The sequence below is a fragment of the Saimiri boliviensis genome, chromosome 12, assembly GCF_048565385.1.
Source record: "Saimiri boliviensis isolate mSaiBol1 chromosome 12, mSaiBol1.pri, whole genome shotgun sequence".
In the NCBI taxonomy this organism is placed as follows: domain Eukaryota; kingdom Metazoa; phylum Chordata; class Mammalia; order Primates; family Cebidae; genus Saimiri; species Saimiri boliviensis.
Window position 1 is genome coordinate 92,677,698 of NC_133460.1, and position 1,153,433 is coordinate 93,831,130.

Below are 1,153,433 nucleotides of genomic sequence, written 5' to 3' on the forward strand. Positions count from 1 at the left end.
TTGAAAGACTCACCCAAGAATATGTCCCTAAGTCATTACAGATGACAATTCATGTGGTGAAAAGAATTTTCCAGCATTTGGAACAACAACTCATCAGCAAGTTGTCTTCAGGGAAAGAAAACAAACAATAGAATTTAATCTGAATTGAGAAAAAGGCATCATTACCCTTGCAGCTGATAATTTATGTTTAACATTCTGTATCATTTCTAATCCACTTTGAAACAGATACCAAAGGTAATTTGTATCAATATAAGCCTAACACATAGGTTATTGCTGAACTAGTACTTCCAATTACATAAAGCTTTTTTGCTGTACAGAAACATTTCTTGGTATCAACATATTATTATAGGATTCAAAAATATCTGCAGAGTCAAAGGAAGTCAAGTAGTAATGAGAGAGTTAAATCACTTATTGAAGGGCCTCCAACTGCTGGGAACACTGCTTAAATATGATCAGAAATAACATTTGATAATTTTATCCTTTGAAAGATCAAGATTTTAATTTTATTCAGCTCTGGTTCAGAATTGAGGAATTTATACAAAATGATATCAAAAAAGAAGGGCTATGGCTAGTTGTTGGACATAATAAAGGGTAACTCATACTTCAATAACTTGTTAATTAAACTTCTTCTGATATGACACTGTATCAGAAGTTGTGTGTGTGTGTGTGTGTGTGTGTGTAAAGCTCAATGTCACTAATCACCAGGGAAATGCAAACCAAAAATTCAAGATACCACCTTATACCTGTCAAGTTGACTCTGTATGTGTGTGTGTGTATATATATATGTATACACACACACATACATATTATACATATATATTTATATAATATGTATATATATATATATATTAAAAGTATTGACAGGAATGTGAAAAAACTGGAATCTTTGCACACCATTTGTCTATGTCTTAGTCTGTTTTATGTTTCTGTGACAGAATATCAACGACTGAGAAATGTATACTGAGCAGAAATGTATTTGGCTTAATGTTCTGGAAATTGGGAAACTCCAAGAATGTGTGGCATCCAGCCAGGGTCTTTGTGCTGCATCATCTCATGGTAGAAAGTAGAAGGGCAAGAGACTATGACAGCAAAGAGCACAGGGGAGGCTGAACTCACTTTTATAACAAACCTACTCTCACAGTAACTAATCTACTCCCACAATGTGGACATTAATCACCTCTTATTGAGCCCATGTCCTAGCACTGTTGACTCAGAGATTCAGTTTCTACCATGTGAAATTTGGGGATATATTCCAACCACAGCAGTGGGAAAATAAAAAGGGCACAGCCACTGTGGAATATAATATGATGATGTATCAAAAATAAAAAGAACTGTCATGTGACTCAGCAATCCTGCTACTAGATATTTATTCATAATAATTGAAAGCAGGATCTCAGATATTAGCACTCCTATATTCACTGCACACTATTCCCAAGAGTCAAGTTATGGAAACAACCTAAGTCTGTTGGTATGTGAATGGAAAAGAAGACTATGGTATCCACATACAGTGAAATACTATTTAGCGTTAATAAAGGATATTATGTGATGTGACAATGTGGATGAACCTTATGTGCATTATGGTAAGTAAAATTAAAAATGTAACAGAAAGATGATGGCTGCATGATTCCACTTATACAAGGTATCTGAAATAGTTGAATTTATAGAATCAAAAAGTGGAATGGTATTTACAAGAGGCTGGAGAAATAAAAATATGAAGAATTATTTATCAACTGACATAAAGTTTCAGTAAAGCAAAATGAATAAGCTCTAGAGAACTGCTATGTAACACTGGACCTGTCATCAACAATAATGTATTAGAAGCTTACACATTTGTTAAGAACAGATCTCCAGTTAACTGTCTTTAACACAATAAAATACAATTAAAAACAAATTTACTGTGCCAAAAGTCCATAAGAAAAAGGTAAATACTCAGCTTTTATTGGTACTAGTGGTAATGGTGACTGAAGAAATGAAAAGAAAATCAAGAAAATGTAGACAACTTATTTACCCATTTCTGAAGTTAAGATCAGGAAGCAAAGCTTCAAGTCTTCTGTAGTGGACATGTGATGAAGGCTACAAAATAATTGTTTTGCTAAGTTATATTGTTTTTATTTTTAAATGTTGTATATATCATATATATTATATAAAATATAGTTAGAGGTAGATATTGTATATGCACGAAAGTGTACACAATTGGACAAGTTCAAAAGTTGGTCGCATGGGTGACCAACATTCAAATCAATTAACACATCAACATTTTAGAAGTTGCTCCTCTCTTAAAGATACCCACTATTCTTTCTTGAAACAGCATAGATTAGTTGTGCCTGTTTTTTACTGAATATAAACAGAATGTTTTAGTATGTACCATTATGTTGGCTTCCTTTGATCAACATCGTGTTTGTGAGATTTGTCTTTCTTTTTGCTTGCTTTTCTAGATTGTTCATATGCATTACTGTATTGTTTACCACTGAGTGAATATACTGTATTTTATTTATCCATTCAAATTTTTAGAGAGTTTTGAATAGTTTGCTCAAGTTATCTTTAAATGACTTGGCTCAGAATATTTATAATTCTCATGTTATAAATGTTTGTTACTCAAAATACAAAGTAGTATAAATTATACACTAAAATATGCCTAGGAAAAAACCTGTAGCAGGTTTACCAAACACTACTTGTGAATCTTCGATCATTTTTATATTCTATTTTTTATCTTAAAATTTTCTGAACGTATTTTGTTAAAGTATTTGGGGCAAAATAACTCATAAAATGGGTTAATCTCATCACATTCTATGGGAATCTAGTTATTATTTGAAAAAGTACTAAGCCAAGGTTTTAACATAGAAGTGGAACCACTTTTTTCTCTGAACAGCATTCCCAAGGTAAAAAACGCAGGTTAGTAAACAGTAATGACTATTTGCTGACCTATTTACATGAAACTTACTAATCAGTCTGAGTTCACTTTAGGGGATGATAGAGAAGATCATTAATCCTCAAGTCCCCTGGCAGAATTTATTACAATTACAAAATTGTATAGGGTTGAGAGATGTGCTCTCCTATTGACATATTTACATATTAATGTTGCAATCTTCATAATGTAACATATATGGCAAATTTAAAAAAAAATTAAGTGATAACAATCCTGCAAATAAGTAAACATGCTATGAGAACTCTATTTGTCAAGATTCCAGTATGTAGTTCCCTGTCTTTTATGATTCTTAATATGTACCTTCTATCCATCTTTTCATCATTCTGAGATGGTTTATTAAGTCCACCTAAGGCACCAGTTGGCTGGGATGTTTGTAAATATAAACAATTAAAAATAGACAAAAACATACATGATCTCCTTTGACATCCCTGTAGTACACATGTCCATGCTCAGCTTCTTTATCTTTCCCCTTACTAGTTAGATCTCCATCACAGGAATAGGGCAGTTCATGGAATATGGACAGTTTCTAAGCTGTGTCTCTCTGCTTTTCTGGCTGAGGGTTTTTCCTAGTAACACGGGGCCTGCTTAGCAATATTCAGAGCATATGTGAAGGACATATAGCACACTCAGAGACAACCCTCAATTCTAGTTTCTAACCATCCCAGCAAGACAGATCCCTGGTTAGGTGGTAATTCACTTAGCGATCTGCATAATCTCTTGGCTTTTTCTCCCAGTCCTCCTTTATCCACTCCCTTATTGCATTCTGCTCTCTGAAATTATCTCCTAAATAAATCATTTTATCCGAATGTTTTTCTCAGATAGAGCTTTGGGAGAAACCGAACCCAGACATTTCTTCTCTTATGAATTTCAACTCATCTAAAGCCATATTAATGGACATCAACTGAATTCCAAAACTTCAGTTCAAAGAGCTGTTATGTTAATACGTCTATTTATAGAGCAGGGTGATTTAAACAGGACCCTTTACTGAAGCATTTATCAGAACCTTAAGTGAATGAAAGTGATCCCTGAGGAGGGAGAGATTATTCAAAAGTGATTTTCAAATTTACTTGATCAAAGGACTTTTTTAGTTGTGTATCATTGGCCAAGCCAATGTTTATTACTAGAATACATTTTAGTAAATTATAAAAAAATCTTCAAAACTCAAATAAACTATCCAAGCCACTAATGGAAAGGAGAAATGTCAAGGCAGTAGAGACTTGCAAAGAGAGAAGTGAAAATCTTCTGTAAAGACATGGGGTTCTTACTATGCTGTTTTGGAACCAGCTCCTATCAACCAGCATCATTCCTCACTTGTGGAGAACCTTTCTTGACACATTACAACCCTTAGTATTCTGAATTATGAAGGATGTTGGACTTAAAACCCAATAAACTTTTACACTCTATAACTTTATTATCCATTGACATGTTTTTTGGTCGACATTGCATCTTGCAAGAAGGTTGTCTTATTTGAGTTTATGACAAGGCTGTGTATCAAGTAAGGCACTTTTTGCTTCAAGAAGCAAAAAGACCAACCAAATGATTGTAAACCATAAAGGAATTTACCAGCTTATGTAACTACAAAGGCAAAGCTTAAGTCATTTCAGAAACAACTTAAAGCAGGGCTTGAAAAGTATCACCAGGATCACTTTATTTCACCTCTCTGCTCAGCTTTGTTCTCTTTCAGTGTTGGTTTTGTTCTCAGGCAGGTATGATCCTTGTTCCAAGATGTGAACCATACGCTGTGTTGCCAGCACTAAATGCGTTTTCAACTTACCATGGGTTTATCTGGATGTAGCCCTATCATAAGTTGAGTAGCTTCTGTACTTCTTTTTAGGTGGTCATGAACATACATGACCACTTCTTGTTTCTTTTAAGGGCAAGAGGCTGATAAGAAGATAAGAAGGTAAGCAGAACTACTATTACTGCCTTCCCTGTTCTCCTCTGACTGACTTCACCATGATGGTAGTATTGTACATGTTCACTGAATGGGGGAACTTTAGTAATTTACCTCCAGATACAAGCATTTACTTACTTAAAAAACCCATAGAACCTGTTATATAAGAGTTACTCGGCCGGGCGCGGTGGCTCAAGCCTGTAATCCCAGCACTTTGGAGGCCGAGGCGGGTGGATCACGAGGTCAAGAGATCGAGACCATCCTGGTCAACATGGTGAAACCCCGTCTCTACTAAAAATACAGAAAATTAGCTGGGCATGGTGGTGTGTGCCTGTAATCCCAGCTACTCTGGAGGCTGAGGCAGGAGAATTGCCTGAACCCAGGAGGCGGAGGTTGTGGTGAGCCGAGATCGTGCCATTGCACTCCAGCCTGGGTAACAAGAGTGAAACTGTCTCAAAAAAAAAAAAAAAAAAAAAAAAAAGAGTTACTCAAACTAGTTTGAGTCATAATATTGGAAGATGATGCAATGAGAAATGTAAATTATTCCAGTTCCTTTATATTATTTAAAAATGAAATTAAAAATGAGAAGATACTTGTCCATAAACATACAACAATAGATTACTTTTGTTGGTTTGACAATGTTGAGATAAAAAATGATTTTCCTTCTCTACAGTTTATTATCCAGATTGCGAACTTCAGCTTTGGTGAATGTCTAGAGCAGTTAAAGTTCTGACAGAAAGACATTTCAATCAAATATGAAACTGGTGTTGGGACCCTTGCGGGCATAATTTTGCTGTTGTTCACACCTTGACTTGCTAGTAACTAGTTATTCATTGGTTAATGCCCAGGGTCAAAAATAAGAATATGTAACAGGATGGGCTACAGGAAATGCATTCTCATCATGAACCAAAGTTAACATGGCCTATGAAAGGAGGCTAAGGTGGCTATAATCTTAGGAGTGGTGGTTATACAGACTCAGCTTTGCCACTTGCAAGAAGAAATATCACATAATGATATCAAACATAATAGCTGAGACACTGATACATACCTTTCAGTTTTCTGTAAATGAGTATTTGCATTAAAATAGAAGGCAATATCAATAGGTGTCCTAATGTTACATGTATTATGATGTTTCCATAATAAGAATTGCTGGACAATATTTAAGAAATATAGATCTATGCAATATACATTATTTTAAAAGTAAGTAAACTAGTAACTGTCAAAGGATAGTAGTTATAACATTGGATAAAAAATTCTGGATTCCATCATCCTAAACATATATTTGTCAAGAATAATTTCTTGTATAGCATTTCATGACAAACATTAGAAGTCATTTATATTATTGTCTATGCATGTTGGGGGAGAAATATCAGTAGTGTTTTCTGATGATTTCATATCTCTGAATCCTGAGTCAGACTAGTGAGGAAGAATAAATATTTGTTTAGCCTAATTTTTTGATGATATGAGTTTTATTTCAGTAGATAATTATTGATCTTAGGAACTTTACCAGCTTTAATGCTAAGGAACAAAACAAATTAACAAAAATTTAAGCCGTTACGGATACTTAGCACTGCCTAGGCATTGTGCTCCATTCTTCACATATAGTATTTCATGTAATTCTCATGCTACCCTAGGAAAAGGTATAGCTATCTTGATTTTATGGATGTGAGGATTGAGACATAAGTTATCTGCTCTGTGGCATAGCTTAGACTTGATTTCTTGATTTTCTAACACACAGTGCTGCACTCTTCTGTTAGTCTCACATGTCTGAGATTTGCTGACTTTACATACACAAACAAATCAATGACACATTACTAGGCATGAGTAGGGAGCTTAAGCAGGTGTCATGTCACAGTTATAGTGGCACTGAAATGAGAGCACATCCAAATGAATGACAGTCATATTTAAAGTGCCAATCTTCCGTGAGCAAAACTTCTGTGAGAAAAATTAAGTTTACAGATACTTATGTGATCAAAGGTTTATATATTTATATACGTTTAACATGTAAAATACCTTTGAGATCTTTTAATTCAACCCCTTCCCTTTACAGAGGAGGAAAATGATGTGCAGGGAGGTGAAGGTAAGTCCTTTGCTCAAAGTCACAAATTAAGGAAGCCTAGACCTCAAGATGACCTGAATACAATTCTAGTTCCTTTTCTGTGACCACGATTACTTGGTCACAGAATCTAGAGATAGCGAGAGGAATACACGTGTTTTTGAGTAGCATTTTCTGACTTCCCCAACATTACTTAGTGAAAAAATATCAGGGCTATGAAAAGAGTCAGTGGTAAAGCAATGAGAGCCTGAAGTCTGGACAATATTGGGGGAAGTAGAGGACAAATATCATTAGCATGGGCCATTCGTAAACTTCTTACTGGTTTTCCTTTTTCCTTAGTCATGAGTCACATTACTAAATAGTGGAGTATGTCATGAGTCTTGTCTAGTGCCTGATAACATTGGAAGCAAGCAAAAACCTTGAAAAGATTGCTAATTGTTGTGGCAAACATCTCACATTCACACATTCATGAAGTTGGCATGTAAGGCTTTCTAGTATAGAAATTTCAGCACATTCAGCTACTCCATTCAGTATTACAAAGAAACACTGCCCTTCCTACAGTACTTTCTAACAGCTGGATGTTTAAAAATGAGAAAACTTTTTTATATCACCTCTGGAAAAGGAGTAGAAAGGGTGATACTACCTCTGGCAGATGTGGGGATTTTATGGTCAGTCTGTGGAGGTGTCCATGAAGTTTCAGGGGCCTTTCATGCCCACAGCCTCAAGTACCAGTGCATCCTGAAGGAAATCAACTCTTTTCATATGGCCACAGATGATCCTATCAGGGCTCAAGCTCAGCACATATGATCAAAGCAGACAGAGACCAAGGGTCTCTCAGGTGATTAGGAATCAATCCTTGATAAATCAGGATACTCTGTATTTGAGTAGCAATGTGACATCATCAAAAGTTCTTAGTGCAAAGTATGTATAATACGTATGCTCAAATATTTCATAGCCGTGAATAAAATGTGTTACACCATTTCTCAATGAAATATTTGTAATAAAAAATTTTAAGGCAACACACCTACTAAAGAAAACAAAATTTGAATTGTAAATATAGATGAATCTCATGATCCTCTGGCTTCTTTTATTATTACTTTTTCTTCAACTGCACTTTGGTCTCAAATATGGTTGCACAAGATGCTCTGATATTCTAAGGACAACACTAAAAACATCATGGATCTAGTTTATAACCTTAACTTTTCATTTTCCAAACTTGAGTCATTTTTACAATGTCTATGTCTCACCTCCTAATCCTGCCAAGGAACACTGTAATCAGTTTCACCATCATGATTCACATGAACTATTTCACTTCCCTTCACTTGGAAGTATCCCCAATAATCACTCATGCCAAAATTCACAGTACATTATGAAATCTGTATACTATTTCCATTATGTAGATTTGATACCACTGACTATTTAATCCTTACAACTTACATTTGTTGACATTTGTAACCACCTAGATCTTTTACTCCTTGTATAGTATTTGTTTTGTTTGTTTTCCTTCCTCAGCTTCTACCTCCCATTTTTTTGCTCATTCTTCATATATTAAGAATTACATATATATAATACATAATTATGAGTTTATAAGAGTTACATAGGAACATAAAGAATAAGCAAAAAATTCAAATATATAATATATATATATATATATATATATATATATATATATATATATAAAACATATTTTCAAATTCTCATTGTTCTTACTTTACTTTTCTAAACAATAGCCAAGGCCAATCTTCAACATGAACTATGGCTTAGAATATGTATACTCTAATGACTCACAAACTTATCTCAACACCCATGATTTTTCTCGAATGAATTACAAACATACTTATTTGAACACTTCACAGTAAATACAGTCAAATGATGACTAGCTCTTCTTTGTATTTGATGAGTCATTGGATCGTTAAGTTTGAATGACTGATATGGTTTGGCTGTGTCCTCACTCAAATCTTATCTTGAAGTGTAATCACCAGGTGTCACGGGAGGGAGCCAGTGGGAGGTAATTGAATCATGGGGATGGTTTCCACCATGCTGTTCTTGTACAAATGAGTGAGTTCGCAGGAGATCTGATGGTTTTATAAGCATCTGGCATTTTCCCTGCTGGTACTTTCTCTCTCTTCTGCCTTGTAAAGAGACACCTTCAGCGACAATTGTGAATTTCCTGAGGCTTCCCCAGCCATGTGGTACTGTGAATCAATTAAACCTTTTTTTCCTTATAAATTATTCAGTCTTGGGTATCTCCTTATAGCAATGTGAGAAGGGACTAATAATGTAAATTGGTACCAAGGTGGTGGGGCACTGCTGTAAGATACCTGAAAATGTGGAAGCAACTTTGGAACTGGGAAATGGGCAGAGGGTGGAACAGTTTGGAAGACTCAGAAGACAGGAAGATGTGGAAAAGTTTGGGACTTCCTAGAGACTCCTTGAATGGCTTTAGCCAAAATAATGATAGTGATATGGAAAATGAAGTCCAGGCTCATTTGGTCTCAGATATAGATGTTAGAAACTTGTTGGAACTGGAGTGAAGGTTGAGACTGGCGGCTTTTTGCTCCTATCCTAGAGATCTGTGGAACTTCGAACTTGAAGAGATGATTTATTTAGGGTATCTGGTGAAATAAATTTCCAAGTAGCAAGTCATTGAAGATGTGCCAGAGCATAAAAGTTTGAAAAATTTCCAGCCTGATGATGGAGTAGAAAAGAAAAACCCATTTTTGGGGGAGAAATTCAAGCCAGCTGCAGAAACTTGCATAAGTAAGGATGAACTGAATGTTAATTGCCAAGACAATGGGGAAAATGTGTCCAGGGCAAGTCAGAGAGCTTCTTGGCAGTCCCTCTCATCAAAAGCCAGGAGGCCTAAGAGGGAAAAATGGTTTCCTGGGGTGGGACCAGGGACCCTTGGTGCATGCAGCCTCAGGAAGTGCTGCCCTGCATCTCAGCCACTCCAGCCATGGCTAAAAGGGGTCAAGGAACAGCTCAGGCTGTTGCTTCAGAGGGTGCAAGCCCCAAGCCTTGGCAGCGTCCATACGGTGTTGAGTCTGCAAATGAGCAGAAGGCAATAATTAAGGTTTGGGAACTTCCACCTAGATTTCAGAGGATGTTTGGAAATGCCTGGATATTCAGTCAGAAGTCTGCTGCAGGGGCAGAATCCTCATGGAGAATCTATGCTAGGACAGCGAAGAAGGGAAAATGAGGGGTAGGAGCCCCTACACAGAGTCCCCACTGATATACCACCTTTCGCTAGACCCCAAAATGCTACATCAACTGACAGCTTGTACCATGAGCCTGGAAAAGCCACAGATACTCAACATCAGCCATAAAAACAGCTGGAGAGGGTATGTATCCTGCAGAGCCACAGGGGCAGAGCTGCTCAAGGCTGTGTCAGTACCCCTCTTGCATCAGCATGACCTGGATGTGAGACATGGAGTCAAAAAAGATCATTTTTCCTACAGACACTGTCAACAGTCACTGAGGCCTCCTTCGGGGTGGAGGGATGGAGGAGGGAGAGGATCAGAAAAACTAACTACTGGGTACTAAGCTTAGTGCCTGGGTGACAAAGTAATCAGTACAACAAACCCCCGTGACAAATGTTTCCCTACGTAACAAACCTTCATGTACCCCTGAACCTAAAAAAAAGTATAAAACAGAAATGATCAAGATTTAAAGCTATTGATAGTTAACAATGTGCCTAGTCAGTTTCAAAAAAAAAAAAAAAAACAGCAGTCTCTTTGTCACATCTTAGTGAAAATACACATTATCATTTTCATCTGCTGAAACCATGGCCAAAATTGTCTTTTTTTCACTTAAAATCTCTTTTCTCAAATCACATTTTCACGTGGGTGGCTTGAATTGGTTAAGGAGAAAAGATGTTAGAGGGCTTTGCAGAGAGAACATGAACAGAGAATGAATCCAGGTCTTGGGTGATAAGGAGATGGGTTAATTAATTTAACCATGAGGCATATGGTCCAAAATAATTTACATGATTGCTTCCTTGTGAATAAAAATAATTGAAAAAATAAATTTCTATTTGTCCCTGGGTCATTAACTAATATACCATATATATTTATGTGTGTGGGTTCAGAACAAGAATATGTGTCAGAGTAGAAGACAGAAAGAAGAATTAATATATAAAATTTGTCCTCTGAATATTTTTAGAGAATGAGGTCTCAAAAATGCTTGAGAAGGGCAGGTATATAGAAAAGAAACAGTGTCGAGATTTGGAATCTAAGCTGGATTTGAGTTTGTACTTACTATCACTCTGAGCAAATCATTACTCTTATTTTCTATGCATCAACTAAATTTAATAATAATACATACTATACAGGGTTGTCCTAAGGTTTAAATGAGATGGCGTTTGTGAATGTGCTCCATAAACTATCGGTTTCATTTACATTGGGACCCATAAATTATAAATTACATTTATAAATTATAAATGATATTTATAATTATACTGAATTATGAAGCCATGGTGGGATTTTTATAAAAGGAATATGATATTCTGAGAATTTTTTTTTTGATATTACAGTGAAAATCCACAATGCTATTGGGGTAGGAACAGTTATATCCTTAAATAGCAATGCAAGTGTTTTACATATATTGGTTTGGGGGATCTTCTGTAATGTTCTTAAGGCTGATATTATAATCATAATCATAATCATCATAGCAGGTTATAGTAGCAGTAGTAGTAAATGGTTATTAGAAAAATCATTTTTATCTTTTAATTTCTAAACAGACAATTTAGGAACAACTTTACTTTTTGATTCATAAAATTGATATATAGACACTGCAGAAATGATATAGGCAAGTTTTCCCTAAGATGTTAATAGTATTAGTGTTCTTCCTACAATATTTTTTAATTTGTTCAGAGAATTGGAAAGAGAAATAGACGCCAGACCCACTCTCCAAACACCACGGTTAAGATTTTCATTCACGAGACCAGGATGTTTCTTTATAGTTTCAGGTTTTTCTTAATACTCCCATCCTTCCTTTGTTCTGGTTCCTTATCAATACTATAACAGAAAAGCAGAGAATCTTGCTGTCTATTAATACAGCTGATTTCAGCAGAAATTTCAGATTCCAGCTTAGAGAATAACTGAGCTAAAGAGAAAAAAATATTTTATGTTTTTGTCTTTTTAATGATTGTGTGGCCGAATCTGGGCAATTTCTGCCAACACATCTACTGTGACTTTGTCCATCTGAGCTTTAAATAAATCAGGTAATTGGTCTCTTACTATTGCTCCTGGGAACTCGGTCATATAATAGAACTGACTTTTAGAAAGTTTTTTGTTTTTTTAGTTTTGTTTTGATATAATATCCCCAGACTCAATTCTTGAGAAAATTTTTTCTTCACAATTTCACTTTCATAAAGAAATCAATGAGAATTTTATATATATATATATATATATATATATATATATATATATATATATATAGAACAGAAAAGAAAGCACTTGGCAGATGGATTATGGCAAAGGGATCCTGGCTTGCAGGGGATGCAACACTTACAGAGCACACACCAGAAGAGAAAGGAACAGGGCAGAGCCAGGTTAGATGAAAAGACAGGACTAGCTGGCGAGAATAATAGCACCTCCATTTGCACCTGCACTATCAATGAAATCAGTGAAAATCCCCCCCACCTCCTTCTTCCTGGCAACCTCTGAGCTGAAAGGAACTTTCAGATGCTGTTTTAGTTACATCAATGGAGTTAATTCTCATGTTAACCTCAAAATATTTACTTCACTAAAATCACTCATTTTTGTTCAGGTTAACAGGCTTAGCATGTTAAGTATAAGCTGTGGGAGCATTTGGAAAAGCAGGCAAAACAACTCTCCTCCAGGATGTAATAGAATGATATTTTCCCATAGACACCCACTCATCCCCGCCTCCTTTGTTTATATCTCCGTGACTATCTGGTTTGAACACTGGCCTCTTACAGTAGTGCATCTTTGAAAGCGATGACAGAATGACAGACGTGCAGAAAACAGAAGAATCTCTTATGGAACTAGTTTCTTTTCTACATCTCCCATTGGGCTAGCCAAGAACAGAGTTTCCTGACAAATGCTGTAAAGGTGTGTCAGATAAATCTCTTAGAGTACCTTTGGTAAAGGGATCCAAAAATCAGAGATTCATAGTATTATTTTTACCCCTGCCAGCCAAAATTAGGCAAGCTTTAATTCAAATATAACCCTTGCTATATTTTATAAACATATAATTCTGCAATTTCCAGACCCCCATAAAATTTGAATCCCATTTATCACATTGCTTTTGGGACAAAACTCAAAGTTGTCAGTGTGATTCATGGGACACTGCATGAAGTGGCCCTTGTTTATCACTCCAGCCCTACCTCTGGTCAGTCCTTCCTGCTTTCTGGACACACCAGGTAATGTGGCTTTCTTAAAATATGCTCTTCCTATCCACTACTCCATTTTTTTTTTTTTTTTTGAGATGGAGTCTTGCTCTGTGTCCAGGCTGGAGTGCAGTGGCAAGATCACTCCAACTTCCAACTCCCAGGTTCAAGCAATTCCCCTGTCTCAGCCTCCTGAGTAGCTGGGACTACAGGTGCACACCACAACACCCAGCTAATGTTTTATATTCTAGTAGAGATGGGGTTTCACCATGGCCAGGAAGGTCTCAATCTCCTGACCTCATGATCCACCTGCCTGCCTTGGCCTCCCAAGTGTGGGGATTACAGGCATGAGCCACCACACCTGGCCTCCATCTTCTTTTTACTTTCAGGAGCATTACTTAATAGTCACAGTTTTAGAAAAACTTCTGTTGACTAATTTCACCCTCAGCCTGGACCATTTATTTTGTGGTAAGTTCTAATAATAATCCAGAGCTATTCCTCTAAGATGCTAAAATAGGTACTGTATAAACACATATTTACACTAGTCAATATATAAAAATGTTCCTCACTGAAGCATGGCTCCATGAGGACAGATACTTTATCTCTTTTGTTCATAATCATCATCGTAGCACCTGCTCAATGCGTGTTGCATTACAGACACCTTACATCCCTTTGTTGAATAAATGTCATCTTACAGCATATAATTTAAAAAATGCTTATGTCTAGCGAAGTGTGACACCTGTGGGAAAAATCGTTAACAATTACTTGTTTTGAGCAAACAAAGCTTTTTGCAAATGTAAACTAGTTTGCTACCTGCTTATCCCATCAAAGTGATGAATGCTCTCAAAGACACACACACACACAAACACCCTCCTCCACACAGCTAAAGCATGCCTACATAGTGATTTCACTCCTCATCATTGTTTCCGTTTATGCTGTTTTTCCTATTTCACACACGTGCACACACACACACACTGTATGTGTGTGTGTAGTAGTAGTAGTAGTAGTAGTAGTAGTTTAAATTGTAAACCTGAGAAAGGATCATGGATTTTTCTAAAAGCAGTCAGTGCACTATTAAATAATGCTTACAATACTACTTAAGAATAACAACCACGACATGTGTCTTGGGAAATTTAAGAGGCTCTCACAGTGCTTTTATCTTTGGTAGTGGGTAGATAACTGTGCTATGTAAATCCAACTTGACAGGTATAGTGTAAGAGTGAAGAGATTCTCCGATATTTTGTAGGCAGGAAAAAATCATGTCATTCAGAGGCTGTTTCATTCTAATATACGAATAAAGGAAAAAAGGTAAATATAAATTCAGTGGTTCATGAGCAGATAAAAAAAAATGCTAGTTTCAGGGAGGAAAACAACTGTTTCAGAAACATTTATTAGGGTAAAAGCAAATTAAAATGCCAAGAAGTGGGAAGGAATAAAGAATGATAAAGTTACTAAGAGGAAGACCAAAGGGCTGCTAATGTACATATGTAGGAGCATAGCTAGGATCATGGTGCTACAGTTGAGTTGGAGAAGAGCTTTTAGGGTAGATGTTTGAACCCTAAGGAGGATCTAAAGACAGGATCTCAAACTGCAACATTTTCATAGTCTTATTTTTAAATTTGAGGTTCAAAAGTAGGTGATATACATCTACCCTAAGCTGAAATGTCAAGAGTAGGTGTCCCCAAACTACAGCCCGCGGGCCACATGCGGCCCCCTGAGGTCATTTATCCGGCCCCCGCCACACTTCAGGAAGGGGCACCTCTTTCATTGGTGGTCAGTGAGAGGAGCACAGTATGTGGCGGCCCTCCAACAGTCTGAGGGACAGTGAACTGGCCCCCTGTGTAAAAAGTTTGGGGATGCCTGGTCAAGAGTAATGGGAAAGGAGGAAGGGACCAAGAAGTGGTTTCCAAGGAGACTGTTTGAATTTAATCCAGTTTATTAAGATCCCCTTCATTCTACCTATAAACAATAAGTATGCTCTATTATCCCCTCTAAAACAGGTAAGTCACTGTGCTTGCACTAGACCCAGAAAGATGGTATGCAATAAATGCTTAGTCATTCATGCTTACCCTGTACAGTTTGCAGTTTGCATTATTTCTCTAATAATGGAGTTCTGGTGTCTTTAATTATGCAGTCACTCTAGGTAGTCTCAACATGCTATTATGTAAAAGTCATTGATTTCCCGTAACAGTGGGGTCACTCAGAGGCTTTATAAAATACATATAACATACATATTTATGATTATGTCATTTGCAAACAATTTGATTTTCTCTTTCTAATTTGAAAACATTTTATTTACTTATTTTACCTCATTATTCTGGATAATACTTCCAATACTATGTCAAATAAAAGTGCTGTAAATGGGCATACTTGTCTTATTCCAGATTGTACAGGAAATATTTCTACTTTTCCTATTCAATAAAATTTTAGCCATGTTAATATGGGTTTCTTACTGTGTTAATGTGAGTTTCTTCTACATCTAATTTGTGGATTGTTTTTAATCACAAAGTTAGTTTTATTTTTAGCAAATGCTTTTTTACATCTATTGAAATGATCATATCATTTTGGTCTTTGATTCTATTAATTGTGATGTATCATGTTTATAGATTTGTATGTGTTGAATATTGATCATGGTGAATAATCTTTTAGATGTGTTGTTGGGCTTGGTTTTCTGGTATTTGAGAAATTTTACATATATGTTTACCACATGAAAACATATATGTACAATTACATTTTAATTTTTTTCACTGACACATTCATTGTTCAGGAGTATATTGCATAATTTTCGTACATTTGTATATTTTCCAAAATTACTGTTACTGATTTCTAGTTTGTCAGAAAAGATAATTGATAATAATTTTAATTTTCTTAAATTTACTAAGGCTTATTTTTATGCCATAAAATGTGATCTATATTTGTATTAGTCTGTTTTCATACTGCTATAAAGAACTATCTGAGACTGGGTAATTTATAAAGAAAAGAAATTTAATTGATTCACACTTCCACAGGCTTAACAGGGTACATGACTGGGAGGTCTCAGAAAATTTACAGCCACAGCAGAAGGTGAAAGGGAAGCACAGACCTTCTTCACATGGTGGCAGGAGAGAGAGAGGGAGGGAGAACAGCCACACTTTTAAACCATCAGATCTCACAAGAATAGCATGGGGAATATCCATCCCCAAGATCCAATCACCTCCCATCAGGTCTCTCCCCTGAAACATGAGGATTACAATTCAAGAAGTGATTTGGGTGGGAACACAGAGCCAAACTATATCAATATTGGAGAATGCTCCATGTGCACTTGAGAAGAATGTGTATTCTGCTGCTATTGGATGGAATGCCTGTATATATCTGTTAGGTCCATTTAGTTCACAGTGGGTCCAAGTCCAATGTTTTCCTATTAATTTTTTGTCTGCATGATCTATTATTAAAGGTTGGGTATTGAAATCCCCTATTATTGCATTACAATCTAGCTCACTATTTAGATTCATTAATATTTGTTATATCTATGTAGGTGGTGTGATGTTGGGTACATATATGCATGTAACTGTATCCACTTGGTAAATTGACCTTTCTTTCATTATATAATGCCTATCTTTGTCTCCTTAAAATACTTAATATCTATTTAATGTGATACAAGTATAGCTATGCTTGCTTTATTTTGTTTTTCATTTACATGATATATTTTTTCCTTTCTTTCACTTTCCCCAAAAGTGAGGTGAGTTGCTTATAGGCAGAATATTACTGTACCTTATTTATTAATCCATTCAGTCACTCTGTCTTTTGATCAGATAACTCATTTACATTCAAGGGAATTATTGATAGGTAAAGATTTACTGTTGCTACTGTGTTAGTTGGTTTCTGCGGGTTTTGCAGATGCTTAATTTCTTTTTTCCTGCCATGATGTCTTCCTTTATAGTTTGATGGTTTTCACAGCTGGATGCTTTGAATGCTTTCTATTTATGTTTTGTGCCCCTGCTAAAGATTCCTCCTGTGTGGTTACCATTAATCTGACATAGAATACCTTATACATATAGCATCCTATTTCAAATTGATAACAACTTTGCATTAAACTCTACGCTTTTACTCCCTCCTTCACATTTCACTGTTCTGATATCTGAATTTATGTTAGATTGTGATGTGCTTCCACCGACAATTAACTACAGCTGCTCTAATTTTCATTTCAGTCTTTGTACTAGGGATGAAACTGCCTTATTCACCATTATTTTATCCTTACACTATTCTTGGTATGCTTCTGTTTTATCTAACCTATTGAGTTTTGTGCTTTTGTATGTTTCACACTATTAATTAGCAGCTTTTTCTTTTAGTTTACAGAACTCATTTTAGCAAATCCACTAAGATTAATCTGTTGGTGATGACCTAACAGCTTTTGTTTGTCTGGCAAAGTTTTTATTTCCATCTCATTTCCCAAAGGAAACTTTGCTGGAGAAATTATTTTTGGTTGACACAGTTTTCCTTCCCCACCTTTAGGAGTCTGAATAGATCATCCTGATTTCTTCTGGCCTGCAGAGTTCCTGCTGAGAACTTCACTGATAATTTACTTACAGTCCTTTGTATGTCACGTGTTTCTGATCTCATGCTGGCCTAGGAAGTTTTATTTCTATTTTTTAAAAGATTTATTATTATGCCTCTTGACATAATATCCTTTTTCTGGATTGATTTTAAATGGAGAAGTCTGAACTTCCTGTATTGTGCATTGACATCTATCTCCCAATTATGCAAGATTTTAGCTATGATTTCTTTAAATACGCTTTCTGGCTTTTATTCTTTTTCTTATTTTGCAAATGTGAGTATGTGAATGCTTTATCTCTTCATGGTATCCTATAATTCCTATAGGTTTTATTCATCTATTTCTTAATCATGTTGTCTTTTTGTTCTTCATACTAGATAATTTCAGATTTTTCATGCTCACTGATAATTTCTTCTGCTTGATTTAGTCTGCTATTGAAGATTTCCATTAAAAGTTTTCAATTCTGTCATGTATTCTTCATCTCTATTATTTGTAGCTGCTTCTTGTACATTGCTTCTACTTCTTTGTCAAACTTCTGTTACTTTGCAAAGTGTATTAAATATTGTATTCAGATATTTTTATAGCTCACTGCACTTCTTAATGAGTAACATTCTGAATTTTCCCCATAATTTTATAGATATCTATTTCTTTGGGATCTATTATTGAGCTTTATTAATTTCTTTTAGAGTTGCCATAATTCTCTGGCTCTTTATATACTTGTGTCCTTGAATTTTTATTTGCGCATTTAAAAAGACAGTCCTCTGACCTAGACTTTACAGGTGTTCTCTGGCAAAAATAGACTTTCACTATCTTATTTCTACAGGAGGAAGGAAAACCATTTAGTCTAGCTTTTGGTTTTAGAAGCATCAGTTGGTAATGAATATGACCCTAGAGAACTTTAATTTTTTTAAAAAAGAGTTTTGATTATCAAAGTGCAAAGAAAAGAAAATGTAATCATATGTACATATTTTTTTCTTTTTTCCAATTTTGATTATTAAATTTGAAAAATGTGGCACCACTGAGAAGAGTATCATTAATTCTTAATATTTCCAGGTCACTTCACTGCTCATGAAGAGACTACCCTAGACTCAGAGACCACATATAGAGCAGATAATCAAAAAGTTGTGATTTTTTTTGCATTAGAGGCACTTGTATGGCTCTGTAAACCTTGATACCCATGAAGCTGGGAAGATTCAACCCACTGACTTCAAGAAGATGTTACTATATGGATTTTAGTGCAAGTAAAATAATCTTTTTCTCAGAGGAAAGAAAAAGGCTATAGGCAAAGTGAGGAGTTAACTTGGAAACAAGAGGGGTGTGCTCTGGTTACTGAGATATACAGGCAAAGCACACACATTGTTAATTTTTATTTCCTTCCAGAAAATGGTACTAAGGGAACATTAAACACATGTGCTAGCATTAAACACAAGTGTTTTTTCTTTCTCCTTCCTCCAGTTTTAAGTTCAATCACTCAATACTTTACCCCTTGTGCTGTTTATGAAGTCTGGGATACAGTCTTTTCTTGAACTGAATCAATGGCAAACTGGACTCAGAATGAGACAACCTCAAGTATTATTAATCAATATAGGAAGGTGCAAGCTTATGCTGGAGTGGGGTGAGTATGAACTGCATTGGAAGGGAGGAAGAAAGGGAGGGAAGGAGGGAAGAAGGAAAGGAGGGGAGGGAAGAAAGAAAAAGAAAGAGAAAAGAAAAGAAAGGAAAAGAAAAGGAAAAAAAAAAAGAAAAGAAATAGAAAGAGAAAATCAACCTGGCATTCCTTCCCCTTGTGGACTTGCTGTCCTCCTAAGGAATGTTGGGGAAACTTGTAAACAAGATTCCTCTCTGTGACTTACCCCAGCCCAGCACTGAGTTTCTTTTTAGCATCTTTAAATCGACATTATAAACTTTTTCTTCCATTCTATTTTTTTTTTACCGTTGTTCTGAGGATATACACATATTTTTGTGTGTTGTAGTACAGTGAAGTAGGATATTTCAGGTTGCAGCTCAGGTCTTGCTGTTTATGTCAAGACACAGAACTCTAGTGAGATTAACTAATACTAAGATTCATTATTCAATTTATTCTTAGATTTATAGTAAATAAAATTATTGCATTTAAACTAAATTTTAAGCAGTCTTCTTTTCAGCAGGCTCAGGAGAAGAAAATGTTTTGATAATCCTTCAAATTCCATGTCCTACCATCCCCTTACCCACAAAAGTCCTCAGCAGGAACTAATGTGTCAGGGTCCACACTTTCAAGAGCCCCTTTCCAAGTCACATTATTTTCTCATTCAAAAAAAAAAAGTGTTTTCATTTTATCTAGTTTATCTAGTTTTTTATTCAAGGAAACATGTATAGATTTCCTTGAAGAGGTCCTGCAAATTGTTAAGATTCTGGGCCTATAAACCCTTACTCTAATTTTATATGATACAGTGACCCTACTCCCGTAACTTCTTTTCTCCATCCCCAGGTTTCCTAACTCTCCTGTGTATCCTTGGAAAGGTAAAGTGTCAGACATCAAAAAAGATCAAATTAAACAACATAGTCGTAAATGTGCCAGAGTCAAAATCTTAGACTATGAGTATAGGATAGAGTGGTAGTATGAATGATAGAATTCTGCGGGAAGTAGGTCAGGATTAATATTTTAGCACTATCATGAAGCCTGGCATAGTCATTAGACCTTAATCATGTGGTGGAAGTTGAGTAGTGGAAAAATTAGGTTTATAGAAAAGAAAAGCAGATAAGGAAGATAGAGGATATTTTTAATAAACAGTGAAGCAAAACTCATGGATTAAATTAATTGCCTTTCTTTCTATAATTACCCAAAGCTAAAACTATAAATTTTTTGTTTTGCTACCCAAAAAAGCAATTTATAAAGAATAGCTAACATAGAAGAAAAATCCACCCCAAAACTATCAATTTGAAGTGATGAGGCAAGAAGGGAGTCTCCTGTTGTCCATGAGATGGTGTGACTATTCAGGATAGAAATAGAATTATTAAAAAATACTTTTGGTTGTTTAGGAACATGAAATAATTCAAAGAAAGTACTGCTGTAAACTAGAATTGACTTCTAGAAATTTCATTGCCTGTGACCCAAATCCCGCACGTTCCATTGCCTTATTAAGAATTCATCAGGATGCCACCTCCCTGTGGATAAATTACACAATTACAAATATCTGGATAAAGGACAGGCAGCCTGACAATTTTCAGAACCAATCTGATGTGTTTTCAATTTTCTTTATAAAAGTATTTGAATTTTTTGAAGGATTGTGTTTGCTACACTTCCCATGAATGTGGGAAATCTATGATAAGCGGAACTGGGCATTCTGTTTTCTTCTGCATCCTTAAGAATTGTAGTCAATTCAATTCAATACAAATTTGTTGAGCATGAATTATCCGATGATCCTTTTATACTGCTGTATTGGATTTTTATGTATCTCTTGTAATGTTGTTTAAATTTTTCATTTATTTATTCTGTGACCTCTCAGCCAGATGATTCTTTCAATGATAGCTATTATAAAGTACTTGTGAATGTTAGATACTCCCAGAGATACAAAGATGCAGAATTAAATGGAACACTTCGTGTGTGTGTGTGTGTGTGTAGGGGTGTGTGTGTGTGTGTGTGTGTGTGCATGTGTGTGGTGCTTACTCTATATCCATAACAAATGATGCAACAGACTATAGAGAATCTGGATATGTATAAGACTAAAATCATGGCTTCATAGAAATTATCATAATTAATCCTATAAAATCAGCTCTAATGCATTTAAATGTCTTAATACCAGGTAATAAAAAAATGAACAGAATAAAAAAGTCATATTAGAAGATAGATATTTTTCTTTCATTTTTTCGGATTTGCTACAGTTTGAATGATTACGACAAAAGAATTAGATATTATATTGTACCATAAAAGACAACAAAAAGCCAGCTCACCAAGCCATGGAACTAATATAAAAGCAGCCTATATAAATACGTAGAAAGGGGGGCCATTCCTAACTAAAAGTTTTGAAGGGAACATGAGGTTATACCAGGGCCATGAAAATTAAAACTGATGTAGTTTTCATTTGAAGTACCAACTTCTTCCATTTTATTATTTGGCGCACCAACCAAATCATAAACTAGCAATGTACTACGTACTCAACCTTTCCTAACAAAAAAATAAAAGGCCATGGTTTCTAGGAACCATGAGACTCATTTATTTAGTAGAATATTCAGGAAAACTATCATCTGTAGTAACATGGAAAAGAGAATATATAATCACTTTTGGATCCGGAAAAGGAAATTCTAGGCAAGACTTCAAAAGTGCCAACTGGTTTCTGTATAAAATAAGATATGTATATGGAGATATAAGATAAAAAGTATAACAAACAAAACATAGAAAATGAAACCAAAAACTGGTGCAGTTTTTAAGTCTCAGGATACAAAAATCAACGTGCAGAAATCACAGCATTTCAATACACTAATAACAGATTAACCAAGACCCAAATCATGAGCAAACTCCCATTCACAATAACTACAAAGAGAATAAAATATCTAGGAATACAACTAACTAAGGATGTAAAGGACCTCTTAAAGGAGAACTACAAACCACTTCTCAAGAAAATGAAGAAAGGACACAAACAGATGGAAAAACATTCCATGCTCATGGTTAGAACGAATCAATATTCTGAAAATGGCCATACTGCCCAAAGTAATTTATAGATTCAACTCAATCCCCATCAAGCTATCAATGACCTTCTTTACAGAAAGGGGAAAAAATACCTTAAACTTCATAGGGGACCGAAAGAGCCTGCATAGCCAAGACAATCCTAAGCAAAAAGAACAAAGCTGGAGGCATCACGCTACCTGACTTCAAACTATACTACAAATTTACAGTAATCAAACTAGTATGGTACTGGTACAAAAACAGAGATATAGACCAATGGAACAGAACAGAGGCCTCAGAGGCAATGCCACACATCTACAACCATCTGATCTTTCATAAACCTGACAAAAACAAGCAACAGGGAAAGGATTCCCTGTTTAACAAATGGTGTTGGAAAACTGGCTAGCAGTGTGCAGAAAGCAGAAACTGGACCCCCTTCCTGACACCTTACACAAAAATTAACTCCCCTTCCTGACACCTTACACAAAAATTAACTCCAGATGGATTAAAGACTTAAACATAAGACCTAATGCCATAAAAGCTTTGGAATAAAACCTAGGCAAAACCATTCAGGACACAAGCATAGGCAAGGACTTCATGACTAAAACACTAAAAGCATTGGCAACAAAAGCCAAGATAGACAAACAGGAACTAATTAAACTCCAGAGCTTCTGCACAGCAAAAGAAACAATCATTAGTGTGAACTGGCAACCAACAGAATGAGAAAAAATTTTTATGATCTACCCATCTGACAAATGGCTAATATCCAGAATCTATAAAGAACTGAAACAGATTTACAAGGAAAAAAAAAAAAAAACCCATCCCAAAGTGGGCAAAGGATATGAACACTTTAAAAAAAAAAAGTCATATATGAGGCCAAAAAAACATAGAAAAAATGCTCATCATCACTGGTTATTAGAGAAATACAAATCAAAACCACATGGAGATATCACCTCACGCCAGTTAGAATGGCAATCGTTAAAAAAAATCTGGAGACAACAGATGGTGTAGAGGATGTGGAGAAATACGAACACTTTTACACTGTTGGTGGGAATGTAAATTAGTTCAACCATTGTGGAGGACAGTGTGGCAATTCCTCAAGGACTTAGAAATAAAAATTCCATTGGACCCAGCAATCCAATTACTGGGTATATACCCAAAGGATTATAAATTGTTCTATTATAAAGACACATGCACACGTATGTTCATAGCAACACTGCTTACAATAGCAAAGACCTGGAATCAACCTGAATACCCATTGATGATAGACTGGACAAGGAAAATGTGGCACATATACACCATGTAATACTACACAGTCATAAAAATGACAAGTTCCTGTCCTTTGCAGGGACAAGAATGAATCTGGAAACCATCATTCTAAGCAAACTGACACAAAAATCAGAAAAACAAACAATGCATGTTCTCACTCATAGGCAGGTGTTGAACAATGAGAACACATGGACACAGGGAGAGAAGCATCCCACACTGGAGTCTGTTGGGGGGACCAAGGGAGGGACACCAGGGGGTGGGGAGATTTGGGAGGGATAACATGGGGAGAATTGTCAGATGTAGGTGATGGGGGGATGGAGGCAGCAAACCACATTGCCATGTGTGTACCTATGCAACAATCCTGCATGATCTGCACATGTACCCCACAACCTAAAGTACAATAAAATAAAATAAACACTTATGGGAAATATAAAGAAGATAGGAATTCCTGAGCTGAACTTCAAAGTGATTTTTTTATTTTTCCTTTTTATTTTTTTCTTTGCTCACTGCAACCTCCACTTCCCAGGTTCAAGAAATTCTTCTGCCTCAGCCTCAGGAGTAGCTGGGACTACAAGCTCACACCACTACACCACAGACATTTTGTATTTTTACTGGAGATTGCATTTTGCCATGTTGGCCAGACTGGTCTTGAACTCCTGGCCTCAAGTGATTGGCTTTGGCCTCCCAAAGTGCTCGGATTACAGGTGTGAGCCACCACACCTGGTGGAAAATAATTTTCCTTATTACTAGCTTTTAGGTGTGAAAGAGGTCTCAAATAAAAAAATTAGGAAAAAAATAAAATTCCTTAATAAATTTTCTACTTAGTTGAAGAATATGTAAGTACTTGTTTTTAATGGGGAAGGAAAAAAGAATGCCTATTAATAGTATCCCTAATGAACATTCTACTAACAAGCAAAGGCAGCTCAAAAAGATCAGAAAAAATACATAAGCCTCTGGAATGTAAAGTGGAAAATAAAGCTATTATTCATAGAATACTTGTCTACCAAGAACAATTACAGAAATATAGAATAAATGTGAACTTCACAAGTTTTTAGATGTAAGTTCAATATATAAAAATATTATATTTCTAAATTACCCTAAAATAAAGGAAAGGTTCAACTAAAAAACACTATTAACAATGGCATAAAAAATGAGGTAGAGTCTAAGAATACACTTAAAGAAAGATGTACAAAACAATTGAATTGCAAAGTACAGAATTTTATTGACATTCACTAATAGCTTCCTAAATGAAAGGCTTAGACCAGGTTCATAGGCTTCAACAGTTAAATAATGTAAGTCAACTCAAAGTAATCTATGAGATATATATATATATATATATATATATATATATATATATATACACACACACACATACATACATATATATATACACACACACACACACATATATATATATATATATATATATATATATATATATATATATGTGTGTGTGTATATATATTACATTATCCAAAACAGATGTTTATTATCTTTGTAACAGATTTGGACAGGCTGATTTTTTAATTAATGAAATTGTACAGAGCCAAGACAAGTTTAGGAAAACTTAAATAATAAGAAAGCTGGAGAGCTAACCTTACCAGATATCAAAAGTATTTTACAAAATCATAATGTCTGAAATAATGTGCTTTTGGCATCAGAATGACATCAGATAAATTGACTGATGAGGCAAAATGAACAGAATTCAGACAAGGGTCTACACATATATACCCACCTTTTATGACACCCTAATGGGCAAGTGAGAAAATACTTTTTAAAGCAAATGCAGTACATATATGCTGTGGGATACTCTGCAGTCATAAAAAATAATTGATCATTTCATTTGCCACAACATGGATACAGCTGGAGGCCATTATCATAAGCAAATTAACAGAGGAACGGAAAACCAAATATCTAATGTTCTCTTTCATAAGTGGGAGCTTATCATTGGGTACACATGGACATGAAGAAGGGATCAATAGACACGGATTACTAGAAAAGGCAGAGGGGAGGATTGAAAAGCTCAGGTACTGTGCTCCATACCCGGGTGATGAGTTCATTCACACACCAAACCTCAGCAACAGACAGTTTACCCATGTAACAAGCTTGCATTATGTACCCTCTGAAACTAAAATAAAACTTGAAAAAACAGTATGAAAAAAGTGCTGGGCTAATTGGAAAAGCTATTGGAAAAACATATTCGAACCAAACCCATTGATTCATACGTATCAGATTATTGCATGTCTCCATAGTGGCTTAAAATAAGTAGCTTTTTTAGAAGAAGGCTTTCATCACATTGAACTAAGTAAACATTTTCTTAAAAGGCCACAAAAATCTCAAACCAAAAGAAAAGAACATAACTTATACTAGGTTAACATTTAAAATTTCATTTCATAAAGGACACAGGTATAGGATAAAATGTCAACTCATAGTTAAAAATACAATGTTTTTAAATACGTTATGTCTGACTACCTTCTAAATCTATAATTATCTACAAATGAATAGAATTATATTTAAAAAATAGGCAATCCAGTAGAAAAATGAAAAAAACTTTCGACACTTTATAAAACATATCCAAATGACCAACACAAATATGAAGCAATTCAAAATCTCTTAAGTTACCAGGAAATTCCAAATAAAAAATTATAATGAGCTCTACTATATGGCATAACAATTGCTAAGATACAAAAGATGCAAATCAAAGTGCCAACAATGTCAGAGATTCAGAACTTTCATACACTACCAGTAGGGGTGCAAACTAGTGCAGTCACTTTGCTGTTTGTAAGTTTTCAAAATATCTACACTAAGTGAGCCAACCTTTCTATTCTGAGGTTGACTTACAGTGATGCATCCGTATATCTACAAGGCATACAAAATATCTGTATTAGAATGTTCATAAACTATTATTTTTAATGTCTATTGGAAGAAATTACCCAAACTCTTTTCAGGAGTGAAGTGGATGTTTATCGTGGTACATTTGCCTTTTAAAGTACTATGCAACAATACAAATGGGTAATTTACAACAATATGTAACAATAAAAATGCAGCATTGAGAGATGAAGTACAAAGCAGACCATCTATGCTTTTAGATAAGATAACAGTTATTCTTGGTGGGATAAAAACAGTTATTAAGCAAAAATATGGGTTTCTGAGGGAAGTGAAATTTAGTAGGTTTTTTTTTTTTTTTTTTATGTCAGTGCTGGCTATAAGTGAATGTTCAGTTTCTAAAAACATTTGTGTTGTAAACTTATGATATATACCCTCCTTCCATATGTATAACTTCAAAAAACTTTCCCAAATCTTCCTGTGCTTCTTCAAAATCACTTTACTTCTGTGCAGTCCCTATATATCCCTCCTATCCTCAGCTTAAAGCTCATCAGCTTTCCTTTTTCCTTTTGTGCCTTCAGCTCTCCACAGGAGATGTAACTTTTTCTTTCTAGCACTAGCCTTCTGTAGCTACTTTCATTAATCTCTCATGCTGCTTCTCTTCTCATCTTAGCAAATACTGAAAGAAAATAAATGATCCCTGTATCACCTTGTTTTGTTACATGTAATGGTGCTTTGACCAACTCTGTTTTTACACAAGGATATATGGATTTACATGCAGGAAAAGCCAGACCCTACCCAGATTTTCAGATTGTTTATAAAGAAATATTTAATTGCCTGTATTTGCAGATGACATGATTATATATTTAGAAGACCCCATTTCCTCAGCCCAAAATCTCCTTAAGTTGATAAGCAACTTCAGCAAAGACTCAGGATACAAAAATAAATGTGCAAAAATCACAAGCATTCATATACACCAGTAATAGACAATCAGAGGGTCAAATCATGAGTGAACTCCCATTCACAATTGCTACAAAGAGAATAAAATATCCAGGAATACAACTAACAATGGATGTGAACGACCTCTTCAAGGAGAACTATAAACCACTGCTCTAGGAAATAAGAGAGGACACAAACAGATGGAAAAACATTCCAAGCTCATGATTAGGAAGAATTAGTATCATGAAAATGGCCATAATTCCCAAAGTAATTTATAGATTCAATGTTATCTCCATCAAGCTGCCATTGACTTTCTTCACAGAATTGGAAAAAACCACCTTGAACTTTATATGGAACCAAAAAAGAGCTGGCATAGCCAAGACAATCCTAAGCAAAACAACAGCAACCAATAAACAAAAACAAAACCAAACAGAAACAAAGCTGGAGCATCATGCTACCTGACTTCAAACTATGCTACAAGGCTACAGTAATCAAAACAGCATGATACCGGTACCAAAACAGACATACAGACCAAAGAAACAGAACAGAGGCCTCAGAAAGAATGCCACACATCTACAACTATTTGATCTTTGACAAACCTGACAAAAACAAGGAGTGGGGAAAGGATTCCCTGTTTAATAAATGATATTGGAAAAACTGGCTAGCCATATGCAGAAAACTGAAACTGAATCCCTTCTTTACACCTTATATAAAAATTAACTCCAGATGGATTAAAGATTTAAACATAAAACCTAACACCATAAAATTCCTAGAAGAAAACCTAGGCAATACCATTCAGGACATAGATATGGGCAAGGGCTTCATGACTAAAACACTAAAAGCAATGGCAACAGAAGCAAAAATAGACAAATGGGATCTAATTAAACTAAAGGGTTTCCACACAGCTAAAGAAACTCTTATTAGAGGGAATTGGCAACCAATAGAATGGGGAAAAATTTTTGCAATCTACCCATCTGAAAAAGGGATAATATCTAAAATCTACAAAGAACTTAAACACATTTACAAGAAAAAAACCAAACAACCCTATCAAAAAGTGGGTGAAGCATATGAACAGACACTTCTCAAAAGATGACATGTATGCAGGTCAACAAACATGAAAAAAAAGCTTATCATTACTGGTCATCAGAGAAATGCAAATCAAAACCACATTGAGATACAATCTCATGCCAGTTAAAATGGCAATCATCAAAAAAGCAGGGGACAACAGATGCTGGAGAGGATGTAAAGAAATAGCAACACTGTTACACTGTTGGTGGGAGTGTAAATTAGTTCAACCATTGAGGAAAACAGTGTGGCGATTCCTCGAGGATCTAGAAATAGAAATACCATTTGACACAGCAATCCCACTACTGGGTATATACCCCAAAATTATAACTCATTCTATTATAAAGACACATGCACACACTTATTACAACACTGTTCACAATAGCAAAGACTGGGAATCAACCCAAATGCCCTGGTAGACTGGATAAAGAAAATGTGACATATATACACCATGGAATACTATGCAATTAAGAAGGATGAGTTAATGTCCTTTGCAGAGACATGGCTAAAGCTGGAAACCATCATTCTCAACAAACTGACGCAAGAACAGAAAACCAAACACCACATATTCTCACTCATAAATGGGTGTTAAACAATGAGAACACATAAACACAGGGAGGGGATCATCACACAACTGGGCCTGTCAGGGTGTGGGGGGCTCTGGGAGGAATAACATTAGGAGAAAAACCTAATGTAGATGATAGGGGTGATGGATGCAGCAAACCACCATGGCACATGTATACCTATGTAACAAACCTGCATATTCTGTACATGTATCCCAGAACTTAAAGTAAAATTAAAAAAAATATATATTCAACAGGAAGAGTTGTAGATAGGGATAAAAATCTAATAATCCACCATGAATTCTTTGAGCTCATGGTCCTTTTAACTGTTGGTACAAATAGAATACTATGACCTTTCTTTCTACCCTGCAACCTGGACAAAACATCCCACTGTCATTGGGGACCAAAACCTTCAAGAAATGTACCCTGAAGAAAATTGTCTGTGCTTACAATGGCTAGCAGGCAAAAGGAGGCAGCAGATCTTTTCCCAATCCTTCTTACCCACCATGTTCCTTTGAGTTAATGTGTTGTCAGAGGATGTGAATCGCACATTCTTTCATATGTATCCATTTCTTCCAACTCTTTAAGATACATCTAACTGGTATTGCTTCTGACAGTTCAGTTTATCTCAGCCAAACAATTTATTAATAACAAAATGTGTAACCCCTAAATGGCCTGGATTACACTGCACCAACTGGATCATATTTCAAAGCATACTTTGGTGGGAATGGGATGCCATATATTATGCCTCTCTTGCCATTTTAATTTTCTTTTATTGCATCTTGTCAGGAGCTTAATAACTATACATTGAATAAAATAAGACATCACACACATACATTAATTACAGCAATGTTAAGAAATATTGTGTCTCTGATATCAGAGATGGCAATTTTAAATTTATGGAATTTTTAAAACATCATTTGCCAACTTTCCTTTCTTCAGGATACATGTTATAAATATAAATATGTTATAAATATATTTTCTTATTCTCTAAGATGGTAGCTATAATTTTGAACGAGGGGAGCTGGTAAACCTCTGCCAGGGAATTATGATGAAGCTAGGATCTAAGAACTGTTTAAAGGGTTCTATCATCAAGTTTCACTTGCATTTCTAATCTAGTCCTTGGCAGATACCTTTATAGATTCTTGCAGAGAAACGGAGGCACTCAGTGGCTTCTTCGATTTATCTTTGTCGTTTGTCCCACAATATATCATTTTCCTACAAATTATCTCACTGTTCCTTATCTGCTGTGCTACATACTCTGGAATCTTGGCCATGAGATTTTGATTTTCTTAACTTGAAATTTTAAATATATAAATTGGGATTAATCATAGCTATAAAACCAAGAGTGTCCCCTTAATTCAATGATACATGTAAATGCTCAAAATGTTATCAATTATTCTATTATTGTACACTTATTTATTGCAGAGCTGTTGTCATTGAATTAAGACAGATGTCCCTGTACCATACATCTCTGACTCCTGTTTCAATCAGAACATCATACATCAGCTTATTTTAAAGGCACTGTGGCAAAGCTTTGATACAACTGAAGTTGTTTTTCCAGTTCACTGATGAATTCAAATGCCTCATTGTTTCCTTGACCCTGAGGGTTTAGAAAAAACTGTTTCAATCACCACTAATTGAAGGAGGTATGAAAACTGTCCCATTATCTTCTCATATTCCCATGGGGTTTGCATTTTCACTGAGTGCTCCCAAGGTCTTTAACGGAGTCTGAATTGTCAAAAACGTTGTCATAATAATATTTAGATCTTTTCCTTCCCCTCTCTAAATACTTTGTAACAGCAATTAGGATTTTATATTTGGCCAATGAATTACTCAGAAATGTATCATTGAATTACTAAATATCTGGGGTTTCCCCCATATATATTATTGTTATTAATTCTTATTATGATCATTCATAGTAAGTTGGCATGATTTTCATCCATTTAAATACATTGACTCTTGTTTTCTTGCCTAAGAAATGGTCTATTAGGTTCAAAATACCTTTTGCTCTTAAAAAAGATTTATATTTTACAGTTACAAGTACTATTCTCTAAATTAACATTAGATCAAGTTAGATAGTGTTTTTCAGCTCTTCTGTGTTTGTATTTAATTGTTCGATGGATGTTTCTATGAATTGTGAGATGTGGCATTACAATATCCAACTATAGGGCAATACTTTCTCTTTTTCTCCCTTCCTCTCATTTCCACTTCTGTTTATGCATTTTGCACCTGTCTATTAAGCATCTGTATATAGTAGTTTTATCTTTCCGATGAATAATTTTCTGTATCATTGTAAAACATCCCTGTATATCTCTGGTAATAATTTTTGTCTTGAAGGCCACATATCTGGTATTAATACTGCTTTGCAGCCATCTTTTACTAATTATTTTCATGCCTTTCTGTTTTCATTTACTCATTTTCAAGCTACTTGTGCTTTATAAGTTTCTTTTTTAAATGCTAAGGATTGACTGTATTCTTTCGTCCACTGACAGTCTGATTTCTAATTGGAATGTTGTAGAATATTAACATTTAATTACTTCTATGGTTATATGTAGGTCTTCCATCCTATTAATCATTTTCTGATTGTTCCTCCCTTTGTTATTTTTTTTATTACTTTTTCTGCCCTGTTGTATACATTTTTCTGAATATTTTGGTACTCCATTTTAATGTATACATTGACTTCCTTTCTCCATTTCTTTGTATTTTATTTACAATATAAATTATGTTATATACTTAAATTTGAACAATTTATTTAGACAATGTTATTTGACTTCACCTAAGTTCAGATAATTTATAATATTTGCTTAAATAGTAGTTTTAACAAAGAAATTGAAGGGAAAAATAATTCTTTGGATTTACCTAGATATGACCATTTGAGATACTGTTGCTTCATTTAAACATCCAAGTTTTCTTTGGATATCTTTTTCCATCCTGTAGAAATTATTATAGAGCAGATGTGTTGGTAGCAATTTCTGTTAGTGTCCCCTTTTCTGAAATATATGTGTTTTCCCTTTATTTGAAGGACATCTTTACCATATAAAGAATTATTGATTTGTAGTATTTTGTTTTCTCTTTTCCGCAGTTTCTACATGTTGAGGCACATTTCTTATCTCAATAATTTGTTTTTGGAAGATATCATTTAAATTATTACTTCACTATATATAACATGTTGCTCTTTTCTCTATAGGTTGCTGAGGCTTTACTTTGTTTTTTATCTTTTTCATCTGTCCTTCAGCTCAAAAAATCTGCATTTATTTATATTCACTGCTTATTCTCTGCTATTTTCATCCTTCTATAGATGCCATCTAGTCATTTTTTAGATTTTTTTGGTTCTAAAACTTACATTGTCATCTGAATTTTTTTCTCTAATGAGATTTCCTATTGTTTCATTTAGTTTTTGTTTGTCTTCCTTTATCTTATATAGTTAGAATAGCTGTCCTAAAGTCTTTGACTCATAATTCCATCATTTGCATCATCTCAGGGAATACTATTTTTGTCTTTTATCTTGAGATCATCTCACATTTCCCTTGTTCTGTGTTTTGAGTACATGATGTCTATAGTATTACATTATAGACATTATAATGTTATATTATAGACATTATGATTTCTTCTGTAGTTCAAAAATTTCTGTATAATACTTTGCTGAATAATAATGTATTATCAGATTATCAATGTAAGTCAAGACAAGTTCTGTCTCATCTCTGTGAGTGTTGTTCAAATCTCAATTCAGCTCCAGACTGTTTGCTATTTTGGTTTGAGTCTGTGCCATGTAGGAATAGTTCAAATATTTGCTTGATATATATGAGAATTGTTTAAATCTCAATTTAGTTCTCATGATTTTACCACGTTTTTTGTATTGATTCTCAATCCATACCTTTATTCAATAATAGTATGAAACAAAATTCACTGTTAGTAATGCACCTGGCGCGATGCTAAATTCATTTTCTACATTCATCTTCACAGAAAACCTACATAACGTTAAAAAATGTAACTGAGTTTTCTACAGATATTTCAATCAGCATAACAATACCTAATCTGAAGTTGGAATATTCACTATTTAGCAGAATAAAACTCAGCCACATTATTCAGAGAAATTCAGAGAAGCGTATATCCAAACTCAGCAAGCCTTTTCTTGGCTGAATTGTACATGTCTCATTAATGCAGGAATCAGAGGTTAGGCAGAGAGATATGTTGGTTCATATATAGAATTGAAAGTCCACTTCTCTGCCTCTCTTCTGAGACTTACTCATCAAACTCCTGGCTGCTTCCCAGCAGCTGGAGCTTACGCTTGGGGGAAAAGTTCACAGAGAAAACAAATTCCAAAATGAATATACAAAAACAAAACAATAAAGGAGACTGTGCCTTGTGTGAATCAGATCTCTACCATCCACTTGTTTTTGTTTAATCTACAGACACTTCTCACTGTGGTCCGAATGCTGTGTTCCCTGAAATATGTATGTTGAAATCCTAACCCCTAACATGGTGATGTTATCAGAAAGCGGGGCTATTTGGGAAGTTACTAGACCATGAGGGCATCTTCAAAGAGGGTGGCACCTCACCAAGAGGTCATCCACTTAGAAAACCCACTTCACATATTTGCCTCTGAGGCAATATATTAGACTTTTCATAAGATAACTTTAAAAGTCATAAATTAATGAGTGAAAAATGCTAATTAATAAATCCTAATTGCCAATTTCTTAGAAGGCTTAGAATTAACACAGTTTGAATGTTCTATTGTCTCCAAATTCTATTCCACTCAGCATCTCTAAATGCTGTACATGGGGGACCTCAAAGAGGACACAGTGACAAGACCTGTCTATGAGGAATGAGCCCCAACCAGACATCAAATCTGCTGGCACTTCCGTCTTAAACGTTCCTCCCTCCAGAACTGCGAGAAATAAATTTCTGTTCTTTATAAGCTATCCTGTCTACGGTCTCTTGTTTTAGTAGCCTCACCAGACTAAGACACTTTATCTGTTTTAAGTTTTATTTTCCAGAGACATTAGTTATAACCAACAAGAAGAAGGGACTTTTTGCATTTTTCACATCTGTAATGAAGTCAGAACTTTAATGTCGTGACTAAGATTACAATTTTAGAGCATTTATGTTATAAACAAAATTATTCTTCATTTTCACACCATTGCTTGGTCTTTCTAAATGCTTCATCACTGTTTAACTGTTCCAATCACTTCACATTCTCCAAAGGGAGAATTATTTCATGGCCCATGAATATTCTTTTATAGTGGCTTGGTTTTATTCTCACCTCATGCCTCTTATACACGTCTTGTTATCTACTAGGGCCAGTGTACACACTGAACACACTGATCTCCATTGATCTGCCTATGTGTGCAATATGCTCACCTGTATGTCTCAGCACATGGGTAAGGAGCTGTAGTGATGTATGCCTTGGCCAAGGAGCCATTAGCATACTTTAAAAGCCTGTGCATGCTAGGAGTATGCATCTTATTACAGAGCATGGTAAAAATGGGAGGAAAAAGAAGGAAGAGAAAGAACTAACAACCTACTGAGTGCCTGCTACATATCACACCAAGCTAGGAACTTTACACGTGCTATCTCATTAAATCCTTAAAATAACCCGTAATTGTTAGACTCATTTATGAGCAGAAAAAATTGGGTTGAGTGAAAAACTATTTCTAGGTCACATAATAAGAATATATAAGATCTAAAATTCTATTTAAAAGTTCAAGAGTTTTGCCCTCACTGTCTATCTTAAAACAGTAGTCCATACAGAGTATAATAAATAGTATATCCAAAAAAAAAAAACAAAGGTATTAATTTTATCTCATGCTATGTCACTTGTAAGTTAGATAATAATGTGGCAGAGTATTATCCTGTGAAAGAGTGAATATTCCAACCTCAGATTAGGTGTTGTGAAGCTGTTTCAATTTGCCATCTGTAGAAAAGCCAGTTAATTTCTTAACCTTATACGTATAGGGTTTCTGTGAAGACTCATTTAGAAAATGCATTTAGCACAGTGCCAGGTGCATGACTAATATTACATAAATGTATTTTATTTTGTGTTATTATTGAATAAGGGTATGAATTGATCAGTGTTTTATTATTATTGATTGTTCAGGAAAATCACAGGATATTCTCTTTTATATGTATCCAGGTCCCAACCATAGCACTTGAGATTCAGTGTACCTGGGATTCAGGCTCCTGTATTTCAGAGGAAAACGTATTTGTTTCAGGTGATTCTAATTATTAAACTTGCTTAAATTCCACTTCAGTTATGAGGACCAAAAAGCAACTTGTATCTTGGAAAATCTATCATTTAAATTATTAGTATGGGAAGGTTGGGGAAGATTTCAGGCAGATGTTAAATTGATCTTTACTTTGAATAGACAAAGTTTCCCTGTGTAGTATTAACTATAAAACTCATAGAATTTTTTATTTACATAGAAAATTTAAAGTCACCTATAGGTCATGAATCTAAGAAAAAAAAAAAAAAACTCTGAAATCATTCTATTATAAAGACACATGCACACGTATGTTCACTGTGGCACTGTTTACAACAGCAATGACCTGGAACCAACCTAAATGCCCATTGACGATAGATTGGACAGGGAAAATGTGGCACATATACACCATGGAATATTACGCAGCCATCAAAAAGGATGAGTTCGTGTCCTTTGTAGGGACATGAATGAACCTGGAAACCATCATTCTCAGCAAACTGACGTAAGAGCAGAAAATCAAATACCCCATGTTCTCACTCATAGGTGGGTGCTGAATGATGAGAACACATGGACACAGGGAGGGGAGCATCACACACTGGGGTCTGTTGCAGGGGAAATAGCGGAGGGACAGTGTGGGGTAAGGAGGTTGAGAAGGAATAACATGGGGAGAAATGCCAGATATAGGTGACAGGGGGATGCAGGCAGCAAGCCACATTGCCGTGTATGTACCTATGCAACAATCCTGCATGATCTGCACATGTACCCCAGAACCTAAAGTGCATTTTTACATATATATATGTAAAATTCCATTATATTTTACATATATATAATTTTATGTAAAAATAAATATTCTTAACTATATATATACATATATATATATATATACATATATACATATATACATAAATAAAAGACAAAATAGTCAAGGACCGTAATTCAAAGCAAAGTTTTGATGTATGAGCATTCTGTGTGTTTTTATTTTTATTTTATTTTTTTATTTCAAGCATTATATCCCTTTTCCACTTGCTTCACCTAGATAATGTCTGCAAGTTCAAGATGACAGCACTTAACTACAGGGGATAAAGAGGTCACCCACTTAGAAAACCCACTTCACATATTTGCCTCTGAGGAAATGTATTAGATTCTTCATAAGAAAACTTTAAAAATTAAAAATTAACAAGTGAAAAATGCTCATTAATAAATCCCAACTACCTATTTCTTAGAAGGCTTAGAATAAACACAGTTTGAATTTTCTATTGTCTCCAAATTCTACTCCACACAGCATCTCTAAAAAAACACTGAGATAGGCATGCTGGCTCATGCCCGTAATCCCAGCATTTTGAGATGTCAAGGTGGGTGGATCACTTGAGGTCAGGAGTTCAAGACCAGCCTGGCCAACACAGTGAAACCTTGGATCTACTAAAAATACAAAAACTAGCCAGGTGTGGTAGCGGATGCCTGTAGTCCCAGCTACTTGGGAGGCTGAGGCCGGAGAATTGCTGAACCCAGTAGGCAGAGGTTGCAGTGAGCCAAGATTGTACCACTGCACTCTAGCCTGGGCAACAGAGTGAAACTCAGTCTCGAAAAAAAAAAAAAAAAAAAAAAAAAAAAGAGAAAGAAAGAAAAGAAAAGAAAAATAAATTGTAGGCAGTTTTTCTGTATTTTTGTTTTAAACCTACCTCAAAAAATGCTGGGCAGAAGCAAACTAAAGTATACCTGCTTGTCAGTAAATATAGTAACAAGAAGAAACCAAACACCTGCACTGTTTGTGGAAATTCTTCCTGTAAAGAATTTGACATGGCCAGGCATGGTGCCCCAGGCCTGTAAGCCCAGCTGTTTGGGAGGCCGAGGCAGTGGGATCACTCGAAGTCAGAAATTTGAGACCAGCTTGGCCAACATGGTGAAACCCTGTTTCTACTAAAAATACAGAAATTAGCTGGGCATTGTGGCACATGCCTGTAATCCCAGGTAGTTGGGAGGCTGAGGTAGGAGAATTGCTTTAACCTGGGAGGCAGAGGTTGCTGTGAGCTGAGATAGGGCCACTGCACTTCAGCCTGGGCAACGGAGTAAGACATTGTCTGAGAAAAAAAAAAAAAAAAAAGGAGTTTGACGAATGTGGGCATGTAAATTTTGGTTTTCCATATTGTAAATATTTATTTTGAAGATATAATACTTCTATTTACTGCAAATATATATATATATATATATATATATACACACACATATATATGTATATATATATATATATATATATGTATATATACACACACACACACACACACACACACACAATAAATACTTAAACAGAAGGCACACAATCCTACACCAACCCAGAAAGCAGAGATTAATAGGAAATATACTTAAAACATGTGAAACAAAATAGCTATCCTCAGACTACAAACCTAGATACTATTTTTTGTTATGTAATATCCAAAACATGTATACTACCAGAAGTATTGCTAAGTCAAATGCTTTACAATTTATTCTACTAAATCCCTTATAGATGTACTTCAATTTTTTTGAGACAAATGTACAAACGTCCATTGCAGTCTTGCTTAGATTTTATCAAAACATCTAAATCTTTTAATATTATTGTCAATTATGATAGAGTTTTACTATGGAATTCTAAGTAAACATATATTCTATTCATGTGAAAAAATATAGCATTTAAGGAAAAGTCTTACAACATATTACATAATGAAAAAGCCCTTATAATTATGCAAGCAAAGTGAAGTTGCCTTAAAAAATTGTTTTTGGGGGAGGTTGAGGCAGGCGGATCATGACCTCAAGAGATTGAGACCATCCTGGCCAACATAGTGAAACCTTGTCTCTACTAAAAATACAAAAATTAGCTGGACATGGTGGCATGCACTTGTAGTCTTAGCTACTCAGGAGGTTGGGGCAGGAGAATCTCTTGAACCGGGGAGGCGAGGTTGCAGTGAACCAAGATCACAGCACTGCACTCCAGCCTAGCAACAAAGTTAGACTCTGTCGCAAAAAAAAAAAAAAAAAAAAATGTTTTTGGCTATTAAGTCAATAGTTAATTGGCTATTAAATATGGGTAAGGTATTTGAATGGACATGTCTCTAAAGACATACAAAAGGCCATTAAGCACATGAAAAGATGCTCAACAGCATGAATCCTTAGAAAAATGCAAATCAGAACTATAATGAGATAGCATCTTTCACACCCATTAAAATAGTTACTATCCAAACAAAACCAAACTCAAAATACAGAAAATAACAACTGCTGACACAGATGTTAAGAAATCAGAACCTGTGCATTGCTGGCAAGAATGGGAAATGCCACTGCCACTGTGGGAAACAGAATGGCATGTCCTCAAAAATTTAAAAACAGAATTGCCATATGTTCCAACAATTCAATTTGGGAGTATATATCCCTCAGCATTGAAAACAGGGTCTCAAACAAGTATTTGTTCACCCGTGTTCATACCAACATTATTCATAATGCCTAAAATTTGGAAGCAACCCAAGCCTCTGTCACTGTATGAAGAACCGGCAAAATGTGGTACAGACATGCAATGAGATGTTACTCAGCCTTAAAAAAAAAGAAGGCAGTTCTGATCTAACATTATAAGCCTTGAGGACATTATACTATGCAAAATAAGCCATTTACTAAAAGATAAATGCTGTATGATTCCACTTCCATGAAATACAGAGAGTAGTCAAAAATCATAGAGGCGGAAATTAGGTCTGAGAGAATGCGAGAAGGGGGAGTTAATGTCTGATGAATGTAGTTTCAGTTTTACAAGACAAAAAGCAAAATAGAGATGGGTAGGGGCGATAGCTGCACATTATGGATATATTTAATAACACTGACTGTACACTTAAATTGGTTAAGATAGTGTATTATGTGTATTTTACAATAATAAAATTTAAAAATAAAGTTTATCTGAAACTATAAAGATAACTTTTCCTTTGATTGTGATGAATGAATGCCATTCTCTAATTTTTTTCCTACAGTCTACATTCCTTTTTACCATTTCATAATGAATCTTACGCATTTAAACTTTATGATAGAGATAGATATTTAGGTAGACAGATAAAGAAATAAATAAGAATTTAAGTATATTTACATATTTAATGCTTTTTTGGTTCATTAAGGGCAATTATGTATTTAATGCTGTTCTCATTCATTAAGGGAAACTCTTGTCTATAAACTCTTGGTTCTCATTGTAGCAAGAGGTCACTATCTCTTATTCACCTTAGAGGAATAACTTTAGTTTCACATGGAATTTGGAGAAATATCTGAAGATTCACATGGGACTCAGAGAGTGCAACCTCCATAACTAGACTTTCCAAAACAGTTAACAGGAAAGATGCATACAGCCTTTTCTTACTCAGCACATCCAAACCAAACACAGCTGGCTGACATTTCTCTTTAACTATATACAACAGTATGTAAAGGAGGACTTTGGGAGAAATTATAGGCTTTGGAAACAGCAGAAAAGAGATGGTTCTGTTTTACAACCCCTATCACAAATAAGCATGTGATATTTGAATCACGTTTTTAACAAAACGATGTTACTCGCTGTTTCAAACATGTTTTTACAACTAATGCTCTTACAGTATAAAATTATACTGACACAAAAACAAATGCAGCAGCTTTAAACTAATATTACAATGCCATGGATAATTTCCCCTAAATAATTCAGACTTGTAAATGCATATATCTTTGCAGAAAGCAATTTTCCTCCATAAGTTCTACCTGCTGGAATCTTAAGACACTGCAGATTGGGTAAAGACTTTCTGTTGAAATTTTAAGACTTTCTCTGGAGCAAAGCCTAAATCCTGAGGAAGAGTCATCTATGAATAGATTTAAGCCTTCCTATTTCTGAGAAGCTTTTGGTCCCACACATATTTCTTATGCTCACAACAGTTTGCTCTGTGAAGGAATCAAGTGATGTAAGTGGATTTTAACAATTCTTGACAAGTTCCATTCCCCTTTGCATTAGTGTTCTAGGGTTACTGTCACCAAGTACCACAGACTTGGTGGCTAAAACACTAAAATTGTATTATCACATAGTTCTGGAGGCTAGGAAAATCCTAGATGAAGATGTTGCTAGAACTGTTTCCTTCTCAGGACTGTCAAGACAATTCTGTTGCATGCCTCTACCCCAGCTTCCACTGGGTTGCCAGCCACTTCTTAGCTTGTGAGAGCATTAACCTTCATCTTCAGATGGCATTCTCCAAATGTGGGCATCTACATTCACATTTCCCCTTTTTTTTTAAGTACACCAGTTATATTAGACCAGGGGCTTACCCTACTCCAGTATCATCTCATTTTACCTAATTACATCTGTGATGACCCTATTCACAAATAAGGTCACATTCTGAGGTTCTGAGGACTAGGACATCAATATAAGAATTTCAAGGGGACAAAATTCAACCCGTAAGACTCAATGCAGTTTGGCATTCCTTGATGGGGTATCATCTTAAAAATATCTTACAAACATTTCCTTAAAAGTTAATCTCCCCCTACCTTTCAATGTTCACTGGTGTATTGATGACCAAGGGGAAACTAAGGCATTTTAGCCACACAATGGATCCCGAAATGATGCAACAGGAAATAAATCATACACCCCAGCTATGAACAGAAGTTGACCATTCTGATGTTAAATTTTTTTAATTAAAAAAATAAAGTTATGGCTTTTTAACTTATACAACATTTACTTTGGTTTTTATTTACTTATATATTATTATTTACTCATTCTGTTTAAACATTTATTTGTTTTTACTTATTTGTTTTATTATGAAGCTCTTTTCTTCTATGCTGGTACAAGATTTCAGCAGGCAAACCTATTCAGGTACACTTGCTTGGTCTATTTATAAGTCTAAGGAATAAACCAAAGCCTTTTATAAGAAACTTGAAACTCAAGACAGAAGAATTGATCATGGTATGTTAGACATCTAGTCCATACAGAACCAGAAACCAATGCTAGAGCCAGATAGTCCCAACATTCCTTTCTTTTCCTAATGGTTGCATGTTGTATGTGTTCTTACGATGCTTTTATCATGAGTCATATGCTTGTCCCTCAAATGAAATGAGAAGGTGCTTGTGGGTAAAAAGGATGCTTATTGTCTTTAGTGTCAGCTCCATTCCACTGCACTTTGCTGCCTACGCTAACAATTGGTGCTTGATGCCCTACAGAATGGCTTTGTTCAAGACTACGTATGACAGTTAAAAGTTTCATATGATATTACTTCTGTTGAGCACTGGAGTCACAGATTGGGAGAGTAAGAATATAGAGTGGACATAGGTTGTCCTGTCGACTCCATATTCTTACTGTGGAACTTTAATTACAGTGAGAAGTCACACAGTCTGGAGACTGGCTTCTTTTCTGATACTTTACTGCCTAGATAGCCTCGTTAGCAAAGTGAGGGTGATGCCTGTTCTGACTATGCCACTGAGAAGTTGTAAGGATGCAGGAGATGAGCCATGTCAGCAGTTTTAGTGTCACAGAAATGTTCAATCAGACCCCAGATTAACTATGCTGGTTTCTATATGACATGAAACAAGGCAAAAGACTAAGTTTAAGTAGGTAAAAAAATAAGTTTACTACCATATTTATTCTTCTCTATATTTATAAGGGTATAAAGTGTAAGTTTCGAAAAAAGAAACATCCTTCCACAAACGCTTTGGTCCTAATACATGCCAGATAATTCTGCATGTTTTGATAATAGTAGTAATACTAATAGTGTTTATTAGTATAATACTAATCATTATTATAATCCTGAGAGTTAATTACTGTTTACTTAAAGCTTACTTTGTGCTAGGTGCTGCATTGAAAACTATATTTATCTTAATTAATCCTCCTGAGCTAAAATGGACTTCATTATTTTCCCTTTTTAAACGATGAATCTGAGGCTCATATAAATTATGCAACTATGCTTGGCCACACAGATAATGAGAAAGAAAGCAAAGACCATGAAGCCCTGTTACCTGAGATTAGCACCTGTATCTGTTACATGTGACTGCATTTCTATTCCAGTAGCTTTATGTTTTAAGAGACTGAGGATAATCTACACATTAAAGGTTCTTTACAGTATGTGGCTCTATGCACATCAGTTCAAAGTTTCGGCTGGAAACTCTGCTGTTATGTTAAATCAGGGTAGTTAAATTATCCAGTTGGTTCTCTGGAAGTTGTATGGCTTGTGATGGGGCTAGGAAAATTGTCAACTAGGTACAATTTGCCTTGAATAACCAAGATTATTTTTGTTAATATACCTATTTTGCCCATGAATTATATAGGTCATACTAAAGTACCTAAATCATAGAGACATTATGATTTTAAATAAGATACTAACATAAAGAACTTAGTGCTTAGCAAGAACTTACAGAACTTACCAGGTACTTAGCAAGAGCCACACACATGCTAAGTATCTAATGAACTGTAAGTAGCAAAGACATTCACATGTGCATTACATCATAATTTATATAGAGATACGAAAAGAATGTAAGTCCTTGAGGAAAGCTATCATGTTTCATGTGTCAGTGTTGAATCCGCTGTGCATTCAGCTCTCCTTAAAAGGGAGTCACTGAACAGTGACAAGTCAAAATGCAGTCAGTTATTATGAAGCTAAAGGGATATTGAGAACTTTTACCTCTGCAGTACCTGGAGTGGAAGTAGCCTTGGCCCATAAATGCAATAAGGAGTCCATACCATCAGTCATGTATCTTCTGATGCTGGCCTGAAGTCTTGATCTGTGTTTATAAGGCTTGTATTTATATCTTGTTTATAATTCTCTTTGGAGAGAATTGAGATGTATATTCAGGAGGTTCAAACACTACAGTGGCCGAGACTTCAGACTCTAATTCTTTTGGTTGCCCTGTGAGTGCTATACAAGAGAAGAATGCAAAACCAAGGCCTATTCTAAATATGCAATATGTTTTGTTGTAGATAATCTTTGAATAACCCTGAATGAGAACTGGGATTGCCTTTTGCTTAAACTCAAGGCAAACAGCTTTGTGAACTCAAGCAACTTGTCTCAAGATTGACAGTCAGAAGGGCCTGGTTTGGAATCACATCATTTGAGTGAGACCAGGATACTCTAACTCACCCCATTCCTACTGTCATCAACTTTCATTTTAAATAGAAATACCTATTAATTTAAAGACTGTATTTCTAATTCCAAAAGTTCACATTCGTAGGACACAGATGGGACATGAGCTTCCAGAGATGTTGCCATTCTGGCACCTCATATTTCACCATAAACTTAGTTTATGAGGAGTAGCTGGCCAGAAATGAGTCCCAGTCCCTCACTGCACACAGCTGTTTTCCAAAACTTTGTCTCTCTATCCTGTTAGGTAAAAACAGTATGTGTGACTCCCCAGCAAGCCATCAATCACTAATGGAAACTGTATGTGTTACATTTCTTGGCGTTGAAAAGTTTCTTTTAACTCAGGCAACAAAAGGGCTCCTAGTGTAATCCTGAGATTAGAATGCTCCCGGTACATCAACGTGGTAGGTATGGACAGTTGGATTCACAGGAGTATTGAAAGATTGGAAGAGTCTTCACTGCCTGGTCCAGACAGAGGAACCATGATATTCAGCTTTCCTCTAGGTTTTAAATGAAAGCCAAAGTAAGAGGCACAGCTCCTGTTTTTCATTTATATAATCAATAACAAAGAAAAAATAATCGACACTAATATGTACTAGACATTCTAAACCATGAAGCCATATCTTTTCTTCTTGTGATTTTTCATGTACAGTGAGCTCAAGCTATGTTTTGATGTCTAAAGACTGAAATGACCTAAGAAGGAGCAATAAATTTAGATATGATCCCTATGAATTTGGATTCTAATAAATGATTCACTCAGTTATGGAAATAAAAAAATCATGAATAGCAGACATGCTGTGAAAATTTGAACCTGAGTTCCTAGGGGCCCACATATTTCTGATGGCTTCACAGCTCTGATACTGATCTCACCTCAGTGATTCATCAAACAGTGCTTCTATTTTTAGCAGATAAAACAAAACAAAACTCATCTCTACAATGTTCAGTTAACATACTTGGTTCTCAGAAATATTGATGTTTCCAAAATGGAGATATCTCAGTGAAAACATCATTTTGATACCCAGGTAGCTCTGTTCTCTAATGGTGTCCCAAATGAGTTGAAACTACCCACAATTTGCAGATGGGATGCTTATAAAAAATTCTGCCCATAATATAATGGAACCAGACTAGTTACATCTGGTAAGGTGAAGAGTTGAAGTAACCTGGAGTTATCCAGTAGACATGGCAGGTCTGTCTCCGAACAAAAGTTCCAAATCCAGGGTTTCCAGCAGACCAAAAGCAACAGATGAGAAAGTAACTGAAAATGGAGAATGAAGATTAAAGAGGAATAATACAGATCTATTTTAGTTTTCTGGGTAGGATGGTACAGTCCTGCAGATGAGCACATCGGGAACAGAAGCACTGACCAGTCAAAAGATATGCTTAAGGCAAACTCAGGCTCATGGTCACAGGCTGTTGATACAACTCCAAGGTTACTGCTTGTTTCTACAGTGAGACTTGTAGTCAGAAGACAGTGGGTGAACCCTATGTAACATTGGGACGAGACAGAAACACTAAGCTCCAAGAACTCTTAGTTCATTTTCACACTGCTGGTAAAGACGTACCCCAAACTGGGGAATGTGCAAAGAAAAGAGATTTAATGGAGAACTCACAGTTCCCTGTGGCTGGGGAAGACTCACAATCATGAGGGAAGGCAAGGAGAACCAAATCATATCTTATGTGTGTGGCAACAGGCAAAGAGAAAGAGCTTGTGCAGGAAAAATTCTGTTTTTAAAACCATCAGATCTCATGAGACTAATTCACTATCACTATCACAGAACATCACAAGAAAGACCCACTCCCATAATTCAATCACTTTCTACTGGGTTCTTCTCATGACATAGGAATTGTGGGAGTTACAATTCAAGATGACATTTGGATGAGGACACAGCCCAAGAGTATCATTCTGCCCCTGTCCCCTCCCAAATCTCATGTCCTCACATTTCAAAACATAATTATGCTTTCCCAATAGTACCCCAAAGTCTTAACTCATTTCAGCATTAGCTCAAAAGTCCATAGTCCAATATCTCATCTGAGATAAGTCAAGTCATTTCTGCCTATGAGCCTATAAAATCAAAAGCAAGTTAGTTACTTCCTAGATACAATGGGGGTACAGGCATTGGGTAAACACAGCCATTCCAAACTTGAGAAATAGACCAAAATAAAGGGGCTACAGACCCCATGCAAGTCTGAAATCCAGCAGGGCAATCAAATCTTAAAACTCTAAAATGATCTTCTTTGACTTCATGTCTCACATCCAGGTCATGCTGATACAAGAGGTGGGCTCCCATAGTCTTGAGCAGCTCCACCCATGTGGCTTTGCAAGGTACAGCTTCCCTCCCAGCTGCCTTCACAGGTTGGCATTGAGTGTCTGTGGCTTTCCCAGGCGCACACTGCAAGCAGTCAGAGGATTTACCATTCTGGGGTCTGGACAACGGTGGTCTTGTCACAGCTCCACTAGGTGGTGCCCCAGTAAAAACTCTGTATGTGGCTCTTACCCACATTTCCCTTCTGCACTGCCCTAGCAGAGGTTCTCCATGAGGATCCTTCCCCAACAGCAAACTTCTGCCTAGGGATCCAGGCATTTCCATACATCTTCTGAAATCTAAATGGAGTTTCCCAAGCCTCAACTCTTGACTCCTGTGTATTCACAGGCTCATTCCAATGTGGAAGCTGCCAAGGTTTGAGGCTTGCCTCCTCTGAAGCCACAGCCTAAGTTCTGTGTTGGCCCTTTCAGCCATGGCTAGAGTAGCTGGGACATAGCACCAAGTCCCTAGGCTCCACACTGCATGAGGACATTGGGCCCTGCCTGCAAAACCACTTTTTCCTCGTAGCCCTCTAAGCCTGTGATAGGGTGGGCTGCTGTGAAGACCTCTGACATGCCCTGGTGACATTTTCCCATCATCTTGGTGATGAACATTAGGCTCCTTGTTACTTATGCAAATTTCTACAGCAGGCTTGAATTCCTCCTTAGAAATAGGGATTTTCTTTTCTACTGCATTGTAAGGCAGCACATTTTTCAAAATCTTATGCTCTGTTTCACTTTTGAAATGGAATGCCTTTAACAGCATTCGAATGTTTTGCTTGGAATTTTTTTTCCAACAGATAGCCTAAATCATCTCTCTCAAGTTCAAAGTTCCACAAATCTCTAGGGTGGGGCAAAATGCCACTAGTCTCTTTGCTAAAGCATATTAAGAGTCACCTTTGCTCCAGTTCCCAAGAGGTGCCTCATCTCCATTTGAAACCACCAGCCTGGATTTCATTGTCTATATTATGCATTATCAGCATTGTGGTCAAAGCCATTCAACAACTCTGTAGGGAGTTCCAATCTTTCCCACATTTTCTCATCTTCTGAGCCCTCCAAACTGTTCCAACCTCTGCTTATTATCCAGTTTCAAAGTCACTCTACATCTTCAGTTATCTTTTCAGCATCACCCCACTCTACTAGTATCAATTTACTGTATTAGTTTGTTTTCATGCTGCTGATAAAGACATATCAGAGAAATGGCAATTTACAAAGGAAAGAAGTTTAATGGAACACACACAATTCCACATGGCTTGGGAAGCCTCACAATCATGGCAGAAGGTAGGGGGGATCAGGTCATATCTCACACGGATGGCAGCAAAGACAGAGCTTGGGCAGGGACACTAATGTTTGTAAAACCATCAGACCTCATGAGACTCATTCACTATCAGGAGAACAGTGCAGGAAAGATCTGACCCCATAATTCAACCACCTCCCACTGGATTCCTCCCATAACATATGGGAATCATGGGAGTTACAATTCAAGATGAGATTTGGGTGGTGACACAGCCAAACCATATCAAGAACCCATGAAGAGAGGTTGAAGTTAGATACGCAAGTATTCAGCACTTCTATTACTAGATGCAAGTTTCTTGGACTCCAAAGTATTGGAAATCCGGAGCAATGAGACATTCAGTGGTCAAAAAATGATAAATGCCTCAAGTGTGTGGTAAGGTGCCAGATCCTTTTTAATGACACTGAGCCTACTTAAAGGCAAACAGCAAACAGCAGCAAAAAGCAAGTAACAAAATATTCCTTATTTTCATTACAGCTTTCAGGGGAAGTTAAAGATTTTTATTTTTAACTTTTTGGCCCTAGAGAAAATTGTATTTCTTGCATTCATTGCTCTTATGTATGCTGTGCAGTACAGACTACATTTATAGACAAGAAAGGGATATTTTTCTCCTTGTGCATGGTGCACATTTCTAAATAAAGCAGGTGTTTCTAAATAATGAATTCTGCTTTGAAGCAAGCAGCTATTTCAACCCCTCACCCTCCTCAGAGGCAAAAACATGTCATTATTCTGTTTTATCTAAAAAAGAAAAGTATTTACTCAGAGATTAAAAAATCATCTAATTTTATAATTGTCCTCTATCCTACAAACCAAAATGAAAGATTAAATGAGAACGGAACGGGGTATCTTGTGAGCCAGAGAGCCATCACCATCATAGCTGTACATGTTTATATAAGACTGAAGCTCTGTGCTGTGAGAACAGGGGATCTAGGGCTCTACCTGCCAAAGTCCACATGGTTGTCTTTCCTGTTCTAACCACCTGTGCCTCAGGTGACTTAAAACAGAAGCACTGGCCTAAAACATCATCTTGAAAATTCCATCTTCCTTAAAAATCTGTGGAACTACAAGCATATATTAACATATTCCAGCATGTTATTGTTGGAGCGTTTCTGTATGTGCAGGCAATGTTGGTGCTTTAAAGCTTCCATTGATATTCTAGATCTATAGATGAATAATAGGTATTTAATCAATGAGTAGCAGTATTGCTACCAAAATAAAATTGTATGTTTTCTATATACCTCTTTAAATGTGAAATAAATGGTATAAAAACATAATTATATATATAATCATTTTATACATATGTATGCATGTATCTATCTGTGTATCTGTTTGTCTATCCATCCATCCACCTACCGTAATTCTATATTTAGTTTTATGGAAAACATATTTGGTCCTTTAACATTACATAGGCTATAAAATATTGTCTCATGACATTCAATATTTGGGGGCAAAATGATATACAGTGATCTTTTCTCATCTTCCTAGCTTAGTTTTCTTTATGAAGCTGTGTTTGCCTTTGGTAAATCATTCCACCTCTCCACATCTTAATTTCCCCTTTGGTAAAATAAAAGGCTTGGACTAGTGCAATGTTTTCCCAAGAAGCTTTTTCAAGATACACAATAAAAAAGTGTTATCTAGTCAAATGTTCGGAAAATGCTGTATTCTGTGTTCCTTCTTAGAAATGCAATTACACATTAATATGTTAAATGTTCTGAGATATGACAGGGAAGAAACTTGCTTACCTTTAATTCTCCTAGTTTATTTCAGACATATGACTATGAAAGTCTTTCTTTCTTGAGTTACGGCAATTTATAAAGCCCATCAGGTGACATGATCTCTGGATTGCCATTAAGGACACTTGAAAGTATATAATTTCTAAAGGGTATTGGATTCTTGGTTTGAATTAAAAGTATGGTGCTATTGCAATATGGCAGTCTAATCATGAAACAGGGTTTATAAACCCTCATTATGAAATAGCCATTCCCTACCCAAACCTTCCTTATTTTGATAGGAAAACTCAGGTTTAAAAATTAGTTTACAGCCTCTTTTCTTATTTTAGGAGAAAAAAAGGTTTAATATTTAGTATACAGCCACTTTTCCTCGATCCACCTTTAGAAGAGTGTATGCTGTGTATGTGTTTCATTGTGGGTTGGTGAGTGGGTAGTGCATATCTGTATATGTGTTTGTATAAAATGTAACTATATTTTAAGTTTAGATAGCAAAGAACATGAGGTTAGAAGCTAACTTCCCTGTGGTTGGGCCTGGTCATCATGATACTCTAGACCAGGCGTCCCCAAACTTTTTACACAGGGAGCCAGTTCACTGTCCCTCAGACCGTTGGAGGGCCGCCACATACTGTGCTCCTCTCACTGACCACCAATGAAAGAGGTGCCCCTTCCTGAAGTGCGGCGGGGTTGGGGGGGGATGGAAAAATGGCCTCAGGGGGCCGCATGCGGCCCGCAGGCCATAGTTTGGGGACGCCTGCTCTAGACAAATTGACTTATCTGTGTTTGTTTCCTTCTCTGCACAATGGATTCAATAGTAACTTCTCAGACTTACTTATGAGGATGTTGAAAACAAAATTTGTAAAACTTGACTCAAAACTAAGTTGCTTGTCTCATCCTAGAGAAATAAAAATAGTATGAGGAGCTGGATTGAGAGCAGTACAGGTCATAGAAACTCCAGATGAGAAGAACTCAGCTCTAAATTAGAAACAAATAAATAACCTAATTTATGAAATACAAAACCTAGGGAGTCCATTTGAATTTCAAAAGAGATACTTTTAAGACAAATAGATGAGGTAATTGTGTCAGGCTTGTTATTTTAAAAAATTATCCAAGCAGTAACTAGACTAAAATCCATGTCGACATGATGTAGACACAAAAAGGTAACACTGCACAGTGGTAGATTCTTTAAGATACAGTGACGTTTAAAGACAGTTCTCACTTTTGGAAGCTGAAACTAGGTTATCTCAGAGTTGAAGAAGATCCTTTCAGGTGATGTAGCCTAGTCTGTCCCTTAATACTCTCTGCATGATACCACACAAATGTTGTCAAGAAGGATCATAAAGGTCTCTTGTACCTTTTTTCTCTCAAGGGTAAAATTCTTCTTCAGTCTGCTGTGCTATGTTCTTGTATAAAGAACTTTGTGGAAAATGTGGTGCTGTTCAAATAAAAAATGACTAATTTATGACACCTATCACTGATCTGATTTCACAACATGTGCACACTCCACTGGACAAAAAACACCCTTTGTGCAGAACTTCAGACTATTGTAAGAATTGCTTGAAAAGACAAAGCTTGAATGGGAGCATTTGTCAAGGCAATGGATTTCATTGCATCTTGGAAAGAAAAGTTAAGAACTCAGTGAAAGGAATTATATTTGTGCTTGCAGAGTTAGTTTTACCTCACACACATTATTTCCACAGGGTGGAAGGCAGGCTTTGTTTCATGTTCTAGCTTCATTTCAGACAGTTTTATCCACTACTAAATGCTTACACTATAGTCTAACTTCTCCTGTGTGTCTTCCAGATAAACTATAATTCTTTTGAGAACAAGAACTATCGTCATGTGCCATATAATGATGTGTTGGTCATCAAAGCCCTAGTATATAATGGTGATCCTAAATGATTATAATATTTTATTCTTATTATACTTTTTTCTGTGTTTTTAATTATCATGATTATTTTTTGAGACAGGGTATTGTTCTGTCACCCAGGCTGTAGTGCAGTGGCACAATCATGGCAGCCTTAACCTCCTGGGCTCAAATAATTCTCCCACCTCAGCCACCCTAGTAGTTGGGACAACAGGTGTGTGCCACCATGCGTGGTTAATTGTTTTTTCAGGGACAGAGTTTTGCCATGTTTCTCAGGCTGGTCTTGGACACCTAGATTCAAGAAATCCACCAGCCTCAACCTCCCAAAATATTGGGATTATAGGCTAAGCCACTGCACCTGATCTTTTCTACATTTAGATATGTTTAGATACACAAATACTTACTACTGTATTATAATTGCTGATAGTATTCATTGAAGTAACATGTTTTATGGGTTTGTAGCTAGGAGCAATGGGTTATACCATATAGCCTAGGTGTGTAGTAGGCTAGGCTATCTAGATTGGTGTTAGTACACTGTATATTGTTCACACAGTGACGAAATCACTTAACAGTATATTTGTCACAACATATCCCCATCATTAAGCAACACATGGCCGTGTATCATACCATTTTTTGTTGATCTCTTAGCTCTTAGATGAGGGCATACCACAAGAAGAAAGCTCTGAAATTTTGGAGACAGATTATATATATATGCACATATGGATAGAGTATGAATCTATTTTTAAAATTTTTACAAATGTTTTCAGAAGTGGCCACCATATTAAATTTCAAATTATCATTCCTGTGTCTTATATTTATTACTTCTACATAGATCCATAAAAATATATAGTATTATTTTATGCTTTCAAAAATATAGTATTTTTATACTTCCACATATTTATACATTTTTATATGATAGAAGTTGGAGTTATGTTTTCCTATTTTTTACTATTAACAACATGCTGCTATACATATTTTTATACACGTCTCAAATTGCACAGGAAAATAGGTTTGTCTAGCAAAGATCCCTAGAAGTGAGATTGCTGTGCCATAGGGTGTACATATGCTCAATGTACTAGAGATTGCCAGACAACTCTTCATAATGATTATTCAAATTACACTCCTATGGATTCTTATTGTATAAAAATCCAGTTTGCCAACACTAATTCTTAGCCTTTTGAGTAAAATACAAGAAGATAGTCTTTGCTCCCAAGCTTGCTCAAGGAGCTGTGTCTCAAAGCACCTAAGAAACTCCATGTTTGCACAATTCAAGGCAATGAACCCACCACGGTCAGAATGATTTCAATTCTGATTCTCAATGTGAAGTTTTTGTGGTGTTCAGATGCCACAGTCAAATATTTTCTTCCTCCTTTTCCTCAACTGTCCACAGCCTGTTCATTATCAATACAGGATTTGGCCTAATTGAAGGTTATCATTTACAGTGGCTCATGACTGTAACCCCAGCACTTTGGGAGACTGAGGAGGAAGGATCACTTGAGGTCAGGAATTCAAAACCAGCCTGGCCAGCATGGAGAAATCCTGTCTCTATTAAAATACGAACAAATTAGCCAGGCACGGTGATGCATGCCCATAGTCCTAGCTACCTGGGAGGCTAAGGCAGGAGCATGGCTTGAACCCAGGAGGCAGAGGTTGCAGTGAGCCAAGATGGTGCCTCTGCACTCCAGCCTGGGTGAAAGAGCAAGACTCAGTCTCAAAAAAAAAAAAAAAAAAAAAGTTAGCATTAATGACAAAAAATAGTTACATTTATCCAAATGTGATCTGTGTTAGCAGGACTGATTGCGTCCCTACTCACCTGCTTCCAGTCTCCCTGGGTTGTAAGAGCCTTAGTATCCTCTTACATTGTTATGTACTTAACAGCATTACATGGCTGCTGAGGTGCTAAGGTTTTTGTAACCACAGGTTTCAATTTACTGCCTCCATGTGCAATTTATTAAAAGTTATAACATCTTACAACAAAGCTTAATAAAACAAATCAAACCCTGTGTCTCCAAGCCATGTTTTAAAGAGAAGCTTGTATTAGATGGTCTTTTAATTAATCGTTGGCTGTCAAAAATAAACCATACCATGTAGAAATGTGGTTTCTACTGATTTGTCTCTTCCAACAGTTACTTACCACCTCAGCCTTCCTCTGAAAATAGCGAGCTCTCAAAAGAGATGAGTATCACACAAGGTTTTGATTTTTTCTGTTGTCAATTTATTTTTAACATATTATAACTGCATTTTTTAAAAAATGAAAATTTTAGGTATGACTTTTTTATGTTGTTGTTTGTTGTAAAACACAACAAATTTAAAGCAAATATTCTTGCTGGACTAAAACAGGAATATAAACAAGTGAATAAATCATTGATTTTTCACCAAGTGAATGCAATTTATGACCAGAGGATAGATCAATAAATGCCACACGTTTGAAGTCTCTCTCATTTCCTTTATCAGGCACTTTTCAACCTGTAATACCTAACTGCTTAATACCTAACTGCTTCTTTGAGGTTTTAAATACATAAAATACAACAAGTAAACATTTTGCATATGAGATCAGTAAAATCCAGAAAGCAAAAATGACTCATTCAAGGGTTGCACAAGGAGTATAAGAATTAGCAGAAACACTGTGCTGTCACATGCACCAGCAAACAGTAGAGCAGAAATGACAATAAGCATTAAGCTGTGTTGGGAATATGGCGGAATAGGCAGCACCAGAAATCTGTCTTCCTATCTAGACCATGTCAAACTCTGTCTGATATAACAGTTTTGTAAATCTGGAGTCTACTGAATGATTGCAATTTATAGGAGAATACTTGAATAATGCATTTCTGCTAATTTTGGTTAATTTGAAGGTTTTCTTTTCTTTTTTTCTTTTTTGAGATGACATGTGCCTTTGTCAACAAGGCTGGAGTGCAGTGGTACAATCATAAATCACTGCAACCTCTGCCTCCCAGGCTCAAGCAATCCTCTTACCTCAGCCTCCCAAGTAGCTGGGACTATAGATACAGACTGTCACGTCCAGCTAAGTTTTTGTATTTTTTGTAGAGACAGAGTTTTGCTATGTTTCCCAGGCTGGTCTTGAACTCCCAGACTCAAGAAAACTGCCTGTTTTGTTCTCCCAATGTGCTAGGATCTCAGGTGTTCTGGCCTTGTTTGACTTTTTTACCACAGTGGTAGTTAACTTTCTCCCACCCCTTAGCCCCATGGCAGGCAGCCACATATATTCCAGGAAGATCCTGCATGTAGCTGGTGGGAGCCTAAGTGGGCAGAAAAGGATCGTTTTCTGCAAATATGAGGGACTTGCATTCTCATTACTGATCACTGCTTCTGATCACAAGAGATGCACATGAAGGTGGTAACCATTGCTGCACCTACTTTTATATTTTCAAGCCCCTCACTCTCTGGCTGAGGTGTCTCATAGGAGACTTAAAGAACTGGTGCTGGCACCACCCCCATCTCTTTTTCTTGTTCCTCTTTTGGGAACAATATTTTGAAGACCAAAACACTCAAAGGCATTCTCAAACATGGGTAAAACTAGAAAGTCACCAAACATGTCCAGGGGAAAGCACAGGCTAAGTAAAAACCTGAAAAGACCACAGGATTATGCCTCACTCTAACCCTTCATACATACAACAGCCTGCTCCTGAATGACTAGTGGGAAAATAAAAAAATTAAGGCAGAAATGAGTATTTGAAACCAATGAGAACAAAGACATAACATACCGAAATTGCTGGGACACAGCAAAAGCAAAGTTTAGAGGGAAATTTATAGCACTAGATGCACACAGGAGAAAGCAGGAAAGATCTAAAAGCAATACCCTAACATCACAATTAAAAGAACTAGAGAAGCAAGAGCAAACAAATTCACAAGCTAGCAGAAGACAATCAATAAGATCAGGGCAGAACTGAAGGAGACAGAGACATGAAGACCCTTAAAAAAAAAAAAAAAAAAAAAATCAATGAATCCTGGAGCTGTTTTTTTGAAAAGATGAACAAAACAGACCACTAGCCAGACTAATAAAAAAAGAGCAATCAAACAGACACAATAAAAAATGTTAAATGAGAGATCACCACTGATCACACAGAAATACACACTACCATCAGAGAATACTATAGACACCTCTAGGTAAGTAAACAAGAAAATCTAGAAGAAATGAATAAATTCTTGAAAGCATACACCCTCCCAAGACTAAACCAGGAAGAAATAGAATCCCTGAATAGATCAGTAACAAGTTCTGAAATTGAGGCAGTAATTAATAGTCTACCAAACAAACAAAAAAAGCCCAGGACCAGAGGGCTTCACAGCTGAGTTCTACTAGAGGTACCAAGACAAGCTGGGGCCATTCCTTCTGAAACTATTCCAAACCATAGAAAAAGAGGGAATCTTCCCTAACTCATTTTATGAGACCAGCATCATCCTGATACCAAAATGTGGCAAAGTCAACAGAAAAAAGAAAATTTCAGGCCAGTTTCCCTGGAGAACATCAATGTGAAATCCTCAATCAATAAAATACCGGCAAACTGAATCCAGGAGCACATCAAAAAGCTTATTCACCATGAACACATCAGCCTCATTGTTGGGATGCAAGGCTGGTTGAACATATACAAATCAATAAACGTAATCCATCACATACACAGAACCAATGACAAAAAACACATGATTATCTAACTAGATACAGAGAAGGCCTTTGATAAAATTCAACACCCTATTCATGCTAAAAACTCTCAAACTAGGTATTAATGGAACGTATCTCAAAATATTAAGAGCTATTCATCCCAAACCCACAGCCAATATTATACTGAATGGGCAAATGCTGAAAGCATTCCCTTTGAAAACCGGCACAAGACAAGAATGCTCTCTCTCACCACTCCTATTTAACATATTGGAGTATTGGATGTTCTAGGCAGGGCAATCAGGCGAGACAAAGAAATAAAGGATATTCAAATAGGAAGAGAGGAAGTCAAATTGTCATTGTTTGCAGATGATGTGACTGTACATTAGAAAACCCCAAGGACTCAGCCCCAAATCTCCTTAAGCTTCAGCCAAGTCTTGGGATACAAAATCAATCAAAGATGCAAAAATCACAAGCATTTTTATACATCAAGAATAGACAGCCAAATCATGAGTGAACTCCCATTTGCAATTGCTACAAAGACAATTAAATACCTGGGAATGCAACTTAAAAGGGATGTCAAGGACCTCTTCAAGAACTACAAACCATTGCTCAAGAAATAAGGAGGACATAAACAAATGAAAAAGTATTCCATGCTCATGGATAGAAAAAATATTGTGGAAATGGTCACACTGCTCAAAGTAATTTATACATTCAATGCTGTCTCCATCAAACTACCATTGATTTTCTTCACAAAATAAGAAAAAAAAAAAAAAAAAAAAACTGCTTTAAGTTTCACATGGAACCAAAAAAGAGCCCATATAGCAAGACAATTCTTATCAAAAAACAAAGCTGGAGGTATCATGTTACCTGACCTGAAACTATACTACAAAGCTATAGTAATCAAAAGAGCATGGTCCTGTTACCAAAGCAGAGCTATAGACCAATGGAACAGAACAGAGGCTTCAGAAATACTGCCACACATCTATAACCATCTGATCTTTGATAAATCTGACAAAAACAAGTAATGGGGAAAGGATTCTCTACTTAATAAATGGTGTTGGGAAATCTGGATAGTAACGTGCAGAAAGCTGAAACTGAAACCCTTTCTTACATCTTATACAAAAATTAACTCCAGATGGATTAAAGACTTAAACATAAGACGTAACACCATAAAAACCCTAGAAGAAAACCTAGGCAATACCATTAAGGACACAGGCATGTGCAAAAACTTCATAACTAAAACACAAAAAAGCAATGGCAGCAAAAGCCAAAATTGACAAATGGGATCTAATTAAACTGAAGAGCTTCTGCACAGCAAAAGAAACTATCATCAGAGTGAACAGGCAACCTACAGCATGGGAGAAAATTTCTGCAATCTATCCATCTGACAAAGTTCTAATATCCAGAATCTACAAAATTTACAAGAAACAAACAACCCCACAAAAAAAGTGGACAAAGGATATAAATAGACACTTCACAAAAGAAGATATTTACGCAGCCAACAAACATATGAAAAAAACCTCATTATCACTGGTCATTAGAGAAATGCAAATTGAAACCCCAATGAGATGGCAATTGCACGCCGGTTAGAATGGTTATCGCTAAAATATCAGGAAACAATGGATGATGTGGAGTAATAGAAACACTTTTACACTGTTGGTGGGAGTGTAAAATAGTTCAACCATTGTGGAAGACAGTGTGGTGATTCCTCAAGGATCTAGAACCAGAAATGCCACCTGACCCAGCAATCCCATTAATTCATATATACCCAAATTATAAATCATTCTACTATAAAGGCACATAAACACATATCTTTACTATGGCACTATTCACAATAGCAAAGACTTAGAACCAACCCAAATGTCCGTCAATCAGAGACTGGATAGAGAAAACATGGCACATATACATCATGAAATACTATGCAGTCATAAAAAAGAATGAGTTCATGTCCTTTGCGGGACCTGAGTGAAGCTGGAAGCCATTATTGTGAGCAAACTAACACAGGAACAGAAAACCAAACACCACATGTTCTCACTCATAAGTGGAAGTTGAATAGCAAGAACACAGGGAGGGGAACATCACACACTGGGACCTGTTGGGGGCTAGGGAGCTAAGAAGGAACAGCATTAGGAGAAATATCCAATTTCTTCTAATGGATATTAGATGCAAGCCATAGATGATGGGTTGATGGGTGCAGCAAACCACCATGGCATGTATATACCTACATAACAAACTTGCATGTTCTGTACATGTATCCCAGAAATTAAGGTATAATAATAATAATAAATTAGTTCCCTCAGAATGTAGGGCTCCAGTTGTACATAACCATTTTATCCACTTTTAATGATTAGCAAAATACATAGCATATCCATTCTTCTTCAAAAAAAAGTGCAAATATGACTATCAATTCTATAGAAAGTAAGAGGATTAAAAGACAGTACAATGAACAATTTTATGCCAACATACTCGATAGCCTAGATGAAACTGACAACTCCTCAAAACACAAATCTTACCCAACCTAAAACACAAATAAATTTTTAAAAACCTCAGTAGCCCTAAAGCTAGCAAAAATGTAGAATTAGTAATCATAAATCATTCCGCAAAGGAAAGCCTTGGACCTGATGGTTTCATGGGTGAATTCTGTCAAATATTTAAATAAGAACTAACACCATTCCTTCTCAAGCATTTCCAGAACACTGAAGAGGACCACACTTCTTTTGTTTGTTTATTTTTTCCCAGACAGGCTTTCACTCCTATTGCAAGGCTAGAGTGCATTGGTGTGCTCTTGTCTCACTACAACCTCCCCCTCCTGAGATAAAGTGATCTTCCTGCCTCAGCCTCTCAAATAACTGGGATAACAAGCACATGCCAACATACCTGGCTAATGTTTGTATTTTTAGTAGACACAAGTTTTTGACACATTGTCCAGGCTGGTGTCAAACTCCTGACATCAACTGACCTACCTGCCTTGGCCTCCCAAAGTACTGGGATTATAGGCTTGAGCCACCAAGTACTTTCTAACTTATTCTATGAGGGCAGGATTACCCTGATACCAAAGTCATACAAAGACACTGCCAAAATAGATCACAGACTAATACCCCTGATGAATACTGTTGCAACAATCCTCAAAATATCAGCAAACAAAATTCAGCAACATATCAAAAGAATTATATACCATTATTCCTAGAATGTAATGGTGGTTCAATGTATGTAAGCCAATCAATGTGGGGGTGGGGATTGGGGGAAAGGTGGGGATAATAGATACAAATTGGTAGTTAGAAAGAATACAACCTATTATTTGACAGAACAACAGGCTAAAGATAGTCAAAAACAATTTAATTGTACATTTCAAGTAACTAAAAAGTAACTGGTTTATAACACAAAAATGTTTTATGGGATGGCTACTCCATTTTACATGATGTAAATGAGTACGTATTACATGCTCATATTAAAACATTTCATGTACCCCATAAATATATACCCACAGAAATTATGGGTACTCACAGAAATTAAAATTAAAGATTAAAAAAATAAAGTCAATCAATATAATATGCCATATTAATAGAAAAAAGGTAAAAAACCTCACATGGACATCTCAATTGATGCATAAAAAGTGTTTGACAAAATTCAGTAAAACTCAAGGATTGATGACAGAAATACTCAACAAACTAGTAGAAAAAGGAAACTACCTCAATATAGTAAATATCAACTATGAAAAATCCACAGTGATTATCATGTGCAATGGAGAAAGACTGAAAGCTTTTCCTTTAAGTTCAGGAACAAGGCAAGAATGCCACTTTTGCCACTTGTATTCAACATGGTACTGGAAGTCCTAACCAGAGGAATTGGGTTAGAAAAAGAAAGAAAAGACATTCAATTTTTTTAAAAAAGTAAATGTATCTGTTTACAGATATCATCTGAAATATAAAAATGAGTATTTCACAATAACCTATTAGAACTAATAAATGAATCCAGCAAAGTATTTATAGTAGGAATAAAGACAACACACAAAAATTACTTGCAGTTATATACATTAACGATGAACAATCCAAAAAAATCAAGGCAACAATTCCATTTATAATACCATTAAATGCTTAAAGGTAAACCTAACAAAGATGAAGACAATGAAAACTGCAACCTACTGCTAAAGAAATTAAAGAAGACATAAATAAATTTCAAGTCATCTTATGCTCATGAATTGGGAGATAAATATTAAGATGGCAATACTACTCAAAGTGACCTAGAAATTTAACCTAGTTCCTATCAAAATCCAAATAACATTTTTTTTTTTCAGAAAGAGAAAATAACATTCTAAAGTTCCTAAGAGATCTCAAGGAATTCTGACTAGCTAAAACAATTTGCAAAGGAGAACAAAGATAGAGGGTTCATACGTCCTGATTTCAAAAGTTACTATAAAACTGTAGTAACCAAAACATTTAGTGATTCAAAGAACAAACACTTGCATATATGATCCCACGATGTTCAATAAGAGTATCAAAACCATTTAACAGGGAAAAGAAAAACCAGTCTTTTCAACAAATAGTGCTGAGAAAGCTGACTGTTTCCATGCAAAAGATTGGACTCTTAACTGTCTTAGTCAGTTTGGGCTCCTCCAGCAAAATGCCCCAAACTGGGTGGCTTATAAACCAGCCTAAATGTATTTCACATTTAATTGGAGGCTAGATGTCTGAGACCATGGTGCTCGTATGGCTGGTTTCTGGTGAGGGCCCTCTTTCAGGTTGCAGACTACAAACTGTAGCACAGCTAGCTTAAAGTTAGAACCTGAACAATGCCATTCTACAAAAGAAAAAAAGCTGTATTTAAAATAAGTTGTAAAGGCTGCTCCATTCTCCTCACAATAACTGTGGGCCTTGGCCTCTGTAAATACAACTGCTAGTTTACTTTGCAAAATGCAAAGTAAAAGGTAAAGCTGCTTATCGGTAACTACCAGAGTTGCTAGCCTTTGCTTACTGGTAATAACCATAATAAGCATCCCCATCTAATTCCATCCTGGCGCCTACAGCTTGTAATAAGTGACTAAGATCTGTATTTCTACCTTAACTCAAACAATGTGCAAACTAACGCTTATCTTGACTTCTTTAAGCCACTTAGGTAACAATCGAAGTGACAACAAGTCCTCCAGCCCTCGGAATGTCCGGAGACGTGCACCCTCCACCCTGCCTGGGAAGTGATTTAGGGAATCCCCTGGCCCTCAGATTGTCTGAATCCCTTCACCTCCACCCCCGCCCCACACTCTCATCCCCACTCCCAAGGTATAAAAAGTATTGGCACCCTCCTTTTATACTTTCAGGTATAAAAAGTATTGGCACCCTCCTTTTCCCTGCCATGGGTTGAAGAGACGTGAGTCCTCCGTGGTCACTGGCATAATAAACCCTGCAATTTGGCATACTTATGTCTTGGTGTTGACTCTCTATGCTCGGTCCAGTACAACAAAACTACATCCACATACAATAAAAAGAGAACTAGTTAGCTCCTTGCTAGTTTGCTTGCTTCTTAATAAAGACACTAGTTTATAAGGCTTCTGTTGTCATGGCTTAATTTCTTCTAAAAGGCCTCTTCTAAATATTCTCGCCTTGGGATTTAGGGTTTCAACATATAAATTTTGAGGGGAAAGAAAGATTCATTTCTTTACAGTTACCTAACACCATATACAAAAATTAACTCAAAATACATTCATGACCTAAATATAAGACCTCATACTATAAAAATCTTTTAAAAGATAGGCCAAAATCTTCATTACATTGGAGTTGGCAATGACTTATTGGATATGACAGCAAATACACAGGCAATAATAACAACAAAAAAGTAGACAAATTAGCCTTCAAGATATATTTTTATTAAAAATTCATCAAACTATAAAAAGTAAACAAACGAGTCTCTGAATGAGAGAAACTATTTTCTAATCCTATATCTGTTAATAGATTATTATTCAGAATAAAGAGAGAACTTCTAAAACTCAGCAACAAAAACAACCCTGTGCAAAGAACTTGAATAGAAATTTCTCTAAAAGAGATCTACAAATGGCCAGAAAGCACATGAAAATATGTTCAATATCACTAATCATTAAGGAAAGGCTAATCAAAACTACAATAAGATTGCTTTAAACTGGTTAGGATGGCTTCTACAAACAAAAGAAAATAATAAGTGTTGACAAGTATGTGGAGAAATGGAAATCCTTGTGCATTATTGGTTGAAATGTAAAATAGTACAACTTCTGTGGGAAACAGTGTGGTATTTCCTTTAAAAATTAAAATTATCATATAATCCAGTAATTCTACTTCTGGGTATATACCAGAAATAACTGACAATAGGGTCTTAAAGAGGTATTTGAGATGTTTCTACATTTCTGTTCATATCAACCTTATTCACCATGGCAAAATTGTGAAGGAAACCAAAGTATCGATTGACACATGAATAGACAAGCAAAATTGTACACATATAAACGTGCACATGCAAACACACGTGTAGATACCCACACACACTTCCCAGCATTTAAGCAATGGACCTCAGCCTCATTTCATAGAAATCAATGTTCAGCATTGCCGGTTTGTGCCAGCAAGATTGGGTCTAAAACTAAACACTGACATTTCTCAGCCCACATCCCTTTCTCCACAACTCCTAGGTAATTATTTGAGAGAAAATTACAGTACACATTACACAAGGTAATTTACTTCCTAGACAAATCTCAGACTAAGCATTATTGAGATAGCAATTATAATAAAGTAATTGTGGGATTAGGAATACATTTTTTATAAGTCAGTAATTATTTTACTTAGAACATATAAAATGGCTTTTAAAGGAGGTTTTTTTTTTTTTTTTTTTAAAGAAAAGGTTATAAAGAATTTTACTGATTCAAATGAAAGTTTCAGGTTTTATTAGCAAAGAATAAAAAGGCTAATTAGAATTTGTTTTATAGGTCTATATGCTCATTTTCAATAGGGGCTTATAATGAATTTTGGGGGAAAATCTGATCTGGCTGGATTCTCACTGACACGTTTATGCAACACTGAGCTATGAAGGACTAAGACAAAACTGATGATTATTCTTTCCACTTCTTTCACATCATACCCAACTCTGAGCTTGTCATTAAGAGTTTGCACCTCCTCAACTTCACCAACCGATTTCTAAAGAGATTAACCACCTTTACCATTCTACAATTATGAGATTTTGAAGGTATGTGGAAAGCTAGAACTGTCTTAATATTAGTAACAGCAGTAGATATTTGTTGAGCTCTTTAAAATTTCTATCATTAGTGCTAAGTGTTTTTTACAGTTTGTCATATTTGATTATTTTCCCCCAGCTTTACTGAGGTATAACTGGTAAGTAAAAATGTATTTAAGATGTGTATCATGGTGTTTTGATATATGTATACATTGTAAAATTATTACCACACTCAAGCTAATTAACACATCAATCACCTCAAAGTGTTACATTGTATATGTGTGCAGGGGAGGATAAGAGTACTTAAGATATACTAAAGTATACAATACATTATACTAACTCTAGCCACTTCATACCATATTTCAGATAGGAAGGAACTAAGGCTTAGAAGGATTTTTTAATTTTCTTTTTTATTTGTTAGTCACAAATAGTCACTGACCTAGTTTGTCAGTGTCTCAAACTAGGTCTGTGTATAACTACAAAAGAAAGGATGTAAACTACTTCATTGCTGACTTGTGACAAGTAGCTAGAAAAAGCAGGGTAAACGACATGTTAATAGGCCTAGTGGTTTCCATGTTTTAAAGCTTTAAATGAGTGATGGATGCTAGCTCGTGCATAATTATTAGCTAATGTGGTACATATCATTACAGGAAAATAAGAGCTGTAATTTATGAACAAAAGATAACATTGCTCAACACAGTTGTAATCACTTAAGTATCTGAGCTTGCATATTTTAGTTTTGGTCCTCTGAGAAGCAGATGCCAACATGGGGTGAGATTTGGAAGAGATTTATTGGAGGAAACATCTGTGAAAGACAAAAAGAGAGACACTGGGAATAGGTGAAGAGAACCTTCAAACCACAGTGAAGGTCTGACACCTGTGAAAGGAGAGAAGGAAGGAAAACTGGGTAGAAATAGATTTAAAATGTAGCACAATTTTTAGAAATTCACCAACTAGAGAGGCTCCTATGATAACAAAATAAATGATAAATCTAACTAAAAGTGCCTATGAGTCTACTGGTAGTGGTTTGAAATTGACCAAAATGTTTAGGATCATTCAGAAAAGAGATAATCTCTCTACATCACCACACCTCTCCTCGGTTTCAGACCTATATTCCAGTCCAGAAAAGAGGACAGGGAAAATCATCAGGATATTTTATTACACAAAACTGTATCAAGTTGATCAAAGGATCACTGGGTTGTATGAAAGTTAGTTATTGTCCTTTGTCAGATGGGTAGATTGTAAACATTTTTTCCCATTCTGTTGGTTGCCAGCTCACTCTGATGATTGTTTCTTTTGCTGTGCAGAAGCTCTGGAGTTTAATTAGGTCCAATTTGTCTATTTTGCCTCTGTTGCCATTGTTTTTGGTGTTTTACTCATGAAGTCCTTTCCTACGCCTATGTCCTGAATGGTATTGCCTAGGTTTTCTTCTAGGGTTTTTATGGTGTTAGGTCTTATGTTTAAATCTTTAATCCATCTGGAGTTAATTTTTTGTATAAGATGTAAGGAAGGGGTCCAATTTCAGCTTTCTGTACATGAATAGCTAGTTTTCCCAACACCTTTTATTCAACAGGGAATCCTTTCCCCATTGATTGGGGGGATAGATGCAGCAAACCACCATGGCATATGTATACCTATGTAACAATCCTGCATGAACTGCACATGTATCCCAGAACTTAAAGTATAATTTAAAAAATAAAAAAAAAAAAACTGTTTGCCAAAACATTAAGAACATTCTTATGGTCAGTCATAAATGCAGAAAAATGTAAAAAAAAAAAAAAATAGCAAAACTAATTTGTGTTTAGTTCACTGTAATTGACAACATTAGAAATACTGAGGATTAAAGTGTTTTATTTCTTTGTTAAAAACTAAAAAAAAAAAAAAGTTATTGCTGGGAGAACATTAGGCATTAGGATTTTATGAGTATTGTTTTTGACTTCATCTTCTCACAGGCCCTTCTCGACCATAATCTATCATAAGTAATTCCCAGTAGGCCAGGGATCTGTACTTAATACCTCAGATGTGCTTCCCACATTTGTGCCTCAATATAAATACTATACCTACATCTTGAGTTTAGAGTTAACTAAAATGCTTATGTCAAGTGCTTCAAGACTTCTTTAACTGAAGATACAAGAGTCAAATGCAATGTAATCACCCCCAAAACACTTTAAAAACCCACCAAATTATTCCTTTATCTATCTCTCCTAGATAGTGGATGCTTCCAATTCTACATTGATCACCAAAAAGGGCAATAAGATAAGCCATCAAGCATTCAAAAATTTAAAGATAAATTTAAATTTGTCGTTACACTACTAGAACATTAGATGTTGAAATACACATAAACTTGCCTTTGACTTGCACCATATCAAATTTGTTGTTTCAAGTACAAAAGAAAAATGTTTTTATAGTAGAATGATTTACAATCCTTTGGGTACATACCCCATAATGGGATTGCTGGGTCCCATTAGTTATTTACATTTATTTATAGAATAAATCGCTCTACTATAAAGACACATGCACCTGTATGTTTATTGCAGCACTGTACACAATAGCAAAGACCTGGAATCAACCCAAATGTCCATCAATGATAGACAAGATAAAGAAAATGTGGCACATATACAACGTGGAATACTATGCAGCCATGAGAAAGATGAGTTCGTGTCCTTTGCAGAGACATGGATGAAGCTGGAAACCATCATTCTCAACAAACTGATACAAGAACAGAAAACCAAACACCACATGTTCTCACTATTAAGTGGGAGTTGAACAATGAGAACAGATGGATGTAGGGAGGGGAACATCGCACATTGGGGCCTATCAGGAGGTGGGGGGACTAGGTGAGGGATACCATTAGGAGAAATACCTAATGTAGATGACTGGTTGATAGGCGCAGCAAACCACCAAGGCATGTGTATACCTACGTAGCAAACCTGCATGTTCTGCACATGTATCCGAGAATGTAAATTTTTTTTAAAAAAGTGGAATGTGCTCAAGAATAAACACTCAATAATTGATGGCTGTTATGGGAAAGCAGTAAAGTGTGGTGGTGGCTACAATGGTTGGGTCTGACTCAGACATCTGGATAAAATTCACAGTAGGACACATTGATTTCATGACCTCAGAAAAGTTATTCAGTATCACCATACTCCTATTTTCTCATCTATAAAATGGGATGACAAACTTTCTCATGTTCTTAAAAAATTAAGATAATATGTGTAAAAAACCTAGTCGAGTGTTAGGAATGTATTAATCATTTAGTAAATGCCAGATAAAATTATCATTATTACTCTAACTTCTTCCATAAAGATAAAAACACATTTTGGTTACCAGTAAATATCAGTTTGGTTACCAGTAAGTACCACAGACTTTGAAAAAAACTGAGCTATTTCAGTTAAAATGTCATAAAAGACAAAAATTATAGAGAAAATGTCTCTCTTCTAAATAAAAGTCACAAGAACCTCTTAAGTTATTTCAATAAAGTTATTGACACTCTGACCTCCAAATACTAAACAAAGTCCCCTTAACATGCAATCCAATTGTTCTTTCTGGAGCCTGACTTTGAGGCAGAAGCAATCACACAAAATTTTCAGAGTGGGAGGGCAATCTGATTATGGCATTGCATGTATCTATTGGATTTGCCATTTTTAAATATAAAATTCCCTAAATTATTAACTTTCCCTAAAGTGATATTTGATGGCAAAAGTAATATCTGCATGAAGTATTAAGTGATTTTTATGAAAAAAAGCAAAGTAATTTGACAGAGCATAATAATTACACTGTCAAAGAATATATATTTCTATTTTCTCAGAAATCTATATTACATGGTTTCAGTTTCACAGGCTGTCATCAAGACAGTAAGATTTATTTCTTCTTTAATTGCACCATGTCAGTCTTTTTATGGAAAATGTACATGCCATGACTGCTTCTCAGAAGGATGAAGAACTCATGGCTTCTGAGAAGGGTGTAGAACCCATGGCATCACATATTCACCCATGTACACAATTAAGAGACTAGCTTGTATCCAATGGAATTGAAAGAGAACAGGCATGAAAGTCCTCTTGTGTTGGTCGGATGTGGTAATATATAAAATGATGATTATCTATTAATAATGGGAAGGCCAGAAGTACTATTTTTCATGAGTGTTTTCTCCTGAATTAAAGCTTAAAGTAACTTTTCACCAAGGAAAGTGAGTTTCATGGTTATTCCAAGTTTTGTGATCTCCGCTTTTAACCTCAGAAATTTCACACATTAAATTATACAGAGGCAGAAAACAATCTAGGGCTGAGGATCAGGGGATAAAGTTAATATTAGCATCGTCCTTGGACCAGCAACTTGTGTCACTACATGTCAATTTAATTTGTCTGCATTTATTTCAACTCCAAATCTGTTCAGTAAAATGTACTGAGAGGGATTCAGAAGTTATGAGGTTGATGTTTTATGCTGGGGCCTCAGAGCTTTAAGCACTCAGCCTATGTCTCATTTTTCAGAAGCCTTCTATCTGCATTGGAGAATTAAAACTTGGTTTTACAACAGTCTTTTATAATTAAAAAGTCTATTAATTTTTTTAAAGTGTAATCATGTTCTAAATAATTACAGGTATTTATGTTGCTTTAAATGTTGGGTAAAATTGGGAATATTTATTAAGCTGGGTTTAGATCTTGAAGGGCAAAGAAACGGGGGTTGGGGGAGGGGAAGGGGGAGGGGGAGGGGGAGGGGGAGGAGGAGGGGGGGGAGGGGGGGGGGAGAGGGGGGAGGGGGGAGGGGGAGGAGGAGGGGGAGGGGGGAGGGGGGAGGGGGGAGGGGGAGGGGCAGGGGCAGAGGGAGAGGGAGAGGGAGAGGGAGAGGGAGAGGGAGGGGAGAGGGAGAGGGAGAGGGAGAGGGAGAGGGAGGGGAGGAGTAGTGGGGGGGGCCGAGGGAGGGACCCTTTCTGGTCCCGTCAGAGGAGAGGGTCAGAGGGAGGAGGCGGGGCAGGGGGAGGGGGGGGGAGTGGCTGGGGAGGGGGAGGGGGAGGGGGCAGGGGCAGGGGAAGGGGCAGGGGGAAGGGGCAGGGGGAGGGGAGGGAGCGGGAGGGGCAGAGGGAGGGGCAGAGGGAGGGGCAGCAGAGGGAGGGTCAGAGGGAGGGGCATGAGGAGGGGGGGGAGGGGGAGAGGGAGGGGGGAGGGGGAGGGAGGGGGGGGGGGGGGGGGGGAGGGGCTCAAGCTCCTTCCACCTTATGGCTCTACAGTTTCTTGCCTTTAAAGAAGAGTCCAATACACCATCCAATGGAGAAAAAGAATGAACCATATGTGTGATGTATGGGATGGCTTTATGGTCAAAGGTGGAAGGAAGTGGCATGAACAATTTCCTTCCATACTGTGAGCAAGGTGGAGAGACTGGGAAATATAATGTATCTTTGTGCTTAGTAATGATGGTAAATTGTTTGGTGAAGTCTCTACCACTTACTCTCTACCCCAAACTAGTAACTGACTCCTTCCTAGTTTATTCAATGAAATCTCACACTCTACTGCTAGTAGCCACTACCTTAAAACAGAGAACTGATAACTAAAAGAGAAGGAGCCACTGGCTCTCTGGTCAATAAGCCCTAGTCCTGGGACCAAGTGCCAGACCTACTCTTGCTGCCTACCTACTTGGACCCCAGTCCCTGCCCCCCTCTGGGAGTCCTGACTCTGGATCAGGTGAGAGTCCATTCTCAGTGACAAGCTTTTATTCCAATTCCAACCTCCTAAGTAACCACCATAGCTCTTATGAATTGCTGCTGTTTGCTGACTTATTTTTAACTACAAAAGCCATTAAGTATTTACTCTCCTGTGTTCAGCAATCCTTGTAAAAACATCCCAAGTGATGCATTAGTTAACAGTCTGTCAACCCTCCATAATAATTTTGATTTATCACTCAGCTATAAAATTTTTCAAAAGGCAAAGTTTGCCTACATTGCCTGAGTTCTGAAGCAGTTTTATTTGTACCTTTTTAAAAATTCATTTTAGGTTTTGGGGTACATGTGAAAAACATGCAAGATTGTTGCATAGGTACACACATGGCAGTGTGATTTGCTGCCTTCTTCCCCATCACCTATATCTGTCGTTTCTCCCCATGCTATCTCTCCCCAACTCTCCACCTCCAGAAGTCCCTCCCCTATTTCCCCCCAACAGACCCCAGTGTGTGATGCTTCCCTCCCTGTGTCCATGTGTTCTTATTGTTCAACACCCGCCTATGAGTGAGAACATTCGGTGTTTGATTTTCTGCTCTTGTGTCAGTTTGTTGAGAATGATGGTTTGCAGGTTCATCCATGTCCCTACAAAGGACATGAACTCATCGTTTTTGATGACTGCATAGTATTCCATGATGTATCTGTGCCCCATTTTCCCTGTCCAGTCTATCATTGATGGGCATTTGAGTTGGTTCCACGTTTTTGCTATTGTAAACAGTGCTGCAATGAACATTCACGTGCACGTGTCCTTATAGTAGAACGATTTATAATCCTTTGGATATATACTTGGGAAACTCAAAGTGTGGATGAGCAAGATTGGCAACTGAAAAGGAAAAGTGTGAGGAAGGAATAGGGAAAGCCTAAAGAGAGACATGAGAGCTTTACACAAAGGCACTGAGAGTTACCAAATGTGAAGGGAAAAGCAGAGAGAGCACATGGAACAGACTGAATGTAAGCAAAATACCAAATGAAGAGCCAAAAAAGAATAAAAAGTGAGATCTCATTGTCCTCTTTTGGGTATGTATCAAATCTCTCTCTGCCTTACTCATATAAGGATACATTTAATTCAATTTAGAATCCCCTTGTTATTTCAGGATTATCTCTCCATAACAAGATCCTTAACCATTTCTACAATGTCCTTTTCAACATATAACTACCCAGAAATTAGCCAAACCATTGAGTTTGAAAGTATAATTCTCACAGAATGACACCGACTACAAGTTTGGGGTGGGGAGTGCCCAAAGTCACTTTCAGTTTCAAAAAGTGGCTAGAAAAACTCACAAAATTTATTGAAGGCTATTATACTCATGGTTTTGAATTATTCCAGGGAAAGGATACAGTTAAAATTAGCCAAAGGAAAAGACACAGGGCAGGGTCTGGAAAGTTTCCAGACAGGAAGCTTATTTTGTCCTCAAGACACATTACTCTCTTGACATTGATGTGTAATAATATGCATGTAGTATTGCCAACTAGACAAGCTCACACAAGTTTCGATGTCTAGAAACTTGATGTCCAGTATTTTTGGTATCTATAGATACCCAAGTTTTGGTGTCATTACATAGGTATGGTTGAATGAGTGAGTGAGTGCCTATGCATGTAGTATTGCCAACTAGACAAGCTCACACAAGTTTCGATGTCTAGAAACTTGATGTCCAGTATTTTTGGTATCTATAGATACCCAAGTTTTGGTGTCATTACATAGGTATGGTTGAATGAGTGAGTGAGTGCCCATATGGTTGAACTCAGTCTCCAGATCATTTGATATCATGACCCAAAATCACCATCTTTAGTTAAATGACTGGTCTTTCCTGCATTGCCTGCTCCTACTTTTTGACCATCAGGTATGGATGATTCCACCTCAAGATATGCTGTGGCCCAGCTTCGGCCATAAAAATAGATACTCCTAGCAGGTGTGAAATAGATTATCTCGCAAAAGCCAAAGGCAAAGGCCAAACTTTTCTTTGGGCTAAGTCACATTCTTCCCTCTACAGTAATACTTCATTTTTAGGGAATACGACACATGTATCTTGAAGAGGGCATAATTTAGTCTGGCATATAAAGGTTTATTAACTCATCAAACGCTTATTGGTTGCCTATTGTACACTATGCTCTGTACTCAGGGCTGGGGATAGAAACCTAGATGGAGAGATCTCAGTAAGAGTTAAGAGTTCACAATGTTTTGGATATATAACAAGAAGGAAATGTTCGGGTTTACTTCTATGTTTCTGGCTTCAATAAAACACATAGTGAAGCTGAAGGAGGGCCATTTTGAGCATAAAGCTTATATATTTAGTCCTGAATAAGTTTATAGTTTCTTTGAGATTTCTAAATACCAATTTCTGTGTGACCACTAAGAGAATCTCAAACTCAGTAGAGTTGACTAGGTAAATGTTGTTTCTTAACAACGTGTTGCTTTTCCCACCCAAATACACCCTTTATTGCTTGTTCTGCAATAATGTAGATGAACTCTATAATCATTTGCCAGTCAGATTAGTGTGTTTGTCAGTAGAGGGCTCTGGAGGAAAACTGGAAGAGGAAAGAGTTTTTCACCCTAGCTTGAGCATCCTCTCCCAGCAAGTACCTATAGTGGACAACGCTTCCAGTGCCATTCTACAAAACAGGGGGGTCAGCAATATCCCCAGTAGCTTCCTCTGGCTGGCTACTAAGCAACTCTGAAATTATTTCTGAATGAGGCCACCTGCCTTAGACTATTTACCTGGCACCTCAGAGGACAGATTTCTACCAAGGTTCTCAGCAAGTATCTCTGGTGCTACATCTCAGAAAACCACTTCTCCATAGTAAGCCACAGCTGAGCCTTCTCCAGCAAGAGCTAGAACTCAGTTTTGGGGGAGAAAAATACTGCTGATAGGTCAAGTAAGGTAAAGGCTAAAAGTATTTAGTTACAGAGATATCAGAAATAATTTTAAAGAGAGCTCTTTTGTAGAGAAGTGGATGGGAGCCAAATTGGAGCCAAGTGAGGAGGAAAGGACAGAAGATAAAGTCAAGAAAATGCTGTAAATCAGTTTGTGAAAGGAGGGAGGGGAAGGTGAACAGCTGAACGACTTTCCCACCACATAATGCAGCTTCAGTTTTGGCTCTACAAATCTCAAATTTTTACCTCTAAGATTCCCCATTCTGTACAATCATTCAAGGTCAGATCTTTGAGACACACCTCAGGGCATCCACCCTGCTTCTGAGATGCCAGTGAAATTACTGTAGGAGGCAACTCATCACAGAAAGTGAGCACCCAGAAATCCCTTAGCCCACTATCAGAAAACTCTCAGAAGGGTTCCAGGGATAAGAAAATAACTTGACAATCCAGAAGGGTTTTATTATCATTAACGAAAGCACATCTCTGGGGTACAGCTCAGTGTAAACGAATGATATTTCTGTTAAAGTAGTTAGCATCCAAAAGTAATAAATCTACCCTTTTATGTGGCAAGCAATAGTGACAGCTCTATTTTCCTAATCACTCTCATTAACTGCAGCCGATTGCTTCCTTAGCATTAACTCACTTAATCCTCTGACTTGAATCAACACAAACTATCTATACATATATATTCCTTTTCATCTTCAGATGGTTTCTCTGTGCTTTGTTGCTTCGTTTTGGTAGAGTGAGTTTTATAACGGTTAAATGTTGCAAACTGTCACTTGCCACTTTCTCATAACAGATATTTAGCATCTCATGTCCAGAAATCACAACCATAAGGAAAAACAGATCCTTGGCAGCTGGTTGTGGGGGCACGCACAGGAGTGAGTTCAGAAAGAGACAAAATGCTGCTCAGGATAGGGTATTGTGCTCAAGAAATATGCTCCAAGTGTGTGGGGGAGGGACATACAAGGCTGGAACTTTAAAAGCACATTATTGATGGAAGTTGACTACACTGAAAAGCAGCAGCTGATATTTTTATGTGTTAGGCTCATGCAAAAATTGTGGTTTTTTTACTTCCCATGGCGAAAAAACACAGTTACTTTTGCACCAAGCCAGTAGTAATAATAGTAATGGTATGGTCGGAACATGTCTTCTCCAAAATTCAAGCGTCGCCAATGAGATAGTATTAAGAGGTACGGCATTTAAGTGGTGACTGGGTCATGAGGACACCCTCCCTCAAGAACGGGATTATAAGAGAGGCTTCACGCAGCATTCAGAGCACTTACCTCTCTACCTTCTGTCATGTGAGGACCCAGCCTTCCTTCCTGTTGGAGGATACAGCAACAAAGCGTCACCTTGGAAGCAGACAGCAGCTCTCGCCAAACAACTGAGTATCTTGGTCTTGCTCTTCCCAGTCTCCAGAACTTTGAGAAAATATTCAAGTTCTTTATAAATTACCCAGTCTGTGGTATTATGCTACGGGAGCACAAAATGGACCACTAGTAACAACAATAATTATCAAAGTGTTGTGATAAGCCCTCTTTCATTAAGTACCACGTATTGTGGTACCGTACATTGTGCCAAGTGCTTTGCAATATGATCCCTTCTCTAAGTGCATAGGGAACCTATCAAATCCACAAAGCACACTCTATATACGAGGCAAATTATTTAGCTTCCCACACCATCCGTTTATAAATATTTAAAATGAAACTAAGGTCACAAATCTGGTTCATATTGGTAAACATAGATTTTAAATTTAACCCCAAACAGACTCTTAAGAGAAACTGTTAGCCATCTTGTAGAATTTGGACTGCTAATAAGGGCATCCGTGAGCTCTCTTCAAATGATTGTAAATGAACGATGTCCCTCAGAACCAGAAAGATTAAGCAACTTTCTGCAAGTTTTCACACTTATAAAATGAAGACGTTGGATCAGATAATTTTTTTTCACTTAACATTTTACCTTTCTCCTTACTGCAAGCTTTCGTAGAGAGGCTTCTTACTGGTTTTCTTCCACTACCATCAGGCAAAGCAACCTGCATACAGCCCTTCTTACTTGTAGACCATAATAAATACGTGAAAGGAGGCTTCTGATTGGTTTTCTTTGGCTACCAGCAGGCAAAGCAAACCCCAAACAGCCCTTCTCAGCTGTAGACCATAATGAGCACGTGAACGGAGGCTTCTTGCTGGTTTTCTTCTGCTACCATCAGGCAAAGCAAATCCCAACTAGCCCCCTCAGCTGTAGACCATAATGAACACGTGAAAGAATGAATGGCAACATCATTGCTTTCAGCCCTATGCCACAGGAATAAAGGGATGTAAGAGATATAGACTGAGAACCAACCTTTCTCTGACATCCCTAAATTCTGGGGGTTCTGTCTAACGACAGAATTCTTAGGCCTTGGAAGGGATGTACCGATATCAAGCAGAATCAGTACCCTAAATGCTCTTGCTACAACAACTTCTTCTTTTCCACCTTGATTTCCCAATGTCAAATGAATCCGAGTCCAGAATGCCCTCTATTATCCTCAGGGATTTTCAAACAACAGTGTGATAAAGGGGAGTGTTAATAGGTCCCTCTGTCCTTCCTCTTTGTGACCCTGGTCTCTCAAGGAGGTAGAGTAAGCTGGAGGCAGTAGTGGATTTTGATGGGTGCTACAATTTATTTTAATCTGTCAGCCACTCCCGAGGTGGGAACCCTACTATTTCCCAGGCAAATGGTCATTACAGGAATACAGACTGGCAGAGCAGGTGGAGGTATGAGAATCTGATAGTACTGATTTATTTACAGTGTTCTGTGACTAGAGCAGGGAAAAGTAACTCAAACATCCATACTTGGATTTACATATTTATAGAAAACTTCATACTCTTTTGCATTTTTCAGCCAATGAGGCCAATCTTAATCTGAAGCTAAATCTTACCACCCTCTAGGTAGTCCTGTTAGTGGTGTTCAACACCTTGAACAAATTAGGATTGTATCAAATTTGTTGTATTATTGTATCATTAAAATATGACAGTGGTTTGGGGTCTCAGGTGATATCTGTCCTTCTCTGACTATAACCCTAATGCTCCTTGGTTTTCTTTCAAATGTGTGCAGATAAAATTTAAGTTAAATTTATTTTCGAGATCAAAAATGAACAGATGTTCACTTTTCATTATATTTGAGAGTCACTAACTGATGTCAAACCGAACATTTTCCTCACTGTCCTCATAGCTCTTGTTTCAATATTCGTTTCCTTTCTCTCTCTCTCTTTTTTTTTTTTTTTTTTTTGCCTGTTTACTTGGTTTTACAAGCCTCTTTTATACTTGAAAAGTTTGCTAATTTCAAAAATTTCTTGGGACAAATCTTGAATTTTATTTTCCTCCTACTTAGTAACTGCTCAATCATACAGGCAGTATGTATATCATTGGTGATATAAAAGGAAGGATTTAGGAACAGGGAATACGATACTTTGTTGCAAAAATGTGATAGATCTTTTCCTCTAGCCTTTGAATGTATGTTAAAATATTTAAATATAAAGTGAAAGTTTTTCTTCTATAAGTAGAAGCCAAACTTATCCAGCCTTGCCTTTTTTTCATTTTATTTCAATAGATGGTTTGAGATGATATGAAAATATTTGGGCCGGGCGCGGTGGCTCAAGCCTGTAATCCCAGAACTTTGGGAGGCCGAGGCGGGTGGATGACAAGGTCTAGAGATCTAGACCATCCTGGTCAACATGGTGAAACCCGATCTCTACTAAAAATACAAAAAATTAGCTGGACATGGTGGCATGTCCCTGTAATCCCAGTTACTCAGGAGGCTGAGGCAGGAGAATTGCCTGAACCCAGGAGGCAGAGGTTGCAGTGAGCCAAGACCACGCCATTGCACTCCAACCTGGGTAACAAGAGCAAAACTCCGTCTCAAATTAAAACAACAACAACAAAAAAAAAAAAAAAAAAAAAAAAAAAAAACAGAAAATATTTGGACCTCAGGTGGGCCATGGGGAAGCTGACAGCTTTGTGTGCCCGTCTCATCAACTGCCTGTTTCTACACTGTGCCTGGAATTGCTCAGTCTGCGAGAGAGTGCCGTGTACTTGGAGCAGAAGTCCTCCCACAACTGTAGATTGTTTTATTCCTCTCTTTTTCTGCTTTGTCCTGCCATTTAAAGGATTTTTATTTTTTCATTTTTTCAACTGAAACATGTGCTGTAAGTTTTCGATGAGGCTGAAGACTGACACAGCTAACACTAACAATTTAAATGGGATAACGCTCAGGGAACCTATTTAGCTCTGTCCTCCTCCCCCTCACCATCAATACCCACAGTAGCCACTTTGCAAACCACATGCACCTTGCAAACCTTTACAGAGCAGATGCTTCCCTGACTAGGATCTGAAAATATGTGGAAGGTGAATACATATTTAGACTTTGGGCTAGTGACAACAATTTTACTTTCCTACAAAAAGGAATTCGTGATTTCATAAGCAGGGCCACTTAATTACAGCCCAAGATGTTGGAATTTCTGACAAGTCAACTGTGAATTGAAAAATTCTTCCACATCTGTTCCTTTTCAGAGACGAATTGACCCTGAAAGCGTGGTGATTGAAGCTCTTTAACTTCTCTGCCATTGTGTCTTAATGGCAGAGAAGTTAAAGTTAAAAATAACTTAAATATTCTAACTTTGAGCTCAAAATCCATTTAGAACATCTGCCATGTGAAATCCCACCTGTAGTTTTGGCCATAAGCTATTTTTACTGTTAATTATGATTTTAAGTTTACACTGAATTATTTTATGTTGATGTGCTACAGTTGTGGGATGTTCCTTTAGTTCAGCTAAAGAAATATGATCTGTAAAAAGAGGGGGTGATGGTGATATTTACTTTGATGATTGCTAACTAGCTCCTGCTTTGTGGCCTTCCATTCAATTACCTGTCTGTCATCTCTTCTAAATCTCACCAGCACTCTATAGTGCAGCCAGGCCTGCCTTAAAGGATTAGTTAAAAGATCAGAGGCATTAACTGCCCAAGGTTGCACCACAGGGTAATCTCCTGTCAGTCAGGTGTGAGTTTCCTGATATACCTGATATTATCTTTACTGAACAAAAATTAATTGAATTGAACTAGTTACAAAGCCTATTCTTCAACCCAGGCTTGAGGTCACTGACTAGAAAGTAGAAAGTCTGGATGAAGGATGAGGACTGTAGTTGCATAGTTGTATATATATATATATATATATATATATATATATATATATATATATATTGGGACAGAGTTTAGTTCTTGTCACCCAGGCTGAAGTGCAATGGCAGGATCTCCGCTCACTGCAGTTAATTGCATAATTCTAAAAACTGGTATGAAATATTCAAGCTTTGAGCTCAAAATCCATTTAGAACATCTGCCATGTGAAATCCCACCTGTAGTTTTGGCCATAAGCTATTTTTACTGTTAATTATGATTTTAAGTTTACACTGAATTATTTTATGTTGATGTGCTACAGTTGCGGGATGTTTTCTTAGTTCAGCTAAAGATGGGATTCTTTGTCCCATAGCCACAAAAATTCAGGCTCTCAGACAATTTGTATGGTGAGTGAGGCAGGGTTTCCTTGGGTGAAAAGGAAGAAAATGGGGATACAGGAACTTTCCAGGAGGCTAGAGTCTCTGATAGAGGGCTTCCCACCCAGGGATCTCAGGTTCCATCCAGGAAGAAGAGGGGCCAGGCTCCTACCTGCTGCAAATGGGCAAACTCCCCATGGCTCCACCCTGGCTGGTTGGGGTTTTTCTAGGGCCCCCCTCCCACCTGACTGTCTCACAACTATTTCCTAATGGGAGGCTGGGCACCGTGGCTCATGCCTGTAATTCCAGCACTTTGGGAGGCTGAGGTGGATGGATCACTTGAGGTTGGGAGTTCCAGACCAACCTGATCGACATGGAGAAACCCCATCTCTACTAAAATTACAAAATTAGCGAGGCGTGGTGATGCATGCCTGTAGTCCCAGCTACTCGGGAGGGTGCGGCATGAGAATCACTTGTGAAGAGGGAAATTAAATAATATAATAGACTGTAATTGCTGCATAACAAAGTTTACTGTGTTGTGTTCAATAGAAAACCTAACTTCCAGCTCTGCTTGAAATTAACTCCCTGAAAAACCTACCTTTTCCTTTCTCCCCACATTCCCAGCAAAGTTCCCAGGTAACTCAAGACTACTGTTTTTCTTGCAGACCAGCTGCAAGATCACAGGGCAAGAAAACACTCAAAGAATTTGCAATGTGTTTCGCAAAATGCTATTTTCAAACGTAATGTACATCACAAGACATATTACAAATTAATTAACAGTTCTTTGTTCTGGCTTCTGTAAACCTGTTAGCTGCTATGTCATCCTGAATGTATAAAAAGTCAAATCCTGTTTTCTTTAGGCACTTAGCCTTGGGATGCTAATCTGCTGAGCCACCTTAATAAAATCCTTGTGTTTCACCCATTGGTCTCTCTGGTCTCCCGAATATTCTGGAACACTTGAACCCAGAAGGTGGAGGTTGCAGTAAGTTGTGATCATGCCATTGCACTGCAGCCTGAGCAACAAGAGTGAAACTCCTTCTCAAGTTAAAAAATAAAATGGTGACTATTGGCCTGGCACTAAAAAATGTTTAGGAAGTTTCAAGTATTAAAATAATGCTAAGGCCAGGCATGGTGGCTCATGCTTATAATCCTAGCACTTTGGGAGGCTGAGGCAGGTAGATAACCTGAGGTCAGGAGTTCAAGACCAGCCTGGCCAACATGGTGAAACCCCATCTCTACTAAATTGGCCAGGCATGGTGGTGCACACTGATAGTCCCAACTACTTAGGAGGCTGAGGCATGAGAATTGCTTGAACCTGGGAGGAGGAGGTTGCAGTGAGCTGAGATCATGCCACTGCACTCCCTCCTGGGCAACAGCCTGAGACTTGGTCTAAAATATATATATATATATATATATATATATATATATATATATATGTGTGTGTGTGTGTGTGTGTGTGTGTGTGTATATATATATATATATATATATATATATATATATAATGCTAAAATGAAGAAAATAATGGTAATAATAAATCCTAGCCCCTTCTGAGTGTTTACTAGATGTCAAGAGCTTCAAAATGTTTCAACAGCCCTGAGAGACAGACTCTACTAGCATCAACCTCATTTTATAGATGAAAACACTAAGGTTTAGAGTTTAAGTTACCTAAACTATAAGGCTTTGAGAAGTTACAATAGTGAATTCCTTAAGATTACCTGTTGATAGGCGATGGAATCACGATTTAACATAGGCATTTTAACTCCAGTGACAGCGGGCCTAATCATTTCACCAGGCTAGTTCTCTAGGCTTTACCCCCAGAAGACCAGTGGAAATATATTTAAGAATAGCACATTGAGCATGTGGAAATGCACACATCTATGCATGTGACCATGTGTAAGTGTGTGTAAGTGTGTAAGAAACTATTCCCAGAGTTTGTACCTAAGACTGCAGTACTTGCAAGCCTGGGAAAAATGCATCTGGATTCATCAGCAGATATGTTGGTCTTTGGAGAACTTTCTCAGAGCTTAGCCTAGCCTTTTGTTCCAAATATAACCTTTTCAGTTCTTCAAATGAGGTTCATGTGACATATTTGTGCTACTCAAATAAACCCCCTTTTAATATGAATCCACATTTCTCATCGATATATTTTAGTACAATATGGAATTAATGACATATCTAATTTGCTTTTCAGTATACTATAGAATGATGTGAAATCAGTAATATATAATATATTATGCATATATAGAGGTACATATATATCTAAAGGTTCATCTATCTATATATACACATACATATATGTGTGTGTGTATATATAGATATAATGTGTTATTTGGGAGGACAGTATACAAAAATGCTATTGAAAGCCATCTGTGCTGTGAAAGCCAATGTGTGTGTGTAGCTACGTGTGTAGTCATCTTCTGAGATATAAGGTGTTTTAAGACTATATGTTATAAAAAAGACTTTTTTCTCAAAAATAATCTTAATTTGGAAAAAAAAATGATAAAACATATTATTAGACATGAAAATTTAAGACATTAGTTCTTTACCTAATGTTTTTTGTGTATGTATATCCATCTTACCATATTATGGCATAAGTTATAGCTAAGGACAAAGGATGAAAAATTGCTAAATAACCTTCTCTTTGTTCTTCATTTGCCAAGCAAATGAATGAAAACATATCATTTGGCTTAAGAATCCCCCCTAAGAATTTAACCAAATAAGTGATTTAAAAAATCTGTAGAAATATACAAATATTCAGAAGAGCATTGTTGATAATACCGTAAAACTAAAAACATCATTGTGATGGCTGATTTTATGTGTCAACCTGACGTATCTAAGGTATATTCAGATAGCTGGCAAAACATTACTTTTGGGTTTATCAGTGATAACTTTTCTGGCAGAGATTAGCATTTCAATTGATAGACTGAGTGAAGAATATTGTCTTCAATAATGGTCCTAGGCATCATCTAACCCCTTGAGGGCTTAAATAGAACAAAAAAAGTTGATAAGGAGTTAATTTGGTCTTTGCTTGAGCTGGGACACCATCTTCTTTTTTCACTCAGGCATCAGTGACCCTGGTTCTCTGTTCTTTGAGCAAAGACCAGGACTTACTGCAGTATCCCTTCCGATTCTCAGGCCTTTTGACTTGATATGAATTACATCATCAGCTTTCTTGGTGCTTTCACTTGCAGATTGTGAGCTCTCAGCCTCCACAATTGCATGAACCAATTCCTATTATGTATATTTAGAAAGGCAGAGAGCATGTTAGGCTGTTCCTGCATTATTATAAGAAAATATCTGAGACTAGATAACTTATAAAGAAAAGAGGTTTAGTTGGCTCATATGTCTGCAGGCTGTACAGGAAGCATGGCTCTAGCATCTGCTCAGCTTCTGGTAAGGACTCAGGAAGTTTATAACCATGGCAGAAGGAAAACGGGGAGCAAGCATTTCATATAGTGAGAGAGGGAGCAAGAGAATCAGGGGAGGTGCCACACAGTTTTAAACAACCAGATCTCACAAGCACTCACTCAATATGGTGAAGACAGCACCCAGCCATGAGGGATCTATCCTCGTGACCTAAATATCTCTCATCTGGTCCCACATCCAACACTGGGGATTATGTCCCAACTTGAGATTTGGAGGAGACAACCAGAATATATATATGATAGATAGATCGATCTATGATTGGCTAAGAAATAATACATTGAATTAACTTGATACAACCTAGCTTTCGACATATCATAACAGAATAGATTTAAGAATATGAAAAGATAAATGATACATATGCATGCCAATGTTAAATTTTTAAGTTTAAAAAAATAAGTTAATGAAGATTAAAACATGAACTTGGTTTTGAACAGAGTATATAAAAACTGATAGGAAAATGTATGGAAGCACATATATAAACATGTGTAGATACGTTTTTTAGTTAAAGAGTTTACAGATTTCAATATTTTTTGTAGTGGTATTTATATTTATGTTCACATTTTATTTAGTCAGTTCATACAAAAAAAGGCTTTATACTTTCATGAGGGTTGTCTGTGCCCTTATGCAAACTTCAGTTTTTTTTTTTTGTTTGTTTGGTTTTTTTTCTGATTTTGGTGTTGATTGAATAAGTTGTTGTATATTTACCAAAAATACATACATATATATATATATATATATATATATATATATATATATGTATACATATATATAATACTTAGGATTTCATGATTCTTGTAATTTAAAACTGTATGAGAATTGGAGAAGTTAATGTCTTTTAGAATAAAATATATGGTTTTGGAGAATTCGTACAGCTCCTAATTGTCTTTCCATGATAGGAACACATACCCACCCATCCGCTTACCACAGTTGGAGAGATAGGGATGGAGTGTTCTCTTGAAGAGAGCTTCAGACCAACCTTCTTCCTCATTCTAGTCTTCAAGCCTTTCTCCTGCCTCTGAGCAAAGCCTTTCGGACACATGATGTCCTGCCCTTACTGCAGAAATAGTTCCACTATCAACTTGCTACATCACAAAATTCAGCCTGATTACATGGAGAAAATGTGACCTTCTGAGCCATTTGTCACTCTGGAAAAAGTATCTCCTTATTACAGAAGAGACTGTCTGTCCTCAGGGCACTTTCAAACAGTCAATTGCTAACTATAGTTAAATGTTTTTCCTCATTGCAAGGTGAATAAAGGTAGAAACCTTGCTGTGAGTCATGATCCAGCTCATGCCATCTGGTTCATCTAAGGCTCTCAATAAGATGTCACCATCATTTGCCTAGAGAATGTCATTTGCCTAGAGAATATCTCATTCTATACAGTCAGAGATTACATTAAGGCTATCTTTGTCCTTTACCCTAAACCTTCTTTCTAGACTTCTCTGTCATAATGCTCCTACGTTTAATCTGAGAGCAATGGTTACACTAAAAGAGGAGTCATGCACTAAAGGAGGTCATGGTGGCATATATATTCAAGGGGGCACATCAGGCCTGCCTCCTACCATGACAGTAAAGATGGGACATGAAGAAAGGGTACAGCTATTGCCCATGATTCCCACTGAACAGGCTAGGATGCATTAGGATCTGTATGTAGGGCTACCAACCAAGTCCTCTGTACAGATCCAGATGTCCATGCAGGGAAAATATCAGCCCCAACATTTGGGCCTTAAGCAAAAGGCTATAAGCATCAAAAGGCCATGATCTAGGCCAGCTGTTCACTCTGGAAATTCTGAGGTATGGCAGCAAAGAAGAATCTCGGCCCAGAAGTTTTCACAAGTCTGAGTAGACATACATTTATCATCATGAAAATGTACAGGCTAGGCGGCTAGACCATGGCCCTTAGAGAGGCCTCAGAGATAAGATTCCAGAGCTTGGGGAGAACCCTGAAGAAAAATGGACAGGGCCTCAGTTTTGGAGCAATTGGGATAATAGACAGGTTAAAAGAACCTAGAGATAAGGCTTAAGTGCTGTGGTTTGAGTGAGACCTCAGGCCAAAGCTGGCTCACAAGCAAGCACCATCCAGCACCTTTTTTGTCCACGCTACCATCGTCTAAAAATGTTTCCACTGAAGTTTCAAGAGTCTCCTAACTGGTGTCCCTAATCCACATTATTCCCCAAACCAACCAATTTCCTACATTACATCTACAAGGGACTTACTGAATAAAAGTCATCTCATGATCTCTGATCATGTCATCTACTTTCCCTAGCTTCTGCCACTTCTTCAAAGGCTTTTCATTGTTCCTAAAATAGATCGGAATTTTTATGACAGTTACATAATCTGCAGGCACCTTCATGGTCTAACTACTGGCTATCTCTCCAGCTTTATCGCACACTTCCCTTTCTCTTTTTAACTCAAAAAATTGGGAATATTGTGCCCTTTCGTGCAAGGTTGGTCTAGGACATGAAGGCAGATAGACGATCCTGCAGGCGGCTGGAAGGTAAAGAGATCAAGTGAGCTGCTTTAGTGTTGCTTTCTGATGAAACTCCCAGAGGAAAACCTGCCTATTTTCTGAAGACCTGTGTCCCTGGATCACATTTTGGCAGTGAGGAGAGAAAATGCTTCTAGAAAGCTTCCTTAGTTACAACAACAAGCAAGTGTCATCCTGTCCTTGTCAGAGCATTGGGGAAAATCCCTGACTCACAGAAATAACTTTGTTTTGCGATTTGGGCTAAAGTAACAAGGAAAAAAGACCTGGTTTAACCTAAGCTCTCCGTCATCAGGCTCACCTCTCTCTGGTGTTCTTGTTGCACCTCATGGGAAGAAAACAAAGAATAAATGAGTCCTAGGAATAGAAGCATAATCTTTCTAGCCTGTTCATATTTATTTTACTGTTTCATAGTAATTTTCCAGCTACAATATAAGCCCTGTGAGAGCAAGGATCAGGCCAGTCTTATTCACTGATTGATGTGTCCCTGGAATCTGTTGTGGTTCCTGGGTCAGTTCTAGTATTCATAGGAGGGGGTGATTTTTAGGAAGCTATAAGAGATTTTGTTTTTATGGTAGGCGAACCAGCCTGGCACATGGCTGCTGGATCCGGCTATTTCAGGAGAAAACACAGGAATTAGAAATGCCTGAAATGCTGTGTGAGCCCATCAAAGGGCAGAGACCAAAATGGAAAAGTGAGAGGGACACTGAAAGCCGAGTTGAAGCCTGAGAGAAAGAAGACTATAGAGCCAGGCACCCCAGAGTGAGGACAGTCTCCAGAGAGGCCCAAGATGGGAACAGGCTTGGAGGAGGAAAATTTCAAGTGTTCTCTTAGTAACAGGAACTTTCTCCATTAAAGTGAGCTTTTTGAGAAATCCAATTTTTCATCTTATCTCATCTCATCTCCTCATATAGTGATGTTGTTGATGGTTAGGTGCCCTGTCTCAGAGTAAGAATGCTGGTTATCAGGAGCCAACTGAGGTGATATTTACATAACCAATTAAAGCAACAGGCCAAAAGCAAAAGTCATTTCCAAGGACTGAATCACTGTAGTAGTATAAGCAAGAGGTCAAACTAGAGTGGAGTCAAAGTATTAACTTCCCTCTGTCCATTTCTTTTCATGCAACAGCACAACTATAGCAGGGTGTCCCTGCCTGGTGAGTCCTGAATGCAGGGCTTACACAGTTTATGGACCCTGGGACCTGACGGAGAGATAGGAGCTACCACCAAACCGGGAAGAAGAAAGAGGATTCTCACCTGAACCTTTGGAAGAGGCTGTCAATAGATGGAGACCTCAGTTTTGACCAGATGCAACTGATTTTGGATTTCTGGCCTCCAGGACTGTGATGGAATACATTTCTGTTATTCAGGCCACCAAATGTGTTGTAATCTGTTACAGCATTCACAGGAAAATAATACACCCTTTACCACCAGCATCTTTGTCCATGCTACCATGATCTAAAAATGGTTTCTACAGAAGTTTCAAGAGTCTCCTAACTGGTGTCCCTAATCCACATTATTCCCTAAACCAACCAATTTCCTATACTACATCTACAAGGGACTTACTGAATAAAAGTCATCTCATGATCTCTGATCATGTCATCTACTTTCCCTAGCTTCTGCCACTTCTTCAAAGGCTTCTCATTGTTCCTAAAATAGATCGGAATTTTTATGACAGTTACATAATCTGCAGGCACCTTCCTGGTCCAATTACAGGCTATCTCTCCAGCTTCATCTTATACTTCATACTCCCCTTTATCTTTTTCACTCGAGCAAACCAGCCATGCTACTCTGCTTTATGCCTTGTGAACTCCTCACATATCCTGCTACATCGTCTCTTCTCCTTCCTACCCAGCCCTTAACTCCAAATCAGATGTTACAGCTCATTTTCTGTACTTTCTTTGTCATACTCCTACCTCCCAAAGTCAAAACAATTTATTTTGTGGTCTCCTACCATAATATACCTCCAAAGCTATACTTTTAATTAGTGTGTGTGTGTGTGTGTGTGTGTGTGTGCTTGTGTGAAAGTGTGTCTATCTGCCTGTCTCCTCTCAGAGTCCCAGCTTTTGGAGTGTAAACTTCAGGATGTCAAAAATAATTTATGATTATTCCCTCCATTGTATCCTCTAACCTTTCATACTTGATGCTTAGTTCATTGAATAAGTTTAATGCATATAAATTAGGAGACTGCTGTCCCAATCATGGCTGTGTCACTGACTGTGGTGCTTCCATTAAAGACATTTCTATCTTTTGTCATTAAGATTTATGTGTACACAGTGAAAATCTACCCACTAGGGAGCCTAACCATTTGGGAATATATCATTTAAAAAGAGTTCTCAGTCTCTGGAAGTCGGAATAAAGAGAATTGTAAATATTGCCTTTGTTCCCATTTTCCAGATTAAATAATTGCGAATGAGAGAAGCCAGAGAGGTTCTATTGAACATTATCCTCTAGTAGGCCTGGCTTCAAACTCAGCTTTGTATACACTGAAACCACTACATTTCCTTAAATTCTTCCTGCTAACTCTTTCGTATATAGACACATACACGTATTTTATATGTGTGTGTGTGTGTGTGTGTGTGTGTGTGTGTGTGTGTGTATTCAGATACACAGAGACAGTAGACTATATATTGGAAGTGTTTATATATGTATGTATATAAACACATACACAGAGAATAAGATGACATATGTATATAAATATATGTACTATATAAATTTATATATAGTACATATACATATGTATATAAATATATGTACTATATAAATTTATATATAGTACATATATTTATATACATATATAAAAATATATAAATCTATACATAGGTTATGTGTGTGTATATATATATATGTTTGTGTGTGTGTGTGTTTGTATCTGTGTATATTGCATGTGAATGTATAGGCTCTCAAATAGACTATAAGCCTTTGGGGCAAAGGGGCAGTGTTTTATAATTCCATGTTAAGTCTAACTGAAGCCCTAGACTGGTGGTCTAATGCTTGGAGAATGGATCAGGTAAAGAGCTGGTAATCAAGGCAGCTAGATCCAAAACCCCTGACATCAGGAGGGTCAGACACTATAAGGCAGAGATTATTTACTCACTCACTGATGGGTAGAGAGATTAGCTGGATCATGAAGTCCCCTTATTTTCTTTGTTTCCCAAAACCCAGTATGCAGCACCTCTAAATAAATACGGCATTAAATTAGATTGGACAGCCTTGCAATAAAAATGAATTTAAAAAATTCAAAATCTGCTTTTAATTCCAGTCTTAATTAAAGGCAGACTTTTCACAGAAACTCAGGAGAGATTTGCTCTCGGTTCACTCCCATCCATTCCTAATATACATAAGGAGATAGACCTTCAGATGCATAGCTTGAAAGAAAAGTTTTATCCTCTCTAAGCCACATCAGGTTGGGTTGTGAAGAACCTTACTTATCCTGATGTCCTTCTTCAGTTGGCTCCCCTGTATGGCTATACTGCTTTTTCCTGACAATTAGTGCTGCTGTAAAGAAGCTCAATATTTGATGAGTAATAACGTCTATTATTTTCAGTAACAAATAAACAACAAAGTAAGGCACAGAAAGCTTCAGAAAACATCTTGCTTGGGAGAGGGGAAAAAATGCACTTTCTCTTTTGTACTTACCCTCTCTTGTGCTCTTGATTGTACTTGATATGCTCACTAAAACTATCTTAGTCCAGACCCTTTAGAGGTGAAATATCAGCTGTGTAAGCTCAGCTTCCAGGAGGGTCATTACAGAGAACCTCTCTTGGCCTAGACATTAACTTCAAACCTGAATTTCAAGTGATTACGAGTGATACTAAGACAATGTATGAACATTTTTCTCCTGGAGATGAGTCCACACTGGGTTTTAAGGGGTTCTAGAATAAGCGTACTTTCAATTTTGTTCATCCTACCTTCATACGAGAGTAACAGCCAATTCCTATGTGGTCAGGTTAGAACTTATAAACAATTTCATTTATAATGCTTTAGAGTAACTCTATATTGAAGTTACCTGGCAATGAACCCTCTGGGAATTCAAATATTCCCTTTATTCTGTGAAAACCTATGACTCTCAAAACTATGCTAATTTATTGTATGAGTTTATACCAGTATACAATTACTTCAGTTTACCTGTAGCTCAACTCTACTCATCCTTATTTATGTGGATACTTCATTTTAATGGTGAGTATTAATTTCATATTAATACTCAGTGTCTTTTTGCTATGTGATCTGTGTCTTTTTTGCTATCTGTGTGTCTTCTTTTTTCCTGAAATCATTTGCTTCATTTGTCACTTCTCATGTTGTCACTCTAAAAATAGGATATAGAAAATGCAGTTTCAAATCATGTAGCCAATTAGCACTACAGTTATCACAGCCTGCCAGCAGGCAAAAAGAAAAAAAGAAAACTATTTAAATCATGCCATTAGTAACATCCCAGACCCAGCTGTGAGGAGAGGTTATGCAAGCCTATGGTAGGAAGAAACACCAGAGTAGGGAATCCCAATTAAACTTGGCATGTGAATTTCAAAATTCATTTGATTTGTTTTTAATTTGAGATGGAGTCTTGCTCTGTCACCCCTGCTGGAGTACAATGGTGTGATCTTGGCTCACTGCAACCTCCGCTTCCTGGATTCAAGCAGTTCTCCTGCCTCAGCCTCCTAAGGAGATAGGATTACAGGCATGTGCCACCATGTCGGGCTAAATTTTTATTTTTAGTAAAGACGGGGTTTTGCCATGTTGGCCAGGCTGGCTCAAACTCCTGGCCTCAAAGGATCTTCATGTCTCAGCCTCCCAAAGTGTTGGGACTGCAAGCATGAGCCACCGTGCCTGACCCAAAATTCATTTTCTTAATGAATTTAGTTTATCTATTATTATGTATTTCTGGTGAGGAAGATATAAATGTAAAACTTTTCAGTAAAATTATTTCTGATTTATTGTACATATATCTAGAATCCAAAATATTTGCAAAGGAAATTTCAAGACACAGGGCAAATATTTTCATTCTTTATTTATATTTTGTAGCTTAGCTGCCACACATTGCGGATTTCAATCCAAAATAGGCTATAGGTCCATTTGAGAGAAATGAAGGGCCTAAAATTTAAACAACGAAACAGGACAAAACTTCAAGTAGTCTTAATAGGAGGAGGTCCCACCATTGTTCAGTTTCTACATTCAGCTCAACTAACACTAGTCTTCCTAATTATTTGCTTTGAAGGATTCTAAGATTCACATCTGTTAATTAAGAAAATAAATATGTGAATTAACAAAGCAGAAAACACTGTCTATTTAAAAACAAAATAGCTGGGTGCAGTGGCTCACACCTGTAATCCCAGCACTTTGGGAGGCCAAAGTAGGTGGATCACTTAAGACCAGGAGTTCGAGACCAGCCTGGCTAACATGGTGAAACTCTGTCTCTACTAAAAATAGAAAAATTATCCAGGTATGGTAGTGCATGCTTGTAAATCTGGCTACTCAGGAGAATAATGCAGGAGAATTGCTTGAATTCTGGAGGCAGATGTTGCAGTGAGCCAAGATCACACCATTGCACTCCAGCCCAGGCAACAGAGCTAGACTGTATCAGTAAAATAAAATAAAATGAAATGAAAATAAAAACAATATAAAACAAGCAAAATAAACAAAACAAAATAATACCCAGGCCAGTGAAATCTTTACTATGAATATGCAATAAATACTGTCACTATAACAGCTGCAGTATACAATAAAGAGAAGGTTAGGCTGTTGGCATTGGATGTGGTTGCATATGAAACATTGATAATGTGCTTTCTTTTCTTCTTTCATGGTATGTCTTCTGCTACAAAGAGAGGATAAGATCTCAAAGCAAGAAACTTTCTTCTGTTCAATCTGTGCTACAAGCTGTTAGCCAGCTGGCTTGTCCAAAGCAACTCCTGCTGCTTGGATGGATTGATAGTAAGCCTGACTTCCTAGCCTAGATAACAGCTACTTTTACAAATCCTATAATGCCATACACTCCTCTCTTTCCATATGCTCAAAAGTGGTGAATATTCATCCAATGACATGAATATCTGATAATTTCTATCTCCCCTACTAGGCTATAAGCTCCATTAGTACAGGAATATGTTTTTATTTGTTTGTTTTTTCACTTTTATGCATCCTAGAAGCTATTCCTTTTAGTTATCTATTACTGTGCAGCAATTTACAATAAAACCTAGTGACTATAAATCAGTATGATGATTACTCAAAAAAAATTAGACATAAAATTACCACATGTGGGTGTATATTTAAAACAACTGAAAGCAAAAACACAAACAGACATTTGTATGACCATGATCATAGCCACATTATTCACAATGGTCAAAAGGTGAAAGCAACCCGAGTGTCTATTGATGAATGAATGGACAATGAAATATTATTCAGTCCTAAAAAAGAAGAAAAGTCTGGCACATGCTGCCAATAGATGAAATTTGAAGATATAATGCTACAAAGTAAGCCAGTCACAAAGGAACAAATACTGTATCATTCGACTTAGATGATGTAACCTAGCATAGTCAACATCATAGAGACACAGAGTAGAATAGTGGTTGCCAGAGGCTGGGAAGAAAGTGTCTTAGTGAGTTAGTATTAAATGATAAAGAATAATAGAGAAGATGGAAAAGTTATGAAGATGGATGCTTGATGATACTTGAGTATGTTAGTTCATTTTCACACTGCTGATAAAGACATATCTGAGAATGGGTAATTTATAAAGAAAAAAGTTTAATAGACTCACAATTTGATGTGTCTGGGGAGGCCTTACAGTCATGGCAGAAGGTGAAAGGCACGTTTTACATGGTGGCAGACAAGAGAGAATGAGAGCCAAGTGAAGGGGTTTTCCCCTTATAAAACCATCAGATCTTGTGAGACTTATTCACTACCACGAGAACAGTATGTGGTAAACCTCCCCTGTGATTTAACTGTCTCCCCCTGGTTCCCTCCTATAACATGTGGAAATTATGGGAGCTACAATTTGGTGGGGGGGGCACAGCCAAACCATATCATTTCACAATGATGTAAATGAACTTACTGTCAGAGAACTCCATATATAAAGATGGTTAAAGTAGTAAATATTATATTCTGTGTATTTTACTACAGCAACATACACACACACACACATGCAAACATATTATGTCACGTTTCTGTGGGTCAGAAATTTATGTGCAACTTAACTGGGTCCCCTGCTTCAGGGTCCCTTTGAAAGCTGCATCCAGGTGGCACTCTGACCAAAGTTCTCATCTGATTTATGACTGAGGAAGGATCCACTTCTAAGGTTGTGTGGTTGTTTGCTGAGTCAAGACCTCAGTCTTTAGGACCAAAAGCCTCAGTTCCTAACTGGATATTTGTGAAAGGCTATTTTCAGTTCCTTACTGTGTGGTCCTCTTCAAATGTCAACTGGCTTAATCAAGACATAATAGCCAAGAGGGCAATAAAGAGAGTAGTGAGACAAATGTCACAGTATTTGGTAATATAATCAGAGAAGTGCATCCCTTAATGCTGTCATATTTTTTGGTTATAGCCAAGTTACTTAAGGAGAAAACATCACAAATAACCATAAATAGAAGGTTAGGAAAGACTTACTGTGACCATTATAGAAGTCTCTCGTAGATACCAGGAATGGGTGAGGACTCCAAAGAGGTTGAAGCCCCCCATAGATGGAAGGTCATTGCCGAGGAGAAGCTCTACCCAGAACCCTGGGTTTTTAGTAAGGAAAGATGAAATGACAGGCTAGGGTCATGTCAGAGCCAGCCTCCAGAAAGAAGCAATTATGTTATTTTAGGAAAATAATGACCAGCTTTCTGTGTCAGTGAATGCACAGAGCCTAAGACTTGTGCCAGAATGTAGCACAGTCCAGCTCAAATGCTCTAAAACTTGCCTGATGGGTTATACAGATATCTGTGGTTGAAGCCTAGGCTTTAGACTTTTCTAATTACTTTCTATAATGTCTTTCCACAGGAACTGGGATGGATTCCAAGCTGATTGTCTGACAGGCTCTTTGGTTAAAAACTTTGACTGCAAAATATTTTCCGAAACAACTCTACTTGCCATTTTTTCTGCCAGTAAGATTTGAGAATTATACTTCTGAGTCAAGGGCCAGGGAAGCTTCTCAAGAGCTCCAATGCAAGGTGTTGTTTTTCTGACTCTTGAGCAAAGACATTTCTAGGTGATCAATGTAGCCTTTTGACCAAGAACCTTATTTGGTTGAATAGGGTAAAGGTGATTATAAAGCTGGAGTGGAAAGATAGAAGAGAATGTTTCGTTTATTTTTACGAAGCATCATCATTTATTTTTTGTTTATTTTTTCTAAGCGGGATGCTTGATAAAGGCAGTGGGGGCTGGGCACGGTGGCTCACGCCTATAATCCCAGCACTTTGAAAGGCCAAGGCGGGTGGATCATGAGGTCGAGAGATCGAGACCATCGTGATCAACATGGTGAAACCCTTTTCTACTAAAAAATACAAAAATTAGCTGGGCATGGTGGCACATGCTTGGGAGGCTGAGGCAGGAGAATTGCTTGAACCCAGGAGGCAGAGGTTGCAGTGAGCCGAGATAGCGCCATTGCACTCCAGCCTGGGCAAAAAGAGTGAAACTCTGTCTCAAAAAAAGAAAAAAAAAAAGGCAGGGGGAAAGCATTTCACTTAGTAAAAGCATAAAAAGGCACATAAAATAAACAAAATGGACCTTAAAGACCCTCTTCTCAACCTGAAGCTGTCTACTCCAATGCTGTGCATGGCTATCATTTGTTCTAAGTGACAAGAACTTGAGATTTCAGAAAACAATTAGCTTTTAGTCCAACATTTTGTAAAACAAAAAACAACACTCTCTCTCTATCTGAATCAAATACCCTAACTATATGAATAGTTAATATGTAAATATTTATATGCATAATAATGCTCACAGACTACATGTGCATATATTTGCACATTGCATCTGTATTTAAAAAATACCAAGGACTTTTCACAGTTTCACTTCTCATGAGAAGTTTTTATCTCAATACAAAATCAATGTATAGAGAGGCCATAGTTATCTTTCTGTAACTCCATCATGGGAGATTATTATTGTTAGGTAAAATGACATACAGGCATATTAACTTAGTCACAACCTTTTTAGGGATGATAATGGGTCGATATAAATGGGGAAGTTTCTAGTGGATTGCCTTCCTTGACTCAGTGTATCTGTTTCACTTAATCAGCCTAAAAAATGCAGTTGGATATGATAATCCTGTCACTGAAGCTCGAAGTAGCATGAAGAGGGTACCTTAGACATCCCTTAAGGAATGTGAATCCAAACAACTAGGAACTAGCCAAGCCTCATGTTCATCAACAAGTAGCTTGTTTCTAGTCTACTTTGTTAGTTGTAAATCTACTATAGCTCAAGGAATCAATCCTGTATGATTAAAAAAATACAAATATCAATTAATATTGAAGGTTTTTATAGCAAAGAATAAAATATTTTAGACAGATGTAAGAGGATATCTTCATCAAAAAATGATGACAATGTAAAAGGTTTGACTTTACCAACTCTGCTTTGTTTTTTTAAATTCTGTCAATCCAAACAGTTCAAATGTAAAAGTGATACTATTTTCCATCTAGGAATTCACACCACCTCTCACTGGTTTGAATGTAATTTCTTAAAAAAAACAAATCACTATCTCCAGTGTTACAAATATCCTCTTTTAAATTAATGTGCAGTCTAAAAACTCATTGTCTATGATAAAGTAAATTATCTTCCTTATTTCTTTCTGGAATATCCTGAACTTGCTTATCAATCTTGGAATGCACTTGAGATACCAAACCTCAAAAAATATATTGAGCTTTGAAATTTTCTAAGAGCATATCTCAGCACACCAAGGCTCACTTTCTGAAACCACGAAGCCAGGCAACTCCAAGGCTCGTTCTCCTTTTCCTCAAATTTATTGTCATAAATTGGTGAATTTCTTTGTAGAAACAAATAGAGCAAAAACCATAATGTGTTCCTGCCAACAAACAATTTGGCTTTCAAAATCTAGTTTCTCCTTCCTCTTCCTTGGTGCTTATTTGTCTTAAACACCTTTCTCAAAGACTTGGTTTTGCATTTTGTGTATACTCCAGAATGCATGAGTTATGTAGAATTCTTAAGTTTGGCAATGGCATGTCTGATTCCATTTACAACCTGGATAGGAAGAATAGAACTACAGTTTATACAAAATTATATTATGGCCAGTAGGATATTTTTGATGATACAACCTAAGAAATGCAATAAAATACTTAAGTGAGAGGTCCAAAATGACTCACTATTTTATAAATAGAGAGTCCAATTGGAAGGCTTATTGTATTTTGGTTCCAAAATACTGTTTTACTGTAAATGATAAATGGTTTGATAAAAGAAAAAATGTTTTGTTATAAATTCAAGTAGACTCTGATTTTCCCATACTTTAATTTTTACATCTAATACATTTGGTATAATAATTTATTATATTGTAGTGTATTATACTTACCTCAATAAAATAATTTTTTTCCAAAACAGGGATATAATTGGTTTAAGTAAATGTGTATTCAAGTTTAATTCTACGTTTAAGCTCAAACAGTCTTTTTGGGTAAGAATTCAAACACACACAAACAGATATACACATAAATATAGACTTAATTTTTCTTGATAAGTTTATGGAAAACTAAAAATTTCTGACTTCTGACTGCACTATGTTTACATTATTTTACCCCCTCTATTCTCTCCCCACTCATGATGATATAAATACAAATATCACACACACACACACACACACACACACACACACACATACACACACATAATTTCATGCTTGAGTTTCCATTTAGAGATTCACTCCCAATTCTATACACAAATATACTCAATACATGAAACACATAAGCTTACTTTAAAAAATGACTCATTGCTGCCTATGAAGGTATGTCAATACTCATGCAATTCCTTTGCCTTTCAAATTTATCTTTCTGTACTCTGCTTCATAATGAGACAGTGCAAACAAATGTTGTCTGTCATTAGATGGCTTCCTCTTAAGTCCCGTAGAAAAATGCACAAAAGGAAGACAGAAACACAGGAAGGGGAAAAGAAAAGGAATGACTCCTTACCGTTCCGTTCACTGTTTCTGTCTGCAAGTCACCTATACTCTAGAAGCAGCAGTGTTAAAGGATTTAATTTCTGTTGATATTCCTGAAACTAGCCTCTCTCAAGGCAGCAGAACCACATGTGCATAGTTTATGGGAATGGTTTGATGATGTACGTGGCACTGAATATAGAACTGAGTTCTTTACGGAAAGAAACTTGGGAAATGGCAATCCATGGCACTCCGTTTCATCGCAATTAATGTCACTTGTGGTTGACTGTGGCGAAGATCTTACTACAAATGCATTGGGCACCAAGAGCAAGTGCATTGGGCACTAGGTGGTAACTGCACTTTATGTTATAGAAATAATAAAGACTATAAAGCCTGTAAGATGGCCAATACTCACTGCTCTGGAGCTTTCAAAAAGAAACTGTGGACTTAGTCTCTAATCTTTTAGATCAACTCGATGGCTAAGTAAAGGAAAGCTTCAATGGTGACCTGAAGCTAAAACTTTATTTCTTCCAACTATCTCTAAAAAATAAATCCAAATTTTATAGCATCAGTTGCATGATTACAAGATAATGTAATTTACAGTCACAAAACCCTTCATGTGGTTGTTACAACACGGGAAAGAAGTAAGAGCCTCAACCTGGGAACAGAGACAGCAGGATGGATTTAGAAGCAAATGAACGTCTTAAACACCTGAATCATTCGTGTCTTTTCTAAAAAGAAAACAAACAAACAAACAAAAAACCAAAAAACAACAACAACAGCAACAAAAAGTATATAAAAACATATTTTTAAATCTTTTGACATATTTTTTGAATACAGAATTTATCATTTGATGTAAATACAGCTCACAATTCAAAGTTTTTGGCCTTCTCTTAAATTTTTTTTCTTTCTTCCTTCAGTTTATAGTGATGGCAAAGCCAACAAATTTATTTTTATTTTATTTTGTTTTATATAGTGTTGCATTTTAGGTTATGGGGTACACGTGAAAAACATGCAGGATTGTTGCATAGGTATATACATGGCAATGTGGTTTGCTGCCTTACTCACCATCACCCATATCTGGCATTTTTCCCCATGCTATCCTTCCCCAACTCCACACCACCCACTGTCCCTCCCCTATTTCCCCCCAACAGACCTCAGTGTGTGATGCTCCCCTTCTTGTGTCCAGGTGTTCTCATTGTTCAATACCCACCTATGAGTGAGAACATGCACTGTTTGGCAGGGAAAATGTGGCATATATAACACCATGGAATACTATGCAGCCATAAAAAACGATGAGTTTATGCCCTTTGTAGGGACATGGATGAACCTGGAAACCATCAGTCTCAGCAAACTGACACAAGAAAAAGAAAAGCCAACAATCTTAAACCAAACATAACAGTTTCCACCTACCCCAAACCTGTACCTTTTCATTGGTCTCCTACTAGGTTAACTTCCATTTACCAAATTAGTTACCAAGTTCAGTTCAGGTCAGAAAAGATTTTGGAATTTACTACACACCTAGAGTGGTGCTAGACACAAACACTGATATCGAAGTAACCTTCACACCTATGCATCCCTTTTCATTTTTTCTACTCCATCTTAACAATCTCCTATTGATCTTTCTCCCTTATTCTTTTTCTTATAAAGATTCTATTTTTGGTCAGTATTCTAAGCTATTATCTCCAGAAAGCCTATATACAATTTATAACATAAAGAAGATACCAATATAGCCCAAGACCATGGTGAAGAAAGAAATTATACATCCTGTCTTAGATACCATCCAATTCACTTTGTTTTAAAAATGCCTGCAGCTAGTTGACTCAAAATATCTCAGTCAGCAGAACTGTGTAAGACAGTTGTTGCAATCTTCTTTCCAGAAGTATTTTACCTCTAGAGTTAATGGTTTGATACTTCATATTTATCTTAATGAAATATATCTAGTATGCCATCATATCATATATATGATATTATATAATTTGTTTTCTCTTTAGTCTATATAATGCTGTAATGTAAGAAATGCATCACTGATCCTTTCTGATGTCATTGCCAAGCTCCTGTGTTTGGTAAAAGAGCTGAAAACAATGGTAGTTATATGTTGATGTATTGACAATGAAGAAAAATTGCCAAGGCCTGGCTGATATTTACATATTGAGAATACATTTACATTTAGAAAAATTTCGTGTTCTTGATTAAGAAAAAAATGATTTTCACCTTTGTTTTCCAATCTGGAAAAATTAATAAATGAAATAAGTGAGCAGAGCTGAGCTGCTTGATATCCTAACCTCTGTGAAATTGAAATGGATCACACCACAGGCCTTATTCCATCTTGGAGACTTACTGTTTTCAGACATTTAAGGACAGCACCCTCCTCAAGTGATTAGCTGACAACTAAGGTAACCTAACGGAGGCCTCATAACCACACTCAATGAAGAATGGAGACTTTTTGTATTTAGATTATAAAAGTGATTAAACAAGCAACTATAACAAAAAATAAAACAACAACAAATCTTGTGAGGAGGAATCTGATTTTCAGAATTGTCCTATTGCATTGTGTATTAATATAATGTCCAGTTTTCCCCTGAACATTATGAGACATGTAAAAAAAAACAACAAAGGATGGCCCATATACAGAAAACTAAAAGCGGTCAATAGACTTTACTTCTGAGGAGGCAAAGACTTTGGACTTACTAGACAAATCAGTTATTTTTAATAAGTTCAAAGAACTAAAGGAAACCACATCTAAGGAACTACAGGAAAGTGTGAGAATGAGGTCTTGCCAAAAACAGATGGTCACTACATAGAAGTTTTAAAAATGTACCGAAGAGAAGTTTTAAAATTGTACCAAAGAGGAATACTGGGGTTGAAAATTCAGCAATGAAGCTGGGCATAGTGGTTCATGCCTGTAATCCCAGCAGTTTGGAAGGCCACGGTGGGTGCATCACCTGAGGTCAGGAATTTGAGACCAGCCTGGCTAACATGGTGAAATCCTGTCTCTACTAAAAATACAAAAATTAGCCAAGCATGGTGGTGGGTGCCTGTAATCCCAGCTAATTTGGGAGGCTGAGGCAGGAGAATCACTTGAACTTGGAAGGCAGAGCTAAGACCACACCATTGCAGACTAAAACTCCGACTCAAAAAAAAAAAAAAAAAAAAAAAAAAAGAAAGGAAAAGAAAAGAAAAGTAAAGAAACTTCAGCAAGAAAATAAAGAAGTCAGTAGAAGGGCCTAAAGCAGAGTTGAGCAGGTAGGAAATTAATACTCAGAGAAATGAAATGTAACTCAATTAAGACAATCCAGTCCCTGGAACAAAAAGAAACAATAATGAAATAAAATTTAAAGAGCCTCAGCATCCTTCAGGAAATCAGCCAGCATCCCAGTCTGTACCAGGAAATCGTAGGAGGAGAGAAGAGACACAACTGGAGGCAATTAGATGACATATTTGTAGTGACAAAAGAAAAAGACTCTCAGTGAAGAACTCTTATCTCCCACGAAACTCCATCAAAAACTGAAAGTGAAATTAAGATACTCCCAAACAAACAAAAACTGACACCCCATAGCTAGTAGACTCGTCTTACAATAATTACTAAAAGGAATCTTTACATGTTGAAACTAAGGCAAACTAGAGAATAACCAATTCTGTACAAAGAAATGAAAGAGCAGAGATACAGAAAGAAAAGAATAACCAATTCTATACAAAGAAATGAAAGAGCAGAAATGGAGATGACCACCTTAGTAGTCTGAATGACTCCATCACTGTAAACTCCTTCCCTCTTGGAGACACCCTCCTGACCTAACAACCTCTTGTTTACCTAATGCCTGTCCAATGTATTTCCACTGCTAAAATACCAGTGATTCATGGAGAAAAGTCATTCTTTTTCTGTATGTCTGGCCTACTTTTGAATTTTTGCATTGCTTTTTCTAATTACTTTTTCTCTTGATCACAGAGGACAAAAGATTTTCTTGTCTGCACACTGCCATAAATTTAAAACTTTGGCTTTGGGGAGCAGGGAAAAGCACCTAGAGCAACCTTCTGTCAGAACCACTTTATGCATAAGGTGATGTGATGTTTTACAAGTTATGTAAAAAATATTATTCCCCTGCCTCCTAATGCAAGGGTTCTTTGTAACAATTAGACCATATTTTTGTAATGCAGCTACATCAAGCCAGCAGCTAACAGACTTTCTGGTGATAAGCATGTGTTTTTTGAAACAATATTTTAAAATCAAAAGGCTTCACATAAAACTATGTAGAAACAATTGACAAATACTGTGGATCTTAGTCCTGTGTTCCATGTAACACTTAAAGGGCTGTTGCTTTGGGTTCCTGTCAATAGCTCAGCGATACCTATTGCTCTTATGTCAGATAACTCTGCCCATACATCCTGTCTGACTCCAGTAGGCATTTTTCTTTGTAAGCCAAACTTAGGATCATACACTTTTACAAAAAATTCAGTATCTACTATAAGACAAGTAAGGCAATACAGAACTGGAATATATACACACAAAAACATTGACATAGACATAGACATGATTGCACACCTACAGTTTATGTTACCTACATTTACCATGTGGTTCAAGTGATGGTAGATGAGCAGGAGGATTCAGAGGAGGCTTTGGAGTTAAACAGCCTGGCTTTAACTTTCACTTTGTGTGTGTGTGTGTGTGTGTGTGTGTGTGTGTGTGTGTATTATACTTTAAGTTCTAGGGTACATGTGCAGAACGTAATGTGCAGGTTAGTTACACAGGTATACACGTGTCATGGTGGTTTGCTGCACCCCATTAACCTGTCATCTACATTAGGTATTTCTCCTAATGCTGTCCCTCCCCTACGCCCTCAGCCTCCAGCAGGCCCCTGTGTGTGATATTCTCCACCCTGTGTCCATGTGTTCTCATTGTTCAACTCCCACTTATGAGTGAGAACATGTGGGATTTGGTTTTCTTGTGTTACTTTGCTGAGAATGAGGTTTCCAGGTCCATCCAAGTCCCTGCAAAGGACATGAACTCATCCTTTTTACAGCTGCATGGTATTCCATGGTTTATATGTGCCACATTTTTCACTGAGTAACTATGTAGCACTGGGAAGGTCTCTTGAATTTACTGAGACATGATTTCTTAATTTGCAAAATGAATATGACAGCATTTTTTGGAAAAAAATTAAACTGTGTGAAACTTTTAGCAAAGTGCTCAATAAATGTTCATGATTGAGATTTCTTGCAGGCTGGGAATGGGCACCAAGGTCTCCTGACTTCCATGCAGAGATTTTCCCAACAAGTCACTTTTTTGCACCCACCATCTCTTTTGTGTCACCCTAATCCCTAGTCTCTGCTGCTGTGTAGTGTAAAAGATTCATGAGGTGGGAAGAGTCTGAAAGGCCTCATCACAAGGCACTTAATGAGTGACTGAACATTTTTGACATTCTGTGCTAACAAAATCCACCCTCAAAGATTTTTCTATGGGGAAACTGAAGATTGCCCTGTGTGGGCAGTGGCTCGCTGAGTCATATATTTAGTTTGATCCTGAATAGGACAACTGCAGATGGTTTTACGTCTAATTAGCCATGACTGTTAAAGAATTTTAGAACAGAGAATAATCAAATTTTATGCTTCACTAGACCAATCAATGGCTAAGGAAGTGCAGCTGGTCTCCTTTACAAATGCTTCTAAGAGTTTTTCACAATTCATTGGACACCTAAGTGGGTGATGTTTCCCTCTGTTGAACTACTGATTTGTAAAATTTATCTAAACCCCAAATCGAGACCACTCAATTCAATGTGTAGGTGCAGCCAGGCTGCATATTCTCATTTTTCTCCCTGCTTTCCCCACTTTAAGGCATTTGCTCTGAGGCTTAAAATACCTTTGCTGATTGTATGACCAAATATCACATAAGAAAATTCAGACCGAGAGGGCAGACATGCTTTTTGAGATAGTATTCCCTAAGCCCATGGAACCTCATAAATGAAACTATCTGAAGCTTGCGTGATAGCATTCCTCAGAGTTTGGCCCTTGGCTTACCTGGCTCAGAATTACTTGTTGTCAATTATAAAAACTACAAAAATAACATGCAAAAATAAAATAGGAAGGAAAATGAAATAGAGAAAGAGAATAAAAGAAACCTTCCCAGCTCATACTGAAACAAACTGCAATCTCTGGAAGGAGGACTCAGGAATCTGCCTTTGTAACATGCACCTCTGATGTCACTTAATCAGAGATCTGTGAGACTTCCTGAGCAATTTGATCAATCAATGAATATTTAGAGTGGATGGCAGTTTGAGAATTGTTTGAAATGTACAGAAATTATTGGAATTACTTCAGCAACACATCTTACAATGTAGGAGGTATCATGGGGCCTTTGAAGTTACAGTACAAATCCTCTAGGTGTGTACAGTGTTCTTCAACTCCTTGCACACAATAAAATCAGGAACTAATGACTACAGTGGGTAATGCAGATGATAAGCACTGTATGAATTCTGCAATGAAGAATTAACAGTGAACCAGAATAACAGGAAAAGGGTACAGAGGGTGACATGATTTAAGACAGGACCTTAAATATGGTCACGATTTTACAGAAATGACAGAAAAAGACTGAATTTTCCAAATAGGCAGGAACAATATGGATAAATGGGAGGAAATGCTAATAGTATGCTGTTTAAGGATGATGGGGAAAGATATGAATGAATGAAGATAAAGAAATGACAAATGTGCACACTTTTCCACAAAGCGGTAATGGCAGAAATACTTTTTGTGTTGCATTTTAGTTTCCTGTGTGGATGGACGTCTCTAGATCCAATTTATGGTGTACCCAGTGAGAACCCGGCTGAGACATTTGGCCCTCAAAGTCTCCTCCCCGCAAGTAGACCAATTCCACTCTGGGCTTAAAGTGATGGGAAGCTGATGCAAGACAGAATGGGCGCCTTGAGATGGCAGCCAAAACCTACACAAAGAGCAGGACAAAATGGAAAATGGAGAACAGAGGAAAGGCACAGACACTTCCACCTCTGCTTGTCTTTCTACCTGGATCCCAAGGGCTACCTCACAACTCTGGAAACCAAAGGATCACCTCTGAAGAAATTTGCACGTGTATGAGGATCAACCTACAAAACGTAACAAGTAAAATGTTGTTGAAATGGAAACTGGCCAGGTGCCAGGCTGGAGTGCAGTGGCACAATCTCGGCTCACTGCAACCTCCACCTCCCTGGTTCAAGCAATTCTCCTGCCTCAGCCTCCAGAGTAGCTGGGACTACAGGCACATGACACCACCCTCAGCTAATTTTTGTAGTTTTAGTAGAGATGGGGTTTCAATCTCCTTCATGTATTTTTCTAGTGAATGTCCTAGATTTAAGAAAACTACATTTCCACTACACTAATTGTGTACATGAATATCCCTGTAAACAAACATACATAGTGAAAAGACTGCCACTTAAAAGGCTTATTTGTTTAATCTCAACACAAAGATTGTTTTGAAAGTTGAGTTTCATCATCTAATGCATTACTATGGTAAAATATTCTTTTCATATACTTGATTTTCTAAAGCATGTATTCACCTATAAGTTATCCTCATTTTTGAGTCCTACTTGGTCTACTGATGCTTACTTAGTCTACTGGTTTTAGTATAAAACTAAAATCATTAGGTATCATTAAAATACAATGATACCAAATTATTGAAAGATAAAAACTCTTTCCCCCCCTCCTTCTTTCCTTCCTTCCCTCCCTCCCTTCCTCCCTCCCACCTCTCTCCCTCTTTCCTTCCTCCCTTCCTTCCTCCCTCCCTTCTTATTTCCTTCCTTCCTGCCTTCCTTCCTTCCTTCTTTCCTTCCATCCTTCCTTCCTTCTTTCCTTCTTCCTGTGGTAGGCAGTATTGAAGGGATTAAATGCCAAGAGGAAAACTCCAAAATGGGATAGGAGACATAGGTCCAATAGATGAGAAGGTTAAACTGAGAGGCTCAAGAGAAAAGCAGAAGAAAAGTAGGCTAGAGAGCCAATAAAACCAAGTTTATAGTGACAACTGGAACAGGTTAGCCCTCAAAGACTTATAAGAGGTCAAAGTCCCTGCACCTTTTTCTACCTTCAGAATTCACCACTTTCAGACATGAACTCTTGATGAAGTCACCCAGTCTATAACAATTCCATGCTGTGCATGCTGTGATTGGAATTATCTTCATCAATGCATTCTGTTTTGCTTTCATCTTTTATTCAGATGACCCACAGTTTCTCATCCATTGAAGGTTCTTTAACATTTTTACAAATATGGAATACAAAAACAATACATAGCTTTTGTTAATTCTATAGATAGAATTAGAACTCCAAAATGATTTTTCAAATAAATATCCTCTCTCAAATCATTTAAATTTTTAAAGATGCCATTTTACTCTCCAATTAGTATTTTCTATTAATTGTACTTAAATGTCTCATAAAGTGCTCAGTAAATGTTACTTCAGCTGTTACTACCTCTTGCTAGAAAGAGTTTCTCTTTGTTTTTATTATGAACTAGCATTTAACTAACCAGATCCTTCAGAATGAGTTTACTAAAGGATATATTTTCTAAGGAATATGCAAATTACATATTTAGGGTTCATGCCAAGCTGTTATTGTTGTATGCCTTAACTGATTACCAACAATTTATTGGTAGCCACTTCAAACACATACTTGGTAGCATCGTCTCCATTGACCAACCTGTTTCTCAGAACTTCCATCTACTTGAAAACATCCATGACTGTACATGACTGTATCACTTCCCTGGACAGGGGTAGGTGGATTTATTGATATATGTTATTTTGCTATTCATTGATTCCCCTGCTTTTGTTTAGCATTGTCCTGGGTGTTAGATAGGACATAATGATTAACCACATAAAAATACTGCCCTCAAGAAATATACAGTCTAATAGAAAGAAATGAAGACCAGTAATTTAGATCAGTTCAGGAAGTGAGAAAGTCAAAACAGGTCTCACAGTCTAAATGTAAGGTGTGAGCAGGCTTGTGTTCTGTCTGGAGTTTCTAGAGTAGAATTGGTTCCTTGGCGTTTCTAGCTTTGAGAGGCTGCCTACATTCCCTGGTTCTTGATCTCACACTCCGAGGTCTGCTACTATTGTCACATCTTTGCTAACTCTGACCCCTACCTCTTATAAGGATCCCTTTGATTTCACTGTGCCCACTGGCCAATCTTCAATAATCTCCCTATCTCAAAATCCTTAATATAATTACATCTGCAAAGCTTTTTTTTTTTTTTTTTTTTTTTTTGCCATGTGAAGTAACATATTCATAAGTTCCAAGATTAAGACATCAACATTTTTTATGGTGAGGACAATATTCTACCTGTCATATTCTCTATGTTGTTAGCAAAATAAAAATGCTTACGAAGCCACTGAGAAAAGGCCTATCACCTCCAAACTTGCCTTTCCATCACTTTAGAACAATAGGTGAACTCTACCACCTAAATGTTTCCAAGATTCATCCTATAAAACTCACTTACTGGAAGCTACGCACTGAAGAACACAGTCATAAATTGAGTCATGAAACCAAAATATTTACTGCGGAAAGGATGAAGCTCAAATCACGTTAAGTTACCAGCTGAAAATCACAAGGATACGTAGCTGTTGCATGACATGGCCTTTTCACATGTGAATATAAATGTATATGAATATAAATACATATAAAATGTTTCAGTGAAGCAATGAATCAATCAATACATTAATATGTTATATTTGCCTTCTTCTTTCTCCTCTTCCTTCTCAGTACATTAATCAAGCGCCTCCTCTGGGACAAGCACCACTGAGCACAATGGCAGAAGATCATCTTACCCCCAAGAAACATTGCAGTCATAGAGAAAAAATAAGACAAAGTGACAGGCTCTGTGGCAAAAAAATATAAAGAAAAATATGTTTTATGTAAGTCCAGAACAGAGAGAAATCACTTAATCATCTCACAACGTTACCAGTGGAAGAGATTGGAATGACGTGAGTTACTGGCTGCGAAACCTAACGCATCAGCAGGAACCTGAATTCTTGCCTCCTCAGAAGAAAGAATTTGACTGAGGGACATAAAGCAGAAAAAGAGACTGAGGTGAGTTCCGGAGCAGGAGGTGAAATTTGTTTAAAAGGTCTTAGAATGGAAAAGAAAGGGGAAAGTTCACTTGGAAGAAATCCAAGAGGGCTCATGAAGGTTACAGAGAGAAAGTTCAAGCGCCCCACTGAACCGTGATCCCAGGACTTTTACAGGTGCACCTCTTCCCCGTGATTCTTCCCTTAGGGTTCGCTTTCCTCTTGTGCAGTGTTTCCCTTACCCTTGGGAATGGAGCACCTGCAGTGTGTTTAGGAGTTTTATGCTTGCCAATCTGACGCCTTCTTCCCTTTTTTCGGTGGGGTCTACCCAGAGGATCAGACTTTACCATTTTTGTCTCTTAATGTTCATGTCCAGGAAGTTGCTTCTCCCTGGGGTGTACATTAAATTAATATTTTGATGGTAATAGGTGTGGGCCATCAGGAAATGACGTCTCTGTGGCACAGGCTGCCAATTAATCACCTCTAGAGAGGCAGTGAGACAACTGTCAGACCATCACCTGACATTTCCAGTGGGTTGGGGGAAGAGCCCTCTCCTGCCTTGCTCATGTCTAACTACCTGTAATAATAAAATACTTACAGTGCCTATCTTACACACACACACACACACACACACACACACACACACACGTCCCACAGGTAGACAGGGACAGTGTTTTATTCCCACTCTTTTTTGTTGCTATTGAGGCAGAAAAGCTATGTTAATCATTCCAGATTATAAAAACAATAAATGATGAAATAGGATTAAAACCCCATTATCTGAATTGTAAATTATTATTTCACCTTCTCTCTCGAAAAAAGAGAAAATGTAAAAATAAGAAAGAAAAGAACACAATAAACAAACAAATGCTAATGTTTAAATCTCTTATAGCAATAAAGAAATCACGCTGGTCCACATCCAATTACAAATTCAAAACTGACCAAGTTCAATATGTGAATTATGACTCAAACAACTCTGTTAATACAAAGATAATTTAAACCTTAAAGTGAAATTTTAATTTCCCCGAACCATTCCTCTTTCTTTATTTTCTAGGTTCTACATCATCCTACATTTTTGCCAGAGGAGCAATTCCATATTTTACAAACATATCAGTATTTTCTACACTGAGAATAGCATGACCAAGCCCCTGGTGCTGCGTCCTGAGTTCATCTCTGGGCATTTTCCTAGCTCTGGAAGAAGGGAGACTCCTTGCTCAGCTTTTTCCAATTGTCAGGCCATTTTCTTTGTTTGATAATAAAGTCTTTAAAATAAGTAACAAATAATGTGCAAAAGAAAAATTAACTACAAAATATATTGAAACATAAATGAATTATGTACAGTGAAGTGGAACATGATGCTATCTGAGCATAAGGGAAGATAAATATAACTCTACCGCATACATTCACATTTCCTGTACCTTGAACTCTTTAAAAATTTTGACTAAACTTTACTATCATTGGAAATGGTAATAATCTTGCCTACTAGTTTCTACTGTTATGTTGTCAAGAGTTAATCTAATTATAAATGGACTACTAAAAGATACTTGTGTTATGATAATCCATTGACGCTTATGATTTCAGAGTTTTAAAATATTTTCTAACTACCACGAAAGTAAAGGTTTAGGAAAATTCACAGCTAAGTTATAAGATTGTTGTAGAGATGAAATAAGACAGTGTATGCAGGGTGCCCAACCTAAAATGAAGTAGGGTAACTGTGAGGCTGGCATAAAAGAGCAAGTTAGGCAGCTAATGAGTGTGCCTACTCAGTGGCCCTTCCTTCTCGTCTCAATTACTTCTAGGTCCCTTACACAATGGAGACTCTACAACACAGAGGCTAAGACTTGTGAAGTAGAACTACCTGGGCTTGAAGGCCAGCTGTACCATTGACTAGCTGTGTGATTAAGCACATTACTTAACTCTGCTAAGCCTCAGTTTTCTTAGGCTCATAGGGTTATAATTAGTGCATTTAGGTCATGGAACCGCTGTGAGGATGAAAAAGAGAAAGCCTATGTTTAAGATGTCTAGAATAGTGGATGGAACATAAACAGTGCTTAGTAAACTGGCTAGCCATGTGCAGAAAGCAGAAACTGGACGCCTTCCTGACACCTGACACTAAAATTAACTTTTAGTAATATTACCAAGACTAGTGGTTTGGAGAACTGTCTGAACATATCTCTCCAGAATGCCAAGGGTTTACTATTCATGTAGTAAGTGATAACATGGTAACAACAATTTTCAGATTTTATGACATCTAAACTCTATAATTGATTAGAATGTCTGTCCATCCCATTGTGTCTTTTGAAATACGCAGAAGTTAAACATATATGGCACAAATACTGTTACACTTCTTTCTAATCTATGACAATTAAAACCAATAAATTTGTAAACTATTTCTGGGTTTTGGAAAATCCTTACAATTCTTCTAAGCACAAATCCAGACCAGCGGCATATTAATTTACTATTGCTGCTGTAACAAATTACATATTTTTGGATTAAAATAACAGAAACTTATTTGCTTACAGAGAAAGGAAGTTCAAAATTAACCCTTATGAGGCTAAAAATTAAGGTTTCTGTAGAACCGTTACCTCCGGAAGCTCCCAGGGAGAATTAATTTCCTGTCGCTTCCAACTTCCTGTGTTGGTTGGCACGATTTTGCTTGTGGTCAAATGACTTCAATTTCATGCCTCTATTGTCTTAAATCTTACTCTCTTTTCTGTACTTAAATCTCTCTCTACCTCCCTCTCTTATAAGGACACGTGATTATATTTAGGACCCACTCATATAATCCAGAATAACTTCCTTATCTCAAAATTTTTAATTAACTTACTTCTGCAACATCTCTTATTCCATGTAAGAGAAACATTCACAGATTCCAAGAGTAGAACATGGATGTTTCTGGGAGCTATTATTCAACATACTGGAACTACCATTAATGGATAATAGCCTGCACATGAGATTGAGAAGGAAGTAACTTGATGAAGTGAAAAAGACAAATTTGGGTTAGGGAAGATCAAAAAAGGACTGAAGCCTCCTGTAGCATCTGCTAACATTATTCAATCTTGTGAATACTCATCTGTATTATGCAAGAGAAATGATTTGTAAGGACATAAATTTAGCTCATTTTCAAAATCTGTCAATGCAAAACCTTAAATAATATAATATTTAGGTGCTGAAGTAAACCTGACAGAAGAATTTATCTTTGCAACTGAGTAGTAAAAGGAAGAATACAGAGAATGAGAATTGACAGTTAATTTTTAATATGTGGTTAATACTATCCCATTTCTTCAATCATTTATGAGATCAATAAAGTCTTAATGAAAGATTGCAGAACAAAAGAGAAATAAAGGCTAGGTGTGGTGGCTCACACCTGTAATCCCAGCACTTTGGGAGACCAAGGTGGGAGAATCACAAGGTCAGGAGATTAAGACCAGCCTGGCCAACATGGTAAAACCCCATCTCTACTAAAAAATACAAAACTTAGCTGGGCATGGTAGTGTGTGCCTGTACTCCCAGCTACTCGGGAGGCTGAGGCAGGAGAATTGCTTGAACCTGGGAAGTGGAAGTTGCAGTGAGTCGAGATTGCACCACTGCACTCCAGCCAGGGCAACAAGCCAGAATTGGTCTCAAAAAAAAAAAAAAAAAAAAAAAAAAAAAAAAAAAGCGAGAGAAATAACATGGAATTTTAGATAACTTAATTTTAGGGCATAACCTTTGGGTAAGACTCAATATGAATATAAGGAGGAGAAAAATATTATATTACTATAATCTTTGAGATAAATTCTTATTCTAAATTAATAATTGGGTATTTTCAGGTACACAATGAGAATATGAAACAAATGATGGAAAGGTCTCTATTACTAGACCCTAAAAATGTGAAGGAAAACAGGACTTGGTGACTTCTTGATAATGACACTATCCAGTATATATCCCCATAGTCGGTTCTTTATTATGTTAAAATAATTTTAAAATAGTTGCATACCTCCAATTGGCCCGTAATCCTAGGATTGAAAGCCTAGAAGTCATTGTTTCTATGCCGAATCTATTAAAGTTAACTGGACCACAAATAGACATTGAATTTAAATTAAAACAATAAACTTTTCTCATACAGAATTTTTGAAATCTACATGGTATTTTTATAGGGCAAGTCTGTACATTTCTGAACCTGTCTAAACTGGCAATATATGTTTTAGAATTTAGAGGCAGCAGTAAAATTTCATTTGGAAAATTGGGAAGCAGGAGAGATTGCAGATGAGAACAAAGACAGGCTAAGTCTAAAAATGCTGAAAAGAATAAGTTTTTCCCCAGGGTCCAGTTCTTTTCTTAGGTTTAACTATATTGTTCAGTATCACTGCTTGCACCCAACCTTTGCAGTCGAAGTCAATGGGAGGCGTAGGATTGACACAAAATCAATCTTACAGTGGCTATCCTTCTTGAACTCTCCCAGCTCTTCATTATGCTAACTCTTTAAAGAGCATTCTTATTAATCCTTACAATAACCATGAGGTAGATAATAATATTTACATGTTATAGATGGATGGATAGATACTCAGAAAGACTGAAATAAGCTCAATGGTAAATACTTACTAGATGGCAAGTTTGGAATGCTAAACCAGGATTTCTGGTAGTCACAAAGTTACTTCCAGGATACCATTCTTTCTTCTCTCTCCTCCTCATAGAAAGTTGACTATCCTCAAATCTTTTATTTATTCAAGATTATGGCTATTGAATGTGGATTTATCTTCTTCCATGCCAAGACTCCTTAAGTGTCTCTTCAGTTTCCCGGAGCCAGTGTGAAATTCTCTCAGACACACTCCAAAAACATATGGCATGATGAATCTTTATATTTGAGAAAAAGTCCTTAAAGATAAAGGGGTCTCTTTCAAATACAGATTTTGTGTGGAATACAAGAAATAGCTCTCTTTTCAGGTTTTCAAAGCTGTTTACTAATAATTTAATCTTCTCCTATTAATAAAAATTAATTTTCTCTAAATTAAAAATCAGCTTTTAGGAAGCAGACAGCACTGTGTTTACATAAATTTAGACAATGAGGTTAAAAATAAAAGGTCCTTAGTATCTAAGCATAAGATCTCAAGCAGGGTCCATGATAGAGGCTACTGAAATGTGGAAGAGTTCTCAAATTATTTTTCCAAAGGCCTTCCTGTCACTATTCTTTCAACAAATAATAACTAACTTTTCTTGAGAATTTGACGAACAACCATAGTAAGAAATTTACATGTATTATTAAGTTAATCATATTATAATTCTGGATAAAAATATTTCTATCTACCTTAACTTAAAGAGAGACTTTCAGAGAAAGATTAAGAGATGACTGAAAGTCACTTCGGTGGTGAAGTGACTAGTAAAAACTGTGAAAGGGTAGATGATTAGTTATAATAAGTTGGGAAACAGTAAAAACAAAGGAGAAATAGTACTTCCAAATGGGACTAAGTGAGAGCAGAGATGCATGCGATCTGCGGTGACTTCAGCTTTTCAGCCACAGTCCTCACTTTGAGGAAGTTTATGGTAGATGACTAAATAGTAACATCCTTTCCCAGTTTATAAATGATCACATCCATAGACCATGAGCAGCCGTTTTGTGGCACCTCTTTCTCTTTTTTCCCTTTTAAGTCAGTTTTCTCAATCTAGTTTTTCCTGGAGCACTGATGCTCAAGATCTCATGCCTTTTTACGGCTCATGGTACTTCTGTTTACCCTCCCTTGGCTCTTCCAATTTCTTCTGTTTTTTCTCTCTCTCACCATGTGAATGTGTCATAAGACATCAAAGCATGAGAATGAAACAGGTTAAAAGAAATGGATCTATTACCTTTTAAGTCTTTCTTTAAAAAGAAACATCCCTCGAATTTTGGGTTCTGTGGTTAGAAGACATTTTGTGGGAATGTTGTAGATGATTCAACCTCCAGTGAGTATCATTTCTAACAAAGCCTTGAGAGTTAGAAGCTTCAGTAATAACCCTTGCTATTCATTCCTAGGGCATCTGATTCACCTTGTCAAAGAGGTGTTTCTATTGCTGAATCTAAGTCCAAATGCACAGCCAGCTCAAGAAATATTGGATGCTGATCACCAGTTGATCTTGAAAAAGCCTTCTTCATTGAATCATTTTCTCACTTCTACTCTACTGTAGATTCTTCCAATTTCTTTTTTAAAATCATTTCCTTAAATTATTTGATAATTGTGAGGATTCTCTTCAATATTTCCCCACATTTCCAACGATGCTGAGAAGAGAGGTACCCATAGGCAAGGGTAACCACCATCTCATTTCACCCAACCTACATCTCTTCCTTATAAGTTTCAAAAAAAAATACTGTACCAAAAATTTTATCTGAGCAATCTGGGCTCGGTCTCAATCTTGTAGCAATAAAGATTTACTAGGAAGATAATTTATGTGTCTATACATCTGGAGTCTTTGTTTCATTACTGCCTACACAGAGCTGGAAATCTGTGGAGAATGGGAAAGCGTCGTCTTTACAATAAAGTCAGTTTCACCTATTTTCCACCCATCACCTTTTTTAGTATAATTTATGACCATCTGAACCCAGACCTATAAAAGACAGGTTTAATTTTGATAAAGATGTGAAAACAGGTAAGTTATTGTTTGTACCTTCAGTATGAGATAAGATCTGAAGAATCTGTCATTAAAGGCATACATTACAAAAGCATACTATTCCTTCCAGAAGCTAATCATTTACATCACTATCTCTGGTTTATATGTCCATTCAGGGTAAGAGGATTCCTCTTTTGACATGAAAATTTGGATTGTAGGGAAAGTAAAAAGCAGAAAAAGAAGATGCTCACTGCCTAATTAAGAAAAGACACACAGAGAGAAAGGCAGCTGCTGTTTTGAAAGTAGCAATATGTGAAGTGATATCTATAAAAAGAATCATAAAACAGCCATTGCAAGTTAAATGAATGATGTTTAGTTATTAAAAAATATGTTTCTTTGCATATTTTCCAAACTTTCACCACACTTTAATATCTCTAAATAAAACAAAGTGGAACACTTTAACATTGGAATCTTTGTTATACATATTAGCCTTAGTCTATTTTAACTTTCATTCATAGATCTTGATTCCTTTGCTTAACTTAGGACTTTGCAGCTTAGAACTTTGCAAGATCCCATGTACGGAGGTAAAACTCCAGACTGTTTTACTGACTAGGTAATTCAACACAAAGAAGTTGCTTCTCTGCAAATAAGAAGGGGGGGGAAAAAGGGCAATCCTTTCTATTGTTCCTCAGACTTCTCTGTGGATGAACCCTCTCCCTGATTTCAACCGCATCATGGCCACTTTTTTATTTTTCAAGACTATGCTAGTTCTGAATATCTTGTCTACATGTGACAAAATATACCTAAAATAGCTTAAGCTAAAAAGCACAAAACATTATAAAAGACAGAATTTATATGCAATACATAATATATATGTGTGCATGATACCTTTAGATGATACTTTTCTTAAGAGAGGCTACACTGCCATTTCCTTATTAACACTGATGAGGTTTGTAAAGCCACACTGAGCATGTAGCTGACACTATGTGAGTACATATGACAGTCCACTTAGTGCTGATACTTGAATTTTGCCTTTCTATGTTAATTAGAACCAGTGCTACTGTAAAAATATCCTTTCAGCATTTCTTTCCTTACAATGAAGAGAAATGTAAAAGTTTCTGTTTTCATTTTTATATGTGTAAACCTAAGGTCATAGAGAAATGTTTGGAAGGAAATTAAATAAATACATGCAAGAAAGACTGCCTATTGAAATTATTTCCAGCAGTCTTGCCTGTGATTTTGATCTCTAAAAATCTTTGTGGGTTAATGTAAAGTAGGATGTTAGGTCGAGTCAAGTCAGTAGGTGGACAGGCGCCTGTCAAAGACCCCCAGGCAACTGACTGAGGGTTAATTTTTCTTCCTTTCCTCTGAGTTGTGTTGAAAAAATGACCAGGCAAACATTTTGGTAAAGAAATGCAAATAATAATCATGTTTGGTTCATCATTAAATATATGTGTCTCAAAAACTAGTACCATGTATTTTTTTTTTAATTATCTGTCTTCAAATTGTTAACATAAGCTCGTTTGTTTCTATTGTGCTTGTGTTTTCTATGCACGGGTTGCTGAGGCTAAGTATTTCAGTGGTTTGTGTGACTAAATGGAACATTTAAAGTCTTAAAAGTTCTATAGATTAAATAGCACACAGAGAAAGGAGAGAATTAGAGGCTTCTTAATAAGAAAAGTTTAAAGCACTTGAGGATCTAAGGAAAATATTTTGAAGTTTCAAATCCTGGATATGGAAACCTTATCATTAATAGGTTGCTAGACCTATTTTCACAGGGTGAATAAGATATGAAAGATTAGTTTTAATGAGCACTGTGAATGTATATGAGGAGAGTAAGAGGAGATCATTTGGAAAACATATGCTAAAAGTAGGACTACATTTTTATTAGGGTTGTAAAATGACCCAGTCATGATGATTATTACTGTGTTCATATGAGGGTAAGTGTATCACATTGCAAAGGAGACTTGGCTTCAAAATTTAAAAAACATCTGATGTTGAAAATTTGGTTTGGTCACCTCCTAGCTTTGTAAAATTGACAAACCTCTCTCTATGCTTTATTATTTTTACAATCTATTAAACTAATATTTTAAAAGCTATCTTGATTATCAGAGTTACGTAAAATAATGAATATAAAATAATAAGCACTGTGTCTAGCATATAGTAAGTTCTAAATAAATGTGGTGATAATGTTCAAGATAATACTGGACATGCTATCTTCAACATGGCCTCTCCTTTCCAAAAGGTTTTTGGAAAGATATAAATTACATATATATATAATATGTAAATTATTAATTATATTATATGTAATATGTGTGACACCTATACATACAGATACATACATATATATATTCCCTTCCCCAGGCTGGTCTTGATCTCCTGAACTTAAGCAATGCCTTCTGAGTCACTCAGACGATGTGTGCACACCACCACACTTGTCTTGAAACTTTCTAAAACTAAAAGAAATCATTGAGAGCTTTATCAGGTCTTATTAATTTCATCAAATATTATAAAGCCTTCTGAATTCCACCAAAATTTGTAGAACACATTTTAATGAGGCACAAAATTCCAAGAGCAACTCATATTATTATTGAAAGGAAGGAGACACATTAGAGACTTTGTACTTAAGGGACACTGAGATGGTTATTAGCAGTCTTCCCTCAAGACTTCCAGATCGCTTCTCTTGGAACTCCACCTCACTGAAAAGAGCCATAACATTTTTGTTTACCTTATCCTTAATCTCTGAGGAATCTGTTAATAAGGTTAACCCCAAGGGAACACAGAAAAATCCAATGCAAGAGAAATAGCAAGGACAAGACAAAATTGTGCCATATGAAAGCCATAAAATAGGTTAGCCCCCTCTCAATCCTGACCAAAGAGTACAGGGTAGTCTACAGGGCATTATCCGTCCCCATAGCTTGGATAAAGTGCAGGCAGGTTTCTTCCTGACTGTAGGCCCCTGCCATTCATTTTCTAAAGCATTTACTTCAGAAAACTTGCAATTTTAAGTTAAACTTTCTGAAACCCAGGGATGTCTTTCTCAAGCACCTGGGATCAGTGAAGGCTTCACCTACTAATTAATTTAAAAATGTTTCAGTTCTTAGTAGACACAGTCATTATGCTAGATGTCCTCGTGCTCACCCTCATGGAGTTCCAGTCCAATGATCTTCATCAAATTTTAGGATCAGAGAAGGAAATTTTAAGACACAAGTATGACATGCACAGCTCTATAGAAATGAAACATTTACAAATATTTTTGTAACAGTTCTGCGGTAGGTATATAAGCTTCATGGAAAAAACTGTATCTATTTCTTTTCATGGTCTAAGGAATTAATATGAGATAATAAATTGCCCATTACACTATTCAGAGAATTATGACATAGAAGATTCATTTTTTAAGTACCATTTACAAAAAGGTCATTGGTATATTTGATGGGTGAATAAGGGAAGCCCTTCTAGAAAGTAAATACAAAAAAAAAAAAAAAAAAAAAGACCCCCCCCCCCACCAAAAACAAAGATCAAATTCTTTTATAATCCATCTTCTAGCTGTAGCAACAAAAGAGGGTGAGACATTCTGGCCATTTGCTAGGATTTGGTCCAGGCTTACCATCTGCTCATACTGAATTCTAATCCACTGTCTATTTGACAATCTCTCTCCAAGCTCATCTTCAATAGAACATGCTTTCTGAGTAATGGTCTCACTGTAGGAGGTTCTGCTACCTGATTTTAATGTATCTATTCCTCCCTTTTTTGTGTTGACTGTGTTATACCAAATAGAAAGCTAAATAACAAGGATTTGAAATAAATCCAAGGATCAATGAACAAGACAAAAAGTTAATTAGACCACTCACAAGTTACTATTCAGTAGCAATGTTCAACCTCATTTTTAATATCATTTTGATACACAGTTTTGCAATTTATTTGGCATGTGACAGCAGAAAATTGCCTCAGACAAGTAAGGATATATGAAATATAACCATGGCACAGCTGCAGAGCTACCAAAGCAGTCCTCTGGGTATTCATTCTTTTTCTCAACTTGAAGTCCAAGCTAAAATGTTTACACAAGTTCCTAAGTGGGAACTTGATGTTCTTTTATAGAGATAATGAGAGAGTAAGGTCTTTATATTCAAAACCTTGTTCTTTTTCTCTTACCACAATGTTGATAGCATCATCCCACCATCTCTCTCTTGTTAGCTGTGATAAACCACACTACCAGAATGTGACATCTTGCTCTTTTGTTTATCACAAATTTTCCCTAGGAGGTGAAACACATCAAGGAGAGTCTGATGACCTCAATAGGTTCCTTTCAGTGCTTGAATACACACGATAAAGACAAGCATTAAAAAAGAATATTGATGATGTGTGTGCATTCTTAAGAGTGATGACTCTGTAGGAAAAATGGAGAAATCCTGCAGTGAGCACTTAGAAGATGTCATCAGACTTGAGAGAAACCCTTCAAATACACCAAAGTGCTGAGCCAAACATCAACACTAATAGAACGCTTGTAAAATGATGCATGTTCGCCAGAGAAATGAAAGTAAATGAAGCAAGAGAATGAGCTGGAGATTTGTGGGTTGTTTTTAGCTAATATGGGCAGGGTTAGAGAGGTACAAACTCACAAGTTTTCTGTTGGTCAAAGGGACTGTGAAATATAAATGAGATTATTAAGCTATATTGTGCCTTTTGTGGTTTTCATCTGCCCATCATTCATCTTCACTTATGATGGCAATAAACTTCTGATTTTACTGCTGAACAACGACTTTTATACTCTCAAACCATATTAAGATAGGGAAGCCTTGGTTCTTATTAGCTATAGAGATTGACATGAAGTTCTGGGATATCTAACTGGGGCATCACATCTCCCACACCACATTGTAAGATGTGAGGAGAGTAAGACCAACCTGAGGAAAAGACACTCAATTTTATACCTGCTGTTGAAAACACTCTAAACAGAACATACTTTTCCACTAGATTTAGAAATTAACAAAATGCAAACCTGTGGCCATGGGAAATTACCTGCAGTTGAGGGAAATGTTTTAGAATGAAGCCAACACACATATACAAACACACAAAGCCAATCTGAAAGATAAAGAGAGGTCGAATACTAATAAATTCATCTGAGTTCCTAGCCAGCTTTCTTCTGTGATTAATATAGGTGAGCAAATACTAATGTCTATTGTGTTTTGCTTGAAATTTGTTTGAGTTATATTTCTGTTACTTGTACTCCTCAGAATAGTCAGGAAATATGCAAATCATTAAGCATCTGCCTGACTTAGTTTGTCTTAAAGCATAAAGCCTGACAAATAGGGTCTTGTGTATAGCTAATTTATTTCAGGAAGTAATTCCCAAAAAATGAGTGTGAGAACTGGGTAGTAATACAGTAGCAGGGAAAGCCAGTCCAAGGTTATGTTATCAAGTTTACCACTACTTTGAAGCACTGATAATCAATGCTGCTAGTGGCATTTTCAGGATTGCTCATCCAAGGAATGAATGAGAGAGTAGCCACTGCCATGTACACAATATACAGTGCTTGGCAGGCACAGGATGATCACTACTAAACCTTTCCTTCAAAACCTTGAAAACAGGAGGGATACTCTTTAATGGTTCGAACGATTCTGAAGTCAACTGTCAGATTCAGTAGTGGAGCAAAAATTTAGCAGCAGGCCTTATCTTAACCATGATTTTTTCTTGAATACCTTTCAATGATAGATTTATGTAATTTGCACATTCAACATTTGTGTTTTACTCTACTTTCCTTCAACTCATGGTTAAATACTGATTACAGTTATACTGAGGTATAGATTTCTTTCCTAGGATTTCCACAAGATTAGCATAAGAAGGGTCAGGCAGGTATTTGTAGGAATCAGGGATTACAGCATGAAAGACAGGGTCCATGATTAACTATGAATTTAATTTTTATTGGAACAGTGGGAACTGAACTCAAGCAAAGATACTAATGCCAATCACTTGACGATCCTATTGAGAACATCGTTTCACATGAATTTCTGAGGCCATGTGTGAAAACAAACTTCTTTAATGATGAAGAAGAGAATAGGAGGGATTAGGAAACAAGCCCTTCATTTTCCATTCCTGAGAAAGAGGTGAGAGGGATATTGTCTCAGGGGATCAAAGGGGAAAGCAATTATTCAGTGGCTCTCATTACAGATTTGTCAAGGGTAATGGAGGGGTACCAATCCTGCATTCCCAGATTATATCTCCAGATGGTACATCATGTATGTCCAGAAGTTTCTTGCCACCATCCTATATCTTGGCATTGGAGTTGCTCCAGCACAAGAAGTGAAAAATGCAGGGCGCAATGCCTTTGGAAAGGCATTACTGAGTTGCACCAGTGGAGAGCATCAATGACATAAAAGAAGTAGAAAGAGATATCCAGTAAAGATATTCTTCCACTGACTCTTTATGACACTAGAATCTGGGATAGCTTGTGCCGATGAATAAAAAAATTCCCTAGAGTTTTACCAATATGAGGAGTGGCATTCTTGCTGTGACCTTTTAAGAACTATATATTCTGCATTCACAGCCTAACCATTTATTAAAAATCAGGTTTCATCTTTGAGCAGTAAATTATGTCATTCAAGCTTAGAGTACAGCTGCTATCTAGATGTGAATGTCAATGGAAATAAAAATTAACAATGCAACATGCTAATAAAATAGAGAAATTTTATTTCCTAATGGCATTCCTCTTAAAAGTGATAATAGCCTGACCCATATTTATTCTTACTTTCTACAAAAATTGCTGCTTTCAGTAAGTTTTTGGGAATAACACTGACAGTAATGAAGCAAAAAAATGACGAATGTTAAGAAATTAAGGTGCTACATAATAAGCTATAAAATTGTACCTCTTTGTTGTCCATGCACTGTTGGTGAGCTTGCGCTGGTTTAGACCTCTTTAATTTATGATTAAATAGTTTTATTTCTTTCAGCAACAGTGGATATAATTTCCTTATCTATCATTAGAATGGTTTAATACTTTCATTAATCCACACATCATAAAGCAGAGAGTGATTTTTATACCCACTCCAATCACTCATTGCTTCTGTTCCAGAAAAGAAAGCACTGTTTTCTGCTGATTTCAAAGTTAGACTTAAGGCCAGGATCCTCATGAGCCATCACAGTTAGAAAGAGAAAATATAGGGATGGGCTTCTATTGCCACTATTTCTTTATAGTCTTGATTTGGGATATTGTTAGGTTTTGGAGCAAATCAGAAATACAACACTCTAATGCCAGATGTGTGGCAGTGCAAGTCAATAATGATGGCCCTTGAGAACAGGGAGTTCTTTTCCTCCTTGAATTCATGAAAAAAAATCCCTGGATGTCCATTACCCCCTTTTCAGTGGCAAAACCTTTCATTTGCTGAGCACAGGACTGGATTTGAAAGTAGCAGCTTAAGACAGAGGTGAATATGTTTGAACCATTTCTCCAGAGGAGTCCTGAATCTTATCACATTCCTTTCATCTAACCAGCATCTCTTCAGAAGGCTCTCTCTTTTCCCCTCAGAGATACCCACTCAAATTTGTATTCAAAATGTACTGGAGAGATGGAAGAGGCATTTATAATGTTGCAATAAAATCCTCAAGTGATACAGGCCCCAGTAGAACTTTATAATTATGGTGATTTTCTAAAATTGCTGTTGTATAAATAAGAGCATGTCCTCTGAAGGAAAGGCCACTGGTGAGCTGATAGATTGATCATAATATATAAGCAGGCTCAGAAGATACTGTGCTAACAAAAACCCTGATAATTTAGCCCCACTAAAAATTTTGAAAATGATGGATTTTACGTGTCTCATGAAATTATATGGAATCTAACACCAAGAATGAAAGATTAAGAATTTAAGAACAAAGAAAGGAGATAATCTAAGAAATGAAATTAAGCTATGATATGAATGAAAAATATGCAGTACTCCCATCTGCCACCCATGTGTAAGACATCATTAATCTACCAAAAAACAATTTCATGCAGAGTAGTGAGAAAACCCAAAATCTTCTGCAACATAAACCTTCAGGCAGACACCCCCAATCTTTCAAAGAGAAATCTGTATATAATCTCTGATCTATGATTACACCCGGTTTTATCTCACGTATACCCCAATACAATGTGTCAGTGTACTGGGGAGAGAGACTGTTTTTTTGTGGGGGAAATATGGGAAGAAAACAAGGCCTCTGGTTGGTAATTAAGGGAATTATTGTACTCAAGACCACCACGTTGGTTCCTCTATGAGTCTTCAAGAGTCATAGCATTCTTGGGCTTGGGGTACCACCTAATGCAGATACAGCTGCAGTTACTAAAGACTTATATCACATTGCTAAATTGCCTTTGAATATGCAGAAAGCCTTCCTGAGAAGAATGAGTACAAACAAGCCCACAATGCAAAGATTACAATAAAGACCTAATTCTTCAGTGCCTAGACATTGATGAACATCACAAGCACCAAGGCCATCTAGGAAAACATGACCTCACCAAACAAACTAAACAAAGCACCAGCGACCAATCTCAGAGTGACTGAGATATGTGACCTTTCAGACAGAGAATTCAAAATATCTGTTTTGAGAAAGCACAACAAAAATTGTACTAATCTGATTAAAACATGGGCAAAAGGTCTGAATAGACATTTCTCAAAAGAAGACATAGAAATGACAAACAGGTATATGAAAAAGGTGCCTGTCATCACTGTTTATCAGAGAAATGCAAAGCAAAACTATAATAAGACATGATCTCATCCCAGTTAAAATGGCTTTTATCCAAAAGACAGGCAAAAACAAATGCTGCTGAGAGTGTGAGGAAAAGGGGAACTCTCTTACACTGCTGGTAGAAATGCAAATTAGTACAACCACTACGTAGAAGAGTTTGGAGGTTCCTCCAAAAACTAAAAATAGAACTAGCAATCCCATTCTTATGTAAATACTAGGTATACCCTTACTCAAAAGAAAGAAAATCAGTATATTAAAGAGGCATCTGCACTCCCATGTTTATTGCAGCAGTATTCACAATGAACCAAATTCGGAATCAACCTTTAAGTGTTCATCAACAGATTAATGGATGAAGAAAATGTGGTACCTACACACAATGGGATAGTAGTCAGACATTAAAAAGGAATGAGATCTTGTCATTTGCAACAACGAACTGGGGCAAATTATGTCGAGTGAAATAAGCCAAGCACAGAAAGACACACTTCACATGTTCTCACTGATTGAACTAATGGAGATAGAAAGTAGAAGGATAGTTACTGGAGGCTGAGAAGAGTAGTGGAGGCAGGCAGAAAAGTGGGAATGATTAATGGGTACAAAAATATAGTTAGATAAAAATGATATTATCTAGTATGTGTTAGCACAACATGGTGATAGAGTCAACAATAATTTATTGTACATTTAAAAATAACTAAAATAGAATACTTGTAAGGTTTGTACCACAAAGAAATAATAAATGCTTGAGACAATAGATACCCAATTTACTGATGTAATTATTACGCATTTCATGCTTATATCAAAATATCTCATTTACCCCATAAATACATATAGCTACTACATAACCATGAAAAAAATTTAATTGCAAATTACTTTGTAGTTGCAGAAAAGGCAATTAATAATTTCCTAGGAAAGGGGATAGGGTAGGGAAGAATAGATTAGAAAAGGGAAACAAAATCTGAGGACTAGCTATACCCATTATATTGTTTGTGGCAGTAGTTACACATAGATGTGCAGTTATTAAAACTCCTCAGATTATATACATTGCATATAAGTTTCTTACAGCCTAATTACTTTTCAATCATTTTAAAAACAGGTATGTAACAGAGACATGAACAATGTGTACTTTAGTCTTTCTGTGATGAACTGAGACTGCCTTAGTTTATCACAGTGAAAACAGGTTTATCACAGGACAAGTAGCAGATAGAGGTGGAGATGCTTTTGGTTTTCCATGGGTTGGTCTCCAGTAGTTCTAGCACCAATTGTTGAAACAATTTTTTTTCTTTTCCTATGAATTTCTTTGGGTATGTTTCCTGCCTACTTTCGGATAAACAGTATTATGTAACATTTCATTTTCTCTTCTTTGCTCTTTTATATTAGCTATAGTTTTCTGTTTGCATTCTGGAGTTTCAGAGATTGTTGCAGTATTTACAATATGCATCTTTAATTCCTGACAATCTATCTCAAGGCAGATCATTCCCCTTAACCATAATGTGGATATTTTACAACACTTATCTTTTGTGCTCTTGTTTCTATGTATGTTAACACCCACATATATTACAAACCTCATTAACTGATATTATTTTTGCCTTAAATGGCGAATTATCATTCACTATCTTATGTATTTACCCACATATTTAACGTTGCTGGTACTTGTTATTCCTTTGTGTAGAGCCATGTTTCTAACTGGGATATTATTTGTTTCAACATACAGAACTTTCTTTACTATTTTCTGTAGTGCCTCTGGTGGCACTTTTCTCAGTTATCGTGTGCTTAACAGTGTATTCATTTTGTCCTTACTTCCAAATGATATTTTCAACAGATACAGAATTATAGGTTGACCTTTACCCTTCTGCAGTCAGTTGAAATACACAAATACATTACTTTCTCGTAAGAAGTTAATGACAAGTCTTATTTGTGCTCCCTTGTACTTAATTGTTTTCTTCTTTTCTGGCTGCTTTAAAGATCTTTTATTATTATTGTTATTATTGCTTTTCAGAAAGCGATTTGTCACATGCCTTGGTGTGATTTTCTTTTCGTTTATTCTTTTTGCAATTAACTGAAATTATCTGACAATATGGGATGTTTAATTAAGTATATTACTCATTCCTTCTGTGACATAATACACTTTTTCCTTAGGATGCTTAAAATTGTCTTCCAGATAACTAAGGTCCTGTTTCTTTTCTTCTATGTTTTAGTTTGTATAGATTCTATTACCTTATTTTAAGATTACTGGTATTTCCTCTGCAATGTTAAATTTGCTATTAAGCCTACCAATTTTTCATTTTATTTATTATACTATTCAGTTTTAGAAATTTCTATTTGTTTTTATTTTTATTTATATATTTCTTACAATTTCCATCTTGGCATAATATTCATCTTCTGCTTCAAATATATTTCTATATATTTATAAAATTAACGCATATACGAATTAAATAGACATGCACAGACACATATTTACATATGCTTGCACAAACACAAACACAAATTCCTTTGCTTATTTGATCATCACTATAATGTATTTTTGGTTTCTGTTAACTAATTTTTCTTCTGATTTTAGGTCAGATTTTATTGTTTCATTGCATATTTATGTAATTTTCAACAGGACTTAGTGCATCTTAAATGATACATGCTTGAATGTCTATATTTTGTTGTGTTCTTTTAAGATAATTGAATTTTATTTTGCTAATGGTTAGTTTATTTGTAAATTAGTGTAATCCTTTTGAGAATTTTTAATCGTTGTTAGAATGACCTTTATTCTGGAACTATTGGTCCCTTTTCTTAAGATAAGGGATTTCAAGGTTTTCTACTAAATGTTCTAGGTGTTGTAAAAGATTCATCACTCTGGTTGGTCAGAACTAAAATCTCTTCTAACCCATTGCAGTCCTGTAACTGTTAAATTTACAGCTCTTTGTGGTCATGAGCTGTTCTCTTCATCTTTTGTTCTAATTTAGACTCATGTAGAATTACCCTACAGTTACACACATCATTATTAAGCCAAAGACTCAAGGCATATATACAGCTTTCTGTAGCTTTTCATCTAAATGGGTCCCTTTTTTCTTGTATATTACCTCGTAATTTCCACCTCCCTCCACTCCACCTCCTCCAACTTTGATTCCCGTATCTTCAGTTTTGTGAGTTTTTTATATGTTGCTATATTTCTTCTTCCTTGTCTCCTTGGGAGCAGAGTTAAGTGTTTTCAGAAAGAAAGCCAGAATTATCACAGGGCTCATTGCATTTGTTTTCCTTCTTTCAGAACCATACTCTGCTGCTGCCTATCTAAAAGTATGTTGGATTCGTTTTAATATGTTCTTAGAATTTTCTAATTATTTATATCATAAAGCTAATCCATAAGGTGTTACTCAGTTACAAGCAAAATAGAACTCAAAACTTTAAAAGCAAATAACGATTATATCAAATCACAAGAAACAGACCCCATAGCCTAGGGAAGAGTATTCTGCAATGGTTCGGAGCTCACATTCTAAAGTCAGAGTGCCTAGGCTTAATCCCTGCTTCTTTGCTCACTACTTATCAGCACTGGGCAGGCCACTTAAACTCCCAGTGCCCCAATTTCCTCATGCTTTTCGAGAATGATGACAAGGGTACCTACCTCACTGGGCCATTATAAGGGCTAAATAAGTTAGTATGTGTGAAATACATAGACTAGTCACTGATAAAAATAAGTGCTACTTAAGCATAAGACATCACTGTTTATCTGATGTTCAATAATTTAGCTCATTTCCTTTTCTAAGGCTAATCTAAACATACATGTTCATTCTACATTAATTCTCATCATTTATCATTTTCTTCCTGTTTTGTTTTCTAGTGAAATTGTTTGATTCTTAGCATTACTCTAATTTTATATGGGGTCAAATTCTAACCTAAGGGATGACCAGATGAGAAATCTTTTCCTCCAGGAAGAACTGTTCCCATCTTTACTCAACACAGAATTTAAATAAATTGATTTTTCTTTTCCTGAAGATAATATATGTTAATAAATTTGATGCTTCATTTATACATTTTCTACCTAGAAATAATCTCAATAGCATACTGTCATACGATCCTTAGGGTGTTGCTTCACTACCTGAAATCAGTGTGGCCGGCAGTGCCTCTGCTTGGGTTTCGCTGACACCCATTCGGGCTTTTTCCCACTCGTCCCAGAAGGCTGCAGTTGGCTCAGACTACGGCCCAGATCCCCCACACTTGCCAAGGGTGAGCCAGGCACAGAGGACTGAGAGATGTATGAGTGAGTGAGTGCGGGGACCAGCCATTGTGCACAGCCAGGCATGCCAGCTGTGGAGGGAGGGCAGCTCCAGGTGCCGACACAGTACCAGCTCTGTGTAAGGCTGAGGGTAAACAAGGTGTACTGCAAGTGGCTTCCACTTCAGGCACTGGGGAACGCAGTGGAGCCCCAAATCTCAGAGGTGCCAGGAACTGCAGAGCCCCAAAGAGGGTGTTACAGCCTGTCACAGCCCAGACTTGGGAAATCCTGAGGTCTGCACTCCCAGAAGGGCTGCAGTTCCCCTCTCCTTGCTACCCACAGCACAGCAAGCAAGGACGGGAGGTGGGGGCATGTCTCAGCCTGTTTGAGTTATAGCTCTTTCAGTCCTGCCATCCATCACATGGGGCAGCCCCCCACTACCAGTGGGAGAGCTATGTGTTACAGCAGGTCTGGCTCAGGGAATTCTGGGGTCTGGGCCCCCAGAAGGGTCGGCACTCTTCATCCCTGCAATCTAAGAGTATGTAACTGCCCACAGCTTGGTAAGCTGTCCAGGAACATGTTACTGCTCCTTTTGTTCCTGCCGTTCAGCAGGTCCTGAGTCCTTGCCTTGCCTCTAGGAAGAATGAGGTTACACAGGACACTGGAGGGTGACCAAGATGGAGAGAGCTTTATTGAGCAACAGAACAGCTCCCAGGAGACCTGAAGTTGGTAGCTATCTTCTGCAGGCAGGTCCTCCCAATGAGTATTTGGGTTTGGCTGAGTCTGGGGCTTCTATGTGCTCAGAATGCAGGAAGTGCATGCTAATTCGTCCATGGGTGGCCGTGGGTGGGCCTCAACACAGCAGCATCTGATTGGCTGAAAAGCATGAATAAAGTATTCACTCCTGGTTGTAGACTCCACGCAGAATTGGCAGCCCAGACCTCAGGCAGTCCCTGACTTGAAGGTGGGGTTTCCCCAGGGACCCACTTTTTCCTGGCTTCCTCTCGTCACCAACATGTCATCTACGGCACGCAGGCTTTCCTCACCAAGCGGTGCCTACAGGCCTATGCTGAGCTGCCCTGAGCCCCTCAGCCTCCCTCCCACACCCTTTAGTGCCTAAAGTCTAGCGGGGGCCAAGGTGGCATGGGGCTGGAATGTCAGTGCCACCCCAAGCATGCACACACCCAGCCAGGTGCCAACAGTGCCAGGGCTTGGCCACAACTTTGCTCCACACTAGAGCAGGCACTGGGAGTGGGAAGAGGCCAGATAGCAGGAGCAGGAACTTACAAGCCTGAGGAGTTAAGTGCTTCCTGGGCCTCAAGAGGGCAAGGATACCGAGGTCCAGTGCCATGGCTGTGCAGCTGCAGCTGTGCCCAGGAACACGGGCTGCAGCCCTGCCAACTCAGTAGGGTGTGGGGCTCCTTCTGCTATCACCTGTTTCCAGCCCCTGCTGGGTTCCACAGAGCACACAGCCCAGACCTCCCCTGCTGCAGCTGGTGTCCTCGAAGCGGCCATTCCAGAAAGGCTTCGGCCACCATCAATATTATTCAGTCTTTCAAATGAAACCACTGGCAATGTCATTTACCTTGAATAAGAAAATTAAGATGTTTATATTAAATCTCAGCGGATTTACTTTCCTTGAACATACTACGTACAAATTAGAATCTCTCGTGCTTCACTACAATCCACACCCTCAAGGTACTCATATATGATTAAATTTCCTTTCTATCCTTTAGTTTTAAGATGTTTGAATAGATTGGATTTTACATGGGTGACCTTTTACAGGTCTTTTCTCTGGAAATCAATTTGTTATTTCATGAAATATTTCAGTGATGTGCCTGGAAATTAGACTGGACAATTTGCAACCACTCCACGGCTCTAGAACTTTATATGATTATAAAGTTATTAAATAAGTTTAAAATAATAAAAGTAGAATACTTAAAGATCTTAAGAGCATTGTAGATAGATTTTTAAAGATATGCCATTACTTTAGAAATTAAATCACTTTTGATAGCCAGTGAAGAGATGAGTTTTTTGAAGCTATGTTTAAAAATACATTTAAATTAAAATGTAGTTATAAGGTATAATGCAGTGACTTACAAAGCTTCTTCTGGCTCAAAAAACCTAACAGAAGTAAATGCCTTCTGTACATTTAGTCATGGCTTATGGCATCTGTGTTATGTTGGAGGAACAGTAACAAAGTTAGCAGCTCAATGAGAACACCCAGATTGGTTTAAATACATTTTAGCAAAAATTTATTAGAGTTACCATGAACAAATAAAAGTTTAATTTTTAATATGATATTTATTTATCATTCTAAAAACTATTCCAAAGGAGTAGAAAGCAGTATGTAAAAAAGATACCTCTGCTACCATGTTTATGACAGCACTAATCACAATAGCAAGGTGTGGACTCAAACTATGTGTCCATCAAAGGATGAATGAATAAAGAACATGTGGCATATATACACTATAGGGTACTATTCAGCCATAAAAAAGAATAAAATTCTGCCATTTACAACAACATAGATAATCCTGGTGAAATAACATAAGCCATCCTGGTGAAATAACATAAGCCAGGAATAGGAAGACAAGCAGTACATGATCTCAGTCATATTTGAGATCTAAAAATTTGATTTTATATAAGAATGGTAGTTAGCAGAGGCTGAGGTGGTTAGGCAGGAGAGAAGGATGAGGAAATATTGCTTAAATAATACAGAATTATAGTAAGATAGAAGAAAAAATTTCAAGAGATCTATTATACACACACAGCAAGATGACTATAGTTAATACTGATATATTGTATTAAAAAATGGATGTCACTTTTTTTAGCACAGAAATGATAACTATGCAAGATAATGCATTAGTTAATTAGCTAATTTAACTATTTTACAGTGTATGTGTACTTTAAAACATCATGTTGCACATGATAAAAACATACAATGTCATCGGTCAGTTTAAATAAAGGCAATTTGCCTTCCCTTCTAAGGGTATTTCCAAGTCATTTAAAATGGTTATGTTTTTGATGACAGCATTCAAAGCAAATGCATTTTTTAATGGACATAAAATTGCAGAAGTTCATTTTAATTAAAAATGCTTCCAAACAATTTTAAATTCTTTATAAAATTAATGTACTAAAATATTATGGACTTCTGGTTTCCAGTCTAGCATGTAATAAGCTTAGAAATCAACAATCCATCCTAACAACAAAGATGAAGCCGAGCAAAATGAAAAATCAACACTCTTCTAAGATTTTTAGATCTTTCAGAGAAGTAAAATTCCAGTGAAAACCACTGCCATCCTCCCAAATTGGAGAGACAGACAGGCAAATACGTAGTGCCACAATTTACTGAAATACAAATCCACTAGCAGAAACCTCTATGGGGAACCAGTGATAGGTTAGAAAAACCTAAACTACAATTGACAAGTTGCTGGAGGTTTCAAGTGGGCAAATCTGAGTGTTCAAATCTCAAGAAGGATCCAGTCATGGGGGGATCCCACACTTTTATTTTACCTCTCGGAGTTTGATCTGGTTCTCAAAGTGAATATCAGAGAAAAATCTCCTCATACTTCCATGGGGGTGTGGGGAGTAATCATTTTGAAATATGCCAGAGCAGTCTGATCTTACTAAAAGCACTGCCCTAAGGAGAAATAATTTTATTAGACTCTAGCCTGCTGGAGTTTTTCAGAGCCTAACCTACCTAAGGGGGTGGGTAGGTACCCAACTCTTACCACCCCTAGAGATCTATGTAGAGAAGGGAAATATCCAACCACTGTACTCTCTAGTCATCTTGTCCCGACTAAAGATGATAAAACAAAAACCAACAAACAAGCAACACAGAGAAGCAGCGATGAAGTCCACAGGCCAGGGGCACAGCCACATTCAAAGTCTAAGACTAATCACAGAAATAGAATGCTTCTCCTCCCTCATAGCTTACCACTACATTGCTAAAGGCCTTATATTTAACACAGATTATTTTACCCAGTACATCATATCTGCCTTTCAGTAAAAAATTACAAGGCAATTTAATAGAAAGGCAGAACACACAGTTTAGGAATCAGAACCAAAATCAAATGTGGCAGAAATCCTGGAATTATCAGAATAAAAAAAAAAAAACTATGATTAATATGCTGAATGATTTAATATAAAGTGTAGGCAACATACAAGAACAGATGGACATTATCAGAGAAATGGACATTCTAAGAAATAATTTAAAAATTCTGATAAAGAATGTCTTCAATTAGCTCACCAGTAGACTAGACATGGCTAAGGAAAACAAAAATCTCTGAGCTTGAGAACATAATAGAAACTTCCAAAACTAAAAAGCAAAGGGAAAAAGAATTAAAAAAAAAAAAAAGAACAGAGTGTCAAAGAACACTATGGGATAAATTCAAAGGTATAATAAACAGTTTGGGGGAATATTAGAAGAAGAAAGAAAAAAGAACAGAAGCAATATTTGAAACAATAACTGAAAATTTCCCTAAGTTAAAGTCAGCTTCCAAAACACAAATCCAGGAAGCTTAGAGATTATTAAACACTATAAATGCCAAAAGCTACATCTAGGTATATCATTTTCAAACTACAGAAAATCAAAGATAAAGAAAAAAAATTCTAAAAGAAACCAGAGACAAAACAAACCAAAAAAAAAAAAACAAAAAAAAAAACTTATGCATAAAGAAGCAAAGATAAGATTGCATCCACCTTCTCTCAGAAACCATTCAAGTAAAAAGAAAGTGGAATGTAATATTTTAAGTGTTGGGAGATGCTTAAATGTTCGGAAAACAAGTATTGAGAGAAATACTCAAAAGAAAACGCCAACCTAACATTCTGTACTCTGAAATTAAAAAGTGAAAGATAAATACTTTCTCAAAGGAAAAAAATGAGAAAATTTGTTTGTTGTTAATAGATCTGAAAATCTTAAAACAAGTTCTTCAGGGGGAAGAAAAATGATCAGAAGATTGGATCCTTATTTTAAGGAAAAGGAAGACTGTGATAAGGAATAAGTAAAGATAAAATGAAAAACTGCTTTTCTCACTTTAAGTTATCTAATCATTTTCTTGTTTAAAATAATAATACCAACAATGTATTTGTATACATATATATATACCCATGTACATGTTGTATGTGTATATACATTTATATATGCTGAAGTGAAATAAATTACAGTACTGATACAAGGGGTGGGAGGAAAAATTAGGAATATTTTGTTATTATAAGGTACTTGCACTACCTGTAAATGCTATTATGTTATTTTAATGAGACCTAGATTAATTGTGAATATACATTGCAAAATCCAGGGTTATTGCTTTTTTACTAAAAATGTTTTTTAAAAGCATAATTGGTAGAAAGTGGAGAAAATGGAGTCAGATAAATTACACAAGTACAACCATAATGGGCAGAAAATGTGTGGAAGACAAAAATAGGAACAAATAATAAATATAACAAATAGAAAATAGTTACAAATATGGTAGATATTAATCTAACTATATCAATAATCACCTTATACCTCAATGGTCTAAATATGCTAATCAAAAGATAGATTTTCAGGTGGGTTAAAAAAACATGATTCAACAATCTATCACCTGCAATAAACCCATTTGTAATATAAAGACAGATTTAGATTAAAAGTGAAGAGAGAGAGAAAGATATGCAATGCTAACACTAATTAAAAGAAAGCAGGAGTAACTATATTTACTTTAGACAGTACAGACATCAGAGCAAGTAAAGTGATCAGAGATAAAGAAGGTACTAAATATTGATAAAAAGAGTCAATACTCTTAATAAATCATAACAATCTTTATGTACCCAACAACAGAGAATCAAACTATATGAAAGCAATAAAAAGTATAGGCTAGCTTGGCACAGTGGCTCACACCTGTAATCCCAGAACTTTGGGAGGCTGAAGCAGGCGGATCACAAGGTGAGGAGTTCGAGACCAGCCTGACCAACACGGTGAAACCCCGTCTCTACCAAAAATACAAAAACTGATAAAGAACTGTTTAACTATATGGAGAAATAGATGAATCCACTATTACAGCTGGAGAATAAACATCCCTCTATCAGAAATGGACAGAGCCAACAGCCAGAAAAATCAGTAAGGATATAGTCAAAGTCAACAGTACTGTCACTCACCTGGATGCAATTGACATCTGTACACTGCTTCATCCAAGAACAGCAAGTTACATTTTTTTTTTTCCCACACACAGAGAACATTCACTAAAATACATCACATTTCGGTCCATAAAATACATCTAAAGTGTTATGATCTATTTTTTAAGTATTTGTTTGCTGTTTAAAACCTTTTATTTTTTTTTTTTAGGACAAGCTGAAAATAATTGAAGAATGAGAGAAAACAATGAATTTCTGAAATTCTATGCTCAAAACTATGTACTAGAAAAATACATAATAATAACTAATATAGCTGTGAAAGATAAGAATACCAAATATCAAACAATACTATGACATTACATATTATAAATAGGTCGGTCCTCTGTAATCATTAGTATATAAAGCAGAACTGAAGAGGCAAAAACCTTTAGAAGTCAACACATAACTTATCACAAAACATCCTGAAATATTTAAATGAACATACTTAGAATGATTAGACTATCATGAATTCAAAAAACATTACATAAAATATTATAATGCTTTCTGCCTAGTACTAGGTACATAAAATTGCTAAAATGTGGTGCTCAAGAGTTCCCAGACGAGGAGAGAAATAGCAAGTAGACAACTCAAAAGATTCCCTAAAGGACATGAGACATGCACTGTATCTTCTTAAAATAAGTAGGGGTTGGATGTATAGGATGAAAACAGACAGAATAAGAGCAATAACTGCACAGATGGTAAAGAACATGGCTAGGGTTGGGGGCATTCTGGAGTGGGTCTGGAAACCATCATGTTCATACTGGGCATTGTCCCCAAAACAATAAATGAGAAAGAATGGGTTTGAATAAACAAAGAGCTTGTTTTATATGGGTAAAATAGGAATAATAAAAAAAATCAACCTTGATTTCCTATTTCAAATAATACCTTGAGAAAAAAGAAATTAAGAAATAATTGCTTCATTTCCAGATTGAAGAAATAGTAGGCTGAATATTCCACACTGTGAATGAAGTGAGGATCCAAATCAGGGAATATTGTGTCAAATGTTAGAATTCAAAAAGAAAACAGAAGACTTTAATCATTTTCACAGCTAAAACAGAGGGGAAAATACAATGGCATTAGGCATCTCAATATTATAATTTGTGACAGGAAAAAAAAACGGATTGATGTATTTGATAATATTATAAGGAAACAAATGTCATCCTAGAATTATATATTCAGCAAAACTCTCAAAGTGATTGTCAGATATACATAACCTCTTTCCATCCTTTCATCCTCTGTCTCTTCCTTTTCCTTTTCCTCCCCATCTCCTGCTTCTCTCTCCCTCTTCTACACTCTTTCTTAGGAAGCTACTGACTTGCAACAGCATCTGAATCTATAGATTAAGCAAAACAAACAAATAGATAAACTAACAAACAAAAATCAAGACATCAGAATTCAGGAAACAAAAGCTACACTCAGCAGACATGGTACATAAAGAATGCAATCTGCTTTGTAGTAGGATATTAGAATTCTACAGACTGGAGCTCTCCAGAAAAATAAAAATGCAATCAATAGATTCTGAGATACCATTTAGAATTTGGAAAGAAAAATACTGATGGGCATATGAAAGGTCAGCTGTAGTTCACAGAAAGCTCTGCTTTGCACTGAGAAGTTCCTGCAATATCATAACAAGGTAAACAGTGACTACTTATTCAATGAAGCATTCTTATATATGTACTGGATGTTTCCAGATCAATTTGGTTAAGTGGAAACAGAGCTAAAGTGAAACTATGTGTCCTAGAATCCCTAGTCTTATATGGTCCCAGGTTAGGATTAACAACAAGAGAAATCGGTATGAGATTTGGAAGAAGGAAATGCAAGAACTGCATTAATATCAGAAGGTGGATTGGGCAGATACATTCATGTATAGATGCAAAACAGTTAAACATGTCCAGTTTACCTTTACTGTACTCAGATTTGCATCTGGTTTATTTTACAGACTGCTGACTGAGCAGCCATAAGCCCTCAACTGGTTCCATCCACAACTGTGGAACCACAGAAGTGGCCATCATGTAACAGCACACTTTCCTGTCTATCTCTCCTTGATTTTCCCTTCACAGGTCAATTTTGGGAGCCGGGTTTTGCTTAAATTTTCATATTTCACTAAAAGCTCTGACGTGTTCAACTATGCCAGTGCTTCACAATAACTATTAGTGATCCTGTCTCAAATCTTTTAACTCATTTCCGACCTTTAACTCCCCAGCTCCAGACACAGATCTGACATCTAAAATGAATCTCTTAATCCCTTAACACTGTACTCTGTCTCCATGATTAAAGATTCAGAAGATTCAGATACTGGTATTAGAAGTGTTTCCACAGAAAGAGATGTTTAAGGGTAGAAATCTAGAATTGGTTTATAGATCTAACAAGATTTGACAGGACTAATTACACTGCTGCAAGGCAAGAACAGAATGTGGGTATTCCTTGCTGGTTCATTGCAAAAGCATTATTAAATTTAAGACGTGTTATCACCTGGAGTGAAGTGCTTTCACATGGCAAGGCTTTGGGTGATTCAATAGCAGTTGCCATAAAGCCAAAGAGCAATTTAGTGGGAAAAATAAGAGTACAATGACTGGTTATTTTGGGTTGCTTCTAAGACAGTGCTGGATACTTTGAAGGAAAGAAAAAGATTTGCTCAGGACTTCAAATTTCTGCCTAAACATTTGAGTAAGAAACCAGAACAATTTCATTTTGCCCTAACAGTAACCTATATTTCCTCTAGGAATCATGTTAAGATTTCTGAAAACCTAAACCCAAGACTACCTTGTAGATTATCTTATTTTCATGTTAGGATATTGTTGGAAAGAAGAATGGCATTAAAAATGGAAATGAAGACATATGATAAAATTCTCATGAGATTGAAAGCCTTGAACCCATAAATTCTGCCAAGGCTCAATTTCCAGTAGAGGAAGCTCATTCTTCCCTATCTGAATGCATTTTTTTTTTCTTTTCCTAGATGACTTGTAATGGGCTCCCTGAGTTAGTTTCCTTCTGGGGAAATGGGTATTCTGCTCAGAATCTATCATGCCACTTCTCTTTGCATCTAAATTTGTAACAAGACTTAGTGTCAGCAGGCCCCAGGAGACTGAATATGAAGTATGATCCCTAAGGAGGGACATAAACAACCATAGGATGTATGAATTTAACAATTTATCCAATCCTGAATTACATATGGGAATTTCTTATCAGGAATTTGGATCTGAACAAATGAAATCTACTGCTGGGTTAACCCAACTGCTTCAAATGGGTGCACTGGCTGAAATCCCTGGATTCAGTAAGAAAGGGCAATAAGAAACAGGTCAAACGGTCTTCTCAGTCAGATGTATGAAAACTAATTTACAGGTCTGTAATGAATTACGTTAAGATGACAGAATGTTATTGGTTGACTACAGATAATTTTTTAAAACTTTGAATACTCAAGTTAATATATTATAAAAGATTTGTTCAACTGAGAAGATGGTGAATTTTCTGTCAAAGAAAATAGGGCCAAAGTATGGAAAACTCCATTGTATAGATAGTGACTAGTGATTTGTCTGAATGCTCAAACTATAAAGAAAGAAGACAATGAAAAAACTGGTGATCAGTGGGTACGGTGTAGATAATAAGTATGCCGATGCTTACAGAAGAGCATACTCAGTTTGGCGGAAATCTCAGAAATCTGGCCGTTAGGGTGAACTACTCAGTGAGGGCCATTTAGCCTCTCTTCCTAGGTCTCCTTTCCCCTGCCCAATGGGCTCATGAATAAATTAGCTGTGGTGGTAGAATTACAGTTTAACCATAGTCTCAAGAAACCTGGATTTCACTTCTTCAAGGGTAATCTTGCTACAGCTACCAGTCACATTTCAACCTACTAACAGTACAGATTAACCTCGAGCTCACAATTATCCAGGGTGACGAAGGAGTTACTGAGTACTAGCTGATTACATTGGAGTATTTCCACATGAAAGAAACTGGGCATTGTTCTCATTGGAACAGGCATTTATTTTGGAAAATGGATGTACATTTCTGACTATAATGGTTCCGTGAAAATCTCCAACTAAAAACTTACGGGATGCCCTAATTACGGTCATGCATACCAGTTAGCACTGATTCTTATTAGGGAACTCATTTTATAGAAAATGAATGTAGTAGTGAATTGAAACTCACGGAATTCATGGTCTTATCCCATTCCCCATCATCATAAAGCAACTGGTTTGACATAATAGAGGGGTGGCCATTTAAAATGCATTGATGTCATCAGAGGGTGACAACACTTTGAGCTTCTAAGGTAGGTCTTCTAGGATTTGTTACGTTCTCGAAATCTGTGATGGATATACAGCACTCTTTCTCCCATTTCCTAAGTTCCAGGATCCAAGGATGAAGGGAGGCAGATCCTGGGCATTACTCTATTGCCCCTGCCTGATCATCCACAAGAAAAAAAAAATCCTGCCTACTACACAAATTTAGAAGATTTTGGTACAAATGGATAGAAACTTCTAAAAGAGGAAACAATAAAATGGTTTTGTTTAACTGGATGCAGACACTGACATTTAGCAACACTGGACTTTTCAAACCAGTGAACGAGTGGGCAAAGGAGAGGGTTACTGTACTGGTTAAGGAAATTGATCCTGATTATCAAAGGAAAATTGGATTGTTTCTGAAAAACATGGAGGTAGAAACTAATATGCCTGTAGTATGATCTAAATATTCCAGTAATATTAGGCTGTTGGCCATAATATGTCCTGTGGCCTCCTACTTGGTGTTACTATTTTAAAATGTTAATAACAAACTTCAATAATCAAACACAGGCAAGACTTCCCGTAGCACAGGTAATTCAGGAATAAAAGTTTGAGTGTTCTCATCAGGTAAGAAATCATGACAACACATCTTAGTTTGTTTGTGTTATCAATGGAACATCTAAGGTATAAAAATGCCATTAACTAACAAAGCATACAAAGGACATGGCTGCAAAAGGGAAGCCCTGGGCTAAATTTTGTTCGTGATGTTATAATTTTATGCTAAATAATATTAACGACTTGATGTGATATCAATTAGTGTCTTAACATGACAATTATAAAGTGATTATAAATAAATTCCAAAGATAAATTATATAAGCAAATAGAATATTAAAAAACTAAATTACATATCAATAGAAATCTTGCATAAGGAATAATTAGTCTAATTACACAACAACAACAAAAAAATATTAGACTTGTTGGAAAACCTTTACATTGTCCCTTTTCACAGTAAGAAGGATGAGACCCCAGCCACTAAACAGTGACTCTGAACTACTTTCATACTCCATGCAAGCCTACCTTAAGGTTTTGGTAGATGTGTAATATGCCTGAATTCTGTGTCTCCTATGGGTGTAGATTTTTTTCTTAGTTTTGCCACTTAGTAAGCAAATACTATACTAAACACTTCAGATACCTCGTGCCATTTACTACTCTTAAGGACTCACTAAGAGGTATTATGTTCCCATTTTAGAGATGAAAAATTGAGGTCACTGAGGTGAGGTAATTTGTTTGTATTCTAACAGCAGAAGTGTTGGTGTCAGGGTCTAAAACTTGGTCTTGCTGATGTCAAAGCTTTCCATTTTTTCTACCACCTTCTCCTGTCTGCTTGATATTCACCTTCTTCTCTTATTTATTAGAGCTTCTCTTACTAAGCTTCAAGATTATATGAGACAGACATAATAGACTCTCCAGGGCTTTCAACTGAATGGTTGACTCCAGACAAGCATTGTTCAACAGAAATATAATGAGAGATTCATACATAAGTAAAATTTTTCTAGTGGCCACACTGAAAAAAGTAAAAATAAGAGGTAATATGAATTTCCATATATTTTTTAACTCAATAATCCAAATGTTATTATTTCAACAGGTAACTAGTATAATTTCAATGTGTAATACTATAATCAATTCTTAATATATGGCATATGATACTTATAGTGTCCACAGAACTAGTTCCATTTCAAATGCTCCATAGCCACCTGTGGTTATTATATTGGTTAGTATAGCTCTAGACTAAATCTTAAACAGTAAGTCTGATTATATTGCCCCTTATAGGTGAAGTCTTGGAGAAGGAGAGGGTAGGTGTGAGATGAGATAGGTTGTTTGAAAAGTCTGCCACTAAACACAAGAAATTAGCTGACTTTGCCTTTATCTTAATTGACTTGTCTCTTAACACCATTCACAGGCATAAACTGCACAAAGCTCTGAGAATAGATAATGTTAAAGTAAAAATGCACTGGACAAAGTTAAATAGGCAAGAAAGACTTCATCTGAGACTATTGCAATAGGGAAAGAGATTGATTTCTGCTCTGCTGAAACAAAGGTTTGGAGAGTTTTTAAGAGCTGGGATTGGAGGATCATATGCTATGAGAGTTTGCTAATTAGTCTTACTACCATGAAGAAAAGTTACTCTTACCTTTATAGCAAGAGGTAATTATTTAACTTTGAGTAAGACCCCTACAAAAGTGAGACTCCTTCCTCCCACAGAGACTGGAAGCTGTACCATCATCTTTAAGGATCACGTTGCAAACACGTAACTCCTAGGTCTTTAATAAGTATTTCCCCTGGGTCCTATAACTGGCAAGAGTCTTTCAAGGTGATTCATATACAATTCAAAGGGAGCAGAGAAAGAATTTACAGTGACAGCTTTTCTAAGTAAATAAGAAAAGGGAAGTAAAGGGCCTACAGTCAGGAGGATACCTGTCTAAAGTTTTATCAAACTGATGTGTCTTTAAAGGCTGTTTCGGTCAATAACTTTTCAGACTCCACATTTTACCCTCAATCCTGATAAACAAAAAACTTTCCTTCATCAAAACCACATTTGCCAAAACTTTTTAACTGTTTAAGTGCACAAAAGGTATTCCTGAGGTTTTTCTAGATTTGAGGTTTTTAAGTTTGTATGTTTGTTTGTTTAAACAAGAGAATTTCTTTATTGTTCCATGTTGGTCATAAGGGCAGTCTAAAACAACAAAGAGCTCAGACAGTGAAAGAAACCCTGCAGTTTCTCTTTTCTCTGTCTGCCCTCAGATGTCTATCCAAAATCAAATTCAAAAGAAGAGAGATAGTAGGAGGTTCAATCTAAATCAAAAAACCCGCAAAAGCAATCAGAGAATACAGATAGAAAAGCAAGAGGAAAGAGGAACTGAGGGGAGTGGGGAAAAGGAAAAATAGTGAAGTATACTTTCTTGTATGAAAGAGGACAGAAGAAAACTCCAGTAGACTTAAGATCCGCATATCTGAGAGTGTGCCCATTGAAGGGTATGGTTGGTGATCACAAATACATTATATTTTCGATGTTGAGGTGGAGCGCTATCAGAAAGAGAATTCAATCATCAAGAGAAAATTCCCTTCTTTATTGTTTCAGACTTCTGAGTCAACTGACATCAAAATACTCTTTTTCTATAACTAATGGGAATAGATAATTATTGAGAATACCCAATTGAAAATTAGAGAGAAAAGATGAATAGCAAGATGATTGTTGATCATGGTAATAGGCAGAAAACATGAAGTTGCAAAGGATTCGTTGTAAGTATTTTCATCAAATTGAAATATCCTCTGGATCTATATCCATGAAGACTACTATAGTGAGAGAAAAAGAGACAGTAACATGACTAAGGTCTCTTGAATTTCTTTATATAAGAGATGTCATGAGAAGTCAACTGCATGGTGTTTAGAAATTAAATGTCATTTCAAGAGGTTTTCATTCTTCAATAACAAGATGGTTTACTTGTATGAAAGGAAACGCATTAGATGTTGTAGGGGACAGACACTGAAACTGCAGGTTGGCTAACTCTACTCTCATTTCCAGCATGTGATACAATCAATGAACAGTTACACCAACATTGTATAGCTTGATTTCATTTAATGTGGAAAACTATCCCCTCAATGTTTAAGTCTATACAGTCAGAAATGTTGTTACTTGCAGCTAGGGACATTCCACATTAACATAACTTCTAAGCCTGTGGTACTTACAACTAAATGTCTGAGGCCATGGTGAATTTCCTTTGCTTACATTTAAAATAAAAATTAAGACTTTGTTACTGATCAGTTAATGAGTTTTCCACATGCTTCAGGTAAAAATGAAGGAATTATTCTATCTTCCTGTTCTCTTAGTTCTCCTGAGGATTAGCCTGTTGACTCTCTACCATTTAGCTACACTTGAGGAAATAGAAATCATATAATCCCATTGATCCAGGACAGATGAGCCCCAAAATTGGTGCTTAGACCAGGAGGGTTCTTGACTTTGCCTAGAAAAGAATTCAAGGGCAAGCCAGTAATATTAGACTGTAACTTTTATTGAAGTGGCAGTGTACAGCAGCAGCATAGGTACTATTCCTTGCAGAGCAGGGCTACCCCATAGGCAATGTGCCCAGATTAGCAGCTCAGAGGCAGCTTTTCAGTCACATTTACACTACTTTTAATTATATACAAATTAAAAAGCAGATTATAGAGACATTTTTAGCAAAGGCTAGCAATTTCTGGGACACTGGGTCATTGCCGTAGAAAGAAACAGTAGGCCGGGCGCGGTGGCTCAAGCCTGTAATCCCAGCACTTTGGGAGGCCGAGGTGGGTGGATCACAAGGTCAAGAGATCGAGACCATCCTGGTCAACATGGTGAAACCCCGCCTCTACTAAAAATACACAAAATTTAGCTGGGCATGGTGGCACATGCCTGTAATCCCAGCTACTCAGGAGGCTGAGGCAGGAGAATTGCCTGAACCCAGGAGGCGGAGGTTGCGGTGAGCCGAGATCGTGCCATTGCACTCCAGCCTGGGTAACGAGTGAAACTCCGTCTCAAAAAAAAAGAAAGAAACAGTAATTTCTAGGTTTTTCCATGGCCATAGTGAGCCAACATGGCACACTGGTGGTGTGTTTTATGCAGAGGTGTTCTCTCCTCTTCCTTACAGATAGTCCTCAATTTGGTACAGTGTCCAAGCTCCATTTTCAGAACTGAGTTCTGCCTCCTACTTCATTCCCCAATCAGAGACTAGATAGTCCTTAATATAAGGGGGCTGCAGAGGGCAGAGGTCCAACTTCTGTAACACTTCCTGTTAGTTTTATAGACATAGACCCTCTCTAGCAGGGATTAAATATTTGGAGGAGTAAATAATTCTGTGTACCTGATCTAAGGAACCCAGAGACAGAATCCTTTCATTCTTCAGGTCAGAAAGTGGGAAGGGTGGGAAGCCTTGTGCCAACATTGTCTTCACCTGGAACTGTTGTAATCTAGAAGGCACAAACTTTATTAAGAGGTTAAACAAGCATGAGCCAAAGATGAGTAATAACAAGATAGCTATTAAAAGCCATAGAGAAGATAAAAACCAGGTAAGACTTGGGAAGGCACTTTTGATAGTCTCCCAGGTATAGTTGAGGTCAGTGCCTTGATTATATCTATGTAACGAAGCAGCTTGTGCACAGATTTTTGAATGTTAATCACACTATTTCAGAGTTGTGAATATACGTGCACCATGTTTTATTAATAACTCACAGGCTCTACCTTGTGTAGATAGTAAATAATCCAATGATAGTCTGTTATCAAGATCTACATTTGCCAAAGTGTCTAGGGACTTCTGAATTCTCTTTAGTGCCTGACCTGTGTTGCCGGCTGACCTGTGTTGGTGGCTAAGAATTCCAAGGTTTGAATCCAGTTTTCAGGGTTGATTCATGGTAAACAAAGCTGTCCCATGGTGCTGCTAGTTCTATTGCCACTTAAATTCCTGCCAGAATTATTACTAGTGCTCATTTACTTCTGGTATTTGGGGGTCTTTTGAGGTTACACACTGTGACCCTTGGAGGGGTAAGGGTGACCAATGTATATTCACCTCTGTTCTAAGGTTTCAATATACAAAGGAAAGGTACTGTAAAAGAACAAGTGGCTCCCTGGGAATTCGGATAGGTATGCAGTGTGAATTTTTCCCACTCATGGCTACAGACAAAAGCAAGGTTAGCTGGGGCACAAAAGAAGCCTTATGGGGTATGATACCTATCTTTTCCTGCTAAGGTTGGTCTATAGAGATATTCTTTAGAGACATTCTTTCCTATTCCAATAGGGAGGCCTGAATAACCTTTGTTTTCCAGAAGACATGAGTATCCCCACCTTCCCAGATTAGTCAGCTGTTTTTGTTTGTTTGTTTCTCTGTTTGTTTTTTACCTGTATATTCTGATCTGGGTGAAGGCACCATATATGATTTCCTCACAAACAAGTGGAGTCCTATTTATCTTTCTATGGTCCTAGAAACTTCAGTTGGTCTACTTGATCTAGTTGGATCAAAGTATTGCAAGAAAATTTCCACTTCTATACCATTAACACAACAGTGGGTACAAAAGATAGAATGATTAGTGCACTGAAGTTATAGATACCCAACTTTCCAGGTCCAGGTTATAGTGGTGGTGGTGTTCTGATGGAATCTATTAAGTGGGATAGAGTTTCATCTAGCAAGTAGGGTCCTAGGGAGATGTCCATGAGATTTTCTGTATAAGACAGAAGATAAGACAGAAGATGAAACTCTCTATCCTGAAGATGTTGGTGATAAATCTATCAACCATGAAGATGATTCCCTGCTGCCATATTTTTTGAAATGTTTAAAATAGAGTTTTGTTTCCACCTACACTGGATCAGGATAATTAAGAAAGCAAACAGGTTTAAAAGTGATAGCATGGTATTCTGTTGGGCCTTAGAGTGGCCTCTACACCACAGACAAGAAAGGTGTTTCCCAGGAGAAGGCAAATGGATAAAGCAATAGAAAAGAAGTATTACTGTCAAGAAGAAAAAAAAATAATGTTTTTGTTTCTATATACAGCATCACATTATCACTTCTGACTGAGTGTTGATTCTCTTAAATAGAAATCTTCCAAAAGTTCACAGATATAGGTTATGATATCCTCTCTTTGTGTCTGTGATTCATAAGAAACAGGTTTAATCTTTGACAGGTGTACCTAAGTAGCTAGGATTACTCGCATCTGCCACCAAACAGGGTTAATTTTTGAATTTTTTGGAGAGAGGAAGTTTCACCTCATTGGCCAGGCTGGTCTTGAACTCCTGACCTCAGGTGATCAGCCCACCACAGCCTCCCAAAGTTCTGAGCTTACAGGTGTGAGCCACTGTACCAGGATACAATTTTCTTTTAATTGCAGCTAACAATCACACATGAAATTACTTTCATAAAGTCCCCTTTATTAACCTTATCAAAACTTAGAAAAACCATCTACATAATTCTTGGACTTTCTTGCTTTTCCTATACTGCCCTTTTGGTAAATAACCAGCCATTTCACTCAAGCACAAGAATTTACCATACAATATCTCTCCTTATACAAAATTACTCTTTCTTTAAATCTTTCCTTGCCAAAAAAATACATTTTCTATTTGTAACATTTTTACAACTTTATTTCAACTCCTTGATTCTCTCATATTTTGAACCTCTCTTTTAATAACATCCAATTTAGACAAAAATTATTTTTCCCAATAAATAATACATGTCTTTGGCATATTTTACTTAACCTAGGAATCAGGAAGTCCTGTACTGCCCACCAGTGCAGAACTGTTATAAACTTAAAATTATAAAATTGTATAATTTTATGAGAAAGACTGTAGTTTTATATAAGAATACTTTTATAATTTTAAGGATTTTAACTACACAAAAAGCTCACTATTAAAGCACTTATTCACTTTAAATGTACTTCATTTTTTAACTTTAACAGTTTTATCTAGACCACCTACAAGAAATAAAATACTACGCAAAGCTAGTCACCATTAAAAGCCATTTTAACCATTTTAAAGCTTATGAACATTAGTAATTTACCTAGGTAAAAACCTTAAAGTTAAATTTTAGAAGACACAATATTCTCTTCAAACTAATAAGCTTAGACTAGTCTTGTTTAATTTTTGAGTGCTCTCTTATTTTATAAGTCAATTTGATAATGTGCTGAACAACATACCTTATAATACCTGTGTATACACCTAAACGAACACATCAGATAAAACAACCTATACAAGACAACTGGATTCAAGTTATTTACAAAGTTGGAACTCATCTACTAGGCCAAATTTGTTTGCCCCAGGAGGTATAGAAGACAGAAAAAGACAGAGAAGAGGATACCCTGGCATTAAACACGGGAGACAGGGGAAAATCCATGTTGTTCAAGGGGAGACCTAGGAGTCCCTGATATGGTTTGCTGTGACCCTACCCAAATCTGATCTTGAGTTTTAGCTCCCATAATGCCCATGTGTTGTGAGGGACCTGATGGGAGATAACTGAATCATAGGGGAGGTTTCCCCCATAGTATTCCCATGGTCATGAATAAGTTTCATGAGATCTGAGGGTTTTTTAAGGGTTTCCCCTTTTGCTTGGCTCTCATTCTCTCCAATCTGCCACAGTGTAATACATCGCTTTTGCCTTCCACCATAATTGTGAGGCCTCCCCAGCCATGTGGAAATGTGAGTCCATTAAACCTCTTTGTCTTCATAAGTTACCCTGTCTCAAGTATGTCTCTATCAGCAGTGCGTAAACAGACTAATACAGTACCCAAGCTGTTGGAGAGCTCACCCAGCAACCAAGACACTAAAGAAAAATGTTCATCCAGCTTCTTGTTTCCACTGCAGTCAACTGTCCATCAGGTCAAGCGTCCAAACCTCCAGTAAACTTATTTGAGTAAGGGGCTCATGGAAGAAAATTAGCTCCAGAACTGATGAGAAGCTTCTTTTCTCTCTCACCAGAAACAGTTAGTACATTCTCATTGTCAATAGTCCTTTTGCTTATAGTAGGAGCAATGATTCTGACCCAGGGGCCAGTGAATTGGGGGCTTCTGTCTGGGCATCCCAGATGCTGATCTCACAACAGTTTCTTGGGATGGGTAATTCTGAGGTGGCAGGGGGCTTACAGCAACTGTGAACAACTGCACTTTCTGGCTATTTCCTTTGGTGTTTTTCACCTCTTTTGTCCTGTCATTGTTATTGTAAACTTTAAAGGCTATGTTTAAGAGTTGGCTTTTAAGAGTTTGAGGTCCCATCGTTGCTTTTTGTTGCTTCCTCCTAATGTCAGGGGTAGATTGAGTAATAAAATGGATACCCAGAAGGGCTTGCCTTGTATAAAGCCAAATTTTTCCTTGTATAAAGCCCAATTAGACACAGAAAATGGCTCATGTACCCTAAGTTTCTCTCATTTTTGTTAGTTTTCTTCCACAATGAACACAGGTTTCACTTTAGGGGAAAATATAGGGTCCCACTCCTGGTAGTACCATTTGGGTTTAACTTCTGGAGCAGTGAGGGATATAAGCTGGCACTGGGTGGATACAAGAGACAGGTGCCTGATGACCTGGGTGTAGAATCCTTCATTAGAGAACTGGTGGGAACACCCTCAGAACTGGAGCACTACAGAGACTTTGGAAAGGTGTACGTCTTCTGGGGGGCTAGCTAGGAAGAGACTCCTTAGTCATGGTTTTCTGGAGTCTGGAAGTAATGTAAGCCAGTAAAGGGCCATAAAAATCTGTACATAAGGGACCTTTTTTTTCATTTTTTACCTTTTTCACAGAATAAGCCCAGTTGCAGAACATCATTATAATGTGTAGAACCATGTATAGGCCAAGTACGCTGGTTTTCTAATTTTTATTGAACACAAATAGTGTTGCATAGAAAGTGAGGGTTTTATTTATTTATTTTTTTCTTTAAGTCAAATGAGAATTTGTTCCAGTAAAAGACATCCTAGTGGTGAGTCCTCTGGGATGCTCATCACTGTCCCCATGACTAATGAAGATTTTTATTGAACACAGAAATTTTTCTAAGTCTAGTGAGAGGGAAGGCAATTGAGCCCTTGCTACTTTTCCCTTTTAGATTTCCAATTCCTTTGGAAACAGTATAAGTATGAGGAACAAGGAATTACAAAAAGTTTTATGAGTTCCAAATGGGCAGTAGAATGTTAAGCCTAAATTTCACGGAGAGCAAGAGTTGGGCAGAGATGGGGACTAAATAAATGGTGACTGTGAAAGGAAGGAAATGAATGGGGTAGACAGCATTGCCCGAGGGGAGACCTCAGAGGCCCTGACCTGAAAGAAAACCTACCCAGCAGCAAAAACACCAAAAAGAAAATTTTTGGGTGGCCACTTGTCTACTGCTGTAGGAGGTCATCCATCAGGCCAGGGACTTAGGAATTCCCAGTTTCTTCAACCAAGAGGGGCTTGAGCAAGACAGTTAAAAGTCAGCACACAGGATGGGACCTGAAGCTGTCTATTGGAGAAGTAATAAATTCTAACTTCAGGGCAGAAAAAGTGAGACCAGCATTGCTCTAGGTGGAGAGGCTATTAACCACAATCCTAGAGGGACTGTAAATACCAAAAACTCCAGAGCATCTGGGGGCAGCCAATAACACCAATGCTGAAAGTTGAGAGTGCCCAAGTTTTAGTCAATGAAGATCCTCTCATCAAATGCCAAAAACCCTGGGACACATCAGAGGTGGTCAACAGTGAACTCAAGACCAAGTTGGGGGTCACAGAGCAAGGTCACGCCAGCATCCCAGAGTCAACACAGTGGGGGACCTCTCACAGCCAAGTGTCCTGCCTTACACAACTGCCCAGAGATAGTTAACAAAAAGTGGAAAGCAAACATAACACTGCAAATGTAATATACATTTTAGGACTAGAAATGAAATGATTTGTGGAGCAATAAAATGGAGTCAGAAGAAAAAGGACTAGGGGTAGGGGTGATAAGGAGGTGGTTGTGGCACTCAAGTGACAGGGAACTTTTAACTGTCTACTTAGCCAAAGGCTTTTATTCCAGCTCACCAGATATTATGGGGAGAACAGAGGGGGCACACACGCATCCACAGGAGTTAAAAGGGTTCCAGCCAATCTAGGTCTTTCCAAAGATTCTCCAGTGTGAGTGGGCTCAGCCATCATGCAGGAAGGCATGCATCAGGGGGACCAGTACCCACTGGCCTTCCTGCTGGATTGGAGGGGGGACACAGGAGGCAGCAGCACTGATTGCTTGCTCCTCCATTCAGCTCTGCTGTCTACCAGGGAAAATGACGGCTCTGAAAAGCACGTTTGGTTCATGTTATAGCTTTGTAAGGTTAGCAGCTCTTTATTGTAACAGACTGAGTGTTACAGCTCCTTCAGGCTCAATCATAGACTGCTTCGCTGTCTCTCATTGTCTCTCACTGCCTTGCTGACTGCTATGTGTCATGTTTCTCACCAAGTACCATCTCCCCACTTATCTCTTATCGCTACCATCTCTGCTGTGTGACTCTCTTGCCTCTCCACTGCCATCTCTGCTGTATTCATTCCTTTGTGGCTGTCAGATGATGCAGGGCAGGCAAGTCTTAAAATTAGGGGTTAGGCCAGGAGGGTCCTTGTCTTCACCCAGGAAAGAATTCAAAGGTAAGCTGGTGGTGTTAGCTACTTTTATTGAAGTGGCAGCATACAGTAGCAGCAGAGTTACCACTCCTTGCGAAGCAGAGGCAGGGCTACCCTACAGGCAGTGTGCCCAGTGTAGCAGTTCAGAGGTAGTTCTGCACCCATATTCACATCCAGTATTCATTACATGTTAATTAATGGGAAGATGATGCATAACATTTCTAGGAAAAGGGCAGTAACTTCTGCGTCATCAGGACATTGCCATGGAAAGGGCCAGTAACTTCCAGGTACTGCCATGGCAATGGTAAATTGACATGGCACACTGGTGAGTGTGTTGCATGGAGAGGTGCTTTTGCCTCTTCCTTGTTTTAGCTAGTCCTCAATTTGGTCCAGTGTCCAATCTCTGCCTCTGGAGTTGCGTCACAACTCCGTCCTGCCATACTATCATTCCTCACAACAAACTAACACTTGCACCCTTCAATGCTGGTAAATCTACTCATAGTGCAGATGATGAAGCTGGAATCAGGTCAATTTTGGGGGCATTAGTTCAATTACATTATCTGACCAGTCACTTTTACCTTATATTTTCCATCATTACTAACTGAAGATCAATAGCTGATTTAAAAATGAGATGAGCAGTCTTATATGAGTCTACAAGTAAGAGGTGGATTGACTGAGTTTACTCACCTAACGTGCAATGCAATTGTTGGTACACTGAATCCTTATTATTTATTTTGCATGGTTGAAACCTCTTAAAATTAATTGTGCTTCATTCTTGGAATAGACTTTGGTTTTATATATACATCTTGTGAAAGAAAAAGTAATCTCGGGACTCCAAACTTACCATGCCAAAGGGAAAGTTAAGCTTGGGAACTGAGTCATTCAAAAAACTTCCTTCTTTTTGTTCCCAAACACAGAGCCTCATACATGTCCCATCCTCATATGTAAGCCAGGTTCCCACAGCAGTAGAAAGCCACATCTCTCCCCAGATGGCCTTCCTCACAAGTCACTCACAAGGCATTTCCTTGTGGACCCCAAAATCTTTCAGAATATATATTCTCCCTATATCTAGCCCTAAGAGAGATTTCTTTAAATCTTATCCTGACAATGTAAAATTTCAGCTTATCTTTCAAGTACCAGACAAAGACAAGAATAGAAATCATCCTTCCACCCACCCAGAAACAAATGCATAATTGACTTCTTCATTCACCCCATCTTTTCACACATTTTGTCTTATATAAAATGTAGATTTACTGAGCCCAAGATAAACGCATAATTGACTTTTCCTCTAACCCTTCTTTTCACGTGTAAAATGTAGATTCGCTGTTAATCACAGCCTCACAAGAACATAACTACTTGCCTAACTGCCTACCCTTTCTCACCTTAAAAAAATTTTCCTTCTTCCCCTCCTGATTCGTTCTTTCTCCTTTAAATACTGAAGTCCTCAAAACCCTCTTGGGAAAAAGTATGGATTACAGAATCTCCTGTGATTTGTTTTCTTTCCCAAGTGCAACCTCAACCTTAGCAAAATAAACCCCTAAATTGATTGAGATTTGTTTCAATCACTTTTTGGTTTACAATGTGTATGTGTATGTATGTGTATATATAATTTCTCATTTTCTCAGCTATAATTAGCTATAATCGTCAAATTCAGAAACCAAGTAGGTGATTCTTGCTAAATTGAGAACAAAATTGGTGCAGAAATGTGCTATAGAGAAAACATCCAGGATTTTAGTAGTATGTCAAAAATTTTAACTATTGAAAGAGAACAAATGATACCAAACTAAACTTTGAAGTGCATTTATAACAATTATAGCAATAAGTATACTAAAGCTAGGAAAAATTCCTTTCCTTTATACAATAAGCTCAGAAGTGGGGTCTTCCAAGTAGGAAAAAAACAGAGTCCAGCTGGCTGCATAATAGTGAACAAACCTCAGTTCTCCATAGCAGAAGTCAAGCAATTTTCTTCTTCTACATTCTTGAAAATAACCATACCTCTTCTTTAAGTCTTAGTCTAAACTGTCTGAAACTATTACTACCTTTTGAGATGTGCCTGCATTTTCATCCTGGGGTTTAAAGCCCTCTAGGGCCAGAGTTTCTACATATTTTTAATTTTTAGCCCAAGAATTATTTGCATATAGTCATCATTCAATACACAGATTCCAATCAAGATATTCAAATCGGTAGTCTGGTTTTTAAATAAATTCTAATTTATCTGGAAGGAAAGCTGGTGATTTGAGAATTATAAGACAAATATGAAAAGGTTGGTTTTTAAAACATTTTAACATATGCTAGAGATCCCCCAAATCTGCAATTTTCAAGTGAGATGTAAAATGTTCATTGACATTACAAGCTTCTCAAGTAAACAAACTGCATTCGGAGACAGGGTGATTTCATTTTTTAACAAAGCTGTGGACTACAAAAGTTAGGCTTTGATGCCCACTGCTGTTTCTTCCAAAACATAAACAATATTATAAAAGGGAACTAGATTAATAATTTATAAAAAGGAACTGGGCATTTTCTTCCACTATCTTATCCACTAGGCAGCAATCCATCTTTCTTCAAAATCTGCCTTAAACTTATTTTCTATTATCTGTTTCCTGTTGCTCCAAAACAAGTCTAATTTTATTTCATGCAAACCCTGAGTAGTCACTGCTGAAATAAGATCAATTCTGAATCTCCCTCAAGCAACCCCCTCCATCAGTGTTAATAAAATCACAGTGTCTTATAAAATTCAGTTTACAATTATTTTAGAGAATTTTAGGCTCCTAAAAAAGTCCACTCATTTTTTGAAACATGTCATACAAGGTTTTAGAAAATAAATATGCTTAAAAGGAACTCAAGTAGAAATATTACTCTGTCCTTCCATAAATCTTCCTTAGAAAATAGATACTTATGTTTATTCCTTTGTTATTCCAGTGAGAATAATGGCAATGACAATTGGTACAAAGTAATGTTTTAGTGAAACACTCAAATGTAAGAATATTTTTACTTATTCTTATAAAATAAGACATCTTGACAAATAATATGGTTAAATAAAATCTCATGATATTGATATTAATATTTTCCCAATGCTTCATGAGGTTCTGAACTTTAAGTGTTTCACCTACTATCTAAAGATACTGACTTTGCTGGGTCAAATGGTATTTCTATTTTTAGATCCTTCAGGAATCACTACACTGTCTTCCACAATGGTTGAACTATATGCAACAATCCTGCACTATCTGTACATGTACCCTAGAACTTAAAGTATTATAATAATAATAATAATAATAAAAAGATACTGACTTTGCCTATTATTGGTTATTGCATCAAAGATTAAGCAGATGTTATGTATGCCACACGTTTCTAAATGCTGCTTAGTACAATGGTGATGTTTACTTTTATAATTGTCCTTTTCAAGCCAAATTTATTTTCCAAATGAAAAGTTGTAATATGCGTATTAGTGAGAGTTTTCTAGAGCGACAGGAACAATACTTTGCATGCTTCAATCCAATCAAGTTGACACTCAGTATTAACCATTACAATATGTATAATTAGTACTTCAGGAAAAAATTAAATTTTTCTGTTTTGAAAATCCAATAGTTGAATATACTATGGTTCCTAAACTCACTATGAAAACAGAGACGTATGGAATCATGACCAGTAGAAAATATAACCAATGGATATGACAGTGTTTTTGTCATTATTAGCCAAACTAATATTCTGTAACTACATTTTAATAAGCTCAATGTTTATGGCCTGTTCTTACTAGATTTATTCAATTTCAATCTTTTTTTTTTTTCCAGAGCTTAATGAAATTTTATTTTGAAAATATGTCAAGAGTCAAAGGCACTTCAGACACTTAAACAATCTTAATTTGGTCCTAGGAAATTTGTTATAACATCCATTGCATTTCAAACTGAAGCTCGAGTGCTTGACTCAAAATTAAGAGGCACGGTGTAGAATTTGGTTTGAGAAAGTTATTGAAACCATTCAGACTTACACTTTCACGAATTTATCTTACATTGCAATTTATTTCTTCTTCCTTTATAAAGATATATATATATATACTTCTGAGTATGACAAGAATTTTTCTTCTGTGGGTGATGCTCAAGTGCATACATGTGTATGTATATTTACGTATGTTGAACAGTATAGAGTGGTCAAGAGAGTAGTATGTAATAAGAAAACCTGGGTGTTAGTCTTGCTTGGCCATTATGTTTAGATGATGCTCTTCATCAAGTTACATATTTCTGGACCTTCTTTTCTGAACTATAAAATGGAGACAGAAACAAGTATTCTAAGGGATTGTTATGAGGCTTAGAGATAGTTCATCTGAGGCCTTCATCATCCAGTGGCCACTTAGTAAATGGTAGCAATTCTTTTTTGTGAATGTAATATGGCCTTAAACCTAAGGTTTGTTACTCATCTTTTGAGTGGGTTGGGAAGGGGGATGTTTACCAAAACACAATAAATAGCTTCTAAAAACTTGTTAAATTGAATTTCTTGGCTTAAGTTTCTATATAAGAAATCCTTTACCTGGGACTATGGACCCCTCCCTTAGCTGTGTATCCCATTAAATCCACAATCTGAGACACAACTCCATTTATACCACAGTTGGATGACTACAAAAAACATGTCACTATTCAAAACATCCTGTCAAGCATGCACTGAGAAAGATGTTTTCTATCCTATTTTTATGATTTTTACTTGGTCAAAGAATATATAAAACTAAAATTTTTGTTTTCAGTGTAGGAAAACTTTGTATGTACTTTTGATGACTCAACTATGTTTTCTATATCTAAAAAGACCTGCCTTTCCCTAGACATTGAGTCCTCCATCATGTGCCCCTACAACATCACTTTTCTTTCAAAATATTAAATGGGGGAAAAAAAAGTTGGGGGAAGGTAAAACGCCTCTGCTAAATTTGAAATTTGAGAATAATTTACCCCTGGACATTCCTCATGGATGTATTTAGGTAAAACATTATAGAATTCTAAGACTATTATTCTGAAGAAAACAGGAATGATCAAGTCCAAAGCCTTCATTGCATAACGGGAAGAATCTGAGACTCAAGAAATTATTATTTCATAGAGAGATACACTTGCAGAGCTAAAAGCAGCTTTCAAATATTGTTACTCTCCCAAACCAGTGCTCTTCCTCTTATTTTAATTCCAGAAATAAGGCCTACCTTTTAGTCTCATTGGACATACAAAATGTAAAGTTTATAACATAACATCTCAAATGTAAATAGTAAGTGATTGAAAGGGTTAGTTATTACCTACATTAGACTTTATTGTAAGAGGTCTGCTCTGCCCTTTCATGCCAAAACTAGAATGATTCCAACAGAGGCTGGTGGTGAGTGTAAAGTCAATGCTTCATGACACTCTCCTGACTGCAGGATCCAGCCCATAACTGGTTTTGAGGGCCTTCCTAGACTTCCCAGTACCACTCTTCTAGAGGATCTACATATAAAACACACGTAAATACAATTTATTCAAAAATAAACAAAAGACCCATAATTCCCAGATGTTTAGTTTTGATAAGAAAGAAAAACTCAGAAACAGGGATTTGACAAAACTTAACCCTAAAGCAGAAAATGATTTAACATTTACCCACTTTAAATGGGAAGTCTTGAATATCCACCTCCCCCGGGAATTTTGTAAGCCATGTTAACCGTTTTCTTAGTGTCAGTGAACTGCAATTAGAACTGGGGCTAATGTACATTCTGACCTTATCATCCCTTGGTGTTATATTATAAGGCTCTAGTCAGTGTACCTTCTTCAAGCTCACCTTGTCCTGAGAATCAGCCTGGCTAGTAGCTGAAATTCATGAATTCAGAATCAGGTCTAAAAGTCACAAGCCGATTAATGCTGCCAGGCTGGGTCTAAAAGCCCTTTCTCCTCAAAGAGCAGCATGTCTCATCAATCAGTGAAACAGTTAATTTGAAATGATAGTTTATTTCCTTTCAATTTTCAGAATTTTGAACTGGAAGCACACTTGATTATCTTTTTCTTTTTAGACTGGTAAATGTTTAAAATAGACCAGGGGAAGGCACACACTCTTTGACCTAGAAATTCCAGTTGTAAGAATATAATCTAAATAAATAATAATAGGACATGTGCACAGAAATAAAAGATATAAGCACAGGGATGTTCAGTGATATTTTGTTCATTATAATAAAAAATAAAAATAAATGAAAGCCCGTTAAACATCCATCCATAACTATTTTTGGTGCATACTGTTAGCAAAACTATTTATCTAAAGGGATAAATATTAAATATTTGGGGCTTTGTGAGCTATACAATTTCTTTCATAATCACTCACTCATTGGTGTAGTATGAAAGCAACCAGATAAGGTATAAACAAATGATCTTTATAGTGAAATGAAATCAGAATCAGAAGGATGCTGACTGATGCATAAACCATAAATGAAGGAAGCACTTACAGAAAGAAAACCATAGGAGGCGTGCTGCTCAACAGAACCCCATTCACATTCCTTGTGGAAGTCGGAGGGGAGCACAGGTTGTGGGATGTTTCAGATGCAGTCAATTTCTAACGGTATCATCATAGGAAAATTCTTTCTATTCCTAGTTTGAGTTATTTTATTTTTTTCTTTCTGGAATGAGTTAATTAGAAAAAAATTCGCCACCTTTTAAAATGTGCAGGTGTTTTGTTCTTTAGCATATTAATAAAGGGACTTAAACAGAAACTTTTTACAAATGGGCATTGTGAGACAGCATTGTTATCTGGGGTAAATTCCTGAGATTTGTCATCTTATGCCAAGGAAATCAAGGAAATGAACACATATTGAGTGAGGTTAAGAACAGATGTTTACTTGGCAAAAGAAAGAGAAAGAGGAACATCTCTCTCTCCTGCGAGAGAGAGAGAGAGAGAGAGAGAGAGAGAGAGAGAGAGAGACACCTGAGTAGGACTTCTGGCCTGTGGTGGAGTACACACAGTTTTAAAGACAGGCTTAAGAAGGTGGTGTCTGATTTACATAGGGCCCAAAGATTGGTTGGCCCAGATGTGACATTTACATAGCTTGTGAGGAAACTGGCCACCTTACCCTAATCCTTTATTACGCAAATAGGGTCTCTACTTGGCTGGCAGCATGTTGCCTTCTTACTGTGCACGTGATTGATAAGGAAAAAGGAAGATGGAGTCACCATGTTGGAACTGCCTAGCCCCCAGGTAGCCTTTTCCTGCTGGCACAGCCACTGGCATTCACCTGTGCAAGCTTCTAGCTTGCCTTACTATGCTTGCAGTTTGACTTTCCATGCTGCTTTTTGTTAGAAAAGAAAATGACTTGGGGGCCGCTTTTCATTAAAAGGGAAACTTTACCAACGACTTCTTTACCCTCATTATCTGTCTAAATAATTTCAACTCATATATCAATTGCAATGTTCCAACAAAAAATTTATTTACAGAAACAGCTATTTTTGTCTGCAGGCTGTAGTTTATTTCTTTTCTTGAATTCAACTTAGAATAGAGGTTGCAAGATAAACCCTCTCTAAAAGCTGGGGAGACAGGAAAGTCCAGGGAGTCACAGCTGAAAGCTTCTTTCTGCTTCCCTGGAACAGAAGCCAATGGAGCCATATACTTTTATGAAAACATCAGTGATAATTTTCATGAAATCCCATATGCTAGGTGTGAACCAGGTTAAAAGTGAGAAACTCCTGGTAGCTGCATATTTAGATAAATGTAATAGGTGTTATCACCTATAATACCACCTATTCCCTATTTGTTGGGAACCCCAACAAATTCTAATTGTGAACATTCAAGAAAGTTCTCGATTGCTTCTGGTGGGGGAAGGAAAGAGAAATCAATGTAAAATACCTCCAATAATTCTTCATAATAAAGGCCAATTGCCTAGAGTAAAGGTCTTTAAGAGAGCCTTGTTCTAACTGGAGGAAAGATATTATTTTTTTCATTATAACTACCCTTAGCTTTCCTATCTCCCTAAGGGTGAAAGAATTGTACTATTGGGAAAAAAAGTTCATAATAGGCCAGGGACACAAGCATTTCTTTGTCCATTGTCACATGGCATTTTTCTTGTGTGTTGGAGTCTCTGTGCTCAAATTTTTGTCTCCTAAAAATATACCAGTTAAATTGGATTTAGGTGCCACCCCAAATCCAGTATGACCTCATCTTCATTTGCTTTCATCTGCAAGACATTATTTCCAAATAAGGTCACCTTCACAGGTTTCAGGTCAATAGGTATATGTAAACTTTGGGCAAGGGCATTCAAACCAATATAGCCTCTTAATGAAAAAGTAGACATCCTTCTATAGCACATGATAAATATAGCAGAGAATTAAAAATTGTCAGAAAGGACCATAAGACAATATTAGAAATAAAACAAGAAAACTGTAACTTCCATGAAGTATGCTTTTGATGAAATTAGCAGTACGCTGAGCATAACTGATAAAATAATCAAAGAATTTGAATATCATTCAACAGAAACTTTCCAAACCAAAATTCAAAGACAAGCAGAAAGAAAAAATAAAAGAGGGCATTCAAGTACTATGAGACAACTTCAAAAGTTGTAACCTATGTGCAATTAGAATACCAGAAAGTGAGGAAAGAAAGAATGTAGCAGATAAATATTTGAAGTAATAATGACTAGCAGGATTCCCAAATTAATAACAGTTGTCAAATCATCAATAGAAGAAGCTTACAGAACTGTGAGAAGAATAAATATAAAAAGCAAACAAACAAACAAACAACTGTGAGAAGATTAAATACAAACAATTAAAAAAAAAAGGAGGAAGAGAGGGAAGGAGAGAAAACTATGAGAGAGGAAGGAAGGAGTACAAACTACATCCAAGCGTATCATATTCAAACTACAGAAAAACTAAAGACAAAGATAAAACTCCAAACACTCTGAGGGAAAACATACCTTAGGAGAGTGTGGAACGAAAAATTTAAAGAAGTGTTAAAAAATAAAACAAATAAAAATACCAGCTAAGAATTCCATATCCAGTGGAATTATCCTTTAAAAGTGCACAAGAAATATAGAGTTACTTAAACAGCACTTGAGGGAATTCATCAGCAGCAGACATGCACTACAAAACATGTTTTGAAAAGTTACTCAGAGTTAAGAAAAATGATATGGGTCAGAAACGTGTGCCTACATAAAGATGGGAAGTGATGGAGAGGGAATAAACAAACCTTAAATTCCAAGGAGTAACCATTAATGCATGATAATTAAAACAGTAACTTAGGAGGCTGAGGATTTTTTCAGATGGAATGTAGAATAAGATAAAACAACCTAATTGTATTACAAATGTATGAAACAACCTCACTAAGTGTTTATGAGAAGAGGGTATTGACCTAAATGCTTTTTAAGTGACTGAAATCTGTGAAACTAAAAGCAAAATTAAGTGCATATAAGCACTGTTCTCCAGGTGATAAAGGTATTTCCTTCAGAAATACAGTTTAATAATTCTAAAGCCTAAATACTCACTCCCACCCACATGACCCCCAGCATACACTGAAGCTTAGCAATTAAATAAAGGGGTAGCTGAGGATGGGAGCAGATGACTTTTCCAACATCTGAGTGTTGGAGAAGGAGTTTACAGAAAAGAAGGGGAAGAGCATAGAACTATTCACATAGTAATAAATTAGAGCTGGAGACATTGGCATAAATTCATGCTTAACCTGGTACACATACAGATACATGTAGAAATATTTATAGATATGTGCATTTACACAGCTTAGTATATACATATACATATACACATATATATTTCCTTGTTACATCAGCTGAGAGGGCCTAGAGGCAATGACACTCCATTAGAATGAATACAACTTACACTCAGATCTAAATTTTTAATTCTGTTTTCCAACACAAAGGACAAGAGCTCCCTATAAAAATAGCCGAGTAGCTCATTCTAGGACTGGGGCAAAATATATAGAAAATGATCCTAGTATTTTTCTAGCATCAGAAATTAAAGAAGTACACAAAAAACAGACACACACACACACATACACACATACGCACACACATACAAGTGGATGGAGTCATAAGAAAGGAATATAACAGTCAACTAAAAGAATTCCATTAGCGAAAGCTGGAATAATTGGAATAAGATTGGATTCCAACTCAAAATATAAAATGAATTTTCACATTAATACAAATAAATGATTGGTTGAATAAATAAATGAGGAACAACATGCAATTTTCCATGCAGAAGAATCTCAGATAATTTATGTGGACACTCTGCCCTTAAGCAGTAGAGCATAACACTCAACTCTATGCGTGTGTTGTGCAGAGTGACTTTCCCCCAAAGCACACAGTATGCAAAGGAGGCAGGAAGCAACTTCAATAGAGAGATCTGATCCTACCTCAGCCAGGAGGTCAAATTGAACATTATCAGTGATAAGTCACAGTGATAGCATCTATCCTTGAAATCATGTGATGGAAATTGCTCTTTACCTCTGTGATCTTCTTTCCAAAAACACACAGCTCCAGGTTAGCTATGAGAAACGCCATCAGACAAATCTTAATTGAGGGTCCTCAAAACTGTCAAGATTATTAAAAATAAGGAAAGTCTGAGAACAGTCATAGTCAGTAGGAACCTAAGGAGGCAACATGACTAAATGTAATCTGATATCTTGGATGGGACCCTGGTACAGAAGAAACACACTAAGAAAAAATGAAGGGAATTTGAGTAAAGCATGGACTTAATTCACCAATATTGATTCACTAATTTTTAAAAATGTACCATAAAATGTAAAATGATAACAGAAACTGAGTTGAGGGATTATACGAAAACTCTCTGTACTATTTTTGTAATGTTTCTTAAATTTAAAAGATTTTTTAAAACAGAATTTTTTTTAATGTTTGGTGTACCCCTTTTCTCAGTGCATAGTTGGCAGGTAAATAACCTGATGAAGGCCCCTGGGTTTTGCGTGGTGTAGTCTTGTGCAATGTGTTATAGAACATGGGAGACACTAGCTCTTACTTGGGAGAGACAGCCTACTTCTCAGTGTTTAAACATTCAGAGGAACTTGGTTATTTAAAACATTTGGGAACATTCGGCCACATGCCACTATCCCATGTGTTACGGTTCCAAATTTTCCCAACCAAAATCCCGATTTTGGCATAACAAACCTCTCTTGATTGGACTTTTAACTTTCTTGAGTGGGTAGGTCCCTACCCAGACTATTAGATACGAGTCCACTGTGGCCTTAAATTTCTCAACCTTGCTTCTGCAAGAAAAAAAAAAGAGCTTGCTGATACATAAATAAAAGGCCATTCACTTTTACTTCTGGCTTACAATGGTCTGCTTCTCACCCTCAGATAATATTTACTTTTCTTTATCTCATTAGTGATACTTAGCAATAACCATCCAATTCAATTATTCTTATATCTACTACTTCCTCCATAGTCTTAAATACTTAATGTGTTCTACTGGCATTTGCATTTCCTCACCAGCACAGCCTTCCAATTTACCACTGATAAAAGCTTGTCAGATGAACCATCACCTGTTCTGCACCTACCACCAGTGAAGGAGTTCTCATTGCCAGCAAGAAAGCATTTGATCCAGCTCTGAAACCTCGTCTCATTACATGTATCTCAGACCACTGCACCTTTATTACTGACTGTAGCAGTTTGGGCCAACCAGGAATAAAAAAAAAAAAAAAAAAAAAAAAAAAAAAAAAAAGAAAACAAGCTGAGACGATATCTGAAGTGTAAGGTACTGGCTAGGGATTAACATGTCTGAAAGAAAAGAAAAGGAAGAGAAACAAAATCGGGTAGAGGAAAAAGTGTAAATGTGATGCAAGCCTGACAAAGCCTCAGCCAGCATGGTGGAGACCATAGGATTGAATATATTCCATTGAAGGATACTGATTAACCACGTCTCTATACAGAACTCTGTCCTTCTCAGAGACCAAGTAGAACAGAGGATCATGGGTGTGGGAGCTCTCTGCTGTTCGTGCAGCCACTGGAAGAGCTGACAGCTGAAGGTTGTGTGATCCCACTCATAGCAGCCAGGAGGGAAGTTTTCCTTCAAAGCAAAATTCTCTTGCTTTGAAAACACACTGTTTATCACAAAAAGAAATAAATTCCCCATGGAGCAGATCTGAGTCATTGAGAACAAAGAAGGGTATCACTTCTATAAACATAAAATATTATAAACAAGGTGCTTGTATTATCCAAGATACTCATGATTTTGAGTGATTTTATTTTCTCAACAAAGAAATTCAACATAAACACAACTAAATTTACTTTTTACCATTAACATTTGGCATGTTGTTAGTTTTAAGTGTGTTTAAGAACTGTTTTTTGTCAGACCATATGTTCCACTTTTTGATTGGGAAAGTATAATCCCTTAATCACATGATTTATTTTGCTGGCCCTCTCATCAGGAGGCTTAAACACGTGTGGAGGTACTCTTTATCTAAAGTCAAAAAATGAGCCATAATTTACAGCCAAAATGTTCCCAGTACTCCATAAACATCTTATGATAAAAACTCCAAGAATTTTTCTTAGCTCCATGCTGAACGCTTTTAAAATTTTTTTTATGTTTAATTGTTGTGAGTACATAAAAGTATGTATATTTATGGGGTACCTGAGATGTTCTGATACAGGTATGCAACATGATGTAATTGTTACAGCACTGTTCACAATAGCTAAGGTTTGGAAGCAACCTGAGCGTCCATCAACAGATGAATGGATAGAGAAAACGTGGTACATATGCATGATGGAGTACTATTTGGCCATAAAAGAGAATGAGATCCAGCTGGGCTCAGTGGCTCACACACTTTGGGAGGCCGAGGTGGGCAGATCACGAGGTCAGGAGATCGAGACCATCCTGGCCAACATGGTGAAACCCCGTCTCTACTAAAAAATACAAAAATTAGGTGGGTGTGGTGGCGGGTGCCTGTAGTCCCAGCTACTTGGGAGGCTGAGGCAGGAGAATTGCTTGAACCTGGGAGGCGGAGGTTGCAGTGAGCTGAGATCGTACCACTGCACTCCAGCCTGGTGCCTGGCAACAGATCGAGACTCTTTAAAAAAAAAAAAAAAAATAGAAGAATAAGATCCTGTTATTTGTCCATGAATAAAACTGAAGATCATTATGTTAAGTATGCCAGGCACACAAAGACAAACATCACATGTGCTCACTTATTTGTGGGGTCTAGAAAATCAACACGATTAAACTTATGAACATGCTGAACACTTTGTATGCGTTCTATCAGGTAATTTTCATACAAACTTTGAAAGTGGGCATTGCTACCATTTTAAAAATAAGGGAATTCATTTGGAGAGGTTAAACATCTTGTCCAAATTTACACAGTTACTGTGGCTGGGCAGAGACTCTCATACTGTTCTGTAAAGATGCCTCTGAACCCCTGCATAGGCATCTTCTTACTACCAGACAAGGCTGTCAAAGGACAATGTACATAAGCCATAAATATATTATACTAACTTGGAACAAGTGCCAGAGAAAAGGCATTTATGCTCATCTAAAAACAAGGAGCATTATCCGTAGAAGTCAAGCTTCTGTGAACTACCCCTTAATAGTCAATATGATTATCCCCCATATACAGGTATCAACCACCTATTCTGTGTTCCAGAAGTTAACTGTTTCACTAGAATGGTGAGCAAGATTATTTGATTACTTAAAGGGCATTTGGTCATTCACAAAAAATCTCTTCCAAAATGTAAAATGCTCTCATGTAAGCTAAACATATAACATGTTGTTAGACCCCTTAATATCTGTAGAGTTGGCTTGGCCCAGAGCCAAGCCAAGTTTTCTGATGTACCAGGCACCCTCATTGACATTGATGTACTCAATTCTCACAAAAGAATAATTTTTCTTTTTTCACAATTAAGGAAACACCAGCTAAAATAGAGTGCTGAGAGTCACAAAGATAAATGAGAGAACTGGTGTTTCCCCTCAGCCCTCCTAACTCCATATGCCCACAGATATTTCCTGCCCATGACCTGCCTTCCCATGGGTATGTCACCAGTTTAGTTGCTGTGAAGATAGTTAAATAGTTTCAAATATTGATTTTATCAAGCAGCATCTTGGTGACCTAAAGAAGGTTAACTAATTTCCATAAACCTTAACAATCTCATGTATATACAAATGGTTATACTAATATCCATGTTATAGGATGACATAAACTTTAACGCAATAATGTATGCTAAGTAGTTAAAACAGTGCCTCAAACAAAGTAAATGCTCATCACGTAACATTATTATTTTTCTTTGGATGAAGGTGATTTTAGACCTCAAAGTATGCTATATTAAAATTTGACACATAAAAATTGCCAGAGAACTAAGCCATTTGGCCTTGTGAGGTGAATGTCACATGACATGGATGGGTGTAGGTAATTGTTGGAGAGAAATGTTGCCAATAGAAACAGGGCTAACTGCAACTTTGCTCTTGCTCTCTAAAATACACTTAAATCCCAAAGGCTTAGCTGCCCCCCAACATCAATACCCTAGCACATCATGTTTTTCTTTTTTCTTCAAAGGGTCACCTTTCAGTCAGGCTTGAAATGGCTTCTGTTGAAACTCTGAGTTTCAGCTCTTTCTCAAAGAAATCTGAATAGACCACTAGTAAATTTATTAATAGCATCTTCCCCAGATTGAAGACTACTTTAACATCTCAGAGCTTTCTTCAACTATGATCAGGAAAACAACACCTTATCTAAGGTAGAAATAGTCAATTTGTATTAATGAGGACAAACAGCAAATGTAATTTGTCATGTATTTCCAGGAACGGATGTTATCAATGCTCCAATCAAAACAAGACCATGCTGGTTCAGGGAATAGTTCCCTTCAAAGCAAAAATACGCCGAATCCAGAACTTGCAACATATAGTTGAAGAAAATATTGTAAAAGTAATTCAAGAAAATTGTATGAAGGCAAAGCTTGGCACTTCTAGACAGGTAACCACAATTAAATTGCTCTAGATTTCCCAAAGAAATGATGGGTGGTTTGTAAAAAGCTCCAGGAGGAAAGTTCTCTAGATACATATGCTAACATTCCTATTTGATCTTTCCTGGGGCTGGAGGTGAGATTGCTGGACCATAATAAATTAGCTCATGCAAAGCCCTTTTCTTACTTGTAAGAGTCCTGGTGTCCACAAACAGTAAGTTGAAATCAACTCACTGACAGCTTTACATGGGTCGTGAAAAATTGGATATTGCAAAAACCAACTTCTGTATTCCCAACAGGTTTTTCTTTTCCAAGAACAATGTTTCCTTGAACAAGAGAACTTGAAGGAAAATGGTTTGAAATATTTTTTCTATGAGAAGCTCAGGAAGATTTATAAGCACATACCTGACCTTCTCCAAGGAACATTTTGATTTAATCTCTTTTGTTCTCTTTTGCAGGAAAAGGCTTCTTTGAAATTTTCTCAGGATGGGTGGAATATGACTCACAAATAAAATTTTTCTGGCTCACAGGCTACTGCTAAGTTCTGAGTTGTTTCAAAAGAAAATAATTTAATTCCTTCCTCCTAAGAGTGAAAGTTAAACTTCTCCAGCCTCATAATTTCAAGGACACCATTCAATACAGCATCAAATCTCAAATGCTGTTTCTTCCCGAAAACCCTCACATACAACCACAGTCTTGCCTTGCTCCCTGGTGTTTTCTCTCTCTCTTACTCTCTTTCTCTCTTATTCTCTCTCTCTCTCTCTCTCTCTCTCTCTCTCTCTCTCTCTCTCTCTCCTCTCTCTGTCTCTCTCTTTATCTTCACCCTCACATTAGCTATGTTGCACATATTTCAGTTATTTGAATGCACCAAACATATTTTCAACTGATTTAATTATAAATAAGGTATTCCTTATTCCTAGAAAGTTATTCTTAACTTTTATTTCAAAACCACAGTTTCTCCCTTTACCAAATACGTTCCTTCATATCTTTGATATTGACATCATTACTTCTGAGGGAACCTCCCTTCTGTGACTCTAAAGTAAATTGGATCCTAGTATTTTTTGCTAGGACTTTATATTTTTCTTGGTAACTATTGCGTAATTGTTCATTGTATATATCTTAATTGTTTACTGTTTGTCTCTTGACAAACTAGAAACGTCAGGGACCATATGTGTTTTCTGCATTAGGATATCTGCTACACCTAGCACTGAGCCCAGAGTAATGTGACTACTTAATTAACATTTATTGAAGTAACACTGTAACAGGCTTCTTACTCTATATTTCATAGAACTTACTTCTGAATGCCTCTTTTCATACTGGTAGCATCTACCTTAAATCATTAGCTATTTTCTTTCCATGGCATGTTTTACTTTATAGATCGTTAGTATCATGAGGGATGATTCTGTGTTTTTTACCCCTTCTGTGACTGTGTTTTGTGTAGAAGAGACACAATCAGTAATTTCTGATTTAAGTGCTACTCCAGAGTCAAGCTTCTAATATCTAACAGAGTGAGTTAAAAAAAAAAAAAAAAAAAAAAAAAAAACTCAAAAGGAAGGAAAAATTTACAGATAATTAATCTTGGAGAAACCAAAAACAACTTTAGGGTTCTTTATTCTACAAAGAGTATAACATTATTAAAATAAAAGAAAATTTAGAGGTAATCAGTTCCTGCCTCCTAATCAGAGGAAAGAAATTGTATCTCTGACTCAACTTTTTTTTTTTAAATTTATTTATTTTACTTTAGGTGCATACTCTATCCGGCATTTCTCCCCATGTTATCCTTCCTGACCCTCCCCTCCCTCCCCACCCCCTGCTGTCTCTCCCCTACCCCCCACAACTGCCACAGTGTGTGATGCTTCTCTCCCTGAGTCCACATCTCTTGATTAAATACTCGTAGTTGCAAAGAGCTCACTATTTTGTAAGCCATAGTGTTTCACTGTGGTTGAATTTTGCTATTAAAATGTTTCTTTATATTAAACGATATCTGTATCTGATCAGTTTTAAACAGACTTCTCCTAGCATATCCTTTAAGTAGTCTCAAGGATACCTTGCTAGCCCGATAGTTTCAGGAATGCGGAAGAAAAATCACTTTCTTTCTTCTACACGTCCCCATCTTGTTTCTTTACCTTCAAATCTAGCACCCAAACATACAGTGTGTGTCTCAAAAGAAAGGTATAAACCAACACTAGGCTAACTTAAGGTAGCACTTAGTAATAAAACACAAAGTGGAGAAATAGGTAGAACCTTTCCATAGCAGCACAGGAGAGATGCTAAATTTAGAGAGGCCAAGCCAGCATTCTGCTTTTTAAAAATAGTCCACATAACGATAAAAACTGTGGTCCCTGGAGTAATGACTATCTTGATTTACAACCCACCTTCACACCAAATAATGTGTGCTGTTGAAAATTTGCTTAATAATTCTGAACTTTGCCGGGCGCGGTGGCTCAAGCCTGTAATCCCAGCACTTTGGGAGGCCGAGGCGGGTGGATCACAAGCTCAAGAGATCGAGACCATCTTGGTCAACATGGTGAAACCCCGTCTCTACTAAAAATACAAAAAAAAAAAATAGCTTGGCATGGTGGTGCGTGCCTGTAATCCCAGCTACTCAGGAGGCTGAGGCAGGAGAATTGCCTGAGCCCAGGAGGTGGAGGTTGCGGTGAGCCGAGATCGCGCCATTGCACTCCAGCCTGGGTAACAAGAGCGAAAACTCCGTCTCAAAAAAAATAAATAAATAAAAAAAAATAATAATTCTGAACTTTGATTTTATGACCAGGAAAACAAAATTAATAATAAGGCTTGCCACAAAGATGGTTTTTAGGATTAATTATGACAATAAAGTTCTTAGAATCAAGCATAGCCTAAAATAAGTGGTCAAAAAAATGCTAGTCGCAGAATCCTGATCCTTATAGGGTAGAAATAGAAAGAGTATAGGATAAAAGGATTTAAGGGAGGAGTTACCAGATGGAACACAGGGTTTTACTTTTTTTACCCTCGTAGATCAAGAGAATAGTCTCATCTGGCTTCTAGGAACTCTATTTCAACTGTACCAGGAAAGTTAAGATCTAGGTGTATAATCAAATAGGGAATGTGCAGGAAAGCATTTGTTCAAGAGACTGTTCTTATATCTTACAGATTCCCAAGTCCTGTTTTCAGGACTGGTTCCTAACAACTGAGTTCTGAGCCCTATTAAGTGTTCTGCCTGGTGAGTGTTTTCGTATGCCTGAGGCCTTGAGCCACCCTGTAGAGTTTTAACAGTTTATGCTAATAATGTGATTTATGATAAGTGCATGGATTTTGCTCTGGGAACTGAGGTCAGTCACACAGTATTGCATGATTCCAATAAAAACCCTGGACTCAAGGATCAGGTACTGTGATCTGTTATACTTTGCATGTTCTGTCATACATTGTTGCTGGAAGATCATAGTATGTTTCAGACGATTCCACTGGGAGGGGACACCTGAAAACTTGCACCTGGTTTATTCCAGATTTGGCCCACCTTTTATTTTGATTTTGATATGTATCCTTTCATTGTGATAAATCATAACTGTGAGTATAACAGTGTCTGAGTCCTTTGAGTCATTCTTGTGAGTCATCAAATCTGAAGGTGGTCTTGGTGATCTCAACACAGAACAAATGAACTCTAATTCTCATAACCAGATGCTCCATGAATTCTGTTAATTCAAATAAAGTAGAAACATTGTTTTCTAACTTTTTTTGAAACTTCACTGTTATATAAATTGAAGGAAATATTAATTGACTATATTGAAATATTGTTATTATTGATGTGTTACTGCTGTTTTATCATTTTTGCTAGAAATAGCTGGAAACCTCTCTTTTGGAATTTTACTGTATATAGGCTCATTAAGGCATAATGAAATCCCGCGGATAAATGACTACCTTACATATCTTCCTAGATCCTATGCCTATAGGCCAGCTAACTGTGAGGTTGTTGTTTTAATTTATTTAAGTTTTTTCTTAGTGGACTGTCCCATTATCTATTCCACTAATATTGAGGTAATATAGAATCATGTTAGACAGAATTCTTTTTAAAAATGTTTTAATAATTTCAACTTTATTTTAGATTCACTGGGTACATGTGCAGGCTTGTTACCTTGGTATATTGCATGTTGCTGTGGTTGCTGTGGTTTGGGGTATAATAGATTTCATCATCCAGGTAGTGAGCACAGTTCACAATAGTTAGGTTTTCAACTCTTGCCTCCTGCCCCTCACTCCTCCCTCTAGTAGTGCCCAGTTTCTATTGTTGCCATCTTTATGCCCATGAGGATCAAGTGTTTAGCCCCAATTATAAGTGAGAACATGTGGTATGTGGTTTTCTGTTCCTTTATTAATTCACTTAGGACAATGACTCCCAGCTGCACCCATGTTGCTGCAAAGGACATAATTTCATTCTTTTGTAAGGCTGTGTAGTATTCTACAGTGCATATTACCACATTTTCTTTATCCATTCCACTACTGATGGGCACCTAGGTTGATTCCATGTAAGACAGAATTCTTATTTTGTTTTCCCAAACTGTTTGTACTCAGAAATATTCAGAAATCATTGACATTCTTTACCACATTTTAATTTGTATCCTAATTATACCTTCTTGACTTAGTTCTGTGTTAGATTAAGACATCTTTGCTGCCTTCCAGTTTCGATTCCTACCCTGAGTTCTGACTTGTCCAAACTCAAGAATGCAGATATCTGAATTTCCCATATGACATGGGAGCTGTGAGCTGTATAAGCCAAGAAAACAGAAATGTCAATGCCTTATGTTCCCCTTACCCTCAGGAGACTCCCCAGGGATAGGGAAAGATGAGTGGTCTCTTTTATCTGAACTAGGGTTTTATGAAAACAGGGTTTTCATAAAAATCAGATATTTTAACCTGAGCTTTTGTGATATAAGAACATTTTAATAGCAAAGTTTGTATAATTATATTGCAAAATGTCTTCTAATAGACTTTAAAAAGTTTACTACAAATATGATCTCACCTCAATATTCTCCATTCTACTTAATGTGTCACAATCTAAACTGTCTATCTGATTTGAGGGCCTGCATTAATTTTAAAATTTCTATCAAGCCAGCCACCATCATATACAGTCTAATTACTCTAATTACTGAGTTTAGTCATTCATGAAATATTTTATGTTTAATCAAATCTTGTTTAGTAAACGGGTAATAAGTTAGTTAATAGTAAATACATAGTCTCTGACCTCAATAATCTAGGAGTAAATGAGGAATCCAGCATTAAATAATTATAAAAATTATACCACAATGATAATATAAGTGAAGATAACTTAACAGGGATGAATGACGTAGTATTACAAAGGACTGCAATTCAGAATAGGAGATCAGAAAGCTTTCTCAATTGACTACCAGCATCACATTGTAAAGAGCTCTGCTGATCTCCTGACCAATGAAACTGGTGAAAATTGTTTAACAATCTTTTTTCTTATTTGAAATTCTATGAAATGCTATTAAGGGCAAAAAGGAAAAATCTATCCAAGAAAAATCTTTTAAAAAATTGACAAGAAAGGTAAGGCTCTATGGTATTTTAAAAAAATTACACCCTCCCCAATCCCCACTCCCAGTTTAGCAAAGTAGAGAATTCACTTCAGACTGCTCGAACTATAATTGCAGAACTCTCTGTCTCCTCAGCTTCAAGTCAGAGGGCTTTCTCCTAGGCAGAGCAGGATTTTCAGCTTTTCTCACCCTGTCCTCAACTACTGGTTTCTAAGACTGAGTCCTGGGCAAGTACATTTGAGAGGTGAGAGCAATAGTCTTGTTTCCAGCCTCACTATTGAAAGAGAAATTTTATCTTGAGCATAGAAATATGAAATTCCTGGAGCTCCTATGACCCCTGCAACTCTCCTTGCCCAGCTTCTGAGGGAACAGTTTCTTGCCAGGGAAGGCAAACTGAAATGACTTTCCACTATTTACATTTTTCCCACTGAGTCCTGAACTCCAAGAATAGGGGTGGCATTTAGAAGAAGCTTACCATTGTCCCACCTCCTGCTCCAGAGCTCTGGCTATAAAAGTTCTCCTGAGAAAAATGAGTGAATGGTAAAATAGATAGCTCCTAATCTCTTCCCAAAGAAACTGGCTTCATTTGAAAAAGAGATGGGAAAAATTTTAACCTAAAAGTGCTGTCAAAAGTAAGGGGTTGCAATGATAAGCAACTAGAAGATTTGTGGATCTGATAAAGATACAGCTTAGATGGCAGGCCAGATGGTCTGCAAGAGAGACTTGAGAATATGACAGCTGGGAGGAGGTCCTCTGAAATTGCAACAAATATTTACTGTGGACTTCATAAACTATTTTTTCAAAGAAGCTGTAATTTGATTAGTTTGTATAGCAATTTATGCCCCAGGTCATTGTTGAAACAGTATAACAGTCAGTGGGAAATTGGTAGAGTTTAAAATCTCATGTGTTTAGGAAAAAGGAAAGATACTCCTACATATGCCACTGTCATTCTGAGATGATTGTGGGCATATCTGAAACTGTGCCTCCATGAGGAGAAACAACAAAATCTTAACATTGTTGAAGGAGAAATAAAATTCACTAAAATAATTCAGCCAGCTACTAAAAAATGAACTAACAAATAATAATGAACTTTAGGCACAAGAATGAAAAAGAGGTGATGGGATACCATTAATTACTCAGAGTCACTACGATATATTATGGTACAACTCTAGTTTCAACAACAAATTATCAAGCATGATATGAAACAGGGGAGTACAATCTATGCTTAAAAAGAAGCATACAGCACAAACTGCCTGTTAGAACAACCAGATATCAGATTTCACAAATAGAGAGTTAAAAATAGCCATTATAAACATGTTCACAGAACTAAAGGAAAGCATTCTTAAATAAGTAAGAAAATTTATGATGATAAAGTGGCCTCAAATAGAAAATATCAATAAAGAGATAGTCCCCCCAAAATTAAATGAAATTTCCATAGTTTAAAAGTAAAATTTCTGAAATCAAAAATTAAAAAGGCATACAGAAGACTTAAAATTGCAGAAAAAATGGTAAAGTTGAAGATGGATTGATAAACATTATGCAAGCCAAGAACAGAGAGGAAAAAATGAAGAAAAATGAATAGAACCTCAGAGAAATGTGGGACACCATCAACAGCACTGACATTTGTAATGAAGCATGAAAAGGAGAGGAAAGAGAGAAAGGAAGAAGTTTGAAAAAAATATAAAAATTAGTAATAACAGGAAAGTACCCAAATTATCAATAAAGACAACTATACACCCAAGAAGCTTGAGGGAATACAGATAAAGTAAACACAAAGAGATCCAGAAACAGATACATCATAGTAAAAATGCTGAAAGTCAAAAAAGAGAAGAAAATCTTGAAAGAAACAAGTGAAAAAGGATTCACTGTGTACAAGAGAGGTCCAATGAGATTAACAGCTGATTTCTCATCAGAAACAATGAAGGTCAAATGCAGTGAAATAACACAGTCAATTTTTCATGGTATTTATTCTCTATGAAGTAATCATGAATGTGAAATTAACAAATACTATACTATTGATCCTAGAAGAAATACAACTTTAGGTTTTTGTAAGTCTCTGATCACAACATTTTTGTCACCAAATGCAATTTGCATTATTTATTTTAAAACATTATTCTGCATCCTTCCAATACTAGATTTGGCAAATAACTCTTAAATATGACACCAAAAGCACAATAAACAAAATAAAAATAAAAATGGATCTCATCAAATATATTTTTAATGCTCTTCCAAGGACATCATCAAGAAATTATAATGCAACAGATGGAGAAAACGTTTGCAAATTATAGATCTAAAAAAGGATTTGTAGACCAAATATATAAAGAACTATTACAATTGAATGATAAAAAGAAAACTCAACTACCACATGGTCAAAGGATCTCCATAGACATCTTTCTAATGAAGATAAAAAAATGACAAATTTCACTTCTGGGCATGTATCCAAGAACACTGTAAACACATGTACACATAAAAACTTGTGTAAAAATGTTTACAGCAGTGTTATTCATAACAGCCAGAATGTAGAAAGAGCCTAAGTATCCATCAATAGAAAGACAAATAAAATATGGTATATCAATAAATACAATGGCTATTAGTCATAAAAAATGAGGAACTGAAACATTCCATACCATAAATGAACCTTGAAAATAATATGGTAAGTAAAAGAAACTGGCCACAAAGGGCATATATCATTGGACTCAATTGAGATGGAAGTCCAGAATAAGGAAATCCATACTGACAGAAAGTAGAATGACAGTTGCTTAGAGTGTGTATTGCCTTTGTGTGACTCCATGTCTTTCTAAACATACTGCTTTTGCTATATAATATCTATTTCTCTTTGTCCACCAGGCAAATTCCAGCTTATCCTTCAATACTTTGACAATGTGATCTCTTTTATAAAACTACTCCAAACCCCTGAGGAGAATTAATTGTTACCTTTACACCTCATAACAACTGTTTCTATTAATGAATTTACTTAAGGTGCTATGGCTTGTTGTATGCTATATTGTGTTATGTTTTATTATGTTATTGAATGTTATGTTGTGATAATCTGCCTATATAACTCCACAAGATGACAGCATTTTCAAGGCAAAAGATTTTTTTTTCTTTTTAATTTTTGTAACCTTAAAAATCAGAGATACTTATCAAACACGGTGTATAGCCATATTTATTTATTCAGTCACAAGCCTTTGTGAGTTTTTATATAAGGTAACTCCTGTACTTGACTTTTAAAATGTTAATTAAGAGGTTTAGAAGAAATTACTAGCAGAAAAAATGATTTAGATTCAGAAGCTATTATTGTAAACCTTTACCTGTAGATCATTGCATTCTTATCTTAAAAACATTGAGAAATTCTTTCTCAGGAGATTTTTTTTATTAAGGCACATATTTAATGACAGCCACTAGATAGTAAAACATTATGGGGATAATAGTTGCTATTTCAGATTAAGTCTTTTGTTTTCACAGATGTTGTCACTTAATTTGAGAGAGTTACAATCTATCTATCTATCTATATATTCTGGTAATGCATATTAATATTTATAAAATGATAAATAAACAACGTAATTAAAGGTGTTACCTAATGGTACCATTAGTTACTACATAATAAGAAGGACAGAAATAATCACTATGGCTTGAGGTACTAACGGAATCTGTATTGAGGTGTGACTTGAAGAAGAGATGGGACTTAAGTGGAGAGGAAAGAATGCTTGTGCTTTCTCATGGGACTTCCGAAGCTGTATCACCAGTGAACCTGGCATACAGACTGAAAATTGGTCAAATTTGTATGCAATAATTAGAAGGGAAGGACTGCCTAAGGTGAGAAAAGAAAAGTTACCCAGAAAATGAGAGTTGATTAATGTCATTAGGGAATAAGAAATGCAGTTAGAGTGGTTTGAATGAGAATACCAAGAATTGGTAGCTAGATGCCAAAAGCAGCCACGGTTTCCCAAGAGTTCTGTCAATTAATAAAAATGACCCAGGTAAGTCTCAATCATTTTAGGAGGTTTATTTGCCAAATATAGGGAAACGCACCTGGGAGATCTTTTCTGAAGATGGTTCTGAGGGCTTCAGTATTCAAAGGGGAAAGGGCAGGATACTGAGAAATAGACAATTTTCATGTGAGAGTGGGGAGAGGGGAATAGAGTCATTCATGCATTTGACAGGCACAGTACATCTGCATTTTTACATAAGATTACATAGACAACAGGGCAGAGACAACAATCAGATGTGCATTTGTCTCAGGTGATCAGAGGATGACTTTGAGTTCTGCCCTGTGTCGGCCCTGCACCTATGAAGTTAAGCTACACATTAACATGGTGAACTTTAACAGAAACACTTTAGGGTAAAGATCGTGAGGTCCACAAGGAATTTCTTTGTGAGTAAAATATGAGGAAGGTATGTAGCTTTTCATCTGTGCAGCTGTCTAACTTAGGATGCAAAATGGCAGGCAGGTTAGCAAGACCCAGTTCCCAGCCTGACTTTCTTTTGGCTTAGCGAATTTGGGGTCCCAAGATTTATTTTCATTTTAGAATTTCTAAGCTGCATATGAATTCCAGCCTTTTCTCCACCTGCTTGTTTATTTAATAGTTTCTGACTCTGAGTATTTACTTTTACTGAGGGTCAGCCAGTAAATTTGCTTCCCAGGTCTTGCTAGGAACTGCTCCCATCGTATTTGAATACCAATGGACTTCCTAACTGGTTTGCCAGTCATTGGCATGCAAATTGCAATCCCAGCTGCAAAGAGGAAAGTGCCACGGTTGAAATAAGATTCTCACTGTCCTCCAAAATAAGAAAATAAATAAATAAATAACATCGAAGCCAGAGCATGTATCCATTCTTAGTAGCTAAGACTGCTTTTTGTTAGATGTTTTAATGAAAACACATATTTTCTCTAATTCTCTTCTCCCAATCACTGACTCACAAATGAGAATGCTTACAAGTCTCTCTAGTTCACTCTGCTCCAATTACAAGCACGACCACTGTTTTTCTGTTGCCATTTTATTTGCATAGCTTTCCAAACCCTCATTTAGAAACTTTTGATCTGTATTCCTAACAAACTCATTCAAAATTCCTTGGATTTTTCTATAACTCATAGCATTGTTCTTTCCCGTGGAGGAATTGTACTTTGTAGTTATCTTCCTGACACTTGAATAAAATTAATATCTAACTACTTCAAAGAAACCCTGTTACTTAAAAGATAAACGACAAAATAAAGCAATATTTGAAAATAGCTCTGATCATATATCAAAGGTTTATATATTTTTTGTCTTGCCTCAATCAAATGAAATCGACATTGAACAAGCTCTGTTCCTCAAAGAGCCAGACATGTTGGACAAGAATATTTGGAAACAATATTTTATGATTTTAAATAATTCAGCCTTTTCTCTAGAAAAGACTTCTTGTTTGCTCTGAACAGAACTCTTTGAAAAATTACAGCTGGTATTGGAGTCCTAATACTTGTAAGAGTAAAAGGAAGTTTATTTCCCCCTCCAGCAGTTTTGAGAACTTGAGTCTATAAACAAACTGGTAATAGATGAACAGAAAAAAAAAAAAAAGCATAAAAGCTTATTGATCTGCAAGCACATGGGAATCATATGAACTATAAAACTCTAAGATGGTCTACATGGTTGAAGCTTAAATATTCTTTTGTCATGGGAGATGAAAATGGAGGATCTAGGCAGTCGTTGAGGAAGAGTAAATAATTTTTACGGAAGGTAAATGGACCTAAAGAACAGTGAATAGCCTATGACAAAATTTCTCTGAGCTTTGAGGAAGGTAGCAACAACTTAGGGAAAGGTAAGGGGTGGAATTGAACTATGAACAGAGGTTGTCTTATTATGCAGATGAAATCTCTCAGGTAATAGACCTCGGAAGAACAGATGAAAAGTTTGGCTGTGCTAGTGATGATCATTAATTTCTTCTTTCATTGGTAATCTTCTTCCCTGGTTAATGAGATTGCAGATAGGGGGTTTATGGCATTTGTGTTTTTTGGAAGAGCTTCCCTCAGTCAGATCAGAGAATTTTAGAAAGAACATCTCCCTGCACTTGGGAAGAAACAAGGGAAGGTCAGAGAGACCTGATTCTAAGACTTTCAAATTTCTTTTCCAAGTGCACAGTATGCCAAGGTACCATATTTTGGGGGTATCATTCTCTGAGACACAACATCATCTTAAATTATAAAAATAGATCATCCCTATTATATTACATCATATCATTTATTATGTGTAAAATGAAATATGAAGCTAAGATTGATGCAGGGCTAGAGCATACAGTATTTTATTGAGAGGTCTCTTCTATCATAGCATAAAAACTTTTCTTAATCCTTATCCAAACAACTCAGCAGAAGCTATTTTTTTTACCTCATAAGCCTACTATGCATAAGACACAAAATGTTTAGTTCATGGTAGAATTAATAATAATAAAGATAATAAGAGTATCAACTTGGTTGGACTTCCACTATTATCGTCATATAAAATTAAGCCCTTTTTAAAGCTTTTTTTGATTTCATAATAATTCCTGCTTGTTTATCAACTCTCATTTTCCTCTACTGTTTTTATTTGCTAACCATACTGAACTTTCTTAAGTTATACATATATGTTTTACTTTTTCCCATCAGTGGATACTTGTCTATGTCTTTTATTTTGTCTGGTTTTGTTTTAATTATGAAGAGTTTCACTTTCCAAACAATCACATACCATTATTCATTTCCTATTCTTTCTTTTAGTAAATTCCTAGTACAATTCTACTCATTCTTGTGTATTTTCTGAAACATCCATGTCTCAAAAAAGATCAAGTTTACTTGTCACATATATCTGTAAACTCACTCTTCACATTTCTGTTGCATATTTACAATCATTTGAGTAATATCAGTTTTCCTAATAGAATGCAAATTTTTCAAGGGCAGAAACAGTTTCTATCTTATTCAGGGCTCTTTCTCCTCTTATGCTGTAGTCACAAAAGACCTTAACTTCTGCCAGAAAGTAAAATTACTTTCAAGGTTTTCATTCTGCTATGAATGGGTCCTCGATGTGTGTCAATACAGAATAATTTTTCAAAGGGTTTTAGAGAGAAGTCAAATATTTGAATCATGAATATAACTACTTAATAAAATTTTATATTCAGGCTGTCCAATGTTCCTTAAAACAAAGTAAGCATAGTTAAAACTTAGATTAAATTACTTTGAATAGATAGTGAGAACTATACAGTAAACCCTGTATTAGTTTTTGTATTGGTTGTCAAGTTGCTAATAGCTCAGCTTTATGCCTCATAACATAAAACTTACTGATAAGGCTTGATTTTGTGATACATTAATTTAACTTCCCAGCAATAATTGCCATAGAATTCTTTTTTTACTCTGTTTTTACTTTTGCTTTATTTGAGTGGTTTTGATTATTATTGATTTTAGAGAGGATTCGGTTGCTTTAGTATGCCTACATTGTATTTATGTTTCTTCAAATCCTTTTTGAAATTTTTGAGGAATAAAAAATTCTAATAGATATCTACAAATCCATAGAAATAAATATCACATACATGCATAGAACATGTACTTCACTGTTAGGAGAAAATATTTTGCATAACTTATTTTTACATTTTGCACACTGCCAAGCATAATTTCTTTGAGAGAGATGGTGCTCAATTACTTTACTAAAACAGAAATGCATTGCAATGCATTAAGATATGAGAAATAGAGAAAGGTGAATTATCCTTTTTATAAGAATGGCATAAAAATTTCTGTTTGCTACTTGTAAATTTTCTAAAACCCAGAGCAGGAGGAGTGGATGTAACACTTGTAGGCTTTGGAATCAGATGGCCATTATTAGAAACCCAGTTCTATAACTTACTGATGGTAAGGGGCTTTTGTTGTATTTTTTTTAATTGTATGTTAGGTGATGGGGTACATGTGCAGATCATGCAGGATTGTTGCATAGGTACACACATGGCAATCTGGTTTGCTGCCTCCATTCCCCCATCACCTACATCTGACATTTCTTCCCATGTTATACCTCCCTGACCTCCCCACCTCTCACTGTCCCTCCCTTGGCCCCCACCTAAAGCCCCATTATGTGATGCTACCCTTCCTGTGTTCATGTGTTCTCATTGTTCAATATCCACCTATGAGTGAGAACATGCAGTGTTTGATTTTCTGTTCTTGTGTCAGTTTGCTGAGAATGATGGTTTCCAGATTCATCTATGTCCCTACAGAGGAGACAAACTCATAGGTTTTTATTTCTGCATAGTAGTTCATGGTGTATATTTGCCACATTTTCCTTATCCAGTCTTTCGTCGATGGGCATTTGGATTGGTTCCAGGTTTCTGCTATTGTAAACAGTGCTGCTATGAACATATGTGTGCATGTGTCTTTACAATAAAATGATCTATAATCCTTTGGGTATATACCCAGTACTGGGATGGCTGGGTCAAATGGAATTTCTACTTCTAGGTCCTTGAGGAATCACCACACTGTCTTCCATGATGGTTGAACTAATTTACACTCCCACCAACAGTGTAAAAGCATTCCTATATCTCCACATCCTCTCCAGCATCTTTTGTGTCCAGATTTTTTAATGATGGCCATTCTAACTGGCATGAGATGGCATCTCAATGTGGTTTTGATTTGAATTTCTCTAATAATCAGTGATGATGGGCATTTTTTCAAATGTCTGTTGGCTTGATATATGTCTTCTTTTGAAAAGTGTCTGTTTATATCCATTGCCCACTTTTCGATGGGTTTGTTTGTTTGTTTGTTTTTTCTTGTAAATCTGTTTTAATTATTTGTAGATTCTGGATACTAGCCTTTGTCAGATGGGTAGATCGTAAAAATATTTTTCCCATTCTGTTGGTTGCCAGTTGACTCTAATGATTGTTTCTTTTACTGTACAGAAGCTCTGGAGTTTAGTAAGGTCCCATTTGTCTACTTTGGCTTTTGTTGCCAATGCTTTTAGTGTTTTAGTCATGAAGTCCTTGCCTATGCCTATGTCCTGAATGGTTTTGCCTAGGTTTTCTTCTAGGGTTTTATGGTGTTAGGTCTTATTTTTAAGTCTTTAATCTATCTGGAGTTAATTTTAGTGTAAGGTGTCAGGAAGGGGTCCAGTTTCTGCTTTCTGCACAGTACTAGCCAGTTTTCCCAACAGGTGTATAAAACAGAGAATCTTTTCCCCATTGCTGGTTTTTGTCAGGTTTGTCAAAGATCAGATGGTTGTAGATGTGTGGCATTGCCTCTGAGGCCTCTGTTCTGCTCCATTGGTCTTTATCTCTGTTTTGGTACCAGTACCGTAATGTTTTGATTACTGTAGCTTTGCAATATTGTTTGAAATCAGGTAGTCTCATGCCGCTGGCTTTGTTCTTTTTGCTTAGGATTGTCTTGGCTATGTGGGCTCTCTTTTGGTTTCATATGAAGTTTAAGGTGTTTTTTTCCAGCTCTGTGAAAGAGGTTATTGGTAGCTTGAGGGCAATCAAGTTGAATCTGTAAGTTACTTTGGGCAGTATGGCCATTTCCGTGATAATAATTCTTCTTAACCATGAGCATGGGATGTTTCTCCATTTGTTTGTGTCCTCTCTTATTTCCTTGAGCAGTGGTTTGTAGTTCTCCTTGAAGAGGTCCTTTGTGTCCTTTGTTAGTTGTATTCCTAGGTATTTTTATTCTCTTTGTAGCAATTGGGAATGGGAAGTCACTCATGATTTAGCTATCTGTTAGTCTGTTATTCATGTATAGAAATGATTGTGATTTCTGCACATTGATTTTGTATTCTGAGGCTTTGCTGTAGTTGCTTACCAGTTTAAGGAGATTTTGGGCTCAGATGATAAGAGTCTTCTAAATATACAATCATGTCATCTGCAAATAGAGACAATTTGACATCTTCTTTTTCCTAATTGAATACCTTTTAAAAAATATTATTATTTTTGCCCAATTGCTCTGGCTAGAACTTACAATACTATATTGAATAGGAGTGGTGAGAGAGGGCATCCTTGTCTAGCGCCAGATTTCAAAGGGAATGCTTCCAGTTTTTGCCCATTCAGTATGATATTGGCTGTAGGTTTGTTGTAAATAGCTTTTATTATTTTGAGATATGTTCCTTCGATACCTAGTTTGAGAGTTTTTAGCATAAAGGGCTGTTGAATGCTGTCAAAGGGTTTCTCTGCATCTGTTGAGATAATCATGTGGTTTTTGTCTTTGGTTCTGTTTATGTGGTGGATTATATTTATAGACATGTGTGTTGAACCAGGCTTGCATCCCTGAAATGAAGCCTATGTGATCCTGATGGATAAGCTTTTTGATGTGCTGTTGTAATCAGTTTGCCAGCATTTTATTGAAGATTTTTGCATCTATGTTCATCATGGATATTAGCCTGAAGTTTTCTTTTCTTGCTGAGTCTCTGCCAGGTTTTGGTATCAAGATGATGTTGGTGTCATAAAATGATCTGGAAAGGATTCCCTCTTTTTGGATTATTTGGAATGGTTTCAGAAGGAATGGTACCAGCTCCTCTTTCTATGTCTGGTAAAATTTGGCTGTGAACCCATCTGGACCTGGACTTTTTTTGGTTGGTAGATTATTAATTGCTGTCTCAACTTCAGGCCTTGTTATTGGTCTGTTCAAGGTTTCAATTTATTCCTTGTTTAGGATTGGCAGGGTGCAAGTGTCCAGGAATTCATTCATTTCTCCCAGGTTTACTAGTTTATGTGCATAGAGTTGTTTATAGTAATCTCTGATGGTATTTTGTATTTCTGTGGAGTCAGTGGTGATATCCCCTTTATCTTTTTTTATTGCATCTATTTGATTTTTTCTCCCTTTTCTTTTTTATTAATCTGGCTAGCTGTCTATTTTGTTCATCTTTTCAAAAAACCAGCTCCCGGATTTATTTATTTTTTGAAGGATTTTTTGTGCCTCTATCTTCTGCAGTTCTGCTCTGATCTTAGTTATTTCTTGTTTTCAGGTCATTTCTGAGTTTTTTGATCTTGCTCCTTTAGCTCTTTCAATTTTGACAATAGGGTGTCAATTTCAGTTCTTTCCTCACTTCTCTGTGGGCATTTATTGCTATAAATTTCCATCTAGACACTGCTTTAAATGTGTCCCATAGATTTTGGTATGTGTGTCCTCTTTCTCATTGGTTTCAAAGACCATCTTTATTTCTGCCTTTGTTTCATTGTTTATCTAGTTGACATTCAGGAGCGAGTTGTTCAGTTTCCATGTAGTTGTGTGGTTCTGAGGTAGTTTCTTAATTCTGAGTTCTAATTTCATTGCCCTGTGGTCTGAGAGACTGTTTGTTATGATTTCCCTGCTTTTGCGTTTGCTGAGGAGTGATTTACTTCCAATTATGTGGTCAATTTTAGAGTAGGTGCCATGCAGTGCTGAGAAGAATGCATATTCTGTGGATTTGGGGTGAAGATTCCTGTAGATGTCTATTAGGTCTACTTGGTCCAGATCTGAGTTCAAGTCCTGGAAATCCTTGTTAATTTTCTATTTCTTTGATCTGTCTAATATTGACAGTGGAGTGTTAAAGTCTCCCACTATTATTGTGTGGGAGTCTAAGTCTCTTTGAAGGTCATTAACAACTTGCTTTATGTACCTGGGTGCTCCTGTATTGGGTGCATATATATTTAGGATCATTAGTTCTTCTTGATGCAGTGATCATTTTACCATTATGTAATGCCCTTTTTTGTCTCTTTTGATCTTTGTTGGTTTAAAGTCCGTTTTATCAGAGACTAGGATCGCAACTCCTGCTTTTTTTCTTGCTCAACATTTGCTTGATAAATCTTCCTCCATCCCTTTATTTTGAGCTTATGTGTGTCCTTGCATGTGAGATGGGTTTCCTGAATATGGCACACCAATGAATTTGAGTTTTTATTCAATTTGCCAGTCTGTGTCTTTTGATTGGGGCATTTAGCCCATTTACATTTAAGGTTAATATTGTTATGTGTGAATTTTATCCCACCATTTTGATGCTAGCTGGATGTTTTGCCCATTAGTTGACACATTTTCTTCATTGTGTCAATGGTCTTTACCATGTGGTGCATTTTTGGAGTGACTGGTACTGGTTGTTCCTCTCCTTGTTTAGTGCTTCTTTCGGGAGCTCTTGTAAGGCAGGCCTGGTAGTGACAAAATCTCTCAGCAGTTACTTACTCATTATGGAAAGGTTTCTTAAAAGGCAGAACACTGAGGATACTGCTGAGAGATGGAGACTTCCTTCCTGGAATTTGGAAGTCTAATGGCAGAAACAGACTCAAATCAAATAATCTCATAAATAGAATAAAATTTGAGACTGTGAGAATTATTATGGTAGATTTAAAAAGGGAAGTGTGAGAAAATACAATTCTAATTTGTTGTTATTATTCTTGGCTGAGTTTAGTCATTGTGTGTCTTTGTTTGTCCCACAAAGAAAAACTTTTTTATGACTGTTACCTCAGAAGGAGGTGTGGTTTTATGGGCTTCAACTGTAACCTTCATATGTGTTTCATTTGTAATCTATGTCTGAATTTAAAACTCCTCTGATTGTTGTTTATATTTTACATTTAAAATTTTGCCTAGTAAGACTCAAATAATTAGCACAGAGGAAGAAAATAGGGCAATGCTTTAGTATCCTATAAAACATCACCAACAACTACTACTTCCTAAATGTATTCAAAAAGAGCTGCATCTCCACGCCAGCCTACTATTGCCACCATTATTTATGCAAAGCACCCACTGAGAAGCAATCAAAACAGTGATTATCTGAGCATTTTCACCAGCAAGGTGAGGTCCAAATTCCAGAAAAATGATGGTCCTAAGAGCTTAGAGTCCAGAATATTTATAAGCTATGCTTCTGAGAAGTCTTGAATTAAGCTCGTTTTCTTTTTGAACCACTTAGCAAAAGATAAAAACTTTTCTGTAAATATCATAGTCATGAGTACTGGGAAGTTTTGATAAATTTTCTGGGTGGCTATTATAACCAAGCAGCCTCTCCATTACCAGAATATCTTTTCACAGTCTGAAAACTCAATAATTTTAAAAACTATTGCATGTGTACTTCCATTTAGCTCTACATACATGCCTAGCAACAACAACAACAACAACAAACAAACAAACAAACAAACAAACAAAAAGGGTTAAATCTCAGCGAGGATTTATGTGGAGCTTTTTGATGATTAACTCCAGGCAAAATAGCCTTAGCTACAGTCTATCTTCCTCCTCATTACTTGCACAATTATATGGCCTTTGGCAGAAAAACGCTCTCTGCTATAGGTATAAAATTCCCACAATGGGATGAAGATTTTCTCTAGTGGTCTTCTGTACCTCTTGGGCTGTAGTCTTATTTTTGTTTCTTTTTCTGTATCACACAGGCCCATACTTAAAATTCATCTCATTAATGCCTGACCTGTACTCTAATCTTACATAAACGTAAGTAAAATTTATCAGTTCATGGAAGATATATGGGGCACAGTGACAGGGCCATAATATATATTATGTAGCAAACAACTAAAAAAACACTATTATGAATGATTAATATATCTAGCCAAAGTAGAGCAATTTGAACCTACTGTGATCAAAAAAATAATGAATTAAAAAAATGTGAAAGCAAACTTTTTAAAGGTGTTATGCAATGGGAAATGTAGGACTGATCATAAGATAAGGGGAACAAATGAAATGGACCACAACATTGCCAGGCTTTCTACCAAAAAACATACTTGCAGTGATAGAAAAGGCAGAAAAAAACTAAACTAAATACAGCCGATTTTTCTAACATGATTAGATAGAGATTGGAGTTCTTGGAAAATTTTATGTAACTTTAAAATGTGGTGAAAGGTACAAGAGATGAGGAAGTTATTTGCAGAAGGATTTCCAGAAAATTGCTTAGGAATCTCTTTGAGTTTTAGGCTAAAAACAAAGCTTTGTATTCACAAATAAAATGTAAAAATTTCAGAAAAAAAGATCAATAATTAGGGAGAAAATCACCATCAAAAGAACAACTACCTGGGAGAGGTATGATAAATGAGTAAAATAACCTTCAAATTTTGCACAGGGTCGGACCACAGAGTGGAGAAACATCTCATTGAACAAAGTTTTCAATAGAAACCTATAAAGGTTTCCTTCTAAAGGTAGTATCCTAAAATTTCTATTGAAACATTAACATCTGATTGAAACCTATTGAAACCTTAGAAGGATACTATCTTTTAAGTAGGATCAATCTAATCATAGAGCAAAAGCAACTAGTGATCCATCTTTAAAAAGCTTAGGGTCAAAATGTTAAGGAATCAAGTTAACCTGCAAATAACTAAATGGAGAGCAAGCCCAAACTTAAGACTCTATTAAGACAGATCAAAAACTCAAACAATCAACCATGTAACCCTTACACTGTCAAACAAAAATGTAATAGAAAAATAAGCAAGAAAATATGACCAACTGACCTATTCTCTTCAACTCATGATGCTGATGAGCAATGTCATCCAAGAGATAAAGTCTTTAAATTGGCAAAGGTACAAAAATAGAAGACAAGGACACTAAACAAGCTTTAAACACATTTTCAAACAATTTTTAAAAATGTTCAATTGTAGTAAGAAAAATAGGGAATCATGGTAGAGAAACAGAAACTACAGAAATCACCAAATAAAAATACAAACTAATAAATACAATATAATATTTTTAATGTAAAATATTTGTTGGATTGGATTAATTTTTTGCAGTCACCAAATTCTGGCCATGGACCAAAGCTGAATAACTCATTATTTTTGAATAAAATTATATTGGAACACAGCCATGCTCATTAGCTTACATATTGTTTTTGGATGCTTTGATACTAAATATCTCCAACAGTCTCAACAAATCCTAAGTAACGTAAAGAAACTATTTAAAATCATAATCAGACAGCTGAAAGACATAAAGTTAACATCTTGAAAGCAGTAAAAGGAAAGTGACATGTTGCATACAACAGAATATGTTTAAAGTCTAATTTTTCATTATAAACAATAGACCCCAGAAAAATAACTGGCTTGCTATGAATCCCAACAGCCTTCCATTCAAGTGATAGTTGACTGTGCTATTTGAAAAACATACTCCTTGATTCAGGTTGTCCTTGTAATTTCATTTCATAACTCATAGGACGGCTCTACCTATTTAAAAACTTCCATGGCAAAAAATTTTCATCCCTCTTTCTCTGTCAATATGAGCCTCTTTATGCAATAGCTTTACTTCTAAAATATCTAAGAATAAATATTTACTTATTACCAATCATGCTGGTGACAGTTTAAAGTCATAATGACAATAGTATGCATTTGGATTTCTAATTTATAATGACATACTTTGTGTGAACATACTAATATAGACACAAAGACATACATAGTATAAAAGGAATAGGAAGAATAATAGATGATAGATAGATACATTCATAAATACACAAAATTTTCTTAGATCATAATTGAAGTAATAGTAAGTCATGATCAACTTGAGGTTGGTTGCATAGTAAGTTAAGGATACATATTGCAAAGCTTAAAGCAGAACTAACAACAATAAAAATTACAGAGAATTATAATTAGAAAGTCAACAGATAAATTAAAATGTCAAATAGCAACATTTTTCTCATGAGGAACTGCAGTGAAGGAAGAATGAAAGGAAAACAGAGATGAGACAAATTGAAACCGAGAAAAATGGTGGATGTAAATTCAACAATAAAAATAAAAAAATTTGAAGGGATTAAAGCACTCAATCAAGACAGACATTGTCTTAATGGATACATTAAATATTCTAATGACTATATATTCTATATGCAAGAGATGAACTTTAAAATGAAAGGAAAATATAATGAAATTAAAGGAGATAATATGAAAATATGCAAACTGTAAGTACAGGAAAGGTGACATGGCTACAATGAGATCAGACTAAGCAGACTGATGCAAGAAATATCATTAGAATCAACAACAGACAGTTCAAAATCATATGATGGTAAATAAAACAGGGAAATATAACAATTACAAACATATAATATATAAACAAAATAGCCCCAGAATAAAAAAGATATGTCAACAAAGTTGAATATTTTATAATTTCTGTCTTAGTGATTGATAGAACAAGTAGACAGAAAATCAATAAGGATATAAGTCTTGAACAACATCTTCAACTACGTTTCTAAAACAGCAAACTTCTGTTAAGTGTACATTGTACACTTACCAAGACAGACCATATGCCAGGATATAAAATGTCTCAATGTATTTTAAAGATTGAAATCATACAGAGTTTGCCATCTGACCATATGTTAACAAATTAAAAATCAAAAATAAAAAGAAATCTAGGAAACATAAAGAACAAAACTGGGAAGAATGTGTAAGAAGCAGCTAGAGTAGTGCCTGAAGGAAAAAAAAAAAAAGATGATATGAATGCTTATTTTAGAAAATACAGGAAGATCTAAAAACATTCTAGAGGAAGAAGAGCAAATTAAACTTGAAGTAAATACACAGAAATAAATAATAAATTTTGGAGCAAAAATTGACAAAATAGAAAACAGAAACCTAATAGAAAGCCTTATTAGGAATATCTGTAAAGAAAGAGGGAATACCATATTCACAGACATTACAAGGAAATAGAATTGTATCATTCACAATCACATGTAAATGCATTTAACAACTGATTTTAAGTGGACAAGTTATTTGAAAGACACAAATTACTAAAATGATATAAATACATATCAAAATGTGATTATATATGAGTTAGTAGCACATATATAACATGAGGGAGAATAGAAGTATTTTCAAGAAATAGTATTAAAACGATTGTATTAATGGAGATGCAAAATTTAAAAATAAAACCTAAAATAGTAAAAATCTCCGAAAGGAATATAGAATGCTTCACAAATGTGGGATACACAAAGATTTCTAAGAGGGGACACAAACAGCAAAACTGTAATTTTTAGAAAAGGTAAAAAATGTAGTGTTACATTATTAAGTAAGCCAGGCACCACAACAAGATAAACACAGCATGATCTCACTTATATGTGGAATCTAAAAAAGTTGAAGTCTTAGAAGTACAGAGTAGAATAGTTCTTACCAGGAGCTAGGGAGGTGAACAACAGATGTTTGTTAAAGATTACAAAGTTTCAATTACATAGAAAGAACACGGTCAAGTGATCTATAATATGACATGGTAACTACAGTTTAAAACAATGTACTATATTATTGGAAATCATGAACAAAGTAGATTTTAAGTGCTCTGACCACACATACAAAAAAAATGACAATTACGTGAAGTAATACATATGCTACTTAGATCAATTTAGCCATTCCAAAATGCATACATATTTTAAAACATCATGTTACACATGACAAATACATAGACTTTTTATTTGCCAATTAAGAAACTAAGTTGGGGGAAAACAGTAAACTGGACTTCACGTACATTAAAATTTCTGCTCATCAAAATCATCATTAGTCATGACAAAGATAAGACACAGTCTAAGAAAATACTTTCCAAGGACATCTGAAATAGGTCTTTTATCCAGAATATATAAAACACCTAAGGATTAGTTATAAAATGGAAAATAAATCAAATAACATGCCCAAAAGAAATGAATAGATTTCACAAAAGAAGAAAATAGGCCAGGGACAGTGGCTCATGTCTGTAATCCCAGCACTTGAGAGGCTGAGGCAGGTGGATCACCTGAGGTCAGGAGTTCCAGACCAGCCTAACCAACATGGTGAAACCCTATCTCTACTAAAAATACAAAAATTAGCTGGGTGTGATATTGGGCATCTGTAATCCCAGGTATTTGGGAGACTGAGGCAGGAGAATTGCTTAAACCTGAGAGGCGGAAGTTACAGTAAGATCATGCCACTGCACTCTAGCCCTGGCAGAAGAGCAAGACTCTGTCAAAAAACAAACAGACAAAACAAACAAACAAACAAAAACCCCAAAAAACCCCACAAAAAACCAACAAATGAAAAAATCAAGCACCGAAGCACATGTTGATGAGAAAGTAGAACAACTGAAACTCTCACAATAATGTTGGTACTATATAAATAGGAAGTCATCATTAGAATAATTTTCAGCTTTTTCTCATAAAACATATTTCTACCCTATGGCCCACTGTTAAGAATTTATCTAAGAGAAATAAAAATGTGTGGTTACTGAATGAATTGCAAAAGAGTTTTAATGCTCTTTATTTAAAATAGAATAACCCATATGTCTATCAACCTGAGAATAAACATATTATGTCATATGCATATAAATAAAAATTGTTTGGCAATAAAAAGAATGAACTATTAATGAATACAGTAACATTGATTTACCTCAAATCATTATGATAAAGAGAAATGGCCAAGACATAAAAATTATTCATATTTCATGATTCAATTTGTTTTTAAATAAAGTTCAAGAACAGACAACGTTAATCGATGGTTACAGCTGTCGTAACAGCAGTTGCCTGTGGTTTTATAGGACTTAACATTAAATGGGTACAAAGAGACTTTCCAGGTTAATAGAAATGGTCTTTATTTGTGCTGATATATTGTCTGTAAAAGTCAACACTCATCAAGTCACGTATTTAACAGCTATGTATTTTATTCTCTATGACTTAAACAGAATTATAGTGGGCTTAGTCACTAACTGTGCCTCAATTGACTCATCTATCAAATGATAATATTATCATGACTGATTCATTTTCAGAGAGGGGAAGGTTAAATGCAATAAATACTATGCAAAGAAATATCACTACTTCATCATTTTCTGTTTATCTTCTGGGAAGATTAGAGATTTTATCTACCGTGTTCTGAGGGTTACCTGGGGTGCAACTTTATTTATTTTGTGGCATTTCAGGTTGTACTTGTATGCTTTCTATATTTACCCTCTTTTCAGATATTTTGTGTTCTGCTATGTTTCATGCAAATGTTTATTTCTATTTTCACCCAAACTCCAAAAAACATTTAAAATTAAGAACGGATGAAACAAACAGATATTACATTTCTACATAAGAGGGGAAGTGAACATGCAAATAGCCACTTCCAGGCAGATTAGGCCACCCCAGTAAGTGCTACTTCTAAATCAGATCACCTCCTGTGTGGAGGTAGGGAATGCTATGAAGCTGTTTTTGAGACATCACTCAAATATCAAATACCAAAGTGCTTTCATGCAGTAAAAAGTATACCTGACATAGTATGATATTCCCAAAGAAGAAGCTCTTCTGGGGCCTAACAATCAATATGGACACTCATTTATTCTCTTATTACCCGACTTTACCAATCTGTCCATGAGAAACAGCACACTTATACATTAGAGTAATATTTACATTTTGGAGTACAGAAACTACCTTTAGAAACCATTAAATAACATAAATTATATTAATTATATTCTGGATTCTCAGGTGAACTCCCTGAACAATAGCAACAAATAATAGTTGCTATTATTTAGAAAAAGCATCTAATTAATCTGCATTTCTGCAAGGAAGAGGTTGTACCACAGACCAGGAAAACCTGGAACTCAATTCAACAACAAAGGGAACAGCTGAGATGAAGTAGCTTCCTCAAAAATGGGATGAATCGAGATTGCTTGGTCTTTACAAATCCTGTTTCTTCCCATGATTCCAAGAAGGAAGATACCTCCTCACCAAAGACCAGGGACTTACTTTCTTACAGAATGCTTTGTAGGTTGGAGGTGAAAGACTTCACTGATAACTATGTAACAATGAATTGTTATGTAGGGGAATATAAAGATATCAAATATAATAAAATTCTACAAGGCTAGCATTCAAATGGTTATTATGCTGCAGAAATTAGATTGTTATGCAGGAAATATTCACTCTTTCCCTCCCTTTTGCATAGAAGCAATATTTTTCCTTGCTCTGTTGGTATTTAGCTCAGCCACACAAACCATAACTTAGGAATCTAAGAAGGTAGCAAGAGATAAAATTAAACAATGATACTATAATAGTTATCCTTATTTTGGAGCTTTTTGTCTATAATTCCCAGTTACTGTCCTGAGTTTAATACCCAAGAAGGACACACATCGTTTAATTGACACACCATAGGAAAAAATTCCTAGACATTTGAAATTTACTACCATGTCCCCTGAGGTTTCTCTTTTTCAGGCTAAGAATCCCTAATTAACTAATTACATAGTAATTATTTGAAGATGTACTATGTTCCAGATCCTAAGAAAATAATTTAACATTGTACTTACCATTATGAAGCTTATGGCCTTCTATTCTAATATCAACTAATCCTCACAGTTGAAAGATTTCCCATTCAGGTATCTCCAATTACTATTTAAAATATCACAGTCAACATACTCTTAGATATTTATTCATATAAAGTGGTATAAGACATACTTTCTGCCCTCAAAGAGCTTATTGACTGGTTGAAGAACCAAAGACAGTTTCTTCATCTATTTCTTTTATCATAAATTTTCCAAGGTAATTAGCTAGGTGGAGTATTTCTGGTTAGTATATCCTCTTTTCTCAGAGGTATAGAATCTCTCTACAGTTTGGATGAATACTTTGAGAATGATTTTTAATTACAATATAATGTAGTATTCAGAATGTATGAAACATCTAATATTAATGTAGATACTGGATTTTAACACTGAAAATTTTTGTGAGACATGCAAAGCCTGTTTACTTAAAGCACAATAATTGAGGCTTTATTCTGTTTGCTGGAGCGGTTTTCTTGATCCTCACTGTCCTTTTCCCTGCATGAGGCCTCCCAAAATTCTTGAGACTGTTATGCAGATGCTAAATTCTGAGTATCAGAGAAACACTCTCAACAATTCACTCTCTCCTTCTTACCGGTGGCTACATTTGGGATTAGAGTGGCTCCCTGGTGTCAGAGGCCAGAGGACAAAACATCGTGTAAACTACCCTCTCTCTAGAAAAGTCAGCACACACATGGAAACCTTCAAATATGCCCACTGGGACAGAGAACGTTTTGTTGGCTTCTATTCTTCTTCCTCACATAACTATTTTTTTTCTTTCCTTCTGAATTCCTGACTTCACCCTCTTCCCACTGAGTATGCTTACAGGTTCTCAATCCATTCAGTTCTTTATCTTTTCTTCTCTCTATTTAACAGATTACTTCATGTTTGTTTCGATATGACTGTTTTTTTTAATGAGTCACTGTTCAAGGTGAATCCTCAGCTCTGCAAGGTAGGGAGAGGTTTGACAATGCCAAGGGCATTAGGCATCATTTGTCAAGCAAAGCACATCCATTCTGCTACCGTTTCAGAGAGGCCTTCCCTGACCACCAGAACTAAGACAGCATCGCAGCCACCCTCTTTCTCACATGACCTTGTTTAAGTCACTGCCTGTGTCACTATTTGGAATCACCATGTCCATCGACTTCTTTACTTCTTATCTGTATTATTTCAGCTCCCACTGTTTCCCACCCCTAATTAAAATGTAAGCCCTAAGGAAGCAGAAACTCTGCATTAATTGCCTCATTTTCCAACATACTCCCACCTGGCAGTAACTATTTGATGAATATACAGATTTTCCCATTTATTAAACATATTAAATGAGGATATTTTTTCTTTACAATGGTTCGTAACTTATCAGTCATTCTAGGCAAAGTTCTCATTCTCAAAGTGCACTTGTATCTTAAACATCTAATTTTCTCTGAAAATAATTGACAGCAATCATTTACTCTTAATTACTTACTAGATTTGGCTGCTCCTCATCTTATGCCACTTTCTTTATAAAACTATGAAGTTTGAAAACCTTTATTTCTCTAGCAATCCTAAGTTTTTTTAAATGTAATATAGCAATTACTGGGTGGGATATGAGGGCAAGGAGGTCAGATAGAGATATTTGAACCACATTATTATTCCTGATGTTTGGGCTTCAGAGGAAACCTTTAATTTTTGACCATTTTCTCAGTACTTTCAAAAAAATTTTATGTTTAATATAATAAATCTCCCTTTAAAAAAGAGTCTAGTGACCAAAACTGATCCTAAAGCTAATCTAACTCTAAGACTTAAGCATTACTTTGTAAAGACCTGTAAAAGATATTCCCATTCAACTCTGTAAGAATTTTTTAATGGAAGTACTCTAAAATGGGGAGACATTTAGGATGAACTAAAGACTACGCTTTTTTTTTTTCTTTTTTATTCCCTGGCCCCTATCTCCCATGAACATTATTTAGTAAATTTCTCTTATATTATATCCAAGGCTTTTGCATTTTATATGGCTATTGTGACACAGTTGTAGCGAAAAAAAAAAATTTCTGCTTTCCTAAATCCCAACATTCTAGTACAATCTCATCACACAGAAGCAAACACTACAAAAAAAAGAAAAACTCTTAAAAGATCTTATTTTTCAAAATAATCCTATAAATATACACACTTATATACAATTGTAACTTGCCAATATCTAATAAATAAGTTAAAAAGAAGAGAGGTGCCATAATTATAGCATTTCATACCCTGAAGAGAGTTAACATGTTACTCATATTAGTTTACTTGCTGACACAAACCTCCCACTTGAGGTGGCAAGGTTTTGAGAAAATGGTTCTACTTGTTAATAAGACAGTGGTAGGGATGAGAGTGAACATATTTTGAAAGGTTTCTATGCACCTGAGTCTCTGCTAAGCACTAGGCATGCTTACTTCATTTAATTCTTATAAATGTGTGGGCAGAAATTTCTACCCCTTCATGTAAGTAAGAAAGGTAGGATAATTTTCTTGAGACAAGTGGAAAGCAAAACCAGAACTGAAACACAGGCAGAGGAGAAGAGATGGTGACTAGAAAAATGCCCCACAGAGGCCCATGAGCCACAGGGAGTCAGGAAGAAAAGCCATGCATACATCCAGTGAAATATTAATAGAAACTTCACCTAACTTTAAAATCAGGAAATTGACACTGGGACTCCCATTTTAAACTAATACAGTCATCAAACAATAAAAACCCATGCTGAAGTCCTAGGCTGTGTATTTAAACAAGGCCAATTTCTATCGATGCGGCCAGCAGTCTTGAACATTAATCTGAATCAGTCTGAGTCAGTGACAACACATACTGGCAAATCAACATGGTTGCTTGCATGGAATTCAGGATCAGTTTTGCGAAACTACTTGTGATATAGCCTCTTGAAAACTCACTTTTCTCTTGCTTGGGGTATTACAACAAACTGAATTTTCTTCTTACAGGACCTCATGATTTCTTATTAAGTGGAAATAATGTTTCAAACATCAATTATATTCTTTCAAAGATCTTTCTTAGACAAAAAAGACTCTTCATTTTGTTTCACTCTTTTTTCTCTAATCTTGCCTTCTTGTTTTATTTCATTGAGTTGATCTTCAATCTCTGACATCCTTTATTCTGCTTGGTTGATTCAGCTACTGAAACTTGTCTATGCTTTTCAAAGTTCTTGTGTTCTATTTTTCAGCTCCATCAAGTCATTTATACTCTTCTCTAAGATGTTTATTGTCATTAGCATTTCATCAAACCTTTTTTCAGTGTTCTTAGTTTCTTTGCATTGTGTTAGAACATGTTCTTTTAGCTCAGAGAAGTTTGTTATTATCCACCTTCTGAAGCCTGTTTCTGTCAATTCATCAGACTCATTTTCCATCCAGCTTTGTTCCCTTGCTGGTGAGGAGCTGTGATCCCTTGGAGAAGGATAGGCATTCTGGATTTTGGTGTTTTCATCCTTTTTGTGCTGGTTTCTTCCCATCTTAGTGACTTTATCTACCTGTGATCTTTGTAGTTGGTGACTTTTGGCTGGGGTCTCTGAGTGGATGTCCTTTTTGTTGATGCTGAAGTTATTTATTTCTGTTTTATGGTTTTCCTTCTAATAGGCCCCTGTGCTGTAGGACTACTGCTTGCCTGGGGGTTACCTGTGGCAGCTGCAGAACAGTAAGGGCTTCTGCCAGTTTCTTCTTCTGTTATCTTTGTCCCAGAAGGATATCTGCCAGATGTTAACCTGAGCTCTCCTTTATGAGGTGTCTCTTTGGATATACAGGGATCAGGGAGCTGCTTGAGGAGACAGTCTGTTCCTTATAGGAGCTCAAGTGCAGAGCTGGGAGCTCCATTGTTCCATTCAGAGCTGCTGGGCGGGTATGTTTAAGTCTGCTGCAGTGGAACTCACAACAGCATTTTTTTCCCAGGTGCTCTGTCCTGGGAAGGTGGGGCTTTATTTATAAGTTCCTGACATGCTGCTGCCTCTTTTCAGAGATGCCCTGCCCTACCAGGAGGTAGTCTAGTCACAGTTTGCCAGCAGAGGCATTGTTGAGCTGCTGTGGGCTCTGCCCAGCTGCTGTATGAACTTCCTTGCAGTTTTGTTTATAGTGGTATAATTAGAACTGCCTCAGTAATGGTGGTCTGCCTCAGTAATGGCGGACTGCCTCGGTAATAGTGGAATGAACAAAGCCTCCAAGAAATATGGGATTATGTGAAAAAACCTAATCTATGCTATGTTTGACAGGTGTACCTGAATGAGATGGAAAGAATGAATCCAAGCCAGAAAACACTCTTCTGGATATTATCCAGGAGAAATTCCCCAACCTAGAAAGGCAGGCCAACATTCAAGTCCAAGAAATACAGAGAACACCACAAAAATATTCCTTAAGAAGAGCAACCCCAAGGCACATAATTGTCAGATTCACCAGGGTTGAAATGAAGGAAAAAAGTGCTAAGGGCAGCCAGAGAGAAAGGTCAGGTTACCGAAAGGGAAGCCCGTCAGACTCATAGTGGATCTCTAGGCAGAAACCCAACACCAGAAGAGAGTGGGTGCCAATATTCAACGTCCTTAAATAAAGGAACTTTCTACCTAGAATTTCACATCCAACCAAACTAAGTTTCATAAACAAAGGAGAAATAAAGTCCTTTATGAACAAGCAATTGCTGAGAGAGTTCATGACCACCTGGCCTGCCTTACAAGAGCTCCTGAAAGAAGCACTATACAAGGAAAGGAACAACCAGTACCAGCCACTCCAAAAATAAACCAAATAGTAAAGACCATCAACACAATGAAGAAACTGTATCAGCTAAAGGGCAAAACAACCAGCTAGCATCAAAATGGCAGAATCAAATTCACACATGACAATATTAAACTTAAATGTAAATGGGCTAAATGCCCCAATAAAAAGACACAGACTGGCAAATTGGATAAAAAGTCAAAACCTATTGGTGTGCTGTATGCAGGAAACCCATCTCACACGCAAGGACACAGACAGGCTCAAAATAAAGGGATAGAGAAAGACTTACCAAGCAAATGGAGAGCAAAAAAAGCAGGAGTTGCAATCCTAGTCTCTGATAAAATACACTTTAAACTAACAAAGATCAAAAGAGACAAAGATGGGCATTACATAATGGTAAAGGGATCAATGCAATAAGAAGAGTTAATGATCGTAAATAGATACACACCCAATTCAGGAGCACCCAGATACATAAAGCAAGTTCTTAATGACCTACAAAGAGACTTAGACTCCCACACAATAATAGTGGGAGACTTTAACACTTCACTGTCAATATTAGACAGATCAACAAGACAGAAAATAAACAAGGATATCCAGGACTTGAACTGAAATATGAACCAAGCAACCATAATAGACATCTACAAAATCTTCACCCCAAATCCACAGAATATACATTCTTCTTAGCACCACATTGCACTTACTCTAAAACTGACCACATAATTGTAAGTAAATCACTCCTTAGTATATACAAAAGAACAGAAATCATAACAAACAGTCACACATACCACAGTGCAATAAAATTAGAACTCAGAATTCAGAAACTCACTCAGAACCACACAACTTCATGGAAACTGAACAACTGGCTCTTGAATGTTGACTGGATAAACAATGAAATGAAGGCAGAAATAAAGATGTTCTTCAAAATCAACAAGAACGAAGACACAATATACAAGAATCTCTACACTAATTTAAAGCAGTGTCTAAAGGAAAATTTATAGCAATAAATGCCCACAGTAGAAGCAAGGAAAGATCTCAAATTGACAACCTGTCATCAAAATTGTAAGAGCTAGAGGAGCAAAATCAAAAAGACTCAAAAGCTACCAGAAGACAAGAAATCACTAAGGTCAGAGCAGAACTGAAGGAGATAGAGACACAAAAAAAATTCAAAACATCAATAATTATAGAAGTTGGTTTTTTGAAAAGATAAACAAAACAGACTGTCAGCCAGATTAATAAAAAAGAAAAAGGAAAATAATCAAATAGATACAATAAAAAACGATAAAGGGGATATCACCACTGACTCCACAGAAATGCAAACTACCATCAGAGATTACTACAAACAACTCTATGCACATAAACCAGTCAACCTGGGACAAATGGATAAATTCCTGGACACTTGCACCCTCCCAAGCCTAAACCAGGATGAAGCCAAAACCCTCTATAGACCAATAACAAGGGCTGAAGTTGAGACAGCAATTAATAGCCTACCAACCAAAAAAAGCCCAGATCCAGATGGATTCACAGCTGATTCTACCAGACATCCAAACAGGAACTGCTATCAATCCTTCTGAAACTATTCCAAAAAATACAAAAAGAGGGAATACTTCCCAAATCATTTTATGACACCAACAACATCCTGATACCAAAACCCGGCAGAGACTCAACAAAAAAAGAAAACTTCAGGCCAATATCCATGATGAACATAGATGTAAATATCTTCAATAAAATACTGGCAAACTGATTGCAACAGCACATCAAAAAGCTTATCCATAATGATCAAGTAGGCTTCATTCCAGGGATGCAAGGCTGGTTCAACACACACAAGCCTATAAATGTAATCCACCACATAAACAGAACCAGAGACAAAAACCACGATTATCTCAATAGATGCAGAGAAGGCCTTTGACAAAATTCAATAGTCCTTTATGCTAAAAACTCTCAATAAACTAGATATTGATGGAACGTATCTCAAAATAATAAAAGCTATTTACAACAAGCCCACAGTCAATATCACTGAATGTGCAAAAACTAGAAGCATTCCCTTCTAAATCTGGCACTAGGCAAGGATGCCCTCTCTCACCACTCCTAGTCAACACAGTATTGGAAGTTCTAGCCAGAGCAGTCAGGTATGAAAAAGAAATAAAGGTATTCAATTAGAAAAGGAGGAAGTCAAATTGTCTTTACTTGCAGATGAAATGATTGTATATATAAACCCCATTGTCTCAGTCCAAAATCACCTTAAATTGGTAAGCAACTTCAGCAAAGTTTCAGGATACAAAATCAATGTGTAGAATGACAAGCATTCCTATACACCAATAACAGACAAACAGAGCCAAATCATGAGTGAGTTCCTATTTACAATTGCTGCAAAGAGAATAAAATACCTAGGAATACAACTAACAAAGATGTAAAGGACCTCTTCAAGGAGAACTACAAACTACTGCTCAAGGAAATAAGAGAAGACACAAAAAAATGGAGAAACATTCCATGCTCATGGTTAGGAAGAATCAATATTGTGAAAATAGCCATACTGCCCAAAGTAATTTATAGATTCAATGCTATTCCCATCAAGCTACCTATGACCCTCTTCACAGAATTGGAAAAAAAAAAACACCTTAAACTTTATATGAATTAAAAAGAGAGCCTGTATAGCCAAGACAATCCTAAGCAAAAAGAGCAAAGCCAGAGGCATCACACTACCTGACTTCAAACTATACTACATGGCTACAATAATCAAAACAGCATGGTACTGGTATTAAAACAGAGATATAGACCAATGGAACAGAACAGAGGCCTCAGAAATAACATCACACATCTATAACCATCTGATCTTTGACAAACCTGACAAAAACAAGAAATGGGGAAAGGATACCCCATTTAATTTATTCCCCATATAAATGGCATTGGGAAAACTGGCTAAAAGTGTGCAGAAAGCAGAAATGGGACCGCTTCCAGATATATTACATTAAATTAACTCCAGATGGATTGGAGACTTAAACATAAGACCTAATACCATAAAAGCCCTAGAAGAAAACCTAGGCCAAACAATTCAAGACATGGGCATAGGCAAGGACTTCATGACTAAAACACCAAAAGCATTGTCAACAAAAGCCAAAATAGACAAATGGGACCTAATTAAACTCCAGAGCTTCTGTACAGCAAAAGAAACAATCATTAGGGTGAACTGGAAACCAACAGAATGGGAAAAATATTATGCAATCCACCCATCTGACAATGGGCTAATATCCGTAATCTACAATCTGGATATTATATAACAGATATACAATCTGTTATTTTCTTGTAAAACAGATTTACAAGAAAATAACCCCATTCAAAAGTAGGCAATGGATATAAACAGACACTTTTCAAAAGAAGACATATGAGGCCAACAAAATATGAAAAAAATGCTTATTATCACTGGTCATTAGAGAAATGCAAATAAAAATCAAATTGAGATACCATCTGATGCCCGTTAGAATGGCAATCATTAAAAAATCTGGAGACAACAGATGTTGGAGAGGATGTGGAGAAATAAGAACACTTTTACACTGTTGGTGGGAGTGTAAATTAGTTCAACCATTGTGGAAGACAGTGTGGTGATTCCTCAAGGACCTAGAAATAGAAATTCCATTTGACCTAGCAATCCCATTACTGGGTATATACCCAAAGAATTATAACTTGTTCTATTATAAAGACACATGCACACATATGTTTGCAGCAGCACTTTTTACAATAGCAAAAACCTGGAACCAACCAAAATGCCCATCAATGATAGACTGGACAGGGAAAATGTGGCACATATACACCATGGAATACTAGGCAGCCATAAAAAATGATGAGTTCGTGTCCTTTGTAGGGACATGGATGAATCTGGAAACCATAATTCTCAGCAAACTGACACAAGAACAGAAAATCAAACACTACATGTTCTCACTCATAGGCAGGTATTTAACAATGAGAATACATGCACACAGGGAGGGAAGCATCACACACTGGGGTCTGCTGGGGGGGACTATGCGAGGGACATTGAGGGGTAGGAAGGTTGGGGAGGGATAACATGGGGAGAAATGCCAGATATAGGTGACAGGAAATGGAGGCAGCAAACCACATTGCCATGTATGTACCTATGCAATAATCCTACATGATCTGCACGTGTATCCCAGAACCTAAAGTGCAAATATATATACATATATGATATACATATATATATATATGATATATATATATCATATATATATATGAAACAACAACAACAACAAAAAACAGACTCTGGAATTAATTGGAAGATGAAAATCAGTGGAAGTCATTATTCTTTCAAGTCAATTATGTGTCATCTAAAGGCACTTGACTGGTAACTAATAGAAAGTAGTCATAAATACATGAAGATAATTAGTCTTTTATTTACACTTCAAGAATTTTAAATATATTCTTAAATTGCCTACTTACAGGCAAACTGAAGCTCTGTCAATGTGTTTCTTCAGCCATGATCCCTCATTTTGGGAGCCCATAAGATACTAATCTCTTTACCTCTTCCTATAGTAGAAGGATTTAAAAGTATGCTAATAAACTACTACTTAAATTTTAGGGTGCTTGAATTGTTTTCTTAAGGAAAGTTGAAAAATGTGAGAAGAAGAAAAATCTGCCCAGATACAATAAGAAACAGAGTCTAACTCTTTAAGGTTATGCGCAGTCAGAAGAACCATAGGATATATAAAGGTAGGTTAGCAGATATTTTGATTTCCTTTTTGTCTTGAAAGAGGAAAAAAAACTGCATTCATGAAGCCAAGGTGAAGACTTTATTTCTTGCATAAAGATTCCTCATCTTTCAGAATCTTCTTGGGAAAGTGAGCCTCCCTACACTCATTCAGACATTTGTTTTAGTTTTCTTAACCTTGAACTTACTCCATTAGAGTCACAAACTCTAACAAAGTAATCTAAACGAATTTGTTGCCAAGAAGTCTTTGACATGCAAAATGGATTTTTGTTTTGCCCTACCTGGGTGTTATGTTTCATTATTATTAAAAATGCCAGTAACATTTTGCCTGCTGGGGACACATACTTTCCTTCATTTTTACAATCTTATTCTAAACCCCTTATTGAATATTGTACCAGTTACAGCAGATCTTTGTTATTGCTTTTTCAAATTACAAACTCTGAACACTATGTTGGTATTTGCTAAATGGTTTATGCACATGTAGAGTTGCCAAGCATTAATATAATAAAAACTTAAGAAAACCATTCTTAGATCATTATAATTTTGCATTTGACATTCAGAATAAAAATAATACAGCTTCGTCAAGGTAGCAAGCCATATCCTTCCACAGCCTATGCGCATCCTCAGTGTATAAGCTCCCCTTTCATTGTGCACCATATGATCCACCAAATGCTTACTACCATTTTCTCTCTCTCCTTCTCTTCCCTCCTCCTGTCCCATATCCATACAACATTAAGAACCCTGTTCATTAGGGTTGTGTGGAGACAATTTATGTTCTGAAAGTCTCCTCCTACCACTTTGCCTTAACTGTGTGTTTACTATGAATTTATAAATTTGTACCGTGTGTCTTCAGAATGCTAAGGCTGCTGTAAGAACTGTCCAATTTGCGATTGAGATAAATTAAGAAGGACTCAAGGGAACAATGAAGCAAAGAACTTGGTAGATGGAAATGAGTGGAGGAACACAGAGATGCCAGAAATTTTATTTTATGTATTTGGGGTTTGTATAATAGTTTTTAGCAGAACTGAAAAGCATTAAATATTTATGTATCACTAATATTTACTTTTGTATATTTCCTCATTTATAAATTTAAACTCAAATATATATTCATGTACATAGTCATATCTATATCTGGATATTAAAAATGTATTCACACTAATACCTTCAATTGCATTCCAACACCAATACATTTATTCCAGCTTCTGGTTTTCTACAACTTGAACTTTCTTCTCTGACAGAGAAGAACCTAGCTGTTATTATTCACAATACATTTATCTATGTCCTCGGCTCTGAAATATACAAGTCATTGAGGAATGTCTGACCCATAACATTGTGGAAAACAGACTGACTAATAAAATCATTAATTTTAAAATACTTTTTGCCTTAATTATGAGGACACACAGTCAAAACACTGTGTTCAAAAATTATCTCCTCCAAACTTCTTTGTATCATGAATTTGAAATACAGTCAGATTCATGTGTTTCTATTCCCATCCCATTTCCCCTATCCTTGCTGATTTTATTATTTACTTTTTACAATAGAACATGATTCTAAAAGCAAAAGCTATTTTTTAAATGATGCAATTAGAAGAAGAGTTATGTCTCAGTTCTTTTCATCTCAATCCTCGCCCTCCATTCATTCCACTTTCTTTCCATTTACCAATCCTTTCCATTCAGCTCCCACATGCCCTAGAGGTAGCCAATCTCATAAATCTGTAATGTGTCCTTCCTCTGTCTCTTCGTGCACAAATGAGCAGATGCATTTCCCCTGTATATTTTAGACAAAAGATAACATATATAGTTGTCCATTGCACTTTGGTTTTGCAACCAGAAATACATCCAGGAAGTAACTCTTTGTCAGTTTATGGAAAACTTCCTTCTTTTTTACAAAGCTGCATAGGCCAGATGCAGTGGCTCACGCCTGTAATCCCAGCACTTTGGGAGGCCCAGGGTGGATTACCTGATCAAAGTTCAAGACCAGCCTGGCCAACACAGTGAAACTCATGTCTACTAAAATTACAAAACTTAGCTAGTCATGGTGATGTGTGCCTGTAATCCCAGCTACTTGGGAGGCAGAGGTAGGAAAATCACTTGAATCCAGCAGGCAGAGGTTTCAGTGAGCCGGGATCATACCACTGCACTCCAGCTTGGGTGACATAATGAGACTTTGTCTCAAAAAATAAGGGACATGGATGAATCTGGAAACCATCATTCTCAGCAAACTGACACAAGAACAGAAAACCAAACACAGCACGTTCTTACTCATAGGCAGGTGTTGAACAATGAAAACACATGGGTACAGGGAGGGGAACATCACACACTGGGGTATGTTTCAGGGTGGGGGGCTAGGGGAGGAATAGCAGGGGGCAGGGAGGTTGGGAAGGGATAATACTGGGAGAATTGCCTGACGTAGGTGATGTGGGGATAGAGACAGCAAACCACCAAAGCATGTGTTAACCTATATAACAAACCTGCAAGATCTGCACATGCACCTCAGAACTTAAAATACAATTAAAAAAATTAATAGTAATAATAAATAAATAAAGCTGCATAGTAATTTGCTGGATTTATAGTTTCTTTAATAATCTACTGTATATACATTTTAATCTTCTGCCACTATTTACAAGCAATGCTGCACTGAATAATTGTGGGTGTATTTATGTGTAGGTTGTAGAATGTTATTTTCTTGATAAATTCCTAGAAGTAGAATCAGTAGGGAAAATGGTAAATGCATACGTAGCTTGCACGATATTGCCAAAGTTCCCTCTCAGAGCATTGTGTAAAAGCATCTTCCCACCAGAAATGTGTAAGATGTGAGAATCTTATTCTTTTTTATAGTTTGGCCAATAGAACAACAGAAGGTATCATTATATCTATATCTAGATAGATATATAATTGATAAAAATATTATATATGTCAATATCTAAACTAATGGACCAAAACCAGGTTTTATAAATAAAGGAATGAATTTTAGTAGTTGAATTCAGACAAAAACTAGCAAGTGTAGAAGAAATGTGGTAAAAAGGAAGGCTGCCTAATGTTGCTCAAATCATTCCCACAACTATTTACTTTTTCCTAAGCATTAGCCTTTATCTGCGTCTCCCTTTCTTTTACACATATCCTATTTCATCTTTTTATAATCATTTTAAGATGTCATAATTCTGTGCATTAAAACTGAACAGTTTTAAGGTAAAATTTAATGAGTCTTTTCATCTATATATATTTGTATCAGCATAGTCATAATCACTGTATAGAATATTAAAATCTCCTAGATAAATTTCCTCATGCCTCTTGGTAGTCAATTCAGCATTTCTGTGTCCAGTCCTTAGGAACTACAAATTTTATTTTTCATGGAGTTGTTTGCTTTTTTCTCGTAAATTTGTTTAAGTTCTTTGTAGATTCTAGATATTAGCCCTTTGTCAGATGGGTAGATGGCAAATTTTTTTTCCCATTCTGTTGGTTGCTGGTTCACTCTAATGATAGTTTCTTTTGCTGTGCAGAAGCTCTTTTGTTTAATTAGATCCCAACTATCTATTTTGGCTTTTGTTGCCATTGCTTTTGGTGTTTTGAACATGAAGTCCTTGCCCATGCCTATATCCTGAATGGTATTGCCTACATTTTCTTCTAAGGTTTTTATGGTGTTAGGTCTTATGTTCAAATCTTTAATCCATCTGGAGTAAATGTTTGTATAAGGTATAAGGAAGTTATCCAGTTTTAGCTTTCTGCATATGGCTAGCCAGTTTTCTCAACACCATTTATTAAATAGGAAATCCTTTCCCCATTGCTTCTTTTTGTGAGGTTTGTCAAAGATCAGACAGTTGTAGATGTATGGTGTTACTTCTGAGGCCCCTGTTCTGTTCCATTGGTCAATCTGCCTGTTTTGGTATTACTATCATGCTGTTTTGATTACTGTAGCCTTGTAGTACAGTTTGAAGTCAGGTAGAATTATGCCTCCAGCTTTGTTTTTCTTGTTTAGGATTGTCTTGGCTATGCAGGCTCTTTTTTGGTTCCATATGAAATTTAAGGTGGTTTTTTTCCAGTTCTGTGAAGAATCCCAATGGTAGCTTGATGGGGATAGCATGGAATCTATAAATTACTTTGGCAGTATGGCCATTTTCACTATATTGATTCTTTCTAATCATGAGCATGGAATGTTTATCCATCTGTTTGTGTCCTCTGTTATTTCCTTGAGCAGTGGTTTGTAGTTCTCCTTGAAGAGGCCCTTCACATCCCTTGTTAGTAGTGTTCCTAGGTATTTTATTTTCTTTGTAGCAATTCTGAATGGGAGTTAACTCATGATTTGGCTCTCTGTTTGCCTGTTACTTGTGTATAGGAATGCTTGTGATTCTTGCACATTGATTTTGTATCCTGAGACTTTGCTGAAAGTGCTTATCATCTTAAGGAGATTTGGGGTTCAAAGGATGGGGTCCTCTAAATATACAATCATGTCATCTGCAAATAGAGACAATTTGACTTTCTCTTTTCCTAATTGAATACAAAGCTGGTTCAACATATGCAAATCTATCAACATAATCCATTACATAAACAGAACCAAAGACAAAAACCACATGATTATCTCAATAGATGCAGAAAAGGCCTTCAATGAAATTCAACAGTTCTTTATGCTAAAAACGCTCAATAAACTAGGTATTGATGGAACATATCTCAAAATAATAAGAGCTATTTATGACAAACTCACAGCCAATATCATACTGAATGGGCAAAATCTGGAAGCATTTCCTTTGAAAACCAGCACAACACAAGGAATTTTGTATTTCGACCATCAAAGTCACAGAGTTTCAGTTGCTGCACATCTTCATCATCACTTGATATTATATATTTTTTTAAATGTAGACATTCTAGTGGGTATGTACACATAAATCATTTTGGTTTTAATTTGCATTTCCAAAATGTCTAATGATGTTGAATATCTTGTTATGCAATTATTTTACCAATATTTTTCAAACACTTTAAAAGTATTTGTCCATTTATAAATTGATGTCGTTTTCTATTTATTGAGCTGTAGATTTCATTGTATATATGAATACTAGTTCTTTATCAAGTGTGTATTTCCTGAATAATTTGTCCATTCTGTGGCTTTCTTTTTCATTTTTTAAAGTCACTTACAAACATTTATTTATTTTGTGAAGTACACATAACCTTTTTAAACCTTTGCCAAAAACATGGTCACTAAGATTTTCTCCTGTTGTTTTCATCTAGAAGTTTTATAGATTTAGTCCTGAAACTTCAATCTCTGACCTGTGATCTATTTTTAGTTTTATTAATATAGAAGGTAACTTAATCATTGAGGTTTCATTCTCTTTTAAAAACATATGTATATCCATTTGTTCTAGCCCAATTTATTTAAAAGCCTATCCTTTATCTCCGTTACTTTAGCATATTTCCCTTATAAGAGTTATATATATACACATAGACATATATGTATATAAATGTGTATTTGTGAATATACAATTTACCCTTAAACAATGTGGGTTTGAATTTCAAGAGTCCACTTAAATGAAGTCTTTTAAAATAACTTTCTCCTTTCTTTCCATTCCTCCTTCTCCCCTTGTCCTCCTCAGACTACTTAACATGAATGATGAAAATCTATGATGATACACTTCTACTTAATGAATAGTAAATATATTTGTTTTTCATTATTATTTTCTCAAAAATATTTTTTTCTCTAGCTTACTTTATTATAAGATTATAGTATATAATACATATAAAATATGTGTTAATGAACATTGGTTCAACTGGCTCACATAATTATGGAAGCTGTCTCTGTTTATGCACACACACATTCTTATACATAAATTTACATAAATATTCACTATTTATCTGAGAACTGTTCACTATCACTTTCCATTTTAGTTGGTTCTCTCATTTTTTTAGCCCATTCATGTTTTATGATTTTCAGTATATAGATCCTACACAAATTTTGTTACACTTATACCTAAGAAGTTTCTATTTGTGAAGTATTATAAATGGTATTTGAAAAATATTTTCTCATTGCTCATTTCCCATATGTATGATACAATTGATTTTTAATTATTGATCTTTGATTCTATGATTTTGATAAATTAACATACTATTTCCAGGAGCTGATTTGATGATTTCATAGGATTTTCTGCATGAACAATCAAGACATCTGAGAACAAAGGCAGGCTTACCTTCTTTTATTTTGAATATAGTGCTTTTTATTTCTTTCCTTGCCTTATTGCACTTAGTATATCTTCAACAAAATATTGAATACGAATGGTAAGAATAAGTTTTCTTGTCTTGCTCTCAACTCTGGTAGGAGAGCACTTTACTTTTCATTATTAAGTATGATGTTAGCTGTAGATTTTTAAATAAATGCTCTTTATTAGATTCAGAAAGTTTCTTCAGTTCTCAATATGCAGAGATTTTTTAACATCAATAGGTGTTGAATTTTGCGAAATACTCCTTTAGAATTTATTGAGTGTATCATATGTTTGTTGTTAGCATTTGTTACTGGGGTATATTAATTTTCAATTTTTAAACTAAGTTTGCAGTCATGGGATATACTCCAACTGATTGTGATATGTTACTTTTATCTGATTCTTAATAGTATTTACTAATATCAAAATCCTTTTGCATATATATTAATGAATGTATTGATCTGTAATTTTATTATTATGCCTTTATTTGATTTGAGTATAAGTGTAATGTATGACACTTAGACTGTTTCTAAAATTATTTTTATCTTGTTTTAAGTTGATACTGACAAGTATCATGATTCTGCTGAATCAAGGTACTCTTTATTTTTACTATCAGGTATCAGAACTCCCTTTTATCCAAGGCCATATTTTCTTCTGGCAGGGCTTTGCTTTCTAACTCAGCAGGCTGTAGACCAGCCAACTTACAGCCCAGGTGGTCCTATGATAGACTGTCATCAGGGACTAAGCACTATAGGCTAAGGGTCCCTCTTCCCAGCCACAGCATCTGTCTTTCTGTGCACAGAGTCCATTTCCTAATCAACATCTCATTTCTTGCTGAGATATTTAATAAATTAGAAGAAGATAGTTGATGAAAAATTTACTATAATCTCAGGCAGCCAAAATACCTTTAGCTCTTGGGAAGTAAAATTAAACTTTTTTTTCTTTGCTCCCTTTGCTTCCCCAGATCTCTTCCCACTCCTTCAATGTCTCAATTCATAGAACAAAACTTCAGAGACAGAGAAGGCTACAAAGGCAGTTAGATTTTTCTTCTAACTTAGAACCCTGCAAGCTCATCATACTGATGACAGCAGGGGAAGAAGAGGTGGGTTGGGTGCCTCGCTGAAACATTCATATTGATTGAAAGGAGGAGAAATACCAGCAATGTACAAGCATAACTGTTCATTGTCAAGATCAAAATGACTTTTCTGTGAAACTGATAATATCTTAAATGGTGCACCATGAAGAGATGGCAACCCAGTCCACATAAAAATTCAGTCTGTAATCCAAATTTCTATCTCTGCATTGATAGTATATGTACCATGTCTGAATCTAAACTCATACACAGTGTGCCTCTCTCTTCTCAGGGTTGACCTTAAAGATCTCGGGAGTCATTCACATGAAGAATTCAATGTTTGTTTGTTTGTTTTTTTCTGAATAACTCTTTAACACCAAGTATGTAATAAACATTTATTTATATTATACATATATATCCATATGTGTGTGTCTGTGTGTGTGTGTGTGTGTGTATGTGTGTGCATATCTCAGAAAAGAGGAAAAGAGATAATCTTTAAATATTACATTTTGCAAACCACTAGCCTATTTTATTCAATGGCCAAACTATGTGTCTCCAAGTTCACTCATATTTAAGGACTTTTTCACTTCGGTTTCACTTTTCTCTAAATATATTTCTCCAGAACTTCCCATGGCTGAGTCTCTTATGTCAATCAGGTCTCATCTCAAATGTTACCTCTTTAGAGGGATTTCCCTGAACACTCAAACAATAGTCCTAATACACACCCCCTCTCTAACTGTCAACTGTTTAAACTTGATTAAAATCATTATATCTCAAATTGTCTTGCTAAATGAGTTGTTAATATTGTTATCTAACACCATATTACACAAAATAGACCATAAAATCCTATGGAAAGCCATTTTCTCTGTCTTGCCTAGCCTTCAATTATGAGAAGTTAGAACAGTGCCTGAACAGAGTAGACCTCTAAAAAGCAATCACTGAATATATATATGAATGGATTATCTAATAATTAGATTATTAGCTATACAGCAAAATGTCTTTTCTGTTGAGTGAACAAACCAAGATTCCCATGGGAAATAAAAACAGAATGAACTAACTGTCAGCTGCTCCCATTTGGGAGCCTCTGAATTTCCCCTGACTTCACGGCACATTGCTGGACTTGTGTTTCTACCAGACAAGTGGGCCCTTTCTCCCATTCGTGGGGCTGTCCAGTATCCACTTTGGAGAAGTATTCTAAGTCCCCAAAGGAGGTAATTAAGACCAAGAAATCAACAGAAGTACCTATTTATTATAATAGCTACCATAGGTTGAGTTTTCTCTTTCTGACACAATGCTGGATACATTTCATCCTCACTCAACCAATTTCCCATTTTATTCCTGAGGAAACTGTCACTTGCCTAAGTTGACCCAGTTACTAAAACATGGAGACAGTATTAAATGTACAATGGAATAACTGATATAACCCCTGATATTAACCACTGCCCTCTACCATACATGGATGAGTTGTGGTAAAAGAACGCCCATTGGAGGTCCTGCAGCCTGAGTGCACATCACATTTTCAAGGAGTGCTATCCTCAGTTTCCAAGTCGGAATCTATTTAGTTTTCATTTTTGCTTTCTCTTCTATCTTTTTTCATTCCTCTTGACATGACATTTGTTGCACATAAACTATCACCTTAACTTTATAAAGAAGAGGCCATTTCTCTAATAGTTTTATTAAAGTGTTATATATTTAATAATAGATTTTTTTCAATTTTAAGATCACTTTAGAATTATAAGAGATGCACCAATAGTTCATAGAGTTTCTGTATACTTTGTCCAGCTTCTCTTATTGTTACCTTCTTACATAACCAGAGTACAGTTATCGAAACTAAGAAATTGGCATTAGCTTAATACTATTAACTAAGCTGTAGACTAGAATTCTATAAAGCTGTAAAACTGAAATTCAAAAGTTTTTCAACCAAATGATTTTATTTTATTTTGAAATATAATCAGTCTAATCAAAGACCCCACCTTGGATTTAGCTGTCACATTTCCTTAGTTTCTAACTCATGACAATTTATCAGTTGTTCCTTGTTATTCATGATTTTGAGATTATTGAAGTTAGATATTTTGTAGAATGTCCGTCAAATTGGGTTGGTTTGAGGTTTTCTCATGATTAGATTGATGATATTCATTTTAGGGCAGAATTCCATAGAGGTGATGTGCTTCTTTTTGTGCATTATATGAGACACATATTAACATTATGTATATAAGCCTTATTGCTGAAACTGTCACCCTTGATAAGTTGGCTAGGTAGTCTTCATTATAAAATTTATCTCTTTCCCCTTGTTATTAGTAAATATTTATTGGGGAGGGCAATGCTTTAAAATGTAAATATTCTGTTTCTCTCAAACTTTGGTAAAATGAATTTTGTAATTATTGGTAGATATTGCCTAATGCAATTATTATTGTCTTTTTCTAATGATAATTTGTCTATTTTCTTCTTTTGTTCCACATACGTTAACTAAATTTCTCTGCAAGAATAAGTATTCCTTCACTCTTATTCACTGATTCATTTACTTATACAGTAGGGATTTTATGATATTTATTTTATTCCTCTGGTTTTTATCCAACACCATCATTATTTATTTTGTTGTTCAAATTATTCTGGCTTGGGCCATTGGGATCTCTTTCAGGTTTTCCCCTGATTTTTCCCTAATTTTTTAAGTAGGTAAACTACTTAAATGCTCATTTCCTACAAAGAAAAATTAGAAAGCAGCTTGGAGTTAAGGATCCAGGGAAACTTGTGTAAGCATATTGCTGCTGATTGAACATACTGCCATGAAAATATAGATGGTTCTCTTTGGGACTCAGTTTCTTCATTTGTAAAATTTAGAAGTTGGACTAGATAACAGTTTATTTCCAAATTCTAATGTTAAATAACTGTAAGTTATAACTTCATAAAATCAATTAATTCTAGAGTCTAAAAGACTTTCTAACCTGGGCAATGTTGGTGGCAGTAATGATTTCTTTTTAGGGAGCATGAAATAGAAGCAGGAAAGGGGACTGAAGTCATAAACTACTTAAAAGCACAGCTACATTTTTGCTTCACCCCTTTAATTTTTGTTTGTTTCCAATTTTTATTTTGGATTCCAAATTATGTTACAAGAATTTCTTTTTTATTTTTAAAATTAGCATTTCTCTAGATGCTTTTAAAATGATTGGTTCTCAACACAGTAAAAATTATCACAGCTACGAAGTGAGTTTGTTTAGTAGTTTTCCAGCCCATTGATGCCAAGGCCTATCTTTATCCCTTCTTATCCATCCCCCACATTTTCACATGGTGCACTCTTTCACTGCTTTTAAGTTTCAGCTTACATGGTCCCCTGCACAACGGACCATCCCCCACCTCCCTATGAAAAAAATGGCATCTCTCTTCAGGTACTGTCACTTTCTCCCCCAGTACAACTTCCTTTTTCTTTACAGCACTTATCACTAGCTGAAGACATAGTGTTTGCTTGTTCGTTATTTATGCAGTGATTGATTCTTTGCCAACTGTTTCATCTGCGTCATTTTTTCCCATTTAACAATTTTGTACACATAGCAGTGTGACTCCCTATCATCCAAGTGTGGTCAAAAGTATGGTATAGGGATGAGGGAGTGCGCTCTTTTTCAGCTTTCATCGCCCTTCTCCCTGTCTCTTCTACCCTCTCTCTCTTATAATTGATAAGGGGAGAGGCATTGGTAATAATAATAAAGTTTATTTTTTAAATTTGAATGTTATTAAAGATACCATGAGTGAGAATTAATGATCTTAGAAAGAATAAGTATTGTTACCTTCTTATTCTTTATTCAGTAACAGAATAACTGGGTCAAAAAAAAATAACTGATGTAACCTTGGCCATTTAGCAAGTAAGAGTACGTTCAGTGAAAAGTACTGCAGTGTCTCTAATAGTAATATCATTTATATGTGTATAGGCTTTATAATATTTCTACCAACAATACTAGTAATTATAATAAAATTTAAAATTTTAAAGACCTACCTATAATCTCGATTACTGTCTTTAAATTTTTATTGTAGTAAGACATTTAATGCTCACTGAAACCCTTAAAAGAGATTTAGCAGTTGTATCTATTTTGCAAAGAGATATTTATACATATTATCAAAACTAGTTATCAAATAATTCCTGCAAGTAAGCAGAGATGTATTTTTTAAAAATTATCTCTATCGGGCAAGAAGAATAAGAATGATGAGGTAATGAAGTCAAACTCAAATGGAAATGAGTGAAAGAGGATGGATTACAGCTTGACTGCTGAGTTCTAAAAGTTTAAGAGAGTTCTAAAAGCCTTCTCTGAGGAATACCAAGAGAGTGTTCCCTCTCTGCAACCTAACCATAAGACCAAGAAAAAACACCAGCATCATCAAAGAAAAAGCGTCTTTAGGAAAGAGAGGCAGAAGGACATTCATGTCACTGGCCACACCCAAGGTTGATACCCAGAAAGGTCTCCAAAATCTTCTCAGGTCAGAACCATGCAAAGCCCCTTTAAAGTGCTCAGACTTAGAGAAAGTGGAAACACATCACATCCCAGGTCATTTACCGCAGAAGGCTCCAATCTTTTCTTAATTTTTTGATTTTTGATTTTTGTGGCTATATTGTAGGTGTATATGTTTATGGGATACATGAGATGTTTTTATACATGCATGCAATGTAGAGTCATCACATCACAGAGAATGGGGTATCCACCCTTTCAGACATTTATCCCTTGTGGTACAAATAAGTATGCTCTTTTAGTTATTTTTAAATATACAGTTAAATCATAATCGACCATAGTCACCCTGTTGCGCTAGCAAACAGCAGTGTTACTAACATCTGTGGTTTTTGTCTTCTTGAAATAAAGATTTCAGCCAAGATATACATAGCAAGGGTTAAATAGCAGAGTTTATTGAAGGAAGATACAATGCATTCCAAGAGAGGAGCAGCCAGCCTGCCTGGAAAACAGCTCCTGGTTGGTGTGGCTAGAAAAATAGCAGTAGAAGTGTTTATTTAAAGTGACAGTACATTCGGAAAGATGAGTCAGAGTGGGCTGGTGAAAGGGAATGAGCCAGCAGCAGTCAGCCCTGGGGAATTCTCTTAATTAGAATCTTACACAATTATTCATGCAGGGGCATGATGAAGTGTTGTGTGCAATCATGTTTTAGGTGGTAGTCTTGGATGTGCATGTTCTGCGGTTGTATATGCTAGTACACACATGATATGTCTCACTTGTATTTAAAATCTTCACGCTGGGGTGGATTTTTTTTACTATTATACAAAGCAAAAGGCTACTCCAGGGTGAGTTATTAGAAAAGTGTGCATGCTTGGCAGCAGGGAATGTCCCTACCATGGTTATCTCTGGCTAGGGCTTGACAGGTCTCCTTTATAGCCAGAGGAGTCCACTGCAAAGCTAGTAGAAGTAACCAATGTAGCCAAGGTATTTTTTGCTGACAGTCAATGGGCAGCACTAACTATCAGTGGGCAGTGTCTCCAAGACTTTTCTTCACAGGGGCTCACTGGCTTGCTCATTTCCAGCTATTCACTTACTCTTAGAGAAAGTTTCACTCATTCTACCTATGGTGGGTTTTTTTTTTTTTTTTTTTTGTATACATATTAACCATCCCCACTTTTCTCTCAGCTGCCCACTACCCTTCCCTGCATCTGATAGCCATGTTTCAGCCTTCCACCATGATTGTAAGTTTCCTGAAATTTATCCAGAATGAGTAGATGCCAAGAACTGCAAGCCAATGAAACATCTTTTCTTTATAAATTGCCCAGTCTCAGATACTTCTTTATAGCAATATGAGAATGACCTAATACAGTCAATATTAAAGACCATTGTGGAAATCCAGCTGCCTTAGCAGATGTCACCATTTAAGCCTGTCTAAAACCTTGAATTTTTTTTGGTCTTAGTGACTTGGAGAAAAGCCAGGAAAAAAAAAAAGCCAGAACAAAAAGCTACTGTGGGGAAACAAATCACAGGAGTCTGCAGTTCATATGGTTAAAGTGAATGTTAAAACAGATCACTGAATAACTATGATTGGAAGAAAAATAAATGACAGCCAGGATCCTTGACACTCAGCCACAGTTATCAGCCTTCAGTCACCTTGTGACTTTTTGAAATAGCCCGACAGTGTTGCAGAAATAACGAGGAATTCACACAACTACCAGACTAGACAACACACAGCAACTAGACTCACCTGTATTTGCCTTGTTATTTGGTTGTTAAAACTGGGTGTGGGGGAAATGGGTGTTGCTAATGAAATGTGCAATGACCAAAGGGGAAAAGGAAAGAAGAAAAAAAATGCATAAAAGATACAAAGACAAGGCTGATTACACTCTTAACTTGAAATATGTATTTATTTATCACCCACAGTAATCTGGAGAAAATAAAATGTGATACTCCTGTGATAGCTAGGTTATAATTTCAGCTCTCAGTTCCCTTTACGAACGTGAAAAAAACTTAGGCAGTTGTAAAATTCATAGTATTCTCATAGGCTAATGTTGTACATTTCGTTATATCTATGCCCAAATGGCTATGGTATGACGATAGACAGAGTATCAGTAATATGTTAAAAGTATCTGAATGAAAACATGCCAATACAAAGACATCACTGAAGACATCTGGTAAACCACAGCAACAACCTGGCCTGGGTCATGTTAAATTAAGAGTTACATGGGTTGAGTCTAAAGGAATGCTTTGATATAAATAGCAACTAGTGTCAAAGTTATCCGCAACCAGTTTCCTAAGCAGGTAGTTCTGACCATAGACTAAACCACAGCTCATAACAGTATGGAAAGAACAAGAGAAGTCTGACTGGATTCTGCACCTGCGCACACAGATGGTAACCAACAGCATGATTCTCAAGCACACAGACCAGTGACACAGTCATCACAAATGTGTGCCACAATCAGAGACTCATCCCTTATCTGGAGCAGAAAAAAATTATAAGCTAGTCTAAAGTTTCTCTTGTTATTGATTTCTAGCTTTATTCCATTGTGGTCAAAAGAGATAACTGATATTATTTCGATTTTTTAAAATTTTTTGAGACATGTTTTGTGGGTTAATATATGGTCTATTCTTGAGAATGTTTCACATGCTGAGCAGAAAAATATGTATTCTGCAGCTGTTGAATGCAATGTCCTATAAATGTCTCTTAGGTCCATTTTGTCTATAGGGCAGATTAAGCCTGATACTTGTTTGCTGAGTATTTTCTGTCTAGATGATCTGCCCAATGCTGGAAATCATTAACAATTATTATGTGCAACCATATGCTAATAAATTGGAAAACCTAGAAGAAATTGATACATTCATAGATACAAAACCTATAAAGATGAAACCATAAAACACCCAAAAACTTAATGAACCAGTGACAAGTAATGATATAGAACAAGCAATAAAAAGTCTCTCATTTAAAAAAGGTGAAGGACCTGACAGCTTCCCCACTGAATTCTACCAAACATTTAAAGAAAAACTAGTAACAATCATACTCAAACCATTCCAAAAAATATTGAAGAGAAGAAAATACTTCCAAACTTACTCTGCAAAGCCTGATACTAACCATGATACTAAGATCAAAGACACAAAACACAAAAGAAAACTGCAGTCCAATAACTCTGATGAACATAGACTCAAAAATCCTCAACAAAAGACTAACAAATAAAATTCAACAACACATTAAAAAAATCATTCACCATGATCAACTGAAGTTTATCTCGTGGATGCAAGGATAGTTCAGTACATGCAAACCAATCAATGTGATGCATTACATCAACAGAATGAAGGACAAACAGCATATGGTCATTTTAATGGATGCCGAAAATATTGATAAAATTCAACATTATTTCATGATAAAAACTCTCAGCAAACTGGCGAAGTAGAAGCATACCTCAACATGATAAAAGCCTTATATAACAAACCCAATAGCAGACGTCATACTGAATAGGGAGAGCTGAAAGCCTTTCCTTTAAGATCTAGAACAAGGTAAGGATGCTCACCTTTACCACTTTTATTTAACGAAGTACTGGAAATCCTAGCCAGAGAAATTAAACAAGAGAAAGAAATAAATGGAATCCAAATTGGAAGGGAAGAAGTCAAATTATCCTTGTATGCAAATGATATGATCTAATATTTAGAAAATTTAGGGACTCCACCCAAAAAGGTTTTCAATTTCCCCATTCAGTATGATGTCAACTACTGAGTTTTAAATATATGGCTTCTATCATGTTGAGATATGCTTCTACTTAACCAATTTGTTGACAGTTTTTACTGTGAAATGATGTTGAATTTTATTGATTTTTTTTGGTTATATATTGAACTGATAAATTCAGTAAAGTTGCAGTATACAAAATCAACATACAAAAGTTAATAGCATTTCTATATGCCAACAATGAGCAATCTGAAAATAAATCTTGAGAAAGCCATCCAATTATAACAGATACTAATAACATAACAAGGATAAATGTAAACGTGGAAATGAATAGCCTCTACAATGAAAACTGTTAAACATTGATTAAAAAAAATTAAAGGTGACAGAAAAACTGAAAATATATTTCATGCTTATGGATGGAAGAATATTGTTAAAATGTTTGTATTACTCAAAACAATCTACAAATTTGTTTAATTTTTATCAAAATACCAATTACTTTCTTTACAGAAATAGGAAAAATAATTCTGTTAGGTGTCATAGCTCACACCTGTAATCCCAGTATTTTGGGACGTTGAGATAAGAAGATAATTTGAAACTGAGAGTTCAAGAACAGCCTGGGCAACATAGTGAGGCCCCATCTCTAGAAGAAATTTAAATACTAGCTGGGTGTAGTGACACATACATGCAGTCCTAGGTACTCAGGGGACTGAGGCTGGAGAATAATTTGAGCCCAGGAGGTTGAGGCTAAAGTAAGCTATGATTGTGCTATTTATTATACTCTCACCTAAGAAATAGAGCAAAATCCATTATTTTTTATTTTAAAAAAAGAAGTAAAAGAAAATAAAAAAATAATCCTAAAGTTAATATTAAAGCACAAATGATCCAGAATTTTCAAAGCAATTGTGAGGCAAAAGAATAAAGCTAGAAGACCATATTACCCGACGTCAAATTATATTATAATGTTATAGCAAACAAAACAGCAAGGTATTGGCTTTAATACAGACACATAGACCAATGGAACAGAATAGAGAACCCAGAAATAAATAAACACATTTACAGTCAACTCATTTTGACAAAGGTGCCAAAAACATATAATGGGGAAAGGATAGTCTCTTCAATATATAATACTGGGAAAACCTGATATCTAAATTTAGAAAAATGAAAGTAGACCCCTATCTCTCACTATATACAGGAATCAAATCAAAATTCATTAAAGGCTGAAATCTAAGGCCTCAACCTATGAAACTGCTGCAAGAAAACTTTGAGAGAAACACTCCAAGACACTGGTTTTAGCAGAAACATTTGAGTAATAGCTAAAAAACAGTCAGCAAAAGCAAAAATGGACAAATGGGATCACACAAAGCTAAACAGATTCTGCACAGCAAAGAAAACAATCAACAAAGTCAAGAGACAACCCACAAACTAAGAGAAAAAATGTTTGCAAACTATCCATCTGGCAAAGGCTTAATAATTAGAATATATAGAGACCTCAAACAACTCAACAGAAAAATACCAATTTAAAAATACACAAAAAGTCTCAAGAGACATTTCTCAAAATAAGACACACAAATATCCAACAGACATGTAAAAAGATGCTCAACATTGCTAATCATCAGAGAAATGTAAATAAAAACTACAATAAGATATCAGCTCACCCCAGGTAAAATGGCTTGGATACAAATGACAGGCAATAACTGATATGGTGTGGCTGTGTCTGCACCCAAATCTCATCTTGAATTGTAGCTTCCATAATTCCTACATGTTGTGGGAGGAAACCAGTGGGAGATAATTGAATCATGGGGGCAGTTTCCTCCATATTGTTCTTGTGGTAGTGAATAAGTAAGTCTCGTGACATCTGCTGGTTTTATACAGGGAAATCTCTTTCACTGGGCTCTCATTTTCTCTCTTGCCTTCTGCCATGTAAGATGTGTTTTTCACCTTCTGCCCTTATTTTGAGGCCACCCCAGCCATGTGGAACTGTGAGCATTAAACCTCTTTTTCTTTATAAATTACCCAGTCTCAGGTGTGTCTTCATTAGCAGTGTGAAAACTGACTAGCATAATAATGAATGCTGGCAAGGATGTGGAGAATGGGGAACCCTTGTACACTGTTGGTAGGAATGTAAATTAGTATAACCTCTATGGAGAACAGTTTCAAGATTCCTCAAAAAACTAAAAGTAGAACTATCATAAGATCGAACCATCCCATTGTTGATTATATCTACAAAAGAGAGAAAATTAGCATATCAAAGAGATGTCCATACTCCCATGTTTATTGCAAAATGATTCAAAATAGCTGAGGTATGGAATCAACCTAAGTTTCCCTCAATGAATGAATGAATTTTAAAAATATGGTATGTATACGCAATAGAATACTATTCAGCCATAAAAAGAATAAAATCCTGTCATTTGCAAAAACATGAAGAAAACTCGAGGTTATTACATTAAGTGAAGAAAGCCAGGTACAGAAAGACAAATATTACATGTTCTCATTCATATGTAGGAGCCAAAAGATAAATTGAACTTATGAAGATTAGAATAGAATGATGGTTATCAGAGTTTGGGAAGGGTCCAGGAAGGGTATTAGGGATAGAAGGATAAAGATGGGATGATTAATGGGTACAAAAATTCCCATGGAAAGAATAGGAAATAAGATCTAGTGTGTGTTAGCACAATAGGGTGACTTTAGTTAATAATAATTTATTGTATGTTTCAAAATAGCTGTGTAGAATTGAAATTTTCCTAACACAACGAAATGATAACTGTTTGAGGTGATGGATACTCCAATTACCTTGACTTGATCTTTACATGATGCATACTTATATCAATATATCATATGTACCCCATAAATAAGTGCAACTCTGATGTACCTATAATAATTAAAGGTAACTTTAAAAAAATAGAAAGAAAAATATAATGAGCAAATTCAATAATCATACTTTCATCAGTCAAGGGCAAACTTACAATTTTAAGGAGATTTTTCTGCTTTAACTAATGATGCTAATGTCACTAGTAAAGTAAATTTATTTCTATTTCTAAACTGCTATTATAGTTTCATACATTTTATATTGTTTCATTACAACTTAGGATTTTTTTTTTCATATTTAATTTGGAATATAACTTAAATGAGTTACAATTCACAATAGAAGTAAAGGTCGTTTCATAATTCAATCTGTTAATATCCTTTTGATCCTTAATTTATCAAGTTATTACATGTTCTTCTCTGCTACAGACACTATCCAAGGTATCATTTTAACATTTTTTCAAACCACGTTTAATAATGAACAGAACAATCTCTCCTTAAATCAAAGTCGTTGAAGGAAATTTAAATCGTCCATTCATAAAATGGAAAGGTAAAGTACATCAGTGGAAAGCAGATTGTACTCCTTTTAAATTGTTATTAAGCAAATGCAGCGAGTATTTTTAGCATTCCAGGCAATATTATCTTTCTTTCTTCTTCTTTTTTTTTTTTTTTTTTAAGACAAAATCTTGCTCTGTCACCCAAGCTGGAGTGCGATGGTGCAATTTTCACTCACTGCAACTTCCGCCTCCCAGGTTCAAGCGATTTTCCTGCCTCAGCCTCCTGAGTAACTGGAATTACTGGTGTGTGCAACCACGCCTAATTTTTGTAATTTATTTATTTTTTTAATTTTTTTTTTGAGGCGGAGTTTCGCTCTTGTTACCCAGGATGGAGTGCAATGGCGAGATCTCGGCTCACCACAACCTCCACCTCCTGGGTTCAAGCAATTCTTCTGCCTCAGTCTCCCAAGTGGCTGGGACTACAGGCGCAAGCCACCATGCCCAGCTAATTTTTGTATTTTTAGTAGAAACAGGGTTTCACCATGTTGACCAGGATGGTCTCGATCTCTTGACCTCGTGATCCACCCGCCTTGGCCTCCCAAAGTGCTGGGATTATAGGCATAAGCCACCGCACCCGGCCTAATTTTTGTAATTTTTTAGTAAAGATGGGGTTTTACCATGTTGGCCAGGCTGGTCTCAAACTCCTGGCATCGTGATCCATCTGTCTCCGCCTCCCTACGTGCTGGGATTATAGGTGTGAGCCATCATGCCTGGCCTATTCCTTTCTTTATGCATCTTTAGGAACAAAAGTTGCCTACAGCCATCACAGTTTGACTTAATCAATGGATTCATATGTTCCTGCATTGTTCTCTGTCACTTTGGCTTGCTTTCTACAAATGAGTTTCTTTTCATGTGAAGGAGAAAATGAAAACATTTCCGTTTAATCCTAGCAGAGGCACAGTGCTAAGCGTCACAGAGGTCTTGATAAACAGAAAGCCTCATTCCTGGAGATGCTGTGGACTGGCCCCCACCAGGCTTCCCATACCAGCATTGTTGGTCCACCTTTTGGGGAGAAGTGTCTCATCTGCCCTCATTGCAATCAAGGCACAGTTGTTGAAGTGTAGTGCTAACTGAATTCTAGCTTTCAAGCATGCAAGAGGAGAGTCAAAATCACCAGGCTGTGGGACTTTGCTGAGACTTCAACCATCAGCTCCTCAGTCTCTCTCTCTCTCCCTTTCCCTCTCTCACTCAACTCACCACTAACAGGACCCCCAATAATGTGCAGATAAATACCTACAGCAACATTCCCAGGAGACAGAAGTCTCGGGAAGATGTGATCAAGCCTGTGCTCAGTCTCAAAAGTTCCATGCTGGACGACATAAAAAAAAATTGTGTGTTATTGTCATGAAACAAATGAAATTTGATAAACACAGAAAAGAAAACGAACTTGAACATGGAAAATTGCCCTTCTGTGTATCCTTTTTTACTTCTCCCTTAACCCCGTCAGCCTCATGTCCACACAAGTCAGAGCCCTAGATTGTTACTCAGCTTCCCTGCTTTCATTCCCCTTCATGAATGTTTCAGTATTTATACTTCTGCTTAATGTACTAAGATGGATAGCACCGCCTATTGACAGATACTAATATAGGCTCCCCAGTTGCTGAGATTTTTGTTCTCTCCTCTAATTTCTCTGAAATGCCTAAAGTTCATTTTCACTGCCCATATCCTTCTAGTGTGCTCATTTTTCAAATAGCTATCTTTCTTTATAATATTGTCAAGGTAACAGCATTTACCCAAAGGAATGATTTGATTAGCACACAGAAGGATGTCTTAATGGCTGCATGTGCTCAGTTAAATTTCCTCCAGCTTTGCAGCCTGTCACCCTGGTCTCTCTGTCTATTCAGTGAGAAAATGCAGAGAAAAAGGAAAGAATTTAGACATACATATTTTTTAAACTATCGGCTGGCAGGATGAGAGAACTCAGAGACTTTTTTAGGACTCTTATTTCTCTGACCATTACTTCGATTTACCACAACAGGTCAGTTTAGGTAGAAAGTGATCTACTTGCGACATGAATATAAGTACTAGCCTGGATCATAGCAATTTTCCTAAAATCTAACTCTGTGAACATGAGCAGATATTAAGAAAATCTACTAGCAATGAATCTCAAGCTCAATGTAAGCACCTCAGTTTTTTAGGCAACTTATGAAGTCCTGGGCCTGGACAGGGATTCATCGAAACACAAAGTTGAAGGAGATATGAAAGGGAGATGCTCTTGGAGTCAAGATTTCAATCAGCACAAAGACCTTCACACATGGACGATGAGCAGGGGCTGGTGGTAACAGCCACCGTTTACTGAGCTTTACAAACTTGTGCACACCGTGCTAAGTACTATCTGGTTACTATCTTAATCTTTCAACAACCAGTGAAAGAGGAAACTAAGGCTTATAAAAACCAAGGAGCTTGCTTAAGGTGGCATCACAAGAAAATCAAGGAGTCTGATTTTAATTTCAGTTAACATAACTTTCAGCCATTGTGCATACATGGAGCCTATGCTGTACCTATGGACATTTTCCCAGAAAATATGTGTGGGAGAAATGTGTAGACAGAGAGAGAAAGAGGAAGAGGGAAACTATTCAAACTTTCAAATTTGGCAAAACACTGTTTATTACGACTGCTTTCTTTGGTTATAAATTGTACTAAGACCCGACTCTATCATCCTCTTACTTAGAGCGCTTCAGAAACACTCCTTACATTGTAAATATATTGCTGTTTGGGGTACCATCTTTAGTGCTTAAAAAATTTGAATTATCTATTCGTTATGGTCCCTAAACACTGATAAAATAATTCAGTAGCCCCAAAAGCAATGAAAGAAACCATCATTGCTTTCAAACCTGCCAGAAACTGGGCTGTTATAGTCTGGCTGAGGTGGCATATTGGTCTTTGTTGTGGCACATTTAAGAGTAGTTATCAGGAGAAATTTTAAATTGATCCTTATGCTCTAGGTTTATAAGGTAAAATTCAAATGAGATGCAGTTCTTCTCTGTTTTAAAGACCTTTCCCTTCTCTGTCTCACCCCAACCCACAGCTCAGAAGCCACAGATCATTTCAGGCCTCTTATTTTTTTGTTGTTACCTTTCATAATAAGGAATGTATAAAGATGGAAAGTATAAGGAATCCAGATTTTGACAACAACATTTAAATTAAAGTGAAATCAATTAAAGGTGCCTCTTAATAATAGGCTATTTTATCTTAGGTGTTTATAATTTTCCTAAACATTCTAATGATTCAACATCATTTTGTATCTTGCCCACAAGAATGTGCATATTGGCATAAATATAAAAAAAATGAGTGATTCGTAACATTCAACAACAAAGATAGACAGAGAAAGTATGAAAGTGTGAGGTCAGACACACACATGGACGGAGACAAATGTAGACAGATGAATATCACATGCTTACTTGATTTTATTCCCTCTTGTTCCGGTTTCCTAACTCCTAGGGGAGTTTTATTTTTGCTGATTTGGTTTGTTCTTTTCCTGCATGTACTTTATAATAAACCACTTTCCCAAGCCTTCTTGACTTGCAGTCTGCTTCATGATCCCTGCTCTAAAACAATAATCCTTTTCCAGATGCCTATTACTCCCTGTCTCATAATTTTCCTTACAGTGAATCTTTAATATTCCAGATAAACTGTTTGCACTGAAGTTCATTTCTAGGCACATTTATATGTAACCCAACTAAGAAATACATGCCAGACAAACTCAGATAACTATCTCCAAGTTGGTGTGCCATTTTCTGTAACTCATCAATATGCATGATTATATTCTCCTACAACAATTCCTTTTACGGATTTAGATGGTGGTTCCTGATTCACTGACTCTGAATCTGACAAGTGTGATGGCAGAGCCCCACACTGACTTGGCGGGAATTGGTAAAATCAAGATTACCCTTTTAAACTTGATTTTTGGGCTACTTTATTTATGGAAGATTTTTTTTCTTAATTAGATTTCATTCTAGCTTATGTGACATCAATTCTTGCTTGCAGACATCCACATGTAACTGAAATAATCGACGTTTGATGAAAATCATATTGAATGTCTAGGGAAACTATCCCGACAATTAAATATTGCTATAGGGAAATGAGACAAGTCTAACAGCCGCACCCTGAGAACTCACCATGTACCAAGAGCTGAACCCTTCCTGTGGACACATCTAAGACTCGTGGGCATATACTGGGACTTTGATCATGACGCAATGTCTCTGCCTACTCTCTGGGACATTTCCCTGCCAACTTAAATGTCTCTGAAGGTCATGAGGGTTCCTGAAGCTAGGATTCTGGAAGTAAGTCTACGGTGAGAGGGGGCCACTCTGCATTTTTTTTTTCACACTCATCCCTTCTTTAGGAGCCATTCAAGGCCTGGGATTTTTCTTGCTTTGAAAGTCTTTTGTGCTGGGAAACCCCTCAGTTCTGGTCAAACCTGAATGTTTAAGAACATTCTTCCTTCTCTGAGTGAAAAACCTAAACTGTACTCTTTAAGGAGATTTTTACAAAGAGGATTATATATTCTAAAGATCGTTGCTCCATGGTGAAAAGGCCACCTTTTAAAGATTCAAATAAAATCAGCTGTTCGTTTTGGAGACGTTCTCCAATACTTACTGAGAATTGCAGCTGCCTTATTTGGGGTCTCCAGAAACCCAGACCTGGCCAAGGGAAGAGCGCCCTCTATCAGTAGAGGTATGACTATGCAGGCCACAAAGCTAATCTCGATCGGTCTTAAGTACATAGCTTTTCCTCCTGCGAGCATTTTTTTTTTTTTTTTGTATTATGACTTCATTTACTTTGTAATATAAATTTTACATACCAGTTGGCATTTTTCCTGGTAACATAATTTGGTGACTCATCCAAGTGTAAATGTAAAAAAGTGTTAATGAGTTAGGAATCAACTTTATTTCTGGAGGAGATTCAAGTAACATGACTCAGAATACTCATTTAGCGCTATCCATTGTCTTCACCCGGAGTTCTCCTATTTGTGGATTATTATGGAGGTCATTAACCCCAGACTTTCTCTATGAATATCCGAAGATGCTTTATATGAGCTACAAAATCACAGTAAAGGATAAGCTGTTTGGAAAATAGAGCCTTTAAGCCACAGTGGTGCTTACAACCCAGGCTGAGGGTTCCCACATATGGCTGTACATCTGGCTTTGAGGCTGGCAGGGCTGGAATTCAGTCTGTGGTCTCCTTGTTAACACAGCCCCCATGGAGTTACATCTGATCAGAGGGGTATCTTTCTCTAATTCAAACAAAGGTACTACATGGCAATATATAGACTAGACCAGGCCCTGAACCCTTTGTTAAGTTTGCTATACAATTACTAACTTGCAATGTATAATTTAGGCTGATTTACAGTTACAAATGGGGTAGCAAGGCCGGGCACTGTGGCTCATGCCTCTAATCCCAGCACTTTCAGAGTCCGAAGTTGGTGGATTACCTGAAGTCAGGAGTCCAAGACCAGTCTGGCCAATACAGTGAAAACCTCTCTATACTAAATATGCAAAACTTAGCTGGGTGTGGTGGCGCACACCTGTGGTCCCAGCTGCTAGGGAGGCTGAGGTAGGAGAATTGCTTAAACCTGGGAGGCACAGGTTGTAGTGAGCAGATTGTGCCACTGCACTCCAGCCAGGGTGGCAGAGCGAGACTCCATCAAAACAACAACAAAAACAAAACAAATAGGGTGAAAAACAAATAGGGTGGAAAACAAATTAACAAAAATTTGAACTTTTTTTTTTTTACTGAGAAAGGGAATTTGCTGGAATAACAACAGAACCTGCAAACAGTTTTGTAACTGGACCATCAAGATGCTATCTTCTTTTTACTGTGTTAGCCTTGTTCTTCTATCCTGCCTCAGAACAGCTTTCTCATGGCCAAAATACAACTGCCAAGAGGCCCCTAGTTTTATGTCTCACAGATTAATCCCAGGGAGAGACTGATCATGTTGTTTTTCCTATAGAAGACACTCATTGTCCCAGCTTGGGTCAAGTACCCAATTGAACCTGGCTAGAATGAAATCCCAGGAAAATGTTTCATCTCTAGAAACAAGATAGATGGAGTAGAGGCTGGAGGACCTGTCTCCTTGTGCAAAGAGAAATACGTGTCCCAGAAGGTGATCTAAATGTTAATCTGAACAATTAAGTGTCATCTCAATTACATAAAAAAGGTAAGGCCATGAATCAATAACAGATTTGGATTTCATTCCCTGCAAAGCAAAGCATAAAAAAAGTCAAAGATACATACCTAAGTCAAAGATACACCTTTAGCCCTCAAAATTTCACATCTCAAATCTAACTTGGATACTTGTCTTATATTTTATCCTGTTTAAATTCTACTTACCCCAAGGCTTAATTTATATCTACTCCTTTAATAAGACTTTCCCAGTGTCATATTCTTCATGGAATTTTCTCCTCTGTTCATCTCTGAGGTACTGAAAACTTGATTCACACGTTACCTCCCTTGATCATGCATTGAGTCAATTATTAGTATATGACTATTAAACAACAACAATCACCTACCTTCTGTTTTCTGCAAGGTGAGCCAGTGCTAGGTGTACTCTCTGTAAAGACATTTAAGAATGGATTCTGGGAGACTATGACTTGGCATTGCTTTTGCAAAGAAGACTGGCTAGTCTCACAGTAAGTCTAACAGATGAGTGCCAGGGAAACTTACTGTGGTAGTCAGAGTTCTCCAGAGACACAGAACCAGTAGAAGATAGATAGATAGATAGATAGATAGATAGATAGATAGATAGATTGATAGATAGATTGATAGATACATGCATACATACATACATACTAGACGGATATATAGATAAGATTCATCATTTATGATTGATTCACTCAATGATGGAGGCTAAGAAATCCCATGATATGCCATCTACAAGCTGAAGAACCAGGGAAGTTGGTGGTATAACTCAGTATGGGTCCAAAGGTCTGAGAACCTGGGAAGCCACTGGGATAAGTCCCAGAGCATAAGCTGGAGAACCTGGAATTCTGATGTCCAGGACCAGGATGGATGTCTCATCTCCAGAAGAGAGGATGAATCCTCTTTTCTTCTTCCTTTTTTTTCTATATGGGCCCTCAATGGTTTGGATAATGCCCACCCTCCAGCTACCCACCAATGGCAAAGTCAGATCTTCTTAACTCAGTCTACTGACTTAATTGCTAATCCTTTCTGGAATACTCTTACAGACTTACGCAGAATTAGTTTTGCCAACTATCTGGATATTCCTTAACCCAGACAAGTTGATACCTAAAATTAACCATCCCACTTACTCTTTCCTTAGACTCACTGAAATATATGCTATGGAATGATCTCAGGCTGGAAGCTGAGACACAGGTGTGGGTAACAACAGTGATAATTCTCTGCCCATCATAAATTGCTATAAGTGAGTGGAGTGAAAAGACCATTATTCTTTCTCTTAAATTTTCTGTGTAAGGTAAGGTTATAGATAAAGAAGATGTTCAGAAAACTTTTAGAGGGAGTACTTTTTTTGTAGTTTCTAGAAGGCAGAGAGGTTTGTGTTTCCACATACATTTCCAGATGTGATACAAGGCAGACAGTGAATGTGATTAGAATTCTAGCTCGCTAATTTAAAGTAATTAAAATGGAAATCAATTTAAATTGGTAGAAAAACACATTCTGAGCCATATTTAAAAGGCACAATAACTAGAATTTGATAAACAAAATGTTACAGGAAAATGCTCCACAGAGAGCACCTTGTTTAGTGAACTCTTCACGAAGGCTTGCATTAGCATATTTATTGTTAGGGAGTGAACAGTGTTCCCAGAGTGATGGAAAACAACATTTTCTCTGAAGTAAAATAATGTATTATTTTATACTTGTTACATTATTTGTATTTAATTTAACCTCTAAACTGGCTTATTCTTTTTGTGTAGTATTATGCTTTGCAATTCAAAAGCCTCTTCTCATGTATACCTTGCATATACTCACCTATCAGGTAAGTAAAGCAGAATGCTTCTTCCACAAGCAAGAATGTGAGGCTAAAAGACAATTTATGAATTTCCTGAGTCCAATGACAAGTGAGTCATGAGATGGGATTAAAAAGCAATAGACTCAAGTTCTTTCTGATACATCAAGTCACCAAGGATCTGAGTTATATCAATTTTAAGACACTGAAGTCTAAATACATTGCATTTTACTTTAGAGGCTAATGTTGATGTACCCATAGGAAAACTGCAGGATTAAAAAATAATCCATCAAATGCAAAACTCTCATCACTACTAGAATAATTCCTCAAGTTCTTAGGGACAGTGTGTAGGAGGCATGATAGGATGGGAGGAAAAAAGTTCCTACCTGCTAATTTTGTCTGAACTAAATTGCACTCTAAATCTCATCATATCCTTTTTTGTTGACCAATAAGGTTTGACCCTGTGTCCCCATCCCAGTCTCATGTCAAATTACAATGCTTACATGTTGAGGGGGAGACCCCACGGTAGGTGACTGGCTCATGGGGGAGCTTTTCCTACCTGGTATTCTCATGCTAGTGAGTGAGTTCTCACAAGATCTGATGGTTTTAATAAGGGGCTCTTTCCCCTCTGCATGGTCTCCCTTCCTTTCTCTCTTTCCTGCTTACGTGGACAAGACATGCCTGTTTCCCTTTCCTTCATGATTGTAAGATTCCGAGGCCTCTCCAGCCATGCAGAACTGTAATTAAACTTTTTTTCTTTATAAATTAGTTTTTTTCTTTATAATTTGCATTTCTTTATAGCAGTGAGGAAACAAACTAACACATTGACATATTCCAACTAGAAAATAATAATGTATCTGGGTCAAATTAAATATATATATAATCAAATATAGATGTGTGTGCCTTTGTGTGTATATGGATGTACATACAAATTTGTATATATCATCATATCAAATATGTGTAGTGCCATACACACAAAATACACTATTTGTATTTGTATTATATATACACAATCATTTCTATTTACTTAAATATATTATTTTTTCCTTCTCCAGCTAATGAAAGCAGATAATTGGACTTAATGATATTTTCAGGTTGCATTCAGTATCCTTTATCTTTTTTCTCTGTCTGTACTCCTCCTGCAGAGATGTGTTTATAGCGGAAATTGGATTTACTGTTTGCATAAACCAATATATTTAGCTGGTGGCTGTGCATGTCCAATTAACTCCTCTAACAATACAAGTGAAATGAGGTTATTGGATTATGTTGGTAGGCAATTAAAGTTGATTGGATCAAATACTCCTTCTTGTAAACTTATTTAAAGTTAAGAAAATGTATCTAAAAATACTACATAGAATGCTGAGATGTCTTGGAGAAAATTGGATTACTGATTCATTTATTTTATGTGAGGAAATGCAGCATATGGCCCCTAATTTATGTTGAGATTTTAAAAAAAATTTTAAGATTTAATCAAAAATAAAGATTGTATGTATTAAAGGTGTACAGTATAATGATTTTATATAAATATGCATTGTGTAATAATTTCCAAAATCAAATTAACACATCAATCACCACTCATGTTGTACTTCAAATACCCACAATATATTTATCTTATATGTGAAAGTTTGTACCCTTTGACCAACTTTTCCCCATTGCCCCTACCCCCTAGCCCAAGTGACTGCTTTCAACTCTCTGCTTCTGTAGGTTTAACTTTTTTAGAGATGACATATAAGTGAGATCACACATTATTCCTCTTTTGGCCTCTGGCTTACTTCATTTAGCACAATGTCTTCCAGGTTCATCCATGTTGTTGCAAATGGCAAGATTTTTTTACCTTTTATGATTGAATAATATTTGTTTGTGTGTGTGTGTGTGTGTGTGTGTGTGTGTGTGTGTGTGACATTATCCATTCATCCATCAATTATGGCTGAATTATATTCCCTACGTGTGTGTGTGTGTGTGTGTGTGTGTGTGCATATTTGTATGTGTATACCTCATATTTTCTTTATTAATCTAACACTTAAATTGTTTCAACATCTACATTTTATCTCTTGTGAATGACATTTCAATGAATATGAGAATGCAGATATCTTTTTGAGATATTAATTTATTTCCTTTGGATAAATACGCAGAACCGGAATGGCTGAATCATATGATAGATCTATTTTTAATACTTAGAACCCTCTATATGCTTTTTATAATGATTGTACCAATTTATATTCCTACCAACAGTTTACAAATATTTCCTTTTCTTCATAACTTCACCAATACTTGTCGTAGCTTGTCTTTCTGAAAATAGCCATCCTAATAAGTGTGAGGTGATAATTCATTATTGTTTTGCTCTGTATTTCTCCCATGATTAGTGATTTTGAATGCCTCTTCATATACTCATTGCACATTTGTATATCTTCTTTGGAAAAATGTCTATTCAGGTCCTTTGCCTATTTTAAATCTGATTTTTATTATTATTATTAGCTATTGAGTTCTGTTAATTACTTATTTATTTTTTGGATTTTAACTCCCTATCAGATATATGATTAGGCAAATATTCTTTCCCATTCCACAGGTTGAAATGTTATTTTGTTACTTGTTTCCTTTGCTATGCAGAAGCTTTTTAGTTTGATGAAGTTCAACTTATTCAACAGGTTGACATTTTATTTTGTTGCTTCTTTCCTTTGCTGTGCAGATGCTTTTTAGTTTGATAAAGTTCAACTTACTTATTTTTATTTTGTTGCCTGTACATTTGGTGTCATACCCCAAAAAATTATTGTCAAAATTAACATCAGAAAATAAAGGCCATATATGATAAGAGGACAGCATACTGTCTTTTTCTCTAAGATCAGGAATAAGACAGGATGTTTACTTTTGCCACTTTTATGTAACAGTTTTGGAAGTCCTAGCCAGAGTGATTAGGTAAGAAAAAAAGGCATTCAAATTGGAAAGGAGAAGTTAAAAGTCTCTGCAGACAACATAATCTTATATATAGACAATATTAAAGATTCCATTAAAAGTGTGTTAGAAATAATAAATTCAGTAAAGTTGTAGAATACAAACTCAACACATATTTTAAAAATCAGGTTTTTTTTTTATATATATACTAATAATGAGCTATCCAAAAATGAAGTTTTGCCCAGATGCATGGCACATCCCTGTACTCCCAGCATTTTGAGAAGCCAAGGTGGGCAGATTCCTTGGTTCCAGGAGTTTGAGACTCATCTAGGCAATGCGGTGAAAAATCTACCTCTAAAACTCCCACAAAAATCAGCCAGACATGATGCTATGCACCTGTAGTCCTAGATACTTGGGAGGCTAAGGCAGAAGGATCACTTGTGCTGGGGAGTTCAAGGCTGTAGTGAGCCAAGATTGTGCCCCTGAACTTCACCTGGGTGGCAGAGAGAGAATATGTCCCAGCCTTCCCCATATATTCACAATATGAGTAAACTACATAGAAATAAACTTAATCAATTTAAATCTGAGAAATCTGTGCCTTAAAAGAAATAAGATGTTGATGAAGGACATTGAAGAACACTTAAATAAATGAAAAAATATTCTGTGTACATGATCGGGAGAATTAATGTGAAAATATCTATACTACCCAAAGTGATCTGCAGATTTAATGCAATCTCCATAAAAATCCCAATGACATTTTTCAGAGAAATAAAAAATAAAATAAAATTTTCAGGGAATCACAAAAGACTACTTTTTTACTTTGGCCATTCTTGCAGGAGTAAGGTGGTTCTGCATTGTGGTTTTTATTTGCACTTCTCTGATCATTAGTGATGTTGGTTATTTTTTCATGTGTTTGTTGGCCATTTGTATACCTTCTTTTGAGAGTTGGTTATTCATGCCCTTAGCCCACTTCTTGATGGGATTGTTCGTTTTTTTCTTGTTGATTTGTTTGAGTTCATTGTAGATTCTGGATATTGGTCCTTTATCAAATGTATAGATTGTGAAGATTTTTTCTGACTCTGGGTTGTCTGTTTACTCTGCTGACCATTCCTATTGCCATGCAAAAGCTCTCTAACTTAATTAAGTCTATGCACTTTATCTTTCTTTTTATTGCATTTGCTTTTGGGCTCTTAGTAATTAAATCCTTGCCTAAGCCAATGTCTAGAAGGCTTTTTCAAAATGTTATCTTCTAAAATTTTTATGGTTTCAGGTCTTAGATTTAATTTCTTAATCCACCTTGAGTTGATTTCTGTATAAAGTGAGAGATGAATGTCCACTGTTATTCTCCTATATGTGGCTAGCCAATTATCCCAGCACGATTTTTTGAAAAGAGCGTCACTTCCCCACTCTATGTTTTCATTTGCTTTGCCAAAGATCAGTTGGCTGTATGTATTTGGGTTTATTTCTGGGTTCTCTATTCTGTTCCATTGGTCTATGTGGCTATTTTTATACCAGTATCATGCTGTTTTAGTGACTACGGACTTACAGTATAGTTTGAAATCAGGTAATGTGATGCCTCCAGATTTTTTTTTTTCTTAGTTTTGCTATGACTATGCAGGTTTTTTTTTTTTTTTTTTTTTTTTTTTTTTTTTGGTTCCATATGAATTTAAATTATTATTTTTTTAATCAGTGAAGAATGATGGTAGTATTCTGATGGAAACCGTATTGAACTTGTAGATTGCTTTTGGTGGTATGTTCATTTTCATACCATTGATTCTATCCATCCATGAGCATGGGATGTATTTATTTTTGTTCATGTTTTGTATTCTTTCTTTCAGCAGTGTTATGTAGTTTCCCTGGTAGAGGTCTTTCATCTCCTTGGTTAGGTAGACTCTTAAGTATTTTATTTTATGCAGCTATTATAAAAGTGGTTGACTTTTTGATTTTATTCTCGGCTTGGTCACTGTTGGTGTGTAGTTACTTAGTCACGCACAGTAATTTTGTAGCCAGAAACTTTGCTGAATTCTTTTATTCATTCTAGGAGCTTTCTGGATGAGTCTTTAGAGTTTTCTAGTAAACAATCATGTCATCAGCAAACGGCAACAATTTGACTTCCTCTTTACCAATTTGGATGCCCTTGATTTCTTTCTCTTGCCTGATTGCTTTGGCTAGGAAGTCCAGTATTATGTTTAAAAAAAAAAAAAAAAAAGTGGCACGACTGGGCATCCTTGTCTTGTTCCAGTTCTCAGAGAGAATGCTCCCAACCTTTCCTTATGCAGTATTATGTTGGGTGTAAGTTTGTCATAGATGGCTTTTATAATATTGAGGTATGTCTTTTATGTGATGATTTTGCTAAGAGTTTTAATTATAAAAAGATGCTAGATTTTGTCAAATGCTTTTTTGCATCTACTGAGACGATCATGCGATTTTTATTTTTAATTCTGTTTATGTGGTGTATAATATTTATTTACTTGCATATGTTAAACCATTCCTGTATCCCTGGTATAAATCCCACTTGATCATGTTGGATTATCTTTTTGATATGTAGTTGGATTTGGTTAGCTAGTATTTTATGAAAGATTTTAGCATCTATGTTCATCAGGAATATTGGTCTGTAGTTTTTCTTTTTTGGTTATGTCCTTTCCAGGTTCGGGTATTAGAGTGATACTAGCTTCATAAAATAATTTAGGGAGGGTTCACTCTTTCTCTATCTTGTGGAATAGTGTCAATAGGATTGATACCAATTCTTCTTTGAATGTCTGGCAGAATTCTGCCGTGAATCTGTCTGGTTCTGGACTTTTTGGTTGGTAATTTTGTAATTACAATTTCAGTCTTGCTGCTTGTTATTGGTCTGTTCAGGGTATTTAATTTTTTCCTGATTTAAGCTAGAAGGGTTCTATAGTTGCAGGAATTTATCCAGCTCTTCTAGGTTTTCAAGTTTGTGCACATGAGGGTATTCATAACAGCCTTGAATGATCTTTTGTATTTTTGTGGTGTCAGTTGTATTATCTCCTGTTTCATTTCTTATTGAGCTTATTTGGATTTTCTCTTTTTTTGGTTAATCTTGCTAATGATCTATCAATTTTTCTTAATCTTTTCAAAGCACCAGCTTTTTGTTTCACTTATCTTTTGTATTTTTGTTTCAATTCATTTAGTTCTGTACCGATCTTGGTTATTTTGTTTCTTCTGCTGAGTTTGGGTTTAATTGTTCTTTTTCTATAGTTCCTTGAGGTGTGACCTTAGATTGTCTGTTGTGCTCTTTCGGACTTTTTGATGTAGGTGTTTAGGGCTATAAACTTTCCGCTTAGCATTGTCTTTTCTATGTTCCAGAGGTTTTGATAGGTTTTGTCACTATTGTCTTCAGTTCAAAGAGTTTTTTAATTTCCATCCTAATTTCATTTTTGGCCCAATGATCATTCAGAAGCAGGTTGTTTAATTTCCGTATATTTGCATTGTTTTGAAGGTTTCTTTAGAAGTTGATTTCCAGTTTTATTCTGCTGTTGTCTAAAAGAGTGCTTGATATAATTTGTTTTCTTAAATTGAATGAGGTTCATTTTATGGCCTATCACGTGGTCTATCTTGGAGAAAGTCCTATGTACTACTGAATAGAATGTATATTCTGTAGTTGTTGGATGAAATATTCTCTATATATTTGTTAATTCCATTTGTTCCAGGGTATAGTTTAAATTCAACTTTTTTAATTGACTTTCTCTCTTGAACAGTCTAGTCTAGTGCTGTCAGTGGAGTACTAAAGTCCCCCACTATTATTATGTTGCTCTCTCTCTCATTTCTTAGGTTTATTAGTAATTGTTTTATAAATTTGGGAGCCCTAGTATTAGGTACATATATGTTTAGGATTGTGACTTTTTTTCTGTTGGACAAGGCCTTTTATCATTATGTAATGTCCCCCTTTGTCAGTTTGTTTTGTCTGATATAAGAATAGCTACATCTGCAGGCTTTTGGTGTCCATTTGTATGAAATGTCTTTTTCCACCCCTTTAAGTTTGTGTGAGTCTTTTGGTGTTAGGTGAGTCTCTTGAAGACAGTAGATAGCTGGTTGGTGAATTCTTATTCATTCTGCAATTCTGTTTCTTTTAAGTGGAGCATTTAGGCCATTTACATTCAATGTTGGTATTGAGATATGAGGTACCATTCCATTCATCATGCTATTTGTTGCCTGCATACTTTGTTTTTTTTTGTTTTTGTTTCTTAAATTGTATTTTTGTTTTATAGATCCTGTGAGATTTATGTTTTAAAGAGATTTTTGTTTTGATGTGTTTCCAAGATTTGTTTCAAGATTTAGAGCTCCTTTTACCAGTTCTTGTAGTGGTGGCTTGGTAGTGGTAAGTTCTCTCAGCATTTGCTTGTCCAAAAATACTGTATCTTTCCTTCATATGTGAAGCTTATTTTCACTGGAAACAAAATTCTTAGCTAATAATTGTTTTGTTTCAGGAGGCTGAAGATAGAGCCCCAGTCCCTTCTAGCTTATAGGGTTTCTGCTAAGAAATCTACTGTTAATCTAACAGACTTTCCTTTATAGGTTACCTGGTACTTCTGTCTCACAGTTCTTAAGATTCTTCCATCTTAACTTTAGATAACCTGATGACAATGTGCCTAGGTGATTATTTTCCTGCAATAAATTTCTCAGGTGTTTTTGTGCTTCTTGTGTTTGGATGCCTAGGTCTCTATCAGGGGTGGGGAAGTTTTCCTCGATTATTCCCAAATATGTTTTCACACTTTTAGATTTCTGTTCTTCCTCAGGAACATCAATTATTCTTAGGTTTGGTTGTTCAACATAATCCCAGATTTCTTGAAGGCTTTGTTCATATTTTCTTAATTTCTTTGTCTTTTTTGGACTGGGTTAATTTGAAGACTTGTCTTCAAGCTCTGAATTTCTTTCCTCTCTTTGTTCAGTTTTTTAGGATGACTACATTTTGCCACCAAACCAGGAATTTTTGGGAATAAAAGCGAGCACTATGGTTATCTAAATGGGATTTGAAGCCAGATTTTGCCACTAACAAGCAATGGTTTTTGAAGTGTCTCATCTTCTGTGATCCTTACCATAAAATGACTTTACTTTCTCAAAATAGTGAAGATGAAATGAGATACTTCATGTTAATTACTCAGCCCTGCCCCTTCCAACTAAGCACTTTAAAAATGCTTGTTATTATTATTAAAAATTCTTAAAATCTTTAGGCCAGAATTCAGAAGACAGTAGGGCACTTTCTAGGAGAAGAGCAGAGAGAAATAGCCTGGCCTTTTCTAAATAAGAAGAATCTGAGGATGTCTTTGAAAGTAGTTAAATTGTACCTTTTTTTAATATTTTGTCTGTAGAAAGACCATGACTAAAATAAAATTACATAATTAATAGTGAATTGAAATAAGTGTGACATGGTAATCTCCCTATAAACTGCATACCTCTACCATACCTCAGCTTTTCCATTGAAACTGCTCTCTGTAACCCTAATGTGACAGGCAAGCAGTCCAAACCCACACCACCTTGGCCCCTGCAACTTGTAATAACTAACTAAGGTCTGTAATTTCCACCCTACCCAGACAATGTGTAAACTAAAGCTTATCTTGACTTCTGTGAACCACTTAAGTAACAACTGGAATGTCCAAAGTCCCCTGGCCCTCAGAATGTCAAAAGTGCCTCACCCTATCTCCGCCCAGGAGGTGATTTAGGGAATGTCCCAAATCCACTGGTCCTTGGAATGTCTAAAGCCCCTCACCCCAACTCCCACCCCTCACCCTCACCCCCATGGGGTTTATGGGCATAAAAGGTCTTGACACCCTCCTTTTGGGGCCACGGGTTGGAGAGACGTGAGTCCTCCATGGCCGCTGGCAATAAAGACCCTGCAATTTGGCATACTTTTGTCTTGGTGTTAACTTTCTATGCTCACTCTGGTATAACATAAGGACACTGACACACAAAACAAACTGAATACTATTAATTACAAACAATGCATTTTTCTATATTGAAATAGAGAGCTGTATCAAACTAGTTAACAGCTTTGCAGTTTTAGACTGGAAGCCTTTTATTTATTTATTTTTTTAACTATCCTACTTGATGGATGTCCAAGGTTCTAGAGAAAGGTCATGGGATAGAATGTGGTAAGCATATAGTTTAGAGGAACAACATGAAACTAGAGGAAAAAGAGAAAAAGAAGATTATTAAGGGCCATGTAGGTAAGAGTAGGAAATTATTATTTTGTTTAAAATGAAGTATATAAAAATCTAAAGCATTTAAGTGGTATGTTTATCAACACTGAATTTGCTATTGCAGCACCATTATTTTGAATGTCCTTGTACATGCAGCTTTATACACATTTTAAAAATATTTCAGGGTAATTAAAATTGATAGAGGCAGAAATATCAGTTCAAAAGATTTGCACATTAAACATATTGATAAGTATTGGCAAAAAACCCTAAAAATATGCCTCACTCCCAGCACTAGTATATGAGAAATTCCATGTCCTCATCTGGTCAGTTCTTAACTCTATTTTTAAAGATCTGCTAACCTGCTAAACCCCAAATAATACAATGGAGCTGCATTTTGAGTGAGATTAAGTCAGTGAATAACATACAAATTACATATAGGCAAAATTACCTTACAAAATTATAAGATATATATATATATTATTTGAGGGTAGTCAGCTCTTGATGATAATTCTTATGTACCCTGGAATGTAAAAGCCACTGAGCCAAAATAAAATCAAACCAGCAACAGAAGGAAAGTGTGTATGCCAGTGTCTAATAACTCAAAATCATTCTATTTTCAAGATTTATTGCTAAGTACCTAGGATGAGAGAGTGATGAATAAGGAATTGTAAATAAAATGTTCAAATCTGCCCATAAGGTTCACATTATTCTGTTTTATATTAAGACTCTAGAGTTTTCATAGACATCAAAAGACTGCTTATTACAGAGATAATCAATAAAACAATATATAAAAGTACCTAACATAGATCTGGCATTTTGAAATGCAAAAATTAAAAATTAAGTTTTAAATATTTAAATTTTGTTCTATGAGTGACATTTCTTTACTTTATCCTTTATTGTTTTCAACATTGGCAATTTCTTTTGTTATAACAATAACAAATTATTATCCCTGTATTTTGGAATTAGTTTCAAACCTTTAATGTGACATTGAAGGGTAAATAAGTAGAAACAGCAGTTTTCTATGCTAAGTTATAAAGACAGAATTAAGTAAAATATAAATAGTTTTCAATACCAATATAGACAATGACTTGTCATTTAATTGACAATTATCTTGATTCCTTAAGAGGTTATAAAATTTTGACTTGTACGTTGCTCATTTCTATTTCCTCTTTTATGAACTGACTACTCATATTCTCTAAACCAACTTCTATTTAAGTTGCATTGATTTATAATAGTGCATTGTGTTTGCTGTATGATGTCTCCATAATTTATCTAATGTTTAAGCTTTGTTTATACAATCTCCAAGACATAGGTTTTTAGTTTATAGTTACATCATCAAATCCTTCCTTTATGTTTTTGAGTGGATATATTTACTTAAGAGTTACAATGCTTTCTACATCTCTCTCTATATAGCATCTTCCTAGGAATGCTTTAAGCCCTCCCATTTTATGAATTAGAAAATGAGGGTACTCTGAAGTTAACTGTGGTGTTTAGGAAAGAGTCTAAGTTAGAAGATACAAGATTTAAAAAGTAGAAGATCCAAGTCTTCTAACTTCAAATTCTCTGTTGACTCCCCTAGCCATGAAGTCATTGATGTATTACTGGTTGGGAGTGGGAGGGAAGGAAGTATCTAACCAGCTAAATGGGCAAGAAAAACTTTATTCAAGACCTTTGTAAGAAGCAAGAGAATTTGAACTCAGCTATCTGGTACAAATATGTACAATTATTATTTGTCAGTTAAGCTTTCAGGCAACTGAGTGAGCTAGCAGAAAAGTCCTAGAGAGCTTTAAGGGGGAGGGGTTAATGTGATTAGGCCATCTATGTTTGCTCATTGGTGCTTATCAAAGCTAGGGTCCTACCCTCTCACAGAGACTGAGAGATAGAGATGCTATCTTTCTTTATAAGGACATTTCAAAGGATAGCTCCCAGGTACTGAGAAAGATATTACTGGCTTATAGAAGACTTACATTTCAAAAGGGCAAATAAATAATTTATAATTATAAGTTTTCTTATTTAAACACTCTAAGAAAAGGGAGGTCACGGCCTGCAGTCAGAAAGAAATCTGTAGAAACTTTCCCAAAGAGGAAGAATGTAAGGCTATTTTGGCCAGTAAACGGGGTGAATATATTTGCATTTTGAGTATTACTGTTGGAAATGACTTATTATTAAATGTGGTTGTTTTAAGATTCGTGTCTATGTGTTTGTTTCAAGTGACAGAAATTCAATTCTAATTAGCTTGTTATCTTCACAGTTCAGACCCAGTGTGGTACAGGTGCTGGAAGGATGACACCAGAACAGGCCCTGTCTCATACGGCCTTTTCATCCATTTATACATAAAAACACTTCTTTGTTTCTTGACTATAATTTACGCAGCACCAATTTGCATATCAAGTCCATTCTCTCCTGCTAGATGGGCTCGCTACACATAGTACCCCAAGCAAACAAGCTGGTAATAAAAGCAAGGTCGCCATGACCAATCTCAGTGTCACACTCACATGTTCATTTGCCCTAGACAGGGCAGATGTCTCATCCGTCCACTACGCAACCTCCCAGTTCTTCTCTCTGGGAGAAAAGTGATTATTTTGCCACCTGAGCAAGAACTGCTCCCTGCCCAAAAAACGAGGGAAAAAGTGTTTACACATTAAAAAGTTTTCCTTCTTAGCCCTTGCAATGCGTGAGCCAGTAACCTACAGAACTGGTTATGCTACAGGATGAATTCACTCTGGTGATCTGAGTTAGAGAGGTTTTTTTTGTTTTGTTTATTTTTTGCTCATTCTTCCTAGTCATTAGGATTAAAGTGAGTTTCCAAATGATTAACTGCAACAGAGAGAAAACCACAAAGAAGCACTGCCCTGGGAGAAGGCCAGTGGGAAGAACCCTGGCTGGTTGCTGTGATATCAGGTGCTCCTCCAGTGATCCATTCAGCACAGCCCTTGGAGGCGGCCACTTGCCAGGTTGTATTTCATTGAGAAAAGAGGGGTGAATCTGGATCTATGATCAATAATTCATGTTACTCATTAGGATTTAGCCTCCAATTTGAACCTTCTTTTAAAGGGTAACTATGTCATATTAAATATTTGGAAATGAAATTTTAGGATTATACATTTATAACTGGCCAAAGCTGGAAAAGGCCTTATATTGACGTATATCATTGTACGAGGGAAGGAGTTGAGGCCTTGTGTTGTTACATGTTTGTCTCAAGTTTACATGGATCTGGAGAAATAAAACAAAGACGTCTACTGCTAGCCTCTCTTTTAGCTTTCTTATTGCCTACGTACTCATTTCAAAACCCTTTTTTTTTTTTTCTAAATGCCAAAAGAAATTAAATCTTACAATGAAATTTCTCCTCTCTTTATATAAATATACAAATGTTGCAAGTGCTCCTTAAAATCCATATATACCACTGATTTTCTATTATTTGTTCATCTCAAAAATCCAGAGAATGCACTAAGAAACTGAATAAAAAAATCTGTGCATTTGTACAATTAATGCCCAATGAATCCACTTTTGTTGGTTAGTATAACTCCGTAAAGAGAGATAGAGGAGTCAGTTGTACAGATGATAAAACAGATACCCTTAGTTTCTCAGAAACAGGTAGATAGAGCTAAACAAAAATCTTTCAAGATTACTTAACCTATAAGTAATGGAGCTGAATTTAAACATTTCTCTGTTAGAGTTTATGTTCTTTGATTCACACCACATTTAAAGGCAAGATTTACCTTTTCTGCAAAATCAAATTCTGTGATTCTTACTTAAGGAGGAATTTGACAGAATTGCATCAACTAAGGTCTCCTAAATGGAGAAATGGAAAAAGGTGGTTTTTCCCAAATAGTATTACCAATTCCTAGAAAATATGCATTTTCAATAATATTTTGTGTTTTTAGAAACAGACAGAGAAGTCTAATGACTTTGGAGAATTAATAAGAACAGTAGTAGGACTAGCCTATAAACCAGACATCTTATCTTCAGGGCCTGAACACTTTCCACCACATTCTGCTGCTCAGAGCTGGAGGGACAGAAGGTCTTGTTTATTTTGACATTAGTGATTTATTCCCTAAATAAGCTACATTGGCTTTCTCACACAAGATAGTTGATCATAAAGATGGACAGCTGTTTCACAGCCAAGCTCTGGCAGCCACTGGTGCATTTCAGGAATCATGGTTTCCTCCCACCTGCTCTCAATTTCTTTGACCGAGATAAAATGTAAAAGGAACAGTGGTGAAAGAACCCCCACACTGGGCGAGGGTCATGCCTGGAAGTTTTCTGATGGGCCTCATAGTGGGAGCTGGAGGTTTGGCTACTTTGAGCTATTCTTTGGATGAACGGCCAAGAAGAGAGCATCACTGTGCATGGCTGTGTCTCCTTTCAGCACAGATCTACGTACTTACTGCAAATTAACCTCCAAATGGTCTCTGCATCTTGCAAATCCCAGAAATGAATTGTTTATTTGTGGGTAAATATGAAATTAAACATTTGTAAAGAGTTTTATGAAGTTTTGCCATTCCTATCATCTCATTAAACCTGTGTAAGCCCCACTGAGTTACTATCCTAATTTTTGATATGAAGATGTAGTTTCCGCATAACAGAGCTAGGACTTGAAATCTGTCCTTCTGTTTTCAATCTGTTTCATACCAATCTGCTTCTCTCTGAACGACTTTTGTTTAATTGTTTACTCAAAAGTGGCAGAAATCTGAAGATTTCTCCATTGAGAGTCTACAGATACATCAGAAGAAAATGTGTGTACACACTCAATTTTCAGAAATCTCAGAGACATACTCAAGCTCAATTCCCCTTGCCCAGGCCAAGATTGCCCAACACTCGATACAATTGTTGTTTAGGTCATTAATTTTCGTACTTTGTACAGAACACAAATTAGTTGTCTTATGTTTATCTTGCATTATTCTCTAGTCTTTTCGATCATATTTCATTAATTGTTTACATGAAATATACACAGAAAAAAAAACTGGAAGGAAACGTACCGAAATATAAGCCAAATTTAACAAATAATTAGATATTTTTTGCCTTTCCATAATTTATTTTCATGAGTTTTCACAAAAAGTTACATATTAGTTTAAATAAGATGTTTTGTTTCAAGTCTGTATATAAAGATATTTATCAACCAGGAAGAAAATTTTGCTCAACAAAGAATGCTAATATTTGTGTGTAAACTGTCTTTATTTATGCCACAGCAAAACTCAGAAATCTGTAAATCAAAATTCTTAACCACATACAGCTGAAGGTGAAAAATTATCAAGTTATTTACCATGCTAAATAAAGCACAACCTAGAAAGAAAAAGCAGGCTCTCTACACTTAAGTGATGAATGATCATAAATAAGAAATGTTATTATAAATATACTGAATCATGAAATAAAGCTATTATAATTAATCATGAAAATATATCAAATCTGCTGAAGATAGATAAAGAAAAAAAAATGGTCTCAGCAAAATTCCAAGCTTAATAAAGATTTCAAAAAGAGGCTTCAAACGTGTTTACAGGTGACTTCATGTTCTCCTATTAAAAGAAAACTTCTTACTAAATTCCACAGTAAAAATAAATAATAATGCTTCATCAGGAATGATAGACTTAGGTTAAATACTGCAGGAAGTCTCTGCAGAACAAATAAATTAGCATACAACACCATGTCAGAAAGCTACTGAATAAACCAGTGAAGGGTTTTTTATCATGTTCCACATAAAGAGGCAGAAGATGCTGAGACCTCAGGCATTTTGCAGCAATGGAAAATTTGTCTGAAGTAGCTCATGAGACACAGTCAAGATGTGGGTTCATTACTGGTGGCTCAGAGTGTGATTATGAAAACCAGGGCCATACCTGAGGACTCCACAGAGGATCTGGTGGCTTGTCTGTGTATATGTGATGAGGGGGGTGGCATATGTTTTCATTACTGAAGCTTTTTATCATCAGAGAAAATTTGTCATAATCCTTGATCTGAACATGAGTAAAGGTACATTATCCAAGACTAAAAGAAAAACAATAATGTGAAAGAAAGTAAATTCAGGAAGCATATGTCATCAATTTCAGGTTGGGAGGTTAAGGAAGAAAAAGTTCTGTTCTCAGCTATAGCATCAATTCAAGGAATGGCCTCTGGGGACTCATAGAGCTGGAGTTGGAAGGTGGATTACATGTTGTACTTGAGGTACTTTCTATCGTGAGATAATCTCAACTCATATAAATATATGAAATAAAGATGGGGAGAGAGGGAGGTAATAGTTTACAAAGTGAGAGTAAAATTAAAAAATCATGGAGTGAGGCCATCAGACACATCTGAAGCCAGAAGTCAGAGCAGTATAAATCTGGCTCATTGTCTGTTGTCATTACTCAGAGAAAGCAACATTGGTCCATACAAAAGAAAAAATAGAAATAATTTCATATTTATTTTTTTTAAAAAGCTATGATCTCAAGCATGTCCCAGAATCAAGTAGGAAAGATGAGTAGGTTGAGTGACCTTTAAAATCCCACATAGCTCTCACAGTCTATGACAGTCTGTAAGTTGTAGAATATCCAGAATGTTGGTTTATTCTATTCTATTAGATTGGTTCCATTTCTTAATAGTAATATTATTATTATGTCAAGAAAGCTGTTTCAGTTTTCCTAAGGTAAATAATCAAGAGGCAGTAGTAATCTGTTGGATAACCGCATAAGGTTTGGCGTCATGGTGTTCTAAGGTCAGAGTGCATCAAGCATTAATCAATTGTGTAAATTGACACAATTTATTTTACTTTCCTTAGCCTCAGATACATAATTTACAAAATGGGATTATATTGCATACATTATAATAATTTCTAAGATTAAATGAGGTCACAAATAATCAGGTACTTAATATATACCCATATATAGAAGGAGCTTAGATACTATTACCGTTGTTACCATTATTATTGTTGGTTTTGCTGCTGCTGCTATTACTATTAGTACTACAATTTCTATTGTAGTAATAATACTAGTATCTCTTTTCACACAACTATTCATTTACCACTGCAATGGACTGAATGTATAATAACAGGAAAATATTACATATTGCAAGCTCTGGCAACAGTATTTCTAAGATTAATCACTACACTTTCCCTTGAATGATGGGTACGACTACCCTCTGTCACTGATTGCATCACAATCCTGTGTTTTTACAATCAAATTTATTTGGTTCTATTTCTTTGCAGGGCATTTTTTCGTGGTTAGAGGTAATTTAACTCATGCAAAGAAAGCAGTATGAGACAAAGAAATGCCTGTTTGTCTTTGAAATAACTGTATCAAATTTTATATACCAATTCCAGAGTGTCAATAGAAAAGATAAACATCATTTACCTAGCACTTTCAATTTTTCCATTTGATGTCAACTATAATCCCGTGAGATAGCTATGATTAATACCACAGCTACATAAATAAGACAGCTGAAGCTATTAATGGCACTTTTCCCATTTGAATTCTAAGTGACTGGTAGAGCTAAATGTTGATTGTGAGTCTTTGTACCAAAAAAGCTGTTCTTTCCACTACAGTCTGTATTTTGTAATCCATTAATCTGGTCAGCCAATAATTTACCATATTCGCAATTCACCACATCTCAGTCATTTAAAGGGTTTGGTTTGAGCACACTTTGGCCTAACGATTTCTCTCCCTTTCCTCTTGTGAGTACCTTAAGAACACAAATTAATGCCCTAGTTTCATCTAGCGAAGAACTAGATACTACTGAAGAAGAGAGAAGAGATATTCCTGGTGGTGGAAAGCCAAAGGGGATTTTAGGTTTCAGGAACCTTGATTGAAATGAGTTGAAAAAATAGGAGAGTCAGAGGATTTTCCTTGGGTGAGCATATGGGTAGTCCAACAGCTGCCTTGAAGATCTAGAATTGAGGCCACAACATTAGTGTGATAAACTGAAGGAAAGTAGAAAAGAATAACTACTTTCAGTTTTTCAAAGTTCTATGACTTATAATGTACAAATCAAGCTTAAATGGAAAGTAATGCTTTATAAATTCTGCTCTCTCTCTCTCTCTCTCTCTCTCTCTCTCTCTCTCTCTCTCTCTCTCTCTGTGTGTGTGTGTGTGTGTGTGTGTGCGCATGTGGGTTCATGTGTGTGTTTGCCTATAAGACAAGAATAAATATTGGGGCTTAAATTCCCCCTTCCCTTCCATGATAGCAGTTTATCGATCCTTGCTGATCTTCAAATAGGATAAAATAGAGGTTAAGTTTCAGAAAAAGACAAAAGAAGAATGTCTAAGGTTTGATAATGCCATAATAGATACTTTCTCCACACGATGAGTCTGCGGATTTTATTTAGAATTAGGGGATGGCTTTCAAGTTTTTTTTTTTTTTCTAATAAATATTTCCCTCTAACTGGGTACACTCTGTATTTGTAAAGGAATATTTGATTCTTTCAGAATTCAGTATCTTCTCTAAGTGGTTTACGAAAGGGCCACTAAAGTCTCAAAATCTACAAACTGCACACATATCCCGCATAAATCTCTTCTCTTACACACATTTTCTGCTTCTGCTAAGGATTGTGTATCTGTGTCAGCCTTTGAAATCCAAGCAGCATGGCCTTCAAGAGCATGGTCATCCTTTCCAAATGTAAGACACTCTTTGTTTTTTATTATAGCACCTGTCCTAGAACCTTAAATAAGACCTTCTAAAAATTACTGTAGAAATATTAGGAATTTGTTTAGATAGACAAAATTTGTTTCTCCACGTCGCACCTGCTTGGTGTTTGAAAATGAGCAAAACAAACAAAACAGAATTTCTCTGGCTTTTAGCCCTACACATTGTTGTGAACACTGCAGCAACCTCTGAACTCCCTAATTTATATCGGGAGTCTCCTTGTAAGGACAATATTTTGGATGGGCTGACTGGTTTTGTCCCCAAAGGGCAGGGAGGTGAAACATGGGCACTTTTTTAAAAACTTTTTTTTGAGGTGGAGTCTTGCTCTGTCACCCAGGCTGTAGTGCAGTGGCACAATCTTGGCTCACTGCAATCTACGCCTCCTGGGTTCAAGCAATTCTCCTGCCTTAGCCTTCTGAGTAGCTGGAATTACAGGCAGGCACCACCATGCCCGGCTAATTTTTTGTATTTTTAGTAGACATGGGGTTTTACCATGCTGGCTAGGCTGGTTTTAAACTCCTGACTTCATGATCTGCCCACCTTGGCCTCCCAAAGTGATGGGATAACAGGTGTGAGCCACTGAGCCTGGCCCATGGGCACTTTTATTGCCATTTCTAGTTTATGATGTTATCCATGTAATAATACATATTTCCACAGGATGTATGGGTGTGGGAAATGGGTTCTACTGTTCTCTATACCATAAGCACTGAAGGCCTTCTCAGTGTCTCTGTCATCTGGTCCTGCATGCCTAAGAAACTTCAACCCCATTCAGACACTCAACTCCATGATCCTGCCATGTGAACTACCTAATGTTCCTCCACTGTGTCAAAATCTCTGTCACCTCCGTGGATGGATCTCACTTCTAGGAGGATTCTTCCTCTGCTTCCATTGACTCTCTCATTTTTACTATTTCTAGTCTTAGGTCTACAGTTATTTCCTTCCAGAATCCTCCCAGGTTCTCCTAGACATGTTCTCTGTACTTTTCCCCCTCAGGACTCTTGCCTCTACCATAAATGTCTGCTTAATTATTTCCACTTCAGGACAGTGAGCTCTTCAAGATAGAATATGGTGTTAAACATCATTTTATTCTCTGTGAGTTGCATAGTGCTTAAGATGCAGGAAGTACACAATGAATACTTGCGTGAATAAATTAATAAATTTCCAAGTCGAGTTCATTGTAATTTCTGATTTCACATAATGTTTTGGCCAAAAAACATAATTTTAGACTTTTAAATTCACTACAAATTCTATCAAAACTAAAAGCAGGAAGAATAGTAGGTGTTTACCAAAAGTAAAAATCAAAACAAAAACCATTGGGAGTTTCAGAATGAAAATGCAGTTAATCCAATTCTCTAAATACAGTACCATAGTACATATAGGAGGAGGCCAATTATTTACTCACTGACTAGGAGAAATTCAGCCAAATTTTCTGATGGAGCCATTCACCTCGTACACCCCAGGGACTCTTCTATCCTGAGAAAAAAAAAGATGATCTGTGACAAGTGCAGTTTCTATGTGCTCAATTGTTTTTTTCTTAAGTGCGCAGTTTCCCAGCCTGCTGGCCTTTCCAGTTCCTGGGGAATTTCTGACATTACTGACAATGAAGCCAACATATCCATCTAACCGCTTTGGAGTTTTACAAATAGAAGGTGTACCTGAGTCCACAGCTCCACATTCTCATGAGTTGAAGCTGTTTAAAGAATGAGTTTGTTAATGTAAATATTAGAGCTCTCTTAGAATGTATCTGAAACTTCTCTCTCAGCCCCTTAACTTCAGGTGGCCTGAAAATGTTTCTGTGTAGAAACTGCAAAGTGCTTCCTAATGTCCACCTCTTAACCACATTGCTCTCTCACTCAGTGCTAAAGCTGGAACTCTTTCAACAAACCTTTCTACTTTTGTACTAGTGATCACAAAATGCAAGAGTTTCCTGAAGACTCTGGTGGGCCAATCGATGCAGAGCAAACCACAACAGGAATCCAGGGCAGGCTGTGGGCTCTTGGTGGAAAGTAAATCCTCATTAAAAACCAGTCATTCCAAGATAAAAAGAAAATCAAATCAGAATTTAAAGATAACACCTTTTCATTTAAAATTGATTTTTCTTGTTTTGAAAAGAAATATAATACTAACAAGTGTATTTAGTTTTTTAAGGACATGAAGAAAGCAAGAAAGTTTTTCCATTAATGTAAAATCTGACCAAAGCTAAACCATGCCATTAAAGTATGAAAGAGGCTGTGGAATGTATGAGACCTCTGAGTAATGTGTGGTATTGTCCACGTCATGGCCTGGGAAACTTCTTGGTTCAGTCTTAGCCACTCATCAGCCACAAACAACTATCTATAGCTTGTTACACTGGCAGTGTAAGGAGAAGAAACTAAGGGAATTCATCGAGGAAAGATGTAAGAAAAAAATAATTTATTTTTAAAGTGGGCAGAGAGATTCAATCTTAGTGATTAAAACAATAAATAATAGCAATAAATGCCTAGTATATTTTTTGAGATTTTGCTATCTGCTATCTCTGTGTTAAGCACTTTGTATGTATTATTTCATTTTAACTTAGAGAAAGCACTGCTTTCCTTCCTCAGTTGGTCATAAAGATGACCTCTGCCTCATGGAGCCCTGAGTGTGAGCGGAGGGAGAGGCCATGGTACAACTGATGGATGACCGGAAGGTCAGGAGCTGGCAGTGCCACGTAAGTAGGCCCTGTCCTGGATGTGACATTTCCATCTCACAGTACGTTCCCAACCCCCCAAACCGTGTGGTCTCCCTTTCCACATGGTTTGGAGGGTAGGACAGAACCCATCTCACAATGCTTCATTTTTAGCAAGACCTAGTAACATGCTTTTTAGAGAAGCGTACACATTCATGCTGTGATCGGCATAGTCTTGCTCCAGCACTCTAGGAATCTCTATTGTGAGTCTCCATTTGAAGCTTGTGATGAATTCCATGTGACACTGATCCTGTGGCACAAATGACAGGGCTGCCTGAACTGCAGCTTGAGTCTGCTTCACAGCTTTTTGTGCTCTGGGCTCCCCTTAAAGCCAGCAGCCTTGTGGGTCACCTGGTACATGAGCTGTTGCAGTTTCCTTAGGGCTAACATTTGCTGCCCTCCAAAACCTGGAGAGCCCTACAAGGTGTTTTGCTTCCTTCATTGTTGAAAGAGATGTGAGGTGCAATAATGTGTTTTTTTATTTTGGAGGGAAAGTCACAGCCTATCACAGATCATTGACCTCCTAAATATTTCACTGATGGAATGCACCTCCAAATTTCATTCATTCCTTTCCTTCTGAAGCTCACGTATAATAATAAGGTCTCAGATATATTGCCACTTTGGGCACTTACAATGTAATAACACAATGTCATTAAGACACTGTGCCAGTCAAATGTTCTACTGAGGGTCAGATGTTCTAGATCTCCTCAGACTATATTGTGACAGAAGGTAGGAAGTTACATGGCCCTTTGCAAAGGATATAAACCAACCTACTGTTAATTTTTACTTGAATGAGAAAAGTTTATCCATGTCCTTTCTGATAAGGATGAAAAGGGATTCATTCTTTGGACTAATAGAGGCACACATGTATCCTGAGTGTACGCTAATCTGCTCTAGCAAAGATACTGCCTTACTAATACAAATGGAATTGAGGCTACTGTTTGGTTAAGTTTGTGGTAGTCTACTAACTTTTTTTTTTTTTTTTTTTCTAGAATATATCTAGGTTTTACAGGGACCAGACTGGTAGAATAAATGAAGATAAAAAACACTACTGCTGAATCTTTTAAATCTTTTAGAATGGCTCTAATTTCTGCCACTCCACTCTCAATTTGGTTTGCATTTTCTATTTTGACTAGAGGAGAAAACTGGAGGATTTTCTACTATAATTGTTCTTACTCCACTGTACAAGCAACAAATGTGGAGCTTGGGCTGGATTCAACAGTTTTTTTATATGCTTAGATAGTCCTACCTCCCTTGTGTCTGGATAACAGGGTAAGTCTCAATATCCCTTCAGGGTAACTGAGAGTGTCATTTCTATATACACATGAGATGCTATTGTGGAGCCTTTTTCCTGTGGAAGCCTGGCCTTTTCTTCATGTGAAGGGTTCAGGATCAGGAAACTCTCTTGAGTCTAGACACTGCGCAAGGAATTAAGACTTTTTATTGGGGAAGTCGCCCTCAGACTCTTAATTATTTGCCTTTGTTTTATTTGTATAGAATAGTAAATGCCATTGTTGACTGACAATCTTCTTTCCCCTAGAGATACAGAGCTCTGCTAACCATCCTCATGATCTCTGCAGGTCAAACTCCTCTCACTGCAACTCTAGTCTTACTGCCCATTATGATAATTCAGCTGCCTCCTTTTGACCCTTGAATGGCCCTGCTTCATTCCCATTATTTCAGAGGTCTATCATCACATTGCTATTAGTGAGGCCCGTTCAATATGACATCTTCTGGTGATACTGGTGCCTCTCTCACCAGCCCATTCATCCCTGCCTTGGTAACATAATGCCCGCCAAGACCTACTGAGGAATATAGCCATCTGGTGGCTTTTCTGGCCTTACTTATTATATCTGTTGTAACATATATTTTCCTCTAAGCCTTTTGATCCATTCTTCTACCACCTGCTACTGCAATTCTGACCTTTCTACTTTACTTAGTGCAGATTGTCACTTTCAACAAGTGGACCCACCTAGCACTGTGTTAGTCTTATCCTTTCTGGTGCTTTCCAGGGTGTTAAATATGCTATCCTTTATGAATGCTAGCAAATCATAAACTATCCCTTATCCAACGTTGTCTTCCAATTCCCTCCCGTCCTCCAGCCAGAACTCTCAGAATTTAGTACCCGCATAAGTACTTTTCTGGTTCACAAGGGAAATAAATGTCTAGGTTTGGAAGCTACAAGGTATAGCACCTTTTATTCTTGAGGAGGTCAAGCATCTTCCTGGCCAGATTATGCTGAGACTTAAACCTTATTATTGGACTGGTCGTAAGGAGAAAAAGTCGGATCAGATTCTGGAAAATGTGAGAAGGTAATATATTTTCCTGCAAGGGAGTTGTCACTGGATTATTTTCTAGCAGAGGTGGTAGGGTAGCAGGGTGACACTAGTCTTTATCTGTGAGAAATGAGCCATGTTTACTCTTCCAGAAGTTTCATTGTAATAAAAAATGCAATGATCAGTACCGCTGTTCTCATTCTCTAATCCAGGTTCTGCCTTGTGCTAATCCATGCCATCACCCAGTATAGAAAACCCAGCTAGTTTGAAATTTCAAACTTGTCTAAAGCTCTGCTACTTTTGAGATTACGGACTAAGCCTGGTATTCCAGTTTTTCCACTTTCTGGCTACAGGAAATTTTAGTCACTTTAAATGTTGTCAAAGAGGCCTTCTGGCACTCATACCTACCATTTAATTGTTTACTAACCATGCGTAGACTTGCATTTTGTTTTTGCAATCACCAACCACTCCTGCCTGATGCCACTAGCGATGTCAAAAGCAATATTTTTCTAGATTGTTGTCAACTAACCTAAGTTAAATATGTTTGCTGGCCTGTGTTCAGTCAATAGTTTCAATTTTGTCTTGCAAACAAAATTGCAAGACACTTACCACTGCAAATGGAATTGAGGTTACTATGTGGTAGCCTACTATGTGGTAGCCTCATAATCATTATAACCTTAAATGTCTAGTAAAAACTACTATCCTCTCTAGGGAAAATCTAACATTAATCCAGGTATCAAAATGTAAGAGTGTAAAAATGTGGCTTTTTATTGTTATTAAATAATTTCAGATAGTATATAGAATCATTTTTATTATCTGTAGGATGGTTGGTTTTCTTCATACAAAATATCTTCAGGATTAATCCTTAATGTCATCTTCAGATGTATCTTCTGGCCTCATTTCAATATATATTTCAGCATACATGAATGCTGCCCCACCCTTCCTTATCTCCAAGTGATGGGTGCCCTGAAATGCCTGACCTGTGATCTTTTATTGAACATTTTTGTCTCAGAGCATGCCTGAAGCAAGGAGTGCAAGTCTATCAACTCCTAACACCATTTCTAAATCCACTCTGCACTCCACAAAGCAAAGCAAAATGTCTGGCCTCTAGTCAGTTTTCTAAAGAGCTGATAAATATCTAGGATGCTAAGTGTATCATAAAAAAAAAAAAAAAAAAAAAAAAAAGAGCCAGACAGAAAATTGGATGCTTCTAGGTGTGAAGTGGAAAATTGAATACAAAAAAAATGAAAGTTGCCAAAGTGTCAGGGTGTGAAATTTTAGGTATATGTATTTTTCCGTTTTGTATTTCTTTTAATGTATATGCAATGATATTTGTTTAAATAAATTAAGGTAAAAGAATTAAACTGCCCAAACAAATAGGAAAACTATTAAACATCAGTATCTCTCTAGGGGATTTCTCGATCCCATGCAGCAGTGAAGAAAACGAGTTGCCCCAGCCTAAGTGATTGAGACCTGCCTTTATCAATACCAGCCCAAGCTAACTTGTCAGGGGAATATTTTCAGGTAGGATTCCTAGCAGGTTTATCTTGTGAGCAGTGTTGCTATGTTCCTGGGGTAAAAATGTATATAAGGCTGGGTACGGTGGCTCACACCTGTAATCCCAGCACTCTGGGAGGCCAAGGCAGGCGAATTACGAGGTCAAGAGATCGAGACCATCCTGGCCAACGTGGTGAAACCCCATCTCTACTAAAAATAACAAAAATTAGCTGGGTGTGGTGGCATGCACCTGTAGTCCTAGCTACTCTGGAGGCTGAGGCAGAAGAATTGCTTGAACCTGGGAGGCGGAAGTTGCAATGAGCCTAGATCGCACCACTGCACTCCAGCCTGGCGCCTGGCGACAGAGTGAGACTCTGTCTCAAAAAATAAATAAATAAAAATAAAAAATGTATATAAATTTTTTTGTGATATTATCTTGATACCATTTTCATGCAATCTTTTATATAACTTCCAGAGATTGTAAGAATTAAGGTGATATTTACAAGGTTCCTAAGTTCTCTGGACCTGAGAGTCCTAACTGTTGAAAGGAAACAATTATTTTCCACCTCGGACAATAGCAAACTCATTTCCTCCCCATATTATGTAAACTTTTGTTTTCTGACACTGTGAGGCAGGAATGGAAGGAATCACTGTTGTTTAAAACAAGAATCAACACAGTTGGCCTGTGCACAAGCACAAAACCCTTCTGCTAAGATAAAGGCAGGAAAAGAGCCCCAAAGGAAACAGAGTGACCGCAGTGTAACACTGGGCTTGGGATTCGACTCTACCACTCACCAACTACGTGGTGGTGGAAGCTATAAGTCTCTCTGACCCTTACTTTCCCATCTTTAAAGCCAGTGTAATAACAAGACACCAATCCTCTCTCCCTTGTCTTTTTCCCAAGGAAAAAGATGGAAGAATAACCCTGGAAAAAAGAGACTGAATGGACTGTATGATCAAAAGATAATGAAATCTACTGAAATAGCCAGACAAAGTTAAATAATATTAAATCCGAATGTGCTACCTGCCAGGGTTTTACTGTAAGTTAAAAAATCAATTAGTTTTATCATGTCAGTTTTGTAAAAATTAAAATGGCACCTATATTTTCCCTGTTACAAGGCCATTTACCTATTTCTAGTTGCAAAAGGAGAAACCGTACTTCTGTTAAAAAAGAAAAAGATCTCAAAGCAATAACTATTATTCTAAACAGTTAAATGCTCATTTAATGTTGTGAAGGTATTTGTGAAATACATTTTACTTCAGCTATTGTATGCTCATAAGAACAGTGTGAAGCAAGAAAAATCATCAGCCAAATCAGAGTTGAGTAAATAGAAACTTTCAGAGTTTCTATATCAGTCCATTAATGAACTAGAAGGAAATAATGGAGAAGAATTTGAATCACGGCCCATCTCCCAAACCGGAATTTTTAACTTCTCTATTATACCATCCTGAAGACAGAGGAGATTTTTGCATATGACTTGGCTGTGAGAAACTCTTCCTGAAATGAGAAATTTGATGTGGAAGAAGAAGCACAAGCTCTGAAGCCAGAAACACCTGAGTTTCAATACCAGCTACACAATTTCCTGGGACTACAGAAAATTGACGAAAACTTACGTGCCTCAGTGTTCTCCACTGTAAAATTGGATGAAAATACTGTTCTTCAAAGTTTGCACATGATTTATAATCTAATGTATAGAAACTAACACAATGCCTGGTACATAGTCAGTGATTTGCAAATGGTAATATTGGTTTTGCTATTAATTAATACAAGGATAAATGATAAAATGGTCATGGTTGCATCCCACAGAGTTTTCTACACGATGCTCAGAGAGCTGTATCAATCCGTATTTTCATTCCCCCAGCACAGTGCTATGAAAGTCCATGCAGAAGGGGAAGGATAACTCAGGCACTACAATTGCTAAGAGCACTAATAGCCTATCTGTACAGCAGTTACTCCATGCCAGTCATTGTTCTAAAGGCCTTAGAGACATTTAAGCCACACCAACTCTATGAGTTAGGTGATATTATCACATCATCCATGTTGAGGATGAAAAAGTGCTGCAAGAAATATTAAATAACTTACTTAAGGCCATATAGCCAAGAATGGATGGAGCCAGAAATTGAAGATAATTTGGCTCTAGATTCTGGATTCACAACCACAACTGGTTACTGATGTGGAATTCCTAGGAACTGCAACAGGGATAATACAAGAGGGGAAGGGTAATGGTATAGTGTCACTTTTGCATGAAATTGACTATTTTTTAATAAATATATCAAAACAAAGTAAAAAAAAAAAGAAAAGATACAAAACCAATAGAGAACCAATCTAGCATTTCTCTGTCTTTCATTTTTAAAGCTCTATACTCTTTCCTGGTGAGTGTGTGTGTGTATGTCTGTGTGTGTGTGTGTGTGTTTGTGTGTGTGTGTGTGTGTGTGTGTGTGTGTATGTGTGTGTGTGTGGTGGTAATAGCAACAGTAGTAAAAAAAAAAACATGAACACATTTGTCTCTAAAAGATTTTTCCTTAGTGAGAAATAATTAATTATACAACCATGTAACTAGCATACATAAAGCACTCTTCAATAATCAAAGTTCTTTGCCTATGTCTATTTCTCATACTAAGTCTTTGAAAAAGGTGATGATCATACCAATTTTCAAATAAGGAAGCCAAATCTCAATTAGTTTTGACATGTAAGTCAATCTGTTCTCTGACTCTAAGCGCCACACCTTGTATTTTATAGATACAGTAGCTATGTCCTTCTACTATGTACCAGGTTGTTCTAGGCACTCAATAGATGGAGATAAATAAGACACAGCACAGCTTCAGCCTTGAATGTCCTCCTCACAAGCTAGTGGTAAAGAGAGACATGAAGATATACAACGATACAATACAGTATAATTATCTAATTTTTGAAAGAGAGCTAGGGAAGAAGAGTACTGAAATTAGGGTGAGAAGATAAATCATCAATAATGTTCTAAATACAAAATGACTATGGTTGTGCAGCAGTATCAGCCTCGCTGTTACCTAGCCATCTCCAAGCCTCTGTGACTCACATGTTTCTAAAAAACAACTGATTTCATCCCTGGGCATCAGAGTGCACAGATCATGTATTTATGATATCATTTTCTTAGCATACAAGCCCTAAGTTAATGTTGTTTGAATATACCGTTATATACCTTTATATACTCTCCAATTTTGAAAGGTGGTGCTGTGAGGCAAAAGCATGTTTAGAACATGAAGAGATATTTTATTTTCTCCTTTAATGTCTCAACTCAACAGCATTACCATCACAAAGAACCCTTTAAACTACTGCAGTAGCCTGTTGAATTGAGGGGTGGCGTAAACAAGTTTCCTGTATTCTTCATCAAAAAACAATTCAACAACATATTCACAGAATGAGTCAATGAATCATTTGTTTCTAACATTCACAGGGGGTAGTAGGCTCTATTTCTAACATGTACAGCAGAATCTTGTTGAAGCTTAGCCAACCACTCAATTCCCATCGCTGTTACCCTTGATGAAGCAACTACCCAGCAGAATTTTCCCCCATGGAGTGCATTTAATAAAATATATACCATCAGTTCTGAGGAAACATCATAGTGAGACCTAGTAACTACTGAAAAGTATGCAACAAGTCTAGTCCTAACCAAGCTGTGCAAATGAGAGAGACAGAGATGGGCAACTCGGGCAATGACAGCCATACAGAATCCAAATATTTAACACTTAACTATGGGAACACGTTTTCATCTATGATAACAACTCTTCAGAACACAAACACGCATACATGAACACACACAAACACACACACACACACACACACACACACACACTTCCCAGGAGTTATCAGTGGTTGAAATTCGATTGTAATTATCTTTTATTTCTTCCTCCAGTTGATTACCCTCTGTGTAAATGACTTTAGCAATTAATAAGTGCTTAATAATGGACTATTAAGAGGAAGGAGGAGGATTAAGGCAAGATATTTAATCCTCAGACAGGATCATCAGTTTCTGTGTTTCTGTAAAATCAAGGATCACCTTTGCATATAGTGACGCTATAGACATACCTGGAGTGCAGAAAATTCCATAGAGCTTTGGAGACCAATAAGCCTGGGTTTAAACCCTAGCTAAATTTGTATGGACTCTCAGTACTTAATCTAATTTGTCTGTAAAATGCACTGCAGAGTTATTGAGAACTCTGACTGGGGCCATAAATGTGATAGCTCTAGCTTCATATGTTCTACTACATCAGTGACTGGAACTCAGTAAACACTTTTCTTTTCTGATCTGCTACTTGTTAGTCATTCAACCAGTAGTGGTGGTTTTATATTGAAACATCCACTCTTTTAAGCAATACACCAGAATGAAAAACATATGGCTAAATGGTACCTCAGATTCAGAATTTAGTTATCAAAATGTACTTATAGTGTGCTTCATCTTGTGACAGATGCTCTTTTTATAGACCCTCAACACTTTGACTGTCTAGAACATGGGGACATGTGTTGAGCTTCTTGAATCATCACGACAAAAGGCAAATGTGAACAACCAGTGAGAAGGAAAGAGTTCAGACTCAAATTTGGATATTTGCCAGATGTCCAAGGAAAGCCAACTGCTTTCATCACAGGTTACATCTGTTTAATTAGCATTGAAAAGCATCTTTAGATGACCACAGAGGAATTAAATAGCTACAGATAAATGACCCAAATGGGCTAAATGATGCTATAATACACAGAGGGGAACAAAACACAATCTAGTAACATGACTGCAAGAATTGCAGGTTAATAACCTTGTATTTTGCAATTTAATGGGGCACACACAGCACCAGACGGGGAGTAAATGAATGATAGGACATAGTGCATATCCTGGCACTGCAATAAGTAAATTATTTTAACACTAATTGCAATGAAATTGCCTTTCTTTAATATGATCCTATAATTGCACAATACCTTGTTCAGTGCCTGACTCTTTCCTAAATGGGCTACAAATAAAAGTAGTTGACTTAGCTAAAATGGTCATAAATGTACCCTCAAACTTTTCTTCTGTTGGGGTAGTGATTGCTGGGCATAGTAACTATATCTAATGGGATTGTTATTGTTTGTACATACACAAGAGAAAAACAGCATTAAAATGAATTGGATAAATCTGAATCCCTCTTGCACTATAAGAAGCAACACATTTTTTTCTGACTCAGTCCTCTTTCTGGGATGATAACTGTTGCCAAGTATTGAAGAAACTTTTTGGTTATCCAGTTTTGCTTTCATCTACCTTCTCCTTAGGTAGATGACTCTCTGGTCAGAAATGCTACTGTAACTGTGACCGTGGCTCTGCCTTTGTGTATACCATCCCCAGGCTAATGATTCTCCTTTGGTGTCCTCGTCTTCCTGGGTATATTTAGCTCTCTCATAGTCCTATTCTCACCACATGTATTTATTTGCCTGTTTATGTGGGTTTCTGAGTCCAGAAAAAAGACCTTATTTGTATGGCGAATGCTCTAAAAATATTGACTGCCTGCTTAAAAGAAAAAAAAGGAGAATGAAAGAATGTGAAATTCAAACTGACTACTTATCACTAAAAGTTCATATGTATGTATTCCCTTAACCAACTAATGCTTATTTAGCATCTGTCCTGTGCAAGAATCTCTATATAATTCCACCCGCCAAGCTGAGCATCAGAAGCTGTATCTGCCCACTTTCTTTATCTCACTAGTGCTGATACAAAGATATGCCCTGCTTAAGAATTATATCTTAAATGTAAGATATAATTTCTGCTTTCAACAAATTACACCATCACTTGACAAAAAAGGAACATAATATTAAACCAACTGAATAACAAAAACATTACTTACTAGGTGCTGCACTGAATTAAATATTAAGATGTTAACTCCTCACCAGAGCCCTGTGAGAAAATGTCCTATTATCTTATTTTGCTCATAAGGAAATTGAGGCATAGATTAGAAAACATCATCACTTTCTCTCTGAAGGCAAGTGATGGGCGAAGTTCAAATTTCAACCAAATGGTTCCAGTGTTTCTGTGTATCACAACCTCACCATATGACTCTCAAAAAATAAAAGTTACACATTTAAAGGAGGGAAACCCATTGATAGTCAAGAATTAGATAGACCAGAGAAAGTTTCAAAGCAAAGATGAACTAAGCCTTTAAACACAGGGAAGAATTATGAGGGCAGAGAGGAGCAGATGAAAGGGATCAATCAGAGTGAGAAAAATAAGCATAAATGTACAAATGAGCATAAGGTGGCAGAGGGAAAAGGCTCAGGTGAACTGTAGTGAGTGATATGCCTGGACAGAAAACTACAGAAGACTTTCACTGCCAACTTAACAATCTTCAGAGGCTTTTATTACCCAAGCACCCCAGACAGACAGTGCTGTTTACCAGTGTTTCTATACCTTAGCTCGACAGGATAATGCCTACTTCTTTAAGAAAGCAACAGAAATAAATGATTCAGATCACTCCCCATGCTACCTGCCTGACCATGAAGAATCCGGTAAGGGCCACAAAAGGTCTATAGAAATCTGCTAATCTGAGAAAAGGCACTCTCTCTAGATAAGCACATGCCTTATTAAGCAGATGGTATCTATGTGCTAGTTAGATAAAGGAAGTGTCAGGGCTGATACCGCTGCTGATACTCAGCTTGGCTAGTGGGCGAACGCTGGATTTCAGTGCCTAAGCAGGCCCACCCCAGGCTTTTGCACATTGCCAACTTTGACCAACACTGAACACCATAGACTCGACCACAATACAAACTTTTTTGGTTCTCCTAATTTTAAAATACTTGTTGAATTACAAAGATTATTTATATATGCATATATACAAAGTACTCTTTTATTCTGTTCAAGAAATCAATAAGCTATTGATGTTTAGCAAAACAATTATAAGTTATAAAAGAATCCTTAACTAAGTAATTCTATCTATGGAAATATAATCTGAGAAACTTTATTTTTTTATTTTTTTGAGATGGAGTTTTGCTCTTGTTGCCCAGGTTGGAGTATATTGACATGATCTCAGCTTACTGCAACCTCCACCTCCCAGGTTCAAGTGATTCTCCTGCCTCAGCCTCCCAAGTAGTTTAGATTACAGGTGCCCACCACCACACCCAGCTAATTTTTGTATTTTCAGCGGAGACAGGGTTTTGCCATGTTGGCCAGGCTGGTCTGGAATTCCTATCCTCAGGTGATCCATCTGCCTTGGCCTGCCAAGTGCTGGGATTACAGGCATGAGTCAATGTACCCAGCCCTGAGAAACTTTTAGAATCAACTTTGTAAATTTACATACAAAAATGTTCACCATGATATAATTTACACTAAAATAATATTGGAAACAATAAATTAATTGCATTCATGTAGTGAATAATACAGCAGCCATTAAAATGGTTCATTTTGTGTTTGTAATTCCATAGGGGAGATGCTTATATAACATTAACATTATGAAAAGGATTAAATTGTATGTAAAACCTGACAGTAAACTACATCTATTTTAAATGAATTTTTTAAATACCAAGAATAAAGTTGGTGGTTTAATGGTAAAATAATTTTAAAAATCCTCTTAGACTTTTAAATTCACAGGATCTTGTACAATAACATATTATTTGTATTATTTTTTAAAATCCCAAAGCAATTCACTTCAATAACACACACTTTCTGGCATTTGCACTAGAATCTAGACTTCACAAAGGAAAGAGATAGAACGTGATTTTTACTTTGAAAGGACTCACAATTTAGCAAAAAATAACAAATAGAGACATAGTTAAAGCAGAAGAAAATTTGAAGAGCAAGTGAGCTTGTCTGTGCTAGAAAATAAGTAATTATATAAATATTTGACCTTGGCAATTGCAGAGGGAGAAATAATTTTTCAGGAGATTTGACAGATAAAAGGAGAATGGACAAAGGAAAAAGCAGTTATCACCCTGTTGGAAAATAAGAGAAAAATACCAGCTTATTCCATGTCACTGTATATACAAATAAGAATAATTTCCAGGATAAAATTCAACTTACTACTTCAGCAAGATTGAATAAGATAGAGGAAGACATATTGGAGGAAAAACAGATACCCTTTGAATGTTTTTACTTAAGAAATTTTGGGTGGTTCTAATAAATTTATGATTTTATTATTTATCAACAAGCCTAACCTTGAGAATTCTGTAACAGTTGATCTGTGAATTAAACTTTTAGAAATACTTTAACATCTACTGCCTACTATTATTTCCTAAATTATGATTTTGTTTACATTCTAGTTCTCAAAGTAATTATGTTATTATGGGAATAAATCTTTTTCCTTTATTTGGTCTTAAGAAAGTCTAATGAGCATGATCAGCTAAATAAACACATGGTGACTCCTTGTTTGGGGTTGAGTTGTGTCCCCAAAATGATATGTTGAAGTCCTAAGCCCCAATACCTCAGAATGCAACCTTACTTGGAAACAGGGTCTTTGCAGATACCTCAAGTTAAGGTGAAGCCAATCAGTTGGGCTCTAATCTAGTATGACTAGTCTTCTCATAGGAAAGGGAAAGTCAGACAGAGACAGACACACACACAAAAGAGAATGCAGAGACACAAGGCAAACAGCCTGTGCAAATGGAGGCAAAGTTTTAATTGAGGTATTCACCAATCAAAGAAGCCCATGATTGCCAGCTATCAGCAGAACCCAGGAGAGAGGCAAGGAACACATTCTTCCTCAACACCTTCAGAATGATTCAGCCCTACCTACATATTGATTTCAGACTTCCAGACTCCAGGATTGTGATAAAACCCAAGTATGCTGTATTAAGCTAACCAGTTTGTGACATTTTATTAAGGCAGTGATAGTGGCAGTTAGTGATAGAGGCAGAAGGCTGACAAATGCCTAAGCAGATAGGGGTGGGTCTCCAGTGAAACCTGACCTTCAAGTCAGAAACTGTCCCAGGTAAATCCTTGGGATGAATGAAAATCTGCTTTCCCATTTGTCACGCCTTCCTCTGATTGATCCCCATCCTTTACTTATTTTAAATATACCCACCCTTTCCTAATTGGTTTTGACCCTGCTGTCACCACCTTTGAGTGGTGTCTTCACTTTGACCATTTTTTGCATACTCACAAACCAATCAGCACACCCTCCCTATGCTGACCCCTTAAAAAGCCCCAGATTCAGCCATATTGGGGAACTTTCCTGTCTTCAGGTAGGAGAACTAGCCCCGTCATCTCCTCTTTTTGCTGAGAGCTTTCTGTTTCTTTAATAAATGCTACTCCACTCACTCTTTGATGTCCGAGTACCTAATTCTTCTGGACTGTGAGACAAGAACCTGGACTCAGGCTGAGCTAAGGAGGAAGGGTGAGTAAAATGCGAACCAAAACCCCTCTTTCATTTTCATTTTTGAGACTTCTCATCCTCAGACTTATTTTTTTTTTCTGAAAACAGATGGAGCACTGGGTCTCTGCTAGCCAATTAAGAATGAATGGTGGCCGGGCGCGGTGGCTCAAGCCTGTAATCCCAGCACTTTGGGAGGCAGAGGCGGGTGGATCACGAGGTCGACAGATCGAGACCATCCTGGTCAACATGGTGAAACCCCGTCTCTACTAAAAATACAAAAAATTAGCTGGGCATGGTGGCGCGTGCCTGTAATCCCAGCTACTCAAGAGGCTGAGGCAGGAGAATTGCCTGAACCCAGGAGGCGGAGGTTGCGGTGAGCCGAGATCGCGCCATTGCACTCCAGCCTGGTTAACAAGAGCGAAACTCCTTCTCAAAAAAAAAAAAAAAAAAAAAGAATGAATGACAGCTATAGAGGCTGCCACCCACCCCTTATCACTCTCAGGGGTCCTCCAGGGTTCAAGTGATTCTCCTGACTCAGCCTCCGAGTAGCTAGGATTACAAATGCGTGCCACCATGCCTAGTTAACTTTTGTAATTTTAGTAGAGATGGGGTTAGACCATGTTGACCAAACTGGTCTCAAACTCCTGACCTCAGGTGATCCACCTGTCTCCACCTCTCTAAGTGTTGGGATTACAAGCATAAACCACTGTGCCTGGGCCCAGTCCAGTTTTTCAAATGTCATTTCTACTCTTCCTTTCAGGGCTGTTGTGGCACCTATCTTTTCTTTTACAACATTGGGGATGTTATTGCAAACTGCAGAGATATTACTGGGTAGAATGAGCCATTGGCCCAGCCATCAGATATGGAATTCAGAACAATGTGATTTCTGTCTGCTTTTAAAGGCGTCCCTAACCCCTAGCTTAATGGACTCAGACAGCATGGAACAGATGGATGAGTGGTGACTCCCTGCTACCACCCACTCCTCTCCCACCTGGGGCTTATGGCCATATATGCTGCATGCACACACTGCATCCAACAGCCATGCGGGGCTAGAATGAGCTGCAGCTGCCACGGAGGCCACAGGGTGGTTTCAGTGGCTAAGGACCCAGTGCAGATGGCTGGCCAGTTTCCTGTTTGCTGTCCCTTCCTGCCATGTGCCCACAGAATCATTCCTCCTTCTGGCTAAACCAGGAAGAGGGTACAAACCAGAGAAAGAAAAGAAGAAAAAGAGAAAAAAACTAGAGATGCCTTGTTCCCCTCTTTCTAGTTGGGTAATCAATCATCTTCAGTCTGTATTTCACTCGAATGCTTCTTGAATTGCTGTGATTCCTTTGGGGGAAAAAGTCTTATTTCTCCTTTTTGCTCACCTGTCCTCTCTTCACAGATGGGTAATTGTGTTCTGTACCACAGGACACTATCCTCCGATGCATTCCCCAAAATGAGAAAACTTAATTTCCCCAAACCTTAAACTGCTTGGCTTAAAACTGAACGTAGAGGAAGAGAATCCAGAAGCATGACATGCTGGCAAAAGAGTAAAAGTTCTTACTGGTCAGACTTCTGGCCTCCCTCTCTCTGTGCACAGCAGTTGAATGAATGATAAAATTACTGTTATGTTCTATGTAAAATTTTGATTAATGGGAAAAAAGTTTCTAGAAATAGCCTTGAGCTGTAGCCAATCTGGTACACTTTGTATGTCTTTCTATATGCTTATGTCATAAAGAAGGTACCTTGGGGTAGAATGCGGACCTAGGACCCTATAAGCCCACTGTTCAAGACAGCCTGGCAAACTGGTCAGTAACAAACTTTGCTGCAGGTCTCCATCTTGTTTTATGTCCTTCGAAGTTGGATCTTGTAATCACATAGCAGTACTTTCTTTTGACCTCCCCCCGCCTTTTATTTTTTAATCCATGGTGGCCCAGGTTCAATCCTGGCTTAGGGAGTGACTCCTTTCTGTTTAATATCTGTCTGACCTCCCCATTTTCTGATTTCCTTCCTCTCCATGAACAATTTCTAGCTTCCTTTTTAAAATATTCCTTTCTCTGAGCTACATTTAAAGATTCTGGATTTTGTAAAAACTGCTTACCATCTATTTGAAAATATCTTACATACTCATGGTTAACTCACAGCCTTAATGGAGGCTGGTTGGTTCCACCTGTGACATTATTTTTGGTAAAGTTCAAATGCCAGAAATACTGGCAAGTTGGTTTGACTAAAGTCAGGTAACAGGGGTTTAAAAGGATTTTCTTAAAAAGCAATCAGCTTAATTAAAGTGAATAGTCAAGCTATAGATATATTTTAAAGGCCTTTATATTTTTCTCTTCTTGGATCTTGTTTTTGTGGAAAAGATTTTTTTCTCTGTTGACTGAATTACTCTTTTCTCCATTTTGACATGCCACTCTTAATGCATCCACGAGAGGCCCTAAGATAACTTCTGATAGACTGAGGCTCCTGGAGAAAAACAAAGAAGGTGCCACAAAACCCATTTTGGGTAAACAAAACAAAACAGAAAACTTGTGTTTCCCTCCCGGAACCCCAGGAATTAAAAGCAGATAGATCTCTCTCAGACTTTGTTTTTAACTTCCAGGAATATCTGCTTATTAGGGTCTGTTAAAACACATGCTTTCCTAGTCCTCTTTCTTGAAGGGCTTCACCCTGCAGCCAATAATTCAATTAGGAGATTGGCAGATGAAAAATAGTACCACTACTGGATCTTCTGTTTTTCTGTGTGTTTATATATGTGTGGTGTGTGTGATATTTATTTAAAAAGAGCTCTCATTATTGTTCTAGAGAAAAATAGGCACTTAGATCAAATATTTTTGAAGGAAAAATAAAAACTGTAATGCCTTTTAGTTCATGTGACTTTATCTTTGGGAAATACAAACATTTCTAAAGATAATTGGTAAAATACAAATGTCTTCAAAATCTAAATATGCAGTCTAAATTATGGGGGTCAGATAATCAGTTTGCTAAATATTTTAAGATTATAAACTGCTTCTTTGGCTTTTGAGAACTATTCAACTTGCCTGATTTACAATTTGATAAGGCCTGGGAACATATGGAATTAACTATACTCTTTACTATGCTAGGAAGAGATAGACTTTATCTGTGCCTATCACATAATTAAATAACTTACCAGCTTTCACAATAAAGTTAAAAATTGCTAAGAGTTGCCATTATAACATGTAATTGAGACTGATGAAAATAAATTTACATGCTAGGTGGGTAAGTAAAGTAAAATGTGTTTTTAGTAATAAAAGGTTATAAGAAGGCATGGGAATGTAAATTTTCCTAGTTTAGAGGGTTAAAGAATTATTTCTGAATTAGGTAAGATAAAGCTGGAGCTTTAAATAACTGATGGAAGGTTTGTAACAATCTTGCAAAATAAATTGTGTGTGAACATATTGAATAACTTCAAAAAAGCATTATATGGTTTCGTCATAAATTGAACACTTGAATAAAAGCACAACAAGGTTTTCTTAAGGTACTGATCTACTCTTTAACAAAAATTTGTAAAGTGTTATAAAATGTCTATAAGAATCTCATCTCATGGACAAACTGATTAAGATTGGATAGAATTATGTATAATGTTTTATTTTAAAAAATTGTGTTGACATTAGTAGTAGATTAATGCAAGGGTGACATTTGACTTTCTCTCCATTGATTTTCATGTAATAATAAAGGTTAAAGAAAGATTTCTTTTTGGGGCTTTGTGAATAAACTACCAGTAAAAGAAGATAACAAGAGGCAGATTGATCGGAAAGCTGTCTTCCCTCTTTATGAGTAAAGGTTTTTGCCTTGTTTAAATGTTTTTGAGTCATTATTTTGGCTAAAATAAATAACTTATGATAATCTGAAATTCCAGTTCATGTCAAGTGCTTTGAACCTCTAACATATTTAACAGGCTTCCAAAATCAAACTTCAGCTTCAAAAATTGTCTTTCCTGTCCACTAACTTTTGGATGCTGCCAAGGGCCTCTGGAGCATTTAAGAGTGAGGTAAACAGGATTATTTCACATGTTTCATCACACGGGATTGCCAAGATAACAATAATGTTTGACCTTCTTCAGGTTATATTTTAGTGGATAATGTTAATACATGTTCCAAAATTATATGGGATTTCTAAAATTCTAACATTCTAGTATATGCTATCAATCATAATTAGGGTTACTATGCTAAGTTATTGTAAACCACAGAAACAACCAAATTTCTTTGTCAGTCATGTTTTTGACTCTAACTACTCTGGACATTTTGTCATTCACAGACAATTGTTGTCTTGCTTGATTCTTTTCAAAGGGTGGTTTATAATCAGGCATAGGGCTTTGACAGATGCTCTCTAATGTAGGTTTCTGATAACTTTGCAGATTGTGACATTGGAATAGAGGAAAAACGTACAGGACTCATGAAGAGCTGAAATATTCATGAATATCAAGCATCACAACAGTTAACAAAATGAATTAAACTAACAAAACTGAAGTAATATTTTTGACCTTTTTGTTTAATATGTTGCTTATCTTTGTTTTGTTTTTCAAAGTCAAGGGAACTTATTTTGAGTTTTTTGCAGTCTTTAATAATTGAGTAAGGTATACACCTGTGAATAAAATTTGGAACATGTTTGTTTCTTTCTGTCTGGCTTATCCAGCATTTGCAAACTATCTGTAAATACTCTTGATTTCTAGCAACATGGTTTTTGGCACCAGTGCAATAAGAATCCATTTTCTTTTGTAATAGGAGACAATTGGAGAAACTGATCGTTTTATCAAGGCTTTGACTAGAAGGATGTGTTTCCCTTTAAAGAATCAAACTTGAGCTACAGAACAAATAAAATCCCTTTGGGAAAACTGGCCTCATACCTTGTCTACACAGTACCCATAAAGTGTTCTTAAATTGTGGTGAGTAAATAATGTTACTCTCTAATAGGCCCAGGAGCCCCATGTTCTTGGGACCTAAAGAAGAGGAATTTACCCAACTCATAGGTACTTGAGGGTACAATCTCATGGCTGGGCTTAGCTTTAAAAGGTCTGAGATTCCTTGTGAAACACAGTTCCATCAAAGCTAATTAAAAAGCCTATGTGAAAAATAATTATTGTTACAGCACTTTATGCAAAGAATCAGGACAAATATAAGGCTAAAGTTTATTTTGAAGATGACTTAATCCTGTTGTTATTTGTTTTTCACAAAAAAAAAATGAAGACTGGAGAAATAAATACCATGTTTCAAAACTTATCATATACTTGTCATTAAATTCTAATTTTATCAGTTGTTTTTAAATTTTTGCCTACGATTTACGCTAACCCTGCATATTCCTGTAATACCAACAGTAATCTCCAGCTGCAGCTCCAAAGAAGCAAAAGAGATGGGCCATCAAACTCCAAATAGTCATGCAACTGAAATCTTGGAGGATGGCTTCCTTTTATTGAGGACCCTTAGATAGGCCTGCCTATCTGACTGCCATTTTCCCAAAATGGCACCCCATGTCAGCGAGAAGCAGTTAAGATCAGTCTTTGCCCCTATTCTAACAGCAGTTAGCTGTACCTCTTTAGAGGGGAAAATGACAGAGACAGGAGGCAGACAAATGCCTAGGCAGACAGGGGCAGGTCCACAATGAAACCCAACCTTCGAGCTGGAAGTGGTGGAGAGTAAATCCTCTGATTAGATTGAGACCCTACCTTCCTGCTTGGCATATGGTCCTCTGATTGATCCCCATACATATACCTACCCTTTCCTAACTGGTTTTCTACACTGTCATACCCACCTTTCAGTGGTGGTGTATTTGCTTTAACCGTTTTTGCATACTCACAAACCAATCAGCACACACTCCCTATTCTGAACAAATAAAAAGTCCTAGGCTCAACCATATTGGGGAACTTTCCTGTTTTCTGGTGGAAGAACCACCCCCCTGCACTCCCTCTGTTTGCTGAAAGCTTTCCTTTCACTTAATAAAGTCTGCTCCATTCACTCTTTGATGTCTGTGTGCCTAATGCTTCCTGGTTATGACATAAGAACCCAGACCTAACTGAGCTAAGGAGCAGATATCCTGCATCACTAGTATCTGACACACTCATCAAGGAGGCTGAAAATAATTTATCTGAATAATTCTCCAAATGGAAGTCATCAGGAGCATCCAGGAGAACTCTTCCTCAGAAGGTTCTCTACCATGGCTTAGATGGTATCAAGGACCTTGGAACCTTTGTAAGAGCCTTATCCCAGGTTGCCTGGCTAAATGCCACTTGAGTTAAAGAGCTGCTTCTCAGAACTGTCAGAATTTTTCAAACAAAAGGAGGTAAGTATCCTATCCCTCCTTTTTAATGCACAATGATACATATTAATTTTATTAGAGGATGGGAGAATGTGGGTTTAGCAGTTAGTCACAGGCCTTATGGGCTGCAGAGTTTCCCCTCTGAAGAGTTTTACATAGTCCTTTTCCTTAGTTTGTTATACTTACAATGTCAGTGTCTGGCTGCTCTGACTAATTGAGGCATCTGGCTTCAGATGACCCAGGATCATTTGTGCTTAGGTGTACATCTCATTTTGTCAGCATGATTCACTTCCACCCCCCGCCTGGCCATAGAAAATTAGCTTGTCCTCAAAAGAAAGATGAAATCAATAGCTATTTCAGGTCCCAATGTTTTAGTTAACAAGGTATTTTATTAAATGACACTGGTAGATGATGGAGATGTTCACAGCTCTTATCAATTATGAATGACCTCCTTTTTGAAGAAAACAAGATGTGTCTTCTGGAGCCAGACATCTGCCAGCCAGGTTGCTGTCTGCAGCCACAGGCATCCTGAGTTAGCAGACAGGCAGACTTGGCTTTCCTGATCCATGCTGTAATCTAATTCAATGAACAAGACGTTTTTCTCAGCCTGAATAATTGAGGAATGTAGCTCTCTGGAGCATAGATCTTGGCCTTCAGTAAGGTCTAGAGAAATCTCCACTTCATCCCAGCATCCTGGGATAATGTAGGGCATGGATTCTACAGGGCTAGCCAAAGCATGGGTACCAACTGCGTATCCTGGATGAACAAAGATTTTTAACCATGTTAGATCAACATCAGTATTCCTAATAATAGCAGTGATGGTATATTAATGCTGAAATTCTGGAGGTCTTTCTGCCCAAGACCCTGGGATAAGTGTATGTTTCACTTGGTCTTCATTATGACCTATGAAGTGGAAAGCATCACCATCTCTACATTTTTTGGACTTAGGGTTGAAGATACTGAGTCTAGGAATGGAAGAGTGATTTCCCTAACGCCAAATGGCTATTTATTTTCAGTTCTAGAATTTAGGGCCAGATCTGTTCAATTCAAAAGCTCATGGCCTCATCCATTGTGATCTAGTCCTCCAACGCTTATTCTAACACACCAGGTTAATGGGGTTCTGAGGAACCTATGTCAGAACACCTCAGTTCCTTTTTGTAACAAACAGTCATTATAGGCACAGGCAAAATCAACAGCTATTTTTGTGCTATTTGGTGTCTATGATCCCAATGAAAGCCTCTGTTTGAATTCAGATTTTTATGTGTAAGGGAGAACTGGAGCAGGGTGAGAAACGTGTGACCAGATCACCAAGAGATAAGGAAAACGTATGGGAAAAGTAAGTCCAGGTTTCATGGTATGGCATAAGGTACCAGACAAAGCAATTAGGTTTCATTTGTTATTTTGTTTTGCAAATTTTTTGTAAAAAACAGGTCTTCTAGAAAAGTCAAGATTTATCATTGTGGACTAAGGGGAAATATTTTATTTGTTTATAGTATCAGTCACTCTTAGTGACCAGATATAGTATTAAACAACAATTATAAAAGAATAAGATCTGTTCAACCCTCTATGGGATAGTATGAAGTGCGCCTTATCAATCCCATTTGCAGTTGGAGAAATTGAGACTAGAATGCTAAACAAACTGCCTAAAGTCAAGCATCTCTTTTTAATCAGCAGAGCTACCCACGGTTCTTGTGTCTGCAGTTCCAGATGCTTCTTCCCTTGTAGCTCAGCAGCAAAGAAAGAGACCCCAAGGATAAGATGCTGGGAAAAGACATTGCTTTCAGCATATACCCAGATCTCATAATTTGGAATAAAAAAACTTCAAACATGTGTGTGGTCATGTGAATGCATAGAAGGTGGGTGAATTGTTAATCCAAATGGCCTCTTTCTACAGAGAGATTATATGTGACAGACCAGAGTTGAACAGTCAAACTGTGGCCACGAATTGTTCTTATTTGCTCTATTTTGTATATAGAACAGTTTGAACTGAGTATTATCCAGCTCTCTTTCTTGGGAAGGAGCATGGAGTAATCAGAATGAATAACAGGTACTCCATTGTTTTACTGCCCAGTAATGATAGAGAGCCCTTGTGGAGTCTGCCTTTAATAGAGGCAATGTAATAAGCGAGACTTTCTGTATGTGTAAATGTCAGACGCTGGGTTTTCTCACAATCCAGTGGTCTTTGGGGGTGAAGCAGAGTGGGATGCGTGGAATGTTGAGATGCCAGTGCACAGGAATCTATTTTGCTTATGAGATCACATAAGTGATGCAAATTACCCTAAAATCCAGTGGCTATATGATCACATATTCTGCTTCTAACAGTGGCAGTTATTTCATAATAAACTTGTTATAAAGACAATGGTTCCCGCTATTGCCAGTTGATCAGAAAAACAACTCTGATCATTTTTTATTTCAAATTTGTGGAAGGTCAATCTTAATGTGCATGTAAGATGCTTACAATCTAAAAGAGGAGAGGAGACTTAGACATTTGTAACAACTGGAGAAACAGAGTTTTACTAGAAAATGCAATCAGAATTGGATAAAAGCCTTCCTTTGTCACTAACAAGTATATTATGGTACATAAATAGGTAGGCTTCACAGCCAGATGCAACTGAGTTTGCATTCCATTTTGACTGTTTGTAGCTGTGCTCCCCTATGTATATTTGTTAATTCTGAAAATTAATTTTATCATCTGTAAAATAAGGATTATATTATTATCTAACTCAAAGGACTTTTGTGAGGATGACATTAGATAATGCAGATAATTTTTAGGTTGGATGATTTATGCCTAAGTTTAATTCTGTCAATATTGCAACTTAAATACATATAGAATAAAGTGAAATTAATAGTTTTTCTTGGTAATTATTTTAAAACTCATAGTGTAGCCAGAATAAAGGGGGGAAGTATGTTAAAGATAGTCTGTTAAAGAAAAAAAATCAATTCAGAGTGTTGTTAACAGGACCAATTATATCTCAACGGGCATCATCAGAAATGGTTTACACTTAGTCTTACAGCTCATTTTTTAACGTGATGCCTGACAATATATCATCCTAACTACTGAATCAGAAGCAGATTGACATGGAAATGTAATCTATCCTTGTCTTTCAAATGATCAGCTAACAAACGAAGAATAGTTGATGTGTCTCTATTGCACAGTACATAATTCAAAACTGCATTTAAGAAGCCTTGCCTAATTTCATATGTAGAGAGTACAGTTTGCTGACAAATTTATGTGTTTCAACCTGTTAAACACTCCTCTGCTGAATTTTTCTCACTCATTTCTCTCAGAACACAGTTCATCTTCAGGCTTGTCAGATGCTCTTTCCCCAGGTCCTGATGGACATTAAATCTGTCAGGGAGAGGCATATTAAATTTGACTCAGTGTTTAAACAGTAGCAGCCTAAAGCTCTGAGTTGCAGTGGCACTGAAGGTAACATATTATCCTTATATGTCATTTTATACTGGAAGCCCTCATAGCTGTTTGGACCCTACCATCTCAATTAGAAATGAGGTGGGGAGAGATAGCATGGGGAGAAATGCCAGACACAGGTGAAGGGAAGGAAGGCAGCAAATCACACTGCCATGTATGTACCTATGCAACAATCTTGCATGTTCTTCACATGTACCCCAGAACCTAAAATGCAATTTAAAAAAAAGAAAGAAAGAAATGAGTGGGGTGACATTTGCAGTTTTTCTCTCTCTTTAAGGGGTTCATCTTCTAAAACAGCCAAGTGACATAAACCTCAGGGGGCATTGCCAACCATTCGAGCACACCATGCTCATTTTCCACCTTACTTTTCTGTTGGGGTAGGAATAAAGAAACCCAGAATTATGCAATTGTACATCTCCAGGGCAAGGGGAAAATCTTTCTGACAGGTACAAAACATGCCTTTAGAAATTACTGAGTTAGCTTAAAAACTGTCATCCAAGAAACAAGGCAGAGATGTTTGTTCCCAGAGTTGGCAGCTTCTATCTGGCATTCCTGAAGAGTTCTAATGTGGTCAAATCCAGGACAGCTTTCCTCTAACATCCTCTGTTATGCAATTAAGGTCATGCAAACCCACTGAATGACAGACAATATTTTAGCAAACTGAACTGTGCAAACAAGAGATTGTTTTCCATCCCTCTAATCCCCACAAAAAAATACTGACACATCAACGCTGATAAAAAAATAAAAGAGACTGTGGTTTTTGTGAAGTATCTTTGACTGACAGTTCCTAGCACAGTACATGGTACTAAATAGGTGTTCTACAAAAGGACCCCCACCCCCACCCCCTATCTGCATATAGGGCACTCTGTGTCCATCCTTTCTGAGATTTTGAAGACTCTGAGTAACTGACAGAGACTTCCTTCCTCAGCAGAAGTCAAAGCTCAGGAAATGCCTTGACTTTCTACTTAATAGGCAAATGGTCACCTTAAATAGAAAGGAAACATTACTGCTTTGTTTATATATTTATATATATATATATATATATATATATATATATATATATATAATTATATATCATAAATATATATAATGTGTATAATATATATTATAATGTATAATTATATATATTATACATTATATATATATATATATATATATATATATATATATATAATTGCACTTTACATTGCTTTGCTAATTCTGAGGGAATTCCAGTTAACTTTGTATCAACGTTACATGAACGTCTAGCTTAGTATCACTCGATTGTCTCCTATAACAAGATATTCTATCTTAGAGTAGGATGGTTAGGCTGAGATGGTCATTTTGCTCTTTTTTACCGGATCTATCATGTAGAACAAGCTAATTAGCCTCTGATCTGCAGTGTTTTGTGTTTTAAATTTTTTAACTTAAAAATTGTTTTTTATAGAGGTGAGGTTTCCCTAGGTTTCCCAGGTTGATCTAGAACTCCTAGTCTCAAGCAAGCCTCTCCTGCCTCAGCCTTCCAAAGTTCTGGGATTTCAGGCGTGAGCCACCATGCCCAGCTGTGTTTTTGTGTTTTATTTTTATATTTTTCATGTAAAATAAGGATCAATACGTTTGGTAAGCTAAAGTGAGGGTTAAGTGCTGCCATAAGTAAAGGCATGATAAATGATAATAATTTGACTTAAAATACTGTGACAGTTAACTGTATGTGTCAACTTGACTAAACTCTGGCATGGCTAGCTATGTGATTAAACATTTCTAGTGTGTCTGTGATGGTATTGCTGGAAAAGTCTAACATTTGAACCTGTAGACTAAATAAAGCCGATCACCCTCCCTCATGTGGGTAGGCTTCATTCAATCCTGTGAAGACTTAAATAGAATAAAAGCCTGAGTAAGGAAGAATTCTCCCTCTGCCTGACTCTCTTCAAGTGGGAATATTGGTTTTCTCTTAATTTCAGACTTTGACTCAGATTGCAATTTACACCAGCAGCTCCCCTTTTTCTCAGGCTTTTGTGCTAGTCTTGGAGCTATACCACTGACTCTCCTGCATCTGTACTTCTCAGCCTCCAAAATCACCTGAGCCAATGTAAATTTACCTCCTCCTATCGATTCCCTGTCTTTGGCAAACTCTACCTCGCACAAATAGTGTGGCTTAAAATACATTTATTTAAGGTAAACATTTCACTCTCTCCCCGCAGTGTTACTATTAAATTAGAACACCACTAAATATATGCTATCCTGAATTGTCAGTTGGTCATTATAAATAGTATAATGAATTACTTTGCCAAATGAAAGGACCCCATGGTGACCATTGATGAGGGGCAGAGGAAGGAGTAACACATAATGCTTTGGAATGTCCTGTGACAAACTTTTGCTTGTGTAAAATAAACAAAAAATTGTGCCAAATTTTGCAGAATTTCCCAAGTCTCAAAATACCTCTATTCATTAAGGAGAAAAGAAATCTATACAGGGACTGATTCTTTATTATAAATTTGTATGAAAATAAAAAATATCATATGCAAATAAGAAAAGAAATTTCAACATTATTAACTAATAGAAAAAAGTCACAAAATTGGAGGCTCTAGTCATCATTATTGAAAGGAAAAGATAAGAAAAATAAAGAAAAAACAAAAGAAAAAAATTAGTTATCTGCCTTTGAGTTTCTTTAAGAATATTTGAGTGTGAAGAGATTTCTCAAAAAGTTCATTAAAATACAAACAAAAGAAAAGACACAAAGTAAAAATCCCATTAATTATATTATTTCTTCAGATTTGAGTTTCAAGAGATTTTAGTTGAATAGGAATGGGCATAGTGACTAGAAGTGAGGCTTAGAATCAATTGCCTGATTTTGAGTACCAAATTTAGGACTGCCTAATGTGTTACTTCAGGCAAAGCTTTTCATCCTTGAAGGCTCAGCTTTCTGATCTATGAAATGTGAAAAATAATAGCACTAATCTTGCAGGATAGTATAAGAAGTAAATGAGAGAGGACAAGTATATTTATGTCGCCAAATTTCTATGTATGATAAGTACTGAAGAAATAATATTAATATTACTTCTAATCAATCAAATGGGAAGTAGACGTTACAGACATGACCATAGAGCGGACGTTAGTCACCAAAAGAGCATCCATGCCAAGTAAATTCTATTACCGTTATTCTAGATAAATAAATCTGCACACTTAATCTTTCTTCTTCAAACATCCAAGCTCTTTTGAGCAAAAGAGCTTGGATGTTTGAAGAAGAAAGATTAAGTGTGCTCAGAAGCATCGAGAAGCTATACAAATAAAGCCAAAGAAAAAATAATATAGCCAGAATCAAAGGTTTTTCAGGGAAGAAATTTCCTAAATAGAAGCTCTCAATGAACCAAGGAATATCCAAGGGAAAATGATATTCTGTGGTAACAGAAGATGCCTGTTCTAGAGTTTCTGCACCTAAGGGCCTATCTAGGACTTTAGTACTTGTGTCCCCAGTAGGAGAAGGAAGTGTTTCATTGGTAAACACAGCCCTGGAACAGGTAACTGCATACTTTCATGAGCACTGATTTTGCTTACACAATATAAGAAAATCATATACATATGGCAAATAGGAGTATGCACACTGTCCCTTAAGATTCAAATACGTGTTTAAAAGAGCTCTTAAAACCCTCAAATTATGCAAAACACTGCAAAAATGCTAAATATTTCTAACACACACCACTAATGTGTCTTACTGAAGCTCTTCCTTAGATATTTTATGTTCTCTATTGAGAAAATATCCCTATTTTCACTTATAAGGTTTATGGAGAAATACTAACCTAAATTAAGATCAAAGGAAAATAATTAGAATTAAAAGCAAGAACAATTTTTTTCCCTGCTTTTTTTTTTTTTTTTTGAGACGGAGTTTCGCTCTTGTTACCCAGGCTGGAGTGCAATGGCGCGATCTCGGCTCACCTCAACCTCCGCCCCCTGGGTTCAGGCAATTCTCCTGCCTCAGCCTCCTGAGTAGCTGGGATTAAAGGCACGTGCCGCCATGCCCAGCTAATTTTTTTGTATTTTTAGTAGAGACGGGGTTTCACCATGTTGACCAGGATGGTCTCGATCTCTTGACCTCGTGATCCACCCGCCTCGGCCTCCCAAAGTGCTGGGATTACATCCCTGCATATTTTTAAAGTAGCTCCCAATATGGACTGATCGAGGAACCATGCTTTCTGATACCAGTGTGCTGTGTAATTCTCTTCACCTAGAATTTTGCCAGGCATATCACTTGCTTTTGACCAATAATACATTGCAGAAAAGGCATCTTGTAATTTCAAGCCTAAATCATATTTTTCAGCTGGTATCTTGGTTTTTTGAAAAGTTTCCCTATATAGCTTATAGGTAGGAAGCACAAATGCTCTGAAAATACCATGCTCTGAGGAAGTTCAAGCTGATCACATGGAGAAGTTGTGTGAAGAAAGAGAGGGGGCCAACTAGCCACCCTTTCTAAATGATGTGCCAGAAATGTGAGGGAACAAGCTACCTTTGTGTTTCATACCATCACTGTCTTTAGCTAACTCAAACTTCAACATGAGACACCCTGCCTATGAACTATCTTGTTGATCCCAGCCAACCCACAGTTGGTAAATTATATAACATCTTCTTGTCTTAGTTTTCTCTTCTCTAAAATGAAGATAATAGTAGTACTTACTCCTAGACTTAGTAGAATAATTTGTTATTAAAAGTAAATACTACCACTATAAAGGAAATCAGGAAGAAATACAGACATAAAAGTGAAAAGAAAAAAAAAAAAAGGATATAAAACTACCCTGACCTCAAGAAGAGCAACCAAGGCACACAATTGTCAGATTCACGAGGGTTGAAATGAAGAAAAAAGTGCTAAGGGCAGCCAGAGAGAAAGGTCAGGTTATCCACAAAGTGAAGTCCATCAGACTCACAGAAGATCTCTAGGCAGAAACCCTACAAGCCAGAAGAGAGTAGGGCCAATATTCAACATCCATAAAGAAAAGAATTTTGAACACAGAATTTCATATCCAGCCAAATTAAGCTTCATAAGTGAAGGAGAAATAAAATCCTTTACAGACAAGCAATTGCTGAAAGATTTCGTCACCACGAGGCCTGCCTTACAAGAGCTTCTGAACAAAGCACTAAACATGGAAGGGAATAACCAGTAGCAGCCACTGCAAAAACATACCAAATGGTAAAGACCATCTGCACAATGAAGAAACTGCATCAACTAATGGGCAAAACAACCAGCAAGTAACCTTAAATATAAATAGGCTAAGTGCCCCAATCAAAAGACACAGACTGACATATTGGATTAAAAACTCAAGCCCCATTTGTATGCTGTATTCAGGAGACCTATCTCAAATTAAAAAACACACATAGACTAAAAATAAAGGGATGGAGTAGGATTTATCAAATAAATGAAGAGCAAAAAAAAAGCAGGGGTTGCAATCCTAGTCTCTGATAAAATGGACTTTAAACCAACAAAGATCAAAAGAGACAAAGAAGGGCATTACATAGGGCAAAAGGATCAATGAAACAAGAAGAGCTAACTATCTTAAATATATATGCACCCAATGAAAGAGTATGCAGATACACAAAGCAAGTTCTTAAAAACCTAAAAAGAGACTGAGACTCCCACACAATAACAGTAGGAGACTTTAATATGCCACTGTCAATATTAGATAGATCAATGAGACAGAAAATTAACAAGGATGTCCAGGACTTGAACTCAGATCAGGACCAAGCAGACCTAGCAGACATCTACAGAACTCTCCAGCCCAAATTTACAGAATATACATTCCTCTCAGCACCACATTGCACTTACTCTAAAATTGACCCGTAAATGGCATAAATCATTCCTGAGCAAAAGCAAAAGAATAGAAATCATAAAAACCAGTCTCTCAAACACAGTGCAATCAAATTAAAATTCAGGATTAAGGAACCCCCTTAGTTTCTATGACATGGAAACTGAACAATCTGCTCCTGAATGACTACTGGATAAATAATGAAATAAAGGCAGAAATAAAGATGTTCTTCAAAACCAATGAGAACAAAGACATAACATACCAGAATCTCTGGGACACACTTAAAGCAGTGTATGGAGGGAAATTTATAGCACCAAATGCCCACATGAGAAGCAAGAAAATATCTAAAATTGACACTCTATCATCTCAAACGAGAGAATAAAGATCGAACAAATTCAAAAGCTAGCGGAGGACAAGAAAGAACTAAGATCTGAGCAGAACTGAAGGAGACAGAAACACAAAAAAATCCTTCAAAAAATCAATACATTCCGGAGATTTTTTTTAATAGCAACTAAATAGATAGAGCACTCACCAGACTAGTAAAAAGAAAAGAGGGAATAGTTGAATAGATGCAACAAAAAAGATAAAAGAGATATTACCACCAATTCCATAGAAATACAAATTACCATCAGAGATTACTACAAATAACTCTATGCACTTAAACCAGTAAATCTAGAAGAAATGGATACATTCCTGGACACTCACACCCTACCAAGATTAAACCAGGAAGACTAAACAATGAAGTCAAATCCCTGAATAGACCAATAACAAGGTCTGAAGTTGAGGCAGCAATTAATAGCCTACCAACCAAAAAAAGTCCAGGTCCAGATGGGTTCACAGCCAAATTCTACCAAACATACAAAGAGGAGCTAGTACCATGCCTTCGGAAACTATTCCAAACAATACAAAGAGGGAATCTTCCCTAACTCATTTTATGAGACCAACATCATCCAGATACAAAAACCTGGTAGAGACACAAAAGAAAATTTCAGGACAATATCCATGATGAACATCAATGCAAAAATCTTCAATAAAATACTGGCAAACCGAATGCAACAGCACATCAAAAAGCTTATCCATCACAATCAAATAGGCTTCAACCCAGGGATGCTAGGCTAGTATGACATATGTAAATCTGTAAATGCAATCCATCACATAAACAGAACCAAAGCAAAAACCACATGATTATCTCAATAGATGCAGAGAAGGCCTTCGACAAAATCAAGAGCCCTTTATGCTAAAAACTTTCAATAAACTAGGTATTGATGGAACATATCTCAAAATAATAAAAGCTATTTATGACAAACCCACAGCCATTATACTACTGAATGGGCAAAAACTGAAAGCATTCTCTTTGAAAACGGGAACTAGACAAGGATACCCTCTCTCACCATTCCTATTTAACATGGTACTGGAAGTTCTAGCCAGAGCAATCAGGTGAGAAAAAGAAATAAAGGGAATTCAATTAGGAAAAGAGAAAGTCAAAATGTCTCTATTTGCAGACGATATGATTGCATGTTTAGAAGACCCCATCATCTCAGCCCAAAATCTCCTTAACATTGTACACAACATCAGCAAAGTCTCAGGGTACAAAATCAATGTGCAAAAATCACAGGCATTCCTATACACCAATAACAGACAAACAGAGAGCCAAATCAAGAACGAATTCCCATTTACAATTGCTACAAAGAGAATAAAATACTTAGGAATCCAACTAACAAAGGACGTGAAGGTTCTCTTCAAGGAAAACTACAAACCACTGCTCAAGGAAATAAGAGGGGACATAAACAGATGGATAAACATTCCACTCTCATGGTTAGGAAGAATCAATATTGTAAAAATGGTCATACTGCCCAAAGTAATTTACAGATTCAATGCTGTCCCCATCAAACTACCATTGATCTTCACAGAATGGAAAAAAACACCTTAAATTTCATATGGAACTGAAAAAGAGCCTGCATAGCCAAGACAAGCCTAAGCAAAAAGAACAAAACTGGAGGTATCACCCTACCTGACTTCAAACTATACTACAAGGTTACAGTAATCAAGACAGCATGGTACTGGTACCAAAACAGACACACGGACCAATGGAATAGAACCGCGGCCTTGAAGGCAACACCACACATCTACAACTATCTGATGTTTGACAAACCTGACAAAAACAAGCAATGGGGAAAGGATTCTCTGTTTAATAAATAGTGTTGAGGAAACTGGCTAGCCATGTGCAGAAAGCTGAAACTGGACCCCTTCCTTATACCTTATACAAAAGTTAACTCCAGATGCATTAAAGATGTAAACATAAGACCTAACACCATAAAAACCCTAGAAGAAAACCTAGGCAACACCATTTAGGACATAGGCACAGACGAGGACTTTGTGACTAAAACATCAAAAGCCATGGCAACAAAACCCATAATAGACAAATGGGATCTAATTAAACTTATCAGCTTCTGCACAGCAAAAGAAACCATCATTAGAGTGAACTTGGAACCAACAGAATGGGAAAAATTTTTTGCCATCTACCCATCTGACAAAAGGCTACTGTCCAGAATCTACAAATAACTGAAACCAATTGACAAGAAAAAGAAAACAAAGCAAACAACCCCATTAAAAAGTGGGTGAAGGATATGAACAGATATTTTTCAAAAGAAGACTCTTAGCCAACAAACATATGAAAAAAAGCTCATCATCACTGGTCATTAGAGAAATACAAATCAAAACCACATTGAGATACCATCTCATGTCAGTTAGAATGGCGATCATGAAAAAATCTGGAGACAACAGATGCTGGAGAGGATGTGGAGAAATAGGAACACTTTTACACTGCTGATGGAACTGTAAATTAGTTCAACCATTGTGGAAGACAGTGTGGAGATTCCTCAAGGATCTAGTAATAGAAATACCATTTGACTCAACAACCCCATTACTGGGTATATACCCAAAGGATTATTAATTGCTCTACTATAAAGACACATGCACATGTATGTTCATTGTGGCACTGTTTAAAATAGCAAAGACTTGGAACCAACCCAAATGCCCATCAATGATAGACAGGATAAAGAAAATGTGGCACATATATACCATGGAATACTATGCAGCCATTAAAAAGGATGAGTTCATGTTTTTTGCAGGGACATGGATGAATCTGGAAACCATCATTCTCAGCAAACTGACACAAGAACAGAAAACCAAACACTGCATGTTCTCAGTCATAAGTAGATGTTGAACAATGAGAACACATGGCCACAGTGAGGGAAATATAACATACTGGGGTCTGTTGGGGGGTGGGGGAATAGGGGAGTGATATCAGGGCATGGGGAGATTGCGGGGGATAACATTAGGAGAAATACCTAATGTAGATGGCGAGGACATGTAGGCAGCAAACCACCATGACATGTGTATACCTATGTAACAATCCTGCAAGATCTGCATATGTACCCCAGAACTTAAAGTATTTAAAAAAAAAAAAAAACTACCCTGACATCACATCTTTACTTTTTTAGTACTAAGACAACACACATTGCAATAAATACTTCTTGGAGTTAAGGAGTTTACTATAGGGGTCTTTTCTTGTTTCTTGAACTCCATTGAAAATATCATAAGCAAGAAAACTGTAAATTTGAAAAAAGCCAAGAGATCATCAGATCATCAAATGACAAGCCATTTTCATTATGGTGTGTATCTGTGTGTGTGTGTATGCATGTATGTATGTGTTTAAAGAACATGAGTTTTTCCAGAAATAGACATAAAGAAAATTCCAGAGTTTGTCCTCTCCAGCAAATAGAATCTAAAGCAGAATGCTCTGGTGTGTGTCAGGAAATTAAAGGCACAATTTGGAGGAGGACGGTAAAATAGAATGATAAAGGTTAAATGATTGTCATTAGTCAGTGTGACTGTACATTTCTTTCTATCTATAAGGAGAAAACAGTTCAGCCCCAGCCTCTGGCTACTGCTATCAATTCTCACTGGACTTGAACAATTAGTTTAAAAGGTAGCACTTCTCATTATTTGGGGCCTAGAGTAAAACATAATGGTATGACCACACTTTTTCATCAAGTTAGTGCTTCTCATAAACTTAAAGCAATAATCATTTTTTGTCTCATCATAGCAGGAGAACACAGCAGTCACATGATGTGGAATACATAAGGTAGTTGTAAATTTTGTTAGGCATATCAGGATACTTCCACAAGTAAAACAGGATTCTGCTAAAAATTTTTTTGTAACCTGCTCCAAAAATCTGGACGTTCCCTGCAAGCAGGATCGATGCATCCCCTAAGGATCACATGACCAGCTGAAGCAGGGTTTGAGCTGCTCCTCACGAGAATCTATGAAACAAAGAAGCAAGTATTTCTTTTCCATTGGTTAAACATCTTATGTAATATAATAAAGAGAATATAAGTATAATCCTCAACAGATTAATACCAAGAAGGAAAAATATCTGGCAATAATCTTCAAGCAACTTCTCTATACAGGAAAGTGTTAAATTCACATGATAGATAAAGGAAACTAAAGTGAAGTAAAATATTATTTCACCACAAAGGAAGAGTTACAATTTCTGAACTGTCTGGTTCCCCATAATGACTCCTACTCTGATATGACTCCGGTCTACTATCGGAATGACTTAGGTGAAAGAAGAGGTAGAACTTTAGCCACAACAGAATAGGTAGCTTCAGTTGTTACCTGAAGAAACCTGAAGAAAATTTCTTCTGTCCTCAGATATCTCCCTTACTGTCTCACTGTGGGGGTCTGCATTTTCTGCCTTCAGCTGCTGATTTGAGGAATGGTCCCTATTAAAATTCAGTAGTATTGCTTGGAAACGTTGATGTTTTGTGTGTTGGAATACGTACTTGGAATGGAGTCAAGAAACTGAGTCCTAGCCCCAGACTTTTCATGACAATCTAAGTCTCACTTAACATTTTTGAGCCTCGGAGCTCTGTTCTCCTTACAGTTTGGTATGAAGCTAAATGAGAGATAATATTTGGAGAAAACAAACAACATACCCCCCAAATTTTAAAACAGTAAATATAAGATATATATATATATATATATATATATATATATATATATATATGGTTATAATAGCATAACGTGATTATAAAAGAACTCACATTTTTCATTGTGTAATCTGGACATTGGTTCAAAGAAGTACACAGAAGTAAACAGGTCCTATTTCTATGACCTTAGCTGAGTTAATCTTTCCGAGACTCAATTTCTATATATTTAAAGTGAAAATTATAATTCAAACTCTCTCTTAGGTTCATTGTTACAATTAGGAGACAGCCTGTAGAGTCTGATGCATCATTTGACTTACCAAATTCATTTAATAAATGTCAGAGGAAAAAAGTTTTTTTTTTTTTTTTTTTTTTTTTTTTTTTTAAGAAAAATGTTTTCATGAAAATGGAGGTGTGTGGAAGTGCAGTAATGGGCCATTTCTTGGGCAGGGAGGGCATGAATGGGATTTATTGCTGGGGAGCCAGGACAGCCCTCCAAGGGGATGATAAATACTCTAAAAGGAAATGGCAGAAAAAGCAGGTTCTCTACTTTAAGATTTGTAACTAAGTCACCCCTTCCAACCTCAGTTTACACAAAGGTTTAATGTCATGCTAAGTATTGTGGGCAAAATGAGGTATATCACAGTTCCACTGTGGTTAATAATGCAGGCTTTGGATGTTCTGTTGTGAACACACTGAGTGACCATGGCGAGTTACGTATAGCCCCTTTGTGCCTGTTTCTCTGTCTTCTTTCAGAGTGAGAAAGGACTTTGTGATATGTGTCTCCCACAGACCTGTTACCAGGAGTAAACACTTAATAAATGGTAATTGCTGTGATTACTATTTTTCCTGTCCTCACAGAGTTTACATTAGTGATGGAGACACAAAATTAACCTATACGAAATAAAGAGCCAAGAGTAGAAGAAAAGAAATCAAGTACAAAATTATTTATTCATTTTTACCTATAAATATTTACTGAGCACCTACTGTAAATCAGGCAGTATGCTGATAACTGAGAGTAATGTGATAAATTCACTATGCTGTTTGTCACATAAAATTTACATTCAGGTGATAACTCAAAGGTTCTCCAGCCCCTGTCAGAGATGAGCCTTATAGTTTCCCATAACAACACACACACACACGTACAGACACACACCCATGCACAAACATCTATTGTCTACCTATCTATCTATCATCTATATATCAAAATAAGGAAGGATTATTACTGTAAGCAATGTTTTTGCCCTAAAATAATCCATATCTCAAGCCAGGTGATTATAAGCTGTAGTTCATCCCTTTTCTGGTTAATGTAATTCATGAAACTTGTATGACTGAAGACAAGCAGCTGAACCAAGGAGTAAATGCTGCAGCACTCCCACTTAATACTCAGATTTAAAATATCAAGGCCAGACTGTGGTATCCATGAGGCTTAATTTGCCTCTTTGGTTATGTAGCAGCATAAGTGACTAGTATGGATTTCTACCTTTATGATAGATGTGCCTATAACTTGGAGACCTCCATCCCTGACCAAGTACCTGCTATAGATGATATGACCCTAAGGGCTTGAGAGGAAAGAAAAACAAATCACTCTTTCCCCTACTATTTTTTGGCCATCTACACTGCTATCTCCCTTCCTTGACTTTTTCAATCTTTTTTAAGGATTGGATACAAAGTGATATCCCCTTCACAACTTCTGCTAGCCCCACCTCTTGCGTGATGGTGAGAAAACTAACAGTTACATGCTTTTATTATTACTTGACTGAGAATAGAAACCAATAACAATGAATTGTGTAATTTTAAGAGCACAACCAAATAACTATATCTCCAGAGAGTCAAAAGAAATGAAGGTTGATATTTGATATTCTCAGACAATTTTTATTTATTTTTATTTTATTTTTAACTTTTAAGTTTATGGGTACATGTGTTGGGTTTGTTACATAGGTAAACTTGTGTCATGCGGGTTAGTTGTACAGATTATTAAATCATCCAGGTATTAAGCCTGGTACTTACTACTTTTTTTTTATCCTGTCTCTCCTCCCACCCTCCACCGTCCCATAGACTCTGATGTGTGTTGTTCCCTCTATGTGTCCATGTGTTCTCATCACTTAGCTCCCTCTTAGAAGTGAGAACATGCAGTATTTGGTTTTCTGTTCCTGTGTTAGTTTGCTAAGGATAATTCACAATAGCAAAGACTTGGAATTAACCTAAATGCCTGTCAAGGGTAGTCAATATTTATTTTAAGGATATTTATTATCCAGTTAACAGATCTTTTGAAATAAAGCAACGAGATACCTGCCACTCCTTTTTGAGATTGAAAGAAAAGTATTCCTCAATTCTGCAAAGCCATGAAAATAGCCAACGAAAGTCAGTCTCAAAGCCTATTGTCATGACTCTAACATTTTCATCATCATGATCATCATCCTCTTCCTCCTCCTCATTGTTGTTATCTTTGGCTTCAACTGATCAAACCTCTTTGCTATAGCATCCGATCCATCTTGAATTCTGTTAACCGGGACTAGATAAGCTAGAGTATAGTGAACACTTCTGAAGAAAGAAGCAAGACCCTGTGGCCCAGGCTGAACTCTAGATAAACTTCATCTCCACGAATCGTTGCAGAATCCCCTTCTAGCCAAGAGGAAATTCTATAGACAGGGCCCCTTTAGGTCTAAGCTGCAGAACTAACAAAATCACTGTCACCACATTCTGTATTGATTAAAGCAAGTAACAAGACCAGCCCTGATTTGAGGGCATGATAAATGTACTTCAATTCTGATCGGAGACGTGACAATGTCCATTACAAAATGACACATGCTGGACTGATGTTCTATTAAGCCCATTCATATAAATATCTATAATAAACATGAGTTAAGTTGAAAATATAGCTGTAAATAGGTGAGGAAACCATAATCTCATAGTCTAATATAGACCTAATCTAGGAAAAATATTTTTTTCTAAGAATGTATGCATGTGCCTCTGACTCCCTTAACTGCAAATAAACATATTTATGAGAGTAACCTGGTGCTTTCATTATTAAGATGACTCGGATTGTTCCGTATCAGAAGATTCGCAACCAAGAGATGAGAGGTGGCTTCTCCTCCCCATCTCTTCCTGGCCTCCTTCTCCTCTTTCTTCTCGTGATCACTGTATTCCAGACCCAGGTGTAAGTGTTTTAATTTTTTAATTTAACTTATTATTTGTTATTGCCCAATTTTGCTGATGGGGAACTGAGACTTCAAGTCCTGTTCATGTGTACCAAGGCAAACTAAAAAGGCAACTTCTTAATCTTTGATGCTGGGGCTTATTATCAGTGTTTACTCTCTCCTTATTTAGTGCCTCTTGCCAGAGCATAATGAAAGGAAAACCTTTGACACAGCATGCAAGTACATGTTGAGCTTTGGTAACTGACTAGTGATACCTTCTCTGCTCCCTCTGCCAGGAGAGAGGAGCTGGAGATTAGGGGTGGTCCTTCTCTAAGTCATTTAGCATATCTAGCTTGTCACTGTCAAAGCCCCACTAGGGATATACTTTATGCTTTAGGAGAACAATGAGTTTTGTCTGATAATAAAGAACAGGAATTATATATATTCTCCCAGAACTTAAAAGCATTAATGGTACTAAGTGGGTCCAAAAATGCAAAGATGTGCATGCTCTTCAGTTTTGCCTTTGGAGTTTTTTGTTGAATTGTAAATTGGAGTCACACTACATGTACCATTCAGGTCTCTGCTTAACATATTCTTCTCATGAGCAAATTTCTATATTTAATGGTTGAGTATGTATTTTGGTTTAAATATGTGAAAATATGTATATAAGAATATTAAAGCTACATGGAGAAAAGAATCAATTTTCACCTTGTGCACTTAGATTCTTAGCCTTTTCTTCATAGATAACCAACCACTTTTATTTGTTTCTTAGTCACTTTTTTTTTACAAAAAAGTAAACAAATATAAATTCTTACCACCTCTTTTTCTAAGCAAAAAGTACCTTTATGTCTATTATTCTATGTTTTTATTTACATGTATCTATTACAGTTCCTTCATTATGTCCATAGGTCCATGAATTACCTCATTCATTATGCAGATACTTGAAATTCTAATAAAGAGATTAATTATGAATCATTTAACCAGCCCTTTGCTAATGGATGTGTTTTTTTTAATATAATTATGTGGCTATTACAAGCAATGCTGTCATTGAATTCCTTTTGTCTATATACAGACATACGTATAGATATAATTTCACAAAAGTGAAAGTAAATCAATTTTTACAATTTTTATTTTCATTTTTGTGGGAACATAGTAAGTTTATGTATTAATGTCGTTCATGAGAGTTTTGATACAGGCATGCAATGTGAAATAAACATATCACGGAGAATGCAGTATCCATCCACTCAATGATCTATCCTGAGAGTTACAAACCATCCACTTAAGTTCTTTATGTTAAATGTACCATTAAGTAGTATTGACTATAGGCATCCTGTTGTGCTATCAAATAGTCCTTATTCATTCTTCCTACTTTTGGTACCTACTAACCATTCCCACCATCTCCCCGCCCCAACCACCACCACACTCAACTAACTACCTTTGGCTCAGCCTCTATTAACCATCTTTCTACTCTCTGTGCCCATGAGTTCAATTGTTTTCATTTTTAGATCCCACAAATAAGTGAGAACATGTGATGCTTGTCTTTCTGTGCCTGGTATATTTCACTTAATGTAATGATCTCCACTTCCATTTATATTACTGAACCTGACTGGATCTTGTTCTTTCTTATGGCTGAATAGTAATCCATTGTGTAGATGTACCACATTTTCTTCATCCATTCATCTGTTGATGGACATTTCAGTTGCTTCCAAATCCTACCTATTGTAAATAGTGCTGCAATAAACATGGGAATGCAGTTACCTCTTTGACATACTGATTTCCTTTCTTTTGGGTATATATCCAGCAGTAGGATTGCTGCATCATATAATAGCTCTATTTCTAATTTGTTGAGGAACCTCCAAACTGTTCCCATAGTGGTTGTAATAATTTACATTTCCACCAACAATGCCCATCCAAGCGTTTCCTTTTCTCCATATCCTCACCAGCATTTGGTATTGCCTGTCTTTTGGATATAAGCTATTTTAACTTAGGTGAGATTATATCTCATTGCAGTTTTGATTTGCATTTCTCTGATGATCAGTGATGGTTAGCACTGTTTCATATGCCTGTTTGCCATTTGCATGCCTTCTTTTGAGAAATGTCTATTAAATCTTTCGCCATATTTTGATCAGATTATTTAATTTTTTTCTACAATGTTGGAGCTCCTTACATGTTCTGATTATTAGTCCCTTGTCAGATGAGTAGTTTGTAAGTATTTCCTTACAAACTACTTACAACCCCATTCTGTGTGTTGTCTACCTTGTTGATTGTCATCTTTGCTATGCAGAAGCTTTTTAACTCAATGTAATCATATTTGTCTATTTTTGCTTTGCTTCCCTGTGCTTACGGGGTATTGCTCAATAAATCTTTGTTCAGACCAATCTCGTGGAGATTTTCTGCAACGTTTTCTTGAAATAGGTTTATAGTTTGAGGTCTTAGATTTAAGTCCTTAATCCATTTTGATTTGATTTTCATACTGGTGAGAAATAGGGGTCTACTTTCATTCTTCTGCATATGGATATTCAGTTTCCCAGCATCACTTACTGAAGAGACTGTCTTTTCCCCAGTGTATGTTCTTGGCACCTTGTAGAAAATGAATGTGCCTTAGGTGTGTAGATTTATTTCTGGGTTCTCTATTCTGTTCCACTGGTCTATGTGTCTTCCTTTATGCCAGTGCCATGGTTTTTTGGTTACTGCAGCTATGTAGTATAATTTGAAGTCAGGTAATAAGATTCTTTCAGTTTTATTCTTTTTGCTTAGGATATCCTTAGCTATTCCAGTTTCTTTTGTGTGTGTGTGTGGTTCCATATACATTTTATAATTTTTTATTTCTGTGAAGAATGTCATTTGTATTTTGACAGGAATTGCATTGAATCTGTACATTTTTGGGGTAGTATGGACATTTTAACAATACTCAATTTTTCCAATTCAGGAACACGGAGTATTTTTCCCATTTTTTGGTGTCATATTCAATTTTTTTCATCGATGTTTTGTATTTTTCATTATAGAGATCTTTCACTTCTATGGTTAATTTCCAGTTATTTAATTTTATGTGTGCGTATTGTAAATGAGATTACTACTGCTTTTTGTATGTTGATTTTGAATCTGCAACAGTACTGAAGTTATCAGTTCTAATAGTTTTGTAGTGGAGTCTTTAGATTTTTCTCAAATACAGGATAATATATGCAAACAAGAAGAATTTGATTTTTTTTTCCAATTTGGATGCCCTTTACAGCTTTCTCTTCTGATTGCTCTAGCTACGACTTCCAGTATTATGTTGAATAACAGTAGTGACAGTGGGCATCCTTGCTGTCTTCCAGATCTTAGAGGAAAGGTCTTCAGTTTTTTCTGGTTCAATATGATACTTTCTGTGGATCTGTCATATACGGTTTTATTATGTTATGTTTCTTATATCTCCAGTTTTTTAAGAGTTTTTTTTATCATGAAGGGATATTACAATTTATCATGCCTTTTCAGCATCAATTGAAATGGTAATATGGTTTTTATCCTTCATTCTGTTTATATAACCTATTACACTAATTGACTGGTATGTGTTGAAACATCCTGGCATCCCAGGGATAAATCCCCCTTTGTCATAATGTTATCTTTCTAATATAGCATTGAATTTGGCTTACTAGTATTTTGTTGATAATTTATGCATCAATATTCATCAGAGATATTGGCTTGTAGATTTCTTTTTTGATGTTTTTTATCTTTTTTTGCTTTGTTTTGTTTTAAGTATCGGGGTAATACATTGTCTGGTTTTTGGTATCAGAGTACTGCAAGCCTCATAGAATGAGTCTGGAAATATTTCCTCTTCCTCTATTTTTTGGAGTTTTTGAGTAGAACTGGTATTAGCCCTTCTTTAAATGTTTGGTAGAATTCAGCAGTGAAACATCAAGTCCTGGGCTTTTAAAAATTTTTTACTGGGAGACTTTATTACAACTGTGGTCTCATTATTTGATATTGATCTTCTTAGGTTTTGGATTTCTTCCTGGTTCAATCTTGGTAGCTTGTACTTCTATAGAAATTTCCCCATTTCTTCTAAATTTTCCAATTTATTGGCATAACGTTGCTCATAGTAGCAACTAATTATCTTTTGAATTTCTGCAGTATCAGTTTTAATACCTTTTCATTTCTGATTTTATGTATTTGGATCTTCTCTCTTTTTTTCTTAGTCTGGCTAAAGATCTGTTAATTATATTTAATTTTTAAGAAAACAACTTTTATTTCATTAATGTTATGTATTGATTTCATTTCAGTTTTATGTATTTCTATTCTGATCTTTATTATCTTTCTTCTTCTAATTTTGGGGTGTGTGTGTGTTTGCTTTTGTTTTTCTCTTGCTTTTCTAGCCCTTTAAGATGCATTCTTAGATTGTTTATTCAAAGTTATCCCTCTTTTTTGACATAGGCATTTATAGCTATAAATTTCTTTAGTACTGCTCTTGCTGTATTCCACAGGTTTTAGTATATTGTATTTCCATTATGACATGTTTCAAGACATTTTTAAAATTTCTTAATTTCTTCATTGACCCACTGGGCACTCAGGAACAAATTGTTTAATTTCCATGTATTTGTATAGTTTACAAAATTCCTCTTGTTATTGATTTATAATTTTATTCCATTGTGGTCAGAGATGTTTGATATTATTTAAATTTTTAAAAAATCACTTAAGACTTGTTTGGGGACCTAATAAATGGTCTATCCTTGAAAATAATCCATGTGCTAAGAAGAGAAATGTGTACTCTGCAGCTCTTGGATGGAATGTCTATAAATCTGTTAGATCCATTTGGTCTACAGTGCAGTTTGTGTAAAATATGTTTGTTAATTTTCTGTCTGGACTATGTGCCCAATGCTGAAAGTAGGATGTCAAAGTCTCCAGCTATTACTGTATTGGGATTGATCTCTGTCTTTTGCTCAAATAATATTTCCTTTATATTTCTGGGTGTTCTAGTGTTGGGTGCAAATACATTTAAAATTGTTACATTTTCTTGCTGAATTGACCTCTTTATCATTATATAGTGACCTGTTTGTCTCCTCTTACAGATTTTGTTTGAAATCTATTTTGTCTGATATAGGTATAGCAACTCTTGGTCTTTTTTGGTTTGCAATGGCATGGGATATCTTCTTTTCTCCATCTCTTTATGTCCGGTTTATGTGTGTCTTTATAGGTGAAATGTGTACCTTGTAGGCAAGAGATCAATGGATCTTGTTTTTCTATCAATTTCAGTTAGTTCATGCATTTTGATTGGAGAGTTATTTCATTTTAATTCCGTTTTATTATGAGTAAGTAAGGACTTAATCCTGCCATTTTGTTTTCTGGTTGCTTTGTGGTCTTAGCTTCCTTCTTACTTTCCTTCCTGTGTTCTTCTAGTGAATGTTATTTTCTCCACTGATCTGACTTAATTTCTTGTTCCTATGGTTCTTGCAGACTTGTATAGGTACTGCCTTGATGGTCTTGGACAAGTTCTGGGAGAATTCTCTGGATTACCAGCCAAAGACTCTTGTTCTCTTCCCTTGTTTTCTCCCAAATATATAGTGTCTCTCTGTTCTGAGCCATCTAAAGCTGGAGGTGGAGTGACAGAAGCCCCCCCACCCCTGCCCCGACATGGTCACCACTGCTATGATTGTGCTTGGTCAGACATAAAGTCAGCATAGCACTGTGTCTTACCCAAGACCTCCATAACCACTCACTGGCTGCTGCTTATGTTATCTCGAGGCCTTGGGACTCTACAATCAGCTATTGGCAAAGCCAGCCTGGCCTATGTCCTTCCCTTCAGGTATGCAAGGTCCCTCAGGCCCTGGGCGGATTCAGAGGTGACATCTGGAAGTTAGGGATTAGAGTAAAAAACCTTACAAGTCTATTTGGTATTCTATTATTTTGTAGCTGATTTGTTCTCAAACCACAAGACATGGTCATTCTCACTCTTCTTACACCTTTCCAAAGGCAGAGGAGCCTGCCCCCACAGCCACTGCCACCCCAGGCCATAAGGAGTACTGGCAGACTACCCCGATATTCTCCTCAAGCCCAAGGTCTTCTTAAAGCCCAAGGACTTTTAAGTCAGCTTGTGATGAACGGCTGCCTGGCCCGAGACTCGCCCTTCAGGGCAGTGGGCTCCCGTTTGGTCTGGGACAGGTTCATAAACGCTGTCCAAAAGTCAAGTCGTGGAATCAGGGACCCCAAGAGCCTGCTTGGTGCCTTAACCCCGTGGTAATTTTGGTACCTAAGGTACAAGACAAAGTCTCTACTTTTCCCTCTCCTTTTCTTAAGTAGAAGGAGTTTTAACTTGTAGCCATCACAGCTGGTAATTTGCTGAGTCTTACCAGAAGCCAGCAAGTCTCAGAGGCTCACCCAAGGCCTTCAATGTCGTGCCTGAATATTGATGTTGGTTATTCAGGGACCAAGGGCTCTTCATTTAGCAGGTGATGAATGCTGTCAGGACTCAAGGCAATCAAGGAAGCAGGTTCCCTCTGGCCCACGGTGTGTCTAGATATATTGCCTGGGAACTAGGTCCTAGAGTGGGGTCCTCAGGACTCCGCCCAGGGCCCTATCCTGCTGTGGCTGTGCTGGTATCCTAAACTCAAGACAAAGTCCTCCCCACATTTCTCACTCCTCTCCTCAAGCAGAAGGGAAGGGTCTCTTTTACAGCCACGAGCTGTGCAGCCTGGTGTTAGGGGAGAGGTGATTCCTGTACTCCCTTAGCCACCCCAGCTGGTGTCTTAGCATGTCACATATCCCTGCAGCCCATCTGGGCCTAGTTCCGCACTAGAACTCACGTAACAATTGCAATCCTTATGACCTAGACTGCCTTTCAAGTTAATTGGAGATAGAGAACACTGTAGCCCTTGGTGATGAGGTTTGCAGGCATACAAGTTCAGACCACTGGGATCAATGATCCTCCTCTGACTAGGGCTGGTTTAAATGCTCCCTCTGCGGGCAAGTGCCAGCTGAGTTTGGTTTGACTTTCCTTTCTGCTGCAGGGCAGAAAGCTGCACTGGGTCCAATGGCTCACGATTACTGTGTTCTCTCTCCCCCAGTGCCCTGAAATGCTCCCAGAAGAGCAATTGTACTACTGCTGCGGGTTATTTTTTATTTTTTCTGGCTTTTCAGAGTCTCTTTCAGCAATATGAAGTTAAAACCAGGTATTACGAGTGCTCACTTGATTTTTGGTTCTCATGAAGGTGTTTTTTTTTTTTCTGTGAAAATAGTTGCTAACTTGTTGTTTTTGCAGGAGGTGGAGGCTTCTGACTCCTTGCTCCACCTCCAAAAGTGCAGTAAATCTAGAAGAAACATTCCCAGGAATAGAGTTGCTATATCAATGCTTGGTTTCATTTCTAAATTTGAAAAAAAATAATTTCTACATATTTGAAATAAAGAATGAATTTTTCAAAGATGAATCCATGAAAAGTGATCTGGGTTAAGTGTACCAAGTACCATGTACTTTCTCAATTGTAAGAGAAATAAACGAATGTCTTTATTTCAAGGTCTTCCTCCATATCCTGCTATGGAGCTACATTTTTTATTGCCAATTTGAGTTTCTCTCTTGTAGCCAGATTAATTTACTCTGAACCTTACATTTCCCTGTTCCAACATCTTTGAGGGTCTCCGCTGACCATAGTCAGAAAGTTAGGTCATTTCTTAATGACCCTGATGGCTATATCCATGGCCTCTCTGTACAAACCCACGCTCTGTTCTGCTCTACATTCAGGCCTGTGCTCTTTTGTCATCTGGGCTTCTTTTCATACTGTTTAGCTTAAATACCCCTTCCAAAAACCAAGCCGCTAAAATTGTGCTCATCCTTGAAGGCCCGACTCAAATGTTGCCTCTTCCATGAAGTATTTCTGAATCACTCTACTATTAACTCTCTTTACTCTAAACCCTTACATGAAACTTTATCTGTTCCAGTCATTTGGACCTCACCCCTATTGAATGGGTTTTACCTATATGTTTTCTCTCTTCCTCCAGACCGTAAGATTTTTTCTGGAGCTGAAGCCGTGTCTTGTGTGTCTGACTCTTTCCATCAAACTAGCAAGACCCCTTGCACATAAGTCATGCTTGTGAATGTTTGTGGTGATTCTCATCAGCTCCCTGAAGCTCAGAGCTGTGATTTCCCTTCCCTTTGCTCTGAGGAACTGCAACAGCTGCTCTTTTCATGGTAATTTCCTGTGACTGCTTCTGTTGATTTCTGGCTGATTCTCACTCCTGTAGCACTTTCAAAGAAAACCTGCTGATATCCTGCAAAGCTGGACGGTTTCATTTTATTTTTCTCCTTTCTAAAAGCAGTTCACAGAAGGACCTGGGTGAGATTCTTATAATGGGTGTTCTGCTGTACAGTTTAGATAGCATCTAGGGAGGATATTTTGTACTACAGTTATCAGAAAATTAATATTAAGTTGGCTAAGCAAAATTGGAAATGCAGTGACTTCTACATAAGATAATTTCAGGAGGAGAATTCAGCTTCAAACACGGGCTCAACAGGGTTCTTGTGTGCTGTTTCTCTCCCTTCTGTTTTCCTATGTGTTAGCTTCACATGCTTGAGATTTCCCACATGACAGCCTTATTGGCTTATTGCCTTAGTACTTTCTTCTTTGAGTTCAGCAGAATGAGAAAACTTCTCTTCCATAGCATTTCCAAAATGTGCTAAGTTGGGTAAAGGATTATTCCTGAACTACTGCAGTGGCCAGAAAGTGGCAGGTACCACTGATTCAATTCTTAATGACACAGCAGTGGGGACATAGTTTCTTAAAAAGAAAATCAGGCCTTTATAACTGGAAGTGGGATGAATATTGTGAAAGACAAAACTAAAAATCACTACAGTTCATGAATGTATTTTTCTGGAAAGGGAGTCTAGATTTACTTAGATATTCAATGTTATCTAATTCCTTTAAAATGTTTAGCAACTGCTGACGAACAGTCAAATTCTGTAAAATATTTGGAGAGATTTATTTTGAGCCAAATATGAGTGACCAGGGCTCCTGACAGCTCTCAGGCGATCCTGAGAACTTGTGCCCAAGGCGGTTGGGATGCAGCTTCATTTATTACATTTTAGGGATGCATGAGACTTCAATCAGATACATTTAAGAAATACATTGGTTTGATCAACAACTTGAAGCATGGGGCTTCCAGCTTATAGACAGATTTAAGCATTTTCTGTTTGACAATTGGTTGAGTCCATCTAAAGACCTGGGGTCAAAAGAAAGGAATATGCTTAAAGATAAGAGTTTGTGAAGACCAGAGTTCTAATTTGCAGAAGAATCTTTCAGGTAGGTAGCAGGCTTCAGAAAAAACAGGTTGTAAAATGTTTCTTATCAGACTTAAGCTCTGTGTTGATATTAATTCTAGAGAGGTATAATGAGGCTTGTCCAACTCCCGCGTAGCATGGCTTGAACCAGTCTCTCAGGTTAAATTTTAAAAATGCCCTATCTGAGAAAGTCCATTGAGATGGTTGTGAGGAGGGGGCTTACAATTTTAATTTTAGATTACAGAACTGATATAAACCAATGTTCCTGTATAATGTCTGCAAATAGATACAAAATGGCACAAAGCTGAAATAAAATAATCTCAGGTTCTGTCTGTAAAAACTGTTGAATGATTTCAATCTCTATGTCTATATTATAACTGGAATATTAGCACTGGACTTACCAAAGAGTATATTAGACTCCTTTCCCCAAAGACCCTATAATTAGCATTTTTCACTCAATGTCTGCCTCACATAGGCTACATGAAGGTAGAGACCATGAATTTTCTATTCAAGTCATTGGTTATTTTCTGGTAGCATGCAATAAGGTATTAATAATATTTAAACATGAATTCAAATAGATAAGATCTGAATAGGGCTAGGAACAAAATTGAAACAAAATCAGAATTTTATTTAACTAATAGAAAAGCAGATCATGTACCAAATAGTTTCTCAAATAATTACTAACTTTGCTGAGCCTTTTCTTTTCTTCTGTAAGATATGGACTATCTCTAAGTGATCCTTCAAAGATTTTTTAAAACTAAAATGTATGAATTTGATATGGGATTGACCAAAATCTGTCATTTGAAATACAATATTTTTAGATCAAAATTTAGATATAAAATAATTGCTCTGACTTTGTTGAGTATGCATATAATGCCCTACTTTTGAGAAGATTCATTCCACAGTTTCCCCCTCTTGCTTCCCTTCTCCTCTTTCTTACACTCAGAATGACTGGACATTTGTTCTGTAGGTATGTTGAGCCAAGTTAGCACACTTTGGAAATGCTGTGGAAAAAAAGCCTTCTCAGGATCTACACCAGTGCTGAGTGTTCTATAATTTAGTCACATTCCTCTATAATCTGGCTTTGAATTAATCATCCTACTCAGTTGTAGCCACCTTTTCTTATCATATCATTCCCAGTTATTAATAAAGTCCCATGACTTTATTTTATAAAATACTTATGATCACTTCTTTTCTGACTTAACTGCTCAGTCCATGCTGTATGATGTAAAGGATAGGAAACTAATTCCTTGTGTAGCTTTATCTTAAGAATATCCTCAGCAAACTAACGAAGGATCAAAAAACCAAACACTACATGTTCTCACTTATAAGTAGGAGCTGAAAGATGAGAACACATGGGCACATAGGGGAGGAACAACACACACTGGGGCATATAGGATGGTGGGGGATAGGGGATGGCAGAGCATCAGGAGGAATAGCTAATGGATATTGGGCTTAATACCTAGGTGATGAGATAATCTGGGCAGCAAACTACCATGGCACGTTTACTTATGTAAGAAACCTGCACATCCTGCATATGTGCTCCTGAACTTAAATGAAAGTTGAAGAAAAATAAGAATAGCCATTCTGACTGGTATGAGAGTATCACTGTGGTTTGATTCACATTTCTCTAATAATCAGTGATGTTGATTTTTTTTTTTTTTCTATTCTGTCACCCAGGGTAAAGTGCAGTGGTGTGATCTTGGCTCACTGCAACCTTCACCTCACTGGTTAAGCAATTCTCCTGCCTCAGCCTCCCAAGTACCTGAAATTACAGGCACCTGTCACCATGCCCAGCTTTTTTTTTTTTTTTTTTTTTAATCTATTTTTAGTAGAGACAGGGTTTCACCATGATGGCCAGGATGGTTTCAAACTCCTGACTTCAAATGATCCACCATCTCAGCCTCCCAAAGTGCTAGGAACATAGGCGTGAGCCACCACATCTGGCCTTGAGCTTGTTTAATTTGTTTCTTGGACATATATATGTCTTCTTTTAAGAAGTGTCTGTTCATGTCCTTTGCCCGCTTTTTAATTTTTTTTTTTTTTTTTTTTTTTTTTGGTAAATTTAAGTACCTTGTCCAGGCATCAACAACTCAATATTTACACAATAAAAGCAAATGTCTTTGCAAAGTCTTACACAGAGTATTTATAGAAACTTCAATTGTAATAGTAAAAAGCTGGAACCAACCAAATGTTTACCATCAGGTAAACAAATAAGCAAGCTTTTATACACCCTTACAATGAAAACAATAAACTACTACTCCCTAATAAATAGGAATGAAATATTGATATATTTTACACATGAATAAATCTCAAAATAACTGTGCAGAGTTACAGAGGTCAGACAAAAGAGAGTTTAGACTTAATGTTTTATTTTATATAAAAGTCTAAAATATCCAAACTAACTTATCATGACAGCAAGCAGATCAAGTTTGTTTAGAGTGGATTGGTTAGAATCAGAGAAAGATATATATATATATATATATATATATGTATATAAAATATATGTATATATATATATGTATGTATATAAAATTATATATATGTATATAAAATATATGTATATATATGTATATATATGTATATATATACGTATATAAAATATATACATATATATTTTAAAGGCTAGTCAAGTGAAACAGTGGGAGTGGAGAAGGAAGAAAGAAATCTGTAATTGGCTGTGATCAATTAGTTGTAAACACCACTGCACTCAGACCAGCCGAGAAAGATATTTTAAGGGGAACAACTGATGATTTGGGAAAGCTATGTTTGCTCTGCTGCAACAGTGATGGTTTTCAGGTGTGTACATATATCAAAATGAATTCACTTATACTTCTTAAATGTTTGCATTTTATTTGATGTCATATATCTCAATAAAGGTAATAAAAAGAAAACTTTCTAGCAATACAAGTGGTGAAATAATTGAACAGCAGAACCATACTACCAGAAGTATAGTACAGTGAATCTAATATATGTAGAACAAAGACTCCAAGACATTTGAAGTTCTCATTGACAGTGAGATTTTTTTGGCATAGAGAATAAGACGTTTTTTAAAAGGATGTATCCCTAAAGGAGCTTTACTGATACAATCACTCTACCCTTACCACCCAGACTGAAAATGAAAATCCTTCTTGACAAAGGAAAATTTGACATCCTTTATTTATTTAATGACTTAATTAAACAGATAGGCTTAACTCATGAGCATGTTTGGAGATCACCATTCTGGCCATAGCCAGTAAAAGAAGCCTTGCTTGCATCTATAGAAAATGATAGGAATGAAGTGCTGACCCTCGCAAATAGGTAGCAATTCACAACTTGTATCCAAAGGTACGTAACAAACTTAGAAGGGTTTCAGACATGTTCCAATATTCATGGAGATCAAATCCAGAAGTGCCAACATGATCCCAGTAAAGACGTATTTCTCTAAGCTCGAATTACTATCCTTCTGGGTAATATGTTCATTTGCCACAAGATGCTAGCCTATGGCTGATGATGAAGGGAAAGTCATCTTTATGGGAGAAGTTGATCACAGGAACAGCATAGAATGTCAAAGACTCTGCCAAGTAGGCTAAGATTCAGAAACCAAATGTGGGAATTCTGGTCTAGTACAAAAATGTCAAGAGAGAAATTCTCAGTCCTATGGCCAGACCCAGCATGGCAGGAAAATGAGGTTGAGAAGGCCGTCATGTTATAGACACATTTATATCCAGACCATGCAACAGACATAATAGGCAAGCACAGTGGCTTATTCCTATAATCCCAGCACTTTGGTAACTGAGGTGGGAGGACTATTTGAGCCAAGGAGTTCAAGACCAGCATGGGCAATATAGGGAGACCCTGTCTCTACAAATAAAAACAAAACAAAATGTACCCAGGCATGGTAGTGCATGCCTGGGTTACCAGCTATTTAGGAGGCTAATAGGGAGGATTGCTTTTGCCCAGGAAGTCAAGACTGTAGTGAGCCATAATGGGGCTACTATACTCCAGCCTGGGCAATAAAGACCCACTGAAAATATAAAATAAAATAATTAAAAAGTCATTATAAATTGTATGAATTATTCAGCAGTCAGAAGTGCTACTTAAATTCCAGCTTAGGAATGTTTCTGAAATTAGTTAGGGACAGACAGATGTAGAAAGCCCCATTAACTCCAGTCAAAAGGAGATGAGAGAAGTAAAAGCTGCTTCAATTTTCTTTTTGATCAAATGGCTTAAGGTGGTAGAGCTATCTTCAATCCCTCCAAACTGAATGCCTACTATGAGTCAGGCATATGATCCTATGATTTAGTTTATTCTGTTAACTCAAAGTCATGGCACTATTATGATCAATATTGCATGGAAACTAAAAAACAGAGAAGTAATCTATACAAGTTTACATAGCTGAGACAGTGACAAAATCATGATTCAAAGCAGAACAGCTAAATTGTAGAACATGCCTATTTAGCCACTATGTTTTAATGGTCCTGCTACTTGCTAGGATAACTTTGGCTGGGGACAAGAAAGCATATTAGCTCACCAGCCCTAAATTCACAGCCACCTGACTAAGGACCCATAATTTCTCAGAGCACGACAAGTATTTTCTCTAGAAATCAAAGAGTGTCCTTAAGGTTTAGTAAAAAGCAAGTACTGTATTTTTCTTTGTACACTAGAGTGTTTTATTGATGACTAGAGTTAATAGTTTTCTAGTTACCGAATTTCAGTTGAGACCAAAAGGAAAAAACAAAAACTCTGTCTACAGCCCATGAGGTGATTATTTCCTTCTCAACACATACAGAAAAGAGGCCATGGGGGGGGAGTAGAAAATTGGAAAAGTGTAAAAAAGTATATAATACCAACCATTTTAAAATGCAGAGACATTTACAAAATTATATTAAATGGAATTTATCATGTCTAATTTGAAATGCTATACTAACCTCTTAACTATCAAATTCAGCATAATGCTATTGTTATATTGTGATGAGCTGTATATTTTATCCAGTGAACTACTCTCAGGTGCAGAAATTTTTGTTTAATTTTATTATGAGTTGTTTTTCACTATATTTCAAACAAATTAGACTTTGATAAATTATTGAGTGAAAGCTAGATATGAATCCAGCAATCCTTGAACATAAAGCAAATTTGATTCAAGTAAATGTATTTTTGACAAATGACCCGTGCCTTCATGATTTAACAACATGATGTGAAATGGCCCTCTAACACCACGGTTATTGGGCTTGTTTTGCATTTGTTTCTTCTACAGCAGACTGAGAGAACAGTGGCGGAAAATATGATTCATTTCCATGAGGGAGGTAGAGAAAAATTGTGTTTCTGTTAAATTCACAGTGTGTGGCTCAAACAACAGAGAAAAAGCAAAAGCAATAAAGAAACATAAAATTTGCTTAAACCTATAATTATGAAAATTATCTTTGATGTCTGAAGAAAGAAGATGCATCATTAGTGCTATCAACTTATTAAACCAGAACAAAAAGCGCTTTCTTATATGGTAAACTTTAGGAGGCTACACTCAACTTAAAGATAAGGGCCCCACAGCCTTAACCAAGCTTTTAAAATGTCTTTATTTAGAAACTGCTACAGCAAAGATGTTTGCAGTTATGTACTTGAGCAATACTATCAACAGATACTTAAATAAAATCACCAGAAACTGATGATGAAAATAGATGTAGGGAGGAAGGGGGACAAAGACATCAAGGATGGTTTCTGCATTTGTTCAATGTAATAAATATTTAGACCTACACATTTGTAATGCTAGGCACCAACCAGGATATGGGAGTATTGGCCAAGATTGTAGTTTCAGATTTGTTGAAATTAAGTTGCTTTTTAAATATTCAATTACATACGTTGAATGGGAAGTAGAAGATAGTACAGTAACTTGGCTATCATAAGTAAGCTGGGCAGTAAGCTGAAAACAGATAACTGAGAGGAGTTCTTTAAACTTGGTATCACTTGAGGGTATGTGTGTGTGTGTGTTTGTTGTATGTATACACACATATAGGCATGTATACATATGTATACCTATATGTATGCATTTTTAGGGATATACACTACAAAACTCAATTTTTAAAAAAATACATAGAGAACAACTAGAAAAGAAGGTAGACTAACAGCAGTTAGTGTGGTAGATGAGAGAGAAGGAGAAACAGAAACCAAAGGAAGTGGAAGTTTCAGGAGGAAAGGAATGGTCAACTGTGGCCACTGCTGCTGAATTGTCAGTATAATGAGCATGGCAGATGAATAATATGAGAGCCAAGTATATAATATTTATTTTGGTTATTTTACATTAAAAAGTGTTTTTATTTTTAATATATACATATATAATATCATATAATGCAGTACAATACAATTTAATTCAATTTAGGTAAGGACACCTAACATGATGTCTACGCATTTTATGAATACTGTATTTAAATGTACAATAGAGTATTGTTAATTAAAGGGACAATATTGTACAGCAGATGTCTAAAGCTTCTCCATATTGCAGAATTAAGACTTTATATACACTGATTGATAACTCCTCATTTCACTCTCCAATCAGCTCCTGGCAACAATCAATTATACTCCCTGATTCTATGAGTTTTAATCATTTAGATATCTCATGCAAGTAGAATCATGCTATGTTTGTCCTTCTGTGACTGGCTAATTTCCCTTAGCATAATGCACTCAAGGTTTATCTGTGTTGTTACATATGGCAGGAGTTTAAGAAAAAGTAATATTCCACAGTATTTATATACCGTATTCCATATTTTCTTTATCTATTTATTCATTGATGGACATTTAGGTTGTGACATCTATTTATTCATCGATGAACATCTTCACTATTATGAATAATGATGCAATTAACACTACACTGCTAATAACTCTGTCATCCTGACTTCAATTATTTTGAGTAAATAATTACCCAGAGATGAGATTGATGAATCATATGTAGTTCTATTTTTAATATTTTTGAGGAAACTCCATGCTGTTTTTCAGATGCTGTACCCTTTTGCATTCCCACCAATGGGTCCCTTTTCTCCTTATTCTCACCAACAATGATTATCTTTTATCTTCTTGATAATAATCATTCCAGCAGGTGTGAGGTGATATCACCTTGTGGTTTTGATGTTCACTTCCTTGATCATTAGTTACACTAAGAATCTTTTGATATACCTGTTTCCCATTTTTATGTCCTTTTTGGAAATTTCTATTTAAGACTTCAGCCTATTTTATAAATAACATTATTTGTATTTTTTTTTGTTTGTTTTTGCTTTGTTTTGTTTTTGCTATTAAGTTATAGAATTTTCATATAATTTGGAAATTAACATTTTATCTAATACATGATACACAAACATTTTTTTCCTTTCACATATTACCTTTTTTACTCTGCTGAAAACTTCCTTTGCTTTGCAATGCTTTTTACTTTGATGTAGCCCCACTTGTCTATTTTTGTTTCTGTTGTCTACTGTTTTGGTATCATATCCATAAATTCATTGCTAAAACCAGTATCACAAAGATGTTCCACTATGTTTTCTTCTACAGTTTCAGGCCATACATTTAATTTGTAATACACTTTGGGTTGATTTAGGGATCCAGTTTCATTTGTTTGGATGTGAATATCCAGTTGTCTTAAAACAATTTGTTGAAGAAGATATCCTTTTCCCATTGTGTATTCAATGTTAGCCTAGGCCTACACAGGAACAGGGTCATCAATATCCCACCATGTCTTATCCTACTGGAAGCACTTCAGAGGCAATAACACACATGGAGCTGTCGTCTCCTATAATAACAATGCCTTCTTCTGAAATATCTCCTGAAGAATCTACCCGAGGCTATTTTACAGTTAACTTTTTTATGAGTAGAATAAACGAACTCTAAAATCACAATAGAAAATATAGTATAGTAAATACATAAATCAGTAACATAGTCATTTATTATCATTATCAAATATGATGCCCTGTACATATACACTGTACATATGTATGTGCTATACTTTTATATAACTGGCAGCACAGATATGTTTACACCAGAATCACTACATCATGTGAGAAATGTGGTGTGATGCCATGATGGCTGTGATGTCACAAAGCAAAAGGAATTTTTCAGCTCCATTATAATCTTATGGGATCACCATTGTATAGGCATTCTATCACTGACCAAAATGTCATTACACAATGCATGACTGTAGTCCTGATGCCTGACCCACAGCAGACACATGATTTAACAATATTTTCTCTTCTTCTGAGGCTTGTCTTTCACTTTCTTGGATGTGTATTTTGAAGGACAAAATATTTTATTTTTGGTGGAGTCCAATTCATCTATTTTTTGGTTGATTTGTTAATTTTGTTAAACTTTTCAAAGAACTGACTTATTCGTTTTTATTTCCACCATTGTTTTTCTATTTTTATTTAGTTTTGGTTTTATAATCATTATGTTCTTTTTCTGGTTGCTTTAGATTTTTTTTCTTCTTTTTTAGTATGTAACTAAAATGTTAAGATTTAAGTTTAGATTTTTCCATTTTAGATTTTAATTTTTTAAATATGAATATTCACAGCTATAAATTTCACTAAATATTCTAAATTTTAATACACTGTTTTTTCATTTTTATCTTAAAGTATTTTCTAATTTCCTTTTGATTCTTTACTTATTTTGGAGTAATATTCAATATATTTGTGAGATCCTCAAGTTTCCTTCTAATATTGATTTCTAATTTCCTTTCATGGTTGTCAGCAAACATATTTTTCAGAATTTCCATCATTTTAAATTTTACAGAGGCTTGCTTTATGTCCTAAATATATTCTACTCTGGAGAATGGTCCATGCATATGTGCTTGAGAAGAATGTATAATTCTATTTTTTTATAGTTCTATTGTTCTGTGTATATCTGTAAGGTCAGGTTGGCTTAAAAAGTTGTTTAGGTCTTCTGTTTTCACGCTAATCTTCTGTCTGGTTGTTCTGAAAAAGTCTTCAAATTTTATGATTTTTTGTCTTTATTTTAAACTGGTTTCTCAGTGTGATATTTCTAATAGGCCTGGTATTCATTGTTATTACTAAAGACTATGCCAATGACGTTATTATGAGGATTATGGTATTATGATACTAACAGTAAACAGTATTAATATCAGCTTTTTAATTATGTCTTACCTTGTGTCAGTTTTTAAGATGAGTTTTCTTATGACAAATAATGATGATGGTAAGGGAAAATCCTATTTCTGAAACTTTGAAACTCTGTTCTTTTATACTCCATGATAACTGTATCTGTAAAATTTTTTTTTTTTTTTTTTTTTTTTTTTTTTTTTTTTTTGTCAGAGTCTCACTCTGTTGCCTAGGCTGGAGTTTAATGGTATGATTTTGGCTGACTGCAACCCCTACCTCCCCAAATCAAGCCATTCTCCTGCCTCAGCCTCCCGAGTAGCTGGGACTACAGGTGTGTACCATAATACCTGGCTATTTTTTTTGTATTTTTAGTAGAGACGGGGTTTCACTGTGTTAGCAAGGATGACCCTGATCTCCTGACTTCATGATCCACCTGCCTTAGCCTCCCAAAGTGCTGGGATTACAGGCATAAACCACTGCACCTGGCCTGGGATATACTTATTAAAATTAGGCTTAAAAAGCTCGAAGGAGGGGTTGGAGAAACAACTATTAAATATTAATTTTCCTTGAGCAGCTGTCACTGTTTGCCACTTTAGCAATTGGTGGCAGTACAGAATTGGCACCATGACATTCACTGTTAAACAATGTCAGCCTAATATCAATAAGAAGACATATATCAGACACAGCTAATGGCTCCTCCTCAATTGATTTCCCTGATAAACATGGTCAATGCTTTTCACATGTTATATAGAAGAGAATAGATTACAGTTTGTAGTTACGATTGCCTTCAGCTCCAGAGAGAAAAGAAGTTACTGTAGCTTAAAATTGCGTATAGACAGCCATCTATACAGAAAATGGTCATATCACTAGATTCAACATATGACATGAATCAAATGATTCAAAACACACTTCTGAGAGAGATGGTAAAGTTTGCCTTGAATTTTTAGTATTTTTTGTTCAGCTAAAAGATTTCTGCTGTTTTTATCAAAAGTATCATTTTTGCATTTTAGATTCCTCTTTGTTTAAAAGGAATACTAAAGATATTTCTCTTTCCAAAATAATTTCATAGAAAAGGTGATTGTCCAAAGTTAAAGAGGAGAGGGAGTAGTGAGTTACTGAAAGTAGGAGTGACTCAACATCTGCAGTGGCCTGGCTAAGTGACTGGGGGGTCAGTTACCCAAATTCTAGCCTAGGAGACTCCTTTCCAGGGCACTGCCCAAGAGCTCTCTTGGAGATGACTACCACAGCTTCCTAGTTTATTTCTCTATTCAATTTTTCATAAGATTTGCAGGATCTTTTGGTGAACTTAATGGACTCGTGTTTTAGCTTCCCCAAGATCTTTCTCTCTCTTTTTTTTTTTTTTTTCTTTTCTCCACTCATAGATCTTTTCACATGTGTTTGTTCTCTGGCTACACATGTGGGGGCTACTATAATGCAATCATATTCGCAATCAATCAGTCAGGTGTCACCACTGAGTGGAAACTGACATAGATTGTCACTGGACCTGTAATATCCCTAAATACGTCAGTCACCCCCTGTCTTTAACAAAGCTGCCCAAGATAGGCACAGGGATTTTCTTTTTGCTTGCATGCCCCACTGCGCTACTTCAGTTTCTCATCTGTCTGTTGCTGCTGCTGTAGATTTTATACCCCTCCCTCCTCCCACCGCATACCTGCTTGCTCATCTCTATCCAGGGAAGGCTTTAGTTTAGCAAAACTGACAGCATAAAGAAAGAAGAGGCAACTTTGACACTTTTTTTTTCTCTACCTTTCTACCCGCCAGCTCTTATCTTTACATCTTCCAAGCCTCAGGCCTTCTCACTTCATTTGTTTATCTTTCTTTACTTCCTTTATTCCATAAGCATTTATTAAACATGGCGATATGATTGGTATAGAATGGTGAATGAGAAAAAAAAATCATGTTCTATCAGGATTTATATTCTAGTTAGGAAGGCAGGCAAAAAAGAAGTCACTAAGTAAATACATAAATGGCAACACTTAAGGTAATAAGGCAGTGAAGAAAAATAAAGCAGGGTAACTGGAGGGAGGGTAACCAGGCTGGTGCTAACTGCGGCTGTGTAGTTTAGATAGAATCATCAGGAGAGACCATACAGACCACTTCTCATCAACCCAGAGATCGTATTCTGCTGGATTCCCGAAGACCCTTTCCTCATTCATCAAGTGGGAGAATTTGAAGTAAAATGGAAGACACTTTCCTAGTATTATAGGTAGAAACTTGAGATTCATTGTCCACTAAATCTTCTGTAGTGGGTTAGAAGTTTTGTAACTATTCATGCCAGCTGCCTACATAATATACAGTATCTTCTTCCTTAATAGAATATCACTTGAAAATTTTTTTCTTAACAAATAACAAGAATACAAATGTATACATTGTAAGTACACAGTTTTATGAATGACTGCATGACGAACACACTTATTTAACCATCTCCTCTCACTAGGACATTAGCAAGACTCTAAAAGACTCTTATGTCTTATCTTCATCATCATTCACTCTGTTCTTGACAAAGTTACACATAACTTTACTTTGAATACAATTGATTGGTTTCGCCTCCTTTGAATTTTAAAAGTAATGATACGTTTTGTATTATTTTGTCTTTGGCTACTTTTGTTTAATATTATATTGGTGAGATTTTTCTCATGTTGTTACATACATAAAAGATTGACTCATTTTAATTGAAATATGGTAAAATTGTCTTTTATGAATATAAAGGTATTTATGCATTATATCTTAAATGAACATTTTCATTTTTCTTCAGTTTTGGGAAATACAATAGTACGCTTTGAACATTCTTTGACATGTCTTCTGGTTTTAAAAAGTGTATGTATTCTGTTTTATATGTCAGTAATGAAATACTGGATCAAAATTTATACATACTTTCAATACTGATTGTACTAATATACATGCTTCTGAGCAGTTTATGAGTTTCTACTGTTTTGAATATTTGCTAGCATTTGGTACTGACAAACTTTTAAATTTTAGCCATTTCAAGTTGACATTTTTCCATGTATTTATTGTCCATTTTGAAATCATTAAAGTGCCTATTCAAGTTTCTTACCTATTTTTGTATCAAATTTTTTTATCTATAGGAATTCTTCATACATTCTTGGAAAGTAAAGCCTTTTGTCTTTTATAAACACAGAAAATATCATTTTTTTCCATATATAGAGATGCCTTTAATTCTGCTAATTGTATCCTCAAGTAAACATAGCTGTGTCAGGTATTGTGGCAGATGAACTCTTCTTTATGTAGCTATTTATTTCTTGCACTATTTGCTAACACAAGTCACAGCTGTAGGAAAAATAATTCTGAGATGAGAATTTGGTCTATTTTTTATACAGATTAATTTCATATTTTATGACTCAACAACAAAAAAAAATATTAGCCTCAAGTGTTTAATCTCATCCATGCCCCTTTCATTACTAGACGTAATACTATTTACATTTAGTGGTTTTATGCAAATAAAGAAGAACTTCATGCAACATTCTTACTTTCTGATAACATTTTTGTCTAGCTTAGTTCTAATGCAAGATGAGTACATTTTTCTTAGGGTTAAACAAATTTATTTTTCCTTGAAAATTCCATGAAAGTATGAAGTCAAGCTTCAGGATTTAAGATTGGTATCCTGTTCAGAGGGTTCTTATCAACCTTAATTTCATTCTGGGATGAATTTTTACTACAGAAAAAAAAAAATCTTCTTTCATGTAGCCAACAGTGCAAGAAATGTAAACATTGCAAGAGCAAGGGAAAAGCAAAACAAAAAACAAACACCAGTTTTTTTTCTATACTCGGAATTATGTTGTATAATCAGTAAGATCTTTTCAGGCAGATGATTTCTCCCCTTTTAAATTTCAGTTGTTTTAGGAAAATTTTCTTTTCACATTTGGGCACAATCCTAAAAGGAAATCTCTGTTACAGCATAGTGAACCCTTATCTGCAGCTTCAGCTGCTTTATGTTAGACTCTGTATATGGACATCTACTAGGATTGGATAATGGAATAGAATCAAGAGAAGCAGGAGATACAGAAAAGAAACTGTGATCATTTCAGTCTAGATCAGTAAATGGGCAACTGTTTAAAACTGCTCCGTTCAGAGGAAGATTATTTCAAATGGAACCAGAAATAACTTGAACTTCAGGAAAGAAACAGGATATAAAATGATCTGAAATCTGGGCCCATTTGAAGAGGAATACGGACAACTCAGACTTCAGTAACTAAAACCAGGATAGTAAAGCTATTTCGTAACCACTCATCTTAAACAGATTGCAGATAGGTTCATTTAGATTACAGACTGTGGAAAATTGGGTAGCATCTGTGGATTAGTGGAGACCCCTTTTTGGGAACGAAGACAGCAATATATCAATATTTGCACATGACAAACTAATGTCTGGAGATATTTCTCCTCCCACACCCTAAAATACTTAATAGAACGGGTAGCTTTGGGGTTTCACTATTCTTCCCTGGCAGATACACATGCATGTGTGCTCTCTGCCCTCTAGCCCCTTTTTCCTGTGTTTTCCGTTTCTCCCCATGGAGGGGAATGGCTCTCCCTGAGGTGCATTCCGGGGATGCAGGTGAATCCAGTCGGCTACCATGATCCGAAGGAAGTTACAAGAGGCCACTACCAGGAAGAAAGCATTGGAGTCTCCTCTGTATAGAAGTCAACCTTATAGTTTCTGCTTCTGGAGAAGATTATCACCCTTTCAATCCTCTTCCTGCCACATTCACAATCCTTGGGCCTTAATCTCCTGTGAGTCTCTTCACCTGCAGTGTCCTGGAGGCATGGACCATCTTGGATTGCCATTTGGGTTCTTGACCACTTTGGTTCTGAGGTTCTGTGATGCAGAGAACAGGCCTGGGACATGTAGACCTGTGGTGGTGTCACCAGAAAGATGAGTGATGACAATGTTTCTGTACAGCACCATGAGGCCCTCTGCCATTGCTGAGTTTTGTGCTGAACACAGAAATTATGATGATATACTTTTTGAAAACTCCAAAGTTCCTTCTGTCTTGGAGAAATTTGATAATTTTAAACATTTAAATGAAATTATCTTTTCCATTGTGTAGATCCAAATGACTCCAAGCATAAAAGAACAGACAGCTCAATATGATGTTTGTGAAAAGGGGACTCTGGGAAGTCATGGCCAAGGTTACAAAAGAGCAAAGCATATTTGGCTTATTGTTAACATAATTGGAAAGATAAGAAAGATGATTTAGATATGTTTAATTTTGACTTTCTCTGAGATGATAAAGATGGGTGGTAATAAGGATGTATATTTACCAGAAATAGAAGAAAAAGATCATGATTCAATGATGATTTTAAAAGGCCAAATCTATAGTAAGCAATACTGTCGTCACCAGGATTGTGAGAAAAAGAAGGAATTTGTCTGCAAGATTCCATAATAGAGAGAATTTCTGAGTTGATAGCCATAAAGGGAGAAGCTGTATTTTTCCCCTTTAACCCATTTTTCAACCTGTTTGTTTTTTAAAGGTCTTCGCCAAGGGTTGAATGGGACAATTTTATATAGTATAGGATAAATTTAAACCAGCTTAGGTAATAATCTTACATACGAACATTTCCCAGACTTCCATGAAACAGTTGAGGTCCTAGAGAACTGATATCACAGTTATAATAAATAAAAACATTTCTCCTGAGCCTTCTTAACTTCCCAACATAGATACGGGCATGTAGAAAGTTCTCAGCATATGGAAAGATAACCAAACTTTAGATTTCAGAAAATAGACTTAAAGATTGCTAAACAAATTTGCCTGACCCTTAAACTGGCATCCTATTGGTTCTCTAGGATATCCTTCAGGACTGTCTCACTAAAATTTTAGTTATCAAAAAAATACAACTTATTTTACATAAGTGTCACTTGTCAGTGTTTCAAATACATCATAATGAAAACTAATGAATGTTCTACTTACATGGTTGTGAATCCTGTACATTTAATATGACTTGACCTGTAAGCTTTGACAACCTTCAGCGTGGGGGACAAAGAAAAGCTATGTTGTTGCTGGAGAGTCTGTATATTTAGAACCAAATTTGTAATTGCACTATTGATATGGAGAATGAGCAATTGAAAAGGTCGATACAATACTGTATTTTTTTTAATTTTTATATTAAGCTTACATCGAGGCTGAAATACCTCAATTTGTGTTCCTAACACTGTAGATATTCATTCATGTCTATATTTTAAATAAACTATTAGAAGATTTTTAAAAGCATCTAGTGTTAGAATATCCCTCTTCTTATACAACCACACTTTCTTCCCAATGCACACATGCAGGTAAACTTAATATATTCCACTTTTTAATCACTGAGCAAATTCAAACAGAGGTATCTGCAATATGCAATTATCCCTGTATCTCTAAATTTAAAATTTGACCTTTTTCTTTGTCAAAGAGGAGAGAAATGCCACAGTCGAGACAGCATAGTGTGTTTTATTATTATTCAACAGCCAGTGTCTTCATTTCTTTTCCTAAATACTTTTCCCACTTGCATATTTTCTTTATTGTTATAGCAAACAGAAGATGGAAGCGATGGGGAAAGGATTCCCTGTTTAATAAATGGTGTTGGGAAAACTGGCTAGCAGTGTGCAGAAAGCAGAAACTGGACCCCTTCCTGACACCTTACACTAAAATTAACTCCAGATGTATTAAAGACTTAAACATAAGACCTGACACCATAAAAACCTTAGAAGAAAACCTAGGCAAAACCATTCAGGACATAGGCATAGGCAAGGACTTCATGACCAAAACACCAAAAGCATTGGCAACAAAAGCCAAAATAGACAAATGAGATCTAATTAAACTCCAGAGCTTCTACACAGCAAAAGAAACAATCATTAGAGTCAACTGGCAACCAAGAGAATGGGAAAAAATTTTTGCAATCTACCCATCTGACAAAGGACTTGTATCTAAAATCTACAAAGAACTAAAACAGATTTACAAGAAAAAAATAAACAAATTCATTCAAAAGTGTGCAAAGGATATGAATAGACACTTTTCAAAAGAAGACATATTTGAGATCAACAAACATATCAAAAAAAAAGCTCATCACCACTGGTCATTAGATAAATGCAAATCAAAACCACATTGAGATACCATCTCACGCCAGTTAGAATGGCGATCATTACAAAGTCTGGAGGTAGCAGATGTTGGAGAGGATGTGGAGAAATAGGAACACTTTTACACTGTTAGTGGGAATGTAAATTAGTTCAACCACTGTGGAAAACAGTGTGGCGATTCCTCAAGGACCTAGAAATAGAAATTCCATTTGACCCAGCAATCCCATTAGTGGATATATATCCAAAGGATTATAAATGGTTCTATTGCAAGGACACATGCACAGATATGTTCATTGCAGCACTGTTTACAACAGCAAAGACTTGGAACCACCCCTAATGCCCGTTGATGATAGACTGGACAGGGAAAATGTGGCACATATACACCATGGAATACTGTGCAGCCATAAAAAATGATGAGTTTGTGTCCTTTGTAGGGACATGGATGAACCTGGAAACCATCATTAACAGCAAACTGACACAAGAACAGAAAATCAAACTACATATTCTCACTCACAGGTGGATGTTAAACAATGAGAACACATGGACACAGGGAGAGGAGCATCATACAGAGGTCTATGGGTGGGGGGCTAGGGGAGGGACAGTGGGCGGTAGGGAGGGATAACATGGGGAGGAATAACATGGGGAGAAATGCCAGATATGGGTGATGGGGATGGAGGCAGCAAACCACATTGCCATGTACGTACCTATGCAACAATCCTGCATGTTCTTAACATGTACCCCAGAACCTAAAATGCAATTATATATATATATATATATATGTATATATATATGAAGATGTGTCCATTTTCAGTAAATATTATTCCATTATCATTCCTTTTATTTTTTACAGAACCTCTGCTTCTACCAGGGGCTGCTTCTTCTAAGGGAGCAATTCAGTTAGATTCTTTAGAGTACAAACCTATAAATGCTGTATTTGTATAGTTCGGGTTGTCCTAAATAATCTAGCTATTTATCTATTAAGATTTTTCTCTTTATTCTCTTAGAGTTTAGTAAGCTCAGGTAAAATAAGATCAAGGTTACTTTAAGAAAACTGAATCCTCTACATTTGACTATAAATATATAGTTCAATAAAAGATACTGACACTTCATAGATATTTTTAATAAAAAATCACTTGGGATGAAGTTAGTGGAATGTGAAGCCAGACAAAACCATGTGTTAATTACGAATTATGTTTACATTTCCATTGATAATTCTGAAGTGTTACACATTTAAACTATATTCTTTGTTGTTATTTGTAACAACTCAAATGATCATGATTTGAAATTCACGGTTCTATTGCAGGATCTCCACAAGACCTACTTGCCTAAATACATATTTATTTCATACAATTATGAATAACATAAATACATACACTATGACTCATACAATTATTAAGAACATACATACACACACTATGATTCATATTTGCTAAAAGTTCTTTCTCACTGTGGATATTAGTCTTTGTCTATTGTCTTTAAACAAAGGTGATCAAATTGGCCACAGATAAAATCACCGTTAAGCAACTTTGACATACTGTGAGCGTCGTAGAGTGCACTTACACAAAAGCAGATGGTATAGGCTGGTGAGGCAGTTCATGCCTAGAATCTCAGCCCTCTGAGAGGCCTAGGTGAGAGGATGACCTGAGGTCAGGAGTTCGAAGCCAGCCTGGCCAACATAGTGAAACCCATCTCTACTGAAATACAAAAATTAGCCAGTCTCAGCTGCATGTGCCTGTAGTCCCAGCTACTCAGGAGGCTGAGGTAGGAGAATCACTTGAGCCTGGGAGGTGGAGGTTACAGTGAGCCGAAATGGAGCCACTGTACTCCAGCCTAGGTGACAGAGCAAGATTCTGTCCTTCCCCAACCAAAAAAAAAAAAAAAAGGTGGTATAGCCTTCTACCCACCCAGGCTACATGGTATAGCCTATCCCTCCTAGTCTGTAAACCTACATAGCAAGTCAATGCACTTAATACTGTAGGGAATTGTTACACAATGGTATTTGTGTCTAGACATATGAAGGTACAATAAAATAGGGTATAAAATATTTGAAATGATGCCCCTGTATCAGCCACCCATTGTAATCTTATGGGGCCACCTTCACACAGGCAGTCCATCATTGACTGCAATGTCACGTGGCACATAATTAGAAATTAAAAAGCATTAACAAGCAGTTTTTTTTTTTTTTTTAATCTCAGTTTTACTTATAATAGATTGGGTGTTGATAGAGATATAAAGAGCTTAAATAAGAGCTCTTTGTGGTCCCTACTGAGGTTAAAAAATGAAGTATTTTTCAGTTCAACAGTCGTGAAAATAACGGCCTTAAATGAAAGTCCACTGTTGTTATCTTTAGGGCAGGTAGAAGCCACTTGACAGTTGAGAACTCTGTGACGGAGAAACACATTTTTTTCCTTGAAACCTTGGTTTCATTTGTGCAATTAGGATAATAACAGTGCTGTAATGTTAAGTTAATAGTATTACACTTGTAAAGTGCTTACTGAAGTGCCTGGCACATAAATAGTGATCTTGCTAGTGAGCATTATTGTCAACACATAAATGGGAATTTATTGAATGCCCACTTTATGACTAACACAAGTCTCCTCTTTTGGAGATCAAAGAAGCCCATGATGATGAACCAAATTTCCCTGACTACATACTCTTTGAGACAATGAATAGCAATATACACACATCGCTAAGAGAAGAGAAACAGAAAAACAAGAGAAAAATAAGATGAGGCACATTTAGCACAAGAAACATTGCAATTATTACAGATGTTCAGAGAAGAAAAGAAGACCATGAACAGGTTGGAATAGGCAACATTTCCCTGTGTTTATGGTCTATTGAAAACTTCTGAACTTCTCAAAGAATGGGAGCAATTTGAATCCCAGAGAGGAGACAGAAGGGTATTCCAGGAAAGGTCAGAGTAGAGGAAAAGGGATCTTCAGAGAGAATTGGCTGCTGGAAAAGTCTACGAGAGGCATCATATAAGGGTAAGGGAGTTAATTAAAGAGATATATTGGAAAGTAGGGAAAAGAGATTTGATTTGAAGAGGTGGGTTATAGGTAATTTGAGCAGGATCTTGCATAGGGGAAATTGTATGAGGAAAGTTGTAGTTATCTTCTTTACAGCAGTGTCCACACCACAACCTATTTACAGCTGTGTACTCAGAACAATGTACATTACTAAATGATTTGCACGCAGCATGCAGTATTGCTTTTATTAGACAGAGTTTCACTCTTATTGCCCAGGCTAGAGTGCAATGGCGCAATCTCAGCTCACTGCACCCTCCGCCCCAGGTTCAAGTGATTCTTCTGCCTCAGCCTCCCAAGTAGCTGGGATTACAGGTGACTGCTACCACGCCCTGCTAATCTTTTTTAATTTTTAGTAGAGATGGGGTTTCACCATATTGGGCAGGCTAGTCTCAAACTGCAGACCAAAGGTGATCCACCTGCCTCAGCCTCCCAAAGTGCTGGGATTACAGGCATGAGCCACCGCCCAGTATTGTTCTTTAATCTCATGACAACCTCATGAAGTGCTGTCATGAACATTGAGATTTCCTCCCCAAATTTATTCAAATTCTTCCCTTTGATATACCAGCTATATGGGTCAATGGTATTGACCTCCTGCTGTTACCACACCCTGAGGGTGGAACTTGATTGCTCTCATGGCATTTGTTTGATGCTTCTAGGGAATTATAAACACTTTTCCTTTAGCTGAATAAAGCCACCTTGCAATGATTAGGAGAGTCACCCCGAAGACAATGCAGACACCCTGAATACGGTAAAGCAAGGAAAAACACAGAGCCAAAGTTCTGTGACTCATGCCTATGTTCACATTTATCAACTAATACGGTCCTTTAATTGTTTAATCTAATTTGAGTTGGATTTTCTGTAACCTGCAACCAAAACTATCCTGTCTGATACAGATATTTTCATTTTAAAGTTGCAGAAAGTAAAGCTTAGAGAGATTATGTTAATTGCCTAAGACTTTTAAGCCAGCAAATGTCAGTGCCAGAAATTGAACTTGGCTGGATATAACAGAAAAAACAACAAATTTTTCATTCAAGAATGTTTATCTTAAAAAAAAAACAGAAAACTTGAAAGTTCAGAAATGAGTTATGTCATAGTAAAATAATTGAAGGATTAAGTTTTACAGTAAGGAAATACTGAGTATTTCACAAGGTGAATGGTTTTATAGTTTTTTTTTCTAGAGTGCCTTAATAAGCCACAGATAAATATGCCATAGATAAACACCAATGCTGACAGATTTCACAAATGGAGAAAACATGTAAAACAAAAATTCCCCTGGGGTTCTTCTAATAGTTAATCCCTGACGAGCCACCTGTCTCAGCCTCGCCTTGGTAAGAATGTCAAGAAGTAACAGAAGCATTTAAACTGTCTAGCGGAATTTCGGCATAGACTGGCAAATGCATAGCAGGCTAACATAACACCTGTGGGTTCAGCCCAGTGTCAGCATAATTTGTGACAATGGAGAAGAGAAGAGAAATCTTTGATACACACTCGCTTTGCCTTACTTGCAGGCACCAAATTGCCTGAACAAATAATTTTACCTTCTTCCTGTTTCCTCTCCTATACTAAGAAGTTACTCTCCAGTGATGCCAGATGACATGCTAACTGACATACATAAACAAACACAGGATGCTTTTATACATGTTTAATTTTACATGGTAATTATGGAAATGACTCCAGATTTTAGAAAAAGAAAAGAAAAACACGGATTATATCACTCCTTATCTTACATCAAAGAAACCAACAAGATATTCTGTTTAATTTGTGGTTTTGCATGAGTGTGGTTTAGGATAGTGACATATAAATGTACATATTCATTTCTCTATTTGACACTATAAATGTGTGTCTCTGTCATTTAGTATATTTGGAAAGAACATCATGAATGTTGCATGATAGTTTTTTCTTTGGTATAGTAATATTTAAATATACTGAAATGTATTTAACCATTTCTCAATATGTAAGCAATTTAGATTAATTCTATTTTTTGCAGTAAAAAACAAAACTGTGTAACAAATTTTTCTTGAACTGTGTGTTGAATAATTTTTCTAAACATAGATTACATTCATACATGAGTAAATATGTGCTATCCAAATTTTAAACATCTTTTTTTCCACAGAAGTGTGTCAAATTACATGTTAGAAAGTTTGGGCCAGTGTAAAGTCATGTCAGGAGTGTAACTTAATTGCTTGTTTTACTTCACCCCAGCCAATATTGAAACTTATCATTCTTTTCATTATTTGTTATCTGCAATAAACCAAACCTAAGACATTCTAATATTAGTTTCACTTGACAAACAAAAAGAATTAAATTTTTGTTTTCATTAGTGTCACCTATATTATTTCTAAGTCACATATTTTTCTCTGCCTTTAATATGTAGGTACTTTATTGTTTTATCTTTAAATATATATTTAAATATTATTAATTTATTCAAACATGTCTGGTTTTCTCTTTGCTTTTAATTTGTTTATGCATTTAAGTGTGAACAGTTTCCAAACTGATGCTTGAAATTGATTACGCCATGCTATTTTTGTCTTTCTCGGTTTTTCAAATTTACAAAAAATAATCCATCAATAATTCTGTGAAATATTTAAGAATATGATTCTTTTGTTTGGCTAAGTTTAGCCATTTGAAATTTAAGTTGGTATTTTGCCAGAAAATGATCTAATTTTTCATAATCTTCATCCCTATTAAAGGGAAAAGAATCCAGTCAGTGAAGACATGAATGATTTTTGGAAAAGGAGATAAACACATTATTCACTTGTTGACATTCTATCAACATTAGTCAAATATTATCTATATATGTATGAGGTCGTATGTTTAAGAAATATGCACTCCAGTAGATGATATACATAATTGATTATGATGCAAACAAAAAAGTAGTTCAAAAAAGAGAATTTAATTCTGTGGTGTAACAAAAAAGGAAGGGAAGAAAGGGAAAGGGAGGGGAGGGAAGGGGAGGGAAGGGGAGGGGAGGAAAGGGGAGGGGAGGAGAGGGGAGGAGAGGGGAGGGGAGGGGAAGATGGAGGGGAGGGAAGGGGAGGGGAAGAAGGAGGGAGGGAAGAGGAAGAAGGAGGGAGGGAAGGGAAGAGAAGGGGAGGAAAGGGAAAAGGAGGGGAGAGAAGGGGAGATAAAGAAAGGGGAGGGGAGGAGAGGGAAGGGAAGGGGAGGGGAGAGGAGGTGAGGGAAGAGGAGGAGAGGGGAGGGGAGAGGAAGAGGAGGGAGGGAAGGGAAGGAAAGGGAAGAGAGAAAGGAGGAAGGGAAGGAGGGAAGGAAGAAAGGAAGGCAAAAAAAAAATGCAATACTTGCTGGGAGTAGGATCACACAGAAAGTTTCATATACACAGGGGGCATTCTTTAATTTAGCCATGGAGAAGGAAATGAAACAACAGGTAGAGTTACAGGAGTTTTTATAGGCTTAGGGGTAACATTAATTAGAATTTATACCTGGAGAATTTTGAGTTGTCAGTTCTACTACAATGACAGAAAGTATTGTACAACAGGCACATTGTGACATTAGGGACTGAATACGGAGAATTTGTTTATGGTTCAATAACGTTATTTCTAAAATGTTTTTATCAGAATGCAAGTAATAAATTGTTACTAAAGGTTTTTGTTTAGGGCAGTGATAATAAGAGGGCTCTAAAAGTAAGAAAATAATCCGGTAGAGAAATATGATTTCCTAGGATGGAGAAGTCTAAAGGGACAGACTACTGTAGATGAGTAGTATTGATTCCCTGAGTCAGGACACGTTCAGGGAACTGAAAGTGAAGCTTTAAATGAAAGAAAAATGTGGAGGCAACAATCTGAAGAACCTCAAAATTGAATGTACGAAGAGACAGCAAATGAGTTTGAGTTAGAATCAAACCCAAATTTGTCATACGAAGTACTGATTAGTCACTTGTTTCAGGAACTTAACATGTGCTTGAAATAGTGTGGCTGCAACTTAGGCTAGAGACCCTGGCTATGAATGGAGATCTTTGAGTCATTAATACAGATATGATAGACCTGGGGAGCAGATAACATTTCCTGGAAATGTCAAACAATTTTGGAAAATACTTAAGGAGTTTGAGTTAGGAAAGAAGTCAGTGGAAAAGACAGAGAAGCCACTGGAAGGTACACAAGGAATGGGCAGAGAAGTAGGTGCACAGCAAGGCAAAGGCATGGGGCAGCTTGGTCCAAGAGGTCTAGCAAGTTGCCATCAAGAAAAGCTTTTAGAATTGTCACTCATAGGTGGGTGCTGAACAATGAGAACAAGTGGACTCAGGGAAAGGAGCATCACACCCTGGGGGCAGTTGGGGGTGGGTACAAAAGGGACAGCAGGTGGTGGGGAGGGTCAGAGGGTGGGGAGGGATAACATGGGGAGAAATGCTGGATGTAGTATACACCTAAAGTAAAATAAAAAATGAAAAATGAAAAAAAAAAGAATAGGTGTTTGGGAAGATATGCAGAGTATTAATATTAAAGAAACCTAACTTACTAAGTCAGATTGCAAAGACAAGAATTTTATAGTGGAGGGAGGAGAAATATCATCTATTATAAGCTCTGTTTTGAAATTTCTATAGCACAAAAAAGAAACAAAAGCCAAAATAACTTACGGATGCATCCAATTAGAGGAAAGCTCTCTTAAAAGAAGAAAAAAAAATAGTTTGATGTTAATGATTTTTTTGTTGTTGCTCTCCATTTGGCATGGAAAATTATTAAAAATATAGAGAGAAGTATGAAAAGAATCTGTCCAATAAGCCAGTAAAAGATAGGCAAGAACTAATTGCACAAAAGAAAAAGGTGGGGACTGGTGTGGTGGCTCACGCCTGTAATCCCAGCACTTTGGGAGGCTGAGGCAGGCGGATCATGAGGTCAACAGATCGAGACCATCCTGGCCAACATGGCAAAATCCCGTCTCTACTAAAAATACAAAAAAATTAGCTGGGCGCCTGGTGACGCGTGCCTGTAATCCCAGCTACTCGGGAGGCTGAGGCAGGAGAATTGCTTGAACCTGGGGGGCGGAGGCTGCAGTGAGCGAAGGTCGTGCCACTGCACTCCAGCCTGGCGCCTGGTGATGGAGTTAGACTCTGTCTCAAAAAAAAAAAAAAAAAAGAAAGAAAGAAAGAAAGAAAGAAAGAAAATGAAAGAAAAAGAAAAAGAAAGGGATAGTAGTAGATGAAACAGAAGCATTTAAAGACAACCAAAAGAGGCAATGCTATGTTACATAATATCGACCCAAGAAAGCATATGAGAGGTTATTTCATGAACATAAAGGATCCAGAAGTAAAACTGGAGGGCATAGAAAAGTAGGAAATGGTTGTAAGAATCATCACTGAAAATAAATCAAACATTCAAAAAGAAACAAAAATATGTAATGGTAGTAGGAAGAAGCAGACCATGATAAAAAAAAATGTAAACTTTTAAGTAGGTACAAAAAATACATTTGTATATTTACCTAGCAATATAAGAATGGGATTGATTCTTTGCAGCAGGGGGATAGATAGAGCATACATGCCAGATAGATAGATTGATAGATCAATCAATCTATGACAGATCTATGATAGATCGATAGATCAATCGATCTATCATCACAGATGCTCTATCATAGATAAAACATAGATCAACATTCTTTATTTCAGGTATTTATTTATTTGGTACCATTTAATAGTCATATATTTAGAAAATATATCCCAAATTTTTACTAGATATGGTGTGAATAGAGATATAAGAATACATAGGACTCAGTTCAAACTATTGAAAAAGTGAGAGTTTGGAAGATATGAGACTAGTGTATGGACATGCACAGTGAAATATAGTGAGTGCTAAGATGCAGCCGTGCTCTGGGATAGTCAGAAAGTTTTTCTGTAGGATTATGAGCTGTAAGTGAAAAAGTATGAGTAGAAATTACCCAAAGTGATAGGATGGTCTAGGAATATAGAACATTCCATACAAATGGAAACATGCAGACAAAGATCCACAGGGATGAATGAGGACTGGGAGGAAAACTAAACAGAGTTCTATATGGCTTGAACACAGTACACTGTTGGACAACTGTTGGGAAGATGAGACTGATGAATACTCAGGACTCAAATGGAAAAGCTTGGGTTTGACACACTAAATATTGGAGCATGAAGACAAAAGGAATTCATTGAAGGATTTTAAACAAGTGAGCAACAAGACATCTTTAATATTTTAGAAAGTTCACTCTGTGATGGGTTAGAGAAAGGATTGGAGAAGGTCACAGCACATGTTTTTAACATAAACACAAGTTAAAAGATTATTGCAATAGTCCAAGTGAAATGTGGTACGGCTAAACTGAAATTAATGGCAACAGGAATAAGAGGGAAAATACTACAGATGTGAGAGCTGTCAGGTAGGCAGATGTAATAGGAGTGGATGGTTGATTGGATGAGACAGGGAAGATGTCTAGGGCCATTCCACTGGTAGAAATGAGTGATACCATCTGAAAATAATAAAAGAGAAGTGAGGAGCACAGAGTATGGAACTAGAGGTATTGTTCGGGCAGAAATGGAAAATTTGAAGGAGTCTGTGATTCTGTGTAGGACATAGGCACACAATTGAAATAGCAGACCTTGGGATATATGTTAGGGAAAATGAAATAAAAAAGATAAATCAGTGGAGCTATAGATCAAGGTAAGCACACAAAAGTTCTGTATACCAGGAAAGGAACAGCGTAAAAGGCAACAATATCCTATTTTCTTATCAGTATTCCAACACTTACTAGATGGTCTATTTTTAGACTTTGCGTCTAGGATCATCCATATATTAATAACTCCAACTCTTAGGTCCTCCAACCTGTTTCTCTCTAAAGCTCCAACATCATATTTCCAACTTTATTTTCCTGAGTTCTTTATGACAATTGTTAACAGACACCTCAAACTTAACCCATATCCCAAACTTACCTTGTGTCTATCCAGGAATGATATGGAACATATTCACAATCATTATGGTACGAGCTCCAATTCATTGTAACAGGTCTTCAATTAATCAGAATGAACAATGGCAGTGAACACCTGGTCAGCCAGACCACTGTATACCAACTGAATATCAAGTTCTTGCATTTGCACTTTATGTCAATATCTCTAACATGGCAGTTTTCAGTTATTGTAAAGACAAAATTTCACTCCTGACAATACAAACACTTGAGTAGAAAAAACATTAAGTACTTAATTGGTTAAAACGATTCCTATACTATGGGAATGTGCTAGGAGCTGGAGTAATTGTGGAATTTTTTATAATCAGAAGAAAACAGAATGTACTTTTAAAGTCTATATCAAATGTAGATATATAAGAGGCAAAGATATATATTTAAAAGGAGAAAAATGACACTGTAATGTTCCAAAATATTTGTTGATTCAGTTTTCTTTAATTGGTATTCATTATTGGTGATGTCTGTCAGTGAGTAGTAAAGGTAGTTTAAAATGACAGCCCATGAAGAGCAAGAGGAAAGGCTTTCTCATGTCAAATAATTCTGAAACTATTTTCTATTTAAGATCCAGGGTCTAAAAACTCAGAATTCACCGTATGACATTGGACCTTAATAGTTTCTTCATGCATTAACTCCTTTGTTCCAACTCTAGCCATGGTTTTCCCGTATATCATAGAGCCATTACAAACAAGTAATAGCTGGTTTGCTAAGATCTTAAAGTATAAAGTAAAGCTTTCCTAATTTTAAACCCACTTAGCTTTGCTTTATGGAGAGCTCAAGCCTATTACATTTTATTTAATATTCTTAGCCTAAAATACTTTATAGATTTGGCACTTAGGTGAAACTAAATAAACTGTTTTAAGAAATTCTTCATTTGGCATCAAAATAAACTCAATAATAAATTACAAAAATATGTCATTTTTGGACTAAAGTCAACAGTATAATAAGCCTGGTTTATCCATAGACTTTGAATCACAGAACAGTTACTTTATGAGGTGTGACAAAGCATTAAACTTTAACAATCAAAACAGAGTTTCTGTTGACTAATAGAAATTTATCAGTGGACTTTATATTGATTTTCATGATTTTTACAGGCAGAAAAGAAAAAAGGAAGATAATGATTGCTAATAGTAAGAGTTATACTGACTTAACTGTAATATTGTCGAAGAATTTTTCCCTTTCTACTAATAATCCCATTAAATACTCTCATTACTTTGCTTTATCATGTAGATTATAGTGATGTAAGGTATGGATAATTTGACAGTTTTCTAATTATACTGTGTCTTTTTTTTTGTTTTTGTGAGACAGAATGGAATGCAGTGGAACGAACTCGGCTCACTGCAACCTCCAACCCCTGGGTTCAAGTGATTCTTATGCCCCAGCCTCTTGAGTAGCTGGGACTACAGGCACACGCCACCATGCCTGGCTAATAGTTTATTTTTAGTAGAGATGGGGTTTTGCTATGTTTCCCAGGCTGGTCTTGAACTTCTGAGCACAGATGATCCACCTGCCTATGCCTCCCAAAGTGCTGGGATTACAGGCATGAGCCACAGTCCCCAGTCTTGGCTTGCAGTTTTTAGTAGTTCATTTATGTTTATTTCATTTATTGAGAGGTTAGTGGTGTCTTCTTAATTTGGCATACACCATACATAATTATCTGCTCTTCCTGAGCATTTATATAAATGAGTTTAATGGTGGCAGTAGTGACCTAAAGCATGAAGTCCAGATGACCATGTTGGAGAAGATTCTATTGTACAATGTAAATGAAACTGGCAGAACATCAAGCACTAGTCAGTGTAAAACTATTTGCATAATATTATAGAAAGACCCTAAAACTGAGTGTTCATCTACTACATGTTTGTAATGGAGGAATTTCCACTTCTGTGCCAAAAAACTAGGAAAATCAAATAGAATATATGAAAAAAAAAGTCTTCTGAAGTTGAACCACAGACAGTGCAGTATTGTGAATCCTAAATGAAGATAAAACATGAGATTAGCCATAGTTGTCCCGTTTTCTTCTTGGAGGTAGTTTCCTAACAGCAGGGCAGTAAAGGGGAATCTAAACAGAGCCATATGGTTGTTTTTCACTTAGAAAATAGAGACTGGAGTTTAGGGATTCCAAAGCTGCTCAAATATGTAGAGCAAGCTACTGTAGAGGAAGGAGCTTCTTGGAAAGAAAGTTCTGGAGATCTGAAAGTCCCCACTTGAATTCTTAAATGTATATTGAATTGCAACTGGGTAGAGTAAATAGTCACTAGAATAGAGCAGACAGGACCATTTTTAGCACTTACATAGGAATGAGAATAGTTTATGTGTTTACCAAGGGTAGTAACAAGAACCCATAATACCAGAACATTAGGTAAAATTGTCAGAAAAGTGTTGACTTAATTATGGGAAAAATTAGCAACTGAAATTAAAAGTATTCTTAACTAACCTCTGAAAAAATTAACAGCCAGTCTTGGAAAGACCAAAGTAACTTCAAGTAGCTTAACATACCCCATAATAAAAGCAAATTTTATTTAATGGAATATAACAGCCCAGCACTCAAGGTAAAAAAAAATTATAATACCCAGAATCCCATAAAAATTCACAAGGCATGAAAAGACTCAGAAAAATTTGACACTATCATTAAAAAAATAATAATTCAATAGAAATTGATGCAGAAAAGTCAAAGATGATGGAATTAAGTGACCGTGAGAAAAACAACTACTACACAAATGCTTCATATATTCAACAAAGCGCAGGGAACCACAAACATGACAAAATAGAAGAGAAGAGTTTAAAAAAAAAGCTGGAGGCATCATGCTGACTTCAAACTATATTACAAGACTATAGTAATCAAAACAGTATAGTACTGGCACCCAAACAGGGATAGAGACCAATGGAACAGAACAGAGGTCTCAGAAAGATTGCCATACAACTACAACCATTTGATGCTTGACAAACCTGACACAAACAAGCAATGGGGAAAGGATTCCCTGTTTAATAAATGGTATTGAGAAAACTGGCTAGCTATATGCAGAAAACTGAAACTGGATCCCTTACACCTTATACAAAAAATAACTCTAGATTGATTAAATATTTCAACATAAGGCCTAACATCATAAAAACTCTAGAAGAAAATCCAGACTATACCATTCAGGACATAGGCATGGGCAAGGACTTCATGACTAAAACAGCAAAAGAAATGGCAACAAAAGCCAAAATAGACAAATGGGATCTAATTAAACTTAACAGCTTCCACACAGCAAAAGAAACTATCAATAGAGTGAACTGGCAACCAACAGAATGGGAAAAAATTTTTGCAATCTACCCATCTGACAAAGGGCTAATATCCAGAATCTACAAAGAACTAAAACAGCTATACAAGAAAAAAATAAACCCATTCAAAATTGGGCAAAGGATATGAACCAACACTTTTTTCAAAAGAAAACATATATGAGGCCAGCAAACATATGAAAAAATGCTTATTATCACTGGTCATTAGAGAAATGCAAATCAAAACCACATTGAGATACCATCTCACACCAGTTAGAATTGCCGTCATTAAAAAATCAGGAGATAACAGATGCTGGAGAGGATGTGGAGAAATAGGAATGCTTTTACACTGTTGGTGGGACTGTAAATTAACTCAACCATTGTGGAAGACATTATGGTGATTACTCAAGGATCTAGAAATAGAAATACCATTTGAACCAGCAATCCCATTACTGGGTATATACTCAAAAGTTTATAAATCATTCTATTATAAAGACACATGCACACATATGTTTATTGCAGCACTGTCCACAACAGCAAAGACTTGGAACCAACACAAATGCCCATCAATGATAGACTGGATAAAGGAAGTGTGGCATATATACACTATGGAATACTATGCAGCCATAAAAAAGGATTAGTTCATGTCTTTTGCAGGGACATGAATGAAACTGGAAACCATCATTCTCAGCAAAGTGACACAAGAACAAAAACCAAACACCACATGTCCTCACTTATAAGTGGGTGTTGAACAATGAGAACACATGGACAGAGGGAAGGCAATATCACCCAGTAGGGCCTGGGGTTGGGTGTCTAGGAGAGAAATAGCAGGGGCTGGGGGGATTGGGGAGGAACAGCATTAGGAGAAATACCTAAGGTAGATGATGAGGCAATGGATACAGCACACCACCACCATGGCACTTGTATGCCTAAGTAACAAACTTGCACAATCTACACATATACCCCAGAACTTAAACTATATATACATTTTAAAAAAGATGAGTAGAAGATAAAAGAAGTCCAAAATAAAATTATTTGTGGAATAAATTAAATAAACAACTTTAAAATACATTAACTGACGCAATAAAATCCCTTCTCTAATAAAAATACAAAAAAGTTAGGCGGGCATGGTGGCAGCCTCCTGTAGTCCCTGCTACTTGGGATGCTGAGACAGGAGAATTGCTTCAACCCAGGAGGCTGAGGTTGCAGTGAGCCGAGATGGCGGCCCTGCACTCCACCCTAGATGACAGAGTGAGACTCTGTCTCAAAAAAAAAAAAAAAAAAAAAAAAAAAAAGAAAAAAAAAAAGAAAAAAATATATAAACACATAAACACATATGTAAATATATATATTAATTGAGATTATATATTGAGACAACAGAAGGTTAACTATATAGAGGAAAGTGGTTCTTTTTGTTTGTTTGTTTGTTTTTTTATTTTTTTAATTTTCCCAAGACACCAAGGGCAAGTAAAGAAAGTTTATTTTTCTGGCAGGGTGGCTCATGCCTGTAGTCCCAGTACTTTGGGAGGCCAAGGCAGGCAGATCACAAGGTCAGGAATTCAAGACCAGATCGGCCAATATGGTGAAACCCTGTCTCTACTAAAAAATACAAAAATTAGCTGGGCATGGTGGCTCGAGTCTGTAATACCAGTTATTTGGGAGGCTGAGGTAGGACAATTGCTTGAACCAGGACCTGGGAGGTGGAGGTTGCAATGAGCCAAGATCATGCCACTGCACTCCAGCCTGTGGTATAAAGAGCCAGATTCTATCTCAAAAAAAAAAAAAAAAAAAAAAAAAAGAAGAAGAAGAAGAAGAAGAAAGAATATAAAGAAAGTTTGTTTGTTTTTTTTAAGAAATTCAAGATACATCAGTAGAATGCATAAAAATTAATCATAGATGAAAAATGAAATAAAAGAAAATGATCTAAACATTAGTAACTCCTAAGACAATAGCCTGTGTCATAATATACATGAAATACAGGAACTAGAAAATTGAGGAAAACAGTAAAAATACTTGTAGAATCAATGGTTATTTTGTGATGAACATGATAAGCCAGGGATTGGCACAGTGCTAACTGCAGGCTAAATTCGACGTGAAGCCTACTGTGTATGGCTTTTTGCACTTTTGTGGGAAAGAAAAAGGTACACTTTTTTTGTGTACAGAGACATGATGTACCTACAAAACCCAAAATAATTACTATTTTGTCCATTACAAAAATAATTTGCTAATTTACTATGATTAGCTAAACACTAATCACTAGTCTCAATCTAGAGGATAAAATATACCACAAGCAAAATAAAAATAAACAAAAACACCCCAAGAAAACTCATCATGTAATTGACAAAAATTAATATGAGAAACTCTTTAGACAGCTAGATTAAAAATGAAGCATTATGTACAGATGACTGTAGGAATGACAGAATTTCTTCCAAAATGATTTAAACCAATAAGCCATTTGTAATATGTGGATGGGGTAACAAAGCAAAATAAAATATGTCAACCAAACTTGACATATTTCATAAAAAGTTTAAATACTTTTCAAAATAAATATACGGTAAAATTTGTAAAGAAAAAAAGAAAAGGCTGGAAAAATGTTTTGCCAGCAAGCTTGCCCTACAAGAAATGTTAAATGAAGTTCTTGACACAGAAGAAAATTAATAACAAGTATAAATTGAATCTACACAAATAAATAAAACTGAAAATGCTAAGTGCACAGATAAATATAAAATATTTTTCTCAGCTTATTATCAGCCTCTTAAACAATAATGGTATTAACAATGTGTGGTAAAATGTCTGATGTATCTTTAATGCATTGGCTGATATTACAAAGTAGGGGAAACATAAATAAAAGTGGTCTGTAGATGTGTATAGAATACATTATAAAGAAAAATGCATAATATATTTGGCTACAGACTTTGACAAGTTAAAACTGTGGTGTACTTTTGTATACTCTAGAGTCAGTACAAAAAGTTTGTGTGTGTAGTGTGTGTACGTATGAAGGTGAGTATGTAAGTATGCACATAATATGAATAAAAAAACAAATTGCAGAATTAATTAAAAACACAAACAGTATAGTCAATACAACAAAAAACTGGAAGAGAAGGGAAAAAATACATGAGACAAATTGTAAAATGTAAATATAACCAATACTTATTGATTAAAATCAATTAAATGTAAAAATCACCAATACAAAAAATAACACAACAGATTTAACACAACAGATTTTACACATACCAAAGGAATAAGGAATATTACAAACAAATGCATATCTGTGGTATGACAAATTACATGAAGTGGCAAATTATTTGAAAGGCATAAACTATTAATGTTTATTCTAAAAATAATTGAAAATTTAATGGTATGTATATTTATATCTGAGAGAAAGACACATATTAAATAAACTGAATTTTATTTAGTATATATTAAATAATATATTAAAATATATAAATTAAAAATTTTACGGTATATACCATGTTTACATCTGAAAGATATATATTAAATATATTGAATTTTATTTAATATCTAGTAAATATATATTCAATAAATTTACTAGTAAATATCTAGTATATATATATTTATTATTATTTATTTATATTCTTTATAATATATAATATATAGTTATATTATATTAAATATATTAAATATATTAAATATAATTAATATATATTTAATATCTAGTAAATAGATATTAAATATATTTACTGGGTATTAAATAGATTTTATATATTTTATATATATTTAATATATATATTTTATACATATATTATATATTTTATATATATTAAAATATATTTAATATATATTAAATATATTTTCTATCAACAAAGAAAACTCCAGGCCTAAATGGCTTCTCTTTAAAATACTAATCCTATTAGAAAGCTTCCAAAAAATGAAAGAGAGCAAATATTCTAATTTGTTTTATGAGGCCAGGCTCTACTTAATACCAAACCAGACAAAGACATTACAAGAAAAGAAAATCACACACCAATGTTCCTCATAAATATAGGGAAAAAAAACTCTCAAGAAAATAGCAGCAAATTTTATCTAGCAATATATTAAGAAATAACATACTATGACCCAGTCATATTTATCCTGAAAATTCAAGGTTCATTCAACATCTAATAAAAATCAATGTGATTCACCATACCAACAAAATAAAAAAGAAAAATCAACCATCTAATAAGATGATATAAAACATTTGAAAAGAGTTAACATCTATAGTCATGGTAAAAGGCCTCAGCGAAATAAGAATAGTAGGACCTACGGTTAACATATTTAATGAGCATTCCTACTGAATAATATTGAATATTTGTTCTTGAAGTTGGGGGAAATCATTAAGTGTCTAACATATTTAATTGTTAAACATTCAATGTTTTCTCCCAACTTCAAGAACAAAAAAAAATGTGTCCACATTTTCCTATTTAATATTATTCAGCAGGACTTATCTCAAAAATGCAAGAAACTTAAATAAAATTTCAATAGATTGGCCAGAAAAAAATATAATGGTCCTGAGAATAACATGATGGTCTAGAAAATCCTGAAGGAGCTACACAAAATTTTGTAGACTGCTGTAAGAGACATACTGTGGCTGTAAGATTAATGATCACCATAAAGCCTGTTTGAGTATCTCGCTGGGCCTACACTACGTGTCATTAGCAACATCATGCAACCTGGCTTGAGAATTACAGGGCCTCTATAATAATGGGACCTAAAAACCTTGGTTATCTGCCGGGCTGAGTGGCTCATGCCTGTAATTCCAGCACTTTGAGAGACCAAGGCAGGTGGATCACAAGGTCAGGAGTTCAAGACCAGTCTGGCCAACATAGTGAAACCCTGTCTCTAGTAAAAATACAAAAAAAAAAATTAGCCAGGTGTGGTGGTATGCACTTGTAATCACAGCTACTCAGGAGGCTGAGGCAGGAGAATTGCATGAACCCGGAAGTTGGAGGTTGCAGTGAGCCGAGATCGCACCATTGCACTGCAGCCTGGACAATAGTGTGAGACTCTGTCTCAAAACAAAACAAAACAAAACAAAACAAAACAAAAAATCCTTGGTTATCCTAGAGACCAGGCCTCTTGAGTACAAGCAAAACTGTTAATGAGCCTTAAAACAAAGCTTATCTTTACACCAAAAGCTTAACTTCCTTGTATGAGAGAAACACTTGGTATCCAACCTGGCCTAAATACAAGTATTAAAAAGGGGAAAGAATCCTTCAAACTTCAAGGAGAGTTTTCTGACTGAAACCCTCCTGGTCAGTAGGTCATCTGACTCCTGACTGTACTTGGCTCATATCAGTGGCCTGTTCCTGGTATCTATCTTTTAGGAATACTGACAGGATAAACTGTTTAAATATCAGATGGTGGCTAAGACTCATCTTTGATGTGAATTGGACTGACGGGGAAAAGTCCCTCAGGAAGCTGGACAACTAGAACCACCCAAGAGCGCTGAATGTGGCAACATTTACTAGACCTAATAAGTCAGTTTAGCAAAGTCAAAGGGCACAAGTCAATGAAAACAAACCTATTGTATTTATTTATACTAACAATAATAATTGGACACTAAAAGTTAAAAAGAACCATTATAATATTTAAAAAGTCATGGAATAACTAAATGACATGAAATGAATGTATATCTAAGCAAATACATGTAAGATTTATATGCTGAAAACAACAAAACACTGATTTAAAAAATCAAATATTACTTAGATTAAAAACCCATATTCTGTGCTTACAGGTTGTAAAAATCAATATTAAGCTATTAAATCTTTTGAATCGAATCTAGACAGCCAAAGCAATCATGAACAAAAAATACTGTAGGATTTTGGTAGATATCAAAAAGCCATTTCTAAATTTTATGTGGAAAGGCAAAGTATCTAGAATAGCCAAAATAATTTTGTAAAGGAGGAACAAAGTCAGGGAACACAATTTACTTACCATCTATGTGATTACTAAGATGTCCCTAATGGTCTCAGGAGTAAAGATCTTGAAAACCTAGGGTTTCTAAGCCAGGATAATGATGGACATGGCAGGACTGAGTTTGAAGGGCCTTATTCACTAGAGGTGCACTGCTAATTTTGGATTGTGAGCATCTGCCTTGGCCCCAACCTAGTTCACTGCTTACCTGTGTCCTTCTGGACCTCAGTGCTTTCACTCTGGCTCCATGAGTTAGTAACAGGTTCTCAGGCACCGCTAACACCCTGCAGTTTCCCGATGAAACTCTGCTTATTTGGGCTCTTACTTTTGCCTTTCCACACATTTCTCTTCCACAGTTGGTAGATTTCTACCATCATTCAAGGCACAGATCAAAAATCTCAAATTTTTCTTATTTTCTCCCCATTTAACAAAAACGTCCCCACTCTCTTACTTCACCATGCTCTCTAGCTTCTTTCTGCTGAGGCCCTGGGACTGAAACTCAGTTGATGAGTTTCAGTGCTTCACAGCTATGAAGCCCAGGGGACCAAGGTGGGACCATCTGCAAAGGTTTCCATCCTCCCTGTGTGTCCTAACACTGGCTCTACATATGTTATTAGCAACTAATGGTGCATTTCATGTTCTCCAATTTCACTGTACTAATGGTCTGCTTCAGGAGCAATTCAGGAAATTAGAAAGAATCACAGTGCAGAATATTCTCATTCCTCTACAGCTTTTATGTTATTAGGGAAATTTCACTTTACTATTTGAGAAAACAAGATAAAACAAAATCTCAGAGGATCTGTGTGTGTGTGCGTGTGTGTGTGTGTGTGCAATTTCTTTTTTCTCATCTTAGTGTCTGGTAAATATAAATACATGTCCAGGTTACCAGGTCCAAGATTAGATGCTTAATCATTTCCTTCATGCATGTAAAGCCTCATAACACATTTATAAACATGAAAAGTAAAGTCCCCAATTTTTAATGCAACTTTCAATTTTCCCCTTAATAGCTTTGCTTTTTACTACTAGATACATCTAGTAGTAAACACTGAAATATTGCTCTTTTTTTTTTTTTTTAAAAAGTGGTTAGTAGAAGTGCTTGGATGTAATAAGAAATATGCACTTTTGGTACCAAGAAGTACCTGTTAATTTACCAACTCTGCATTATTTATATACTTCGTAGCAATGCCAAGGACTTTGTCATACCTGGAACTTAGTAAAACAATGAAAAAAATATGAATTCAAATCTGGGAAACACATTATTTGCTTAGGGCTAAGAAATAGCAGGATATGCTATTCTAAACTTACACATAGGACAGAATGATGTAATAGCAGGTAAATCAATTAATCACCAGATTGCCCCATTTTTACTGACTTTATTCCTTTCTATCATTCCAACCTATTCATAAGTATCATCTTCTATTATTTCTGCATACGTTTTATGTCAATCTATTTTTTTCACCTGATTTCTAACTTCACATTTATCTTTGAGTTAGTAAAGAAGCGAGATTTGCATTTGTATTAGGTTCTGGACATTCTTGGAGATTTTCTTTTCTTTTTTTTTTCACTCTTGTTACCCAGGCTAGAGTGCAATGGCACGATCTTGGCTCACCGTAACCTTCGCCTCCTGGGTTCAGGCAATTCTCCTGCCTCAACCTCCTGAGTAGCTGGGATTACAGGCACATACCACCATGCCCAGCTAATGTTTTGTATTTTTAGTAGAGATGGGGTTTCACCATGTTGACCAGGATGGTCTTGATCTCTTGACCTCGTAATCCACCCACCTCGGCCTTCCAAAGTGCTGGGATTACAGGCTTGAGCCACCGTGCCCAGAAATTCTTGGAGATTTTCAAACACAGAGAGCCTGAAAATTTACTTCAAAGATCTCACAGCATGGTGGTAAAACTAGACACGTGCACATTAAACAATTGACGGATAATTTATAAATTAACTGTCTACAAAACAAGGCCCTTGAATATATCAGTATTCCAATTAATTATGACTTTATGCTATTCTTGTTGCATTTTTCCATCATCATATTATTCTATTCAGAGAATAATTTTTTCAAGTAGAAGGGATAATGATATCCTGCAGATACACATGTGACTTACTCAATAAGAATTATTTCATTGTTTCTTTTATTTTATTTTTACAGTAAATGATTATTAAAACAAATCCTTAATGAGTTGAAACTCATAGTAATTCATCTCCAGGTTCATCTCAGGCAGAGCTCTAAAGATTCATGAATAGTGATGGGCTACAGTTTTTACCATGCTTAGTGATTCCTTGGATAGAAGGTGTCATTTTAATATAAGATTACTATAATGAACCAACTCCTGAGTATCAACAGATATTCACAGACTCATAGGCACAGGTGATGAAGAAATTGTACCATAATGAATATTCTGTATTAGCGTTTAATTGCCCAGGCAGGAACCTGGGCTTTGATGATTTTTTAATAGAAGGTAGAATGCTTTTCTAATTTAGTATTTTTCACTTAAAAGAGCTCATTAACCATGACATTCCACAGGGTAAAAGATCATCCATGTGAGATGAGGGTTAAAGACATGAGAACTACATAATTAATAAAAGCCGTTGTTAGACTGTTACGTTTTTCCTTGATGATAAGGTTTTTCTTACCCAAATGATGGTGCCTGGTGCCCATTTGTCCTGTCCTAACTATGCAGCAGAATACTAACCCTTATTGCCTCCCCCAAACAGAGGAAGACTCGGCATCACTCTACGTGGTACTAGGGCGGCTGTTTTGGTTGCTGCCAACTCTGAGAGATGAAACTAATCTAAGAAAACTCACGGTGAGTCTACTGCCTCAAGGACGAAGAGAATTTATTATTTTGATTACAAATCTCTAGGTCCTTGTGTTACCAGTGGAGGGTCTTCACTAGAAGTTGTACAGGCCCTTGGCATTTTGAACAAAGTATCGAACAGAACACATGAAATAGCAGAGGAATGAAATGCAGGTATGAAGCAGCAAAAGCAGGATTTATTAAAGTGAGAAAGCACTCCACAGGATGCGAGGGGGCCAGGGCAAGTAGCACAGGGGCAGACTTGCAAAGTTTCCTGGGATTTAAGTACTCCTTTTGAAGTTCTTATTGGCTACTCATTATCTGGATGAAGGATTTGGTCTGTGATTTATTAAACGCTGAGGTGAAATCGTACCCTAGGCAGATAAAGGGATGGCCCCTGCTTGGCCAAGGGCCAGTCAAAGGCACTCTCCCTTTCCATCTGAGACGTGGTGGAAGGAGGAGAGTTGTAGGGTGAGTAGCTTTTGATCTTTTGTTATTTGAGGTGGGAAGATGGGTTTTTTCCTTCTGGTTTAGCTTTAGAAAGTTTGTGTTAATTGGCCTTAAGTTCCCTGCCTCCAGACCCTATTCTCCTGCCTCACTTGAGATTTGACATGATGTCCCACAGCAAAGTGATCTAACCCTCTCCAAAATGAAAGTCCAAATGCCTTGGACTATTGTATATCTATCTACCTATCGATCGATCGATCGACTGATCAATCTATCTATCTATCTATCTATCTAGAACTTCTATCTGATTTTGTGGAAAAGAACGTTATTGTACATAGGAGATGAAGCATGGGCTAGTCTCAAGATAAAATAAAGGAAGAGGAGGATCAAGAGAAGAATGGCAATAAAGTAGGAACAAGAAGAGAAAATGCTTACCAGGCAGATACTACTTACTAAAGTGTTGGTGAAAGTACAGTCTGGGATCTTTGCTTCATGAACTCTGCTTTCATTCATTCTTCAGATAAAATTTACAGGAAACCCAAGGTTTTAGAACTTCATTAAGAATGACTTTCTTTCTACTTCATTTTTTCCTTCATTGATGCTATTAATGTTATCATATAAATTGAAAATAGAATATATTTCCACTCTATTAGGCTTGTTTTAATATTTCCTAAACACATTCTTTGCATATTTGATTATAAGAAATAAATAAGTGCTCTCTGGAGAGATTTTCTTCAAGATGAAGAAAATGGCAGGGCTATATTTATAATTAAGAAAACATGCCCAATATATTTTAAATACCCAAGAGAAGTATAATTTTATGATTCCATGAGATGAAGAGTTATTAGAAATAATTAGCCCTTTAATCTTAATAATCACTAGTTATTTTATGGAGATGGATTGAGAAATTTATCTGGAGTTTTACTTTAAAATGACCAGACTCAAAGCAGCTATAAAATGATTTTTGGAGACTAGATGCAATTGGAGTTCGTTCAACTAGTCCATTTCTGTTATAATAAGATTCATTTTTAAGTAAGTGAGGTGGGAAAAAAAGGACCCCTTACAATAAGTCACCCGATCCAGCAATTGTCTGCTGTTCAATGGCGAATTATCATCTATGGTAATGCCTAACGGGTGTTGATGAGACTGGTTTGAATAGATGTCTACAGAGGATGATCTCAGTGCCCCTTCTTTCCACCCAATCTCATATTTAGCTTATTTTCTGTTAGGAGGAAAGACCATTCTGCCTACCTACTCATCTTCCATTGAAGAGTAAAAAGAAAGGTGTTTGTTAAGTGACTAGGCAAGAAACAGGATTGACTCACAGATGGTAGTTGAAGGTATACAAAGACTTTTGACCTTTAACTCAGTTAGTAAAATAGGAATTTTTCCAAAGAGGAGCTGGCAAAATAAAGTACAGCTCGAGGAAGCTGGAAAGCAGCTTGTATGGGCTGTTTGAGTCTCAACTATGGAAAAGAACATTTTTCCCTCTACCAAAAACAGAAAAGTATATTTTGGAGATTCCCCCATAGATTCTTAATGTCACATTATTTGGTGCTGAAATTCACTGTCTCATATCAAATTATAATTGCCCAACTGAATGCACTGGTAATTAAACCATGGGGAAAAGTCAAAATTCTAGAGAATATAACAGGAAGATATTACGGTTTCCACTAAGATTTTTTTAAAATTCCCCCTGTGACCAGGAGAAGTTTTACAATTGTTTTCTATGCTATTAATTTCTGCTTTCTTCCAACAGTCCTTTAAACATCCTCTGTACAAAATGACAGATTGCCATTCACCAGGGCAATGCAGTAGACACATACATTAAAAAGAATAAAGTTGAAAAGAGAGAGATGAGGACAAAGGGAGAAGCAATCTGCATTTGCATTATAAGCATTTTCAATTATTTCCATCATGGACATGCGTTCCTGTTTTATGATTGTTTTCCAGTATTTGGAGTGAAAATTCTTTTGATAAAGTTGATCCTATTTTAACTAGTGCCACAGTTCAATGTTAAGAAATCCTGGAAGTCATATTTAATGGATGTTACTAATAAATATCCAGAAACAACTGAGACAAATTTCATAATAAGGGAGGGGTAATGCGTAATGCGTAGCAAGAAAACTGAGGAGTCCTAGTGGCCACTGAGTTCAACAATAAAATGCTAATAGAATCTCCTTTGTTTCCAAACTCCTTGAAGGTAGGAATGTTACAAGTAGTGAGATAGGCAGGAGCAGGGTAGGAGAGGGCTCTTCTCCCCACCCACTAGGAATATCATATGACTGATCAACACTTATCATACTCCCTCTCTAAAAATGATAATTCCGAACCAGTGCCAGGGTGCCAGACGGAGATAATCTCCTGATGTTCCACAGCTGTTAACATTAAAGTGCTAATTGAATGCAGATACCAGGGAGAAGCAACTTCTCCAACATATGTAATAAGAGACAACATGACAAAGTAGGATCTTCCAGGGACACTGCACCAGAAAAGGGACAAAAGCCTCAGATGGACATGCATACAGCTTCCTAAACACACTGCGCATGCCCACTTCCCAAGGGTGAGGAGGGCACTGTTCCTGCAGGTGGCCCACTCTACTGGAAGACTCATGGGAAAAAGGTGCAAGATAGAAGCCCATAAAGTCATAGAATCACAGTTAAACACCACACTTGACATTCAAGTGCTCACTTGGGTCTCTTTCAAGTGAATTTTCCTTTCTTTCCTGTTCCAAAGCCTTTTAAAACAAACGTCCACTCCTGCTCTGAAACTAGCTTTGGTCTCTTCTTCTGCCTTATGCCCCTCAGTTGAATTCTTTCTTCTGACAAGGCAAGAACTAAGTTGCTACAGATCTGTATGGATATGCTGCTGGTAACTCTGGTACCTTCCATGGTAACAGGAACAGTTTTACCCCTGCATACCAAACCCAGTGCCAAATTTAGCATCGAGAAGGCATCAATAAATGTCTACTAAATAAAGTAATGACTACATACTGAATTGATTACACACAGTTCTATGTACATTATTCCAAAATACCAGGTATCTTATTTAACTTCAGTAGGTTTTTTAATAGCTAATAAATGCAATAAATATCTCCACTCAAACTGTATCTTCATTTTCTCCTGCATATATTTACTGGGGTAAAAATGACCTAAACTTCCATGGGTGTACCTATGCAACAATCTTGCATGTTCTTCACATGTACCCCAAAACCTAAAATGCAATTAAAAATGACCTAAACTTTAATATTTCTTGAACTCAGACAATGAAATTAGGTTGAGTTTCAATTTTAAATATTAGAAATTAACTTAGCCAATATCCCTGGATACTCTTCTGAAAGGGCTCTTATGTAATCCTTGGTTACTGTCACGTCTTTGAAAATATCAAAGAAATACAGAAAATTTATCTTAAGGGAGGACTGTGTATGATTGAAAGAGCCATCCAGAGAAACTACTTCAGGTATTACCTGAGAGTTCTAGGAGATAAACACCAGTAGACAACAACAGATATTCATCACACAGCCTTCTACAGCAAGTGGGTATGAACCCTATAGTTAACTGATTTTGATCAGAGGAGTATACAAACTCTAGCAGAGCTGAACTACTCAGAATAATTCTTGCCTCAGGTTCTAATTTGTAAGCCCTCCCCCGCACAGCCAAATATATAGGTATTAGTCAGGGTTCTCTAGAAGGATAGAACTAATAGAATATATATACATATAAAAGGGAGTTTATTAAAAATAACTGACTCACACAGTCACAAGGTAAAGTCCCACAGCAGGTCGTCTTCAAGTTGAGGAGCAAGGAAGCCAGCAGTGAACCAGTATGAGTCCCCAAATCTCAAAACTGTAGGAACTTGAGGAATCGCCACACTGTCTTCCACAATGGTTGAACTAATTTACACTCCCACCAACAGTGTAAAAGTGTTCCTATTTCTCCACATCCTTTCTGGCATCTGTTGTCTTCTGATTTTTTTAATGATTGCCATTCTAACTGGTGTGAGATGGTATCTCAATGTAGTTTTGATTTGCATTTCTCTAATGACCAGTGATGATGAGCATTTTTTCATATGTTTGTTGGCCTCATATATGTCTTCTTTTGTAAAGTGTCTGTTCATATGCTTTGCCCACTTTTGAATGGGCTTGTTTTTTTCTTGTAAATCTGTTTTAGGACCTAGAAATAGAAATTCCATTTGACCCAGCAATCCCATTACTGGGTATATATCCAAAGGATTATAAATCATTCTACTATAAGGACACATGCACACGAATGTTCATTGCAGCACTGTTTACAATAGCAAAGACCTGGAACCAACCCAAATGCCCATCGATGATAGACTGGACAGGGAAAATGTGGCACATACACACCGTGGAATATTATGCAGCCATCAAAAACGATGAGTTCGTGTCCTTTGTAGGGACATGGATGAACCTGGAAACCATCATTCTCAGCAAACTGACACAAGAGCAGAAAATCAAACACCACATGTTCTCACTCATAGGCAGGTGTTGAACAATGAGAACACATGGACACAGGGAGGGGAGCACTAGATACTGGGGTCTGTTGGGGGGAAATAGGGGAGGGACAGCGGGGGATGGGGAGTTGGGGAGAGAGAGCACGGGGAGAAATGCCAGATATAGGTGAAGGGGAGGAAGGCAGTAAATCACACTGCCACCTGTGTACCTATGCAACAATCTTGCATGTTCTTCACATGTACCCCCAAACCTAAAATGCAATAAAAAATATAAAAATAAAAATAATAAAAAATAAAAATAATAAAAAATAAAAATAAAAATAAAGGAACTGACAATGCAGCCTTCAGTCTGTGGCCAAAGGCCCAAGAGCCCCTGGCAAATCACTGGTGTAAGTCCAAGACTCCAAAAGCTGAAGAACTTTGAGTTTGATATTTGAGGGCAGAAAGCATCCAGCATGGGATAAAGATGAAAGCCAGAAGACTCAGAGAGTCTCTAAGACTTATCTTCTCCTGCCTGCGTTGTTCTAGCCATGTTGGCAGCAGATCAGATGGTGCCCACTCAGATTGAGGGTGGGTCTACCTTTCCAGTCTACTGACTCAAATATTAATCTCCTTTGGCAACACTCTCACAAACACACCCAGGAACAGTACTTTGCATCCTTCAGTTCAATCAAGTTGACACTCAGTATTAACCCTCACAATATACATATGTGTATGTGAATGTATATGTATACACACACACATATATATATTATTTTTAGATAATGGTTAAAAGAATTTGACAAATGGTCCACATATGTGTTTAATTTTTCCAAGAGTATAAAGTATAAACCAGGCATCCCCAAACTTATTACACAGGGGGCCAGTTCCCTCAGACCATTGGAGGGCCGCCACATACTGTGCTCCTCTCACTGACCACCAATGAAAGAGGTGCCCCTTCCTGAAGTGCGGCGGGGGGCTGGATAAATGGCCTCAGGGGGCCGCATGCGGCCCGCGGCCCATAGTTTGGGGACGCCTGGTATAAACGTTTTAGCTAAATGAGAAAAGAGTAAGTGAATTGATAGCCAATGGTGACAAATATTTAACAGATTTATAGCAAATGAATAAGTCAATGAAGACTTGTCCCAAAGGTTCCTGTTTGAAGTTTTGTAATAAGTATGATGATAAATCCTAGCTTAAGTCTGCTTCATATTTTCCCTTCTTCCCTCCTTCAATGTGAAGCTCTTGAATTGATGCAGATCTTAGCCCTCTCTGCCTCTGCTCCCAGAAACCAAGAATAGAACCTTAATACAGAAATATATTAATCATGTTTTCTTTTTCTTAATCATCTTTGTTTCCAGGAAACAGTCACAATAAAAAAAAGTAAGAAAGAAGAGGAAGAGGAAGGAAAAGAAGAAATCAAATTAGAGTCAAAGTTATTTGTTGATATTTTATATATAAGAGGGGCAGATGGAGGAGTTTACATAAAAGCAGAAGGAAAGAATTTGGATACAGATGAAAATAGCTTGTTGAAGTTGTGATGTGGAAGATGCCACTGAGTCACCTAAGAATTTGGCTGTTAAAAATAATTATAGCAAAGCATGGCCAAGAAAAACAAATCATTCAGATAATAAAGTGACAGGGGTATCTGGTTAAAAGTGAGTTAAAGAGAGCTTTAAAAGTTTACATAACAGATTTAGCATTGGTGATTTATTCTTGGGTGATTAAGGCACTTCATCCTCCTGATTCCACTGAAGGGTAAGCAGAAATCAGGGTCAAATTACTTCACAGTCAGAGTGACCTAACTATTGATCATTCAAAAAATCTGTCAGCCCATTGTACTGGAGTCACACTGTACGGTTATTAGGCTTTGGTCTATACAGTAATCTGGGGTTGATCTCATGGATGTGGCTATTTTTCACAGTATGTGGCTTCAGAGTCATGTGGTGCCTAAAGACAAGATATTTTCAGAGAAATGCATTGTTCAGCTATTTTGTCATTGTGTGAACATCACAGAGTACACCACACAACTTAGATGGCATAGCCTACCACACACCGAGATCCATGGCATATTCTTTTGCTCTAGCCTATAAATCTGTACAGCACGTTACTGTACTGAATATTGTAGACAACTGTAATGCAATGGTAAGTACGTTTGTCTCCAAACATATCTAAACATAGAAATGGTATAGCAAAAAAGGGTATAAAGGATAAAAGACAAAAGTTAACCCGTGCGGAGAACTTACTATGATGCAGCTTAAATGACTGAAAATTGCTCTGGGCGAGTGAGTAAGTGGTAAGTAAATGTGAAAAGACTAGGAAATTATTGTAGACTTTATAAGCACTGTACGGGTAGGCTACAGTACATTTCTTTAAGAACCAAAATAACTGCACTATGACATTACAAAGCCTACATCACTAGGCAATAGAAATTTAGCAATGCTATTATCTCATGGTGCCACTTTCACATATGTGACCTGTCACATATATGGCTCAAACCTAAATTTCATTATGCAGTACATGTGACTGTATTTTCACATTTAAAATACAGGAATATTAACGATGATTTTTTTGTAACTGAACATCAATCCCCTGAGATCATACAACCCATATTTATTTAAACAGAAGAGACAATGAGCCCAGATAAGTCATTGTTAGGCATTTCATAGCAAATAATGAGATTTTTTTTTTTTTCTGACAGAGGATTTTACATTGTATACTATGGGGAAAAAAGGGTATTACAGTTTGACTGAAAGATTTATAGCCTGAGTGATGGTTAATATTAGATGTCAACTTGATTGTATTGAGGGATGCCTAGATAGCCAGTAAAGTATTGCTTCTATGTGTGTTTGCAATGGTGTTGCCAGGAAAGATTGACTTTGAGTCAGTGGATTAGCAGAGGAAGATGTACCCTCAAGGAGGGTGGGCACCATCCAATCACCTCCAGCATGGCTAGAAAAAAGCAAGGCAGACAAAGGTGGGTTGTTTGCTTGCCTAGTCTTCTCGCTCTCTTTGTTCTTCCTGTGCTGAATGCTTACTTCTGCTCTTCCTGCCCTCGGATATCAGACACCAGGTTCTTTGGGCCCTGGACTCTGGGGCTTGTATCAGCAGCTTCCCAGGGTGCTCTTGGGCCTTCAGCCACAGACAGTGTTGGCTTCCGGTTTTGAGGCTTTCAAATTTGCACTGAGCCACTATGGGCTTCTCTCTTTCCCAAGCTTGCAGATGGCTTATCCTGCCTTGTCTTATAATTCTTTGAGCCAATTCTCCCTAATCAATTATCTTTTACATATACATATATCCTATCAGTTCTATCCCTCTGGAGAACCCTAACTACAGCCTAGGAACTGGAAAGAAAAATGAAATTGTCATTAAATAAACAGATTTGCAGAGCTCAGGTTGGCAAGGATTATCTGTGGGTTGGCAATAGCATTTTCTTTTGACATACTACATTTCAGATTAGCTGGATATGTTGATAGCTAATAATTGTATTAGGGCATAAGAATTTAATTATACAAAAGGGGGCTTGGATTAAGGATGGAAATTTGAGAGTGATCATCATACATAAAGTCATAAAATTAAATGTGATTATCTAGGGGGAAAGGTTACACAGAAACCTAGGACTCAGGTGTTCCAGCTCTTGAGTCCTAGGGTGTTTAAATACATGGAGTGAGTAATGGGGAGAACAATTAGCAAAGATTAAGAAAGAGAAGGCAAAAAGGCAAGGAGAAGAAACGAGGCATGTGATAATGGGAGAAAGCACAAAAAGTGTTTCACGGGGTGATTGGGTCATATAGTACTAAGAGTTAGAGTGATCTGAGAATTTATTATCCAAATCTGGATGTAGTGGAGAGTAAAAACAGCAGCTCTAAATAATTCAAACAGGACAACAGATACAAACAGTTTTACCCCAGGAAAAATATAGCATGTATACTCAAACTATGCATAGGCCAGTTTAGATGAGCTAAGAATTAATCATTAGATTTAGCAAAGTAGTGATCATGAATATCCATCAGAGGAGTAATTTCAGAGATTGGTAATGATTGGAGAATGCTTAAGAGAAAAAAAGAAGTAAAAATAGAGAACAGGGAAGACAGACAACTGTCTCAACACCTCAAAGGAAGGAGACAGAATAGTGATAGCATGGTCAAGGAAGACAAAAGAGGAGTGCTTTATTGTGTCTATATATGCATTTGCTTGTGCGTGTGTGTGTGTGTGTGTGTGTGTGTGTGTGCGTGCTTAATAGGGAAATAGTCATTATTCTCATCTTCCTACTGGGCACGCACTACAACCACGCCATAAAGCAATCTACGTGCAGGACAGGAAGCATTCAAGTGAAAAACCTTCATTGGCTTCACAGGGATGGTGGCCCATATTTTCCAGATGGATGCTTTAATGCTGTGAGCCTGTGCAGTGTCATTTGGAATATTTTGATACCTCTAGAAGTAGAATTTAGCACCTTGATGATATTAAAGTTCCCAGTCTCTTCAAGACCTAAGATGCCATTTGTCTGACATGAGAGCTTACTCCAATAACAGTAAAACTCACCAGCAAGACTAACTGAATAAATCAGGAAGGGCTGACCAGACAACACACCCTCAATTCTAGACACCAGAGCATTAGACATGCAAGGGAGGCAGCATCAAAAAGAGCCTGAATAGACACTGTTGCCCAATAGCATAGACTTTAATCCTGTCTTTACCATTAACTGGCAATGTGACCTAAGGCGAGTTTTCAAATCTCTTTCTGATTCAGTTTTCTGAACTACAAAATAGAAATAAAACAACAAGAAACCTATTTGCATTTGTTGTGAGCACTAAAGGAGTTAAAACCCATTAAATGTTTGGAACAATGTCTAGCACGTAATAAATGTTCAAATAGAGTGAACTACAATAATTTAAATATTGCACTTTGAGCAACAAATTTGGAAAGGGATCTCAGTTTTTCTTATCAAAAAGCAAATAGGTTCTAATTTCTAGATGGAATTCAAAGGCTGCTTAAATGAAGCCAGTAGAACAATGTAATGTAAATAGAGCCAAAGTGATGAAATTTGAGAAACTGCAGGACTTCATGGCACTGGTCTCACTTTGAATAAAAAACCTAGGTATTCTAAGTTTTAATTTCCTTTAAGATAATAATATATACTTTATAGCTTCTTTGTTGAGAAGAATATATGAGAAATTTCATGTAAAGGGATATAATTCCTACATATTAAATTATGTTGTTTATTTTTATCATAAGTTTTGAGGTACATGTGCAGGATGTGCAGGTTTGTTACATAGGTAAACGTGTGCCATAGTGGTTTGCTGCACCTATCAACCCATCACCTAGGTGTTGAGCCCTGGATGCATTAGCTATTTTTTCTAAAGCTCTCCCTCCTCCGACACCACCTGCCAACAAGACCGAGTGTTGTTCCCCTCCTTTTCTCCATGTATTCTCATTGTTTAGCTCCTACTTATAAGTGAGAACGTGTGGTGTTTGGTTTCCTTTTCCTGAGTTAGTTTGCTGAGGATGGCTTCCTGCTCTATCCATGTCCCTGCAAAGGACATGATCTGTTCCTTTTTATAGCTGCATAGTATTTCATGGTGTATAAGTACCACATTGTCTTTATCCAGTCTGTAATTGTTGGGCATTTGGGTTGATTCCATGTCTTTGCTATTGTGAATATCACTGCAATGAACATACATGTGCATGTATTTTTGTAATAGAATAATTTATATTCCTTTGGGTATATACCCACTAATGGGATTGCTGGGTCAAATGATATTTCTGGTTCTAGATCTCTGAGGAATCACCACACCATCTTCCACAATGCTTGAATGAATTCACATTCACCAACAATGTGAAAGTGTTCCTATTTCTCCCCAACCTCACTGACATCTGTTGTTTCTTGACTTTTTAATAATCACCATTCTGACTGGTGTGAGACAATATCTCATGGTGGTTTTGGCTTATATTTCTCTAATGATCAATGATGTTGTGCATTTTGTCATGTTTGTTGGCCGCCTGAATGTCTTCTTTTGAGAAGTGTCTGTTTAAGTCTTTTGCCCATTTTTTAAATGAGTTTTTTTCTTGTAATTTAAGTTCCTAGAAGATTCTTGATATTCGAGTTTTGTCAGATGGATAGATTGCAAAAAGTTTCTCCCACTCTAGGTTGCCTGTTCACTGTAATGATAGTTTCTTTTGCTGTGTAGAAGCTCTTTAGTTTAATTAGATCCCATTTGTCAATTTTTGCTTTTGTTGCAATTGCTGTTAGTGATTTTGTCAGTAAATCTCTGTCCATGCCTATGTCCTGAATGGTATTTCCTAGATTTTCTTCTAGGGTTTTTACAGTTTTGAGTTTTACCTTTAGGTCTTTAATCCATCTCAAGTTAATTTTTGTATAAGGTGTGAGGAATCGGTTCAATTTCAATTTTCTGCATATGGCTGTCCAGTTCTTCCAGCACCATTTACTAACTATGGAATCCTTTCGCTATTGCTTGTTTTTGTCAGGTTTGTTGAATATCAGATGGTTGTAGATGTGTGAGCTTATTTCTGAGTTCTCTGTTCTATTTTATTGGTCTACGTGCCTGTATTTGGACCAATTTTATGCTGTTTTGGTTACTGTACCTTGTAGCATAGCTTAAAGGCTGGTAGCATGATACCTCAGGCTTTGTTCTTTTTGCTTAAGATTGTCTTGGCTATACAAGCTCATTTTTGGTTCCATACAAATTTTACCTCATTTTATTTTTAACTTTCTATTTTTTGAGATGGTGTCCCTTTCTGTTACCCATGCTGTAGTACAGTGCTGTGATCTTAGCTCCACGCAACCTTCACATCCCAGGTTCAAGTGATATTCCCATCTCAGCCTCCTGAGTAGCTAGGATTACAGGTGAGTGTCAGCACACCTGGCTAATTTTTTTTTTGTGTTTTTAGTAGAGATGGGGATTCACCACATTGGCCAGGCTGGTCTCAAACTCCTGACCTCAAGTTATCTGCTCACCTCAGCCTCCCAAAGTGCTACAATTATAGGCATGAGCCACCAAACCTCATCCCACATGATTTTAAAATAGTTATCTTCTAATTCTGTGAAGAATACTAGTGGTAGTTTAACGGGAATAGCATTGAATGTATAAATTACTTTGGGCAGTATGGTCATTTTTAAGATATTGATTCTTCCTATCCATAAGCATGGATTGTTTTCCCATTTATTTGTGTCCTCTCTTATTTTGCTGAGCAGTGCTTTGTAGTGCTCCTTGAAGAGTTCTTTCACTTCCCTTGTTAGCTGTATTACAAGGTATTTTATTCTTTTTGTATGCTTTCTTACTTTCAATTTTTAGACTTATCGTTTTCCCTCCACTTCCTCTCCTACTTAAGCATATATGAAGACTTAATATGTGCACTACAATCAGGGTAGGATTAAAACACAAAGAACCAGGAGTCAGATCTCAGCTTTTAAGTTGTTAGGGATACTTTGGTAAATTTGTAATTGTTCCTTAATTGATGTTTTTGTTTTTGTTTGTTTTTTATTTTAAGAGTCTGGTGCTTGGGGAAAAAAAAACTTATGATTCTTCTGCACTGCCTCCTAATTTTATTTGTTTTATTTTAAAAAATTTGTTTTAAATATGAAGAATCAATGCCTGGAAATGAAGTTTAAATTATAGATTTGAAACAGCAAACCAGCACGTGGGAAACAAAATGCATAATTATGTAGGGATCACTTTGTGACCTAAAGGTGAACATTTTGAGCAGTTAGAAGGAAATAAAGAATAAGAGGAAAATAGCAAGGATTAAATGCTGGTGGTATCTAAACAGTAGACCATTACTATTTAGAAGGTGTTCCCATCTGGACATTTTTCAAGTTTGTAGAAACCAAATAGAAATATCATTTAGGTGTGAGGTATTACAAAACAAAATTGCAGATGATAGACACTTACAGAGAAGCTTCATGCACTCTGTTGTCTAAACAGCAGAAGGTCAGTGCTTGGAAGATCTATGCAGGTATGGGGATATGTGAGCTTCCCATAAATTCTTGCTCCAATTCTACATTCTGTAGAGGATAGGCAGGAGGTTGGGCATGGGGTTCTGAGGATGTGAGTGCAGCACATGACATTGACTGGAATGAGCCTCATAGTCACAGCATCACAACTTTTTAGAAATTGAAAAGTTGATTCCTAAAAGCCTGAATTTGGAGCAAGAACCCCTATTTGCCCTCTTTTATGAGAATAATGATAGTACTGAGAGGTTTGTGTAAAAATAAAATGTACTAATACATTTAAAGACTTTAGCACAAAGCCAGGCACATATGAAATGTCCAAGAGGGTAACATCACTTACTCTTAAGAGAGTGAGAAAAGATTATCCTTAAAATATTCTCAAGTAAAACAAAAGCAGAGTAGATGTTCCTAGCTTTGATTTTGATCTTCTGCCAGTAACAAATTAAGCAAAGTAAATTGCATTTAAAACCAGTTTCTGAATATACTGTGAAAGGAATAATTTGAACTTCTAATTTAATAGGTATGGAAGAATTCCACAACAGACCTCTATGACTTTTCTTTTATCACATCTGTTTCCATCTATATGAGTTGTCCAGAAAGTTTTGGTGTTTTATCCAAAGTACACATCTATTATTTTATAGCAATATAATACTCAACATTATAAATATTTGACGAGAATATTAGTTCTGTTTCTTTTCATTTCTCTGTTTTTTGGGATGTATTTGGTTGCATACATACTTACCTGCAATTTACTTTTTTTTATTTTAAAATATGTGATTTCTTTTCCTAAAATAAAATCTACTTATATTTTCATTGTTAAGGAGGAAGATTTCATTGAAATTATGAATTATGTTCATATCTTAAGTATTATAGAAGCTGTGAGCTTATTCCACTTAGTCATAGAGAAGGTAGTTGGTGCTTATAGCTAAAGGAGAGACTTCCCTCTTAGGAAAATATTTCTAGCCATCTAGTGACATCTACTTGGACCAAATCAAAACGTTGCCTTTGAAAGAGTGAATTTAAGTCATACTAGAGAAAGTTTTCTTCAGTATGTTTAGCCTACAGTGAACAATGTGAATATCCACAAATTAATTAAAGCTTATTATACAATAATTATATTATTTATGCATTCAACACTATTACGGTGTCATCATGTACATATCAGGCACTTTGTTAGAAATTAAAGATACAAAGAAGAATACAATTTTGTTCCTGCTCTTAAGATGGAGAGAAAAACAGGTCAACATGTCAGAATGTCACTTTCTTTTGTCTGTGGATTCTTCCTAGAATCTGAAGATAACTGAAGAAACTATGGCATCTCTCAGTATAAATGTACTTATTTATATTTGCACTGGAAATTATATATTTCAGGTAATTTCCTTTTAAGGATCTATAAAATATATTGTGGAAGTTTGGTCATAGAAATATGCTTAGGAGATAATGAAGAGGTATCTCTAATACCTGAGAGTAAGCAAAAGTTCCCTAGCAATGCCTCCTAATCTGAGCCTTAGAGTATAGTAAACAGAGTTAGCCTTACAAAGAAGAGTAGAAAGAACATGCCTAGTACCTAGGGCCATAATAATCAAAGATAAAGAATCTAACAACATCACAGCAGGTAATTAAGCTGAAAAAATAAACACAGGCCAGGACTCTGGAGGGAGGAGCTCAAGTCATAGTAATCTTGCTTAGTAGGTAAACAAACTGCACTCTACCATTACGTTTTAGTTGATTTTGACAAGTAAAATGTACACAGAATTCTGAGTTATAAAACAGATTGAAAAATAAAATGTATTTTGTTGAGATGGTGTGTGCTACAGGGAGGCACCACGTTCATCACACCACATTCATCACACAATGCTACGTGTGGAGTGAGTGAGAGGGTCAACTTTTCTTATACTAAGTCACACTGTTGACCATGTGGGATAGATTTTAAGGAAATATGAATATGAGCAGAGAGAACACTAGGGGCTTCTGGTTGTAGTTTAAGCAAGAAGTGATAACGACGTGGAGTAGACTAGAGCCTCTACTTCTCTTTTAATAAATAACTAAGTCACATAGATGCTACTTTTTTCCTTTAAAACCTAAAATAATCCTTCTTCTGACCATCTTTAGGTCTCCAACAGCCAAGCCTAACTACACATATCTGAATCCTGATATAATTTGGGTAAAGGCTTCTGTTCAAGGCCAAACTTTGGTTGTTATTCATGACAGGCGTCTAAAAACCCTGTTAATTTGTAGGGTAAAACAAAATAAATTTTAAGTGGCATTGGGAAGAGAAAGTAATAAATTTTAGAATCATTACATTTAATGGCTAGAAATAAGCTCAGTAACACATAAAATCAAGTAAGAAGCATGTTGTGACAAATTTTTAATTGTGTTTTCCAGTAAACAAAGTTTGCTTTACTCCTTGAAAAATAGGTTTTATTATCTATCTTAGAAAATAATCCAGGTTCACATTGCCACCCCACCATTTCTTTAGGTATGTTCGTGTGTATCTAAATCCCTGAAGAAAAGACAACACAGGCTCACACTATAGTTTCCCCTGCATCACTACCCCTGCCTTCACATTCTGCTTGATGTAATTCCTGAACAATGAATTATATTCAGCTATATTTTGTTGAATTCAGAATTTGGCTCTTTAAGTAGTTGATTAATGAATTCATCATACTGAGGTTCCAATCTCAAATCACATTAATGATTACTGGAATACTTCATTTCACATAAGAAATTCACTGCATATTCTTGAAATTTACACATAAATTGATTTTTGAATATACTATATTTGCAATGAACTCTAAAGAAAGTTGTGGCACATCCTTTTGGGGAAATAAATGATCTCCTCCTAATTTATATAATTCATACATTATTTTAATAACATATTTCCCTTTTATTTCTATAAAGCCATCTATTGAGACAATTTGGTCCAGGAAATGGGATGTCATGTACCCACAGATTTCTATTTACAGTGGTGAGAAGATTGAAATTCAAGTCTGTTGAAAATAGTTTACTGGAAAATCCTTACCTAACCTAATTTTTACAACTATATCTTATACTTTACTCTCAACAATAGCCTACACAATGATTTTTTGAAACTACAAAATTAAAATAGTTACTAAATGTTAAGCAGCAGTTCTAATGGAATATAATTTCGTATCTTGGATAATGTTCTTTATTCTGTCATTGTATAAGTGAGTTGGAAAGGTAACTTAATTGGAATGTATCCAGACACTGTGAGAAGGCTGACAAAGAAACTGTCTCCTACATGGACTAGGTAATGGAATAAAATGTATTTATCTCAGGGAAGGGAAGGTTCAGTACAGACATAATAGCTCTTTATACATTTCTGAAGAATTTATTCTTTGGAAAAAGTAGTAAGCTTATTGTAATCCGTCAGGAACTCAGACCACAAGTAGGAGTTAGAAAAAATAAAAATTAAAACTTCAAAAAAAATCACTTGAGTTGCTCTAAATGGGAATAAGCAGCTTATTGAAGTACTACACCTGTAGTCACTGGAGCTGTTCAAAAGAAAAGCTAAGTAGCCATCTCTCCAGCACCTCTTACATGAAATGAATCTTAAAGCACCCTTTATAAATTCCAGCTCAAAGAATCTGGGTACCTAGTAGATTATAGTAATGACCAAAATAACCCACAGCTCCTCATTAAGGCATGGAGTCAATTTCCCATTAAGCACTAATTCTGGGCTTGGTCATATGACTTATTCTAACCAATGGTGTGTTAGTAAGCAGAGAATCAGAAAGGACTTGAGTAATACCCATGGTCCTGTGATGCTGCTTTTGGAGCCTTATACTGAATGAATCAGCCTGTACTACCCTGTTACATGATGAAGTGACTATATAGAAGAGATAAGCCATCCCAATTATAGGTCTCCACTACTACTAACACAATGGACCTTCTTCCAGCTAAACTCATATCTGATCAAAAAGCATGAGTCAATCAAGAATGAAACTTCACAGATAATACCAGACCAGTTTTCCAATCTATAGTGTTGAGGGCTAAATCAAAATTTATTACTTTAAACCATGAAGATTCATAGTTTTTATTATGCAGCAATAAAAAAATGACAAATAGGTACAAAGTGGTACAGACCAAAAAAAGGTAATTATCTTCATAATGACAATGTCGTGGAGTCCTGTGGTTCTCAGGAATTTCTTGAAAAGAAAAAGAGCATAAATGAGTTTGAAGGATGGGAAGAATATAAATAGAGGGATAATTAGGAACTGCAATGTAGGATATATTATGAATAGTATGACCTAGTTGTTCTTTGATTTCAAGAGTAGAAGACAACTTTGACTAAAGATAAAGAGAAATTTCTTTGGAGATATGGAAAATAGTTTAGAATCAAAGGAGAGACTAAATTAACAGTTCTATCAAAGGGCAATGTAGTAATAAGACAAGTATGAGACTCCCTGTGGCAAGAAGTAAAAATCATTCCTTTAAGAACACTAATCCTGGTGTATATTACCTCCTCCAAACTGTCCTTTCAAAATCTACCCTAGTGTAATTGCTCCATGTTTAAACTCTTGAGAGTGGAGTTCTAACTTGCCCAACATGATCACTCACTGATTCAACCCTTGGCCAGAGAAAGAAAGGCACCTCAGTTCACAGAGCTAGGAGAGGCATGTATAACAAAGTTGGTTCATAAGGAAATTTAAGGAAGTGTTACCAAAGGAAAGGGGAGGGGGTGCCTGAATAACAACTCAGATGGGGTTACTACACATGATCAGTTACAGGCTAACCACAGTTAAATCATATACTAATGAATATATGCCCAGCTCTGTTCTAGATTTTTGAAGTATTAACTCAACCCTTTGAGGGAAAGTACTAATATTCACCTTATGTTGCAGTAACGGAAAGGGAGGTTAAGTGACTTACACAAACACACTTAAGACACACACACGCACACACACATAGACCATACACATACACACCACACACACACACACACACACACACACACACACACACACTGCACAGTGACAACACATGTAATTGGAAGTTTGATTTCTGTTGTTTTAAAAGTTCACTACCTTCTTCATTAAAATATAGGAGATTTAGTGCTTACCTATTATTTTAAAAGTTCATTTCATGTTTATTTATATATTCGAATTTCTATGAAGCAGGTGAAATCACTAAGGCCATTTCATTGTATGCATCTTGTCATACTTTTGAGAAGAGCTACTTAACTGGAAGCTTAGTTGAGCATAATGTACCACTGGATATTTGTGCTTACACACTTAGGCTATTTCAAGGTGGATGTAATTGATCAGCCTTGAATATGAAGGCAATATAAGGCAAAGACTATGAAGTCTTTAAAAAGGGAAAATTTACAATGGCAGTGATACCAATACAAGTGACCGAGTTAATATTTAGAATTAGTCAAGCTAAGATTTATGCTAAAAAATGTAAGAATGTTATATTAAATAAGATATTTTTATTGAATTGTACTCCAAAATGGACAAATGCTCAATAGCAGAGCTGATGCAAAAATTAGTTTTCCATCAACCATTAAACAGATCAATGATCTATTAACTAAGTCTTGCTAGCAATGAGATTTCATTGTAATTTGTGACCTGCATTTTGGACGTTCTGACAAAATCTAGCTTTGAATAAAACAGTTATTTTTTACATAACCAACACTGATATGATTTTTCCTAATTGATAACCATATTATATGAAAGTTATTTTGTCCTTTAAATCAAAGACTATTTCAGCTTTGTGTATTTTCAATACCCTTACATAATGAATAATTATATTCAGCTTATTTTGTAATACTTTTGTAGCCAAACCTCACAAGAGTCTTAGATGATTTTTAGTAAATCTCTACACTTAAGAGAAAAAATCATAAAGCCCTTCATCTCAAAACACATTTTCTTTTTTGTTTTTGAGATGGAGTTTTGCTCTTGTTACCCAGGCTGGAGCACAATGGCCTGATCTCTGCTCACTGCAACCTCCGCCTCCTGGGTTCAAGCAATTCTCCTGCCTCAGCCTCTCGAGTAGCTGGGACTACAGGCATGTGCCACCATGCCCAGTTAATTTTTTTTTTTTTTTTTTTTTTTTTTTTTGTATTTTTACTAGAGACGGTTTCACCTTGTTGACCAGAATGGTCTCAATCCCTTGACCTTGTGATCCACCCGCCTTGGCCTCCCAAAGTGCTGGATTATAGGCATGAGCCACCGTGCCCGGCCTCAAAACACATTTTCAAAGTTATTTCCATAGCAGTACAATAGCAGTGCAAATCTTTTCATCCTCGCCTTCTTCCACCTACATGCAGTACCATCAACAAAGTAAACAGGAGTTCACACGGACACAAATCGTTACAGAACTACAAGAAAGATGGGATTTGAATTGTTTATGAATAGTAGCATTATGTTAATTTTTAAATTAAAAGATTAGAGAAAGTTTATCTATAAAAATAAATGTGGATATTTGCACATTGATTTCGTATCCTGAGACTTTGCTGAAGTTGTTTATCAGTTTCAGGAGATTTTGGGCTGAGACGACGGGGTCTTCTAGATATACAATCATGTCATCTGCAAATAGAGACAATTTGATTTCCTCCTTTCCTATTTGAATACCCTTTATTTCTTTTTCTTGCCTGATTGCCCCGGCTAGAACTTCCAGTACTATATTGAATAGGAGCGGTGAGAGAGGGTGTCCTTGTCTAGTGCCAGATTTCAAAGGGAATGCTTCCAATTTTTCCCCATTCAGTATGATGTTAGCTGTTGGTTTGTCATAAATAGCTTTTATTATTTTGAGATACGTTCCATCAATACCTAGTTTATTGAGGGTTTTTAGCATAAAGGGCTGTTGAATTTTGTCAAAGGCCTTCTCTGCATCAATTGAGATAATCATGTGGTTTTTGTCTTTGGTTCTGTTTATGTGGTAAATTACGTTTATAGACTTGCGTATGTTGAACCAGCCTTGCATCCCTGGGATGAATCCTACTTGATCAAGGTGGATAGGCTTTTTGATATGTTGCTGCAATTGGCTTGCCAGTATTTTATTGAAGATTTTTGCAACTATGTTCATCATGGATATTGGCCTGAAGTTTTCTTTTCTTGTTGAGTCTCTGCTGGGTTTTGGTATCAGGATGATGTTGGTCTCATAAAATGATTTGGGAAGGATTCCCTCATTCCATGTTCATGGTTAGGAAGAATCAACATCGTGAAAATGGCCATACTGCCCAAAGTAATTTACAAATTCAATGCTATTCCCATCAAGCTACCAATGACCTTCTTCACAGAACTGGAAAAAAACACCTTAAACTTCATATGGAACCAAAAGAGAGCCCGCATAGCCAAGTCAATTCTAAGCAAAAAGAACAAAGCAGGAGGCATCACACTACCAGACTTCAAATTATACTACAAGGCTACAGTAATCAAAACAGCATGGTACTGGTACCAAAACAGAGATATAGACCAATGGAACAGAACAGAGGCCTCAGAGGAAATGCAACATATCTACAACCATCCGATCTTCGACAAACCTGACAAAAACAAGCAATGGTGAAAGGACTCCCTGTTTAATAAATGGTGTTGGGAAAACTGGCTAGCCATGTGCAGAAAGCAGAAATAGGACCCCTTCCTGACACCTTACACCAAAATTAACTCCAGATGGATTAAAGACTTAAACATCAGATCTAACACCATAAAAACCCTAGAGGAAAATCTAGGCAAAACCATTCAGGACATAGGCGTAGGCAAGGACTTCATGACCAAAACGCCAAAAGCAATGGCAACAAAAGCCAAAATAGACAAATGGGACCTAATCAAACTCCACAGCTTCTGCACAGCAAAAGAAACAGTCAGTAGAGTGAATCAGCAACCAACAGAATGGGAAAAAATTTTTGCAGTCTACCCATCTGACAAGGGGCTGATATCCAGAATTTACAAAGAACTAAAACAGATCTACAAGAAAAAAACAAACAAGCCCATTCAAAAATGGGTGAAGGATATGAACAGACACTTTACAAAAGAAGACATACAGGAGGCCAACAAACATATGAAAAAATGTTCATCATCACTGGTCATTAGAGAAATGCAAATCAAAATCACATTGAGATACCATCTCACATCAGTTAGAATGGCGATCATTAAAAAATCTGGAGACAACAGATGCTGGAGAGAATGTGGAGAAATAGGAACACTTTTACACTGGTGGTGGGAGTGTAAATTAGTTCAACCATTGTGGAAGACAGTGTGGCAATTCCTCAAGGACCTAAAAATAAAAATCCCATTTGACCCAGCAATCCCATTACTGGGTATATATCCAAAGGATTATAAATCATTCTACTATAAGGACACATGCACACAAATGTTCATTGCAGCACTGTTTACAATAGCAAAGACCTGGAACCAACCCAAATGCCCATCAATGATAGACTGGATAGGAAAAATGTGGTACATATACACCATGGAATATTATGAAGCCATCAAAAACGATGAGTTCGTGTCCTTTGTAGGGACTTGGATGAACTTGGAAACCATCATTCTCAGCAAACTGACACAAGAGCAGAAAATCAAACACCGCATGTTCTCACTCATAGGTGGGTGTTGAACAATGAGAACACATGGACACAGGGAAGGTAGCACTACACACTGGGCTCTGTTGGAGGGAAATGAGGGAGGGACGGGGTGTGGGGAGGTGGGAAGAGATAGCATGGGGAGAAATGACAGATACAGGTGAGGGGAAGGAAAGCAGCAGACTACACTGCCACGTGTGGACCTATGCAACAATCTTGCATGTCCTTCACATGTACCCCAAAACCCAAAATGCAATAAAAAAAATTAAATAAATAAATAAATAAATGTGGAGAAAGATTTAATACAATGTCATAATCACTTTCATGTAACAACATTTTCTTCTTGTGACAAACATCTTCAGAATAGGGAGAAAATATCAGACCTGGTTAATAAAATAAAATATATATATACACACACACACAGATATATATATATATATATATATATATATATATATATATATACACACACACACACACACACACACACACACACACATACATATGTATATAAAATAGGGAAAATATTCAACCAGTCAGACAACTGTCAAAAAGACTAGCCAATCTGTGTATTTTCGATAATGCTTATATGAGGCAAAATATGGAATTTATTTTCTATAACTTTGAGCTAAGATACCTGTCCTGGTATTAACAACTACTCTAAGGAACAATAGAAAAACAGAGGCTCGATTAGAACTGGGACTTGAGAAGGCAGAGAAGGTTGAGCAAAAATTTTAAATAAATTTCACCTCATATTAGTGAAAAATATAGGCTTAAAGTCAAGAAAAAGATGAACAGGTAAGCTAAGATTGAATATAAGAGTTGTGTGACATTTGGATAAACATAAGTTAAGTTTTCTTTGAGAAGGTTAATAAAACCTCTGACGTAATTACAAATACTAAAGAAATTGTACATGTCCAATTTTCCCATTAAAATATGTACATCTATTATGTATTAATACAAATAAATTTCTTAGGGAAAGAACACCCTATATAATAAATGGTGCTGGGAAAACTGGCTAACCACATGTAGAACAATGAAATTGGATCCCTATCTCTCATCTTATAAAAAGAATCAACTCTAGCTATATCCAGGATTTTAAGACTCAAAACCATAAAAATTCTAAGAAATAACCTAGGAACAAACCCAAATGCCGATCAAGGATACACTGGAAAAAGAAAATGTGGCACATATACACCATGGAATACTATGCAGTCATAAAAAATGAGTTCATGTTCTTTGCAGGAACATGGATGAAATTAGAAACCATCATTCTCAGCAAACTGACACAAGAACAGAAAACCAAACACCACATGTTTTCACTCATAAGTGGGTGTTGAACAATGAGAACACATGGACATAGGGAGGGGAACATCACACACTGGGGTCTGTTGGGGGTGGGGGCTAGGAGAGTGATAGCAGGGGATGGGGAGATTGGGGAGGGATAACATTAGGAGAAATATGTAATATAGATGATGGGGTGATGGAGGCAGCAAACCACCATGGCATGTATACCTATGTAACAGTCCTGCACATTCTGCATATCTACCCAAGAACTTAAAGTTTGAAAAAAATTAATAATCTAGGAAAAACTCTTTTGGACATTGATCTAGACAAAGAATTTATGACTAACACCCTCAAAGCAAATACAACAAAAAACAAAAATAAATAAAGGGGACCTAAATAAATGAAAATTCTTCTGTACAGCCAAAGAAATAGTCATCGAAATATATGGACAAACCACAGACTGGGAGAAAATATTTGCAAAGTATGCTTCTGACAATGAACTAATGCAAGCAACTCAAACAAATGAGCAAGAAAAAAAGCAAATAACTCCATCAAAAAGTGAGCAAATAACATGAACAGACATTTCTCAAAAGAAGGTATATATATGGCCAATAAATATATGAACAAAATATTCAATATCACTAATCATCAGGGAAATTCAAATTAAAACCACAATGAGATACCACCTTACTCCTGCAATAATGGCCATTATTTAAAAGTCAAAAAACAATAGATAGCAGCATGGATGTGGTGAAAAGAGAATGCTTACAAACTACAGGTGTGAATGTTAACTAGGACAACCTCTATGGAAAATAGTATGGACATTTCTTTAAAAACTAAAAGTAGATACACAATTTGATCCAGCAATCACACTATTGAGTATTTATCCAAAGGAAAAGAAGTCATTCTATCAAAAAGGCACCTGCACATGTATGTTTATTGCAGCCCAATTCACAATTACAAAGACACGGAACCAACTTATGTGCTCGTGACAAATGAGTGGTTAAATAAAATGTGGTATATGTACACCATGGAATACTACTTAGTCATCAAAAAGAACAAAATTATGTATATTCCAGCAACTTGGATGGAGCTGGAGGCTATTATTCTAAGTCAGGCGTCCCCAAACTTTTTACACAGGGGGCCAGTTCGCTGTCCCTCAGACTGTTGGAGAGCCGCCACATACTGTGCTCCTCTCACTGACCACCAATGAAAGAGGTGCCCCTTCCTAAAGTGTGGTGGGGGGCCTGATAAACAGCCTCAGGGGGCCGCATGCAGCCCACACGCCATAGTTTGGGGATGCCTGTTCTAAGTCTATGTGGTGCATAGCAGTCAGAGTGATTATATAAAACGTAAGTTAACATCATGCTGCTCCTGTGCTCAAAACCCTCTAAGAACTCTCCCTTTCTCATCATATAAAGTCCATGTCCTTTAATGACCTGGCCTAATGCAGTCTTTCCAACCTCAGCTCACACAATTTTACCCCTTGGTCACTCAGGGCAGCCACATTGGCCTTCTCACTCTTCCAAGCTATTTACTTTGCTTAGACTTCTTTCCTGCAGATATCTCCATGGTTTAATTCTTTACCTACTAAAAGTCTTTCTCAAACGTTACCTTCAATAAACCCTCTCTTTTTTTTCATAATACAACACATTTTTTACTCACTTACTATGCTATCATTTGTTGCCTGTATTTCCTTACTGGAATGTAAGGTAAGAGACAGCAGAAAATTTTTATATGTATATCTTTTGTTGCTGATGTATCTCCAAGCCCCAAAAATAGTGTCTTTCATATGATACCTAAAATATGTTTTAATAAATGGGAAGATTTCATTTTGAGAGAGTAGTAAAGGTGTATGCAACACACTACAATGTATATATCACTTAAAATATTTGTGACACATTCCATTTGACCTTCAGATAAAATGATGATAATAAACTGTAAATGGTATAGAAGTAGTCATCTGAAAAAATTCCATGCAAGATTATATCTTGGGATCACTCTTATTTTTCTGCTGTCCTCCAAGGAAGAACTTTAGATTAGAACTGATTATAGAACCCTTCCCCAAACACTTGGGAGAGTTTAGTTTTGAGGCAGTTAGCATGGTTATATATACAGCATTTGAAATGTTTCCTATTTAAATGGATTAAATGCTCACAGCTACTCCTATTCCATATTTCCATCTATGCTATTCAAGTTATCTGTGTACATCAATGTTTCTTCTCTGAAACAAACAATTTTGGAGCTACTGTAAGTATAGTAGCTGCCTTGTATATATTGCAAGCACGAGCCTTTTCAAAGAGGTATGTAAATGCTTTGAAGCTACACACAGCAAAAAAAGAATAAAGTTCACCATGGACAGTCAGAAGGCGGCTAAAACTAAAATAAAGGGAAAAATAGCGAGGAAAAAAATAAGGTGACAGAGCTTCAGTACCGATCGGTAGAGTGACACTTACTACAAAATATATGAACTCTGATTAGGTATCAGCCACTATTTCACTATATGCCTATACCTATATTTGTGTGTGTATGTATACGTATTATCTCATCTGATCATCAGACAACTCGGTAATGCTACCTACTTAACAAGGATTCTCAAATTGAAGCTTAAAATTATTAGTATGAGTCCTAAGGTTATCTAGTTATTTAATGTAAAAACAGGATTTAAACTCAAACCTACAATATTTCTAAGTCCCTTCTCTTAGTTACCATGCTGTCTTTTAAAGAAAGTGTCTTTCTAGATTCTGTATATTAGCCCTTTGTCAGATGGATAGATTGCAAATATTTTCTCCCATTCTGTAGGTTGCCTGTTCACTCTAGTGATAGATTCTTTGTCTGTGTGCAGAAGCTCTTTAGTCTAATTAGATACCATTTGTCTGTTCGGGCCTTTGTTGCCATTGCTTTTAGTGTTTTAGTCATGAAGTCTTTGCCCATGCCTATGAATGGTATTGCCTGGGTTTTCTTCTAAAATTTTGATGGTTTTATGTCTTACATTTAAGTCTTTAATCCATCTTGAGTTAATTTTTATGTTCCGTACATGCACTCCAGAACTTAGAGTGTAATTAAAAATAAAGAAAAAGAAATGAAAACTCACAATAAACTATTAAATACAAGACTGTAAAAAAAAAAAAAAGTATCTTTTCAGTTCTTGCTGGAATTATTGCCAGAGTCTACTAGCAGCAACCATTCTTAGCAAGTTGAAAGAGAATAATCCATTCTGCTGTTCTCAGCAATTTGTTGTTCATGACCACATAATATACATGGCCTGTTAATTACATATCATATCTTTCAGTGCTAAAAATGCAAATCCATTCAAACAAATGGTTGAACTTTATTGTTATTTTATTTTTGTCTACCACCCCGACCCCGCCACGAATCCCTTTCTCTAAAGCAATCAGGCAAATATTACATTAGTTATCTTCAGAGTGTATGGCAATATCTAAGCTATCAGGGGAATTTAACTACAGTAGATAGACATATAAACAGTTTCTGCTCTGAGGTTTCCTCTCTTTCTGGCCAAATCTCTTCCTGAAATTTACTGTAATACCGTATTTAGTTTGGTATTTAAATTTGCAAAGAGAATGCAAGGAGTATGTATTGGTTACATGTATGGCGATCACACAATGTACAATTCAATTTGAAAGTTTTAGAGAGTGAACTGCTAGACAGAGCATCCACTCAACACATGTATGTTGGGACTATTATTGGCAAACAGACAATTTGCCTGGTTATGTGTTGCTTCATCTCCTAGGAAGTGTGAAGAGGTTTAGACACATTTTAACATTTTTGTACTTTTCCTGGCAAGTCAAGGACTACCTTTCCAATGTCAGCTACTTATTTATAACCCAGCAATGCTTTAGATCCCTCAAAATGACAGACTGGCTTGCTACAAATAAAAGTGAGTACTGGATGCTTAGGTTCTATTTGATAGGAAATTAAACTCATCTTTACATATAACTCAAGCCATTCCTTCCTTGCCTAAGTGAAAACAATCAATAAAGTTCTCTTCTCTACTTATAATATGGTCGGAGCCTTCCAGGTTGTACCAGGTTCACAAACACAATGATGTAATTACCTTCCCCTTTTCCTCCAATTCACCTGTGGATGTGAGCTTTATGCTCTCTCTCTCTTAAACTAGGCACTACTACATATTTCATGTATTCTTAGCCACTCAAAAGAAATCCTTCATTTATGTGCCTCTGTTACTACTTTTATTAATATGTATATTTTTGAAAAATATCCAATTTTTATCAAAAATGGAGAAAATCAGTCAAGTCTTGTGTTTATGTAAGTCATATAAACACTTGAAAGGCAAGGGAGTTTATTTTATGAATAATTTGTGTCTCCTCAACATCCATGTGTCAGTGAATATTATTGAAGGTATAAAATAATTATTTGTTAAAGATTAAGGGTTGCAGTTGAGAGGGGCTTGAATCATCTAATAATAGTCATTTTTATTAAAGGTATCATGAGGCAAATTCACACTCAGAATACTCTTATTACCATTCCAGTATCTCTCAAATTCTTTTTTATTGGTGGGGGGTGGGGGGGAAGAATGTATTTGAAATGCCTAAAGTAGCATGCTGCTTAAAAACTCAACCATATTAACAACCCATGACGTCTTCTGAGACGCAGACGGGTGGATCAATTTATTTTATGGCAACCCATGAACAGCTGTCCACAATAATTTCTAATGACTTCATTTGATTCTGACACATCATGTCCTGACCTTATCATCTGGGCCCATCTGTGAGAATGGCAGGAAGCCCTCAAGCAAGGTGGCAGGACACAGGCCATCTGCAACCTGGCACAGGTAGGAAGGTGGGTGGAGTGGAGCTGGCAGAAAAATGTTGCCACCAAGCCAAGCCTTTTTGTAGCAGCAGCTTGGCCACCTCTCAAATTTGCCTTAAAAAAAAAAAAAAAAAAAAAAAAAAAAAAAAAAAAAAAAACTTATATTCATGACCAGTAACAACCATGAAAAATAAAAGAGCATAAAATAAAATCTAGTGAAGTCCATGAAATAAACTAAAAGTCACCAAAAGGTAGGTAGGGTTCAGATTAAGAACTGAAGAAAAGAGAAGGCATTAAAAATAATTATTATGGCCAGAGTGATGGAGCTACAAGATTACTTAGAGTAAAAAGTTCTACTTCTGTATTTGACAAAACTAATGTCCACAGAGAAATGTATTTATTTACTACTCATAAATCCACAAAAGATCTATAGCTTTATATTACCACGTAGTGAGTCCCAAGAAGATAAGGATTATTTACTTAGTTCAGGGAAGTTACTCTGAACTTACGATAACACCTTAAACATAGTAGCCAATTATTAAATGCATGTGAGTAAATCTCAAAGATTTCTGTTGTTGAAATCAGTTTAACATGTTTTTAAGAGCGTAAAGTCAGAATCAAACAGATATGATGCTTATTAATACCTGTAATTAAGACATGTAATTCAGGGCTAGCAAGGGTTTCAATTGGATGGAGAAGAAACAAAGCCTTGGATATAGAGTTAATTCACATATTATCATACCCTGTTAGAAAGAAAGGAAGAGACGGAGAGAGGGAAGGAGGGAGGGAGGGAGGGAGGAGAGAAGTAGGGAGGCAGGAAGGGAGGAAAGGAAAGAAGGAAGGAAGGAAGGAAGGAGAAGGAGGAGAGAAGGGGAAGGGTGGAAATAAGAAAGTATAAAGAACACAACAAAGAAGGAAAAGGGAATGTAGAAGAAAAGAAAGAATATGGAAGAGAAAAATAATAAGGACGGAGAGGTCAATAACCCTATAAAAAGATGTTCAACATCAGTGACATTAGAAAAACACAAATTATAACCACAATAAAATATCAGTTTACAGCCATTAGGATGGCTATTATTGAAAACACACACACCCCAAAAACAGAAAATATCAAGTGTTTGTGAGGATGTAAAGAAATTAGAAACTTTGTGCACTGCAAGAGGAAATGTAAAATGTTGTAGCCACTGTGGAAAACACTTTGGGGGTCCCTCAAAAAGTTAAACGTGGGACTTCCATATGATCCAGCAATTTCATTTCTAGATGCATATGAAAAGGAATTGACACATACTGGCACAACAATGTCCCAGTGTTCTTCACATTATTCATAATCACAAATAAGTAGAAATAACCCAAATGATCATCAGCAGACACATGGTAAACAAAATATGATATATAAATACAATGGAATATTAGTCAATCTTAAAAGGAATAAAATTTTGATATGTGCTACATGACCAAACCTTGAAAACAGTATGCTAAGTGAAATAAGTCAGACCAGATGAACATATTGTATGATTCCACTTATATTAAGTACCTAAAGCAGTCAAATCCAAAGAAACAGAAGGTAAAATAAAGGTTACAAGGGGAAAGAGGGTCTTACAGGGAGAAAGGGAAATGGGGAGTTCTTGCTTAATGGGTAGAGTTTCTGCTTGAAATGATGAAAAAATTTTGGAGATGAGTAGTAGCAATGGTTGTACAACATTATTAATGTACTTAAAGCCATCGAATTATCCATGTTGTCCAGGCTGTTCTGAAACACCTGGGGTCAAGGGATCTACCCACCTCAACCTCTCAAAGTGCTCGGAGTACAGGCATGAACCTTTGCATCTGGCCAGACAATCTTAAGAACTGACTTTGTTAGCTGGGCGCGGTGGCTCACACCTGTAATCCCAGCACTTTGGGAGGCCGAGGCAGGTGGATCACGAGGTCAAGAGATCAAGACCATCCTGGTCAACATGGTGAAACCCCGTCTCTACTAAAAATACAAAAAGTTAGCTGGGCATGGTGGCACGTGCCTGTAGTCCCAGCTACTCAGGAGGCTGAGGCAGGAGAATTGCCTGAACTCAGGAGGCAGAGGTTGCGGTGAGCCGAGATCTTGCCATTGTACTCCAGCCTGGGTAACAGAGCGAAACTCCGTCTCAAAAAAAAAAAAAAAAAAAAAAAAAAAACAAAACAAAACAAAATAAAACAAAACAAAAAAACGAATTGACTTTGTTACCAATTGCACGTGTGACCACTGGAAGTCATTTAATCTTTCTGAGTCCTAAAGGGTTGTTTCCAGGATTTCACAAAGGTAAAACATCTAGCAGAATCCCTGGCATCCAATAGTCAATGCTTATTCATGGAAAGCACCCCGACTTTGAGGATCTAGCAGGCGTCCCCAAACTTTTTACACAGGGGGCCAGTTCACTGTCCCTCAGACCGTTGGAGGGCCGCCACATACTGTGCTCCTCTCACTGACCACCAATGAAAGAGGTGCCCCTCCCTGAAGTGCAGTGGGGGGCCAGATAAATGGCCTCAGGGGGCCTCATGTGGCCCATGGGCCGTAGTTTGAGGACGCCTGATCTAAAGGGAAAAAAATGCAGCAAAAATAGGGAACCAGTAGCACGGAGGGTAAGAGAGGCTGGGATGTGCAGAGAGAAGAAGAGGACACACTGGATTATTAGTTCCAAGTGTGTTTCATCAGCAGCAGGGCCAGCCCTGAATGAGGCATGGAGTCTACAGTGAGTCTGCAAGATCTTGCCAGCTCTACACTCTAGCTGAAAAAAAAAAATTTGTCTGATTAAATCTCATATGTTCAGTTTTAGTGTCCTACAAGGATAATGATCTTCATTCCCTGGTCATTTTAATTTTTAATTGACTGCCAATATTGGGGATTTGTTGAGATAGATAGACCTTGCCTGATGTGGATCAAGGAAAATGTCATTATGAGGCAGCAATGGGTCCATGAGTTTCCATTGCTAAATAAAAAGAAGTGCAGGAATCAATTTTCCATTAAATGGAAGATAAATTGTTATCCAAGAGTTGATCAGAATGTGTCAATGGTTAAATATAAAGCAGAAAGCACACATTATTCATTATCAATTCAAAGTAATTCAAGGACAAGTAGATATTCACTAGCTCTGCTAAATAAATGAACAACAAGAAAGCAACAACAATATTTTTTTTTAAATCCAGCGGGTTCTAAAACTTCTATTTGGATATATTAAATAATAGCCTAGTGATTAAGCTTGGGTGTTGTAATCAGGAAGATGTGAGTCAAAGTGTAACATCCACAACTCCTACATTTTTAATCTGGAGAAATTACCTAAGCTTCTCTAACTTTTAATAAATACGTCTGCAAAATGGAGATAATTATAATTTGAATCATATAGGTTTATTGTAAAAATCAAATGACAAAATGCAGGTAAATGTTATAACACAGACTGACATATATCAAGAGCTTAATAGCTGTGAGTTTCTGTTATTTTACACTTGCATATCAGTGCTGAATACTGACGATAATAATAAATATAAATCAATTTCCTAAGCCTAGTCTAGAAACAAACAAACAAACAAACAAACAAAACCCTGTCATTCTTAAGTCCAGGGTATTACCTATACAGCATCTCTTAATGAAAGGTTGGTTTATTCTCATATCCTGTCATTTGTAAACTAATCCAAAGATTTGAATGACTCGCTCCCTCATATTAACTTTAAAAAAATGAAATGTTCTTCCAAATTTGACATTCTGTTTATAAAAATGCACAAAGGAAAGGTGTTAAAAATTAACATTCTAAGACCTTATTGTCACTTACTGAATAGCTGGACAATAATCATTGCTTCTTGAGAAGCATGATTACTCCCAAGTTGTTCATACGTTAAAACAGATAACATTGCCATAAAATTAGAGAATATCTTCAGTCAAGGGAAGGAAGGTAAAAGATCTCCCCTGGGAGAGGTGATTACTAAGTGGTGTGCCTGGCTGCATAATGGTATGTTTCTACTTCAGGAAACTGACTCTCCAAACTTACGTTTACTAACTGCAATAAAATATAAGAAACCCTAGGACTACATCCATCTAGAAAGACATAAAACAAATCAGTGGGGAAAAGAAAAAGTCTTCTGGCCAGGATTGTCAGAGACTACATATGGAGTAAGAAATAAAAAAGTGAAAAGAGGTCAGCAGCAGTATTTAACAAAAACCAGTTTGGATGGTTAAAGAAAGCATACCAAATCAGAATAGCCTTCTTGTTTTAGATTGTATTATTATTATTTTTTTTATAAAAGGTAAATCATTATTGAAACATTAAAACAATTCAAAAGAACCTTAAAAACAAGTTACAAATACCATGCATAATCTCACCAAAATAAATGCCTACTCTGACACCTTGAATGTTATTTCACATATTCCTCTGGTCTCCATCTCCATACAGATGCATACATATAATTTTAACAGAGGTCTGTATGCCATTTTTATCAGTTTTTTAAAAATTATTAGACTATTATTTAGTTCAGCAAATATAATTTTATATTATAATTTTAAGTGATGGATCATATTCCATTGTATTTATATTCTCTAATTTATTTGCAAATTTCCTACTGAAGAAATGTGGTTCATTTTTAGTTTTTCTGATATTAGAAACTATACTGGTTGGACATGTGTATACCTCCTTCACTTGTGTAATTTTCCTGAGTCAAAGCATGGTCCCCATTCCCTAAAGAGAGTCACTGCAGGAAAAAAAATAGGTCACCTTGATTCTAGTTCCTGTTAAAATTTCATTCACTCTCTACATTCTTGTCTCAGTTTCCATGTTGGTAAAGTGAGAAAGTTAAGACTGCTCTCTAAGGTCTTTTTCAGCTTCAAATTTTGGGGTATAAAAATAGAGAGGTGTTGAAACAGTAATAACTTGCAAGTGACCAATAAGTAACATAATGAGGATATGAAAACATAAATTCATCTTCCAGAGTCAAAAAGGCATCAGAGGAGCTGGGTTATAATCTCATTTCATATAATGACACTTTAATAAAATATATTAGATTAAGTCTTATAGCCATTTTTTAAATGGGGAAACCAAAGCACAGAGATGGAGAACTTTCCCCTAAATATGTAACCAGCTAGTGTCAAAGCCATTGGCTCCAGCCAGGTTTCACGACTCTGAAAGGGCAGAGATTTAAGCAGAGTTTTAAGTACCAGCAAAATTGCTGATTAAAGAAAAGTCATGAGGTGCTAAATTAATGTCAAAACATATTGTGGTTCAAAAGAGGAAGGGGCAAGCAATTTGGAGAACATTATGCTAAGTGAAATGAGCCAGGCACAGAAAGCCAAATACCATATGATCTCACTTACATGTAGAATTTTTTAAAAAGTCAAAGTTTGGCTATTAGTAAAAGTCAAACTCAAAGAAATAGAGAATACACTGGTGGTTACCAGGGCTGTGGGGGAGTGCAGATGGAAACAGGCAGTTATTGATCAAGGGCACAAAAGTTTAGTTAGAAGGAAGAAATAAATTTTTGAGACCTATTGCACAAGAGGATGGACTAATAGTCAATCACAATGAATTGGGTATTTAAAAATGCTAATAAAGTAAATTTCAAATCTCTCACCACAAAAATATATTGAGTAAGTGAGGTAATGGATATGTTGATCAGCTTAATTATTCCACATTCTACAAATATATAAAAATATCACACGGGCGTTCCATTAATGTCTACAATTATGACTTGTCAACTAAAATATTGCTAACAATAAAGAAAATGATGAAATCTAAATGAAAAACAAACTGGAATAAAAAATAGCTATAGAAATCAAGTGTGTGAGGTATGTGTGTGTGTGAGGTGTGTGTGTGTATGTGTATGTATGTGTGTGTATCAAAGAAAACCAATGCAAAATATCACTTTGGGCCTGGAAAATTTTCAAAATTGTATTATTTTAGACAACATGCACATAATATATTTGTAATTGGGCAAGGGAATATGCACTTGCTAATATTTTCAAATGACTTACATGTCACACCTATAGCTCATGTATTTCTAACTTTGGAAATTATCTTTAATTTCAGAAACACACATAAATGTTCATGAGCCATGATTATGGTGAAAAATGAAAAACAGTCTAAATTCCTAAAACAGGTCACTGAATAAATAAAATATACAGGGCCAAATAATATGTCCCATTATAAAGCAAGATCAGAAAATATTTGACAACATTAGTTACTATTTGATAGCGAGGAAGAGATTTCAAAATTTTTAGAGGTGAAATACCTAATGTAGATGACGGGGTGATGGATGCAGCAAACCACCACCATGGCATATGCCTATCTATGTAACAAACCTACATGATCTGCACACGTACCCCAGAACTTAAAGTATATAAAAAAATTTTTTAGAGGTAATATGGCTCCAATTTTGCAAGACATAATTATATTCAAATCGAGCAAACATGTACACACAAAAATATGTATTTTTATTTTTTCCTTTTTTTGTACTATTGTCTCATTTTCCAAATTTCTACAATGTATTTATATAGGTATAATCAGAAAAAATAACTAATAATATTTTTCTAGTCTATTGTCAGGAGTGGAGTTTAGGGAACAAAGTTATTTCTGCACAATATAGCCAATTTACATTGGACTTAATAATTACATCATCTTGGTTAACAAATTAGATAAAATCTTTGTGTGTGTGTGTGTGTGTGTGTGTGTGTGTGTGTGTGTATGTGTGTGTGCATGCATACTTAGACACACACATACGTTTGCAGCCTTGTAATGAGTCTGACCACCTTGAAGATGTTTTCACGTCTGGATCAAGAGCAAAGAAATTGCCAATCTCGGTCTATTCCTCTAGCCATATATACCAAATATCTCAAAAGATCCTCCCTTTCTGATATTTTTCTATGTAGCAATGACATCAAACAGAATTGTTTAATGTAAAGTCGATGTCCAAGTCCTTTAAGATACTTAGTTGGTCTGTCTCCAGTGAGATCAACTGAAGTCCATGGAAGTAAAAAGGATCTACCCCATCCTGGTCTCTAACCCACAGACTCTCAAATCACAATCACTCCCTGGTGATCTCAATCTCACCTTTCTACTGTTGCATGAATCCCTACCTAATTTTCCTTTTAGACAATTTCTCAAGGTGTGTCTGGGTGGTCTTTGAGCTATATCTCTTGTAATTATCATCAGAAGTGGGATGTGCCTTAAATGGTACATGGAAACATGTACCATTTAACATGAATCAGCAATGCGGATGTGCATTGCTGGATTCCAACTGAAGTCTTGGCTCACCCCAGTCTTGTATTTTTAAAAATTCAACAATTGCAGTCTCTCTTTGTATTATCTGTTATTCAATAAAATTTTGATTTATTATTCCATTTTATTTATTTATACTAACTAATCTTGATAACTTTTCTCTTAGTGCAATAAATTCCCATTTAGAACAACATTATTTATGTAAAAGTGATTTTAGGAATTAGAGGCTAGTTCTCATCACCTTCTCCCTTCAATTTATTTCATTGTGAAATTTCACCTCCTAACTTTACATATAATCTTGCTAACTAAGCATGAGAAAACAAGAAGCTCTCACAATCTGCTGCTTAATAATGTCCTGAAGAAATCTCTATTGTCTCATTTATGTGACATTTGCTACCATTATCACCCTGAAAGAAGACATGTTGTGAGGAATTAATGATTGGCACATTTTGAAGAATTTTAAGGATACAAACAGACCTGAACTTATTTTAAGGATATAACCCATCCAAACCTGTTTCCTTACCAGAAACATGGAGATAGTAGTTCTTGCCTGGCTTTCCTCTAGGTTTATTATTAAAATTCTAAGAATATAAACACATGAACATCACCAACATACTGAGACAGCCAAGCATTATCTCAATATGATGGTGCATTGGAAAGTCAGGGTGTGTTTAGTGAAACTATTTAAAGAAAATATGGTTAAGAGTCAAATAGTAAGCATTTCCATGTAGAAATTTTTGGACAGGTTGAACATTACAATTACTAAAGCCAACCTTCCTTGTTTATCATAAGCAGAACTCTCCCATTTACAACAGAAGGCAAGCCCATGCTAATTATAAGGATAGGACTAATTTTAAATTCCCTGATAAGAAAGTGTCTTTAACAAAGAACTGCACAGAAATAGAATAGTTCAACTTAACTATAGAAATATTCAACCTGAAGTAGGATGAATATAAAGAGGATGGCAGATTGTATTCACGTATCCTAACATATTGATCATCTTACAAAGATATTGGCACTACTACCCCAAGAGGTGAAGTCTAAATTATTTCCCCATGAATCTGAATGAGTCTATAAACTAAGATAGATATTAATCTATGTCATTTCCAAGTCAAAGTTTAAAAATGATAGAATACCTTTGTGTGTGTGTGTGTGTGTGTGTGTGTGTGTGTGTGTGTGTGTGCATGCATATGCAGACACACACATACCTTTGCAGCCTTGTAATGATTCTGATCACCTTGAAGATGCCATGTTAGAAATAACATCCAGGGACTGCACAGAGATAGAGACCTAAGGAGAGTCTCAGCTGTTCTAGTCCTAGCAGTTCAAGTCTTCCTTGCCCAGGCTCCAGACATGTGAGTGAGCACTTACTCCTTAAGTGAAAAGACTCCAGTCTTTGAGATACTGTATCTGAAGTTTAGTGGAACAGAAGTCTGAACCCTGCCCGTCATTCGGATCTGCAAGCAAAGTAACTGTTGTTTTTACTGACTTTGCTTTTAATAAACTTTCCTTGTATCTGGACCAGAGTGGTTGGTACAATGGGCTGGATATCTGAATATATGACTTTCAAGAACCATCCCAAATTACATAGAATTGGGAGTATGTTTGTGAAAGATGCTTTCTATCTTCTTTTATATATAAAGAATGCCATGTTTTATCATTTGATTCTAAAGTAATTCACAAAAGAAAAATTCTATTTTGCTAATCATCTTGACTTTGAATTTGTCTCCAGGCAGGAATTGCAATGTCTCATTCATGTATCCCTCTTGACGCTTGGGATATAGCATGCACAATGTGTGATTGGGATATGAAATAAAAGACTATATTAAGACGAACTGGCTGATTTCATCACTGGATTCCTGTATGATCACCAGCAGACATATAACCCATATGAACCTGTTTCTTCACCAGAAATATTAGAGATAATTTTTCTTGCCTGGCTTTCTTCCCAGATTTATTGTTAAACTCCTTTAAAATCTCTAAATTCACATAAAATGCAAAACTTTCAATTACAAAAACTTTTTGTTTTAATTTTCCCTAAGAAATGTGATCCTGATCTATGAAAATTATTTTCATAGTCCCACTCACCCAAGAAGCAATAGGAACAATTCCCAACCACAAGTAATTAAGACCATATTTCCTAATACTAAGAAGCATTGGATCCGTAACTCACAGTACCTGAAGTTGATACAAATAATATATGTGTTTTTTCACATAGTGAATAATCACCTGAAAAAGTCCATTTTCATTAGCTGCTGAGTTTCATTGTTGAGTTCTATACTGAAGTTATCTTACAGTAACTGCGAAAGTAATTACGGAAGCCATCTGGAACAAGAGCAGCGAGAAACAATTGACATTATAATAAATGGCATGTTGTGGGCACAATGATATTAACAAACTCACTGTTTAAAAGTGGGAGGAAAGACATTCACCTAGAGGAAATTGCAGTTGCTCATTGCCAGGCGTGGTGTAGTCATAAGAATCAATTTCTGAAACAGGAAAAGCTTCCTCTCTTACATTATTAACTCACAAACCTGGACCCTTAGTTCATTCAGCACGGGAAGTAGTTCAGTCTAATGGACTGAGTGGGACTGCGTTAGCTGGTGACTCATTCAGTTAACTCAAAAATTACTCATGTAGTCTGGATACTAAAATTATTGGTTAAAAAAAAATGTAATTTTACCACCAGCTGACCCTAGAGGGCACAGTTTTATTGATAAAAGAAAATGAAATATTGATAAGTTTAACTTTGTTGTTCATTCGGGAAAATAAAGGAAAACAAAAATCCTAAATTCAGTATCTGTCTCTTAATGATTCCAGGGCATGTTTTAGACATCTGCACTATTTTACTTCTGTAGGGAGACAGTAGAGTTTTGTATTAAGCATAAAATGTTTAAGTTAGACTGCTAATACTCCTATCTAATCTGGGACATCAATCAGTCTTTCAAGGCTTCAGTTTCCTCAACTGGAAAGTGTGGTTTCTATTGTAAAAATTTCAGACTTTTAGGAAGAATTAAATGATGTAATGAAATAAACATAAGTAGTGAATAAATACTAGTTATGAATTGTTATTACTGTATTATTATTTCATTATTTCATACAATGAGACTATATAATTCATGCAATAAATGTATCCTCTTTCCTCCTTTCACCCTCACTCTTACGGTCCTGTAATAAAACAGAAATACTATAGAAGTTGAAAGACAATCAATAACATATGATTTGAAGCTACCCTAAAACCTAGTTTTGTTTTCCTGATTTCTGGACAGCTTCTTTCTTTGACCTCTTAAAACCAGGTGACTCTATACAACTTCCTTGATACACAAACCCAGTGTGCACTTGTGACGCAGTAACTAATGATTATTCAGGATAAAACCAAAATACGTTCAATCCTTGATCCAGTTGCCCATTTTGTATGGGAAGTAAATCACAAACCAGTCCAGGACTGAATCCTGAAATATTTAACAAAAGGTGAGGCATACTTGAATGATTTAGGGAGAGTACAGATGAGACCTGCGGTTATTAACATGTCCTCATTCAGAGGACGTAAAGACCAGAAAGACAGCATAAAAGGTTGACATTGTGGGGATGCCACAGATAAGATCAAGAACAGCACTTGTCTGACAAAAGTATCTTTTAATACACAATCACAGCCACATGAAAGAGTCATGGCAAGTCACCTGCCTGCTTTACATCCTGTCTGCTGCCCACTTCAGTGTGGTTCATTTACAAAGAAGATTGCACAGTGACACAGCATGCTCCATCCAGATGGAACACTGGCCCGTCTGTCTCATTTCCTTCCTTTAGTTCTGTTTAGATACCACAACTGGAATCAATGATTTATCCATCTATAGGGTCAGACTTGTATCATATGAGACATATCTGGGACTGAGGGAAAAAAGACTTTAGCATCTGTAGCTTTCCTTCTTATACTCTTCCCCAGAGCTGTGCACCTTGCTTAAGTTCTAGCCTTCTTCCAGTTTGGTTGAACTTTTTCTTGTTTCTTCCGGTCATAAGTCTTGTTATGTATACAGGCAGTGCTTGACCTATGATCACGGTTGGGACCGTGGAACGGTCGTAACATGATTTGGTCGTAAGCTGAGTAGGCTATATGTACAGTTGAAATGGTGCACACGGAGATGTTAATGCTGCCAGCAGCTGGTCCACACTGTTGTATGCCCAGCTGGGCAACGTTTGCGCTGCCAGATGCGGAGCAGTCGTGGCTAGCGATTGTGGTCGTAAAGTCAAATGGCCGTAAGTTGCATAGGTCGTAAGTCGATCAATACCTGTAATCTAAAATAAATGACCCTCAGTTCTCCACATTTTTTCCAGTGTCACATTCTGCCCCAAGCTTCTAAACTGCTTCTACATCCAAACTCGTAAACTATATCCTGAACTCTTTCCCAACTAACCTGCCCATTAACCCTGTTTCTCAGACAAATTTTCTTCATTGGTCCTTTTAGAAATGTCACTCAAACATTGTCCTTAAAATGTATTCAAAGTTTTCTTAAACTACTTAATCAATTGGGATGACCCAGTGCAAATGTTCTTCTAAAAAGAATCTCTAAATCAATATCCTCTATAGACTAACTATACAAAACATCTCTCTATGGTCTGCTTGTAGATGAAATAACGTTTTAAGACTCTTATCTAAAGATTTCATCTATTTGATTCATATCAATGATGATTTATCTATTTGAAATATTCCCAGGGATATTTCAGTAATACAAGTACTGGATCTTGTCTTCAGGGACTCTGACTGAGATGAAGACTAGGACATTAGTAATGTTATCAAAGGCCATGGGTAACTACAGTGGTAACCAAGGTCGATATTCACTGCACTAAACCATATATAACTAGTATTTGGCCCAAACTGTATAAGATGATTACTTTCAAAAACGGAGTGTTCAGAATGTGATTGACAGCAAGTCAGTTAGAATGAGATGCCTCTAAAACTAGTTTTGCCATCCACAAACCCTTCACTTTTATTTAAAATGCTTTAAAGTCATAAAATAAGTTTGATTTTCTTCATCAGATTCTGCTATACAAAAGAAAAGCAAATGTAATGTTGGATAATAGGACATGTGTTTTACACATTTTAGTGTGCTTTACGTTTATGAATGTCTTATTTCAACATTACAACACATGGAAATGGGAATAGGGTGTGGGTGGCATTGATGGAGTACAGGAAAAGCATTTTATTTACCAAGGAGGAAATGAAGCCTAGAGTGGTCGTGTGACTTACTGAAGGTCACGCAGCTAGCTGGTGATACAAACTGGTATTCAGTTCATTACACAACTCTGACTCGGTTGCCTCATACCATTGTAACTTTGAGTCACTGAGTCTCCTCAGCAAATTTATGCATTTGATAAATAATTCATAGAGCTCCTTATTGAACTGGGCAAAGGGTAGGGATGTATTTAAATTAATCACTTCTCTAAGAGGAACTATAAAAGCTCGTACAACAGATTCAACTCAATCCACATTATCTTAAACAGTCCTCCAAGTGAATTATTTAGACTAGGACGCCGATTCCATTACCTTTTGGTAAAATGCAGATAAACATATTTCTTCTCAAGCTACTTGCTCAGAATATTAATAAATATTGCTTTCCAAATATAACGTACTGGTACACATGAGGCCTTCCCCAGGTGAAGTCATCAGGAAAGTCCATTTCAGCAAAGGGAAAGCATAAAATTTCTTGTTGTTTTCCAAAAAGGTAAACATTTTGGACTGTGTTTTTAGCATACCACTTCAGAATTAAAAACAAATTAAAAAAAGAAGCTAAAGAAAATTTATTCACAGATGATTACAGAGTAGGAAGAGGAGTTGAAATGAATGTTGGATGGTGCTATCTTTGAATAGCAGATGTTTGCTGGTGAGCGGGGACCTGTAGTTTAATTCTTAAAGTAACATGATCTTCCGCAACGGAGTAAAGACTGCTGCTATCAGTCAGTCTTTCAGAATCGCTGAACATTGGAGGGAGAACCAGCTGGGTGGGAGAATCAGTACTGATCTCTGTGAAGTGACAAAGAGAAACCAGAACATTCTTCTTGGTTTATTGTTTAATGTTATTAATTTAGTATTTCTAAAAAAAATCTTGAAAATGGGAATTCTAGCTCTGTAACACCCCAAAAAAATCTTCCAAAAGGAAATGAGCATTTTGGTAATTGAGAAGTAGAGAAAAAGACAAATAAAAAAAAAACATATTATTTGATGCAATCTTTCCATGTGGTCTATCATCCTCAAGGAGGCTGGTCAGGGCTCCTTCACATGATAATCTCAGGACAGCAAGGGACACAAGGTCTCTTGAGGTACAGCTTTTGGAATTCACATAATATCACATCTGCAAAAATGTCTTGGTCAAAGTAAGCTACAACTTTACCTCTTACTGGGAAGTAGGCAGTAATTCTGAAAAGGTGTATGTGCAGAAAAGTGTCTTACCTAACATTACCATCTACCCTCTATCTCGTTTATCACAGTGTTTGATTTTGTCAGAAAATGACAAGCAAATGCGCCTTTGTCCTTTGCTGCTCCATGTGCTTACTTCCTAAAGCTGCTGATCTGTTCATACATGATGGCACGGCTAAACTGATAAAGATCACTTGAAGCAGCAACTGAAATTATTTCAAAATGAAGAAGCGATGTCCTTAAGCTACTGAGAAAGGCCTATTCAAGATAACTGCAAAATCATTCACTGAGGTTCAAAAATGCAACAACACAAATACAGCCTGGGGACACACGGCTTCACTAGCACATGGATAGGAATAACTGAGTAAATAACAAGTTCATTTTATATAAGTCAGGATATAATCATAAAAGTACAGCCACTTTGACTATGATGTGAATACGAAATGTATATGAGGCATTAGATGTTATGTACATAGAGGAAGAGTTGAAGAAGTGAAGGCTGAAAGGGGGTTATGTCGATAAGGAAAAGAATGACTACCCAGTCTACCTGAAACACTACTGTAAGTGGATAAGCTGAAAGTCGTAGGGAAATTTTGGAAGCCACGTATATCTAGGAAGAGAAACGGAATGGTGGTGTGACTCACAGCAACGGCACAGAGGCATTACTCTGTGTGTGGCCCATGCCTCTGCTAACCTGCAACTATCCATCTGCTGATAGGATTGGTGCCATTACTCTTCGGCAGGAACAGCACCCAGGGGAACAAGGTAGATATGGAGAGGACAAAAAGAAGGAGAGGCCTGTGCTTTCCAAGTGGCTCTGCTTGTCATCTATCTAACTGCGATGACCATCAAAGAGTAACAGCTTGTTTTACTTTTGCCTTTCAAAGCTTATATAATTTCCTCTTTCACCCATCTAAAACACACGGCTATCTAGAGAAAGTGATTCAAAAAAATGTAGCACCAAGCCTTAATGTAGCCAACCATGGGACAATCTTGCACACGTTTTAAGTTATATTTTTGGAATAATGTTCTTTGTAATACTTATGAATTAAAGTAGTAACCAGGAAAAAAAAAAAAAATCAAAGGGTCGATGTCTCTTTTACTACAATACACAGCTTTTTAAAGTTTTTTCCCTATAAAACTGTCTCTATACCTTCAGTATTTTCTTCCTCCCTTCCGTACAGATGACTAGGTTTTGTTTATTTTATTTTATTTTTTTTTCTATCAGATTAGTTGTAATGGCTATTTTATATATCAACTTGGCTGATCCAGGAAGCTTAGATATTTGGTCAAATATTATCCAGATGTTTCTGTGAAGGTGTTTATGGAATGAGATGAGCATTAAATATTGGGTCCTTGAATGAAGCAGATTACTTTGCATAGTAATTAGGGTGGACCTCATCTAATCTGATGAAGGCCTTAATGAGAGAAAGATAGCCGTCCGCCACACAGTAGGAATCCTGCCAGCAGACTACCTTTGGACTTGAAATGCAACTTTCTAGATCTCCAAGGTACCAGTCCACACTACAGATTTTGAGCTTATCACACCTCCGTAATTGTGTGAGCCAATTATTCACAATAACACAGACACACACACACTCTCTATATATATGTATACACACACACACGTACACACACATCATAATGGTTCCTTTTCTCTAAAAACTCTGACTAGCATTCCTTATTCTAATCGCCTTATAAATCACTGTCACTCATTTCATATTTCTTTGACAATCAAACCTCAGCACTGAATGCAATATAAGTCTCCAGATCTGCCTTGTCCAATAGGATAACCAGTAGTCACATCTAATTATCTGATTAGATGAGGCCCACACTCATTGTTATGCCGGGTAATCTGCTTCATTCAAGGACCTTATATTTAATGCTCATCTCATTCCAAAAACACCTTCACAGAAACATCGGATAATGTTTGGCCAAATATCTAGGCTTCGTGGATCAGCCAAGTTGATACATAAAATAGCCATTATAGCTAATCTGATGTCTGGTCTGTATATTTAAATCTAAATAATTTAAAATTAATAAAATTAGAAATTTATTCACACTTGCCATATTTCAAGAGACCAATTTTTATTTGTGACTGGCAGCTAGAACATTAAACAGGAAAGATTATAGTGCATTTCCATTATTGTAGAATGTTTTATTTGGCAGTATTGCAATTCAGAAGTCAACTTCTCTCTGCTACTCCCCTACAGACTTCTGAATTAATGAGATAATTTGTCTTCTTCAAAAATATTCCAGGGGACCCAGGTCCGTCTTGGAAAACTTTGATACAGTAGCCACAGGAAGCTCGGATAACAAGAGATTAACCAGCATCTTGCAGTTAGCAAATACCAAGTGACAGACAGATTTCAACAGTCTCTCAGTACTCTTAAGTGATCAGGGACACGCTCAGGTTCATGTGCTTCTAAGCCTTTATTTGTGATCTCTATTATGTGCAAATATCATCCATCCCCAACATACTGTCAGTCACATCCTATGATATATAAGATGTTGTAATATATACATCTTACAATGTATGACAAGCAGTCCTTACTTCAACATAAGGAACAAAGATCAGTTAATGAGATATAATGCTGGAAACACATTTATATTCACCCCTAAAACATGAGACATTACATTTACTTCGAGAGAGAAAAAATGTAACTTACAGTGTATGTTTTGCCAATTTAGAGGCATTCTTTCAAAGAGGTAATCTCTAATTACAAGTGGAAAACTCATTTTAATTTTTAATAATTGTCTGCTCCCTGACATGGAGGAAATCATTCAGCCTTTTGCTCCAAGGATCTTTTCATCATTATCATTTCTACAGCAGACACTAAATTAGGAGAAATTTAAGATTAAGGAGACAAACTCACAATCAGCAAATAACCTATTTTACGGCATTTTAAATTCTTTTCTTCTTTTTTTTTCTTTCCCATCCTCATTTTATTGGTGCTTAAGGATTCTTTTGTTTTGTTTTCATGCGTCAGCACTGGCTTAATGCAAAAGAAGCAAAGCTTATAAAAGGGCAAAGTTCTGATTTGACAATTCTACTTGTAAACAGGAGTCCATGTTAATTTCTTTCTTTGATTAACCTGCCTGTCTGTAGTCATGTAGACCAAATAAACCCAACAATCAAAACCAAAGTGTTGCCATCTCAAAAATCTGAAGATAAGCAAATGGGAGTGGTGGGAACTACAGAAATCGGAATGTCCACATATGCCATTCATGAACAGAGCGGCCACATAGCTCTAGCTGCTCAATGAAGGAATGAAAGTCCAGCATTGGAAGGTTTTTATATTTTTGAAAGATACCTTAAAATATGATTATCTGCATACTGTCATTTTACAAATGTTAACAAATTATTTAAAATTTGAAAAAAAAAAAACCTCTAATAAAGTATTTTTGCTCTCATTTAGATCAAAAGGCATTAGTTTCTGATTTTAGGAGATATAAACTCCTTGAAAATGAGTTATTACTTCTGCTTCCTTTTCTTTTCATCATATCTTCCACTTCTGTGTGGGCACAAGTTAGGCCTTTAATAAAGGCTGACTCGCTTGAGGAGTCAGGAGTTGACATCACTTATCCTGGAAAAAGGCAAAGTTGTCACAGCCACTGATGAAAATGAGAAACAGTTATTGTGATTCCAGATCAATAGATCTCAACTGGGGCCATTTTCGCATATCTGATAAGTTTTTGTTTGTTGCAACTTGGTGGGAGTTGCCATTGGCTTCTAATTGGTAGGCCAGGGATGCTGTTAAACGTTCTGCAATGCACAGGATGCCTCTCTCCAGCCCCATAAGAAAGGATAGCTAGACTCAAGATGTCAATAATGCTAACATTGAGAAACCCTTCTTTAGACACTGTCTTTGCATGCTGAATCCATTAGTGCTTGTCTACCCCTACCTTTGGTGATCTGGACACTGATAGGAAGATACATTTTCCCACTCTCTAATATTAAGGAGTGTCCTTCTCCACATCCTTAGTACAATATTCAGGATCTGTTTGTCTAGGCTTAGACCACAAAGGGTCCAGATCTGTTGAATTTCCAGAGGTGGCTGTCCAGAAAAATTGAAAGACATCAGATCAGCAGAAATTTAAGTCTAAAATGTCTAAGTGTTGGTGAGAATGAGGATAATTAAGGTTTTAAATTTTGTTTTGCTTTAAGAGTTAGTTTTTAGAGCAGTTTTAGGTTTGCAGTAAAGTTGAAAGGAAGGTACAGAGATTTTCCATATACCCCTGTCCCCACACAGGACTAGCCTTTCCCATTATCAATACCTCCCACCAGAAGAGTACATTTGTAACTAAGGTTTTTTCCATACACACTGCTAAAGTATTAATTTGGAAATCCAGAAAAGAGGTCAATCTATTCACGTTTACTTCAATTTTCAATATACAGCCTTTCAATTTATCAACAGTTTCTTGGCACTGTTCTCTAGAATAGAAACTAGATAAACATGTGCCAGATCAGCCCAACATCTGTTGTTACAAAGACAGGTTTGGCCGGTCGTGGTGGCTCACACCTGTAATCCCAGAACTTCGGGAGGCCTGGTGGGGTGGGAACTCCTGAGGTCCGGTATTCAAGACCAGCCTGGCCAACATGGTGAAACTCAATCTCCACTAAAAGTACAAAAATTAGCTGGTGTACTGGCTGGTGCCCATAATCCCAGCTACTCAGTAGGCTGAGGCAGGAGAATTGCTTGAACCCATGAGTCTGTGTTTGTGGTGAGCCAAGATCGTGCCACTGCACTCTAGCCTGGGCAACAGAGTGAGACTTTGCCTCAAAAAAAAAAAAAAATGTTTATTAAGACATACAAAAACCCATTTATTTGTCTATTGTCCATGGCTGCTTTTACATTACAACAGCAGAATTGAATAGTTGAAACACAGACAATATGACCTATAAAGTCTCAATTACCTAGTATCTGGTCTTTTACAAGGAGAGAAAAATAAATCCTGATCCATGCTCTAGAAATATAAGTTTGAAAATGTGGTCACCAAGCAAGAAAAACCAGCATCACATGAACATTTGCTAGGCAAATGTTAGGATCCTCACCACACCTATCAAATCAGAAACTGAAGGAGTGGAAAACAGTAAATCTGTTTTTTAACAGGCACACCAAGGAATTTGGATGCCTACAGAAGCTTGAGGAGCACTGAGGAAGATAAGTATTTTCAAAGACTTACTATGCATTAGAATCACCTCAAGACAATTAGAATGCAGACGCAGGATCTTATCCCTAAAGATTCTGGGCTCATCAGGGCTTCATGAACCTCTGGATACTCAGGGTTGCTTCTTGGGTTCTGTTAGTAGAGAATCAAGTAGATTCATGACGTTGGTATATATCTGCATATGCTAAGGCTTACAGAAACATGGGGTGTGAAAGACAGCTACTTCAGTGTTGATGTCCTAATTTTTAAAAGTAAAAATACCAAGTGGACATTTTCAATGGGACTTTTTCCTCAAGAGTGCTCTGCAAACTCTCAGATCATATACAGTTGATTTGAGAGAGCAGAAAGAATTTCAGAGTAGGTAACTTTTGTATCATTTCTTTGCTCTGGGTCTATTTCTGGAAAAGGGGTATTTTGTACATGTTTTCACAGGAAAGGAAAATTACCTTTCCTTGATTCCTGAAGTTTTCCTTATTTGAGATCTTTGTCTCCTAAATGAAAAAAAGGTAAGAGACTTTAAATTCTTACCCATTGCCCTTTGGTGTGTACACATTTAAGGTTAGCTATGTTCTCTGGGTGGGGATTTTTTTTTTATCTGAAATGCGTTATATGTGATAGCAATATAGCCACATCATATTTTTTAATTAATTAAGATTTGGATGGCTTATTTTTTTCTTTTGTTTTACTGTCAATTTAGGTCATTATATTTGAAATAACTTTCCCATAAGCAGTATATAATTGGATTGTACTTTTTAATTTACTCTTTAATTTCACTTTTTTAATTGATGTATTTATACTATATTCATTTAAAGTAAAGACAGGGAAATCCTAGTCAGAACAACTGGGCAAGAGAAAGTGATAAAAGGCATCCAAATAGGAAAAGAAGTAAAACCGTCTCTCTACACTGACAACATGGTTCTATATGTAAAAAAAAAAAACCCTGAAGACTCCACCAAAAGGCTACTAGAACTGATAAATGAATTTTGTAAGATTTCAGTATACAAAATAAATTTACAAAAATCAGTAGCATTTCTATAAACCAATAATGTCCAGGCTGACAGTCAAATCAATGATACAATTATATTTATAATAGTCACATTAAAAATGAAATACTTAGGAATACAGCTTACAAGGAGGTTGAAAAAACTCTACAAGAACTACAAAACACTGCTGAAATAAATCAGAGACCATATAAATAAAAGGAAAAATATTCCATGTTCATGAATTGAAAGAATCACTATCTTTAAAACGACCATTCTTCCCTAAGGAATTTACAGATTCAATGCTATGCCTATAAAACTACCAACTTCATTCTTCACAGAATTAGAAAAAAGCTATTAGAAAGTTCATATGAAGCCAAAAAATAGACTGAATAGACAAAATAATCCTGATCAAAAAGAACAAAACCAGAAGCGTACTACCTAACTTCAAACTGTATTATAGGTTATAGAAACCCAAACAGCATGGCTCTGGTACAAAAACAGACATATAGACAAGTGTAACAGTATAGAAAACTCAGAAATGAAGCCACACCCTGTTAACCATCTGGTTTTCAACAAGGTCAAGAAAAACTGAAAAAGGACTCCCTCTTCCATATATGGTGTTGCGATAACTAGCTAGCCACATACAGAATAAAACTGAACCCTTATCTTTCACCATATACAAAAATTAACTCAAGATGGATTAAATATTTAAATTTAAGACCTCAAACTGTTAAAATCCTAGAAGAACACCTAGAAAATATCCTTCTCAACACCAACCTTGACAAATAATTTTTGCATGTCCCCAAAAGCAATCGCAACAAAAAACAGAAATTGACATGTAGGACCTAATAAATCTAAAGGCTTCTGCATAGAAGAAGCTATAAACAATGTAAACAGACAACCTTCCAGAATGGGAGAAAATATGCATAAAATAGGCATCCAACAAAGGTCCAAAACCCAGAATCTATAAGGAAATTAAAGAAGACATACACAGGGCCAAACACATAAAAAAGTGCTCAACATCACTAATCATCAGAGAAATGTAAATCAAACAACAATGCACTACCATCTCACACCAGTCAAAGGGCTATTATTATAAAGTCAAAAAACAACAGATGCTGATCAGGCTGTAGAGGAAAGGGAAAAAGAATAGGCTATTGATGGGAATGTAAATAAGTTCAACCATTGTGGAAAGCAGATTGGAGATTTCTAAAAGAACTTAATAAAGAGCTACCCTTTGACCCCAGCAATCCCATTACTATTACCCAAAGGAAAATATACCATTATACCAAAAGACGCATGTACTCATATGTTCATTGTCATACCATTCATAATAGCAAAAACATGGATTCAATCTAGTCCATCAGTGGTTGATTGGATACAAAAAATTTAATATAATTATACCATGGAGTACTGCACACCCATAATAAATAATGAAATCCTGTCCTTCACAGCAAAACGGATGGAGCTGCAGGCTGTAATCCTAGCTAACAAATGCAAGAACAGAAAACAAAATGTCACATATTCTCATCTATAAGTAGGAGCTAAATACTGAGCACACATGGACATTAACATGGGAACAATAGACACTGTGGACAAACAGAGTGGGGAGGGAGGAGGGAATGGGTTGAAAATCTACCTACTGGGCACTGTGCTCACCACCTGGCTGCAATATACCCATATAACAAACCTATACAAGTATCCTTCTATCTAAATGAAACTTTAAATTTTGAAAAAGACAGAAATATTAGCGTTATTAAGTCTTACATTTTATTGTTTTATATGTGTTTGCTCTGTTTCTCATTCCTTTGTTTCTTTCTCTCTCTCTTCTTTGCATTACTTATTTTAATTTTTAGATCTTCATTTTAAATTATTGATGATATTTCAAGCATACCTATTTGTACAGTTTCGTTAATGGTTGATCCAGGTATGACACTGCCCATAGTCTACTATTACCACAGAAGTGTTGTAATCTCTTTCATTTAATTGCCTTGACTGTCCCAACTTTTAAAATGTCACTGTCAGCCATATTTCCTTTATATACATCAAATACCTCATCAGTCAAAACATATGACTTAAGAAAATCACAAGGAAAATATTCTACTACATTCACACCTATTTCACCTTTTTTTTTTTTATTCTAAATTTTCAAGCCTTCATTCCCATTATGTTTTGAGGTTTCTTTAGCCATTCTTTTAGACTATTTCTGCCGTGACAAAATCCATGACTTTACTGCCATCTCAGAATGTCTTTACTTCCACTTATTCTTAAAGATATTTTCATTGAGTATTGAGTTTGTAGTTGGCAGGTTTTTTTTTTTTTTTTTTTTTCCCCAAGATTTGAAAAATGCTGACAGGGCAGGTAACAAGCCTGTTAAGCTCGTAGGTTTTCAGAGTGAAACTGTACTCAAGATGCTATAGCCGAGGGCATATATTCAGATCCTCAAAGACATATTTTGCCTGATTTTGTTACTGAGATTTTAGACATGGAGTTTATGCCCTAGTGGGATAAGGCTTTGAGGATCTTTATAGTGGTAGATATATTTTACATGTAAAAGGCATATGAGTTAGTTTAGCCCTAGAATAAACTGTGTCAACTCATATTTCCCAATGATAGCTGTAAAAATATGCTTTTCTACAATGATCTTGTCAGTCCATGATCAAGAAGGGTTTCTTTCTGTATGCAGATAAATGTGTGTAGGCCTCTCACTGCTTAAGACTAATTAAACTAAATTAAATTTTGAAATTGTGAAGACAATATTGTACAAATTTTGAGCTTACCCCTTGCCTTGCTCAGCAGTTTCTGCTTCTGGCTATGGGAAAGCATCTGCCCTATTATAAGTGTAAATTTTCTAAGAACAATACACTGTGAGAAGTTTCAGTTATGTAAAGAACCCTTTTAGAATAAGACAACATGAAGAGAAAGAAAAACAGAGACAGAGACGGGGATACATCATGGAATAGTGTAGCTCGACTACCGGATATACCCCAAGGAGAATGCGGAGTTTGTACACAGGACTGTCAAGGATAATAATTTGCTGTTTTAGATTGGGGGTGCTTTTAAAATGCAGCAGTAGATAACCATATCAAAAGGAAACAGTATGTTATCAAACCCTTCCAGTTGCTTCTAATTAGCATCTGTTGCCTCTTCTTCTTTTGATAAATACTAACTCATCATAGACTTAAACGATTATATTTTAAAATCTGATGGGCCTATTATATTTACCATACAAACTGCTGTTCATCTCATGCCCATCAATGAATAAAACAGTAATCAGCAAATCAGTAGACGGCACTTGTAAAACTCAACTTTTAATTTACTGCTACTTTTATTTATCCACCTTCACAAAAATTCTCAGAGCATCAGTTAGAGCATCAGTTAGCCACAGGGATGCAAAAGTAATCACATACATGTTTTATCACTTTGTCAAGTTCAACAAATACTATTGTGGTGTGCAAATGGCCTTCCATGAAGACAGAAAACATCATAAACTTTCAAACATATAAATTCAAAGATTAAGCAATTATATATTGGGAGGCTGGTTGAACTCGTTTCTAGAGATTTAAAGATTAATGAGACACAGTGTTTCCTACTCTTACTGAACTCACAATGTACTGATAAAGCTGCAAGAAAGGTGTGAGCAAATTTCTAAGTGTACTTGAGGTCAACCATGACATAAGATTCAGAATATTTGGCACTGAGAGCTTACTGCATTCATTAGCACCTTTGATGTTCGTAACTATGCTGTGGTTATTACACTATAATTATGCTTTCTTTGGCTGTGGAGTCTGTGAGCTTACACTCAGAGACTTAAAATATGTTGCGCAAGGACCAATTGCTAATAAGTGGTGAAGGCAATATTCAAAACAGACAGTTCAAATTGCAGAGCTCATGCTCTTCCAAAAACCATTTATTTTTAATGTTGTGGTGGTGATAAATGGGCATGAACTTGCATTTAAAATTCATCTAGGGACTTTTAAGCTCACACATTTTAAAGAACCACAGGACACACATATATGCACACATGTACATTAAACACACACACACTTGTAAAACACACACAAGCAAATGCTATGCTATCTTTCTTCTAGGCAAATATAGCATACACCTCAAATTTGAACCAAACCATAGCATTTTTCTGCGGAAACAGTAAGTTTTGCTTTCTGTGGTTTCCATTATCCATAATCAACTGCAGTCTGAAAATATTAAATGGAAAATTCCAGAAATAAACCATATATGAGTTTTAAAGTGTGTGTCATTCTGAGTAACGTGAGGAAATCTTGCACCAACCTGCTCAATCCTGTTAGGGAGGTGTATCATTCCTTTTGCCCAGCTATTCCACACTGTCCATCCTACTCACCCATTAGTTACGTTGAAGTCATTTTGGCTATCAAATGGTATCACACAATGCTTGTATGCGAGTAGCCCTTATTTTACATAAAATGTTCTCCAAGCACAAGACTAGTGATGGTGGCGATTCGGATATGCCAAAAAACAGCCACAAAGTGCTTCCTCTAAGTGAAAAGCTGAAACTTTTCGACTGAATAAAGAAAGAAAAAAGACTGTATGCGGAGGTTGCTAAGATCTACAGTAAGAGGAAATCTGTCCTAGGTGGTAACTCTGTGGGGCATATAAAAAAAAAAAAAGCACTGGCATTTTATCATGTCACATCATCAGCATAAGAAGGGTGAATACAGTACAATAAGATATTTTGAAAGTGAGAGAATGCATTCCATGACTTTCATTACAGTATATTGTTATAATTGTTCTATTTCATTAGTTATTAATCTTTTACTGTGCCTAATTTATAAGTTAAATTTTATAATAAATATGTATGTATATGCAAAATCGTATATATAAGATTTGGTACTATCTGTGGTTTAAGACATCCCCTGAGGGTCTCGGAACATATATCTTTCAGATAAAAGGAGAATATTGTATTTGGTTTGGTGCTAATTTTGGACTTTGAACTTAAAATAAGCAAATTCTGCTGCACTGTCACCTCTGCAATGAACAGGGGAGAAGAGAGGCCTAATAAAAAGAACAAATCAACTGTGTCACTCTTCAAATTTGGAAACAGAATAACGCACCTCTTGTGAAAGACTTCTACACTTTAGAAAGGAACCTATGTTATATGGAGAGTGAATGATCCCTGACAGTCCTGTAGTTCATTAGAGGATTTTCCTGTTACTTACCTACACTGGTGAATACGGAATATTGAATGATGATAGTGTCAGCTGAGTTCCGTTTACCAAGGTTACGGTGATGGATTTTTGGACTTTGGCTGTCTGGGAATGATCCATAGATCAGGGGGAATGTGTAATTAACATTGATACTTCCAGAATTCCAGCCATTCACCAGAGATTACTTTTAACTTAGTGATTTCTTCTACCTAAGAAGAGAAAAACTACCTTTTACAAGGAATAAGCATTTTGCTCTTTTCTATTGATGGGAGCATATAAGATCTTGGGTCGCTGAGAAGAACAGAAAAAACCACAGGCTAGTAGGGAAAAGAGAGAGAGAAAAAGGCTGGTCGGCTGTGGTCTTGAGGATGTCAATTTTCTATGTCTTAACTCATTTGTAAAATGAAGGTGGTAGATGCCATTAATTCATGCAACGTTTTCAGGGCTCATGATATGTCAGAATCCAGGCTTTTTTTTTTTTTTTTTTTTTTTTTTTTTAGACGGAGTTTCACTCTTGTTACCCAGGCTGGAGTGCAATGGCGTGATCTCAGCTCACCGCACCCTCAGCCTCCCGGGTTCAGGCAATTCTCCTGCCTCAGCATCCTGAGTAGCTGGGATTACAGGCACGAGCCACCATGCCCAGCTAATTTTTTGTATTTTTAGTAGAGACGGGGTTTCACCATGTTGATCAGGATGGTCTCGATCTCTCGACCTTGTGATCCACCCGCCTCGGCCTCCCAAAGTGCTGGGATTACAGGCTTGAGCCACCGCGCCCGGCAGGCTTAATATTAAAGATATAAAGGTTAAAAAAAACCCATATATTACCCTTGCCCTTGTGGAGCTGACAATCAGGGAGATGAACAGCAATCAACAAACCCAAGAAGATTGTTACAGTTTGCGTTCCTCAATAAGCAGACTCTGAGATAGAGGTTAGCTTGCAGGTTTGTCTTGTAATCACTACTTGGAAGGAAGGAAGGAAAGAAGAAAGGAAGGAAGGAAGGGAGGGAGAGAGGACAGGAAGCAGACTGAACAAGAAAGAAGTTGGAGTGTGTTAGTATATTAATCCATTCTCACACTGGCATAAAGAACTGCCTGAGACTGGGTAATTTATAAAGGAAAGAGGTTTAATTGACTCACAGCTCTGCATGGCTGGGGAGGCCTCAGGAAACTTATAATCATGGCAGAAGGCAAAGGGGAAGCAACAAAACTTCTTCACAAGGTGGCAGGGGGGGATAACGAGTGCAGGAGGAACTCTAAATACTTAGAAAACCATCAGATCTTATGAAAACTCTATACCATGAGAACAGCATGTGGGAAACTGCCCCCATGATTCAATTACTTCTACCTAGTCTGTCCCTGGATTGCGGGGGAGGGAGGGTTATGCGGAATACAATTCAAGATCAGATTTTGGGTGGGGCACAGTCAAACCATATCAGTTATCAACAAAGGTTGTTTAGTATCGACAAAGGCCTCAGTCATCCTTAACAAGTCTGGTCTGCGATGCCTTCAGAGTTTTTCTGAGTTGGGCCATGTAACCTGGACTTTCTGTCCCAGTCATTAGATGCAGACTGTACCAGCTGGCAAAGTGGTTCTCTTCAGTCAAAGTATTTACAAATATGGCTGATATTTGAAAGATGTCAGGGAGTAACTTTAGTCCTGAAGGAGGATCTGAGCAGTTCGTAAGAGTCTGTGAACAGATGTGCAATTAACTGTGATAGGCACTCTGAAGGAAGATTATCCACAGCAATGGATATGGATATCGAGAGGATCTGACCTTGTCTGAGAAGTCAGGGAAGTCTTTCCTGAGGAAGTCCATAAATAAGCCAAGATTTGAAAAATCCTAGTGCACTTCAGGGACCAAAGAAAAAGAAGAAATATTTAGAAAACAGAGTCCAGAATGTGGGGAAAGTGAGCATGATATCGCTGGCAGAGGCAAGACCACACAAGGCTTTGCAATTCAAGTTGGGAATTTAATTGTAGAAGTAGCAGGAAGTCACTGAAATATTTATCATGGCAATAAATGTGTGGGTGTTGTTGGGGGGAGAGTAACATAATCAGATTTACAATCCACAAATATTAATCTGGCTCCTGAGTTGAGGGGTGGAATTCTGTAAGGCAGAGTTTTTCCCTAAAACCTCCGTCTAACTCTAAGTTTCTATAAGTTTCATTTCATTACTGACTTGAAATCCGATTGTTCCACAAGAATCCAGATTTCATGGTGTGATAATAAGGTGTTTGGGATGTTATAAATGATTACTAAACATTTTATACATATCAACTAACAATTCTACACAATCCATAAGATATGTACAATAAGGTCTCATTTCATAAATAAATATACACATTATGAAATATCATGATTTCTATTTTCTAGATGGATATAAGCCCTAAAAGATTATGTATGTCATCCAACTTTATTCAGCTAGTCAGTAATTCAAGCCCAGACAGCATCACACAGACTGCTTCAATCAGAGACAAAATAAAATGCAACATAATTTACATACATTTATTGGCAAATTATCATATACTTGATCAAGATTAACTAAACAGGCATCATCTGTTAAATGACAGTAAGATAAAACATGTTCTTCAATGTAACCAATACTATGTATTATATTTTAAATGTGATTTGTGATGTATTTCTAATGATGAACTCATTAAAATGTATTTCTTTTTTAAGTAATATTCATAATGAAAAATACATGTAATTTTTAATGAGTTTAGTTTACATATTACTATCGTATTATTTGAAATAATTATCCTCACCTACTATAATAAACATATCCTTAAATCATTCTGTTTTAAACTAACAAAAATGTGTTTGTAACTCTTAAGCCCCAGTGACCATAATTCTCATTGCTATATGTCCTTCCAGAGCCTAAAGACTAAGAGGTCTTCCTTTTTCAGGCTCTACCCTTCTTTATGATCTTCTGCTGCATTCTCTACACTTGTTCAACAGAAAGAGCAGGAGGGAGCAAAGTTATGGAAGTCGCCTGCATCACTTTGTCAACTTGTCAGTAACTGGAACTTAGTCCCATGGTCATATCCAGTGGAAAGGATGCTAAGAAAACCAGAGTACCTATTGGCCTAAAAAGGCAAGAAATGGATATTGATGACTGTATAAGAGTTTTCCATGAATATAAAAGATATTTACAAGTCAAAAGTTTGGGTAATGTGCACCTACATAAAGCAGAAATTTGGTTCCTAATCCCATTTTATTTTTCTTTTGGTCTTTGAGATATGGAAATGTTTAAAATTAACTTCTGTTCCAAAGATTCATTTTGATATTTTTTAATGTATTCTCCAGAGAAGGCACTAAATCTGTGGCCCAAACTATACCTAAAGTCCACAGTGAAAAATGGTAGTTAAGAATTTGTCCATTATTCCATTCACAAAGCTGATTTTTTTCTTTGATTTCAGTGGAATTTCTACTTTGCTTAAAGTTATGATCTAAAAATCTTTTACGGTAAGTTCCTAGATATGTAACGAAAATGTACTTATATGCTCCAAATCTAGGGTTTAGAAATTAACTACAATATTATCATTGGTAAGATGAAGACAATGGTGATAATTAGCAATCATAAGCGGTAAGCCTAAAATAATTATTACGGATTTCTTCAAAATTGTTTCAGACTCTTCTAATGCAGTTTTTCTAATCCCTACATTATTGTAAGATTTATAATAGTTAACTGTATTGCCAAATATCCTCCACTCCAAACTACCTTTGAAGTCTCCTTTCTCAAGACAGTCATAGACCATACTTCAGAGTGAACAGCATGGTCCAGGACTTTAATGTCACCTAAGTGACAGCCAGTGGCAATCGGTACCACACAGTCAGTTTCCACTAGTTAACAAATGCATTTTTCTCCAAATAGAAACATATTGAGCAGAAGCTGAAGTATTTTTTCAAGTCTGAGCCTGAGCTGAGGTTTCAATCAGACTTAACAATGATAAGAACGAATGAAACTGAAAATGAGAGAAAGTATAGGGTGATTAGATCTGACAACAGGAAACCATCATGTCATTCAACATTCTCTCTCCATCCTCATGTTTTAACTCTCTGTGTCTTCCAGAGAAAGGAAGCACAACATTTAGCCAGAATTCAGTGAGCATCAACTCTTTCCTTGATGTTTAAGAGTAAAAACTCCAAGAATAAAAAAAGAAAGAGAAGGTATTATAATCATGTTCATCATCATCATTATCACCTTCATCACAGCAAGTATTTATTCCCTGACTATTGTGTGCATGGCAGTGTACTAAAACTTTACAAGTATTAATTTGTGTAATTGTCATTGTAACCCTGAGCCTTTATGAGTTATTATATTAGTCAGGATTCTTCCAATTTCAATTAGGAAATTTCAACTCAATGTAGCTTAACAGAGAAAAAGTCGAGAGAGAGTGGTTAGCAAACAAGAGATCAAGATACTGGGAAGGCAATATTCAAGCTACTATACTCAGAACATTTGCTCATTCTCTCAATTTTTGATCTGCCCTCATTCTTTTCTTTGAAAATATGACTCCTCTATGTGGCAGGAAAAATAGACATCTATAACTATAATATATAGGTACTCCTTGCTCTAGGCTAGAAATGCCAAAAAAGAAAATTAATTAACTTGCCAGGAGTCACATGTTCATTTTTTTTAATGCCATAAAGTTAGGTGGAAGAAGTTTTCTAATTGGTTGATTCTGGTTTCCATGGTCATCCTAACTTAATTTATTTTTGACCATGTCCAAATCATCTGGAGAAACATTAAAGAAGACAGACAAAACAGTCCATTCTGGTCACAGCTAGCCTTTCCTATGTTGGTATATCACATTAGAAGTAATTAAGCTTAGACAGTTTAAAATTATTTTTCTAACATAATTCATGTGTATTAGGGTAGATTTGATCCAGTTCTGATTGATTTGAAAACTCATGATTTATTACTTAGCCAAACTACATTTCCAAAAAGTGTCAGTTGGGCCAAAGTGGAAGCTGAAGCTTCACGCTAGACATTTTCAATGAGATGGTGTACATTAAAAGGCTTAAAGGAAACTCATTTATTGTAGCTACATATTTTGAATCTTGACATCTAGTAAAGAAGCCTTGGACTTAAAGAGAAAATCATGTCGAGGCTCAGTACAAGTTATTTCCAGTCTGTGGGTATTGTTTTCCTCATATAAAACCCCTATCTCAACTATGTCATATAGTTACATCAAGACTTAAATTATTAAACAAATATCAAAGTATTTTGGAAAGCTTAAAATGCCTTCATGCCGCACCCCCATCCCCCAAAAAAGATAGTGTAGTCATTCCTTGGTATCAATAGGGAATTGATTCCAGAATCCCCATAGGAGATGTTCAAACTCTGTATATAAAATGGCATAGTATTTGCATATAAGCTATACACATTCTCCTGTATACTTTAAATCAATTCTAGATTACTTATAATACTTAATATAATGCAAACACCATGTAAAAATTGTTATATTATTTGTATTTCCATTGTATTATTTTCATTTTATTTTCTGAATATTTTGAATCTAAGGTTTATTGAATCTATGAATGTGGAACTCATGTATAGGGGTGGCCAACTGTATTACCATATGTACCTTCTATTATGAAGTCTACAATCATGGTCTATTGACAGCTTTCCAAAAATTCGAGGGAAAGAAAGATAATGTTATTATGGTACTTTATCAAGAGGAAAATTTTACTTTAATTACTACTCAGTTCCTCTTCTTTATGTAAGTTGTCATTGTTGCTGTCTTCTTCCTCCTCCTCTTTCTGCTTGATCTCCTTCTGTTTGTTTTCTTCTTACTAAAATCTTATAAAGTTATCTTTGCTAACTAATCCTCTGGGTCAGACTCTTACAGATTAAATTTCATGCTCAGTGAAAGATTTTGTTTACATCTAAATTGGGAGTAGTTTCCTCCTGATTAGATCTCCTCTGTTGACATGGCATTTTCCTGGCTTTTCCATGCAAATCATTAATGTCTATTCTTCTGCTACTTTCTCTACTGAGTCTTTTTCTGTGCAACCTAAGCAGTCCTTTTACTATTTCTTATAGTAAATCTCTCCTATTCCTAGAGTCTCCAACTAACCACAGGCTGATTCCAGATGAAATTTGGACATTGATTTATAGTAAAGCCTGATCCACTGCTCTAAGGAGGCAAGGCAATAATGCTGCATTTTTGAATAATTGGGTTTGAAAACCAAACCCACATGCAGTAGGATGAAACAATGGGATTTATGCTACACTTCATTTATTCTGACAGTTGTAAAATTCCAAATCTGATTGTATGTGTTGAGGCAGGCAGAGGGTAGGGAAAAGAAAAGACATGTTATTGTCAAACCGATTTTCATAGCATCTCAAAGATCATTTAATTTTGGCTGAGATTGCTGGTCAGGCAGGGGATTCTTAGTGCTTTTCCCTGTATTATACTGCAAGAAAATAACTGAGTAAGAACAGTGACCCATGAAACTCTACTTTTCCATTCATTTCCATCCCTGAGACCACCTGATGACTTTTGCTTTTGGAGCAGTGTTATCTTCGGGTAGACATTAGTCTAAAAGGTGACCAGAATGCTGGAGTGGGAGACCCAGGGGATCTTAATTTCTTTTTCACTAAATTTCTGACTTTGGATTCTGTATCAACATAGCAAAACAGCTAACAGGGAGGAATATATGGAAAATAAAGACAGCTCATGGGTAGATAAATCAAGATATGGAGATAAAAGTATATTGTACAGAATTATGAGTTAATCACCAAAGTACTAGAATCAGAAATGATTAATAGTCCTTGTATCTAAGGTTTAGAATGCAAGTGGGAAGAAGTGATATGGGAAATCATTGCTTTTTGTTATGGACACACACACACACACACACACAAGAACACAAATATTTGCCACATATATGAATGATTTTTAAAAAACTATGATTATTTAAAATATACATCTAGATAAAAGAGGCTAAATTTGAAATAGAATATGAAATAAGTCTAAAAACAGCAAAAATATCTTTCACACACAAACCACATAACATCCTTTGGTGAGATAAATGGTGGTGGTGAATAAGGAGAGGGATTGTTAAATTTCTAACAAGTGTCTATCAGAGACAGAGTACAAACAGATTATGTCCCAGAAACAAAGAGACTGAGAGGCAGACAGAGAGAAACAGAAGTAGAGAAAAAAACAGTCACAAGGATAAACATACAGGAAGAAGAAAATGTGAATGTGAAAAAAAGATTGTTTAAATGTTTGATATTTCTTTCTAGTAAAAATAAAGAGAATAGGCTGATGAGAAATAAAAGTAATTACTATTTTGTAGAAATAGGACAAAAGTCACAACTTTTGCTTCTCTACTATAACTTGGCAACTTTTACACAGGTAAGGGCATGGGGCCATGTGTGTGTTTGTGTGTGTATGCATGTGAGTGTTTGAAATATTATCTGTGGAAGTAAATACAGTGTGAAAGTGAAACTAGACCAGATGAGAGATTTAGGATTCCTCTAGATCATGGATTTCTCAACCCCTGGGACACAAACCTGGCCCCTAGCCTGTTAGGAACCCGGCTGCACAGCAGGAGGTGAGTGGCATGTGAGTGAGAATTACCACCTAAGCTCCTCTCAGATCAGTGCAGCATTAGATTCTCATAGAGTGCAAACCCTCTCATGAACTGCGCATGTGAGGGATCTGGGGTGTGTACTCCTTATGAGAATATAACCAATGCCTGATGATCTGGGGTTTTTATCTGTGAAACTGTCTCTGTGGTGCCAAAAAGGTTGGAGACCACTGCTCTAAATCCCTAGCTGCTCTGTTTAAGACTACAGGCATCAAGAAAGGAGAAGCTATCTCTTTTTTGTTCTGAAAATGGTTTATGCCTGGCTAAAAAGGGTTTAGAGCACATTCATGGGCTCCTTTATCATGATTCTTATTCAGTGGAAAAATAAAAATCAATAACGCAGGGCCGGTCAGCATAAACTCCTGGAGTGAAAGAGAAACACACATCTTGCAGGTGTTAGAGAACAAATAAAAGTGGGAATTATTAATAAGGTACTTCAGGCTTCCTATTGGCTTGGAAATAATACGATTATATCATCAATCATGCGAAAGTTTTCATTTTACACCTGTTTTGCTGAGCTGGTGATAACCCAGAGGCTTTTTGCAGGGATAGATTCTTATTTTTGAATTTCCTGATGCCCATGGATCTATGCTCTGAAGCTCTCTTTAGAACATACAAGGACCCTTTAGTCTGAGGCTCCTTTTAGAACACACAAGCTTGTGGTTGCTTTTCCGATGCATTTATTTATAAGACATACTCAGTCTGTTTTAAGTGGTTTAAAAAGCACATGCTTGTATAGCACTGGCACAGAATGGGAAAGAGCTGTGGTTGGTTCTGTTCATGACGCCCCAGTGTAGCTCCATATGGGGGAGTCAATGGTATGGGGGTGAAGAAGAATGATCCATGATCCAAATGAAAAATTTATTAAAGCTAGAGACAGAATTGTTTTCTTATCTCCAACCCCTTCAAAACTCCCACAGTAGTAGGTACGAGGTAGGCTAGTGATTATTAAGATTTTCTGAGCTTCAGAAGCAAGGAGATGCTTGTAAATAGAACTCCACTGGTTTTGATTCAATATATCTTGGATAAAACTGAGGAATCTCAAGTATAGATATCACTTAAGGTAAATCTGGTGCTGCCTGGGAGCCATTTTTTGAGAACTACTGTAGTTAACAGTGTTCTTAGATTCATTTTTCAGCATCTGGACTCACTTGCTGGCCTGTCTTTGTTCTTTCTGTTTGCTCTCTTCAGCTTCCTGCTCACTGCCTTAAACTGGGTTAGATGGAAAGAATATTCTCCAGGATTTAAAATGTCTGTCCATTTATCCCAGAAAGTGGGAGTCATGGAAAATATAAGCCCAAAGAGAGAACAAGAGACTTCATTATTTCCTTAGTATTCAACAACAGTACGGGTAGGAAGGTTTGACCTCTTTATTTTCATAGTTGAGAAATCTGGTGTTCAGGGAGCTCAAGCCCCTGGACCAAGATCACACAGTTCGGGGTAAGTTGAGAAATAAATGACAGAGGCACCGGTAGAGAAACAAGATTACAAGGTTCAGGGACACAGAGGTCACCATGAACTGGAGTCTTCTGATTTTCATTTTAAGGGATTAACATTTATATAACCATGGATCATTAGTCTTTTAGAGATGAAGGTTTGGCAAAAAGTAGATCATGTTACACAGCATGGCTTTGAAAACACAATAAGTAACAAGTTAGTTTCAGTTTATACAATAATAAGTAAAAGCCATCCAAAGTGTACAAATCTGAAATATAAGGGTCTGGTCTTACATTTGCTAAAAGTTAGGTCATTCCTACCTTAAATATCTATGAGTGCTTCTGACACAGAAAGAGAGAGAGAAAGAGAAAGAAAAAGAAAGAGAGAGAAAAAGAGAAAGAGAGAAAGAGAGAGAGAGAGAGAGAGAGAGAGAGAGGCAGAGAAAAGAGGGGAAGAGGAAATAATGCAAATAGTTATGTAATTATTGATAATAATTTCTAATCAACCCCGAGAGAGAGAGATGATTGAGAGGGAGAAGATTTCCAGAGAGGTTTATCATAGTTTCAAGCAAAAACAAACAAATCAACAAACCCTCTGAGTTGAAGCTTATCAAAAGCTGACATCAGACATACAGCCTCCATAATTAAACCTGCTGCCTATAACCCTTCCTTGAGAGGAGACAGCTATATTATAAGTTTCTCAGGTCATTTGAAAAAATTCCTTATCATCTTAATTTCAAGCCTTGGTCAATCTTCAACATTCTTTCCTTCTTCTAAAAATAAGTTTGCAATTTCATTCTATGGGATCCACTTCCCATCATTAATGAGTTGGGACAATGGAAGCACTTTGCCCAAGATCTGAACTGTAAAATATAAATCACATTTTATGCCATCAAGATGAGCAAAAAATATTTTTATAAATTTCTAGTTTCACCCATATGGAGTTTTGTCAGATATATAATTCCCAGGTAGCTTTGTGTAAACTGCTTGGCTCTGATGCTTTTTAATGACCTAAGTAATGTTTTGGAAGCAGCATTGTGATATTTTATAAAACCAAGTTATTGATCATCTAAGGACAATTTAAGATGAAGTCTGAAAGTCAGAGGGCCTTTGTGGTAGTATAAAATGAGGGTCTTATCTCTTCCAGTTGAAGAACAGAAAAAGAGGTGTTACAATTTAAAGAGAGGGAAGCGTCTATCAGAGGACACAGCAAACCTTAAGGTTTGGCTATTTTCCAGTTGCTTTTGCTGAGAAAACAGAAGACAAAGGAGTCATCTGTCTTGGAAGGACAACTGACACCAAACATGAGAAGGATGCAGGGTTTCTGTTACACAGTTGGAAACTGGGAAAAATTGTTTTGATATATGTCACATAAGGAGGAAGGGAAAGCTCAATCCTAGTATCCACGTAGCAGTTCTGGTACTGCCCTGTCCAATTGTTATAGTACATTGACAAGTACAGTGGCTATGACCTGAGAATCTCATGGTGATCTGGGCTCTGAAACCTTATTGGGAGGATTTGGATTCACCCAACTAGGTAAGCCACATAGCTAGCAGAGGTGCTAACAAAGATAATAGAAATCTAAATGTCCAATAGTCAAACATTGGAGAAGGATTCAGAGTAGCCCCCATGCCAGTTCTAGCCAAAGAGGCTACAGCTGGTCTTAATAATCTTTCTCTTGAAATTTCACCAGGAAAGGCCCCATCAAAATCCCAGAGACACTGTTTCTGATTAATCTAATAGTGCTGAGGGTAGAACATAGTAGATGCTGTTCTATGTTGCCTACACCCCCTGCAGGATTAATTCATTGATTGTCTTTGCTGCCAGGAACGTCACCTTATGAAAGGTCACCGTTGCTTCCCTTCCCAGGAATTGCTGTTCACTGATGGAAACTGACTCACATGAAGATGGTCTCTTCTCTGGGGGAATCTCCAATCAACAATAGGCCAATAGGCTTCCTTTGTTTCAATATGGGACATTTATGAAAAGCATTTTCAGCCTCAGACTCCCCAGTAAAACTAGCTGAGGCTTCTGTTGCAACTACAATACTGTCCACCTTCTGTTTTCTTTCCTCACTTTACAAACCTGGTTTCTTTGAAGACTCCCAAGAAAACCTCCTGCAATCAAAAATCTCAGCCACGGGGATGATTTCTTGGTCAACCTAACCTATGACACTTATTTTGATTTTTTTTTTTCCTTTTTTCATAGCTCTCTGCTAGAAAGAAGAGGAAGAAAAAAATCTACCTTGGACTCAGCTTCAAAAATATAACAACTGACAATGATCCTCAACTCCTCCCTCTCCAGTGGTCTAGGTCTTACTCAACCAACCAATAAATAAACCTTCTCAGTTTGTAAAATCTTTTTCAAAACTGTCTATGCTCCACTGATACTTCCAGTATGTTAGTATTTTTGATAACCTAGTTTGAGTTATTGTCTCTGCTGATTTTATTCTCTTACTCTTTTAAATTGATTTTTCCATTGTAGTGGGAGCGATTTTTCTAATACACATGGTTGAGGCACCAAACCCTTAGCTCTTCCCTAGAGACTCTGTGTGTGCCCTCTCGGCCTGCATCCAGAGCCTCAGCTAAGACCTTCCTTCACTTCCTCCAACTTGCCATGTGCCTTTGAATTTTGGACATTTATACATGGTGTTTTCTCTGCATAAAGTTCTTCCTTCATTTCAACATATGTAAATACTAAGTCTAAGCCCTCTCATCAATGAAAAGGGACTCTTATCCCAATAAATGATGTTGTTTTCAGATGAAACAAAATAAAATTAGCATATGGTTATTTGCTGATATCACAGTTTTTACAAAATTTGCCCAGGCATTTTTAGTCCTTTGAACTTTTCCTTCTGATTACTCAGAACCTCCGTGTGAAAAAAAAATCTTTAAAGAAAATACTTTGGCTGAGTGCCATGGTTCATGCCTGTAATCCCAGCACATTGGGAGGCTGAAGCAAGAGGATTGTTTAAGGTCAGGAGCTCAAGACAAGCCTGGATAAGATAGTGAGAATCTGGCTCCACAAAAATTCTAAAAATCAGCCTGGCATAGTGACATGCACCTGTAGTCCCAGCTATTAAGGAGGATGAGGCAGGAGGATCCCTTGATCCTAGGAGTTCTAGGCCTAGGTGACAAAGTGAGACCCAGTCTCTAAAATAATAATAAAGAATTGATTGATATCACCAAAGAAATTCCTAATGCATTGTGTTGTGAAGATTTCAGTGAAATTAGTCATCACTGTTAGGTCTCTAACATGCCCTGGAATGTTGTGTCTTTATCAAATATAAATGTTGGCCTTCTATAATGTACAAAACTTTGTTCTACATCTGTTTTTAAAAACAGATAAAAGTCGCTAATGAGATACTCATACTTTCAGTCCCTGACATGAAGAAGGAAGATTTGAAATAAATGAGCAAGTAAAAGAACATTCATTAGCAAATAATTAGCAAAAACAGAGCACGGTGCTCAATAATTTTTAAACAAACTGACTCTTAGGTACACGTTGGAGATGGGAACATAGCCAAGTTCTCCTTGAGGTACAATTAATTTTACCCTACTATATAAATTATCAAAACAACTCTCTTGTTAGAGAGAAAAGGCTTTATTCTATAAGGAACATCAATATCAGGATATAACTAACTTGTAACAGCAAGAAGGAAGGACATTTGAAAAATTACATATGCCTGTGAAGTGTAGAAGAGCCATTTGATTCTGGAGATAAAAAACAAATATTTAAACCAGCAGCAATGATATGATTTCAATGAAGTCTAAAATGATTAGAAAATTCTATTAAGACACTATCATTGTTAGAAAACTCAAAATAAATCAATATTTGATTTTGAAAATTAGAAACTCTAGATATGTGACAGCTAAATTTATAAAGCAGCAGCATCTGTATCATCTTTCAGACACTGAGTAAATATTTAAACTTAACCTTTAGCAGTATATAAAATTTTCTTTGCAAAAGCCTTTATAATTTTCAGCTAAATGTTATATGAATTGTTCTAGCAAGCACATTTTACTTTTAGCTAGAAAGAGGCATCAGAAGAATTGACAGTTACAAGGATGAAGGAATCTGAACCAGCATGTCTGAACACTGTCTTCACCTCTTCAGCAAAGGACCTGGTCTTTGCATTCTGGAAGATCTGTGACAAAGCCTTCCATTTCCTCTTGCTGACTGTGCATTTTTGACCAGTTACTTAGCATTTCTAAGCCTCAGTATTCTCATCTGTTAAAAAATAACACATGCTCATGGGGTTGTGAAGATGCATTAAGTGTATAAAATGGAAAGACACATTCAAACCTAAACAATGTGACCCCAAGACCCACACTGGAGTCTTATCGTTGACTTACAGGGTCCAGGACACATGAACTGTGCCTGACACTCAGCACAACTGTGTACATTATCATTTTAAAATGATTTGTTAGAGACAGGGTCTCTCTATGCTGTTCAGACTGGACCGGAACTTAAACTCTGGGATCAAGCTATCTTTCCATCTCAACCTCCTGAGTAGCTGGGACTACAGGTGTACGCCATACTACTCAGCAACACTATAATTATTATAAGAGTGGGAGTCAACTATAATTACTTAAGATAATGTTTTTGTTTTACATACAAATATTTGTACAAAACCGGTCAAGATGATAGTGATTGAATTTGGTTACTTTATACTCAGAGACTGAGAATAGTTCAGTAGAATGTCCAATGATTCTAGAGGTAAAGAGCAGGAAAGAAAGGAGAAGAATATGGGAGAGGTTGAGTAAGAAATGCATTTTCTGGAGGCACTCATGAAATCAATATGCTATCATAAGCCTGTGTTTATGTTTTTAAATGTCATATTCATACAGTGAAATGCAGAAACCTAATGAGCATCAGCTGTGAACACCCACTTACAGTAACAAAGCTATGGTTATAGACCAGTATGGGGAGCATTCCAATTGTACAGAGATGAGAAGTTAGGCTGAAGAGAGGGACAAGGGGACAGATCTCAAAGAGACTCATGAGTCACATCAAGGAGTTTGTATTGTGGGCATAACCAGCAGCGAGCATTTTAATCAGGACGTTTTTGACAAATTTTGTATAATGTGGCTCATGCTAACAGTGGTGTGAAGCTTAGTTTTGCAAAGTGAGAAACAAAAGCAAGATAAATTATTTAAAAGCCTCTAAACTCTACTTTTCTCATCTGCAAAATGGGATAATAATAAGTGCCGATTGCAACTCCCAAATTTGAAAATAATAGAAAAATACACAATGTGTAAGAAAGGATGCTCATAGATATAAAGTTCTCTGGAGAATAAATATCAAGAGATTGAATATGTGATGATGTTGGGATGCATATCAGATTTGATTACAGTAGGGATCATGAGCAAGCAGTTTTGGGCCAGAGGAAAATATTCAGTAGCCAGTTAGTTGACCTCTTCCGGTTTCTAGTTGCCTACTAACTCCACTGGTGACTCATGATAGAGGAGAATAAATATATTTGTAGAATATATATATTTGTAGAATATATTTGGAAAATAAATAAATACAAATAAATATATTTGTAATTATATTGCTGTGACTAAATTGACGTTTTCTGTATATAAAAGCAATTCAAGGAGGGAAAAAGTACAAAGAATCTAGCCTGCACAATCACTGGTAGTCAAATTAAAGCCATTGAATTATTTTGCAGAACTGTGCAAACAGATGACTAAAGGATTTGCAGAGATCACTGGAGAAGGGGCGCTCACCCTGCTGGCCCCTTGCCATTGGCTTAGGTGATCATCATTTCTAATTGACTAAATCTCAGTTCTGATGCCTTTCATGATTCAGAGAAGTGAAGGTTCCTGTAGTTACAGCCTGCTGTAACTCAAAGACGTCAGTAATTTTAATTTCCTTCTTTACTTAAACAAATGGAAAACTGTTCTATTGTCAAATATATTATTCCCTGCCAATTAATCCATTAGCAAGGCTCCATAGCTGAATTTCCCATTAAGGATAACAATTTTCTGATAATTTAAGTTTGGATTGAGCGCTGATTAGCCTTTTATCTAAATTTAAACTGTACAAGCTGAGAAGTTTAAAAAACAAATCTGAAAAGCAACCATGTGGGGTATAGATCTTTGCTACTCTATATAGTAGTCATCAGCCATATCTGCATCATGGGCATTCAAAATGTAGTTAGTCCAAATGAAGCTGTGTTCTAAGTGTAAAATATAAACTAAAACCTGAAACATATTGCAAATACAAAGATGTTAAATGTCACATAATTTTAATATGAATTATATGTGGATGTTACAGTATTTTGGATATATAGTATGAAATATATCATTAAAATTAAATTTACTTGTTTCTATTTTTTGTTGTAAAGAGTATTCACATATCTTAGCATGAATACTGAAAAATTTAGCATTACATATGTACAATGTATTTACGGCTTCCATCCTGCCATGGTATAACACCAGTATAGATCTTCCATAGATACATGTGAAATGAAAGTAAACTCCGACGCATATGCAGATGTATGCCAGCCTACTAGTTTACAATGAGGCAAGGACAAACACAAGAACAAATCCAGACAGGGCAAAGCATAGGGGCAGGAGGAGTGTGGCAGATGATTTGGGTGCTGATAAAATTCTGAGTTCAGAAACGTCAGCTAGAAAAAGAAGATTCAAATGAGCACGGCAGGTCTCAGTGGACCACATCCAAAGGGCAGATAGTTCTGTAAGTTTTACTTGATTCAACCACATGATATGTGAATGCACATTCTTAGACGGGAGCACCTTACTTGAGCTCAGTTTCATTCTTCCTGCTGAGCATGAATATTTTTTATAAACTGAAATCTCACGATTATTGGGTAGTCTAATTTTTTCACTCATTATAATGTTACATCATGAAAATTTTCTTATAGCATTAAATTGCTTTCAAGGCTACCATTTTTTTTTAATGGCTGTGTAATGGTCCATTACATGGCTATATCATCATTTATATATTCTCATATAACTGGACATTTATTTTATTTTGGCTACAGAAAATATATTTATGACTGCAGAAAATATCACTCTGGCCAGCAATGTGGAGCCTCCATTGCATTTTGTGAAAAACAGGCTTGTACTACTCTTTGCAGATTAAATGAGATAGTTCATATCGTGGAAGGTTATGGCGTGTAGTAGAAGTCCCATGAAGTTCTCATCACCCTCTATATATAGACATATCTGTCATGTAAGAACTGGATATATCCTCAAGAAACCCTTCACTGATCATACATTGAGACAGCAGCAGCTTACGTAAGGTGAGCATTGAAGATGAATCCTCAAGCTCTCTTGGGAACCTGACGTAAACTTTCAGTGTTTGAAAGTTTTTTTCTGCAGTCATCTTCCTCTTCATTTTCTGCTGTGTCCACGTGTGATCTGCATTCAAGTTACATTGATTTTGCTCTTCAGGTATATTTTTTATCTGCCCTGTTTTTATATTCCTGTTTCAACTGGACTAGCTTATAAACTGGTCATCTCTAACATGAATCATGACAATAAGCCCTTCATGAGCCTAGACTGATTGCGAGGATTCAGTGAGATGAGGCATTTCTGAATCTTAGCATGGGCCTTGACGCAAAATTAGTGTTCATTATCAATTAGTGAATAATGATGATATTAAAATAACAACAGTAATAAAAATGCAAAACACAATGTCTTATATAACAAAGGATTACTAAGTGAATAATATATCTAAGGCAGAGAATAGTTACTGTGGGAAACACTGAGTCTTTGCTTTTCAGAAACATACACTGTATTTGGGGAGAGAAATAGGAGTACCGAGAGAAATGCCAAACAATTAAACAAATTATTTGAAGCTAAGCAGATTTTTGCTCTAGTTCTGACACTGAGTCACATTTTAAGAAACTTTAGTATGACAACCTAAAATGATTATGTTAATTTACATCAAGTTTGTTATCTCCTTACAAATATCAAAGTGAGTTCTCATTAAAACTATTCAGAAAACCGCTGGGCACGGTGGTTCAAGCCTGTAATTCCAGCACTTCGGGAGGCCAAGGTGGGTGGATCACAAGGTCGAGAGATCGAGACCAACCTGGTCAACATGGTGAAACCCCGTCTCTACTAAAAATACAAAAAATTAGCTCGGCATGGTGGCACGTGCCTGTAATCCCAGCTACTCAGGAGGCTGAGGCAGGAGAATTGCCTGAACCCAGGAGGCGGAGGTTGCGGTGAGCCGAGATCGTGCCATTGCACTCCAGCCTGGGTAACAAGAGCGAAACTCCATCTCAAAAAAAAAAAAAAAAAAAAAAAAAAACTATTCAGAAAACCATCTTAAATATGTTTTTCTAAATCTCTCTCATACTTGTCTCTAAATTCATTGTCGCATATCCTCAATATGTCTCTCATTTCCTTTATTTCACACCATTTTTAAAAAGAGTTCTTTTTAACTCAGCAGAAGACAGGCAGATTCTTATGTTCATTTTTCCCCTACCTCTTCTATCTCTGGCTCAGCAATTCTTATCCCTGTGGCTTTTTACATTTTTCTCTAGCCGCAGATTCTGCACTGTGAAAGAATATTCAAGATCTGACACAGGAATCAATAACTGCTCCTTTAAAGGGGAAAGAAGGAAGGGGAGAGAAGAGATTTTTAAAACATACATTAATAAGTGAAAAATATAAAAAGGGTACAAATGATGTTATTATAATTACAAACAAACTGTATGCTGAGGCTGCAAGGAGAACACCAGTATCTTCTGCAGGTAAGGCAGGGATGTATAAGGCAGGAGGGTAAGATTAAGCATTTGCTCCCCACAATAAGAAAGAAGGCTTGGGCTGCAACCCCCTCAGGGAAGGCCATGCTTTTGAGTTGCAAAGTAAATGACACTTAGGCTGATACAAAGTAGGCTAAGGGACGTTGAAGATAGAAAATGTACATAAATTAACAGCAAGCCTCAGAGAGAGACATGACAGAGCATGCTGCAAACAGACTTCTCTAGAGTGGCCTTCAGACCCATTCCTGTTTGACTTCTGGGACCAGTATGCCACAGAAATAGGATGAAAACACACACACAGAAAAAAAAGAAGACGACACCTAGTCGGTGTAAAATAAATGAGGTTGCAAAAATGTAATATGGAATGTGGATCAAACAATTGATTTTGGATGTACTGTGTGTACAACTGTGCCAAGCCTCTGAGATGTTCCTTTAGCCCTGGGGAGCAATGCAGAGCTTGGCAGTCGTGCCATGGACCTTTACAATGTCTCTACCTGGAGGTGAAATTTTCTGACGTCAGAAGTGTTTATAAAAGGCTAAGGAAACTATTTTAGTTTCATTGGCTCAGAAAAATCTGCTTTTCCTTCCCTTGGAGTGTAGGTGTTTCTCCAGTGCCAGGCAAATGCCTGCTTATGGGGCTGACATGAATTGGTTTCTGCTTAATGCCTGACAAATCATTGCAAATGCGGCTGGGTCCTTCCCTGGTGTTTTTCTCACTTGAGCTGGTAGGGGAGGTTTTTCTCGTAGGTTCATTAGGCCTAGAGATGTAAGTACAGAACTATCTGCAGTAATAGTTCCAGGTTTGCGAAGAAAAGCAGTCTGAAAGAGGAAAATAATATATGAAAAGAAGAGGAGAGGAGAAGAGAAAGTAAAACGAGTTAGAGTCTAGGGGAAGGCATGAGAGAAAGAATTCAGGCTTCCATCCTCTCCCTGGGTATATCGCCTTCCAGAAACCTCCCGATGTTCAGTTATCCAGAAAGCTCTCCAAATCCTGTCTCCTGGGGCCTGTAAGACAGACTTTGTTGGATAAGCATGATTCACAACCTTGCAGAAATATGATTCGACAAAGAGGGTATGATCTAATACCCAAAAGTTGAGTGGAAAAACCCAGCACTGCCTGTCCACATTCTTCTTAGCCTCTCTGTGTGGCATTCCTTCTTCCAGGAGATGGGGCAGGATCTAATTTGTTTAGTTTCTAAGCCTTGTTTTTCAAGAAAAAAGAAAGGAAAAAAAGCAGGAGAAGTTCAGAGAGAGGGATTCTGTTACCTGAGGCTTGTTTCTGAGACCTAAAGCACTCCAATATCTAACCAGGGCTACAGCAGTTATAAACTAGGAAACATGAAGATGTACACACGCATGCACAAACATATATATGATATACAAACACATCTAATATACACACATAGATATAGAACATATATAAAAAGAAATATGTTTGTGTATTAAATATATACGTATATATAATACACTATTATAAATATAAATGTATATATAGTATACAAACATATATAATATACACATGCATATATATACTGTATGCACATACATATATATATGTATATATATATATTTATATATATATACACACACACATACACATATATATGTGTGTATATAAATGTTTCTGCCATGGTTCCTGGCTCACAGGGCAAGGATCAATTTGACCACAGCACGGAAGAAAAGACCAAACCATTCTCCCACTGATGTTTCTATCATCGATACTTTCTCATCCCTCTGATTCCAGCTCAAATGCTGCTTCCTCAGAGGAGCCTTCCCCGATTCACCTAATGTTCCCAGTAGCTCACTGTCACACGTTGGCTTTGTTGAATTTGTAGCACTTATGCCAGTTTCAATGATTGAAAACACTGGTCCATTGTTCAGTTGTTGTGTCTCCCTCATTGGCCTGCAAGGTCTGTCACAACAGGAATTTTGTTAATCACGGACACCTCTGATTGCCGGTGCCCACCAAGGCACCTGAACAAAGACAGTTCTCGTTAAGTATCTGTTAAGATAGTGAGTTGGGGAGTGAGACTAGAAAGATCATGTAGAGTCTGAGAGTGAGCGCTGCGGAGTCCTAGGTTTATGCAGAAGGTAATAAAGACCTGGGGATAACTGACAGAGTTGTGCTTTTAGAAGACTGACTCATATGGGGTGCAGGAGGCATAGCGTGGGTGAAGACTGAAAGAGCTGAGCAATTAGGAGGCAACTGCAGATACCCAGGCAGAAGCTAATGCTTGCTGGTTGGTGAATTAGCAGAGAGATTCTCAGTTTTTTCTAATCACAACAACAATAAAAGAATGATAAATGCAACATGTCTATTTTTTCCTTCTCTCCATCTCTCAGAGCTGATTTTCCCAAAAGAGTCTGCCATCTTCTTTCAGGTAATATTTTTCCAACCAGCACCTTTCAGATGAATCTACAATATTATCCCCTGCACCAAATCCCTACAGGTGATAGCTTAACACACACACACACACACACACACACACACACACACAAACACACACACACAGAGTAGTAACGGCTGTCTGATCAGATAACAAAAATACCAAGATTTACATTCCCTGAATGTAGAGGTTTCTCATTTCCCTGGACCAGTTCAGGCCACCTTTATCACCACCTACACAAACTTTTGCTAGTCCAACAGGCCACATCTTCACTACCCTCACAGGTTATGTTTGTTCAATTTGCATTTGCTTTTAACAATTGCTATAAATATTTTCATATCATATATGCTATATTGCAACTTTTTTTTTCTTCAAACTTCTGGTTTGGGAATTTAGTTAAGTGATACGTAGCTTTAATTGCTCCATTACCATTGCTGTAGAGCTTCCATTGTGTGAGTATATACCATTTATTTAACTATTTTTCCTACTAAAGAACATTTCATTTAGTTCCATTTTATTTTTGTTTTGGTTTGGTATTTCAGTTTTCCACACAGTGCCACACTGAACATGCTGTATGTTTCCTTGTATTTATATTAAGGAAACCTCTAAGAAATTCTCAACCTTTCCTGGATTCTAAACAATGGCTGGGTCCAAAGTACATTTACAAATATTCAACCACATCAGACATTATCTAACTGCCCTCAATGAGTGTTGTATCACTCATACAACTTTAAGCAGGGTATGAAATCCTCTGTTTTTCCCATCTCCTCGTCAATCCCTTGAATTGAAAGTCTTACATTTTTATATGTGTATATTACCATAGGTATGCATTTTTGCTTTTGCGTTTCATTTCCAAATGTTTTCTTATACTTCTTAGCCATTTGCGTTTCATCCTCTGTGAATAACATGTGAATAACTTTGACCTCTTTTTCTACTAGCTTATTTTATGTTGTTTTGCTTTTTATTTGTAGAACTTTTAAAATAAACTTTGCATATAGTCTTTTCCCAACCCTGTTATAGAGATTTTGTCCTCATTTCTTGTTTTAGGCCTTCAACAGAGGCAGAATGTATTTCGCATTTACCTCTTGCTTCTTCTCCTCTCAGTCTCTGTACCTGAGTTCCTTCTAGGCTGCCCGAAACTTGGGTAATTCCTGACTCTGGGACAGCTCAAGCACCACTGTCTTCATGAAGCTTTTCTGGTGGCTCCATCCCTGCCTGGCTACACCTTCCGTAGAATCCTAAATTGTTTGTCAATAAATTAGTGACAATGTTTGCTGAACACGAGAGCTGTAAACTCAGATGCCTTCAGCGAACCATACAGGAAATCTAAACAGATTAACAGATAAAGCGTCCCTGATCTAACACAATGGGTGGGCCAGAGATTGGAGTCTGTGTCGGCATGAACAAAATTTACTTCTGCTCAAAAGAATCAAACATTCCTATGAGTGCATATGGTCCCAGCTTGGACAGAGCTACTGACATTTTTGCTTGTTTTTCCTGTTAGGAACATAGATTTTTCATGTGAAATCTCTGATTTTTCAATATTGCCAGCTAGTGCAAACATTTTTTAAAAGTATTGTGTAGGTAAAATAAGCTGTATCTTATTTTAGGCTTTCTGGCCTCAAAGGCAAATTATTTCATAATGTAATAATTTGTAAAAATAATTTGTTTCCCCAATTAAACCAGAATTTCTTCATGCATAGGAACTCTCTATCTGCCACTGCACCTATTGTGGAAACAAAAGCCTAAAAATCCTCAATAAATCTTGAGGGATTATTGATTGACAAGAGATGTCATATCACATTGTGAATGCACAGTCCTCCCCATAGCCAGATACTGAGGATAGTATCATGGGGGATTTCACAATGAGTCTAAATGACCAACAGTCTGTCTACCTACTTAGCAATCATCATTCCAGCCAAACTTGCATGTTCCCAACAGCCAGTTGCGTCCTTTAACCAGGCAGCTTCACTGCTGCAGTTTCATTTCTGTGCTGAGTCCTTGTCCTCAGAGTCAGGCTCCCTTGTACTCCCTGGCCAGCTATATGCAAGTAACCTGGTATTTATTTGACAAAACCAGGATTGATAAGATTCAATTTGGTCCAGCATTGTTCTTAAACCACCCTGTACTGTTATCAAGTCCTTTGGAATCTACCAACCAGTGGCTTTTGAACTTTTTGGGAAAAAAAATAATCACCTGGGACCTTCAAAAAATACTACATCCTAGTAATCATCTCACAGGCAAATACTCTGGAATACTAGAAACTATTAAAAAAGGTAGGGCTCCAGACATCAGCATCTCTTAAAAAGCTTCCGAGATAATTCTAATATGCATCTGGAATTGAGAACTACTGGAACTGCTAGATAGCTAGGCCTTTGCTGCTTTCCCTGGAAATATACAACTCTCTTCACTTGTCTGTGACTTTACTTTTGTCACAATTAAGTTGTGAGGATAATTTAATTAATTTATTTAGTGTAGCAATGGGCTGAGCCTCTGTTTTCCTGCTCAAGAGGAAGATGACCCCAGAGAGTAACTTGTAAATCAACAACCCACAGATTAACGCTCTGAAAACAACAAAGAAGAATGTCCCCTCCCAGCCCACATCCCTTCACTTCAGCTAACACGATCTCCTGTTCATTTATAGGCTGTCTAATTAATAAGCTATATCCCTGATATAACATCCATATAAAATCTTCACATCTATTGCTTATGTTTGACACACAGAAAAAGAATATATGGGTATAATAAAGCAAGTACTTTATAAAAATTTTAATGCATGTTTTGGAGCATTCTTTATAGGAGAGTAAAAAGAGGAAGAACTAGAAATGAAATGCAATTGTAACCTTGCAGAGGCAGTTAGAATCTAAATGAAGCGAGGAAAGAAGTCTCATACTTAAAACGTGGGAGGCAAGGCTCCCCTCAGATACACAGCTTACAACTTTGAGAAAATGGGTTCTGACTCCTCCACAATTTGACCCTTGCCTACCTCATTGAATGGGCATGTTTCTGGAGCAGGCCACCTGCCAGTCTTGTTAGTGGGGATCATTGTTGGGCTAGGTTGGGTGTCCCCGATACTTCCTCACTCCCAACTTACAGCTCAAACCCTTACAGAATGCTCAGAGGTCTGCAGATTCAGACAGTCACCCATCTTTGTTAGGCAAAAAACCACTACATGTAAAAACATTTCTCAGTATCTATGGCAGAGTAGGTGCTCAATAAATATTAGTTGAGTGAATGAATATATTACTTCCCATTCAGATCAATCACAAGTTGGATCTGAATGGGAAGCTTTATCCCAATGAATAAAAAGCCAAAGAACCAATGGAAAAGCTTTCTTTGCCTCCAAATATGTCAGCAAGGGGACACTCCTTAGAACAAATTATCCTTGGGAAATCGCCAAAAGTAGAGAGATAGGGAATATCAAACTATGTTTATCTGAACCACTTGCTGACATTAACTCAGTAGGGAAGAAAATAAAAATAAAACAAATAGAAATTTAATATTGGTATTTTTCAGCTATTTCCATGCAGTAGCTAACACAATTTTAGCATTCCATAATATGTTTTTTTGAGTGATTGAAATGGTGTGGTGGCTTTGTAATGTGTCAAACTGACTAAACCATATTTCCCAGAATTTTGGTCTCTGCATGCTCCTGGTTCATCTTATCACAAGAGAAATCTGGGCAAGATCAGACAATAAGATTAAAGCTGTAGTCATGTGTACTCTAAAAACGTCAGTGTGGGTCAGGGTCTGTGATATAACAGTTTAGACTGTTTTGGTTCATCTTGTTGCCATGGATACCAGACATGCCAATTGTTTTAGCTGCATGGAATCTCTTTCTCTTCTTCTCTAAATCCTAGGCCAGATAGTTGGGTATTTCGTGAGAAGATAGATCTCCAGCTCCTTTTGGAAGTCATCTTCAGCAGGTAGGTTGGAAGCATTACTGGGTAAATACCCAAAGGATTATAAATCATTCTATTAGAAAGACACATGCACACGTATGTACATCATGGCACTGTTTACAATAGCAAAGACCTGGGACGAACCCAAATGCCCAACAATGATAGACTGGACAAAGAAAATGTGGCACATATACACCATGGAATACTATGTAGCCATAAAAAAAGCAATGAGTTAATGTCCTTGGTAGGGACATGAATGAATCTGGAAACCATCATTCTCAGCAAACTGACACAAGTACAGAAAACCAAACACTGCATGTTCTCACTCATAGGCAGGTGCTGAACAATGAAAACACATGGCTAGGGGAGGGATAGCAGGGCATGGGGAGGGTGGAGAGGGATAATGTGGGGAGGAATGTCAGATATAGATGATGGGGTCATGGAGGCAGCAAAACGCCTTGCCATATATGCACCTATGCAACAACCCTGCATGATATGCACATGTATCCCAGAATCTAACGTTAAACAACAACAAAAAAAGATGACAACAGGGAAACACATGTTTCTGAGAGACAGAGAGAGAGAGAGAGAGAGAGAGAGAGAGAGAGAAGGGGAGGGGAGGGGAAAGAGGGAGGAGGGGAGAGAAGGGGGAGGTGGGGGAGGGGGGGGAGGGGCGGGGGTGGAGAGAGGGGGAGAGAAATGCAGGTTCCAGTTCTTTTCTTAAAGGATTCCATTGTACCTGTTCACCCCAACTTCAAACATAGCCATCAATCTTGACAACCTGTCTTGTGTCTTTAGGTTCATAATCAAAGGTAGAAGGAACCGACAAACCAAGGCTGTCTGATTAGATCCCATAATTGTATGTGATCAAACTATTATAATTAATACGTTATATTACATCATTCCCAGCAGTTCTCTTTCTAATTGAAGCCTAACTGTTACAGAATTTACTAGAAGTATTTCCAGAAGAAAATAATTTAAAGATGAGTTCTCAGAATTTATTATGGGTTATCTGGAAATGGTTATCTGATATGATCAGGTTAAAGGCTTTAATTTAATCTGTTTCCAGCAGGAAATTAAACACCATTAGTATATAACATGCAGTGGACACTTGTGATCAAATACCTACAGAAATGTTTGCTACCATAGAATATTTTGGGGAAATAAGAAATATAATGTAGTTGATTTATTGTTTTTGAATTCAATGGAAATCTTTAGATAAAATTACAAGCTCAGAGCTTTAAATTCCCTGTTCAAAAACTCTTTAAAGACTCAGAAGTTTCCATGATTGGCCTAAAATAAAACCTTATCACATGTAGCTGCAGGATTGAGATTTCTGAAAACAAAGTTCAAAGTCAAATAACAAAAATGGCTCAATTATTATACCACACTACTTAAAAATTTTACTTAGTTCAAAATTTAGGCATTAATTGGAGAGAAGTGAGACCCTGAATTTAGGTTGTGAGTATATGGGAAAATTTGAATAAAGCAGGAGAATCTGACTTGTAAATTCTGTTTATCCTACCGTGACATTAGGAACAGTCCTTCTTTCTCTGCCTGAGTAGCACAGCCTGTTCATTGCCTGAAAAAGCCGTAAGGGCCTCCTATGAAGTAGATATGTTACAAGGATATGATTGTTCTTTCCATTATAGATACATACTACTTCTTATTGCCTTAAAACCTATTATAAGACTCAAGTCTCAGTAGACCACGAGGGTACGGAATAAAGTGTAACCCCTAGCAAAGTGCAATACACACCAAATGCACTGGATTATTTTTAATCGTTATATAGGAAACACATGTTAAAGCGTATTCTTAAAATCCTGGATCAGGGTTGAAGTAATCTAACAAATTTAGGGTTGTTAAGCAGACACCTTCACTTCAATGTGTTACTCAAAATGCTTTAAGAAGGGCTGTTATAGTTTGCTTCATCAGTTGACTGAATTCTGGATCCCAAGATAACTTGTATTTAAATAAATTCTAAATGTCCTCCTACTTTGATATATTAAAAAGGAAGGTATCAGAAAGCTTGGTGAGGGGCTTTGGTATATTAAAAAGGGAGGTATCAGAAAGCTTGGTGGGGTCAACTCATATGTAAAGAGCTTGGAGTAAGCATTCCAGCCTTACAGCAAGAAAAGTTTGAAACATGCAAAAGCAAACACTTTTATTTGTCCCACCAGATAAGTGAGGTTTCAGGGTAAACTGCTATCCCAAAAATCTGAGAGTAGCACAGGAAAGCACAGGACCTGAGACTTACTTAGCCGGAGCAGTATTCAGTAGATGCTGTAGAAGCATAAAACTAGAAATACCAACAAATTGCTGGTGGCCAAGTGCGGGCTGCCATGAGAACGAGCTACTGGCAGTTGCAGTCATTGGAGGGTCCCTCAATTTCTACAGGCTTCTCCTCCAAGGACTCTACCACCCTCACACAGGGAAAACTGAGTAAATCCAAAGACAGCTCCTCATTTGACCATAGCAGAAGAAAAGGAGGGGAAGGGTAACTGTTGTGCAATCGGCACAGAACTTTCTTTCTCTGGAACACTTCATCTCAAGAAGAACATTTCTAGATGGCAGCAATGAACTCTCATCTGACTAAAGACTAAAGGGAAGAAATTTTGCTCTGCTTTGGGCTAGCCCTATTCTAACCTCTGAGATTTACATATAAACATAAAAAATTGTCATCTGTAGGCTAGAGGGCGTGAAGGACACCAGCTGGGGACACTGGAGGATACTTGCAGAAAATAGGAAGAAATTAGGGAGAATAGAGGGGGAAAGCTATTTTTTTTTTTTTTCCTCTGGAGAAGGGACAGGGGACAGAAAGAGTAACGGTCATGCTTCCAATATGCAGATTTAAGGTGCACTCCCAATACTGGAAAGTAATCAAAAGAAAACCTTCACTACTTCCTCCATCCTCTAAATCCATCCTAATAAGACTCCAGTAAAAATAAATGTGGATCATAACTGGGAAAACTGCAAGAGAAACAATATTCCTAAGAAGACGCACAAAGAAATGACCCAAAGCCAAGGAGTAAGAGAAGACAAGGTCAATAGAGTCATTTTAAGCTTTTAGTCCCCGTATTTATATTTTATAATATAAAAAATATTATAATAGCCCAGTACTTAGCTCTGTAGATATAAATTCTCACACTGATGAATGCCAATTTGCCTCAGTATATACTGTGCTGTAAATCATGCCTGACTTTCAACAATAAAATTATAAGTCAAACAAAAAGGCAAGAATCGTCTGAAGTAAGGGATCAATAATCAGAATTAAGGACAGATACAGCATAAACTGGAAGTATCAGAGATTTAAAACAAGTATGTTCAATATTTTCAAGGCTTTAATGGAAAAAGTATAACACATGCAGGACCAGATGTATTACATGAGCAGAGAGATGGCCAATATAAAAAAAAAAAAATCACAAGGAAATACTCGCAATCTAAAACACCTTAACAGAAATAATGTCTACGTTACATGGATCATCAGTAGACTCAACACAACTGAGGAACGAATTAGTAAGTCTAAATATGTCAACAGAAATTATCCAAACTTAAAGACAAATGGAGAAAAAGATAACAAAAAAGAACAAAATATCCCAAAACTGCAGAACATTATAAAACAGTGTAACATGCATGTAATTGAGAGAAGAAAAAAGAGATGGAGCAAAAGAAGTACACGAAGTAACAATGGATGAACATTTTCTAAAATTAGTGACAGACGAATCATGGATTCAGGATTTCTTGAATCATGGATTCGAGAAAGCCACAGAATGCTGAGAAAGATGAATACAAAGACAAAACAAAGGAAAAAAAAACAACAATATACATAGGTATTTTATATAGAAATTATAGAAATCAAAAGATAACCAGAAAAAATCTTAAAGGTAGCTATGGTGATAAAGGAACACTTTACCCACAGAGAAACGCGGACAACAATTACAGCTGAGTTTTCAGCAGATAACATGCAAACGAAAAGCCAGCAGAGTTAAACTTTGATGTGCTAAGAGAAACAAAAAACAACCAAAGTGAAAACAGAATGCTAAGCCAAAATTCCAGATCTAGTTAAATGTGTCTTCAACAATGAAGAAAAATGTAGACTTTCCAAAACAAACAAAAACTGAGGAAACTAATTGCTAGTGGTCCTGTACCAATGTTTTTTTTAAAGTTCTTCAGTTAGTAGAAAAATGATCACTATCAAACACTAAGATCATTTGAAAATCAATGGATGGAAATAAATATAATCTTTCATGTTTTTTATATTCTTAATTTATCTAAAAGATAAATGTTAAAGCCACAACAGTTACACCATTAAAGTTTATATAAAGTGTTTAAATATAAAGTTTATGTGAAATGTTTAAAGTATATATAAAATGAAAGAAAGGGTAGCAATGCCTCAAGCAAAGGAAGATGGAATTGGGAACATACTGTTGTAGCATACTTTCACTGCATATGAAAAAATATAATATTACATGAAGGCAAGCTTAGATTATTTTTCTTTTTTTTCTTTTTTTTATTGCATTTTAGGTTTTGGGGTACATGTGATGAACATGCAAGATTGTTGCATAGGTACACACATGGCAGTGTGGAGAGACAGCATGGGGAGAAATGACAGATATAGATTATTTTTAAATAAACATCGTCAACCAAAAGAAAGACTAAAATAAATGTTAAGCCAATATAAAAATAAAATTGAATTTTCTTAAAGGCACATGCAGTAAAATGACAATATAACGAAGAAACAAACAAACAAACAAAAAAACTGTTCATGAGGATACAGAACAACAGAAATTCTACTATATTGCCGGTAAGACTATGAAACAGTACTGTCACTTTGAAAGACAGATTGGAAGTTTCTTATAAAACTAAACATAGTTGTAGCATGCAATCCAGCAATTATGCTTCTAGGTAATTACTTAACTTTCAACTTTATGTCCACACAAAATCTGCACATGAATGTTTATAGCATCTTTATTCATGATTGCCATCATCTAGCATCAACCAAAATGTCCTTCAATAGGTTAATGAATAAACAAACAGCAGTACATCCATAGAATGGAATATTCATCAGCAATTAAAAACCAAGTCCCTAATAGACTGAATTATATTTTTTAAATGAAGAGGAAGAGGCAACTCTCCCATGCACAAGAATTCTAAATTATAGATACATAGATACTTTATGCTCAAGGAAGTAGGGTATAATACCCTGCTCCTTAATTTTGGGCTGTGGATAGTGACTTATTTTCCAAAGTACAGTATGAAAATTGGAGTGGGCGGAGGAGGAGTAATTTTACAGTACAGAAACCTGATAAACACTACTTCAGCCAGATGACCAAGGTTAACAGTAATAGTGGTAAGTCAGGTTAACAGTGTGTGCTCTTTATACAATGTGATTAATATGGTACTTTATCTCTGAGATATGTTTTCTCAAAACATGTAACTATAGTCTAAGCATGAGAGAAATATCACACAAATTCAAACCAAGGAACATTCTACAAAATATCTGACCAGTACTCTTTAAAACTATCAAAATCACCAGAAACAGGAAGAGTTTTAGAAACTCTCACAGCTAAGAGACGCATACGCAGACATAAAAGCAAGCTGCAATATGGCATCCTGGATGGGATTCTGGAACAGAAAAGGATAGAAAACTAAGAAATCTGAGTTTAAAATGGATTTGGTTTCTTAAAGTTAAGGCATAAAAAGAGGGATGAAGAGAGAGAGAAAAAAAAATGCGGACATGTAGAAAACAGTTGGCAGGTGGTCAGTTTTAAACCAGTAATATCAGTAATCCGTTTAAATGTAAATAGTCTAAACACACTGATTGTAAGGCAGAGTTTGTCAAATTGAATTTTTTGAAAAGAAAAAAAAAACGTAAATATAAAACCTCAGGTCATTAAAAGTAAATGTACAGAGAAAGATATATAATGCTAACATTTTTTTTTTAAAAGCTGAATTAACTATATCAATTTCAGATACTAGCCGTTTGTTAAGTAAAATTAACCAATATGGATGGGTAAAATGGAAGTTATATTTGTTGCTATTTATTGAATATTCACTACTGTACTATGCACAGTGTTTCATGTGTTATTTTATTTTCTTGACTACCTCTTTAAGTAGCTGTAAATTTTTTGCCAGTTTTATAGCTGAGAAAACCAATGTCCAAGAAGTTAAATAAGTATGGTGCTTCTCTTGACAAGGAAGTAAGCAAACCAGGATTCCAATGCATGTCATAGGATTCTAAAGCTCACATGACTGCACAGTATAGAGTTTAATTACGTAGCCACGAAAGAGTTAAGTATGATCACCAACTGATAACAAAGGGAGTGAAAATGTGAAGTCACATAGACAAGGTATGACTAGAACTCTATGGACACTATCTTTTGAATTCCATAAACTAATCTGCATTGAACCAACACAAATGTATTCTGATTCCACAAGTTTTAACAGTTACTTATTGGGAAACCATGTGAGTACATTGCTTAGTGACACCATTATTATTGTTATTATTTAGAGATGGGTCTGGCTATGTTGCCCAGGCTGGACTTGAACTTCTTGGCCCAAAAGATCCTCCTGTCTCAGCCTCCTGAATAGCTGGAGCTACAGGCACATGTCCCAGAGCCCATCTTAGTGATTTTTAAGACATGAAAGATGGCCACCTCACAAAATTTTAGAGTGGACAATGGTACTGGCAATTGATAGTCTGTACTTTTCATTTGATAGTGGAGGGAACCGGTGCCCAGAAATAGAAAGCCATGTGTCTAGCCACTCAGCAACTCAGAGTCTAAACCAGGATGAGATCCACATACTCCTCCTCTGACGCTGATTTCCCATGCTGTTTTATATTCCTTCTGAATTACTTAAGCGCATTGATTTAAAGTTCAAAAGACAGGTTTGTCGATTTCAATATTTTTAGCCATTGTAGTCCAAAAAGATTCTGATCAACCAAATTTGTCTTTGTATAAAATTAATGGGCACAATGCAATTTTGTTATATGCATATATTGCAAAGTGATCATGTCTTGACTTTTAGTGTATCCACCATTTTTTCAATAAAAATAAAAATGATTTTTCTGTGAGAACCAAAAAGGACTTTGTCTCCCAACTCTACCATTGATAATGTGGAGAAAATGCTTACACACATGCAGATGCAGAACTTACCATGAATCTTCTGCAATGATTTCTGTCACTCTTCTCTGCTTTGGCTTCTCAGCAGGGTGATAGTCTCCTGGGAACATGAAGATAGGCAAGGTGTCCTTGTGCTCTGATTCATGCTAATCTATTCAAGAAAGTTTGAAATAAAAGCAAATCAAATAAAGCATTTCATATTTAGAAATGCCCAACAAAACAATCACACACTTTTGTGTTTCATGCACCACGTGTGCCTTTAAATCGTGTTCTCGTTTCAGGTAAGTAAAGGAAACTGGGAAATTGGCCCAGCTACCAAGGAGACCCAGCAGCCTTTTATCTGACCAATGCCTTTAGTTATCTCTTACACACCACACCCCTATGCTTATCTCCACTTACTGCTACCTGTTTTCAAAAGGCCACTTACTGATAGAAATTCTGCTGTTTGAAGCAAGAATGTAAGATCTTCAGGCCCTAGAGATGAAGGAAAGCAAATGCCCAGTTATAACTTGGCTGAGCTTTAAAAAACTAATCAAAAAGTGACCATTGGAGAAATGTTATCAAGATGACATGTTCTAGGGAGCAGTAAAATAGTTAAAGGAGAGAAAACCGAGACATAAGGCAACATGTAAAAGAAGGAAAGAGTCACCTTGGAGATTTTTCTACTCTGAACTTAGTACTTCAGACATTCCATGTCTCAGCCTCGCCTTCCCCCAACTAATATTAGATTATCCATACTGAAAATAATTCAAAGCCTATTTATTTCAGCTTCTCCTTTTTTTTTTTTTCTTACATATGCAGGATATGCAGGTTTCTTACATGGGTAGACATGCGTCTTGGTGGCTTGCGGCACCTATTAACTCATCACTTAGGTATTAAGTCAAGCTGCTTTAGCTATTTTTTCTGAGGCTCTTCCTCCCCACACCTACAACATGTTCATCGTTTCCCTCCCTGTGTCCATGTGTTCTCATTGTTCAGCTTATAAATGAAAACATGTGATGTTTGGTTTTCTCTTCCTGCATTAGTTTCTGAGGATAATGACTTCCAGCTTCATCCATGTCCCCACAAAGGACATTATCACCTTCCTTTATATGACTACACAGTACCCCATGGCATATATGTCCCACATTTTCTTTATCCAGTCTATCACTGATAGACATTTGGGTTGATTCTGTATCTTTGCTATTCTGAATAGTGCTTCAATTTCCTTTTTTTTAAAGCCCCATCTTACTACATCACCTTTAATCTGTTGTGCAGGCCATGTTTAAAAAAATCCAGGATGTTGAAAATGCCACATGCCTCAGCAACGCATTTCTTCCTTTGATATTTGTAATATAATTTATTTTGTGAACAGAAAACCAGTGAAATTCTCAACCAGCTAAAAAATGTGTAGACATGTCATTCTTCCTCATATTCAGAATATAACCTAGAGCAGTTAGGTTCTTTAAATTCTTTCTTAATCTCTCTCTCTTTGTGTGTGTGTGTGTGTGTGTGTGTGTGTGTGTGTACTTTATTACTGACATGGAATATTCAATATACATATATATCTATATATATATATATATATATAGTAACATCTGTCTATATAAATATAGAGTATCAGAAAACAAATTGAATATAGTATTTCCTGTAAATAATAATGTAATGAACCCTAGTTGCATTAAAATTAAAGCTGACATCCATGAAAACTCTTTGACAGTATGTGAAATACAAAAAAAGGTCTCTAGACCATTTGACTCAGTAAACACATCTCTGGTGATCATCCAAGAAAAATCGAAAGGAGGAAAACAACACACATATACACCAATATCCACATTAGGGTTTTTAATAAAGGACCTACTTTCTGGACAGTAAGAAATGTATTTAATCTATGAAGCTAAATACACTCAAACATTCAGTTATTTTAAAATATGGCTAAATACTATACAGCAGCCTAAAACTGGGTTATGATATCTTCTCTTTTTTTAAAGAGTAGAACACTTTAACAGCCTGAAGTTTTGGTTGCAAGAGCCAGAAGTCAACAACGGATAATTTTAACAAGAAATTCATAAAACAACAGCATTGGATAATTGAAAGAATTACATGGAGAAACACAATGAGAGCTACAGAAGTAGGATTTGAGATAAGATAGCCAAAAAAAAAATATATGTGTATATATATATATATATATATATATATATATATATATATACTCTGTAACACACCACAGTACTAGAAAACACCGCTAGTGAGCCTCTGAGACAGACACCACAACTCGTGCTGCTGGTGGCATTGGCAACAAAGCCTGGTGCTGCCCTGAGATTATCAAGGTAACTGATAATTGGAAACCCCAATTAAGCTACTGCTACCACCACTGCTACTGTCACCCGAGTGGAGCCGGGACAGACCCTGTATGTTCACATTACCAGCTTCCAATTCACATTTGACATTCACGTATCTAATAGCGCAGGGGTAGCACCCTGCTTGCAAAAGATAAAGAAGGACCTGGGCTTCTCCTTACGAGAGAAGGAGTCTTACTGTGCCTGATTTGTGAATCATAATGTATGAATTTATAAGTTAGGCACAGTAAGACTCATTTCACAGGAATGTTTAGACCCAGATTAGACAAAAATAACGGCATGTGCCCACTAGAGACACCAACATACATGAAGCTATGGTTATAACTAAGAAAAACTGTTGGAATGAATACAAGATCACAATAAAATTATAATAGTAGCTGAGTTCACACTTAGCAGTCTAGTCAACATTGTCTTATTTCTCTAAATGTTCTGTGCTATATTCTGATATGATTTTAATGTTTTTGTCTCCTGCAAAACTCACGTTGAAACTTAATCCCCATTGCAATATTGTTGGGAAATGGAACCTAATGGGAGGTGTTTGGTCTTGAGGGCTTTGCCCTCAGTAATGAATTAATGTCATTATAAAAGGATGAGATAAGCCCTAGTTTTCTTTAGTCCCTCTGCCCTCTGCTACATGATGATGTTGTAAGAAAGCCTTTGCCAGACGTCAGTGCGTTGATCTTGGCATTCTCAGCCTCCAGAACCATGAGCCAATCAATTTCCGTCCATTATAAGTTACTCAGTCTCAGGTACAGTAGTTTCTTCTTACCCTTGTGGGATGTATTCCGAGACCCCCAGTGCATGCTTGAAGCCTTAATAGCACTGAACCTTTTGTGTAATAATAGTATATTTTTCCTATACATACATTCTATGACGAAGTTTAATTTATGAATTAGGCATAGTAAGAGATCAGTAACAATAAGTAATAATAAAATAGAACAATTCTAACAATATACTGTGATAAAAGATATATGAAGGTGCTTGTTCTCTCAGTCTCTGTCTCTCTGTCTCTCTATGTCTCTCTGTCTCTCTCTCTGTCTCTCTCTCTCTCTCTCTCTCTCTCTCTCTCTCTTTCTCTCTCTCTTGCAAAATATCTTACTGTAATGTACACACCTATTTTCAGACCATGGTTAACCAAGGGTAATGGAAATCACAGACAGCAAAACTTGAATAACAGAGAACTTCTGTATCCTGTTATAGAAGCACAAACAGACTAACATATATTGTTTGTTTCGAGGTGGAGTCTTGCTCTGTCACCCAGGCTGGAGTGCAGTGGGGCAATCTTGGCTCACCGCAGCCTCTGCCTCCAGGGCTCAAGTGATCTCCTGCCTCAGCCTCCTGAATAGCTGTAATTGCAGGCGACCACCACCATGCTCGGCTACTTTCTTTGTATTTTTCATGGAGATGGGGTTTCACCATGTTGGCCAGGCTGATCTCAAACTCTTGACCTCAGGTGATCCACCAGCCTCAGACTCCCAAAGTGCTGGGATTACAGGTGTGAGCCACTGCTCCCAACCATAAATTCTTATTAAAAACAAAATTATTTTCAAGTGTCTTTCTTCTGCTGAGTTAAAATTCAAGCTTCTGATGTCAAATACTACCTTATTTTCTCCCATTTAAATACAAACCTGAGTTTCCTTAGGCCAACTAGCACAGGGCTTAAAAAATGATGGGTATTTAGTAAAGTCCTAAAAAAGAGGAAAAAAATTAATGGATAAGAAATTGGATAATTCAGTGAGCTACTGACTTTATTAGTTCTGATAGAAATCTACCATAAGGTCAGGGAAGCTTTCTTCTCAGTTTCACCACCATTTTTCTTAACATTATTAATTAAATAAAGCATCTGCCACAGTAAAGTCTCTGTGTCCTCTTAATTGGCATTATATTTAAAATATTTTCTTAATTATAAAAAATCTGTCTCTTTTTTCTCTCTTACATACACACATAAGTCAATGAACCCAAGTAAATTACATGGTTTAAGGACAAAGTAACATTAAGAAAAGCCTCAATTTTTTTTTGAGAAAGCATTTTATCAATTTGATAAGCTTTTTTTTCCCCCCCAAAAAAACCTAGGTCATATGTGGCAAATGAGTATACCAAGAGAAGCAGGTAGAGAGATGTCTTTCCTCCATTGCTTGTTCTCCTTTCAAACATCAAGACAGCAGATGCAATCTTGCCAAGGTTCAGTGATGGTCCAGAGTGATAGGGGCTACAGAGTAAAAGGGGCTACAATGTGAATGGCTGAGGTTTGAGAGCCTGAGTGCAAGGTGATTTTACCAGATGTCAAGAAAGAGAACATCAGCTGCTGTGCCTAGTCTAGCTGTGCACAGAAAGCATTTTAAGTAGCATGCACTTATCCCATAGCACATCTTGAGTATCCCCAAAATCCATATTTCCATATTCACACATAACTGTGTAAGGACTTGGACTCCTTATGGTAATTTCCTTATCCCTTGAATACCTGCAATTAGACTCCTGAAAGAATTCTTGCCAGCTCAACTGCCACATGTTTAGAAACACAGAAGAACAGGAAAGAGGATAATTTGGTGGTTCTTCAAAGTCTCTGGGAAAGCTTCACTTTTGTGTCTTAAATCCTACTTGAGATGCTCCCAGAAAGCTTATCAGGACCTAAGCAGTAATCTCTTTTGAAAAGTAAATAGCATATAGCAGTCCTGACACCACACACACACATAAACACACACACACACACACACACACACACACACACACACACACACACCCCTATATCTTTGGGTTTAAATTTTTTCTTTCTTTGCTTATACACCCAGATGCTTTGAAAAATGAGAAGAAATTTCCTTAAGCTTTGTTTTACACCTTGTTTGAGTAAATTAAAAAATGAATCATAATTTAAAACAAACCAAATTAATAGCTTTTAAATTATAAGTAAAATGATATCCACATGCTCAGACACTATCCACAAAATTACGAGACAGGTGTTTACTTTAATTAATACATTTTTAAATCTAAAAATCAGGTATTACAGAAAGAAAATAAGGAAACATGACACATATCAAGAACAGAGAAACTGAAATCCCTATCCATTAGAATGTTTTCAACGACCAGCAACAGAAAACCTGACAAATTGTCACTTAAAACACAAGTACTTTCATAGTTTACATAAACAGAAGTCTGGTTCCAAGTTTAATACAACAGCTCAACCAAGTCATCCTAAGCATAAATTCCCTTTGCACTTCTGGTCTGACAATTTCAGAGTGTTGGATTTATCCAATGTGTATCTTCCTCATATCATTTCCAAACATGTTGGATAAAAGGGAAAAAATCATTTCCTCTAAACTAGAAATATAATAAAATGAAACAGTGCTGATAATTGTCTTATATTATTGTTTATGTACCAAAGGAAATGACTGTGGCCTTAAGGTCAAAGTGATGCTCAGGAAAAGATATCCTCTTCCCTATTAAGAAAACCAAACTTTCCCGAAACCTGCATCTGTAGCTAATTTTCCCTTCTGCTGCATGAGCCACTACTGGATCACTTGGTGCCTCTTGCTGCAAGGAAGCTGGGTACGTGTATGTATCGGCAAAGGATAACAGAATTAGTGTCCCTCTTTTCCTTTTCTTCATACCTCCTCACTCCCCCAAAATTATTTTGTATTAGCAAGAACAAAATAGTACAGAGCAAGAATTCCTGCTGCAAAGGGACAGAGTGTAATGTGGGTCACTTTGTTCATCCATTTAGACAAGCAAGAATTCCTGCTGCAAAGGGACAGAGTGTAATGTGGGTCACTTTGTTCATCCATTTAGACAAGCTAGATTCTGAAAATGATGTGTGTAGAAAATTTTAGAATTGGGTAAAGTCCTTCTACAATCACTATCTCAACATGTGAGGAGACCGTCCCCTCCTTATTTATCACTTCGATAATGGCAGCATGAAAAGAAAGCATGGAAACCGGCTATATTTTTTAGGGTTCTATAAAGGATTTGTCCAGCATAAAATGATTTCCAGAAGAAATCATTCTTATTGTCAGATAAATTTGAGGATTCTCAATACACACTAGTATTTTAAAGAGTAATAAATATATAGTTAAAAATAGGCATTATGTCAAAAATAAATGTTTTATATTACAACTACTAATATGAGGAGTTTAATAACTCACGTATGTCTTTGACCTGTAAGGAAAACAGACAAGTTTCTGATTGGGCACGTAATATTCTCTAAGAAAAGATCTTCTAATGGTGCCAAGGTTGTCTCCGCTCACTGTTAATAATGCTGCTCAGCCGGGCATGGTGGCTAATGCCTGTAATCCTGGAACTTTGGGAGGCTGAGGTGGGCAGATCATGAGGTCAGGAGATCAAGACCATACTGGCTAACACAGTGAAACCCGTGTCCATTAAAATACAAAAAAAAAAAAAAAAAAAAAAAAAAGCCAGGCATGGGAGTAAAATTTAATATTATTATAATTTATGTACCAAAGAAAATGACTGTGGCCTTATGGTCAAATAAAATATTACCCAGATACTCAGGAGGCTGAGGCAGGAGAACTACTTGAACCCAGGAGGTAGAGGTTGTGATGAGCCAAGATCATACAACTGCACTCCAGCCTGGGTGACAGAGTGAAACTCCATCTCAAATAAAAACAAAAAAATCATAGTGCTGCTCATCTATGCTGTGTTTTCTTTATACTTCTCTTTCTCCTAAACAAAGTATACATTGGGTAGCAAGGAGTACACAGTCTTACATTTATCCACCTAAGCGGGGCTCAGACAGACACAGATAAGTTCAACTAAGCAGGGGCAAAACTTAAAATCAAGTTAAATTCCATCTTAAATTGTCACATGGAAAAAAATAACATTTGATGGAATCTCAAAAGATTATGAAAATTAAGATATAGCAATTCAAGTCATGTTTATTTCAGTTGCAGATTTCACTGAGTTGACTTTAAGCAGGAATATTGCAAACAATTTGCAAGAAAAACAAAAGAGAAGATATTCTCTCCTTAAAGACACTCTAAAGTTACACTCCTTTGTGCCTTCTATAACTTCCTGTATCTCTTTTTCTTGCCCAACTTCCACCAAACACGGTCATTAAACAACCTAGAGCCAAACAGAAGTCTAAAAACTCTCGATGGATGTCATGCTGTCCAAGGGATTACTCATATTGACCTTAACTCCCATGATCTGGCATATTAAGAAACAAGAAATGTGTTTTTTTGTAAATATTCTGATGCCATCTTTAAAAATATATAACTCACTTAATTTTTTTAACTGTGGTAAAAGACACATAAAACATATCATATAAACCATATTTAAGCATACAGCGCAGTGTCATTAAATATATTCATGTTATTGTGCAAACCATCACAAACTCCTATCTCCAAAACTCTTTTCATATTGCAAAGCTGAAGCTGTATCATTAACAAAAGTTCTGTATATCCACCTGCTCCCAGCCTGTAGCAACCATCATTCTACTTTCTGTGTCTGAATTTGACTATTCTAAATAAAATATGTGAGAGAAATCACATAGGACATCCTTTTGTGACCCGGTTATTTCATGTAGCATAATGTTTCAAAGTTTATCATGTTGAAGCCTGTGTTAAAATGTCCCTAATGTCACTTGTGAAGTCGAGTTTCCCCTACTGTCATTCGCTGGCTTAGGAAGATAGAGATAAGTCAGGGCAGATCCATCAGCAAAACAGTGGGCTAATAAATCACCACTGCAGAAAAGTCAAATCCTCATGTGTTTTCATTACAACTCCCACAGAAATTTCTTCAAATGTCAGTGACTCTGAGGAAGACAAGATTTTGGATACTCTTGTAATAAGACAGTTTTATGTATACTAACGTATCAAACTCCTTTACCTTGCCTGGGAAGCTCCACAAATATTAAACACAAACCCAGGGGAGACTACCTCCATCTCAGAATCTAGCACCATGTTATTTTAGATTCACTGAATAAGAAGGTTTATATGGCTGAGTTTTATAGCTTGGTAGCTATATTTGGGCATTTTCACTTAAATACTTTCATGAATACTTTAATTCTAAGGGATTTGTTAAAATGCTTTTCTTGCCTCCTTTACCTGTTAAGGGGCACCTATCATTGGGCTGCGTGTGACAGCTGGTGAGAACACATAGAGATGGGGAACACTTAGAAGGTTAGCATTTGATTCTACTGTAGAAATGACCAGCATCTTTCCCAAGCAATCACTCTCCCAAAGGATTCACACCAGCCTAACAACTCACCACTGTCTATCAAATACAGCAGGTGAGCATCTGTCCATGAAATCCTCATTTCTTTCTTTCTTTTCACTGCTTTGCTCCCCCTTAACTTCCAGTTCTTGCACAGAACTTTCCCCATCCTTTGGCTTAGTGATGTTCAGGGGCTTAATTTAAGAATTCAGCTATTAAATGATCAGTTTGGAATTTGAACACATTTGATTGACTGACATCAATAGCCATCCATACCTATAACTTTCTGTCCAAGTAAGGGGTGGGGGAGACTTTAATTTAAACAGGCTAAGTGCAGCATTCATGCCCTTTATCACCTAACCACTGTGACCTTTCAAAAAAACTCACTCAAGTTGTTGGTAAGACTGGAGAGTGAAATCTCACCCTCTTACATACAGCCTCCTCTTCTCAGAATTGAATAACTAATATATTTTTTCAGGAAGGTGATGAACATTTAATAGAAGTTAGGAATAATCCATACAACTAACAATTGTCTAAGGATATAACATCCTTATATAAGAGAAGGCTTATCAATGACTGCATTGGTAATTTCAAACATATATTCTAGAAACGATCTAATGAGGATGCTGTAATACTAGATTCAAAGCCTAAATGTATAAGTCAAAGATTTTACCACAGCCTTCCTCCTTCCTCGTCCTTTTTCCTGGAGTCATTGCAGACAGTTGAAGAGGTCCAGGATGATAGAGGAAGAAGGCTTAGTTTGGCTGTAGCCTTAGATGATTTGGAGCTGAGTAAAAAACGTAGTTAAGAAAAACGGCATGGCAAGGTTTGGATCCCATCAAGGGAAGTGGCTGAGTGAGGTCATGGTCCACCAGGATTTGGGGCTGAGTGAGGCAGGTGTTTGACACATCGTGTTGTTTAGCATTCAGTGTGCAGAAAGAACCCATCTAAGTGAGGTGGCTTCGCTGGTGAGGAGTTGGTCAGTGAATCACTAACACACAAAGGCAATGTGCAAACAAGAAAACTAGTATATTGGGATATTGAAAGCCAGAATTCTCAGTATCAGAGGAGAGAGTTATGAATAAAACATAGGGAACCTAGAATGAATTGTTGGGATTGAATTGAAATTATTGATGCAACCTCATAATTTTCACTAATACAAGTAGATATAAAATATAGAAAATTTGTGTATGTGATATGAACACATAGTATTTCTGGCTCTGTTCATTGAAAGACCAGTGGCAACAGGTGTATCTAGCCTTCAGATTACTTTTAGATATTATTTATTAAAATGAACTAGACCTCCTTGGAGAAAAGGCTTTAACACTGGGAAATAAAAAGTATTAGATAAAACTGAACATTAAATTGTATCAGTCAGCAATAAATATTCACAGAATAATAGTCAAGTATCAAAAAGCCATAGACATTAGCTTAAAAGAGTCTTCCACTAGTCAGTTTGGATAATTTGAGTTTAAGAGTAAATAAGGATATAAACAGATTACAAACCGTAAAAGGACATGAAAATCCATGAGTTCATATTGATATTAAAAAAACAACTAAATAGGCCAGGTACAGTGGCTCATGCTTATAATGCTATCACTTTGGGAGGTAAGGTGGGCAGATCACTTGAGTCCAGAAGTTTGAGATCAGCCTGAGCAACACGGTGAGACTCAGTCTCTACCAAAAATACAAAAAAGTTAGCTACCTTTAGTGGCACACACCTGTAATCCCAGCTACTTGGGAGGCTGAGGTTCAAGAATCAATTGAGCCTGGGGAAGTGAGGGTTGCAGTGAGCCAAGATTACACACTGCACTCCAGCCTGGGTGACAAAGGTTGCAGTAAGCCGAGATTACACACTGCACTCCAGCCTGGGTGACAAAGGGAGACTCTGTCTCAAAATAAAAAAATATATAAATAAATAAAACAAAACTATACTTTATATTAGAACGCCAAACAATAAACATAGGAATTAAGGTATGAGAAAAATCTCCATGTCATAGCTTTCATAGTTATAATTGATCCAAGCCAAAATGATGAGAAAATGTAATGAGAAGAAAGATATTTAGCTAGTTTCAAGGTATATTCTCACAAGATATGTGTTAATTGTAAAAGGAAAATGTGAAAACTGTATAGAGAAATCTGATAGACACACCTGAACCAAATGGCAGCAGTGTTAGCAGCACTAACAGTGGAACAAATCCATCCGGAGTGGGGTCAGGCAGGTTTTAACAAGAGCACAGTCTTATTTCTATGATTATTTTGGACAAAAATACATGACCTGGATCCAACTATCATAACACCAAAACTAAATATGGAAAAATAATTGATAAAATGCTTGTAATCTTAAAAGACACCATGAAAAAAAAAAAAACCTGAGAAATCATCCCCAATAGACTAAAAGAGATATGACGACTCTATTAAATGCATTGTCCTGGACTGGATCATTTCTAAAAAAAAAAAAAAAAAAATCATAAAATTTGCCAAATCTTGAATAGAATTTGTGGATTAGATGGCTGTATTGTATTAATGGCAATTTCTTGATTTTGAGGGTTTGCTAGGTATCTACAGGAGAACGTCCTGTGGTATAAGAAACGCACACAAAAGCATTCAGGATAGTGAAGCATCATTTTGCTAACTTATTCTTACATGGTTTGAAAATATTGCACATACACTTGTGTACTCATACATGGCAGACAGTAGTCCCTTTTATCAGTGAGGAATACATTCCAAGCCCTTCAGTGGAGGCCTTAAACCAGGGATTGTACCAAACCCTATATATACCATGCTTTTTTGAACTGATAACTGAAAGGGCTACTAAGTGAATAATGAGCAGGTGGCATAGAGAACATGGATACACTGGACAAAGACATGATGTACATCCTGGGTGGCACAGAGTGGAACTGCATCATGCTACTCAGAACACTATGCAATTTAAAACTTAAATCGTTTATTTCTGGAATTTTTCTTTTAATATTTGTGGCCTGCAGTTGACCACAGATAACAAAAGACAAAAAGTAAAAGCAAAACTATGGACAAGGGGTGTGGTGGGAGGGATTAGTATGTTTAAATAATTATAAAAGAAAAGATAGTAAATGTCAAGAATTGCCAAATCTAGGTGCAAAGTATAGGGATTGAAAAAATTAAGGATTATAAATCATTCTATTATAAAGACACATGCACATGTATGTTCATTGCAGCACTGTTCACAATAGCAAAGTCTTGGAATCAACCCAAATGTCCAACAGTGATAGACTGGATAAAGAAAATGTGGCACATATAGACTATGGAATATTATGCAGCCATAAAGAAGGATGAGTTCATGTCCTTTTCAGGGACATGGATAAAGCTGGAAGCCATCATTCTCAGCAAACTGACACAAGAACAGAAAACAAACACTGCTTGTTCTCACTCATAAGTGAGTGTTGAACAATAGGAACACTTGGACATAGGGAAGGAAACAGCACACACCAGAGCCTGCTGGGGGTTGGAGGGCTAGGGGAGGGATAGCAAGGGGTGGGGGATAGGGGAGGGATGGCATTAGGAGAAATACCTAATGTAGATGACCACGGGATAGATGCAACAAACCACCATGGCACATGTATACCTGTATAACAAACCTGCACATTCTGCATATGTACCCCAGAACTTAAAGTACAATAAAAATTACTCTTGCAAATCTTCTATAACTTTGAAATTGTTTAAAAGTTAAAAGTAATACAAACGTTTTCAACAGTGCTACCATATTGATAATTTATACCTTTCTCATGGAGTAAAACACTCCATATCATGGGGCAAAACACTTCAGGAAAACAGCATTCTTGTTCTTCCTGACAAATCCCAGCTTCTTAGGACCAACAACTATTTTCTAAAAGATAATCAGATGGTAGATGATGCCTCATTAAGAAAAAGCCCAGTTTCCTTCCTTTCTTGGTCAAGGTAACAAAGCCACTACTCTGAGACTAACATGAGGTGGAAGTCATTTTCATTTATGTTCACTTTCCAGGATGTTAACTTCTGTATCTGAGGACCATAAACACCTAGAATACAAAATTAAGAAACGTGTTTAGAAACTTCATAAGGGATTTTGTACTGTTACTGCTACATAATTTAGCTATCTCAGTGGACACTAGCCTAGCAGGAAATTCCTTGCAAAGCTCTTAATTCTGCTCTAACTCTCTGGTATTACCTCATTTTAACTTCATAAATGTGTCTTAGCCAAGTATGTATCTATTAATTAACCTTTAGGTTAATAAAAGATTCTCCAACTTTTTTTAGTGAAATTATTTGGGGTCAAACCTATCTGCCCAAGGTTCTACTGAAATCTCTGGTCCAGTTTTACAACTGTGCTGTCCTCTTTATTCATTACTCCAAACCCCACCCATCCTATAAGCCTGACAAAAACTCTTCAACACTTAAGAAGTCCATCTCAAATTTCAACAACCGTATTCTTTCTTGATTCTTATCTTATGTGCTTCACTTTAGACTTAATTATTTACATCTTAAGTTTTCTATGAAACTGAGACTACAAGCTTCTCAAAAGAGTACTGAGGAGGTTTGCTCATCTCTGTGGGCTCTCCCATGTTTAAAGAAGATACTGTAAGACTAACTGCTAATTCAGGGCCTTCTTGTTTAATCAAGAGAATAATCCAAAGCTCAATAATTTAGAAGTTGTGAAGAACAGATTGTAGGGTGGCCTCCATGAAGCTTACATCTCAGTAATTCACACACTTGTGTAATTCTCTTCCCTTAAGTGTAGTCAAGACCTGTTAACTTGATTCTACCTAATAGAATGTGGTAAACACAACAGGGAATACATAGGTATGTATTCATAAATGTACTATAAAAGATTAAATGCCCATCATAATGTCAGATGCTCTCACTGGCTGACTCTGAGGAAGCAGGCGGCCATGCTGGGAATGCTTTGAGACAAGAAGATGAGGTTGGCTTCTGGCCAAAATTCTAAAAAAAAAAAATGAGGTTCTCAGCCTAACAGTCTGCAAGAATTAAAAGTTGCCAACAATTTTGAGAATTCAGAAGCAAATCTTTTCCAAGTTGAGCCTCAGATAAGATCACAGCCTCATCTGATACCAAGATTGCAGTAAAAGGCTGTTATAGTTGACACTGTGCTTTCCCTTTCTACAGTTCTTGTTACCTAATCTCCTTCATAAGCTTATTTCAATCTATTTTCCTTTCCTCATTTCCCCTACCCCAAATAACAGTGGCTCATAAGGGCTAGCTTCTTTATAAGCCTTGCTTTGTCATAGGAACTAATTTTTTAGGTATAATTTTGGAGATATGGTGGAGAATCTCTCCCCGCTGCTTCCCTCCCTCCCTTTTCCTCCCTCCCTCTTTCTCTCTCTGGAATATCAGAGACTTTATACTTTTAACACACTTTTATGTCATTTAAAGTCTACACATATTATCATTGTCCACTTTTTTTAGTTTGTCTATATGTTATGCCTTTTCTCTTCAGGAAAGCAAAGTCTCCTGGCCTAAGTCTACAGTCTAGCAGAAAGAAAGTCTTGCGTAAATATTTTATGGGTAAAAAATCAGGTACCAAGTACCTTGAAATTGTACAGTGGTGTTGCCTAACCCACTCTCTGTGTGGAGACAAAAAATAGTCATAAACTTAGCACCTAAATTTTCCAGATTCACAGGCAACACACGCATATACACATATGCACATGCACGTGGATGTACACTACAAGAAGACAGTTCCCAGATTTACATGTTGGCAAACAGAAAACCACTTCCCTTTATTAATGAATCAGAAAGTTCAAAAGACCCAATTCCCCACTCAGCACATCAAATTCAGACCCATGATGTGCATTAAGCACTTTCCGTATCATAAAATCAGAAATATAGACCAGTGGAACAAAATAGAGAGACAAGAAATAAATCCACACATTTATGGTCAGGTGATCTTTGACAAAGGTCTCAAGAAGGCACAATGGGGAAAGGATAGTCTTTTAATAAATGCTGTTGGGAAAACTACATATCCACATGCAGAAGAATTAAATTAGACCAGCATGTCTCACTTTATATAAAAATCAACTCAAAATGGGACAAAGCCTTAAATGCAAGACTTGAAATTGTAATACTAATAGAAGATACATAGGAAAAATATCCATGACATTGATTTTGGCATTGACATTTTGTATATAACCCCAAACTACAGGCACACAAAATGAAAATAGACACGTGGAATCATGTTAAACTAAACAGCTTTGGCACAGCAAAGAAAAAAACCAACAGAATGAGGAGCAACCTATAGAATGGGAGAGAAAATAACTGAGCATCGTACATTGGATAAAGGGTTAAAATATATAATGAATTCAACTCAATGGCAAGAAAATAAGTAACCCACTGGACAGCAAAACTGAAGACATTTATCAAAAGAAGACAGACAAATGGCCAAATATATGAAAAAAAATTTCAAGATTACATTATCAGGAAAATGTAAATAAAAATCACAGTGAGTTATCACCTCATTCCCGTTGAAATGGCTATTATCAAAAAGACGAAAGATAACAAGTACTGGAGAGGATGTGGAAAAGAGAAAAACCTGATACAGTGCTGGTGGGTGTGTAAACTAGTTGAGCCACTATAAATAACAGTATGAAGATTTTTCAAAAATTAAAAATAGAATTAACAAATAACCCAGGAATCTCACTATTGGATATATATACAAAAGAAATGAAATCAGTATGTCGAAGAGTTATATAAACTTCCATATTCATTGCAGCATCATTCACAACAGCCAAAATATGAAATTCACATAAGTCCATCAGTGGATAAACGGATAAAGAAAAATGTGGTACGTATGCACAATGGGGTGCTATTCAGGTTTGAAACATAAGGAAATCCTGTCACTTATAACAACATGAATGAACCTAGAGGACATTAGTTTAATAAGCCAGGCAAAGAAAAATACTACATAATCTCACACATGTGGAATCTAAAAAAAAAAAATTTAACTCATAGAAGCAGATAGTAGGATTGTGGTTACCAGGGGCTAGGGTGGGAAACTATTGAGGAGATGTTGGTCAAAGAATACATAATTTCTGTTAGACATGAGAAATAAGCTAAGACATTTATCATACAGCATGGTGACTGGACTTAATACCAATGTATTGTATTCTTGAATCATTAAGGGGTTAGATTTTAAGTGTAAAAAAATATTTAAGGAAATACATATGTGAATTAAGTTAGTCATTCTACCACTTATACCTATTTCAAAACATCATATGTATATAAATGCATATAATTTTATTTTTCAGTTAAAAAAATTGCTATAGAATATTTTGTGCTGAGGTCCTATTCTTCATAGACTTTGATCAAGAGATAGAGATGAGCTGTGAAAATTAGGAAGGATCACTTTTCCCTAAGATATTTTGCTCTATTGTACAAGGTGAGTGAGCCTGCCTCAGGTATGAGACTCATCCCTGAGTCTCACAGTGCTATGGGATTCTCTTCTTGGTGTTAACAGAAAAAACACAATATTGAGAATCTAAACAAGTCAGCCATTCTACTTGTGTTTCAAATAGAACGGCACGTGTTTCTCTGTGGTGAAGATAAAATGATATGATGTCATTATGGCTGGTAAACTGTACAAAGTAAACATATACAGAGATTGCTGTTCATGTTAATTACCATGCATGAGCACTAACAAGATACTAGTACTATCCCGGACACATAATCCAATCTAGTTTATCTTTCCTAAAATATGATCAGAATAATATTGTCAATATATTATACTTGAGAAAAACTGAAGCTCAGGAAAGTGGATATTAAAACCATCCCCAGATTCAGTATATACGAGAACCATAACTCACATTCATCTCTATCTAGCCTCCAAATTCACATTCCATAAATAGTCCATTTCTTCCTACTCTTATCTGCCTTTGAGAGTTTATTCTTATACATTAAGAAAAGCCATTTAAATTTTTAAAAAACATTCAGCAAGGTGTTAGTAATGAAATCAGTATCTCCCTGCCTGGGTCTTCCTGACAATTCATAAACTAACGCCGTGACCATGAACATCTTATTGGTATGCTGCAAAGAACGAACCTCATAACTTGCTAAGATGGAGGAGTCAGGACATACGAGGGAGCAGTAATGTTGACTAAGGAGGTGCCAATTTTACACAGTTCCTTCTTGGACTATAACAACTCCCCTTAATGCTTTCCCATTCTTCAACTTCCAAGGTATAGGAGTGAGGAAGGAATTAATTAACATAAGCCACTGCACCTGCCTCCTGAAAAGATGATGCTTATAAACTTCAGGCTGGATCCTCATAAAAAAATAAAATGAGACCATGACTCCCCCAAGAGGTCTGAGGAGCAGGTCCTAATGTATTTATTTGAGACACATATAAAAGTGTTCCAAGGAAATGTTCTTTCCTGGCCAAAAGCTGCATTCTCTGAAATGAGATGATTATGCCTCTTATAAGACATAAATGAATGTATGTTCATGAGCACACCATGTACAAGCACCTCAACTTTAGCTTGGAAAGGAGAAAGGACTACCAAGCCACATCTCCCAGAGTATGAATATAACAGAATCAGGAATGAAAACATGGAACTCGAGGGGCAAAGGGAATGCCTGAGTCTGACAAACTGAAATTCAAACTCTAGCTCATTTGTATATTAATAGTAATTTTTTTTTGAGGTGGAATCTCATTATGTTGCCAGGCTAGAGTGCAGTGAGGAGATCTTGGCTCACTGGAACCTCCGCCTCCCGGGTTCAAGCGATTCTCTTGCTTCAGCCTCCCAAGTAGGGACAACAGGTGTGTGCCACCATACCCAGCTAATTTTTCCATTTCTAGCAGAGACGGGGTTTCACCATGTTGGCCAGGATGGTCTCCATCTCTTGACTTGGTGATCCACCTGTCTTGGCCTCCCAAAGAGCTGGGATTACAGACATGAGCCATCATGCCTGGCCTCTCTCTGATTCTTCATTTCCCACCTATAAAAATAAGGATACAAAGTACCAGCCTCCTCATGATGTTTTCTTGAGTAGTTTAGTTAAGAAAATGCATGTTAAAAAAGGAAAAACATTGAGCACATTGCCTGGGACAGAATGAGCCCTCCACAAATGTTTTTCTTAGACTGTGTGAGTTCCTAGATTCTGAATGAAGAGATTGGCGTTTGTAAGTGTGAAAGGAGGAAGTGAGAAAAGACTGATCCAAAGAAGTGCTCCAAAAGGGAAAATTTGATAAGATACTATTGTGCACATATTGAAGCTCAAGGAGAGGTTAGTGTGTGCTGGCACATCTGGGCACTGCTTGGGCTAGAAGGGCATGAAGATTCAACATTGCTGCTGGGGGACCTAGAGCCTTTTTGAATACTTCTGAGACTTTCAAGATGATAAAATAAATTTAAAAATAATGAAAGAAAAGGAGGACAGAAAGAGAAAAAAAAAAAACGGAGTCCGGAAATACACAAGGTTTATTCAGTCATCTATCAGTAATTGAGATACCATAAAAAGGAAATTAAAAAGAAGAGCTGACACGAAAGCATATCCAGCTTCTGCAAAAATAACTGGTAACTAGGCACAAGCTAAATATCTTCTTTGGGCCTCAATATTCAAGACATATTTCTATGTGTGACTGGATGTTTTCTGAAATCCCTTGAAGCTCTGAGTTTTTTAAGCTTTGAATCTAACCACAAGCAAAGCTTAATGATGTCCATGGTTTTACTGAACATGATACACAAATATATTTCATCAAATATATATCAAATAAAAATAGCGTGGGATTGCAAGGAATATGTGTTCTCCAGCCAACTTCAATTATATACTATTTTTATATAGAAAAGAGTTCAACACACTACTGAAGATAACTTGGTGATTGGAGACTGTCCCAGGGCAACTGTGGGGTCCACAAGTTGAAGATGGCAGGGTCTCAGGAGGAAAGAAGCCTGGGTCACTGAACCCACCCAAAGGAGAGTCACCCTCATCCAGAAACACTTGCATTGAATAGGGACAAAGTGGTTCCATTAAAAATCCATGGAAATTTAAGACTTGGCCAGTTCCACCCGGCTTCTTGTGTGTTCTCACAGGTGAAATCTACCTGTAACATCATTGCTGAGACCCTCAGTCCTCTGTCCCTACCTCCCTGCCTGCAGTGATCAAACACAAAGGGGACAGGGAACCTGCAGAAAATGGAGATCCCATGTCCTGTGCAGACTACGTCAGGCTTCCCTTTAGATCAGGAGAATGAACTTCAACCAGGGATGCCCTTCACTGAAGTGCACCCCACTGCTCCACCCTGGCATGCTCATGTGCAGGGCACCGCTGAGGAATGACACCACTCTCGTCTTCTAAGTTTGCTGCAAGGCCAGGTGCAGCCTAGAATGGCCTGAGCTTCAGATGGATCTCTGGTCATCCTCAGCCCTTTCTGCTTCCCCAAACGTTCCATATCATTTGCTATTAATAGTTGTGCACTGAGTAGAGCAAGTTAGACAGAATTGTTTTATTGAACAGTGATGGCCACACTCCGTCTGGCCCAGCTGATGATCTGTCCCAGTGGCCAAGAACATGTTTACATTAGAAATGGACCATGCCACGGGCCTCTGTGTAGGATGGTCAATGTGGACCATGAGACACTGGCATTCAAAGGCAGAACTCCCTGCTCTTTTAACCAGGGAAGGCTGGCTAAGTGCCAAAAAAAATTTCTTGAACTACTCCTAGAGCTTTTCTGTGGTATTCTCATAGTGATATCTGATACAAGTTCCAGTTCTCTTTGGGTTTCCCTGGGAGATCCTGGTAAGAACTGCTGCAGTTGTTTTTATAATAAAGAGCAGACATATGTTCAGAAAGGGGAACGAGCTAGTCAAGATGTTTTCTGCCAAGGTTGAAGTATATTAAAATCAGGGAGATCGGGCTAGTTATATAAGCCTGTGGAGCTATAAAGCCTTCCACCTGTGGTAGAAGCCAGTCCTCTGAAGTTACAAACTGGAGAGGGGGGATGAGGAGGAGGAGGAAGAGTGAAAAGGAGATGGGGCAGAATAGGGAGGGGGAAGGGAGAACAGTAAGGGTGAGGGAGGGATCTTATTCAAGCAAGGGTAAATATGGCCAGTTGTGTCTTTTCCCTGTGTCTGATATTTGTCTGAGGCATCATTCCCTTCATACTCATCAACTGACAATGAATACGATCTCTTCTCTCCTGTGTTTGAAAGACAGGACAACAGATTTTTCTATTATAATGTCTGCTTATTCTATATGTGTGTTTCTATACATCTGTACACACACGTACATATTATCACAGGAATAAAGACTGAACACAACATTTTCTTCCTCTCCCTTTCCCACTCCTTCTCCTTCCCCTCCTCCCCCTCATAGGAATAAGGGTAGAGGGATCATTACAGTACAATTCAATACACAATAAAAAGTCAGTTTTGGAGTCAGAGGAAGTAGATGTAGGAGAGTTATCTAAAGCAGTTTCACTTGTCTTAACCGCTCCCTCACTCACACAGATGAAGGAAATGAGGCTGAGAAGGCAAAGGGTTTTCAAGGACTGTGGTCAATCAACAACAGCTGCCCCTGATCTCCGAGTCTCCTAGTCCAGGAATCAGCCCCTCTTCCTCTTAGGAAGTCTGGAACCCCAACGAAAGGAGTCAGGGAATGAAACAGGCACCTTTCCCTGTGTTGGCACCTGCATCTGAACCACATGCCTCCTCATGAGCAGATTTCTGTTATGTTAAAAATAGTTTTCAAAAAATGCTTGTTGGGTTTTCTTTGACTTTGCTCCTTTCTTTGCCCTTGTAGGCTCCATTCTTGCTCTTTGGAGCATAATAATCTCTGACCCGATGAAAACACTGACCACAGGGATTATGCTGATCCTTTAAAAAAATCCTTGCCAACTTTTATTTTATCATGTAAATCTGAAACAGGCAGTAAATGTTCCATTTTCTGGTTTTAGTGAAGGTGAATTCATTCATTCCAGCAGACAAAATCAAAGCATGCAAACTGCCCTTTTAGGTAAGCAAGTCTGTACCCTGAGGAGGGGGCAGATGAGTGCACGAGCTATATAACAATGATCCTATTAGCAGCCAAGTCAGAGTTAATAGAGACTGTGGTATGCTGCAGGTGTTGTAGGTTGAATATTCTAAAAGCAGACCCTAAGATGGAACTGGGCTTGAATAATATTTTTTAGGTGTCAAAACCTGTGAAAGAGAGGTTTCGAAAGCTGATAAAATCAGAAAGAATATCTGAACAGTGATTCAGACTTCACAAACTCTCTGTCACCCCAAAGACCACTCTAAGGGTATATAGCTTATCTGAGTTTCCCCCAAAGCTCTTTGCTATCCCCAACAAGATCTAACAGTCAGTATGCACCATTGTGGGAGAATATGCATCTCACTACAGCTGAGGCTGACCATGAAGGAGCTAGCAGCTCGAGGCTGCCAGTGACAGCGTTTTTAGTGACCAAACAACATGTTCTTTCCAGAAGAAGGATTTGATGCCTTTCCCACAGGAGTTTTAAGGAAGGGGAAATTACACATCCAGAAATAAAACTGGGGCACCAAGAGGGGGAGGAAGTTGAAGACAAAGATGGGGCAGTGTGAAAGGAGAAAATAAATGTGGTTTTGAGTTCAAAAGTTAGGAAAAAGTACAGAGTCTGGAAGGATATTTTTCCTACTCAATACCAAATTTTTTGTTTTTGTTAATACTACAAGCCTAAGTATAAGGTGTCTCCTCTTAGGTTTTGACCATAGATTTTAATATTCTCACTAAAGTATTTCCACACCTGTGCCTCATCTTTCTTACCATGTTCCCCTGTGATGAATCCACTTTTTATTATTTCCCTTTTGAGAGAGAACATAACATGGACAGAAAGGTGCCTTGATTTGCTCAAGTCTCTCAATGAGTTGATGAGAAACCTGGGTTTTAACCCAGACCTCTTGGGCCCCCATACAGAACATTTTAACTGAATCATGATATATTAGGGTTCTCTCAGAGGGATAGAACTAATAGGAGATATGTGTGTGTGTATATATATATATACACACACACACACATACATACACACACATATATTAAGGGGAGTTTATTAAGTATTAACTCACATGATCACAAGGTCCCACAATAGGCTGTCTGCAAGCTGAGGAGCAAGGAGAGCCAGTCCGAGTCCCAAAACTGAAGAACTTGGAGTCTGATGATCGAGGGCAGGAAGCACCCAGCACCGGAGAACAATGCAGGCTGGGAAGCTCCGCCTGCCTCGTTGCTTCACGTTTTTCTCCCTGCTTTATATTTGCTGGCAACTGATTAGATGGTACTCACCTGGGTAGGTCTCCCCTCCCCAGCCCACTGACTCAAATGTCAATCTCCTTTGGCCACACCCTCACAGACACACCCAGGATCAATATTGCATCCTTTAATTCATTAAAGTTGACAATATTAATCATCAAAAGTCTACCCCTTATCAACTTGAACGCACACATATTTTCTGAGATCCTACATAATCCTCAAATAATGACAATGTCATAATTACACCTGACCTCATAAAACTCCCCTTGGCACAACTGGAAATGCACCAATCCCCAACCCAAATACTATTACATAAAATTAACAATACTTAAATGCTGATATGAAGTCAATAGATCTTATGTCACATGATGAAAGAAAAGAAAAAACAATGAAGGTATTTTCTTAGTACAAGTGTATACATGCACAAACATATTTTTAACAAAAGAAGGAGGAAGTACTCATGACAATTACAGTCCTCATTTCTGCAGCTGGTCATGTGGTTCTAGCTGGGTATTGATGACTACCTTCTCGTACTGTCCCTGTATTCCCTCTGCCTTTAGGAAGCACCTCAGCAGGTTGTGGGTTTTCTTCTGGTGAAGTGACCCAAACCTTCATTCCTGAGGGGTCTGGGTCATTTGTAGTCCTGCCTGGATCAGGCTGTTGTAGTTTCACATTGACCTTAATCACAGGGCATGGTAATACTAAGGGATGCCCTAATGGATCTCCTATATTCCATGCATACTCTTCCTTGCCTCGGTTGTGGGGTAGCACACTGTTTTTTATCTTGATAGCCTGGGTGAATCACCACAGCCAACACTGTAACTTCATTCTTAGACTGTTGACTTAAAAGTAGGCAGAGCCCAAGGTGTCCAGGTAGCAACATTAACTTCCATTTTAATGGACTCATTGTTGTGGCTCCTGGTGGCAGCATTCCTCCCTTTGAAACTAAGACCTCTAGACTAGAAGAACGTAATGCTGTGAGAACAGAAAGCAAAATTTTGCTCGTGGATCACTAGGGGTGATGGTGAGTGGTGTCACTTCTACTTCCACCCCTTAATTCCAAGACCTGTGAATCCTGGCTACGAGAGAAACAGTGTTATATACTGGACTCCGATGCAGAGCATACATGTCCTTCTGGAAAACTTTGCCCCAGCCTTGCAAACTATTGTCACCTAGTTGGCATTGTAATTTTGACTTCAAAAGGTAATTCTACCATTCTATTGATCTGGCTGCTTCAGGATGATGGGGAACATGGTAAGACCACTGAATTCCATGTGCATTTAAGAGCCCACTGCCACAATTATTTAGCTGTAAAGTGAGTGCCTTGGTCAGAGGCAATGCTGTGTGGAATACCATGATGGTGGATAAGGCATTTCACAAGTCCACAGATAGTAGGCTTGGCAGAAGCACTGCATGCAGGATAGGTGAACCCATATCTGGTGTAATTGTCTATTCCAGTGAGAACAAACTGTTGCCCTTTCCATGATAGAAGGGGTCAAATATAACTAACCTGCTGCCAGGTATTGGGCTGATCACCCTGAGGAATGGTGTCATACTGAGGGCTCAATGTTGGTCACTGCTGCTGGCAAACTGGGGTGGCTGGGGAAAGAGGCTGAGTGGTGTCCACAGAATGGGCCATCACATCCACTTGATTATTAAATTCCTCCTCCACTGAGGTCACCAATTGGTAAGGACTCACAGGGAATATGAATATCTTTACAATTTTTGACCAGTCAGAGAGGTCCATCCATATACCTCTTCCCCAAATTTCTTTGTCACCAATTTTCCAATTATGCTTCTTCCAAGTCCCTGACCATCCAGCCAAACCATTGGCTATAGCCCACCAATCAGTGTATAATCATACATCTGGCCATTTCTCTCCTTCCATGCACAGTACACAACCAGGTGCACTGCTTGAAGTCTGTCCACTGGGAAGGTTTCCCTTCACTGCTGTCCTTCGGGGATGTTCTATAAAGGGGCTGCAGTGCTGCAACTGTCCACTTTTGGGTGGTGCTTGCCTATTGTGTAGAACCATCTGCAAACCAGGCCCTAGTCTTCTCTTCCTCTGTCAACTGATCATAGGGAATTCCCCATGAGACCATGGTGGAGGCTGGGGAAGAGAAGGAACTGTGGTAGGAATGGAGACATAGTCATTTGAGCCACTTTCTCATATGCTTACTTGTGCCTCCAGGACCTGCTCAAATGCAATCATGTATATACCACTTCCATTTGATGATGGAATGCTGCTGTGCATAACCCACTTTATGACTAGATAGGTCAGAAAACACGCAGTTCATGATAGGCAGTTCAGATTGCATGGTGACTTGATGACCCATAGTCAGTCAAACGTGCAGTTTCCACCAAAGCCTAGTAAAGGGTCAAAAGCCATCTCTCAAAAGGAGAGTAGTTACCTGCAGAAGATGGCAGGGCCTTGCTCCAAAATCCTAGAGGCCTCCACTGTGATTCACCCATGGGAGCCTGCCAAAAGCTCCACACAGCATCCCTATCTGCCATTGACACCTCAAGCACCACTGGATCTGCTGAGTGATATGATCCAAGTGGCAGAGCAGCTTGTACAGCAGTGTGGACCTGTTGCAGAGTCTTCTCCTGTTCTGGACTCCACTCCTGATACCAAAATATGTATTATTCAGAGTTCTCCCAGAGGGACAGAACTAATAGAAGATATATATATATATATACTTAATACACTCATATATATATATATATATATATATATACGCATATATATACTCATATATATATATAAACTCATAGACATATACTCAAATATATATATATAAACTCATATATACATATATATGAGTTTATTAAGTATTAACTTACAGGATCAAAAGGTCCCATCATAGGCTGTCTGCAAGTTGAGGAGCAAGGAGAGCCAATCTGAGTCCCAAAACTGAAGAACTTACAATCTGGGTTCTAGGGCAGGAAGCATTTAGCACGGGAGACAGATGTAGGCTGGGAGCCTAGGCCTGTCTCATTGCTTCACATTTTTCTGCCTGCTTTATATTCACTGGTGGCTGATTAGACAGTGTCCACCTGATTAAGGATGGGTCTGCCTTCCCCAGCCCACTGACCCAAATGTTAATCTCCTTTGGCAACACAATCACAGACACACCTAGGATCAATATTGCATCCTTCAATACAATCCAGTTGACACTCAATATTAACCATCACACATGATAAATGACCATCAACATCAGTAACATAGCTATTTAGCCCATCTCTGAAAGCACCAAGGCATGGTGTGAGGCAGAACATTGGCTTTGTGGCATTTTTTTAATTTCTTTTTTTAATATATATTTTATTGCTCTTTAGTTTCTGGGGTACATGTGATGAACATGCAGGATTGTTACATAAGTACATACATGGAAATGTGGTTTGCTGCCTCCATCCCCATCACCTATATCTGGCATTTCTCCCTGTTATCCCTCCCCAATGCCCTACCTGCTACTGTCCCTCCCCTAATTTCCCCCAACAGACCCCAGTGTGTGATGCTCCCCTCCCTGTGTCCATGTGTTCTCATTGTTCAACATCCACCTATGAGAACATGCAGTGTTTGCTTTTTCATTCTTATGTCAGTTTGCTGAGAATGATGGTTTCCATCTTCATCCATGTCCCTACGAAGGACATGACCTCATCATTTTTTATGGCTGCATAGTATTCCATGCTGTATATGTGCCATATTTTCCTTGTCCAGTCTATTGTTGATGGGCATTTGGGTTGGTTCCAGGTCTTTGCTCTTGTAAACAGTGCCACAATGAACATACATGTGCATGTGTCTTTATAATAGAATGATTTATAATTCTTTGGATATATACCCAGTAATGGGATTGCTGGGTCAAATGGAATTTCTATTTCTAGGTCCTTGAGGAATCGCCACACTGTCTTCCACAATGGTTGAACTAATTTACACTCCCACCAACAGTGTAAAAGTGTTCCTATTTCTCAACATCTTCTCCAGCATCTGTTGTCTCCAGATTTTTTAACGATCACCATTCTAACTGGCTTGAGATGGTATCTCAATGTGGTTTTGATTTGAATTTTTCTAATAATCAGTGATGATGAGAATTTTTTCATCATATGGCCTCATATATGTCTTTGTTTTGGCCTCATATATGTCTTCTTTTGAAAAAGTGTCGATTCATATTCTTTGCCCACTTTTGAATGGGTTTGTTTTTTTCTTGTATATCTGTTTTAGTTCTTTGTAGATTCTGGATATTAGCCCTTTGTCAGATGGGTAGATTGCAAAAATTTTTTCCCCATTCTGTTGGTTGCTTGTTGACTCTAATTATGGTTTCTTTTACTGTGCAGAAGCTCTGGACTTTAATTAGATCCCATTTGTCTATTTTGGCTTTTGTTGCCAATGCTTTTGGTGTTTTAGTCATGAAGTCCTTGCCTTGCCTATGTCTTGAATGGTTTTGCCTAGGTTTTCCTCCAGGCTTTTTATGGGCTTTGTGGCATTAATTCCATGTCTACCATATACCCCAGACATCTTCTGGGGGGCAACCAACTGTGAATCTCCTCTTGCCTTCTGAACCAGCTTCATTTCCCCAAACATATATTGAGAAGCTACCATATGCTGGGTACAGTTTGTACTTCTTATACTTCTCTTCTTTAAGCTTCCCTCCTATCTAGCCCCATGATAACATTTCTGCTTCTTCTGAGGATGTCCTGTGTTGGCTTCTTTGCAGAGAGTTAGGTCTTTTAACAGCTGTGCAAGTAGATATAGTAGATATGTCAGGATATTTTTCCACAGACACAGATGTTTTATTTATAGAGCCCCATTAACTTCTCATTAAGATGCCAGAGAGAGGAAAGAAGAATTGAAAAAAGCCAGATGACAAGGTAGAGAAGAAGAAAGAGTAACAATTAAAATGTGAGGGCAGAGAGGTGCAGAAATGCCCAGGAACATCCTCAGTCAGCTCCGTGAAAACAGGAACCACATCTATTATGTCCATCTCATCTTCTTAGTTCTTTGAACATCATCTGACAAATATCTATCTTATGGACAAATAAAGTTAAAAAGAACTAGGCACTATCAGAGTTTGAAAAAAATAAAACAAAAACAACTTCAACTGTATTAGTCTGTTTTCATGCTGCTGATAAAGACATACCCAAGACTGGGTTATTTACAAAAAAAGATGCTTAATGGAATCACAGTTCCATGAGGGTGGGGAGGCCTCACAATCATGGTGGAAGGCAAAAGGTACATGTTACATGGCAGCAGACAAGAGAGAATGAGAACCAAGTGAAAGGAGTTTCCCCTTATAAAACCATCAGATCTCTCCTGAGACTTATTCACTATTACTAGAACAGTATGGAAACCATCCCTATGATTCAATTATTTCATAATTGAATATCTCTTAATTGAAGCTCTCCTTGGGAGAGTTTGGATCTCTCCCAAAACATGTGGGAATTATGGGAGCTACAATTAAAGATGAGAATTGGGTGGGGACACAGCCAAACCATATCATCAACTAACTGCATTCTAGAAAATATAGACATTTTATACAATTATTTCCTGTTTTTTTTAAAAAAATAAGGATCTTTGCTATTGTAAACATAGACTGGACAGAGAAAATGTGGTACAGCCAGATATAGGTGAAGGGGAGGAAGGCAGCAAATCACACTGCCATGTGTGTACCTATGCAACAAACTTGCATGTTCTTCACATGTACCCCCAAACCTAAAATGCAATTTAAAAAATAAATAAATAAATAAACAAATAAGAATCTAATATTTGAATTTAAAGACACAGGTCAGCGCATGGGAGCCAAGGCTGTGCACACTAGGTGAGAAAGAAGACTGGAAAGACATCCCAGTTGCATTTTTACCCACTGGGTATGACTTTTTCAATAAATCCTCATTTCCAGGGACAAGGCTCCTCTGAGGGCCAAAAGCCTCAGTAAAATTTGCATTTCCATATAGTTCTATTAAAAAATGAGCATAATGTATTCTATGGCCTTATTTTATTATTTTTTATTTTATTTTTAAAGCACGATCAGCAATTTTGAAGACCAGGGGGCTACAGTTGTCTTCTGAAGTTAATATGTTAAAAAGTGAATCATTAAACTTAATTTAACCACATCTAGTTGTGTTCTTCAGATCGAAGAAGGGTTTTATTCTATTAACTATCCCCCAGTTTTCACGGCTTGGGTCTCTTCCATGAACTACTTCAGTATGAAAGCAGGCAACCAAATGCTCTATTCACAAAACAGGAAACTGAATTTGCCATCACTCATGTCAAATGGCCAATTAGGTTTCTAGACAGACCTCAGAGCCATGTGTTACAGTAATGAACAAAATAAGTATAAGATGTTAGATCATTACAGTATTTCATGCATTAACCTTCAAATTAACCCTACATTAAATACTCACAACCTTTTCTCGGTTGAAATCTAATCTCACTTATTTTACCATGACTCATAATTACCAAAGTCAGCTTCCATTCAATGTGATTCCTTCCTTGGCCCTAGAACACACCAGTCGGTGGTACCTCTGTATCAACCAGTGACTCAGTGACAGATAACTGGACTGTGACTCAGGAAGTATACAGAGGAGCCTTTACTTCAGGGACTGCAAATAATTGGCAATATTCATTCACCTGCAACTATTTAACAGTCACAAAATCTACAACTACCTGTCCCATAATTTTCACTGAGCATTTTTTCCTGCCTCTCTTCTTTTCACTGTTTTGTTAATTCAACTGATGGGTTTTGGGCATCTATCGTATGCCAGAAAGTGTTCCCAGGGTTAGGACAGAGCGACAAAGATATTCACAGTCCTTGGCTGTGCAGTGTTTATGTTGCAGGAGGATAAGTGCAAAAGGAAGAGACAGACATTCAAATAGAAGAAGGAGGAGGAGGAGGAGGAAGAGGAGAAAGAAAGGGAGGAAGAGGGGAGGAGGAGAAATACAAATGTTATATAATTCATGACAATGATTTTTAATCAAGTACGATTACTTCATTACTTTAAATTTCTTTAAATGGGTTATTTATTTAGTGACCATTACACACTCAGCATTTGCAAATGGTAGTTTGAGAAATTCACTCAACATTCCTAGGAATTGGTTACTGTTTCCTTTTATGGATGAGGAGCCTGAATTTAGGAATATGATAAAATAATAATAACAACAATGGTAACAACAATATTCATGAAATTTAAGATATACTGAGATATGCCAAGCATTAACTCATGGTTTTATTCAACCTTATGATAATCCTATGAGGCACTTTTATCCCCATTTTACAGTTGAAGAATGGAAGCTTGGAGAGTTCAGCAACTCTCCTGAGGCTACAAAGCTATACATTAAGAAAGCCAGACCACAAACCCAATCAAACTCTCACCAAACTCTTTATTCTAAGCACAGATGAGAAAAGTGAAGCCCATAAAGATTAGATCTTGCCTTATAATCCACAAGTGGAAGAAGAGTTGAATCCACACCCAGACTCCAAACTACATGTTCTCCTTCTTACCCATGAAAGATTAATCTTCTCTAAATCTAGTCTACACTCTGAAGATATTTTTATTTTGATCGCTACTACCCTGAATATCCCCAGTGTGGAGCCTTATCTCAGGGCAAAAAGTAGATAGTAGATAGAGCAGCAGGTATGGCTGTCACCTGTCTGGGTCCTCTCACGCAAAGGGAAGCCTTTCCTCTCTTCTTTGCCAACCTCTGAGTCTCCTTGTCTCTCAGCTCGCCCTCTTCTGCACAGCCTTCTTCCACTTTAGTGTATGACTGGGCACTTCCTACTCACATCCCCTCAGCTCTAAGCAGCTCCTGGGGCACCACATCCATCTGTGATTGCATGTGCTGTTCTGGCAATGCTCCTGGATCATGTGCGTGTGCATGCATGCAAATGAATCTGGAGCTCTTCTTCTGATGATAAGGAGATAAGTATAAAGAGTGAAAGTGGCAGGTGATAGAAAAGGACACAAAGATGTATCACAGGGACAGAAGACAGGGAAGTCTTCAGAGCCATGGAACAAGGGCCTTCCAGAAGCATAAGATGCTGTGAAACATTTTCCTGTTAATTGTGCTATGAACCTTATCAATTGTATCAGAAACTTTTAGTTTTGAATTCCTTTATTTATCCTGTAAGGAAATATACAGAAGAAGAAGAAATAGAGAGAGTAGAAAGCAAATTTTCCAAAGGTCACATAGCGAATAAATAGAGGAGTCAGGGTTTAAACTGCATTGCTCCATCATTAACATATGTTTTCTATACTAATAGTTTCCACTGCAGCAAATATGACAGAAGAGTTACTGAGACTGAGGAGTGAGTAAGGGCCTCCCTCATTGGTGACTAAGACAGGTGATCCTATAAGTCACTATTTATGCTAGAATTCTTTCGAGAGGAAAGCAAGTACTCTTAATAATATGCCAAGACAACATGTATAAAGGGATGTTTGGTCTCCCTGCTAAGATGGAACTGGTGACTGAAAATGTAGTCCTAGTAGAACACTGAGGTGGAAGACAGATAGCGGTGAACTTAAGAGATAAGAAGAGATTTTAAAAAGTAGAAAATGAGAGCAGATCATGCTACTTAAAAAATAATGGCTGGACACCAGAGGAACAATACTGAAAATCAATTTACGAGGGAACCAGGTCTGGCTTCACTGTGAGCTTGGTGATGGCAGAGACCACATGCACCTTCTTCAGTGCTGTATCTCTAACGTCTCCTGCAGAGCCTGAAATCTAGAGCTACTTACTACATGCATTTTAACTAAATAGCAGAGAGTCAGAAACTGCTCTTATATAGCAGAAGAATGCAGATAATAATTGTAGATAAAAACGTGGATATTATAAAGATGAGTTAAAAATAATAATGAGAAAGATGATAAATAGAATAGGAGGGATTGGTGGTAAATGGCCTTAAGAGTCCAAGTGAGATAGGTATTTCTATTTGAAGGAAAAAAGGTAACTCTTTTTTTAGTGGAGTAATAACATGATGCTATAATGACTACATGACATACAGATAGGAGATAACTTTTCATCAGTGGTCAGGACCAAATGATAGCAAGTTACACTGAATATTTTCAGAGAATATGTACTGCATGTAATTCATTCCTGAAACACTAAACAGGAATCACCCAAAGAAGCTGAATCCTTTCTGCTGAACACCTCGATGTGGTGGGTAACTAGCTGTTGAGAGCCGAAGCAGACAAAATTTCCTTGAACTGGTTTTCTAGCAATGTGGGTATTCCCTATTTGGCCAGGACTTGCTGAGTGCCCTTGAATAATCCCTATCCCCTTGCAGCTCCAAATGTGATTTCGAACCAGATTATAAGTTCCCATAGGACTGAAGGCTCCACCCTAAGACAATGACCAAGTTTTCAATAAAATAACAATAATTGGAAAAAAATAGTTCAGTTTTCCACAGGTTTAAATTTACTCCATTTAATAACTATGCTTATTCTGAATCACGTGTTTACATTTTTTTTTTCTTTTTATGAAATCCATCTCCAACGGCTGGATGTCTGATATGTCAGTGTTTCATCTTTTTTTTTTTTTTTTTTTTTTTTGAGATGGAGTTTCACTCTTGTTACCCAGGCTGGAGTGCAATGGCCTGATCTCGGCTCACTGCAACCTCCGCACATGCCACCATGCCAAGCTAATTTTTTTCTATTTTTAGTAGAGAAGGGGTTTCACCATGTTGACCAGGATGGTCTCGATCTCTCGACCTCATGATCCACCCACCTCGGCCTCCCAAAGTGCTGGGATTACAGGCTTGAGCCACTGCGCCCGGCAGTGTTTCATCTTTTAGGGACCTGACTTGAGAAATTTATTTTCCAAATTATATGCTTTCTTGAAATTTACTTGGATTTTACAACAGGCTGGATCTGGAGTCTACTGAGCTGGAGTACCTCTAGGGTTCTGGGCTCTGTGATTTGCTTGACAAAACTTGAGATTCTGAACTTCCTTTGATGGCTGAGTTTTGAAAGGAGAAGAGGCTACAGACTCTTACTGATGCTCATGGAAGTCCTAACAACCAAATAATTGATACTTGTTGATTGGGAGAGTGTGAATGAAGAGTTTTTGTGGATAAACATTCTAAATAGAGGTATCCACCTCATAAGAGTAATACATTATTTACATTTACCTATACAACAGGCTAGATAAAGTCCTCCAATGTCCTTAAGGAACAACCTGAATGTGCATCATGGGAGTGGACACGTGATTGTCTAGGAGAAAAGAAAACAGATAGAGGATGACAGAAAAGAGTAAAACACTGTGAGTTAAAGCTTGAGTCGATGAGTTCAGGCTTGATGTGTCAGTGGAATTATGCAATGAGAAACATAGCCTGAGGTCATCAAGACCTCACATACTAGACAGATGTACATACTAGACAGAGACATAATTATCCTAAATAAATTCCCTGAAGTAGATATAATTGGTTCAGGCTGGAAGAAAGATAGCTTTTGTTGCTGCAAAACTATTTTTTGTGCTAGGTTTTGCTTTGGTCTTTAGCAGCTTACATAAAGCACCTGGTTATGGAAGCCATAATGAGACAGAACCTTCAGGGGAAGAAATAATTGAAACATTTCCCAGGGTGCATAGTTTAAGAGATGACTGTCTGATGAAGGAATGGAATCTATAATGGGATGTTTCATCAAGATATAGTCAAACAGGAGACCTCATGTATTCAGAAAAACTTCCCCAGGAGAGTTCAGTGACGCATAAAATAAAACCCCCTTGAAGAAAAGACATCATTGTAAAATTTTACATTCTAAATAAGGTCGACTTGAGGCCCATTTAAAAAAAAAATTAATAGTTTGTGGAAAGAAGCAACTGCACTCTAAATGGGTAAGTCCCCTCGTCCAACTGAAATATGATTCAATGTATACAGAACTTTGTTAGTCTGATCAGGCTGCCACAACAAAGTAACCACAGATGGGGTGGCTGAAACAAGAGACCTTTGTTTTCTCAGAGTTTTGGAGCCCGAAGTCCAAGATCAAGGTTCCAGCTGATTTGGTTTCCGATAAGGGGTCTCCCACTGGCTTCCATACATGGAACAATGCAAGACCCACTTTTCTCACTAGAAGCTTTTGAAACAGCTTTCCAGGGCAGTAATGGACAATGCTGATTCATCCACGCTCTCCCTCACCTTGCTCCATAGTCATCAGTGCTACGGACTAGGAAATTATTTCTCACGTCTCTTGTGGCAAGAGAAGAATGGGCCATGCCAGAAAAATAGACTGGTAGAATCCAAGATATGAAACTAAACAAACCTGCTGGAGGAGGCAGCAGCACAAAAAGACAGTAGCAAAGCAGTGGGGAGGAAAGTGAGTTGAGACGTGATGGTCCAGGCAGAGTCACTTTCACAGAGTACAGCAAAAAGAGTCTCTTTCACTGTGAGAAACGGATATGAACTTGTGTCAGCTTAGGATGAGAGTAGTAAGGAGAGTCAAGCAGACAACTGGCACCAAAATGTGCAACTGTGGCTGGCCCCAGGGGTAGCACTTCTGGTAAGAGAAAGGTAAGAGGAAGAAAACTGACATTCAGTAAACATCTAATTTTTACAAGGCACTCTTTATAATGTATTGAATTTACTTTTCATAATACTACAAGACAGTATTTCAGACCATTTAAACTACTTTTAATGGAGAAAGCAAATGAGGTTCAGAGAAGCCAAAGAATCTGCCAGCATTAGTTTCTCCAGAGAAACAGAACCAATAGAATGGAATAGAATAGAATAGAATAGAACAGAACAGAACAGAACAGAACAGAACAGAACAGAACAGAATAGAATAGAATAGAATAGAATAGAATAGAATAGAATAGAATAGAATAGAATAGAATAAGAAGAGAAGAGAAGAGAAGAGAAGAGAAGAGAAGAGAAGAGAAGAGAAGAGAAGAGAAGAAGAGAAGAGTACAGTAGAGTAGAGTGGAATAGAATAGAATGGAATGGAATGGAATGGAATGGAATAGAATAGGCTAGGCTAGGCTAGGCTAGGGTAGGTTAGACCAGAACAGAACAGAGAATAGAATAGAGGAGAATGGAATAGAGTAGAAGAGAAAGAAATAATAAAGATTTATTGTGAGGGATTTCCTCACACAATTATAGAATTATAGAAGCTGAGAAATCTCATCATCTGCAAGCTGGAGGCTGAGAAACTCCCCTAGTACATACAGTTCAGTCCAAACCCTACACTCGGAGAACCAAGGAGCCAATCATGTAAGTCACAGTGAGTGGAAAGGTCCAAAACCAGGAGCACTAACCTCGGAGGGCAAAAGGAGATGGGAGCAAGTTCACCCTCCCTCCACCATTTTATTCCCAACAAATTGAACGATATCTATTTGCATTGGTGAGGACGATTCTTCTTTAGTCTGTCTACCTCTCCAAATGTTAACCTCTTCCAGAAACATCCTCATCAACACATCCAGAAATAATGTCCTACCAGGTATCTGGGCACCTCTTAACTAAGTTGACACATAAAATCAACCATTTACTCCCCGAAGTGATGAAGCTGATAAGTGGTAGGCTCAGGATTTGAATAAGGTTTCTGTGATTCCAAAGCCATTCTCTCTCCACTGGGAGACCATGCGCAAAACTAAAGCTGGATATAAAACAGACACTCGGTTCTCAGGTTTGATAAATTAAGCCAAAGACGTTCCTAGAAGTGGTGTACAAAGGGGAGAGAGGTAGCAGTAAGGGTTCTTAGCATCAATACACTAATCACCTAGGGCTCTCTAAATCCTCTTGACCAGGAAAGGGTATAGTCCTGAAACCTGATTCATGATTGCTCCTACAGGTGGAAATCAAAAGCTCTTGTTTTCAGATTTGAGGAACTCAGGAGTGGGAAAAGAAGCCTCAGACACCCATAGAGATGAGGCAGGCCTACAGATAGTGGCCATGACCATGAGCAAAGCACATTTTTTTTCCACTTGGGGACTGAAGGCAGGACTTCAAACTTAATTTGAGTTGGACTTTAACTGAACTAATAAATCGAGTATCCGAGGCTGTAGTGTTCAAAACAATTCATGGAGAAGGCAAATAACCTGCAGGCCAGTGCAGGGGTCAGCATGCACATCATCCTCAGCTTTCATTAAAAGAAAAAAATAAAAACCTCTAGTGGGATATCTGTAGCATGCTTGGAATTGAAGATAACTGTCAGCACCGAGAATAATTTATATCAGGCTTTGTCATGTAAGACATGACTTGGAAAAGTCAGGAAGAGTCATTAAGTTCTAGGAAGATGGAGTTCCTGAAGAACTGGTGGAGTGTATATTTCCTAATACGGTGACAAGCCTGGGACTGAAGCTGTGGGGATCATCTAATCTGATGAAAAGATCAGAAACACTAAAGTTAGGCTGTTCTCATAACAAAAGGGAATTACAGGACAGTTAGGGACAGCCTGAGCCAAGTGGTAAAGGATATGCCAATGCAACATGGTGCTGGGACCCAACCAGGGAGATCCGAGAATTCTGTGAAAGGAGCAACCTTGCATGATACAACTTTCTGTTTCCTCCCCACTCAGCACAGAGCCTCTTTCTGAGGTGGCATAATCGAACTTCCTTAATTTACTTCCCTTACACATAGACCTTGGCCTGGACACAGTGAACCCTGAGTCTCTACAGTCCAGCAACTCAGTGGAATCCACATGCCTGCCTTTAGTATCAATGATGGGGAAGCAAATGAGGATATTCCCCAGGAATTCAGGAATTGACATATTGCAAGTCAATTGCATTCTTAGATTTTCTCCTCAGCTCTCTCCAAAGAAAGCCATTGGCATTTGTTGGACACATAAATGAGGTCTACAGAAACAGGCTGTACCCAGCAACGTGGAGGTTAGTTGAAAAATTCCTCTGTCGGACTCCCTCTTAATTCTTAACAAGTGACACAACCAGCTGTGTAAACTTGAGGGTCTGATCTGTGTAAACCTGAGGGCCTAATCTCCCTGAAAACCTTTCCTTGAAAATCTCTCTCTTGGCCAGACCCATGTGCCCTTTACCACCGCATAAAGACATATCACAGGCTTGTCTCACTCCCTGGAAAAGAAAAGAAAAGAAAAGAAATGTCCTCTTAATTCTTAACAAGTGATGCTACCAGCTGTGTAAACTTGAGGGTCTGATCTGTGTAAATTTGAGGGTCTGATCTGTGTAAACTTGAGGGTCTAATCTCCCTGAAAACCTTTCCTTGAAAATTTCTCTCTTGGCCAGACGCATGTGCCCTTTACCACTGCATGCAGACATATCACAGGCTTCTCTCACTCCCTGGAAAAGAAAAGAATGATATGGAGAGAAAATTCTAATCAGAACCTGGACAGTTAAATCCCAATCCTGACATTCCAACCACGAACTTTTGGACCCGTCAGTGTCTTGCCTGTAGAACGGCCAGGACAATCCCCAGTCTACCAACTTCAGGATTGTAACATGGAGGCAAGTTGATCATTAAGGTGCTTCAGAAAGCATAATACCGTAGCTGACATTTATTTATCACTAACTTTATGTCACATGTTTTTCTGAGCACTTTATATGTGTTGTATTACAGGTATACGTTATTATTATCCCCACTTTATACGTAGGGAAACTGAAGCAAAAAAGAAGTATTTACCAATGGTCGCAAAGTGAATAGTGACAGACAGAAGATTAGAAGATCTAGGGAGTGGGTTCAGAGACCAAGGGCTTTCTCTTTGTGTTCTCCAGCTATTGTGTTACTATCTGTTAATATTGAGAAATTATCTCAAAAGAGAATCTCCTTTTTCTACTTCCCACTTCCGCCCTAAATATTCACACCTAGCTACCATCAAGCTCCATGTATGGACCAGACTCTCTTAAAAGCACTGCCTTGATTGTCTCTATTTTTTATGATTGAGACAAGACCACATTCAGATGCTACTCTGTACCAGCTGCACACAAAGCATCATCATCTGCTGAATCAAGGGATCTTCACGTGGCTCCACATGGCTAGGAGAACTTGCTCCATGTGGAAGGCTATGTAATGCTTCCTGCATCCCCAGACTCTGGTCAGAGTGAGGAAGGAGACCCAGGCACCTGGGATTCCCTCCCCTTCTGTCATCCACTGTGCAGCTCAGTAGAAGAGAGAGCAGGCCAGCTGGCGCCTCCTGAATCTCCTTCCTGAAAATAACACACTTAGTCTTGGGGAAACTCTCTGGGAGATACTATTTTTACTTAAAACAACGTCAAACCAGAGACCTTTTCACATGTGAGTCCTAAAACTGTAAACCAGAACCCTTTCATATGTGATTCCTGAAACTGTAAACAGAGACCTTTTCACATGTGAGTCCTAAAACTATAAACCGGAACCCTTTCATATGTGATTCCTAAAGCTATAAACCTAAGATTCTTCCACGTGTAACATCACGTGTAACACATAAAGTACAAGCCTACATAAAGGCAGAACCTTCCTTTGTTAAATGAGCTGGGCTTTCGACAAATTGCTGCCTGGTCTCCTGGCCAAATAAACTCTTCCCTCCTTTATTCAGTGTTCAAGAAATCCGTTTCATGTGGCCTTTCCTGCTACAAGAGAAACTGAGTGGGAAGAGGAGGCAGAGACAATGCCATGTATGAACATGAGAGTGGACTTAGAGGAGAGACAAAGTTCAGATGGGTAAGGAGGATGAGATACCAGGATTGGCTTTTTAGCTGCCATATTCAAAGTTCTCATCATGGAAGTTCTCACTTTAGTATTGCGTGGTTCTCAATACTAAAAATATTTACTTTGAAGCCTTTTATAGAAAAAGTTTTGCTACTTCCCCTTGATTTAGAAGAGCTTAGTCCTTTGCAGATATTAAACAATTTTTGGCTGGGTGTGGTAGTTCACGCCTATAATCTCAGCACTTTGGGAGGCTGAGGCAAACAGATCACCTCAGGTCAGGAGTACAGGACCAGCCTGGCCAACATGGTGAAACACCGCCTTTAATAAAGATATAAAAATTAGCGAGGCATGGTGGTGGATGCCTGTAGTCCCAGCTACTCCAGAGGCTGAGGCAGAAGAATTGCTTGAACCCAGGAGACAGAGGTTGTAGTGAGCCAAGACTGAGCCACTGCACTTCAGCCTGGGTAACAGAGAAAGACTAACTCAAAATAAATAAATAAATAAATAAATAAAACAATTAAAGATTATGTATAGCCAAGTCAGAAATTTAAGACTAGGGATGCTGCTCTTCTTCCAAATCAAGTTGTAACTAAGAGACAACCATACCATTACCTTGCATTCCTTTTAAAGTTCTAGTAAAAGAACGAATACTCAGGATTAAACTCGTTTTACTCAACTCTTTTTAGGACATTATGAGACTGAGAATTTTAGCAAAATCCAAATTTTCCTCTGGGGAGTTTGCAGACCCTGAAGAGGCATAAAATGTAAAAATAGAGTGAATGACTGTAATTGCAGTGTTAAAATTCCCACAGGCTGATCCAGGATTGTTTATGGGATGCTGAATTAAATACTAAGCTAGTTTTGAATTATAGACCTCTGGGAACTATTTTTCTTGCTGTCAAACTTCACCTGCAACTGGGAAAGAAAGTCCAGATATAGAGGTGTTCACCTTTGTGACCCTTAGGGTAAACAAAAGTGCCCTCTCAACTGGCTCAACATGAAGGCAGCTCAACAATGAACTATGGCACTTCATGTCTTTAACCCCTATTTTATAAACATTCTTGGTGTTTTCCCACCAGTTTTATCAATAAATGATTATTTATTAAATATCACCTATATGTCAGAACATGTGAAATTTCTTGTATTATATAGGCGCTTCTATTATCATTGGGAAGACTTTAAAAAATTACATAATCACGAAAAGGAATAGTTAAGACTCAAAAGGAAAGTAAGTGCTCAAGAAATGCAAAGGAGGTGTTACAACTCGAACAATCAGAAATAATAATAATAATAAAGCTTTAAATGCACATGTGAGACTTGAAGAAGACTCAAGAGGAATGATTCAGAATGATAATTAGATGGAGATGGCCTTCTAAAAGGAGGATTAAAATCAAAGAATGTGCCTACTTATGTGGCAGGCCTTGGGGAATGTCAGGACTGGGTAAGCATCCCCCTCTGTTGGAAAGTGTCCTGCAGACAGAGCCAGGAGATCAGGGATCAGTACGACACTGGGCTACATCTTTAGTTCTGACCTCAGCCTTTTCATAGGTTCCCTTAGGAGGCTGGCTAGATGACACACATGATAGCTTCCAACTCCACAACACACTCTTGTTTGGACAACAACTCTGCAGTCAGAACACAGAATATTCTAGCTTGAAAAAATTCCTCTCCTGTGAAACAAAACATAGTATGGTGAACGCATCTTTTCAAAGGTATAATGGGAATGGCTAAATCTTCGTGGTCACCACTGACTATTTCAGTTGTTACTGTGGTTTCTGTTTAATAATAATCAACTCATTTGGAAAACATGCCCCCAGCATCATGTGTAGCAGATCATGGGGACAGGAGGTAATTAGGAACCTTCTCCAGAAGGTTACAATCTAAGGTGCCATAACCTGGAACCTGTGGGTCAAATTCAGGTCACAGATTATGTTATCATGCAAGCCAGTATTTTAAAACGTTGATAAATTACCGACAGTTTCTCACCAAGAACAAAACAAAGCAAAAAACACCCTGTTTAGATGGAGAAGCATTGATTGAGAAGGGGTCGGGGGATCCTCTCACTGGCCCATGTTTCATGATTAGGAGGTTTCATCAGAGGGAGAAACGACTTCCCAGAAATCAGTAATTGGTATGTTGAAGGAAAGTATTCTGGTATCTGAATCCCTTTGTGAGAACTCATTTCATTAAACATAAAACTTCACGTGGATAAAGAAAACAAATCAAATAAATAAGACTTACGCCTTAGGGGTTACACTCTAATTTTTGTCTAGCGCCTGCTTTTCCTATCCAAAAGTTGTTTCATTCATATAAAAGTGAGAAAGACCATTTATTTTGACCCTTATTTTTATGACCCAATCTTCCTCCTGTGCTCTTTTAAATTCACATTTTTAATCTGGTATTTGCAATCTTTATGGTGCCATTTTGCCTACTTTATTTTTCTTGAACTTAAATGCCAAGGCAAGGTAGGCCCCAGCAAAAAGCTTCAGGCACCAGGCACGTGGACAGTTTTGTTTCTTGGGTTTTGCCAGTTAAATCAAACATTACTCTGAGACTGCCTTGGGAAGTGAAAGGCTTAATATCCTGGTTAGCAAACACAGGAGTTACAGTCACACTGACTTATAGTCTGTTTAAACTACAAATCAGCAGCAATTTGTGGTTTCTACTTCCTAAGAAAGGGAAATCTTTGGGATGTCATAGAGAATATAACTGCCGAGTCCCAGAAAGGAGTACTCTAGAAGTTTTGGGGTAAAGGGAGGAGGATAAGAGATGAATTTACATAATTGCTATACATCCAATTATTCAAGAGGATGTATTTAAGTCCATTCTTATGGAACATATTGGATATACAAGCAATTCTGAACCAAAGGCATCCAACAGTTGATCTCTGGTGAAACAAACATATACTGCAAGTCTGAAAAAGAATTCCTGTTTTTCTGGTCTTGGTTAAAAATTTAACTGAATACTATCTCTGAACCTTCATTCTACTCACAAATAAAGTTGGAACTGAATTCTTGAAAGGAGCAAAGAAAGAAAAATAATCTTAGATTTCTTAAGCTTAGATTAAATGCATACTATTATTAAAGGATAATGTTGCTGGAATTTTGCTGTCTATCATGGTTCTGAATGATGAATATACTCAATCGGCAGGACATAAATATACTATATTCCCTGTGCTTCTAGAATTTTTGGACATTCTTTCGAGTATTTCAGTACTTTTTTTTCAGATTAATAATCCTGCTTTAAATTTAGAAATCCCTAAAATGTAGTTATTGAAGAAAAACATATTAAGCATATTACTTCCTAGTACAACTAACATGCTATTTAAAAAATCAGTTTATTCCATGTTTCTCGATTTTTGGACTTCTAGTGCATTATTTTACTTTTTGTGCTTCAAGCTAGAGCAAGATGCAGACAGAGACAACATTACTGAGGTGAATAACCTAAGTTATAATTTGGTTTATTCATGTTTTAAAGTAATCTAAAATAAACACAGATTTTAAGGTTTAATGAATAGAGTTAAATTACTAGGTTTATCTCATGAAATTATTCATAGTCATTAAATGAAATGAGGTAGCCCTACATGCATGGATAGCGAAACATGGCTAAAAAATAACATCAAATCAAAGTTCAAGTTGTGTGAATAAGTATATTATTATTAAATTTGTGTAATCATATTGCTATATAGATAATTTTAAATAAATATATTCATGGGCAATGTTTATCCATGAACAGAAAAAAATCAGGAAGGATATAGATATAGATAAGTCATATGACAATTACATTAAAAGTTTTCACATTATATTTGTGAATCATTTATACCATGTATTTTATATTTTCCTTTTTAATCTTATTTCAAAATTATTGTGTGTAAAAATTTATTTTTTTGGTGGGCAGTTCTATGAATTTTAACCGATAAATACATTTATATAACCATCACCACAAAAGTATATAACAAAAAGTAGTCTCCACAACCTTTCTTTAAAATAATTAAAAGTTACTGCAGTAAATCCGAATAAGAAGCAGGGATTCTCCAGGCCTGTGCCCAAGAATGCTTCTTCCTGGAAACTTTGTGCCACTGTGGCTTCTTTAGATGGTCCCATCTTTATCATCGGTCCCAGCAATTTCAGACCCCAGGCCTGCAAATATCTCTCCTGACCCACACTGGGACAGCTCTGTGGGGCAGAGACCACAGGGAGGGTACACAGTTTAGATATTTTTATTTGCCAGTCCGAAATATATTCTCGTGACAATAAAGCTGTCTACAGCACTAGTCAGAGCTGGAATCTGATCAGGTAGCAGGACTGATGGTATTACCATCACAGGCCAGAGAACCTTTGCTTCTGCCAGGGGGAGCGCCCAGGCCAGGAGTTTTCAGCTTCCTAAGGCATAAGCCTCTTTGGCAGCAACGATACATTTGTATTATTCTCAACAATTAAAATAATAATAAAAAGAAAATCAAAGTTGTTACCAAAAAAAATTTATGGAAGTTTGGGGGTTCTTCTGAGAGTAGGAAACAAGCAACACCAAGAAAGAGGTAGGTGTAAAAGAGGAAGAGGCGGGATGATGGAAGGGTCTGGAGTTTGCCCACATTTCTTCCTTTCCCCAGAGCATATTTTATTTTATTTATTGCTTCTTTCCCTTTTCATAAGTGTTGACCCAGAGCCTATTTCAAAAATGCAGAAGTGTCTGTAATGTTTGGAAATAGGTTTGTCTCTCCATTGAGGCACCAATAGCCTCCTGGTGACCTGTTTCTTTCTTGAGTACATTTCTTTTTTTTTTTTATTAATTAATTATTTTTTATTATACTTTAAGTTCTGGGGTACATGTGCCGAATGTGCAGGATTGTTACATAGGTATACAGGTGCCATGGTGGTTTGCTGCATCCATCACCCCATTATCTACATTAGGTATTTCTCCTAATGTTAGCCCTCTCCAATCCCCCCATCCCCTGCTATCTTGCCCCTATCTCCCCCACCCCACAACAGGCCCAGGTGTATGATGCTCCCCTCCCTGTGTCCCTGTGTTCTCATTGTTCAACACCCACTTACGAGTGAGAACATGCATTGTTTGGTTTTCTGTTCTTGTGTCAATTTGCCAAGAATGATGGTTTCCAGCTCCATCTATGTCCCTGCAAAGGACACAAACTCATCCTTTTTTTATGGCTGCATAATATTTATTCCTTGGTGTATATGTGCCACATTTTCTTTATCCCAATGGGCATTTGGGTTGGCTCCACGTCTTTGCTATTGTGAACAGTGCCACAATAAGCATACGTGTGCATGTAACTTTATAGCTGAATGTTTTATAATCCTTTAGGTACATATCCAGTAATGGGATTGCTGGGTCAAATGGTATTTCTAGTTCCAGATCCTTGAGAAATCAACACACTGTTTTCCACAATGGTTGAACTAATTTACATTTCTATAAGATAGGTGATATCAGGACAATGAGACTGCAGATGGCGCAGAGGGAGGACACAACATTGACTTCCACGGTTTTATTTTTGAAAGTCACTGCAGGTGACACACTTTGAGCAACATCCTGATACTGAAATCACAGGCATCAAGAAGCTAAGACTCCAGAAAAACACCTAACCTTGCCGATGGAAGTGCTCTTCATTACTCTTCATCCTTCACAGGTAATTTTGTTTATTATCACTCAAAATGCTCAGTCAGTCACCAACTGAGAATAAATCCCTCCCTTGAGAAGTACACAAATATTTTAGGGATAAAGTCAGTGGCTTCCACATATAAAGAGTTCTGGGGTTTTAATTTTCTTTTGTTTCTGGGAGTAACTATTTTCTTGGTTCCTGCCAATTTATTTTTAATTAATTTTGGGGGGGGGGTTGTTTGTTTGTTTTTTGAGACAGATCCCACTCTGTCACCCAGGCTGGAGTGCAATGGTGCCATCTTGGCTCACTTCAACCTCCGCCTCCTGGGTTCAAGCAATTCTTCTGCCTCAGTTCTCCCCAGTAATTGGGATTACAGGCATGGGCACCATGCCCAGCTAATTTTTGTATTTTTTTGGTAGAGATGGGGTTTCACCAAGTTGGCCATGCTGATCTCGAACTCTTGACCTCTGGTGATTCGCCTGCCTCAGCCTCCCAAAGTGCTGGGATTACAGCCATGAGCTACCACGCTGGCCTTTTTAAAAATCTTTTTTCCAGGAATTTTGACCACCTGTATTGCTATCATTTGAAATTACTGTCAGTAGGACACCTGCCTGTCTGTCTGGGGACACAGCTTGTCTGCCCTATGCATGTGTCTCCCCTGTCAAGGTCATGGCTCTGAGCTAACATTGATCATCTGTGTGATCCTACAATCTTGCTCCAGGTCCCTTGATCCCTCACCGGGCACCCTGGGCATTTGCACATATACAAGTATAATGTCTATTATACCAAATTAATCCTTGGCTACTGTCCCTTGCATTTGGAAGGTTTTGACTTCCCCTGTGTGATTATTGCAGCCAATAAGAAATTACTGATGCCATCTCTCTTTTCTGTGGGAGAACCGGCATGCATACAGGTATAAGACTCCACTTCTCAATTCCCAGATGCTTCATGCAACACAGAAAGATTAAAACACTCCCTGCTATATAGGGTCAGGAAGCCTTAAATGCCCACTGACACTTTGTACAAAGTCACATGTGGCTATGTTTGCTACATGCACTTCAGTGGAGCTGTCCACAGGTACATACTTTGCTGTACCTGATCACTTAGCACTCTCAGTTGTAAAATTTGGCCATCCGATTATATCCACAAAAAAATACCCTCTCTGGATTATGTGCCAATGAATAGAAGATATACTCATATTTATATGATATGTTGCTTTTAATTGGTTGACTTGAACTGGTTAATTAAAAACAGAATAGTGTAGAGAATTTAGGATAACTCCACTACCCAACACAACCCTGCTCCCTTCTCTTTTCCCTTTAACATCACTTTAGGGGAGAATCCAGCTCTATTATTATATTCTCCATTGGAAACAAAGTTCAAAATTCAAACACCAGAGTTTTCTGGGCTTAAAAATGTACTAAAGGAGAAAGGAGAAGCAGATCATATGGCTCTTTACCACGATCACCAAAAGCTTGTTTACCAGAGATGGACACCCCTCAGTACTCAGCATTAGCACAGAGGACAGGATTAAACAGGAACCAATGGAAGGTGGTTCACCATTTACACAGGGCACATGAGGGGTGTAATTAACACACCTGGCTACATTAGCCACGGATACTGCTCTGGGGTTACCAGGAAAACACAAAGAACATGCATAGAAGGTTACTCAACAAGGACCCACAAGAAAAACGCCTACCTGTGCTGAAGAGAAAGCACAGTTCTGACACAGGCGTAGCTGAGCTTAGGGTATGTGTGTTCACACACGCCAGTAGACTGTTATATCAATCTTAGAATTGGTTCCTGAGAGCTGTTCTGGGGTTAAACCTCCAGAATAATTTTTGTTTCTTCAAAAATTAATCATCCATTCTGCCTTCATAATAAGCACAACTCTTCAGATGCAAGATTAGCTAACTCCTGAAGAAGCATGATCCCCAGCCATGACGGTGTTCAGTGAGAAGCCAGAGGCTCCCTGGTCCTGATGGTAATGAGTAAGAGGATCCCTGCCTCAGCTCAGGCTGCATTAGATTAACTCTAACTCTACAGATACTTTCTCAGAGCTAACATCCCAAAGCAACAAAATTGTGATTTAATAGACACTCGTAACATTATGACTACTTCCATCATTCACGTGAAGGAACTGAGGTTCACAGATATTAAATGGCTTAATTTAAGTCATACGAATGATTGATGGCAAAACCAGGGCCAGCCTAGGCCTGGTAAATGTCCAGCCCAGTGCTCCATTCTCTGGTCTTCAAGCAGAAGGCTCTATGCTCAAAGCCTGGATGTCCATAAAATAAATCCCAACAAAGATTACAGAAGGCAGCACGGGCCCAGTGCTGAAGAACAGAGAGGGATAGCTGGCTGCAACTTCCCTTGGGCCCTTGGATGCTACAGCTGATTTTTCATTACAGGATCATGGCCTCAGATTTCACCCAACATCATAATACATCAGGAAGAAGACATTGCTAAGGTTGCATCATAACCTTTAGCCCTTGGTCCCTGGAAGCTCCTCTCAGTTCAATCATTTCATGAAGTACCTCTTCTTAGCTTAGCTGGGTCTGGGGTAGGCTGGAAGCTGACACAGTGAGGGAAAGGGTTTGCTTTTCCACTCCAAATGGATAAAGTATACATTCCATAAATTGGAAAACTAGCCTGGTGCAAAATAAACCACCTATCTTAGGTTCCAGCTGGAAAGAAGTGTGTTACACTCAAGCTATGCAGACCACAAAGACACACGTACAATATTTCTGCCAAAAAAATTCACAGAGCCATAGAACTTATGAGGGAACAGATTTTTCCTTGTTTTTCTCCTCCTCTAAATTCTCCTGCTCTTTCTGCTCCTCTACATTTCTTCTTCCCCCTTTAATCTTCCTTCTTTACTTTTTCTTTTTGGCAGTTAATTCCCTGCATACAAAGTATTTATAAAAATGTTTAAAGCATTTTGCTCTGCCACACATGAACAAACAGAAAACAATATAAACAAAACACCATAAGACAGATTTCTGTAAACATTTTAAAAGGGGTCTGATACAGTTAGACTTTATATCTCCACCAAATTCTCATCTTGAATTGTAATCCCCATAATTATCATAGTTCCCATGTGTCAAAGGAGCGACCTTTGGTAGAGGTAATTGACTCATGGGGGTGGTTTACCCCATGCTGTTCTCATGACAGTGAGTTCTCACAAGATCTAATGGTTTATACGGGACTCTTCCCCCTTCACTCAGCACTTCTCCTTCCTGCCACCATGTGAAGAAGGTGCCCCATTAATGGGTATATATCCAAAGGATTATAAATGGTTCTATTATAAGGACACATACACACGAATGTTCATTGCAGCATTGTTTACAATAGCAAAGACGTGGAACCAACCCAAATGCCCATCGATGATAGACTGGACAGGGAAAATGTAGCATATGTACACCATGGAATACTATGCAGCCATAAAAAATGATGAGTTTGTGTCCTTGGTAGGGACACGGATGAACCTGGAAACCATCATTCTCAGTAAACTGACACAAGAACAAAAAATCAAACACTGCATGTTCTCACTCATAGGTGGGTGTTGAACAATGAGAACACATGGACACAGGGAGGGGAGCATCACATACTGGGGTCTGTGGGGGGGATCCAGGGAAGGGATAGTGAGGGGTGGGGAGTTGGGGATGGATAACATAGGGAGAAATGCCAGATACAGGTGATGGTGAGGAAGGCAGCAAACCACATTGCCATGCGTGTACCTATGCAACAATCTTGCATGTTCTTTACATGTACCCCAAAACCTAAAGTGCAATAAAATATATTTTTAAAAAAGAAGGTGCCTTGCTTCCTCTTTCCCTTCTGCCATGATTGTAAGTTTCCTGAGGCATCCTTAGGCGTGCTGAATTGTGAATCAATTAAATCTCTTTTCTTTTTAAATTACCCAGTCTTGGGCAGTTCTTTATAGTAGGATACAAACAAATGGACTAATACAGGGACTTAGTGAAGAAAGAGATGTCTTGGATATAAACCCACAGTAGATAGAGCATATGGAGTATATTCCCTTGGGTAAACTAACTTAAGGGACATGAAATCACACTAACTAAAACTTTATGAGTCTGTGACAGACACTTTGCTAAATATTTTGTTTCTATCACTGCGTGTATCCCAGACAAAAAGTCTATGAAGTAGGCATAATTATTATGCTCATTTCACAAAGAAGGATACTAAAGCACACTTAGCTGTGTATTTGTCTAAGGTTATATCACACAAAGCAGAGCCATGTTTCAAACTCAAGCAATTTCACTCAGAGTACAACCACACCACATTGAAGGTTATTTGATTATTCGCCAAGCAAGGAATCAATGTTCCAAAGGAGAGTTGTTTGATTTGCTCAAAATCAACCTATAAATATGTGGCAGAGTCAGGACAAAACCCTAATCTCCTAAGGTTTTTCTGATGCTCTTTCCATAGCATAAAAAGAGATCCAAGACACAAAGCTCATATTCTTCCAAAATGCCAATTCATACATACAGGTCAGGGATGGGCTGAGAACCATAGATTTGCCCCACTGGCCATCATAAGAACTTCTTATTGAAGACTCTGTCTTAAAGCACTTTTTTGGATTAAGAACAATCCATAGAGATCCAACCTCAAAGCACCATGCACTTAGTGTGCTCCAGGATTTCCTTGTGCCAGTGGCTGTTACACTTTATGACATCTTCAAAATCTACTTGGGAAATGGGTAGTACATATTTCTTTTTTACAAACGGAAAGAGAGGAGCTCACAGAAGTGAAGTGACTGATTGCAGATCAAAGAATTAGCCACCAAGGCCTGGGACCAGGTCTGCGACTTTTGGCTCCAGATTCTCTTGTTCAATCCAGGACATATTAGAAACATGGTATGCCAGTTAAGAGGGTATGCGTGATGATATCTCAGAAAGTAGAGACTTTAGTTAGGAAACTGGGTTTGAAAGATGATTAGAGGAGTTTTTATAATCTGGTGAAAATACTATCCAGCAAACAGCCCTTTACCTCAGCCCCATCACAGAATAGAAAGTTCTAGAATCAAGACAAAGACTAAACCTATTTAAACTTGAATCTCAACCACCTTGACCTTAACTTAGAGTGTTTTTATAATTTCTACAAATGTCTTACCCTTTAATAATTAATTACATAGGCCTCATAAACTGATAAATGTGACTCCACACTAATGAGCTACTTTATTGACCTTCATATAATTTTACTGTTTCCTACAAACTGGTTTTACAAGAGTAGTGCTCTCCTTAAGAAAGCAAAGTGAGCTGTGAGGTGTTGCCTCTATCTTGCCTTCTGTAGGCTATGAGGAAAAGATGAAATATCCCAGAAATGCAAAATTAGATCACCCGAAATACACCAACTCTTTCCAAAAAGGGTTCCAAATTAGTTTTTAAGTCAAAATAAGCCCCTCTTTTAAAAGAGACCCCCCAAAATGAAATTGAGGGTGAACTGCAGAAGGTGGCACAGAGTGGTAGAAATGAACTTGGCCAGTCTCTGATAAATAAACTCTTTGCCTTTAATGGGTAATTTGTTTTTTGAAAGATACTGCCCCTCAAACTATCCTTTAGATACTTGTAGCTGCAAGTCATGATAAAACAAAACTGTTTTGGACAAAGTAGACTAGAAAAATAAGCCAACTCTTGGTGTTGTGAAGCAGAGGGACTTACTGGTGGATAACCTAAAGACACTGTTTTGCTGTCATGTACAACATCTACACACATGTCCCCTCAAAGGCTATTATTTTGTATTTTGATATAACTTAGATTTGAAGAAAAGTTCATAAAAATACCTAAAAGACCTTCATATTTTTTAGTTGATGCAATTACTATTAATAATAGAAGTCCATCCATCCACTCGATGATTAAGCTGTAGTTTCCACGTTCTCTTTCCCAACCTTCTAGCTCTTTCTCTCTCACTGGCTTTCATATCAAGACCCATTTCCAAACCTAAGTTATTCTCCAAGAACTTATCATGAAAGATGACTTGTGAAAAAAGCAAGATATGGGAGAAAAGTATGCAATTAAACAGGTCGTCTATGCTTGTTCTCTCTCATTTATTTAACCAAACTTGAATAAATGAATCGCTCTCTTCATAAGAGCCCAGGACAGTCACAGGAACGAGGAACAGACTAAGGGTTGCTCAACTGAAGGAGAAGCCATTAAAATGTCTCCGTAAGCCTCCTTTACTTAACTCCAAACAACTGCTTGATGGTAAATAAGTGTTCCTGTCAAACAGTGATTTGTGGGAACAGAAAACCATGGGGGCGTATTTCAAAAGCATAGTGGAGTCATACTGCAACCTTGGTTCACTTTCTTATATTGAGCAACTTGGTGGATAAGGTCCATCTCATCTAGGGACAGAGCCTTAGAGACTGACCTAAGAAATATAATTAAGCTTAATTAATTCAGCTATTCTCACTCTTCTACTGTTCAAGGAACCAGCCAACTTATCTCCCCAGCCAGATGGTGAGCTTGAGGGAAACAATGCTAACATATATTTCTTTATGTCTCTATCAGTATATGCCTAGATCAAATCAAAGACAAAAAATAATTGTTAGAACTACTTTAAAAAAAAAAAGAGGTAAGCTAAATTATCATGGGAACTGGGAACAAAGAACCTGGATTGCAAATCAGTTCCACATGTTTCTGGCTGTCTCAGGCCCTAGCCAAAGCCTCCAGCTCATTCCTTCAGCTCGGACTCCATCGGATGTATCTAATTATGTTTCTAGGACACCAGACAAAAAAGATGTACATTAGTTTCTCACTTTGAGAGATAGATAGAGTGATAGAATAACAGAAAGATTTTATTCTGCAATAAAGAAAGTGAGTCACAGATACTTTCATGTTAGAATACATTTTCTCCAACATTAAAAAGCACTTTCAAATGTGCTCCAATTTCCCCTTGCATGCCCCAGAAAATGTCATTGAGTGGTTTGGATAGTGTCACAAAAGATTAAAGAAACAGAAAAAGATACATGATGCAAATATCAACTCAAGAGTACACATTAAAAGAAGTTTAACTAATGAAATTAAAATAAAATAGTACATCAAAGTTCATTATGGTACCACCCAAAAAATCACAGGTACTATAGTTGGAAAACACTGAGATTCATGATTTCTGAAGGTCATTAGCTCTGAATCCTCAGGTTCTCTCACCTCTCAATAATAATTTAGCCCAGTGGACTCATTCAGGTAAAATGGCTGCTCTGATCTTTCTGGGAATCTGACTAACTAGACATTCTGTTCTGGAGTTTCAAAGACAAGAGCAGATACTGCATGAGCTGAAAAGCCCAAGGAAGCACTATCAGCCCACATAGGAAGACAGGTAGTATAGAAGTGACCACAGAAGAGATACTGAATTTGAGGATGGCTTTATTCATGACATAGCTGGCCCCTTCACTTTTCCCTTAGGAAAAGATCTGTGCATCATGCTTTTGAATAGCTCATCACCATACTTGCAAAGACCACATGAATTCTGTATATGGCTGTCAGGCAAAGGCAATCAAGAGGAATTATATATCGCGCTGTCCGATATGCTACTCACTGACTACATATGGCTATTAATAATTAAATTCAAAATAATTACAATTAAATAAAACTAAAAATGCATTTCCTCTGTTGCACTAGTCAAATTTCAAATGAGCAATAGTCATGGTGGCTAGAAGCTATTGTGCTGCAGAGTAGAATATATTTCCATCATTGCAAAAAGTTCTACTGAACAGAATTTCTCTATGGTATCTATTGATAAATGGTCTGCAGAGGATCCACAGGTTGGGAAAGAATCCAGTCATGTGAGAAGGTGTAGTCCAGCTAAAATTACATGCATGTTCATGACACACACACAAACACATATGACTTCTATAGTCTGAGATCTCTATTTCTGTGATTGTCAAAGTAGATTCAGAGTAAACGTCAAGCATTATTTTCCTTCTCCTCAGTTGCTTCCCTATCTCCTGATCCCTTACTTATATTTGTATTACCCAAATTTTGCTGTACCAAATAAGGTCAGACATGATAAGTTGCTGAGAGTTATGGACAGGTAGATTGTTTAGGAAATGCTAATAAAAAGGTTTTGTTTGTTTGTTCTGTTTTGTTGTGTTTTTACCTAAAACCTTTTTTTATCCTCCTACTTTACTTGAAACCAACAAGGTCAGTATGTCTGAGAGCAAGACGGGGCAGATCACCAACTCCATCCAAAAGTGTGAAAAATAGAAGACTCAACCAACCAAGATTAAAAGACAAATATCCATTGAGTATTTGAATTATTATAAATATGTTTGGGTTCCTGATACCAGTTTCCTTGACTTCAGGACAACTCCAATCTCTTAGAAGCCACTGTGCCAGGTAAACCCCAACATCCCTTCAGTTTACACATGATGAAATTCAGGAAAGCTTGGTTCTTGGCATTATGATAAGGAACTGTAAGACGATTTAATGTAATAAATTTAGAGAAACTGTTATATATATTTTTAAAAGCACATGTAACAATTACACAGTGAAGTAGATGTTTAACTTCCCAAGGGATTTTTTTAGCAGTGACTTAAAGAGATTGCCATCAAATGAAATTAGCAAATTGACTTCTTGTTCATCCAGACACTAGTATCCACAGCAGCAATACTGGGTTTCAGTGGAAGGATAAGAAGAATAAGTGCACAGTGTGTACAGATTCTCATGGAAAATATTCTTCTAGACCTTCATTGACAACGACAATGCTGCAGGCTTCAGGCATCTACCACAGATCGAGCTCCCCCATAGTTCATGTATCTATATATTTACTGCTTCCCAGGAATAGGTTCATATGTTACTAAGCATCTATTGTACATCAATCACCAACAACAGATTTTAAAGTGGATTCTTAATGAAAGTGCTTTTATTGACCACATGTTATATCTCAGATATTGTGCTAAAAGTTTTATTTGAATGTCTCATTTTATCTTCACAACCACCCTAGAGAGAGACACTGTTATTTTTCACATTTTAGACCCCAGAGAACTGAGGCTTAGAAATACAGTTGACCTTTGAACAATGTGGGGATTAGAGAAACCAATTGTCTGTGTAGTTGAAAATGCACATATAACTTTTGACACTCTAAAAATGTGACTATAAATAGTCTACTGTTGAATGGAAGCCTTACTAATAACAGTCAGCCAGGACATACTTGGTGTATTATAATATTATACATTATACTTTTATAATAAAGGCAGAGAAAAAAATGTTATTAAGAAAGTCATAAAAAAGATAAAATATATTTATAGTTCTGTACTGTATTTATGGATAATGTAAGTCCACGTGTTCCATTTATGAGATGAATCACCTGTCTGAAATGGTAGGAAACCACAGCTGCAGACTGCAATCTATGGGACACATCAAGCAATTCAATTTTTTTCTTGTAATGTCATGACTTTTGTCAGCTTCTTGGGAGCTTTTCCAACAACATTAGTAGCACTTTGTATGAGTCCCATGGTATTATTCCAGGTTTATAGCGCCACGCTAAACAGGATGAAAAATATGCTAGAATACAGTTTGCTGGAAGAGAGAAACTGCTCTGGAGAAGATGAAGAGCATCCCAGGGCATTTTAAGTGGCTATAGTCCCTTGAACTCACTGCAACAGCAACAAAAGATACTACAGAATTATTACAGTAGCATAGTATTACTATGGTTAATTTTATGTAGTTATTATTTAATACTGTACCTTAATGTTTGTTTATATTTCTCCCCACTGAGAATGGCATCATTCATGGTCTGTGTTGCGTGTATAAGTTTTTATAAGTTTTGACTTTCCCCAATAGATTTACGTATATTTTATGGTACTAAATGATAAAACTAGAAAGTATCTATGTATATTTTATATAATCATGACAAATCTTTTTCTTAATGTTTTTCAATATTTCTAGGCTACATGGCTCATCTGTGAGCTTTTTCAAGTTGTTGCAAATCTCCAAAAAACATTTTCATATTTTTTTTGGAAAAAAAATCTGCATATAAGTGTACCCACACAGTTCAAACCTGTGTTGTTCAAGGGTCAACTGTACTAAAAATTTGTCCAGGATTACATTGTTAGTAAGGGACAGAGCCGGGATTTTAAACAAGGCTGTCTGATTCCTAAGCCTGAAGTTTATACGCTGTGTCATAAAGTTATACCTGCTAATAATAGGGTAGCCTAAATAGTTACTTTTGTTTAATCTATCCAGTGTAGAGGGAAATAAAGTTCATAATTTGGTAATAACAAGAAATGCTCCATTCCTTTGAGATGGAACGAAAGAGAGTTGTTTATGATATTAAAATGTCGATCACTGAACTCATGATTTGGTTTGTTTGTTTGTTTCAACAATAATTTGCTGAAGAGACTCAGTGATTCTACCTCAAATTCCCTGGCCCACTAGACCAAGAGGTGACCCTGCAAGCTTCTCTCAGTGATTCAATATTTCTCCCTGAGCATCTTCAAACAATCATTTTTATTTCACTCAAATTACTCTATAATAAAATAAGTTGTTTTTGTATAAATTTTGTATCAATATGTATAGATTTTGCTTAAACTGTGTTTAAGTCTATGAAGATAAATATATTGAGGGGTAATTAATTTAACTTAGATAACCACTGTCTTTTATTTGCATGTGTAAACCTTGTTAACTAGAGAGAACAGTATTCAGGAAACTAGTAACACAATAAAATGGGCCATCAACCAAATTGACATAATGCACACTCTCCACTGTGTACTTTGATTTGGGCTACTTGACCAAAAAGATGATTAAATCACTCCTGTTCCCCTTTTAAAAAGCAGAAACATATTAAATAATGATGGATAACAAAGATCATGCCTAGATAATCACATTCTACTATAAATGAATGAATCACTCGCATATATAGTTAAATATAAAGATGCTAATGATAAACTTTTGGGGAAGCTTGACTTCTACATAATATACAAAGAATGAAGTGAAATTAACACAGTTATCCCTATACTCCTCTCTTCTAAGCAAGGTAGTTCTTAAACAAAGGTCTGAAAGCTCCTTTTGCAGGCACTTCTGAAAGAAAACACACACAATTTTACTACTTTGCAGATATATCTGTACCTACATATCTATGTATCTATGTCCATATGTATCTACATATATCATTTATTGATCCCTTACACTATGCCAGATATTCTTTAGATTGCTGAAATATTTAATAAACAATACGGACTCAGATTCCTGTCCTCATGGAGCAAGAATTTATTGTTTTTGGTTTTTAGCTGTATTAGCTTGATAGTAGAGGATGCTTATATCGAGTCAATAAATATTTTCTATATAATGCTTGATGTAAGTCTATCACACAAAGGACACACTCATGGGTTGTTTTTCAGTGTGAAAAATCTATTTGTTACTTTGAAATAAAAGTCATCCAGAATTTTAAATTTCAGGAATGTCTTTGCATGATATGCATATTAACAGTGGGGAACACACTTTCCTAACTATCTAAGGGCATTGTTACATGTGAAATGTGATATACTATTACTGCTACACTGATGGTAGAGATCTATGCATCCTCTCTGTATCTCCAGGATATCTGGTACGCTTCACTTAGATGTCCTTGATGCTCAACATCTGAAACTTAAAAATGCAATACACTGATTCATTCCAGGATGGCACTTCAGATGAGTTCTAGCCTATTTATCTTCATAGTATACAGAATAAAATTGATATCAAGAAATATGGATTTTTTATGATTACTTGGCTAATTATATTTACAGAGAATGAGAACCCAAACCTAAGAGCCAGAATGAGAACTAGAAGCTCCTGTATTCCAGTAGAAAACAGTACCAATTATTAAGTACCCACTATGTGTAAATGCCTTAGACATATATTTTACATAGTTGGCAAGCCAGGCAGGTGCAGTCAACATATCCCAAATAAGGAAGGCAAAGGAACTTTCTGAGCACCACATAGTTAATAAGCAGGAATTCCAAGATTCAAAACTAGGTCTGTCTCCTACCAAATCTTATGAATTTTCCACTACACGTGGCGCATTCTTTTTTATTGATGAATACTGCCAGAACACTAATTTTTAATTAACTAGAAAAGAAAATATTACAGTCTTGCTGAAAAACTGAAAATAAAAAATGTTTTCTATCTTCTTATTTTTAAAAAGTGGTAAAAAGATCTTATCGAACATCAAGTCAAGTGTTCAGATCCAACCTCTCTCAACAGAATCACATTTCCTTATTAACTCAGAGAAGTACTCTAACCCAGAAGAACCACAAATTCATTCAGTGGTCTGCTGAATAACCTGAATGATCATCGTGGATTATGTTGGGCTCAAGGAATCACCAGTTATAGATTCTAGCACTACAAGCAAAGAGATGAGTAGATGAACCACTAATCACTGTCTTAGGTAAGAAAGTGACATGGTGGGCACATGTTAAAGTCTTTCTTTTCCACAGAGAGATGAGTTACCAAACCAAAGATATGCCCTGCTCACACCATCCACTGTAATTTACCCAACTAAATTATTTAAAACACAAGTTATTCAATATTCACCTTTCTATATCCTGCATCAAAGCCTGAAAGGCAAGATATTCCCTAAGCTTTGCTGACAGATCAATTGGAGTTTATCTTTTTATCATTTATACTTGTTAGTTTTATTATTAATAGACTATAATTTTTAGAGAAGTTTTAGGTCCACAGCAACATTGAGCAGGAAGTACAAAGAGCTCCCTGTGTCCCTTATCCTGACACAGGCAGCCTCCCCCACTGTCAACATCCGTACCACCATAGGGCATTTGTTACACTCCATGAACCTACATTTACACATTATACTGACCAAAAATCCTGGTTTCCATTCTTGGTATTGAATATTCTGTAAACTTTGAGAAATGAATAATGACATGTATCCACCATTAATAGCACCATACAGGTGGATACACAGGGGGGTCAGGGACACACTTGAGCAGGCAGTCTGTCCTTTGTATCCATGGTCTACCATTACAGCATGTTATGAATATTCTCGGTATGCAGATATAGACTGCATTATGCCAAATCATGATAAGGCATTTAGTATTGAAGTTTATTTCAGGAGAATGTGCCCACGTATCCGTCATTATAGCAACATACAGAATGCTTTCACTGCCTTAAAATCCTCTGTGTTCTATATATTCATCCCTTCCTTCCATGTAACCCCTGGTAACTACCAATCATTTTACTGTTTTGCCTTCTCCAGAATGTTGTATAGTTGAAACTATACAGTATGTAACCTTTGCAGACTAGCATCTTTCACTTAGCATTTAAGATCCTTCCATATATTTCATGGTTTGATAGCTCATTTTAAAAATCACTGGATGACATTACATTATATGGATGTACCATACAATGATACCACAGTTTATAAATTCACTTATTGAAGGGCATTATGGTTGCCTCAAATTTCTCCAATTATGATTAGAATTGCTATAAAAATCTATGTAAAAGTGAGTGCACATATGTTTTCAACTCATTTACATGAATGTTTCATCTGTATGATTGCTGGATCTTATAGTAAGACTATCTTCAGTTGGTAAAAATTTTTCAATCTATCTTGCAAAGTGACTCTACCATTTTGCATCCCCATCAGTTTTGGCTGTAACATATCTTTGTTAGCATCTGGAAGTTGCCAGTGTTTGGGGTTTTGGCTGTTAACAGGTATGTAGTATAGTCCTGGTCAGGGCTCTGTGCTTCACCTCCTATGGCCTGAATGTTTGTGTCCCTCTCAGATTCATAGGCTGAAACCTAGTCACCAAGGTGATGGTACTGGGGACTGTGGAGGCTTTGGGAGATGATTTGGCCCTGAGTCAGAGCACACATGGTGGGATTGGTGCTTTTAGAAAAGAAGCCTCAGAGAGCTGTTACATCCCTTTCTACCATGTAAGGACACCTGGAAAAGATGGCTGTCTACAAACCAGAAAATGGGCCCTCACCAGAGACAGACTGCCAGTGCCTTGATCTTGGACTTTCCCACATCCAGAAATAGTAGAAATAAAGTTCTATGGTTTACAAACTACTTAGTTGATAGTATTTTGTTTCAGCAGCCTGAATATACCAAGACAATTTCCTTGGCCAAGTCACAGTGTTTTCTAAACATCAGCTCTCTTTCCCATAAAATGGGAACTACTCCATAAAATAGCTGAAATGAGATAATTTAAGTTTTAAGCTATTTGTTTTAAAAGATTAAAACAAATTTTTAAAGCTGTCCCAGATTGAACCTGTGGTTTAACAGGAACATCGGGCTGATGGATGTCAACTCACAAAAGGAGCTTCATGGAAAATGATCCAAGAGCCGTGCTGTTTCATATAGATGGCACTAAAATGTAGTAACATTAAGAGAAGTCAAAGATAAAGAAAGAAAAGAAAAAAACTGGAGATGGCTCCTTTTGACAACCATTTCTCATATATCATTGGCAATGAGAAACATCTGTTAACCTTCATCAAAGAAGTTTTATACACACCAGGCGTCCCCAAACTTTTTACACAGGGGGCCAGTTCACTGTCCCTCAGATCGTTGGAGGGCCGCCACATACTGTGCTCCTCTCACTGACCACCAATGAAAGAGGTGCCCCTTCGTGCCCCTTCCTGAAGTGCGGCGGGGGGGCTGGATAAATGGCCTCGGGGCCACATGCAGCCCGCAGGCCGTAGTCTGGGGACGCCTGATACACACTTTCATTAAAATAAAACACACACACACACACACACACACACACAAAATGTATGATATATAATTTCTATGAAACTAGACCAGATATGGAGGGCTGAGGACACTGAATATCTTTGTTTTTGAAGACTTGGGCAATAACCGTTTTCTCTGCCCTCAATCTATATGTAAATACTGAAAAAGTTACCTGTTTGTGTTACTGTGTTGGGTACAGTATAGAGTGAACTATGTCAGGGTACTCAAATGCTTAGCAATCACCACCTCTGTATTTACTGCATTATTCTAGAATTCTGTACCAGTCAATGTCTACGTTGTAACCCCAATAAGCTCCATTATACTTATAACCAACCATGGATATTCAAGGTGGGTAGAAGTTATTTGAGACAGTTCTCAATTGCTGTTACCGGTTAGTCAAAGATATACTCTTCTCACTCTTTCCAGAAATAAACTAGATGAATGGGGTTTAATGCACAATTCATATTTTACAGCATAAACAATATCATTCATAAGTTATTCGCATCTTAGTAAAACAACTACATACTTCTTTTAAAAACCCTTCTTTAAAGTCAGAAACTTTGAGTTATATAAAGCAGAAAGTTATTTAATCAGTTCAATAAGATTTAAATTACAAATTGGAGGATTAATTATAGTGGCTACAACATGAAAACTCAGGTAAGGTAGGGAGTGAGGGCAAAATCTTCAGTGTCCAGAGGAAAATCATTTTTACTCCATTTATTTGATTATTCCAGAGTCAACCACTGCAAAATCACAGCCCATGTATTGAAGACTGAATATTAAAAGGAATCCTGGGCACATTCTCATGAAATAAACTTCAACACTAAATGTCTTATCATGATTTGGCATAATGCAATCTATATCTGCATACCAAGAATATTCATCATGCACAAGCTATTCATTTTGAATGCCCATGACTGTTACTATTAAAGATCTAGAAACAAGTACAACCTGATAACACGTACTTCTCTGGGAAAGTTTCTGGAAATTAAGTGTCATATACAAACACTGTGAATACTACAAGGCTGGATAACCATTGCATATGACAAACAAAAAAATTCTTAATTTCTTAACTGAGTTTCACATTTTTATTTCATTTTATTTTTATCTATTATTACTTTTTATGGTCTCTTGCCTGCTTCACGACAATCTGGAGACCTTTTCACATTTGAAAATAAATGGTCTTCAGCTATTGCCATCCAAGCTGTTGCCTTATTTTGAGGGCAAATTAATTTCTAAGTTTAGCTTAAACTAAAAAAAAACCTCCATCAAATTCCAGACAGATAAACTTTTTTAGAAACCCTAAAACTTGCCTGGGAAGAGCCCAAATTACCAATGTTCCCTTTTAACTATCTGCTTTGTTTACAGCAGAATCCCACCCTCAAACTCCAGCTTGGCCTCCTATAATCTAGCAATGTATCCCCTCCCTCCATAAAAGAAAGGCTACGAGTTTATTTTTATTCTTGTAATGGGGGCATGTTGGGAGGTGGATGGAAGGTGTAGTTCTAGGGCTGATCACAGTACACAGACAGACACACACACAAACACACCCCTACACTGGGTCTTTTAGAAGATGCTGGAGTGCCCTTTCTGGAAATATACACAGACACATCGTCAAAAAAAAAAAAAAAAAAAAGAAAAGAAAAAAAGAAAAAAGAAAAGAAAAGAAAAGAAAAAAGAAAAAAAAGAAAGAAAGAAAAAAGAAAAACCTCCACCAGGAATGTACTAAAGGCATGTATTGCAGATTACCTGTAAATGCAAATTTTTATCTTCGAACCCCAACACTGTATCTTGATCCCTCCCCCTTTCAGTCTGATCTTCAGCTTCACATATGGTGGTCAAGGAGTCGGGAAATAAAGATTTATTTGGAGAAAACTACTCAGGGGTCGGGTGTGCAGCATGAAGCAGTGAGGCCACATGGCTCAGCAGACGAGAGAAGGTGCACAGCACCTCCTAGTCCATGAGCCCCACCGGCTCCCACGCTCGCACCGACCAGCCCCGGGCTTTGAAAGTTCCCCTCCTCCCAGTCCCGCAACTCCCGCCGTGCCGGCCAGACGACCGGACCTCGGCGGACTCCGTGCCAAGTGGCCTCCGCTCCCGCGCCGCGCCCACGTGCCCCGCAGGAACCCGGAACTTCAGGCTCAGCCTGGTTGGGAGCCGTCGCCAGTGCCTCCGCTTCCCCTCGCGGGAGCGGAGAACAGAGCGGAGAGGGGTCCCCGTCCCAAGGCGGCGGCTGCGGGGGCCGGGCTAGGACCGCAGCTTCATCCAAGCTGGGCCGCGGGTGGCGGTGGCGCCGGGCGGCTGCGGAGCGGAGGTCCCTACGGTGCCAACCGCCTACGCGCGGGGGTGGAGCTGAGCCGAAGTCACCTGCCGAGCGGCGCCAGGGCTCGATGACCTCCCCTGGGCCTGGCAGGCGCTGCCGCTGCCTCTCTCCGCCCTGAGTCCATGCACCCTGCCCGCGGGGGCGGTCGTCCCGGGGCTCCCGGAGGGTCCATGCGTCGGAGTTGGGGAGGGCCTTTACTCTGCCATCTCATTCCCAATGACTTGACACCTCTCCCTGACTTTTAACGCAGGCTCCGTGTTCTGGCCTGTGGGAAACCCTAGAAAGGTAGCCCTCAAAAAGAATGTTGGATCCTTTGTGCACACGTACACACAACATGCTCAAAAGATGATCTAAGGCAACGGTTATCACTCTCTCTTTATGATCGATGAGGTTACAGCTGGCGAAATCGGGTTCGAAACCAGTCTGATACATGATTATTTTACACCACTTTTTTTTTTTTTTTTTTTTTTTTTTTTTTTTTTTGAGACGGAGTTTCTCTCTTGTTACCCAGGCTGGAGTGCAATGGCGTGATCTCAGCTCACCGCAACCTCCGCCTCTCGGATTCAAGCAATTCTCCTGCCTCAGCCTCCCGGGTAGCTGGGACTACAGGCGTGCACCACCATGCCCAGCTAATTTTTGTATTTTTAGTAGAGATGGGGTTTCACTATGTTGACCTGGATGGTCTCGATCAATTGACCTCGTGATCCACCCGCCTCGGCCTCCCAAGGTGCTGGGATTACAGGCGTGAGCCACCGCGCTCGGCCACCACTCTTAACTTATAATAGCTGCACATATTGTGCTTGCTTATGATATGGACCCTTTATAAGCACTTTGAATAGCAATTTATTTGAGCAACTAATTCTTCAAACTAATTAAGAATGCAACGCTAGTTTCTGCCAAAGGAAAAATATCCATATTCTCCACTGAAAATTTTCGTTTTGAGGAGACACTATTTTCGAATACAGCATAGTCTCACTTTATTTAATGCTTCTGTATTCATTCAGGTTCATGTTACGCTCCGTTTTCTTCCTTCTCACTTTTAGGTTTCTCCCTTCCCTGATGGTTATATGACTTTAGCACAAACGTATATCTCACAATTAGAACAGTGACTTAGCTCTCAAAATCCTATACCTCTGGATACCAGTTGAGAAGATACCTTCCATTTTAGATTGTTTTTGTAAAGAAATGAGAGGAAACTAGGAGGAGCAAAGATGCTGGTTATTCTCACATCCTACCCAGGGAATGATGGGACTCTCCTTTAAATTATTACCACTCATCAACACATTCTGGAATGGACCTGAAACCAATCATTGTATCTCTGCTTAAATTCCAAACTACAGTGTCTTAACAAAAGTGCCTAAGTTCTCCTATTTATAAAATTTGACGAAGATCTTTTAATCAATTTACAAGGAAGTTGTAAAACTACTTTATGAACAGATGGAAAATAAAACATTTTCATGCATTATGTAACTCATCACAGTGTTAAGTAGTTTCTGCATTTTTTCTAAATTAGCAAATGTTACAGGTGTTCTGAAAGATAGGTGGGAAGAAGGAATTACCTGAATTCTTATAAAAATACAAAATACAAACAGCAAACAAAATCAACAAAAAACAATCATTTATATTTGCGTTTACCAACCAATGCATACAGGTACCTGTAAATCCTTTTATATGTATCTGTATTTATGTTAAGCTATATGCATGTTTATTATGATGTCTCCAATTCTAATTCATAACCATATGTACTTTTCTAGCCTGCTTTCTTACTTGCTGGTAATTCAAACCCCAACAGTGAGAAACCTGAAAACCTCACTTATCTTCCATTTACTCATCTGTTTAATTCTGGTCTACAGTGATAGCTGTGCCAAAATGTTAACTTGTAACCCCATGGGAAGTAACCTTACCAACTAGATTGCAGGGTTTAAGTGCAATAATTTTTTCCTTTAGTATAATAGATTCCATTCATTTCCAAAAATTACAGATTTTATTTATATGTGTTTATGTACACAAACATACATATATAATGACATGGATATATATATATATATATATATATATATATATATATATATATGTGTGTGTGTGTGTGTGTGTGTGTATGTGTTTATATGTAAATATATAAATATATATATATATATATATATATATATATATAAACACATACACACATATACATATACCACATCCTTAACATTATAAAGTTTTGTAAAGGAAATAAAAAACTGCTTAAAATATGGACTATATATACTGTAATTCAAATTCATATGTTAATATCTTTAGCATTTTTACATATTTCACAATTGATAATTAAAATAATTTTACCTATAAAGTCTCTCCTTTCAGTTGATACATTTCAATTTGTGTTTATCACTAGCTTGATAGCAGAGAACCCAGACCAGATGATGGAAATAACTTCAACCATGTTATTTTCTCACATTGCCAACTCATTGTGAGAGGACTTTGCTCCAGGTTTTAGATTCTCAGGAATCTCCTAACTTCAGTTAAAGTTAAACATAACAAATTGAACATTTGTTACAAACCAAGCTAAGTATGAGTTTGCTGACCCCCTGATATAAGGGAAAAAGGCAGCAGGGTCCATGTAAGAAGGGTGAAATAGTGAATATAGGACAATTTTAAGTTCTCATTTACAGTTCATTTAGGCTGTGCCAATCACTGCAAAACTGACACATTTGTTCTCAAAGAAAAGTCCATTGCGAATCAGCTCCAAGCAGATACTGTGCAGCCAATGTCAGGTATTGGCTCTCAGGCCTCAAAGATATTACCTTTCCTGTGCAAATAACAGAGATTAAATGAATTAGGGTATGAATGAGCAATAATAATTTCTGTTGTTATAGTACCAACAATCTACTGGCATGTGTGGTTACCATAAACATCAAAATGTGACTTGTTCCAATATTTTAAACAAAATATTTGAAGAGTTAATAGGAGAAGGGGGAAAAAGTCAGTCATTCGAGTAATCATGAAAAGCACAATGGGATAGGTATTGTTAGAAAGACAGGCATCAAAAATTGGGTTACTTTCATTTCTAAAAGACAATGACAGAAAGAAAGTGAGTTATAATTGTATTTAATAGCATGATATATCTGACAAGCAATTAGACTATTTCAGTTTAATTGAGTATACATAAAATAGAAATAGGCTCAGAAACTTATTAAAATTCTTTGAGTTAATTGGAAAGTACCTATAAATAAATTATTAGGCAAAACATTAGTCTTGTAATCCATATAACAATGATTAATATGTGAGCAGATAAGATTATTATACATAAAACAACCTTCTATATCATAGGATCCCACAGTACAAACTATGAGTTCAGTGCTCTAGCTACATATCGATGCCATTAAAAATCATACAGAGGAAGGAAATAGATTTTTATTAGTTTGCAAAAATAATGTTATCGACCTAGAATCAATACATTGTATGCTCAGCCATTTGTAGGAATGAGAATAACCCTGTCATGTCACCTGAGATCGGAATTATTCTTGGGAACTGCAGCCAGTGTGAAACTGGTAAACCTAAATGGCAATGGAACTGACCACCAGGGCATCATCTTCTGAAATTCACACTCAACTAACCACAAAGATAGACAGCGAACTCAAATATCTGGAAACTTACAGAAATTATTTTCCCCATCATACGATTGCTGTTATTTGCATAGCAAGGGTAATATCTTTGAGGCTGAGAGCTGTGCACAGTATCTGCTTGGAGCTGATTTGCAATGGACTTTTCTTTGAAAACAAATGTGTCAGTTTTGCAATGATTGGCACAGAGTAAATGATCTGTAAATGAGAACTTAAAATTGTCCTCTATTCACTATTTCACCCTTCTTACCTTGGACCCTGCTGCCTTTTTCCCTTATATTAGTGGTTCAGCAAACTACAACACTGGACCAGTATGTCCTATTACTTGTTTTTGTAAATAAACACAATTTATTGTAACACAACCATGTTAATTCATTAATGCATCACCTATGGTTACTTTTATGCTACAGTGGCAAAGTCAAATGGATATGATAATAACTGAATGGTCTGTTAGTCCATTCTCACACTGCTAATAAAGACATACAGAAAATGGGTAACTTATAAAGGAAATGGGTTTTATTGACTCACAGTTCAGCATGGCTGGGTGGGCCTCAGGAAACTTACAACCATAGCAGAAGGGGAAGCAAAAACATCCTTCTTCATATGGTGGCAGCAAGGAGAAATGGCAAGCAAAAGGGGGGAAGCCCCTTCTAAAATCATCAGATCTTGTGAAAACTCACTCACTAACATGACAGCAGCAGCATGGGGTAACCACCCCTTAATTGAATTACATCCCATCTGGTTCCTCCTACGACATGTGAGGATTATGGGAACTACAATTCTAGATGAATTTGGTTAGGGACACAGTCAAACCATATCATTCTGCCCCTGGCCCTCCCAAATCTCCTTATATTTCTAAACCAATCATGCCTTCCCAACAGTCCCCCAAAGTCTTAACTCATTTAAGCATTAACTCAGAAGTCCACAGTCTAATGTCTGATCATGGAGACATTAGACTGTGGACTTCTGAGTTAATGCCTAAATGAGTTAAGACGAGGCAAGTCCCTTCTGCCTATGAGACTGCCAAATCAAAAGCAAGTTAGTTATTTCCTAGATACAATGGAGATACAGGCATTGGGTAAATATAGCTGTCCCACAAGGAAGAAATTGGCAGAACAAACTGGCTAGAGGCCCCGTGCAAGTCTGAATTCTAGCAATGTAGTCTTTAAGCTCCAAAATGATCTCCTTTGACTCCATGTCTTACATCCAGGTGACACTGATTCCAAAGAGAGGTTCCCCTGGCCTTGGGCAGCTCTATCTCTGTGGCTTTGAAGGATAGAGTCCCCCTCCTGGCTGCTTTCAAAGGCTGGTGTTGAGTGTCTGTGGTTTTTCTGGGCACATGGTGCAAGCTGTCAGTGGATCTCCTATTCTGGGGTTTGGAGGATGGTGGCCCTCTTCTCACAGCTCTACTAGGCAGTGCCCAAATGGGGGCTCTGTATGGGAGCTTCAACCCCACATTTCTCTTCTACACTGCCTTAGCATAATTTCTCAATGAGCACCTCACCCCTGCAGCAAATTTCTGCCTAGGCATCCAGGCATTTCCATACATCTTCTGAAACCTAGGCAGAGGTTCCCAAAACACAATTCTTCCATGCAGGCTCAATGCCACATGGAAGCTGCCAAGGCTTGGGGCTTGCACCCTCTAAAGCAATGGACTGAGCTGTAAGTTGGCCTTTTTAGCCACAGCTGTAGCGGCTGGGATGCAGGGCACCAAGTACCAAGGCAAGGGGAGCCCTGGGCCTGGCCCACAAAACCATTTTCTCCCCCTAGACCGCTTGGCATATGATGGAAGGGGCTGCTGTAAAGGTCTCTGACATGCCCAGGAGATATTTTTCCCATGCTCTTGGTGACTAACATTTGGCTCCTTGTTACTTCTGTAAATTTGCACAGCTAGCTTGAATTTTCTCCAGAAAACGGGATTTTCTTTTCTATTGTATAGTCAGGCTGAAAATGCCCAAACTTTTATGCTTTGCTGCCTCTTGAATGCTTCACTGCTCAGAAATTTCTTACTCCAGATACCCTAAATTATCTCTCTTAAATTCAAAGTCCCATAGATCTCTAGGACATGGCCAAAATGCTGCCAGACCCTTTGCATAGCAAGAGTGACCTCTACTCCAGTTCCTAAGAAGTTTCTCATCTCTATCTGAGAACGCCTCAGCCAGGACCTTATTGCACTATCAGCATTTTGATCAAAGACATTCAACAAGTCTCTAGGAAGTTCCAAACTTTTCCACATCTTCTGGTCTTTTGAGCTCTTTAAGTCTCTAAGAAGTTCCAAACTTTCCTACATTTTCTTATCTTCATATGATCCCTCCAAACTGTTCCAACCTCTGCCTATTACCTAGTTCCAAAGTCGCTTCCACGTTTTCTTGTATCTTTGCAGCAGCACCCCACTACCCAGTACCACTTTACTATATTAATTTGTTCTCATGCTTCTAATAAAGATATACCTGAAACTGGGTAATTTATAAAGGAAAGAGGTTTCATTGACTCACATCACAGTTCAGCCTGGCTAGGGAGGCCTCAGGAGACCTACAATCATGGTGGAAGGGGGAGCAAACATGGTCCTCTTGACATGGCAGCAGCAAGAAGGAGTACCAAGAAAAAGGGGGAAAAGTCCCTTACAAAACCACCAAATCTCATGAGAACTTACTATCATGAGAAGAAAAGCATGGGGGTAATCACCCTCATGATTTAGTTACTTCCTACCAGCTTCTTCCGAAGACACATGGAAATAATGGAAACTACAATTCTAGATGAGATTTGGGTGGGGACACAGCCAAACCATATCATCTACAAAGCCTAAAATACTTATTATCTGGTATTTTTTTTTAAGTTTGCTGATCTTTTCTTTATATCATGGTGTTCAATGATTGCCCATTGGTAAAGATTGATAATTACATTAAGTGTTATCACTTCTACATTATTGTGAACTGCACAGTGGCAGAAACATTTTTTTTTCCTTTTTTTTTTTTGGCCCTTCATTATTTTATCTCTATTGCCTAGCCCTGTACCTGGATTACAATGAGAAAGTTTTATAAATCACTTTTATGAATTTATTTTCAGTAAACAAGTATCTATAAAATCTCTAAAAACAATTTGATAACTATGGAGATTGTAGAAAGAGAAACAAAAGAAAAAATGTTGAATAATAAAAAAAGATGTAACAGAGACAACATATTATTTAAAGAGAAAATGAATAAAACATAAAAGTAAGTAAACACAGTTTCAGTAATCTACAAGGGAAAGGCTCCTGACATGTTCCAATTTCAGCAATGCCTACAACTAAGTACTTGTCATGTCTCAGGAACTAAGAATTTATTGATGTAGCAGTGTTTTCATTGATATATCAAAATAGTAGGAGACTTGCTGAGAACTTTTTGAAATGCACCTTAGAGAATATTCATTTAGCAAATAGGTTCTCATTACAAATATCATTTTATGAGATAGCCGTATGCTGTAAAGAACAACAGGAATGTAGAGGAAAAGATACAGCCAACAAGACAGAATGTGTTTGAATAGCTGTCAGAAAGTGTTACAGACAAGAATTATTTCTTCTTTCCTAAAGGTATGTAGAAAACACTTTCCAGAAGAATAATTTTAAAAACCTCCAAATAAAGAACCATTATTAAGGAAAGTTTTGTTTATACTGACACTATCATTTGAAAGCATCAATTTGAGTCTCTGTATCTATACTTTACTAAACTATGGAGTAATATACTATATGTCATCTATTCTAGTCATGGCATTGTAAATATTTCATGGCTTAAACTTGTATGACGATTGCCTACATGTAAGTTAGTATACATCTTAATAATACTTTGGAGCAGCAAAATAGAAGTGTTTATTTTAGCTAATTCTATCTCTCATAAAATAGGACCAAGACTAAATCTGCCTCATGGCACAAGAAAATCCTGAGTCTTTATTGGTCCCAAAGTCTCCCAGTGTCATAAAAAAAAACATTAACAGCTGGACACGGTGACTCACACTTGTAATCCCAGCAGTTTGGGAGGCCGAGGCAGGCAGATCACAAGGTCAGGAGATTGAGACCATCCTGGTCAACGTGGGGAAACCCCATCTCTATTAAAAACATAAAAATTAGCTGGGCGTGATGGTGCATCCCTATAATCCCAGCTACTCGAGAGGCTGAGGTAGGAGAATAGCTTGAACCAGGGATTCAGAGGTTGCAGTGAGCTGAGATTGCGCCACTGCACTCCAGCCTGTTGACAAAGAGAGACTGTCTCAGAACAAACAAGACTAACAAAAGTTCTCAGCTCATGGCACAAATTATTTTTTGTTTTAAATAATACCACTATTCAGGATCTTAAATAGAGAAGCAAACTGTGAAAGAGTTGGACTCAAACAATCACATTCAACTAATATGTTTGTTCCTTATTCCCTAGTAGGCTCTCTAGTTCCCAACCACACTTAATTCTTTAAAAAATATATCATTGTAGTCTACCAGCTTTATGGTAAACCAGATGCAACTGCATGAGGTGATATGGGAATGAGTACGTTGAGGATCAGATTGGGAAGGTTAGAGAAGGCCACATGACTGATGGCCCAGGAAGTCATGATAAAGATTTGCCCTTTATTCTGTGTTCCAGACAAATGGTCATATAAAGGCTTCCTTATCCCCTGACACCAAAGTTAAACTGAACTAGTCTAGGAGGCAGCTGAGAGTGAGATAAAATCCAGGTGGTTTCAAAGTCCTCTTCCCCACATCTCTCAGTCTTAATAACCAATTTAAGTTGATCCCCGTAGGAGAGCAGAATCAATAACTGTGTTGAAGAGTCCCATACATATTTGGGGCTGTGTGATAAAAACCACATGATTCTTAGAAATGAAGATGTGTGTGGACAGGACGTGTTTTGTCTGGCTTCTATCCTTGACATAGGGCAGGAAAAACATGGAGATTAAGACTGGGCTTTGGAATCAAAACCTCCTGGGTTCCTTCCCAGCTCTCTACTTAGTCTGTGTTCTTAACTTCTCTGTGTCTCTGATTCTTTATATTTACAAGAGGTTTCTGTAAGTTTGCACATGAGATGCAAGGAGATTGTCCATGAAACATGCTTTGCCACCTAACTCCAATCTCTGTGCATAAGAAATTCTCAATTCTTATTATAAATGGATAGTTGCTGATTAATATCTCAGTATTAATAGTTTCCATTGATCCTCTGGGAGTGGCAATCAAATGTGTCCTCAAAAATGACAAGTCTGTGTGGAAAGCATGTAGCTGTGGGGCTAATGGTGAATTCCCATAAGCCAGAAACTTTGTTTACTCACATGAAGTGACCTCTGACTGCTAGTGACAAGATAGTTCTCTCTGAGTTTGATGGCATACAAGAAGCCTGCTCTTCCAGGCAGAGTATCCATACTCATTTCTCACACATTTTATGAAGTGCATCTAGAATGTGGCAGTTATGATCTCATCTTTAATTCTAGCTTAATGACTAAAACTCTGCATGAATCAAAATGCCAGGTTACATTCATTTGAAGACAGCCACCTTAGAAAAGATCACAGCAGACTCTCTCCTTGAAATTATTCCTCATTTTGCCCAAATGGCCAGCACAGTATTTTTTACCACAGCCACCCTAAGGAGCTGAGGATAATGTTGATATGAGGTCTTCACTTTGTCTGTAACACCCTTGGAGTATCCTAAAAATACAGGGACGAACCACGAAGCAGCTTCTCAATGTGGTGATGGGAGAGCACATCAACACAAAGCATATCAGAATCCGGTAATCTAGACAGATAAGGTCAGTGAACTGCCACAGTTAAAATCCGAAACATGGAAACATTGTTAACATGGGATGTATGGTGCAAAAAGGATAGTCAGAGTCTGTGTAAGTCCTGGAGAAAAGTAACATATTTTCTTTACTCATAAGTTACTCAAAGATTTATATTACTTTACACTCTCCATGGGCTATGTAAATGTATGTATCACAGTTGGAATGACCCCTTAGATATGATTCGGTTCAAATGCTTTCTTTGTTCCCTCTTTCCCGCCTCTAAAAAAGAATCCACTCCAACTGAAGAACCTCTATTTATGGACATTGATTTGTCACCTACAACTCGAAAGGAAATTACTTTTGCAAATACTAGGTCTGAGTGCATTATAACTGGGCCAAGTGTCTATGGTTATAATTGCCCTACTGTCTTAATAAAAAAGCACACTGCTCTTCACCTAGGAACCTGATCATGCTATTCCACCTATGCAAATCTCCCCAGTTTTCCATGTTTTGGTTCAAGCCCCACCTACTCCATTTAAACTTCTGCAACAGTCCTTGTTCATACAGATCTACAATTCCAGTCCAGGCCTGAAGTTCTGAGAACCAAGAGAGCCAACAGTGTAAGTCCTGTCCTGAATCCAAAAGACCCAGAACCAGGAGCACCAATATCCAAGGGCAGGAGAAGATGGATGTCCCAGCTCAAGCAGAGAGAGTACATTTTCCCTTTCTTCACCTTTCTGTTTTATTTGGGCTCTCAGCATATTGAATGATTCCCACCTACATTGGTTGAGGGGATCTTCTTTATTCAGTGTACCAACACAAATACTAATCTTTTCTAGAAACATCTTTACAGACACATCCAGGAATAAAGTTTTATCAGATATCTGGACATCCCTTAGACCAGTTAGGTTGACACAAAAAATTAACCATCACTCCTGAAACAACCACCTTCATTGCACATGATGAACCAACAAATTGAGGATATCTGAATCATTCTGCAAATGCTGGCCTGCTTAACCTCCGATTATTGTGGATGAAATACAATCCATTTCATTTAAGGCAATATGTCAGCAGACTACTAACACTTTACCTATTGAATAAAAAAGTTATTCAACATTCTCTCTATATTATTCAGTTTTTGATGCTTTTTTCCTATTTATTGGTCCCCAATCTCCCACTTGCTGTTATGCTTAATCCTTAGTTCACTCTACATATAAAAACATTACCTTATTATTGGCAGTGGTGAACATCAAAATGTCTCTGTATCTTTGTTATGCTCTTTCTACATTCTGGAATATCATTCTCTGGCTTCTCTCTTTAATATATATCCTTCTTTTAATGACAATTTTAAGTGTACATCTTCCAAGAAGTCTACCAGGTCATTTCAAGAGAATGAATGAATTTTCTTGGCCTCTGTGTCTGCAATAATCTTTGTATCTCTGTCAACTTTTGTTGCTCTGCTGTATCCAGTCACTTCATCTAACAGTGTGTGGGAGTCTGAAATCTAATGACTCTCTGATTCAATTTGGTGATACCTGTAGCCTAAATCAAGGTTGTTTGAATTGTTTCTGGTTGTTTTATGTCTAGAAGCCTGATTTCCTTCAAATTCTAAGGACTCAAGAGGAAATGCATACTTTATATTCATTTTGAAATCTTCTAAACTTTTGCTTTGCTGTTTTTCCTATTATTCTTGTTGAATTGAATGGCATTGGCTATACATGGAATGGTTCCTTTCATTGAATTAAGCAATACCTGCTTTGTGCAGACAGACTAAATTATAGGAATAAAAGAGATGATAAATTATATCTCCAGAAAACTGTGAAAACAAAATAATTGTCATACATAGGCATACTCTAGGGCAGGAGTCCCCAGACTTTTTACACAGTGGGCCAGTTCACTGTCCCTCAGACCGTTGGAGGGCTGCCACATACTGTGCTCCTCTCACTGACCACCAATGAAAGAGGTGCCCCTTCCTGAAGTGCGGTGGGGAGCCGGATAAATGGCCTCAGGGGGGCCGTAGTTTGGGGACGCCTGCTCTAGGGTTAGCACACAATAGATACTCAATAAATACTCGATTATCTTCCTTTTCATGAGGGAATCGAAGTGAAAACTTGAAGAAATTTTAAATTGACATTGTTTTGTTCCAGCTCACAATAATCCATCTGCATTCCTGATCTAATGATTATTCATGAATCTGACCCAAAAAGTTTAAGGAAGGCATCATTGTTATCAGCAACCGATATAATAAATTAGAAGATCCTCTAAATAACCATCCAATTATGTAAGTATTTTCTTTCAGATTTGCAGGTCACATGATTACATTTAGGTACATTTTAAAAGAGGGAGAACATTTTCCAAGTTAATATACTATTTTCAAATATAATTCCTAAGACCTCTATTTTCTGCAATATGAAAAAGTTAAACTAGATGATTCTTAAATCTTTTCAGTTCTAATATTTATATATCTATATGTATTTATTATAAAGACTTGGCTCATGAAATTGTGGAGGCAGGCAAGCTTCAAGATCTGCATGGTAAGTCAGTAACTTGGAGGACTTTGAGACGCAAGAGAGCTAATTGTTTAGTTCCAGTTAAAGCTCAAGGGCCTGAGAACCAGGCCTCCTATGGCTCCTATTAGCTGTCCCATGGTGTTTCCACCTCAACGCTGTCAGTCTTGAAACCCGGGGAAAGCAAATGTTTCCATTTGAACCTAAAGCCTATGTTCCAGTCTAAAGGCAATCAGACAGGAAGAACTCAAACTTACTCAGAGGAAGATAAGCCTTTTTGCTCTATTCAGGTCTTTTGACTGGTTGTATCAGGCTCACCCACATTAAAGGTGGGTAATATAATTACTCTGTCCATGAATTTAATGTTAATTTAACCTCAATATAACCTCATGAAAATATCCAGAATAATGTTTGACCAAATACCTGACCCCATAGCTCAGTCAAACTGACACATAAAATTAACCATCACAATCACTGCTACAACCACCACCATCATTATCATCATCAAAATAATAAAAATGCCATTAGAATATAGATTCCAAGACACGCTGTTATTGGAAATGTCTGTAATTTGTTTATTGATTTAATGACAAGGGAAGACTTACTGGTGTTACATTTACAAGTACATAATATCTTTTCTCAGAAGAATTCTGCAGTGTGGGGCTTAAATATCAAAGTGTCACATAAATGTTGCCTGATTTGTTGACAGATATGCAGATTAAGAAGCTTCAATGCATGCTATGGTCACTCCATTTCTTACAAAAAATGTAAAATAAAAAAACACAGTTTTTTTTTCTAAAATGTAAGTCAACTTGCAGTTTTATTTTAGTACTCCATCCTATTTCATATATTTGACTACTTACTACTCTACAAAAATCATATTGATTTAATTTAGCAGAAGACAAACTTTCTAGCCCCAACTTCCATTGTTCTGCTTTTAATGTAACAGGAGACCAAATTAAACAAAATGCCATTTTCCATGCACTTATTTCCTTTTCATGATAAAATGAATAGTGAGGGTCTATTATGTGCCGACCCTTGCTTTAGGGCTGACACTGTAATAGTGAATAAGATAGACATAAAATTTCTGTCCTTATAGAACCTACATTACAATCAAGCAGAAATTTTATAACTTAGCATTATTGTGACAACATGCCCACCCCAATTTTGAGTTTCTCATGGGTATGTGGTTTCCAACCATTTCCTAATGTTCCATTCCAACACTACATACCTATTAGTCTGCTCAGACTGCCATTAAAAAATTCCATACACTGGGGGATTAGGCAACAGCAAGATATTTCTCACATTTCTGGAGACTGGGAATATAAAATCTCGCTGCTGGCAAGATAAGTTGATATAAGGACTTTTTGTCTCGCCTGGAATGCACCTGTCATCTCACTGTGGGCTCACATGACCACTTCTCTTTGTGCCACATGGAAAGGTAAGAGAGAGACAGCAAGCTTCTTATGGTCTCTCCTTATAAGAGCACTAATCCCATTACGAGGTCCCTACCCCTATAACTTTATCTAACCCTAATTACCTCCCAATGGCCCTTTCTCCAAAAACCATCATATTGGGGATTAGGGCTTCAACATGTAAATTTAAGGGGGAACAAACATTCAGTCCATAGCAGCTTATTTCATGAAATATTTCCTGATGCCTGTGGGCATAAATTAGAGTCTCCCTGCAAAACACCTCTCTATGTCCATAATTTCCCCCAAAGAGATTGTAAATTTTTATAGGATTATAATAAATTATTTTTTTCTGATACACTAAAAACGCCAGCAGGGACTCATGTATATTATATATTCAATAAAAATTTACTGAATGAATGGTTTTTTAAAAAATCTCTCAACAGGACCACTCTTAGGTGATTAAGAATTCTCTTTTCTATCCAGACTCATACCACATTTCATCTCATTGGCATCAACCTCATAGTTTCCCAAAATATTCAGGATGTCACGATCTCTGTTTGGACTGCATTATTTTTATTGCCTTTCAGGCTTTTAAAGATATGCTGGCTTCTTTCCCTTCTGCTGTCTAATATCTTGAACTAAAAATCTCTGTCCTAAGCTAAACCTTAAAACCATCTTTCTCAGTAGTTCTGAAACTGGATAGCTAAGAGCAGGCATCATGATCCAGAGATTCTAATTCAATTATTTTGCTGAAACTTGGACATCACTTTATTGAACTTACACAGCCAAGTTTGGGTATTAAACATCTTGAACAACTTTTCTGTATTATACATATAGAAAATGCTTTATCTATTACAGTGAAGAAACTCAAGGTCAGAGATGTCAAGTACTTTGTGAGGTGGAGGTTGGTGGGGGGAATCACTCAGTTCATCTACTCAGTAAACTAAGTCTCCTGGTCTATATTGCTTTTTGACAAATTTATGCATTCTTTCTTTTCATGTTACCAAGTAATGAAAACCTCAGTCAATACTCACTGATGGCCTCACCGCATACATATTCACTACCTCCCAAGAGAAGAAACACATGGTTTCCTGAACTTGCTGCAAGTTTCATTAAATGCATCAAACACTCTTTGACTTGAGGAACAGCATATGTTACTATGACTGAACTTAATGCCATTTTATAGTACAGAAGCACCCACTACTCCAGATTCTAAACAAGCTGGTCATAATCTGAAGCTCAGAAAAACCACACGGAACATCTCCACAAGGACAAGCCTGTGCTGGATTTTCCTTCTCTCAGGACGGTTGCAAGTGTTAAACAATGTAATCTATATAAAACCCTAAACAGAATGCTCATGAGTTTTTTAAGGTTGTTCAATTAATAGTAACAATAATTATTATTATAAGATACTTTCACTTTTTCTATGATGATGACAAGTGATGTCTTTCACCTCTGATGGGAAGCAAAGTAAATACACAATGCCCAGGTAGAGACAAGAAACAATTCCACTTAAAGGCTTTGAGAGACTGTACTAGAGACTTTAAATTTTATTAACCTTTCACATTAAATTAACATACTATGCTTTATTTGCTTTATTTTATAGATGAAAACACATCAGCTCAGAGAGGCTAAGTACCATACTTAACATCACATAACTAAGATGTTACAGATCTGTTTTAAGCATCAAATTATGTATTGTCAAAGCTTATGTGATTTTGTCTATATGAGACTCTCATTTTTGTTACAATATTTTGTGGACAAGGTCAGATTAAGTGCATGGGCACTGACATGGTTTGACTGTGTCCCCACTCAAATCTCATCTTGAATTGTAGTTCCCGTAATCCCCACATGACTTGGGAGAGACCAGGGGGAGGTAATTGAATTATGGGGGTGGTTACCCTCATGCCACTGTTCTCATAATAACAAGTGAGTTCTCACAAGACCATGGTTTTATAAGGGGCATTTCCCCTTTTGCTCGTCATTTGTTGCAGATAAGTAATGAGGAGCCAAATGCTAATTGCCAAGACAATGGGGAAAATGTCTCCAAGGCATGTCAGAGAACTTTTCAGCAGCCTCTCTCATCCCAGGCCCAGTGGCCTAGAAGATAAAAATGGTTTCCTAGGTGGTATCAAGGGCCCCTTCACTGTATACAGCCTTAGACTTAGTGTCCTGCATCCCAGCAGCTCCAGCCATGTGTAAAAGAGGGCATGGTATAGCTTGCAATTTGGCTTCAGAGGGTGCAAGCACCAGCCTTGGCAGCTTCCACATGGTCTTGAGCCTGCAGGTACGGAGGAGTCAACAATTGACATTTGAGAACCTCCACCTAGATTTCAGAGGATGAATAGAAAGACCCAGATATCCAGGCAGAATTTTGCTGAAGGGGTGGGGCCATGATGGGGTAACCTCTGCTAGAGCAGTGCAGAAGAGCAATGGGAGGTTGGAGTCCCATACAGAGTCCCTACTGGGGCACTGCCTCGTGGACCTGTGAGAAGTGGGCCACTGCCCTCCAGACCTTAGAATGGTAGATGCACCAACAGCTTGCACTGTGCACCTGCAATAGCCACGGACACTCAAAGCCAGTTCCTTAAAGCAATGACTAGAGGGTGCTGCACTATACAAAACCACAGGTGTGGAGCTTCACAAGGCTGTGGGAGCCCACCTCTTACATCAGCATGATCTGGAGTCAAAGGAGATCATTTTGGAGCTTTAAGATTTGACTGCCCTGCTGGGTTTTGGACTTGCATGGGACCTTTGATACCTTTGTTTTGACCAATTTATCCTATGTGGAATGACTGTATTTTCCCAGTGCCTGTATTCCAACTGTATCTAGGAAGAAACTAAATTGCTTTTGATTTCAAATGCTCATAGGTGGACGGGTCTTGCCTTGTCTCAAATGAGATTGTGGACTTGGATTTTGGGGTTAATGCTGGAATGAGTTAAGACTTTGGGTAACTGTTGGGAAGGAATGACTATATTTTGAAATGTGAGGACATAAGATTTTGAAGGGGGCAGGAGTGGAATTTTGTGGTTGGCTGTGTCTCCACCCAAATCTCATCTCGAATTATAGCTCCTACAATTCCTATGTGTCATGGGAAGACCAGGTAGAGACAACTGAATTATGAGGGTGGTTCCCCCATCCTGTTCTAGTGATAGTTAGTCAGTTCTCATGAGATCTGAATGGCTTTGGAAGGGGCTTTCCCCTTCAGTGGGCATTCAAAGCTTTTGTTATTTAATGTGTGCTGAATAAAGGCCAGAGCGGCCAGTGTGTCAGGGGCACCGGCTGCTATTAATTCCTTTTATTTAGTGATCTGGTCAGCCCAGCCTGCTCATTTACTGTATTCTGTGTTTGAGTGTACATTATTCATCACTGAATCAGGGTCTGCAGGACAGACCCACATAGGTGGTGACTCCGACAGTGGTGTCCCATGTGAGGAAACTCAGCAGGTGCAGAGGTCACGGCAAGTGAACTCACCATGACCATCACTGTGAAGGCAGCCCGACAGACCCCTCAAAAATGAAGGTGCAAAGGACTGCACAGTCAAGTCAGTAAAACAATGAGTTGTAATTGTTTTATAAATAAGGGGGCTTCAGCATTCGGTGCATATCTATTCAGAATTGTGATATCTTCCTGTTGGACATGGCCTTTTATCATTGTATAATGTCTCTCTTTGTCTTTTTTAACTGCTGTTACTTTGAAGTTTGTTTTGTCTGATATAAGGGTAGCTATTGCTGCTCACATTTGGTGTCCCTTTGCATGGAATATCTTTTTTCACCTTTTAATCTTAAATTTATGTTAGTCTTTATGTGTTAGATGTGTCTCTTGAAAACAGCAGAAACAAGGTTGGTGAATTCTTATCCATTCTGCCACTCTGTATCTTTTAAGTGGAATATTTAGGCCATTTACATTCCATGTTAGTATAGAGATGTGAGGTACCATTCTATTCACCATGCTATCTATTTGTTGTGGGAATACCTTCTTTTTTCTTTCTTTCTTTTTTTTTCATTGTATCATTGTTATGTAGGTCCTGTGAGATTTATGCTTAAGGAGATTCTATTTTGGTGTATTTTGAGGATTTGTTTCAGGATTTGGTGCTCCTTTAACAGTTCTTGTAGTCCTAGTTTGGTAGTGATGAATTCTCTCAGCATTTTTTGGTCTGGAAAAGACTATCTTTCATTTATGAAGACTAGTTTCATTGAATACAAAATTCTTGGCTTATAATAGTTTTGTTTAAGGAGGTTAAAAATAGAACCCCAATCCCTTCTAACACGTAGGATTCCTGCTGAGAAACCTGCTATTAATCCCTTTATAGGTTACCTGATACTTTTGGCTCACAGCTCCTAAGATCCTTTCCTTCATCTTGATTTTGGATAACCTGATGACTATGTACCTAGGCAATGATATTTTGCGATGAAGACCAGAGATAAAGAGTCTTGTTACTGTAGGAAGGAGACAGACTTCTTAGCAGACACTTAGGAACATAGAATTGAAGGTGATCCTGAAATCTCAAGCACCTTTTTTCCCCCAAAGGCAAGTCTAGTAAAGGCCGTAAGTGCCAGGTGGTTCACTCATGTATCATGTAAACACTTTTATTAAATATTTACTTGCAGTTTTATCATATATTCATTTATAATAGCAAGAGTCATCTTTTATCAACACTCTTAAGACATTCTACAAATCTCAAATTACTGCAAAAATCATGAAACTGAGTTTTTAAACATATATGCCAGAATTTATGCATGTATGGTATGAATTTTGTTGTTTTCATGTGTAAAATAAGAGTATAATACTTACTCTTGAGAGGCTACATGTTATGCAAAATCCTTAGTTTTAGGTTTATATAACAAATGTCTTAGTTAACCATAATTGCAAAGATTACTGTCTTTATAGAGTTCTCCATTCCTGGTGTCTAAGAACAGTTAAATTATATTTTAAGAAGTTCCACTAACAAAACAAACCACTTGTGTTACTTCACTATATGCTTCGGTCTGCCCCTTCCCAAATTATTCCGTTCTCCCCCAAGGCCCTTTCTATAAACTATCTTCTATCTTCTTTGAATGCAGCTTCCCTGACTTCTCAAACTTTATAATTTCCTTCCCAAAATGTAAGACCTGGTCAGTCACAGTGACTCACATCTGTAATCCCAGCACTTCAGGATGCTGAGGCAGTTAGATCACATGAGGTCAGGAGTTTGAGACCAGCCTGACCAAAATGTTGAAACTCCATCTCTACTAAAAGTACAAAATTAGCAGGCATGGTGGCACATGCCTGTGTTCCCAGCTACTTGGGAGGTTGAGGGAGAATTGATTGAACCTGGGAGATGGAGGTTTCTATGAGCTGAGATTGTGCCATTGCATGTCAGCCTGGGAAACAAGAGCAAAACTCTGTCTCAAAAAAAAAAAGAAAAAGAAAAAGAAAATAAGGCCCAGTTTTGTGCCTGTAGGAGTAGTCCTGCCCTCTTAAGTTGAATGAAATGTAACTTTGCAATTAATTCCAGAGTCTTAATTCTTACCTCTAAATGAAATTTAGAGCATGATATCTATCCTTTGCATATTTCAATACCATCAATCCCATTGCACCCATTGTATATGACAGATTCTAAATTGAGAAACATTTAGATGAAGAAAACATGAGCCCTGTAATGCATCTTTGATGGCCGAGACATCATTGTTAAAAGCTAATCATGGCCAGAGAATGCAGGGGTAGGGTGCGAGGCCACTTAAGAGGAACAGAATACACCATTTTACATACTTATTTTCAGCCATAGTAAATAAGGTAGCAGATTTCAGCCTGCACTGCAAACAAGAAACAGCGAAAGAAGAAACATCGATAGTATGGTTTTTAAATAAAAGACTATGTCACCTCTCAGTCCTCTTGTTGGTACCACTGTCATGCCCCCTTTTACAGATTTTATTCATTTAAATGTCTTTAATTTTAATTTGGCCCAACTAATGAGACAAGAATACTAAAGGCCAAGGCATCAGGACAATTGAAGGTTGACAGTATAAAAGCAGGAGAAAAGCATTTTGACCTTTTCTGCTTTAAACTTCTCTAATTAGGAAGCTTAGAATTTCAGGTCCAGAGATGGCCTACTTTTAATTGAGTTAAAGTTATGGGTGGGTGTAGGCATATGGGAATATACCTCTTCACTGTGCCCTTAAGTTGTAAGAAGTGGTGGTGGTGGTGGTGGTGGAGAAAATGATTGAAAAATCACTAATCATCCGAGAAAGGTAAGTCAAAGCCACAATAACACCACCTCACTCCTGTTATAATGGCTATTATCAAAAAGATAAAAGGTAATGTCTATTGATGAGAATGCAAAGGAAAAGGAGGATTTGCACAGTGTGGGAACATAATTAGTAGAGTCTCTGAAAAACAACATGAACATTCCTCAAAAAATTGAAAATAAAACTATCATTTGACTCAGCAATCCTACTGCTTTCTATATATTCAAATGAAATGCAATCAGTCTGTCAAAGAGATATGTACACTTCCGTGTTCACTGCAGCACTATTGACAATAGCCAAGATATGGAATCAGCTTAAGTGACTGTCAACTGATGAATAGATAAAGAAAACCTGTGGGAGTACATGTGTGTGCACATATTATATACATATGTACGTACAATAAGCTAGGCACATACAGACAAATAGCACAGGATCTCACTCATACGTGGAAGCTAAAAAAGTTAATTTCATAGAGAGCAGAATGGTGATCACCAGAGGCTAGGGTGTGTAGGGGAGAGATAAGATTAAAGATACGTATTTCAAAGCATAAATAATTACAATTAGAGAGAATAAATAAGTTCAAGAACTCTACTGTATAGCATGTGACTATAGTTAACAATGATACACTGTATTATTGAAAAAGGCTAAGCGTGGATGTTAAATGTTTCCACCACACAAATATGGCAACTGTGAAGTAATGCATTTGTAAATTATTTCTATTTGAATATTCCACAGTGTATATACATTCTTCAAAATATTATGCTGCACATGAGAAATACAATTTGGATACAAAAAAGAAATCAGTTACTGAAGCAGGCTTTTCATTTTGGAAATGTTCAATGGGCCTGGTTTGGAAAGGCAAATGTTAGAAGACTCTACTCTTTTCTCTACATAGGCAAACTAGTGAAAAGAATGAGAAGCGAGGAAGAGAAATTGAGCCCCAGTTTGTTTGTGATACCACTAAAGCTGTAAGTGTTGTCTCTCATAGCATCAATGGCAGGATATTTACAGTAACAAGCAACTGGTCACCGTGTTAGGTCTGTTCATCTGGAAGGGGGCAGAGGCAAGCTTAGTTTCCTACCCATCGTGCAGAAAAATGACCTGTGAGAGCTCAACTGCACCAACTCGAATCTCCTCAGTCCCTACCAGTCCAAAAACATCCTAAAAACATCCACAACCTAAACAAAATTTACATTCTTCATATTCAACTACAGTCCCAAAACAAATTTTTTTAGCCCCCACTTTCAAACAGGTTGTTCCATTTGTGTATGGAAAATCAATAACATTCATGGTTCTCAACCCAATCATAAAAATTATCCAAGCATCAAAAATAACGCCATCAACTTTGAACAAGAAACGGTTTCCCCTAGACAGTCTCATAAACATGATTAAAGATCTGAGCTGATGAGTTAATTTATTGTTCAAATGTTACTCACTCATAAATTTATACTAAACCAATCTGGGCCCAACAGTGATAATGTCTCAACTGTAAATTCACCTTCCTTTGCTATTTTATCCTTGGCTTTGTTGCATATTATCAAAACAAGTTGGCTGGTTTTCCTTTCCCTGGAGATGACAGCAGAGAGAGAAACTGCCAAACAAAACAAAATTTTAGAGGGCAGTCCATCACAGCTTCTAAGAAGTCACAAAGTTTATTAAGCTTAAATATTCAATACAATAGTTGAAACCCATGGTAAATTGATGCACTTTTGTTTAATTGCATTTGATCATTCTTGTGATATTAATTCCAGGATCATAGATGTTGCAATTTACTATTGAAGGAGTATTTTATCCTCTAAGAAAAGTGACTTGGAATTAAGAATATCAAAGATAATTTATTCTGAGCTCACATATAAGAGAGGAGCAGTTGATTTGGTTTAATTCATATCCATTTTTCCCTCAAAAAGACACATACCTTTTCCTCTTATCTTCCATAATAATCTTCTATTCTAAACATTATTATTTAATAAATTAAGTTAAAGATACTCTGCAATTGTACATATTACTTTAATAATTCTTAATGCAATAATCATCATTCACTGATAACATTATTTTCTTCCTGGCTACTCTGGCTCCAACAAATTATCCCAAGAATGAGAATTATTCTAAAATGTTTAACAAAAGTTATTTTCTCCACAAGTTGTTTTCCTTTTGAGTAATATATTCAAGTTATATCTCAATTACTAGTTATTGCATACTAGTTAGTCTACATGTTTGCTATAGTAGTAAGCTGATTGGGAAAAAAGTGAAAATAGAACTTTTACTCATTATTTCAATTTTCCTTGTCATAGTAATTATGGTGATATAATTACTAGGCTGGCTTTTGAAAGATGAACAACAGTGTTTTCTATTTTAAAAAAGTTCTTTAGAGATGAAAATTAAGTGATATTTTATGACAAACATAATGATCTTATCAAGTTCTAGGGTTATAAAGCAACACCAATAGTACACTCCAGCTCTTGCATTCCTGGAAATAATTAGCCAGCATTTCTTTTTCTCATTCCATTCTCCCAAATTCAAAAGTGGCTTGGATTATTTCTAGAGGCCAAGGAAAAAGTCATCTTTGTTTGAAATCATTGGCCTACATAATAATCACAGAAGGCTTTAAATCAGAGTAACAACCTGACCTCTAGAAAGAAGAAAAAGGTGTGAGTTGCAGCTTCAGACAACTGAGTTCACCCAAGCATTGCTTTTTTAAATAAAGGGAAAAACTCCAGGTTAAAAGACACTCTAATGGCTTCTCAAGGCCAAGTATCTCTTGAGCATTACATGTGTCACCTAATTTTTACAGAAAATAAGGTACTAATGCCAGAATACCACCTCATCAACACACTGCCTTTAAGAGATAAAATTCCATAACAGACGAGTAATTAATCTTAAAATATAAATATGTATATCTTTGTCCTTGAAACTGGCTATTCATGTTTTTGGCGTCACATGCAAATTAAATACATTGAAGCAGACTTTCCAAATAAAGTTTCATCCAATATAACATTAGTTTATATCGATAGATCAATATGTTATCTAACACTTCAAATTACATGAATAGAATCTTTCTCGATGGCAAGAAAAAGTTAATGAATCAATGAAACCATTTTTGCATATAAAAAACAATGGAACAGAGGAAATGTCATATACTCTGGTCCTCAATACACCAGAACAAAAATATTTAAAATTTTACTCTTCCTTAAAAACTATTAGTATAAAAGCCATTTTTTTCCAGGACTCTGAAAATTAACCAAAGGCTTTCAACAATCTGAGAAATATTTGTTGAAGAAAAATACCTGTCTCTTTTTTAACAAAATATTTTAAGACACATAAAGAATCAGGAAAATATGTCCCATACATGTGAATGAAAATAAATCAATAGAAACTATCCCTGAGAAATCTCATATGTTGGACTTACTGGATAAAAATTTTAAATCAGCTCTTCAAAGAACTGAAGAAAGCCATGTTTAAAAACTAAAGGAAAACATAAGAATCATGTTTTACCAAACAGAGAGTATTGATGAAAGAGAGAAACAATTTTTTAAAAGAACCAAAAAGATTCTGGAGTTTAAAGGTAAAATAACTAAGATTTTCAAAAATACAGAAACTATGAGCTGGCAAAGAAAACAAATAGCAAATGTGAAGATAGGTCAATTGAGATTATCCATTCTGCTAAACAGAAAGTAAAAAATAAAATAATGAAGAAAAATTCAGAGAAACTTAGGACACCTCAGACAACCCAACACTTGTATAATAGAAATATTAAAAGTAGAGAAGAGAGAAAAAAAGAAAAAGACGTCAGGAAATAATTGCTGACAACTTTCCAAAGTTGAAGGAAAGCATTAATTTACACATCTGAGAAGCTCAACAAATTTTAAACTGGATAAACTCAAAGGTATTTGCACTAGAGACGTCATCATCAAATTGCTCAGAACAAAGACAGAGACAATTTTGAAAGCAGCAAGAACTTATTACATACTAGGTCCTCAATGAGATTAACAAGCTGCAATGTTAGAAACTGTAAGGGCCAGAAAACAATGGGATGACATGTTTAAAGTGCTATTAATTAAAGAAAATTATCATAAATCAAAAGTTTTATATTTAATTAAACTATCTTTAAAACATCATGGCAAAATTATTAAATTCCCAGATGATAAGGTTTGATTTTGTGTGCCCACCCAAATCTCATCTTGAACTATAATTTCCATGTGTGGAGGGAGGGACCTGTAATTCCCACATGCTGAGGGAAGGAGGTGATTGAATCATCAGGGTGGTTTTCCCCATGCTGTTTTCATGATAGTGAATGAGTTCTCATGAGACCTGATGGTTTTATAAGTGTTTGGAATTTCCTCCTATTTTGTTTTGTTTTGGTTTTTGAGATAAAGTCTCACTCTGTCACCAGGCTGGAGTGCAGTGGCGACATCTTGGCTCACTGCAACATCCAACTTCCTGGTTCAAGCAATTCTCCTGCCTCTGCCTCAGCCTCCCAAGCAGCTGAAACTACAGGCATGGACCACCACACCCAGCTATTTTTTGTATTTTTAGTAGAGATGGGGTTTCACCTTGTTAGCCAGGACGGCCTCAATTTCCTGACCTCATTATCCACCTGTCTCAGTCTCCCAAAGTGCTGGGATTACAGGAATGAGCCACCTTACCCAGCCTGAAATTTCCTCCTTTATTCTTCTCTCTCTCTCTCATTCTCTTTCTCACCTGCTGCCATGTTAAGACATGTGTGCTTCACCTTCCACCATGATTGTAAGTTTCCTGAGGCCTCCTCAGCCATGCAGAAGTGTGAATCAATTAAGGCTTTTTTTCTTTATAAACTACCCAGTCTTATACATTTCTTTATAGCAGTGTGAAAACAGACTAAAACACATATAAACCAAAACTAAGTCATATATCACCAACAGACATGGTCTACAAGACATTCTAAAAACATCTTTTAGGTTGAAGTAAAGAAACAGTAGACAGCCACTCAAATCCACATGAAAAAATAAACACTATCTGTAAAGGTATTGGTAATCAGTTAAAGTATATTGGTAAATATAATAAATATTATGATGTATTTTTATTTGTTTCTTCTGATTTAAAAGACAGTTGAATAGAGAAAAGATGTAATTATGTGTTGATGGATTTCTAATTTATAAAGATGTAATTTGTATGACAACAATAATAACAAAAAGGAGAGAATAAAGCTATACTGAAGAAAACTATTTGTATGCAATTGAAATTAATTTTAGTACTCCAATTTAAATTGTTTCAGGTATGAATTTAATAGAAATTTCTAGTACAAACACTAATAAACTGAAAAACATAAGAAAAAGTCAACAGAATTAAAATCGTACATTAGAAAATACATATTTATTATATGTTAAAAAAAAGAGGAATGAAGAGCAAAACTGTATGAGAAAGTCAAAAGAATAAGGCAGAAATAATTCTAGCCATGTAAATAGTATTAGATTTTAATGTATCAAAAATTCAATTAAAAGTTAGAGATTAACAGAATTTTTTTTCAAGTTCCAACAATATGGTATATAAAAGAAACACACCTTAGTTTTAAAAACAAAAAGGTGGCCGTGATGGCTAACACCTGTAATCTCAGCACTTTGGAAGGCTGAGGCAGGCAGATTGCTTGAGCTCAGAAATTTGAGACCAGCCTGGGAAATATGGTGAAACCTCATCTCTACAAAAAAGTACAAAAATTAGCCAGGAATGATGGTGCTTGTCTGTAATCTCAGCTACTTGGGAGGTTGAGGTGGGAAGATCACCTGAGCCAGGTCAATGGAGACTGCAGTGAGCTGAGATCGTGTCACTGCACTCCAGCCTGGGTGACAGAGAAAGACCCTGTCTCAGAAAACAAACATTTGAAGTTGTTTACTTTTCAAACAAACAAAAAACAAAAAAGGCATTTGAAGTCAATGGGTGGAAAATAAAATTTAAAAACTAAAATTAACAGCAATTATTAGGATAGTTACCTCAGCTCAGAAGAGAACTGAATGAAGTAGCTATGCTAATAACAAACTACTCTATAAGAAAAAAAATCCCATAGACAAAGCAGATATTTTATAATAATAAAATGTCACTACATCAATAAGATATAGAAATTATATGCAAATAAATACCTAACAACAGAGACTTTAAATACATTATGGAGAAACTGTCTGAATTAAATTGAGAAATACTAAATTTAGCCATAATAACTGGAGAATTCAATACCTGCTTTCAATAATAAACAAAATTACTAGGCAGAAGTTAAACAAGTACCTAGATGACGTGAACAACAAGAACAATGAGACCTAACAGATAATCATAGAAAAATTCACCCAAAAGCAGTAGAATAAATATTCATCTCAATGGTGCATGAAACATTATCCAGAATACACAATATGGTAGGCCATAAAAGGACCTCAATACATTTTAAAAAATATAAATTATATATACTTATTCTCTGACCATGTTACAATGAATATAAAAATCAATAATATGAAATTTTGGAATAGTCACAAATATGTGAAAATTAAACAAGACACTTCTAAATAACTAATAGCTCAAAGAACAAATCAAATATAAATTAGAAAAATAATTCAAGAGAAATGAAAATTAAGACAGTATATAACAAAATTTATGAAATGCTGCGTCATCAATCCTTAGGGGGAAAGTTATAGTGGTAAATGCCAATATTAAAAAAAAAATTTAGATAACAATCTTCCACTTTAAAAAATTAAGAAGAGAAATGAAACTCAGAGAAATAGGAAGAAAAGAAATAATAACTAGAGTTGAAATAAACACAATACAAGCTCCCCCTCTTCCTTTTATATCACCTTAAACTTTCCAGGTGATTCCAGTGTGAACACAGCATGAACCATTTGCTATACAAGACCTATCCGGTGAATAAGATCAACCTTAGTTATTCAAAGCTCATGATCTGAGAGCCTGCTCAGAGTATGGATGATCATTCAGAAAAACAGTCATGCTACCATTTTACCACAATAAAGATTAATGAATGTCAAATATAAAAATACTGTATATCTACTATTTTAAGGTGAACACATTTTGACCCCTTCTTCTTGGTATACTTGCATATTCTGTCATTTTGGGGGCATAGGAATGGTGAGATCTCCCAGGTATGTTCAAGGAATCAAACAGCCAGAGTTGAGCTTGAGCCCAGAAAACAAATTGGTGCTACATCTGACTTGGTCACAGGAAGTTACAGTCTTTATACTTGGCATTAGATGATGAAAAATGCTTTGCTACAAGTTATGCCTTTATGATTTGTCTTCTCTCAAAAAGTTGTCTGTGAATTCACCTCATCCTCATTTTCTCTTCAGTAAGGACACATTTGTAATATCAACCAACATGATTTTATGAAGCAAATGTCATTTTCAGCTTAGTGATTAAATACCTTAAGATATCAACACCATGCCCAAGGATAAGAGTTTCACAGCAGAATGGAGCAGAATGAAAAAAAAAATGTTTAGCCTTAAAATAAAATATAGAGACCTGCTTGCATTTTTCAAGAAGGAAGAACACTAGCAAAGGTCTGTACCACGAGTAATGAAGATAGTAGTAGTTTTTAGCCTTAAAATAAAATATAGAGACCTGCTTGCATTTTTCAAGAAGGAAGAACACTAGCAAAGGTCTGTACCACGAGTAATGAAGATATTTTTGGCTTTAGAAGGAGCTTCAGCTTTATTTTAACACAAATTAAACTTCGCCAACATCTTTACCAGCTCTGACAGGTAGCTCAGCAGAGTTGAAGAACTCTATGTACTTACTCTCAGCGTGAGAGGGTGAGGAGGAACTTTATAGATTCCCACAACCATGTGATCTTCCTTCTTTTCTCCTGATTGTGCTTTGACCTCTTTACCAAAGAATGTCTACAGGGGAACTAAAACTGTACCAGAAGGAACCTCAATGCAGAGCTTTTCCATCCCATAAACATTCATGGAACAAAATACACAGTAGATGCTTATTTAAAACGTGAGAGGCAGAAATATTTAAAGGTAGAGTCACAGCAGAGACAATTTAGATTCACTGATTTGACTAATGAAGAATATATGTATAAAAATGATGCAAAGCTATAAAACCTTTAAGTATTTATCACTTTACCAATTTGTTTATGGAAGACCGTGGGCTCTCCTCCCAACTCCAACTTAGCACAGATCAAAGACTCTGACCCTGAGGAATGATGCACACAACCATTTGACAAAAAATAAGAAAGAGAAAGAAAGAGAAAGAGAAGAAACAAAAAGAAATAGGAAGGAAGGAAGGAAAGAAGGAGGGAAGGAAAGAAGGAAGAAGGGAGGGACAGAGGGAAGGAAGGAAGGAAAGAAGGGAGGGAAGGAAGGAAGAAAAAAAAGAAAAAAATACACCTTCCAAAAAAATTGAAACATAGAAAAGAATAGACCTCGCTCAGTCTTGGTACTCTATCAGCTTTAGTACTGTCAGCCTTGGCATTCCGACTGCAATGGTGACTATCTATTCCTTGTTCTAAGCTTAGGATTTGAGAATAAAGATGCTGTGACAGAGAGGATTATGGGAGATGACTCTTCTCAAGATCCAGGGTTAGTGTTCATGAGACAAAAGGTTCAAGTGGCTGTGGTCTCAGGCCTGGTGAGCACAGACCCAGAGACTTGCCACTTGAAAACAAAAGTTAACAAATAAATACTTGTAAAAATTAGTAGCCAGGACACTGAGAGAGGCACAAGTGTCAGGTCAAAACACCCAGGCAAATGGGTGTTTTTATATTAGATTAGGAAGTTAAATTAGTATGTGTCCAAATGTAACATATTTGATGATAATACAAAATGATAATAATATGAAATGCATAAAAATACATTTTCAATGAAGAAAAAATGGGAACGATGTGAATTTTAAATATTCAAATTTCTTGACAAAGATAAGTGGAGATTTAACCTTTGCTTCCCCCTTTGTTTCTGTCTCGCACTCTGATGGGTGCAGCATAATAAGGAATGCTCAATCATATTGTATAGTCAAGTGTTTTCCCCACTTTACACAGCATTCTAGGACTGCTTTCATAACTGCTGGCACTCTCATTTACCACCTGTTTCAGTCTATTTAGTGTTGCTATAAAAGGATACCTAAGGCTGGGTAATTTATAAAGAAAAGAGGTTTATTTGGCTCACAGATCCACAGATCTGCAGGTTGTGCGAGAAGCTTGGTGCCAGCATCTGCTCAGCTTCTGATGAGGACCTCAGGCTGCTTCTGCTCACAGAGGAAAGTGAAGGAGAGCCAGTGTGTTCAGAGATCACACGGCAAGAGAGAAAGCAAGGGAGGAGGTTACTGGGCTCTTTCTAACAACCAGCTCTCACAGGAACTAATATGAATGAGAACTGGCTGACTCTCCTTCCCCTATGAGAGAGGGCATTAATCTGTGCAAAGGAATACACCCCATGACACAACCACCTCCCTTTATGCCCTCTCATTAGGCCTTACATCCAACATTGGGGAGCCAATTTAAATATGAGATTTGGAGGGTGCAAACTTCCAAGCTATATAGTACCAACTCAATATTATTTGTTAAATTGCTTAAAAATATCCCCGATTCATCACTTAGAGATGTATTATTTAGGATGTCATGAGTCTGATGCTCTATTTACATTTTTTAAGGTTTTTTTTAATCTCATTTTTTTTTCTAAATTCATGTACCTACTTGAATGTATCTATACCAGCCATGCTTTTCTTTGGGTTTCACCAGTGACCCACTATTCACACGGGAAAGCACCCCTCTTGTGTTGCCATTCTGTGTTGTGTCTTAAAACTCTAGCATTATTCTCCCAAAATAGGCATAAAATAAGATGCTGCTGATTGACTTTCTGGATTACTTCCAGTGCTGCCCCTCATCCTTGCTCTAACCTTGGTTCTGCCTCATCAGGCCAAATTCCATACCACCAACTTCATAGTCAGGCTCTTTCTCTCTGTCCCACCCTTATGGACTGATGTCTCCATTGAGCAACTTACTTGAATTTTTATTTGATGCTTCTCATCTTGACTGTGAGCTCCAACCAATTTATTCCTCGACCCTGCTCACCATGGTGGTGCAAATGGGAGTGAGATACTTATGGCTCACAATACACCACTAACTATGAAAGCCATTTGGGCATTCACATGTGCAAGCAGCCAGAGAGAGGACTTGAAAATAAGAATTAAGTTTATGAGAGTGATTCGCAGAAAGATGCACAACTCAAGGATTGGATTTAGCATCTGAAAAGACGAAGGTATCAGCATTTGCTTGATAGGATTGATGTGAGATAGAGCAACTGAGCAAATGTGCTAATGTGCTTATTATAATACTAATTATAGGGAATAATAAATAAAGTATATGCTATTATTACTAGGATATGGTTGTATTTAGTATTACTCTTTTACTGTATTTAGTATTACTCTTTTAACAGAGTGACTAAATGAATCCTAGATAGTCTTTATATTAATGCTTTCTGGACTAGCTAAAGGCTTGCCCTGTTCTCCCTTCTGATCACATTTGGGATTTACATTTGTTGGCTATGGATGGAGACAGAAGTTTTGCTTGTATTTTAATAAAAAGGCAATCCTTTTTATTAAAATCTGGATGAACATCTTACAAACAATAAAAGAAGAAGCAGATATTAGAATTTTTTTTCATTGTTATTATTCTGAGCTAAACTTGCTTAACAGAGACCTGCAACTCAGGAATTGCAGCCAATATCAGCCTGAAGAGTTATCACCGAGTAAACGAGGAACCAGATCCTCCTGACAAACGAAGACTTTGGAGATGACAAAGACAGAATTAGGTCTGTCAGAGCAGCACGCATGATGAACACTAGGAATCTGAGCACTAAAAGGCTACTTAGAGAAGGACTTAAGATCTTTCTGGAAACACCTGTTTTCTTCCACACTGTGCTCACATAACTCAAAGCATTGATTCTTTGTTCACTCATTTGTATCTATTCCTTCTTATTATCTTTGTTGTCAGGATTTTGAAGACTTTGATCATTCTTTGGCTTTGAGGTTGTTTTGCTCTTCTTACACCTAATAAACCATGGGTCACTGTTACCCTCATATTACGCCTCCTCAGAGCATGTCCCTGTCCTAGGGTACCCTGGTCTGGGGAAAGAGAGGAACATGAACCTGATAAATGTTAAGATCAGAGAGTCATGCAAAGTGAGTAGGTAGAATGGATAGATATTCTTCTAGTGTGATCAGGTAAGAAGATAGTTCCTTTAACTTGAAATCATTAGAGTCTTAGAGAATTCACAGATAATTTATTCCTGAATGAGAAACTGCAGGAAAGTAGATAAGCAACACTATATGTTACCTGTTTTGGTAATTTAGACTGGCATATATACAGGCAGAACAGAAGGCAGGTAATCAGCGAGTAAGCATTTAGCAGATAAAATGAATTATCTGACTGTTACCAGAGGCTGAGGCCCCCAGAAAGGCTTCAAAAGAAAAGAATATTAGAATGAAAAGAGTCTCTGAGGGCCGGGCGCGGTGGCTCACGCCTGTAATCCCAGCACTTTGGGAGGCTGTGGTGGGTGGATCACGAGGTCAAGAGATCGAGACCACCCTGGTCAACATGGTGAAACCCCGTCTCTACTAAAAATACAAAAAATTAGCTGGGCATGGGTTACATGCCTGTAATCCCAGCTACTCAGGAGGCTGAGGCAGGAGAATTGCCTGAACCCAGGAGGCGGAGGTTGCGGTGAGCCGAGATTGCGCCATTGCACTCCAGCCTGGACAACAAGAGCGAAACTCCGTCTCAAAAAAAAAAAAAAAAAAAAAAAAAGGATCTCTGAAATTAACAGATCTAGGTTTGTGTTACTGTCTGCCACTTACTAGGTGTATAACTTACTAGGTGTATACGTGGCGTACGGCAACGCAAACCCAGATCTGTTGATTTCAGAGACTCTTTTCATTCTACTAGGTGTAGAGTCTACTAGACTCTTTTTATTCAACTAGGTGCATAACAAGGAGCCAATTTAGTTCTGTTTCGGAGACATGGTTTCTTCATCCGCAAAATGTGGTTAGTATTAACACCAAAATTGAAGATCAAAGAATGAGATATTTGCAGAAGTGCTTCATAAACTATAAATACTAGGTACATAGCATAGTTTATAAAATAACAGTTTTTGTTGTTGCTGTTAACATTTTGGAGAGGTTTATGGTTTTGATGATGTCAGCAATGAAAGTCCCAGTATAGCAATGCTTCTATTCACACTTTTTTAAGTTAGGCAAAACTTTTGTAATGCTTTTCAAGGCTGATAAATAAACAAAAACAGAAAGCAAACAAGCAAACCATCCTTAGTAAAATTACCATAAACTTAGAATGGGAAAAAAATTTGTATGGAGGTGGAAGCTTTGCTTTTGGTCAGCGAAGATGATATTTAGACATTTCAAGATAATGATGTATACTTAAGCAATTTTACCATGAGATTTTAAGACTTACTGTTCTGTTTTCAGGGAATTGTCCTGCTGTTCACAGTAAAAGGAGCAGAACAAGAATAAGACCACAGATTGTTTGGGAGTGGTGGCTCATATCTGTACTACAACACTTTGGAGAGTCAAGGTGGGAGGGTTGCTTGGGCTCAGGAATTTGAGGCCAGCCTGGGTAACAGTAAAATGTCTCTAAAACACTAAAAATAGCAGAATTAGCTGGGCATGGTGGTGCACACCTTTAGTTCCATCTACTTGGGAGGCTAAAGTGGGAGAATGGCTTGAGCCTGGGAGGTCAAAGCTGCAAGGAGTCATGATTTAAAAAAAAAAAAAAAAAAAAAAAGCACAGATCCTGCCACAGCAAAGTAAAAATTTTACCTAAGGAACCAAAGTTAGTATTTGAAGAATTATTTCCTAAATATCATCTATTCTTCTTTTGTTCTAGTTCTTGATTAATTTTGCCAAAGAACATAGGTGAATCTTGCTGATAAATATAACTGATTTTAGCAGGAGTTAAAAAGATTCAGTCTAGAGAAACCTGAATTTTTTTTTAAAAAAAAATGTATTATAGTGATTATTTTCTTTACTGGAGGTGGGGACTTTTTAGTAGCCCATCATGGAATGATTTTTTCCAGTTGATTTTAAATAAATCAGGTGACGGATCTCTTATAATGCCAGGTGGGAACCCATTCACCAAGATGAGGGAGTTAACTGTTATGTAGTCTTTCTTGTTATATTATAGCTGGATTCAGTTTCTTGACATAAATTCTCCTTTACTCAATTTGTTTCCATAAATAAATTAAAACTAAATTAAAAAGAGAAAAATATTGATTTAGAGGTGAAACTGTTTATTTCTGCTATGAAAGTTTAGAAGTAGGCAGTGCCAAGGCATATTTTAAAAAGCAAACCGAAAGGAATAGTAGAGAAAATATGACTGTGAATATGAACAAGAACAGATCTGAGGAGGCAGCAGTGGTCTGGAAGCGATGGCAGATTTTCTCCCTTACTCGGGGTTCTCTCTCAGCTGAAATGTGTCTTTAGACATTGATTTTGGTAACTGCCGTCAAGTTGGTAAATTCTCAGCCAGCTGACTTAAAATTGATCCATGTTAAAAAAAAAAAAATCCCATTGCTATCCATGTTAAACAGTAGAAACAAAGTTTGAACAAAGTCCCAGAAGGGGAGCAATTGGGGAGATGACTGAAGAAAGTGGTTTGACTCTCCTCCACGTGGTACAGAGCTGTTACTTTCCTGCAGAACCCTATTCATCCCTTACCCACCTGCTACTCCCAACTCCTGAGATCACGGCTTTAAGGTTATTAGTTTTCCAAACCCTGAATCCTCAGACCAGTGATTTCTCGACCTCACAACAAGAGGGCAGACAGGCAGCTCACAAGAGGACTCTACAAATCTCCAAGGAAGAAAGAGAGCCAAATTTTTCCCCATTCTACATGAGCGTGGTCAATAGCAAAGATTCCAGATGGATGTTGCAAGTTTAAACAGAAGCAGCAGATGCGATTCTAAGGTTCTTTGGGAAATGAATTGCAAAGAGGAGAAACAAATTATTGCTTCTTTCATGCCACCTAAAAGTAGTCATACTTTATTATTCTCAAATTATCTACAGTTACTAGACCCATGAACAAATTCTAGCTCTGTTTAACACATTGCATGGGCTTACAGTGCTCTTGAGATAAAATACAGAATCCTTAACATGATAAACCACACCTTGCCTGATCTGGCTCTCGTTCATCTCTCTAGCCTTCCATGGGCTTGCCTTACCTGCATTCTGTCTACATTGGCCATCATCCATGTTCTCATATGTGTCCACATATGTACACTATGTGGTCTTCATGGTTCAAGGGCCTTTATAAGCTTTAATTTCCTTAAATTTTACTGCACTGCTCTTCCTAATTTTTCTAATTAACTCCTACACTTGTTAGATCCTTGTATATATATTTTTATTTTCCAAAAAGCACTTACTGACAGTAGACTAGTTTAGCTCTCCTTCCTCATCCTCAAACTTCCTCTTTATAGCAGTTTTAATTGAACACATTCACACAAGTAAACACTTCTTCCTGTCTAAAGTGTAAACTCTAAAAGAACAGGAAACTTGCCTCTTTTGTGCACTGTCTATCTATGGAACTCAGAGCAGTGAGTGGTATGCAATGATTATACTATACATTTTTGTTAGATAAATGACTTAGATGTTGTTTAAAACAGGTATATCATAACATATGAGGCATTGGGAATGACCAAATGGATACTGCTCGAATTCAGAGATCTCTATGTAGCTTTACTAAACATTTGGTTTATTATCACTTACCTAACACAAATTAAAAATTTTTTAAATGTTCCACTGAAAACGAATTTTTGCATGTCTTTAATCAATGAAAATGTTCTAAGGGTGTCACAAATGCTTTCTAATAAATTCTGAATTTTGTGATACCATCTGTTTAGAAACACACCCCAATTCGTGCACATAGCACATCCCTAAGTAATATTGCAATAATTACTATTTTCTAGATTGCTCAGTCCATTTTCTTCTTTGGCTTTCCATGGATTCAGTGTGTTTGTGTTATGTGTATACCACATTTCACACATACACACTCACATACATAAATATTTTGAAATGCATACACAGCTATTCAACGTGTAAACTCACAGAGCAGTGATGTGCATCTTTGATAACATTTTGTTCCCTGCAGCCAATATACTATTAGCTACTGCTTACATGGATACTTGGGAGTAACAACCATAGCATTTTAAGAGGTTCCCAGATAACATTTTTCCCTTATATAACTTGTTTTTAACAGTGATGCTTAGATTCAAGCTTACTCTGAATTGCAGGAATGAAGAGATTTCTTGCTATTGCATAGGTAGGCAGAAGTCATCAATCATTCAGAAGCTATATTATTCAGTCATGAATAAATAGAACCCATGAATAGAAAATCAGTGATTGTAAGTGTCCCTGTAATGAATGAACAATAGGACTGCTTTGAGTGAAGGAGGTCTGTTCCTGAGGCATTCATAGGGGAAGAGTATATAAACAATGGGAGGAGTGAAAAAAGTAAAGGAATTATAATAATGCCCTGAGAGGAAAACACAGGGGCTTATGAAACATATAAGCATGATTCTATTATTATTGTATTGAAATTAATTTGGTGAAGAGTTTTTCCTACAAACTAGAGTAGTCAGGCAAATACACAAGAAAGCAGAATCCGAAACAGAAGCTTCCCAGCTTTTGTAAACAATCTGAATCAAACTTAAATTTCAACAGTAGTTGACAGCATGGTGACCTAACAGTCCAGTGCAGGACCCAATGGGCTCAGGAAGAAGTGGTCTGAAAAACACAGAGTCAGACGGGGTCCAGGTAGTCTGGGTGAACTGAACCACGTCTCACCCCCTGCAGGATGTCTTCTTGTACCACTTCATCCCCAAAGGCCAATGGTCTTTTCTCACTTGGAGTTTCACCACTCTGTCGATCATCCTCACAAGATCTTGAGGTTTGGTAGCAGTGGGTAGCTACAATGGATGAAATTCTTTCATTGGGAACTAATGAAATGTAAACTTTTGTCTCTAAATTTGTAATTGCGTTTATAAAATTGTGATAAAATTGCACAGTCTGTTTGGGCATGGTGGCTCATGCCTGTAAACCCAGCACTTGGGAGGCTGACATGAGGGGGGATTGCTTGAGCCCAGGGGTTTGAGCACAGTATAGTGGGGAGTTTAGTGGGGCCTTGTCACCACAAAAAAATTAAAACATTAGGTGAGCATGGTGGCATGCACCTGTGGTCCCAACAACTTGGGAGGCTGAGGTGGGAGGATCCCCTGAGCCTCGAAGACAGAGAAATTACAGTGAGCTGAGGTCATGCTGCTGTACTATACTTCAACGTGGGATAGACAGCAAGATCTTATCTCAAAAAATAAAAAAATAAGAAGAAGAAAAGAAAAGAAATGAAAAAAAGAAAAGAAAAGAGGAAAAAAAAAAAAGCACAATCTTTAGTCTTCACCAAACCCAGAGCCCCACTTCCCTATTCCCATATAAAAGCTTTTCTCATAGCAGCAGCAGGGAATATGAAACTATAACAGTGAAAGCATTCCCTTGCTTTCTGTCTCCACTCCTGGACTCACAATTATTTTTAATGTCTTTAGAAAGGACACAAAGAGAAAATCAGATGGCAGAATCCTCAACTTCTTAGAATGATTTTGCCTATTCAAATATGAGAGACAATTAGAAGCACAAATGTTAAAATTCTTCAGAGAGGCTGTAAAATAACGTCTATACAATTCCATACATCACGGTAAAACTGCTGGACCCTACTTTCAGGGGAAAGGGTTAGAGAGATAAATTAGAAGATGTAGACCGGGCGCGGTGGCTCAAGCCTGTAATCCCAGCACTTTGGGAGGCCGAGGCGGCTGGATCACGAGGTCAAGAGATCGAGACCATCCTGGTCAACATGGTGAAACCCCGTCTCTACTAAAAATACTAAAAATTAGCTGGGCATGGTGGCGCGTGCCTGTAATCCCAGCTACTCAGGAGGCTGAGGAAGGAGAATTGCCTGAACCCAGGAGGCGGAGGTTGCGGTGAGCCGAGATAGCGCCATTGCACTCCAGCCTGGGTCACAAGAGCGAAACTCCGTCTCAAAAAAAAAAAAAAAAAAAAAAAAAAAAGATGTAGAAATTCTGAAAGTCAGTTGAAGAATAAACAGGTGATTTTCCAGCCAAGGTTACTGGATGTTTTAAACAGACAGCAAAGCAAAATGTTCTAAATTACGGGCCTCGTGATAACTTAGGAGTCAGCATAATCTAAAACAGGAGTTGTGTTTTCTTGTTGTTTAGTTCATTGATTGGTTGACTTTGGTTTAAAATAAATAGTTGATAAAAGGAGATAGCCAATTATATAAAGCCACGAAAAGCACCAAGATAGTAAGTGAACTGAAAGTGAAAACCATCAGTATTAAATGGAGAGATGAGGTAAAAGCGGGTAGCTTCCCGAGTGCTCAGTGAAATGCTATGGTTATTAATGCTGGAAACAGAATACTTTAAAAACATTTCAACTTGATGAAACGTGTGACCGTGGATTAAAAAAGGGTGCCTATTGCCTGCCAGTTATTGACTTTTGAAATTATGAGTCACTTAACCCCCATTCCACCCCATCCTCACACATTCCCCCTCATTTATCTTTATCTGAGGTACACATTTATCAAATATCAAATTATCAAATAATAATATACACAATAACAGTTAGTTGAAAAAAAAAAACATGTATCCACTTATCTTTCTCCACATGTTCACATACTTATTTTAAAATAAATTAGGCTATTTTGGGTGCTTGTGTTTTCCATTTTTCCTACATGTTTTGAGGATCTATAATTTAAACAACTAGATATTCAATTTCTTTATTGCCTTCAAAAATTAATTCAATTTCTTGAGCATGAATTATCTTATGATCCCCTTCTGTATTATTCTATTACTATGATCTGTATCTCTTATGATGTTTAACTCTTCTGTGTACATGGTATGTTTCTTTCCAGGAGAGATGAGTCTCTCCAAAATGACCATTTAAGTGCTTGTGAAAGGCACTTCCAGAGATGTAGAGTTGGGTAGGTCTCAGTCAATGTCCTCAAGGAGGTTTCCAGCAAAGGAAGCAATATTAAAAGCACAGCAACATTAAACAAATAGCAACTTACTTCTATTTCACCCGCTTATTCTTAGTAGTGAATTTGAGGCTATGTATACAAATAGAGAAGTGATTGTATTTTTCTCATCTTTAATTTCTCCAGTGCCAAAACTGCGCCATTGTCTTTGCTTTATTTTTCGCACATTGATAGGGACAACTCAATATTCACACAGACAGCAATGGGACAGCAAAAGGCATACAAATCACAAACCTCGGCCCTGCGTAGCTAGTGACCTACTCACAAATGGGAACAATAGAAGACACATAGACTGAGTCTAAATGAATGTTGGCTAACTTTCTGCCCACCTCTTGCTGCTCAGATCTTTCTTAAAGAAAGGTTTTGCCATTCGGTTTCAAAGTGTGCTGTTGGAGCTAAGAGCCTCTAGCTGTTAGAACCTGTGGGAACCACCGGAAATTTTGAGTCAAGGTCATGGACTTTCAGGCAGCCTCCCGCCAGTGACTGCACAGGAGGAACTTACCAGGGCTTTGCCATTTCTCTTCATGTGGGTTCTCCATTGGCATATCTTTGTCCTGGCATTCTCCATTAGCTTAGTTGAAGCCTCAGATCTGCATAATCGTTTGAGGTTCCCCTTGCTCCATCCTGCTTTCTCCACTTTTATCTTAATCAGGCATGGACCCCTAGTAAACATTACATTGTTAACTTTGTCTTAACATCCTCTCCCTGAAGAATTTAACAAATACACTTTCCAGTTACAAAATTCTGAAGGAGCATACAAAATTTAAATACATACTCAGGAGTTTCCAGGAAGCTAAATGATTAGTGATATATGGGATGATGGTTCTAATTTATACATGCATCTGTAAATATGTCTATGTGTAATTACTCGTGTCTATATTAAGGTAAACATAAATTCGTATGGAGGTCTCTAACTCTAGTCCATGTTCACATGGGTCATTCTCATTGCCCCTCCTTGATTATCTGTAAACTCTGACTTCACAACAAGAAATCTGCCCCGACAATCCACCATCCATGTACCTAATTGTTCAATTTCACCATACATGAATAGCTTTGTCAGAAAAGTTAACCAGTATCCCCTCTAAAGGGGTTATCAACTAGAAGCTAAATAATTAGTGACATATGGGATGATGGGTCTAATTTATACATGTATCTATAAACATGTCTGTGTAATTACCTATATCTATATTAAGGTAAATAATAATTCATCTGGAGGTCTCTAACTGTAATCCACCACCACATGGGTCATTCTCATTGTCTCTCCTTGATTATCTGTAAACTCTGATGTCACAGTAAGAGAGTTGCTCCCACAGTAACCATTCATTTACTTAATTGTTTGATTTCAGCATACATGAATAGCCCTATCAGAATAGTTGAGCAGTATTCTCTCTAAAGAAGTTATCAGCTAGAGGGCAATGCTTATAGATAGTTCCTTTTGGCTTTAGTCTTACAGATTCTACTTATAACTAAGGTTTCTTAGGTTATTACTATTTTCCCTCATCCCCTTCAGTGAGGTTATTTCATATATTTTGATATGGTATTTTATCACAATTTTCAATTCATCCTGGGATTTGCTGACCCAATAAGTGATGCAGCACCTTTGTGCAATAAAGTTCTATGGGTTTTGACAAATATGTAGTGCTAATTATCCAAAATTACACTATCATACAGAATAATTTCACCACCCTAGAAGAAGTCTTGTCCTTCGCTTAGCCTACCTCCTCCCTACCCTATGCTTACATGTGGCAATCACTGATTTCTTTTGTCTATTTTTTTGTTTGTTTTTTGCTTTTCTTCAGAATATCATATAATTGGAATTATATAATATATAGTTCTCAGACTAGCTTTGTTTACTTAATGGTCTATCATATAGTAAGACTATGTTTAGCTTTGTAGGGAATTGTAGAACTGTCTTCCAAAGTAGTTGTATAATTTTGAATTCCTACAGCAAAGAAAGAGAACTGTTGCTGTATATTCTTGCCAGTAATTGGTGGTATCTTTTTTTCTCTGCCACTTTAATAACAGCTGTGTATCAATATCTCACAGCTGTTCTAATTTTAAATTCCCTAATGATAAACAATAAACAATGTTGAGCATATCTTCATATAGTTATTTTCCATTTTCTCTCTTTTTTGGAGAAATGAGTCTTCATATTCTTTACCCACTTTTTGGTATTTTTTAAATTGAGCTAAAATTCACATAATTAACTCCTTTAAAATGTATAATTTTCTGGCATTTAGTACATTCACTATTCTGTGCCACCATCAACATTGTCATTATCCAAGGGGAAATTCCTCTCTCTCTCCTCTCCCCACTTCCTAGAAACCACTAGTCTGCTTTCTGTGACAAGGATTTATCTGTTTTGTATATTTCATGTCAGTGGAATCATGCAGTATGTATTCTTTTGTTTCTGGCTTCTTTCACTTACCATAATGTTTTAGGTTCATCAACATCACAGAGTATATTAATACTTAATTACTTTTTATGTCTGAATAATACACATTTTATGAATATGCCACATATTGTTGATTCATTCATTAGTTTGTAGACATTTGTGTTGTTTCTACCTTTTGGCTAATGTGATTATGCTGCTATGATCACTCATGTACAAGATTTTGTTTAAATACCTGTTTTAATTTGCTGGGTAGATTCTTTGGAGTAGAATTGTTGAGTCAAATGGCAAGTCTATGTAACTTTTTGAGGAACTATCATTCCTCAGCACAGAAGCTACACCATTTTACATCTTCATTATTCATGTGTGAAGGGTCCAACTTCTACATATCCTGAACAACATTTGTTATTTCTCATTTTGTTGTTGCTATGTTTTGATCTTGTTTTTTGATGATAGCCATGCTAGTGAGAGTGAATGGCATCTCATGTGGTTCTGATTTATACTTTCCTAGTAATATTGAGCATCTGGTTCATGTTCTTGTTAGCTATTTGCATATTTTTGGAGAAATGTCTATTAAAATTATTTGCTTATTTTTGAACTGGGTTGTTTGGTTTTTGTTGCAGAGTTGTAGTAGTTCTAAATATGTCTGGATATTAATCCCTTGTCATATGTATGATTTGAAAATATTTCCTTCTAGTCTGTAGGATGTCTTCAGTTGTCTTGATAGTGTCTTTTTATGCACACATTTTGCTAATTTTGATTAAGTTGAATTTGTTTACTTGTTCTTTTGAAGCAATGCTTTTTGTGTCACAACTAAGAATCCAGTGCCAAAGCCAAGTTACATAATTGGAATATTTACTTTCTTATTAGTAAATTTTAATCATATTTATTTTGAATATAAATCCTCTATTAGATGTCTATTTTGAAAATATTTATTTCAGACTATGTATTGTCTTTTGATTTTTTTAACAATGCACTCAGCAGAGCAGAAGCTTAAATTAAGTCTAATTCATGCATCTTTTTCATGTATTGTGCTTTTGATGTTGTATCTTAAAATTCATTGCCAAACCCAGCATCACCTACATTTTCTTATATTTTCTTCTACAAGTTTTCTATTTCTGGACTGTATTCTGTTCCATTGAGCTATGTGCCTTGAAAAAAATATTGAAAGCTCAAAATATACTTGTTAGATGTTTTATTCCTCTTTTAAGTTATGTATGTCAATTTTTCTTCATTTATTTTGAAACTATAATGTTTAGATAGGCATGCATTTTTTTTTTTTTTAGACGGAGTTTCACTCTTGTTACCCAGGCTGGAGTGCAATGGCGCGATCTCGGCTCACCACAACCTCCGCCTCCTGGGTTCAGGCAATTCTCCTGCCTCAGCCTCCTGAGTAGCTGGGATTACAGGCATGTGCCACCATGCCCAGCTAATTTTTTGTATTTTTAGTAGAGACAGGGTTTCACCATGTTGACCAGGATGGTCTCGATCTCTCGACCTCGTGATTCACCCACCTCGGCCTCCCAAAGTGCTGGGATTACAGGCTTGAGCCACCGCGCCCGGCCTAGATAGGCATGCATTTTTAAATTTTTGTTTTCATGGTAAACAGATATTTCATGGCAGTATGAAATGTCTATTGTTCCATTACTTTGGTTTTCAACAGTTATTTTATGAGGTAATCAGTGTGACTTTGTTTTTATTTATTCTGTTTGTGGGTTTCTAAGATTCTCAAATCTGTGGGTTAATGTCTTTCATCTGTGATACTTTGCCTAATTTTCTCTCTCCTCTTCTTTTGTGACTTCAGTTACATGTACGGTAGAATGTTCGATATTCTCAAGATTCTGTGATGCCCTGTTGATTTTTCAATCTCTCTTTGTATCATTTTTATTGATCCATGCTGACTTTCACTGATCTCAAATTTTTCTGTGTACAATCTGCTTTTAAACATATCCAACGGATTCAATATTTTAAATTTTATAACTTTAATTTTATAACTCTCATTTGATTGATTTTAAATTTAAATATATCAGACTAAAGTTCCTTAATTTCTTCAACATATTTATAGTAGTCATTTTAAAATCCACATATGCTAATTACTATGTCTGGCTCATATCTATTGCTAACTATTGTCTTTTTCCACATAGATTACATTTTCTGACCCTATTAATGCCTACTTCTAAAAATCACAGAATTTATTATATATTGAAGATATTATTCCTTCTTCTATGCAACACACAGTTATACTTATGTATTCTGCATGTATTTTTCTTAAAAACACTAGTATTATTAGCATATTCTTTTAATACTGCTAAAGATTATGTTTTGACTTTGTCACGGAAAGTCTACATTAGCATTCTTCTTTCTACTAAGGAACAGCCATTACTATTATGTTGTGAACATTACTCTCAAGAGAATGTCTCGCTGAGATCTCAACTTTACATCAACACTCCAGCTATCTCTAGGTATCTCCAAATCTAACGTCTTTTTCTCAGCTCTCAAACCCTCATTTATGTGGTGCTAGACCTTTTGCAATCTCATTTCTGCCCCCATGCAATCTAAAATTTAGCCAAGAATTAAGGGGCTAGCCCCGAACAAATTTTACATACTCCTCTAAGATATTCTGCCTTGCAAATTACAGCTGCCTTAACATCTCTGAACTCTGCTACATTTCTTCCATGAAGTGAAATTTCAGCTCTCTGTTCATACGCTAGTTTTCTACACATTTGAGAAATATCCCTAGAAAACCTGAGTTGAACATGGAACTCAGTTTGTATACAATATAGCCAAATTATACATGGTATGGTCTGGGAATCAGTGTTTTTGGTAAACTTCCCAGTAATTCTAATAGCAGTCAAAGTGCCACTGAAGACATTGCTACTTTTTGAGAAGTAGACACAAACTGGCTTTCTCTTCATGGAAATGTACATAACTGAAAAAGCATATTGAATATCTTAACAGAATTCTATTTTACGGAAACAAAAAATACTATTTTTAGTACTATAAACTATATATAGTTTATTTACATTGATGATATAGAATGAGAACTTTAAGGAGAAAGTTGGAAGGCTCAGAACATAGAGAAGATACATCAGGTTTTGAGGATATATTAGTCCTTTTTCATACTGCTATAAAGAACCACCTGAGACTGGGTAATTTATAAAGGAAAGAGAGGTTTAATTAACTCACAATTCAGCATGGATGGGGAGGCCTCAGGGAACTCACAATCATGGTTGAAGGCAAAGTGAAAGCAAGGTACCTTCTTCACAAGGTGGCAGAAGAGAAAATTGCCAAGCGAAGTGGTAAAAGCCCCTTATAAAACCATCAGATCTCAGGAGAACTCAGCCAGTATCATGATAACAGCATGGGGGAGACTGTCATGCTCTTTCATGGGGAGAAACCAGGTGGAGGTAATTGAATCATGGAGGCAGTTTAGATGTCCATGCAGAAGTTTGCTGCAGGGACTGAGCCCTCATAGAGAACCTCTGCTAGGGCAGTGTGGTAGAAAGCCCCACACACAAAGTCCCCACTGGGGCATTGCCTGGTGGAGCTGTGAGAGGAAGGCCACCATACTCCAGAACCCAGAATAGTAGATGCTAGGAGATGCAACCACAGCTTGCACTATGCACCTGGAAAAACTGCAGACACTCAATGCCAGCCTGTGAAAGCACCCAGGAGGGAGGCTGTGCCCTGCAAAGTCACAGAGGCAGAGCTGCTCAAGGCCATGGAAACCTACCTCTTACATCAGTATGACATGTATGTGAGACATGAAGTCAAAGGAGATCATTTTGGAGCTTTAAGATTTGATGGCCCTGCTTAATTTTGGACTTGCATGAGGCCTGCGGTCCTTTAATTTTGCCCAATTTCTCCCATTTAGAACAGGTATATTTACCCTATCGCTGTATCCTCATTGCATTTAGGATGTAACTCACTTACTGTTGATTTCACAGGCAGAAAGGACTTGCCCTGTCTCAGATGAGACTTTAGACTTGGACTTTTGGGTTAATGCTGAAGTGAATTAACACATTTGGGGACTGTTGGGAAGGCATGATTTGTTTTGAAATGTGAAGGAGACATGAGATATGGGAGGCGGCAGAACTTAATAATATCATCAGGCTTTGTGTTGCTACCCAAGTCTCGTCTTCAGTTGTAATCCATGTTCTCCCCACATGCCAAGGGAGAGACCATGTGGAGGTACTTGAATCATGGTGGCAGTGTCCCCCATGCTGTTCTTATAATAGTGAGCTAGTTCTCATGAAATCTGATAGTTTTATAAGGGGTTCTTTCCCCTTTGTTTGGCACTTCTCCCTCATGGTGCCTTCTGAAGAAGGTGCCTTACTTCCCCTTTGCCTTCCACAATGATGGTGAGCTCCTTGAGGTCTCCTAGGCAGTGCAGAATGGTGAGTCAATTAAATCTCTTTCTTTGTAAATTATCCAGTCTCTGGCAGTTCTTTATAACAGTATGGGAACAGACTAACACAGACGATGAGTGAGACAGGAGACCTACACAAACTTAGATAAGAAATAATTTTTAAAAATACTAGGAGATTCAACACTATCTTTCACAAGGAAAGATATCATAAAATTTGAAGAGAGCTGATCATTTTAGAGGGAACTTCTTATGGAGTAATTTAGAAGGAAACTGTGGGTGTTTACACAAACGTCTTGTGCTTGAGGAAACATTTAGAATGAGCTGGGCCGTAATGGTTGACTGGGAGAAGAAATGGGCAGGAAAAATAACAACCACCCAGGAGAAGAGAAAGCAGAAGGCAGGATCCAAAATAGGTAAGTAAGAAAGATGAGGTAGGAACGTAGGTGAAGCAAAAGCAAAGAGAAGTGATTTGCCGAGATATCTAACGAGTCAATCTGCAGCATTCAAAATATCTTTTTATGTACTGCTGTGAGTGTAGTTAACACACAGGAATGACGGGATGTTTAAAATTTTCATAATTAAACCTAACCATCATGGGTTAATAGTGACCCAAAAGGGAAGGAAGACCTTCAGAATTATGAGAACACATTAGGATCGCAGGCACTTGGAATCAGGAAGAAGTGTCATAGGTAGGGATGAAGCAAAGTTTTCTCTGAAAGAGATCACCAGGTTTTAGGAGTTTAAGACTCCCTAATTAATATATAAAAAGGGAAGAAAAGGAGGCATTTTGTAGCACAGTTTGGAGAAAGCCTGTGAAGCAATCTTCGGAGAGAATTAAGGGAGCATATTTCTAGTTGCTCATATTAGACTGTCTTTTATTTGGTAGTCAAGGAGTTGATTTTTTTTTTTTTTTTTTTTTTGAGACAGAGTTTTGCGTTTGTTGCCCAGGCTGGAGTGCACTGGAGCAATTTTGGCTCACTGCAACTTCCACCTCCCAGGTTTCAGAGATTCTCCTGCCTCAGCCTCCTGAGTAAATGGGATTACAAGTGCCTGCCACCACGCCCGGCTAATTTTTCATATTTTTAGTAGAGATGGGGTTTGACCATGTTGGACAGGCTGGTCTTGAACTCCTGACCTCAGGTGATCCACCCACCTCAGCCTCCCAAAGTGCAGAGATTACAGCCCGCCCAAGGAGCTGACTTTGGAAACCTGTGGGCTAAGCAAATTGAGACCCCCAAATCTGCTGCCATAAGGTCAGAACTATTAGAGGGAGCTCAGGCCAATGTGTCAGAAAATGTCTGCCAAGCTGTCATGAGGTCTGGGATTTTTCATTTTTATAAATTAGAGGGGACAGAACAAATGCATTTCTGATAGCTCCTGAACAATTTAAAAATAAAAATGACATCAGATTTCATCCAAGGTGGTGGACAACGGGTTATTAAAGAAATGGTATGCTTTCAGATTTCAATTTGCTATATCTTAGCCTTTTTTTTTAAAGCAACCATTCTTTTACTTTCCTTTATATCCATCCTGTCTTTTCTATTTTTCTGAGTTTCTTTTTTCTTCATCTCTTTCCTGCTCTTTTTCCTTATTCTATAAGGAAACAGAGGTTGGATAGTGTTGGGGCTCAGAAAACCATACCACCAAATGAAGGCCTCAGAAGCACAGTTTCTCTCTGACTTTCTTTTGCCCTCTTGTCTCTCTTTACTCTCCAAAGAAACCCACAGAAGCTGAAATTCCTGTTTTCCAAGGTGGATCATTGAAACCAGAGCCTCTTTCCCCCAAAGCCAGTCATGAAGCCAAAAACATTACTCCAACCTTCCCTAGCTATTTTGTGTAGCAGCTAGCCATTTACAAATTTAAAAACCTCATCCCGGAAGGGTCAAGCCACAAACCCAGGAAGAGGGAAATGCCCCACAGAGAAGCCAAGAAGAACATAAACAGCCAGGCCTCGCTGGGCCTCCCCACGTAGCCTGTTTCCATTAACTGTTACCCTTTTCATCCAGCTATATTTCTGCATGGTTGCTCCCGCTTCATCAAACATAAGCATCAAATCAGATTGCTTCTCAGCTATCTTTGGGGTTTTGACTCTGAAGGCTCTTGTGGCATGTAAAGCTATGATTCAAATACATTTGTTATGCTTTGATCTTGTTAGTGCGTCTTCATTTTAGGAGTGCTGGTCATGACCCTCCTCTGTCTACTTTCTTTCCCTGCAATAGTCAAAGGCTCCTTATGTGTCCCACAGGCCCCTGAATATCCACCAAATTCAAACATCCTAACCTTCTAGATGAATACCTGGCCACAGACGCAGGAGTCATTAACTCACATTTGCTTCCTCATTATCTAAGTGAACAGTCAGAACTTCCCTCTCAGCCTTACCCCATGAAATGTGAACCTCTTATCTCCTCACATCTCTTATCTCTCTCTCTTCTCTTTCTTGCTCACCTTCTCTCTGTCTCTCTCACACACACACACAGACACACACACACACACACACACACACGCACACACACACACGCACACAATCAATAACCTGCTTTCTTGAATGACAATTTTTCAGGGCGCCTGGAACATTGATACAGCTCCAGGTGTCCTTGGCCTAGACCATCCCATTTACCAGGAGGGGCTGGGCAAGAGGCCAAGGAGTCACTTTAATAGGAAGAATGTATTTTCTAGTGATTCATCACTTCCTCTATAAATTAAGGAAACACATTTCTGCTGAGCTAATGATTTATTAAGAAGACTTGCAAGCAGTAAATCCTCTCTCTTCCCATTCTCTGGACAGTAATGGCAACGTTCAAGTCTCAGAGAAATAGGAGGCTGACCTTTACAGAGGTGACAACCTCTCTAAAAAGCAGCTATACATGCTAAAGCCACAGTGGGAGGCCTTGAGAAGAGCCAGCAACCTGTTTCAAAGTCATGACTCTCACCTCTAATGGAGCAATATGTCCTAGATGAGCAGGCTGGGATCCAGGGACAGAGCAACAGCTCCTTAGGGTAACTAGGCCAGTTACTAATTTTTTACCTGTCATCTCCAAACCAGTCCCTATTTTTCCTGCTCTGTGATAGCAGCACTGAATCCTGCAGAATGCATTTTCATTTATTTTTAAACAAACAACACCTGTATAACCCTTCAACCAGCTTTCCTAAATAGCTAACATCTTATATAACCAGATAATTACAAAAGCCAAGAGAGATTAATATGTATACAATGCTATTAAGTTCTTCACATATCTTATTTATATTTAGCATTATGGTAGAGGCTCTCCCTAACCTCTCCACATCTCAGAAGATAAAGTAAACATAGAGTCAAATAGAGGAAGAAGTCAACTCTCTAATTTTCTCCCTAACCTCTCTCCGCCCCTACTGTAATGCATACCTCGGCAAGGCATACCACAGAAGTCTCTCCTTCAGAACCTAGTCGCCATTCCTTAGAAGTTTTTCCTGGTACTAGCTTCCATATGAGTTTTCTTCCCCAGCAGTTGTTTAAAGCTGACAGGTGCTGTCTCATCCAATTTCAAGCTCCTCCCCAGGCATATCCCATATTGTATGACCTGTCAATCTATGATACAAAGGCTAAACATTCTAGTTTTAATTTGAAACATCTCTTGCAGGCCACCAAGGTAAAACGGAGAGACACCGAAAGTCATTTTTTTCTCCAGCACAATTTTCCCCAGTGTCACTCAACTGCTATGTGAAAAGCAGACAAGGACTATCACATTACATGATTAAGAGTAACGCCTCTAGCTGCTGCTATTGTATTTATTTTTCACAGCAGGAATCAACATTTAGTTATTACTGTGTATGGAGACTAACACATCTATCATAGCATAGTAGTGAGCATTTATTTTAATTTACTAATCATTAACAATTCTTAAGCTATTCATCACAGTATTGTTAATATATTTGGTTCCTTTGAGGCAAGATACCCAGAGGTTATATGTCACTCCCTGGAATTCCATTGCTATTTCTGGTGTCAAAGAATGTATTGCTAAGCATAACATCTTAGATAATAATCTAAGATTGTTTATTGTGTTAAAGACTACTTAATTAGGAAATTAAAATTGTCTTGACTGTAGAAGATTGATTTTCTTTGATGAGTTTAATTAAAGAGAAGTTAATCAATCATTTACTTTTATTAACAAATGCTAAGAACCTACTGTGTGTCAGGCACTTGGGATGCAGATATTTATTAGAAAAGCATCATCTTTTAACTCCCATTATTTATAATATAAAGCATGGGGCACTAAAATCTAAACTAACTGTGCTAGGAATCTCTCTCTTGATCTTTCATAAATTTTGACAGGATCTAGAGCTATTTCAGTAGGGTGACTTAAGGGGCAGTGTACAGAAGGTACTTGAAGAGCCAGAGTGAAGTCAGAGGGACAAGTAAGAGATCACAGTGGCGTAAATGTGAACAGTGACAGGTTGGTTCCACAAGGAAACAGATTCTGATAAAGAGAAACACATGGTTTACTGGAGGGCTTGGATAAAGGAAGCCAACTTGGGCAGAGGGAGATACTGAACTATGATGCTGCTGAATTAGAGGTTTCAACACATTCTACAGGGATGAAAATGGCTTGTTAGAGACGTTTCCAACTAAAACAAGAAAGATGAGCCTTTGTACCATACATTGACAGGTCATACGATATTGGCTGTCACGGGGAGGAGTTTGAAATCGGATGAGACAGTACCTGTCAGCTGGAGCAACTGCTGGGGAGAAGCTCATATGGAAGCTAGCACCAAGCAAAACTTCTGAAAGCAAAAGGAAAGTTGACTAAGTTCTGAAGGAGAGACTTGCATAGTGTGTCAAGTAATATACTACAGTAGGGATGGAAAGAGGTTAGGGAGATATTTAGAGAGTTGGCTTCTTCCACTACCTGACTCTAGTTTTACCTTATCTTATGTAACAAGGAGACTTACTCAGCACAAGACAAATACTATTCCACTACCCTCTGCTTTCACATGCAACATGTGGATTCTGCATGTGCTAAGCAAACCTCACAAGCATGTGAGCACTTACCTCACTATGTGCCCTCCCTCTTCTTTTTTTTTTTCTTTCATTTCTTTCCTGCCTGCATTTTTCTTCTTTAAATCCTGAAGGCTTCAAAATCCTCTTTAGAAAAAATGGGGGCCACAGATCCTACTGTGACTCGTGTCTCTTTTTCCTGGACCCATCCTCAACTGTGGTAAAATAAACCTCTAAATTGATTGAGACTTGTCTCACTTTTTGTTTCGCAGTATTCAACAATGTTAAGTGCTACCTGGAGCTTGAAGTAAAATAGGATTCAGAAAATCCAACTGGAACTTAACAATAGGGAAGCTATTTCAGACCACAGAATGGAGATAAGTCAAGAAAATTTATGGAAACTGATTCAATGGGGACCACGACTGTGTACTACACTTTTACATATTTTCTCTATGAAGAGATGTAAGAAACATGTCAGGGGATGGTGAGAAGTAGGAGATGCATGGAGGCTTTCTTTTTCTTTTCTTTCTTCTTTTTTTTTTTTTTTTTGATTAGTTTTAATTTTTAAAGAGTATTTGAACATTTAGGAAAAAGTGGAGCATAAACAAGGAACCAACATCTCTTAACAGGAGGCTGGAATGGAGTGCAATACACAATGAGTGGTTAGACGTAAGAGGAGAAGAGACACAATTTTCTCTTTAAAAGAAGAGAAAATTGAGCCAATAGAAACCAATGGTGGTCAGTTTATAGTTAGCAAGTTAGTGAAAATAATGAGGCCTAGAATCTAAGGTCAAGGGAGAAGCCAGCTAGAGCTAATAGGAGAAACCAAGGGCTGAGAATTTAAATAAAACATTCACACAGCCTTTCTGTTCCTCTACCACACCAGTAGTCAGTGTCTTTCTTTTCTTTGAAATCTTTAAAATGTATTTGCTTCTCGGCCTTTTGGCTAAGATCAAGTGTAGTAAAATGTATTCAATAAATGAAGTAAATGAGTAAATCTGAGTTTTAGTGAAACATAATAAAGGATTCCAATAGGAGCTAAAATCTTGATTTTACAAATGAAGTATCCAAAGTTCAGAGAGGCTTCTGTGACTGACCTAATTATCATACAATTAGTAGATTGTAGAGTGATAACTGAAATAGACTAAAATGATTAACAATAATAGACTGTTTTGACATTTATACCCAAAGTATCACATACACTGTATTACCAGTGTTACAGGACTTTTTTCTTAGTTCAGCTAAGAGCTGTGTTCATGTCACACAGCCATGAGAGATTAGGCTCACAGATACTTTGAAGGGTGAGAAAAAAATGAAATTTATTGGGAAAAAAGGGAAAGAGGGGAAACAGTGACACTGCAAAGCCAGAGGCCTGCTAGTATGGTTTCTGCCTGACAGATTGCATTCCAAGTTCCACCAAGGAAAAGGAGGGGCCAAGCTCCTCCCCACTGCAAATGGCAAACTTCCCAAGGCTCCACCCCAGTGTAAAACCTTCCTCCCAGTGCACAGATTGGTGGAGAAGGTTCTGCCACGGGGTCCTTCCCACCTGGCTGTCTCACTGGTACATCTCAAAAACTCTGGAAGGAAGCAAGAAGGCAGAGTAGTTCAGAATAGGACCTTCATGATTGGAGAAATCTGGGTTTAAATGTTGTCTCAACCCATCCTGCAACAATATATTAGTCATCTAGTTTCTTTGAGCCTTACTGTCTCCTCAGGTAAAACAGATATTCAAAAACTCACCTTACAAAGCTTTTGTGAGAGCTAGGTGCAAATATCAAGTGATTAGCTTGGAATGGGGATAATGGCAAAAATTGGGAAAGCCTACTTATTATAATTACTCTATTGTACACATAAGAAGAGTCAGATCATCTCACTCTAAAGCCGTGGATGAATCTAGCAAATCCTGAAGAAAACTGAAGCTAAAACTTGGTATCAGAGACTAGTCATTTGAATTACACACAGAGACCAAAAAAAAAAAAAAAAAAATGCCCCTTTCAAAATTGAGAGAACATTGCAATGCCACCTCGACCTGAAAACAAAACAAAAAACAGAAATGATAGTAACAAAATGAATAAGAAAGAAACCACCTACCGCACTGGCTACAATTTGAGACAGGGCCAAGCCAGCCTATATGGGGATTCTGTGTGAATTAAGAAAAGGCATTCTCTCCTGGAAATCAAATAAAAAAATGTGTTCTAATGGACCAACCCCAAAGTAGCTATGCAGGTGAGGAGACACAATTCTAAATAATCACACCAAGTGCATTCATTTTAGAGTTGTGTAAAAAGTATATTTATAATCATCCTCTTTTGAATGAGAACTTACAGAAATGACTGCTGCGAAGTAAGTGTTGAAACGTGAAAACCAATAACCTTGCTGATTCACTATGAGAGTTAAAACTCCAGGCCTATAAAATATTCTGGGAAAAATGATAAGAAGGCCAAAAATTGCCCGTATCCAATCCTAGAAAAAGAAAAATCTAAGTAAATGAATGGAAAGGAAACTATAAACTAAAAATAAAATTCTACACCCCACAATCAACTAAATAAATACCCTCTCTTCACCAAGAGAATGCTTGAAAAACTAGTCCAGGCCATGACTAGCAGGGGTGGCAAGACGTGCCTCACTATGCCCTCTTCCCTTTGAGATTCAGACATAACTGACCAACATTAACATTAAAAAAGAGGTCAGAAGACTGACAAAGCAGACTCCATAACAATCGGATATTAAACTCCAACCTGAGCATGGTACACAGTCACATGACAGCAGGCCCTGAAGGAAATCAAAGTGTTTTACCCCAAAAATATATTTCTTTAACATATTTTGGAATTGCTCTGCAAAGCCAACTCTTGTAGGGAAAATATTCATTCTGTAAATTATCTCCTTCCCTTATTGGGTTTAGGAAATTAAAATCTTTTACACCAAAATGTATTTCTTTGACACATTTTGGAATGGCCCTATGATGTCATCTCTTGTGGGAGAAATTTGCATTCTGTTGATGATCTCCTTCCCTTACTAGGTTAAGGAAATTAAAATAATTTATGCCAAAATTTATTTCTTTGACATATTTTGAAATTACTGCCATTTGACCAATAAGCAGAAGTGGTCTTGCAAAACTGTCTTAAGTGAAGAATATTTGCACCTGCAGAGAATCTCCATTAATGTAAGTCCTTCCCCTTTCTATGCTTTCCCTGATCCAGAAAAGATTGAGAGTCTGACATGTTTAAAAATCTGAAAAGAAACATTTACCATATACTCTCTCTGAAGGAACGTTTTGAAGGAACGTTCATCTACATAGCAAGGCCATCTTTGCTAGCCAAGCTTCTTATTTTCTCTCTCTCTTAACCTCTCTTCCCATTAAACCTGACTTACCTATTTCTGGTCATGCTTCGAGTTTGCCTAATTTACGCGCCCCAGGATAGTATATAAGTTTCCATAACTCATTGGGAAGTTGAGTCTTCATTTTGAAGTCTCACATGTACACATGTTTAATAAATTTGTGTGTCTATTCTCCTATTAATCAATCTGCCTCATGTCAGTGGTTTTCAGTGGACCTTCAGGGAGCTAAGACTCTATGGCCCCAATAAGGTCTTTCCCAGAGCATCTGACACCTTTAAAGGTCTGACAAAAGACATTTACATCTATTCTCTGTGGAGTCTTTTAAGGCCTGATAAAAGACATTTACATCTATTCTCTCTGGAGTCTGCTACTTAAAGTCATAATCTATATAACAAGAACCTTGGCTTCTACAGAGAAAAGAGACCCTTAATCACCTTGCACTTTCTACACTGTATCTTAAAAGGAGAAGTTAGCCAGAGGAGGGACTGGTTGGCAAGACAGCCAGGTTAAGGATAAGACCCCTACTGCTAACCACAATCGCATCTATAGGTCACGGTTATGGTATGGAGGAATCTTTCCAAAGGCATTGTTTTTACTTAAACAGGATCAAACCCTCACTTAAGTCACATATTCCATGCCTACTTATGGATCAAGACCCTTTCATATGTAATTTCTAGAGTTGTAAGCCCAAGACCCATTCACATAGAGTTGTAAGCCCAAGAGCCTTTAACATGTAATTTCTAGAGTTGTAAGCCTTTAAAAGGGCAGGGACTTTCTTTGTTAGGTGAGCTTGGCTGTTAGACAACTATGCCACTGCTGCTCCAGGTCAAATAAATCACCCCTTTCTTCCCAGTTCGGTATTCTAGAGGTTTGTCTTTTGGTTTTTCCTGCTTGACTACAACCTTCTTTATCTTAACTAAAGCATTTCTTTCTGCTGACTTCAACTCTTTAGGCAAAGCTAACCTTTTTCAACAAATTGCCAATAAGAAAATGTTTGAATCCACGTATGACCTAGAAGCCTAATTTGAGATATGTTGCCTTTTGGGGCCAAATCGATGTATATTTTACACGTATTAATCTGTGTCATTGCCTGCAACTTCTGTCTCCCTAAAATGTATAAAACCAAGTTATAGCCCAATCGCCTTGGGCACATGTTCTCAGGACCTCGTGAGTCTGTGTCATGGGCATGGTCACCAATATCTGGCTCAGATGACACATCTTCAAATATTTTACAGAGGTTGGCTGTTTCCATCAACAAAAAGAAAGTCAAAGATTCAGATGTAGAAGAAAATGCAGCTCAAGAAAAAGGATATTATTCACAAGGGCTTATGGAAGGAGATATATAAATTAAAGTTAGAGGTTTAATTTATCTCCTGAATATAGAGGAAGAAACTGTTCCTTCTTTCATTTCTTAAAGCATTTACTTTAGAAAACTCAAGTTGTTTTCTGTCTCTTTGAAATGCCCGTTAGTCTTTTTAAACCCTAAAGGAGTCTCTTGCCAGGTTTAAGAGTTAAGCATTTCTTTCCAAAAACATGGGGGCTATCTCTGAAATGTAATGATCACAATAGCACTCCTATCTCCCAATGTTTGTAGAAGGGTAGCTACCTTCACAGATGCCTTGTCCTAAGTTGAAAAAATACTTCTTGTCATAAAGATATTAGTTTATTTTTCCTCTGGATAAAACCAAACAGCAAATACAGATAGTTACCAGGTGAACTATGTGTGACAAATGGTGCTGTTCAGTTCCATTACTTGAGGACTAGTTCTTATTTGTCTTGAGAACTTGTATGTAATGGATTGTATTTTCTTGGAAATATAAAAATGTAGGTTTCTTTCAGTCTGCAATTTCTTAGCAGATTGCTTGTGATGCAATCAAATTCTGATTTAATGCACATTTAATAATAAAATGGGTTTTTTTCTCTTCTACCTTTTGAAGAGGTTTTCTGGGTAGGAGGGAAGATTTTTTTAATTATATCTTCTCAACATTTACAATTACATAACAGCCAAGAAAGAACTTCAAGATGAACTTGAGAAGAGAAAATGCTGTCAGAAGTAAATGAAAGGTAATAGTCCAGATAGATCCAAGGTGGAAAATCCAGTACAAAGGCAGAAGTAATAAATGAATTAGAAAAACATGGAACAAAATAGTTACCTTGAAAAAAACTGAAATATTAGTATATAGAAAAAACTTAAACATAACCAGAGCAAATAGAGATAAACAGAGGTGGTAAAATTAGAGAGAAAGCAAATGAATAAAAGATTTGTGTAAGAAAATTTGTTGTTTGTGGAAAAAAAGGTCAAGAAATAATTTGTTTAAAAATATAAATTTATGCAGCCATCAAAAACGATGAGTTCGTGTCCTTTGTAGGAACTTGGATGAACCTGGAAACCATCATTCTCAGCAAACTGACACAAGAGCAGAAAATCAAACACCGCATGTTCTCACTTGTAGGCAGGTGCTGAACAATGAGAACACATGGACACAGGGAGGGGAGCACCACACACTGGGGTCTGTCCAGGGCAAATAGGGGAGGGACAGCGGGGGGTGGGGAGTTGAGGAGAGATAGCATGGTGAGAAATGCCAGATACAGGTGATGGGGAGGAAGGCAGCAAACCACACTGCCATATGTGTACCCATGCAACAATCTTGCATGTGCTTCACATGTACTCCAAAACATGAAATGCAATAAAAAAAGAAAAAGAAAAAAATGCATAAAGTTATATTTCTAAAATTAATTTTTAAAACCTGAATATTATTTAAAGGGACATACACTATACCAAAAAAAAAAAAACAGACAGAAAATACTAAATTCTAAATGATATGCAAGTTAAGCTACTAAACTACAAGAATAAGAAAACAATTATCCCATAAAAACAGAAATCTTCTATATATGTTATATGTTTCAAATCAGACTAGTTTCAGACTTTCCTACATCCAAACTTACTGTCAAAAGATAAAAGATTAGTATCTAAAGTTTGTTAATCAAAGAAAGAATGTAGGAATGAAGAAACTGATTTTTTTTTTAAAAAAAACTGGAAACTGGTAGTAAGAAATTAATCCACTTGAATTTAGATTCAATATTCACATAAAATTATCTCAAAATAATAAGAATTATGAAAAAAAACATAGCCAATATCATACTGAATGGGCAACAACTGGAAGCATTCCATTAAAAAACCAGCACAAGAATGCCCTCTCTCACCACTCCTATTCAACATAGTGAGGGACTGTGTTAACTTCTCTTCCTGGGTCCACAGGAGTGTGGTTTCACAGGCAAGAACTTCCCAGTGCCATGCCTTCATCCACCTCCCTGTCAGGCCTCCATGTGCAAGCCCGGACCCAGAAAGTCTGAAGTCCTGCCTGCCTTGGCTCATCACCCCCCACCCAATGCCTGCATTTGCCATTATCCCATCACTTAGCTGAGTTTCCCCTGGACATAAGCTTCCCCTTACCCTGCCCTGCCATCTTCACTGTTATTATGGTAATGTGAATACTCCTCACCCCACGCTGCCATCTTAACTACTCTTATGCCTTACCCAACCCGCCACTGTAACTGAACTTATGGTGATGTATACTCCTAGCCCCTATGCTCACCACTGTAACTGATCTTACTCTGTAACTTTCCACTGCCCACCCCAAACCTATACAACTAACTTCTAGCCGCGCGCGGTGGCTCACGCCTGTAATCCCAGAACTTTGGGAGGCCGAGGTGGGCAGATCATGAGGTCTTGATCTTGATCTTTATCAAGACCATCCTGGCCATGGTGAAACCCCATCTCTACTAAAATACAAAAAATCAGCCGGGTGTGGTGGTGCGTGCCTATAGTCCCAGCTACTCCGGAGGCTGAGGCAGCAGTATCGCTTGAATCTGGGAGACGGAGGTTGCAGTGAGCCGAGATCACACCATCGCACTCCAGCTTGGCAAAAAGAGCAAGACTCTGTCTCAAAAAAACAAACAACAACAACGACAAAAAAAAAAAAAAAAAAAAAAAAAAAAAAAAAAAAAAAAAAAAAAAAAAAACAGAAACAAACAAACAAACCTCCAATCCCTCTGCCCTTTGCTAACACTTTTTTCGGCCTTAGCCCACCTGCACCCAGGTGAATAAACAGCCATGTTGCTCACACAAAGCCTGTTTGGGGGGTCTCTTCATTCAAAGCACACGTTTTAGCACTCCGCATCTGGAAACCTAGAGTTTTTTGTCTAACTTTCTTGTGCAGGCTAGATAAAATTTCAGGTGTGCTCCTTTGTTTGAAAAGACTGCCAAAAGCCCTGGAAGGAGGGGTTCTGTTGTGAGCCCAAGTAACCAATCTGGAATCAAAGTCAAAGATCAATCACTCCAGAAGAATTCGGAAAGAACTGCTCTCATTGGACAAGAACATAAATGGGGCAGGAATAACTTCAAGGTTAAAACTCGACTGCCCCTTACCTGTGTGGACTGCTTCTCCAGGATCCCCTCCCACAACAGCATGGGAGCTCTCTCTCTACCTCTATCTCTCTCTGCCTAATAAATGCACTCTGCAAAACTCTTTGGGTCCAATATCTACTTAGCCAGTAAGCTCACCAGCTGCCAGGCCCTCTCTCCCATTCCTGGGAAAAGGGAGCCCAAGACCCTGGGACACCTGGTTACAAAACAGTGTTGGAAGTTCTGGCCAGAGCAATCAGGCAAGAGGAAAAATAAAGGGTATTCAAATAGAATAGAGGAAGTCAAATTGTCTCTGTTTGCAGATGACATGATTGTATATTTAGAAAACCCCATTGTGTCAGCCCCAAAACTCTATAAGCTGATAAACAACTTCAGCAAAGTCTTAGGATACAAAATCAATGTGCAAAAGTCACAAGCATTCCTACCTATACACCAATAATAGACAAACAGAGAGCCAAATCATGAGTGAACTCCTATTCATAATTGCTGCAAAGAAAATAAAATACCCAAGAATACAACTTACAAGGGATGTGAAGGATCTCTTCAAGGAGAACTGCAAATCACCACTCAAGGAAATAAGAGAGGACACAAACAAATGGAAAAGCATTCCATGCTCACGGATACCAAGAATCAGTATCAACAAAATAGCCATACTGCCCAAGGGGAGGGGAACATCGCACAGCAGGGCCTGTCAGGGGTTAGGTAGAAAGGGAAAGGAGAGCATTCAGACAAATATCTAATGCGTATGGAGCTTAAAATCTAGATGATGGGTTGATAGGTGCAGTAAATCACCATGGCACATGTATATTTATATAACAAACTTGTACATTCAACACGTGTCCCAGAACTTAAGGTAAAATTTTTTAAAATATGGTTATAGAACAAAACCTCAAAAACTTTGTCTGTTTAAAAACATTAACATAACTAGGAAAAATCAAGAAATAGAGAAAAAGGATTGTAGTACCCAGTGTGAAAAGCTGCCCTTAAAAAGAGTGTTTTAGGAAACTGTACATCTTATCATAAGGTGACGTTTATTTGAATTTCAGTCATCACTATAGTTTGTTCTCCTTATAAGTAAATTTGCATTTTAAAAATTTTATTACATTTTTAATAAAATCTGATCTCACTCTTAGAATTTTTTAATGAATGTGGATCTACCTATTTGCACACTTCAATACTTAGAGAGTTATTTGGATTCATGCTTACTTACTACAAAGATTAATTTAAATTACAACTTCATTTTGCTATTTTCATCATTGTTTGAAATTTTGGTTTTGGAAGGGGAATACAACTTTTAACAAAAAGAAAATTAAGCCATAATAAATAGATAAGATTTTATATTGGTTAATTCTAGAGTTAAAATACAGAATATTATTCATGTTTTAATATATCACACATAACTAAATTCTCCCTTAAGTATGTCTCTCACCATCCACAATTCTAGATGCTTTCCAAAGGTTCTCATTGTTACCATCTTGATGTTCCCCCTTCCAGGTCCATTTCTATACATATAAATGTATGCATGTATTTGTATATGCAGTATTACTTTAGGGTTTACTTAATTGTTTCAAATTGCACATATTGTTCTACAATATTCTATTTTCACTCAAAATTGAGTTTTAGAAATCTTTTCACATTGTTAGGCAATGATGATATATCCACATTATAGAATATTCCACATAATGATTTATGTAGCTATTTTCTTATATTTTCTAATTTCAGTTATTTCCTGTTCTTTTCTATTACAAGAAATGCTACAATGGGCATAATCGTAAATATTTTCTTAGGCAGAGGTTCAGATTCCGAAGAATGACAAGCTGTCAGTTCGGACTCCCTCTGTTCCCTTTTAAGATGCAGTGAGGATACTCAGCGCTATTATTAGTAAGGATGAATTCAAGGCCTCTTTTCATGAGTTCCAATTGTAACATTCATCATAATGCATAAGCATAATGTACTTTTTATTATACATATCAAAATGATTTTGGGTAGAGGCCTTCCAAGAAGAATCAATATAAAGGGAAATGGAGGGAAAATTTCTTTGTGTATAGGATAAGACTCATAACTGAACAATTAAAGGCAAACAATGTACTAAATCTGACCAGTTTGTTCATTCGTTCATTCATTCATTCATTCAGAGACAAGGTTTTGTTATGTTGCCCAGGCTGTTGTCAAACTCCTGGTCTCAAGCTCTCTTCCCACCTCACCCTTCTGAATAGCTAGGAACATAGGTGTATGCCACTACACTCAGCTTGCTCATTTTAAAAGAAAGAATATGTTGAAGATTTTGAAGCTATTTCTTGGGTGGGGGAGGTTGTAAAACTGTGTTTTTATATTGAGTTTTCTCTACTGCCTCCCCTTCTAAACAGGAAGCCAAATTGAGCAAGACTGATAAATGTTCCTCCAAGGAGACAGGAACCATCATCTTGAAAATGTCTCTACAAGAGACCTCTGACTGCTATCCACTCAGCAGTCAGGACAATCTCATGCCCTTTATAAACAGTCATTTCCTGGACATTTTGTTAGAGAAGGGCTCGACAATCTTGGCTGAAGGACTTCTTACCACCTTAGTTCTTGTTTATCTTATTGGGTGTACAAAGTTCACAGTTTGGACCTGCAGGACCACATCAATAACATATGACATGTATACATTTATTTATATGTCATATATTATATTTAAATATAGTAATGTGATATACATCTATACATATATGGTAATATATAGTAATATGATATTTTCTGTTTCTGTTGTGCCCAATGTCATTGGAAATATATATATATGTATGTGTGTGTGTGTGTGTGTGTGTATATATATACCTATGTACACACATATATTTAGGTCAAGAAAGTAGCGAAAATGCCAAGTAGCTTAGAAGTTACTTGGAAAACTCACCAAAAGCTCCCAGCTGTGTAACTAATACCAGAGCATTATGTCCACTTCTAGGGATAAAAATCAACCAAAAAATCATGATTCACGATCCTAGTTAGTTTGTAATTTGACTAATAGAACATAATCAATAATACAAAAATTTGAGAATGACTGGGGTGTGCCAAAGTGGGTGGTGGCTTAGGACCTAGGTCTCCAGAGTGGGTGTTTATATGAATACCGTAATTGAACCAGGCTGGGCTCTGCACATACAGTGTTTTTCTCCAGACACTAGAAGTTTGCTCATATTCTAACTTCTCTCCACTTCTCCTTGCCTATCCAAGTTCTTTAACTTTCTCAATACTCAACTCCCAACCAAAGTCTTCTCTAATTAATCTGAACAAGAATGATTTATTAGGACTTTAGTCTGGGGTCCTATATAGGTTTTGCACAAACCTATCTTGTAGGTTTCATGAGAAAAAGACCATATATTTACATACATTTTTTCATTTCAAGTCTATGTATTTAGTAAGAGGAGAGATGAGAGAAGAAAAGAGCACAAGCAATGAAAAAAAAAAAAACTGCCCAATGACTTATTTAAATGAAAATGACATATTTTTTTTTTTTTTTTTATTTTTGAGACGGGGTTTCACTCTTGTTACCCAGGCTGGAGTGCAATGGCACGATCTCGGCTCACCGCAACCTCCGCCCCCTGGGTTCAAGCAATTCTCCTGCCTCAGCCTCCCTAGTAGCTGGGACTACAGGCGTGCGCCACCATGTCCAGCTAATTTTTGTATTTTTAGTAGAGACGGGGTTTCACCATGTTGACCAGGGTGGTCTCGATCTCTTGACCTCGTGATCCACCCGCCTCGGCCTCCCAAAGTGCTGGGATTACAGGCTTGAGCCACCGCGCCCGGCTATGAAAATGACATATTAGGAAAATCTTGGCTGTGATGGTCTTTAAGTATGAAATTCCAGAGAGGTGTGGAATACAAAGCTAATTGTCAAGGAACTCTCCAAGTCAATTTATTTTCTGAAATGAACTAAATAAAAATCACTGCACTAACCCTATTCATTTTCTGTCAGCTACGCCCTTCTGTGGCAGTCCAAATTGCAGAAATAAGATGGATGTAAAGAAGCCAAAATCCAGTTTTAGCTTTAGGATCTCTCCGACTTGGATAGGATGAGATCACAATTTTTCCTTTCCTATCACCTGATCTCTGCAGAGGCCAGCACCTCTTTTCCTTCAGCACTTCATATAAAGCGAGAAATCCTCCATATCTTTAAAAATCTTGAAAAGCAGATGGATTCCCACTGTTCTCTGCTTATGCTCCCTCCTGTTCCTGTTTTCATGCTAGTGTCTTCTATTCTGTGTTGCTTCCCTCTTCATAGGAAAATGGGGTTGCACACACAAAATGTATCTAATAACCATCAACACGCTGCCATGTGTGTATCTATGCAACAATCTTGCATGTTCTTCACATGTAACGCAAAATGTAAAATGCAATTAAAAAAAGAAAAAAGAAAAATCCAATAGAGAAACTAGCACAGAACATAATGAACAATTTATAGATAAGAAAATAGGAGCAGCCGATTAATTTCACCCATTAGACTGGCAAAAACTTAAAACATTGAACATATTGAATATTGATCAAGGTGTGAGTAAACAGGGCTCCAAGATACTTGTGGGAAGGGACTTAGGAAATGACTTAGCCTCCTGAGATAAATCAGAGCGAAATGGGGGCATGAATTGGTACAGCCGCACTGTGAGGAAATTTGGCGGTTTTTATTAAATATTCACTATACGTGAGTCCTAGATATGCCTTAGCAATTTCAGGTTTGTTATCTACCCTAGAAAAGCACATGTTCACAAAGATGCCTATTTGCAAATGTTGACTGCAGCCTCCATGTACATGGGAATGAAATCGACAATGAATGTATATATGGGGAATGGCTAAACTGGGGTGTATTTATTCCATGGAATTCTATGTAGATTAAGAGCATTAGAGATAGACCTACATGAATTGACATGAAGACTCCAAGCCATTTATGATGAAGAGGACAAATTTCAAAACAAGAAAAAACATATATATATATATATATATATATATATAAAATAACCATCAACACTGAAGCCACGGTATTGACAAGGTGCCCAGAGAGCACGTTTTCAGGAATTGAAGATTAAGTTACTTTATAATCATTATTTCCTCCTAGATACTAAATGAAGTGGAGGCCTGAGACCACTGATTCTCCTCCTTGAATGCTACCTACAGGTTCACTCTGAGCAAAGCGTGTTTGATTGTGAGGCCAGGTGTGCTGCCTTGTCTCTACCACCACTGCACTGATTCTCAGATATGTTCCCAGAAACTCTCATCAACTAAGCTTTCTTGCATCATGAAGCTGACAGATGAAGGGCACCAAACATCCATCCTTATGCACTTAGCTACTTACATTCAAAGAAAGATACATATAACTTGCTTTACCTCTGCCCATGTAATGAGCCTTAGCCAAAATATTTGTTAATAATAAAATGTATAATTTCCAAATGCCCTGGATGACATTGTACTTGCTGAATATTATTTAAAGTTACTCTTCAGGGGGAAAAAGCTTTAATAATTTATACCTTCTTGGCTATTTTAATTTTCTTTTTATTGCATTTTGGCAGGGCATACTAAGCATAAATTGAATAAAATGAGACATCACACATTGAGTATTAATTACCACACTATTAAGAGATCTTGCCACTTTGCATTCTGAGCTAACAATGAGAAACTATAAAGAAGTGGAATTTTAAAAATTGCTTGCTATTTTTCATTCTCAGAACATAAATCACATACATGTTGCAAAGTATTTTTCTTTTCATTTTCACATTTTAAATTAATTCTATTAAGGAGAGAAACTGTTGGATCGAATAAGGCAAAAACTAGACCTGAAGACATTGTACAGTAGGTCAGATGATTCTAGGACAGAATATTTAAAGGACTCAGGAAAAAAAAAAAAAAAGATGTGGGAGTTGAAGACAGAAACTCATTCAGAAGCTAATGAGTCTAGGGAAATAATTAGGGATGAAGATGTCATTCTTGCTCAAACAATAAAAAAAAAAATCAGAAGACATCCTTAAAGCCAGGAAACTGGGAAATTCTCACAACATAAATTTCACACCATCTGGAGAGAAGACCCCAGGAAACTCAAAGCAGTGGAGGACATAGGGCTGAGTGGCTCTGGGTGAGAAAGTGTGTTTGGGGGTAAGGGTATTACTCTGGTGGACCCTGAGAGGGCCACAAGACCTTAGAAACAGTATATGTTGTGTCTTGGGCATCAATTTGTCTAGGAACAAATTTTGAATTTGACTGGAGGACTTCATACTAGGTATCCATCTTCTTGAAAGGAATATCTTCAGAGTCGTTCCATAAAACCTGGTTTGGTGACTTACTGCAGAGGAAAAGAATCACCTGACTACCAATGGTGAAAGTGTTCATGGCAAGCCAGAGTGTGATTGGCTAAAATGAGATGGAGACTAAGCACAAGCTGAGTGGTAGGAAAGAAGAAACAATAAAATAGACTCCCATCCTTACACATACACAAGCAGGCCCAGGTTCCACTGCTTTACATGTGATCTGTGATCACTCACAACAGTGGATTATTGAATTCCCCAGAGAGCAGGAAACAGAAAAAAAAAAAAAAAAAAAACCTCTACTATCTATCTTAACTTTCTTTTAAAAAATATTGTGCTGGAGGTATCAATAAGTGAAATAAAACAAGAAAATAATAATACCTTACTAAGTAGAAGAAAAAAGAAAGAAAATTACTATTTGAAATTACAATTACCACACTACCGTAGAAAGTCGCTTAAGGAAACCCAAAGTAATCTGCAGGCAAAGTATGAATATTAATCGGTCTATGTGTCAAAGTCACTGAATACATGGTTAACTAAATACTTTACACTTGATTCTATACACACTACTAGAAAATGAAGTTATAAATGGAACTCTTTACAATGGCATCAAAGAAATTATAAATTCTGTGATTTCCAAAAGCATAAAAACATCAGCATCAAACATCTAGAAATATGATCTCTCTCTATTTTTTCTCTCTCTCTCTATATATAGTATACATATATATTATAGAAGTATTATACATTTAAATATATTTATATATATAAAGTATATATATGGAGGTACAATATATATTATATATAAATTTATAAATATGTTTAAATTTATATATATAAATAGAAATTTATATGCATAAAGTTATATATTTATCTATATAAATTTATATATATATTTATATATAAAGGTAAATATATAAAGGTATAATACTATATATAGTATAGAAGTATTATACTTTTATATATATACCTTTATATATATAAATATATATAAATATATAATAGCTTTATGTATATAAATTTCTATTTATATATAAATTTAAATATATATATAATTTATATATAAATAGAATATAATTATAAATTATATATATAATTGTAATTATATATAATATATAACATATATAATATATATAATTATATGTAATATATAATATACATAATTTATATATAGAATATAATTATATATAATATAATATATAATACATTATATATAATTATATAAAATGTATTATATATTATATAATATATAATTATATATTATATAATATCTATTATATAATATATCATTATTATATGTAGTATATATTATTGTTATATATTCTATATTATATTATATATTATATATTATAATATTATATAATATGATATATAATATATAATTATATATAATTATACATAATATATTTATTATATATTATTTTATATATAAAGGTATAATATATAAATATATTATATATAAATGTATATAATACTATATATGGTATTATACCTTTATATATATCATATATATAGTATTATACCTTTATATATATTATTATACCTATACATAGGTATAATATTTTATATATATTATACCTTTACATATATTATATATATAAAGGTATAATATCATATATAGTATTACATATATTTATATATAACATATATTATGTTATAAATATATTTATACATATAAAGATATAAATATATAAAATATTTATAGATATAAAGGTATAATACTTCTACAATAAAACCAAAAAAAGAAAAAAATCCCTAAAATTATTATTGAAAGGACCTTAAAAAACCAAAGGAAACAAATGAAATGGAGGGCTACAGAATGTTTATGGCTTAAATGATTCCATTTTGTACAGATACAAATCCTCCCTGTATTAATCTGTAAATCAAGTACATACCAGGAGTTTGTGTGTGTGTGTGTGTGTGTGTGTGTGTGTGTGTGCATTAGTCACTGTCAAAATTAACAAGTTAATTCTAAAATTCAAATACAAATTGAATAATCCAGGATAACCCAAGGCAATGTTGAAGGAGCAGAAGGAAGCTGAAGCATGTACAGGATCAAATAGCAATATTACTTCAAGTCTGCTGTAAATTCATCATTATGTTGGCATAAGGAGAAGTAACAATCAAGGACACAGAATCTAGAAAGCAGCTACACCTGTATCTCCACCGGGACTCACCGAGAAAATGAACTGTATGTTAATGAGGGAAATATCTCAATTAGGTATATATCTGATATAAAATATATCTAGACCCTTATTTCACTTCATATTCAATACTCATTTTCAAAAAGATTGTCAAATTTAAAAATGATTGGAAAGGCAGTAAAAAATTTATAGAAAAATAATGTAAGATATCATTTTGTGATAGATAAGCAAAGATACTTAACAGTATATAAAATCTGTAACAAGGAAGAAAACCTGAAGTATTAAAATTCATTAAAATAAAAAAATCCTCACAAGACACTAATAAGATGAAAAAGGCAAATTATAGGCTAGAAGAACATAGCAACAAAAATATTAAGTTGGTGCAAAAGTGATCGTGTTTTTGCATTACTTTTGATGGAAAAAACTGCAATTGCTTTTGTACCATCCTTAAATAACAAAAGCATTATACTCAGAAAACATTAATAACATCTACAACTCAGTAAGAAAAGGTTACACAACCCAACTGAAAAATGAACAAAGTCTTGGCTCTTCACAAGAAACAGATACCAAAATGTAGCCAGGGGCAGTGGCTCATTGCCTGTAACCCCAGCACTTTGGGAGGCTGAGGTGAAAGTATTGCTGGAGTCCAAGAGTTCAAGACAAGCCTGGGTAATATAGCGACCATATCTACAAAAAATAAATTAGTCTGGTGTGGTGCTGCATGCCTCTAGCTGCAGCTACTCAGGAGGCTGAAGTGGGAGGATCATTTGAGCCCTGGACGTCAAGGCTGCAGTTAGTAGCTATGATTGCACCACTGCACTCCAGGCTGGGTGACAGAGCAAGACCCTGTCTCAAGAAAAGAAGAAAAAGGAAAGGATACCAAGATAGGTAATAAATGTATGAAAAGATGTTAAGTTATTTATATATAATGGAAACACATTTTAAATCTGGTTTACTTGAAAAGATAAACACCAACTATTGATTATAAAATACCAGCTAAGGGTGTAAACCAAATCCTTTAGACACACTGTAGCTGAGTTAAACTGGTACTGCCACATTGGAACATGACTCACGATGATCTAATAGAGCTGAAAAACGGAATATCCTAAGACTCAGAAAGTTCACCCTTAGACATATACACATCTGAAATCTTAACCAAAATGCAATATTTTTATAGCCTTCTCCCTCTAAAAAAAAAAAAAAAAATAGAAACTACCGATATGTCCATCAATATTAGAGTGAATATATTAATACATATTGAGGATATTCCTACAATATCATTACTTTCTAGCAACAGAATTATTGAATGGATATAGTAAACATAATTTTTAAGAAAGAAACCAGGCACAATAGAGTAAATACTGATATTTCTATTTGTGTAAAGTACAAAAACTGGTGAAAGTATTTTTTCCTATTAAAGAAATAGAACAATGGTAAATCTTAGGGGCATGGTAAAGAACTAGTAATATTCTGGAAGCTGACTGTATAGGTATGCTGTGTTTTTAAATATTTATTAAGTTGTAAATTCATGATGTATGTGTTCTTCTCTGACTATAGTAAACATTGATAAAAAGTAAAAGAAAAAAGCACCAGGAAGTATTTGACACAGTGGTTTATGTCATAGACTCTGAAGACAGTCTGCCTGGGTTTCACTGGTGACTTGATTGCTAGTGCTTACCAGTTGTGTAACCTTGGGCAAGTTTCTTAGTACCTTAGTTTTATCACCTATAAAGTGGAAATCAAAAGAGGTACCTGAGCACATGAATCTTCCCTTAAGTTGTGCAGCTCTTAAGGAATTTGATTTTCACAGAAATAGACATAAAAAGGGGCCAAAAAAGTCATCAGCCTCTCTACAAAAATCAAGCCCAGATAGTTCTCATTTGTATGAAACAGAGAAACGAGAAAATACAAAGAAAGTAAGGCCAATGGAGGACGATGTAGATCAGGATAAAAAACATTACTGGAAAGATTACTAAAATAATATAATCTCATATGAATTTTAGGAATTATGAGTACACGTGGATTAAAATATTGAAACCCAAAAGAAGACAAAGTATAACAAGATAAAAGGATAAATGTGTGTGTGGGGAAAGTACACAGGTAACAAAAGACTGCTAGGGAATGGATAAACTGAAGGCGCTGAAGAGCAGCATTGACAACCCAATACTTCTGCAGAAGATTAGGAACAAATGACACAATTTCAGCTTCCTCAATACAGGAAGATAAAAAAACTGATTAGAGAAATGAAGACAAAGATGGAAAGTGTATTGCAGAGACAACACACGTGCTGTCCTGGAACAAAAAATAAAAAAATAAATGAATCAAAAGCAATAACCTAAACAAAAAATAGGGTAAAACAACATTTTCTTGAGTTAAAAAACAGAACAAAATAAATGGGCATCATTACAACCAATTTAGTAAAGATTATAAAATAAAGAACAGAAAACGTTGCAAATATCTCAGAAGATATGTCTTATTCATCTCAGCACAGTGTCGAGTACATTAAAGTGTTTAATAGCTTTCTGTTGAATAAATAAATATTACTTATTCATTATTAACTGCAAGTGATACAAAGATGAGAAAAAATCTTCTCTAAACATGTCTGAAATCTGGAAGGCAGTAGTATCATTCACTTTATCATGGGAGTAGAAATGGCATAGTCCAAAAGTCAAAATTGGATGATTCTTTTTTTCTTTTCAGTTTTTAAAAATTACAGCAAAATATATATAACCTAAAATGTTCTACCAAACAACCATCTTTTAGTATAGAGTGTAGTCATACCAAGTTTCTTCATACTGTTGTGCAAATATCACCACAATTCATATCCAGAACTCTTTTCACACTTGATCATAGCCAAAAGGCCAAGAAACGCTCCAGAACTTTTTTCAACTGGCAAAACTGAAATTTTATATCAAATGAACAATAATTCCTGATTTTCCCATTCCCATAGCCCTGGGAGGCTACTATTCTACTTTTTGTCTCTATGAATTGGATTGCTCTAAATACCTCACACAAGTAGAATCATACAGTAGTTATCCTTTACTGACCAGCTCATTTCACACAGAATAGTAAGGTCCTTAAGGTTCATCTGTCTTGTAAACATTTCAGAATTTACTTCCTCTTAAAGCTAAATAATATTTCATTGGATGTACCATATTTTATTCATCCATCTGTCAACAGACAGTTGGGTTAATTTCATGTGTTAGCTAATGTTACTGTGAATATAATTCTATAAATATCTCTTCAAATTCTTTCAAGTATATACCTTCAAGTGGAATTCCTGGATTATATGTTAATTCTATTTTTAATTTTTTGAGGAACTATCATACTGCCTTCCACAGTGGCTGTACCATTTTACATTCCTACCAACAATGCACAAGGATTCTAATTTCTTCACCTCCTCACCAACACTTGTCATCTGTTTTTACTTCAAATAGTAGCCATTCTAATGGGTGTGAGAGGGTATCTCATTGCAGTTTTGATTTCTATTTCTCTTATGATTAGGGACGTTCCCTAATCATGTGTCTAATGTCCCTAATCACTGATCCTTAGTATATCCTCTTTGGAGAAATGTCTATTCACTTATCTTCCGTATTTATAAATTTTATTTTGTTTTTGTTCTTGTGTTTTAGGAATACTCAACATCAAGCTTTTGCCCTGTGCTTCACTTTCTTCTAAGACTTTTATAACTTCAGATCTTACATTTAGGTCTTACATTAATTTTGAGTTAATTTTTACATATGGTGTTAATTAAGAGTCCAATTTTCTTCTTTTTCACTTGGATATTATGGGTTTTTTTTTGTTTTTTCAATGTTTGCTTTAAAAAAATAATTGTGCATATTATCTCTGTGCTGATGATGAAACTGAGGTATAAATTTAAGGCTGTTTAGGTCTTTACTGAGCCTGTAACTTTCCTTGAGCAATTGTGGTGGTTTTCTAATTTCTGCCCATATGTGGTTGCTTTTTAACATCCTAATCTTTAGCAATGTCTGACTCTCATAAATGAAAAAAGAGAAGATAAAGTGGGAATGCAAATCACTGGCCCTTTAGAACTCCAGGAATTCGCTCAGCTAGAGGGGAGGGGCTTGCAACAATCTACAAATAGGTGAAGATGCAACAAACAGTGGCTGCCCTCCTCTATAACTGTGAGGAGTAGGGTGTGGGAAGCTGGGGTGGGAGCGATGGCTAGAGATAAACAGGTAGTTACTACTGTACTAAGAGCTGAAATTGACCAAAATTGACCGCAATCTACAACAAAAATCTTCTGGAAGTTGAAAGGCTTTAATAGTTCTAAAATATTTACAGCAAACAGATTCTGCCCCTGGAATTTTTATGTAGGTGAGTAGATGGATTCCTGGTGGTTCCTACTCTACCATCTTTTTATAATCCCTTTTCTGGATTTCACTCTTTATGATGATGCTTATCTAGTGATTTACCTTTTTAAATCACTAAAGTCCTGTATCTCTCATGTAGTTTTCATAGCTAAGCAGGAGAAGCTAAGAACAATATTAATGAAAATGCTGATAAGAATAATAACAGAAAACTCTCCACCAAGAGCTTATTGTGTTCTAGACATTGCACTACATACTTTACATAATACAGATGCTCCTTGACTTACGATGGATTTATGCCTTGATAAACTCATTGTAAAGTTAAAAATTGTAAGTCAAAACATGGTAAGTCAGAGACAAACTGTACTGAAAAAAGAGACCCTATAAAATCAGTAACACCAGAAGACTCATTTTACACAAGCAAAAGTGAGAATTAGAGAAAATAAAAGAATTTCGTAAGGACATAGAGCAGGCAAAGGTGGACCACTCCATGGAATATCAACTTCTATTTACCTAGAAAGCTTTTGAGATATGCATTAGGTTCCTCTTGGTGCAGGACTGGGAAGAGTGTTGGTTCTCAGTAATTGGCAACTGGTGGCAGTACTGGTAATACTGGTTGTAGCAGAACCTGTAATTAATGAATATGTCACCTAAGTGTTGCAATAGCCCAGCTACATCAGCTTGCAGCATTTATGACCCTATTACCCTATGGAACAGAAAAATTCAAAATTTTACCATACAGCAAGACAAATTCACTTTATTTTTTCCTTTTGCTTATTTGAATCAAAAGAGTCCTTTTCTTGATATTATTATTATTATTATTATTATTATTATTATTATTTTGAGATAAGGTCTTGCTCTGTCTCCCAGGCTGAAGTGCAGTGATGCAATCACAGCTGCAGCCTCTACCTCCTGGGCTCAAGCAATCCTCTCACCTCAGCCTCCCTTGGAGCTGAGACCACAGAAGCATGCCATCATGCTTGTTTCTCTCTCTCTCTCTCTCTCTCTTTCTCTCTCTTTGTGTGTGTGTGTGTGTGTGTGTGTGTGTGTGTGTGTGTGTGTGTGTGGTGTGTGTGTAGAGCCAAGGCTCATCATATTGCCCAGGCTGGTCTCAAACTCCTAGGCTCAGGTGATACTTTCACCTTGGCCTCCCAAATTGTCAGAATTACAGGTATGAGCCAGAGAGCCTGGCCTCTTCCTTGTCAGTTTTAGTTACCTTCCAGCTGTGAATAATCCTCTTTTAATATCTTAATATTCACTTTCTTCTTTTCATATGTTTTGAACATTTTTCATTTGCTCATGGGGAAAACACAGAGTCCATGCTATTAGACATACTATACCCAAAATGTTTATTCTCTTAATACTTTCTTTACATGTATTTATATATTTACATATGTTTATATATTTGCTTTTTTATTTCTTTTTTTTTTTTTTTTTTTTGAGACAGAGTTTCACTCTTGTTACCCAGGCTGGAGTGCAATGGCACGATCTCGGCTCACCGCAACCTCCGCCTCCTGGGTTCAGGCAATTCTCCTGCCTCAGCCTCCTGAGTAGCTGGGATTACAGGCACGCACCACCATGCCCAGCTAATTTTTTGTATTTTTAGTAGAGACAGGGTTTCACCATATTGACCAGGATGGTCTCGATCTCTTGACCTCGGATCCACCCGCCTCGGCCTCCCAAAGTGCTGGGATTACAGGCGTGAGCCACCACGCCCGGCTATATTTGCATTTTTTAGGAAAAAAACTCCTTGCATATAAGCTCCTATGCGTGAATCTTAGCAAAAACAGTATTGAGAAGAAAGAAATTAGTTTCACATGGAATTTGGAGCAATAATCTCAAAGCCTATGGATCTCAGACACCCCAGTTGACACATTAGTTGATCAGTTATAGAAAAGCTTTTAGAAAATGCATTTTAAGGTCTTTCTCTCTAACCATGTTCAGCCCAGACAATGTTGAGCCTGAAATATCCCTCTTTCCAACGGGGAACTTGAGAGGAAAAATTACAGTTTTTCACAACCTTAAAAGAAGGCTGAATCTGTTTTACTTCATATAACTGGTTACACATGAACAAGTAATTTTTCTCTGAAATCCCAATTTAAAAATACATGGAAATTGGCTGGGCATGGTGCCTCATGCCTGTAATTCCAATACTTTGAAAGGCCAAGGTGGGTGGATTACCTTAGGTTGGAAGTTAGAGACCAGTCTGGCCAACATGGAGAAAGCCCATCTCTACTAAAAATACAAAAATCAGTTGGGCGTGGTGGTGCATGCCTCTAATCTCAGCTACTCGGGAAGCTGAGGTGGGAGAATAGTTTGAACCCAGGAGACAGAGGTTGCAGGGAGCTGAGATCACGCCACTGCACTCTAGCCTGGGTGAAAGAGAGTCTCCATTTCAAAATAAACAAACAAATGCACACACACACACACACACACACACACACACACACACACTCCTATAAATATAAACATATTTAAATAGACATATATATTTATATATAATTTATTATATATATTATATATATTTTTATTTATATTATTTACATATAGGTATATATATATATACCAATTTAAATATGTTTTTCTAAAAATTTTATATGGCTTAAAATTGTACTGACAAAAACAACTGCAGCCACTGTTAAACTAATGACATTATCTCATGAATAACTTACTCTAAATAGTTCACCAATGTGAATGGATAAATCATATGTCATCATAGAAAGTGATTTCTCTCAATGAGTTACGCCTTCTGGAATCTTATCTGCTTTGCAGATCTGGTAAAATTTTCAATCAAAATGACACTGAAATAGACTTTGGGCCAAAACCTAAACTTTGAATTGGAGGCATGAGTGAACATATTTAGACTTTCCCACTTTGTGAATTCTTGTATTTCAAACCTCCTTCCTCTGCACATAGCAGCTTACTTTGTAAAGAGATTCAGTGATGTGACTTTAAAAATTTCTCCAAACTTTAATTCACTTTAATGTGAACTGTCTTTTTCTGACATGTTGCTGCCAACCAAGATTGTTAGCATTGTTCCCTGTTCCCTCCAGTGGTTTCTGTCTCTGTGAAGTTTAATATGTAATAGATGTTTAATGGAAAATCAAGACCTAATAAACGGTCTGTTCTGGGGAAGCTATAATAGAAAGTGAAGCATGCATTCCAGCTCCAGATAACTTTATAATCTTTTTATTTTTTTTCTGAACTATTTAAGGAAAGAATTCCCTAATTGCATCATTTTATTTGATTTATTCTTATGACTAAGTTATTTTTACTACAAATAGGACAAAGTTTAGTGAGGCAATTATATTCTCCTTTGTTCACTTAATTATTCCTTTTGTTTGATTTGGTTATAATTTCAGAAATAGCCAAAGACCTTCTAGGATAATCTTAAATTTTTTAAAGTTATTTGCAAAATTAATCACATGATATACAGTGGATCAGGTTCAAACCCAGGTCTTCCAACAATTTTACTTTAAGTTGTAGCTCCCTGTCTACATTTGACCTTATGCAGATTTCATCATGAGTGTTGTCCTTACAGACAGAGATGATATTTATTTGTCCTCAGGATTCATCTTGTTTTCCAGAACACAGTTGGTCACATTCACAGTTTATATTTGGTGAACAAAAGGACGGCTTTGTTCAAGACTGCCTTATGACTATAGGGTTGCATTAGACTAGCTAAATTTAAAGGACTTGAAACATGTAATAGATACAGCTTGCAGTGGTGGAACCAGAGAAAATCTTTTTGTTTAAATTGTATTTTTGTATGTGCGTGTTTGTTTTTAATTATTCCCTATCCTGCAAAAATAAATGGACATTTAAATAAGAATACAGTATCATAGTCGTTGCTGGTAATTTGACATTATAATAGACAATCACGTAGGATTGGAAGCACTGTGCTGTAGGAATAAAGAGAATCAAATTCCTGGCTCTGCAATGCCACCAACAAATTGTTACGACATTATCGTATAACCAAGATTGATCTCAATTAATTATTTCATCTGAAAAATGACAAGTTAGTATAAAACAATCTGTTCTCCTTTAATAATATGAGATCTCTGAAATATAATTTAGCACATGCATATATTTTTAAAACATTTATATTTATTGTGATAATGTATAAGTAAAGCTTTCATCTGATGTTTTATATTCTCAATGTCAAATATGAATTTAATGTAAGAGTCACATCATTTCTGCCATAAACAATTTTGGAACACTTTCTGTTTTGCTTTACTATTAGGTACATTTCTGTTATTATCATTACGCAGGCTACAAAACATTGTAATATATTAATCACACCTTTCTAGGTAAAATTCTTTTCAATGCCATCCCCAGCCTCTTCTCTCAGTTTCTGAATATCATTCATTGATCAGAGGTGTGGCCTTAATAAATCACTACACCTCTCCTTGCCTTAGTTTCTTCTTCAGTAAAATTATGTTTCTTTTAGACCTGTTCTTTCTAAAATACAACTTATTGCTTGCAAAAAGCAATATAACCAAAGAATTCTATCAACCAACATTCAGGAAATTCCATAAAATCCATCTGCTTTCAAATGGATCCAACATATTAGTATTCCAAAAGCACTGAGAAGCCTGGAGAAGAGAAATCTGATTTACTCTAATTAACCCAGTTTATTCTATACATATTTATTCATGAAATCACTTATTTCTGAGTAATAGCAATTAATGAAACTCCTGAGATATAATCATCTTAGCTGTTAAATGATAATTGGGTCATTTTGGAAAACCTCAAAGTAGATGGTCTCCAAGGTCTCTTTTAAGGTCAAACATTTTATAAACTCTTAAAGAATAGTTTTCAATGAGTATTAAATATATGGTAAAGTTGCAACAGGAATTTAGAAATTTCAAACTGAAATTTATAAATCTATACCTGAGGGTACTCCTCTCTTCATTTCTCCATGATCACATTATTGAAATAGTATATAAACTAATATGATAGATAGACATAGAGATAGATATATAGCCTTTTATAAGTTAGATTCAAGTAGCAGATAATAACATAGACAATAACACAGAAACATCAAGCTAAAAATCAAGTGACTGGTCCCATGATTCAAAGGTGAGCTTGAAATTGGCCACCAGGGACTTGAAATATCTCTGTTTTAATTTATACTAAAATAGTATATTTTATTGGAATTGAAATATCTCTAAATTTTATTTTTCTGAAAAACAGCATCAATAGAACAATATAAAATCAATAGGTAGACATACACTGAACAAAAATTGCCCTGCTACACAACTTAAACCATTGTATAAAATGTTTGAAGTAATCTAGGCAAGTGAGAGTACTCACCAACTTAACACATTTTGCCATGTCCTGGAAAGAAGAGCAAACTATCTAATAAACAAATGTGTGACTGCAATGTTAGTTTTGCTTTATTGCCTACATCTTTTCTATTTCCAATCGAGTTTACAGGAGACACGTGATGTGTATGCTGTTGCCTAACAGAGTTTTATTTTAGACATAGTTAATTCCACTATTAATTGATTATTGGTAGTATTAGTTTCCAGTTTGCTATATAAGAAGCTTAAAGTCATCATTTACTCTAACAACAAAACCAAACAAACTGAGAAATCAACAACTTGTCTTAGAATTACCATAGTAGTGAGCTAATAGGGCAAACTGCTGTCTCAAAAACTGAAGACAGGCTGGATACGGAGAATCACAACTTAGCAGAGCGAAAACTCTTGAGCAGAAACCACCACCAACACCAGTGTTGGGGTAGGAAAATCTGAACTGTAACCGAAAATTTTCCGGAGGCTCAGTTTGAACATGTCTGAGAGGTAACAACTCCAGAAGAACCCTCACATGTGTGTGAGTTATACCTTTGACATCTCTACCATGTTTCTACAGGGGTGATTAGAGAAAAATCCTCTCATGCTTCCAGGAGAAGAAGAAAAATAGCTACTTTGGAATACTCCAGAGCATTTCATTTTTCTTAATAAAGTATGTCCTTAAAAGAAATTATTTTACTAGTGCTTAGCCTATAGGGGTTTTATCAGGGCCCAACTGAGTTGGAGGAAGAGAAATACCCAACTCCCGCCCCTACTAACTATCTCACCCAAAGGAAATGGGATTGGGAGTTTACTCAGATATGCTTGTGAAGTTCGCAGTCCAAGAATCACAGGTTGACTCACTAAAAGACTGAGAACCAATCATAGCATTGGAGAACACCCCTCGGTCACCATATCTTACTGCCATATTAATAAAGGCCTATTTAATACAGTTCCTCTTACATACTACATCATGCCCAGCTAACAAGAAAAAATATTACAATTAATACTAAAAGACAAAAATCAAAGTTTCAAGAAACTGAGCAAGCATCAAGATCTGAGTAAAATATGGGAAGAATGGTAGAATTATCAGACCAGAAATAAATGAATTAAAAACTATAATTACTATGCTCTGAGTTCCAATAAACAAAATAGAAAACACATAAGAACACACGAATAATGTAGACAAAGAAGTGGAAATTCTGAGAAAGACCTGATTAAAAATGCAGGAGTCATGTCATATACACTTGACATGACTAAGTAAATTATCTCTGAGTTTGGAGACATGTTAAAATAAACCTTCAAAAAAAAGGATAAGAGAAAAAAGAATGAAAAAAAAATTTCAAGAACTGTGGAAAATGTATAAGTAATGCATTGTGGGAATATAAGAAATAGAAAAGGATAGAAGGAATATTTGAAGCAACAATGACTAAGAATTTTACTAAATAAATATCAGACACATTAATGTCATTAAGTTAATGTTAACCACAGATCCAGGAAGGTCAGGGAACAACAAATAGAAAAAAAAAATTGCCAAAAAATCTACATCTGTGCATTTCATATTAAAAATTGAGAAAATAAAAGATAAAATTGAAAGAAAAGGAAAAATGCCTTATATAGAGTGAAGCAAAGAAAATTACTACATTAGATTTGTCCTCAGAGACGATGCAGGCAAAAAGAGAATAAAGTAAAATATTTGAAATGTTTTAAAAAAAATTACTTACCTAGATATGTATTTTTGAAAATTATCGTTTGTAAATGAAGGACAAATAAAAAATTTTGTCCTTTTATTCAGATAAAAAAAAAATTGAGAGAACTTACTTGTCAGTAGATTTGTCTTGTAAGAATGTTAAAATAAGTTTTTCAGAGTGAAGGAAAATGATATAGGTAATAAACTCAGATCTACATAAAAAAGGAAGAGCATTAGAGAAGTAATAAATGAAGAAAAATGAAAACTTTTATTTCTTATTCTTAACTGACATAATAGATGATAGCAGTTTGTTCTTATCAGAGGCTGGGAAGGGTAGAGAGGGGTTGGAAAGGAGAGATGGGGAAGGTTATTGGGTTAAAAAAATAGAAAAAAAATAAATCCTACTATTTGATAGCACAATAGGGTGAATATAGTCAACAATAACTTCATTGTAAATATATACATACATACATATATATATATATATATATATATGTATATATATATATTGAGACGGAGTTTCACTCTTGTTACCCAGGCTGGAGTGCAAAGGCGCGATCTCAGCTCACCGCAACCTCCGCCTCCTGGGTTCAGGCAATTCTCCTGCCCCAGCCTCCTGAGTATCTCGGATTACAGGAACGTGCCACCATGCCCAGCTACTTTTTTGTATTTTTAATGGAGATGCGGTTTCACCATGTTGACCAGGATGGTCTCGATCTCTTGACCTCGTGATCCACCCGCCTCGGCCTCCCAAAGTGCTGGGATTACAGGCTTGAGCCACCGCGCCAGGCCCATTGTATATTTTTAAATCATGTAATTGAATTGTTTGTAACTCAAAGGGTAAATGCTTGAGGGGATGGATACCCTATTCTTCATGATGTGAGTACTTCATACTACATGCCTATATCAAAACATCTCATGTTCCCCATAAATATATATAACTACTGGGTAGGCATAAAATATTTTTTTAAAAAATTAAGAAATAGAAAAGTCACACACTTGACAAATGAAGCTTTTGGCTTATAATTATGTTTCATTTCTGCACTTTCAACTAAATAAAATTCAGTGTCATAAGTTTAAAAAAAACAATGTGCATTCATACACACGCATACTTTGTATAACTGAAATAAACAACATCAATTAAACCAGGAACAGGAAAGAAGAATTTGAAATTTTTTTTTATTACCAGGTACTTGGCATTACCTGTGAAGTGGTATAGTGCTATTTAAAAGCAGACTTGGCCTAGTTGTAAACCTTTATTACAGATTCTAGGGCAAAGACTAATAAGTGAAAAAAAATGTTGTTAAGAAAGGAGAGAAAATGTAATCATAAAATTCTCAACTAAAATTACAAAAGGTAGGAAAAGAGTAAAATATAAAAGTAGAAACAAAAATCAAGGGCAATGAATAGAAATCAGTAACATAGACAGTAAATATTAATGCAACTATATAAATAACCGTTTAAGTGGTTTAAGTACATCAATTAAAAGAGACTGTCTAACTAGATCTAGAAAAAAAAAAAACAAAAACAACAACTTCAGCTATACATTTGTTGATAGGATTTGGCTTTGTATCCCTACCCAATTCTCACCTTGAATTATAAATTCCCACATGCCAAAGGAGAAGCCCAGTGGGAGGTAATTAAATCATGGTGTGGTTTCCCCCATGCTCTTCTTGTGGTAATGAATGAAATTCAGGAGGTCTGGTGGTTTTATAAACATCTGACCTCTCCCTTGCTTACACTCATTTTCTCTCCTGCCCCTGTGAAGAGGTGCCTTCCACCATGACTATAAGTTTCCTGAGACCTCCCTAGCCATGCAGAACTGTGAGTCATTTAAACTTCTTTTCTTTACAAATTACCCAGTATTGGGTATTTCTTCATAGCCACATGAGAATGGACTAATGCAGTAAATTGGTACCAAGGTAGCGGGCACTACTGTAGAGGTAACAGAAAATGTGGTAGCAACTTTGGAAATGGGTAAAAGGTAGAGGTTGGAACAGTTTAGAGGATTCGGAAGAAGACAGGAAGTTGTGGGAAAGCTTGGAAATTTATAGAAACCTGTCGAATGATTTTGACCAAAATGCTAATAGTGATATGAAAAATGAAGTCCAGGCTGAGATGGTCTTGGATGGAGATGGGGAACTTCTTGGGAACTGGAGCAAAGGTGACTCTTGCTATGCTTTAGCAAAAAGATTGGCAGCATTTTGCCCCTGCCCTAGAGATCTGTGGAACTTTAACTGGAGAGAGATAATTTAGAGTATCTGGCAGAAAAAAATTCTAAGCTTCAAAACATTCAAGGGGAAGCAAAGCATACAAGTTTAGAAAAATTGCAGGCTTATGAAGAAATAGAAAAGAAAAACCCATTTTCTGGGGAGAAATTCAAACTAGCTGCAGAAATTTGCATTAACTATCAAGGTGTCTAATGTTAATCACCAAGAAAATGGGGGAAATGTCCCCAGGGCATGTCAGAGAACTTCACAGTAGCCCTTCATCACAGGCCTGGAGACTAATGAGAGAGAAATGGTTTTGTGGGATGGACCCAGGGCCCCCCTTCTCTATGCGACCCTAGGACATGGTACATTGCTTCCCAGCTGTTTCAGCTCCAGCCATGGCTAAAATGAAAAAGGATCTCATTCTGTTGCCCAAGCTGGAGTGCAATGGCAAAATCTCAGCTCACTGCAGCTTCAACCTCCAGGGCTCAAGTGATTCTCACACCTCAGCCTCCAGAGTAACTGGGACTACAGGTGTATACCACCACAGCAGAATGATTTCTTAAAAAATTTTGTATAGATACAGGGTCTCATTATGTTGCCCAAGCTAGTCTGGAACTCCTGGGCTCAGGAAATTCTCCTACCTCAGCCTCAGCAGAATGATTTTTTTAAAAAAAGTTTGTATACATAGAGTCTCATTATGTTGCCCAGGCTAGTCTGGAACTCCTGGGCTCGGGCAGTTCTCCTGCCTCAGTCTCCCAACTGAGATTACAGGTATCAGCCATCAAACCCACCTAGCCACTCAATTTTGCTGTGAATCTACAACTGCCCTAAAAAATAAACTCTCTTTTCAACAAAATGTTAAATTCTTTGCATATTATTAAATGCTCAAACTTATCTGCAGGTTAAATTCTCCCAAATGAAATGTAAGCTCTTTAAGGAAAAAGATGACGGCTTATAAATTTTTTCTTTAAGACTCCAGCTGAGGGCCTCATTCAAAGTAGAAGCAGCAAAAATATTCACTAAATTCATGAACATATGTATAGATCTATAAGTAGGTAAAGCCAAAATTGATATTCACAAGTTTTTTAAAGTTTCTTTAAAAATCTGCAATACCAAAAGGGAGAATGATTGATATAACAAAAACCTGAAAGTGCCACCAGACTCACGTATTGAATACCGAGTTTACGATGAAAAAGCTCTAAAAATTTGAGGATTAGGAAAAAGGAACTCATAGACTGCTCTGTTCACATTCGTCTCTCTCCTGCTCAGTGGTAACTGCTATGCCACTGATGTTTATCATCCCCAGTTCCCGAACACTTCTTTATATCTTTCCTACTCATGTACGAATTCCTACACAACATAAAATTTTACCATTGCCTATATTTAAATTGTAAAAAAATACTTGATTAACAATCTTTGAAACGTGGTTTTAAAACATAAGTAGTTTAGCATGATAAATTCGGGTTGAGTCACGGCATTCTAATACATTCATTTCCACTAGTTTTTAGCATGTATTTTTCATAAATATACAATAACTTATTTTTTCTTTCCTGTGTTGATAGGAATCTAGGTTATTTTCAGTCTTGCTGGAAATAACCGACAGAGCTGTTTATTACGGCAGTGCTGCAATGAACATTTCCATCCAGGTCTCTGAGGGCAGACATGAGCAGGTTGCTCTAGGTCAGTCTAGGAGGTAAAACGCTGAGTCATAGAATGTGCATATCTTCAATTTGATTAGTGTTTTACAGACAGTTCTCCAAACCAGATGTACAATTTATACTCTTAGGAATCTTCATTTTATAAAACTATAGTTTCCCAACCCTTAACTCTTGGCCTTTTAGGCACTGACATTTATGTGAGGATACTTTTTGCTGTCAGCTTTGCCCAAGGGGCTGTTTCTTAAATCTCCCAATTCACTTTTGTCTTTGCTCAAGAGTCACGACTCAGGTATACCATTGTTTGAATCAATTCCTCTGCCTGTGCTGTGATTTCATAATGTGAAGTGACTGGAGTTGTTTTGTGTCCAAATTCTATGAGTTCCTTTTTCCTAATCCTCAGATTTTTAGAGCTTTTTCATTTTAAACTCGGTTGCTACTATAATTGAAAGTTTGACTTAATGGCAAATAAAGGACTGAATTTATCTAAATGTGATCTGTTTTAATAGGACAGATTACCAGATGATTCACATGCTCTGGTCTCCTTGCATCTTGACAAGCTTAATATATTGTTTCACTATACTGTGGATTAATAGCACCAGAGGGCAATACTATGGCTGCTGAGATTTTAAGGTCTGGATAACTATAGGCTTCAGCTAATGCCCCATAACTGAAATTTATTAAATATGTAACGCCTCAGAGCACAGTTTAATAAAACAAGCTGCACTGTGAAGTATTCAGGCCATATTTCAAAGGGAAGCCCATGTTAAGTGATCATTTAAATAAGAATTTACTACCAAAAATAGCCCATTCCGATTTGACACTGAGGTTACTACCGGTATTTTTTTTTTTTTTTTTTTTTTGGTCCTAACTTACTTTCCACCTCAGATTTCCTTTGGAAACTGATAGTCCCTACAACTGTGAGTCAGGATCAGAATTTAGGAGGAAAGAAGATAGAGAGGTAGGTAGATAGGTAGGTAGGCAGGCAGCCTGGTCGGTAGATGGATAGATGGGTGGATAGACAGACAGACAGACAGACAGACAGATAGATAGATAGATAGAAAGATAGATAGATAGATGGAGAAATGGATATTTCTATCTGGTCTTTTCCTCAACAAGCATTGGAGGTAGCTACTAGCTTTTTTTTTTACTGTGAATATTTTTGTTAAAACATTAAATATATTATCAATGTAGAAAAATATACAAATACTAAGCAAACAACTTGAATTTTCTGTCAAAAGGAATACAGTCGTTTGATCAGCATCAAGATCAATAAGCAAAACATTACAAAAGCCTGGAAGCCTTCTTAAGTCTTCTTCTAAACATTAGCTCTAGCAAGATAACTACTAAGTCACATTTTAGTTCATGATTTATAAACCGAACACTTTTTAAAATCTTAGACCAAAAAACTCTTTATGAAATTAATGAGGCCAAGAGAAGAAAAGAAATAACCTAGGGTTACAATAGAAAGGAAAATAAGAATTAAAGATGAACTTAGACATCTTGATGTCCTGTCCACTGTCCATTCTATTAGTTTTTACAGCTACGCAGCTCACTTTCCATTTCGTTTAAATGTGGTATGAAATTCAGTAACAAATCGAATGTTGTCACATTACCTTTCCATGACAGAGGCTGATACTCTGCCGTGGTTGAGTATCTTGTAACCCAGGCAACTCTCTGGAATCTAGTAGCTGCAGCCTTCAGCTATTAATTTCCTTAGGATTTATCCCAATTTTTAAGCAGAGGTCATGCTATTAATGGGGTAACCTCCACCAATTACTGAGAAAGGGGTAGCTAAGGGTAGGGTTTATTTGGCCGGTCCCCAGCCAATGACTAAGCAATTATTGAGCTCCAGCCAATGACCACACAAGGTTATAGCTAATTTCAGCCAATATAGAATTCCTCTAACAAATAACCTTCACTCTATAGAATCCTGTTAAGCTGGCTGACCCTTGGTTAGACTGTCATGACGGTCTAAAGCTTCTCTTGCCAAATCTGTTCCTTCCCACATTTTCTCTGCATAGCTAATACTCCTTAACAAAAATGTTAGCCTCTTAACTCTGTTCAAAATATGCCACTTGGAGATGCTAACTTGCAAAAACAGGAAATATATCCTGATTGCCTAACTTTAAGTCCAAAGTCTTTTTTTTTTTTTTATGCCAGTCCCTAAACATTCTTGTTGATTGAGGTTTCACTGTAGTGTGATTCAGTAAAAAGAGCTTGAAATTTCAGATTCTGATACATTCGCGTTTTATTTTTACTTTCACTATGTATCTGCTACTGTAGGCTAGTTGCGTTTGCTTTCCAATAATTGTGTTATCTATTAAATTAGAAGAATAATATTTACTATGAATGTCAAAGTGTGATCATTAGGATATATGAGAGGGCACAAATCATTTAGCCCAGTGCTGAATGCCAAAAGATCCTATTAAATTATAATTTTATTGAAAACCAATTAGATGAGGAAAGTCACTTCCATTTATCTTGTGATCATTCTGATTCCAAAACATTTCAAACATAGTTATAACCACTATTCTCTATTTTAGCACTTCTGTTCTTTGTGACAGGATTATTGTCCATCTAAACCTAGATGGCATTTTTATAATCACTCAATGCTAGGGCCAGTTTCTCATTCCTAAAGGAAGGTTCAGATAATAGAAGGACAGGGTATTTTACGTTAAGGAAATACCATACCTATTTGCTGCTTTTAGAAATACCAAAGAGAAAAATTCTCACAAGAAATTTCAACACAATCCAAGCTCTGCTAGCAAGACTCCAGGAACAAAGTACTAATCTTTATAATGTCTCTGATGCTTCATTTAACTTTTGGCCCATAAGACTAGACACAGGCCACTGGCTGATTCATTCATGGTGAATTGAATGCTAAATACACACACACACACACACACACACACATACACACACACAATATAGGCACATGAGCACTCTACAGAAACCAAAACCCCAACCAGAGAGCCTAAACAACATAATCTGTTCCAAACTGACTATCAATTCTTTCTCATCCGTGCTAGGGAGATCACATCTAAAGTAAACTAAAGCTCATTAGCCCAGCTCAATTCTCTTCCTCATCCCTAGTTATTTATGAATAAATTACAGTATACATCAAATAAAAGAATGCATTTCTCAAGTGTCTCAGAATTTTTATAATTTTTAAGTTGATACTATTTATACACTAGTTGTGCAAATAAGAATACATTAGTCACTTGCCAGTGATTATTATACTCAGAATGTATAAAATAAAATTCCAGAAAGTAATAGACAAAGAGATGACCAAGATTTTTACTTGGTCATATGAAAGCTTCAACTTTCACAGAATAGAAAGAACCCTAACTAGATTTGTTTTTATGTGGCTATAAGACATTTTAAATAGAAGCAAACAAAATTTAAGAGAAAGTCCAAATTATCTGAACTCTAACTAGTACTGCTTTAAAACTCAAGATTTAGCTTGGACTCTTCCTCTTCCCCTCTTTTTCCATCACTCAAATCAAGTGTTCTTAAGGTTCATCTATGTGCCAGATACTGACAGATTCTGCATTCTACCCAGCTTGAATTTACTTCTTCCTTTTTCAATCACCACTCAAAGCCACTCTCAACCCTGCCTGGGCTGTTCTTCTAGCTGAACCCTTACACATCTCTAATCATTCTTCACAGGGCAGCAATAATTAATTTTGCCATCATAAATCCGGTCATGGTAGAGAAGGCTGTACTCTAAATTCTTTAATAACCTCCCAGAGAACAGCTATGGTAATTGTTTTGGGCTAGATCCTGGATACAAGATGCATAATCTATCCCAGTCATTACGGTGCTTAGACTAAACCATTTAATAATACCACACCTCTGATCTGTAAGTTCTAGCTAGAAGAAAATAAGTAAATAAATAAAATCAAGAAAAAGAATTATTGTAATGTATCTACATTGGAAAAGATGGTAAAAATAATAACTCATTGTATATGAGTTGATAACTTCGTAGAAAAAAACCTGTAAGCTATAAGAACAACTATTAAAACGAATACATAACTTTAGAAAACATGGAAGAAGCAAAATACACAGACAAAAATCAATTTTATTTTAATATACTAACAATTAACAATGAAGAATAAATACCCTTTTCAACAGCATCATAATATAAAATATTTAGGGATAAATAAGACAAAAATATGCAGAAATTGTACATTGAAACTTATGAAATGTTGTTGAGAAGAATTAAATAAAATCTAAAACCATGAAAATTTATACCATATCCATGAATCAGAAGGCTTGATATTGTTGCAATGTCCATTAGCCTCAAGTTGACTGATAAATTGAACACTACTCCAGTAAAAATTTGTGCAATTTTTCTTCTACAAATTGACAACATGAGTCTAAAATTATAGAAGAATCCAAATGATTTTGGAAAATAAAATGCAAAGTTAGAGGACTTACTTTACTTGATTTCAAAATTTGTTTTAAAACTGATATGTAGAAAATGTAGAACTGAAATATAGATGAATAAATAAATCAATGCAAAAGAAGAGAAAATTTAGAAATAGACATATGTTAATTTTCAATAAAGGTGAAAAGGAAATTAAATACAGAAATGATAATCTTTTCCACATGGTGTTGGACAAAATAGATATCTATATGCAAAGAATTAATTTAACTTCATGCCTAACAACATTTGCAAAAAAGTAAATCAAAACAGATTGTAGCCTTAAATACAAACCCTAAAACTGAAATTCTTTTGCAGGAAAATGTAAGAGAAAATTTCTGATATTGTGTACCAGACAAAATTTTTTTCATCATTACACTAAAATATAATCTATAAAGGAAAAAAATTAAAAATTGTGCTTCATCAAAACATAGAATTTCTGCTCTTCAAGTGATATTAAGAGCATGAAAAAGTAATCCACATACTCTATGAAATTATTTGCAAATCACATCTATGATAAAGAACTGGTATCCAGAATAGATTTTAAAAAAAGAAGAATTCTCAAAACCTAATAATAAGAAAATAAATAACTAAATAAAATTGGGCAAACAATTGAGCTGATACTATACCAAAGACATATTGATGGCAAAGAAATGCATAAATAGATGTTCAACATCTTTAGTCATTAGGGAAATGTAGCTTAAAATCACAATGTAATACTACTACTCACCTTTTAAAATGTCAAAGTCAAGAAGAGAGGGAAGGGAAGGGAAGGTGAGGGAAGGGGAGGGGAGGGGGAGGGGAAGGGATGGGGGAGGGGAGAAGAGGTCGGGGAGGAGAGGGGAGGGGAGGGAAGGGAGGGAGGGAGAGAACCAACGAACCAAGTATTGATTAAGACGTGGTGAAACCAGAATCTTCATAGACTATTGGCAGGAATGTAAAATGGTGCAAATTATTTGAAAAATAGTTTTATATTTCCTAAAATATTGCACAGACGCATACCATATTACCCAGCTTTTCTAATTCCAGATCATTTATACAAGAGAAATGAAAGCATACAATTGCTTGTACATAAACTTCATACCAGCGTTATTTGTAGTTGTCTCCAAAATGATAATGACCTGAAAACCCTTAATATCAAATTCTACTAAGCAATGAAATAGAATGAACCATAGAGATGCACAGCAACATGAATGAATCTCAAAATAATTGTGTTGAATGAAAGAAGCCTGACCAAAAAGGATACTATTGTGTGATGTTATTTGTACAAACCTCCATAAAAGGAAAATTAATCCATTGTGACAGAAAGCATATTAGTGGTTTCCTGGAAAATAGGGAGGGGTTAGTGAGGGCTAGACGGGACAATGCCAAATGGGCATGAGGAAACTTTTGTGAGTCATGTATGTGTGCATTATATTGATCGTAATGATGGCTTCACAAGTGTAAATATATGCCAAAATTATTAACCTGTAAGTTTAAATATGTGCCATGTTTTATGTCAATCATACATCAACAAAGTTGTTAATAATTCATGATAAAGTGCATGTCACTGTTGCTGGAAGGAAAATTCTCCCTTCCTTAAAAACTTTGTAATGTACTGATGGCAGCCGCGGAGCATCTGGAGCGGCCTCTGCCACCATGCAGCTGCTGCCAGGAGGGTGTGGGGAGGAAGCAGGCAGTCCCCTTGCAGCATGCAGCTGCTTGCCCCAAGGCAGCAGCTGATGTGTCCTACTGAGCAGTGGCGGGACCCCATGCTCACTCACACACCCCTTGCCGCCCCACTCCTGACTTGCAGTCTCCCTTGGAGGCGTGGGATCTAGGCCAGTAGGGTGAGCTGAGCACAACCTGTCAGGCCGAGTGGGTGGAACTAGTCCAGCAGGCCCGGGAGCAAAACTTGGCAAAGGTGCCACCAGCCACAGATTTCCTGCCATAAAGGTGGCACCCCAAAGATCCCATAACAGTACTCCTAAACATTTCCAGTGTGTGTTTGACTCTCTGGATTCCAAGATTTAATAAATACTGCTGTATTAACTATGTCTTTTGTTTTCTATATTTTAATGTTTTCACGTCTGAGGCTCTGTTGCCATCTGGAGGAAATGGCCCTCTCAGGGTTATCCAATTCCCAGGCATAGTAAACAACTCTCCTGGTAAACAATATTTCCAGATGCAACCATACTAATTCAGAGCAATTCATACCAATTCATACCCACCCTCAACCTCCTCCTTTCTCAGGGTCTCATCCTCTGAGCCACTATCCACCTGTGCCAGGGCCAGGTACTGGACTACTGGACTAGGAACAGGTCCTATACCTCCAAGCTCACCAAAATTATTCAAACTAGCCAGTCTTGAATATCCATACCCTGCCTCATTGTTTCTTCCTGTAGAAACCATAATGAAGACTCGAATACACTATGCCTCTCTCATTCACTCTGCCACCTCGCAGAACCTAGTGCTTTCCTGAGTACCCTCCCTGTCTTCCCCAGTGACAAGTCAACATGGCATGCCTCTTTCTCTTGGGAAATGTGAGTAACAAATTATCTTCTCAGTGGTAGCCAGCTCCTGACCTATGGTCAATACTGAAATAGCTACATAAATCATGATATTTAAATATTAATAAAACCCATTAAAAGTCACCTCAGTTATGCTGTCTCCCTGTTCACTCGGATGCCCCACTTCATGTCTAAAATATTTACACTTTCATTCACAATGGGTAACCTGTCCGGTTATGCCATTTCATGAATTAAAATGTCCTTTAAAAAAACAATTTCTAAATTATAAACTAATGTCACCAAATGATATTTGGTGGTAAAAGGAACATCTGTTTAATGTATTCAGTACATTAAACTGAATTTTTATGAAAAAAACTTGATTTTTATGAAAAAGGAAATTTTTTTTTACAATATAATAATTGTTCTATTAAAAAATACACAGTTCCTTTCTCTTGGAGTCATTTATAAACCTTGGTTTTGGTTTCACATCTTTTTCAAGATGGTAAAACTTACTTTTTCTCTAACTACACCACAGCAGTCGGTTTTATGGAAAACATACTTTTGGCACAATTTCTCGGAATTATGTAAATTTTATAACATTGTTTATTAGGAAATTAAGTGCACAGCTATTTTAATAATTAGATGCCAAGGGGAGGAGCAGAGAAAAAACACGTGTTTATCATGGATACTTATTTAAAATATATAACAACTGGTAATTTGTTAGTTAAAAGAGGAAAGGTGTACCCCATTCAAAATTTGTATCCTATATAAAATACTGTGATTGATCATATATTTAAAGTATACCCTATTCAAAACAATTGTTTTCTATTTCCTTGCTCAGTGAAACTATTCTGAAATTTGAAAGTTTGACCTTTGTGTGTGTGCAAATTTCTAGGGTTTGCATTGTCATTGCTTACATATAGAGTATGTGCTCTTCATCCTAGATGGCTGCTGGAATATCTGTGAGTGTCTCCCCTTCTAATCAGACATTTAACACATAAATCTTTAGAATCCCATGATAATCTAGTGCTTAGGACCGGCACTTAGAATCTGTACTGACATGTCTCCTTGGCTCTGTTATTTGTGTAACTGTATGTTGATCTGGCTGGTCTGCAACTTCTCTAATTCCCCAAATGTTCATTTTTGTTTACACCAATTAAATAGACTTTCATGAGCATCTATGGGATACCGGTTTGTGTTAGATTCAGGGGGCAATATGTAGGGAACATATGATTCTACCCCACTTCCCAGGATGTTTAGACCAACATTGGAATAATGAAACTTGTGTTAATAAAAAAAATTAAGAGCAAGACACAACTTTCTATAATTAGATTCCAACTTGAATACGATTACATGCATTTGTAAATGACTTGGTAAAGCACAGGAACAGAGAGCACAGTGTTCAGCATCAACATTCCCGCATTGGAATCCTGGCTTTATCACAAACTAGCTATATGGTCTCAGGTCTGTCAAGTTTGGATATTATTAACAATGGCGTAGGCTATCATGAAGAGTAAATGCAATAATCTATGTACACTGCTCAGCACAGTGCCTAGTTAGTATCTAAGTCTTGCTCAAACGCTGGAGTTCCACATATAATGTTGTCATTTACAAAAGGAGGCTATTAAAAGAGGATGCCACTGTACACTGTATTTGAAATGAAGTTGAAGCCAGATAGCTCAGAGAGGTTCAAAACACAGTTAAGGGGGAGAGTTGATATCAGACCCCCAGTAAGAATGATGAGATTTCCTTTGAATAGGAAGTAAAATGAATGAAACATTAACAATTCATAAGTCTTTGAATAATTTGAAGGTGAAGCACAAACCTGTCAGTGTAGGAAGTCAGAAGTAAGATTGTGAGCCATGTCAGAATGTTGGGGGACAAGTTTATGTGGAGATGACTCCATGGTACAGAATTGAATTGTTATGTTAGAGAGTCAGGCAGAATTAAATGAGAGGCAGACATGATTTTGTTTCAGGAAAGTAAAATCCACATTATTGTATGTATTGTTTAGATAATATTATGAGTTATATGGTCGGTTCTCACCCATACATTCCAAGAAAAAAACATAGAGTTTATATACAAATGCTAGTAAAACTTATGGGAACTTAACTACATTAGAACAAATTGAAAGACCAAAAGACATTATACAAACTTTTTATAGGGAATAAAGGAGGCCTAGCTTATGGTATAATGGTTGAATAAAATAAATGCTTAATAAAAAGAAAGTTAAACAGAAAGCATTAATAATATATAAAATAGTTATAATTACAGCAGATAACATCATCTTTGAAAGCTAGCACGAAGATAAAACTAATACTGTCAAAATTGAGATTCTGCTTACAAAGCAATTGTCCTTATGAGAGTCATTAGAAATAGGAAAAAATTACTATACCTGAGGTCCTTTATTTTTAAGAGATGGAAAAGAAAGTCATTTGTTATAATGACAAGGACTTAACTCTACACGCCAGAGTTCCCAGCCTCCGCACTGATATTAGCATAATATTAGATCCGTTATTTATAACTAAAAAATGATGAAACCAGGGGATTTTTGCTTTTGTTTAAGCTGCAAAAAGCTGCAGGGAAGAATTATCCCCAGCCTAACAAGCCAAAGCTGGATAGTCAATAAAATCTTAGTTTGGGGGCACAAGAAAGTGTTGAATTCATAAAGCATGTTAATGAACTGAAACCCAAAGGGTAATCATTCCTACAATCCCTACCCAGGAAGAGATGTTAGGTAAATATCACTTCACCTTTGGCAGAGAATTAGGACTAAGAGATAGCCATTATAAAAGTGGGTGAAAATTTTAAAAAGATATCAATTTCTAAACCCCTTTTCTTCTTTCTCTAATTGGCTTTCCCAAAACAATCATGAATATAGAACACAATCTACACTTATTTTTTATCCAGTTATTTATCTTATGTCACATTCCAAAATGGCTAGGAAGCCATTTGTGCAAGAACAATGTCTTCTTTTACATCTTCTCTATTTTTAGAATATGTAGTTCAGACTGTATATTTCTAAAATATTCTCACCAGTCCATTTAATTAAGAGAACATTTGTCATTACGTGTTTGTTCTCTTTTAACTCCTAAAAGGAGTATGGATTCCAAAGTCGACTAGACATGGGTTTATCCTGTTCTGCATTTACTCTGCAATCCTAGACAAGGAATCAAATGAGCAATTTAATTATTCTCCTTAAAAACTGGAATAATATACACTGCATAATATAGTTTTGAAGTTTTAATTAATGTAATTAATCTAACACAGTATTTGATATATGATAGGGCTCTATCCTAGAACCTGCTTCAAAATATTATCAAAGACTACAAAAACAGTTAGGTGTTCAGTCACTCCTCCTTTTCTCTCTTTTCCTTTGCAGAGATTACATGCTTTTCATGGCATACTTTACCCCCAAAGGATCTAGGAAAGGAAATCTTAGACTCACCTCAACACAGAAGTTCATGCAATATCTACCAATTAATAAGAACTCATGCATAGCTTATAACCTCTTTGATATCTCTGGTCTAATTGGTGTAACCTGGAAGCAAAGGAATAATTACAATACAGTGAAATGAAAGCTAGAGATGCATAAAAGATAATATTTAGTACATAGTGGAAAAAAGAGAAAGAGGTCAAGAATGGATCTCCAGATTAATAATAGTTAACATGAGGTTCACGATTATGGCAAGTTCAATTAAAATAAGATGATTCTATATATTTCTAGGAGTAAAATACACATGAGTAACACAGAGATAAAACTGTAGAGTCAAAGAAAACCCAGATAATAAATACCCTTTAAACAATGACAAAAACATAGTGAAGCCCCATCTCAACTAAAAATACAAAAAATTAGCTCGTTGTGGTGGTGTGTGCCTATAATCCCAGCTACTCGGGAGGCTGAGGCAGGAGAATTGCGTGAACCCAGGAGGTGAAGTTTGCAGTGCGCAGATTGTGCCATTGCACTCCAGCTCAGGCAACAGTGCAAGACTCCATCTCAAATTTAAAAAAATCATGCCACTGGATCTTAAGCAAGGTAGTGGGTCAAATTTGCTCTAAATAAAATAAAAGCTAACACTAGCAAATACTATATATAGTATTTAAAAATATATATATAGATACATATACATATCAATAGAATATTTATTATATGTATATATAGAATTATATAGAGAATATTATAGATAGAATTATATAGAATTGGTATATGAGTATATGTGTAAATATATACACATATAAAAGAAAAAAAAATGTTTGTGAGGATGTGGAAAAATTGGAACCCAGTGCTCTGTTGGTGGGAATGTGAAATGGTATAGGTGCTATGTTAAACAGTATAGAGGCTCCTCAAAAATGAAAAAAAGAACCACCTTCTGATTTAGTAATCCCATTTCTAGATATTTATTGGAAACATTTCAAATAAGGATCTCTAAGAGATATTTGCACTTCTGTGTTTATTGTAGCATTATTTATAATTAGCCATAAAAACAGTAAAAACAGGTTTTAGGCAGTAAAAATGACCTAAATGTCTGTTGATGGATGAATGAAATAAACAAAATGTTTACACCTAAATAAATAGTTAATAATTTCATTTGCCTGGAATATTTATTATACATATGTTATTCATATATAACACATGTAGATGTTAGATATGTTATTTGTGTTATATATGTTATAATATTTATATAGATAAAACACACACAAGGGAATATTATTCAGCCTGGTAAAAGAAGGAAATCTGTCACATGCTACATCATGAATGAATCTTGAGGATATCATGCTAAGAAAAATAAACCAGTGAGAGAAAAATAAACACTGTAAGATTCCATTTTTATGAGATATCCAGAATAGTCAAACTCATCAAAGCAAAAAGTAAAATGGTGGTTGCTAGGGACTAGAAAGGTATAATTGGAGGGTTGGTGTTCAATGTGTACACATTTTCAGTCATGTGAGATAAAAAATTAGAGATATGTTGTAAAACAATCTGCATATTGTTGACCATACTGTACTGTACACTTACATATTTGTTAGGTGGGAAGATTTCATGTCATTTTTATACCATAATAAAAAATGCTGCTTCATAAGTAACAATTTTAAAACTAGCAATTGGACAAGCAGTAGGAAGGGAAAACATCCAGGCAAATGGAATCACTTGAAAATAAGCAGAGGAAAGGAAAAACAGATTGTATTCGATATTTATCAAGCATTTATTAGGAACAGAAACTTAAAATGATTGACTTGTTGATTACATGATGGATTTGAAAACTCAATTACACTTCAAAAACAAATCTTTACAATATAACCACTGCCTTCTCCATCTGTTACCATAAGCAAAAATATGTCTCAGTTTATATTGACTCTGCTCATTCCCCTAAAATGTTCCGAAAACTTGTTACACAAAAGGCCATTCTATCTTTGCCTCCATCAATGTTAACCAAATTTTTTCTTTCTTTATTTTTTATTTTTTGAGATGAAGTTTTGCTCTTGTTGCCTAGATTGAAGTGCAATGGCAGTCTTGGCTCACTGCAACCTTTGCCTTCCAGGGTCAAGGGATTCTCTTGCCTCAGCCTCCCAAGTAGCTGGATTACAAGCATGCACCACCATGCTCAGCTAACATTTTCTCTCCTTTTTTTTGTATTTTTAGGAGAGATGGGGTTTCACCATGTTGGTCAGGCTGGTCTCAAACTCCTGACCTCAAGTGATCCACCCACCTTGGCCTCCTAAATTGCTGGGATTACAGGCACGAGCCACCACGCCTGGCTGTTAAACAGTGTTTCAAACAGTAACAGTGACTTATTACATTCAAGTGCTGCATAGCTCATTTGTCTTAAATGTGCTGTTAGTATTTCAAAGTCTATATTTAGAATATATTAATTATTTTCAAGTAATTATAAAAGAGCATTTTATAAGGGTATCTTTCTAATTTCATATCAATTCCTAAAATGTTTTAACAGTGACTCTTGCAATATTATAGTTTGCCTAAGTGGTTCCAGAAATAGAGAGCACTTGTTCAGCAATAGATGTTTTTGAAATCATGATTATGTGTTCAATTGCTTCTATTAATAACCGAGTCTTTCTTTCTGATTAGAAGATGTTTGTCCTTTCTCTTTAGCTGCTAACATGATTATCACACAGCATGAAGATATGTTTTCAGATCAGGCTGTCAGTTATAGGTGTTGAATTCTATAAAATAGAAGTTGCCATATGGCACTCAGGGATCAAATCTAGTTTACAGGTGAGCTTTGTATGTCTTGCACAAAGGTAGCCTGCATATTATTTAATTTTTTTAAAGTGGCTAATATTTTAAAATCAGAAGATTCAAATAAAAATCTCTATTTCTGGTTCTATGTTTAAAAAAAGAAAGAAAGAAAGATTCAGAAATTCTGAGTCTACATTTTTCTGTATAAACAGCTGTACCTGAAAATAGGGCTACCCCTTCAGAATTCACTTTCCAGTTTGCACAATCCCCACTACTCCCAATTATTTCTCAACTATGAAGTCAAAAGATGGTTGTCATATATAACCATTGCACTTAAATTCTCAGTAGTTTTAAAAGCAAATAATACTATTTCTTCAGTTCATGTCTCTAGCAGAAGTGGGACCACTAAATTACAAGAGAAAAAGATATTTAACTGTAAATTGTTGAATAAATGAATACATGAATGAATAATCAAGAGCTTATACTTTTTATAGAAATAAAGACCATGCCTACTTTCCATAGAAGACTATACCATAATTTTTCATAAAAGTAAAGACTAAGTCTATTTGTTTAATTATACAAATCAAGAGCAAACATGTGGTATGGAAAAAAAATCCTGGATCATAAATTCATAAGTCTCCAAGAGAGAAAAATTAATGACATTTATACAGAAGTGTTATTTGGGTATTGAAAAACATTCAAGTATCATGAAATTATCAAGATCTGAGATACCACAGAAAGCAGCTATCAACACTGGAGGTGAGAAACCGTGAAAAGAGATTAGAAACTTGGAAACTTGGCAGTTCACAGGAAGTAATAAAATGATCAAACCTAGGAAAAGAAGGGGTTATTGCTTGGCAGAAGTTGGTATCAGTATCTAAGAGAAGTCCCATTTGTTTGGGACCCAGAATTCTAAAGAAACAGTGTTGTTAGACTGTTACTACACTTTTTGAGGTATACGAAGACCATGGTTCTGTAATTATGAAAACCTTACCATGGAATCAACAAGTACTACTAGAATAAATTGCTACTGCAAAGTTGATCTTTGCTAGGGTGTTGCGTATAGGACAGAAAGCCCAAAGAATAAGAAATAAAATGCTAACAGGAGGCAAACAGAGGAACTATCTTCCTTTCTCCAGCTTTCTAGCTGCCAAGTGTGTCCTACTGGTAAAATTTAACAAAGAGCATCTAGCAAACAACAAATGTGGTAGACACCTAGCTCAAGCAACACAGAATAACAAACATAAAAATGGGTTTGAAGCTAGGAGACAAGAGCTTAAAACTGAGCACAGTTGCCTAAGCAGTCACTTAGGTACTAGAGTATTTTGGTCTACAAAGTTATTTCATCTTTATGTCATTCCATATATTTTATCTTTACACAGTGGCCATGATAGAGTCCATTCTCCACATGAGGAAACTGTGGTATACTGTATGATACTTGCATAGCAAAAGTCATATGGATCACAGAATCAACATTAGAACTTAGAAATTTTGTCTACTCCTCCACTGCTCAAGCAACTGCAACATGGAAATCCAGTAGGTAACCGGACTCCTAAGGCTAATTGATTCCATGAATCCCAATGTCCTACAGCAATAGAAAATCAGATGTTTGAAAATCTTACTGCTCCAACTGCAGATGATAGCCATTTATTTGCTGATAGTTTTTTATTAAGTTCATAAGAAAAAAAAAATAAAAGCATGCCTAGCTGAAGTTATGGTATATCCAAAAGCAATTGACTTTAATTTCCCCTGGAACATCAGCTGTATGTCTATTAAAAACCCTGGAAGAAGACATTTAAATTTAGCATCTTAAAAAGAAAAACTGTCATGAAGACAAGAAGTAATCTCCTTCCCACATCCCTACCGGGAGCACTGACTGTGCTCTGTTAGAAATAATATTTTTCTTACTCTGTCACTACCACACAAGGTGAATTACTGTGACTTAGAAAAAAATATGCATCACTTCCTCAAGTGATGGGACTCCTTACTGGCATCTTTCAACAAACAAAAAATAGTCTAATTGCTACACATATTCATGATGACCAAAAGGTTAACGGCAACTTTTAGAGTTTTGCAGTTGTTCTGTGTATAACTTAAACAAGTCTAAATGGCAGCCTGTTTCCCACAGAACACTAGACATGTAGGTAATTGATAATGCATTTTTGGGAGAGGGAGGCAGGACATTTTGATAATCAAGTTTAATAAGCATTTTTTATGTTTTAACTGCTGAACTTACTGATATCTTTAATATTTGAATGCATACTGTGGAGCTGCATGTAGGATAATAATGGCCTCTAAATTTGTATACCAAAATACAAAGAAATTTCTGGGAGCATCTAGAGAGAATTATATGTATGAGCCATAGAATGGATCTGAAGAAATACTTATTTAAGGAAATAACATACCAATATCCTTATTTAATTCTTATTAAAAATTTGTCTGAAAAAATTATAAATACAGTCAACTTTAAAAAAAATTGTTTTATCTCCTCTCCCCCAATTTAAATTGTTTTTCACTTTTAGCATAAAACTGTAGTTACCTTACAAAGCTCATCTAAGATTACAGATGGAAAATAAGGCAAAGAGCCTTCCTAAAGTTTACGATTTCTCAGAGGGGGTTTGAATGAGGGTAAATGTGTCTTCAAAATTCTAAAATAGATTCTCTCAGCTTTTCAAGAATTGATCTTTCTCTTTTCTTGCTACAAACCCAGTAAATTTCCTCCTTCCTCTGAAAACATGTCTTGTCACTTGTGACTTGAATGTAGACAGGAAGCCTCCTAAAAACCATCTTTGCTTCTCTTGATTATGTGGCTTTCCTTGGCAAAGGCATCCCTCAGAAATAGAAGGAGATTGTGGGTGGCTATGGCCTTGCTTTCTGGACTGCAAAGAGGAAGGCAGCAGAGAGGGGATATAAAATTGGCCAAGCTACCCATATATTTCTATTTCAAACTGTTTTTTTCCTCTCACAGCATATTACTGGTAGATCCAAGAGGTCACCAAAATCATCGAATCCATCCTTTACACTTTTATGATGAAGAAAGAGCATGGTTAAATGACTTGTCCAAAGCCCACAAGAAGTTACTGTTTAAACCGGAGTGAAGCTGAGGCCTCCTATCCTATCTCCTGGTTAGTGCTATTTATTCATTTAAAGCCCTCTTCAGGCTGGCAGAATTCAATCAAACTGATTCAAACATTTAAATCAGTGAGATCAAAGACTGGTAAATCATCGGATTCACCTTGTGAACCCAAAAGTATCTGAGGTGGATTTCAGTCCATCTAGAAAATTTATTTTGTCAAGGTTAAGGATGCACCCATGACACAGCCTCAAGAGGTCCTGACAACTTATACCCAAGGTGACTGGGGCACAGCTTGGTTTTACACATTTTAGAGAGACATGAGACATCAATTAATATGTGTAAGATGTCCATTGGTCTGGTCCAGAAAAGGTAAGAGAACTCAAGGCAGGGAAAGCGGCTTCCAGGTCATAGGTATATAAGGGACAAGTGGTTGCCTTCTCTTTAGTCTCTGATTAGCTTCCTACCAGATACAGAATTTACATGTGAGAGGAAGGTAGAGGAATAGTCACTGATGCCTTAGTCTGGTTTAGTGAAACAATAGGGCAGAGGAAGCAATTAGACGGGCATTTGTCTCAGTGAGCAGAGGGATGACTAAGACCTTTCTGTCTACAAGGAATTTCTTTGTGGACAAATTGTGAGGGAGGCATGCAGCTTTTTATTTTGTAGCTACTTTATTTAAGAATAAAATGGGAGGCAGTTTTTTCTGATGCAGGTCCCATCTTGACTTTCTCCTTTGGCTTAGTGATTTCAGGATCCTAAGATTTATTTATTTCACAACTTCTATTTCTCTTACAACCATGAATTCCCATGTTTTATTCAGCACCTGTGATATCTGAATCCTGGAGTCCACGTGTCTCTCATCTAAAAATCTGTCCCAGTGAGCCTGAGGTCATAAAAGTTGGAGAACTCTAGAGAAGACCACATGGTTTGAGCAACATGAGATATGACACCAGTTGTCCTAGACTTGCCTTCATTCTGTAAAAGAAAGTATGAAAGATGGGCATTTCTAGTTAAAAGGTAGTGAAGCAGGTATGGCCTCAAACAAACCTTTCGAATGTTGAACTGGGAAAGAAGTGGTGATTTATTCGGCCTGGAGCTGCGATGGGCCTGAATACCCCAGTAGCTGAACTCCCCAACAAAGAAAATCCTTCCTCTTTTAAAGGCTTACAACTCTAGAAATTACATGTGAAAGAGTCCTGGGCTTACAACTCTAGAAATTACATGTGAAAGGTCTTGATCCATGAAGTAGGTGTGGGGTACCTGACTTTGACTTAGGTGGGGGTTTGATTGTGTTTAAGCAAAAACCATGCCTTCTGGAAAGATTCCTTCATATCATGCCTGCGATCTACAGGAGCGTGATTAAGGGTGGCAACCAGTCTGTCAGCCTTCACTTCTATTGAAATGAAACGCAGGTCTAGGGGGAAGGGCTCTTAGAAGCTTAAGAGGATTAAGGGTCTCCTTCCTCACTTGGTCTTTTTCCTCACTAGAACTGCTACTTTGACTGTTCCTAACTTGCCTTTGCTATGTGACCTATACTAAGTTAACTTTTTGCTGTAGGTTACAATGACCTTTTGTCTGGAGTCTAGTCAAAGCCTGACTAATTGCTAGGAAGCAAGACCATTAACTACCCAAATCTAATGGTGTGAAAGAAGTGAAATCTGTCTCTCTTCCTTTTTAAGAACACTTTGAATTCTAAATATGAAATTGCTTTTGCAAAAATTATGACAAAAAAAGACATCAGACCTAAGCAACTCCTTCTTACTTCTAACTTTAAACTGCCCTTGATCATTCCTGGGCATAAGCCAAGGTAATCTTGGGAAGAAATTTAGTTTATAGTTTGACTCGAAACAAAATTAATAGTAGCCCTTTCCTGAAAAGAGCCCCTTCCTGCCTGGGGACAAGCCTGCATTTGTAGGATGAACAAATTAGCTACAATAGGAGAAATTACACGTTAGGGGTCATGCAGCCCCCAGCTTCAAGAGTCTAAACCTCTCCAAATTGCTCCTAGGGATAACATCACTCTTATAAAACCTAAGATCAGTGCTTGAGGTATTTTTCAGACTCTACACCTGGTGTACCAGCTGACACCTCCCAGACCAGTAATCTGGCTGAACAGTTCTGCAATCCCCACCAGGAACAGAAGACAGCAAGAACCCACTTCGACCCCCTATAATTTCATCTCCAACCCAACCAATTAGTACTCCCCACTTCCCAAGCCTCTACCCACCAAATTATTCTTAAAAACTCTGATCCCCAAGTTTTTGCAGAGACTGATTTGAGTGATAATAAAACTACTGTCTCCCGTACAGCAGGCTCTGAATTACTCTTTCTCCAATACAATTCCCTTATCTTGATAAGTTTTGTCTAAGAAGCAGGCAAGGTGAACCTGTTGATGGTTACAAATATATCAAGATTATATGGAGACTTTCCAGTTATTAAAAATAGAAATTCAAATTGGGAAAAGAGACAAATCATGCAAAAAACAAGACTTCTGATCTACTCCCGACGCAGAACCCAGAGGTTCTATAGTTTAATACATTTGTTCAGAGGTGAAAATAATACCATGCATTCTAAAAGCATATTTTACGCTAACTAGAATAATCTCTCCTATTTCTCTCTCTTCAACCAAGGTTGGATGTTCTCACCGGTTGCTTATGAGAGAAGGACAAGTAGCATTTCTATTAAAGATAAAAAATGTATGTTTTAGGCACATTCTGGGGAAAATATATCAGTTGGCCAATTATAACCAGAAAGGAATTTCTAGGAAAATAAATTTTCACTGAGGTCCCTCATGTATTTGCACATTGCAAGGGGCAAATGTACAACAATGGAAAAGGCTTTCAGACCTTGAAGGTGGCAGTAAAACCAAAAAGATGAATTTTAAATATACCCACCACCCTGTAGCTAAAATCTGACTTTTGATTACCAGAGGTTTCTTATGAATTTTCCCCCCTCTATGACTGTAGGCATAAGAGAATACAAACTACATTAGAAATCCTGTATTCAGAGACAGTTCAGTTTCCTGGAACTTGAGGTAAGAACAGCCTTCCTAATTGGTATCTCATCAGTCAACGTTATTAGCAGCTGTCGACATTATCAACAAACCACTCTTATCATATTCTTGCAAGGGAATCACAGAATCAACCACATCTTTAGACAGAATACGGTAGTAAGTTAAAAAGTCTGAATTATGCCATCAGGCTTCCTGTAATATAAGCTGAATTCCATGATTTTACCAACTGTATACATCCTGGCAACTTACTTAACCTATTTATGTATCAGTTTAGTCATATGTCAAATGATGGTGAATATATTTCTGGTATTGAATCATTCCAAGTGTTAGATCATATAATGCATGAAGATTACTCAGTAAAGCATATGTTGTATAGCAGGAACTCAACAAAAAGACAGTATTTATGTGAAGAATGTGGAATCCTAATTCTGGACTTAATAATGTTTCTATAATATTAGATTTTAATCCAATCAAATAATTAAATAATTATTTGAACTTTTTACTATGGGCCAGATACTTATTTGCAAGATGAAGGTAACGAAAAATAAAGATGGCACTCTTTTGCCCTCAAAAAGAACTCAGTATAAGTAAGGCATGAATGCATGTGAGTGGTGTCAAAAATCTCTGTGTGTGATCAACTGCCAAACAAATATTCAGAAAATAAATGCTTTACATTCAAAGGAGAATGGACTATAAAAGTTAGTGATAGATGAGCAAATTAAGTTTAATTTAGAAGTGTATTACACAGACATATTTTAGGAGTTATAATTTAACCAGAAATAGAATGAGGGAAAAGATATTCTAGATCCCGTGGAGATGAATTAAATGAGAATATTTACAATAGGCCGATATATTTAAGAAACAATGAGTTGATCATTTTTGATAGAGCAGAGGAAAACACAAAGCTTGTACCCTGAGGGAATGGTGAAATGGGACTGGAGGCAGGTTTGAGCACAGTACAAAGGGGAATTGCAGGGAGGGTTGGCCTAGGGTCTCTAGGAGCTCTGCAGTGGAGATATTGCCAGTATCTTCCTAGTTACTGACTTTGGGTGGACGACTAATGGATGATTTTTGATGACTTTCTAACATTCAGCTTCGTGGCTCTGCTGTGTTTGCCTTGGTGAGCCAAGGGGAAGCTGTCTAACTGAAAATAGCAAAGAAGTAATTTCTGGTCTCTGCCTTGCCAGATGTTCAAAGTTTAACTTTGGGCAAATTCCTCTCTCTGTGTCAGGATCTGACTCCCTCCGTGTTATCTCTCTTATAGACCAGTGGTGAGAATTCAAAGAGCTAAGTCCTTTTTCAAGTACCTTATGAGTTGTATGGCTATGTCAATGACAAAGTAAGGAAAACAAGATTAATTTGATAACAGCTGAAAATCAATTTTGAGAACAAAGAAGAACACAAATCCATCATTCAATCTCATTGCCCTTTCTTTCCCAGCTAGCCTGAACCCTACCAATACCTCCAAGCGAAGATGTCCCTTCTTTTTAATCTCCCTCTCCATTTGTGCTAGGGATGTGTGAAGTACCTTACATGCATCATTTCTGTTAGCTGGCACAGCTTCTTCACAAAGTAGACTTGAGTTGCATCCCACTTTACAGATCAGATAACAAATGACCAAGGCCACCAAATCTGTGATGAACAAATTATTCCAACCTAACCCAGATTTATTTGATGTCAAAGTCTGTTCCACAAGTCACTTTTCTAGTGAGTCACCAAGGTTATTCCACAGAGGCCCTGAGGGCAGGGGCCAGCTGCCCACATACTGCTCCTTAAGACCTGCCTTTAGGGCGCCCAGGGCTTCCCACTGCTATCACCTTCCTTTGATTTATTCTCATGTCCTCCAAGGGGCCTGAATTTATCTTCTTAGTTAACAATATGTCCACTTGAATAATTAGACTAGAATGTCTCACTGCCATTGAGGAAATGGAAGCACCTACTAAATGGTCTTTGGTTATTACTATCATGTTATTATTCCATGGAAATAACCATGATAGAACATCCCTGAGAGCAGCTTTCAGCTGCAACTAAGCCACTTATCTTCCATGTTCCTTCAGGCAACTAGTTTAACTATTTTGGGCATCCACAAATTTAGATGATGTATATGGAATAGACTTATGAGCTCTAATGCACTAAAATCCTAATTATTGTTTTTTAACAGCAGCTTTGGTATAATGAAATAATATAGATTAGACTTGACTTAAAGTCCCAGGGATGCCACTTCAAGCAATGTGATATTTTGCAAATAAATTATAGTTTCTGACCCTCTGTTTTTAAATTCGATTAAAAGGGATGTAAAATACACTTTTCACAGTGATGCTGCAAAGATAATGGAAAAATTGCTTAGAACTGTACCTATACATCATTTTACTATGTTCCAGAATTGATTACTCTTAGCAGTTAATATATATTTATTTTGAAATTATTTAAAGAAAAACCACATTGTTACGGTTTAACTTGTCAAATGCTTTCAAGGTGAGTAGGATTCTTCAGGAGGCTTTTAAGTACTCCCATTTAAACAAATTAAACTCTTTACAAGGGATGATGCAAAGGCTAGAGCAGACACACAGCCTGAGATGTAAAACCCTCTTGTAGTGATGCAAGTGTTAACAAGACTCAAAGAACAGATTCTAATAGTGACAGAGTCCTCACTGAGCAAGGGCGAGGTCAGCTCCTACAGTTTCCCTTGGCAGGGAGCCCTAGGTCTCTTTTAGTCAGTCATGACCTTTTCACACTTGGAAGATCAGCTACAATAGCTTCTTTCTGTGAGAGGTTCATAGAAAGCGAGTTCTTGGAGCAAGATCAAGACCTTCTTGCAATCCGTACTGCCTTCTCCTTTGATATTTAGCTTGAACTAGAAGTTAGCTCAATGGTGTGTCCCAGAAGCCCCTGCCCTGGATAGAGTGAAGTGAAGGTGTCTCATCACTTGCCTGAAGTCTTCAGAACTTCCAGACTCCAGGAAAAGAATGAGTCATATCATTCTGAAAGAAAAGAAGTATTCTAAGAGACAGCAGGTGGCTCCCCACTGAAGAATACAGTATATACAGCTTATCTTTCAAAAATGTGATGGTGGCAGGAGGCAGACAAATACTAGGCAGATGGGGGCAGATCCCTGGTGAAACCCCACCTTCAAACCAAAAACAGTTTAAAGCCTAAAAGCTAGGCTACAAGTCTCAGAAAAATCCATAGACTGGATTGAGAGCCTCTCTTCCTGTTCAGCGTGGTTTCTTCTGATTGGTCCTCACGTTTCACCTATTTTACATATACCTACCCTTTCCTAATTGTTTTCTTTTTTTAACACTGTTCTGCCCACCTTTGAGTGCTGCTTTCATTTTGGCTTTTTTGCATATTCACAAACCAATCAGTATACACTCCCTATTCCCCAGCCCATCCCTGGTGACCACAGGATCCCTACTGGAGTGCAAGCCAAGCACGGTCCAGCGGGATGAGTGGAGATGGAACTTCCTGCAGCAAACCTGGCGCCAAGCAAGTCCAGGACAGGGGCATCGCTGGCCAGAGGTCTCTGGCTGGCAAAGCAGCTGAGAAAAATCCTGCATCAAATGGTTATTAGGGGTCCTTTGTCAGCCTCTGTGTTTTATGCTTCCCTGTATAATGGCCTATTTACTTCCTGCCACATTTATATTCTTGTCTTTCTTCTTCCAGCTTGGGTCATGAGTACAACCTACAAATGCATGTTCTGTAAGATTTAAGGACCAGAAGATAAAGAGTTCAGAACAACTCTTCAGGGCTCAGATAGAAATCTACATCACACTAACTGTGGTCGGCTAAATAATGCTGAGAGCCCCACCAAAGATTTCCATGTCTTAATTCCTACAAAAGTGTTATCTTACATGGCAAAAGGTACATTGCAAAATGATCAATTGAACGATCATGAGATGGGAAGATTATTCTGGATTAACCAAGGGGCCCAAAGAAATCATAAGGTCTTTATAAGAAGGAGACAGAAATGGCAGAGACAGAGAAAAGAGAAAACATTATACTGATGAGCTTTGAAAAGGGGGCCATGATGAAATAAATGTGGGCAATCTCCAGAAGCAGAAGAAAGCAAATGTAGGGGACCAAGACCCTTGTCCACGAAAGGTTCACTGAACAATTACTGACTTAAGATAGATTATTTAGTAGAAGAAAAGATATGTAGATTTAATATCCATACACAAGAGCCTTCAGAATGATGACCCAACCTCCCAGTGAGGCACAGACTCTTACATACTATCTAAAAGTAGTACAGAAAGGATGTCAGTTCAGAGCATGGCTGAAAGCAGGTTTTACTGGTAAATCAGGTTTTAGTGGCAAGACAAGTTCAGGGAAGGGGAAGTAAAAAGGCTTGGCTAGCAGAGAGGGGTCTTATTATGCAGGTAAAGCCTTACAAGTATCAGCCTTCAGAGATAATAGGTGATAAACATTTATTTCAGATCTTTAAGGGTATCAGACTCACAGTTAAACTCTCCTAGATCCCGGAAATGCCTAGAAAGGGAGGTGTGGCTGCATTAGTAAAGGTTCTCTATAAAGGCAAATTTCCCCTACCAAAGACAACTCTGCAGGGTCACTTCAGTCTGCTGGTACTGCAATAGCCATTTAAATTATGTGAAAGAGATATATTTGGTACAAAGTAGTTTGATTTCCTTCACAAAGAAACTCTTTCCATAGAGCCCCCACAACAAATCAACTTTGTCAATAGCTTGACTTTAGCCTGATAAAGTCAGACTTTTGATCTTCAGAGATATAAAAAGTGAATTGGGGCCTGGCATGGTGGCTCATGCCTGTAATCCCAGCAGTTTGGGAGGCTGAGGTGGGTGGATCACTTGCGGTCAGGGGTTTGAGACCAGCCTGGCCAACATGGCGAAACCTCATCTCTACTAAAAATAAAAAAAAATTAGTGGGACTCAGTGGCAGGTGCCTGTAATCCCACCTACTCAGGAGGCTGAGGTAGGATAATCACTTGCACTTGGGAGGCAGATGTTGCAGTGAGGCAAGACCATGCCACTGCACTCCAGGTTGGGTGACCATGTGAGACTCTGTCTCAAAAAAAATAGGTAATTGGTATTGTTTTGAGCTGAAGTTCTTGGTAATTTGTTACAGCAGCAATGAGAAAGTAATATACTGACTAACTGGAAAAGGGAGATTAATACAGTCACACAACTGAAAACCCTTTGCTACATTAGGCATGAGCAGGACTCCCCCTGCCCACTAGGAATGTCAGGCGATGCGCAGGTGGTTGTCATACTGCCTTTCTGAAAAACAAACTGGTTGCTGCCAGCACCAACATGAAGTAGTTCCCGTAAAGATAAACAGACCTGAAATAGGTAATTGTCAGTTATCAGGAATTGGGTGACTGGCCTCAAGCATGCGCATTAAGAGGCAAAATCATGGAGTACAACCTTCTGGGGCATCCCACTGAAAGGGAAGAATGCCTCAGCTGAGCATGTGTACAACTCCAGTAAACACACTGTGCATGCTCACTTCCCAGGCACTAGTAGGCCACCCCACATGCAGGCGGCTCACACTGAAGGAAGAATCATGGGAAAAGTGAGAAACAATGGAAGTCACAGGTGCTCCTGCTTGGGTAGATTTTTGTTTGTTCGTTGTTGTTATGGAAGATATTCCTCTCCAGATAGCATCTCAGGTTACTGACTTCCACACTGTGGCTCTACCACCCAAGTTCACAGAATTCTTTCCTATCAGACAATAGATGATTACAAAGGATGGAGGATAAGCCATGGTAGGGTCTCATAAGTAGGGACTGAAGATGGAATTCACAATTTCTATCTGCATTTCTTCACCAAGAACTCAAGCATGTGGTTCCATTTAAATATAAGAGAGATTCAAGAATGTTACTTATTCATGAGTGTAAAAGAAGAAATGTTTGGTGAATAACCAGTCATTCTCTCTACCACATTCCCCTGTAATTGACAACTTTCTGATTCCTTTTACTAAATTCTATAATACAGTTATACTAACTAGTGTCTCATTTATGATGGACAGAGAATCTCAAGGTAACTGAATACTAGTAGTTTTAGAAATAGGAGGAGGCCATTGTTACCTGGACCCTAATAATTAATGCTCTAGAGATTGGCCATCATGCTATCTTGTTGCTAATTCCCTGTGTAGAATCTCAGTTCTTGGCATCCTTGGTCTCGTCTCAAGGCTAGGTGAGTGTCTTTTGTTCTTGCCAAATGTATTATTTCATTTTTATGCTGCTTATAAAGACATACCCAATACTGGGTAATTTATAAAGAAAAAGAAGTTTAATGGAATCACAGACCCATGAGGCTGGGAGGACTCACAATCATGGCTAAGGGTGAAAGGCATGTCTTAGATGGTGATAGGAAGGAGAGAAAAATGAGAGCCAAATGAAAGGTTTTCCCATATAAAACCATCAGATCTTGTGAGACTTACTCATTACTATAAGAACAGTATGGGGGAACTGGCCCTATGATTCAATTAACTCCCACCAGATCCCTCTCATATTACGTGGGGATTGTGGGAGCTACAATTCAAGATGAGATTTGAGTGGGGACATAGTCAAACCATATCATCAAATTTTATTCTAACTTCATTCCCAAACTTCTTATAATATCTCTCAAACTTGGGTGCCACTAAATATTTATTTTTTCTGCAGGAATTATTACACTCTTATTTTCCCACTTTCAGCAACTATTCTGGCAACATTTTCTTCCTGCTTTAGTAAGAAGTCTTTTAATCCCTCAATAATAATTACTCAGGGATAAAAATTTTCTCCAGACAAGGTTTCACCTGTACAGTGTTAGCTCTGAAGTGCTTTTATTTTTAAATCACTTTCCAAATAAAAGTTACGGAACTAAGAAAATAGGTAAGCAAGAGAGCAAACAGAAAAGAGAAAGTGGGTGAGAAGAATTGCACAATAAGAGTGGGGAGGTGGAGAACTTTTCACAAAACCACTATGGAGCTTCTCCAGATAAGAAGGAGAAAAGGCAGTGGGAGAACACAGATGAGAGTAACAGGAAGCTAGGGATTGAAACAGAAAAAATAATAATGTCACAGAGCAGCACACTCTGAAAATCTCTGTGAAATTTTTCTTTTTCCAGCAAAAGATACAGATACAATGAAGAGGATCAAGAGTTTTGGCTATGCTGTGAGTTCCTCATGAGATACATATCTCTTAAACTCCCAACAATAAATGATAATCTTCTTTTAGCCTTTCTAATGAAACATCTTGGAAAGTTCTAAAAACTAATCAGAACATGTATGCTCTTACAAATTATGCCATTTTTTTATTAATGTTTAAATGACAGTAACTCACTCTGACCAGATACTTGAAATTACAAGCATATTATAGAATATACATACCATAACACAGTTGCACCCTTATATGTGGTCTAGCTCCTAGTATAAAATCAATTATTCTCCAGCCTGAGCAGATCTCGCAGCCTTATACTATGGAAAACTGAAAGGTCATAAAAAAGTAAATGAAAATCAGGTAATGACAAAAAAATGGGGGAAATTCAATAAATAAATGGAAGAGAGACATTAACAGGGGCCTTGAAAAGAGCATGTATTTTCTTCAATAATTTTTGATGCATCAGCAAGCTGTTATTGAGCTAATAGAATTTCTTGCATATGAGCTTTATAAATAATACTAGCAGGGACATTTGCAAAACAACTCAGTACAGTGGGTACTGAGTGACAAAAGGTAGGTACTGATTCTCAGAGGTTAGGACATCTGCAGAAGGAGACATACTTCTACAGAACTTAGAGGAAGTTCCCACTAGAGAACTTAGAGGAAGATCCCTGAGGAATTGAATACTGAGTGGGGCTTCAAAGGCTGGAGAGAATACAAGAAATAGAGTCAAAGATGGAGACATATTTAGATAGGAATAATAGGCCAGGTATGGTGTGGCTCATGCCTGTAATCCCAGCATTTTGGGAGGTCGAGGCAGGAGGATCTCTTCAGCCCAGAAGTTTAAGACCAGCCTGGGTAACATAGTGAGACACTATCTCTACAAAAAATGCACAAAATTAGCTGGACATGGTGGCATGCACCAATAGTCTCAGCTACTCGGGAGCTTGTGGTGGGAGGCTCACTTGAGCCTGGGAAGTTGAATCTGCAGTGAGAGTGAGCCAAGATTGCACCAGTACATTCCACCCTGGATGACGGAGGAAGACCCTATCTCAAAAAATAAAAATAAAAAAAACAAATACAAATAAAAGGAGGTCTAAATAACAGCACTTGTAGTACACAAGCTTAGATTGGCTGGGAGTTGAAGAGTGTTGGGAGAACGAACAAAAAAACAGAATAGTAGGAGAGACAATAGAGAAAAAAGGAGAAAAATGATAACCAGATAAAGAATGAGGATAAAAAAGAAAGGGAGAAGTAAAGAGAATAAGGGAGACAAAAAACGCAAACACATTTTCAGATGTTCCCAGATTTCAGATATTCACATCCATGTTGGTCTCAGAAATCGTGTCTCTGCCAAATAGTTAAGCAGTCCTTTTTGGCTTATCAGGTGAGATGACGGAAATCTGTCTCAGGCTGACCTGGTTGTGATTGTCTCAAATCACAGTTCAGAATGCAGTAAGATCTATGTGTATGTCTTAAGTATCACTAAATGAAATGAGACCATTGAAAAAAGGGAGGGATACGTAAATTTATTCAGTCATGGGTGGTAGAGTTTCTGTATCACATAATATTTCCTTCGAAATATTTGACTACTTTTTAATAGGAAAATTTCTAATATTTAAATACCAGCCATGACAGTGAAATTTTCTTCTGGCCCCAAATGACATAAGATAGGAGAGGGTTTTTTGCTGTGTCTGTATACTAGTTACTAATGTATTTAACAAATTAGTTACTATTTTTGAGATTCACCTGTTGTCTAACTATCAACATTTACATCAGTAAAATAAGACAAAAAAAACTGTACCTGTAATACATCTCCTTCATGATAATCAAACATCACAATATGGCCTTGTCAGGAGTTCTGCACTATGGCAATTAAGCTAAAATGAAACTATGTTTCTCAGAATTCCCTCCCCACATGTAGGCTCTGTGTTAGGATTATTCACAAAGAAGTTGTGTATGATTTGGAAGACAGATACAAAGGAACAGTGATGGTTACATTTGAAAATCTGGTGTGGAGTCAGTCAGTATTGTAGTTCATGTACACTGTTACAGATCTGTTGGCTCAATATGAAGAGAAAGACCCTCAAATAATATAAGAGTACTTGGGATTTTAACCATATGGGTGGTTGAAACATGTAATATAGGAATTCATTTATTCATTTATGCACTGTCTCAGTGAAGTAATTTTTAATGAGAACCTACTCAGTGAAAGACACTGTATTAGGTTCTCAGGGAAGAAGTGGAAGAGTACCAAGACATCCTTGACACAGTTCCTGGCTTTATGCTCCTTTCTATCCAACAGAAGAAAAAAATAAATGTCCCTGGAACAAAATGACAAATACAAGGGCAATGTCTTATGAAATATACAGACCATGAGTGAAAGATTTCACCATTGATTTTTTTTCTTGCAATTAATTTGTATGAAGAACCCACCATAAGCCTGTTGCTGTCTCACAGGCCTGGGCTCCTAAGGGTGTGAATCTAAGGAAGGCAGGCCTGGCACCTTCAAATTACAGAGATGCTATGAAGTGATCAAGCAAAGCCTCCTTCTCCGAGAAGTTTCCTGAAGAGGGAACATTTGAATTGGGGAAGGATTTTGACAGGGAAAACTGGGACAAAGAACACCTCAAACAGAAGGACTGACCAAAGTAAAGTTTAAGTAAAAGAGAGGGCTATGTACATTACAAGCTGAATCCAGAAGACACAAATACTGTATGTCTTACTTACATATGGAATCTAAAATAGTCATAGAAGCGGAGAGCAGAGCAATGGTGTAGGTGACTGGTCAGAGTGGTGGCAGAAATTATAGGGAAAAGACGCAAACCTTCTTGAAAGGTCTGAAGGTTTTGCAAAGCTTCAGGGGAGAATAAGCTGAAGGCAGCTGTTCTCTTACTCTGAGGTAGAGGGCTAGGAGTAGGTACAAGCGAGTGCAGGGGAATTTATCCAAATAAGCTTGTTTACTTGTGTTGTTCAGAAACCGACCTTTGATCATCTGTGTGCGAGACTGCTCCCCGTAAGGGGGAACAATAATGTTAATTACCCTCAAATTGTATTGGCTCAAGGCTTTTGGCATTACATCTGTACTGAATGAAAGCAAGCAGTTCCAGCTGTTCGAGGCTTCTGTCTCTTCTCTGGCCACTAGTGCTAGAAACCCCCTAGCTGCTCTTACTCTGCATACCTGTGTCTGCTTACTCTCTTCAACCATAGCTAGGCCAGGGTCTGCAGGACAGGCCCAGCAGCAAAACGGTCAACTTCAAATTGCAGAGGTGCTATGAGGTGATCAAGTAAAGCCTCCTTCTGAGTAAAGCTTTCTGAAGAGGGAGTATTTCAGTTGTGGACATTTTGATAGGCAAATGTGGAAGAGAAAACACCTCAAATAGAAGGACTGACCAAAGTAAAGATTAAGCATAAGACAGAGTTATGCCCAATACAAACTGAATGCAGAAGAGGCAAATAGTGTATGTCTCACTTACACATGGAATCTAAAAAAGTCACAGAAGCAGAAAGTGGAATGATGGTTACTAGGAACTAGAAGGAAGGAGGAATAAGGAAATGTAGGTCAAAGATGACAAACTTTCAATAATAAAATGAATTGTGATGTGGGGATCTTATAGCATGGTGACTGTAGTTCATAAGACAGTATTGTTTACTTGAAATTTGTCAAGATGTGGATTTTAAGTGTTCTTACCACTATACACACACGTAACATGGTAACCGTGTGCTAATGGATGTATTAACTAATTTGATTATGATAATAATTTTATAATGTGTAAGTATCCCAAATCATCACATTGTATGCCTTGAATATATACCATTTTTATTTGTCAACTGGACCTACATATAGCTGGAAAAAATAGGAAATTTAAAATTCAGCAGCAAGAAAAAAGAGATTGAGATAAGAAAATGAAGGGACGTAAGTTCCCATTTTTGCCTTTACAAAGTGATTTCAGTTGATGTTCTTCTATGTGTTTAATAATGACATTTTAATAGTCTTAGAAACCCTATGTGATTTAATCTAGGTAATGACTCTCAGTAAGGTATGGTCTAGATAATGACTCACCCTCAGGTTCCTGGACTGGCAAGTGGAAACAGTCCCTCACTGACTTCAGTGCCTTGAAGTCTTAACTGTCTCCTCCCAGGATAGGAGACTTTTCTGTGGGGAGACAGTTGTTTAGGATGTCACATTAACGCCATATGTCTGCACCATATTTGAATGAAGAAGACAGAGAAAAGTACAATTTTTACAATAAGTACAAGACTTTGTTATGAACCAACAGGAATGAGGGAAAGAGTCCTGCTTCGTCTCCTTTCAAAAGATTAAACTGTCTGTTTTCTCTGAATTTGGCCAGTCTGTAGATGGGTACATGTCCTTGTCAGGGAAGGTTGTTCTTGAGAGTGTTTACAAATTCTCCATCCTATCACATTTTAATTCAAAATCTGATTAATTCAGCTAATTTGCTTTCAGTGGTAAGAGAGGAAAATTCTGAAACCTTAACTAATATATAAATTCTCAATAGTAATCGTTAGTCTCAGAAACCATGAACTCAGGCAAAAATGACATCATAAGGAGATAAGCTTCAAAATAATATTTTTCTTCTTTTGTTTTATTGAATATCAAATATAAACTTTTGGGGAGAAAATCTGAACATAAAGATCAACTTGAAAATGAACATAAAATTATGCATAGTTCCTCCACCTAAAAATAACTTTCATAGACAATTTTGTATATATGTGTTCCTATAACATCTATCTATAGATATTTCCTAATAAAAATATTTTATTTTTATTTCCTGATAAAAATACTCAAACACTATGATGTAATATTTCTAATTTTTTTAACAGATAAATTGACCCATTACCACATTAATGATTTTGCTTCTACAGCATTGGGCATGCATTTGAATAAATTAAGATTAAATATGAACTGTCAGATAAACAGGATGGTAGTTTCACACTTTGAAAGCTGTAGCAGTTTAGGTGGCAATAGTGCCTCACTCACCTTGACTTATTTCTTCACATCTCCCTGGGCCAGCAACATCAAGATGTCTTTCCTCAGGTATACCAACTCTATTTTATTGACACAACCTCTGGTGAGCAATGGCTTTCATCATTTTCAGGAAAGGATATCCTGAGACAAGCAAATGACAAGGAAAAAAAACGAATGAAACTCAAGTAGCTTTAAACAGCAAATTCCTGAAGGAATAAAGGGGATGCCAGATGAGAAACAAATCAGTTTATTGCAGTATTATCTTTCTTAAATGTAGTTGCTCTCTTCATGAATACTGTTGTTGTTTAGGGCCATTAGAAAAAGAACCACAGCTCTAAAAGGCTGGCTGCCAGAGAGATTATTAGAGGGAACATTTCTGGTACTAGACATTACCTTCCCACTAAAATAGCCCATGATTAAAAATAATGTTTAAAATTTATGTGACTTCCTCTCTTGTGGAAGCTACCCTACTGGGCTACAGATTTTGATGTCATTTGGGTTTTGCTTTATACAAGAGTAATAGCTACATTCCTGCAAAGTTGGGGGTGATTTAGATTTTGAAAACTAAGTTCTATTTAAAATACAGTATGATAACTCAGTCTTTGAAGGAACCCTGAAGTCTTTCATTTGGTGAATATCCATGACTCTCAAAACCTTGCTGAATTATGTGTGCAAGTTCAGAGTTTCATAACTTTGAAGAGGACTCAATGGTTTTATCTCAGGTCAATTTTGTTTATTAATATTTACGGGACTCTTTGTTTTAAATAGTGAATCTTTGTTTCTTTTTTCCAGATATCATGTTGATTTCTTGTAATGTGATTATTTTCAGCTGGCTTATTGTCAGTGTCATGCTAAATGTTTCACACAGAGAAAATATTATTATACATTATATTTGAGGACAGTAGAGGGAAAATGGGCTAATGAACACATAATATTTATCATGGCTTGAGAGCAGAAGAAAAGCTCTGTTATAATCATAATAGAATTACTGTTTCCAGCTTTGAGAGGAAGAGGAGATATTCATATAAAAACGCATCAGAGACACTTGAGGGGAGTTAAAAACTATGCAAAGGCATACACTGAAGTCACTGACTTTTACATTACATTTCCTTCTGGTGGGAAAACAAGATGGATTTTAAAAGTATTCAAAAGGATAACAAAGGAATACAAAACTTTCGGAAAGATATTTTATTATTAAATAAGCTATTTATAAACTGGCAGTCAGATTTATCTGTAGAGCAAACTTTAAAAGAGAGAAAACAATTTTAACTTTACTATTAGTTTGGAATGGTGCTACCGTAAGTATCAGATTTCCACTGAAAGAGGTTCCATTTTCCACCCTCGCATTATGAAAAATGTAAAGTACACATAATAGCGTGAAGTTCTAACAAAGTCTGCTTCATTATGCTTCCACATTCGATTCATGCAACTACTAAATTCTCTTAGGAAATGTGCCCAAGATACTGTGGTCCAAATCCATCATTATGGGCTGAGCAAAGCAGGAAATATTTCTATTATAGAAAACATACGTGTGGACAGTACATTCTCCAGCATCAATAGATATAATAACAGTGCCCCCCCACCACCACTTCTGCACCCCTCCCCACACACACACATTGGTTACAGATGTGCCCAAAGCCATGTGTCCTTCCTTCCTTTTTGCACGATTTGCATCATCAGCTACCAGAGGAAGAAAATGCCTGATAGCAAGAGCCTTTTTTGATTTACTGTGAAACACAAACATGCACCCAGCTGACACATTTGAAGTTAAACCTGCATCTAGATTGACTGTGAGTCTTCCGTGACCCTCCAGCCTATGTGAAATCCTTTAATACTAAGCTCCTCTCCTTTAATATGCTCGTAAGAGTAACAAATGTGCATTCAGTATTATGAATATTCTCTTATTTCTCTCTCCAGTCTGGTCTATAAGTTCTGTGAGTTCAGAGATCCTGTATTTTGTTCACCTTTGTGAACCCTGTCAGTCTTATGACTGACAGGGACTGTGAAGGCGAATCTTGGGAATAATCAATTGCTTCAAGACAAGAGAGCTTGGACTCTGGGAGCCCAGCATGGAGACAGGGTCAGAACAGAGCAGACAGGATCCATATCAGATCCTCAGACAGGACAGCTGACTGAACCTTTTAGCCTAGACCTAACCCCAGGAAGAAAATAATGCCCAACCTTCAGACCACAGGCTGGCTAGAGCCTAATGTGGCAGAATGTGAGCATCACTGTGATTTGACATTCATTCTATCTTAAATGCTCTGTACCTAAAGCAGAATTTTAAATTGACAAATAAGTTGTATGTATTTATGGAATTACGTATTTGATATCCTTTACTGAATAATCATTGCCTAATACAAGTATGGGCATCAAGTGGATGGACTGGTAGACGGATGCAGAATTGAGAATCTTTGATTACATAAGTATTACCTAGGTTAATACAATGCTCTTTTCATATTCAACCTCAGCAGATATGTCCAGATAAATAAAATAGAGGCCTCGGAAGCTGCTCAAGGCTTAGTCTGTTCTGGCTCCCTTGAATTCACTAGGCAGAGAAACCCCTAGTGATGACTTTATGACTTTAATATTTTTTATTAATATATCTTCCTTTGTAATGGTAAGTTAAATGTTTGAGACAGGGACGTCGTGAGGAAAAATAATTTTTTTGTTTGCTTACATGAAACGTCATCTTGCACGTATTATATGTATGTGTTCTGAGCAAGCTGCCAACAGATTTTAAAGAAAGATCAGTTATGAATAGTTACGAATAGAAGAGAAAAGAATGAAGAAAAAAGCAAAAAGCAACAAGGCTCTCCCTCTGGGCCATGTGCATAATGAAGATAGACAGGAGTGACTGAGCCTTCAGCCTGTACCTGTCCACCTCCAATGTTCTACTCATGTAAAGAGTATTAGAGAAAAAAAATGGGCAAAAAAATGTAAATCAGCATCTTATCATAGAGACACAACTAGCCAGTACACATAAGAAAAGGTACTTAAAGTAACTAGTCTTTAGAAAAAAAAAATGAGTATTTAAATCACAATGAGATACTGCTTCACATGGACAATAATGGTTAAATAAAAGACATTAGTGTTGAAGATGATGTGGAAAAACTGGAAATCTCTTTTCAAAATGTAAAACAGTGATTTATCCCCTATATTTCATTCTAAGAAAAATGAAATCTTACATTTTCATGAAGACTTCTACATGAATGTTCACAACTGCATAATTCCAAATAGCCTAAAAGTGGAAGTAATGCAAATGGCCATCAATTGATGAATGCATAAAGTGTTGTATATTTATAAGGTAGAATACTACTCAGCAATATCAAGAAATAAAAGGCTTATAGAAGGACAATACAGATGAATCTCAAAAAAAAAGCTGCTGTTAACTGAAAGAAGCCAGATGCAAAAGAGCACTTATTTTAAGAGGACAGACATATGAAATATCCATAAAAAGAGGCATCTTTAGATATAAAATGTAAACAATGGCTGTCTGGGGCTAATAGTGACAATGGAGAGTGAACGCAAAGGCACGAGAGATCTTTCCAGGTGATAGAAATGTTCTAAAATTGGATTGTGGTAAAACTAACATAGCTCTTCAAATTTTTAAAAAATCATTGAATTGTACATTTTAAACGGGAATATTTTGTGGAATGCAAATTATAGTTTAAAAAGCACAATATTTAAGAAAATAACTGACTCATAATTCAACAGTTCATGAAACCAGAAATGAATTATTTTTCTACCTAGACCAAACTGAAGCTGAGCCAAAACTATGTGCTAAAGATATTTAAATGTAAAATAACACATGCATACTACCTACTCCTATAATGCTACATATATTTAAAATAATGAGGATGATTTTGTAATTTTTTTTATAGCTTTTGCTTTGAATTTTTAGGGCAAACCAACAAAATAAGTTTAATGTTTTAAAAGTGACCCCTGTTCTTTTTGATGCAATTCTACCGTATATCAGCAACATTATCAAACTCAATAGTAATTGTATATATTAACCTAAGACACTATACAGCCCTTGGAACATGCTCAGCAACGCCTGTGAATCCAGTTTAACCACTTCTGTGACCATTAAATATCCTTTCCAACATCTTCATCAAGAAAATATTTCCAAAGATCAGAAACTAACTACTTTCTACTTATTTCACTTCACTGTTCTCTGAGTCCCAGAACATGTATTCAAGTTTCTGATGAATAACTTCATCACATGACGTAGAGGAGGGCTGTTCAATAGAACTTTCAGTTTTGACATAAATGTGTGGTAATCTGCACGGTCCAACACAGTGATCAACGCTAGGGAGAGGTTGCGATGGAACACTTGAAGTCTGGATAGTGAAACTGAGGTCTTAAAGTTTTCATTTTACTTCCTTTTAAACTATTTTAAGTTTAAATAACCACATCTGGCTAGGGAATGCCATATTGGAAAGCAGACCTAGAGGCTCATTCCATTTAACTGACTAAAATTTGACTCATTATCTTCCTTAACAAACCTGCTTCTCCTTACTTGTATTCCCTATCTCAATAAATATTACAATCACTCATTCAATTGACCACTCCAGAAATCTTGAAAGAAACCATCTCAGAACTACCCTCTGTGCCCAGTCAACAAGTTCCATAAAGCCTACATTCTGTTCATTTTTTATTATTATTCTTATTTCAATGCCTTTGGAGCATGTGGTTTTTGGTTACATTAATGAATTGCATAGTGGTGAAGTCTGAGATTTTAGTGCACCTGTCACCTGAGAAGTGTAAGCTACACACAATATAAAGGTTTTTTTTAATCCCTCAACCCCCCCACACTCCCTCTTCTGAATCTCAATAGTCTATTATATCACTCTGTATGCCTTTGTGTACTCACAGCTTAGCTCCCACTTGTAAGAGAGAACATATGTATTTGGTTTTCCAATCCTGAGTTACTCCACTTAGAATAATGTAAGGACTGCATTTTAGATGGTCCTTTATTATTGCCTGGCCTCTGTATTTTATGAAAACTCCATTTTTCATGGCTTTTTATTTCTTATCTGATTTTGTATCATTCCATTTTGTCTCCCAGTCACTTCTCTCATTGGCCTACACTCAGGAATTCACATGACTGCCACAGTCAGCTTTTCAAGGGGCATGTCTGACAACGCCACACAACTGCTCTAAACCCTCTGTGCCCTCCACTGCATTCTGAACAGAATCAGGATTCCATTTGAGGTCATGCATCATCTGGCCCCATCCTGTCATTCAGTTTATTCGTAATTACTTAGGTGTACTTTCTCCACCTCTCTTTACATTTGCACGAACTGTCCCCTTATAGTAAAAGCTATCCCTTTTCTTATAAAGAAAGCCAGGCCCACATGCAACAAGAGCCGGTGCTCTGGATCCTGACAGTCTGGGTTTAAAAGTGGGGCCCACCACTCATTCTCCTTCATCTTCCACTTCCTTACCTGTAAAAATGGGCTAATAAAAATCACCTATCTCAGCCAGGCGTGGTGGCTCACACCTGTAAACTCAGCACTTTGGGAGGTTGAGGTGGGTGGATTACAAAGTCAAGAGATTGAGACCATCCTGGCCGGTGTGGTGAAACCCCATCTCTACTAAAAATACAAAAATTAGCTGGCATGGTGGCGCGTGCCTGTAGTCCCAGCTACTTGGGAGGCTAAAACAGAATTGCTTGAACCTGGGGATGGGGAGATTGTGGTGAGATCAGATTGTGCTACTGCACTCCAGCCTGGCAACAGAGAGAGAGATTCTGTAAAAAACAAAACAAAACAAAACAAACACCTATCTCCTAGAGTTAACGAGATGATATCTAAAAAAACATGTAAACTCTGAGACTAAGCAAACATTCTGTAAATGTTTGCTATTGTTAATATTTCTGACTTTTCCACCTAATAAATTTCTTTCTATATGTCAATGTTCAGATACCAGATTTTGAGTAGATAGAAAAAACTCAAGTGTTTTGCCTCTGCTTTCACTCAACGACACAGAACATTTCTGCGACTCTGATGTCTAGGGGTGATTCCTACATTTCAAGCAATTCTCCAGCAGATTTTGTAGGAGACAGCAGCTGAGTGCCCTCGAAATCCATTTAATTTAGACACTATATATCTGGAGATAGCATCATATCCCAAGGGCTGAGTGCTCAGTCCCACAAGACCGCCCCTCATTTCCAATCCTGGTTGCAAGTCCTGGCCTCCTGAACGTCTGGTGAACCAGCTACAAATTTGGGTCCCCACAACCCCTCCTAGGTTAGATTAGTTTGCTAGAGTAGCTCACAGAACTCAGGAAAACATTTTGCACAGAAGCCCCTGTCTGCCTGGAGTTGGGGTGTGCCAACCTCCAGCCATACAGATGTGGTTGCCAATCCAGAGCTTTCTGAATCCAATAGCGTAGAGATTTTGATGGAGGCTTCCTCATGTAGACACTATTGATTAGTAACTTAATTTCTGAACTCTCTCCAGAGACTGAGAGTTGAAGCTAAGTCTACAAGCTTCCAATTGTTGGAGTGGTCTTTCTGGTGCCCAGCTCCTGTCCAGGAGCCCGCCAAGAGTGGCCTCATTAGAACAAAAGATGCTCCAGTCACCCAGGACATTACAAAGGTCTTTGAATCTCAGTGTCAAGAATAAGGATAGCGACCAAATAAATATGAAAATGAAAGATTCTCTTAGCATTCGTATCTACAAGGGTATTAAGAGCTCTGTGCTAGGGACTGGGGGCAGAGTCCTATATGCATATTTTAAATTTTGTATTTCACCTACATTATCAAGGACATCATTTGAAATAGCCTTTTCCCTACTGCCTCATTTTTTCTTCTATGCTATAATTTCATAATACACCTGACATGCCATTTTATGGCACTTAAGGTATAAAGTGGTAATTGTTACTTATATTCAACTCCCTCTGAAGACTTTAAACACATAAAGTCTGAAGATTTTAAACACATAAACTATGGCTCATTCATGCATGAGTCACTTATGCCAACATCTAATTCACTATAAATATTAAACCAGTATGAGCTTTGCATATGAAGTTAGGGAAAGTCAGACCACAGATTTTTCAGGGATGAGTATGCATGTCCCCATATGTGAAATTTCTAGGATTGATGGCGGTTGACTCCATTAGTTGATTGATGGAGATTCTTAATCAGTGGCTGGAAGGTATACTCAACCAGCATTCCTTTGATTAAAATGGAGAACCTATAACTCAGGCATTGTACCAGGACACTCAATCTAAATAATCAGAATCCAGCCAGCCTTAGGTTGCACTGGTTTATTACAGTCTCTTCATTAGAATCTAAACCAAGTCCACTGCAGAATCCTACTTAGTAGAAAAGTGCTGCCCATGAGTTAGTTAGTCCCTGGAATATATTACCATAAGATGTCCACATTTTGACAACTGTGAATGGCTACCCTCATCAAAATCAGGTTGAAAATAAGAGTCTCACTTCTGTTGAATCTGTTATCCTCTGTACCTATTAAAGGTTAACTAAACTCATCCCCTCGCCAGTTTGTTACACTTCTATTTCTAGAATGATCGCTATTGCCAGCATTAAAAATATGATATTGAAACCTATAATTATTAGTTTCATGTATAAACTTGGCTAAAATATAGTGCTCAATTATTTAATCAAACACTACTAATCTAGGTGTTGTTGTAAAGGTATTTTGTAGATGTAGCTATATCGGCAATTATTGATTTTAAGTAAACGAGATTACTCTTGATAATGTGGGTGAACCTCATCCAACCTAAAAGGTCTTAATAGAAAAAAAAAAGTTTCCCAGAAGAAGAAATTTTGTGTAAAGACTGCAACATCAGCTCCTGCCTAAGTCTACAACTCTATGGACTTTAGACTTGCTAGCCCCCAAAATCTCTTGAACTGATTACTTAAAAATCTCTCTGCCTCTCTCTGTCTCTGTCTACTTCTCCCTCTCCTTATATATAGTATGTATAATATATAATTATTATTATATAATTTTATACTTCTCTGTTTCTCTAGAGAACACTGACTAATACAAAAACCTATGTAAGACCATCTCAGAAGTGTAAGGATCAATTTCTATTGTAAAGGCTTTTGTTTTCCGTGTTTTCTGACTTCTCAGAATCAGATAAACTTATTCATGAATCAGGTAATTCACTGAAGGGCTAATTCATTAAAATAAGGTTATCTTCCAATATGTCTAGGAGGACTTATTCAGGAAGACTTATTGAGGAGGATTTATTAGCTCTTCAAGGCTAATTTTCAGAGAACTTATTTTGCATTCAGACAACTTCGCATCCATCCCTTCTACTAGCTCAAAATCAACTCACAAAAACTGGTGCAATTATTTGAGGACTTGAGAATTTGAAAGTTTCAGTATGTGTGGATGATAGTTTGCAATCTGGGCTCTGAACTTGTAGCTCTACCTCATTTTCCATTATACTCATCCTCCTTAAACCATTTGCTGAACTATTCTATTTCTTACTTAGTCCTAATTCCTGAGGACATGGTGATATATAATACTTAACTTTCGCAAAAATGCACCTAATCCTTTTTATTTCTGTAGAATAATTTTGCTACTGTTTATGTAACAGTATATTACCAGGAACAGCATATTTTTAATAACAGCCCTTTACACTAAACACAGTGAGATGCCCAAGTGAGAAATAAAAATGGCTCTACTCTCTCTTTCATGCTTGCATAAATTGGATAGCTTGTTGTATGTGAATAACAATATACCATCTTATTATAAGTAAGAAATGCTTTTTATAACAGAAAAAAACTGTTATAAGGTAATCTTAATACATTACTACTATTTCAAAGTTCTATTTTTTGCTTTATGTTTGATGGCTTTTTATGTAATGACGTATTTTACTGTTTTATGTTTATAGCCTTGAAGCAATTTTTAAAAATTGAGAATTAATTTACTTTAAGGAAAGTCTTAAGTTTAATTTCCTGCTTAATGAAAAATACTACCATGCAGAGATGAGAATCCAAATACACACACATTAGGTTTTCCTTAAATATGTTCAAAGGACTTATTCTGAAGCATGGCTTTCTTCTTCTTATATCTTGTTTATAAATATTGTATATTATATGCTTAGATTCATTCCTTCTTTGTTCCTGTAGCTCCACTACTGGTAATTCCTTATGTACCTTTCTGTGCTTGTTCTTATACGTTCTCTTCCAGTTTGTAAACAGATATTGTTAAAAGGCTTTTGCTTACTTCAAAGAAAGAGATATTGAAACCAAAAGAATACCTTGTGTCAATAATTATTTTCTCTTATTTCACAATAAACTATACTCTGTTTTATAATTCTGAGGGTAGAATTTTGCAAATTACATTTTTCTTAATTCAGATGGCTTCCTGTTAGGTTCCAACAAGATCGATATGGGAAGACATCGCTTGATTCTTCCATTTACTTGCTATTACTGGCTATATTAAAAGCCTGTCACCAAGTAATGACCTGTCACCAAGCATCAGTAGTTGGTTGTATATCTAACTGCATTTACCACTGCTAGAACCAGTTTCAGGATGCACACTCAGAGACAGTATTACCAGTTGGGCAATGCTACCTCCCCACAGTCCCTGCTCTGTGATGACTCTCTTCCTAGTTTTTGAGTTATTAATATTATTACTGTGGTGATTTTAACTTAAAAGTTTGAGCCCTGCAACTGTGAAACTCTCCTTCAAATTCTGGAAAGTCAGAAACAACTGGGATGTGCATTTTTCTCAAATATCTGAGTCCTGACTCCCCCGAGTATGTGGGTATTACCTGAGCACCAAACCTTTTCTGTTTGTTTCACAGCCTCAGGTGGTAGATGCCTCTGCAGTTATGGCCACTGTATTGCCTTAGTTTTCTTCGTGTTCTTTCAGTCTTTTAACAATTATTTAACCAATTCATTGAATTAAATTATTTCCATTAAAATATCTAGTATTATTTCTGTTTTTCTAACTGTAGTCTGATTTATTTTTTTATTTCATTTTGTTTTAAAGTTCTGGGACACTTGTGCAGAACGTACGGGTTTGTCACATATATATTCATGTGCCATGGTGGTTTGCTGCACCTATCAACCTGTCATCTAGGTTTTAAGCCCCAAGTGCATTAGGGTCTCATAATCTCCCTCCCCTTTTCCCTCACCCCCTGACAGGGCCTGGTGTGTGACATTCCCCTCCCTGTGTCCATGCATTTTCATTGTTCAACTCTCACTTGTGAGTGAGAATGTGCAGTGTTTGGTTTTCTGTTCCTGCATCAGTTTGCTGAGGATGATGGTTTCCAGTTTTAACTATATCCTTGCAAAGGACATGAGCTCATTCTTTTTTGTGGCTGCATAGTATTCCATGGTGTATATGTGCCATATTTTCTTTATCCAGTCTATCATTGATGGGCATTTGGGTTGGTTCCAAGTTTTTGATATTATAGTTAGTGCTGCAATAAACGTACATGTACATGTGTCTTTATAGTAGAATGATTTATAATCCTTCGGGTATATAGCCAGTAATAGGATTGGGTCGAATGGTATTTCCGGTTCTAGATTCTCAAGGAATTGCCACATTGCCTTCCACAATGGTTGAACTAATTTATGCTCCCATCAAAAGTGTAAAATATTCATGTTTCACCACAGCCTTGCCAGCATCCGTTGTTTCCTGACTTTTTAATGATCACCATTCTAACTGGAGTGAGATGGTATCTCATTGTGGTTTTGATTTGCATTTCGTTAATAAGCAGTGATGATGAGCCTTTTTTCATGTTTCTGGGCCTCATAAATGTCTTTTTTTGAGAAGTTTCTGTTCATATGCTTTGCCCACTTTTTGATAGGGTTTCTGTGTTTTTTTTTCTTGTAAATTTGTTTAAGTTCCTTATAGATTCTGGACATGAGACCTTTGTCAGAAGGATAGATTGCAGAAATGTTCTCCCATTCTGTGGGTTGCCTGTTCACTCTGATGATAGTTTCTTTCACTGTTCAGAAGCTCTTTAGTTAAATTAGATTCCATTTGTCAATGTTGGCTTCTGTTGCCATTGCTTTTGGTGTTTTAGTCATGAAGTCTTTGCCCATGCTTACGTCCTGAATAGTATTGACTAGGTTTTCTGGTATGGCTTTTATGGTTTTAGGTTTTATGTTTAAGTCCTTAATTCATCTTAATTTTTGTATAAGGTGTAAGGAAGGGGTCTAGTTTCAGTTTTCTGCATATGGCTAGGTAGGTTTTCCAGCAGCATTTATTAATAGAGCATACTGTCCTCATTGTTGTTTTTGTCAAGTTTGTCAGGTTTGTTATTTCTGTGGCCTCTCTTCTGTTCCATTGGTCTATATCTCAGTTTTTGTACCAGTATCATACTGTTTCAGTTACTGTAGCCTTGTAGTATAGTTTAAAGTATAGTATAGGTAGCATGATGCCTCCAGCTTTGTTCTTCTTGCTTAGGATTGTCTTGGCTATATGGGCTCTTTTTTCTGTTCCATATAAAATTTAAAGTAGTTTTTTCTAATTCTGTGAAGAAAGTCAGTGGTAGTTTGATGGGGATAGCACTGAATATATAAATTACTTTGAGCAGTATGGTCAATTTCAAGATATTGATTCTTCCTATCCATGAGCATGGAATATTTTTCCATTTGTTTGTGTCCTCTCTTATTTCCTTGAGCAGTGATTTGTAGTTCTATTTGAAGAGGTCCTTCATATCTCTTGTAAGTTGTATTCCTAGATATTTTATTATCTTTGTAGCAATTGTGAATGGGAGTTCACTCATGATTTGGCTCTCTCTTTGTCTATTATTGGTGGATAGGAATGCTTGTGATTTTTGCATGCTGATTTTGTATTCTGAGACTTGGCTTAAGTCGCTTATCAGCTTAAGTGGATTTGGGGCTGACAATATGGGGTTTTCTAAATATACAATCATGTCATCTGCAAACAGAGACAATTTGATTTCCACTCCTCCTATTTGAATATCCTTTATTTTTTTCTCTTGCCTGATTGCCCTGGCCAGAACTTTCAATACTATGTTGAATAGGAGTGGTAAGAGAGGGTATCTTTGCATTTGCGCATTCAATAGGATATTTCCTATGAGTTTGTTATAAATAGCTCTCATTATTTTGAGATATGTTTCATCAATACCTAGTTTATTGAGAGATTTTAGCATGAAGGGTGTTGAATTTTATCAAAGGCCTTTTCTGCATCTATTGAGATAATCGTGGTTTTTTGTCATTTGTTGTTTACTTGATGGATTATGTTTATTGATTTGCATACGTTGAACCAGCCTTGCATCCCAAGGATGAAGCTGAATTGATTGTGGTGGATATGCTTTTGGATGTGCTGCTGGATTCAGATTGCCAGTATTTTATTGACGGTTTTTGCATCTATGTTCACCAGGGTTATTGGCCTGATTTTTTTTTTCTTTGTATCGCTTCCAAGATGATGCTGGGCTCATAAAATGAGTTAGAGAGGAGTCTCTCTTTTACTATTGTTTGGAATAGTTTCAGAAGAAATGGTACCGGCTCCTCTTTGTACCAGTGGTAGAATTTGCCTATGAATCCATCTGTCCTGTGTTGGTTTCTTGTTTGTTTGTTTGGTTGGTTGGTTGGTAACCTATTAATCACTGTATCAACTTCACAACTTATTGGTCTGTTCAGATATTTGACTTCAAGTATTCAAATACCTGAATACACCAATTTAGGTTATTGGTCTATTCAGGTATTCGACTTCTTCCTGGTTTAGTCTTGGGAGGGTATATGTGTCCAGGAATTTATTCATTTCTTCTAGATTTTCTAGTATATTTGCATAGAGGTGTATATAGTATTCTCTTGTGATAGTCTGCATTTCTGTGGGATCAGTGGTGATATCCCACTTACCATTTTTTATTGTGTCTATTTGATTCTTCTCTCTTCTTTATTTATCTGGCCAGTAGTATAGCTATTTTGTTAATCTTTTCAAAAAGCCAGCTCTTGGATTCATTGATTTCCAAACCATACCATAGATCCAAACTATAGAACAGATTCATGATTAATTAAACCACCACTTTTATTCAGTTGAGATAAAGGGTTTACCCAAGTGAGAACATAGGAGAAGCAAGTGTCTGCTGCAAAAGACCATTAGCAATCTGTGGGTATTCCCTATTCAACAAATGCTGCTGAAATAACTGGCCAGCCATATACAGAATATTGAAACTAGACCCCCTCCTTACAACATATACAAAAATCAACTCAGGATGGATTAAAGACTTAAATATCAGCCAACCTGAAAGACAACCTAGGCAATACCTTCATGACAAAGACTTCAACCTACAATATGGGATAAAATATTTGTAAACTATGCATCTGACTAAGGTCTAACATCCAGCATTCACAAAGAACTTAAACAAATTTACAAGACAAAACAAACAATTCCATTAAAACATGAATAGAAACTTTTCAAAAGAAGATATGCATGTGGCCAACAACCATGTAAAAAATAGCTCAATATCACTGATTATTAGAGAAATGCAAACAGAAACCGCAATGAGATACCATCTCACACCCAGTCAAAATGGCTATTATTACAATGCAAAGTCAAAAAATAACAGATGCTGGTGGGTTGTGGAGAAAAGGGAACACTTACAGACTGTTGGTGGGAGTATAAATTCGTTCAACTTCTGTGGACAGCAGTACGGCAATTCCTCAAAGAGCTAAAAGCAGCACCACCAATCAACCCAGCAATCTCATTACCAATATATACCCAGAGAAGTATCAATCATTTTATCATAAAGATATATGCATGTTAATGTTCACTGCAGAACTATTCACAATAGCAAAGACATGGAATCAGCCTAAATGCCCACGAATGAGAGATGGAATAAAGAAAGTGTGCCACATACATACCATGGAATACTATGCAGTAATAAAAAAGAATAAGATCATGTCTTCTGTGGGAACATGAATGGATCTGGAGGCTATTATCTTTAGCAAACTAACCCAAAACTAGAAAATCAAATGTTGCATGTTCTCACTTATAAATGAGAGCTAAATGATGAGAACTTATGAATACAAAGAAGGAAACAACAGACAGTAGAATCTACTGAGGGTGGAGGGTGGGAGAATGGAGACCAGTAGAAAAGATAATTATCATGTACTAGGCTTAGTACCTGGGTGATGAAATGATCTGTACAACAAACCCCCATGGCATGAGTTTACATATGTAACACACCTTTGCATGTACTCCTCTAACCTAAAGTCAAAGTTGAAAAAGAAAACCCACAACAGAATATGTGTATGTGCACGTGTGTATGTGCACGTGTGTATGTCTGTAAAGGCTAGTAATATATGTATCATTTTTTTCTTGTATTTTAGGTTCTATGGTACATGTGCAGATCATGCAGGATTGTTGCATAGGTATATACATGGTAAGGTGATTTGCTGCCTTCATCCCCCCCATCACCTATATCTGGTATTTCTTCCTTTATTATTCCTCCCCACCCTTCCCAACCCCACCATTCCTCCCCTAGGCCCCCCTCACTGACTGCAGTGTTTGATGGTCCCCTTCCTGTGTCCACATGTTCTTATTATTCAACACCCACCTATGAGTGATAACATATGGTGTTTGGTTTTCTGTTCTTGTGTCAGTTTGCTGAGAATGATGGTTTTACACGATAGTGCTAACATAAATAAAGTGAAAAGTCAAGGGCTCAAAATTTCAGCCAAAGGTGCATTAAAAGGAAACAAAAAAGGATTTCTAGTTTAGTCAACATTGGATAACCTCATTCCTTCCAGTCCCCTTTCTTACATCTAAAAGGCCAAAAATAGTACAATAATAAGCAGAAGAATACTCTGAAAGGTGAAATAAAAAGGTACATTACCCAATAACTCAGAACTTAAGGAACAACATGGTGATATTCTCTCTTATTCCTTGTTGTGTTTCATATATCCTGGAGCGAGTGCTTTAAAATCTTACAACCCAGAACTGCCAACAAATGCAGACAACAAAATCTCCAAGAAAAGCCTTCTCAAATCAAAATAGACTTAAATAAATGGAGACACATACCATGTTCATGGAATTAATGTAGTGAATACATCAATTCTTCTCTATGTTAATCTCTAGGTTTAATCCAATTCATACAAAAATTCCAGAATTTTTGTTGGGTTTAGAATAGCTTATTCTAAAGTTTTTGTGAAAAAATTCAGGCCCTAGGATACTTAAAAGAATCTTTAAAAAATAATACAGTGATAGATTAGTATGGTTGTATATGCCTATAGTCACAGTTACTCAGGAGGCTGAAATGGGATGATTGATGAGTCCAGGAGTTTTAGCCCAGAAGCTTGAGGTTACAGTAAACTATGATGCCTCTGCATTTCAGCCTAGAGGACAGAAAGAGACTGTCTATAAAATTACTATTTCTACTGCTACTACTAAAAATAAAAAGTATAAATTTGGAGAAATAAGAGGCATTATTATTAAATTATTATATACAATATTAAAGTATCCCAGATAGCTATAGCCATCAAGCGGGTGTCCAGAGGGTGGCCTTTTTGTAGAAGTATAGACAACTAATGGAACAGAACAGAAAACCCTAATATACTCACATACAAGAATGTCCAATTAGATTTTGATGAAAGCATAAAAGACATTCAATAGAGGAAGGATAGCCTTTTTAACAAACGATGTTGAAACAATGGGATATGAACAGGCTGAAAGTACAAACCTAACTTAAACCTCATACCTTATATAACAATAGCTCAGAATGAATTACAGACTTAAATTAAATATTATAATAGTTTTAGAAAACATTCATAGAAGAAAATCTATGGGATCTCAGCTAAGAAAATTATTCTTAGACATCAAAACAAAAGCATAGTTTACAACAGGAAAAAGTGATAAAATAGCATACTTTAAATCTCTTGTGCAGAATATATTTAATTAATATGGGCAGATACTCTATTATCAGGGAGACTGTAATTCTTCACTCCTTAAGTGTGGGCTGCACATAGTGACTGCCTTTGTGAGAGAGGAGAGCAACTTTATAACAGAGAAACCCAGTAAACACTAACTCAGCCGGATGCCCAATGTTCATGCTGACTTTAGCGAGCCATATTGATTATATTCACTCATTATATGATACGATATGAAAACAACACTTTAATTCTGTGGTCTTCCCCTCCAAAACACACAAACACAACATAAGATGCAAAACACACATCAAATCTCAGTTAAGAGATTATAATACCTGACTAGAATTCTTCAACCATGGTCATCGAAAACAAGAAGAGTCTGGCTGGGGTGCAGTGGCTCACGCCTGTAATCCCAGCATTTGGGGGACCAAGGCAAGAGGATCAGTTCAACCCAGGAGTTCAAGAGCAGCCTTGGCAATATAGTGAGACCCCCATCTCTACAAAAAACATAAAAATTAGCAAAGCATGGTGGTATGTATATTATTTCCAGCTACTCAGGAGGCTGAGATGGGAGAATTGCTTAAACCCTGGAGGCAGATGTTGCAGTGAACCAACAGTGCCACTGCACTTTAGCCTGGGTAAAGGTAGAGGCTCTGTTTCAAATACATACATACATACATACATACATACATACAAAAACAAGGAGAGTCTATCACAGTCAAGAAGAAGCTAAAGACACATGAGTACTAAATAAAATGTGGCATCAGAATGAAATCCTGAAAGAGAAAAGTGACATAAAGGAAATACTAAGGACAATTTAAATAAAGTGCAAGTGTTAGTTGATAAAAATATATTAGTGTTTGTTCATTAATTCCAACAAATATACCATAGGAAAGTGAGGTGTTGATATCAGGGGAGAAATGGGTACAGAAATATGTCACACTGTTAAAATTTTCCTCTGAATTCAAAGCTATTCTGAATTTTTAATGTTCATTACATAAAAAAAATAACAGTTTTGATCTTGAAAAAGTTCTGGGAAAAGAATGAAAAGACACATTACATATTGGAAGAAAATATTTGCAAGCCACAGAGCCAACAAAGTACTAGTATCCGAAATGTATAAAGACCTCTTAAAACTCAACAGTGACAAAAATCAACCGAATTACATTATAGGCAAAAGACATGAACAGGCATTTTGCTAAGGATGTAAATACAAGTGGCACGTAAGTACACAGGAAGATACTCAACATCATTAGCCACGAGAAAAATGCAAATTGAAACCACAATGGGATATCATACATACATATCTGAATAGCTAAGAAAATAAAATAAAAGTGGCAAGCAAAAATACTAGTCAGATTGTAGAGAAATTGGATCATTCATAGATTACAGATTGGAATGTAAAATGGGCAGCCACTCTGGAAAACAGTTTAACATTTCTTACAAAACTAAACATCTAATTACCATACAATGGAATAAACGCTAAAAGCATCTTTGGACATGTATTCCAGAAAAATAAAAACATACCCTCACACGAACATTTGCACATAAATGTTCAAAGGAAATTGTTTGTGGCTATCAGAGAGCAAATGAGGGATTCTTATGGTGATTAAGCTGTTCTGTATGTAAACTGTGTTTATGTCAATATTGTTCTTGTGATCTATCATTTTACAAAATATTGCCTTTCAAAAAACTGTTTATATGCAATCTTTTTACTATTTCTTACAACTGCTGTGAATCTACAATTGTCTTAATAAAAAGTTTAATTGTGCTTATTTTGTAATCTTAAAACAACTTTTTTTTTTACAAGGTCATACTTTGTCACCCAGGCTGGAGTGCAGTGGCATGATCTCAGCTCACTGCAGCTGCCTTGACTTTCCAAGTTCAAGTGATCTTCTACTTCAGGAACCTGAGTAGATGGACTATAGGCATGCACCACTACACCTTATTAGTTTCTGTGTCTTTTGTAGAGACGGGTTTTTACCATGTTGCCCAGGCTGGTCTGAAACTCCTGAGCTCAGGCAATCCACTTGCCTTGGCCTCCCAAAGTCCGAGGATTATAGGTTTGAGCCACCATGTCCAGCCTGAAAATCACAATTAATATTTAATTGTGCTGTTTGCAGAACTGCAAGATGAAATAATTTACAGAGTCATCAACATTTTCTTGTGTCTCTATCCTAAATATGACATTCATGTACATTTCAGATTTAACTTTTCTCATCCAATTCATTGCTAAATTCCATTATTAATTTAATCAGTCCCTACTATATTCTTGACATAAGTCTTTTGCAAATATTGCCGAAGCATGGCTTACTTACATTTTTTCCTGCTCTGTTTTAATTGTTCATTAGTTTTCCTACTCTGTTTTAATTGTTCATTAATTATTCTACTAATACCTTTCTTCCCTTTTACTTTTAACTATATTTATCCATGAAAATCTACCCAAACTCCCTAGAGGGTCTATACATTCCGGGCCATAAAAACAAACATCAACATAGACAAAGACCCAGCTAAGAGACAGTACTATGGGGTAAGATAAGGCTACCTGAATTTTAACACTTCTATATCTGAAGGATTGAAAACCTCTAAGTAAACAGAAACGAACAACATAGTTGTCTCATTGTTTTGTACAGAAAAGCCATTATCTCTAGAGTTAATAGTGTAGCATTAAGCTTGGTGAAGATTATATTTACAGTGCTATTATGCATATAACATAAATATTCTGAGCTAAATAATAATTGCCTCTTCCCTCTGGCCTCTCATATTGAATATATGCATTCTCTGCTTCACTGGCCCATATCAATGGTATCTTCAAGCATCTTGATTTAGTGAAAGAGCTGGAAGTAGAGAGAGCTTGATGTCAATTTTCTGCTAATGAAGAAAGTGCAAAGGCTAGACTGACCTCTACTTACCCAGAGTCCATTTTAATTTAGAAAAATGCAGTCATGTTGGAATGGAGAGAAACAATACGATTTGTTAATTTCCATTTTCTTATCCTGGGTAGGGAGTAAAAAGGTAAACAGAGCTGCTGGTTCATCACAAAGTACCACTCTGCCTTACTCTGATGTGGAGGCATCGGATATTGAAATTTACAGCACTGTAGGCACTGTCCTCTGCTCTGGAAGAGGTCACCCTTATTGTGTTTTTATTATTGGGTTGTTTTACATGTTCAGCTTGCTCAATTTGAGAAAACTCTATATTGCATTGAGCAGAGACTTGCATTGCACATGGGCAGGCAGCCCAGGGCATTAATTGTATAAACATCATTGTATTTCAGAAATAAATCTTTCTCATGTTTTTCCCTTGCTTTCTTGCCCTTGTACCTTTTCCTTGCCCCTTGAATTAATTTTTCTCACAAACTCACAGAAGCCAGCTGAAATTAGAGAGGCAGGTGAGGAGCTTGGCAATCTTACATATTCCTTTTGGGTGTTCCATTCACAGATCTGTCACAGATATTGTTCTTTGCCTGGGGCACATGTTTCTTCCAGTCTCAAAGAGCACTTTATGTTTTGTAGGCACACAGAAACACATACGCCCTGTGTGCAGTATATGGAGTGATCAACAGACTTTGAAGTCAAAACCATCTAGAATAAAGGTTTTACTTCATCACTCAACCAACTACCTAACCTCATAAGAGTCATACAAGCCTCTACTTTTCTTACCTATAAAGTCTAAAATATCCCAGAGGAATGAGATACAGGTAAGATAATATAATAAATATTAATAAATTTTCACAGTGACTGGACCTACAGTATATGCTATATGGAATATTTTTAAAGATAATCTCATGGCTAGAACAGGCTTTAAGAATAATCTGTTTATAATATTCTTCTAAGCACTCTGACTTGGAATGGGGACATCTGGATGAACTTAGAAAAATCTAAGGATCCTTAATCTCTAGCTTCTCATTACCTATTCCCCTCTCACTATGTCTAATATTAAAATCCATTTTGGAACATTACCACCAAATGCTGAGTTCAACACCACTTACAAATGTCCACTGGAAGAAATTCTTCACCTGTTGGAGGAGGCTTGACCATACTGAACAGCTTTGAGAATGCATCCTAATATCCAACCAAATCTGGGCCCAGCATATTCCACTCACTGATGTTAGTTTTATCACTGGATTTAGAAAGAACAAATTTAACTTCTCTTCCCATGTTACTGTTGTACGGAAATTTGAAAATACCTAGCATAACGTCCTCAGACTTCTCTGCTCTAAGGTTATTGTATAATCAAAGTGTCAATCCATTAAACCCAATCTTTTGTTTATCTACCCAATCCAAAGGCTCTCACCAAATACTTCACCATCTGGAGTCTCAGTTGTCTGTGTCCTTTCTGTTCTCTAACAAGTCATCCTCTTTGGAATTTTCCCTTTCCATGTTCTAATTACTCATTCCCTAGGCAAGTAAAGATCTGAATTAATTTGGGAGTGAAGAAGCATTTTTGTAGCTGTCTAGGCTGTCATAAAAAAAATTCCCACATTTTGTCATCTATTTTCTATCTCCGTAATTATGATGTAAGATACTGAAGACAAAGACCATTGCTATTAATATGAGAATCTAAGAATTTAAAGTTGGAACTGGGTGGGGGTGAGAGAACACTTGGCCCAAATTCATTGTCATAACCACATAACCATTTTACAGATTAGGCACTTTAGCACCAGGGGCTTAACTGACTTCCACAAATTCAAGCAATCATACTAGCCTTCTTCCTACTGTTCAAGGGCTCCTTATAACAAGATTTCCCATAAATTTGGTGCCGATCTCTCAAGCCAAACCCATTTTGCTATTTTACCTGAATAACTTTTTCGGAGGTAATATTAAAACTCGAGTTTTACATTAAAATTATAGATTTCTGGCTTCTTTTAAAATGTAAGATTTTTGTATTTTGGGTCGACATTCTCACTTTTCCATGGAACATAATGGTGCCTGCTTCATAAAGAAGGGATCACTCTCTCCACGTAACCTGGATTGCCTTTGCATGTACGTACATTCACCATGTTGCTTTTGTATTATATCATGGAATCTTATAAACATTTTCATTTATCCTTTTTTATTTGAGATCATCACAACACTATATAACATAGGAAACTGGCATAATAACACGTGTATTTTAGGTACATAGAGATAAGATAACAGAGTCCTCTAATGTGTCAGGTAGGGTAGCACGGTGCAGAGATTTTAGAGTAAAAGTCTGTAATAAATATTAACTATAAACATTTCTTACAGAGTAGGAGGTGGAAAAGCCAGCTCTCCTGAAATCTAATACAGGGCTCCTACCATGGTAAGGTTTGCCATGCCCACTTTGTCTCGTGTACCTCTCTTGACTTCAGTTTCTGGAGTTGCTAAAAATGAAAGCCTCACAGAGCTGCTAATGAGCACTCTCTCATGGTCAAGTGCTGGATGAGTTACTAAAACATCTCAGCATGCTGCCCAAACCAGCTCATTCCCGTATTCCTATGTGGAAAACGTCAAGAATGACCTGCATGAAAGATAGCTTCTGGATCGTACTCTCAGGCTGGATCCTGAGTGGACTAAATAATTTTGCAACCTATTAAAAACTGATGAGTGTGTTTGTGTGTGTGTGTTTGTGGGTATGTGTATCACACACACACAAAAAAGAACCAGAGGAGCAAGATCAACCTGCTTTTCTAACAAGCACTTCTAATTATAAAAACCTGAGCCCCAGGGTTTCAAGAGTTATGCTAAAACCTTAAAAATTATATAGTAATCAATATAAAAAAGAAAATACCAAAAAAGTTTACAATACCCTAGAATTGAAAATCACAAGATACAATTAGATGGAGATACTAGTTGCAAGATTTTGTGAGCATACTTTAAAAAACTACATTTTATTTTACCTTTAAAAACAGTAGTAAGGTTTACGGTGTAAAAATTATATCTTAAAGCCACTAAAATAAATTTTTTAAATAATATGAGAGGTCAAAGTCTAATTTGCCTAATTCTTCATGTAATGTTTAACAGGGGACATATATGGTAATAACAACTTCTCAAGATTTTTGTAGGCATTCATTCTGCTCTGGGTCTAGGACAGCAGACAAAAATCCATTGTCTATATTCATTCAAATGGGAACTCAATTTTTTGTTTCTCTTATATCTTGTGCCCCATTAACTTTCTTATTTTGTGATCCCTGAGATTATACAGACTCAGATATTGTTCGGATTCTTTGAGATTTGTAAGCAAAAGGCATGGAAAACATAGCAGAAGAAAATGTAGAGAATGAATGCAGTTTCCTAAATCATGAGACAATGCCTAGTGTCCTCAGTCAATGCTGTCATATGGCATCCTGGAATTTTAAGTTTGGAAGATAGCTGTTTCAGCTGCTTGTGCATAAGGGGGGGTGTGTCTGTGTGTATGTGTACCTTTTCACTTTTGAATCACTTGTAGATATAGTGAACATTAGACAAAAACTCCTTCTTGTTTTTCTTCTAAAAAAAAATTTTTTTTTTTTTTAGATGAAGTTTTGCTCTGTCGTCCTGGCTAGAGTGCAGTGGCGTGATCTCAGCTCACTGCAACCTCCACTGCCTGGGTTCAAGCAATTCCCCTGCCTCAGCCTCCCGAGTAGCTGGGATTACAAGTGCCCGCCACCACACCCAACTAATTTTTTGTATTTTAGTAGAGACAGGGTTTCACCCTGTTGGCTAGAATGGTCTTGATCTCCCGACCTCGTGATCCACCCACCTCGGCCTCCCAAAGTGCTGGGATTACAGGCATGAGCCACCGCTCCTGGCTTCTAAAATTTTTATGGACACAGAAGAGTCATACCTATTTATAGGGTACATGTGATATTTTGATATTTTGTAAGTCAGTGCTTAGAAAGCAACTGCAAGATAATAAAAATATGAGATAATAAGGTCCAGAATATTTTTAGTTAGATAGTTGGTTATGTGGATACTGAAGCAAAATTGATGTCTGGTGGTTTTCCTAACCCTAACAGTGTGTTTTTCTTGATAACTGCTCATTGCAGACTAAATTTTATCATTAAAATTAAGCATTTTGTCTTTAAAACATGGAATCTTTGAAAACACATTTAGTAGATTGTACAGTGTCATTGGAATATAAGGTACTTGATATAGTTTGTTCAGGTTGATATAAAGTAAAATATCTTAAACTAGGTAATCTATAAATAGCAAAAACTTATTCCTCAAAGTTCTGGAGACTGGGAAGTTCAAGATCATGCTGATGTTAGTGTCTGTGAGGGAATTGCTTCCTTATAGATAGTACCTTTTGGCTGTGTCCTCACATGGTGAAAGGGGCAAGATAGCTCTCTGGGACATCCTTCAAAAAGGAGCTTCACCCTTCATAAGCTTCACCCTCATGACCTAATCACCTCTTGGAAGTGCCTGCCTCCCAATATTATCATCTTGGGAGTTAATATTCCAATCTATGGATTTTTGGGAAACATAAACATACGGATTATAGCACTATTATTGTGTATAATAACACAAAGTTGCCTTGGGAAGAGTTAGCCAATTAGTTTTTAATCATTTTTAGCCTTCTAATATAAGATTCTTTTTTCCCCAACTTGTTGAGGTATAAATTCCTCTGAGACAGGAAAAGTTTGGGGTAATGAAGTTTCTGTTTGGGGATAAAGAGTACAGGTGGACAGGTAGGCTCTTGGTGATGATGAAGAGGAAGAGATAGAACTATTCTTCTTCTTTTTGATCCATTAATTCTGAGATGTCTGTAGTCACCTGACTGGAGCTATCAAAAAAAAAAAAAAAAAAAACAACAACAGACTGCTCTAATGGTCTTGAATTTTGGAGAACCATGGATTGGAGTTGTAGTGTGGAAATTATTTATATTTGAATGGTAAGAAAAGCCAAGATATAAATTCATAGAAGAGTACTGCATTTTCACTTGGTTACATGGTTAGTAAGTGATAAATCCAAAACATAGAACCAAGTCCTCCCTCCTTAACACTCCTCTCTTTAAGTTGACTTCTCTTTTGGCATTAAAAGTATTTGATCAATGTGTTCCACTATAAGGACACATGCACACGAATGCTTATTGCAATACCATTTACAATAGCAAAGACCTGGAACCAACCCAAATGCCCATCGATGATAGACTGGACAGGGAAAATGTGGCACATATACACCATGGAATATTATGAAGCCATCAAAAATGATGAGTTCATGTCCTTTGTAGGGACTTGGATGAACCTGGAAACCATCATTCTTAACAAACTGACACAAGAGCAGAAAATCAAACACCACATGTTCTCACTCATAGGTGGGTGTTGAACAATGAGAACACATGGACACAGGGAGGGGAGCACTACACACTGGGGTCTGTTGGGGGGAAATAGGGGAGGGACAGTGGGGGGTGGGGAGTTGGGGAGAGATAGCATGGGGAGAAATGCCAGATATAGGTGAAGGGGAGGAAGGCAGCAAATCACACTGCCACCTGTGTACCTATGCAACAATCTTGCATGTTCTTCACATGTACCCCAAAACCTAAAATGCAATAAAAAAATTAAATCTATACTAGCAAAAAAAAAGTGTTTGATCAGTGCTCTCACCATCTACACAACATGCATAAAGCTTCACGAGCACAGAAAACAAGACAAAGCATGAACCCCTGATGACAGTGCAGGCGCACAGTCTATCTTTTATAACATATCAAGAATCCCTATCTCATTGCTATGTCTTTCCATCATTCAGGTCTCCACTGGGCCACCTTGTGGACCCCTAGAGGCTTTGTATTATCTGAGCCCCAGCTTTAGTCCTTTGATTCAAATTCATGACTGGCATATTCAAGCCAGAATTATCTTCCAACGTTGTTCCTCCTATGGACCATGGACAATGACTCCCTTTAACCTGCAGGATAAAAATATAATCAACTCTAATTGAAGCCTTCTTTGTCTGACATTTCACATTGGCCACTTACTTCTGTCTTCTTCCCAGCTTAAAATCTCTGATGGGCTCAAACTGATCTCTCCCAGTTCACCATTCAAGATTCTGCATCAGTAGACATATTGTCCAGGCTTATAAGCAAAATTTATTCCATTTTTCTACCCATCTAAATGGTATTTATTTAAAAGATTCACTTAAATGTCATGTCCTTTGAGAAAATGTCCCTTAGAATCACAGCCTGTGCTTAGCTCTGTATAAGTACTTTCTGTAATTTATCTAATTCACAATACGTTGTTAAATATTTTTTGAATATATATTATTATGGCAACCAGAGGATAAGAAGGTCTTCAAGGAAAGATCTCTGCTTTATATATCTGTGTTTGATCAGTTATGTGATTAAAACAAATACAGAAAATTAACTAGAACAATGACAGAATCGAATGTAAGTTTCATAAGTAATTAAAACAATAAGCATTTCTTGATGATCTGTTATGTGATAGCATAAGTAGAGTATCAGTTTTAGGCATTGGGACATGTGGCCTCTAATGTAAAAGTTGTTGGAAATAGCAAACATTTCTGAGCATCATCTTCATATTACCCATTAAGTGCAAAGAAGGCCACTTGTCCCTCGTTATAGGGAGAAGTTGAGTAGGTAAAATAATTAAAACTTAACTGCACTGTACCTTCTTACATGACATTCTGTTTCAGTCCAGAAACCTGCGGGCCTGTTAAAAAGTTTATTCTCTTCAGCCATTCCACACTGTAGCTGGGGGCTTAAAGAAGCCTTTAATCTCAGCAAACATTCATTAAAATAAAAGGCCACCTGGAGACCCTGGAGAAGAACTCTGTCAGGAAGCCAATTAGCTTAAGCCCACCCCTGACTCTGTCTGCTCGCTAGTTATTCTAAGGCTATTTCTCTGTTCCTTTTTTATTATTATAACCTGTAATTAGTTACTGTGCCATATAATTTCCATAGCCACAGGAAATATTTAACTGTAGCATCAGGGGCACCTGGGAAAAGGATTAATTCTAGAGAGATTGTAGTTTGGGTGACTAGAGCACATCAGGACAGAATTTCCTAATTGAAACATGTGGTTGATTTGAGGATCGAAGCAAAACTTCCTGCTATCATACTCTCCCAAATACCCTCCACCATGGCTGTGCAATCCAGCTGAGAACAGCATGGGCTCCTGGAAGAAGTCCCACAGTCACATCTAGTTTTGAGGTTGTAACCAGCACTGATCTTGGTTCTGAAAGGAGTTCAACCCTCTTCTCTCTATTAAGAGAACTCATTCAGAATCTTATTTCAAATTTATTACAGGTAAAATGCAACTTTGGTCAAATGATGAAGTTTGACCTAATTTGACATCTCAGTCTCAGCACCTAGCAGAGACACACACACATTCTCTCTCTCTCTCTCTCTCTCTCTCTCTCTCTCTCTCTCTCTCTCCCCCCTCCCCGCCCCATGCTCTTAGCCCTTGCATATATTCCAAAATGGCAATGCCTGAGTTACCTCTTCCAAGAATGTGTGTGTATCTTGCTATTCATTTCTTCACTTTTTAATTGAATCTCCACTATTTGCTTAGTATTCTGCCAAGTGCTTTAAAAATATTTAGATCAAACCACAAAACACTGCTGCCCTCAAGAAGTATGCAGGGGAGTAGGAGGAAGGTAAAGCCAATATTTGTGACTGATTTCTATGCAAGGAATGAGGCAGTATGTGTGTCGTATGTTAACAGATGTCATGAAGTCAGTATTAGTATTTCCATTTACAAAATAAGAATACTGAGATTTAGAGGGATTAAGTGCATGCTTAAAATTCACAGACATATCAGTGTTAGAGCTTCAATTTCACTACAGGGGTGCCTGTCTCCAAAATCCATGTTCATTTTTATTGCAATGTTTGTTTACAATAATTGTAACACAGGATAGGAAAGGACACATAGAGCGAGGAGATATCAAACTAGAAATTATCCAGATGCTGTCTTTGTTTGAAACTCTCTTCCTATGCCTAGCATAGAATCTAGAATAAAATGGAAAATAAATATGTATTTGTTAAGAAAATATACAGACTAGTAAGTGCTTTGCGGCCAGAACACAGATCTGCTGAAATCATACATTCCAGGGGCCACAGGTATGCAAGGTCCTGTAGATTAAAAACTCCCTGAAGATTCCCTACCAGGTTAGTTCCCAAATACATAGAGTTTCTCTCACTTGAGGAAGTTTCTTCACGTATGGACATTATGTATGTGAATAAAGAAAATTACAGACCACATTTGTGGACCACACAAATCATGATGGTGGGTCAGGCATAGGTAGGAAAAACATACCCATAGCTCGTGCAGGAGCGTACCTGACAGAGTGTAAAGAAGGGAAAGATACAGATTGGAAGGAGAGAGCAGGGGACATTTTATATATACGAAAGAGGACAGCTTAAACAAAATTATGTAAGAACGTATGTCTCTCTTTTCCTACTAAGAATTTGGACCCGTTAGAGTGGTGGTAAATTCTGCTCATTACCACATCTGTTTATAATTGTATCCCACTGTATTTTCTTGAGTGAGTATATTATTCAGATTCCAGCTCTTTTTCCTTAAAAGTTAGATCTTCTGTTATCTGCATTACTAATTTACTTTTGACAGTACAGCTTCTGCAGTTAGGAGATGTGGATTTTGAAATACAATTAAACATTTAGACAAATCGTGTGAGATCACAACCTTGTTCACTATTGGTTTCTCCAGCCATTCTTACCTTCTTTTTATCTCCAAAACCACAAAATCTCTCTCTTAGCACAATGTCTTTATGCATGCCTCTGCCTCTCAATGGCATGTTTTATACACGTTTGTTTCCTAGCTGAGTCACTCAGACCTTCATGCTGGAAAGCTTCTGTGATTCTCTGAAGCGAGGCTGGCTGGCATGTCTGTGCTCCTCCTGGGTATGTGTATATGTGTGCAAGCTACACTCACTGGTTTCTCTGCCTCTGACTGTTTTCAGATAGAGCCCTTCCCTATGGCCACCCATGCTTTACCATCTCTTAAGAAGAATAATTTCTAACAGTTTCAAACAAGGTATTTTTGAAATTGCTTATTGGTCATGCTCATTTGTGTCTAACACTACAGCTAGGAACTGAGATCCAACCCACCGAAATTATCTGTACAGAGAAGAGAAAGGGGTGTGTGTGTGTGTGTGTGTGTGTGTGTGTGTGTGTGTAGAGGGATCCCTATGGGGACATTTATTTGCTTTTATAAAGGAAAGAGATGGACCAAGCAATTTGAGGTGATTGGATACATTGATTGCCAAAGACCTTGGAAATGTAAAACTTCACAACCCTTCTATCTACCCTAAGGCAGACATCAATATCCCCTACCAAAGAGTGGGGCCACCTTCCAGTGCAGGGCAGAGCTTTTTGCTTGTGTTTGTTTCTGGGGTGTGTGTGTGTGTGTGTGTGTGTGTGTGTGTGTGTGTGTGTGTTTTCGTTTATCTGGTTTGGTAAGCAAAGGGATCCTTACTGAAGTGCTAGAGGTTGGGAGAAAAAAATTAAATCTTACATTTCTTTCTGATAGATAAGGCATTCCAAGAAAAGAACTGGTCTTCCTGAAACGCTATGTTCTAGAAACTGTGCCAGAAACATCATGTGCATTATCTCATTGAATAATCACTGCAACTCTGGGCCCTCGTGGTCTCAATTTTATGGATGAATAAACCATCTTACAAAGACTATACAACCTGCTAGAGTCTCCCAGCTAGATAAAGGTGGTCACAGGATTTGAACCTTGGGTTTCGGGCACTCCAAAGCCCTTGCTCACTGGAACATGGGGCTTGCTATCTTTATCTTCTATTTCCGTTACAGTTAAAGTTCTACTTAGAAATTTCGGGTGCTTTTATTTGGTACTTGGGCCTCACCTCATTCTCTTTTCTGCTAATTGTTAGTCATTAGACATGTTCTTTTTAAAAACATGATGCAGAAATGACTTAGTTTCTGGAAATAGAGCCTTGATCCCAGAATTCAAATTATCTTTCAGATGAAGTAGCAGAACAAATTACAGGAATTAAGGAGCAGAGTTCTTAGCTTTCCAAAGAGGATACACATTAGAAATGGTGGAAGTAGCCAGACACTGCTCTATCAATAACAGAAATGCATGAATTTGAAGAATTGTTTTCGTGGTCTGTTGCCTATTTCTGTGAGTCACTGACCAGCATGTGAATAGATAAACATAGTGAGGTTTGACCTCACAGGGCAAAAACAGAAATGGCAATTTATTAAAAAGCTCATTTATTTTCCTTGATTTTTGTTAACATCTCAGTTCAGGATCTCTCTGCATTTTTAATCACCCTCCTGCCTTTTCTTTTGCTAAGTTCATAAATAGCTCCTGCTCTCCTTGCTTTCTGCCATACTCTTTTGATCATGTTCCCTTAGAGATACCACAAGTTAAAAGAAAGCTGCTATAATTATGAATGAAATTGAGATTCCTTCAGCTTACTTTACCACAAATTGTCAGTGTATTTGCTTCAATGTATTAAATAACAAATTCTCTTAGACCTTTAAAAATATAAAATTTCAGATTTTTGAAATCTGAATGCAAGATTTGGAAATAATATGTTTAAGAGTTTTGTTTGTTTAATTAAATATCATTTTTTCCCTCAAAAAAACATAAAAAATAAACTTAAACTAGATTCTTGAGAGACAATTTATGTGAGTGAGTGGAGACACAGCTGACAGAAGATGTCCTTCTGGCTCATATTCTAATTTCCATTTCTGATTTTGACCCTTAGAATAAAATAAAATAAAATAAACTGGCCGAAGAGAAATGAAATTATATGTTATAAATATATAGACAAGTGAAATTTACAAAATGTTAACCTGTAATGAAATTGTGCTTGATATTATCTGATAATAAAGAGAAATAAAATTGGGCACTCCCCTATTCCCAGATCCCCTCTATACCAACACGATAGCACAGTTTATTGAATGGTTCCATCATCAGGAATGAACATGAGCCGTCAGTGTGTTGCCCACTTCTTTCTGTGTTCTCAAAAAGGTAATCTTCTAAATGTGATTGTGAAAGATAATTGCAACAACAATCATCCCTTGGTGTGTATAAATTCAATTTTAACTATCTGCTGTTGACTCTACCAGTCACTGTTTAGGAATATCCACAGCTACCCAATAGAATCATTGTGGAGATGAAACCAGGGAGTGTATGCAAAATGCCAAGTCATAATTTGAATGAGTTGGTGTCCCTGCCTGGTTATTTTGCATCTTTATCTCAATTAGTGCCATTATATAATAGCAAAGGAGTTAGGGATGTTTTGCAACCAAGAACAATTACTTCATTTCTCTAAGCCTGTCTCCTCATTTATGAAGCACCTAGTACCTGAGGCTGCTCTGAAGATTTTTTTTAAAAGATAATACCTATAAATAACTCAGAATAGGGTCTGATTATAAATGCTTAATAAATGTTAAGCACTGTTACGAAGACTGAGGATTTTCAAAGGCATCTGAACAGATTCCCTTAACTATGTCATCAGCTGTAGTCCCTGTGATTTAAGGCTAGCCTGGTTGCAGGTTTCAGATCCCCAGCACCAGGCTTGATGACATAGGATATCTACAACAGGTTTTTAAATCACGTTTGTCCTTAGACATATTTTTAAAAAGGCAGGGTTGGAAAATGGACAGCACAGACAGTGCCACCATTGTTTTTCATTTTCATGGTGTCATCGACACACTTTATGAGCCGGGGCCACACCTTAGATCCCAGCTCAGCACACAGAGCACTCTGATGTGAGCAAATGATAGGAAGCCTACGACACTGCTCGCATGGAAACTCAATCCGACGCCGTTCTTCTGAATCACACATCAGGGAAGGAGTTACATTTTATAAGAGGAATGGAATGGAGTGGAGATAGGCAGGAAAATCACCACCACAACTAAAAAGGCTAATATTCCTTCAACCATCTTGTAAGTCCATTTCCTATCAGGAATATAGATACATTCAGATTCTAAAGTGCCTGGCTCAAAATAACTGAAGGGTTCCTTCGTGCAACTGGGAAGAGAAAAAGGCGTAACAAGGAGGATGCTAGCTTGCAGTTTACTGTGCAGCTAACAGTGTCCTTTATCAAGCTCTTGCTCTTTAGATTCTAGTGGCTGCTTTATGATCCTACATAAGAGGTCTTCCCATGGAATCACCTTCCTCATGTCTGCACCCCTCTGGACTCTCCGTCTAAACCACGCCAGGCTGAAGCTTTCCTTGACATCCAGTCTGCGCGTGTTTTCACAGTGTCGGTAGTTCCCTTTAAATTACTCTACATTGCTGAGGATACTTGAAGGAAGAGCTGCCTCTTTAAAAGGATACTAATGTTGTTCTTCTAATTTCCTTCTCACATGAGTAATTTCCATACGAATTCTGAGACAAGAAACCTAGGCAGATGTTCTGGGGTTAATCCTAGCATACTGTTATTAGGAAACTTATTTACATTTTTGATGTCTCCCGAGGCTGTTTTCATCACGGCCTATTCAGCACACAGAATCTTTCAGAATGATGAAGGATCATTTCATTATGGATGTAAATTTATCCCCTTTTCACCTATTACTTCAATTTCTAGTAGAATGTGATATAGCTGTGAGAAACCAGAGCTTCATAGCAAATTTTACTTTCAATTCAGATGGAATGCCACGCAAATCTACTTGTTTTCTCTTTATACGTGGGATAAAGAAAGAAAACTGCGTCATTTACTGGATACGTAACAACACAAATATCATAATATTGCCTTAAGAAAATAAGTGGCAGGTTACCTATCAATCAATCATTTATCCAGTTAACATTTATTCTCTCTCTCTTTCTCTCTCACTTTTTTGTTTGTTTGTTTTTGAGATGGAGTCTTACTCCATCGCCCAGGCTGGAATACAGTGATGTAATCTCGGCTCACTGCAACCTCTGCCTCCCGGGTTCATGCAATTCTCCTGCCTCAGTCTCCCTAGCAGCTGGGATTACAGACGTGCCACTACGCCCAGCTAATTTTTTGTATTTTTTGTAGAGACAGGATTTCACCGTGTTGGTCAGGCTGGTCTCGAACTCCTGACCTCAAGTGATCCACCTGCTTCAGTCCCCCAAAGTGCTGGGATGACATGTGTGAGCCATGGTGCCTGGCCTTCTCTTTTACTTCTGTTCTCATCCTTGCTCTTGCTCTCATCCTTGCTCTCCCTCCCTCTCCGTTTCACAGAAATGACAGGAGGTAAGAGAGAGAGGGAGAGACACACACACCCAGAGAAAGAGAGTCAAAGGCAGACTGATGACTAACTGATGAAGGGATAGGAGAGATGAGAGCATGTAGACAGTAGAAGCAGGGTCTAGCCTAAAAGCAGCAGGTGGTGAAAGAACTCATAAAACAAATTACATCACAGCCAGTTAGATTAAATACATAATGACTGGTTATTGAAAATACACGTCTTACAGTATCTACAAAATGGTAATTTTTAAAATAAAATAAAGTGAAACAGTATTGGTCTTGGGAGTTAAATAATAAATATTAGTCTTTTCCTGCTTTATCTTTAACCTGACAATTTTAAAATTTAATCAGCTAGGCTAGAGCTTTGCAGGTTCTCATTAATGGAGATAAAAACAAAACAAAGTATTTCACTGCATGAGTAATTAACATCAAAGGAGCTTCTTCTCTATAAATGTGACAACATTAGAGTGATTCCTTCTCAATAATTCCTCCAGCCCTTTCCTGGAGAGTTCCTACCCTTCAATCCTTTTGTGTCCCTTCCACTCCTTTAATTAGCCAATCTTAACATTGTTATCAGAGACTAGATAAAATCTATTTCAAATTATTTGTAAATTTACAAAAATCAAATAAAAGTAAACCTAATGCAGATCTATGGAGACCTGGAGTTTCTATCTCTGAATCTCACCCTTCTGGTGATATCAAGTTCACCCCTAGGAACTTCAGCCCTGAATTGACCTTAAAATGTATGATCCCACACAAGAAAAGCCCATTTCAATTTCTCCAAAAAGGTCTCTACATTTTTCCCATGATAAATTCTTTAGCTCCAATCCCATTCTCTAACATTGTTATATATAACTCTAATTGGAAAAATTACCATGTTGTTGGCTGCCTTTCCCACATTATTGCTCTTTCTTATGCTGGTGGAAAACTCTCTATACCCTTCTAGGCTTCTCATAACAGATCCATGTCTCTGCATAACTTCATACAGCAGTCTATATCACCCAACTTCGTATTTAATAATAGGTCATCTCATGTTATTTACTAACGTTGTGTGTCAGAGCGTCTTTGTTTCCCTACCAGAGAGTAAACCCATCTACTCTCTCCATCCTCCTGCTGAGCTTATGTACGCAATACAATGCATACTGATGACAGTTTGTGGACACTTAAGGATTACAAACAGTTTTTGTGTGTTGCCTAGTATATTAGCTGGAGGAAAAAGGTAATACTTCTAATAACTCATCAAGAGTAGGTATGTGAATATATATTAAAATGCTCAGCAGTAAAATGCAAATTAAAATCATAATGAAATATTACTTCATGCTTGTTAGCATAGCTATTATCAAAAAGATAAACAATAACAAATGTTGATGAGGATATAGAGAAAAGGGAACCCTTGTATACTGTTGGTGAAATGTAACTTAATAGTCATTATGAAGAATGATAGAGAAGCTCCTCAGAAACCTAGAACAGAACTTCCCTATGATCTAGCAATCCCACTTCTAGGTATATATCTGACGGAAATGAAACCAGTGTATCAAAGAGATAACTGCACCCCATGTTCATTGCAGTATTATGCACATAGTCAAGATATGAAATCAACCTAAGTGTCTATTAACAGATGAATGGATAAAGACAATTATTACACACACATGCACACACACACACATACACACACGAACACACACATAGGATTATTACTCAGCCTTAAAAATGAAGGAAATTTTGTTATTTGTGACAGCATGGATGAACCTGGAGGACATTATGCTGAGTGAAATATGCCAAGCATAGAATGATAAATACCACATAATCTCACCATATGTGGAAACTGAAAACGTTGAATTTATAGAAGTAGATTGGGCAATGGTGGTTGCTGGAGGCTGGGAGAGGGGAATGCAGAGAATGGAAAGATGTTGACCAAAGGTTACAAAACTTCAGTTAGAAAGAAGGAATACATTCTCAAGATCTGTTACACAGTATGGTCACCATGGTTAATAATAATATATTGCATATTTCAAAACTGCTAAAACAACATATTTTAAATGTTCTTGGTATAAAAATAGTATTTGAGGTGATGAATATATTAATTTGCTTGATATATTCATTTGACAGTGCATACCTATATCAAAACATCCCACTATACTCCATAGATATGTGCAATTATTTTTCAATTAAAAATAAAAATTTAAATTAAAAACAAAAACTCCCTAAAATGTATGTGTGTGTATGCATATGTACGTGTATGTACATACATATATATAAACTTTCTGTGGATATACTTGATATCTGTTTTCTTTTTCTCTTACCCTAAGGCTTGTAATGAATGTTGTCATACAGCAAGTACTCAAAAGGTGCTTATGACTGTTGCATTATCACAGAGTTTATGTGTTTTTGTTTTTTTGTGATTTTCCTCATTATTACCTTAGGTAGAATGATTGTCAACATAAATATACCCTTTCAGAATCTAGCTTTCTACCTTAGACTTAGCAAAATTTAAAGGTTTTATTTATTTTAGCATGTAAAACTCAAAGTTATAGAGAAATGTGTGAAAACACATGATATAAATATATCCAAGCCATAGAGCACATGCAGTTTCTCTCCTGCAGGCACCCCTCTGAAATCTTTATGTCAGCAACAAGGAATGATTTGGGAAGAGGAAAGGGAGTGAAAATTTCAGAATGTGCAATCTGCTCCCCTTCCCTTCTAAAAATACACCTTAACAAAGGACAACTCTTCTTTATATAATAATTGTAGCTAATAGAGAACAAATGTAAAAACCAGAAAAAGAACCACCTTTAGGAAGCCACCAATGTCATAATTCATTAAGAAAAGGATCAGAGATTATTGCCAAAACATTGGGATAAAGGGGTTGGGAAATATGATACTGGGTCAGGGATTACTTACTAACGTTCAGGCAGGAAAGCATCTTTACAAAGAAATCCAGGGACCATCTTAGCTGCATGATCCATGTGGCATCAGCAGCAGCAGAGCACATGGACCTTACTCTTGCTGGGAAGAACAGAGGGACGCCCCTGAGGAATAGCCTTGCTCTGACTCTTGCCTGGATCTGATGAAGGGGGGAAAATTAGACAAACCAAGATTGAAGCCCATTCTATAAGATACCTGGCCTTCACCATTAAAAAAATTCAATATCACGAACGAAAAAAATAGAAAAATCTACTCTAGACCAAAGAGATTATTAACAAGCCATGATATAACTGACTGCAAAACAGGGGCTTTACATTCCCGAGCAAAAATTGAATCTTTCTATGTCTAAGAATGATGGAAGAAAACACATGTCCTATGCAGTTGCAGCACTGAAAGAAGAATTAGATATTTGATGTTTTATCAAAGAGATCTGGGTTGGGAAAGGAGTGGTTGGCTCAGGGACCCTGCCCTGTCTTCTTCAGACACATCTGCCTCTTTCTGGAACACGGCTGGCATGCACCCACCTCAGATCTCTCACCTCTCCTCTGGACCATTCTTCAGATAGGCATAAATCTGTCTTATCTCCTTCAGCCCTTTGCCCAAATAGCTTTCTCTGATCACCCTATTACATCTGTATTCTGTCTTAGTCCTCTATGAGAATTCCTTGTTTGATTTTTCTCCAGCATACTTTTTTCACTAATATACTACATATTATACTTCCTCATATTTATTTTTGTCTCCCTGTACCCAGAATACACACACTGTGATGACAGGGGATTTTATCTCTTTACTACTTTTGAGTGCTTACTATATGCCAGTGCAATGTGTACGGACCCTCTCACCATACATTCCGTGCTGCATCACCTTTAATCTCTAATAGCATATTGGAAACAGAATAATGCATGACGCCATAATGACAGAATAGTTCCAATGTCATGAATCAGTGGGGAAGGGCCAGCCCCATCAAGAGTTTATGAGAGGGAAGAGGATTCCCTTGTTCAATTGGTGAGCTGCAAGGACACTAAGTGCTCTCTTTTAGTCTCTTGGTCTGCATGAACATTTACAACCCCAAACAGAATTCCAAAAGAGCAAATATGACCTTCGAAACTTCTCTAGCTCATGGTGGGCACAGAAATTGTCATAATTCTCCCAAGACAGGCAGATCCAACTTTCACAACAGAAGTGTTATTTTCTCCTGCCTGACTGATTATGCTGAATGTAGACATTTAAAAAAAATGCCAGAAACTAAAAATATAGGCCAAACCATTAAAAGTCCCTTAGCAGAATAATTATTTTTCTAGAAGGATTTGTATAGGAAAGATGTGGTCTTCTTAATATATGGTATTTATGAAAGGTCTTGCTGAAAGATGAGAGAAAACCAAGATTAAATGTCAAAGTATCTTCTGAATTGTCTTTCTGTAGCTACAGGATGAGATGAGAGAGCCCAGTCAATCCTCTAAGGGTCAGGCAAGGCAGACTGTTCACCCATGCATGGTTTCTGCTCTACATGCTAGATCTGTTTTACATTTGAAATTGTGCTACAGACATCTTTGTCAATAAGTCATACATTCTGAGGACTCTTTCCCTTGGGTAACTCCTTTTGTATGGATCCAAATATAATTTTCTTCCTCCATTTCTCTCACACACAAAAAAATCACTTTACCTTAAAATATGACTGGTAAGGATTTAGTCTGCAACTTTAGACCAGAAAATGGTATAACGTTTACTTGCCTCATGAGAATTGAGCCTTTCACTGTACACTCAACACTGCATGACCCTTAATCTCCAATAATATATTTGAGACAGAATTAATGTATAACAGCATGACGACAGGATAGTTCTGATGTTATGAATCAATGGTGAAGATCTGGTCCCTTCGAGTTTGCAAAAGAGAGGATTCCCTTGTGTAGCTGGTGATCTGCAGGGTGGACGCTATGTGCTCTCATTACTTGGACTAAAAGGACTGCAGAAGTTCTTGAATAGATCACTTTCCAAAATGGAACATTCTGCTATTTAGATAGAAAAGACTCCTGGACAACAGCCCATCCCCTTTCTCTCACTTAGGTAAATCTAGCATCATGTATTCACTCTCTTCTGTTAGTTCATGATAAACTGGTCACTTAAAGTGCCACTGCCTGTCCCCTCTCTTTCTTATTATAGATAGACTCCCTAGTACTTGATACAACACATCAGCAAGATTCTCATGACCTCTGGTGGTCTCCCTCACTGCCTGAATGCACACACAGAGACTGTCAAACAGTGCTAATAAATATTGATGAAGTCAGTGTAGTCCCAAGAGTGATGGTCCCAGGAGAGGGGAGGAATGAAAAGAGTCCACAGATAGCACTCAGGGGAGATGGCAGTGAACCTTAAAGAAACCCTTTCTACACATCACAGCTCTGAGACAAACAGCAGAACTAACAGAGCGGTTCTAAAGAGATGTGTGTTTGCTGGGAGAGCAGGGTAAATGAAGTGTGAGACCAAGCAGAAGGGCTTTGCGTGTGGTTTTGAGGCAAAGGGCTGGGAAGGAGGAAAACACAACCTCACAATATTCCTTTTCTCATATTTTATAAATTGACAGATAATGTCATATGTATTCATCATATAAAACGTCATGTTTTAATGCACTTATATGTCTTGGAATGATTCAACCTAGCTAATTAACAAATACATGACCTTCCATAATTATCATTTCTGTGTTAAGAGCACGTAACATTTGCTCTACATTTATCAAGAATATAATATCATAACAAACTTTAGTCATTTTACTATGAAAGATCTCTTGAAATGTATTTTTCCTATCTAACTTTTATTACATATCCTCTGCCCAACATCACCCCATTCTCTGCTCACCACCCCACTCTCTGTAGTAACTACCTTTCTCCTCTCTACTTCTATGTGGTCAACATTTTTAGATTACATGTTTGAGGAAGATCATGCACTATTTGTCTTTCTGTGCCTGGCTTATATAACTTACCATGGTGTCCTCCAGGTTCATCCATGTTGTTGCAAATAGCAGGACTGTATTCATGGCTGGGGAGTATTCCACTGTGTATACAGACTACCACATTTTCTTTACCAATTTACCCACTGATGCACCTGTAGGTTGAATTCATATCTTGGCTATTGTGCATAGTATTACAATCTATTTGCAAATGCAGATATCTCTTCTACATTCTGATTTCAGTTCCTTTGGATATATACCCAGTAGTGAAATTGCTGAAACATATGGTAGTTCTATTTATAACTTTTTGAGGAAACACCATATTGTTCTTCATAATGGCTGTAATCATTGACATCCCCACCAGCAGTGTATACATGTTCTTTTTTCTCTACATCCTCATCAGTACTTGTTAGCTTTTGTCTTTTTTATAATGGCTATTCTTTATATATATATATATATATATATATATATATATATATATATATGTACATAGTTTGCTGCCTCCATCTTCCCATCACCTATGTCTGACATTTCTCCCCATGTTATCCCTCCCCAACCTCTCTAAACCCCACTGTCCCTCCCCTAGTCCTCCCCAACAGACTCCAGTGTGTGATGCTCCCCTCCCTGTGTCCATGTGTTCTCATTTTTCAACACCCACCTATGAGTGAGAACATATGGTGTTTGATTTTCTGTTCTTGAGTCAGTTTGCTAAGAATGATGGTTTCCAGATTCATCCATGTTCCTGCAAAAGACATGAACTCATCGTTTTTTATGACTGCATAGTATTCCATGGTGTATTTGCACCACAATTTCCTTGTCCAGTCTATCATCGATGAGCATTTGGGTTGGTTCCAGCTCTTGGCTATTGTAAACAGTGCCACAATGAACATACGTGTGCATGTGTCTTTATAATAGAACAATTTATAATCCTTTGGATATATACCCAGTAATGGGATTGCTGGGTCAAATGGAATTTCTATGTCTAGGTCCTTGAGGAATTGCTACGCTGTCTTCCACTATGGTTGAACTAATTTTCACTCCCACCAACAATGTAAAAGAGTTCCTATTTCTCCACATCCTCTCCAGCATCTGTTGTCTCCAGATTTTTTAATAAACGTCATTCTAACTGGCACAAGATGGTATCTCAGTGTGGTTTTGATTTCCATCTAACTTGGGTGAGATGGTATCTCATTACTGTTTTGATTTGTATTTCCCTGATAGTTGGTGATGTTGAACATTTTCTCATATACTTCTTGGTCATTTGTATGTCTTCTTTTGAGAAATGTCTATTCAGGTGTTTTCCCATTTAAAAAATTATGTTTTTATTTCTTTGTCATTGAGTCATTTGAGTTCTTTACATAATTTACTTGTTAACCCCTTGTCAGATGTATAGTTTATAAATATTTTCTCCAATTCTGTTGGTTGCCTTTTGGTTCTGTCAGTTGTTTCCTTTTGTTGTGCAGAAGCTTTTTAGCTTAACATAATCCCATTTGTCTATTTTCGGTTTTGTTGCCTCTACTTTGGGGTCTTATCTAAGAAAATCTTTGCTCAGACTTAGGCCATTTCTGCTATTTTTCTTCTATTAGTTTCATATTTTTGGATCTCACATTTAAGTATTTTAATTTATTTAGGGTTAATTTTTGTATATAGTGAAAGAAAAGGATCTCATTTCATTATTCTGTGTGTGTATATCTAGTTTTCTTAATGCCATTTATTGAAGAGACTCTTCTTTCTCCAGTGTGTGCTCTTGAAATCTTTGTCAAAAATGGGTTGGTAGTAAATGTGTGGTTTTCTGGGCTCTTTATTACATTCCATTAGTCTATATGTATCTATTTTTTATTCTATTCTTGTGCTATTTTGGTGACTATAGCTTTGTACTATACTTTGAGGTCACATAAAGTGATGGTTCTAGCTTTGTTCTTTGTGCTCAAGATTGCTCTGGCTGCTTAGGATCTTTTGTGGTTCGGATTCAGGGAAGCTTCTTGGCTTCACTCAAGAAGGAATCAAGTGAGCTGATGTAAGAAGTGTGCAGCTTTATTGTGGTGACTGCTCCTTGCAGAGCAGGGCTACTCCACGGGCAATGTGCTTCTGGCAGTCATAGTTATACTTTTCATGACATGCTAATTAAGGGCGAGGCTATTCAGAAAAAGCTAGACAATAGGTTATAACTTTCAGGTGTTGCCATGGCAAAAGGGGCAGTAACCTCAGAGTGTTGCCATGACATTGGTGAACTGTGCTGGTGGGAGTATCTCATGGTGATGGCCAGTGAGAGCAATGAAAGCTGCTTTTAGTGCCCCTTCCCAGCCTCCGCCACCTTCAGTCTGATCTGGAAGAGCCCTGACTGCTTCCTACCTCAGTTCCATTCTGGGATTGATTTTCTATTTTTGTGGAGAATGTTATTCGTATTTTGATAAGAATTACATTGAATCTGTAGATCACTTTGGATAGTATGGACATTTAAAAATATTAATTCTTTCAATCCTTGAATATGGGATATCTTTCAATTTTTTTGTGTGTTTCTTCTTTTTGGAGGGGTTTCTGGCAACTAAAGTCAAGAGGATGAAAGCATAGATTGAACAATTGTTCTGGTCTGACAAATATCCACCCACTACTTACTACCTCCTTTTCTGGTAATATTCCCCTGGTTTTCTATTGCTAACAACCCATCTCTCACTCTCAAATCATGTTGAAATAGAGAGATAAGACAGATTGAATTTGCCCTATCATCAACTTCAAGAATTGGCATGTGATGTGGAAATAGCCAATCAGAGCATCACATCTGATTGGTTGAGGGGCAGACATGTGACCCAAGTCAAGACATCCTGACTGGGAATTATCATAATAGAATTATTTCATAGACCTTTATTAAAAACACTGAGAAACAGATCATCTCTTTTGCCAGCTTAAAATGAATATGATATAAACTTTAAGCTGCAGAGGCCACTATGAAATGGAAGCCAGCTTTATAATGAAGCCAAAACAGAATGCAGAGCAAAATGACAGAAAGAAGCTATTTCAATCATGACATCACTTGAGTTCAGCCTTGTCCTAAAGTTTTTAATTTGATGAGTCAATAAATTTATTTTCTGCTTTAACCAGTTTGCATTAGATTTCCATAACTGAATATATCTTTACCTCTAACAAGAATTTATGGACTACCTCCTGTCAATGCCTGAAACCTAGAGAGAATGTTTTTCTCTTCATGTTCTTACTTAAGTGTGCAGCATCTGTTTAAAAGCACAGAGCTTTCTGCAAAGCATGACATTAGAAAACTCCCCCTTTCTTCTCAACCACTTAAAATTATTTACTTTGTTTGCTGGAATATCCACGTTCTATCCTTATCACCTTCCCCCAGAATCACTAAGTGCCTCTGACCTCCAATGGCTTCCTCTCAGGATTAAGCTTCAGAGCCCCACATTCTAATGCCTCAAGTTAATGAATTGAATATTTGAACTTCCACTTTTTCTCAACAACTCAGATTTCCTCTTTCTCTAAAACAAACCTGATAACCTGCAGTCTGAAAACTGACCTTTACTAAATTCAAGTTTTGTAATCTCCAACTTCTCTTACTCTACAGAAGGCACTACTCTTCTTCCATATCACAGATAAAAACCTTCCTCAGCAGAATAAATAACTCATCCCTCCCAATAGACAAGGCCTGGTAAAAACTCTATGCAATAACAAGAGATGACAGATGCTTGTTAATAGTTTCTACAAATGAGAGACTGTTTTCTTGGAAGACAGTTCAGTTGCAGCAAACAGAAGTTTAAACAAATCTAATTTTAAAAGATTTAACAGTATTATATCAACCCTAATAGGAGACATGCCACACTTTCAAGCTGAAAGTCATGTTACCCATGCTTCAGATACACACAGTCCAAGTGAAAGGCAACAGGTATTGGCCTGATCCCTGTTCATGTGGCTCTTTATGTGAGGGTGTATGACAGCAAGACAGAGCTGGGCAGGAAGGGTTCATACTTGGAAAGTAAGATAGCCTCTCAAATATTCTTTCAGTCCCTGAATTTAGGGAATATGCATCCGTCACTCACAATCAATCTCATAGCCCATTTAAATCTCTGGCTGAGCAAACAAGTTGTATGACCCTCTTGAAATCTCTTTTCAGAGGATAGTAAAATACCACCAAGCAACACCAAGCAGCACCAAGTCAGGCTTATTTATGGGCGACAGCTAACATGCTGGCTGCAATACTACTCTCTTTGTTTCCTGTTACCAAGACATTGCCTTATACTATAGTTTCTGTAGCAGAATTCTTGTATGACAACTTCATGTTTCAGAGAGAACATAGTTTTCATCTGTGTTCTCATGAGTCTCTCAGGAGCTGAAGTCCCATCCCTGAAGTCCATTCTCTGTCAGTGATTTCTATTATCCCTCCCACATTCTGCTGACTGATGACCTGGCCAGGATAGTTATTCAGCAGTAGAATCTTTGGAGTCAGACCTGCATTCAAATCTTGGCTCTCCAACTTGTTGTTGTGCAATCTCAGATATTTTTTTTTCCTCTGCTAGCCTTATCTATAAAATACAAAAATTTGTTTAATTTGGCAAATATTAAAGATAATCATATTTGTAAAATATCCATCAGGTTATTGATTATTTGTTCATTCTCTAACTTTTTCAAAATATTTTGGGGCACCTACTATGTTTCAGGAATGGTTCTAGATACTAAAGGACATAGTACAAGCTCAATACACAGATCATCAGCATTACACTCACTGCCATGATCACCATCACATCACCACAAACACCGTTTTCATTCTTTTTTAAAGAATTAATTCTTCCATTCAATATTATTTAAAAGCTTAAGTCCATCACCTGCACTTAAGAAATAGGAAGTCACTGTCTCTACACTGCTGAAACTTAGAGAAAGAGACAAGCTGATGTAGAATACGTAGAGATGCACCACCCTCTGGAACCCCCTTAAAGAGCAGCATACAGCACAGTTGCAAGGTCAGTAAGCAGCCTCCAGCCTTTCAGCTCCTTCAGAGCCCTCTCTAGCTGCTAAGAGTCACTTGACACTACCTTATCAGGGAAGTGCTCATTCAAAAACCTGGCAAGGCATGATATAAATGCCAAGCCATTTGACCCAACATGGGACAACTCTTCTCAGCAATATTTGCTCAAAAAATCCTTGCCAAATGGAAAGAGATGTAAGAACCAGAGGTGTAGCTGAATTTTTTCCTGTTATCGCTTTGTCTCTTTCTCTCTTCTTTTCGTAGTTATCATTCTTTAAAAGTCGATCTCAGCCTGTGCCTCTGAAAAATATGTATTCTGGAGAACACAACCTCAATCCTAATTGAACTTGTTGTCTGAGAAAACAGGCAAAAGCAATACGATTTCACTGTAGATTGGTCCCTACTCTGGCAATCAAACACCACCACTGGGAGTAGATAAATCACAGATAATTCCCGCAACAAAATAGAAGGTTAACTGTTACAATTTTTATGAATGTATTGAACTGGTATACTGAAGAAAGCGATCACAGTGGTGGTCTCAGTGTCTCCGACATTTGAGATGTATGGAGGAAATGGTAGATATAATGAATTTGGATGTGTGGCTAAGCAATATTAATGATCTACAGAAAGATGATAGAAAGAAAATGACCAACCAAGGAACTAACAGCCAGAGTGTTTCTTTGTTTGCATTTAGAGAAGCTCTCATCTCCTGTATTGGCTGGGCAAAGAAAGTAAAGGACCAAGATCAGGCCCTGCTTTCAATGACAGCTGAAATCCAACCAGAACAAGTTGGTATGTTGCATTCAGGGGTTTGGTTGGGAATACCTGGGACCCAGATACATAGGATGGGAATATGTGGGTAGATGACCCTAAAGATGTGGATTTCCAGACTCTTCTGAATACTTTTGACCCTGCAGAAATGGCACAGCCTTCTTTTCAAAAAGCTAGCATTCTTACTCTTTTGGAAGACAATGCAGAACTCTCCCATAAGACAAACTGTGTCCCCTCAGGATCCACTCCCACCTCCACTCCTGGCTACTAGATCTATAATTAGAGCAACAAAATAAAAATGATGACCAGCATTAAGATGAATTTAAGAAAGCAGAATAAAGCCTCTTTTAATCCTGATTACTGCTCCAAGGCTCTGAAACCACAGGGCCAATGTCTTTTTTTTTTTTTTTTTTTTTTTTTTCAATTTTTAATTTTAGAGACAGTGTCGCTTTCTCTGTCACCCAGTCTGGACTACAGTGATACCATCATGGTCACATTAGCCTCAATCTCCTGGGCTGAAGTCATCATTCTGTCTCAGCCTCCTGAGTAGCTGGGACCACAGGTACAGGCCGCCATGCATGTCTACTTTTGTATTTTCATTTTTTGTAGAGATGAGGTCTCTCTATGTTGCCTAGGGTAGTTCCAGGATTATAGGCATGAACCATTTCATCCAGACCAGTGTCTTCTAATACGCAGTTAGTCCTAGCCAAGGTAGTTCAGTGGGGGGAAGGGGGTTGTTGGACGTGTTACTGGATTGCTCTAAAGAATCCAACAACAAATAAAGAGAAGCATGATGGATCAAATTCACAGCATAATCCAGCAGGGGACATACCTAACTGAATAACAGAGCTAAGTGTGCCCTGGCATGTTCCTGTACCAGAGGAGTACTCTGTGTCTCTAGTAGAAGGGGCCTTGATCAAGGAGGCTGAAACATAAATTTAAATAAAGAAGCATATATTGAGTTGGGAACACCTCTCCTAGATTTAAGATTTAAGATCCTGGAAAGGCCCCCAGTTAGTAATACATACTCACTAACAGAATGGCTTTTAGAAGCATAGAAAATGTAACAGCCCAGGCTGAGTAAAGTTGAAATGTTATACTTTTGGTGTCAGTTAGAGAAGGAAGGAAATAAAAGGCTTGGGAAAGTAGGTAGGTCAAAATGGGTAAACTTTTTCTAATATTTTAGGTTCTAGGGAAAAGCCCAGATGATATACAGTTAACCAAGGCCATAAGAAATGTAGTGAGAGGGACAATGGTATCCTTGAAGAGTTTAGTGGCGGCTCTCCTCTGGATGCCAGAAAGACAATGATGTAGCTGGTTGCAAAAGTCATCTCTCTGATAGCAATAGGGATGATAACATGTCAAAATATGAAATCAAGGTGACGTCCCTTAACCATCAAAACCCAGAGAGCCACGACTATCATATGGACCATCAAATTTGGGTTGGAAGCCAATGGAGTCTCACCTGGAGAAAGTTATAGAGACGCTTCATAAAACATGACATTCCTTGGACAAAATAGATTGGCAGTCAACAAGGGTACCCTTCAGCTTGACCAGCAGCAGAAGTCAAGAGAAGACAATGAGAAGGCTGAGAGTGGTCACCCCAGTGAACAATCTTAATTTCTTTCTCAGTTTTCAAACCCACAACATCATTGACTAAAGAGGTGGCTGGATTTTCAAGAGGAGCAATCTTCCAACAGTCTACGAAACTTACCGAGTGATGATTTCTCCAGACCTTCCACAAAGGCATTTACTCTTTTGTGCATTTACTCTGGTGACTATATACAGGCACATGGGAATACCTAGATATTCCAGGACCATTGGATATAGGGTTAACATTAGTACCAGATAACTAAAGCATTATCACCCCCTTGACACCCCCTATCCAGCTAATAAATGAAGTACTGACCAAGGTCTGGCTTAGTCTGTTGATTCCAGGGACTCACCTAGTTATCATTTCCCTGAGATCATACACACACATACCTTTCCCCAGTCTATAACGTATTGCAACTTACCAAACCTAGTTCTGAAAAACATCTTTCTAATCTGTGAGATAAAGTCAACTATACAGATACTCAGGAAAGCAACAAGAGAATACTCTGGATCTAAAAAGGCAAAACATGAATTAGAGTCTCAGATAACTAATTTGTTTAGGAGCAAGCCGAAAACATGAAAATAAAGCAGAAACAAGATAAATATTGAGATATGAAGGTATTTCATAATAGTTTCTAAATTTATACATTTTCATTGTTTGTATATTTTTGATGAATTTGCAGATTTAGAGGTTTTGAATTTGAGACAGAATTTTATCTTTTAGCCATAGTAATTTCTTATGTATTATTATAAAGATTTTATATTTTCATTAATCCATGCATCATAAAGCATTTTTATACCTATTCCAATCATTCTGCTTATTCCAGAAAGCAAAACTGCTATTTACTGCTGATTCCAAAAATAGGCTTACGGTCAGTGTGGACTTGAGCTGTTGAAGTAATATAGCAAGATTTATGCATGGAGCTGGTGTGGTTATCATCTCCTCTTTAGTATAATTACAATTACTGATAATGGGTAGTGGAATAGTTCTGGATACCTTAGCAGCCCTTGATTTTGCAGAAACCTGATATTGGGCCCTAACAATGTTCCCATTGAGGCACAATGTTTTTCCTCATCAAGCCATGGGAAACGTGTGAAGCTGATCACTTCACCTCTTGCCCCTTGACTTTTAGGCACAATTATTCCCTAAGCAGCTGAACTATGTTTGAAATCAGCAGATCAAGGTGATGGGGAGGAATTTTAGGTCCTTTTAGGTATGATCCACTATGATCTTTCTTTTCCCTATAAAGAACACTTGAATGCATGCACAGAATTGTCCAGAGAAAGAGAAGAAACATTTAAAACTCTATATTTGTAGGTATGCAAATTCCTGAGAAATGAGCTTCCATGAAACTTTCACATCTGATGTTACTTTCGAAGAATACAGCAGTATAAGAAATAAATGATCCTGTTGAGTTGGAAGACTTGCCAGACTTTAAAACAATAAGATCCAGAAGACCAAAACATATTGTATAATGGGAAGTGTGAACATATAGTTTCATTCTCAAAGAAAGTTTCTGGGCCTGTAGAATTTCAGTTATTCTATGAAATGGTGTGAGTCCTAACACCAAGGACCCATGGTTGAAAACATGAGAGGAGAAAGTAAAAGGAAGTCAGATTATGTATAACATGGATAGAAAATACACGGCACTATCTCTCACAAATGACAGAAATCATAAATTTATCATAAAACTCTTTCTTTCTGAATACTAAGAAAGGTATACTTTTAAAAAATACTTGAATCTCTGGGATCCATGTACAGAATATGCATAGTTGTTACCTAGGTATACATGTGCTATGGTGGTTTGCTATACCCATCAACCCATCATCTAGGTTTTAAGCTCCTCATGCATTAGGTCTTTGTCCTAATCCACTCCCTCCCCTTGTCCCCCACCCTCTGAAAGCCCCCAGTATATGACGTTTCCCTGTGTCCATGTGTTCTAATTGTTCAACTCCCACTTATGAGTGAGAATATGAGGTGTTTGGCTTTCTGTTCCAGTGTTAGTTTGTTGACAATGATGGTTTCCAGCTTTATCCATGTCCCTGTAAAGGACATGAACTCATTCTTTATGGCTGCATAGTATTCCATGGTGTATGTGCCACATTTTCTTTATTTAGTCTATCATTGATGGGAGTTTGGGTTGGTTCCAAGTGTTTGCTGTTGTAAATAGTGCTGTGGTAAACATACATGTGCAGGTGTCTTTATAGTAGGATGATCCACTTTCAAATTTTCACAGACAATCTTACTTGTCATCACTATGATCTATGGACATACTCAGTGCTATGTTCCCTAAATTTAATATACTCTAATCTTTTGGGAAACTATGAATAGGCAGAAAAGGGTCATTAAATAAATGCCATAGAATGTTTCTGCCTCTCCATTTATAGAGTGCTTCTTGTCTAATCCTCATTTATGACATTGTCATATGATGTACCATGCTGAATGTTTATATTTTCCTGTAGTGACATTATCTTAGCTACAAGTGTATTTTATAATTTATAAAAACTCTTCCACATTAATTATTTCTGATGCTTATGACAGTGCTATGATATAAGTAATGCAGATATATTTTTCCCTACTCTAAGAAGTAAAATGCATGGCTGAAAGATGTTAAGAACCACTTCGCTTTCTTACTTATAGTATCTAACCCAACTAAGATGAAAAGGTAAAACTTCAATTATAATAGTTGGCTTTTATTAATTTTATATATTGGAAAATCTACCTCTGATTAATATTTTTAAAAATTAGTCAACATAAGAACTTTCTAAACCATGAGAAAAAATGATCTCTAAAGTCTTTTCCAAAAACAATACCCATAGATCTTGTGGCTAAGTCTAGAAAGGGTCTTTCTAACTTTCCTAAGGGTTTAAATCTGCTTTTTTTTTTTTTTTTTTGAGACGGAGTTTCGATCTTGTTACCCAGGCTGGAGTGCAATGGCGCGATCTCGGCTCACCGCAACCTCCGCCTCCTGGGCTCAGGCAATTCTCCTGCCTCAGCCTCCTAAGTAGCTGGGATTACAGGCACGCACCACCATGCCCAGCTAACTTTTTGTATTTTTAGTAGAGACGGGGTTTCACCTTGTTGACCAGGATGGTCTCGATCTCTCGACCTCGTGATCCACCCGCCTTGGCCTCCCAAAGTGCTGGGATTACAGGCTAGAGCCACCGCGCCCGGCCTAAATCTGCTTTTTTAAAACATATTTCATTTTTAAATTTTTAAAAAATTTTTATATGTTTTATTGCATTTTAGGTTTTGGGGTACATGTGAAGAACATGCAAGATTGTTCCATAGGTACATACATGGCAGTGTGGTTTGCTGCCTTCCTTCCCATCACCTATATCTGGCATTTCTCCCCATGTTACCTCTCCCCAATTCCCCACCACCACTGTTTCTCTCCTACTTCCCCCTCACAGACCCCAGTGCGTGATGCTTCCCTCCCTGTGTCCATGTGTTCTTATTGTTGAACATCCACCTATGAGTGAGAACACGTGGTGTTTGATTTTCTGTTCTTGTGTCAGTTTGCTGAGAATGATGGTTTCTAGCTTCATTCGTGTCCCTACAAATGACACGAACTCATTGTTTTTTTATGGCTGCATAGCATTCCATGGTGTACGGAAAATGTGCCACATTTTCCCTGTCCAATCTATCATCGATGGGCATTTGGGTTGGTTCTAAGTCTTTGCTATTGCAAACAGTGCTGCAATGAACATTTGTGTGCATGTGGCCTTATAATATAATGATTTATAATCCTTCGGATATATATCCAGTAATGAGATTGCTGGGTCAAATTGAATTTGTATTTCTAGGTCCTTGAGGAATCGCCATACTGTCTTCCACAATGGTTGAACTAATTTACATTCCCACCAACAGTATAAAAGGATTCTTATTTCCCCACATCCTCTCCAGCATCTGTTACCTCCAGATTTTTTAATGATAGCCATTCTAACTGGTGTGAGATGGTATCTCAATGTAGTTCTGATTTGCTTTTTAAGAGCTAAAAGCTGCCTGGTTTAATCTTCAGTTCTGCCTTCAGCATTACAATATACCAAAACTCCAACAGTGGAGTAACCAGAAAATTACAACGTAATATAACATGGGAGAGGAGATTAGTTCTTAATCCTTCAGGCATTTGTCTCGGCACTTCAACAAAATTATTTGATGTTTTTAGAGTGTTCTTAAGCAGAATAGCTACAAATGTTATTAAGCATCAGAAGATTACCAGGCTTTACTAAATCTTCAGAAACACTGTTCAACGTAAACATCTTCTCTTGAATTCTTGAATTTTGTGTCATAGAAATGTGTCATTTGTTGTCAAAGTGATAATAAATAATTTCAGAAAGAAACTGTGGTCAAATTTAACGCATTTTTCTCCATCCTATGCGCTGTAATTTCTTCTAGAAACAATGAGCACAGAATTCCTGACTGAATAAAACATGTAAAGATTTTTCTTTCTTCTTATTTATATACTTATTTATGCATTTATGCATTTATTTTAGAGACAGTGTCTTGCTCTGTCACCCAGCCTGAAGTACAGTGGAATGATCTTAGCTTACTACTACATTCTTGGACTCCCGATCTCAAGCAATCCTCCTGCCTCAGTCAGCTTTCTCGGTAGCTGGGACTATAGACACAGTCACTAAGCTGAACTAAGTTTTACATTGTTGTTTTTTGTTATTGTTTGTTGGCTTGGTATAGACTGTCCCACTGTGCTGCTCAGGCTAATCTAAGACTTCTGATTCTGAGCAATTCTTCTGCCTTGGCCTCTCAAAGTTTTGGAATTACAGGTGTGAGCTGCCACCACGCCAGGTCAAATATTGTTTTTGAAGGGAAAAAATTTTCCCGAAGAAAAAAAAGAAAATCTTAAATCTAATAGAGGAGTGACCAAAGGGCAATGTACAACAAAGTATTTCTATGGTTAAGTGCTCAGGTCTTTCTGCAATGGAAACAGAATAATAATAATATACATCCATGCTGTGAAATACTTCATATTTCTCATATATAAATATATATATATATACACATATATGTAGAGAAAGAGAGAGAGAGAGAGAGAGAGAGAGAGGGACAGAGAGAGAGCAAGAGAGCGAGCACCAATTGTACATCTTCCACGGTGATTGGCACTTATATTATCTTATGAGATTTTCACAAATGTGATGCAGTAACTTTGAGGGACTCAAGTCACTTCCTCCATAAGCGAAGCATTTTTAGAAATCACAATACTTTAGCTTATTCATTGATTTAACTGTGAAATGATCTCATCATTTCCAAGATACAAAATAAAACTGGTGTCAATATGGCACTGTAAAAAAGTCCTGGGCTGAGTGGAGAGACTATGGGAATGAGGTAGAACCTGGAAGAGGGGAGCTAAATAAAACAAATGAAACAGAGAAAACAGAAAACCTCAGTGAACTTTAGGCAAAAAAGATGACTGGAATCATTTTTGAGTGTGTTTTCTCAGGCATTTCTGGGCTGTATTATTCTCTAATGTCGCGGAAGACTTACACATGATTCTTTTACCTGATATTCAAGATCCAGTGTCAATTTGATGAGAAATCTAGAGCTGAATTGTAGGTCTTTTTCACAACAACTTCTCTTTTTCATGAGTGAAGGCATAGAAGACACATTTAACATTCTACAGATGACTACCAGCAGAGGAAGAACAAATTTTAACACTCTGAATCATACATAGGGCATCAAGCTAAAAGAATGAATATCAATACTTAAAAAAAAAGACAAGCAGAGTAAATTTATTATTGCTAAATGGAAAGATTTAAGATGGAAATTTAAAAAATATCCACATTCATAAGTATAAGAGGAGCTACAGTTTAAAAGCAATTCACTTGGTAGAAAACCCTGAAGGGATCATTAACCTCTGGCTGATTATGAACTTGTAGTCCGACCAGAAGAATAGTAAGAAAAAAATAGTTATATATGATTTTGGTATCTTTAGCCTCATGAATCTCAGTTACATAATTCTTTTGTATCAAGTATAGTATTATAGACGTAACATAAAATATGTCATTTAGCCCACACAACTAATTTTATGATATTAATATTACTATCCTCATTTTGTAGCCAGGATTCAAATGTAGGTCAGCTAATGCTAAAGTCCCTGCTATTAATTCTGTACTATACTGTTGGCCCATAACATCTATCGAAGGACCATGCTCTAGGAATTTCAAATAACTTCATAGCAAAATAAATATAATAGCCAGCATAGAACAATAGATATAATAAAGGGGGTTAAAAATTGGCACCTGCACAAAAAGTTTTAACATTTTTTAAACTGAATTATTTTGAAAGGTGAATGATTCATGTAGAGAAGTTGATGTGTGAAGACTATAATAAGTAGTCCTTATATCAACATAAAGCTGTCTGTAGCTTGACATTCTCTGGGAATCTGAAAAGGGATGATAGTTCTTGGCTGTGGTAAGGCAAGTTTTGTCTGAGTATAAAGAAGAAGCAATAATTTCAGAAACTGTTCAATAGAATGTGTAGCTCTGCAAAATTGTAAACTCCTATCACTGATGGTGTTTAGGAAAACTCACAAAGATGCAAGTTAAGATTCTCAGAGGAAATGACAAAACAAACAGCTTCTATATAATCTATTCATTTATTCCTCTTTCAATCCATCAAATCAAGATTCTAGATAACTGTGAACGTATTTATCAGTGTACACAGAGTGAGACGTCATTTGAGGCTGTGTCAATTATTGCTGAATGAATTGATCACTATCAGCTCCTTTTTTGTAACTATATTTACACATTTGTATTTAGCTAATTGAAATAAATGTTTCCAACATAGTCGTTAATACAGTAGGGTAGCTTTAATAATTTAGCAATGCTTTTTTTTTCCTTATAACAGATTATTACTTTAACAATGTAAACATGGACATTGTTAATAATCTGTCATTTACATTTTATTTTTATGGAATTTTATTGAAAATTTCTAGAATAAAATTCACACTAGTGACTCAATTACAAAATATCAATTTTACCCATTAGAGGCTGAATCCAAATCCAGTTTCCCAGAATTTGCCAATGATACTAGATAATTTATTTAATTCCTCGAAAGGAACCTAATATGAGTATGTCCACATCAGTTTAGTTTTTCTCCCCTTCACTTTCCTCCCCATTTCTGCTCAAGTTAACACTGTTTTCTGAACCCTCAGTCATGGTTTATATTGTTTTCTGAATTCTCAATCATGGTGTACACATACACCATGACCAGATCCCAGTTCCCATTATCAGAATTATTGGATTTGCCTTGAAACTCATCTTCTCTTTTACTATCTTCCCCCACCCCAACACAACTAATCAATAATCAATAATTAAACAGCAAATAATCTGTCATTAAATCCTGTTGGTTATACCATAGCACTATCTTCTGAATTTAGACACACCTTGCTTAGGCACTATGATTTCCCTAAATCAGGCCCCATGGTCTCTTTCGCTCAGTAATTTCCCTTCTCCTTCCTACTTCCTCCTGTAGTCCATCAAATTCAGTCTGGAAGATGTTTCCTCCAGATCTATCTTTCTAAAATAGCAACCCCTTAAGCCTACAGGCTTACTACACACATTATACAAGCTATATGAACTCAGTGATTACACTTCCCTCACTGACAGTGAAGCGTGCTCCTCCTCCCTATGCCTGCTGTGTTCCCAACTGCTGTGATCTGAATGTTGTTGTCCCCCCAAAATTCATATACTGGAACCTAATACCTAATGGGACAGTATTAGGAGGTGGTGCCTTTAAGAAGTTAATAATTTATGAGGGTCTCACCCTCATGAATGAGAGTCAGCTCTCTTATAAAAGAGGCTTGAGAGAGCTCTTTCCTCCCCTGCCATGTGAGAACACATAATGATGTCATCTCTGAAGAAAGTCATCACCAGACACTGAATTGCTGGCATATTGATCCTGGACTTTCCAGCTTCTACAACTGTAAGCAATAAACTTAGTCTGTTTATAAATCACTCAGGCTGATTCTTTTCGTACCAGCCAAAGCTAACCAAGGCACCACCCCAAGAAACCTGCTGGGCAGCTTCTTAAAATACGAATCTTTGAACTATTATTAAAATGTATTATGAAGGAGAAATTTGTACTGACTAGTACAAATTTTACATCAGGGAAAATATTGCATTGATTTGAAGGAAAATTTTAGTATACCACTTGAAGTTGGAATTAGACTTCTAAAAGTAAAGAATGAATTATAACAAGCATTTTTTTTAAGATGGGTGTGACTGGTTTCCTGAAAAAAAAGTTTTGTTCTCTTGAGAAGGGATATCGGTGTGGAAGTGAACTGACCAGAATAAGAAGCAGAGAAGCCTCCCAGGTGTCCTCTGTCATGATCACTACTCCCGTTGGTAACAAGCCATGCCTTTCTAATTAAGGAAATATAAATTCATACACACACAAACAATATTGGTTTTAATAAGCTCTTTCTTATGATGCTGTCCTTTCACCTACCTGTTGAGGTCTGGCCCTTCTCACTTTTGCTCTGAAAGTTTCCCTGTGCCCTGAATATGCTGGACACCACTGCTGTGCCTTTGCCCACGGTGTTTTCTGTGTCGTGAATGACCATCCATTCTCTCACGCCCTCTACTCCACTCCTGAGAATATTCTCATTGCTAGCAACTAATTGAGCTTAAAGAATATCAGCTTTTCCTTATGGCCCCAGGCATTGAATTGCCCTTTCTTTCGTATCCTTCCGTGTATTTGTTCACACCATTTTATTGTCTGTCATTTTTAATGTTATATATATATATATATATATATATATATATATATATATATATATATTAACAAGTCTATTTTAAATAAAGTCTTTGAGTTACTCCAGGGCAAGAATTATTCATTAATTTTCTTTTTCTTACTGCTTATCTAGTCTCTCTGCACTGGATAAGTGATCAAATAATGTTTGTTGAATTAACTGAAATAGTTTCTGTTACCTTTTAAATTTTATGAAGGTGAGTATAGCCTTAATTGAGTCACCTACCCATTCAGTGACTTAAAAAGCAATGAGAATGACAGAGCATGCCCATATACATTGGAGCACTATTTAAAAAATCAAATAATTTAATAAATAAAAAATGGTACATCATAGTAAAGCAGTGTACCAACTTAACTCATGTTATCTAGCATTAAACATCATTCTGTTCTTTAAGATTATTTGTTAAATTGAGTGGAATGAATCAGTAGATCAAGATCTGTTCAAAAAAAACCACAAAAACCAAAAATCACATTAATACGATAGTCCAAGGTGCTTAGTTACTGATCCATGTTCCCTGACCAGAGAGTAACTGGCAAAGACTGCATCATGAAACATCTTCTCTTCTAAGGAAATCTCCAAAAGTTTAGCATTCTAAGTCAACAAGCATATAAGTCCAGAATAGCAGAGCAAGTGTCCAGTGCCTTAGCAGTCTCTAAGATACTTGTGGACATGGAAAGAAATCTGGGACATTTATACTCATACTGCTGAAAATGGAAAACAGCACAGAAACAAAATTAAAATTTCATTGAGACAGGCCATGTCGGGATTCTTCAATTACAGTTCCCTTTCCATATGGAATACAAAGGCAACCATTACAAGCTCCTAAATGATACACTCCCCACCTGCAAATGCAAGGTAGCTACTGTATCATTTAGGACCTTGCAGTGGCTGCCCTTTGTATTACCTGTCACCTTACTCTATTCCTCAAAGAAACAATAACAAAATTAAACAAATGAGTCAAGAAACTTGTTTCAGCTAACCCCTGTTCCACTAAATATTCTAATTCAAGCCCCCTGGTAGTAAATACTTATTGACTTTGCCCCAAATACATTATTTTGTTAAATATTTTTGATTTTCAGAACCCATCTATTCTCCAATCTCAGTTCATGTTGTTTGAGTGAGACTGACCACAAAGGGTGGATATGTGACTCTAGCCATCCTCTTGCTACACAAAGTGTTTCTTATGTGGGTCTGTGACCTAAGTTGGGTGATGATAATCTTAGCTAATTCAGTTGAACCATTGCAAAAGATAGATTGTCTTGTTGCTAGGGTTACCAAGTAGGTAGCTGTTAGCTCTGAGGCTATCTGTGACTATTCTTCTTCAGCATATAAAGAGTTTGCTTTAGGATGAAATCAACATTGAGGAAGCAAGGTAAAAGAAAGACCCTTCCCACGGTCTCTGCACATTAGAGAATGTAATTTCTCCAGATCCCCTTGGCTCCCCTCTCAGGATCTGCACGTGGTGTTTGGTTTATCTCCTTTTTAAAGATCTTGTCCCTTCTTTATAAATATTGCCTGGATGGCAAGGATTTGGAAGTTAAGAAGTATAAGATGTGTTTGTTATCAGGACGGAGTGTGCCATAGAGTGAAGGCTTCCAGCACCTTACTGATCTCCCTACATCTTTTTCTTCTCCTCAGCTCCATATTTATCCATCTGTACCCCATTTCCTAGAAGCAAAATGAACCCTGTTTATTTCTCTATCCCCTTGATTTAATGAACATCTTTACTGTTTTATATGACTATCTGCAATTCTCAAGTGCCTGTCAAGTATATCTTCTAAATTAATCTTTGCTTTTCCTGAGAATTGCAATATATATAGTTACCTCTATCTCACTACTCTTTAAGCATGCATTGTTTTACTAACTTGATTCTAATACCTGTTACAGACAATGCAGTAAGGGGTCAAATAATCCATCTTTATTAGTAGTTTTTCAGTGTTCGAATCCTGGTTCCATTGCTTTCCAATTCTGCAATCTTCAGCAAGTTAATTAAGGTCTCTAACCCTGGAAATCTTCATCTATTGAGAGAATAAAATTTACCTCAAGGATGGAATAATGCACATCAAATGCTCCACACATAGTGGGACCTCAATATATGTCAGTTTCCTAATCTATCAGCAGTATGCCCTTAGCACTTAACCACGACTTGGCACAGTTTCTCAATAAGTAACTATTTTAATGGTGCAATGATAGTGGTGCTCTGGCATTACAGCATAATACTGCACTCCTGCTGGAAACTGGGCTCCTACACATATTGTGACTGACACGCCCCTTAAGCTTGGCCGATCAGAGTATCTTGATGGGTTGCTTTAAATTTAGTACTTTCTGGTCTTTGCCAAAATCCATGATTCACAAACATGAATAAGAATATCGAAAGACATTGTGGCGCATGCCTGTAATCCCAGCTACTCAGGAGGCTGAGGCAGGAGAATTGCCTGAACCCAGGAGGCGTAGGTTGTGGTGAGCTGAGATCATGCCATTGCACTCCAGCCCGGGTAACAAGAGCAAAACTCCGTCTCAAAAGAATATCAAAAGAAAAACTAAGATATGGGTGCATGTGTGCATATGCACATGTGTATATTTAGAAACTGGAAAAATTAAAAGACAGCTTTTTATGACAAAATATCTCTTCATTAGAAATATTAAAAATACATAAGACAACTATTCTTCATTAACAATACTAAAAGTACATAATTTTATAAGCATACCCACAAGAATTACTACCTATCCCATTACCCAGCGAAATTCCTCCATAATGCCAAAGACAGTAATAGTGCCCAGAGGCAGGTGGCCCATCTCTAATTCTTACCACTACTATTTCAAATTAAATATTATAGTGCTTCAAAACTCAAACCCTGATTATATTATCTAATGTAAAGGGAACAGTGACAGTCACAGGCAAAGACAACATTTCAAGAAACATGGTGCACTGACGTCATCAGTGTTGTTCCAGAACACTGTAATCAGGTGGTACTTCATTTTACTTCCAGGAAAAGGAAGGGGTCAAAAAATATATGCACTCAGGCTGGGTGTCCCTAAGCAGAAAAGAAACACTGCAATAGGCAACTGTCTTTATATGAATATAATTAGGTCAATTTAATAAACTGACCATTGTGTGGAAACACTACATACAAAGGATATTGGTATAAACTGCAAAGAGAAGTCTCTCTCACCCTCTCTTAAACAGAGAGGGTGAGAGAGAGAGAGAAGGGAAGGGAAGGAAGGAAGGGAAGGAAGGGAAGGAAGGGAAGGAAGGGAGAAAAGGAAGAAGGAAAGAAGGGAGGGAGGGAGGGAGGGAGGGAGGGAAAATGTTTCAAGCTGTTGTAGATTGATTTTTTAAATGTACCCAATTATTTATGCCTCCCTGTATACAAATCCTTTGTAGTGTGACCTTGTAGCTTCTCCCATTAAGAGCTGGAATTAATTGCATTACACTTTCATCCTGGTGGACTTTATTTGCTTTTGCCAATAAGTTGGGGTGTAAGTGACACTGTGCCTGTTCTAACCAAGGCTGCGAACAGAATATTAGTTAGTTCTCATTATATAACATAGCACCTCACAACCCGATAGCTTAAAACAATTAGCATTTTTTTTATTGTTGGAAATCTATAGGTTAGTTGGGTACTTCTGCCGATTTGGGCCATGCCTGGCTGATCTCCGCAGGGCTGGTTCATCATCCAGCAGGCAAACCCATATCTTTCCACATGGCGATAGCAATTTCAAAGAGAGTCAGGAGAAGCGTGACAGGCCTCTTAATCTTTAGACATGGAACTAGTACATTTATTCTTTCTGTTTTCCAACTCAATTCAAAGAGTCAGTGAAGATTCAAGGGGTTAGGAAACAGATTCTACTTCTTGATGGAAGGAGCTACAAAATCATATTTTAAAGGTAGTAAATATATATAAATAGATAACTGAGACCATTTTAATAATAATCTAACACAACAGACTCTGAAGTCTCCTTTAACCCTTTTGAAATCCTACCTGCATCATAAGAATAAGCCCAGTCAAGTGCCAGCCAACTTTCAGACTTGTGAGTAAGACCATCCTTGACCAATCGATCTCAAGATGACTGGTCAGCTGACCAAAGATTCAGGAAGAAAACCAGGAAAGTTCAAAACCGCTAATCTAAGCCAGCTCAAATAGCTGACCACAGAATACTGAGCTAAATAAATAAACAGAACTAAAAGCCAACCAAATTTTGGGAAAGTATATAAAGCAGCAGCATTAAGGTATCAACAAGTCACTGGTACGTGGCTTTCATTTGATAGATGTGCCTGCTTTTATGATTAATCAGCAAGGATGATGCAAAGTGGACATAAAACACAATATTAGACTCAGATTGCTGACAATCTTGCTGGTAAGATAAAGGCCCAGGCATCATCTACCATTTCTGCTGCTACGTTTCATATATGCTTATATCTGCATATATTAAACTGCTTTCTATGAAGTTCAGTGTTGAGATGAGCTCATGATATTCTTTAGGTGTTTAATACCTTTTTTAAAAAATGTACTGTCTGCAAATATTAACTAAATGTAGCAATTTTGCATACTGACTTCAGTCATCTGATAATGTTTTGCAGAATCCAAACCATGTTACTTTTATTTGTTCATTTCTAGAATCACAACTCCATTGTGGGCTCCAGCTATATGTAAATTGTGTGAAAGATTTTGGATATATAGTAGTAACGTATACATAAGAATTGACTTTGAGAACCTTCCAAAACTGAAAGATAGACAGGTAAAGAAAGAAACAAATAGGCAATTGCAGACTATGTGGTCAGCACTGAAATGCATTTATAGGAAAGATTTTTGGGTGTCATATATGGAGAAATTAATACTGTCTCGGTGAAGTTGTGGTCAGTGACATCCTCCAACTGCCCATTTTTAAAAAATGGTCAAAAAGTAGCAGGTTATGGGGAAAGGAAACATTTAGGATCTTGTTAAAAATATCAATTCTAAGGCTCTAAAAATAGACCTAATATATCAGAATCTCTCTGGCCAGAGTTGAATGGCCTATGTTTTAAAGACTATCCCAGGTGTTGCCCGGCCCAGCGAAGTCTGAGAACCGCCAGGCCAGATAAATTGACACATGTTTGGAGACAGGGATAACCAGTATTGCTAACTTCAATTCAATTTCAATTCGATTCAATTCAAATAATACAATTTGATAGATTTCCTCTTTAATGTATTTACTACACAGACATTACTTTTTAAAAATGCAATTCAGTGGGAGAGATTTCTGAGATAGCATTGATTAAAATGTAATCCTTGATAGACTGATTAGCTATGATTAGTAACAAATTACTTGCAGCCCCCTCTATAAGTAATAAAAACACAGGAGGCTGAATTAAGAGTTTCTCTGTGAAACCCTGGCTCTGGCCCTTACCATCTGGGTAGTCTGGAATTAAAAAAAAAAAAAACCTAACTTTTCTGTGTCTCAGTTACCTTTATATGTGAAACAGGAATTTTAGTGAGCTATCTACCTTATGGGTATCTGTGAGACCCAAATAAGTTATTATATGTAAATTGCTTGGTATATAAGTTAATATATGTAAAGCATTTGGCACATAACAAAGGCAAAATAAGTGTTAGGTATTATCTTTAATCTCCGTCGCCCAGTCCTTTCCCTCTCTAGGCCTAACCTAGTGTCACTACCTTACGCTTCCTTGCATTTCATTTCTCTGTTGTCTTTTCTGATGTTTTCCTGGACAAGCCCATGGAACAGAGGTGTCTGATCTCCACAGGAGGGCTGCACTGACAAGAGATTTGTTTCTACTGAAACCATGGCTTTCATTCTAGGTCACATGATCCTTAGGAGAACCAGCCACTCTGCCCTTACAATAGAAATCTACTATAAAGACACATGCACACGTATGTTCATTTCAGCCCTGTGTGCAATAGCAAAGTCCTGGAACCAACCCAAATGCCCATCAATGATAGACTGGACTAAGAAAATCTGGTACATATACACCATGGAATACTACAGAGCCATAAAAAAACGATGAGTTTGTGTCCTTTGTAGGGACTTGGATGAATCTGGAAACCATCATTCTCAGCAAACTGACACAAGAACAGAAAACCAAACACCGCATGTTCTCACTCATGGGAGGGTGTTGAACAATGAGAACATGTGGACTTAGGAAGGGGAGCATCACACGCTGGGAGCAGTTGGGGGGGTAGGGGAGGGACAGCGGGGGTGGATGGTGGGAAAGGTGAGGAGGGATAACATGAACATGGGGAGAAATACTGGATATAGCATACACCTAAAGTAAAAAACTAAAAATTAAAAAAAAAAGTCCAGAAAACTGATATTTCATGTCCAACTCTTACAACCAGTGAATAATTCATCTCCCTCCCTCTTCAGCAGCACAATCCTTAGTTCTTCAAAATGAAGTTATTTGGATATGAGGATTTGCTCAGAGTACAAATATTAGGCATGTGCCATTTACTCTCAGATTTTTTATCTTTGGATGTGCTGTGTGAAAATTACAATGCCTTGTGACCGGGCAGGATGGCTCACATTTGTAATCCCAGCCATTTGGGAGGTCAAGGTGGGAGAATCACTTGAGCCCAGGAGTTTAGCTCTGACAACATAGTGAGACCTCATCTATACCAAAAATTAGCACACACAAACAAAGAGCTAGGCGTGGTTGTATACAACTGTAGTCCCAGTTTCTATGAAGCCTGAGGCAGACGGGCGACATGAGCCTGGGAGGTCAAGGCTGCAATAAGCCATGATTGTGCACTCCAAACTGAACAGAGCAAAATCCTGTCTCAAAAAAAAAAAAAAAAAAAAAAAAAAAAAGTTAGAATGCCTTTTCCTCCTCTCTCCTGTGTCCTACTTACATGTATGTGATGAAATATGTCTCCAACGTCATTGTTAGGAACTACTCGAAGGCCTCTCTCTGCTCTTGGAAATTGCTTATAATGTTATGCCATGTAACAAGTAATGTAATTTCTAATAATGTAATCTGTAATCTTCTAACCCTTAGCCTATCACTCCATCATCTACATTAGGTATTTCTCCTAATGCTATCCCTCCCCTGCAAACCACCATGGCACATATATACCTACGTAACAAATGCAGGTTCTGCACATGTATCCCCGAACTTATTTCTAATAATATAATTTGTAATCTTCTAATAATTGTCTAATAATGTAATTTTCTAATAATGTAATTTGAGTCCCATTACAGAGCCCACTTCTCTAAAATATTGTAAAATTCCAGTGTAATTAATATACACACTGAATATTTTTAATCCTAGGAAAATTTTAGATAAATTTTTAAGGCAGATACTTACTTTAGAAATTAAGCTTCTTTGATTGATGAGAACAACTCTTATGGCTATGTCTGAAAGTGATGCATTTATGTATTTGTATCAAATTGTATATCTTATTGATAAGTTATAAGATTTTTAAATATGGTACAGGTATAAGTACTTTATCACATATGTTTTGCAAATATTTTCTCCTAGCTTATGACTTTTTATTAAGAGTATTTCTTGAAAGAAAAAGTGTTTACAGTCTTAAAATTGCTATAAGGTCTCATTTAATGTTTTCTCAAGGATTTTTGCTAATGTCCTACCTAACAAATCTTGGCCTCACCTCAGTTACAAATCTTTTCTCCTGTTTTTTTTTTTTGTTTGTTTGTTTGTTTTTTTCTGGAAGTTTAATGACTTCAGTTTTTGTATTTAGGTCAATTATGCAGTTCAATTTAAAATATGCAAAATATTAGAACAGATACTTCACTAATATGCAAATGAAAAATAAGCCAAGAAAACGATACATATATAATATTAGCCATTAGGGAAATTACATGAAAACTATGATCATATACTATTGTACCCCTAGTGAAATAGCTGAAGTTCAAGAGACTGACAATATTAAGTGTTAATTAAAAAAAGAGTAAATGAAACTCTCTTACATTGATGATGGGAAATCAAAATACTGTGGTAATAATCACCTTGGAAACAGTTTTGGAGCTATTTATAAAGTTGAACACAAACTTATCGCATAATTTAGCAATTCTGCTCCTAGGTAATTATATAGGAAAAACAAATAACAGCAACAAAAAAAGCCACATTCACATAGAGACTTATACATGAATGATAATAATAACTTTATTTGTAATGACCCCAAAGTGCAAATACCCCAAATATCTTTCGACTTGATTAATGAATAAAAAATAGTGATGGATTTTTAGAGACACACGGCTCAGCAATAAAAATTAACTACTGTTACATGAAATAACATGGATGAATCTCAGAAGCAGCATGCTAAGTGAGAAAAACTGGACACAGAAGACTACCTACTGTATAATTCCAATTACATGAACTTCTAAAAAAGATAAAGAGATAGTGGCAGAAAATAGCTATGACACTTTTAGCTGCTAAAGGAAGAGGGAAGGCATTGACTGTGAAAGGGCTAAGGGTATTCTTTTTAAAAATTATTTATTATACTTTAAGATCTGGGGTACATGTGCAGAACATGCAGGTTTGTTACATAGGTATACACGTGCCATGGTGGTTTGCAGGGGAGGGATAGCATTAGGAGAAATACCTAATGCAGATGATGGAGTGACGGCCTAAGGATATTCTTTGTACTGATGAGAATATTTTTTTTCTTTATTGTGGCAATAGTTACATAGTCATATTTATCATCAAAATGTATTAAAGTGTACACAAAACTGGCGAATTTTAGTGTATGTAAATTGTACTTTGATAAGCCAATTTTAAAATGCAGTTAAATGAAATTTGTCGTTAAATTGGAAAACAGAGTGACTTACAAAGTCTCAATCGCCCTTCCCTCAGAACAAATGAATTAAATGTCTCCTATATATACAGACATTTTATGACATTTATATTATGCTAGAGGAATCATATAAAAGCTTTTAGCCCAATGCAAACACTGATGGTTTTAACTGTCTCCCTTGTTACTGAAGCATATTTTGCTTACAGATCATAAGGAAACTAAGAGCATAGTTATTTGTAATTTTTAAGTATTTAAAACCTTTTCACCTGTCCTCTAATTTCAAAAGCTTTTAAATGGCTACAGCACTTTTCTCTGGGGGAGTTTGAGGTAACTGGGATTAGTTATTCTTTAATAAAATGTTTGTGCATCAGTTCAAGTAAACCTGTCCTGAGAATCATTATATTTTCTAATAAATTAAAATATCAGAGAATTATAATATTTATTAACATTATTATTGTCAGTAGTTTCTCTGCTTCTTAAAGCACCTAAAATATTTCTGGAAACAAGGTGAAAGAAATAAGAGTAAGAAAATACATCAGGGATTTCCATAATATGTAAAATGTTTTAGAAATATGTAAAATATTCCATGGGCTATAAAATAACAAGGAGTTTATAATATGCTTTGGTGATTAAATACTGATAAAATAAAATAATATGACATTATGTATGCAAGAGCTACAGTCCCTCACTGCCAGGAATTTAAATATTAAAACACGACATGGCTCATCACACAACCTGTAGCATTTAAAATACTTCTTTAGAAGAAGCAAGTGATCAAGAGCTCAAAGGGGCTGCTACCAAGAAATGTACAGCACTTGCTTTCTATTGCCATGTGTAGAAGCAGTGATAAAGTATGAGAAACTAACTGCAAGATTTCAGGAAAGGGAGAGAGAAGGACTGGGATATTCAGAGACCTTCTTAGCGGACATGGGCTTAAGCTGGACTTTGTTGCATGAACAGGATGTGGATGGGTGAAAGGGAGAACAGAGAGCGCTTGAAACAAGACAGAATAGAGTGAATACAGCCCAGGGTGAAGAGCAGTTAGTGATGTGTTCAGTGATCGTTGCCAGAATGCCAAGCAGTGTCTCCAGCTCTTTCAACCAGGAAAATGGCTTGAATAAAAATATAAATGATTTTCAATTAATATAATGAAAGTTAAAAAAAAAAAAAATACCATTGACTCCTGACTGAAAAGGGTGGCTTTCAAAAGAACAGTTATAAAGAAATTTTTCAGGACTGAATGACATTCAAGTCAGAAAGCAACCACTGATCACTTATCAAAATGAATAAAAGGGATACAAACCAAGGCACATATTTGTGGAATTTCCGATTGCTAGGGCTGAATGAAAGATCCACATGCAGTGAGACAGCTAGAACAATATGGGAATCAGAAGGCCATCAGCATTTTCCCCGGCAGCACTGAATGCTAAAGACAATAGAACCATGTCTATAAAGTTTTAAGCAGGGCAATTAACTTCAGCTTATAGTTGAAAGCACTCTTCTTGTTTATTTATTTATTTATTTTTATTTTTTATTTGTTTTGCTTTTCAAAGCTTTTTTTTTTTTCAAGAAACTATATTGAGGAAGAAACTCCACAAAAATGGGGTAAGTTAGCAGACTAAAAGAGAAAGAGAACCCAACATACAAAACATAATAGATATGTAATAAGTCTAAAAAGAAATTGATAGAGATTTCAATATTTGGATAATAGAAACTTTAAAAGAGAGAGCTCAGAGGAAATAAAAATGAATCATTTTCAAAACTGAGGCATTTGGTGAAAAACACTGATAGTCATATAATAGTAATAACAGAAATAATTTATAATGGATATATTTTAAACAATACAAATAACAAAGAAATATGAGTATAGTTTATTATATTAATATTATTATTGGCTACTTGTTTAAATAATTTGCATTAAATCTATTGGGAAAATAGGAGGAAAATGGGAAATGGAGATGAATTATTATGTGATATTAATATTAATAAACCCCCATCTATCACAACAGGATATCAACAGGCATATGTTTGTAAAGCAAGAACACCACCTAGATATAGCATTATAAATTTATGTCAATAATTAAAAACACGTTTCTTCTGGTAAACCGAATTGGGGAATTTGAAATGGTGAAAAGACTCAGTCTATTTTGTTTTAAATATTTTAGTATTTAAATGTTCATCTTTAAAATCTTTAAAGCTATCATCATTTTAAATTTCTTACAATTTTTCTAATTACAAAGTAAGAGACATCATCAAATCTTTAGAGAAAATTAAACAACTAGCTTTCTAGGACTGGAGAAATGAACCACCAATGTTTTCTGTGTTTCCTTCCAGTGTTTTCATTTGTTACAAAATGTGTTAAGTGTTTCAGCAAACCTAAGGAATGGGTGCTCCTAGGAGGACTGGATTGCTTGGTGGTGCCATAACTGGCCAAGTATTTCAGGCAAACTTGGTAGAAGAATATTTCCTCAGGGAAAATAAGCTTGACATACTTTGCCTATTGGCCATTCTATTAAATTTGAATGTTTTGTAAGTATCCCAGACCTAGATAAATCTCATGTGCAATATTGACTTCCAAGCCACTTTTCAAAAGGCTGAGATATAGTATAGTGTATTTAGAGTGATAAAAATGTGTCTATTTCACCTATTTGTTGAATTGGTCAAATAAATTAAAATTGATTCACATGTAAAATAAAAATCTGTTATAACACATTGGCTGTTTTCTAATATTTCTGCAGGTCTATTCTAACATTTTGTGTCCTGTAAAAATAGAACAGGGACCAATTGGTTAGAAGTCAGAGTGGTTGATCTCAGTTCTACAGAATAATAAAAAGAGATTATCTATAATTATTAATTGTGTTATGATGGAAGTCTGAGTTCTCTGTTCCTATAGTTGCTCAAGGAAGGCCAAAAATACTCATATGTCATTTAATACAGCAACGTAACTGTTTTTGCACACAGGAAATTTAAATATTATTGCATTTTATGGATTTAATTCTAGAATGTTAGAGCTGCAAGGGCCTTTTAACACCATGCAGTCAAACTTACTGATTTAACAGAGGATAACACTAAGGATCGTAAGTATTGGTGGGATTCAGTGGGGTTACCGGATGAATGAGGATGGACTGAGAAACCGTTTCTTTGAATTCAGTCCTTTCTTCTACTTTTTATTGTTGCTTTAACGTGAATCTGATCTGAAAAAAGAGAAAGACACCCAGATGCAGATAACAAAACTATATAATAGAAAGACAAATACGGAGATTAAGTGTGTAGCAAGAGGCTGGTCCTGAAGGAGAGCACAAAACAGAACTAGGGATCTGCAATTTCCACTTTCTCTCTGGCTTACTCTGAATGGAAAGACCAGTATCGGATTCTAGGCCAGGCATTGGCTAACCTTTTTCTGCAGTGGTGCAAATAATAAAAATTGTATGCTCTGCAGGCCACAGATGTTCTCTGTCCCACATTATTTGTTTTTGTTTTTCTATGTGTTTGTTTATCACTCTTTAAAAATGGGGGAGAAAGTCATTTTAGTTTGAAAGCTATGCAAAAATAGGCTACTGGCTAGATTGAGCCACAGCGTGCGGCTTCCTGAATATTAGTCTACCAGGCGTCCCCAAACTATGGCCCGCGGGCCGCATGCAGCCCCCTGAGGCCATTTATCCGGCCCCCCCGCCACACTTCAGGAAGGGGCACCTCCTTCATTGGTGGTCAGTGAGAGAAGCACAGCATGTGGCGGCCCTCCAACGGTCTGAGGGACAGTGAACTGGCCCCCTGTGTAAAAAGTTTGAGGACGCCTGGGACTCTAGCCTATTCGTAAGAAGGAGTAGGGCAGTCAATGTCCTTTCAGAGACAGAATGCTGTGGACCAGAAAGTAATCTTCCCAAGGCAACAGTAGGCAGGTGATGCTTTTCGTTTTCCAAAAATGAGCTAAGGGTATCTAGGCTGTTAAAACGTCCTCTCAAATCCGTTAGAAAAAAATATAATAATAGCCAAAGAAGAGAGGCAACTGTCGGCTATCTTGGGCCATGTGTGGTCACTGAGACTTGATGAGTTTTATGCAGAAAAATATTGTTAGTTGCTTGATGTGAAATCAGTTAGTCCCATAACATAGCAATTAGAAAGTAAAGTCAAACCTAACAACAGACTTTATGGGCAAAAAGGAGATGAAGAAAATAAGACGCATAACTTAGTAACAGAAATGTTGTTTATTGAATAACTAATCAAAAAATTAAAAAACAATGGGGTTTTAGAAAATCTCTTCCCTGTTACTTTTCACAGAAGGGAGAAGGATACGACTCTCCTGTGAAGCCATTAAGTAGGTGACTTCCTCCGGGCAAAGTAAAAAGCAAGGAAACAGAGGAATGAAAATCATACTCATCCTTCTGCTCTAGTATTTTTGCAATGCTCCTAAACATGGAGCTCTCATGGGTATGATCTGGAGACAGATGATGAGAGAAAGAGACAGACATTGCATATATACCTACATACATACATGGATGATGGCTATTGAGCTAGAGAGACACACACAGATAAATAGATTTGTACTGTGAAGTCTCTTACTTCATAGACATTAATTAATCCTTATGAAGAAAGTTATATAGTAGGCATATTTCTCATTTCAGAGATTGAAATTGAGGCTTGCAGAGATCAGGTACTTGCCTAAAGTCTCAGGCAACAAGTGGTGGGGTCAGGGTTTGAATGTCGTAACTCCAGTGCCAAAGTTTTTACTTTTTCTCCATCTCCTGCTTCCACTCTTGTAGCCATCTTCTACCACCGCTGATTACAAAGGAGTCGCAGGTTCTGCTCTCTGAGGCAAGCCCAGTAGGTGGTCGATTGCTTTAAGTTAACCAGTGGACTCCAATGCAGAGTCACAAATAGGCTCTGCTAATACACTGCCTCTGGGGAGGTGAAGTCTTAGAGAAAGAGGATGTCACAGAGCTGCAGCATGAGGCAGTGGCATCAAGCCAGGAGGGTGTTGGTGAGAGAGCTGATAGATCGATAAAAGGAATCGGCAAAGGAAATTAAGGATGCTTGCACCCTGATTTACTGAATCAGCTTAATATCCCCCACAGGAATAATTGCTCCCTGCCCCAGCTCTTAACCTTTGACTCTGTGGATTAACAATATTAATGATGATAATAATAACAACGATAACTTCTTTCACCAAAATTGTTAATGCTAACAGCTTTTAGTCATTTAATTGTTTACATAGGATATTCTATGACTCTTCACAATTTTATATTGTCTTTTATAGCTTTCAATCTTATATTAAATGAGCAGAATTCTTTTCCCTCTGTATCTTGTACATAAAAGAAATCTAAAACACGAAAGGATCGAACCAGTGGGAGAAAACATTCTCTACCTACTGTCTCAGAACCATCAGATGCTTATTAATTTTTAAATTTAAGACAGTAGAACTGCAATAGGAGTCCATTCTTAATCAAAGCTCGGAAACACCAGCAGAGAACATAATAGAAGCTAATAGAAGCTGGAAGGCGGTAAAGGTGCATAGTGAACGGGTCAAAAGATGGAATTAAACGTAGCAAGGACAGCAGGAATGTGTTCCAGTCAAATCAAAGACTGAATTCATCCCTGACATTGTTTCACAGTGAGAGGCATAACCAGTAACCACAAATGACCTGCAACTTCAGTGTTGAGGTTGATCTGTCACAGGAAGACAATCTCATGAGCAGAAACAAATGCCCTCCTTATCCAGACTTTTGATCACCCTCAATTCACAGAAAGGGTCCACCTAGGCATGTGTGTTTTCTGACCAATGTGAGCATACATAAGGGACAAGGACTGAGAAACACACACCGGAAAATTAGACATAGGGCAGAGAGAAAATAATCTAGCAGATAGACAGATCTTAAAATGGCAAACAATTAAATTTATTTATGTATATCATATTGCTAGAATTGACCATTAAATTTAACTTGTAATCATAAATACAAGCAGGCTTGAGAGACAAAGTCATTTTGATGGAACCTAGGTATTTAAAATTTCTTTCATATGGGATATGTTATAAGCTAGAGATGGCAGAAGCTTTGACAAGCAAATATCCTTTTTTTCCTAGAGGAGTTGAATTTGTTAATACACTTTTGTAAATAAAACTTCGGGAAAGAAACGTTGCTTCAATTTACTTGGAAAGATAACCACGAAGAAAGAGAAAAGCTGTCTCCACTGAGCAGTTGTATTAACCCAAGCCTGACGGGTTCCAAGACTTTTGAGGTCAAGGTGATCATCTCTTGATGTGTGTGTGTATGTGTGTGCACATGCATGCACTTATTTAGGCATTTAAAAATTAATTTGATAATAGAGAGTTCTTCCATTTTATGCACCTATCAATAAGGAGATTCCTCATTTTTTCGTTCTCCAGTTTTTCTTGTGAGTTGACTCGTGAGTGATTTACTTTTCCGTCATATAAAAGGCACAGCCAAGTATAAGAATCTTCCCATCTCCCTCAAAATAATCAACCCTAATTCTCAAAGGCTGATTAAGAAAGGAGTGTCCTCCTAGGATGGGGCACATGGAATCACAAAGATTTCTTGAAGATAAAGTGAAGTTCATGGGGCAAGAATCTGTTTAAGCTATCCAATTATTTCCATATGGTATTTATGAAAGTTCATGGGCCTCTTCTACAATCAGTAAGAAAGTTTTGAATTGACTATTGTATTGGCTCATCTTAATGTTTAATATAATTGCTGACATGTTTTATTCTGGTTATTGCTTTTACTTGTCGCTAATCTTCTAAATATCTAATTCTTGAGAATGGCTAGGATCTCATATATGGAGGTATAATTATACATACTTTTCATTTTTTAAAGTTTAATTTGCCCTTTAAAGATAAATTATTCTTACTTCTGATATATTCCCACTCTCAATCAAATTCAGAAGCCAAAGTAATATGCCAATATCATTTGGACTGTGATCTAAGCTTGCATTCAAATGTACTGCAGAGAGAAAAGCCAAGGCTCTCAGGAGTAAATATTGATTCTTTGGAGGACACCCAAGACACCAAAATAAAGTTCTAAGAGGAATTAAACTAAATATGCAAGAGACAGGATAGTTACTCTGATCAAATAAGAATTTGAATGAGTGCCCTTGATCAGAAGCTCAAAGGACACACCCCGCCACTGAGGGAGTTTCACCTAGGCAGAGCTCCTCCTTAACTTGGGTCTCAGTGCTCACTGCCTGGAACTGCTGTTATTATTTTTTTTTTTTCCACACGTACTGCTTCTCCCTGGCAGGGTTAGATGCCCCCCATGGAAAGGCTGTTTCTATAACTCCAATTTCTAGCCTGCAGGATGTCTTAGACGTCATAGAAAAGCAATATAGCTTTGTTGTTAAAATGTATGCAGATGAAATGGATTGTAGCTCCTGCAAGTTCTTTTGACTCGCCTAGAAAGAAAATAGAATGATGACTTAAGAATTATAAGAGAATAGGAGAAGATGCTACATTTCTAAAATGCTTTTTGTGTATTTGATCTAAAAATATTAAAACTTAAATGAGAAGTAAAACTTATTTGCACTGTAAGCAACATAACAAACAAATGATATTCTGAGGAAAGGTAATTTCATTCATCAACCCAGCTGCTCACAACAGAACTCAGACATCCTGCTTTCTATCACAGCTATTAATAATTTTATAAAAAGGAAACTGATTAATAATATAACAAATCTGTGCTGAATATGTTTCATTATTTTACCAGGAGGGCAGCACTGCTGACTTACTTGAGAGTCAAGTTTAATGTTATTTTCTACTATGTACTCGCTATTGTTCCAAAACATGATTAGTTTATTTTCTGCAAGCCACTGAGCATTGCTACTAAAACAAGATTGATTCTGAATCTCTCCAAGGTAACTGCTTCTTTTATTTTTAATTTTATTTTTTATCAGTGTTAATGAAACCATAGTGTCTTGATAGAATTCAATTTAAGATACTTTTTCCACCTGGAATGTTTTAGACATTTAAAAACGTTAGACATTCCCGGAACATGAGTTAGAAGAATATTTCTTCTATAGTACTGTTTTAAAATATTATTGTAAAAGGATATTATTTAAATGATATTCTAAAAGAATATTTTTTAGGAGAGAGAAGAATTACTCTATGTGCTTACAAATCCTCCACAGGGAAATAGACAATAATGACTGTTCCAGAGGGATTTTTGTGGTTATTTTTGCTCACAATCTAAAGTGGAACATGCTATTAGAATACTTTCAGCACTATATGGTAAAAAATGGCATTTACTGAATAACTAAAATGAAAGGTTTATTTTGTTTTACTCGTCATGCTTACGAAACAACACATCCTTAGAGACTGCATTTCAAAATAAAATCTCATGAAATGGATATTTTGCCTTTGCACAATGATCTTTTAATCTTAGTAATGTTTAACTTGCCACAGAATAGTTTTAAAATATACTGTCATCACCATTTGTTCAAGTTTCTATCAATTTACTAAGCACCTACTTTATGCTAGTGAATGTAATAGGTTCCATTTTTTCTGCAATTATGTCTACTTGTACGAGTTACTATACAGCTATTCTTTTCAAGCAAAAGCAAATATTTATCTAATCCCAAACCACGTGAATGGTACTTTAAAGAAATTCTCTAATTTTATTAAGTTTGTATTGTTTTGGATGATTCCTTTGGGTACAGTCTATTTACTTTGGATGGATATGTATTTAAATTTTTTAAATATCCATGATACTACACAGTATGGATGTAGCATTATTGTAATGATTATTAAATAAATGAGCATTATTTAACAAAATATAAATAGGATCAGTATTCTGGGCGATTATTTCTTATATTTACATAATTTGTTTCTGAACATATCTCCATTCAGTTACTGAAAATTTAGCTTCAGATAGATGTTTTAAATATAACCAGTGATGAGCTAATCTTTTCTTTTTGAGAGTCAAATGACATTAATGTATTGCAGGATTTAGTTGTAGAAGAAAATTAAAATTTAGTCTTCTGCTCTCATTAATACCTCCACTAGGAATTCATTTTTCTTTTGTCCTAGTCCCATTCATTATCTTCAGTTTGATCAATGCTAAAATCTTCCTCCTACAGTGTGTGTCTATACATATAAGTGTGTGTGTGTGGTGTGTGTGTGTGTGTGTGTGTGTGTGTGAGAGAGAGAGAGAGAGAGAGAGAGAGAGAGAGAGAGAGAGAGACTATGTATTAAGCAGTGTATGGTAATTAGGAGTATGGATACAAAATACAACAGATTTGTGTTTTCACTCATTACTTCCAGAGTTTGATGTCATCAATTTATTAAAGTTCTTTTTTTTTTTTTTTTTTTTTTTTTTGACAGAGTTTTGCTCCTGTCACCCAGGCTAAAGTACAATGGCATGGATCTTGGTTCACTGCAATCTCCACCTCCCAAGTTCAAGCAATTCTCTTGCGTCAGCCTCCCAAGTAGCTGGGATTACAGGCACCCATCACCACGCCCAGCTAATTCTTATATTTTTAATAGAGATGGTGTTTCAGCATGTTGGCCAAGCTGGTCTCAAACTCCTGACCTCAGGTGATCCACCTGCATCAGCCTCCCAAAATGCTGGGATTACAGGCATGAGCCACAGTGCCCAGCCAATTTATTCAAGTTTCTTAGCCTTATTTTTGTCAACTGTAAAAAAGGATGATGTAAGCTATAGAGTTGTATTATGTTAGAGCCATGCCACAGAAATTCAATAAACAGGAGCTAACTTTTTTATGTTGAGAAATGTTCTCCTAACTCATTGTTGATTTTTGATAGGGATAGATTTTATTTAACCACAGTTAATGTCTAATAAGTATTTCATAAACGGAATGCCACGGATTACATTTCTAGGTAAAAGAAGACTCATTAGCAACTGTTAATCATTAGCAAGTGTTAATTATTCAATCACTGATAGCTGTACAAAATATCTGCTATCAAAATACCAAATTTTCTGTAATATATTCAAATCTGTAATTGTTTCATAAATATTCCAGGAGAAAACTTTTAAAAAGTTAAATATTCTCATCATCTAGATTTGATTTTTCATGGATAATTAATGAAAGAATGGAAATATCTCTGTTGCAAAAGAGATCAGTTCTGTAACAACCAAACTAGCAAAAAATTTAAAAATGAGTTTTATGTCTCGTTTCAGAAAAACATAAAAAGCTATGCAATTCACTCAATGTTTATGCCTCTCAAATTAAAGCAAATTAATCTGACTTTCCAAATTAAGTGGGAAGAATTTTTGAATATTTATTTTAATGAAAGTCTAAAGTACTGAAAAAGGTGATTAGTTGTCATTGAAAACAACAGTCCAGACAAAAGGATTTAGTGACATCTGTATAAAACAATTCAGTGACTATATTCCAGTGTTTTCATTAGTTTATTTCTGAAAAGACACATTTTAGTAACTAAAAAATATTGCTTATTAATCTCAAAAATATTATTTTAAATAGTGGCCACAGGTGCTTTGGTGACCCACAGAAAGGATATAGCAAAACTATAGAACTTAAAGGCAAATTTGGAGAAAATATGCTCTTTTGTGAAATAATAATCTGCTAAAGTTAACAGCATATAATCCACATGCAATTCATACAGACCTATATTTCCCAAATAGCAACTCGGGCTATGTATAAAATTATTTAGATACAGATATTATACAGCAATAAGTATTTTATTAAAGTGTAAAGGCATAATCTTACAGACATGTTTAATATCCTTTCAAAGAGAAAAAAATACCTGTCATATTTCAGACAATCATTGAGAACTACAATTGTATTCTGCAAGAAATCAAGAAAAATATATATAAACCAAAATACATCCACAATTTAAATATGTAGTTAAATTCACTTTCATTATGTTCTCTAGACGCTTGTGTGATGGTTTATGACTACCTAGAAGAGAAAATGTTTGAATTATCCATATCTTGTCTAGTTGGATATCCATATCATAGGCACAGTAGCATATCAGGTGGAAATAAAGCATGAATGTTGCTAGCTGTGTTCCTTAAAGGCTATTTTGCCACAGGACATGATTTTGATCCCTAATTCTGGGATACTGGAGCTTCTTATCCATTTGTTCTTGTGGCTCAAGAATTTCCTTTTCTTTTTTTCTTTTGTTTATCTTAATTTATATTTTTATTTTTTACTATTATTTTTACACAGTTGCACAATAAACAAAATCCTGATTTATCTTTCACAATTAAAGCAGTCCATCTTATATATAGCACAGGTTTTATTTCAGTTGGTTGGTTGGTTGGTTGGCTTTGGTTTTATTTTATTTTTACAATTCTCTCCAATCCCAGAAATTAAGGAGTCTGTATCTTTATCTTGAGCTTCTCTGATATTGCACATGGGATTTGATCATAAACTAAAAAAAATGTTAAGTCAAATAGAGGGGGTGAATATATGATGCAAGGAATATGTAGGACTTCAGTATTTTGCCTAGACTCACTTATCTCTAATTAAAAACTTGTATGAATAAAATAGCATATTCATGCACTATGTTTCTCATATAACAAGGCATAGAAAAGGCCAGGATTAGTTAAATTGGTAGCTAGGTTCATCATCAGGAACTGAGATGCTTTCTTATTTCTCTTTAGCATCATCAACAAATTAGCCTTTGCTCTCAGATTTAGTCACTATGCTCACACCATGGCTGCATTACTCTAGTTATCAAGTTTTTACACAAATATGCCCAAACATGTATTTTCTTGTGCCTTTCTTTCTGAGAAGTCCCTGTGTCGTCTTCCTGTCAGGTCCCATTGGCCTGGGTGAAGTTACGTGCTTATAATCCAGCCGTAAACTGAACTATGTCCTCCCCAAAATCCATATGTTGAAGCCCTAAGCCATGTGACTGTGCTTGGAGATAGGGCCTTTAGGAGGTACTTAAGGTTGAATGAAATCATAAGAGTGAGGCCTGATCTAATCAGAGTGGTGGCCTTCTAAGAAGAGAAAGAGAGGGAGATCACTTTATCTCTCTGTAAGCACACACCAAGGCAAGACCACATGAGCACTCAGGGAAGGAGGCAGCTCATTGTGTACAACTTATGAGGTAAGCCCTCACCAGAAATCAATCCTGTTGGCATCTTAATAGTGGACTTCTAGGATCCAAAACTGTGAAAAATAAATTTATGTTTATACCACCCAGTTTATGGTATTTTGTTATAGCAACTTGAGTAGACTAAGAGAAATCTTAACTTCAGAAAAGGCTGGGGAAGCATGAAAAGTCTCTAGCATTTTCATCTTTAATATGAAAGTTGTTTTTTTCTTGTAAATGTTTTAAATTCTTTGTAGATTCTGGATATTAGACCTTTGTCTGATTGGTAGATTGCAAAAAATTCTTCCTATTCTGTTGATTGCTGGTTCACTCTAATGATTCTTTCTTTGGCTGTGCAGAACTTCTTAAGTTTAATTAGATCACATTTATCTATTTTGGCTTTTGTTGCCACTGCTTTAGATATTTAGTCATGAAGTCCTTGCCTATGCCTATGTCCTAAATGGTATTGCCTAGATTTTCTTCTAGGGCCTTTATGGTGCTCAGTCTTGTGTTTAAATTTTTAATCCATCTGGAGTTAATTTTCGTATAAGTAAGGAAGGGATCCAGTTTCAGCTTTCTGCATATGGCTAGCCAGTTTTCCCAACACCATGTGTTAAATAGGAAATCCTTTCCTATTGCTTGTTTTTGTCAGGTGTGTCAAAGATCAGACAGTTGTAGATGTGTGGCTTTACTTCCAAAACAACCCCATCAAAAAGTGGGCAAAGGTTATATACAGACATTTTACAAAAGAAGACATTTACGTGGCCAATAAACATATGAAAAAATGCTCATCATCACTGGTCATTAGAGAAATACAAATCAACACCACATTGAGGTACTATCTCATGCCACTTGGAATGGCGATCATTAAAAAATCTGGAGACAACAGATGCTTGAGAGGATGTGGAGAAATAGGAACGCTTTTACACTGTGGGTGGGAGTGTAAATTAGTTCAACCACTGTGGAAGACAGTGTGGCAATTCCTCAAGGATCCAGAAATAGAAATACCATTTGACCCAGCAATCCCATTACTGGGTATATCAAAGGAGTATAAATCATTCTACTATAAAGACAAATGCACATGTATGTTCACTGCAGCACTGTTTACAATAGCAAAGACTTGGAACCAACACAAATGCCCATCAATGATAGATTGCATAAAGAAAATGTGGCATATATACACCATGGAATACTATGCAGCCATAAAAAGGATGAATAAATGTCCTTTGTAGGGACATGAGTAAAGCTGGAAACCATTATTCTCAGCAAACTGACACAAGAACAGAAAATCTAACACCGTGTGTTCTCACTCATAGGTTGGTATTGAACAATGAGAACACATGGACATAGGAAGGGGAACATCACACACCTGGGCCTGTTGGGGGCTGGGGGAGCTAGGGAAGCGATAGCAGGGGGTGGGAGGGATTTCGGAGGGATAACATTAGGAGAAATACCTAATGTAGATGATGGGGGGAATTGATGCAGCAAACCATCATGGCATGTGCATATCTATGTAACAATCCTGCAGTATCTGCACATAAACCCCAGAACTTAAAATATAATTTTAAAAAACTGTTAAAAAAGGGAATTTGGTCTTTGACTTTGGAGGCAAACAAAAAGTAGAGGTTACATACTAGCCATAATGTAGAACAAAAAAAAGAGAGAGAAATAACAGACTCAGAAAATGCTTCAGGTTAAACAGTATGGGGTGGGTGGGTGGGTGGGTGGGTGTGTGTGTGTGTGTGTGTGTGTGTGTGTCTATTAACCCTTTTTATTCCAGAATAACAGAACAATGTTGTTGATTAATGAAGTATGCACAAAACACACAAAATGATATGAGGGTGGAGGAAAGAAGAGAGTTTCTGAGTGTGATAGAAAGAGAAATATGCTTCTCCTTTGGTTATGACAGGTGTCTCTCTTGAAGTCAGTGGCATTATAGATATGGCCACTGTGTACACTGGGTTTTTCAAGAAAGTTCCCATTACACGTAATTCCAGAAGTCAACTGGGAGGATAGTGAACACCTGAGAGGGGAAGGGTCATAGCAGGACTTGGCTTTCCTAAGCCTAGCTCCAAAATGGAGAGCCTGATCTTGGTGTTTATTAGAAACGGAAAACCCCATTTCACTATTCTACAACTCATTTTAATTCTAGGGCTCTTCATTAATGACCAACCTAGTATAATTGGGAGGTGTGAACTCAGAAATGCCTCTCAGAAGCTACCTTCCTGATTCAACTTGAACTTGTCAATACCATGTGACCCTCTGCCCATGAACTTTCTAGGATTCAGACTGTTTTAGGTTCCGTGGTGTTTTAAGTTCCTGACCCCTGTCCTGCAGTATTAGATACGACAAATATCCAAAATCCTAGAGAATTTTCCTATCAATGAAAAAAATTCAAAACAGTCTAAAACAAATACAAGGAGGAAACAGAGGTTGTCAGCAAGTGGTTCATTGTAAAACACAAGAAAATGTCAAGGAAAAGGTGGCAACAACATTTAACTCTGAAGAATCTAGGGGGATTAAATTACTTGCCTCTTTGCTGGGGAATCCTACAATAGTCTTTAAGTCTTATTTAATAAATGCTAACGTCTTCTTATTCTCTTCCTTTTTCCCCCATTTGAATCCATGCTTGTCATTCATTATAGCTTGACTGCCCCTCTATGCTGGGGGCGTCAACACCATGCCTGTTGTTTTCTCTACATTCTCCTCTGTCTGAGGGACAGAGTATTCAGGAGTGGTGTTGGATGGTGAACCCTATGTGGGCAGTTTAAGGTTTTGTTTTAGCACGAGAGAAAATACTGCTACCAGGATTGAACCCATATCCGATCAGCTGTGTCAATTCAATTTTCCTTTGTGGTCAATTTAAACTGAGAGTCATTTTCTTGCATTTATTAAATATTTTTAAAAGTTCAGGGAACATATTCTTGCTAGATATTAGTAATGGTTAGTAAAAATGGAAAGAAAAGAAAAAAGAATTGTCATTGACCCAAAAGTTTAAGCTCTAAAAACAATTCTAGACAAACATATAAAATCATATGCAAAAGATATTCATTTCAATGTTGCTCATAAAACAAAAGTCTAAGTGAAATATGCAACAAAAATAAATTATGACATATCCATGTAATGAAATACAATACCAGTGCAAAAAGAGGTAATATAATTCTGTTTAGTTGTACACAGAAAGATATTCATGGTAATTTCTTTTAATATTCATTATGTGCAGATATTGTAATATTCCTCTAAAAACTAATACACATAAATATTGAGAAATAGTAACATTAAATGACTTCCCCAAGGTCACAGAGCTTAAACTTGACTGAAAGAAAGTTTGAACCCAGTTCTGTATAACTCCAGATAAAGATCTATTAATTCCTTCATAAGACCACAAGAGCTTCCAAATCTTCAAAGTACTTCTCACTAATGTAAAAACAACTACAACTTTAACAAGTTTGGAGTTCTTGATCAAAGCTGTTTTTTTAAGCATTATACTTTTTACATTGTCATAGTATTATTCACAGTTGGGACAAGATGTTGTTGCTATATGGTCCTGGGCCTAAAAATTACCCAAGGACCAATAACATATAAACAATTTGGAACCATAAATCTAGAAAGAAAATAAAGGGAACAATGCTGTTGATTAATGAAGTATGCACAGAACACACAAAATGATATGAGGGTAGAGGAAAGAAGAGAGTTTCTGAGTGTGGTAGAAAGAGAAATATGCTTTTCCTTTAGTTACAATAACAGGTGTGTCTCTTGAAGTCAGTGGCATTATAGATATGGCCACTGTGCACACTGGGTTTTTCAAGAAAGTTCTGATAACATGTAATCATTGAGGGTCGCTCAATGACAACCAAATATCTGTTTCTAATGGTTGAAAAGATTTAAAATGCGGATAAGTTTACAATCAGAAAGAAATCTTTTGTCAGAACAATTATTTCCCTTTGGAGTTTGGAAAATATAGGAACCATAATCATAAAATTTTGGTTTAGCAATGTATTTATTAGGATAATAAAAGTAATATGGATGATTTGGTTGTTTCTAAATTATCCAGCCTCTGCAGCTAGATTTTCTCAGGGCTTTATGAACAAGAATTCCCTCCCAATAATAGCAATGATGATCAAGCCAATAATAAAAATAACCATGACAAGAATGTATATGAATTGAAGCCTTTTTGCAAAGCTCTGTGATAAGAACTTTTGAGGTATTTTCTCAAGCAGGTAGTACACATATATCTTAGAGAACCAATACATTTTTTGCCATTTTACAAAACAGGTGTCTTATTTGGAGAAGCTACATAACTTGCACAAAGTAACACAACTATTAAAGGCTAAACAGAGATTCCTTCTCTCCAGTTTGTTGGATTCCACATCCCTTGATCCTCATGCCTCTAGAAGAACAAGATCTGTATTATGTAAACATGGAATAGTAACCAGGAACAAATCTAGGGGAAGGAAGCCCAGTCTTTACTTGTTACTCTAGAGTTGAGGGTCTCATTTTGAAAGAAAACCTGCAGACGCTGCTGAGTTTTGGTCTTTTGACTGCAATGCACTATGGGAATATGACTAGCAGTTAAATAAAAACTCAATGCCCCTTGCTGGTTTCATACCTTCAGCAAGATGCACTCTGCACCATATTTACCTCTTCAATAAAATAAAAAGGGTAATAATTACCTGTTTCTTAGGATCAAATGCAACATTAGGGGTATGTAATTTGAATGATAGTTCATATGCATAATAAAAATTCAATAAATTATTGATAATACTGTTTTTCTACTACAGCCTCTTGCATGACCTATATTTTCTCCTGTTTCTGAACTTGAATAAAATAGTGCTTGACCTTACAACTTGAGGAATGATAATTCTTGCAAGAAACAACTCGTCTTTGATGATATGAGCTTAAAAAATCGTACTGCTAGAGGGTCCAGACTTATATTGAATCTCTACTGTATACAAAACACTGGCCCTGGCATTGGAGCCTCATGAATGAAAGACGAACAGCTTCCTTAATTTTGTGGACATTTCAGTAATCTGCATGGTGTGGTGTGTTTCACAGCAGTAGGGAATTGGAAGAATGTGAGACACAAGACCTATTCTGGGGCTTAGGTTTCAGAAGACAAAATAATCACAAATGAAACAGAGAATGGCCTGGTGGTAAACCATTGACTTTAAACACAACAGTCAGAGAAAATTAGAATGCAAGAGGAAACCCCTAGAAGGAACCCCTAGAAGAGGAAAATCCAAAGAAATGTGAAATGTAATGATTCTCAGTCTAGAAATATTTTAATGTTTCAATTTAGCATACACTTTTTCAGACACACAAAAGTTTATGATGAACTTCCTGCCTCTCAGCTAGTTGTTATCAATACCAGTTGAGGCTGCCTTTGAATATTTTTATGCTGCATCTTGTGATTCTTACAGATGTGTAAGACTGGACACCAACATAATGTACTAGAAATGAACACTTTTAATAGTGTCATAGGCAAGATTACTTACTTGCACAATATGTATAGCAAATACACTCTGCTGCTGCAATACGGTCTCATGTAGTGTACATGTACAGCTGATTTATGACTTCTGATATAACTCTACAGTTTATAACCAAGGGGAGTTTACCATATATTGCACCCTCTGACATATTAGCTTATTTAATCCTCACAGGTATTTTATTTTTTTCAATATTCAGATAAGAAAACCGTACCTTCTATGAGATGCTGTCCAGGGTCACATGAGTAAGCAGAATAACTGGGTTTCTATTGCAAATTTACTTCCGTGTCTCTGGCCCAGTCTTGATGCTTTTCAGAGATGTGGTAACATTTATATTCCGTGATAATCCTATAAGAGTTTCAAATACTGGTTTTAACAAAGGCTGTGTATGTTACTTTGAGCAAGTTACTTGAACTCCTTAGGTTTAACTTTTCTAATTTTCAAAGTAGAAGGAATAATGAAAACAACGTATTAAGAATATTTTAAATATTTTATGGAATGACTTATTAAAAGTAATTAGCATAATATCTGACACATAATAAATGCTTAATAATGATGGTTATGATTGTTATTTCTTTTGGGAAGGGAATTTAAAGCTCTACAGCAAATTGCACAGCGCTCACATTTGGAATTTCTGTGTAAATGAGTTGGCTTTGGGAGGCAAATATAGTGGATGCTGGTTATGACCAACTGTCAGAGAGCACCTGCTACCTGCATGGAGCTGGACTGACTGACTTTTAAAAATCTATGAAGTGCTTGAACCCAGGAGGCGGAGGTTTAAGTGAGCCAAGATCGCACCACTGCACTCCAGTCTGGATGACAGAGAGAGACTCCGTCTCAAAAAAAAAAAATCTGTGAAGCACCTACATAGACTCTAGAAACATAAAAGACAATTATTGATGGCTGTTCTTTGTTAAAAGGTTTTATAGCTACTTTGGTGAAGAGTAGGATTAATTATAAAATTGTATACAATTAATTACTAGACTTGAGGGATAATTTCTTTCCTATGGCTCCTATGGCTCTTACCTAACTCTCCAGTCACTTCTTATAAAGTATTTCTCCACCAGGCAACTAAGCTTAAGACACAGGAATGTTCTCTTTATTCTCATAGGAAATCATGAAATTTTCAATTTATAGAATCTTTCAAATCCCAGCAACCTGTAAAGTCCTTGGTAAAGCCTTTGCTAATTCTCTTAAAGTGAGTGAGATAATCAGTAGACTTGTCTGTAATCCACATAACATTCTGTATGCTCATTTTTTGCCCTTCTAGTTTAACATAAGAGGTTGTTTATTTACATGACCCCATCAACCTACAAACACTGAGATGGCAGATAAGTCAGTTTGTTTGTTTCATTTTTGTATCTACAGCAAGCAGAATTTATGAATTAACTATAATAAAGCTTAGTGTACATGCATGTTCCATAATTCAGTTACAAACATTTACTTGGCATCTGTGTTAGCCAATCCTTGTCCTTGGTATTGAGATGGGAATAAAAGTATAAAATGTACTAAAGAAGAGTGGAAAAAATAAGACTCAATCTCTGAATAAGTGCTAAATGTGCAATCATGGATTCTAGCGCCTAAAGTAATATCACCAAGAAATCCTACCACGCAGATTGTTTTTTAACACAAATTAAACTGTGGCTATCAAAGTCTATCATTTTTTGTTGTTTTAAGGACATAGCTTTTTGATTTTATGAAATTTCTAAGGTTTACATTGAATTTAATTGAGATTTAGGATCCACATACACCCAGGAAAATGCAATATCTATAACATGATATTGATATGACACTATACAATGTATCTAAAGAATAAGCCATTACTTTGTTTTCTAACAAAAAAGAATAATGGAGTTGAAGGCATCAGAAGAGTCAACATAGAAGAGATATAACTGAAACAGATAAGATTTAAACATGTGAAGACTATGTATTTGTGAGTTTCCAGATACTGAAGCACAATGTGAATTTGCAGTACATCCAGTAGACAGTTTCAAAACGTGACTGTTGGTTCAATTTGTTTGCAATGATGGGAAGCAAAAGACAGCTGAAGGTGTACAATGTACAATGGCAGCAAATCCCTCTTCATAACATAATAGTTGACAAAGGTTTTTATACAAACAGAAATACGACCAGAGAATGTCTTGGATAAGAATGTGGAGATCACTAGAGGTGGTGGCTACAGAACTGAAGACTTGGAATGGACCCAAGGGTACCACTCATCACCTTACAACCCATCAGCCTACCCATTGGAACCTAATTCTTCACGTTAACAAAGAGCCTCCACTCCACCAACTCGTTCACTTAAAGGCAGTTTCTGATGTTTGATTGTGTTGATCTCCCAAAGTGCAAGTAAAAAATTCTGTTTCTCTCTTTTCTCATGAGTATTCCTACTCATTCTGAATAATGTTGTATTTGCTGAATAATTTATCCAGATATTTGCATGTGTATTTCAAGGTAGGTTTCTTTACAGAACTGTCAGTGTTAAAATGATTTTTTTTTTCTACCAACTAAAATAAGAATAAAGTAGGAATTAGAGCCAAGTTCTATAAGTAGGGGCTGAGTAATAGTCTTCTTGGTGGTTTTGGTAAAAATTAAGGCTTCTCTTAATTTTTCTTCCCCAATCCCTGACTCATAAACCACATTCTTCCAAATCTCTCTAGTTCACTTTTCTCCAGTAACATACTTCAAAGTTGTCTTTCAATTTCTATTCTATTGGCACGTTATTCACTTTGTGTGTGTGTGTGTGTGTGTGTGTGTGTGTGTGTGTGTGTAGAAAACATATAATCTGTATACTTAGCAAACATGTTCAGAACTCATTAGATTTTGCTTTAACTCATAGTAATATTCTTTTTTGCAGAGACACTGCACTTGACAATCACTTACCCAGAATACTGAATGCAATGAATATATATGTGCTTTACAAAGTCTACAATGTCCAGAAGACAAATAGCAAAATAAAATGTTATTTGAAAAACTTCTGATCATTTATCATGAGAACATGTATTTATCTTCATGACTCCATTCATTAAAACTGGAATTTAACAAACTTTGTTTCTCAAAGAGTCAAGGACATTGGATATAGATATTTGGAAATAGCTCATTTTTTTAAATAATAAGACAAGGCTGGCCCAGCCACTTTCTGCACAGAGCTGACTGAAAAGGCTCACCTTGTTCTGGAGCCCGTTTTCTTCAAGAATTAATAAAATACTGGGTAAGAATTGTCCAGAACCACAGAAAATCTCACTGACAAGATTTCTTGGCTCCTCCAATTTAGATTGAAATTTACTTGTTTTCTCCTTCTTTGACACTCTTTTATAAAGGGTAAATGATTTATTATATGCTAGACTTTGTGAACAGACATTATACATTTCAGTCAATGGTATAAACAGTAATTGTCAGCATTTGCCATTTGGAAAGTTCTCTATGAAACCTGTTATATGAGTTATTTCATTTCATGCTTCAGCAACCTGACTCACATGTCCAAAATTATTTCCTGCATCATTCAATCTCCCCACTTTACACATACTGGCTTTAAGTTTCTGCCAGCTACCATGATCTTTGCACATCCTATTTTCTAGGACTGGATGGAGTTCCTTCCTCTTCCTTTCCCTCATCATTGCTCGTTACCTAATACATTCTTCTCATTTAAATTTTATTTTTTAATAATATATAATAGATGTACATATTTTCAGGGTACATATGGTAATTTAATACATTCATATAATCTACAAAAATCAAATTAGTGTACTTGGAATATTCATTACTTCAAATATTATTTTTTTCTTTATTCTAGAAACATAATGATTATTATAAGTATTTTGATTGAAATATATAATAGACTATTATGAACTATTGTCACCTTACTGATCTATCAAACATTGTCTTCTTTTAAACTGTATTTATATATTTTGCCCTGAATAATATTAAATTTGTCTATTACACACCTTATTACACATCGAAACTTAGGGCCTCCTCTTTAGAGCTTTTATCACATTATTTATTACTTTCAAAGTTTATCTTTTCTACATATGTCTGATTCCAAATTCAAGTCCTTAATAGTGGCTAAAATTCAGGTTATCTAAAATTTTTCAAGAACAAAATTATAGACAAAAGGACATCCGTGTAGACAGTTAATCAAGGCTGCCAAATCAAGGAAAATAATAAAAGGGTAGAATGTTATAGTTTATGTTTGAATAGAGTAGTCAAATAACCAAGGAGAATATTTCCTAAATTTCACTTATATTTCTGTAAATCTCTGTCAACATGGGACACAAGTGTTTCAGTCTATTTTCACACTGCTGTAAAGAAATAACTGAGACTAGGTAATTTATGAAGAAAAAAGGTTTAATTGGCTGCAGGCTATATAGGAAGCATGGCAGCATCTACCTCTAGGAAGGCCTCAGGGACATTTTACCAATGGTGGAAGGTAAATGGGGAGTAAGTATCTTACATGGTAGGGGCAGGAGAGAGAGGAGGAGGAGGTGCTACACACCTTTAAACAACCCAATGTCACAATAAATCACTCACTCACTCACTCACTCACTCACTATCATGAGAATAGCACCAAGAGAATGGTGTTAAATCATTCATGAAAGATCCACCCTCATGGTCCCGCCCCATGATCCAATCACCTCCCACCAGGCCCCACCTCCAACATTGCAGATTACAATTTGGCCTGAGATTTGGGTGGGGACACAGATAGAAACCACATCACTAGTAAATTTAACAAATTCCTAACACTGTACTAGAGAAATTTTAGGTGCTCAATAGGTATAGTATATTTGATCGATATACTACCTATTCACTCAATATCTACCTATTCTACTCTCATATGGAGTTTCTTGAAACATTAAAGATCCCATTCTTCTAATCCAATGTGCGAAGCTTTAAAAGATCAAGTTGGTACAGATTTTTCCCCTCAGCCTGTCAGGCACTGCCAGGCACTGTAGGGAAAGTCCAGAATGGAGGTATTAACTTTATTATATCTCTACACCCCAGATGAGAGCTACCAATATTTATTTTGGATAATAATATTTCTTGGGAAATACACAACAGATTTATGAGTGTGTCTGTATTATTAGAAAGACTATGTGAAGTGTAAATCTTCTTCAGTACCAATAACCCTTTGCAAAACAAAATGTCACCTTTTTTTTTTTTTTTACCACCTTTTGTTTTGTACTTCGATTACTCACAGGCCTTACTCTAGGGTTGAGAAAATCTTTTCCCTTATCGGTGTGCCATTTGGGATATCAGAGTCATGTGAGAATATGTTTTGCTACAGTAAATTTCCATGTTTTTCTCTAATAAGAGAATATAATGTATTTATTTATTACAATAAACACAGCTATAAAATGAACCATAAAATATAGATGACATGAAAATTCCTGTAACTAATGTGTTAGCTATAATTGAGAAATAAATTAAATGATCCATCTGCTTCCTACCATTGATTTCAACATTTTCTTTAGTATTTGAGTATTTAAAATCAAGACAGACTTATTTGTAGTAATTATTCACTAACAAAAATGCCACATCTCTATTGATTGGCTCTGTAGTTTAATTTTGCCAATCCTTAACATACTGCTGCTTTTTCCAATACACTCAAACCTAATGAGCATATAAACTCCTTGTCTCATTAATATCATTTTGTGTTAAAATTATACCATTCAGTTTTATCTATGCTGGTTACTTACAGGCTTTTGTGTAATGAGTGAAAGAGTAATCTATTACTGTGGTTGTGATTTCAAATGACAGAGGAAAATAAATAAATAAGAAATAAATGCATGTGTTTCATGTGTGTTAAACCATGGGATATAATCTTTCTGCTAATTCAGTTCAGCAGTGAGAGTCAAAATAACCAACAGTCATTGAAATAAATTAACTATAATTAATTTACATATTTCCCCTCATATTTTTAAGCATCTTACAATAATATAGTATGTATCTCACAATGAGATAGTATATATCTCTATATATTTGCTCAGAGGACATGGCAAGAATTTGTTTTCATTTTTTCAAATATTTATGCATGAATGTATATTATTATTATTTTAACCCTTACCTATTGATGAATACATATTTTTCTTGAACCCACACACATATTCACGACTTAGCCTAGCAAGATATTTGCAGCATTTTGGAGAGGCAATGATAATACAAAGCTGCCTGTGCAAGTGCTTTTTCTTCCAATGTTTTAACTACATAAGAAATTCATGCAGAAATTCATTGTGATAATAAAAACACAGGTAAGAAAAATAAAATATAATTCATCAGATGCAATGACCCCTTACACCATCTGTATCTGCTCCATTTTTCATTGCTGCATAATGAAACACTGCAAAATCTTGAAACCTATGACAATAAGAATGTATATTTCACTCATAGACAGACAATGTGGGTGGCAATGGTAGGTTCAGTTCTTCTTTATTCCATTGGCATCAGCTGTAGTGGTTTAATTGTTAGAAGGTGGAATCCTCAGAGGATGTGCTTGCTCATGTCTGACATGTCTCTGGGACCTCAGTGGAAGCAACGGCTGAAAAAACTACACATGTCCTTTCTATGGAGCTGTTTGACTTATTTACGGTAGAATCAATGTGTTCCAAAAACAAACATCGAAACAAGATTAGGCATAAGCTACAATGGCCTTTTATAAAAAATCTTTTCTGTTTTGACATCATTTTAAATGACAGAATAGTTGCAAAATTAATGCAAAGGCTCTAAATACCATTCATCCAGCTTTCCCTAATGTTAGTAATTTACACAAGTGCAAGCCCCTTTCTCTGCTCATGATTTTGTGATCTTGAGACTCAGCAGTTTGTGCTGGACACATCTGTCTGTTTCTGCTCATGAGAGCGGGACTTTATGATCTTAGTTTGGCTCGATCCTGTGATTGTGGGCAGCTGTGGCTAATCTAACAAGTCTCAGCTGGGCTGGCTCCTCTCTACTCCACATGTTTTCTTATCCCCTAGCAGGTTAGCCTGGACCTGTTCACAAGGGAAGAGCAGAAGAAATCCAAGTAAATGATCTAAAGTTAACCACACCTCTTCAGGCCTAGGCTCAGAACTCATACAATGTCATTCTGCCGTAAATCAGTCATATGGCCATTCTAGATTGAAGGGTGGAGACAAAGACACCATTGGGGATATTTCTTATAGGAAACTTAATAAACTTCAATTCAAAAAGTCATGTATTAGCACGAATAAGTCTGTTCTTCCATCCTTTATTAACTGCAGTTCTCAGAGCCTAAACAGGAACCACAAACTTTCTCATGTCAATACACATAACTCAGTTTCTGTGAAACCTGACAGGTCCCCCAGACAACCCACAACTGAAATTCTACCTTACTTTTGAAATTTTAATCTGATTCTAGCATCTTCCCCTTGACTTTTCCAGCAGTCTTTCTCAGACTATTCTGTCCTCAGTCTCTAGCCACTTGTCCTGCTTAACCCACTTGGAGGCTTAATACAATCCTCATTCCCTGATAGATTTCTGGCGTCACCTGAAACGCCAAACTGCAGATGCCAGGCTTTGACAGACTGTATTGATGGATTTTCTTTTTCTCCGCCACTTTTTTTTTCTTCTCTTTTCTTGTCCTTGCTGCAAGGTCTTCTGTCAATGAGTAGAGGCCAAATAAAACTGAGATTCCAGAATCTCATTAGCTTCAAAGGGGAAAACTTTTGCAATTCTTGGTTTTAATATGATTCAATGTGAAAATATCTATCATCTCTGTATCTTTCCATATGCATAGGCACAAAATACAAATGTGCATCAATATGCATACGCTTGCTTACATAAGCTTCAAAAAGCAAAACAAAATGAAAAACAAATTAAGAATCCCTTGAGATAAGATTTATGAGGAAACAGCAAACATTTAAAAATTTGAACATGTTAAATTTATATGGGAACAAATTTTTTCCATTAAGTTCAAAAGAGCAGCCATCACTTCTCTGAGAATATTAGTTTCCAAATCCACATCTTGCTTTCTGTACTTCTTCTAATATGCCTGTCTAGCTTGCCAGTTATATCTACTTGAATGCTGATGGCATCTGAAAGACGATTGAAAATTGGACTCTATCTTCACCCGAAAATGTGTTCCTTATCCTTACTCCATTTTTTGGTCAGTCTTAAAGGTGCCACTATTTACTTTGTTATCAAAACCCATAGAATACTCTTTCTTTTTCTTTTTTACAGTTTCCTAGTCCCAATTAACAGTGAAAATAAAATGATTCTGAATGTCTCAAGCCCCTGACAATCATTCTTTCTTCCTAATGCAGACCTGCATCACCTCTTCCTCTGCATTATTGTAGTCACCTAACTGGCATTTCTGCCTGCAAGTCACTTCTCCTTATGAAAGAGAGGTGGGAAGGGTGGGGAGGGAGGGAGGGATTTTGATGCTTGCTGTGTCACCTAATTTTTACTTACTATTTAAGAGACCTTAGGATGTTATTTACCTTAGCCTCTCTCAGTTTCTCCGTCAGCAATACAAGCGTAATCAAATCACATAGGTGACACACTGTGAGTCCACAGCATTCTATACCCTACTGTATATTCAATTTTCATGTATCATAGTTCTAACAAACTACTCCCTGATGCTAACACCTTTCACTGCTCTTCATTGCCCTCAGAATAAAGCACAAGCTTCTCAGCTTCTGACAGATGGAGCTCACCGAGAACTCTCATCCACTCCTCATCTGTTCCTGACCCTGCTTTTATAGTTATGTCCTCATTTGTCCTGGAATGCCCTTTAGTAGGGTGGTTAGAAGCTCAGCTTTGCAGTCAGACGACAGGGCTTTATATCCCTGTTTTATTACATGCCAGCTGTAGATCCTTGGACAGGTGGCTTAATCCCAGTATGTCTTCATTTACTCATTCATAAAATGGGACAATAATAGTTACTTCAAAATACTATTACAAAGGTTTAAAAAGTACTAAAGTCCTTAAAATAATACCTGAAGATATACTAAAACCCTAAAGACAATACCTAAAGACATAGTAAGATTTCAATAAATATCAACTATTATTACAGTGTTTTACTCGTAGCATCCTTCAAATATCAGCAAAAGCTCACCCTTCAGGAGGTCTTTCTTAGTGCCTTCAGTCAGATATAAACTTCTATTCTGAGCTCATACTCCACCTATATGCAGCTGTGGATATTTAGTTTCTGGCATATATTATAATTAAATGCATGCAGTACTCCTACTAAAACATCTACTCCTTCTGAGGAAAAGTATCTCTTTCATCTAATTCATCATCACCAAACACAAATTATAAGTTCAGGAAATACACAATGAATTAGTTGATTTACACCTGCCTACCAAAAAAAAAAATCACATCAAAACATTGAGCATAATTAATTTAGAGCATTCAAAATGCCTTAACTGGTTTCATAAGGCCTACGGAAAATGCCTACTTCAGAGTTTCATTAGGACTATAGAAAATGTGTTTTATTTTTATTTATTTTTTATTGACTCAATAAAAAACAAAATCTGCTTAAAAATAATTGGAAGTTAATGCTAACTTTTAATGAGTTTTCATATGCTGGACACTAATCTAATTTTTGATGATAGAACACGGTGTTTTTTCCAGTTTTCAATTTTTAATTTTTGTGGATACTTAGGTGTATATATTTATGGGGTACATGAGATACTTTTTTTTTTTTTTGAGATACACTTTCATTCTTGTCGCCCAGGCTGGAGTGCAATGGCGTGATCTCGGCTTACTGTAACCTCTGCCTCCCAGGTTCAAGCAATTCTCCTGTCTCAGCCTCCTGAGTAGCTGGGATTACAGGTGTCTACCACCATGTCCAGCTAATTTTTGTGTTTTTAGTAGAGATGAGGGTTTACCATGTTGGCTAGGCTGTTCTCAAATTCCTGACCTCAGGTGATCCACCTACCTCAGCCTCTCAAAGTGCTGGGATTACAGGTGTTTTAAGTCACCACGCCCAGCTGAGATACTTTTATATAGTATTTAATGCATAATAATCACATCAGAGTAAATGGGGAGAATATGGTGATTTTTCAAATATATTTTGGAACAAAAAATTACAATTATATGCTGCTACAAACTCGTTCCATTTTCACTTACTTATTTATGTGGATAATGTTTCTTAACATTTTCAGCTATCAAAACAATTAAAAAGAAAGAAAAGAAAATGTGTTGTATTTCCAGAAAATAAAACACAAAGTGCACAGCAACTGTACACATGAAATATGTTTAATTGGCCCATCTTCATTAGAGGTCAGAATAAATTCTGCTTTGGAGTTTCATTTATTATACATAAAAAACAGACTACAAAAATGAGACATTTAAGGCTAAAAATTGGCCTGTCTTGTTATATGTCAGGTTTAAGCAGCAAAAAGCATTTAGAACCTCAAACTCTCACTATAAATGAAAGTATTATATATCAAAAATATGTTCCTACCCATTTTGTTATTTGCTTTCTGACTTTAAAAAACATCGGTAGGGATCTGACGCTACACCATGGGGAAATAACAGTCTCCACAATCAATGGTGCTGCGAAAATTTTACGTGTTCTTGCAAAAGAATAAAGTTGGATCCTTTATGCCATATACAAAAATTAACTAATAATGAGCTAAAGACCGAAAAATTAGACCCAAAATCACAACCTAGAAAAAATCGCATTGGGAAAAAAGCTTCATGAAATTGGGTTTGGCAGTAATATTTTGGAAACAATACAAAAACGAATACAGACAAATGGGAATGTATCAAACTCCAAAAGTTCTGCAAATCAAAGTAAACCATCAGTGGAGTGAAAAGGTAACCTATAGAATGAAGGAAAATACTGGCTAATCATCAATCTAATAAGGGGCTTATATCCAGAATATATAAATATCTCCTACAACTCAATAACAAAATAACCCAATTTTTAAAAAAGCATATGAAAATACATCATAACATCACTAAGCATGGGAGAAATTAAAATTGTAACCATAATGATATATCACTTTACCCACTAGGATGGACACAATTAGAAAAAAACATATTGTCAAGTATTTGCAAGGATGTGGATAAATTGGATCACCTGTGTATTGCTGATGAAAAAGTTAACTGGTACAACCACTATGGAAAACAGTATGATAGTGCCCCCAAAAATTAAAAATAGAATTACCATATGATCTAGCAATCCCACTTCTGAGTTACAGCCAAAGAAATTCAAAACATGATCTTGAAGAGATATCTTCACAACGTTGTGCACTGAAGAATCATTCATAATAGCAAAGATATGGAAGAAACCCAAATGTCCAGGGATGAGTGAATGGATAAAGAAAAAATCATATATATATATATATATACACACACAATAGAGTATTAATCAGCCATAAAAAGAAATGAAATTTTGCCATTTATAGCAACACGGATAAATCTGGACAATCTTTTGCTAAATAAATTAAGCCAGTCACAAGACAAAAGCTGTATGAGTTCACTCATGGAACCAGAAAGTAGAATGGTGGTTTCCAGGGATCAGGTGGAATGAGAAATGAAGAGTTGGTGTTCAGTGGGTATAGCATTTCAGTTTTATGAAATAAAAAATCCTAGAGCTCCGTTGCACAACAATATGCAGATAACATCACTGATTTGTACATTTAAAATGATTAAGATAGTAAATTTTATGTAACATGTACTTTACCATAATTATTATTTTTTAATTGTTCAGGGTCACAAAAATTAATTACCATATTAGGATGATATTTTGAAAGAAATCACATTGAACAGCTTCTGCTTTTTAATTGAAGGGACATTTCTCATTCAATTTTTTCAAAAACTCAGAATTCTAAGTGCAACTCTACTGCCGTTTCCTGAGACCAGGCCTACCAGTAATAAAATCGGAATCTAAGATAATGTATTTATCATACAAATGAAGGTGATTCATACTTTTTTCTTCTCTCCCACATTTCTTTTTCTTTTCATCTATTTCTAGAGATGTTTATCTTCTGCATACATATTACCTCGATCACTGGATCTTCTAATTAAGATTTATGTTGAGTATGCCTACCACATACCTGGTAGCACTGAGATAAAAACAGAGGAAGCTGCCATGATATACCTTATCAGGCTATGCAGAACAGTTCGCAAGTCTCTGCAGAGACCAAAACTTCTTGAGGGAAGAAAGTATGTTTGCAACACTATGCTATCGCTGCAAGGGCATCAGAGGAGGCCTCTAGACTGTTGACAAACTTTGAATCTATGAAATTATTGACCAGGTGATAGTGTTCTTCGTATGTTTAGGCCAAACAAGACTGCTTTTGTTCCAAACAAAAGTCTTCCTTCTACATAGCTCAATTGATCTCTTGGGAAAAGCCCTTATGCTTTGGGTTCCCAGGATGATATCTTTGGCTGCAAGGAACAGAAATCCCAATGTAATTGACCTAAATTATAAATATATTTGTCTTAGATAAGAAGAAGAACCATAGAAGTAGGATATTCCTGGTTCATTAAATGAACAGCTTAATGATATCATCATGGCTTAGGTTTCTCCTTTCTTCTCTGCCAGCCTCTCTGTTCACCCCTTCCATGGCCAAATAATGTCTACTGGAGTTCCATTTGGTATGTACTGCTCAGCAGCATTGTACCAAATGATGAGGCTGTATCTTTTCATGGGTCTGTCTTGAAGATAAAAACAAGCAAAAAAAAAAAAAAAAAAAAAAAGAAAGAAAGAAAGAAAAAGAAAAAAGAAAAACCCTTTCTCTGAAGTCCCACTGGCAGGTATCTCCAAACATTTCACTGGCAATCACATTGCAACATTTATAGGAATGGAAATTGTATTACCTTGTCTTATACTCAAAAAATAATGTTTCCCACATTCTGCTACTAACCAGTTGTACAACTTAAGCGAAGTGCCTTTTCTCTCTAGGAGTCAACTTAACTTTCTTTTCTTTATGTTTCCTTCATTCCTTCCTTCCTCCCTCCCTCCCTCCTTCCTTCCTCCCTCCCTCCCTCCCTCCTTTTCCTTCCTTCCTTTTACTTCCCTCCTTCCTTCCCTCTTTCCTTTCTTCCTTCCTCCCTCCCTCCTTCCTTCCTTTTCTTTCTTTCCTTCCTTCCTTCCTTTCTTCCTTCCTTTCTTTTTTTTTGTGGTAGTCTAGCTATGTTTAATTATATATATTCTGGGAAAATCTAATTCAACAGTCTTTTCTATGTATTTGGCAAGTAGACTCCTATACTTGTAAAATTCTATTCTAGACTCTAAGAGTTTCAAAGATTCCTGAGATATGGTTGTTGCCCTTAACAATCTTAAACGATTAGACAAACAGACATTCACCCACGCCATTGGATTCAATCTGAAAAGACATCCATAGCTACTGACAAGTGACTTAACACCTGGGGGACTCTGAGATGAAAACAGTTGAGATTAGAGTTAGGAGACAATGAGGAAAGACACTGGGTACTGAGGATACAACTTGAGCCTTAGACTGAGCCCTTTAAAGCTAGGAAATTCTGGACTTTTCTGTAATTTAGACCAGTACAATTTCTTCTAATTTAAAGGATTATACTGATTTAGTGAACAAATGCATGAAGCTGGAGAAGGCCTGTTTCAGAAACAGCCTATATATATATAAATTCCTTTGCAAGAATAGAAAAAGAATAAAAATATTCTGCAATATAGGATATTTGCCAACAATCAGCACATCTGAGAGTTGACATTTTCCTCCAGTGCCAGCCCACATCATATATTTCCATGAAAATCTATCTGAAAGGTAATAGAAAGTGAGACCAAGTTGATGAAATGTCATTTTTCTCTGACTGCTTGATTTCCTTTCACCCTCCTCAAGTTGACTCCCTGACTGTGTCATGCGTAGGTTAATTGACACAGATGGTTTTTGTTAAATGCAGAATTTCCTGCACACACAGCTGAAGTTGTATCAGAAGCAGCTATAAGCCAGGCTGAGATGAGACATGATGATGATGATGATGATGATGACAATGACGATGATGATGATAATGAAGATGTCTACAATTTATTGAGTGTTTGTTTCCCATATTCCAAGCACTATTCTAAAGATATTACATACATAATTTCCACATACCACCACTACCATTTTGTTGAGTGTTGCTGAAGCTCTGTAAACACAAGTTACTTTCTTATAGAACTATAGCTTGTAAATGACAGGGCCAAAACCAGATAAAAATCTGTCTAACTACAAGCTGTGGCACTCAATCTAATATGCTGCAATTACTCTACATTTTGTCTTAGGGGTTCCTATTGGCATGAGGCCCTGGCATGTACCTAATAAGTGTATGATGACCATGGCAATGGAATGCTGCCCACTTTCTCTTACTGACAGAGAGATCAGTATCTCCTTGCTTATTTGGAGGGAGTTTAAGGGAGCTTACTGGATGCCCAGCTCAGTCTAGATAACGACTTCTCTTTCTTGACATGATTGACCTTTGGGACCGGATAATTTTGTTTGTTATGAGAACTGTCCTGCAAATTGTAAAATGTCTAGGTCACTGGGTGATCTTCGTCAAGTCACTTGACTGTTAAGTCAGATGCAAATAATGTAACATATGAGGAATGCACCTTTAAAGTGATAACTACTATGTAAAATTAAATGCTATGTAAACCAAGAAGTTATTATGTCTCCTTATCTTATTTCCCTAAAAAGAGAGCTTCTAAGGTTTACTGTTCATGAGGATCATTTGGGGCAACTTCCACTGCACCTTTGTTATTTTAAGGTCCCCCTTTGTTACTGTTACTATTTTTCTTGTCTGACCTTATAGTATTCTATACCCATTGCTTTCTGTAAACTGTTATTTGTAATATGTTCCAACACCCCCTCAAATTTAAGTTAGGAATTCATATGTAAAGAGCAATAAACATTGCATTTCTGCTGATTGTGGTATGAATGGGAGTTCAGATGAAAAAGTGTCTACTTGCAGTTGTCCAACGATGTACTATACCTACTTCCAGGCAGATTAAGCAACTGCAATAATGATTGTTCTTCAATCATAGAATCTCTTCTGAGTGGAAAGGTAATTCTATGTACTTGCTCTGAGGATGTCTTCAAATTTCAAAATGCCACCCCAGAAAAAAAATCCGTAAGTGTGACTTCATCTCACAAGTAAGATGCCCTCCTAGAGGGATGACAGGTACCATCATTGTTCTCTCAGCTTTGCTGATTAGCCTTGCATATCTGTACACGTTTCGGAGCAATGCTTAGCTTTCACATGACACTTAAGAGTAACACTTAGGAACATTTATTAATAAGAATTCTATGGACTATTACCCTGCATCCACAGTAAAGTCTCCACAGAAACCTCATAATTTGGCATCATTTAGGAAGAACCCTTTATTAAGCTTTGCTCCCCAGTGAAGCTTATGCTGTTACCCTGAACAATGTGTATCCTCTGAAATCCAGGTAATGGGATTATAGTCAAGATGAAGTTGCTCTAGAAAGAATAAAGGAAAAGGCTTTTGGGTTTAATCCAAATATAACAATGGGTCTCCCTTCCTCCATGGCTGTACCAGAGAGCACATAGCACTCTCTTTTCACCATTGATCAAGAAATTATAACTCCTCAGAGAAATGCTTTCATGTGTGAATAACAACTGGATAAGAAGGTACAGTACATTCAAGCAAAACATGCATTCTAATTTAATGAAATCCTAGAAGATCAAGGTAAAATTAGACAGATATAGTGTGATAACTATTCCAAACCTCATGTATGTTTTAATTCTTACTACATGCTTATGCTGTGTAGTCATTTGAGCAATGCTAGAATACATACAGTGACAGAAAAATCACACTTTCATATGGCTGGGAAGCTTTAGTCCTTATTTATTATGTAAACATTTGTTAAAAAGCTAATTTTTGATAGACATTCTGCTAAAAAGACACACACACACACACACACACACACACACACACACACACTTAGAGAGTCCATAGACAAACCAGTAATTACAATAGCCCATTCTTCCTTATTTTGAACTGAACTATCTTTGCCTAAAACTGATTCCCTATTCCTAGATTAAATTCTTAAGGCCACACATAACATGCCTCACAATCTTCCACAGGCCAAATCCTTCAGCTATTATGGTTTCATCAGGTTTCTCTTCTGCAGGCTAACAATTCACACATTTCCTGGTGAATCGATCTGTTCATTCACTCAACAAGCATGTTTCAATTAGATATTATGTATCAGGTCTTAGAGATGGAGCAGAAAACATGTAGACATTGTCCCTATTTTCATTAAGCAGATGATCTGCTGTTTTTGCATTTTTCATTATTTTTGCATGAAAAAATTTTCTTACAAATCTCCCTCCACTTACTACTTGAAATAACATCTAGTGTATAAAGAAGTATGTAACATAGGCACTGCCTTTTCAGAAATTAAAGTCTTTTAGAGCCAATATACATAGTAGAGTATAATATAGTTCCCATATCTTTGTTTTTATCATTAATTGCCAAGGTAATTAGTTATATGGCAATATTTTTATTGGTATATTTCCATATACCATCATATCTTATGCAGATAGAGATATCTAAGATACGTGATTACCATTGCAGTATGTATAATTAACAAAACGTGTACATAGAAGACACATCAGATTTTTATTAATTGCAGAGAGTATGTGTAGACTCTAAAAACTCCTTCTATAATTTGCAAATCAGCAAAGCCCATTTATCAGACCAAACCCACAAAAATTGATGTTTTATTCCTTTCTCGTAATGATTTTTGAAAACTTGAGACTTACAAATTACACATGCTACAATGGTAATCACATATCTATATGTGTTTGTTGCTTTCTTGGAAATAATTTCCCTGACCATCCAATATAAGATTGCATACAGTGATCCTCTCTCATATATATGCTCATGGTTTTATTTTCTACAGAGCATTTTCACAATCTTAAATTGTCTTTATAATCTATTTATTTACTTATTTACGTCTTTATTGCCCCTATTGCGGACCCACTCACACCCCTAACTAGAACATCCGCTTATAAAGACAGATACCTTACTGGCATTATTTGTCATTGTGTCTCCAGCTGGCATAAAATGAACAGGAAAAACATTATGCATACACATGCATGCACACATCTTTCAATGAATGATTGAACCAGAGGAAATGTATTTTTCACACTGGCTTATTCCGTAAAGAGCTGTCAATCCTTCTAAGCAAAGTGCTCATTCTTGGAACTTTACGTTAACTGGGTGTATCTAATGTTTTCTAGCAACTTCTCAATGGGGGAAAATTAACTCTGACTTTACTTTCCACTAATAAAAACAATTGTATGCAAAATCACAAATGTAAGTTATTTCTATTTTAAAATGTATAGTTTGTATTTCTATATACGATTTTATTTTGGTTAATTACATATGAGGCATGTGGGACTAGGATAAGGATAGGCCAAGGATATTTGAGCCACATGTGATCTTTGTTTTAGCATTCCAGACAATATAGGAAATTTCAAATTATGTTTCTTAAAGCTCTCTCTCAGTATTGTTTTAACATTAAAAAATCAGTAGTTACTTAGTTTAATGAAACATTTTATAAAGAAGGTTTTGGTGATCAGGTATGATACAGATACTAACTTTATCCTAATAGCCTTGAAAAATTCTTAATTTTCCCCAATAAAACAATAATATTTTCCAAACAAATAAACAAACTCACAAGAAAATCAACTGTATTCTACTATCTAGGAGCTCTTCAAAATGAGCACCGGTAATAGATATCTGTTTTGTATGTTATCTAGTAATGCTTTACAAACATATACATTTAATTTTGTCAATACATGTTTGATCTGATCATTTCAAAATAGAGTGCTTACACTTGATATAACATTCTACTCTCATCTTAATGCCTGAAAAACTGTCAAAAACTTGAGATTTTCCTAAAGACTACTGCTTCCCTCACAAAAATAGTTTTCAAGTAAATATACATTTATATCTCAGTACAGGTATTTTACCATCTGAGCGGCACCACCCAATGCAGGGTCAGAGAAGACTCTGGGTTAGATTAGATGATCATATTAATTTACAACTCCCCCTTGAACATATTACTGTTTCTTAGTGGTGGTGTTTGCGCTCATTCTACTACCACTGATAGCTTGTTTTTGCTACAAGTTTCTACGTACTTAGTAAAGGACATCTGTTACTGCATTAAAACCTCCTAATACAGAGAAGTGTGTTTGCACCTCCTCTTACAAATGAACAATTTCTGATAGGAGAGATGAGGTAATTCACCCAAAACAAAATAGCAAGAAAAAGAGAGAGGCAGGATTGGGTTTGGAACTACAGCTAAACTGAAGACACTAGAATTGGAAAAATGCTGTAAGGGAGGCTCATGAGAGAAGGAGGCTGGTAGGAAAAATTACAGAATTGGGAAATTAGGAATGATTCCACCTAACTTTGTAGGAAAACAATTAATATTTACATCCCCTTTTAAAATGGACTCACTTATGAGCTCATTCAAATTATGTAAACAGCCTGTGGCTCATAGCCTAGAACTGGCTACCTGTGAGTATCCAACTGCATAAATCTCTTTAAATGCCATCACATGCAGAGATACACTGTTTCTTCCAAGATACCAGATTTGGCCATAATTTCGTTGAATTTATTCATTTGTGCACTTACACACTGACTCTTCCAGATATTTGATTTTCTTGTAAGTATCAGGCACTTGGGCTATAGAACCAAAGGTGCCATGCTCTTCCCCAGACCTGGAGGAACATCCCACCTTCCTAGGAGCAATAGTCAATATTCAAGAGAATAGACCCAGACAACCCATTTGTCTCCAATCCTAACATCTCTTCTGTACATAAAGGTCAGTTCAACAAAACCCAAATCTTGGAAAATCTTTGTGAAGCATAAACTCTTGAAAACCTCTCTTCCGCTCATTGTTACAACCAACTGAATCATTTAACCACAGGTCCTCAGGATGATTTCCTGATAAGTTAGGATATTTTTAAAGCATCAATCAAATTCTCTCAGTCTTAACTAGAAATTATGGCATTAATTAAAAAGAGAAAAGTCTATGGAAAGCATGTACCTTCCTTTATATTAGTTCACTATCCATTAAAGCTACTTTTCAGTTTATTCAATGAGAAATAAAAACCTATCATAAAATTTTAGAAATTGACTAAAATATATGCAGAAACAGTTTTTTTGTTTGTTTATTTTGTTTTTTCAATAATCCTAAAGATTTTCAGGGTAAGAAAAGTTTAGCTTACAAGTTACCTCAACTCTAATATTAACTTCTGGACCCCAATTTTCCTCTAAATCACAAGCCCAACTCCTCTCTCTTCCCTTTAAGAGAGGAATACAATGATTAAGTAAACTTCTATACATACGAGTTTGCTGTCATGACGTTTTTTTCCAAGGTAAGTGCCAAAAATGTGAAACTGTGTGTAAGTCCTTAATTGTATGCACATTGTGTAAATGTGAGTTGGCCAACACTTTGGTTACTTTTCTTGCCTTCTGAAAATGCAATAAAATTGCATGAAAGTAGCAAAGGGGAGAAATGGCTTCTTGCATACAGATAAAAACAGAAAATCGGCTGTTTTTATCTGTGTTCATCTCTCTCCACCATTTAGCTACTTATTATATTCTTCATAACCTTGAAGATATTTCATAAGAGACAGAAATGCTAACAAAGAAAGTTAAACAAATTAAATGGAACCTACTCTTTGACATGCAAATGTGTTTTAGTTTCGCCCTGCTAGACCATACGTTTCATTATGATTAAAAATGTCAAACAATATTTTGCCTGCTGGGAGTGTAGGTTTTACTTCTACTTTTCAGTCTTACTCAAACCTCCTTAATGCATAATTTATGAGGTACAGCAGCCTTTGGTTGCTTTTTGAAAATTACAAACTATGAACCCCATGGTGGCATTTTGCTAAATGGTTTTTCACATATTGGCTTTTGAACCGTTATAGAATAAAAGCACACAATAAGAACCTCCTTTTGGATGATTATTCTCTTATATGCAACTTTCAGGGGAGAAAATAATGTGGCTGCATCAACAGAGCTGTTGAGTCAAATCTTTCGTCTACTCAGTTCATGAGTTTGCCTTTCATTTTAGGTGATGCAATCGTCAAATTACTTATTAGTCTTTCTCATTTCTCATTAACAGCCCTTCCCTCATCCTACCTTTTACTGAGAAACTCGTTGATTACGAGTTACGTGGAGAGCACCTACTACCTGAAAGCCAAAGCAGCATATTAAAGCGACCTGCTTTCTCCCTACCCACATCCTCTGCTGATCTGTGAGCTTGAATGAACTTGCCACGTGCATTTGCAGTGCACCAAGGCCGCTGGAAAAATAATTCCCTTTGTAATAAGAAATACTTAAAGAGCAAGGGAACAACATATTTGTGGAAATCTAGAGAGTTGGGGACACCGAGGTTTTACAACTGTCATTTTCAATAGCTACGTTTTGTTTAATAACTTTTAGAATAATAGATTACCACGGTCATATTTTCCTGTCCATCTGAAAGGGTAGTTGAGAAGATCTGGTGAGATAATATATGCTTAGAGTCAGGTCTTGCTCATGGAAAATGTTCAATATATGTTTGTATTAATTTTTCCTTTATGCAAGAGTCACATGTGCCAAGGGGAGCTGAGATTTCTTTAGGAGAAACTCTGTATTCAAAAACTTACCTTAAAAAAGGAAGATGAGAATTCTAGCAGTATAGCCATGATTGAAAAATGGGAGATTCTACTTTGTACCCATTACAATGGCTATAATCAAAAAGAGCCAAAGTTAAAACATGTTGGTGACTATGTGACGCAAATGAAAGCCATATACGTTGCTAGTAGGACTATAGAATGATGTGGTCACTTCAGAAAACAGCTTGGCAGTTTCTCAAAGTGTTAGATGTCGGGTTCCTGTATGACCCAGCAATTCCACTTCTAGGTGCATACTCAAGAGTAACGCAAACATATGTCCACACAAAAACTTGTACAGGAATGTTTATAACAGCACTATTTATAATAACCCAAAAGTAGAAACAACCCAAATGTTTGTCAACTGATGATTGGACAAATAAAACATGGCATATTCATAGGACAGATTATTATCTGGCCATTTGAAAATAATGAAATGCTGATAAATGCTACCACATGGAAGAACTTTGAAAACACTACGACAAATAGAAAGGCCAGATGACAAAGACCACATATTATATGATTCTATTTCTATGAAATGTCCAGAATAGGCAAATTCATCAAGACAGGATGCCTGAGTGGTTTCTTCAGACTGGGGGTGGAAGGTGATTGCCAACATTACAAGGTTTTCTGGTGGGTGATGAGACTATTCTAACATTATTGGTGGTGGTTGTACAACGCAATGAATATATTAAAAATCACTGAATTGTGCACTTTAAAGGGATAAGTTTTATAGTATGTGAGTTAGACCTTAATAAATGCCTAAAAAAAGAAATAAAAACTAGGTATGAACCAATTCACAGGGTCTCCGAATGGAAGGTATTATACATATGTGCTGTGGCATCTTGTACAATAAAGTAGAATATCAATTTGAAAATTTTTTTTTTCCTGTCAAAAGTCAAATCACACCAAATTAAAGATGTTTAGTGTATGGCACATATAAATGAACAGTTTGAGAACTGAAAAACTATCAACTGCAAAGTGGTAAGAAGCCTGCTCACACGGTTATGCAATTTGTAGAGCATAAAGGAGACTATATTTTGACCTGTCTTTATACATTAGCACTCTTTTTTTTTTTTTTTGAGACAAGGTCTCACTCTATCACCCAGGCTAGCATGCAGGAGCAAGACCATAGCTCACTGCAATCTCAACTTCCCAGGCTCAAGGGATTCTCTCAGGATTTTCTCACCTCAGCCTCCAGAGCAGATGGGACTACAGAACTAGTCATCCTGCCCAGCTAATTTTGTTGATCGACGTGGGGTCTTACTGTATTGCCCACATGTTAGATCCAACCCTCCCTACAACTCACCCCTTCCCATGCCAAGGCCTTTGGTTTATAGAGCATGGATAGAGGCCTATGGTGCTTTCTTCCTAGCCCCCAGTAGACATATTACACCAGGAGAGGCCTAGTATGTTTTCAGCTGGTAACACTGGCTCCAGTAAGGCTGAAGGCAGAGAGAGAAGGTAGAAAAGTGTTGCACTATCCAGGTAAGAAATATAGCAGATGAGAAATCCCTTAAAGTATGAGTTTGCTTGTGTGTGTTCTGACGTACGTGGGAGGTGGAGGAGAAGGCAGAGTGACAAATTGCGAAAATAAATAAATGTATACTCAACAAGAGTCAGGGATTAATTTAGAAAAAGGGAGGAGAAAAGAGAATGTCTTTGTTAATTTTAAACTATATTAACAAAATGTCTAAGACACACTATATATAGAATCAAAATGTATTTGTTTAAAACCCAGAAATTTATTTTCTTATGATTCTGGAGACTGGGAAATCCAAGATCAAGGGACTAGCAGATTCTGTTGCCTGGTGAGGAATATTCTGCTTCCAAGACGGCAGCTTGAAAGCTGAATCATCCACATGAAAGGAATACCATGTCCTTATACAGCAGAAGGCCAAAGGGGAGAAGGGGACACATAATGTGTCCTAACATGGCAGAAAGCAGAAGGGAAAAAGGGATGTGCTTTGCCAGCTAGCCCTATTATAAAGTTGCATAATCTCATTCATGAAGGCAGAGCCACGCCATTCAAAGGCCATGCCTCACAGTACTATTGCACTGGGAATTAGGTTAGAACTTGAATTTTGGAGGTGGTCAGAACACTTAAGTCCTAGCAGAAGTTCTCTGGCTTGAATAGCCAAGGAGATGGTGATGTCACTAATGAGATGATGCATCCTAAGATGGAGGTGTTTTGAGGAGCTCCATGGAAAGCTCCGTGAATCAGAGGAGCTTACAGGATTTGGGGCTGAGAGTGAGCTGCAGCAATTAGAAATGCCGAGTGGAGATAGCTTTTTGAAACCACCCATTTTAATTCGAAATATCAAAAACACAGGATTCAAAGCAGTAATATGGAAGAAATGCATGACATGACGTACAAAATGAAGACCTTTCACAGTGCAGCCAATTAGGAGAGGAAGAGATTAAGGTGAAGAAAAGAAAAAAAAAAATCAATAAAGAAATTTTTCCACAACTGTCACTCTAGTCAGGAAGGCCCACAGAGACAAATTTTGATTACGGGCAGTGATCTCCTGCAGCAAAATGAGTCACTGACCCCTACCATTAGGTTGGTGTAAAAGTAATTGCAGTTTTTGTCGTTACTTTTACATGACAGAAACTGCAATTACTTTTGCACCAATCTAATAGTTAGAAGCTGATTTTCTCTGAATTAATGATTATAATGAGTTTGAAATGATTTTTAATGCCATGTGAATCACTATTCTATGATTTGAGACATCACCTCAGAGCATCTCCCATCTCTAAGCTGTCATAACCACCCTGTCTCAAGGCAGAGCCCAGGATTTAAATCACATCCAGAGGGGGTTGCACAGATGCAGAAGCCCAGTACCTTAAAGAGTACTCTAAGGGGAGTCCAGGCGCTGTGGCTCAGGCCTATAATCCCAGCACTTTGGGAGGCTGAGTCAGGCTGATCACCTGAGGTCGGGAGTTCGAGATCAGCCTGACCAACATAGAGAAACCCCGTCTCTACTAAACATACAAAATTAGCCAGGCTTGGTGGGACATGCCTGTAATCCCAGCTACTCAGAAGGTTGAGGCAGGAGAATTGTTGAACCCGGGAAGTGGAGGTTGCAGTGAGCCAAGATTGTACCAATGCACTCCAACTTGGGCAACAAAAAAAAAGAAAAAAATATATTACACTGATGTTTATGTTTGAACTTAATAGTGTGCCTAGTCAGTCATGATTGGAGGGTAAGAGAAATAGGCCGTCTATTCTGCAGGATTTGAAAAGAACTGGAAATTCAAATGTCAAGTAAGCTATAATGGCATGCTCTAAAATAGCAACTTTGAATAAAGATGGAAGGACAGTGAAATGAGAATAGTACTAAAAGTGCAACTGAACATTTACTAGACTTTATAGCAACATTTGCACCACAGAGAAAAGTCAGCATCAACCTCCTAAAGCAAAGTGCTCATTACACATGAATCAAGAATATTTGTTACAGCCAGGTGCCAATGACTGAAGTCTGCAACAACAACAACAAAAAGAATGAGCAAGTTAAATCCTTTATTATCAGTGATATAGTCTGCTTAATGAAAGTCATAAACGGTCATTATTAAATTAAAAAGGGCTTTGTGTGTCCTCACCTGTGTATTAATTTCATACATTTCACAGCCAGGAACCCAATTAGTTTCCACTTCTATAGTTAATTTAAAAATTTTAGGAAATTAAATTAACTTTCACAATACAGTCTAACCAGATTTCTAGTACAATAATAAACTGAATGTTCTCTCACTTAATGTATTAATTACTGTATGTTATTTTTTTTCTGTAGACATTAACTGGGTTTCATATTTATTTGCAATGTTTTGAAAGCCCTGCTTAATGATAAGCTGGATATTTTTCCTTAAATTGAAATTTGTTGAATGTTACTCAGATCATCAAACCTTAAAATAAAAATGAAAATTGTATCTGTGGAGATCAGCTTGACCCTCTTCCATATCTTTACTAAAATAATGTCCAGCTAGCATTTTTAGCTTTCCTAACAGCACATATACCAAAGCCTAATTTGTTACATTTCAGCATCATATGAAGTTATAAACAAAGACTATTGTTAACTGGTTCTCCTTTGAAACTTTATAAGTGAATTCATCATTACTTATAACATCATTGTCATCTCAGTTACCTTTCTGAATTGCGTTTCTTTTAAGGATAAAGAGAAAACTAAATTGCTTCAGCTTAATGTTAGTATAAGGTAGAAGGCAGAGAGTCACTGCAATCTTGGTAAGTAAAGAGGCTCAATTTTCAATACTATCTTGACTTACACCAAATAAGTGCAAGAGAGATTGCCTTATAGGGTTAATACATGTATCATACCCTCAAGATACAAATTTGATACAGTGTCAGAATCATTAGCTTTCCTTCTGCTGAGAAGCCACAAGCAATTTTTTTTTTTTTTTTTTTTTTTTTTTTTTTTTTTTTTTTGAGAGGGTTTCTGACTCTGTCTCCCAGTCTGGAGTGCAGTGGTGCATTCTCAGCTCACTGCAACCTCCACCTCCTGGATTCAAGTGATTCCCCTGCCTCAGCCTCTAGAGTAGCTGGAACTACAGGAACCTGCCACCACACCCAGCTAATTTTTATATTTTTAGTAAGGACGGGGTTTCACTATGGTGGCCAGGATGGTCTCGATCTCTTGACCTCATGATCTGCCCACCTTAGCCTCCCAACTGCTGGGAAGCTAATCTTTTTAACTCCTAATCGTATATTATTGTGCTCCAAGTTGACAGTGTAAGGAAAGCCAACCTTAAGAACTATCTTTCACATCGTTCAGAAAGCAAATCAACTTATTTTCCCAAGAATTTTTTTCAAGGACACAAATGACTGTGAAAAGTTTAACATAGTTTTCTCAAATTGGTCCACATCAATCTCCCTATTTGCAAAAAGGTAAGTAAATGGCAAAATATTTATATACGGAGAGAAAACAGGAATAGAAATAAAACAAGGACAAGAGACTAAGACAAAGTGATAGACAAGAAATCAAAACCTTGACAAGAACATGGACATATAAGTATATAAATGAATATCTTGTCCTCGTAGTTTCATTCTCCTATTTTTAGCTTAGTTTCATGGACAGGGCAAGAATTATAGAGAAAGAATGCAGTTTGAATCTTGGTCCATGACATGTTAACTACATCTTTAGGCTAGTTACTTAACTTCTCTGAGACTCATGTTTCCCTTTTATACAGCAAGACATACAGCTAGTTCACAGGCTAATTATGAAAAGAAGCAAAAAATCCAGAAAATGTAGCCTCGTATATACGCAGGATAGGTCCTGGCTCCACTTTCTCTCAACAAATATGTATTAGCACATTTTTAAACATCGCTCTTTTAAAATGCCTTTGGTGGTACTGGTGGTGAAGGTACTCAGTTTATTTCTCAAGCATGGGTACAAGATGACTTTCAAAACAGTTTATCTCTATTTCCAGACCCTGTCCACTTCTAATACTATGCTTGCTCCATCTTCTGTCTGCTTCCAAACAATTCTGGGCTTGTTGTTTATGTAACATGATTACGATTTGTCAGAGAGGATTTGCAGTGGGGGAATGTACCTTCTACATGAGCATCTGTCTGGCTTGAATCAGAATAATGAATAACATACAGATGGTCTTCCTGGAGTGGTTTATTACATTCATTATCTGAACATCGCACAGCAGTTTTCCACAGTTGGCTAACACCATTCATGCTCCCCACCTCTCCAAAGTATATTACACACGTTCATAATAGTATTTACTGGCCTTAAAGTAGTTTTCTTGATTCCATTTTTTTTTTCAAATATTACCTTGTCCCTGTAAGTGTTCTTAAAAATTACTGTGCTAGGCAAAATCATGCCATAAAAGCAACAAGAATTATGGGGTAAAATGGGATTCGTGGCCTGACACTCAAAAACTTCATTAGCAGTGGTGGTGGGGGGAAAGATGGGAGCATTCAAAAAGAAAAGTAACACAGTTTTACATATAAAATAGTTAAGAAATACATAATACTAGAATAAATATGATATTTTATCTTTAAGAGAGCTGAAGTTTGCTTGTGGAAGCAGCACTTGAAGGGTGCAGCTTGTGAGTAATTGTAAAGTGATAGAGGAGTGTTGTCTGAAATCTAAATCTGCATGAATGTGGCTTATAACACACCCACAGTGAACTGCAGTAGCTTATAAATATTTGAGGTGTACGCATGTGTGCTTGTTTTGTGTATTTCTACAGAGCTCTTGGTGAAGCTTTCTACGTTCATCTAGTATTTCACATGAACAAAAATGTGCACATGCAAACACAAAATTTGTGTTATGCTCAAATCAATCCCTAGTATACCAGTTATTAGAAGAAATTCATGTTTTCAAAATATAGTACTATCACAGAAATGACAGTATATGCTTCATCTTCAGAATATACATGTATACATACTGCTTTGGATGGAGCATGGGCCTGGCAAAACATTCTCAAGTGAGCCTGCTGTTCTTATGCAATGAACCAATGCCTGTTTTAAGAAAACCAGCATTATTTGCATTTTAAGAAGTAGATGGGATTAATGAATCACTAATTTCAGATTAAGTTGACTTGGTTGGAATTGGTTAGAGATGAGATAAATCATAATGCCATCTATTTTTAATTTTGAATCTCTTTTATTAAGGCAAATTTATTTTGCAAATTAGATTTTATTCCACATTATGTGAAATTGACTCCCATTCCAATACGGTACTTATGTCGCTGAAGTGGGGCAAAGTTTGAAAAGAAATACATTGGGTTGTTACAATCCTGAGCACTGTATTTCCCTTCAAGGGTTCCATATCAGTTCAATACCCAATGTGTTTAGGACCAATTAAGTGTCAGGAGCCAAATCTCAGTGGCCAGTGTTCTCTGAGACCCCAATCCTGATCCAAATTTTCTCATCTGAAGGTTCCTCTCTCATACTCATTTTAGAAAGAGGAGAGCTACATTATTGAACAGCTACCTTCTTTTTAAATTTCTGGCAAAATTATTTGTTTATAATTTTATTTATCCAATGTTTTATTATTTTTAAATTTTAGTATATATGAAAGATATGCATAGTTAAAATAGCAAATTGTATTTATTGTATTATCAACAGTGTCAATAACAACAGAAACATGAAAAAAAGAAAAAACTGCAATATGACTTCACCCTCTCCCACCACAACAGAATTGTCTTATCATCCTTCTTGCTAATCCCCTAGGCAAGAGCAGAGGTATGCTGGGACACTCCCATATAAAGTTGGGTCTTACTTAAGCCACTAAATAGAGAGGGAGGAACAGGAGCAATAGTCTTTATCTGTAGTCAGCAGCACTGTACAGATTATTTTTCCCTTCCTGGTTTCATTCCTGGAACCAGCCCCAGACAAATAACACAGCAGAGCCTGCACAATCTTACCTCCAAGTCTTGATTTCACCTTCCTGCCCATCATCCCATGTGCCTGCTACCTTCCTTTATAGATCGCACAAATCCTTTTTGCCTTAGCCCCACTTCTGTCCCACTAAGCTTTTGATATTCTCAGTTTCCCCCATTTTTCTGTATCTCAGCCTTGTCTCAGTTCTTGACACCAAGAAGTGAATGACTGATAACAACTGTGTTACAGACAGGATTGCTTAGTGGCTAGCCCAGCACACTCGGGTATCTATCCGGTCTTTGTAATTTTACCATGGCCTTGGGAAAGTTACTTCACTTTTCTGAGCTTCAGTTACGCCCTTTTCCAAAATGAATAAAACAATATTTTATGATTGGTTTGAAAATAAAATAAGCTATGTCAACTCCTGGCACATAATAAGTAAGGAGTAAATACTTTCACATCTCTCGTAATTAAATTCTTTCACAAAGAAGAAACACAAAGAATTTAGGTATTAAAAGGTTAGTCCAACCCTCTGTAATATGAGTATGTCTCAAGGACAAAGGAAAGTTAATTGATGGTTGGGACAATTTCCAATACCACTGCTTTAAAGATTTCGGATAGTCTTTCAGATGAGATGTGCTGAGGCCCATAGTTAAAGCCTCAGACTGATTCAAAAAGACACAAAATCCTGACTTTGCTATTATTAGTTGCCTCAGACAAGTTACTTAGTCTATGTTTTGTCTGCAAAATAGTGATGATAAAAATACCTATTTCATGGTGTGTGTGTGTGTGTCTCTGTGTGTGTGTGTGTACATGAATGCATGCATGTTATAGATAAATAATGCATTTAAAGTCCTTAGCCCACAGTCTGGTATGCACTAATACATATCTTTATATTTATTATTTTGATGATGATGATGAAGATAATGATGTCATGAAGTGTAAAAAATTACCAAGATTTCAAGAAGGCATAAGATGTATTGAAAACATCATGAAAGAGCCTATTTCTGCAATTGCTATAGACATTTAACCAGACCATTGATATTGATGTATAACATGCTGTGTGAATTTATTTCTCTATCCAAGGATAACCAGATCCATCACCTGTTAACACAACATTAGTTAAATATTTTGAAAGACTGTCAGAGTAATTCACAGAGGAAAATACTTACTGAACTACTTTACCTCATTTCAGTGCTTTAGGTAGTGATGCATCAGCATAAATTTAGTCATGGATAACTTCAGATATTTACCATGGTCCCCTGAGTCTCCACCTGACATGAAATCTCAGGTAAATGACAATATAGAGGACAAAAAAGTTGCATGTTTACAACAACTTTTTTAAAAGCAGTTAATCTTTAAGGAAGGCACAGGGAATATTTTCGAAACAGACTGATTATTAGAGTAGATAAATACTAACTGCAGATACACACTAGAGGTATTTTTGTGTCCATCTTCAGGATCCTATGCAGTCTTTTGCTTTCCTTTTGCAGTCCACAAAGCATGATGTCGAGTCACCTGCTCTCAGAATCCATGACAGGTGTGTACAAAACCCCTAAGAGATAAAGCAAGCTCAACCTCCTGTCTTGTGGATTATTAAATTTAAGAGCAGAACTGGAAAAATACGTCAATAGAATTACTACCTTCCATTTAAATCATTCTTTCCACCTTTACTAAATCAGTGTTTTGCCTACTAAATATATCTGTTAAATAACTTGCATTATTCATTTCCTAGGTTGACTTTCGAAATTATATTTTTCTCCCCATGAAAATATATACAAATTGGGCAATTATTTATGTTGAAGATTGTTTTTACATACCTGGTATATTCCCAAATCTCAGAGAAAATCTTCTATTTGGGGTAATGTTCTAGCCTCTGTGGCTAGAGATACAATTCTATATATCCTCCTCACATTTTTAATGCGATAAAGGAGTGTTTATACACTATTGGTGAGAATGTAAATTAGTTCAACACCTATGGAAAACAATATGGAAATTTCTCAAAGAGCTAAACTAAAACTACCTTTTCACCCAGCAATCCCAATACTGGATATCTACCCAAAGAAAAAAAATGATTGTATCCTAGAGAAACCTGCGCGCCTAGGTTTATTGTAGCACTATTCACAATAGCAAAGTCAAAAAGCTGACCTAGGTGCCGATATTACTATTTTATAAGGCTTTGTAGTATTCCATGGTATATATACATCAAAGTCATTTTTAATGTATACAAAATGTCCATTTTTCTATAATTTTAAGTCATGGGCTCTGAATAATAAAAATTTTAATTGTTTTGTTTTTCCTATTTTAAAAGAGAATTTGAACTTTTGGGGAGAAACGAAAACTATCTAAAATAGGATTTTTATAATAGTTGCACAACTGTTTAAATTTATTAAAACCCATGCAAATTTACACTTCAAATAATGCATTTTATTGTATGTAGATTACACCATGATATTACTGTTGAGAACAAGAAATAGTAGTGTGATTTTCCAATGGAGTAAAAATCCAAGGTCAAAGGCAAAGTTCTTTCATTGATTTTCCATAGTTCCTAGTGACATGTTTTATGTCATAGAGACTCACTGAGGTTCAAGTAGAAAAATGGAAAGTCCATTTTGATAGTTTCAAGCTGGGCTTGACAGCAGTGAGAAATCTCTCTGTTTAATTTTTTTGAATTTTTAATTTTTTTAAACTTTTAAGTTTAGGGGGTAAATATACAGGTTTGTTATACAGGTAAATTGCATGTTGCTTTTGTCATCCAGGTGATAAGCATCATAACTGATAGGTAGTTGGATCCTCCCCTTCTTCCACTTCAGCTTCCAGTAGGCATTGATGGCTACTGTCCCCTCCTTTGTGCCCATATGTACTCAATGTTTAGGTCTCACTTATAAATGAGAACATGTGTTATTTGGTTTCCTGTTCTTGTGTTAGTTTGCTTAGGATAATGCATTTCAGCTTTATTCATGTTGCTGCCAAGGATGTTATCTCCTCCTTTTTTACGACTGGATAGTATGTTATTTCATAAATGTACCACATTTTCTTTATCCATTCTACCATAGATGGTCATTTCTTTAGCCAGTCTACCACTGATGGGCATCTAGGTTAATTCTATGCCTTTGCTATTGTGAATAGCACAGCAATAAACATGCATGTGAATGTGTCTTTATGGTAAAACAATTTATATTCTTTTGGGTATATGTCCAAGAAGGGGATTGGTGGGTTGAATGGTGATTGTGCTTTAAATTTTTTTTATTGTATTTTAAGTTCTGGGGTACATGTGCAGAACATACATGTTTGCTACATAGGTATTTGAGAAATTGCCAAACTGCTATCTACAACAGCTCAACTAACCCACATTCCCACTAGCAGTGTATAAGCATTCCCTTTTCCCCACAACCTTGCCAGGATCTGTTATTTTTTGACTTTTTAATCATAGCCATTCTGATTGATGTGGTGTCTGATTGTGGTTTTGATTTGCATTTCTCTAATGATTAATGATGTTGACCTTTCTTTGTCAAACCCATATATGTCTTCTTTGAAAAGTTTCTTTTCATGTCCTTTGCCCACTATCTAATAGGGTTGCTTTTTGCTTGTAAATTTAAGTTCCTGATAGATTCTGAATAATATTAGACCTTTGTAAGATATATAGTTTGCAAATATTTTCTCCCATTCTGTAGGTCACATGTTTACTCTGTTGATGGTTTCCTTGGCTATGCAGATGTTCTTTAGTTTAACTAGGTCTCATTAGTCAAATTTTGTTTTTCTTGCATTGCTTTTGTTGTTTTCATTATGAAATACATGCCAGATCCTAATTTCAGAATGGTATTTCTGGGGATATTCACCTTCAAACACAAGGAGCCTATATGTCCCATGCTACTGCTTAGAAAATATTTATAACTAGAATTAGCCATTGGCATGTCCAGGATCAAAAGATTCAGGAGGGTGAAATCATTGGGCCATTCTATGGCAGAGCTTGACATGGCCTGCGTGTGTGTGTGTGTGTGTGTGTGTGTGTGTGTGTGTGTGTGTGTTCATTGTTCCCATTAGTTCATTTACTGGGAAGGCAATAATCATAAGGCCAGAGTTATGAATGTGAAACACAAATTTGCCTTTTCCACAATTCATCCCGCTACTCCATCCTACCCAACTCCCCGCAAGCCACAGAGATGATCAGGAGAGAAATTGTGGGTGACAGAAATAAAAGTATTCAATCTATTAGAAAAAAAATTATGACCAATCCCCACCCCTCAAAAAAAACAGAGGTATTACCTAGAAAATGCATAATAATCTTTTTAAACACAGGAATTATTGTGAAGCCTTTTCTCTAACACTTGAGATACATTTTTTGTGTGTGATAAGAATTATCTTTGGAATAGATTAGGCCCTTATGCAATAGTTTGACATAGCTCAATTTATATATGTTAGTAATGATAGGTTGGTTATATTTTGATGAAGCTGAGATCCTTAAATATCTGGCTTCAGACTTATGTGACCTACATATTCATGAGGCTATTCAGCAAGGAATTATACAGGCAAATGCATTATTATACTTTGGTGTGTCATCCACTAACCTGCCCACAGCTCCTAGAAGAGGGGCTCCTATCCTTACTTGATCAGAGTTATAAGAGACCCAAGACTACATCTGACATAAAAGGGCATATATCCAATGTTCCGTATACACTAAATTTTGAGAGAAGAAAGCAGAAAGAGTAAAGCAAAAGGAGTAGATCTCTACCTAGCAGAAAGAATCAAAAGCAGAAATGAGAGACCTTGGAGACTCAGAGAAAGGCAGAACAAGGTAGAAAGAGACAGAAATTAAGAAGTGGGAAACGATCGGAAACAGAGACAAAATCAAAGATAAACAGGAAGAAAGAGACATGGTTTTTATTTCCTCATAGCTTTCTAGCTTCTCGATTCCATATTCATGAAATCCTTGATAGAACTGTATCCTTAAAACAATCCCAACCTTAACTTCTACCCTGTTTAGGCAAATTCATTTAAGTAAATTTCCTTTCTTTGTATCCCAAAGACAAGTACATGTCCTCAATTGCACAGTGTCTGTCACGCAAGTTCCACCCCATTTTGGGGCAGTCTCTTTGATCTTCACGGACACCTGTGGAGAAGATACAATCACTCTCCCCACTGTTAGTGTAACCATGAAATAAATCTTGCAAACCAGGACAAGTGAATATGGGAATAAACGAGTGTCCCTAGCAAAGCAGATCATGTGGTCACAAGGTCCATTACAGATGTAGAGTTGGGGAGTCCAGAGGGTCAAGGCTCTTTGGTGATCTATCCAAGACAAGAAGCCAAGAGATCCAGATCAGAGACAACTCTACTTTGTTTCTCTAGTCTCCTGATACCTTTTTGCAGCTTTGCCTTCAGTGAGCGCTGTTGTTTAAAAAATCACACACACAAACACACAGCCAAAAAGAATAACAACAACAACAAAGAAACGGGTCACATTGCCATATAAAGAATGACCAAATGCTAGACCGAAAAGGTGAGACGTGCAATTAGGATCTTTAAGGTAAGAAAATAAACAACCTTTGCAAGTTTAAGAGATATTCCTCTGATTAGGCCATTTGTCATGAACAGGTCTGTCTCTGCAGCTATTAGTTCTGACACCGCAGTCCTGGAACAAAGGGAAATAGCAAAGCTCACCTAGCTGTCTTTCCCGTGAGCTTTGGTGCTCGGCAGCTGGTGGCGAAAGGGAGTTGTTTTGGGCAGCTTTGTCCTTCTGATTCTGATTCTGATAGAAGCAGGATTTGAACCTTTAGAAGGGCAAGTCCTCCCTATGCTGGAGAGGGTGGTGAAATATTCCTTTATCTTGGATTACATCTTATGATGGTCCGGGAGTCTCTGGTCAGCTCTAACATGAAAGGGTAGAGGAGTAAGCAGACTGTACATTCAGCACATAACAAAAGAATTTCATGTTGTCAAAATTATCCAGGAAAATCTCCTGAGTCATCCATAATGTACAGTATGTACAGTTGGAAGTATACTGCCCTAACAGCTGTACCCATATATGGTGAAGTGAAAGAAACACTGAACCAGATTAAGAGGAAGGGCCTAAAGTCCTGATGGTGTAACTCAAATCATTCTGTTTTCAAGAAAACTGTTAGAACCCTGTCAATTTTTTCCCTCGAGAACTGGATGGGTCTCCCACATCCTAGTTGCTACATCCTGCTGAAAAGTGATCCACATTCTGCCTTCACATGGGCTGCTGCGGCACAAGGCAAACACCATTATAAATAAGAAAGTGTCTTAGTATTAGCCATTTTAGAATCTGTACCTCCAGAATTCATTATGCATCAGGTTAAATTCACCCTAATACTCTTGGTAATACAGAGCATCTTTTTCACTCTTGAGCCGCACTAGGATTATAATGAGCTTCAACTGTATTAACTCCAACCAAAAAGAAATCATAAAATGAGCCCCTCCCTGAAGGAGACATGGGCTCATGGCGGGGTGGTCATTGGTCGACCTGCAGTGTAATGTGCCAGTGCAAATGTTCATTAAGCAGAGCCCTGGCCATTAGCAGAAATGTGTTTCAGAGAGACTGAAGTGAAGCTGGAAATGTGAACATTCACTCATGTTGACACCTGGACTTTGCTGCCTGCCCCTAGTGATCAATCCCAAGCTTCTTCTTTAAGGGACTAATTTATCCAAGCCAAAGACTCAGAAATATGGTCAGAGAAATGTAGGTCTAGGAAATGTGAGCACTGGAAAAGGCCTTGTATTGAACTGCATCACTACAAAGAAGAAAACTGAGGCCCAATGTAAACTTACGACCCATTGAAGGGAAAATTACACAAAAGAAAAAAATAATGTTTCTAAAACTAATACTCCTTTCACATCACCTATTACAGATATGCTTGTCAGTATGTTCATTTTATTTAAATTTTTTTCTAAATTCAAGGAGAAGTGAATCCTCACAAGGAAATTACTCCTTTCTCACTTGAACATGTTGATGTGTCCTTTAACGTGCTTTTATTTATTTATTTTTTAATGTTTCCTTAACACGTCCACATAACTCTCACATGCTTTGTTCAGGTGAAAAATCCAAAGAAGAGAAAAAGTTGTTAAATGTCTGATAAAGACCTTCACATTTCTACACCACTCATGCCTCATTTTAATACTGTACGGGGTTGATGGAATAGAGTTAATGGTGAGAATCCACTCTTGAGGTGCAAATATTGTATAGAGGCCTATGACATATATTCTCTATCTTGCATCACTTCTGTGATAAAGGCATCCTTCTGACCATTTTACAAGAGAGACAATTGAGTCCCAGGCAGTTTAAGAAAATCTTTCCAGATTATTTAGGGAGTAAATGATTGAGCAAGAATTTAAACCCAGGTTTACCTACTTCTAAAGTGCACACTCTCAACTCCTATACCTCCCCCCTAAGGCACGACTTTAGGAACTACTGCACTGTCATCTACTTCAGTGCTGATTTTTGAATCAGAAATAGGTATAATCTAGTGTTTTAAGTGAGGCAGAGTTGGATTTATCTCATGATATAAACAATTTAAAAGAGGGAGGAACATATCTTTCTATAATTTTGTATGCTTTTAAATGATTTTCAGGTAAATTTTATAACAGCTCCTGAGGAAAATAGGACAGATTTTTATATCCCACTTTTACAGATGGGAAAACACGAGGTCAAATGAAGTACTTATAATTCCAAGGTGAGGTAGTGAAGGGACCAGATTGACTCCTACCAAGTCTGGATCCCTTCCTGTCACACCATGCTGCTCAGAGATGTAAACATAAGGACCCCATTTCATTCTGACATTTTTTTTTTCCCTCAGAGAAGCTAAATTATCTTTCACTGAAGACAGAGAAGTACAGGGGCAATGTTTGCTCTACCACCAGGCTTGGGAGCTGTTGATCCATCCTGGATTTAGCTCTTTCTCTACTCTTTCCTGATCTCAATCCATCCTCCCCAGAGAGACTACAGGAACATTTCACTGGAAAATCTCCACACAGAGGAAAGGGCAGCCCTGGCAGGAGTTCTGATGGGTCTCACGCTGTCACTGGCTCAGGATGCCTGGCTGCCTCCGGCTGCACTGTTGGGACGAACGGCAGAGGGACAGGTTCCTACTGTGTCCCATTTGAGCACTGATCTGTTTACTTCCCGCAAGCTTAACCTCTAAATGGACTCTGGGCCTTGACAGTATGCGGGACACATATATTATCCTTTAGACAAATAAGCTAACATTTATAAAGCGCTTTACAAAGTTCTGCTACATGCGTCATCTAATTAAATACTGAATCTAACCCCATGAGTTACTATCTGCATTTTTTTCACATGAGGAAACTGCTTAGTGATGAAATTACTTTGTTGATTTAATCTGTGTCATTTGGCCTCCAAAATCCCATGCCCCTTTCTCCCCACATCATTTTCTTTACTTAATGACCCCAGACAATCACCTAAATCTTGGTGGTTGAAATGTCCCCAATAAATGATTCAAAGACCTTATCTCTCAGTATATCAGATACCCAGGCAGTGAGCAGCTCTTGAATTCTACAGGAGACCCTTTCTCAGACACACGTCCCCTTTCTGTTATGTGAAACAGAGGGGCTAGGCTTTGAGCTGATGCTCAAGTACTGACTTGAATTGGCAAACTCAGTCTTCTCTCTTTATTTGGGGTGATACTCCATGACCTCATTGCCAAAGCCCCAAACTGTCCTCATTTATGTTCATCCAGTTCATCTAGAAGCTTTAAGTTCTTAAGGAGTTTTTGAATTTGTTGTTGCAGAGAAAAAAATCTAAGTTTAAGAAGCAAGGTGGAAGGGAAGGAGCAGAGCTATCTATTTGGGCTTTTTGCTACACCTTCTAAATACAACTGGTTCTTTCATGTCCCCTAACACAGCCTATTTGTATGAGTCTGGGACATCACACTGTCACATATCCTCAAAAGAATTGCTCTGTACTGTTTTCTGCCTGAACCAACTACTTTTTGATTATTTCTATGACCCTACAATGTGGGACTCCATTTCCTGGACCTCTATAGTTGCACCTAGTGCTCTACTTTGTTAAGTCAAACTTTTCTCTTTGGCTTAGTGAATTTATTGCTCATCTCTCAGTTCTATTGCCATAGCCCAACTTAGAGAGTCACCAACCGTCAGATTTGTTTTCATCTATGAAATTAGGAAATATGACTACATTATCTAAGGAAGGAAAGGAAAAAGGAAGGGAGCAGTACACACCACATGAATGATCAGAATTTGAGAGATAGAAGGGAATTTAATGGAAATAAAATCTATTGTTTTGGATTTTACCAGTGGAGAAACTATTATGTTAGTATAACTTATTAGATGAATGCATATGTACATATAATTGTAGATATCCATATAATTCCACTGAAGCTTATCCTAAACTTAGCTTAAGGACCCTGCAACTGGTACTCAGGTCAAGACTCAAAGGAATTGAGTCACATAATAGGTGTTTAATTTTTTTAAGCACACATTAGGGTTTTAATAATATGTGGGTCACACATTAGGTGCTTAATTTAGAACACATGCTTAAGTGTCACATAATTATCCTTAGTTATCTTTAGTTGCTTCATGTGTATTAAGGAAGTACTTTTAACTATAGGACTTGCTGAATATGTTTACATCAAAGATGTAAAAAAATGTAGGAAAAGATAAAGATACAAACAGCTAAGCCAAATGAAATAATCAAATTTATGACAGATGCATCATTTTGCATTAACTTTATTCATTTACATGAGGTTAATAAAACTTTTTATGTGAATATATTTGCCAATTGACAAACAATAGTTCTTTATCAAATGGAATATTCTAATTTTTAGTGCAGATAATATTATTCCCATACTGAGTGCTTAGATAATTTGAGTTCAACTTCTTTTTTTTTTTTTTTGAGATGGGTTTTCGCTCTTGTTACCCAGGCTGGAGTGCAGTGGCGCGATCTCGGCTCACCACAACCTCCGCCTCTGGGTTTGGGCAATTCTCCTGCCTCAGCCTCCTGAGTAGCTGGGATTATAGGCACGCGCCACCATGCCCAGCTAATTTTTTGTATTTTTAGTAGAGATGGGGTTTCACCATGTTGACCAGGATGGTCTCGATCTCTTTACCTCATGATCCACCGACCTCAGCCTCCAAAAGTGCTGGGATTACAGGCTTGAGCCACCGCGCCCAGCTGAGTTCAACTTCTTATCTCAAGTAAGTTTATCTTATTATCTGGAGATATTTCAATTTGAAAGATTATAAAGTTAGGTATTTACACTAAATGGATAAAGTGAAAACTAGAGAAAGAAATAGGTGCCTCTCTGCTTGGGTGATAAATGATTGTGCATATAAACTGTTATTACAATTCTACTGAATCATGAAACATAGCTAATATAATCAATCATTAAAAAATACGGAATCTGCTGAAGAGAAATAAAGAAAAAAAATGAACTCAGCAGTATTTCAAAGCCTAATAAAGAGGCGTTTAAAATTTGATTTAATCTTTATTATTTTCAAGTAGCTTTACACTCTCATTTAAAACCAGTTTTATTATACTTCACATTAAAAATATATAACTATATAAGTAATCCGTTAAGGTAATCAAACTTCCACAAAAAAACTACCAAAAAAATGAATATATACCAAATGTCAAAAAACTCTCAGACAGACACATAAATGTGTTTTTCTTAACATGCTCAATAAGAAAAGGTAAGCAGAAGCTGAATCCTCAGATATTATTAGCGAAGGAGAAGTTGTCCAAGTGATTCATGAGGCAAAGTCTAAAACATTGTGTAATTGCTGGTGCAACAAATTCAGCTATGAAAATTCACAGATGCCTTAGGTTTTCCTAAAGTAATGAACTCAATGTAGTCATCTTTCAAGGAACATTTCCCAAGATCTTTCAGCTAAAGACAAGTAAAAGTTTAAGTATTCCAGGGTCCAATTCCAATCTAGAGAAATCAAGCTGCGAAAGACTCATGTCAATTTTAGACTAGGATGTAAAGGAGTATGCATTCCTAGCCATAACACCATTTCACTAAATAGTCTTCAGAAAATATGGATAGAGAACTGGAAGAAATATATGCTGTATTTAGTAAAAGTCACTCTGTTTTCAATCAGAAATATCCAAGCCAAACAGCTTAAAAAACTAACAAAACAAACTAAAGGGAATTTATTTAATTTCCTCCAATAAACCAGGAAATAAAAGGAATCTGGAGTTAGATCTTCAGTTACACCTGAACTCAAATATACTGAAATCAAAGGAGATTTATTCCATTCTTCATTATTCAGATAGATATACATCTTCATCAACCACAGCAACATTATTAAATATATTCTGGAATCTAATGAAGAAAAAATAGCATTTGATCAGATTACCTTTTTAGTATATTCTCACCCTTAGATTCTAAGAGATCCTAAGCACATGGAGTATTTCATATACGTAATATTTGTCATCAAGTATTTTATATCAACATTTCTATTATTGTTGATGCTGGAAAACGTTCTCAGTTTTTATACTATGCCCTTGATACTGATGAAGGCTGATGTCACAAGAATACTTAAGAGGGTCTATGAGATTGAGAGCCACATAATTCTGAATCAAATGCTTTCTCATCAGCCATGTGAACTTAGCTAATTAATTTATCTTTTCTGAGCCTCGATTTCTTCTTTTGAAAATAAGGATAATAATGTTGCCATCTACTCCAAAAGGTTATTGCAGCTAATGAAGGATATGATGTATATACCCTGCTTAGCACAGTGCTGGGAAGATAGACCTAACTCTAATATCAAGCATTTCCCTAAGCATAATCCTAACCCTATGCTTTGTATTGATTTGGAAATATTTATTGATTGCCTACTAAGGATCAGGTACAAGGGTAAAAATGAGGAATTTAAAATGTGGGCAATATACATTCTCTATGTTTCAAGCTCTTAAACCCTAGTTAGATGAAAGGAGAAAAAATATCAGGACCCCAATGGGGATATGCTCTAAGCCTTTAAGGCTATATTCAGAATTGACCCTCTTTTCCCTGATCAGAAAACTGTAACAAAACTCCATCTCTCTGAGAAAGAGCTGTTTCTCAGGAAGCAACCTGGTCTTATAATAGATAACTAATTGGCAAACCTCCCCGCTAGTCAGTTGCACATGCTCTAACATGTATGAATGCTAATGGTAGAACATAGCATAAAAAAGTCACAATGCCAATTTCGTTCTACAATATTTTACAATAGGTATTCAGAATCTGATAAAATACTGAGCTGACCCTTTCCTCTCTATATAACCTGATTGTATATATTCATCGAAGTCAATTACTTACTCACAAGAAAAAGTCAGCCAAATTCTCTGATGGACCCAGAAAAAGAGAGTATCTGTATCAAATCTGACCAACTTAAATTCCATTTGTTTCTCCCTAGCACAGATCCCTGCAGTCTGGCAATCACTTCTGGTCCTGAGGGTATTTTAAATGTTAAGGTCACTTAAGCCAAAGTGTACAGTCAGCCTCTTTGAATATGGACTAATGGAAATTGTATTTGAATCCATAACTCATGGATTGGAAGAGGTGCTGAGGGAATGAGATTATAAATATAAATACAATAACCTTGGATATAGCTGAAGCATCACTCAACAGCCCCTTATCATGTGTTCTGCCAATCACAAGGGACAGTGGAGAGAAGCACTGAATAGTAGAGAATTAAAAGGAATCTTCTCAATTTACAATGTATTCATTGACTTTACTTGGATATTTGTGTAGAACAAGTGACTACCAGATCATCATCTATAAAAGAATATGAATCATGTGTACTCTTCCCACCATTGTATGTCTAGGACCTGATACAGTCTCTAATATATCATTGGTGCCCAATAATGAACTCCAAGTACAGATTGTGACACTCTACAGATGAGGTGTTTCCCATCATCTTCTGAAGACAGATGCTTACTCTGTTACTTGCTATTGCCTTCATACTCTTGGCAGCCAAACTCATACAAAGTGCTCTTCAATGCCACCATCCTACCAATCCTTTGTTAAACTATTATCTCAGTGGCAAAGCTGGACATACTTCAGCAAACAACACCGTTCTAGGGATAAACATATATGGCTCTGTTAAAAAAGACAGTATATTTATTTGAAGAAGAAGTCAATCAAAAATACCTTTCTTTCTTCATTCACACTTTCATTCCTTCATATTTGGGTCTTAAATATGTATGTGATGCTTTCTTGATCAACAGTTACCAGTGTTTGAAATTTGAGTATTTTTGCTTTATACTTTCTTTGTCTGCTCTTTCTTTCCTTCAGTGTAAAATGTCTTAGCACGTAATAATGGGGTCAGTAGAGAGTCAGCAAAAAAAGGAAGAAGATGAAAGCCAAATATGCTTAATCCTTAGACAGGGTACCTAAATTCAGGGAAACAAAGTTAGTTCTGCACATAATAGATGTAATTGAATTGTAATTTGTCACAAAGCAATTTAGAGTCCTACAGACCTGACTATAAATCCTAGCTCAGCTACCTGGTGTATTAGTCCATTTTCATACTGCTATGAAGAAATACCCAAGACTTGGTGATTTATAAAGAAAAAGAGGTTTAATGGACTCACCGTTCCACATGGCGGGAGAGGCTTCACAAACACAGTGGAAGGTGAAGGTGTTGCAAGGCACATCTTGCATGGTGGCAAGCAAGAGAGCATGTGAGGGGAATTGCCCTTTATAAAATCATCAGATCTCATGAGACTTATACACTATCATGAGAACAACATAATAAAAACCCACCTCATGACTCAATTACCTCCCACTGGGTCCCCTCCATGACAGATCAGGATTATGGAAACTACAATTCTAGATGAGATTTGGGTGGGGACACAGCTAAACCATATCACCTAGTAACTGTACAAACTTATGCTAGTAAATATTTCTCTCTGGGTCTCAGTTTTCTGTAAATTGGGTTTATAGTAATATACCTCTTATAGCATTTTAACAGGAAATTTACTTGAGAAACCATGAGTTACAAACTTTCACATTCAGTAGGAATCAATACATCAATAAAAGGAAAACAGATAGCAATCCCCTTCTATTTCTTTCATTCTTCACTTATGGGTAAAAGTTGTATTAAACTATCCAGTCTCTAGGTCACATACCCAGCGAGGTACTTAAGACAGCTGGTCTGGAACAGGAGTGCTTGTGCTCTGTGCTGATAAAGATAGGTTTTATTGTGAGAACAAATCTATCTGGGCATTTCTGAAGTACAAACGCCAGACTCATTACCCATAGCACTGAGCCAAAGAACCTTGAACACTCAATACTAAGTGCCACCTTGGCTTCAGAAGCAGAGGAAGTGTTTCGCTTCCATAGTACATCCATGGCACACTTGGTCACATGCCAAGTGTTCTCTTTAAATTCCCCAAAATTCTAATGATCCTGAACATGAAAACATGTATTATACTGCCAAAATCAGTAACGACCAAAGGCGAATAAGAGGAAAATGAGAGCGCTAAAGCAGCCCAACCCAATCTTGGAACCTGGCCAGATGTTAAAAGTGCCAAGTGCTTTCCACACAGGTCACACCTGCTTAGTTAGCAATAATAAAAGCTTTCAGAAGATCAGAGGGAAATTAAATAGTTACAGATAAATGATCTAACAATTTTGTCTCAGCCAGAATATGGACAGAATGCAATTTAATAACATGATCACAAGTGGAATTGCAGGTTAATGACCTTGCACTTTATAATTTAATGGGGCACACATAGTACCAGGCTGAAAGTAAATGGATTGTCAAATGCAAATGCATATACTGGCATTTTATAAATAAATTATTATAGCACTAATTGCAATTAAATGGCCATGGTTTAACATGGCCTAGTAATTAAGTCATAAGTGGCTTGCTGCCTGGTTCTTGCCTGAACTGGCAACAAATTTGACTCAGCTAAAGTAGTTCTGAATATACCCTCAAACTTTTGTATGGCAGTGGAGGTCCAAAGGAATCCAAACCATACACTTAAAGGTTATTTCTCCTCCCCTAACCTTTTTAAATGAATATGTACAAAGTAAAACAATACCAAAGTAAACTGGATTAACTTGAACTCTTCTTGTGTCTCAAGAAATACTGTGAATTCTGACTCAGTCTTCTCCAAATTTTTTTTTCCCTTAAAGCTTAGGGCACCTCTCAGGTTAACTAGTTTCACTACCCATATATTCCTTGATACTGAAAAGAGAATGCCTTTGTCAGAAATACTACTACAGTTGTGAGTTTTGGTTATATGTAAAACTTCCATGGGATCCCTTTGGGTCATCTGCCCCTGTGCTCCCATGGTTCCTGTGTTTAACCATGTCAGAGTACTGTTTTCTCCGCATTTCAATTATCCATTAATGGGTATATTCATCTATTTTCCTGAGGACAGGACTATGACCCTCTACATATTTCTAGATGCTCAAATATACTATGTACTCAAATATATTAGTGATTATGAAAGAAGAAAAAAGAAAGTAAAACTAATTCACAGCCCATCATAACCACTAAGAGTCCATATGCTAATTAAACCAATTAACACTGACTTTTACTATCTGCCAACTGAAAGGGTTTTGAAGATATGAACACCTACACATTATAATTCCTGCCCTCAAATGAAGTACAGTCCATTTATCAAAAAGGATGCCCACATAAAGGTAAAGTCACATTTTGCCAGACACTGCTCTGAAAGCAATATGAGCTCTTCAATCCTCACCATGATGCTATTATTGCGCTATTAGTATCCCTACATCATATATGAGGAAATGCACAGTAAGTTTAAGAAACTTTCTCAAGGCCTCTGTACTGGTAAATGAAACAGCCAAGCTTCTGTCTCAGGCTAGCTGCCTCCTGAGCCTACACATTTAATTACCACAAGATTTAACTACAAAAATACTCTATTTAAAGCATTAAATAGAGTACTTAAAGGAAGGAAAGGTCAATGAGCTTTAATGCATTGGGGCAACCAAAGACAGTGTGAGAGCAGAAGTAGTGTCTCCAAGGGTGGGCAGAGTCAGATGGGGAAAGGAGTTGATGAGTAAGGAAAGTCAGAATGGAGTCAAAAGTGAACATGGTGTGGTCAGAGCAAAGGGCTCAGGTGAACCACAATGAAAGATAAAGCCATTGTTAAATTGTGAAGGACTTCACCATCCATGCTAAAGAAACCTGATGTTCGTGACATCTGATCTTTCCAGCCAGAAACCTCTGGTCACTTGGCTCATCTTTAAGCTAAATTTCTTGACTGAATGCCCATTGGAGCAATAACATTTTCTTCTCCCCAATTTTGTCATGTGGTCACTCAAATAAGGTGAAAGCAGAAGGTAGATCGACTCTACTCCTCCCTTTTCCTGTCTTGTCACACACAGTATGTCTACAAAGGGTGAGGACAGGCTTATTCCATCAAAAAAGGGCAGATCATAGAAGCTCCTTCTTTTCTCCTCTGCATACATCTCACTGAGAGAGTTTCTGCATTTGCTAGTGCTTGATATGTCAGTGCTGTCTTTGAGGCAACAAGTTTTAGATAAGCCAGGAAGGAAAATGCTTGGGTATTTGTCTCATAATATCAGTGTCCTCCCAAATCTATTTTGGCACATGATGAATATTAGGAACAAAAGCTGTTTCATGCATGACTATTTTAACTGACAAGGTTTTTTATTAAACTAGGGTAATGAGAGATGGGGGTGTTTTTGAAATTCATCAGCTATAAATGATCTTTTGTGTAGAGAACACACAATAGCCACCTCTTACCTGGTGTCAGTCACACTGATGTCTCTATAAGGACTGGATTTCTGGGTTAGTCTATGATCAAATTCCAACTTGCTGATCAAAGCTACAATCTGCTAAAATCACAAATTCTTGTGCTTAGTCTTGACTCATTGAGGAGGGCAGGTTCCCACCTTCATAAAGCCCCTGGGAAAATTTGAAACCCTTACGACGAATTTATTTGGAAAAAACACAAGCAGAAAAAGAGCTGAGCAGAGCTGTCCAAAAGATGCTGGCTAACTAGCAGTCCTAAATATAGGAACGGTCTAAGCATTTCAGATAAAGACTATTATCAATTAGGCTAATGGTTAATAGGCTAAATGTAACAGCAAAGGCATTATAAGTCCAATTTGGGTGCTCTACTACAAAATCAGGTGTTTCAGATGTTTAAAAGCTGGGGATGAAACTGCTTTTGCAAAAAAACAGGTACAGTGTTAGGCACAGTGTTACATATCACATGTCACTTAATTCTTACTACAACGTTGGGAGGTGACTATTATTATATTTTCATATTTCTAGATAGGGAAACTAAGCCTCCAGATGATAAAATAATTTGCCCACATGGCAGGTAATATAATTTGCCAGAGTTAGTACAACGTGTCTCTAAAATCTGTGGTCTTAAGCACCACACTGTAGCTAGTTCACCAATCTACTAACATTCATCAATGTAGAACAGGGGTGCATCTTCCAGATAACCCAATATTTTTATGGAAGGTCCTCTACATCATTTACACATTTGGAAATACCTAAATTCATCTGCCCAACTACTGCCATAGGCCCAAGATTACACTGATTTAGCCTTGCTGGATTTTCTTTACATTAAATTACTTTGTTTGAAGAGAGCTCAGGGAAGAGCTCTTGCAACCATTCAGCAGAATTAAAAAGAATTGTTGGATTATTCTCAGATATCTGTTGAATCCTAAGTAAAATACGTAAGAGAAAACAACGTATGAGCAAGGAACAGTCTATGTGCACTGTATAAATGAGGTCTTAAAACAAAGCAACCTGGTTTATTTGTACTATTGTTTTTCAGAAAATAACTCTTCAGAAAAATGGTCTCATTTGATAAAAGGGGAAGTTTTTGCTTATTTATTCATTCATTTATGTAGGTATGTATGCAGGTTATACATACGTGTATATGTGTGCGAATGTGTGTGTGTGTGTGTGTGTGTGTGTGTGTGTATTATTTATTTTTCCCCTATGTTACAGATCTTTTCAGTGACCAAGAACAGCTATCTTCCTCTTTCTTGTCATCTTCCCTCTCCTCATTGTCAGATACATTTGATACTTTAAGGGGAATTTGTTCTTTATTAGCTTATTTTTTCCTCTCAACAACCATGTAGAAAAGGTAGGCTGATTATCACCAAGAAAGTCCTCATGTTTCCCTCAGCTTGAGGAAACTTTCAACAGGTCTCCTCCTAACTATTGGCCTCTGACCTACATTTTCCTTGAGCGTTCACTTTTAAAAACTTGGTATTTTTCATTCTTTCTCTGCCACTGTGAGTTGGAAGTCTTCTCCTGCGTCTTCCTGGTTTTACAACCAGGGATGTCTTTCTCAAGGAACTAAAAGCCATCCTTTTGAAATGTAATCATCAAAGATGATACTGTCCCTAGATCGCATCTCTAGGAAAGGGTCGGGGGCTAACTTTGATAAGTGCCAATTAGAAAACACAGATGGCCTGATCTTTTTTGCATTTATTTTATTTTATAAAATTTATTTATTATACTTTAAGTTCTGGGGTACATGTGTAGAAGACACAGGTTTGTTATATAGGTATAAATATGCCTTGGTGGCCTAATTGTATTGAATAATCTGCCCACTACCATACCTCAGTATTCTTCCATTAACTCACCCAAGCACTGAAAAATCCTCCTGCCCTTGTTTCAACAGAATTGACTTCAATCTCTCTCCCCTGTGGCAATAGTCTTGAATGAATTCTCCTTTGCCTGTTTAATTCTGTTCAGTAAAAATTTTCTTTGGCAGTTATTGTCACTACTGTTCCACAGATGTGGAAACAGATTCTAAGGTCAAGAATTTGCCCAAGGACACAGAACTGGCAATTAGCAGAGACAGATCCAGAATTTGTTTGTTTTGCTTCCAGTGCTCTTTCTGCTGTAGCTAAGGGAAGTGGTGCAAATGGAGAAAAGAGACTTCAGAAGTCAGGTGTTTCAGATGTTTAAAAGCTGAGGATGAAACTGCTTTTGCAAAAATTATAGCTAGGAAATTATGACAGTGAAAAAGATCTGACCTGACTCCATCTTGCTTCTAACCTCCAAACTGTCCTTGTTCATGTTTGGGCATAGGTCCTATTCGCTTTGGGAGGAAATTGATTTATAATTTAACTTTGAAACAAAAACAATAATAGCCTTTTCCCAAAACAAACCCCCATTCTTGCCTGGAGACTGGATTGCCTTTTCAGGACTAAAAAATTAGTCATGATATGAGATATTGTGGTTTAGGAGTCACAGTTGTAAAACCTGAGATCAGTGCTTAAGATATTTTATAGACCCTGCATTCCGTTGCACCATCCAGATGGATAAATTGGCTCATCTGGTCTTGTGGCCCCCACCCAGGAACTGACAGCACCACACAACAGCTTTAACTCCCTGTAATTTCATCTTTGACCTGACCAATCAGAATCCCTACTTTCCCACCCCCTACTCACCAAATTATTCTTAAAAATGTCATCCTCAAATTTTCAGGGAGACTGGTTTAAATAATACTAAAACTCCAGTCTTGGGTATAGTTGGCCCTATGTGAATTAACTCTTTCTCAGTTGCATTTTCCCTGTCTTGATTAATCAGCTCTGTCTAGACAGCCGCCAAGGAGAACCTGCTGGGCGGTAACAGGAATGTTGATCCTTTCTGCCTGGGTCACTCCTGCTTACACCCACATTTTGTGAATTAGAATCAAAGGAGTGTATATGACTCTGTGTGTGTGTGTGTGTGTGCGCGCGCACGCTCACACGCATGCATACACCTGTTTAAATGCACAAACAATATGTGTTTTGTTTTGTTTTGCTTAATTGGGGATGGAGGAAGTAAGATAATCCTAAAGTCCTCTTCTAAGACATAGGTAATGGCTAAATGTGGAATCGGGGCAGACCAGGTTTGCTTATATGGTACATGGACTAAAGCCCTTCTTATATCCCCTCTTTTACCTATTTCAGTGACTAGGGAACAAAGTTCTCTGAATATTTTGCAGATCATCTTGTTGGGAAGGTGAGGAACTGAGTCAAGGTGAAATGATAAAGAATGAACAGATTCATGGTCTCTGTTATGCAATAATGACCATATTGTTTTAAAGCTTTCCTATAACAAAGGCTTTGTGTGTGCAACTATTCATTTCTCACCATTTGGTGATCCATTAAGGAGTGGAGGAAGTGAAGAGTGTAGCAATGTTTTTAGGGACAACTTTAGAATGACATTAAGCAAACTGATCACAGGAACAGACCAATGTACCATAAAATCACGTCTTGCCTCTAATAATTCTAATTGCTTCAGAAAGAGCTGTTTAGGATAATGACAGTGACTCATGATTGCCAGGTAGTATCAATATTTGGGGTATGAAGTTCAGAATAACAACCTTCAATATCCTTATTCTCAGAATGTGAATCTAAAATTAAGTAGAATAATTTGATGTTATTGTAACTCGACTTGGACAGTGCTGATAGCTAAAGCATAGTCTAGACAAACAATAAGAATTTCAGAGCTTAACTGGTTTTTGCAACTAGCTCTGTATTATGAGGACACCAGAGGTATATTTTAAGTCTTCCCATTAAAACTTACATTTTGAATAGAGACACATCGTAGACAGAGTTTCATCATGCACACACAGAAAACTCAATCAGTGGTAGGCATTAATTGTTCATTGTTTTGAGTAAAGGCATAAAAATTTACCACACCTAAGTTTATATTTAATCTTGGTCACTATGTTTTCAGGGGTAAATATCCAATCTCTCTGTAATTTTATCTCCTTTTCTACAGAAAAAAGATAATGATATTAGCTACCATATACAGCTTTGTGAAAATTAGATATGACAATGAAAACATATAAGACAACATCTAAGATATAGTTAATGATCAATAAATATTATCAATAAATGTTATCCATCACGGTTATTATTAACAAATAAAGATACGATACAAGGCAAGACAGGGAATGCCTAGGTGAAGCACAGGGTGTGTATTGGAAGCAGCATCTTTCTTAAGAAAGTATTATGCCAGAGCCAGGAGGATGACCTGGAATTTGTTAATCTAGTCAGGGCTAGTCAACAGAATACTTTCTCTTGAAGTTCAAGGTGTGTGCAACCAAAGGCAACAGATGAAAGGAGAGACTTCAGCAAATGGTGAAAATTAGAACTTGGAGTTAATTCTTAGCTGGCATACATATAACTCAGATGAGTTTTTATAGACTAGGCTGATGCAAAAGCAATTGTGGTTTTTTGTCATTCCTTTTATGGCAAAAACTGCAATTACTTTTGCAGCAACCTACTAGTTCCTTCAGTCATTTGGCTCCAGTGATGGTAGCAGAATAGACACAAAAAATATAAAGAGCCCACTATTATTTTTTATTTTTTTTAGAATTCTAACCTCTTTATCCTCTTCCTCTTACTGCTGGGCTCATTTATTATCATAACAACGTCTTCCTTGGAAAAAGACTATGACTGTTATGCCCCTGGCTGTACTTTGAGTCTGTTAGTGGCCCTTACCAAGTCGTTGACTATCTGAAGACAAGCACAATTTGGCGCCAGAGTAGTTGGAACACATTTGAGATAAACTTTGGTACTGACTATTCATGAACCTACCAGGGGATTCCTCCCACTCCCAGCTCCTACAGAGTGATTATTTCAACACATCACCCAGTCGACTCACTCTGAATACCTTAATTGGCTTAGAGATAGACATCTAACTACAGCTTGACCATCCATAAACTGTCTTAGAAAGAAAAGCAATGGCAAAAAGACTGCTATTTTGGGATTATGAACCAGAAGACACAGATGGCAATCTCAGATGCTGGGGTTTCAAAGTCATGTGATGTTGAAGCTGAGGCTGCCGTTTCCAGCCTAGATGAAAATACAGTTACAAAGGAATATAGTCTAGAAAAAATGGAATGTGGAGAAACAGAAAAGGCAGACTACATGTGCAGAGAGTTAATCCAGAGAAGACAGCGAAGGGTGAAATGAAGAGAGTATCATGGAGCAGAACTTCCCTTCTAGATATTTGATTCTCGATCTTTTTCAGGCCTAGTGTTGAGCTGTTTTCACAGTGTCCTGCAAACCCTCCGTGGCTGTACAATGATCCTTCCCACTGCTCCTTTTATTTGAGCTTGTTTGTCTTTCTTGCCATAAAAATGGACCTAACTAGGAGAGAAACCTGATGTTGACTCTGCAAGCAAAGAGATGGAGGAACCAGCTGAACACAAACTTGTCTTTTTCTAAATTTCCAGGTCCACACTGCCCAATGCTATGAGAATGACTCAGAAAACTATAAGCAAAAGCTTCCATAACAACTGGAAAGGTCACAGGAAAGCCATTTTGAGTGTAGTCCAGCTCAGGGAAGACAGTGCCTATTCCTACGTAGGTATATCACTAATGCAGCAGAAGCCTCCTGGCTCAGAAGAAATAAGCAGAGATTGGATGAACCTGTACACCAAGGTTCAAATCTGACTCCTCCATGTACTGACTGTGTTATCCTGAGAGAACTAGTTTACTTCTTGGAGACTCAGTTTCTGCATCTGTGAAATTGAGATAGTGACATCTAACTTACATAGCTTTGGGATAGACCTAATGTAATATTATCCATGCAGCTTCCAAAACAATTTCTGCCATGAATTTGAAAAACAGCCTTTTTTTCTTACTAGACAATTTGTAAAGCTGAGTGTAGACTGGATTTTAGCCCTAATTTACCCCTTCTGCTCTGTGCTTTTCAATAATGGTGCATGGTGACCCTCAATATGAGATACGAGGTAAGTGGTGATTATCATCATGTTTTTGTGGGTGATTTATATCAGAAAACAATATAGATTCATTTAAGGAGGTTGAAACTAATGTTCTCCCTCAGAAAAGGTTACGTAACTGGTAGAGTAGCTAGGATAAAAATTTTTAAAAGAGGAATCACAAAGTGTTTCAGCTAGTTAGGAAAATCAATACAGATCAGTGAACTGTCAAAAGAATGAATTACTTCTTATTGGTTATACTGGAAATTGGTTTGCACTTACCTATTTCAGATTAATTTTTTAACCTGATGTTTCTGATCAAATGTCACCCTAAGCACCAAATCAGAAGCAAATTGACAAGGAAAGAAAACATATCTCAGACTTCCAAAAGATAGGCTACCTGCCGAGAAACAGTCGATCTCTGTATAATGTAGAGTACATAATTCAAAATGACATTAAATGAGGAAAAAGTCTTTTCTAATTTTATGAACATGCTAGATACGTTTTGCTGACAGATTTATGGTTTATAACTAGCTAAAGTCCTTCTGTTTAAATGTTCACTTGTTTTCTTCGAAGACAAGAAAATCAGTTAACCTTAAGGCCCTTCAGATGATCTTTCCTCAGAACTTAATGGACTTGAAATCTGTCTGAGAGGAATTCATTCAATCAGACTCAATGCTACAGATGGTAACCATCTGAAGCCCTGAGTTGTAGAAATTGTGAAAAGTGACACAGACCTCGCCAAATGGTATTGTGCCTGGAGGTTGCAAATAAGTAATGCATTCCAAATTAAAGATAGGATGGAAGCATTATCTGAGATCCCTTATCTTCTTAGAGAGATCTGCCTTATGAAATTGCTGAGTGACTCAAACCCCAGGACACTGGCAAGTGCTTAATCCCTCTGTGTTCTTTCTATACCATTCAGGAAAGGTAGAAATAAAAGAACTCAGAACCATGTAATTCTTATCCTCAGAGCAAGCGGACAAGACAGATAAAAGAGCGCCTTAAGTAACTTAAACACTGAAAATTCATTTAAAAGTATCACCTAAAAGACAAGTCAGAAAAGATGTTTTTATTTCCAAGTTTGGCAGATGTTAAAAAGTTTCACAAGTTCAGAAAAAGCTTCAATTTAGTATTGAGACTCATGAAAAAGCCAAGAATATTTAATATTCCACTACTGCATTATCTTGTTTTTATTTATTCCATCTATATATTTTATCCCAAGCTCTGTAAGTGTTTAAGCACAATTAAAGAAAATAGGAGTAGGATTTCCATGAGATAGGTCTGAAAGAGGCTAGCAAATGTCCAGAAGTACATTAAGTTCTCAGTAAAATGGCCTTCCCTTCTTCCTCACATAGGGCACCTTGATTCTCTCTTAGGAGTTTCTAGTAAGTCTGGTAGAAGGGAAGTGGCTCATCCTTCCCCCCCAAAAAAGCTAGTCTTGAAGAGTCTCTGAGTCTCCAATAGAAAGCTGTTCTCTCAATAAGAGGGAATGCAACATCCAATACTCAAAAACACTCAACTCATATGAGAGGATAGTGAGGGGATATGCCTACTAATCCTCCATTGGGATTAGTCTTGGGTGCCTACAGCCAAGAACGACACATGTCCTCCACCAGGTAAAAGGAAGTGATTATCTGGAGTCCTAATAACTAAACAGACATGATTTCAAATTCTATGGGACACAATAGAACTTTCTCTGACCCATAGTTTGTTATTCAACTGGGGTAAAAATTTCTACTATGTAAGAGTAAATGATAATATGATACCATACTAATGTAGTGTCTGGCATTTGGTATGTATTAAATGGGTAAACAGTAAGTTAGTAACATCTCCATTTGAATCAGGAGATTTCTGGGGAACATGGAACCCAAACTGATGGTGGAGAAGACTGAGTACATTAAGAAGGGGTTACTTCCAAACACAAATCTTGCTAAATTTGCAAAATTCCACACATCATAAACAGTATTATGTTCTTTAAGAAGAAATAGACATCTTTTTATTACCATTACCTTATTCTCTCAGTTGTGGGCTAAAATAAAAATAGTCCACTGGACTGCTGTTAGAATACTGAACACCAGAAGCTGTATGGTAACTCAAAATTTCAAACTCAACAGAAAAACATACAAGTGTTCCAGACATCTTTTTTTTTTTTTTTTCAGACCGGGTTCTGCTCTGTTACCCAGGCTGGAGCGCAGTGCTGTGATCACCATTCACGGCAGTCTCAACTTCCTGGGTGCAAGTGATTCTCCTACCTCAGCCTCCCAAGTAGCTGGGACCACAGGTGTGTACCACCAAGCTCAACTCCATTTTTTAATATTTGTATAGATGGGTCTCCCTATCTTGCCCAGGCTGGTTTCAAATTCCTAGGCTCCAACAGTTTTACTCCCTCAGGCTCCCAAAGTCAGACATTATTCTTGATGGGGGAAAAGAAAAAAAAAAAGAAATGGGAAGAACAAAATAGCATCCAGTCCTGAGAGCAATTCTCTGACTTTTAGCTCCTAGCATCAAAGTAATCTGAGTTCACCGAGGCTTTGTAAACAGACATGTATGTTTCTGTTTCCAAGCATCTGTACACTTTCCTCCAGACTGTAAGACTCAAGAGATTTTAGGAACACAAAAGAAGAGATTGTGGCTAAACTTACATAAAATGTAGTCACAAGGCCTGAGTTTGAATACCAGGTTGAACTCTGATTAGCACACGACTTGTGAAGACACTCAGCTCTCTAAGTGATGGACACCTTCTTATAAGGAAGACAAATACTAGGACCCACCTCATAAGGCTGAGGTGAGGGTTCTAATGGGATAGTGCATGTTCAATTCTACGCCAAAGACTGTTCATGATTAGTACCTGTACTTTGTGTTTTTACTATTATTTCTATTTGGAGTTTGTGGATAATCTTATCACCTAGTTTGGTTATAAATGTGATCCATAGGTTTGAATTTTTCTGTCTAGATTTTCTGCATAATTTTACGTGGAGATTCAATAAGATCAAAAATGTCCCTGCCACATTTCTAGAATCTTTGCTACTAAGTTTGAAATCCCCACCCAAACTCTTTCAAATAATGCTTTAAGAAACTATTTTAGAATATTTTTTGATTTACAGAAGATGTGTAAAGATATTACAGAGAGGTCTCATGTAAGCCTTTTAAAAAACTGATCCTAAGTCTTCAAGTTGATGAGTTTGTACAACTGCAGACAAGAAGTTTAATTGTATACCAGCCATGTGACTGGGCTTTTCAACTCGCTCCCTTGCCCTCTTGCTCTCTCTCTGACGAAGCAAGTTGCCATGTTGCAAAGTGCTCTATGGAGAGATCCACAAGTCCTCTTGCCAACAGCTCCTGAGAAATCTAATCCTATCAATAGCTATGCAAGTAAGCAAGGAAGTGCTTTCCACCTAGTCAAGCCTTCAATTTACAGTGACTTTATGAGAGATCCAGAGCTGGAGGACCCAGCTAAGCCATGCCTACAGAGCCCAAATACCTACCTACATTCCTACAGACTGAGAGACTAGACATTTTATTTTAGGGACACAATAGTGAGACTGTGGCTAAATGTATACACTTTAGAGTCACATTGCCAGAGTTTGAATACCAGGTTGAACTCTGACTAGCACTGTGACTTGCAGAGACATTCAATCCTCTAAGCCTTCCTTCTGTACAAGAAGAACAAATAATAGTGAACACCATAGGACTGACATGAGGATTTTAATGGAATGGTGTATATTCAGTGCATGTTCAATTATATGCCAAGGGCTGTTCATGAATAGTACCTGTATTTTGTGTTTGTCATAAGGGTACCTAATATACCTTATTAGAAACTGTGAGATGATCAATGTCATTTTAAACCTCTACATTTTGGAGCAATTCGTAATGCAGCAAGAAATACCTAATACAGGGAGCCAGACACTGTGCTAACAGCTGGAAGTATGGTAGTAATAATCCAGGTCCCTACCTTGCCCTTTGGGGCTTACAGTATGGTGACTCTGAAAGTCCGTGGCCCAGTGTTCCCCAGTTCTACTTCACTACCAAAGCCCTGAACCACTCAACATCACAAAGTGGCTAAATGGGAAGGTGGAGCATTTTTCTAATCAGAGTATCATTTTTCAAATTGACTGGAAGAAAAGTTTCTACATGCACTCAACACCTGTTTGACATACCCCTCCTGGGTAATATTCATAGAAACTTGAAGGAATCCCTGTTAATACCCAGATTTGAAATCTCAGAGCCAAGTGCTGTAGCCTTGGGGCCTGATTTGCATTCATGAATATTCAACAGCACAAGAGTCCTTTGCTTGGGATTTCTGTTCCATGATGGGTGTCACTGGTAAATGTGTTGCTGTGCATTTTCTCTTCCTGAACTGAATGTTCAACTCAGGAAATGCAATCTGAGGTACAGAGCAGAAGATAACTCCCTTTTCTATTTCCTTTCTACAGCAAAAACTCACTCTGGCTTCAGCATCTCTTGAAATGTTCTCACTACTGTATAAATTCTGGGAAAGGTGATGTGATTTTTTACAGCTTCTTCCAGCCCTAAGGTTTGAGAGATGGTGAATAAACCATTTAATGGCAGTCAAGTGTTCTACTACTATACTACTTAGACTCAAATAAACACGTAAGTAAATGAATAAAATTAAGCAATCACTACCATGTATGATGATCTTCACTATATAGGCAAATAGCTCATTTCCAGAAATTTAAGAGACATGCAGTGGAATATTTGATATTTTCAAATAATACTATTTTCATGTGATTGGCACTTATCATGTCAATAAGAAGCCTTTAGAATAGACTCAGAAGAATTTCAGGGACTTAGTTTGTCTTTTGTTAAGAAAGACACCTCTCATTTTCTCTAAAAGAACAGCAGGGGAAATGGGCCTTGAGTCCTTTTGGAATCACCACCACTATGCATGTTTTCACTATCTATCTTTATGCCCTTCATGGATTCTTTTGATGGGGCCAATATGATCTTGAGAAGGTATTGAGTGCCTCCTTGGAGGAAGTAGTAAGACTTATGGCCCAGGTGGACTTGATGCTGGCTAGCCTCCATCAGGTGCGCTGACGCAGCACCTCCTCCCAGACCCTCGGTCTCAGAGTGTCACTGGGCCACTGAGGCAGCAGGCTGAGGTCAGTCGGGTTCATTGGGCATAATATTTCACTTTTTCAAATATTTGAACTAAATTCTCAGGTAGTAGTGCATTGCTTTAAAAATGTCAGAGTACCTTTAAAAAGATACTATACCATTGGGAAAAAAGCAGGATCACTGCTGTCGAACTAGATGAGTAAAGACTCAATCCAAAATTGGTCTATACAAAGGGAAGGCAACGAGCCTTCAGAGTACCCATTGTTGACAAATGCTACCTTAAATTCAGGTAACTGCCTCAGAAGAGATTTTTCCTTATTCCCATTTCACAGTCTACAAAACTGAGACTGAGGGGTTAGGTGAGTTGCTGAGATTACAGGGTCTGTATGCTGAAGATGCTGAACTCGAAGGCAGCTATGCTTTTCATGTCTGGGTTCCTTTATCCTACTGTGGTGAAACAAGAGACGTGCACCTTGGCCTTGGCTCTGCTTCTAAGTAGCCAATGGCATAAACTTGTAGGCTGTACAATCTCTGCCACTGGGTTCTTTTTTGAGGAAATGAGTTGTTTAGATTAGGTAACTTCTGGGTCTCTTAAAGTAATAAGGTCCTCACCCTGTGACCTCAAAGGTCAGTGTGGTAGGCGTTTAACAGAGGAGTAGAAAGTAGATCTGAAAGGTAGGCAGATTGAAATAATTACACTGAGAGAATAATTCCAGTTTTCTTTAGAAGAGTGATTAACTCCAAAAAGAACAATGGGGAGGCTCGAAGAAGCCTGCCCTAAGGCTAAACTGGCTTAGATTTGGCTATAGACATCAAAGAACAGGATGTGCTGTTTCAAGTATGTGTGCCGTGTGCTGGGGCTGGAGGCTCTTTAGACACACTGTGACTGACAGGCCCTTCCCTGAAGGAGACTGAAATCACACTAGAGTTCTGGTCTCAGAGCCATGATTAACAACACCATCCCCGACTGGCTTAGACAAGCAATGCTAACATTGCTAGTCCTCAATTTCTTCAACCTTAAATCAGCATGGTACCTATGCTCTCATTTAGATCACATGAAATGATGAAAATCAGATATAAAAATGTTTCAAGAAGAAAAAAATGATCTGAAACATGACTACAGCTTTAAGAAAAAGTATTTGCACTATAAGAAATTAAGTAGAAATTACATATAATTTATTTTGATAATGTATGCCTTTTCATGTTACTGTTCTCTCTGTGTAATTTTTAATACAAAAACAAACACACTAACACACACCACAGAACAAATTTTATATGTGTGTGTGTTTCACAATTTTATATATATATATATATATATATATATATATATATATATATATAGTTTGTTCTCTGGTGTGTTAGTATGTTTATATATACATACACACATATATGTTTGTGCACATAAATACATATATATATACATATACACATACACACACACACACACACACACACACACACACACACACACATATATGGTGTTTTCTTTTTCAAATTTTGGCATAACATACCTGATATACTTAAGGTTCTGTGTCCCCACCCAAATCTCGTCTTGAATTGTAATCTCCAGGTGTTGAGGGAAGGACCTGTGGGAGGAAGCTTTTGGACTATGGGGGCCATTTCCCCCATGTTGTCCTCATGATACTGTGTGAATTCTCACGAGATCTGACAGTTTTATAAATGGTAGTTTTTCCTGAATCCTTGCTCACTTCTCTCCTACCACCTTGTGATGAAGGTTCCTGCTTCCCCTTCCACAATGACTGTTAGTCTCCTGAGGCCTCCACAGCCCTGTGGAACTGTCAATTTAAACCTCTTTCCTTTATAAATTACCCAGTCTCAGGTAATATCTTCATAGCAGTGTGAAAATGGACTAATACAATAAATGAGTTAAATCACCTAGTAAACCTATTTTAAAAATGAGATTCCCAGGAATCACACAGAGTTATTGAAATTAAATCAGAATTTCACGGTGAAGAGTTTATAGGAAACTGATTTTCCAGCTCATTTTCCAAATATGGGGTCTCCAGACTATATTGTGAGAAAATTCAATATCTCTGACTATACATATTGAAATACTCAGGTGTAACTTTCTATTGTTGGTGTTTCTACTTAATTTGAGCCCTTAGGTAAACTCTGAGACCTGTCCTGTGAGAATTCAAAGATGTTTCCCTTGTGCTGGAATACAGGTTTATTGCTAGTAGTTGGCATTTATGTAGTTTTCAGAAAGTTTGGGTAGGGAGATATGGCGGAAAACAGGAATTGAATCCAGAATTTGTATGGGTTCTTTTTTTCCCTCTGGTTCTCATTAAGGGTAAAGCTATTTCTTCATCTGAGAATGACAACTAAAAATGACTCATAAAACATTTGAGAAGCACAAACTCAAACTGGCTCAGTTTCCCTCCTCATTTGTACATTGCTATGTAACAAGTGAAATATTGCCTTCCATCTTCTGCTGCAATTCGAGAGTGGTTCATACTTTGGTACACAATATCATTAAGTGTCAGAATCTAGCTCTGAAAGGGATTTAAAGACTTGTGAAATCTAACCCTCATGCTTGGCATAATGCATGTGCTTGTATAGAGGAATGGTGGAAATCTCAACTCTGTTAGTAAATGACCTTATTTTATCTCCTTAAACTTCATTTTCTCACCTATAAAAATGAGTAATGGTTTCTACCCAATAGAGGTTGTTAATACAAATTAAGATGGGTTAGTGTCAAGGGAACATCTTCTTTCATCAATGAGGCAAAGAATAATCTGAATGCATCTGATAAAAGTTTCCAGTATTTTTCCCCACCCAATTTATGATGCTTAACTAAGAGTAGGCATGAGAAGGGTCTTGCTTCCATGCACACCAGGAGCAAGAGTCCAGCAAAGTTAATCCAGGAGCTCCAACACATGGCCCAGTGAAAGCTTCCTCATCACTCTGCATCTGCAGAACCAAGACTGCCTTAGGAGGTGAGAACCAACCATTTGGTTTGTAATCCCTTCCAGTACACCTGACCTTCCCTAGAAGCAATCTGAAAAATGAAATATTTAAGAACAAGAACTCTGGAATCAGAATTGCTGAGAATGATTCCCAGCTAGACCAATCATTTTCTCATTTGAAAAATAGACAAAATTATAGCAAATGCTTGATAGAGTTTTTATAAATTGTAATTTCAATGATTTTGATAAGAAAAGTCCTGAACAACCTTTATTATTTGTTTAGTTTAGTTACCTTAAAGGGAGATGGTGACACTTCCATGAGTTTTATGGAAGTGTAACTTTTTATTCTAGAACTAGCCACCTTAAAGAAAGCCTTAAATCACTGAGTGACGGCTCTCTCTACTGACAATAGATATTGTTCCTATATGAATAGGTAGTTTTTTATTTTGAAATATACATCGAATAAAGCATAGTCACTGATATGACAAGTTCCCCTAATGAAATCAAGTACTAAATGAATGACTCAAGGCTTACATATGTAAGTGCATGAAACTTGCACCAACCTCTGCATTAAGGTGTACTAATCCAGAAAAAATGTTTCCTTAACAGTGACCCATTTTAATTTGTATTAACAACCTCTACTGCGTAGATACCATCACCCACTTTTATAGGTAAGAAAATGAAGCTTATGGAGCTAAAATAAGGTCATTTACTAAGAGTTGACATTTCCACCATTCTTCTATACAAGCATATGCTCTAGGTAAAACATGAGGGTTAGATTTTACAACTCTTCAAATCCCTTTCAGAGCTAAATTCTGAAAGTTAGTGATATTGTGGACCAAAGTATGACCCACCCCCATATCATATCAATTTTATACATTAAGTTTCTGATATAAAATGATTGTTCTAGGGTCCAGGTCTACAAACATTAGCCTGGCTTTAGGGTACCACCCATCTATATTTACCTTCACTTCTCTACAGTCTTTCACATATTTCAATAGTTGCTGAGCACTTACTCTCTTTTCCAAGGCCTTAATGATGCTCAAGAATAAATCAGATTTCTGTATACACTGACTTGAGAGAACCACAATCTGGTCCCACCATCGTTGTCTTCTGATGAAATTTAAACTCTCTACCAAAATGCTACCGTGAAGTTGGAACATCATATTATTTAGTAAGTTACTTCTTTTTCTATTTCTTCCTTATTTTTGACCTTGAATACAAAGACTGACATATTTTGTGAATTTCAGGAAGAAATATAATCCTCAGAGAACAGAACGTTTGCCACAATAACACAGTCAAATTAGAAATGTTCCTTCACTATCTTCCATTGCCTTATGATCTTTGATGATGGGCTATTTGATTGAATGTCTTTTTCTGACAGATTTCCTCACCCATACCCATAAAACAAAGCACTTATACCCAATGATATTCCATGATATATTACACCATAAAAAAGGAAAAAATAAAATGTTCTTCGTATCATAGAGGGGTTTTCATTTATTATTATTTTAGATATGCAGGTCTGTCAGCTCTCACTTACCTAAACATTAGTTCCCGATCATTACTACACGTTACTAGAACAATGGTTATAAAAGACAATAGAAATAAGCATCACAAGGGTAGGAAAAGATACGATTATTTGTACTTACTTGTAATATATCATTCTAACATGTCACATTTCTTTCTTCCTCAACCAATGTAAAGTTGATACATATTCAATACAAATTTTATTTTGTTTTATTTTTAATCTTCTTACATCCTTTTAAATTGCTCATCTGGATTCCAGGGACAGCCATGACAAAGCAACAGATGGCAGATGTAACAACTTTCTTTCTTTTTCTTTTTTTTAAGATGGGGTTTCACCATTATGGCCAGGCTGGTCTTGAACTCCTGACCTCAGGTGATCCATCCACCTTGGCCTCCCAAAGTGCTAGGATTACAGGCTTGAGCCACCGCACCCAGCAGTAACAGCTTTCTTTAAATAACTGCAAAACCAGACCAACTACAAAGGAACTGTTTTTAGATGTTGAGTAAGATAAAACATAGGACTCTGATCCATGAGCAAAAGAAACAAATGAGTTGAGCTCTATATTTTTCATGACTTAAGACACTTAGCATACACAGAGAAATGAATGCCAAATATAGAGCTTCCCTTCATTCATTTTGGTCTCAATGAAGGGAAGAAGCAGAAATGATGTATGGAGCTGCTGAGGCTATTTGCATTTTGAGGGCAAGGTCATACAGACAAGGAACCTTAATTGCCAAGGACCTTGAGAAACTTAAATAAGATTTCCCTTAAGACTTTGACCTAGTAATTAGCTGCATATGTGCAAGTGAGAACCAGTGAAGCTACTGTGGCTGAGAGACAGTGCATAGTTGAGAGATATGGGCATTCAGAGTAAATCAATTTCACTTCCCATTCCAGTCAATATATTAAAAATCTAAAAAGCCAGAACTTAAAGACTAGGGCTACTTTAGCTCTAGGTTAAAGACTATTTAGCACCAACACAATAAAGCCTAAGACCAAGCTGAGATAGGGCAAGCTAATCTGTCAAAATTTAACTAACTGCAAGAGAAAACACTTCTTAAATGAAGACAGCAAGCAGACTCTTAGCAATATAACATCCACAATTTCCAACATACATTAAAAATACGAAAAAGCAATCAAGCGTGACACATAAACCAAGAGAAATGCCAATCAGGATAAAAAGGCTCAAAGATGATCTAGACATTGGAATTAGCAGATAAGAAGTTTAAAATAGCTATCTCCAATATGTTCAAATAGTTAAAGGAAAATAAGATCATTATGTGTAATCATATGTAAAAACTCGGGAGAGACTCTGAAACTATTAGAGAAACCAATGACTACATACTGAGATATCTGAGATGATATATTTATTTAGTCTGGCATTTGAGTGTAGTGTTCTATAAACATTAATTAGTTAAAAGTGGTTGACAGTATTGCTCAGATTATCTATGTCTTTTTTTTTCCTTTTGGTCTAGTTATGTATATAACTAAAAGTGAGATAAAATTTTCATTTGTGATTGTAAATGTTTATTTTTCCTTTAAATCTGTCAGCTCTTGCCTCATATAATTTTGCTATTAAGCACATGTACATTTATTATTTCATTCCTAATTCATACTTTGACATCATGAAATATCCCTTTTATCTCTGCTTGTACCCTGTTTTGAAGCCTATTTTATTTGCTATTAACATAGGCTCTTCCGATGTATCTCATTTATCATTTACATGGTATAACATTGTTTTTAGCCTATTTGTGTCTAAATATTTAAAGATATTCCTAATAGACAACACAGAGTTGGTTACTACTTTTCTATCATTCTAATAATCTCTGAGATATTTATGGATTGCGTATGCTACTCCATATAATGCAATTTTTTATTGTGTTGAATGTATGAATGCTGCTTTGATTTACTGTTTTGTCACCTTTATTGTTTCTTATCTTTCCTTATTATTTCTTTCTTACCTTTTTTGTGTTAGTTGGAGAAATGTTAGAATTTTGTTTTATTTTATTTGATGATTTTTATTCATGTCCATTTGTACTCTTTTTTAAAATAATTTTTTTCTGGGACATACAAGAACTATTTTTAGGTCTTCACAGATTTTTGAGTCACTATTGTACCGCCTCTAGTAAAATGTAGACACTGTGCAACCACATACATCCTTTAACCCTCCCATCTTTTCCATGTTACAGATGTGACAAACATCCAAGTCAATATAACATGTTTTAACATCCTATACATTCTACAAGAATAAGAGTAAATATATTCTGTTCTATTAACCATATCTAATTGTCTTCATTTATTTTCTAAAGCACAGAGTCACCCTCTGCTGTTGTGACTCTTGTTCCTTAGTAACTAAGCTGTACTTTACTGTACTGCAGATAGGATGGTCTGAAAGTGCAAAAACAACCCAAAGTGGTTTATTCTTTCATACCACTATGACCAACACAGAAAACTTCTGTGACCAGATGTGTGGTCACACATCAAGCAAGCAACAATTCTGCAACAGGCACCAGCTGGATGTCCTCTAATACAGCTCAGTTCTGACACTATCTACACGACAATAGCATCAGATGCTACAGGTTGAGGGCTGATCCCTAAAGACTGCTCCCTTCAGATGCCAGCCGCAAGCTCCAGGTTGTTATATGAGTGCTTTTCTGACTAGCTATAAACTGGGAGTTCCACGATTCCTCGACAAAGATACATCCCCCCGCCTCATATAATTATGTTCGATTAATTTACTAGACTGGCTCAAAGTACTCAAGGATATACTTACATTTACAAGTATATTATAAAGGATATTACAAAGGATACATCTGAGAGATGCACAGGGCAAGGTGTGGAAGAAGGGGCGTGGAGCTTCCATGCTCTCTCTGGCCATGCTATCCTTAAGTAACCATTGTGTGTTCAGCTGTCCTCAATATAAGGACAGGCTTTCTGAACCCTGTCCTTACGGTTTTTTCAATGAAGGCTTCATTAAATATGATTCATTAAACCATTATCTATTGATGATCAACTTAGCCTTCAACCCTCTTCCAACCTTGGAGGTTCAGGGGCGGGGCAGAAAGTCCCAGCCCTCTAATCTTGCCTTCTTCTTTCCAGTGACCATCCCCATTCTGAAGCTACCTAGGGACTACCAGACATCAGTAAACTCATCAGTGAACAAAAGACATTACTTCAGGGAATCTAAGGATTTAAGGAATTGTACGTTAGCAAACAATCGAAAACCAAGTATCTAGTTCACAATGTAACAGTTAGAGGAAAATTACCATTAAAATGTATGTATTTCATTCTTATTTTTGCCAGATATACAAATCTGGCAGTATCTACCATCTCCCTAAAATATGTGCATGCAGGGACACGTGTGTATGCGTGATCGCGTGCATGCACGCGCGCACACACACACACACAAACTCTCAGAGACTGTTACATCATTACCTGGACTCCACAGTTTCTAACAAGAGGTAAAACATTTTTCAAATCATTGTATACACAATGTATCACTTTTATCTGGCTGTTTTCAAGACTTTGTTTTTCAGCAGATCTACCACGATGTTTTGGTGAATCTGTAAATTTATGTTTCTACAGTTTGGGATGTTTTCAAGTATTTATTTGGATACATTTTACTTTTCTCACTCTTCATCCTCAAGGATTCAAATCACATACATGTTAAGTAACTTGTTATTTTCTTACAGGATTGTAAGTCTTTGACTTTTATGGGTTATTTTTATTTACTTTCATATTTGTGTGGTTGGATAATTTCTATTGTTTTGTGTTCTTGATTTTTAACTTTTTTAATGTCCTTTGTGAAATTAAACAAGTCTCTAAGCCATAATTTCAAATTACTAAATTTTTCAATTCTAAGTGTTATTGGGCTCTTTTATGCAGTTTCTGTTTGACTGCTGATATTTCATTACTTTGTATCTATTAAAAGAATATTGTCTTTAATTTCACTGAACATACTTATGACAGCATTTTATAAAATCCTTGTTGACTAATTTCAACATCTCTGTCATCTTAGGGTCACTGTATGCTGATTATCTTTCCTTTTGAGAATGGGGCACATTTTCATCTTTCTTCACATGTGGAGTAATTTTATATCACATTATAAACATTATGAATATTACACATGTCTATTATTTAAGTGCCTTTAAATGGAATATGTGTGTATAATACCCAGTAAGTCAAACTGAATCTCAGACTGTCTTTGGGGCAGCTAAAATCTCAGCTAAGTCTTTTATCCTTAGCTTGGCTATTTGCACTTTGCTACACATTTGCATGTTTCAGAAATGGAGACTTAGGCAATAGTTTTGTTTTTTCTCTGATTGTCTTGTCCGTGGGATTCTCCCCTCATTTTCTAGTGGGTATGAGCTAAGATTGCTCCAAACTCTTCTTCTGGTTCTTCACGCCAGAATCATTTCACGAACTGTACTGAAGTTTTAGCAGATCCTCTCACATGAGTGAGAGTTTTTATCTACCTTTAGGTTAAAAGATATAAAAACTGGAAATGCACCATGTATTAACACTTTCATTCAAGTGTTGCTCATCTTACTAACCTGACTTGTGTTGATTTCTTTATTCTTTCTTTCTTTCTTTTTTTTTTTTTTTTTTTTTTTTTACTGATTTATTTTAAATTCTGGAATACTGGTACAGGACGTGCAGATTCATCACACAGGTACATACGTGCCACGGTTGGTTGTTGCACCTATCAACTTGCAATCTAGGAATTAAGCCCCATGTGCTTTAGCTTCTTATCCTGATTCTCTCCCTGCCCCTGTCATCCCAAAAGGCCCCAGTGTGTGTTGTTCCCCTCCCTGTGTCCATGTGTTCTCACTGTTCAGCCCCCACTTATAAGTGAGAACATGTGGTGTTTGGTTTTCCGTTTCTTTGTTGGTTGACTGAGGGTAATGGTTTCTAACTCCATCCATGTCTCTTCAAAGGACATGATCATATTCCTTGTTATGGCTGCATAGTATTTCACAGTATTTGGTACTACATTTTCTTCATTCAGTCTATCGTTAATGGGCATTGGGGTTGATTTCATGCCTTTGCCATTTTAAACAGTACTGCAATAAACATATGCATGCACATATCCTTATAATAGATTGATTCATATTCCGTTGGGTATATACCTAGTAATGGGACTGCTGGGTCAAATGGTATTTCTGGTTTTAGATCTTTGAGGAATTGCTACATTGTCTTCCCTAATGGCTGAACTAATTTACATTCCAACCAACAGTGTAAAAGCATTCCTATTTCTCCACAACCTCACCAGTATCTGTAGTTTGTTGATCTTTTAATAACTGCCATTCCGATTAACATGAGATGATATCTCATTGTGGTCTTGATTTGCATTTCTCTAATGATCAGTAACATTGAGCTCTTTTTTTTTTTTTTTCTTCTTCTGTGATGGAGTTTCACTCTTATTACCCAGGCTGGAGTGCAATGGCATGATCTCGTCTCACCACAACCTCCGCCTCCTTGGTTCAGGCAATTCTCCTGCCTCAGCCTCCTGAGTAGCTGGGATTACAGGCACGTGCCACCATGCTCAGCTAAGTTTTTGTATTTTTAGTAGAGACGGGGTTTCACCATGTTGACCAGGATGGTCTCGATCTCTTGACCTCGTGATCCACCCGCCTCGGCCTCCCAAAGTGCTGGGATTACAGGCGTGAGCCACCGCGCCCGGCTATATTGAGCTTTTTTATGTTTGTTGGCTGCATAAATGTTTTGTTTGGCAAAGTGTCTGTTCATGTCCTTTGTTCACTTTTTGGTGGGGTTGTTTTCTTCTTGTAAATTTGTTTAAGTTCCTGGTAGATTATTGATATTATACCCTTATTGAATAGATTGCAAAATTTTTCTCCTATTCTATAGGTTGTCTGTTTACTCTGATGATCATTTCTTTTGCTGTGAAGAGGTTTTTTTAGTTTAATTAGACCCCATTTGTCAATTTTTGGTTATGTTGCAATTGCTCTTGATGTTTTTGTCATGAAATCTTTGCCTGTTCCTATGTCCTGAATGGTATTAACCAGATTTTCTTCTAGGGTTTTTGTAATTTGGAGTTTTACAATTAAGTCTTTAATCCATCTTGAGATGACTTTTGTATATGATGTTAGGAATGGCCCAATTTCAATTTTCAGCATATGGCTATCCAGTTCTCCTAGCACTATTTATTAAATAGGAATCCTTTCTCCATTGCTTGTTTTTGTTAAGTTTGTCAAAGATCTGAAGGTTGTAGACATGTAGTCTTATTTCTGAGAACTCTATTCTGTTCCATTGGTCTATGTGTCTGTTTTTGTAACAGTACCATACTGTTTTTTTACTGTAGTCTTGTGGTATAGTTTGAAGTCAGGTAAGGTGACACTTCCAGCTTTGTTCTTTTTGCTTAGGACTGTCTTGGCTATACAGGCTCTGTTTTCATTCCACACGAATTTTAATGTTCTTTTTCTAATTCTCTGGAGAATATCAGTGGTAGTTTAATGGGACTACCATTGAATCTACAAATTACTTTTGGCAGTATGACCCTTTTCACAATATTGATTCTTCCCATTCATGAGCATGGAATGGACTTCCATCTGTTTGTGTCCTTTCTTACTTCCTTGAGCAGTGGTTTGTAGTTCTCCCTGAAGAGATCCTTAACTTCCCTTGTTAGCTCCATTCCTAGGTATTTTATTCTCTTTGTTTCAATTGTGAATGAAAATTCATTTATGATTTGGCTCTCTGCTTGTCTATTGTTGGTGTATAGGAATGCTTGTAATTTGGGCATATTGATTTTGTATACTGAGACTTTGCTGAAGTTGCTTATCAGCTTCAGGAGCTTTTGGGCTTAGACTATGGAGTTTTTTAGATATAGTATCATGTCATTCGCAAACAATTTGACTTCCTATTTTCCTATTTGAATACCTTTTATTCTTTCTCTTGCCTGATTGCCCTAACCTAAATGTCCAATACTATGTTGAATAGGAGTGGCAAGAGAGGGCATAATTGTCTTGTGCTGGTTTTCAAGGGGATGATTCCAGCTTTTGCCAATTCAATATAATACTGGCTATGGGTTTGTCCTCATGTGTTTAGAATTTTATTTTTGTCTAGAGTTTTCAGTTGTTATCTTCAAGAGTATTGGCCCAGTAGGAGCTTATTCAAGAATACCAGAAAAGAAAGTCCTCCATTTATTTTTACTTCTTTATTTCTATGTTAACATATATAAAATTGTGAGCTACAATTTGGCAAACTGTGAATTTCTCCTTTCTCATTCAATGGCTGCAGTAGAATTGAGAGCCTTAGATTCATTTTTGAATGATACTCCAGATGTCATCTGTAATTCAAAGGGCCCTGGGATACTCGATTCTCCTAGGAAGGGTATTACATCTGTGACAAATAAAAGTAAATAAACATGAATTCCCAGTTGCTAAATTAAAAACATCAACTCTGAATTTAGAAGTCAAAATATCAAATCACCATCATGATCTATGCATAATTCATGATTAAACCATGAAAAGTATACATTTCAGCTTGTGAGAGCAAAGGGTGAGGGTGGACGGGTAGTGGACAGGATGTCAAAAGCATTCCAGGCAAAGCCATCCACTCTCTTCTTCTGGCTACCACAATTAATATGCCAGGGTAAACAAAACTGCTTAGATTTTGATTTAGATCACTTATTCATAGTTTTTTTTTTAATTAAATGTTTGTTATAGATTTTTGATGCATTAGTGGCCTAATGTTTTCTCCGGTTTTCCATAAAGAAAAAGTTAGGAAAGAATCTCTTGTGTACTTCTCTTTCAATCCGATCCTCAAACGCACTCCAGTACTTATAGAGGGGGATCTTAACAAACACCTCACTCTCACAACATTTTCTAACAATGTGAACAAATCTCATGGTTTTCTGGCATAATGCTGCTTAGCTATATGATATATAAAATCACATGGCAGAAAAGTAAAACAAAATTGCTAGCTGCATGCTGTTACTTTTAATACCACAAGAGTGGTTGAGTCCTATTTCATTTATGTAACTTATTAAAGAAAGGAATCAGTTTCACTGGCAACATTCCCCCCAGCAAACATATTTTGTCTCTCTTTCTGTCTCTCTGTCTCTCTCTCCCCACCTCTTTCTCCCTCTCTCACATATGCGTGCGTGCGCGCGCGCGCACACACACACACACACACACACACACACACACTAATCAAGGCCTAGAAGCCCTCTTTAAGGTATAAAAATGCCATCTTTGTATCATAGTCTGGAAATAATGACAGATTCCTCAGCAAACTCTGTTGCAGTTACATTATTTACTTTTTTTAAAAGAAATGCCACTTTTATTTTAAGTTCAGGGGCACATATGCAGGATGTGCAGGTTTGTTACTTAGATAAATGTGTGCCATGGTGGTTTACTCCACAGATCATCTCATTATATAGCTACTAAGCCCAGCATCTGTTAGCTAGTCTTCCTGATGCTCTCCCTCCCCCTATTGCCACCTGACGGATCCCAGTATGTGTTGTTCCCTGCCCCCATGTGTCCATGTATTCTCATCATTCAGCTCTCACTTATAAGTGAGAACATGTGGTATTTGATTTTCTGTTCCTACATTAGTTTGCTGAGGATAATGGCGTCTAACTCCATCCCTGTTCCTGCAAAGGACGTAATCTCTTTTCTTTTTATGGCTGCATAGTATTCCATGGTCTATATGCATCACATTGTCTTTAATCAGTATACAATGGATGGGCATTTAGGTTGAATCCATGTCTTCACTATAGTGCTGCAATGAACGTACACGTGCATGTATCTTAAAAAAAAAAAAAGAAAGAAAGAAAGAAAACAAAAACACAAAAACAGAACATCACTCTGTGGCCCAGGCTGGAGTCCCATGGCACAATCTTGGCTCACTAAAACGTCTGCCACCTGGGTTCAAGCTATTCTCCTGCCTCAGCTTTCCACATAGCTGGGATTACAAGTATGTACTACCATGCCCAGCTAATTCTTATATACATTTATTTTAGTGGAGATGGGTTTTTACCATGTTGGCTAGGCTGGTCTCGAACTCCTGACCCCAAGTAATCTGCCTATCTAAGCCTCCCAAAGTGATGAAATTACAGGTGTGAGCCACTGTACAGCCACATGTATATTTATAATAGAATAATTTCTATTTCTTTGGGTATATACCCAGTAATGGGATAGCTGGGTTGAATGGTATTTCTGACTCTCAGTCTCTGAAGAATCACTACTGTCTTCTACAACTGTTGAACTAATTTACACTTTCACCAATAATGTAAAAGCATTTCTTTTTCTCAACGACTGCTCCAGCATCTGTTGTTTTCTGACGTTTTAACAGTAATCATTCTGACTGATATGAGATGGTATCTCACTTGCATATTTCTAATAATCAGTGTTGTTGAGCTTTTCTTCATGTTTGCTGGCTGCATGTATGTCTTATTTTGAGAAATTTCTATTCATGTCCTTTGCCCATGTCTTAATGGGGTTGGGTTTTTTTTTTTTTTTTTTTTTTTTTTTGTAAATTTGATTAAGTTCTGTGTAGATGTTGGATATTAGACTTTTGTCAGATGGTTAAATTGCAAAAAAAAAATCTCCCATTCTGTAGGTTGTCTGTTCACTCAGATAATAGTTTCTCTTGTTGTGTAGAAGCTCTTTAATTAGATCCCATTTGTCAACTTTTGCTTTTGTTGTAATTGCTTTTGGCATCTCTATCACAAAATGTTTGTCTGTGTCTATGTTCTGAATGGCATTGCCTAGATTTTCTTCTAGGGTCTTTATAGTTTTGGGTTTTACATTTAAGTCTTTAATCCATCTTGAGTTGATTTTTGTATATGGTATAAGTAAGGGGTCCAGTTTCAGTTTTCTGCATAAAGCCAGCCAGTTCTCCTAGCACCATTTATTAAACAGGGAATCCTTTCCTCATTGCTTGTTTTTATCAGGTTTGTTCAAGATCAGATGATTATAGGTATGTGGTCTTATTTTTTGGTTCTCTTTCTGTTCCATTGATCTATGGGTCTGTTTTGGAACCAGTACCATGCTGTATTGATTATTGTGGGTTTGTAGTATAGTTTGAAATTTGGTTGGGTGATGCCTCCAGCTTTGTTCTTCTTGCTTAGGAGTGTCTAGGCTATTTGAGCTCTGTTTTAGTTCCATATGAATTTTAAAATAGGTTTTTTTCTAATTCTGCTAAGAATGTCAACGGTAATTTGATGGAAATGGCACTGAAGCTATAAATTGTTTGGGACAGTATGACCATTTTCACAATAGTGATTCTTCCTATCCATAAGCATGACTTTTTTTTTCTATTTGTGTCATCTCTGATTTCTTTGAACAGTGGTTTGATTATCCTTGAAGAGGTCCTTTACTTCCCTCTTAGCTGTTTTCCTAGGTCTTTCATTATTTTTGTGGCAATTGTGAATGAGAGTTTATTCACGATTTGGTTCTAAGCTTGCCTTTTGTTGGTGTAGAAATGCTAGTGATTTTTCCACAATGATTTTGTATCCTTAGGCTATATTGAAATTGTTTATCAGCTGAAGAAGCTTTTAAGCTGAGATAATGGGGTTTTTTAGATATAGGATCATGCCATCTGCAAACAACGATTTCATCTCCTCCTATTTGAATGCACAGGACCAGATGGCATTACACCTGAATTTTACTAGTGGCACAAAGAAGAGCTGGTACCATTTCTACTAAAACTATTCCAAAAAATTGAAAAGGAGGAACTCCTCCCTAACTTATTCTATGGGGTCAGCATCATTCTGATTCTCAATCCTGGCAGAAACACAACAACAACAAAAAACCTTCAAGCCAATATCCTTGATGAACATCAATGCAAAAATCCTTAAAAAAAAAAAAAAGCAACAAACTGAGTCCCACAGCACATAAAAAAGCTAATCCACAACAATCAAGTAGGCTTAATTCTTGGGATGCAAGGATGGGTTCAACATACAAAAATTAATGAATGTGATTCATCACATAAGAGAATTAAAGACAAAAACCACATGATTGTCTCAATAGATGCAGAAAAGCCTTCAATAAAACTGAACATACCTTTATGTTAAAAACTCTCAATAAATTAGGTATTGAAGTATTAGGTATTATTTTGAACATACCTCAAAATAGTAAGAACTATATATGACAAACCCACAGCCAATATCATATTGAGTTGGCAAAAGATGGAAGCATTACTCCTGACAACTGGCACACGACAAGGATGCCCTGTCTCACCACTTTATTCAACATAGTACTGGATGTTCTGACCAGGGCAATCAGGAAAGAGAAAGACATTATTTATTTTCAGTAACCTCAATTTGTCTCTGAACTGATTTTTATAACAAAATTTTAATTCTTACTTTACTCACATACACAAACATGGTTAACTTTTCCCCCATTAATTCCAAAGTAGTTTACCAAATCTCTTTATAATTTGGCCCTATGCTTCTTTTCAAGGTTAATCTTTTCTTCCTATCATACAAAATAATAACCTGAGTTATGAAATATATGCTAATCAGCAGGGCTAGATAAACTATTAAACATCTATTTCATAATGAGGATGGCATGCACTTTTTTAAAAAATAAAAAGTTTCATATTTTATTATAGAGTTACCACTGAGATATACTGTCAAATGAAGAAAATACTATCAATATGCATGTTTCTGAAAGTGAGAAAAAAAATGACATCTGTTGAAGAATACAAAATAAACTAATAACACTGGTTACCTCTAGGGAAGAAAGCCTGATAGCTGGATTTGAGATAAGTAGCAAGAGGCAGAATTTTTGCTTTGTAGCTTTTATACCTACTGAATTTTGAACAATAAAAATTCATTATCTACTCAAAAAATTAACATAACTACATTAAATTAAATATAATTTCAAAAATTGAATTCAATATGAATCATTACACCCCTAGATTATTATTTTGGAACAATGTTTTTCTTTGATGCTAGAAGGAAGCCTCAGGAAGACTCTGATATTCAAATGCAGAAGATGCTGTCAGGCTCGCAGCCAGTCTAGATAGGAGAGAAGACAAGAGGAGAGAGTAGTAGATAGAACACTCATGTGAGCTCCACTGGGGAACTTCTTCCCTACAAATGGAAAGCATCTGAAAGTTACTCTATAGCCACACCCTCTCTTATTAAGATGGTTCCCTTCAAATACTATATAATAAAGATAAAGGCGATATCAAAAAATTAGTTCAAACTATCCTTTTAAGAGAGGAGAAGCCTCTCTTTATTCTTTCAAATATTCTTTAAATTCTACTAAAATAGGCAGTGAAATAGAATAGCCATTGAAAAGTGGGTATCAGTATTTAGACACATTTATATCAATGCCCTTCACTAACAAAGTTTTAAGATTTTTTTTTCTTAGTGCCATGATCTTTGCCAATGTAAGTGAAGAGAGATGATGAATGTATGTGAAGATTATTTATTTATTTAGATACTGATGTTTATTTTCCATCAATCTTATTTCCATGTTGCTTAAGGGCCTGTTGAAAAACAGCTTAAGATCATTCAGTAGTTGTCAGGATTTATTTTTAAAGGTGAAAAGAAATGATGAACTGCCAGACCTAGGAAAAAATGTATATATACTTGTCTGTCTTAATTGTGCCAGCAAATTGACAAAATTTATATCTCTCAGGAAACCTAAAGAGTGATATCATAATGTCCCTTCTGCAGGGAGATTTTCTTAAACTCTTTAATTTTCATGTCCTAGGAAGTAATTTATCTCTCACATGTATTGAAATCCTAACAGTTGCAAAGGGCTATATCAAGATTGAATTAATTATTTTAGTGATTAAGGATATGGTTTTCAATTCATTCTACTTAACTACTTCTAACTGGGATTAAAGCCAGAGAGTCATTTTAAAGGAATAATGTTATCTCAACCTTAACATTTTAAAAGAGAAGTGTGATGCTGTTACTTTGTCTCATACCCAATCATGGCCACTTAACCACAGAGATGTATTTCAGTTCAAATACTTGCCCCAGAAAATACCAATTATTGTGGAGAAGAGACTGGGAATGACTTGAATATTTAAACCAGCTAGTAAAACATATGTTTAAAATAAAAATGGGAAAAAATGGTTGAGAATTCACAATGAACTGCACTTTGGGCCTCACATAGTTTAATAGTTTTCATATTCATTTTCTATTTGTTATTAAATTATCATTTTATCCCTAATAAATTCCTCATTTTTGCTAACAATAAAAATCTTTGATCTTTTCAAAATGTCTTTACTAGACACACTAAAAAAATCTTCTAAGAGGCCAACTCTGATTTAATTTCTAGGAAAAAGAGAAATTCTTCATTTCCTCTCCAGTAAGAAGAAAACAAATATCATCAGTGTTCTGTGTAGTAGACCCAACTCTATAAATGCCTGATTACTCTCTGAAAGACTCCACATTTCAGATCAGCCACATGAAGCACATATGATGATACCAACTACTACAGAACTGGGAAGACAAGAGAGGTTCATGGCAATGGAACATTTTTCCTGAATTCTCATAGGGTGACTGGAAGGCTACTGTGGCTATTGCCTGCTATTACTCATGTATAAGAGCAGTTGGAGAAACTATCCATAACACTGCACTGACTTCTAAGTTACAAGACCTCCTGCAGTTAAACCGATAAAGGAGTTAAGAAGAAATCACTCAGGCAGATAGTGAGGATATGAGAATCCTCAATAATGCTTCATTTTTTTTAATGAAAAGTAGCCCCAAATCATTTTCTATCAAAGAGTAGCCTGAAAAATTAAGCTGCAGTCATAGACAAGAAAACTGGGAGCTTGAATGGGTGAATGCCAGCAGGAACTAGGGACTAGACATGTTCAAGATGGTGGCTCCATCTTCCCTTCTTTGCCAGCCATGTGTACAGTAAGAAGCAGACACTATGGCACTGTCCAAGGGGAATAATTCACTTGCATAATAAGCTTAGGGTGGGGCAATCAGCCTTCTCTATGCACTATGTAAAGGTCATATCTGATTGAATCAATCTGTGAGCCCTAGGTAAATCAGACAAGGCCTCCTCAAGCAGGACCATAAAATCCAGCACATCGGCCACCAGCTGATCTTTCCTTTTGGAAGTCCCCTCTCTCTCACTAGAGAGAAAGAGAGCTGTTTTCTTTTCTCCTTTTTCTGCCTATTAAACCTTTGCTCCTAAACTCCTTGTGTGTGTACATTTTCCTAGTGTGAGAATACCGCAGGTATACAGCCCAGACAATGCATCCACTTCATACTGGGGACCTCATCTGGGAGACCAAAGTACAACAGTCATCAAAACGGCGAGTTAAGGAGCAAACTCCAACTCTATCCTTTCATTCTGGGGCTCTTGGACTCCATTTTAAAACAAAATCAAACCAAATACCGGGCTCCCTTTGGCCATTTAAAAATGATTACCATGGCTGCCAGGCTGGCTTACAAGAGTTAAGGGACATGCTTGCTGGGGAGAACATGGAGAATCCCCGGTACCCATGTGTTGCTCAGCCTATTGGCCATGTTAAAATCAGCTTCCTTTCATGGAGGGATTAGTTGTCAGGTGAGGCTAGAAGAGGTTCTGGAGCAACTAAGTATTTCTGGCTGTGGCTACCTACCGGTGTTATCCAAAGGCATCTGGACTGACACCAGCCTCTAACTGCCCGATGGGTTGTTGGCAACAGGACTGCCAACTTTCCTATCATAATTTCCTCCTTTCCTGTCTGTGACCACCTATCTTCTCTGGGTATGCAATGTGTGGGAAGTTCTACAGTTCAGGGAAGTTATTTTGTTAGGCAAGATCAGGGAATGTCATTGTAACCAGGGATATAACTCAAGAGAAGGTGTCTTTGTGATTTTCGACAAACAGAGGGTCCCCCCACCACAGTGAACATCACTCTTTGCCCTTGGTCTGGAGAGCACAAGGCATTTCCAGGTCTCTCTCTGCCTTTGATCTAGCAAGTGCATCATACTTCCAGGTCTCTCTCTGGCTTTGGTCTAGATAGCACACAGCATGTCAAGGTCACTCTGCCCTTGGTCTGGAGAGCACATGGCATTCAAGGTCAACATCACCACCTAGTGGAATAGGGATCCTCTCCATGAGGCACACTGTCAGTCCTTTACCTAAATATTCTAGTTTCCCAATTATCTTTCCTTTTTGCACCTTTCTACTACAAATCAGGCTTCTTGCTGCTTCTATAAACCAGAAAGTTCTGCCTTCAACAACTAGCAGTAAAATATCCTCCAAAGCTAAAATTCTAGTCTCAATACTGTTCCATCAGCAAGAAAATGGCCATTTGGTTCCTATGTTCTTTTAAAGTACCTATTCTGCCTCCAATTAGAATGGTACTTAATTACTAAGAGGATTTTAAGTTTGAAAGTTAACAAGAACCATTCTCTAAGGGTAAAGGCTTCAGTATGGGCTATAAGAGCAGGCTATAATTGCTCAAACCAGCACACTTCCTCCATTAAAGAGGGAAGTCCCACAGTTGTCTAAATGTAACTGTCACATAGTCTCTCCCAAGATTCATTCTTCTGGGGAGTCAGACAGGTCACACAAGTCTAGGAAGTGAAAGGGAAATCACAGGCAGAGGACTAGAGCTACATCAGTGAGCATGGCTAATCCCAATCTCTTAGTTCCTCTGGTTCCATGGCTGAAGGTCATGCCCGGAACCATGGGCAGCATATCTAACAAGGTTCCAGGACCCAGGAACCAAGGAAGAAAAACAGCAGGAGGGACATCTCCACTGTTTTCTTCTCCACCCTGGGTCACACCAAAAAGAAGGAGACTAAAGGGATGCCTTTTATTCACTTCTCTTTCTAGATGGGTAACAGATTATCTTCTGCCTACACTGCTCTGGAGTGCCTTCTGAAGCACTGGAACTCCTTTCACCCTGTGACTTTGAAGAAAAAGTGGTATATTTTCATTTGCACAAGGGCATAACCTTCTTACCCTCTTGAACCAGCCTGGCCTGTGGAAGGGAGCCTTAAGTTTAATATCCAACAATTAGATCTTTTCTGCAGATGGGACAGAAAATGGTCCAAGTTACCTTATATACAGGCTTTCTTTGACCTGTGAGACAACTCAAACTTTTGCAAGTGTTGCACAGTCAACCCAGCTTTTTAAGCAATTGTATCATGCAGACCCAAAGGGAATTATTCCTGAAGACTAGAAAAGCAACTTCTGGGGGAACCATCTGAGGCAGCTCTTGAGTGCTCCAGTCCTTCCAGACCCCCTTATCTAAGATATTTGACCTCTCATGGTGGCATGTTATGCTGTTCCTAAGCCAAGCCCTAACCACAGCTGAGAAGCAGGCAGCTCTGCAGGCAGCAGAGAAATTTGGAGATGAGCGGAATGTCTCCTGTAGTCAGCCTAAGAGGAAAAGAGAAAATAGGGAAGGTGAAGAAGGTGAAGAAATAATGGAAACACCATTCCCAATAGAAAGGAAAGGAGTTCCTCTATGCAATGTTAATTGGAACCCTGATGGTGCTATATATGAATGAAAAAGGAAACATTTTTTAATGTGCATATTTGAAGGCCAATGAAGAACTATGGCCAACCCTCTTAATTACTCTAAACTGTCTGTGATAGACCAAAAGCCAGACGAGAATCCTGCAGTCTTTATGGAAAGACTGAGAGAGACTCTAATAAAGCATGCCTCCCTATCCCTCAAGTCAGTGGAGGGACAGCTAATTCTAAAGGACAAGTTTATTACACAGGCAGTTCTCAATATCAGAAGGAAACTATAGAAGCAGTCTATAAGACCAGATAGCACTTTAGAGAACCTTCTAAAGGAGGCTACCTCAAGTCTTTTATAACAGGGACCAGGAGGAGAACCAGGAGTAGGACCAGGAGAAAGAGAGAAAGCCAAAGAGAGGAACAGAGACTCTAGTAGCTGCTTTGAGGCTTGCAAAGTCCAGAATCTCCAAGGTACATCCACTAGCTGCTGTCGATACAGCAAGTCCTAGCACATTAAGAAAAAGCACCCAGGCATCAAGAAGAAACCACCATGACCCTGTTCAGAATATGGTGGGGACCACTGGAAATTGGATTGCCCCCCAGAGATAAAGGTTACAGGGTTCAGAACCAGTCTCACAGATGGTCCAACAGTACTGATGGGTCCTAGATTTGGAACTCCCAGTTCCAGTGTTTCAAACTGCCATTACGGCAGAGGAGCCCCAGGTGATTCTGGAAATTGAAGGAAAGAAGGTAGATCTCCTTCTGGACACTGAAGCCAGCCTCTCTCTCCTCTCTAATCCAAGCCTTCCCTTTTTCCACAACACAACTGTGAGGGGCACCTCAGGAAAAACTCTAATTCGATATTTTTCTCAATCCCTTAGTTGCAAATGGGGAAACTTACTATTTACACATGCCTTTTAAATTATACTAGAAAGTCTCACTCCTTTATTAGGTAGCGACATTTTACTTCATAAAATGAGCTAAATGGGGACCATCCTCCTTACAGCCCCAGAACAATCTCTTTGTCTCCCCCTGGTGGAAGTTAATATCAATCCAGAAGTGTGGGCAACTCAAGGAAGTCTTAAATGAAACATACTCCTTCTGGATCTCTAGTCAAGTAGAAGAAAACCTGCAGGTACTTTAAGATCAAGTTAAAACCACTGACTAGTTAAGAGAAAAGGCATGCTCCAGCCATGGCTGGCTACAATACCTCTTTAATAAATTCCAGTCTTCTTTGTGGAACTGGTTAGCTCCATTATTAAACCTCCTCTTACTCATATGTTTTATATTGATGCTTGAACCTTGGCTACTCAATACTGTAATTCAGATTGTTTCTTCTCACCTAGAAGCAATCAAACTGAAAATGGTCCTGAAGACCGAACAATACAGGGACACATGGTTCTTCCAAGAACCCTTGGACCAGCCCCAGGAGGAGCCCTAGCTGCTGTTCTCCACACAATGCCCCTTTTCAGCAGGAAGTAGCCAGAAAGAGTCATCACCCAAAACCCTCTAACAGTAGTTAGGGTTACCACTCCTGAGGAGGGAATGATAGAGGAGTTAAGAAGAAATCTCTTAGGCAGATAATGAGGGTATTGAAATCCTCAGTCAGGCTTTTCTTTTTAATAAAATGCGATTTCAAATCATTTTCTAACAAAAACTAGCCTGTAAAGTCAAACTGCACACATAGACAAGCAAGCTGGGAGCTTGCATGGGTGAATGATGGCAGGAACTACGGACCAGACATGTTCAAGATGGTGCCTCCATCTTCCCTTCTCTGCCAGGCATGTGTACAGTAAGAAGCAGACAAGATGACACTGGCCAAAAGAATAATTCATTTGCATAATAAGATTAGCATGGGGCAACCAGCTTTCCCCAAGTATGATGTAAATGTCACACCCCTTTGAACCAATCTGTGAACCCTATGTAAATCAGACACAGCCTCCTCAAGCTGGACTATAAAATCAAGTGCGTTGGCCACCAGCCAGTCTTTCCTCTTGGAAGTCCCCTCTTTCTCACTAGAGATAAAGCTGTTTTCCTTTCTCTTTCTTCTGCCTATCAAACCTCAGCTTCTAAACTCCTTATGTGTGTTTATGTCCTAAATTTTCCTGGCATGAGACAATGAACCCCAAGAGTATACCCCATACATCGTAGCTGCTTCAAAACTAACCTATATCTAGGGAGTGACCTCATGCTGACTGCCAATAACACCTACTGCACTTGTTGTTTCTCCCTGGTTTTCTTATTTACAGTTTTGCACATCCATAGACAGGCCTGTTGGTTTTGGTGGGCTTGTTGCACTTTTCGGCTTTTGCTTTTTCAAGGTTCTCAGATTGGGTAAGAGCTGATTTACTGAATCTCTCTCATTCTCTGTTCCTCTTGCATGAGTCAGAATATCCGTTAGGAAAAGAAAGTGAGTCAAGATGAGAGAATAAGCCTATATGCCTCTTGCTCATCTCTGTGAAAATCAGGTGGTATTTTAGAAAAATAAAACACTAAAAGTGTTGAAAGTATAACACATTTTTAGACCAAAAAAATAAGGATCATCTGTAAAATAGACAACAGAAAAAGAAAATCAGCAAAGAATCTCTGCAAAATAAGACTGCTCTGGAAGGAACCTAATGACCAAGAACCCCGAAGTGCTGAAGACAGTGTCATGAATGAAACAGAGAACCTAATAAACAGAAAATAAAATGATTCTCAAAGAGACCAAAAAGAACAAACAATTTAAGACATTAAAATTGATAAATCAATACTATTAGGAAAAAAAGATAATGATGGTATCCACTTAAATAAGACAAGAAGTCTTATAGAACATATTTCTGAGAATCATAAAATGTGAGGGAATTAAATGACAAAGGCCATAAAACTGAAAAAAATAAAGCCATAGCACAAAGTACAACTGTCAGATATTCAGTTTGTGGGTCAAAGGCAGGCTACAAAATTTGTCTAAAAGCTGCTTAAAAGCCAAAGCAAAGACTAAAATACAATTTGATACACAAATTCTAGGGTTTACAAAATAATAAAACAATTGATAAGGAGAAATTGCAGGTGGTCTCTTAGTGGAAGCTAAGAGAAAATTCTCCCACAGGATTTCATAATGATAATATGCTCATCAGCATCTCTACAGCAAATATAATAACTGTGTTCACAGCAAGTTTTGTTAGAACATCCCTCAGGTCAAAAATGATTATTATTACTTGAAAGCATTTTTCCTTTCTTTTAATTTACAGTAGCCTAATGACCCCTGGCTTTTTTGGGAACATACAATATGACTCTACTTAGAAGTTTCATTGGTTCTGATGTCAGCTTCTAAAGCTCTCCTTTGCCTCAGGCTTCCTGTAAAATCTATCTGATCTCTTTTAACCATCACCATGAATTCCTGATTCTAGATGATGCCTCCAAAAGAATAACCAGGAGAATATTTTTAGTCTCTAATAAAAACAGAGTATTTATGTGGAAGGGAAATGACAGAGAGAGAGAGAGAGAGAGAGACCAGTTTTGTAGTAAGTGAATTCTGAGGCATTCCCTTAACTAGAATTATTTGGGCAACGGATGAAATTGTTTCTAATGTTGTATTGATATAATAAAATATAACTCAGCTTGTTATGATAATTTGCTATTAAATATATATACTTTATTTGCAAATAAGAGAAAAATAAAAAAAACCACAAACCTACATTCTTTTTGGAGTGCTGACGGCTTGATAGTAATACTAAACTACGACATTTCAATTCTGATTGCTAGGGAGATTCTAGAGAACAGATATAAAGAGAGAAAAAGTGAAAGTAATTGGCATATTTTTATCAGTTAGCTTTAGTCTCAAAGGTGAATTTCATGAATGTCAGCTTCTCCAGTCTCTCCCTCTGTTCCACTCCTCATTGATAACAAGAAGAGAATTCAGCATTCTGTATTAAATAATCACTACATGTGACATCAACCTCAATGTATTCCAGAGGTTCAACAAAATTAGCCTATTGCAAGAAAGAAGAAGCCCCGACTAGCTTAAGTGAAACTGACCAGTCTAAAAGTCTCTCCTCTGGCCATAGATAGTGTTGTGATGCACTGTGTATGGCCAGCTCTGCCAAGCTTTAATTTGGTTCTGATATTCAACAAGATTTAGTCCAGAAATAAAAGGAGGAGTTCATGTATAAAGCAGAAGAAGGGCCATGGATCTGATCATGTGTTTATTTGCAACAAGGCGTTAGCTTGTGGTTGGTGATTCAGGAAAAGATTCACCTTTGAAGGTGGGGATGATGAAAAAGGCTAGGTAGAATGCCGAAGATCAGGCAAGTATACCAGGATTCGGAGACAGATTTGTTTTCTGACTCAATCAAGGTCTAGTATAATTAAGCCACAAGAGAGAGAACTAGTCATATTGAATCCAATAGGGCAGGAAGCTGAGGTGGATATGATTAGCAGTCTGTAGTCTAAACCATACAACTGACACAGCAGATGCTAGATCGTGGCATCAAGACTCATCCCAGACCCCATGATTTGATGTGCTGGAAAACCACTGGGTGTGTCTCCTTTCCTGGGCAGGAAGGCCTCAGGAAGTAGACATGGTGTGACCTAAAGATAGAAGGTCCCAGTACTTCCAACTGAGAAGGGATAATAGAGTAGAAACTACATATTATGTCTCCATAAAGCAAATACTAAGACCACAAAAAGCATGCAAGGGTTTTTAGAGGTCAAACAAGTAAACAGAGACACAGAAAGAGAGCTAGGAAAGGTGGGGGTGGGGAGACTGCCAGACCACATTGTTGCATAGCAGTTGAATAAAGGAGAGAGTGAAGGTTAGATGGAAGTCACCTAGGTAATCCCTGGAAGAGTCAGCAAGGTCATCTGTGAGTTCTTGAGCCAAAGTTTAGCAGTCAAGGGAGTCCTGTGTCTCACAGGAAGGGGCCTGCCTTACTATACCTGCTGTGCCCTATCATGGGCCAGAAGTCCTGAGAAGTGTGGTGTTAGAATAAACAGAGAAATATATTTCATAGGTCAGCAACCAGGGCCCTTGCTCGATTATGCTTTGTGTTTAGAAGACGGCAAGGGGATTCTTAGGGTGCTGTAGGCTGACATAGTGTTTCTCCTAATTAGGTGACTTAAGCTAATAGAACAACATCAGTCAAGTTTGCCTAACAGCCGATTCATGATTTTTTTTGTAATTATTAGGTTATATAAGAAATTATGTGTAATCTTTCAAGATGAGAATAAAAGGAGACATAGAAAGTTTACTTACTAGTCCAAGTTGACCCTGCTAGGAAGTGAGTAGGTCAGTATATATGGTAGAACGATCCCCACTCTGGAGCCTACTTGCCAAAACATTGTACCTAATGCCCACCTCATGTGAGAAATGCCAGATATAGGTGATGGGGAGGAAGGTAGCAAATCACATTGCCATGCATGTACCTATGCAACAATCTTGCATGTTCTTCACATGTACCCCAAAACTTAAAATGCAATAATAAATAAATAAATAATAAACAAATAAATGCCCACCTCTACTTGTTGGGACACCATCTGCTGAGGATAGAACAAAGAAACAGCTCACAGCTCTGAATGCAGAATTATCCCTGTTACTAACCATAGTTTCATATCTGAGCAGTTCTTGGCTTTTGAGTATTAACAGAGACCCTGTGTGTGATTCATGAATCTTAGGAAATGAGCTTTCTTTTGAATACTGGAGCATTTTGAAGAGAGGGAAAAAGCAGAGTTGCCTGAGGTCCTGGAGTTCAGTCAGAAATACAGGATAAAAGCAAAGGCTCTGTCTTCACATGAGGTTATTATTTTCTATGTATCATCATCAGAAATACTTCGGAGAGAAAAAATGAGCACAAGTAGATAATACCATTTTTACGAGTTATAACAAAGTATGTATTCAACTCTGTTTGTTATATCTATTTTGAAATACACAGAAAATATTTGGCTATTGAATTCAGAATTTATGCTATGATAATGACTTTTTAATCATATTTTCCTCCAATGTACTATTTCCATGAATAGGGACTTTTATCTCATTTTACTACAGGCTAACTTTTGGTATATGTCCAAAAAAATATAACTTTGATCAATTATTTACTAAGCACTGGATTAACAACCTAGTACCCCTGCACACAAAACAATTTCAAATAAATTGCATTTTTGATAAATGTGTTCTGCCTGAATGATTTATCAACTTAATGTGGAATTGTCCTACAATTTCATGGCACTAGACCTATTTTACATTTGAAGGTTTCATTGCAGGCTGAAAAAATGAAGGCAAAAGTAAAAGTTATTTCCAATTGGAGGTTAGGAATTTGTTTTGTGTAAGTTGACAGTGTATGATAACAGAAAATAAAGTAAATGCAAGAAACAGACCAAACTTTACTTAAATCTGGACTTATGAAATGACCTATGTTTGCTGAATAAAAGAAAAAAAAAGCACACCATTAGATTAACTAAACTTACTTAACACTAAACCAAAATGTGGTTCCTCATATCAGAACCATTTTCCGAGTGGGTCCTTGTCTGCTTGTATTTAGTTACCTGAGCATAGAGCAGCGTTAAAGATCTTTGGTACAGTTTGAATAGGTAGAAAATTCTATAGCTAAAAGGCATACCAAGTATACCACCCAAAATCAGCCTCAGGAAGATGAAATTGTGGAAGTTTACAAGCTTAAGGTACTTACTCCACTGATTCATAGATTGCTATGACAGGTGAAATGACACTATTAATTATGCAAACTTAAAATCATATTAAACATTACCAACATAAATTATGGAATAATTTTTAGCTAAGGTAGCATACCAATATCAGTTTGAAGCTCTAAATACATAACACGCGAGCTAAAAGCTACAGACTCATTTATTCATTTAATTAAACATGTATTAAAATATTTTCTATACCTGATACAATGCTAGTAACATTGGCTGAAATGGTAAATAATATAGGACTATTGCATGTATATGTTGAATTTTAACCCAATGGGAGAAACTGGCATTAACAATGGTGCACATAACATATAAAATTGTGATTCCAAACATATAGACAACTGAAAATTATGTATTTCTCAATGCAAGGATGCAAGACCAGCTATTAATATAATATGCTTATTGCCCCTCAATTGGCGCAAATCTGAGAAAGGCTGTGAAACTAATCACCAGCTTAAAGATAATATAAGAGAAGAGGGAAATATGTTAAATAACATCATAGCAATACATTCAGCATAATTCAGACTGCAATAGAATTTACAGGGAAAATGCGCCAGATTCCTTTAAGAAATTAATTTGTAAAATGAAATAGTATAGGAAATCATTAATGCTCTTCAAAGTTGTATTAAGCAATTGTAATGCTTGAACTCTTATCATCTTGATCATCAAATGAGAAACAGAGAGAGAGACACTGTCTACATGGTTAATACTACTAACAAAAATATTGAATATTATTAATAATTTTAGATTTGAAAATGACATTATTTTCTAAAAAGACATACATTAGAAACATATACTGCCAAGTTTATTGATGGAATAATATGATGTCTTGGATTTGCTTCAAAATAGTCTCAAGTTTATTATTGCATGTGAGTATGACTGAACTAAGATTGACAAGTTGTCAATCACTGATGCTGGATGTTGAATATGTGTAGGCTTATTATGATAATTTATTTTGGAACTAAGAGGCTTAGTTCCACTGAGGATGGAAAATAAAGTATCAAAGAGAGAAAACTGCAAGAAGAGTGTGGATGAATAATTGGCATCTTAGAAACCCTGTTAAGTATTTTGGGAACACTCTTAAAATTAATGAGAAGTCATCAAAAAGACTTAAGCAAGAAAGCAGCAAAATTAAAGTTAGTTTTATGAAAAAACATTGTCTCTTTCTTAGCAATGAATTAGAGGAGGGTAAGAATTAAGAGGCTACTGCAACACTTCAGGTTAAGTAATAATGGCAGTGATACTTACATAGTAAAATGAATATATTCAAGAGATGCTTAGATAATAACACTGCCAGTAATTGGCGGTTCATTAGATATATAGGATTATGTAGAAAGCGACAGCAAGGGTAATTTGTATGATTCTAATTCACATAATTGAATGCTGGTATCATGCACCAGGATACGGAAGATGATTTGTTTGAGGAGCAATTCTCATTAGGTCAGCTCTGGACTACAAAATTTGAAGTACATTTGTAACACCAAGTTGAGAACCAAAAAAGGTTTTACATAATAATCTACAGCTTAGAAAGATGGACCTGGGTTAGAAATAGAAATTGATAAATCTCAAAAAGATGAAATAGAAGAAAAAAATTACGAATATAAAGAGATCCTTGGTTTAAGCCCTGAGAAATAACACTCCTTAAGGTGCAGGTGAATTTTGCTTCTCATTAAGTGTCTCAGTCTATTTTGCATTGCTGTAAAAGAATACTTGAAAAGTGGTAATTAGTCAAGAGAAGAGGTTTATTTGGCTCTCAGATCTGCAGGCTGTACAAGAAGCAAGGCACAAGCAACTGTCTGGCTTCTGGTGAAGGCCTCAGGCTGCTTCCACTCATGATGGAGGTCACATGTACAGAGATGACAAGAGCAGAAGACAGGGCTACGCTAAAAGTAGTGTAAGATCTCTTGTAATCTTGCCAACATTTATCGGCAAATTTTACTATGAGAAGCATATCTGCTTCAAACATGTGTCTGATATTGCCATTGGGATTGTTACCAGTGGTTAAGCTACAGGGGCTGTCAAAATAAGATGTAATGACAAATATTAGAAGAGCATAATTAAAATTCCTTCACTCTTTTAGGGATGAGGAGAACAATATTTGCCAGGTTATCAAACAAAAGGACAGGAGAGGTGCATATAGAGTACTGACAGATCAAAGTTGCACTAAATCTTACTGTAATTGCAACATGTTCCACATGTATTGGAGAAGGCAGGCTCATGTATTATTTAACAGATGGGAACAGGGCTCACTCTGGAGGAAGATACCATTTAGAGGCTCCAGACATCTATTATACACAGTGTATGGCTTAAAATGAAATTTTAAAAAAAAACTACTAGATGTGTAAAAACATAGAAAAAAATGTAACATTATAAAGATGAGGCAAAAAGCATACTACAGAAGTAGACTCTCATGACTCAGATATTGGAGTTAGCATATAAGGAATTTATATAATAACTATGACTAAGAAAATAGAGGATAATTACATTAAATGGGCAAAAGATAGAAAATTTCAACAAAGAATTAGTGTCCACAAGGAAAAATTGAACAGTTTAGAACTGAAAAAAATAATATTTGGAAAATAAAACTCATGACCTAGATTTGATAGAAAAATAAACAAACAGAAGACAGGATTAGAAAATTTGAAGCTGGGTCAATGGATATTTCAAATTGAAACATAAGGAAAAACAATGAATAAAAACCATTTAGTATAAGAGAAATATAAAGCAAGTGAATGAAAAGGCTGTATGAGTGTACATTTTACTGGCATTAAAAGGATTAACATTAACATTAACAACTGAAATGATGCTATAAATAGCTTTGTGCCAATAAGCTCAACACTATATAAATTGATTCACTTCTTGAGGAAAGAAACTTGTCAAAGTTGACAAGTAAATATTGTCTATAATGAAACGACTTTGTGTCCCTTGAAGAAATTCTATTTGTAATGAAAACCTTAACAGCAATGACAAAAACAACAAAATCTCTGAGCCAAGATGAATTTGTAAACAAAATTACCAATATTTAAAGAGAAAATATAACATTTATTCTAGAAGAGAGCAGAACAGAATATTTTGCAACTGATCTTGTGAAGCCAATATACTATTGCTTTCAAAATCTGACATGAGTAAAAATTAATAAATTAGTATATCATAAATGCATAAACAGAAATGCTAATTGAAATAATACTAATCAATAGCAAATTATACCACAGCATGATCAACTAAGTAGTTACTTCGGGTATTCAAGATGGTTTTCTCATCTGAAAAGTTAATCAGTTTACATAAGTATACTAACAAAATTAAGGATAAAATATTTAATCATCACAACAAATGCAGAAAAATTATGTGGTGAAATTCAACACTCACTCATATAAAAATATGTGACATATTAAGAATAGAGAAAGCTTCATCTGAGAGTAAAAGAAATATAGGGAAATAAAGATATGGATACTGAAAAGAAGTCAATTTTGTTCACTTCTGTCTGTCTGAAAAACAGCACCATGCCTGGTGCATAGATTCTCAACATTTAATTAATTAATATTCATGCTTGTCTTGATCTTAGGATGTCATGTAGGAAGATAAGATATGGGAAAGGCTTTTTCTTTATCAAAACATCAAATGGAATCTCAGAAACTTTTTAAGTTTCTAGAATTTATTTCACATATAAAATTAAGCTCAAATGATAATATAAGGAATAATCAAAAACTCATGGGGGGATGCTACTGTAAAATATAGATGGTTTCATACTCCAGAATGAGTATAGCTACAAACATATTTTTAAAAGACAATTCTTTAATATTTCTATATCAGGAATGAAGAACAAAATTAGATTAGAAAATTATTTTCCAGAGCTGTCAGGTACCAATTTTCTAGCAGCCAGAAGGGAGGCACAGAATTATCTCCATAACTGCTATTAAATTATTCTAGCATAAGATTGCTAACAAAAGATGTATATAAGGAAGGGGATATGGCCTGTCCTACAATTTGTTTCTCTGAGACACTTACCTGACTAACATTTCTCACATGTAATCTAGGAGAAAATAGAGTACAGTTTGCAGTGATGGCTGCGTGGAGAGAGAAAATAATTCTGACAACCACCCCAACATTCCCTGGGAAAGGTCCCATCTAACTCCATTTTTCAGCATGATATACACGACCCAAAACATAGTTATAAGTGCCAGCTGGGATTTTCATGCCTTCAAATTTTGGGAATTATTTTTATTGCTGAAAATTTTATTATCTTCCACATTAATTTTGGCCATTACATTTAAGATGCTTTTTTGTTCCCTGTCTACATGAAAGCAGAAACACCACAGACCTCTCTCTCTGTTTTCCACAAAAGAAATGATTTAGAAGGAAATTACAAAAATAAATAGTCAATTACTGTAGTCTGGGAGTAATTATCCATCTCATGCAGCCTGGCTGGTCACCTGTGCTCACCGGACACAGACTAAAGAATCTCCCACTGTGGTAGTTGGACACTACCATACAGCCAACTTTTATGGCCTCCCTGCTGGGCTCTCTGCTTTCATTCCTGTTCAATGCAATTTATTCTTTATTCAACAGCCAAAGTGAGTTTTAAAAACAAGATTTATGCAAAAACTGAAAATAAAAAAAAAATCCAGGTGTTTAACAGGTGAATGTTTAAACAGATGTGGTACATATGCTGGTGTTTTCCAAAAAGGAAGCTAATTCGGCTACTTTATCTACCAACTACTGGACCAGGGACAGGAGCATGAACAAAAAGACTTCACACATGGATCGGACATGAAAGAACTGGACCCACAGAGGCTTTGTGTGAAAATCTGGCCAAAGTTAGCACTAAATTTTTAAGTAGTATCAAATATTCAATCAGATACTCTGTCAGAAAATGAACTCATTAAAAAATAAAAACAACAATGTGGAAAATTATGGTATATTACTAGTGACACCATAATACCTTTCCTGGTTTACTTTAAGGCCTTTATATAATCCATTCTTGTGAAAACTTGAATCCAGATTTCCTGATAAAATGACTTACTTTTTATATCCGGTAGTTTTGAATATTTTAAAAATAGTTCCTCCCCGTTATTAAATATTTTCTACGTGTCTTTCTTGACAAGCTTCTCTGCTATCTTACATAAATATATATTTCTAAGACTACCATAATGCTCAATTTTAACCATCCCTTTTTGGCTTCCATATTTTATTGAGAAGCCTTGATTATATCCTCATTCTTTTTCTGGTATTTTCCTGATTCAATGACTTGCTCTCCTAGTACATACACTCTATTTCTCCAGTTCTAGCATAGATAAAGATAACTATTATTGTAAAAGTCAATGACCTCTTTAGTGAAGTTACCCAACTCTGTTCTTGGTAATTTGGGTATGAGTGTGTCAATCATATGTTCTCAGATTCTTTGCCATAAATGTGAGCATGTGATATCAGCAGGCTGATGAAGAGCACACTATACCTACCCCCTCTCTCAATACAGCCTTATGCTAATGATGGCATTAGAGTCATTTTGTGGACTAGACATAATGGACATAAAAATTTTACCAAGTGATTTGTTTAGGACGTAAGAAATTACTCCAGAATCATCACTCTAAAAAAACTAATTAGAATGTAGAGCTAAGAGATGCAAGAGACAAAGTTGATGAGATCACCTGAGCCACCAAACCTGTTTCTGAAGTTAAATTCACACCTTTCCATATCTAGATGCCTTCTCCTGAGACTCCTCAATCCAAACAATCACTCACAGCCACAAAATTATGCCAATGATACTTCTGAAATGTGTCCTGACTCTATTATCTGCCCTTTCTCCACACTTCATTTGTTAGTTATCTTTTTTGTAACCCCTCACTTGTTTCTTGAAAAGACCACTAATGTAACAGGCATGACCTCCACCCTATCACCAGCCATTCATCTGTATCACAAAGAATGACTAAGTGTTGGTGTATCTAAAAGAGATCCAGGGCTCCCATTGCCCACTGTGATGATTTTTAATGGCCGGGATTTTTATTTGAGCCATGGAGGGAACAGACTTACATTTTCTTTTTTTCTTTGATCCATTTTACCAAAAAACAAAACAAACAAACAAAAAAACAGTAAATTGGTCTGCGAAGGGGCTCTGAATTCTGATTTTTAAAAGCATACCGGTGATTTTGATACAGGTTTTCTTCAAATGACTCCTTAGAAAAGTATGACTATGGTCTGTTAGAAAAATTCTTCCTCCTGTAACTTAACTACTGACTCATAATTCTCCACTGGTTTATCAATTCTGTTAACTAAACACAGCACTCCATCTAACTCTGAAAACCCAGTTCATGTGAATTGTGGACCTTCTGAACTAAAGGTTTTACTACACAATTTTTCTGCCCTATGTATCTGGGTCTATGCCAGATATTTTGTGTAGTGTTTCAAAATGGCACTCATACACAGCTGGGTTTGGAAAGGTGGGTTATATATTTCTTTACACAGAGAAGTGAATATAAATTTATAACTCTTTTCTTTAAAATAATTACCCGATATGTGCTACATTTATTTTAGGTGCTAACTTAAAATTAGTATATGATGCTGTGTTTTATAATTCATCTTAGAAATTTTTGGTGAACATCTGCATCTTTACATATTTTAAAATATTTTATATTTTAATATTTTAATGTATTAAATATATTTTTAAATATACCATCTTTGCCTAGATTTTCTTCTAGGGTTTTTATGGTGTTAGGTCTGATGTTTAAGTCTTTAATCCATCTGGAGTTAATTTTGGTGTAAGGTGTCAGGAAGGGTTCCTGTTTCTGCTTTCTGCACATGGCTAGCCAGTTTTCCCAACACCATTTATTAAACAGGGAATCATTTCCACATTGCTTGTTTACACTGTTGGTGGGAGTGTAAATTAGTTCAACCATTGTGGAAGACAGTGTGGCGATTCCTCAAGGACCTAAAAATAGAAATCCCATTTGACCCAGCAATGCCATTACTGGGTATATATCCAAAGGATTATAAATCATTCTACTATAAGGACACGTGCACACGAATGTTCATTGCAGCACTGTTTACAATAGCAAAGACCTGGAACCAACCCAAATGCCCAACGATGATAGACTGGATAGGAAAAATGTGGTACATATACACCCTGGAATATTATGCAGCCATTAAGAACGATGAGTTCGTGTCCTTTGCAGGGACATGGATGAACCTGGAAACCATCATTCTCAGCAAACTGACACAAGAGCAGAAAATCAAACACCGCATGTTCTCACTCGTAGGCAGGTGTTGAACAATGAGAACACATGGACACAGGGAGGGGAGCACTACACACTAGGGTCCGTTGGGGGGAAATGAGGGAGGGACGGGGGCTGGGGAGGTGGGAAGAGATAGCATGGGGAGAAATGACAGATACAGGTGAGGGGAAGGAAGGCAGCAAACCACACTGCCATGAGTGTACCTATGAAACAATCTTGCATGTTATTCACATGTACTCCAAAACCTAAAATGCAATTAAAAAATACCGTCTTTGAAACGTATTGTATCCTGTTATATGTGTCTCATAATGTGCTTTAGCTAAAAGCAATATAATCTGATGTGAGAGTATTAATCAGGGAAATGAAGAAAAAATGGAAGATTTTACCAAGAAATAAGCATAATTTCACAGCTAAAATGAGTTGACAGATATAAGCAGAAAGCTGAAACTCAGTGAATTAGAGAGGCTGAAATAGAGACAGAACAATCTGTCGAACACAAGAGTTTTCATATATGAATAAAATGAGGAACGTAAGAGAAAGGAAATGGATAAGAGAAATATCTGCATTACAGTACCATCTAGAGATAAGATCTGAGCTGTGACTACCATGAAAAATGTTTAAAATCTTGAGTTCCTCTTAACTATATGCTAACTTCAACCTCTTAGATGAGGACACAAAACGAAGCTGGAGCCAGGAATGACACCTGGCCAGGGGATATGCTGCTCCCACTGTGCTTTTCTTTCTTTCTTAATGGCTGCATTAGTTGTATTAGCTTTTTCACTTCTATGACTCCCCATATTGCTTGCAGAATTGCACTGATCCACATATGACTATAAGGGTTTTAATTAACCTACTATGAATCAAACCTCAGCTCCGTATTTGTTTGTTACTTGGGTAATCTTGACCAAGTCACGGCACCTTCCTGAGAAGGTATCCTTGCTTGTAAAATGGGTATGTTAATAGCATCCTACTGACAAATTTATTGTGAGGATTAAATCAGTTCATGTATGTAAACATACATAAACGTGGACCTTCCCTGGGTTAAACATTCTATCAGTATTGACTGTTATTATTATCATTAGCATTGATTGATTAGAATGTTTTTTGAATTAGATATCTTGGTAAATATTTCATTCCTAAAGATTCTTAACACCTAAACTTAAGAATGTTAGAATTTCTTTAGGTCTTCGCTAGGTTTATCACATCAGAAAATGTCTTTGTCTTTTCCTCCTCTTCCTTAGTTCCCCTATTTTATTACGCTTTTTGTTTTTCCTGGCCTTGATGTTGGGGACCGTCACTTCATTATTCAGCCAAATATGAATAAGGTGGAATTTAACTCTTAAAATAGTGGATATTCTCTATTATCTACAATCTAAGATTAACAAATATATCACTAGCTTCCAGGAGTGCCTGACAGTAAGCAGCAGTGCTGGGACTCATGGCTGAAACATTGCTGTGATGGTCAGATTTTGTTTGAAAAGCTTCAGCTAACTGCCTAAAGAACACAACTGCTGAGCTCAGACAAGACAGGAAAGAACTTCATTTTGCTGAGATTTCAAGTGCTCTTCTTCTGTGTGAGGTTGAATAGTAACAGCGGGTAAAGGCTTGGGAGTGTTTCAAGTGTTGTCCTTCCCTAAACTCCTCTAATAGCCAGCAAAATCTTGTTTTCTGTAGACAGATTCACTTTTTAAAGGACTGTTTACTCCCACAAAGACTCCTATCTTTACAGACTCATTCTTATTGCCACTGGCCTAAAAAAGTAGTTGTTTTTTGAACTGGCAAAGTTGACACTTTGATCACTTCCTCTATGTTCTGCTTTAGACTCCTGTCCTTGCTCCTCATCAGATTAGGCCAGGGGATAATAGACCACTAGGTCCACACAACTTCTCACAGTCTGACACCTGAAGCCAAGATGGTGTCTCTCTGTGGGATGCCTCAGTGACTCAACCTAGGAAGGACAGCCCCTTGGGACTTAGTCCATTTCCTCAAGATACTTAATCATGCAACTCTGTGAAGATGAAGGAGAAACAAGCTGAACTATTCTGAATATAAAAGAGAGCACATTTTATGTTAGGGAGTAAAAATCAATTTAATTCCACTATTTTCTAATTTAGATTGTACCACTTATCTCTGTCCTTACATAACATGCGATTTAACATAGATTTAAAATTCCTTATTAAAATACACTTCTAAGAGTCACCCAGATGGACATGAATTGACTTTAAGGAGATATCCCGTTGCCCTAGGTTTGCTTCTCGAAGCCGCATCCTTGACAAAAAACATCCTGCGTTAGCAATCGCACTACCCCAGCGCTTGGGCCTTGAGAAAGAGATGGTAACAGAATTTGAAGCCAACCAAGAATACCAAACGTGGCAGGGCAATGCATGAATAAACTATTAGAGTATAAAATATGTAGCTTGCCTGTTGCCAAGGTGGTATGAAAAAGCTGAGGTGGAATGTATGAAACATTTTCTAATGTTCAGATCTACACCACATGCCAGAAGATGGATTATAGACTCCAGAGCTGAACTATGGTGCTAATCATTTCAACTTAATTTTTGCTCTTTTACTGTTTAACAGTAAAATTTAAAAAGTGTGAAGATTTAGAGACAAAATTCAGGGTTTTGTTGTTGTTGCATAAAGACCAAAAGAATCACAGAGCCATAAAATATTGTTTGAAGGACTATTAAGTCATTGTAACAATGATTACACGTCCTGCACTATGCTGAGGACATGGGATATCCAGGTATCTTTTTTCAAAGAGTGTAAAATATACATGAGATTATAAGATTAATCTGAGAAAAACACCAGAAATCAGAAGAAGGTGCAAAAATACATTAAAGGCTTAAATATAAAAGGTAGTTGGGAGAGGTTGCCTATCAAAATTCTACCAAGTCAGGTAAATAAAGTCACTTCATCTAAAGTCTATGCATTTGAAGATGACTACATTTTCATGAAAGGTGTATATTAAAATGTCAAGTACTTACAGTAAATGTTACCCCAGATCGTATCATCAATATGCTTTAATAATAATAATTCCAAAGGAACCTCTGGAAAAGTAGCAATGAATGTGTTCATTGCTAGCTAATAAGGATGAGCATGTGCTGGGCTTGGTATTAGGTCTATTCCTGTTAAGTGGGAGGAACTCTAGAAGCTCTCAACTACCCAACAAGAAAGTGTATATCCTACGCTTTCATTTCTCTGCACATTTGCCTATGTGAGACACTCACCAGGAAGGCTCTCCTCATTTCCCACTATCTATAAAAATCTGTCTTGTTCTTCAATGTTCACTTCAAGTTCCACTTCTGCTAGGAAACTTTTTCAAATGTTAGAACACTTCATTGTTCATTCAGATTTCCTGTGTTTTGCTTGGGTCCTCAAATGGAATCACATGTGTTTGAAGAGAAAGGCTATGGGTGGCAGAGACAATGCTAAGTATTCCCCAAATCTTCTAATTTACCTCCAGGAGACACATGAAAACAACATTCCAGCCTTTTGTAACTATGTAGGGAAAAATAACTAACTTTGATTAGTGAAATGCGGGTGGAAATGATATATACAATTTCAAACTCGGCTTGTAAAAATTCCACATCTTTCTTTTCTTTCTCTAAAAGAGAGAGAAATGGGACAGCACTCCCATGTTTACTGAAGTACTGTTCACAGTAGCCAAAGATAGAATCAACTTGTCTGTTAACAGATGACTAGATAAATAAAATTTGGTATATATACCCAATAAAATACCATTCAGCCATAAAATGAATGAAATCCTGTCATTGGCAACAACATGGATGGGACCAGAGGTAATTATGTTAAGTGAAATAAGCCAGGCCAAACAGACAAATAGCTCATGGACTCTCTTACACATGGGAGCTAAAAACATGGATGTCATGGAGATAAAGAGTAGGTTGTTGGTTACCTGAGGCTGAGAGGTATAGATGAAAGGGAAAGATAAATAGAAATTGACTAATGAGTACCAAAATACAGTTAGATGCAAAAAATGAGGTCTAGGATTTGATAGTCCAGTAGGGTGATTATAGTTAAGAATTTATTGTATATTTCAAAATAACTAAAACAGAATTTGAATATTCTCAACATAAAAAAGAGTGTTTGAGGTAATGAATATTCTGATTACCCTGATTGGATCATTGGACGTTGTATATGTGTATAAAATATAATATGGATCCCCAACATATGTACAACTATTTTGTGCTAATTTAAAACAAGAAAAAAAATCCTTTTGTGTCCTGTTTTCTGTCTATTACCATAGCAATTGAAGCTCTGTGATGAGGAGAGCAGTGACACAGGCTAGAAGGAGCCTGAGTCCAGGCGCAATCTTGGCTTACTGCAATCTTTGCCTCCTGGTTCAGGTGATTTTCCTGCCTCAGTCTCTCCAGTAGCTGGGATTACAGGCACCTGACACCACATCAAGCTAATTTTTTGTATTTTTAGTTGAGACGGATTTTCACCATGTTGACTAGGATGGTCTCTAACTCCTGACCTCGTGATTCGCCTGCCTTGGCCTTCCAAAGTGCTGGGATTACAGGCGTGAGTCTCTCTCACCCAGGCTGGAGTACAGTGATGCGATCTTGGCTACCTGCAACCTCTGCCTCTTGGGTTCAAGTGATTCTCCTGCCTCAGATTCTCCTACCAGTGCACTGGCAGGTCCAGCTAATTTTTGTATTTTTTTTAGTAGAGGTGGGGTTTCACCATATTGGCCAAGCTTGTCTTGAACTCCTAACCTCAGGTAATCTGCCTGCCTTGGTCTCCCAAAGGGCTGGGATTACAGATATGAGCCACCACACCCAGACACAATCAGTATCTTCTACAGGATTTTGAATGAGTTAACATTTAAATCCTAGTGTATAAAGGTATTGAAAATTTTTGTTTTGTGTTTTATGAAAATTGGCATTAATTACTGTTAATATCTAGATATCACAAGACTTATATAGGTTTACACTACACTTTCTGATGTTTAAAGAAAGATAATTTCTATTGCAAATTAGAATCGTTGTAAGAAACATCAGAGAATTCAAGAAAAAAAATAGCATGAAGTATGAGTTATACTGCCATATTGAAAGAAAAATTGACATCTCGGGGGGCTTAGATTATTACAACACACATGGTAAAGAAATTTAGTGACATTCTGTTTAGAAAAAAACTACTCAAGCTGTATTTTTCCTCTGCTTTTACACCGACCCAACAGCAAGCAACACAGATGACTTCTGTGACGCCAAAATATGTGGTAATTTTTTCCCACCAGCAAGCAAGCAATCAATTCTGTAGTGGACACTATCTGGGTATCCCCAATTCAATTCTGTTATTGTCCACTTGAGGTCAGTGACTTACCCCACAAGTTGAGGGCTCAGTCCCCACAACTGCCTCCCCTGACTTCAGATACTGTTAAGTCTGGGCCTCTGGAACTCCTGTCTGATGTCAAATGGGGGTTCCCATGATACCTGCTTTGGGTTTATTAATTTACTGGAGCAGCTCACAGAACTCAGGGAAACACTTACTTAGATTTACCAGTTTATTATGAAGGATACAGATGAAGAAATGCATAGAGCAAGATAAGGGAAAATGGCATGAAACTGTCATGCCTTCCCTGGGTGCCCCACCCTCTAGGGAGCTCCATGTGTTCAGCTGTTCAAAATTTCTCTGAACCCTGTCCTCTTGGGTTTTTAATTAAGACTTCATGGTGGAGCGCAGTGACTCACGCCTGTAATCCTAGCACTTTGGGAGGCCTAGACAGGCGGATTACCTGAGGTCGGGAGTTCGAGACCAGCCCAACCAACGTGGAGAAACTCCATATCTACTAAAAATACAAAATTAGCTGGGTGCGGTGTCTAGCACCTGTAATCTCAGCTACGTGGGAGGTTGAGGCAGGAGAATCACTTGAACCCAGAAGGCAGAGTTTGCGGTGAGCCAAGCTCATACCATTGCACTCCATCCTGGGCAACAAGAGTGAAACTCCATCTCAGATAATAATAATAACAAATAAATGAAGCTTCATTATGTAGGCCAGATTGATGAAACCACTGGCTATTGGTGAGCCACTTGATCTTCAGCACCTCTCGACTCTCTGGTAGTTGGGATATGGGGCTGAAAGTCCCAAGTCTGTAATCTTGCATTTGTTCTTCTGGTGACCAGCCTCTGTTTGAAACTATCAGCCAACATTAGCATACAAACAGACGGCACTTTGGATTCCAAGGATTTTAGTAGTTGTATGCTAGGAAATGAAATAGGAAGGAAGGCCCAATATGTATTTCACAATACCACACATACCATTAAAGATGTTATTAAACAAAGTAGATATTTTTAGACTACATATTGAAAGATTGGTGGAAAATTAGGGAGGTGATGTAGCAGTTCTCTGTAAATCAATCTGTCAAAATACTTCAATTTTCTTTTTCGACTCCTTCTATTAGGTTGAGCTAATGGAGTGCAAAGGAGCTAAGACTAAGGAGTCATAAGGAGTCATGGGAAATTGTTTTTGGTATGATGTAAGCCATTTGTTCAGTAACCAAAATTGTCGAGGTAAAAGATGAGCATCCTACTCCAGGGGATACTGAGTTTTCTATATTGAACCCATTCAAGCACAAGCTAAGCATTGAATTAAATGGATTTTTTAGAAGGATTTAAGGTGAGACTAAATGCTACTACCATTACTACCATCTCCAAAGCTGTCTACTGGGGAATGTAACAATATACAACATGACTTCAGAGAGAAGAGAACAGAAAACTCTACCAGAACTTCGATCTTCGACTTTTATATGCCACAACTCTTGGCCTGTGTCTACAGACCCTCTAAGAAGTTGTATCAGCCATTTGTGGTAATGGCAGAAATCTCTCTTGATGCATGACTGTAGGAGGGAAACAGTATTTCTCCTAGGAAGTTATAAATTACTGATCTGAGGAAAGCCCTGGGAGAAAGTACAATGTTTTTAAAATGTATCATAAACTACTCTAGAAAAATCATTCCCCTGCCCCCGCCTCAACTCTTTCAAACTTTACAATTGTTATGGTGAGCCCAGTACCACAATAGTCTTACATAATGCATCCTCCGCAAGCCACTCAAAGCCATTTGTGAATGATATTGGAAACTCATTCCGCTTTTGTGAATGAAGTTCCTTATTACTAAGGCACTTTGAATCCACCCACCGAATATCCAGTGCTCAGAATTAAGAACAACCCTATTCATTCCCATCTAGTCATTTTCCATTTTTCATCACTTGCAAGTTCTTACAAATTATGAATTGCACAATTGTGTCTACATTTCAAGTTTCAAGACTGACATTTCTATGTTAGAGAAAAAAAGTATCATAGTCCAAGAAAAACAGACCTCCTTGTTCCTTTCTTACAAACAAGTTCTATTTCTACTTGAATTTTGGATTGTACCTGCTTACAAAGGATAGATCCTTTTCAAAAACTGTGATGTTTCTCTGTTTCAATGTTTAACCTTTTAGCTAATTTTCTTTCTTTTCATTTCTCTTGTTATTTATAACAAAAGAAACTTCTGACTCTTACTGGAAGTGGCTTATTCTGAAGGAGCAATTCATTTTGTACTTTTGGAGCTCAGCTCTATGACTGTTATATTTAGACAGCATAGGCTCATCTAAGCATATCAGTCTAGGATATCTTAAAGACTCCCTACTGCTTCTTTCAATTCTGGCTAATCCTAGTTAGAATGAACTAAGGAACATAGGAGTAAAGCTTAAATCTTTGTACTGGGACAACAAAATAGATATTCCTGAGAAAAGGCACTGCTTGACACTTTTATAAATCTTCTTAAATACACTGAATTGTATAAAGGCTATAAGAGCAGAAAAAATAACAATGTGTTTATTGATTATTCATAAGCTATATACATATTTATGTTGCTTATTCTCCTGACTCTTGCACTGTTAGTTTGAACCTCTTTTGTCTTTGCTAAAATGAAGGAGGTTATGGAAAGATAATGAATTTAAATTTCGAGGTATTTTTCATGATCCAAAAAATAAAAAAAGATGTCTTTCTTCACTAACTAATTATCATTATATTCCACAGTATATGAGCAGAACTTCCAAATCATATGTTTACATATATTCTCTACTGTGAGCATCAGCCATTTTATGATTTTGGCTTTAGAGTATAGTGATGTCATCAATAAAACCGATAAGAATATCTATCACTTACTAACTCTGTAACGTTGGAAAACTACTCAGCATTTACAAATCTTAATCTCCACATTTGTAAATTTAAAATAGTGATGCAATTCCCGTGAAGATTAAATAAGATTATACATGTTTAGTTTTGTTGCTACTTGAAACTCAGAATTTGGGTTTTCTGTAGGCAAGTAATGGGAGCCATCAAAGGATGTTACTCAAAGGAGTGACATGGTGAGACCATTGAGCTGGCAGCAAGGATAAATGTAAAATAAGAAGGAAGAAGCTGAGAAGTGTGGTGATCATGTGTCTAGAGAGAGTTAAGTGGGGATGAAAATGCAGATATAAATGTAATAGAAAATTACCAAATCTATAATTAATGGAGTATAGGGAATCTCAAAAATTTAAATTTGAAGTGTTAGCAAGTGCTATAATTTTTTTTCTTTGTTTAAATATATATATATATATATATATATATATATATATTCTTATATCTGTACAAAAAGTCTTGCTTTGTTGTCCAGGCTGGTCCTGAATTCCTCAAGTGATCTTCCTACCTTTGCCTCCCGAAGTATTGGGATTACATGAGCCAATACACCCAGCCAGTGCTATGATTTGAATATGGTTCGTCTTCACCATAACTCATGCGGCAACTTTAATTTTCAGTGTGACAGTGCTGGAAGGTATAACCTTTAAGAAAGGAGGCTAGATTATTCAGGGTTCTCCAGAGAGACAAAACTAATAGCATATATGTATATATGAAGGGAGTTTATTAGGGAGAATTGGCTCACACAATTACAAGATAAAATCCCACAATAACACATCTGCAAGGTTGGGAAGAGAGAAGCTGGTAGTGGCTCAGTTTGACTCTGAAAGGCTCAAAACCAGGGAAGCTGACAGTGCAGCCCTCAGTCTGTGGCAGGAGAACCCTCAGCAAACTACTGGTACAAGTCCAGGGGTTCAAAAGCCAAAGAACCTGGAGTCTGATGTCCAAAGTCAGGAAGAGACGGAGGAAGCATTCAGCATGGAAAAAGGAAAGAAGCCAGAAGACTCAGCAGGCAAGGTTATCCCATCTTCTTCCACCTGCTTTGTTCTAGCTGTGCTGGCCACAGATTGGATGGTGCCCATCCATGTTGAGGGTAGGTCTTCCTCTCTCAGTCCACCAACTGAAACGTCAGTCTCCTCTGGTAACACTCTCATAGACACACCCAGGAACAATGCTTCATCTCCCATCTAGACATCTCTCAGTAGACTCCTAATATTAACCACTACAGAGGCCTAATGGGAAATATTTGGGTCATGAAGACTCTGACCTCATGTGTGGCTTGGTGCCCCTTTTTAAATAGCGAGTGAGTTCTTGCTCTGGTGACATAGGAAAGGATTAGTTTCCAGGAGTCTGGTTCATTAAAAAGCCAAGGATACCCCTTCGGTTTAGCTTCTTCATATATGTCTGCCTTTCCTTTCCTTTGACCTTCTGACATGTTGTGATGTAGCACAAAAGCCCTTAGTGGAAGCCAAGAAAACACTGGTGGCATGCTTCTTGAACTTTCCAGCCTGGAAAACTGTGGGATAAATAAACTTATTTTTTTAAAAAAAGTTACCCAGCCTCAGACATTCTTTTATAGCAACACAAAACAGTCTGAGTGAAAAATGATACCAAGAAGTTGGGTGTTTTTTGACAAATACCTGAAAATGTCAAAGTAGCTTTGGAACTGAACAATGGGCAGAAGTTGGAAGAGTTTGGAAGACAAGGGTAGGAAAAAATTGTATTTCCATGAAGGGAGTGTTAAGTGTGATTCTGGTGAAGGCTTAGAATAAGACAAAAATATTACTGAAATGCCAGAGGTTCAGTCTAGGTTTTGATGCTAGATGCACAGAAAGCTGATCCCTGAGACAGTCAGTATGGCAAGGGAAGAAAGGGTGTAAGTCATGTCAGCTGGGGAGATAGGATCTAAGTCTCAACTCCATCTCCCCAGTCAGCTAAAACTGGGGTTTATAATACAACTAAGTGTGGGAACACAGGAATTAGAGAGGAGTAAGGAAGCAATCATGACAAATGAGGGATCTGGTGTTTCATTTTCTGGATGTGGTCATCTGATAAGTTTCAGTTTTCTATACTTATTCAAACACAACCATAAACATCAGTTCTACAGGGAAAAATAGGTTTGTTTGAAAAAGATGAGCAAAGGATTGGAACTTCTAAGAGATTTGTTGAGCGTTCGTCACCAAAATTCTGATAGAAATATCAACAGTAATAAAGGTCATTCTGATGTCTCAGATGAAAATCGAAGCAAGATACTGGGACCTGGAATGAAGGCTACACTTTTTATAAAGTGGTTAAATGCTTAGTGGAACTGTTCCTATGCTCCAGGGCATTATGGAAGCCAAAACATAAGCATGATGAACTAGTGTATGTGGCAGAAGAAATTTCTAAGCACCAAAGTGCTCAAGAGGCAGCATGGTTACTTTTAATAGGTCATACAGAGTTACAGCAGCAAAGGAATGGCTAAAGGCAGAATTTGCAATTAAAAGAAAAGTGAAGCATAAAATGTGGAGAATTCTTAGGCTGACCATGTGATAAAGAATGAAAAATGTTTTTTCAGGAGAGGAATTTAAGAGCATAGCTGAGAGATTTTTTCCTAAAAAGATTAGCATAGCTAAAAAAGAGGCAAGTGCTGATGGTCAGAATAATGGCTCCTAAGGTATTTCAAAGATGTTCAAGGCCACCTTTCCTATCACAGGCCCTGAGGCATAAGACTACAGAATAGTTTTAAGGAACAGGCCTAGGACACAGCTGCTTCCTTATCTGGCAGTTGTTTCTGGAGCAGCCATGGTTCAAATGATCCCAGGCAACTCACATTGGTAATCCAGAGAGTGCCAGTGGTAAGCCTTGATGGCTTCCACATGGCATTAAATCTGTAGGACTGCAGAATGCAAAAGCTAGGTAGGCATGACTTTCTCTATCAAGATTTTAAAGGATTTATGAAAAAGGCTGCAAGCCTAGGCAGAGATGTGTTCAGGAGTATTGCCAACGGAGAGAGTCATCTCAAGGGCAATGTCCAGTAAAGCGGCAGCAGCAAGGTCACTACTGAGACCCCAGAAGAGCCTGAAAAAGCCACAGGCAACCAACTCCAACTTGTGAAAATAGTCACGTGGGTTGCATCCAGCAAAGCCATGGGGCAGCGACTCCTGGGGCCTTGGGAGACCACCACTAGCTACAGTGTGCCCAGATACAGGACATGAAATCAAAGAAGATTATTTTGGAGCTTTATGATTTAATGTCAGCCCTTCTGGGCTTTTTGACCTGTGTGGAGTGTGTCTTTCCATTCTTTTGGTCTATTTCTCCTTAGGGAAGAAAGCAAAATTCTGTTCCATGATTATATCTTAGAAACAAATCATTTGTTTTGACTTAAGCTGTAAGGAACTTGCCTTGAGTATCAGAAGAGATTTTGACTTTTGAGTTGGTGATGGAACAAGACTTGGGGACTATTGGCATGGAATTACTACATTATATATGTGAGAAGCACATGTGTTTGGGGGCTGAGGGGGATGATGCTATGGTTTAAACGTGATTTTCCCATCAAAACTCATTTTGAAACCTTAATTCTCAGGGCAGCAATGTTGAGAGGTGGAACCTTTAAGAAGAGCAACCTAATGAGAGGTGTTTGGGTCATGAGGGCTCTGATCTCCTGGGTGGTTTGATGCTGTTTTTTTTTTTTAATTATTATTATTGTACTTTAAGTTCTGGGGTACGTATGCAGATCTTGAAGGATTGTTGCATAGGTACACGCATGCCATGACGGTTTGCTGTCTCCATCCCCCCGTCACCTACATCAGGCATTTCTCCCAGTGTTATTCCTCCTCAACCTCCCACCCTTTGCTTACAGTGGTGAGTTTTTGCTCTGGTGAGACTGCATTCGTTCTCACAGAAATGGATTAGTTTCTGAGAGAACAGATTGTCATAAAGCCACACACACCTTGGGTTTAGCCTCTTCACATACATCTCCTTTTACTTTGATCTTCTGCCATATTGTGACACAGCATGAAAGTCCTCACCAGAATCTGAGAAGATGCTGGTGTCGTGTTGCTGAATGTTCCAGATTGCAAAATTGTGAGCCAAAAAAAACCTTTTTTCTTTATAAATTGCCCAGGCTCAGACATCCTGTTATAATAACACAAACCAGACAGAAAGTTGGTCTTTGGTTTGGTTAATCTCAAACTCCATGTTAATTCGGAAATTTAATTACAGGAGAGAAATTCAAATTGTCATAGACAACAAGGAAAGGCAAAGAATGAAAGAAATGAATCAGAATCAAAAGTCAGAGATGTGGAAGTACAAGATAATGTCATTGATCAAGACTTACAAGAGCCCCATGCAGGAAAGCTAAGCAAAATTCACACTAAAAGGACTTCATGCTTGGGAGGTCGATGTACTTTTCAAAAAATAATTATATAATTATATAGATTCAACACAAATTTCATTATAGTCTTAATAGGGATTTTTTTTTTCTTTTTTTTTTTTTTGAGACAGAGTTTCGAGTTTCGCTTTTGTTAACCAGGCTGGAGTGCAACGGCGCAATCTCAGCTCACAACAACCTCCGCCTCCTGGGTTCAGGCAATTCTCCTGTCTCAGCCTCCTGAGTAGCTGGGATTACAGGCATGCACCACCATGCCCAGCTAACTTTTTGTATTTTTAGTAGAGACGGGGTTTCACCATGTTGACCAGGATGGTCTCGATCTCTTGACCTTGCGATCCACCCACCTCGGCCTCCAAAATTGCTGGGATTACAGGCTTGAGCCACCACACCCGGCCTCAATAGGGATTTTTGTAGAAATTGATACACTGTTTCTAAAATGTCTATAGAAATACACAAGCAATTCCAAGAGCATTTTAAAAAGCAAACTGGAAAATAGAAGACTAGATTTTTAGGAATTTTACTATCTGACATGAAAATGCTTATTAAGATAATGAATTGTGAAAAAAAGGTTTTACATATGATACTGAAACAACTGAATATTCATTTTAAAAAGAAAGAACCTTGACCTATATCTTACACTTCACACAAAAATAAATTTGAAATGACTCAAATATCCAAATACGTTAGCTTGACTTAATCATCCCACAATGCATACACATATAGAAACATCACATTGTACCCCATCAACATATACAAAATGGTGTTAAGAAAATGAACAGAAAAGTCAGTTTGCAATGGTAATATATAGACTAAATGTTACAGAAGCAGTATTCATAGGCAGTAGACAGTAGGGATTTCCTGCAAAGGGCACTGTATGAGTACAGGAATACAGGGGCGAGTGCCTCAGTAAGCCTTATACATCACGGAATTTTCATATAGCTTGGCATGTTTGGGGCATAGTATGTCTACACATATGTTCTAAGAGATGAGGCTGAATAGGCATACAGGATTTGTTGACATACAAATAACTAAGACCTTATGAAGGAGATGGGAATTTGTCAAAGGATTTTAATCAAGTGGAAAACATGATTCCATTAGTATTTTAGAAAGACCACTGTGTAGCTATACGGGGATGGGAAAACAGTATGAGAATGATGACAGAATAGTCATCTAGAGAGACTGGTCAGAAATTCACATGGACTTTGATATGTAGCCATATTAAGGTACATGAAGTGTGGGCAAAAGAACTAAAAGGATGGATTGTAATGCTCTTGGGGGATCCAATTAATACATTCATAGGAATTTTTGGATCTATTGAGCCGGGGATTTGGGAGAAGAGCCTACAATCGCTCTTGTAGCAAAGAACAATATTGTTAATTAAGAGTAAGATGGAGAGGTAAAGGCAAAGTTTAGGATGTAGCCAGGATAAGCGATTCCAAGGGGAATATAATCACCTAACTGAAATGGCAACCCATAGTGTTCGGGATGGAGCAAATGAATTTAACGGAGGCTGGGGAAGCTAGTGGGGAAGGAGGTCAAGGAGCCTCACTAGCATACCTAGTGAAAATTAGGAAGTGGAGGTGGTAAAATACAAGGAGATCTCCTCTTCTCAGAAATATGTGACACATCTCCTGTATCCACAACCATGGCACCAAACACAACCCATTAATCAATGACTATAAAATCTAAACTTATTAATTCAGGTAAGGCCTGAGTTACATTTCAACCTCCAGAATATTATCTTCAAGTGTAGGGAAGTTCTACCTTTCCATCTTCAGTCTGGAGTCTAAGTGTGTTGAAATGAACTGACAATAGATGGATTCACAAGAGAAAAGGCATACAAATTTATTAGCATGCATATGGACATGGGAGTCCAGTTAATATGAGACTCAAATAAGGGCCAGATGTCTAAAGTGTTCATATCATACAGAAAGAAATAGAAGCCTAGAGCACGGTGACAGGTTATGGCAGGGAGACAAGAGAACAGGTTTGGGAAACAGAGGCTATCTTGTCATGCAGATGAAATCTCCCACGTAGCAGCTCTCAGGAGGAATAGAAGGAAGCCTGTGGTAATAGTTCTGGGAGACCTTTAAAAGTGTCAGACTTTTTTTCTCTTTTCCTGTGAATCAATCTTCTCTAGAAAAAAAAAATCTAGAAAGCTTCTGAATCTGCTGTTTACTTCACTAACGTAGATTCTGTTTACAGATGCGAATTTCTTCCACATAGTGACAGTTTTTCTGAGCTGTTCCTGTGTCTGCAGCCCCTTTCAATAGCCCATATCAAAATGGGCCTAAGAAGTATATTTTGGGGTGGCATGTATTGGATTCTTTTATAAGTTATCCTTAGAGTTCTAGACTTCTATGTTCCGTGGTCATCTCACATTTTACCCATGTTCAAATCCAATTTGCAGTACTGAGCCAGGGTTAGCATTCAAAATGTTTCATAGAAAGAGCATCCTAAGTTTTAACTAATCAGAACAGATGCCAGTTGACTCTGAATGGCAACCACACATAAAGAATTGGAGCAGCTGGGCGCAGTGGCTCACACCTATAATCCCAGTACTTTGGGAGGCCAAGATGGGTGGATCACAAGGTCAAAAGATCGAGACCATCCTGGTCAACATGGTGAAACCCTGACTCTACAAAAAATACAAAAATTAGTTGGGCATGGTGACACACGCCTGTAGTCCCAGCTACTTGGGAGGCTGAGATGGGAGAATTGCTTGAACCCAGGAGGCAGAGATTGCGGGTTGTGGTGAGCCAAGATTGTGCCATTGCATTCCAGCCTGGGTAACAAGAGCGAAACTCTGTCTCAAAAAAAAAAAAAAAAAAGAAAAGAAAGAATTGGAGCAACCCAAACTGCTACTTACTGGCTAAATATCAGACATGTCACAAAACAATTAATTTCCAAACGCTTTTGTTCTCAACTTCAGTTGATGATACCATCACCTAATCACCTAAGTCACTAAGGCAGATACCTCAGAGTTATTCTCTATGCCTTCATTGCATAGAAGTGACTTCATGTCTACCTTTTCCTAACTTATCTTGTGGCAGACAATTTATCATTACTGTATTTTCTGTTTTGGGGGCAGAATTATACACTACATTTAGGAAATACTGAAAGCTCTGTTTTTACCAAAGGAAGAGGATAAGTAAAAGGAAGAAACATAAGCTGTTTCTCTCCCTTTGGGCATACTCTACTACCCCACTTCATAATAAAGTACAGGTATTGATCGACTTATGACCTATGCAACTTACAACCATTTGACTTTACAACCACAATCACTAGCCACGACTGCTCCGTGTCTGGCAGTGCAAACGTTGCCCAGCTGGGCGGACGACAGTGCGGAGCAGCTTCTGGGAGTACTACCATCTCCGCGTGCACCATTTCAACTGTACATATAGCCTACTCACTACCAAATCGTGTTACGACCATTCCGCTGTCCCGACCGTGGTCGTAAGTCGAGCACTAGCTGTAGCTAAAATATCTTCTTTGCTGTTATTTTACTCCAAGTCTTAAATTTCAAAGTACTTGGTTAAATTGACTTGCGTGGGGCATGCATAGAGCAATTATGTTAAATGTAGGCAACATGCCTAATTCAGATACCATAATCTAGAATGCCCTTTTAGTGGATAGGAAGAGTATTGTTAAAAGGAAAACCCTAGCTGAATTAAATTTAACAGAGTTTAATTAAGCAAATCAGGCAGCCTCCAGAGCCAGAGTAGCCTCAGAGACTCCAGTGCAGCAACATGGTGGAAAAAGATTTATGGACAGAAAAAGAAAAGTGACATACGGAAGACAGAAGTGACGTACAGAAACAGCCGAATTGGTTACAGCTTGACTCTGACTTACTTGAACATGGTTTAAACAACTGGTCACTTTTGATTGGCCAAAACTCAGTGACTGGTACAAGAGTAGGCTACAGTCTGTTTATACTCCCTTAGGTTAATAGTTTACCATGTACAATTAGTTCAACCATTGTGGAAGACAGTGTGGCCATTCCTCAAGGTCCTAGAAATAGAAATTCCATTTGACTCAGCAATCCCATTACTGGGTATATTTCCAAAGGATTATAAATCGTTCTACTATAAAAACACATGCACACGAATGTTCACTGTAGCATTGTTTACAATAGCAAAGACCTGGAAGCAACCCAAATGCCCATCAAGGATAAACTGGACAGGGAAAATGTGGTACATATACACCATGGAATATTATGCAGCCATAAAAAACGATGAGTTCGTGTCCTTTGTAGGTACATGGATGAACCTGGAAACCATCATTCTCAACAAACTGACACAAGAGCAGAAAATCAAACACCACATGTTCTCACTCATAGGCGGGTGTTGAACAATCAGAACACATGGACACAGGGAGGGGAGCATTACACATTGGAGTCTGTTGGGGGGAAACACAGGAGTGACAGCAGGGGGTGGGGAGTTGAGGAGAGATAGCATGGGGAGAAATGCCAGATATAGGTGATGGAGAGGAAGGCAGCAAATCACACTGCCATGTGTGTACCTATGCAACAATCTTACATATTCTTCACATGTACCCCAAAACCTAAAATGCAATAAAAATAAATAAACAAACAAACAAACAAATAAATAAATAAATAAATAAATAAATAAATAAATAAAATAGTTTACCATGTACAGAGAAATCTTCAGGTCAAACGTATGCTTAACAGTATAAGAATGCTATGGTTAATTTCATGTGTCAAATTTATGTAAAGGGATGTCAGATAGCTCATGAAAACATTATTTCCATGTGTGTCTATAATGGTATTTTCAGAAAATACTAACATTTGAATTGGTAAACCTGAGTCAAGGCCATTTGCCTTACTAATCCAGGCTGGCTTCATCCATTCCAACCCACTGAGAGCCCACACAAAACCGAAAGGTGGAAGAAGGTGACTCTCTCTCTTTCTCTTCCCTCTTGAGATGGGACATCCCTCTCTGTCCTTGAATACACAACCTCTCCGCCTCCACTTTGGATTCTCAGGCCTTTGTTCTTGGGTACAAAGTTACAACTTCAGCTTTCCTGGTTCTTAGGCCTTAAAACTTGGACTAAATTATGCCACCAGCTTTCCTACCTTTCCAGCTTGGAGAAGGCGTATCATGGGACACCTTAGCCTCTATCATCACATGAGCCAATTCCCATAATAAATCTTTTATAATCTATACCATGTGTGTGGGGGGGAAGGGGCATATAGATATGAATCCTGTTGTGTTTTTTTCTGAAGAACACCAACTAATAGAGGGTATTTTTTCCCAGATACATCCAAGTGTGCCAATCCTTTAAAAGTGTTAACAGAAGCTAAATTCAGTCATCTAGTGGCCTCATTGTCTCTGGCCTGTAGCAATTTTCAGTTCAGTTTGAAAGACCAATTTTGACCTGTGTATGTACAAGGAGCCACTCTAAGATAGCACATGAGAAATTGCTTAACTAAATAGAACTGATACTTCTGCCATGAGAACGCTCCTGTGTCCTGAATTATGTGTATAATTTGTATAATAAATCCAGATAGTAGGTGTTTCAAGTTAAGAAACAGACATTTTTATAACCCTATTAATATCATGGTCCAAATTAATTCACTAAATCAAATTCTGCAGATCACTGTTCATCAGCAGTAATGACTGAGTTGTCCAAAGAAGCCACAGGAAACAAAGTCTTCACCATGACAAATAATGCTGAGACCACTTGTCCCTTAGGAGCCACAGTCTGTATCATCAGAATCAACCCTCAAATACACCAGTTGAAATCAACCCTCAAATATACCATTTTACTTTCTCATTTAAGTCAATATAACATTTTCTTCCCAAATGAGATCTCCATTTCCACAAAAAATAATTTATTTACCAATAAGTTTAAGTGTGAAGCAAAAGCTCTTCTCATTTTTTATCAAATTTTTTTTATATATTAAGAAATTCAAGCTTATGGGCTTTATTTCCAACTTAAGCAACTTGTACCATCACACTGAGGAAACTAAAGAAAAATGCTGTTTTCTTTAATAAATTCTTGACTGAACCATCCACAAAATTTACCAAACTGCTGCAGAAATAAAGCCTTGTTGTTAGACTAAAGCAAAAATATAACTAGCAAGTCAATTCACAAAACATGGCAGTGGTTAACATTTTAAAAACAAAGTTTTATTCAGGAAATATAATTTTCTTAGTGGACTTCATTTTGGCTTTTGCCATCTCTTTGAAGCAAAGACAAAATGTTTTATGAAAGGGCAGACAGTTTTGTTACCCTAAACTGTACAGTACTTTAAGGGAAATATGCCTGCCTTCTACAACATATTTTCACTATTTCCCCTGACCATATTGATGATGGCAGCATCAAGCACAGGTAATTTAATGCCTCCCATTATAAGAGCTTCCATAACTAAACTTTTTAATTAATATTTATTAAAGAAGAAAACAAGAGATTATAAAAATAAATGGAGTTAGAGCCAAACAGTCTGCATTAACAGAATTCTCTTAAAATTTTAAGCAAGGGGAGGAAACAAAACCATCATATACTGAGCAAAATGGCCATAAACTCTAAGACAGGCAGACTCAGCTCGTGTTTTCGCCCACAGAGCCTTCAGGTGAGCCTGAAATGAAGTAAGAATAAGAAGAATTTTGAAACTGTATGTGTTTGAGTCTCCTTCTTAGAATAAATACGTTTAAAGTTCCCTATTGCTTTTAGAATAAATCACCTGGTAAGTCAAGTTATATTAATAACCAATTTTGTTGCTTCTTCTGGATTAAACACTGAGATAGAAATTTTGCCTATTTTCTAGCAAAGACCGACAAAAATCTCTTACACAGTTATTATCCTCAAGGCAGTGAAAAAACAAGTCTTAAAGATATTGATTAATTGTCCTATTATTACATCACATATATGTGATAAAGCCAGGATCAAGAAATCCAGTGGATTTAAATGATTTCTCATGTTAATGCTAAATCACAGTTTTAACCTTGAGGCTGAACAGTTTTATATTCAAATATTCTTATTACTCCCTCTTCCTTAACTCATTGCCTATATTTATTCTGATTTGTTTAAGAATCTACTCAGCTGATTGTATTTTAAGCACCTCAAAAGCATCTTACTCTTCGCTGTGGAAAAGAGCAAAATCTAAATGTTGTAAATGCAATCCCCCAAAGCAACAATATGGGAGGTAGGGCCTTTTGAGAGGCGTTTAGGTGTTAGGTGGAGCCCTTGTAAGATTTATTGCCGAAGTAAAACGAGGAAACTGAGGCAAGTATAAGAAAATGAGAAGCCAATTTATTCAGCTCCTGGGCGAGGTTCTGTGGTCCAGGAAGGGGCCAGAGAAGTCACACCCAGCTGTTTAGGTCTTGGGGTTTTATGGGGAGGGAAGGAGATTGATTGGCTGTTGGGGAAACAAAGTGAAGGCAATCTTATTGGCTAGTAAGAAGCAGGAAATGCCTGGAGCTAGTGGTCATGGGCAGGCAGGCGGGACCTTGGGTAAGTGGGCGTTGATTGACCTGGCAGGGTCTGATGGGGCTTCTTTAAAAAATTTTCCTGCAGGGTTTATGAACAGCGGGCTGGGGGTTGAATGCATAATTTAGTGCTGGATGTAGGCTTGGGTCTGATATGTGGAGGTGGGTGTGGGGAAGCCTTGTGGCAAGGCCAGATAACGAGCTTGGGTGATGACGCATTTATCAGGGGCGGAGGGAGATGGATGTGTCCATTTAACCCTCTGTGAGACAGCTGGCCTTACAGCCCTCATGAGTGGATTCAGAAATCCACTTTAAAAAGACCTGTGAGAGTTGGTTGTCTCTTGCCCTTCTGCCTTCTGTCATGTGAAGGTGTTGTAGGAAAGCCTTTCCCAGATGGCAGCATCTTGATTTGGTATTATGTTATGGCAGCACCACACAAAATAAGACAATCTTTTTGTGTCTTTTATTGCATGTCTTCATCTACTTGTGTTGCTATAAAAGAATAAGTGAGGCTGGGTAATTCATAAAGAGGTTTACTTGGCTCATGATTTTGCAGGTTGCACAAGAAGCATGAAGCATCAGCATCTATTTCTGATGAAGGACTCAAGCTGCTTCCCCTCATGGTAGAAAGCAAAGGGGAGCCCACATGGAGAGATCACATGGTGAGAGAAGGGAAGGGACAGAGAGAGGAAGCAGGTGCCATGTTTTGTTTACTAACCAGCTCTTGTAGAAATGAGTACAGTGAAGACTGACTCATCCCTCTTTCAATGTAGAGCATTAATCTATTCATAAGAGATCCACTCCCATGACCCAAACATGACCCACCAGGTCTCACCTCTAATAATGAGCATCAAATTTCGACATGAGGTTTGTGGGCCAAATATCCTCATTATAGCACTCCATAAGGCTGTGGAGAAGGAAGTATCATTTAGTGGCCCTAGAACTCTATCCACTGTCTGGCTAAAAAGGTGCTGAGACAAATGGCTAACCCCCACATTCAGGTGGTAGATAGGGCTTTCCATGCAGACAACCATAGTGAAGTCTTTCGGGTGGTCAGAAAGATTACTCTCCAAAGTGAACTAATACATTACTGGCTTCACCAGTGACAGCCTTTAAAAACTAGAGAATTTTCCATAAAGGGTTAGATAAACCAGCTGTGATTAAGCTGTCTAGCATTAAAGACAACATTTATTCTAGAATCACCATTAATACTGGATTTCTTCTTTTGCCTTTGTCTTGGTCCTAATCAAGCTCAAGTTTAACTATGTCCCTCTGTCTCCCTTCTAAACTTTGAACTGCTCTCCATATTTTTCTAATAGCTCATTGCTCTCTGGACCCTGGTATCAGGGACATCACATTTTTTGTTGTTGTTTTCCAATTAGCTGTGCTTCTATCACATGCTCTGTCCCTCCAAATTTGTCTTTTCTAAATCAGATTAATTTTTACTCATGTTTCAAAATGTAGTTTGACTATCTTCTTTATGAATCCTTTCACAAATATCATACTATAAAAACATGATGTTTTTTTTTTTTTTCTCATTTTTCTTTTACTGTAGTGAGTGTGTATCTCTCCGAGAGCAACTGTCAAATTGAATCTGTTCTTATTGTGTTTTTATCATGTTCAGAAATTGGCTAGTGGATCCGTAAGTAGAAACTGATCATCAAGCAGGACTTAGAGACAGTTATATTTGCCAACTATTCCAGGAGAAGAAACTAAATGGTGCTTTTACAAGAAGATTTATTTGAGCCCTTACAGATGTTTGATAGGTTCTGATAAAGTTGGAAAATTCTTTCTTCTACTCCCCAATCACAACAGACTTTTGTACCTCTCACCTTACCATTTTACACAGTTAGTTATAAGGCCAGTGATTGAAACCAGATGATGAATCTTGATGTCCCTCAGAAGTCCTGTAAAGATCAGTGCAAAGGGGGAAAATTACTAGATGTTTTCAAAGTGCTGTTGCCTAGAATTGGATATAAGTATTTAATTCACTTTGTGGACATTTTATGTTTTTAGATTTCCCTATATTAATGTAATTATTTGCCTCAGGGTAGCTAATTAAAGGTATATTGTGTCCCTTTGAAGGTGAAGACAAATTGTAGCTGAGAAGCTGTTGAAACAGACAAGGAGCAGAACATGGCTGCTAAATATTACCTGCTTCTGATTGCAAGGAATTACTTTTACTTTTATCTCAATAATACTGTGTATAGGGGCCTTAATTGGTGGAACTACAGCATTAAGGTGGTAGCAATACACTATGAGGTGCTATTTATCCTTTTCAAGTTTTAGAAAGGAACAAATTTGGCTTATAATTGTCACAACAGTAGTCATAATCACTATTTCTCTAAATAAGTCTTATATAATGAGTTTCAAAATTGAAGGCCCTGCTTTAATTTATATTGGGCTGTATTTATTATTTTAACCAAGGAGGCAAGTACATAGGGTCCAATATTATGAAGTCAATTTATATACTAGAAACTTCATTTAATTTTATTACTCTTTGGGTGAGTGTGGATATGCTCATTATGGCTATTTTAAGGCAATAAATGCTGTTACTATGAAGAAATCAGGCAAGATAATAGTTCCAATGGTTTAGATGAGGCTTATCTGTTTTGCATTTGGTTTTTCCCCTAAGAATATAAAAAGTATCTTGTTTAAATTGATTGCAATTCCCAGGCATATTGGTAATTTGAAGCCCAATATTGATTAAACCACAAAGTTTGGCCAAATAATCCATTTTAGCATATTTTAAAGATGATTCAAAATCTAGGCTATAGAAGAGAATCATATTACATAATTGTTCATTACCTATATTAATCTCACCTGTGCAAACTATATTTTTATGATTTTTTTTCTTAATGTTTTAGTTTGTGGAGAAACTAGTTTGCACCTGTATGGGTTGAGTATCCCTTATCTGAAATGCTTGTTTTGCAAATCAGATTAAGATTATGGAATATTTGTATTATATCTACTGATTGAACATCCTTAATCCAAAAAAATTCCAAATATGGAATGTTCCAATGAGCATTTTCTTTTGATTGCCACATGGCACAAAAAGATTTTGCATTTTGAAGCATTTTGGATCGTTGAACTAGAAATGCTCAGCTTAGTATGATACTCTGATTCCTCTTGAAGAAATCCAAACAACAGAGAACATAGAAATGTCCTCTAATAAATTTTGCAATCTGCTTTGCAGATTTGGTCACATATGTTAAGCAACTAACAACATTTACAAACCAATGGTTAGTGAGTTATTACAAAGTAAATACATAAGAAATCCACTCACTTTTTTAATGCTCTCTTTAAGATGTTTTATTGTCTTGTTATTCTATTTACTAAAGTTGTAAAGATGTTTAAGAAGTGTTATGAAAATAACCTGTATCAGAGACACGTGTTTCTCAATAATAATTTTATTGCTTTTCTTATTTTGTTAGTACAGCATGTGATCATTAAAATAAAGCTCTGATAATTAAAATCAAATTATAGCATTCTACAACTCAGGCTACATCTCACTTACAGGTAAAGAGATTTGTGAAAAATGGTGTACCTTAAGATTTAACCACACTAAGTGACACCTTGGGATGTAATGGCTTTTGTTACTCTAAGATTTCAACAATTAACTAAACGTCAACTCCTTGTTATCAAAAGATATTCATGGACTCATAAGCAAAATAATGAAGAGACAGTTACCATAAGTATTAGTGCATATCAGGGTATAGTTACCAAGGCAGGAGTATAGAGCTTGATGATTTTAGTGAAGAGTAGAATGCCTTTATAATTTAGAATTATACATGTCAAAATCTCATTAGCCATCAGATTATCCAGTGTAACAAAATTTACCAAAGGAGGAAATGGGAGGGAACAGTTAACCTATTCTTTTCAGAGCAGAAATATCAGAATTTGTAATTGTTCCATAATTTATTATAGTATTCTCATCCAATACTTTCCCCAGTAATACTGTGCTCTCTTCTCATAGGTGGTATTATTTTCCTGAGCCTCTCAAAAACAGGAGGATTCAAAATAACTATAACAAGATCTAGGGCTGATTTAGAGGCTTTACTTTTTAACTAAAAAGAAACGAGAGATGGGTCAATTATCCAAAGAATCCCAGATAACTCATTAAGGATACTAACAAATCTCTAAGTCCCTTTGTTTTTATGTGATAACCTGTCAAAATTCTGGAATTCTAAACACTGTAATTCTAAAATTAAGAGTCCAGCTGCCCACTTATGATTTCTAAAATAGTGGGGTATGAAGCCCTGAAAAATCTACAACCTCATTAAAAACCTGAAAGTATTGATAACTATTATCAAAATCAACTTTTCCAGGATTCTGAAAATGAATGGATGCTTGCAAGAATAGGTAATATTTATTCAAGAAATAACGCTGAATTAAATTATAAACATCACATTTGTTGTGCTCTATCTCGACTTAAACCCATCTCCTTCTCTCCAGCTCTGCAGAAGCCGTAAGAGTAGCATCCTCACAACCAGGGAAGTTGTAAAAAAACCACTGTCTATCAGCCACTGAGGGGATTATATCACTACTGGAATTTTTTTAAAAGCTCCATTCCCAAAGTATTTTCACTATGTGACTCTTATTGACAGCTACCTGTAAAAGATACATTCAGAAGACTTATTATTATTCGGCCCTTACTAAGAATTTACTCAGGATAAAAAGTTTAATACCCAGGAATTTGAAAACAACAACCAAAAAGGAAATTATTTAACATCATACATGCCTGAGTTGGAGGAACAATAGGTTTGCCAAAAAACTTAAACATCTTGGAAGTCAGATGTCTACAAAAGTTTTTAAAAAGCTTCAACATATTTCTTGGAATCTTGTGGACCATATATATGTGCTGGGATATGCATATGCACAAAAAAAATCTAAAAAAAACCACAATATTTTTTATTTATTATGCTTTAAGTTCTGGGGTAAGTGTGCAGATCATGCAGGATTGTTACACAGTTATACACATGCCATCGTGGTTTGCTGCCTCCTTCCCCATCACCTACATTAGGTATTTCTCCTAATGTTATTCCTCCCCAATGTCTCCTCCCCCTACTATCCCTCCCCTAACCTCCCCTCAACAGACCCCAGTGTGTGATGTTCCCCTCCCTTTGTCCATGTGTTCTCATTGTTCAACACCCACTTATGAGTGAGAACATGCAATATTTGGTTTTCTGTTCTTGTGTCAGTTTGCTGAAAATGAAGGTTTCCAGCTTCATCCATGTCCCTGCAAAGAACATGAACTCATCCTTTTTGATGTTTGCACAGTATTCCATGATATATATGTGCCACATTTTCTTTATCCAGTCTATCATTGATCGGCACTTGGGTTGTTTCAAAGTCTTTGCTAGTGTAAACAGTGACTCAATGAACATACGGGTGCATGTGTCTTTACCTAGGAATACAACAAACAAGGGATCTGAAGGGCCTCTTTCAGGAGAACTACAAACCACTGCTCAAGGAAATAAGAGAGGATACAAACAGATGGAAAAACATTACGTGCTCATGGTTAGGAAGACTCAATACTGTGAAAATGGCCATACTGCCCAAAGTAACTTATGAATTTAATGCTATGCCCATCAAGCTACCATTGACCTTCTTCACAGAACTGGAAGAAAACACCCTAAACTTCATATGGAACCAAAAAAGATCCTAAATAGCCATGACAATTCTAAGCAAAAAGAACAAAGCTGGAGGCATCACACTAACTGACTTCAAACTACACTACAAGGATGTAGTAATCAAAACAGCACGGTGCTGATACCTAAACAGAGATATAGACCACTGCAAAAGAACAGAAGCCTCAGAGGCAATGCCACACATCTACAACCATCTGATCTTTAAAAAACTTGACAAAAACAAGCGATGAGGAAAGGATTCCCTGTTTAACAAATGGTGTTGGGAAAACTGGCTAGCCAAGTGCAGAAAGCTGAAACTGGACTCCTTCGTATATCTTATACAAAAATTAACTCCAGGTGGATTAAAGATTTAAACATAAGACCTAACACCATAAAGGCTCTAGAAGAAAACCTAGGCAAAACCATTCAGGACATAGGCATAGGCAAGGACTTCATGACTAAAACACCAAAAGCATTGGCAACAAAAGCCAAAATAAACAATGGAATCTAATTAAATTCCAGAGTTTCTGTACAGCAAAAGAAACAATCATTAGAGTGAACTGGCAACCAACAGAATGGGAAAACATTTTTGCAATCTACCCATCTGACAAAGGGCTAATATCCAGAATTTACAAAGCACTAAAACAGATTTACAAGAAAAATACAAACACACCCATTCAAAGGTGGGCAAAGGATATGAACAGACACTTTTCAAAAGAAGACATGTATGAGGCCAATAAACATATGAAAAACTGCTCATCATCACTAGTTATTAGAGAAATTCAAATCAAAACCACATTGAGATACCACCTCACACCAGTTAGAATGGCAATCATTAAAAAGCTGGAGACAAATGATGCTTGAGAGGATGTGAAGAAATAGGAACACTTACACTGTTGGTGGAAGTGTAAATTATTTCAACCGTGTGGAAAACAGTGTGGCCATTCTTAAAACTTTTCTAACAGCCCACTGTTGAAGCTTTACTGACTACATAATCAACCATATATTGTATGTTTTACGTATGTACACAAATACATATACTGCATTTTTATAATAAAGGAAGCTAGAGAAAAGAAAATATTAAAATCTATTCAATAAATGGATGTGGATCACCATAAAGGATCACATTGAATAGGTTGAAGAAAATGAGGAAGAAAAGGGATTGTTCTTGCTGTCTCAGAAGTGTCAGAAGTAGAAGAAAATCTTTGTATAAGTGAACCCGTGTGGTTCAAACTCGTGTGTGTGAGTGTGTGTGTAACACACATTTCTTCTCAAGCCATAAACAACTTTTTTGTTGTTCATATGACAGTTTATTTTAGCTGTGATATTTTTACAATTCCTCTTTTAAGGAAATTTTACTCCTGAGAGATCTAATAATCTTCCCAGGGCCACATATTTATTTATGAAGTACTTCTACCTATCATTTTCTTAATTATTGCATTTAAATTCAATATCCAATTTGGTTACTACAGGCTAAATCCTACTTTATCCTTTTTTAAAGTCACATGTTTGGCTGTCTTGACAACAACAGGGTTTATAGATGAGCGAGTATGACTAATACCCAAGTGACACCTTCAGATTTCGTCTAAGGGAATTAGATGAAACCGTTGTTGATATTTGAGAGAAGCAGCTAAATGATTCCACTAACTATGAAATTAATAACAATGATAAACAAACAAAAAAAATCACCAAATCCTTCAGAGATTTGTAAACTCACTTTTTAATTACTTAAATTAGTAGCAGTGTTATTTTCCAAGTAAAGAGAAAGTCTAACTATAACAATGTGTGCCTTTCATCTTGTGCATACATTTTGTTATTTTATTTTCCAAATCTTATTTTAGATTCAGAGTCCATGTACAAGTTTGTCAACTGGGTATATTGCACAATGCTAACGTTTGGAGTACGAATCATCCTGTTACCCAGGTACTAAGCATAGTATCCAATGATTACTTTTTCAACCCTTACCTACTCCCTACCTACTCCATCTAGTAGTCCCCAGTGTCAACTGCTGCCATCTTTATCTGCATGAGTACCCAATGTTTAACTCGCTCTTGTAAGTGAGAACATGTGGTATTTGTTTTTCTGCTCCTGTGTTAATTTGCTTAAGGTAATGGCTGTCAGGTCCATCCATGGATAAACAATTATTTTTGCACAAGAGTTCTTTTTTCTCAGCAGGAACAGGGGAATAAAAAGCAGTCTATTATTAAGAAAACATACAAACTACCATTTAGACTTCCAATATAGGCATACTGTTATGATATCACAAGATACAGAAAAATATGAAGAAAAAAACTCCCTTTCTTTTTAAAGTAATTATAAGATCTATAATGGAGATTGATGATGAAACTTATCAGGTTATACTTTTAAATTGCCAGATTAAAAACGGTTATGGAATACTTCTAAAATCTAGATGTATTTGGAGCTCCTTTGAGCAGCCCATTTTCATCATAATAGGATTTCAAAAGTGAGCACAGGGGAAGAAAGGCCCCATTACAGAGAGGTCACCTGATCCAGCCCTAACGACAATACTGTATTGTACCCTTTAGCACTGTCTGGAGGGCTTTGTCCAATTTCATTTCAAACGTGCACAAATTTCACCTTCCTCATTATTTTTAGCTTGAATACCTATTTTCTAATGGTAGTAATGAGTAGTCTGCCAACATATTCATCTTCCTGTAAAGATGAAAATAGCAGTCTTTCGGCACGTGAGGCAAAGAGCAAAACTGGCTCACAGTTTCTAGGTGATAAATGAGTAGCTGAAGTTGCACAATTGTTTTTGAGTAGAACTCCCTGAGACAAGCATTAGTTTGGGAATGAAGAAAAGAAAGAGGAGAAATTCTGGAAGCTGGATAGCATTTTGTTGGAGCTATTACAGATAGCACTGAGGACACCCTGGAACCAGGGGCATCTGCATCTCTCCTCTGGTTTTCAGATGTGGGAAACATGGAGAAAACTACCTTTACTTGAGAGACTGCACTAATATTTGTTATATTTCAATGTTTGAAACCATTGATTCAAAATGTGATATCAGCTAGTGCTAGGATTCACTATTATAAATTAATTCCAAAATTTCCAGCCTTCTTCATTAGTAATTATATCATGGAGATATCAAAGCCTAGAAATACTGTAGAAAAATATAAAACCCAACACAATTTCTTCTTCATAAAGACCAGCTATGCATAAGGCATCTGTTGTAGTTATTATTATTTTTTTACCATTTGATGGTTTCTTCTGCAGCCTCCCAAGAAGAGCCTCTTGGCTCTACAGACACCTTTTGATTTCACACTATAATTTCATCACGACTCAAGTGAACACTACCATCTGCCAAGGTGATGGATCCCTGCTAACCACAGCACTGGAGTAGACACAGGAAGAAGCAAGGGACCGAGAGGTGAGAAGAAAGATCTGGACAAAGGCACAGCCATTACTGAATCTTCCTTTAGGAGCATTTTTAGACAACATCTTTCATAGGCAGGACTTCTTACTTTTATAATCTAAGGATAAACAACTTGGATAAGTCAAACCCTGCATGAATCAATGTTAAAGATCAAATAAGAGAAATATTGGAAATATATGAATAGCATATATGATGGACCAAATTGAATGCATCCACAAAAAAAAAAAAAAGAAATTTTTAAGGACATGAAGTTGATGTCCAGCATTAGACTAGTGAGACCTGATAGTCATTGTGAATTCAACATCAAATGTAACAAAAAAATCATTCTGTACTCCATAAACATATACAATTACTATGTGTTAGTGATGAAGAACTTTTTGCTTGTTAGTTCAGCTAAAAATTGAGTCTTGTTAAACAACCAGGAAAGATTAGACACATGGACACATTGAAAGTTGAGGAGAGCAGAATTAAAAGAAAGTTCTCAGTAAAAATAGAAGGAACACTGCTAATAGGCTCCCACCTCACAGACTGAGTACCAGGGCACCACACAAGAGCTGAAGAGGCCAGCTCCTACCGATTCTCCCAGGGTGCAGGTGGCCCCTAGTTGGTCAGGTGGGCCCCTAGTCCTTTGTAGGCATGTGCAGACAAGACCCTGGGCAGGTTCCATCATCTACACAAAAGCATCTGATGTAAACACTTGTGGAGTGAGTCGGATATTCTCTGGGGACCCTCCCTCATCTGCCTCCTTCATCTATCACTAGTGTTACCTCAAAAAAACAAAATACAACTTTATGAAAGCTAAATTCTCATTATGCCTTTTTACCTAAAGGCTACTGTATCTGGCAACATACCAGATATGTATCTCTCTTAGAACAGGAAAAGTGTTATTCTTATCGGGGATTGTGTCATTCACATTTGTATCACTCAAGTTAACACAGTGCTTAGCACCCAGGCAGCACTCAAAAACCTTAGTGAAGTGCATTATATTCTAAATATTAAATAAATCACACACATACACACACGTAAAGCTATCGAAGACCAATTCTTCTCTTCAGTAAGATTATCATACATAATAAAATGTAGTAGAAATGTTTACTCATAACTGTCTTCATTCTTCTTCTGCTTACAGTTACTTGGAAAACAATATTTGTATCATAATGCCCACTGAACTCAAGCTAGAAAAAAGAGTGGAAGATTGAAAAGTGAAATGATTTGAGTCAAAGAGGGGAAAATGGGACTTTAATGAATGTAAATATGTTAGGGTTTAGGTTTGTATTCTAGAAGCAAGCCAGACAGTTTCTGATTGTGCCTATGTATTACAAAAAGAGTTCTAAAACAGGCTTAAGGTACTAAATGTCTTTTGAAATAGAAGAAAAAGATACTATGTGTGGCTGGAACAACCACTCAGATAAATAAGACTTGAGACTTCCAGGAGACATGTTCCGGTAACAGAAGATGTTCCTTAAACTGCTTCTATGGGAGTTAATTTGGAGGTGGAGGGAGAAATGAGTAGTCTGAAAAGAAGAAAAGGAAGGAGACAGGATAATTAGGGGAATATAAATAGCAGAGAAAGCAAAATAGGCACTTTAGGGCACTACCATTGATATGTATCAATTCTATTTCTGTGTCATCTACCAGTCCAAGATTCAGGTTCCTGGGAAATAATCAGATTTCAGATTTGGTTTGGGGATTACAGGGAGCCCTGACTCACAATCTCACCAAGACTCAGACTAGAATAGAGCTGTTCCTCAAAGGAAATTTTCAAAACTTGTTAGCAATAGCTGGAGGAAACGATGCTGTACAAAGTATCAGATGTTCATTACACATAGTTGCAGCACGAAACTACTGCTACTGACTACTTAATAATGTCCACATATATAATGCACTTTGTGGTAGGATCTGTTTTCATTCTTACTGATATTAACTCATTTAACTCTCACAACAACTTGCTTTATTCGTGTTTTGCAGATAAAGACACATATATTTAGAGAGAAAGAGCTGATTCAAAGTTACACAGCTATGTAGTGGCAGAAATAAAATTTGCTTCCAGGATTCCTGGCTCTAGGATCTACAAGCTAATCCTTTACTTCATATGGCCTCTCAACTGCATGCTGCCTGGAAAATAAAGCAGCCAGTCTCCAGCTCAGAGACGCTGTGTAAAGGAGAAGAGAAAAAACGTAAAGCCATTAAACTATTTCATTATACCACTTTATTGCATTTATTGAAACAGTGTTTGAACTCTCATTTCATAAATCAGAATCCAATTCTTAGCCTCGATTTCACGAAAGCTTGGAAGATTAAAAAAAATCTCACTTTTATACATGAAAGTGAAGTTCTTAACGATTCAGTGCATATAATTGAGGTTTGGAGTTTTTCAAAAGTCCACTATCTTCTGCCTCAAAAATCAGAGACTTCAGTGCCTAAATTTTATCAAAAGATTCCTTTTGTTATTTATTCAAAGATTAGAACTTCTTGCTTGAAGTAGGTGAGATCACTAACACCATGTCATTTGTCAGGTCCCTCATCACAATATTGAATAGAATCACATAATTGGAAGCTTAGCCAAGCATAACAGGCATTAACAGATAAAGGTACAATCATATACCACTCTTATCTTCTTGCTTGCAAAGCCAGGCCATTTCACACTGGAAAGGATTTAGAGTCTCAGAAGGCACAAATAAAAAGAAACCCCTCAAAAGAGAGTCTTCACAAAGGCAGGGATATCAATACCCTCTAGGAACTGCAGCGATAAGCAGACTTCAATTTGCCCAGGGCCTACACTATGTGAAAAAGCAGATGATGTCAAATAAGAGGCTTTCTTTCATTAGGCTGGCCTCTAGAACAGGCTAATAGTAAAGCTTATGCAAAAAAATAATTTGAGACTATTAAACATTAGCTAAACCAATTATCCATTAACTCTCATTTGCTAGCAATGAAATTTTATTATACTATGGGACCTGAATTTTGAAGACTCCCACTCTAAAATTTGTGGCTTTAAATGAAACAAATCACTGATGGACTAATGCAGAGGCTTAATACGAACTAAAAATAACTTTATTCTTTTCTCAAAAAATGTTCATCATGGCCTCTTATGATCATTGTGATCATCTTATTTTTCTATTACATATCATACTAGTAGCAGAAAATGTTGTAGAGTCTTAGAAAATCCACACTTTGGTAAGCATTAGAAACCCATTTGTGGCAAGACACCTGATCAAAGTTATTGCCATAATATAAAGGAAGGCCACTAATCCACATCCATTTGCAGATTCAGCAAATGTCAATGCAGAGAAAAGTCTAAAAGAGAGCCACCATGGGGAAGGGAGAAGGGACTTATCGATAGTGCAACTTTAGGATAAAATTGTCTGGTTCCATTAAACAGAGAGAAGGACGCCAAGGTATTATGGTTTCTTTCTATATTATTTATTTCATATGTCAAGATTCTTTAAAATGAAGATTAAGAATATTCCTTGTTTATAAAGGAGAGAAGAGAGTGTTTGCAGGGAAACTATTCTACCAATGTGACAAATGCAGGGTGGTGCCCAACTGCACACATTTTCAATCTCTTGTTCAGAGACTGAACAAGAGTGTTTGAATCTCCCTAAAAAAATGTATTGATTTCATGGTGCTTCCTGCCATGCTCCCAAGGAGAAAAGTAACCCTACTCTCTTCAGAAAGGGTTTACCTTGTTTTAGAATTTCTTTCATGTAGTTTTATTTGCATCCTGATCATCCTGACAGTTTCTTAAATTTTATGTTTTTTGGAGTTTATCTAATATGTTTTCATTGGACCTTGAACCTCTTAAAGAGATCAGAAGCAACAATTATAATTCTAAGTGATGATTTAATACTGGAGAAGTTTACATATGAGAAAGTCAACTTTTTTTCAATGACTTAGATGGATATCTGTCTAAATGCAAAGCTAAAATATATCATCTCCTTAGATATCTTTTATTTCTTCTTCTATTCAAGGGAATAACAATAAGAACAAAATGTCAAACGCTTCATCAAGAAAATAATCTGTAGGGCTTTATCTTGTAGTTGGGTATTTTATAATATACGGAGACTGTTCTATTAAGACAGATGGGTAGGTGGGTAGGTAGAGGGATCAATCAGTCTAATCCTCACAGCATCCTCCCCCATCATTCTTTCTCTAATATTTCTCATCTAAATTGATGAGATGACGTTATCCATAAAATAAATAGAACTATAGTTTTTAAAGGTATATCAGGGACTTGGTTTATAGTTGACACAACCTAAATATTGTGAGAAAACATACACATCAGACTTTAGAGTCAGACCAACTATTTAATTTCTCTAAACCTTCAGTTCTTTCATCTGAAAAATTGGAGTATTTTTTCAATTTAATTCTCAAAACTGAATAATAAGAGTTACTACTACTGCTGGCATAGAATTTTGGGCAAAATAGGCCCTCAAACATATTACTTATAGTGGTTAATATTTATCACACAATTACTAAATTCCAAGCCATGTGCTGAGTGATTAACATTCATTATGTCCTCTATTCAGCATCACAAGCCAGCATAATGGGGTATAAACTATTACTATTCTCAATATTCACTGAGGAAACCTCTCAGAGGTAATTTGCTTAAGTTCACATAGCAAGAAAACACAAGCACTGGTGACTGTAGGGTTAGACTTATAAGGACAATTCTATGCTGTGTTCCATATACTCTTACCATGGTCTCCCTCTCCATTTCCTTTTGATGCATGATGAACCTTCACTGGCCCAAGTTCTGCTCCAAACAGCATTGCATCATTACAAGAAGATACTAAGACAACACTACAAAGTTTTCAACTCCCTTCTGCATATTCTCACTAAATCATTATTCTCTGCCATTTAGCTTGCACCCTCTAAGATAATCAGAGATCTTTCACTTCTATTCTTACATTATTCCTTTGTCATCCTTTCCGAGCCATCAGTAGTTGGTCTCTTTACACAGAAGTCCCCCATCTGGCTTTTTTTTTATTATTTTGCCTCTTCTTTCTCCTAACCATTTTCTTTTACATCAGCTGACTGTTTTTAGCAATAGCAATGTTTAGAGAGAAAACCTACTTCTAACGAAAGATTCACAGACATCTTTATTTCCATTTGAGGAGAAAGATACTGATTTCTGAATTTATAATACACAACGTCCTCAAGTCTAGAAAAAAAAATTTCAAAAAACTATAGTGTCACTGTTCTTAAAGCAATAGTTTTTGTATGAACTCTACATGTAGTGTAAGATGGAGCCTAAATCATATTTCTGGATGCAGAATCACAGAATAGATGACTTGAGTGCATTGAACTATAAGGAAACTGTGCTACTCATCTTCAGACATTTTTAAATAAAACTTTAAGAAAAACACTTCATAACAAAAAAGTTGATAATGCTGTTAAAGTTCGTTGTCTCAAGCCTACCAAGTTTTCAAAAGTAAATATCAAATCAGTTAGGTCACACTTGTCAATTTTTGTTTTTGTTGCTACTGTTTTTGCCGACTTAGTCACAAATTCCTTCCCAAGACCAGTATCCAGAATGGCATTTCCTGGGTTTTCACTGAAGATTCTTAGAGCTTGAAGTCTTACATTTAAATCTTTAGTCCATCTTGAGATAATTTTTGTATATGGTGAAAGGCAGGGGTTCAGTTTTATTCTTCTGTATATGGCTAGCCAGCTATCCCAGTACTGTTTATTGAATAGGGAGTGCTTTCCCCTTTGCTTATTTTTGCCAATTTTGTTGAAGATTAGATGGCTCTAGGTATGCAGCTTGCTTTCTGGGTTCTCTAATCTGTTCCACATATCTACGTGCCTGTTTTAGTACTAGCACCACACTGTTTTGGTTACTATAGCTTTATAGTATAATTTGAAGCCAAGTAATGTGATAACTCTGTTATTTTTTCTTGGGATTATTTTGGCTATTTGGAACCCTTTTTGGTTCCATATGATTGTAATTGTTTTTTCCAATTCTGTAAAAAGTGACATTAGTAATCTGATAGTAAGTGTTGAACTTGTAGTTTGCTTTGAGCAGTATGGCCATTTTAACAATATTAATTCTTCCAATCCATAAACATGGACTGTGTTTTCATTCATCTGTGTACTATGACACAAAACACTTCTTTCAACAGTGCTCTGTAGTTCTCCTTGTACAGATCTTTTACCTCCTTGGTTAAATGTATTTCTAGGCATATTATCTTTTTGTGACTATTAAAAATAGAATTTCTTTTTTCTTTTTTCTTTTTTTGGCTCTCAGCTTGAATGTTATTGGTGTATAGAAATGCTAATAATTATTTATGTTGATGTGATATCCTGAAACATTACTGAAGTCATTTATCAGTTCTAGAAGTCTTTTGATGAAGTCTTTAGGGTTTTTATAGGTATAGAATCACATCATCAACAAAGAAAGGTAATAGACTTTTTTTTTCTATTTGGATTTATTTCTTGTTCTTGCTTTATTGCTCTGGCTGCGACGTCCAGTAACATGTTAAACAGGAGTGGTAAGAGTGGGCACACTTGTCTTGTCCCTGTTCTTACTGGGAACATTTTCAGGTTTGCCTATTCAGTGTGATGTTGGCTGTAGTTCTGACATAGATGGCTCTTATTATCTTGAGCTATGGTCCACTTATGCCTCCTTTGTTGAGGGTTTTTAATCATGAAGGGACGTTGTATTTTACTGAAAGCCTTTATCACATCTATTTAGATTATCTGAAAGAACTGTAAACAGAGAAAACAGACAGCTTGCCAAATGGGAGAAAATATTTACAAATTACGCATCTGAGGAAGCTCTTGTATATAGAATCTGTAAGGAATTTAAACCAATTTACAAGCAAAAAGCAAATAATCTCATTTAAAATGGACACTTCTCAAAAGAAGACATACAAATGGCCAAGAAACATATGAAGAAATACTCAACATCACTAATCATCATAGAAACACAAATCAAGACCATAATGTGATAGCATATTACACAAGTCAGAACGGCTATTATTAAAATGTCAAAAATTAACTGTTGCTGGTGAGGATGCAGAGAAAAGGAAATGCTTATACACTGTTGATAGGATTCAAATCAATTCAACCACTGTGAAAAGCAGTTTGGTGATTTCTCAAAGAACTTCAAACCGAACTAACATTCAGCCCAGCAATCAAATTACTGGGTATATATCCAAAGGAAAATATATCATTCTACCAAAAGACACATGCACGTATTAGGTTCACTCCAGCACTATCCACAAGAGCAAAGATATGGAATCAACCTAGGTGATCACTGATGGTGGACTGGATAAGAAAAATGTGGTACATATACACCATGGAATACTACACAGCCATAAAGAAGAATGAAATAATGTTTTTTGCAGCAAGAATGCAGCTTCCAGCCTTTATCCTGAGTCAATTAACATGGGAACAGTAAACCAAGTACTACATGTTCTAACTTACAGGTGGGAGCTAGGCATTAGACTCACATGGACATAAAGTTGGCAACAATAGTCACTGAGGAGTATGAGTGGGGAGATAAGGAGGGAGCAAATGCTGAAAGAGTAACTATTGGGTACTATGCTCTAAATTTGGGTGATAGGATTATGTGTACTCTAAACCTTAGCATCATGCAATATATTCATGTAACAAACCTGCACATGTACATTCGGAATTTAAAATAAAAGTTGAAATTATTTAAAAAAATAAAATGAACAAGAAAGCAGAGAGGCATCCCTGGCACAGTGCAAAACCAGGCTTAGCTCAAAAGGCATTATATATGATTTGAAACTACAAATGGCACATAAATAAACAACTCCCTTCTGGACAGCTAAGCCTGGAAGATAAATATAAACACAAGAGAAATAAAAGACAAGGAAAAGTGATGGAGCTGCAGCCATGGCTGGAAAGATTCTTTAGTCTGTAATTTATTAAGTTCTTGCTACACATCCAGCACTGTTTGTGTGTATGTGTGTGTGTATGTATATGTGTTTATGTGTGTATATATATATACATACATATACACACATACACACATATACATATGTGTGTATATATATATACATACATATACACACACACACATATACATACACACATACATATACACACACAGTGCCTGATGCATAGCAAGAGCTTACTAAATCATATGTGTGTGTGTAGATATATACACACTCATACATATATACACACACACACATATATACACACATATATAATCTCATATATATATAATTTCATTTAATTTTATAACATTGTCAGATATTACATATTAAATAAATCATACAGGTGAAGGAAGTGAGGTTCAGACAACTAAATAGCAGGCCCAAGGTAATTATTTATTAGGAAAATGCTGACCAAAATGAGATACAATCTGCTACCCACTAGCGTGGCTAAAATTAAAAAGACAACATCAATACTGTTGAGGATGTGGAACAACTATGTAAAATAATACTTATGGAAACTTTTTTTATGGTATTCAACACTTGTAATAAATGTAAATCAACAAGAAAATTATTAAATACATTTTAGTATATTTATGAAATTTTATGCAACAGCTAAAAAATGACAAGTGACAAATAATTCTACAACAAAGGTGAACTCAGAAAAATTATTTTTGAAAAAAAAGGTAAACATTTTAACTGCATTTCCATTAATTAGAAAAAACTCATATAAAGTGATGGGAAATCAGAACAGTGGTTGTCTATGGCATGAGATTGCCATTGGTGTGTTAACTAGAAAGGGAATGAAGGGAACTTCCTAGGGTGATGCAAATGTTCTGTATCTTGATTGAGTAGAGATTACATGTACATACATTTGTCAACTCATTGAATTGTACAATCCCTTTCTGTAAAGTTCACTGTTTATATATTTTTCATCAGTTAAAACAATGCTAGTGTATTTGCATCAATTAGCATATCACCTGGTGCATTTTGCTCAATGATGATCAGTTATTGTTATTCTTATCTATCTCTTGGTATGGGATGGGGAGAAAAGATATGTTAAAGATGTGAAAGTAATTCCTCAAGTGGGCCAAGAATATAACTAGAAAAACCAAATGTCGAATACTCATAAACTATGAGTTGAATCATCCCCACATACAGTAACTTTTTTAAAATTGTAATTTAGGTTCTGGGGTACATGTGCAGATCATGCAGGATGATTGCATAGGTACATACATGGCAAGGTGGTTTTCTGCCTTCATCCCCCCATCACCTGTATCTGGTATTTCTCCCCTCATTATCCCTCCCCACCTGCCCCATCCCTGCTGTCCCTCCCCTAGCCCCCACTACTGACCACAGTGTGTGATGCTCCCCTCCCTGTGTCTATATGTTCTAATTGTTCAACACCTGCCTATGAGTGATAATGTATGGTGTTTGGTTTTCTGTTCTTGTGTCAGTTTGCTGAGAATGATGGTTTCCAGATTCATCCATGTCCCTACGAAGCACACGAACTAATCATTTTTTATGGCTGCATAGTATTCCATGGTGTATATACACCACATTTTCTTTATCCAGTCTAACGATGGTGGACATTTGTGTTGGTTCCAGGTCTTTGCTATTATAAACAGTGTCACTATGAACATACGTGTGCATGTGTCTTTATAAGAGAACAGTTTGTAATTCTCTGACTATATTCCCAGTAATGGAATTGCTGGGTCAAATGGTATTTCTATTTCTAGGTCCTTGAGGAATTGCCACACTGTCTTCCACAATGGTTGAACCAATTTACACTCCCACCAATAGTGTAAAAGTGTTCCTGTTTCTCCACATCCTCTCCAGCATCTGTTTTCTCCAGATTTTTTAAATGATTCTCAGATTCTAATTGGTGTGAGATGGTATATCAATGTGGTTTTGACTTGCATTTCTTAAATGAACAGTGATGATGAGCATTTTTTATATGTTTATTGACCTCATCGATGTCTTCTTTTATAAATTGTCTGTTCATAACCTTCGCCCACTTTTGAATGGGTTTGTTTAGCTTGTAAATCTGTTTTAGTTCTTTGTAGATTCTGGATATTAGCCCTTTGTCAGATGGGTAGACTGCAAAAATTTTTTCACATTCTGTTGGTTGCCAGTTCACTCTAATGATTGCTTCCTTTGTTGTACAGAAGCTCTGGCGTTTAATTAGATCCCATTTGTCTATTTTGGCATACATCCATTAAAACAAAGATGTTATCCTTTTCATTTGAAAATAAAATATTTCTCTCAATTTGGCACTTTTATAAAATAAAAAGTATTTTCAATATTAATATAAATTTTTACTTCTAATTTAATTTGGTAGGTAGTTCTTGTTTCCTGAAAAGCATGCTTACTCTCATGCCATTTCTATATTAAAAATGTAATAAATTCCATTAAATCAGACAACATTATCTGTTAAGGATATTAATATAACACTAAAAATAAGCAGTTTTTGGGCTCTGTTACTCTTTTTTTTACAAGTGTGTCATAACTTTAGAAAATGTCCCTAAGGCCTATGGTTATAAAATCAAGAAATAAAGAAAGGATAAGGAGGGGAAGAGGGAAGGAAGGAGAGAAGGGAAGGAAAGAATGTGAAAAGATGGAGGGAGGAATGAAGGGAAAAAGAAAAGAAGACAGTAAAATGAAAACAGCACCCCTTACCTATGCACAACTATAAATTACTGAACTAATAAATGAAGTAAAAGATATCCTGGCCTGAAAAAGGCCAGATGGAATTTATTATAAATAATTCAAACAATATAAAAAGTGTTAAAGATAAATGCAGTGAAAGAATTTCTGTCTCCAAGGGTGGGGTCTTCATGGAGCATGTCAAAAGTAAGTATGATGACGTCATCAAGGAAACATTCATTTTAAGGAATACAGTATTTCCTGGACTCAAGCTAAAATCTGGAATTAGGAATCCAGTTTGAGTCAGGATCGTATGGGGAAAAAAAAAACTGACTGAGAATTTGTGTGAAAAAATATCTGGCAGAGAATTTTTATACACTGAAAATTCCTTTAAATCTAAAAGCTAGAAATGACATATGTGTAAACAGCATGTCCCACATGCCCCAATATAGTTCATATAATGAAAGTGTCAGCTAACAGCATAGCTTCCTCCTAAGCCCAGACACAGGGTTTGACTCAATTGTAATGGAAATGATGGAAGAGAAATAACTCTTTCATAGCATAGCCCAGCACCAGCACTTTACAGAGAAGCAAGCCAGTCAAATATCAAGGCAGATAGCTCTGCGTCTACAGCCCTGTCATATGTTAGAGGTCACACATGGGGACCTCATGCCTAACAATCTGCCCTTAAAGGATAACTTTAAAGATGACCCAGTGACATTTATAACTTTGAATTTGCCAAAATTTACCAAAGTGACAGACCAAAACTCCAGTTCACCCTTTACTATACAGCACCTCAAGTACTTGAGATACGAGAATTCCTCAGAAGAGTTTGGCAACCTATCTACCTTGTTAACACCATACGCCTACAACCAAGACTGTAGTAGATGAACCGTCAGGGTAATTACCTACATGTGGCTTCCGTCCTTTTACTCCAAATGCAATAGCAAGACAATTCCAAAATACATGTGAGGGAAGATCCTGAAAGAGAAGCCGTGACAAGTTTCAAGCACAGGCATGAAGCCAGACCTCAGAGGTGAGCAAGATTTTGTGAGAAATCTCCATGAAGTCAAGCTAGAGAAGAGGTTTACCATTAAGAGAGTGGGGGCAGACAAAGTGCAATTGGACTGAAGCTCTGTGCAATGGGCTGCTCTGTGCTCAACTGATGGCAGAGAAGACAGAGGCTTCAGGAATCTAGCAGGCTCCTGTACTATAGTCAGCCTTAAGCCCCTGCACTCTGTGAATAATTCTAAGGAAGAGGATGCTACTGTCATCAAGCCAAAGGACAATGTTTCTATCTATGGTTGTGATAATGGAGTGAAGAATTTAAATGCTGACATAGGAAAACTCTGAGATATGATACTCTGTGTATTCTCTCACAGCCTGGAAAAAATAAAGATAAGAAGCTTAATGAAGACACACATGAGTTTTGGAATAAAACAGGGATGCAAATTTCAAAAAGATATTCTGCAGAGGTTCAGCTGAAATGTTGTGAATTCAAACATAAAATAGACTAAGACTGGCAGAAATTGTGTGGAAAAACAAACCATACCTCATTAATTCAATTAATGACAGTTCAAAAAATGTTTTTAACTGGAAAAACTATGCCCTGAATGAAAAATTTTATATATATTTTTGTTACAAGTTTCTTCATTCCTGTTCCTTAGTTTTCTCATGTGTAAAATGAAGGTAAGAAAAATCCCAACCATTTGTACCTCGTCATCAAGAACCTATGTTACATATATGTTACATTTTGATACAGTTTAATAGTGCTATATAGATGTAAATACAGAAATCATTGGTAGTAAAGTATTAAGAATAACTCAGTTCCTAGAGATATTCTCCTATTTTAGAACTGTTTATTCTTATGTTCATAAAGCAGCACATAACATTACCCAATAAGGTTCTTTTACCAGTAATAAAGTAAATAAACCAATTATGGATAGTAAATAAGGAATGAAGTACAGTGACATTTCTGCTTAATAACAACTTAATTTTTTTAAAAATCACCCAGAATACAACCTGACCATAACGACTGTGAATATTTTGAATATTCTTTCAGACATTATTCTGAAACTGTATGTATCTATAAAATGTGCATGTACAATTTCAGACACAGAGAATATGCAACTGCTGTAAGGTGGTCTGGTCATTTTCAATTAATAATACATTATGGACATATTTTGAAGTTATTACATGAACTTACATGTCTTTAGTTTTAATGGCTGTATAATCTGGCAATGATTTTCTGAACTTAACTTTCCTTTACAAAGCTCCTACTCAGGAAATTCTGGGTTGTTCTCAGATTTCTGGTATTGTGAAGTATAACAAATGGAATATCCTTTTATATATGGCATTATACATTTAGTTATTCCCTTGGAACAAAGATTAATCAGCTTTTGCACAAAGTGAAAAATCTGTTGCTGGAAAATCACTGGACTGTGAATCAGGAAACCTAAAGTCTAGAGCTAGTTTTCACTTCTTTCACTTTCTCTTTTCTGTCTTAGTATGCATGAAAGAAAATAAGAGAATAAGAAAGGACGGAAGGTAGAAAACCACACTGCCATGTGTGTACCTATGCAACAATCTTGCATGTTCTTCACATGTACCCCAAACCTGAAATGCAGTAAAAAAAAAGAAAGAGCTCTAAGACTCTTCTAAGCTTTAAACTTTAACTCAAGTGAAAACATTCTTAGAAAGTGATACATTAAAAATCATTCTTATTTTATTATGCATTTGTATAAAATTATAAATTTTTCTCCATTGATTTAATCAAATACTTAAACATTTTGTTTATTTATTCCCTCATAGCCTCAGTATGTTTGTCTAAATGATGGGTGAAAGTCAGAATATGTATTTTGTAGTTATTTGGATGTGAAAACCTTAGCACAGGATGTGGCATGTAAACCACAAACTAATTCCAGTCTTAGACTTTGTCAGGATTTTAGTAACATGACAAATGTTTTAATACATAAAAATAAACATTTTCTATTTATGTCATAAACAAGACTACAGGGGTATTAAACCATGTATGGACCTTTTGCAGGTAGTTGAAGTCTGAAAAGGATTTGAGTGGTGATCTCAATTATTTTCATAGGTTCTTGATGACGAGGTACAAATGGTTGGGATTTTTCTTACCTTCATTTTACACATGAAAAAACTAAGGAACAGGAATGAAGAAACTTGTCCAAGATTGTGCAGCAAGCCAATGTCAGCGACTCTTGGTTGAACTCAACTTTTGGGTTCCTGATCCAGGACATTAGCTGCCAGCATCAAGCATCAGAGAAATCATATGTGTGTGTGTGTGTGTGTGTGTGTGTGTGTGTGTGTGTGTGTGCAATATATATTGCATTTTAGGTTTTGGGGTACATGTGAAGAACATGCATAGGTACATATGTGGCAACGTGGTTTTCTGCCTTCCTCCCCATCACCAATATCTGGCATTGCTCCCCATGTTATCCCTCCCCAGCTCCTCTCCCCGTGTCCATGTGTTCTCATTGTTCAACACCTGCCTATAAGTGAGAACACATGGTGTTTGATTTTCTGTTCTTGTGTCAGTTTGCTGAGAATGATAGTTTCCATGTTCATCCATGTCCCAACAAAGGACATGAACTCATCCTTTTTTATGGCTGCATAGTATTCCATGGTGTATATGTGCCCCATTTTCCCTGTTCAATCTATCATTGATGGCCATTTGAGTTGGTTCCAAGTCTTAGCTGTTGTAAACAGTGCTGCAATGAACATTCGTGTGCATGTGTTCTTATAATAGAACGATTTATAATCCTTTGGATATATATTCAGTAATGGAATTTCTGGGTCATCAGAAAAATCTTAATATCAGTGACTACTTGCTGTAGTAGAGACACAGGTTATTATATCATCAAATGACATACTATCTTATAAAATTTCCAAACTTTCTTTTTGTAATGTTAATACCTAGTGTTGGTCATGGAGCACAGAAATAGACCTTTTATAATATATGAAAAGCCTAAAAAGGTCACACCATTTATCTTATTATTTGTATAAATCAGAATCGATATTGTGTAAATATTACAAATACAATAAATACTTATGAATATAGAATGCTTAGAACAGAGGAAAAACCTCAAGACCCACAGGACATTGTGGATTACAGTATTTCAAAATGGAGCTATGATATACAATCATAAAAATCAAGGTATAGACTGGGCATGGTGGCTCATGCCTGTAATCCCAGCACTTTGGGAGGCCGAGGCAGGTGGATTACCTGAGGTCAGGAGTTCAAGACCAACCTGACCAACATGGTGAAACCCTGTCAATACTAAAAAAACAAAAATTAGCCTGGCATGATGGCACACGCCTGTAATCCCAGCTACTTGGGAGGCTGAGGAAGGAGAATCACTTGAACGTGGGAGACAGAGGTTGCAATGAGCCGAGATTGTGCCATATAATTGTTCTTAAATGCAATACCTCAATTTATTTTTTTTTATTAATTAAACTGGGGATTTGTCCCTCCACCATACAAATTCTCTTACTGACCAAAATCTTCCATTTAATAATTTTCTTTAAGGAAGAGCAGAGTTCTCAGTCACTCTCTCTACATTCAATTCACATCTCTGTACTAATTTTACCTTCTCTTTCTGTTGTATAAAACAGCAGAGCCACTAAGAACTTGCTTAAAGATAATTCTCTTGGCAGCCATCTTCACATTATTATCCCAAATAAGTTCCATCACTTCTCATAAAAGTTATCACAACTACTTCAACTACTCCTCAGCTTTCAGCAGAACTTTTGGGAGGTGTTATGGCTTGACACATCTTGAAGAATTTTTTAAGTTTAGGGAAAACTCAAAATGACCAGCCTGATGAGAAACCTAGAAACCTTTTGATAAAGTATTTCATTAGAGAGTCAAAGTAGTTTTAGAAAAAAAAAAGATCTAGCAAAGACAAAGCAATAGTATCAGCAGCTGAAGACTTACAGGACGATCACTTGAGTCAAAATGAAATATTAAATCAATTAATTCAACTATTCTGCCACACAACAAATAGATCTTCTCCATGCACTTGGCAAACCTGAGACAATAAGTAGGGTAAAACAAATATTGATTTCCTCTAAGAAGAAATTGTTTCAAACTCAGACATTTTTAAAAAGTAGATCTATATTACCCCATCCTTAAAAAACTTTCCATCAAAGGCAGGAAATATATCTGTCAGCAAGGGCATAGTAGAGATTTTTAGATGGGATAGGTTGTTGAATTTCATGACTTCTATGACCCATCTAAAATTAAGAACTTTTCAGTGAAAAGATTTTCATGCATGCTTTTAAAAAACCAAAGTATTTAAGAGCTAAATAGAAGATAATCAATAAAAGACCAACCTTTTGTATTTCTGCAGATAAGAGTGCTCTCAGAGAATGTAAGACATATTCAACCTGCATCTACATTAGAAATCCTATATCCTATATCCAGGAGATACTGTAGAATAATGTATAGAGGACTAGATTAGGAATCAGGAGGCCAAATTCATTGTTCACTGAATGATATTATAATAAACTCCTCTGAACTTCAGTCTCTTCAACATGGTTCTGAGGATAATAGTATCTGACTGGCTTTCTTCCAAGAATCGTGATTAAGTACTTTCAAAGCCATAAAATAGAACAAAAATTCAAAAGAATGTAATCACATTACTTTTCTGAAAACTGAGTTGAAGGAGTATTTGATTTGGGATTACTATGAAATACATGTTCAAAGACCACTGTCTCCCAAAAAGCAACATTATCAGTTTATATTCCGAATAATGGATGCAGCTTATAAAATCACAACATGCTTGACTCACAGTCCACAGAACCTTCCACTGACATATGACACAATTGTTTTTACAAAATGAATAATCGATAAAAAAGCCAACTTTCATTAGCACCAACGCTATGCTGTTGTTAGCACCCTGAAAGTTCTTTTACAACATCTGTAAAAATGATAAACCAATTATGAAACCATCTGGAACAAAATATTTTTTAAACCTCTCCCTGAATAATTGCCACTATAACAGATGACATGTTAGAACAGTATTAACAAAATTATTCTCATTAAAGAAAGAAGGAAGGGAATTTGTATGAAGGAATTCATAATTGCTTGTAATCAAAGTGGGGTTACATGTTGATGCACATCTAAGATAGGCTGAGCAGCCATTATTATGCATATTTGAGACACAAAGTGAGATTCTTATTTGGCGCATTAGTAGTGACCTTGGGCAAGACAGTCACTCCTATAGGACACCATCCACTTCAATAGAAACATGAATTTTTAACTATCAGCCATACCACAGAACCACAAAATAAATGGAAAAATTCAAGAAAATGTTAGTCACGAGGCTTCACCTAACCTATTCACCTAGTTTGAGAAAATGAAAAAATTTAAAAACCTACCACTTACAGTCCATTACTGATACTCCCAGGGTATCTTCTAGCCATCTTCTCTACTTTGTATCAGTAGGATGATAATAAAATATGGTGACTAAGAATAAAATCAATGTGCTTTGTATTATAAATCTGAAAATTGCTGTATGATCTTGATCTTACTAGTTGTTTGCATTTTAAGACTTATTAATTTGAAAGTTGAAAATTATGGTAGTAAAATGTTCAAAGATTTATGTGAGAATTAAAATAATTCATATAACCCTCATGCATTTTTTTCTTCTTGCCTTGTGCCACTTAACACTTAAAACTTTTAAATAGAAGTGCTTGCCATATACTATTATCTTAATTTTTAATTTTCTTAACATAAAATTATAATAATGAAAAACATAATTTTTTCCTTCCTACTCTTTTGACATCATTCCTGAAAATTTGTCAAATTAAGAAATAAAATTTCTAATCAAATTTAGAAATCCTATAAAAACTGGAAAGTAATCAATAATTACATTTAAGGAAAATAAAACACATAAAAATAAAATATTTATATATTTTTATTAGGTTAGTATGAAAATCTCATTATAAGAAAATATTTGTGCTAGACTTGGCTCTGCTACTCAACTGCCCTCATCTCTTGGCAAATTACTTAAATTTTCTCAATTTTATTATTTTGTACATGAAAAAACATGTACTTTTCTCAAATTATACTCATTTAAATCAAATACCTACAATATCTTTGGGTCCTATTTAATCTGTATCAAGATCACTGTCACATTTTTTAAAATTAGAAATAGAAACAATCCTAAAATTCACAAAAGTGAATTACTTGGCTACTAAGTAACCAATGGGGGTAAGCTGTATATGGATATGCTGGACAATGGGGTAATTCACATCCCATGTGGAATGAAACAGAACAGCACAAGATTTTATCACGCTACTCAGAAAAGCATTCAATTTAAAACTTATATATTATTTATATCTGGAGTTTCCCATTTGATATTTTAGGCCATGGTTGACCACAGGTAACTGAAACCAAAATGAAACAGTGAATAAGGTGGGGATTATAATATACCCAAAAGTTGAAAACAGGCTCTTGAAGAGATATTAGCACACTTACATTCACTGAAGCATTAACAATAGCCAAAATATGGAAACAAACTAAATATCCTTGGAAAGATGAATGGATAAAAACAAGTGACATACACACACACACACACACACACACAATAGACACTAGTCATATAAAAGAAAAAAAAATATTGCCATTGTTACAACATAGATAAACCCGAAGGACATTATGCCAAGTAATATTAGCTGTTTACAAAGGACAAATGCTACATAATTCCACTTATATGAGATTCTACTTGTATTTTAGATACTTTATATGAGGTATCCAAAATAGTCAAACTCATGATAACAGAGAGAATAACTGTGGTTGAGAGGGAGGGTGAAACTAAAAATTGCTATACTGTGTATAAAGTTTCACTAACACAAGATTAACAAGTTCCATAGATGTGTTGTATAATACTCTGTCTATAGCTAACAATACTATACTGTGCACCTAAAGATTTGTTAAGCAGATAGAGCTCATATCAACTATACATGTCACAATAAAAAATAAGTAAAAATAAAACTATGGAAAGAATCTTTGTCAATTTAACTATTTAGTGTTCTAAAATTCTGATCTAGTATATCATTCCTGGAATTTTTCCTAGGTAATGATTGAATTAAAAAGAAAGAAAACAAGCAGATGAAAAAGTATTCAACATTACATGTCCTATTAAGACAATGAGATAACAATGGCACACTTATTAAAATGGGTTAAAATCCCAGACACTCACTAGACCAAATGGTGGAGAGGATGTGGAGCAATGAAACACTCATTCACTGTGTTAGAAATGTATAATGGTACAGTCACTCAGAAAGACACTTGGCAGCATCTCTCAAAGCTAAACATAGTCTTACTGTATGATCCAGCAGTCATACTTTATCATTTTTATCCAAATGTGTAGAAAATTTATGTCTGCACAAAAAATCTGTATGCTAGTATTTATGACAACTTTATTCATAATGGTCAAAAGTTGGAAAGAACCAAGATGCCTTCAATAGGTGAATGAATAAACGATTGCACATCCATACAAAAAAATAGTATTCACTGACATAAAGAATTGAGCTAGCAAGCCAAGGAAAAATTTGAAGGGAACTTAAATGCATATTGCTAAGTAAAAGAAGCCAGTATGAGAAGGATACGTACTGTATGATTTCCACTCTTCAATATTCTGAAAAAGGCAAACTGTGGCCTGCAAAAACATCAGTGATTGCCAGAGTTCAGGGGATATAAGGGAAGGAAGAATAGGCTGAGCACAGAGGATATTTTGTGAATATCAGTGATATTCAGTGATATACAGATAGTCAGCGAACTATTCTGCATGATGCTGTCATGGTGACATATGATATACATTTGTCACAACCCATAAAACCACACAACACTAAAAGTGAACCCTATTATAAATTATGAACACTGTTTAATAATAATGTATCAACATTGGTTCACTATTTGTAACAAGCGAACCAAAGTACTGCAAGATGTGAATAATAGGGCAAATTGTGGGAAGTAAGAGGAAGTATATAGATATTCTCTATAATTTTTGCTGAATTCTTATAATCATAACATTACTCTAGAAAATAGTCTATTAATATAAAAAGGCACTATGTATTCACATATTTACTTTTTTAAAAAATGTCAATCCATTGCAAATAGTGAAAATGACCAATGATTTGCTAAATTTATTTGTTACTTATATAAATATTATTGCATATAAGTTTTCCATTCAAATCAAATTTATAAACATTAAATTGCTCTATAAAAAATGCTTACATGTCCAATATAGTTAGAAGATAAAAGACATCAAATAGTTATATAATCAAATATAACAATGTAAAACATGTATTGTCTGGAAAGGATGTAAAAATTAAACCAGTTGCATAATAGTTGTAGAATTTTATAACATCTTAGTAAGCATAAATTAATGTCTTAATGCATTTCTTTTTAACTTTATGTTTTTAAATAATTATAGGCATAGGAATTTGTAAAAATAGTACATACAGTTCTTCACATATGTCCTCAAAAGTAACATCTTATGTAACTGAGACACAATATCAAAAATGGAAAACTGACATTGATACAATACCATGAACTGAACTGCAGACTACTCTATTTTGCCATGCCACTAGTAATGTATGCGAGTTTTAGTTGCATAACATCCTTGTCAACATTTGGTTCACCCTGTCTTTTTAAATTTTAGCAATTTGCACTTCCCTAGTGACTATTGATGTTCAGCGTCTTTTCACATGCTTTTTTGCCATTTTTGTATTTTCTTAGATGAAGTGGCTATTTAAATATGCCCTTTTTTAATTGTTAGAATTTTTAAAAATAAACTTTTATAGAACTGTTAGATTTATAAAAAATATTGTCATTATATTACAGTTTCCATGTATCACAAGGCCAATTATACCTGTGTTAACATCTTACATTAGTATAATACATGTGTCACAATGAATTAAGTAATACTGATATATTAATAACAAAGTCTATATTTTATTGAGATCTGTTTGCTACTTACCTAATATCTTTTTTACTGTTCCAGGTTCCCAATAAACATATTCCATTACATTTAGTTGTCACATCTCCTTAGGTTTCTCTTGGCTATGACACTTTTTCAGACTCGCCTTGTTTTTGTCGGCCTTGAAAATTCTGGAGAGTACTTCTCAGGTGTTTTGTCAAATGTCCTTCTATTGAAATTTCTCTGATCTATTTCTCATTATTAGACTGAAGTCACAAATTTCAGGCTACCACAGAAGTGCTATATTTGTCATGTAATATACTTATAATATTATACTATTGACATGATTTCTTACTGTTGATGCTGACACTGATCACTTGACCAAGGTAGTGTTGGTCAGGTTTTCTCACTGTAAATTTACACTTGGTTTTGACATTTCTATACTGTACTCTCTAGAAATAAATCACCATGTGCAGCCCACACTTAAGGAGTAGGGTGATATGCTTTATCTCTTGAGAGTGTAGTATTCACATGAACTATTTAAAATTCTTTGGCATAATGTTTTTATAAAATATTATTTATAGTAATTATAAAATTTTATTTATTCATTTGTTTATATCACTATAGATTAATGGCTGTTCATTTTATACCTTGGATTCTAATTCTATATTGCTTTATTTTTCACACTGGTCCACTTTGGCCCTTGGAAGCTCTTTCATTGGGTTTCTGTGCCCCTTTGACACACACCCATCACTATATTTTCATTTGTTTGAGAATATTCTTAATTTCTGGCACCACATAACACTCAAGGCTTATCCTGTACATTTCCTGACCAAGTCCTATAATTAGCCATTCTTCTAATTAACATTTTGATGGGAAATGGTATTTAAACCAAGATGTGGGTGCTGAGTAGGCTGGTTGCTATTGGGATGTTGTTTACAGGCCCTCTCAGCTGACACAGCAAGGAAATATATATGTGAATATACTAATGTATCTATATATACACATATCTAAATATATTTATATGTAATTATATCTATTGTGCTAAAACCAGGATTCATACTGATGTCTCCAAATTTAATACATTTCAATCTGGATTATTCTAGCATCCTCTGATTGCATATTTGTAATCTAGTCCAACACTGAGAAACTTAGCTCCCACAATCCATCATTTAATTACTTAATTTTCACCTTCAATATACAGAATTGCTAACCCATACAATTGTGGGAAAAGACTTTATCGAGTGCAAATTTGAGTTCAAACTGCTCTCGAATAGCTTATTTTGCCCCTGGCCTTAACAGATGTCAGTGATTTATAAAGTTTCTTAGGTGAGACTTCCCCCAACATCACCTTAAGAACAGTTGCCTTATATATTTGTAATACAGTTAAGCTATTTTGTTACACTTTGAATTCCATCTTGGGATTCTCTTTAACCTGCTAAATAATATTTTTAAATGGCATGCATCAAGGTTCACTCTTTAATCTATAAAGTTCAGTGAGTTTTGACAAATGCATAGTTACATATCCAAAATTACAGGATCATACAAAGTACTTTTACCACTCTAAGAAAATCCACTGTCCCTCAAAATTTAACCATCTGATTTCTGTGAACCCCTGGAAATGGACACTTTTATGTCAATGGCTCAGAATGACATATAATAAAAACAATACAGTATGTAGATACCTCAGATTTGCTTTTCTCTTAGCAATATGCATTTATTCATAAGATTCATCCATGTTTTGTCATGGTTTGATAGCTTATTTGTTTTGATGGGTGAATAGCATTGCATTACACCACTTAACTCCATATGCCTGTTAAAAGACATCTTGGTTACTTCCAGTTTTTAAAAATTATAGATAGTCCTGTTATAATACCCACAGGGGCATTTTTGTGGACATAAGTTTTTTAATACGTTTTTTTTTTCTTTTCCTTTCTTTCTTTTCTTTTCTTTTCCTTCTTTCTTTTTTTCTTTTCTTTCTTTCTTTTCTTTTTTTTTTTTTTTTTAGACCCCCAGGCTTGTATTGTCTTGTATTGTCACCCAGGATGGAGTGCAGCAGTGCAATCTCGGCTCACTGCAACCTCTGCCTCCCGGTTCAACCAATTCTCCTGTCTTAGCCTTCCAAGTAGCTGGGATTACAGGCACATGCTTCCATGCCTGGCTAATTTTTGTAGTTTTAGTAGACACGGGGTTTCACCATCTTGGCCAGGCTAGTCTTGAACTATTGACCTCATAATCCACCCGCCGCTGCCTCTCAAAGTGCTGGGATTACAGGTGTTGAGCCACCGTGCCTGGCCATGGACATAAGTTTTGAAATCAGTTGGGTAAATACCTAGGAGCACAATTTCTGGAATGTATGATAAGACTGTTTAGCTTTTTGAGAATTACAAAACTGTCTTCCAAACTGGGTGCATCATTTTGCATTCTCACCATCAATAAATGAGTTCTGTGGCTTTTCATCCTTACTAACAATTGACATTGCTGGTTTCTGGATTGAGCCATTCTCATAAATAGACAATGCTCTCCCGTTGTTTTAGGCTGCGATTCTGTAATGAGCAAATAATGCTGAGCGTTTACTCATCTTCTCCATTTGCGTGTCTTCTTTGATGAGATGTCTGTTCAGATCATTGGCTCATTTTTTAATTAATGTTTTAAAATGTTTAGCTTTAAGAGTTATTTTGATATTTTGTATACAAGTTATTTATTAAATATGTGTTTTCAAAATATTTTGTCACAGTCTGTGGCTGATCTTTTTAATCTCAGCAGTTTCCTTCACAGACTCAAGTTGTTTTGTTTTTTTTTTTTTTTTTTTTTATTTAATAAGGTCCAGCTTGTCAATTTCTTTTTTTTCAGGGATCATGGTTTTTATGTTTCATCTAAAACACCTTGTAAAACCCAAGGTCATATAGATGTTTTCATGTATTGTTTATGTTTTATAGTTTTGTGTTTGGTCTTTAGATCTATGATCCATTATTAATTAATTATGGTAAAAGAAAAATTAATTAATTATATTTAGTTTACTTTTTTGACATAGCCATCCAATTGACTTAGGATCACTTGTTGAAAAGGCTGTCTTTGCTCATGGAATCTCTTTTGCTCCATTGTCAAATATAAGTTAACTGATATTACTTGGATCTATTTCTGGGCTGTTTTGATTTAGATATATGCGTCTGTTCTGCAACCAATACTATGCTTTCCTGATTTCTACGACTTTATAAGAAGTCTTTGAATTGGATAACGTGCATCCTCTTCTTTTTACCCTTCAGGACTGTGTTGACTATTCTACGTTTTTTGTTTTTCCTGTAAACATTAGAATCAGTTTGCTCACATTTACAATATAGATTTCTGGGATTTTTGCTGTAATAATGAGGATTCTAAAGATCGAATTTGGAAGAACTGACATATTAGCAATTCTGAATGCTCAAATTTATGAACATGGACTTCTTCCCCATTTATTTAGGATTTCATTGGTCAGTTTCATAGTTTTCTGCATAAAGATACTGTACACATTTTGATAGATTTATACTTCAATATTATGTTTTTCTAGTTTTTAAATCCTTTTGTAAATGTTACAAAGTATTTTTATTATATTAAATTCTAGCTGTTCATTACTGTTATATTGGAAAGCAGTTGACTTTCACATGGTAACCTGTATCTCGTGACCTCAACATATGAAATTGTCTATGATATGAATGAATTATAATAGAAAGTAATTAGGAATGATTATATTTGACAAAACAAAAGGAGGATTTAATTCAAGTGATTCAAGATTATATTCCAATTCTATCTTATCATTCCACACTTTGTCTACAAAGAAAAGGAAGCAAGTCATTCAAACCATGTTGAATAAGCACCTTCTATATTCAAGATGTTGTTCCGAAATTTTTACAGAAAAAAAAGCAACTCTTATCAACACTATTAATAATCTCATAGCAATCCTCTTAGCTAACATCAATTGCATGCTTATCATAAAGCAGAAATTATAGTTAGTACTCTACACCTGAGTCAATTTGATAGTCATCACAACTTTACAGCATTATACACTAGTCCAATTTCTTTCAAATGCAGTTGGAAGAAACCCAATTCTAGCTGTATTAAATGAAATAAAGATAATAATCATGGCAATAATGAGGGTTCAACATCTTGAGACACTGGGAAGAGCAGGTGAAAGCAGATCAGGTATTGTATCTAGTGCCTACTCACTTTCTTCCTCTCACCACTTATCTTTGTGTTTTAGCCTCATACTCTCATTCTAAGAACAATATTCTCAGGATGGATACTTATATGGTTACTTAGAACTACCAAGTAGATAGACAGACATCCATACACGTGGATGCCACTTTAATCTCTAGACAGAGATCTGTAAGAGTGGGTACCACTCCATTGCTTTGGCAAGTAAAGAATCCCCTAGAACATGTCCTCATTGACATTGCTTGTGTCACATGTCCATCTTTCAACCAATGCCACAGCAAGGAGAATGAAGCTTTCCAAATTGGCTAGTTCAGGTCACATGCCCAACCCTGAGGTTCAAATCATGGGATCCTATGATTGACAGTCTAACCAGAAATAAATATTGGAAAAGAAAAACAAAAATGCATACTGGCAATTATAAGTAGGTGAATAGGAAGCTTAGAGTTTAAATAACTTACTGAAAATTATCTATGTAAAGTACCAGAATGGAGTTTGATCCTTGGACTAACTGAATTGTACACCCAGACTCTAAATAGCTTAGCCACAGTGCCAACCCTGTTCCTATTTTGATGGGGTTTACAACCTACAGGGGTACTGCTGCTGCTGCTGATAAATAAGATAATAAAAATGATGATCACTATTATTATTACAAACTGGATACTGAATACAGGGCAAAAGAGTGGTCTAGAACATTTTTATCAATTCTGAAAGTTTTCAAAATGGGAGATACTGTAACTGAACAAGAAAACTTATAAAGAACTTCTTAGAGAAATAAAATTATAAGTAAATTTACATAAGAATAAAATATTACCTAATGAGAAGAGAGAAGGTAGATTATGGTTTTCTAGACCCAGCTAGAGCTTTATTTCTTGTAAGAATATCATAGACATTAGAAATAAAGGGACACAGATCCTAGTCCAGATTCATTTGTAAATTCGCTTGTGACTTTAAATCTTTCTGTTTGTCAGACTCAGTTTGCTCATCTACAGACATGGACAATACTATCTGTTCCTCCATTTCATGATGTTCTCATGAGATTGGGGAGCATATACAAAAGCATGTTGAACAAAAGTAAAATCACTATTCAAAGAAAAGATAGCATTATTTGTTGTATTTTATGCTTCTTTCTATTCATAAAATTGCAGCTTTTTTTAAACTTCACTGACAGCATTCTTCATAAAATCCAAGACAAATTAAGATTTTTATCACAAGAGCAGTTTTCAAATGTATAATTAAAGAGGCAAATTTTATACCAACTAATTTCCCCCTTACTTAATATGTTATTCCAAACTTTTTTAATATGATAAAAATGATTTTGCTAATCATTCCTCTGTAACAGGATTCCTATAAATTAAATTCTGTTCTCCAAATAAGTTGCTTTGTTTGGTTATATTGCATGCAGATAAACGTTTATTTTTTTATATTGTGTTCTCTTCAGTAAACAGGGGTATCTAACTTCATCCACACCGGTCAATATTTTCCCCTAAATCTTCTGAACTTTTTTTCTGTAATCTAAGTAGTTCTTTCATTTTTTCTTTTAATGAGAAATGTCTTTTTTCCCCAAATACCTCCAATTCTATTGGGGAACCCTCTTCCCATACAACTCCAGGTGTGAAGCAAGCATTGCTTTATGCTATGTCTTTATCCCACAGCCATAAGGAAAAAAGAGAAATGACACATTTTGTGACTAGTTGGTTTTTAAATCAAACCCAGAAGTCAACAGAAATGTGTGAATGTCTGTTTCATGTTATTTATTTTGACAGTCGTGGGAGTTCAAGTTTCACTGTGCATGTTAATATTAATAAACATAGGTGAGAAAAGAGAAAAATAAAGTCAAAGAGATTCAAGATTTGCTGAAGCTTAAAAAGACTAATAAATTGTGACTGGGTATGGCAGCACAGTCCTTGCATGAGTTGAGGATTTAATTTGTTAGCGCATTCTGAATGGTTCTTCATATTAGGCTCCACAATAGGATAAATGATCCACAATAGGCATTCTCTCAGGGACACCAAAGTTGCTGAGAACAGCAGTTGCCTTCTTGCCTTAGAGCAGCACTTTTTCTACACAGGATACCTAGATCTTAAAAATGTAAGAGGAAAATGTCTCTCTTTTCCTCAAACTGTTTCTTTCTGTATTCAATGTAAGAGAAAAACAGAGATTTTTTTTTTTAAAGGAGTTGGGTAAAATATAGATAGTAAATAGAATAAATGAGTAAAATAAGACACAGAGGTGAGAAATATTACAAAATACATTGTCATATAAACATAAAAAAATTAAAACGGGTTGTATCCAGGAAGTGACGTTACAGCTAGGGTTCACTGGGTTGGAGGCTGTTGTCTTTCATCACGGCTCTTTTGGTTCTATTGATTTTCAATGTGCACATAATACCGTGGTAGTGATGATAATAATAACAATATCCACAATATAAATAATAATGTCTCTAGACTAACAGGATTAAAGTGAACAAGTTAACTAAAGAATGAAATTATCTTTTACAGTTATTTACCTACTCAAGTATCTTAATAACTCTCTGAGTTACATAGATCAGGTTTATTGTCCCATTGTTCATATAGAGATCTTGAGGTTGAAAAATCTGCAACCTCTCTCAGAGTTTTCCAGTAAGCTGGAGACAGAGTAACTAGGAAGAGAATCTGTCTCATGAGCCTGACTCTGGTGCTCCTTCCTGGCCACCAGATTGAAAGAGATGTACCCAAGACACCACTCACTAGAGCAAAGGAGATTCAAGGTAAAGGAAGGAATAAGAATACGACAGTACCCAGATAAATGTCTACCTGAGAGGTGACAGAGGCCAAAGTTTCAACTGATTCAAGAAAGTTCTTAGTGATAAATGTGTGAGCATTTGATCTATTCCAGTTACGAGAAACTGCACAGAATTGGAGTAGAGCCCCGGCATTTTAAGAAAGACGAGTGGTTTTCTCATAAATTATCCCTGACCAAACACACAGACTAACAGAAAAGCACAGAAACACATAGAAATGAGTGAACTCTAGTTCAATATCGTGACACAATTCATTTAATTCTAGATTTAGAGGTCAGCAAAGACAAATAACCCTCTTCCACTGAAGTAAGGTCAGTGTAAAGATGTAAGCAAGTCCTGCTCGCACGTAACTTCTACAGATACATGGCAGTGGTAGACCCTGGGCAACTCACATCACTCCCTGTGACTCTCTCAGACTTCTGTGCAGGAGAAGTAGAGGTTCGCCTGCATTGTTTTTGATTGCTTTGATTATGATTAATATTTAAAGATGCATTTAGTGATAGGAAAATATTACAGCTAGATCTAACCCACAGGACTTGGATAGAGAGACATCCCAGCAGAAGAAAGTAAGAAGAACATCAATGAAAGATCTGAAATTTTAAAAATTCAAGGAGGGGTGTGGGAGGGGGTTGGGGGTGGAGGGCGAAGGGAGCAGTGAGGGAGAAGAGAGAAGAGAAGGAAGGAGAAAGAAGGAAGTAAGGGAGGAAATAAAGAAAATGAAAGAAAGAGAGAGGGAGGAAAGGAAGAGAGAAAGAAATGAAGAAGGAAGAAAGAAACAGAAAGAAAAAATTAACTTTTTTTAGCAGAAATGTGAAAATGAAGATTTTCCTCTGTTTTTCCTGAAGTATCTGTACAATTGTATCAAAAAATGAAGAGCTACCTATTTTTGATTTTACAAAAGTATTTTACTCTTGGTTCTGAGAAGTTTGGATTTGAGTTTATAGACATACATATTGGATATTTTTTGTCCAATGCAAAAACAAAAATCAGTAATGCAGCACTGATCAAAGTGGCTTAAGTAATGTAAAATGAACACATTCTGCAGGTATTAAAAATACATAGAAAAGTGAGAATAGTTATTAGGATGCTTTGCAACTATCTGAAATTAGTAAAAATATTGTATTATCCATCTGTAGACATTTTATTTTTTACCATCTTTCCTGAGCTGATGACATTTGGAAGCCACTGCACTCCATGAGACTTGTAGATCTGACAGTTGGAGGTCTTAGGCCTCCAGAGCCTCTGATTTTGTTGTTTCCCTAATGTATGTGTTCATAAGCAATGGCCTACTTGCCAAAAAGATTTAAAGTGGTTTACAGCACACTTTCTTTCTACCAACGTGGTGTTTTACACAATCCCACGTCTTTTAGAAAAGCTGAAGCTGGCCCTATTCATCCCATCCAAGTGCACTTGATGGTACAGGGGTAGTGAGGGATGAGGTGGAGGTGGAGATCATCAAAATTACTATTTCAAATGTAAAAGTGTACAACAAGTAGCAGCTGAATCATTGCACATTTGCATCGTCCTCAAAAATTCCAAAATGATAGGCACATTCTAGGCCAGTGGTTCTCAAATGTCTGTGTTCCTCAGGATCACCCTGGGGGCATGTAAAAAATATACATGCCCCAAGCCTAGCCCCCAAAGTTTTCATTCAGGGACCTTGAATGAGAACCAGGATTCTCAATGTTTAACAAGCACCTGATGTGCATCGGATGGGCTACAGTCCCATTTTGAGAAGTACTAACAGGGTTCTCTGACTGGTAGGTTAATATCTTTCACATTACTCATTGATTTTGATCCATCAATCCCATGACACACCCCCATTCTCCCTAAATTTTCTTAGCTCATTGTGTGTGGCTAAACTGGCCCCTTGTAAAGGTCACTGTACAAGAATATAGAGACCTGTAGCTGCCCCCTACACCTCAACCATTCAGTAATAGCAATGGGAAGAGAAGCAGACATGGCAGAGATAAAGGGAGATTTGAATTAACCACCACAGGATATTTATAAACATTTGCATTATAGCTCCTCTCTGTACTAGCTGAATAACTTGATGTTCAGAGAGAGCTACTAATTAAGTCAAGGACACATAAATGGGCTAGAAAAGACAAAACAAAATGAGGAAGGAAGATTCTTGCACATTGGACACTCGTTAAGTCTCTGTTAGAGAGGGCCATTATAAATATTAAAGAATCATTATTCCCTGAGGGATCGAAGTTGGTCAATAGCAGACAGTTCTAAATAGTGTGGCTTTGAAAAGAAAAGAAAATGGTAGGTTTTGTTCCTAAATCACCAATGAAAGCAACTAAAAAGTGAACCTAAAGTAAGAGTCTGGACTCATCTACTCAAAAACAAAACAAAACAAAACAAAAAAACTAACCTACCAAAGAGGTGTGTGTGTGTCTGTGTGTGTGTGCGTGTGCACACAAGCACACACCTTTGCACATTTGTCTATACCCATGTACACATGCCATAAATCTCCAGGCAAAGAGATGACTATCTTTTCCTAACAGAGAACAACTGAGATGATACTGATCAAAGGCTGGCACCAAACATGCAGCCTCAATAATTAAAGTTTCCATTTATAACCTCGCTTCTAAGAGAATACAGGTTGACTGTAAGTTTCTCAAGTCAAATGAATTAACTTCACATAATTCTAATTGCCAAACCCCAATCTCCCTTCAACCTGTCTCTCCCAGCTATCTTGAAACTAGTGTATACTATCATCTTGTATAGTCTGACTGGGGATTGGAATCACGTGTTCTCAGTCAGATGGAGAAATGTAGCCTAGCGTGTTTGGGGATCTCAACCATAAAGTATTACTGGCATTAAGCCACCAGCATGAACATAAAATAGCATTTCATGAATTTCAACTTTCATCTTTATGTAAATTTAGCCTACATATTTAAAAGAATAATAATTTATGAATATTTATATTACAATGTTTGCCTATAAAGGCTTTTTAAAAATGTCTTTTAAATCATGGTTTAGAAGCACATTATTTCATTTTATAAAACCCAGTAATTGGCTGCATGTGGAGCTATAGAATAGAGATCCATCTCTCATTTAAAGAAAATTGTACCAACTAAAACTTTTCTAAGCTAAAAGCATAAAAGGGGGTAATGCTGAGCATAAAGGCACAAAAATTGAAATGTAATTTAGAATACAAAATGATTCTGAAAATGCACATTTTAAAAATTACATAATTGAACAATATAAAATATAAAACCAATAATGATTGAAATGCTGATATTTATTCAGAATTGGGTTATATTCTAATATATCACACCAATGATCTCATTCTTTCCCTCCTCAGGATCTAGCACATTCTACAACATATAGTATATAAATTTAAAAGTACATTTATGATGATGGAAATATACATTTCACCATGCCTCTTTTAAAGAATATAGACTTTGTATCAGCCAGAGTTGTCTAGAGAAACACAGTCAATACGGTGTGTGTGTGTGTGTGTGTGTGTGTGTGGTGACCATGGGAGCTGGCAATTCTGAAATCCTAGGTCTGGCCGGGGGCCTGGAAACTCTGGCAGGATTTCTGTTTTAGAGCCTTGAGGCAGAATTTATTTTCTAGGTAATCTCACTTTTGCACTTAGGGTATTCCATTTATTTGATGAGGCTTACCCACATTATTGAAAATAATTTCCCCCTTTATTATAGTCAACTTAGATACTAATTACATCAACAAAAATATTAGAAGCAATATCTAAGCTAGTATTTTACCAAGTAACTGAGCAACTGAACATAATAGTCTAGCCGCTTTGACAAAAAAAAAATTTAACCATCACAGACTTTGAACTGGGGGTGCTGGTGGAGGGGGCAAAAAATGTCTTATGTTGAAAATTAATGAGGGTAAAAAAGCTTCTGGACAAATATGCTCCAATATTTTTATAATTTAACAAAATAGAAGCTTAATTTCTATTCTTAGAACAGCCCTATGTGTTAGTCTAGGTTGATGATTTATTCTTTCTGAACATGGATATTTAAAGATCTAAGTTTCTTTCATCCTTGGCTCCCACATCCCCATAGGGCTTCTTTGTCCTCTGTGGTCAGTAAACTAGACAGGAAAGATAATATTGAACATACACAGCCACTTCTTTAAAGCTTTGTCCCAGAAGCTACAACCATTATTTACACTCACATTTCAATGGTGAGAAGTAATCACATAGCCATCCTCAGAAGCAAGTGGGCTGGGCAGTGTGATTGGTACCTAGACAGCCCATTTTGGGCAAAATCTCTCTACTTTGAAAGGAACACACATTTTGTTAGCCATCTATACACCGAAGACAGAAAGGGAATCTCAATAATACATCTAAGCATTAGATAATTGTTTACAAATGAGACTCTGTGTCATTATCACTGTAAGTGTCCAGGTAGTTTATATTAAAATGCATATTCCTGTGGCCCTTGAATCATGAATCATCATTTAGAAAGTCTGTGGTAGGGTCTACAAATAAGATCACCCTGACAACAGCCTTACCAGATGACTTAATTCATATCTATCAAGTAACCTACAAGCAGGGGCACAAACTATGTCTTGCATGGATGCTTATCTTTGAACACAAATATACCCAAACATAGTGATCATATAAATCCTACTCTGTCTCCAGAAAAATTAATTTTAATAAATTCCCCAGATGATATTAACTAATTTTTACAGAGCATTGAAGATGTAAGTACTTTCTAGAAGTGTCATGTGAATTACCTTATATGTTCTGCATAGAAAACATTGTAAGTTAGCTATCATTAACCCAATTTACTAATGAGAAAATTTATGCACCAAAATATTAAATTAAATGATAAAAGTTATACTGGCAGATGGCAGGGATGGGATTTGAATCCAGGCAGTGTGACTCCAAAGCCTGCATCTTTCCTACTTCCCTATATCTAGGTAATCCTGAAACATTTTAATATCTGAAATACACTAAGTTAAGGATAGAAATGAAGAATGTTGAGATCATACAAGACTTTTGTTGAGAATCTCTGCAGTAAATAACATGTTCTTTACTTAAATCATCCAAAAAAGCCCCCTAACACCAACTCTCTACCTCTTCTGATTGTTTTAAAAGCACGTATTATATTCTAAAACGAACAGATAATCTTTCTCTGAAAATTCTTTCTTTCCAGTGTTACAAATCTAAACAAATGGTTACATCTCTCACAGGTATTACAAGCTTGTCATCTAGGAAAAATGTTCAACATAGTGCCATGTGCATGCCACTATGCCTGGCTATTTTTTATTTTTATTTTTATTTTTTTGAGACAGAGTTTCATTCTTGTTACCCAGGCTGGAGTGCAATGGCGCGATCTCGGCTCACCGCAACCTCCGCCTCCTGGGTTCAAGCAATTCTCCTGCCTCAGCCTCCTGAGTAGCTGGGATTACAGGCACGTGCCACCACGCCCAGCTAATTTTTTGTATTTTTAGTAGAGATGGGGTTTCACCATGTTGACCAGGATGGTCTCGATCTCTTGACCTCGTGATCCACCCGCCTCAGCCTCCCAAAGTGCTGGGATTACAGGCTTGAGCCATCGCACCCGGCATTTTTTATTTTTATTTTTAAATACTGTACACTTTTAATAAATAAACCAAACAAAGCCTCAAGGTAGAACAGTCACTGCCAAATATCACCCAGTGTCCCTGCAGATTAGAGTTTGAAAAATGTGTTGAACTGTCAACCCTCCAGTTGCCAGCCTTCCAATCAGACCACTCTTCCCATCTTTCCAACTTTAAGCCATCCCCTTTGATGTTAAGATCGTTTCATGCAGACCTCTCTGCCAACAGCTAGCCTGACATGTTCTGAATGTTGTTTCCCCCCAAAATTCAAATGCTGCAAACTAATCACCAATATGATGGTATACGGAGGTGATTAGGTCACGAATACTATCTCATAAATGGGATCAAAAAGAGGCTCAAGATAACTACCTTGACTCTTCTACCATGTTAGGGACACAGAAGGCACCATCTGTGAATGAGGAAGTGAGCCCTAACCAGAAAATAAAACTGCTGGTGTCTTGGTCTTAGATTTCCTAGCTTCTAGAACAATGAGAAGCAAATATCTGTTGTTTACAAGCCACGGTCTATGGCATCCCATCACAGTAGCCCCAAGGGATGAAGACATCTTTTAATTAAATTTGGACAGTTACTTAAATACTCCAAATGTCATCATCTATAAAATGGGACTTAAAGCATGGTACCATTACCAAAACAGAGATATAGACCAATGGAACTGAACAGAGGCCTTGGAGGCAAAACCACACTTCTACAACCATCTGATCTTTGGCAAACCTGACAAAAACAAACAATAGGGAAAGGATTCCCTGTTTAATAAATGGTGTTGGGAAAACTGGCTAGCCATGTGCAGAAAGCAGAAAGTGAACCCCTTTCTGACACCTTACACTAAAATTAACTCCAGATGGATTCAAGACTTAAACATAAGACCCAACACCATAAAAACCCTAGAAGAAAACCTAGCCAAAACCATTCAGGACATAGGCATAGGCAAGGACTTCATGACTAAAATATGAAAAGCAATGGCAACAAAAGACAAAATAGACAAATGGGACCTAATTAAACTCCAGAGCTTCTGTACAGCAAAAGAAACAATCATTAGAGTGAACTGGTAACCAATATAATGAGAAAAATGTTTGCAATTTGACAAAAGACTAAATCCAGAATCTACAAAGACCTAACCAAATTTATAAGATTAAAAAAACCCATTCAAAAGTGGGTGAAGTACATGAACACTTTTCAAAAAAAGACATATATAATACCAACAAATGTATGAAAAATGCTGATCATCACTGTTAATTTGAGAAATGCAAATCAAAATCACATTGAGATATCATCTCACGCCAGTTAGCATGGTGATCATTAAAAAATTTGGAGACAACAGATGCTGGAGAGAATCTGGAAAAATAGGAACACTTTTACACTGTTGGTGGGAGTGTAAATTAGTTCAGCCATTGTAGAAGACAGTGTGGCGATTCCTCAAGGATCTAGAAAAAGAAATTCCATTTAACCCAGCAATCCCATTATTGGGTATATATCCAAAGGATTATAAATCATTCTATTATAAAAACACATGCACATGTATGTTCTTGAGGCACTGTTTACAACAGTAAAGACCTGGAACCAACCCAAATGCCCATCGATAATAGACTGGACAAGGAAAATGTGGCACATATACACCATGGAACATTATGCAGCCATAAAAAACGATGAGTTCATATCCTTTGTAGGGACATGGATGAACCTGGAAACCATCATTCTCAGCAAACTGACAGAAGAACAGAAAATAAAACACTACATCTTCTCACTCATAGGCAGGTGTTGAACAATGAGAAGACATGGACACAGGGAGGGGAGCATCACACACTGGGGTCTTTTGAGGGGAAATAGGAGGAACAGAGTGGGGTAGGGAGGTTGGGGAGAGATAACATGGGGAGAACTGCCAGATATAGGTGATGGGGGTGGGGATGAAGGCAGCAAACCACATTGCCATGTATGTACCTATCAACAATCCTGCATGATCTGCACATATACCCCAGAACCTGAAATACAATTAAAAAATATATATATACATATATATATGTATATATGTGTGTGTGTGTGTGTGTGTGTGTATATATATATATATATGTATGTATGAAGAGAAAAGAAAAAGTAATGGGACTTAAATGCTACATAACACATATAAATATATATATATATATATATATATATATATATATATATCCATTTTCTTGTTTCTCTAATCACAATTTTATAGAATCGCAAAGTTGCAAATAACATTTAAATAATTTATCTTTATTCACAAATGTATGAAAATCACAGTTCATCTTTACCTGAAGGAGGCTTATAGCAGTTTAAAATTACTGTCAAATTAATACTATCTTTAAGCATTGTATCTTTTCCAAATAAAGGTTCTGAAGTCCTATCATTTTTAACACCATTGCTTTGTTAGGGAATCATTAATAAAATGTGCACATCTTTGTAGGCCCTGACATGAAAAAAGCAAGTTTCAAATAAATGAACAGGTTAAAAAAAATATATTAACTAGTATCTAATTTGAAAGAGCTAAAGGCAGAAATTAATTATTTTAAAATCAATTAACTTTTGTATTAGCATAACAATTAGAAGCATAACCAAATTTTCATTGAGATAAGATCCATGCAAACTTAGCATATTAAGAAAGTTGGCTTGCTGAAGAAACAAATATTTAGTATACAAGAAATATCCATCTATGAGTACATCCAACTTGGTAAAGCAAAGAGGCTGAATATTTGAAGAATAGTGTAGACTTGTGAAAACAGAAAAAGAAGATTCTGAAGATAAACAAGAAAAGTAATGACAAAAATTGTGTTATTTAAGTTAAGTTTAAATGACTGGATGTTAGCTGATTCAAAAAAATGAAAACAAATTAGTTTATGATACTAATAATTAGAAGAATTGATATGAGAGTATGCTTCTTAAATTATCAAGAAATTAAAATTATGAAAACTCAATATTTAATAGCATATACGATTCCCTTGGGGGAGTCTTTGTAATTCTCAATTGTGTCTACCAAGAAGTGTTTAGGTGGGTGGAATTATAATTTTAGTGGAGTAAACTGTACACAGATTATGGAAACAAAGGACAGAGCATAGTGTCATTATTTCTACAGTACCATGACTAAGACACAGGGCTTTAGACTCAGACAGATATGGGTTCAATTTCACAACTTACTCTTCAAGGCTGTGTAAATTTCACCAAGTATGTTATTTTTCTAAGCCTTGATTTTTTTTCAGCTGGAAAATAAAGATAATGTTTCCTATTAATTGATTTATTTTGAATACCAAATAAGGTTATCATGTAATGTGGCAGAAACAGAATTACTACTGGGGTCTGATGCCAGAACCTCCAATTTTAAAAGGATGATACTACACCTACCTTTTCACTCTGCCTGCATGATTTGGATGCATACAAGTGTGTTGGGCACAAAGTAAGTACTCAGTAAAGTAAAAAATTATTCTGGATTCTATAATCCAGAATAATTTTACATTTTTTGGCATTTGATCAAAATTGGTCAAGACAATAAATATCCAACTTTGATCTAATATGTCACCTTCAGAGACTGAAGAGTACATGTGAGAACTGGAAGGAAGTTAGGTGAGGTTGGAAAAAGGAAGAAAATAATTGGTGTGAACATCAGCAATATACTCATTTCCTGGAGGCACTTGCAGAGGTAACGTGGCGTGTTACAAGCTTCAGTTGTATTTTTACCTTTGATTGCTTTATTCATCCCAAGCAATTGTCAGCCTCTCAAACTAGCACTTCTACAGGGAATGAATGTAGTTTATCCTATGATAAAGGCTTAGCTTCCAACTCATCTGGTCCTGGGAAGAAGTCTACGGTTTACAAGTCAATCTCACATTTGATACTAACTGAAAAAGTTTTGCCCCTACATTTTTTTGAGAAAGCATATTTTAAATATGCTAGAGGGGATCATTATTTTAAAAGATTAAACTAAAGAACTTCTGCACGGCAAAAGAAACTATCGACAGAGTAAACAGACAAACTCCAGAATGGGAGAAAATTTTGCAAACTATACATTAAAGACCTAATATTCAGCGTCTATAAAGAACTTAAACAAATTTACGAAAGAAAAACAAACAACCCCATTAAAATGTGTGCAAATGACATGAACAGACACTTATCCAAAGAAGACTTACATGGGGGCCAGTAGCATATAAAAAGCAGCACACCATCACGAATCATTAGAGAAATGCAAATCAAAACTTTACAATGAAATGCCATCTCACACCAGTCGGAATGTTGATTATTAAAAAGTAAAAAAATAACAGATCCTGGTGAGATTGTGGAGGAAAAGGAACACTTTTACATTGTTGGTGGGAGTATAAATTAGTTCAACCATTGGGAAAGATAATGTGGTGATTCCTCAAAGAACTTGATGCAGAAAGATCATTCAACCCAGAAATCCTATTAATGGGTATACAGCTAAAGGAATATGGATCATTCTATCATAAAATCTTATGCCCATGGATGTTCATTGCAACACTATTCACAGTAGCAAAGACATAGAATCAACCTAAATGCCCATCAATGGTAGACTGAACAAAGAAAATGTGGCATATATACACCATGAAATATTATGCAGCCATAAAAAAGAAAAAAACATGAGATCATGTCCTTTGCAGGAACATGGATGAAGCTGAAGGCCAGTATCTTAGCAAACTTATGCAGAAACAGAAAACCAAATACCAAATGCTCTCAATTTTTTTTTTTTTTTTTTTTTTTTTTGAGACGGAGTTTCGCTCTTGTTACCCAGGCTGGAGTGCAATGGCTCGATCTCGGCTCACCGCAACCTCTGCCTCCTGGGTTCAAGCAATTCTCCTGCCTCAGCCTCCCTACTAGCTGGGACTACAAGTGTGCGCCACCATGCCCAGCTAACTTTTTGTATTTTTAGTAGAGACAGGGTTTCACCATGTTGACCAGGATGGTCTCGATCTCTTGACCTCGTGATCCACCTGCCTCGGCCTCCCAAAGTGCTGGGATTACAGGCGTGAGCCACCGCGCCCGGTCAATGCTCTCACTTTTAAGTAGAAGCTAAATGACAAGAACAACACAGACACATCCAGGGGAACAATGGATGCCAGGCCCCATCAGAGGGTTTAGGGTGGGAGGAGGAAGAGGATCAGAAATAATAACTAATTGGTATGATGCTTAATGCCTGGGTGACAAACAAACCCCAGTGACATGAGTTTACCTGTATGACAAACCTGCACATGTATCCATGAACTTAAAATACAAGATAAATAAATAAATAATCCTTAGATAAAACATTTTCAATATGACAGAAGTTTTATTAAAAAATACAAATGGGCTATTGTTCATTTTATTGGCTGTTGTATTTCCCTTCTTTGGTACAGTTTGGCACACGCAAAGACATGCCACAACTATTTGTAGAATAAGTGAATGAACATATTCATTTGACAATGATCGTGACAGGGTCTACCTCGTATTTGTCATAAGATGCACTGAGATAATGCACAACCTCTCTCATGATGTACGGATACAAAAATAAGAGGTCTAATTACACATGAAGGCAAATGCAATGTGCCATGCAGAATAATGTATGATGTCGGGTGATTTTTTTTTTTCTATCAGTACAATTCAGGGAAACATACTCTCATTAGCAAAGTAGCCCACTCTCTCTTCTATCTCATTTCTAGGAATTTCTCGAGGCCATAAACAGGTTGAGGCTAGAACTGTGAAGGACGTGGACAAATTAACATTTTCCTGAAGAGAAAGGAGGATGAAGGAAAGGGGAGATTCAAACAGAAATGAGGAAAAGAAATTCCCCCAGGGAGAGAGACTTTGAAAGCATCCCGAGACTCCTGCCTGTTCTGTCTTCTTAATAACTTTTTTTGAGTCCCTTTGATTTTTCAAAGAAATAAAGGGACCTGGAATGATAGACTGAGGCAGTCTAAACAATTGAGAAATTTTAATTCTCATTTTTACTCAATTAAATTAGTGGGAAACTGCCCCCAGTGCCAACATACTAGCACCTGACAATGAGGTTGTTAACAGAGGCTTGACACTTGGAGGAAACTAACCTGCTCACATTTCATTTTTAGGTTGAGTGCTGACTACCCTTTCAACTCAGTCTGGACCTTGCAAGGCTGAGCTGTTTAAAAATATCTGAAAGGATACAGACCTCTAGGATAATTCAGAGGATAAAAGGAAGACTGGTTTCATTTAGAGATGAATATGTGAGTCTGGTGTGGGTCCATCAAAGCCAAATACACAAGAAAATATTGCAACTGGGCAAGCGAAGTTGGCAGGATGAGGCTGTTAGCCACTGCAGGCCTGAAACAACATAAAACTGCACCTGCAGAGGCCTGTGAAGATACACGAGTCAAGTGTACACATTGTATCCCAACAGGTAACATCTCAAGGAAAATGAGTCCTGTGTTCTCTAAAGGCCAAAGAAGGTGGATTATTATTTATATTCATTGTAAGGTACGGACACACAACTCTCAAGGCTTTCCATATGTATTGCTGAGTAGGTGTGGGTGGACACTGAGGGTGGCTGGCCGGAATATCTAAAGCCAGACAGGCCATGGATAGCATAAGTGCTATTAACTAAGGCAGGTTTGACTCCAGTTTTATAGGGAAAAAAAAAAAAAAAAGTGTATCATTGAGAAGAAGCAAATGAAATAAGAGACACTAAACTTAAATCTCAGTAGAAAAACTCAGTGATTTGAACCATGTGAAAGTTTACGTAGTATCTATGAGCCTCTAATTTATTTTCCCTTACTTTCTAATAGTAATGCAAAGACTTTCATAGGAAATTTGTAACTACAGAAAATAGAAATAAATGTTAAACAGTCTATAATCTCACAACATAAAGATGACTGTTACATTCCCTTCTAGTTCTTAAACTATGAATGTATACATGATTATTCCCCCATGGGATGATTCTTTATATGTAATCTGGCATTATAATTTATTCTGAATTATATTATATACCAGATATTTTCACATATAATTAAGATTCTTCAAAACCACAGTCTCTAATGGTTGCGCAGTGATCCATTATATAGATGTAGCATCGTGTATTTAACTTTTTTTACATTTTAAAATAATTACATTGTTTCCTATGTTTCACTATTATATAGCATACCAAGGTAATCATCTTAAATAGTTTCCGTTTCCTTTGGTAAAATGTCAAAACTACTCATTGAATATTATGATGGTTTTCCATTTCCAAAAATTATTTGACACTCCTCCCATAAACTGGTGAAGACTATGTGTCTTTTCCTTAAAGTAGGTGGCCCTTTGTGACTGCCTCAATTAATGAAATTTTAGTGGAGGGTGTGATTTTAATAACTTTTAATGATATGTTACCAAAGACCCAAAAGCTACTTCCAGTGATAGTTTAAGAAGTCAGGCTAGGCTGCCGGCCGGGCGCGGTGGCTCACACCTATAATCCCAGCACTTTGGGAGGCCAAGGCGGGCGGATCACGAGGTCAACAGATTGAGACCATCCTGGCCAACATGGTGAAACCTTGTCTCTACTAAAAATACAAAAAATAGCTGGGCATGGTGGCATGTGCCTGTGATCCCAGCTACTCGGGAGGCTGAGGCAGAAGAATCGCTTAAATCCAGGAGGCAGAGGTTGCGGTGAGCCGAGATCACACCACTGCACTCCAGCCTGGCTATAGAGCAAGACTCTGTCTCAAAAAAAAAAAAAAAAAGAAGTCAGGCTGCCACGTGGAAATACCATATACCATACAGAGATAACAAAGAGAAGTGAGGGGCGAGGAAGGAGGGAGGTGGGGCAGAGGGAGAGAGAGGGTGGTAGAGAAATAGGGAGAGGGACCCAAGGATACCCAGAGATTCTACCACTAGCTGCCTGAGTACCAGCCTGGTGCCAGACATGTGCGTGAAGAAGTTCTTGGGACGAACTCGGTCTCTACCATCATTTGCAACCGCAAAACTGACCCCAAATGAGGACTGCCTATAAGAGTCTAGTCAGTCTCTTGATTCATGAGCAAATAAATTATTGTTATTCTTTAAATCTACTATGCTGTGCTATTTTTTTTTTCACTTAATAATAGACAACCAGAACAGATTAATGGGGTACCATTACAAAATTTATCACATGTAGTAGTAGCTGTGACACTGGGTGGTGGGTAGAGTTAAAAAGAGCCCTGAAAAGACTATTAGTAAAAGCCAGTTGGCCCCAAATCATAGTGGAGATTGCCAACAATGAGGGTTAAAGTAAAGTAAGGATAAAGTTATCGGGAGCTGGATGTAAGGATAGTTTTTTTTTGTTTTGTTTTGTTTTTTTTTTTTTATGTACCAGCAGAAAAATAAACAATACTGCTGCCTGCTTTGAGGTAAAAAATGTAAAACATATATATAATGAACCAGTGGATTTGGCCAAGAAGATTTCAAGGCAAAATGTTGAAAGTAACAATTAGTTACTTTCTTTTAACTACCTAAGATAAAAATCAAACGAGATGGATTAAATAAGAAATTTTTCATTAGAAAACAAAAATTTGCAGGGAATATAAAGGATTGAGGTGGCTCTATGTCTAAAGATAGTGGGGCACAGTGGTTCACACCTATAATCCCAGCAGGTTAAGAGGCTGAGCTGGGAGTATTGCTTGAGGCCAGGACTTTGAGACTAGCCCGTGGAACACAGTGAGGCCCATCTCATGTAATTTAACACGAATGTACGAAGCTCCTGCTACATATCCAGGATTGTGCTTGATTGATGGTTAGATAAATACAATTTCCATTGTCAAGGAAGTTTTGAAAATTATACGGCCGATGCAGGAGCTGCCTCTCCTCGGTACTTGACCTAATTTACGTTTCTAGAGCCACTGTCACCTTTAACAGCCTTTTTCTCGACTTGTGAGAGTGTATTACTTTGAATGTGTGAATATACTGCAAAATAGAAAGTGAAACACTGAGTTTTTCTAAGCAATAGTCCCTGTGTTAAGGAGATTGTATGATTATCTCATTTTAATCATCTCAACAACCCTATGAGTTAGGTATTATTTTCATCCCTATTTTATAGATAGTAAAATGAGTGAGGCCCCAAATGCTTACATAAATGTCCAAGATCATACGACTCTTAAAAGTCAGATTTGAGCATTAAACCTGGGTCAGACTGACTCCAGTGCTTACACTTGTGGTAAGAGAAGTATTCAATCTCTTTCAACATCATTTTGCTCATCTGTGTAATAGAACTAATAACAAGACCTTCACTGGGTTTCTACAAAGTCTTGCAGTTTAGTGGAGGCAGACAGACCTCAGTTACATTCTCACACCTACTACTTACCACCTATCAAACATGAGCAAATTTAACTTACTTAAATCTTCATATCTTCATTAATAAGGACCATATAACAATGTCACCTTTATTAGTGTTTACAACCACAACTTAGTGAGGAAATGGAAGCACACTTAGCTTGGGCTCTGGCACATGGTATGTTTTAATAAGTTGTTGTGGTGATAGAGTTGTTTATATCCATCCATTGATCTAACTATTCACTTATATGTGCATTTATTCCTGTGTTATATTTGTTAGCTCCATTAACATGTATGTAGAGTCTGCACCACTGTGGAATACTACACAGCCATGAAAAATGGGATAATGTTCTTTGCAGGAACATGAATGGATCTAAAGGCCAGTAACTTTAGCAAATTAACACAGGAATAGAAAAACAAATACTACTTGTAATCTCTTGCAAGTGGGAGCTAAATGATGAGATCACATGGCCACATAAAACAACAGATACTGGGGCTTATCAGAAGGTGGAGGATAGGAGAAGAGAGTCAGGAAAAATAACAAATGGATAATAGGCTTAATACCCGGGTGATTAAATAATCTGTATAACTAATCTCCATGACACAGTTTACCTATGGAGCAAACCTGCACATATACCCCTAAATTTAAATAAAAGTTTTGTTAAAAAAAAAAAAGATCTGCTTCAGATTTTGAGAGCCAAGTATTTCTAAATTCTGCTTCCTTTGCCAAATAATATATGAAGCTGAAGCTCTGAGCAGAAAACGGGCAATGGATGCTAATAAGAAGATTAAATGCTGGGCTCTAATAACCTGTGCACATACTTCATAAGAATCCTGCCCCCTAGCACCTCTATGACTCTCCCAATAAACAAATTATGCCAACCTATCCCAAGAAAGGCATCTTCTTAGGTCTATTTTCTTTTGCCCTGGGAGGGCAAGGGTGTCACAATGTAACAGCCTTCACCGTGAAAAGCTTCTTCTCTTAGGTTCCAGAATTACCTTCTCCATACTTCAAAAAAGTAAGGGTCTTAATGGCTAAAAATAAACTAATGACAGGATAAAGTGATCTTCTTCCTGACAGTAAACAGACAGCAGTAGAAGCAAGTCTCTAATCACCGTGTCAGGCATTCCTCCCAGAGACTTCAGCTCCTCCTTCCTGAAAAGAGTAAGACAGACTTGTGAATTTTCTGTGGGCCATCTGCTAGCACTCAGGGAAATGTGGGGCAAGGTGAGTGGACAAGGACCTGGGAAGAAATGAAGAGACTACAGAGAGAGCGAATTCTTCTTACCATAAGGCTGAAATGGCCGGAAAAGTGACCTTGGGTTTGCTTGCTATAAACTAAGGCGTTCTGGCAGCCCCGATGTCTCCCATGTGAACAGCAGGAAAGAGCAGGCTAGGAAAATGCCCTTTAGGGAGCTGTACGCTGTAAAGATGTTCTGATACATGAAAAGGCCGGAAGACTAAATATTTCCTGGCTATTTTTACTAAAAACATTTTTTAAGATTCATGACTTTGTGCCCAGTGACTGACCAATTAGAAACCTGTTTTCTCTTGAAAAGTAGAACTGATGATCATGCCTATTTATTGTGCTGCTTGAGGCTAGGTGTGCACAAATCTTGGCATAGAGCCTGACGGGCAATAAGTAATTCATACATGTTAGATAATAACACAAGCATTTCTCAACAATCATGAAGCAAATAATATTTGCAAGACATGAGCATAGGCACTGTGGGAGATGCCATACGACAGCTTTCCAGAAACATCCATTGTACTAGGAGTGAGGGTCCACTTGGCAAATGGCGTGTGCCTGTAATCCCAGCTACTCGGGAGACTGAAGCAGAAGAATTGCCTGAACCCAGGAGGCGGAGGTTGCAGTGAGCCGAGATAGCGCCATTGCACTCCAGCCTGGGTAACAAGAACAAAACTCCGTTTCAAAAAAAAGAAAAATACCAAGTAACATAAAACGTGCCAAACCAGGCAGGCTTTGGTACAATTCTGGCATGCAGTCACATTTTAAGAAATCCCAGGTTAGCGAGCACAGTAACTGAAATGTAATATTTATTCATTTTGAAGTCTATTTATGTGTACCGAATGGTGATCCCATTCATAAACCTCAGCAAACCTTAAATTCTAACTCAACCTCTCTTATTCATGCATGGCAGTGAGGCTTCAAAATCTTTCTCTCCTTTTCTCTATTCTTAAATCTGCTTTAAACATACAAATAAAAAAATCTTTTTCTAAGTCAGCCTTAAGCTCAAACAAGCTTTTATGTTATTTTGCCCCACCCCCACCACTTCCGCCTTGGTTATTTTCATTCACATCAACTCAAGCTTGTTGTTGCTTTAAAATTTTCTAAGCACCTTTACTAAGATTCTATGCCCTGAAGAAAGACCCAAGAGCTAGCCTGGAAATCAACAATGACTTCTCCAGAAAAGTCAGCAGGGAAGACACGTAATTGCAAACATTCATGAACTAATGTAATTTATTTTAGCCTTGTTACAGTTTTAAAGAAATTTTAGCACTAATATATTCCTTAAAAGGCCTAAAACAAAATGCCATGTGTTACGACACTATTAAAGAAGCTTTGTTTTTTTTTTTGTTTTGTTTTTTTAAGATGGAGTGAAAGATGTAAGGTTAAATATTTGAACCAATTAAAAGAAGAAAGGATGAAGCGTAGTCCCTGTCGAAAAAGCAAATGATACTTTTCTTACTTCCAAAGCAAATGATATTTGCACTGATTAAAATATGTTCTTTCTCAGATGCCTTCAGAAATCACCCCAACCCAGACATATGTTATTAGGATGGGTAAGTTTAGTTCACTATTCATTTTATTATTGTATGCTAGAATATGGAAAACAGTATCAGGATTTTGTTGGAAATTTTGAAGACTCAATGGTGTGTTTCTACAAGATATTATCTAGCCATGAGAAATTGTAGTAATGTTCCTTCAGCTACCACATCTGTTATTTCAACAGACAGAATTTAACATACAGCTTAGTTAGCAAGGTATAAAGTTACAAACAGGTAAACAAACCTGCTAAAAAATAAAAAAATAAAAAAATAAAAAGGACACTCCAGTACAATGAAGGTAGTGAATAAGGAACCACTTTCACTTTTAGGGATTAAAAAAAAAAAAAAAAAAAAAAAAAAAGAAACTGATTTTAATTTGTAATTACAGTTGTGAAATGAAGAGAGGTGAAATTCAGCCTTCTACAGAGAGAAAACATCATGGGACAAGGACCGAAACTTCAGGGGACAAGCTGCTTGCTGGCTGGTGCTGGTGTCACTGAATTCAGAGGATCACAGAACCTGGGACCTAGACGTCTACAGATGGATTGCTGGGCAGCTGGGGCTGGTGTCCGTCTGGGAGTCTGTGGGCTGCAGTGAGAGGATGTATGGAAAACATAAAGAAACGGATTCTGTAAGCGCTAGGAAAAGTATAAACTGGATTCAGCTGCTGCTGCAGCCAAGAAGTACTTCTGGGGCGATGCTTTTTAGAAACCACAAGTAGACAGAAAGCAACCTGCAGAATCACCTCCTGTTTGGACAGATTCCAATATCCAGTCACCCCTCTTATTTGATTTGTTTATGAAAACCAATACATTTCCTCATTGTGGGCTTAAAGCTTCTGTCACATGTTATCATCAAGTCCTGCCGAAAAGAAGATCCCAGTACAGTACTGATGTTTGTGTGTTTATATCTTCTCATCTCTTTGATTTCAGCCCAGATGTTACCTCCCCAGAGGAGTCTCCCCTGCTTATCGTATCTAATGTCCCCAGCTACTCATGGCTGCACATGCATACTGGTTTTATTGAATGGGTAACCCTGATGCCATGTGTGGAGGTCTCATTAGTTTTGTTGTCTGTTTCCCCCATGGAATGACAGTACCCTGAGGCAGATACTCTTGTCCATCTTGCTCTCTTCAAATCCCCAGTGCTTCAAAGAAGGCTGCGCAACTCAAGATCTTGGCAAACATCTGTGGAATGAGACTAGCAAGAGAAGCTGGAACCAGATGTCAGTAGCTGCAGGGTCTCGACTTTATTCAGATAAGTCAGAATTGGACATAAATTGTCAGAGCTATGTTGCTAGGGAATTCATCTGGTATGAAGGAGGCAGAGGGTAGCCAGGCACAAAGGGCAGAAAAAGCAGTTTAGTACCACATCCAAGTACTAGGTAATGTTTATTTGATTGAGCGAACGATCTGTGAGTCTCCGAGATTTCCCCCCAGATGATGCTTCACAGCAAAAGAATGACAAATGGTTTGTGACTCTTCCTTTCCTTTATCTCTCTGAACAGGCTGTTCTCCAGACTTTCATCTTTCTGCAGATACTGATTTGTAACCACACATGAATAGTGTCTTACACCTGAATCTGTAACAGCTATTTTCCCCCTAGGTAGCAGCTTTGAAGAGGACAGTAGCAGTGACTGCTCCATCAGATAATGAAAGCAGAGTGATTCTCAAAGTTCCAGGGACAAGGCCTCGGTCTTGAAGGCTGCCCCAATGCAGGGACCCTGAGTCTCCGAGCCAGAGCAGGCCAATTTCATCTCCTGCCACCAGACTTATTTATAGTCCAGAATATTCTAGTCCAAAATAAACTATGCCCCATCAGCTTTTTATTGGTTTGTGGTGTTTCACATAAGTTCATATTTGATTAAAAGTTGGATCACATTATATGTAGTATTTGGAACTTGTTATTTTTGTCTTAATCTTAGGTTTTAACTTAGCTAAGTTAAATATATAATACTAGTTCATTAATTTTTATGACTACAGTTTTTCTTTTGAGTTTATACGCTCTCAATTATTTAGCTATCATCTTGCTGAGGAACATTTAAGATAATTATAATTATTTTGGGTTTTACATGCAATTTTACACTGGACATTTGTTCAAATAATTCCTGTGCAAATATAATCTAGGAGATATATACCTCATAGAGAGATTTCATATATATCATATATATACATAACATATACACAGTACAATTGCATATATCTCAGATGTACAACCCTCATTGTCTTCTGAGGGGACACACTTGCTACTGTGTGTGTGTGTGTGTGTGTGTGTGTGTGTGTGTGTGTGTATCCTAGAGAAATTATATATATTTTTATATATAAGTTATACATGTAGGATATATCCATACACAAAAACAAATATATAAACAGACCCATCCCTCTACAAGGGATTTGTTCCAGTACTCCATGTGAATACCAAAATTCAGGGATGCCCAAGTCCCTGATGTAAAAGGGCATAGTATTGCATAAACCTATACACCCTCGCTATACTTTAACTCACTTCTAGATTACTTATAATATCTGATACAATGTACTGTTATGTAAATAGTTGTTGTGCTGTATTTTTATTTTCAGAACATTTTGATCCATAATTGTTTGACACTATGAATGTAAAATACAGAGAGGGCCAATTTTATACACACACACACACACACACATACATACATATATATATATATATATATATATATATATATATAAAATTGCTTGTTCAGAGAAATATAATCACTATTCAACTTTACAAAATATCACCAACTTTCAATCAAAATCATTTTACCAATTTACACTCCTTTTATGGACAGTCTATAGGCATTCGAATTTTCAAAACCTTCGCCAGCTGCTTGAAATTTTGCAAATACACCAAGTACAGAATAACACTTCACTGATATTTTAATTTACATAACCTGGTAGTTTGAGAGGTGAGCAGTTTTTCATATTTTCATTGACCATTTGTCAATGGTCATTCTTTGACCAATCGTCATTCAATGATCATTCTTCTCTAAATGGCATTTTCATCTATCACGCCCCTTTGTTAACTTATCTTTCTCACAGTTTGTGAATTTTTTAAAGAATTCTTTGCCAGTTTTATTCACTATATGTAATTATCCCATGCCTGTGATTTGTATGTGTATGAATCTCTTTTTTATAATTTTTTAAAAGTTCAAACATTATATTTCATGGTAATTTTTTGTCCAGTATAAAAAGTCTTTCTCAGCCCTAATATCATATATAGAGTCTCCTATGCCATCTATTTAAAGTTTTAAATAATGGTTTATAGTCATAGAACTTCAACTCATCTGGGATTTAATTTTATTTGCCTTTTTCTGCCTCTTCTGAGGAGCCCGTTTCTCAAGTACCTGCATCTGCTCTGCTCTTACCTAAACCCTGATTTCTTGGGAGTTCCATTGTGGGAACTTCCCTAACTGCTCCTGCCCTTGCAAACTTTCTCCTTCCTAGACAGCTAAAGCAGCAGTCATTGTATATGGACTGAATTATTGCTTAATCAGAGGTTGTAAACCAATAGACCACTAGTGCCAGGAAAGTAACCCAAATGGGTGAAATGGATCTGAATTACGAAAATAGAATATACAAAGTGTAGGAATATGGGCCCTGAGTTGCAAATTATCTGAAATTCCGTAAGTATAAAAATCCTCAGAAATCTGTTTTTTTTTTTTCAATCTAAATCTTGATTTGTATATGTAAAAAGTACTGTTACTAGTTTTTAAAGCAATAATAGGCCAGAAAAAAAAATGTATTTACACTCTTCCTCTCTTCGGCCTTCACTCTGTTCCCTTTATCTTTAATTGTCCCATAATTTTTAATTACTACTTGTGTCCTAAATAAAAACTTACGCCATTTGAGTAAAGAGACTCTCATTAGTATCTATCACAGATCCAGCCTCAGGGAAAATCACAAGATAACTGCTCAGTAAATCCACAGTTTCATGTTGGTTGACAGGAGATCTTGTAACACACACCTTTAAGCACACAACTGTCTCTACAGTCCAATATAAAGGAAAGGATTAAAAGATAACTCCACAAGTCAACGTGACAAAATGCCTTTCAGTTTTATTTTCATCCAGACTCATATTCAGAGAAAAAGGCCAGTGGACAGACACCTCCTCCGAAAGTCCAGATCTTCTCAACACCCAACAAATGCAAAGGCAGTAGTGTCTAAGATCTATTAAAATGACGTTGGCCTGAGTGCTATGGAGAGCAGTTATACATATTTCACCTATTAACTCCCTCATTGTATTCTAGGGAATGCACACTTGATTCTAAGTTTGTTTGCGGTATGCATATTGCTGTTTAGTTTCCAGACTTGGGTACTTAATATCTAAGTGAAATCTCTCATTTTTACATCTGGTCAAGCTCCCATGTAACTCATTGTCATAATGAAGTTGACTCTGAACTAGGAATTTGGTTTGTTCTGGGGTACCCCTGAATGGGATACTTAATCATGTTTTAACCCTGTTTTTTCATCATAAAGTAAGAATAATCAAAATGTCAATTTCAATTTAATTGTAAAATGCGGATAAGAAATCTACTAATTTAACTGAGTTGTTCACAGGATTAAATGAGATTAAAATCAAACCTGTAATTCTCTCTATAAGTGAAGGTATACTAAAATGAGATTGACAGTATGAAAGCACTTGATAAATGTATGATATCATTCAATTATTTTTGGTCATTTTAAGACTCCTCTGATCTGCTATTTCAGATGTCTGTCAGCACCCCATTCCAGGTCATAGAGTGAGAAAAATTTCAGTAAAATTGCCTTTCTCATTAAAATGTTGAGTGGTTTCCGGCCTTGAGGCTACAATTGCTATCTTGCTTTCACTGAGCTGGACCAAATCATAGCCAGAGAGCAGAAGCAAATAATTTCCAGTTACATTCCAATACCCCACACAAAACAAAAAGCTAAACATTTCTCAGGTCAATTTTTGTGTATATGTGTGTCTATTTATGTCAGTTTATGGCTTGGTATCTGGTGTCTCTATATCTCAGTGTGGTTATTTCTGTAAACGTGAACCCTTGAATGTCTTTATTGTGGGTGTACCTGCTGTGTGCTTAGGGCTATGTCTACATAAGCCTGATTATGTGCATCTGTTTTTATGTCTGTCTTTGTATGTGTTGTATATCTCTGTATGCCTATATCTATGTCTGTGTCTATATGTATGTATACGCATGCCTGTGCATGTCTATGTGCCTATGTTGTGAATGTATTTATTTTTTGTGCCTATGCCAGTGAATACCTTGGAATAGGACTATGTTTCTGAAGTTATTTCTGGGACTGTATACATAGGTGTCTAAGTATGTTTGTATGTCTGTGTCAGTAAAACTATCTTTGAACCATGTGCATGTGCCTGAGAGTTTCTGTGTAACAAAAGCAGAGATTAAGAAACTTCTAGTCCAGATGCTCCTAATGCCCTGAAATTACTCTGTGCTACTATTAAACAGACTCTTCAGAAAGTTAAGGACAGTTTTTCAGGTCTCAGCTATGAAACAGAATCACCTAGATGCTTTTAAAATGGTAACAACGTATTGTTATAAAAATGTAATTATTACATCTTTTCAGAGATGAAGCCCAGACATGAATAACTAAAAATCCCTCATGTAGACTGTAATATAAAGCCAGGTTTGGGAATTAGTTTACTAGCAAAATGCTGAAACGCTTCATAGAAAACTTCAATATGCTTTGATTATATGTGACTTTGCTTATATCACAGTGGGGAAACAGAGTATTTAAATAACTTATCTATGCAGAAAACATCTACCCCCGCAACTTTCCTGATGACAAGGTAAGTGCCCTATCATACTGGAGCCTGTGAGATAATAGCCTCAGATGAACCAACAGAAACCACTGAGGAGAAACTTCTTCCTCAGCCCATCTCTCTTTTGGCCAGCACTTGTTTGCTGCTATGTATGCCTCAGTATAATTAAGAAGAAAAAGTGATTTCTTAATTTACATATAAATTCTCCATAGCCACTATGGACCTTTGGCAAAGAAAGAGGATTTATTAGTATAATAAAACAAGTACTACATAAAAATTTAAATGCATGTTTTGAGATGTCCTTTACATAGCAATGAATACAGGAAGGAAAATAAATGCATCAGAATTGATAGCCTTGAAGAATGAGAATCGAACAGGAGAGATAGCGATATGGTTTTGCTGCATTTCTACCCAAGCCTCGTCTTGAACTGCAGTTCCCATAATCCCCGTGTTGTGGGAGAGATCCAGTGGGGGATAACTGAATTACAGGGGCAGTTACCCCCATGCTGCTGTTCTCATGATAGTGAGTTCTCACAAGATCTGATGGTTTTATAAGGGGCTTTTTCACCCACTTCACTCTACATTTCTCCTTGCTGTCACCATGTGAAGAAGGATGTGTTTGCTTCCTCTTATGCCATAATTTAAGTTTCCTGAGGCTTCCCCAGCCAAGCTGAACTGTGAGCCAATTAAACCTCTTTCCTTTCTAAATTAATTATTAGCAGTGTGAGAGCGGACTAATACAGAAAGGTTGCAAAAACCGGGAAGAATAGAAATAAAGCTGGAGGTATTTAACCTTGGGTGGTGGGTCTCTTTTTCAATCCTAAAAATACCTTTGCAAAAACTAAAGTCCCCCCGCCCCATTCCTGCAAAATCCAACCCCCTTTGCCTCCTTAGCAGACACCTTTTTTTTCAGTGAATATTCCAGAAGCCCAGATGGAGAAGGAGAGCCTGCCTGGTATCCACCCAGCCCTATCCTGTCCTCAAACTCTCATACCTGGGGACCTCTTTGTGGGACTGCTAATTGGGACTCTGTCACCGATGAATATAAAATCAGGTGAATAGACAGACTCTTGATTGAGGAAGAAGAAAACTAGGTTTAAAAATACTCCGCAGTTTTATTAGTGTATTAACCTGTGAGAAACATGGTAAGATACTGAATAAACATTTCTGGAATAAAGAAATATATTGTGTACTATTTAAAAAAAAAACTGACAGAACTGATTGAGCCACTCAGAGAAACTCTCAACTAAAGCCAACACAAGAGTCAAAAGGGAACTCGATAACATCGCCATAGTTATCACCAAGGAGATATGCCTTGGGGAAAAAAATCCTTAAAAAAGCACAAAGGAGACATTATTTTTATGATTTTCTCAACTGATATGCTCAATTACATAATGGACAGAAATATTCATTAGATCAATTTGACTGATGAGAAAAACAAAGCCCAAAAGGTCAATAGAATTAATGTCCAGTGATATGTAAGGAGCAAAGCCTGAATTCCAGTTCAGATCACAGGACTCGTGAGGCCCACATGCTTAACTGATAGACCACCCATTCTCCAACCACCATTGACAAGGTGATAGAGGAATTGAAGAAGTATAGGTAAGTCCCCTGTCAAGTTTTCTCTTAAGATGTACCTCCCTGTTACAGCATACCCTAAGCTACTGGGGTATGGTAAGATGCTTTTTGATCTCCCAAAAGTTGAAGAATGCTTTATTCAGGAATATGTGAATTATCTTACTTTAGAGAGTTTTCAAATAAAAATGATGGGTCAGGCACGGTGGCTCACACTTGGAATCCCAGCACTTTGGGAAGCTGAGGTGGGTGGATCACTGGAGGTCAGGAGTTCAAGGAGACCAAGACCAGCTGGTCAACATGGCAAAGCCCCATCTCTACTAAAAATACAAAAAAATTAGCCAGGCATGGTTATGCGCACCTGTAATTCCAGTTACTCAGGAGGCTGAGGCAGGAGAATAGCTTGAATCCAGGAGGCAGAGGTTGCAGTGAACCGTGACCCCACCATTGCACTCCAGCCTGGGTGACAAAATGAGAATCTGTCTCAAAAAAAGAAAAAAAGAATGCTAATTTGGCAAAGCCCCTGGAGACTGTGCAGGCCAGACTTCTCACATCATTTAGAGGAAACCAGTTTGCAGCGATATAAAGTTATCTGTCTGTGGCCACAGAGTTTATCAATAATGAAATCAAAACTAAAGAGTATTTTCTTTATCTTTTACTCTTTTTTTTTTTTTTTTTTTTTTTTTTTTTTTTTTTTTTTGAGACGGAGTTTCACTCTTGTTACCCAGGCTGGAGTGCAATGGCGCGATCTTGGCTCACCGCAACCTCCGCCTCCTGGGTTCAGGCAATTCTCCTGCCTCAGCCTCCTGAGTAGCTGGGATTACAGGCACGTGCCACCATGCCCAGCTATTTTTTTGTATTTTTAGTAGAGACGGGGTTTCACCATGTTGACCAGGATGGTCTCGATCTCTCGACCTCATGATCCACCCGCCTCGGCCTCCCAAAGTGCTGGGATTACAGGCTTGAGCCACCACGCCTGGCCTACTCTTTTTAATATATCGTGCTGCTTTACTTATGTCTCGAATGTCCTGACAAACACAGACTTATTAACCTTGTATCTTAATAAACAGATTTGTTGACCCCATAAGCCTTTTCCTGGACTATTCAGCCCTGATACATTCTTCTGTTTCTCTGATTCACATTAAATTTATTAATGCAATATCAAAATAATTTTATCCCTCTCTGGGACATAGTAAAAATTCTTCCCTTTTCTCTGGATGTCATAAATTTGTAACACGTGGAAAATACTTGTAAGTATTTTTATGCAAGCAAATCTAGCCATTAAAAAAGAAACAAAATTATTCCACAATATTATACACTGGCTACTAACTTAGAGGGATAAATCTCTGTGGGGTGTGTGTGTGTGTGTAAGGAGGGAGAGTGAATCAATGGTAGGTGCCCACATTTTTCATTAAGTGAGATCTCTTCTTAAGAGTTGGGAAGAAAATGAAACAAACAAAAAAGGTTAATAAATAAGCTTCTTATAAATAAAAAATTTAAGAATATATTTAACCAAAGTAGTAAAAGATCTCTACAAGGAAAACAATAAGACACTTATGAAAGAAACTGAAGAGGACTTACACACACACACACACACACACACACAATGGAAAAATATCTCATGCTCAGGGATTAGAAGATTAATTTTGTTAAAGTGTCTATATTGCCCAAAGCAATCTACAGATTCAGTGTGATCTTTACAAAAGTATTAATGCCATTCTTCACAAAAACTGAAAAAAAATTATACATGGAACCACAAAAGACCTCGAGTAACTAAAGCAATCCTGAGCAGAAATAACCCAGATTTCTGGAAGTTCATACATTATTTGGTCATTTAAAATAAGGTCATCATTGGGAGTTAGTAACAGTAACAAACTGATAAGTTGATTGTGCTATCATATGCATTGAGCTTTTTATCTGACCTGCAGTCTTTCTTGTTTCTTACTCTACACACACTCTCCCTCACCACCATTGTCATGTGTATTTCTCCTTGTGACACTGTGAAACCAAAATCATAGACTGAGAATTAGCGTCAAAAAAATAATAATAATAAGCCTGAGGAGCAACAGTTCAGGATTCCAGACATGCAGATGAAGGAAAGCAAATGCCAGGCTTCACCTTGGCAGTGATTTAAAAGGTGCTTAGAAATAAGTAATTACTTATGCTGCCTGAAGAAATCATATTGACAATATTTGAATACTTTGACTACCTATACCCAGAACTGGAAATTTATACTAAATAAATGAATCAAATGTTGATGTCTGCTATTGTTTAGCCATTTTCTATGATTATTTTAGAAAGAAAATTTTTATAAATTACCAAATATAAACTTACGATGAATATTCTGGTGAAGATATTTTATTAGAAGCATTTTAACTGCCAAGACACCTCAAAGCCACTAGAATAATATAAAAAAAAATTCAAATTCTAAATTTATTGCTGATTTGAGGTTGTTATTAATCTGTGACAAGCTTATCCCTACCTTTAAAATTTTTCTGTTGTTTCATGTGGAACTTCTTAAAGTTAAAACAAAGTTTCTCTTATTAAATACAAGCAAAAGTATCCAAATGCCAAATTGGATTATGGACTATTAAGCAAGAATGTTAAAATAAACTGTAATGTAATTATTAAATGTTAACAAAATCTATATGTAGATTTTTTTTAAAAGTATCAATAAATCAATATTTTCTGTTCTATTCTTTTTACTGCCATGATTTCATATGTGAAGTTCAATTTTTAAAAAATCACTATCTGCATTTATTTTTGGTCATTATTCTTACTTCTCATTTTACTTACTAAAATAATTCTGTCACAGGAAAGAAGCGGCTGTTAAAACAACTGACCCACTCTGCTGTCAAAAAACTTAGATGTATCACTCAGTTGAGTAGTTAGATAAGCAGATGAAAGTCACCCACGGTCTACTTCTATTCTTCCAGCTTCTCAAACCCTGAGAGCATGTGTGGTCATTCCAAGTTTCTTAAAGGCATACTAAGTGAAAAAGGCTATCTTGTGCCACATTGAGGATTTGATATATGAGTGTTAGCTAATTTTAATACAAGATGCTAATGGATGCTTTAAGCCACTATGAACAAAGTGTCCATAGGTTAAGAAATTCTGCGTAGTCTGCAGTTGCTTATCAGCATGTCTCAGTTTTGTATTTTCTTACTCCTGAGAGATACATAATTAGGTAATTATTTCTTTAAAACCTGGGGAAACTGCAACCCAGTTCCTGAAAGCCCTCTTGCCAACAAACTGACCAACTGTAGGGGAAGTCAGCATAACAGCAAAGAGAAAAGGGAAGACCTCAATCAACTCAGTGGACATGATCCTCCACGTCTCTGGTCAAGCTTACCTATTTGCGACTAGTATCTTATTCAGAATGCTTATAATTTGGTCCAGCAGTAACTACAATTGGAAAGTGAATACTGTCTTAATTAGCTGTACATGCATAATTTGTGCCATCATTTCTTTTTTGACCATTTCTTTTTAGAAGGTCGAACAAAGACCTACCTCAAGTACTTTGAGGAATGTGGAAGAAACTCTTATAAACCTCCTGTTTGACCAACCTATGAAAATAGAAAAGGGGAAAAAAGCCAAAACAAACCAAACTCAACGTTTTTGAAAATATTCAAAGAAAGGTCTTTGTTTCTTTGGAATACTTTCAATCTGAGGAGCAGAAATTATAGATATAAATAAGAGAAAGGCAGCAACAATTAATAATGAAAACATTAAAGTATGTATCAGTCAAGGTGTTTTCATCTGCAAGTAAAAGGAAAGCTGATGGGCAGCTGCTCAAACCTCAGGACACCAATTTTATGTAGTAGCTCATCAGGAGGAAAATGGTACCAGATTGGACAACATAATCAGAGCCCATAATCTACAATTCTATTTGGCTTTTTCCTACCTTCTCTAAATGTCACTTCACCCAATGTCAAAGACATTTTAAAGCAAGAAGGGAAAGAGATGGAATGTTAGAGCTTTCCCCTCACATCTGATTTCTAACAGTAACCACAATATTTCCCAGAATCCACCTAAGAGATATCTAATTTCTCTTTGTCCAGAATGGGGTCACCTGGAGAACCTCAACTTTGCAAAAGAAACTGGGAAATTAAATACTGGCAAAAAGGTAACAGAATTATAACCACATTTCTTAGAAAATGCAAGTCTGTTAGCAAAGAAGTTGTGGAAAGAAGCAAGGAATGATTATGGGTTAGTTGACTACGCTTGATTTATTTGAAAACTCTCTCTGATCTACAGAGATGAAAGTTAATGAAAGTTAATTATCTTTTATGACTGGTTCTTTATCTAACATAATTTGAATATGAAACGAGAAAAAAAGCTACCTAAACAAGCTATTTTCAGTGGATTTTACAGAACAATCAGCCTGCAAGATGGTCCAGAAAAAAATAAATGTAGTGATTTTTAATTCACATTACCCATATTAAATGTTCTGGTAATCTTGCAGTAAAGCTATAACAACAAGAGCAAACATTATCTAGTGTTTCTCAAATGCATTTATTCTGTTTATAATTTATTTAAATAATCTGTTTTATGTGACACCCACGGAACTCATCTGAGGGTATATTCCTCTTTTCATTGTTATCTCAGACTATACACATATTTTGCTTGGGAATTTGGCATTTCCCCAGGAAAGATCATCGAATATTATTGATGCCCCAAATAACATTTCACAGTGATGCCTATCAAACGTGTTTATTTTATTTTCTTTCTCTCTGAGCAGGCAAGGTATAAACCTAGAGTGAGTAAACAAGCACAACTCTTATTTACCAAAGATCTGACAGAAACATGAGTTTAACCAGGCAGAGGCAAAGCTGAGCACAAAGCTATTGGAATCTAGAATTATCACGTGGCCCAAGTAAATACTGTTTGACAGAAAATAAATACTGTTTGCTAAGACTCAGAGGCATGACAAAACCTGGAGACAGTCAATTCACTTGTTAATTTCAGTGAATGGCTTCATGTGGCATTTCTCTTTATTCAAATACCTATTCTGCAAATGGTTTTCCAGAAAATAAAGCAGAAAGTCATGGAAATAGACAAGTTCTAAAATTGCAACCTTTCCCAGCTCCACATACCATTTTCACCTTCCTTGACTCTCACTATTCACTATCTTAGAGTTGCCAATTCAAAAGTAAGTTTGAATTTAAAAACCATGGATGGGCTCTCATGTGTTCCTAAGGCTCATTAATGTTATTTCCAGCATTCATGGCTTCCAGGCTGATGGATAACACAAAATCAGTTCTTACGTGAATAGACTAACTCCATTTTCCAAAGGAAATTTCTCACTACTGTCATTTGCTGGCTCAAAAGACAGTACATCAGATTTTACGCATACCATCAGATCACTACAGTACCTTTCAACACAACCCATGCAGAACCCCTTGCACAATCCAGTGTCTCTCTGGGGGACACAATTTTAGTTATTCTTCATACACTTCCAATTTGATACTTCAGAGACCAGAACTCATTATGATTTAAAATTTTCTTCCTGCCAGTATAAATCCACCTTCTTCAGCTGTCAACAATTCAATGTTCCATGACCTAACAGCGTTTTACTGCATTCATTTTAGCAAATGGGATAGATAGGAATTTTAAGGCTTGGACCTTATAAATATAAATACATACCCACATATCTGGTTGCTACAAAGACTTCTAATTCCAAGTGATTTATCACAAATGCTTTTCTCTCCTCCTTTATCTTTCATGGTTGTGTTCCTCATCATGGTACTCTCAGGGTTCTCCAGAGGGACAAAACCAACAAGATATATGTATATATGAAAGGGAGTTTATTAGGGAGAATTGGCTCATGTAATCACAAGGTAAAGTCCCACCATGGGCCATCTGCAAGCTGGAGAAGAAAAAAGCCAGTAGTGGCTCAGTTCAAGTCCAAAAGTCTCAAAAGCAGGAAAGCTGACAGTGTAGCCCTCAGTCTGTGGCCAAAGGCCCAAGACCTGTGGTATAAGTACAAGAGTCCAAAGGCCAAAGAACGTTGAGTCTAATGTCCAAGGATTGGAGAAAAGGAAGGAAGCACTGGATAAAGATGAAGGCTAGAAGACTCAGCAAACCAGCGCCAGCTTATCTCACCTCCTTCAGCCTGCTTTGTTCTGGCCGCACTGGCAGCTGATTGGATGATACCCACCCACATTGGGAGGTGGGGAAGGTCTACCTCTTCCAGTCCACTGACTCAAATGTCAGGCTCCTCTGGCAGCACCCTCACAGACACACCCAGAAACAATCCTGTACCAGCTATCTAGGCATTCTTCAGTCCAATCAAGTTGACACCTCATATTAACCATCACACGTTAGGGGTGGCCCTTGTCAACCTGGCAACCATACACATCTCCTGAAATCATAATCCCCAAATAAAGACATAATTACACCTACCATAAGACAGCTGTCCTTCATATAACCAGAAGCACACTAATCCTTAACCTAAATATTATTAAAGTTAACATTTAAATGCTGATATGAAGTCAATGAATCCTATGTTGGATGCAGGAGAAAGAAATTAAAATGAAGATTTATTTTTAGTATAGATGCATACATATAAAAACATATTCTTAACAAAATAAGGAGGAAATACTCATGATAATTACAGTCCTCATTTTTATAACTAGTCATGTGCTTGTAGCTGATATTGATGACTACCTACTCCTACTACCCATTCTGTATTCCCTTTGCCTTCAGAAAGGACCTCAGCAGGTCATGGTTTTTTTTCATGATGGAGTGACCCAAACTTTCATTACTGAAGGAACTGGGCCATTTGTAGCCCTGTCTAGACTGGCTGTTATAGTTTCCCATTGTCCTTAATCACAAGGCATGGTAATACTAAGAGACACCCTAATGGATCTCCTGTATTCCACACACAGCCTTCTTTTCCTCTATTGTGGAGTAGTATACCGATTTCCTCATGATAGTCTGGGTCAATCACACCAGTCAACGTGGTAATTCCCTTCTTAGCCTACTGACTTAGAGTTAGGAGGAGCCCAAAGTGTCCAGGGGGCGATCTTAACCTCCAGTTTAATGGAATCTTTGCTGCATCTCCTGGTGACAGCATTCCTCCTTCCAGAACTAAGACCTCTAGGCCAGCGAACGTAATGTCATGGGAACAGGTAGCAAAAACTTTGCTAGTGGATTCCCAGGGGTGCTGGTGAGTGGTGCCACTTTCACTTCTACCCCCTTGATTGCTGGACCCCTGAATCCTGGCTATGGGAGAAATAGTACCACACATTGGATGCTGATTCAGAGCATACAGGGCCTTCTGGAGAACTTTGTCTCAGCCCTGCAAAGTATTGTCACCTGGTTGGTATTGTAATTGTGACTTCAAAAGGCCACTCCACCATTCTATCAAGCCAGCTGCTTCAGGATAATGGGGAACATGGTATGGTTAGTCAATTCCATGAGTGTAAGACCACTGGCACACTTCTCTAGCTGTGAAATAAGAGCCTCCGTCAGAGGCAATGCTGTGTGGAATACCATGATGGTGAATAAGGCATACTGTGAGTCCATGGATGGTAGTCTTGGCAGAAGCATCGTGTGCAGGATTGGCAAACCCATCTCTGTAGTAAGGGTCTACACAAGTGAGGACAAACTGATGCCTTTTCCATGATGAAAAAGGTCCAATATAATCAACCTGTAACCAAAAAGCAGGGTGATCACCCTAAGGAATGGTGCTACAATGGTGCCACTGTCCTTCAGAGATGTCCTAGAAAGGGGCTATATTTGGCAGCCGTCCACTTTCTGGTGGTGCCTGCATATTGTGCACAGCTATATGTACACCAAGACCTAGTCTTCTCTTCCTCTGTCAACTGATCATAGGAAGCTCCTCACGAGGCATCAGCGGGAACCATGGGCATTCAAGTCACTTCCTCATTTACTGACTTATGCCCTTAGGACCTGCTCAGTCAAGCCCGATCATGTACATATCACTTCCATCTGAGGATGGAATCCTGCTATGCATCCACAACTTTATGGCTAGATGGGTCAGATAGGCAGTTCAGGTCTCATGGTAACTTAGTGAACCATAGTCAACCATTCAGTTTCTATCAATGCCCAGTAACAACCCACAAGCTGTCTCTCAAAAGGGGAGGAGTTATCTGCAGAAGATGGTAGGGCCTTCTTCCAAAATCCTAGAAGCCTCTGTCATGATTCACCTATGAGGGTCTGCCAAAGGCTCCAAATAGCATCCCTATCTGCTACTGACACCTCAAGAACCATTGGATCTTCTGGGTCATGTGGTCTGCATGGCAGAACAGCTTGCAGAGCAGTTTGGACCTGTTACAGAGCCTGTTCCTGTTTCGGACCCCACTCAAAACTTGGAGCCTCTCAAGTCACTTGATAAATGGGCCAGTGGTACTTGAAGTACAGTAAAGAAACAGGCAAGGAACAAGGGAAAGAAGAGGAAGGAGAAAATTGGCCATTACTAGAAGTCACCATAAAATGGGTGTTTACAAAAATTATTATGCTCCATTTTCCTTGCTATCTGATATGGTTTGGCTCTGTGTCCCCAAACAAATCTCATCTTGAATTGTAATCCCCACATGTTGGAGGAGGGGCCTGGTGGGAGGTGAGTGAATCATTGGGACAGACTTCCCCCAAGCTGTTCTTATGATAGTGAGTTCTCACAAGATCTGTTTTTTTAAAAGTGTAGCACCTCTCCCTTTGCTCTCTGTCCCCTGCTCTGCCATGGTAAGACAAGCTTGTTCTCCTCTCACATTCCATCATGATTGTAAGTGTTCTGAGGCTCCCCAGTCATGACTTCTGTTAAGTCAGCAGAACTGTGAGTTAATTAAATCTCTTTTCTCCATAAATTATCCAGTCTCAGGTAGTTCTTTATAGCAGAACGAGAACAGACTAATATACCATCCAAAACTGTATGACTGCATGGGAACAAGGAAGATGCAGGAAGAAACACACTATACATACACAAACACACATACACCCTTTTAAAAACAACAGTGGTTCTGTCTTAATTTTTGAAATGGGAGAAGGGATTTCATTCTAGTTGATGAGTCTGATTAGACTCAAAGAAAACAATGTTTCCTATGGACAAACATCAGTGACGAGGAACATACCAAATCGATTCAAAATTGATTAAAGCTTTTATCAATGTGGCAACCTTGAAAACTGTTTCTAAGGTTTGCTTCAAGTTATCTTTTTTACTTGACCATGGGTGATACACACCTAATATTATCATGTCAGCAACTTAATAGAGAAAACTTTTATCACATGGAGTTGCAATTTTGCTTTTCTCTTGTATTATTTTATTGATTGATTGATTGATTTTTCTAGTGGCAATCTTAAAACCAAGTTAAGTGATTATCATGTTATGGGGGAAAAAATCAAGATTCAAAACAAAAAATTTTTGAAGGAACAATTCAGCAATATGTACCCAAAATAAAGTTCTGTAAAAAATATGCATATCATATAATCCAGTGACTCAAAATTTCAGTATTTTATCCAAAGAAAATTATTAGGCAGGAGGCAATGATATAACATTAAAATTTCTCCTTATGATTTTATTTTAAAAAGTAAATAATGCAGCCTGAACAGCTGAGTACAAAATTAGGTTTGATGTTATTAAATATTTTTTAAATAACATAAAATGATTTGGGTTTTTTTTGTTTTTTTTTGAGACAGAGTCTCCCTCTGTCACCACGCTGGAATGCAGTGGTTCGATCTCAGTTCACTGCAACCTGTATCTCCTGGGTTCAAGTGATTCCCCTGCCTCAGCCTCCTGAGTAGTTGGAACTACAGGTGTGCACCACCATGCCCAGCTGATTTTTTGTATTTTGGTAGAGACAGGTTTTCACCATGTTGGCCAGGATGTTCTCGATCACCTGGCCTCATGATCCCCCCTGCCTTGGCCTCTCAAAGTGCTGTGATTACAGCTGTGAGGCACCATGTCCTGCCAAAATGATTGTTTGAACCATAGAATGACCATGATATTTGACAACTGGGGGTTACAAGAAAGATACAATCAGTATTACAGCATAATGGCATTTTCTATTTAAATATTGATTGATTGACTGATTAATTAGGCACAATCACAAAGGTAGTGGTTCATGATCTCATGGATTTTGTAGTTAAATCTGATTAATTTAGCTGCAGGAATTATCTCTATACTCAATGCGGGTAAGATGTTCTGTTGGCTAAAATTCACAAGATTTATGTGGAAGCATGTGCAATAAGAGAATCAGGAAACACAGCTAGAACTAGAATCAAGAGCAAGAAACAAAGTAAGCAAAGGTCTGGAAAAAAAAATACAAAATTCTGTGGAACCCAGTGGAAAATAACCAGGAGAGAACCAGGGAAGCATGTGATCTGAGGGTAAACAGTATCAGGCACCCCAACAGGGCAAGCCCCTTAAAAGACATTTTAAAATCATGAGTGGAGAGTGTGGAGGGATATTCATTTGAAACACAGAGCAAAAATACATTAAATGCAGAAACAAGAGATAGTTTGTTAATTTTAAATTTGCACGCCATTTTGTGATTTAGAATGTGTCCCATGGAATTTTACCTCACATTCATCTGGTGGGTTATATGAAGCACACATTATCAAACCTACTTTAAGACGGCAAAATGTCATGTGCTGTGTTATCCCACAAAACCAAAAACCTTAACAATCTCTCACAGCACAGAGAGAAAAATCTGAGCTGTCCTGGAAAGGCTTTATGGAGCAGTTTGAAGAGTCCAGATAGGCTGAGTCATACAACTACCATGTAAATTCCATGAGGGTCAACTGCCTTGGCAGTACTGAATCATCGACATTGAAGCAATAAATACCAAAGAAGGAACAAGAGAAAACAAAATACATAAATGAATGTAGCTGATTACAAATATCATTCAAGTGTTGATTCCTTCAGACCAGAGACCACCCCCCACCCTCTGACCAGGAGGTCAAGGAGCAGCAAACAGCCTCCTGGGGGGGCTTGATGCCCTGCTGTGTGGTCTCCTCCCACTGAAGTGAGAAGAGATAAATAGGTAAATATTTTTTAATAGGCAAATATTTATCTAATGCCCAGTGAGGAGCAGGTGTTCGCCTGGACGCTTGCTTTTCCTGGCCTGGCTCAGGCTTGCTCATGGTTCCCCAGGGACACAGCAAGGGCCCTGTTGCCCTTGATGTCCTGCTGTCGACTCAGTCATCCAGCCAGAAGGATCCAATGAATAGGGCCACCCAGTCGGAACCTGGGGGCACCAAGACATCAGGCTCCCTTGTACTGATGAGTGGACATATCAACTTTCCCTTTCTCTCCATCTGCACACCAGACTTGAAAACGGTTCAAGATTCAATCTCTGACAGGAAGCAGAGATGGAATCTTAGTTGTTTCCTCACTGTAGCCAAAATAAGAATCAAAGGAAAATGAAGAGTTGGAAGCAATTTCAGTTGCTTCCTTCCAGTTTCAACCGCTTTTAATTTCAGTTGCTTCCAGTTTCAATTTCTTATAGTTTCGAACTTCTTCAGACAGGGAGTTCTGGAGGTATCCCTCCAGAACTAGTAAACAGCAGGCTCTTCCCACTCTCCTACCAATATATTCACTTTCTCCCCACCTGTGACGAGCACCTCGATGGAGCAGAGGGTCATGGAGGAACTGACCCTTTCAAAGGCAAGCCACGTGCCTCTCCAGGAGTAAAGGATTCTTTCCTCAAAATGAATATGTGTGTTAGGGGAGCAGAAGAAGCTGCCTCCAGGCCTGCCCTCCAAGACCCCCTTGCTGCTCCTTAACAGCTGGAAAAACATTATACCTGAAGGAGTGATTTTTAAGAAGCTTCCCTGTCAACTGTTACTTTAACATTTATTTCTAAATGCAGTTTAACCACTCTGTGCTAACAGCTGCAATCAAATCATGTAAAATGCTTGCTCCTGTCAAAGGGAAATACAGTCGGCCCTCTGTACTCACAGGCTCCGCATTCTCAGATTGAATAAATCTCAAATAAAAAAAATTCAGGAAAAAGAAACAAACAAACAAACAAAAATACAAGAATAAAAAACTATACAAAGAAAAATACAGTATAACGACTACTTACAAAGCATTTATGTTGTATTCTCAGTACCGTAAGTCATCCAGAGATGCCTTAAAGTACAAGGGGGAATATACCCAGGTTATATACAAGCACTATACCATTTTATATCAGGTACTTCAACATCTTTGGATTCTGCTATTCATGGGGGTTCTAGAACAAATTCCTTGTGAATACCAAGAAAAAACCGTATGTAGTTTGAAGGCGTCAATACTGGGTGCTTCAGGGGCTTTAAAAGTCAATTCTCAAAAATGAACTACAGGAAAGTTTATACACTTACTGTGAGTTCATGTAGCATCTACAGCTAAACCTGGGCTATCAGGGACAAGAATAAAAGTGAGGAAGGGAACAGTAGGAATGTAAGAAACAAAGGAAGAAAAATGTACTTCAGATTTCAGGGGACTTGTAAAGATGGTGAGCAGTTGTTCCCATTAAATGCAAAGCTGTATGCTTTAATTCAAAAGTCTGACGATAAGATATGACTGCCTTAGGATTTTATTCAGTTTTAAAAATTTCTCCAAAGGCTGGGCACAGTAGCCCACACCCAGGCAGGTGGATCACTTTAGGTCAGAAATTTGAGACCAGCCTGGCCAAGATGGTGAAACCCCATCTCTATTAAAAATACAAAAAAAAAAAAATCAGCTGGGTATGGTGGCAGGCACCTGTAATCCCAGCTACCTGGGAGACTGAGGCAGGAGAATTGCTTGAACCCAGGAGGCAGAGGTTGCAGTAAGCCAAGATCACGCTATTGGACTCCAACCTGGGTGACAGAGTGAGACTCTGTCTCAAAAAAAAATTAATAATAATACAAATACAAGTTTCTCCTCAAATAATTTCAAAATTTTATTTCTCCCCAAATAAAATCCAAAATTATGATGTCACATAATTCTCAGCACAATCCACAGAAATAAAATAGCTTCCATCATTTTCCTCTCTGAGAAAACATAGTTTCATCATTTTCTGAGAAAAGATAGTTCTCAGAAATACACAATATGATTTGTCCATGGTCATGCCTCAGTGAGATAGTGTGAAAGCTGAGATTCACACCTAGATCTTTTGCCTCTCCGATCTATGCTCCTTCTTCAGAGCAGGGGTAGTCAGAGTACTGCCCTGGGCCAAATCTGGCCCATAGCCTCTATTTGTGAAGTTTTATTGGCACACAGCCAGTCTATAGCTGCTTCAAAGCTACATAAGCAGAGCTGAGTAAGTAGTTATGATAGAGACCATTTCATGGTTCACATAACCTAGAATATTTACTAACTGACTTCTTACAGAGAAAGTGTATTGATCGCTGCTGTGCACCCACCCACCCTCCTACTTCAGGGTCATTATAAAACCTTTTAAACCAGAGGTCCACCTCTGATGATGGCTAAAGGAGTGGTCTGAGGCAGAATAATTGGCTATTACATCGATTTTAAAATTTCTCATGACCCCACACATCCTCTGTGGAGCGACACATTTGCCATCAAGTCTTTTCAGTTCAGCTCATGAACTGAGTGAAGCACTCACTATATCTAAGGGATGGTTTGTACCACTTGTATTTTATTTCATCAATAAAGAATCATAGCTCTATAAATATACCTTTCATTTAGCCATATAGATGGCTTATGATTTCACAGATCTGAATTTAGCACCTCCCACCAGGTGCATCCACTTTCCAGCCGAGGGCGTTAGTTTAGGACATCCTCCCCCACCAAACCCACGACCCAGCCGTTGGTCTCTCACTAGGGACAATTTCACTGTGTCCTCCTTGCAGGCTGTAAGATTTTATCACCCAGCTGCATAAAAGGATGCATCTTGTGATTTTCCCACAGGTTCAGATAGTTCAGGTCTGGGGTCCTCAGATGGGCTTCCTCATTGACAGGCCAGCAAAAGGGAGGAGGGAGTTAAGGGAAGGTGGAAAAGGAGGTAGAAAGGAGATTAAAAACAGAGAGAGAAGATGGATTTTCCCTGAATGATATTCCAACTGTTATGTTTTGATCTGTTTTTCTACCAGCCTGCTAGCTCCGTGAAAGAGGAGACCACATATGAGCTCCGTTCACTGACTTTCTGCCCTGGAACAGTGCCTGACACGTAACAGGCACTCAATGAATACAGCTGAAGAAATGAATCAAGTTAAGCAGCATCAGTCTTGCCTACGGATTGAGAAGGGTAAATTTAGCCTCAAATACATATTTTTTTGCCAGCAATTACAACCATTGCATCTGTCAGTAGTGAATTTTCTTAAAAATCTCAGGATGGAATTTTAAACCAGTCTCAGTGGAAGGTCTCAGTATGGGAGAAAGAAACACTCAAAAAAAAACAAACAAACAAACAAAAAAAAACCAAACCCACCATTCCAGCCCTATCCTTATACAATAAGAATACACACTTCTTTTCTTTTTCTGTCTTTTTTTTTTTTTTTAAGATGGAGTTTCACTCTTGTTGCCCAGACTGGAATGCAATGGCACCGTTTCAGCTCACCACAACTTCCACCCTCCCCCCATCCCCTCCGTTCAAGGGATTCTCCTACAATACACATTTATTTTCAAATAAATTCTTATTTACAAGGACTAGCCTCTCTCAGAAGCCAAAATCCAAGGTTAAATATAATTCCCTTACAGTTTAATTCTCTTCTTTGCATTTTTTTCAGAATATTGTTTAAGCACAGGCACAGACTTTGAACAGTAAGGGCACATCAGGTCACCATTGCATGCAACGCCAAGTTTTGCAAGGCTGAATGGTTAAACTCAATGAATTCTCTTACCTTGTATCCCATAGCCCAGTGAAAGAGCTAAGATTTATTCGTCCTCTATTTTGCTTCCTCGGGATCTTCGATGAGATGTTTCAGCAGAAAAGCAGGCAACCAAACGTCTAATCCATGAAGCAGGAAAGCTCACTCAAGTCAGGTGGCCAGTTGCACCAATGGGGTCTTTGGGGTGCCAGGTGGCTTGATAATGAGATTAAATGAGCACGGATCACTAGAAAGTACCAGAATGCCAAAAATTAACTTGCAGATGAGCCCTGAGTTGCCACACCTGCTCAGGGTTGTTATCTGCCTTTTCTGAGGTCGAGTCTAAGCTTGTATCATTTACTGTGGCTTTTAATTACGAAGCCAGCTTCTAGCCAAGGCAAATTGGATCATCTGGTCTGGGTCTCATAATTTAAAAAGCATCTCTACCATAGATCTGTTGGGTACCTTACAACCTAAGTACATGTATATGGGTGGGTGTGGGGGGGAGATAACCAAACTAGGTTCTGTTAAACTTAACCTAAATATCCATTTGTGAAATAGAAACAGGTTGTAGAGTAAGTTATGGTATATCCAAAAGTAATTAAGAAAAGAAAGAGTCATCTACATCGACAGCTCAAAGTCCGGCTGCCCTGCAGATTCATCTGGGTACTTTCAACCTAATTAATCCCCAGCCTAATTGAATCAGAATCTCTGCAGGTGTGGGTGTGGATGTATGCATTGTTTGCAGAGATCTTCAAATGAATATAATGTGCATCATTATAATGAGCATCAGTTTGACAAACAACACTGTCCTCTGCATATTAACTTGAAAACAATACACAACTTATAATGAATAAAAAACAGAAGTTTTGAAACAATATGAAGAATTTGATTTCATCTTGTTATAAAATCCAACCAATATAACTGTGGGTGTATATTTTTGAATAAGCAAGGAAAAAAATTAAAATATATCAAAATATCAAGTTTTTGTTGTTGTTTTTGAGACAAGTCTCACTCTTTTTGCCCAGGTAGGAGTGCAACAGGGATCTCTGCTTATTGAAACCTCCGCCTCCGGGGTTCAAGAGATTCTTCTGCCTCAGGCTCCCAAGTAGCTGGGACTAAAGGCAGCTACCACCACTCTTGGCTGATTTTTGACGTGGTTTCACCATGTTGTCCAGGCTGGTCTCCTGATCTCAGGCAATCCGCCTGCCTCTGCCTCCCAAAGTGCTGGGATTACAGGCGGGAGCTGTAATGTCAAGTTTTGATAAATATATGTTCTTGGGTAAATCAATAGCCATTATAATACTTAGTAATAATTTAGATATGATACTAATTTTTTTGAAGAAAATTATGTAAATATAATAAAAAGTATATCAAACTTAATACTGGATACTTTTTACATTTTACTTTTTAGAGGCTTCTCTAAATATCACTGTTAATATAATCTCCCACAGTTACGGAGGTAACAAAAGGAAAGAAAACAGAGAGAAGGTGGCTCAGGGCACATTTCCTGAGCGACATGCCCTCTTATGGTCCAGGAAAAAGCACCTAGCTTCAGACTTGCTCTTGTCCTTTTTGAAATTCAGCTTCAACATTTTTTATGCCACCATCACTAAATATTTGCAGATAGACTTTCATAACCCAGGTACTGAGAGGTAGAGATGGAGAACTGACCCAGGAAAAGACAACTGAAATTGTATCTCAAGAATCTGTTAAACTACTTAGAAGAAGAAATAATGAGATGCGATAATAAACAAGAAAGTACACAAATAAAATAATCATCAGTTCTTTCTAGCTCCTTAGATAATTGTGACACATTCTAAAGGTAACATCATCACAGATTCTGTCTGTAAGGTACTTTCCCAAACTGTTATTTGATATGTACTTTCAAGTCAAAAACACAGGTTCAGTAATAACCATTTGTTAGATTCACATAACGGTCCACTGAGCATAGCCACTCCCTTTTTATAATTGCACATTTCAGCTAAAAAAAATACTCCCTTTAGAAAGTAATTCCTTAGCCAATAAAGCTAATCCCTTTCTGTAACTTTTTGACATCACCCTATTATGTTTATCACCATATAAATGATCAGTTTCATGTATATTTATGTTTATCTCCTGTAAGTCTAGCTAACCTTTTATATTAAACAATGTTATCATTTATTAAATAAGTGAAAGAGTGAATGAGCCAAGTACCTCTTACTGTTTAATAATTGTAATGCCCAATGGCTCAGAGAAGCAAACTGACTTGCCTGGGACTACTGACTAATTTAATAGCCATATGAATAATGAGATTGGAATTATTCTCTTTGGCTCAAAGCTCATGCTCTTCCCACCACACCACACTTAATATAAGGATTGACATGGGTATATTTGCCTCACCCATCTCTAGCTACTGGCTAAGCCAACATAAACAACAGAGACAACTGTTCCACTGTGTGCTGTGTTCCACTGTGTTGTGTCTCCTCACCTATGTCACCATACAGGTGTCTCCTCTTTCAGACACTGTTCCCATAAAACATTTGTCATAGACCCAGAAAGCTTATTTCTTTCTGCTACCACTACCCCAATACAGTGCTTGGCATACTGGCTGTGCTCAAAAAGTGCTGAGTGAACTCAGTTGCAGTTATGGTGATGGTCAACATGGCACAGTATTTTACCACATGTGTGATGTTTTATACACAGCATCTTCCTAGATTCCTGCAATATCCCTGGACAGATAAACAGAGACTCAGAAAGCCCTTCTGGGAAGTAGATTCTAAGCTGGAAGTCATGTTTTTCTTTTTCTTTAATAATTTAATTATATTACAAATGTATGTTACAATCTCACTGAAGAGGACTGAGGAGAAACAGCCGATCTAAGTAACTCTGGGAAACCCTGTTTTGGACTGGATATTCTAAATACAAAAATACCTGCATGAAAACACTATACCCTACTGGGTAATTTGTTTATCCTAGGAATATAGGTTAGCAATGCTAAAACTAACTCACCTATATACTAAGAAACAATAAATAAATACATAGTATATAACAGGAGCCAGGTTTTCAAGGTTGGAAGAAAGAAGTTACAAATAAGCAAAAATTAAAGGTTAGAATGAATGCTGTGTGAAAAGGTAGATTCAGTGGCATCTCTCAAGAAAGGAAAAGCACAGCTCCCTAGGGCTTTGGTGTGGGCTGTGCCCAGTGACTTCTTTACAAACAATACTGGGTTGGGGGGTGGGGCTAAATTTATAGTAGAGAAATCTAACACACTACCTTAGCTAGATGCTCAAGATGAGTATCAGCAACGATGATTCATGTAAATAATATGTACCCATATCAGGTCATGAAAATAACACTTGTGGCCTTCTCCTCAACACACCTAAATAATCATGGAAAAAATCAGTTATATCCTAATTCAGGGACATGTTGTAAAATACCTAATCAGTACTCCAAAATTCCTCAAAAGTCATGCAAACCAGAGAAAACTGTCACAGTCCAAAGGAATGTAAAAGAAGACATGCCAACTAAATACAGCATCGTATCCTGAATGGAATCCCAGAATAGACGATGCATTGGGTAAATACTGAGGAAATCTGAAGAAAGTACAAACTTCGGTTAATAGTAACTTATCAACATCACCTCATTAGTTGTGACAAGTAAACCTTACTAATGTAAAATAATAATAGGAGCAGCTGGGTGTGGGTTACATAGGAACTCCAGCTCTGTAGCTTTCCAATTTTTCTGTAAATCTAAAATTACTCTAAAATAAAAAGTATTTTTTTAAAAAACCCATAACCCTGCTCTACTGCTGGGAAAACTTCAAACACAAATTGAGGGGCATTCTACAAAACAGTGGACCAGTGATCTTCAAAAGTGTCAATATCATGAAAAACGAGAAAAGACTGAAAATCTGTTACAGATCCAAGGAGATCGAGGAGTCATAATATCCAAATGCAGCAAGATATCTTGGATTGAATCTTAGAACAGAAAGAAGAGATTAGTGAGAAAAGCCATAAAAAGTAAGGTGTGTAGCCTAGTTACTAATAATTCACAGTGAAAGTTGCCAGAATCAATAGGAAGTCATGTGTGTTAACACCTTGACAAATGGAGCTGAGGAAGGCCATAAATGGAGAGTTCTCGTGCATGTATGCCTGATAACAGGAACTATCACTAAAGACTGCAAACCCCACAACCTTGGGCAAAGCCAATCCTACACAGAAAATACCTCTACAAGGACATCTGCCCAACAACTGGTGCCACCCTTGTTACTGGTTTTTGTATCTTAGAATAATGGTCTCCAAACAACTTACGTAATCCTCCTCATTGTACCCTAAATATTCCTCCTTGCTTCAACCTCTTTGAATATACACATTGCCTACTATGGTAACTTTGCATATTCCAACTGCAATGTTACTCCCAAATAAATATCATTTTCTTTTAAAGAGTCTATTATTTAGATTGACAGTACCAATGTTACCCTCTTGCTTTTGATAAATATACCATAGTTTTTTTGTTTTGTTTTGTTTTTGAACCGAAGTTTTGCTCTTGTTACCCAGGCTGGAGTGCAATGGCACTATCTGGGCTCACTGCAACCTCCACCTCCTGGTTTCAAGCAATGCCTCAGCCTCCCGAGTAGCTGGGACTACAGGCATGTGCCACAACGCCACATTCCTGGTCTTCTATTACTTTTGGTTGTTGCAGGAGATATTTGTCCAGTATCTCCTTTTCAGGAAAGACAGAATCATTGCCTTCTTTTTCCAGCTGGAAATAATATAGTAATTAAGCTAACTCAAAAAGGAAAAACAGTATTTTTCATATTGTTTTAGAGGAAGAAAATAAGCTCTTACTTCTCAACAACTATGTAAAGTCTGAAAAAGACACCTCTCTGTATGTTTGGAGTGGTTTCAGAGAAAGGAGATTTCACTATCAAACATGCTTTTGTTACTCAAATATTTAACAAATGCTATCCCCTAACATTTATTCTTTGTCTCAGAAATCTCATCCTATCATTCTCTTCCTATGTCCTGACCCTGACCCACCCCCATCCAAAAATAAACCCCACTATGATTTGGAGCACTTTAAGCAAAAGTCTGGCAGTCTTTCCTGCCATTTCTTAACTGGAGTTTTGGATTTGCCAAAGATGTATTCTCTTTGCCTCAGTCTTTCCAAGATCTTTCTTTCAAGATATGAACAAACAGAAGCCAAAGGAGCAAGGGATATTTCCGAACTTAGATAGCATTAAAAAGAAAAAATAATTCAAGTCCAAAGTTCTTTCAGTCCTGCCTCTGAAGTATTACCTGTTTCACAAATTTCAATTCTCTGCTTAAATACAGAACTTTAATTAATTATCTAAAGCTGCAGGAACGTTATTAAATTAGTATAAGAAGATTCAAGTTCAAATTGGAGGATTAATTTTCAGGGTTATGATAGAAAATATACGGTGATTGAGTTAGGAGGTGAAGACAAAAGTCTCTCAAACCTGAATGGAAAGAATTTCTGATTCAATTATTTGATTAAACTACTGCTGGGAAGGATATAAAATCATGACCTCTGACATGAAGGCTGAATTGCAGGGCAACTGCTGCAAATGATCTCATTCTAAATGGTATTATCGAGGGTTTCCTTAATACAATATACATCTAGGTACCAAGGAAATAAATGAGCAGACAGTTATTTTGAAATGTATCCGACGCTTAATAAAAGCCTAAAGATGAGTACAGCTAACTCAGGTAGCACCTTTGCTGTAAAGATTTCTGCCAATTGCATTACAACTAAAATCACAGGGGAAAATATCAGATTGGATGACTGGGCAGTTTTCAGGAAGTAAACCGGGATTACATTCGTCTGCGCCTTGGAAGTTTCCTGAACAAGGTTTTTGAATTAGATGGAGATAGTTTCGTCCGCAGCTAATATTAATTCCAAGGGATATAGGTGAAGGATTTGCTTCGCAGCTACTCTTAAATCCAGAAACTCCCATCCAGTCCCATCTTCCCTCTGAGCCTCCGCGGGCTTGAACCCTTTCCATCTTTCATCTGTTTGCACCCAGCCCCCATACCTTTTCTCTCATCGCTCTCCCTTTTTAAATTTTTAATATAATTTCATTTTTTCAGCAGACCATTAGACCAGAGCTGGTTTCTGGGCCGGGCCTCCCGCGGCAGCAGCCCTGCAGGTGGCCCGGCTCAGCTCCTCTGTCGGGAGGCGGGCGGTTCTGTCCGCGCCTCGCTCCTTCGATCGAGGGCATCCGCGGCTCCAGCCCGCTTCCTCCGCTCCACTCGCACTCAATAGAGGGCGCGCCGAGCGAAGCAGGGGCGTGGCGGGAGCCCCGCTCCGAGCATCCAAGTTGAAATTTCTCCTTCCTGGAATCCGACCAAGAGCAGCTCTGAGCCGTGGTGAGGAGGAGGAGGCCACCGAGACCGCTCCAGGAACGCCGGAGCCCGGCGCAGGTGGGCGGCTGACCGCGCGCACGCGGGGCTGGAGGATGACGCGGCCGCCTGCCAACCTTTCCCACCCTCTCCCACGATTGGAGCCCAGAGAGGTCCCCGAAGCGCTCTCAGCCGGGCAATGGAAGGGGAAGGCGCTCAGGACGCTGACTTCACGCTGGAGGAAGGGGGTCAGCGGAGACAGTTCTGGGGTAGGCGGCGGCCGCTAGCGCAGCGGGAGCCACAGCCACCGGGACTCGGAGAGTGGAGCCAGTCGCGGGCGGAGGGGGTGCGCGCTGGCTGCCTGGGCAGCGCGGGCCTTGGGAGCTGCCGGGTCTCATCAGGCCGTTCAGTCGCTGTGGGGACCCCGGCTGCGCCCGGATCGCCTGCACTGCCGCCCCTACTGACCCGCCCTCCAGGTGTGCCAGTACCAGCGCCACTTGGTCCCGCACCCAACCCCACCTTTTCTCTATCAAGGGCTTGTTTCCAGGGCTCCAGGGACTTTCAAAACGTTATGTGCATGTGTTGGGGGGTGGAGGGTGGGGTAGGGGGGAACGTGAGTGTAAGGGAGGAGGGGCGTCTTCTTTATTTTTTGTCTTTGTAAATGGACACTTTGATCTGACCTGGAGCATTACCTGAGTGTCCTATCTGGAGCCTTCTAACTGAAGAACACCGCAGAGACGCAAGGCAGGGTTTCTACCTCTGCGTGTGTCGGGGTGCGGGGGGGAGCCCGGTTCCCCGGGCGCTTTTGTGGCAAACTGAAATGTCTTCTAATTCCTTTCCAGTTCTCGGAATCCTAATATATCTCCATTTAATCAGTGAAAGAATTATGCCAAAAATACAAATAACAATTACAATAAAATAACACTTCCAGTTTCTAATACTGTGTAACTTTCTCTTTTCTTAGTACTTACACGGTAACCTCACTGAAATTTAATCCCTGTGTCTCTAACGGTGACATGGTGAAGCTGAAGTACTTGTCTCTCTCTCTCTCTCTCTCTCTCTCTCTCTCTCTCTCTCTCTCTCTCTCTCTCTCTCTCTCCCCTCTCTCTGTCTCTCTCTCTCTCTCTCTCTCTCTCTCTCTGCAACAATTTAATAATCGCATTACAGTAGCATCACAGCAGCAGTCAATGCCACTTTAGAGAAAAGTCTCAGTATTTCCAGTATACATTCTGTTTACAAGAATTGAGTAATTGTTTCTTACTGAAAATGACACATTTTAGGTGGTGTTTAAAAAAATAGTTATGACAGATTGTATTTTTTGAAAATGCCTACAACAGTTTTATTCATTCTAAGTGCTGTACCTATCACATGACTTTGATACTTTCCAATAGACAGGTTGAGACTATATTCCCTTTTTTTAAATTGTTGTTGTTGTGGGTAGGCTGAGGCTATGATAGAAGTGACATTATGCAACTCCCAAGCTTAGATGATATAAGACAATACAAGTTCTGCCTGATTTTCTTTGAACATTTGTTTTAGAGTTCAGCCACCTTTTTACAAGGAAGAACTGAAGCTCACACACCCCAGGCCCTGGCTGAGCTCCCAGCTGAGAGCCTGTGTCAACTAGCCAGTCTTGTGAGTGAGCCATCCAATTCGTATTCTCTGTCCCGCAACTGCTGCCATGTGAAACAGAGCAGAGCTGTTGCTGCTAAGCTCCATCAAAATTTCAAATTCCTGAGCAAAATTAATGATTGTTGTTGTTTAAAATCATTAAATTTGGAGCTGAAATGTAACACTAATAAAAAAAAACTGATAGACTTTATGTTATACACACCTTCACAAAGTAGTGTTTTTGAACAATTCTCTTACCCAAAACTAATGTGAATGGAAGAAGAGGATGCTTCTCAGGTTTTGATATTGGGTGAAAGGAAGGAAGGGTGAGAAAATGTTAAGTCTGTCATCAGAGGAGCCTGGGGTATGTGTGAGCATCTTTGTTACCCTTGACTAATGGCTTATTCTTGGAACCAGGCCTACACACCAGAATCAAACTGATTACCACCTGACTAGGTGTGATCTCTAAATAAGAACCTGGGACTAGAAAATCCCCATCCTTCCATCACAACTAATGACAGCTCTTTGTGGAAGCCCAGGACTACCATTCGCCTCTCCTCTTTGAATGGTTTTCAGCAATTTACACTATTTGCTTGAGGGTTTTTCTTCATGTTCTGCTAACCTTCTTTTTCAGTCTGAATAAGTGAATTGGAATTCCACTAGAATAGGAAAAAATTAAAAAGTCAAAATTTGAAGAGATCGCTGTTGAAATATATGGCTGAAAATGACAAGATGAAAAGCAAAAACCAGTGAATTTGAAAGCAGAGAAACAAAACTGATTTTGAATGAACACTTATCTAATTCTAGGCTATTACTGACCTTGCATAAGCTGGAAATGTTTTTCCAAAATAAAACATTTCCTGCAGAACTTGGTGAAAAAGTAGCTAAATTTTTGTCTCTCCCTAAAGATTAGACCTCCTACCTTCCCAAGCACAATTTACCCAATTATTTCTTGAACAGGAGGTTTTTGAGATCCATTAGATGCCAATGTTCAGGACCTAAAGATTTTTGATGCTTTATGCAAGTTATTCATGTAAGGAAAGTGTTAATGGATGTAGATTAAAATGGCTTCATTATTTTACATCATTACATTTAATTTTATGCATTTCTACCACCCATTGACCTCTGTCAATAAACAGAAGTGAAAATATTACAAAATCTCCAAACCAATCCCATTGCCAAACATGAAGAAAGTGATCTAGTCTAATTAAATGTATTTTTGATACATTGACTCACTAAGTTCCCTCAATAAACTTCAATGAACAGGCATTCATTCAGTGGAAAAACCACTGATGTTATGTCGAGAAGCGGGCATAATCATGTAATTTCTATAACAAATCTGTCAATTATAAATGACATATATATCTTATTTATATAAGTCAATATAATTTATATATTTATATCTATAAACTAAAATACATTATATTTTATATATAAATATATATTATATATATTTTTATATAAATGTTTATATATATTTATATATAACCATTTTTCTATATTTATATATTGTTGATTGTTGTTTTAAACCTTCTTCCATTCATATTAGTTTTGGGTAAAAGAATTGTTGAAAAACACTACTTTGTGAAGGCGTGTATAACATAAAGTATATCAGTTTTTTTATTAGTGCTACATTTCAGCTCTAAATGTAATGATTTGAAACAACAACCAACAATCAATAACATATGATTTAAAACAATATGTGTTTATATGACCATTATATTTTATATACATATTTATAAAACGTATATATTTATAAAAATATATGTGTGTGTGTGTATATATGTATATATCTTAAAATCATTGCCTTTTTGCCATCAGAATTGCCACCACTCTAGTTAAAGCTCTCATTTATTTCCATCCAGACAACCACAGGAGCTGCACATTGCTTCACTCCCTGCCTGCACCATTACTCCTCTCCAATTCCTTTTCTACCACACTGTCTCCAACATGGGTTTTATTAACTCAGCAGCTCCACAGAACAATGGACACAGCATTACAATAACAGAAATTTTATGTATACTTACTTTTGCCTAAACAAAATAGAAATTTACTCTTATTAATGTTCTGTTACCTAACGATTTCATTTAATGACTTGCGCAACATTTGTGGAAAGCCATTGTTTTGGACTGAGCTTCCATACTAGCCCAACAAAACAAACAAAAATGGACCCAGTCAACCTGAGCCGGCATGATAAGGACGTTCCTCTGCTTTAACCCTTCTAAGGAAAGTAACCTGAAATAACCTGATGTTAACCAATCTACTTCTTTATATTAAGCTGTTCTCCTGTTCCTGTTCAAGCTACCTTGCAAAAACTGACTGTTCTGAGATAGCCAGTACAATGGCTTTCTAATTTATAGATGAGATACGGCCCAATTCACGCATCACAAATACAGCCAATTAGATATTTAAATTCAATTTGTTGTAATTTGATTCTTTAACAGTTTATATATAATTTAAAGGAAAAATGGAAGATCCACTGTTTCAGTGAAGCATTTTAACTGGAGATAATATGAGGAGAAAATGTCTCCCAAATTTTATATAAGGATTTATCAGTCATGGTTTTTACTTCTAATCAGATGGTCCCTACTAAAGCAAATTGAAGTTTTCATCATATATAATTGTTGATTACAATTTTCAAAATAAAAATTAAAATATTTTAAAACTTGGAATGTCTGCATATAAATATATATTTGCTATATTATTTGCCAATTGTTTAAAAAGGATTTTTTCTCCTGCAGCCATTCATTTCATACCATTATTTTGATGTGAAACTGAGAATATAACTCACAGATCATTACACTTATAATCTTTCTTTCCCCATCATTATTCTTTATCCTCCAGTAAGCTCTTCCAGAGTCAAATTAAAAGCTATAGTGATGGTGATATGCAAGAATATTTTGTGTTTTGTCAATTCAAATAAATTCTGCTCTAGTAAATAACAACCTATTTTGTTAGCAAGAGTTAACATCTAGTAAGAACAAATGCATGCACAATCACAAGCTAAGCTGATAATATTTTAAGTATTATTATTTTAAACCAATCCATTATTTCTTTGACATGGTTTGGGCACATTCAGTGTCTTTATTCTCACCAATTTTCTGTCATTTGTTCTATCTTAAACTCATCTGAAAAACAAGATACTTTCTCATGACAGTACCCATTAAAACCCAATAATTTTGTTAATTATTAAAAAAAAGCATTGTCTGCAATGTGAGATATATGATTTAGTGCAAGATGAAGCCAAATTTATCCAACAAGAATAGACTGAAGTACAAGAAGGGGGGAAAAACAAAATGAAAGTTATGTTATCTAGTGACCACGTTGTAGTATGGTATTACATGAATAGTGACCATGTTATTTATTTGATTGTTGTTCTTTCAACACAATAGCAAATTAAAATGGTAAAAACAAAACAACAACAACAAAAAAACCTTTTCTTTAGATACCTTGTGCAATCAGATTTGTTTATAAAACATAATTTAAAATAACCCAAAGTACATATCAGAGAGCCTGGACATAACTCCCTAATAATTATCTTTTATTAGTTGTAGAACCAATATTACACAGTGGTTAAACACATGTTGTCAGAAGCGCTACATAGGTTCCAAGCTTGCCTCTTCCACTAACTGATCATTTAGAGATATGTGTCCATAAAGCAGCACAAGAGTTTTTTAAGATATAAAATGTGTCGTGCTACAGCTCTGCTGAAAACCTTTCAATAAATTCCTATTCCACACAATAAAAGCCAAGATTCTTACAATGGTCAATGGGATATTGAATAGACTGAACCCTGATTACATCTTCAAAGACATTTACATGATATTTCCTCCATTAACAATGTACCTCAGGTTCCCTGGTCTATCAGTTCCTTCAATGTGCCCAGCATTTTTCTCTTCTCATTACATTTGCCGTATAGTTCACCTATTTGGATGCTTTTACCCACATCCTTTACACAGCTGTCTCTCATCTGTTAAGCTGATCACTGGGTATAGTAGGTGTTTCCTTCTTGTTCCATTTCTAACACCCTAGATAATGTAAATTACTATTTTTCTATGTAAATACCTTATTAGTTATATATTTTATTAAAAATTGCAATTATTTTATTTGACTCTGTATTTTATCTTCCATCCAGATGGAAAGCTTTTGAGAACAGAGACCATGACTGGTTGTCAATATGCTTTGATCTTAAATTCTCTCTCAGTTTCTGGCTCCCTGTGGTGGTTGCTAATGGCTCACTATGTGATAGCTGTAACTAGCTCTATCTAACTATTACTACTTAATATTTATCACATGTTCACTATGTACCAGGAACTTGATACATACTCTATATGTACTATCTCATTTATTTTTGTAAAATCTAACAATTATGATATTTTAAGTAATAGTATAAAATATTATTACTCAAATAATAATACTTATGTACCATTAATTTCAGTAATTGCCCTGAACATAGTTGCTTAGTGGATAAGGCAGTGTTTGAGTCCTGGAAATCTTTCTCATGATACATATATAACCATTATCATCAGATAACAATTATTGGGTGGTTATTATTTCTAGGCCCTTTGATGAGCATTGTGTATCATTTTTAGTCACTTTGTACAAATAATTCTGGTTGTACATAGTGTTCAAAGGAAAAAAGAGTGTTTGTCATGTCAATTTGCTTTTGTGATGAAAGAACAATTAAAAAAAAAAACACAAAAAAAAAAAACATGGTCGCTGCTCATGTAATCCTATGGTGTGGGCACTAGGTAGCATCATTCTGGTTTTATTTTTCTTCCTCTTCATACGGTCTTTATACTTGATGGGTAATTTGGTTTCAGTTTGCACTTAATTACATAATATGTCTTCTAATAAGAACAATGTTATTATAAAATTAACAAAATAATTGATTCCTAATGGGTATCAATGAGAAAAAATGTCTTGTGTTCAGATCAGTTAAAAAAAAACACACACACATAGAAAACTGGGGAGAAAAGAGATACTCAGTGTGCTCACACCATCCCAAATACATGATAATTTTTTTTTTAGGAATAATCTTTAAAATTCTACAGCACTACTTTTGATTATATATACACTGTTCCTTTTTGTAGATATCACTGGATGTTAATCCTTACTAACAAAACAGCTTGTCATTTACTACCTTGGGGGTGATTTGAATTGATAAGGCACAAAATACCCTTGCCTGTCACTGTATCACTGTCACTATAGTTCTTCACTTGACTCTGGAAGAGCTTAATGGAGGAAAGGAAATAACAATGTGGAAGGCAAGATTACAAGTGAAATGATTTGTAAACTACGTTTGTACTTTTCATTAATAATGATGGTAAAAAATGGCTTTAAAAACGTACTTTTTTCTAATTGGCATTAATAGGGCAAATATATAATAATATAATGACTTTCTAACTTAAATAAAGGACATATTTCTTTAAACATCTTTTAAAGAAAAGAGCAATTGTATATGCCTAAATTTTTAATATGGTGTAGAAAGTATCACCTGATTAAAAACTTTTAATTGTGCAGGATCATGGTGGATGGGAGGCAGGACTAGATTGCAGCTCCTACTCAGACAGACAGAGCAGACTGCAGAGGCTCACATCATGAACTTTTGCTTTAGAATGACTGCAGGAATATATTAGGAAAGCAGAGAGAACTCACAGACCCTCTGAAGGAAGCAAATTGCTCCTGTGGGACCAGGAGTCAACCCAAATACTGTGAGGGCACAAACTGTGGAAGTGGGAAAGGGAGATTGTCTTCCCAGGAATACACACCCTCACTGGAGAACCTGGAGGTCTAGATTACAGGAGAAGATTCTGACCTTACCTTAGCTGAGCCAATTTGGAGAGCCGAGCATAATACAGGGGTAGAGGAAGCAGCAGGAAAAGCCCTGTGAGCTCACTGGGTCCACTAGCAAGCCATTTCTGCCTTGCCTTACAGAGTTCCAGACTGGCTGGCTGGCTAGATTGAGAAGAAAGGTAGCAAGCACTACAGCTCAGCTCTCAGGAAGCCACATCCCTAGGAAAAGGCAGAGGGTACTACATCAAGAAAACACCCTATGGGACAAAAGAATCTGAAGAACAGCCTTGAGCCCTAGACCTTCCCTCTGACAGAACCTACCCAAATAAGAAAGAACCAGAAAACCAAGTCTGGTAATATGGCAAAACAAGGTTTTTTAACACCTCCCAAAAATTATCTAGTTTCCCAGCAATGGATCCAAACCAAAAAGAAATCCCTGATTTACCTGAAAAAGAATTCAGAAAGTTAGTTATTAAGCTAATTAGAGAGGCACCAGAGAAAGGGGAACATTGTTTAAGGAATTTTTTAAAAAATGATACAGTAAGTGAAGGGAGAACTACTCAATGAAATACATAGCATAAATAAAAAACAATCAAAACTTCAGGACCCAATGGACACACTTGTAGAACTGCAAAATGCTCTGGAGCGTCTCAGTAGTAGAATCCAGCAAGCAGAAGAAAGAGCTTTAGAGCTCAAAGACAGGATCTTTGAATTAACCCAATCCAACAAAGACAAAGAAAAAGAATAAGAAAATATGAACAAAGCCCCCAAGAGGTCTGGGATTATGTTAAATAACCAGATCTAAGAATAATCAGCATTCCTGAGGCACAAGAGAAATCTAAAAATTTGGAAAACATATTTCGGGGAATCATTGAGGGAAATTTCCTTGGTCTTGCTAGAGGACATCCAAATATAAAAAGCACAAAGAACACCTGGGAAATTCATTGCAAAAAGATCATTGCCTAGGCACATTGTCATTAGGTTATCTAAAGTTAAGACAAAGGAAAGAATCTTAAGAGCTGTGAGGCAAAAGGACAAGGTAAGCTATAAAGGAAACCCTATTAAATTAACAGCAGTTTTCTCAGCAGAAACCCTATAAGCTAGAAGGAAATTGGGGCCCTATCTTCAGCCTCCTCAAACAAAACAATTAACAGCTAACAATTTTGTACCCAGTAAAACTATGCTTCACAAATGAAAGAAAGATACGGTGTTTTTCAGACAAATGCTGAAAGAATTCACCACCACCAACCCAGCACTACAAGAACTGCTAAAAGGAATTCTAAATATTGAAACAAATCCTGGGAACATTCAAAATAGAATCTCTTTAAAGTATAAATCTCACAGGACCTATAAAACAAAAACAAAATTTTAAAAATCTCCAAAATCAAAAAACCAAGGAATACAGGCAACCAATATCATAATGAATGAAATGGTACCGCACACCTCAATACTAACATTGAATGTAAATCACCTAAATGCTCCACTTGGAAGATACAGAATTGCAAAACAGGTAAGAACTCATGAATCAACTATCTGCAGCCTTGAACAAACTCATCTAACATATAAGGGCTCACATGAATTTAAGGTATAGGGGTGGGAAAAGACATTTGATGCAAACAGACACCAAAATCCAGTGGAAGTAACTATTCATATATATATATATATATATATATATATATATATATATATATAACCTTTTTTTCTTTCTTTGAGGTGGAGTCTCACTCTGTCACCGGGCTGGGGTACAGTGGTGCACTATCAGCTCAAATGATTCTTCTGCCTCTGCCTCCAAAGTAGCTGGGACTACAGGCATGTGCCACCACACCCAGCTAGTTTTTCTACTCTTATTAGAGATGGGGTTTCACCATGTTGGCCAGGATGGTCTCCATCTCTCAATCTTGTGATCTGCCTGCCTCAGCTTCCCAAAGTGCTGAGACTATAGGCATGAGCCACCACTCCCAGCAGAAAAACAAACTTCAAATAAATAGCAGTTAAAAAAGCAAAAGAGGCACATTATGTACTGATAAAAGGTCTTGTCCAACAGGAAAATATCACAATCCTAAATATATGTGCACCTAACAATGGAGCTCCCAAAACTATAAAACAATCGCTAATAGACATAAGAAATGAAACAGGGCCGGGCGTGGTGGCTCAAGCCTGTAATCCCAGCACTTTGGGAGGCCGAGGCGGGTGGATCACGAGGTCAAGAGATCGAGACCGTCCTGGTCAATATGGTGAAACCCCATCTCTACTAAAAATACAAAAAAAAAAAATTAGCTGCGCATGGTGGCACATGCCTGTAATCTGAGCTACTCAGGAGGCTGAGGCAGGAGAATTGCCTGAACCCAGGAGGCGGAGGTTGCGGTGAGCCGAGATCACGCCATTGCACTCCAGCCTGGGTAACAAGAGCGAAACTCCGTCTCAAAAAAAAAAAAAAAAAAAAAGAAAGAAAGAAAGAAAGAAAGAAAGAAATGAAACAGACAACAACACAAGAGTAATAGGGGCAACTTCAGTACTCCACTGACAGCACTAAACTGGTCATCAAGACAGAAAGTCAAGAAAGAAGCAATGGTTAAACTGCACCCTAGAAGGGACTTAACAGATATATACAGAACATACTACCCAACAACCACAGAATATACATTCTATTCAACAGAACGTAACTTTCTCCAATATAGACCATATGATAGGCCACAAAATGAGCCTCAATAAATTTAAGAAAATTAAAATTATATCAAACACTCTCTCAGACCACAGTAGAATAAAACTGGAAATCAACTCCAAAAGGTACCCTCAAAACCATGCAAATATATAGAAATTAAATAACCTGCTCCTGAATGAACATTGGATCAAAAATACAATCAAGACGGAAATTAAAAAATTCTTCAAACTCAATGACAATAGTGATACAACCTATTAAATCCTCTGGGATACAGCAAAGGCAGTGCTAAGAGAAAAGTTCATAGCCCTAAATGTCTACATCAAAAATTCTAAAAGAGTACAAGCAGACAATCTAAGGTCAACCTTCAAGGAACTTGAGAAACAAGAACAAACCAGACCCAAACCCAGTAGAATAAAGGAAATAACCAAGATTAGAGCAGAACTAAGTGAAATTCAAACAAAACAATACAAAAGATAAATAAAATAAAAACCGTGTCCTTTGCAAAGATAAAGACAAATGTTATACCATCAGCAAGATTTACCAAAAAGAGAGAAAATTCAAATAAGCTCAATTAGAAATGAAACAGGAGATATTCCAACACCACAGATATACAAAAGATTATTCAAGTCTACTATGAACACCTTTATGCACATAAACTACAAAACCTAGAAGAGATGAACAAACTCCTGGAACGATACAACCCTCCTAACTTAAGTCAGGAAGAATTTGCTACCCTGAACATATTAATAACAAGCAGTGAGACTGAAATGGTAATTTAAAAATTACCACCGCCAACCACAACAATAAATTTAGGATCAGATGGATTCGTAGCAGAATTCCACCAAATCTTCAAAGAATTGGTAACAGTCGTATTGACACTATTCCACAAGATAGAGAAAGAGGAGACTTTTCCTAAATCATTCTATGAAGCTAGTGTCACCCTAATACCAAAACCAGGAAAGGACATAACCAAAAAAGAAAACTACAGACAAATATCTTTGATGAATACAGATGCTAAAATCCTTAACAAAATGCTAGCCAAGCAAATCTAACAGTATATCAAGAAGATAATCCACCATGATCAAGTAGGTTTCATACCAGGGATGCAGGGATGGTTTAACATAAGCAAGTTGATAAATGTGATACACCACATAAACAGAATGAAAAACAAAACTCACATGATCATCTCAATAGATGCAGAAAAAGCATTCCACAAAATCCAGCATTTTTTAATGTAAAAACTTACATAATTGGCATACAAAAGACATACTTCAATGTAATAAAAGCCATCTATGACAAACTTGCAGTCAACATAATACTGAATGGGCAAAAGCTGAACGTCTTCCCTCTGAAAACTGAAACAAGACAAGAATGCCTACTCTCATCTCTCCTCTTCGACATAGTACTGCAAGTCTTAGCAAGAAGGATCAGACAAGAGAAAGAAGTAAAAGGCATTCAAATAGTTAAGGAGGAAATCAAACTGTTGCTCTTTGCTAATGATATATTGTTTATCTAGAAAACCCAAAAGACTCCTCCAGAAAGCTCCTAGAACTGATAAAAGAATTCAGCGAAGTTTCCAGATACAATATTAATGTACACAAATCAGTAGCTCTTCTATACACCAACAGTGACCAAGCTGAGAATCAAATCAAGAACTCAGCCCTTTCACAAAAGCTGCAAAAAATAATTCTATTTTTTATTTCACCTTCTTGCTTAGGAATATACCTAAGCAAGAAGGTGAAAGACCCCTATAAGGAAAACTCTAAAATACTGAAAGAAATCATATATGACACAAACAAATGGAAACACATCTCATGCCCATGGACGCGTAGAATCAATTTTGTGAAAATTACCCCACTGCCAAAACCAACAACAAATTCAATTTGATGGCAATTCCCATCAAAATACCAATATCATTTTTCACAGATTTAGAAAAACCAATCCTAAAATTCATATAGAACCAAAAAAGAGCCCACATGGTCAAAGAAATACTAAGAAAAAGAACAAATCTGAAGGCATCACATCACCTGATTTCAAACTAAACTATATGGTGATAGCAACTGAAACAGCATGGTGCTAGTATAAAAATAGACACATAGACGAATGGAACAAAATAGAGAACCCAGAAATAAACCGAAATACCTACAAGCAACTTATCTTTAACAAGCAAGCCAAAACATGAAGTGGGGAAAGGACACCCTGTTCAACAAATGGTGCTGAGATAATTGGCAAGTTACGTGTATGGGAATAAAACTGGATCCTCATTTCTCACCTTATACAAAACTCAACTCAAGATAGATCAAGGACTTAAATCTAAGACCTGAAACTATAAAAATTCCAGATAACATTGGAAAACCCCTTCTAGACATTGGCTTAGGCAAGGATTTCATGACCAAGAACCCAAAAGCAAATGCAATAAAAACAAAGATAAATAGCTGGAACCTAATTAAACTGAAGAGCTTTCACATGGCAAAAGGAACAGTCAGCAGGGTAAACAGACAACCCACTGAGTGGGAGAAAATCTTCCCTATCTGTATATCTGACAAAGGACAATATCCAGAATCTACAACAAACTCAAACAAATTACCAAGAAAAAAACAATCCCATCAAAAACTGGGCTAAGTACCTGAATAGACAATTCTCAAGAAAAGATATACAAATGGCCAACAAACATATGAAAAAATGCTCAATATCACTAATGATCAGAGAAGTGCAAATCAAAACCACAGTGAGTTACCACCTTACTCCTGTAAGAATGGCCATAATAATAATTTTTTAAAAAGTATATGTTGGCATGTATGCTTAAACAGAGAACACTTCTACACTACTGATGAAAATGTAAACCAGCACAACCACTGTGGAAAACAGTGTGGGGATTCCTTAAAGAACTAAAAGCAGTACTACCATGTGATCCAGCAATCCCACCAAAAGCCTTACCTACGCATGTTTATAACAGCGCAAGTCACATTTGCAAAAACGTGGAACCAACCCAAATGTCCATCAATCAATGAGTGGATAAAGAAACTCTAATGGAATACTACTCAGCTATAAAAAGGAATGAATTAATAATGGCATTTGCAGCAACCTGGGTGAGATTGGAGACTATTATTCTAAGTGAAGTAACTCAGGAATGGAAAATGAAACATCATGTTCTCACTTGTAAGTGGGAACTAAGCTATAAGGATGAGTTGACATGGGAATGACAATGAACTTTGGGGATTCAGGTAGAAAGCGTAAGATGGGGGTGAGGGATAAACGACCATGAATTGGATGCAGTGTATACTTCCTGGGTGATGGGTACACCAAAATCTCAAAAATCACCACTAAAGAACTTTCTCATGTAATCAAACACCATTTGTTCCCCAGTAACTTAGAAAAATAAAAAATAATAATAAAATACTTCATATGAAGGTCTTAGCACAGTACCTGACACGTAGTAAGTGTTCAATAAATTTTAACTGTAATTGTTGTTTTTTCTTGCTGTCACTTTCTAGTGTTAAAAGAATCTCTTATATTCTGTCTTGTTAGTCATTAAATGAATAATTATGCTGAAATGAGAAAAAATATATTTGTGCAAATTTTGGGAGTCATGTTAAAATCATGACTGAGCAATCTCTATACAAGATTTGGTAAACATGTTGCCTCTCCCAGTCATCTCCAAAGAAAGTGCTAGATTTGGGATAAGATTTTTTCATCAAAACTTACAGTGTTAATCAATACCATGGCTGAATTTGGTTTTATCTATTTATTTATTATTAATTGTTATCAATATCTACTTTGCTACAAGAACTGTTTTTCTAAGATCTATACAGCCATATTATTGAGTATAAATCACATATTGAAAAATATTAAAAGTAAAATTTCAAATAGGCATCAATATACAAATTGAGCTTTTCATAGTGAGATTTCAAACCATCATAGGCCAATGATAAAAAGCAATCTTATAAGTAAACTCTACAACTTTTGTATATCTCAGCTAAATAAAAGAATAAGTAATTAGTAAGTGAAAAGAAGAGGTTTTTTTGTTTGTTTGTTTTTTGTTTTTTGTTTTAGATAGAGTCTCACTCTGCAGCCAGGCTGGAGTGTGATGGCGCCATCTCAGCTCACTGCAAGGTTTGACTCCCTGGTTCAAGCATTCCTCCTGCCTCAGCCTCCTGAGTAGCTGGGACTACAGGCACATCACACTAAGCCCAGCCAATAAAAAAAAGAGTATTTTCTTATTATTATACCTTAAGTTCTGGGGTGTGCAGATCTTGCAGGACAGTTACATAGGTACACACATGCCATGGTGGTTTCCTGCCTCCATCCGCCTGTCACCTACATTAGGTATTTCTCCTAATGTTATCCCACCTCAATCTCTCCATCCCCTGCTATCCCTCCCCTAGCTCCACACCCCCCAACACACCCCAGTGTGATGTTCCCCTCCCTGTGTCCGTGTGTTCTCATTGTACAACACTCACTTATGAGTGAGAATATCTGGTGTTTGGTTTTCTGTTCTTGTGTCAGTCTGCTGAGAATAATGGTTTCCAGCTTCATCCATGTCCCTGCAAAAGACATGAACTCATCCTTTTTTATGGCTGCATAGTATTCCATGGTGTATATGTGCCACATTTTCTTTATCCAGTCTACCCTTTATGGGCATTGGGTTGGTTCCCAGTCTTTGCTACTGTAAACAGTGCCACAATGAACATGCATGTGCATGTGTCTTTATAACAAAACAACTTATAATCCTTTGGGTCTATACCCAGTAATGGGATTGCTCGGTCAAATGGTATTTCTGTTTCTAGATCCTTGAGGAATCACCACACTGTCTTCCACAATGGTTGAACTAATTTATACTCCCACCAACAGTGTAAAAGTTGTTCCTATTTCTCCACATCCTCTCCAGCATCTGTCTCCAGATTTTTTTAATGATCGTCATTCTAACTGGTGTGAAATCGTATCTCAATGTGGTTTTGATTTGCATTTCTCAAATAACCAGTGATGATGAGCATTTTTTCATATGTTTGTTGCCCGCATAAATGTCTTCTTTTGAAAAGTGCCCATTCATATCCTTCAAACGCCAGGGTACTGGTACCAAAACAGAGATATAGACCAATGGAAGAGAACACAAGCCTTGGAAGTTATGTCACACCCATACAACCATCCGATAATTTGACAAACATGACAAAAACAAGCAATGGGGAAAGGATTCCCTTTTAAAAAATGGTGTTGGGAAAACTGGCTAACCATGTGCAGAAAGCTGGAACTGGACCCCTTCCTTACACCTTATACACAAATCAACTCCAGATGGATTAAAGATTTAAACATAAGACTTAACACTATAAAACCCCTAGAAGAAAACCTAGGCAAAACCATTCAGGACATAGGCATAGGCAAGGACTTCATGACTAAAACACCAAAAGCAATAGCAACAAAGGCCCAAATAGACAAATGGGATCTAATTAAACTTAAGAGTTCTGCACAGCAAAAGAAACTATCATTAGAGGGAACTGGCAACCAACAGAACAAAGGGCTAATATCAAGAATCTACACAGGACTAAAATTTACAAGAAAAAAACACAACTCATCAAAAAGTGAGAAAAGAGTATTTTTAAAGAAATATTTGAGAAGTGTTTTTCCCTAAATAGATTTTTGTGTTCTGATTCTCCCACCGCCCTGCTGTTCTAATTGTTCCACTTCATTCCCAATGAGAGAGCTCATACCCTCTGTGATGGGTATGACTCCTACCAAGGACAAAATGACAATCCAAACAATGCTTTGTGAGACATCAAAATGGGACTTGCTATGGTTTGAATGTTCTCATTCCTTCAAAATGTATGTTGAAACATTATTCACAATGCAAGAGCATTAAGAAGTGAACCTGAAGGAGGTGATAAGGTCATGCGGGCTCCTCCCTTAAGGATGGGATTAAGAATTAATGCCCTTATAAAGGAGACTTCGCACAGCATTTTTATTTTATTTTATTTTTCCTTTTTTGGCCTTCCATCTCTTTCATCAGATGAGAACACCTTCAGGGGAGGTAGCCATCTTGGAAGCAGAGAGAGAACTCCTATCAGACACCAAATCTGCCATGTCTTGATCTTAGACTTCCCAGCCTCCAGAACGGTGAGAAATAAATTTATATTATTTAAAAACTTTCTACCCTGGGATACTTTTTTATAGCAGCAGAAATGGAGTAAGACAGGGCAATCAGCCTACCTCTGATATTCAGAATAACAGATATGTAGGTATGTCTTACAGAGAGATGTGAATCACCAAGGATTAGAACCAATATGGGTTTATATTGGGCCTTTTCCAAATCAGGTCACCACAAGAAATACACAAATCCCAGTAGCAAAAACTAAAGGGACTTTGCATTTCCAATCATTGCTTAACTTAGAGAAAAACACCATTCACAAAATAATTCATCTTCTTGTCCAAGGCATGTGAATTAAAGTTGGAGAGTCCTGTTAAGAAAGCCATAAAGAGTCTCTGACAATACTACACAAAAGAATAAAGAAAATTTAAAAAAAGAAAGCAACAGCTTAGAGCATATCTGAGGCCAAGAGATTATAAAAACAGCTTATTACCATACCATTCAAATAACAGGTTTCACTTTTCTTTACTGCATGCTCTCCCTGCCCCAGCTCTGTAGGGGTCAGAATGTGCCCAGCAGGGTGAGGGTAGGGTGGAAAAATACAGATAACAATTAAAGGGGAAGCTGACCATGCCCTCTTTTCTACCGCAGGCTTCCATTTTAAAGTAAGTTCTCACTGAAAGAAAAGAGAGATGTTTTTCTTTTTAAATCTTAAGTTCAGGGGTACAAGAATAGGTTTGTTATGTAGGTAAACATGTGTCATGGGGGTTTGTTGTACAGATTATTTCATCACCCAGGTATTAAGCCTAGTATCCATTAGTTAGTTTTCCTGATCCTCTCCCTCCTCCCACCCCCACCTTCTGAAACGCACCAGTGTGTGTTGGTCCCTTCTATGTGTGCGTATGTTTTCATCATTTAGCTCCCACTTTAAAGCTAAATAAAGTTGTGTTGGATGTTCTGATTTCTGATATGAGATTTGTTTGTGTCTAAAGTAGCTGTAGAATATCCTACGGCCAAAAAGTGAACACAAAAGCCACAGTCATGCTTCATTAACTTAGTAGCTTCACATGCCATGAGACAAGAAGTTTGCTTTGATTCCAAGCAGTCTACAGAGGAAAAGCTAAGCCAGGGCTGTGCATTGAAAGCTATTCCACAGCAAGTCCACCTGTGGAAACAAGCATAGATGTGGTAAGAGACACTGACTGTGGATTTCATTTCAGCATCATTTGAAAAGTTAAGGAGTCTATTCTCAAGAGCATTGTGATGTAATAAATCTAGACTTTCCATATTTAATCTAGTTCTGTCTTACAGTTCGAGGTCTGTTACCTTTTCTGTAAACCTTAATTTTTATATCTGCATAATTATGGCTGAACTGACTTGAGTTTATTAATGAACTACAAACCTATAAAATGTTTATCTAAAAGAATTAATGAATAAATGATAAATTCAGCTGTGGTCCTTGCCATTAACTTGCAGTGTGATCTTTGCAAGTTGCCCAATTTCTCTTTGCTTTAATTGACTTTTTAAACAAATATTTGCTTTGCATTCCTATAAAGTGAACATGAAGCTCAACTAATAACAACAATAATAACAGGTGTGAACATTTCTAAAAATTTTAAAACCTTTTGAAAATGCAAGATGCCATGGGAATTAAAATGCCTATTCTAAAGTTGTGTTAAATGAACACGAAATGCTCCAGAGCAATCAAAGCTAGGGAGGGAAGTTCAAAACAATCCCACTTCCACATGCCTTCTTTCTCTTTAACCCAATGATATATCTTCTCTTCATTATTTCAACCTCTACCATTAATTCTATAATTTCACAACCTCTATCATCAATTCTATAATTTCACAATTCTTATAATTACATATTTTTTCATTTAATCAAGCTATGTTGATAAAAAGTCAGATGATAATAATTGTTACCATAATTTGTGCTACCAAAAAGAAAATATTTTTGCTGAATATTGAAAGGGAAGAAATTCAACCTTAAACGAGTTAGGAGCTGATTACAAAGTGTTTTACTTTAATTATTCTTATTTTTTATGTGAAATTGACTGTTTGACTGCTAGAATTATCATAATACATCAGGCTAAAATATATTCTAAAATGTATTTTGCTAATGGATTTGTGATCACTGCCTGCAGAGAAATCAAAACAGGAAAATGTTTTGAATAAAATTGAATGTTTCAGTATCTAGAGTGTGTGTGGGATAAACTTAATAATATTACATAGAGAAACTTCTCTCACTTGATTTGTTAAATAGCAATATATAGATTTTTCTTTCAAGCATGATTTCTTCTTGGCAATTGACCTATTTGCAAGTTCAGAATCCCTACAGTGGCTCAGCAAACTCAATTACATTTTTATCTGACTTGTTTTTCCTAATAAAATATTCTTAATAAGATAGAAAATTTGCATATTATTTCCTCAGAATTTTGACAGATCTGGGTCTCCTTTCTTGCTTGTATCTATGAAATGGAAATCTCTTTGAGCCAATAAGCTAATTTTCCTCTCATCTAATTTCTCTTCCTGTAGCTTCCATGTTAAAAACATAAGATTGTGAGATGCATTTATTTTTCATGGCTTAGATCATCTCTCTGCCTTTCTGAAAGTTTCTGGTACTTATTACAATTCCCAGAATATTAGCGTCTTTTTGGAATAGTGTTATTTGGTATTTGTTCAACATTTTCAATTAGTTCTGGAGTAGAAGGCGGGCATATTTATGTAGCCTACTATTACTGGAATTATTACTCACTTCGTACTCTCAACATTGTGAGCTATGATATCTACATGTTATTTCTGGCTTCTTAGTTTCCTTCTTTTCTTCTTCTTCCCATGTCTCCTACACATTTGGCCTCCAGTGAAGAAACAATGACCTCCCTTGAGAGGTGCGTGTTGTCAGTCCTGCAGTAGCTCCAGCAGCCTTACCCACACAGTGAGCCTCTCCATCCTGAGACCACGGTACTTACTTCTTTCTTTCCTGCAAGCAATAATAACTTTTACTGCAATTCCCATAACTGATCCCCTTGGCATGAAAAGATAGTGGTTACCATACTTGTCTCAGGCATTTCTCTTACAGAGAGGAAGGTGTGAAGTTGAGCCATATACTTTCCTACAAATAAATTGTTTTTAAGTCCTAAAGACTTGCAGTCCAAGATAAGAAAGATTTGTATAAAATCATTAAAAGTTATTTTCAAATACATTATTTTGAAAAAAAAAAATCCAGCTGGAAATAAGTAGTCATGTAATCCAAGAGAATCATATTCTTCACCTTGCATATAAAATTTGTTCTTTATTAAAATTGCTGAAATTGAGAAATGTTGCTTTCTCTCAATGAAAACTGAAAAAAGTGGAATTAGGTACTGATTTAACTGAAGATCTCTTAGCTACTGGGAATCATAACTCCTTCTGATGGAGACAATTAGAGGATTAAAAACATGCCCTCCACACTCTGGTATCAAGGATAGATTGCTTAGAAGTTAAGAGTTTGAGTTCCAGATTCTGCAGATTCTTGGACAGAATTTCTGCCTTCTTCCTTCCTTGCTGTGCATACTTAAGAGAGTTACTTAATTTCTGTGCCTTTGTTTAGTCCAGAGGCATCTGGAAGAAGTCCAGAGGTACAGATCCTCACCACAGCACATCCCCACAAAGTAGTTCCTATTCTAACCCTTTCGACTTCTCCTTCCTTCCTTCTTTTCCTTCCTCCCTCTCTCCCTCCCTCCCTCCCTTCTTTCCTTTCTTTTTCCTTTTCCCTTTCATTTCCTTCCCTTTCCCCTTTCCCCTTCCCTTCCCTTCCTCCCTTCCTCTTTCTCTCTCTCTTTCTCTCTTTCTTTCTTTCTTCTTTCTCTTGATGAAGTCTCACTCTGTCACCCAGGCTGGAGTGCAGTGGCACAGTCTCGGCTCACTGCAACCTCTACTTCCCAGGTTCAAGTGATTCTCCTCCCTCAGCCTCCCATGTAGCTGAGACTACAGGTGCCCACCACCACACATGGCTAATTTTTGTATTTTTAGTAGAGACTGGGTTACACCATGTTGGCCAGGCTGATCTGGAACTCCTGACCTCAGGTGGTCCACCCACCTCAGCATCCCAAAATGCTGGGATTATAAGCATGAACCACCGTGCCCAGCCTCAAATTTATTTCTTGACATAAAAGTTATGAAGACTGCAATAAAAAGAACGCGTTAGAGAAGATCTGTATTTGCTGCATTGCTAAGGCCAACTGGGAGAACAGAGATTCAAACTAGGGACAAGAACCTAACAAATCTTAAGATTTAGGGCTGAATGGTGAGAGTATTTCTGTCCATAAAGAAGTTACAGTTCAGAGAAAGGAGGATGATATTGGAAGAGGTTTCATTAGAAAGATGGATGATAAAAGCTGTGTTGGGTTTCAACCGGGAAAAAGGATAAGTTTCTTTTGCATTCATTAGTATGGTGGATTTAGCAAAAATTTCAACCACCTTCTCAGGAGACAGTTAATTGAGTTTAAGAAGAATTTAATTAAGAATAATAAATTTAGAGTCTTAATTAGAATACCCTAAGTACATGAGAGCAATAAGAAGTGGTAGTCCAAACATTCATTTTGTAAACCATGCAATGACTTAAATGCACAAATGTGATAAGATTCTTATTAGCAATGCTTTATCACATATTAGAATATCACATAATCTTCTAGTATGAAACAGACCATCATTTGAAATAATGAGATCTCACCGTTATTAAAACATTTTAGACAATGGCCCATTCATCTATTGATTCTATGAAAAAACTATGCTATTGGCTCAAGATGTAAAGATTGCATTATTTCTCTCCACGTATCTCTGTGCCCTTGTCTCTTTCTGCTGTACTCTCTCTCTTCCCCACCTCCCTTTCTTTTTCAACCTTTTGCAACTGCATAATTTCACTTAGTATAATGTCTTCAAGGTTCATTCATGTTGTAGTATATTTCAGACTTTTCTTTTTCCTTTTTAAGGCTGAATAATATTTAATTGTATGTAAATAATTACATTTTAAAGGAAAATAAATGACTGACTATGGCTTGCAAAGCCACCCACAGCCTGCCTTTCCCGCTCTATCACTCCAGCCTCAATCTGATCCATTTCTGTTCCCTGTTGAATCACAATGATCTCCATTCTGTATGTTGAGTTCGCCACATTATTTTCATCTGCTCACTAACCTTGCACACATTGTTCTCTCTCCCTATATCAACAGTGTACACTCTACACCCAGCTAGCTCTTAGTTCACCTTGAATTTCTCCTGAATTCCAGACCAGGATTATAGTCCTTAGTATCATCTCTTATAGCTACCTAGTTCATGCAGCTAGTTAGTGGTGTTGCTGCAATTCTGGACTAGAAGAGTGATGTTAAACCCTGTGTGCTTAGTAACACTGTTCTGTTAACAAGCCATTAATGCATCTAATTTTATTTAATTCAGGATCTGACAATATAGAATTATGTTTTGTCTCGTTGTTTAGAAACACAAACACGAGCTTGGAAACATGGGCATGCTAAGGACTGAGAGACACGATGTGCTTCTTGCATAAACTTTCAGAGCCTTGCACACAACCCAGTTCCCTTTAGGGTGAAAGATTTTGAGCATGAGTGAACAATAGAGGAGTAAAAGCAAACGGAACCCACCATCTGAACATTAGCGTCAGGCCAAAGGAGAAAAGCCAGTAATAATTATTTCTTGGTCCTGAGCACTAGACTAAGGGTCAGCAAATTTGTTTTAGTAAAAGGCCACATAGTAAATATTTTAGTTTTTGTGGGTCAAAAGGCAAAATCGAGGATATTGTGCAAGTATTATATATAGAACTAGAGAGAAAACAAATTTCTACACATATTTAATGACATTCACAATACAATAATAAAAATAATTTAGTACATTTCTAAATAAAAGTTTCTCTTTTCAAAAGAATGACATTTTCAAGGATGTGGTCAGGGAGTAATGTTTTACTTGAGTTCAAAAGTAGTTTTCTCTGCCATGAAAATTAATTGCAAATGTTCATCTATTAATTATGTTCTGCAATGAGATCTTATGTATTTCATCTTTGAAAATGTCTTATTACACAGTTAGGTTCTGCACAATACTGATATCAATGCATGAGCATATGATTTTAATTGAGCACATGTATTGTTCAGAAGGCATTGGTACAATTCTATTAGATTTTTTTCTTTACAATCACCTTTTAGTATGCACAGTATTGCAGACTAAAATCACTTCCAATTCAAGGTCAGATTGAAGCTGTTCAATTACATGGTTAAATAGATTTTGAAATATAAAAATTATTTTTGCACTTCTATTGAAATCTGAAACACACTGTTGGAACTGTAGATTGACCTTGAAAATTTGAATATTTGGACTACAGATTTGTGTGAGAATAATGATCTTGCTTCTTGTCTTAACTTGTTAGCATGAATAATTTAAAGGTGGTTTACATTATTTTTGCTTCAATCATGAGTGTTTTTGGAAACAACTTTAAACTAGTACAGGCTTCACAAATCAGTTTTGTTTTGACTTGAAATTTTATGTTGAAATCATCAAGAACTATTATCAAGTCTGTAATAGAAGCTAATTTCTAAAGCCAGTCAGTGTTCAATGACAGTGTTTGAAGACAGTTCTTCTCATTTAGAAAAAATTCAGTCTTGACCCTGAGCTCAAAAACAGTAATAAAATTTCTGCCTGGTAAATCTTACACCTGCTAAATGGTAAAGCAAAAATATTAGTATATTTAGCTTTTATTTCTAATAAAAATTCATGGAACTGCAATGTTTAAGTCTGCTAGAGCAAATAAACTTCACCATTGAAACTGCTGGTTTGGTACCACACTAAAGTTTCAGATACTTCCTACATAGTACATGCTGATGGATATTATTATAAATAAACATAAAGTTCTAAGCAACTTACATTTTCACAAGCTTTTAAAATCTGTTCAAATAAGATTTTTCTGCTCTACCCATACTTTTACCATCATTAATTGTGATATATCTTGGCAGATTCCACTTCAGGTTTTGATGAATTTGGGTTTTCTGAACTAAATATGTGCATGTATTATGTATGCACAGAAATTAAAAAAAAATTTAAAAAAATCTTGCCTATAGTTTCTCTGCATAGGGTATATAATGTTGAGGCTGATCCCTCAGTCACTTCAACCTTACTATTGATTCCTTGAAAAGGCAAAAGCTGTCAACTCATCAAGAGTAACGAAAAACAACTCAAAATCACCCAGCTAACTTTTAATTAGCTATTGAGATAGCTTCTAATGTCCACAGTTCTTCAATTAAATTTTCACACAGAAAGATTAATGGTTTTAAACAAGTTTTATTTCTCAAGACATTTCTTCAGCTTTTGCAATCAAACATGATTTAATTAACTCATCATTGATAAAGAGATTTATTTTTATTTTTTTATTTTTTGGCTTGGCTAACAAATGAGTTACAGAGACATTTTCATTACTTACAGTTTCATTTTTATTTTTTTGAAGAAGTTCTGCTGCTAAGTTGTTCTGTTTCAAATTTTCTAATTTTTCTCACCATCACTTTCCAGTGAGCAGGAGTATGTTGGTAAGTTGAGTGCTTAATTTATAATGTTAATCTCTATTGCATTGTTTTAGAAAAGCTAACATACCGCAGCATCATAAACACAGCTTTGTTATTTAATTCAATAACAAAGTAATTCACATTCTCCTGTGCCTTAAAATACATTAGAAGTCAATTTTTTTCTTGCTGTCATTTTGACATCATAAGTATGCAATACTAATTTAAAAACATATACCTTGATATAGCCATATATAATACATTCCAAACACTGTTAAACTATAACTACATCCCTTCCAACTGGTAGTGCACCAAACAACAGAGCAAAGCGATGTGAACAGCATCACCATATACAGTCTCTGTTGCAGCTACTCAACTCTGCCATCATAGCAGGAAAACAGACACAGATATTACATAATGAGCATAGCTAAGTTGCAGTGAAATTTCGTATGTATATTGATATTTTAATTTAATGCACTTTGTGTGGTTAGAAAATATTCTTTTTTCTTCCTTCAACCATTTAAAAGTATCTCACAGACCATTCAAAAATAGATACTGTGCCATTTTGGCATTCAGTCTGCAGTTTCCAGATCTCTTGTTTAGAGTATGGATTTTGATTTTCGTCCCCCTCTCTCCATTACTTTCCTGAGCAACTGATGTTTTTCAATAGTAAGTCTAAGCTTTAATCTGTTTATTTATAAAATGGGGATAGTAATGACTATCTAACAGGGACATTGTGAGAATTACAAAAAAGTGTGTAAGTTAGATGCTCACCTTGGTGCCAGGTACATAATAACATATATTGAAAATAACAATTATTTTTTGTCTTTATTTCTCTTGACTATGAACGTGGGGGTTAATTTAATGGGTTATCAATTGACTCAGGCATACCGATTACTTTATTCCATAGGACTTTCTAGAAAGATGAAATGACTGATTTTTAAACCTCAACTATTATCCTGTTAACTAACAGATGGGAAAAAATACCTGTCCAAAGTTGATGAGAATAGAACATGTGGGGACACATTTGTGGAAAATGTATACCTGATTCACTCTATTACTTACATCATGAACTACAAGGTGGGAAATCTGAAGCAGTCCTTCCTGTTCATGCACAGCAGTGGCCAGATCACATCAGGACATCCCTTGTTCAGGAGGCCAGGAGCCAAGTTGCTTTAGCTAAGACCATCTCAACACTTTCAGCAATTGTTTATAAATAAATTCAATAGACAACTTCAGTTTGCAGAGGTTAATCTAATATACTCAGGCTGTATTTATTCTCTGTAAAATGGTTAGATAGAAAATTAGTTGCTGTGGGACACTTATTTTGAAATGTCTAGTAGGTTGTGAGTGGAAAATAAATGTAGAAGGACTCTATTTTTTCTGTACAGGACAAGGAAGCCTGGAAGAGTTATTGAGTCCTTGTTTGTTGATGTAAACTGTCACAGAAACAAATGTTATCCCTGGTTTGATCATTTGGAGTAGGTTTACAGATTCATCTCAATTACTGCTGTAGGGAGGCTAATCTGGTCTCCAAAATTGGTGACATCTAAGGGGTGACCTGGGAAACTGTAACTACTGCAAGCCACACTCAGCTCTCCAGTCCCAATTAATATGAGAGTTCATAGAGCAGCCAGAATGAAACCAAACACACTTTGCAATAGACTAAAGTATTCAAAGGATCACAGGAAGTGTAAAAAAGAACAGGAAGTATACAAAAAGACAGATTTGCTTTGCTAATTTATTTTTAAAGACTATCCTACTTCTACTTAGACTAGTTCAATGTAGCTATGCCGGTGATAATAGTTTGAATGCAATTATAATTGTTCATCCTTCATTGCCTGTGCTCTAGCCTTGTTTGTTTATAATCACTTTATATCATTTGTTCTCCCTCCCTTTCAAAGATAGGGATGGAGTTGGTGGTTGTCAATAAAACTGAATTGCACAACCCAGTCCAATATAGCATCCAGGGAAACATAACAGCATTAAACAGAAATGCACATTATGGTAGCTCAAGTCCAACCTAAATTGGTGCATTTTCTATTCAAGTGCTGTTATTACCATGATCATAACAGTTTTAATTTGCTAGTGTGAATAGATAGCTTTCCTCAGAATGAAACTGTGGCTGTAAATATAAAATTGAGATGATAAAGTTCTCTGAGCACCCATTTGGAGGGCAATTGATCAGGCAGCATTGCACTGAAGTTGCTTGAAACAATGTTAGACAGAGCCTGGATTCTTACCAATGGGGAAGAAGATGTGGAAAGAACACTGAACTTGAAAACAAATTGCCACTGAATTCTTGCACAGTATCAGACAAGGCGTTTGTATTAGTGTGTTCTAACACTGCTGATAAACACATACGCAAGACTGGGTAATTTATGAAAAAAAGAGGTATAACTGACTCATAGTTCCACATGGCTGGGGAGGCCTCATATTCATAGCAGAAGAGCAAGGGATCTCTTACATGGTAGCAGGCAAGAGACAGCTTGTGCAGGGGAACTCCCCTTTACTAAGACCATCAGATCTTGTGAGACTTATTCAATTACATGACTAACAGCATGAGAAAGACCCACGCACCTTGTGATTCAGTTACCTCCCACTGGGTCTCTCCTACAACACGCAGGGATTGTGGGAGCTATTATTCAAGATGAGATTTGGGTGGGCACACAGCCAAACCATATCAGCATTCCAAGTCTATGCAGTTTGTTTCACATATATTTCTACTTAATGCTGCCATGACTGTGCTTAAGCTGTTTCTGCTGCTAAGAATGCTCTCTTCCTTTCACCTAAGATCCATTTGATACGCTCCTTTTCTTCTTTGAAGTTTTAACTTAAACATCATCTTTCATACATCCCCTCCCATCTTTCCAGGTAGAGTTAGCCATATAAAGCTCTCAATGTATATACTTCCAGATCACCAGGTATTTTTCTACCATTTTAGCACTTTAAATATGCCAATTTGTTGTCTGTTGGCCCTCAGTTTCTGATGAGGAAGTTACTGGAATTTTTATTTTTATTTTTTTCTATGTAATACATGTTTCATTCTCTTTCTGTCTTTAATAATTTTTCTACATCTTTAGTATTCAGCAGTTGACTGTGGCATACTTTAATAGATTTTTTTTGTCTTTTTATCTTGCTTGGATTCCACTGAACCCTCTGAATCTCAGAGATCTTTCTGGATCTCAGTTCTTGATGCAATTTTGAGGGAAAAGTAAACTACACCAACATTTGATCACTTAGCTTGTTCCCTGTTGTCTTACTTAGGTCTTTCCTGGGTTTCAATTTAAGGAATGTAAACATGCTTAATATTGCCCCACAAGTCATTGATGCTCGATTCTTTTTTTCAAAATTTTTTTCTCCATATACTTCTTACTCTATGTGTCCTATTATCTGGTCTTTATGTTGATTTTTTATTTTATGTATTATTTTGTCTTAATTAAATTTGCTTTTTAAATTTTTTCTCTCTTTCTCTTGAAACTCTTAATCTCTTTCCTAAAGATTCATCATTTCCAATGTACTCTGAGTTTACTTATCAAAACTATTTCATTTTTTTAAAATTCTGCAAATGCTTAACATCTATGTAATTTGTGAATGTTTTACTTTAGAGTACAATTCTACTTAACTATGGGTAATATTTTCTATTCTGTTTTCATGTATAGTGGCTTTTCAATTTATTCAAGGCATTGTGGGTAATGTATTAATCAGAGTGTGGTTTCTGTAATCACTCTCTGAAGAATAACAATTTTGTTTTTCTATCAGCCAGTTAAAATATTAGCACATCAAACTCCTCATGTAGAACAGGGGTCAGTAAACTATAGCCCTGAGCCAAATCTGAACCATCATCTATTTTTGTAAATAAAGTTTTATTAGAACACAGCGACATCTATTTGTTTAGGTATTATCAGTGGATGTTTGTGGGCTAGAGCAGCAGAGATGAGTGACTGCTATAGAGACTTCATGGCCTACAAAGTCTAAAAGATTAAATATCTGACCCTTTGCAGAGAAAGTTTATCAATCCCTGTCTAGGGTATAAGTTTTATAAGCATATTTTGTTATAAAATAATATTTCCAGATAATTCTAATGCATAGTCCTGGGTAGAAACCACCCTAGGTTTAAACCCGGGTTAAAACCTGGAGTGGTTTTAACATATTATAGTATCCTTAACATTTTTGAGATTCTTTAATTTCAGGTATCAGTGTTTATATCAGAGCATAACATCACAAAATAGCATATGCAACTTTAATCTTAGAGTAATGAGTCAATATACCTCTTCTCCTGTAAGTATGGTCATTCTTATACATTTACTGTATTTCAAATATAAAAAACATTCAGGAGGCCAGGGATTCAATTTAAAAAACTCAAAGAATTTAAAGATAGCTGTGGTCTAACATTCAGATCATATTGATCATATTTTATTTAGGTTTTCCTTGTTTGCTTTACTTTATTTTGTTTGGATTTATACCTTTTACTTCTTCTTTAAACTGGCTACTGTCTGCACAGCCAAGAAAGCAGCACTTGGCCCTATGAGGCAGACATCACAACCAGAAAAGACACTCCACATAATTTACTTTGAAACAATGTATGAGAATTTTCAGATGTCAATTGCAGAGATTTTGGACATAAATGAGGTGGGAAATGCTCATTAATCAAACTCAAGCTGCCTATTTCTCATAGGACATAAAATCAATATAGGTCAAATTTGCTATTTCTCCAAAGCCTATCTCACTAAACACCTTGAAAGAGATGTTATAGACAGGTTTTCCTGTAGATTTACTGCTTGGCATGCTAGAAGATCAACCTCTTTAAACGTTGGGCAGAGAGAACTTTAAAATGTGAAACAAGTAAGCCTGATTGAAGAGCGAAAACAATCAAACACCAACTCCATTCTGTGGAAATTAATTGTGTAATAAGATAGTAGATATGGGCAGGTGAACCTCGAATTTTCATGTTGCAAATATTGATTTTGGAAAGAATGGGTCTATTATCCTTTACACATAAAATAAATATATAAACAGATAGAAGGACTGCCTTTTAACAATACAAAAGATAAACAAAATCATATAAAATATTGGATTTGTATATGAGAAAAAAAGAATTATTATGCTAAATACCTAAAAAGCTCCTACTATCAATTAGGAAAAAAAATATTAAACAGCTTAATATTGAAAATATATGTACAAGAAAATATATTAAATACCAATATTTACTAGTGTTAAGATATGTTAAATACATTTATTATTAATATATGATATTAGCAATAGCACTATTGTTATGGTCCCCCCCCGCAAAAGACACACACTCTCACCTATGTATATCTATGTAAATTATGGTACATTATTTTCAATGGAACACAAAGTAAGTGCTATAATATTAAATATTAAAAATTTGTTATGCTATTTTTTCCTCTGAAAAATATAGTTAGCTAGCTGAAGAATTTATGTATTATTATATGTCATTAGGTATAATTACTTATTATTTTATGCACATGAATGCAGACACAGAAATATTTATACCATAAGGTGTTCATGTTTGAGTGATGATGTTATAATGATTTTTACTTTCTTCTATGAGTTTTTATTATGCAGTTTCTCTATTGTCTCAACTAAACATCAGTTACCTTCATAATTACTTAAAGGTAACAAATGCATTTTTAAAAACAGGATAAAGCCTTTTTCCTTCATGGAACTTTTCCTGTACCATATCTCTCTATTGCTCTTTCTTAATGACAAAGGTCAATGGGAACACTTTCAAATTTAAGAAAGTAGAGGCATTAATGAGGTCCCTATATTCAAAGTCCCTAAGGGTGTCCAGAGCCTATTATGACAGTCTTGGAAGAAAGAAAATGTGGATTTCCTTAGGATGAACTTAGGAGGTAAGTTGGGGCAGGAGAAAGGCCGTTGTTTTCAGAACTGAGCAATCTTTGTACCTCAGTTCTGCTATTAACCAGGAAAGTCACCTTGCAATAAAAAATCACAAATTTTATTTACAAAATAACTTCGGGATAGCTCATCTTCAAAATCTGGCAGCTTGATTTGTCAGTGAATGTGATAAATCTCCAAATCTGTTGAGTCATTTCAACCTCTTGGCACTGTCACGTGCTTTCTTCTCTCTCCTTCTGCCTTCCTTGTAAAAGGATATTTGTGATTAAACTGGGCCCACCTGGATAATCCAGGAAAATCTCACCATTTTCAGACTCAAATATATCAGCAATCCTTTTTACCATGTATAGTAGCATTTTCACAGCTTCTTGGAATTTGAACATAGATATCCTAAGGAAGTTTTATTCAGCTTACCATACATATAAAGAAGAAATTTCAAATTCAACAATACTAAACTGTTATCTATCTATCTATCTATCATCTATCTATCTATCTATCTAAGATGGAGTATTACTCTGTCACCCATGTTGGAGTGCAGTGGCACAATCAGGTCACTCAAGCCTAGCCTCAAACTCCTGGGCTCAATTGATTCTCCAACCTCTACCTTGTGATTAGTTGGGATAGCAAGCTTGAGCCACCACACCTGGCTAATTTTTAAACAATTTTTGTAGAGATGGGGTCTTGCTTTGTCATCTAGTCTGGTTTTGAACTCCCAGCTTCAAGCAATCTTCTCACCTTGGCCTCCCAAAGTTCTGGGATTACAGGAGTGAGCTATTATTCACAGCCACAGATATATTTTTATTCCAACTTTTACATTGCTTAAACACATATTGACCCAAAAAATGGAGTGGCTTTAAATTAATACATTAATGATATAATCCCAAGAGCAATTTCCTTTAAATAGCTCAGAGACATGAATGAATGAATACTATTTTATTGCAGAAAGACATTTCTTTCTGAGATCCACCTGCTGCAGTCTCAATGCATTACAAATTGAATAAAACTTTCATTCAAAATAAGACTTTGAAACTGGCTCTGAATCAAAGCCTAAACCCTGAGGGTGAGATGGCTGTGAATATGTTTAGAACTTTCCTCTTTCTAGGAGCTTATGGTTTAGAAATCTCTCCTCTGTGCACAGCACCTTAACTGGTAAACTGACTTGGGATAATTCTTTACAGGTTCCATTCCCCCTAATATAGACTGGTCTTTTCTGATAGATTACCATCCTGTAAAATTCTTAACAATATTCCCATAGGCTATTTTTTAATCCTTGTTCTGCAATATGGAACAAGAAGAAGATATATAAAATTCATCTCTCTCTCTCTATATATATATATATGTATGTATATATACATATATATACACACGTATATATATACACACATATATACATAGACATGTATATATGTATATATATCTCTCTATATATGTATATATATGTGTATATATGTAGAGAAACATTAATATACATATATTCATCAAAAAAATCTCTATATATATATGTATATATATATATTCATTAAAAAACTCAGGGAATTTTAACAGATTAAACATCACTTTTTGGGAAACTGGAATAATAAGTGAAAACATGTATTTTAGGTCCAAACAGCTTTACATGTATTTTTTTCTGAAATATTAAAGGATATTATAGAAAATATTGTTCTTTCACAATATTTTTGAGCTTTTGTTCACTTTTCGGATGAGAAGTTTTCCCCATAAATGGGACAGGACTTAAGCAGAATTATGACCCCTTTTGCTTGAAACAGCGCTAGGTCTGAGAAAAGATCTAAAAGTTTTCTTCAAGGAATTTGAAACTCAGGGAGGAATAATCAATTATGCAAAGTCATACAGGGAATCTATCTAAAGCCAGGATTCTAAAGTAGGCCTTTTAATGTTCTTACTCTTAAACAGGTACTCAAATTTGTATTTGGTTTCATATTACTTCCCCTTAGGAGTGTTCTGCTTGACCCTTAGTCTAGACCACAAACCCTTTGTGGAGAAAGGATGCTATCTTATGAAGGTTATAAGTAAACATATCTTAGCACAAGGGTGAACAGACTAACAGCCAATGCCTAATGCATTGCAGAATGACTTTGTTTAAAAATCTTCTCATAAAAGGGGTCATTAAAAGAATGAAAAATCAACTGAGAGAGACAGAAAGAGAAATAGTTGCATATATTTTATATATGATGAATATATATAATGTAATTATGAAGCACTGCTGTACATATATATGTTATATATACATATCATATATATGTTTGATATGGATTGTCATTGACACACATAGAGCCCCGAGGGAGGAAGAGGACACCCACCTAGCCAGCCAGGTTAGCAGAATCAATCCTGGCAATCAATGGGGTGACAGACGTCACAGCCAGATCACCCTTGTATCCAGACTTTGCACCAATTTTGGAAATTTTGAATTTCAACATAGAGTTTTTTGGAATGGATGAAAATAATTCTCTTTTTCCCCTCATTTTATATATATTATATATCACTATATATATGATGATACTATATATACATCATATCATCATATATATGATGGTCTTAAAAGCTTTCTAATGTTCTTTTAGGTAAAAGAGGGATACACACACACACACACACACACACACACATATATATATATTTATTTATGTGTGTGTATATATGTATTTGTGTGTATGTGTGTGTGTGTATGTATATATATCACATATATATGAGTCAATCATGAATGAAAATATGCCAGTTGATTTTCAGTGGCAGTCCTTGCTTTTAGACACTCAATCAAGGGAATCTCAGAGCTTGTGAAGAACTTGCAGGTGATCTAGGTTTTACTTTTTATTTTTTCTATCCAATTTCACACAAATAGTTGTCAATGGGACAGCCTAGCCCTCCTGTCATATTTCTCTTGGATTTTTGGGAGCCATAGATTCTGCTCTTAAGTCAATATATTATTAAACAAAGTCTGGAAAAAAACAGAATCACAAATGAAAAATGTGTGATTGATTCATACAGTGCCTATCACTATCACAACTCTATGAGAAATGACACATTGATATGATACAGAATAAAATTCACTCTGCGCAAAAATTTCGGTCACTGTAAAAAATGTGTGAAATAACCACACTTGAAAAAGATCACACGTCAAACTAATGGATATCACTGCATCCTGCGGAAAAAAGAAAACATTAAGAAATACAAATTGTTAATTTTTGTTCAGTGCTTATACTGAATGTTGTCTACAGGTTTTGCCTTAGAGAAAGGTCATGTGTGTCCTATTGTTGCAAGCCATGTCTTGATATTAGGCACAAATATATTTTCAATTATTAAAGGTTTATATTACATTTTAAGATTCAAGTAGCATGTGAAATCTTTGAAAGTAAAGATTATGCCTTAATTTCTTCTTTTCTCATGTTATCTAAAAGGGAGCTTAGCAAAAAGTAGACACTAAATAGAATTTACTAAGTATTCATTCTGTCATGTCACACTGCCCACTGTATGGGCCATTAGGTTGAAATTAAAAGATTTTTTAATAATTATATAAAAATAAATATATGAAAAAATGGATGAAGGAGTGACTAAATGGCTACCTCAGATTATTTTAAAATTATAGTATGAAATATCCAGACTAATATAATGAATGAATTTGAAGCCATGATCCTGATTCATACAGCAGATGCCTGGTGCTTATCCCCTTCTTCCCCTAACCTAATCCATTTACCATCTTCAACCTCTGTCTCAGTGGAAACCACGGTACTGAATGAACTTGGTGTTTATTATATCTGTGCATCTCTGCATGTGTATGGATAAAACCTTAAATAACCTACAGATTATTTTTGCTTCTTTTTTGAACTTCATACAACCATATCCTAAGTATTATTCTGTGACTTCCTTTTTCCAGTCATTAATATATTTAAGAAACAAATTAATGTTAGTATTTGTCCTTGCACTAATTAAAAAATTATTACATTATTTAAAACCATAATTTATCTCCATTCTCACATTGATGAAAATGCAGATTATTTCAATAGTTTACTGTCACCTTCAAAGCTGCCATGAACTTTTACCCACAACTGTTTGTTCACATGTGAGCCAAACCCTGTCAGGCCCATCCTGATGAGTAGAACTTTCTGGGTCATAGGATACACATTTCCTCACCCTTAGTAGTGATCACTAGATAACTATTCATAGTCATTGAATCAAATCAAACTCCTGAAAATCCTCATTTTTATCTAACATCAGTATTCCAAAACTAGGGTTTGACTCTTTGGAAACTGACTTCTTTAAGAGGTCACGCTAACACTGAGTTTGCCCAAACCTATGAGAAACTCTGATGTCCACTCAAGGGCAGGGACTTGGGCTCACAATGGTAAAGATGGATTCTCATTCTTCTGTGCTGTTTTGTGACATGAAGTCACCTTGCTTCCTCAGTGTGCAAAGGATATGAGGTCTTCTCCCACCCCTTAACTGATTATAGCCTGTTCATTGTAAGTACAGGTTCATCATAATTGAAAGATGCCTTTCAAAACAAGGAAATGGTTTCATTTATCTAAATGTGACTGGTGCTGACAGGATTTGGATCTAGTAAATTTGATTCAAGACTAAAGTCTTGACAGCTTTAATATCCTGTTACACTGCGCTGTGGGATAACAGCTGCACAGGACAGCAACATGGCTGACGAGGTTCTGCAATTTTGGAAACAGCAGGTTCCAACTGTCTGCCTGAAAATGGGTTAAATACCATAATGCCATAAATGCTTCAGAACAGTTGATTAAACCCAAGCAAACTTAGCAGTATTCAGGCCATATTTTAAATAAAACTATTTCCAGGGTGATTATGTAAACAAGGATTTGCAAGTTTGAACAGAACATCTTGACAATTAGCTGAGGTCACCACTGATACATCTTTCCTGTCTAATTGTTACTTTTCAATGCAGAGTTGCTGGGAAGTTGCTAACTCCTCAAAATGAGATGAAAATTCATGGGGTTGGGAAAGGTTAAATAATGATCTTGTTCTCCTGTTTTTATTTATTCAAACATTTACATTAGGACTTTAGGTCCAAAAGGAGTTGAGTTACTGGTGTGCTTTTATTTGTGTATTTCCTTATTTAATGTAAATTTTTATTAGAGCATAAAACATATAGAAAAGTGCATAAAATGTAAGTGCATAATTTGATGAGTTTTACCAAATTAATACACTTGATATCAATACAGAAATCAGAAAATAGAACATTAGAAGAACCTCAGAAGATGCTTTTTTTCTTTCTATTCACCAACCTCTACTAGTCTAACAAATCGCTCTCAACCCATGTTTTAACAGGCAAACTGAAATATCTAAATTGCACTGCTCATTTTTCAAGAGTCTGAAAACAAACAAAAAAAATGACTTATCCAAGATCCCATGTGGAATTGGTACAAGAAATAAGGCTGGATTTAGGCCTTCTTTGGATTTAGATTTAGGCCATACAGTGTCCATTCTGTCATATCACACTGCCCACTGATTTTTAATTTCAACCTAAATATGGCAAGGAAGTAACGGATCTATTAAACGATGCCTCACTTTTTCTCCATATGGAGGTCAAGGCTTTCAAGTTTGCAGATTTTCAGCCCATGTGGAATTTACTCTTCCAGGGCACCTCTCTACTCCTGAAACATTTTATCTCCACACATTGGCAGATGACGCTTAGATACAAATACTGTTTTCAGTTCATGTGGGTGAAGATAAAGAATACAAAGAAAAACTTAAATCATCATTCATGAGAGTTCACCCACTGGGAGATACCTAATTATGTAGCATTTTGTATCATGTAAATATGACAGAAATATCACAACAAAATTCAGGTTTATGCCATTTATGTAATCCAAGTCAAAAGAAATTTTGTACCATCTGCTAGAATGTGAATACATTCAATACTTCCAAATCTAATGCTTTCAAATGCCTTGAAACACAATGTTCAGACCTAGCCCCCTTTTGTCATCTCCAGCACTTAGCATGGGGTCTGGCACAGAGTAAGCAATAGATATTTGCTGCATGAGTGAATCTATATCCATGACCCAAGATTTGTTGCTAGTCCGGTAGAGCCCAATAAAACATCTCTCAATTTAAATGTATTCCAATTCAGTTATTTTTCTTCGTGACAGACTATAATCATTTTTTGTTTGTTTGTTTAAAGCTGGTCCAATTAACCTCTTTTCCTTGGATTAAATCATTTCAATGGATAATTGATCATTGCAAAGCCTCCACTACCCACTACTTCCTATAAGTGCCATCACTTTGTGTTTAGATGCTCAGCAGAATCTCCCTTAGTAGAATGCTTCAGTAAGCTGCATTTGTATCAGGTGCATTTGTATTCTAAAGAAAACCATTCTGTCCCAATGATCTCACCTTCCTAAATTAACATCACTCCAAATGGTAAGTGATATGTGCCACTAAAGAAATAAGATTTCTTTTATTTTTTCTTTTAAGAGATAGGGTCTCACTCTGTTGCCCAGACTGGAGTTCAGTGGCACAATCATGGCTTACTGCAGCCTTGAGCTCCTGGGCTCAAGGAATCCTCCCATCTCAGCCTCTGGAGTAGCTGGGACAACAGGGGAACACTACCATGCCTGGCTAGTTATTATTATTATTTGCAGAGAAGGGTTCTTGGTATGTTGCCAAGGCTGGTCTCGAACTCCTAACCTCAAGCAATCCTCCTGCCTCAGCCTCCCTAAGGGCTGGGATTACAGGCATGAGCCACTATACCTGACCACATTCCTTCTTCAGATATTTCAGTCAGATGTGAGGAAGACTGGGTAGTGATGGAGGAGATGAAAATGGGAATAGCAAAAAATTAGAAGAATATTGTTCTGTTATTGATGAAAAGGAACTCTTTGGGAGGTATTAATAGAAAGAAGTCGTGGTGAAGATTTCAAAGAAATATTCTTAAAGACACCAATGGCTTTTTCTGCTAACTCCATGACTTACCAGAGATGACTGGTAGTTTCTGGAGCTTCTATTTGGGCTTAGTTTAGATATTTGGTTATCTTTTTTGCCTTTTAAGGATATTCTAATTTTAACTTCTGTAGTAAATAGATGCTTTCCCCAAGTCACCATACTTCAAAGTCATTTCCAGTGCATTCTTCCTCTTAACTCTCTTGAGTCTTTAGTGAGGATAGAGAGAGCAATCTTCTGATCCAAGTGACTCAGGGTTGGTGGCTGTTCATACGCAATAAACCAAAGAAATAATACGTGGATCATAGCAACTTCTGCTCTTATTCCTGAAATTTATTTAAATCTGCCTTAACACCTCTGGAGGTTGCAATTCATTGACTGATAAGCTTTTTAAGCAGATATTTCATTTTCTGAAGTCTGGATAAAGTTAATTGGCAGTACTTAACTATCTAATTCTCTATATTTTCACTATTAGCATCTGCAAGTGCTTAGGGTTCAGATTTCAACTGAACTTTGAAACCGGAGCACTTGCCTGTGGCTCTAGGTTGATGCAAAGAGTACACACAGAAAGTTTGTGACAAATTTACTCTGTGATCATTTGAGCTTGCCTTGGTTGTTCTATTATTCCAGAAATATCAGAAAGAGTAATTTTTAAGTCTATGTAGGAAAACAGAAAAATATCACTCTTGGGGATGCAAATCTATACTCTACTATCAACACAAAATTCAAAGCTTCATTGACCAAGTTCGCTGTATTTCTCGTACAGAAACTTTACAGGACTTATATTGTAATATATAATGAAATAATTATACAACTCACCATAATGTAGGCTCAGAGGGATCCCTGAGCTTGTTTACCTGCAATGAGATGGTCCCATCTGGGGATCTGGGGGTGATGGGAGACAGTGACAGATCATCAGGTATTTGATTCTTGTAAAAAGCATGCAACTTAGTTCCCTTGCATGCACAGTTCACAATAGGGTTTGGGCTCCTATGAGACTCTAATGCCACTGCTGATCTGACAGGAGGGGAAGCTCAGTCGGTAATATGAGTGATGGGGTACAGTTGTAAAGGTGGATGAAACTTTGCTCCCCTGCTGGACAAATATTTCATGACAAAAACATCTGAAGCAATTGCAACAAAAGCAAAAATTGACAAATGGGATCTAATTAAACTAAAAAGCTCCTGCACAGCAAAAGAAACTATCATCAGAGTGAATCGACAACCTACAGAATGGGAGAAAAATTCTGTCATCTATCTATCTGACAAAGCGCTAATATCCAGAATCTACAAGAAACTTAAATTTACAAGAAAAAATAACTCCAGTAAAAAGTGGGCAAAAGACATGAACACACACTTCACAAAAGAAGGTATTTATACAGCCAACAAACATAACTCAGCATCATTCATCGGTAGAGAAATGCAAATCAAAACCACAATGAGATACCATTTCACTCCAGTCAGAATGGCAATTATTGAAAAGTCAAGAAACAACATATGCTAGTGAGGCTGCAGAGAAATAGAAACACATTGACACTGTTGGTGGGAATGTAAATTAGTTCAACCATTGTGGAAGATGGTGTGGCGAGTTCTCAAAGACCTAGAAACAGGAATCCCATTTGACTCATCAATCCCATTTCTGGGTATATATCCAAAGGAATATAAATCATTCTATTGTAAAGATGTTCATTGCAGCACTGTTTACAATAGCGGAGACATGGAATCAACCCAAATGCCTATCAATGATAGATGAGATAAAGAAAATATGGTATATATATATATATATATATATATATATACACCAAAATATGGTATATATATATACCATTATATACATATACCATTATATATATACCATTTTATATATATATATATATATATATATATATATATATATATATATATATAATGAAATACTATGCAACCATACAAAGGAACAAGATCATGTCCTTTGCAGGAACATGGATGGAGCTGGAAGTCATTATTCTCAGCAAACTAACACAGTGACAGGAAACCAAACACTGCATGTCCTCCCTTATACATGGGAGTTGAACAATGAGAACATATAGACACAGGGAGGGGAACAACACACACTGAGGCCTTTCAGGAAGGAGGCATGGTGGGAGGGAGGACATCAGGATAAATAGTTAATGGATGTGGGGCTTAATACCTAGGTGATGGGTTTACAGGTGCAGCAAACCACCATGGCACATATTTACCTATGTAACCATCCTGCATGTCCATATCTTGGAACTTAAAATTAAATCAAGTTAAATTTTAAAAAGAAAGATGGACAGAAAAAAGTATAAATTTAAATCAAAATTATAATCCATTATAATCAATGGCAAGCCAGTTTGAGAGATCTTCCACATTTATGATTTCCTTTTTCAATCTGTCTCTATCTGCAGAAAAAAGCTATCTTTGCAAAGTGGTAAATTCTATATGTTAGTAACACAATCTAACAAACAATGGCTTTTACATTTTCAGATAACTTTAACACAGAAAATAAAGCCAATGAAATATTACAAAAAGATTTCTGCTGAGAAAAAGGGAAAAAAAAATATTACCCCGACCCTAGTGCCTGGCTTAATTGTGTTTTCAATGTTCTCCAGACCCACCTTTGTGCAGATTTAAAGTACTAAGTTTCAGGGAGATCATTTCAGATAATCTTTCTGAGACTGGACAATAACTACATAATAGAACACTCAGCAATTCCAAACAATACTTAAAAAAAATCCCTTTTTTTTTGGAAAGATATCCAATTACACATCAGATAGTACTTTAATTTGCCCACATACAGTGTTGTGGTACCAAGCTTTATGCAAAATTAATGGATATATTTCTCTCAAGTTCAGATTAGATTTCATGAACTATATCCTTAGTATACTCACTAAAGTAACTCAATATCTGAACCAATCTTGTAGTGATTCCTCTGGAAGATCACTCATTTCTTTTACACCATGAACAAATAAGGCTATAAGATCTATGACCACTTGGTTGTGAAAGTTTATATTTTCATATTAGAGGATGATGTCTGCATGTTTTCTCAGATGAGTTCTGAGATTTTTTTCTTCAATGAGAGTTAGTTTTATTTTGCAGTCAACATGTTTCTCCTCTGAAAATACAATCCTTTTCATTGGCCTCTGAAATAATGTCATACTAACTATAGAATATGGGAAATGTACTCCCCTAGTTCAAGTCCAGGGAAAATAGAGAGATGAAATCAATTAACACATAATATATCAGAACAGGACAGCAGAACAAAAATTTATTCCCGGCTGGGCACGGTGGTTCATGCTTGTAATCACAGCACTTTGGGAAGCCAAGGCAGGTGAAATACTTGAGGTCATGAGTTCAAGACCAGCCTAGCCAACATGGTGAAACCCTGACTCTACTAAAAATACAAAAATTAGCTGGGTGTGGTGGTGGGCACCTGTAATCCAAGCTACTCAGGAGGCTGAGGTAGGAGAATCACTTAAACCCAGGAGGCGGAAGTTGCAGTGAGCCAAGACTGTGCCACTGCACTCCTGCCTAAGCAACAGGACAAGACTCTGTCTCAAAAAAAAAATATATATATTCCCATAGCATAATCAAAAGTTCTCAATCACAGTGATGAGCATAAGTAGAGTACTAACATCCAGAAAAGTCACTAGGGACACTGAAGAGTAACTACAAAGCCACTGTGCAAAGAGAAGTCCTACATTTACTCTTCCAATAAGTTGAGTTTTGTGTTTCACATTATTTGTTTCTAGTAGAAAAAGGTATATATTTTTGAAAAATACATAATTTTAGGTAGACAACAAACATACAAAAAAAAGCTCATCATCATTGGTCATTAGAGAATTGCGAATCTAAACCGCAATGAGATACTGTCTCACACCAGTTAGAATGACCATCACCAAAAAATCAGGAAACAACAGATCCTAGTGAGGATGTGGAGAAATAGGAATGCTTTTACACTGTTGGATGGGAATGTAAATTAGTTCAACCATTGTGAAAGACAATGTGGCAATTTGTCAATGATCTAGAAGCAGAAACACCATTTGACTCAGCAATCACATTACTGGGTATATATAAAAAGGATTATAAATCATTCTACTCTAAAGATGCACACATGTTTATTGCAGCACTATTTACAATAGCAAAAACTTGGAACCAACCTAAATGCCATCGATGATAGACTAGATAAAGGAAATGTGCCACGTATACACCATGAAATACTATGCAGCCGTAAAAAAGATGAGTTCATGTCCTTTGCGGGGACATGGATGAAGTTGGAAACCATCTTTCTCAGCAAACTAACACAGAAACAGAAAACCAAGCACCTCATGTTCACACTCATAAATGGGAGTTGAACGATTAGAACACGTGAACACAGGGAAGGGAACAACACACATGGGGGCCTGTCAAGTGGGTGAGAGGCAAGGGGAGGGAGAGCATTAGGACAAATACTTAATGATTCCATCACAATATTGATTCGAAATGGTGAGATGAGAACTTCTATTTTGTGTCTCATTTTAGAAAAAAGCTTGAAGTTTTTTTAACCATAAAGTATGATAGTAACTCTGGGATTTAGGCAGATGCTTGTGATCAGCATGAGAAAGCTTCTTTTTATTCCTAGTTTATAACAAAATTGTTTTGTTTTAGTATTTTTTAATCATGAAAAAGTATTGGATTTTTTTCAAATAATATTTTGCAAATATTGGGGTAATAATATGGTTTCTGTACTTTATTCCATTGATGTGGTGTATTTCATTGATTTTCAGATGTTATACTAATCTTGCATTCCTATGATAAATCCCAGTTAGCTGAGATAAATAATTAGTTTATAATCATTTTGTATCTTGCCATATTCATTTTACTAGTATTTTGTTCAGGGGTTTTGCATCTATATTCATAAAAGATACTGGTTTGTACTTTATCATGATATATTTATATGGTTTGGATATCAGGTTGAACTGGCCTCATTAAGTAAGTTGGCAGTATTAGGACTGGAATTTATTTTGTGCAGTGGTTTTTGATTACTAATTCAATCTCTTTGCTTGTAATATGTCGATTCAAATTTTCTGTTTCTTTTAGAAAAGTTGCAGTAATTGCTATTTTCCTAGAAATATAATTAAATAAAATTTATTCATTTCATCTGACTTACCCAATTTATTGGCATACAATTGTTCATAGTATTTCCTTATAGCTTTCTATTTTTCTGTAGTATTGGTAGTGATGGTCTCTCATTCTTAATTTTTCTAAGTTTTGATTTTATTGTTTTTTCTATTTTTTCTGTTCTACATTTTATGTATTTCTGCTCTAATCTTTATTATCTTCATTCTTCTTTAGTGTAGTACTTTCACTTGCCTTTGCTTTTCTAGTTTCTTAGGTTGAAGATTTGATTGCCATTGTAAAATTATTCTACTTTTAAAACAAGCATTCCCACCTATAAATTTCTCTCTAAGCGTTGCTTTAGCTATATTTCATAAGTTTGAAATGCTATGTTTTCATTTTGATTTATCTCCAAGTATTCTCTAATATCCCCTGAGATTTCTTCTTTGAGCCATTGGTAATTTAGGGGTGTGTGGTGTAATTGTTATGTATTTGCAAATATCCTAAATTTCCTTCCATTTCTGATTTTTAATTTTATTCAGTTGTAGGGAAAAACATATTTTGCATCATTTCAATTGTTTTACATTTATATGGGCTTAGTTTTTAAATATTATTGAATCGTCTATCCCTTTTGTAATTTGTCAGTATTAGTTTATCTGTTGATGGATACATGAATTTTTTTATGTTTATACTTGTTACATCTTCCTAATGGTTGATCTATTTATAACAATAAAACATTCTTATTTGTCTTTAATAACTTTTTTCTTTCACTCTATTTTATCTGACATTTGTATAGCCATCCTGTCTCTATTATGGCTACAGTTTACATGATATATATTTTCATCTTTTACTTTCAATTTATTTGTATCTTTGAACCCAAAATATGTTCTCTTATCTCAAAACAGTAAAAATCATCTATGAGAAACCCACATCAACATCATACTGAGCAGGCAAAAGCTGGAAGCATTCCCCTGAAGAACAGGTATAAGACAAGGATGCCAATTATCACCACTACTATTCAATATAGTACTGAAAGTGCTAGCCAGAGCAATCAGGCAAGGGAAAGAAATAAAAGCCACCCAAATAAGGAGTAGAAGTCAAACTATCTCTGTGTGCAGATCATAGAATTCTATACCTTGAAAAACTTACCCCACAAAAAGGCTCCTATGACTGATAAATGACTTCAACAAAGTTTCCAGGTACAAAATCAGTGTATAAGAATAAGTAGCATTTCTAACAATAATAAAGTTCAAGCTGAAAGGCAAATCAAGAGTGCAATCTCATTTACAATAAGCAAAATAAACTGCAATATCTAGAAACACATCTAACCAAGGTGGTGAAAGGTCTCTATATGGAGAACTACAAAATACTGCTAAAGGAAGTTATAGATTACAAAAACAAATGGGAAAACATTTCATGCTCATGAACTTCAAGAATCAAAATTTGAAAATGGCCATACCACCCAAAGCAATCTACAGATTCGACACTATCCTATCAAACTGCCAATGTCATTTTTCAAATTTTTTTTGATCCTAAAATTCACATAGAACAAAAAAGAGCTGAAATAGCCAAAACCATCCCAAGCAAAAAGACAAAATACCAGAGGCATTACATTACCTGATTTCAAACTGTACTCTAAGACTACAATAAACCAAACAGCATGGTACTGGTACAAAAACAGACATATAGAACAATGGAACAGAATAGAGAACCTATAAATAAAGCATCATACCTATAGCCATCTAATCTTTGACAAAGTCAACAAAAATAAGAAATGGAGAAGGAATATACTACTTAATAAATAATGCTAGGATACTGTCTAGCCACATGCAGAAGAATGAAACTGGACCCTACCTTTCACCAAATATAAAAATTAACTTGAGATGGATTAAACATTAAATATACCCCTCAAACTAAAAAGCATCCTAGAAGAAGACCTAGGAAACACCATTCTGGAAATCAGCCTTGGAAAAGAATTTATGACTAAGTCTTCAAAAGCAGTGGCAATAAAAACAAAAATTGACAAGTGGGACTTGATCACTCCGAAGAGTTTCTGCCCAGCAAAGAAAAATATCAACAGAGTAAACAGATAACATACAGAACAAGGAAAAACATTATCAAACTATGCATCTAACAAAGTTCTAACATACATAATCTGTAAGAAACTTAAACAATTGAACAAGCAAAATCAAATAACCCCATTAAAAAATGGGCAAAAGACAGAAACAGACGCTTCTCAAAAGATAACATACAAGTGTCCAACAAACATGAAAAAAATGCTCATCATCACTAATCATTCAGAGAAATGCAAATCAAAATCACAATGAGATACCATCTTACACTAGTCAGAATGGCTGGATGAAACTTTTGTAACATAGAGCTTGGTTAAGTGGAGTAAGGGAGTGAGTCATGGCTCAAATGTCTAGACCCTCAGTGTAACCACTGAGAGTTAGTAGATTTTCTTGGATGAATGTTTCTCCATTTGCTCTATGCCCTTTGGACAATATCCAGGGTTTTCAAATAATTTGTATCTGTTTAAATACAAGTTTCACCCATTAAATTTTTGTTTTGCTGAAAGGAGCATCTTCTGAGCAACTGAGTCAAGCTCTTTACTCAGTCAACCTACAAATCTTGCACCTCCTTCTTTACTTTTTACTGGAATTATTGCAACAGCCTCTTGAGTTGTCTCCCTAATTCTATCCTCACTTGCAGCAATTCATTTAACCAAAATTCCACCACAGTAAGCTCTACGAATGCAAATCTGACCTTACCACCTTACCATTCCACTGTTAAGGACTATTCAAGAGCAGGTCAACATTTTCCAGGTAAAATCCGTACTCTGCAATATGGGTTGTACAATCCCTGCTGATTTAGCCCTCTCCTGTCTGTAGGTCACAGTTATTAGCTTCTTATTTTTTTCTTTTCTCACGTATCTCTATGACACAAATGTGAAAAAATTTATAATTTGCTACTTTTACATTACTTTGCTTCCCTTCTGTTCTGATATATGAGACTTAGGGAAAGTAGTCCTGTTGGAAACAGGATGGATTTGAATATTGTGTTCATCACTTACCCTCTACTGACATTTCACTTTCTTATCTGTAAGATGAAGATAGTAATAGCGGTTAACATAGGATGATGGGGAGGGTATGAAGTACAATGACGTATGCCTGGTAGGCTCTCTACAAAGGTTAGCTATCATTATTAATATTCTCATTTTCTCTTTTGCTCATCTCACAAGTCCTTATTTATTTTTCAACATGCAGACTAGATATTTTCAAACATCTTTTCCTGAAGGCCCTTGTCCCATCCTACACCATGTCCATTACTCCATGTTGTTCTTGTTATACCCAGGACAAACATTTATAGTAGCTCTTACCAATTACGTGGTAATAGTTTACCTCCGTCTGCCCTCAGACAACTGTGAACATCTTAAGGACAGAAATTGGACCTTTCTTTTTTGAATCTTTAGGTCCAGTATCTAGTCTACTGAAGAACTTCAGTAACGACAAATTTTCTTTTATGAATTTCGGAAACATCAGAGTTCAGCTGTAGCAGAGACAAGAATGTATAGTCATAAAGGAAGATGTCAGAGGTGGAGATTGCTTGGCTCAGAAAAGGTTATTCACTCAGTTGGCTTCTACATCAGAGCCTGGAAGGGCTATTTTGCCAGCCAGCTGAGCTCTAACACAAAGAGCTGGTAATCCAGGCATCCTACCAGGTTCCTAGATCTGAACAACTGTGATCCAGCCAAGCCTTCGTTCATTCCAACTACAGCTGATTTTGATTCCAGCCTCCTCATGTATTTATGAACTTATTCTCCACCAAAGAATACACAAAGCTGTTCTTCAAACAGATAATTTATCCATAATTGTGAAAAAAAAGATTTCCCCTGACCAGCCAATATTTGAGCTGCATATCAAGGCTTACCCTCATCAAAATCATGATGAAAAAGTGAAGGCTTTGTATTGATAAATCTGCCCATTTTTTTTAACCTTTCCACAAACAGCAAATCTGAATTTGGAACGTGGCATGCTTTTCCATCTGCAATTGCAAAATCACCCCTTAATAGTTTGGCCAAATTTTTCTTTCAGGAAAGATTACCATGTCCAAATTTACAAATATAATATTTAATCCTGAGGCTATTTCTTCTGTTTTAAGCTCATTGCCCACTGGAGAGGAGATTTCTTTTCTTTTATTTAAATTTTTTTTCTAAAATACCCTGAAATTAATCATCAGTTAGAAAGTACATGAGAAGTTCAAACACATATACACATTCCTACACACACACACACACACACACACACACACATACACACACGCACAAATTGCTCATCAAAACAAGAGTCATTTTCATAAACTCTTGCTTTTGTATGTAGACAATGGCATTTCTCTTTAGATTGCTTGGTAATTACTAGCACAATTTTTGTGGAGAAATATTTAAATGAAACCCACATTTTGGCTCGTAGTATGCAGTCTGACTCTCACATCCTAGCTCTTCCTCACTCTTTTCTTTCTTTTTTGTCGGGCTTAAACCACTTCCAGGACAAGTTTTTTTCTGTTTCCTTGACTCCAGAGCACGTAGGTATTACACGATATTTAACTTTTGTAAAACCTTTCACTTTCTGTACAAAGATAATTGAGCTACTGTTTATACAAACATGTATTACTGCCCCCTGGGAAATTTTGATAATCCTACACACTAAATGCAGTAAGATACCCAGTTAACACATTCCAGGTTGTTCTACTTATTGATTCCTGGACACTCACTTGGATTCCAAATATCAACTTAGTATAAATGATGAAACCCTTTAGAATATAGGACAGTTATAAAATATTTTTTGTAAGCTTTCAGTAACTCACAATTCCATGTTGTGTTTATGTTTTGTGATGTGCCATCGTGAGGCTTTCTGGTGGTAGAAGGTACCTGAATCCAGTCAGGTGTTAGAGAATATAGAGCCATTTCATCACATAAGGAAAAAAAATAGTGTACAATGAGAATGCAGAACACCTGCTCATCATTAAATATTATTACATTAGAGGTCATAAGAAATGAGGTAGATAATAATAGTTGGCATGCACAGGCTGGTTGACATAACACAGTTTATTGAGATCCTCAAACTCAGTGGAGACTCTCAGTATTTCCAGATGCCTGACTTCAATGGATACATTTTACTTCTGAAAAAAATGAGGGAAAAAGTTAAAGGGAATTATTTTATCACTAGTGCTTGTCATCAATCTGTATGTATTATTTTCAGTCAAATGAACTAGCCTTCACAGAATCTTTGAAATCGAGATATGCACTATTACACACAACATGGCAGGCAGGGTTCAAAACTGATCTCACAACATGGAGTGATATAAGTTTAGAATAAGAACATCCTCAGTTTCCAGAATGGAAAAGCACAGCCTCATTCCCTTTAAGCACAGCATGTGAAACCAAGGGAAACTGGTGATCTACTTGTGAACGGGAAGCTATTAGTTACTAGACATCCAGGAACAAAGTCCATCTTGCCATGGAACAAAAAAGATTACCTTCGTGGTCCATCACAATGTACAATTAAAGGAATATCATTTTATTTACAAACTCAAGGAATAAACTAATCAGGCAGCTAAACCAGAGGCATTATCTAAAGAGATATGAATCTTCTCTCTTATGACTTCAATATTTCTCTTTCTTGGACTTTGTCTGGACCAAAGCTAAGGGTTAAGTAAAAATAAGAAATTAATATGGTTTTCAATGAGATCAAGTTGTACCAATAAAAGGAGTTCAACTGTGTACCTCCTTCACCATCCATGAAATAGTCTCACTAATTTCCAATTTTTGTTAGGCAAAAATCTGAAGGATGGAGATCAAACAATCCCAAAAGTCAGAAATAGGACAACCCACAGACACTACATTTATGACCAAGGTGTGATTGTGCTTTCAGGCTTAAAACTCTGAAATAATTAAAGATACATGCTATTTAAAAGAAAATAAAGGGGCATTTAATCCTGGCAATCAGATGTATTTATTTGTCTCTATGTTTCTGTTAAATTTAATAAAGTCCTTGAGGTAAAAAGACCCCAAATAATAAATAAACCAAACACTTTATCCATCTCTATGTAACTCTATTGCTAGGTAAAATTTCCATCCGTACATTTGGAATACTTGAGACTTCTTTTGTAAGAAGTGGATTTTATTAGAGAGACATGTCAATGGAGACCTGATAGAATGCATGGTGCACTCTGCTGATAGATAGCATAGCTTACAGTAAAATTGACACTTGGCTTTAGGATACATATTTACAGGCTTCAACTTAGACTTCTTTGTGCTTCACTTCTAGGATACAAAGCATTTTTCTCAACTTAGTTCATTGTGAAATTGGTTGTTATAAACAATAATAACTCTTACACAAACAACTGAAATACTATACTTGAATGAGTCCAGTCTTATTCCCTTGTACCTAAGTGCCGACTGGAAGGCCACAATTTAAAAATCTAAATTTTTGGCTGGGCATGGCACATCATGCTGGTAATGCCAGCACTTTGGGAGGCCAAGGTGGATGGATTGCTTAAGTTCAGGAGTGTGAGACCATCCTGGCCAACATGGTGAAACACTACCTCTACTAAAAATACAAAAATTAGCCAGATGTGGTGGCAGCTCCTGTAACTCCAGCTACTCAGGAGGCCGAGAAACAATAATCACTTAAACCCAGGAGGCAAAGGTTGCAGTGAGCCAAGATCACACCACTGCACTCCAGCCTGGGCAAGAGTGAGACTCTGTCTCAAAAAATGTAAATACAAATAAATAAATGAATAATTTTTTTAATTGCATTTTTTACATGTGGAGATGATTCTTTTGTTGCAATACTGACATCTCACAATTTGTTAGTTCGTGACTTTTTAAATGTTCTTCTCAAACCTGAATTAAATAAACAGATTTTGGAACTGCTGAAAAAGACATATAGTCAAAACTGAAATCACCAGCTTTCATATTCTCCCAAATTCTTGCCTCTTCTGGTTCACAACCATGAACACCATGGCTTTCAGCTTAAAATCAGTTTTAACTTTTTCCTTATCCAATCAGTTGCCAAATTGGATTCAGTTTAGTAAATATTTATTGGGTTCTTACTATATATCTGGCATGGAGATAGGCTGAAATTTTACCTCCAAATTGAACATCACAGGCAATATCCCTTTTCTATTTTTACTACCCTATGGTAATAATCTCCAAGTGAGTCTCTTTGTCTACTTTCTCTCTTCCTGTGTATACTACACTTACAGGGACTTAAGTCAATTCATCTGGAGAGGTAATACATAAAGAGGACATCAAGATAGTGCAAAACCTCAGTAAAGAAAGAAATATGATGGTATATCTTAGATGTCGTTTGAATTCCTTGTTGATATTATCATGTAACTGCAGGACCCAAACAATGAACTAAGTAGAATTGTTCATCACAATGGTCTAATTGTTCTTTTCCAGAAAGATCATTAACTCTAAATTTATGGTTTATTCAATTATGCAGAGTGTATTTACCGTGCTTTCAGCTAATGTGAATGTGTATGTGTGTGTGAGAGGCGTTTGTGTGTGTGTATGTGTGTGTGTATTGAACTTGTCTCAGCTATTTGCAATTCTGCAACAAATTATATGCATCACTGGCCCTTTCTCATGACATCTTCAAGGATCTCTGTTAAAAGAACTGGAAGCAACAAAAAGTGGGCATTGATTTGTTGAGAATGAATAAAAAGAGTCAAGGCCAAGGAATCTTTACAATCTGGAGTCCAATTTCAATTTAGTAAAATGTGGTCTTCCTGTTATGAATAGAAATTCCTTCTCATTTGCATTGGCCTATGCTGGAGAAAAGAGTAAACAAGAGAAGGGAACAAAACTCTGCTCTGCCTTGCTACAACTGTAGAGATATTAACAATTAAAATGTTTAACACTGCAAGCACTGCCCCACTTCCTTCTGAAACAAGTTATCTTGCTTGTGTTTGTATAACTCGGCTTTTTTTTTTTTCATATTCACTATAGAATTCTGTGTGGCTTTAAGGCCAGTGTTCATTAAATGTGGGCAGGTGGTCTAGAGGATTAATCAGATAAATAGTATTCCATTTAGAAAATACTTTGTTGTTATTGCCTCTTTTCTCCTTGCCCTTGACCCTGGATTTCATTTAATCATATATTCACAGATGTGAGCTCAGTGCTCAGGGGTAAGGTGGCATCCACAATTATTCTGTTTGAAGAGAAGGACATTACAGAAGCTGGTGCTTGAAGATATGTCAGAGGTATTATTATTCTCTTCCTGACAGCGTCACCCCATCTGACACCTGGCCAGAGCCCTGTATCCAAGAGCATGATCGAAGGCACAAAGAAATGAATACTAAGCCTATGAGTCAAGATATTATGGAGTAAACCTCCAAATTAAAAATTTTAGTCCTTCACTTACCCTATAACCTCATGATTACCATTTATTTAACTTCTTGAAGACTGCTTTTTACCATTTAGAAATCAGTAGCAATGAATGAGCATAAAATGAAATAAATATACTACAAGAAGCCAGTGCCTGAAACAAAACATTTCCTCAGTAGATGTTAATGATTACTTGTTTTGTTTTGTCTTTTTTGATAATTTTGGAGATACAAGAGGTTTATGGAGACCTACTCCAGTGTTTCTGCTGAGAGGTGAATGCAACAGAATCACATAGATGTGCTGATTAGAGTTACCCACTTCTTTTATCCCATACATAGTACATCAAATATTATATTTAATACATGTCTAACAATGTTTCTATGTAATTCTGGTGGCAGTCAAACTTCGAAACCACTATCTCATTCGCTCAACCCTAAATTCCATTTTTCAAGTCCGTCTTGCAATATTGCTGCTAAGTGTTTCTGAAATCTCTGTTTAAGTACTTAAAATAACAGTGAACACATAATATCTATTGAAGCATTTCTGCATACAACAGCTTTGACAACTGTTATCTTCTATCCAAGCAAAATTTCTCTCTAGTATCCTTCACTCACTGATGCAAATTCAAACCTCTGGAATCATATAGAAACAAAACATTAATCTGTCTTTGTAACTGGTAGACATCATATATTTGAAATCATAGTTCTCCTCCAAGTCTGCTCTCCTCTAGACAAATGTATTGCTTACCAAATTGCCATCATGCATGTACCAAACTCTTTTATCTAATCATTACTTAATATCATAGATTTGGTTCTTTTGAAATTGTTATTGACTTAATTTATTATTTATTTATTTATTTATTTATTTATTTATTTTGAGACAGAGTCTTACTCTGTCACCCAAGCTGGAGTGCACTGGCATGATCTTGGCTCACTGCAACCTCCACCTCTTGGGTTCAAACGATTATCCTGCCTCAGCCTCTTGAGTAGCTGGGACTACAGGTGCGTACCATCATACCTGGTTAATTTTTGTAATTTTAGTAGAGACTGGGTTTCACCATGTTGGCCAGGATGGTCTCATACTCATGGACTCAAGTCACCCACATGCCTTGGCCTCCCAAAATACTGGAATTACAGACATGAGCCACTGCACCTGGCTCGCTTTAATTTAAGCCAACATTTAATAGTCAGAAAGTATCAATTTAACTATGGATCCCTGGATTTTCCTGAAAAATTGGAATTGCAGTTGTGTTCCTGCCATCTTACATAGCAGTAATGATCTGGAGCTCCCCTTAGGTGGGGTTCATGCTCTCCATTTTACCTACCTATTTTTATTTTGTAATGCAAAAAGAGAGAAAAATTATCCTTTTTCTTTCCAGTTCTCAGCTAAGTAGATATCAACATTCATTCAAGCTCTGAGGTGGCATTAGGGGTTGAAATGATACATAAGGCCCGTGTGTGAACTGCAGATGAGAGTGATGTAATACACGTATTGAGGGTCCATACTGAATTAGCCAGAGGTAACTGGAAGCATTTGCCATATGGGAAGGGATGCTTTACATCTTTGTCTGAACTCTATTACATCTTGTGTCAAGGCCAACATATGATTTCACCTCTAGTGGAAGTTCTATCATCATTTTTCTTAGGTGCTAGCCTGATTATCACCTTATTTCCTGACCATACTTCATACCACTGTTGAACATTGGTGTATGGTCAACACAATATATACTTGTTGGAATTTAGATTCTCACATTTTGGGGGGCGATCAACCTGCAGGTTCAGAGAGGGACATGTGACGCTGACCTAAGCAAATTAGCACAGTTCATCCCTCAGGATACAAAAAAAAAAAAAAAAAAAAAAAAAAAAAACTGGTTCAGGCTTATAATGGATCTCAAATGCAGACAATCAGCACTCATTTCAGAACTTGGCTGGTGAGCCAGAAGAAAGACATGAGTTTCCTTCCTTTTGGTAAATTTAACCCACAGTGATGTAACTTGGACCTCCTACTGGAGCTCCATGCCCTGTTATGCTGAGAGCCTTTCTGAGAGTGAGACCAATACCAAGGTGGACCCCAGATATAGAAAGTGCACTGAGGATATAATTCAATCTCATAATCAAGTCATTTTGGAAGCTAAACTAACTCCAGACTTTTTCATTTTCTGGTGTATCAGTGAAAATACTCCTTGACACATCATTCATTTTTGTCATTGATAAACAAGTTTTCCATTGATCTAATGAGGTGTTATGAGTCAAAAGTGTTTACCTACCTTGATGTTTACAAACTATTTCAAATATACCACAACTTCCTTTCAAATTTATATTCTGCATGCAATAATTTGTTTTCCTTAGCTCAATTGTCTTTTAAACTCCCTTTGATCCTCTTTCTTGACAACTCAACTATAAACAAACACTTAAAATTGAAAGTTGCCACTTAAAGAGCCTTCCAGTTTATTGTAGATCAGAAAATCTTTTTGAAAATTGATAATCATCCACTTACATATCATTTTTGTAAATCTCCCTTGTATACAGTACATTTCTTAAGCTAGGGACCTCCTGTAACATTTTTGCATTTCTGAACCTTGGTTATTGATTCTCCTGGTCACTAAGCCACCATTTTGCCATCTAGAATGTAATAAATAAAAAATTAAATACATTTCTTAAATAATCAATACTATCCATAGAATAAAAACAAATATACCTCAAGTTCATTTTTTATATATCTGTATCAGAACAGGTGATATCTGTAATCCAAAGGCCAGGGAATAAGGCTAGGACCTTAAAGAAGAATACAAATAAACGCTTACAACAAATAACATTATTTCCTCCAAGGCTGAAATGAGATTATAACATGACAACACAAGGCACACATCTATAATAGTTCATTAACCCAGAATAAAGACAACTGCTCCAATCAAGAGTGTAGCACAGATTTAGAAGACTTGAATGCTTTATCTGGCTGTTTATTAATATTATTATAAGGAGAAAGTAAAAAGAAGTATGGGCTTTCAGAACAGTTTCTTTTTTTTTTTTTTTTTTTTTTGAGATGGAGTTTTGCTCTTGTTACCCAGGCTGGAGTGCAATGTCGCAATCTCAGCTCACCACAACCTCCGCCTCCTGGGTTCAGGCAATTCTCCTGCCTCAGCATCCCAAGTAGCTGGGATTACAGGCACGTGCCACCATGCCCAGCTAATTTTTTGTATTTTTAGTAGAGACAGGGTTTCACCATGTTGACCAGGATGGTCTCGATCTCTTGACCTCATGATCACCCGCCTTGGCCTCCCAAGGTGCTGGGATTACAGGCGTGAGCCACTGTACCCAGCAAGAACAGTTTCTTAGAAAACACAGGTCCAGTGAAATCATTGGTCCAAGGTCCACAGGAGAAACTTCATAGAATTTTTGTGAGGAGGCAAATGAGAAATGCTATGTAAAGTGTCTGGCACACAGAGAGGAGGCAATGAACTCAGAGACATGGGAATGAGATACTACCGGGCTTGAAATTTACCTCTGTTACTACCATCACTTAGAAAAGGTGTTTACATTGAACCTTAATTTCCACATCTATGGAAGGAGTAACATAGCAGGCATGGAAGAACTTTGGAGAAGTCCCCCTCTACCCCCCACCCCCATCTCCTTTTACAGCAGTTTTCCAATCTGCCTGTCAAGGCTAAGATTTTCCTTTTCAATTCATCTCATTTTGCTTATCATCTATTTAGGAGTCTTCACAGTTGCTCATCCATTAATCGTTATCCTTCTATATTCAAGAATGCTTATGGATTTTCTAAATATTCTTTCTAGCATTTCAAAAGATTTGAAGAAATGGAAGGAGCCTGTATTTTATACTTAGGTCTCTGTATTGAATCAATTCCAAATATGTGCTTCCAATGCACAACTACCTTCAATTCATACTCTAAGAATGGTGCTGCATTCCCTTATAAGGATGTTCCCCTAATTGCATATAACCATTGCCTTGTAAAGAGATTAGCATATGTTGTCTATATCTGTCTTCTCCTGCTATAAGGAATCTCTCATTTACATCCTAATTAACTGGCTTCTCTGGAATAAGCTTCTTCAGGATTTTAAATAACATTTTAATCCTTTTGATATATCCAGAGGGCAGGAAAGGCTGATATGATCTCATGCTCTTGACTTATTGCCTTAAATTTAGCACCAGCAAAAGCCACACATAGTTAATAAACTGAAAAAAAAGACTGAAGTAGGTTTGATTTACCTGAATGCAAGTGTCACCTTTGTCAACCTCCTTTCCTTGTCAGCTGATTAAAGGTTGGCAACCACTCAGTCCTCAAACTAAACTGTCTCAGTTAGCCTTCAATAAAGTTGAATTCTGCCACACTTCTTCCAAGCCTTACAAACCCAAATTAGCTCAGTGTCAGACTACTAAACATATAGGCAGACACAGTAGCAGCCAGATATAGCAGCAAAAGAAACTTAAAAAGCCCACTTAGTGATTCTTGAAACAACTTCTGCAGCAAAAACTCCAGAGCCACACTGCCACTTTTCCCCCTTTACTTGTTAACTTTTTTTAATTATATAAAACATATAAAATATATACACAGTTGACCCTGAAACAATATGTCTTTGAATTGTACTGGTCCACATACACATGGATTTTTTCCCATAAATACAGTTGGTCTTCCATATCTGAAGGTTCCGCCTCAACAAACAAATGCAAATTTAAAAATATAGTAATTGGGTGATGCAAAATCCACAGATATGAAAGATCAACTTTTTATATAAGTGCATTCTACTGTGGGATGTGATTATGCACAGATTTTGATATACGTGGGGGTACTGGAATGATACCATATGGATAGAGAGGGATGACTGTAGTATTCTATATATAAATGTATCATATCAACTCAACAGTGAGTATAAATCTAAAAATCTAATTATTTAAACAACGAGGGTAGTTTCACTTAGAATTCAACTGAGAGTTCCCTTTGAAGTGAGATACCTCAGAGTACAAAACATGTTATGGTATACACTGAACTTAGAAAGGCCTATAGTCAATACTCTGGTTTCTCTTCAGATCATATAAATCTTTTGCCTTTTAGAAAGGTTCATAGTCTATTACTCAAGTCTTCCATGTTATCATTGGCAGGGGCAAGTTTAGTAAGGAAAATCCTGATAATATATGCCGGGTTTAATTACACTCCAAATCCAGAAGAATGATCTGTGTTCTTTGGTTTTATTAAAAGTAGAGCTGAAATGTATGTTCTTTCTCAAAATTATGTGCCCTAACTTTGGAATTTGTGTCATGATCTCAAAAAAAAAACCTGCAAAACTAGATTAACGGACTTGACGCATTAAGATTCATAATGAAAGACATCACTCAGGTAGTATGAAGTTTACAGGCAATTAATTCGCAGTTTCCTGTGTCAAGTGCCAACTTTACATATCTTCAGTCTATACTATCAAGACAGTATATAGTGATCTGTGGTTTGAAGGCAGCTGTTTTGGCTGCACACATATGCATGTCCACTTTTAGAGGATTTATTGCTTTTAGAGGATTATTCATTAATTTATAAATCATTTTTTTTGTTTTCATTCAGTAGTATTCTACTAAGTGCCAGATATGATATGTTCCTGAACCAACTAAGTTGTGGTTAGAATGAATGCCAGTTTGTGGTTGACGAGAAGTAACTGGAGCCAGGCAGCTTCCCTAATCAAAAGCACCTTCCACTGCCACTCCATAACCTCTCACTGATACTTGAATTTTACAAACATCAGTTCCTTTAAAAGTATATAGAATACACTGGATTCTATAAATAAAAGGAGTTATTTATATATCTGTGATAAAATAAAAATGCCCTTGGGAAAGGCAACAGAAGAAATTTACCTGTTCTTGGTTTGCTGGAGTGAATTTGGGTTGTGTTTTTGTAAATTTGTTTTTCAGCTGGTTGAGGGTGAGGCATCTCTGAAACCTTGAAGTTTTGAGACAGAGAGGCTACTATTCACTACAATGTAAAATACTAAGAGAAAAGAGCAAAAGGAGCCTCACAGAGGAGTGGAACAGAGAGGGGAGATATGTCTTTTTTTATTTCACTTTATTTTAAGACGTTCATGGGCATAAAGCAGATGATGTCAGGCAAACCAGCAAAAGCACAGGTATACATGGTGGGACTGATCAGCATTGTAGAGTCAGGTATAAAGTCCTCAGCATGCAGAGGGTGGCAGAATCCAAGCAAGTAGCTATGTTTAGCCAGGGAAAGTTTTAAAGTGAGAGGCAATGCTCAGAAAAATCTTATGAGACAGACAATATGTTCTTATCAACAGGAAAATTAACCCCAGTGAGGTTATTTAATATTCTGTTTCACATATGGTTAGTGATAAAGCCAAAAGACCATTCACCCTTTAATTCAGTATTTTTCACTGATTCATACTGTATCTCTGGGCAACAACTTTTTTATTGATGATCTACCATCTTCCCAACCTGTGTAAGCTACATACAGAAAATAAAGTGAGAATAAAGCAAAGCCCCTCACCAGTCTGAAATGCCGTTGCTCATATGCTATTTAATTGCTAGTGGAAATGTTAATCCTTAGGCTTGGAAGCCCCTTAGTCTATTTTTTACCCTTCTAATCCCTGGTTATTTATTACAATCCTCTTAAGTATTACTTATTCTAGGAAGCATTCTTGTTCTACCACTCCATGGTAATTTTGGAGCAGATATTTTTTAAAATTAATTTGATACAACATGTAATGTTAATTATCTTCTTACATGTACATATCTTATATCCCCAATTAGATAGAAGGATCTTCAAGGATCAGAATTCTACTGCAAATGTCCTTAATTGATTGCCTTCTAATACAGGAGATTAGTTGGAAAAATATTTATCAAAAGAATGAGGAAATCATAGATAATGAAAGTGCCAATGTAAAGTAAATAAAATGACAGAGACATTTATTAATGATGTGACTAATTGGTAAAAGGCCCAGGAAGCTTGTGTTCTAATACAGAAACTGAAGGAGTAAGTCATATACATCACAATCTCCAGAGTTATACTATTTATGAAATGAAAATAAAGCTACTTTTCTTGGCCTTTGGGAAGAATCGAGGAGGTGAAAATAATGCTAATGAATGATACAATCAGTATACATTCTTGGCACTCCATTCTCTGTTAAACTCATTGAAATGTCTATAATTTAGACATTTAAAAAAATTCTGCATTGCACTTGGGTGGTGGAAGCTTACAGAAGTCTCTAATTTCGGCATATATTAAAATGAAAGGTTACTGGAATCCAGAAGGAGCTCTTCTCGGGAAGTCAATTAACATAGGTCCAACATATGACCCTATCTGTTCAGCATTGTAAGATCATTATCCTATTCCATTTCATGCATTCTTGATCTGAAATGATCTAAAATTAGTTTTTGTTTAGTACAATATCATAACTATAAGAACAATTTAGCCACAATATCAGGATCACCTGGTGAAAAATTAACTCTAGGAAAAGATGAAACTGGGTGCTTAGAGAACCTCGGGATAAAACAGTCAACTCTCAGGGATATATCACTGATTCAAGAATAAAAATGAACCTCTTTGTGGTCGTGTTGTATAGAACTGCCTCCATTGTAGATCCCGAAAATGCAGAGACAGAATTGGGTTTTGAAAAAGCTACCTGGTGCTGGCCTTGGTCCTGAAATGCCTACGACGCTCTCCCTACCACCTAAGAACAGAAAAAGGAAGGAAAGAGCTACATCTAAGGGTATAGTAGACAGAGCTGGTCTTGGATAAACAATGAAGTTGGTCCAGTTTGAGCTCTCAGTTTCTGCATACTGAATAACATCCAATCCACACCTCACATACATTTAATAATGCCCCCTCCCCGTTGTTCTATTTGTTCTCCAATCCATTTGTTTGAAAGTATCTATGACTATGTCACTTCTCTCTAGAGTATATCCAGTGATACTCATTCTTTATCTTGACTTTGTAAACCATTTATTTATTTTGTTTCTAGTGTTTGCTTATCAATCTGCTGAATTCTACAGGGTATGCTGCCCTCAAAGACTGTTACAGACTTAAGAGTAATAGGAGAATATTTGTGGCTCACTGACTACTGAACAGTCCAGGCTATAGATATACAGGTTTTAAAATAAATTTTGCATCTGTCATAATTGATGAATAATACAAGTATTGTTTCTATATTTTAAGATGCAAAGGCTAAGATTCAGAGAAGTCAAACGATGTTTTTCAAGGCCACATATATGTCACTAGTAAAGCCTTTGATTTAGCGCCAAGTCTGCTGACTTCAATGTTCATGTGCAGCCCACAACATTTATTTATAGGTAAGAAAACAACTGGTTTGCAAAATAAAAAATAAATACTAAAAATTTTAAGTGAAAGTAGAAATATCACTGGAGATGTAACTGAAATAATTCCTCTTGTCAAAGGCATATCCCAGGTGCCTGAAATAGTGTCATTGTAGGACTTAGATTTAATATACATTTTTTAAAGTTCTGGTAAATTTGATAAATTCTGGCTGAAAGTAATAGAAGAAATAGAGTTTGCAAAGAAGTGTGTTGAAAGTGTCTGTGACTGTGTGTGTGTGTGTGTGTGTGTGTGCGTGTGTGTGTAAGTAGAATATAAGACTGGCCTTAAAAATGAGAAGGGTATGCATATATGAGAAATTAAGTGATAGAAAATTATTTCCTGGCACATGTGAACAGAGCAATCTAAGACACTGAGTAGGAAATAACTAGAGGATTTTTAAAAACATAGTCAAGTCTAAATGAACCAAACTTGGATAGTCAGTAAATAAATTCTAATGTTAGAATTTCAGATCTTAGCCTACCTGTATAACAGCAAAAACAATGCTTTTAGAGTTAGAACCATTCTAGTCTACCCAGAACCTTTTCACATACAGAGTGTCTCAGGTAAGCCTAACTTTGGAGATTGTCTCTACCAGTCATCTTGGGTGACCTGAGGCAGCCATATGAAATGGCCAGGTAGGAGTGAGACAGTTCTTCTTTGAAGAGTCTGTTTACCTTTAAAATGTCAGTGTATTTTTGCATTTATTAATATTTGGTTTAGTATAAAAATATTTCCCAACATCATTGAACAAAATAGGCACTCTTGGGAAAGTAGGCTATATGTACCTGTGGCTTCATGTGTTCTGTGGCAAACTACCTCTAACTATGAAGATCTGTGTTGGTTGCTAGAAGTCTCTTTAGAAATATTTAACTTGATGGCATATTTTCCTCTCAGAACAAAATAAAATAAAGTAAAACAAAAGGTGGTGTATAGTCCATTCTTGGACTCCTATAAAGAAATATCTGAGACTGAGTAATTCATAGGAAAAAAAAAGAGGTTTGATTGGCTCACAGTTCCACAGGCTGTACAAGAAGCATGAGAGCATTTGCTTCTGGGTAGATCTCAGGGAACTTATACTCATGGTAGACGGCAAAGCTGGAATAGGTGTCTTACTTGGCAGGAGCAGGATAAAGAGAGAGAGAAGTGGGAGGTGCTTCATATTAAAAACAAAACAAACAGATCTCATGAGAACTGACTTACTATCATGACAAAAGCACTAAGGGGCATGGTGTTAAACCATTCATCCCCATGATCCAATCACTTCTGTCCAGGTTCCGCCTTCAACACTAGAGATTACAATTTGACATGAGATTTGGTGGGAACACAGATTAAAACCATATTAGGTGGTCCAATATTTATTTGTTAATCAAATTCAGAGAATTTTAAACCCATTTTGAGACCCTAAGGAGGTAGCTTGTCATGTTGTGGGCTTATAAAAATTGGATCTGGAAATGTTAGGCTTAAAGAAAACTTTAGTTTGTGTGTGTGTGTGTGTGTGTGTGTGTGTGTGTGTGTGTGTGTGTTTTGGTCCAGAAGAGTTGATTTTAACATCCAAACAAAATTGTGTTGTGAAAAAAATTCTAAAGAAAACAATCAAGCAAGCCAACAAAATACTGTTCTACAAAGAAAAGGACAGAAGAGAGCATTATAAGAGAGGATACCACTTCTCCCAGGTGCATATTCTCTCTAAAGCTTTAAAGCACACCTGCGTTTTGTCTTGTACTGACAAACTCCTTTCCATGCTCCTGGCAGAAAGCAAATGCCCAGAGAAAGTCTTTTGAAGAAGCCACATCATCTATAAGCCAGCATAACTCTTCTGTTCTTATTCTATCTTTCTGCAACCCATTCAGACAACCATTAAGTGAGCTCCGCTGCCTCAGGTCCTTGTAAGTTTTCTAAGCATGAGGGTTGGACAAAACACCCACAAGCTACTCATCCAATAGTAGTGCAAAAATAATAACATTCATAGAAAACAAGATGCTTTCATTGAGAAGAGCTGAAATTGGGAGTTCATTTTATTTTTGGCTAGTCATCATAACAATACCTGCATGCAATCCCACATTGTAAAATGAATGAATGTATGAAGTAATTATTCAATCAATAAATGTGTTTTGCTCATCTTCCTTCCTTCCTCCCTTAAAGCCATTTTGAGCACCTACTATGTAGCAAGCACTAGTAGAACTACAATTACAAACATAATTCCCCTGTTCTCAAAGACTGTAGAATATAATAAACAAAGGAGGACATCAGGAATAATGTCACTCATGACATAAATAAATGGAAAGGGTGATCTCGTGATATAGTTTTCCCGAGCAGGGACCATTTTCATGAAATGGTCATAGCGGTCTGAAAAAAAATGATCATGTTGATAGAACTAGGATTCAAATATCCATTTTTAGGTGAATCAACTAAGGCTTAGAAATACTAGTTAACTTGTCCTAGGTCACATAGCTAAAAAGTGGTGGATCCAGGATTAAAAACAGCAATCTACCTTTCTTTTTATCACTCCACACTCTGTATCAAAATGAAAAGGTATATTTTAAAATGCTAATTTTAAGACATCGGAATATAGCAATAAGTTATTCCTGCTCCCTAATTAAAAGATTCAATGCTAATCAAGTCTAATTTGTGAATTTTGAATCAGAAAAGTTTACTGATGCAAAGATAATCTAATCTTTAATATCAAATATTAATATTCTGCAATGCACACCTGCTTCTTCTCCAGATTTGACATAATCCCTCTTTCGTGCCAGAAGGAACAATTAGTCCTTCCATAAATAGATCAATATTGGCTCATGCTGTAGACTATGGAATCCAATCCCTAGTATCCTTTCTGCATGCTGGCTGTAAGCCTACCTCATGAAAACACAGGTGGGCATCTTCCTAATTCTCCTTTCAAAGGTGAGGAAACAGACTTAGGGATCTATTAATCAGTGTGACTTGTGTCACAGAGTAGAAAAGTGGTAGATGAGGGTTGTGAACAGGTCTCTGAAAGTTCACAGGTCTTGTCCTTTTACTCTATTATTTTATCTTTACATCCATTTTATATTCTGTTTGCAGTATAATTACAGCTACAGATTTTAGGTGCTTTCTGTGCTGCTTCTTTTTGGTAAAACCTTCCTGATTCTAAAAGAAAATTTTGAAACTCTTCAAAAATGGCCCCATTTTCTGCCATGTGATGCTTTATCCCTGAGCTTCACCCATATTCTCTAGATAATATTTCCCTGGTAGAGAAGTGGTCCCTGACTATTATTTTAATTTTCCTTTACTCTTTTCAGCTCTTAAAATAACTGATGAATAATGGCAGAAGATAAATGAAATTCATAATGAAGTAAAACACAAATGAGTTCCATAAAATATTTATATGCAGTTAAGTGGTGTTTGGTGGTATCTGACCGTAAAGAAACATAAACAGGATATTCCATTGCCTACAGATTTTCTGTATGATTCATTTTCTTTTGCATTTGTATTTAAAGGTCCAATTATAGGTAATAGAGAAGAATTTGAAAAAGTCTACCCCCTTTTTTTCTCCTGTTTTCCAAAAACTCGCCTTCAAAAGGTGGCTATGATAGTTCTTAGCACTTACTGTAACTTTGTGTCTATGGATCTAATATTCATTGTTCTGAAAATTTACTGAGATCAAGGGTTAATTTTTATAAATAATCATGTTTCATCTGCAGTTTTGTTGGTGAGAATAAACAAGGAAATATAGAACACCTATGAAATAGCTGTTGTGAAAATTGAGACAAAGAATGCCTGGCACTTGGTAAATGGTCAGCAAATGTTGAGCTTTTGTTCCATGACTGAAGATTTGCAGAGGTCTATGAAAACAAGTCAACTGTGCTCTGGGTAATTTAATGCCAGTAAGTGACAGTCACATATCTCCAGGCTCTATGACATCTGATTTCTAGCAAAGGTTTTGAAAGCTTCTGTATAACTTGGTCTATTTTTAAATACTTAGTCAGAAAATATTATGGGTCATATGTAGTCACTCTTCTCCCCTCTGTCTAGGATGGTCAGCACTAATCAGCAGTTTCTAGCTGAGTCGATACAAGGTCTCAGCATTTTTTAAAACACATACTCTGAACGAAACTTATTAAATTATGTGAATTAGCACAAAAAAATGTAGCAAATTTGCCTTTCCTCTTTTAAAAATACAACCTAATGACATCATTCTGAACTGCAGTTTGAGAAGGGAATCAGGGTGTAGAACAGGACTTAAGAGTCAGAAAAAAAGACAAACAATGACTGATGCTCCTTTTAGCATCTGTTAAGCCCATTCCTAGTCATAAACACTTATTCTTTATTACCCCAGCATGGTGATTTACAAGAACATAAATTACAACATTTTGGAAATTTGTCAACATGAGACTCCAGTAATAAAATATCCAGAATACATGCAGGTGCTTCTGTAAACATGACAGCAGTATTTATCCTTCAAATGGCTGGGAAGGAAATAATAAAGAGAATGATAACCAACAATTCCTTGTAACATGCAGAGAAATATTACCGCAACTCTGCTCTCACTTATAAAAAAGTTAATTAAGTTTTGACGCAGAATTTACAGGGTAAAAAAAGACAGATCAATGTATAAGTTACATTGAAGTAACTGAAAATGTGAGTATATTCTTAGCATATGATCCTTCATTTGAAGACTGTGTGAATGAGAGTATTCTCTGACTGTATCCCTCTAAGAAGACAAAGAACTCCAAATTAAAACGACATGTTTTCTCATGAGTAATGAAAGTATGGGATAAGTGGTGGGAGTGTCTCTAGTATCCTGTTCCCCAGAAGGGCAGCACAAAACAGTCCTGTATTTTGCCTCTCTTATTACTCTATTCCTGTAGCAATTACTCATCACAGCACAACTACATCACCCAATATGAATGGAACAAAGCTGAAAAGTGGGAAAACTGGCTGGGAGATCACTGACAGTCTTTTGATGAATATGGAAAACAGGTCTGTTTCACCTTATGTCTGTGCAACTCATGTCCATTTTTGTTGAGGTCTCTTCCCAGTTTTGAATGGCTGCCTCATCCACAGGAGTGGTGTTCTAGTCATTTGTGTGACTCTGCCTCTCTGGCCAATCTTGATTGAAACACAGTGGATACTTGATTCACTTGATTCTCTTACAATAATTTTTAACTGGTTTTTAGGGAATTCCAGAGAGCTGGAATGCACATGTTGAACTTAAATTATGTACATTTTAAATTTTGAGGGGCAATTATTTTCTACTCTTACACTGCTTTAGTAGTGGAGGAAATTGGTCTACAAGAGAGAGACAGAGGCAGATAAACTGAGATGAGTAGAGACACGAGTCAAGAGGAGCCATTGTCTCAAGGTTTCTCAAATGTTTTCTTTTTCAGGATCCAATCTTTCAGGCTGGATTCTCGGTCACTATGTCTGATCACAGTAAAGCTGACTTAAGGGAGTCAGAGCCTGGTAAGGCAATTTTACCAGTGCTTTAAGGACTTGCTTTGCCTTTTTAGAAAAGCACTGCAATGGTGGTGATACAGTTTGACTGTATCCCTTGCAAATTTGTACCAGGAGTGGGGTACTAATATTAAGATAACTGAAAATGTGAGTATAGCTTTGGAACTGGGTAACAAGTGGAGCTTGGGACAATTTGGAGGGCTCAAAAGAAGACCTAAAGATGTGGGAAAGGTTGTAACTTCCTAGAGACTTATTGAATGGCTTTGACCAAAATGATAATAGTGATTTGGACAATAAAGTCCAGGTGAAAGTAGTCCCAGATGGAGATGAGGAACTTGTTGGGAACTGGAGTAAAGGTGAATTTTGTTATGCTTTAGCAACGAGACTGGCAGCACTGTGCTCCTGCTCTAGAGATCTGTGGAACTTTGAGCTTGAAAGAGATAATTTAGAGTATCTGACAGAAGAAATCTCTAATGGCAAAGCGTTTAAGAGGAAGCAGAGCATAGAAGTTTGAAAAATTTGTAATAGAAAAGAAAAATCCATTTTCTGGGGAGAAATTCAAGCCTGCTGTAAAAATTTGCATAAGTAATGGCCGGGCATGGTGGCTCAAGCCTGTAATCCCAGCACTTTGGGAGGCTGAGGCGGGTGGATCACAAGGTCAAGAGATCAAGACCATCCTGGTCAACATGGTGAAACCCCGTCTCTACTAAAAATACAAAAAATTAGCTGGGCATGGTGGTGTGTGGCTGTAATCCCAGATACTCAGGAGGCTGAGGCAGGAGAAATGCCTGAACCCAGGAGGCAGAGGTTGCGGTGAGCCGAGATCGCGCCATTGCACTCCAGCCTGGGTAAGAAGAGTAAAACTCCGTCTCAAAAAAAAAAAAAAAAAAAAAAAAAAAAAAAAAAAAAAAAATTTGCATAAGTAACAAGGAGCCAAATGCTAATCACCAAGGCAATGGGGAAAATGTCTCCAGTACACATCAGAGAACTTCATGGCAGCCCCTCCCCTCATAGGCCTGCAGGCCTAGGAGGGAAAATGGTTTCCTGGGCCAGGTCCAGGGCCCCACTGCTGAGTGCAGCTTGGAGACTTGGTATCCTAGTATCCTGTGTCCCAGCTGCTCCATCCATGGCTTTAAAAAACCAAGGTACAGTTCAGGCTATTGCTTCAGAGGGTGCAAACGCCACTCCTTGGCAGCTTCCATGTGGTGTTGAGACAGCAGGTACACGGAAGTCAAGAACTGAGCTTTGGGAACCTCTGCCAAATTTCAGAAGTTGTATGGAAATGCCTGGAAGTTTCCATATGTAGAAACATTTGCTTTGGAAACCCCTGCTAAGGCAGAAGAGAAATGTGGGGTCAGAGCTCACACACAGAGTTCCCACTAGGGCACTGCCTAGTGGAGCTGTGAAAGAAAGCCATGATCCTCCAGATCCCAGAATGGTAAATCCACAAACAGCTTGCACCATGGGCCTGGAAAAGCCACATGCACTCAATGCCAGCCCATGAAAGCAGCTGAGAGAGGGGCTATACTCTGCAAAGTCACAGGGTGAAGTTGCTCGAGGCTGTGGGAGCCCACCACTTGCATCAGCATGACCTGGATGTGAGACATGAAGTCAAAGGAGATAATTTTGGAGCTTTAAGGTTTAATGACTGCCCTATTGGATATCGGGTTTACATGGGGTCTGTAGCCTTTGTTTTGGTCAATTTCTCTCATTTTGAACGGGTGTATTTCCCCCAATGCCTATACTCCCATTGTGTCTAAGAAGCAATTAACTTACTTTTGATTTTACAGGCTCATGTGCAGAAGAGACTTGCCTTGTCTCAGATGAGACTTTGGACTTTGACTTTTGAGTTAATGCTGGAATGAATCAAGACTTTGAGGTATTGTTGGGAAGGCATGATTGGTTTTGAAATGTGAGGACATGAGATTTGTGAGGGGCCAGGGGCAGTGATACAGTTTGGCTGTGTCCCCACCCACACCTCATCTTGAATTGTAGCTCCTATAATCCCCATGTGTCATGGGAAAGACCAAGTGGGAAGTAATTGAATCACTAGGCAAGGTTTTTCCTATGCTGTTCTTATGATAGTGAAGAGGTCTCATGATATCTTATGGTTTTATAAAGGGAAGGTCTCCTGCACATGCTATCTTGCCTGCCACCATGTAAGGCATGCCTTTGTTCTTCCTTGACCTTCTGCCATGAATGTGAGGCCTCCCCAGCCATGCTAATCTGTGAGCCAATTAAATGTCTTTCCTTTATAAATTAGCCAGGCATGGGTAATTTATAGCAGCATGAGAACAGACAAATACAGGTGGTCTTGGCCTGGTTCTTACTACCTTCCAAGAGTCACTGCATTTTTCGCCATCTCCATCACCATCTCCTTGGAACTTAATCCCACTTTCCAAAGACAAATGTTTCTCATACCTCAATTGACATGTCTGCGCAGTTTTCCCAAGCTTCTATTGAGGGTCATCAGCTCTGTTGATATTTTTTTCCTGAATTAATAAACAGTCAGTCCAAATTTTTTAGCCAATGTGAAGAATGGGCCTAAGATGAACACACATGCATTCCATGGGGCTATCTCTGTAAGCCTCCACTTCTTGGTCATGCCTGGTTTTTTGTTTTTGTTTTGTTCTTTGTTTATTTGTTTTTGAGAGGGAGTTTCGCTCTGTCACCCAAGCTGTAGTTCAATGGTTCAATCTCGGCTCACTACAACCTCCACCTCCTGGGTTCAAATGATTCTTCTGCCTCAGCCTCCTGAGTAGCTGGGATTACAGGGGCCCATCAACATACCTGGCTAATTTTTGTTTTTTTAGTAGAGACAGGGTTTCACTATGATGGCCAGGCTCATCTCAAACTCCTGCCCTCCTGCTCGTTACCCACCTCAACCTCTCACATGCCTGTTTTTCTACTAAATATAATGAGCAATTCTTCATATATATATATATATATATATATATATATATAATTGCACTTTAGGTTCTGGGGTTCATGTGCAAAACATGCAGGATTGTTGTATAGGTACATACATGGCAATGTGGTTTGCTGCCTTCCTCCCCTTCACCTATATCTGGCATTTCTCCCCATGTTATCCCTCCCCAACCTCCCTACCCAATGCTGTTCCTCCCCTGTTCCCCCACAACAGACCCCAGTGCGTGATGCTCCCCTCCCTGTGTCCATGTGTTGTCATTGTTCAACACCCGTCTGTGAGTGAGAACATACAGTGTTTGCTTTTCCGTTCTTGTGTCAGTTTGCTGAGAATGACAGTTTCCAGAGTCATCCATGTCTCTAAAAAGGACACAAACTGATCGTTCTTTATGGCTGCATGGTATTCCATGGTGTATATGTGCCACATTTTCCTTGTCCAGTCTATCATTAATGGGAATTTGGGTTGGTTTCAAGTCTTTGCTATTGTAAACAGTGTCACAATGAATATACATGTGCAAGTGTATTTATAATAGAATGATTTATAATCCTTTGGATGTATACCCAGTAATGGGATTGCAGGGTCAAATGGAATTAGACCTATTTCTAGGTTCCTAAGGAATTGCCACACTGTCTTCCACAATGGTCGAACTAATTTACACTCTTGCTAACAGTGTAAAAGTGTTCCTATTTCTTCACATCCTCTCTAGCATGTTGTCTCCAGATTTTTTAATGATTGCCATTCTAACTGGCATGAGATGGTATTTCAATGTGGTATTGATTTGCAGTTCTCTAATGACTAGTGATGATGAACTTTTTTTTAATATTTCTTCACCTCATAAATGTCTTCTTTTGAAAAATGTCTGTTCATGTTCTTTGCCTACTTTTGAATGGGTTTCTTTGTTTTGTTTTGGGCTTTTTTGTAAATCTGTTTTAGTTCTTTGTAGATTCTGGATATTAGCACTTTGTCAGATGGGTAGATTGCAAACATTTTCCCCATTCTGTTGGTTGCCAATTCACTCTAATGGTTGTTTCTTTTGCTGTACAGAAGCTCTGGAGTTTAATTAGATCCCATTTGTCTATTTTGGCTTTTGTTGCCAATGCTTTTGGTGTTTTAGTCATGAAGTCCTTGCCTTTGACTATGTTCTGAATGGTTTTGCCTAGTTTTTCTTCTAGGGTTTTTATGGTGTTAGGTCTTATGTTTAAGTTTTTAATCCACCTGGAGTTAATTTTAGTGTAAGGTGTCAGAAAGGGGTTCAATTTCTGCTTTGTGCACATGGCTAACCAGTTTCCCCAACACCATTTATTAAACAGGGACTCTTTTCCCCATTGCTTGTTTTTAATCAACAATAAACTGTCAAAGATCAGACAGTTGTAGATATGTGGCATTGCCTCCAAGACCTCTGATCTGTTCCATTGGTCTATATCTCTGTTTTGGTACCAGTATCATGCTGTTTTTATTACTGTAGCTTTGTAGTATAGTTTGAAGTCAGGTAGCATGATGCCTCCAGCTTTGTTCTTTCTGCTTAGGATTGTCTTGGCTGTGCGGGCTCTCTTTTGGTTCCGTATGAAGTTTAAGGTGTTTTTTTTTTGTTTTTTCTTTTTCAGTTCTGTGAAGAGGGTCATGGAGAGCTTGATGGGGATAGCATTGAATCTATAAATTACTTTGGGCAGTATGGCCATTTTCATGGTATGCTTCCTAGGCATGAGCATGGAATGTTTTTCCATCTGTTTGTGTCTTATTTTATTTCCTTGAGCAGTGGTTTGTAGTTCTCCTTGACGAAGTCCTTTATGTTCCTTGTTAGTTGTATTCCTAGGTATTTTATTCTCTTTGTAGCAATTGTGAATGCCAGTTCCTTCTTGATTTGGCTCTCTTTAAGTCCGTTATTGGTGTATTGGAATGCTTGTGATATCTGCACATTGATTTTGTATCCTGAGACTTTGCTAAAGTTGCTTATCAGTTTCAGTAGATTTTGGGCTGAGATGATGGGGTCTTCTAAATATACAATCATGTCATCTGCAAATATATACAATTTGACTTCCTCCTTTCCTAATTGAATACCCTTTATTTCTTTTTCTTGCCTGATTGCTCTGGCTAGAACTTCCAATACTATATTGAATAGGAATGGTGAGAGAGGGCATCCTTGTCTAGTGCCAGATTTCAAAGGGAATTTTTCCAGTTTTTGTACATTTATTATGATATTGGCTATGAGTTTGTCATAAATAGATTTCATTATTTTGAGATATGTTCTGTCGATACCTAGTTTTTTGAGAGTTTTTAGCATAAAGGGCTGTTGAATTTTGTCGAAGGCCTTCTCTGCATCTATTGAGATAATCATGCGGTTTTTGTCTTTGGTTCTGTTTATGTGGTAGATTACATTTATAGACTTGTGTATGTTGAACCAGTCTTGCATCCCCAGGTGAAGCCTACTTGATTGTGATGGATAAGCTTTTTGATGTGTTATTGCAATTGGTTTGCCAGTATTTTATTAAAGATTCTTATACCAGTTATAAGTTTTATATCTCTCTGAGTGTGTGCATGTGTGTGTACATACTTTTTATGTGTGGGAAATAAAATATCATATCAGTTAAGAAATGGGACAAATGCCAAATAGCTGATAAGTGGCCAAATTGAAATTTCAAATCAGGATAATCTGATCCAGAGTCCAGAATTTCTTGTAATTCATCAGACTACCTTGTTTATTTTCTTCTAGACAGGCAAATATCCTCAGATCTTTTGCTTCACAATACCCGTATCAAGTGAAGTAAATTTACTTTGTTCAATGCCAAAACATTAATTTTCCTCGATTACTTTTTCTAAACCAATGCAAAAAGCTATCATCTTCTATCTTGGCATGAACTGACATGTGGGCCCTTCTGTTTGGTAGAAAGCTTAAAGACAAGTGTGTCTCTTCGATTCCTTATAAATATATATGCCACATAGATTGTGATTCTCTTTTTTAGGTTTCTGAAGCTGTTAGGTTAATCTCACCATGAAAAGTCAATTTTTTACACTTTTATTTCACCAAATAACTTCCAGTGCACAATGAGAACATGTTTTATAAGAAATCTTCAAAGTGAAGTTGGAGAGCAGGATACCTCAGAGTCTGAACATAGGCTCTTAAGTAGGGCTCAAGATAGAAGTTACTAAAAGATAAATCACTAAAATTCTCCCTCAAGAAGTTCCTGTTGCTTCTAATCCAACTAATAATGATCAGAATGAGTACTTTCTATAAGTATCCTAAAACTATACATGAATTTTTTTTAAATTTAATATTTATATAAACCTAGGTAAAATATAATTTTCACATTTTATAAGAAAATCAAACTCATAGAGGATGAGAAACTTAATTTAAATCTTGTAGATGCCAAAGCTAGATGTAATATCAAAGACTACAAAACCCATATTCTTACCAAGATGTTACTTCTCCCAAGCATGAGATCCTAGTCCTCATCTCAGCTGCTATGGCTCTATTTCCTGTCTTATCTTCCAAGACATAGCTGGCTATGGCAAATCAGCTTGCTTGCTTCAGCCTTGTAATACTTTTGAGAATAGATGAGTTATAAAAAATGACAATGAATGAGAAGGATAAACTGGTGATGCCAATTGTTGCCAAAAGCAGAGACTCATGCAATAGCAAGCATATTCCAGCTTTTCAGCCGTGCCCCTCACTTTAAGGAGTATAAACAGACAATCTTGTAAATACTGAGTGTCGGCTTCCATACACTACTGCCTTCAGGCTGTAGATTTTCCACTTTGTGGCATGTATTTTCCTTCTTTTCTCCTTTAAAATTGTTGATGTTCATTTTACCTTGTAATTCACTTGCATCTCTTATCTTTGCTCTTCTAAGTGTGGTCTGAGGAGCAGCAACCCTGGCATCATCTGGAAGCTTGATATACATGGAGATGATCAGCCCCAAATCAGTGCTATTAAATCAGAGTCTGATAGTTAATTAGATCCCCTCATGATTCAGTGCACATTGCAGTTTCTGGCCATTGCTCAAAGCCTTCATCCTACCCAGATATTATGCTTACGATGCCTCTCCCTTGTTCATTAATTCTTGCTCTTTTGCTTCATCCTCCCTCTTTTTCTCTCCTTCTGTGCAATAGGATCAGAAGCAGCTAACCTATATTTCAATATGCTTTCACCACAAACCCTTTCTCAAACCCTGGTGACCATGTTGAGAAGAAATCTTGAGGACATTACAGAACTCCTAAGAGATTTCACGGATGGAAATCCTTCTTTTCTAGGCCTTAAGACACAAAGCTTCAGTTTCTGTCATCTGCCATCCACTCAAAAGCTTTCACATTTACCTGTCAGAATGCTTTCCCTGATGCTTAATATAACTTTTCCAGGTGCATAGTGAGGGCATCTATTCTTGCTGCAATCTTAGTTGTTATGAATAATAACTGTATACCAGGCATCCCCAAACTTTTTACACAGGGGGCCAGTTCACTGTCCCTCAGACCATTGGAGGGCCGCCACATACTGTGCTCCTCTCACTGACCACCAATGAAAGAGGTGCCCCTTCCTGAAGTGTGGCAGGGGGCCGGATAAATGGCCTCAGGGGGCCACATGTGGCCTGTGGGCCGTAGTTTGGGGACGCCTGTTGTATACCAATTTATCTTCTATAAACCTCTTACTATTGAGTCACTTCCTCATTTTTATCCCCCTTACTCATTTTTATCCTGTTTGATTAGTTAAATCAAAAGATGAACTCATTTAACTAATTCCACTGTCTGCAACACTCTTGAGATCCACACTGCTAGCAGCTGCAGTGGACGCTTCCAATCTCTTTATAATTTTTAGGATACATGAAGGCAGATTTGCCTATCAGCAGGAATCCTCCTTACCTGCTTCCATCCTTAACTGCTCTCTTCTTCAAATCCCTGAAGTGATCTTGAAACAGCTGATTACAAGAATGTCTACGTGGTTATGTAGTGCTGAGTCTCAGGCTGGTCATGATCAAGAACATTTACTAGAAAGCTTATTTGTGTGTATGTTTATGAGTCCTGATGCCGTTGTTATCTCATTGCCACCTACACAGAACTCCAGACACGGTGGGAATGATAAAGGAACACTCTCATTAAAAATCTCAATTTATCTCCTTTCTACCCATTCCCTTGAACGTTATTTGCATAAGTCATGATAATCAGAAACCAGAGGAAAAGAGAAAAGGCTACCTCTGTTTAAGATGTGAACACAGGAAATTCACCACTTTCTCTTTGGGGATAAAGAATTGACAATGTAGCATTCAGAAGATGCATAAAACCTGCGTTGTGTTCCTTTAAGAAGATGATTGGCGGCATTGGGTTGTTTACCTAGTTCAAGGTTAGAGGTTTCTCTCTCAGAAGGTTTATCTCCTTAAGATGAAAAATCATGGAGAAGGGAGGAAGAAAGGAAGCTAGAAAGACAAATGACTAATTGGCTGATTAATTGATAAAGAGACAGAGAGGCATGAGAAAGGAGGAGGGAAGTAGCTCTCTTGAAAGCAGCCAGTGCAAATAAAATAAATGATGTTTATGTATAGAAAAATGCATCACTTCCCAGCTTCCACCACTTTAATATATCTAAATCAGTCAAAGTGGAAGAGCACTCATTTAAAATGTTTCAAAATAAATATTAGTCTTCTCCTGTTTCATCTTTTGCTTCGCTTAGTTAGAAATTTGTAAGCTCCCCTTCATAGGGTAAAAAAAGAAAATAGTTTGTTCCTACCAACATAAATTATATACTGTATTCTTGCAATAATGTAAGCTAGAGGAAAAAGATATTATGACAATCACAAGAAGAAAAAATATATTTCCTATTCATTAAGTGGAAGTGGATCATCACAAAGGCCTTCATTCTCATTAGCTTCCTCTTGAGTAGGCTGAGGAGGTGGAGGAAGAGGAGGGGTTCGTCCTGCTGTCTCAGAGGTGGCAGAGACAGAAGAGGTGAAGGAGGTAGAAGGGGAGGCAGGAGAGGCAGGCTACTCAAATGTGATATTTATAGGAAAAAATATACCTATCAGAGGACTTCTGCAGTTCGAATTTGTGTTTTCGAAAGGTCAACTTTAATTGAAAACCGTACAGTGTGGGTTGTTTTCTCACCTTTATGTATTTTTTTAGGTATTGCCCTTGCCCAATCCTAAAATATCTCCTTTTATTAATCTTCTTTAACCCTACTATTCCACAGTAAATGGTTCATGTTTATGAATAATAATAGGCTTCTATTTATTATTGACTTTTCACATGTTTCTTCTCGATTCCACAACTACTGGATGGTAAATAAATGAAGGGAAGCTATCTAGTCACTGTACTGCCTCTGTCCTTCAGCACCTCTCATAGCTGGGCCTACTAAATATTGGTACTGTACACCTGAGGATTGCATGTATTGTCTCTATTATTTTGCATAGTTATCTATAACCTGTGGTTAATTTACCCAATCTCATAGGACTAGTTTGAGAAAAATTTAAGGTCAAGTAAAAAAAAGTACACACACACATACATGCACAGTGTGAGTATCACTTATTCAAAATGTTTAGAACCAGAAGTATTTTAGACTTTTGATATGTTTGGATTTTGTAATATTTGCATATACAAAATATACAAAATGAGTTATCTTGGGAATGGGACCCAAGTCTAAACATAAAATTCATGTATGTTTTATATATACCTTATACACATAGCCTGAAGGTGATTTTATACAACATTTTGAATCATTTGGTGTATAAAACAAAGTTTTTACTGCAACTTTTCACATGAAGTCAGGTGTGAAATTCTTGACTTGTAGGGTGATGGTGAACTCAAAAAGTTTTAAATTTTGGAACATTTTGGATTTCAAATTTTCAGATGTCTAATCTGTATTTATTTTGCAATAAAATAAAATATGTAACCATATTTTTATGTTATTGTTTCAATTCCCGCCACCCTAGGCTTATAATGCCACACATAGATTACAAGGGGCCAAGAGGTCATTAATGAGTATATGACTAACCAGTTCCACATTCAGCTGCTTCTTTGCCCATTCTTCATGGTAACGTGTTAAATGGCTGCTACCATAAATATTCACTTGTAAAATTTTCTTTCTCAAGCTGAGTAGAAATGTAAAAGTTTCCATTTTTAAATGTACAACTCAAGGTTGCAGGGAAATGTTTGGAAGCACATTAACATAAACATATGCCAATAGTAGGACATATGCAAATTCTTCCTAGCAGTCCTCTCTCTGCTTCTGGCCTCTAAAAATCTATGAAAGTTAGCTCAAATGACAGGTTGGAGTGGAAAGGGAGGTGGAGAGGAATCCAAGATCCCAGGGCAACTCTAAGAGAATTTGCCTTTTTTTTTCTCCTCTGAGTGGTGCTGTGGAGAAATAACAAACTCCAACATCTTGTAAACACATGAAACTCAGAAATAAAAGTAACTACTTCTATTGATAAAAGTTTGATGAGAGAAAAAAATAGAAAATTCCTTATTCCAAATATTCTGTTTAAGTTAAAGACAACACAGGGATTATTTTATATATTGGATCTTTTATTTGCCTATTACTGGGAGCAAATATTTCTAAACTGCTTTAGAAATAAAACATTTGTAATTGGAATATTCAATCCTGGAAACATATGCGAATAATTGAAAAAAATTCTAACATAGCAACAAATAATAGAGCAATAACAGTTTGTAATAAAAGAGGTAAAAAAAAAGGGTCACCCTGGGGAAGCAGTTTGGTGTTTGAATATTTAATAATACTTTTTAAAAATTATTTATTTTTGAGACAGAGTTTTGCTCTTGTTACCCAGGCTGGAGTGCAATGGCGCAATCTTGGTTTACCACAACCTCTGCCTCCTGGGTTCAGGCAATTCTGCTGCCTCAGCCTCCTGAGTAGCTGGGACTGCAGGCACACACCACCATGCCCAGCTAATTTTTGTATTTTTCATAGAGATAGGGTTTCACCATGTTGATCAGGATGGTCTCAATCTCTTGACCTTGTGATCCACCCGCCCCAGCCTCCCAAAGTGCTGGGATTATAGGTATGAGCCACCGCACTAGGCCTAATAATACTTTATTATGGCAACCTTAGAATGTACAAATCTTGGGTCTATTTTTGCTGGACAGAGGTGAAATTTAAGGATAGCCATCAATGTGCACTATGGGTATGTATTGATGTAGGGGAGCTATATATGAAACGGAAAAGCATATCCTTGCTTTACTGATTAATCTGGCAATACACCACATGAAGGTTGCAATAATTTATCTCATTTATTTTATCCATTTGGTAGTGAATACAGATCAGTGGTGAAAGAAATACACTTTGAAGTCAGGACAAACTGATTTCAAGCATTGGGTTTTGTCATTTCCTAGTTGTGCATCGGTAGGAAAATTTCCTCTCAATTTATTTTTTCTCATCTATGAAACTGAAATGTTGCCAGCACCTCTTACTGTAAGAACACATGAGAAAAAATATACAATCTCTTTAGCATTATGTCTGCCACATAACATGCACTGAATAAACGTTGGTGATGATCTTGGATGCCGATGATTGTTATTGATCATAGCCATGATGCTAGATTTTTCAGCTATAGAAGACCTATCTCCTGAAAGGAACACTTTTGAAGGAAAGGGAACTTTTAAAGATGCTCTATAAGATCTTAAAATAGGCCGGGCACGGTGGCTCACGCCTGTAATCCCAGCACTTTGGGAGGCTGAGGCGGGTGGATCACGAGGTCAAGAGATCGAGTCAACATGGTGAAACCCCTGTCTCTACTAAAAATACAAAAAATTAGCTGGGCATGGTGGTGCGTGCCTGCAGTCCCAGCTACTCAGGAGGCTGAGGCAGGAGAATTGCCTGAACCCAGGAGGCAGAGGTTGCAGTGAGCCGAGATCGCGCCATTGCACTCCAGCCTGGGCAGCAAGAGCGAAACTCCATCTCAAAAAAAAAAAAAAAAAAAAAAAAAATCTTAAAATAGTCAAGACATTATTAAAACATTATCTGAAACCCATCAAAAACATTCATAGCAAGTTGGAGAGGCACTGAATTCTAGGATCAACCAGTGTGATGAATAAAGGGAGGCAAAACCAAACATTTTTATTTCATAGGAGTGGAAATTGAGAATCACAATCTAATTAGCAGTGTTTGTTTCTCTCAACTCCTAGTCCAGGACTCTTTGAAATTTAATAAGCTGAAAACTATTTTACCATTCAGTGTACTCCCAAAACACTGTGACAAACTCTTGAAGAGATGAACTTAATAGTTAGCACCATATGGACACAATCAGAGTCAGTACTGACAGAAATAGGGTGAAAAATGACCAATACATGATTAGGCAATAAGCAGTCTCATGTGCTCTCTGCCTTATCCAAAGAATGAGGATCATAGAGCTGAACACACCAGCCAAAGACCTGCAGAGTAAATGCTTCCCCTTGGTTATTTACAAAACATGACAAATGTTTCATGGAATGTCTACATCAATGACAGTATAAATATTTCATCATGTACATTTTAAAAATTCAGCTTCCCAAGTCAATTGCCTTCTGCAGAGGGACATACCAGAGAATAACAGTAGAAAGAATGGTAACATTCAGAAATTAACATTTTGTAATCACCAGTGTAATTGATGTCCAGCAAGTTTATCCAAGGATAATAAAAGAAGCTGGGAAAGTTCGAGAGGAAAAGTGGTGATCCTTTCACACATTACATATGCTTTCATCTACAATCTATGCTGTGACGGAATGACAGCAGGGACAAGATAACTGTTGAGGATCTGAGCTGCAGCCTGGGGCTAGCCAGAAACTTACACGTATCACTGTACTCTCAGAACTGCATACCAGCCATGGACAACTTCATCTATTACAGCATCTTTCAGCCACAATGTTATCATTCTTATAATAGGAGTCTGGGAGAAATGCCCGAACCAGCCAAGGATATCTGAGAGGATTTGCAATGAGCAGCTTCAAACTGTGCAGTGGACACTAAGTGATGCCCTTCCCTGAGCCTTGAAGAGTGGTGGCAGCAGTTTCTTAGGCTCAGATGAAAATATTCAAGGCTTTATGTTCTGACAGAGAGATATGTGTCTAACGTACACATATGCAGAGGTGTGTCCCTTCCCTCTCACCTGAGCACCTCCTCCATCACCCTGATAGATCTGTCTATTAGCCCATGATGAAAGGAGAACCAGGACTAAGCCCACTGCTCTACTTGCTGTGAATCCTCCCAGTACTTGACAAAGCACATAGTGAGATTCTGATCACCTCCGTAGGCCCCCCTTCCTGCTTGAATGCACACCCACAAATCCAAACAGGGTTAAAGGATATTGATGAAGTGCATGCCTTTCCCAGAATGATGGCCCAGGAGGAAAACAGAAATAGTATATAGTAAGCAATCAGGAAGTGCCAGTTGGCCCTAGAGAAACCCTTCAAGCACACTGGAGCACTGAGACAAACATCAAAATGAATGGAGTGTTTGTGCAGAGATGTGGATTTGCTGAGAAAAGGGAGGTCGGAAATGAAGTGAAAAGCCAGGCAGAAGGGCTGTATGTGTTATTTAGGGGCTGAGAGTGTGATAAAGAAAGAATGCAATTCACAAGCTGCCAGTCTACAGAAAGGGCTAGAAGGTAAGGTGAAGATGAAGTGACTACTTCATACGTTTTGTCCACCTTGCACTCATTTTCCCTCTAGCTATAGCCCCTCATTTTCCTTGGTGAACTGCCTCTCCATTATTTTCTTCACATGTTGTTGGGTGGAGAGGACTTGGTCCCATCTGATTATCAGGCATTACAGTGTCACTTAGGAATGGCTGGTGAGAATGTTACAGACTCCTGGACACAGTGATTGATTTAGAGTTAGTCAAATAACCCAAACCAGAACAACCTCAGTCACTGAGACACAATTCTAGATCTTTAATTGCAACTCTTGGGACAAAGAACATCTTTTTCTGTGGAACTTAAATAAAGGTCCTCTGAGAAGCAGAGGCCAAGATGAAATTAGACTACATTATAGACACACATACATATGTGTATATATATGTTTGTGTATATGCATGTATGTATATATACGCATGTATATATGTGTCTATACATATACACATATATACATATGCACATACATATATACATATGTACATACACATACACATGTACACACATACATATGTACATATATGTGTACACATGTGCATGTGTGTATATGTGCACATATATATCTGTATATGTATATGTATGTATACATATACACACATATACATATATATACACATTATATATATATCTGTATCACACATATATATTTATATGTGTATACAATATATAATATCTATATATACATATATAGACATAAATAAATATTTAGATAACTAAATAAGGAAGGCGCTGGGAAGGGGTGACAGACAGAACTCTGCTGTGATTGTACCAGGCTGTTGTGGAATAATGCCCTTACAATACTTAGAAGCCCCTCTGTCCAACAGAAGGGATCAACCTAAACGTTTCAAAGATTGTTAACAAGGAGTATATACCTATTCCCTCGATTTGTTCTTTGACTCAAGCTTTATTTCACTTGAAAAATTTTCTACTTTCTCAGAAGACTGAAGATAAACAGTTTTCCAACCAGGTGATCCCTATCCCTCATACAGCTTCACACGTTGCTGGCAAACCAAACTCTTTCTTCGTTAGTTCATTTCCCTCTCTTCCTACTTTTCACAGGCAGGAAAATGAAGCCAGCTGGCACTTGAAACATCCTGTATGGAAATCACTCAAGGCTCATGAGTTTATTATGTAAATGTTGTATCTTCCAGGTAACCACAGGTGAAATTTTCACTTACGTAATTGGGGTTGTCGTTTTTTTCCACCTTAATACTTCCTTTTTCTCATTGCTTTTCTGACTTCATTAAGCCATTTGTTCCCCATTTTCATAGCCTTGGCTAACACTGTTACTGGATTTAGTTCAAACTGGGATTTAATCTCTAAACTCAGTGGATCCTGCCTCTAGCTTAGAACAAAAAGGCTGCAGAGAGGGTGATGCCAATGAAATAAAATTAATTTGCAACATGCTAATCAAGTGGAGATATCTCGGTATCTTAAAAAGCTATTATTCTGATCTTTTTTTCCCCAAAAAAATCACTGTTTTCCACAAGGATCACACCAACAGTAATTAAGCACACACACAAAAAAACTATACATGTTAAGAAATTAATGTGCTCCATAACAGGTTACAAAATTGCACATCTTGGTTGTTTATGCACTTTTGATAAGCTTGACAAGTTTTAGACCTCTTTAACTTAAAACACAGCAATTTTTACTCTCCAAGTTACAGTGGAAATCATTTCCTTATCTATCATTAGAATAGATCCTTACATTAATTAATCTACAAAACATTGTGCAGAAAGTGATTTTCTAATCTACCGCAATCACTCCTGTAGCCTGCTTCAGAAAGCAAAAAGGACAATTTTATGAATACTCTAAAACTAGATTTAGGACAAGTGCCTACATAAGGCATCAAAATTTCAGAGGCAAGATTTACAGATAGTGCTGCTATTGTCACGAAGTCTTCTGTGGCTCGAGTAAGGCCATTTGCTTCAGGTGAGACCATGACATCAGTATTACAGTAGGATCTGCAAACTGCTCCAGAGCACAAAACTCCTTTTCTCATCAACACAGTGCAGGTCTGTGGAGCTGCTCATTTCTCTCTTGTCCTTCTCTCAGTGGCATCATCAGCTATTTGCCAAGTGGACAGGCCACCGAAAATATTAAGATGAGACACATCAGAGAAGGTTGTATCCACTGTTTTCTGATGAGTTCCACCCTCAGTTCTGTTTTTGCTTTTTAAGTAAACTGATCATTTATCAATATGGCTATTTCTCCAAGCAGAACATTTAGATTCCAGTTTAAAGTCTATCTGAGACAGGTAACACATTTGCAATCATAGGGTATTAAATATGTCAGTCCACAGGTGGCGTGGACCTCACGGATCCTCATCATGGATGATTTTCTAATAGTGATGCAGTATAAAAGGCAGAGTGCAAAATGCAGGAAAAGGCACTGAGAAGCTGGCAGACTGTCAGAGTCCCAAGCTGTGAGGCTCCAAAAATAGAAACACATACTGTAAGTGCAGAAATCCTGCGCAATTAGTCACCATTCCCTGCCTAAAATTTTGAGAATGATGAACCCCAACTGTTCTAAAAAGTGGTGTACTATTGACCGAGAATTGTGAACTTGGGAGAATAAAACCAACTCAGTGAAGGTAATTATAATATTGGTGAGTAATGTACAATATTACCTCCTACCACTATTATAATAGTGGTGAACAATGCATATTATCTCTTACATCACTAATTATAGCAATTATCTATTGCTCTGTAATAAAACACTTCAGCATTCAATGGCCGAAAGCATTAATGAGTTTAGAAACGTGCAGGGGAGCTGGAGGCTATTCTACTAGTCTGTGCTGGGCTGTTCCAGGCCTTGCTTGCTCATGAATTTATAGTCAGCACCAGATTTGGCTTAGGGCTACCTGAACTAAGATGGTTCAGCTGGGACAGCTGGTCTTTACCCCTATATGGTATTTAATTCCTTAAAAAGATATCATGGACTCATTCAAGAGATCTTAGTGTATAACTTACAGGAGCAAGAACCAAACGAATCCTCTTAATGCCTGGGTCTCAAAACTCAGAACAAAATCGCTTTTGCCATATCCTATTGCCTAAAGCAAGTCACAAGCCAGGACATATTTAATAATCAGAAAATTTGATTCACCTCTGAATGTGAGAAGATGCAGAAAATCGTGGCCATTTATATAAATCCCAATCTGGCCCCAAATCTTTTTCTGTTAGGGAATGAGAAAGCCCCAAAATCTTTATGAGTCCAGCCCTCCAAGCAGCCACTCCCAAATTTTGACAAGACACGAATTTGTCATTCATGGTGCAAGATAATATCTAGTGTAAGTTTGTTCATTTATGACTAGGATAATCACACCATATGATTGCTATAACCTAAAAAAAAAAGATAAAAGATATACCCTAAGTCCTAATCATTTGGTAGGTTATCGATGAATGAAAAATTATTTTGACGTAAACTACCTAGAGGCTTTTCTGCTCTGCTGTTAGAATACCTATTGATTAAGCAACTTATTTATCATATTATCATGTATTACCACCAGCACTCATTTTTTGCTGCTATAAAATGAATATGTGTGTGATACCATATTTTAGAAATTATGGAGTACTTTTCATATAAATTTACATTTTTGCTTTATGAAATAGGCAAGGCAAGAATTAACACTTATTTTAAGATTTAAAAATATAATGATTAGAAAATTTTAATGACTTTTGAATTTAACACATTTAGTAAATGAAGGGCCTAAAACACATCTAAACACAGCAAAGAGCTTTTGGATACCTGATAGATTGGGGAATTTTCTCTAGGGTAATTTTTAAAAATTAGTGACCTAAAGAGGTTGAAAAACAGGAAAATAAATAATACATAAAGTTCTTTACAAGTTCCAAATATCCTATGGCTAAGGTCAGAGAGAATTTCTCCGTTTTCTTGAAGTCCTAGATGTGACCTATTTGGAATCGAAAGCCAACTTGACAAATCCAGAAACTGCCCTTAGCACTAACATATCTCAAAATGCTAAGAGAAGGAAAACCAGAAAATAACACAATAATGTACCATGGGAGAGGAAATTAGTTTCTGGTCCTCCAGGCATTTGTTATTGAAACAAGAACATTTGAATACTCTCTAAGCTGTCCTACAGAGAATGGCTACAGATATTAGGCACTAGGAAATTACCTGGCCTTTCTAACGCTGCAGGAACAATGATCCACTTCATTGTGTCCTATGGTCATGTATCACTGAAGGGAGCCACACCATTGGCAGTCACAATGCCAGGTCCTGGTCTCAGGAAGAACCCGGGGTCAAAATTAATGAACCATATTCCGATCCTTGAACCAACAGATGGGAAGGTGAGCTAATATCAAATCTCAAAAGCAAGAAGGATTTAGAAGCTGTAAAAAGAAAATTTCTAAATTTTAAGTTAAAATAAAAAGCTGACATACAAATCTCTGATGCAGGTCCTCAAATTTTAGAGCAATTTGAAGAAAAGGCCTTAAGTCTTCATTGGTCTATGTTTACTAAGTGATGATAGTATAACTAGCAAAACACTGTTATTTTCAACTTCAAGTGCATCACAACCTTCATTATCTAGTATGTGCAATTACTTGAATAACTCCTCTGTGTAAGGTATTATGCTAGTCAGGTTTCATAAGTATCACATTTATCCTTATAAAGGATATTCATCCTTATAAATGTGTTAAGAATATTTATCCTTATGAATGTGATAGGAACATTATCCTCAATGTGAAATAGGCACATTATCCTCAATTTATAGACAAGAAAATGGTTTGCAGCCAGAATTCTAACTCAGATCTCCTGGAAACCCTGATTTCAAAGGCTGGTCTCCTACTGCCTGTATCACACTATCCAGGATCTTCCATCAGAAAACCATGATCTGGATAGGCCAGACTATATGAGGAGCACTGAGCTTGAGACTTGTTACCACATTTTAAGAAAGAGGCTTCACAGACAGATGAAAATAGTCTACAGTAAAAAGCAAATGGAAAGACCGGGTGCAATGGCTCATGCCTGTAATCCCAGCACTTTGGGAGGTCGAGGAGGGTGGATCTGGGGTTTGAGTACAGCCTGGCCAACATGGCAAAATCCTGTCTCCACTAAAAATACAAAAATTAGCTTGGCATGAGGGTGGGCACCTGTAATTCCAGCTACTTGGGAGGCTGAGGCAGGAGAATCATTTGAGCCTGGAAGGCAAAGGTTGCAGTGAGCCGAGATCATGCCATTGAGCTCCAGCCTCAGGGACAAGAACAAAACTCCATCTCAAAAAAAATAAAAAACGAACAAACTGAGAAAGGGCTTTGGAAAGTCAGTCTCAGGTGGAAAGTAATAATGATAGTAAAATAAAATAAAATTACTGATTTTAAAAGTTGAATAAATTTGTCTAGAGGAGAACATTTAGAAACCATATATTTTGTAGCCATTACATGGGGATAAAGTTGTCCATCATATGGCCGGTTTACATGTTACTGGGAGGCAGAGGAAAGGCCAATTGGTGACGACCATAAGGAAGTAAATTTAGCCTCAGCTTACCTCACTCTAAGAAAAAAAATTATGTATATATACAATGTTTGTGTGTATATGTGTGTGTATATATATATATCTTTCTATATATTTGTATGTATGTGTATATATATACATATAATTGTATGTTTGTGTGTGTATGTGTATATATACGTTTGTGTATGTGTATATATATGTTTCTATGTGTATGTGTGTATATATACAGACAATTGTGTATATATACATATACACATACACACACAAACATATAGAAAGATAATTTATCTACTATCTATATGCATATGTAAAATAAAATAGATCGATGTAGCCTTGTAAAACAGAGAAATTCCTATCATTGAGAATATTCAAACCAAAATAAGGCAGTTAAGTACCAATACCAAATACCAGGAAGAATTTGAGGAAGAGAGCATCAAATACCAAAAACCAACAAAAACTCAGTTACACAGTTATCCAATTATTTAAATTCACAAAGCCATTTCCTAGACCAAGAACCAACAAACTTTTTCTACAAAAAGCCAGATAGTAAACTTTTTTTTTTTTTTTTTCCGAGACGGAGTTTTGCTCTTGTTACCCAGGCTGGAGTGCAATGGCGTGATCTCGGCTCACCGCAACCTCCGCATCCTGGGTTCAGGCAATTCTCCTGCCTCAGCCTCCTGAGTAGCTGGGATTACAAGCACGTGCCACCATGCCCAGCTAATTTTTGTATTTTTAGTAGAGACGGGGTTTCACCATGTTGACCAGGATGGTCTCGATCTGTTGACCTCGTGATCCACCCGCCTCGGCCTCCCAAAGTGCTGGGATTACAGGCTTGAGCCACCGCGCCCAGCCCGATAGTAAACATTTTAGGCATTACAGCCTTCATAGGGTCTGAATATATTTTTAAAATTTTATTTTAGTCCCTTGTAAATATAAAAATGATTCTTAGTTCCTGGGCTATAGTTTGCCAGTTCCTGCCTAGACAGTGTGAGCCTTCTTCAGCTGGGCATGTAAGGAAAGCCTGCTATCACCCGAGACTGAATCACCATCCTGTAATTAAACTGCAGAATCATTAACTTTCTCTTTTGTGCCCAGCTTTACACATTTCACTTTAGGTCGCTTATAAATGAATTTCTTTTTTAAAGACTCATCACAGAGGTGGGGCTGATTTACGAAGTGTCACTTCACTATGTACACGAAACAACGTCAAGAACACAAACAGATAATTTTAAACATCAAACACAAGTATTTTCCCTGTTTTGAATAATACTGGCAACTATTGGAGGTCAATTTCAAAAGTGACTTCATTTCAAAATGCCAGCATCCTCTAACCTGGAACGAAATCTGACATACCAGATACATTCACCTCAATGATTTAAGTGTACCTCAAACCTAATACATCCACTCCCCAAATGCACATCTCTTTCAATTTACTGTTTTCTTTTTGTCCTGGTATTAATCACGTGTCACAGTCTGAGCAGTCTCTATAGTTAGAAACCTTGAAGGAGTCCTCAATCCCCTGCTCCTCCTTTATTCCCTGCTATAGTTCCATCATTAGGTATAGTTGTTTGTACCTCAAATGTTTCCGAATTCAGGTGTTCCTTGCTAAGTTGCAGTGACAATACCCAAGCAGGCCCTGGCCTCTTACACTCCCCTAAGAGGCTTCTCTCTGATCCTTCCAATTTCAGTAACTCTGTTCTAATGTGTCTACCCAATAGAGGCGACATCCCCTCCAGAAATAGCGTCTTCAAAATTAAAGCAGGTCTTGACGGTTCATTGCGAGAAATTGTTTTGGTTTCCCTGCGGTTTAGTAATGAATCCAGACATGGTAAGACATAGTTCAAGGCCATGTGCATCTCCCCTGCTTCTACCTCTCCAGGTATCATTCCTGGGAAGATTTCTTGATGGACCAGGTGAGCAGCTTCCAGAACACCAGTCATTATGGGGCACAAAAACGTATTTCAAATGTAAGAAAAGGACTGCTACATTTGGTTCAAAAGAGCATTTTTGCAAATCCTTTTGGTGTAGGGGAGAAGACTTTTAAAAGGCAAGCTGAATTATAGAATGTGGTAAATGAACTCTTTCTTTTTAAAAAATATTTTACTTTAAGTTCTGGGATACATGTGCTGAATGTGCAGGTTTGCTACATAGGTATACAAGTGCCATGGTGGTTTACTGCACCTATCAATCCATCATCTAGGTTTGAAGCCCTGCATACAATAGGTATTTGTCCTACTGCTCTCCCTCCCCCTTCCCCCGACCCTCTAACAGGCCCCAGTTGTGATGTTCCCCTCCTTGTTGTTCATGTGTTCTCATTGTTCAAATCCCACTTAGGAGTGAGAACATGCAGTGTTTGGTTTTCTGTTCCTGCTGAGGATGATGGTTTCCAGCTTCATCCCTGTCCCTGAAAAGGACAAAAACTCATTCTTCTTTATGGCTGCGTAGTATTCCATGGTGTATATGTGTCACATTTTCTTTATCCAGTCTATCATTGATAGGCATTTGGGTTGGTTCCAAGTCTTTGCTATTGTAAATACTGCTGCAATAAACATAGTTTTGTATGTGTCTTTATAGTACAATAATTTACAATCCTTTGGGTATATATCCAATAATGAGATTAATGGGTCAAACGGTATTTCTGGTTCTAGATCCTTGAGGAATCGCCACACTGTCTTCAACAAGGGTTGAACTAATTTACACTCCCACCAACTGTGTAAAAGTGCTCCTATTTCCCCACATCCTCTCCAGCATCTGTTGTTTGCAGACTTTTTAATGATTGCCGTTCTGACCGGCAAGAGATGGGTTAAACTTCTTTCTAAAGATTTTGTTGTGCTGAGACAGGAATATACATTTAAGGTTGAAACAAGAATAAGCAGTCCCAAAATAGTCCTCTTTCTCAACCATTGTCTTCAGAGTATCAGTGAATCCCTTTAAATGAAGAAAGCGGCTTCATATTGGTTGAAAAGAACGTAGCAATATTTGCCTTCACCAACTTGAAAAGAACGTAGCAATATTTGCCTTCACCAACATCCTCTTGTTTAGTCTGGCTCTAGTTCAGTAGCACTGCAAATCTCACTTGCCCTGAAGGAGCTGGGTCTGTTATACTCCTGTGCCTTTGTAAAGTTGTTCTTTCTTTCTGGAAGTATTTCAGTTCCCACACTCTCCACCCTCAAACCCCCATTCCACAGGCACAATATCAGCATTATCTATCTCATGCTCAAAACAGAACTTAAAAGGAAAAAAAAAAAAAGCCTTTCCGGCTGGCCCTTGGGAAATTTTGCTCCTTCCTCTACAACCTGCACTCAGGTTCATACCTTTATAATATCACTTAGCATACTGATTACAATGTACTTGTTTACAAGTCTGTTTCCCATAGTAATCCATGAGCTACTTGAGGGCAAATAGAATTTCTTATTTATTTTTGAATCCCCAGTTTTTACCACTACCCATCACCAGGGATTGGCTCTGTAAATATTTGTTGATTTAATTGAATGAATTCGTTCAGAGACAGCCTGGATTGCATTGCCTCTCAAATTTTATAAAATGAGTTCCAGTCCCAACTGAGTCACTAGGAAGGTGTTTAACCTCTACTTCTGAGCTCAGTGTTTGGGAAAAAATAAGAAAAATCCCCAGTGTTCTGCATAGTTGAAATGGTTGCTTTAAGAATAAAAATGGGCTAATGTGCAGGAGAATGCTACAAAAACAGAAAAAGACTCTACATACTAAATTGTTCTTCTCTGATGTTTAACATCATGCTAGCATACTCATTAAATTATTGTTAAATTGAATGATGTGTTTCTGTCATTAATCAAGGTCTATGCTAGGGTGGAGGACATTAATGCAAAAGTCCAAGACTCTGGCTTCTGCCAAGGAGAAGGACAATAAGTAACTACTACACTTCGGAACGTTGATTCTTCCAATAAAATTGCTAAAGTGTGTATCCAATTCCAGTAAGTTTAATACAAAAAGAGAATTATATAAGCATAGTATAATGCAGGAGCATATTCTGAGAAATTCTGTGAAGAGGAATAAAATGTAGGGAGTTCAGTTTGCAGGGAAAGGTAAAATTGGGCAGTATCAGCAGAGAGAGAAGAAAAGAGAAATGTAAGGTGCTGAGCTTTGAGATAGGTTGTTATGCAGAATAGATCCCTAAAACAGTGTTTTAGTCTACACACAGTAAATAAATTGAGACAAATTAAGCCTGTTAAACCTAGTCATCTCAAAATAATTTATTATTTTGCACATTCTAAGGCTGTCTCCCAATCATTTCTTCACTCAATGCTATACATTCTGCAGATCATTCCTTCAACACACAGTGACAAAACATCTACTATGTCAAAGGCGAGTGGGAGATACTACAGATACAACAGTGGAGTGACACCATCCTTGTCCTTAAAGACTTCCGAGTCTAAAAGAGCATGAAGATGAGTGAGTGAGCAATGACCAAAAACTGTGGAAAATGCACTAATGGTTACATGTGAGATTCTGGGAGAGCATTACGTCACCCATCAAAGGAGTCTTTGTGCCAGGGACAGCATCCAATAACAGATTTTCTTTTCCTAACTGTATTTGAATAAAAATTGCAAAGATCTAACCTAGACTTTCAAAATCAAAACTTTTGAAGTCAGGGTCTCCAAGCTAGGGCACGGTGGCTCACGCTTGTAATCCCAGCACTTTGAAAGGATGAGGCGGGTGGATCACCAGAGATCAGGAGTTTGAGACAAGCCTGACCAATATGGTGAAACCCCATCTCTACCAAAAACATAAAAATCAGCTGGGCATGATGGCTTGTGCCTATAGTCCCAGCTACTCAGGAGGCTGAGACAGGAGAATTTCTTGAACCCAGGAGGCGGAGGTTACAGTGAGCCGAGATTGTACCCATGCACTCCAGCCTGGGTGACAGAGTGAGACTCTGTCTCAAAAAAAAAAAAAAAAAAAAAATTAATGAAGTCAGGACCTTCAAATATGCATTTTCAACAGAGTCTAGGTAATCTTTTTGCTAAGGAAATTTGAGAAACACAACACTATTCCAGATAACTGGCATTAATTAGCAAAGACCTCTACTTCCAACCTATCACATTACTAATCACAACCTAGAAGGCAAAGAGTTAAAAACTTTGCCATCAAGCTGCCCAGTTTCAAAGCTTAACTTTGCAACTTACCAGGTTTTGAGCAAGTCACATAATACCTCTCTGCATCAGCCTTCTCATTTTTAAAATGTGTGTAATAAAAGATCAGTACCTACCTCACAGGTAGGATAAAGCAAACAATGTAAGTACTCAGACACCACCTGGCACGTTGTGACAGATGTCCTTATTAATCTCACTCTGCTTATCTGTTCTCTCTCTGAGCCTAACCTGGGCTCACTGCTCATTCTAGGTCAATTCTCAACATTTAACATTCTTTTCCCGCAGTTATTTTTCCTGTTGCCTTTTCTAGTGGTACATAATGAATAGTGAATAATGTCCTATGGAAGCTCATGAGAGAGACCTCATCTTCACTCAAGAAGTGTTTAAATAAGATGTTTGTTTTTCTTGAAGTGCTAGGATAGTCTTCGGCAGGGAGGGGCAGAGAAGGATAGAAACTGAATGTTTAGGTCCCCCAAATTTGTATGTTGAAATCTTAACCCCCAAGTAATGGTATTATTGGGAAGTAAGGCCTTTGGGAGGTATATTAGTCTGTTTTCATACTGCTATTAAGAACTAGCTGCAACTGGGTAATTTATGAAGAAAAGAGATATAATTGACTCATAGTTCCATATGTCTGGGGAGACCTCAGGAAATGTACAACCATGGCAGAAGGGAAAGAAAAAGCATGTCTCACATGGTGGCAGGTGAGAGAGAGGATGAAGGGGAAAGTGCTACATCTTTAAGCCATCAGATCTTCTAAGAGCTCTATCATGAGCCATTACTAGGAGAATGGTGCTAAACCACTACACACCACTCCCATGATCTAATCGCCCCCCACTAGGCCCAACCTTCAACACATGGAGTTTAGAATTCAACATGCGATTTGGGTGGAGCCAAACCATACCAGGAGGTGATTATGTCATGAGGGTAAAACCCTTACACATGGGATTAGTGTTCTTACTAAAAAGGCCCCAGAGAGCTCCCTCACTTCTTCAACCACATAATGACACAGCAAAGAAAGGGCTTTCTATGAACCAGGAAGTAGGTCCTCAGCAAATGTCAAATATGCTGATGTCTGGATCTTGAACCTCCAGAACGGTGAGAAATAAAGTTCTGTTGTTTATAAGCTACCCATTCAATGGTATTTTGGTATAGCAACCCAAACAGACTAAGACAGGAGAAAATCATTTAATTTTGTCCTTAGGATAATGTGCATCTAGAAATCTGAAGATTCATTTTATTCTCTCATAAACAGAAAAATAATTCTCCTTTCCATTCAGTGGCACACTATCAATCCATCAAAATTAAGTAATTGGAAGAAACAATTTATCAAGAATAAAATATTAGGAAATGTTGCTTAACTTACAGCAACCCTCCAATGTGGTGGGTACGAATTAGCATTTCTTTCTCTCCTTTACCCCATACCCCCAATTACTTGTATTTAATCTAATCATCCTCTTCTCTCTTTATCTTCCATCAGTTTGTATCTCCTAACTCTTTACCAAGTAGCTTATTACAGTTCTTTACATTGTGTAAATTCCTTTGACTTTCACAAATCCTCTGATACAGGGCTTGAAAACAAAACCTGGACAATTGGCAATAACATCATGTATATGACTCTGATAAAATTAAAGTGTAATTAAATGAGCTTAAAATTATGTAAGTAGAGCACATAATGATCCTGCCCAAGAGCTTCTAGAATGCATTTTTATAACATGCATTACTTTAAAAAATAAGATATTTAAGTTATGGGGAGATACTTTAAAGCAATGCTTAAAAGGACACTTACGTTAAAATGTAGTAAAAAGTTAGAATATAATCATTTATCCAGTCTCAAAAAATCCCTGTGGAAATAAATGTCTTCTGTACTCTCACATATGCTTTATGGCATCAGCATTGTGCTGAAGGAACTGGAACAAATACTTTGGCTAAATGAGAAAACTGACATTGATTGAGTAGTTTTTCACGGAAGCTAAATGTATTATAATAAGCAAGTAGAAGCACAATTTTCTAAGTTTTAAAAAATATATCACAAAGAAAAATTTCTTAACTTGGAATGTTTACGAATGTTAGCTAATAATTGGTATTGGTCATCCTGGAGAAGAAATGGCCACTGAGCTCCTCAACAGAAAGCACCTTGATGAATATTATACTATTTATGGAATTAAAGTTCTAGGTTAAAGTTCTAAAACACTTTAACTTAGGTTTAAAGTGGCTATCCACCACTATGATGGCTGTAACTATGAAGACAGTCAACATCATATTATGCTGTTTAAAAAGTTTGAAACACTTTTTTGGAACAAAGTGAAAGTAAGGAGAAAGTGAGATAGAGATGATAGAAAGAACACATGGACATAGGGAGGGAAACACCACACACACGGGGCCCTGTCAGGGGTTGGGGGGCCAGAGGAGGGACAGCAGGGGTTGGGGAGATAGGGGAGGGATAGTATTAGGAGAAATATCTAATGTAGATGACGGGGTGATGGATACAGCAAACCACCATGGCATGTGAAAAAAAATTCTATCTATACCATACAGATGGTTAGATAGCATTTGAAGGGCCTAATTAGAACCCATGCTTCCGGGATGATCTTAGATAAGAGTTTACAATCCACTGGTGAATTCATAAATTAGCATAATAATAAATGATTTTTTGTTGGCCAAAAAAAAAAGATTCAAATGTCCAAAATATTCTCAACATTATGTGAGGTACTAAGGAAATACAGGAGAATTGAACAATTCATTAGGTAGTTGGAAAGATGAAGTTAACAAGCTTGAAGAAACGCATGCTGCTCTGTACTCAATAGTTTGTGGTTTCTGAGCTGCCATTAATTAGCAAAGAAAGAGCAGAAAAAGCAAACTTTAGACATCAAAACATGACAAAACTCATCATACTACTTTCTATAGCATCCAAATACAGTTACTTAAATAAAGAAAATCATCAATAAGTAAAAAAGTACTATCAAAAACATGAGATATCCTGTAAGGACCAAATATATAATATATTTGAGGACCAAGAAATGCAAAATGGCTCATTAGTATTTTACATTGATCACAGGTTAAATGATAATAATATTTTAATTTTGTACTATATTGGGCTAAATGAAAAACATGATTAAAATTAATTTTATGTATTTTGTTGTAACAACTAGAAAGTCTTAATGAAATACTTGGCTTCCATTATATTACTACTGGGCAGCACTGATCTGGAACTGCTTACTTCTATGCATATAGCAGTGATGAATATGAATATTAACTTTAGAAATTCAGTAAAGAAGGGGGATAAGAACAGAGATAGGATAATAGGAAGTCCTCCTGAGGACATAAGACTTGAGCTGGGTCTTGTTGATATGAAGGGAAAGAAAAATGGGAGGGGACTAATCCAAGACATAAAGATGACAGTGAATTTGACATAGGGTGATGGCTATTTGGCAACCATTATTTTCACACCAAATAGCATCCACAAAAGACCAGACAAGGAATAAGTTTGAATTTTTTTTTCAAATGAACATAAGGGAAAAAAAAGTGACATGTATTTCTAATTTCAAGTGGTAATGAACAACAAAAACTAATAAGAGAATTGTCCTGAACTGATGAACATCTCTTTCCAGTTTGAAAGTCTACCAAAGACTCAGCAAAATGAATGAAATCAACCGAGGACTAAAATTTTGGTTGTTAGAAGGGGTTGCTTTGTTTTTGTTTTTTCTTTCTTCAGTCACATCCACTGGGCTAGAAATGTTCCAGATGACTCCTTCCCGCAATGTCTGGGGTTTGGGCTGGAATGGCAGGAACAGCTGGGGACTGCCCAGTGATCTCTGGTTCCCTGGCTCCTCTCTACATGGCCACCTGGGGCCTCATCATGACATGGTCATCTCAGTGTATTGCTTCCTTACAGCAAGAGTTTTAAGAGGCAAGGTAGAAGGTGTAAAGGCTTTTAATGGCCTAGCTTTAGAATTCCTAGAATATTGTGGTCACATTCTATTAGTCAGGTGAATAACTAAGACCATACCAGACTCAAGGAGAGAGTAGTTACACTGCATCTCTCAGTGAAAGGAGTTGAAAAAAATCTGCAGTTGTATATTAATATCTATTTAAAAGAAAATTATTTTTAGTTTAAAATCTTGTATTCAGCTGAGCTTTCAATTGGGTGTGAAAATAGACATTTCATGCATGTAATAACTTGGTGTTTTGCTCCAATATGTCATTTCTTTGGAATCTACTGAAGAACTGTTACACGCCAAAATAAAGGAAGCTGATGAATAAAGAGAAAGACGGGCCGGGCGCGGTGGCTAACACCTGTAATCCCAGGACTTTGGGAGGCCGAGGCGGGCGGATCATGAGGTCAAGAGATCGAGACCATCCTGATCAACATGGTGAAACCCTGTCTCTACTAAAAATACAAAAAAATAGCTGGGCATGGTGGCACGTGCCTGTGATCCCAGCTTCTCAGGAGGCTGAGGCAGGAGAATTGCCTGAACCCAGGAGGCGGAGGTTATGGTGAGCCGAGATCGCGCCATTGCACTTCAGCCTGGGTAACAAGAGCGAAACTCCGTCTTAAAAATAAAAAAATAAATAAATAATCAATAAAAAGACACAGAATCTAGGAAGCATCATCTACGAAACAAACATAAAAAACCCACTAATCCAAATTGTTTTAGTAAATTGAGCCTCACAAACAGAGGAATTCATAAGCATTCAATAAAGGAAAAGATGGAATTTTAGATATGTGTGAGTGGTTGGAGTAAAAATTAATAGGCATTTGATAGAGGCAATAAAGCTAATTACAGGTGTTTTGAAACTGATCAAAACATATTAACTAAAGAAAAACAAAACCATTTTAAGAAAATAATATAAAAATATTCACAAGAAACCCACTGAAAGAAGGGCAGAAGCTAACTGGAGATGAGGTGCTGTATAACAACCAAATCTTTATTACAGGACATCGAAAGATACTACGTAAACCTGACAAAACAAGGAAGTTTTATTTAAAAGCATTATAAACATATTATTTAGAAATATGGAGATAAGTATCTAAATAAACAACTCAAAGAAGTAAAAACAGCTTTCCTCTGGGGGGAAAAAAACTGACTTCAGGGGCACACTTTTAAGAAAAACTGAAATGTATAAAGAGTACCTCAGAGCAAAGTGAGCAAAAGGGAAGCATGTCTCTGCCATTGCACATGAAAAATTAGCCCCATGGGTTACAACCCTAGGGAATCTGGTAGCTTAGAGTATCTAAAGTCTGTGGTGTGGGCAAAGACCTGACTTAATTCTTTGTGTCTTTAAGAGACAAAACTGGAACAAGTGAAAATAAGTTACTGTTCCCCTTAAAGAATATTTTTCCTATGATGAAAACTGTCTGAAGACAGAGGTACAGAAAACTCTTTGCCCCTAGAGTTGTTCAAGAAAAGCCAAAGAGCTTTGATCGATTATGACTTTAGGCAGCTGCCCAAATGTAAGCCCAGATATGAATTAAAAAGTAAATGACAGCTGTGACCCTTGATTTACCTTACTCATTATATTTTCTCTGCCAGGAACATGTTAGTGTCTTACACTAAGTCAGCCTCGGCATCTTCCTCTCTAAGAAAGAGTTGAGGTTTTATTTGTCAAAGGGTACACGGGACAGTGAGCTGGCTCTGGACAAGGGATACATGCTACCACACCCCCTTCCTACCCACGGCAGATGTCACTATATCCACAGGAAACTGTCCTGCTGCCTACTTGGAATCCTGCTTAACGTAACATTCAGCGATTATCAACTGTAATTGGTATACAAAATGAATCCTGCTTGTCCTGTCTGCTCTAGGATAAATGTGGTCTCTTACTGCATGTCACAGCAGCACCCTTGCACATCCTTCTGACATTGCTTTGTTTTTTGTTTACATTGATGCATATTCTGTGAGGCTGATCATCTCTGCTGAGATAGTAACTGATAAATATGATTTTACATGTTCAACATCTATGCTGTTCAGGTTGTATACTAAAGATAAGTGAGAGGAAGCATTCAAATGTGCAATCAGTATAGATGTATATGCACTACATTTTCTTTAGCAGATGAGATATGAAAGGATCTTCTTTTCTTATTTACACAATGGTTAGCAGTGAGATAGTGTGAACATATAAACAATTAATGGGTAATGACATTTTAGTGGAAATGGTTCCACAATTTTAGAGCTATAAGTAATTTCAACAGCATCCAGTCCAACTCCCTGTTTATAAATATAGAAACTAAAGCCCCACATTGGCAAGGGGTTTTGTGTAGAATGGAACAATGAATTGGATCTAGAACAAGAAATCAAGTCTACTTGAATAGAATTTCATGGCCTTTCTACTATATCATGATATTCTGACAGGGGTTTGATCCAGAAAATAACAAGATATATTTTTTAAAAATTGGTATTAGCAAAAGTTGTATCTGGAGTGACAGACAGGGTTACATTTTGTGGCAAGAAGCCAGTCTTAGGAAACATCATTAACAACCTAGATGCCCCTTTTGTCTGGAGAGAGAAATTCATGAGTACAGACTGTTGGTAGGTGAGGAAAAAGTTGCATCCAGGAAATAAGGCTCCATAAGTCAGTTGTGGGTGTTATAGGTTCTGAGAGAACAGGACTGAAAAAAAAAAAAAAAGAAAAGAAAAGAGTCATTAAGAAGCCTTTTCAAATGTGTTAGAAAAAAAAAGATGAAATTAAAAGAAAAATGCACAGAGGAAAGAAACAGGGTGTTATAGGTAAGCCATGGGCAACGTATGTTCATGACTCAATTAGTTTTATGCTGAATAATAGCAGTAATGGCTTAATGTGATATAATTAATGCCAAGATACAGTAATTATAAAGTGATTATAATTAAACCCAACAATTAAATTTATGGGCAAAAAAAAAGAGATAAAGGAAATAAGACGCATACTTCATCAATGAAAATATTCCTTAATGAATAATGAATCAAATACTTCCAAAATGATGGTGTTTGTAGATAGTTTTCACACAGTGACTTCTCACCTCACACCTTGTGCATAGATATCTTTATGTACAGCAAGTAAACACAGAAATGAGCCCTGCATCTAGCCCCATTATGTAGTCAATGCAGCCAAATAATGAATTTGTTTCATAGTTTGTGAGTTTTATATTAACGGCTGAAACTTTGTGATCACGCACATATTTATCATGTACATATTTCTTAAATCATTAGATTCTCCTAAAAATTTGGTGGGAGGTGTTATTTTCCCCCATATTATTTCTAGAGCTAGGTGAGGAAACTGATACTCAGAGGGCTTATGGTACTTGCTCAAGATCTCACAGCAGGCAGTAGTGGAGTCAGAATTTGAAACTTGGTGACTGCCATGCAAAAGTCTGCTCTTTTCTAGGCACCCCAGCTGCCTCCCTTATTGCCCCAGCCTTAGTGTTCTTGTATTTATAGGGCTTTTCTAACTTGCCTTCTAGATTCTCAGAGTTATCTTAGTAAACTACAGGTGGCTTTAAACTGTTGACTCTAGACCACTCTCAAACCAGAGGCTCTTAATGCCTAGCCTCTCAGGATCTGAAGCTGTGGAGGGGGAGGAGAGGGTGGGGTGTGGCTGAGCAGGAAGTGAAATGATGGAACAGTCTGTGGGTGACACAGGGACAAAGGACTCTGCATGCACTTTGGTTAATTGATTTGTTTCTCCTTTCATCATGGGTATAAGTTTGCATTAGAATTCTTCAGAGAAATGTATTTATATATGTGCATGCATATGTGTGTGTGTGTATACATATGTTTATGTATACAGGTAGAGGGAGAGATTTATTTATTACAAAGTATTGGTTCATGTGATTATTAAGACTAAGAAGTGCCACAATTGATCAGCCATCTGCAATCTGCAATCTGGAGACCCAGGAAAGCCAGGGGTGTAGGTCCAGAGTCCAAAGGCCCGAGAACCAGGTGAGCTGATGATGTAAATTCCAGTCTGAATACAAGAAGAGAAGACCTATGTCTCAGAAGACCCTGTTCTCTGTGTTTTTGTTCTGTTCAGGTCCTCAGTGGATCAGAAGATGCCAGCAACATTGTGGAAGACAAACTGCCACACTCAGTCCTGGGACCCAAATACTATTCTCATTCAGAAACATCTTCCCAGACAAAGCCAGAGAGTACATTTAGCCAAATATCCTCGCATCCCATGACCTGGTTAAGGTGACACAAATTAGCCATCATACATGTGCACATACTTCTGGGTTTTTGTTTTTTTTTTTTTTTTGGTTTTTTGTTTGTTGAGACAGAGTCTCCCTCTGTCACCAGACTAGAGTGCAGTGGCACAATCTTGGGTCACTGCAACCTCCACCTCCTGGGTTCAAGTGATTCTTCTGCCTCAGCCTCCAGAGTAGCTGGGACTACAGGCAGGTGCCACCACGCCCAGCAAATTTTTTTTTTTTTTTTTTTTTTTTTTTTTTTTTTTTTTTTTTTTTTTTTTTTTAGGACAGACAGGGTTTCACTGTGTTGGCCAGGATGGTCTCAAATCTCTTGACATTTTGATCCACCAACCTAGGCCTCCCAGAGTGCTGGTATTACAGACATGAGACACTGCACCCAGCCCATGTGCACATATTTCTAGGGCTAATGGTTTCCTGCCCCAACTCTTGGAAACAGATTCTGCCCTTTCATAAGTAGAACTGCCTTCTCCAAAGCTGTTATCTTCTCACCACTTTTGTCTATTTTACTTTACACAAAGATAAATCCTTGGCCCTTCATGTATTCTGGATTAATATTTGTTTATATTTGAAGGGATTTTTTTTCCAGCATTTTTAGTTTGCTGTTAAATTCCAGGATACATTTTCTGATGGTATCCTGGACACGAATGAAGCCTGACACCCCAGAGACACAAGCCAGTGAAAGAAACCATACTGTTGCTGTCTTCCAGTGCCCTCTAATATCTACTGTTATTCAAATTCAAGAGAGGAGAGAGCCTACAACTACAGTGTCCTCAATCAAAGCCCAGACACCCAAGCAGAGAACACAGAGACTCTGGAAGAAGATCAAACAGAGTGGGAAGTAGATTTGGAATGCCAGATACCTATATGGAGAAGAGTAGAAGGGTATTTCAATGACACCAAGGGATGGATTTATTTCTAAAACTGCACTACAGTGAAGGTTTAGCAGGCAGCTATAATATTCCAGATTTTCACTTTTGAGAAACAGCCATCCCAGGTAAAGAATTTAGTGAGCCAGAGAGAGTTCTCTTCTTCAATAATCCAAAGTTTTGAGTCAGGCACAAGTCGATAATGCTTTACTATCCACGATGAGCACATATAGTGACACTGGGAATGCAGAAATGCCTAAATGAGAACTAGAGACAAAGACAGCAAGAAGTTCATCAGAGAAATAGCACAAAAGAGCAAATCATTGTGATGATTTGCACCAGCTTGACTGAATTCGTTTTAAATGAAAATCATTAAAACTGCCACTTAGAGAGAAAACAAGGTGACAATATAAGATCTTTGAAATATTCTTACAAGTCTGGGTTCATAAGTATGTGTCTGCACAGGGTTTATTAACTGAGTACTCCTTTGAGAGGCTTTGAGTTTGTTTGTTTTTCTGAGATATTGACTCTGCTGCCCAGGCTGGAGTGCAGTGGTACGACCTTGGCTCACTGCAACCTCCTCATCTCAGGTTCAAGCCAAGCAATTCTCCTGCCCCAGTCTTCCGCGTAGCTGGGATTAGAGGCTTATGCCACCATGCCTGGCTAATTTTTGTATTTTTAGTAGAGGCAGGGTTTTACCATGTTGGCCAGCTGGTCCTCAACTCCTGCCCTCAGGTAATCTAGCCACCTCAAATCCACTCCCAAAGTGCTAGGATTATGGGCATGAGCCACTACGCCTGGCTGAGAATTTTAATAATTCTTCCTAAAATTTTGTAAGGAAATTTATTAGAAAGAAGCAAAGTACCAAGTTGTATGGAACTCACCAAATCACATAATGCTAACTGACATCAGCAACAGGTAAGGATGAGCTGAGAATATTCGCACATCCCCATTTCATTTCCCAACTACCCTTTTCTGTTCAATAACTCAAAAATGAAAGCTACAAAAATGTAAAAATGCACATTATTAACCTCCCTAGTAGACTGGGAGAAGAGGCCGATGTGAAATAGTCCTGGCCAACAGTACATACAAGAATTTTGTTGTTTCTGCCTCTTGCACTTACTCTTCCTTGCTGGAATATATGATGCCTGGAGATTCACTGGCCATTGGGAACCACGAGGTGACAACCATGAAGATAAGAAGCCAAAAATTTAAGGATGACAGAGTAGGCCAGAGAAAGATCCCTGACGGCATCACTGAGCAGCTCTACTAGCTTTGCAATGCTGAAATCTGATGTTGAGATTCACTCAGGGTGGCTGGCAAAACATGAGGGAAATATCAGGGCAAGTTATAGATTACAGTCTCAAACCTTTTGGAAGGTCGAAAGGTTTTATTGGAATGGGCTGAAGGGAGCCAGTTCATTACGTTAGCATAGGGAAAAAGACAGGGACAATAACGGTGTCCCCAGTTAAGTCTGCTTACCCCACATTCCTTTGTCTCTACTCTAATTTGTTTGCTCATGTAAACTCTGTGCTGATGGTCCTCTCAGGGGGAGGTCAAAGGGGAATTATCCTTTAATGGCATTTACTCTGGGCCCCAGAACCTAAAGCTTTTACCATTGGTAAAACTATTCTTTTAACCATGCTAATTATCCATAAGTATATTGACTTGAAACCTCTGCTATTAAATCTATCCTGAATAAATGTGAGCAGTTACAGGGAGTTATGGTTGGTTAGCTGCAATCACCCTCTGAAAGCAGTTGACGGCCATCCCTAGCCCATTGAATCATTGTGATGGGTGTGAGAGTGCATTCATTCAACCGTCATTGAGTCAGGATCTGCAGGACAGACCTCTTCAGGTGGCAATCAACGTCTCAATCTGAAGTCCCTCTTAGTTGAGAAAAAGAATATTTTAAATGTTTAAGCCACTTTAGGAACAATGAGGATTTATGTTCCATGCAGCCAAGAAGATTCCTAAGCAATATGACATTTAAAGTGTTATTAATATCCTCTGACATTAAGGTGATTATTTATTTCCCAAAAGGGAGCTGTTAATTGGTTTTAATGAAAAAGAAGCCTAATTCGTTGTTTATTCTAGGTAAAAATACACCTCCCTCTTTTGTTCTTTATTTTCTTATGAGTTGACTTACTAGTGCTATAGTGGCCTCACCTCTAAAAGAAACTCAAAAGTGTAAGGACCCTGCTGCTTCTGAAAATAAAATGAAATTACAGTCTGAAAAGGCTGATCATGGGAGAAGAATCCTCACCCAGTGGCAGAGATGAGAGGAGGAAGATTCCTTAGGGATTAGGATAATCTTACATGTGGGGTGTGAATGAATCAGATTTTAGCATTTAATCCATCATCCTTCTCTGAGTAGAGATCCTCCCTCATTAAGAAGCCTTGTGGACTTAGGTTTAATTTAACAAAAAATGCAGATGAGCTTCTTTATGCAAATCTGTAAGGGTCTGAGACATTAAAATCCAAACTCCTGTTTAGATGTGGAAAGCCCAAGGTACCTATATACACTTCTAAGAGGAAATATAAAACTAAATATTCAAGAACAAAGGACACACCAAAAAAATGTTGTTCTAATCCTTCTAACTGGAAATTAAAAAGAGCCCAGAGTCTGGAACAAAAGACAAGATCCATTTTTTCCCAGAGCAGAGGGGGATTTGTAAGAACAGCCCTACCTATAAGACTCTACCAATGCTTCACAGCAGCCCCTAGAAAACAGTATTTCTACCTCTCCCCAATTACAAGCCTGCATGGCTCCCTCAATATGGTTTGTATTCATTAAATTCCTGTTATTAAAGATGATGCAAAAGGAATAAAACATTGGCTTATTTATTTTGATTGACCCAACAAGAAAAGCTGATAGCCTGGTAATTATAAGGGAAAAGGAAAAAAAGTTGGTTTTTTTCAAAAAACATTTTTTCATGTATTTTATATAAACAAATCTCAGTCATAAAATGAAATATAAATCTTTTATGTGTATGACCAGCAGTTGGATGCAAATAACTGCCTTCCAAAGTGAGATAATTTCATTCTTCAACCACACTGCTGAATAGAGAAATTATAAATATTAACTTTCTGTGACAAACATTAACAATTTTATAAAGAAGCACTAGATTAATATTTTATCAAAACTGAGCTGAATATTTCCTTCCATTATTTTTTCAGCTGAGCAGAAATGCTGTCTGAGCTGAGAATCAGTCTAAAACAGTTGTTTTATTATGCACATCTCATTTTTTGAAGTATGACTAATGTTATTTATTGTATAGAAGTTACTGAAGTTGCCATTGAAATAAGATTGATTTTGAATTTCTCTCAAGAAACTTTCTCTTTTATCAGTATTAATAAAATTGGTATGCCTTAAATCATTCAATTTCAGTTTATTTTCCACCTGGAGAGCTTTAGAAACTTAAAAATCTACTAATTTTAGAAAACATAAACATTGTTCCATTGGATAGTTTTTATTTCCCTACTGTAGTTTTGCAAAATACATATTCTACAAAAAGACTTAGGAACAGGGGAGCATTATAGTATCTTCAAACAAATCCTTTTTGAGGAAAAGAGAGTAATGACTTTTCTTAAAGAAATTTGTGGTGGGTTCTGTCTGCAAATTGCATCTAAAGTTGAACATGACTCTGGAAAAAATTTAAGCCTCTGCTGGAAACTGGCAAGTACAAGATTTTTTTTTAACTCTCTATGCACATCAGAATAAAGCATCTCTAAAAAATTAATATTTATCTTAATATTTTCTTAAAATTTAGCTGTATTGTTTTCATACAGTGTTAATAAATGATTTACATTGCCACAAACAGAAGCTTCATGCAATGATCTTGCATTCATTCAATCTTTTGTCTAATGTTTATTAAGCATCTTCTATGTTCTATATAATGTTGTACACACTATGTAGTTCTATGTACACACTATGTAGTTCTGTGTACACACTATGTAGTTGTACACACTATGTAGTTCTCCAAATGTAGATTATTGACCATGTTTGACCATGGACTGGGGAAGCATACTTCTTTCTCACAAATAGCTACATAAACAATAACTTAAAATAAACCCTACTATAATCTTTCTTGCATTGAGAGAGAGAGAGAGACAGAGAGAGACAGACAGACAGAGAGAGAGAGAGAGAGAGAGAGAGAGAGAGTGTGTGTGTGTGTTGTATTTGCAAGATTATACAATACTTCTCTGTGTGAAATAAAACCAATTTCATTATTTGCAGAGGATGTTACTTGGCGAGTAAGACAACCTCTTTGGACTTCATTTTCACCCACATAAAACGAATGAGAGAAACAATCTTAGAGTGTTATGATGATTAGAGTTAATTTACTTTAAGTTTCTGTCACCTAGTGGGCAGGCTGTCACAAAATTCTATTCTTATCTCTGAGCAAGAAATGTCTGACTCCAATTCTGTTGCTGATCTATGGAGCTGCATGTGAGGAAGTTGATCTTTATTGTGTATTCATTGAATTGAATGTCTTGGAACAAGTTCCTCTGTAAGAAATCCTTCTAAAATCTCAAACTCAGAAATGAGTCCAATTATTCCATTCATTACCAAAACTATGTATATACCTCCATCCAAGACTGATCCTTTTAGTAATATACTCAAGTAAAATGTTATAAACTGATTTTCCTCGGGGAAGGGTGTAGAGTTTCAAACTACCAAGTAACTTTCACATTTGATCTTGATTTCTCACTATGTGTTAATGACAGAAGGGGGAAGAATGTTTCTTTTCTTTTGTTGTTTCATTAGAGGCAAGTAATACCATAAAAAACAGTTTCAAGCCGGGCTCGGTGGCTCAAGCCTGTAATCCCAGCACTTTGGGAGGCCGAGGCAGGTGGATCACGAGGTCGAGAGATCGAGACCATCCTGGTCAACATGGTGAAACCCCGTCTCTACTAAAAATACAAAAAACTAGCTGGGCGTGGTGGCGCGTGCCTGTAATCCCAGCTACTCAGGAGGCTGAGGCAGGAGAATTGCCTGAACCCAGGAAGCGGAGGTTGCGGTGAGTCGAGATCGTGCCATTGCACTCCAGCCTGGGTAACAAGAGCGACACTCCGTCTCAATAAAAACATAAAAAAAAAAAAAAAAAAAAAAAAAAAAAAAAACCAGTTTCAAATCTTCGTCTTAAATATTTACCAAGACACTTACATGATTTTAAACATTGTTATTATAAAAGTTTTCGTGGTAATTATTCTCTAATGTTTTCTTAAAATTTATATATATACCTCATTAATTATGGAGGAAGGCATTTTGAAACAAGTTGCTTATTTTTCAACTGGAGGACAATATGCCAATGAAGGCAATTAAGCCACAAGAGCTGCCATCGAAAACAGCAGCCCCAACACAGGGACACAGTAGCAAATAATTCACTAAGCTCCCTGCTTTAAATTTCTCAAATTCACATTCTTATAAATTACATACATATATATTTCAAATTTATTACACTAAAATAAATCACCAATGGGGTCCTATTCTGATGTTATACAACAATATATCTGAACTGATTAACTTTTACTACTCAGGAACTCACAGTTGGGCCCAGAAGGTGACAAAGGGTGTATGAGGCAATTCTAAAAATAAATGCATAGACATTATCCCGTGAACACACAAAATTTTTTTGATAATACGTGATATTTCATGTACCGCTTATAAACTCCTGATGTCCCAAAGAGAAACTGATATCATGCATAAACCTATTTGGAGGAATACACAGTTTATATGACAGCATAAACCATATCATGCATAAACCTATTTGGAGGAATATACAGTTTATATGACAGTAATTTGATTGATTTATTAAGGCATATAGGTGAAGTCACATGCAAATTCTTGTCAAGAATGGAAACACTGCAATCTTTAAGACCATCACTTAGAACTAAAAATAAATTAGATAAGGGATGCTATTTGGGCAAAGAATTAAGGCTATAAATTTGACTGTGTGGCTAATATTTCTTAAATTATTTTTCTCTAGACACAAATGTAATGCTTTCTGCATTGAGACATGTCTATAATATGCACGGTCCACTTGGATTACCAACTGCACTGTAGACACAGTACTGGACTTAAATAGCAGAAGATAAGAGATTTGCATGTTTGTAGCCTTTGTTTGGATGCACTCTTCTGAGATAGGACATTCTTTGTTCCCTAAACCTGGGTGGGACATTACTTTCCTGCCCAGTATCTCCCAGTGCTCAAACATTTTTTAATTATCTCCACAGTTTTCCTTTCTGTCTTAATTCAAAGAGTCATTTTTACAGAGCCACAGAATAAATGAAACTCTGACAGTATTTTCACATTCACGTTGAACATTTTATGTAAGTTTGACAATTCAATATTAAACCTAAATTCCCTTCCCCCACCATAAATTATGAAGTATATATTGCCATCTAGTGTCCTTCTGAAATGACACTTCTGCCAAAATTTTGAAATAAAACATGTAAAGTCAGACAAAGGAGATGTAAAATTTGTGTAAGTGAATATCTTGGACTTGTTGTGTAACGTGTCAAATATATTTTCATTGAAACGCACAGAATGATCCAACAAAGTGTCTTAAGATCAGTGTCTTCATCATCTCAACTGAAAGGTAGAGAGTTCCAGATTTGATTACTTAGGAAGTGTAGTGATGTCATCTATGATTCGGGTCCTTCTCTTTCCATTCAGTATCTTGAGCACATTGGCCTAAATCCTTGGGCTAATGCCCTCATAATCACAAAATTGCTGCCATTCCTCCGTGTGTCATATTTTTGCCTAATCATATCTGCAGGAAGAAAGTGAGCAGTCTCCTTGCACATGTCTTTGCCAGACAGTCTTCCACCCTCACAACTGTATACTTTCCCTTAGGTCTCACTGCATGGGTTAGATAACTGGTTAGGTCCTGAAGTCGAGGAATTCGAGCAAGTAGGTACACCATCTGGAATTTTCCATATTTCTATCATAAACTCTTATTAAAGAAGAAGAGTTAGGGGTCAATTACCCATGTTGAAAAGATGTAAACATGACAGAAGAGAGAAAGAAACCTGTTTCAAGTGGCCTAGAAAATGAGCTTTACTTTTTGTATTTCAACAATCCATAGGAAGCATCCTGGACATATTACTGAGATGTGTGCATTGGGGAAAGGGTGGGTACTGAGAAAAAGAGAAAGGTACAAAATGAGGTAGACCTGGAAGGATCCCAGCAAAAGCATTTCTATGAGAGAATATTGACTTTGGCCAAAAAAAAAAAAAAAAAAAAGACCCTGGAACATTCAAAGGACAAGAATTACAGGGATGCTGCAAAAGGCCAAGTGTTTCTCATGGGTACGTACTGATTGAAAGAGGCCTTGGATGCAGCTCACATTCTGCATGGTAGTTTGGCAGGCACCAGGAAGTTCTGAACTCCACTCATCTTGCACTGTGTGTCTCACATGTAGGACATACAAAAAAGGGGCTTTGTCACTGGCATTCAGTTGGTTGGGACAGAGATGTGAAAATTGAGGTCTGAAGAAATCATCAATGTTTCTGTCAAAGATTAGCATTAGCAGCTGGGTGTGGTGGCTCATGCCTGTAATCCTAGCAATCTGGGAGGCTGAGGCAGGTGAATCACCTAAGGTCAGGAGTTCAAGACCAGCCTGGGCAACATGGTGAAACCCCATCTCTGAGGCCGGGCGCGGTGGCTCACGCCTCTAATCCCAGCACTTTGGGAGGCCAAGGTGGGTGGATCACCTGAGGTCAGGAGTTCAAGACCAGCCTGGCCATCATGGTGAAACCCCATCTTAAAAAAAAAAAAAAGAAAAAAAAAAAAAAAGAAATCCCATCTCTACTAATTTTTTTTTTTTTTTAATTATCTGGGTGCAGTGGTACATGCCTGTAATCCCAGCTACTCAGGTGGCTGAGGCAGGAGCATCGCTTGAGCCTGGGAGGTGGAGTTTGCAGTGAGCCAAAACGGTGCCATTGTATTCCAGCCTGGGTGACAGAGTGAGACTCTGTCTTAAAAAAAATAAATAAATAAATAAGCATTAGCTTACTTTTCAAATGTAGTTGTTCTGTATTCGAGCTTTTAGTGTTTTATTCCAATGATTGAAAGTAGTGTTTATCTAAATTTCTTCTATTTATACACTATGCTCTGGGGACTGGACAAGTCTTGAGATAGTTTAGAATGTGAAAAGGTAATCAGACATATTTGGACATAAAACAATCATATAACCATACAGTACCATTCTGAGTGAAAACAGTAATAACTAAGAGCAATTATCTCATATGATATAGAACAAAACTTAAGCCCTGAGAAAGGCACTAACTTATCCAGTGGCCCTTGATGATGAAATAGAGCTGCTGGGTTTAAAATTTAGTTATTTTAACTCCAATCCAGTCCTCTTCCCACCACGTTGTCTCTGAAATCATAAAGGATATTTGTTTAAAGTTTGGGATTTGAAGACAGACTTGCATATGAACACCCAGTCTGCCATTCAGTGTCTGTTGATTTAAAATGACAAATTTAAGGTCTCTGAGACTTAGGTCCATCATCTGTCAAATATGAATATAAATAAAAACTATCTGGTAGGAAATCTGAGAAAATAAAATGCAGATTCTATAATATGGCACTGGAAGCAGATGTGTCTGCTGCTTCCAAATGTTAATGTCAGTCATTAGCTGTGTCACAACTCTATTTTCAGGAGACGTGTGTGGTCCTCGGGGATTCCATGGGAATTTAGGGCCTATCTCATTAAATCTATAGCCATTACACCAAAGTCCTGTGACTCAGTGTAAAAGGATGATTCTGTAGCCCAACCATGTGGATGCCTATGCTAGTGCTGCCATTTTTTCACTTTTACGGACTGTGAAAATAACTTCGAGCAAGTGACTTAACCACTCTTTGCCTCAGATTCTGGAACTCCCAAAAGAGTATTATAAAAGCATCTATTTCTCTGATGACCAGTGATGATGAGCATTTTTTCATATGTTTGTTGGCCTCCTGTATGTCTTCTTTTGTAAAGTATCTGTTCATATCCTTTGCCCATTTTTGAATGGGCTTGTTTGTTTTTTTCTTGTAGATCTGCTTTAGTTCTTTGTAAATTCTGGATATCAGCCCCTTGTCAGATGGGTAGACTGCAAAAATTTTTTCCCATTCTGTTGGTTGCCGATTCACTCTACTGACTGTTTCTTTTGCCGTGCAGAAATAGAAATCCCATTTGACCCAGCAATCCCATTACTGGGTATATATCCAAAGGATTATAAATCATTCTACTACAAGGACACGTGCACACGAATGTTCATTGCAGCACTGTTTACAATAGCAAAGACCTGGAACCAACCCAAATGCCCAACGATGATAGACTGGATAGGGAAAATGTGGTACATATACACCATGGAATATTATGCAGCCATCAAAAACGATGAGTTCACGTCCTTTATAGGGACATGGATGAACCTGGAAACCATCATTCTCAGCAAACTGACACAAGAGCAGAAAATCAAACACCGTATATTCTCGCTCATAGGCGGGTGTTGAACAATGAGAACACATGGACACAGGGAGGGGAGCACTACACACTGGGGTCTGTTGGGGGGAAATGGGGGAGGGGCGGGGGGTGGGGAGGTGGGAAGAGATAGCATGGGGAGAAATGACAGATACAGGTGAGGGGACGGAAGGCAGCAAAGCACACTGCCATGTGTGTACCTATGCAACAATCTTGCATGTTCATCACATGTACCCCAAAACCTAAAATGCAATAAAAAAAAAAAAGAAAAAAAAATAAATAAAATAAAAGCATCTATTCCAAAGGGTTTTGGCAGGGATTACATTAGTTAATAATGTATAGAGTTTAGAACAGTGCTTGGCAAATGATAGGTTCTATGTAAGTTTTTTGCTTTTTGTGATTAAAATTATAATCAATTGTGAAACCATCTCATCGACATCTCAGCCTAATTCCAGAATGGATATTCTAAACTGTAGTTTCTATTAAAACAAAACAAAGCAAAACACAAGCACCTTCACTGATGAGCAACTCTTTTTAGATCTAGGAGCCTCCAGTCTCTAAAACAGCACACACTGTGTGACAGGAAATTGGTAGCACAACGCAGTCTGTCCCCGAAGCCTCCTCAACAACCTGCCATCCTCAGCCCAACAAGCACTTTTGATCAGGCTGGATCAGACACATCATTGCTTTGGTTCCTCCTTCATACACAGCAGCCCTGGACAAGATACGTGTCCAGACTCCAGAAAGCCTAGCTATCAGCTGGGGAAATACAAACTATGCTAAGACAGAAAGAAGCATCTGTAATCATCAGATGGTTCATTTAAATACACAAAAAAGTATCCAAGAAAGACTTGTAGCGAGGCTTAGCCTTAAAGAACCAGAAACTTTAATCCATTCCACATTAGAGGGCAGCAAAAAATACCGCCCACCTTTTTATAAAGCCACAGCCAAGATCACCGTGCCACTGCACTCCAGCTAGGGTGACAGAGACAGACTTTGTCTCAAAAATAAAAAATAAAATAAAAAGCCACACTAGCAAGACTTTATGTCTCAAGTGCTCATTTTTCCCACTTTAAAACAAAACATAACATCCATTATAAGCGGATTACTCTTCTACATTAGGAAGTGAGGCACCACCACAGTTTTTTCCGTAAGTTCTTCTCCACATGAAGGTCAGTGTGGTCAGGAGTGATATTGGATGGTGAACCTCAGATGACAGAAGTCATACTTGGCAGTCATAGTTACAGCTGCCAGATGAGTGCAGACATGGCTTCCATCTGTAGGCACTGACATTTCCCATCCTGCTGTAGAATTTTTATATCTAGGTTATTGTGAAATGAAAGTTGATTGATTCCTTCTTGATTTTCAGGCCTCTGAAACTAAAACTACTAGAGGACTCTTTCTTCTTTCCTGATTTTTGTAATGGACAAGCTTGGCTAACTTCCTGTATTTTTTTTTTTAAATAAAGTTTCATTGAGGTATAGTCACATTCATTTACTTATGACTGCTTCCACAATAGCAGAACTGATAGTTGTGACAGAGACTATCTAGCATGAAAACACTAGAATATCTGTTCACTTACAGAAAAGAGTTTACTGTCCACTGTTTTAAAAAGGCTAGCATGTCTTTCATCCAAAAGTTCCAGTTCTAGAAATACATACTAAGGGATATAAATAAAATATAAGTTCTAGAAATATATACTAAGTGGGTACATGAAAAAGAAGGATATAGACAGTGAGGTGTTCATTGTCATGCTATACACAATAGCAAAAAAAGGGAAATAAATCTAAAATTCATCAAAAATAATTTATAAATATAAATATATAGAGGTATACAGTATCTAAAAATAGTGGATGTTATAAAACTTTTGAAAAGGATAAGATATACCTATTCAGTTTGACATAGAAATAGATGAGCAACATTGATAATAATAATCACACTTTTACTGAGTGATCAACATGGGCCAGATACTGTGCTAATCCTTTTTATCTACTATCATTCTCAGTTCATAGAAGGAAATATTGAAGTTTAAGAAGAGTATATTGTTGTTCAAGTCACATAACTCACAAATGACAAAGCTGAGATCTGAACAAGATTCGCCTGTTTGTTCAACTTCAAAGGAAGAGGCAGAGAAAGAGAGAGGGAGCCAGTGCACACTAGCTGTTAACAGGCTACAGGTTATAAAAGAGGCAATGGCCATGCCAATATGCCCTCTATTGCTATAAAAAAGAACACTTCCCCCTGAGCCACTTGAGGGTAAGTCGCTGAACTGATGTTGCATTACCCATAAACACAGCCATGTTATTCCTATAAACAGGAAACACATGATTTTCTGCATAATTACAAACAATGATCACCATTAAAGCCATAAATTTATGTTGATGCATTACTGCCATACAGTACTCAGATATCAATGGTCCCAATAATGACTTCACGATGAAAGGATTCTGTTCAGAACATTTGCTATGTTTTATTGTCAGGTCTCTTTAATCTGCAGTTTTGGAACATTTCCTTTCTTCCTTTGACTTCCATAACTTTGACACTTTTGAAGATTGCAGACCAGATATCTTGTAAAATATACATCCCTTGTGGGTCTGCCTGCTGTTCCCTTGTGATTAGATTATATGCATGTTTGCTTCTTTGTCCTTTCCCTTTCATCTTATCATACAGTGGATGATTTCAATTTGTCGATTACTGATAATGTTCACTTCCTCATTACAAATGATGAAGTTGATTAAGCAGTGCTTCTCCACTATGAAGTTACTCTTTTTTTTCTTAAGAATTTTGCTTCAGAAGGGTCACTTTGAAACTATTCGAAGATTCCTTTCCTCCTCAGATTTACTTATTTATTCATGTATTTAAACATGGTTAGATGGATGGATTCCTACTTTATTCATTGAGTTGTAATGTGTTACTACTATTACTTATTTTGATGCCCAAATTAGACTCAGTTTGGCACAGAGACATTTTCCTAACTGGTTTTTGTGTCTTTTTGACACATCCCATCATTAATTATTTATTTACTTTCTAGCACATACACATACACAAATATTCCTGGTTCCCATAGTGAAAAATATATTTAGAAGGCAAGATATGGGTAAAATGAATACTCACATTTTTAAAAACATTTCACTGAAGTATGATTGACATATAAAAAGCTGTGTATTTTAATGTTTACAACTTGATGACTTTGGAAATGTAAACTCATAAAATCATCACTATGATCTATGTCATAAACCTATCCATCATCTCTAAAAGTTTCCTATTCTTTTAAAAATTATTATTTATGTGTGTATTTGTGTACATGTGTGTATAATAAGAACACTTAATGTAAGATCTTACTGCTGTAACTGCTCTGAGGCCCTTTCAGCTAATAGAACATACAAATAAAGGAAACTAAACAACGCACACACTGTTACGGTATAAATGGAGTGGCCCCTCTAAACTTCCTGATGAAACCTAATCACCCAGATGAAGGTACTGAAAGGCAGGGACTCTGGGAAGTGATTAGGTCTCAAGGGATCCACCCTCATGAAAATAATAATGCTGCTATGAGAAGGGCTTGAAGACCTAGTTCACTTTCCTTCACTCGTTTGCCCTGAGTAGACACAGCAAGGCCCTCACCATACCTTCCCGCTGCATCTCTGGCTTCTCAGCCTTCACAACTGTGAAAAATACCTTACTATTGTCTATAAATTACTTGGTCTGTGCTATTTTGTTACAGTGGCACCAACGAACTAAGAAACACACATATCCTTCCTTGAAGTCATATTGATACTTCAAATTCCAATCTATCACAACTGAAAAGCTTCCTCTTAGTTTTCACACTTTTGACATTTGATCTCCCCTTCTCTGACAGTGAGAAACTCTCGTTACCCTGAATTTATTTTTCTTCCTTTCCTTCTATCCTCCTGCACATAACCAATATTTCTTTTTGCCAAGCCCCACCTTACCTAACTTTGGCTTCAACGTGTTTTATGAGCCACCCTTTGACAGGAAAGCCCTCACTCCTCACCCCGTTTCATAACCAATACTCCAAGCTGGGCCTCTCTCACCACCACTGCACGCACGAATGTCCTCTCACCTGCTCCAAGCTGCTGCCACTCACGTGTGTCTTCCTCACCCCACACGGAATGAGGGAGGTGCTCCTTATCCCTGCACTGGGCTGCTGCAGCTTCCCTTTCCTCCCAGGACAGCCACTGATCTTATTTATTCTGCCCCATTAAATGACTTCAGGACTTAATTGTTCAAGAAGAGAAGAGTAAAGAAAGGAAGGGAAGGAAAAGAAATGGGAAGAGAAGGAACAAAACAAGATAAAATTTAATACCATGAAGTATAACTCAAAGTGGGGGAGAGAGAGTGAGGCAGCGTGTCAATGAAACAGATACTCTCCAGGGACTAAGAAAATGAGAACGACATAGAGCAAGCTATCTAGAAAGATAATGAAGCAACAGTGTCAATGGCTAGTGATTCATCAAAAATAAAGAGGTGGTTCAGGAAAACAGAATCTCTGGGCTTAGCAGAAGCAAAATATTTTTTCTACAAAGTAGATTTTGATTGCTTTGAAAGTAGACACGGTATTGCCCATGTAGACACTGTGCATTATAAACATGGTGGCTATAAATCTTGCATTTTCCAAGACAGTCACAATTGTAGATAATTTTACTCTTTTCTGTTAGGCTGCGTTGATGAAAGCACAACTAAATTCATTTTTAAGAGTTGGTAAGCCTGTGTTTTGTGTACCTCTGTGTGTGTGTGTGTGTGTGTGTGTGTGTGTGTGTATTTATACATATTCATACATCATAACAAAATTTTTATCAAATGAGATTATCCTATTCTTAGGGTTTGGAAAATATAATCAATGTAACTACATTATTTTTATTTAACAATTGACTTTTTAGAAGTATTGCACAAATATGGGGAAAACCTAATTATCCAAGATTTTCTAAATTACTCAGTATCTGCATCTAAATCTCACTTTCTACTCCATATTGACCTCACTATAGAAATGCAAAGAGCCCATGCTAGCTCTGTAGTAATTAATATTGTTATAAAATAATATCTTATCCTTCTGTATTAAACTTGTGCTAAGTAATTTGCATGTATTCTGTCAAGCAATATACAGCACTAGAATATAAGTACTCTCATTTCCACTTATAAAACCAGAAACTTATGTGGCCAGTTGCATAACTTAAAAAAAAAAAAAGCTTTTAAGTAGAGCAAGGACTTCATAGTCTGGCTGTTCGACTAAACACTTCTGATCAAACCACCATAGAACACTACCTCACCATGTTGCCCAAGAAAACACAGAATTTATTTATAAATATTTCATGCCAACAGGAGCAAATGCCATAGCAAAGAAACAAGACTTCCATGAAGCTTGCTAGGATATTCACCTCTTATTTTGAAAGAGAAATTGCAAGTATTCTTGGGTTATAGCTGGGAACTTAGAATCACAATACATAGTGGCTAGAATGTAGCTTTGACAGCAAAGAGACAGGCTCAAAGCCCAGCTCAACAACTTACTTGGGACCTCAAGTGAGTTATTTAATTTCCCTGTGCCTCATTTTTCTCATCCATAAATGGGAATGGTAATATATATCTCCTTTCTGAAGACTAAGTGAATACTAAATAATACATAAAGTACTAAGTGTGTGCCTGGTAAGCACTCAATAAGTATAATTAAATTTTGTTATTATTGCTGTTGGTGATGATGCTGTTATTTCATAGCCTCTAGCTGTGCCTTACATCTGCTGTTTTTTTTTTTATCTTAATTAACATCAGTCTTAAAAAAAAAACTGAAACTTGAGAAATGACAGTCCTTGAGAAGAATAACTCATCCCTAATTATGAGAGCTTATAAAATCCTATTTCATAGATTCAATGAAGCCAATCAATGTGCAAATACACCACGAACACCTCCTATGTGATAGATGCTATCTTAGGCATTAAAGATCCAGTAGGGAATGAAAATAGGTCCCTTGCCTTCACAGAACTCTCAGCCTCAGTTGGTCTTAAGTGTGCTTCATGCCATGAGTAACTTAAAAAAAAGAATGAGATATAGTGTCTGTTCCCTGGCATGCATAGAGACACAGAGACATAAAAATCACACTGACGAGGTTAGAAAGTGATTTGATGATAAGCCACAATGACAACAAGTCTTAAGCACAAAGGTCCTGAGCTGGATCCCAGATCAAGGCTGACACGGTATCTACTTTGGATCAGCTTTTTTCAAATAAATAAAAAAGCGCAGCCAAAACAAAATAAGTAAGAATTCAGTCTGAAAACCAGAGGCAATCAGACGGCACTCTTTGTTAGTGTCCCACTTGTTTTCGTTGTTATGAAGTAGTTCAAATCCGCTGGGAGTATCAACATATACAATGACACCTTAACACATACCTTGCAGTTTAAGGAATAAAACATCGTGTATCCGTTGAAGCCTTCTTAATATATGGTTATCACAGATATATGGATCTCATCACTTCCTCAGCGTTCTATAATTTAACTTATTCAGGATCTTCATGTATGGGCTCGTTCATGTACTACAAGGGTGTAAATGGCTAACCACTTACAAAAAAAAAAAAAAAAAAAAAAAAAAAAAGCTTTCTACTGAAGCAAAATACCTTTACATGAGCTAAAAATGTGCTTATTGTCTGCCTTTGAGATAATTCTAAAGTTCAGAATCAAGCCAAGTTCACCTACTTGATAGTAGGCAAAATGCCAGACACACTCACTAACTTTGGTTGATTCATTTTCACCAAGTCTTTTAATTTTCTTCTTTGGATGGCTAGAAAACCACATCTCCATGAGATGCCCCCTGGGCACCTGAGTGAGTGGGAGAGCTGCTGGTCACACTCAGTCCACCAGGCTGCTGTCTTCCCCCCTCATCACCAATCTCTCCTTGGTACTTTGAAAGCTTAGGCTTTGTGGGTATTTTGAACAAACCTCCGGGGAGAACCAGCTTTCCCTCATACAATCTTTAAGGCTTAATATTCTCATCTGCAAAATAGAGGTGAGGATAATATCCATGTTTTGGGATGTTTTGCTAAATACATTGAATAAAATAATCCATTCAAAGTGCTTATCACAGTGCCTAATACATAGTAGATGTTCAGTAAATATGAGGTGCTATTGTTCTTTCCCATGGAAAAAGTAAAAGGTTGTTTGAAAACCCAAAAGCGAGCTGCACAGCGCTAGTCCTCAGATTCTGCCAGGCAAGTGAATGAATTTGCTCAGGAGGTGATTGACGCAGACACTGGGTGTGGGAGCTGCTCAGAGAGCACTACCCATCTGTGAGAACTACCACATTTGTGCTAGTGTTCCACCCACAGAAAACCATTCTGGAGTAACCGGGAACCAACCTCTGTCACCATACTTGTCTCATTTAGCTACCACAGCTTACCATGTCTGTGCCTCTTCCCCAACAGGGCAAAGCACATTCTGCTTCAAATGACTTTGACTACAGCCATGGAGAAAGCTGTGACTCTCACAGAGGGAGCTTCAGCAAAGGGATTAGAGTGACTTCATCAGCAGCATTGTGCCTGGGTTCCAGACTCAGTTAACAGATAGGGGATTCTTTAGCTCTTGTCAAAGAGGAGTGAATCTAATTCCCTGCTATTTTCTAAAGGAACTCATTTCTAAAGGAACTCAAAAATGCCTCAGTTAAGGGAGTTTTAAAAATGTAGACTATTTCAGGGATGCAGGTTGGCGATGGCTTTGTCATCCTAAAGCAAAAATGGCTTCAGAGTGAAAAAGTCACAAACTATTTGAAACTGGTATTTTAAATATTAAAAAAAAAAAAGAAGAAGGAAAGGAAGAAAAAGAAAGAAAATGAAGAGAAGGAAGAGGAGAAGCAAGAGGAAAGAAATAAAATACACTATTTCCTGGCAGACTAGAGCTAGGCGTCTCAGGTTTGCTATAAAATAATGTGTTTGCAAAGGAAGCTTTCTGAGAGGAAAGTTCTCCAGATTCAGATTCAGTTCTGAGGATTTTATTTTGTCTTCCCTGGAGGGGGCTTTGTTGTGTTCTAAAAACAACAGCTTGTATAGAGTCTTTTGCAGACTCACCAATATGAGTGCCAATATTTTTTTAAATCAACTCAGTGACATTTTTACAAGAAGCATGAAAAACTCTATATAGCCAGAAAAAGCCAACTTTCACAAACCCCAGAGGCCTATTCTTCAGCCAAGAACCACGTTGGCATGAGCAGGAGTATTTGACAGAGGCGTGTTTGAAGGATTCTTTCATGTGGGAAGTACAGAAAGATGCATCAGCACATCTGTGACTTTTTCCTCTGACACACTTTGATGTAATCTGATTAATATTCTGACTTTGCAAGAGACTTCTTTGAATTTTCCATCAGGATGGGTGGACCATAACCCACTTCTGGAACCGCAGGCCACTGATGACCCCTGAGTCACCTCAAAAGAAGGCAGTTTTATTCCTGTACTCGTGAGTGAGGGTTGGCTGAGCTTCTGTGCCTGTACACTTAAGGGATTTCCTAGTATAAATGTCAAAGCTCAAGACCCCTGTCTCCACAATAACTCTGCCTGCTGCTCCACCCTAGGTTCACACGCACAGAGCTGGGCTGTTCTGTTCTTTGCTTCTTGAACCTGTGGAGTCCATTATGCCCTCAGATTCTTCACACACTTTCATCCTTCCTGAATGCTCTCTCTCTCTCACTCCCTTCACTTCACCAAGCTGTCCCCTACTTTCATAAAACTGGCCCTTTCTCCACCGGCCACCAAAATTTTACTTCTTCCATGAGAATGTCCCCATATTTCAATATATTTAAGCCTTTCAAAATTCTCTTTTGTGTAGCCTATACAATTTCCAATAAAGATTTCACAAATCCGCTCTAAATACTCCTAGCGATGGAGAGCTCTCTACTGCACAAGTCAGCTTATTCTGTTTTGACCAGATTTTAACATTAAAAAGTGATTCTTGATCAAAAATGGCAATTATACAGAGAGTATAGGATACATGGCCTAGATGAAAATGCAGAAGGGTGTTAATTCTAGACAAAAAGAGCATATACAAGGGTACTAGATGGGAACAAACAAACAAAAACAACAACAAAGTGTCGCTCTAGAAGAATGTGAGGAGCACTGGCATTCTTAGAATGGAGAAAGTGAGGCAGATAATTAGACAGATATGTTCTATACATAGTGATTTTTTTACATTTAATTCTACATCAAAAAGACAGCAGAAAAAAAGTAATTTGACTTTTTTTTACTTTTGGATGAAGTTTCTATAACTTGGTGATAGAGGAGAGGAGGGGTTAGGCTGTAAAAAGGGAAGAATGGAAGTGAGTAGAGAAGTCAGAGAGTGAGTGCTATGTGCAACCTTGGAATCATCTCTCGGGTGTGATCTTTCTCACCAAGCCCTTCTATTATGCCTTAGTTCAGGCTCTCACAGCATCTTTCCTCATCTAGCACACTGTTCTGTGATTTCCCATTTCACAACTGGTTTCCCAGGTTCCAAAGCGTGCGATGTGTATGTGTGCCCCCTCACTCCCATCACCAGCAAACTCCTGGGAAGTTCTGGAGGTGATCTACGGTAAAATCCTGGATGTAGTGTCTACCAGCTTTGTGGTCGTAGGCAAGTTGCTTTTCTTTGCTTACCTCAGACTCATCATCAGTAAAACGAGAATCATGTTATCTACATTGCAGGATTATTCAAGTCCATTAATGTTATGACATCCATAAAGAACCTATTATAAGGCTTAGAACATAATAAGCAGGGGCTCCTTATAGTTTATTTTTTAATTCTTTTATAAAAAATAGGTTGTAAAGCTCTTCTGATTAATAGGATTGTAGAGGATTAATTCCCTGACTTGAGACAGAAATTATTTTATATAGAGGCCACACATACCTCTCCAGATTACTCTGCTAATAGCTCTAATTCCCCATCCTGTCTCTGTACTCCAGAAACATTGACATCCTCATTCTCCCTATACCTCTTTACAACTCTGGATATTTTATACATATTAATCTCTCCTTGTACAGTCTGTCACTGTCTCTTCACCTGGAAATTTCTGTCTTATCTTCAGGGCCTAAAAACAGTTACCTTTTTATGTGAAGGCTTCCTCAGTTATATCAGAGACAATTAATCACTTCCCTTGTCTGTCTCCCCACAATGCTTTGTTAATAACTCATGACGTTTCTTAACAGGTATTTTATCCTTTATGTATTTACATGACTCCACTAGACTGCAAACATTTTCAAGGAGGAAAAACCGTGACTACCTGCTACCACCACTACCTGAATGGATATTCACACCAAGTAGTAGATACCCATTAGGTTGAATATATACTTATATAATCATGAATATTTTTGAGTAATTATATGAGCCAGCCCCTGTGCTTGACTCAAAGATGGGAATGAAACATAAAAAAAGGCACTGACTGGAGGAAAACTAACTAAGCCATGTAGACTCAGAAGCTTTGAGTTATTATTAGTTTAAACTCATCAGGAAATTTCCCGAGTCACAGTTGCTTTATCATCAAAACAAAAGTATTAATGGCTGATCTCATAGAATGTATAACGCACATACATGAAATTAGATTATAATTATAGAATGCGAATGATACAGATATTAGTTTTCTTTCACATACTATTCTATATCTTTCTGGAGAGTATCATTTAATTGTGATGCTGTAACATATAGAAAAAGTCAAATGGAGTAACACATATATAAAAATATGCATTAAAATACACCACCAATACAGAAAAATTGAAATACAATATACATAATTAAGAATACATGGAAATATATACACACAAAATATGTTAATACCCATACACTGATTATAATTCAAGATAATTTAAGATAGGTATGATGATGTAATCAGTTAATTTTTTTTGTTTTTTGTGATGGAGTCTTGCTCTTTCACCAAGGCTGGAGTGCAGTGGTGCAATCTTGGCTCACTGCCACCTCCATTTCCCAGATTCAAACAATTCTCCTGCCTCAGCCTTCCGAGTAGCTGGGATTACAGGCACCCGCCCCCACACCCAGCTAAGTTTTGTATTTTTAGTAGAGATGGGGTTTCACCATGTTGGCCAGGCTGGCCTCAAACTCCTGACCTTGTGATCCACCTGCCTCAGCCTCTCAAAGTGCTGGGACTATAGGCATGAGGCACCACGCCAGGCTGTAAAGAGTTAATTCTATTAAAAATAAAACAGGACAATCTCCATGAGTTAAGGTGGTTGAGGGCATTATCATGGAAAAGTCATGACTTGAAGAAAAGCTAGGATTCCAGTGGAGTGAGAGGAGGCTATCTGAGCTTACTTGTGGGTCTCCAGGTACTGCAGCACGATCTGAATTTATAGAGTACTCAGTGAACATGCTCTGTTTATCCAATTTATGCCCAGTGATAGGAAGAAAAATGATTGCTACAATTGTGTAATGACAAAAGCTCACATCCCCAGAAAATTATAATTTGAGCAATGCCATGAAAAAAATTGAGATACAATTAAAAAGTACTTTTGAAAACAACATGGAGAACTCATAAAGAGGGTAGCTGGATAAGTTGAGAATTTAACTGGATCCATATTTGCCAACTCTATCTGAGTCCCTCCACATATACTCCTAATATTCCCCATTTACCTGCTCTTTGACTTAAAGATGATTTACGACCCTGAATTATTTTGACTTGTCAGGATACAATACAGTGATTCTGCACTCTTTGCCTCCATCAGGGGTGATCCTATCCACTCTGAATAGTGATGGATTTTGTGATCATTTTAGTGGAAAGCCAAATCACCATGATGTTTAGGTGTGTCGCATCTAAACCAGGTTTCATCATCAGAAGCTGAGTGAGGTGTCTATCTGCAGTTTTAATGAAAAGTATATGTCTTCTAACTCCCTTTCTCCAGCCCTTGATTCATAACTAAGATTATTTTCAAATTCCTACAGTTCCCTACTCCCCAACTATAGACATGAAATTTTCTTTTACGTTGCTGTTTGACTGAAGCAATATGCCAATCCTTATAAGATGTCTGTATACACAACAAAAGTATCCAATACACATTGGGTTTTACTTCTGCTTACAGAAATATTTTTTTCCTGCAGAATCAATGCCCTTGTCAATCACTCAGTCTTAGACCCAAATATAATGAATAAATACAGATTTTTAAGAAAAAGAAATAAACAGAAGAATAACTCTAAATAAAATACTATTCACTGACGAAAATTAAGAGAATATATGGTTAGCATATCTATCCAATTAAAGTGTCAAAAGGGAACTCTTAAAACAAAGGAAAAACAGAAAGTACAAGATATAGGTAAATGTGATATTCTTGAGTTTTATCAATTAAATTGAGAAGCAAAATTTATAACATTTTCTGATGTGGTTTTCAATGTATTTAGAGGAAGTATTTAAGGTAATTATAAAAAGGGGTGGATAAAGGGATTTAAGAAGAGATACTCTTTCTACACTCTGGTGAAATGTCAATAACAGTAAAATATGACAAGATATATAGATAATATATAGATAGGTAGGTAGGTAGATAGATAGATAGATAGATAGATAGATAGATAGATAGATATCACCTAGGGTATCCACTGAAAAATCTACCCAGGAAATACACGTAAATCAAATTTGAACTGTTTTCCCGAAAGTATCCTAGTTGCCCACAACAAAGCTGTAATTAGAAACAGAGGAATGAATAAAACAGAGGGAAAAACATAACTCCTCCCCTCAAAAAAATTATCGCAAAACAAAACATAAAATAGCAACAACATAAGTCCTTATGCTGAGAAAGTGGGTCGCACAAAAGAGGGTCTCCAGTTTGCAGTGCAACACAGTTTTGTACAGAGGTTGATGAAGTGGTGATTGATTTACACAGGGCTCAGAGGATTGGTTTGACCAGGAATGCAGTTTACCTAGCCTGCAAAAATACTGGCCCTCCCACCCTAGTCTTCTATTACAAAAATGCCGCCTCCACCTGGTGGTAGCCATGATACTTGTACATGTGGTTTTACCTGAAGGCTGCCATGACACTCATAAACATGGTGACAAGGGCAGGAGATGCCATATTGAACTTCTTTCTCTAGTCCTCATTTTTGGAAAAAAAAAAAAAAAAAAAAAAGACCGTATTGTTTATAGAATAAAATTTAGCCTTATACTTGGCCAGATTATTTTCATAAAGTGCAGCAAGAATAATTACTTCTAAATAGGTCTTTTGGATTGGCTTTGATGGAACTCTGTTTCACAAGGAAACTCAGAAAAGACTTTGTAAAGCCAAGCTCAGCCATGGGTTTGTATCCTCAAATACCTGTGAGTTGGGGGATCCTTTTCTTTTAAGGTCCCAAGATAAACTTGGAGCTCTGGACCTGTTAGAAAGTGACATGTTTTACTGATCACAGGTTAGGAAGCCTGTGCAGGGACTGTGTAGACAAGGCATGAGGCCAGTTCTTCCTGAGGGGATTTTATTGGCTCAGCATGTCAACCTTGATTCCTTAACGAGAAACACACCCTTCCAGGCAAAGCCTTGGTAAAATAACCAGTTTTTCCAATTGTGTTCTGTTGGAAAGAAACATTGATTCTTATTGTACTGATACAAACAACTATATAGCCATAAGTTAAGAGTACTCACGAATAATTTCCAAATTCTAGAAGAATCAGGCAGAGAGAAACAAATATTCTCCAAATTTTGTTCACAGGAGTACATCTTACTCAATTATTAAAGGCTGTAAATACTTCAAAATAAGTTTTCCTGAATCCAAAAAAACATCAAGGATCAACAATATTCCAAGCAAAAGTCATAAAATTTGCTTTAACTTTCTGAGGGCAGTCCATTTAGTTAACTCTTGTTTTGCTTGACATTCATGTACATTTCAATTCTTCATGAGTCTTGTATGTTATTTTTCTATTCCAATGTTACCATCTTCAAAGCTATTAAAAACTCACATTTGAGAATACTTGTTAAAGTCCTTATTTTAACTTGATTATAAACCATCTTTGAGAAGAAATGAAGCAAGACAACAATTGTCAATGACAGAATTCCCAGGGTAGTTACAGTTAAAAACATGACTGACAAAGAAGTTTAGTTATCTCTGTGGTTTCTAATAACTTTACCCTTAATTATGATTGATAGTATATACTCCAACATCAGAATTTTATAACCCCCATACAATTTTAAAGCATATTCATATTATTCAGCAAAATATAACATAAAGAACATTGAACATCATTTTGGCAATCTCATGTGATTAAAAATGTCAAATAATCCTGTTTACCTCTTCTCTGGATGTTTCAGTGGCCCTCTGGACCATCCAGAAAGCCAGGCAATAGAAAAGACAATTTTGAAACCTGAAGTTTGATTCTGGGACTCCTATTAACTGTTAGAGGTTTAAAACACTTGATGTTAGGAAACAGAATTCCAAATTGCTGTAAGTTACTTATTTTGCCAAAATGATGACTCAAAAGGCAAAAACTTTTCATTAGCTTTTTCTATGACATGAAAATCCTGTTGTAAGCCAAATTTTATCCTTTCACTCATTAATTAATGTTAATCCCAATTAGTTTAAATGAAACCTTATAGATGATTCCATCTAATCTTAATCAATTTGGCCATGAGGTGAAATCTTTGCAAACCCTTTATAACACCTTTTTCTGAAGGCAGGTTAGTGTCTTAAGACAACCTTGCTGTGCTTTTATTTCAATACTCAATTTATGAAACAACATATAATATTCATTTGAATTGAATATTTACATATTTTTGCAAGATTAATTTTTCCAGTCTTTCTATAATTGCTTAAACCTCTAGCTTTATCTTATTAAATTTAAGATAATCCCTTATCCCTGGGCAAAATTTCCATTTCCATGCTTTCTTACAGTCATTTACTGAAGAACACATTTTACTGTTTTTATATGCCTTCATGTAAAACTGTTTAATGATCTCAAATACATATTGCACTTTTAACTCTTAGCAACTTGTACTTTCGGGGAAAAGCCTGGTTAGTAAGTGATTTTAACTATGTACCAGGTTTGGAGCCTAGGACCCAGACAGAAGTACAGATAAGGTCTGATTGTTTCCAGTGTCTAACTCTACATGTCTCAGGCCTTGCCTATCTGAGAAGCAGGCAGTATACAAGCTTGGAACATTTAGCAAATCTGGTATGTAATTTGTACAATTTAGACTACCTACTTGCATCTTACAATAATCCTTAAGACTATTTTTATTTATTAAAGATTAAAGTCACATGAACTAAAAAATATTGAAGTGCTTATTTTTCTTTAAGCCAATTAATTCAAGTTCTTTCTACATACATTACATATAACATAGATATAGGAACATACATAGAAGATTCAGCAATTGTAAGATTTTTTATTTGCCACTTTTTTACTAGCTTCCGGGTAGAGCCCTTGGAGGAACAGAGCCAGGATAGCATGCATTTTTAGAGCCTAATAAGAATCAGCCCCGGCCGGGCACGGTGGCTCAAGCCTGTAATCCCAGCACTTTGGGAGGCCGAGGCGGGTGGATCACGAGGTCGAGAGATCGAGACCATCCTGGTCAACATGGTGAAACCCCATCTCTACTAAAAATACAAAAAATTAGCTGGGCATGGTGGCACGTGCCTGTAATCCCAGCTACTCAGGAGGCTGAGGCAGGAGAATTGCCTGAACCCAGGAGGCGGAGGTTGCGGTGAGCCGAGACCGCGCCATTGCACTCCAGCCTGGGTAACAAGAGCGAAACTCCATCTCAAAAAAAAAAAAAAAAAAAAAAAGAATCAGCCCCTTCCCCCATTCGAGTCTCATCTCTTAGTCGGGGGTGGGGATGTTTCCATATGTTTCAGGTGACCAAGAGGATGCTTCTCTGATTTGTAACTAATGTTACCCATCTCTTAAAGTGTATTTTCTATCTAGTTATTTCACACCAAAGTTCTCTTCTAATGTGAAGTAATATGATGCCCCCAAAACTCAAAACTGTCAGATAACACAATGCAAAACAGCAGAGCCTTTGATTTTGAGAGATGACTCCCTGCTTTTAATTCCTCGCGTTTCATGATGAAAACAGAGCATTTTTTTCCTCCCAAAATGGGGTCTGTGGCACCTTCTGTTTTTCCTGTGGAGTCCCATGCTCCCAGAAACTATCTTAGGGACACTCATGCATTAAGAGTGGCAAGACAACAAAATGGAGAAAAATAACACAGTCAATAGAGAAGAAAAAAAAATCTTTTTCCAGAAAAACACAATCCAATAAAAGAAAAACATAAAGGTCTTTTAAATACACCTATAACTGGAATATCCACTTTTTAATTAAGCTGAGCAGTCTTCAAGAAAATCCCTTTAAGTCCTTTGTTACTTGACTTTAACCAAGCCAAGCAGTTAAGATTTTCAGTTTTTGAAATTAATAACAAGTAACCTCACAGGTGAAATCAACAAGCCTTAATTAGGTTATGAATTAACCATAAGTGTACGGGGTATTTTCAAAGGGCTGATAGGCAGTTTTTGAAATCATCATTGCAAAACTGTGACTGAGACAGTGAAGGAGATCCAACCCAACTAACTCCATTTTATTTCTAGCCTCCAAGCTGTTTTTACCCATCCCTTGGCATAAGCCGAACCAACTTTGGGAGGAGCCCAGTTTACAGTTTGTAGTCCAAAACAAAGATGATAACAGCTCCTTCTTAAGATGTTTTTCCTCTTACCTGGGGACCAGACCAAGTAACTAGCTGTAAGATTAAAAAGGATAGCTTATGAATCAAGGAACTGAAGGCTAAAATATTTTTACCCTCCCTTAACTGCTCTCAAGATCAGTGCTTAAGATATCTTGTAAACCTACCCTTGATGGATGAGCTGGCACCACCCAGGTTGACAAACTGCTGGCTTATCTAATCTTGCAGCCTTCACACACAAACTGACTTAGCACAGGAAGACAGCCACCATTATAAAATGTCAGAGACTAAAACAAAAGTATTGTCATGTGGTTACAGGTCACATTCTCAGGGACATGAAACAAGATGGAGGCCGCTAGCCATGTTGTTACCTACCATTTTGTTGGGCTGGCTTGAATAGCAAGCTTCTGGGGTCCTGAACCTGCATTCTAATCTAAGATACCCTTTCATTTGACAGCACCATACACAAAACACGCCAGATTGGCTACAGTTTAAGACCAACCTCACAAATCCTTTTTAATTAAAACTTTGCTGGGAATATAAACAATAATCCTTATTATCCCTCTTACTGGTTTGCATGGGGAGAGAGAAGCCAAAAGCCCTACTGGAAGGAAATGTTTATGCTTTTCCTGCAATGTCAGGCTTCTGGGTCCCTTCCCCTTAGCTCACCTCTAAGCCAAGCATTTTAAGGTTGGGGGAAATTAACTTTTCCTAGTTTGCAAGATCATTATTAAAGATCTATTTTAAACTGTGAAAGAAGGAAAAACAACACAGAAAAATCTGGGGGTTACAATTAGGGTTGTCGAGCGGTAGTGCCTCTCTTTCTATTGGGAATGGTGTTTCCCCTATTTCTTCGTCCTTCCTATTTTCTCTTTCCCTTTTAGGCCTACTATGAGAGACATACTGCTCACCTCCAAATCTTTCTGTGGCCTGCTGTGCTGCCTGCTTCTCAGCTGTGGTTAGGGTTTAGCTTAGGAGCAGTGCAACATCCATCTATGAGGGCTCAAAGACCTGAGTTAAATTTTGGAAAGCTTCTATATACCTATTAGAGTCGTTAGAAAATCAGCCTAAGTCTCCCTTTGTTTGCTAAAGGCCCTGTAACGAGAAGGGAACTTGCAGGGGCCCAAACAAAGGGGATCCTCCGATGTTTCCCCTGGAAGTTGCTTCCCTAATTTTGGGGAATTATTCGCTTTGGTCCTGACTGATATGATTGCTAAAAGAGCTGGGTTGATTTTTCAGTGCTTACAAAGGTCTAGTGAAAAAGGCCATGCTCTTGTGCAAAAGATAATGAGCCCCCTTTTTTGTTAAAGTTTCAGGGTCAAAGGTGTCCTTGTGCTTCAGAATGCACTTCAGGGGAATGCAGGCTGAAAATGGTGCCCATTTAGAAATAGAAGCAAGAGAAAGGTGTCCCTTTAGAAAGATTGTAAAAATTAATCTCACAAAAACATGTAAACATTAACTAAATTCAAAAGGATATTATATGTTTTTTTCATTAATTGAGCATTGAAACAAAAGCACAGCAAGGCTGTCTTAAGACACTAATCAGCCTTTAGCAAAAGGTGTTTTAAAGGGTTTGTAAGGATTTCACTCACTGTCAAACTGGTTGAGAGCTGATAGAATTATCTGTAAGGTTTCATTTAAACCAATGATGGTTAATATGTTAATATTAATAAATGAAAGCAAGGATAAAATTTGGCTTTCAAAAGAATTTTCATGCAATAGAAAAGGCTAAGGAAAAGATTTGCCTTTTGAGGCATCATTTTGGCAAAATAAATAATTTATGGTAATTTGGATTTCTATTTCCTAAAATTAAGTGTTTTAAACCTCTAACATTTAATAAGCATCCCCAAATCAAACTTCAGTTTCAAAATTGTCTTTTCCAATGCCTGGCTTTCTGGATGATCCAGAGGGTCCCTGAAACATCCAGAGAAGAAGTTAACAGGATTATCTTATATATTCTTATTAAAAGATGTATCATTTAACCTTGAGTTACAATACACATTTTTAACTAATTCAAGTCCACCTTCAAGTAATATTATACACTTTACATGTAGTGCAGGCAGTTTATGATGAAGGATTACCAATTCCATTATTCCATTTTATGTGACAATCAGTCATTCGTTTCACCTATTCATTTCAATCACCTAATACATTACCACTATCATTTCTTTAAACAGCTACCTTTTGCATAAATTAGCAAAACAAAAATAGAACATTTGATTTTACCTAAATTTATTCCTTTTTTCATGCTCTTTCTCTACGTATATCTGAGTTTCTGACCTATATCATTTTCCTTCTGACTAAAGAATTTCTAACATTTTGAATGGGAAAATGTCTATTGTCTATGACTTTTATTTTGTTTCTTTGAGAAAATCTGTATTTTTCCGTTTAAAATAATTCTTTTGAATATGAAATTCTAAATTGGTGTTATTTTCCTCCCCTCCTCCCAACTCTCAAAATATTTAACTTTATGCTCTTCCTTCTTGCATTTTTGTTCGAGAAATATGCTGTAATTCTTATATTTGTTCTTCTAGAGAGAAATGTTTTTTTTTCTCTCTCTCTGACTTCTTTCAATTTTTTCTTAATCTTTTTCTTTTTTTTTGTGGCTTGAATGCAATATATGTACATGTCAAATTTTAAATATGTGTCCAGTTTGGTATTTTCTGAGCTTCCTGCATCTGTAGCTTGATGTCTGTCATTAATTTTGAAAACCAGCTGGTCATTATTAAAATATTTCTTCTGTTGAGTTCTCTATTCTCCTTCTGATATTCTAATTGTGTATACAGTAAACATTTTGGTAACATCTCAAAGTTCTTGGTGGTTCTGTTCTGTTTGTTTTTTATTTTTATACTACCTACATGTTAGTCTGGGAAGTTTCTTTTGACCTACGTTCAAGCTTTCTGAGTCTTTGCTTAGCTATGTGCAGTCTACTGATGACCCCATCAAAGTTACTCTTCCTTTTTGTTATGATGTTTGTTTTAAAATTTCTAGCCTTTCCTTTTCATTCTTTTGGAGAGCTTCTAAATCTCTGCTTAACTTATTCATCTGTTCCTGCATGTTGTCTGTTTTTTTCCATTAGAGCCCTAATACATTATTCATAGTTATTTTACATCATCTCTCTGGTAATTTGAAAATGTATGGCACATCTTAGTCTGATTCTGATTACTGATGACTTCAGTGTTCTTTATTGCCTTTCGGCATGCATTGTATTTTGTCCTGAAACCAGACATGTTATAATGGTTAATGGGAACTGAAGTAGATATGCCTTTAATGCAAGGGCTGATGTGAATCTGGCTAGAAGTTGGGATTTTTAAATGTTTGTTATAGCTTCAAATTTGTCTAGTATGCTTTTTATTATCTTTCTCTTTACTTTGGGTTTTTCCTAAATACTTATCTTCAGAGGGATTATGTATCTCACAACTCTTTCTTTTATAATCTATTGTTATTTTACTGGCTCCCTAAGGTGTGGAGGATGGTTAGTTGTCTATAATCTAATTAAATCCCAATCTCTTATTTGACCTGTTTCTCAGGGTTGCTAATTCCGCTTCCATGTTCCCAATAAGTTTCCTTGAAGATCTGACCCCTCTTGACTCTTCTTTCCCACTTAGGTGAGACAGGAAACTTGGAGGGAGCTGAAGTGGGATGAATTCTCTTTTCCCAGCTGGAATAAAGCACTTTCAGAGTTATTTCGTGTGAAAAAATAGGTCTTTGTTATTATATGTATATATTTTGCACTGTGCATCATAAGGGCCTTTCCATACAGTAGGCACTCAGTTACTGGTAGTTATACCACTTGAATAACTTTTAATTTAAGGAGTCAGATGGCCTGTGATGGAATACCAGCTCTATTACTTTTTGTGAGAGCTTTTACAAGCTACTCAAACTCTCTGAGCCACATTTTCACAACTATAACATAAAGATAATGATTGAAACTGCATGCAAATGCATATTTATTCAACACATTGCAAGGCAATTTGCAACACATATTTTTATATGACCTAATTCAAATATCATATAAGCCTTCTGAGTTTAATATTATTCACTTTACTGATTGGGGGAAACTAGCAAGTATGTGTAAGGCAACTTGCAAGATATATTTTTATATGACCTAATTCAAATATCATATAAGCCTTCTGAATTTGATATTATCCACTTTACTGAGTGGGGAAACTAGTAAGTATCATAACTCCTCTGAAATGTTTAGACATATATCTTTTCTGTAATTTGTATACAGTTTTTAAAACATTGTTTATTTACATTATGGATACAGTTTGAAATACATATTTATTGCTGGGGACACACACAGCTATCTAAATATGGTTCCATTATCACAATGAATTGCTGGTAAGTAAATGTACCAATATCACCTATAAAAATGGTAATGTCACCTTTTTCTGTGACTATGTCTTTTTCTATCCCTATGGCTCAGCTATACTTGCCTCAGTAAACATTCTCTCTTCCATAATTCTGTTTAAGGCATACATTTCTTGTGTAGACATAAGGGTTCATTGTTTTAACTCGAGTTCTCCATCACTGCCCTAATGAGGTAATGTGTTTATTTTTATAATCATAAGCATAACCTTAAAATGGATCCTAAGTAGGCTATTTGCATTTTGTCTGTACCCAGTATTTCATCTGTAACCAAAAGATAAATTATCTTTTTGTTTCACATCATCTACTTTCTATTTTCTTCAATATTCATGGTATTTAAAAGAACTCATCATAATTTGTATAAATTCTTACAACAAAACTGCAAACAGAAATTGATAAGGTTTGCAATAAATTTTTCACGTAACACATTGCTGCTCTTCAAGTACACTCACACATGATAAGAATGATCAACATTCTTTTCTTATGGATCATTTTCATTTCATTATACTAATAATGTTGTGTTTATCTTTATCTGTGTCTTACACACAATGCAGGAAATAATACATAATTGGTGGAACAATAATGTAATCTATTATCCAGTTGAGAATTTCTAGGAGAAGGTGAATAACTAGTGTAGCAAGAAACGACATAAGATTCACTCTCCCTGATAACATTATTCAAAGGTGAAGATATAAATAGTCATCAGCTATTTGGAGGCAATTAAATATAATTATAATACCTTCTGCATCTGCCCATGATAAACAAACTAGTATTTACAAATTTTCCTACCCCTAACCACTATTATACAAAAGTGGATAGAATATCTGTAACAACTGTTTTTAGACACTGCGCTGTTAGGAAATACTTGAAGTAGCCCCGTCAGTTATTCAGGATCTCTGCCTTGGGTTACTTCTCAGACTTGGCATGAGTTGGAGAGTTAAGGGTTCAGGCAGAGCATGTCAGTCTGTTTAGAGGAGAGGACAGATACTGGTAATTGGGCTACTGAGATGACTGGAATTTGTGGAACAGAATACTAAGGAAAAAGTTGAACCGAAAAGAAAAGTTTAACTCCCGAAGTTTAGAAATGTCCTGTAGTGAGGGTCTGAAGGTCAGCAGAAAACTGAGGAGCTCTAAGACAAACTGAGACAGAGAAAGAGGCAGAAAGGTGGAAAGCATGATAGTTCTGACTGGCTGAAGTGGAAGGGCCAGCTGAACTCTCAGGTCATTCCATTGAATACATGAGAAAAGTCATTCCTGAGATGTAAAGCCCTTAGACCTTAGAATAAGGGAGTCTCTATATCTGTCCTAACAAGGCTTAAAATCAAGCCATAAGAAGATCAGTTTATCCATCAGTGGGTACTACAGTGCTTATCATAAATATTTAAACTCCTCATTCACTTTTGGGGTTATAAGAATGCTATATAATTGATTGCATGCATCTATTTGTATATTAAAAGTCAATAAACTGTACACTTTAAATAGATGAATTATATGGTATATAAATTAGATCTTAATAAAGCTGCTAAAATTTTTAAATGTGCACTTGATTACATTATTCCCTAAGTAAATCTTCTTAATGTCTTCTCAGTATATTCAAAATAAAATTCAGACTCCAGATAAATATATACATTTATAAATGTGTGTGCACACACATACACACATGCACACATACATAGATGTGTACATAAAGGAATACATAAATTTGATGATTTATAAAGCTAGGGCCTTTACTTTCTTCACATGTAGGTTCTTATGATTCCTACAATAATGTGCTTTAAACCTAGCAGCCACCCAATATCTTCATGACCTAGGTCTTACCCTGTTCTTGGAAGTCCAACATTACACTGGAATCTTTTTCTGGTTTTCTAGAGCAACCCTGCTAAGACAAAAATGAACTGTCTCCTTAACTTTTTCTTTTATAGTCACGGGGAGTTATATATACCTCTTATCTCTTGCTTATCTTGATGTTTTTAGATGAAATACTCCTTATTGTCTTCCCTCAAATATTTAGGAACAAGGCTTCTCTCCTTTGTCTTGATGGGCCTCTTTTTTCCAGCTTTATCTACTGACAAAAGTAGTCAGAATAAAAATGTGATTCTCTAGTCTTAATTCTGAACCACAAAGGTTTATGGGCTTCTTCACCATGGGATCCATGTGGAAATCTGTCACACAGTCACATACACAAACACATACATTTATGTAATTATCATTAATTCCAGTCCAAAGGGAAATTCCAGCCATAAACTCTATTTATTTATTGCTAGTTGGGGGCGAAGGATAAAACTTGCAAGTTAAGCTCTTTCTATACTTTCTGAGAGTAAAATCTCTTAGGAGGATTGATAAAAATGCAGGAGCAGCTGTCTCCTCTGTGAGCTAGACTATATACAAATGTTTTTCAGCTCTGAGTTATTCCTCATGTGCTCATTACTTGCTCTTTCGTCTTCTATATTTCTATCAGGGAATATGTCAGTATCTAGAACTCTCTCTAGGTCTAAAGCAGAACTCACTACATTCTGGCATGTATCATATACCTGCATAATAACATAACATCTTTGGCTTCCTTTTCTCAGTTTATCAGCCCACACATGTGGAGTTCTTCCTAGAATCATTTACTAAATTAACTACTTGATTCAAATCCTTGTCTTAGGATCTAATTCTGGGAGCCAAATCCTAGACAGCTCCCTGGCTCACTCACGACCTATAGCTTTCAATTCCCTGCCATGTGAAGTGCAAACTTTTTGGCTATGCAGCCTTTGGAAACTGCTCTAATTGTCACTTCTTTTTTTAAAAATGTATTTATTTTACTTTAGGTGCATACTATATCTGGCATTTCTCCCCATGTTATCCCTCCCCACCCTCCCCTCCCTCCCCACCCCCCATTGTCTCTCCCATACTGCACCCCCAACTGTCCCCTGTGTGTGATGTTCCTCTCCCTGAGTCCACATGTTCACATTGTTCAACACCCACCTACAAGTGAGAACATACGATGCTTGGCTTTCTGTTCTTGGGTCAGTTTGCTGAGAATGATGGTTTCCAGATTCATCCAAGTCCCTACAAAGGACACGAACTCATTGTTTTTTATGGTTGCGTAGTATTCCATGGTGTATATGTACCACATTTTCTTTGTCCAGTCTACCATTGATGGGCATTTAGGTTGGTTCCAGGTCTTTGTTATTGTAAACAGGGCTGCAATGAACATATGTGTGCATGTGTCTTTATAGTAGAACAATTTATAGTTCTTTGGGTATAAACCCAATAGTGGGATTGCTGGGTCAAATGGAATTTCTATTTTTAGATCCTTGAGAAATCGCCACACTGTCTTCCACAATGGTTGAGCTAATTTACACTTCCACCAACTGTGTAAGAGTTCCTATTTCTCCACATCCTCTCCAGCATCTAATTGTCACTTCTAATGTTTTTTATTTGTTTATTTGGTTGGTTGGTTGTTTTCTTCTCAATGCATTTCCCAGGAGACAACTTGTTACAGCCAGACTAAGCCTGTGTTCTCTCCATACCCACGTCACATTCTCCCGGCCCTGCTCTCATACCATGCTGTTACTCACACTTAGAATTTCCCACAATAGAGTGATTAAAATCATAGACTCTTAAGTCAGGGTCTTTGTATTTATATCCTGATTCTAGCTGTGTTCTTGGTTGAATTGCTTAGTCTTTTTGCCTCCATTTGCTCATTTCTTTTCAAGGGATAAAAAGAGTAACAATCTTGTGAAACAGTGATTAGAATTGTAGCCTATTGCTTGGTAAATACTAAGTGAATGTCAGCCTTATTCTCCCATCTTTAAAACTTACCATCCTTCAAAGCTAAACTCAATCTTCTACATCCCTTATTCTCCCATCTTTAAAACTTACCATCCTTCAAAGCTAAACTCAATCTTCTACATCAGGAAAGTTTTTTTGAACCAAAATCTGTATATAAGTTGCCTCTCTTGAAGACTCTTCACCTGTATTTCTCTCTTTGCATTTATTTTCTATCATGTATTATAAGTAAATGCATTTAATTTTCCAAATAACAGTAAGCTCCTTAAGAAAAAAGATCCCTTTTTAATCCAATTCAATGCTTAACACCTAGTACATATTTAACAAATATTAAATAAATTTTTATTTTCACCACAAAAAATTAAAAAGATATATTTAATGCATGTCAGTTTAGAAGATCTTAACCAATTCAACTCATAAAAGCAATAAAAAGTTTCTAATTTGGGGCTACATTTTACTCCCCAGAAATAAATTATAAGTTAAAACTGTAAAAGTTAAGTAATAGTTAACCTCGTCTGGTTATCTCTACTAGATACCAGGATTAATTCCACAGTAGAGATTCACTTATGTCAAATAATATAACATAATATGACAAATACAGCTTTTGTTGTTGTTGTTGTTGTGTAATAATTTTCCTGGTACACAACTCCTTGAGCCAAAATATTATTTTCAGTTACTCATATGTTTATTAATCACATAGAAACTCTAATGAGCCAAAACACTCACAAAGAAACATTAGTTTCATTCAAACATATGTTTCTTCCTCAGTCTTTCATCAGCTTCCTATAAATCTGTTCAGTTCACATAAACAAATGATCACCATGTTAAGATGATGCTTGGAGGGCAGTTACATGGAACAGCTTCGGCCCAATCATATAGGAAATTCTCCTTAACTCTTTATCGCATGAGCTCAAATCTCTAAACACAACTCACTGTCAATTTCTGAGGCCAGGTTCCACAATATTTCAAAGCAAAATCTAGAATGTTTCTATAAAAGAAATAGAGTTTGAGTCCACTTTTTTCACTTTGTCTTATTTTCCAGTTGAAATATAATTATTGTTTTAGAAACAAGACATTGCTATGGGACTCTAATTCAGAAAGTATTTACAATGTATCTTCTGAGTACCAGCTACTGGGCTAGTTGCTTTAAGGGATTCGATGATGATGAGACAGTGTCTGCCCTTAAGGAGCATTTAGGAAGTTTATGCAAATGCTTAAGCACATCAAAGAAAAAGTGCATTGTAATAAAAGCCACATGAGATGCATTAGTGCCATTTGGATTAAATTGAAGAAGAGAACAAATTCACCTAGGATAATGGGATTTTGAGTCAGGATATACATTTTGGAAGAAATAACACTGTAGACAGGACTGGAAGGAAGAGATAGACTCAACCTATGGAGGTGCAGAAGGAATGTATCCATGGAAAATGACAAACAGGTATGTTATCTTTTTGCTGGCTGGCTGGTACACAATTATCATTTTCCTGGCACAATACCTCTGATTTTCCTTTAAGGAAGCACCACTCTAAGTCCACATTCTTTGAATGAGTTTAATGTTACTAGTGGCACGTAATCTAGACCTGTCATTCCGTTTCACTACCTACAGTGAATTGGTTTAGAAATTGGCCAGGCAGGTGTGTTCAGAGTTCACCCAATACGTTTTAGTGACTAGAAAGGAGCCATCCACATTGGCTGATGATCTTGAGCATGAGAACATATAAGCCTGAAGCTGCTACTAGCCATTTTCCCTCTCCATGAACCTTGGGACTAAAGCCAGCATAAAAGTAAGAGTGAGGGGATGGAGAAGACTCAGTCCTGGTGGTGTCACTGGTGCCTCAGCATCAAGTCCACATGGAACTAGCCAACTCTGGACTTTCTGGTTACTTGGACCAGTGAAATTCTTCTGCTCAAGGTTATTTGAGTCAGGTTCTTTGTTACTTCTCAAATAAAAGTCCAAATTAACACGGCAAATAAATACGTGGTTCTGGAAAAACACATGTAGGAGAAGCATTATCTCAGTTAGTAGAAAGTCCTCTGATACATAGACATTATCAATAACTGTCAATATTTAGCACTCTCAGGGATTGGAATTCATATTTAGTGTCAGATCTCACCACATGGCTTCTATTAAATGCATCTCAATGTAAAATGAAAGTGAGACCAAGACAATGAAAATTCTTTTACAATGAATGTCAGATTTCTTTTGCTTATCTCCATCCCCATCCCACTTAATGACTGATATGGTTTGGCTGTGTCCCTGCCCAAATCTCACCTTGAATTGTAATAATCCCTGTGTATCAAAGGTGTGGCCAGGTAGAGATAATTGAATCATGGGAAAGGTTTCTCCCATGCTGTTCTCTTGGTAGTGAATAAGTCTCAAGAGATCTGATGGTTTTATAAATGGGAGTTTCCCTGTACAAGCTGTCCTGCCTGCCTCCATGTAAGACATGACTTTGCTCCTCATTTACCCTCCGCCATGAATGTTAGGCCTCCTCAACCATGTGGAACTGTGAGTCCATTAAACCTGTTTCCTTTATAAATTACCCAGTATCAGTTGTATCTTTATTAGCAGTGTGAGAACAGACAAATACCTGGGCCTTCTCCACATAACACAGGATTAACTGGCACAGAAGGCTTTATCAGTACAAAATTTCCTTTCCGACTTTCCTCTTATTGTGTCAGAATGGTAGTAAGGTTGGTAGTGAGGGTTGGTAGTGAGATTTGATGATGATAATGATGTAACAGCTATCATTCTTGATGGCTTCCTATATTCTAGGAACTGTACTTAGAGTGCTACATGTATAATTCCTTCACACTTTCATAAAAATCCCATGACTTATGCATCATTTTTCCATTATATAGATTAGGAAACTAAGACTCATAAATGTTAATTAACTTGTTCACATTTCCTTCAGAGGTCAAATGGAATAAAATCTATCTGATCATGAGTCCCACTCTCAATCCTTATCCTAGCAATAATCTGTAAGTTTGAAGCATATAGGGAGCTTTTAGGTGCTTGATGAAAACTTGTTTTGGGGGTAATGGAGAGCTTGCTCCTTTGCGTTTGTGGATAATATGATTCTGTGCAGAGCCTACGGTGGCTAGATAAATACCCACAAAAGTCCAGATTCTTAGAGGAAAAAAAACCTTTGTAAAGAAGAATTTAGTCACCCAAGTGTATAGATACTATGGAAAATTCTCACAGGCACTGAGCTGGAGGACTAACTGATAGCCTTTATCTATTTCACAGTCTGGGCATTACACGACATCCATTATTGCATCTGTGAGTCCTTTCCAACCATTTCAGAGTATCTGGGGCCAAGATCAGAATCCCTCCTCTGGGGGTCTTAAATTCTCCATGCCTCACAGGTAAATCTAGATTTGTCTACAGCCATAAAATACAAGTAACACAAAGGATAATAAAGATTAGCAAAACTACGCAAACAGTTGGAGTCCTGGAAGAAGCAAACTGAAAGTGTTTAAGCTGGTCTAGGCATTTGGTAACATTCTGTCTTAAGAGCTCTAGTCGTGTGTGGTCTAAAGCATGGGTTCCTCGTGTATTTCACTTGCCTATAGAATTTGCTCACTATATTTTCATATTCATTTCTAAATACTTAATCCATGTTAACAGTCAATCTCTGCTTTTAAAGAGTTTGCCAATAGATATTCCAGCTGGCAATATACACCAGCAGTATAAAAAGAGTGCTTCTAAAAAAAAAAAATAATAAAGTGTGCTGGTGGTACATAGCTGGTGCATCTAACCTTGTCTAGGGTGTGTTATTTAAAGAACCCTTTTTAGAAGAGGAGGCAGAAGAAATAGTCAATTAAACAAGCATCTCTTATAGCTGGTGCATCTAACCTTGTCTAGGGTGTGTTATTTAAAGAACCCTTTTTAGAAGAGGAGGCAGAAGAAATAGTCAATTAAACAAGTACCTCTTAGGGATTAAAAGAGGAAAGAAATGAATAATGGAAAATATTCTCTCATCTAGAAAGCTTCCTCCAGGTTCCTGCCTTCTCTATCTCTACCTATGGAGATTTGGATGCAACCTATATTCTGAAAGTACCTTCTTCCAGAAAACAGCTGTTATTTTCTAGGCTGACCTTACTAGGGCAGGAAAAGATGTGGGAGAAAAAGGATGTCCTCTGAGCCCTGAAATAAGCTAAATGCATATGAGTCACTTCCATCACCTAAGCATTCTCCATTCATTTCAGGCAATTAACATTTTATTTTATTTCTTATCCATAAATTATTATACTTTCTACTTTAACATCCTAAACACAGAATTATTCTTGAAAAATATAAGAATTGCAAAAATATGAAATAAATATGAAAGAGAGGAAACTGCAAAGATTTTGCTTAGCAAAATTTAAAATCCCATTTTATCTAACTGAACCCAGATGAAGAGAAGTATTTCCAGGAAGTACATCAAAGGACTCAAAGGTTTTTCTATAGGAATTATCTATCAGAAGCAGATGAGCAATACTAATGACCAAACTAAATAAACATCAAATATGAGAAAAACAATTCACAGAGAAAAATGTATTAGAAAATTAAGTATCTAGAAAAGTATCTCCAGTGTGGTAAACCTGACGCTATAAAGAAAAGGAGAAAAGTCTCTAACTTTCAAAACTATGAGTTAAAACAATCATGAGGTTATTTTTTTTAACTCATTATGGTAGTCAAAATATTTATAAACAAAAACAACCAGTAACTGGAAAAATTCATGAAATTATATTGAGAGTGTGCTATACTATAGGGAAGCCATTACAAAATGCATACTCAAGCTTGAAAAATGTCCAAAGACAGACTCTGTAATGAAAATTATGAGAGTCTACCCTGTGAAAATAGCTCAAAATACAGAATAAGCTTTATGCACAGATATAGCCATTTTTGGCAAAATACTTAAATTAGGTATTTTCATTTTATTCATTGAGCTCATAGTGATGTCATAATATTAAAATAGTAAACATAAGAAAATATAAAATGGCATACCAAGAATTTTTCTATAGCCACTGTCTTTCAGGAATCTGCAACCTAGTTGAAGGGAACACAGCACGCATGGGAAAAAATGAGAATAATATTAAAAGAAAACTTTGGATGCAGCAGAATGACAAAATAAACTAACAGATTAATCCACGAATCGTCTTCTTTTGTATCTATTTTGTAATAACTAAAGTAATAAGAACTACTGCAGAAAATTTGAACAATACAAGAGAAAATCAAATGAAGAATATACAAGTGTCTCTACTTCCTCAGGGAACAAGAATTAATATTTGTTTAATTTCTTCTTTTCCCCTTTACATATGCATAGAGTAAAAAGCAGGGGTTCTAGCTGATGTACATATGATCATATGATGATCATTTAGAGAGTAAACCAGTATCATTTAAGGCCCTATGTATTGCTTTTTGAGAAAAAGCTGCAAGATAAATATGCATTTACAAGGGCAGAGTCTGTCTAGACATTACCTTTTCTTTTCATTCTTTTTGAATTCACAGATAAAAAAATCAAATGGGTTTTAGTTTAGGCTAAGTTCCCAAACCTGAGTCTCTAGTGGCCCTAACATAAGAGGTCAGACCTCTTGACTCCCAAGGAGGGTGATATACAGGAGAAATTTAGTATACATCACTGGAATCAGGCTGCTTGGGTTCAAATCCTAAGTCCTGTGACCTTAGACACATTATTTAAATGCCAATTTGCCTCAGTGTACTCATAAGTATTTATGTATAAAATGGGTATGATAGCAATAAAACTGTCTTCATAAGACCGTCATTGGGATTCAATGGCAGGGCATGTAAAAGCACTTAGTCAAGTGTCCACATCTTGAAAAAAACTATTAATAGTTACTATTACTTTTAATTAGTCCTGTGCTTTTCTCCTACATGACGTTTCACAATACTTGAAGCCATTCATTTTCCTTTTCTTTTTTTTTTTTTTTTTTTTTTTGAGACAGAGTCTTGCTCTGTCACCCAGGATGGAGTGGAGTGGTGTGATCTCGGCTCACTGTAAACTCCAACTCCCAGTTCAAGCAATTCTCCTGCTTTAGCCTCCTGAGTAGCTGGGATTACAGGTGCGCACCACCACACCTAGCTAATTTTTGTTTTTTTAGTAGATATGGGGTTTCATCATGTTGGCCAGTCTGTTCTCAAACTCTGGACCTCAGGTGATCCATAGCAGTCATTCTGTGGATGGCTCTGATGTCCCCTCTCCTAAACATCAAGAAAAGCCGATGGGTTTGGTCTGGGTGTGGCTGGGGAAGCTGGAGGAGGGTGGTTCAGAACTAGAAGACTATATTCCTATCCCAGCTCTCCATTTATAAACTCTAGGACTTGTGCAATCATGGACTTCTCTGAGCCCCACAAGACTCACAAAGAGAGAATTCCAAGACCTATTTCAAAGGATTGTTGAGAGGACTAAACTCAGAAAAGTAGCTAGCACATTGCCTGTCATGTGGTAAATTCTCAGAAAATGGTAGCAAAAGTCAAAGAATAAAAGAGTGCCCTATAAGTCAAGTCCTGCAAGCTTTTGGAAACAGCCATACTCATTTGAATGTTTATCACTCTTTTTCTTTTGGGGAGGTATTTAAAACCCCTTTAAAGGATTTTGTGATTTACTAGCAGTCCCAGTAATGCTTAGCAATTGATTTATTTGCCCCTGTAATTAGCTGGGATGATTAGAAAAAGCTTTCCTATCACTGTAAAATTTGATTTGTAGCAACCCATTAAACCCAAAGGGAGGGAGTTGAGAAGAAATCAGTACCCTCCACTAACAAATACACTCTCTCTCGTGCAGATGAAGCTTATATTTTCTTAGTAAGTTATTTGAAATTTAGGCATCATTGGCTGGGGCTTTTTGCCAGCAAGATTTTAAGCTTCAAATGAGAAGAGCTAAAATTACACCAACATTTCCCAAAATATATTTTATTTATGGGAGGACTATTCACCCCATGAAATGCCCTATAGAGAATAAAAGTGGCTCTTACATTAAAATAACTTTGGAATTTTTGCATAAACTAGTCTCTTTCAGGATTCACAAGATACACAATGGCCCCTCTACGTTCTCAACCTGTTTAACCCTGGGAAAATCTAAATAATGCCAATTATTTAATTCTATAAAGCTTTTATTTCTGTCAAAGATTATCTCTTAATGTTCTAAAAAAGTAACATACACCAAAAACTTTTTGGGAATTCTTATCTGTATTAAGAGATATATTAAACATTTCAAATAAAACAGTGTACCTTTCCTCAGTTATGATAAATTATTTAAGAAGGATTATATACTAGAAAAATTACATTTTAAGTAAAAGAGGAAACTATTTTTCTCACTTAATCCATTCCTAGTCTTAACTGGCTTCCTTACTATGCCTGAACCAAGAATTATATGACATCACCAATATAGTGGATGTTAAATGGATATCCAAAAGATAATTAGCATCACTCTCCAAACTTGTGTACTTATGTCTTTTCTTGCTGTATAAAGTATAAATTTCAATTCTAAAATCTTTTTATTCTATTTATTTTTATCTTAAAATATTAGAGTTTCTTACTTAAAATAGTTTGACTTGTGATTTTTTACTTCATAATAGGTTTAAAATAATATAACCCTGTTTTAAGTCAAGGAGCATACAATGTTAAATTTTTCAACTTTATGATGGGTTAGTCAAGGTATTAAGCACACTTTCAGCTTACAATATTTTCTATTTACTATGAGTTTATTGTGATGTACCCCTTCATAAGGTGCCTCTGTATTTGTGTTGGGGGTGGATAGTAGGGAAGAACAGGAATCCTTAATAATCAGAGCTTTTTTGAAAATCAGTGATAATTTGAAGTTTCAGTAATTCTGCAGAAAAACAGAATTGACCTTCCAAAGTACATTCCTTTCATAAGCTTCATTAAATACAGTTATATGTAGCTTAAAGATGAGAATACATGCTGAGAAATGCATTGTTAGGCAATTTCAACATTATGTGAAAATCACAGAGTACTGACAGTGACAGTAGGCAGAGAAATTCTAGGCAGACTCGGGTGGGTTTCTGCCCAAACCCCACCTTTGAGCCCAAAAGCCTGAAACCCATGGCCCAGAGTGATAACTTCTATCTCTGTGTGCCTGCTTTCTCCCAACAGATTCTTTGTGAATGATGTCTTTTTACCAATCAAATATTGTCTTTTATAAAATTATCTATGGCCCTCTCCACCTCCATCCTGTGCCTGTAAAGACCCCAGAGTCAGCTGACAGAGAGAAGCAGCAGCTGAACCTTGGGAAGACATCGGCTGGATGTCAGGGAGAGGTGACTTTGAGACGGCAGCTGAACAAAGCAACTTGACTTCAGAAGAGAGAGGCAGAGAGGCAGCTTAACTTCAGGGGAGGGCAACCTTCCCTTCTCGTTCCCTTTCTAGCTCCCCCTCCACAGAGAGCTGCTTTTATCAGGCAATAACATTTCCCACATTCACCGTTCTTTAATTTGTTCACATGACCTCACACCTCTTGGGCAGCAGACAAGAATTTGGGATGCCCCATTTGCAGGTGCCAAAAAGGCTGTCACAATGGCCCTTTGCCCTTGCTGGTAGCCGGCAGTCACCCCATGTGATGAGGCAAAGGGCCCACTGAGCTAAATATACACTGCTCTCTGTGGAGGATGGAGCTAAGAGAGCACTGTAATATACACTCTGTGGCTTTGGGGTCACAGGTACCCCCACCTGGATGCAGTCATGGGGACTGCACGGAGTTTGTTTCTGCTGGTGCTGAAGCAGTCAGCTGCTTCTTGCACTCCTATGCTCATGACTCCCTACTGCAAGGGGTAGAGCCTGGAGAACCTGAGTAAACAGAGTTTGCTCCCGCTGGGTGACTGGTTGGTTCCTGGACTCACTTGCTCTAGGTCTCCCAGTCATTAGCTCATCCCATCCATTCCTCCCTCAAGGGGTTGAGCAGGGAGGGCTGAGTAAACAAGGCACCTCTGTTGTGAATCCCGTGAAGAGGTCAAGAAAATATCCTGCATCAGTACTTATACAAACATGGATGGTATAGCCTATTACACATCTTGGCTATGTGGTAAAGCCTATTGCTCCTAGGCTAAACATCTGTACAGCGCATTACTGTACTGAATACTGTAGGCAACTATAACACAGTAGTATTTGTGTATCTAAACACAGAAAAGTTACAAGAAAAAATACAGTATTATAATGCTACAGGACTACTGTTATGTATGTGGTCTATTGTTGACAGACATGTCATTTTTCAACAGGACTATAAATGGTTTTTCCTCAACTTAAAGATAAATGTAGAAATACAGTTAATTTACTTTATCTTGAGATTAATAGCTCGAGATACATTGTTACAAAGCTCAGGATTTTGTTGGCTTGGGGCTAAGGTCCAGGTTTTATCTTTTGTATATGTGTGGGTGTGATCTTCAGTTTATTTGATGGAGTTAAAGTAGCTTTTTGTGATCAAACGTCAGCTTGAACCAGGTGGGATACAGAGGGTACCAACTCTGTGACATTAAGAGCGCCGTGCCTGATCCACATTCGGAGCTGAGACACCCAAGCCCAAGCATGTTCAATCCAACTACAGAGTGCTGGTCAAGTTGTGTGTGTTTTCCGGGTTTAAATGGTTTCTTCTTGTCATCAGTGGTAGAGCATTTATTTATTTTCTGTTACACCTGATTTGTTTAAAAAGTTTTTTTTCTTGAAAAGAGAAAAGCATTAATTAATCTCGCTTGTAAGTAGGGAGCTTTAAAATACACTGATAGCTATCTCTCACATCACTGTTAAACCAAATTTAGTTTGGTCTGAGACTGTCTTCCTACTTTCAGTTCCTAGGAGCACATTGCATCCCAAGTTGAGGATGTTATTGTAACAAGTGTCTCAATCACAGCAGCTGAGCCCCAGCCAGTCACAGCCTGCTAATTCATCAGACCATGTCCACATAAGGCAGATGACTCACTATACCATCCCCAAGTAAGGACAAGGCTCAGCTGTAATCAGTCAAGCCGTTTCTATAATTACTTTGTTCTTCTATCTATAAATACTGCCTGCCCATGATGCTGGGTGCAGCTATGTGAACCTGGTTCTCAGTGCTGTCTGATTCATGAGCTGTTCTTTGCTCAAATAAATTCTGCCAAGTTGTCTAAAGTTTGTATTATAACACTATCAAAATATTTTTATCCTCGATAAAGCTCTTCCTTCCCTTAAATAAGACAAGCAACTTTTAACCTTATGGGTAAAAATACTCCAACATTAAAAAGCCAATTAATTAATTGCCTGCAGGTAATTTACTGTTGAAGCAGGATGTGCTGAATACTCAATTTCTACATTAAAAAAAGTTTATACCCATATTGTGTGTGTGTGTGTGTGTGTGTGTGTGTGTGTGTGTGTGTGTGTGTGTGTATGAAAAGAGAGAGTGACAAGGAACTGCCGGAGATAGGGTCTCACTCTGCTGCTCAGGCTGGAGTGCAGTGGTGTGAACACAGCTCCCTGCAGTTTTGATCTCCTGGGCTCAATCAATCCTACTGCCTCAGTCCCCTGAGTAGCTGGGACTACAGGTGCACACCACCATGCCAGACTTTTTTTTTTTTTTTTTGGTAGACATAGGGGTTCCCCTTTGTTTTTAGGCTGGTCTTGAACTCTTGGCCTCAAGCAATTATTCTACCGATACCACCTGATTTTTAATACATTCTCCAGCTATCCCTTTTAATAACATGTTTGTAGGTCTAGGAAAGTTTAAACCCTTTAGCCTGAATCAATGAAGAGTCCTTGTCACAGAGTCCATGGCAGGACTTGAGGAATCTCTCTCTCTCTCTCTCTCTCTCTCTCTTTCTCTCTGTCTCTCTCTCTGTCTCTCTCTGTCACACACACACACACACACACACACACACACTTACACAAATGCACACATATATTGCTCTGGGGAGAAGATCCCCAACTTTCTCAGGAAGCCTGAAACTTTCCATAAACAAAAGAGAGTAATAGCCACTGTTCTAGGACTGCAGACTAATTTACTATGTGACCTTACACAAATCACTTGGCCATACAATACCACATTTTCCCCTCCTGTCAAATAATAATGATATAATTATTCTCTGGCAAATCTTCAAAGTGTGAATATTGAATTATATAAAGGGCTACATATACATTTAACTATAATTATTTCTTTACCCTTTCTCTTTCCCTTCTGAGATATTTTGTGAAATTTAGTCATGAAGGTTCTTTTGGGCGAGTTCCAAAATCTGATGTATACAATGATTTATTTAGATTTCTTTTTTGAAGATATTTTAGTATTCTGTACTTGCCACTGTAAATTATTATTCCAATTTGTACCAATAGCTAAAGAAAATTAAGAATAAATGAAAACAGTAAATATGCATTTCTGACCATCATCTTATAAATGGAAGATAAGGTGAACAAGCAAACATCAAAATGACACACCATCATTCCAGGAGGACTTAAAAACCCGAGTAGGTGCTACTTTAAGAACAGACCAGCTTTTCTAAAGAAACAGGCAATGCTATGTAGCAGCTCCAGAACTAAGCTTAAATAGCAGAATATTTCTGCCAGAGAAAGGATTTCAGCTAATGTGCTCTGGACCCAAAAGAGGGCTCCAGTAGCTACCACAGACACTGCCATGATTGCTCTCATGGCTTTGCTGCTTTGTCCATGAGAAGCAGCATATACACATGCAACACACACATGCACACACTCACAAATACATACACAAATGCATCAAAGGGATAGGTAGCTTTTAGACTCTTGGAAATAATACCTAAGGAACATCTGATTGTGTGATTTCTGAGAATTATGATCTGGCTTGAATTTCCCATAGGAGCTCAATAATTGACCAACATTTAGGAGCAAAGTTTTATTATGCTACTGTTCTGTGGGCAAGCGGGTCCTTTTAATACTTGCCTGGGAAATACAGAATTTCTGAAATCCAAGTCATAGGGAGAGCTACTGTAAGGTCTGGTGAAGGGAATAAAGAGACAGACACTTGATTTATTCGAAACATAATGCAATGTTTCTCCACAGTCCCAGAAGAAAGGACCTGGCTCTGTTTCCTCAGTATGGACCAAGAAATTAATGGTTTTCTCCCTGTAGAATTCCGTATAGTTAGTGGAAAACTATTTCTCTAAAAAGTATGTGGAGGGACTGTTACATGTAGATAAAATGCATGCTTCAAATTAAAAGAATTAAAATGAACTCTAGAAAGATTACTTTGAAGTTTTCAAAATTAGAATGAGTATTGTGTATCATCTCTACATCATTTTTGGATCCCTGCTATAATGCTGACAATGTGTAATTACTTAGGCAATGCGAGAAAACCTCTTCTCAGTACTTCAAATGTGAAAATCTGTAATCATCATTCATTCATGCATTAACCCCCAAATTCATTAAATTTCTAATATCTTGGAGGCATTCTAACGGAAAGCAATAGGAGATAGGAGACCTCTGCAACAGGGAGCTTGTAATCTAGAAGATACAACTAAAACAGAAAAACCTCAATGCCCTTCTTAGTTTTAACTGAACTTCCCTGTATATAAATCCCACTCATTTTTTGGTTTAAGCCCCTACCAATATACAAAAGTCCAATTTATATCCTACAGACAAATTCATAAAGCATTTGAAGAAAACTATTACCATTTGTCAGTTAAAAACCCCTAAGTAATCGATTTATTCATCTACAGTGCTCATCTTGAGCATCTACTGTGTGTCATGGAGACACTGCAGATTAAATACTAACACAGCCTCTGCCTTAGAGAAGTAGATACCTATCCTTGCATTTACAAATTTTTGTAGATTAGATTTAAATTTTTTATGTGCCACTTTAAATAATAACAATGAATTTTTAGCAGATCTTTATTCATGTACAGAACTAAGTTCCTGCCATCAAAAAGCATATGGGCTGGTTTAAAACTAAATGTAGCTACTCCATTCATGCCATATATCATGAATTTTCTAAATTAGGCATGTAGATTTTTCTTTTCCAACACCATCAAGGGCAACTAAATATGTGGGAAAGATAATATGATGAGGTTTTACAATGATCAAAAACAATGTAAAATGAATATTGAGCTCTGAGTATAGTGGCTATGTGCAATCATTGAAGATTTCTAAATCCAAAAAGCTCATCAATCTAACCCAAGGTAATTGATGTTTTATTGCTTTTTTCTAGGATCTTTTTTAAGACCCTGGGCTGCAATTTATTCTGTGTGAGGTCATTCAACATTTTGAGACCTTACTGAAACACTGAAGCTTGAAGTTTGCCAGGGAAATTCTCTCAGCAAGTTCTCCAACTCAGTCTTTTCCCTTTCCTCTTTCTGTTCACTGCATTTCAGCTCACTCTGGCTGCAATCTTTAACTCCTGCCATCAGGGAAGTCAAAGAACACAACATAATTGTTGTCTGTCTGTTTTCCATCAAAGCACCATACACTCCATAAACTGCCTCCAGTATTTCCAGAGGGGTGAGAAATATTTTGAGAGTGGTTGTTTTCTTTTCTTTCTCTTCTGCTTTCTTGATCTGAGTCTCTGACTTGCACCATTGAGTCTCCCAAGGGCCAGTCTATCCATTTATTTGTGAAGCATTACAAGCTCTGCCATGTTTCTTTAATGGATTACTTTGAGATGATCTTCATTTCTTCAGAATATATTAATATGGCTAACACTGAATAACTCAAGTTTCAGCTTCTTAAATTAGCACTTACTGAATGTTAAGTACATTCTTACTCCATCACTGAGTCTCCTCTCACCCACTGATTGGTAACTTTCAGCCCTGTGGTGCGGTTTGGAGATAAGGGACAGATCAGGATCATCCAGTAGACAAAGCACAGATATCCATCCTGTCACACTCCCAGGAATTCCTTCCTGGTGCACCCAGTCTAAGGTAGTGGCCATGACACTCTGTAATATCTCCTTCTTTCTTTGGATTTCAGAGAGTATTTCATACTGATGGGATGTATTCTCTTCCCGGAACCACAGGGGGCGTAGTTTCAAAGGCAAGAACTTTCCAGTGCCATGCCTCCCCCACCCCTCCATCTGGAATCTTAAAGGTCTTTGTTTAAACTTTCACGTGCCTGGGAAAATAACCAAAGGTCAATCACTCCAACGGAAGTTTGGAGGAAGTCGTTTCATAGGCCAGGAAAATTGAATGGGGCAGGAAGATCTCCCAGGTTAAAAGTCCCTGTCCCCCACATCTGGGTGGACTTCCATATTTGGACCCCCTTCCACGACCTCATGGAAGCTACTCTTTCTCTATTTCTCTATTTCTTTCCCCTTTTTCTCTCTCTGCCTAAATAAATCACTTTCTGCAAAACTCTTTGGGGTCTGATATTTACCTGTGAGCACACCGCGCCTGGCAGGGTCCTCCCTCCTATTCTTAGGTGAGTGAGAGACCAAGAGCCTGGAAGAACATCCTCCCAGGGAAGCTAAGCCTCCACACTCCCTGGAATTCAGTCACAATACTCTGAAATTACTTTATTCATCTATACTTTAACTTTTTAGCATCTAAATATCACCCACTTTAATGCCACTTCTAACTTGAGGTAAGCCATTCAAGGACGGAGGCCCTTATCATGCTACCTCCAGCTGGCACATGATGAGCTGATAGAAATGTGAAGTAAATGACTAAACCAGAAGACATATCTTTCATAGTGACCCATCTAGGGAAAAAAAAAATCAATCATTCTAGGCCAAGTATTCGTTCTCAGAATTCACTTGTACTTTATATAGACTTAACACACCCTGATGTCTCTCTGACAATAACTATTGAGAATACATGTCTTATCAATTAAATAAGATATTTGGTGGCGAAATCACTAAAGTTATTCTATTTGCTCTTTGCAAGTCTAGTTTTTGAACACTGAGTTTCTGTAGGATTCCTAATATTTATTTAGGTTAGTATTGGTTAAGGGTAGGCAGACCAAAGATATTTGATTACAACGTAACTTTTATTCACAGTTCTAGAGATCAGGAACAAATTCTCAATTAACTTTCTGTGAGTTAAAATAAAATATTCAAGAAGGTAAAACAATTTCATCTTTAATACAGTAGAATTCTATTTTAATGTCTTCAGGTTCAATACAAAGACCAATCTATAGGTTGGTGCAAAAGTTATTGAGGTTTTTGTGAGTTTTTTTCTTTTTTTGCCATTATAAGTCATGGCAAAAATGAAATTGCTTCTGCACCAACCTAATACTTCTAATAGTTTCTTTCCACTTTACTACTCAATGTTCCTTGCTGGCTCTTCTTCCTCTCACTGACCTGGAACCTAGAATCCCCTTATTTTCTCTAAGCACTCTTTCTCCCTTGGAAATCTCATCTAATTCTATAATAACTGTATAATTCCCCTCCAGACCTTTTAGTCACAAATGAATATATTTAACTACCTAATTAATGTCTCCCCTTGAATATTTCTTAGACAGATTGAATTTAACACAACCAAAATGTAATCTTGATTTCTTCTCCTAAGTGTATTCCTCTATGGCACCAAACATTTGCTCAATCCACACATGTTAAAGTTATTTTGATTTTCTTACCTTCCCTCAGTACTACCTCATACCTCAACCCAAAGAGGCTGTGACCTTGGAAAAATTAAAAATGATCACAGCTATTGTAAGGTATTTATGAATAATTTACTTTCAGAGGTAAATAACATTTTCATAAGTGATGACCCAGATTAGTAGAACAGATAACCTCTTAGGAAAATATGGGCATATCACTAACTGAGCAACCAACTCTCTGCAGGTGTGTGCCTATGCTATGTGCCAGCCAGCCCTATGCCAAGGTGCTGTCTTCCCATCTTCTGATAGATGTCTTTGATTAGACACCAAAAAAAGTGCCAGTGGAAAAGGATGCATTTTAGAAGTGCTTTGTTCCTATTTCTGTGGCTACGCCGCCATCCTCTCTAGCGTGAGATTATGAAACTTTCTTTTGCTGATGAGTCAGTGACTTATAACGTAAATCCCCAAAACAAGCCAGACACAAAACAAAACTTGACTCTAGACTTGGAACACTGTCCTTCTCTTCTTCTGTCTCTAAGAGAACACTGTTTCTCTTCATGCCTGTTGTGCCCCAGAAGAAAAACATAAACTTTGAACATTTCCACAGCAAAGTGTCTCAAGTTTCTTGGAGAAAGTTACTTTTTAAAATAATATAATAGGCAATATAAACAAAAATAAATTTTGTAAAGTTATTAAAACTCATCAAAATAGAATCATTAATTCACTTATTTTTAATTTACCCAGTTAATGAACATATTGAAAATGAAATAAATGCCAGGCACTGAGCTAATTCCTAAGAAGAGCTGGAAACGAACACATAATTCCTGTTCTCAGTGAGTTCACAGTGTTGCACCAACAGAGCATATGGTCACGAAACAAAAAGTTATATCACAATAGAAAGGTAGTTAGCATATCTAGAGGTAAGTGAGTAAAGTAAGGAAGTACTTTCTATGAAAGATAACATTTGAGTCTAGATTTGGGAACAAGATAAAGTGAGAGAAAGGCAATTTATCCTCTCCTTTGGATAAAGTAGAGGAAACTGTGTGTGCAAAGGCTCAGAGTGAAAGCCAGATGCTTTAAGGAGAATTCAAGAGGCTCAACAAGCTAAAGCAAAATATTTGTGTAGGTAAAGGTAAACTATAAGTCCCCAAAGCAGACAGGAGTGAAATTGTGTGGAGAATAGTGTATAGCATGATAACAAGTTGAACTTTACGCTGAGATTCAATTAGGCACTGAAGGAGTTTAAAATAAGGAGATACATGATCAAAAATCACATGCATTTAGCAATAATCAATCACACAGGAGATAGAATGAAGAAAGAACTAAACAAAGATAAGGCCTGGAGGCCTAGACCAAGCTAGGTGGCTTCTTTCATAATCCAGGCAAAGAGAAGAGAAGGTGGAGACTCCCCTTCTGAACTAGGGAGTCAACAGATGGTGGAGAAAAATGGAAAGTACGTTGGCGACCAATTAGAAACGGAGGTTGGGAAAGAAGGAAAGATAGGAATTGAGGCTTTTGGATTGGATGGCCTTAAACCCAAAGATGCCTTTATTATCTGAGGGAGAAAAGTGGTGCCCAAGTGGAACAAATTGAGTGATATTAACCTGCAGGGAAATTAGCTACAGGTCAGTAACATGCATCAGAAATCCCAGAGTGGTGCCTTTTAGAAATGTCATTTAAGCCAAAGAAGCAACATATTTGAATTTGTACAATTCAAAGAGGGAATGAGAAAGAAAGAGAGAGACGGATTTTGAGCGAGAAGAAGGTGGATCCTAGAAAAGCAAATTTGTAAATGAATAAAAACAGTGATAGAAGAGGAAAGGAGAAATTACCAACATACGAAGACATTTAACTTTCCATGAATTTTTCCCTATCAGGGAGGTTATCAGATCAGGGAGGCTATTCCAACCAGCCCTTTGGCAAATTTCAATTTTAAAAAAACTAAAGAAAATAAAAACTAGTCTTGGACATAGTCTCATTCTCCTGCAGCAGTGTATGCATTTAATCAGCTCTGATGAAAAACTACTATTGTCTGCACCACTGGATTTCAGATTTTCCAGTAAATATAATGAGTTCAGGGTGACATTTTTCATAGCCCTCAAGTCCATGTTTGATAATTGTCTTAATCTGACTGGCTATAACAGAATATCTTAAACTGGGTAGCTTATAAAAAATATAAATTTATTTATTACAGTTCTGGAGGCTGGAAAGTCCAAGAATGAAGCACTAACAGAGTCTATGTCTGGCGAGGGCCTGTTCTCTGGTTGGTAGATGATACCTTCTGGCTGGGTCCTTATGTGGTAGAAGGGAAAACACTCTTCTTTCCAGCCCCTCGCACTCATGAGAGCTCTGCCCTTACAACCTAATTGGTTCCCAAAGGCCCTGTCATATCATCATCTTGGAGATTAGGATTTCAACATACTAATTTTGTAGGGACACAAGCATTCAGACCGTAGCAATAATCCTGGGTTCTACCATAGATCATCTTCCACTGACAGGCCTAACAGTAAGCCTTTGGCTACCTCCAGAATGAGGTGTCCTGTCGCTCATAGTCTCTCTTTGGCAGCCACAGCCACTAACAACTATGGATGTGACTGTCAGGCATGGGATGTGCTTCCAAGTCTGATGTATATTTATGGCCCACATTGTAGCTCAATAATGAAATTCAGCCACTTTAGCACATGGCACCATTGAGGACTCCCGGTTGCCATAAATCTTTACCTGGTTGACTTGTTGAGAGCAAATCCACACAGAATGCCAGAACACAGAGTTTTTTCAGGAAAGCAAATCTGTTCTCCTAGGAAACCAGCAGTTCATATGGTCAAGGAAGATGATGGCAGAAAGTTGCCATTATTTGAAATGGCAAAGAGAAAATGGGAAATAGATCACTGGACTGTCAACTACAAATAAGAGCCATCAATCATCTTGCAATTTTCCCAACGAGTCAAGCACAGTGAAATAGCACCTAAGTTGGAATGCAGCTGCCAAAATGGACTGTGATCAAACTGCAACCTTAAAGTGCATTTCCAAAATAGACAAGTCAAACATCTGCATTCACCCACATTTGCCTCACTGGTTGATTGGGATATGAGAAGCAATATTATTCAAGAGCTTAGCAAGAACTACAAAATATGAAGGACACAAAGACATAGCTCATGGCACAATAAACCTGAATGAATTGGTAAGTTAATACCCTACCTTATTCCAGAAAGTATTGTCCTGAAGCGGTATTTGTGAGAAATGAACTTCAAGTTTGTTTTTGTTTCCTTACAGTCAGTGTAAAGAGGACAACTAGTGAATTACATAATATACAGTAGTTCATGTGCTGTAACTGCAATACTCACTTTATGTGGTTGCAACACTTGGTGTGGGCAGAAGATGAGAAATAAAGAACAGCTTAAAGGTATTCTGATAACTATATGCCAATTTCAAGGCATAGCTGAAGAATAGTATAATTTAAAAGATGTAGGATAGTTGAATTGGGCCAACTAGAAATCCAAGTGTCAAAGTTGGTTGCAAAAGGCAGTCACTCAATAATAATATGGAAGGAGAAGTTGAAGACCTACCAGACTTTATAGCTACAATTGTACATGTATATGCTTACCAGTCTCAATAACATCATCCTCAAACAATAGAGGGCAGTGACAAATGCATAAAACGTGTATGTCACAGCCGGTATCCAATAATTACTTAATGTCTAGAGCAAAGGAGAAAAATTACCAAATACATTAGTCACATTTCTATTGGTTGAAGTCAATCATTTATTATCAGTAGCATTACCAGCCTTATTCAAAGCCATTAGTGTCCATTAGTAAATTAAAATGTGCTTGTATTTTGAGACTTCGTTTCTTATTTCACATATTTTGTTCCATTTCTCATCAGGATTTCCTATGTTATAGTTCTAAATTTAACCCCGAACATTTTGTTAAAAGCAAATTTTTTTTCAGAACAGAATCTAAACAGATTTCCAATTCATTAATTTTCAGAATGTTCCTCACCCTCTTAAATCATAAAACTACTCATGGTTTTCCCTGCATATAAATCTTAGCCACATATTTATCAATGATATTTTGTGAGTTCCAGCTTAATAATGAATAGAGTCATCTGTCACTTAGTCACAGTATTTTGTGAGTGGATAAGATTTTCTAGTCCTAGAATGTAAAACAGAATACATTGTGTCTAGAAGAGCTTTCATTTTTTTCTATAACTTTGTTCAGTGTTCAGGAAACACTCTGGCATTCCAGGCAACTTACATAACTAAACAATTTACTGCCTTTCTTCATATATCTTCAGAAGCAAAACATCCAAAAATAACTGTTGGCTGGCTGATGTATTTGGGATGCATTTATTATCTTCTGTCTAGTCTTGGTCACCCCAGGGCACTCTTTTTTCTCCCTCCCCCCACTTGTGTGTGTGTTGTGGATGTGCCTGTGCGTATGTGTCTAAAGAAAAGTAAATATCTTCAGTTTAATCAGAGCAGTAGGCAAAGTTCAGAGGTTCAGAGAGTCACTGAAATCTTTCTAAGCAAAGACACTCAATCCCTACACCATTTACAGTTTTCTTCCCCAGGAGCCCATCTACAATGGCAGTATTTGCATAATTTCTGAGAGTAACATTTTCTACCTTCTTTCATTATCGTTGCGACAATTCTGTGTAAATGTATTTCAGACTAATTGAATTCTGATTTGCATGCAAGGACAAAGAACCAACCATCAGGCAGTGAGGCTGTGCTGTCGGCTAATATCAACTACCAGCCTGGAGGCCACTCTGCACCGTCTTCCATCAGTCCGCCACAAACAGGACCCCCATCGCTTTGCAAATAAATATCGTATCTAAATGTTTCAGCAAGGCAGATGTTCTAGAGAGATCTATAAGAGATTCCCTTCTGGAAAATGTATGTTACATTTTTCTAATACTCCCATTGCATAACCAAAACTTACATAAGCACAGTTAGAGAGAAAAGAAAAGTAACTGAACACAAAGATTTTCCCTCGGTTCTATGCTTTTCTTCTTCTCTTTTTATCCTGTCAGCATAGTATACATCAAACTAGAGCTCTGTGTTGTAGATCTGCTTTCATGCTTTCATTTCCCCCCATGAATTTTTCAGCATTTAAACTTTTGCTTAATATACTAAGATGCATAACACCATTCCCTGATAGATACCTAGGCTTCCTAGCCAATGATATATATTTTCTACTCTGATTTTCTATTATACCTAAGGTTCATTTCACTACTCATATTTTTGGCATAGTTGTTTTTTAGATATCTATATTATGTTATTTTCAAAGTAACAACAGTTCAGTATTCATCCATATTGTTTTGTTTATTTCGTGTACGATGTGATATCCCAAATTCTGCTGCCACTCAGCAAAGTTTTCTTAGGTCTCCTCTCCGTTTTAAGACCCAGTCTGCCTAGCTGAGAAAGGCCGCAGACAAGAGGAAGAAACACCAGTTGTATCTGCGTCAAAGAAAAATATATAAAAGGAGAGAGAGTACCAACAGGAAAAGTGAAAATTATCCTAGCCACCTTTTTTCCAAGCTGTTGCTTCATTTTTACCTCATCTGGCCAGTTCAGTGAAGAAAAGGGCACCTAAAATATAAAACACAGCACAGACTACAAAATATTTGCCTAAAATTTAATCAAACAGCCAAGTAGACATCAGTGAAATGTTACAGGAGCAGTAAGGCTCAAACATAATGAAAGAAAATTATTCTTCATGTAATCTGTTAAATTCTGGGCCTTGGCAGATGGGAAATCACTGGAACACGTGGTTCCAAGGAGAAGTCAGAGAGGAAGTGACTCCTGGAGAGGTGACGTCTGTGGTTGACAGAGTATTCACCAGTGGTTGAGTACAGCAAGACAACACTGGCAATGAGCTGCTATTGAAAAATTAAGGAGAGGTAGGCACTGTGCTCAGCCCTTCACCTCTGTTATCTCAGCAATTCAATGATATCATGACTATTATTATCCCCATTTTACAGATGAGGAAATTAAGGTTTTGGAAGCTTAAATTGTGTACCTAAGTCCTGGAGCCTGAATTCAAATGCAGGCAGTGAGGTTCTTCACCATTTTGCATACAGTAGTTGCTTTGTATCTTACAGGAATTTCCAATCGCACCTACTTAAAAAAGGGAGAAATGTATGTGTGTATGTGTGTGTGTGTATGTGTGTGTGTGTGTGTGTATGTGTGTGTGTGGGGGGGGGGGTGAGAGAGAGAGAGAGAGAGAGAGAGAGAGAGAGAGTGAAGCAAAGTGGGGGCGGGGGAGAGAGAGAAAGAGAGAAGCAAAGGGGGAGAGAGAAAGGGGGCGGGGACGGAGAACGCTCTGACTAGCCCATCAGTGAGAAGCACTGCCTCCTTCCATTCCCAGCGACGAGTGTGCTCCCTGAAAGAACCGGGCACAGGGGACCTGACTCTGCCATTTGCTTCCTCAGTCTCGGTTCGCAGAATCTCTCACAGTGGGATCTTATGAGTAGCTTGGGGTCTTTTCAAAATATAAAGCACAAGACTTTTTCACACAGGGTGGCCCTGTAGAGGCACCAACTACTTCACCAGATGCTCAATCACAGAAGATCCATTGCGCCCACCCCCAGAGAAGAATTTCACTTAGACTGAGAGATGGCACGATTGTTTCCAATGTGTCCCAATCTTAAGGGATTTTCAGAAGTAACATAACCTTGCCTCACGTGCCATCTTTAAAACATAATGCCAGAGTGAAAGGCAACTCCTCTGTGCTTCCAGACAGCAAAATTCATACTCTTTTCCAGAAGCCACGTGCTCCCCTTGGATGCCCTTGTGTGTCATTCATATTCAGGCTTCTATACTGACGGATAGTATAAAATAATGTGCAACTCTTTTTTTCTTTCTTTAGAAAACATTTTTAAAGAGCTTCTTCAAGAACAGGTGTGTTTTTTAAAGACAATGTTCATCGTAGTCATTTTCGATGGTTTGATCCCGTCTCTTCATCGCGCTGGTGACCACCAGCCCCAGGCCAATCTGCACTGGTAGAAAAGTGAGGAAGTGGACTCCACACGCGCGTCTCGTTTGTGGAGTGGGCTCCCGCGTTCTCCTCCGCAAATGGGCTCCGTGGCCAAGCTCCCCATCCCTACCACCTGTGATCATGCAGAGGCCTGGAGGGGTCGCCGCCCAGGTCCCACCAGCCTGCGAGGCAGAGCATGGCAGCCATCCCCTCCAGCCGCTCGCTCGTGGCTACCCACGGCTACTACCAGCAACAGCTCCTGCAGCAGTACCGAGCGCCCCGCGGAAGCCATTCCCCACCCCACGGATATCCCCAAGGCTGCCCAGGGTCACTGCTGGGCCAGCTTCTTTTCGGAAGGTCCACCCTCCCGTTCGTGGCCACGATGCTGGAGTCCGCTGAGCACGCGGAACCCCCCAGGCCTCCAGCAGCATGACCACCTGCAGCCTGGCTCCAGACGCCCCGAGGAAGCAGCCCGGTGGTCAGTCCAGCACTGATAGACTGGGCCCCCCTCCTGACCTGAGGGGTGACCACCAGCCTCAGGCCTGCGGACGCGCTAGGCCACCAGAGCCCCTCCTGCCCACTCCCCACCCTCACCCCGCACCCCCTACTTCGTAGACTAGGTGGCTGCAGCCAGCAGACCTCCACATCCACACAGCAGACACCAAAGAGGAGTGAGAGCCCTGCTCTGCACGGCCTGGTCTGGCCCAGCCTCAGCACCTAGGAGGTTTCCTGACACCTGGAACTGTGCACCTGACACAAGTGAAATATAAACTCCAAGCAGAAGAGGCAGGGAGGGGAGGGGAGGGGAGGGGAAGAAAAGGGAGGGGACAGATTTTCAAATTGGGATATGGTGATAAATATAAATACAGAAACAAAATGAGGCATTAGACATGAGGGACTAAGATAGACATATACATATGCAAATACAGGTGTCCACCTGTCCCCTTCTGTTTCCAGCTTTGTGCAATAAAGTATGCAAAGTCTGTAGTAAAGGAGAGAAATGTGTTTGCATTCCTGCTCTGCCAAGTATTAGCTGTGTATCCATTTCTAATTTAAGTGAAGCCTTCCCCCAGCATTTGTAGAAAGTTTATCATTGTGGCTGTTTCAGAGGTTTACTCGGGAAATCAGTATAAAGTTCCTGGAGTAAAGATCTTTCAGTAAAATTGCAGCCTCCACAACTTTCTTCTCCTCATTATTTCTTTTACTTTTCTCTAATTTCTATTTCTTTCTTTCTTTTTCTTTCTTCTTTCTTTTTTTTCTTCCTTAAGGAATCGCCACACTGTCTTCCACAATGGTTGAACTAATTTACACTCCCACCAACAGCGTAAAAGTGTTCCTATTTCTCCACATCCTCTCCAGCATCCATTGTCTCCGGATTTTTTAAAGATCACCATTCTGACTGGCGTGAGATGGTATCTCAATGTAGTTTTGATTTGCATTTCTCTGATGACCAGTGATGATGAGCATTTTTTCATATGTTTGTTGGCCTCATGTATGTCTTCTTTTGTAAAGTATCTGTTCATATCCTTTGCCCACTTTTGAATGGGATTGTTTTTTGTTTTTTGTTTTTTGTTTTTTGTTTCTTATAAATGTAGAGGATCTTTTCAAGGAGAACTACAAACCACTGCTCAATGAAATAAGAGAGGGCGCAAACAGATGGAGAAACATTGCATGTTCATGGTTAGGAAGAATCAATATCCTGAAAATGGCCATATTGCCCAAAGTAATTTACAGATTAAATGCTATCCCTATGAAGCTACAAATGACCTTCTTCGCAGAACTGGAAAAAAACTTCTTAAATTTCATATGGAACCAAAAGAGAGCCCACAGAGCCAAGTCAATTCTAAGCAAAAAGAACAAAGTGGGAGGCATCACACTACCAGACTTCAAACTATACTACAAGGCTACAGTAATCAAAACAGCATGGTACTGGTACCAAAACAGAGATATAGACCAATGGAACTGAACAGAGCCCTCAGAGGCAACACAACATATCTACAACCATCTGATCTTTGACAAACCTGACAAAAACAAGCAATGGGGAAAGGATTCCCTGTTTAATAAATGATGTTGGGAAAACTGGCTAGCCATGTGCAGAAAGCAGAAACTGGACCCCTTCCTGACACCTTACACTAAAATTAACTCCAGATGGATTAAAGACTTAAACATAAGACCTAACACCATAAAAACCCTAGAAGAAAATCTAGGCAAAACCATTCAGGACATAGGCATAGGCAAGGACTTCATGACCAAAACACCAAAAGCATTGGCAACAAAAGCCAAAACAGAAAAATGGGACCTAATCAAACTCCACAGCTTCTGCACAGCAAAAGAAACAGTCATTAGAGTGAATCAGCAACCAACAGAATGGGAAAAAATGTTTGCAGTTTACCCATCTGACAAAGGGCTGATATCCAGAATTTACAAAGAACTAAAACAGATATTTTTTTCCATCTTTCTTTCTCAGTTCCACTTTTTCTCTGGTTCTTAGTCTTCATATCAAGGTTTTAATGAACCATACTCAGTGTATCAGAAAGGCCATATTGTTTGGAAGGTAATTACATGAACTTTAGAATCTGAAAACGTGGTGGGAATCCTAAGGGTGACCTTGAAAATGTTGTAAGTTATATGATCTCTAAAATCATGACAATAGACCTACCTTTCAGGACTGCTGTAAGAAAAGTCTATAAAAAGCACCCAGAGTAGGCATAAAATAAATATTTTGAAGTTTCCTACAGTAAAACATTGTTGATGAACATAAACCAATAAAACGAAGTAGTTGTTGAAAGTAGCAATAAATTCTGATTATGGCAGACATATTGGCTATGAGTACCTACCCTGGCTTTCTCTTCTAACTTTGACATTGATTTGTTACTCTTGATCGAGAAAATCTCTCTTTCTGCTGATTAGTTAGTCCGATTTTGGGTTGTGCTACTATCTCCGAAAGACAGAATAAGATATTTATTTATGACTGTGGCAGGTACTGGGACCTTTGCATTAAAGATGTTTTTAGATGACAGGAGAAGTGTAAAATTGTTAGGATGTCAGATGTTCACTCCATAAACAGTAAGATTCTGCAGTTTGCTAGATGAGAAATCTTGAGCAAGTTAATTAACCTCTTTAAGTCTCATCTGTACAATGGGGATATTAGGAAGGCCTCTTACTTTGTAGGATTTTTGTGTACATTAAATGGAAAAAATCATGTAAAGAAGTTGCTTTAAGGCATTTGGAAGCCCTCATTTTTTTTTCTCTGACAATTGTGGTGATAAGAAGATGATCATGATGATGATGTCATGAAATGTCAAAAACTATTAATATATCAAATAGGCTTGGAGAAGTCCTTCTTTGGTATGGTCCTGCAATTTTGATTTTTAATTAAGGAGCTTACTTCTGCCATTGCTATGAATAATTAATCAGACTACCGATAATGATATAGAGTGACAAATTTTTCTACTAGAAAATAATTGCATCTGTCACCAGGTAATTATAACATTAGTTAAATATTTTGGAAAGTCATTAGAAGTAAACCATGGAATTGAATGCCTACTGCATTTATTTGGCATATTTCTGTGGATTGCAGATGGTGATAGCCTCTGCATAAAATTAATCATTTATGACTTCAAATAATGCCTCCATCCTCTGAGATGCCACATAAAATGAAATGTGAGCAACATAACAGTACAAAGGACAAAGGAGATGAATGTTTGCTGTAGCTCTTTTTAAAAATAGTTAATCTTCATGTGGCATACAGGGGACATTATCAAACCAGGCTATTAGGGTAGATAAATATAAACTTCAGTTACACAGTAGAGCTTTTTCAGTGTGCCTTTATGTTCCTATCTCTTCCTTTCACATGGTTGTACAGTCCATAACACATGAGCCTAGCCCACATCCTCTGGAGTCACAGTGGTACAAACAGTATCCTAGCTGACAGGTAAATTACAGAGCAGAGATGGCCATAGCAGCACTGTTTTCAGGGCAGCCAAATACGGTCTAGCTAATTCATCAATTCAGAATGGTTTCTGATAGCCATTCACAAAACCTTCCAACACCCCAATGTGTGCTCTATATTCGATTTATCAGATAACAGAACCATGCTTAAGAGATTGAATGATATCTAGCCTAGCTCCATATTTTTTGATATTAGTACCTAATAAAATAGGAAACAAACACATATAAGTATTTGCAAAATAGGGTTAAAACTGTGGTGCATTTTTTTATATTTACATTTTTTAAATTAATATTTTAATTTAATGAAAAAATACGACTATTTATAAAATAATCATAGGATTAAATGCAATTTCTAGTGCAATTCAAATGGCGTGAAGATTTTTATATCCTCTTTGAAAAAATGTCTATTCAAATCCTTTGCTCACTTCAAAGTGAGCTATTTGTCTTTTTATAACTGAGTCGTGAAAGTTACATATATTTTCTAGATATAAGTACCTTAACACACATGCATGATTTGTAAATATTTTCTCCGATTTTGTGTGTTACTTTTTCACTTTATTGATGGTATTCATTGAGTACACAAGTGGTTAATTTTGATGAAGTCCAATGGATCTACTTTTTGTCATCTATGCTTTTACTGTCTTATCTTAGAAAACATTGTATAACCCAAAGTATAAAAGATTTATTCCTATGCTGTCTTCTAAGTGTTATATAGCTTTACACTTACATTTACATATTTGATCTATTCTGAGATAAATTTTACATATTGTTTGAGGTAGGATATAAATTCACTCTTTAGCTTGTGAATAGCATGTTGTTTCCGCATAATCTGTTGGAAAAAAATATTATCACCCTATTTAATTGTCTTGGTAAAATATCAGCTGATCAGATATACAGGGATTTATTTCTGTTTTTTTTTTTTCTTCTTGATACAGGGTATTGCTCTGTTGCCCAGGCATGTGTGCTGTAGCACAATCACAGCTCACTGCAGCCTTGATCTTCTGGTTCCAGCAATCCTCTCACATTAGCCTCTGGGGTAGTAACTGAAGCTAGCACATGACATCATACCCAGTTACTTTTTAAAATTTTTAGTAGAGATGACGTCTCGCTATGTTGCCAGGCTGGCTTCAAACTTCTGAACTCCAGTGATCCTCTTGCCTCACCCTCCAAAAGTGGTGGGACCACAGGCATGAGCCACTGCAACCATCTATTTCTGGATACAGAAACAGATGCACCCAGAAATTTATTTCTGGACTTTTAAATCTATTCCATTAATTTACATGTCTACCTTCTATCGGCAGCACGATGTCTTTATTACCATAGATGGGTGATAAGTTTGAAGTTAGGAAGTATGAGTCCTTCAACTTTTTTGTTCTGTTTAAAGATTGTTTTGGTTTTTCTAGGACTCTTGAATTTTCATATGAAAATTTTAGGATCAGCTCATCAAGTTCTCACAAAAAGGAATCTGAGATTTTGTTAGACAGTGTGTTAAATCTATGTGTTAGATCAATTGAGGAAGTATTTCCATAGTATCAGTTTTCCATTCAATGAAACTAAAAGCATCTTCCATTTACTTGAATCATCTGTAATTTCTTTCAACATTATTTTGAAAGTTTTAATGCACATCTTATGTACTTATTATCTTAACCTTATTACTGAGAAATGTTTGATATTATTGTAAATGGAATTTTTTTTAATTTTATTTTCAGATCGTCCATTGACAATGTATGGTAATAGAATTGATTTTTGGAAATCAATCTTGCATCTTGCAACCTGAATGAACTCATTAGCTACTTCTAATTGTGCGTATACAGTAAACCTTAGAATTATTCTATATACAAGATCATGTGATTTATAAATAAAGAACGCTTTTTATCTCCTTCATAAAGGGGATGTCTTTTAGTTCTCTTTCTTCTGTAAATGCACAAGAAAACTCCCCCAATACAATGTTGAATAGATGTAGTGGATGATTTTCTCTTCTCTTGTATTGATCTTAGGAAGAAAATATTTAGTTATTCACTGTTACATATTATGTTACCTGTTTGTTTATATAGATGTCCTATATCTGACTGAGAAAGATCACTTCTATTTTTAGTTTACTTAGTGTTTTCATTTTTTTGTAAAATAGTGTTGTATTTTGTCAAATTAATTTCTTTCATTTATTCAGATCATCATATGGATTTTTTTTCCTATTAGTATGGTGTATTACTTTGACTGATTTTTGGATGTTAAAGAAAAACCTTGCATTTCTGAAATAAATCCCACTCGATGTTGTAAGACTTTTTGTTTTAATGTGCTGGATTTGGTTTCTCAGAACCGTTGAGGATATTTGTGTCTATATTCATAAACAATATTAATCTTTTGGGGGTTTATTTGAAAGTATATTCACATACCATTCCTGACCTTAGTATTTTGAGTTTTTTCTCTTTTTTTTTCTTTTTCATTTCAACTAAAGATTTGTCAATGATTTTGATCATTTCATATAACCAAATTTGGTTTAAGTGACTTTATTGATTTGCTATTTTGTATTTTATTAAATATATGCTATAAGCAATATTATTTTATTCTTTCTACTTCTTTGGGGTTCATTTTATTCTTATTATTCCAGTTTACTAAAGCAGAAGATTAGGCTTTTGATTTTGGTAATTTCTTTTTTTTTTTCAACTAAAGACATTCACAGCTATTGTTTCCTTTAAGCACTACTTTAATTATCTTCCATACAAATTTGTATTGTTTTATTGTCTTTTATCTCAAACTGTTTTCTATTTCTCTGGTGATTTTTAAATTTAATTCATTAGTTATTTATTACTATCTTGTTTAATGTCTACATATTTGTGACTTTGTTATTGATTTATTCTTTATTTCTGTTATTGAAAATATAATTTCTATTATTCATTTTTAACTGAATTCTATTGCTGTTAGAAAACATATCTTGTATGATTTTAATCATTTCAAATTTATTGAAGGTCATTTTATGTCCTGACATATGGTCCTCTATGTGTATTTGGGAAGGATGTCTATTCTACTGTTGGTGGTAGAGTGCTCCACACATTTTTCCTAAGTCTAGCTGGTTTATGATGCTGTTCATGTCTTATTTTCCCTTGTTGGTCTTCTTCCTATTAGCCTCATCTATTATTAAATATTGGTTAGTGAAGATATCAGGAAATATATCGAAGAAAGTATCTGGAAGATCTCTGAAAAATAGCCAAAGTTTATAGCAACCAAGTAAATGCTGAATAAAGTTAAAACCAACTCAAAGATGGTAGAAAATTGTATAGCATTTTTATTTGTGCTGGCCTCACCCCTTCTCAGGATTGGCATAGTCTTAAAAACAGCAATCCACACGCTCAGTATGGGACCGTGAACCTAATTCTGGAGGAAGTAGAGCAGAAATTATTCTCAAATAATTGTGTCTGTTTGTCCTAACCTGTCTGATGATTATCTGAAGGACTTTACTTTGTTTAACCTAGCTCAGAACTCACTCTGAATGGAAAAGCTGCAAGCTTTTTTTAAAAAAAAAAACTTTTGTAAGGCAAATGTACACATGCAGTCACTAGAAGCAAAGGTTTGCAATAGAGGTAAACAACAGGGTGCCTAAGCCCAGGATGAAACATTGAGAGTTTCTTTTGGAAGTTAGGGTGTTCAAAAGTATCTGTGTCTGGCTTATTTCACTTAACATATTATCCTCCGGGTCCATCCACTTTGTGCAGCAAATGAGAGGATTTTTTTTTATGGCTAAATAATATTTTATTCCAAAATGTGGCAAAAATATACCACACTTTTGCCCAGTAGGATGACTTTGGTTAATGCTATTGTGTTGTATATTTCTAACAAGAGGATTTGTAATGTTCTCACCATAAAGAAATAATAAATGTTCGAAATGATAGATATGCTAAATATCCTGATTTGCTCATTACACAATATGTACATGTATTGAAACATCACATTGTACACCATAAACAATTAGTATGTGCCAATTAAAAATAAAATAAAACAAAAAAATGTATATACTATTGAAATTTAGAAAATTGCACACATGCCCTTGACAGGGCACATGCTTAAGGCCTGATAAGACCCTAAACTTTCATCTCTGGCTAATCTCTAGTCACAATGCAAGCAGAAGGTAAAAGGAAAGGCAGAGTTGTAAACAGTCTAGATATTGAAAGAATACCCCAGAGCAGAGCCAAGCTGTAAAGATTGAGAGAGGTGGTTTTCTTGCTTCTTTCATTTTCTTCTTTCTATCCTTCTTCCTTTCTATTTATTATTATTATCATTTTTATTTTTTTGGGTGGGGAATGGGGCTGGAGTGCTCCTGACATTCAAGAAAATCTCTGTCAACAAACTAACTGAACAAAAGCTTAAAGAACAGATTTTAGAGATTACTGCTATGAGAAATATAGACTTTACAAAACTGTTTTAGAAAAGTCACTAAACAAGCTACAGCCTGCAGCAAACAACAAAAATAAACCCCAATGAAGGGAAAGAACAGAATCTGATATCCAGAGTTACTATATCATAATATTCAAAATATTCAATTTTGAACAAAAAATATAAACTATAAAATGAAGCAAGAAAATATAATTCATTCACAGAATAAATTAATAGAAATTGTCCATGAGGAAGCACAGGCATTCTCAAATTGCCAACGAGACCATGAACAAGGAGTAAAAGGAAGCCAAGAGAATAATCTATGAATAAATACAGAATATCCATAGAGATTAAAACTATAAAAAAGAAACCAAACAAAAATTCTGGAGTTTAAAATACATTAATTGCTATGATAAACTCACTAGAGGATTATAATAGCTCATTTAAGCAAGTAGAAGAAAGAATCTGTATATTTCAAAATTGCTTACTTGAAGCTAGAAAGCTTTCCTCAAAGTTTTCTTTGAGCAAAGAAGAAAAATGAATACAGCCTAAGAAATCTGCAAGAGAACATCAAGTGTAGCAACAAATATGTAATGAGAATTCTAAGACAGAGACAGGGGCAGAAATAATATTTAAAGAAACGTGACCTAAAACTTTTTAAATTTGATGAGTTTTAAATCTACACATTCATGATGAATAAACACCATAAAAGGATAAATACAAAGAGGTATGTATCCAGACACATTACAGTCAACATATTGAAAGGTAAAAAGAATATTCAAAGTAGAAATTCATCAAGTACAGGGAGTTCTCAATGAAAGTAATAGAAAATTTATCCTCAGAAAACCATGGAGGCCAAAAAGAGTGATGACAGATACTTTACAAAATAAGACATACATGAGGCCAACAAACATATGAAAAAAATGCTCATCATCACTGGTCATCAGAGAAATGCAAATCAAAACTACATTGAGATACCATCTCACGCCAGTTAGAATGGCGATCATTAAAAAATCTGGAGACAACAGATGCTGGAGAGGATGTGGAGAAATAGGAACACTTTTACACTGTTGGTGGGAGTGTAAATTAGTTCAACCATTGTGGAAGACAGTGTGGCGATTCCTCAAGGACCTAGAAATAGAAATCCCATTTGACCCAGCAATCCCATTACTGGGTATATATCCAAAGGATTGTAAATCGTTCTACTTATAAGGACATGTGCACACAAATGTTCATTGTAGCACTGTTTACAATAGTAAAGACCTGGAACCAACCCAAATGCCCATTGATGATAGACTCGACAGGGAAAATGTGGCACATATACGCCAAGGAATATTATGCAGCCATCAAAAACAATGAGTTCGTGTCCTTTGCAGGGACATGGATGAACCTGGAAACCATCATTCTCAGCAAACTGACAAAAGAGCAGAAAATCAAACACCGCATGTTCTCGCTCATAGGTGGGTGTTGAACAATGAGAACACATGGAAACAGGGAGGGGAGCACTACACACTGGGGTCTTTGGAGGGGAAATAGGAGGGACAGCGGGGGGTGGGGAGTTGGGGAGAGATAGCAAGGGAGACATGCCAGATATAGGCGATGGGGAGGAAGTCAGCAAATCACACTGCCACATGTGTACCTATGCAACAATCTTGCATGTTCTTCACCTTAACCCCCAAACCTAAAATGCAATAAAATTAAATTAAATTAAAAAAAACACCTATCAACCAAGAAATATATATCCATCAAAACTACTCAATAATAATAAGAAAGAAATGAAGGATTACCAGATAAAGAGAAGCTGAGAGACTTGATGCTATCAAATTTACCCTATGAGACAGGCATCACCAAACTACGGCCCATGGGCCACATGCGGCCCCCTGAGGCCATTTATCCAGCCCCCCGCCGCACTTCAGGAAGGGGCACCTCTTTCATTGGTGGTCAGTGAGAGGAGCACAGTATGTGGCGGCCCTCCAACAGTCTGAGGGACAGTGAACTGGCCCCCTGTGTAAAAAGTCTGGGGATGCCTGCTATAAGACATGCTAAAGTTAGTCTCTCAAGGTAAAATAAAGGACAGTAAAGGTAACTAAGTAGATTAACATAAAAGCCATTATTTTGTAATTTTGTCGGTAACTCCTCTTATTTCCTGTATGACTTAAAAGATAAAAACACAAAAGAATAATTACAAATATGGTTAATGAAAATTTATAAATGTATAATTTGTGAGAATAACAACATAGAGGGGAAACTAGATCTATAGGAACAAAGTTTTTTGGGCTATTGAAGCTAAGGTGGTATAAATTCAAAATAGATTGTTATAAATTTTATATGTTAAATTATAATTCATATGGTAGCCACTAAAAAAATACTAAAAAACTTTCACAAGGGAAATTAAAAGGAAATCAAAAAAGTACAAAATAAAAATAAATTTAATAAAAAGAAGGCAATCGTGGAGGAAATGAAGAACAAAAAATGTATAAGACATATGGGAAAGAAATAGCAAAATCATTCTTCCTTATCAGTAATTATTTCAAATGTAAATGCATCAAACTTTCAAACTAAAGACAGGGATTGTCTAAAGAATTTGGAAAAACAAAGAAAACATGATTCTGCTGCATGTTGTCTACAGAGATGTACATTAGATTCTGAAGAAGTCTTTACCTAAGCCAATGTTAGAAGCGTTTTTCCGATGTTATCTTCTAGAATTTTTATGATTTCAGGACTTAGATTTCAGTCTTTGATCCATTTTGAGTTGATTTTTTGTATAAGGTGAGAGATGAAGATCCAGCTTCATTCTTCTATGTGTGTGGCTTGCCAATTATCTCAGCACCATTTCTTGCATAGGGTGCCCTTTTCTCACTTTATGTTGTTGTTTGCTTTGTTGAAGATCAGTTGACTGTAAGTATTTGGCTTTGTTTCTGGGTTCTCTATTCAGTTCCATTGTTCTATATGCCTGTTTTTAAACCTGTGCCTTGCTGTTTTGATGACTATGGCCTTATAGTATAGCTTAAAGTCAGATAATGTAATGTCTCCAGATTTGTTCTTTTTGCTTAGTTTTGTTTTGGCTATGTGGGCTTTTTTGGTTCCATATAAATTCAGGATTACTTTTTCTAGTTCTGTGAAGAATGATGATGGTATTTTGATAGAAATTGCACTAAATTTGTGGACTGCTTTTGGCAGTATGGTCATTTTCATAATACTGAACCTACCCATCCATGAGCATAGGATGCGTTTCCATTTGTTTGTGTCATCTATAATTTCTTTTAGCAGTGTTTTGCAGTTTTCCTTATAAAGGTCTTTTACCTCTTTGGTTAAGTATATTCCTGTTTTTGTTTTTTTTCTTTTTTTTCTTTTTTTCTTTTTTTTTTTTTTTTTTTTTTTGCAGCTATTCTAAAACAGGTTGAGTTCAATATCAAGAGAGAGTCTGTCTCTAGAACTCTGAGGCTTCTGCCTAGTATGGTCAGAGAGCAGACAGGTCCTTCTACTCCCACAAGGATTGAACTCTTAAGGGGTCTGTGGAGCTTCATTTCCATTGATGGTCCCAGCTTAGTAACTATACCTGGTACATCTCCTGTGTGAAATCAGTTCTTATAAGCAGAGCATTCAGAGTAAAGTTGGAAAAAGAAAAGCTTTGCTTTTCAAAGACTGATGACAGACTGGTTCCCCATAAGCCTAGGCTATCCTTCACCCCCTGTTTTCCAGAGACAGGGCCTATAATGAACGCAGTTTCTTCTCTGTCACTGAAGCCTGGAGATTTGCTTCAGATCCTTGAGGTGGAAGAGACTAAGTGGGCAGCTGCCACAACAGCTCTGTGTTCATCCTGGCTCCCCTCAGGCTTCCTGATCCCTTTCATTGTATGGTGTCTTATCTCTCAGCCAGTCAGATGGCCTCCCGACTCCTGACCAGCAGATAAGTTTTTGAGTAGTTGGCATGGTTTTACAATGAGGGCAGCTCATGGTGGCCAAGGTAGCAAGTCAGGTTTCACAGGCTCACTCCACCTCTGGTTCCCTGTGGGAATGATAGGCCAGGCCAAGCAAGCCATGTTCCACTCTATCCTCCCCTCCGGAGGAAAGGCTAGCTTCCTGTTGAGGCAGCAACTAGTCCTTAGCACAGCCTTATTAGCGTATAAAGTCAGGAATTGACTGTGAGCAGAGGTGGAACCAGAGCTTCAGTCAGTTAGAGGGAGAATTATCTTCAGGAGTAGTCAAGGAAGAAGATGGGCTGCTGTCTTTGCAGTTCCAATTCCCTAACAAAGTATCCACAGTCTAAATGCATAGTGTCTATCCCTCATGTAATAGAGGTTTCTGGCCCAAAGTGAGACTACCCCTTCAGTTAGAAAAGGGTGTAAGAGATAGTCTAAGTGGGAAGACCAGAAGTGCCGGTTGCCCAACCATTGGGACCACCTGTTCTTGCCCCAGTACCCTCTAGGGGTGGCCAAAGGAAAGGCTGGCTGGTGGGTGTCTGTGGATGGAGGATGTGGCAGGAACTGGTCCTCCTACCTCCCTCTGGTCAAAACCAGGCACTGCCCAATGTGTACTTGTCACCACCCACTGGTTATGTCCTAGACTTCCCAGATGGAGAAGTGCCAAGCAAAACTTTAAAACAAAAGAAAACATGAAGCTGTATTGTTTTGGGGGAGGTAAGAGGAGAGATGAGAAAACGGTTTGGATTTTGTGTGTTTGAGGGTTATTTTCAGAGGACAGTTGTCTATAAGTTTCCTTACGTGTTTCTGTTTCCTCATCCTTGCCAATATTTGTTATTTTCCATTTTTAAAACATGAGAACTACATTAATGAGTGGGAAATGATATTTCACCGTGTTTTTAAATTTGCATTCTCTAATAACTGCCAATTTTGAGGATCTTTTTATGTGCTTAACATTTGTCAATCTTCTTTGAAGAAATGTCAATTTAAGGTCTTTCCTTTTTAAAAATCAGGTTGTGTTTTTGTTATTGAGTTGTAATAGTTCTTTATATATTCTGGATAATAGACAAATGATTTGTATATAATTTTTCTCATATTGTGGATTGTCTATTCATTTTTTGATGATGCATTTTAATGCACAAAAGTATTAAATTTTTATGAACTTCAATTTATTTTTCTTTTGTCGCTTACAATTTTGATATCATATCTAAGAATTCATTGGCAAACACAAAGTCATAAAGAGGAGGTGGTGTATACATTCAACTGAATATTATTCACCCATAAAAAATAAAACACTGATGTGTGCTACTGCAGTCTCAAAATCATGATGCTATGTGAGAGAAGCCAGGTACAAACATCAAATAATCTATGTTTACATTCATATGAAATATTCAGAATAATGAAACTCATATTAATAGAGAGTAGACTATGGTTGCCATGGGCTGAAAAGATAGTGAATAAAGATAACTGCTTAATGAGTACTGGGTTTCCCTTTAAGCTGATAAAAATATTTTGAAATTTAATAGAGGTGGTTTTACAAAATTTTGAATATATTAAATGATCCATAGATTCACACTTTACAATGATTAATTTTACCTTCAATAAATTTACCCAAGTTGTATATTGAAGCTGAAGTCTCCAACTATTATTGCTATGCAATTCATTTCTTCTTTCAATTCTGTCAGTTTTATATTCATGTACTCTAGTGCCTAGATGTTAGGTACATATTTGTTTATGATTGCTGTATTTTCCTGAAGGAATTCATGTATCACTGTAAAATTTTATTTTGTCACCTTTGTAACATTCATAACAACATTTTTCTTAAAGCCAAATTTGTCTTATTTTAGTACAGCTACTCCGTACCTTTTTAAAAATTTTTGCATGGCGTAAGTTTTTCCATCCACTTAATTTTAATCTACTTGTGTCTTTCAATGTAAAATGGGTGTCTTATAACCCAGTTTAATTGAATCATGTTTTTTTCATTCTTTCACTCTGTCTTTATGGGTATTAAGTCTATTTAGATTAAATGAAGAATTTCTATTTGACATCTTCTACTTATTTTCTTTATGCTGTATGATTCTTGGTTGGTTGTGTTTTGTGTGTGTGTTTTCCAGCTATTGCTGCCTTCTCTTGTGTTCAGTAGGTATTTTCTGTCTAAGATTTTAGTTACTATTACATTTACTGTATGTTTTAATCACTGTCATAATGGTTGCCCTGGGGTTAGAAGAATTTTACTTAGTTGATTTGTATAAAATTTTGTTTTCAGATTTTCTGCAAGAGTTCTCTATGCTATTTAGTTTCCTTTCATTCATTTCAGAATAAACAAGTTTTCTGCAAGTTTGCAAGTTTAGTGGTGTGCTTTTCTGTCAGTCTAGCAAATGTTTGTTTGGTTAATTGAAAGCTGAGTTAGTTGTGAGTCTTTCGATTTTATAGTTCTCTTCTGTCCTAAAGATCCTATTTTTATTCTTTTTTTGTGCTGTGCCCTTTATCACCCAGTTGCCAAATTTACTTTTTTTTTTTTTTGGCTTATTTTTCTCCTTCAGAAGCCATAGGTTTACAAGACCGCCTCTTAAATTGTGCCTATCCTTTTAAATCAGATGTACTTCTTTACGTAGAGTGGGTCTCTTAAAAATTTCTTTATATGGAGTCTATCTGTTTAAATATAGCACCCCATGCCCTTTATTTGAAGTTTATTCTAAATCACAAAAACACTTAAATCCTTTCTGTGTAGTAGTGCTTGATCTGCCGTGTTACTCTTTTTGGTATGTTCATAGTTAAGGAGGATAAAATTTTTCCTGGTGGCTGCCCTCACTCACCCTCCAGCCCCTTTGCTAGCTCATTCTGTCTTGCCTCCAGCTGGCCTAGGACTGCCTTTGCATTCTGCAGAATCTCACCTGTGGTGGCAGCAGGGTGAGAGAGCACGGGGCCCTGGCTCAGGGATTTGGTGAATTTCCCCTTCATACACTGTATAGTTTAAAGAGGAAATTTTGAAAGGATGTATTCTAAACTACCACCACTGACTATAGCCATCCCAAAATTTCAGATTACAAGTTTTCAACCATGATTCCTTTAAAAGATCTTTGAGATATGTCACAAATTTGGGAAAGTAGTTTGTGATGGTCCTCAGGCAACAATGAAACCATCTCTTCTCTCTGCCCCTCTTGTCTTCTCTCTGTGTTCTCAGCCACCTTCTTTCTAGCGATTAGCCAGCTTTTTCTACATGGCCAAAGCCAGGACCACCTCCTGAGTATTATCATTGTAATATCAATGTGTTCATAGCATTGCTTTGTTACCTGGAGACTGGCCTAACATTCTTCACGTTTCTCAGTCCCTAAAGCATAGAGAAGAGATTCATTCACACAACTTGTGTCAATCACACCATCCTTAAAAAAAAGAAACTTCATGAGGAGGCAGGGTTATATATAAATGCTATCTGCTTAGAAATTGTATCTTTATAAACCAGATGGCATTGGAGGGTATCATTTTAGAAAATATTTCATTGCTTTTGCCATAAAATCAACTACTAAAAGTCAGGCAAGATGATTAAATAATCACTATAACCATAGGTATGAAGGAAGGTCTCACATCAAATAAAAGAAGTGTACCTTCATATAAAACCAGAAGAAGAAAAAATAACTGATCCTATAATCTCTTTCTCAGCTCCAATTTGAATAGCCTTTCTCTTGCATTTTATTCTATTTCAATTCTCCTCACAGTGTGATACTCAATGGATTTCTCTCCTGTTCCCAGAAGCTTTCACCGAGTACCATATACAGAGCTGTCAATCTCTTCCCGAAAAATCCATAATAATAATTTGCACATTGCCTTCTTTGATGATGGAATGCATTTATTGTCCATTACTTTTTTGATATATAGCTGGTCTATTATGGATTATAAACTCCCTAAAAGTCTTGTAAGAATGATCTATTGGCATAGTTAAGAAACAAATATCCTTCTCATATCTTCAAAAGTTTGGGTCATGAACTTTGCAAAATTGTGGGCAATCCTGTATTTGGGAATATATTTTAGGAAGAAGATGTTTAGTATTGCTTATATGAGTCACACTAGCCCCACAGCAAGCAGAATAGTTGAGTTCCACAGTAATGGACTCTGCCAAGATATAAAAGAGCTCCAAGTCTCTTAATAAAACCCTTAGGGATCATCTCAAGCTAAGTAATCAAATTCAATGTTTGTCACACACAAGACAGCATTTTGTCCACTCCAAAGTATTGTACTAATTATGATCATGGAATAAGAAGACCTATACTCCATTTCTTCTGTTATCTATATAGAGCTCATCTCAAAACAGAAAGTTCAAAGAAATAGTCCAATTTTCCAGGAAATAAAATGAAGTTTGTTTTCAACACAGACTTTTAATGCTGAGGCTTGTCAAGTCAAGCATTAAGAACTGCTAGCATACAAGCTCACTAATTTTGACTAAAGTAACAACCAACTTGAAAGTGTAAAAACTCAGAATTATGACTAATATTTTTAAATGGTAAAATAACTTCAATCACATTAATGCTCTACAAAACAAACATTCCTTAGCAAATGAATAGTGAAGATTTGGCATTAAAGTATTTGTTGGTAGTATGTAAACTGATCTCTGCATGACTAAAAATAGCTCGTTCTTTGAAACAAGTCAAACTTTCCCTTTTATAGGAATATACCCATTATTTTTTGTTGACCATCATCGTGTTTTATTGAATATATGCAGTAAAGTTTAAGGTGACATTCTCATTTAATCATTACATGCCTTCATAAGGTAAGTAAAACTACTTTCTTTAATGGACCAAATGGTAAAAGGTTAAAGGTATTTTGTGACTACCTAAGGGCAAGAGTATGTAGAGAGTGGGGCTAGAAATCAATAAAATCAAGTTCCTTCCAATAATTAAGGTAAGTATTGACAAAAATGTATGAAGCCTAAGTAAATGAAGTCTTAATAAATAAGGTCATTTTAAAAGATAGATAGATAGGTACATAGATAGATACATAGGTAGATACATACATGCATACATACATACATACATACATACATAGATTACAAAGAAAAAAATCTCTCTGCTAATTCTTAAAGTTCTTAGGGACATGGAATACAAAATGCTAGGAGCTGGGATCAAAGAGTCTGTCTCCCTTATTTTGACTGGCCTGGACTGCATTATAAAATTTATCATTTCTGTATTTGTTGTCTGTTCTAACTTGACGAGAATAATATATGTTAAAATAAATTAATGATATTTCTTTTATGTTTATCTATCGAGAGCAGGAAATTGGAACCATAAAGATCTTTTGAAGTTACACTGAGCATTTTCCCTTCTTGTCCCTCTGTCTGTGCCACTCTTGCACAGGAATTAAGGTTTATGAAGGAAATTAGATTCACCCTTTGCATAAACCAATAAATTTTGCTGGTGGCTATGCAAGTCCAATTAACTCCTCTGACAACATGGTAAGATTAGGATATTGGATTATGTTTGTAGCCAATTAGAAATGTCATGGTTGAATACTCATTCTTGTAACACTATTTGGAGTTATAAAATCCTAGTAGTGAAAGATATTTATGAACCTCATATATGTTTAGGAATAAATTAAGGGCTTTTTCTGTAAGAATTATAAATACGTAAGGCACAACGTAGTAGAAAGTAGAAAGACATCTCCTTATTATCATTACCAATATTATTATCACATTCTAAAAATTAGCATTAAGATGGGAGAGAATATAGTAAAATAGACAGAATATTTGGCTGGAATATCAATAGACCCAAGTTCTAATTTTATTCCTGCTGCTTCATGAGTCACAATCTCTCTCATTTTTAAAGAGAAAATAATTATAATATCATGAGGATCACATAGGGTAATAAACATGTTATGTGTTGGAAAGTATAAATAAAAAGGTATGAATTATAAAATACAATTGGAATTATAAACATTTCTTCTGAAATTATTTTCAATTATAGCATAAGCAAATCATACTTTATACATTTGATATATACTCAAAAAAGTATTTATGAAAAATTTGAGAACCAAATCCTATTTCAATTATGCTAAAGATAAATAAGTAGCTCACTCATTCCCCTGGAATAAATATTTTATATGTGAGAATGAAGTTTCCAATAAGATCACACAAAAGTTCAAGAGACCAGAAAGCATACTTAGGTAAATGTAAGGAAGAGTTGTTAATTTCCCCAAATTTGGAAACATTTGTCAAACCACACATGAATCAAATGGAAAAAGGAAGAAGCCTTAATAGCTCGGGGGTTTTAAGCACAAGCAATGTCTGAATAATCATTGGCTGGCTACAAGGCAATGGTAGTCAGCCCTGGGCCATGTTTAATCTAAGGAAACCTAAGGAAAAAAATTGAAAAATAATAGCAAGTGTATTAGTTCATTTTCACACTGCTATAAAGAAATACCTAAGACTGGGTGATTTATAGAAGAAAGAGGTTTAATTGACTTGCAGTTCCATATGGCTGGGGAAGGCCTCGGGAAACTTACAATAATGGCAGAAGGGGAAATAGGCACCTTCTTCACAAGGCAGCAGGTAAGAGAAGTGAGAGCGTAGGAAAAAATTCCACTTAGGAAACTATCAGACCTCTCGTGAGAACTCAGTATCATGAGAACAGCATGGGGATACCCACCCCCATAATCCAATTACTTCCCTGTCTCAGCATGTGAGGATTACAGTTCAAGATAAGATTTGGGTGGGAACAGAGAGCCAGACCATATCAGCAAGGAGTGCAGAGATCTCTAACATATTGATTTTATTTCCTTTGGATATATATTCAATAGTGGAATTGCTGGATCATACAATAATTCTATTTTTAATACTTTGGAAAACTTCCAGGCCAGGTACAGTGGCTCACACCCATATTCCCAGTACTTTGAAAGGTCAAGACAGGAGGATTGCTTAAGGTCGGAGGTTTGAGGCCAGCCTGGGTAACAAAGCAAGATTCTGTCTCTAAAAAAAAAAAAAAGAAAAAGAAAAAGAAAAAATAGTCAAGTATGGTCCCAGCTACTGATAGTCCTAGCTACTCAGGAGGCTGGGGCAAGGGGATTACTTGACCCCAGGAGTTCAGAGGCTGAGTGAGCTATGATCATGCCATTTCCACTCCAACCAGGGAGACACAGCAAGGCAAGACCTCGTCTCAAAACAAAACAAAATAAAACAACCACTTCCATACTGTTTTCCATAATGGCTGAACTAACTGACATTACCACCAATAGTGTGTAAGGGTTCACTTTTCTCCACATCTTTTCCAACCCTTGTGATCTTGTCTTGTTGGTAATTGCCATTCTAACAGGACTGACATGATATCTCCTAGGTAATAATGTATTTGTTACTTAACTAGATTTAACTCTTCCACAGTGTATATATATCTCAAAGCATTAGGTTGTATATAACAAATAAATATAATTTTACCTGTCAATCAAGAAAATAATTTTTAAAATATATTTTTACATAAATAAAAAATAAAAAATGGAAAAGTAAAATTAGATATTGCACATTATAGAGGAAACACACATCACAGAGTTAATCCAGGCAAATAACTAAAGAAAGAAAGAAAATCATAAACAAGAATCCCATTAGAAATCAGAATCCAAAGCTGCTATATTACCTAAAAATGTCTATTTTTCAGCAAAAAATTGTAAGACATGCGAAGAAACATGAGAGCATAACTCAGAAAAGGTAATAGAAATTGCTTTTGAGAGGGCTCAGATATTGGAATTAGTGGATAAGGACTTCAAAGCAGTTAGTATAAATAGGCCAAAACATACATAGAGAATTAAAGAAAAGTATTAAGATAATGACATCCAAGACAGACTATCATAGAAATAAAGGTTTTTTTAAAAAATTTTTTTTTTGTGGAAATTCTAGAGTTTAAAAATACAATAAATGAACAACTCACTAGAGCATCCACATCCCAATAACAGAACTGGGCTAGAAAAAAAATAACTCATAAACTTGAAGATAAAGCAGAGAGATTATTTAACCTAAAGTACAGAGAAAAAGCAAAATAGAGTCTCAGGAATCTGTGGGACAATGTTAAATAACTCATTGTTATTCTAATGCTTGTTTTAGGAGCTACATTATATGTCTTTAACTTATCAAAGTAAAACATGATACACTGAATAGTGCCCCACAAAGATGCTCATGTCCTAATCCTTAGCATTTATAAGCATATTACCTTACATAGTAAAAGGGACTTTAGAGATGTAACTATGTTTAAAAAGTGAGATTTGGAGATGATCCTGGATTATCTAGATGAGCCCAAAGTAGTCACAAAGGTCCTTATAAGAGAGAGGCAGAGGTAAGGAGATGTGATGACAAAGTAGGATTAAGCATGAGAGAGGGAGAGAAAGAGAGAGAGAGCTGAAGATATTACACTGCTGAGCTTCAAATAGAGGAAGGAACCACAACAAAGAAATGACTCTATTAGCTGAAAGGGACAAGGAAGTGAATTATTCCCTAAAGTCTCCAGGAGGAACACAGTGGTGCTAACACCTTGACTTCAGCCTAGTAAGAGCATTTTGGGGCTCCAGGGCTATAAAATAATAAAATTGTATTGTCCTAAATCACCTAGTTGTCAGTAATTTATTATAGTAGAAATAGGAAACAAATACATCATACTCAAATAATATTGTACCACTTCAAATATAGCAGGTTTTCTTAACTGGGGACAATTTTTGCCCACTAAGGGACAATTGACAGTGTCTATAGACATTTTTTATTGGCATGAATGGAGGCAGTGGGGGTCAGGATGGTGCCGATGGTATTAGCTGTACAGAGTGTAGAAGCCAAGATACGGTTAAGTAATGCACAGTACAGCCCATAAAAATAAAATAGAAACACCCATCCCAAAATGACAATAGTGCTGAAATTCAGTATACTCATATCTAGTTTAGAAACTTATAATAGCATACTTTTATTTTTTCACTCCAACATTGTATGCTACTGCTGACATATATTTTATTTATACAAAAGTTATAAATGACAGAATACATTGTCAATATTTGTATTTAGACATTCGATGAACATTTTAACAGCATTATTGAGCTATAATTCACATACAATACAATTCACTCAAAGTATCACATTCAATACATTTTAATATGCTTATAATTCTGTAATCATCATCACAGTCTATATTAAAAATGTTTCTCACCTATTCCAAATAACCCATATTAGTAGTTACCTGTAAATTGCTTCCCATATCCCTCCTTCCTAAGATTTAGGCAACTATGAATCTACTTTCTATCTTATAAATTATCATTTTGGCAATTTATATAAATTAAATCATAAAATGTGGTTTTTCTAGCTTTTTTCATCTAACATAACATTTCAAAGTTTATCCATATTGTTACAGTACTTCTTTATTATTTTATTGTCAAATGTCAAATAATAACTACCAAATTTGTAAACCACATTATTTCAATTCAATAGTTGGTAGAAATTTGGGCTCTTTCTACCTTTTGACTATTATGAATGGCATTGCTATGAAAATTCATAAACAAGGTTCTGTGTGGAAATAAGTTTTTATTTCTTATTGGTATACACATAGTTGATTTGCTGGGTCACATGGTAACTCCGTGTTTAAGATTTTGAAGAAATGCCAAACTGTTTTCCAAATTGGCTGCACCATTTTTTACCTTCACCAGCAATGTATGAGGGTTTCAGTATTTCCACACCTTGCTCAACACCTGTTAATATTTGTCTTTGTGATGGTAGTTATGCTAAAGGAAATAAAGTGGTAGCTGAGTGTACTTCCCAGATGGCTACTCATGTTGATATTTTTATAATATGATGGGTATATCTTTTATAGAGAAATGTTTAGCTATACCCTTTGTCCATTTTTAATTGAGATATATATATTTTTATTACTGAATTATGAGTTCTTCATGTATTCTGAATACCAGTTCATACTTTGATATATCATTTGTGTTTTCTCATATTCTGTGGTTTATGTTTTTATATTTTTGATGATTTTCTTTTGTATTGAAAAGTTTTTAATTTTGATAAAGTACAAATTATGTTTTATTTTGTCACTTCTGCTTTTGTTTCAGATCTAAGAAACTATTGCCTTGTCCAAGGTTTTAAAGATTTACTCCTAGGTTTTCTTTTTAGAAATTTATAGTTTTAGCTATTACATTTAATAATCTTACTTATTTTAGGTTAAGTTTTATGTATGGTATGAAGAAGAGGTACAGCTTTATTGCTTTGCACATATATATCCAGTTTTCTCAGCCCTATTTGTTGATGGCTATCTTTTCCACAATGAAGTCACAAATGGCTTCATAATCTCCTTTCACAGAGGGAGAATTCTAAGCAAATTTCTCTACCCCTCCTATGTTTGAAGGTGGTGCTTTGAAAAAAGACAAGTGTGTGGTGAATGAAAGGTTATTTGTAAAGTATTTTCTTGAGTGGGCACAGTGGCTCACACCTATAATCCCAGCACTTTGGGAGGCCGAGGCAGCAGATCACAGGATCAAGAGATCAAGAACATCCTGGCCAACATGGTGAAACCTTGTCTCTACTAAAATACAAAAATTGGCTGGGCATGGTGGTGTGTGCCTGTAGTCCCAGCTATTCAGGCGGCTGAGGCAGAAGAATTGCTTGAACCCAGGAGGCAGAGGTTGCAATGAGCCAAGATCGCGCCATTGTACTCCAGCCTGGCACCTGGTGACAGAGTGAGACTCCATCTCAAAAAAAAAAAAAAAAAAAAAAAAAGTAAAGTATTTTCTTTTTTCACTAACTTTAATTTATGTTTTATTTGGTAGTGCTGTCTCTTTAAACTGCTGACCCTTATCAGCTTGAGGGAAGAAAGACGTGAAAACTCTCTTGTATCACTGACAAGAGCTAACCAATGATTTATTCAGACACTGTCACATTTATTTCTAAAGGCTGCAAGTGCCAACAAACTCGGTCCTGACCTCTGAGGTGTGAACCTGATGCTGAAGTCCAAACAGCTGCTCAGATCCCTGCACCCTGGCTGCAGACTCAATGCCATTTCCCTGGATTACGCAAAGCATATGCATCAGCTCTGAAACCACACCACAGCAAGAGTCCATAGCTACTGGGAAAATGCACATCTTGTTCAATTCTCAGTGAAGTACATGCAGCCTGGATAATGAAAACTAAAGAAATTCAAGCTGTTGCCATTTAACCACTAGCCTTTTACCTCTTTAAATTGCATAATTTGCTTTATAATAAGTACTGTGACATTTTACTTAATTGTAATTCTGTGTCTTAGCCTGAATTCCTCCAGAAAGTAGACAGTAGACCTTGAGGTAAAGATCCACGTGAGGGTGCTATATTTTGGGGGCTGGGGGAAGATAATCTCAGGAAACATGCAGAGAGAAATGGAAGAGACAAGCAGTGAAGAATAGAAACCAAGAGGGGTCAGTTATCAAGCAAGTTAGCCTTAGGATGACTGGAGTATAATCACACCAGGAAAGTCTAGGACTCCTTAAGGAATATGTAACTCAGAGTTATCCCATTCAAGGGTGGGAAGTAACTGGAGTACTTATGTGCCAGTCTCATCAGTCATTGCATAAGAGCCCTCCTTGTCCTTAAGAGAGATAATTCTTTGAAACATCTGATCTGTCCAGTCCACAAGCAGAGTGGGTCCTGGTGGTTAGAGAAAGACTTGGACAGAGACAGGCAGTGTTTTAGTTAGGTTTCTCCAAAGAAAAAAAAAATCAATAGAACATATAAACATATATAAAAGGAAATGTATTGTAGGAATTGGCTCACAGATTATGAAGGCTGGGAAGTCTCTCAAGCTGCCATCTGCAAGCTGGAGAATGAAAAAAGCCACTGGTGTAATTTAGTCTGAGTCTGAAGGCCTTAGAATTGGATACAGGGAAATGGTGATGTTCTAAGTCCTGTCCTGGTCTGAGTCTGAAAGCCTGAGAACCAAAAGGATCTTTGCCCAAGGACAAAAGAACGTGAATGTCTCCACTCCATTCACTGCATTTAGTGACTTCTCCCTTCCTCTACCTTTTAGTTCCATCTCATTCCTCAACAGATTGGATGATGCCCACCCACAATGAAGAGGACCATTTGTTTTACTCAATTCACTAATTCAAATGCTAATCTCTTGCAAAAACACCCTCACAGACACACCCAGGAATTATGCTTACCTTCAATCTAGGCATCTATTAGCCTAGGGCATGCCGTCAGGATACCAACAGTGTCTTCTCAGACCACTTATGTGTCAACTTTCCAGAATAGATCTAGACCAAAAAATTAGCTAAAAATGGTATCCTCGCGCACTCAAAGCTCCTTTCCTTGTGGAGAATGCGATGAACTCTCACGTAAATGTATTTGCTGACTCCTAGGAAAGGCTTCAAACCTTCACACAATTTGAATAGACTAGGACAGCTGGTTGCCTAATTCACTATTTCCTATTGGAAGCAGCAGATACCTCCTTCTGGTAGACACATGTTCAACACTAATAAATAATGATAGAGTAGTAAGAGCTGACAGTAAAGGAGACTGAAAAATATTTTTTTAAAAAGACACAAGAAAGCTGAGGACACAGAGCTTTAGAATAAGGAACAAATAGCTTTCTTTATATGTTTATTCTTAAAGGCATAGTATATTAAGTTTCAGTATAATAAATAATTACCATAATAGATATTCATTAAGTCAATGGTTAATGAGCATGTTAGCATGTCATTTGCGTTGCTGTAGATGAAGGGGGAAGCACATATTTATGCTTTAATAATTAATATTACCATCAAAGTCACAGCCATTATGAGATTACAGTCTTGTAGTGAAGGCAGACCTTTTTAATGCATATTTTAAATGATTCCATCCAAAAAGATAGGAAGTAAAATTCATTCAAAAATCAAATAAAGCTATTTTTTTCACATGAAGGGAATAATTATAGGGATACTGAAAGACTTTGTTATGCAGAAGAATTAATTCTCCAGGATTGACCAATAGCTGGACTTTCAGTGTGACTGCTTTGAACTGCCTCCCTTTCCTCCTGCTTGACTTCTGGGTGAAAGGCCTTAGTAAAGTGGTGAATGCAGGACTAGACAGAGGAAAGGAAAACACAGAATTCATCCTGAGAACAACTCATCCGTGGAAAATTTTATATAATGGCGCTAAAAGGAAAATCAGAAAGTGCTACATGTCAGAGAGCTTTCGACTCCAGAACTGGGTTTGAGCCTTAGCTCAGCTGCCTAGTAACTGTGTAATTTTGGATAAGTAACTTTCTCTGAGCCTCAGTTTTTTGGGGTACATAATGAGCTTTTTAATAATACTAGCTTTTCAGAATTGGCAATTGGGTTATCTAATAAAAAATCCCTAGCTCAGCAGTTTCTGGGACACTGATAGCAGGAACTCAGTAAATACTTCCCCACTAATCATGTGAATATTACGTCACTCTGCCAGTAAGTGGAAGCAGATTTGTGTTGGTCCAACCACAGAGTTGACCCCAAGTACACCCGGTGATGTCTACCCTTGACAAAGTTTGCATGTATACCATATTAATCAAACAGGTTTACGTGGGAGACACTAACAACATAGAGACTGCCCCTCCAAGACTCTAGACGTGTTACACATACTAACCAGACTCAGCTCACTGAAGCAGACCTCCCAAAGCTTAGTGATATACTGGCTTCAAAATTAGAAGTAGCATTTTGCTGACAGAGTTTACCACAATTCATTTTGTCACATTCCAAGTGCTCTCTGTAAGGGTGCCAAGAACTCTAATGGCCCATAACTTGTAAACATGTATTTCACTTCTGGGAGGACTAACAACCAGGGGCAAACATGAGGAAGGAGACACAGCTAAACAGGCCTGCACTCATGCTGGAGCAACTCCAGATGTTTAAGGAAAGCCAGTTGCTTATAGCACAGATCACACCTGCTTCACTAGTTGTAATCAGAACCTGTTGAGATTCAGAGAAATTAACTAGTAATAGACCAGTAACCAAAGAAAGCTTAACAATTCCATATCAAACAGGGAAGAACAGGATGACATGCAATAAGATGGTAAGTGAAATTGCAGGTTAATAACCTTGTACTTTACAATATAGTGATGTGTATAATATATAGTACCAGGATGCAATAAAATATACTATAAAATATAAATACATGTATAATAACAGTTTATAGATAATTTCAGCACGAGTAATCAAGTTGTCTCACTTTAATAATATATGAGTAGCTTCCTGCCTGGTTCTTGCCTGATCTGATACCAAGTAAAAGTATTTTTCTCAGCTACAATAGTTATGAATGAATACCCCAACTTTTCGTATGAATTTTTTTTGAATGAACATGCATGAACAAAAACAGGTTGTTACAAAATGGGTAATCCCTCTTAGGTTGCATACACTGGGAATTCTGATGCAGAATTCTCCCCTCAAAGATGTTTCCAATTATTTCAAAGGAAGGAAACTTTTAAGCTGTCCAAATTCACCTTTCAATGATTTCATTTCATACTACCCGGTAGATTTGGCTCTAGTTAAAAATGCCACAACAGCTGCGAGCTCAGCTCTCCCTGTGTAAGGTGCTTCAACTGAGCAAGAGATATAAAAACATACAAACTACATATTAAGATAGAAGACATTAGCTTTCTACAACATTAAAAACAGCTCCTGGAAGGTGAATGGCAGGAGCACCTGATTGATTGGCAAAAAATAGGAAAGGTCAAGGAAGTGGCCTTTCTTTTCCCTGGTCCTTAAAGGAAGAGACTCCACCTGCCAGGAAGTTCTCATGAGTGTCTCTTGGGACGTAAATTAAGGGACATCATTTCATAGTACCATTCAATGGAGAAAGAAAACCTATTCTGACTGAAGAACAAACAAACATTTCTGCTAAAGAGAAATATAATAAACAAATATTAATAAACCCTGTACTGAAGAGAAAGGAAGGGTGTATAAGTACAGTTGTTAGAGGGAAAAAGAATTGCAAGAGAAGATAATTTAACACTCACAGCAGACAGTGTCTAGAAGAATATCATTATCAAATGAAATAGTTGAGTCTCCAAGCAGAGTGAATGGGCTAATTGTGAATGGATCAAAGAAAATATGCAAGTGTCAGTGCATTTCTGGGTACAAATGAGTGAATGGGATGCAGGCTTAACTATGGAAAGAATCAGGTAAATGGATGAGGTTCTTAGGACACACAATACATAACAGTTCTCTGCTCTATCTTGGGTTCTAAGCTAAAGAGTAAGGCCAATAGACTTCAAAATATAACCTTTACTACAATAAAGTCAAAACTAGGGGACACAGTATAGAAACAAATACGTCAACACAAATACATCAAAACGAAACAAAACAAGCAGGTCTGCCAAATAAATCCTAGAATGAGAGAGACTTATAAATGCACTCAGAGGCACTGGAACAGGTCACACGGCAGTATAACCTAGAGGAAAGGGCCACCCTTGAAATAAGAGCAGAAAATAACATCTCCCGGCAGGTAGTTACCTCCTGAAAGAACAATACAAGCAGACCCAACATCTTTCTTTTAACAAGTAACCCCTAGTCCCATCCCATCCCTCATCTCCTCTCTCCACTCGCCACCCTACCCCAAGTGAGTTTCCTGCCATTTGACTACAGTCGCTCTTTGAGGAGCAACGTGCTACCTGTATCTTCATGCTGCCAGTTTCTAAGGCTCTCTTGTGATGTCCTAACAAGGTAATCAAGTTCACTATGTCAGGTTTCAAAATTCTTCATGATTTCTAGTCCTATGTAATCATGTGCCAAATTGTTACTCTACTTCATTTTTATTTTCTCAAGTAAATATATATTTTTGAAAGAAGTGTTTTTTACTCAGTTGGTCCAAAGAATGTCTAAAGATCATCTTCACCGAAGCAAGTACTTAATAACTTCTCAAACGCCTGAAGAACACTTCCTTAAATAGCCCCTCAAACTGCAGTTGTGAGAAACAGCCGTCAAACTCTGCCTAGGACCTTTTTTCAAGAGCTCTCCACCCCAGCAGAAGCACCATTAGACTAGGTCTTGGGACCCTGGCATTCATTCAAATCTTATCCCCGTTTTCTTAGTGAAGTGTCCATTGAAACAATCAGATCTTTATTCCCTAGATTTCAAGTGCTCTTTCACATAAAACACCAACATCAGGTAATTAAACTCTAGCCCTCGTTTTCCAAGCTAAAACATAGACATTAAATCGACACAGGGTTGGCAGACATGGGTTAAGCAGCTTCCATAGGCTTTGAAAGCTGCACATTTTTCACTTGCAAGTTTTAACAGAATTGTTGTTTGTGTGGTTTGTTGGTTTGCTTGCACTCAAGAAGGTCAGTATCTGGCTTATGTAATTAATTGGAGCACACTTGGCCCATGATGATAGCCTTTAGAATCAATAAATGTTTCAAGCATGAGTGTTTTCATTAATAAGATATCTCATGAAATTAAGGTGGTAGATGATGGTGATGTCCTGGACCTTATCAATTATAAATAAAGTACTGCTTGGAGAAAATTAGAATTTCCAATTTTCTGCTCCTTGCCAGAGATCATCCAGGTTGTCCTTGCAGAGCAGGGCTTTATAATTTGAGAGACTTCAGTGACCCAGGCTCTTGTCTAATGTAATCAAAATTTTCTGGGCTCAGCCTGACATATTGAGGACAGCTCTCCACAGGGGCTGAACATTCAGGAAGCCCCTGGGGAAATCCCTTCTGGACTGGTGGCTCCACTTACCTGCAGAGTCCTGGGAAAACAGAGAGCAGGGCAAAGGTCATGTGAAGCTGCCTTAAAGATGGGAGCTACCTGGATGTTCTGAACAGACACAGATTTTCATTATTTCAGATCACCTTTGAAATGTTGATTCAAAGTGGAATCAACATGATAAAATCCTCATCACAAGGTGGCTGTCAGTATTGATTGAGACATAGTATCTCAATGTCTGAAACAGAGTATGTCCTCACTAGTTAGAGCTATTCGGTCATTACTGCTATAATTAAATGAATTAGTAAATCAATATTAGTACTGACATAATCACTACATTTAATTGTAGCAGTAATGACATAATAGCTGCAGCTTATGAAGACACACTCTATACCAGACATTGAGCTATTGTCTCTCATTTAATACTCAAACCACCTTGTGATGAGGATTTTATCATCCACCCCATTTTTAGGGGGATGAGGAAAATGAGGTACCACACATTAAAATTATTTGCCCAAAGCTATAATGCTAATGATTGGTTGTACTAGAATTAAAGTCTAGGTTTCTAATACTGAAACCCATAGTCTTACCCATCGTACTATCTCCAATCAGTACTTCTTTCAATCAACTCAGATTAATAGGGGACAGGGAACCCTGATGATCTAAGCCCTTTGTTAGGCACAAGCAAAACGGGCCTTAATTCGTTGGTATGATTTGGGACATGCAACTTCACTTGTTCAAAACTTACCCACATGTTCACCACAGCCCAGAGATTCTTTTCAGTCACTACTGAAGGCATTTTCTAAATTCAATTATCTTGTGTATGGAGAAATGGGAGTAGGAAGTGGAGTCTATCTAAAGAGAAAAAAAAAAAAACTGTTCTGTGGATTATTCTCAGGTATTCTGTCCAGCCTGGGGAGATGGAGATAGAATGAAGAACAGGATAGCAGGTGAGAAAGTCCAAATTTCATCTTCTTAAAGAAGATGTCAAAAAAATGATGGAAGAAATTTTCTGTTGTTTTCTTGGCATGAGAGCGTAGGAGGCAGGAATTTTCTTTCAGAAAAAAAGTTAAGATTTGTCATGGTTGACCAAAAGAATAAAGCGTTACTGCATTAAATAATTCTGTAGCCAGAAATGTAGATTAAAATTTTAAAGTGATAATAGTAATAATTTCTGGGATTTTATAACATTATAAAAGTCTATAACATTTATTTTCCTATTTATTCCTCACAACAGCCATGTGGGAAAACAGGATGGAGATTATTATTATTAAAATAAAAAATTACATTTTTTCAAATTGAGGCCAAAAAAACTAATTAGCCAGATCAAAAAAACTAATTACCAATCAATGTGATTGGTAATCAGAAGAGTCAGCATCAATTCCTGGCCTTCAGTCTAATTGTCCCTTCAGTAGAAACTCTATAAATGGCTCAAATGAAGAGGAAAAATCTCGGAAGGCAAGTTGATGAAGAAAGCTGTGAACACAGATGCTTATGGCTAGGTCTTTTCCTGTTCTTCCTCAAACCTTGCTCTTTAACATAACAGAAATCCACATATATCTGTGCATCTCTTGGTCCTAAAATCTATTTCTCAGACACATCCTATGGCTGAGGCTAGGGACACATCAGCTTATGGACAAAGCCAGTCCTGTGTTTCCATGTTTATTATCTTGGCAGGCATGGTCCAGAGAGGTCAGAGCATGTTCGAGCCTACCTTGCTAGGAAAGGAGCAGAATTGGGTATACTTAAGGTATCATTTTTCCTTGATATTCAACCAGCTAATAATCCTGAAAAGATATTTTAGGGTCTTCCTTTACAGATATTAACAGGGAAGTGTTTCACAGAAGCAGGTGCTAGTTTTTCTCACTATTTTGTGCAGTAGGACCAAATATGTTTTCTTTATTTAGGTTTGGTTAATTTTAAATTTTTATTTCTTTCAATTTCAATAAATAAATCAATTACCAGAACAGCCAGGCCCATAAAATTCTAATTTTTCTGTTTCTATCATTACCAGTTCAGAATAAATGTATTCAGCAGATGATAGTGCACTATCATTGAGAATCTTTGGCCATATAGATCTCAGAAGAATAATCCTAAATCTTGTCTTTAGAAATTCAATATTACGGTTGTGCAGGAGAAAAAAATATAGTGAAAGTTTGGTTTTTGATGGGACTGAAAGCTGAAAAACATGTAGACGCAGACAGACCATAAGTATATGTGAGCTTTACTTGTGCTTCCAACTAGCATGTGTTGTAGAAGAACCTAAAGACGTGTTCTATGTTTCCTTCCCATTGCGCAAAGTCTAGTTGAAGAGATAGGCTTTGATGCATATTAAACATGCAGGAACAGAACAGTGGTTCCTCATAAGCAGGACACTCAGTCAGCTTTAGATAGAAATAGGCCAGTCCCAGCCGGGCGTGGAGGCTTATGCCTGAAATCCCAGCACTTTGGGAGGCCAAGGCAGGTGGATCATGAGGTCAAGGATCGAGACCATCCTGGCCAAACTGGTGAAACCCTGTCTCTAATAAAAATACAAAAATTAGCTGGGCTTGGTGACATGCACCCATAGTCCCAGCTACTAGAGAGGCTGAGGCAGGAGAATCACTTGAACCAGGAAGACACAAGTTTCAGTGAGCTGAGATCGCCCCACTGCACTCCGGCCTGGTGACAGAGTGAAACTCTGTCTCCATAAATAAATAAATAAATAAATAACAGGCCAGTCTTGGTGACAGAGTGAAACTCTGTCTCCATAAATAAATAAATAAATAAATAACAGGCCAGCCTTTAGTCACTTAAACTATAACATGAGGCTTAGGAAAATAATAAAATCCAGAACCAGATACACCAAGAAAAAAGTCTGAACACTGTGCTGCCTTGGATATGACAGGATTTCTCACCAAAACTTTATATTATTATCTATAAAATGAGGACAATAATATTAGCAACAACTTAAGATTAAATGGGATAATGCAGGAAATGAATAGAATAGTGCCTGACATTTTATGAATTCTCGTTAAGTGTCAGCTATCAGTATGACCAGCAGCAATAGTAACACTGGTAGTAGTAGTGGTAAGCAAAACCTGATAGGAAAAAAGGTAAAAAATGGTTATTGATATGATTTGGCTGTGTCCTCACCCAAATCTCAGGGGGAATTTTAATCCCCACAGGTCAGGGGAGGGATCTGGTGGGAAGAGATTGGATCACAGGGGTGGATTTCCCCCATGCTTTTCTCATGAGAGTGAGTGAGATCTCATGAGATCTGATGGTTTCAACGTGTGGGGCTTCCCCCTTCACTTTCTTTCTCCTGCCTTCATGTAAGACATGGCTTGCTTCCCCTCTGCCTTCTTCCATAATTGTAAGTTTCCTGAGGCCTTCTCAGCCATGCAGAACTGAGTCAATTAAACCTCTTTTCTTTATAATTTACCCAGTCTCAGGTAGTTCTTTATAACAGTGTGAAAAATGGATGAATACAGGTATAGTTAGAGAAGGCTCAATAATGTATGTGGGAGAGAGCATCTCAAGAAGTCCCAGGTCAGCTCTAAGAGGATTATTGAAATTGTATTGACAATCCAACAGGCTCACCAGAAGGAAGAGTGATGCCCAAGGGGGCTAAAACTAAGGAGAGCAGATAGAGGAAGTGGTTTGAAGAAGACAGAGAAGAGGCACTGGGGTGTGGAATAAATTCGGGGCTGATGTGCAGGGACTGAGACCCCTCAATTATCAAGGTCTGTAGCCACTATATCCTGCAGAGGGTGCAGTAATTATCACATGACCACACACTGTTACCACTCTCTCCCAACCCAGGCACAGCTTACTGGACCTGGGTTAGCACCTGAGTAGGGGTTGTTCATCTATGGACTGGCCAGTTTCTGTCTTGAGTCCAGGAGTCCTTCTACCTGATAGAAGGCAGTAAAATTACCTGTTAATAAAATTTCACTCCTTCTACCTGGAGTGAAATTTTAATTCCAAATGGTGGACTTGAGAGATTCATGAAAGTAGAGATTATCAGCCCATGTACAGTACTCTTATAAAGAATTGAGTTTCAGAGGCCTCTGATTAGGACAAAATTAATAGAGGAAATGTGCAGAGAAACCCAGAGAGATCACGAGAAGGAGAGCTGAGGCTGAGAGAACAGTGGCGCCTGGGAGCCGTCACTCTGGAGGTTCAGGTCCTGATGTTGCAGAGACTTGGCACTCAGCTCTTCCTAGATTCTCACGAAGCCTCTCTGCAGCTTTTCCACGGCTTCACTCTCTACTCCTTTTATTTTCACTTGCTTTCCTTAGTTACCAAGTGGAATAGAAACCCTATCCCAATTCTAAAAGCAAAGATTTGAAGGAGCCAAGAGAGCAAGCTTTCTTCTCTCAGCTTTTTTTGGAAAAAAAAAAAAAAAAGTTAGCTTTCTTTTTCTAAAGTCTCACTTCACACTAGCTGATGCTTTGGGATTATACAAGAAAACCATAAGCAAAAGTATCCCCAACAACCTGGGAACACTACAGGTAAGCCACCTTGTATCTAATCTGACTAACAGAAGACATAGTGTCTCTCCATAAAATGCATCTCTTTCGGTTTGGCTGGTGGGAAGGAGTAAAAAGAAAAAAAAAAGGGAAAAAAAATGCATCTCTCTGATGCAGTCCAGACCCTGCTAAGGGAAAGTAAACCAGCACTCTGCAATTGCAGTGATCAGGATTTGAAATAAGTCTTTCATTTACTGGTTGTCTGACCTTGGATAAGCTTTATCACCTCTGTAAGGCTCATATTCTGCATCTGTAAATTGGAGGTAATAATATTTACCTTGAATGAGTTCTGCGCAAATTAAATGTGATAGTGCATTAAAGTTTCAGCATGTGAACACACAGTAGCAGGCCTGCCACAAGCCCATACTGCCTTTACGGGATAAGAAAAATGTACTCTTTCTTCTGGAAGAACAACTGGCAAGTAAGGTGTAGAAGCTGAAAAGCAGTATATAGCAACAGTGCTTAATAGTCATTAAGTGTTAATTATTAAATTATTGCAGATAATTATGTCTAAATTCATTTATTTCAGAAATGCAGCATAGCTCCATATAACAAACTATAGTTTATATAATTTTCCCTTGGAGATGTTTTCTAACTAGTTTCGTAGTTGGTGTCAAAGTAAAGTGTCATCAGGTTTCAGAGGCTGAAAATCAATGCAGCCCAGAGGGCTGTCCATAGTAATAATTACATCTCATTGGTCATGATGGAAAGTGGTTGGAATTTATTTAACATGGATTAATTTTAACCTGATGCCTGCTTATATGTCACTCTAAACACTGGATCAGAGCAGGTTGACATAAAAATAAAACATATCTCTGTCTTCTAATGGCTCCATTAGTCACCTATGAACAGTTGATCTACCTGTACCACAGTACATAATTCAAAATCACAATGAATGGTCGGGCATGGCAGGTCATGCCTATAATACCCTCACTTTGGGTGGCTGAGGTAGGTGGATCATCTGAGGTCAGAATTTCGAGACCAGCCTGGCCAATGTGATGAAACCCTGTCTCTACTAAAAACACAAAAATTAGTCAGGCCTGGTGGTGCACACCTGCAATCCCAGCTCCTTGGGAGGCTGAGGCAGGAGAATCGCTTGAACCCCAAGGTGGAGGTTACAGTGAGCTGAGATTGCTCCATTGCACTCCAGCCTGGGCAACAAGAATGAAATTCTGTCTCAAAACAACAACAACAACAACAAAGTGACAGCAAAGAAAAAAGAAGCTTGCATAATTTCACACACATGGAAGCTAAGGATTGCTGACAGATTTATGGGTTATAATCTGCTGAAGACTTTGTGTAGAAATGTTTCACTCACTCCTCTTTGCAGACAAGCAAATTCTTTCATCTTCAGGGCCTTTGGATAAATTTTCTCCAGGAGCTGATGGACTCTAAATCTGTCAAATAGGGACCTATTAAATTTGACTCAATGCTATAAATGGTTGCAGCCTGAAGCCCTGAGTTGTAGCAGCTCTAAAGATGACACACACCTCACCACATGGCATTTTATGGTTGAGGAAAGCAAAGCTATTAGAATTGCCATCTTCCAAATTAGAAACCAAGCATTTGCAATTCTTGCCCCTCTTGGACACCAATCCCAAGTATTGTGGCCACTGCCAAGCCAGACTGTGCTTTATTTTCACTTTTCAATGATCAGTGGTAAATGGATGAAAGAATTTAGAATCATGTGATTATCTCATCTCCAGAGTAAGGGGACGATGAGTGTCTGAAGGGAGCACTAAGAATTGGTTAAAGAAGACTGGAAGGAGGTCATATGTTTGTTCCCACATGTGGCAGCTCCCAGGTATGAAGCCTGAAGGCATCGTATTTGGGAACTCTTTGACCTAACGTATTCTCTGTGCGATTAAATCGTTCAAAATCTAAGAATGACAAAACTTGAGCAAACCGAGTTCTCTATAGTTAGTATTTCACCTGTCTGCTTCTAGAAAGCAGTGTTTAGGCACCAGAACCTAATCAAGAAAAAGAGGAACAGAGCTTCTAGGTGGGGAAGTGGGACTGTGCCTCGCACCAGGCCTGCTACAGAATAAGCTTCAGTAAGTGGATCTTCCTCACTTGCTTACACAGAGCACTCCATGCTTCAGATGGAGGGAGTTTTCCTTACCATGCGGGAAGGAATAATATTAACTCTATCCAAAGATAGGTGGACCTGAAGTTTCTCAGGGTCTCTTGGAGACTGGTTTTCCAGAAGCAAATAAGATGCAGTTTGACATGCTGGAAATCTATTAAGAACCGACACCTGTGGGAGAGCGTTGCAGGGAGCAGAACTGGTCAGAGGCAGAAGTCTAACTGTGAGGCAGGTGTATATGGCCTTGGCCAACTCCACTGGAAGTGCAAGAGCACATATGGCTTGTCTGAGATGTCCCACACTGGGCCAAAAGGGCCCGGCTTTTATAGCACCGCTTCAATAGGTCACTGAATATGGGGCACCCCAGGAAGGCCATGAATGCCCTTCAGGAATGTAGGTCTCCGTATGAAGCAATCCCTGAAGTGAAAGAGTTGAAAGCTGTTTGATGGCTGCTGGGGAAACAAAATCTCCCTTGAAAGGGTCCTGTTCTTTTCCCAGTAGGCTTTAGCAAGGTAGACATTCTTTGGGGGGCTTTTAATCTTCAGAGCTTAGCCACTCTGATGCAGCACGGAGTCTTGAACTTTCTGTGCCCTTCTTTCTACTCCTAGAGGTAAGTGCCTCTTAAGCTTGCCTACTCTAGAGGTAAGCTCCCAACTGTCCCTACCCTTTTAGCTCTTTTCTTTCTATTGCATATTAGTCTCCTGGCACTTTCTTCTTCTTCTTTTTTTTTTTTTTTTTTTTTTTTTGAGAATGGGTCTCTCTGTCACCCAGGCTGGAAGGCAGTGACATAATCATTGTTCTCTGCAAACTTAAACTCCTTGGCGCAAGTGATCCTTTTGCCTTCACCTCCTGAGTAGCTGAGACTACAGTCATGAGCCACCATTCCTATTTCTTTTCTTTTTTTTTTTTTTTTTGTAGAGATAGGGTCACACTATATTCACCAGGTTGGTCTCAAACTGTTGGCCTCCAGTAATCCTTCCACTTCGGCCTCCTAAAGTGCTGAAATTACAGATGTGAGCTACCATGTCTGGCCTCCTGGCACTTTTCTGTAACAGCTTTTCCTTCAAATCTTGGCATACATTCTACTAGGGGTTTCGTGCTACAATTGGACACTATTATAACTTTAGTGTTCTCTGATCACATTGCTCTCAGTGAATCTTGTTTCTCTCCTACTACCAATCATAGATTCCAGAGCAGAGCTAGCCCTGACCATTGTTAGTGATATTGTTACCAAAATGCCAGGGATTCCCTCTAGGTCCTGATGCTTGCTGCACATCATTAGATTCTCCACTAACTAAAAGCAGATGATTCTGATATCGGGGGGGAGGGCAAGGAAGTGTTGGGTAGAGAAGGGCAGGGTCCCAGGCAAGGGCTCCACTGTCAGGCCTGTGCCCATGCACCTAAGTGAGGATAGAAATTCCTGTTTTTGTACCCAAATGTTGCATTTTTCCGAGACCACTCTGGCCTGCCACCTCCCCTATCCTGTGCCCATATAAACCTGAGACCTTAGTGGGCACACACAAGTGGCTAAACATTGAGAGGAGCAGAGGACCAGACACCAGCAGGCATTGGCAGACCAGTGATGGTGGAATGACATGGCAGAGAACAAGAGGAAAGGAAGGACATCTGTATACCAAGGGAAATTCAGCCAGGGGTGGTCAGAGAAGGGTCCAGCTGCTAGGCAGCCCAACTCAAGGGGATGATCACCTTCCCACTCCATACCCTTCTTCCAGTTCCCCATCCATCTCACTGAGAGCCACCTTCACCATTCAATAAAACCGTCCATTTGTCCCTCCAGCCCACATGTGATCCAATTTTCTGGTACACTGGGCAAAAACTCAGGCTGTCACACTGGCCCCCTGCCCTTGCAATACGGCAGAGGGTCTACTGAGCTGATTAACACAAGCCATCTGTAAACAGAAAGAGCACACTGTAACACATGCTTACTTGGGCTTTGGTGGTCATAGACACCCAACCCTAGATGCTGTCATGGGGCTGGAGCCCCAAAGCACTTCCATGATCTCTGCACCTGCCCATTTGCACACTCCCCCTAAGATTTTGAGCAGTGGGGTAACAGAATGAGTGAGCCACACCCCTGCCACATGTCCTGTGAGGGGGATAAGGGAACTCTCCTGTCTCAGTTCTAAGGTTGATGATTGCAAGCAGCTCAATCAGGCTTTTAATGGAGGAGGCTTGGGTTTCAAAGCCTCAGCAAAGAAGGCAAAACTTTTATGAATAAGTGAAACACCAAATCACACAGTAAGCCACAGGTTTTCATGAACATTAATTTTGCTGAATATTAAAACCATTTAAATGCTGAAAATATAAACATGGCAAATAAAAGAGCAAAAAAATGCAACTACTGGGATTATAATGTATGTATAAGAATCAGTAATCAAATGTGTACTCCAAATAGAACACTATATAAATACTAACTACTCCACCATTTACTACCAATAATAATGTTTCATCAGGACAAGGCTATTCCTTAAGTACTTTATATTCTCTGCCATTATTAAGTTATTAATCTCGCTTACATGGTTAGTGGGGAAATCCTAGGTCTGAATTAGGGACCAGAGGAAATGCATCAGAATTAAAGGCAAGGGAGCATTTTATAATCTAGCAATTATAATGTTGCTTTGCTAAATGAACTGTCCTCAACTCCTAGCCTTGACCTTGAATCCGGAAGAATCTACCCTAGAGATACTCATCAGAGCTTTCCAGTTAGACCACCCACACATTGCCAGCACTAGGAAATAACTCTGGTCCAACTGAGTCTCTGCTAAAGCATTCATATTTCAATCAGTTCAATTAAACTAAGTTTTGTTCTATATGTCAAAGAAAGAGGACAGAGAGGAAGGGTATCTAGTGACCCCCCAACTCCAAACTCTGTAAGGTTGTCCAGCTTAAAATTGATTCACTCTTTGGGAGATAAGAAGTAGAGTAGAATGGTTCACAGCATGGACTCCAGAGTCACACAGACCAGGCTAAATTACAGCTTAGCCCGTACCTGAGTAAATTTTGGGTACATTATTTAACATCGTTGAGCCTGGGATCTCTTATCTACAAAGAGGATATAATAGTAGTACTTATTGTTAGGCTTATGAAGACAATTTAGAGGGAGGGAGGGGAGGGGGGAGGGAAGGAAGGAAGAAAGGAAGGAAGGAGGGAGGGAAGGAGGGAGGGAGGCAGGGTGGGAGGGTGGGAGAGGGGAGGGAGTGAAGAAAAATAAAAGGGGAAGGAAGGAGAGAGAAGGGGAGGGGAGGGAAGAGGAAGGGAGGGGAGGGAGAGATAAATCAAATGAAACTCTGAAGTCAATTCTTTATGCAAATTATCTGCAATAGGACAGACTGCAGACGTCTTTCCCAGCACATTTCCACTGCAGTCTCTTCTTGTTTTCCAAGTTTCCCAGAATAATTTATGAGCAAAAGGGTATGAACATGGAAGGAGCAGCAGCCTTCTAGGAGCATGGGCCCAGAAGCCTTCTAAGCATCAAGCATCCTTACTAATGGTGTTTGTGGGGAAGGAAGATGCTGAGTTTTCTTATGCTCATGTGTCTCAGCTCAGAACACCAGCAGATGAATGGCCTTGTTCTTGCTCTGCAATTGCAGACACCATTACAAAGCAAGGTTAAAGCAAAAGAGCCTCTAACAGCCTAAATGTCTGTTATCTGCCACTCTGCCCACACACATCCTCAGACCCATTAGAGGAGTCACTTGAGTTCCAGCCCTGGTCTGCTGAGACCCCTTCTCATTGTCAATTGGCATCTGCCTCTCAAGGCAGCTTTTCTCCCCATTTTGCATCCAGTCTATATTGGAATGTGGTGATGGCCACGCATTGTCCCCAGTGAGATTCTCTGGCTCTAAGACCATTATTGCCATAAAACTGAAAGACTCTGGTGATATGGTTTGGCTGTGTCCCCACCCAAATTTCATTTCGAATTGTTTTTCCTGTAATCCCCATGTATCATGGGAAAGACCTCGTGGGAAGTAATTGAATCATGGGGGTGGGGTTTTCCCATGCTATTCTTGTGACAGTGAAGAAGTCTCAGGAAATCTGATGGTTTTATAAAGAGTCGTTTCCCTGCACATGCTCTCTTGCCTGCTGCCATGTAAGACTTGACTTTGTTCCTCCTTTGCCTTCTGCCATGATGATGAGGCCTTGCCAGCCATGTGGAACTGTGAGTTCATTAAACCTCTTTTGTTTATAAATTGCCCAGTCTCGGGTATATCTTTATTAGCAGCATGAGAGTGGACTAATACACCTGGCTTTGTGGATATATGCTGCAGCATATGGAGAGTGACCATATATTTTATTACAGAAACCTAGGCATGGTTAAGAGTGCAGAAAGTATATCAATTCCATAAGCAATGGATGCCAACTAGGACTTTCTAGAGGCAGTTTGTCTAAACATAGATGAATGCAGTGGATGCAGAGTATGAAATTAAGGTTTCATGCTGCAGAAATTCATTTAAAAAGCAAGTATGGAATTCTTGTTTCTTATTCTCCCTTTGAAACTATTTGTACTAGGCTAAATCATGGCCTCCAAAAATATCAGGTCCTAATCCTTGGAACCTGTAAATATTACCTTACATGACAAAGATGATTTTGCAGAAATGATTATATTAAGGATTTTGAGATGGATGGATTATTCTGGATTATTTAGGTGGGTCCTAAGTTCAATAACATGTATCCTTATACAAGTAAAACTTGCCTGCATACGGAGAAGACAGTGTGCAGATGGAGTAGAGATAATTTGAAGACACTGGCTGTGACTATTGCAGTCATGTAGTCATAAACTAAGGAATTCTGGCAGCCATCAGTGCTGAAGGAGGCAAAGAAGAGATTCTCCAGAGGGAGTGCAACCCTGCCGATTTGGGTCCAGTGATACTGATTTGACAATTCTGACCTCCAGAACTATAAAAAATAATTTTAATTGTTTTAAGCCACCAAACTTCTGATACTTTGTTACAGCAGCTATAAGAAACTAGTACACTAGTTTAATTTTTTTCTTTAGTAATGATTTCTGAAAATAAAATATTTTTTAAAACTTTTAACAAATAAGCAATGCAAAAGCACACCAAAAAAAAAAATTAGTTAAAAGAAATCACTGTAAAGTTCACCTCCCAGGGAGGGGACAAAACAGCACTTCCATTTGCTGAACATCATTTCCGCTGTCTTTTTACTTATTAAGAATAAATACATAAATAGGAAGATAGTTACACTAAACCTAATTCAATGAAATCATAATATGTATATTTTTAAAAGAATTTAAAAATTCACTTTAGCATGACAAAAGAAATAAAAATTTAAGAAGAACTGTTGAACTGCAAATAAATCCTTCTTTATAACAAAGAAGTTGAGCTTGCTTTCTTTCCTTTTCGTTTCTTTGTTCCTTCCTTTATGTTTTTAAGAGATAGAATCTCACTATGTTGTCCAGGCTGGTTTCAAACTCCAGGGCTCAAGTGATCCTCCCACCTCAGCCACCCAGAGTGCTGAGATTATAGACATGAACTACTCCATCCAGTCAGAGGTTGAGTTTCTATTTCCAAATTCTTCTGTCTCTATGAGATTACACACCCCAGTCCTCTTCAGACATAACCTAAGTTCAATGTCAGTTTAACTTTGTTTAAAGAGAAGGTTGGCCTTCAAGTAAAATAGGACAGTCAATGCAGTGATGAGGCTGAAGGAACACAAAAGATACTACTGACAAACACATCCCTGTGGTCCAAGTATGGGATCAGTAATTTTTACCTTCAGACACTGGTTTGGGGAAAGGCCCCTGATTACATGAAGAAATAATATTTGGAAGGTTGATGGTATAGTGAGAAGTGATTGATGAAGACAGGAGAACAAGGCCTTTCATCCAGACTTGCTACTATCTGTTACTTATGATTTTTTAAATCCAGGTTGCTCTGCCTTCACTTAGGGATTGTTTGAAGATCCGATGGGAGGGATTATTTAAAATCCTCAAAAACCATAACTCTACGGTACGGTTACATCAGTAGCCCTTGCAGCCATTCTGCATTTAGAAACTTGACCCAGGAGCAAAGAACAAGCAGAAAGTTACAGTGAGATAATTTATATGTCTATGACCTTGACTCAGTTTCTTAAACTTCGTGAGTCTCAATTTCCACACCCTTAAAATGGGGAAAATAATAATACTCATTTCATAGATGAGTGTGAGAACTAAATGATGCATTCTCTAAAATGATTATAATATGGATTCTAGGTCATCATGAACATTTTATAAGTGACAACTAACAAAACAAAACAAAACCAATTTTCAGAAAGAGAGTTTGTCAGGGTAACTGCAGGAAAGCACTTTCTGGGATAGACAGGCCTAAATAGCATATGGTAATGAGACCCAAGGCCATGGCAGCCCTAGAATAGCATGACAGCAGCCCAGAATGGAAGCAGGCAGAGAAAGCCCCACTCTTCATGTCAGATTTGTACCTTACTCGGCTCTGCTAATCGGGGTTTATATTTAACACCAGCAAATGCAGACTCTGCAAAACACTTTATGAGATAGAGCAGAAGCATGGTGGCAAAGAATACAAGACTTGAATCCAACCATTGGCTCTATTTTGAACAGAATGTATGATCACGGGCCGGTTACTTAACTTCTGTTTCTTCATCTATCAAATGGGAATAATAATCCACTTTATAAAAAATGTGAGAGGATTGTGTTTGTGATATGTGCCCCACAGGCCCTGTTATAAAAAAAATAGATACTTTAGAAATTGAAGCTACTTTTATGATGAATTTTACCACAACCCATCTTTTAGGAGGTTAAAGCATAGCTAGAGAGAATAATCAAAATGTAATAAATGTGCAACAAAACCTGCAGAACATTAAGAGCTAAAGTCAGGGATTCTCTTCATTAATATGCATTAACTATGTATTGTAGCAGTAACTCTGTATCACTGTGTGTCAGCTATTGTGCCATCTGCTGCAGAAATAGCAGTGAATAGAATGGTGACCGTCTCAACCCCAAAGCATTTACAATACAGGGGTGCTGTTGACTCAGCAGTTTCTTGTACCGGCAGTCCCACTTCTACTGCTCCCCAAAATTGGGAAGAAGAAAGTTCCCTCTACATGGTCACCTCCTATTTACCGTCCTGCTTCTAGCTATGATAAAACAGAGACACTTGCAGAAATTTTTGTTAATACCCAGATCTAAATTTGCAGAGTCAAAGGCTGCAGCCCTGGAGGCTGAATTGCATTCATGAATATGCAGGCGTAGGATACTGCCTAACCAAGGTGACAGCATCTAAGAGTCAATATATATTGCAGCAGTTATTTGGTGTTGGACTAGGCCTGAGAAGTAAACTTTGAAATAAAGGGAGACTGGATCAGAAGAAGACCATTATTCACCAGGAGGACCTACCCTGAGTCAGAGGCCAGATGCTGTGAAATGCTATAGGTAGTTTAATAAACTGGTACAAGGAACTTGGTGATTTTCCTCCTATCACAAATGAAGAGCCGGAGGCTCAGAAATGTGAAGTGATATACCCAAAGCCACAAAGTCAATGAGGGGCAGATAAAAATTTCAAAGCCTAGTCCGCTTGCCTCCAGTTCTTTCTACCTTATCATAGAGCATCAACAGATATCCTGGCACAGGCTCTGTCACTAACTTGTTGTAGCCACTATGGATGAATCATTCATCCTCTCTTGGTCTTTGTGAATAAGTGAGTAGTTTGGACTAGAAGATTTCTGAGTTATTTTCATGTTATCTTTCTTGCCTTCTGGCTTGGACTTAAGCATGAATATCAAAGGCATAGCTGGGAACAACTAAAGGAGGACATGCTACTTGTAAAAGGACATCCTTCTCAGAGTGAGCCTGACACCCAACGTGCCTGCAGATGGCACCACCCTTTATCCAGGACATTTTGATTGCCCTCTAGCCTGGGAGCTAATGCCTGGCCCTGCAGTGGTCTCTATATACTAGAGACCATTCTGATCGCAATTTAAAGCAGTGCCCTGTCACATAAGCAGACCCAATATCTGTAGTTACAAACTGAGACTTAACTTAGAAACTTATAGGGGGTGCGGTGGCTCATGCCTATAATCCCAGCATTTTGGGAGGCCGAGGTGAGTGGATCACCTGAGGTTGAGAGTTCAAGACCAGCCTGACCAATATGGAGAAACTCCATCTCTACTAAAAATACAAAATTAGCTGGACATGGTGGTGCATGCCTGTAATCCCAGCTGCTCGGGAGGCTGAGGCAGGAGAATCACTTGAACCTGAGAGGTAGAGGTTGCACTGAGCCGAGATCGTGCCACTACAATCCAGCTTGAGCAACAAGAGGAAAACTCCATCTCAAAAAAAAAACAAAACAACAACAACAAAAAAAACACCTTAAAAGGGTCACCTAACTTTTTTTAGCTTCAGTCTCCTTGGCTGTAAAATGGGGATGACACCTGTTTTCCTCATTTGGATCTCTTGAATTTTATATAAAATTCAGACATGGAAATACTTTGAAAAAGATAAAATGGGCACAGCAGGGAAGTCAGATGTTTGTAGCTAAAAAAGAATATGAATATATTTAGTTATATTAAATTATTTAATGATTATATCAATAATCATATTTATCTTTAATCTTAATATATATTAAATGATATTGTGTACACTATCAGAGTACAAATAGATTTAAATGTATATATAAAATTATATTAAATTTGATTATTTGGATTTGCTCATATTAACATTCTATTTTTTAATACAACTCTAATTTTAAGGACAAAGACCACATTTTCTGGCAAATTGATTTATATATACACTAGTGTTCCTCAGTGTGATACAGAAATATAAGTCGGAAAACCTGGAGGCACTTTCTAGCAGAAGCAGATAGCTGTGCTATGAACCAGGCTAACTGATTCAGAATTTCTAGGAATAAGACCTATAGATCTACTTTTTTTTTTTTTTTGAGATGAAGTCTCTCTCTTATCACCCACGCTGGAGTGCAAGGGCACAATCCCAGATCACTACAACCTCCGCTTCTGGGTTCAAGTGATTCTCCTGCCTCAGCCTCCTGAGTAGCTGTGATTACAAGTGCCTGCCACCATACCTGGTGAATTTTTGTATTTTTAGTAGAGACAAGGTTTCACCACGTTGGACAGGCTGGTCTTGAACTTGTGACCTCAGGTGATCCACCTGCCTTGGCCTCCCAAAGTGCTGGGATTACAGACATGAGCCATCGCAGCAGGCCTATATCTACATTTTTACTAATGATTGCATTCCCCAGCTGATTCCCATCTAGGTGGTCTTCAGGATTCTGGAGGTAGAGAATCAGCTAAATGCTTCTGATGGAGAAGATCAACAATGAAATATTTAAGGGAACTTGGGCTTAACCCAACAGATTGTTATGGGTGGGTATCAAGGGCTGTGGCAGTGGAGGATGGCTTTCTGTGTGTTTTAAGACACGGCAGTCACAGTTTGTCAGTGTGCCATAGCATCTTGCCTGGGAAAAGCATTTCTGTTACTCCATGTCTACAGAACCAAAAGTATTCCAAGAAGAAAAATGGAGCATGTGGACTAGAATCAATAATCCTAATGCTCTGAAAACCTCAGACCATCAATCAGTCTATCTCAAAACTATAATGGCTAAAAATGTGACCTCTGGAATAAGTTAGCTGGGACTAAATCCCAATTCTAATAACAGTCAGCTGTGTTACTGAGAAAGTTAGCCTCACTCATCTTATTTATAAAATAGGGATAATATTAGTACCCAGGTTGCATAGTTTATGTAAACACTACATGAGATGAAATATTCTTAATGCAGTGCCTGGCATAGATTGAGGGTTCAATAAATGCCTGTCATCTAGGAAAATGGATCACATGAATCACATATTTGTTTCCCAGACACATTTTGAAAACTTGCCAAGTAAGTCATTATAATATTTTGGATGAAGTTAAACATACACACAAATGCCCATGCTTGAATTAAGACAATATTTGGAAATGGTTGAAGAAGCCATGACTCCAGGGTTCCAGCTGGGATAATGCAAAAACCAAAGACACTCCCAATGAACTCATGGTGGTGTCCCTGTCTCCCTCTACTGCAATCAAAATAAATGTCCTGATCATGGCTGTCCAATTCTTGACCTATCAAAAGCAAAAAGATTATTCTGTATCTCCTGGTTTACCATGAAGAGATAAGAGCCATCATCATCACCCACATACTTAGAGACTTTTACCATGGTCCAGGATTAAGTTTTTCATATTATAAAAAAAATTCAGCATTTAATTTCCACTGGAATCCTTGTGAGATAGTTATTGCCATCCCCACTGCATAGGTGAAGCACTTACAATGGATCAGTCTTTTTCCACATTGCAAGATCACCTAGAGCGGGAGCTGTGTCTTACATTCTTCAACCACCCTCTGGGAGCTAGTGAAACCCTTAAAGATGGATAGCACCTAATTAGTACGGATGGTGCTGTGATAATGCTCAGCAGCTGCTCCCACAAGATTATAGCTGTGGCTTTCTATCCCTTATACTAGCAGCTGGAGCAGGCAGTTCCTTCAGTGTTTAATTCCAGCGACTGTTCTGTGAAGTCCTGAATGTTTCTCTCCTAACAACACTTTTCAAAAGCAATCAGGCATCTCTGAACCCAGACTCTTCCATACACTTGCTTCCAGAAAGTAAGTAAAGCATTGTCCTGTGCAAACCCACTAGTAATAAATGTTGTGTGCAAATGGTCTTTGAATTCACAGTTGCTCTCCTCCCATCCATCAGATGGCTTCTGTTCCCCAGAGCAGACAGATGCCACCGAGTCCACTTTGTAGGTGAGCACTTATGCCATGAAACGTCTTTTCTCACACTCATGAAGAGAGACGAAATCCACACATATTTTCACAGTTTCCAAACTCAGGTGACAGACTTAGCCACAAACCCAAATATTCCTCAAAATTCCCCAACAGTATTCACAGAGGACTGTATGCAAATCAAATTCAGAAGGTACTTTATTGCAACTATAATTTTATTTGATATCCAAACTAAATTCTGACAATGACTCTGAGTTTGTGCTGGGATCAGGGTATGGGTGGGGTAGTAGGGGGAAGGAGTACTGGACAGCATTGGGGAAAATCGACCTATATATTTCTATGTGGTCCAAGGACCATCACATTGTAAATACATGGGTGATTTCGGTAAAGTCTAAATTAACTCTCTAATGATTGGATTTGATTGGTGATCATCTCACCTGCCAGGAAAAAGAGATGATACAGACCTGTGATGTATAAACCCTACCCTCCCAAAACAAGAAGGTAGGATGATTCACAAAGAAGACATGTAGTCTAAGCACAGTAATTATGCACTGTTCAAGCTCCAGAAAACAACTCTTCCAGTTTAGCAATGATATATCCCAGGGATACTTAAGATCAAATCTGTGGCTGTGCCAAATAATATCTGTAAAAATCCCTGTGCTTAAGTTAGAAAACAACAAGAGTTTTTCTTATTTGTTTCTTTTCTGTTGTAAATGTTACAAAACCTATCTAGGATCAGCTTAATCAAAAACATTTTATTTATGGATTGACTTCTGTAACTGATAAATTTGTTTTTGACAGGAATGGGTTCAGAGGCTGAAGTGACATTTAAGGGTTTATTATTCTCCATGTCTCAGGCAAGATGTCTCCATGTGATAGACCCTAAAATCTTAGACTCTGTGCTTTGAGTTCAGCAAAAGAGGTGTTCTTTCTTCCTAAAATCTCCAAATTTGGCCAATTGAAGTAAAGCCTTCATTCCTAAAACAATCACTGAAACTAGAACAGGTGAGTATCCTTCTCCTGCCCTTTCAAATCACAAGGACTGTGAATGGGAGAAGGATGTTTTCCCAACAAAAAGTTTATCAGAAGTGTGGATGAATCTTATACAGACAAACACAACAGATTTCATTTTAGTTAATAAGTGTTTTTTCCTTGGGAAAAATATCAAAAACTTATATCATATTCTCAATGTGGCCAGGAACCTCTGAAGTTGTTAACATCTCAGAGAAGCCTGTAGTTCTTTGCACACCATGGAGGTAGTTGTGAGATGGAAGAGAAGAGTTCTAAACAAAGAGTAAAAAGACAGAGGTTCTTGCTCCTGTATCTTCAAACAAATTCTTAAGAATTTCACTTTGCTCCTCTGTGTTCACAAAAGGCAAAATTATAACACCAGTGTTTCTACTAAACTTCTACCTTCATGACATTCTTTACATGCGTAGTCACTTTTTTAATGTTGTCTTCCAATTAAACCAAAGATGTAAAACAAAAATCAAATGTTAGACACATGAGGAAGTTTAGAATTTCTTGAATTCCCAACCTCAAGTGATCCACCCGCCTTGGCCTCCCAAAGTGCTGGAATTATAGGCGTGAGCCACTGTACCGGGCTAGAATTTCTAATAGTCAAATTAATACAATAAAAAAGAGTAAAATCAATTTTAATTATGAATGCATTTGGGCAAATATATTCAAAACATTGTATCAAATCAGTAAAATAATTAGTAAGTTATTTTACAACCTTTATTGATATATCATTTAAATAACATAAAGTTCACCTATATAAAGTATAAAATTCAATTATTTTTACTAAATTTGCAAAGTTGTTCAAGTATCACCATAATCTAATCTTAGAATATTTTCTTCAATCTGAAAAGTAACCGTGTATCCATTAAATTAACAATCGGTCCTCACCCCATCCTTCCAGAACTCGGCAACTCCTAAATCCACTTCCTGCCTTTAAGATTCTGCCTACTCTGGATATTTCATATGATGAATTTAGAGACTGAAGACACAGAAGAACAATAGTTAGTCTATATATCAAAAAATAAAACTCTGACCTGCAGCCTGCAGCAACTGGCCCAGGATGTCAACCTATTACCTTCAGTAATCAGTCTAGAAAATCAGACAATAAACCCTTAACAATAGGCCTAAAATTGCTAGGACTTGATTAGTAACTGACAGGCTTTCCTAGTTCTTGTTCTTGTTTCCAAGTTAAGACCAATTCGAGAATGCCAAACATACACCCTAATCAATTACTTAGGACTCTACTTATAGTTAGCCTACCTTCAGCTTCCCATGCCAACATCCTCCAATCAGTACATACCTGCATTCTCTTTTTTCCCATTTTAAGCTTTCCACTCTTCTGCCTTAGAGCCTCTGATAAATGCAAGTAACGGTGGCTTCTTTCCTTGCTACAACAGTCTCTGAATAAACAGACTTTGCTTGTTCTCATTTGTATAATCTTCATTAATTTTGCATAGAATCATACATTAAGTTCCCTTTTTTGTCTGTATTCTTTCACATAGCATGTTTTCAAGGATCATTCATGTTGTAACATGAATCAGTAATTCATTCCTTGTCATGGCCGAACAAAATCCCATTGTAGTGATATACCACATTTCATTTATCCACCCACTCATCAGTTTGTGGATATGTGAGTTATTTCCATTTTGGGGGTTGTTATGAATAATACTTCTATGAGTATTTGTTTGTAAATTTTTTGTATGGACATATGTTTTCATTCCTCTTGAATATATATCAAAGGATAGAGTTTCAGGGTCATATAACAAACATTACATTTGACATTTTAAGGAACTGACAAATTATTTTCCAAAGTTGCTACACAACTCTACCAGCAATGTATGAGAAAGTTCCAATATCTTACATCTTTGCCAAAACTTGCTGTTATCTGCCTTTTTAAAATTTTAGCCATCATTGTAGGTGTGAAGTGATATATCACTGTGGCTTTTATTTGTATTTTCCTAACAACTAATAATATTGAGCATGTTCTCAGTGCTTTGTGGTCACTTTTATATCTTCTACAGAAGTACGTATTTTCAAATCTAATGTCCTTTTTTAACTTATGAAATTTTATATATCTTTTCATTATTGAGTGATAAATGTTATTTATTCTAGATATGTGTCCTTTATAAAGTGTATGATTTGCAAATATTTTCTCCCATTCAGTGGATTTCTTTTTACATCATCAATAAAGATGGAAGAAAAATAATTGGAAGGGGAAAAAACTCTGTGTACTGAAGGCAATATAAGAAAATCTACAGTCTAATTTCAGCTCTTCTATTATCTTAGGGATGGCCCTATATCTCAACTTCTCTGAGCCTCTGTGTTTTTTCATCTGCCAAATACAGAGTCAGAAATGGGTAATCCTCCAAATCCCATCTGGATACAAATTATGTAGGTTTGATATACAGTAGTGTGATAACCTAACTTGTGCTAGCCTAACCGACTCCATCTTAGCTGTAAGCTCCAGCTTAGCTTCTCCCTCCCTGCCACAGCCCCCACAGGTGCATTACTGAGTCACACTGTACTCAGAGCCTTGAACTGTTGAGGTTTGGGTCTCGCTGTGCTCAGTACCTGTAACCGTCATAACTACACCCTGCTTGGCAAGCACACTTGCTATTGTGAATACCCCTCTTGGTGATTGATTGTATAAAAAGTCCCCCCTGCCACCTCCCTTAATGATTGTATGAAAATACTCTTAGTAACCAGCAACTATAGGAACCTCCTGCCTCCTGGTTAGCAGCCTCTTCCTACGTACTTGCTTGTTCTGCTTCTGTAAAATTTCACTTCAGCTAGCCTCCCCCTCCTCTACCTAAATCAAGGTATAAAGGGAAATCAAGCCCCTTCCTCAGGGCCAAGAGAATTTTGAGCTGAGCATTAGCCATCTTTCAGTCACCAGCAAATAAAGGACTCTTAATTTGGAACTCAGAGAGTGGTGCTTTCCTTCTGGTTCGCTCGGTTATAACAGTAGGAGAATGTATACTTCTTAAAATATAGCCATTTTATCATTAATTTTTTCATGTAAAAAATAATTGCTCTGGAGCAATAGATCATGAAGGTGGACTCTGTTTTGGGGCATTGCATGCTTCCCACCTTTTCACTTCCTGTTCATCCTCTTATTCATTCACATGTTATGGAACATTTGTTCTCTATGTGTCATCTCTATAGGTGAAAAAATAAATCAGATTTCTCTATATCTCTGCCTTCTTAATATCTCTAATAAGGGACCCCACTCTGGTGCCCTAGTATCTCCTCTAATAGAAGTTCAAAATCTAATTATTATACATAGTTAATAAATCATTTCCTGATCTTGTATGCCCTATAACATATTATGTGAATGACAGAAACTACCTAAAGTATAAAGCTTTGAAAATAGAATTTCAAACATAATAATTTAACCAAATGCACATTGGAGAAAGGCTATTCTATCTTACGAATTTTTTTTCCCACTATGGAGTAATTGGCTATGTTTGCTTTTCTGAAAACTTTCACAGCCCTCAACCATATATTAATGCCACCCATGCTAAATTGACTTCCATGATTTATTACACTTGGATATGAGGGGAAAGTCATTCTTCAGACAATATACTTTATACCACAGGTACTACCACTTTCACAAGCTTGTACATTGGTTCAAGTCCATTAATAAAACCATGATCAAGTAAAAAGGCCTCAAGCATAAACACAACAGGAGCAAAGATCTAGGTGATGATTTACACTCATTTGTTATATATTTTTCACCACACTGTAGGATTTTTACCTTATGCAAGAAGTTGATGGTTTCATAATAGAGTTTTCTTTTTAAATCTTTTCCTTTCTGCATAAAAACTGCTAATTTTTATCACAGGCTCTGATCTAATTGCTTGACAACACTCATTCCTAAATTTTAAAGCTTATTTCAATAATGCTTGGTTAATTATATGGGCACCTGGTGGCAAGCAGAAGACACAAATTATTAATTGCACAAAATTAAGCACTTAAATTCTTATCACTCTTTTAAAAAAATCTCCTTTTAAAATGTGCATAATACTTATTTTATTTCTATTGTTGAAGAAACTGACTTTATACTATTGTCCTATCTATTCAGAACAATAATTAAGTTTTCTATTCTTGTAGATCTAGGTCCAAACCCCATCACCACCATTTGCAATTTTGAACTTTGGTTCAAGTTAGTTGAATTATTTAAGCCTCACTGTCCTCATCTCTAAAATGGAGTGTTAGTAGTACTAACTTCATAGAGCTGTGGTGAAGCATTTTTGAGATACACCTTGAGGTGCTGCATAAAACAGATCTAATACAAATGTCACAAAAGCTTGTAGAGCACTTAAGAACAAGATTGGTATATGGCACATTCTTAGAAAATTTGACATGAATATTTGCATTCTTGCTTTCCCCGTTACACCTGTGAAAGCAAAGGGGATACCTTTGGTTCTAAAAGTGATCCAAATGAAAGATAAGGGGAATCCTTTAAGATGTAATCTGAGTCCTTCTCTCTAATCTCTCTAAAACACATGTAAGTAGCATTCCCACATTCCTGGAACCTCTTCTCACTCCTCTAGCCAACAGTTGCATTGCTTTCCAACATACCTTCCTTCTTTCCTGTTAACTTGACAATCTTAATCTGTCTCCATTCCATCCTGTCTATGGTCCAATCGAATACAGCCTCTATCCATCAATGTCATACATCCCCCTAAATCCTAGATGATGCAGTTTTAAAAATATTTATCTCATCAAAACTATAAATACTGGACTGAAAAATGAAACTTGGGAGCCACTGCATCATAAGTATTACTCTATTTTCCACTGACATTAGAGACACATATCCTGCCTCTAACGCAGTGTTTGTATCATTTTTAGAATCAAAATGGAGAACTGACTCACATGGTCCAGAAAGAAAAGAGTTGATATACCAGAACTAGATCCTTTTTAGCATAATAATAGTTGCAGCAGAGGTGTGCTGGAGAAAAAAAAAAAAAAAAAAAGTCCTTTTCATGAGCAAAATGGACCAAAACACATAATGTTAACATAAACATGCAAACAATTTAATTTGGCAATGGAGAAATAAAAAATGATTAAAAATTAGAAAATTATTACAATCAGATTGTTTCCATAGAAATCCATTTCCCCAACTCTAGTGTAGAACTCCACTCTAATTTAGAATCCATTGTTTCCAATGAAAACCTCCGATTGCTTTTGGGTGAATTACATTTGTTCTTCATGATGTCAAATATGTATAAAATTTAATAAAAACAGTACATAGTAATTTAGCTAATCTCAAAGTCATCAGAAAAAAACATGAGAGGCCGATTAATCCTAGCTTTTACTTCTGCAAATGATGACCCCAAAGTTATTCCACTATTATCCCCCCTTTTGAATATATCACAATATGTTAGAAAGAATGATCAGTACCTTTGAAAGGCTATACTAACACTGGACTTCAATCATCTGCTTCAACAGGTTAAGCAATTACCAGTTTCTATGCTTCTTTGACTTGATTCTGACCTAAATCATCCTTTTTCTGCCTTTATGAAAGTAACCAATGCATAGATAAAGCCAATTTCTCTTTCACAAAGATGTACCTGGCATCTCTAGTGCTGACACCTTTTTCTCCATACAAACCCTTCTCTCTACCTGAAGCCATTTGTCAACATTTTTTAAACCTTCCCACAGGGGAGTGCTATAATTGTAATATGTCTAAAAGTTTCTAGAAATCCTATTTCTAAAGTTTTGAAATTCTGAATTCTAATGAATGATTTAAAGCCAGATCTATTTTAAATTAAGTGCTCCCTTCATCAGTTTTCCTTATCAAGAAGGGTGTCTATTTTGTCTGTACAGATGCTTCTCTCTTTCTTACCAGCTGGATAGAAGTGGTAGCCCTGTGGCTACACTATTCTACAGGAAGTAACAGTATCATCTGTTACTTAACAGGCTTCACTAACACATACCCCATTCTTGCAGGAATGCTATTCCAATGAAGTAATAAAGCAAGAAATGATTGGCATGCCCAGGTGCTGCATTAAAATGTCAGCTCTGACCTTTGAAGATTAGAACAGCCAAAGACAGTCATGATTAATTGCTTCCCCAGGCTTCATAGGTAAAGAGACACATTTATAAATTACAACTTACAGGATGAAGAGAGGAAGGTAGGTAGTTACTAGACAGGATATGGGAAAGGTACAAACCTAGTGCTTCAGCCTCTTGTCTATTAGTAAACTATGCCAGTTTTTAAAAGCTGATTAGAATATGGTTTGGCCAACTGTTCATAACTTTTTGCCACATTAATTTATTATTTAATTTGTTAATTTAATATTTTTTCAGGTGCATTAGTTATATATCATCCAAGAGGTTTCAGGAGGAGAAAAGCTAGACAAGGGTCCAGATAATTCAGCATATACTTTTTGTCTCCACTGAAAATCCGGTAACATCTCTTCCCATCTATTTCCCAGAGCAGGTTCACAGAACAATGATATTGTTTGGATCTTTGTCCCCACTCAAATCTTGTGTTGAAATGTAATCCCTAGTGCTGGAGGTGGGGCCTGGTGGGAACCAACTGAATCCTGGGGGTAGAGTTTTCATGAATGGTTTAGCAACATCCCCTGTTGGTACTGTATAGTGAGTTCTCATAAGATCTGGTTGTTTAAAACTGTTTAGTACCTCCCTCATCTCTCTTTCCTCCTGCTCCTGGCCATGTGAACTGTCAGCTCCCCTTTAACCTTCTGCCATGATTGAAACTTTCCCGAGGCCTCCCCAGAACATGAGCAGATGCCAGCATCGTATTTTCTGTACAGCCTTTGGAACCCTGAGCCAATTACATCTGTTTTCTTTATAAATTATCCAGTATATATTTTTAATAGCAGTGCAAGAATGAACTAATATAGAGAATTAGTACTGAAAAATGGGGCATTACTATAAAGGAACATAAAAATGTGGAAGCAACTTTGGAACTGGGCAATGAGCAGACATTGGAAGAGTTTGGAGGGCTCAGTAGAAGACAGGAAGATGAGGGAAAATTTGGAACCCCCTAGAGACCTGTTAAATTGTTGTGAGCAAAATGCTGATAGTAATATGGATTATGAAGATCAGGCTGGGAAGTTTCAGATGGAAATGTGGAACTTATTGGGAACCAGGGAAAAGGTCACTTTTGCTATGCTTTAGCAAAAAGCCTGCCTGCATTGTATCCCTCCTCTAGGGATTTGTGGAAATTTGAACTTGAGAGTGATAATTTATGGAATCTGGCAGAAGAAATTTCTAAGCAGCTAAGCATTCAAGAAGTAACCTGGCTGCTTCTAACAAGCTATGTTCCCATACATGAGAAAAGAAATGACATAAAACTATAACTTGTAATTAATGGGGAAGCATGCTGTAAAGTTTGAAAAATTTGCAGCCTGGTCATGTGGTAGAAAAGAAAAAACCATTTTCAGGGGAGCAATTCAAATCAGCAGCAGAAATTTGCATAAGTAAGAGGAGCCAAGTACTGATAACCAAGACAACAGGAGAAAGGATTCTAAGGCATTTCAGAGAACTTGGCAGCCACACCTCCCATCACAAGCCTGAAGACCTAGAAGGGAAGAATGGTTCTGTGGGCCAGGGCCAGGGCCCAGCTGCCCTGCACATGCTCCGGACACTGTTCCCTGCATCTCAGCTACTCCAGCCATGACTCAAAGGGCCTCAGACACAGCTCTGGCCACTGCATCACAGAATAGAAACCATATACTTTGGTGGCTTCCACATGGTTTTAAGCCTGTGGGTTCACAGAGTGCAAGAGTTGAAGCTTGGGAGCCTCCAACTAAATTTCAGAGAATGTATGGACAAGCCTGGTATCTAGGCAAAGCTTGCTGTGGGAGCAGAGCTCTCATGGAGAACCTCTAATAGGGCAGTGTAGAGGGGAAATGCAGGCTTGAAGCCCCCACACAGAGTCCCCAGTGGGGCACTGCCTAGTGGAGCTGTGAGAAGAGGCTCCCCATACTCCAGACCCACATACTGCAGCATTGTAGATCTACATACTCCAGAATTGTAGCTCTACCAACAGCTTGGCGTGAGCCCCTGGAAAAGCCACAGGCCTATGAGAGCAGCTGTGGGAGCTGAACCCTGCAGAGCCATAGGGACAGAGCAGTCCAAGCCTTTGGGAGCCCAACCCTTGCTCCAGTATGTGAGATGTATAGTCAAGAGAGATTATTTTGGAGCTTTAAGATTTAATGACTGCCCTGCTGAGTTTTTGTGTGTGGTCTGTAGCTCCTGTTTTTGTTTTTGGGTTTTTTTTTTTGGTCCAATTTCTTTTGGAATAGTAGTATTCACCCTGAAAATGCTCCTACAGTCTAAGTTGAGGAAGTCTCAGACAGAAATGAGAAACTTATTGGGAACTGGAGTCACTTTTGCTATGCTTTAGCAAACACTCTGGCTGCATTGTGCCCATACCTTCATTGCATCTTGGAAGTAACTAACTTCTTTTTTATTTAACAGGCTCATAAGCAGAAGGGACTAGTCTTGTCTCAGATGACACTTTGGACTTCAAACTTCTGAGTTAATGCTGGCATGGGTTAAGACTTTGGGAAACTGTGAGGAGATAAGATTTGGGAGGGGGCAGTGGCAGAATGATATGGTTTGGATCTGTGTCCCCACCCAAACCTCATGTAGAAATATAATCCTCAATGCTGGAGGTGGGACCAGGAAGGAGGTGATTATATCATTGGGGTGGAGTTCTCGTGAATGGTTTAATACCATCCCCACTGGGTACTATATAGTGAGTCTACACAAGATATAGTACTTAAAAGTGTGTAGCACCTGCCTCTTCTTTTTGTTCCTCCTGCTCCTGACCATCTGAATTGCTAGCTCCCTCTTCACCTTTTCCATGTCAGAAAGCTCCTGAGGCATCCCCAGAAGACAAGCTGATGCCAGCAACATGCTTCTTGTATAGCCTGCAGAACTGTGAGCCAATTATATCTCCTTTGTTTATAAATTACCCACTATCAGGTATTTCTTTATAGCAGTGTGAGAACAGACTAGTACAGACAATGCAGATGCTCGTGGCTATGTCAAACACCTCTCCTCCAACACTGTGCGGTGGACAGGTGGCAACATCATGGTCCTTGGCATGATGTTCTTGAGGTATAAAAATGAGGGTAAAATAAGTGATCAATTACTACTCAGAAAATATTGCAGCACTAACAGATTTCAGTTCCTTGTGAGCGGTAACCAGATTCAATTTCATTATCCATTTACTCCCCATACATAATCTCTCTCTCTCTCTCTCTCTCTCTCTCTCTCTCTCTCTCTCACACACACACACACACACACACAAACACACACACACACACAAACACACACACACACACACACACAGCACGAGAAAGAGAGAGAGAGAAAGAGGGAGCACACTGGAAGCTCCTAGAGAGTAGAGTTGGTATCGCCTTTCTTAACTCTTAGTACAAAAATAATAAAAGCTTTTCATGCACTTGATGAATGAACTTAAATTCCCACAAATATCTTAATTTGAATATTTTGTCGATTTTTTTAAAACATAGTTGTAATTAGTTGATCTTCCCATATGCTCAAATTCTGCTAATGTGTCTCTACTTCCCACATACTCCTAATTCAAGAGTATTCACAATCTGGCCCAAATCCCCTTAATAGGTCCATCTCTCCTTCTTCTTACTTAAAATTTCACACTCCTTTCTAACCAGTCTTGCCACTGCTCCTCACCAGTGCCCTGACTTCTGTATATTCTCACACAGTATTTCTTTTCCTAAATCCCCATTCCTGAATCCCCATCCCACTTCCAATCTCAACTTTTAAAGACATTCATTTCCCTATGAAGGTTTTCCTGATTAACTTCCATTTTCATCTTACATGATTTTCATCTTATATCTTCTTTGAGGCCCCATAGCACTTTACGTGTTCTTGAGAGCGGTATCACGTGTGAATTTTTAAAAGTAAGTATTGATCTATTGCTTGGGTCCCAAGTTAAACTGTAAAAACCTTGAAGGAGGATTATGACTTGGATACCTCTTTACACCCTGCAATGCCAGTCTCGGTGCCTTATATATCATCAATATGCAATACATACTTTTAAATAAGCTGTATCAGACAAATAAATATGAAATCCTAAGCCCACCATCTAATGGACCAGACCCCCTCTTGACCAAGGGGATGTTAGAGAAATCTTTGAAGCTGAGTTCCTGGCCATGACGGGATGGGGGATTACACACACCATGTTATATCCCCTCTCTCAGACAATAGCCATTAGGCTTTCTTTCCTAAGTGTTAAACAAAAGCCTTTTGGAAAGACTCCACTACTGATAGCAACCAGATGGCCTGACAGCTTTCTGAGGGTTTCCCCAAAACAACTGACTAGCATTCCTTCCTGAGACCACAAACCTACCATAGTGGTTGTGGCCAGTCTATGGAGGATGTGCAAGAGAAGGTTTTTGTGTCCTCTGATTTCAGATGGTTGAAAATTCTACCCTCATATCAGGCTAACAGCATTGTTTTCTCAACATGGATCCCATGGAGAGGTATAAAGTTCAGTTGACCATATTTGGGTTTCACCTCTCATAAATGAATCATCCTATAGCTTACTAAATATGTATATTCAGCCAGCCCACTCAGCATAAATAACTGTTCCCTTTTTATCTCCCTTGAGTGTGCATTTCTGGTTTCTGGCTTCTGGCTAGAGACTATGCTTCCCAGCCTGTCAGAATGGTCACTCTGCAAGCTGCAACCTTTATGAAAAATAAAGCTCTTCTTTCCAAATTTATGAACCTCCTACTTTTCAATTGACACGTCCAATTTAAAAATAGAAAAAAGTATCTGCAATCCATTGCACATGCAAATTATAAAACTATAATGAAATATGTTTTTCATCTACTTTACTGGCAAAGACAGATTATGATCACATACGTACATGCTGTCAAGTGCCTACGGAAACATTATTATACGTTGACGGAAGAAATATAAATTAGTACAATTTTTAGTTTGAACAATTTGGCAATATCTGTCAAAATGGCAAATCCACACAGCCTTTGATCTAGCAATTGCTTTTCAAGTGTTTAGCTTACAATTATACCACTACGTGTTAAACGTTAGAAACAACGCGCATGTCCACAGAAGCAGCTGGGGTAAATAAATTACAGTGCATCTTTATCATGGGATGCTATTGCAGGGGTCAAGGTCCTTGCATCCTTGGAAGTCTGATGAAGAATCACTGACATGAGGCAGGCTGATTAATAGGAGAAAAGTCATACAAATTTGTTTGACATATATACACAGAAGCCTTCGAAATGAAGATCCAACCTCTCAATGAGGTACTAAAGCTAACATATCATTTTCAGGTTTCAAAAAGAAGAGGGAGTTGGCTCCTAGTAAAACAGGCTATGTTGTGGGAGAAAAGGAAATTATGTTGAGAGGCAATATATGATTACTAGAGAGAATGAATTGATGGAGAACAGAGATTAACTGGCAAATAGTTCTCTCTGGAATTTGAATGAGTCTTAGAGGCAGCTGTTATTTTGTAAAAAGTTTTGTTCAAACGTGGTTACATTCTTGGTCTTATTTTCTGTAGTAGATAATGAGACAATAGGCAGCGCGGAGCAACTGTTGTTTTTGGTGGGTCTGGACTTTGGGCAGAAAAAAGAACTTCAAGGAACAACTTAATCTTTTTCTTTGGAGAGACAGCGGGGGTGAGGAGGAAGGTCTGGGGACCTTGAGGCTTCTTCAGTTGAGCATGTCAAAGAGCCATATTTTGGGGTATCTGTTTCTAAGACACAACGCTACACCACTGTTTTTTTAAAAAGAAGGAAAACAAAGAACAAAAATCTTGATGAGAATCAGTTATGTGTTTTATGAAAGAAGTAAAAAGATGCCCAGACTCCTAGGTACATCTGTTTCTAGACCAAACTGAGGGTCAGGCTGCTAGTTCTCATGGCCCAATAACAAGACGCAGATGAACTAGTGAGGAATAGAATTTTTATTTTTGTAATCGGTTACAGGGAAAAGGCCTGGAAATTATCCCCAGCCCAACTCAAAATTACAAAGTTTTCCAGAGCTTATATAGCTTCTAAGCTATAAGTCTACATGTAAGTGTGCATTCGTCTAAAGACATAAGTGAGTAACTTATTTTAATCTCTAACTAAGGTTTGAGTCCTGAAGAACTTCTTCTGGAACCTTGGTAAGTTTACTTAATCTAAATGGGTCTAGGGGCTGGGGGGATTACCCTCATCTTGTCTCCTGCTAAATCACAAAGGTTTGGGGAGTTCCTTTAGATCTCAATAAACTTGTTTGTGGAGGCCTGGGAAGTTTCTTCAGACCCCCAATAAAACTTGTTTAATCCTAAAAGTGTCCTGTTAAGAATTCCTTCATTATCTTGCCATGCTTCATGCCTCAGAAAAAGCCTAGGCAAAACTCCTGGGGTTGGGGTGGGGGGCTCTTTGTTATATTCTAGGCTTTGTATAACCTGACTCAATCAGTTGTTAATGTTTAACCTACTCAGTCAGTGCTGGGACAGTTGTAATGGAGGCCTATGTTAGTAAGACCTGGCCTGCCACACATACATAAAATATATCTGAAAGGCTGCATAAGAAATCAACAATAATAGTTACCTCTGGAGAGGAACGCTGAATTCTGGAGCACAGGAATGGAAGAGAGAGTGTCTTAGTTCGTTCTCACATTGCTATAAAAAACTATGAGACTGGGTAATCTATAAAGAAAAGAGGTTTAATTGGCTTAAACTTCCACAGGCAGTATAGGAAGCATTGCTGAGCCAACCTCAGGAAACTTACAACCATGGCAAAAGGTGAAGGAGAAGCAGGCATGTCCTACATGGCTGGAACAGGAGGAAGAGAGGGCAGGGGAAGGTGCAACACACTTTTTAACAGCCAGATCTTGTGAGAACTCACTCAATATTACAAGAACAGCAAGAGGGAAGTCCTCCAACACTGAGGATTACAATTCGACATGAGATTTCGATGGGGACACAAATCCAAACCATATCAGAGAATTTTTATTTTATATTATTTGCTGTCAATCAAATCTTGACCATGAAAGTATATGTTTTGAAAAATTGTAATTATCATTAATTAAATAATTTTTTCTTTTTTTTTTTTTTTTTTGAGATGGAGTTTCACTCTTGTTACCCAGGCTGGAGTACTATGGCGCAATCTCAGCTCACTGCAACCTCCGCCTCCTGGGTTCAGGCAATTCTCCTGCCTCAGCCTCCTGAGTAGCTGGGATTACAGGCACGCGCCACCACGCCCAGCTAATTTTTGTGTTTTTAGTAGAGATGGGGTTTCACCATGTTGACCAGGATGGTCTCGATCTCTTGACCTCATGATCCACCCACCTTGGCCTCCCAAAGTGCTGGGATTACAGGCGTGAGCCACCGTGCCCGGCTAATTAAATAATTTTTTCAATAAACTTCTCATTCTTTGGATCCTCTTTTAGAACAAGGCTTCTTCCTCATCAGGACCCCAAGGATGCCTGGAGTGCAACACATCAAAATGCAAGAAAAGAGTTGCTGGGGAAAATCTGTAAGGGAGTACTAACAGTCCATTTCTTGGAATGTTCATTGTGGGGATTATTCTCACTAAATTTTTGAAGCTATCAAAAGTTCCTCTTCAGCCACCTTCCATCAGAAGAATCAGCAGAAAGCATCGTGCAGGGAGCTCCTATCTGACTGTCGATGAAAAGGGTCAAACTCTGAAAATATTTGGAGAGATTTATTCTCAGCCAAGTATGAGTGACCATGGCATGACACAGCCCTCAGGAGGTCCAGAGAACATATTCGCAAGGTGGTTGGGGTACAGCTTGGTTTTATATATTTTAGGGAGGCATGAGACATCAAATGCATTTAAGAAATACATTGGTTTGGTTCAGAAAGTTGGGACCAAAGTGAGGGCTTCCAGGGTATAGGTAAATTAAAACATTTTCTGGTTGACAGTGGGTTGAATTTGTCTAAATACCTCTGATTCATAAAAAGGAAATGTTGAAGTTAAGATAAAAGATTGTAGAGACCAAGGTTCTTTTGAAGTCTTATACTGACTGCCCTTAGAGACAATAAACGACAAGTATTTCCTTTTCAGATCTTTAAAGGTGCTAGACTTTTAGTTAAGCTCTTTAGGACTGGGAGGGCCTAGAAGAAAAAGATCTAGCTGTGTTAACAGAGATTCTTTACAGGTGGGTATTTTCCCCCCACAATGAGGGGAAATAAAACTTTGCGGGGCCACTTCAAGATAAGGCAGAGAAACATGTCTTGGGGCTACAAAGTCCTTTAAACTGACTGCATCATGGACTACACCATAGTCAAGCCATGGTGACTCCTGTGACCCACATGTACACCTCCAGATGGCCTCCTGGAGCCAGAAGTTTAAGGTAGCAGGAAAACCACAAAAGAAGAAGAATAGCTAGCTCCTGCAGTGCCTAATTAACCAACTTTGTGACTTTCTACCATTGTTTCTGCCTTAACCTTGTAACACTGAGCCCTGTAACACCCCCACTCCCTGCACTGCTTGCAAAAACCACCCTGGACTGTAACTTTCCATTGCCTATCCTCAACCTCTAAAACCAGCTCCTATCCCACCACCCCTCTGCTGACTCTCTTTGCGGACATAGCCTGCTCACACCTGCATAAATAAACAACCTTGTTGCTTACACAAAGCCTGTGTAGGTAGTACCTTCATTCAGAATGCACTTAACAGGGGCAAAGTACTTTGATTTTCTTCCTTGTCTTGTAATGTTATACCAGAGTCAGATTGGAAGGTAAGTCACAATATATAGGCTTAAATAAAACCCTCTGATGGTAGTTCATGGTTTGTAGCGCATGACTCCCCAGACTCCTTAGATAGGAATTTGGGCAAGATAAAAAAAAAAAAAAAAGAAACAGAGCTTAGTCCCCATGACAGTTGCTCTGGGTTCCTCAGATCCTATGTCTTGGCCACAGTCAGAGATGGCCAGGATTTAACTTAATAATCAGGTGATTGATTCATTTGTCTCTTTTGTATCATGAATAAGCAGAGTAAGTGGATTGTGGGATTGGAAATCATAGAGCTCTGTAGGAACGGAAAAGTTGAGGAGCCAGCTTCTTGTCTCTGGCTGGCTGCAAACTTGGTGAAATGTCGGCTCAAATTTTGCCTTCTTTCAGGGAAGCTTGCATCAGTCCCAAAGCAGCCTGGACCCTGCTCATCTCAGGGAGTCCTGTAACTGCCCAACAGGTTGGTTTTGCCTGCTGCCCAGATAGACCTGATTTATCAAGACAGGAATTGTAATAGAGAAAGAGTTTAATTCTTGTAGAGTCAACTGAACACACTTTTACGGTTGCTCATATCAGTCTCCCAAAATTAGGGGACTGGGATTTATTAAGGCTAATTTAGTGGGCAAGGGGCCAAGGAGTGGAAAGTGCTCTTTGGTCAGGTTGGAGATGAAATCATAGGAAGTTGAAGCTGTCTTCTTGCACTGAGCTGGTTCCTAAGTGACGGCCACAAGACCAAATGAGCCAGTTTATTGATCTGGGTGGCGCCAGCCGGTCCAGCAAGTGCAGGTTTTTAAAAATATCTCAAGCACTAATCTTGGGTTTTACAATAGTGATGTTATCCCTTGGGGGAACTGGGGAGGTTTAGAATCTGTGGCCTCTAGCTGAATGATACCTGATCCACAATGTCTAACCTTATGTCTAATATGTTAGTCCTACAAAGACCATCTGGTCCCCAGGCAGGAAGGATGTTTATTTTGGGAAAAGACTGTTAACATCTTATTTTCAAAGTTAAACTACAAACTAAGTTCCTCCCATGATTAGTTTGGCCTATGCCCAGGAATAAACAAGGACAGTTGGGAGGTTGGAAGCAAAATGAATTTGATTAGGTCAGATCTTTTCACTGTCATCATTTTCTCACTTAAAATTTTTGCAAAGGTGGTTTCAGTCTGATATGAACACATGCATATTACGGGAGTTTTGGTGCAAAACAAAGGTCAAATAATAAGTATAATGGTCAAAAACAAAAGGAAGGAAAACAATAATAAACCTTCATCAACCATTGAGCTCATCTCACTTTCTCCTTTTTAATCATGAAGACTCATTTCTAAAAAGGGATAATGAGGATAATGTCAGTTTCAAAATCATTTGAAATGATACTTTAAAAAATAAAGAAGACAGTTCTTCATTTGAATTGGCCTCAATGAGCTTTAATTACAGCAATGTGAGCAACTAAAAAGAGCTAATTAGGAGGTATATCTTTGTTTAGGTACATTCCTATCAATGTGCTTTCATAAATGGTTTTCATTTGAAAAGAGATAATTTTTTTAAAAAATCTAAATAAGTACTTTATCTTTGTGGATAAGGAGTGGACAAAAATAGAGGCATTAAACAGCAAAAAAGGTGAAAGTAAATGTATTGAGGTTTTAAAAAATACAAATCAAACTCTTGTCTTATTTGAGTCAGTTTGTAGAAACCAATCTGAACTGTTATTAAGCAGCTGAAAGATGGTCTCCTGCCTGATTCCAAAAAGGAGATGTTTACAAGCTCTTCAATTTCTATGCAGCAGGGAGGATTGATTTAGTTATGAAGCCCTGAAGTTGCAAGGGGCTTGTAGCAGATCGTATTAACTCTTGGGTGATTACACGTACAAATTCAAATGATCATTTACTTAACTGTGCCTGAATTTGAAGCCAGAAGAGCCTGGAGATTCTCTCTGTACATTATCCCAGATTCATCACCTTGGAGATACATCTGATTTAATTGCATTTTCACCCCAAAAGACCTCAGGCATTTCAGAGGGAAGAGAGTAATCCATTTGATATTCAGATCAGCTAATGAATTACATGTAGACAATATAATATTTGCTTACGTCTACTTAACAATATGTGTCTGGCTCTGTACTTTGGGTTTTACATAGATTTACTGAATCATTTCAACTGTCCTATGAATATGCATTAATTTCATCTATGACAGCATCTTGCACTGTCTTCAAACTAACTCTACTAAAAACACTAAAAAACGGCTCATGGGGTAAACCCAAGCAAACCTGAAGAATGTCAGACTCTGTGCTTTCTTTAGTCATACACGAAAAGTATCAATGTATCCACTATGCCTCTGAATCAGCAATATAGGGTGTATCAGTCCGAGGGAGGTGGGGCAAGGGTCATAGCGATGATTTTTTTCTGGGTGCCACAGTGTAACTGACTGGACTGGGTTATTATGATTTGCTCTGAGTCCTGGCCTCATGCACCCGGCTAAACCTACTTTGCAACATACGATACACATCACAGATCATAAAACTTGTTTCTTAAAGTGGCCCCTATGTTACATACCAACTACTTTGGTTGTCCTTGCTGTGACCTTCTTGCTTGTTATTTTGAATTGAATTTTTTACTGAGATAATGGTAGATTCATATGTAGCTTGTGAGAAATTATACAGAGAGAGCCCACATGCTCTTTACTCATGTTACTGTTGGGTTGTGTCCCTCCCACCAACACATATGCTGAAGTCCTAACTATCAGTACCTGTGAATAGGACCCTATTTGGAAACAACAGTCTTTGCAGATTTAATCAATCTGAGATCATTAGGGTGGGCCCTAATCTAACATGACGGGTGCCCCTAAAATAAGAGAAGAGACACAGAGATAGAGATATACAGAGGGAAGACAGCCACGTGATGATGGAGGCAGAAATTGGAGTGATGTTGTCACAAACCAAGGAATAACTACAGCTATGAGAAGCAGGAAGAGACAAGGAGGTTTCCTCCTTTAGAATCCTTGACGGTGCCTCAAGTCTGTAATCCCAGCACTTTGGGAGAACGAGGAGAGTGGATCACGAGGTCAGGAGTTCAAGACCAACCTGGCCAAGATGGTGAAACCCTGTCTCTACAAAAAATACAAAAATGAGCTGGGCGTGGTGACAGGTGCCTGTAATCCCAGTTACTCAGGAGGCTGAGGCAGGAGAATCACTTGAACGTAGGAGGTGGAGGTTGCAGTGAGCCCAGGTGGTGCCACCCCTGCACTCCAGCCTGGGTGACAGAGCAAGACTCCATCTCAAAAAAAAAAAAAAAAAGGTGGGAGTGGGGAATCCCTGGAGAGAATATGGACCTCTTTAAACTTGATTTGAGATTTCTAACTTCCAGAACTATGAAAAAGATAAATGAGCACTGTTTTAAGTCACCCAGTTGGTGGTATTTTTTTATCACAGCTCTAGAAAACTGATATGCCCAGTTTTCTCCAATGGTAACATTTTGCAAATCCATGGTATAATATCACAGCCAGGATATTGACCTTGATACAATCCACCTTTCTTATTCATATTTGCCAAAGTTTAATTGTACCTATGTGTATGTTCAGTTTTATAAAATCTTGTCAAATGCATAGGTTTGTGTATGGACCACCAAGTCAAGTTACCTCACCAAAAGGATCCTTGGCAAAGCTCTTTTAGAATCACATCAACCTTTTTCCATTCCCATGGTGGATGGGGATCCTATCCTTAACCACTGGCAATCAATAACAAACTGTTCTCCAGTTCTAAAAATTGTGCCATTTCAAAAATGTCATATAAATGAAACTATATAGTAGGTAAGCTTTTGAAACTGACTTTTTTTCACACTCACTTTAAATCCCTGGATATTCATTCAAGACATTGTGTATCTGTGTCTACAAAACCTTGCTGAAAATTTGATAGGCATTACATTAAACCTATACATTAATTTTGGGAGAATTACATCATGACTGTTGCATGTTCCAACCTATGAAAACAGTCTTGGCCTTTATTTGTTTAGGTCTCCTTTGATTTCTTTCATCAACATTTTGTAATTTTCACTATATAGATCACTCACACATGGTAGCCTTCTCAATGTGTTATAATGCATCTGAACTTGTTTTGATGATTACCTTGTCATCAAATGTTATACAGCTCATTTGTATGTTATAGGAAAATGAGATAAAGTAAACATGGAAACCTATTTAAGACATTTTTGTTGGAATTCTGGAAATTCTAGAAAACAATAGAATCAAACTTGATGCTTCAGTCCCTCATTGCTAAGAACACTAATAGGGTAGTATACAGGGGGTGGGGAGGTGGGGAGAGATAGAATGGGGAGAAATGCCAGATACAGGTGATGGGGAGGAAAACAGCAAATCACACTGCCACGTGTGTACCTATGCAACAATCTTGCATGTTCTTCACGTGTACCCCAAAACCTAAAATACAATAATAAAATATATAGAGAGAACAAAGGGAGGGGAAAAAAGCAGATGACCAGAATAATTTTTGACCTCCCAAACCTGGGATTAAGAATGCCAACCTAGTCACTCTGTCATCACCCAAAAATCTTTCGATAGATAGAAGACAATTCAACATCCTTTATTAGCTCAGCCGCCACACTTGGCCTTAGTTGCAGTTCACAGTGAAATATAAGCCACACTGGTCCAAAGTAAGACGAAGGGAGTTTTAACTGAGCTAAAGAAACTGACCAAGCTGAAGGGCTAACCCCTGTGGGTCACTGGCATTCCACAGCAGTATACAAAGGTATGATAATCTAAGAAGTGTTTCAGACATATCCTGATATTCACTGAATATTTCATTCAGAAGTGGCATTATAGTACTCTAACTTGGGTGGGTAGAAGAGCTATGGCTCTGGGTAACTAGCCTATTGCATCAATATGCCAGCCTATGGCTGCTAGTAAAGGGACAGGATTCACGTCCAGAGGATGATGGCAACGGCAGTGTGGAAAGGCAGGGATCTAGGAAGGCACCTTACTCTCAATTGGAAACCAGGGAGGCCAAAGAAACTCCAGTTATAACTCAAACAGCAAAGACTGAATCAATGTAGAGGCAAGCGGGGTTTGCGAAAGTTGTGTCGAGAAAGTATTCAGGAGTCCACACTGCAAAATAGCCATAATTAGTGCCATATCTATGGCAGGCAGGTTATCTCATGATCTGGAGGGCTAAGACTGCTGATTAACTCCAAAACCTGGTTAGAACTAACCAAGATGCTTAGATAAGAAATAGCCTGAAGGTAGAAAGCCCCAGCTTTTTATTTTAACTGAATGTTTTTGAGGTGGGAGTCATATCAACTAAGGTACCCCCACACCACTCCCCATTACTGAGAGTTCATTGAATATCAAGAAGTATATTTTGTGATTCAATCCTCTCAGCAATGCTAAGCAGTGAGCACTAATATTAATGCTATTATAACATGAAAACAACGGGACCAAAGGAAAGTTAGGAAATGTGTTCAAGGTCACATAGACAGGAGATCACAGAGCCAAGTTTCCAGTTTGTACAGCCTGCCTGACCCTAGAGCCTACATGCTTAGCCACTGGGCTATATTTCAGTCCATTCTATTTTCCAGGCCACTTGAGTAAAAACCAACGCATTGGCTCCTACTGTGACACAATTGAAATTATCCACTATATCAAATCAGAACCTATCTTTGCCCCTGAATTTTGTTGTTGTTGTTGTTTTTTCTTGAGACAGAGTCTTGCTCTGCTGCCCAGTCTGGAGTGCAGTGGCACAATCTCACCTTACTGCAACCGCCACCTCCTGGGTTTAAGCAATTTTCCTGCCTCAGCCTCCTGAGTAGCTGGGATTATAGGTATGTACCATCACATCTAGCTAATTTTTGTATTATTAGTACAGACAGGGTTTCACCACGTTGGCCAGGCTGGTCTCAAACTCTGTACCTCAAGTGAAATTACATTTCCTCTAATTCATTAATTCTAGATACAGATACTTTTATTTAATCTAATTATGAGTTGTTTTAGAGTTATATTCAAACAAATGAGGGTATGATAAATTATAACTGCTAACTAATAAATCTAGCATACTCTTCACAAAAGCTAGTTAATTCAAGCATATGTATGTTTGACGAATAACTCTTGCTTGAATGATTTACCAAGTTAATATAAAATTGTCTTAAAAAGCCAACTACTAGTCCTGTTTTGCATTTGGAACTTCCACTGAAAGCTGGGTAAAGGATAGCTCAAAGTATAATCTTTTTCAAAAGATTAAAATCAAAAAACAGAAAAATTGCGTCAGGTTCCTGTTAAATACATATTAAAGATGAGTACATATTAAAAGAATATATAGCTCAGCTGGGTACAATGGCTCATGCCTGTAATCTAAGCACTTTGAGAGGATGAGGTGGGCAGATTACAAGATCAGGAGATCAAGATCAACCTGGCTAACATGATGAAACCACATCTTTACTAAAAATACAAAAAAAATAGCTGGGCATGGTGGCCAGTGCCTGTAGTCCCAGCTACTCGAGAGGAAGAGGCAGGAGACTCACTTGGACCTTGGATGCAGAGGTTGCAGTGAGCCAAGATCATGCCACTGCACTCCAACCTGGGCAACAGAGTAAGACTTTGTCTCAAAAAAAAAAAAAGAATGTATAGTTCAAGCAATAGGCAAAAAATTTGCAAAATGAAGATACACAAACTGTTCAAATCAGATATACAAATTGTGCATAGTCAGTGGAGAAAGTAAAAACACCATTAATATTACATAAACTTATTAAATATAACCCCTGAATTACTAGTTACTAGTAATCAATTCACTATTAGTTACCAAGGTTGTTACCAAACAAATGCTAATTTCTTAGGCCACTCACAAACGGATTATTAAATCAATTTACAGGTCTGGATCCCAGACAGTCAATTTTATTTAAATAACCACAGGTGATTTTAACGTGCAGCCAAAACCTAAAAACACCGATAGTTGATTACATTTTTATGAAGAATCACAATTTATTCCTACACTCTGCAGTATTAATAAATAACTATGACAATATCAATTTATGGTAATTAACTTATATGTACTTATATAGCATTACAATTCATTCGCCTTTGTGTTCTGTTCCCAGCACTATGCTTATACCAGTGACAATACTTCCATGGCTTCAATTCTTTATTTGTGAAATAAATGGTTAGTCTAAATGATTTTAAAACCCTTTCTACCTCTAAAAATCTAACCTAGTATGAATGATGTATCTCCAGGGTAAAGGGCAGAAACCTGTGACATTTACCTGGGGTGTTTTGATCAGTGCCATTTGTTCATACCCCCAAGAGAGTTTCATATACTACTCTATGCCTACCGCCCCTACTACCACCCCCACACACAAACCACAGGCCTAAAAAATAAGACACTAAAAGTCAGAAACCACTTGTTTTCCTTCTTCCTTAATATCTCTTTTTAAAAAGGGCAATAAATGGATAGGAAAAAAAGTATCTACAATTTTTCAGACAAGACAGGTCATCAGTTATTAGCTGCTGCATAAGAAACCATCCTCAAACTCTATGGCTTAATGCCACAACCATTGAATAAGATCTCACGAATCTGGGAAGCGTTCAGCTAGGTGATGCTTCTGCTCTACACAGCATTGACTAACCTCATTCAGTGGTACTTAATAAAGCTGTTGGGCTAGTCTAGAGGATCCATTCACATAGGGCCACTTGGATGCCTGTGGTGCCTCGACTCTTTGGAAGGTGGGCTCAGATGGAAACTCTTCTTCTCTCTGTAATTTCAGAATCTCTGCAGGTAGTCTCTCTCCAGGAAGGCATTAAGATTCTTACATGGTGGCTCAGGGGTCCAAGACAGAATGTTTTAAGAGACAGCAAAAGAAAGTTTCAGTTTCTTAAGACTTGGCCCGGAAAATGACATGGTGTTAATTTCACTGTATTCTAGCAGTCAAAGCACTCACAGAATCCAGCTAGATTTAAGGAAAGGAAATATAAAACCCAACCTCTCAATGGGTGAAATTCAAAGAATTTGCAGCAAGCTTGAATCAACAACAGTCTATTAATGCAACCTTCTTACAAAAGGAAAATTAAAATGCACTGCATTCACAGAGTTTTCATGCTACCTCTGCTACTCTCCAGTTGAATGGTTTAGGGTAAGTCTTTCTCTGGGCAAGCAGCCTCTCAGAGACATAAATTTCTGCTCTGTAAAATGAGATTTGTGATAATGTTGCATAGCTCCTAATTGTAACAATTGAAGAGAATTTGTAATGTGAAAATTGCACTGTATCTGGTACATATGTGATAGCCATAATGTGGTTATTAAGTATAAGAAAGTCTGTTAGCTGTTTTGAGATGCTACAAAAATGTTTTATATCAGGAAACTATGAGCAAAAGATTTACAATCAGTAAATGTGAGTGGTCTGAAGTGGAGAGGAGAGAAAAGTTACTTCCTGACCTGGGTTATATGATGAAGCATTAAAAAGCTTCAGTCTTAAAGTCTGTTTCAGGTGTGACAGAGAAGAGTGGAGGACCCCACACACAGCTGTGCTAACCCTTTGACAGAGAAATGTACTGATTTTCTCAATAATATGGGAAAATGCATGATTATAGTCACACAATCATTCCCTCTTGTTTTGTCAATGGAAAAACAAAACTCTCCTGTGTATCATCTTCAGCCACTTCAGCCACATGGTGACACTTAATTCCACCCACATGCCTCTTTGTGCACGTACGTGAAAGCTACCATACTCCACAAAGAAAATCAGAAGGGACTGACAGAGGCAAAAGAAAGGGGTGGTGCAGCAGTAGAGATAGGGCAGCTTTCCCACCAGATACAACAGTGAATTTTGACTTCACCATTTGTTGGCTATGTAGCCTGAGACAAAGTCAGTCTCTGCATCTCATTTTCTCATTTGTCAGTCAGACATACAATAACCTAGCTTGATGGGATTTTGCAAAGAGTAAGGAAAAAGGGAAGAAAATATATATAGATTGTATTAGTCTGTTCTCATGTCACTAATGAAGATATACCCAAGACTGGGTAATATTTAAAGGAAAGAAGTTTAATTGACTCAGTTACACATGGCCAGGGAGGCCTCACAATCAGGGCAGAAAGAAAAGAGGGAGCATAGTCATGTCTTATGCAGTGGCAGGCAGGAGAGCATGTGCAGGAGAACTCCCCCTCATAAAATCATCAGATTTCATAGACTTATTCACTCTCACGAGAACAAGATCGGAAAAACCCACCCCATGATTCAATTACCTCCCATCATGTCCCTCCCATGACACATGGGTATTATTATAATTCAAGGTGAGATTTGGGTGGGGACACAGAGCCAAAACATATCATAGGCCATAAGCACCCGACATTATAAACTAAATTTGTAAAAAGCATTAAATCTTCTTAGTTAAGATTCTCCGGAAACACACTTTGTAATAGAGCTTTTCCTAAAGGAGATTTTTGGTTAGTACACTCAGAATTATCATATGCAAGGCAATTGAAGGAAGTAGGATTGGAAGAGGTAGAAGTTGAACTGTGATGAAGAGTCAATGCAAGGCTCAGCTGTGGGAATCTCTGAAGTCTTGATAATCTATCAGAATTGTTTAAATTGAGGCAAGGGAACTCAATTTGTTCCTTGATATCAACCCATTTTTGGATGAACACAGTCCTTGGGAAGAATCATAACCCTAGGATCCCTTCAGTGGAGAGTGATGCTAGAGAAAGACACAGATATGAGTCCAAGCAGTTAACATTTCTTGCAGATTGGAGGAATGAATGGCTCTGTCCTGAAGCAGAAATCCAATGAGACATAGCAATGTGTGCCTTTGTGTTTCCATACACAACCTCAGGGCTGGACTCAGCTCCAAATCTATCTTAAGCTGAGCACAATACAGATTATCAACCATATGACTCTTTGTGTACCCTAAAGTGAAAGGTCCAAGTGTGCAAAAATTGGATTGGTTCTGTCACTAATAGACGCCCAATACCTATCACAGAGCCTGCACATAATAGTGGTTCAATAGTTGTTGAATAAATGAGTATATAGAATGAGCTGGATTGACTCTGAATGCAGACATAGAAGAAACATATAAAAGGGAAATGTGGAGGCCTTTCTTCACCAAAACCCTATATAGATTCTTATAAGTCACTCAAGTTAATTCAGAGTTTATTATACATGTTCCAAAAAAAAGCCAAAGACTTAATGATAAGGAATGATGAATAATCCCAGGAAAATAATGTAAATCTGAAACTTAGTCTTTTTATGTCCCATAATGAGTGTAGCAACAAAGATGCTTTCTACAATAGTCATTAAAGCTCTCCAGGTTTGAAGCAAAAAAAAAAAAAAAAAAAAAAAAGGCAGAAATCCATTTCCCTGGATGACAGCCACCAATTTTCTAGCAGTCATAAAAGAGATACAGAATTAGCTCCATAATATCTGCTATTTAAAAATGTCAGCCTGATATTACTAAGAAGACACATCCCAGGCACAAGAGCCAGCTTCTCACACAATGCATTTCACGGATATGCTGACCTGTCTAATGCTTCTGCAATTAGACCAAAAGTTAAGGTGACACTTGCCTAGAGGTTGAGAGAAAATAAATTTATGTGGCCAAAAATGACATGTAACCTTCCCTGTGAAATGCAGTTTTTCAGATTTCTACTTTTAACATGATTTACATCACACAAAACACGGAGAGCCAGCCAGCATTTTCATGCCTTTGATTTTGGTGTAATTATTTTTAGGCTGAAAGATTTTTTACTGTCTTTCTATTACTTTTGCCCATAAGCATATCAAGTTAATTTTTTTCTATTCTCTCTCTCTGTGTTTAAAAGATGGAAATAGAAATTTCTCAAAAAAGTCTTTTCAAAAGCAAATGATTGCCAAAAATCTCATCAGAAGAGGGAGTGTTATGCTATTGCAGCTGAAGGAGCGTTCTTAAATCTGACAGAGCCTGGCTTGGGGACTGGAGCAGGCAGAATCACATGAATGCCTAAGTTCCAATTCACCTGCCAAGGTGCTGGCTGGGCACTCTCACCAAGACTGCTGCTATGATTCCCAACGCATCTCCCTGCTTCCTTTCCTCTTGGTCCTCTTTAATCCACCCTCCACAATCAGTGTGAGTTCATTCAGCAAAATCAGACTTTGTCATTCCTCTACTTGAACTGTTTCAATGCCTTTCCTAATTCTTAAAATAAAAATAAAAGCTCAACATCATGTCCTTTGTAGTACTTATGATCTGACTCCAACTCTTTGACCAGGATAACCTTATGGAAGGTTTGAGAGAGAACAATTACAGGCCAGTGAAGTTGGTATTTGTCTAGATGATAAGGGTCTAAGAAATGCTCCCTGGAAAGTGACCAGCAGACCTCCAGGCACTACTTCTCTCATCTCCCATGAGCCTCTCCTTTCTGAGCCCGCAGGCTCTAGCTCCATATCTTAAATAGTCCTAGCATGTGGTTCTTTGCTTTTTCACTAAACTTTTCTTTGGCACTAGACTAGGAACAGAGACAATAGAGCTAAAGTGGAATTCAGACCTGATACTTGGCAAAAGTATGATGTTCACTCTGATGATTCTTGCATTTGTTACTTTTATAGCTTCTAATTTAATATCAAAAATTGACTCTATACCAACATTCCATCCTTCCCAGTTAGAGGCACATATTAGGATGCAAGATAATGTTCTTTTAAGAGCCTCTTGTGCTTAAGCAATGAACTTAGTATGGAGATAACTGATTTTTTACTTTTCAGTTCCACAGCTCAGTTGCCCTTAGTTCTTCAAGTGTGTCTCTTTCCACTGCTGAGGCTGCAATATGTTTCGGTGTGTTCGGTGAGTAGGTGGTAATTGACAGAGCAAAAATCTTAGAAAACCTTCATGGTTATTGTGCTTACATCAAGAACAGGTAGAGAAGGAATCTGTGATAACTTCTAGAGTTTCATGGGAGGTTCAGGAAAGAGAAGACCCTGGTTTAAAACCGCAAGCAGTGTCAATGAAACTGGAAGAGGTGGAGCTGCTACTCAGATTCTTAATCAAAAAAAAAAAAAATGATAATCTGCAAAGATGAAGCCCAGAGATCCAGAACACTGCTATCCGAAATCCTCACTGACCTCTGTGAAACACTTCTTTCTTTCTTACTCAATGACTATTTAATGACATGGTCAAGTTCATTGATTTATTTAACTATAGCACACAAGGTACCCTAGCTGTGTTGTGTAGAAATATTTATGATTACTTAATGATACATAATCTCTGTTATTGGTTATTAATGTATTATAACTTGAACTTCTCTTCTGATAACTGTGAGAACAAGCTATTTATCCATCAACCAAAATTTTTATCACTGACATGGTAAGAGGAACCCAATCATTTTCATCAGATTTATTGGATGGCACCATCATTGCCAGGTCTCACAATGAAATGCAATCTATAATAATGTGAAGGCACTAAATTTACAGTTGGGTGATTAACTGTAGCTATGAAATAGAAATGATAAAGATAGTGACATCGATAGTTATAGAAATGAATGTTGGAGGAACCAATCATCTGAGGGGAACTCCTTCTCATGTGTCTCTTACCTATTTTCAGAAGAATAAAGATTAATAAGTTATTTAAAAATATATATATTTTTAATTAAACAAAAAAAATTACCTGTAATCTCAGCACTTTGGGAGACCAACACAGGCAGATCATGAGGTCAGGAGATTGAGACTATCCTGGTTAACATGGTGAAACCTGTTTCTACTAAAAACACAAAAAAATCAGCCAGACATGGTGGCACATGCCTTTAGGTCCAGCTACTCAGGAGGCTGAGGCAGGAGAGTCGCTTGAACCCAGGAGGTAGAATTTGCAGTGAGCCAAGATCATGCCACTGTGTTCCAGCTTGGGTGACAGAGTGAGACATCATCTCAAAAAAAAAAAAAAATTCAGAGATATATAAGAAGTGTTATCAAATGTATCAAATGAGTAAAGAGTGTGGAAACAAGTTCTTACATACTTTTCCAGCAAAAGTTAGAACTTGATAGCACTATCATGAAGCAAAGAAATCCCAAACTTATGCTATAAATGAAAACTCATACTATAGTCTCTGTATGAAATGTTTTATTTGGAGAAAATAGTGAGTCACTCAGCAAAATCTCAGAAGTAGAAGAGTTTTAGAATTATAGCCTTCAGGAATAAGATTCATGACAAGTCTCTCTGTCTGTAGGATCTAATCCCTTCTTGAATTTAGAATGGAGTACCTCCTAAAAAGGATCCCTGGGGGAGTTCTGCAGTACTTTACGGGAAAGTACCAATGAAATTATCATTGATTCTATTTTCACAGCTACAGCACTTTTAGAACTAGGCTTTTGACTGCAGTACTATTTTTCCTTCCTCAAAACTTACTAAGAATTTGAGGATTTGGGCAACCTATTTAACTTCTCTGTTTATTTTCCATGTTTATGAAATTGGTTAATACTACTACTTTTTGGTAGAGTGGTTTTGAAGATTAAACAAGCAAATAAATTTAATCCTTAAAGCAGAGCCAGTCTAAAAGAGAGATTTTAGTGATAGCTGTCACATTAACATCATCATTAGCATCACTTATCAACAGCTATGGGTTCTGAGCTACTTAGGGTTGACTTTATGGTAAAGAAACCCTTGATACTTCAGTAAAGTAGCATCAACTCTGTCTCACAAATATTTCATGATGTATGCTTTAATAGTGTATGCTAAATGTTCTGAGTAAACAAAACTATCTCCACTACTTCGGTAACATATGGTTGGACAAAGGCCTGGTTGTGAGCTGAAAGCAATTATATGTTGGCCAAACATGAAGATGGCAAACCATCTCTGAGGTAGCATATATAAAATTCTTCCCAATAAGAGTAATGCAAATCAGATGGGCACAGGAACGCCAATTGAAATATCTCTTTTTAGAATATAAGCATGGAGAAATGAGCCATGAGCACAACAATCACTGTTTTAGTCCATTTTCTGCTGCTGTAATTGAAACCGGGTAGTTTATAAAAAGCAGAAATTTATTTCTCACAATTCTGGAAGCCGGGAAGTCCAAGATCAAGACACCAGCAGGTTTTGGTGTCTAGTAAGAGCTCGGTCTCTGCTTCCAAACTATTAAACAGTGCCTTGAACACAACGTCTTCTGGCGAGGAAGAACCGTTCCTCACATGGCAGAAGAGTGGAAGACAGCAAACCCACTCCCACAAGCCCTTTTTATAGCAGCATTGATTCATTCATCATGGAAGTGCCCTCATGAGCTAAACACCTCATTAAGCTTCGTGTAAACAAAATGAACCTACACAACTTTTGTGGTTCTACCTGAGAACCTAGAAATCTCAGTTTTGGTGCTGATAGCCAATGTTCTTGAAGAAATGGCCTCTTTTGCTGTCCTGTAGTGTGTTGTATTTCTATATACATACTATAGCACATGCTATGAGCTACACACACACTACAGGCACTACACATATTTTCCTTAACTTGCAGATGTCATTTTCTCACTGTATCGTCACACGTTTTTCCTCTGTGTACTCATGTCCCTCATGTCTGTGTCCAAATTTCTTCTTATAAGGACACCAGTTCAATTGGTTTAGAACCCTGTGATGATTAGATTTATGTATGAAGTTGGCTGGGCCACAGAGCCCAGATGTTTGGACAAACATTATTCTGGATGTTTCTTTGAGGGTGCTTTTGAGAGAGATTGACACTTAAATCCATGAGTTTTGAGTAAAGCAGATTGCTCTCCATAATGTATATGGGCCTCATCCAACTAAGGAATGTAAAGTAACAAATATACAATTTTTTAACAATGTAAATAAATGTCTTTGGAAGAAAAATGACTGGAGGAGATACTCCTAGATCTCTTCATTGATAATGAATTTGGGCAGTAAATAACAGCTAGGGAAATAGTCACTGTAGCAGAAATAACAGAGCAGCAAAATTAATCTGGTGATGTAACTATCTTTTTCAAATAGCCCCTGTTCTGTTCATGAGTTACAGGAACCTCACCTATTTCCATTTTCTTTTTTATGTTTTGGTTTTTCTTTTATTTTTCTTGTGAGACAGGGTCTCACTCTGTTACCCAGGCTGGAGTGTGAGCATGTGGTCAAGGCTCCCTATAGCTTTGACCTCCTGGGCTCAAGTTATCCTCTTACCTCAGACGCTCTAATAGCTTGAACTATAGACAACTTGCCCAGCTTCCTTTTTTTTTTTTTTAGTTTTCTGAGAGACAGAGGTCCTGTTATGTTGCTCAGACTTGTCTTAAAATCCTGACCTCAAGTGATCCTCCCTCCTCAGACTCCCAAATTGCTGGGATTACAGGTATAAGCCACCATGCTCAGCCTCCATTTTCTCATATTAGCAAAGGTTCTAGAAACTACTACAAATCATTCAGGGAAGAAAGAAGAAATGAAGAATGGCATTTTCTAAGACTAGCTGTAGTCACCTGCAAATCTCCTATTTTCCTGAGGTTAAGCCTTGCTGGTTTTTTCTGTTGCAATTTAAAATTGAAAATATATTTATGGATAAATTAAATTATCTGTTTCACATTCATCAACAAAGATATTTTTGTCTTGCCCACATCAAAGTATTTTTTTTAGAATAGCAAATTTTTCATGTTCACTTTTTAATGCCAAAAACTCTGTATTTTTAATATACTTCAAGAAGACATTGCCAATATGTGCATTGAAGAAATATAAAGAAAAATATCACCTTGGCCTACCAGTCTGTAGAGTCTGTGGGGATGTGCAGTGCTGTTAATTCCTCTGAGCTCTATCTGAGGAATGATGAATCCTAGCCACTATGAAGGACTGTGAGGTTAAGTGCATTAAGCTATTCCATTATACTGCAGTATTCTGGAAGTGGTGGCCACTTTCCCTATAAATGTCATCATTTCTAGATCTAGTTAGCAGCTGATACTAAAATTAAAGAAGACATCATATAAATTTGACAATACAAATAACACTTCCTTTCAGGTATATTGAAAAAACGCATGAAGAGAAGGACCAGCCAAGTTGTATGTGCCCACAATGAACAAATGACATAATGTAACAGAATTCATATTTTACAAGAGTAAAGTAAAACCAGCCAGTCTGCACTTGGATTATTCGGTCAGTTCTTGAATCAATACTGCCCTCAATAACATTAACATATCCAGTTACAAACACTTGCCAATAAGAAAGAGAATATGCTCTGCTGTATACCCTTCTAAATACTTTTTAAAGAATTAGGCTTTTTTTTCATTTGGAATTATAATTTTGATTGTCTGCTATATCTTGCAGTCTCCAGTGGATAATAAGTATACACATTTAACTCTCTAGGCTAATCACCTGAACTAAAAAACAAGACCACATTAGCAGACCCAATAACATCTCTCATCTTGTAAAAAAAGGGGCACATATGGCATAAAAATAACATTAATTATGATATTTATTCTGCTGCTGCAGAAACAGATCAAAAAGACTGGTAGGCTAATGAATCTGTACAGTATTAAAAACAGATGTATTCCTATTGCATTAGAAAGTAAGACTGTACTATTAATTGGTGATAGACTGTACATTCTAATAAAAGTAAAACAATTTTTTTAATGTTTAAACCTTTCAAGGAGTATTTCACTACTCTCACAGTTAATAAAAATTTTCACTGGAAATAAAGACCAAGAATGGTATCTTGAACTCATGGGCTCAAGCTATCCTCCTACCTGAGCCTCCCAAAGTGCTGGGATTACAGGTGTGAGCCACCGCACCCAGACTACCTTATGTATTTTGTAGTAGCCTTTGAACAAGGGTAACACAGCCTGATGTACCAATATTAATTTCAAAAAATGATCAAAAAGTAGTATATCATGAAGAAAAAAATAGGATTAAATTAAATAAAGATAAAGCACCCTAAAGAGTGGCAGGTATAATCTTGAGCTTAGAACGTAGATGAGAGAGAGACAGATGAGACTTTCTCTAAACCTAATGAGTTCTCAGACATAGATAAAATGAGGAAGTAGGAGACAGAGAGTAAATGAGAGGCAGAACTACCTGGGAGCCATTGCTGTTGCCCACAAGATTTGAAGAACTTTTAATATAGAGGAATGTAGGTTCAAAATTCTGAGTTTATCTACCCCCAACCAGATTTTTATCCCAACTTCCGTTTCTCACACAATAAATTTGGAGCAGGGGAGTAATTTTCAGCTTGGGAAATATTTTCATTGAATAACGAATTATATGAATGACTACATTTTAACTGATGAATCCTTTTGATCCTGTGACTCTCCTCAATTTGTCCAAGATCATTCTCCCAAAATTTCAAGAGCTGTTGGATGGTTTTATAATTAGTGCAGGGAAAATTTATTCAACCTATTGTGAGTGAAGTTTTCTAGTTGAAAGCCAACCCCTCCTCAGGTTTCTCTGCCTCTTACGCCAATCAGCTAAAAAAAAATACTCCCACACATACATTTACATCTAGAAAAACATATATTATGTAAATAGAAATGATGCAACTAATCCTAAAAGACTGAATTTTATTGAGACTTCTTCCTCTATCTCTTCTGGGTACCCTGAGAGTATGTGCTAAAAGGTTTCTTCCCCCCATCTACATGAAAGGGTGTATATACATTATTATCGATCTTAGGTACTTAGCACAAAAATACATTTCTTTCTGAGTGAATGATTGAATGAATGGAATAAGAGTAACTGGGAGACCAAATCAATATGCAGAAACAATCATTAATGTTTCTTTATCAGCTGTGTTCAATTATCATTTCATAATGACTTTCATTAAAATTGGCTCATTTATGGTCAAGTTTAGAATTAGAGCAAAGCATATTTGTCTTAGTTCAGATTCCCTAGGAAGCAGCACAAAGACAGTATTTCTGTGGAATTTATCAAGGGAGTGTTCCCAAAAGAAACCAGGAAAGAGCAAACGAAGCAGGAAAGATAAGAGGAAGAAGCCAAGCAGGGTGCAGTTTTAGGCATCGGACTAGACTTCAGCCTGAGGCTGCAGGGGGCTGTGGAACACACTTAAACATTACAGGGCCCGTCAGGCAAGGGAGCTAGCTGGGCTTTCATATTCCTTTGCAAGCGCCTGGCAACTCTCCAACTGAAATTAAGCTCCAAGGCATTTCTGGCTCCTGGTGTGTCTAATCAAAGGGTTCCAGAGGCCCAAGGGTGGTCCTCTACACAGGTTGCAGGTGTGAGCCCTTAGGAGGCACTGACAGACAGGCAGGCTGTACCCATGGAACTGGTAACAGAGATCTGTGGGATACCAACAGCGTTTGCTACAATATTTAAAACAACTGGGAAAACCTGAAAACACTTACTATATCATCCAACAGAACCGAATTTAAGGTGCACCTGAACACTTACACCCGTGCCACGTTAGGCAAATTACCGCAGCTTCTTGATCTTCCGTCCCCGGGTATGCAGAAGGAATGTGACGGCAACTGCCCCCATATGTTTACAAAGACCAAATTAGAAAACATGTAGAAAGCAATGTAAAACAGTACCTTCTATATAATAACTGCTCAATAAGTGTTCATTATCATCACCATCCTCTTCCTTCTCTTCATTGTCCTCGTCATCCTCAACATTGCTGAAATGAGAAAACATTTTGGTAAAACTCAGTATTTTGACATTCTTTTAATGCCTAAATTCCAAGCTTTCCTGTGTTTTCTAGTCCAAAGTATTCAGCTGCCTAGCTCAGTTTTTAGGTTTCAAGAAATATGCTTGCTCTCCTCCACTTCGTCCTTCTCTTTCCACCTCTGTCTGATTCTCATGTCGTATTTTCCCTGACCTTACATTTAGAGACAGCCAATTCATTATTCAGCTAGTACCAGGCAGATTCAGAGAGGAGCGTGGATCCAAAGCTAATAGATATTGTCAGTTATCTGCACACGGAAATTAAGGAGATCATTGCCAGCTCCTTGGAAGGTCTGCCAGAAAGCAAACATGACAGACTTCTGGCAACAACAATCCTGGGATGATCAGACTTTATTAAAAAGGCAACGATGGAGATAGTGTAAAATAGAACTGCTGGGGCTCAGAACTGCTGAGAGCCTTGGGTAGTCACAGAACCTTCGAGTATGATTTCATTTGCCTTAGGTGATAGATTAATTTCTGATTCATACAAGGATGAGAAGGGCAGTGGGAACCCTGATCTGAGAACTTCAAGTATTGAGCAAACAGAAAACAGAAAGAGCTTAAACTTTTAGGGCTCCCAAAAAAAACTTGTCAGGCTTGTCATTAGTCCTACATGTTGCTGTGCTCATCTTTCTGTTGTCAAGAATGTCCCCTTTTACCAGCTTAAGATCTCTCTTTGGGTTTTCTGTCTTGCTTCCAATTAGGGAAGAATCTAATCTTTAATTATAAATACCATGCTTTTAATTATGGAACTCTCTGACAGATACAGTAGATTCTCAGAATCTGGCCCCAGCACTCAAGACAAAAGACTCCAGTGAGACACTCTGATGACCCAGTGGGGAAAATATTGCCCTGTGGTTATGTGTTATTATCGTTTTCAAGCTGCCTAAGGATACAATAATTTGAAGATAAGGGAATGACAACCAAATTATTCACATCCTTAGATCATATTTTATATTTGAAAGTAAAAATTAGTTTAGCCTATTTTTCTCTCAATCAGTTGATTTAACAGAAATTATCATTTAAGATGCAAATTTAACACAGATTAAAAATTCTTTATTGAGGGATGCTTCTTGGAGGCATACCAATTAAGCATGTATTGGATTTTACATGACATTTCATTGCTATTTTTTTGCTCATTTAAGATTCCAACTTGGCAAAGGAGAGCCCAGGAAACAATCACACTTCCGCAAAATTATTTCTGGTCTTGAAAGAGAAATAGTACTAGAACTTGAAGCCAATTCTCAATACAAACTGAGGCTCACATGGCCCCAACCTATAACTGTGGCAGGGTATTAAATAAATAATGTATTGGAGCACAAATATTAAGTACATTGTAGAATACTGCTGGCTGTATGCAAAAGGCAGAGTGAAAAGTGTCTTTAACTTCAGCTTCATTCCTGGCCTCATAAGATGGGTTTCAGGAAACTGTGTAACCTTGTGATGCTGAGCCCTGCAATCTGGCCCCTTGCTCCCTCGGTGACTAGCAGCAAAAATGAAAAGAATGTGATAATTTAAATTCATGATTCTTGTTTTTTGTTGGTCTTATGTAAAATCTGGAAAGAAAAAATATTTAAATAAATAAATATACAATGGTAGGTACTTTCAAGACCCAGTGAAGCAAGGAGCCATAATGTCCTAATTTTTTACAGCTATTATGACTCCTCTTACACTTTGTTCAGCATTAATGGAAAAATGTATCAGTTTATTTAATACATGCAGATAGCATAGTCCAGTAGAGAAGGCAAGATTGTATGTATGCAAAATAAATAATAAATGATTCAAAATCGAGTAAAAGATCACTGGGCATACTGAAATGGTCAGAAAATGTCTTGGTTGAAGGGAAGTTGATACTGCTTAGATGCACCTCCAAATCTCATGTTGAAATGTGATCCCCCATGTTAGAGGCAGGGCCTTATGGGGGTGGGTACCTCATGAATGTCTTGACATCCTCACCATGGTAATGAGCTCATGTGAGATCTGGTTGTTAAAGGGTCTAGAACCTCTCTACTCTCTCTCTTGCTCCCTTTCTCCCCATGCTAAATGGCTGCCCTCCTTTGCCTTCCTCCATGAGTAAAAGCTTCCTGAGGTCCTAACCAGAAGCAGATGCTGCTGCCATGCTTCTTGTACAGCCTTCAGAACTGTGAGCCAAATAAAATAAATTACTCAGTCTTAGGTATTCCTTTATAGCAATGAAAAATGAATAATAAAGAGATACATGATGAAATATCTTAAAGCAGATCAGCAAACACTCTTTATAGAAAGATAATTACATTCCTGATGGAAAAAAGTTAAGCTGGCACCCAGGTGCAGTAGAGGCAACTCCAGTTTTCATCCCTGAATTTCTTAAATTATGATTCCAGAGAGTTCTCTGAGAAAAGAAGGATTCATGTGTTAATAGCTATATGGTACTGATAGTGACACTCATAAGTTTCTCTTTGTGCTGGGACCTTCCTGTGATGTATCAGGGGTCTCAGGACCCATGCTTCTCCTTGTTCCTCCACCTGCTCAAATCACCCTCATTCTTCTAGGCACAACTCAAGTTCTGTTTCTGCAAGAAGCCTTCTTAAATGGTTCAGTCTTTATTATCTACTTTTGTTTCAAATGTTCATCTTGCTTCCTCCAAATGGATGGTACTATAATTTTTAAAATAAAGTCTATGCAAAGCAAAGTAACATTATATGTTTATCAAACCATGTCATTTCCCTGACTGATGAGAAAAAAAAAAATGGAAGACTAATTTTTTTTTTTGCTTCTAGGTGAAGTCATTTAACCACTTTTCTCTAATATGTGAGAGAAAATGTTGTTCACCATTCCCAAGTCCAGCCCTGAAAAACTCATTCTTCATGAGTTTCTTGTACCATTTCTTTTCCACAAAGAATCATATGTTGATAATAGCCATGTCCAAAGACAGAAGGAGCCTGGACCCTTGTGTCAGTGCCTGGAGAAGAGGCTTCAGGAGTACTCCTGATTAGCAATAATCTCAGAAACATGAGAAAATAATAAAATTTTATTATATTAGGCCTCTGAGACTCTATGGTCACTTATGTAGTAACTAATATTTATTATCCTATTTAACATAGTTGTTTTTCTATTTTAACTTTTAATTGAAGTATAACTTATACATACGGAAAAGTACCCCAATTATTAGTATATAGCTGGATGAATTTTCACAAAATGAAACACTTTGCATCCAGCACCAAGATCAAGAAAGAAAACAAAATTATTAGCTCTGTATTAGTCCATTTTCATGCTGCTAATAAAGATATACCTGAGACTTGGCAATTTACAAAAGCAAGAGGTGTAATGGACTTACAGATCCACATGGCTGGGGAGGCCTCACAATCATTGTGGAAGGCAAGGAGGAGCAAGTCACATCTCATGTGGATGGCAGCAGGCAGAGAGAGTGAGTTTGTGCAGGAAAACTCCCCCTTGTGAAACCATCAGATTTTGTGAGACATATTCACTATCAGGAGAACAGCAGGAGAAAGACCTGCCCCCCATGATTCAATTTCCTCCCATCATGTCCCTCCCACAACACATGGGAATTCACGATGAGATTTGGGTGGGGACAGAGCCAAACCATATCAAGCTCCTAAGAGTCATCCTCATGCCCTTCCCCAGCCACAGCCTTCAGGAGTTTCCAGTACCTTGGCTTCCAACATCAAGGACTAGTTTTGCCTCCTTCTGCACTGTAGAAATGGAATCATGAGACTGAAGTTCAATATCCTCTCCTGATATAAGAACATAGCCTTCCTCACCCTGAATTTGGCCTAACCTGCAGTATCCTGAGCACTTACCTTCATCTTCTATAATAAACACAATAATTTCTCATGTCATAGAGTGGGAGGAACGAGGGAGAAGTGGTTCAACACCAGGATTTCTACATGTCTTGATCGCCAGTCCCAAGGTAATCAGGGAGATTTTGGGGACACAACCGAGTACAAAAGCAACATCTGGGACTTTGTCCTCAAATCTCATTGCAATGTGTCAATGAGCTGGTGTTGTCCAAATGAACAATGAGGACTGCTTCTTTCCAGACAAAGCTCCCACGATCTCAAGGGCCCTTTATTCTAGGCCCAAACCCTAAATTCACCTTCTTAGATCTTATCATCCTAATCAAGGTAAGATGTAGGCAAGGAAGAACATACATGAAGAAATAAATAAGGAAAAGGAAAAATGAACTAGCATAAAGAGGCTAAGTATACAGACATTGGAGTCAGGCCGAGCTACAGATTGTAGCCACCTCCTCAAATTCATGTTAACGCCTAATCCCAGATGTGACAGTATCAAGAGGTAGAGTCTTTGAGTGGTAATGAAACCATAGGTCAGAGCCTCTTTTGTGTGATTACTCCCATTATAAAAGAGGCCCAAGGGAGCTCCTTTTTTCCTTCTACCACAGAAGGACACAGCTAGAAGGTGCCACCAATGAGGAAGAAGGTCTTCACCAGGACCTGAATCTGCCAGCACCTTTATATCAGACTTTCCAGGCTCCCTCCAGAAGTAGGAGAAATCAATTTCTGTTCTTTTTTTTTCCCATTTAATTTTTCTTTTATTATACATTAACTTCTGGAGTACATGTTTCTGTTCTTTAGAAGCCACCTGGCTTATGATATTTTTGTGATAGCAGCCCAAACTAAGATACACAGCTAGGTTTGAATCACTACACCATCATTTATTATATTTGTAAATTAGTCCTCTAATTTGTTATTTTTGGTTTCTGCATAATATTTCAAATGGCAGCTGTTATGTAATTAAGCCATAGTCCCATTGGGACATGTGTGTGACTACCAAGGGATATGGCAAGGGAGTTTTAGGTTTTTTTAGTGCTTAATTTATGTACACTCACTTTGAGTCCAGTGGTTTGCTACTAAGTACAATGCTGTAATAAACATCCTGTATGTACACTTTTAAAAACCCAGAGCTTTTATTTTTATGGGTGAGATTCAAAGAGTAGGCCTTCTGGGAGGAAGGCTTTATGTAGTTTCAAGTTTCAACAGCTGTTGCACTATTGCTTTCAAAAATTCCATGGCAATTTACATGTTCATCAGCAATGTCTGAACATCCTTCAACCCAAATTCCTGCCAGCAATGTGTTAAGACTTTTTATTTATTTAGTTAGTTTTCTAAACATAAAAATAAAGAATATAATAAACCCCTGAACACTCATCACCCAGTTTTATCAACTGTGAATATTCTGGCATTGCTATATCCTTATATTTTAATTCAGTTTATTGAGGTATAACTTATATCTGAAAAAATAGATTCTTTTTAGTATACAGTTCTATGAGCCTTGACGAATGCATATTGTTATATAACCATCTATGCAGACATGATACAGAGCTTGCCCTCATACTAAAAAGTTCCCTCCTGCCTCTTTTTAGTCCAGTATTTCCCTCAAACCCCAGTCCCTGGCAAGCACTGGTATATAATTTTTTCTCTATATTTTTCCTACTTCCAGAATATCATATAAATGCAAGCATATATCATGTAGCTTTTTGAGTATGGCTTCTACAATTTAACATAATGTATTTGAGATTTAGTTGTATCATTTCATATATCAGTAGCTTGCTCCTTTTTATTGCTGAGTAGTATCCAATTGTGTGGGCATTCCTGCATTTGTTTATCTATTCAACAGTTGAAATCTGGGGTGGTTATGAATATAGCCTCAGTAAACATTGATGGCCATGTATTCATGTGAACATAAGTTTTTATTTTTCAGATAAAAACCTAGGAATGGGCCGGGTGCTCTGATTCACGCCTAGAATTCCAGCACTTCCAGCACTTTGGGAGGCAGAGGCTGGAAGATCACTTGAGATAAAGAGTTTGAGATCAGCCTGGCCAGGTTGGCGAAATGCCCTCTTTACTAGAAATACGAAACAAAATTAGCCTTGCCTGTTGGCACACACCTGTAATCCCAGCTACTTGGGAAGTTGAGAAATGAGATTTGCTTGAAATCAGGAGGCAGAGGTAGCAGTGAGCTGAGTCGTGCCACTGCACTCCAGTCTGGGCAACACGGCAACTCTCATCTCAAAACAAAAGAAACATAAAACCCTAAGAGTGGAGCTACTAGGTCATATGATACACACATACATACACACACACACACACACACATTTTTATTAAAAAACTGCAAACTTATTTTCCAGAGTGGCTAATACATTTTACACTCCAACCAGCAATGTATGAGTGGTCTAGATCTTCTGCATCCTCACAAGTACCTGATTGTAAGTCTCTTTTTAAAAAAGGCACTAAATATCCAAAGGATTATAAATTGTTCTACTATAAGGACACATGCACACGAATGTTCATTGCAGCACTGTTTACAATAGCAAAGACCCGGAACCAACACAAATGCCCATCGATGATAGACTGGACAGGGAAAATGTGGCACATAGACACCATGGAATATTATGCAGCCATCAAAAACAATGAGTTTGTGTCCTTTGTAGGGACATGGATGAACCTGGAAACCATCATTCTCAGCAAACTGACACAAGAGCAGAAAAGCAAACACCGCATGTTCTCACTCATAGGCAGGTATTGAACAGTGAGAACACATGGACACAGGGAGGGGAGCATCACACACTGGGGTCTGTTGGGGGGAAATAGGGGAGGGACAGCAGGGGGTGGGGAGTTGAAGAGAGATAGCATGGGGAGAAATGCCACATATAGGCGAAGGGGAGGAAGGCAGCAAATCACACTGCCATGTGTGCACCTATGCAACAATCTTGCATGTTCTTCACATGTACCCCAAAACCTAAAATGCAATTTTAAAAAGCCACTCTAATAGGTAATTAGCACCCTCTTCTCATAGATAAATCTGCATCTTCCAAATGACTGATTCTGAGTACTTGCTCATGGGCCTATTTCTTTTCTTTGCTGAAACATCATTCAACCCTTTTATATTTTGCTAGAATGTTTTAATACTATAGAATTTTAAGAGGCCTTTATATATTCTAGATACATGTCCTTTATCAGACATGTATTTGGAAATTTTTTCTTTCTCTTCCCCTTGTAGTTTCTTAATAATGTTCTTTTTTTTTTTAATGTATACAGCAATATTGACTTGGTAGTCTGTCATTTATGTGAAATGTAACATACATACATAGATCCATCTAAACACCACAATGATCAATATGCAGAAAGTTAAATGACTACAAGATATTCTTTTATGTTTTCAATTTGTTTTTACTTTCTGTTCCCAATTATACCCTCTAAAAATCACTGAGATAGTCTCCCTACCTACAGTTGTATTTATTTTTTTAGTACTTAATCATTCAGCAGTGTGGTTAAACGTAGTGGGTAGTGCTCAGTAAAATGCCTTTGGAATTCATATAACTTGTGTGGATCACAGGTTTGTTCCTTTTTGTTTCTGTGTCTAATCTGTATTCCATTTTGTAGACACACTTCAGTTTGTTTATCCATTAACCTACTGAAGAACATTACGTTTTTCCCAATTTGAGCACATTATTAATAGTCACTATAAATATCCATGTAGAGATGTTTGTGTGAATATATCTTTTCATTTTTCTAAGATGTATTTCCAGGAGTGCAGTTGGTGGAGTCACACAACAGAGTACTGTTAACTTTGCAGGAGACTACCAAACCATTTTCAGTGTGGCTATACCTGTTTTCGTTCCCACCAGCAATCTATGAAGAGTTCCAGTTGCTCTACATCCTTGTCAGTACACATTATTGAATGTTTTGTTTTAGCCTTTCCAATATGCAGTAATATTTCATCATGATTTCAATTTGTTAATGATAGAAAAAGTTAATTTTTTTTTTGTATTCTTTTCTGAAATGGCCAGTCAGGCATCACCACATGAGACAGAGGAGAGGCTCAGGAAAAAACTAAGTTTATTATACTAACAGATTGTAGAGACAGGAGTCATAGGAACACCGTGCAGGGCCAGATGGGAAAGACACAGAGGTGGTGAGTAGGCAGAAGGCAAGAGCAGAAGGACCCTATAGGCCACAGTCTTTATGATGATTTCTACAGGAAAAGAAAGAGTGGAATAAACAGATTAAGCCTGGCTAGTTTGATAATGTCAGTGGACTCTAAGCTGTAGGGATTGTCCTCAGGTTTCCATACCAGGCATTGAGATGATAAAGCAAGAAGAATGTTGGTTCTTGGGATGTATAAGCCAGAGAGAAGAGGCATGGCTCTGGATTGTTTAGTTTGCACCTCAAGTGCATGCTCCTGGCGGAGCCCTTGCTATTTCTAAGAATTGGGTAGCTCCAGGAGGGGCAGTCTCTCCCCAGCTAGAAAAGGTTTTTTAAGATGTCTAAACATGATGATACACAGAAAATTAAAAAAATATTTACAATACTACTATAAATACCTTTTTAAGTGCGTATTTGCCGACTTCAATCCTCTTTGAGGAAGGGCATATTCACGTCATTAGCCCTTTTTAGAATCATTTTTGTTTTATTTTCATATGATTGCATTTTGGAATATTTTATATATTCTGGGAACAGGCACAGCGGCTCACACCTGTAATCCCAACCTTTTGGGGGGCTGAGGCAGAAGGATTTTTTGAGGTCATGAGTTGAAGACCACTCTGGGAAACATAATGAGACTCCATCTTTACAAAAAATAAAATACAAAAAGTTTATATATTCTTATTAAAACGGTGTGTGTGTGTGTGTGTGTGTGTGTGTGTGTGTGTGTGTTTTACAAATAAGCTTATCTTTCTTTTCATTTCTTTAATAGGATATTTTGCAAAATCAACATTTTTAATTTAGATGAAGTCTATTTTTCAAAGTGTACTTTTTTTGTTGTTGTTTTTTGAGATGGCTGGAGTGCAGTTGTGCAATCTCAGCTTATTGCAATTTCCAGCTCCTGGGTTCAAGTGATTCTCCTGCCTTAGCCTCCTGAGTAGCTGGAATTACAGGTGCCTGCCACCATGCCCAGCTAACTTTTGTATTTTTAGTAGAGATGGGTTTCACCATGTTGGACTAGGCTGGTCTCGAACTCCTCAGGTGATCCGCTGGCTTTGTTTGTCCTCTCAAAGTGCTCAAAGTGTATTTTTAAATGGACAAATAATTATATATATTTATGGGGTATATAATAATGTTTTAATACATATATATAGTAATCATTTCAGAATAATTAGCATGTCTATCATCTCAAACATTTATTATTTATTTATGTTGGGAACATTCAATATCTTTCTTCTAGCTATTTGAAACTATATATTGTTATTCACTGTATTCATCCTACCATGATATAGAACACTAGAATTTATTCCTCTTATCTAGCTATAATGTTGTATTCTTTAACAAATCTCTCCTTACCTTTAATAGTCCATTATCACACTGCTATAAAGACATACCATAAACTGGGTAATTTATAAAGAAAAGGGGTTTAATCCGCTCATGGTTCTGTGGGCTGTACAGCCTTTTACTTCTTGGGAGGCCTCAGGAAATTTACAATTATGGTGGAAGGTGAAGGGGAAAGAGGGATTATCTTCACATCACCAGAGCAGGAGAGAGAGAGAAAGAGTGAAGGGGGAGGTGCTATCACTTTCAAACAACCAGATCTCCTGAGAACACTATCACAAAAAAAGAGCAAGGGGGACTGCCCCCATGATTCAATCATCTCCCACCCAGCCCCTCCTCCAACACTGGAGATTACAATTCAACATGATTTTTGGATGGGGACATGCAGCCAAACCATATCACCTTCTCCTATTATTCTTCCCAGCCACTAGTATCCTCTGTTCTATTTTTTAATTTCTATGAGATCACCCATTTTTCTTTTGAGACAGAGTCTCACTCTGTTGCCCAGGCTGTGGTTCAGTGGCACAATCTTGGCTCACTGAAACTTCTGCCTCCCAGATTCAAGCAATTCTCCTGTCTCAGCCTCCTAAGTAGCTGGGACCCTACAAACATGTGCCCAGACACCCAGCTAAATTTTTTATTTTTAGTAGAGATGAGGTTTCTCCATGTTGGCCAGGCTGGTCTTGAACTCCTGACCACAAGTGATCCACCCACCTAGGCCTGTCAAAGTGCTGAAATTACAGGTGTGAGCCACCACACCCAGCCAATCACCATTTTTTAGCTTCCACATATGAGTGAATGTAAAGTTTAAGTTTCTGCTTCTGGCTTATGTTACTTAATATAATGCCTTCCAGTTCCATCTATGCTGCTGTGAATAACAGGATTTCACTTCATTTCATGACTGAATAGTATTCTGTTTTGTGTGTGTGTGTGTGTGTGTGTGTGTGTGTATGTGTGTGTGTGTTGTATGCATATATACCATTTTCTTTACCCACTCATTTGTTGTTGGACACCTAGATTGACTTCAGGTCTTGGCTGCTGTAAATAGTGTTGTGATAAACATGGGGGGGCAGATGTCTATTCAATATAGTAATTTCCTGTCCTTTTGATATACTCTCAGTTGTGGCATTGCTGACTCATCTGGTTGCTATAGCTGTTTTTTTAAGGAACCTTATACTGTTCTTTTTAGTGGCTGTACTAGTTTACGTTCCCACCAGCAGTGTATAAGAGTTCCCCTTTCTCTGCATCTTTGCCAGCACTTGTGATTTTATGTCTTAGTGATAGTAGCCATCCTAACTTTAACTTAGGTCTGTATTGTCTGATATAAGTATAGCTACCCTTGTTTACTCTTGGTTTCCATTTACATGCAATATCTTTTTCCATTCTTTAACTTTCAGTCTTTGTGTGTCTTTACAGATAAGGTGAGTTTCTTATAAATAGCATATAGTTAGGCCTTATCGTTGTTGGTGCCTGTTTTTTGTTTTATTGCCTATGGATATTTAATTGTTCTAGCATTTCCTAAAAAAGCGCTTCATTAAACGGATTTTGTAGTTTGGTCAATAAATTTTCTGTTCTTACATGAATCTATTTCTGGACTCTGTTTCATTGAGCAATCTATTATGCTAATATCACGTTGTGTTGATTACACAGTTTTGTAATAAATCTTAAAATTGGATAAATTTCTTTTTCAAAATTGTTTTTGCTATTTTACTTTTTTGTCTTTGAGTAGAAATTTTAGAATCAGCTTATCAATATCTACCAAAATAAAATCCTACTGAAATTTAACTGGCATTGAGTTAAATTTATAAATAATTTTGGAAGGAGTCTCTGCTTTCCTGTGATGATACTCTAATTCATGAACATGGTAGATCTCTTTATTTAGATTTTCATCAGTGTTTTCTAGTTTTCAGCATATAGAGCTTACGTATTTTTGTTACATATATATCGAAATATTTCACCATTTTTGTTATTCTGAGTAATTTTAATTTTGGTTTCCAAATATATGTTCCTAGTGTATAAATATCCAGTTGTGTTTGTCCTATATCTTGTGACTTTTCTAAACTCACCTATTAATTCTAAAATCCTGTTATCTTTGTTTTTGTAGATTCATACTATCTACTGTGTCATCTTTGTTTTTGTAGATTCATACTATCAACTGTGTTTGGTTTCTTCCTTTTATATATCTGCCTTTTATTTCTCACCTTATTGCATAGGCTAAGACTTCTAGTTCAATTCTGAGTGAAACTGGAATAGGTTTATGTCTTTCACTAAATTTAAAATTGGAAGCAAAAAAGAACACCAATTGGATTTGGACTTTTGTCTTTGTGGAGCATTCAGAACACACCAACATGGCTACGCCCAAAAAGCTGTACCGCTGGGGTCCCCTGGGAGCTAATAATGGAGAGCATATAGGGTAAATTACTTCTGCTGCCACAAACAACCTCCAACATTGTTAACTAGAGGCAATACCGTCTTTAGAACACAGGCAAGCAAAAGCACAAGAGCTTGTGCCCAGTGGTCAATGGTGTATTCTTTACAGCCCAGAGCCTTGAAATCTTTCTGTTTAATGTGAGCAAGGGTCACCCAAATCAGGGTATTAGCACTATTCTAGAAGCACAATATCATGTAATCTTGTGAGGGAAATAGCATTCTGGTCAGAAGGAACATTTGACTTGCCAAGTCACTTTCCTGAAATCAGACCAGCACTATGAATCCCTGGGATAATTTCATAGTCAACATCCCAGAATTACTTGGGGTATTTGGTCAAACCCCTATGAGGAATAGAGAGTTGGAGAGTTCCTGCAGAGGGAAAGGGCCAGAACTTATCATGGGTTTTGGTTCAGCATGGAGCACCCTGCCTCAAAGGTACAGCTGCATTGGCTGGTCCGGGCACTGTAAAAGACTCCTAAGTTCAAGGGATCCTGAAACACACATCTTCAGTCTCAGGATTTCTTTTGCTTGAGCTTAAAGGTGGTACTCCTTCTGTGTTTGAGAGTCCAAGCAGGATAACATATACCCAATATGAAAGTCATGGTTCCCATGGGAAATACAAGAAATTTTTCCAAAGCAAAGGGAAAATGATGCTTTGGCTGTCATCAACAATAGATGTCAACTGAAAACGATTATGATGTTATAAAGAATAACTAAATCCCTATAATGAAAGCTAACACTTACAGAATACTCAGTCTGTGCCAAGTAGTTTTTTAAACACTTTTTATATATTAACTCATTTTGCCTTCAAAACAATATAATGAGGGAAATATTGCCTATTTTTACAGTTAAATAAATAAAAACATAGAGAAGTAAATTATTTACTCAAAGTCATAAAACAATGAAAAAGTGGAGCTAAGATTTAAATCCAGGTCACTAGGCACCAGGATATCAACCATTAAACTTTATTCTATATTGCTTAATGGAAGTTTACAGATAAGGGGAAATAAAGACCTCAAAACATTAAGTGATTCCATTATATCAGTTTTTGCATTACTGAAAAAGTTCTAAAATCATCATTTGATAGATTAAAAGTAAATCCGTGACCTCACTTGCACTGAAGGCTAGAAGATTAACCTACATACACACAAGCATAGAAACACAATTTGTAATGATTCAACATGTGAAAATGGGATTTTAAAGTCTATTTTCTGAAAGTCCACTATGTTCTGCAAAATTCTGGAGCATCAGTGCTGGTGTTATCAAACAATATCTTTCTTTTTTATTAAACAATTAGACCTTCCTGAAAGTGAGTGATATTATTGATACAACGTAAGTTTCTCCTGGAAAATATTGTACAGAGTCACATAATTGGACATTCAGCCAAGCAGAGCAGAAGGTAGATGGTAACGGCAAAATCATATACTGCCATTACCTCAATGCCTGTAAAACCCGGCATTTCAAAGTGAAAAGAATTTACCAGTCTCCAGAAGGACAAAGAAAAGGAAGCCTCAGAAACAGACTGTAATAGCGGAGAGACGAGTACCCTTGAGAGGTTGTAGCAATAATTGAGGTTCAGTTCAACTACAGCATATGCTAAGGACACACAAAAAATAATGTCAATTAAGAAACTTTTATTGGGTTGATCTCTAAAACAGATGCCCCAAAGCAGAACTGATATAAGAATAGAACCTATTACCTCTAATCTTCCTAGCTGCAAGTATTCATTATAATTATGATCTAAATTTTGTACTCACTAGTCCAATTAAAAATTATCTTACATGTGAACAGCATTGATACTCTTGCCCTTGATCCAAAAGCTTAATAATAATTTAAAACAACTTTGTGCTTTTCTTTAAAAGCTATTCACCTTCATGGCCTTTCAAGACCTTTATATAATGTATCATTGCATTCAGCTTATTCTATTGTGATAGGCATCATAATAGAAACCACAGCAGAATCTCTGAAGACCTTTAGTAAATCTTCTTACTTGAGATGAAATATTAAAAAAACTGTCAGTGCCAAAACATCTTCCCAAACCATTTCCATGTCCAAGCAAATCTTCTCATTTGTGCCCACCCATATGTATTTTGGAGGACAGATTCAGCAAATGTTTGGAAAATAAACGTTGATAGAGAATTGCAGTACAGATGGAGATAGAACATAGAGGAATAAAAGCATTATGTTGAAAAGCACATTTTAATATACTATAATTATAGAAACTTACCTGGCATAAAAGAAGGGAAGGTTGCAAAGTCATTTTGACTTTTCTGCTATTTCTCTAATATTTCACACATAGGAGAGAATTCTTGAAATTGAGAAGCAAGAGATCTCATTTTTGAAAAAGAGAGTAGGTGGTTTGCACGGGAAGTGTTTTCCATAGGTGTGACAAAATTTAAGGAAACCATATACTCAGGTTGTGTTTTCATAATCTGGAGTTTCTCATCTCATCCAAGTAACCAAATTGGTATTTCTATTTCTTTTCTAAAAGGAAGGAGGGATAGGAGGGAGTGAGGGAGGGAAGGGAAGGAGGGAAGGGAGGGAGGGAAGGAGGGAAGGAAGGAAGGAAGGAAAGAAGGAAGGAAGGAAGGAAGAAAGGAAGAAGAGAGGAAAGGAGGGAGGGAGAGAGGGAGGGAAGGAGGCTCTAGTCTTAAGAAGTCAGCAAAATGAAAGAGCAAAAGTTTAATAGTAAATCATATTTACATAAAATATACATAATTAAAAGAAAATGTGCTAGAAGGAAAGTAAAAGAGAGGTCAGGAAGAAAGGTCAGATAAACAAGAGATATAGAAGAAAGCTATGGTATCAAGAGTAAATACATATTAGAACTGTCAGTTGAAGATATTGAATGAATTCCCTGAGTTAGTTAGTAAACATTAAAGAAAAAAAAGAATGAACCATCTTGAGCATCAAGATTCCCAGAAGAACAGAACTGTTTAGACATTCATTCAGCTCACAGTAAGCAAATATTTAATATCATTGATGTGACAGACCCTGTGCTAGATACTAAAATGTAAAGAATGGAAAGGGCAGTCTCTCCTCTGAAGATCTTATAGTCCAGACATTGAGTCTTTCTGAGATTCAGACGACGCTATTTGACTCTAGATGGTTCAGCCAAATATGGAAGAGACATGAGAGAAACAATGAGATAAGCAATGAGCTCCAAAATGAGGTCCATTCTGAGCACAGTTGCCCAAAGGACCCTGTGAAGGGTAAATCAAATCATAGCATTTTGCTCCTAAACCTTTAATACAGTCACCATTTTTTTTTTTTCCAGAGCAAAATATCTAGAGCAGGTCTGGGAGCTGTGCCTTAAACTTGTAATCACGGCACTTCGGGAGGCCAAGGTGGGCAGATCACTTGAGGTCAGGAGTTCAAAACCAGCCTGGCCAACACGGTGAAACACTGTCTCTACTAAAAATACAAAAATCAGCTGGGCATGGCGGTACACACCTGTAGTCCCAGCTCCAGCTACTCGGGAGGCTGAGGTGGGAGGATTGCTGGAACCTGGGAAGCAGAGGTTTCAGTAAGCCAAGATAGCACTCCAGCCCGAGTGACAAAGCAAGAATCTGTCACACACATACAAATAAAACCTATAAGGCAATAGCAAAGCCCTATACTGTCTAATCTTCTGTTATCCCTGTGACTCCAACTATTACTAATCTCCCATTCCCTCATTCGGTCCCTACAGTGCTGGAGAGATTAACATTGCTGCCCCCTCTTCCCTCTGGCTGAAATGTTTCTCCTTCAGCTATCCCCCGGGTTTACTCTTTCTACTTCCTCAGATCTTGGCTTAAATGTCACATCTCAATATGGCATTTCCTGACCAGCCCATTATAAATAAACATGATACCCCACTGACCACCATGTTCAATCCCTCTTACTATTCTCTATTTTTTCCATTGCAGATCTCTTCTAACCCACTGCATACCCCTATTTATTTTCTTCTCACCATTCATTATCTATCTTCTGTTACTGGAATGTGAGCCTCAAGGGAGCAAAGGACTTTGTTTTTCTTTACTGTCTTATCTGCAGCACTTAGAACAGTTGTTGAAACAGCTTACACCTTTTATAAATATCTGTTGAAACAAGGAATGAATGTTGAAAGAATAGATATGTATAAAAACTTCTTTTGGTGTGTTTCATGTTGAGAAAACAATTATCGATTTTGCAATGACAGAGTTCCCTGATCCCCCTTGCAGGACGTGTGACAGTGGTGTCACTGGCCTATTTGGTTGCTGGCTGTTGCTTAAACCCCTCAGGGGAGGGGGAGTACGCAGACAGGCAGTTGCAGGAGCCCGGGGCAAGTGCTTGGGCTTTGGCCCCATTATGGCATCTAGGGGTGGGTGCCTGCAGCCTCAGTGTTACAGTGCTCTTAGCCTTGCCATCTGCAGATGGCTTACATGTTAACCAGCTCAATGGACCTTTCACCAATTTGTGTTTATCATCCTTTTTCCCCAAACCATTCATATCTGATACCTTTCCCCAAATAGGTTGCACTCTGGCCTACTTCATCATTTTGCTTCCACCTTTATCAGGTACTCCCTACACCATTTGGTGACAACTTCCAGGTACAGGAATGCTCTGAAATAAAGCTGTTGTTTCAGGAGAGGTTTGTAGGGTCTCTATTTCTTTGGTTTTGTTTGTTTGTTTGTTTGTTTGTTTTTCTTTTTTTTTCTTTTTGAGACGGAGTTTCACTCTTGTTACCCAGGCTGGAGTGCAATGGCACGATCTCGGCTCACCGCAACCTCTGCCTCCTGGGTTCAGGCAATTCTCCTGCCTCAGCCTCCCGAGTAGCTGGAATTACAGGCACGCACCACCATGCCCAGCTAATGTTTTGTATTTTTTAGTAGAGACGAGGTTTCACCATGTTGACCAGGATGGTCTCGATCTCTTGACCTCGTGATCCACCCGCCTCGGCCTCCCAAAGTGCTGGGAAGGGTCTCTATTTCTACCCAAGCAGAGTAGCTTCTGATTTCTAACTTCAGCCTTCCAGTGCTTCTGAAGCAGGAAAAATAACATCGTAAAATTTAGTTTGGTGGCTATAGTGATAATCAGAGGTATAGTTTTGCATCAATTTCAAACAAGATTGGATAAGTAGGAGGCCTGAGGCATTTTTCAGATGAGAAGCCAAAGAACACACAAACCAGAGAGCTGCAGATATCTAAAACTGCTGTTCCGCTTGTCTGCATGAGGCAAATATTTGAATAACGATTGCTGGATGGAAAGTCCACATACACATGCACACACACGTGCACATCACCAAGTCAAAAAAGTTGAAAATGCTCAATAAACTCTGCTGAGCAGTTAAAAGGAAACACTGGATTTTAAAAAAGAAAAAGCAGAGTCTGCCCTGGTCCACAGTGTAAACACAGGTTTTCCCAAAGGGCTCCATATTTCTTTGAAGCTGCACACAGCAAAGAAATTTTTCCGCAAATAATTCAGACACTGCTAAAACCAAAAACAAAAGTGAAGAACAAAGAGGCAGGATGGGGTGACAGAGGGCTACAGTTCCCAAGTGAAGAACAGCCCTAAATACACAATTCATTCAGCTCTTACTAGGTATCATCTACTGTCTGACACTGTTCATAATCTCAAAACAACTCTCCACAAAAGGAATTATCATCAACCTCATAGAGCTTAAAAAACTGGCATGCATGTCTATCTTGCTTTGCAAATTAAAAAACTAAAAAGTTAAAATTTCTAAAAATTGAAAATGGAGGTATAAACTACCTACCAATTATTTCTCATCACAGGACTCGAACCCAGAGCTACATAATTTTGAGCTCTCTTTCTTAAGCACTCTTCTGTTCTGATAAAAAAAAAAAAAAAAAAAAAAAAAAAAAAAAAAAAGCCTTTACAGCTCCTGCTTCATGGTTGGAATTACTGCCTCAGCTCTTCCCGCATTTGTGGGGAGAAATGAAAAATGAGGGTTCCCATTCCAGAAAGAGGCAGCCATGTTTAGCAACCTAGAAAACAAGAACGGTCCAGTCTGTTGTTTTCACTTTGCTCTTTATAGCGACATAATGTTTAGCTACCATGACCTGTTAAATTCTTTCTGTGCCAGAAGTGGGAATTCATTGAAATATGCAATTGAACTTTATTTTTATTTTATTTCTCCCTGTCCCTTCAACACACCCTGAATCCTAAAGTAGTAAAGCTAATCTCATGTTCAGTAGGCTTCAGAGTATATGAAAATGTCTGCATTGGCAGAAGAATCTAACTACAACAAGCACATAAAGAGACACTCTCTATCATGATGCTAAATTTCTTCCTAGACTGTACTGAAGAACCGTGATTACTTAGGGATTTTTGGAATTGATGGTGAATGTGGAAAGAGGCTTATAGCTTGGTTAGATGTAGAGTGATCATACAATTCATCCACATTTGAACTTTTTTAAGAAAAAAAGAGAATGCCAGTTGGACTAGCTGTGGGTCAAACAGGCATTAACTTGGAATTTCCTGGATAAGCTGTAAATTTTGGTCTGGCTGGTGTTTTGTAATTTTACCTCCAAGAGAGGATGAAGAGTTTTTCGCCAAATAAAAAATTTTAGATGCCACTTTGAAAGATTATTCACAACCCGGGTTGACACTGGTTTGCTCAAAAAAAGATGATAGTTTGCTCAAATTTGGAGCAAAATCAAATAGAAAATATAATTCATTGCCACTGACTCCAATTATTTCAACTCTGTATAGATAGAAAGTATGTAAAATTCTTTTCTGTACTTATTATCTATTCCAAAATTAGTAAGGTTTTTAAAAAATTAAAACAGTATTATCGGCTGGGCACGGTGGCTCAAGCCTGTAATCCCAGCACTTTGGGAGGCTGAGGCAGGTGGATCATGAGGTCGAGAGATCGAGACCATCCTGGTCAACATGGTGAAACCCCGTCTCTACTAAAAATACAAAAAATTAGCTGGGCATGGTGGCACGTGCCTGTAATCCCAGCTACTCAGGAGGCTGAGGCAGGAGAATTGCCTGAACCCAGGAGGTGGAGGTTGCAGTGAGCCGAGATCGTGCCATTGCACTCCAGCCTGGGTAACAAGAGCAAAACTCCATCTCAAAAAAAAAAAAAAAAACAACAACAGTGTTATCCTCTCTCCCTACAACTATGTATGGGAGCCTTATATGATTTTCTCTTTAAAAAAGGGTCTTAAAAAACAAGTTTAAAATAAAGTTTTCCTAAAATCAAGGCAGCCAGAGGCCATTATCCTTAGCAAATTAACACTGGAATAGAAAATCAAATACTGTATGTTCTCACTTATAAATGGGAGCTAAATGATGAGAATGCACAGAGAGGAACAACAGACATCAGGGTCTATTTGAGGGTGAAAGGTGGGAGGAAGGAGAAGATCAGAGGAAATAACTAATGAGTAGTAGGCTTAATACCTAAGTGATGAAATAATCTATACCACAAGCCCCTATGACACAAGCTTACCTGTGTAACAAACCTGCATGTGTATTCCTGAGCTTAAAATCAAAGTTAAATTGAAAAAAAAAGAGGGTCTCTGTTTTAATTATACTGGCTGTATTTCCAATCAGCATGGTGACCAACATGATTAAAAAATCCACACGTTATCATAAGGATTAATGAGTTAGATTGAGAGTGGTATTGGCCAATTAGAGAGACTTGAACTGGCACACTCTTCGTGGAAAAAAACAAAAACAGAAACAAAAACAACTGCACAGTGAAATTCACAATTACTCTTCTCATCATATCTTAGTTTAATTCATCTTTTTATAAACAGCTGGAAAATTCTGGTATAAAATGCCAAAATTTTATTGCATTGCTTAAAGAATCAATCAAATAGATCCATAAAGTCTTCTGGGATCCAGCTAGTAGACCAATTTATTTGATGGCAACAACTGCAATAATTTTCAATGACCACATTCTCATACGTTATTTTCCTACTCCAGCATATTGGGCCCATCTGTGACTATGGCAGGGAGCCCAAAAGCAAGGTGGCAGGTTGCCAGCTATTTGGCATAGGTGGGGAGAGAAAAGACAAGGGGGCAGAGCTGATAGAACCTTTACTAGTAGCTAAAGACCACCAAGCCATGCCAAGTCCTTCCATGTCAGCCTGCTCAATTTCAAATCTCTTTAATTCCATTTGTGACCCTTAACACGGAGAAACTAATAAAAACTAGGTGAAGAAAATGATCAAAGCCACAAAATAAGAGGGCATGAGGAAATTTAGAGTTGATTAGCTTGGAGAAGAAACAGAAAAGACATAGCAAAGACTTGGAACCAACCCAAATGCCCATCAATGATAGACTGTATAAAGAAAATGTGGCAAATATCACCATGGAATACTATGCAGCCATAAAAAAGGATGAGTTTGTGTCCTTTGCGGGGACATGGATGAAGCTGGAAACCATCATTCTCAGAAACTGACACAAGAACAGAAAACCAAACACCGAATGTTCTCACTCAGAAGTGGGTGTTGAACAATGGGAACACATGGACACAGGGAGGAGAAGGGGGTTGGGAGTGCTAGCGGAGGGATAGCAGTGCGTATGGGGCTAGGGGGTGGGATAGCATTAGGAGAAATGCCTAACATAGATGACAAGGTGACGGATGCAGCAAACCACAATGGCACATCTATACTTATGTAACAAACCTGCACATTCTGCACATGTACCCCAGAACTTAAAGCATAATAATAATAATAATGATAAAGTTTCCTGGGCATAGAATGAAGGAGCTTGAAGGTAATAGAGTGCAATTTCCTCATTCTACAGCTGAGGAAACAGGTCCAGATCGGGGCAGAGATTTGCCTATTTCTAACAGAACTGCTCTGTTCTGCCACCCTGATCAATGTGCACATCTTCACACAAACTATATAAACAAAGCTCAGCCATAGGCTGACCAATGCCCTGTGGAGTATCCCATGACCCTCCAAGTTCAGGGCAAGACAGGCCGTCTTGTGAGGAGCTGCTACACACAGTGCCTTCTCTCTTGAAGGGAGGCTCTTATGGGGCAGTTTCTTATCTTCCTCCCTCATTCTGGTGAGGTAAGGCGCTCTCCTCCTTGCCCCACCTTAGCGTCGTCTGTATAGCTGTAGAATGGAGCTGGTTCTTTAACCATAGGGTGACTCACCACTCATACTGCCTGTCATCTGGCCTCTTTTTATTCCATGTCATCTTATGAGACAAAGGACATGAGGAGCTGACATCGTTGCTGATCTTGCTTTCACTGTCTAAGCAACTAACAAACTGTCTGCATTTTTCTAGACTCAAATGTTTTCTTTACAAACAAATCTGTCAGCCTGTTTGACATTTTTCACTTTGAATTATACACCTTAGGGATTTCGGTTTCCCCCAATTTATAAGAATATTCATTTCTTTATCTTCTTTAGAAGGAAAGTCTCACAAAGGCCGAGTGAACTTTCTCTACTATTTGGAATACTTGGCAGATGGAAGATGCCCAGCAAGAATCCTGGTGTTGGAAGTCAGCACAGTGTCGTTGGTAAAAGCTTGAGTTTTGAGCCAGACATAAAAAGATCTTATAGCCATGATCTACTAGATGTGTTGCCCTAGATGAGTTATTGAACTTCCTTAAGCCTTATATGAGATGTCAAGAGAGATAATGTTATAAAAGCATCTTGCCCTGCCTGGCACCTGGTAGGTACTTATAAATAGTAAATATAAATAATTCCCTACATCATCATATGCTGTCTCTGTTGCAAATCATGTTATGATTTCTAAGTTTTAGACTTTTACATGTTAAAACAGGTCTTATTAGCCCCACTTTATGGGTGACAGAACAACAGTTTAGGTAAGGTATGTGATTTGTCAATCACTTGAAAATTCAGTGAGGAAGGGAAAAGAGTTTATCAAGTTAGACAATGAATAAATATGCCATTTTTGAAGATTTTTTAAATTGTACTTTAAGTTCTGGGGTACATGTGCAGAACATGCATGTTTGTTACATAGGTATCCACCGTGCCTTGGTGATTTTCTTCATCTATCCCCCATCATCTATACTAGGCATTTCTCCTAATGTTAGCCGTCCCCAACCCCCCCACCCACTGATGTTCTCTCCTAGTCACCCCCCCATCCCCCACAGGCACTGATGTGCTATGTTCCCTTCCCTGTGTCCATGTGTTGTTATTGTTCAACACCCACTTATGAGTGAGATCATGCGGTGTTTGGTTTTCTGTTCTTGCATCGGTTTGCTGAGAATTACGGTTTTGCAGAAAGCTGAAACTGGATCCCTTCCTTACATCTTATACAAAAATGGTCCTGGAATGGTCCTGTGCTTTGTATTATTATTTTATTTGGGTTAATAGCCTCCTTTTCAGACTGGACTACCTTGTCTATTTGTAACTAATTTTAAGATTCTAGTATAACCTCATGTACTTAAACAAAACAACTCAAATGGCATACACACTATTACCATGGCTTTCTCGAAAACACCGTTTAAGGTGATACAAAGATAATCTCTCAGGCATACCACATTATTAAACAAACAAATCTGTCTTCCCTAATCCCAATAGAAGAGACCGAAAATACCAAAGTGACGTCAAGGTTCCTAATTTATAAGCTTCCTTACATACCACTTATTTCAACCTCCAGAGATCTTCTGATACTTTTGTTTCCTACTTATCAGTAGGCAAATGACAGAAAAACTAAATGACAGCCCTATCAGATCTATTTAGAAGAAAACATTGTTACACAAGATAATTTCATTTCATAAAACCCTTGCATATTTGCTGAATTCTTGAAAATATTAATTTATTCTTCAGGACTGGCAGATCCCACTTTATGAAAAAAGATAACCCCACTGCAAGCCTCTAATCTTCTTGATTGTTATAACAAATAGACCTAATAAAGCTGTATTTATTAAAATGAAAAGAGATGTTGCCTATACGAAGTAATTTTAGACACTTAGAAAAACATACTGAGTCAAAGCGCCTCACCCATCTTTATTCCATGGATATGAAAACTAAAGATTAAGACTTTCCTTCAACCATAAGATAGACAACTTAAAATCAATATACTAAAGAAGAGAAAAATACTTACTGTATTTCATGATTGAGTATAATCATAATTGAGTCCAAGACAATGACTTTTCTAAAATAAATTTTAATTGTGGCAGTGCCAAAGTATACTGTGCAGACAAAATATAGACTTAATGGTCAAAGAGAAAATAGGGATTTCAGATTGGCCTCTCACTAGCTGTGTAATCCAGGGAAGTCCCTTACAGCTTTCTGGACTGGAAAGAGTGCAAGCACTGAAGAGAATATTTGCAATGCATCCAGCACAGTACAAGGCATATAGTGGTGATAGTTCCTGGGAGAAAGAAACAGGACCCTGAGGGCTCAAGGAAGGAGAGAGGCAGAACTAGGGAAAGAGGTACTCCAGAGAGGAGAACTTGGAAATGCTGAAAGATAAATTGTTTATTCTCAACTCTGCCAAGGTCAGCCCTGAATGGGGCACTAGACCCCTCATGAGCCTTAGAGGTGGTTCTACCCTGTTTATCCAATTAAAATTACCTTAATTGGTTTCATTGTCAATTAAGTGTCACTCTATGACAGTGACCTTTCTTCCCTCTTGTTGAATCTTTAATATTCATCTTTATTAATTATATCCTGAATGCACACCTGAGATGTTCTGGACCTGAGGCAGACTTTATATTAATTATTTCACTATAAATAATAAATTGTCTTCTCTGTCTTACTCACTCCTTGCCCCAGGTGTTACCCCTAGCACTACATGACTAGAGGTAACAGACACAAGGGCCAGACACTCCATATAGAAAGGAGAAGGAAGAAATTTAAAAAAAAAAAAAAAAGACTAATTAAAACTGAAAAATTTTAATTAAAGTATAAAATTTAATTCATAACAATGTAGAAATGTCGGTGCATTCATTATGGCAAATTTGCCATACAAATATATAATACTAATAATAGGGAAAACTGGGCATGGAGTAAATGAGAAATTCATCCATCATCACAAATTTTCTGTAAGTCTCAAACTCTTCTAAAATAAAATGCTAATGAAAAATAAAATGCTTCCTAACATTGACATTTTATACATAAACACAATGGAAATGTTCTTGAAATTAACATTCACATTAAGAAGCTCATTTTCCTTGTTTCGCAGCCTGTCAATTATGGTTATTTCTAGAGAAGCATGATTGCTCCCCAGTCATTCATACATTTAAACAGGCAATCAGTGCCATCAAATCAGAGGATGTCTCAGTCAAGAATGTACATTTAAAATTTATCTGATGGGAGAGGAAATTACCAAATTTGATTCCCCGTTGTGTAGCTGGGGTAGTACTATGAAATTAAAAACATCCTCTAACCTATGTTTAGTAACTGTAATAACAGACAAGAAAACCCTAGTGTTCTGCTTACCAAGAAACCAAAACAAAATATAGAACTAGCAACAAATGAGGGAAAAGAATTCCAGGCTACCTTTTCCAGTATTTACATAGGGAGGGGGAGAGCAAATGACCAGAAGAAATATTTTATAAAAATAGAATAGGACGGTAAAGACCACAAAGAATAAGAATCTAGATATCTGAAAGCATGTTATTTTGTTTACATTACAATAATATTTGCTTATTTTAAATAATTCAAACTGCCTTTCCTAAAATTCAAAAAAATAAAAATAAAACATACTTAAATCTCATAACTCAGGGATAATTATTAACCCTCTGAATATTAAAAAGATATTTCTCTGTTCATAGAAGTACATAGGGTGTATTATATACATGCTATTTTTTTCTGACTACTTTTGTCAATTATCCATGAGCATTTTTCTAGATCAATAAGTAAAATTCTACATTATTATTTTTATTGGGTGTTTTCACTTCATTACTTTCCATATGTTAATTTATTTATAAAATCTCTTGTTAAGAAACTGTTTCCAATTTTTGCCTTTAAAATCTACACTAAGCACATTAAGATTTTCTATTTTTATAATTATTTCCTTGGCATAAACAAATAGCTTTGGTCACAAGGAGCAAAATGCTGTAGAAAAATGCTAGACTAAGAATCTTGAGATAAAAATTCTAATATTCTATAGATATATGGGGGGAAATTATTTTTTACAACATTGAAACTTCTAATGCATGAACACATCTCCTATTCATGTGTTCTTGAATTTCTCTATGTGAAGTTTTGCAGTGTTCAGTGTATAAGTATGGCACTTCTTTTCTTCTGCCTATTCCCATGTGTCTTCTTTTGAATGGAATTATTGTCTTAATTTCATTTTTGAACTGTTCTTTGATAGTATACAGAAACATAATATTGCATGTTAATCTTATAACCAGCAAACTTACTGAACTTCTTTATGATTACAGTTGTATATTTTTATTATTGGTGATTTAGTAAGATTTTCTACATAAAGGATCACATCTTCTGCAAATAAAGACAGATTTACTTTTTTTCTAACAGGATATATCTATATATCCATCCATCCATCCATCAATCCATCTTCATTATACTTTATTGTGCTGACTGTTTTCTCCAGTAAAATGTTGAGCAAATGTGGCAAGAGTAATAGCCTTACCTTATCCTCAATTTTAAAGGAAACATTCAGTCTAATATTATTATTATTAAGTATTATATTAGCCGTAAGTTTTCGATATATACCCTTTACCAAGTTGAAGTTCCCTTCTATACCTAGTTTGCTGAGACTTTTTATCATAAACGTATTTTGAACATTGTCAAATGCTTACTCTGTATCTATTGAGATAATCATTACTTCTTCCTTCTTTGTTCTAGTAATAGAATTAATGTATACTACATTGATGTTCAAATGTTAAGCCAATCCTTGCGTTATTGGTATAAATTAATAAGATCCATTTGTCTTTTTAAAAAAAAATCTTTCTGGCCTTGATTTGTTAATATTTGGCTTAAGATTTTTACATCCATGTTTAAAAGAGATGTCACTTGATTTTTGATTCCTATAATGACTTTGTTTGGCTTTGGTATTAGAGTAGTACTGGTTAGGGAATAAATTTGGATGTGTTGTCTCATTCTCTGTTTTCTGAGAGAGACGAAAGCATTAGTTTTACTTTTTCTTTAAATATTTGATGGGATTTAATCAGGAAAGCTTTCTATGCCTGAACTTGTCTTTGTAGAAAGACTTATAATTACTAATTGAGTTTTCTTACTTGTTATAGGTCAACTTGACTGTTTTTTTTTTACCTTGGGTCAGTTTTAATAATTTGTGTCAGCTTAGATGTTTGTCTCTGTTACGTAAGTCTTATAATCTTTGGTGTAATATTGTTCATAGAGTTTTCCTACATTTCTTTGTTTTCTTTTTTGGTTGGATTGGTGGTGATACCTCCTCTTTTATTACCGATTTTGGTATTTGTACCTTCTATTTATTTATTTTTGGTCTGTCTAGGTGAAGATTTATCCATTTTGTTGATTACAAACTCTTCCAACTCTTGCGAAGTTTTTTCTAGCTCTCCTTCCAATGTGGAGCTAACTAAACCACATTGTACTAGTACAAAGAATGTTTGAGATACTGAAACTCTGCTTTGCATATTTGCATGGGGTGAGATGGGGTCACTGAGACTAATAGAAAGTTAGAGGACATACAGCTCACTATGAACTGGTTCTCAAGTCACTTGATTGGGTTCCAACTGAGTTCTTTTTTTACATTACTCTTTTTTTGGGCGGGGAGTAGGGGATGGAGTTTCGCTCTTGATGCCCCGGCTAAAGTACAATGGTGCAATCTTGGCTCACTGTAACCTCTGCCTCCCAGCTTCAAGCGATTCTCCTGCCTCAACCTCCCAAGTAGCTGGGATTACTGGTATGTGCCACAATGACCAGCTATTTTTTGTATTTTTGATACAGATGGGGTTTCGCCATGTTGGGCAGGCAGGTCTTGAACTCCTGACCTCAGGTGATCTACCTCAGCCTCCCAAAGTGCTGGGATTACAGGTATGTGCCACCACACTCAGCCTACACCACTCTTAGGTACCATAAAGTATTAATTATGAAGTCTCCTCTTTATTTTTTCAATTTCTTACTTAGTTTTTACATAGTTCATGCCTTTTCCCCCTAAATTTACTAATACAATGTGATTCATTGTTAGTTAACAACTTTGAAATCTTTTCTCTATTGATATATTTCTCTTTTGATTAATTCTGTCCACTCAATATTTTGTTTGAGGGTAAAGCACAATTACCAATCATTCTCTTTACAAGTTCTCTACATCTATGTACTAATTTTAGTTAGTATATAGATCACACAAATATTTAATCTTTAATTACATAAATACTTGTCAACGAAGATGTAAAGCCCTCTGCAATCATTTCTCAAATAGCCACTCTAAACATGTTCTGATACTCTCTCTACCAAAATTTCCAAGCATTTCTTCACCAGTAGCAGAAACACTGAGAGAATCTACAGATTGCACATCTTGAAAATATTAATGATGCTGACAAGCAAAATTGGCCAAAATGAGAGAGATCTGTATAAATTTTATAAAATATGATACTATTATATATAAATTATATAAATACACATAATTAAAGTATATATAACATATTATATATAAAACATAATTTTATAATATGCTATATGAGCATATAATGGGGTACAAGATGTAATACAAGATGTATTAAGTAATTATTAAAATTACAAAGTTAGCAGAATTGCAGTGCCTGGTATATCTCTCTGTAATTCTGATGCTCTTTCTACTGAAATAGTCAATGACAAACTTTGCTGTCATCAGAATCACTTGAGAAACTTTTTAAAATGTACAAGTTGTCATACTTTACTCTTAGAGAGAGGGACTCAATTAAGGACTGAGCATTAGTACGTTTTAAAGCCCTATATGATTGTAATGCTCAGCCCAGGAGAAAAAGCATTGCACTCAACCAGAAGGATATTATGAAGCCCAAACTCTAAAAATGATACATATCCAGCAGAAAGAATATTCAGAAGGTTACAATTAATAGATGGCAGCTTGGAATATGAACATTTCCTCCTAACGCAAATGTTTCTCACCTAAAAAGACAAGTAATAAGCAACCTGATCCAGCTTCACAAGATGAGATCTACTCTATGTCATCAGACTCATCTCAATAACATTACGGATATATTATACATTTTAGCTTATAGTAGATTTTTATATCCACCATCTTGCTTAAGAATCACAAAATACAGATATTTTATGAGAAAATGAGACAACTGAGTCCTAGAATGATTCATGTGACCTACCCAAGATCACACAGTGAATTAGTGTCCCAGTCCAGTACTCATTTGATTATTCTACTCTAATTTGCTCCAGTGCATCATAACTTTGTGGCACCTCTTCAAAATAAAATGAAAGATCAAGAATTCACAGAGAACTAATTGAGCAAGATAAAACAAATAGATATAATCACTTTCCTACGAAGCACTCCTAAAGCCCCTATGAGAAATACAACCTAACCAGCATTGTCATAGTTATCCTTCCAAATAAAATACTTATATTCAAAATGCATGCTTATTAGCTTTTTTTTTGAAATACAGATAAAAGATTTTCTTCCTAAACTACTTGCTAAGTACATTAACATGCATTTTACCCAAATGTAATGAATGACAGAATTCGACTATCAGCAGGTAAAATCATCATTAAAATCTATCCAAGTACAAGAAAACGATAAATTAGCTAGTAGCTTTTTGACAAACCTACACTATTTGGTCTAGGCTCCAAGTATGTCCTTTCAGAAAAACCACTTCATGGAGCAACTACACAGAAGATTACAGGGCAGAGTGAGAAATCAAACTAAGTGCCTGGAAGTATTATCAAGGAACAACAGATGTTTGCTTGTGAGCTAGGGTCATTGGCTTTAACTCACAGAGAAAAATGATCTTTAGAAATGAGACAAGCCCAGTGTTATCAGTTACTCCTGTGGAATCTTTGCACACTTGAAAACCAGCCAAGTGTGAAAGCCAGCTCCATTCTGTGTGAGGTTTCTGGGAGGGACCAGTTCATTCCTCTTTGTGGCCTTTTATTGATAACTTGCTCTTTATAAAACTCTTCTGAAAAATAGGGATGCAGTACAAGGATACTCAAGTCATCTTTTGCACTGGGAAATGTGGACATTGGTAATTTAAGAGTGGAGAAAGAGAGAAGAAAACGTTTCTAAATTTTTGAGACGGTTTTTTTAACATTTTAAAAAGAGAAAGACTATTTGTTATGATTTCTGTTCTTTTACATTTTCTGAGGAGTGGTTTACTTCCAATTACGTAGTCAATTTTAGAGTAAGTGCAATGTGGTGCTGAGAAGAATGTATATTCTGTGGATTTGGGGTGAAGAGTTCCATAGATGTCTATTAGGTCTGCTTGGTCCCAATCTGAGTTCAAGTCCTGGATATACTTGTTAATTTTCTGTCTCATTGATCTGCTAATGGGAAAAATTTTTTTGCAATCTACCCATCTGACAAAGGACTAATGTCCAGATTCTACAAAGAATTTAAAGAAATTTACAAGAAAAAAACAAACCCATCAAAATTGGGCAAAGGATATGAACAGACACTTTACAAAAGAAGACATTTATGCAGCCAACAAACGTATGAAAAAAAGCTCATCATCACTGGTCATTAGAGAAATGCAAATCAAAATCACATTGAGATACCATCTCATGCCAGTTAGAATGGCGATCATTAAAAAATCTGGAGACAACAGATGCTGGAGAGGATGTGGAGAAATAGGAACACTTTTACACTGTTGGTGGGAGTGTAAATTAGTTCAACCATTGTGGTAGACAGTGTGGCGATTCCTCAAGGACCTAGAAATAGACATACCATTTGATGCAGTAATCTCATTACTGGGTTTATGCCCAAAGGATTATAAATTGTTCTATTGTAAGGACACACGCACATGTATTGTCATTGTGGCACTGTTTACAATAGCAAAGACTTAAAACCAACCCAAATGCCCATCAATAATAGACTGGATAAAGAAAATGTGACACATATACACCATAGAATACTATGCAGCCATGAAAAAGGATGAGTTCATGTCCTTTGCAGGGATAGGGATGAAACTGGAAACCAAAATTCTCAGCAAACTGACACAAGGAAAGAAAACCAAACACCGCATGTTCTTACTCATAGGCAGGTGATGAACAAGGAGAATACATGGACACAGGGAGGGGAGCATCACACACTGGGGACTGTGGGGGTGCTAGAGGTGGGATAGCAAGGGATGTGGGGATTGGGGAGGGATACCATTAGGAGAAATACCTAATGTAGATGGTGGATGCAGCAAACCACCATGGCATGTGTATACCTATATTAACAATCCTGCATGATCTGCCCATGTACCCCAGAACTTAAAGTATAATAAAAATAAAATAAAATAAAAAATGAAAAAACTTTTTAAATTCTTAAATCTCCTAAAACATTAATGACAAATAAACTGCATTTTGTTCTTCAAAACAAGTTTTTTTATGTTTTATTCTTCAAACCTAGTATTTACGGAAAACACACAGATATGGGTTCAAATCCTTGTAGCTACTTAGTTGTGTGTGTGTGTGTGTGTGTGTGTGTGTGTGTGTGTGTGTTTGCATAAACATTTTAAAGTTAGATTCTTTCTTCTTTTCTTTTTAGTAAAAGCTAAAAGTAAGGAAACAGAAAAGAATTCTGGGATATCCCACCAACTGGAGGCTGTAGCATTAAGTTGTCTCAATTCTCCTTGGTGAGCTCAGTGGAGCTTATGTGAAGGAGGCATGCCTGCATGCTCAACCCCTTCAGGATAGTCTTGTTGACTTAACATGTTGAAGTAAGCCTTGTTATATTTACCATTAGAGGCTCACACACCCAAAAGTGGTAAATAGACGACTCCAGCACCCACAAACATTGCCAATTTCATGAATTTGCATGACACTCAAGCTGTGACAGATGCATCAACATTGTCTATACCTCTGTCCACATATTCTTAGAGTGATAAATTATTTACTTAAGCTTATGTGCATAAGCTTGATCATTTGCATTCATTCTGACAACTCAGACAAGCACTTGTCCATAACTACTGCCAATCTGCAATATCTGAACGTTTTGACTATGCTATAAAATTTCCAAGAGAAACAATATAATTGGTCTAGCTGGGACAAAAATATATTTATTCTGATCGACAATCACCACATATGACAACATAGAACACAAATATACTTGGTGCCCTGTTCTTCCTTGACCTCTCCAAGGACCTGAGGTCATCAGGACTTGGGCAGTTACCTTAAAAAACCTTGACCACAATTAGTAACTTTTCTCCCTTTGCCAGTTTCTTTATAGAAATGGAGACAATCCCACCTATTTTCTACCGTATCTACTTTATTATATTTTCATGGTGTCATAATCTGCTGTACATTTTATTTACTTATTAATATAAAAATTCTATGTTTTTCTCCAATGGAATGTAAGCTTTGTCAGAGGAAAGGTGTTTGTCTGATTTCTTCACTGCTAAATTCCCAGTGTCTTACAAAATGTTTGGCACAAAGTAGATTCTCAATAAATATGTGTTGAAAGGTGATGAAGCAATTTAGTGTTGTGTGGATGAAATCAGCTAAGCAAAGTATCTGCCATTATGTAAGATGAGCAACAAATAGTGGCTATCAATGTTCTTGTTTTTAACTTCTCAAAATATCATATGCCATTACAAAACAGCAGAAACAGTTAACACTTATGAAAGATACATTATGTACCATGCACTGTTATGAATGTATTACGCGAATTAACATATTTAGTTCTCATCACAGCCTTACAAGGTAGTAGGTAGAATGTTATCTTCATTTTCTCAATCTGGAAACTTCAGCTGTGTAATTTGCCCAAGGTAATGCAACTCCCAGGTGGCAGTACTGGGATTCAAATTAGAAAGTGTAATATATTGATCCATGATGTTTTCCCAAATCCAAGACTGCAGAAAGTAGATAGACAAAAGACAGACGAGAATGAGCAGGTGAAATTTTTAGGGTGAGAAGAGGTGGGATCCTGTACCCAAAATAACAGCAATAAAAAGGCAACAACAAAACACAGTAAAGGGAACGTCAGAATATATTCTATGGAAGAGAAAAGATCAAAATAACACTACATATTTCTACTGCTATTGTTGAATGAAAAAAAAAAAAACCAGGATTTAGAAGGCTGTGTATAATGTGATCCCATTTAAAAAACAGAATTTCGAAAAGTTCATTAACATTATTTTAATTTGAAAGACTTACAAGTCCATTAAAGTCCAGGTCAGCTTTCTATCTTATTTTTGTTAGAATCCACTTCCTGTAGGAATTCTAATTCAACTATCTAAGCCAATATATTGAAATCTTATGTCCTCAAAGACGGTAAATAAGAATGAAATAGGCTGATTATTGTGTAAGGGGACTGGTGTTAACTATAAAAAACTGAAAAATGCACACCCATCAGAGTTTTTTAGCTGCAGGTGATAATCAATTCAAGGTCACTATAATGTCAGATCTCACACTTTTCAAAATATAATAATCGGTATTTTTAAGGACACCAAGATTTTTAAATAAAAGTAACTAGCATAATACAAATACTACACGGGCTAAAAGAAAAAAGCTATGAGGCAAATTTATTCAACATTGGTTAGTTTTTTGTTCCAATGAGTCATAGACTCCTTGAGAAAAGAAAATTGTCTTCAGCTTCCTTTATCTTTCTCTACAGTCTCCAATACCATGCAGAGCTCACGGCAGGCCCCCAGAAAAACTCACAGACCTAAAAAGGTCATAGATTGGCTGCCCCCAAGCTAAAACAAGGCAGAGCCATGATAGCTACCAAAAGTGAATAAACCATTGTGCTTCATCCCTGCATTCTGCCTTTAGCAATGGAACCAGCTGGCATTCAGACTCCCCTCCTTGTAATCTGACCACTGAGCAGAAAATTATCTTGTCCCCATACTTCACTCTCTGCCTGACCCTCCATAGCTGTAAGACATGATTATCTACCTGACCACACTCAAACTGTTAAGAACCTGAAAACACATGGCTTTCTCATAGGTGGTGTTTGTTTTTGAAAACGGTAATAGACAATGAATTTGGGGGAAAGGAACTATTCAAAAAGTCTATTGAAAAAAATGGGAAACAGATTAACTCATAAATGCTAGTGAGAGCACAGTTTAGGAATGGCTTAAAGGAGAGCAGTCCAGCACTACATATTAAAATGTAAAACATACACCTTCTCATGCAGTAAAAAATAAAATCAGAATAGGAACAGAAGACTCTGTTCTAAAAGAATATCTGTTCTATCATTATAAAAGAATGATACTAGTTGTTTACAAGAGTTCATTTAGATAGGAAAATTAGAAAAGAGCAAATGAGCATTGAGAACTGAGGTGGCTTTAATGGAGTGACCAATAGTATAAGAAAGCAAAAGGAATCAATTGAGTACTAGATTCTGGGAACTGCGAATTCAGCCCTTGCAATCATGCTGAGATGTTCATCCCACAGGAGAGAAAGCAAGACTTGGAAAGTTATGATTTTCCATTGATTCTCAGGCATAAATATGACTAAATAACTGCAAAAGCACATGGCAGAAAGGTCAGCGAGTCTCCATGGGAGTAGGGCACTAGGCACTGCCTTTATAATGATCAAATCTGGATTCCAAAATTGTAGCAGAATTTTGGAAAAGACCCTCAGGTATTCTGATTAGCGGCCCCCTCTTTCTCCTATGAGAACCCCTAAATTTTAATTAATACCTGATCATTCTGAGTCCAAATGCTAGTATTCTTTGCATCATTAGCAGTAGACACAGGAGTTGGCAAATCATTTGACTGTACTTAGGAAAACTCATCATTTCATTTCACAATGCGGATATGTATCCATTTTGATTAGTATATCCACTAACCATGGGCAAGAAAGAAGAGACACAGGGCAACTGATCATCTTATCAGGTTCAACAAATACCATATTGATGTGCTAACAGTCTCTTGTGAAGACAGAAAATATCATAAATTATTTGATCATGAATCCATGTATTCAGCAGTTATTTATTTGGAACCTATTTGCTAGTCAGTCTGCCTGATCTCAGTGCTGCAGATTTGAAGATGAATGAGACATGGCCTCCCTGGCCCTAGCTGAGCTCATCAAGCAGAGATGAGGCAGTAGGAAAGTAGGAATAGAGTGTTTTGGGAAACTGCAGCTATCTCTGCCCTAGGTAGACCTGAGGGTCACACAGACTTGTCGTGGAGAACTTACCCTACTCTGGGATGCTGGAGCACACATTAGCTTTTAAACTTTATAATTATCATGTGAGTTGGGTACTATGTTACCCTATTTTCCAGCTTAGAAAGATTAAACTCAGAGACCTCAAGTTTTCCAAGGCCACACAGCTAAAAGTAAAATATTCTAGTAGGGGGGAAATAGGGGAGGGACAGCCGGGGGTGGGGAGTTAGGGAGAGATAGCATGGAGAGAAATGCCAGATATAGGTGATGGGGAGGAAGGCAACACTTCACACTGCCATGTGTGTACCTATGCAACAATCTTGCATGTTCTTCACATGTACCCCAAAACCTAAAATGCAATTTTATATATATATATATATATATATATATATATATATATATATATGTTCTAATTAACAATAAAACATTTATTAAAAGCCACTTTTGATCACATATCATACAAATATTTTTTTTAATTTTTTTTTATTGCACTTTAGGTTTGGGGGTACATGTGAAGAACATGCAAGATTGTTGCATAGGTACACACATGGCAGTATGGTTTGCTGCCTTCCTTCCTCTCACCTGTATCTGTCATTTCTCCCCATGCTACCTCTTCCCACCTCCCCACCTCCCCGTCCCTCCCCCATTTCCCCCCAACGGACCCCAGCGTGTAGTGCTCCCCTCCCTGTGTCCATGTGTTCTCATTGTTCAACACCCGCCTATGAGTGAGAACATGCAGTGTTTGATTTTCTGCTCTTGTGTCAGTTTGCTGAGAATGATGGTTTCCAGGTTCATCCATGTCCCTACAAAGGATGCAAACTCATTGTTTTTGATGGCTGCGTAATATTCCATGGTGTATATGTACCACATTTTCCCTATTCAGTCTATCGTCGATGGGCATTTGGGTTGGTTCACCAGGAACAGACTTAAAGAGAGCCAAATCAAGAACGAACTGCCATTCGCAATTGCCACAAAGAGAATAAAATACCTAGGAATACAACTAACAAGGAATGTAAAGGACCTCTTCAAGGAGAACTACAAGCCACTGCTCGACGAAATAAGAGAGGACACAAGCAGATGGAGAAACATTCCGTGTTCATGGTTAGGAAGGATCAACATCGTGAAAATGGCCATACTGCCCAAAGTAATTTACAAATTCAATGCTATTCCCATCAAGCTACCAATGACCTTCTTCACAGAACATACAAATATTTTTAAAATACTTAGTCCTAAAGGAGTTTAGCAGATTACATATTACTATAATATTAAAATATCACCAGGTGCTATTACAAACTCCCAGATTTCAGTGGCTAAGCAAAATAGTTTATTTCTTACCCTGCGTAGTCACTTAACTGAGTTTCTTTTTGGTAAGTAACTTCCATGAAGCTCAGTCTTCAATATTATGAGTCTACCCTCAGATTCAACATGTTCTCTGATAATCATTTATATCCTGAGAAAATCCAAATATTCATGTGAGACATAATAATGAGCCAATCCTGGAAGTAATAACACATTTTTCATCTTCTCCCTTTCTATTTTCCAGAACTTAGCCATATGGCCACATCTAATAGCAGTGAGAGCAGTGAGTCTGCAACGTGCAAATGAACTATGCATCTAAGTGGTAGAAGAAATAGATTTAACTCATTTTGATGAACACATAAAAGTTTCTGCCATCATATTTAGTTATAAGTTACGAATATAAAATATATATACTCATATATTTATGCATTTATGTAAATATAAACATATTTCCATATACCTATAGTATTATATATATATTTATATACATGTATATGTGTGTATGATATAACTATCTATATCGACATAAATTAAAGCAGCTATATGACCTATATGATTTCTAAGTCATTATTGTTTCCTCAGCCTCTTTTCTTACAAAGATATGGAAACGATAAAACTAACTTCCATAACTACCTACTATATCCATCTGGGGTTACATAGTCCAAACCATGGCTAGTGTCCACAGGGAGGAAATGGTTTTGTCAAGGATGTGTCTTTCATTTCTCTATTCCAAAACCTTGATACAGAAATGTCTTTATTTATATTGGTAGTGATCCTGTTTGACTTACAATTCTGCCCAAAAATCTGTTAACTAAGCCCAGCTCTTGAATATGCAATGCAAGTCACTGTGTGGACTAGAAATTAATTACTATATTTCAGGGTCAGTTGTTAGCTCAATATGAACATGGATAACAAGGGTGAGAATGAAGTAGGGATGATTAATAATTATTAGAAAAATGATGGATCTCTTCTGTAATTTTACCAGAGCTTTCTTCCAGATTGTCCCAAGCCTTTGTAACTTTCCTATCTGTGTCATCCTAACAAGAGTGACAGGATTTAACTATGCCACTGCCTTTTGGTTTTTCTTTCTAAAAGTCCTCTGATTTGAGGCAATGTCCTCGTCATTGTTTCTTGAAACAGAAAATAGAGGAAGCTTGAGGAGAACATATTCCAGGATTATTCATGCAAATATGTTCTGATTCTGACCAGTGCCATCCAGCTCCCAGACAACAAACTACTTAGTCCTTCAAAGGTAAAAATGTTAAGTGAGAACTAAGTTCTTCCATAATTTGAAGAGGCAAGGTATTAATATGAATTACCAATAAGAAATACTAAACATTCTATTAGTACATTTTCACATACTGTGAAGACACACCCAAGACTGGGTAATCTATACAGAAAAGAGGTTTAATTCACTCACAGTTCTGCACAGCTGAGGAAGCCTCAGAAAATATAAAATCATGGCAGAAAGGAAAGAGTCAAGTCTTACATGGCAGCAGGGGAAAGATAAGAGTGAGGAGCCAAGTGGGAAGAGTTTCTTACAAAACCATCAGATCTCATGAGAACGGCATGGGGGAAACTTCCCCATGAGCCAATCACCTCCCACCAGCTCTCTCCCTGTACACATGGGGATTATTAGGATTACAATTCAACATGAGATTTGTGTGGGTCACAAAGCCAAACCACATCAAACATGTAATAGAAAATGGGCAATGGCTAGAGCTGACAACAGAAAAAGATGCAAAGCTCTCTTCCAACTCTTATTCATTTACCTTCTCACTCGCTTCCAAGAGAAGGGAAAAAAATCAATCAAGTAACATTTAGTGAGTACCTATTATATGAATGGTGCTGTATTGGATATTTTACCAGAAAAAAATAGAAGGTATCATTATTGTCACTGTCATTATTATCACCATCCTTATTATCACAGCTAATATTTATCAAAGTTTTAGTCATGGTGGTAAACATTTTACATGCAGTAAGCGCCTCATTTCCCCCTTACTGTAGTCCTATGTGGTACTATATTAACTAGGATTTTCCAGTTACAAACTAAAGAAGCTCAACTCAAGCTGACTTAAACAGCACAGCAACAAATAAAATTACCCTACTACTGTTACTGATGGGCTACGGGAGGTCCCCAAATGCTGGTGGGACTTTAACCCCAGCTGGTGTTCAGGCTCTTGACACTGACCAGAGAAGAAATTAAAGGACTAGTTAGAAAATAAAGAAAGTAGGCCTGGCATGGTGGCTCACACCTGTAATCCCAGAACTTTGGGAGGCCAAGGCAGGCAGAACACAAGGTCAGGAAGAATTGCTTAAACCCAGGAGGCAAAGGCTGCAGTGAGCCAACATTGAGCCACTGCACTCCTGCCTAGGAGACACAGCAAGACTCCATCTCAAAAAAAAAAAAAAAAAAAAAAAAAAAAAAAAAAAAAAAAGAAGAAGAAGAAAAGGAGATTTATTGCAAAGTCAAACTGTATACTCCAGAGAAAGAGTGCAGACATACTCAAGAGAGAGCATCTCACTCAAGAGAGAGCATCTCACCCAAGGAGTCTGGGGTTTCTATCTTTATTGGTTTCTTTAACCAAGGAATGGAATATTCATGAAGATTTCTGGAAGAAGGGAAGAAGGTGAAGATTTCTCAGAACCATGGTGCCACCTATTCTTACACCAAATATGGGTGTTCCTAGAACCATCATGGCACTAGTGGGTGTGTGATCTGGTATGTTAATGAGCATATAACAAGGTCCTGGGTGAAACCAACGCTATGTTGGGTCCAGTCAGCCTTAGCTAGTTTGGCCCACATCCTGATTTTCAGGGTCTTATCCACCCCTGGCTTGGGCAATTATTTCAACAGTTTCCTTTTGCTAGTGATGTGAAACTGCTGCCTGGACATTTCTATTCTCCTGTGACCATCCTGTTTTATTCATGTCTCATTACTACTGCTAATAATAATAATGCTAAAGTAAATTGGGGGTTTAACAGTTCCAGAAAACAGAAAGGATGGCTGTCGATGCAGAATTATATCGGGCTTGTTTGCTTGTTTACCCATGCCACTCCACAAATTTTCTTAAATCACTGGCCTTAGTCTCACCTTCCATGGATATGCATTCTACTTCTGCCGGGAAAGACGGATACCGGCGGTTGAAAAAGGGAGCTGGCCCTACTTTCTCCAGCAGAGAAATCCTAAAGAACACCTCTAACTATTCTGTCTTGGGTTGCAAGTTTATTCTCTAACCAATGACTGTAGCCACAGGAATAGAGCTAGCTCTTCCCTGAACCATCTTGAGTCAATACGCTCAGTCCTCAGATCCAAGGAGTGGGGGTACTATGTTAGTAGTTTTGAATTTTGGAGGGTTCACATAAAATATATTGAAGTCCACTACAGGTAGGTATACCATTTTACCATTTAACAGAGAGAGAAATAAAGCTTAGATTGGTTAGGTAATTTATGGAAGATCATCCAAGTACATCCAGGTACATGTGGCAAAGCAGGATTTTATTCCGTGTCTACCTTTCAGCATTAATTTTAAAATCCATGTTCTTATTTCTAAGAACAACTAAGCCTTATTTCTTACCTAGTTTAGGCCTTGGAGCTGTTTACAACCTATAGCAAGACTAATACCATTACAATATAAACTCATCAGTCATTCCTTGCAGCCTGGAAACAGAACTAGAATTATCAGTACACGGGAAGTTTTCATGGATTGCTTTTGTCGTTATACAAAAGGATCTGCTCTGGCGTTGAAGGGTTAGAACACATTTACTGGCTCATTTTGTGCATGTTTCTTACCCACTGAAAAATCAAAAGTCCATAACGTAGAGCTGGTCATTAGGACCACAGTGATGAAAAATAATTGTGCTAAGATACATATAAAACAAAGAAAAATCATCAAGTACTTCAATCATAGCTAATGGCTTAGAACTAACGAGAAGATTATATTATTGGCCATGGGAAAGATTTTATTTCAGACCTGCTTTGCAGAGTCAGTGATATTCCAGGGGCTATTTGCAGGGATGGCCACTTATTTGCCAGTTTCCTGACTGCCCTGGATTTGATGGCTAGAGACCTATGGCTGGATTTGGAGTGCTTTCATTGCTGCCCTTTCAAATGTTTACTCAAAATTATTCCCTGCATACTTGCAAAGAAGGATCTGAAGTGGTGTAAGGTATAGTCCCCTGTACCAAGGCTGGGTTTTTCCACTGGCCCAGGCAGAAAAGAGAAAGAATTGATGTGTTCGTCCTACCCGGCGCAGCTATGAGGCTTAGGGGTGGGTATGGGGCAGGGAGCAGAAATGGAGAATTGTTAGTGTTGTTGCAACACTAAAAATTCATTACGGGAGTGTAAATTAGTTCAACCACTGTGGAAGATGGTGTGGCGATTCCTCAAGGACCTAGAAATAGATATTCCATTTGACTCAGCAATCCCATTACTGGGTATATATCCAAAGGATTTTAAATCGTTCTATTATAAGGACACATGCACACAAGTGCAGCACTGTTTACAATAGCAAAGACTTGGAACCAAACCAAATGCCCATCAGTGATAGACTGGACAGGGAAAATGTGGCACATACACACCGTGGAATACTATACAGCCACAAAAAATGATAAGATGAGTTTGTGTCCTTTGTAGGGACATGGTTGAATCTGGAAACCATCATTCTCAGTAAACTGACACAAGAACAGAAAATCACACACTGCACGTTCTCACTCATAGGCAGGTGTTGAACAATGAGAATACATGGACACAGGGAGGGGAGCATCACACACTGGGGTCTGTGGGTGGGGGTTCTAGGGAAGGGACAGTGCGGGGTAGGGAGTTGGGGAGGGATAGCATGGGGAGATACAGGTGATGAGGAGGAAGGCAGCAAACCACACTGCCATATATCTGCCTATGCAACAATCTTGCATGCTCTTCACATGTACCCCAAAACCTAAAATACAATAAAACATATTTTTAAAAATTCACTACAGGTAATTGCTGAGTCTCTTGCTTATTATCAGTCCTTTCAAAACTACACTAATACTTGGCATACACTCATCCCAGGGCTCTCAGGATCACCTGAGAATCTTCTTTGAAAAGCTACTTCCTAGACCCTACTTCCAAGAATGAGTCAATAGGCTTGGGATGAACAATATTCTCCAACTGATTAATATCCTGTATATAATGTATTGATCAATATCAATGCAGCATCACTTGTTCCTTTTTCCCCCGTTGACATCTACTCCCACCTCACTCCCCTACTCCATTCTAATGATTTCCTATTCATCCTATTGATGAGGGAGAAATGTTCAGAACTTTTGCTTTATAGAGACAAGAAAAGAATGTAAGACATCAGTCTCACGTACGTCAGCTGTGTGAGAGAAACTGGCCTAAGAATATGTGTGTACAAACGTGTGTGTGTATGTGTGTGTGTGTGTGCTTGTACAATAAACCTCCAGGAGAATAAATTATTATCTCTTCCAAAGTTCAAAATAAGATTATGATAATTTAAAACAGGTATCAAACATGAAGTCTTGATAATTAACTCCCCCTTCCTTCCACTACCCCATACACATACACACACACACACACGCACACACACACACACATCTAATTTTACATTATACATATTTTCTATTTAATGTTATATATATTACATAAATAATATAAAAGTGAAGTGGGAGACAGGGTCAACATGAGTTCCTCAAGTCATATAAATTAATTCAATCAATTCCATGTTATTCTGATGTAGATCCTTCAGTTCCTCCAACACATTCTTTCTCTGCCTTCTCCTTGGAAAAAAAAATTTCAAATTAACCGTTTGAGGTCCAGCCAGGACCAGGGTACTTACATCTCCGAGTAGATGGAAACACCAGTGGCACTTTGTGCAACATTAAAAATGAGTGGTGTTAAGCTCTCAGGATAAAAAAAATAATATTTCATATATTTCCATTTTAATCTATACGTAAACTTAGCCAGTCTACTTTAAAAATGGATTATTTGTGAATGTTTATGTTTATGCCACTTCTCTGTGGGAGATTTATGCCTTTAATTAATGATTTTGAAGTAACATTTTTACATTTTACAAAACCAGATGATCGTCTGAGAAAATAAAGAATGCAGATCCACCTTCTATTTGAGGACAAAACCTCTAAACCACATCTGAGCTAATTTAGAGAAGGTTGACCTGAAAGCTACTGACTTTCAGTAATTCATATTCAAAGAACATTTGAGAATCTGAAGAAATATCTTCAAAATATACATCTTTCTAATTTCTATGTTCTCAATCAATATGAAATACAAAAGACCAATAATGACTGAAATGTTGCATTGTTTGGACATAGGTTTATATCAACAAAAATTGAACAAAAGACATTTATTCTTCTTATCCTCAGGTGGAGTGCACTGATGAAGGCATCATACATTTCCTTATGTACATTTCCTTAGAGAAGAATTTCTGTAGATGAGCAATTAGGGCAACACTAGTTTTGTTACAAAAAACTGTCATGGTTTTGTGACTTAGGATATTAGTTTACCTCTTGTTCATGTAACAAACCACCCTTTTTCATGCTTTTCAATAATCCTAAATTCCTTTTATCTTGTGGAAACATCAGCCTTGAAGCTGTTTGTGGTCTACACCCAGTGAGCCAAAGGGAGAAGAGTGTGGGAAGGGTAGTACCACTTCCTGAAAGCTTTGGCTGCACGCACATTCTAACAGCCAAAACCATACCTTCCCTGACTGGAAATGTGCTTATGGGATGGACAGCCAAACCTCAGCATAAGGGATCTACTTTTCAAGGAGAATATTCATTGTAGTGGATATCTCTTAAAAGATAACTTTAGAGAAAGGAAGATAATTGTATAGAAAGGATCATAATCCATCATCTAATATAGCATACCAGACCTGCTTGGGAACTAGCATTACCAGGTCCTAGGGAGTTTACTTAAAACATTGGAATTCTCTGCTGCTCCTCAGAAAATTCTATATAACTTCCTGACAACTTCACTGCCATTCCCACTGGATGGGATCCTGTGCAGTCTCTGTAACATCAAGTCACCGTTTCTGATTTAATCTGAGATAGGAGTTTCTGATTGTTCATGGGCAGCACCTTGGATTCAGAGGATGTCGTGAAAGCAGTAATGTGATATTTTCAAACACCATAGTGGGAGGAAATGTTGTCTAGTAAGAAATTCTCCCAAGATAAGACAAAGGTTGGATGCTCCATGTATACAGAAATAACAAATATCCACCAGACACAAAATTACATTATACATAGGTTACAATGAGTAAAACTATTGTCACTGGGGAAGATTGAAAGGAAATCAATTAGTACTTGGGTTTGGGTCATTTTCTTTTCTATTTACCAATGTTCTATGTTTTTCTATACACTATTTAAATATACATGATTTGGGGCATTCTTGCCTCAGCTGAGACAAAGATCCAGTTTCTGATATCACAAGTTGTGTATTTCTTTCAGATCCAAACAACCTTCTCTTATAGTACCTTGAGGAACACTCAGTACACATAGGTCGTCTGGCTAATTTAATGAGTGATGTGGAAAGAGAAAACAGGAGAAACTGAGGGAAGAAATGTGCTTGAAATACAAGAATGTATGAGTGAATGATTTTAGGTGGAGTTAATAGAAAATGAACTATAAGCCCAGGGATAATTGCTTCCTTTGTTTTGTCCTCTCCATCCATTTCTTCACTATCATAATTACTATTTTTTTTTTTTCGAGACGGAGTTTTGTTCTTGTTACCCAGGCTGGAGTGCAATGGCGCAATCTCGGCTCACCGCAACCTCCGCCTCCTGGGTTCAGGCAATTCTCCTGCCTCAGCCGCCTGAGTAGCTGGGATTACAGGCACACGCCACCACGCCCAGCTAATTTTTTGTATTTTTAGTAGAGACGGGGTTTCACCATGTTGACCAGGATGGTCTCGATCTCTTGACCTCATGATCCACCCGCCTCGGCCTCCCAAAGTGCTGGGATTACAGGCTTGCGCCACCGCGCCCGGCCCATAATTATTATTATTAATCATTAACATCATCATCATAATGATTATACTATTTAGTTCTTAAAGAATATCATAAAATCAGGTCTGACCATTAATCTCAATTATGATTTTTTCCTAATTAATTGTAAAATGAATCTCTAAATCAGAGCAAATTAAGCAAATGCTTAATGAAACTCAAGGTTAAATTAATATTAGTCAAAAATGTAAAGGGTATGGAGAAAATCTGTGATCTCACTGATAAACAATTTTTATATTTTGAAAACTGGGTAGATAGGTAAGTATGGTAAGTAGATAGGTAAGTGGATTAGACAAAAAAATAGGTAGGCCAGATAAGTAATCAGACAAAGAAAGGAGGTAAGCAGGCAACATAAAATTTCCCCAAGTGACCACTTTCAGTTCCCAACTTCTCAAACTCACAAGCAATAGAAATAGTGATCTCAGAGGACAAAGTGTAAGACAAGCTCATCTTGTGACTAGGTGGGGTTTTGGAACCTGAACTCAAACTAACCCTAATAGGAGCAGAGGAAATTACATCAGTCACTGGGCACTGTCCACAAATTGAAAACATTTTAAGTAGCATGCCCTTGTCACAGAGTGTATCTTGATTGCTCATCCCCTTAATCCATAATTACCCATCATTGTGTGATACCCTTGATTCCAAATAGTAATTCCCTTAACTCCTAGGGAATCTGCTATTCAGCTCCTGGGAGCCCTCTTGCCAAATGAGATGTCCAGCTGTTTGGGGAACAGAGCTCAGCAGCAGAAAGAAACAAGGGCAGACATCAATCATTTCAATTGATGTGCTCCTCACTGGCTCTGGGCAAACTCAATTTTGCTATGAAAATCTTACTTGAAATGATCCCAGGAAGATCAATGCAAAATTCAGTAGTAATTATTCTTGGATACATGAATAATGGCCCTAATTTTTTTACCTGTATGTGTACATTATATATCATCATGATTTTTTTTCCTTTTATTGCTTTTTGTAAAAAAAAAAAAAAACAAAACAAACAAAAAAAAATATATAGGCCTACCTCAGATGCTATTACAATTTTTTTCTAGAAATGTATGAAAAATGTATGGAGAAAATAATTTAGCTATCTCATAAACAATTTTTATATTTGAAAAGTAGGTAGACAGGTATGGTAAGGAGATAGGTAAGTTGATTAGAAAAGAAAAGAAGCAGGGCAGTTAAGAGAAAGAGAAAAAGTCAAAGAAAGAGCAGTTTTTCTATGATCAGTAACAAGATGTCTTCAGATGCTGTTTAAAACATTTAAAAAGGGTTTGTCCTCTGGAGGTATGCAATATCTGAGGTTATAGGTTTGGAGAAAGACAACAAGGTGAAGTGGCAAATATCAAAAACAAAAGAATTTAAAATGCGTAGCAGTTAGAATGAGCAAGTCTGTGGTAGCCAAAATTATGCTCCCCTGAAGATCCTGATTCCTTGAACATCGGAACAAATGTTGCATATTGTCTTTGTAACACTAACATCCTGTTCACTACACTTTCAGAAAGTTTGGTAAATGCTTTTCTCTTGGTTCCCTTGGGAGGCAGACGAGGCTGTAATCCAGTGTTTAATATGTATCTAAAGGGATATCTGAAGATCCCACTGACAGCCTAGCTCACTGCTAATTGTATGACATATAAAAATCGTTTGTGTTTATTCTTCCCTCTAAATCAGACCAAACAAGGTACAAATTAGGCTGGAATGAGTAAACAGTCTCACATTTTGTCAGTCAAAGAGTGTCTGACAGAAACTGATGAGATTAACAAAGCAGAGACAAAACTGAAAATTAGGCAGTTGGCATCTTGAATGGTAACAGGGAAAAATGTTTGGTAAAATTTAGAAAGATTATGAAAAGTGGATACAGCTAATTTGAGCTGTGTTTATTTCAATGAATGCTTTTTATTTAAGTGACTGAGTAACTTTACACAGATATCTTGCCAGTTCTCAGTTCTGCAAATAGCATTTTAAAAAAGAAAAAGTCATTGAGTTAAAGGAGCTCTGAAATTATGTCCTGTAATTGGTCTCTTCTTTCAAAACACTTCCAAGCACTCCCTCACTACTTTTCACAATGCACCTTTCTAGAATACCCAACCCCTAGCTGTGCCAGCATCTACAGACTAGGACACACTGTCACATTTCTCTGGGGCTCAGTACTATACACCCCCAGACCTCATAGCTGATACACAGAAAATGTGATCTTTGAATTTTCCAACTGCATTTTTTAAAGATGTTATTTATCACCATTATTAACTAACACAGGGAGAGAGATCAAAAGCAAGACAGAACCATCAGACACTAGACTTTTTTTATCAGAATTCCAAGGCCTTGTGTGTTTTCCATAGAAAATCTACACCTTCACAGCCTCTGTGGAAAGAAAACATTTACAATCCTTTGAACAAAGATAGTTCAATCCATGCTAAAGCAGCATAACTCTTCCCCAATGCTTGTAAGTTTCACCCTACAACTAGACTATTCTACCATCAAGAAAATCAAAGTCTCCAGGCCTCATAGCATGGTCCTTTGGATGCCAAGAGCTATCAGGCTAGCAGATTGGAGTTTTAGAGCTCAGACTTCACATGTGAAAATTCACATCCATTGTATTCTTCCAGAGACTTTGAATTCAAAGGATTTGTCAGAATTATTTTTCCTTCTTCCTTTACCTTGCATGGGGTACCTCCCACTTAGTCGTGGGCTCTGTGGCTTCCTGGAGACCACCAAATGGCTGCAGCCTCCAAGTTCCTCCAGGTTTGACAGATACACATCCAAAGTGAAAAACACAAGGAATATAACAGTCTAGCTCTCATCACCAATTTCTGACATGATATTTAGCCTCTGAGATCATCAACCAAACTCATCTATGTGTTGACCACTCAGTATAGATAACCAGCTACAAAGTGGTAGAGGTGGGGTCTGTCTGCCAAAGCCTGTGTATGCACTTCTCTACCTCAAAAAAGAATTAAGTCTGTCGTTGATTCCAGTAAGATGTGACTTGAAATTTCTCACCCAGGAAGCTTGAGCTCAGAGACTCACTGCTATTGGTCATGCACTGATAAGAAAAATCGTGCACACGAATGTTCATTGCAGCACTGTTTACAATAGCAAAGACCTGGAACCAACCCAAATGCCCAACGATGATAGACTGGATAGGGAAAATGTGTTACATATACACCATGAAATATTACGCAGCCATCAAAAACGATGAGTTCACGTCCTTTGTAGGGATATGGATGAACCTGGAAACCATCATTCTCAGCAAACTGACACAAGAGCAGAAAATCAAACACCGTATATTCTCACTCATAGGTGGGTGTTGAACAATGAGAACACATGGACACGGGGAGGGGAGCACTACACACTGGGGTCCGTTGGGGGGAAATGGGGGAGGGGCGGGGGGTGGGGAGGTGGGAAGAGACAGCATGGGGAGAAATGACAGATACAGGTGAGGGGACGGAAGGCAGCAAACCACACTGCCAAGTGTGTACCTATGCAACAATCTTGCATGTTCATCACATGTACCCCAAAACCTAAAATGCAATAAAAAAAAACACATCTATTAAAATACAATATTCCTTTTTCCAGAACTTAAAGCACAAAGATGTATGTATAGTGAGAGAAGGATCACTAGAGAAAAGATGAAAATAAACAGTACAAAAGAGACACTAAGAGCTAACATTTCCAGCAAAAAGGAGGCCAGGCAAGGGCTTCAGTGGCCATTTCAAACTGTTTTACACATATACGGCAAAGAAGGAATTACTATCAAATTATTTTCAAAGACCAATCAAAGCAATGAGATCAAACTACTATCCTCATTGACATGTTAGTATCACATCACTTCTTTACAGGGATATTTTTGTTGGAAAACACATCAGGAAAAAATATTCTCTTGTTTTACATCTTGGAACTCTATAGATTCCTAAAAGGAGCTAGTTATTTCTTAAAAGGTACCAGATAACAGAAATGTCCTCCAGATCCTTTCCTGCATGGAATGCCAAAGGCACTCAGTAATTAACCTGGGGTGATAACACACAGTAAATCATGCTCTACAGAAGCCATTTTGCTCTCTGTGCACTTTCTTAAGATGCTAAATTCTGTAGCTATGTATTAAACATAGTTAGGAGGAGAATCTAAGCATCTGCATCAAAAATGTCATCAAGGATTAGATCCGCCTTAGCTATCTAACTTAGCTATCTCATGGGACATTGAGCAGCGAGGTGTTCTTTGTGATACTTAATTACTCCTCATCTCTCCAATACCAGCTCATTTCACCTTCACAACCCTTTTAATGATGATGCACCTATGAGTTAAATTTTGTAATATACCCTAAGTTCATATTTAATGACTATCTTATGGATCAAACCTAACTTCTAATTGAAGATTTTTTTCATGGAGGCTCAGTTTCACAATTATACTGCTGTCTTCCTTCATTACTCCAAATCATAGGCACTGTTAAAGAACAATTTATTTCATTTATTTATTTTTTTAATGAGACACAGTCTCAGGGTGTCACCCAGGCTGGAGTACAGTCGTGTAAAGTTTATAGATCACTGCAACCTCGAACTCCTCCCTCAGCCTCTTGAATAGCTGGGACTGTAGGCATGTGCCACTATGCTTACCTGGATTTTTTTGTTGCTGTTTTTTTTTTTTTTTTTTTTTTTTTAGTTTTTAGTAGAGAGATCTCACCATGTTGCCCATGCTGGTCTCAAACTCCTGGGCTTAAGTGATCCTCCTGGCTTGGCTTCCCAAAGTGCTGAGATTGCAGGCATAAGCAATGGCAGCTGGCCCTGAAGCACCATTTTAAGGTCCTCATCAGCACCAGAAAGCCTCCTTCCCTCTTCCTGACTCCCACAGTTCTTCATTTCCCCGTGTTCTGTGTCACTTACAGTCTGTCCCATTTTACAGTTACTCCTTTGTATCTCAGTTCCAATACCATACTGTACACTTCTTAAAAACATTTTTGTGTTCCTCTGTGTTATGGCTCTCCCTGTGTCTAGGCCAGAATCATATCTATATAATCAATTCAATTCAGTTTTGCTAAATAAGAATATGATGTTTAAAATCTCAATAACTTAGTAACAAACATAATACAGGTAAGAAAATAGCACCTAAAGCATTCCAAATTAGAGAAAAAGAATATGACACAGATAACAAAAGTGCGAACTTTACAATCAGCTTTGCAACTTACTAATTTATGGAAATTTGGTAAACAAATTTAAATAATGTAGGTCTTAGTTTCTTAAGACCTGTAAAATGGAATTATTTCTGGGACATGCTTCATAGAGTTTTTCTCAGAATTTCATGAGATTATGCCCTTTAAGCAGCTCAGTGTTGCAAATACCCAGTAAATTTTGCTATTATTTTTCAGCTAAACTATCTTTCTCAGTCTCTATGTCTTTGTCTCTTTCACTCTGCCTCTCTCTTTCTCTCAACACATGCACACACCCCTCAGGTAGATTATCTGTGGCTTTATCAGTAAAAGTAATGTAGTATTACAAAAGGATTGTCACTCTATTAATCATTGACAATATTTCTGTCTAAAAGTTTCTGTCAAATGAAAAACAAGTCCAGACTTAATCAAGGAAAGACACTTTCAAGATGACTACTGCAATCGTGAGAACACATCAACCTCAGAGTCTGTATGTGTCTCAAAAGGTTTTTCTTGTATAGGGAGGAGTCTGCAGGGCCGACAGAAACTTTGTAGGGATGAGAATGATCGTGGGGGCCAGCAGACAGCATGATGAGGGTGGTTCAACAGGAGATGCTCTTCCCTATGGTAAGCTGCTAAGGGAGTGGAAGGGTCAGAGGTATATTCTGCATCTTAGTGCTAACTTAACCTTAATAGTGGGTGTGAGTCAAAGGTCCAGGGCACGAGGGAGAAGAGAAGCTCAGCTGAAGTGTGTTCAACCCAAGTGAATTGTCAAGTGATGGGCAACCATAAACACTTGGTGAACACATATGATTTCACTCATATTTCTTTGGTTAAACATTTACAGTTGAATAATAATATGGTTTTGCAATTTTCACTGAAGAATTAGAAAAACAGATTGAATTATTTGCAATTATGTAGTTTTACTTCCTAAATGTTTAACTTCAATGACTGCTATAACCTATCATTATTAGAAACTAAACGTATTTAGCATCCAGGCATTCCATAAAGACCCTTAGTCTCTGCAGGCACTTTGCCACATGAATAGGTATGAGTAGTACACTGCATCTCCCAGGCCTTAGGGAACATCTATCTTCTCCAGCTGGTGTATCAAAAGCTCTGGATTGAAAACTAGATAAATCATTCATTCTATTTAAAATCTGCATAGGCAAATAGAGACAAGAATATCTGCCTTAACAGAAGCAGTTACTGTGAGGAGGAAATGATATGATAAGAACGTGATTTACAAATATAGAGGAGTAAATAAATGGAAGGTATATTAGTTCGTTCTCATGTTGCTATGAAGAAATACCCAAGACTGGGTAATTTATAAAGAAAAGAGGTTTAACTGACTCACAGTTCCACATGGCTAGAGAGGTCGCAAGAAACTTACAATCGTGGCCGAAGGCACCTTCTCCCATGGTGTAAGGAGAGACAATGAGTGCCAGCAAGGGAAATGTCAGATGCTTATAAAACCATCAGATCTCGGGAGAACTCACTCATTATCACGAGAACAGCATTGGCGAAACCGCCCCGATGATTCAATTACCTCCCACCAGGTGCCTCCCACAACATGTGGGGATTGTAAGCATTATGGAGATTACAATTCAAGATGCGATTTGTGTGGGAACATGGCGAAACCATATCAGAAGGTAATGTTACTTATGTATCACATTGTGTTCATTAACGAGAGTTTGACTATGGGCCAGGGGAACTTTATATCCTTATTCATTTTAATCATTCTTCAAAACTAATGAGGTATTTTCTCCTTGCTACAGAAGTGAAAACTGAGGTTCAAAAATGAGAGTCATTTATACTTTTCTAATTGATAAATAGTTCGGCCAAGATTCACCTCGTGCTCTGCAGTCCCAAAGCCCACACCCACTAATTAAGTTCTTTCCTGTCTTCTTATTCACAAATGTTTGTTTCTTTAAAAAAAAAAAAAAAAAAAAAAAAAAAAAGCTCTTGAAAGAATTAATTTTAAGAAAAACAGAAAATACAGTACCCTTGTCTGCCTCAATCCTCACCCCAAATTTTGAAAAGGTGTTACACTATGAACTATTTATTGGAACCCTGCAGACAATGCACCCTCTGCCTTGCTGAGATGGGGGAGCCAGAATTATGAAAGGAGCAGATATGTTGAGTAAAAAGGTGCCACATTTACACATCTACTTTTTTAGCGTAGTCACATTCCCCTTAACATTCCCTCCTCCCTCACTCTCAGGGGTTTGGGGTTTAGAAATAAATTAGTTATAGTAAGCTACCACTTCTGCCCACTGATAGAAGACTTCTCATAAGCTACAGCCTGGGGATACATGTCCCTACTGAAAATTGAAATGAGAGGCCGTCCCCTCCCTGGAAAGGATGAAAGGACAGGCCTTTCTCTATTGCAAGGTGAAGGAAGACAGCATTGTTCTTAGAGAAAACAGCATGGGACTACAAAGAGATGAGAGAAGACCTAGGAATGCAGATGGGAAGCCCCCAATGTTAAACTTGCTCACTGGTGACATAATCAAAAGCTAGATGGATAGTGATTTGGATTGTGGAAGTAAGTGGAAAGGAAATGTCAGTGCCAAGTGTTTCAATGTTCCTGTTGCTCTGTTTGGAAGAAAAAATCCCATTGACTGAAGGGCTGTGTGCTGGTTAAGTCTACTTGTAAGCTTTGGTCCTAGAAATTTACATATTTAAGAAGGCATTTGCAGAGTGGTTATTATGTCCAAGGGACTGAGCTGAAAGTTTTTATGTGCATTGTCCTGTTGAATTGAATCTATACAACTGCCATATGGCAAAAAACATTTGTCTTCACCATATACATGTGAAGACTACAAAAGAAAGCGAAGTAATCTATTCAAGGTATTGTATAGTTTACATTCAATAAATTCTACACTACACCATTTTATAAAGTCTGACTCCTCTCCATTTGAATTTTTGAAGGCAGAGCCTGTCAGCCAATCAATGCATTCCTTTCTTCCAAAGTAAGATTTAGTTTGCATATATTTGTGCATGCGTTCATGTGCAAACATGCATGGGTATCTCAGAATAAAGAAGAGATTATTTCATTCCAAGGAACTAAGCTGGTCAGGAAACAAAATTCCCCACAAACATATGAGTACTTCCTCACAGCAAAACTTTCATTCTTTCAGTGTATCCAGGAAGCCATAAAGCTACCAGACATCCACTTCTCCATGTAATCAGATCACAGTGCAACAGTTCTCACATCTGGGGGCTGACCAGCTGCATCAGCAACACCTGAGAATTGCCATGCCCCAGCCCAAATCCGTAGAGTCAGAAACTCGGCGAGTAGGGCCCAGCCCCGCTATGGGACTCTGATACTTTGTCAAAGTTTGAGAACCACGACTGTAGAGAGAAGCAATCTGAGTAAACTGATTCACCTGGACGTGTGAATGACTGGGCTCACTCTTGTTGAGTGTTGACGTATTAAAGGAGAAACTACAAAAGAAGTCCTATGGCCTTCATTTCCAACTACTCTGTTGCTGTTTTTATGTAGAGAATTAGTGGCCATCCCATAGTATGAAAGTTACCAGAGCCGCCACAATGAGGCTTTGGCCTGAAAACATGTACTTTTCAGCTAGCCTCAGGGAAACGACAACAGGACTAAGTTGGGAGGCTAATTGCTATCTGATTATACACAAAAATTGAGTCTGGGCCCATAATGGAAAATGGTTTGAAGGTAATTACGAATTGGTAATTCTTCATGACTTTGGTCCTGGCTTCATTTGCGTAAACTCTGATTAAAGCAAATTGATTGGTTCCCCTCACTTTTTTTTTTTTTTTTTTTTTTTTTTTGAAGCAGAGTTTCGCTCTTGTTGCCCAGGTTTGAGTGCAATGGCACAATCTTGGCTCACAGAAACCTCTGCCTCCTGGTAGTTTCTCCTATCTCAGCCTCCCAAGTAGCTGGGATTACAGGCATGTCCCAACATGCCCAGCTCATTTTTTGTATTTTTAGTAGAGTCGGGGTTTCTCCATGTTGGTCAGGCCGGCCTCGAACTCCTGACCTCGGGTGATCTGCCCGCCTTGGCCTCCCAAAGTGTGGGTATTACAGGCGTGAGCCACAGCACCTGGTGTGTTTTAAATTTTATTTTAATAGTTAATTAAATTTGAGTTTAAATAGTCGCATATAGCTAGTGGCTCCTGTGTTGGACAATGCAGTTCTGTGGTCTCAGGACTGGTATTCCTCCTCTACCTTACAGAGAGGAAGAGTAGAACCTAACCTGACCAGTCAAGCAAATACACTCTTTGAGAACAGGAATTACACTTAATACTTATCTCTAAAGTTGTGGGGAACATTCCCGTGTGAGACCCCCAAAAGGCGTGAGTCTCACTATATGGTGAGTTTGATCCCAAACACAGTTTCCTACTGGAGGCAGTCGAGCTATCTGGAAATATAGGAACTTAAAGATGAATGATCGGTTTCTAATATCAACCACAATATCGTTTGGGCCTAAAACTATGTGGTGCTGCTAGACGGAGTGACCCCCTGCCGGCAACCGGTTCCTGCCTTTAACCTTTTTATGACTCTTTAAGAATAAGTTTTAACCTTTTCTTTACTTACCTGACTGCCTAATGGTTTAGCTGTCAATATTTGCAAAGCAAATGCCACCATAAGGGATGGCTTTGATTTCTGACTCAGAGACTCCTGAATGGGGAAGTTGAGATAAGTTGAGTCAGGAGTAGACAAAGGAGAATCTGGTTAAAAGATATTCTGAGGAGCAAAACCAGAAAACCTTTTCACATCTCAGTTCTAAAACAAGATCAAACCAGAGATACCTGCAGCCAGGAGGAATAATGTTTGGATGTAAACAAGCTTTGTGATTACAGGAAATTCTGTTACTTTTTACAACCACTGATTGCATATCTGACTTCTCTATTGTATAGGCCATGTGAGGTATACATTTGCATTTCCTCTTGCTATGACGTAAACAAGAGCCAAGAAAGTGTATTTATTCCTGGCCTTTGAAAAATAAAATTTGCTGTTTAGGCACAGCCTATCAGCCCTCCGGACGCCTCGCTTTCTCTCTCTCTGTCTTTATTATTTTTCCAGGTGCACTCCCTCTTCCAGGTATTGGGACCCTCTTGCAGGTCGAGAGACCCCCGGCAGACGTGCCTACCCGTCCCGGATGGTCCAGGACATAAAGTTACAGATCCTTTCACATGAAATGTTCTTAGAAAGACTTCTGCTTCTGAGAAGATGGAGTAAACAATTTATTCTATTCCTCCCACCAACTACAACTAAAAACCCTTCTTTTGTAGTCATTATGTTCATCAGTCTGATACAGATTAGTAGACAAATATATTATTGTGTAATGAATGAAAGCCACTGTCTTATGCCTTTTATGTGTATCATATTAATAGATGTTCCTCATAATTATTTAGAAGACTTTATTGTCAGCTCTACCTGAAGAGGCCAGTGACTATCTAGTGAGGTGGTGCTTGGTCTGAATCTTGTTGGAAGAGAGTTTACTAACGGACCCTGAGGGTGAAGGAAGAGGGCATTCTTCTTAGAGGAAACATTTTGGGAGACCGAGGTGGGAACTGACCAGCCTGATCAACATGGCAAAACCCCATCTCTACTAAAAATACAAAATTGGCTGGGCATGGTGGTGCATGCCTGTAATCGCGGTTACTCAGGAGCCTGAGGCAGGAGAATTGGTTGAACCTGGGAAGTGGAGGTTGCAGTGAGCTGAGATCGAGCCATTGCAATCCAGCCTGGGCAACAAGAGTGAAACTCCATCTCATAAAAGCAAAAAAAAAAAAAAAAAAAAAAATTATTTTCTGAGTTATACTAGCCACATTCAAATTTCTCAATAGCCATATGTGATTAATAGCTACCATATTGGGCAGTGCAGATATTCAATATTTTCAGCATCACAGAAAGTTCTCTTGGAAGTACTTATTTGGAACCATAAATTGATACAAAGAAAGTCAAGTTAAAAGTAACAATGAGGAAAGACCCCTGAGAGATTGTCATGGTCAGTTCTACTCCCCTGACCCCGTGGTGACCACTGATTGTTGTCTATACTCAGAACTGGAGAGGAGAGACAGTTTGGCAGGGAGGAATGCAGGAAAAGCACTCATCATGAGCCAGGTCACTGTGGCTGACTGCAGGAAGTTCAAGTCTCTCTTATCTCAAGATACTCTAGTATTTTATAGATATTTCAATTGTTTTATAAATGACAGGTAACTAAAAGTATTCTTGAATATTTGTCAAAAGTTCGTGAAGCCAGGAGTTTGACATTTCAGTGAGCTATGATTACACCACTATACTACAGCCTGCGTGACAGACCCTGTAGAAAAAAAAAATCAAAAATTTGAAATCTATTCTGTTCCTCAGCCCCCAAAAAAGGGCAACTTATTGTTTGAAAACGATGTGTGGGTGGGAAGCAAGTACACCATTAGTGCTTCTCTCTTGTTTCTCTGATTTCTGGGGCAAGTATGCCAAATAAAAAATCTCCCATAAATTTGGAGAATAAGGACATTACTTAGAAATCCTGCAGTGACTCACCTTTTGAATGTGGTTGTCTGCAAAACAAAAAGAAAAGGATTAAAAACCACTGGGTTTTTGTCTGTAACTACATGAATTACACATCTTATGTAAGACTCACATCAGTCCTTTTAGATGAGTATCACTTATCCCTTTTGTGGATGCTGAATCTTAGTTATAGAAAGATAATATTGTTGAACAGTGAATTTAACTGACACTAAGATGTGCCCAAAACATGAATATTAGGCAAAAGGACAGTTATGCTTTTTCCAATCCTGAAGTATTACCAAACAAACCCACTCAACTTTTAATTCTCTACCAGATGCACCTTTGTTTGATTTGCTCTTTACTATTGATTAAGGCGCAGACATCGAGTTACATACTAACTTGTGGATGTTTGTTGAGCAGAAATGCAAGAGACTTTTGACCAGTAGAAAAGAGATTGCAAATGTAATGCTTTTATTGCTCTGTAGGAAACTAGCCAGCTTTGCGTCTGACTTGCAAACTTATTTCAGCATGCCCTTCCTGACAGACTACATGAATTTCTGTTCCTCAAGTTCTCTTTGAACCAGCTTTACTGTCTTGCTGGTTTCCTCATTAATGATTTAATTCATTTCTGACATACACTTTCTATATATTTTGTACAGCATTCTTGTAAATCTGCTTAGTTCTTTGTAGATTCTGGATATTAGCACTTTGGGTTTATTTTCTTAAGTAAATTCATGACATGTTAAAGCAAGACTAATCACATAGATCTCATATGGCAGTCACTGTGGCATTGAGCCCGGCCTAACTTTTCCTTAAGAGAAGGCTGAGTTTATATGACATCAAAATAAATGACTGAAAACCATGTGATCACAGAAACATGCAATTCTATAGCAGGCAGGGATCTTACAGATCTTCTCATTCAATCCCTTATGTTTAAGGTAAGAAAATTGTTATCTATGGAGTGAATTGCCTTGCAGGAGGCCACATATCAAGTTGGAAGACGAGACTTCAAAGTTATCAAATCCCAAATTCTACTCTATTGCTGCTATTTCATATTTTTTCTAACCAGGGAGAAACAGAATCTATAGACAATAAGAATAACTTTTTACACCATAAGGGGACAAATTGCACTGGGTAGCATTTCTATGTTTCCCTCCCTGCACCTGTAAAGAATAACAGGGATGTAATAAATCAGCTACAAGATATCCATCCAGACCCTGGAGCATGGAGGGAGGGAGGAACACAGAAGACAAGCATCACTGGCATTGGGCCCTGGGTAGACGGCTCTGTCACCATCATCACAAAGCACGTTGTGAATAACAAAGCAGATCATGAGATCCTGACAAAGTCTCAGTTTTCTCATTTGAAACGTGGAGAACTATTAATAACTACCTGATGGGCTTTGAGTGAGTTTCAAGGTAGATAATGCATTACTGTATTTATTAGAGTGCTAATCAATGAAAGTGGCTATCACTGTTACGACTATAATTATTTTCATTTAATTACTAACATTACCACTGCTAAAATAGGTCCAGACTTGGGTGCCAACTCCATCCGCTCCATCTCCTAACTCCCTTCAGAGAAACCAATGGGTATTACCTGATTGACATTGCTATCATATCTGGGTTTTCAGATATAATGGTCTAGCCATGGAGAAAGCTGATTTCTAGAAAGTTAGTCCTTTCCTCAGGGAACTGTACCAGTAGGAAAATCGCAAGACAAGTGATGAAAAGAGAGTAATTTCTTTTTATTTACTTTTTCTGAAATGAAATATTTTTAACATAAACCTGCAACTCAGAAAGAGAAGACTAACAAAAAGAAACAAATACATAGCTAAAGAAATACCTTACATTAATTTAGGGCACAGATGCTACAGACAGATACCTTTGGCAGGTGACAAGATTCAGATTTGTCAGGGAACATGAGAAGTGAATGTAGTAGTTCACCTTTGAAAGGCATTCTGTGAAGATCATGTTAAGTTCTTTACTGGAAAACGTTTTTTCCTGTGTTGTATTCACAGAACTCAGATAATTTATTTTAGGTTCATTTGTTTACTTATTTTACTTCTTATTTTGATGGTCAGAACTTTGAGTTTTGATGGTCCATTGGAATTGATCAAGAGATCCACGCAGTTGCGAAAGACAGCAGGCTCTTTACTGTCACAAAGTGAGGGCATGAATGGCTTGGTCTTCCTGGCACACCTAGTCCACAGTAAGTTATTGCCCAACAAGCTGTGTTCTCAAAGCCCAGGGAATCCCTCAGGTGTCCTGGCCTGGTGGGATGGATGAGCTTGTGCCAGGAGGCTAGGGGAAGAGGGATCTGCCAAGAGAGGAAGAAGAATGGATCCAATTCTTGGCTGCTCAGGAAAAGGGCTAATTTGTTCAATCAAGAAGTATAAAGTCCAAAGGAACTTGCATTTGTTTCCCTGATAATAAAAAATTACATGCAGAGAAGCAGATTTTGAGACTAATTACAACACTGTATGTGGTCAATTTAACCAGACATATAGAGAGAATAAGGGATGTTCGTCATCTGTACATTATTAGGCCGAGATCTGGAAAAGGCTTAGGAAGGGCAGGGTAGTAAACAAGAAGACAAGATGACAGGGCTTTGGAGACAGTGTTCCCACTCTGCCACTTGCCAGCTCTGGGTCACTGAGCAAACAAGTTTCTAGGATTTTCGTCTGTAAAAACAGTCTGAATAATACCCAAATGAAAGATCAAATAAAAGGATACTTGTGAAAAAATTATAAAGTTATGTATCCCCTGCAGAAAGTTCTGTTTGTTGATAGAACCAGGTGGGTTTCTACCGAAGTTTGAGGAGAATCAAAGGATATGTTTGTCTGGTGACATCATCACTGAAAACAGCAATAGCTTTCCATGAGCCCTGCAGTGCCAGGCAGCAAGGACACTGATCTGTCCCAAAGTAGCAATATTTATATTCCACATACTTTCTGTTAAAAGGTTTCTGGTGCTCACTTCAACAGCACATATGCTAACACTGGAACAATACACAGAAGATTAGCATTTGCCCCTGAGCAAAGATGACAGGAAAATTCATGAAGCTCTTCATAAATCTAAAAAAAGATTTAAGAAAGGTTACTGCAACGCACTGCAAGGATAGTATATTAAATATAAAAATAAGTGGATCTCAGTGTAAATGTCATAAATGTTTATTAGGGAAACAAGGATTTTGAGGGAAGAAAGCTGTAGTGCTTTACTCATTTTGTAAAAAATACTCAGACACTTCTGGAAGTGATATCTAACAAGGACATTTTCTCGTGAAGCAGCAGAATAACTTTCTTTTCTTATCCCATAATCAGGAGCAGACCTGGAATAAGAACTGAGCTTCTTCAGTATCAAGTTCAATGTTTTATCCACAAGAACCATCTTCCTTGCTGAGAAGGACATCCCCAATATTTCCTATCCTTATTTTGTTCTAGTTTCTGATGAATTTTATCACAGTAGAGTAGTGAAACTTGCTGACTATAAATAGAGCTGATTTCAGCAGGAGTTACAGAATTTAGCCTAGAGAAAAACCAACCTGAGAAGAGAAAAATCCTTTTAGGACTATTTTCTTCCTTCCTATAATGGCTGAGGCTGGACCTTCCTGGCAGCACAACCTTGATGACTTTGTCCAGTTGAGTTTTAAATAATTCAAGTGATTGGCCTCCTATTACATCTCCTGGGAACCCATTTCATCACAGAAAGGAGCTGACTCAGGAAGTCTTTCTTGACATAACGTTAGTGTGTATGAGTTCTTCGTACATTTTCTCCTGTTCAAAGAAATAAATATGAATGGAAGCAAGGAAGCAAAAAAAGAGGGAGGGAGGGAGGGAGGGAGGGAGGGAGGGAGGGAGGGAGAGAGGGAGGGATGGGGGCGGGGAGGGAAGGGGAGGAGGAGGGAGGAAGGAAATCAGTGATGGAGGCGAAATGGGGGGTGAGGTGGAGTTACTGGCTGATAGGAGGAGGGAGAGGAGGCAGAAAATAAAACACACTAAAAGAAAGAACTGGTTGGTGGGGGGATGGGGAGATAAAACACTAAAAGAAAGAACTATTTGGAGGTGGGGTATGGACATCCCTCAGAATGAATTTAAGGAGGCAGCATCAGTCCAAAATCAACAGTAAATCTTCTTCCTACTTTCTACCTCTCTCTGAACCTGAAGACATCGATTTTAAGACTCTCAATGGATTTGGTCAATTCTACAGTTGTTAACCTTAAATTGATATTTCATCCATTTACAAACGAATCCATAGCAATCCACGTTAATGTACACAAAAAAAGCCTGCATACCAGGCCTGAGGAGGAATGTGGAGTAAGGGTGAGAGAGGCAGCTTAACTTTCCCCCACTGGGGGACTTAGCTGTTGCTTTTCCGCAGATCACCACCAACCTCCATAGACATTAAGTTTACACACCTTTGTGTCCAACCACTTTTGACCTTCGTGTTCTAAAGGAAATGCATACCTGAGGGAATTAAGAAGTGGGTAGAGAGGACTATAGATCACAAGGGGGAATTCAGTGTCCAGGGCCATATTCTTCCCATCCCGTCTGTAAAGGTCAAGGGCAGAGTTCCCAGATGAGTGCCAGAAAGATAAACTCTTATGATTCCGTTGGAAAAAAAAGGAAAAAAAGACACCCAAAAATGGGATCAATTTTTATGTCAGTGTTTCTTCACATTAGCCAAGAGTAGGTATGTTTTAACCAGAATCAAGCTCAGCTCCACTTAACATGCATCTAATGCCACGGTTTCTGGATCGTCATGATGTCTCTAATCCACCTCCTGGTTTACTGCACACCTCCTGCAAGGACTATCTGTGTTCTCAAAACAAAATTCTAAATCCTCAACACTGAGCACCAGGCCCTGCCTGCTCCGGCCTTTGTTCGTCTTTCCAGCCTTGCCTCTGGCCACCTTCCCTGCTTCAGGTCCATGCTGGCCATCATCAGCTTTCTAAAGGGTGGCATGCACCTCCTCTGTGCCTTGGGGGTTTCTCCATGCACAGCCCCCTTGGCTTTTACTGCCACCTCTGATATCCTCCTGATTAATCACCACTCACCCCTCATACCACCTTAATTATTCCATCTTCAGGGAAAGCTTCTCTGACCACCCCCTCTCCCAGGTTAGGTCAGGTCCTGTAGTGAGCTCTCACAGTAATTTACAACTGGGGCAGGAATAATTATTATTTTTAAAATTTTTACATTCAGGGGTACAAGTACAGGTTTGGTACATAAGTAAATTCGTGTCATGGGGTTTTGTTATACAGATTATCTCATCAACCAGCTATTAAACCTAGTACCCATTAGTTATTTTTCTGATCCTCTCCCTCTTCCCACCCTCTACCCTCCAAAAGGTCCCAATGTGTGCTGTTCCCCACTGAGTGTCCATGTGTTCTCATTATTTAGCTTATAAGTGAGAGCATGTGGTATTTGGTTTTCTGTTCCTACATTAGTTTCCTGAGAGTAATGGCCTCCAATTCTATTTATATACCCTCAAAGGACATGATCTCATTCTTTTTTATGACGGCATAGTATTCCATGGTATATATGTACCACATTTTATTTATCCAATCCACCATTAATGGGCATTTAGGCTGACTCCATATGTTTGCTATTGTGAATAGCAGAGCAGGTATAACTAAACACATAACCATATGGTTCACACGTAAGGGAATCTACTCCCTGGACTGTAAACCCCAGGAGGACAAACACCCAGTCTTCTTTGCTCACCTTATCTACAGGTCCTACTAGTGCCTTGTGTACAATGGAAACTTACCTTTTTCTGCAAGAAAAATGGCAGTGTAGGTTACAGCCCATACTTAGAAACAGGTATGTCTGTATATAGCAAGGTGTGACCCCTAGGATGCAGAGGTATGTGGTAGTTGTTCAAAGCGAATAAAACAATTAAAATCTATTGTTATCTGTTCTTTAAGTGGAGTAAAAGAAGCTATCCCAACTGGAAACTAGCTTGTTGCCAGTTCAGGTTATCAAAGCAACCCTCCAAGGGTCTCCCGGGTACCTTCTGGTGGGTTCCAGGGTTTAGTGAACACATGGTCAGGGACACATATCTCCTCAAAATAATTACCTGCCTCCTGGGCATTTTATCCATTTTCCTATTATACTTTCCTCAACCTCTTAGAATGCATTACTTTTCTGATTTACATTGTTAATCCACTGAGAAGAGAACACATATTTGTTTTCTACAACAGCCAGCACATGGTTACATAATGCTTACAATAATATTTAAGGATAACAACCATAGAATATGTCTGGGGAAAATTAAGAAGATCTTAAAATCTCTTTTTTCCCTTACATAGTAAAGAGTTAATTGTGATATTTAATACTAAGTTACAAATGCGCAAGAAGAGTGAAGAGATTCAACAGTGTTACTAGACACAAACGAATCATCAATTATCAGGAAGCTGTATCAGCCAAAGACACAAGTGCAGACAACTGATCAATAGCCCAGTGGCTACAGAAACCACTGAAACACGTGAAAATTCTAGCACATTCAGGAGAAAGAGATAGTTCCAGAGGGCTCTTCAGGGAACAGAATCTTGATGATTTGGACAAGCGGGAATGAATAGCGTTAAGAGCCCTGAGAGGAAGACATGAGCCTGAAAAGACTCTAAACAGGTCCACACCACCATCATCACTGCATCCTGTTAAGGTTGAGTTGGGAAAGGAGCTTCCCACGTAGTCTCAGCTGGTGCTGGGGACACAGGAGGAAACACAGAAGCAGTAGCATACGTTGCCAACTTTTCTGTAAGTCCTGTCATGAACACAAAGAGGTCAAAAGCAGATGATACACTACAAAGGTCCAAATTAATCTGCTATGCTTCAGACCCGCAGGCCCAAGACGACGTGGGCAGGATGAGGGAGATCGTCAGGACCTCACCTTCTTTGTAAAACCCTCTTTCACTGCCATGTCAGGTGTCTCTTCTAAACCTGACTGCTCCTGCTCTCATGCCCGTTTCACCCACCTGGCACTGAGGTTTTGATATTTCTGGTGGTCAGTATCCTTAGCGTGGAGTTGCCTTGTCTCTCCAGGTAGAACCCAGAAATTGTGGTCTTTTTTTTTTTTTTTTTTTTTTTTTTTTTTTTTGCCACTGTCTTGCTTGGTCACCTCCACTCATGAAACAGATGTGGCTGCTGAACAAATCTTACAGTTGAAAATGGTCTGGCTCTTAATCCAAGTCATCAGGCTCACCCCACCGGTCTCTCCTGATATTGTTTAGTCCTAATGCTGACCTCCTAACTGAATGGCCGAACATTTTCAGGCCTGGCTGTTTATTGCAGACATCCTCCGGTGAAACATGAAAGAGGGCACAGCATGCTTCTTGTGGAACCAACTACAATGGTGGAATGTTCTTTCCTTTCTCTGCTTTGAACACTGTATATTTGCAATGCAGGTGGCCTAGCTTCATCCTCTGCTGTGTTCTTTAATTAGTCTGGTTTCTGGGTGGTGATGTTGGTGTCCTGGTGCTTGTTCTTAGATGCTATGCTATGTGAAGAGCCTGCGAGTGCTCTTGTATTTCCTTATTGGAATCTTGGTAGATTCTTCAAAGAAGGTTGTTTTTTTAAGGATGTCTGGGCTGCATCGAATTGTTTAGTTCTCACTCTTCTCTAAAATGCATCTGCAATTTGATCTGCCCTGATCTACAGTGATTGAAAACTGGAGTATATAATCTTGAATCAAGATAAAATGAGAAAGAAAAATTGGACCTTTTTAAATTTACTTTATTAAAAAGTTAGCAGGAAGACAATCCAGTGAAAATTATTACATCTTTAATGTCAGCTATTAGGTAGGATAGCTGAATGGAAATGGACTGGAATAGATTCAAATTTTGCTTTGCTGCTACCTAGGCAAATGACCTCAAACAATTATCTCAGCTGTTAAAGTAGCAATTTTTTCTACTGCAAAATGAAGGAATTACATAAAATTAACCACTTGAAAAGACTTTCCTGGCTCTAACATTCAATGGAGAGGTGGCACACCAATCTCAAAGGTTTAGAGAGAAATGCAACTGCTTTACTCCAGTGGGAGATTTGGACATGACTAATATTAAAATCATCAGAAATTGAAAAGTCATTCGGTGAAATCCTTCATTTCCTTATATAAGAAGATTCTCATTTAATTCTATAAAATAGATTCTCATGCCTGCGGCCCCCATGGCTGATGCTATTGTATGAGGCAAGTAAAAGAGAAAACAGCAGGAAAGAAAACAAATGTTTACTGTAGATGGTGAGTAGTTTTAAGCACTTTGCATACATCATCTTATAATCCTTACAACATCTCAACCATAGGCATTATTATCTCAATTTTATAATTGAAATGGAGGCCTACAGAAGTAAAGTAAGTTGCTTAAGGTTATATGACTAGCAATCATGTTTTTCCAGATGAAATCCAAAACTTGCTGATTTCATGGCTCTATTTTTACTCTACCAGAACAGTACTAAACAAATAAACAAAAACAAAAACAACTTGAATTTGCTATGAACAATGCAAGCAATTCTTCAAAAGATTTTTTTATTGACAGGCGGGAGAAGGGAAATGTTGTCATATATTTGTGGTATGGAAGAGTCCTGGAGAAGATGGTCTTAGGAGCCTTTTCCAAATCTCCACGGTATATCTTCCTCATTTTTACTAAAGTGTGTATCTTCCAGTGGGATAAATTAATCATCAGTAGCAGCAACAGTTATCATCATCACATGTAAAATAGGGCATATGAGCACAGCTGACCCTCTTGTGGAAAACTGCCTTCCTTTGATATTTGGGAAAATGCAGATGATACTGATTTTCTGATCTTCCGCTCGGGTACAAGGAGGTTTCAATGAATTATAGAGACTGTGGCAGGAGGAAGAATTTGGGAAAAGTCAAGCTCTAAACTACAGCTCCTGTTATTCTGAGAAAGCACAGATTCCCCTATTAATTCCCAGCGGTTTCATCAGGAAATTCTTTCTAGCTAACACTGACTTCATGTTCTTTACTTTGGGTGTGAGAATGATTAAGAACACAGAGTGTCTGTACAAGCTAAGCTCCAAAAATCTCTCCCATCTCTAGGGAAGAGGTGACTCAGAGGGCATTGCGTATTTCCCAGTAAGTGGTTATATATAGTACAGAGGATGCTTATTAGGGAAATCCCTTGCCTATATGGAGGTTTCTGCAGGGAGTGTGTGAAGTAAACTGAGAGACACCTTTTCCCATCTACCACAAGGCCCACACGAGTAGTAAAAAATGCATGTTCATGGCCAGACAGGTGTATGTTGGTGTCATTGCTTTTCCACGTCACTTCCTGAGGCACGACACCCAAACCATGTTTGTCAGCCCTATCCTATGCCCCTTACCCTCTATCCCTAACTCACATCTTCTTCCCACTTCCAACCCTGTCGCCACAACAGTACTTGGAATTTAATGATATGTTGACTTGCTAGACTGAATAGTCTTGGAAACAGTGATTCTATCCCTAATGGTAAAAGCTGGAAGCTTTTCACATTGCTCTTTTGAGGAAATTGACATCCAAAGGTTCAGTCAGCCTGTCTTCAGGCTGGTCTAAAAGAATTAATTCAGCGTTTGCACATCCACAGTCACTACTATCTACAAAGGTCATTTAAATCTATCAAGAAAACTCATTTTTGCCTCCTGCTTAATCAGTGGCAAAATTTCTTTTTATCACATACAATTTTTTTAAAGTTCTAAAGTCACTGTTCTGGCTCTGGACCCTGAAAGACACAATGACCATTAGCTATTTCTTCCTGCTTTACCCGAGGGACAGACATTTTTGAGTTGTTTTCTGAATAGTTACGGATCAGTATCCACGTTATTCTCCCACTCTTTTTTGACCTCCCCTCTCATCAGCTATAATTGATAACATGTTAAAAAACACAGATTCCCGATGACCTAGGCATTACATACATAGGGCTTTGTAACAGAAAAGACATGAAGGACCAAATGGCCTGAGTTTCAAACTGTCTGAAGCTGGAGTTTTGGCTTGAATAGAAATCTAATTTATGATTTTGACATTAATAATAACATGTGTTTCTGTATTATTTGAGAGTATTAGAATTCAAGTAACAGATAATAATCACTGAGCTAAAGAATCAACATGGAAATTTATCATGAAGTTATTGGGAAGGGTGTGAGAAAGAAGGATAGGGAAAGGAGGCAA

The 1,153,433-nt window shown here is 36.9% G+C and overlaps 1 long non-coding RNA gene, 1 other non-coding gene and 1 pseudogene across 3 annotated transcripts; 2 read left to right on the top strand and 1 right to left on the bottom strand.

The window, feature by feature from the left end:
- Positions 1–239,301: 239,301 nt before the first annotated feature.
- Positions 239,302–848,147, bottom strand: LOC141580728 (uncharacterized). 2 transcript variants are annotated; one of them, XR_012513018.1, is made up of 6 exons: positions 847,952–848,147; positions 661,369–661,502; positions 580,980–581,108; positions 507,078–507,237; positions 409,075–409,192; positions 239,302–240,161 (listed from the first exon to the last, which is right to left on the bottom strand). It is a non-coding gene; the product is annotated as an uncharacterized LOC141580728 (long non-coding RNA). The 2 variants fall into 2 exon arrangements; XR_012513019.1 differs by lacking the exon at positions 507,078–507,237.
- Positions 848,148–1,008,082: 159,935 nt separating this feature from the next.
- LOC101041162 (pancreatic progenitor cell differentiation and proliferation factor pseudogene) lies at positions 1,008,083–1,008,501 on the top strand (annotated as a pseudogene).
- Positions 1,008,502–1,146,239: 137,738 nt separating this feature from the next.
- LOC120362623 (U6 spliceosomal RNA) lies at positions 1,146,240–1,146,347 on the top strand. Its single transcript, XR_005578474.1, has one exon. It is a non-coding gene; the product is annotated as a U6 spliceosomal RNA (small nuclear RNA).
- The last annotated feature ends 7,086 nt before the right edge of the window (positions 1,146,348–1,153,433 follow it).